The 1,153,433-nt window shown below is 36.4% G+C and overlaps 2 protein-coding genes and 4 pseudogenes across 28 annotated transcripts; 4 read left to right on the top strand and 2 right to left on the bottom strand.

Annotated features, from left to right (window-relative positions):
• The first annotated feature begins 245,051 nt into the window (after positions 1-245,051).
• Positions 245,052-246,239, top strand: LOC101722692 (tRNA pseudouridine(38/39) synthase-like; annotated as a pseudogene).
• Positions 246,240-335,191: 88,952 nt separating this feature from the next.
• Rfc3 (replication factor C subunit 3) lies at positions 335,192-456,280 on the bottom strand. Of its 15 annotated transcripts, none has more exons than XR_015446680.1 (13): positions 456,067-456,280; positions 454,794-454,931; positions 451,928-451,995; positions 445,889-445,986; positions 442,906-443,087; positions 442,089-442,225; positions 441,901-441,999; positions 438,836-438,905; positions 406,051-406,135; positions 360,582-360,683; positions 356,342-360,175; positions 355,228-355,274; positions 335,192-353,598 (listed from the first exon to the last, which is right to left on the bottom strand). XR_015446680.1 is itself a non-coding variant. In XM_087199549.1 (11 exons), exons 1-10 carry the CDS (start codon positions 456,151-456,153, stop codon positions 360,619-360,621), a joined length of 1,029 nt encoding a protein of 342 aa, XP_087055675.1. In that variant the 5' UTR covers positions 456,154-456,280; the 3' UTR covers positions 335,192-360,175; positions 360,582-360,618. The 15 variants fall into 15 exon arrangements, 7 of the variants coding, with proteins under 7 accessions (XP_087055675.1, XP_087055677.1, XP_087055678.1 ...); XR_015446681.1 differs by having other exon boundaries at positions 335,192-336,200; XR_015446678.1 differs by having other exon boundaries at positions 355,228-360,175.
• Positions 456,281-473,975: 17,695 nt separating this feature from the next.
• Positions 473,976-474,665, top strand: LOC101723383 (ras-related protein R-Ras2 pseudogene; annotated as a pseudogene).
• An 8,404-nt stretch (positions 474,666-483,069) lies between these two features.
• On the bottom strand, positions 483,070-513,698 carry LOC101722458 (EH domain-binding protein 1 pseudogene; annotated as a pseudogene).
• Positions 513,699-533,641: 19,943 nt separating this feature from the next.
• Positions 533,642-534,717, top strand: LOC101722807 (phosphatidylinositol 4,5-bisphosphate 3-kinase catalytic subunit beta isoform pseudogene; annotated as a pseudogene).
• An 81,335-nt stretch (positions 534,718-616,052) lies between these two features.
• Stard13 (StAR related lipid transfer domain containing 13) lies at positions 616,053-1,148,611 on the top strand. 13 transcript variants are annotated; one of them, XM_087199584.1, is made up of 17 exons: positions 616,081-616,206; positions 702,784-702,954; positions 760,772-760,909; positions 840,050-840,083; positions 1,094,755-1,094,826; positions 1,097,259-1,097,340; positions 1,115,886-1,115,949; positions 1,123,314-1,124,671; positions 1,125,808-1,125,981; positions 1,127,117-1,127,276; positions 1,135,220-1,135,418; positions 1,138,542-1,138,752; positions 1,139,366-1,139,480; positions 1,140,499-1,140,720; positions 1,141,231-1,141,448; positions 1,144,671-1,144,847; positions 1,146,132-1,148,611. In XM_087199584.1, exons 3-17 carry the CDS (start codon positions 760,880-760,882, stop codon positions 1,146,247-1,146,249), a joined length of 3,234 nt encoding a protein of 1,077 aa, XP_087055710.1. In that variant the 5' UTR covers positions 616,081-616,206; positions 702,784-702,954; positions 760,772-760,879; the 3' UTR covers positions 1,146,250-1,148,611. The 13 variants fall into 13 exon arrangements, with proteins under 13 accessions (XP_021122153.2, XP_087055710.1, XP_087055713.1 ...); XM_021266494.2 differs by lacking the exon at positions 702,784-702,954 and having other exon boundaries at positions 616,053-616,206; XM_087199585.1 differs by lacking the exons at positions 616,081-616,206; positions 702,784-702,954 and adding an exon at positions 694,664-694,720.
• Positions 1,148,612-1,153,433: the final 4,822 nt, after the last annotated feature.

Genomic DNA, 1,153,433 nt, shown 5'->3' with positions numbered 1-1,153,433 from the left:
CTTTGAATTTAAAATGATCATATCTTCTTATTGACAATATCTTTTTATCATTCTGAGCAATAGTCTATCCTTAAAATTTACTTTGCCTCATATAGCCACTACAGGGAGCATTTTGTCATTGTTTGCATAGTGTGCCTTTTATTTTCAACCTATCGTAAAATTTACCATTAGCCTCCTTTAAACAGCATTTGATTTGGTTCACTTTGTTTTGATTCTATCCAGTCTAATAAATTTAGATCTTTAGTTGCAATGTTTAGTCCATTTATACTTAATGTTATTAGTGATAGATCTGGGTTTAAGTCCATCATCTTACCATTTGTATCTCTTCTATCTCTTCTTTAGTTGTTCAGTCCTTCAGTTCAGGCCTATGTTGAATTAATTAATTGCTCCTTGATTTTATTTTTCTTATTTTTAGTTATTTTGTCTTCTATCCTTGTGACTTTTAATGACCATCCCACAGACACCAAGTGCATAGCTGACTATTAACAATTAATTTAATGATTTTGATACTTCCTGAACAATACAAATATAGCAATTTATTGCCATTATCCTTTTCATCCTTGGAGATAATGACATTATATGTTTTGATCTTAAACTTTATAATTTTAAACTCTCAATATTTTTTGCTATTTTTAGAACTCTCCATTCTTCATAGCACTCCACATTTCCATTTGAGATCATTTCTCTTTAGCATGAAGAATGTTTTCCTACTTTTTTATTATGTATGTTACCTCGTGACAAAATCTCTCAATTTTATTTGAACACATTTTTAAAGTTCTTAGTTTTGAAGGATATTTTACTGTAATAGAATTCCAAGTTGCCGGTATTTTTTGTCTTTTATTAATCATTGGCTTTCATAGCTTCTGCTTGACTTCTGTCTTTGTTTTTTTGTGTTACTTATTATATTTAAAAATATAAAATGCCCAATTGATATTTTCATCAATTAATATTTCTTACTTCTTCTGTTAGGTGGATGGATGGAGGTACTGATCTCTCTCTCATGAGGAATAGACTGGAGCAATTGCTGAGGAAAAATCCAGTTTTTCTCCAGGTTTTCCATGTTCCTTGGAAATTCCTGCCTCTTGCATTTTGTATCTCCTGTTTTTCAGTGTGTTTATGTGTTTATTTGGCTTGAAATCCTGGTAGGTCTCTGCAATATCCACCTTTAATTCTTTGGGGATTTGAAACTTAACTTATTAAACTTCATTCTTTACAGGTTTAAAGTCAGACAAGTATCATCAGGAGTACATGGTGTTTACCTCCTAAGCACCAATAAATTGCAGGAAATTTCACTAGGTCTTTATGATTCAATATTCTCTGTGGATTTTACCTTCCCAATCTTTTGGCAGAAAGTTCAGTGACACTTGTCTCCTTCATACTGCGTATTGTTCCATTCCATGATTTTGAACTTAGCTCTTTAAACCCGATTTCTCGTATGTTCAATTTTTTTTTTGAGAGGCTTGGGAAGGATTTATTACACAGAAATTTTAGTGCACACTCAGAGAAATAGAGTGTGGGCCCTTAAGAAAGAAAGGCACTTTATTTCCTGGAATGGGGAATATTTATGCTTCTCTTGAGGGGGTGGGAAGCTTCAAAGAGGCTACCCACCCCCCCAGAAGGGCAGTGGCCCACATTACAGGCATAAGCCAGTTTTTTAGGGGGGTGATAGGTAATTTAAACATTTTTTGTTCAACCTATTTCTTTATCTTAGGCTCCAGTTCCTGATCTTTAGTCTCTCAAGTAAGCCTGTTTCTGGACTTGCAGTATTCCTGAGGAACTGGGTATGATGAGTTGAAAAGTCCATCATCATAAACAACTTTATCTGGAAGTCATCAGTATTATGATGCTTTCTTAAGTTTAACATCCTAGAGAGCACGCTATTGGTCAAGTTGATTCAACTTCAGCCCTGTATGAGCACTTCCTAAACAGTTGGGTGTACCTGCATCCACCTGCCCAAAAAGAATACCTAAACTCGCTGCTTTCCTTTATTTCCTACTTTTCTTTTTGTCCTCCTTTTTTCCTTTTTGGATTCATAGTTCTCTAAATGTTTATGCCTGAGCTGGCCTTTCCCTTTGGTGACTTTTCCTGATTTGATTTTTGAGGAAGCGGGATTGCATTGGATATAAGAAGGATCTCACTGACAGGGAAGCGCTTCAGTGCATACTGTCTGCCTGGCAATACACCAGCCACAGGTGTGTAAGGGTCCCAAAGCAAGAGAGACATGAAGGAGGCCAGTGACAGTCCTGAGATGGATTCCTGTTTAAAATGTTTTAGAAGCATAACAATATATTTCTTGCAGACTTCTTTATAAGAAATTTTGTCTGCTCAGCACTTCAAAATTTTACTTTGCATTTCTAGTATAGCTCTTTTAGCCTCCTGCACTGCCTAAGTACTCAGTGAAGTCTTGTAGGATTAACTGGCCTTTGTGATTGTGTCCTTTCTATTTTATAATCAGTTTTGGCATCCCTGCTTTATGTGCAAAAGCCTTCTGATTTTCTTTACTCCTGTAGAATCTCTCCCCATACCAACTCCAATTCTTGGCCAAGAATCAGAACTGTCAAGTGCCATCAAGAAAAAAGACAACCAGAAATTTTTAGCTCACATAAGAAATAGTTCATCCTTAGAATTTTAGATCATTTGGTTCTTATTTTTAAAAACTCTCCAATATGATCTTTGCAACATACCCAGTGTTTACAGTGTTTACAGAAAACATTTGCCTGGCATTGATCTACTACATCCACCCAAAGCAAAGGCCCAGACACTTATACATGCACCTCTCTTAGTAACTGATAGAATATAAGGACAAAAAGGATGCAGAAATTAGAACAAAACAGTTAACAAGTTTCATCTTATTTACATATAGATAGTGTGCAGTGAAGATCTTTTAAATTGCATATGGAACTTTAAACAAAACCAATAAGATACTGGGCTTTATGAACCATATTCTAGAATATTATAAGAGGTAAAATTAAATTAAATATTATGTGTATATTAAATAAATTAAATATTATGTGTATGTTTTCTGATCAAAGTAGAATTACACTAGAATAAAATAAAAGATAACTAGAAAGAAATGGAGAGGAAAGCTGAGCTTGATAGAGAAAGAAGTTTTACTGACCAGTTTACCAATTTCATTGCCATTTTTTCTTGTCTCTTAGATGTTCTGATCTCAATTTACTTCATCAAATTTATCATTTAGAGTGCCTTCAGTGATCTATTTATTGGGTGGGAGCCATCTTAGTTTATATTTATCCAAAAAGTCTTTATATTGGTATTTTAAGTAATTTAAAATTGGAATATAATTAGAGTTTAATAATTTCTCTCAAAAAATTAAAACTATAATTCTACTATATCCTGGATTTTACTTTTATGAATAAGAGCAGTTTTGTTGATTTTTTTTTGCATACGTTTTTCTCTCTTGTGCTTTTAAGATCTCTTTGTGAAGCAGGTTCACTGTTGACTGGTTACCAACTTGTCTGAGTTCTGAGTAGAACACCCTCATACACAAGTTACATGAAGTGGATTTATTCCTCATAGACAAGCAGTAATGGAGGAAAAAAAGCCTAAGCTAGCTGTAAGCTCAGTCTGAGAAAAAACTGGCTGGGGGGATAAAGTTTTGACTACAGGTGCCATATTTGCACCACAGCTGAGGTGTTCTACCCACACATGTTGGAACTATAGAGATGCGCCACACTCTGAGCTGGATTTGACTCACAGTCAGTTTATTCAAAGCTGGCTACTGAGAGAGGCTAGTGCCTGGAAAGATCTCTTGGCACCAAGAAGCAGTTTGACTTCTCCTTTTAAACCATGCTTTCAGCTGGGGAGGTCTCAGGGGGAGAACAAGCGGAATTTTACAGAAGCAGAACAATGCCAGGTTAGTGAGGGCAAGAGGAAGTTTCATGCACTTTGTGAAGTACAAAAAAACAACTTGCAACTGCAGCAAGCGTTCTGCCAAACAGAATTTGGATTTGGGGTGCTTTGCCCAAGCACAAGCACACAATGGTGGTGAGGCTCAAGATGGAGTCAGGTTGGCTATCTCAGAGGGACCCTAAAAGAGAGCCTTCCCTAAAGTATATATGTTGGGGTAACAGAGCACACTGGGCTACAGTGCTGAAAGACTTCCTAATCTGAGTCCTAGAACAGAGTCCAGGCTGTTCTGACAAGCTCCTCCTTTATCTTGGGGTGCCACATGTAATTATTATAGAGAACTTCAATCAAGAAATGGGGGAAAAGGCCACTCAGAGAATTGTCCTGTACTCATTGTCTTTAGTATTCTGATATTGCACCCCATATGGTATTATCCTTTTTGGATTAGAATATTAATTGCTTCATCAGTTCTGAAAAAATTCTCACAAGTTATTTTATCATATATTACCTTTTCCCAATTCTCTCTGATTTCACCTTCCAAACTTAATTGTGTGTGTATTAGTCTGTGTTCTATCCTTCTTTTTTAATTGAGCTCTTTTATTTTAGGTCATTTGGAATTTTGTCCTATTTCCTGAAAATTTCTTCAGATTAATATTCAAATACTTTAATAATTTCTTTTTTGTACCAGGGATTGAACTCGGGACTTTGCACTTGTGAGGCAGGTGGTGAAACCACTGAGCTAAATCCCCAGCCCCTATTTAATAATATTATTGTATTAAGATCATCCATTGAATTTTAAACTTCAATGATAGTGTATTTCATGCCTAAAAGTTATTTTACTTTTTAAAAATTTCTTAGCTTTTTAAACCTATCTTTCTCTTCTCTGTATTTTATTTTTCTCTACAACTTTGCAGGCATTTCATTTTATCTGTTTCATGATTTTTATTTACTAGTTTTGTGGCAGAGTCCCCCTGACCAAAGTCAGAGCAGGTTATAATATGGAGCAGGCATTCTTTGCTTCTAATTGGCCACATTGCATTCAGAGGCAGACCAAAGCCTATATGCTCACAGAAGTGTGTCAAATGGCATGCTTCGCTGCCATTGTCTGTGACAGAGATCTAAATTTTGGTCTGTGAAGTTGCCAGGCACCTGAGTGAGAAAACACTGCTTCTGGCCAAGGAGTGCTTGGCTCCAAACCTCATTCCATTCATAGAGCTAAGGCTCTCTTAATTGTTTCAGTAGCTCACTAGTTCACCATGACCGACCTTTGGTCTTTTCTGCTCCTTTTGCAAGAATGCTTTATCCTTCTTCCACAAGCCTTGCTTGCATTAGCTGATGTCACTGGATGCCTCATGTATCCCCGTACCGTATTCCTATTCAAACCTGTTAATCAATAAATATTGATGGTCCTGGTTGCTTGGGGTCCTTGCTACATGCTCAATGGGATGCATCCCAGTTCCCCTCTTTCTGTTTAACTTTTGTTCTGTGTCTTTCCTTCACCTTGCTAGGTATTTCTGTGTAGGAAATTGAGACTCTTGGTGGGGGTATTTGACAAGTTTTATTATTATTGGATTGTATTTATTTTTCTGTTGATTTTTAATTTTTTGAATATAATAAATTATATGCTGTCATTAATTACTTTACTTAATCTTTCTTATATCATATTTGTTTTTTATTTTTATAGTTATAAGTTATGAGCTCCTGCTCATCTGGGATTTATGGTTCTGGGACTCAGACTGCTGGTATTTAGGGTTTACCTTCCAGAAAGTATTTGGGTGATTTGTTCCTGAACCTTTTGCTGCTCCCAAACTGTCGCTTCTTTCTCACTTAAAAAAAAATCATGATTAAGACACATAACATAAAGCTTTTCATTTAAATTCTTTTAAGGGTACAACTCTGTAGTATTAAGTATATTTACATCATTGGGAAATATATCTCCAGAATGTTTTTGTGTTACAGAATTGGAACTCTATGTCCAGTAAACAACTCCACCTTTCCCACCCTTCCAACTTTCAGCATTGGTAACCACTGGTCTATTTCTGGTTCCGTGAATTTGACCACTTCAGATACTTCATATGAATGGAGTCATAAAGCATTTGTCTTTTTCTGAGTGACTTTTTTTCACATAGCATAATGTCTTCAAGTTTCATTCATATTGGAGCATGTATCATAATTTCTTTTCTTATAAGACTAAAAAAATATTCATTTGTTTGTACATACAACATTTTCCTTGTCCATTCATTAATCCAAGAATATTTGGCTGGCTTCCACTTTTTGGTTATTGTAAGTAGTGCTTTTTTGAATATGGGAATGCAGGTAGTCAGTTTTTACTATGTTGACAGCCTGACTTTCTTAGGTTTTCAAGAAAGTAAGAACTTCTATGAGAGTAGTTTGGTAGTTGCAAACTCTCTATGAAGAAGGTTCTTAGCCTAAGCTCCGGGTAAATCTAGCAAATTTCTTGTTATATCCCTGTGCTGAGATTGATTTTTTCCTAAACCATCTTTCTTTCTGAAACTATAACTATCAAAATTCCTAGATTTGCATGATGTCCTCATGTTTAACTGTCATTGAAAGTGGCCTGAAAGCTTGACCTCCTGTCTTTCTGTGGAAATAAAAACAACACTTCTTGTTTTCCCAGGTCTGCAATCATACTCAGGTAATATTACCACTGCACTTGCTGTGCAAATTGCAATTATGTACCTTTGCTTTAATTTTCAGTATCTGCTAATACCTTTAACTTTTTCAGAGTTCAACTTTGTTTTTTTTTTCTTAAATTCTTTTGTTGGTACATTTTAGGTAAACAATACATTTACTTTTACCTGTACATGATGTATCTTGGTTCTTATTTTTTTCCCCATTGCCTGTGTGTCCATCACCCTCTCTTTCCTATTTACATAGACTTTGTTTCCATTTTCTTCTTTTCTCATAATTTTTCCTTTCCCTCCTTTCCTTTCCCCTTCACATCCCAGCACTCCTACCATGTTGGACCTTTTCTTCCTATTTCAAACTATCAATTATTCATTTTAATCATTTTAATTCTTATATACACTTTCAGCTTCTCACACTAGACAAACTATTCAGTATTTACACTTGTGTCCTATTTACTTCACTTAGGAATATGGCCTCAATATGCATCCATTTAGCTATAAATGTCTCTAGTTTCTCATTTTTTATGGCTAAATAGTACTCCAATTTATAAAAAAAAAAACACATCTTCTTCTCCAGTTTCCAGTTGATGGGCACTTGGGCTGTTTCAAAGTTTTACTTATAACAAACTGTGCTGGTATAAACATGGGTGCACATATATCACTGTGGTATGATTCTTTTAATTCTTTTGGGAAGATACCCAGCAGGGGAATAGCTGGGTCAAATGGAACCTCTAATTCTAGTTCTTTGAGATATCTCCATACTGATTTCCACAGTGGTTGCACCAGTCTGCACTTCCACCAACAATGGAGAAAGGTTCTTTCTCCCCACACCCCGCCAGCATTTGTTTTTGATTGATTTCTTGATAGCAGCCATTCTTTCTGGGGTCAGGTGGAATCTCATTGCTGTTTTCATCTGCATCTCTCAAATGACCAGTGATGTTGAACATTTTTTCATATATTTATTTGATGCTTTTATTTCTTTGTCCAAGAAATGTCTGTTTATTTCAGATGCCCATTTTTAAATTGGGTCTTTGAATTTGGAGGGTCTGATTTTTTTCAATTCTTTATATATTCTAGATAGTAGTCCTATGTCTGAGGTACAGCTGCTAAAAATTTTTTCATGCATTGTAGGTTGTCGTTTAGCTCAGTTGGTCGTTTCTCTTGCAGTGCAGAAGGTTTTTAATAAGATGAGATCCCAGTTGTTGATTCTTTCTGCTAGCTCCTGTGCTACTGAGGTTTTGTTCATAAAGTCTTTTCCTATGCCAAAGACTTCAAGAATTCTACCTAACTTATCTTCCAGCAAGTTTAGTGTTTCTGTTTTAATATTTAGATCTTTAATCCACTTAGATCTTAGTTTAGTGCATGGTGATGTGTATGGGTCTAGTTTTAATCTTTGGCAGGTTGAAATCCATTTTTTTCAACACCATTTATTAAATAAGCTATCTTTGCTACACTGAGGGTGGTTGGCTCCTTTGTCAAAGATGAGGTGGCTGAATATGTCTGGAGTTGTTTCTGCATTTTCTAATCTATTCCACTGATCCTCAGATCTGTTTTTTTGCCCATACCATGCTGTTTTTATAGTATAGTTTCAAGTTGGGGTTTGTGATACCCCCAGCCATGTCTCTGTTGCCTAGAATTGCTTTTCCTATTCTAGGTCGCTTCTGGCTCCAAATAAATTTTTGGATTTTTTCTCTAGTTCTGTGAAGTATATTGTTGGAATTTCAATTGGCATTGCATTACATCTATATAGTAGTTTTGGAAGTATAGCCATTTTCACTATATTGGTTCTTCCTACTTAGGAATAAGGGATGTCTTTCCATTTTCCTATCTCTTCCTTGATCAACTTTTTTACATTGCTGTAGTGTTCAGTGTAGAGGTCATTTGCTTCCTTTGTTAGATTGATTCTTAGATATTTCTTTTTTTTGGATGCTATTGTAAAAGGAACTGTTTTCCTAATTTCTCTCAGGGAGTCTGCTACTTGTGTACAAGAAGGCTATTGTTTTTTGAGTGTTGACCTTGTATCCAGCTACTCTACTGAATCTGTCAATTAAGTTTAGAAGTTTTTTGGCTGAGTTTTTTGGGTCATTTATGTAAAGTATCATATCATCAGCAAATAATGATAGTTTAACTTTTTCCTTTCCTATCTTGATTCTTTTTATTTCTGTCTCTTTTCTAACTGCTGCAGCTAATGTTTTCAGAATTACATTGAACAGCAGTGGTGATAGTGGGCATGCTTGTTGTTTTCCTGATATTAGCATGAAAGTTTTCCATTTTTGACCACATAGTATGAGGTTGGCTGTTGGTTTTTCATAGACAGCCTTAATCAGGTTGAGATAAAGACCATCTATTACAATTTTCTGTAGGGATCTTTTTTTTATCGTGAGTGGGTGTTGGATTTTGTCCAACGCCTTTTCTGCATCTATTGAGATGATCATATGGTTTTTCCCCTTGACTCTGTTAATATATTGTATTACATTTATTGATTTATGAATATTGAACCATCCTTGCATCCCTGGTATAAATCCAACTTGGTCAGGGTGTATGATCTTCTTGATGACCGCCTGTATTCTGTTTGCCAGAATCTTGTAGAGGATTTTTGCATCTATGATCATTAGGGAGATTGGCCTTTAGTTCTCTTTTTGGGTTCGGTCTTTCCCTGGTTTTGGAATCAAAGTAACAGTTGTTTCCAGGAATGAATTTGGAAGCCTTGCTTCACTTTCAATTTCGTTGATGAGTTTAAAGAGTAATGGTGATAGTTCTTATTTAAATGTCTTATAGAATTCAGCAGTAAAGCTATCAGGACCTGGGCTTTTCTTTGTTGGTAAATTTTTTTCATTTTTTTTTGTATTAAATTCTTTTATTGGTACATTGTAGGTATACAACACAATTATATTTCTCATTGGGAATTGTACTTTTACATAATGCATCTTGGTTCTTATTTTTTCCCCATTCCTAGCCCTCCCTTCACGCCCTCCACCCTTCCCTATTCACAAAGACTTTATTTCCATTTTTTCCATTTCTCAGCATTTCTCCTTTCCCTTCTGTCCTTTCCCCTGCCCCTGACACTACCCCTACCCCTTTGGACCTTTTCTTCCTATTTTACTTTTTCAATTATTCATTCTGATCATTGGTACATTTTAGGTATACAACATAATGACATTCATCATTGGAAATTTGCAACTTTACATAGTCTCTCTTGGTTCTTATTTTTCACACTTGCCCAGCCCTCCCTTCAACCCCTCCAGTCCTCCCTATTTACAAAGATTTTGTTCCTATTTTTCCATTTTCTCATATTAATCCCATTCCCTTCTATCCTTTCACCTAGCCCTCCCACTTCCTTCCCCTTTGCCCCTTTTCTTCCTATTTCACATTACCTATTATACATTTAGTCCTTATTTACACTTTCAGTTTCTCACACCAGAGAAACTATTTGGTATTTACACATGTGTGTCCTATTTATTTCACTTAAGAGTATTGCCTCAATGTGCATCCACTTAGCTATAAATGTCTCCAATTTCTCATTTTTTATGGCTGAGTAGTACTCCATTTTACTAAAAAAAAAAACACATTTTCTTTATCCAATCTCCAGTTGATGGGCATTTGGGCTGTTTCCAAGTTTTAGCTATCACAAACTGTGCTGCTATGAACATGGGTGCACATATATCACTGTGGGATGATTCTTTTAATTCTTTGGGGAAGATCCCCAGCAGTGGAATAGAGGAGTCAAATGGGACTTCCAGTCCTAGTTCTTTGAGGTATCTCCATACTGATTTCCACAGTGCTTGCACCAGTCTACACTCCCACAAGCAGTGGAGCAGGGCTCCTCTTTACCCACAGCCCTGCCAGCATTTGGTATTGGTTGATTTCATGATAGCAGCCATTCCTTCTGGAGTGAAATGGAATCTCAGCATTGTTTTCATTTACATCTCTTGAGTGACCAGTGATGTTGAACATTTTTTCATGTACTTATTTGCTATTTCTACTCCTTTGTGTGAGAAATGTCTGTTCATTTCAGATGCCCATTTTTGGATTGGGTCTTTAAATTTGGGAGGTCTGATCTTTTTAAGTTCTTTATAGATTCGAGATAGTAGACCTTTGTCTGGGGAAGAGCAGGTAAGGACTTTTTCCCACATTGTGGGTTGTCTCTCCACACTGCTGGTGGTTTCTCTTGCTGTGCAAAAGCCTTTTAATAAGAAGAGATCCCACTTGTTGATTGTTTGTGTTAGTTCATGGGCAACTGAGGTTTTGTCCATAAAATCTTTTCCTACACCAATGTCTTCAAGGCTACTACCTAACCTCTGTTCCAACTGGTTCAGAGTTTCTACTTTAATATTTAGATATTTAATCCATTTTGATTTTAGTTTAGTGCATGGTGAGAGATATAGGTCTAGTTTTAATCTTTGGCAAGTTGATGCCCAATTTTTCCAGCACCATTTATTAAAGAGGCTATCTTTCCTCCAGTGAGGGTGTTTGGCTCCTTTATCAAAGATGAGATGGCTGAGTGTGTCTGGTGTTGTTTCTGCGTCTTCTAATCTGTTCCAATGGTCCTCAAGTCTGTTTCTTTTCCAGTACCATGCTCTTTTTATCACAGTAGCTTTGTAGTATAGTTGCAGGTTGGGGATTGTGATACCCCCTGCCATGCCTCTGTTGCCTAGAATTGCTTTTGGTATTCCGGGTCTCCTCTTGTTCCAAATGAATTTTTGGATAGTTTTCTCAAGATCCATGAAGTATGCTGCTGGGATCTCAATTGGAAGTGCATTAAATCTATATAGCAGTTTTGGAAGTATAGCCATTTTCACTATATGAATCCTTCCTAGCCAGGAGCAGGGGATGTCTGTCCATTTTCTGATATCATCTTCAATCTCTCTTTTAAGAGTGCCATAGTTTTCAGAGAAGAGGTCTTTGATTTCTTTCATTAGGATGATTCCTAGGTATTTCAGTCTTTTTGCATGCTATCGTGAAAGGAATTATTTGCCCTGTTTCTCTCTCAGTGAGTCTGTCATTGGTGTAGAGGAAAGCTATTGATTTTTGTGTGTTGGCCTTGTATCCAGCTACTTGACTGAATTTGGTTATTAAGTCTAGAAGACTTTTGGTGGAGTTCTTGGGGTCTTCTATATAGAGTATCATGTCATCTGCAAATAATGACAATTTAACTGCTTCATTACCTATCTTTATTCCTTTTATTTCTTTCTCTTGTCTAATTGCTGTGTCTAATGTTTCCAGAACGATATTGAACAAGAGTGGTGATAGTGGACATCCTTGTCTTGTTCCTGATTTTAGTGTGAAGGATTTCAGTTTTTGACCATTTCATATGATATTGGCTGTTGGTTTTTCATAGATGGCTTCTATCAGTTTGAGGTAGAGACCATCTGTTCCGATTTTTGTAGGGTTTTTATCATAAATGCATGTTGGATTTTGTCAAATGCTTTTTCTGCATCTATGGAGATAATCATGCACTTTTTGTCCTTGGCTCTATTGATATAGTGTATTACATTAATTGATTTTTGTATATTGAAACTTCCCTGCATCCCTGGGATGAATCCCACTTGATCAGGGTGTATGATCTTCTTGATGATCTTCTGCATTCTGTTTGCCATTATCTTATTAAGGATTTTTGCATCTATGTTCATTAGAGAGATTGGCCTATAGTTCTCTTTTTCAGTTGGGTCTTTCTCTGCTTTGGGGATCAAGGTGATGCTTGCTTCCAGGAATGAATTTGGGGGTATTACTTCCCTTTCAATTTCCTTGAAGAGTTTAAACAGTAGTGGCAGTAGATCCTATCTAAATGTCTTGTAGAATTCAGCAGTGAAGCCATAAGGGCCCGGGCTTTTCTTAGTTGATAAGTTTTTAATTACATTTTCAATTTCATTGATTGATATTGGGCTATTCAGAATTTTTAGGTCTTCTTCGTTCAACTTTGGTAATTCATATGAATCTAGGAATCTGTCCATTTCTTCTGTGTTGTCCATCTTATAGGTGTATAGGTTCTGGAAGTAGGTATTGATGATCCTCTGGATTTCTCCTGGGTCTGTTGTAATTTCACCCTTTTCATTCCTGATTGCATGGATTTGGGCCTTGTCTTTCCTTTTTCTGACAAGGTTGGCTAAAGGTTTGTCAATTTTGTTGATTCTTTCAAAGAACCAACTCTTGGCTTTATTGATTTTTTGTATCATTCTCTTAGTCTCCATTGCATTGATTTCTCCTCTGATCTTTATAATTTCCTCCCTTGTATGAGCTTTGGGGTTGTCTTGCTCTTCTTTTTCTAGAACCTTGAGGTTCATCATCATGTTGTTTAATTGGGCTTGTTCTGTTTTCCTAATATGCATATTCACTGCTATGTATTTCCCTCATAAGACTACTTTCATTGTGTCCCAGAGATTCTGATATGTTGTATTGTCATTGTCATTTAATTGAAGGAACTGTCTGATTTCTTCTTTAATTTCCTCTGTGACTCATTGTTTATTCAGAAGTGTGTTGTTCAATTTCCACGTGTTTATGAAATTTTTTTAGTTTCTTTTGCTATGGATATCCAATTTCATCACACTATGGTCTCATAATATACAAGGGATAGCTTCAATTCCTTTGCACTTACTTAACCATGTTCTATGTGTGAGTATGTGGTCTATTTTGGAGAATGACTCTGTAATCATCTGTTAAGTTCATTTGTTCAAGAGTTCGATTGAGTTCTAGTATTTCATTATTTATTTTTAGTCTAGTTGATCTATCTATTTGTGACAGTAGGGTGTTGAGTTCCCCCACTACAATTGTATTAGTGCATATATGACTTTTCATGTCCATTTGGTATTTGTTTTATATAGTTGGGTGCACTAGTGTTTGGTGCATAGATATTTATGATTGTCATCTCTTCCTCTTGGATTCTTCCCTTTACAAGGATGTAGTGTCCTTCTTCATCTCTCTTAATCAGTGTTGGTTTGAAATCTACTTGATCTGCAAAGAGGATAGCTACTCCTGCTTTTTCTCAGGTTCCTGTCACATGGAGTATTGTTTTCCACCCTTTAACTTTCAGTCTATGAGTTTCCTTTGGAATTAAGTGTGTTTCTTGTATTCAGCGTATTGTTGGATTTTGTTTCTTGACCCATTCTGCCATTCTATTTCTTTTGATTGGTGAATTGAGACCATTAACATTGATGATTATAACTGAAACCTATTGACTTATCATTGCCATGACTTTTTCATTTTGTTGGGTTCTCCCCCCTTTACACTTAATTTCTTGTCATGCCAGATGGGTTCATTCTGCTTTGCTTCCTGGAGTTGTGATCCTCAATGTCTGTTCCTAGGATATTGTGTAAAATTCTTTGGAGTTCTGGTTTGGTATTCACGAAGTTCCTAAGCTGCTCTTTGTCATAAAAGTATCTTATTTGTCCATCAATTTTGAAAGATAGTTTTGCAGGGTACATCAATCTGGGTTGGAGGCTGTTTTCTTTTAGGGCTTGGAATATGTCACTCCAAGCTCTTCTTGCCTTGATGGTTTGTGTTGAGAAGTCTGCTATGATTCTGATGGGCTTTCCTTTGTATGTGATTTGTTTCTTGTCTCTCACTGCTTGTAGAACTTTGTTCTTCTGTTGTGTTTCTGGAATCATAACAATTATATGCCCATGTGTAGATTTCTTTTGATCAAGGCTATTTGGAGTCCTATATGCCTCACTTATTTGTATGTCAAGCTCTTTTCCCCTGCTTGAGAAGTTTTCTGCCATTATTTCTGTGAAGAGATTTTTTTATGTCATCTGCACTCTCTCCTGTTTCTTCATTGAGCCCAATCAGCCTTATGTTATTCTTCTTTGCATCATCTAGCAGCTGCTGGATTGAATTCTCATGTTCCCTTATAATTTTGAAGCAATTTTTCTTTTCCTGGTCATTAATTGCAATCTTATCTTCTATATCTGAAATTCTGCCCTCACATTGGCTCATTCTGCTGTGTAGATTTTCAATGGAGTTTTTCATCTCCTGGAAATCTATTTGCATCTGTTTTATGGATTCCATTTGTTTCTTATATTGGGATTCCATCGTGTTCCTGAGCTCCTCTCTAGATTTATAAATCATGTCTTGCACTAGGGGCACAATTTCTCCTGTTATCTGAGAAATTATTTCTGATTTCATTTTTTTTGTATCCCCTTTTGTTGCCAGTTCAGTGGATCCAGGTGGTTGAGTATCAGAGTTTTCCATCTCATTTCCCTTTGGGGTTGCTGTGGATGATCTGGAAGTCCGGTTAGACTTATTTACATGTTTTCTCATTTCAACTGGGGCAGGGGGCTGTTGGCACCTGCAGGGAATACCTCCTCTGAGCTGGGAGAGGTGGCACAGGGGCCGGGAGCAGCAGTAGGAATGGTGACCCACAAGCCCTTTCCTGTGGGCTGGGAGCAGTATGAGGGATGGTGGCTCAGAAACCCCTTCCTCTGGGCCAGGAGCAGTGGGACAGAAGGTGGCCCAAAAGCCCTTTCCTCTGGGCTGGGAGCAGCGGGAGTGATGGTGACTGGGAAGCCCCTTCCTCTGGGCAAGGAGCAGTGAGATGGTGGCTCAGAAGCCCCTACCTATGGGCTGGGAGCAGCGGGACTCAGTACCTTGGTCTGGTGGTCTGGTGTCCTCTGCGTCTTCGTAGTGTGGAACCAGGTGGCTGCCTGTCTGCAGCGGGGTGATTTGGCATCTTCCGTGTGACTCGGGACCTCGGTAGGGCATGGGCAGACCTGCCTGTCTGCAGTGGGGTGATTTGGCCTCTTCCACATGACTTGGGACTTCGGTAAGGCATGCACAGACATGTCTGTCTGCTGTGGGCTGATTCAGCATGTTCTGCATGACTGGGGACCTTGCTTGGTAGGGTGTCGGTAAATTTTTTATTACATTTTCAACTTCACTCATTGTAATTGGGGTGTTTAGAATTTCTATACATTCTTCATTTAACTTTGGCAATTCATATGTATCTAGGAATCTGTCCATTTCTTCTGTGTTTTCAATTTATTAGAGTATAGGTTCTTGAAGTAGGTTTTGAGGAACTTCTGGATTTCTCTTGGGTCCATTGTGACTTTACCTTTTTTGTTCTTAATTGCATGGATTTGAGCCTTTTCTTTCCTTTTTTTGATAAGTTGGCTAAAGGTTTATCATTTTATATATTCTTTTGAAAAAGCAACTCTTTGATTCATTAATTTTCTGTATCTTTCACTTAGTCTCCATTGGATTGATTTCTGCTCTGATCCTTATAATTTCCTCTCTTGTATGAGCTTTGGGTTTGTTGTGCTCTTCTTTTTCTAGGAGCTTGAAGTTCTGCATTAGGTTATTTATCTGAGTTCTATTTTCCTAATATGGACATTCACTGTTATGAATTTCCCACATAGAACTGCTTTCATTGTGTCCCATAGATTCTTGCATGCTGTACTGTCATTATCATTTACTTGTACAAACAGTCTAATTTCTTCTTTAATTTCTTCTGTGACTCATTGGTTGTTCAGGAGGGTGTTATTCAATGTCCATGTGTTTGTGGGAGTTTTACAATTTATTATGTCATTGATCTCCAATTTTATTGCACTTTGGTCTGATAATATACAGGGGGTAACTTCAATTCTTTTGTATTTACTTAGACATGTCCTATGAGCTAGCATGTGGTCTCTTTTGGAGAATGACCTTTGTGCAGTGGAAAAGAATGTGTATTATGATTTTGTAGGGTGGAACACTCTATAAACATTTATGAAGTCCATTTGTTCAATATCCTGGTTCTGTTCTAGAGTTTCATTGTTAATTTTTTGTCTAGATGATCTGTCTATTTGTGATAGTGGGGTATTGAGGTCTCCCACTACAATTGTATTACTGCTTATTTGATTTTTCATTTTTATTAATATTTGTTTTGTATAGTTCATGGCATTCATATTTGGTGCATATATATTTAGGATTGTCATCACTTCCTCTTGAATTGTTCCCTTCACAAAGATATAGGGACCATCTTTGTCTCTCTTAAGTAGTTTTGGTTTGAAATCTACTTCATCTGCAAATAAGATTATGATGCCTGCTTTTTTCTGGGTTCCTGTCACGTGGAGAACTGTTTTCCATCCTTTTACTTTCAGTCTGTGCATTTCCTTTTGAGTTAAATGTGTTTCTTGTATACAACAAATTTTTGAATTTTGCTTCTTAATCCATTCTGCCAGTCTATTCCTTTTGATTGGTGAATTGAGGCCATTAACATTGAGAGTTATAATTGATAGATATTGACTCATCCTTGTCATGATGTTTTACAGTTGTTGGCTCTTTTATTTCTTATTTTTCCCCCTTTCCCTTTAGTGTCTTACCTTGCCTGGTGGCTTCCCTCTGTTAGGCCTCATGGAGTTGTGGCCTGCGTTGTCTTTTTCTAAGATATTGCTTAGAATTGTTTGGAGTGCTGGTTTGGTATTCATGAAATTTCTCTGCTGTTTTTTGTCATGGAAGTTTCTATTTCTCCACCAATTTTGAAAGATAATTTTGCAGGATACAACAGTTTAGGTTGGACATTATTTTCTTTTAGGGCTTGAAATACTGTACTCCAGGCTCTCCTTGACTTGAGGGTTTGTGTTGAGAAGTCTGCTGTGATTCTGATGGGCTTTCCTTTGTAGGTGATTTGTTTCTTTTCTCTAACTGCTTGTAGGATTTCATTCTTCTGTTGGGTTTCTGGGATCTTGACTATTATATGTCTAGGTGTAGATTTTTTTTGATCATGGGTAGTTGGAGTTCTATATGCCTCACTTATCTGTATTTCCAATTCTTCACCTCTGTCTGGGAAGTTTTCTACTATTACTTCTGTGAACAGTTTTTTTAATGTCAATTGTACTTTCTCCTGTTTTTTCTTGGAATCCTGTCAGTCATTTTATTCTTCTTTGCATCATCTAACAGCTGTTGGATTGATTTCTCAGGGTTCCTTACTATTTTTAAGAAATCTCTGTTTTCATGGTCCTTAACCGCAATCCTGTCTTCTATATCTGATATTCTCTCTTCACATTCCCTTAATCTGCTCTTCATGCTTTCAATGCAATTTTTGATCTCCTGAATATCTGTTTGAATCTATTTCATGGATTCCATTTCTTTCTTATATTGGGTGATCATGGTTTCCATTTCTTTCTTATGCTGGCCATTCGTGGCTGACAGCATATATCTGAGCTCATTTTTTTTTCTTATGTTTCTGTTCTAGAGCCTCTAATCATGTCTTTCACTCTGCTCACTATCTCTGTATTTATCTTTGTAGTTATTCTGTTTTGAATTTTTCTAGAGCCTCATTCATCTGTTTTCCTACTTCCTAAGCTATCAGTTCAGGGTGTCCTGGTGGTTGATTATCAGACATTTCCACTTTGTTTCCCCCAGAATTTGCCTTTTGTGGGGTTGAAGTCTGAGTTTGTGCCTTGCTAAAATGTCTTCTCATTTTTATTTTTGGTACTGTCCTTGGTTTAGTTCCTGGGTTGATACTTTGTTGCTTATTGTAAGTATCTTTTTTGATGTATTTGGAAGCCTTATAGATTGATTGCTTCTCAGAGGTGTCTTCCAGATATAGCTGGTCTTTAGGTTTTGAGTCTCCAGTGGCTCTGTGGCTATCTCATTTTCATTATACCAGGAAGGACAGATAATTAGATCAATCACAATACCTTAGCCCAAGTCATACAATCAGCAACACAATAACATCAAGTACTTCTCAGAAACTGACAATTTGTGGTAGTCACTAATCTATCATCTTTAACTGTGTGAATTACATAAAAATCAAGGACCAACCCAACATATGGTTATAATGAATAAACTCTTCAATATAGCAACTTTACCCTTCGGAATTGGGAGTTAGAAGGAGTTGGTGAGGGAGGCATAGGTAGGTCAAAGGATAGGGGAAGTGTACCAATGATGCCTGAGGTCACAGGTGAGAAAAGGAAAGAGAAGAAAAGAATAATAAAGAAGAAATTCGAGTTAGGGCCAGAACAGGAACACAAAGGGTGATGAAGAACAATGTGGGACAGCAAGGTAGCAAGGAAGAGAGAGAGAAACAATAGAGAAAAGAAAAAAAAGAGAAAAATAAAAATTTTAAAAGAGTAGAAAAAGAAGAAAAAATTAAAAATAAGAGCAAAAAAGTAGTACTTTTGAAAATAACAATAAAAGATAAAAATGAAGGGCCTCCTTCTGGGCATGTCTCTGCTGTCACAATAGACATCATGGGCAGCAGTGTGCAGTTATAAGCCAATGAGTCTCAGTAAGCCAGTCACAGATCCATGAAATTCTGGCAGATTTCTAGCTGCAAGTCCCAAGTTGAGCTCTCTGTCCTCCTGCCAGTTGAACTGTCCAAGGTTCTATTGCAGGTTCCAGCTGTCTTTCCCCTGGAGATAGTCCAGGTTCAGATGGGAGGTGATGATCCCTCCAACTTACCAAACATAGTGGTCTGGTGTGCCTTTATTGCAGAGATTCTCTTCACTTTTCCAGTGGGCTTCAGTTTTCATCAGGGAGCCTGAGAGAGGCCCTCTCTCTGTTGTTCACTTCTGCAGCTCAGAACAATGGCCTTTATGTCCCCCTGTGCCTCTGTAGTGTGGAACCAGGTAGCTGCACAGCCAGGAGACAAGAGGCAGAGGAGGGGGAGTTGTTGCAGACACCTGTGTGGCTCTGTGGGTGGCTGTTGGGTGTGCCCAAGGGGTCCTCACCGGGTCCTGGTTGCAAGTGGTCATGGCCTGCGAGACAGAGCTGGGCTCAGTCAGTCCAGGGTGCTCTGCCAGTGTGGCTTTTCCCACACTGCTCTGCGGGCAGCTGTTGGGCATGCCCGGGGGGTCCTCACTGGCTCCTGGTCGCAAGTTAAAGTTCAACTTTGTAGATGAGAGTATGTTGGTTATTTTCAATTATGATTTCTAATGTACATTTCTTATATATTAATTATTTAAAGACTGCAAAAACTGTTAATTTGCCTTTGGATAATCAATACATTTACCATACATTACATTTTCATACATACTAAGATGTGTTCCTTTTTTGTTTGTTTGTTTTGGGGTTTTTTTGGTAATGGAGATTGAACTTGGGTCCTTGCGCTTGCACAGCAGGTGGCAAAACCACTGAGCTAAATCCCTGGCCCCTAAGATGTGTTTCTAAACTATCAGTTTCTTTCAGAGATCTGTCACTTTTGACATCAGTACCACAGTAAAAATTTTTATCCTGTAGCTTCAGAATATATTTTAATACCTGACAGGGCAATTCTCTTGACACTATTCATTTAATAGATATTTTATTAACTGTTCTATCTAGATATGCTTAATCTTGATTGTCAACTTGATTGGCTTGAATGACATCTAGATTAATAAAGCACACTTTTTGGTGTGTCTGGGTAGCTCATTGGGATGTGACTTTAGTGGCTATATCTGGTACCCTGACCACCTGCTTCTCAGGGTCCTTCCTGTTCTCTGCTTCTTGGTTACCATGAGGTAAGCAGCCTTTCTACTATGTTATTTTTGTCTTGGAGCTAACCAACTATGGACTGAAACCTCGGAAACCATGAGTCAAAATAAACCTCTCCTCCTTTAAGTTGTGCATTTTAAGTATTTTGTCCACAGAATGGAAAAGCTGGCTAATATAGTGGTAGTTTCAGATAAATCATCTGTGTATTAACCATGCCCTGGTAAAGCACTAGAGTGGTGGTTAGGCTGCATAGAAAGTATGTTTATTTCATTTTTAAAAAATCTATATTCATTTACAGACCAGTATTTTAAAGAATTTCCATTGACTCACTGAGCTCTCTAGCACCACATTTTCATTCCTTTTTGTGGATCTCTATTCCCAAAGCAAGTATTCTAGCAATCTTATACCATTAAGAAAGAATCCAACATAAATAATTTGTAGTAGTCAATATGTTTCTTCTCCCAATCATAGATGTGAATTTTGCCTTTGTTAAAATTATAGCATGAAAAGATTTACCTTCAAATATTAGTCAGTGACTGAGAGAGTCTCTTTTACTGTTCCTGAATTCCTGGAATCTTAGCTCCACTCTTGTGGCACATAAAGTACACTCCAACAGAATGCTGCAGCCTTATTAGCATGACCATAAACATTTATTGTTATTATTCGCAAGCCTGATTCTTCCCTTCACCATCTGGAGATGTGATTTCAAAACAGCAGAAAGAAAGAAAATTGTCTGTATCCTTCTTGGATTCACCTTGAATTCAGGTTTATTCTATTTAAGATCACATCACAAATCCATTGCAATACAACTTCTATCCTTCAGCTGTCAAGTTCAGACAAGTCTTGTGCATGTGTCCCTCTCCCTTCAAAGACCACCTGGCACACAGCCAGAAGACAAATGAAATCATTGTCTTCCTATTCCTTTTTTCATTTACTATGGAGAATTATATAGCTAACAGTATAATCTATTATAATAAATTTTAAGCGAGGGAGGAAGGCAGGGAGGGAGGGAAGAAGGGAGAGAGGACAGAAGGAAAGGAGTAAGGAAGGAGAGGAAGGGAAGGGAAAATAAAGGAGAAAGAAAAGAAAAAAAGAAGCCGGGGATTTAGCTCAGTGGTTCCTCTGCCTGCCTCACAAGCACAAGGTCCTGAGTTTGATCCCCAGTACAAAGAAAGAAGGAAAGGAATAAATAAATAAATAAATAAATAAATAAATAAATAAAATTGTTTTCATATAAAACTATTAAAAATCATTGAAAAAGATATTCAGTGGAAGATATCAAAGTCCATATGAACTTTCTCAGCAGTTATATCTAGAGTGAGCTTGAAAGTTCATTGGGCAAAGAGTAATTCAATCTGTTCAGTGACATTCCCATCAAAGTTTAAGGAATAACATAGAACTAAGGATATAGCTCAATGATGAAGCATTTCCCTAATATGTGTCAGGCCCTGGGATTGATCACCAATACCACTCACAGAGAGAGAGAGAGAGAGAGAGAGAGAGAATGGGAGGAAGGAATGAGTGAAGGAAGGAAATAAGGAAGAAAAGAGAAAAGGAAAGAAATAAATCTTGCAGAAGGATCAGCATTTTCTAGGAGTTATAAATAATTCATGCTGTGAACAGGTGCTTTTGTATACCTAAACCTACCAGTATTTTATACACTGTCCTGGTGTCTACCTAAGGAAGAATTAGGTTTATCAAATGGGGTAATATTCCCTGGATTCCATCCTTTTCTCTTCATATTTTCTTCCCAACAAAATAACAACCATTTTCTTGAGAACACAGACCTTTATTCCATCATATTTTTTTACATTTTTTACATCTGTGATAGAAAAGGCAAACTTTACACTTAAGCAATTTTCATTTCCTTTTGAATGATACAAATATCAAAACAGAAACTATTAAGCAAATTCAAACTGTGTTCCATAGAAAGTATGTGCCTTGTTCAGTGTCATAGAGCAGAGTTTTGACCTGACATATCTTTGCCCATCTTTCATTATTTATGCCACCTCACACTGGACCTGTAATTTTTTCCCTAGTAGGTTCCAGGGAGCTACTTAATGAACTGCCTCTCTATCTTCACTTAAAATTTTAATGTTTTGTGACTGTGTTAAAATACATTTGAGAGAACACTTTTACCTATGAAAGTATGTAATTAAAATATTTTGAAATTAGGCATCAAAATATGAATGTTAAATCAGCACACTATCCTACAGTTTTTCTTCTCAAGATATTTTTTCAGATAATTGGTACTGTAACAGTATTTTCTGACTATTTATAACATGATGACTTGGTAAAATAGCACTTTCACTAGCATGATCCTAGCCTGCCATGATGATTATAAAGTGAATGAGCACATGGTCATATAGTAAATATCTTGGAATATTTAGGACCAAATAACAACAAAAAAAATTTGATCAGGGAATAAATACATAGAATTTCTTAAACCAGAAAACTATAGAAACTTAATTTCATAGGGGAGAAAGAGATTTTTCTTTTTGTTGACAGATTAGTGGATAAGAGAAGGAGAGGGAGAGAAAATGGCCTTCATTTTAGCTCTGTCTCTATATAGTAAATGAATTGGAAATATCATGGCACATTTATTCTTTCTGTGACATTTTTACAGTTGATGGAAGTTCAATTGAAGTTGCTTGTTACAGCAATCACAATAGAGACCCTACAACCTCACTAATTTGCTAAAAATTTGGTTAATTCAAGTCACTTAATCTTATTATAAATGTTATTGAAATATGTTTATGAAATAAATAATCATGATTTTTATCTTGGTAAATTGCAGTTTCTGTTGAGACTCCTGAGATATAAATTATTCATTCATTCATCTACTTATTTATCTGAATAATGGGCACATCTTTATCTGATATTGTGTAGAAAGATGTTTATCTTAATAATCATTTTCAAATTTCTGGTCTTGGAGATATAAAATATGGTCTTCTCATTTTATTGGATATAGCATAATACTAAAAAATAAAAGCACAGTTAACTCTCAGTTAAATAATTACAGCCCTGTGGATGAGATAATTCTTCATCTCAGGTAACAATCTTGCTGACAGCCATCATGTAAGTTCAGGTAAAGTACTTAGATATTGAAAATCATCAGGGAATGGGAACATATCCAATTCAGCTTTATTTCTATAACTACTGCAACGTAGCTTCACTGTGTCAAAGTACGTCAATTCCAGGAAAAGGCACCAAGGGAAGTAAAGAGTCTCTCAGCATGATGGTGTTTTAATTAATGTTGTAAACCACAAAACCATAGACAAGTAAAAAACTAAATGACTAGGAGGTACCTAGTTAGAATTTTAAAATTTTATTTAATAGGTGATGAACATTAGGTCTGTCTAAAATTTGAGACATCAAAACATTTTTTACCCATGCATAATTTAAATACTAATTTATTTTATTTTTTTCAAGGCAATTCCAGGGCAGGAAATTATAATGAAACTGCAGTTTCAGCAACATCACAGGCTCTGATGAGATAAATATTTTAAGCTATTTCTAGTAGAGTAATTTATTAATGGACCAACGATGTTTATAATACCAAAGATTATTTCTACAGAGTCAAACAGAACAACACTGTTGATGTTCATGGTGGAATAAATTGAGATTTTCAAGCAATAAATTGAATTTTTTAATCAAAAGTATCTCATGTGAGAAAAAGCAACCAAGCAATTGAGTAAATATCTGCCATCAAAAGTGTACATGTCAGTGTTTTGGTGTCTTGCTACACTGTGAGAGGCAAAAGAATTAAAATATTGTGAAAGTAAAAAGTATACTTCTAAGGCTTTTCATGCACAAAAAAGTGATTCATTCATGTTGGTTTGAATTAAATTGAATTAACTTAAGGAAAAAATATTCTTTTTCTGGTCCTGAATACTTTTACAAGATGGTAAGGACAAATGAGAGCTCTTATCACGCATTCCCATTAATGGGTAGAGAAGAACCATAGAGGCCTATTTCCCTACTATTCATCAGAAGAGCTGAAATGATTTTTTTTTCCATTGCAAGCACTTAAAGCATAATGATTTAAAGTCAGATACTTAAGAGTGAAAGTCACATCTCCAGTGCATGTTCATACTTGTTTAGTGGTTTCTAAATCTGTGCTTGTAAACAAAATTATTCTTAGTCCTTTGACAACTGCTATTTGTCCTGCAGGAAAATTACTCCCCAAGGAGATGCAAATTGTTTGGTGATACTTGATGACTTTATAGTAATTACTATGCTATCGGATAGCTCAGAATTAAGATAAGCCTTTTCATCAAAATTCCATATGGTTGATTCTAAAATAAGATGCTTAGATGGGCAGAATACTAAATGACATGCAATGTCATTTTAAAAATCTTCAGCCAACTTCATCTTAAACCTGGGACTATCACAAGTTTTATCTGAGATCAAACAAAGGTCAGTTGAATGCTTCCAATGTAAATATTTGAGAAAGTTGTAATTTTAAAGAAGAGCACTTCAATAATATTAATGTACAATTATAATTGCTATAATTAGGGCAGTCTCTAAACATACCAATCACAATTTATTATTGTAGAACATGACAGGAGGAAGAGTAATTAAACATTTTTGAGTTTTCTGTATCCATTCAATGATGGAAACCACAGTACTAAACCAGCCATTCTCCGTACATGCCCTTATGTATGAAAATCATGTATTCTCATGTACAATTGTGCTGTTCCTGATATTGTAATGGTCATAAAAATCTATGCAATGTGACTTTTCCCTTCAGGTACTTACAGACTCTATAGGAGAAAAGATAACAGGTAATAATAATAATAATGATGATAGGGATGATGATAATTAATATGGTTTTAGTTCTACCATATGTCAGATATTCAGCAAGGTTCTTACAGTGTCTTATTTCACTAAATGTGACATCCTTATAAGGTAACTACCTTATAAGGTAATTATTAAACTGCAATGCAAAGTTTGAAAAAAAAATCACCCAAGGTAACACACAAAATCAAAAAACTAAAATCAAATCTAGTTTTGTCTGGCACCAAAACTAGATGTTGTTTTCTTCTGTTTATTAGACTGTGACTAAAGCCCATGCTATGCCTGATACATTGTATCTGTGTTTGAGAGTTAGGATGATAAAGATCATTATGGACATGATTCACAGCAAAAATTATAAAGCCATTGATAATTGTCTTATCATCGGACAGCCTTTGATGCTTGTTATGGACAGTTTTGGGGCAGTGCTTAAGTCAAATGTGTAACTGTGACCATGGAGACATGATAGAAGTTTTCCTGAAGGAATGTGCTAAATGTGTTCTTAGTCATCATTCTCTAGTTGAGAAACTCCAATTTTAGACAGATCTCTTGCAGAGTGTTTTCTAGCTTTGCTTTTCAAAAATGGCTTACTTGGAGACACATTGACCTCTTAGGGTCTAAGACACAACAGTTATGAGAGCAATGAGAAGAAAGGTAAGGGGCGAGGTCAGGGTACTCAAAAGGATGTTTTAAAACTTTATTTGTTCTCAAGACAACAGATCTGGGAACACTGATTGTGAGGCCATGGCTCTGTGGCATCTGGTACCTGACACCTGAGGGCACTAGTGTTATATACAGCACCTCTACATCTTCTACATCTTCCTGGTGCCAAAACTGCTTCACTGGTACCAAACATCCTGCCTGTCTGTCCTTGTTTAAATGACAGCTGTTTCTTCTCCCACCCACAATAGCACATATCTATTTTTTGTTACTTAAGAATTACATTTGTTTATTCCAATGTAGTACAGGAAAGTTCTTTCCCCGTGTGGGTCTTCACATCTTTTATGTTGACCTTCACAAAACAAGGCCTGGCATTTCAACTTTCTGGAGCTAATTCTTTTCTAGTACTTTGAAACATGAGCTCTCAGAGCCACAGGAAAGGGAGTGAATTGCCCTTCCACTCACTCCTTCTTAGAGTGATTTTTCTCTGTTTAAATAAGATTCTCAGTGCTAAGCATGACATCAGCAAGATGATGAATTAGGAAATCTTAGCCTTTGCTCTCCCACAGAAAAACCAATTCAACAGTAATATATAGAACAAAATGCTTTCATGAGCATTTTGGAATCCAGCTAATGACTGCAGTACTCCAAATGAGCACAAAAATGGAAAAAAGCCACACTGAAATGGAAAAGCAATTTCACTTTACAACATCACTTTCCCAAAGGTGACACTTTGGTAACAAAAGAGATTACCAAGGTCTATGACTTCTCAGGGGACAAAAGACAGTGGAAGATGCCTCCAATATTCTTGGCCTTTCAGTGTGTTGCCCAAGGACCTGGTTTCTATCTCACCCTGCACAGCACTAACAGAACTAACATAGCTCAGATGCTTGGGAACAGTTAAGCTCCAAGTGAAAAGGGTAAGGGCTCCGTACAGTTGGCACAGCTCTGCAACACTAAGAAAAGCTGAAGAATCGGAGGTTTCTCTCTCTGTAGGGCTGCAGAGGAGGGGAACATGCTGCCAGTGTCTATGGCCTTTCAGTGCACTGCTCAGTTTGTTTCTACCTTGCCTTATATGAAGTACTGACACAAACAGCATGGATCAAACACCTAACAGTTAAGATTAAAGAGAAAAGTGTGGTCAGCTTACTCTGACAAGCACAGCTCTTGGAGAATGAGGGAAAGCACAAAATCCCAGGCTTTTCTCTTGAAAAAGAGAAAGAGATGGAAAGCATGCCTTCAATATCCCTGGTATTTTAGGGCACCGAACAAGGGTTCAGTTTCTGTCACACTTCACCCACAGTGCTGGCAGAATCCTCATAATCTAGTGGGAGCAGCTAGCAACAATGGAAAGAGGGTCAGGTGACATGTTGCACCCACATAGCTCAATGAGACTGGGAAGAGGCATGGGCCCAAGCTTCAGGGAAAAAGTAAAAGCAATGAGAGAATGTCTCTAACACTTAATCTGCAAGAACACCAGAGGGATCAAATGATTATGGATTTCTAAAAAAAGTAAAAAGGAAGAAAGAGAAGAATGAAACTAGTAAATCACATTTAATTAATAATTTATATGGATAAGTTCAGAGAAGATGCAGCCATAGAAAAGGCTGACAGGCTCCCAAAATGTCTAGGTGGGGTGAATGGTAAATATCTTTTCCTGAAAAGTTAGACCTAAAACTAGGAAAGGAGGTCAATTCTTCAAATACACAGAGCAACAAGGACCATGAGAAAGCAGGAATATATTATACAAAGAGAAGCAAAATAAATCTTCAGTGATATACCACAAAGAAATAGAATTTTACAAGTTGCCTGACAAAAAAATTCTAAATAAGAAGGTCAATTACAAAAGAATACAGTTAGATAATAAAATAAAGAAAATTATAAGAGCACATTAAGATTATCAATAAAGAGAAGAAACTGAAAAAGTACTTCTGGAGCTGAAGAAAATAATAAATGAGCTAAAAAAAATCCCTAGAAAGTTTCAAAGGCAAACTCATTTAAACAGAATATAATAGGGGACTCAAGAAAAGCTAAGTTGAAATTCTCCAAAGAGAAGACAAAAAACAATGAAAAAGAGTAAAGAAATTCCAAAGGACTTATGAGACATCATGAAGCATATCAGTATACCATTATGAATATTCTAAAAGGAAAGGAAAAGAAAGGAGAGAGAGAGAGAGAGAGAGAGAGAGAGAGAGAGAGAGAGAGAGAGAGAGAGGAAGGAGGAGGAGGAGGACTACAATGATTACAAAGAGGGGGAGGAAGAAAAATGAGAGATTGCTTAAAAATGATGGCTGAAAATTTCCCAAATCTAACGAAGGAAATGGTCATTGTTTAGATCTACAGTGGTTTAGATCTACAATGATTCTACAGTGTCTCCCAAAGGACTGATTTGTTTAGAAAGAGTAATTTGATTATGAGGGCATTATAAATGACTTGCTGTTAGGAGGTGGAGTCTAACCAGAAGAGACCAGTCACTGGAGAATGACTGGGCAAGTCATATCTTCCTCCCTGCTTCCTCCCTTCTATCTTTACTTCTTGGCTACTGTGAAGAGAGTAGCATTCCTCTCCTCCATGGCAGGCCCTTCCATCATGCTGTTTCTGTGTTTGAGCCAGCTGAATTTGGACTGAAACTTCTAAAACTATGAGCCTCCTTTAAGCTTCAGATGTTAGGTATTTTGTTCCAGTGATGAGGAAAGTGACTTAAACAGAGATATCCAGACTAGTGACATACAAAGGACACCAAGTAGAATGAATCCAAAGAAGTCAACATGGAGACACATTATAACCAAATAGTCAAAAATCAAAGACAAAGAGAATTTTCAAAGCAATAGGAGAAAAATGACTCATCATATACAAAGGAGGCCCTCATAAGAATATCAGTTGCTTCTTTAGTGGAAATCACTGAAAGCCAAGAGAGTGAGATGATATATTTGAAGTGCTAAAAACAATGAGAACGGCTGCCAATAATAAGAATATTATTCCCAGCTAAAAGAGGATAAGAATATTAAGAATAATAAGAATATTATTCCTATTCTAAAACGGAAGAGAGAAAAGAATTTACATGAAAAACAACTGAGAAAGTTGATAGACATTAGATTTGTCTTACAAGAAGTGTTAAATAAAGCTTTTCAAGTTGAAATAATCTGATAAGTAACAATAGAAAAGCATATAGAAGAAGAAGAAAATGCATTGGTAAATGTAAATAAATAGATACATTCAGAGTATTATAATACTGTAATGGTTATGTGTGAATCATTTTAATTTTCAGTATTATTATAATCCCGTAGTGGTCAGTGTAAATTACTTTAAATTCAACTATAAAATTTTAGTTCAAAGTATTAAGAATACCTATGATGGACTGGGAATTTTGCTTGGTGGTGCCACTGCCTGCCTCGCAAGCAAGGTCCTGAGTTCGATCCCCAGTACCCAAAAAAAAAAAAAAAAACCTATGACAAAAGATGCCTATGACAAAAGTTTGTTAATGAATATACAATACAAAAAGATCTATATTGCTACATAAATAAAGTATGAATGTGAAGCAGAAATAAAAGCATAGTTTTGGTGGATAACTAAAGTTAAATTATCAATTTAAATAAATTTTTATAAGATGCTTTATATAAGTCTCGTAGTAACCACAAAGTATAGAGAGAAGAGGTATACAAGATAAAAGGAAAGGAAACAAACTGTACCATTGCAAAAAAAGTCAACAAGTAATACAGTATGATAGCAAGACAGTAAAAGAAGAACAAAAAAAATGACAAGGCAGAAAACAATTAATGAAATAGCGATAAGTCCTTTCATAAATTAAACTTCTCAGTCAAAAAGATATAGAGTGGCTGAAGATCTAGCTATATGTTGTCTACAGGAGACATACTTAATATAGAAAGCACACAGCCTGTAAAGGTAGAGATTGCAAAAACTTTGGATAAAATCGATAACCCAAAGAAAGCAGGAGTAGATACACCAATATTAAAGGGAAAAAATGTTTAATCAAAAACTGTTAAAAAAACAAAGAAGTTCATTATATAAGGATAAAAGTTTACCTCATCAGGAAGAAAGTGCATCACTTACAAATATAGATGCACCTAACATCAGAACACCTACATATATAAAGCAAACATTCATGGATCTGTTGGAGAAACTCAACAAAACAGTAACTTTATGAGACTTCAATACATCATTTTCAATAATGGAAAGAACATCAGGCAAAAAACAACAAGAAAACAGTAGAATTAGATGACACTGTCAATTAAATGAAATAACAGACACATACAGAACAATTCAGCTAATAAGAACAGAATCCACATTTGTTTTGAATTACACAAGGGATATTCTCTAGATTAGAGATCACATATTATGTAACTAAAAGCTTAAAATGTAAAGAAATCTAAATCATAATCAAGTATTTTTTCTGACAACTATGAAATGAAACCAGAAAATAAGAACAGAAAGAAAATTTAAAAATTCACAAATATATGGAAATAAACCGTACCCCTTGATTTATCAAAGGGTCAAAGCAGAAACAGAAAAGGAAATTAGAAACTTCAGACAAATGATAACAAAAATATAACATACAAAAAGTATGAAATGCAACAAAAGCAGGAACTTAAGGTAATAAATGCCTACACTAAAAAGGATGAAATATTTTTTCTTTTGAGATTGGGTCTCACTATGCAGTTCAGGCTAGCTTTGAGCTCACTATGTAACCCAGGCTGGCCTCAAACTTGCAGCGATCCTCCTGCCTCAGCCTCCCAAGTGCTGGGATTACAAGCATGTGCCACCATGCCCAATGAAAGATTTCAAGTAGATAACTTTACATCACAAGAAATTAGGAAAAGAAGAAAAATCTAAGCCCATAGGAAGGAAATAATATAAAAATAGGGCATATGTAAATAAAATAAAGAATAAAAAATCAATAAAAACTAAAAGTTAGTTTTTTAAATAATTAAATTGACAAACCTTTTAGGAAGACTAACTCTAAGAAGAGAGAAGACTCAAAAAGTAAATTAGAAATAAAAAAGAGACATTATAACTGACCACAGAAATGAAAAGCATCATAGAAAACTACTATGAACATTTAATTTTTTATGAAATTACAGGAATCCTGTGGTAGCAATTTTTTAAAATAAATTAAATTTATTGGTACATTTTAGATGTACATAATGATCACATTCATCATAGGGAATTTGTAGCTGTACGTGATATATCTTGATTCTTATTTTTCCCCATTCCCCTAACCTCCTCTTAACCGCTCTTCCCCTCTTTATTTCCATTTTTTCCTTCTCTTCTCATTTTTTTTCAGGAAGGAAGGAAAAGGAAACTATGAACATTTATAAGCCAACAAGTTGGATGTCCTAGTAAAAACATATACAACCCTATAAATATACAACCTACCAAATTGAATAATAAAGAAAGAAAAAAAGAAATAAGAAGCCCAAACAGATCAATATTGAATAAAGAGACTAAATCAGTGATATATTAAAAATGAAAAAACTTCCCCACAAAGAAACTGGTTCATTGGTGAATTCTACAAACACTTAAAGAAAAATTAACACCATTTCTTCTTAAAATCCAAAAACCTAAAGAAGAGCAATACTTCCAAATATATTGCATTAGGCTAACACTAGCTTCAAAGGAAAGCCAGAAAAAGATACTATACTTCTGCACCTGGCTGTTTACTCCGTGTTTCTCTGCCATGTTGTGACACGGCTAAGGGGACCCTCATCAGAGGCCACACAGGTGGAGTTGCCCCTGCTCGGACTTTCAGTTTCCAAAACTGTGAGCTAACTCTTTGTAAGTTACTCAGCTTCAGATAGTCTGTTTTAGCAAAAGAAAACAAACTGGGACAAATACTGTTGATGATGATATAACATGATTCAGGTGCTATCAATAGCATTGTGAAAATTCCTCAAAAAGTTAAAAATAACAGTGCCATATGCACCAGCAATCCTACTTCTAAGTATATATGAAAAGTATATATGAAAAGATCTGAGATCAAGATCCCAAAGCAGTATTGACACTTTCATGCTCATTACTGCATTATTCACAATAACTAAGACATGGAGTCAAGCTATTCATTAATGCCTAAATGTATAAAGAAAATATAGAACATACATGTAATAGGATATTATTCAGCCTAAAAAGAGAAGGAATTTGTATCATATAAGATAACATAGATGGATGCCAAGGAAATGATTCTAAATTGTTATCCAGTGCCAGCAAGACAATACTGCACAACTCATTTATATAAAGTACCTAAAATAGTCAAACTCAGAGAAACAAAGTAGAATGGTGGTTACCAGAAGCTGCGGGGAGAAAAAATAGGGAGTTGCTGTTAATGGGTATAAGTTTCAGTTTCAGTTACACACAATGAGTTAATTCTAGAGATTTTCCATAAAACATTGGGTCTTTACCTAACTGTACAGCATCACACATGGAAATTTTGTTAAAAGTGTAGATCTTCTGGTAAATATTTTTATCTCAATTTAAAAAAAAATTTTAATGCAGTTGCCCCCAGGTCTATGTCTCAGACTGAATTTTCTCAAGTTCTCTTCTCCCCTAAAGCTTTAAGAGTGGATGGATATACAGAAAGAACCTTCACAGAGTGCTTTAGGTGAAATGCAAATGATGTCTGACTCCCTACTCCAGCATACTTTTGATTCAGCTCCTTGGAGTCCTGCAAACAGGACTAACAATAATATCTCTGTTACACAGAGTGTGCAAAAATACTAGATCCTCTAGTCTTGGAACAATGCATGTTTCTATTGGCAGGTCACACAGACCCTGAAATCAAAAAATGGAGCCACTATGTCCCTTGTCTCAACATGAGCTCCTCTGCTCGCTCCCGCCTTCTCTCTCTCTCTCCTCGTCTCTCCACTCTTTCCCTCTCTCTCAAGAAAATCAAATTAAAGCCTGGTGCAAGAGATATGTAAAGTATACTTGATCGCGCCTCAGCAGGATGAACATTACTCATTGTGACAAACCTTCTTCTCCCTGGGAGGTGATAATGCGGTTGTTATTAGTTTTTATAATTTCGCCGAGAATTGCTAACATGGAAATTTTTACTCAAGAATTTATCCAATTCAAAATAATAGAGCATACTAATAGACTAAAGTGTACACACAGTCAATACAATCTTACTCAGAGAGAGAACTTGCATTATGTCTTCTGACATTAGATGATATATCGGGGTAATAAAATTTTTAGTCCTTGCTTTTTCAATTTTTAAGAACATTGTTATTATTTTGCATTCCTGGGACTCTGTATTCACTTACCAGAATCTACAAGAATTACAAAAGGACGTGATAAATGTTAGGACCTTGCTAGTATAATTTAAATTCAAATAAAAATATATGGTGTCTTTTTATTTCACAAACTGAAAGTTTCACTTTCCATTTCCCTTCAGTTTTTTCTTTCCTAAACTTATTCCAAACCAGAAATTAGAAGAGATATGTATTTAAATTTTCATTTCCATTAAAATGGGCAGTAAGACTGTGGAAAACTTTTTTAGTTGGTGTGTGTTGGAGTGAGGAGGTTATTTATGGGTTTGTACTCAAGAAGAAAAGTGAAAAACGCACAAAACAAAGTAGCAAAGACAGTGTGTAGCTAGAATTATGAATTTTTAATTAAACACCATCATGAATAAATATTTAACTTGTACACAAACATGCTATTTGCATGTTATTCCAATTTAGAATTGAAAGTAAAATGTTAAAAACATTAAAAAGGGAAATAATTTTCCTTCAAGAAACTTAAGATTTTATCAGTGCACTGTTGTCTGCAATTTACAAAACGCCTTTAACTTTTAAAAAGCATTTTAAGATTAAAAACAAGATAGAGGCCGGGGATTTAGCTCAGTGGTTTCACAGCCTACTGCGCAAGCTCAAGGACCCGAGTTCGATCCCCGGTACCAAAAACAAAACAAAACAAAACAACAACAACAAAAAAAACAAGATAGAAAAAAGTATTTTATTTCTACTTTTGGCCTTCAGGACAGTGAAAAATGTGAGAAGAGAGACCAGACTACTATATATTGAGGTACCATTACTTTTAACTAGCTGTACATTGAATCTAAGACTAGTCTGTAAAGAACATATTACTGTTCTGATTCTCAGGTAAGGAATCTGAGACTTAGAAATCTTAAATTATTTGCTCATGTCATATAGTTAGTAAGTATTGCAATCAAGATTTAAAACCTGAAATGATTGATTCCAAAAGCTTCCCTCAGGCTATTTTGAACATTAAATTATATATCTCAAAAAGGGGTAAACTATTGAGTTGTATAGCCTTAGAAGACTTCAGGTTTTCTGAGTCCTAAAACCCTACAGAACTAAAAAAAAATAATAATTCAATGTAAAAAAATGCTTAGGGAAAGATTATATATCTCATATTTAAGCTACAACAACTGTTAAGCACCTAAGAAATCCAGTAGTCATTATGTAAGACTATGGAGTTTTGAAGTTTCTTGTATTTGAGTCTTAAAGAATGAGAAATTTGGGCTGATCAAAAGTTATGGGAATTCACTGTAACTTCCATTTTAGGTACATCTAAAACAGTATGTTTTCAGACTTTGGTGCACATCAGAATCATCGGGGGAGCCTGCTAAAGATATAGATGTTGCAGGTCAATTCGGAGGAAGTTAGGATAAGGTAGCATTTCTTCAATGTAATCTGAGGAACTATAGTAGATATAGGAAAACAGGGTCTTGTGGACAAATAAGTGTAGGAAATGGTGCATTGTGTAAATTATACTCATTTTATATTCTAAGCTTCAAATTTGTGCATTCAACAGGAAAAACTATGTATAGGACATAAGGTTCTGAAAATAGTGTGGCTTCAGCATCTCTGAGCAATACAGAAGAGAAAAACCCGCCTCCTGCAGGATCAACTAAGATCAGAGAACTCAGACAGAATTTTATTTCTGCAAAAGATTGAAAGAAAGGGATTAGCCAGAGGCAAAAAATGAAGGCTGGGTCAAGAGAAAAGTGAAGAGCAAGGTGGGACGTAGGTGAAGCTTAGTGGTTCAAGCTTTTAATTTGGGAATTGGATTTTCTGCACTTTGTTACTCATGTGTGCTGTCTACTGGTGAATGTAACAGACCACCACATAGAATTGCCTGTTTTCTACTAGTGTTTCTACTACACCTATTTCAAGGTCTGCCTTATGTTTTCTTCTCACAAGGTTTTCCCCAAAAAAACCTTTGCCTCAACATCTTAACCTCTTCTTCCTGGGTACTGTATCTTTTTTTTTTTTTTTTTTTGGTATCAGGGATCAAACTTGGGACCTTGCACTTGCGAGACAGGCAGCAGAACCACTGAGCTAAATCCCTGGCTCTTTCATTTCTTTAATTGGCTTTGCATTTTAGTTTCCCAATTTTACTCTTCTTGTTTAATATTAGCCAATATTTTCTTCATGTATTCTTTTATCAACATATTATATTTTTTTGAGGGTAAAAATCATATCTAAATGTTCTGAATGACATCAGAATCTTAGGACTATGACAGTAGGTCATTTTGGATGTCAAGTACCAAGTTCTAATTTACTTCAACATCTCTTTTTAATTTCTCATTGTTCTTTGGGTTGAATCCACGATTTTCCTGCTAGGGCTTTGGTACTGTAACAGGGTCAAAATAGCAGTTGGTGCTGGCAGGGGTAGCTTTATGGGTGGGTATCCATGTGATCAGTGTGGTCACATAGGGACCCTTTCTCAGAAGGCCCCATATATGTGGTTTCATATTTTATTACTGCTGTCTTGAGAATCTTAATGATTTTATCCTTGAATTTATGTGCACTTAGTAAGAACCAGGGACAACGGAGCAAGCCCTGAGAACTCCAAGCCTCAGGCTATCCACAGTCCCACCAGTCACCTACCCTACTGCCCCAAGACAGCTTCTTGGCTGCAGCATCATACCCCCTGGCTCCTTGATCCTCACACAGTCTCCCTCACCCCATATCTGCTCTGTAACCACTGCTGCCCTCTGCCCTGTCAAACAAGGGTAGAAGGCCAGAGTTCAACAATGGCCCTAACCCCAGGTGGAGCCCAGAAGCAAATATAAGAAAGATCAATAGTGAGAGAGCATAATATCTTGAAGCGAGATAGGAGGCCTCAATCCCAGCTGGGCTCACAGCACCAAGGAAGGTTTGGTAGACAGCACTTGACATCTGCTAGTCCAGGATCTAAGCATGTCCATTCCCAGAGACTGCAATCCTGTGGGGGTCATTCATGCATTGTTCACTGGGGTGTTGGGTCGGAGGGAAGGGAGATTGACTTCCTGACTTGGTCTGCATTGTTGCCATTTTGCCCTGGACCTTGGAAGTTATACAGCTGCTCCTGTACTCAAAGGTATCCCGGGACAGTAGTGGGAGATGTTTGTTATTGTCCATATGGGGCCTTCTTACAGCGTAACAGCTGAGTCTAGGAGTGCACCAAGAAGTCAGAGCAGAAACTGGAGATCTTGAGGACCAACCTTGGAAATTATACAGTGTTACTTTTGCCACATTAATTCATCAAAACAGTCATAGAGACATTTCAGAATTAAGGGAAAAGAAGTCACACTGTGTGGTTTGAGGGACAGCAGGAGAGTATGGGGTGGGATTGACTGCCAGACATCCAAGCTACCATACAGCTGGAAGTATCAAGTGTAACATTTGAAAATATGGTCTTTGAAGATGGTTTCAGGTATGTGCTGCACCACTACCTGTGACCACACTTAGTCTTTCTGAGCTTTAGTTTCCTTATTTGTAAAACGAAGATTGTTGTAAAAGTTAACTATGATATCCACAGAGCTTGGTACACGCTTGATATTCTGTAATAACTACCATTCTATTCTATAATAACTACCATTGAAAGTGGAGCCACTTAGTATTATTGCAAAGAACCAGAGAATGCTCTTTACGGGAGGTGTACACGCTTCTACTGTGGAAAACATCCAACAGTGATATATTAATTCATTTCTTTGGCTAATACAGTTGATTCTTAGAGGTCAAGTTGGCTATGACTCAATATTTACTGAAGAATGTGTTCATTTCTGAGTGAGAAGCATGCATATTGTTTAAAAAACAACAGAACTTTAACGGAGGCAACATTAATTTGGGCTGAAGTAGCTTTTCAGAACTTTACAATTTTAATAGAGAACATGGAGGTGCTGCACTTTCCTTTCAGAAGCTGACATCACATTGAAGGGGAAAAAGCTGAGTCTCAAAGACCCATTTCTCTTATCAAGCAAATATAGTGATTCAGAAATCGGCACCAGGACACCTCTTTTGCTTAACTTAAAATAATGGAGCAGCAACCTCAGCAAATGTTAGTGAGGTTTGGTGTTTCATCACTTTTTCTGTATTCTCTTACCTGATGTGGAATGCAAACAATTGTTGCTGAATTTGAGAATATAAGACCTTTAACTTCTACCTAACTACCGCTCACTTAAAGTAGTAAAAAGGATATATATATATCTGCAGTAAATCACAGCTTAGAATCTCATTCTTATTCATTCTTTCATTCCAGTAAAATAATCATTGTAATGATAATAAAATTAATATAACATCTTAGAAAATCTGTCATTGTTACAACTGGAAATGAACCAATGAAGAAAAGGTGAAGAAAGACACTTCTGGTTAAATTGACTGTAACATTCTGCAACAATGGAGAATAATAAAATATAATTAAGACTGAAAGTGACCTGAGGTTTTAAGTACCAGAGTACTTAATGGAACATGAAGACTGTAGAAAGGTCAGCAACTCAAAAGTAACTTCTTAGTTTTAGTATATAGATTACAAGATTACAAATCTCTTTAAATGTATGCAGCATTACTTGTTAAATGTAAATCATTGTTCAATATGCATTAAGATGCAGTCACATTTTTTTATTTTTTAAAGTGATAAAGATTTCCAAAAAGTATGAATATTGGCAAGGGTGTGTGAGAGAAGCAATGACATTGGTGGGAGTTTCCAAATCTGAAAATAATTAGCCTAAGATTTATCAAGTTGCTCAGGAAATTTCATAACTTTATATCCACTTATTACACTCCAAAAAATGATCTTGAAAAAGATTTAAAACTCTTAAAAAGATACATGTGCAACAAAAAGTATGGCAGCAAGATTATATATGTATATATATATGTGTGTATATGTATATATGGAAGATTTTACATATATATGTGTATATATATATATAAATTTTACATATATATGTAATATATATGCGGATTTAACCACTGCAACAACAGTAAAACTTTGGAAACAACCTAAATAAGTAACAATAAAAGAATGATAGGATTAGAATATTCTTAGAAACAAAATATTCTGCCTCTTACAACTAGGTTTTCCTGAGTATAGAGAAAAACTCTCATAAAGTAATAGCTAGTTACAAAAAGCAGACATATAATTATAGATTAAGTAATTTTTAATTAAGTGCCTTTAAAATAAAGCAAGTGGAAGAGACAGATACATGGAGAGTGCTTGGCAGAGAGCATGTAAATACTTTTAGATGATTCCACATTCCAAGAATCTGCAGGTAGAGCACTTCAGTTGCAAAGAGGTGAGATATGAATATTGGGGGCTAGAGCCATGCTCAGGAGCAAAAATGGGCTGCCAGTGTTCTGTAACTGCTGACTGATTGGTGTAGAGAACCAGTCACTGGATAAAGAGGCAGGACCTTGAACGCAGCTAGGGGATATAAACCAGAGAAACATTAGAGATTACAGCCTTGGAAGCAATGATGTGAGAACAGGGCCCTCAATAGACATCAAACTTGCTGTTGCCATGATTTTGGACTTTTCAGTCTCAGAACTGTGTCAAATAAAATGTAGTCCTTTAAAAATTACTCAATCTGTGATATTCTATTATGGAAGCACGAAATGAATTAAGACAAATGAATATTGCAATTTCCACCAGAAGTTCTGCTTGGGACAAGGCCCATTAATAGGCATTTTACTAAATATAAATTTAACAATCCAGCTTTTGGTTTTCATTCATTTAAAGTAGTATCTAAAGGAAAGGTCCACAGATTTTTATAAGAAGCTTCCAGAGCCCAGCAGAAAGAATCCGTCAGGCACAACAAGAAATTAAAAGCAAAGGGGGAGGATGAAACAAAAAGAAAAAATCATGACAATCATAACTCAGTATATATATCAGTTATAATCATCAATGTTAATGGTCTCAACTCACCAATCAAAAGAAACAGACTGGCAGAATGGGTCAAGAATAAAGATCCAACAATATGTTGCATACAAGAAACACACTTAATTCAAAAAGAAACTCATAGACTGAAAGTTAAAGGGTGGAAAACAATACTTCATGTGACAGGAACCCCCCCAAAAGCAGGAGTAGCTATCCTCTTTGCAGACCAAGTGGATTTCAAACCCACACCGACTAAGAGAGTAAACAAGGACACTATATCCTTGTAAAGTGAACAATCCAAAAGGAAGAGATGATAATAATAAATATCTATGCACCAAACACTAGTGCACCCAACTATATAAAACAAATACTAACAGACATGAAAAGTCACATATGCACTAATACAATAGTAGTGGGGGAACCTCAAAACCCCATTGTCACATATAGATCAATTAGAAAAAAAACAAGCAATGAAATACTAGAACTCAAAAAAACTATTGAAGATATGAACCTAACAGATGTTTATAGAGTGTTCCACCCCACAAAATCAGAATACACATTCTTTTCAGCTGCACATGGGTCATTCTCCAAAATAGACCACATACTCACACATAGAACATGTTTAAGTAACTTCAAAGGAATTAAAGTAATCCCCTGTATATTATGAGACCATAGTGCAATGAAATTGGAGATCCATAGCAAAAGAAACTGGAAAAATTTCATAAACACGTGGAAATTGAACAACACACTTCTGAATAATCAATGGGTCACAGAGGAAATTAAAGAAGAAATCAGACAGTTCCTTCAATTAAATGAAAATGACAATACAACATAGCAGAATCTATGGGACACAATGAAAACAGTCTAATGAGGGAAATTCATAGCAGTGAATAAGCATATTAGGAAAACAGAAGGAGCCCAATTAAACAACCTGATGCTGAACCTCAAGCTTCTAGAAAAAGAAGACCAGGACAAACCCAAAGCTCATACAAGGGAAGAAAGTATAAAGATCAGGGCATAAATCAATGCAATGGAGACTAAGAAAACAAAACAAAAAATCAATATAGCCAAGAGTTGGTTCTTTGAAAGAATCAAAAAAATTGACAAACCCTTAGCCAACCTTATCAGAAAAAGGAAAGAAAAGGCCCAAATCCATGTAATTAGGAATGAAAAGGATGAAATTGCAACAGACCCAGCAGAAATCCAGAGAATCATCAATACCTACTTCCAGAACCTATATGCCAATAAGATGAAAAACACAGAAGAAATGGACAGATTCCTAGACACATATGAATTACCAAAGTTAAATGAAGAAGACCTAAAAATTCTAAACAACCCAATATCAGTCAATGAAATTGAAAATGTAAATAAAAACTTACCAACTAAGAAATGCCCAGGTCCTGATGGCTTCACAGCTGAATTCTATAAGACATTCAGAGAGGAACTACTACCAGTACTGTTTAAACTCTTCAATGAAATTGAAAGGGAAGCAATACTCCCAAATTCATTCCTGGAAGCAAACATCACCTTGATCCCCAAAGCAGAGAAAGACCCAACTGAAAAAGAGAACTATAGGCCAATCTCACTAATGAACATAGATGCAAAAAATCCTCAATAAGATACTGACAAACAGAATGCAGAAGATCATCAAGAAGATCATACACCCTGACCAAGTGGGATTCATCCCAGGGATGCAGGGATGGTTCAATATATGCAAATCCATCAATGTAATACACTATATCAATAGAGCCAGGGACAAAAAACATATGATCCTCTCAATAGATGCATAAAAAGCATTTGACAAAATCCAACATGCATTTATGATAAAAACCCTACAAAAACTCGGAATAGATGGTCTCTACCTCAATCTGATAAAAGCCATCTATGAAAAACCAACAGCCAATATCATACGAAATGGTCAAAAACTGAAATCCTTCACACTAAAATCAGGAACAAGACAAGGATGTCCACTATCACTGCTCCTGTTCAATACAGTTTTGGAAACATTAGCCACAGCAATTAGACAAGAGAAAGAAATAAAAGGAATAAAGATGGGAAATGAAGAAGTCAAATTGTCATTATTTGCAGATGACATAATACTCTACATAGAAGACCCCAAGAACTCCACCAAAAGTCTTCTAGACTTAATAGCCAAATTCAGTCTAGTAGCTGGTTACAAGGTCAACACACAAAAATCAATAGCTGTCCTCTACACCAACAAAAGAGTCACTGATAGAGAAATAGGGCAAACAATTCTTTCATAATAGCAACCCAAAAACTGAAATACCTAGGAATCAACCTAACAAAAGAAATCAAAGACCTCTTCTCTGAAAATTTTACCTCTTTGAAAAAAGATATTGAAGGGGATATTAGAAAATGGAAAGACATCCCTTGCTCCTGGGTAGGAAAGATCAACATAGTGAAAATGGCTATACTTCCAAAATTGCTATATAGATTTAATGCAATTCCAATTGAAATCCCAGCAGCATACTACATAGACCTTGAGAAAACAATCCAAAAATTCATTTGGAGCAAGAAGAGGCCCAGAATAGCAAAAGCAATTCTAGGTAAGAGACATGGCAGGGGGTATCACAATCCCCAACTTGCAACTATCCTACAAAGCTACTGTGATAAAAACAGCATGGTACTGGCAAAGAAACAGACCTAAAGACCATTGGAACAGATTTGAAGATGCAGAAACAACTCCAGACACACTCAGCCTCTCATCTTTGACAAAGGAGCCAAACACCCTCACTGGAGGAAAGAAAGCCTCTTTAATAAATGGTGCTGGAGAAATTGGGTTTCAACTTGCCAAAGATTAAAACTAGACCTATATCTCTCACCATGCACTGATCTAAAATCGAAATAGCTTAAAGATCTAAATATAAAAACAGAAACACTGAACCGGTTGGAACAAAGGTTAGGTAGAACTCTTCAAGACATTGGGGTAGGAAAAGACTTTATGAACAAAACCTCAGTTGTCCATGAACTAGCACAATTAACAAGTGGGAGCTCTTTTTACTAAAAAGCTTCTGCACAGCAAGGGAAACCACCAGCAGTGTGAAGAGACAACCCACAATGTGGGAAAATATTTTCACCAGCGGTCCCTCAGACAAAGGTCTACTGTCTCCAATCTCTAAAGAACTTTAAAAAAATCAGACCTCCCAAATTTAAAGACCCAATCCAAAAATGGGCATCTGAAATGAACAGACATTTCTCAGACAAAGAAGTAGAAATAGCAAATAAACATATGAAAAAATGTTCAACATCACTGGTCATTTGAGAGATGCAAATGAAAACAATGCTGTGATCCCACCTCACCCCAGAAAGAATGGCTGCTATCATGAGATCAACCAACAGCAAATGCTGGTGGGGCTTTGGGGAAAGAGGAACCCTGCTCCACTGCTGGTGGGAGTGTAGACTGGTGCAAGCACTGTGGAAATCAGTATGGAGATACCTCAAAGAACTAGGACTGGAAGTCCCATTTGACCCAGGTATTTCTTTGCTGGGAATCTTCCCCAAAGAATTAAAAGAATCATACTACAGTGATATATGTGCACCCATGTTCATAGCAGCACAGTTTATAGTAGCTAAAACTTGGAAACAGCCCAAATGCCCATCAACTGGAGACTGGATCAAGAAAATGTGGGGTTTTTTTTATAAAATGGAGTACTACTCAGGCATCAAAAAGGAGAAACTGGAGACATTTATAGCTAAATGCATGCACATTGAGGCAATACTCTTGAGTGAAATAAACAGGACACGCATAAATACCAAATAGTTTCTCTAGTGTGAAAAACTGAAAGTGTAAATAAGGACTAAAAGGTATAATAGATAATGTGAAATAGGAAGAAAAGGGGTGAAGGTGAAGGAGAAGTAGGAAGGGTAGGGGAAAGGAAAGAGGGGAATGGAATTAATATGAGAAAATGAAAAAAATGGAAACAAAGTCTTTGTAAATAGGGAGGGATGGAGGGGTTGAAGGGAGGGCAGGGGAAGGGGGAAAAATAAGGACCAAGAGAGTTTGTAAAGGTGCATATCTCCAATGATGAATGTCATTATGTGGTACACCTAAAATGTACCAATAAAAGGAAAAAAAAAAAAAGACGCTTCCAGGCTTCTGGTGGAGTTATTCTCCTGGAACATTAAAACTATCCTCAGAATACCTAATGAATATTGAATATTGATTACAACAGGCCAAAACAATACTACTATAATCAACATATTCAATCTGATATTTGCCAAATGTCTATTAAGGTACTCTCTGCTCTCAATTCCACAGAAATATACTGAGATAAAATTCAGGAAGATAGCACTTTCGTCACAATGACTTCAAAACACTAATGAACATGTCACATGAGTTTTATACTAAAAAGATGAAGCTCAAATAAATTTCTTTAGTTCTTTGTAGCATGGGCTAAAAGATAAATCACAAAATAACATACACAAATTGCATCCATCCCCAGTGAAAACTTAGACCATAGCTGAGTTAAATATTGATAAAATACTATCTTAAAGTATTTATCTTTATATGCTAGATTACTTCTTGCAAATAAAGATGCTATGAGAATTACAGTATATTTTAATTTCTGGAAGAGCTCAAGTCATTTTGGCAGTAAGTATGGTGTAAATCTTATATGGGTATTGCTAAAAATAGGTAATATCATTTTGGTTTCCCATAAATCTACAAAACTGTCCTAAGTTTTCCTCCAAACCTGTTCATGAGTGAATACATTCATTCAATAGTCACAAACAGTTAAGTATTTATCATGTAGGCATGGGGGACTGCTATGGTTTAGATATAAAATGTCCCCCCAAAGCCTCATATGTTCAGAGGTGGTATTTTTGGAGACTGATTGGGTTCTGGGGGTGCTATACTCATCAGTGGATTAGTCCATTGATAAGTTCATAGTTAAATGTGCTTTTAGAAGTGGAGTCCAGGTGGAAGAGTTGTATCATTGGTGGTGTACACTTTGGAGGATATACCTATCACTATTGTTCTATGTATTCTCTCTGCTTCTGGCCACCATGAGGTGCTTCTGCCAAGCCCTCTGCCATGATGTTTATGCCTTGGAGCCAGTGGACCAGGGACTGAACTCTCTGAAGTTGTAAGCCAAAATAAACCTCTCCTACTTTAATTTATGAGTATCAGGTATTTTGACCCAGATATAGTAAAGCTGAAAAATACAGGGAGTTATGGTAAGTAGGTCACCTTCTAGTAGGGGTGGCAAACAAACATAAGTAAATAAATAAAATAATTGCCAAAGACGACAAAAACAATGAAGAAACTACTTTAGGCTCAGTTTATACTTGGTATCCTGATGTAATTATAAATATGGAAGTGGGATTTTAGATGTATTTTCTTATTAATGTCTTCACTGTGCTCCAGAGTGAGTATGAAGAGCTCTGACCCAGAGGCTGTGGTCTCATATGTAACTGAAATTTTCATGTAAGATTAGATCTATTGAGCAGCTTAGTGGTCAGGTGTGACACAAATGAACCATCTGGAAGCTGAACTGAAATGTAGGTTGTGGTGTATCAGAAATGACAGTGTATCCGGTGATGCCAGGTGGGGCTCTAACCCTTGGGTTTCATTGAGGATAAAACTGGAACAAGGATTTGATTGCACCCTTGGGAAGGCTGGGTTTCTTTTTCACTACTCACCATTGAGACTGCTCTTTTTGCACCACACACCATGAGATGGGTCTAGCTTGGCATAGAAGGCTGTGTCTTCTCCAACCCAGACTATGCCATTTCCACCTCAATTTGGAAACCAGAACACAGTAGGACACACCATTGTTGCCTTCTTTCTCTATACCCTCCTCATTCTTTTCTCTCTGTTCTATCTTCCATCTTATCAAAATAAGGAAAGTTGGACATCTGGTATGGTCTCTTTGAAAGACATTGTTAGCCGAAAATCCTAGAACAGCTGCTCTGAGGAGAGGGAAGAGAACTTGATAGAATGGAGAGTGGAATTGAAGGGTGATTAAAATCATCCAGAGTCAGAGAACATATCAAATTTCAAAGAGGAAATCATATGTTTATTCTTTCCTTCACTTCTTAATATTTCAATAAATGTAAATAAATAATGTCTATTAGATTCAAGATAATTCTGAAAAATGTCTGTGATCACCCTTACACAGGAAAAGCACAGCCTTTGTTCAAAAAGAGTTCAGGCATCATAGCTTTCCTCAACTTCTTAATGGTCCAATCTTAGAATAACTTGAAAGATGTTTACAATTAGAAACATCTTAGAACCTATCAAAATAATAATCTATCTTGAAAATACTTTGACAATATGTGTCATGTTGTCTAAAACATGTTCATATTATCTGACACAGTGATTTTCCAACTCAATAAAAGTAACTCCTTAGCACTGGTGTTGTTATTGAATCCTCTCCTTCTATTCATTTCCAACCTATCTGCAAATCCTAAGGCTCCACATTCAAAGAATCCAACCAACTTTCAGCACATGTTCCTCTGACAGGCCACCATGATAGAACTGTGGATGACTGTTACAGTCTCCTAACATATTTCCCTGCTTCCACATTTTTTCTCTGCCTCTCCATGGGTCACATAACACCCACAGTGATCCTTTTATCTGAATTTACCCTGTTTATGCCCTTGGGTCTTCTCATCTCTGATATACTTAACCAATTCATCTAGGGCTTGTATATGCTTGTCCTTGGCTTCATTTCTGGATGCTCTGCACCCAGGTTCTACTACTTCCTGTCTCACTCTCACTGCACCAGTCCCAATATCCTCCTTGTTGTTGATTAGCTATGATGAGACCACTGTTACCTCAGGATCTTTGAGCATATAATTCTCTCAGGTTAGAATGGTCTTCTCTCAGTTGTCCACATGATTACCTGAGCACTTAACTCAAAAAGGGCCTCAAGCTTCTTTATATCAAGTCTTTCTTGATCACCATAGCCTCTATCACTCTCTTCCTTTTCACTCTGCTATACTCTTTTATTTTTCTTCCTAACACTAGTCACCACCTGACATACACACTTATTTTCCATCTCTCCCATTGGCATAAAAGCAGGAGAGTAGAAATTTTATTTTGTTGTCTGCTGCATGCTTAGTACTAAAAACATGCCTGACACAGTGTTGGAATTCATGAGATATTTGTTGCATCACTGAGTCAGATTTGTGATGTTCCTTGGGTTCCCATCTTTGTGTTTTACTTCTACAAATCATCATTCATATTGTAAATTGAAGGGCATGTTGATATGCAGAGCTCTTGTTCAAGGTTTTGTCTAATGAAAGTTCTGAGGGTATGGCTCCAAATGTTTCTGAGAATACGGAGTTGAAATTAATCCATAAAATTTGTAAGAGTCCCACCTTTTAGTTTCAGGCTTCTCTTCCTTTGCTTTTAACACACTCAATGTTTTTTTTAAAATTGCCTTGAAAATCATTAATATCAATTCCTATAAAACATTTTCCTCATCCCTACATTCTGTTCTTAAATCCCCAAATACATTATTTTCCTCATTGTGAGTACCCCTTTCTTCCCTAGAAAAACACCAACTACACTTATTTTTTATGTTTAATTGTGATTCTTTTTCATTGTTTAGCTGGCCTTCCATAAGGATGGAGACCAAATCTATCCTACATATCAGTGTCACTCCAGCACTAAACACAAGATTATTTAGAACATCTTTGTCAAATGGATTAAAAATTAAATGAATGAATGAATGAGTGAATGCACTATAGGTTTCCACATCTAGGGACAGCATGCAATACACAACCTTGCAGTGCCCTTGCATGTTGAGCCATGTTGTATTATCAATTGCTGCAGCCTACTTTGTGACATAGAAATAAAAGTACAATTTCAAAATCTCTGTGGTGAGTTACATAGCAAAGGGAGCATATGTCCATTATTGTCTGAATCCCTGCTACTACTAGTTTCCTCTTACAGGGAAATACTTCAGGCCTCAGATGAACCACTTACAGTTTGTTCATGATCCAGATCAATCCAGGTACTCTGTGCCTCAGAGTGATTTCTCCAAAATATTTTCAAATCATTGATCAGTTTTCTTAGTGACTAATGTCATGTAACTTTGTGACTTTCTCTGTTTTCAAGCCTCTTTAAAAGCAAAGTTCAGGGCCAGGGATTTAGTTCGGTGGTTCTGGCACCTGCCTCACAAGTGCAAGGTCCCGAGTTCGATCCCTGGTACCAAAAAAAAAAAAAAAAAAGCAAAGTTAAAGATGGAGTGGAGAATCAAATACAGTCAGTCAGATGCAACCCCAACACCAATGTGGCAATCCTTGAATTTTTATTCAGTACTCAATAAAGGTCACAGAAAGATTCAGTTAGAATCTGCTGAATGTATCCAATAAATATGAGCAAACTCTATAGATCATACAATTAAGAGCAGATGTTTGTATTTATGCAAATTTTACATATATTTCTAATATAAACCGCAATCTTTCTCCCTTAGAAATTGGGGAAAAAAACCCAACTTGGCCAAACTTGGCTGATAATTCCAACAACTTTGGATTCTCTTAATGGTCAGGAGTCTCTTTCTTTCTCTATCTTTAGCTGCTCTGCTTTGAAATAGTCTGCCTCACAGCAGGACTGGCATGCAAAGAGGAATTGCTCTTCCCTGTGACAGCAGTGAACTTCTTATTTTCTAATTGGCTATTGAATCAATTAATTTAATGCCAACACATCCAATGTGCCTCTTTCCTCTACTTGAGGAAGTCTTTCTGTCTCTCTCCCTGCTTGCCTTATTCTGTACACCCTTTGTGCTAATGTATGTGAGAATTATGTTGATCTCTATGGCTTTTTGCCTAGAAAGGAACAATTTAAAGATTGAATTTACTTGAAAAAAACGTCTTATCTGCACAGAAGTTATTGATTGTGCTACTGTACTTCCTATGATGTATGACCAAAAAGTCCCTGTGGCTAAAGGGGACTTTGGTTTTGCTGTTTAACCATTTCATGCTCAAGAATGTGGATTATTTATTCTGACTGGCCCTAAGCTTCATTCTAAATAGTGTTAAAGAAAGTTTCAGTGTTTTGAGGTTAATGCAATTCATCTCAATGCTTTCTTCCCATTAATTCACTCAAAATATCCTAAACATATACCATATGCTAAGTACTAAATCCTGGAGATACAATGACCAATAAGAAAATAAGCCAAGTGCAGTGGTGTATTCTTATAATACTAGTGCTCTGGGAGGCTGAGTCAGGAGCCTTAATCTGAGGTAAACATAGGCAATTTAGAGACTCATGAGACCCTGCCTCAAACAACAACAACAACTGCTTCTATAACACCTATAATAACAACAACAGGCCTGGGGATATAGCTCAGTGCAAAGAATCTTGGTTCAATTCCCAGAATCAAAGCCCAATAAGAAAGACATTACAAGAGCCTGCCCAGAAAGGAGCTACACTCGCACTTGGACTCCTGCAGGAAGCCCATCATTCCATCCCTAAGTCCAGGCAGATCCAGGGGAGCAGCTGTGTGGACCAGATCTGCACAGCTGCAGGCTGATCCCAGCTGGGGTCTTCCCAAACCCAGAGGCTCAGACACACCCACCTAAGCAAAATGCCACCTAGAAAGGGGCTGCACAAGCATGCAGGCTTCACCCAGAGGCCCACCACACCATCAGCCACAGCAAGGGACCCACCTGGGAAAGAGCTGTACAGGCACACAAGCAAAACCCACAGGCTTGCCTCGATACCATTGATAAGTGTGAGGAGACCCTAGCCAAAGTCTGAGCAGAAAACAGAAACTAGGATGCACAGCCCCCAACCAAAGGCTGTCCCAGACAATAGCTACATAGGAGCCCCCATGAGAGGCATGCCTAGATACCATCTCAAGTGTGCTCAGGCCCCAGCCAGAAGCCTGCCCAGACAAAAGGTCAGCCCAGGGATCTAGAAGGCCACCAGTCTGAAACCAGGAATCGGTGCACTGGTGAGTATCAGAGTAAAGGCTACTCAGTGGCTTGGTGAGAATTTAGGACCACTGGGTGAGCAAAAAGTCACCTCAACAATGAGACAGCAGGCTACATATGTTGAAATGAGAAGACATAGAAATAAGTCCCAAAACCAGACTTCCAGATCACCTAAGGCAACCACAAAGGGCAATGAGATGGAACAATCTGATACTCTGGCAACAAAAGGGGACCTGGAAAAAATGAAATTGGAAATAATTTCTCAGATAACAGCAGAGATTGTGCCCATAGTACAAGACATGATTAATAAATCTAGAGAGGACACAGATTAAAAAAAAATAGAGGAGCAGAGGAATATGATGGAATCTGCACATGGGAAACAAATGGAATCCATAAAACAGATGCAAACAGATTTCCAGGAGATTAAAAATGGCATTGAAAGATTACTCAACAGAATGAGCCAATGCAAGGATAGAATTTCAGATATAGAAGATAGGATTGCAATTAGTGACCAGGAAAAGAAAAAATTCTTAAAAATGGTAAGGGACCAAAAAAAAAAAAAAATAGTAAGGAAACACAAAAGATCAATCCAGCAACTGCTAGATGATGCAAAGAAGAATAACATCAGAGTGATTGGAGTCAATAAAAAAACAGGAGAGAGTGCAGATGACATAAAAAAATCTGTTCAGAGAAGTAATGGGAGAAAACTTCCCAAGTAGGGGAAAAGAAATTGACATACACATAAGGGAAACATATAGGACTCCAACTAGCCGTGATCACAAAAAAAAAAAAAAAAAAAATCTACACATAGGCATATAATAATTGAGATTCCAAAAACCCAACAGAAGAACAAAATTCTACAAGCAGTTAGACAAAAGAGACACATCACATACAAAGGAAAGCAAATCAGAATCACAGCAGACGTCTCAATGCAAGCCCACAAGGCAAGAAGAGAGAGGAGCAATGTATTTCAAGCCCTAAAGGAAAACAACTACGAACCCAGATTGATGTACCCTGCAAAACTATCTTTTGAAATTGATGGAGAAATAAGATACTTTCATGACAAAGAGTACCTTAGGAACTTCATGAATACCAAACCACCACGCCAAGAAATTTAAAAAATTATCCTAGGAAAAGTCAAAGAGGATCACAACCCCAGGAGGCCCTGCACAATAAATCCATCAGGCATGACAAGAAATTAAATGAAAAGGAAGAGAATCCAACAAAAAGAAAAAGTCATGACAAGGATAAGTCAATACATATCAATTATAACATTCAATGTTAATGGTCTCAATTCACCAACCAGAAGAAGTAGACTGGCAGATTGGGTCAAGAGGCAAGATCCAACAATATGCTGCATACAAGAAACACACTTAATTCAAAAAGAAACTCATAGACTGAAAGTTTAAGGGTGGAAAATAGTACTCCATGTGGCAAGTACCCCCAAAATGCAGGAGTAGCTATCCTCTTTGCAGATCAAGTGGATTTCAGACCAACACTGATTATGAGAGACAAAGAAGAACACCACATCCTTGTAAAGGGAGAAATCCAAGAGAAAGAGATGACATAAATGTATATGCACCAAATACTAGGGCAACCGACTATTAACAAATATTAACAAATATTAACAGACATGAAAAATCAAATAAACACTAATACTATAGTAGTGGGGGACGTCAATATCCCATTGTTGCAAAGAGAAAAAATATACAAAAAAAAAAAAACCCAAGAAAATAATAGAACTCAATCAAACTCTTGAACAAATGAACTTAACAGGTGTTAACAGAGTATTCCACCCCACAAAATCAGAATAAGCATTCTTTTCAGATGCACCCAGGATGTTCTTCAAAATAGACCACATACTCCCTCATAGAACATGTTCAAGTAAGTGCAAAGGAATTGAAGTTATGCCCCTTATATTATCATACCATGGTGTGATGAAATAGGAGATCAATAGCCAAAGAAACCACAAGAATTTCATAAACACATGGAAACTGTGCAACACACTTCTGAATAACCAATGGGTCACAGAGGAAATTAAAGAAGAATTTGGACAGTTCCTAAAACTAAATGACAATGACAATACAACATATCAGAATCTATGGGATATAATGAAAACAGTCTTATAAGGGAAATGCATAGCAGTGAATACTCATATTAGGAAAACAGAGCGAGCTCAATTACACAACCTGATACTGAACCTGAAGCTTCTAGAAAAAGAAGAGCAGGACAATCCCAAAGCCTACAGAAGGGAGGAAATTATAAAGATCAGGGGAGAAATCAATGCAATGGAGACTAAGAGAATGACACAAAAAATCAATGAAGCCAAAGTTGGTTCTTTGAAAGAATAAACAAAATTGACAAACCCTTACCCAACCTTATCAAAAAAAGGAAAGAAAAGGCCCAAATCCATGCAATTAGAAATGAAAAGGGTGAAATTACAACAGACCCAGCAGAAATCCAGAGGATCATCAATATCTACTTCAAGAATCTATATGCCAATAAGATGGAAAACACAGAGAAAATGGACACATTCCTACATATGTGTGAATAACCAAAGTTGAACGAAGATAACCTAAAAATTCGAAAAAAAACTCAGTATCAATCAATGAATTTGAAAATGTAATTAAAAGCTTACCAAGAAAAGCCCATGACCTATTGGCTTCACTGCCAAATTCTACAAGACCCTTAGAGAGCAACTACTGCCACTACTGTTTAAACTCTTCAATGAAATTTAAAGGGAAACAATATTTTCAAATTCATTCTTTGAAGGAAGAAGCACCTTGATCCCCAAAGCAGAGAAAGACCCAACTGCAAAAGAGAACTATACGCTATCTCACTAATGAACATTGATGCAAAAATCCTTAATAAGATACTGGCAAATAGAATGCAGAGATCATCAAAAGATTTTACACCCTAACCAACTTGATTCATCCTGCGGATGAAGGGATAGTTCAACATACACAAATCCATCAATGTAATTCACTATATTAATAGAACCAAGGACAAAAACTATATGATCATTTCAATAGAGGCAGAAAAAGCATTTGACAAAATCCAACATGCATGTATGATAAAAACCCTACAAAAAATTGGAATAGATTGACTCTACCTCAATCTTATAAAAGCCATCTAAGGAAAACCAACAGCCCATATCATTCTTTTTTAAAAAAATTTTTTACACTTTATTAAATTCTTTTATTGGTACATTATAAGTATACAACTCAATTACATTTCTCATTGGGAATTGTACCTTTACGTAATGCACCTTTGTTCTTTTTTTTTTCCCATTCCTAGCCCTCCCTTCATGCCCTCCACCCTTCCCTATTTACAAAGACTTTATTTCCATTTTTTCCATTTCTCAGCATTTTTCCTTTCCCTTCTTTACTTTCTCCTGCCCCTCACATTACCCCTACCCCTTTGGATCTTTTCTTCCTATTTTACTTTTTCGATTATTCATTCTAATCATTGGTACATTTTAGGTATACAATATAATGACATTCATCATTGGAAATTTGCACCTTTACATAGTCTCTCTTGGTTCTTATTTTTCACCCTTGCTGAGCACTTCCGTCAACCCGTCCATTCCTCCCTATTTACAAAGATTTTGTTCCTATTTTTCCATTTTCTCATATTAATCCCATTCCCTTCTATCCTTTCCCCTAGCCCTCCCACTTCCTTCCCCTTTGCCCTTTTTCTTCCTATTTCACATTACTTATTATACATTTTAGTCCTTAATTACACTTTCAGTTCTCACACCAGTGAAACTATTCAGTATTTATACATGTGTATCCTATTTATTTCACTTAAGAGTATCACCTCAATGTGCATCCACTTAACTATAAATGACTCTAAATTCTCATTTTTTATGGCTGAGTAGTACTCCATTTTATTTAAAAACCACATTTTCTTTATCCAGTCTCCAGTTGATGGGCATTTGGGCTGTTTCCAAGTTTTAGCTATCACAAACTGTGCTGCTATGAACATGGGTGCACATATATCACTGTGGGATGATTCTTTTAATTCTTTAGGGAAGATCCCCAGAAGTGGGATAGCGGGGTCAAATGGGACTTCCAGTCCTAGTTCTTTGAGGTATCTCCATACTGATTTCCACAGTGCTTGCACCAGTCTACACTCCCACCAGCAGTGGAGCAGGATTCCTCTTTCCCCACAGCCCTACCAGCACTTGTTATTGGTTGATTTCATGACAGCAGCCATTCTTTCTGGAGTGAAGTGGAATCTCAGCATTGTTTTCACTTGCATCTCTGGAATGACCAGTGATGTTGAACACTTTTTCATGTATTTATTTGCTATTTCTACTTCTTTGTGTGAAAAATGTCTGTTCATTTCAGATGCCCATTTTTAGACTGGGTCTTTAAATTTGGGAGGTCTGATCTTTTTAAGTTCTTTATAGATTCGAGATAGTAGACCTTTCTCTGAGGAAGAGCAGGTGAAGATTATTTCCCACATTGTGGGTAGTCTATTCACCCTGCTGGTGGTTTCTCTTGCTGTGCAGAAGCCTTTTAATAAGAAGAGATCCCACTTGTTGATTGTTTGTGCTAATTCATGGGCAACTGAGGTTTTGTTCATAAAATCTTTTCCTACACTGATGTCTTCAAGAGTTCTACCTAACCTCTGTTCCAACTGGTTCAGAGTTTCTATTTTAATACTTAGATCTTTAATCCATTTTGATTTTAGTTTAGTGCATGGTGAGAGATATAGGTCTAGTTTTAATCTTTGGCAAGTTGAAGCCCAATATTTCCAGCACCATTTATTAAAGAGACTATCTCTCCTCCAGTGACAGTGTTTGGTTCCTTTATCAAAGATGAGAGGGCTGAGTGTGTCTGGTGTTGTTTCTGCATCTTCTAATCTGTTCCACTAGTCCTCAGGTCTGTTTCTTTGCCAGTGCCATGCTGTTTTTATCACAGTAGCTTTGTAGCATAGTTGTAGGTTGGGGATTGTGATACCCCCTGCCATGTCTCTGTAACCTGGAATTGCTTTTGCTATTCTGGGTCTCCTCTTGTTCCAAACGAATTTTTGCATTGTTTTCTCAAGATCCATGAAGTATGCTGCTGGGATCTCAATTGGAATTGCATTAAATCTATATAGCAGTTTTGGAAGTATGGCCATTTTCACTATATTAATCCTTCCTCCCCAGGAGCAGGGGATGTCTGTCCATTTTCTGATATCATCTTCAATCTCTCTTTTCAGAGTGCCATAGTTTTCATAGAAGAGGTCTTTGATTTCTTCTGTTAGGTTGATTCCTAGGTATTTCAGTTTTTTGGATGCTATTGTGAAAGGAATTATTTGGCCTATTTCTCTCTCAGTGAGTCTGTCATTGGTGTAGAGGAAAGCTATTGATTTTTGTGTGTTGACCTTGTAACCAGCTACTTGACTGAATTTGGTTATTAAGTCTAGAAGACTTTTGGTGGAGTTCTTGGAGTCTTCTATATAGAGTATCATGTCATCTGCAAATAATGACAATTTGACTTCTTCATTACCTATCTTTATTCCTTTTATTTCTTTCTCTTTTCTAACTGCCATGGCTAATGTTTCCAGAACTATATTGAACAAGAGTAGTGATACTGGACATCCTTGTCTTGTACCTGATTTTAATGACAAAGATTTCAGTTTTTGACCATTTAGTATGATATTGGCTGTTGGTTTTTCATAGATGGCTTCTATCAGTTTGAGGTAGAGACCATCTATTCCAATTTTTTGTAGGTTTTCTATCACAAATGCATGTTGGATTTTGTCAAATGCTTTTTCTGGGTCTATGGAGATAATCATATGGTTTCTGTCCTTGGCTCTATTGATATAGTGTATTACATTGATTGATTTGCAGATATTGAACCATCCTTCCATCCCTGGGATGAATCCCAGTTGATCAGGGTGTATGATCTTCTTGATGATCTTCTGCATTCTGTTTGCCATTATCTTATTAAGGATTTTTGCATCTATATTCATTAGTGAGGTTGGCCTATAGTTCTCCTTTTCGGTTGGGTCTTTCTCTCCTTTGAGGATCAAGGTGATGCTTGCTTCTAGGAATGAATTTGGGAATATTGCTTCCCTTTCAATTTCATTGAAGAGTTTATACAATAATGGCAGCAGTTCCTCTCTAAATGTCTTGTAGAATTCAGCAGTGAAGCCATCAGGGCCCAGGCTTTTCTTAGTTGATAGGTTTTAATTACATTTTCAATTTCACTGGTCGATATTGGGTTGTTCAGAATTTTTAGGTCTTCTTCGTTCAACTTTGTAATTCATATGTAACTAGGAATCTGTCCGTTTCTTCTATGTTGTCCATCATATTGACATATAGGTTCTGGAAGTAGGTATTGATGATCCTCTGGATTTCTGCTGGGTCTGTTGTAACTTCACCCTTTTCATTCCTAATTGCATGGATTGGGGCCTTTTCTTTCCTTTTTCTGATAAGGTTGGCTAAGAGTTTGTGAATTTTGTTGATTCTTTTGAAGAACCAACTCTTGGCTTCATTGATTTTTTGTATCATTTTCTTAGTCTCCATTGCATTGATTTCTGCCCTGATCTTTATCATTTCCTCCCTTTTATGAGCTCTGGGCTTATACTGTTCTTCTTTTTCTATAAGCATGAGGTGCAGCATCAGGTTGTTTAATTGGGCTCCTTCTGTTTTCCTAATATGTTTATTCACTGCTATGAATTTTCCTTGTAAGACTGCTTTCATTGTGTCCTATAGATTCCAATATGCTGTATTGTCATTTTCATTTAATTGCAGGAACTGTCTGATTTCTTCTTTAATTTCCTCTGTGATCCATTGGTTATTCAGAAGTGTGTTGTTCAATTTCCGTGTGTTTATGAAATTTTTTGAGTTTCTTTTGCTATGGATCTCCAATTTCATCGTACTATGGTCTGATAATATACAGCGGATAACTTCAATTCCTTTGCACTTACTTAAACATTTTCTATGTGTGAGTATGTGGTCTATTTTGGAGAATGACCCATGTGCAGCTGAGAATAATGTGTGTTCTGATTTTGTTGGGTGGAAGACTCTATAAACATCTGTTAATTTCATTTGTTCAAGAGTTCGATTGAATTCTAGTATTTCATTACTTATTTTTAGTCTAGTTGATCTATCTATTTGTGACAGTGGGGTGTTGAGGTCCCCCACTACAAGTGTATTAGTGCATATATGACTTTTCATGTCTGTTAGTATTTGTTTTATATAGTTGGGTGCACTAGTGTTTGGTGCATAGATATTTATGATTGTCATCTCTTCCTGTTGGATTGTTCCCTTTACAAGGATGTAGTGTCTTTCTTTGTCTCTCTTAATCAGTGTTGGTTTGAAATCTACTTGATCTGCAAAGAGGATAGCTACTCTTGATTTTTTTCGGGTTTGCATCACATGGAGTATTGTTTTCCACCCTTTAAGTTTCAGTCTATGAGTTTCCTTTTGAATTAAGTGTGTTTCTTGTATTCAGCATATTGTTAGATTTTGCTTCTTGACCCATTCTGCCAGTCTATTTCTTTTGATTGGTGAATTGAGACCATTAACGTTGATGGTTATAACTGAAACATATTGACTTGTCATTGCCATGACTTTTTCTTTTTGTTGGGTTCTCCCCCTTTACATTTAGTTTCTTGTCATGCCACATGGGTTCATTCTGCTTTGCTTCCTGGAGTTGTGATCCTCAATGTCTGTTCCTAGGATATTGTGTAAAATTCTTTGGAGTGCTGGTTTGGTATTCACAAAGTTCCCAAGGTGCTCTTTGTCATCAAAGTATCTTATTTCTCCATCCATTTTGAAAGATAGTTTTGCAGAGTACATCACTCTGGGTTGGAGGCTGTTTTCTTTTAGGGCTTGGAATCTGTCACTCCAAGCTCTTCTTGCCTTGATGGTTTGTGTTGAGAAGTGATCCTGTGATTCTGATGGGCTTTCCTTTGTATGTGATTTGTTTCTTTTCTCTGACCGCTTGGAGAACTTTGTTCTTCTGTTGAGTTTCTGGAATCTTAACAATTATATGCCTATGTGTAGATTTTTTTGATCAAGGCTATTTGGAGTCCTATATGCCTCAGTTATCTGTATGTCAAGCTCTTTTCCCCTGCTTGGGATGTTTTCTGCCATTATTTCTGTGAAGAGATTTTTTTATGTCATCTGCACTCTCTCCTGTTTCTTCATTGACTCCAATCAGTCTTATGTTATTCTTCTTTGCATCATCTAGCAGCTGCTGGATTCATTTTTCATGTTCCCTTATAATTTTGAAGCAATTTTTCTTTTCCAATCACCAATTGCAATCTTATCTCCTATATCTGAAATTCTGCCCTCACATTGGCTCATTCTGCTGTGTAGACTTTCAATGGAGTTTTTTGTCTCCTAGAAATCTATTTGCATCTGTTTTATGGATTCCATTTGTTTCTTATGTTGGGATTCCATCATGTTCCTGAGCTCCTCTCTTGACTTATTAAACATGTCTTGCACTAGGAGCACAATTTCTCCTGTTATCTAAGAAATTATTTCTGATTTCATTTTTTCCAGATCCCCTTTTGTTGCCAGTTCAGTGGGTCCAGGTTGTTGAGTATTAGAGTGTTCCATCTCATTTCCCTTTGGGGTTGCTGTAGGTGATCTGGAAGTCTAGTTTTGAGACTTGTTTACGTGTTTTCTCATTTCAACTGCGGGGGGGTGGGGGTCTGTTAGCGCCTGCACGGATTACCTCCTCTGAGCTGGGAGAGATGGGACAGGGGCCAGGAGCAGCAGTAGGGATGGTGGACCAAAAGCCCTTTTCTGTGAGCTTGGAGCAGCAGGAGGGATGGTGGCTGAGAAGCCCCTTCCTCTGGACCAGGAGCAGTGGGATAGCGGCTCAGAAACCCCTACCTCTGGGCCGGGAGCAGTGGGAGGGATGGTTGCCCGGAAGCTTCTTCCTCTGGGTCAGGAGCAGCAGAGCCCATATCATTCTAAATGGTCAAAAACTCAAATGCTTCACACTAAAATCAAGAACAAGAAAAGGATGTCCACTATCACCACTCCTGAGCAATATAGCTTTGGAAACTATAGTCACAGAAATTAGAAAAGAGAAAGAAGTAAAAGGAATAAAGATAGGAAACGAATTCAAATTGTCACTATTTACAGATGTCATAATACTCTATATAGAAGACCCTAAGAGTGCCACAAAAAGTCTTCTAGACTTCATAATCAAATTCAGTAAAGTAGCTGATACAAGGTCAACACACAAAATTCAATAGCATTTTGTACACAAAAAACAGACTCACTGAGAAATGAGGCAATTAATTCCTTTCACAATAGCATCCAAAAAATTGAAATACCTAGGAATCAACCTAACAAAAGAAATCAAAGACCTGTACTCTGAAAACTATAGCACTTTGAAAAAAGAGATTGAAGAGATATCAGAAAATGGAAAGACATCCCTTGTTACTGGGTAGTAAGAATCAACATAATGAAAATGGCCATACTTCCAAAACTACTACATAGATTCAATGCAATCTCAATTGAAATCCCAGCAGCATACTTCACAGACCTGGTGAAAACTATCCAGAAATGCATTTGAAACAAGAGGAGACCTAGAATAGCAAACCGAATACTCGGCATTAAAATAAGGTAGGGGGTATTACAATCCCCAAGTGGAAACCACACTACAAAGCTACTATGATAAAACAGCATGGTACTGACAAAGAAGCAGACCTGAGGACCAGTGGAACAGATTAGAAGATGCAGAAATAACTCCAGACACTCAGCCACCTCACCTTCGACAAAGGAGTGAAACGCCATCTCTGGAGGAAAGATAGCCTCTTTAATAAATAGTGCTGGAAAAACTGGGTTTCAACTTGACAAAGATTAAAACTAGACCTATGTCTCTCACCATGCACTAAACTAAAATCTACATGGAGTAGAGATCTAAATATTAAAAAAGAAATACTAAACAGGCTGATATGTTAGGAAGAACTCTTGAACTTTCTTGTAGGAAAAGATTGTATGAATGCAACCTCACTTGCCCATGAACTAGCACAAACAATCAACAAGTGGCATCTCTTCTTATTAAAAAGCTTCTACACAGCAAGAGAAACCACCAACAGTGTGAAGAGACAACCCACCATGTGGGAAAAAATTTTCACAAGCTGTCCCTCAAAGAAAGGTCTACTATCTAGAATCCATAAAGAACTTAAAAAAATCAGACCTCCCAAATTTAAAGACCCAATCCAAAAATGGGCATCTGAAATGAACAGACATTTTTCACACAAAGAAGTAGAAATAGCAAGCAGGCACATGAACAAATGTTCAACATCACTGGTCATTCGAGAGATGCAAATGAACACAACACTGAGATTCCACTTCACTCCAGAAAGAATGGCTACTATCATGAAATCAATAACAAATGCTGGCTGGCATGTGGGGAAAGAAGAACCCTGCTCCACTGCTTGTTGGAGTTTCGACTGGTGCAAGCACTGTGGAAATCAGTATGGAGATACCTCAAAGAACTAGGGTTAGAAGTCCCATTTGAGCCAGCTATTCCCCCGCTGGGTATCTTCCCCAAAGAATTAAAAGAATCATACCACAGTAATATATGTACACCCATGTTCATAGCACCACAATTAGTGATAGCTAAAACTTCGAAACAGCCCTATTGCCCATCAACTGGAGACTGGATAAAGAAAATGTGGGGTTTTTTTTTAATAATTTGGAGTATTACTCAGCGATAATGAACGAGAAACTAGAGACATTTATAGCTAAATGGATGCACATTGAGGCGATACTCTGAAGTGAAATAAATAGGACACATGTGTAAATATGAATGTTTCTCTAGTGTGAGAAACTGAAAGTGTAAATAAATACTAAAAGTTATGATAGATAATGTGAAATAGAAAGAAAAGGTGCAAAGGGGAAGGGGAAGGGGAAGTGGGAGGGGTAGGGGAAAGGAAAGAAGGGAATGGAATTAATATGAGAGAAAGAAGAAATGGAAACAATGTCTTTGTAGATAGGGAGGGGCGGGGGGTTGAAGGGAGGGCAGGGGAATGGGGAAAAAATAAGAACCAAGATGGATTATGTAAAGGTGCGAGTTTCCAATAATGAATGTCATTATATTGTATACCTTAAAGGTACCAATATAATTAATAAAAAAAGAAATTACAATCTCATGCAGAAGATGTAAGAAAATACAACTAACTAAAAAGCAAGATAAGTGTTATAATTAAAAATTGAAATAATTATACAGCTAAGGGCACTGACTCCTGCCTGGTGATTTCCCTAGGGTATTCTTAGGGTCCTTTGTTTTGTTATTTTAACAAGCTTAACCATTTTAAGTGTATGGTTCAATATTTCTATTTATAGTCCCAACAAAGAGGACTGTTCTGTGCAAAGAATAAGAGAGTGGGCCGGGGATTTACCTCAGTGGTGCCGTGCAAGCCTCCCAAGTGCAAGGTCCCGAGTTCAATCCCTAGTACAAAAAAGAATAAGAGAGACTATTTGGTCTCTCTTTTTTATATTCTTAAAAGCACCAAGTTTGTTAATGTGGGTGTCTTTGGTTTAAGTGATGTTGTCTGCCTGACTCTAATGTTTACCCTTCCTGCCATTTTGTGCTATGAAAAATAGCTAATTTAATCTAGAAAAGGAAATTTATTTATCAATTTCCCAAAACCTTCACATTCCTATTCCCACACCTTTGGTCATGCATTTCTCCTTCTAGAAATGTCCTTTTTCCACATAACCACAGCTCCTGTCCATCTGCCCCTCTTAGCCTAAGGAAAGCCCCACCTGAAACCTGTGTTCTTAGAGGTTCAGAACTCCTACTTCAAGGAACTTCTCCCAGAGCTGATGACTGTGTCACCTCTTTGTAGTTTAGCAGTGTTAGCAAAAAATGTTATTCTGCCTCTAATGTATAAATATTATTTAACCAACTGCAAACTTCTCAAGAGCGTGGACTATGCTCTACTAATAAAGCACAGGTACTGAGAATATCACACATGTTTAAAATGTTTTGAGCACTTAGCGATCACAGAGCCTTGTATTCAACACAGAGACATGCAGAAATAGCCCTTGCCCTACCCAGCTCCACTAAGTGGTGCCCTCCTTTACTTTATCTCCTCTTTCAACTTATCTGAGCTATACTTTCAAAAATATTATCATCCTGATTTTATGATAATGAGACCCATACAATACTGAGACTGAAGAGACTAAGTAGTCTGTTAAAGGAAGAGTCAAAAAATCTATGATTTTCCAAAGCAATATAACAGAGAAAATATTGGGCTCTTAAGAGAGATAGTGCTTTGGTTTCCAACCCTGTTAACTCCCATCTGAGCAATTTGAGCAAGTTATTTAATATCTCACAGTTTCAGTCACCTCATCCACATAATCTGATGATTATGTATGTTGAAGCTGTTGATAATGGTCAAGAAAATGGTAGAAGTACCCTTTAGTTCTAGTAAGGTCTCAGTAAATAAGAGATATTTCTCCTTTTTTTTTTTTTTTTGGTACCAGAGATCAAACTCAGGACCTTGTGCTTGCAAGGCAGGTGGCAGGACCACTGAGCTAAACCCCAGGCCCAATAATAGATATTTCTATTATTCCTATTCCTTACAATCCTACACTGCTACACTGTTGGTACATTTGTCTATGCCTATTTTGCCTCCCCAGTGTCTAGCATAAGTACCTGACATATGGCAGATACTCATTAATGAATGTTGTTTTTAGCATCTATACATGCATACACAAGCCAGGCTGATATTCTGGCAGTATATGTCAGCATAAGTAGGTATCAGTTCTTTATACCTAGTGTCCATCCTGATGGGACCAATGTTTATTGTAAGTGGTTAGTGTTTGTTTCGTTGGTTATTAAATATGTTGCATAGCACTTCCACCAATAAGAATTATGGGACCATTGTTTCATGTATTCTACCTTGTATGGTTAATCACCTATACCTCTCAGGTTTAGTTTTCCCCATCCTCCAATAACCACCACAAAGAAGCCTCCCACTTAAAGCACAGTTAGGCTAACATGGTTTCAAAGTGTGTTCGCAATAGTTGGCATATACCCATTTAGAACCAACCTTGAATAAGAATTCTCTGTAAATTACTATTCCAGGGAAATACATTGAAGTTAAATTTAATCAACCACTAGCCATAGAATTGATTTCTTTATCACTCTAGTTCAGAAATTTCTACTTGATTATATTTCTGACAGGTCAGACATTTTCTACATGTCATTTAATTTAATTTTTGATTCTTGGTCAATAATTGTGACTACAGGTTAATAGGTGCTTTGAGAAAGAAGCACATTGGGTCATTCAGATGTCTCAGATAGAGCACTTCCTCAAGTCTTGGGGCATTTTTCACTGTATCCTTGTCCTTTCTTAGCACAGCCAGGTAGGTTTTCTGAAGAGGTGGGCAGAAAAGGAAACTCATTAAACATCCAGAGGCTATGAAAACATAAAACTACTGAGCCAGATAGGACCATGACCTGAATTAAAACTGCTGTTTCGAGTGAGGTTGTGTGTGCCAATGGTGCATGTGTAAATGCACACAAAGGCTTTTGAAACTGCCTCTGTGTTGGGTGCCAGGGAATCATTCCTGGCAATAAGTGTCTCTCCTCACCCTCATTGCAGCATTCCTCTGACAAAGTAGGTATTGTCAAAATCCAAGCTGGGAGCATGTGCTACTTGGGGTAGCAGTAACAGTGATTAAGGGGCATAAAATGCAGGTGTGCACTTGTAATGAAATTGCCCTTACTTACCGCCTGGTTAGTATCTGTGATTGTCACAGTATGCCTCTGTGATCAGTCTCAGCATAATGAAAAACAGCAGCAAACCTTAGCTTTTCAGATGGCTTATATCAGGAGGAGATAGCAGTGTTTTCCAGGCTGAGCTTGTAATGGAAAGGAATCTGTGATGCAGAGAATAGCAATTGATGTTCATTCATGGATAAAGGAGGGGCTCTCTGGGTGAAAGATATATCAGCTTGAGGACTCCCTACCCAGAGGTCTTAGTGATTTAATGTCTCTGCCCAAATGTCAAAGATGTCCTGTGTTTCTGACAATTCCATCTTTCAGAGATGCTGCATCATTTTCTTTGAGAAATAATGTAGCTTTACTCCACGTGGGAGTCAAGAAAGGTACAAATTTCTGGAATAGAATTAGACCACACACACATGTGCACACTCACACACACACGCAAGTGTGCAAACACACACCATGATGGGAATTCCACTTCTAGATTTTTAGCCTAAGGAAATATTCATGGATGTGTGGTATAAAGGTTTAATTGTAAAGCTATTTGTTAACAGTGCTATTTTTAAGAGGCAAATTATAGACCACCCAGATACCTAACAATAGAAAATTAGTTACATAAATCATAACACTTCTATACAATAGAAGATCATGTAGGGAAATAAATACTTGTAGAGAATGCTTAATGAGGAAAAATAGTTCTAATACATTAAAACATAGATGTGTATACACAGTAGATGATAAAGCTAGAATGAACATAAAATGTGAACAGTAATTATTTTGGGTATTTAATTTTTGGTTGAATATTTTATTCTTTTTGAAGAAAACACATTACTGCTATTATAAGAAAACTTTCTTTACAACAAAAGAAAAATAATAACTACAAAAATAGGTATGTGAGTTTTTAGCATACACAATTACAGAATCAGAGCTAAATCTATCTATACATGTCTATGATTTTATGTTAATATATGGTATAGGTTAATTTCAGTTTTATTTGAGATTATTGTTTTTCTTAGCCTATGCACAGAAATGTCAGAGCCACACAAGAATGAGGTTCTCTAATATGATACATTTGTGTTTCCACCATGTTGGATAGCTTACTGCTTCCCTCACCCCATATTGTCCTATTTTTTATGCTGTTTCCACCCCTTTGTAAACCTTTTTTCCATCCATCCTTCCAAAGTCTACTCATTCATTAAGGGCCAGCTCAAATCTGACTTTGTTATGGTACCTCTAATTTTATTTACTCAAGAAATAGATTCTAATTCTTCATCTTTCTAGACTTTTGGCATTTTGCATATAGGACACACGTGTGTAAATACTGAATAGTTTCTCTGGTGTGAGAAATTGAAAATGTAAATAAGAATCAAAATATATAACAGATAATGTGAAATAGGAAGAAAAGGGACGAAGGGGAAGGGGAAGTGGGAGGGGTAGGGGAAAGGAAAGAAGGGAATGGAATTAATATGAGAAAACGAAAAAATGGAAACAAAGTATTTTTAAATAGGAAGGTGTGGAGGGGTTGAAGGGAGGGCAGGGGAGTGGGGAAAAAATAAGAACCAAGATATATTATGTAAAGGTATAAATCTCCAATGATGAATGACATTATATTGTATACCTAAAATGTATCAATAAAATTAATTTTTAAAAAATTGTGTGCATGTCTTATCTCCTGCAATAGAATTTAGGCTTTAGAGGTCACAGACTTTATTCATCTTTGTAGCTTTTAAAAATGGGAATCATTTATAAAAAGCACTTAAATATTCATTGAACATATTAAATTATTGTAATTTTTGAATATGCAGAAAGGCATACACTTTACTGTTTTCTCAAAAGTAGTACAATCTTAGCAGTGTTCTGAATGCAAAGCCAAAATGAAATATAGATTACTAGTTATTTGGTTGTAATTTATATAAATATTTTCAAGTTTAATTAGCACTCAATTTTAAAAACCGATTCTAATACAATAATAACTCAATGGGTATTTTTGAAAAAAATAGGCACTACAAAGGAGGCACTTTGGAGTATTATAATAACCATGATTTATTATCCTTTCCAGGAGAATCTTATCTGCAGAGATTCACCGCAGCAAAGGCCAAGAGCTTGGTAGGTGGAAATAACAGTCTACTGAGCTGTCTTCTCTCTTTGCCCTCCACAAGGTCCACCCTGAGAGCTTCTGAAATGACATCTTGAGTTAGAAGCACTTTTCAAATCATAAAGGGCAAAGCCAATGCTAGTTATAATTATTACTATTCAAAGAATGCTTCTGGAAAATGCTTATAGCATGATCCCTCCAATGTGAGGAGATGTGTTTGATATGTCTGAGTCGGCATTGCATAGGTGATTTTTCTTTTGTATTCAGGAAAGCACTTTAGGCACCTGTCCTCTGTGGCAATAACTTGTTTTGTAAAATGTCAATGATTCAAAAATATTTATATGGGAGTGTTTCTCCACATACAAATCAGAGGCTCAGCCAGAATATTATGATACTTGAGGCCTGCACTCCAGAGGCTTATGCTGGGAGTTCTACTGTGACTTTAGATTTCAAAGAGTGCTTCCAAATTATGAGGCAACACCTTCTACAAAGTCCTCATTTGCTTCTCAGAATAAAAGAAAGTATGATTAAAGCTCACAGTCAGAAAACTTTTTAGGAGAAAGTTTACATATGTTCATACTATTGTTCACAAAGGAGATTCAAACATGGTTCTATTTCCAGAGAGTTCACAAATATGTCATCAGTCCTAAATTTAGTGGTAACATTTTTTAGAATGAGTTCTGTTTATGATTCACAATGTGACTTTCTGATTTGAAAAAAGAAAAAAAAATCAAAATCTCTAATATTTATAGAAAAGCACCTTCTATATTGTAAGCTTTCTAAAAATCCTTGGAGTGTGATTAAGCTGACTGCTTATCAGTGTGATTCTATGTAGGGAAAGGCAGAGGAGATAGGGTTTGGAAACTCCTCTCAAGTGCAAGCCACAGGAAAGAAAAGGCAAAGAAAGAGAGTTATGATTTTATAATTGCCAGGATCTTTGGAAATACAAAAGGAGGAGGTCAGCCTATTTTAAAAATAAACAAAATCTAAAGCACATTCAGCAATTTACATATCCATTCAGTTTGTCTACTTTGAAAAATTATGACAACAGAATCCTATGGCTATCAGATACTCATTATCTTGCCTCTCCTTATTTTCAGCTTTACTCCCTGTTTTACACATAGTCACAACTATTTTGAAATTTTCATTTGGATCATTACCAAAGAACACAAAACACCCTATGATTTAAAAAGTGACACTGTCCAAGCATTTGGGCCATCATCTCCTTTAAGAAGGTCCTATGACCCATGGAATCAAACACTGACCAAACTGATGTAGATGGACGACTCAATGCCAAATATAGGAGTCAGCTGGACAGTAGCTCTGGCAGCTCCACATTGTCCCCATTCCCAAACTTAAACTGTGGTCTTCTCCCACAACCTAATCATTTGTTTATTTGTTTATTGTTTTTTGGTACCAGGGATTGAACTTAGGACCTTGTGCTTGTGAAGCAGATGGGGGAACCACTGAGCTAAATCCCTGGGCATAATCATTTAGATTTAAGGTACTAACTGAGTTATTAATCTTTCTTAGTGTAGCTCTATCTCTACCAAAACCTTTTGTTATTTACTTTCACTGGTTTTAAGTGAATAATAATGAAATCCCAGTGATTCAAAGAAGGCATGAGTGTACATCTTGTCTTGCCAACTAGGATGTTTTTGAGAATAAAAATAAAAAATTTATCAACAAAGAAAAGCCCAGGTCCTGATGGCTTCACTGCTGAATTCTATAAGACATTTAAAGAAGAACTATCACCATTACTCTTTAAACTCATCAAGGAAATTGAAAGGGAAGCAAGGCTTCCAAATTCATTCCTGGAAGCAAGTGTTACTTTGGTCCCAAAACCAGGGAAAGACTCAACTCAAAAAGAGAACTACAGACCAATCTCCCTAATGAACACAGATGCAGAAATCCTCAACAAGATACTGGCAAATAGAATACAGAGGGTTATCAAGAAGATCATACACCCTGACCAAGTTGGATTTATCCCAGGGATGCAAGGATGGTTCAACATCCATAAATCAATAAATGTAATACACTATATTAACAGAGTCAAGGACAAAAACCATATGATCATCTCAATAGATGCAGAAAAGGCATTGGACAAAATCCAACACGCATTCATGATAAAAATGCTACAGAAAATTGGAATAGAAAGTCTTTATCTCAACCTGATTAAGACTATCTATGAAAAACCAACAGCCAACATTATATTAAATGGTCAAAAACTGAAAACTTTCATGCTAAAATCAGGAACAAGACAAGGATGCCCACAATCAGCACTCCTGTTCAATATTGTTCTGGAAACATTAGCCATAGCAATTAGAAAAGAGAAAGAAAGAAAAGGAATAAAGATAGGAAAGGAAGAAGTGAAACTGTCATTATTTGCTGATGATATGATACTTTACATAAATGACCCAAAAAGCTCGGTCAAAAGTCTTCTCTACCTAATTGATGGAGTATCAGTAGAGTATCTGGATGGTCAACACTCAAAAAACAATAGCCTTCTCATGTGCAAATACCAGACTCATTGAGAGAGAAATTCGGGAAATAATTCCTTTTACAATAGCATCTAACAAAATGAAATATCTAGGAATCAACCTGACAAAGGAAGCAAAAGGCCTCTACACTGAAAACTACAGCACTCTCAGAAAGGACATATAAGAAAATGGAAAGATATCCCTTGTTCCTGGGTAGGAAGAACCAACATAGTGAAAATGGCCATACTTCCAAAACTACTATATAGATTTAATGCAATGCTGATTGAAATTCCAATAGTATACTTCAAAGAACGGGAGAAAACAATCCAAAAATTCATTTGGGGTCAGAAGAAACCTAGAATAGCAAAAGCAATTCTAGGCAACAGAGACATGGCTGGGGGTATCACAATCCTCAACTTGCAACTATACTACAAAGCTATTGTGATAAAAACAGCATGGTACTGGCAAAGAAACAGACCCGAGGATGAGTGGAATAGATTAGAAGATGCAGAAACAACTCCAGACATACTCTGCCACATCATCTTTGACAAAGGAGCAAACAACCCTCATTGGAGGAGAGATAACCTATTTAATAAATGGTGTTGGAAAAACTGGATTTCAATCTGCCAAAGATTAAAACTAGACCCATACCTATCACTGTGCACTAAACTAAGATCAAAATGGATCAAAAATCTAAATATTAAGACAGAAACACTAAACTTGCTGGAAGATAAGTTAGGTAGAACTCTTGATGACATTGGCATAGGAAAAGACTTTATGAACAAATCCTCAGTAGCACAGGAGCTAGCATCAAGAATCAACAACTGGGATCTCATCATATTAAAAAGCTTCTGCACGGCAAGAGAAACCACCAACAGAGCTTAAGAGACAACCTACAATGTGGGAAGAAATTTTTAGCAGCTCTACCTCAAACAAAGGTCTACTATCTAGAATATATAAAGAATTGAAAAAAATCAGACCTCCCAAATCCAAAGACCTAATTCGAAAATGGGCATCCGAGATGAACGGACATTTCTCAGACAAAGAAGTAAAAGCAGCAAATAAATATATGAAAAATTGTTCAACATCACTGGTCATTCAAGAGATGCAGATGAAAACAACACTGAAATTACACCTCACCCCACAAAGAATGGCTGCTACCAAGAAATCAATGAATAACAAATCCTGGCGGGGGTGTGGAGAGAAAAGAACCCTTCTCCATTGTTGGTGAGAGTGCAGACTGGTGCAACCACTGTGGAAATTAGGATGGATATACCTCAAAGAAACAGGACTAGAGGTCCCATTTGACCCAGCTATTCCCCTGCTGGGTATCTTCCCCAAAGAATTAAAATAATCATACCACAGCGCTATATGTGCACCTATGTTTATAGTGGCACAGTTTGTAATAGCTATAGCTTGGAAACAGAGCAAATGCTCAACAACTGGAAACTGGATATAGAAGATGTGGGTTTTTTTTTTATAAACTGGAGTACTACTCAGCCATAAAGAACAAGAAACTAGAGACATTTATAGCTAAATGGATGCATATTGAAGCCATACTCTTAAGTGAAATAAATAGGACACACATGTGTAAATACCTAGTTGTTTCTCTAGTGTGAGAAACTGAAAGTATAAATAAGGATTAAAATGATTAAAATGAATATTTGATAATTTGAAATAGGAAAAGGTCCAAAGGTGTAGGGGTGGTGGGAGGGAAAGTGGAAGGGGAAGAAGGGAAAAGAAAACTTATGAGAAAAGAAAAAAATATGGAAACAAAATCTATGTAAATAGGGAAGGGTGGAGGGGGTGAAGGGCACACAGGTAATGGGGGAAAAAATAAGAACTAAGATGCATCATGTACAGGTACAAGCACCCAATGATAAACGTCAACGTACTGTATACCTAAAATGTACCAATAAAAGAATTTTTTTTAAATTCTCAAGGAAAACAGGCATTAATTAGCACTGTCCAGGAAATCTCTCTTTAGTTTTCTTTTTCTCTCTTCTTTTCTACTTCCTCATGAAAGAAAAAATTATGAAAGGCATTGAAATGTCCCAGAAAGATTATTGGATCTCTTTAGTGGGAAACTCGACATTGTATAAATAAATCTGTCTAGATTAGCTGATTCTATAGAGTTTCTACAACTTTCACTGCTACTGAACAATTTTATATTTCTGTGAGTTATAGATAACTCATGTCAATAGAGATTATTCTTGTCCATAGAGACACAAATAAATTTTCTGTGGTAGAAATGTAATTGATTTCCTGTCTTCTCCTATAAGCCAATTTAATACTGTTTATTAATTGAGCACCATGTATTATTTATATATGTGTGATATTTGGAATTCACCTCAGAAAAGGTTGTAACTTTTTACTCGTTAATTAATCAACCACTAATGAAGGAGTTAATTAGCTAAAATCTTTGACATATATTTGACATATATTGACATTTATAGGATTTAAACTTTTAAAAAGTTTTTTTCAATATCCCACATCTCTTTCTTAACCTTTTTCCTTGGATTATCCAGGGGCCATAATATATTCTTCTTTTCACCATAAAAATGGTTCCTCTTTGGCTAGAGTGAGGATACTGAGCACTCAGTAGGTTTCAGGCATAGATGCAAACGTATGCAGAGAAGAGACTCCAAATACCCAAACGTAGATCCAGGAAGGCCTCTCAAGTGTCTCTCATAATACTCTCACTGGTAGCTGAGAAGTGTACACTAAGATTAACATACTTTTGCTGTGAATAAATGAAACCTTCAAGAAAAAGATGACAGGATTTATTGATAGAGTAGATCTGAGGGATAAAGGCACAACAAGCCAAGGAAGTGTCCTAGATTTTGACATGATTAACATAGTGTTGCCAAACTTTACCGATTTCAAACACTACAGTTGGGTACCAAACCAAAACACTCAGTTGCCCAGTTGCTGAGAGTAGTAACAACTGAGAGCTCATGCTAAGTTCTCTCTCTTAATAGTTGGTATCAACTGATCAAGGCCACATATCCCTCTTTATCCAATGGCTAGCTGATGTGAGGATGAGGCCTGGCCCTATTGGCTCTGTACAGCCACTATAACTCTGAGACTCTCCCTGGGGTATCCTGAGGCTTTGTCCATTGTAGAGACAGCTAACCCTGATACTTGCCCTTCCTCTCAGATATGGATCCTCAGACCAATCTCCAATATGTTTTCTTCCCGCAAATTTCCAACTTCCCAGGAAACCCACCTCCCATCCCAACAAGTAGCTAGAGCTCAAGAATTGGAGTTTCCCACTCATTATCATACATAGTCTTGTGAAAGAGTATCTAAAACGGAGATTTATTTATCTCACTGGGAATTCTCTTCACCTCACACCTATCCCAATGAGAACGAAAGAAAAATAGAAAAAACAGAGGAGTTCTCTCCATTGACCATGGCCAGCACCCTCCAAGACATTTCAGAATCTAGTCTCTGCACTTTCAACCTCTTTTCTCTTCACATTTCACTTTCTCTTCACCTTCCATAACCTTTTTTAAACTATAGTACATACTCATTTTTTTTTTTTTGGAAACTGTGTTTTCACAGTTCCATCCTGTTGGATTAAAGTACTAGAGTGGGCTGGGGATTTAGCTCAGTGGTTCTGCCACCTGCCTGGCAAGCACAAGGTCCTGAGTTCAATCCCCAGTACCAAATAAATAAATACATAAATAAATAAATAAATAAAGTACTGGATAACTCTTCATCCATCTCATCTTGTTTCTCTTTGGTAAAATTGCCTATGCTGAAAAACCTAGTTCAAAATCATACTCCAAAGTCTGTCAGTCTTTCATGAAATTTTCCATGGATTTTTCAAAAAGGACAGACCTTTTCCCTAGCTGGAAAATAATTAGCCTAGAAAACTAGAGGTAAAAAATTTCAGCCCCAATCAGCCTTTCCTTTCCTGCCATCACTAGTCTCTTGCTTGGCAGCTACTCTGTAAAGCAGGTAGAGCAGAGATAGGCTGATTGGGGCTGTTATTTTTGCTATCTAATTTTCAAAGTTAATTACTTTCCAATTAAGCCTTAATTTTCAGGTAAACACAGGTAGGTATGCTTTTAGTTCCAGTAGCACTCTATGTTATATTTGTTGTTCATGTGTCTGTTGAACCAGTGACGTCATGAGCTTCTTGGGTATAGAGAACATATGCCAGTACAAACAGGATGAAGAGCACATCTTGCTTTCCAGATGAATACCTTCAATCAGCCGTTGCATATCCTTATATTTTGAATAAAAATAGAACAAATGCTCTTTGTTCTAAAGTTGGTCTTTAGCACTCAATTGCATGGCCTTTCTCTAATTCTGAACAGGGCCAAAAAATGAAATGAACATGAAGCAGTCTTCTATTTGCCCAGACCCTTAAATCTTAGCGCTAGCACAAGGAAACACCAATAATTTTATTCCTTTTGCCTGGCTCCACACTGGTACTTTTTATTTCTCAGAAAAACCACATAAAGTGCCAAATATTGCCAAATAAAATGTGATTTTAAAATGTAAATGTATCAAAGAGATATTCTTGAATTTCATCTGTCTTTTTTCTGCTCACCTGTCATTTTCCCAAGAGTGTCCATCCTCTTTGCATCTTGTAAATGTATGATTCTTTCACTACTAATTTGACGATATGGTACTTGCAAAAAGACAAAGAATAAGACACCATCTTTCTCCACTTCCCTTCCCTTTTTTTTATTTATCAATGATCTAGCCTTGGTTCCTTGACTCTTTGGTAGGATCTTGGGATACCATCTTTGTATGTATCTTCCAAGAAACCCTGGATTAAAAGTAAAAGACTAGTATGTGGCCAAATCTGGGGTTAAAAAATACTAATGGAAAGAAGGGAGGAATGATAAGTAGGAAAGAAAAAAGAAGGAAAGAGAGAAGAAATAAGGAAAGAGAGAAGGGAAAAGGGAAGGGGAGACAGAGTGGGAAGGAAGGGAAGACAGGAGGTAGGGGACAAACCATTTTAAAATGCCCCTAAGAAAACATTTTCCCCTCAGGAAGATTTGTTTTAGATGATAAGGTTACTCTATACTTTCCTAAAAATCTGAATCTATGAGAAACTGATTTTGATGGTAGAATTATTGCTTCCTTTACAAATACTCAAGTCTGTTGAATATAAACTTAAATGGAAAATCAATTCCTCTGAATTTCTTACCCTTTAAAAATATGATGTTTCCATATTCTTTTGATGAAAAGTATCAGTAGCATAAAAATTAAGGGAAAAGTACCCATTAAAATGCCAAACTCACTAGTTAGAATTTATAATTTTGAAACTGGCTGGGTTTATTTTTTTCTTTCCATTGTCTATGATAAAATATTTTAAAGTTATAAGATCCAAATAGATATTCAGGGGAAATAGTTCACTCTTTAAGAGAAGAAACTTCTGGAGTATTTTGGCAGCATTTCTTTACTGGCAAACAATATAATTATTTTCAAATTTCCTCATTTGATGAGTCAAATCGAAGAAGGTTTCTACAATGTTCCTTGAGGTTAATTAACAGCCTGTGTAGCCTGGTTGAGTGAAAAGGCTCTTTCTTGCCATAGCAACTTCTTGCCCTAGTGCCATGAGTTGCAAAAGACCTGCTTTCTGGGAAACTTTCCCCCTTTGCCCTCCTTGAACCTACAAGATCAGTAAGGGAAGAACTGGGTTTACTGATCTTTTAGTTAATCAGTGCTTGTCACTGTGCTACTCATTTTTCTATTACTATAACAAAATACCTGAGACAATGAATGTATAATGAGGAAAAGTTTATTTTAACTTATAATTTTGGAGTTTTCAGTCCATGACAGATTGGCCTCATTGCATTTGGGCCTGTGGTAAGACCACACATTACAGTGGTAGTGCATGAAAAACAAAAACCATTCACTTCATGGTGTGAAAGCAAAACAGAAAGAAGAGACCAGTGTCCTGAATCCCCTTTAAGGTAAAATGCCCAATGACTTAAACCTCCCCTTAGACCTCACCTTTTCAAGTTTCTACTACCTTGCAGTATCCACAAGCAAAGACAAAGTGTTTAACACTTGAGCCTTTGAGGGAGAGTTAACATTTAAACCAAAGCAGTCATATAATGAGCAAAACATGTGAGCCATAATCATCCAAATATATACCATGGACTCATTCTTTCTTTTGGTATATCATTTAATTTTTTAAAAATTTATTATTCCTGCATCCTTCCCCTGAATCCATCCAATTCATTCCAAATAGAACTGCCATTTTGTACAGCTCTGTTGAACATGAATCAATTGCACATTGTGAGCAAAGGACTTCATTACTAGTGTAGTTACATGTGTGAGAGTCTGTGAATAACCTTAATATTTCCTTTTCTTTTGCTGATGGCATTTAAAGAAAGGAAGGCTTTCTCTCTCCAGAAGTGCCCAGTCACCATGTGCAGGTGTGGGGGTCACTAAGTAGCAGGTTCCACAACCACATGAGCATAGTTTCTACACTGACTGCTACCGCCCAGCCTTCAGTGGTCTCCTTAGAGACCAGCCTTTGCACAGTGAGTCACAGCTCAGGAGAAGTGCAGTAATGAGTCATGTCGGGAAACTGCACACTCCCCTCTCTAGCAGATGCTGGTTTATTGCACTGATTCATTTCCACCTACTCCTAGTTTTGTCTATGCTCTCAAATGAACAAAGTTCATTCAGCTTGCTTGTCTCTAGTCTCGCAGGACTTGCATGCTATCCCTGTGTCTGAAAGTTCCTGCTGCACAGTAAAGCTGGACACTGTACAGATAGTGTAGCCCTGCTACAAGTGGGGAAGACACCTTCTCAGAAGCTAGTATCAGATAGTCTCCCTGGATTTTCAAGTTCACTCCCTGCTGGATTTCATGGTAAGAATAATCTTCTGACAAGCCCACACACTCCTCTGAACTAAGTATTAGTCTACAATGAAGAAGTGTCCTCACATTTCCAAAAATTGTGATCTCATGTAGTCAGATTTCTCCACTTTGGAAGAGATGGGGATCCATTTCTCATCCCAAATTAGAGGATGATTTTGTCTAAACAAAAAGAGGCTGAGGAGAAGGGAAAATGGAAAGTTAAACAATGCTCTCAACTCTATGGAGAATCAATAAATATTGACAGGAGAGGGAGAGAGGTCTTGCCAACCTTGAGTATTATCTGCTAATAATAGCAAACAGCAATTTGTCACCAGCCTAATGACTCTGAATGTCTGTCCCCAAGAAAATCTAGGGTCCCTCCTCGTGGCACTTGGAAAAACAACACTGAATTCTGGGTTCCTGGGAGCTGCTAAAGTACAGGAAGCAGGGGAGCCCCTAGAGTCTGCTGACAAACCAACTTGCTTCTATTTTCTTGGCTGTAGGCTTGTGTTAGAATCACCTCTACAAACTGTGCTTGCCTTTTGGGGGCTGTGGTCAGATGCCCCCAACACTTCACAAGAACAATGGAAATGCACTTACTGACAGATTACTTGAATTCTTGTTCTGGCTTACAAGTCTTTCTAAGATGTGCATACCAGCAGTAGAAGCATCCCATGGGACAGGACCTAGGAAATTGCATGCAGGTTTGAAGATTGCCAGAACCCAGATGAAGCTGTCTACTTTTCCCATTAATTTGACCAGTCCTTTTTTTCAGACTTTGAAGATGAGATTAGAGGAAGATAGATGAGAATGTTATAACCTCGTGCTGAGTCACAGCTCTGAGGTTTTTTTCATATTGAATGAGGCAGCTTTCAAAACCCTGTTTTCATTTGGCTAGAAAAGAATAAAAATTGGCATCTAAGTCTCAGGGCACATCCTGTCTAGTCCTTTTGCCTATAATTCTAGATAATATCAAACCTCTTCAAATACTGTGGAAAATATTCTCTGTATTGCCAGTCTTTTTGCTATAATTTGTCAACATTATCCTACCTGCTATTCCAGCAAATCTAAGCCTCAAATATTCATTGAACTTATCCTACTTGTGTATGAATCATGAGGCCAAATTCTGTGGGTGAAAGAAACAGGTTTTCTAAAACACAGGGTCTTGCTACTATGTAATTGGTCACAACCTAATAATAATATGTACCATTTCTTGCAGATTGCTGTGAAGGAACTGGTCCACATTCAATACCATGTTTAATCTTTTAAACTTCACAGGAACCTTTTGTGTGAGTATGTGTGTATATGTGTGATTTATGCTATTTCATTGGTTTAAATAATCACAGTCAACACTTCTGGTTCAGCATATATTCATGCACATAAATATCTCTGATCCCATATTTTAAAATTAAGTTATTAAAGTAAATACAAGTGAATATGTAAGAGTACATATTATGAACTGTAACAAGACCAAGTTCATCTCTATGTTACATCTGTGAGGTTCAGAAAACTTAAGAAATATGGTGGAATCCCAATTGGAACTGAGACTTTCTGAGCCTAAACATGAGTGTTTTCTTTTATGCTACATTGCTTCCCTGTCCTACTTGAGGAAAATAGCATAAAATCTTAAGAAGTTAATTTAGTAAAACACAAAATTTTGTATTATATGAAGTTAATTTAGGACATACTACAAGATAACAGAAAGTGAATTCCTAAATGTACAAGTCAGGAGACGTAGCCTTATTGAGAGGATAAAATTTAGTTATCTTAAATGTAGTGGTGGAGGTCAATACTTTTCCCCTTTTTGTTTTTTTTTAATATTTGACATCTTTCTTCATAGCAAAATATTTATAAGTGGAAAGAAAAATCTAGCATTAGCTTATAATAGTCAAACATATATAAACAAGTAAATCAATGGGTTCTGGGGCTAGATCAAACAATGGTAGAAAAATGTTATTAGAGGTCAAAGTTATATCGACAATTAAATTCTTAACATGGGAACTGTAATGACTGCATGTGACTACACAATAAAGGAAGTCCTTCTCTATAACTGTGATAAGAAACTCATACTGAGCTTTATAATAGGTAAGTCCATTTAAAGGTGATGGTAAACAACAACAGTGGGCAAACAAGAATGTCCTCAGAGGAGTCTAAAGTTTACAGCTTGATGGTCTGAATGAAAATAAACCTAAGAAATATGACAAAACTTGTATACTACAAGATTGATTACATTGGTTCAAAGCATAATTCATAATTTGGAGGGACGGCAGGTCACACTGACTGAAAAATATGCCTCAATCATTTCTCCATTTAGATAGTTCTCGCTCCTCTTCCATTGCTGTACTGCTTCTCTACCAAGTGAGTTGCTTATCTCTTTTTATTACCTTATTTCAGCTCCTAATCTGAGAACATAATTTTCATTTTAGTCTTAATAAAATTATGTTTTATTTCCATTCATAGCAAAGACTTTTATAGTGTTGGCATCACTATGATTTTTCTGCTTTATTTCTCTTGTTGAAAGATTAGATGACTTAACCTATTGTCAGTGCCTTTGGTATATTTATTAGTCACATTTCTGTTGTGGGACAAAATATCTGACATACACAACTTAAAGAAGAGAAGGTTTATTTTGGTTCATGGTTTCGGAGATTTCAGTCCTTGATCAGCTGGCTCCAAGGCAGAAGCATTATGGTGAAAGGACATGAGAGAGGAAAGCTATTAACCCCATGGGCTCCAGCCAGGAAGCAGATAGACCAGAAAAGAGATAGAGAGAGATATGTAGAGGCTAGGGACAGGGTATACCTTCAATGGCACATTTCCTGTGACTTACTTGTTTCAACTATTTCTCATCTCCTAACAGCCCATTCAACTAATGCATTCATTAATGGATTAACCCATTGATGAGGCTGGCACCTTTATGATTCAGTCACTTCTCTAGGCCCCATCTCCAAACATTGATTCATTGCCTCAAGGTCTTTGGAGGACACTTCATATTTAAGTCCCAACACTTGGTTATGCCAAGACACCACCAAATATAGCTGTTACTTCTCCTGTAACATAGCTATCAAAGCCTTGTCTCAGAACTGTCCTGTGGGGAAAATTTTTCAATTAGTTTATTAACCCAACATTTGACAAGCAGAATCTGTGAGGATTCATAGTCTAAATTTTATTAGCTCATCTATGTAATGAGAAAGATACTGAAATTATAAAATTAATTGTTAGATTAACATACACTTGGGGGAAAATTCACCAGTGCTTTAGGATTTAATCATAATTCATTATTTCGACATGATATCATGTCCCTAGAACATACAAAGTTGTTTAAGACCAGTACCTCCTATTGCTTAATTCATTGTCTAAATTAAGGAGTTACGTAGTTGGCCTTATTTAGCTATAAAGAATAGACTCTATCCCAAGTTATTTTAAAAGACAGATATCTATATAAGGGGTACATGTGGTATGAAATTGAAGGTAAAGTAGTCTGGGACTGGATCCTCTCTCACAGTGTCTAAGTTTGTACTCTATGTATCTGCTTCATATGCCTCTCTCAACTGAAAACTTTTTTTTCTGGCCATTATGTCAGCATTAAGATACAAAACTTCTACCAGGTAGTATTTACTATGCATATTCTGTGTGGCAGGCACAGGTATGGCAGGCACAGTTTTAAGGCTTCACACATGAACACTAACTTATTTGAGCCTTGCAGTACTTTCCAAATTTTGTCTTGCAGGTGAGTCAATTTTATGATCCACATTCAAATATACAGTGAATTTCTTCTTCAGTTCAAATAGTAATTGGTCCAGTCTCTCCATTTCCCAGTTAACATTGGAGAAAGCAAAGACAAGATTGTGTCAACTCATTTTTTGATCTATGCTACACAAAGTCAGCCTGCAAACTGTCTTCTCTTCCATCCGGTATCAAGTTATGAAACATTCAACTATGATGTTGGTTAATTTGTAACATTGGAGTGGAACAAACTATGCCTGTAAGAGTTAGGTATTTCCTTATAAGGACTTGTAGACAGGACAAAAGAACATTGCTGTCTCTAGGACTGGGGGAAGAAGCAGGACTCCACATGTTTAGAAAATCAACCAATGAAATTTGCACCTTTACGTAGTCTCTCTTGGTTCTTATTTTTCACCCTTGCCCAGCCCTCCCTTCAACCCCTCCATTCCTCCCTATTTGCAAAGATTTTGTTCCTACTTTTCCATTTTCTCATATTAATCCTATTCCCTTCTATCCTTTCCCCTAGCTCTCCTACTTCCTTCCCCTTTGCTCCTTTTCTTCTTATTTCACATTACCTATTATACATTTAGTCCTTATTTGCACTTTCAGTTTCTCACACCAGAGAAACTATTTGGTATTTATTCATGTGTGTCCTATTTATTTCACTTAAGAGTATTGCCTCAATGTACATCCACTTAGTTATAAATGTCTCTAATTTCTCATTTTTGATGGCTGAGTAGTACTCCATTTAATAAAAAAACCACATTTTCTTTATCCAGTCTTCAGTTGATGGGTATTTCATCTGTTTCCAAGTTTTAGCTATCACAAACTGTGCTGCTATGAACATGGGTGCACATATATCACTGTGGTATGATTCTTTTAATTCTTTGGGGAAGATCCCCAGAAGTGGAATAGCAGGGTAAAATGGAACTTCCAGTCCTAGTTCTTTGAGGTATCTCCATACTGATTTCCACGGTGCTTGCACCAGTCTACACTCCCACCAGCAGTGGAGCAGGGCTCCTCTTTCCCCACAGCCCTGCCAGCATTTGGTATTGGTTGATTTCATGATAGCAGCCATTCTTTCTGGAGCGAAGTGGAATCTCAGTGTTGTTTTCATTTGCATCTCATTTGATGTTGAACATTTTTTCATGTATTTATTTGCTATTTCTACTTCTTTGTCTGAGAAATATCTGTTCATTTCAGATGCCCATTTTCGGATTGGGTCTTCAAATTTGGGAGATCTGATCTTTTTAAGTTCTTTATAGATTCGAGATAGTAGACTTTCAATGATGAATGTCATTATATTGTATACTTAAAATGTACCAATGATTAGAATGAATAATCGATAATGCAAAATAGGAAGAAAAGGTCCAAAGGGGTAGGGGTAGTGGGAGGGGCAGGTGAAAGGAAAGAAGGGAAAGGAAAAAATGATGAGAAATGGAAAAAATGGAAATAAAGTCTTTGTAAATAGGGAAGGGTGGAGGGCGTGAAGGGAGGCCTAGGAATGGGAAAAAAATAAGAACCAAGACGCATTATGTAAAGGTACAATTCCCAATGAGAAATGTAATTGTGTTGTATACCTACAATGTACCAATAAAAGAATTTAATAAAGTCCAAAAAATAAAAATAAAAAAAATGAAAAGTAAGGTAATCTGGATGCTAAAAAAAGAAAGAAAGAAAATCAACCAATGATTTGGGAAGAGTTTTCTGCTTGTTCACCTGTGAATGGTGTGGGAGGACCTAATCACTACTGAGCTGAGAGATGTAGGAATGTGATAACAAAATATATTGAGTGAATTAATGTAAGAATCTGCCCATTATGTAAATAAAGCAGGGGTTACTTATATACTATGATGTGAGTAATTTCAAAAGGGTCACTTCTTTCAATATTTGTCTTTGTTTGCTATAACTATGTCCTATATCTTACATTAAACCATTAAAAAATTGTATTTGGGCTAAAGTAAATGATAGCATGAACTTGGTTTTATACTTCTACTCTGCCCTGTCCATTGGTTTGCAGCAACATGAAGTTCTTTTAGCTACTTCCATGCATTCTGTTATTTTATATTTTATCAGGACTACTTTTTACTCTCAGACCCCTCTGATATATGGTTAATTTCTACCCACTCTTAAAGATACTGACTACTAAAATCTGAATTCATTAGTCATATACTCTGGCCCATGTCTATTGTAAAACCCTTATCATACTCTGTAGTTTATGTTTAGTATTCACTCTTGACTTCAGATGCTGTCCTGAAAATTGACCACTGTACTGGTTATGACTATAAACTCAAACCCAACACAGTGATTGATATATGTTAAATGTCTCTCTCTCTCTCTATATATATATATGAGTTAAAAATAAATCAAGTTAAAATGAAACTGTTCTGGTTGGAAGGGCCAACTATTTTTAAGTTGTAGACACAAACTACTTCATAATTTCCTTAGAAGAACAATAAAGTATGGTTCCTAAGTCAAATGCACTTGGATGAATGGGAGGAACAGGCTATTTCCTATAGAAATTAAAATTAGGCAAGAAAATCTAGAGAAAGGCTCCCTGGTTTTGCATACCCAAAGTTCAGGTTTACTTACCACACAATTTTGCTCTTATCCAAATTAGTCCTAATTCTTGTAGGATTATTGTGGACAAAGTATGCCTATTGCAGCAAGCTTCTGTCACTCTGTCTATTCTTGTTGGTGAAAGCTACCAGCTCAGGGAATCTAAATGAGGGGCACAGAACCAAGATTGAAATGCATTGTACGTGCAAAGTGTATAAGAAGTGAATGACAATCCTTAATAGGTAGGCCTCCCTTACCATATTCAGAGTAAGTGATTAACCACTGTAAATAGACAGTATCTTCTTGAGAGACAATTTTTAAGGGAATTTTCCCTAGCTAAGAAGTGTATACTTAGTAATCAAATTAAACAAAGAAGAATGTTTTTCCAAGTAAATATATATGTGAATAGTCTCTCAGGGAGATCCAGTTCTTCATGAGACACTGTAGGTTTTGAAATACAGAAATGTGTGATGCTTGACAATGACTGATCAGAATTAAATTTAGTTTTGCATTCGTGTTTTGCCTAGTTTTCTGAGAGGTGTATAAGTGGTAGATTGAATTCTTAACTTTGACCTATATTGATGGTTAAGTTTCTTTTTTATGGGTCTCAACAAAATACTACTCTTGATTCACTCAGTCTTCCAGTTATATTTTGAAATTATATTTAAAATTATGGAAAGGAGAGAGGATTAAATATGGTAAAGGAACAAGATAGAGGGGAAAAACGAAAGAAGGGAAAGTGAAAAGGGGAAGAAACCGCTTATTGACTTTCTTCTGTTCTCCCCAGGCTAGCTGATTTATAGCTTCATCTTAGTATTCTAGAGGAAATGTTGTCCATATATCTCAGAGATTATCCTTTATCCTGAATCCTACAAATTTAAAGTTTAAAGAGGGAAAATGAACTTTAAACAGATTCTAAACAGACATGTTCAGCAATTTAAAGTTGGAATAGGGAAAACTGTCCTTAAAAATATTTTACTTTTTAAAAAAAATCTCATTTTATTGAGGAACAATAAGTATAAACCTACAGAATAGGATAATCATTACATTTGTGCTTTGGAATGTTACAGAAATAATTAGAAAGAGAAGTGGAGAGAAAGACAAATCAATTAAAAAAATTCTTTTAGCTTGGGTAAAAAAAGTCTTTTAGGAGAAAAGTGTTGAAATCCAGGTACTAGGAAATAGCTTTGCAGGTTCCAGGGAAGGGTGTCTTTTGAATTAACACTTTGGTAAGCCTAACTAGAGCCCTTTAAGGACTAGAATTCAGACTTTTATTCATGCTGTCTCTTGCAAAATGTATTTAGAGAAGGTACCATTAGCATTTCCTGAACTGTATTCACCCAGAAACAAGTAATTAAAGTCATTTGTAGCCCTCCACCAGCTCCTCTTTACAACTAGCAGGCAAGCCTTGAATGGGAGGGAGGAAAGAGTTTCACTTCAATAATGGATTCTGAGAATAGTTGAACAGTGTGGGTCTACAGCAGCTCCCCCATGGCCTGGCAGATGGCTTTTGAAAAGGACAACAGGAGTCAGAAATACAGTTTCCTAAGCCACAGAGAGATGTGGAATTGGAGACAGGTCATGAAGAATTGCTTTCTACCCCAAAGTATTTCATTTTGCAAACTTTTCTTCAGGGAGAAAGCAATCATGTATAAAGATGAATGTCAGGTAACTGATTTCAGGTGCTAAGTGGTTCCATAACTATCGGGTCATTTGAACACACAAGATCAGTGTAAGCTCTCCAGCAGAGACAATGAAAGGAAAATAGACATTCATTTTTTCAGGAAGCTATCTTTTGTCTACAGTAACTCCCTTTTCTCTGCATTGATACCATTTTTCTGGTAGAAATTAAGAACATATTTCATTAGAGTTGGATAAATTTGTGTTGTTGATAAAGTTAAGTTCCCAACTCTTCCATGTACAGGGTGTATGACTTTGATTAATTAGCCTCTTGGAGATTCAGTTTAAAATAAAAATAGGAATGCTATCTGCTCCCTAGAATTGTAAAGTAGATTAAATAAGGTAACACCTATGACATGGCTTTTCCTACACTCTGCAGAGACGCTGACATTGCTGCTGCAGTAGTATCTGCTCCTGCCCAGAGGCCTTTCATTTTGGGCCTGAGATGAGGAAGGTGAACTGTGGACACACAGTGGGGTGTTGGTGACAGAGGCATGCACTTGAAGAGTATCTGTAATAAAAATAAAAACATGTAGAGAATTAACAAAAACATTGATATTTTCAAAAGCCAGAAAACTAACAAACCAGCAAAAACCCCTCGAAAATGTTGGTTAGATTCAGCAAAAATAATGTCAGTTAGCCAGCAGATAATTTTAAACAGTCATACTCCTCACTGGTTCCTAAAGCAGGGCTGTGATGATTCTGTGTGTCATTAATACATTGCAGACTCATTTTGTTGGAAATTTAATTTGATTACTTTGCTAAATTCTGTTGTTAATACTCAGCCTTCTGCTGCTCCTGTAGCATAGCCACCTATTCATGATTTTTAAAAATGAAAGGATACATTGGTTCAGCATCCACCCAGCAGGAAGGGACATGAGGCATCTTGCAGCTAGGACGAACATTGCCCACTATGGTGAGGTAGATAAGGTGCAGTAGGGGCTGGTTGAAGAATGAGATGCTGACCCTGACTGAGCCACTTCCCACCAATCAAAAGGACCTACATGTAATCTCCTCATGTGTATTTCACAGGGTCCAGTCAAAAAAACAAATCCTCTTCAGAGCCTTCAAAAAAGGGAATTGGATGAAAGAAATTGGTTACAAAAGTGATGGAGAGTGGAGAAGGTAAATAGAAAACTAATAATACTTGGAATAGCAGCATCCAGATGCCAATATGCCCCCTAAGACTGGAGCAGTGATGGGATGAGGTGGCATCTCCAAAGTGCAGGAGCATGTTACCTTCAGGAAACAGAACTGTGGGAGACCGCAGTACTTGGTAGAAGTTGAGGTGTGTTATGGTTTAGATATAAAATATAGCTCCAAACTTTCATGTGTTCACAGGTAGGGCTTGTGGAAGATCTTGAGGTTTCTTACTTTACTGGTGGATTAATCCATGGCTGAGATCATAATTTGATGACATTATTGGGAGAAAATGGAAACTTAGGAGGTGGTGCCTTACTAAAGGGAGTGAGTTGAGGGTGTGTGGCTTTGGGGACTATATCTTGGCCCTGGGCACTTCCCATCTGGCTCTCCTGCTCTTTTTGCTCCCTGGCTGCCAGACTCAGGCTAGCAAACCCTAATAGAGAGACAAATGTAAAGCACGAGAGACAGAATATCTTTGAAGAGGGTCAGCGGACCCCACAGAAATGGAGTCCTGAACTGACTCAAACTCCTAGATTTATTGAGGAACAACAAAGTCAATAGTGTTCTGCTGAGCACAGATGTTTGTTTTAGGTAGCAAAGTAGGCAAGAAAGGAATGGTGACAGTTTGGTTGAATAATTACCTTTTATCTTATTGTTCCCTAGGGAGCTTCCTTGTCTTCCCGGTAAAGTCCATCTCTGCTCAAGTAGGCAAAACATCCCATCTTCAAGATGTTCCAGCTCTTTGGAGTTAGCAGTCTTCCAACCCTGAGTCCACCTGAGCAGACATCAACCCGTTCAGTGTCCCAAGCAACTCCACACCTGCCTGCCATGAAAGGAGGAGTTCTCTTCCACCATGCCCTTCTGCCATGATGTTTTGCCTCACCTCAGGCCCACAGCAGTGGAACCAGCTGACTACAGAAAGAAACTTCTCAAAGTATGAAGCAAAATAAATCTTTCTCCCTTAAATTGTCTTTCTTGGGTATTTTGTCACCTTGTCACCATGACAAAAAGCTTACTAACACAAGGTACTGCTAGCAGGAATTAGAGCCACGGAGATGTGGGTGTTATCTACTCTGGAAACACCTCCCAAGGCAGAGAAAGATGGGAAGAAATATCCTCACTGCCTCTTCTGCTTACCTTCTAGCCTCTTGCCAGTGGCTTCCCTGGCCTAGTATACCTGGAAGCCAGTTGCAGGGAACATGGGAAAAGTAGTCTCTCAGGATACCAGGTAGAATAGAGAAAAAGGCAACATGGCTGCCCTGAGAGCAAGCACAGTGGTGCATCAGGTTTTATTGAAGCATTCTGTGAGAACTGGACATCAGGTGGTGAGCTACTGAAAACCGTAATGCAGGAAGGCCAACAGGGAACTATAATAGCCAGACCACATTCCAAAGCCTTCACCCTAAGGAAGTTGAAGTGATGACTGACTGAAAACAGTCTTCAGGTGGAGGAGATTTAACCCCTCAGCTCACTGCTCTTTACTGTCTCTCTCTGCAAACAACTTTTATTAATTGATGGTTATCAGAGTCAAAATAGGCAATAATATATTAACACAATGGAGTCTAATTTGCTTAAATTAACTGTGCTTTGTTCTGGATTACCCATTCAAAGCTTTCTAATCATCATCTTGAATAATTGAAAGTTGCATCTCATTGTTTTCAAAATAATTAACTTTGTGATTTTTTTTACTATATAATAATAGTTTTATAACAAGACTGTGTTAAATTTGTATATCTTTACAGCTTATGCTACATAGTCACATACAGTGGCCCATTTTGCATTGTGCCCTGATAGTCTAAAGTGAAATGGAAAAAAGAAGCATTTGTTGAATATTGATGATGTGCCAGGCACTGTGTCAAGAACTTTACAAAGATTAATTCAGCTAATTGTCACAACAACCCAATGAGGCTAATGTTATTATTCCCATCTCACAAATGAGAAAATTCAGGAGAGAATGAACTGTCCGACATGCAAGATGATACATGCACATTCAGGGTTGCTGTCATGGTAAAAATGAAGACACACACACACACTCTCACACACACACATCTCTATGCACATAATTCCTGTTACATGACAAATTATATATATATAATACATTTATATATGCATATATATTTATATGTAAACTTTATAAGTTTTGTGATTTTTACAAAACCTGCATTTCCATCCTTTTTATTTAGGAAAACTTAGTATCAGAACAGCTTATTTGATGCCACAAGTGCTTACAAATAAGAGGTGGAAACAAGGGTATGTGACAACTACCCTAATTCTAGTTTTGTATATGCAGAGTTGAGTCCTCTCTGAACCTCACTTACTTTCTATAAAATGGGGAGAATGTATATGGAGTTGAAATATATAGCAATAATATGTACAGAACAAAAAAGTGCCTATTCCTCATAAAACTAGATGATAAAAGTTTTTGTTCTGCTTAGAATGTTTCATTACACAATTATTTAACCCTGCTGTACCCTTTATTGGGCTCACTGTAAGTTTGTCTTATACCTCCTTAGCAGCACAATGCTGAAGCACGTGCCTTAACATGCGTTTAAGGTCCCGAGTGTCCTTAGTGCTCAGAAGCATCCTGCCCAATGTCATATTTGCTTATCAGAGTCTAAACCAGGAAAACGTTCTCACTAGGACCCTTTCCCAATGCCAGAAAAGGAGTATACTGTAAGTGTGCATACACACTGACTACTTTAAAAGAACTCTATATCTGGATAAAAATAATAAAAATGATGCTACCAGTAAAAGCACAATGACAAGCCAATGTCATTGATTAAATGAAAGGCAGACTCCCAGCTTGGGTGGTAACTGGAATATTCTGTACAAATCTTACCAAAAAACACCCTAAGGGGACTCTTCAACCCCATCCTCTTGAACAATGTAATGATTCTCAGAAGGAGCCTCTTCAACACGATTAGTTCACCTATAATCAGATTTTTTAAAAGGCCTTCTAGTCCTTGTATACTGGCTGGATTCCTCAAGAAAAGGTACTGAAATTAACTTGAAACTTACAAGGGAAATTGTCACAGTCATGCTGATGAGTTTTTCAGAGAAATGAATTAAAATGATATGAAATGTGCCCTGAACTTTGTAAATACTACATATTACCTGAAAACAAAGGAAAATGGATTCAGAAAAATGAAAATAAAAGCTAGAATAAAATGTGCATCAGGATAATCAGATCATACACATTGCATTACTGGGACTGTGTCAGGAGATAGAAACTTGCCAGTTATTCCAAAAAAGGTAATTTAATGCAAAGGACTTGCAAAAGAGAACTCCAAGATATCAAGGGTGGAGCAACTCTAGGAAGAGACTATCAGCCTTAAGCCTGGGTGAATGAAAGGAAGAGGCTGAAATGATCAGCACTCCGATGCTTGGAAGGGCTCTGCTGTGGCTTATATCTAGATGTCTTCCGAAAGCCTCCTTACTCATACATGGGGCTTTTGGGAGTGACTGGATCATAGGTGTGTGATAACTGAATCAGTCTACTGATTGGTTTAGCATTGTTCTGGGTGTGGCTGAATGAATTTACTGAAGATGGAAGACCCACCCTGGCTTTGGGCCTGGATGGAATAAAAAGAAATGCAGAAGAAAGGCTGCTGCTTCCTGCCTGCCACACCATGGAATGTTTCTCCTCTGCCATCCTCTTCTGCTTTGGAAGCAGCTGACTATGGACTGAAACCTCTACAGCCTGTGAGCTAAAATAAACCTTTCCTGCTTTTACTTGTGGATGTTAGGTATTTTGTTCCAGTAACAAGAAAGTAACTAAGACAAGTTCCTGTGTAACTTCTGAAGAGAAAACAACAATCAGCTACTGTGGGGTTCTATGAACCTGATGAACAGTCCCGTAGGAATCTGGCCCAGACCTCTGAAAAGAATGTCAACAGCTCAATTGGGTCATATTCTTGGGGAAGAATCATACTACTTTTCTAAGACTCATGGGGAAATGACAACTGAATCCAATTTCTACTCAGAATGAATAGCCATGCTAGGATGAAAAGGGACAACTGGCATCAAGAAAGCTACAGCGTTCTCCCTCCGTCCTTCCAGACCGGTAGGCCCTCTAGCGCCCCTAGTGGCAGAGCCTCACACCCCAGAAGGCAGCTGAGGGACTCATTTTGCAGAATCTCAGCGGCAGTATTGCAAGGTAGAGTGGAAGAATGGCCCGTAGATAACGCCTCAAACACTGACGCACACTATCTTGCTAATCATCTATTAATTATAATATTAAGAAAAATCTTATTCCATTTTTTGTTGTTATAACAGAATACCAGAGACTATATAATTTAATTTTAAACTTTTTAAAATTAATTATATTGCTACAATTAAGGTATACAATATAATGACATTCATCATTGGAAATTTACACCTTTACATGATCCATCTTGGTTCTTATTTTTTCCCCATTCCCTTGCCTTCTCTTCAACCCCTCCACCCCTCCCTATCTACAAAGACTTTGTTTCCATTTTTTCTTTTTAGGGAAAAGAAAGAAGGAGACTACATAATTTAGAATGAACAGCAATGTACTTCTTCGAGTTCTGGAGGAATTACTGTTTGTTTGATAGAGAACATCAGTTTTACAATATGAAAAAGGTCCCGGAAGTGGATGGTGGTGATGGTTACACAACAATGTGAATGTATTAATGCTCATGAAATATGCACCTAAATATGATGATTTTGTATTATGTGTACTTTAGTAACATTTAAAAAGGAAGAATACACACATACACACACACACAAAACATAGTAAGAAAGCCATTTTATCCATCAGTTTCCCTAATATTTAAAACAGTATTATTTTCCATAATTACCAATTATTATTTGAAATTCTGAAAGTATTTGTAATTTGTAATTAATTAAAAAGTTACATTTCAAAACTTTAAGCAATATTTTTCTTTATTTCCTTCTTCCAACTATATATATATAAATATTTTTAAATTGACTTATCGTTGAAAGTCAATTTCAAATGCAACCTCATGTCCCCGTTGAGCAATCAGGAAACCTCTCCCTTCTTAACTCAGTTGTATGTAGCACTGTCTTAAGACTGACTTGCAATTTATCATTCCTTTTATCTTGTTCATGGCAGATGATTTGAAGCCAAAAAGCAAGACTTATATCTGTGCCCCCAATGTCCAGATCAATATAAGTATGAAAAATATTTCTAAAATGAAGCAATGAAGCTGTTACATCATCAAATGGCATAAGTCCAAATTTTGGGGTACAAAAGGACTGGCCAACAGTCCAGAAGAGCCATGACAGAGTGTTTTCTGCAATGCAGGACTTTGTAAGAAAGTACTATTCCAGACAAACTAGGCCAGGCAGTTGCCCTGGGTGTAAAACTTCACCTTCTAAAACAAAATGGGTGATTTGATTTGTAAATCCACTATATAAATTGGAAAAACACATTTCTCAAAAGTAAAGTTGGCTTGAATACGAGAGTAAAATAACAAGAAACAATTATAATCAGAAGTCCATTTCTGATACAGTGATATTTACTACTCTTAACTCGCAAATGCTACATAAAATGTTTCCCAATTTTCTTTTCAGTATAACCATGAAATCAAGAATTTTTTCCTATGTGGAGGGAGAGAAATAAATCTGTAGTAAAAATGCTAATTAAAAATTTCTATGTCTCACATTAGAACCATTGCAGGTATAAAGAGTAATGAATGTTCTAATTAAAACCATGAAGCATTTGCCCTGAAATATCCAGTCCCACTCCCTCAGGCATTGACATGAAATTAGAACTGGATGCTGGAATCCAGGGTGATTTAATCTAATGGCATCTGCACTAGGACATGGTAATGCATTCATAATATGCTGATCTCCTTTAAGCCTCCAGCAAAGGGTTGTCAAGAGATGCTAATGACTACTTTATTCTACACCTAGACTTATTCCGTAGAAAACTATTTTGTCATCTCAGAGGGCCAGTATGAACACCAGTCCACTGCTTTATGACACATCATAATTTAGGAGTAGGAAGTCAGGGATTCACTCAGGTGTGTATTTATCAGACACTACAGTAAGGATGACCATTGTTTTCTTAAGTGCTGTGAATACAAAGTAGAATAAGACTATTCTCAAATGATTTAGAACTAATGGGAAAGTAAAATATTATAGGAGAGAAAAGTAGAGACAATTGATTTCACTGGGGAGATCAAAGGAAGCATCATGGAGGGAAGTGACATCTGTCTTGAGTTTAAAGAATTAAAAAGTTACAAGTAGGGGATGGAATGGAGGAAGAAGAGCATCCCATAAAGTCAGAGAATATGACATATGTATGTTTTCCTTGAACTGTCCTAACAAAGTATTTCCAAATGAGTGGCACAAATAATACAAATGTATTATTTGACCATTCTGGAGGCCGGAAGTGTTAGATTAAGGTGTAAATTGGCTTGCTTCCTTCTCAGGGTATTTAGGGAAGATCAGTCTTATGCCACTTTAGACATTCACTGGCAATGTTTGAAAAATCCTGGTTTGTGGATGTATCACTTCAGTTTCTGCCTTTACCTTCACTTGACTTACTCCCTGTGTGCACATCTGTGGCCAAATTTCCCCTTTTGATAAGTATACTCACCATATAAAATGAGAGGCTAAGATCTGACTTTAGCATATCTATTTCTGGTTCGGCATAGTGTCACACTCCTTTAATCCCAGCACATGGGAGGCAGAGGCAGGAGGGTTGCTGCAAGTTCAAGGCCAGCCTAGGCTACATAGGGAGTTCAAAGCTAGTCTGAACTACATGGTAAGATCCTGTCTCAAAAAACAAAACAAAACAAAAATCTATATCTGAATGATCCAGATAAGATCACATTCTAAGGTTCTGAGGTTTAGGACCTCAACACATGAATTTTGGAGCACACTCAAATTAAATCTACACTTTGGTCAAAAATTAGTATGGTAAATGAACAAATAGGGAGGTATTTTTCATGAAGAAATGTTGTAAGCAGTGTCACTGGCTAGCTTACTTGGGCCCTTGCTTTTAGTAATAATAGAAATTATTACTGGAAATTGCCCATGCTGGGGTCTTCAGTATTGAAGGGGATGAGATTATGTAAATTCAAGGCTAATCAACCTTTCTTTTGCGAATTTTTAGACAGTCAGTTTCTAAATGATTAAGATGTCTACATGTAGAGCTGAGAAGAGATTTGACCCAAATTTCACAACAACAAGGGGTACATAATGAAAGCCAAACTTTGTTTTGCTTTTAACAATCTATTGGGCATCTGTAGGCCCAAGTGAAGAGTTAAGGTTCGTAGCAAAAATGCCTTTTAAGGCCCTGGCTGTCCCAAGAGAAAACATGAATGCGGAATGTTTTTAATGGGAAGCAGGTAAAGGCTCAGGATTCTGCCTATTTCCCCATCCCTATAGTGATCCTTGACTACTTTATTGCTCTTGTACAAATAAAATGGGCTATTTTTACCTACTTCAGAGAGTAGGTCCCTGTTTATTTCTTAGGCATATGTCTCTACTTAGTTTCTTTTAGGACCTTGAAACTTTTCCAAACCCTCACCGATAGTCTGAACTTTATATGCGCCCTGGACCTTATCACCCTAGGAAGAGATGTTGGATTCTCTTGAGCTAAAGTTTGAAACCAAAGCTTGTGCAGGATCTTATCTATAGCTAATGATTAAGAATGTGAAGAAAAATCATGTCTCCTTTGCTTTTCAAGTAGTTCCCAAGAAGTTTATGGCCTATCTCTAGCTTGCTAATGACTAACATTCTGCCTAACATTATGACTGTCACAGGGACTTAGAGGCTGGGCCTGCAGCTGCTCAATGGGTAACTGAAAGCAGGACAAAGCTTTTAGATGCCTTTATTTTCTCTTATATGTTTTCTTTATTACTTTAAAACATTGACTCAGATCCCTGCTTAACTCTGCAAATAGGTATGTTAATAATTTAAGGAGTGTCTAACAACTGGTAATATGAAGATTGTTAGCTCTAATTTTACCTGACCTATCTTAATCTCTTTCAAGATGGAGACAAGATTTGGAGGATTCAATTGTCAGATTTATTTAAGCAAAACATTTATTGGTACATTTTAGAGATACATAATGATAACATTCATCACAGGGGATTTGTACCTGTACATGATATATCTTGCATCTTGTTTTTTTCCCATTCTCCTCCTGTTGCTTTAACCTCTATTCCCCTTCTTATTTACAAAGCTTTGTTTCCATTTTTTCTATTCTCTATTTTTTTCTATTCATTCTTCTGTTCTTTTTTTTCTTGTCCCTTCTTTCCTTTCCTCCTCCCCCTCTCTTGTTTCCCTTCTCATTTAAACATTTTCTTCCTATTTCTCAATATCTATTATACATTTTGATCATTATTCATACTTATTTTTTCACACCAGAGAAACAATATGGTGTTTAAATATGTGTGTTTGATTTATCTCACTTAAGAGTATGGTCTCTAGGTACATCTATTTAGCTAGAAATATCTCACACTTATCCTCTATGGCAGAGTGGTACTCAATTGTACAAAAAAAAAGCCACATCTTCTTTATCCATTCATTGGTTGATGGGCATTTTGGCTGTTTTAAAAATTTAGCTATTACCTACTGTGATACTATAAACATGGATATATATACATGTGTGTGTGTGTGTGTGTGTATATATATATATATATATTGCTGTGGTATGATGCTTTTAATTCTTTTTTTTACTAACAAATGTATTTATTTTGATGGCTTTCTCCCCTACTAGACACACCTTGTTGGAAAGTAGTATTCCTTTTAGTTCCAGGTGGACCAGTAAGCAGGTAATAAAACTGTTTTTCCCTCATTGAAAGAGAAAGGAAACACATGACTTTACAAACATGATATATTCTCCTTGCTCTATTTTCTTGTTTTCTATTAAGTCAGAATTTCCTCCTAATAAGTATGATTCTGTTTTTAGAATAAAGTTACAGGCACATATTTACAGACTTATGTAGTCCGAAGGGCAGCAGAGGCTGGCCCTACAGTACTGTCATAGATTGGAGACCTGTCCCAGGGATCACGATCCTTCACAGTTTTGCAGAGCACAGAAGGAATCTCCAGCTCTATGATCTCTCCCATGTTTTTCCTTCCTTCAATCTCACACAGAATATTTAACTCTAGTCTGCACTCTTGTGTTTCTTTCAGAAGCACAGGATGAGAGCGACAGAAGTCATCACAACACTTCTAGGATGAAGTTGCTCCTGTGACGATAAAACCTATGATTCCTAGTGTCAGGCCCTAATTGTGAGCTCTCCATATCTCTCCCACAGAACCACACTGTCCTTGGAGTGGTGTTCGTCTCCCCAGTCTCCTGTTTATTGTGAAGGGATGCTGCCTCTTTGGATTTGCAGCATTATCTTTCACTTCTTAAAACAAAAGCTGGAAAAATATTTTTTTAATAGAGAAAAGATGTTTCTTCCCCAGAGGTCATCATTGTGCTGATGATAGGTTATAGCTTATTGATAATTATGTACAAAATTTCTTGTCTTCTAAAAATGCACAGAAGCACATAAGATAACCAGGTGAAAGCATCCCTTCTTTGAACGTTTGGCTCTTTGTTGTTAGCTATGCCTGCATGAAGAATATACAACTATTTGGAAGGCTGCCTAGCCAGGGAGTAACTGCTGTGTCATTTGTCTGTGGTCCTAATGGTTGTGCCACCTCTCCTGGGCATCTGGTTTCGACAGCAGCATCAGGGTCTACACTGCTCTCACGGGACCCTGTAGTGTACAGTGCTGACCAATACCGATTACTTATATTGGTTGCTTATCTTGGACTTTTCTCTTCTCCTGGTGTTGATGCTTTTAATTCTTTTGGAAAGAGGAATAGCTGGGTCAAATGGAACATCTAGAACATCTAGTTTTAGTTTTTAAGGAATCTTCACACAGGTTTCCACAGTGGTTGCACCAGTCTATACTCCCAACAACAGTGAAGAAGGGTTTTTTTTTTTACCCACAGCCCTACCAGCATTTGTTTATTGGTTGATTTCTTGATAATAGCCATTCTTTATGGAGTGAGATGAATCTCAGTGTTGTTTTAATTTGCATCTCTCAAATGACCAGTGATGTTGAGCATTTTGTCATATATTTATTTGCTGTTTATACTTCTTCATCTGAGAAGTGTCTATTCATTTCAGATGTCCATTTCTGGATTGGGTCTTTAAATTTGGGGGTTCTGATTGTTTTTAGTTCTTTATATGTTCTAGATATTAGTGCTTTGTACTGTAGCAGATCCTCTGGAACAGCACCTAGAAATGTCCAGTCCTAAACCTGCAGTCATCTTAGATTCCAGGAAAAGTACAGCCTCGCATACCACCCCATAATAAGGTCACTCTTTTAAGCAGGAACAATAATTTCATGGAAACCAGATTGTCACTCAATTCAGAAGGATGTTTCCAGAACCATAGTATAGAACCAGTGCTGAGATAATGATCAACCAGACCTAGCTTGACCAGGATTACCCATCCTGCCAGCTATACAACCCTCCAGCTTTGCAAGGCTACAACCTTTGTCTTTGTTACACTTTGTGAAAGACCCTAAAGCTTCTATCAGCCCTGAAAACATATCTTGAAACTGTATCCCTGTCCTCCCAGTGAAGTTAAGCTGATTAAAGCACCTTTTATGCTCTTCACTACTGCTAGTCTCCTTGATTGGTGTTTTGGGATGGGTGTCTGAGCCTGGTCTAGTTGAGATCTCCTGAGCTGGGAGTTTTGTCCTAAAATTCTGCCAACCATATCTATAATTTAAAAAATAATAGAAGAGGAAAGTGAAGGCTAGGGTTTGAAGAGACTCTAGAGCCATGCTCAAGGGTAAAACAAGTTGAAATAAATCAGAGAAACACTAACCACTGATGATGATATTTAAATAATTTGTGAACACGAAGGAAGGAAAATACTGCACTAAACAAAGTTTAATCTGTTTCTTTATGACACTCCTCCTCAGAGACTGTAATATGATAATGTGCTTTTTAAATCTGCAAAAGTTAGAGAATAGTACCTAAAGGACTAGTCTAAGAAAGATACAAAGAAAATAGCACATACACCAAGTTAAAAGTTAATTCAAGCCATGCAGCTAGTTAAGGTTAGAAATATAAAAGCAAACACAGGAAAAATGAGTAAAATTAGTATAAGAATGGGTAGCTAAGGAGCTTTCCTTACTGGAAAAAAGCTTATTAGTGTATGTTAAATTAAGTGACAGCTTCTACTTCCAAATCTTGGCTAGACTTGGAGGAACTTAGAAGTGCAGAGTAATCAGTTTTCTTTTAACTTGGTTTCCTCTGAACTCAGCCAGCAGAGTAACTGATTTTCTTTAGACTCTAAATTACAAAGCCTAAACCTGAACTGGCCATTCTAAACTCAGAGAGCCACCTACTTAAAATAGGTTCCCAGGGGTCTGCTCATCTGTATAAAACACAAACAAAGAAAGCACATTGGAAATTTCCTATTTTGGAGTCTTTTCCTGGAAACCAGGAGCTATTTTTCTTATTTCCAGTAAACACTCTCCTAATTTCCTCCTTTTGTCTGTGATTTCATTCAACTTCATGAGAAAATGATCTTGAGTTTACGACAGTGATCTTGGATTTATGTAGTTTGTACAGAGTTAATTCTTTCAGTAGTATATAGTGTCTCTCTAAATTATTTCATTAGTGACTTTTATTTTCCAGTGACCATCATTAAAAAATAATAATTTTAGAAATGTGGCCATAGTTAATACATATACTTTCTACCTGGTTTCCATCACATCTTTGAGCTCCAACTTCCTATTTGTAGAGATGGATAATCAGTGTTTCATAAGTTCAATCTCTGTGAAATGGAGAGAGGCCACATGAAGTGGTCCCTGAAAACATAAAGTAGCATATTCATGAAAATACTTAGAAGCCTTTTGGTAGGAAGTGGAGTTTATGAATTTGTTGGCTATAAAGAATAGACAGTAATCAAGGACAAGTAGACAAGTAATCAAGGTCCTGAAGTGATAGAAATCCACACTGACCCCTGGCTAGCATCAAAAGTCTGAGGGAAGTCTCCCTGGCTTGGACTGCTCCTGCTTTTCCCACCATTCTCCCTATTCCTACTTCATTCATTCATTCATTCATTCACCTAATATTACATAATAAACTCCTTACAATATTGTAGGCTTATTTCTCAGCCTTCTTCAAGGCATGTGCTTTTTCCAGGTAGTCATCATAAATTACCTGACTTTAATCTGTTTCCTTTTCCTCTGATGTCCATGGCAAATACTGTAGGAATCACATAGTGATTGGTATTTGCATATGTATTGACTTTTGTTTCAAATGTTCTTCCCAAATGAGACTATAAACCTTCCCAAAGCAATTACTAATAATATCTCATGGATTTCTAACTGTACTAGGGACAATGCTAAATACATGGATGATACTTAATAAAATATGCAAAGCATGGCAGAAGATTTTACAAGTTGGATGTTTCTTCTGTAACATGCAGCTAACTTATCTTTATAATCCAGACATTGGTAGCCAAAAACTAACTTGGAAAAATACAAATTCCATATTTTTTCATGACTACCCTCAGTTATAATAGTTAGATTATTCTGAAATGCTCAGATACTCAAGGGAGCCATTAAATTAAGGCAAGCTTTGACTCTGCACAGAAAAGAACTATCATAGACAGTAAAAAATGACAAATAGATAACATGAAATAGGCAGAAAACGTTTACATATTTGTGAAAATGATGGTCCAAGGCAAAGAGAGATTGAAGTAGATTTACTTGGAAAAAATGACTCTACTTCATTTCCTTTTTTTTTTTTTCTTTATTGGCTTAAATTCTTTTACTGGTCTTCATTTCCTTTTTGACCCTTTCTGATATATTCTTAAAGTTATTTAATGAAATTCAGAAGAAAACTTTATTTCTGTTTGAACCCCAAATTAACATCAGTTTGAGAGTACAGAATATATTTAATTATTATATTAAAAATCAGCAATCTCTGGGAAATTTTCTGTGAGGATTGCATCAATGCTTCTAAATCTCCAGTGTTATGCTATTTCATATTAATTATTAATTTGTCAACTGATGCACTGCAATAAGATTGAAAATAATGTCTTTGGGGGGACATTTATTTTTATCAACTTTAAAAAATGATTTTACTCTATTCAGGTAATATCTTGTCAAGAATTTAGCTCATAAAAATACTGAATGTTAGTTTTGTGATCTAATAAACTACTCCTATAGTTTCTGATTGAAGAAAAATATAAAAAAATGAAATCAAAATTTGCAGTCCATAATAATTTCCTTTAAAAACTTTGCATATCTAAAAATGAATAAAGGTGTAAGGAAACAAGTTAGTTCCTGAAGAACCTCTAACTATATCACGGTCCTTGCCCACTCATTTAAAGATACCTTTGATACATTCTGATTTTCTTTCCAGTACTTCCACCACTCAAGGAAGAAAGTTATTTTAATTAATTATTTCCTTCCAATCAAGTTTATCAGTGCTTTCAGTCTCTTCAGAGCTTAGAACTCCACGTATCTTCTTCTTTCAAAACACATTTTTAAAATCAGAAAATGTAAAAATATATAAGAAAAACAATAAAATCAATGCCTTCTGTGGATTATAGTAGCATCTCTTCTACTAGAAAGAACACTGATCTCAAGATTGGAAGACCAGGTCAAAGTCAAGTTCTACCACTTATCATCTGGATGAACTCAATCTTCTGAGCCTCAGTTCCCCTTCAAGGATATTAACTTCTCAGAATTTCCTGAATCACAGCAAGTGTTCAGCCCTAGTTTAATCAGTGAGTGAATGAATAACCTCACAGCATTAGGGCTAATGTGGGAAAAGAAGACCGGGAAACCACTTGCTTCATATTCCCAAGGTCAAATTCTTTCTGTCATTCAACACCTAACAAAAATCACCCTTTTTATCTGTTATATGCACTTAGTCAACAATACATGATTAAAGTGGTGATGGTAAATTAATCTGCACAAAACATATATTCTGAGCAATGAATTTTGGCAAAGAAAGAGTAATAAGTAATCAATAAGTAATGTACAACTCACTTAGAAACAGGTGTGATGTCTCTAGGCAGCCATTAACACTCTTCACTACCATATTACTACTCTGGCAAATACTACGTTGCCATAGAAACATGCATTCCAAAATACATATTTATAGATTTTATTGATTGCATATGTTGACTCTGAAGTAGTTTCCACAATGTCGTTGTGAGCGTTGACAATCAAGAGTGATCAGAACTGTGATTTAACTTCCACAGTTGCCCCTCAGAGTTAAATGGTTTTAAGATACAATAAGAAATTTCCTCAAGGGCTGGGGATTTAGCTCAGTGGCACCACACCTGCCTCACAAGTGCAAGGTCCTGAGTTCGATCTATCTAAAATAATTGTCCTTGTGAAGATTGCATTCATATTGGTGTAAGATTTTCAACTTTGGCACAAAGCACTTTCAGTAACTAGCAAATTTTTCCCTTTTCATTTACTTTAAGTAAGTCTAACTTCCTCAACTATAAAGTGAGAATGAGAATACCTTCCTTACAAGGTTTTTATTTTCACAAATCCCACAGATGATAGGTTAATATTGTGGAGAAAACACTCATCTATATCTAAAGAAATGAATTTACAGATTTTTCCAGTATTGGAAAAATCTCAGATATGGTTCATTGTTCTCAGAAGTACATTTATACAGCAATCAAAGAGTTCCCAATTTTAACCTAGAAAATCATCAAACTACAAATTTTAAGTATAAGTGCTAGGATTTGATGGTGACAATTGAGTTAGAGTTACTCAGAAAAGTTATTACGAGAGTTTGGGAGCAGATCATCCAAGCAGGCTTTCCTAGGCAAGATTCTTAGTGAGCCATGCTGCCAGCCTAAGGACTACACTTCCTACAATAGCACCTCTGTATCCCTCTCTTTCCTCTCTAGTTTGAAATGTCAAGGCCATGGGAGCAGAGGTTATATAAGTAAAACAGAATAAATTGCTTTGGGATTTCTGTGATTAGTTAAAAAATAAAATGAGATCACATGAAGCACTTTTGTATTCCAGAATTCTAAATCACTTCTTATAATGAACATATGATAATGCAAGTTGAATATAAAGTAATTAATGTTCATTTTGAACACATCTCTGGAATTCTAATTCTTTAAAGGTCCTCTTAAGACATCCTCCACCCAGACAGCTGCATCCTCAAAATGTTCCGATGCCACCTTAAAAGACCATGTTTTATAAATTCCATGTTGATAACAGAGTAGCAGAATCATTTTAGGATTTTTTTTTCCATTGGATAATTGCTCTGTTGCTTTTTAAAATAATGAATCCCAATTATTCCACTGTGAGATGCATTCATTTTACTACATTATCTAAATTTTTGTAGATATTTCAAGGCTTTATGCAGCCTCTGGTAAAGACACAAAATGTTCCTATTTTTCTCAATTATGCTTTTTATATTACATTGCACATATAATGACATTTTCACTCATTCTCTTATTCCCTGAAAATTAAACATCAATGTGTTGCTTTTATGCATGACATACTAATAATGGTCATTTTTCTTCTTATTCTATCAAGGGTTGGGGCAGCTAATTAATATAAATAATATTTGACCACTTATTTGTCTACTATGTGTCACTGTGTTTATTATCCTCATTTTGCATGATGAAAAAACAGGATCAGAAAGGTTAAAAATAACTTACCTATAACAACACAGCAGTAAGCAGTAAGAAGACAAGTCAGATTTTTCTTAGCCACTCATTGGACTGCCATTCTAGGGAAGGCCTGGCCCCATTTTCACATTAAGTCACTGTCCTCTCTCTCTCCTCTTTGTTCTCTCCTTCCTGGGTCTGGTAGCTCTTCTCAAAGAGGACAGGCAATGAAATCAGGAGTTAGTTCTAAGCTCAAACCTTACTCCTTTTGCAGATTCAATTTGTACAATAGTGGTGCACTAGTCCTACCATTGACACTGGTTTTCATGACAAATCGCAGGGGCTTAAAGATATAATAAAACTGTATTTCTTCTTGCCACCACAGAACAATTCAAATAGGGCTGCTGTCCTCATACAATGTGCTATAATTTCTCTCTTAAATGTCTCCCAAGGTCCCTGTGTTCAAAGCTTGGTGTCTAGCCTCTGGTGCTATTGGGAGAGGTCACAGCCTTAAGAGGTTGGGCCCAGTAGAAGGAAATTAGATCCCTGAGGCTGTGCTCTTGAAAGAGATATTGGTACTTCAGCCCCTTGCTGCCTCTCTCTTTGCTTTCCAGCCACCATGAGGTGAATAGTCCTTTTCCCCGACTTCCTCTCACCATAATCACTGTGCTAGCACAGGCCTTAAGCAACAGAGCCCCTGACTATAGACAGAAAACTCTCAAAGTGTCAAATAAATCTTTTCTCTTACTAAATTGGTTCTTTCAGGTATTTTGTAATAGCTATTGAAAGCTGGCTAACATATAGTGGCTTGGGGGTTCAAGCTGTCTCCTAGCTGCAAGGATTCCCTCTCATCATCGGACTGGTAAATGTGAGGAGGGATATGTGAGTAGAAAGCATGCATAACCACTGACGTGTGACTACTGGCTAGAGCTAGTCACTTTATCACAGACCATGTCTAAACCAACTGCAAGAAAAGGTAGGAAAATGTAAATGAGCACACGGATATCAGGCAGTGTGGATAGCTTGTGAAACACTAAGAACGTTTTTTCTTTGTTTATTTGTTTTTTAAAAAAGCTATTGGTGTCTCTATTCCTGCTTTTACAAAGTAAAGATAAAGCATTTAGCACTGTGACTGGTACATAATATGCATTTATCCCTTGTTTTTCAATTTAATATTATATTATATAAATAGATATATAGTTCCTCAATGGAGATAGAAAACTACCTTCTTTGGATTAGTGAGGAAAAAATTGAAAGAAGTAAGTGGATTTGCCAAGTAAAACCTCAACAAAAACACCTAGAGAAAATTCATATTTTAGAATTCTTCACACAAGATTCTCCTTGCACTATATGCTGTAAATTTATTATATGGAAAAATAATTAATTTAATTAATTTCATTATATGGAAAAAGAATCTCAGCAGGAAGATAAGTGAGCTCTTTGAAAGAAGGAAAAGGCTGCTATAGTGGCAAAATGAAGTACAGAGTGTGTGGGAGTAGGAGGATTGTAAAACAGGAGAAGATAATTTGTTTTGGGGGTTGATATTTTTCTTCTTAAAATAAGAGTGCTGAGGACAATAAATAAGCAAAGAAAATCCACTAATAACTATGGTGTCTCTATAAATACTAATCAAAATTGTTTTTTGTTTTCAATAGCCTGAATTCTCTTTTACTTTAAGAATCGGTTGTGCAAGGACCTGAGTTCAATCCCCGGTCCCCCCCATCCCCCCCAAAAAGAATCGGTTGTTCATTTACCAAACTAAGGAGATTCTTGTCCCAGCTTCTCAAATCTCCCCTGTAATCTGTATCTTTCAGTTCCATTTTTTGGTGTGTGTTCTAGTAATTTGTTATGGTTCCATTGTTATTTGATGCTATCTTAAAATCTCAATCCCTTTTTCACATTTTTTAAATTCTTGAATATATAATGACATGGACTCTACTTTGAAAAAAGTATAGAAAGTATAAATAAGGATTAAAATGAAAAATTGATAATTTGAAATAGGAAGAAAAGGTCCAAAGGGGTAGAGGAAGTCGGAGGGGAAGGGGAAAGGAAAGAAGAGAAAGGAAAAATTATGAGAAAGGAAAACAATGGAAACAAAGTCTAAGTAAATAGGGAAGGGTGGAGGGGGTGAAGGGTGCACAGGTAATGGGGAAAAAATAACAACAAAGATACATCATGTTCAGGTACAAGCACCCAATGATGAATGTAAATATATCGTATACCTAAAAAATACCAATAAAAGAATTTAAGCAAAAAGCAAAAAAAAAAAACAAAGAAAGAAATGGCTTTCAATAGCCTCTGTTACACTGAAATAAATCTAATCAAAGTTTGTCTCCATACTTGGATTAAAAGTTTGGCTCACAGCAGCTTCAGTTCTAGTGAATTGCACCCTAACCTGATGTGTAAACAAATTATAACCAAATCTAAGAGTGTAATCTTGTAACCAAGCAACTGAGTCTCAATCATAATAATGAAGTATAGCCAGTCATAAGCTGCCAACTGATCAAATTATGCCCATATACGGCCATTGAGGACTGTAACCAATCAAACCCTTTCTGTATGTCTCTCTTTTTTATTTTTATTTTTTTCTGTTTCTAGATAAAACTTAGCAGTACTGAACCATCTTCTTCTCTCTGGAATGATGTCCAGTTCTAGAGTCTTTTATTTGTTCTAGGAAATTCTGTTGAATTTAATTGGTCTTAGGTTTTCTTTTAAAACCTCTCTTTCACCTTATTCCTGTTAGGCTTTTGTCTTTGGTTCTTGATTATTATGGGTTCTTTTTACTTACATGTCATAGTAGATATTAATAAAGAAAATATAAAAGCTATTCTATGAAAATTAATTTTCCATAACAACAATAATTAGAGAATAACAATGGTAAATACATTGTGTATCATGATCTTCAAAGAATATATTTTCATTTGCTAATCTATCTCTCAGCTCATTTCCTAAACACTATACCTCTTTTGCATAAAACATTTTAATTAGTAACAAAGTATCTCACATTCAGTATAATTTTGAACAGTTTCTTCCTATTTCACAAAATCTATTATGCTTTTTGGTCCTTATTTACAGTTTTAGTTTCTCACACCAGAGAGACAATGCAATATTTACATGTGTGCTCAATTTATTTCACTTAAGAATATGGTTTCAAGGGCCAGGAATTTAGCTCACTGGTTTCGCCACCTGCTGCACAGGCACAAGGACCTGAGTTCAATCCCCGGCACCAAAAAACAAAAAAAACCCCCCCCAAAACAAGAATATGGTTTCAAGGTGCATCTATTTACCTAGAAGTATCTCAAGTTTATCTTTCTTTATAGCTGAATAGTATTCCGTTATATAAAAAAAACACATCTTTTTATCCATTTATTAGTTGATGGGCATTTAGGTTATTTCAAGATTTAGCTATTACAAACTGTGCTGCTATAAACAGGTGTGCATATATCGCTGTAGTATGATGCTTTTAACTCTTTTGGGAAGATACCCAGAAGGGGAATAGCTGGGTCAAATGTGACCTCTAATCCTAGTTTTTAAAGGAATTTCCACAGTAGCTGCACAGTCTACACTTTCTGTAACAATAAAGAAGTGTTCCCTTTTCCTTATAGCCCTACCAACATTTGTGGTTGGTTGATTTCTTGAAAAGAGTCATTCTTTCTGGAGTGAGATGGAATTTCAGTGTTGTTTAAATTTATATCTCTCAAATGACCAATGGTGTTGCACATTTTTTTCATGTATTTATTTATGATTTTTACTTCATTTTAGAAGTATGTATTCATCTCATATACCCATTTTTGGATTGGGTCTTTAAATATGGGTGGGCTGATTACTTTTCAATTCTTTATATGTTCCTTTGTCTGAGGAACCACTGGCTAAAATTTTTTCTCACTCAGTAGGTTGTCTTTTCACTTTGTTGATTTCTTTTGCTGGGCAAAACTTTTTAATAAGATGAGGTCTCAGTTGTTGATTCCGTGTAGTATTTCCCATGCGACCTGGGTTATGTTCACAAAGTCTTTGCCTACTCCTATGTCCTCAAATGTTCTACCTATTCTCTCTTCCAGTAGATTTAGTGTTTCTGTTTTAATATTTAAATCTTTCATCCATTTTTATTTCAGTTTAGTGTATGGTGAGAGACGTGACTTTAGTTTTAGTTTCCAGCATACAGAAAGCCAGTTTTTCTAGCACCATTTATTATAGAGTACCATTTACTATCTTTATTCTAGTGGACATGTGTGCCCCCTTTGTCAAAGATAAGGTAGCTGAGTGTGTTTGGGGGTTCTTTCTGCATTTTAAAATCTATTCCACTGAGCTTCCTGCTTTTTGCCTGTACCATGGTCTTTTTATCACAGTAGCTCTGAAGTATACTTTACAGAACTAGAAAAATCATTCCTAAAATTCATTTGGAATAAGAAGAGACCTAGAAGAGCAAAAACAATTCTGGGAAACAAAGGCAAGTCAGGGGCCATCACCCCCTAACTTGAAATTATGATTATTCTGTTTTTAAGAATGCCTTCATTTGGTGACTAACCAGAGTCTCTGAACACTGGCCTTACCACTCTTCCATTTCCACCTAACTGATCTGCCTTCAGAGGACCCCAACACCACTGGTCTTCATAGGGCCTAGGCTGGTTGCCCTAATCCGGCCTCAGGGTACAGAAACACCTCTGGATGCAGCTGTTTCTAATGCCTCAAGTCATTCCATTCCTTCAAGTCCATGGGAGGCCTACCTCAGGCTGCATTGGCCCTGCGGGTCAAGAGGTTTCTCCCCAGAGAACTGGCCAAGGAGCAGCATGAGGTTACTCGGTCCTTTGCCTCTTGGGTGAAGGATTTCTTGTCTGTGTATGTGGAGATATTTATATATTTGATAGAGTTCTATTTTTAAAAAAAATTCTCTAAGGAAAATAAAGAATACGCAAATGCTATTGATATACCTTGGGGCTGCCCAGAGCTGTTGGGAGTCAGTTCTTGGTAGTAGGAAGGCACCAAATTGTTCCAGCTTTTCCCATTCCCTCTTTGGAGCCACAGAGGGCAGGGCCAGTTGCATGATCTTCAGATTGAATAAAGAGACCTGGAAGGGGAAACAGGAAAAAAAATGAATTCCTTCATTATTTTTGCGTAACTATGTATTTATCATTGTACAATCATTATTCTAAAACTGTAAAGCAGAAAGATTAAACCACCTAAATATTACCACTGCACTATACTTGACAAAACTCCTGGCACATTTTCCTATTTATATAGAAATGAGAAAGATAACTTGATAAAAATATATACATGGAAAATACTCAACCTTCAGACTACTCCTTACTTTGCAATTTTAAAAACCTGACTATTTTTCCTCAGTTCTGAAACACATTCTTTTTCTCATTTCACCATCTCTGAGCTCAGCATGTCTTTTAGAATGAAAGCGCATCACTGTGGTCAGGCAGTTCTTCTGTTGTGATGACCGTTGCTTGCACCTGCAAGAACTTGGATGCTAATACTGGTGGCCTCAACAGCCCAATGAAACCTCTCAACACTTGCAGAGAGGAAAATGAGTTTTGCTTGTTGTTTAAAGACTTTTACTTGATAATTCTGGTTAAAAAAAATAAAGTCATCCCCTCAGGATGAGTAACACTGCTTATCTCTGGATTATAGGCATTCTGTGTTTCCCATATTTTTTCAATTTCATATAATTAACAAGTATTATTTTTGTATTTACAGAATAATACAATTCTACAAAGACTCTGCATTGATGTAGCCTATCTCCCAAATGCTCTTTTAATCATGAGCAATTTCTCTATGACAAAGGAAAATGGAGAGCGAGTCAGAGGCACATTTCCCTGTGTCTTCAGGGGAAGAAAGTCTAGGGTATAGAGAAGAGACAGAGAGAGGTCCACACTGAACCTCTGGGTGAAGACTTCTTACTGTACAGAAGCCTCAGGTCTTTAGGACCTGCTGACCTTGCTGAAGGGATAGAGTCTGTTTGCTTTTGAAGAGTTCTGAGAATGAAGAACATTCTTCTAATGCCCATACGATGGGGTTAACAGTTTTCTGGATTGGACTTTAATAAAGCTAGTTATATGTTATTTACAAAAGACACATAAACCAAAAACACAGAAACTGTAGAAATAAAGGAAAAAGAAAAAGATATACAGGTAAAGACAAACAAAAAAAATGAATATTCTATGATCAAGTAGATTTATCAGCATAGTTAATCTGAGAAACACAAAGATTGTTTAACTGCAATCAATCAATTATATTTATTATGCTAATATAAAACAGAAAAAGTCACACACTCAACAAATTTAGAAAAAGCATTTGCTAGAGTTTAACACCTATATATATATTTTAAAAAAAAATACTCCAAGAGATAATAATAGAAAGCAATTCCTTAACTTGATAAAGGATACTTACTTATAAGGATTTTATGCTAAATGGAGGAACTTGAAGTACAATCCTTTTAAAGCTCAAAAATAAGGACACTCTATTTTACAGAAACTGCTTAAGTTATGGCCAACAACAATCAAGAATCCAGTTGGAGCTATTATTAAGTAATTGAGATCCCATATTAATTGCAACTACTGAGTCAAAACATTGTGACAACTCTTTGTTGAAGTAATCCTCAAAAGAAGGCTGAAAATGTCCAAAACATGGCAGTTAGAAGATAGAATGGCATCTTTATGACATACTGAAATTAAAACAAAGAAATTCAACTTACATACCTATGACGTGTGAATGTGTCTTTCAAAACTGAAATCAAAATAAGAATATTTTCAAACCTATACAAACAAACTTAAAACATCCATTTCTAAGGAGGTCTGTAACAAGAAGTAAAAAAGAAAAATTTTCAAGATGATGGGAAATATTACCAGGTAGAAGTCTGAAATTGTAAGAAAGAATAAAACACAGCTGAAAGGGTAACTATATGAGGAAATATACATGAATCTTAGTTGTTTAAAACAACAACAATGATATATCTAGTGGGATTTATAACATGCATTAAAATAGAATGTATAAAAATATCACAAAGGAGGAGAGGAATTACAAAAGTTAAACTTTCTAAGCTTCAGTTGTTAGGAAATGGCAAAATACTAACCTAAAGTAGATGGTAAGGAATCAAAGATATGTATTATAATTTCAAATGCAACCAATAAAATAATAATAACATGATACAATGGAAGTACTAACAAAGGAAAATGGAATAATAAAATATGCTGATTAAATCCAAAAGCAAGCAACAAATAAAGGGTTCAAAACAGAAGGAAAAATGGAAAGCAAATGTCAATGTAGTAAACAGAGCTCCAATTATATCAGTAATTAGATTAAATGAAAATGGGAGGCAAAGCACAATATGAGCCTAGAGCATCTTCTAGTGCCAGAAGGTACAAGAAGATGGCAAAATCATAATGCCCAAAGCTGGTACAATTTGAACAATAAAATAAAATAGCACATTTTCTCTTTTACCTAAAACAAGTACCTTGGCTGGTCACGGTCCTTTGCCTGATAAGGTAACCCAAGCCTTTGATTTTAAAGAGTCTGCAGTCTTAAGAATCTTGCTCAAATTGGAATATCATAATTTTCTGCTGTTTCTTCTTACAGCTTTATTTGAGATTCTATTCACACAATACAATTTAAAGGCCTTTAATACATTCACAGAGTTGTGTAATTCTCACCACAATGAATTTGGAACTTATTCATCACCCCTCTCCAAAAAACAATCTCTACCTATTAACAGTCACTTCCTCCACTTCCTCCTTAGCCTTTTAGCTACAAGTAACCAATTGCTAAAATACTTTTTATTTCCATAAATTTGGTGCTTTTGGGCATTTCACAAGAAATAGAACTATAAAATATGCGTTCTGTTTTGTCTGACTTTTTTCATGTAGTGTAATGTTTTCAAGGCTTATCCAGCTGTGGCATGTGTTAGTACTCTATTCTGTTTTGTGTTTAAGCACTATTTCATTCACTATAACAAAATACATCATATATTTCTTATCTATTCATCAGTTGCAGGACATATAGACAACTCATTTCCACCTTTTGGCTACTATGAATAATGCTGCTTTGACAATGTGGACAAAAGTTTATGTGGATACAGGCTAGGTATTTCAGGAATGCTCTCCATTGTCTCCATTGCACTATAGCAATCTAATTTCCCCTTCCAAATCAGGGCCAATAATCACCCCAACTACTACAATAATTTGGGGAAATGTCTTTGGTAGAGCAGGGACAGGAGAATAATTTGAATTCTACCAAGGATAAAGTGCTGCCCTTTCCAGGATGAAAATATTCCATTGTAATCAACCTTCCAAAAAAGAACTCCTGAGGAACAATGCCATAGTAGGGGTTCATCACTAGATTCTACTGTTCACAATTTTACTTTCAGTAGCACTTGAGCAAGAATGGCCTCATTGAGTGGCAGTCCATCTTATATAGGCACTGTACAGGTTCCATTTTTGTGGCTGTGGTCACACTGTTCGTTTAGCTTTTGGTAAACTTAAGGTCAAATGGGGAAAAGGACTGACTAATACCAGTAAAATAAGTCATCTTGCCTTCTTTATTATTAAGATCGTCTTCTGATGACTTAACCTTGGCTGAATATTTATTTGAGAAATGAGTATCTCTACATTGTGTATGATTAGGCAAGTTTAATTCATATGCTTCTGCTGGAGACCTCCCCCTCACCTATGTTTTCATAATTCTTCTAAGCTCTTAAACAACAAACCATGAATCACAGCCATGGGATGATCTATATGTGTAGTGTTAGCCATATCTCCTTCAGAACAACTGACAATCAAGTGTACTACTAAAAATTCTGCCAAGTAAGAAAATTTTACTTTAAGTCTATCTGGATGAGGGTACAGAGCTACAGCCATCTATTTTTAGGTAGGGCCAACAAATAATAGAGTACCATTTATATTTGAGATGTGAAGATTTTCTTCTACAGTCAACTAGTCATAGAAAATTATTTATAAAGATGAATTTGTGAGTTGAAGGCAATATAGAAGAGGTGGGAACTTTGGGGAACTGGGATTCTTGCCCCAGGCTTTCAGAACAGTTTCAAGCTCAATGTTATACATTCCACTTCCATTTGATGATTAAGGGATACTGTGCATGCCTGAATTTATATTCAAGATAGGCATCTCAGACCACATAATAACTTTTTGGTCCAAGGTTAAGCACCTAGACCAGTAGAAAATTAGAAATTATTTTGCAAAAGAGTAGATATCTTAAGAAATGCCATAGCTTTCCTCCAAAATACTAAAATCTTCACTGTAATTCTGATATGCCACATATGGCTAGAGGTACAGAGTAATTTGGGCAACAGATTGGATATGTTACAGAAGCTACTCTTGTCCTTTTGCATACTTAGAAAATGTGTCCGCGTAGAATGTTCAAATGAAGTGTATATTCCATTTAAGATCCAAAGAGGACATTTGGATTTATGCCTCTTCCTTATTAGTAGAACAGTCCAAACACTGCAACTAATTCTTTACCTTAGAATGATATCTCATTGTAATCTACATGAAGAGTCGGCAAACTTTTTCCATAAAAGATTGAAGAATGAGCACTTTAGACTTTGCAGACCATATATGATTTCTGTTACATGTTCTGCTTTTTAAAAATAATTTAAACACTTAAAAACCTTTCTGAGTCCATATACTATATAAAAACAGGCCACAGACAAGATTGGACCTGAGAGTCACAATTTATGACCCCTGCCTTACAACACTAGAACTAATTCTCTGAGATGACATCTGGAATTTTGTAGGATTTTTCATATATATTCAGGTATGCAATCTAGGCAGTTAGAACATTTGTTAGTTTCTGCTCAACAGTTCTAATCAGTATTATATCCTTCACAAGGTAGGCCAGTGTGATTTCCATGGAATGGAGTGATAATTGAGGTCCCTATAGAACAAGTTATAAAATAGGGCTGGATAGTTGAGCATATTTGTAGGAGCTGGTACAATTTAAATCACCACCTGATAGGGTTTATGATAGGCCACCGTCATTCTCCAAAATCCATCTGTCTTCTACGTATGCCAGATAATGAGTTTAATGAAAATATTATGGGAGTCATCACTCTACATCCTTCAAGCCCTTAATGGTAGCACTAAGTTCAGCAGCCCACCTAGGAACAGTATATTCCTTCTCATTCAGTATTTTTAAAATGAGTAGTTTAATGTCTTCCATCTTCTTTTCACAAAAGCCCTGTCTCCTGGAGTCATAAAGACAATGTGTAGTCGATTCTAATTGTTACTGAGCATGTCAGTTTCAGACTGGAACTGGATGTGTTCACTGGTCCCTTTGAGAGATAAACATTCCCAAACTCCATTGGTTATTTGATTTTCAGAAACTCTTCCTCTTTCTAGTGGACCACAGTAGCATTGGGATCTCTAGCAATTGGTGTCAATTCAGAACCTTTGCTTAGCAATCCCTGAAGAGTCTAATAATTTTTCCTTTTCTAGTGCATAACCATCCAGGAAAAATAGCCACAAGTTCCCTTGGAGAAAGCAAAAAGGAATAATTATAACATAGGGTTTAAGTTACATAGTGGGTTCACTTCTCAAGAAGATTTGGCCTTCTCTAAATTTAAGGACCTCTAGACCTTAAAATGGTTCAACTCTTATAATTGACTGAGGGATCATGACCATCTTTGATGATTTGACCCCAAACCTGAAGCTTCTTGGTTATACAAATCAAGTGAGACTTTAATAAGCTGACAATACTATGATGATTATTTTAGTTCTGCTAATTATTATGGTAATGAGTTCATCTTGTTTTAGTGATGAAATGTTGCCCTGCCAGACTCTGCGATCCCAAGATGCCATCCTTTCTTTTGAATTCAGAAATGAAAACTTCTACCCATAGAAATCACATGCAAAGTTAACAGATATGCAACAGACTAATGGACACCCAAAAGCAGCACAGAATTATTAACTTGTGCATACAAAATGCTTCTACAAATCAACAAGGATAAAAAGGTAATAAAATACAAACATGTAAAAAGAATATTAATATTAATAAGTTGAGGAAAATTTTAGTGGCTAGAAAATGGAGAGATGTTCAGCTACACAAATCATCCAGAAAAATGCAAATTCAAATAATGAGAAACCCCTTCACAATCATGAGACTAGAAAAAATGAAATGTAACAGGGTGCCAAGCATGGGCAAGTATATGAGATAATAGGGATTCTGGTATTTGACCTGTGATCCTGTAAACAGGTACAATTCCACCAAAAAAAATCCAGATACATCTTCTATCTTAGCATTCCCACTCAGAGAAACTATAACAAAAGCCCATAAGAGAACATGTACAAAAGTTTTCAATATACCGTTACTTGTACAGGAGAGTGCTAGAGGCAACCTAGATATCTATCACTACTTAAACTCTTAAAGACGTTTTAAAACAGTAGAATAGAATTGTGAATACACACTCTTCAGTATGACACAGCAAGTCTTGCTGAATTTTCCTCTCAAAATAGATTTCCACCTGATCTTTTTACTGTGTGCTAATACTAACACCTTGGTCCAGGAGAGCTATCTCGAGAGATAACTGCAACACTCTAAAAATGCTCAGCATCCTGCTTTTGCAACTTATCTATTTTCAGCGTACGAGCAAAAATGGCCTTAAACTATATCAGTGTTCCCGAATAGAAATAGGGTCTACTTCCCCATGACTCAAATCTTTTATTATGTTCTCCAATAAGCTTTAACATGTTTACTCATGTATTAATCTAATAAAGGTTTATTGCTCATCTACTACATATTTGGTCAGTCTTCTAGGCACTGGAAAAAATTGTTGAAAATAAAAGGCTAATGTTTCTGCCCTTCAGGAAAATGCATGCCTGGAAGAGTTGTAGATATAATCAAAGAAATAAAAATTACAATGTTAGGGAGTCATCATCTTAGCTTCAAAGAAAGAATATTTGACTAAAGAGAATTGGGGGGCAGAAATTAAGTAGGACCATTGAATTCACAATGATCAGTACTCTTTAAATTACTTTTTAATCCCCAATTGTTTTATTGTTTCGTTCTTCTTTATGGAGAAAATAGAATACACAAAATAAAATAATATTTCAAAAATTATTATAATTGTTCATTTAAACTTTATTTATACATACCCTAAGAAGGGAAATTCATAGAACAAAAATAAGGTGTGGAATATTAAAGATATGATACCAGAAATATGATATCATAAATATGAAATCCAATAAAAAATGTTGAAATATAAACTCCAAGACCTAGAACAAAAGATAGCAATAGAAAAGAGAAGATAAAAATAAATAAATATAGAAGCAATATTATAAGGACAATATGTGAATAAAAAATTCCACAAGAGGGCCGGGGATTTAGTTCAGTGGCAGCACAAAGTCCTGAGTTCGATTCCCGGTACCAAAAAAAAAAAATCCACAAGAGAAAATAAACAAAATATAAAAGAATAATTGGCAAATAAATTAACAAATAATAGCAGCAACATACCTTTCAAAGTACAGGATATGATTTAATGGATTGAATGAGTCTACCAAAGCACTCAGCAAAATGGCTGGAAAACACCTCACACTTTATCCCATCATATGAAATTTCAGAACATTTGAATTAAGGAATGCAACTACCACAAAGAAAAATCTAAAATTATTCTAAGTAAATGTTATTATATGACAAAGAAGAACAGGTTGGAACCTAAGATTGTCTTTATTTTTAACCTTCTTTTAACCATTCTTATCTCCTCACTCCCATCAATGAATCTGGTTTGAAGGTACATGACAGAAGACAAATGCTGATTAATCTTGATTTATTTCCTCCTCTTTCATCATCTTTGGATTTTGAGAGAAAAGAAACTTGCTTTAGATTTTCTTGTGTATACTTTTCACTCCTCTTGGTTTAATCACTGCTCTTAAGGATGTCTCTTCTTGGCAAAATGAAAAAATGGAACCTATTACAATACTTTTATTACGTTTCTACAGACACGTCTGATAGGTTCATGAAAACAGTCTCAATCCCACCCCTCATATGTGAAATCTAGAAAACAAAAGACATGAAAGTAGAAGGGACATTGTGAGATAAGAAGTATGAGGGAGAGGGGCAAGAGGAGAAGAAGGATAAGGAAGGATGGATAGAACCAAAGTATGTTATACTGTTAGAACAATTCATATGAAATAATAAAAATACTGTCACAGATTTTTAATAGATATTTTAATTGTAATCATTCATTGCTTGGATCGTTGAAAGCAGTCTGGACTATGAGGATCGTAGAACAGTGTTCCATATGTGAGAGATGACAGACAATGGTGGTTGTTACTAGTACTAGTAGTACTAGTAGCTGTAGTACTAGTCTTGTTTCTTTTCACTGTTGACAAAACCAAGACACATCACTGTGTGTATAAAATGCACTTTTATATACACTGTACATTATATGTACTCAGTAAATATTTGTTGAGTAAATAAATCAATATATAGGGCAATGAGTGCTACATGCTGGAGAGTTTTTTCTATAAATTTGACTGGCCTATTTACAGTGAAGTGATCTTTCTGGTTTGACTTCTCTCCAGAGGATTCTGTTTTTATTTTAATTGAAGAGTAGTTATAAAAGCTAATTGACTATTTGCATTTGCAGGAAACTATTCACACCTTTCATCAACCACAGACCCAGAGTGGAAATCAATGTTTAGAGGCTCCTACCTATACTTACAGTTTAAGAGAAGTAAAGCCCAAGATTAATGCATCTGGCTTGTCAGATATGTACTTAGGCTTTTAAAAAAAATGAATCCCACTCAGGCAAGTAAGTAATCAGTGCCATAAAATTTAGCTCAACAGAAATTCAATTGAAAAATGAAAGCGATGTTATAGGGAGTTCCATTCAAAGAATAGTAATCCAAAGGTGCTATTTTAAAAACGTAATTCCTGGCATTTTGTCACTTAAATGAAAGCAAAGATGCAGGCACTCTGTATTATGTATACACATTAAAATTTCTCCTCTTGTCTTTGGAACTATATTCAACATAGATGCATCAGATACATTTAATGCCTAAGTGAAGCGCTATAAGGCATTTTAGGGCAAGAAATAAGTTTTGACATTTACAAACATAGTATGCTTGTACATTCAGGGAACAAAACAGTACGTTTTTTTACTAAACCAATTGTCTAAAAACATGGTTAGGAGAAAATGAGTTAATAATGGACAAGGAAGAAAACTTTTACTAATTTCCAAATTGTTATTTTTTAAAATGTCATACAAATTGACTCAGTTTTCCTCCATTAGGTAGAAGGAACTGGTGAGTGAAGAAATACATTACTGTTAATTTAAAATTAGATAATTTCACAGATCTATTCATTATAAAAAATGATTCACTTTCTAAGTGTGATGACAATAGGAGGAAAATTTGTAGGAGTTAGAAATTTAAACTTATAAAACAGGATTATCTTAACAATAATATAGGCTAACTCATAAGCAAATAAAATATAAACATATACACAATAAAATATAAGATGGTATGGACAAAACACTATCATTTTAAGGAATTGATTTGTTTTCTTACGCTTTAATAGCGTTCTGTTATCATACACTTGACCATGTGTATGTGTACTGTGGTATTTTGCAATGTATCACTCTAAACATTTTACAACAACAAATGAGAATATTAGGAAATTGAGAATAAAATATAGATGCAGATATTTTTATATGTGTGAACACAACTGGTTAGAGTTCAATTGGTGCTAATTTTCTGACAGTTATTTTCTAGATACTGTGCATTAAAAAGTATTTGTTTCAATTAAAGTTTTCCTCATTCCACATTAAATTTTTCTAAGTCATATTTATAAATTTTCCTCAAAAACAAAAATGAATACAACTATGGATCTATCTATACACTTGGTTTCCTTACCTTGCTACTGAAGGTTACATTCCTATAGGATTCATATTTATTTTTGTCCATAAACTTCAATAGCTTTTTTTTTTTGCTACATGATCAAATCAAATTTGAAAAGCAATATTCAGGTGATTATTGAATATGATCCTATTTCCTCAGCCTCTGAACCTATCAGAGTTAGACTGATCTCATTGCCCTTATTCTTCCCTACACACATCAAACTCCCAATCCTCAGCCACCAGACCCAATTGTGAATGCCTCAGCCACCAGGGCTCAGGTGGCATTGCATATCTGTGGTCTTCCACGATTGATGACCAACACCGGTGTCTCCCTGCTCTTGGAGAACATGCAACTGGTCCTCTGGGTTACACTGCTTGATGACTCACTGCCTCTGTTGTTCTTTATTTATACAAGAGCATATATATACATACATATATATATATATATATATATCACTTAATCAGATTTTGTTACTCAAATGGAGAAATCTACACTTTAGTTTCTTTTGTGCCTTGTATACAGGAGAAATAAGAACAACCAAATCAACACTGCTGTTAAATCTCCAACTTGATAAAACATAGTAACATTTCTCCATGTTAAAATCCTTTGATTTGTTGACAACTTGTACCTGGTTGTCATGTGAGCTGGGAAAAGCCTAGAGGTCAGGGAAGAAGATAGAAAATTGTGATGAGTGGATGGGGAACTCCAGCTTGCTTAGAGGGTTTTGAATGAATATTTATTTATCAAATAATTCCGTAATGTTTCCTATGAACCAACCATTATGGAAGGTTTAGAAGTGAAACTTCTGTCCATACCTGGAAAAGTTCACATGACCACTTTCTTTTAGGTGAGAAAGCAAGAAGTCAATATTTATAGTCTGGTAGAGTAAGTACAATAACATGGGTTTGCATAGGTGGAGCATAAAAGACAGGAAGCAAAATGATTATGACTGAGAAAAAAGGGTATCAAAGAAGGAAGCTTGGAAGTGACTTTTGAACTGGAGCTCAAGACAAAAGGAAAAAGTAGATCTTACTAAGTCACACAAGGAAAGGTCAGTTCGTACAAGGGAAAGAACATGTGCTCAAGAGTAGGAGCAAGAGAAGAAAAGTATGATAGTTAAGCACAGTTGGAGAGTGGTGAACTTATAGGAGAGTGGGAAGGAAAAACTGGAGAATAAGAGAGAGACCAATTCACTATTTTAATGGATTTACATTTTATCCATTGTACATAAGGGAACCTGTGGAGAATTTTTTTTAACAGGTCAATGATATGACATATTTGCATCTTAGAATGAGCACTTTGAAAGCTGTTTCAGGATAGATTGAAGTGGAGAAGTGAGAAGGTAGAGAAACAGTTTAATAATCCACAAGAGAATGAAGGAGGGGCAGAATAAAAAAGAGCACCAGTGGCCAGAGAGAGAGGAAAGAGACAATTTAAGTAACAGGAGAGAGTTTGAAATGGATAGCACTTAGTGTGTTTGTTGTGAGGCACGAGAGAAGAGCCTACACTGGCTCTGAGAATTACAGCTGCACTGACACAGTGAATGATAAAGGAATCTATCAAGAGAAAAAATGCAGGAAGAGGAAGAGGAGGGCAGTGGCAGAAAGTTATGAGTTGCATGTGGGACATATTAGATTTCCATTGTCAAAGTTGGGATGGTCCTTTAGCAGTTCATTAGGTCATATATGTCTTGGGCTAGAATCACCAGGTTGCATAGGACAGCTAAAAGCAAGTGATCAAGATTTCTCAGAAAGAGTAGGAATAGTGGAAAAAAGAAGAACAAGAACAAACACTGGACAGTATTGCAATGAAAAAATAATGAAAGAAGAGACTAAGGAATGAGTGAATCAAGAGAGAACAATGTCACAACAACCAAAGGAAAGAGATTTAAAAAGTGAGGAGTGGTCTGTTATTCCACGTTGTTGAATTCTGCAAAGAATTGGAGTAATCTAAGACAAAATATTGCTTACTATATTTAGAAATTGGGAAGTCATTGCCAACTTTAGAGGAGTACAGGAGTTACATAAGATCACTGCTAGGGACAGAAGCAAGACTTCAGTAGAATAAGGAAGAATTAGAAACACTGGATTTGAGTCACTCTTACAGGAAACTTAACCAAGAAGAAAGCATGGGTGACTCTATAGTAGGCAACTCTATAAATGGCTCCCAGTGATCCCCATCTCTTGGCAATTATGCCCTGTGCAGTCCCCCTTCCTTTGACATGGGCTCAATCACCTAGTAACTTCTTTCCAATACTTAGAATGCAAAGTGATGGGTTATCAATTCTCAGTCAAGTAAGTGTAGGAGAGAATGCTAGTTATTTACTAACATCTATCCTCTCTTTTTTCTGTAACTATAGATTATGGTGTGCCAACCAGATGAAGATTTATATTACTCAGTTGCCTGATAGTTGACTATACTTCTATGTTCTGGCTAATGGAATATAAATAGAAATAATGTATGCAACTGTTCATGCTCTGAATGACAAATTGTGTACACATCTTTTTTCCTCTTCCTTTTTCTACTGTCCAGGATGTGAATGTGATGGCAGGAGCTGGAGCAGCCACCTCACATCACTCAATGCTTATTAAAAATGGAAATATTGCAAGATGGAAGGAATCTGGGCCCCAGTTTTTGCATTTGTTCAGCAGAGTATAAAACTGATTCAAATGTGAAGACTGCTTCTCTCTCTCTCTCTCTCTCTCTCTCTCTCTCTCTCTCTCTCACACACACACACACACACACACACACACACAGACAGACAATGTGTAAAGGTTAATTATTCACATATTGTGGCTTTCTGGGAAGAGCAAGATGGGCAGTTAAGCACATCCAAAATGTCTTGAGAAAGATCTATCTCCTTGTTTCCTATCATGTATTTTTATTTTCCTCTTTAAATTATTTATACTTTGAGTGCCTCATATAAAAGAAACCATGTGATAATTAACCTTTTGTGTCTAATTTATTTCATTTACCATTGTTATTTCAAGGTATATTCAGTTTCCTACAACTGGCTCGAATTTGACTTTCTTTATGGCACAGTAGTACTCTATTGCATATAAATAACAATTTTTCTTTATCCATTCATCTGTTGCTGGACATATAGACCATTTCCAAGATTTAGGTATTAAGAGTTGTGCTGCTACCAATATGGGTATACATGTATCACTGTAATATAATGCCTTTAACTCTGAGGGAGAATGGCGGAGAGGGGAGAGAAAGGGGAAATAAAAAAATTAAGATGTGTTATGTACAGTTACCAACATCACATGATGAAGGCAGTCATTATGTACCACTAACATGTACTAATAAGAATTTAAAAATAAAACATGCACACAAACAAAAAAAAACCCAAATTGTCTGGAGCAAAACATGGATCAAATAACTTCACTTTATACTGTGATTAAGGAGTGGGTCTGGAGGGAGAGTTCCCAAGGGAGGCAGCACAGGGGTTTTCTTGTTGCCTTGCTCAGATGTGCAGCAAAAGTGAGAGTGGAACTCATGCTGTCGGTCCAGTATCTAAGAGGGAGTGAAACTGTGTAGTCCTCACCTCTGAGCCTTGTCTTGGCTCTGATCCAACTGCTCAGATATTTATGTATTAAAAATGAGCTTCAAATTCATTTAGGCTATACATTTAATGATTTCTTTGTAACAACAATTTAAACCCTCCCCAAAGCAGTTAGTAATGCTTTTGAAATTGTGAGAGGTAAAGTCCTCAAAATAGATGGAAGAGAGAAAAAATATATGACAGTGAGGAGGAAGGAGACAAATAAGAAATGCATAAGTATCCACTTTCCTCAAACAGATTTTCTAAAAGGATGAAGGTCTGACAGTAGGAATAGTCCGGAAAGTGTCCCCCTCTCCATCTGTCCTGGCCCTGCCTGAGCTGTATACCTTAGGTGTGGAGGAAACACAGTAACTCTCCTTCCAAGGAGGTTGCAAGACAAGTGTCCTCTTTGGAAAGAATGCTACTTTTCACTGATGTGGAGAAGTCGAAAAGAGAATTACATGAGGAGGTACAATAGAACTTCCAAAGAACAGAACAAGTAGATTCATTGAAAAAGGATGAATTAAGAAGGAAGGATCAAGTCATTGGAAAATGAGTGGAAAAATGAAAGAGGGAACATTTTATGCACTGAATGAGAATTAGAGTCGAGGGGCTAAGTGGAACAAGGAGACTCAGGACTGGATATGAATACTTTCTTTTTCCAGTATTGAGTATCAAACCCAGCATCTATGCATGGTAGATAAGTGCTCTACAACTGAGGTATAGCTGCAAAACCTAGAACAACTTTTTTTTTTTTTTTTTTTGGTACTAGGGATTGAACTTGGGTCCTTGCACTTGCACAGCAGATAGTGAAACCACTGAGCTAAATCTCCGGCTCCCCTAGGGAAACTTTTAAGGATGCTTCTAACTTTAAAATTGTCTAAGATTTGACATAGGACTTACATAATATGCAAAAAAGTATTTTGTCCATATCAACTATCATTTATAGAATGTCTCAGCGTATGTTTTGAGTATCCTATGTATAAATGAGTAAGCATTTTGTGACCAAATTATTTCAAGAGAATTAAAACAATCCAATCAATTGTCTGAATACCAAAGCAAAAACAAAGATAATAATCATAACTATGGACAGGGTGAACTGAGTATCAAAACATCCCCCCAAAATGGAGAATTGATGAAATTTATAAAAAACAATATAAATATGCTGGCAATAATAAAACTGATAGACCATAATAAAGGGAAAATGCTATTAACATTTTCTTCCAACAAGATTAAAATATAAATACACTTAGTTACTAGAAATTATTTTTCTATTTCAACATTTTTAAAGATACCAGGGAAAATTTATGAATCAGGCAAATTAGCAAGGATTGCAATAATCATGAGCATGAACTAGTGATGATGGTAGCTTATTTCTACTCCTCGAACTACATGGACTTAGCTGAGGTCTATCTACACTATGAAGCATTTCAACTGGAAGCATAGCTCAGGCTGTCATTGGCTCCAGGAAGCTGACTCTTAATTAATGAGGAGGCTCCAACTTTCTTGTATTGCTCAAAAACACTACACCATGGAAAGTCTAACATAATTATTTCCAGGATGCTCACTCCAGCTGCCTACTCAACCATAGCCTGAGCTGCCTGTTGCTACCCTCAAACATCCTTAACCAAAGACAATGGGGCATAGGTCCTTGGCTCTCACATTAGATTTAATATCTAAGGAATGCTGAGCAGCCACTTAAGATGAATTAAACTCTTGTGAATTCAGCAAATTCTCATGATCCTATAGAAAGAAAGGTCAGCGCTACTGAAGGTTGCTCTACAGGGTTGCATTTGGCCTAAAACTTGTTCCAGACATCAGTTTCTTGTCTTCTATCCTAGTGAAATTTATGCCTATCCAATGCCTGAATATATCTTTATGTTGAACCTAAGTCTGCTGTCTTTAACCTACTGATGGTAAAAACTCCAATAAAGTAAGTATGACAAATGAGCATCTAAAGAACCATGAAGACCATGAGCACAGAGTATGTGAGTAATTGGAATGTCTCTTTTCCATTTTATTGCCATAAAAAGTTTCAAGATTGCTTTCCGACTGCTAAATGTCATAAATACAAACTCATTTTCAACAAATAACAAAGAGCATGGTTAAAAAATGACTTTAAAATGGTTAAATGTGCCTCAACATCTTTTCTTTATATCAATGAATGTAAATGTATAAGGAAAATGGTATTATGTTCACATATGTCTTCTAGTAAGAACATTGGGTCAAAAGTAATGGTACCTCATCTTTGTCATGCATTAAAAAATATAAGGTGTTTTGGGCTTCAGCTGGTATAGTTTATTTATTTTAATCAGTTTGCTTCTGAAACTCCAGTTCCCTAAGGAGAGAAGAACTGCTGAAAGCTGAGATAGGGCTTCCATTGGGAATAGCCCAAATGGAAAACTTCACATCAGCAGTCCACACACCAATCAAACTTGCTATGAAGAATAATATTTTGATTTAATAGGTTCAATCAAAAAGGTAATCCTATGATTCCACATGTGTTTCTTGGGCTTTTCAAAGAAAGGTTATATCTGGGACATAGCTTTAGCTGTGGAAGAAGAGAATTTGTATTAATTTTGCCTTCTAAAAAATCAGTAAACAACGTTTTAACCTTTCTCTTTCTTTTTCACTCAGTTTCTGGCTTAAGAAAGAAACTCTGTGAATATTCTTTTGTACAGCTGATGAGGTGATTTGAGACATTAGAAGAGTAAGTCAGTAGCTCCTTTAGACAATCTTGGGAAAACTGCCTGGTCCAAGAGGCAGAACTGATGCTTCTGGCAAAGACTTCTCTATGTTACATATGAATCCTATTTTTGTGACTATTACCTACAATTACAAGGAAACTATCATTATTGGAAAATATATTTTCAAAATTTGAGGATATTTACAGTATTCTGGTGGGATGTTGGCTTTTCTGACAGAATGTACTGAATGGTATCTATCAATGAGAGCTCATTGCCCCTGGGCTATTATTTCCAAGTAATAACACAGAAAAGGGAAGGATGGACTGAAAGCCTACTTTTCATTGAGATTTGTATCTTAGAATTTGGGCAATAGAGCGTAGCACCTCCCTCACCTCTGTTCCCCAAGCCTCTGTCTTCAACTTGACCCTCCAAGGTATTAAAAGGCTGTTTCTTGAATGAAGGATATAGAAGAGTTGCATATAGTATGCTTCCATCTAGACATGCAGAACGATAAATATGAAAAGATTTCTAGAAGGACACACAAGGACAAAAATATTGGTAAGTCTAAATTGACTAAGAAACAGGGATTCTAGATTAGCTGAGAGACACTTTCACCATTAAAATGTTATATTAAAAACTAAAATATAAAAATGGGGCAGTATATGACTTCAGATCTAATACTTTCTAAAAGATTATGCGACTTGGAATCTAAACATTATTATTTAAATAAACAAAGCTTCTTTCCATCCACAAAACACACACACATACGCTCATGTGTGCACACATGAGAAGCCAGGCATAGATATCACTAGCTTGATTGAGTATGATGTTACATTATATCATTAAGAATAAGTTATCCATGCAGCATGCCTACTTTATCACACATCTAAGCAATTTTTCAAACTTTCATGTCACTAACAATGTGTCAAACACAATCTGCTGCTATGGTTGAGATGACATGAGAAAAAAAATTCTAGCTTCTCATACCTGTATTGGTAATTTGTGCGACATATTTTCTTTTACGATGCTCCTGAATTTTGGTTAAAATAAAGGTATTTACAGGCACAGATACAGAGTTACCTGAAAACAAATTTTTTAAAAAGAAAAGTTCCCCACAAATAATCTCTCTTTTCATGAGTACTAGGCAGGGAATAAGGGGGCTAATGGTAAAATGTCATTCTCCACGAATCTATTCCTGTATTCTTCACAACAGAACCACCCAATTCCCTATGGGACCTCACTAAGGAATAAATTCAATAATTTCACTCTGTGTGTGTGTGTGTGTGTGTGTGTGTGTTTAGGGGGGAAGTGTTCTTATCACATTTTCTTTATGTTTTGTGAAAAATAATAACAAAGTTAGGGGTTCTCAACAATAGAGCCATGAATATTCTAAATCAAACTAATCAATTAAGTATTTAAAATGCAGATTTTTGTTCTACCACCCTATTCTCAAAACATGTTAAGTCACTCTCCCTACATGTAAAGCCTCAAATCTGTATTTAAAATAATTTTCTTGGGCAATACTTATGCTTACAACTGTTTGAGATTCATCAATCTAACTATCAAAGGCAATTATAATACCATGGCTCACACTGAGTGAATGTTTCCTATTATCCAGTTGCTGTTACCTGTCCCCTTCCTGCAATAAAACCTCATTACCCACCTGGACCTTTGCTGCAGCCTCTCTCTTGATTCTACTTTTATTTGCCAACCTCCACCACCAAAGCAGCCATAATCTCTTTGAAGGTAAATCATTCCTGTGACTCCCTGCCCAAAGTTCTTTTAAGACATATCATCTCATCTCAATTGGGACCCAAAGATAGCACCACAACATTCAAGACCATGTGTCAGTTGACATCTCTAACTTCTTTACCAACATTCTGTCCTCTCCTTCTGCTCTGGAAGCTCTGGATTCCACTCTGTCACTTGGGCACATCAAGGGGACTCTCACCTCTTATTTTTCACACTTACTATTCCCTCTCTAAGAAAACTCTTCCCTGAATTATATGTCTTTTTCCCCCTTAATTGATCACTCCCTCAAATAAATATTCCCTGTTGGCCTCTGTGGCAAGCAGCCCCCAAGATGGTGACTACAGAGTCTTACCTCCTGGTATTTGTCACCTTGTACCAATAGAATATAACAATATTGAGGGGATGTCACTTGCATGATTAGGTTATAAAGACGGTCACTTCCATTTTGTTAGTAGGTTCTCTCTTCTTGACTTTAATGAAATAAGCTGCCATGTTGGAGAGGCTTATGAGGCAAGGACCACCGCTCAACACCTGGCCAACAGTCATTGTGGGCCTGAGGTCCTCAGTCCAACAGTCTTGAGGCACTAAATCTAGTTAACTGCTGCATAGGGAGCTTGGGAGTAGATCTTTCCTTCTTGAGATGAACCATCAGACAAGACCCTAGCCCTTACCAAGACTTTGATATGAACCTTGTCAGAGACCCTGAAGCTAATAGAAGATTAGAATATCAACCCACAGGAGCTCTGAGATAAAGAATGTCTTTTAAACTACCAACTTTGGGGTAATATCTTACTCATTTATAGATTGCTAATATAGCCCCCTTGCCTATCTTTCAGAAACTAACTCCTCCCTACACAACCTCTGTCCTAAGTTTTGCTTTGTTTTGTTTCTTCTTAAGGTATGCCATCACCTAACATTATATATATATTTTTTGTCTTGACTTACTAGAATATTTCTCACTTTTGTCCATTTTCCTGCCAAGTATGTAGAAGTATTCTTGGCATATAATAAATTCTCAACAGATTTTCATTGAGTTAGTGAATTACTCATTAAATTCTTTCAACCCAAGCAATATATATAATATATGCATATATATACTGTACATATATACATAATATATTTTTGATGAGGAAATAGCAATGAGGTGATTTTTAGAGCTTGTCAGACAACAACTAATAAATACTAAAAATAAGAGTCTACAAAACACTCAGGCTAATTCTTAAAGGCTTATAATTTTCTTAAAACTAAAGAAATTAATTCACTCTGTTAACTTAAAAATCTGAACATAACCTGAATCATCTAGGTGGCCCTTTTTCATAATCCTGGGATGTCAGTGTGGAAGTTGTATATGTGATTGGGTCAGTTCTAATTCAGCTATGACTGCATGTCTGCAGACACAAGCTCCAGCATCCAGTGTGAGGGCAAAAGCCTTACAGAGTCTAACCAGCTCTACAACTGTGTAAACTCAAACTACAACAAAGTTTTTAATGTAATGGTTCCAATCTTTTGATTAAACCCTGAATGATACATTACTTAAGTATGTATCAAAATCGTGTTTTCAAAGGAGGAAATATAAATAGTGAAGTTTTTTGGTAACTTGCCTAGAATTTCAACTGAGATGATCTTATCAGAACAGGTCATTGCTAAGTAGCTGTCCACATCTTTCTTGGGATCTGCCTCTGCCCCTCTCCTTTCCACAGCCCCCACCTCTCTTCCTCCCTTGCTCCATATCTCATTCCCTCTGATCCAGGAGCATGAGTGATTCTGCTTTCAATCACTTCTTCCATAAACAGGAACCATGAGAAAATTTAAAAGGAGCAAAGAGAAGGATTTGATGGGTAGGGACCCCCTCTCCAGAGTGGAGCAACAATCAAAAACCCACCTTCCTGTGTTTTCTGATCATCTACAATCCAGGCCTTCCTTGTGAATCCTCAACTTGCCACCTCTGGAGGTCATACAAACCTGACCCAGCATTGGTGTAGCAATAACAATCCTTAATCTGTCATGGAACCATTTTCCAAAAGTCTTTCACTGTCATCTTACAGATCTATACTTCTATAGAAAACATTTTGACCTTGACATAGGAGGAAAGCCACACTTTTGCAGTAGGGTGTTATATCAGGTAGGCTCTGAACATCCCTTAAACCTTGATGACACCACTTTGAGAGAAAACTTACAATAATGGCTTCACATTTATATTTTAAATGTCATAAAGCTAGAATGTTTGTTACTCTCCTAGCTCTTAGTACACACCTAAGGGACCTGATCCCTCCCTTGATGGTAAAAGCAGCCTGGACAGTGCAACAATTATGTGGACAATATGGTTCTGCTTGAATGAAAACAGCTCAATTAATATATTATTTATTTGAAATCTAAAATTATTATTTTTGGCATACTCTACTCTTTATGTAAAAAGCACTTAAAGATATATCCTACAGAGCAATTATTCTACAGAGAATTTTGCCATTATAACCTTGTCCATGCAGGGCCTAGACAGCCTCAAAATTTTTCTCAAACAATTTTCCTTGTTTTTTCTCCAGACAGGTAATAGTGACTAGCTATGGAATTGCTACTATGTACAATGCTTTATACTACAAGCTTACTGTAATGCTATTTGTTTTGACATCAACCTGATGAAGTCAGTATTGTTACCTCTAAGGAGTGCAAGGTCACAGAGCTGGTAGTAGAAGTCTGGAGCAGGGACTTCAACCCAGATCGTCTGACTCTGAGGTCTATGATCCTGACATCTAGTAATTTATTTTGATCTACAAAACTCCAAGGTTTTCACTGTCATTTGAGCATAAGTAAAACTGTTTTATAAGGTTTGTTTCAGTGCTACCTTCAAACATCCTAATCAAGTTGATATGTACTTCTGTATAGGTAAGATTTTGATTTTTAAACGATCTTAATTTTTAAATGTTAATTTTTTTTTAAATTTTTGGTACTGGAGATCGAACTTGGGTCCTTGTGCTTGCGCAGCAGGCGGCAAAACCACTGAGCTAAATTCCCAGCCCTAAACGTTAATTTTATAGAAAAAATTGCCCCCCTTTTTATGTGCTTAGACTCCAAATTATATGAAAACAGTAAGGAGCTACATATTAAACACTTACTTGTAGCTTCAGTTTTCAATTACTTATCATCCAAATCAAGATGAAATCTTCCCCAAGAATTCAGATTTTTGATACCTAATAATGTGACTGTTAAGATGGTTTGCCTGGGCTGGGGATTTACCTCAGTGGTTCTGCTGCCTGCCTTGCAAGCTCAAGGTCCTGAGTTTGATCCCCGGTACCAAAACAAAACAAAAAACCCAAAACGATGGTTTGCCAACTTGATTGGGTTTGGAGCTGCTGGGGAGATTATAATGCATGCTTCTATGTGTGTCTGCATGGGTCATAGAGAAATGGCCTTGGGGTCTATATCTTGTCTCTTCTCCCTTCCTCTCTGGAACTGTTTACCCTTTCTGTTTCCCAGATACCATGAACTAAGTATCTTTGCTCTGCCATGTCCATTCAACATGACGTTTCTGTCTTGGAGCCTGCCAACCAAGGACCAAATCTCTTAAAACCACGTGCCAAATTAAACCTCTCCTTCTTTAAGTTGTGGGTGTCAGGCACTGTGTTCCAAAAGCAGGAAAGCAGACTAGTACAAATAATTTCCCTTATTTCTAAGTTTCCTTGCAATAAGAGAGTATCTAATAACTGTGGCCTGGATCATATTACTTTGTGCTTCATAAAAATACTTTCCCAGATGTACAATTGAATAGCAAGTATAAATGTTAGAAAAGTCCTTTGTACAATGCTTATGTATTTTATATGCCTACTTGTAATTATCTTACTTATTCATCCATTTACTTAATAAATAACTCCTTTAGTCATTGTATTTATTAATAGAGATATACAGACTAATACAAAATACACATAATCCTCGATCTCCTTGCTTTAACAAGCAAACTGACAATGAAAAGAAATAAAACAAATTATTATTATAAATTACTTAAAATTATGTAACAAGAAACTCTCAATATTTCACGAAAGGTTGATACTCATTTTACTGAATAACAGTTGGCAAAATTGTCAGAATCTCTTTTGTCTTACTGTATTATCTGATGACCACATTCTGTGCTCTGGTCAACAATCACTTGTATGCTATCACACAAGTATTTCTATTTCAACACATCTTTCCTCTTAATATCTTGATCTTTTTCTTTTACCTTTATTTCTATAATTTTATAGTTTTGGTTAGCTACTTATTATAGAACTCCTCCCTGCCTCTTCTTTCCCTCCCTCACTCACAGACAGAGTCAGCCTATTTGTTTAGCCAAAGCTACAAACTGCTCTTACAATAAAGAGCAAGAGCTGCTCCAGCAAATCCCAGCCTACTCTTGGTGGGCTGGGCTACTGCTGTGTGAACAGGGTTGCTGTGACACTGGCTATGTGTCAGGGACTCGCTGGACCTAAGTAAATAAGTTCTTGCTACATCATTTTTTTTAATATTTGGGTTTTTCATTATTGTCTTTGTTTTACATGGCTATTATAAAATGATTAAGACTGGGTGATTTATAAAGGAAAGAGATTTTATTTAGCTCACAGTTCTGGAAGTCCAAAAGCATGGCACCAATATCTGTTTTGCTTCTGGCGAGGTCCATAGGCTGCTCTATGCATGATGGAAAAGTAGAAGAGCATACAAGAAAGATCAGATGGTGAGAAAAAAAAATATCAGAATGAGCAAAATGTGCTGAACTCACTATATACTAACACACTCTTGGTAACTGACCCACTTTCATAGGAATGGCATTCTTTCATAAGGGTAGAGGCACTATCACCTAATTAACTCCTAAAGACACCACCACCTCTCAATAATGTTCCATTTTTTTTGTACTGGGGATCAAACTCGGGACCTTGCGCTTGCGAGGCAGGCTGTGGAACCACTGAGCTAAATCCTTGGCCCACTAATGTTATTTTGGAACTAAATTTCAACATGACTTTGGGTGGAGACAAACAACAGCAATCATCATTCTAGAAAAACATTGTAACAACACCTGAAAAACTACAACTAAAAGAATAAAATATTTTCTTACAGTAACATTTCATCTTTTCAAAACTACAATAAATTTATACTCAACTCCCTCAAATACTTCCGAAATTAATCTAATATTCATCAAAAAATCATTAAAAGAATAATATTTATTTTCTGAGAGTTAATTCTCCTTTCGTGGGTAATTTCACTTGTTCTGTGGCATCTAAATTCCCAGGCCATCATTCTGGATTTGACAGTATTCCAGGGAAGAATCACTGCGTAGAAGACACACACAAATAGAGAAAGCACTTACTATGAAAATAACAATGTCCCAGCTGTATCCAAAATAGAATTTAATGGTTTTGCTCTTCTGATTTTATGCACCAGAGATGTCTGTTTCCATTAGAGCATTAGGTTTTGACAAAGGCAGAAAAAGAAGGAAGATTTTCTGTTATGATTTTTCTTTGTGATTACTGAGGCTTAGAGAAGGAGAAGTAAAAGAATTAGAAGTCAAACCCTCAGTGAAAGACCTTGGAGTCTTGTGCCTGTGGGCCCAGGAATAGATCCCTTAAGGGTCCACAGTCCAACAGTGGGTCAGTCTACTCTGACAGCACTCCTGAGTAGAAAGAACCATGCCTGGAGAAGGACAGGGAGGGAGCAGCCCTAGTAGAGACCATCCTTCCTTGATCTCTTGTGGCAGTGACCAGGAGAAAGGTCATGGTCATTAGACTAGATGATGTAGTCACAGAGAACACTGGCTTTGACATTATAAAAATTCCTGTAATGACTCTAGGTTCCACTACACTCTGCTTTAGTGACTTTAGGGCAGTTGTATAACAATGTTTAACTCTGTCTCCTCACACATAAATTGCACATAAAAATCACACCTGGACTGTAGGCTCAATATGAGGATTGATTGAGAGAATACTTGTCAAGCTTTGGTAAAAATATCTGGCAAAAGCTCGTATTTAATAATTATCAACTATTAGAAACCACAAAAACAAGGAGGAAGAAGTAAAGGAGAAAGAAGAGATCAAGAAAGACTAGACTCTGCACAGCTATAATTGCCATTATGGAATGGAAACTCTTTTAGAGATAGTAAATTTCCAGGTGACAAGAAGTCTAAAGTTCCCTGTCAAAGGTTTAGCAAGAAGTTACAAGTTTGCTAATACTAGTAGTCAATAATAATGTTAGCTAATACTGATGTACTACTAATAGCAATGCTGATATTACTTAATTTATACCATCATTATGAAACTTACAGATGTTTGAGCTACTTAAGATCAGTATGAAAAGTTAATTTTCTGTGTTTAAAAGACTGGTAGTTGAATTTAATTTTCATTTTAGTCAGTTGGATCTGTTTAGATATCCTTTAATTAACGTGGACTTTTATGCCTCTTCTTGACAACTGAGATGTTCCAAAGACCGGTTGGTTCCTTAAAGTATGCTTTCTTCCTAGTAGCAAATTCTAGAACCAACTCTGAAATTGCTCATGCACTCCAATTCATGGAATTCATATGTACAACACTGAATACGGATTGTGACTGAGGAGGTTCTCACTTCCAGGTTATCCTTAGCAGTCATGTGAAAGCCCATTTCACTTTCAATACTCTACTGGCTATATCTTTGAGAAAAGCAAGCAAGAGCTAAGGAAACTTGAGAAGTTTCTGCTGTGATCCCCTAGTCAATAACTCCCGATTTCGTATAATCCTAATAGCTTTCTATGGTTTGACTCTTGAAGATCCCCCAAAGACTGATGTGTTGAAAGCTTGGTCCCAAACTGATGGTGCGATAGGATGGTGAAGCCCAGTAGAAGGAAGTTAGCTCACTGAGTGGATTCCCTTTAAGGGGATATGAGCATCTTGTGCTTACTCTCTTCCTTTGCTGCTGGGCCACTATGAGCTGAGCAGTTGTGCTCCACCACATGCTCCCTCCATGTTTGCCTTGCTACAGGCCCCAAAACAGCAGAGCCAAAGGACTGTGTATACTAAGACCTCCAAAATCATGACTCAAAATAAACATTTCCTTCTTTTAATCGATTAATCTCAAGTATTTTGTTATAGTGACAGAAAACTAATAAACAGATTCTTTTATATTCCATTAATTTAGTTCAACTAGGTACCTTGTTTGGCTTTCTCTTGGTAAATAATGGCAAGTAGGGATCAATTTAGAAGTCAAATCCAGTATTTTGTTAATAATTGCTAATTAAAATAAATGTTCAGGGGCTTTTTCTGGACTCAAGAGAAAAGAGTCCATAGAATAAATGGAAGAACCAAACTAGGAATGCAGGAGTCCAGGGAAATGGCCAGAGACAAACAGCTTCTAGCATTCCCTTGCCTCACTGATCTGACCTTTGTGAAAGGTGCTTATCTCAAATCTCAGCCTAATAATAGAACCAGAGGAAAGGAAATGAGAGCAATCAGCATCATCACAGTTGTCTAGTTTGGTTGGTGTTGTATATTTCTAGAGAAATTCACTAGACTTCCCTCTCACTGGCTTCCAAGGTCTTCACAGTAGGGTACTTTTTGAGACATTTTCAAAAAATTTTAAATGTGTTTATTTTTTATTTTTATTTTTTTGATACTGGGCATGGAACTCTGGGCCTTGAGCTTGCGAGGCAGGCAGCAGAATCACTGAGCTAAATCCCTGTCCCTTTCAAATTTATTTTTTAAAATATATCAATATTTTAGTCTCTTTTAGACTCATTCTGAAGTTAGTCCAAACCTGCATCATAGTGGCTACACCACTACATCATCCACACATGCACTACCATTTTGGGTATCAAACATGATGAAAATTTCACTAAACTCACAAAAGCAACTGGAAAATAATAGATTATTGTTATATATGAATATTGAGACAAATTGGATGGAGATATAATCAATCAATCAATAAATAAATAGATGCAAGCTTTTCCTCTCTAATCTTGACATTTTCTACTACCTTGACCACAGTTTAAAGGTCTTTTTGATTTTTTAAGATTGTGACTTGACATGGAAATTTCCTTTTTGAAAATAAACTATTCTGTGGGGTATTGCTTTAATTTCCAACATAACTCAAAATTATCTATATTTGGAAGCATGAGACTATCTTCACATTGCCAATCAACAGAATTCCCCAGATCCTCAGTATTATGGTTTAGATCTAAAATGTCCCTCAGAATTCTCTTGTGTGTAAAACATGATTAGATCATGGGGGGGCTATACTCATCAGTGGATTCATCTACTAATGAGTACAGTAGCTAAATGTGCTGGTAGGAAATGGGATCTGGTAGAAAGAAGTGAGCCACTGGGTGTGTGAGCTGGAATGGTATATCTCCCTCCACATATCCTCCCCTCTCTTTGCTCCCCGGATGCTATGGGTTGAATAGCTTTCCTCTTCTGTGCCCCTCTGTCATCCTGCTTCTGCTAGGGAGTCAATCAACCAAGGACTGAAATCATAAGTCAACACAAATTTCTCCTCCTTTAAGTTGTAGGTACTGGATCTTGTGTCTGAGCACCAAGGAAAATGACTAAAACACAGATTTCTCCAAAATATGCTACTATTTCCACATTCAGGAACTTCTAGTTAAACAGAAGATCAACTACGTAATCTATCTCTACAACATTTTAAATCATATTTAAAAGAAAAATAAAGCCTCTCTAACATAAAGGAATAAAACTGATTAAAAACAAATGCAAACTAGGACAACCATTGTGGAAATCATTATAGAGATTCCTCAAAAGACTAAAATTAGAAATTCCGTACAACTCAGCTACCCCCTTCTAGGTTACTTCCCCAAAGAGAGAGAGACATCACACTACAGTGACACCTGCATACCAATGTTTATAGCAGCATGATTCATAATAGATAAATCTTGGAAACATGCTCTATACCCATCAACAGACAATGGGATAAAGAAAATGTGGAGTCTACCTACAATGAAACACTACTTGGCTGTAAAGAAGGACAAATTTGAGACATTTGTAGGAAAACAGATGCCCCTGGAATAAGAAATGTTGAGTAAATAAATCAGACACACAAGCTTAAATACCGTATAGTATCTCTCATTTGAGTGAGGCACAGTACAAACAAAGAGAACAATAAAGGAGGGACAGAAGGAGACAAGGGCATATATCTCCTGCAGATGGGAAGGGGTCCAAGAGATCATGGGTGAAAGAATGTGGGAAGGAAAGGGAATATAAGTAAAATACAGATATGCCATGTACAGGAACCTAATAACCTTAATGAATGTAAACATTGTTTGCCATAAACATGAGATGATTAATAATAACAATAATGAAAATTGTGAAAAGAGATTTAGAGGAGGAGGAGAGAGGGAGGTGACAGGGAAGGGGATTACAAAAAGAATCAAGCTGTATTATATACATGTACCCATTCTCCAAGATAATTTTAAGCTACATCTATTGCAAACATGTACTAACTAAAAAGAGATGAGAGAAAAACAAATTTCTACAGTGTACTTCAGGTACACATGGCATTATAGACAGCTAAGTTAGATAGAAATTAATATGCAGCCAGAGAGGGATTAGGCCCTTGAGGAAATGAGCACAGAAGAAGAGACACAAAGACTGTGGCTGGGGAAAATCTGAAGAGAGCCAGGCCTCATTCACCAGGCCTACCTGCTTCCCTAGGAACAAACAGTAGCTTAAAATTATGTTTTAATTAGCACCACCTGGCCCAGTGGGCCTAGATGAACATCAGACACATGGGTGGGTGAATAGAACATCTGGACCCATACTCCCTTCCCTTCCCAAAAATGCCTTTGTTCCCTCCATATATTCTGTTAGATCAATATTTGCTAAGCAGCTGTCCTTGCAATCCTGTAGGTTGATTGTAGTTTGACCCGCATTGTGCCCATGTAGTGATTTTGTTGTAGAAACTACACTTGACAAAGAGCCTGAGTGGTCACCCACTTGGGAACCCCTCCTGGAACTCCAGAAGCTATTTTTCTAATTTCCAATAAAATTTTTTTAACTTTAAAAATTAAACAATAAAAACAAAGTGAAAGGAAACTCCTGACAGACCAGATCAGAAAGAAATGTTTTAAAAAGATTTTTAGACATTTATAAAGAAAAAGTGCATTCAGAAATTTTTTAAAAGGACTATTCAGAGGAAATAGTTCTTAGAAAATAAAAATACAATTAAAAAATTTAAACAAAAAATCCAGTAGAAGAATTGAAGGCACAATTTAATAACTTTCAGAGAGAAGAAAAGCTAATAGAGATTCAGAGCGTAGGGGTGAAAAAAAGAAAATCAGTGGATCAAGACTTCTACAATTAGACCAATTAAGAATGTCAGAAGGGGATATGAGTGAAAATAGAGGGAGAAGAGGATGATTAAATAAATAGTACAGAAAGATTCTTCATCACCAAATAATACAAATTTCCAAATTGAGAGAGGTGAGAACAGTAAAATAAAAATGCTTATATTTCTGAAACAGGATGTCTTCATAATGTTTCATAATACTAAATACAAAAACAAAAAACAACAACAAAAACCTGTGGAAAACTCCCAGAGAGAAAAATAGTGAGCACTACGTTAAGAGTCATAAATTAAAAATGATATTAGAAAGTATTTCAAAGCCAACAATCGAAGTTAGCAAAGAGTGAGCAAGGCCCTCAAAATTCTGAGAAACAAAAATACTTTCAACACAAAATGACTATCTGGGCAAACTATCAATTAAGGGTATATAATGTAGGTAAAGTTAAAATACTACCTGGTACAGCATCTACACAGCCTGTCTTACCCCATTCCAACTAGGCTTACATTTGAGGACAAGATGCCTACAGGGGGACACCCACTTTCTCATCCCCCTTCTGTCTCTCTTAAACAGAAGCTATCTTTCTCTTAATAAATTTTCTTGCTCTAAAAAAAAAAAATGCCCAGAGATTTAGAAGTTCCTGTTGTGAATGTACTGAAAGCAGCCAGATCAAAAAAATGAAAAATGCCAGCCCCGATGACCTCTAGAAGACCTCAAACTTCATTGCAATCTAATTTCCATACTAAGTGACACACCCCCAGCATCAGTTGACAATTGATATGATAATGGCTGGAAAGAACTGTAAAAAAATAAAAAAGAACTCGTGCCTGAATTCTTGGAAAAATCTCATCCTATTCCAAGAAAAGACAAGAATATTGCTCCCCTTTATTAGCCTACTTCTAACTACTCTTTTTTATTAGTACGTGTTAGCACTAAATAATGTTTACATTCATTGTATTTCGAAAACTCCTGTAGAGGGAAAAAATAATCCATGGGAAGAAACAAATATCCCATTAATCTCTGAGCTGTTCCCAGTAGAATGTTTCATTTCCTTGTTGCTAGAAACCTTCTCATGTCAGTGCTCTCCACTCCACTCTTCCCTGTACTACTCCTTTCCCCTTCTAGAAGCTACATGTTCAATAAATAGTGGCAAGCTCCAGGAGATGGTGTCTTAGCCGGAAAGAGCTTTGACTGTCCTGAGCCCCCATTTATGCAATAAGATCTTGTCTTGTCTTTTTCTTAATCCTGCCGCCGTGCCCTTGGTGAGGTGATTGGGAGTTTGCACGTCTTAGAGTAATTATGAATTGTGCTGCTGTAAACATGGGTACATAGGTATCACTGAAATAAGATATCTTTAAGTGTTTTGGGAGGATATCTAGAAGAGGAAGAGCAGGGTCAAACAGAATTTCTAGTTTTTGTTTTTTGAGAAATCTCCATACTGCTTTCCATAGTGGTTTAATAAGTGTACATTCCTAGTAACAATAAGGAAGTTTCCTTTTATCCTGAAGACTTGGCAGCATTTGTTATTATTTAATTTTTTGATGATGGCCATTCTTTCTGTGGTAAGATGGAACCTCAGTGTTGTTTTAATTTGCATTTCTGTAGTGGTCAGTGATGTTGAGTATTCTTCAGGTATTTTATTGGCAATTTGTACTTCTATGCAGTGTTTATTCATTTCACTTGCCATTTTTGATTGGGTCTTTTATTTTGAGGAGTCTAATTTTTTAGAGTTCTTTATGTATTCTACATATTTTTTCTTTGTCTGAGGAATAGCTGACAAAATTTCTTTCCCATTCTGCAGGATGTTTTTTCACTCTGTTGGTTGTTTCTCTTACTCTGTATTTATGACTCCTCAATCCCCAGGAGTAGAAAAGTTGATTTGTAGGCTAGGCAACTGCTTGTCCATTCTTTCACCATTGAATAAACCTGTGCTGTTGGTGTTCACCTCAGTCAGGGCTATGCTTTGTCTTCATAACAATGAACAAAAGCTGTCTGTATGGGGGGTGGGGGGTGGGGGGAGTCTTTCTCTTTTACAAAATGAACTAACAAAATTTAGGTAACAAAAATATTTTCAGACATTGAATATTCCAAGAAATTTACTTTTTAGAAGTTACTAGAGGATGACATACTTCATGAAAATAAAGGAAAAATCCAAAATAGTGGAAGACTGAGTTTCAAATTCCAAGCAAGCTACCCAGGAGATAGAATGGCACTGCAATGAGTGTGGCCTGTAGTACTCCTAAGGAACAGCAATTACAGATTGATGCATAAACACACAGAGTTGCAGGAGTTATGCTTCTAACGAAAAAAGAAAGTCACACACACACACACACACGAAGGATATGTTGTTTCATTGAATCTACTAAGGAGAGAGTTACACATCTGACAAAGATAAACTACTCCTAGGGCATTAACAAATTACTCCTAGAGCATTAAGCAAAAATGAAAAAGAGGCATGGAAATCAAATAGCTTTACAAGCTAAGGGCTGATTAAGAAAATAAATGGAATTCATGATATACAGTGGTACCTTGGTTTATAAAATTAATTTGTTTTATGATTTGAGGAAAGATGCTTCTGTTCATGTTTGTGTGGAAAAGATGGTTACGGTCATGTTTGTCACCCAGTGTGGAGTTTGCAAATGGAAGAAAAATTCTGCCAAATGCTTTCATTTGTGAATTGAATTTTTTGCCAACAAGCATTCATGAACCAAATTATTTGGAGGATAAGAGAATACCAGTATTTTGGGAAAGGGAAAGGGAATAAATCTAAGAAGACTGATCCTTTCTAACCAAAAGAATGTTAATTCCTAGCATCCAGAACAACTAAAAATTAAGAAATAAAGAATAATCAAATATTTTGATATATGTATTAAAGGACCAGAAAAACTAAAAAGTTGAAAGTAATTGTTTCTGGGGAATGGAAATCAGTCACAAGAAGAGCAGGACCAGGTACTAATGTTTGTGTTAAATTCTGTAGAATTGTCTTTAAAAGTATGTGCGTGTAGTAATTGTATAGAAATAACAAATTATTATCTTTCAAGTTAGTGTATATACTATCAACCAAATAGATATCTTTTGCAGTAATAGTTCTAGGAAAATTTTTTCCAGTTTTATTTAAAATTTTCTGAGACCAAGTGCTCATGTTCAAAATTAATCTGGAAATAAAAATTATGAAAGGGAAAAGACAACTTTTTTAACCCTGAAGGATAATTAAGTGTTCTGAATCTGTTATCCATTTTTGCCTTTGCAAAATTCATTAGAGAAAATGTATCACTGGATCATGGAAGGATAACTTCTGCTGGAAAATTTCGAGTATGGGAGAAGTGAGCTTGAAATGAAAGTTCTCAGGCTAGCTGCCTCAGTACTCCTTCCTAAGTTAAAGTCCTGTCCCTTGACAAAGAATAAGAAAAACCTTCTCTTCATTAAATCCATTCTCATTTGGCGATTGAAAAGGTCAAGCAAAGAAAATAGGTGAAAAACAGAAGAGACTCTTCTAAAATCATCAGGAAATTTGTATCTGTTAAGGATTTCTCTTCTAACTTATTCAGTCTTTCTGGGTAAGTGCTTGCCACAGAAATGAAGCCAGCTACCAGGTGAGAAATTAAGGCTGAATAATGCTTGCATAATTATTTCTGAATAGGACATCATAACCTATGCAGATAAGCTTTGCATTGACCTCTAGTTTTTGATACATCAAAGGATTTTTCAAAGATCCCATATAACTAAAATCTTTGTAGATATTAAAACTAATATTTATCGAGTGTAAAGTTATTTTACTGTTTTCAAAATGTTAACCTGAGTCCTAAAAATCTATCATTTATTTCTAGTATATAGTTGGCAAATAGTTGCTTTCATTCTTCTCAGAGAAATTTTCAGAGGTCTCATTACAAAGACAAAGGTCAATTTATCTATCTTTTTATTATTAGATCTCCATTTACAAAATAGTATCTAATACAATTTTTGACAGAAAAATATTATGTTGGGTCTTTTCAAAATTCTCTTGATTTTTAAAAAAAATTTTTATACAACTGAAGAACTCATTTATAGAACACACTGTGGACAATAGGAAATACAGCATCAAAACAATGAAGAGTCTCAATGTACCACTGTCTTTCAGATTCAAAGGTGATGTTTCTGATGTGTGTACATACTGTTTAAAAGACCAATTCACAGGAAAGACTAATTCTCCCTGCACTTGGTCCACATAGAAGTAGAGGTTTGATTTATGGCTGCAAACACTGTTTGCTGGGCCCACGAGTGTTTGGGACTCAGCCATTCACACTCAACTCAGCCTGTAGCCTCTGTTCAAAGGGAGTTCCTCCATCCTCACAGATGCCCGCCTATTAGCTGCTGGTGGTTCTCAGCAGTCCACAGCTGTGCCATGTTGTTTAAAATTGTGCAGCAGGGCTTCCTTAAACTCTTTATTCTCTCTTCGCTGATGGAGCAAACCCTGTTCATGCTGGCTTTCTGAAAGCTGCTGGGGTATTCTGTCACTCATTCTCCAGCACCTCCAGATGCACTGGATCAAGAAGACTGGTTCTGTGCCCTAATGGGTTTTCAATCCTAGTGATGTTCTGAAGTTGCCCTGGTGATTTGCATAACAGACAGTTTACAGGCTTCTCGAGACCCTTTTCCTGGTTGTTTGATGGCATCACTCCCTTCTCCCTTGGCAATCTGGAGTTCTGTACTATGTTAGCACCACACTGGCCAGATCATAGAATGTCTGAGTTTTGTTTTCCTGGGAATCAAGAGAATGTTGGATTTTATGCCTCAAGAGAAGACAATTGTCTGCTTTAGTTTACCATTAAAAATCCTCAGGTGTTGTGCATCTCCTGTGACCCACACTGGAACATAACTTTGCTTCTTAAAGGTCTATCAGAAATTCATTTTTACCTTGAGTCATAATATAGTCTAAGATTTTATCATGGTTATGGAAGCCTTACAAGAACCACCTAGGATACCAGAAAAGTTTCATCTGTTCATGTTCATAGTAATATAATGAAATGAGTAAGTTACTGTCCTCTGATTCTCATCCTAGCCCATGGTTTCTCCATTCTGTATCTTCTCCATGAGCAATCCCCTCAACTATGTGTGTAAGGGTATGTGTTGTGTTTGTGTGTTAGTCAGCTTCCAGTTGCTGAAACAAAACACCTGACATACATAACTTAAAAGAATAAAGGTTTATTTTGGCTAATGGTTTCAGTCCATAGTTTGTTGATTCCATTGCTGTGGACCTGAAATGAGGCAGCATATCATAATGAAAAGGTGTGACAGAGAAAAATTATTTATCACAAGGCATTTAAGCAGCAGAGAGAAGGTCAGAGAAAAGATATCCTTAAAAGGCTAGCCCCAGTGATCTAATTCCTCCAACTAGACCCTACTCCTAATTACCTATTTATCTATGAACTCATCAATGGGCTAATTTATTGACGTGGTTAGTACTAATTTCTAAGGTAAAAATTTCTACTTTGATTATGACCGAATCTAAATATTTGGTTATGGGTGATCGTAAGATACTTCATCACAACTTAATAATTGATATAGTCAATAAAACTCACACCCACTATAATCTAAAATGTGCAGATGTCTTCATGCATTAATGTTTTGAAAAGCTCTACATCATATTTAATATTCAATCATTTTCAAAAATATGTCAATATCTCAAACTTACAGCTTATTTAAAAATTTCATGGATCTATGTATTAATCTTGTACTTATTTGCCAGGAAAGTACTGTAACTCAAAATAAAATAATTTTTGAAATAGCTTTGAGGCTGAATATAAAATTGACCCATTTTAAGTATACAATCCAGTGATTTTTGGTGTAGTCACAAAATATTGCTATTGTTATAATTTAGAATGTTTTCATCACTCAAAAAGAGAACTCACACCCTATAGTGTGGGCCCTTACCTCATACCATAGACAAAAATTAACTTGTATTTAGACCTTTGATTGATTTTGAGTTCATTTTTGTATTTTGTGTGAGAGAGGAACTCAATGTCATTCTTTTTAATGTGAAAATCTTTTTCCTAGTACTATTTCTTGAGTTCAAATAACACCAAAAGGCATCCTATAGAAATAATTTTCCCATAGAAATAATACTTTTAAAAAGTTTAAAATACCAATAAGCATCTGCATCCAAATTCACTGAGTTATGATCATAATACTGGGTTTAATCACCAACTTGGTAAGAGATGCAGACTTGTTAGTGTGTTTTGTCCAAGCTAACACAGGGCAATGCCATTTTCAAGCTCACATGTCATAAAGTTATATTTAATAGACTGCAGAGTCATAATGTATTACATAAAAAGTTTTTACCTTCCTTCTTTGGATTTACTACTTTAATTTTACTCCAACCAACTAGTTAATTAAAGGAAAGATATATGACATTTATGAAGCTTTCAAAGATAGATTTTGAGAGGAGAATATTGGAAAACATTTTGAAGTACATGAGTGGATTTATATAAAATGATGTAGGGGATCTGTTTACCTGGCTTCTTTTTTCATCATAAATTTTCTAGAGGAAATGTGGGTTTTACAGATCAAACTGTTTGCAACTGTAGTGGTTTGAAATTATAAAGTCTACTTGCTTTCTTGAGTTGCAACAATATGTTGAACACTTTTTATTTATGTCTTAAATTCTTTTCTCTTTTTGTCTAATTTTTTATTAGTATATGCTTGCAATACATAATAAATACATTTGTCAGGGATGTGTCTTAATGTCATGCAAACTCATATTGGATTGTCTTTATTCATGATAAAATCTGCCACTTAATCCCTCACCATATTATTACCAATTTCAAGGGCTCCAACACTATACTCTAAAAGCACTAAAGCTCAAGAATTTTTCTTCCTTACCCAAAATACATATGTGGAGTCTTTGAAATTCTAACTAGCACTAGAGTTCATTACCTACTCAATACTAGTGATATAAGTCCCTGCCCATTCCTTTTTTTTTCATTTAAAGATAAGGCTCAAAGTCTCTGAGATCTAGTAGTATTTAGCAATTCAAATATAATTTATATTTGAACTTTTCATTACCTTACTTTCATATAATATACCATGATACTATAGTCCATTAAATACAAATTTATAAAATTGATTTTGGTAACTATGTGGCTCAGTGTTTATTTGAAAAAAAAATCATATCAAATTATCCTAACAAGTATATGTAAAAAGCAAGCCAGAATGAATCATTAATTTATTAATTTTATTTAAAGAGAATTTGTAAACAATAAAATGCACAAATTTTCCATGAGCACAGAATTCCATGAGTTTTTTTTTTATAAATGAGGACCAAAATGTATAATAGATAATGTGAAATTGGAAGAAAAGGTCCAAAGGGCAAGGGGACGTAGGGAGGAGGAGTGGGGGAAAGGAAAGAATGGAAAGAAAAGAATATGAGAAAAGAATTCCGTGAGTTGTGGTAAATGTAAGCACTCGCTGACAAGTGTAACCATCAGCACCATTAAGATGTAGAACATTTCTACCAACCCTGTTTGCCCAAACCCCTTTGCCACCCAACGACACTCCTACCCAGTCCCCCTAAACCACTGACCTACTTTCTGTTTCTGTAAGCTAATTTTACCTTTTCTAAAATTTCATGTCAATGGGACTCATACCATATACACTCTTTTAATTCTGCTTTCTTCCTCTAGATGAAATACTTATAAGATTCATACATGCAGGTTGAGGGCATGAGACTTCATTACTCTTCATTGCTGAGTAGTATTTAATTGTATTGCTATACCTGCTTATGTATCCCCTCTCCTGTTGCTACACATTTGAATTGTTGCTACGTTTTTGCTGTAATAAATAGAATGACTGATATTTGTGTACAAGTTTGTGTGTGGAAATATTTTCATCCCTCTTAGCTAAATACTGAGGTGTGGAATTTCTAGGGCTTCTGATAATTGTTTAGCTTACTAATAAAAATAATTTCCATACTCCTTTCCAAAGTACAGTAATTGTATCATTTTACATTCCCATCAGGAATATATCACAGTGTTGGACATTACGGTTCCACATTATGAAGTGAAAAAAATATTTTTGTGGTTCTGCAGAATTGATATTAATAACATGAGATTCTTAACTAAGAATGAATCTTGGGAATTTAATTGACAATGGTATATGCAGAGAGAGAACTCCAGAGAGATGTCTCTAATTCTGGATGTACTTTTTTAAATACATGTTTATAATTCATAATGTTTACATTCATTGTGCAAAGCTGGATACATGTGCATAACACATCATTTTCATCCCCTTTCCTTTCCTTCTCTCCCCCCTCCATCTACCTCTTGATCCTCTTAATTTTTTTACATGTGTTTTGGTAAAGTTTGACACATTAAATTTTTAAACAGTTTGTAACCAGACAGCTCCAAGCAGATGTGGTTTGGCAGCTTTGTTGAAAATACCTGAGAGGAAGGTCTTTCTTTCAAGGTGAATGTGGAAGCAGAGTAAGTATTTGATTGGTTTAGCAATCGTCTATTTTGACTATCCTAGTAAGAAGTTCAAGACAATATCCCCAGCTGTTTGTCTGTGACTGGATGAATTTCCTATTTCATTTTCTTTTAGTCATAGTTAAGTTTCAACCTTGCTTCCACAGGAACCTAGCCATTACAGCCACCTCTGTATAATGGTCCCCTATCTAATCATTTAAACAACACTTATATTTAAGGAAAAAATGAAACCTATGACCTTGGAGATATCTCTAGGTCATAAATACTAGACACAAAGGGGCCTATCCAGTCCATGAAGAAATGTAGCTATATTTTTAAAAGTTGAAGAATAAACGATATTTCAGCCATCTAATTTCCAAGGGAGGAATAAGGTTTTACTCCTTCTTTATGGGAGGGGAAGAGGAGACAGTTTCCCTTTTCTTTTGTATATAAAGAGGAAAAACCTCTTTTCTCCATCCCTTGCCAATGAAGATGGAAGGAATAGGGGATTTTTTTTTCATGTGGCTTCCCTAGCATTCCTACAGTAGTAATCAACTGCACAGCAATGACTGCTCTACATCTTATGATGTTAACAATAAAACTAATTGGTCTCTAATGCAGAGCACACTGTACATTCATTGAGAATAAATTTAATAAAGATCAATATTCAAAACCAAACATACATTTTTGCCAACAATTGGCATTACCAAGCTTTCAAACTTTAGTCGATTCTACTGGGTGTGTAGAGGTATTTCATTTTGGTATTCTTCATTTTCCTAACAACTAATGCTGAATAAGTTTTCATGTGCTTAGTCACATGCATATTTGCTGACATTTCTGTTAAAATTTTCTCCATTTTTATTAGATTTTTTTCTCATTACTGAGTTGTGAGTTTTTCACTCATTTGAATACATGTCCTTTGTCACATGTGCATATATTGTGAATATTTTCTCCTGATCTATTGTTTATTTTTCCCTTTTCTTATTAGAATCACTCAAACAGCAGAAACTTATAGTAGTGATGAAATGAGATTAAACATATACATCAGTGAAACAAAATTGAGTCCAGGAATAGACCCACATTTTTATGGATAGATTTTAAAAGTAAATAGATCATATCTGCCAACACTCTATAGTTTCAAACGTGTAAAATATTATTTTAAAATAAATAATGACAAAATAAGACTGATTATTTGGAATTATCAGAAACCACTTGTAATAATAATAACTGATAATGAGTAATGGAGCTTGTACATGATTAACAGAGTTTTAACAATGACACCACAGTAGCTCCATGAGAGGAAAAAATTTTTTTCAATAAATGATAGTATAACAATTGAACATCTATTTTGTGGGGAAAAACCAATGCTATGTTTTTACTTTGCACCATCCATAAAAATGAATTCAGTGATTATATAATTAATCATAAAGGCTAAAACTGTGAAATGTCTATAAATAAATAAAAGGAAACTTTCACATCTTTTCTACAGGCTGAGAGTTCTTAGAAAACAAAAGTCATACAAGCAGTACATTTAAAATCTTTTCAGTATTAAGTCCAAAATCTATCCATGAAGAAATGAGACTTATTTTTCCTAAATAAAACATGTTACATTCATGTAATATTTGATAAATCATGTTCATTCCAATGAACACTGTCCATGATATTAGTCACCCAATTCCTGGTAGAGTACCAGTCTGTAGAGCACAGGAAGAGGTCCACGTGCTAAGTGAGAAGGTACCCCTTTTCTTTCTTATACACGGGGTGAGAATAGGGGATGTAGTCCAAATTACACAAGAGTTTTTAATCCCAACCTTTGGTTTTATTCTGCTTTTTAACCACCTTATTTTACATCCTCTTTTCTCTGGAGTAATTTTTATTTTGGGGGGTTGGCCCAATTTCTGTCTGATTTTAAACAGGTTCTAATTAATTTTCTCAACTGTAGTTATACTGAGACCATTCTCCAGTGTGACTTGGAAGGAATACTGTAGCTGTGAGAGAAGAGGCAGTGCCTTATTAAGAGAGAGAAAATAAAAAAGACAGGATGAGCCCCTACAAGGAAGCAGCTACTGAGAAGGTGCTCAGTCACATATATGAAGGATGCTATTGGGTGAACATCATCATCAACATTTTATTTCTCTTTTTCCTACACGGATTTTTAAAAATTATTTTTATTATGGAATGTTATGGACATACATACAAGCTCTGAAAATGACCTCACAGGGCATTTGCATCTATATACACATTACATTTAACAGATGCCCTTGAAATTGTGGTTGCTTCTTCTTATTTATAAGGTGTTCTCCTTGTTGGCTGTGCTCGGTAGATTTCTTAATTTCCAAAAGTGAGTACAATTTATTCTTCCCATTTTCTTCTTGGGTGTATGAATTGTTGAGGTCTGTGATCACATTTCTCTCTGTGCTGAACTGGAACATAACCTGGTCATGGATAGGCATATCATTTTCACATGTGACATAACTTTATCTTACCAATAAGTGTTAGTCCTTGTATTTAAAAAATTATTTTAAAAAAAAGTATGCTGAGCTCATGCAGAATGCAATCCAAAAACTAGAGAATGAGGAAAAGCATTGGTACAAATTCAGCTGGAGGAAGATGAGTGTGATCAATAAAGTACAGACTAACCCTTAATTTCCTCATCTTCAGCACAGGCTTAGAAATTTGTAAATTAGGAGGCTGGGATTTAGCTCAGTGGTTCTGCCACCTGCCTCGCCAGCACAAGGTCCCGAATTCAATCCCTGGTACCAAGAAAAGAAAAAAAAAATAAATTAGGTTCTATAACCCATTTTTAAGGAGAAAGAAAAGAAAAAGCAAAAAAAGCCTTTGAAAGCTAAGTTCACTAAGCTCTACCTGCTACCTTTCATCTCTCTAAGTCTGGTGCTCTTCAGAGAGGTACTTTGGAGTTTCATAAATCAAAGAAACAAAAGGGAAATCTACCTGCTGGAAGTGCAGTACTCCTTCTTATACTACCTCTACCCCCAAGGTAATAGGACTGTGTCAGCTTTTCATGGTACACATCTTACTACTGATTTTGTGCTTTGGCAATTTTAAGAAATATATGAACACTTTCAGGCCTAATACTATAGTCAATTATCATATATTTATGCTCAAATGGTATAGTAAATGCATGAAATATTGAAAAGAAATGATTTAAAAATATGAAATGATATTGCCTTTTGAATACATTTTTACAAAATTTTCTAATATAGCTTAAATCTTTTTGCAATAACATTGGCTGTATCTTAAAAATTTCCAGCATACTGAAATTATGTAACATTGAGTTTTATTTAAAATTAATGGGCTGTCACTTGTGAATTGAAATATTTTATAATCAAAAGATATTTTTGGAATGGCCTTTCATCTATATAAAGTTTTTATTCTTCAAGCTCAAGTTATTTGTGCTGTGAAAAGATGTGCAAAAAATTGATTTTGTGAAACAAAGTAAAATGTAAAGGTTATGAGCAATACTGAAACTGGATCATTTAAAGGTGATGAATGTTTGACATCATAATGGTTAATGACCAGTGAAAAGAAATCAACCAGAAACTAAGAAAAGAAAAATACAAATTACAAACATCAGTGAAGAAATGTTTAGTCTCAGTAGGAAGTCTTGGAAATCAAATTAAAGCAACAATGAGGTACCATTTTTCAACTATTAAATTAGAAAAAGACAAAGTCACATCTATTAAGGATGGTTTAGAGAGATTTGAAACAAGTTATTAATACTAGAGACCACAGATGAATGGAATTAGAACAGCAGAGTAAATTAATTATACATCAGAGACTTTTGAAATTTCCTACCCGTCTAAAAGAACATGTATTAGTCAAGTAACTTAAAAAATAGTAATATGCTAGTAAAGCAATAGAAAAAGTATAGACAAGCAAAAAAACATACACAGTGCTTTGTGTTTTGGTACTCTAAACACTAAGTTTAAACTCTAAATTTCTGGACTGCAGTTTGGTAACTCAAATAATTTTTTAAATGCAGTCATTCTTTGAGACACAAAAATATATTGCAAAGGCTTTATACCACCAAAAAATTACAATTATATGAAAGATAACTATTTTACAATTTAATAAAAAATTTACACTCTAGCAAAAATTGAAAATAATCTGTCCAACAACAAAAAAACAGTTTAATAAATCATGAGGTCTCTGTATAATACTATATATCACAGCATTTACTAATTATAGCATAAAGTAACACTTAATGGCATTGGTGTGTTTATTAAATATTGTTCAACAGAGAAATAAATTATAAAATAGTATTGCAGTTGAGCCCACTTCTGTTTAAAATTACAATTATGATTTTCTATATATATGATGGCATTATGAATTTACATAAGAATATTAACATTGTTAATGTATTATTGTTAAAGAGATGAGATAATTTTTGGTGTATCAGTGCAGCCTGGAGACTGTTCAGGTAGCAGGTAAGCTCAAAGAAAAAAATTGAACAGAAGAAAACTGGTTTGAGTGTTAGGGAATGTTAATTTTTTCTGGCACTTGTATCTGCAAAATAGATTGAAGAAGTATGAAAAACAGAATTCTAAGATACACTTCACTGAATCCAGATCTTGCACAATCCCCTTCAGTTGAATCTGGAAAACCTGGAACTTCCTTCTTCTGGTGAATAAAATACAGTAAAAGTGACGGGATAGTCACTCGTGTGTGTGTACTCTCATGTAAGCCCCTGTCCCAATAAAGAGAGCACCACCTTCTCTTGCTTCTGTGCTGTGAGAGCTACAAAGGATCACATAACAAAAAAGTGTGGGAACTTGTAGAACCTGAAAGGTGGCCCTAGGTAACAGACAACAAGGAACTTGGCCTTCTGTTCTACAACCACAAGTACCTGAGTTCTACTAACAACCATTTGAAAGAAGACCCTGAATTTCAGGCAGGAAGACAGCATGGATGACATCTTGACTATAAACAACACTGTGAGACTCTGAGCAGAAGACCCAGTTGAATTATCTTCCACTCTTGCCCCAAAGAAACTGGGAAATAATAAAGATAGGCTGTTTTAAGGCACTACAAATATGAGAATTCTTTTCATAGCAATGGAAAACTAATATGAGAAACTAATGCTAAAATTTGTTGCAGAATCTTAATTGAATTCAATAATCCATTACTCTTTAACCTTTTAATTCAACAAGTACTTGTTCAACACTTACAAATAAACCTCATTCCTTGTTAGGTATTGATTAAATAATGTTTACTTTTGAGGTGATTATAGCTGGAGACATAGATTGGTAGAAAGTAGGCAGACATAACATCTTATGATTATGATATGAGTCATGTACAGAATATATGAGTCATGTAGGTCTAAGTCAGAATGGTGACTAAGATAATATACTTTAGAAACTGATTGACCTGGATTTGAATTCCTGCCCAATAGTGTGCTAACTTTAAGAGTTTGGACTAGCTGATTAAGTGGAAGCCTCATTTCCACCATATGTAAATGGTTATATTAAGATCAACTTCATGGATTTATTGTGGTGGTGACTGAGTGAAATAATGCATAATGACTGCTTAGTACATAAATGCTCGATGCTTGTGAGATATCATAACTATTATTTTGCCTCAAGGAGGTGATACCTGACCTAAGTTTAGAAAGAGAAGAAGTTAATGTACTTAAGGCTAAGAAGAAGTTTGGGAGGTCAAAGGGGAAAAAATTAAAAATAAAAACATAATACATTTGAGGACTACTACCATTTTATCATAAAATACTTCTATTGATTATCAGCATTATTTTTAAAGCTGAAGATACATAGATGGACAATTTTTGCTTTAGAGTGTTTATACCTCCTAGGTTGAGATAAATTATGTATTGTGTGTAATATATAAAGTTTAAAAATATGTATATATAAATATATATAATATATATTATAAAATATATAGTACTTTTATATATATTTTATATATACATGTAGAATCCAAAGCAGATAATAGTAAGTATGACTGCTGTTTACCATCTTCCCTACTTCTGGGAATGTGGGGAGACTGTATACCCCGTCCCTTTATACTTGAGCACTGGCCTTCTGATGTGCTTTAGCCAATTTCATGAGTAAAGATAATATGTCAACCTTTATATGAAAGTCTTTATTGCTAGTGCTCAGGTCTCCATTCCATTATTTTTGGCTTGATTATGAAAACCTAAATAATAAGATTGAAGCCATCTATATCACTGAGCCATTGCATGGAAAACACTTATTCTAGAGTTTTGTCCAGGCCTGCAGTGGACTTTGCAGAAGTGATAAATTTCTCTTGGGTTAAAGCCACACAATATTCTGGGGGTTTTGTGGTTGGTTATTCCAGGAGAACCTGGCGTATTCTGGCACGTATAAACATTGTAGCTAAAAGTAGTGTGGTTCCTTAATAAAGAAAATTAAAATATGTGCATCAGTTGATGGGCCAGAGAATAGTGGACAGGAAACTGATACTGAAGCCTACAAAGATAATAACCCATGTTATGGAATAGAAGACATTTGGAAAACTAAGCTAAATTAGCTTCTAAGGCAGATCACAAACGTGAGCATGTAGCCACATGAGAAGAGACTGAAAAACAGTGATGTGTAGTGGTTGTAGATAAATGTATTTGATATGGTACCCCAAGGAAAAAAAAAGCTTAAAAAAGCAATGGCTAATTTGCATGCATAATATTTTAAAAAATGATCAATATTCAGAGAATTTGGGCCTTTAAAAGATTAAAAGACAAATTGGAAAGATGACGGACATTGAGCAAAAATGCCCCATGAAACCTAGCCTTCTATCCAGACTCAAATTAAGGATTTGTCTTGAAACCCATCTTTAAAGTCTCTGCAGCAATTGAAGCACTTGAGGGTAAACTTCAAATTAATGTCACTATTCAACAATTCTTTAAAATTGTTACAATGACTTGAAAATAGAACTTATTGGTTGCTTTTCTACCTGTGCCTGACAGACTCACATAGTAGCAGAGAGCTCACAAGAGGAGAGGGTGGTAGCCCATCAGGGAAAGAAAATGAAGACATATAGCTCATGTGAAAATTAAGAGACTTTTGGATCTGAGGGCTGTAGGTGTGGCTATTGGTGTGTGTGAAACTGACTGTCAGATAAGAATTTCCATTTTTGAGAGAGTCATACAGTAAAGGAATTACTAGTTTGGACTAAAAGAGAATTTTTGACTTTCCGAAACTTAAAATGACCCTTCAGTCCTCAAAAATCAATAAGCAGAGAGTGTGCTGAGAAAACACGGCAGCACCTAATGAAGACATATGCCAACAATACCCATAGAGGATATTGCAAAAGGAAAAACTTCACAGAGGGCAGCGCCAAGAGAGAAGGAAAGCAATAGAGTGATGTGGGGCCTAATCAGACATAGCATTCTCTACTCTCAGGTTAGAGATCTGGTGCAGCATCTACTCAGGGGACTGCTGAGCACCAGGGGTGCGTGTATATCTTCCATTCTTCCGCCATCTGAGTGTCTATTCTATTTGGGATGCCCTGACCTTGTCACACTGTTGTGTATTGAGTGTATTGAGTGAGGAATCCAGTAAGCAACTCAATGTTTGTTTGCTATTCTTTTTTTGAAATTATCCTGGTCTCCATTTACCTCAGTTTGTAAATGGTTCTTCTTTCTCAATTTGTGTGAGGCTGGGATTAAAGGTGTGACGCTGGAATTAAGGTGGGGGGCACCAATAAATAGGCTTAGAAACTGCATAAAATCATTTGGCAAGAAGTGGGCTTACATCAACTGCCACCATATTTTGGTAGTAATGTTACCAGAATCTCCTGGCTGATGATTCTCCTCGCTGACTATACCAGAATATTATCAGGTAGCTTCTTCTAAAAGTGGCTTTCCAAATAAACAATACTGGATTTGGGGTTGTTCACCTCTCCTTCCAGGGTTGGATTCCAAGTTCTTCTCATCTCAAACAAAAAATTGAATGAAATAAACAAACAGCAGTGGCAAAGTTTATTTGCAAAAATAAAAGTGAAGAGTGAGGGGAAAACTGGCTCTGCAGAGCAAGCTTGGGTAGAGTGAAATAGGAAAAAACAAGATAAAAGAACAACACCGTGGAGAAAGCAAGGTGGGCTATAATGACATAGGAGTTTAGGGTGTGGCAAAACTGGCTGGGGAAGTAGGCCCAACCTATTAAATATAAGATACTGCAACACATGTACAGAACAGTTTCCATAGCTCTGTATGTAGGCTTTTCTAGAAAACTCAATAGGATGGCGAGGTATGAGATCCCAGCACCACCTCTCAGAACCTGTATGTAGAAGTTTTCATGGGTTTCCTTGAGACTTGGACAGTATAAAAAGGACACAGATGCCAAGAAGAGCTTGCTATTGTGGCTTTCCTCATGATAGCCTGCCTGCTTTCTCCAGTTCCTGAGGAATCATTAAAAAGAGGCTATACCCCCCAGGATGATAAATGGCCCTCAGGACAAGGGGGAATTTAAAAGGGACTCCAGTGGTATTTAGAAAACAAACTGGTCCTTCCTCAAGGGACACAATGGGAGGCTATAAAAACATTTAACGATCCCTTCCACATGGGAAGAGATACTATATTGGAAATAGTCGCTTGAATTTTCACAGGACTGGGACTAGGGGCAACCATCTGACAGGCCTGAGAAGCTTTCCCACTCTGTGCCTACAAAACCCAGCCAAGCCCAAAGCACCTCCTTTATTAGAACCTGTACAGAGGACAGAGGCATATCTTGGGGAAGACTGGCAATTAGGCTTTACACACATGCAATTATGTGGAGGATTTAAACAAATATTGGTCCTGATTGACACCCTTACAGGATGGATTGAAATATTTCCTACCTATTCAGAACCAGCTACGGAGGTTGTCAAGATGCTTCTGAAAGAAATCATCCCCAGATTTGAACTATTCCAGACTCTCCAGAGTGATAATAGACCTTCTTTTCCCTCACAAATAACTCAGGAAGACTTTAGAAGTAAAGTACCACCTCCATTCCTCTTGGTGACCTCAATCCTCTAGAAAGGTAGAGAGCAAAGTAGACCCTATAACAAATTCTGGCAAAAAAAAATTTTGCCCAGAGATGTCTAAGTCCCAGCTCCCATTGCTGCCAGGGTTTGTTACATGAGGGTTTGTAACATGTTCAAAACTGGGCTAAGTTTGAGCCCATTTGAGATGTTATATAGAGACCATTTACATCCTCTTATATGATAGTAGACCCAGAGACCACGAAACTCTTACAATATCTCATTAATCTGGGCCAAGTACAACATGCTACCCAAATATATGGGAACACAGTCCCACCAGCTCAAAGCCCAGAGTGAGCATATACTTTCCATCCTAGAGAGAAAGTGCTCATAAAAACTTGGAGAGAGGGGACACCCACTGTCCAACTAAAGCCAAAACAGAAGGGCCCTCTCTTAATGATTGGTGCAACACCCACTCATAAGGGTGCCAGAGATAGATAATTGGATGTATCTTTCTAGAGTAAAGCCAGTCCCATTTGAACTGCCTAAAGAACAAGATCACCTAAAAGGAGGAAGCTACTCTGTGAGCCTCTAGAAGACTTGAGATTTTTCTCCAAAAACCAAGACTCCTGGTACTTGCTGCTACAGGAAGCCTAGATATCTGACCTGAACCTCTACTTGGAATAAAACTGGTTTCTTTCTCCTGTCAAACAGGCACCTCAATGGCCACTAATTATTTTCTCATTGTTTGCTGACAGGTTTTCTTTCTTTAACCTAGCCAGTGAGCCACTGCATCTCAAGGTAGTTGGAGAGCACATATTCCCCAGCAAGTAGGGTCTATAGCCCTTCAGCTTGAGAAGCAATGGAAGACGGAGACCTCCACTCCCTTAGCAGCCCATAAAGAATTATGGGGATTTGTATCTCAGGGGGAAATGAGACAGGAGATAGGGCACAGGTTAAAATGGCTGGGAAGAGAAGTGTGGGATCCCAGCACCAGCACTCAGGACCCAGATATAGAAGTTCTTCAAGGTTCCCTTGAGATTTGGACACCACGAAGAGCTTGCTATTGTGGTTTTCCTCATGATAGCCCACCCTGGGTCCTCTGGGGTATACTTTTGTCTTACTTTTTTCCTCTTTTACTCAGCCCAACCTCACCTTGCAGAGGCAGTTTCTTCCTCACTCTTCACTGTTACTTTTCACAATAAACTTTGTCCCCATCTTTTGTTCATTTTGTTCAATTCTTTGTTCAAGGTGAGAAGACTCTGGAATCCAACTCCAGAAGGAGACGTGAGAATCACAAAATCAAGGTACATTTATTTGATGAGCTACTTTTAGAAAGAAACTGCTAGGGCTGGGGATTTAGCTCAGTGGTTTCACAGCCTGCCCTGCAAGAGCAAGGACCCGAGTTCAACCCCTGGTACCAAAAAAAAAAAAAAAAGAAAGAAACTGCTGGGAGCAATGTGCTACAGGTCACTATGGCCAGGCCTAACTTTCCTCCTCCCTTGGATGAGGCAGGACACCACAGGAAGAGAACAGGTGACAAGAGGGCATGGTGGACCAAAAGGCCTGGCCAAGAAGAGGACTGTCTTCCTTCCCTCTCGTTCACCAGAAAACCAAGCATGATGTCCTGCACACCTTAGCTACTCTCCTGGCTCCAGCCACAGACCAGCCCCTTTGACCTCTAGCACTGTAAATAAATGTGTGGCCATTTGCTTGATGGTCTTTTCCTCCCATCAGGAGTCAAGAGCCCCACCTGGCCCCACCTATACCTTATTAATCTCTTTGTCTATCTTTCTTAATTTCTCCCCATCATTTTTTCACTCCGTGAACCTTTCAGCCACATGGGCCGTGGCAGGAAACTACCCAATAACTGGCTTACTGTGTCTTTAATATGTTTAGGAATTTTTTTTTGAATGAGTTTTTTAAAAAGCCTTGAGTAACTTTTGTAAGTACTCTTTTTTCGTAAGTACACTTTAAAAATCCCGATTTCCTGTCTCCTTTCTGCCTATTTTTAAATTTCTTCTATTCTACCTCAAAAAATAATGGCTCTCTCCATATTTCCACCACCCACCCCCAGAGGGAAAAAAGATTTTGTCCAATTGAAATATAATCATTATCAATATTAACAAGCGAACATATATTAATATCTAATTCATTCACTTATCTTCACATATATACTTAAAAGCACAAATGTATATTAATTTATATTGCATTTGAAACTATTTTATTCAATATGCATTTTGTCTTTATTGCTTTCAACATTTCTTTACTCTCTTTTCTGATTCTATTGATTAAAAAATGGTTCTTTTTAATTTGTATCAATTCTTTAATGAAATCTCATCTCTCCAGGTGTTGTGGTGCACACCTGTAATTCCAGCGCTAGGAAACTTAGGTGAGGATCATCTTGAGTTCAAGGCCAGCTTGAGCTACATAGTGAGTTCAAGATCAGCCTAACATATATCACAAGACACTGCCTCAACAAACCAGGAAAAAGAAAAAGAAAAAAATTCATCTCAAAAAAAAAAAAACCTCATCTCAAACCATAAGAACTAATTCATATAATTTTTAGGAAGTTTTTTTCATTTGTCTTATAGATATTAGTTTGCAAGCTCTTCAATATAATCATTTACAGTATTGGTCTTAAAAGTGATTTTTAAGCTTTTTAAAGGTTCTTACATTCAATCCTTAAAATCATGTGGTCTTATATATAATAGTACAGCTAAACTATTATAATTTAAACTATGTTAAATTTTTTTTCCTTTTGAAAAATCAATTTTGTTAGCTAACTTCAAAATTTTTTCAAATTATCTTTGCAGGCAAATTTGCTTTTCCCAAATATGTTTTTGTTGTTCAAAATAAAGTAATTGAAAGTATACCTTATAATAGCAAACTTGGTGATTATTTTCCTAGTGCAAAAACTTAGTTCTAGAACTCAAAATTTCAAAATTGACTCACATAACTTTTATGATTCTAAATTAGACTATAACTTTATGATGTAATATGAGCCAGGGCATAATAATACATTTCTTTTTCTCCTGTTTCAGTCTTCCTCTCTCTCCTTACTTGCCCATACTTTACTCATAATTCAACTCCAGAGCAATTTAAATCAGTTTCTGGACCTAGTGAAAACCCTAAATTTATTGTGATTTGGTAGTTTTGGTCATATCAACATAGCTTTTCTTTAAGGCCGTGGCTCACCAATGAGAGAAAACCTATGTCCATGTGACTAAATAAAATTAAACTTAAATCAACAAATTCAGAGACCTTTGAACATACCACTTATGATTTCATAAAAGTACATTCAGGGAGTCTTCATTAAATACTGACTTTCTCGGAGTGATATTTACCTCAATTGACATTCTCTGTGTGTTGTTTCTCTGATATATGTCTGAGTTTTTCCAATTCTTAATAAAAATATTTTTCTATGCTGCTCACCCCAGCTTTATATTGCTCGTCCTGATTCTCTTCTGCCTTCTGCTCCATTCTGCTACTTGGAGATTATTATTTCAATCCTAGCATGTCCTACTTTTTCCTCAAGTTCCACAGCACAACAAAGAATTTATTATTTGACTCTCTGTCTGGGAATTTTCTGAAGAATACTTTTGCCTCCTCTCTCCTTGTGAAGAAACAAAATGGAACTTATATTTTACAAACTTTGACTACCCTCAGAAGTGAATGACACCAGGAATGCCTGCCTCCAAGTGGTTTTGAGGGCTACCCTGCCCAATATAACTAATGGGATTACTCAACACACCGTAATTATTACTGTTTGCTGAGTGGAATGCAGCTGCATCAGCTAAAACTTTTGAAGAAATGTAATACAAGTATTTGCTGTTCTGAAATCCTCTCCATGAAACAAGGAGCCAGGTGCTACAAACAATGAAGTCTCTAAAACCAATGGCCATGGCCAGAATTTTATCCATGTTGAAATGTGAATGACAAGGCTTGAATATGAAACAGCTGGCATTTAGGAAACCTTTAGCCTCTCTACAGAAATTAGCAGCACCTAAACAGATGGCTGAACAGAAAATAAGCTCTTTGTACAATCCTGTGTGCCCATTTCAGGGCTTCATCTCTTGACTCTTTTCTCTAGACAAAGTACCAAGGTATGGATCGGCTCTTCATCTCCCACAGAGAAAAGTGAAACTCACATCTTCATGAAGAGCCATCATGAACCTTTCCAGTATGGAAAAGAAATCAGGTTTAAAAATCTCCTTCCCCCTTTTGAAAAGGTCATTAGATATGTTATTGTTTCTTAGCTACCACTAGATGGTACTAGCCAGCTGCTTGTCATTTTTTTTTGTTTTGTTTTGTGTTCTGTTTACTGGGTCTGAGCATTAAACCAAAAAAAAAAAAAAAAAAAAAAAAAAAAGGTTACAATAATACATTTTGCAGAAGTAGAGCTTAGAGAGACCTTGGACCGTCATCAGAATGTAACCAAGGTGCCATTTCTTAGATGTGTCAGCACTTCCCTTCAACTTTCATTTATATAAAGTCCTTCTTTGCCCTCTCCTGGATAATAGAAATATCATATTTAGCAAGCATACAGATGATTTATGCCACATTTGCCAATGTGTTTGGGACCTTAGAAAGGCCTGGGAGAGATGTGTGATGTAATGACTTTCAAATGCACTGAAAGCAGCCAGAGGGAAGACTTGCTTTTCCACTGTGTTCAAGAGTTATATCCTACTGCCTGTCTATTTAGGATACCTCGTTCCTTGCACTTCAGATTCCAGCAGATCCCTAATGCCTTAGGTTTTCCATGCAGACCTTGGGTTATCTTTCTTTTTTCTGGAAGCAAGACAGCATGGGCTATTGGAATAAATCACTGAAGACACCGGGGGAGACTAGATAGTGTGACTGGGCATCTGACTGCTTTCTTCACATTGGTTTAAGAGAATTGGTAAACACATCTCTCCCTGATTCTCTAAGCCTGTCAGACATTAGATGTCTTTAAAGTTCTGATTCACCTGGGATGGATGTAGCTTCGGTTTGGATGTGTCCTCTCAAAATTAATCCGCAGTCGTATAGTAATGGTAGTTGGAGATGAGACCTGCGGGAAGTAAAGAAGATTAGATGAAGTCATAAAAGTGGGGCTCCCATAACGACCTAAGTGGCTTTTGTTTTCTTTTTTGCAGGATTGATGTTTGAACCCAAGACATTCTCACTGAGCTATAGCCTGCCTTTAAAAAAAAAAAATTGTTTTGAGACTGGATCTCACTACCTCACTAAATTGCCCAGACTAGGCTTGTTTTTCAGATGCTCCTGCTTCAGTGTCCCAGATGGCTGGGATTATAGGTGTGTGCCACTACACAAGACCCCTTAATGGCTTTATAAGAAAGGAAGAGAGACTCAAGATCATGCACTAGCTTTGTGTCACCATGTGATAGCTTCTGCCATATTATGCTGCTTCAGGGATTTGCTCATCAGCTGCTGGTATTATGCTTTTGAAATTCCCAGCCCCCAGAACTCCAAGGTAAATAAAATCTTGTTCTTTATCAATTTCTCAATCTCAGATATGTAAAACAACAGAAAACAGACTAAGGCACACAAACTATAGGGAATGGGGCAAAAGTTCCAGTATTTGACATTGTAATCTATAGTTAGGCTATGAAAATAGACAGGAAAATAATGTGGGGATACTATGCTAACCCAAGATTAGTCAGGAGTAAGTATTTGAAGGTAAGTATTATCAGAGATTAAAAGGACACCAGGATTCAAGAAAAAATTTAATTGAACTGAAGTAAAGTTCAGGTGTGATCCAGACCTAATTTTAATTCCAACACAACCTCTATTTAACCATAGGAATCTAGAACAATCACTTAAAATATCTGAGTCTCAATTTTGCTACCTGAAAAAAAATTTTTTTTAATTAAAGTAAAACATTTTTTTGCAGGATTATGGAAAAGATGGAAGGAAATAAATGGTTGTAAATTCTCTGAAATTTAACAAAAATTCATTAAGTGTTCTATTTTCGTCCAAGATATAAGAGAAGGTAGCCATCCCACCCCCCACCCCCATGCCTCTTTTTAGACTGGAGTCTCAGTTCCCACAAACTGGTCCCCAGTTACTGAAATTCAGAGAAGCTGGAGAGAAAACTGTCACGCTGAACCTTGGTTTTGATTCTTCATGCCAAAAGCAGTGACTTCCACACCTCCTGTTTTTATGTCCCCTGGACCTTGAGGATAGACTCCTTCAAATCTCAGGGAAGGTAACCAGCAATGAGGCAGCTGCATATTTGCCTCTACCATTTTAAGGAAATACTTCACTTTCTCAAACAAGATTTTTTTACTTTGAATAATCGGTTGCATGCAAGTATAGTGAAATTATTAGGTTATAACACACAAGTTATGTCTATAGTCACACAGCATGACATTAAGCTAACACTGAAAAGCAATATTTTTATATCTTTCATATCTCAGTTGAAGGAAAGAATAAAGAAGTTACCAGGTTATTGTATATAAATAATTGGTACAGAAATGCAAGAGCATCCTTGAGTTTGATCACCAGTACCATTTAAAAAAGCTAAAGAAGCCCCAGGGACCACCTTCGGACAGTGAGGACCGCCACCCCCTGGAGTCCATTCCATCCCTGCGCCTGCCCTCCAGCAACCAGCTTAGCCACGTGGGCACTTGCAGCACACTGCCTCCCACCACATCCCACCCCCACCCTCGCCTGTGTCCTACTGGCTGTGCTGTTACCTGGTTCCACACTACAGAGGCACAGGGGGTTATAAAGGCCATTGTCCTGAGCTCCAGATGATAGAGCAGAAGTGAACAACAGAAAGAGGGCCGCTCTCAAGCTTCTTGATGAAAACTGAAGCCCACTGGAAAAGTGAAGAGAATCTCTGCAATAAAGTCACACCAGACCATCGTACTTGGTAAGTTGGAGGGATCATCACCTCCCATCTGAACCTGGACTATCTTCAGGGGAAAGGCAGCTGGAACCTACAGTAGAACCTTGCAGAGTTCAACCCTGCAAAAGGACAGGGAGCTCAGTTTGAGACTTGCAGCCCGAAATCCACCTGAATCTCACAGGTCTGCTACTGGCTTCCTGAGACTCATTGACTTAGATCTCCACACTGCTGCCCACATTGTCTATTGTGACAGCAAAGACATACCTTGATGGAGGCCCTTCATTTTTATTTTTTATTTGTTATTTTCAAAACAAACGTTTGCTCTTATTTTTAATTTTTAATTTTTTTCTACTCTTTTCAAATTTTTCTTTTTCTCTTCTTTTTTCTTTCTTTTCTCCTCTCTCTCTCTCTCTCTCTCTCTCTCTCTCTCTGTCTCCCCCCCCTCTTTTTCTCCCTCTCCCTCTCTCTCTTCTGTCACTGTTCCACATTATTCTTCATCTCCCTTTTTGTTCTTATTCTGGCCCTAATTCAGATTTCTTTGCTGTTTTTCTTTTCTTCTCTTTTTCCTTCTCTAAATTGTCATTAATTTTTTTTATTAAATTCTTTTATTGGTACATTGTACGTATACAACACAATTACATTTCTCAATGGGAATTGTACCTTTACATAATGCATCTTGGTTCTTATTTTTTCCCCATTCCTAGCCCTCCCTTCACCCCCTCCACCCTTCCCTATTTACAAAGACTTTATTTCCATTTTTTCCATTTCTCATCTTTTTTCCTTTCCCTTCTTTCCTTTCCCCTGGCCCTCCCAATACCCCTACCCCTTTGGACATTTTCTTCCCATTTTACATTATCGATTATTCATTCTAATCATTGGTACATATTAGGTATACAGTATAATGACATTCATCATTGGAAATTTGCACCTTTACATAGTCTCTCTTGGTTCTTATTTTTCACCCTTGCCCAGCCCTCCCTTCAACCCCTCCAGTCCTCACTATTTACAAAGATTTTGTTTCCATTTTTCCATTTTCTCATATTAATTCCATTCCCTTCTATCCTTTCCCCTAGCCCTCCCACTTCCTTCCCCTTTGCCCCTTTTCTTCCTATTTCACATTACCTATTATACATTTAGTCCTTATTTACACTTTCAGTTTCTGACACCAGAGAAACTATTCGGTATCTGTTCATGTGTGTCCTATTTATTTCACTTAAGAGTATCGCCTCAATGTGCATCCACTTAGCTATAAATGTCTCTAATTTCTCATTTTTTATGGCTGAGTAGTGCTACATTTTATTAAAAAAACACATTTTTTTATTCAGTCTCCAGTTGATGGGCATTTGGGCTGTTTCCAAGTTTTAACTATTACAAACTGTGCTGCTATGAATATGGGTGCACATATATCACTGTGGTATGATTATTTTAATTCTTTGGGGAAGATCCCCAGTAGTGGAATAGCAGGGTCAAATGGGACTTCCAGTCCTAGGTCTTTGAGGTATCTCCACACTGATCTCCAAAGTGCTTGCACCAGTCTACACTCCCACCAGCAGTGGAGCAGTGTTCCTCTTTCCCCACAGCCCCACCAGCATTTGTTATTGGTTGATTTCATGATAGCAGCCATTCTTTCTGGAGTGAAGTGGAATCTCAGCATTGTTTTCAATTGCATATCTCAAAAGACCAGTGATGTTGAACATTTTTTCATGTATTTATTTGCTATTTCTACTTCTTTGTCTGAGAAAAGTCTGTTCATTTCAGATGTCCATTTCTGGATTGGGTCTTTAAATTTGGGGGGTCTGATCTTTTTAAGTTTTTTATAGATTTGAGATAGTAGACCTTTGTCTGAGGAAGAGCAGGTGAAGATTATTTCCCACATTGTGGGTTGTCTCTTCACACAGCTGGTGGTTTCTCTTGCTGTGCAGAAGCCTTTTAATAAGAAGAGATCCCACTTGTTGATTGTTTGTGCTAGTTCATGGGCAACTGAGGTTTTGTTCATAAAATCTTTTCCTACACTGATGTCCTCAAGGGTTCTACCTAACCTCTGTTCCAACTGGTTCAGAGTTTCTATTTTAATATTTAGATCTTTAATCCATTTTGATTTTAGTTTAGTGCATGGTGAGAGATACAGGTCTAGTTTTAATCTTTGGCACATTGAAATCCAATTTTTCCAGCACCATTTATTGAAGAGGCTATCTTTCCTCAAGTGAGGGTGTTTGGCTCCTTTGTCGAAGATGAGATGGCTGAGTGTGTCTGGTGTTGTTTCTGCAACTTCTAATCTGTTCTACTGGTCCTCAAGTCTGTTTCTTTGCCAGTACCATGCTGTTTTTAATCACAGTAGCTTTGTAGTAGAGTTGCAGGTTGGGGATTGTGATACCACCTGCCATGTCTCTGTTACCTAGAATTGCTTTTGCTATTCTGGGTCTCTTCTTTTTCCAAATGAATTTTTGGATTGTTTTCTCAAGGTCTATGAAGTATGCTGCTGGGATCTCAATTGGAATTGCATTAAATCTATATAGCAGTTTTGGAAGTATGGCCATTTTCACTATATTAATCCTTCCTAGCCAGGAGCAGGGGATGTCTGTCCATTTTCTGATATCATCTTCAATCTCTCTTTCCATAGTGCCATAGTTTTCAGAAAAGAGGTCTTTGATTTCTTTCGTTAGAATGATTCCTAGATATTTCAGTTTTTTGGATGCTATTGTGAAAGGAATTATTTGCCCTATTTCTCTCTCAGTGAGTCTGTCATTGGTGTAGAGGAAAGCTATTGATTTTTGTGTGTTGACCTTGTAACCAGCTACTTGACTGAATTTGGTTATTAAGTCTAGAAGACTTTTGGTGGAGTTCTTGAGGTCTTCTATATAGAGTATCATGTCATCTGCAAATAATGACAATTTGACTTCTTCATTACCTATCTTTATTCTTTTTATTTCTTTCTCTTGTCTAATTGCCATGGCTAATGTTTCCAGAACTATATTGAACAAGAATGGTGATAGTGGACATCCTTGTCTTGTTCCTGATTTGAGTGTGAAGGATTTCAGGTTTTGAACATTTAGTATGATATTGGCTGTTGGTTTTTCATAGATGGCTTCTATCAGTTTGAGGTAGAGACCATCTATTCCAAGTTTTTGTAGGGTTTTCATCACAAATGCATGTTGGATTTTGTCAAATGCTTTTTCTGCATCTATGGAAATAATCATATGGTTTTTGTCCTTGGTTCTAATGATATAGTGTATTACATTGATTGATTTGTGTATATTGAACCATCCCTGTATCCCTGGGATGAATCCCCCTTGATCAGGGTGTATGATCTTCTTGATGATCTTTTGCATTCTGTTTGCCATTATTTATTAAAGATTTTTGCATGTCTGTTCATTAGTGAGATTGGCCTATAGTTCTCTTTTTCAGTTGGGTGTTTCTCTGCTTTGGGGATCAAGGTGATGCTTGCTTCCAGGAATGAATTTGGGAGTATTTCTTCCTTTTCAATATCATTGAAGAGTTTAAACAGTAGTGGCAGCAGTTCCTCTCTAAATGTCTTGTAGAATTCAGCAGTGAAGCCATCAGGGCCCGGGCTTTTCTTAGTTGATAAGTTTTTAATTACATTTTCAATTTCATTGGTTGATATTGGGTTGTTCAGAATTTTTAGGTCTTCTTCATTCAACTTTGGTAATTCATATGTATCTAGGAATCTGTCCATTTCTTCTGTATTGTCCATCTTATAGGCATATAGGTTCTGGAAGTAGGTATTGATGATCCTCTGGATTTCTCCTGGGTCTGTTGTAATTTCACCCTTTTCATTCCTAATTGCATGGATTTGGGCCTTTTCTTTCCTTTTTCTGACAAGGTTGCCTAAAGGTTTGTCAATTTTGTTGATTCTTTCGAAGAACCAACTCTTGGCTTCATTAATTTTTTTGTATCGTTCTCTTAGTCTCCATTGCCTTGATTTCTCCTCTGATCTTTATAATTTCCTCCCTTGTATGAGCTTTGGGGTTGTCCTGCTCTTCTTTTTCTAAAAGCTTGAGGTTCAGCATCAGGTTGTTTAATTGGGCTCGTTCTGTTTTCCTAATATGATTATTCACTGCTATGAATTTCCCTCGTAAGACTGCTTTCTTTGTGTCCCATGGATTACGATATGTTGTATTCTCGTTGTCATTTAATTGAAGGAACTGTCTGATTCCTTATTTAATTTCCTCTGTGACCCATTGATTATTCAGAAATGTGTTGTTCAATTTCCACGTGTTTATGAAATTTTTCCAGTTTCTTTTGTTGGATCTGCAATTTCATCGCACTATGGCCTGATAATATACAGGGGATCACTTCAATTCCTTTGGACTTATTTAAACATGTTCTATGTGTGAGTATGTGGTCTATTTTTGAGAAGACTCATGTGCAGCTGAGAAGAATGTGTATTCTGATTTTGTGGGGTAGAACACTCTGTAAACATCTGTTAAGTTCATTTGTTCAAGAGTTCTATTGAGTTCTAGTATTTCATTACTTATTTTTAGTCTAGTTGATCTTTCTATTTGTGACAGTGGGGTGTTGAGGTCCCCCACTAAAATTGTATTAGTGCATATATGACTTTTCATCTCCATTAGTATTTGTTTTATATAGTTGGTGCACTAGTGTTTGGTGCATAGATATTTATGATTGTCATCTCTTCCTCTTGGATTGCTCCCTTTACAAGGATGTAGTGTCCTTCTTCATCTCTCTTAATGAGTGTTGGTTTGAAATCTACTTGATCTGCAAAGAGGATAGCTACTCCTGCTTTTTTTCGGGTTCCTGTGGCATGGAGTATTGTTTTTCACCCTTTAACTTTCAGTCTATGAGTTTCCTTTTGAATGAAATGTGTTTCTTGTATGCAGCATATTGTTAGATTTTGCTTCTTGACCCATTCTGCCAGTCTATTTCTTTTGATTGGTGAATTGAGACCATTGACATTGATGGTTATTGCTGAAATGTATTGACTTGTCATTGCCATGACTTTTTCTTTTTATTGAGTTCTCCCCCTTTCCATTTAATTTCTTGTCATGCCAGATGGGTTCATTCTGCTTTGCTTCTTGGGGTTGTGATCGTCAATGTCTGTTCCTAGGATATTGTGTAAAATTCTTTGGAGTGCTGGTTTGGTATTCACGAAGTTCCTAAGGTGCTCTTTGTCATGAAAGTATCTCATTTCTCCATCCATTTTGAAAGATAGCTTTGGAGGTTACATCAATCTGGGTTGGAGGCTGTTTTCTTTCAGGGCTTGGAATATGTCACTCCAATCTCTTCTTACCTTGATGGTTTGTGTTGAGAAGTCTGCTGTGATTCTGATGGGCTTTCCTTTGTATGAGATTTGTTTCTTTTCTCTCACTGCTTGTAGAACTTTGTTCTTCTGTTGTGTTTCTGGAATCTTAACAATTATATGCCTATGTGTAGATTTCTTTTGATCAAGGGTATTTGGAGTCCTATATGCCTCACTTATCTGTATGTCAAGCTCTTTTCCCCTGCTTGGGAAGTTTTCTGCCATTATTTCTGTGAGGAGATTTTTTATGTCATGTCCACTCTCTCCTGTTTCTTCATTGAGCCAAATCAGCCTTATGTTATTCTTCTTTGCATCATTTAGCAGATGCTGGATTGATTTCTCATGTTCCCTTATAACTTTGAAGCAATTTTTCTTTTCCTGGTCACTAATTGCAATCTTATCTTCTATATCTGAAATTCTGTCCTCACATTGGCTCATTCTGCTGTGTAGACTTTCAATGGAGTTTCTCATGTCCTGGAAATCTGTTTTTATCTGTTTTATGGATTCCATTTGTTTCTTATGTTGGGATTCCATCATTTTCCTGAGCTCCTCTCTAGATTTATTAATCATGTCTTGCACTAGGGGCACAATTTCTCCTGTTATCTGAGAAATTGTTTCTCATTTCATTTTTTCCAGATCCCTTTTTGTTGCCAGTTCAGTGGGTCCAGGTGATCGAGTATCAGACTGTTCCATCTCATTTCCCTTTAGGGTTGCTGTAGGTGATCTGGAAGTCTGGTTTTGAGACTCATTTATGTGTTTTCTCATTTTGACTGGGGTGGGGGGCTGTTAGCGCCTGCAGGGATTACCTCCTCTGAGCTGGGAGAGGTGTAACAGGGCCAGGAGCAGCAGTAGGGATGGTGACCCAAAAGCCCTTCCCTGTGGGCTGGGAGCAGCCAGAGGGATGGTGGCCAGGAAGCCCCTTCCTCTAGGTCAGGAGCAGTGGGATGGTGGCTCAGCAGCCCCTACCTCTGGGCCGGGAGCAGTGGGAGGGATTGTGGCCCAGAAGCCCCCTCCTCTGGGCCAGGAGCAGCGGGACAGAAGGTGGCCCAGAAGCCCTTTCCTCTGGGCTGGGAGCAGCGGGAGGGATGGTGACCAGGAAGCCCCTTCCTCTGGACCAGAAGCAGTGGGACAGTGGCTCAGAAGCCCCTACCTCTGGGCCAGGAGCAGCTGGACTCAGTACCTTGGTCTGGTGGTCTGGTGTCCTCTACATCTTTGTAGTGTGGAACCAGGTGGCTGCTTGTCTGAAGCAGGGTGATTCGGCATTTTCCACGCAACTCGGGACCTCAGTAGGGCCTGCACAGACCTGCCTGTCTGCAGTGGGCTGATTTGGCATGTTCCCTGCCACTCGGGACCTCGGTAGGGCGTGGGCAGACCTGCTGGTCTGCAGCAGGGTGATTCGGGGTCTTCTGAGTGACTCGGGACCTCAATAGGGCATGCACAGACCTGCCTGCCTGCAGCAGGCTGATTCAGTGTGTTCCATGTGACCAATTGTCATTAGTTTTAAAGGAAAGTAAATACAGTTTCTAACCTTCATGTTGCTTTTAGGTTGTTCTGTTCTCATCTTTGTTCTTTCATTCTGTCTTTTACTCTTGTCTTAAAGAGTTTCTTAGAGTTTGTGTGGTCTTCCTGTGTCCTCTGGCTCACTGCTAACCTTTCCCTATCCTTCTACCTATCTAACCCTCCCTCCCCAACTCCTTCCAACTCACCATCCCAAAGGGTAAAGTTGACATATTGAAGAGTTTCTTCACTCTGAACATATGTTTGGCTGGTCCTCAATTTTGATTTAATTCACACAGTTAAAGGTGATAGATTAATAACTACCATAAATTGTCATTTTCTAAGCCATGCTTGATGCTATGGTATAGCTGATTGTATCACTTGGGCTAAGGTGTTGTGATTAATCTAATCAGTTGTCCTTCCTGTTATAATGAAAATGAGATAGCCTCAGAGCCATTAGAGACTCAAAACTTAAAGACCAGCTATATCTGGAAGACACCTCTGAGAAGCAATCATTCCATAAGGGCTCTAAATATAAGCAACAAAGATACTTACAATAAGCAATTTCGAAGTATCAACCCAGGAATTAAACCAAGCATAGTACCAAGAACAAAAATGAGAAGACTTTTAAGCAATGCAGAAACTCGGACTTGCACCCCACCAAAAGCAAATTCTGGGGAAAATGAGGTGGAAAAGCCTGATAATCAACCACCTGGACACCCTGAACTGATAATACAGGAAGTAACAAAACAGATGAATAAGGCTCTAGAAAAATTCAAAACAGAAATAATTTCCCAGGTAACTACAAAGATGGTGAGCAGAGTAAAAGACATGATTAGAGGCTCTAAACCAGAAAAAGTTAAAAAAAATAGATGAGCTCAGAAACATGCTGGAAGCCATGGATGCCCAGCATGAGAAAGAAATGGAAACCATGAAACAGATTCAAACAGATACCCAGGAGATTAAAAACTCTATTGAAAGTATTCACAGCCGATTAAGGGAATGTGAAGATAGAATATCAGATATAGAAGACAGGATTGCAGTTAATGACCATGAAAGCAGAGATTTCTTAAAAATAAGAAGGGACCATGAGAAATCAATCCAGCAGCTGCTAGATGATGCAAAGAAGAATAACATAAGACTGATAGGATTCCAATAAAAAACAGGAGAAAGTACAATTGACATTAAAAAACTGTTCACAGAAGTAATAGTAGAAAACTTCCCAGACAGAGGTGGAGAATTGGACATACAGGTAAGTGAGGCATATAGAACTCCAACTAGTCAGGGTTGTTGAGACATATCTCACTTTTTTAAGTGTAGAATTTGATGAGATTTGATAAATGAATACACCTACAAAGTTATCACTATGATCATCCTAGAGAATATCTCTGTTGAATTTTGCCACCTTCATATGCTGAAATCTATATGAGATTAGAATATGCCACACCAAGATATACCTTTTGCATAAAGGTTATTTTGAGCTGATAATTTTGAAAAACAGCAGACAGAGAAGTACTGAAGACAGAGAATAAATTTTCCTTTTATAAAGACATTGACAATAATAAAGAAAATCATCATTTGTAAGTGTCTCCCTCTCTGGACCAGGAAGGGAAGGAGAACTGCTAATCAAAGAGACTTATCAATGAAGAAAGTGCTGATTTAAATCTGCATACCATTTCTACCTTTCTTCATCATATTTTCCTGGTCCTCTTCCTTTATAGCTTGCTTCCTTAGCCAGAAACCTCTTTTCCTTTGTTTTAGCTCAAGTTAGTTTATACCCTAATTCCAATCATTCCTTTGAGTTACACAGAATTTCTTCCATTTATATGAGATGTTATGTGAGATATCTATGTAAACAAGATTTTGTCTGTTTTCTCTTGTTAATCTGTAATATTTTTGTAACAGAGCTCCAGCTAAGAATACTGAAAAGTACAAGGATGTGTGTGTGTGTGTGTGTGTGTGTATATATATATATATATATATATATATATATAGAGAGAGAGAGAGAGAGAGAGAGAGAGAGAGAGAGAGAGAGAGATAACTCCTGAGGTAAGAGGCTGGCAGTTTTGAGTTTAGAGCTCATATCAGATGAGGCACAAATAGGTAATTTTCAAACACTAGTAAATGTAGCAATAGAACTCTGCGTATGTTAGTGGGAAGGACCTATAGTTCACACCTCCCTTATAAGTCCTAACTCTCTGTACCTCAGAATGTACTCTTATTTGAGAAAGAGATCACTGAATTTGTCATTAGTTGAGTTCATACTAGAATAGAGTAAACCCCTAATCAAATATGACTAATATTCTTATTGAAAAGGGGTCTTTGAATAGATATACACACAGGGAGAATGTCATGAGCTCAGGGTGAAACATCATCTACAATGCAGGGAACGTAAAAGATCCCGAGCAAGCCACTAGAAGCTAAGGTAAAGGTGTTGGACAGAATCTCCCTCACAGCTCTCAGAAGGAACGAACTCACCAACACCTTGATCTTGAACTTCAAGGCTCCAAAACCATAGGTCATTAAATTTCTGTTCCTTAAACCAGTCAACATGTGATATTTTGTTTTTAGCAGCCCTGATAAACTAATACTATTTCCAATCCCCAAAGTTCCTTCTGCCTCTTTGTTGTCAATTCCTAGCCTATTCTTGGCACATAGAAAGAAATAGACTAATTTCTCCCCTTATACTTTTTTTCCTTTTTTCAGGGTGTCATTGAAAGAGAATCAGGCTGTATGTAGTAGCTTTTTGGTGCCTGGTTTCTTCCACTCAAGGTAAAGACTAGAGGTCTCTACCATGTTACTAAGTATAGCAGTGGTTTGTTCCTTTCTATTTCTTCTTTTTATATGTGTGTCACAGTTTGTTTATTCATTAAGAATTTGATAGACATTTGGAAATTTTCCAGTTTGGAACTTTATGAATAAAGCTGACTTTAATATTTATATATAGGTCTATGTTTTCCAGCTGCTTTTGATATTCAAATTATTTTTTCTTTGATTTCAGTGTTTCAAGTAGTGGAGACTTGTGATTACTATTGTTTGAATCTTAAATGAACCCCAAAGGCCCATGAAGTAAAGGCTTGGTCCCCATCTTGGTGCTAGTGGGACACTGTGGAAAGAGCCTAATGGAATGTCTTTAGATCACTGGGTACAAAACTTCAAAGAAGAGAATATTCCAGTCCTTTCCTTTTGTTCTCTTTCACTTCCTGGCCATAGATAGTGGATTTTTATCTACCATACACTCTTTCCATGATGTGTCACCACACACCCAGAGCAATGGGGCCAATTACACACTGAAACCTCTATGTTTTGGGCAGAAAGAAATCTTCTCTTTATAATTGATTACTTCAGCCATTTATCATAGTAACAGAAAGCTAACACAATGGTCATGTCAGCTGCCACAATCTACAAAGTCTTAGGCATTGTGGAGGAGGGCCAGCTCAGGTAGTTTTGTCTGGATATGTCACTAAAATTGTCTCTTCTCCTTTGGTGTTTCATTCAGCTTCACATGTAGTTTGCTGAAATGACTCACATCTTAATTTCCAGCATTAGGGAGAAATTATTTGTTGCAAAATGGCAGGGATAAAAGATCAAATCTTTTTTGGATTTAAATTTAGAATGAAATGGGACTTTTGTTTAAATTCAATAGAAGCAGTTAACAAAGGGATATAGACTTTAAGGATGTTTCATTAAAATTACCCATAATTCTATTCTGAGGGATTCATGGCTTGCAGCATTTAAATGAGTTGTATTCACCCCATGCCTAAACTAATCTCTATTGTAAATGAAGTACTTAGGGAAGTTGCATTAACACTTTAAAATCCATATAAATTCTCCCCAATTTAGGTTCTACCTTTCTCATGCAGATTTCCCCTATGGATCCTGCCTAATTAATTCTCTACTCTCTAAATTCTATTTGACAATTATACTACTCATTTCATCTCTTATAAGCATATAACATATGGATCTCTATATATTTCATGTTTTTTTGTATATGTATGATTATATTATAAAATTTAATCTCCAAAAGGTCAACAGCCATAGTCAGAGAGCACTAGAACAAAAAGAACCTTACAGAGATTAATTTACTCTTCATGACTAAATAATTTTGAAGTAACTGCCTTTGTTCAGCTACTTCTATATGCCAAGCACTATGCAGCCCAATTTATTTATATTCCTAATTTGATTCAATCAAACCAATGTAGCAACCTTACCACAAATTAAAGTGATACAGTGTAATGATCAAAAAATAAAATTTCTGATCAGACAGAAGTGGATATTAATTTTGGTTCAGTCACTTATTGGTTGCTTGATCTTAGACAAGTATAATATCTTAAAGTTATTTTATTTGTTCAGTAACACAGGCATAACAATACATATTATTGAAAAGACAAATGAAATAATATTTGTAAACACCACTTAGAAATTATAGTGCTTATTTTACATAGAGGATGAAACTGAGGGTCAGATAAGTGAATGTGTTCAAGATCACATTAAGGAGTAGAGCCAGTAATGAGTCAGAGGACATCCACTCATATCTGATATCAAAAATGTCTTCATCTTATATTATTTTCTTATCCCTATAGCACTTATTGGAACTAAGCACTTATGTAGAGTATACTGGTGGTAAATTAGTTTAATCAGAAGAATTAATGCCAATAATCAGAAAGGGCTCTCTGCTCACCAAACTTTCTAGATAAAATTGGCTTGAGCATTCTATTCTATATCCTAGGGAGTCCCAGTTCCACTGAGATATCCAAGAAGTCCTAGAAGATCCCGCATTATTTCCTTGGCCTTCTCTGCTTCTAGTTTCTGCCTTGGAATGTACTGCCTTGATCTCTTACATAGGAATGCAAAGGAGACACAGAATTTCTTCACTGGCCCTCATTAAATAAAATGTGAAAAACTACATGTTTAAATACCACATTGTTTCTCTAGTGTGAGAAACCAAAAGTGTAAATAAGGACCAAAATTTATAAAAGATATTGAGAAATGGGAAGATAATGTTCAAATGAGAAGGGGAACAAGGGAGGGGGAGAGGAAAGAGCAGACAAGGAAAAATATGGAGACAAAGCTTTTGTAAACGAGGAGAAGAGGGGTTGAAGGGAGGGGAGAGGAATGAGAAAAAAAGAAGAAGCAAGACATATCATGCACAGGTACAAATTCCCAATTATGAATGTTATCACTATGTATATCGAAAATGTACCAATAAAATAAAAAACAAAGAATAAACCAGTAAAAATAAGAACCATGTAACCCTAGAGTTGATATGAAGATTAATTTAAATTGAAGACATTTCCATTTCAGATACAGAAAGGAACCTTGTTGGAAGTTTTCTTTTTTACGTGACTAAAAGCAGAGACTTCCAGCAGTGAAGTGGTCATAAATCCTCTCCAAGGGAGCTTCATTCTCAGTAGGAGGGCCAACCACTCACTAGGATAAGAAACTGCATAAACAAAGATTATCACGCACTGTCACAACTTCCTTGGTTCTCCTAAAAGCCCATTTGCTTTTCCAAAAGTCCTTTTATTATCTAATAGAAGACATTTCAGCTCTTTCCCTTTTCCTTATTAAATTGGTATATCAACCTCTGTCTCTAATCATTCGTAGAGTGTCTTTATCTAAGTCTCTTGTATGTACAGTAATCTTTTCTTCTATTAATATATACTTTATCAATTAATTCCTGGCCCCTGAATACTGAGCTTAAGTTGATAAAGAGAAAGTTTTCCCTCCTAACAGAAGCTTCACATATCCTCACACGCGTATGTGAAGAAAACTTTCCTGAGATGAGAATTGAGGAGTCATAGGGTGGGATGACTCTCAACTACTGTATTATGAGGCATATCATCTTGAGGCAGGAAATTGGAGCATGACAGTCTGGCTGGAAAATAGGATGTAACCTGTCAATTACAAAGAACCAGAACAGAGGCTGAAAACAGGATGTAACATGACAGAATGGAAGCTGAACAACAGGATGTGACCTGTCAATCATGGCCAGAATGTGTAGGCAGTGCAAGTTCCTGTGGACCAGATCTGAGAGGGTATAAAATATGGTGGGCATTGAGTTCACTGCCACTGCAATCTTCCTGTTCTGGTATCTTCCTATTTCTGCAGTGGTTTATCCTGTGTGCAGGATATGTCTTCACTTTTCTTGTTTCCTTTGCTCTTCTCTTTTCCCGTTTTCCCTTTTGTTCCTCTACTTTTAATAAAAGTCGTATTTTTTTGTTTATCAGTTGTCCCAGATAATTATTTGGGTGGGGCAAAAAAGAGCCTAGAACCACCAGACAAGGTGCCATCCCAAACAATGTTGTCTTAACTCCTATATGCAAATTTCTTCAATGGAGATATCAAAGAGTCCAGCAGGCAAAATTCTTTTTAGTGAGGAATTTTGTTAACATGCGTCATTTCTGTTAAACATGTGTGTAGTTGTCTGTGTTGCTTGAAGAAATGTGTTACATCCTGTTCGTTTGCACTGTGGCTTTTATCATTCTCTACTTAGCATGGCATAAGTAGTAATTTCATTACATCATTTTTATAAGGTTTATTGATTTCATAACAGACTGTATATTATGCAGCTATTTTCATACTTAGGAATCTGTGAAGAATTTTCTGAACACCTTTCTCTCAAAAGCTGAGGGCCTGCAGCAATTTTCATAGCTTGACTTTGATGCTTTTCTCTATCTCTGCATTTATCACATTGATCTGAGATATCACATCTCCCACTTGAATTACTGCAATAGTCTCATTATTGGCTTCCATGTTTATACGCGGTAGTTATTCATTTTTTAAAAATGTAAGCCAGGTGTGCCACCCCACTGCTCTCACAATGTGAACTCTTCACTATGAGCATCAGATCTTCCTCTTTAGCCCCATACCCCACCATTCTATTTCACCTGCTCAGACTCTTTTCTCCTACACACCCATGTTTTTATGCTGGCTATTTCTTGTGCTAAGAATGCTGTTCCCCTAGAACGCATGACTGTACTCTCCTTGCCGATCAAATCTTAAATCTAATATTACCTCCTTACAGAGGCCTAGCCCCATCATGCACCTATATATGAGTTTTATTTCTTTCAAAGCCCTTCTCTATAGCTATTTGGTTAGCCCTTCTCTATTAATTTGGATACTTATTGTCAACTTTTCCACTAGAATGTAAACACCTTGAGATTGGGTAACTTGTCTGTTTTACTCACTACTGAATTCCTAGTTCTTGACTACTTAGCCTTAGAACAGAAATGCTATTCAACAAGTATCGACTGAGTTAATGAATGGATGGCCTCTCATCTCCATTCTTACTGCTTTCTTACAGTCTTCCTTTGGGTGTAGGCTACTGCATCAGCGTTTTGTCTCCTTAGCAACAGACACCAGCTGCTTGTATCTACTGTCATCAGTGTTTGCTCTCATTTTACTACCCTCTTTAAAGATGTCTATTCATTTCCCATTGCCTGAAAAAGGAAAGGGAAAAAAAATAGAAAAACAATTCACTATGTGGCATAGAAGGGTCTTTGTGATCTAGGCCCTGTCTACTTCTTAAAGTTGTTGTCTAATCATTCTGCTCCCAACAATTCAGGGATTTTCTCGTTGAGGAAAATTGAACATTTTACCAATTGATTAATAAATTAATTAAAAATCAAACAGGTTAATATGCTTAAAATCACAGAAATCATGCTCTCTTTACCATACCACTTTTCCTGATTGTCTTTTTTTGTTCTACAATTTAAGACCCTCCTTCTCCAACAAACCCTCTGCCTTCCTTTGAACCTCAGCCTCTCAGAATATTTTACTCTTTCCAATAATTTTACCCTAGTTTTACATCCTGACCTTGCAATTTAAACCTTTTCCATATACAATGTTCAGAAGGGCAGCTATGGCTGTGGGTTGATCCCAGAACCAGCCTAAGAACCAGGCTGAGAAGCACTTGAATCAGACTTTCTTGTCATGTGAATCCAGTTAACTTTCCCACTGATTTAATTTCATTGATTCAAAATCCAACACACTGAATTAATAATAAACAATATGAATAACCTGCTTTCTAATGGCACCCTCTTGGTCTGAAAGTGTTAGTGTGGCTTGCAAGTTGGTCACAGGGGAACAACTATGAATTTGTGGTTCTGTTTACATGGACATTAAGCATTCTAGGAAGTGTTTGACTCTACAAATAAATGAGATTCCTGCTATGCGAGCCATCTGGGATTGTCCCCAGGAAGCATCTAAAAGTCTGGAAAATCTCTTAATGAAACAACCTCTGCATTTCTAACAGAAGCTGCCAGTCTCCCATCAGGTGATCTCCAGGGCATCCCAAATAATACACACCACGGTCTGACAAGCTGCTGTGTTAGGAGAACAAGCAATTCTTCCCAAAACAAGTGCCTTTTTCTCTTGTCACACAACTTTTGATTTCTTCCTTACACTGACATTTCTATGGCAGCAAATCCTTCTTTATTACTTAAGTAATGGCTTTCAACACTTGATTATTCAGCTGAAGCCTCATATTCCTTCTACTCATACCTAAAACAATAGGAAGATAAGTTAATTAACCTGACCCAAACACCTGGTGATACTGAATTTTTTTCAGTCCTACTAGCCATCATTTCTTTTGGGAAGGAACAATATGTGCTTCATCTATTGACAAAAAACAAGTCCTGGGACTTGATAGTAGAGCAATCCTGTTTTATCTAGATACTGATCTGGGACTTTAGTTTGATAGTGTACATTAGAATAAACATTTCTACTCACATGTCAAATTTCCATAATTAAAGGACTACCAAGAAGCACTGGAATCATTCAGATGATTTCAGAGAAAATATTTCTGTCTAAGTGATGCAGGATAATTACCTCATCCCTGAATTTCTCAGTAGTTATGAAAATAGACCATTATCCTATTCATGAAATATTCATTAAGGAAATAATATCACAGAACATTGTCCTAGACGAAAACAAATCAAAACAAACTTTTGAAAGAACTGTGCTATGAAAAAATCCTATCGTTGTCAGTTGGTTCTTCAGTAAAGTGCCAAGACATATTTATAGTAATGTCATTGAGAAAAGAGATATATGGTGGTTAATGATAGGGCTAAACTTGACTGGGTTATAGATACCCAGGTAGCTGGTAAAACATTTCTTGTTGTGTGTGTGGGTATTTATAGAAGTAATTAGTATTTGTATTGATAGACTAAGAAGCTCCTCCTCCCAAGTGTGAGCAGGCATAGTCTAATCTATCTGGCAGTGCTAGATATAACAAAAGATGAAGGAAAGCAAATTTCCTCTCTCTTCTAAAGCTGAGACATCCATCTTCTCCTGTCCTCAACATCAGAACTCCAAGTTCTTGGGCCTTTGGATTCTGGAACTTACATCACTCTTCTCCAACTCCTAGGCCTCAAGTCTTTAGCCTTGAACTGAGAATTACACCATTAGCTCCCTTGGTTCTCATTCCTTTGGAGTCAGACTAAATTATACCACCAGCTTCCCTAGCTGGCATATCATGGAACATCTTAGCCTCCATAATTGTATGATCCAATTTCCATTAAAAAAATCCCCTCTTTTTTATTTATATACATACATAAATGCATACCCTATTACTCCCATTTCCCTAGAGAAACCTGACAATAACACTCTTATGTATCACATCAGTGCATTTTTTTGAAATCACTTATGCCAACAAACATCTTAGTAGAAAGTGGTTTATAGACTATGCTAGAGAAAGTTTTTTTTATCATAAGGACACAGAATTTTAACTTTGTAAAACTTTAAAGAGCTTGATTTTCTAAGACTTCTTTCAGGAATTCAAAATATCTGATTGGTAAATAAAATGTCACATCAAACATCTGGTACTACAAAAATCTTTATATATTTGCATATATGTATATATAAAAAATATATATATATGTTCTGAAATAAATAGTGTGTCAGATAATGGCTTCATGGAGCTTTCCAAATGACTGACAAGATATATATATATGTGTCTGTATATATATGTGTGTATATATATATATATATATATATATATGGCTAATATCTTGTGCTAATGAGGCTTATCACAAAGAAAGGACTTTGCGGAGTTTTAACAAGCAACCAAATCTCAGCTACTGAGTTAGTAGGGAGTGAATCTAAAAACTAAAAGAGATAGGTGAAATCCAGCATATCAATGCATGCTTGATTTGATTCTATGCTTCCTTGAGTACATTTCTCCTTCCTTATATTGTGGAGGTACATAAGTACACACATAGGTGTATGTGCAAGGCATAGAGTATTTGCATTGGGTAAAAGCAGCTGTTGGTAGAAAGCAAAGGTACACAGTCAAGAACATATCTCTAAAAATTCATCATTAAATTCAAGGTAATATCTGAAAGGGATGACATTATAATAATTAGATTAACACTTGTGAAGTAATTTAAACTTTTTAGACCAGCATTTTCCAACTGAGATTTTGTGACATAGTTAAGCCCCACAGAAAATTATCTAAGTAACTATTTACTCAGTGTAAAATGCTACCTAGTAGTACCATTCTAGATGCATAGAAAGAAGTAAGTTTGCTACTATCATTACAATTAATGACTAAGGATACAAATATAAATATATATATATATTTGTGTGTATATATACATGTGTGATATATATTTACTCTCTATATAATTACATATGAAATTTTATAGTAAAATATTTTATGTTTGATGTATAAATAAATTACTTCATACAATTTTCAGAAAATGGAGATGGTAGTAGAAATGTCAGACTCGGACCACCAAATACATTACAAGAGAAATGTAGTTAAGTCTCCAAGTATTAGTGTGTTATGTGGCTACAGATAACTGTGGCAAGGAGGTTGAGGGGCATGCTCAAGATCCAAAGTTTCATAGTAACCAAAACTGAAGAGTGTCAAGATTCCTGACCTTCAGTTCTTGAGTAACTTTGAAATTGGTGTATTGAAGCTGTGCATATGGTGGGAGTTCATAGGCAAAAAGTCGTCTCTGCCCCAGGGCTCCTGGCTACTATCGTGTTCAGAATTTACACGGTCTCATGTAACTTTCTGATTTTATTAAATCAGAAGATTTAATTGAAGATACCTTTAGTGACCATGATCTTTATCATTTTATACCTTAACTTGAATAATTTCACAATTCTTCCCTTAGGAGTAAGTTTGGTAGAAGAAGAAAGGTAGTAATAATTAGTGTAATTTGGGGCTGGGGCAGAGTTAGTAAAAAAAAAAAGAATGCCAGTTAAATTTGAACTTCAGATAAATGATAAATCTTTTTCTCCTATGAGTATGTACTATTCAATATTTAGAATATAGTTGGTAGCATTTGAATCTGAAATGTTCTCCAAAGGCCCATATGTGAAAGGCTTGGCCCCCAGCTGATGGTGCTATCGGAAGGTGGTAGAAGCTTTAGGAGATGAGGCCTAGTGGAAGGGCATTAGGTCACTGGAGACATGCCTTCGAAGGGGAAACCAGGCCCTCAGTCATTTCCTGTCTCGCTCTGTGCTTTCTAGCTGCCATGAAGTAAATAGGCCTCTTCTGCCATGTGCTCCTGACAGAATGTGCTGTTTTGCCACAGAACTAAAGCAATAGGATAAGTGACTGAAACCTCTGAAATTGTGAGCCAAAATAAAACTTCCCTCTTTTTAAGTTGATTCATCTTAGGTATTTGTTATAGTGACAAAAAGTAGACTAACAAAAATTATAATAAAAACATTTTAGGAATTTATTTGAATTTCTAATTTAGCTAAGGTTCTTTTATTTTATCTGGTAACTGTTGGTTGGAGGAAAGTTTATGGGAAGAGGTGGCTAAGGCTGTAGGAAACAAAAACGTTTCTTTACTTCACAATATTGTATAGGGCCAGCCCTTCCCAATTCATTGATTTTTCTAGAAGTTCACACTCCTATCCTGACATACAAGAAGATGTGGTAAATTCTTGTTGATGGAAAACCACTTGAAATTTCTGCTTTCCTAGATAGATTGGTAACATCTATTGCACATATAAAAAAACAACTTATGTTGTTGAACATGATTTATTAAAGGCCATATTTCTAGCATTTAGAACACAGCTTGAAATTTAGAAGTAAATAAAATAAGTCACAAAGTCCTAGTATTTGTCTCCTAAAAGAACATGAACAATTTTCAAGCCAACTTAATTGGAACAGCATGTAATTTAGGTGAACAATTTGAAAACTTAGTAGCAAGAAGGAACAGTTGACCTCTAAATAAGTTGGCAATAGAATTATAAAGATGCAAATACCAAGAATTTCAAGTCATTGATAATAGTCCTCCCCACCACCAGCACCACCACAATTCATCCTTCCAGAAAAAGCTATCAAGGTGAAATACAGCCACCAGATACATCATAACGACCTTAAATCATATGACACAATCTAATATAGAATTGCTCGTCAACTTACAATGGAATTGCATCCCTATAAACCATCTTAAATTGAAAATATTATAAATCAAAAACTGCATTTATTTGGGCATGATTGCACACCCCTTTAATCTCAGCACATTGAGAGGCTAAGGCAAGAAGATCTAGCTCAGTATGAAGGCTCTGGGTCCAGTTCCCAGTACCACCAAGAAATAAAGAAAAGGAAAGAACAAAGGGGGAAAAAACAGGAAAGAAAAAGCACTTTTTATACTAAACTACTGGACATTACAACTTAGCATTATAGTGCACTGTGGAGTATCCATTACTTGGCCTTGGATCAAGTAGCTAACTGGGAACTGTGGATTGCTGCCACCACCCACCATCCAGATAGAAGATCGAACTGTATTTTGTTAGCCCAGGAAAAGATCTCGATTCAAAATTTGAAATACAACCTTTGGTGAATGCTTATTGATTTTGCACCATCATAAAGTTAAAAAATGATTAAGTCAAACCATGCTTAGGTTTGGGACTGTCTGTGTTCTCTATAAGAAGGAAAAGTAACACATAACCATTTTATTTTTTTTAATAAATTTTATTTTCTTTTGTCCCTTTCCCCTCCTTAAGCCCCCTCCCCTCCCTATGTACAAAAGCTTTGTTTCCATTTTTCCTTCTATTTTCACTTTTTTTCTTGTCCCTTCCTTCCTTTCTCCCTCCTTCTTCCCTGTTCCCTTTCCCATTTGAACACTTTCTTCCCATTTCCCAACATCCATTATATATTTCAGTCCTTATTTCCACTTTTGGTTTCTCACACCAGAGAAACAATGCAATATTTACACATGTGTGTCTGATTGATTTCACTTAAGTGTATGGTCTCAAGGTCCATCCATTTAGCTACAAATGTCTGAAGCTCATCTTTCTTTACTCAGAGTAGTACTTCATTGCGTAAAAACCCCCCACATCTTCATTATCCACTCGTCAGTTGATAGACATTTGGGCTGTTTCCAAGATTTTGCTATTCATTACACACTGTGCTGCTATAAACATGGGTGTGCATATATCACTGTGGTGTGATTCTTTTAATTCTTTCAGGAAGATACCAAGAAGAGTATACTAGAGCTGGGTCAAATGGAACTTCTAGTTTTAGTTCTTTGAGAAATCTCCGCACTGATTTCCACAGTCTATGCTGCCACTAACAGTGGAACAGTGTTCCTTTTTCCCCACAGCCCCTCCAGCATTCTTTATTGGTTGATTTCCTGATAGCAGCCATTCTTTCTGATTGAGGTAGAATCTCAGTGTTGTTTTAATTTGCATTTCATGAATGACCAGTGATGTTGAACACTTTTTCATTTATTTGCCATTATTTGCCATTTCTAATTCTTCATCTGAGAAGTGTTTTTCTTTTTTAATTTCAGATGCCCATTTTTGCATTGGGTCTTTAAATACACATAGGCATTTTAAACACAAAATTCAAAATTTAAATTTTAAATGCTTCCCCAAAAAGAAAGAAAAACTGGTGGAGACTGAAGTTTAAAAATAAACTTATTTTATACAGAAACTTCAAACATGTAAATATTTTTTAAGATGCCAAATAAATCAGACATAAGTGTTTTAATTTTCTGGCTCTATGATTTGTTGCAGGGGAGAAAAGATAATTTTCTTTCTAGTCTTCTAAGTTCTTAGCTGAGGACAGATTAACAAGAAAAAAAAAACAGGTCTACTAAAATGTGCACTGGACATGGAAACCATGGGAGTACTTAGAAATAAATAAATAAGTAATGCAAAGAGGTAGTTTAGAAATCCAGCCTATATAGCACATTCAACAATACACTTTTAGAAGAGACAAGACCAAAGAAAAGGACCAGAGTTATCAGGGGAGCAAACTGTGGGAAGGCAAATCTATAAGGAACTAATAGTAGGTAAAGTCCAGTTAGTAAAGTGTGTTATGTAGATTCTGCTGGTCATCTCCAGGGTGGTTAACTTTTGTCTTTCCCAGTAGAGAAGGGAAGAGGATCCCCCTTGTAAATTTATGTCATGCTAATGAGTAAATAGAAGGAAGGCAGACAATTTTCTGTGTATCTACCTCTTCTCATTGTCTTCAGTTCAAAGTATCTTTATGCCAAAATGGCACATTTGAGGGTGGCAAATTCTGTTACCCTTCAGTGTGTTTCTGAACTACAGTGCAAAGACTTCTAGGATATGGTCTCTTAGTATGTTCTTCTGGCAAGTGTTTTCAAGTAGCACATTAAAAGATTGGAAGAAAGAAGGAAAGGAAGGAAGGAAGAAAGAAAAAAGGCCCAGGATGATGCCAAAAGCACTATCAAGGAGCCCTAACTTTACCAGTGAAATGTGCCAATGTCAATAGCACGATAGCCACTTCAGCAGGAAAAAAATACTCAGAAAATACAAAAGTTCTGGAAAAATTAGTTGCAGGAAATATTCATATGCTTCCTTACACATTACTTAAGAGCTCAGACCTACAGGGCGATAACGTTATGGAAAGAGTTTTCTGGTTGTTATTCACGTTGTGATTTTGCAGCATAGTAAGCTTAGCCTTAGGTGATAATAAAGGATAATGAATGAATATGTACTCACCAGTAGGCACAGGGAATAGGGCCTTGGCTAAGAATTGAATATGCAAGGGAGAGTGGTGCAAGACTGGTTTTCCTTTTGTGATTCATTACATTGCAGCTTACTGGTAAGAAATGTGCTCCTAGGAAGTTTTGGCCTAGTGTTGAGAAATATTTGTCTTAGTGCCTACCTATCCTACCAGTCAAGTTCGATTAACTATTGGCTGCCTCATCACTAATTTGAGTACTGTTGGAGGAAGCTTCATGGTGTTATAGAGAAGTGAATTGCAAAGTCTATTCTCTCAATCAGCAACATGAGGATCACGCACACTCGCGCACACACACACACACACACACACACACGCCTCAGCTGAATCAGAACTCTAAGAATGGGTCCCAACAATCTGTTTTTTATGAAGCACCCCAGGTTATTTGGATGATTGCTAAGATTAGAGAAACACTAATAAGGATAATTAGGTCTGTGTAGGTTTTGTGAGATTAATAATTCCTTCATAACTTTAATAATGTGAATTATTTTTGTGTTTGGTTGATTGTTTTGTTTGTTTTTCACTTAAAATTTTTCTCTCCTTTTCTTCTTTACACAGTATATATGCATATATAATTATAGAGATATATGTATCTCTATAATTATGAGAATTATAGCAAAGCACAAGAGAAGTCATATGAGTTTTCAATAACAATGGCAAGTACTAAGTAGGGCTATTCTTGTCAAGAAGGATCTTGACTTTATAATTGGTGGCTTCAAGACTTTTTGGACCACTGAGTCACATCCTCTCTGTCCTTCAATATCTTCTACTCTGGGATGGAACTGCTATATTTAGTCAATAAAAATACAATCCACCCAGTTAAATTGGAATTTATGATAAATAACTGACAACATTTTTAGTATAAGTATGTCTTAGGCAATGTTTGAAATATACTTATACTTAAAAATTATTCTTTGTTTATCAGAAAATCAGATTTAATTGAGTGACCTACATTTTATCTGGCAGCTCTAATCCCAGGAACAGTAAAACTCTGAAGTCTTAGTCAATTCAACATTCATGTTCTCCTGGAAGTAAGAAACTAAAGGTATCTCTACCAAAACCTTCATTATTAATAAATTGATTTCCAAATAGGTGGCTCTTATGTATACTGCTAGACTGTGCCCATACTTTTCTTCCATGTAGGCTCCCAATTTAATTTATGCCTTGCACTGAGGGCAAGGCCAGATTGCAAGTGAGGGCACCTGCCAACATGTGCTGTGTGTGTGTGTGTGTGTGTGTGTGTGTGTGTGTGTGTGTGTGTGTGTATGGCTTGAAAAAGCACTCGAAGGTCATTTTCTACAAACTATTTGGGGTCAGCTTCCTGAATGCTCAGGTTTCTCAACCATAAAATAGAGAATTACCACGTACGACTTTTCAAACCTTAAATAAAATATTTTTGAAAGCACTTGGTAAACCATGAAATAAGATTCAGCATGATGTAGTAGAAAGTACACGGGCTTTGGAGTCAAATAGAACACAGGACAAATTTCAGTTCAGAGACTTAAAAGTTGAGTGTGTTACGTAAATGAGTTTATTCATCTGTAAAGGGAGGACTTATAGAACTGCTATAATTTGGATCTGTTGTGTCCTCAAGGGCTCATGTGGTAAAAGCTTAGTTACTCAGTAACTACCTTGAGGCTATAGGGAGGTGGTGGATACTTTAAGAAGTGGAGCCAGTGGGAGATCTCTTAATGTTTTGTGTTTACTGGCCATGAGATGAAGGGCAGAACTCTCCCCCATAACCACAAAAGCAATGAGGCCACCTGAGCATGGACTAAAACCCCTAAAACTGTGAAACTGTGAGCCAAAATGAATCTCATTTCTTTATAAGATTTTCTGAAGTATTTTGTCATGGTGACAGAAAGCTGACTAACCGAAACATCTACTTCCAACACCTACTGTTATTAGGACTGACTGAAATAATGTATGCAAGGTTCTAGATTATAGGAACTAAGGAGAGACCCTACACATTTCATAGGTCTATACTTTATAAGCTCAGGTTTTGGAACTTTTGGTAGTATAAAAATCAATTTCTTTTCTTGCTTCAAGTTACTGAGTGCCTATGATCTGATTTTAATAAGACCAGAGTCAAATGCTGTCCCTTTAAAAGTGATTAAAGTCAGCATACATTTCTTTTCTTTAATTTTCCACCCAAATTTCAGGATCTGATGCCCTTATCAATGATTTAAAGTACTACTTAGGATATATTGGATCAGGGTCACCAGTTTAAATAATTAAAAATCTGCTTAGATTACTCTCTCTCACCAGGATGGAAAACAACTCACATTCTCATCTTGGAAGACCTTGAGGGTGAGTGTCTTTGATCTGAACAAAATGTAGCAAGAAATACCCAATCTAAATTAATTCATAAGGAAGTAATTTATATTTAGTAATATCTATTATTAATTTCTTTTTGCAACTGGATTCAATATGTAAATATACACATGCCTTATATCAAGATGACAGGACAGAGTGGGAGAATGGTTTCCAGTCAGATCTACCTGTTCAGGTTCCCTATGAATGATAGTCTTCACTATCAGTTTAATTACACATAACAATTACATCAAGTTACCATATCATACAGACACATATTTAGCCACCACTTGGCCTATCCTCCCACACCTACTCATCTTAAGGAAATCTTTTTAAAAAGAGATTAACAGTGTATGTGACAGGTATATTATTTTAGGGAAATCTACTCTGAAATGCAGTTTTGAAGAAAATTGTACTTAATTAATATCTAATGAATGTTTTCTTTTTTGGATTCCAATTTTGTGACCACTTGACCATTTTAGTTTCTTTCTTTAATGACTTGGCTTTTATTCAACTAGAGGGAAATATTTGAACATTTAAACATGCTAAGTTTTGAATGTTCAGAGGAGAAGATAAGATAAATTCTGAATGTTCAAATAAGATGGAATGTTCTTCCATCTTCAAACAGAGCACTGAAGACGGTCATTACAAGTGTGACTCACCATATCTGAAAGGTGTCATTTCCCTGTCTTCATAGGCCTTTTCCCTGGGTAAGTCTGTGTTCATATTTTCCTATGACACTATTCATATTAGATTAGAAGTTACCCATGTGACCTCTTTTTATCTCACCTCTTGAAGGGCCCTTTCTCTAAACACAGTCATATTCTCAGGTACTATGGGTTCAGACTTCAACATATGAATTTTGGAGAGAACAATTCATCCCATAATAGAGCCTGATTCATCCTTTCTTCCCTATCAAGAAAAAGTATCCAGGTTGCCTGCCCTCTACCTTTCCTTGTTCTCACCCCCAGCCAATGATTTTGCCACGCCTCTTTCACCAAAGCCTGTCTAACCTGTATATAATCTGCTTTGGACCAATGTGACAACTAACCTCGTATTAGTTACCAAATGCTTCTATAGCAAAATTGCTTTAGACTTAGTGGCTTAACCATCAAGTACATTATCTTACAGTTCTGGGGGTCAGAAATCTGAAATGGATTTTATTTGGTCTAACATCGTGTAATGGAAGGGCTGTATTCCCTGTGAAGAATAGAAGGATAATGTATTTCCTTACCATTTCTAGCTTATACAGGCTACATGCATTTGTTGTCGCACCTTCTTCCATCTTCAAAGCCAACAACTTTGGACTGGGTCCTTCGCATGCTGCCTTCTCTCTTAATCTTTCTTCTGGTTTCCTCTTCCACCTGTGAGAACCCTTTTCATTTCATTGGACTGATTAGAAACTTGGTTTTGTATGGTTACCATAACAAATTACCATTATTTGGGCAGCTTAAACAGCAGGAATGCATTCTCTCACTGTTCTGGTGGCTAGAAGTCCATAACTGAGGGCCATGAACTCTTTGAACACATGGGGAAAGAATGCTCCCTTGCTTCTTCCAGGCCTCTGGTGGTTAATCCTTGATATACTTTGCTTGTAGATGCATCACTCCAATCTCTGCCTCCATCTTCACATAGCATTCTTCCTTTGTGTCTCCTTTTGTGTCTGTGTCCAAATTCTCATTTTTCTTATGAGAATAATCATATTGGATTAGGACCCACTTCAATCCAGTATGAACTGTAATCATCTTAACATAATTACATCCCTATTTTCAAATAAGATCACATGTACAGATTCCAGGTGAACCTGAATTAATGAAGATATACTATTTAAACTAGTATAAAAACCTAAATTTTACCTGCAACCATAATTTTCATATATTCTGCTAATTGTCATATAGTCACAGACATTTACCAGGTTTCAGGAGTAAGACATGGACATCTTGGGAGATGGAGAGGTAGGATTATTATTCTGCCTACCCAAATAGATCAGTGACATCTATATCTCCTAGACACCTGTGTATTCTGTCAAGCATCCTAAAGACAAGTCTTTTCCCAATAACTTCTCTTGGATAGTCCTGTAATGTGGGGCACAGCCATAATCAATGCTGTGGGGAATCACTTTCCCTAAGTAGACAAACATGCTGTGTTTCAATGTATAAAACTGGTCTCTAATTCATAATTCCTTAATGACCTTCATATCATGCAGCTCAAAGTTAATTCTCTTCACTTAGCATCTCCAACCTAACATGGCAGAAGCTTTTCTTTAGTTAGTTCCTTATGAAGAGTTTTTCTTATTAATCCCATTGTATCCAACCATGCAAAAATCATACATTTCAACTGTACCTCACTTAGACATGACCTAAACAAGCAGCAGACCATCTAATTCTGACACACTATTATATGTATGATATTCACAGAAATTTTTTTTAAATGCCACAAATTATTTGATATGCTTCCCATTGACAGGTAGAATCTATGTTTTTCCCCTTGCCTCTGTGTGAGTGTGTAATTGCTTTGATCAATAAAATAGTATATAGGTGATGTATCTGACTTACAAGTCTCAGTTACAAAGTCCATGCCACTCTGCCTGGTCGTGTTGGAATGCTCCTTCTCATAAGGTTTCTTCTCAAAATATTCTCTCTTGAATTCTAGATGCCATTTGTTGAGAAACTGAAGCCACATAGAGAGAGGCACCATGTACCTGAATAACAGAGTCCCAGATAAATCCATCTTTAGTCATTCTAACGCAAGTGCCAGACACGTGGGTGCAAAAAAGCCTTTTTAGAAGTGCATCCTCCAACTCCAGATATTCCAGCCCCAGACGTTTGGATCTTCTCAGATGAGTTTAGAGGGAAAAGCTCTTCATTTAATATTTTATTTATAAAATGCCTTTCTTGATTCTACCTTGAGGAATTCTCAGTAGCTTCAGTGAAAGTATATTTTCTGTCTTTGATGGATACTTTTTCAGTTAGTAGCATTTGCAATACATCATGAATACATTCATTGTGGACAGTTGCTACATGTATATGACATATCTTAATTCTTTTTACATCTCCTCTTTCCCCCCATTTTAAGAGCATCCTGCCCAGTAAGAAAGCCAAACTTAAAAGTATACATACTCTCTGTGTGATTCTATGTACATGAAACTCCAGAAGAGACCAAACTAATCTATAGGAGTAGAAAGACAGTCAAGGTGGGGCAATTGTGATCGCCTGAGAAGTCATTTTCCCGTCTATAGGACGAAATACTTGATGCCTATATCTTAAAAGGAGGACAGGGCTATCCTAGTTCACAGTTTCAGTGGATTCATTCCATGGTCAGCTGGGTCCAAGGCAGAAACAGCATGGCAGAACAATGTGGTGGAGGAAAGTCATTTACTTCATGGTAGCTAAGAAGCAGAGATAGAAGGGAGGAGCCCGAGATAAGAATAAACTCTTCCAAGTCATGTCCCCAGTGACCCACCCTTTCTGACCAGGTCTCACCTCTTAAGAAGAGCCTTTTGGGGCACATTATAGATCTAAACCTTAACAGTGCACAAAAGTGAAAAGGAGTTGGAAGTAGTCTATATTCTGATAAGGATGTAGGTAACATGGCTGTATGCATTTTTAAATGGATCCAATTTACTTCTTAAGTACAAAATACTTTATTATGAATAAATTATATTTCAATTTTAAATACAAAAATGTAATAGCTTGAAATAGAAACTATGTGATTAGGCTGTAAACACTTGGGGTCTTACATCGTTACTTCTGTGTTTCTTGGATTCTTGGTGAAAACAGATTTATTATTTACATAATCAATGGCTAAGAAATTAAAATACTGTTCTTTAAAATATTAAACATATATAGCTTTGTTTGCAATTATAAATGAAATTCATGTTCACTGTATAAATTTAAAACCATACAAGAACTGATTGTCTCATAGTAGTAGCTGTTAGGATGAATAAATATCTGTGTTTTAAGAATCATAAAATTACAGATAAGGTGTTTTAGTCACTTTTCTCAATTCTGAGAAACCATACCTGATATCCCCAACTTCATGGAAAGGAGGTTTACTTTAGCTCAGTTTGTAGGGGTTTCAGTCCTTAGTCGGCTGGTTCCAAGGTAGGATGGCATAGCACAGGGGCATGGCAGAGAAAAGTTGCTCATGGTGTGGTGTCCAGGAAGCAGAGAACATCAAAGGCGGAGGCAGGAGGGACGATAAATCCTTCTGGGCCACACCCCCAGTGATTCATTTCTTCCCATTAGACTTCACTTCCTAACTTCAAGCCAGCGATACCAGCATCATAATCCAATCACCTTCGAAAGGATCTGTCTATGATGGCTTGACGTTTTAGAAGGACATTTAGACATAAACTGCAACATATGGATAGAAGTTAAGCAATACTACTGCTTTCTGTGTAGATGGAGTGGTGTATAGTCAAAGGCAAATATCCCTTTCACACATCAGCACATCTCCACAGTCCTGCAAATGTTTCCGAATAAGAAACTGAGTTCATTCCATCTTTCTGTGATCTCTACTTCAAGGACATTGATGATGATTTTCCTATTTAGCATCTGACCCAATGAGCCTTAACTGAATTTCTCATTTACTGAACAATTCAGGGTTGATAGATTTTAGTGTCATCGGTTCCTCTTCCATACAAGAAAGACGAAAACATCAAGCTATATTCTTAAGTATCTGGGGGATGTGTGGAAAGGATGAGAATAACCTCATTGTATCTGGATGACTTTTCACACATTTCTCATTAGTCTACCACATCAGCTACTCAATTCAATCCTACTCTGCCTTGGCCAAGTTAATGTTGCATTGATTTTGATCCATGTGTCCTAATGGTCATTTATTCAGATCATTTGGATAAGAAAGAAAATAACAATTAGGAAGCCCAGACACAAGTATTTAATTTTCTAAGATTTTGTAATGGTTACCTTACTAAAATCCAGTAGGAACATTCTGCTTTTAACTGCTTTTCATGCCTGTTTAGTTACTACAGGAAATATATTCTGATATGAAAAATACTGTGCCAACAATGTTAATGTGAAGTAGATGCAAATGAAAATTACTGCTGCTGTGAGGACACTGTTGATAGAAATAAAAATTGCTAATGTAATAAGATGTCACTCACGGTTAACAGTTTAATAAAACAAAGCTCTTCATTTAACAGTGCATAAGGACAGAACCCATTTCGATATATATTCAGAATACTAACAAACATAACTTGAGAAATAACATATAGGTCTTTAGAATCTTGAAAATAAAAATGTAATTAATTATTCAGATGTATATTTAGAAGAAATTTCAACAAACATATCCAATGAAATATGAAAGAAATAGGAGTTTGGAAGTAGCGAAGTTGTCCTGTAGTTCAGGATAAAGCACTATTTGATTCATTAATCTTTTTAAGTGTAGTTAATTTCTATGAAATTCTTTCAAAATGTATTGGATCCAACACCTACCTGGTGTTTTTTGGAGAGGCTAATTACTTAATGTGAAGATTACTGGGTTTCTTATTTATAAAATGCACCAATAATGCCTGCCCCACAGGATTGTTGTTGGAGCACATGAATGAATACAATTCATTTGCAAAGTTTTTGTCAAACCCTAATGTGTGCTTAGTAATATTCTCAGACCATGGCCTGTGATGATGAGCAAGACAGAAAGACAACTTCTGCATTGTAGGGAAGGTGGGTCAGTGAGAAGAGCATCTTTTTATGAATAGAATCACTTTTCTCAAGTACTGGCTACACAGCAGTACTGGTATAAAATTCCCCTTACAGAAGCCTGTAAATGGTGCTGTGAGGTTTTCGACTGGGATGAGTACAGTGTGTTACACCCAGTGAGAGAGAACCAACCAGAGACCGATATTAAATCCACACTGGAGTTTATTACAGGCCGGGACCCGAGCCGAGCATCAGACTCGAGCCTCGACTGGGGTTTGACAAACATGTTTTATACACCTTTGAGGCCAGCAGTTTCTAGGCCCCTCTATGGGATAGAACTAGTAAAGCAAGCAAAATGTACAGAAGTGGAACGTCCTGCTGTTAGAACATTTGTAAAACAATAGTTGATTAACTGTTGTTTCTAAGAGACTCTAAGGGGAGGAGGTTTCTAAGCTTCCTCCTTTTGAGTTCATCTAAAGGGCAGGCAGGTGGGTCAGTCAGCAGCAATATGGAGTCTGTCTTGCTAACTAGGGTCCTTCAAGTGGATATGAAAGATATCAATGCATAGGGATATGTTTTGGATGCTTGTCCATGAGATTCACTAAAAGATTAGAAACTAGGGATAAAACAGGATTTAAAAGTAATTTGTAGGTATTTGTCAGTATAATTACTCATTAAGCAGAAGAGGAAAAGAAGAAAGAGGAAGAGGAGGCTAAATAGTATTTAATCTTATTTTAATTAAGTAGATACTGTGCTACTTTATAGTTTTAGGTTATGTTATCATTTAAAAACCATTTTCAAACCTAGAATAGCACTCAAAATGATTCTGTAGGCAAACATGGCTGGTATCAGGTTAGGAACCCAGGCAAATAGTATGTCTCCAATGCACTGTAGTTACTTTTGTAGCAGGTCTAACAAATACTTAGTCAGCAAAAACCATCTAATGTGATTTTTATAACATCCCAATGAAGTGTGTATTTGTAGCTCCATGATAAAGGTGAATAAACTGAGGCTCAGATAAGTTATTTCACTTGTTCAGACTTACACATCAAATTAGCAATATCAAGATTCTATTCCAGGTCTCATTAATGTTAGTTTTGCCTTCCTTTCACAGGCTAGACTACAGCTTCTTAACAGCTTACTCCAGTTCAATGATGACATCACTTCCTTTGCTGAACAAACAAGACTTCCCCTCAGAAGTCTACCTGGAAAGAAAACTGTGACCTTTGGCTACTTAAAGAGGAGAGAGTCAGTTATTGAAAGAATGGGATGTTGATCGAATGGGTCCACCTGGATGGATGTGTGGTAGGCACAGAGAAAGGTGAAGATATGAATTTCTGGAAACACGGGGCCTAACACAGGTAGGGATGGAGAGAAGATGCTAAGAACCTGGGGGACTGGGGAGTAACAGACAAAGAGTCCTTAAGGGGAACCAGACAGGGACAACTGCTTGTTTTTGTAGCTCGGATCAGTCCGTCTCAAAGACAAAATCAACAAAGGCCTGGGAGTCAAATATCTGAAAATTGAAAATATTCTTATTGTGCCTCTGTTTGACAACTTTGTCCCACCTTTACGTTCAGATAGCCCCACACCTTATATGCACAATATCTTTGTGCACTGCTTTTGTTTGGGGAATTCTGCTTGGCAGGCTTTTCCTAGGTCATTCACACCCAAATGATCCCTCTTTCCCTTGTGGGTCAAATTAAATCTCCTATTAGTGAAAGAAAAATCAGAAGTTTGAGATCTTTCAACCTATTACAGACATTAAGGGAGAACAGGAGATCTGCATGTTATTTCTATTAAAAACACTCATGCACACAAAAACAACTGCAGCGTGGGCAGCCAATGTTACCTTGGTGATTTCTTTCCTTTTGTGCTGAGCTGAAATTGTGCAAGGCTAATATGATCACTGGAATCATACAAGGGAGGAAGCCATTTAGACTGAAGCTATTACAGAGCAGGGAAAGGAACTGGGCCTTCAAGAGATCTGGTGCTAAATGGATTAAAATGTGTACAAGAAAATTATACTTTGTCTCTTTAATCTGAGGCAAATGAGCTGGTGCACATTTTTATAAATAAGAGGAAAGGGGAGAATGAGCTCATCTAAGGAGGTTGGGGACAATGGCCTCCCTCTTACTTTCCTGCACAATCTCCATAAAATGCAGTATCCTATTGATTGATCAATTTTCTCCTCTGTGAAAATAAGGATTTCTTAAGTGGACCAGAAGGTACAGCTGATTCCAAGTGAAACTGACTCAGACTGATGAGGGGAAATGGAGAGTAAATGTAATTTCCTTTCAGGTTTCTGGAAGCTATTTACAAATGAGAGGAAAAAACACCATAGAAATCATGAGGAACACAGTATGCAATGTCCCTAAATAGACTATTAAGATGGAATAGAATTGCTTAGTAACACCACCTGAATATTCACCAACTGTCAGGGAGCCAGCCCTGGCGGGCAGAGGTGCTACCAAAGCAGGGGAGGCCATGTACCCTGGAGGAGAAGGGAGCTCTGGCTGTCCTCCTCTTGGGCTGTTCAACATCGTGTTTGGGCCCCAGGTTTGCAGTTTGCTAATACAAGCTTTGATTTGAATGTTTTGCACTGGGCCCTGAAATTGTGAACTTCTGGGTTCCAGCAATCTGGCATGACCCAGACATAAGAGAATTTAGACCAGAGATTTCTTCCTCACTATTCTGGAGCTTAAGAGGTTTAAGAGCATGGCATCAGAATCTACCAATGGCTCCTTCCTGGACAGAGCATGACAGAAAGTATGAGATGGCACGTGTAAAAGATAGACAGAATTGATCCTTTCATCCAGAGCCCACTCTAGTGACACCCAATTAGCTCCCACAACAGCCTTAATCCATACATGAGGGAGAACTCCATGACCTACCCACTTATTTAGTTAGTTAGTTAGTTATAGTTCAGGCCCCTGAACCCAGGGCCTTTGCACTGAACTACATTCCCAGCCCTCCATCTTACCCATTTCTGTTTGTTTGTTTGTTTGGTCAGGACCTCACAAAGTAGCTAAATGGCCTAAGCTGAGCTTGAATTTATCGTTCTATTGCCTTAGCCTCCAAAAGTGCTGGGATTACAGTCATGTGCCACCCGCTTGGCTACTTAATCACTTCTTAAAGGCTTTTTCTATTAGTATTGTCATAATAGTGTTAGTATAGTGATTAAATTTCAGCATGAGTTTTAGAGGAAATAGTCAAACCGCCATAAAAAGAGAACTTCTGTGTACCTGTCTTCACTGTGATCATTTGAATACTTCAGTATCCAAAAGATTTCCTTCTCTATCCAGTAAACCCACCAATACCCTTCCTTCTACTGTGACTTCTTATTCTATTTCCTTAAACCTCAGGTACATATTTTTCTGGCTTAAAACTCTGAAATTGAGATGGGTCTTACAATTGAAATCTTACAGTCCCTATGGTAGTATATTGTTCCTATTTTCTTTCTTTAAATGAGAAGAATTTAGTCAATAGGTTACCTTGGTTGGTAAACTTTACGTTCAGGCCATAATCCCACAAGAAATGAACACTGACACAAGTGAGTAGGGAAGGGGTACCCAGGAATGAACCCTGAAGGTTCCAGGGCTGAGGGTCTAAGACAGATGGAGGCCAAGGTGACAGACTCAAAATGGCTGATTCGAGTTGGCTTTAACATTCTGTAACCAGATGCAGCCTGTCTTAGAATAAGGGAATCAAGCTTGCATTTGTCCCTATGCATTTTTTATTTGCTTTACTTTGGTTCTTTTTTCTCATTATAACTGCACTAAGAGGAAGAAACACACAGTGGTGACAGGAGCATTTTCCTCATTGACCTTTATATGTTCCTTTTTGATATATATCCCTTAGATATCTAACATGTGCATGTTTCCTAACCCAACATCCATATTCCCTCCTCTCCATTATTTCAAGTAAGGTTTCTGCAAGTTTTGTCTTACCTCTTAACTGTTTCCTTGAGAGTCTACTAAGTGATCGAATCATTTTGGAGAAACAAATTTAGGCAAAAGTGTTCAAGGATAACCATACTTAACCTTGTTGAGTGCAGTCTAAAGAATTCTTTGGGAAGCACAGTACTTAATTCAAAATAACTGACTTTGAATTGAGGAATTTTTCTGGACACTAGGCAGAATATTTAACGCAAAACAGATTTTAAATACTCATCAAATTCCAGCATTTGGGCACTCACAAACTGTCTGAGCCTACAGAGTGTTGTCATGGAAAAATTTAAGCTATATTAGACCACAAAAACTACTACATTGCCAACAAAGAAACATTACAAAATAGTATTTTTTAAATTGACAATAAAAATGGATATTAGTAATGAACATTTTTAAAGTTTCATTCATCTGGTGTTTGTTTGTTTGTTTGTAGCTACATCTTTGCCTCAATTTGCATTTTCGTCACAGCTTTGGAGGCTCCATATAAAGAAAGAGAAAAAAAAGCAATTGGTTTTTCATTTGCAAATTGCTTACCAATTAGTTTTTAATGAACACACTATACTTCTTTCATAATGACACAGGCTGAGGGTATTTACTCAAACTAATTTCTCTTTGGCTTAATGGGAGTATTTGACTAATTCTTGTAGCAGATTCATCAAAACAAACATTTATTCTGCTACTATTTGAAAGACACTATGCCAGGCAGTCACTGGCAGAGATTAAAAATACATAAAACATGGTCACTGCTCTTCAGGGCCATAATATCTAGCTGGAGAAAAAAGTTCACATGAGGCAGAACAGGAGCTAAATACAAATTCAACACAGTAACACATGTGACAGCCAATGCATTACAAAACAGATTGGAAATTCAATGCTTTGTATTTCAGAGGCAAATAGTTTGCATTAAAAGTCCTTGGACAAGCTGAATCTAAAGGATGCTGCTTTGAGCATCTGTTATTTTTATTCACCTTCCAATATTTCCTTTGATAAATTTCCTCTTTCCAGTCTGTGTGTTTCTGAGAAGTGTCAAATGTGAATCTTCACAGGTGTAGCACCTGATCCAGATTGGGTTGGGCAGGATTCTTCTGATACTGAGAACTAGTCCAGGTAGGCACATGACTCCACTTGGGCCAATCAGACTCCTTCCCTGGACTGACTGATTCATACAGGTGAGCAAAGAGTTTCTCCATGACGGTGAAACAAGAAGGCTATGAATATGCAGTTGTTAAAGCCAGAGACTTCCTATAAAATGAAGTGAAAATTCAAGAGGAAGTTGAAATGAAAGAAGACATCTTTGAAGCATTTACATGTAAATTCACCTCCTAATGTTATAGGCCAATAAGTCTTCTTCATATTTTATTCTTCAAAGACACTTGTGCTGCTTTTTTAAACTCAATTTTCACCTGTTAGTCTGTTTGGCTTAGTCCCAAATGATCACTAATGCTCAGTTCATTTTTTTTACAGTCATTTTATCTCATTTTGTTCAATTTTGTGGCTTCTATTGGAATACATTCAACTTCACTGATCTTGTTTTCAGCAGGGTCAAATCTGCTCTTAATTCCATCAAGTGATTTTTTTCATTTCAGATATAATATTTTTTATATATAGAACTTTTATATTGGAATGGGCTCAAGCAATCCTCCTGCTTCAATTTCCCAGGTAGCTGGAACATATCAAAAGTTCTATTTGGGTCTTTTTAAACTGTCTTCTGCTTCTCCTTGCTACATGTTCCTCTTTGCTGTATACCTGGAGTATATGGAACACACTTATAATAGCTATTTTAAGGCCCTTGTCTGCTAATAATATCTTCTCTACAATTCCTGGATCTATTTCTTTTGATTGACCTATGTCTTCCAGTTACAGGTCATATTTTCCTGCTTTTTTGCCTCCGTGACAAATTTTTATTGAATGCTAGATGTCATGAGTTTTATACTGTTGTGCTTTGCCAATAGTCAATTACCTTGGGGTCAAGTTTGATTCCTTCACTGTTTGCTTTTAAACTTTGTTAGGGTAGGTCTAGAGCAGCCTTTTGTTTAGGGCTAATTTAGTCCAATTCTTCAGGCAATATCTTCCTTAGTCTTCTTCTTGATGCTCTGCACATTAAGAAACCTATGTTTATTTCAGGAATTATTCTGTGCACTACTTTCTCTGCCAGCTCCATAGAGATTGACTTTTACAGATTGATATTCAGCCAAACATTCCAAACCAAGAGATTACTAGAGCATTCTCTCTCTCCCTCTTTCTCTCCCTCCCTCTTTCTCTGTCTCTCTCTGTCCCTGTCTGCCTCTCTCTCTCTCTCTTCTCTCTCTCTGTCTCTCCCCTGCCCCACACTGTCTGTGTGTGTGTGTGTGTGTGTGTGTGTGTGTGTGTGTGTGTGTGTGTCTTTCTCCTCTCTAGTATTATTCAGTCCTGAAAATTCTAACAGACTGCTGTAAGTCTGTTGTCTGTCTCGTCCACTCAGTTTAGAACTCTGGGCTTTGTATGGGTTCCTTTTCATTGCCTTTTAGCAATTATAACCCTAGTAATTACAGTTCACTTTACTGACTTCCCTTCTCTTGGGCTCACAGTCATGTGATGCCTATGCTCAATATGAGAATTGTTATTTTCTAAGTTTTGGTTTTCTAGTTGGCTATGGTGAGAGGGCAAATCTTAGTGTAATTAATCCTTCATGGATAAAAGCAGAAATCTCCAACTCTTCACTCTCTAACTAGTCCTATGCAAATTTTTTTCTTAGGGAACAATGTATAATTGTGCCCAACTATTAAGAAATTTTGTGTTTATATCACCTAATTCCTGATAACTATGCCATAGTTCTGGGTTTTTATACTCAATTTTCCGGATACATTTTAGGTATATAATATGCAGACATTCATTATTGGGAATTTGTACCTTTACGTGATATATCTTGGTTTTTAATTTTATTCACCATTTCCCTGCCCTCCCTTCAATACCTCCACTCCCTATTTACAAAGACTTTGTTTGCCTTTTTTCATTTTCTCATATTTATTCTTTTCCCTTCTTTCCATTCCCCTACTCTTCCCACTTCCCCTTCCATTTTGCCCCTTTTCTATTTAACATTTTATCTATTATACATTTTGATCTTTATTTACACTTTCAATTTCTCACACCAGAGAAACTATGTGGCATTTACACATGTGTGTCTTACTTATTTCACTTGAGTATGGCCTCAATGTGCATCCATTTAGATATAAATATCTCCACTTTCTCATTCTTTATGGCTGAGTAGTACTCCATTTTATAAAAATAAATCTTTATCCAGTCACCAGTTGATGGGAAATTAGGATGTTTCCAAGTGTTAGCTATTACAAACTGTGCCATTATAAACATGGGCACACATTTATGGCTGTGGTATTATTCTTTTAATTCTTTGCAGAAGATGCCCAGCAGGGGAATAGCTGGGTTAAATAGGACCTCTAATCCTAGTTTTCTGAGGTATCTTCATACTGATTTCCACAGTAGTTACACCAGGCTACACTCCCACCAACAGTGGAAATGGGTTCTTTATCCCCACAACCCCACCAGAATTCGTTACTGGTTGATTTTTTTTTTTTTTTTTTTTTGTACTGAGAATCCAACTAGGGACCTTGTACCTGCCAGGCAGGTGGTGGAACCACTGAGATAAAATACCGGCCCATTATTGGTTGATTTCTTGAAAGCAGCCTTTCTTTCTGGGGTGAGGTAGAATCTCAGTGTTGTTTTCATTTGCATCTCTCAAATGACCAATGATGTTGAACATTTTTTCATATGTTTATTCGCTATTTCTATTTCTTTGTCTGAGAAATGTCTGTTCATTTCAGATGCCCATTTTTGGATCGGGTTTTTAAATTTGGGAGGTCTGATTTTTTTGTTTTTTATATACTCTAGATAGTAGACCTTTGAGGAGCAGCTGGTAAAATTTTTTTTATCACATTGTGGGTTGTATCTTCGCATTGTTGGTGGTTCCTCTTGCTGTGCAGAAGCTTTTTAATAAGAAGAGATCCCACTTGTTGTTTGTTTGTGCTAGTTCACCTGCAACTGAGGTTTTCTTCATGAAATCATTTCCTATGCCAATGTCTTAAAGAGTTCTACCTAACCTCTGATCTAGCCAGTTTAGTGTTTCTGTTTTAATATTTAGATCTTTAATCCATTTCAATTTTAGTGTAGTGCATGGTGAGAAATATAGGTCTAGTTTTAATTTTTGGCAGTTTGAAACCCAAGTTTTCCAGTACCATTTATTAAAGAGGCTATCTTTCCCCCAGTGAGGGTGTTTGGCTCCTTTGTTGAAGATGAGGTGCCTGAGTGTGTCTGGAGTTGTTTCTGCATCTTCTAATCTGTTCCACTGGTCCTCAGGTCTGTTTCTTTGCCAGTACTATGCTGTTTTTATCACAGTAGCCTTATAGTATAGTTTCAAGTTGGGAATTGTGATACCCACTACCTTGTCTTTGTTGCCTGGTATTGCTTTTGCTATTCTAGGTCTCTTCTTCCAAATGAATTTTTGGATTGTTTCCTCCAGGTCTGTGAAATATGCTGTTGAAATTTCAATTGGGATTGGATTGAATCAATATAGCAGTTTTGGAAGTATGGCCATTTTCACCATGTTGCTTTTTCCTACCCAGGAGCAAGGAATGTCTTTCCATTTTCTGGTATCTTCTTTGATCTCATTTTTGAGAGTGCTATAGTTTTCAGAGAAGAGATCTTTGATTTCTTTTGTCAGGTTGATTCCTGGGTTGATCCATGTTATGTTGATTCCTGCATTTTTTGGATGCCATTGTTAAAGTAGTTGTTTCTCCTGTTCCTCTCTCAGTGAGTCTGTAGTTTGTGTAGAGGAAAGTTATTGATTTTTGTGAGTTAACTTTGTATCCAGCTACTTGACTGAATTTGGTCATTAAGTCTAGAAGACTTTTGGTGGAGTTCTTGGGTTCTTCTATATAGAGTATCATGTCATTTGCAAATAATGACAATTTGACTTCTTTATTTCCTACCTTTGTTCCTTTTATTTCCTTTTCTTGTCTAATTGCTGTGGCTAATTTTCCCCAAGATGTATTGAACAAGAGTGGTGATAGAGAACATCCTTTTCTTGTTGCTGATTTTAGCATGAAGGATTTCAATTGTTGACCATTTAATGTGAAGTTGGCTGTTGGTTTTTTGTAGATGGCTTTTATCAGGTTGATATAGAGACAATCTATTCTATTTTTCTGTAGGGTTTTTTCCATGAATGGGTGTTGCATTTTGTCCAATACTTTTTCTGCATCTATTGAGATGATCATATGGTTTTTCTCCTTGGTTCTATTAATATAGTGTATTACATTTATTGATTTGCATGTGTTGAACAATCCCTGAATCCCTGGGATGAATCCCACATGGTCAGGTTGTATGATCTTCTTGATTATTTTCTGCATTGTTTGCCAGTATTTTATTAAGGATATTTGTATCTATGTTCATTAGTGAGATTGACCTATAATTCTATTTTTCAGTTGGGTCTTTCTCTGCTTTGGGGATTGTAAGGAACAGGGAAAGGGAACATTACTAGAACCTCTGCAGTAAGTCCTAGTCTCCTGTGAGCCACGGCAGCACAAAGTGAATTAAAGGAAAGGTAGAAGCTGAGCTGTGGGTCTGATCAGTGCTGATCTGGGCAGCAAAGACAAAAGCCCCCAGTTTACCTCACCTTTTATTCAGTACATTGGGAAAAACAAATGAAAGAAATGACTTGCAGAGAGTTCAGTACATTGGCGTAAACAAGATGTAACAAACAACTTGCAGAGAGTTCAGTACATTGGTGTAAACAAGATGTAACAATCGAAAAACAATGAGGAACTGAGTAGATGAAGATTTTGTTCCTCCCACGATGTCTTCAGCTGGTGTAATCTTGTCCTGGAGAATCACAGCATCACCGGATCATTGAGGTCTCAGTTGTGACCTGAGGCCAAAATGGAATTATGTCTCAGAATGCCATAGCTGGGCTGTAGGCAGGAGAACTAGGCTAACCAAATGATTTTTCCCTAAAATTATGTAGCATTGCTCCCTACAGGGGATCAAGGTGATACTTGCCTCCAGGGATGAATTTGGGAATATTGGTTCCCTTTCAATTTCATTGAAGAGTTTAAACAGAAGTGGCAGTAGTTACTTTCTAAATGTCTTGCAGAATTCAGCAGTGAAGTCATCAGGACCTGGGCTTTTATTAGTTGGTAAATTTTGAATTGCATTTTCAATTTCATTGATTGATATTGGGTCATTTAGAATTTTTAGGTCATCTTCATTCAACTTTGCTAATTCACACATATCTAGGAATCAGTCCATTTCTTCTGTATTTTCCATCTTATTGGTGTATAGACTTTCTAAGTAGGTATTGATGATCCTCTGGATTTCTGCTGGGTCCTTGTAATTTCACCCTTTACATTCCTAATTGCATGGATTTGGACTTTTTCTTTCCTTTGTTTGATAAGGTTGGCTAAGGATTAGTCAATTTTGTTTATTCTTTTGAAGAACGAACTGTGGCCCTCATTGATTTTTTTGTATTTTTGTCTTAGTCTCCATTGCAATAATTTCTGCCCTAATCTTTATAATTTCCTCCCTTGTATGAGTTTTGGGTTTGTCCTGCTCTTCTCTTTCTAGAAGCTTGAGGTTCAGCATCTGGTTGTGCAATTGAGCTTGCTCTGTTTTCCTACTGTGAGTATTCACTGCTATGAATTTCTCTCATAGGACTGCTTTTATTGTGTCCCATAGACTCTGCTATGTTGTACTGGCATTGTCATTTAATTGTAGGAACTGCCTGACTTCTTCTTAAATTTCCTCTGTGACCCATTGATTATTCAGAAGTGTGTTGTGCAGTTTCCATGTGTTTATGAAATTCTTACGGTTTCTTATGCTATTGATGTCCAATTTCATCACACTATGGTATGATAATATACAGGAGATAACTTCAATTCCTTTGCACTTAACTTAAACATGGTCTATGAGCAAGTATGCAGTCTATTTTGGAGAACGACTATTGTGCAGCTGAAAAGAATGTGTATTCTGATTTTGTGGGGTGGAACACTCTATAAACATCTGTTAAGTTCATTTGTTCAAGAGTTTGATTGAGTTCTAGTATTTCATTGTTTGTTTTTTGTCTATTTGATTTATCTGTCTGTGACAGTGGGGTATTGACATTCCCCCACTAATATTGTATTAGTGTTTATTTGATTTTTCATGTCCATTAGTATTTATTTTTTATAGTTTCATGCACTAGTGTTTGGTGCATAGATATTAATGATTGTCATCTCATCCTCTTGGATTGTTCCCTTTACAAGGATGTAGTGGCCTTCTTTGTCTCTCTTAATCAGTGTTGATTTGAAATCCACTTGATCTACAAAGATGATAGCTACTCTTGCTTTTTTTTGGATTCCTGTTGCATGGAGTATTGTTTCCAACCCTTTAACTTTCAGGTTATGAATTTCTTTTTGAATTAAGTGTATTTCTTTTGTGCAGCATATTGTTGAATCTTGCTTCTTGACCCATTCTGCCAGTCTATTTCTGTTGGTTGGTGAATTGAGACCGTTAACATTGATGGTTATAACTGATACATATTGAGTTATCCTTGTTATGACTTTTTCTTTTTTTTTGGATTTTCCCCCTTTGAATGTAATTTGTTGTCATGCCTGATGGATTCATTCTGCAGGGCTTCCTGGGATTGTGATCCTCATTGTTTTTTCCTAGGATATTGTTTAAAAATTTTGGAGTGCTGGTTTGGTATTCATGAAGTTCCTAAGGTTCTCTTTGCCATGAAAGTATCTTACTTCTCTATCAATTTTGAAAGATAGTTTTGCTGGGTACATCAATCTGGGTTTGAGGTTGTTTTGCTTTAGTGCTTGAAATATGTCACTCCATGTTCTTCTTGCCTTGTGGGTTTATGTTGTGAAGTCTCCTGTGATTCTGCTGGGCTTTCTTTCCTTTGTATGTGATTTGTTTTTTTTTTCTCTAACTGCTTGTAGAATTTTTTCTTCTGTTGGGTTTCTGGAATATTAACTATTATGCCCATGTGTCAATTTTTTTATCATGGCTAGTTGGAGGCCTATCTCTCCACTTATCTCCACTTATCTCTATGTCAAGTTCTTTTCCCCTACTTGGGGTGTTTTCTGCCATCACTGTGAACAGTTTTTTTTGTTTTGTTTTGTTTTGTTTTTGTACTGGGGATCGAACTCAGGTCCTTGAGCTTGCTAGGCAGGTGGCAGAACCACTGAGCTAAATCCCTGGCCCAACTGTGAACAGTTTTTTAATGTTGTCTGCATTCTTTCCTGTTTCTTCATTGGCTCCAATCAGCTTAATGTTATTCTTCTTTGCATCACCTAGCAGCTGCTGGATTGATTTCTCTTAGTTCCTTAGTATTTTAAGAAATTTTTCTTTTCCTGGCCACTAATTGCAATCCTGTCTTGTTTATCTGTAACTCTCTCCTCACATTGGCTTATTCTGCTGTGTAAACTTTCAATGGCATTTTTAATCTCCTTGAAATCTGTTTGCATCTGTTTTATGGATTCCATTTGTTTCCTATGTTGGGATTCATTCATGTTCCTCAGCTCCACTACTTTTTTATCTGTGTCTGCTCTAGAGTTATTAATCATGTCTTTCACTATGAACATAATCTCTGTTGTTATCTGAGAAATTATTTCTCATTTCATTTTTTCCAGATCTTTCATTGCCAGTTCAGGGAGTCCAGGTTGTTGAGTATCAAATTGTTCCATCTCTTGCCATTTGAGGTTGTCTTAGGTGATCTGAACATGTGGTTTTGAGACTTGTTTGTGTGTCTTCTCATTTCAACAGATGCAGCCTGTTGCACCTTTTGTGAGACAAGTTTTGTTCACCCAGTGGGCTTCAGTTCTTAGCAAGCCTCAGAGAAACCTCTCTGCTGCTCACCACTGCACCAACTCCTGGGTTCAGAATGGTGGCCTTTTGGTCCTTGCACTGTGCTCTTTTCCAGGCGGGATTCTGGCTAGTGCCTGTGCACACATGATGGTATCTGTGCACCCAAGTTGCTGGTGTCTGACCGGGCTTCTGGCTGGAGTCTACATGCACTTACCAATGGTATCTGAGCTGGTCTCTGGCTGTGGCCTGCACACCTGTGCAGGTGTTTTCTAGATGGATTGGCCTATGGCTCTGGCCTGTGGGTCCAAGCAGCTGGTATCTAGGTAGGGCCTTGGCTAGAACCTGCACACCTGTGCTACTCTGGTCCATGGGGGGTCCTCACTGGGCATTGCATGCACTTCCATACCTCTCTGGTTTTATACTTGAATTTCTCTCTGAAGTCAAAAGCTGGGAGTCAGTTTCATCTGTCAAAGGGATAATATAGAATTCATAATTTGTGGTGAGGATCAAATGAAATAACTTATATAAATGCCTAGTATATAATGATTGTTCTACAAATGGCAGCTATTAGTACTACTGAGTGAGATCATGAAATAAAAGCACTGATTCAGTTGCAGGAAAGTCAACACAAATAGTTCACTGCTCTAAAAATAAACACAAACAATAGCCCACAAACACATTTTCAGTAGGGATTCTTTTGGTGCCAACTCTTTGTTCAACAAGCCTTATTAACTTTGCTATAAAAGTTCCTTAAGTGTTCAAAGGTTCTTTGAAAAAGCAACCATTCAGTGTTTTGTATTTCTATATCAGATTTTAAAATAACAATGCTAATTACATGTAGGCTGCAAATTTTACACTAAAAAAAAAAAGCAGCCAGTTGTGGTCATCTAAGTTCTGTCAACTCTGGCATTCCAGAATTGGGAATATGAGAAGGAAAATCCTTATTTAACTTGAAAGATTAATCACAAAATTTGCATTTCTCTTAAATCCTGGAGACAGAAGAAACAAAACTCAGTAGCTCCTTTTCATAAAAAATTAGATTTTAATTATATATAATGTAGAGCATTTAATCCTAGATTATTATTTGTAGCAGGATATTGCTGATACTTAAAATAGCATCCCCATCAGATATTGCATAAATAGATCACAATTATTCTTCACTCTGGAAATGACAGACTTTTATTTACTTTTTGTACATTTCAGAAATATTTCATGTTGCCAATCTTTACAATTTCAGCTATTCAAAAGGGTGTATAATGTTATCTTTTTAAAATTAAGTTTATTGGTACAATTTAGGTATAAAATACACTTACATTCATCATTGGGATCTTGTGCTTTTACATGTTGTATCTTAGATCTTATTTTTCCCCATTTCCTTCCCCTCACTTCACCCCCTTCACCCCCTTCACCTTGCCCTATTTACAAAGACATTGTTTCCATTTTTTTCCTTTTTTCATATTTTTTCATTTCCCTTTTTTCCTTGCCCCTACCCTTCACAAATTCCCTAATCCTTTAGACCTTTACTTCCTATTTCACATTATCAATTATACCATTTGAGTCTTATTTAATTACACTTTTAGTATTTCACACTGGAGAAAATATTCAGTATTTACACGTGTCCTATTTATTTCACTTAAAAGTATTGCCTCAAAGTGCATCCATTAAGCAATAAATGTATCTTGTTTTTCTTTATTTCAGAGTAGTACTCCATTTTATAGGAAAACCACATCTTCTTTATCCAATTTCCAGTTGATAGGCATTTGGGCTGTTTCAAAGTTTTAGCTATTGCAAACTCTGTCACTATAAATATGGATGTGCATATATCACTGTGGTATGATTCTTTTAATTCTTTTGGAAAGATACCCAGCAGAGGGATAGCTGGGTCAAGTGGAACCTGTAAACCTAGTTTTTTGAAGTATCTCCATATTGATTTCCCCAGTGGTTGCACCAGTCTGCACTCCCAGCAACAGTGGAGAAGAATTCCTTTCTCCCCACAGTGCTGCCAACATTTGATATTGGTTGATTTCTTGATAGCAGCCATTCTTTCTAGGGTGAGGTGGAATCTCAGGGTTGTTTTCATCTGCAATTCTCAAATAACCATTGACATTGAATGTTTTTTCATATGTTTATTTGCTTCTTTTACTTCTTTGTCTGAAAAATGTCTGCTCATTTCAGTTGCCCATTATTGAATCAGGTCTTTATATTTGGGGATTTGATATTTTTGAATTCTTTACATATTCTAGATAGTAGAAATGTGTCTGAGGAACAGCTGATAAAATTTTTTCCCATGTTGTAGATTATATCTTTGTTCTTTTGGTGGTTACTCTTGCAGTGCAGAAGCTTTTTAATTGGATGATAACCCAGTTGTTGATTCCCTGTGCTAGTTCCTTGCTACTGAAGTTTTGTTCATAAAATCTTTTCCTACATGAATGTCTTCAAGAGTTGTACCTAACATCTATTCCAGCTGGTTCAGCATTTTGATTTTAATATTTAGATCTTTAATCCATTTCAATTTTAGTTTAGTGCATGGTGAGAGATATAGGTCTAGTTCAAATCATTGGCAAGTTGAAACCCAATTTGTCCAGCACCATTTATTAAAGAAGCTATCTTTCCTCCAGTGAGGTTGTTTGACTCCTTTGTCAAAGATGAGGTGGCTGAATGTGTCTGGAGTTACTTCTGCGTCTTCTAATCAGTTCCATCACTCCTTAGGTCTGTTTCTTTGCCAGTAGCATGCTGCTTTTATTACAGTGGCTTTGTAGTATAGTTTCAAGTTGGGGATTGTGATACCCCCTGGCATGTCTCTGTTGCCTAGAACTGCTTTTATTATTCTAGGTCTCTTCTGGTTCCAAATGAATTTTTGGACTGTTTTCTCTAGTTCTGTGAAATATACTGTTGGGATTTCAATCGGGATTGCATTGAATCTGTATAGCAGTTTTGGAACTATGGCCATTTTCACTATGTTGTGTTTTTCTACCAAGAAGCAAGGGATGTCTTTCCATTTTCTTATATCCTCTTTGATCTCTTTTTTCAAAGTGCTGTTGTTTTCAGTGTAGAGGTATTTGTCTCATTTATTAGATTGATTCCTCGATATTTCTTTATTTTGGATGCTATTGTAAAAGGAATTGTTTCCTTAATTTCTCTCTCAGTGAGTCTATTTGTGTACAAGAAGGATACTGATATGTGAGTGTTTACCTTGTATCCAGCTACTCTACTGAAGCTGTCAATTAAGTCTAGAATTATTTGGTGGACTTTTTGAGTCTTCTATGTAGAGTATCATCAGCAAATAATGACCATTTAACTTCTTCCTTTCTTATCTTTATTGCTTTTATTTCTTTCTCTTGTCTAATTTCCATGGCTAATGTTTCCAGAACTATATTGAGCAAGAGTGGTGATAGCCGACATCCTTGTCTTGTTCCTTATTTTAGCATGAAGGTTTTCAGTTTTTGACCATTTAGTATGATGTTGGCTGTTGGTTTTTCATAGATAGCCTTTATTGGCTTGAGATAAAGATCACCTATTCCAATTTTCTGTAGGGTTTGTATCATGAATGGGTATTGAATTTTCTTGAATGCTTTTTCTGCATTTATTGAGATGATCATATGGTTTTTATACTTGACTCTGTTAATGTAGTGTGTTACATTTATTGATTTATGTATGTTGAACTATCCATGCATCCCTGGGATAAATCAGACCGTCAGGTTCTATGATCTTCTTGATTACCCTCTGTGTTCTGTTTGCCAGTGTCTTATTGAGGATTTTTGCATCTATGTTCATTAGGGAGATTGGCCTGTAGTTCTCTTTTTGGGTTGGGTCTTTCCCTGGTTTTGGAATCAAAGTAACACTTGTTTCCAGGAATGAATTTGAAATTATTGCTTCCCTTTCAATTTCATTAAAGAGATTAAAGAGTAGTGGCAGTAGGTCTTCACTAAATGTCTTATAGAATTCAGCAGTGAAGCCATCAGAACCTGGGCATTTCTTTGTTGGTAAATTTTTAATTTCATTTTCAATTTCACTGATTGTAATTGGGGTGTTTAGACTTTTTATATCATCTTCATTCAACTTCAGTATTTCATATGTCTCTAGGAATCTGTCCATTTCTTCTGTACTTTCCATTTTATTAGAGTACAGGTTTTAGAAGTAGGTATTGATGATCCTCTGGATTTCTGCAGGATCTGTTGGGACTTCACCATTTTTGTTCCTAATTGCATGGATTTGAGCCTTTCCTTTCCTTTTTTGATAATGTTGCCTAAGAGTTTATCTATTTTATTTATTCTTTAGAAAAATCAACTTTTCCATTCATTGATTTTTGGTATTGTTTTCTTAGTCTCCATTACATTGATTTCTGCTCTGATATTTTTAATTTCCTCCCTTGTAAGAGCTTTGCATTAGTTTTGCTCTTCTTTTTCTAGGAGTTTAAGGTTCAACATTAGTTTGTTTATTTGAGCTTGCTATGTTTTCCTAGTATGGGCATTCACTGCTATGAATTTCCTCCATAGAAATGCTTTCATTGTGTCCCATAGATTCCTGTATGTTGAACTGGCATTATCATTTAGTTGTACAAACTCCCTAATTTCTTCTTTAATTTTGTCTGTGACCCATTGGTTGTTCAGAAAGGTGTTATTCAATTTCCATGTATTTGTGAAGTTTTTGAGGTTTCTTATGCAATTGATCTCCAGTTTAATTTCACTATGGTATGATAATATACAGGAGATAACTTCAATTCCTTTTCATTTACTTAAACATGTTCTATGAGTTAGCATGTGGTCTATTTTGGAGAATGACCTGTGTGCAGCTTAAAAGACTGTATATTCTGATTTTGTGGGAAGAGACACTCTCTAGACATATATTAACTCCTTTTGTTCAAAATATTGGTTCAGTTCTAGTACTTGATTGTTGATTTTTTTTGTCTAGATGATCTCTCTATTTGTGACAGGGGAGCATTGAGGTCTCCTACTACAATTGTATTAGTGCTTATTTGGTTTTTGTTTTGTTTTGTTTTGTTTTGTTTTGTTTGGTACCGGGGGTCAAACTCAGGACCTTGCGTTTGCTAGGCAGGCGCTGGAACCACTGAGCTAAATCCCTGGCCCTGCTTATTTGGTTTTTCATGTCCATTAATATTTGTTTTGTATAATTGAGGGCATTAGTATTTGGAGTATATATATTTATGATTGTCATCTCTTCCTCTTGGATTGTTCCCTTTACAAGAATGTAGTGACAATCCGTCCTGCCACTACCAGCCCAGAGGAAGAGGCTTCTGGGATGCCATCTGTCCTGCCACTCCTGGCCCAGAGGTAGGGGCTTCTGAGCCACCATCCCAGTGCTCCTTGTCCAGAGAAAGGGGTTTCTCAGCCACCATCCTTCCCGCAGCTCCCAGCCCAGAGGAAAGGGCATTTGGGCAAACTTCTGGCCTGCCACTCCAGCCCAGAGGAAGTGGCTTCAGGGACACCATCCCTACTGCCACTCTCAGCCCATGTCCCACCTTTCCCAGCTCAGAGGAGGTTATCTGCATGGGTGTGAAGAGCATCCCCCTCCGCCCCCCAGTCAAAATGAGAAAACATGTAAATAAGACTCAAAACCAGACTTCCAGATCACCTACAGCAACCCCAAAGGGAAATGAGATGGAACACTCTGACAGTCAACCACCTGGACCCACTGAACTGGCAACAAAAGGCGATCTAGAAGAAATGAAATCAGAACTAATTTCTCAGATAACAGGAGAAATTGTGCCCCTATTGCAAGACATGATTAATAAATCTAGAGAGGAGCTGAGGAACATGATGGAATCCCAACATAGGAAACAAATGGAATCCATAAAACTCCACTGAAATTCTCACAGCAGAATGAGTCAATGTGAGCACAGAATTTCAGATATAGAAGATAAGATTGCAATTAGTGACAAGAAAAAGAAAAGTCGCTTCAAAATTGTAAGGGAACATGAGAAATCAATCAATCCAGCTGCTAGACAATGCAAAGAAGAATAACATAACACTGATTGGAGTCAAAGAGGAAACAACAGAGAATGCGGATGACATAAAAAAAAACCCTCTTCACAGAAGTAATGACAGAAAACTTCCCAAGCAGGAGAAAAGAGCTTGACATACAGATAAGTGAGGCATACAGGACTCCAAATAGCCTTGATCAAAAAAAATCTACACATAGGCATATAATTGTTAAGATTCAAGAAACTCAACAGAAGAACAAAACTCTACAAGCAGTCAGAGAAAAGAAACAAATCACATACAAAAGAAAGCCCATCAGAATCACAGCAGACTTCTCAACACAAACCATCAAGGCAAGAAGAGCTTGGAGTGATGTATTTCAAGCCCAAAAAGAAAACAGCCTCCAACCCAAATTGATGTACTCTGCAAAACTATCTTTCAAAATTGATGGAGAAATAACATACTTTCATGACAAAGAGCACCTTAGGAACTTCATGAATACCAAACCAGCACTCCAAAAAATTTACACAGTATCCTAGGAACAGACAATGAGGAATACAACCCCAGAAAGCAAAGCAGAATGAACCCATCTGGCATGACAAGAAATTAAATGTAAAGGGGGAAGCCCAACAAAAAGAAAAAGTCATGGCAATGAGAAGTCAATAAGTTTCAGTTATAACCATCAATATTAATGGTCTCAATTCACCAATCAAAAGAAATAGACTGGGAGAATGGGTCAAGAAGCAAAATCCAACAATATGCTGCATACAAGAAATACACTTCATTCAAAAGGAAACTCATAGACTGAAACTTAAAGGGTGGAAAACAATACTCCATGCAACGGGAACCTGAAAAAAAGCAGGAATAGCTAACCTCTTTGCAGATCAAGTAGATATCAAACCAACACTGATTAAGAGAGACAAAGAAGGACACTATATACTTGTAAAGGGAAAAATAAAAGAGGAAGAGATGACAATCATCAATATCTATGTACCAAACACTAGTGCACCCAACTATACAAAACAAATACTAACAGACATGAAAAGTCATATATGCACTAATACAATTGTAGTGGGGGACCTCAACACCCCACTGTCACAAATAGATAGATCAACTAGATAAAAAATAAGTAATGAAATACTAGAATTCAATCGAACTCTTGAACAAATGAAATTAACAGATGTTTACAGAGTGTTCCACCTCACAAAATCAGAATACACATTCTTCTCAGCTGCACATGGGTCATTCTCCAAAATAGACCACATACTCACACATAGAACATGTTTAAATAAGTCCAAAGGAATTGAAGTGATCCCCTGTATATTATCAGACCATAGTGCGATGAAATTGCAGATCCATAGTAAAAGAAAGTGGAAAAATTTCATAAACACGTGGAAATTGAACAACACACTTCTGAATAACCAATGGGTCACAGAGGAAATTAAAGAAGAAATCAGACAGTTCCTTCAATTAAATGACAACAAGAATACAACATATCGGAATCTATGGGGCACAATGAAAGCAGTCTAATAAGGGAAATTCATAGCAGTGAATACACATATTAGGAAAACAGAATGAGCCCAATTAAACAACCTGATGGTGCACTTCAATCTTCTAGAAAAAGAAGAGCAGGACAACCCCAAAGCTCACACTAGGGAGGAAATTATAAAGATCAGAGGAGAAATCAATGCAATAGAGACTAAGAGAATGATACAAAAAAAATCAATAGAGCCAAAAGTTGGTTTTTCAAAAGAATCAACAAAATTGACAAACCATTAGCCAATCTTATCAGAAAAAGGAAAGAAAAGGCCCAAATCCATGAAATTAGGAATGAAAAGTGTGAAATCACAAAAAACCCAGCAGAAACCCAGAGGATCATCAATACCTACTTCCAGAACCTATAAGCCAATAAGATGGAAAACACAGAAGAAATGGACAGATTCCTAGATACATATGAATTACCAAAGTTGAATGAAGAAGACCTAAAAATTCTAAGCAACCCAATATCAATCAATGAAATTGAAAATGTAATTAAAAACTTATCAACTAAGAATACCCGGGCCCTGATGGCTTCACTGCTGAATTCTACAAGACATTTAGAGAGGAACTGCTGCCACTACTGTTTAAACTCTTCAATGAAATTGAAAGGGAAGTAATACTCCCAAATTCATTCCTGGAAGCAAGCATCACCTTGACCCCCAAAGCAGAGAAACACCCAACCGAAAAGGAGAACTATAGGCCAATCTCATAAATGAACATAGATGCAAAAATCTTTACTAAGATACTGGCAAATAGAATGCAGAAGATCATCAAGATCATACACCCTGATTAAGTGGGAATCATCCCAGGGATGCAGGGAAGGTTCAACATATGCAAATCAATGAATGTAATACACCATATCAATAGAGCCAATGACAAAAACCATATGATTATCTCCATAGACCCAGAAAAAGTATTTGACAAAATCCAATATGCATTTATGATAAAAACCCTATAAAAATGGAATAGATGGTCTCTACCTCAAATTGATAGAAGCCATCTATGAAAAACCGACAGCCAACATCATACTAAATGGTCAAAAACTGAAATCCTTCACACTAAAATCTGGAACAAGACAAGGATGTCCACTATCACCACTCTTGTTCAATACAGTTCTGGAAACATTAGACACAGCAATTAGACAAGGGAAAGTAATAAAAGGAATAAAGATAGGAAATAAAGAAGTCAAATTGTCATTATTTGCAGATGACATGATACTCTATATAGAAGACCCCAAGAACTCCACCAAAAGTCTTCTAGACTTCATAACCAAATTCAGTCAAGTAGCTGGATACAAGGCCAACACACAAAAATCAATAGCTTTTCTCTACATGAATGACAGACTCACTGAGAGAGAAATAGGGAAAATAATTCCTTTCACAATAGCAGCCAAAAAACTGAAATAGCTAGGAATCAACCTAATGAAAGATGTCAAAGACCTCTTCTTTGAAAACTATGGCACTCTGAAAAGAGAGATTGAAGATGATATCAGAAAATGGACAGACATCCCCTGCTCCTGGGTAGGAAGGATCAATATAGTAAAAATGGCCATACTTTCAAAACTGCTATATAGATTCAATGCAATTCCAATTGAGATCCCAGCAGCATACTTCATGGACCTTGAGAAAACAATCCAAAAATTCATTTGGAACAAGAAGAGACCCAGAATAGCAAAAGCAATTCTAGGTAACAGAGACATGGCAGGGGGTATCACAATCCCCAACCTGCAACTATACTACAAAGCTACAGTGATAAAAACAGCATGGTACTGGCAAAGCAACACACCTGAGGACCAGTGGAACAGATTAGAAGATGAAGAAACAACACCAGACACACTCAGCCATCTCATCTTTGATAAAGGAGCCAAACACCCTCACTGGAGGAAAGATAGTTTCTTTAATAAATGGTGCTGGAAAAATTGGATTTCAATGTGCCAAAGATTAAAACTAGACCTATATCTGTTGCCATGTCCTAAACTAAAATTGAAATGTATTAAATATCTAAATATTAAAATAGAAACTCTGAACCAGTTGGAACAGAGATTGGGTAGAACTCTTGAAGACATCGGTGTAGGAAAAGATTTTATGAGCAAAACATCAGTTGCCTGTGGACTAGCACAAGCAATCAACAAGTGTGATCTCTTCTTATTAAAAAGCTTCCTGACAGGGCTGGGGATTTAGCTCAGTGGTTTCACTACCTGCTGCACAAGCGCAAAGACCCGAGTTTGATCCCCAGTACCAAAAAAAAAACAAAAAAAACTTCTGGACAGCAAGAGATACCACCAGCAGTGTGAAGAGACAGCCCACAATGTGGGAAAAAATCTTCACCTGTTTTTCCTCAGACAAACGTCTACTATCTCGAATCTATAGAGAATTTAAAAAGATCAGACCTCCCTCCCAAATTTAAAGAGTCAATCTGAAAATGGGCATCTGAAATGAACAGACATTTCTCAGACAAAGAAGTAGAAATAGCAAATAAATACATGAAAAAATGTTCAACATCACTGGTCATTTGAGAGATGCAAATGAAAACAACACTGAGATTCCACCTCACTCCAGGAAAAAATGGCTGCTATCATGAAATCAACCAATAATAAATGCTGGCAGGGCTGTGGGGAAAGAGGAACCCTGCTCCACTGCTAGTGGGAGTGTTTACTGGTGCAACCACTGTGGAAATCAGTATGGAGATACCTCAAAGAACTAGGACTGGAAGTCCCATTTGACCCTGCTATTCCACTGCTGGGGATCTTCCCCAAAGAATTAAAAGAATCATACCACAGTGATATATCTGCACCCGTGTTCATAGCAGCACAGTTTGTAATAGCTAAAACTTGGAAACAGCCCAAATGCCCATCAACTGGAGACTGGATAAAGAAAATGTGGTTTTTTTAAAAAAAAATGGAGTACTACTCAGCCATCAAAAATGAGAAATTAGAGACATTTATAGCTAAGTGGATGCACACTGAGGTGATACTCTTAAGTGAAATAAATAAGACACACATGTATAAATACTGAATAGTTTCTCTGGTGTGAGAAACTGAAAGTGTAAATAAGGACTAAATGTATAATAGTAATGTGAAATAAGAAGAAAAGGGGCAAAGGAGAAGGAAGCGGGAGGGCCAGGGGAAAGGATAAAAGGGAATGGGATTAATATGAGAAAATGGAAGAATAGGAACAAAATCTTTGTAAATAGGGAGGAATGGAGGGGTTGAAGGGAGGGCTTGGCAAGGGTTCAAAATAAGAACCAAGAGAGATTATGTAAAGTTGCAAATTTCCAATGATGAATGTCATTATATTGTACACCTAAAATGTGCCAATGATTAGAATGAGTAATTGATAATGCAAAATAGGAAGAAAAGGTCCAAAGGGGTAGGGGTATTGGGAGGGGCAGGGGAAAGGAAAGAAGGGAAAGGAAAAATGATGAGAAATGGAAAAAATGGAAATAAAGTCTTTGTAAATAGGGATGGAGGGAGTGAAAGGAGGGCTAGGAATGGAGAAAAATAAGAACCAAGATGCATTATGTAAAGGTACAATTCCCAATGAGAAATGTAATTGTGCTGTATACTTAAAATGTACCAATAAAGAATTTAACAACAACAACATAAAAGAATGTAATGACCTTCTTTGTCTCTCTTAATTAGTTATGGCTTGAAATCTACTTTGTTTGCAAATAAAAAAGCTCCCCTGTTTTTTTCTTGGCTCCTGTCACATGGAGAACTGTTTTCCATCCTTTTACTTTCAGTCTATGAATTTCTTTTTGAACTAGGTCTGTTTCTTGTATACAGCATATTGTTTGATTTTGCTTCTAAATCCATTCTGCCTGTCTATTTCTTTTGATTGGTGAATTGAGGACATTAACATTGATGGTTTTAACTGATATTCATTGCTTTACCCTTGTCATGTTATTTTCCTGTTGTTGGCTATTTTACTTTTTATTTTCCCCCCTCTCCCTTTAATTTCTTGCCTTGCCTGGTGTATTCGCTCTGCTGGGCCTTATGGAGTTCTGACCTTCATTTTCTTTTCCAGGATATTGCTTGGGGTCCTGTTTTGGTATTCGTGAAAATTATCATGTGTTGTCATGAAAGTATCTCATTACTGTGTCAATTTTGCAAGATAGTTTTGTAGGATACATTAGTCTAGGTTGGAGTTTGTTTTCTTTTAGGGCATGAAATACCTCATTTCAGGGACTTCAGGACTTGAGTGTTTGTGTTGATTCTGATGGGCTTCCCTTTGTATACGATTAGTTTCTTTTTACCTAACTGCTTGTAGTATTTTGCTCTTCTGCTGTGTTTCAGAGATCTTGCCTATTACATGCCTATGTGTAGATTTTTTTTTTGATCATGGCTAGTTGGAGTCTTATATTCCTCACTTATCTGTATGTCAAATTCTTTTGCTCTGTTTGGGAAGTTTTCTGTCATTAATTCTATGAATAGATTTTAATGTCATTTGTACTTTCTCCTGATTTTTCATGGATTCTTATCAGTCTTATATTTTTCTTCTTTGCATTGTCTAGGAGTTTCTGGATCAATTTCTCATGCTACCTTACTATTTTTAAGAGATCTCTGTTTTCTTGGTCACTGTCCACAATCCTGTCTTCTATATCTGATATTCTGTCTTCACATTCACTTTTTCTGCTGCAAATGCTTTCAATAGTTTTTAATCTCCTGGATATCTGTTTGAATCTGTTTCATGGATTCCATTTCTTTCCTATGTTGGGTGTTCATGGTTTCCCTTGTGGTCCTGAGCTCATCTATTTTCTTATCTGTTTGTGTTCTAGAGTCTCTAATCATGTCTTTCATTCTTTTCACCATGTCTGTGGTTATCTGGGAAATTATTTCTGTTTTAAATTTTTCTAGAGCCTCAGTCATCTGTTTTGTTACTTCCTGTGCCATCATTGCAGGGTGTCCAGGTGATTGATTATCAGACTTTTCCACCTCATTTTCCACAGAATTTGCCTTTGGTGAACTGGTAGCCTGATTTTGTGCCTTGCTTAGGTGTCTTCTCATTTCTATTTTTGTTGTTGGTACTGCTTTTTGTTCAATTCCTGGGCTGATACTTCAATATTGCTTATTGTAAGTATCTTTGTTGCTTGTATTTAGAACCTTTATGGAATGATTGTATCTCATAAGTGTCTTACAGATATATCTTGCCTTTAGGTTTTAAGTCTCCAATGACTCTTATGCTATCTTGATTTCCATATGCCAGGGAGGACAACTGATTAGATCAGCCACAACACCTAAGCCCAAGTGATACAATCAGCAACAACAATAACATCAAACATAGCTTAGAAAATGAAAATTTGTGGTAGTTATTAATCTATCACTTTTAAACATGTGAATTAAATCAAATTCAAGGACAACCCCAAAATATGTCTATAGTGAATAAACTCTTCAATATAGCAACTTTTCCCTTCAGGATGGGGACTTAGAAGGAGTTCAGGAAGGAGGGATAGATAGGTATGATAGGAAAAGGTTAGAAGTGAGGCCAGAGGGCATAGGAAGATCATGCAAACTCTAGGAAGGTCTTGCAGAGAAGAGGAGAAACAGAACAAAAGAACACCAGAACAGAGCAACCTTACAGCCATAGGGAGACTAGAAACTTTAGTCACTTTCCTTTAAAACTAATTACAATCAAAAAAAGGAAAAAGAGAAGAAAAAAAAAGGAATGAAAAAATAAATTTAAATTAGGACAGGAACAGGAATAAAAAAGGAGAGAAATGACTAACAACATGGAAGAGACTGAGTGAGAGAGAAAGAGAAAGAAAAGTAAGGGGAGAAAAAAGGAAAAACAATTGAAAAGAGAAAACAATAGATAAAAATTAGAAAAAAATATTTAAAATAAAGAGAAAAATTACTTTGAAAACAAAAATTAAAAATAAAGGGCCTCCTTCAGTGTATGTCTCTACTGTCACTATAGATAGCATGCCAGGAGTGTGCAGATGTAAGTCGATTAGTCTCAACAAACCAGCAGCTGTCCCTTGAGGTTCAGGCTGATTTATGCCTGCAAGGCTTAAGTTGAGATCTCTGACCTCTTGCTGCATTGAACTCTGCAAGGTTCTACTGCAGGTTACAGCTGCCCTGCCCCTGAAGATAGTTCAGATTCTGATCAGAGGTAGCGATCCCTCCAACTTACTAACTATGGTGGTCTGGTTGGCCTTTATGGCAGAGATTTTCTTCACTTTTTCAGGGGGCATCAATTTTCATTTAGGAGCCTCAGAGAGGCCCTTTTTCTCTTGTTCACTTCTGTTTTAGATTCCGGAGCTCAGATCAATGTCCTTTCGGACCCACTACCCCTCTGTGGTGTGGATCCAAGTGCTGGCTTGGCCCACTGGTCAGAGGATGTGTTGGTACCCACCCAGCTCCTCTGCACCAAAGGGGCATGGCCATTGGATGCCCTGAATACTGCTCAGGACCTCTGATAAACTTTTTTTCCCATTAAGTTTATTGGTACATTTTAGGTATAAAATACACTTACATTCATCATTGGGACCTTGTACATTTACATGAGTATCTTGGTTCTTATTTTTTCAACTTCGCCTGGCCACCCTTCCCTGTTTGCAAAGACTTTGTTTCCATTTTTTTCCTTTTCTCATATTTTTTCTTTTCCCTTCTTTCCTTTCCTCTACCACTCTTTCTTCCCCTACTCCTTTAGACCTTTTCTTCCTATTACACAGTAAAAATTAAACATTTTTAAAATTACAATATCGAGAACCCAGAAGGAAGCTTCCCTGCCACCATGCCAAGCTCCTAGGGCAGAGAAGCTGAGCCAGTCCCAGCACCCAGAAGAAAGCTCCCCTACCACCATCTCAACCTTGTAGGGCAGAGAAGCTGAGCTGGTCCCAGCACCCAGAAGGAAGCTCCCTCACCACCATCCCAAGCTCCTAGGGCAGAGAAGGTGAGCCAAGCAGGTGCCAGAAGAACCCCTCCCCCCGTGGAAATGAGAAGACATGTAAATAAGCCTCAAAAACAGACTTCTGGATCACCTACAGCAACCCCAAAGGGAAACGAGATCGAACAATATGATACTCAACGACCTGGACTCTCTGAACTGGCAACAAAAGAGGATCTGAGAAAAATGAAATCAGAAATAATTACTCAGATAACAGCAAAGATTGTGCTCATGGTGCAAGACATGATTAATAAATCTAGAGAGGACACAGATAAAAAAATAGAGGATCTGAGGAACATGATGGAATCCCAACATAGGAAACAAATGGAATCCATAAAACAGATGGAAACAGATTTCCAGGAGATTAAAAACTCCATCGAAAGTCTGCACAGCAGAATGAACCAATGTGAGGATAGAATTTCAGATATAGAAGAAAAGATTTCAATTAGTGACGAGGAAAAGAAAAATTGCTTTAAAATTGTAAAGAAACATGAGAAATCAATCCAGCAGCTGCTAGACAGTGCAAAGAAGAATAACGTAAGTCTGATTGGAGTCAATGAAGAAAGAGGAAAGAGTGCAGATAACATAAAAAAATTCTTCACAGAAGTGATGGCAGAAAACTTCCCAAGGAGGGGAAAAGAACTTGACATACAGATAAGTGAGGCATATAGGACTCCAAATAGCCTTAATCAAAAAAAATCTACACATAGGCGTATAATAGTTAGGATTCCAGAAATCCAGCAGAAGAACAAAATTCTACATGCAGTGAGAGAAAAGAAATAAATCACATACAAAGGAAAGCCCATCACAATCACAGCAGACTTCTCAATGCAAACCCTCAAGGCAAGAAGAGCTTGGAGTGATGTATTTCAAGGCCTAAAGGAAAATGGCCTTCAACCCAGATTGACGTACCCTGCAAGACTATCTTTCAAAATTGATGGAGAAATATGATACTTTCATGATAAAGAGCACCTCAGGAACTTCATGAATATCAAACTGGCACTCCAAAAACTTTTAGACAATACCCTAGGAAAAGACAATGAGGATCACAACCCTAGGAAACCCAGCAGAATGAATCCATTGGGTGTGACAAATTAAACACAAAGGGGGAGAATCCAACAAAAAGAAAAAGTCATGACAAGGCTTTTAAAACTTTTAACTTCATCTCCCTAATGAGTGTATAATTCAATCTCGTGCTTGTACTGATTAGTATTTTTCTGATTCTAGAGTTGTACACCTTTCCTTGTGCTATACTGGCTATTTATCATCTTCTTATGTCTACTTTTTAATTGGGTTGTCTATTAATGAGCTCTACGAATTCTTTACATATTCTGGTCATAGGTTATATGCATTGTAAATATGGTCTGTTTAAGGACTACTTTTCATTTTAATGATGTCATTTAAAGTTCTAAATTTTGATAGAATCTCATTTATCAATTTTTTTTCTTATATACCTCATGTCTTTTGTATACTAGGTAGTTCTTGCCTACCCTGAATACAAAAACCATTTTCCGTTATAATTTCTTCTTAAAGTTTTATACTTTTAGGCTTTCAAATTTAGGTTCATAGATCCCTTCAAGTTATTTTCATGTACTGAAATAAATGGTTGAGGTTAATTTTTTATATATGGATACCAGGTGTTCTAATGTCCTTTGCTGAAAACACTATCTCTTCCTCGGCTCTTGAATTGAGTTTATATTCTATAAAATGCTAATGTTAAATAACCCTTCAAAACTCAGTGGACCATATATGTGTGGTTCTATTTCTAGATTCTCTATTTTATTTAAATGACCTATATGTCTTTCCTTACACCAACACTGCCTTGATTACTGTAGCTTTAGAAGAAGTCTCAAAATTAGATACTAAATGTCTTCTAACACTGTTTTTTTTTTTTTTTAACTTTTCTAGGTCCTTTGCACTCCTACAAAACTTTTAAATTTCAATATCCAATTCTTCATTTATAGTGAGTATACACAGACCTGAATTTTTATATATACCTTGTGTTTTCTAATCCTGCTAAATTCAAATACAAGTTCTAGGAGCTCCTAGAGATTTCTTAGTATTTTTTCTGTAGATGATCATTTCATCTACATATAATGATTTTGCTTCCACCTTGCCAGTCCTATCCTAATTGTGTCACTTTATTGTCAGACTATTTTGGTGGGGCCTAGGTTTCAAAGTTTAATGGACAGATAAAGAGTAAATATATCTGCCCTTGTTCCCCACCTTAAGAAGAAAGCATTGTATCTTCTCCATTCATATAAGGCGTTCTTGCTGGAAGTATGGAGTACATGTCTTTAATCTGTTGACAAGGTTCTGTTATACTTCTAGTCTCCTGATAGCTTTTACCATGAACAGCTGTAAAATTTAGTCCAATACTTTTTCTCCAACTAGTGACCGGATCATATGGCTTTCTCCTTTCCTGTGCTAAAATGATGACTTTTGGGGGTGGATCTTCCAACGCTGAACCAACACTGCCATCCCTATAACAAAACTACTTTCTACATACTGCCAGATCTAACTTCTAATTGTTTTGCTAAACAAATTTCTATCTATGTTCATACTTTTTTCTTCTATTATCTTTATCCAGTTTTAGGATTAGCACAATGTTGAGTTCCTAAAATGAGGGGAGAAGTGTTCATCCTTTTTTCTGCTTTAGTTGTTTAATATAATTTATCAGTTAAAATGTATATGAGCCTGTTGTTGTCATATAGGTAGGTTTTCAAGCTAGGAATACACTTTCTTTAATAGGTGCTATTCTAATTTTATATTTCCTTCAGAGTCAGTTTCATTAATTTGTCATCCAAGGTACTTCTTAGAAGTTGTCAAATTTATTTCAAAACAGATTTTTGAAATATGCTTTCTATATCCTTTTAAATTCTGTAAAATCTGTGGTAATGTCTACTAGATTTTGATATTGTAATTTAAAAAATGTATAATTGATATTGTGTAATAGGAAGAAAAGGTCTAAAGATGCAGGGAAAGTGGGAGGGGTAGGGGAAAGGAAAAAAGGGAAAAGAAAAAATATGAGAAAAGGAAAAAAATAGAAACAAAATCTTTGCAAATAGGGAAGGGTGGAGGGGGTGAAGGGAGGGCAAGAGAAGGGGGAAAACAAATAAGAACCAAGATACTCATGTAATGGTACAAGATCCCAATGATGTATGTAACTGTATTTTATACCTAAAATGTACCAATAAACAATGGGAAAAAATTTTTAAAAAGTAAATAAAATAAAGTTGCAATATCAAGATCTAGAAGACATTACCACAGATTATATGGAATCTAAAAGGATATAAAAAGTATATTACAAAAATCTTTTTTGAAATAAATTTGACAACTTCTAAGAAGTACCTTGGCTGACAAATTAATGAAACTGACTCTGGAGGAAATATAAAATTAGAATAGCACCTATTAAAGAAAGTGTATTCCTCGCTTGAAAACCTACCTATATGTCAACAACAGGCTCATATACATTTTAACTGATAAATTATATTAAACAACTAAAGCAGAAAAAAGAAAGAACACTTCTCCCCTCATTTTAGGAACTCAACATTGTGCTAATCCTAAAACTGGATAAAGATAATAGAAGAAAAAAGTATGAACATAGATAAAAATTTGTTTAACAAAACAAACTATTAGAAGTCAGATCTGGCAGTATGTAGAAAGTGGTTTTGTTATAGGGATGGCAGTGTTGGTTCAGCGTTGGAAGATCCACCCCCAAAAGTCATCATTTTAACACTGGAAAGGAAAAAGCCATATCTTCCTGTCAGTAATTGGAGAAAAAGTTTTGAACTAAATTCTACAGCTGCTCATGGTAAAACCTATCAGGAGACTAGAAGTAGAACAGAACCTTCTCAAAAGATCAAAGACATGTGCCCCATTTTTCCAGCAAAAACACCTTATATGAATGGAAAAGATACAATGCTTTCTCCGTAAGGTGGGGAACAAGGGCAGAAATGCCTACTCTTCATCTTTCCATTAAACTATGAAACATAGGGTCAAACCAAAATAGTCTGGCAATAAAAAGAAACAAATAGCATAGGATTGGCAAGGTAGAAGTAAAATCTTTATATGTAGATGAAATGATCATCTACAGAGAAAATACTAAGAAATCTCTAGGAGCCTGTAGAACTTGTATTTGAATTTAGCAGGATTAGAAAACACAAGGTATATATAAAAATTCAGGTCTCTGTATACTTGCTATAAATGAAGAATTGCACATTGAAATTTAAAAGTTATGTAGCAGTACAAAGGACCTAGAAAAGTAAAAAGAAAAAAATAGTGTTGGAACACATTTAGTACCTAATTTTAGGACTTCCTCTAAAGCTACAGTAATCAAGGCAGTGTTGGTGTAAGCAAAGGCATATAGAGCATTGGAATCAAACAGAGAACCTAGAAATAGAACCACACATATATGGCCCACTGAGTTTTGAAAGAGTATTTAACATTAACATTTTATAGAACATAAACTCAATTCAAGAGCAGAGGAAAAGATAGTTTCAGCAAATGGCACCAGGACACCTGGTATCTGTATATAAAAAAATTAACCTCAACCCTTTATTTCCATACATAAAAATAACTTTAAAGGAACTATGAACTGAAATATGAAAGACTAAAAATATAAAACTTTAAGAAGAAATTATAAGGGAAAATGTTTATGAATTTAGGGTAGGCGAGAATTTCCTAGGATATAAAAACATGATGTATAAAAGAAAAAATTGATAAATGAGATTCCATCAAAATTTAGAACTTTAAATGACATCATTAAAATGAAAAGTATTCCTTAAACAGACCTTATTTACAATGCATATAACCTATGACCTGAATATGTAAAGAACTCTTACAGCTCATTAACAGACAACTCAATTAAAAAGTAGACACAAGAAGATGGTAAATCGCCAGTAGAGCACAAGGAAAAATGTGCAACACTAGAATCAGAAACATACTAATCAGTACAATAACAAGATTGAATTGTACACTCATTAGGGAGATGAAGTTAAAAGTTTTAAAAGAACAAATGTCAGCATAGGTGTGAACAAGTTAGAACTTTCTAATACTGATAATATGAATGTAAAATGGTAGAACCATATTGGAAAACAATATAGAAATTTCTTGAATTACTTTTAGGTACCAACAGTCCTGTTCTTAAGTTTTTACTTGAGAGGAATGAAAACACATTTTCACAATAGGTTTGTACATACAAGTTGAGTATCCCTTATCTGAGATTCTTGAGACTAGAGTGTTTCAGATTTTCATTTGAAATCCACTTGATCTGCAAAGAGAACAGCCACTCCTGCTTTTTTTTCAGATTGCTGTCACATGGAGTATTGTTTTCCACCCTTTAAGTTTCAGACTATGAGTTTATTTTTGAATTAAATGTGTTTCTTGTATGCAGCATATTATTGGATCTTGCTTCTTGACCCATTTTGCCAATCAATTTCTTTTGAATGGTTAATTGAGACCATTAACATTGTTGGTTATAACTCATACATATTGACTTATCATTGTCATGACTTTTTCTGTTTGTTGGATTCTCCCCCTTTGTTTTTAATTTCTTGCAGTGCCCAACAGATTCATTCTGCTGGGCTTCCTGGGGTTGTGATCCTCATTGTCTTTTCCTAAGAAATTGTCTAATATTTTTTGGAGTGCTGGTTTGGCATTCATGAAGTTCCTAAGGTGCTGTTTTTCATGAAAGTATCTTATTTCTCCAACAGTTTTGATATATAATTTTGCAGGGTACATCAATCTGGGTTGGAGGCTTTCTTTTCTAGCTTGCAATATATCACTTCAAGCTCTTCTTGACTTGAGGGTTTGCATTGAGAAGTCTACTGTGATTCTGATGGGCTTTCCTTGTATGTGATTTGTTCCTTTTCTCTCACTGCTTGTAGAATTTTGTTCTTCTGTTGGGTTTCTGGAATCTTAACAATTATATGCCTATGTGTAGATTTTTTTTTGAACAAGGCTAGTTGGAGTCCTTTATGCCTCACTTATCTCTATGTCAAGTTCTTTTCCCCTGCTTGGAAAGTTTTCTGCCATCACTTCTGTGAACAGTTTTTTTATGTCATCTACACTCTCTCCTCTTTCTTCATTGACTCCAATCAGTCTTATGCTATTCTTTGCATCATCTAGCAGCTGCTGGATTGACTTCTCATGGTGCCTTACAATTCTAAAGCAATTTTTCTTTTCCTGGTCACTAATTGCAATCTTATCTTCTATATCTGAAATTCCATCATCACATTGGCTCATCTGCCACATAGACCTTCAATGGAGTTTTTAATCTCCTGGGAATCTGTTTGCATTTGTTTTATGGATTCCATTTGTTTCCTGTGTTGGGATTCCATCATGTTCCTCAGCTCCTCTCTAGATTTATTAATCATGTCTTGCTCTGTGAGCACAATCTCTGCTGTTATGTGAGAAATTATTTCTGATTTCATTTTTTCCAGATCCTCTTTTGTTGCCAGTTCAGGAAGTCCAGGTGGTTGAGCATCAGAATGTTCCATCTCCTTTCCCTTTGGGGTTGCTGTAAGTGATCTGGAAGTGTGGTTTTGAGACTTGTTTATGTGTCTTCCCATTTTGACGGGGTTGGGGGTTGCTGCTGGTGCCCATGTGACTCACCTCCTCTGTGCTGGCAGGGGTGGTATGGCAGCCCAGAAGCCTCCTTTTGTGGGCCGGGAGCAGCTCACCTCTCTATGCTGGTGGGCTGATAGACTTTTAAATATTTAGTTATTTTCACTTTTTTTATAGAATAAAAATTTGCATAGTATCTGTATGTTCCAAGTACTTTGCTAAATTCTTTCATGCATATGTATGCACTTTTTTCCATAAATATATGAATATATATGTGATGCATATGATATGATATATGATATATTTTGTAGGGGTCAGTAGATCAGAAAAAAGTAGAATAGGGGCCTTATTAGGTCTTCTAGCTAATCCTGACTAGAAAGAGTTAGAAACAAACTTTACTAGAAAAATTCCCCTGGGAAATGGGTTAAGGATGGGAGTAGAGAAAGAGAGAAAAAAACGGATAAAGAAAGGCACCAAATAGCCTGGAGACCTGCACCAAGAGACCAGAAAATGAGCTGACAAGCAGGACACAGAGAGTAAACGAAGTGTACAAATGAGAAGCCACCCCTACCTCCAGTAAAATGTAGGGGAAATAAAGAGGGGGCTGACTAACTTTAAGGCAGTATGTACTCACACCTATGCAGTACAAAATATATATATATATATATATATATATATATATATATATACACACACACACACACACACACACACACACATACATACATACATACATGTGTACTCTAGAGTCACTATATTATTCACTCTAAGGTCATTATACAGTACGACAGATATCCACATGTCCCCTTACTAACTCTGAGTTGAGCAAAATAAGGCACCCCCTTCCCAACCCACTGCCCACCCCAAGATAAGGCCTTAAAAGATAGGTCAAGGACAAGTAAACAGACAGAAAAAAGCTGCTCATAGATCACTGGAAGAAATGACATTAGGCAGAGGTGCCCTACAGCAAATCCTGTTATAGAAACTTCTAGGTGGGGGAGAAGGGTCTCTGACCCTCCCCCCATAAAAGCAGCCAGGAACAAAGGGCCCATGGGTCCTCTATCTTTCTGGATCCCCCTACTCTGATTCTTTCTTATCAGGGTACCTACTATCTTCTCCTTTCCTCTCCCTTCAATTTCTTCTTTACAAATAAAGTGTCTTTATTTTGTTAAACTTAGTACCTCTAATTTTTTATTGGGGCTGCTGAGTTTACAATCCTTGTGGACAGCTTGGACAGCAGAGCAATGGTGTTTGTCCCCCAGATGTGACATCTTTGGTCCCCTGACCAAGAGCCAGACATGACAATATGATATGATATTTTACAACTGAGGAAGCTGAGGCCAAGAGATGTATTATGTCTTGCATAAAATCACAGCACTATGAAGCAAATTTTCTAAAAAACTAGAACTGAGCTACTATTCTCTTAAAAATGTCTCTTTGGGGTGGGGCTTTAGCTCAGCAGCACAGCACCTGTCTGGCAAGCACAAGGTCCTGAGTTCAATCCAAAATGAGTAGATGCATTTCACAACTCTAAGAGATGGGGCAATAATGTTATGGGCCTCCTTCACCAAGATCAGTGAACTCATCCAGCTTTTCACATCAGGAAGACAGCCTCAGGGGTGACACTTTGTCTCTTCCAGAAGCCTTCTGAAATTTTGCATGATGCCTAAGGAATTAAAATATGCTTTAAAAATAGGATGTAATCAAAGCATTTCCTTTTCTATGTTTTTAGTCTCTTTGCTCAGTAGCTCTATATAGGGGTTTGAACAAAGACTTTGCTACGGGGTTTGTATATTCATGCAAATAACACTGTTTCCCTTCAAAACTATACCCTCTGTTCTTCCAGCTGATGGAGCATTTTATTTGCTCTTGTATTTTAGTTTTAAAGGATTTTGATACAAATGTGTAGTTGGCAGATATTCTTTATTCTTTCCAAGATCTTCCTTATCTCCTGAGTAAGAAAAGACTGTTGCTTCCACCAGGTGTACAATCTGCCATTGCCAGAGACATTAACAACTGTGTAGCACAGGTCTTGCCTGAGAGATATATGTGCTGCCTTTGGCTGAAGTACTTTGAATTCACTGTGTGCTATATGACATCTTTTCTGATTCTACAATTGTAAAATTTTATTCTATCAGGTAGGGGTTTTTTTCCTGTCTTGATTTAGTTGAAGTATAAACATTTTCTCCCCCTTGACATGACTTGACACCACTGTTTGGGGCATACCTAGGGAGTTTGAAGTAATAGTTGGTGCCATGAGGACCTCCTGAGAAGACTGGGCAGGAGAGCAGGAGCCAAGAAGCAGCCCTGACTCTAAATTATCCTCTAAGATCTCCTCATGTTTGTCTGATTTGTGCTCCAGTAAGAAGATCCCATTATTCCTGTCCACAAGGAGTAATGGAAAGAAACCCTGGAAACAGATTGGTAACCACAACCAGAAATCCTAACTTGCATGCAAAGCCCTGATGTTTAATCTAACCTTTGCTATTTGTGTATTTTTTCCCATTTCAGTCAATGTCAGATAATTATTCAAGGGGCTCAAGGCAAAATTATTCAAGCTTGACTTAATCTTCCTCTCTCACCCCACACATCACCAACTGTCAGCCAATTCTGCAGCTTAGCCTTCAAAATATACCCAGAGCCTTACCATTCTGAAAGGCTACATCATTGCTACCCAGGTCAAGCCCCTCACCATCTTTTGCCTGGATGACCACACAGCATCCTGTTTTCATCCTTGTCTATGTGTAGTATGTCTAAACACAGCAGCGAGAACTATTATGTTTAAGTGTCAATCAAATCATCTTACTCTTGTGGTCAAAATATTCCAATGTGCTTTTGATCTCCTGAAGAGTAAAATCCAAAGATATTTCTCTGAGTTACAGGGTGGGTCCTACATAATCTCATCCCTCTGTCCTCCCTTCTGAATTAGCCTTCTGCTGTGTTACCTTTTCACTCTGTTCCAATCCACTGGCCTGGCTTCCTCATTCTCACTCCAGGGCCTTTACACTTATTCTTCTTTGCCTTCAGGGCTCTGTTCCAGATATCATCATGACTTTTAAGTCCTTGCTCCAAGACTTTACTTAAATGTCAACTTTCATGGAAATGAGCAAAGACCAACCAAATAAGAACAAGCAATGACTATTTATCCAGAACTTGTTATAGAAAAATAGTTAGCTAACAACACTTGCCTTGTGGCAGATGAGTTGGAAAATGTAACAGTAATAAAACAGGAAGGCTCAGTTGTGTCCCAATTATATGGAGATTATAAGATTTATAAAATTATAAGATGTATAGGCTGCTGGTATACAGAAGCTATAGCCAAGTTAGCCAAAAGGAAGACATCCCCTGTGGTTAATTAGAAGTGCATAGTTGGCTTTTTCTGGTTGGCCCTGTATTATGAACATTGACACAAATGTAGGAGACTTTTAGTTATTAATCAAGTCCTGGCCATTTGGGCTTATTGTTACAGGTGTTATTGTTTGACTTCCTGGATTGTTACTAAAGTAAGTGATCTGATTTCTTCCAACTATGACTTACAGATGGCTGGCTAAATTCCTTAGCTATTTATTGTAGATAAGAAGGTTACTTCCCAGTGTTGGTTGCTGCAGATTGTGGGTCAGAGTTCCATGTTCGTATAAGATCTGGCCAGTGTCCATTTTTATATTCAGTCTCTCATTCCTCAGGGAGGCCATCTCTAACAGGCTACCTTGAAATGACAACACTGTCTAAAACAGAACTTTCAGAAAAAAGGAAAAACAAGTTTCCCCAACCTAAGTAAATTCCTCTTTAGATTTCCCCCTCCCTATAGCTGTTATTCTTTGTTCTAATACAAATAAAATTAGTAACTTTGTCACTGTAAGGTTCCACAATCTGTTGTTCTCATAAGATCCTGTTTTTACCCAACCAAGGCCACCAAGATATGCTAAGTTACAAAACTGTCACAATCTTGACTACCTGCATTTGTTCTGCTCCTATCCACAAGTTTTGCTTAGTTGGATAGGCCAACCCCCCTTGTTGACAAGATGTATAAAACTAGAGCCGTTCCTTTGTTCTAGGCTCAGCCTTTGGTTAGGAGTCTTCTGAACCAGTGTACACCTAAATATAAATCCTCCTGTTTCATCCATTATTCTCTCCACCCTCTTAAAATTCCATAACATCACCACTACATTTTTGGTTCCCTTTTTGATATTAATGCTATCTATCCTATATTTTGCTTATTTATCTTATTTATTGTTCACCTGTTTTACTAGAGTGTAAATAACTTCAGAAAGGGATGTTTGGCTCTTGTTTTTAAAAAATCAATATATTCCAATTTTTACACATCCATTTGTCCCATCTTAGACATTAATGACTACTGTTGAATAAAGCAACATAATATTTATGAAGAACCTACCATGAAGGAAAATCTACATTTGTTAGTAACTTTGTCATGGAAAACTCTAGCAGTCACCATCATTACCAAATAACTGAAATTAATATCAATAGAAATGAGTCATGTTAATATTATGTAGCCCCTTATGTGATGTGACGATGTCCTCACATAAATTTCTGTGATTTTCTTCCCCTAAACCCATAACTGTGATCTAATAATTAAAAAAATATTAGATATGCCCAAATTGGACCTTCAGTAAAATTCCAGGGCCACTATTCCTTTAAAGTGCCAAGGTCGTGAAAGATAAGAAGACAGAAATTGTCAGAATTTGGAGGGAATGACTAATTCCAATATGGTATTCTGAATTTGATCTTGTAAAAAAAAAAAAAAAAAGAGAAAGATTTTCCATGTAAAACTGATGCAATCCAAACCAAATCTATACTTAATATTACTGCATTGGTGTTAATTTCTTAGTGTTAATTATTGTGCAATGGTTGTATAAAATATGACATCAAGAGATACCAGATGAACAGCGTATGGATTATTTTAAATTTGCAGCTTTCAGTACATTTAAAATTGTTTGAATGTGAAATATTTTTTAAATTTAAAAATATTTTCTGAAGAAAAAAGGGAGTTACATTAAAAACTGGTAGGAGTGTAGTAACTACACAGAATCATTCCAAATGGACTTATTAAGTACTGGACACACAATGAGCTGAGCACTGTTAGAAATGCTGGTGATGTGGTACCAAATAATATTGCATGCCTACACTTAAATGCCCAGCATATATCCCTGGCATATATATTATGTTAAAGCTTCTATGATTGGCATTTGGACAAGAAGGGCAGAGACACAGTAAAAAAGAGTCCAGTTGTGTCAGGAGAGGCTTCTTAGAGAAAGTGATTCTTGGGCTGATTTGTAAGAGCTGAATGCTTACCACAAAGGCAGGGGCACAGTTCGGAAATGGAGGTTGGGAGGGCCAGAAGCAAGCTAGATGACTTCACCTAGGAACTGTATCAGAGTGCAGTATATCTGTGCCCTAACAGTTGTCCCCCACTGATCTACCCTGATTTCCCAAAGACATTTTTTCTTTTTGTTGCACAACTTTAAAATTGATTCTTCAGTAAATTTGGGGTGTGGTCCATTCATAATTTAAAACTAGCTCATAATTAAAACCTTATTGCATAAGCTGATATTTAGTTATATCAAACAAAGTCTCTAAAAGAATGTAAGAATGTTTAGGTCCATTTGTAATGGAGAGAGAGAGAGAGAGAGAGAGAGAGAGAAAGAGAGAGAGAAAATATCTTGAATATCTTCTTTGGAGTCTATGGTGCTAAGATCTAGTCTGAAAAGTATTGAACTTTTAAAAAAATTTTCTGTGTGTCATGATTTTTTGACATCTTAAAATCCCTTTCTGGCTGGGCCAAGACCACTCCTTATGGGACTAGTCAGTTCTTCGAGATACCAAAGGTCCTGGTCAGGAGCAGATCTTGGATACACTGAAGAATGTGATGCCATACTACCTCTATACCACCTCCATAGAATCTAGAAAGCAATATTTCTGTCCTTAATCATCTCAGCCAGGTGATAGGCAACTAGAAACACCTCTAAACAACAGAATTAGTCAAAGTAAGGAAACCTCACCATTTCTTTCTACTTCACCTCGCCTTCCTAAAGGAACCTGGGGAAAAATTGTGGCCTAAATCTTTCTCTTGTCTTTCCTGCACAGTTCTGACCAGCGTGGTGTGTTTCTTTTTCCCAGGGAATCTATGAGTATTAAAATTCTTGAAATGGCATAACCTCTCCATCTCATCACTCCATCACCTTTAGAACTTAAGACCCAGGGATATAACATGGAGACCATTTATAAAACTCAATGAGATAGATACAACATTGCTATCAAGTATGTTGCTTACTTCTACTCACTGTTTTTGATTTTGGGGAGATGGCACAGAGTGTGAGACACCAAGAAGTTCACATATGTTTGAAAATACAGCAAAGCTTATATAAAGATTATTATTATATAAAGATTATTCATATAAAGATTATATAAAGCTTATAAAGATTCCAATAATTTGTCTCTATTATCCTACAGTTGTTTGTCAATGGGGATGTACTTATGATACTTTAAATGTATATAATAATTATAATAATAATATTGTGATACCTCAGTTGTCAAACTCAATTTGTTCCAAACTCGTGTTCAAACACCAAAAAGTTTGAGAATTGAACATATTTTTCCCATAAAAAAATAATGGAAAACTAAATAATTGGTTCTGAGACCCCAAAATTACCCAAGCACTATATGTTGTCTGGGCAAAAGCAGCGCTTAGACTGAAGCATCATCCTTTTACATCCATGGGAAAACACAATATGTGACTCACTCTCAGCCTGTACAGGTTTTTTCAGGTTGAATTTTCAGTTTGACTATTGAACAAAGTTATGAACACTAAGCAGCTTTTTTTTTAAACTTTCCCATTTGAGTAATGGAAAATTATAGCTTGGAACTGTTTGACAGCTGAGGTATCACTGTATTAATTTGAAACATTTGACACCATAATGTTTAAGTATTTTGCCTACCAAATAGCAATTTCGTGTTTAAACCTAATATATTTATGATTAATGAGATTATAATAGTCTCACTTACAATGATGAATTTTATTATGGATATCCAGCTCATTTCAAATAAGCTTATCTCTAAAAGTGTATGTCTGAATATGAAATCGTCTTCCTCCATGCCTCAGAGTCCTAAATGAAAAGACTGGGACAGAGAGTAGATCAGTTTTTCCATTGATTTTCATTGCAGCCATTATGATGAGAATTTTATCTTTCATTTATATTTTTGTTGAGTCTCTTATTAAAATAGGACTTTCAGATGTGTAGGATATGAATTTTTCAAAAATTCATAAAATGCTAAAATGTTGATTGTGGCCCAATATGAAGGAAGATAAACTTTCTAGATTTTATTATGAGATTCAACTACAACTGTCCATTGCCAGCAGAATAAAAAGGCAAATTTGGAATCATTCCAACTCGACTAGGGAGCTGAACAGATCTCAGGAGAAGGACTGTACACTCCAGTCACAGTCTAGATTCTAAGTCTGAGTCAACTAACCGGTGTTTTGGGGGTGTATACTGCCTTGACAACTGCTTCCCATTCCAATCCTCCCAAGGCTGATTAGGGGCTCTACTGTGTACTCCTGTAGCATCCTATTTTTATTTATAAAATAAAATTATACAATTGTATTGCCAAAACCTATTTATTTGTTTATCTTCCCCATTAAGATATCAAGAAACATCTTCATTCATCATTGTACCCCTAGTAGAATGCCTCACACAAAGTAGAGCTCAATACATTCTCTTTTTTTCCTCCTACTACTGGGGATTGAACTCAAGACCTTGCACTTGTGAGGCAGGTGCGGTGTCACAAAGCTAAATATCTGGCCCCAGAGCTCAATATATTCTTGTTGAAGAGAAAAATGAATGAAAATCTGTTTCAGGAAAGAAGCTGAACAAGTGGTTTGGTAAAACTATGTTACATGCAGGGAAGAATTCAAAGTGCTTAAGAAATAGTGGTTCAGTAACATTAGAATCTTTAAATCTAAATACAGCATGTTTCACCAATCAGTAGAGTTTAAATCATCTTACCAAACAGTATCATCATTGGGAAGTATTTCTTTAAGGTGATATCTCTATCAAGCCACATCCAATTTGCTGAACTAAAAACATATTTGGAGGGAAAACAAATAGAAAGTAAGCTTTTTTACTTCTTTTATAATTAATTGTGCATTAAATGCATTTGTTTGCCAAGGCATTCTAAGCATTGCCTACACAGTTGGGTTTTTTTAATTTTAAATATCTTACTTTTCTTTTGAAATTACCTTAAAAGAGAGAAGTATATTGCTTATGAGAGTAATGAAACCTCAAAGGCAGTTACAATTTCATTTATCACTTTAACGCAGGAAGATAAACAAGGGTATTGAGCAAAGACACTTCATTATGTCATAACAGATATGTTTTACTTTTGGCTTTGACTTTACTTGAGGATTGGTACTAAAGAAAACATTGACCTTATTTATAATATTCCATTCCAGTATTCTTCTATGGTGCAAATTCCTCTGCTGCTTTTGCATTTGTGTCTAAATATGGAGAGCTAAATCTACTCTGTGGCTATACCTGTATCACTACCTACTGGATAGTTTTAATGACCACTACATTCCTCACCCAGGACAACAAATAGTTATATGGTAATTTTCTGGACTCCTCAAACACCAAGTGCTAAGTCAATAATAGATCTTAGCAGATTTATTATAGTTGTTTATATGTCTAAATAACTGGACTATAAAGCCTGTGAGATTTCCTTCAACTTACATAGAATCTTCATAAATTTGGCTAGTTAAGATCATCTCAGAAGAACATGAATTGGAGCCTTAAAGCAGGAAGTAAATTCAATAGTCTAAAAATAATTAAAATAGTTGCTACATATTCTTTCTTCCTTCCCAAGGAGAATTTGAGAGAATTCAGTGTACTTCTGTGAATTAGATTCAATCTAATCTTTCATGATTGAATTCAAGAGAATTCAATCTCTGCTTACTGGTACAATTATATGTTAGAAAATTTTAGTCATATATTAATTTGTTACTTTTACAAACTTGACTTAAATCCTATTTTAACACACTTTTTAGTAAAACTAATATAAAAAGTATGGCCTTGCTCTCAAGAAGTTTGAAGGACACTGGAGAAGATGTGCACAAAAACTTCAATTCCTCCCTCCACCGCCCACCCAGCACCGAGGAGGTGAGCCATGCCAGCTCCAGCAGCAGTATCCCCCCACCCCCCAGCTGTTGCAAGCCAGTACCTGGATCCACACCACAGAGGTGCAAAGGGTCATAAAGGACATTATTCCGAGCTCCAGAAAATTGAGCAGAAGTGAACAACAGAAAGAGGGCCTCTGTAAGGGTCCTTGATGAAAATTGAACCCCACTGGAAAAGTGAAGAAAATCTCTGCAATAAGGGTATACCAGACCACAATAGTTGGTAAGTTGGAGGGATCACCACCTCTGATCAGAATCTGGACTGTCTTCAGGGGAAGGGCAGCTGGAACCGGTAGTAGAACCTTGCAGAGTTCAACCCAGCAGGATATCAGGGAGCTCAATTTGGGCCTTGCAGCCAGATATCAGCCTGAACCTCAGGGGCTGCTGCTAGCTTGCTGAGACTAATTGATTTAGATCTGCACAATGCTGCCCATGTTGTCTATTGTGACAGCAGAGACACACCCTGAAGGAGGCCCTTTATTTTTATTTTTTATTTTCAATATTATTTCTTCTTATTTTTAATTCTTTTCTCTTTTCAAATATTTTTTTCTTCTCTCTCTCTCTCTCTCTCTCTCAGTCTCTCCCATCTTGTTCTCATCTCTCTCTCCCATTTTGTTCATGTTACTGCCCTAATTCAGATTTCTTTTTTCATTCTTTTTCTTTTCTTCTCTCTTATTCCTTCTCTCAATTGTCATTAGTTTTAAAGGGAAGTGAATACAGTTTAGAGCTTCCCTATTGTTATTAGGTTGTTCTGTTCTTGTCTTTCTTTCATTTTGTCTTTTCCTCTTGTCTTCAACAGTTTCCTAGAGTTTATGTGAACTTTCTGTGTCCTCTGGCCTCACTTCTAGCCGTATACCTATCTATCCCTCCCTCCCCAACTCCTTCTAAGCCCCTATCCTGAAGAGTAAAGTTGGTATATTGAAGAATTTATTCACTGTAAGCATATTTTGGGCTGGTCCTCAATTTTGATTTATTTTCTATGGTTAAAGGTGATAGATTAATAACTACCACAAATTGTCATTTTCTAAGCTGTGCTTAATGCTATTGCTGCTGATTGTATCACTTTGGCTAAAGTGTTGTGATTGATCTAATCATTTTTCCTTCCTGGTATACTGAAAATGAGATAGCCTAAAATCATTAGAGACTCAAAAGCTGAAGACCAACTATACCTGTAAGACATCTCTGAGAAGCAATCATTCTTTAAGGGTTCTAAACACAAGCAACAAAGATGCTTACAATAAGTGATCTTGAAGTATCAACCCAGGAATTAAACCAAAAAACAGTACCAACAGCAAAAATAGAAATGAGAAGACACCTAAGCAAGGTGGAAACCCAGACTTCCAGCTAACTAAAGGCAAATTATGGGGGAAATGAGGTGGAAAAATCTGATAGTCGACCACCTGGACACCCTGAACTAATAGTACAAGAAGTGACAACAGAAGAATGAGGCTCTAGAAAAATTCAAAACAGAAATAATATCCCAGAAAAATACAGAGATGGTGAGCTGAATGAAAGACATGATTAGAGACTCTAGAACAGAAACAGATAAAAAAAAAAAGTAGATGAGCTCAGGACCATGATGGAAACCATGAATGCCTAGCATAGGAAAGAAATAGAATCCATGAAACAGATTTCAGATGTCCAGATTAAAAATTCTATTGAAAGCATTTGCAGCAGAATAAGTGAATGTGAAGACAGAATATCAGATATAGAAGACAGGATTGTGGTCAGTGATTATGAAAAGAGAGATCTCTTAAAAATAGTAAGGGATTATGAGAAATCGATCTAGTAGCTCCTACATGACATGAAGAAGAAGAGTATAAGACTGATAGGAATCCACAAAAAAGCAGGAGAAAGTACAAATGAAAGAAAAAACTGTTCACAGTATTAATGACAGAAAAATTCCCAAACAGAGCAAAAGAATTTGACATACAGATAAGTGAGGAATATTGGACTCCAAGGAGCCATGATCAAAAATATCTACACCAAGACAAATAATAGTCAAGATCCCAGAAATGCAACAGAAGAATAAAATACTACAAGCAATTAGAGAAAAGAAACAAACCACATACAAAGGGGAGTCCATCAGAATCACAGCAGATTTTCAACACAAACCCTCACATCCAGAAGAGCCTGGGATGAAGTATTTCACATCCCAAAAGAAAACAAACTCCAAAGTAGACTGATGTATCCTGCAAAACTACCTTTCAAAATTGATGGGGAAATAAGATATTTCCATGACAAGGAACACCTGAGAAACTTCATGAATACCAAACCAGCACTCCAAACAGTTCTAAACAATATTCTGGAAAAAGAAAATGAAGGTGAGAACACCATAAGGCCCAACAGAGCAAATGCATCAGGGAAGGCAAGAAATTAAAGGGAGAGGGGGAAAAATAATAAAAGAGACAATAGCAGGAAAATAACATGAGAAGGATAAGTCAATACATATCAGTTACAACCATCAATGTTAATGACCTCAATTCACCAGTCAAAAGAAATATACTGGCAGAATGGATTAAGAAGCAAAATCCAACAATACGGTGTATACAAGAAAAAGACCTAGTTCAAAAAGAAATTCATAGACTGAAAGTGAAAGGATGGAAAACAGTTCTCCATGCGACAGGAGCCTGGAAAAAAGCAGGGGTAGCTATTTTATTTGCACACAAAGTAGATTTCAAGCCAAAACTAACTAAGAGAGACAAAGAAAGTCACTATATTCTTGAAAAAGGAACACTCAAAGAGGAAGAGATGACAATCAAAAATATATTCTCCAAATACTAATGCCCTCAACTGTACAAAACAAATATTAATGGACATGAAAAACCAAATAAGCACTATTACAATTGTAGTGGCAGACCTCAATAACCCCCTGTCACAAATAGAAAGATCATCTAGATAAAAAATCAACAATGAAACACTAGAACTGAACCAAGATTTTGAACAAATGGACTTAATAGATGTCTATAGAGTGTCTCACACCACAAAATCATAATATACATTCTTTTAAATGCCCATGCATCATTCTCTAAAATAGACCACATGCTAGCTCATAGAATATGTATAAGTAAATGCAAAGGAACTGAAGTTATCCCCTGTGTATGTATCAGACCATAGTGCAATTAAACTGGAGATCAATAGCATAAGAAACTGCAAGAAATTCACAAACATGTGGAAAATGAATAACGCTCTCCTAGACAACAAATAGGTCACAGAGGAAATTAAAGAAGAAATTAGAGAGGTTCTACAATTAAATGATAATGCAAATACAAAATGCAGGAATCTATGGGACACAATGAAAGCATTTCTACAAGGGAAATCATAGCAGTGAATGCCCATATTAGGAAAACAGAGCAAGCTCAAATAAACAACCTAATGCTGAACCTTAAAATCCTAGAAAGTGAAGAGCAAGACAAAACCAAAGTTCATACAAGGGAGGAAATTATAAATATCAGAGCAGAAATCAATGCAATGGAAACTAAGTGAACAATACCAAAAAAATCAATGAATCAAAGAGTTGGTTTTTTCAAAGAATAAAGAAAATTGATAAATCCTTGGCCAACCTTGTGAAAAAAAGGAAAGGAAAGGCTCAAATCCATGCAATTAGGAACAAAAAAGGTGAAGTCACAACACATCCAGCAGAAATCCAGAAGATCATCAATATCTACTTGGAAAACCTGTACTCCAATAAGATGGAAAACAGAAGAAATGGACAGATTCCTAGATACATATGAATTGCCAAAGACGAACAAAGAAGATATAAAAATTCCAAACACCCCTATTGCAAACAGTGAAATTGAAAATGTATTTAAAAGTTACCAACTAAGAAAAGCCCGGTTCCTGATGGCTTCATTGATGAATTCTGCAAGACATTTAGAAAGGAACTACTGCCACTACTGTTTGAACTCTTCAGTGAAATTGAAAGGGAAGTAATACTCCCAAATTCATTCCTGGAAGCAAGCATCACCTTGATCCACAAAGCAGAGAAAGACTCAACCAAAAAACAGAACTATAGGCCATTCTGACTAATGAACATAGACGCAAAACCCCTTAATAAGATATGGCAAATAGAATGCAGAAGACCATTGAGAAGATCATACATCCTGACCAAGTGGGATTCATCCCAGGGATGCAGGGATGGTTCAACATATGCAAATCAATAAATGTAATACACTATATCAATAGAGCCAAGGACAAAAACCATATGATCATCTCAATAGATACAGAAAAAGCATTTGAAAACATCCAACATGCAATTATAATAATAACTCGCCAAAAAACTGGAATAGATGGTCTCTACCTCAATCTGATGAAAGCCATCTATGAAAAACCAACAGCCAATATCATACTAAATGGTCAAAAACTGAAATCCTTCACACTAAAATCAGGAACAAGACAAGGATGTCCACAATCACCACTCCTCTTCAATACAGTTCTAGAAACACTAACCACAGCAATTAGACAATAGGAATTAAGAGAGGAAAAAGAGAAGTCAAATTGTCATTATTTGCAGATGACATGATACTCTGTATAGAAGACCATAAGAACTCCACCAATGTCTTCTACACTTAATAGCTAAATTCAGTAAAGTAGCTGGATACAAAGTCAACACACAAAAGTCAATAGCTTTCCTCTACACAAACAACAGACTCACTGAGAAATAGGGAAAATAATTCCTTTCACAATAGCCTCCCCAAAACTGAAATAACTAGGAATCAACCTAACAAAAGAAATCAAAGACCTCTTCTCTGAAAACTATGGAACTCTGAAAAGAGAAATTGAAGAGGATGTCAGAAAATGGAAAGACATCCCCTGCTACTGGGTAGGAAGAATCAGTATAGTGAAAATGGACATACTTCCCAAACTGCTATATAGACTCAATCCAATCCCAATTGAAATTTCAATAGCATACTTCACAGACATGGAGAAAACAATCCAAAACTTCACTTGGAACAAGAAGAGACCTAGAATAGCAAAAGCAATACTAGGCAATAAAGACAAGGTAGGGGCTATCACAATCATCAACTTGAAACTATCCTACAAAGCTACTGTGATAAAAACAGCATGGTACTGGGAAAGAAACACACCTGAGGATCAGTGGAACAAATTGGAAGAAGCAGAAACAACTCTGGACACAGCCACCTTGTCTTCAACAAAGGAGCCAAACATCCTAACTGGAGGAAAGACAGCCTCTGTAATAAATGGTGCTCAAAAAATTGGGTTTCAACTTGCCAAAGATTAAAACTAGACCTATATCTCTTACCATGCACTAAACTAATATTGAAATGGATTAAAGATCTAAATATTGAAACAGAAACTCTAAACCACCTGGAACAGAGGTTAGGTAGAACTCTTTAATACATAGGTGTAGGAAAAGATTTTATGGACAAAACTTCAGTTGCCAGTGAACTAGCACAAGCAATCAACAAGTGAGAACTCTTCTTAATAAAAAGCTTTTGCACAGCAAGATAAACCACCAACAGTGTGAAGAGACAACCCACAATGCGGGAAAAAATTTTCACCTGCTGTTCCTCAGACAAATGTCTACTATCTAGAATCTATAAAGAACTTAAAAAAATCAGACCTCCTAAATTTAAAGACCCAATCCAAAAATGGACATCTGAAATGAACAGATATTTCTCAGACAAAGAAATAGAAATAGCACATAAGCATATGAACAAATGTTCAACATCACTGGTCATTCGAGAGATGTAGATGAAAACAACACTGAGAATCCACCTCACCCCAGAAAAAATGTCTGCTATCATGAAATCAACCAATAACAAGTGCTGGCAGGGCTGTGGGGAAAGAGGAACCTCCTCCATTGCTGGTGGGAGTGTAGAGTGGTGCAACCACTGTTGAAATCAGTATGGAGATACCTCAAAGAACTAGGATTGGAAGTCCCATTTGACCCAGTTATTCCCATGCTTGGCATCTTCCTCAGAGAATTAAAAGAATCATACCACAGTGATATATATGCACCCATAGTCATACCAGCACAATTCGTGATAGCTAAAACTTGGAACCAACCAATTACCCATCAACTGGAGACTGGATAAAGAAAATGTGGTTTTTTTTACAAAATGGAGTATTAGTCATAAAGAATGAGAAACTAGAGACATTTATAGCTAAATGGATGCACATTGAGGTGATACTCTTATGTGAAATAAAGAGGACACGTGTAAATAACAAATAGTTTCTCTAGTGTGGGAAAGTTGAAGTGTAAATATGGCCTAAAAGGCATAATAGATAATGTGAAATAGGAAGAAAAGGTGCAAAGGGGAAGGGAAAATGGGAGGGGCAGGGGAAAAGAAAGAAGGGAATGGAATTAATATTAAAAAATGAAAATTGGAAACAAAGTTTGTAAATAGGGATGGATGGAGGGCTTGAAAGGAGGGCAGGGGAAGGGGGAAAAATAAGAACCAAGAGAGATTATGTAAATTTGCAATGATGAATGTCATTATATTGTATACCTATAATTTACTAATAAAATTAATTTAAAATAAATATTAGGGCTGGGGATTTAGCTCAGTGGTTTTGCTTCTGCGCAAGCGCAAGAAGGACCTGAGTTCGATCCCCGGTACCAAAAAATAAATAAATAAAATAAAATAAATATTATACTAGTTCTATCAAGAGATTAACTGTACTACTTCTATCCAGAGATTAACTATACAAGTTCTATCGGGATATTGACTATAGAAGAAGCAGAAGGGTGTAATAAAGGGACCACACCATGTTTAGCTACTGGACTTGACAGAATGCTGAAAGCTTTGTTCAGTGAGTCACTTTGATGTCTATAATATTAATCCATTTGTCTCAGACCTTAACCTGATGGAACTTTGTTAGAATGGACAAGTTTAATACTAAACATCTCTCCCACTCATTTTTAACATAAGCGAATTGAGTTCCTAATAAATTAATGACTGATTTGTATCAAGAATCATCAGTTCTTTAATTCCTCTTGTTTGCCCTGGAGGAGAGCCAGGATGCGAATATTTATAAACACTCAATAATTACCAAACAAGTTGTGTTTGTCTTTGGATTATATTCTTTTTCATATTTGAATAAGATCCATGTGACTTTTAGGGAATTGATGATGCTGTAATAAAACTAATGAAGTAGCACTGTCATGATTTGAATTTGATGGAGCCAGAAAATGGCCTAGCATCTTTACCCTACCCAGCTTACCTCCTGCCTGCTTCTTTCTCTTTGCACACCAGCCTGACCACCTTCCAGACACACCAGCCTGAATTTGCATGGGGCAACACTCTCTTCCTTAGTTTAGTCTGTGAGGCCCAGGGCTTCTTTAGGGAAGGAGGTCATGAGCAATTATATATTTAGTTTTTGTAGACTTGTGCCATGGCTACCCAGTTATGTCTTCAAATAATCACTCTTAGTAATGCATGATGTTAAAAAATTGTTTATTATTGTAGCTTCCATTGTAAAAGTTTAATATTGACCCAGGTTCTGTGATTTCTTAAAAAATAATATCCTTTCATTTCAAGCCCCATGGATGTAGAGGAAGTATTTTGAGGAATTTCTTTTCTTTCTCCAAAGAACTGCATCATAGAGACCCATGTCAGGAATCTCCTTACTCACTGGCCCACTGAGACTTTGGTTCTCACTACAGTAAGATCAAAGGCTTGGGATGCTTTTAAAATAATTCTACTGTGCCTTTGTTCAGGCCTTTGAAATGACATAGTCTTTCAGTTATCCTCTCTGGTCTGTGGATTTGTTGTAGCTTTTGAATTTCTCTGACAAAAAGATTGTTTCACATAGTATATGTGAGGCAAGATTCACCTTGCATGGAATGTGCTATTCATTCATCGGTGGCAGTTTCTGAAGGGTGTTAATTGGAATACTAACAGCTTTTCTTGCCTATTAAAAATTACTGAAGGTCAAAGCAAGCAACACATTCTATTCTCAGGCATTTCACAACCTGGTGAAAATGACTGTGATTTGCCTTTAGCCAAGATTAATGAGAGGGCAAGGGAAATATTCCTAAGATTCACCTGACTCATTTAAGGAGCAGCAATCTTATACTAAGGGACTTCATTTCTTTCCTCATTACAAAGGAGGGAAGGGAAGAAGGTAAGGAGGGAAAGAAGGAGGAAGGACAAAGAAAGGAAGAAAGGAAAAAAGAGGAAAAGAAAGATGGAAGGGATTCTATAAATTATAAGAAAGGATTGGCATAATTCTATAACAACTAATTGAATAAATACAAGAACTTAGAAGAAAAAATTAAGTATTTTTAAATTCTAGGAAAGAGCCCTTGTACACTAGGAAAGACATTTCATTTTGTTTTTTTCATAACTCTTGAGTCAGTTATTTTCAGTCACCATATTATTAAAATGAATATCTTCTCTCTTTAGGAAAAAACTTTTAAGCAAATATCACAATTTTCTATAAAGAAAGTTGAAAATCTTAATCATTTTGAAATCTATTCCTTTTTCTTCTGGATGATCATGACTCCACCTAAAGAAAAAAAAGAAGCAGATAAATGAATATTTTCAAAATGTAACTGTACATGAATGGTTACACTTAGGAATGCCACTGGATCTTCATATATTAGATTTCTTCTGTAAATATTGAGAAAAAGTGTGTATTTATGAACTGAATATTATTCAAGACCTGGATCAAATAGCTTTTTATGAAAATTTCCCCGATTTCCTAATCTACACAGACAAAATTTTATATTACCAAATAAAACCTATAAACAATTAGAAAGAAGTACATCAAATTATAGTTAGGTAAGAAGATAGGTAGATATATAGAGCTAACTACATTTATTTCAAATTTACATTTATTGCATGTCCATATCTGTGGAAAACTAACAATAGATGTTCATCAATGATGGAAATTAGTCAATTCTACTTCTATTTTCTGTGCCTGAAACAGAGCCTATTACATTGTACTATATGCTTGGGTCATTTGCTTTTTCCAACATGTAGCAAAATAAATGCTAATATATATTCAATGAAATAACAAACAATAGCATTATCCCTTTATTCATTAACACTGAAAAACTGAAATCCTTTTCAGCTCCTAAAATACAACACTCATGAATATTCTGAACTATTTTGAACACTTTAACATAGTAAATACAAATTCTAAGCACATCAAATGGTAGTTTATTTTTGAATCCAAAATTTAAACTCTGAAAATGCAATGATCTCCCTCATTTATTATTTAAAATAGATTTTAACAAGGTGACATTGTAAGAACAATAAGAAATATTTTGACAATCCCAAGGTGAAAGTGAATTAAAGTTGTTAAACCAGATAAAGTATTATTTTTCTTTCTTTACATACAGAGACATAGGAAGGCAAATATCACATATTCTCTCTGATATGTAGAACTACAAGACATAGATGTTAATGTAGGAGAGTGATTATTAGAGACTGGAAAGGGCACTGCAGGGGGGAAAGATAAAAGGCAGTTGGATAATGCTTATCAAAACACAGTTAGCAGACAGTTCCTACAATTAAATGACAATGCCAGTACAACGTATAGGAATCTATGGGAAAAAATGAAAGCAGTCTTAGGAGAAAAATTCATAGCAGTGAATACTCACATTAGGAAAACAGAGTGAGCTCAATTACACAATCTAATGTTGAACCTCAAGCTTCTAGAAAAAGAAGAGCAGGACAAAGCCAAAGCTCATACAAGGGAGGAAATTATAAAGATCAGGGCAGAAATCAATGCAACACAGACTAAGAGAACAATACAAAAAAATCAATGAAGCAAAGAGTTGGTTCTTTGAAAGAATAAAAAAAATTGACAAACCCACAGCCAACCTTATCAAAAAAGGAAACAAAAGGCCCAAATCCATGCAATTAAGAATGAAAAGGGTGAAATTGCAACAGACCCAGCAGAAATCCAGAGGATCATCAGTACTTTCTTCATGGAACTCTACACCAATAAGATGAAAAATACAGAAGAAATGAACAGATTCCTAGATATGTGTGAATTACCAAAGTTGAACAAAGATGACCTAAAAATTCTAAATGACCCAATATCAATCAATGAAATAGAAAATGTAATTAAAAACTTACCAACTAAGAAAAAGCTAGGACCTGATGGCTTCACTGCTGAATTCCACAAGACATTTAGAGAGGAACTACTGCCACTACTGTTTAAACTCTTCAATGAAATTGAAAGGGAAGCAATATCCCCGAATTCATTCCTGGAAGCAAGCATCACCTTGATCTCCAAAGCAGAGAAAGACCCAACTGAAAAAGAGAACTATAGGCCATTCTGACTAATGAACATAGATGCAAAAACACTTAATAAAATATGGCAAACAGAATGCAGAAGACCATCGAGAAGATCATACATCCTGACCAAGTGGGATTCATCCCAAGGATGCAGGGATGGTTCAACATATGCAAATCAATAAATGTAATACACTATATCAATAGAGCCAAGGACAAAAACCATATGATCATCTCAAAAGATGCAGAAAAAGCATTTAACAAAATCCAACATGCGTTTACAACAAAAACTCACCATAAATTGAATAGATGGTCTCTACCTCAAACTGATAAAACCCATCTATGAAAAACCAACAGCCAATATCATACTAAATGGTGAAAAACAGAAATCCTTCACACTAAAATCAGGAAGAAGACAAGGATGTCCACTATCACCACTCCTTTTCAATATAGTTCTGGAAATACTAACCACAGCAATTAGACAATAGAAAGAAATAAAAGAAATAAAGATAGGAAAACAAAAAGTCAAATTGTCATTATTTGCAGATGACATGATATTCTATATAGAAGACCATAAGAACTCCACCAATGTCTTCTACACTTCATAACCAAATTCATTAAAGTAGGTGGATACAAGTTCAACACCCAGAAATCAATAGCTTTCCTTTACACGAACAACAGACTCACTGAGAAAGAAATAGGGAAAACAATTCATTTCACAATAGCCTCCCCAAAACTGAAATAACTAGGAATCAACCTAACAAAAGAAATCAAAGACCTCTTCTCTGAAAACTATAGCACTCTGAAAAGAGAAATTGAAGAGGATGTCAGAAAATGGAAAGACATCCCCTGCTACTGGGTAGGAAGAATCAGTATAGTGAAAATGGACATGCTTCCCAAACTGCTATATAGACTCAATCAAATCCCAATTGAAATTTCAACAGCGTACTTCACAGACATGGAGAAAACAATCCAAAAATTCACTAGGAACAAGAAGAGACCTAGAATAGCAAAAGCAATACTAGGCAATAAAGGCAAGATAGAGGCTATCACAATTGTCAACTTGAAACTATATTATGAAGCTACTGTGATAAAAACAGTATGGTACTGGGAAAGAAACACACCTGAGGACCAGTGGAACAGATTAGAAGATGCAGAAACAACTCCAGACACACTCAGCCACCTCATCTTTGACAAAGGAACCAAACACCCTCACTGGGGGAAAGATAGCCTCTTTAATAAATGGTGCTAGAAAAATCGGGTTTCAACTTGCCAAAGATTAAAACTAGACCTATATTTCTCACTGCGCACTAAACTAAAATCAAAATGGATGAAAGATCTAAATATTAAAACATAAACTCTGAACTGGCTGGAACAGAGGTTAGGTAGAACTCTTGAAAATATTGGTGTAGGAAAAGATTTTATGAACAAAACCTCAGTTGCCCATGAGGTACCACAAACAATCAACAAGTAGGATCTCTTCCTATTAAAAACCTTTTGCACAGCAAGAGAAAGCACCGACAGTGTGAAGAGACAACCCACAATGTGGGAAAAAATTTTCACCTACTGTTTCTCAGACAAAGGTCTACTATCTAGAATCTATAAAGAACTTAAAAAAATCAGACCTCCCAAATTTAAAGACCCAATCCAAAAATGGACATCTGAAATGAACAGATATTTCTCAGACAAAGAAATAGAAATAGCACATAAGCATATGAACAAATGTTCAACATCACTGGTCATTCGAGAGATGCAGATGAAAACAACACTGAGATTCCACCTCACCCCAGAAAAAATGTCTGTTATCATGAAATCAACCGATAGCAAGTGCTGGCAGGGCTGTGGGGAAAGAGGAACCCTCCTCCATTGCTGGTGGGAGTGTAGAGTGGTGCAACCACTGTTGAAATCAGTATGGAGATACCTCAAAGAACTAGGACTGGAAGTCCCATTTGAGCCAGCTATTCCCATGCTTGGTATCTTCCTCAGAGAATTAAAAGAATCATACCACAGTGATATATATGCACCTATAGTCATACCAGCACAATTCGTGATAGCTAAAACCTGGAACCAACCAATTACCCATCAACTGGAGACTGGATAAAGAAAATGTGGTTTTTTTTTTTTTTTACAAAATAGAGTATTAGTCATAAAGAATGAGAAACTAGAGACATTTATAGCTAAATGGATGCACATTGAGGTGCTACTCTTAAGTAAAATAAATAGTACACACGTGCAAATACTGAATAGTTTCTCTAGTGTGAGAAACTGAAAGTGTAAATAAGGACTAAAAGGTATAACAGATAATGTGAAATAGAAAGAAAAGGTACAAAGGGGATGGGGAAATGCAAGGGGTAGGGGAAAAGAAAGAAGGGAATAGAATTAATATAAGAAAAAGAAAAAATGTAAACAAAATCTTTGTAGATATGGAGGGGTGGAGGGATTGGACAGAGGGCAGGGCATGGGGAAAAAATAAGAACCAAGATGGATTATGTAAAGGTGGAAATTTCCAATGATGAATGTTATTATATTATATACTTTAAATGTAACAATAAAATTAATAGAAATTGACAATGAAAGAAAGCACAGTTAGAAGGAATGAGATCCACGGTTCTCAGCACAGTAGGGTGATGAAAATATATGATATACCACAATGATCTATTATATATTTTTACAAAAATCTAGAAGAGAAGTGCTTGAAACTTCCAAACATTAAGAAATGATTATAGGGCCGGCGATTTAGCTCAGTGGTTTCGCCGCCTGCTGTGCAAGCGCGAGGACCCAAGTTTGATCCATGGTACCAAAATAATAATAATAATAATAATAATAATAATAATAATAATAATAAGAAGAAGAAGAAGAAGAAGAAGAAGAAGAGGGAAATGTTAATTACCCTGATTTAATCATAACATGTCATATGCATGTGCTAAAATATCGCATGGTACACCATTAATATGCACAATTAATGCATGTTAATAAAAAAATAGGTAAAAATAATTCTTTTTGAAAAAACATAATTACAGATTCAAGAAAGATTGTAAAATTCAGAATGGCTAGGAGGAAAACTTTCATTAAATTTTAAACCTAGATTAAAAGATTAGAGGCCTGGTATGAATCACTTGCCAAACCGGAGTCAAAATATAAATAAAAAGCCTGAATAATTTTATAAGTAAATAAATTGAGTCAGTTGTTCATAATCTTCCCACAAGGCTTTGTATGCTACCCTCCTTTCAAAGAATGAATTATCCCAATATTATATGCACTATTTTAGGAAACTATGAAAGGAAATATTCCTAAATCATTTTATAATGTTACAATAACCTTGATACCCAAGCTTGGCAAAGACCGTAGGACAAGGGAAATTTATAATATAATCTCATTTATTAATCTATATGTGAAAATCTTAAACAAAATTTTACCAATAACAGTAACATAGTTTTTTAAACCAAACGTTACTAAGTTGGGTTAATTTCAAGATTATATATTGTAAATTTCAACTGTATAAAATTTTAGAAAAAGGCAAATCCAGTGATAGTAAGCAGGTGAATGGTTGTCAGGGTGAATAGAAGGGAAAGGAATGGTGGGAATGGGTGCAGAAACCCTGAGGGGTAAGATCATCTTTCTAATCTTGATTGTGGTGATAGATAGCCTTCCTGTATGTGGAATCATTTCATTGCCTAAAAATAAATTCCTCAATGAAAAGAGACACAAAAAAGATCAGAAGTGTTCCCACTTACCAAATCTGGGAAAAGTTGAGCAACAAAGTAGATAATGATATTAGCAAATTATAGACGTCTGAATAAAATAAGAACTCATAAGATGATATTGATGATGAGTGAATAAATGAGAGAGACAGAGAAAAGGAAACACTCTTTTGTAGTAAATTTGATTAATAAATATTGGCAGTTTATAGAAGTAGAAACATACTACAAAATATATCCATGTTACATTTTCTGAATTTGATTATTGTTTACTGGGTACTTAAACAAATAACATTGTTATTAGGAAACACATACTAAAGGATAAAAAGTTAAAGGAGCATGAGATATGCAACCTATGTTCAAGTGGCACAAAAATGATAAAAATATGTGAGAGAAAGATAAAGCAAATGCAAGAAAATGTTAAGAATAAGTGTATTTGGTAAAGATTATAAAGGAGTTCTTTAGATTTTTTCTTTAAAAAAACAGTTTATTATGCACTAATATGAAAGAAGCTCCAAATGTATCATTGAATACAGTAACTAAAATTCAGAATAGTGCATACTACATGTGCATACTACAATTTATGTAGCAAGGGTAATTCATATACATATACATGTTCATGCACATATATGAATTTCCTTGAATATGAACCAACTATGTCTCAAAAGGTAAATATGAAGTTGATACCACTCTTCTTCTAGAGAGAAGAGTTGAAGGTGAGACAGATCTTTGAAGCTACACTTTTTAGACCCTCCTGAACTATAAACCATTAGTCAATCCATATAATAAATAAATGAGTAAAGATTTAAATGTTGACCAAAGGCATGTATTGGTAAAAATGTGTAAGAATCATATACCACTGATAGAAGCATTATAAATAATTTGGCTTTATTTTGTAAATTTTAACATATCCAAACTCTTGAGAAACCTGTGGTCAGCAATTCTAATTATACACTATTCTGGCAAATGTGCTAAAAAATCACATTCAAGAATGTCCATACAGCCTTGTTCATAGTAGAATAATTTGACACAACTCAACTCTAGATGGGCAAAGGAAGAAATAAACTTGTGAGACACTGAAATAGTACGTGGGAGTAGAAATGAAAAAAAATTTAGCTGCCTATAAAATTCATGAATCTCAAAAATGTAAAGTTGAAAAGGCACTGAAATTACAAATATTATGACCTGGTATTATAGATTTCCAGTAAAATAAAATTCAATCTTTCATTTGTCAATTCATACACATAGCAAAGCTATAATATAAAAAAGGAATTATAAATGCACAAATCAGATAATAATATTAATACCTTTTAACAACGGTGAGAAATAAAGACAGAGCAGGAAGGGAAGTGTTTCAGTAGCTTCTGTGGTTTGGGAATATTTTGTCTTTAAGTGAGAAATGAGCGTATGGATATTTGTTTTATTGCTCATTTATGCAAATACAGATATTCCTCATTTAATGATGGAGTTCTGTTCCTGAGACTAAATCCTTGAATCGATCACTAAATGAGGAATTGTGTATAATATGTACATTACAATAGTCAGAACAAAGAAACTCATGGTCAAAGGAAACTCTAACTTGATGACTTTGCTTTTATTTGCATAATGCTTACAGGCAGTACTGAAATGTATAACCGTACATAAAACTATAGTACTGTACTGTACAGTATAATCAGCAAAAGTTACAGTACTATATTGCATAAGAAGTCACCATAAGGCCACATTGCCACTCATGTTTCTGCAGCATAAGTCCAAATGTGGGTAGTAAGTCTGAGAAGCAGGTAGTAAGTCCAGTCATTAAACAGGTTGATCTTTAAATGAGGTGTATCTGTACATACATTCTACATATATTTTTAAAGTAGTTCATTAAAATAAAAAATTTGAAAAATGAAAAAAGATTTTAAATGAGAAAGTTGGAAAATATTCAGTGGGTTGGAAGAATATAAAGAGATAGAATAATTTAGAATAGAATCAAGTCACTTCCAATCCAGTTCTACCCAATCAGTCTATGTGAGTGGAGAGTTGACTACAAGATGATGGAATTTCATTCTACTGGATCATTTTCTGTATATTAAAGAAACATAAGAGCAAAATGAGAGAAAGAAGGTTTTTGCTTATGTGTATATGTGGTAGCTTTAATATATGCAGCCACAGCTAAGCCAAGTTTCAGGGCAATAATCTCCAATTTCAGGTCAGAGTTTCTTCTTCCACCTTCAGACCAAAGGGAATAGTGACAAGTATCATTCATTTATTCATTCATTCATTCAACAAATGCCATTTTGTATTTAGACTCAGGGAATCAAAATGAGCAAGAGACATGTGACTTTCTGATTTCCTCCTCCTCTATGACTACTTCTGTCTCCTCAGTGAACATCTGCCTGTATGTGTCCTTAGGGATATAACTGCACCCTTCTTTCCATTCTAGAGATAATTTCTGACATTTTATAAACCAAAAATATCGAGTCCAGGTATTAGATTAGATGTATTAATACCAAGTCCTGAACATCTCTACTTACACATTCCACAGATATCTGTTGGGGAAATAAAATAATTTTGCCAGTGCAGGACCCCTCTGTACTAATACAGGAGAAAGAGAAAATGATTTCAAATTGAGTAAGTGTTATCAGGTATATGAACAAGTAAAGGTAGGAGGGAAAGTGTCTACAATTTCTGGAGAGAATTTCAAATTCATTTATAAAAGTACAAGAGCGAACAGCTAAACTTATCTCCAAGAGAAACAAGAGGACACATCTTTTGTATCAACATATGATACAACAATGAACTTAGAAGTGTATCTTTTTTATGATGTACACAAGATATACACTTCTAAGTTCATTTCAGTGGTATATGTTTACCATCTCAATGGCCAGAAGGCTCATGACCTTGCCTTGTGACATCCAAGGTAAAATGTTTTATGGGTTGCCAGCAGCAACTTCCTGCTTCGCGGAAGGCGGCAAAGCCGGCGTTCTGAAGAACTGTATGATTCATTGATTCCTGGGGCTATCATACCATGGCTGAAACAGACACTGACAGAAACCAAATTGAGAAACTTCTAAAAAGAGTACAAGAACTGGAGCAGGAAATACAAAGACTTAAAAAAGAACAATCCAATAATATCAAAGACCCAAACGTTAAAGAAAATTCTTCAGGATCTTGAAAAGCTCAGCCTGCATTTGATTTCAGTGCCCACAGCCAAAGACATGTAGCTCTAAGAATAGCCTATCTGGGCTGGGCGTACCAAGGCTTTGCTAGTCAGGAAAACACAGACAATACCATTGAAGAGAAACTGTTTGAGGCTCTGACCAAGACTCGACTGGTAGAAAGCAGACAGACATCCAACTATCACCGGTGTGGGCGAACGGACAAAGGAGTTAGTGCCTTTGGACAGGTGATTTCTCTTGACCTGCGGTCTCAATTTCCAAGGGGCAAAGATTCAAAAGATCTTAATTTAAAAGATGAAGTCAGTGATGATGCCAAAGAGGCCCGTTATACCCACATTCTCAGTCGGGTACTCCCTCCAGACATCCGTGTACTGGCCTGGGCCCCTGTAGAATCCAGTTTCAGTGCTAGGTTCAGCTGTCTTGAGCACACGTACCACTATTTTTTCCCTTGTGCTGATTTAGATAGTGTAAGAATGAATTATGCAGCTCAGAAGTATGTTGGCACTCATGTTTTCAGGAACTTGTGTAAAATGGATGTAGCGAATGGAGTGATTAATTTTCAGAGGACTATTCTGTCTGCTCAAGTACAGCTAGTGGGACAGAGCCTGGGTGAGGAGAGATGGCAAGAACCTTTCCAGTTATGTCAATTAGAAGTGACTGGGCAGGCATTCCTTTATCATCAAGTCCGATGTATGATGGCTATCCTCTTTCTGATTGGCCAAGGAATGGAGAAGCCGGAAGTTATTGATGAGTTGCTGAAAATAGAGAAAAATCCCCAGAAGCCTCAATATAGTATGGCTGTAGAATTTCCTCTAGTCTTGTATGACTGTAAGTTTGAAAATATCAAGTGGATCTATGATCAGGTGGTTCAGGAGTTCAATGTTACTCACCTACAGCAACTATGGGCTAATCATGCTGTCAAAAGTCACATGTTGTATAATATGCTGCAAGGACTGGACTCTGTTGTATTATCCTGTAAAAGAGGACCAAACGTGGATGGAACAATAGAATGGAGAAACATTAAGCCCTCTGTCATGAAGCAGACCAGTGTCTTTGTAGAAGGAGTGAAAATGCGCAAATATAGGCCCCTCATGGATCGGCCTAAATGCCAAGGATTGGAATCCTGGATCCAGCATTTTATTCATAGAGGATGCATTGAGCACCAACATTTATTCCATAAAGAAGAAATAAAAGCTAAATGGGATTGTCATGATACACTGGAAGAAGAGAATACTATTTTGGAGAAACCAAAAAAGAAGGTCTGTGTAGATGCAGAAATTAAAAGCATCATCTAATCATAGCAAACTTACTAGGATCTAGGAGACAACTTACTGGTGTAGGTAGATAGAAAAGAAATACAAAAAAAATTTTACTGCAAGAAGTTCTAGAAATTCTGATGATCAGCTCTTTTTTTGAAAAGGCCCGATTAAGGAAGTTCATCCTTAAATAAGAGACCCAAGCTACATGTGGTGGTGCATGCCTACAATCTCAGCACTCAAGAGGCTGAGGCAGGAGGACTAATGTGAGTTTGGGTACAGCCTGGGCTATATAATGAGTTCAAGGCCAGTCTGAACTGTATAGTGAGACCCTGTCTCATAATCCATGCCCCCCCTCCCCAAAAAAACCCCAAAAACAAAAAAAATGGGCAAGACCAAACATTTTCTCATTCCCATCCAAAGGATTAAGAAATGAAAAAAGCAAAAAACAACTATAATTTATGTACATCTGGGAACATGTGTCTTGTGTTTAAATTCATTAAAGCCTGATCCCACAAGTGTCTCAAAAAAAAAAAAGTTTTATGGGAAGCTTTATGTTTTCAAGGTAAACCCTAAGGAGGAGAAAATGGGAAACAGTCATTTCCTCCTTTTGACTAAACAAAGAGCATTTGATCATCTTCCACTGCCATTGACAGCTTGATCAATTTGCCTTTACATATCACAAATCTATTATCTTCTAAACTGCAGTCTCTTTCCCTCCAAAGGCAGCCTGCTTCTTCCTCTGAGTTCCTTACATGAGTGTAACAGTGAATCATACTGCCAAGGCAACAAGTCTTTGCCCAGTTGAGAAACTGGAGACATTATTTTGGCTCTTTTTTCTGCTTTCCAGACTCCCTCCTCTTGTGGTAATTGAAAATCTCTGACCATTCCAGCTTCTAAATATCTATTTAATACATTTACTCTTTCTTGTCCTACCTGTCTGAGGCCACACCACCTTCTCTCCTCTCTGGGAGTCAAAAGTACCTTTTTCTTCAAAATCAAGATGACAAGAAAATGAAGTCATGAGAAGATTGGTCTTGAGCTTCAGTTTCTGGACTTTTGCAGTTTAGAAATAAAGATTTATTTTGCCTTTTCACATCTTCAACATGTCTCTTTTCCTATCTCATTTTCTTATTCCATTTAGCATTCATCCATTGCCAAATATTAAGGAGAAGGTAAGAAAGACTGCCCTGAGACAGGAAACAGCAGTGTATAGATTTTATAATGAGTATTGAGCTAAGTGCTGCTCTCTCTAGCCATTGGTGTTGGCTGCTTCTATAGAATAGGAAGATTAGTTCTGAATCTGCAGAGTCCCTGGAATACATAAAGGCAGTAGGCTTCTTGGCAAACATTGTACTGGTGATGAATAATAGATAAGAAATTCTGTCAAATAAGAAAGAAGCTTTCATGGCTTAAGAAGTAAACTTGGTCAGTTTGTGGTATGCATATTTTTCTAACCTCCTTTTGCAAAGTCCTAAAGAGAGCAGGTATTTTCTTGGAAAATAATTCATTAAGATTTCTAAAGGTGCTAGGACATTTTTCAAAGGGATGTTTGGGATATGCAATGTTCAATGTGCATTTAACAGTTATGGATGTATAGTGCACAAGAAGCAAGGTGGGTAACTGAAGAGAAACCAGACCATGAAGATGGAAAAGGGCTTGAGCAAGCTTGTTTCTTACTCAGCTCATTTCTGACCATGTGAGTAGATCAACATGGAAGAAATTTAGAGTTGATTGTTGTTTTTAATCATTTATGATAGTGGCAGTCAGGTCATTTGTTTTCTGTATTTTAAGCCTTGGTGGGAATTTCCTCAGCACTCCAAGTTAAGAAAGCAATTTTGGTGGTTTTATTTTTAATTGAATTTCTTAAATCTTATGAGAAGAAAACATGTCATACAGCTTTTATTGTTTGCAATGTCATTTGTACTGCTATTCTGAAAGCTTTGTCAGTGTTTCCTTTGCAAATCAATTTTTAGAAGTTTATAGCTGTGATAAAATACCCTAGGGATGGAAATGTCCCACCTAAGAGCTTTTTTGTTCACCTGCTGCATGGTATAATTAATAGAGCTAATTTTGCTTTCACCTAGCTTTTATCATCCAAAAAATATCAAACACAAATAGTTTTAGTCTTATATAAAGAAAAAATTCCTAGCAAGTGGCACTCATCTCTTTTATGGAAAAAGGAAAGTAAGTTCACGTGTGGGATGTGCATCATATGTCTATAGAAGATTCAGTCAAGACCCATGAAGTGACAGGCTTTCAAGGAACTCTTTGAATACCACCAAGTCTTTCTTTTTAGAACTATATCCACTGGATCAAAAGCCAGATCAAGAACCATGAATATTCCATGAACATGTATAATGATGCAATTTCATTTTCTCTTCTTCTTGCTCATATGAGAATAAGTTCATGAATCCAAAGCTCTCTCTGACAGCTATGGCGGGTTGTCGACTTGATTTGGTAGGAATCTATGCAGGAAATTAGTAAAGCACATTTCAGGATACAGCTAGGTAGGTCATGGAGGCATGACCTTGATGTCTGTATCTGATCTCTCACTCTTTCCTCTCTGGAACTGTTCCCCTGTTTTGTTTTCTGGCTAACGTGAACATCTTTCATGTGGGAAGGTGCTTCTTTCTCCAAATAAATTTCTGGGACCACATCTCTCAAAAATCAAAATAGTGATGTGCTCTGTGCTTACCACTTAATGAAGACTGTGTTACAACTGAATATATGAACAAATGGCATTTTCATTGTGACATTCTGGTGCAGTTCTTTCGATTGTACCAATTTTCCCTATCAATTGTGTTTATTTTTATTTGCCAAAAATAATTTTGCACAATTTTCACAGATGCCAATTGAACATTTTTTCCTTTAGAAGGCTTTCTACTGACTACTTTTTAATAACTATATTTGTGTCTTTTCAGCAACAACCAGTGCTCTAACACTCCAACAACAGACAGTTTATAATTCAGTTCGATTCTCACACTACCTACCTAGAGTTAACAGAAACTTCACAGACTATGGGCTGAGCCCTAGAAATGGTGGAAACGGGGTCCATGGGAAACTCATACTTTTTCCCAAGTGACTACAATTTGGAAGCCTTATGATTCCTTGCTCAGGTTTGATAATTCAATAGAATTTCAGGACTGAAGAAATCACTATAATTATTATTATTACTTTATTATAAAGCCCAAACAGACAATATAAAAGATGCGTAAGGCAAGAGGTGGAGCTTCCTTGCACTCTCTAGGGACATGACCCTCTTAGCCTATCAATGTGTCCACTAACCTGGAAGTCCCCCAAGAGTTGTTGTTAGGAAGGTTTTATTATGTAGGTATGGTTGATTAAATCATTGACTATTGGTGACTAAGCTCAATCTAATTGTTTCCCTCTCCCTGGAATTTAGACTGTGGGCTGAAATTCGAACCCTCTAATCTTATGGTTTGTTTTTCTAATACACAGGTCCTGTCCTGAAGCTATCTGACTCCTACTATGAGTAGTCTCATTGGGTCTGAGATTCATCTATGTTAAACAGAATTCTAAGATGGCCCCAAGATTTGTACCTCATAGTATACATTCCCTATATAATCCCTTCACCTTGAGTGTAGGTAGGATTTGTCTGAATTATGTTACAATATATTGCAAAAGGGATTTTACAGGTATCATTAAATCTCTAATCAGTTGACTGAGGAAGATCATTCTGGGTGACTATGATCTAATTAGTCAAGATAAGCAACAGCAATCAGACACTCTCTTGGTGGTCTTGAAGAAAGAATTTTCTTTGTGACCACGAGCCACATGCCAAGAAACTGAGGGCAACCACTAGGACTTTTGAGCAGCTTTGAGCTGAAACTAGCAAAAATACAGTCTTTAACCCTACACTCATGAGAAAATGAATTCTGCCAATAATCTGAAAGAATTTAGAATAGAATCCAAAGCTCCAGATAAGAAAACAACCTAGTCAACATCTTGATTTCAGCTCTGTGAATCCCAGGTCAAACAGCCCATTTACACAATGCCAGACATCCTTGGACTAAGTCCTTTCCTGTCTTTTAATACACTGTTAATATTGTATTTTGGATTCTTATATGTACTTGCATACATTAGAGTGGTGTTAAGCTGTATTTTCTGATGCTGGTACTTCAAATATATGAATAATAGGTTATATAGATATATAGGTATAGATATATAGATTTTTACTAATTTATTTCTCAATCTTATGCATTTAGAAACCCAAACACAGACTCATAGTTTAACAGGTAAACCCAGGGTTACACACTTAAATCTCTAAATAGATCAGGTAAATATCATATATAAATGAAGCCACCAATGTGTACGTGCCATGGGGAAGGAGTACGCATTGCAGAAAAGCTCATGAGCAACCTACAGACAGCGGCCTGCAGTCAGGTCCAAGCATTTACCCTGGCAGATCTATGAGCAGAGTGCTGTCATATATACCATTTATTTCATTACTATAAGTAAAAGATTTGGGGCTGGTGATATAACTCCATGAAAGCACTTTCCAAGAATGTGCAAAGCCCTGAGATCACTTCCCAGTACAATAAAAAATAAAAACGTTGACCCCCCACTTAACAAAGAAAAAATAAAAATATCAAAGAATGAAGCTCAGAGGTAAAATATTCCTGGGCTCTGTTCATTACTAGACAAAAAGAAAGAAAGAAAGAAAGCACAATTTAAAATGTAAGAAAGCCAAGGTGATACTGAAAGACAATGAGATCACTGAAAAGGACTTGTTAATCAAATTTTTATGTACAGAGATAAAAGTGAGAGTTTGAAATTCCCTCTAGATCTCATAACTAAGCCAAAAAAATCTAGACTCAATGATGAATCATTATTTTTATATCAGATAAAAATGGTAATTTTGTATAGGTTAAAAGTAAAAATTTAGGAAGTAAAAACATTGAGACATTTTTAGAAAACATAGGCAAATAAGCTAATAACTCTTAGCTGATGTAAATTCCAAGTCCTCCAAAACAAACAAAAAACAACGTGTACATACTTGGGACCTGTGTTCTGATTGTACTAGATACAGTAAATACAGGCTGAAAATTCTTAATTCAAAAATCCAAATCTGAAATGTTCCAAAATCTGACACTGTTTTGAACCCCCGCAGAATGCCACATGGAAATGTCCACAACTGCTTTGTTGTGATGAGTCATAATCAAAACACAGGTGCACTAAAAATATTGTATAAAAAAACCTTCCAGATACATGTATAAAGTTTCAATGACACATAAATTTTATGTTTATATTTAGGTTCCAATTTCAAAACATTTAATTATATATATGTACACAAATATCCCCAAATCTAAAAAATATCTAAAACCCAAAGCACTTCTGTTTTCAAGTGTTTTAAGTAAAAGATACTCAACCTGTACTATGCAAACCTTGCTTCCCTTAGGCATATTTATTTGGGGGAAAATAATAAAAGTGGGCTTCAAACAAAAGCAGTGGCAAGAAAATATAATGAAAAAATCTAAGGCTTTGACCACCCACGTCCATACCCTGATCCTCCCAAGTTTCTCCTTTTCCCTAGAAGAATGCCAGAAAATGCATATGTTCATTTGGGAACCAGTAAACTTTTCTTGCTAAAGTCTAGTGTGTTGCTTTTCCAGCCACCAGCATTAATTTGGCCCTAAGGCATAGGCAGATTTGATGGCCCATTCAGTTTTTAATCTGGAGGTTTATGGAATAGCATTTTGAGAAATGTTTCAGTAACAGTATAACCTTCTGTATTATTTCAGTATTGTTGCTCTATCTGTGTATAATGTACCTATGAATTTGCTAAAAGTCCTACTCCACTGATTTCTCAGTTTTCAGGTTCAAATAACATTTATTCTGATCCAATAGTTTCAGGGAGTATTAGTTAAACATGTCAGGCTGTAGTAACAAATATGCCCACACATGTAATGATGAAACATGATAGAAAATTTGTATCTATGTGGTAAGTCTTATTGTAACAGTGTGGTTCAGGTCAGTGAGGATTGTCTGCTTCCTTCAGGGCACCAGACTGGTAATGACTCTGCATTCTGACACCTGTCTCCCAAAGTCAACAAAAATGGGAAAAGAGTATGGAAGAACATGAGATGTTTATACCAGCCCTAGATATGAACAACATCACATCTGCTCATGTTCTGCTAGCTACAATTCAATCATTTGCTTATAACAAACTATGTGGGCAACATAGAAATGAAGTTTAGCTGAGTGCCAGGAAGAAATAGAACTCAATTTTTGTAATTAGCTGTCAGTCTCAATTGCAAAGGGGAAGAAAAATCCTCTAGACCACTTGCCACTGGGTACCTATGGGAATAAAAGTCCCTTTTTTCTATATATTTTTTTCTATTTTCCATTTTAAATATATAAATATATATATATATATATTTATTTATATATTTATATAACACTTATCCCATAGCTTAAAAAAGAAAATAGCTGGGTTTGAATATGAGCCATATATTTTACAAATGAGAGCATATGGGCATATAGAAATCCTCTGCTTTTCTCCTGCCTCCTACATGTGAGATACATATCTGCTCCATTCAAAGCACCAAAAATACAGAGGAAACCACACATGATGCCCACCTTTTAGGAGTGTGCAATTGAGTTGACAGAGAAAAGAGACTTATAATCACAGACATAACTAAACAGACATATTGTAAACTGTTAGCTATTGTCTTATAAGGAGAGAAAGAACACTCTATCACTGCGAAGATCTTGATTCACAGCACACATACATGTCTCAGATACAAAGAAGAGAAATTATTAGTGGTCTAATAATATAAATAATGTATTAATTCCATACCAGTGATTTTAGATTGAAAAATAATATGTGTAGAAAACTTGACAGTGTGTCTTTTTATTTTTCTTCTCTAAATATTTTTCTTTCTGCATATTGGACGAATAACAAATTCATAAAGTTGTATTCTATTTTTTCCTTCTGTCTTCTTTCATAAAATAATGAAATCAAAGGTGAGAATTACTATCATTAAAGAAGGGCTGGTGATGAGTGCCAGAAACATTGCTTGCGAACAGCTATTTAATCAAAGCATTAGCAAGATCCATCTGTAGTCTTAAAAGAGATTTTCTTCCAAGTTTTGCTGGATTGAAATGCAGTACGAAACTCTGCATTAAACCAGGAATTCTCCAGATTCAATAAAAGGAAATATAAAAAGATATTTTCTTCAAATGCCTCCAGCTGGCCATCTGCCCTAATCACATACAGGCCTCAAAATTGTTTTCTACTGACAATAATAGGATCTATAAAGAGTATTACTGTGGAATGATTTGAGAGACTGCAGAGTACTGTGACCTTTCTCCTTGGCAGAGCTGAGCCTGACTGGATGTGAATACCAAGTCAGACACTGAAAAAGAGTTTGAGCTTTTGGTGTGTGACTCCCTCTTACACTGGTATGGCATATTTCTCAAATCTTTCCCAAGGGCAAAGGACTGCTGACTAGCAGCTGATCTTCTGCCCTCCAAGAGCAACCACACACAGCATAGATAGTGATGCAATTATTGCAATAATTCAGCAAAGTGAAACTAAAAAATACATTGCATTTAGCTGTTGCTTGGAGCCAGAGCATTTCCACAGTGTACCCTACCACAGGGCCATGCATAGGGCCTGGAAGGAGTGAGCACTGTGAACCTACATGAAGCTAGAGTGAAACAAAGGCCACAAAAACAGGGAGAATAAAGGGAATTCCCCAAGTCAGGCAGTGTCCTAAATACCTGGCTTGCTAGGGAGACTGTTCTGGAGCAGACTAGCCCCTTGTACCTTTCATATTGATTGGCCTCCATGAAATGGCTCAGGGAGCCTCACAAGAGCCAGATTGGTGAAATGGAGTGATGATAGACCCTGGCATGGAAAAATCTGTTTATAACACAGATTTGTCTCCTCTCATGCCTGTGCTACCTCTGGGACTGTGAAATAAATCACCTCCTTGAGTCCCAGTTCCTTCATCCATGAAGAAAGAATTACAACATGTACCATTCAGGATCAACATGTATAGTGATTGAGATGTCTTTGAAAGGGCTTTGCAACAGCAAAATGTTATAAATAGTATTGAGTGATATTACAGAACACAAAAGAAATTCTGCACAAAAATCTTGACATTAGGCCCCTCTTTCTTGGGGAGAATAGCATATTCATTAAGCAAGAGAGTCAGTCTATGATAATGACACTAAAGTTTCTCATTTACCTAGGCATCCTGTCCATTTGTAGATATACTTTAAAGTTTCCAGAGTACATTCTTTAAATTGATCCTCACAACAGCTATGGGCGCTATGGTTAGATCTTGAATGTTCCCAAGGACTCATGTATCGAAAACTCAGTTCTCAATCCATGGTAAGGATGTAAGGCAAGGAAATCTTTAAAAGGTGGAGCCAAGTGGAAGAATGGTAGGTCCTTGGGGTTGTGGCCTTCAAGGGGCTAGTGGGACTCAGGATCCTCACTTACTCTCCACTTCCCAAGGCCATGATGTGAGAAAACTTCCTTCTACACATGCTCCTGACATAATGTACTGTGTTATATATATTGACTTGGATAATTTAAGGCCTATGATGGAAAATCATAGAAGGATTTAAATTGTGTTGGAAAACTCCACTGACTAATATTGACTTAATATCTCCTGATTCTTCGTTATTCTCTTGCTCTGAAATCTGCTTGACTTAGGCATTTTGTTTTTCTGAGATCAAATTTTATCAGCTTTTCCTCACTGTTTGCCTTTCTCCCTAGTTGGACCATTCTCACTTCCTTATCAAAAATTTAAAAGGGCTTCACTTTGATTTATGAACACTATTACCTTCAAATGAGAAGACTTTTAGCTAATCCTACCAAAAGTCTTAACCCACCATGGACTAGTTCTCTGAATGCCAAGAGCTGTCACATCTTTGTGTCTGATAAAGGCAGAGAAAAGAGAGCATAAAAACTCTCTGTCATTTAGGCCACTTATCCCTTAGTCACAGAAAACAATGCCCTATGTCCGCCTCTTTTCTGCCATAAATAAATTAGTCAATCTTTGAGTAACTCTGAGTTGACTTCAGCCTGACATAGAAAAAGTTCATGCTTCAGCACCAGGAAAAACCAGACTGGCAAACTAGGAGGCAGTGCACTGCAGGAGACTATGCATGGTCTTAGAAATCTGTCACTAATGGCAGCCACTCACAGAAGTGCTGAGAGAAACAGGAGAAGTGACGTATGCAAAGGACTCCTCGCAGTTCTGACCTCTGTAGATAGGGGCCAGGGTCAGCTTGAATTCTTTTTTTTTTTTTTTTTAACTTAAATTCTTTTATTCATACATTTTAGGTATACAATATGTTTACATTTATCATTGGGTACTTGTACCTGTACATGATGTATCTTGGTGGGAATGGGTAAAAAAATTTTTTAAATTAAAAAGTAAAAAATTGAATTCTGACCCACCATTTGGCAACCTTGAAACCTGAGTGCATCACTTAATTTTTCTAATTTTCATTTTTTCATGTAGGTAGTTCAGTTTAGTGGTGAACATCCATTGAAGGTTGGGGTTAATTCGACTCTGTAAGAAAGATCTGTGTTAGCTCTTGTGAGGTTAGCACTGAATACGTCAGACACCATCTTGGCCCCAGTAGGGGGTATGGTTTAAATCCAGGCACCAATAAAAAGGTGGGGACAATGCCTGATCATATGAGAATTCAATAAAACTATAATATGTAGTAGATAGGCACTTGATATGTATAACAGTCATTGTGTTGAATGTTTGGAAATTTGCACATGTAACTTTCCTATCAATTTTAGTTGTTCAATAGAATTTTATCAGAATACTTAGTGTGTTCTCCTTAAAGAGAACCCCCTTATTTAAGGGGATCAAGGGCCCTGTTCATAGAAAACATAACATTAGAAACACATCTGAGCTGAGCATATGCAAGGTTAAATATGGGGACAACTGATTAATTTGTCATGTTCCTTATTTTCCATTTTGCATATATTAAATCCTGTTGAAATTTGATAAGAGGTGCTTGCTTTTAAGAAGATGCTACCAATGTTCAAAGTAATAATATTCTGGTCCCAAAACAGGCTCCAAGGACTTCACAATGGCATTGGTCCTAATGAACTCAATAATGGGTCCTAATGAACTCAATAATAGGTAGTTGGATGAGACACTCTCAGTTAACAGACAGAATTAGTCTTACAAAAATAAAAGAGGAAATGGAAGTAATTTTTCAAGTAATTTAGGAGAAAAGCACTTTCATCTAATTCTTGCAGAACAATAATTGGTGCAAATCTTTACTCTGTAGTGGAGACCTTGCTATTGTGGAAATAAAGTTTGTCAGACATGGAGGACAGATGAAATGAGGGCTGGGAGTGGAAGAGACATCATCCAGAGGGAAGTACATTCTTGTCTCACAGAAGATCCAAATGGCTGCTCCAATGCTGCATCCACGTGTCCCTTTTCTGGTTGCACATAATAAACTCAATGCTCTGATTTTGCCAATAGAATATTTTCATTGTATTAATTCATATATCATTTTTCTGGTAGTTATTCTTTTCACTTTAAATTCAGCAGAGCAGTTATTTCTGAACTGAGAGAGCAGTGAATATGCAAAGCCAGAGAGGAGGGTGAACAAGCACACAGCAATCATAATAAAAACTCCACAGGAAAACAACATCCTCCCTGGGCTGCCAACCAACATTACATCAAACTTTAATGCATCACATTTTAAAGAAATTGAGAACTTTTTGTCATTAATCCTCTCTCACTGTGTCTTTCTTACAGGATGTTTAGCCACTGCTCAGCCTGAGCCATTACACCAATTCATTAAAAATAAATAAATAAAACTCCCACTTAGTGACTGCTTTATCATCCTAAACTCAGCCTCCAGAAATAATGTTGCCAAGCTGAGCTTTGGCAGCAAAGGGAGTTGTTGGGTGTCATGCCCATATCTTATCTCTGTCTTCTCGGGCCTATGTAGTCACATCAGACTAACAAATGAGCAGCATGTGATATGGAGAAAAGTAAGGACTTTAGCAACAGCTGAAGACATAAGTCTATCACTTACTATGTGATTTCTTTAATAAATTACCCAACTTCTTTGAGCTTGAGTTTCTTCACTTACACAATGTATATTGATGAAAATGAGTTTGTCAACGTAAGTGACACAGGGCATGGGTAAAAAATAAGTACTTAGTAAAAATACTTTCTCTCATACCTAGTAAATATGCTCATCTCTTTATTTTCTCTTCCATTCTTGGGTCTATTGTGCTCACCACAATTTCCCAACATTCTTGGATGCTAAAAATAAACTTAGTATAATTCAGATCAGACCTCATCCTAATTTTGTGAAACTATCCTAGCAACGGTATCTCTCAAGAGATGCAATAGACCAAAGATTCAAAAGCTATGTTGATATACTTACCTTTGGGTTCTACCCACGTGTACTTCACTTCCAAAGAGTTCCACAGTATCAAAACAGAAGTCTGAAAGAGCTCTTAGACCTTTAGTCTCTCAAATTGATTTGAGAAGCCTCATTTGGGTCATTATTAAGCAGTAGGGCTAACTCTGAAGCCTAGGATGACATGTTTTATTTATTTTGATATTAAATTATGATGAAATTGCTTAATACATATAAAAATTTAAAAATACAGAAAAGTGTGAGGTGAGATAGAAAGTGAAAACTTTCTAAAGTCCCATCACCTTCTACTTCTCCCCCAAATTCAGACCACATACACGTCGGATATGGACTCTGATTTCAAATCAGACTGAGTCTGACTTCAAATTGAATTGAGAACATAACATACTGAATTGCACAGGAGCCAATTTTTACTATTCAAAACACTCTGGGTTGTGACATTTGGTGGAGTGGTGTTCTAATGGAAAGTAAATTCCAATCTTTATATTCGTGTGGCTGCTTTGAGGAACCCTGACAGACATTTATGTCTCTACCACACAAACATTTGCATATATACACCTTAGTTCTATAGAAGTTAAGTTTTAGTATTATGTAGAAAATACCAAAGCATTTTTATTATCATGTATTAATGGGCAAGATCTCTCTAGTACTTTAATTTCTCATCAGCTTTTTGAGGGTTACAACAAAGAAAAATAACTAGCTTTTTCAATCCACAGGATGTTTCTCAATTCACTGAAACAATAAGTTAAAGTCTCCTAGTATTTTTTTTTTTTTTTGTACCAGGGGTTGAACTAAGGACCTTGTACTTGCAAGGCAGGCGGTAGCACCACTGAGCTAAATTCCCAGCCTATCTCCCAGAATTTTACAGAAGTCTAACAATAACTGAGACATTGAAAGAATGTAGTCCAAGTCCATATTTGTTGTACACTTAATGCCTACAAAGAAACACTTGCAACAATTATTTCGTGGGTTGTCTGCTTTCTCACTATATCACCATAGTAACTCCATCTTATTCATAAAACTGCAAAGTGGTAAAGGTGAAAATATTTCTATGCAAAAACCATTGTTGGGTCTCCACTGGTTAATGAAGTCCAAGTGCCTATCTTCCAAGCTTCTCCTTAGAATGATCCAAAATACATTTCCAGATTCTTTCTCCCCTAATCAGTAAGACAAAAGCTCAGCACAAATTGGACAGCTTCTGCAATGCTGTCCCAGCATCTTTGCCTCCACATAAGGACCGTGGAGATTTTATCCACTGAGAATATTCTTGACTCACCGGTCTGTATCTGAGGTATCATATTCATCTGTATTAGAAATAAAGATGTTTATTAAAAACCACAAAAGCAAAGTGACCATTACCACTCCTGCTTTGAAAGGTAGTGTGGGGATAATGAGGGGCAGAAATTAGTATTGACAATGCTGTATTCAGATTCAAAGAAGACAGTCCCATCCACATGTGAGTCTTCACAGTTTACAGAAACCCATCATTGCAGGACGTTGTGCTGCTGAAATACGCAGACCTAGAAGAGAAGTCTCTGGCTTAGTACTTTATGATTTATATATACTTAGCCCAGGATTGTGTCTGTATGGAATTATTGCCCCTTGAATTAATGGAAATGATGCTGGGTTCATCTTGTATAAGTAATGGACATAAACCACTATGAGTTAAATCCTGAAAAACATGGTAAGCACAGAAAACTAAATGACATAAGTAATATACAAGATCATCTGTGAACAAAATAGCCATTTATGAAACTCTAAGTATTTAAATAATTTAAGTAACCCTAACTTTGTTATAGACTGTACATTTAAATAGAACTTTCACTTGATTATACCCATCTACACTTATGCTTTACAATATTATGATTCTAGAAACCTAGAGAGTAAAAAGAGGCCATAGAGATTAGTCTCTAGGTTTTATAGATAAGAAAATTAAGGCCCAGGAGCAAAGATAAGGCTTTACTATTTTATAATGATTGGGTTTAACTGAAAATAACCTCTTTGGCACATTATCTACAAAGTAAGTACAAAATAAAGATGGAAGAAAATAAGAGAAGTGCAACAGAGGAACTGCATGGCTGGAAGAAAAGAGAGGGTGAGGGATAGACATTATTTTTACCATTCCTGTCACTGCAGCTTGATGAAGCAATGGCACATTGCCCACACCTCCCTCAAAACCCCTGCACATGGCTTCCTTCCCTTGATGTCTACCTCACCCCATGCCAGAAAATCCCCAGAAGCAGCAGGTTGGTTGTCAAGAAGAGGGTCTAGAAGAAGGTGGGACTACAGAGTTATGCAGAGCCTTGTTTAAGTTTGCCCACATGTATTTCCTCAATGTTTTGCTGTTTCAAGTACTTTTCTGAAGTTATATCTACATTTGCTAAAAGAAAACTGCTGAGCTTTACAATAATGACATTCCATCCATGTTTCCCTTCATAAAAATGGAATATTAAATATGTATTAGAGACAGATCTCAAAAGTCTTAGTCATGATTAGCCTATGAAAAGCATAATTCATTTCTTTCTAATCAAAACTAAAATATCAGCACATCTTTGTTGTTCTTGAAAATTATGGAATTTTTCTATTTCTCCAACACTTTGTTATAGACTGTACACTTAAATAGAACTTTCACTTGGTTATATCCATCTATAATTATGATTTACAATATTATGATTCTAGAAGCCTAGGGAGTCGAAAGAGATCATGGAGATTAATTAGTCTACATATTTTGTAGATAAGAAAATCAAAGCCCAGGAGTAAAGATTAGAATTTGCTATTTTTATTCTGTTATAATGATTGGGTTTAATTGAAAACAACCTCTTCCATAAGACCTATAAATTCAGAAGTTACTCAGAATTTACTTAGAGATCATTTTTGATGATGCTGACCAAGTTTTAAGAGGTCTTTTGGTTTCTACTTGCTGTCTTGGACCATACTCATTGCACGTCTAGGCTATCGATCCAAGTAACATGAGAACACAGCCATCCATCCCATCCAGCCAACAGATGGCATTGAGAAGCAGATTTTGCCCAGATGCCTTTGCTTGAAGCAGACCCAGCCAGGCCTGGGCAACATGTACATGGATAAGCTATCATAAATAACATGTTAGACAAGTGAAATTGGGATGCTTTGTTGTGAGCAATACCAAATGAAACAATGATGAACTATTCATAACCTTCAAGTCCATTCAAAAATTATTAACAGCTTTTAACTGCCAAATGGCTTTTCTTATGAATTACGTATATTTTGGGCTGAATTTTATCCCAAATCATTTGATGTGTGCATAACTGTGTCATTTCTTTTCTCAAAGAAAATGCCCCAGAAGCTCCTGAGTGCCTGAAAAACATTGCTTCCATTATATTTCCTAGTTTCAGCTGAGCTACTCTGATCTGTACATATATATGGAACATAGACTTCAGAGTTATGGATATGAATTCAAATGTTGGATGGATCTTTCCATGTACTTGTTACTTCATTTTGGGTAATCATTTTTACCCCAGCCATAAGTCTTACTTCACCTACAAAATGGAAGCAATTACACCTATGTTATTAGGTTACTGTGAAGATTCAGGTATGTTTTATATGGAAAACTGCCATTGTGTTCACCTTTTGTTTCTCTCTATCCACTGAGGGTAATACTCAAAACTTTTGCTGCCTACCTAAGAGAGTACTGGGAATAAAGATTACAGCCTCCTGGTGTCCACATTTCTCATATAGGAAAGTGCACCAGTGAATTTTATTAGAAATTTCCATCCCTTGAACCATGTAAAGATAGTCATGGTGATGGTGCCTAAAGCAGACCAGATTCTAGCTCCCTTTTCCCTCTCTGCACTCTGTCAAACATGGGCCTCTTCCTTTCATGAGGTACTAGTCCAACTTTATTTCTGCCTCCAAATGGATGTGAGAGGCCACCTTAACACTGTTACTCATCACCTCATGGGGTACAGGAGCCTTGAGATTGTTTGCAGATTAAGTAGGATCTCTGAGGGATTAAGGTTTTAAATCAGAGTAAAAGGTAAGAAATAGATTTCAGCCTCAATTCTAAGACATGGCATCTTATCCAACTTCCTATTTTATTCAACAGTTTTCTTTCTGTGCATGCTTCCTTTAACAGGGGTTCCTTTCTCCTCTTCTCTGGATCACACTTTTTTTTCATGATAATTATACTGGTGATTTTTAATTTCACAATTATTCACAGCAATTCCTCTTACTGCAATTTCTAGAAAAGGTTGCTGGAAACATAGAGGAGTTTTGGATCAGCAGACAATGACATTTCATGATACACCTGATTTAATTATTGAAATAAGCAATATGAAATGAACAACTAAACCAAGTGTTTTGATGGCTTCCAAACAAAATAGCCACAAATTCTGTGCACTGAGAATTAAGATGAGTGGAAGGGGATTTACCTCAGTGGTTCCACTACCTGTCTTGCAAGGAGAAGGACCTGAGTTTGATCCCTGGTACCAAAACAAACAAACAAACAAACAAAGATGAGAGGAAGTGAGAGAAGCTCTGTGTCAATGTGAGTGAGTGCTGAGCGTGGACTTTAGGACTGTAGGCTGCTCTACTGCACGGGGCAGGAATTGGCATTTGCTCAGACAACCTGTGGGGACACTCAGATTTCATGGAAAAAGGCACATGGCAACCCAAACAAAAAATGGATTTTAGGCAAAACAAACAACACAGCTGGATTGCTTTACTTAGCTTAGTGATGAGCTCCACTTTGGGCATACTTCACACCTCTTTCTTTCTTTTGGTTTATTTTCTGCTTAGTTTTTTTTTTTGTTTTCACACTTCTTTCTTAATTGAACATAACTGACTTTTGGAAAGCATCTCTGCATGACCTGGGGCATGTATTATCTCAAAACTTCATTTCCTAACTATAAATTGAGAATAATAACACACCACAGAGTTATTGTGGAGGAAGCATCCTGCACAGTGCCTGCAATATAACAGAGACTCAGAGACTGATATTGTCCTTTTCTCATTTCCTCCAAAGTCACTGTCCAGGGGTTCTTAGTGTTACCTATGCTTTCCTGGCACTGAGTAATGGGAAACTTGGCCTCAAGTCTCTTTTTCCTTTTTTTTTTTTTCCTTTCTAAGTTCTCTTATTGGTACATTTTAGGTATACAATTCATTTACATTTATCATTGGGTGCTTGTACCTGTACATGATGTATCTTGGTTCTTATTTTTTCCCCATTACCTGTGTGCCCTTAATCCCCTCCTCCCTTCCCTATTTACATAGACATCATTTACATTTTTTTTCTTTTCTCATAGTTTTTCCTTTCCCTCCTTTCCTTTCCCCTTCCCCTCCCTTCACCCCTTCATCTTTGGACCTTTTTTCCTATTTCAAATTATCAATTATTCATTTTAATCATTTTAACCCTTGTTTACACTTTCAGTTTCTCATACTAGTGAAACTATTTGGTATTTACACATGTGTGTCCTATTTATTTCACTTAAGAGTATGGCCTCTATATGCATTCATTTAGCTATAAATGACTCTAGTTTCTCATTCTTTATGGCTGAGTAGTACTCCATTTTATAAAATAACCAAATCTTCTTTATCCAGTTTCCAATTGATGGGCACTTGGGCTCCTTCCAAGCTTTAGCTATTACAAACTGTGCTGCTATGAACATGGGTGCACATATATCACTGTGGTATGATTCTTTTAATTCTTTGGGGAAGATGTCCAGCAGGGGAATAGCTGGGTCAAATGGGACCTCTAGTCCTAGTTCTTTGAGGTATCTCCATACTGATTTCCACAGTGGTTGCACCAGTCTGCACTCCCACCAGCAATGGAGAAGGGTTCCTTTCTCCCCACAACCCTGACAGCATTTGTTATTGGTTGATTTCTTGATAGCAGCCATTCTTTCTGGGGTGAGGTGGAATCTCAGTGTTGTTTTCATCTGCATCTCTCGAATGACCAGTGATGTTGAACATTTTTTCATATATTTGTTCGCTGCCTTTACTTCTTTGTCTGAGAAATGTCTGTTCATTTCAGATGTCCATTTTTGAATTGGGTCTTTGAATTTGGGGGGTCTGATTTTTTTCAATTCTTTGTATATTCTAGATAGTAGTCCTTTGTCTCAGGTACAGCTGCTAAAAAATTTTTCCCGCATTGTAGGTTGTCTGTTAGCTCTGTTGGTGTCTGGATCACTCTTAATTCAGCCTATTCTTTTGTATTTCTAATCTTGGCCTCTGATTCACTGAAGTGAAAGGAATTTCTACCGCCTTCAAACTGCAACAAACTTAGTCTCTGTACAGCTAATGTAGATTTTTGCATAAAGAGATCTCATTTTATTTTTAAATAATATTATCTCTTTCAATTTATCTGGTCTTTATATCACTATTTCTGTTCATAAGGGGTAGAGATATTCAATAGTTGCCTTACATATGAACAATCTGTTTTTGTGAATTCATGTCTTTTGTCTCACCCAAGAGCAGACTACCTAATAAATAAATGATCCTTGACCTTGACTAATAATGTTGATTTGTTGTCTTAACTGACATTTGAAGTAAAATTGGTCAGTGATTGTGAAATGTTTCATATCCACTGGTGCTCCTGTGCATGCTTCACTTTTTCCCTCTCTCTTCTAACTGCCACACCTACTTTACCTCCTACCACCAGCCCACAGACAGCATATCCTCAAAACCTAAGCTCGTATATTTCCCTAATTGTATCTCTTCTAACCGGTCATATGTTTGAGACAATTTTCCTTAATTGTTTGTTTATTGAATTTCTTGAAGCCTAAAGATTGACCCTCCAAATTCTATTTACTTTATTTCTTCCCTATACCTTCCTTAAGTAGAGAAGAATTAGATATGTGATGTTAATTTGTTTACAAAGCAATGGGAAACTTACTAGTTTTTAAATTTTATTAACAAGAGTGACAGAAAAACATCCTCTTGCAGACTGGCCAACTAGGAAATCTTATTCCAGGTTACTAAGGTTAAAATAAGCCGTGATTCTTTTGTAAAGAAAGACATGTAAATTGGACCACTAAGCTTTAATGCTTGCCAGGTCGAGCCCAGAAATTTAAAACGCCCTTTTCTGACTCTGTCAAGAGGTTCATATTGATATAAGCATCAAAAAAAATCTGTCAAATATGATACTAGATCTTGTATACTAGATTGTGCTTGGTGCAGAGCAGTCAGTGGAGCGTGGCACATAGATGGACAACAGTGAGAGTTACTGTTTATCCAAAACCTGTAGCAAAACCTATGTTTGGAAAATACAGGATGGAAAAAAATCACCATGGTAACAAATTACTTTTATATTCACATAGAGCAAAAATAGATCTAGCTCTCCATTCCTTTCTGAGAAAAACATATTTTAAAGTGCAGGAAGATTAAAGGTGATATGCAAAAAACAGCTGCATGAATATATTTTCATTTTTCTTCATTCCGTTTATACTAATGTCAGTATAAATCTGAAAGGCAGGAACAATTTTGAACTGGGAGAATCTGAGTTCAGGATAGCAGGAGCAGCTTAGAAGAGAAATGCATAAATCAGTCAAAAGCTCTATTTTAACTGTAATATACTGATGGCAGAATTGAACTTATCAAAACAAAATGTTCCTAGCATCAATCACCAAGGAAAATATCATTTCTTTATGTACTTTTTCTTTCTATGTGAGAGACCCCCAAATGTTTTACTCCTCCTCTTTGCTAACCAGAAAATATACATATATTTTTTCTTCAGTTCAAATTACATAAAAGCTAAATGATATTTCCCGGAGTGATTACTTCAGGCATTTCTATTTTTAAAACTTCCAGGAATTGCTACTCATTGTGGTAACTTCTGAGGAGTACTGTAGGAGTCTGGGGAGAGATAAGGACTTTACCATCCAGCTTTTGCATCAGAGTGCCTAGAAGTTGAGTCCTAACAAGTCCTCCCCACCATCACCATTTACCTTCCAGGTCACAGCTGTCTAATGGCTTAATTGGAACCACTGATCTGTCCTAAGGAAGTAGTGGTGAGGCCTCAAATTTAACTAATACAAGGTAGATATTTCAGTATGATGAATTTTGTGACATTTTATGTTTTTCAAAGCATTACTTTCATCACTTAGCAATAATCCTTATTGCTTTGGTGAAATCTAAACAAGGTCTTTTGTAAGTTTTATCTCCAAACTAGCAAACTACTTGATGAACCATATGAAATTGCATTTTTTTTTTTTGGTACGGGGGATTGAACTCAGGTCCTTCCGCTTGCACAGCAGGCAGTGAAATCACTGAGCTAAATCCCCAGCCCCATGCAATTTTTTTGCTGATCAAAAATGGCCATGTTGGAATTTCATGGGGTTTAACTTTCTTGTTATTTTATCTGCTTCAGAGTTCCTAGGATTTCCCTCCAAAGCACTGAAGCTTTTGAAAATTAACTCCAAATTCACCACGGTCTTTTTATTTTTGCATTCATAGGTAAGACATAGAAAGACCTCACTATTTCTATACATGCAATTCAATATGACCAAAACTAAACCCATCATGCCACCCACGACCAGGCAGGCCTACTTTTGTAATATCTATTTCAGCAATTGTCTCTCTAGCATACCTAAATCTGAGAATGCTTTCTCTCCCCCTCCCCCTCCCCCCCTCCCCTTCTTCTCCTCCTTCTTGATCCAAGCACTTTCAGTCACTGAGTTTTATCAATTGCAATTTTGCAACCTTCCTTTCCTCAATGACATTGATCACTGCTGTATTGCAAGATTGTATAGACCTGCATTATTTCAATATTTTTATCTCCTTATTCCAAAATTCAAGTTTCACTGTGGCCAGAATAGATTTACTAATACTATAAATCTAAAATATGTCTCTCTTGATCAAAAACCTCACAGTCTCCCATTGCCTAAGAATAAACACCAAATTCCTAAATTGTAGTCACTTAGACTGCTATGTACTTTTATTCTTGGTTTCATTTACTTATCCTGATTACTATTCTGGAATAGCCTACTTCATTCAACCCCATCTTGTCCAGCTAGTCATTATTCAGGGCTAAAGTTAGAGTTCAGTGGAAACTCCTTGATTAAATTCCTTGACTCCTATTGCCCCAAGAGCCAGGCTAAAGAATCTCTGTTTTATGGCTGGCTCTCTGAACATATGAATTATAATAGTTACCACATTGTAGGTTCTATGGTTATTTGTGTATGTACCTCATCTTGGCTCTTAGGTTGTGAGTTTCTTAAGTAAACATAGTTTTACTGAACTTTCTTTTCCTAAAACCAAGTCTAAAACTTCATCATTATTCATGTTGGTTGAAAAAGGAAATTTGTCAAATGAATGACTGTATATACTTTTCATTCATTCTAGGAAAAAAGATTCAGTTATTCTGAGTGCAGGCAGGATCTATAAGTTAGTTTCTTTCATTTTTTATTTTCAGAAACATTAGTTCTTATTTTTTAATACTAAATTTTACATGTGGACAAGATTTGTCCCTCAAATACATATTTTTGTGTTTTTTGCATTTGTGTTCTTATTTTTACCTGTAACCAAGGATCTTTTTAACCCATGTGCACCTAAACTATCTCTGAAGATCTCACATGTCTATAACTATTTTCAGATAACATCATTGTTACATCATTAATCCAGCTCTCTTGGGGTAATGTAGAATATGCTATTGATTTGATGTTTCACTTCACATCACACAGGTCAACCTATTTTACTCAATTTCTCACAGTTCTCAGTGGCATTCAGCCTGTGTTTACCTAAACAATAATCCATACATTAACACAACTTTAGTGGCTTTTCTCTCTTCTGAGATTTTTCTTTTCCTTTTGTGTGTTTCCTTTAAATAATCCTCAGGTTAATGACTCACATGCATGTCCTGGCATTAGAGTTCCTTTTCAAAGAACTAAAATTAAGGCAATAAATATTTTGGAAACATTTTATCTAAATGATCCAGTACACTAAACAAGTAACATTTTAGAGCAAATGGATCCATAAAGATCAGGTTGTTGCATTGTTTCTCTTATATGAAAAAATCCAAAGTATAAATAAACCACAGAACAACATAAAAGGTAGAAAACAAGAAAAATAGAGATATATCTTTTGCAAAGAAAGGGAAGGGAAGTTAGAGATGTGGGGGAGGAAAAGGAGATACAAAAAGAATTAAGATGTGTTTCATACATGTACCAACTCCCCACAATAAATGTGTACATATGTATCTCAAACATGTACTGATAAAATTTTTTTGAAAGATCACGTTTTCTTACTCTTTCCTTCTCCCTCTGATTCCCTAGCTATACCAGCTTATATCTGGAAATTTTCTTATTCCCTAGTCATTTGGATTAAGTGAGATGGTGGTGAATAGTTCCAAAGTAATTATATAGGCAGAGAAAAGAAAGACACAAAACAAACATAAGACATCATAGAAGCATAAAGTATGACAAACTGTATAAGATCACTAAGGCTGCTGAAGCAAAATACCACAAACTTGGTGACGTAAGCATCAGAAATGTATTGTCTTTCCTATATATATTGCTTTTATTCCTTTCTCTTGCCTGGTAGCTCTGGCTAATGTTTCAAGTGTTATATTGAACAGGAAGGAGGATAATGGACATCCTTGTCTCACTCCTGATTTTAAATGAAAAGCTTTTAGTTTTTTCCCATTTAATATTATGTTGACAGTAAGTTGGCATAAATGACTTTTAGCAAATAGAGATGCAGTCCTTCTATACCTACTTTTTTCAGGGTTTTTATCATGAATGGATGTTGGATTTTTTGAAGGTTCTTTATGTGTCTATTGAGATGATCATGTACTTTTTGTTCTTGCTTGTGTTTATATGATGTATCATATTTATTATTTTGACCCATCCTTGCATCCCTGGGATACATGTGGGAAAGGAAGAAGTCAAATTATCACCATTTGCAAATGATACATGATCTTTTACATAGAAGACTACAAAAACCCCATCAAAAGATATCTAGAATTAATAATCAAATTCAGCAATATATCAGAATAGAAAATCAACACACTAAAATCAGTAGCATTCATGTACACCAATAATGACTGCAGTGAGAAAGAAATTATAAAAATAATACTATTTACAATAACAGCAAGTAAAATCAAATTTCTTAGGAAATAACCAAGGAAGAGAAAGACCTCTACAATGAAGACTATAGTATTCTTTAAAAGGAGATAGAAGAGGACTTTGGAAAATGCAAAAACATCCCCTGTTCATAGATAGGCAGAACCAATATTGTCAAAATGGCCATTTTCCCAAAAATAATATATAGATTTAATGCAATTCCAAAGTTAAGGTCAAAATACCAACACCATTCCTCACAAAAATAGAAAAAAAATCCCAAAAATTTATATGGAACTACAAGAGATCCAAATAGCAAAAGCAATCTGGGTAACAAGAGCAAAGCAAGAAGCATCACATTCTCAGATTTCAAGTTATATTACAAAACCATAGGGACAAAAACAGCATGGTACTGGCACAAAAACAGACATCCAGATCAACGAAGTAGAACAGAGGATGCAGAAACAACTCCAGACACATTTAGTCACCTGATTTTGACAAAGGGGTTAAAACATGCTAGAGGAAAGATAGCCTCTTTACCAAATGGTACTGGGAAACCTGGCTATCCACATGCAGAAGACTGAAGCTAGACCCATATCTCTCACCATGTACTAAACTAAAATCAAAATATTTCAAAGATCTAAATATTAAAACAGAAACACTTAACCTGTTTGAAGATGAGGTAGATAAAATTCTTGAAGCCACAGGCATAGGCAAGGACTTGGTTGACAGAACCCCAATTGCACAAGAAATAACATTAGGGGTGAAGAGGACTATACTCATGGGGTGTGAGGCAGCACAGGCTTTGAAAAGGATCCCGCTGAGATCCCAAGCTCCTAGGACAGAGAAGCTGAGCTGGTCCCAGCACCCAGAAGGAAGCTCCCCCGCTGGCATCCCAAGCTCCTAGGGCAGAGAAGGTGAGCCGTGCAGGCGCCAGAAGCAACCCCCCACACACACCTTGGAAATGAGAAGACACATAAACAAGCCTCAAAAACAGATTTCTGGATCGCCTACAGCAACCCCAAAGGGAAATGAGATGGAACAATATGATACTCAACCACCTGGACTCTCTGAACTGGCAACAAAAGAGGATCTGGGAAAAATGAAATCAGAAATAATTACTCAGATAACAGCAAAGATTGTGCTCATGGTGCAAGACATGATTAATAAATCTAGAGAGGACACAGATAAAAAAATAGAGGATCTGAGGAACATGATGGAATCCCAACATAGAAAACAAAGGGAATCCATAAAACAGATGGAAACAGATTTCCAGGAGATTAAAAACTCCATCGAAAGTCTGCACAGAAGAATGAACCAATGTGAGGATAGAATTTCAGATATAGAAGAAAAGATTTCAATTAGTGACCAGGAAAAGAAAAATTGCTTTAAAATTGTAAAGGAACATGAGAAATCAATCCAGCAGCTGCTAGACAATGCAAAGAAGAATAACATAAGTCTGATTGGAGTCAATGAAGAAAGAGGAGAGAGTGCAGATGACATAAAAAACTGTTCACAGAAGTGATGGCAGAAACCTTCCCAAGGAGGGGAAAAGAACTTGACATACAGATAAATGAGGCATATGGGACTCCAAATAGCCTTGATCAAAAAAAATCTACACATAGGCATATAATAGGATTCCAGAAATCCAACAGAAGAACAAAATTCTATAAGCAGAGAGAGAAAAGAAACAAATCACATACAAAGGAAAGCCCATCAGAATCACAGCAGACTTCTCAATGCAAACCCTCAAGGCAAAACGATCTTGGAGTGATGTATTTCAAGCCCTAAAGGAAAACAGCCTCCAACCCAGATTGATGTACCCTGCAAAATTATCTTTCAAAATGGATGGAGAAATAAGATCCTTTCATGATAAAGAGCACCTCAGGAACTTCATGAATACCAAACCAGCACTCCAAAAACTTTTAGACAATACCCTAGTAAAAGACAATGAGGTTCACAATCGAAGTAAACCCAGCAGAATGAATCCACTGGGCATGACAAATTAAACACAAAGGGGGAGAATCCAACAAAAAGAAAAAGTCATGACAAGGCTTTTAAAACTTTTAATTTCATCTCTCTAATGAGTATATAATTCAATCTTGTTATTGTATTGATTAGTATTTTTCTGATTCTAGAGTTGCACACCTTTCCTTGTGCTGCACTGGCTATTTATCATTTTATGTATACTTTTTAATTAGGTTGTCTATTAATGAGCTTTAAGAATTCTTTATATATGCATTGTAAATATGGTCTGTTTAAGGAATACTTTTCATTTTAATGATGTCATTTAAAGTTCTAAATTTTGATGGAATCTCATTTATCAATTTTTTTCTTTTATACATCATGTCTTTTGTATACTAGGTAGTCCTTGCCCACCCTGAATTCATAAACATTTTCCCTTATAATTTCTTCTTAAAGTTTTATACTTTTAGGCTTTCTTATTTAGGTTCATAGATCCCTTCAAGTTATTTTCATGTATGGAAATAAAGGGTTGAGGTTAATTTTTATATACAGATACCAGGTGTTCTAGTGCCATTTGCTGCAAACACTACCTCTTCCTCTGCTCTTGAATTGAGTTTATATTCTATAAAATGCTAATGTTAAATAATCTTTCAAAACTCAGTGGACCGTATATGTGTGGTTCTATTTCTAGATTCTCTGTGTTATTCCAATGATCTATATGTCTTTCCTTACACCAACACTACCTTGATTACTGTAGGTTTAGAAGAAGTCTTAAAATTAGGTACTAAACATCTTACAACACTGTTTTTGTTTTTAACTTTTCTAGTTCCTTTGTACTCGTACATAACTTTTAAATTTCAATATCCAATTCTTCATTTATAGCAAGTATACACAGACCTGAATTTTTATATATACCTTGTGTTTTCTAATCCTACTAAATTCAAATACAAGTTCTAGGGGCTCCTAGAGATTTCTTAGTATTTTCTCTGTAGATGATCATTTCATCTACATATAAAGATTTTGCTTCTATTCTGCCAATCCTGTGCTAATTGTGTCATTTTATTACCAGACTATTTTGGTGGGGCCTAGGTTTCAAAGTTTAATGGACAGATAAAGAGTAAGCATATCTGCCCTTGTTCCCTACCTTAAGGAGAAAGCATTGTATCTTCTCCATTCATGTAAGACATTTTTGCTGGAAGTGTGGAGTACATGTCTTTAATCTGTTGAGAAGGTTCTGTTCTACTTCTAGTCCCCTGATAGCTTTTACTATGAACAGCTGTAGAATTTAGTCCAATACTTTTTCTCCAACTAGTGACAGGATCATATGGCTTTTTCCTTTCCAGTGTTAAAATGATGACTTTTGGGGGTGGATCTTCCAACGCTGAACCAACACTGCCATCCCTATAACAAAACCACTTTCTCATACTTCCAGATCTGACTTCTATTAGTTTGTTTTGTTAAACAAATTTCTATCTATGTTCACACTTTTTTCTTCTATTATCTTTATCCATTTTTAGGATTAGCACAATTTTGAGTTCCTAAAATGAGGGGAGAAGTGTTCCTTCTTTTTTCTGCTTTAATTGTTTGATATAATTTATCAGTTAAAATGTTTATGAGCCTGCTGTTGTCATATAGGTAGGTTTTCAAGCTAGGAATATACTTTCTTTAATAGGTGCTATTCAAATTTTATATTTCCTCCAGAGTTAGTTTCATTAATTTGTCTTCCAAGGTACTTCTTAGAAGTTGTCAAATTTATTTCAAAACAGATTTTTGTAAAATGTTTTCTATATCCTTTTAAATTCTGTAAAATCTGTGGTAATGTCTCCTAGATCTTAATGTTGTAATTTAAAAAAATGTATAATTGATATTGTGTAACAGAAAGAGAAGGTCTAAAGGAGCAGGGAATTGGGAGTAGTAGGGGAAAGGAAAAATGGGAAAAGAAAAAATATGAGAAAAGGAAAAAAATGGAATCAAAGTCTTTGCAAATAGGGAAGGTTGGAGGGGGTGAAGGGAGGGCAAGGAAGGGGGAAAAAAAAGATCCAAAATACATCATGTAATGGTACAAGATCCCAAAGATGAATGTAACTGTATTTTATACAGAAAATGTACCAATAAACTTAATGAAAAAAAAAAAGAAATGCCATTAGGAACCAGCAAATAGGATTATATCTAACTGTAAACAGCACAGCAAAAGAAACAATCAACAGAGTTTTTATCCACTACACTTCAGAGAGAAGAGTAATATCTGTAATATACAAAGAACAAAAAAAAACAAAGAAAAATTACCACCCCCTCCCCCGAATAAAAGACCCAATCAAAACACTGGACAATTGAAATGAAAAGACATTTCTCAGAAAAACAACAAATGGCCAATAAACATGTGATCAAATCCACTGTCACTGGTCACTAGAGAAATACAAATTGAAACAACACTAAGATTCCATCTTATTCCAGAAAGAATGGCCATCATCAAGACATCAAATAATAAAAAATGCTGAGGGGGCTGTGAGGACAAAGAAACTCTTCTGCATTGTTGGTGGGAATTTAAACTAGTACAACCAGTGTAGAAATGGAGATTCCTTTAAAGAGTTAAAATAGAAATTCCATTTAACACAGGTATAGTGGTACCTCAGTACACAAATGCTTTTTTTTGCAGACAATTTGGTTTGCAAACAGAAGCGTGGCAATATTTTGTTTTTGATTCCACACTCTGCATCAGGTGATGAATATGACCATGGCCAACTTTCCCACACAAACACAAATGTGGCTATCTTTTCAAGAATCATAAAACATTAATTCCATTCCCTTCTTTCTTTACCCCTACCTCTCCCACTTCCCCTTCTCCGTTGCACCTTTTCTTCCTATTTCACTTTATCTATTATACCTTTTAGTTTTTAATTACACTTTCAGTTTCTCATGAATAGAGAAACTGTTTGGCAATTACACATGTGTGTCCTATTTATTCACTTAAGAGTATGGAATCAATGTGCATCCATTTAGGTATAAATGTCTCTAATTTCTCATTCTTTATGGCTAATACTCCATTTTATTAAAAAACAAACAAACAAACAAACAAAAAAACACATTTTCTTTATCCAGTCTCTCATTTCTCTAGTTGATGGGCAATTGGGTTGTTTCCAAGTTTTAGCTATCACGAATTGTGCTGCTATGAACATGGGTGCACATATATCACTGTGGTATGATTTTTTTGATTCTTTGGGGAAGATACCCAGCAGGGGAATAGCTGGGTCAAATGGGACTTCCAGTCCTAGTTCTTTGAGGTATCTCCATGCTGATTTCCACAGCAGTTGCACCAATCAACACTCCCACCAGCGATGGAGTAGGGTTCCTCTTTCCCCACAGGCCCACCTGCATTTGTTAATGGAATTAATGTGCAAAAGAGGAAAAAATGGAAACAAAGTCTTTGCACATAGGGAGGGGTGGAGGGGTTGAAAGGAGGGCAGGGAAATGGGGAAAAAATAAGAACCAAGATGGGTTATTTAAAGGTGCAAATTTCCAATGATGAATGTCATATTGTATACCTTAAATGTACTAATAAAATTAATTTAAAAAAAGGATCATAAAACTAAGTTTGTGAACTGAGGTACCACTGTATTTTCCATCCAGGTATTTTCCCAAAAGAGTTAGAAATATCATATTATATTAATGAAAGCATGCCCATATCTTACCATCATAATTCATAATAGGTAAATGGTTGAAGTGGCCTATATGTCCATCAACAATGTAGTATTTATACATAGTGGACTACTACTCTGCCATAAAAAAGATAAACTTGAGTCATGTTGTAGGAAAATGGATGCACCTTGAGACCATAATGTTAAGTGAAATAAATCAGACACACAAGCTTAAAAATTGTATGGTTTCTTTTATAGAAGAAACTAAAAGTATAAATAAGTCAAAGAGCAAAATTAAAGACAGAATATGGAGATAACTCTTTGACAAATTGGAAGGTGACTAAGGGATGGGGGAATAAAAAGAAATAAAATGCATGTACCCAATGTGAATTTACCCACTACACACAATAAATGTATTCATGATAGAACATCCAAGGACATGTTTTCCTCTACATTTCAATTCAATCTATTTACTGAAGAGTTAATCTCACCCCAGTAAACTTTAGCAATTTGGTTTTGCTGTTAAATGTAGGAAAGTTATGCATTTTAGTTATTTAGCAGTATATTCAACGTTTTAGAAAATGTTAAATTCATATGGTTTGAACATTATTTTTAATGTTAATAAATATATTTCTAATGAATTTATTGTATCTACCTCATACTGGTAAATACATTATCCTCCTATGATAAACATTTTTTATATGTCATTATGCTGTACTGATTGAACACCTTTAGATATGTAGTTTGTTTTCACACATGTGTTAATGCTTTTTTCTGAGATAGTCAGAAGGAAAGTTTCTGCTTTAAAGTGTATGCCCTTCAGGGCTTCTGAGCCACCATTCCACCGCTCCTGGCTTAGAGGAAGGGGCTTGTGGGCCACTGTCCATCCCACCACTCCTGGACCATACTAAGGGGCTTCCATGCCGCCATCCATCCTGCTGTTCCTGGCCCAGAGGAAGGGGCTTGGGAGCCACTGTCCCACCTTTCCCAGCTCAGAGGAGGTGAGCCAAGCAGGTGCCAACAGCAACCCCCCAATGCAGGTCGGAATGGGACGACACATAAATAAGTCTCAAAGCCAGACTTCCAGATCACCTACAGCAACCCCAAAGGGAAATGAAATGGAACACTCTGATACTCAACCACCTGGACCCAATGAACTGGCACCAAAAGAGGATCTGGAAAAAAAATGAAATCAGAAATAATTTCTCAGGTAACAGCAGAGATTGTGCTCAGAGTGCAAGACATGATTAATAAATCTAGAGAGGAGCTGAGGAACATGATGGAATCCCAACATAGGAAACAAATGGAATCCATAAAACAGATGCAAACACATTTCCAGGAGATGAAAAATTTCATTGAAAGTCTACACAACAGAATGAGCCAATGTGAGGACAGAATTTCAGATATAGAAGATAAGATTGCAATTAGTGACAAGAAAAAGAAAAATCACTTCAAAATTGTAAGGGAACACGAGAAATCAATCCAGCAGCTGCTAGACAATGCAAAGACGAATAACATAAGACTGATTGGAGTCAAAGAAGAAACAGGAGAGAATGCGGATGATATAAAAAAAAAACTCTTCACAGAAGTAATGACAGAAAACTTCCCAAGGAGGGGAAAAGAACTGGACATACAGATAAGTGAGGCATATAGGACTCCAAATAGCCTTGATCAAAAAAAATCTACACATAGGCATATAATTGTTAAGATTCAAGAAACTCAACAGAAGAACAAAGTTCTACAAGCAGTCAGAGAAAAGAAACAAATCTCATACAAAGGGAAGCCCATCAGAATCACAGCAGACTTCTCAACACAAACCATCAAGGCAAGAAGAGCTTGGAGTGACATATTCCAAACCCTAAAAGAAAACAGCCTCCAACCCAGATTGATGTACCCTGCAAAACTATTTTTCAAAATTGTTGGAGAAATGAGATACTTTCATGACAAAGAGCACTTTAGGAACTTCATGAATACCAAACCAGCACTCCAAAAAATTTACACAATATCCTAGGAACAGACATTGAGGATCACAATCCCAGGAAGCAAAGCAGAATGAACCCATGTGGCATGACAACAAATTAAATGGAAAGGGGGAGAACCCAACAAAAAGAAAAGGTCATGGCAATGAGAAGTCAATAAGTTTCAGTTATAACCATCAATGTTAATAGTCTCAATTCACCAATCAAAAGAAATAGACTGGCAGAATGGGGCAAGAAGCAAAATCCAACAATATGCTGCATATAAGAAATACACTTAATTCAAAAAGAAACTCATAGACTGAAAGTTAAAGGGTGGAAGACAATACTCGATGCAATGGGAACCCCAAAAAAAGAAGGAATAGCTATCCTCTTTGCAGATCAAGTAGATTTCAAACCAACACTGATTAAGAGAGACAAAGAAGGACACTACATCTGTTTAAATGGAACAATCCAAGAGGAAGAGATGACAATCATAAATATCTATGCAACAAACACTAGTGTACCCAACTATATAAAACAAAAATTAACGGACATGAAAAGTCATATATGCACTAATACTATTGTAGTGAGGGACCTCAATACTGCACTGTCACAAATAGATAGATCAACTAGACAAAAAATAAGTAATGAAATATTAGAACAAAATCAAACTCCTGAACAAATGAACTTAACAGAGGTTTACAGAGTGTTCCACCGCACAAAAATCAGAATACATATTCTTCTCAGCTGCACATGGGTCATTCTCAAAAATAGACCACATACTTATTTTTAGAACACGTTTAAGTAAGTGCAAAGGAATTGAAGTGATCCCCTGTATATTATCAGACCATAGTGGGATGAAATTGGAGATCCATAGCAAAAGAAACTAGAAAAATTTCATAAACTCATGGAAATTGAACAACACACTTCTGAATAACCAATGGGTCACAGAGGAAATTAAAGAAGAAATCAGACAGTTCCTTCAATTAAATGACAATGACAATACAACATAATCAGAATCCATGGGACACAAGGAAAGCAGTCTTATGAGGGAAATTCATAGCAGTGAATACGCATATTAGGAAAATGGAACAAACCCAATTAGACAACCTGATGCTGAACCTCAAACTTGTATAAAAAGAAGAGCAGAACAAACCTAAAGCTCATACAAGGGAGGAAATCATAAAGATCAGAGGAGAAATCAATGCAATGGAGACTAAGAGAATGATACAAAAAATCAGTGAAGCGAAGAGTTGGTTCTTCGAAAGAATCAACAAAATTGACAAAGCCTTAGCCAACCTTATCAGAAAAAGGAAAGAAAAGGCCCAAATCCATGCAATTAGCAATGAAAAGGGTGAAATTACAACAGGCCCAGCAGAAATCCAGAGGATCATCAATACCTACTTCCAAAACCTATATGCCAATAAGATGGAAAACAGAAGAAATGGACATATTTCTAGATACATACAAATTACCAAAGTTGAACAAAGAAGACCTAAAAATTCTAAACAACCCAGTATCAACTAGTGAAATTGAAAACGTAATAAAAAACTCATCAATTAAGAAAAGCCTGGGCCCTGATGGCTTCACTGCTGAATTCTACAAGACATTTAGAGAGGAACTACTGCCACTACTGTTTAAACTCTTCAATGAAATGGAAAGGGAAGCAATACTCCCAAATTCATTCCTGGAAGCATCACCTTGATCCCCAAAGCAGAGAAAGAGCCAATCAAAAAGGTGAACTATAGGCCAAACTCACTAATGAATATATATGCAAAAATCCTTAATAAGATAATGGCAAATAGAATGCAGAAGGTCTTCAAGAAGATCATACACCCTGACCAAGTGGGATTCATCCCAGGGATACAGGGATGGTTCAACATATGCAAATCAACCAATGTAATACACTATATCAATAGAGCCAAGGACAAAAACCATATGATTATCTCCATAGGTGCAGAAAAAGCATTTGACAAAATCCAACATGCATTTAAGATAAAAACCCTGTAAAAAATAGACCAGACATTCTCTACCTCTGATAAAAGCCATCTATGAAAAACCAACAGCCAATATCATACTAAATGGTCAAAAACTGAAATCCTTCACACTAAAATCAGGAACAAGACAAGGATGTCCACTATCACCACTCTTGTTCAATACAGTTTTGGAAACATTAGCCATGGCAATTAGACAAGAGAAATAAATAAAAGGAATTAAAATAGGAAATGCAGAAGTCAAATTGTCATTATTTGCAGATGACATGATACTCTAAATAGAAGACCCCCAAAACTCCACCAAAAGTCTTCTAGACTTAATAACCAAATTCAGTAAAGTAGCTGGTTACAAGGTGAACACACAAAATTCAATAGTTTTCCTCTACATGAACAATAGACTCACTGAGAGAGAAATAGGGAAAACAATTCCTTTCACAATACCATCCAAAAAACTGAAATACCTAGGAATTAACCTAATGAAAGAAATCAAAGACCTCTATTCTGAAAACTATAGCACTCTGAAAAGAGAGTTTGAAGAGGATATCAGAAAATGGACAGACATCCCCTGCTCCTGGGTAGGAAGGATCAATATAGTGAAAACGGCCATCCTTCCAAAACTGCTATATAGATTCAATGCAATTCCAATTGAGATCCCAGCAGCATACTTCATGGACCTTGGGAAAACAATCCAAAAATTCACTTGGAAGAAGAAGAGACCCAGAATAGCAAAAGCAATTCTAGGTAACAGAGACATGGCAGGTGGTATCACAATCCCCAACCTGCAACTATACTACAAAGCTACTGTGATAAAAACAGCATGGTACTGGAAAAGAAACAGACCTGAGGACCTGTGGAACAGATTAGAAGATGCAGAAACAACCCCAGACACACTCAGTCATCTCATCTTCGATAAAGGAGCCAAACACCCTCACTGGAGGAAAGATAGACTCTTTAATAAATGCTGCTGGAAAAATTGGGTTTCAACGTGCCAAAGATTAAAACTAGACTTATATCTGTCACCATGCACTAAAGTAAAATCCAAATGGATTAAAGATCTAAATATTAAAATAGAAATGCTGAACTGGCTGGAACAGAGGTTACGTACAAATCTTGAATACACTGGTGTAGGAAAAAATATTATGAACAAAACCTCAGTTGCTTGTAACCTAGCACAAACAATCAACAAGTGGGATCTCTTCTTATTAAAAAGCTTCTACACGGCAAGAGAAACCACTGGCAGTGTGAAGAGACAACCCACAATGTGAGAAAAAATCTTCATCTGCTGTTCCTCAGACAAAGGTCTACTATCTCATATCTCTAAAGAACTTAAAACGATCAGACCTCCCAAATTTAAAGACCCAATCTGAAAATGGGCATCTGAAATGAGCAGACATTTCTCAGACAAAGAAGTAGAAATAGTAAATAAATATATGAACAAATGTTCAACATCACTGGTCATTCGAGAGATACAAATGAAAACAACACTGAGATTTCCCCTCACTCCAGAAAGAATGGCTGCTATCATGACTCAACCAATAACAAATGCTGGCCGGGCCGTGTGGAAAGAGGAACCTTCCTCCAAGGCTGGTGGGATTGTCGACTGGTGTACCCATTGTGGAAATCAGTATGGAGATACCTCAAACAACTAGGACTACAAGTCCCATTTGAGCCAGCTCTTCCCCTGCTGGGTATCTTCCCCAAAGAATTAAAAGAATCGTACCACAGTGATATATGTGCACCCATGTTCACAGCGGCACAATTTGTAATAGCTAAAACTTGGGGGCCGGGGATTTAGCTCAGTGGTTCTGGTGCCTGCCTCGAAAGCGCAAGGTCCCGAGTTCAATCTCCAGTACCAAAAAAAGAAATTAGCTAAAACTTAGAAACAGCCCAAATGCCCATCAACTGGACACTGGATAAAGAAAATGTGGTTTTTTTAAATAAAATGGAGCACTATTCAGCCATAAAAAATGAGAAATTAGAGACATTTATAGCTAAGTGGATGCACATTGAGGTCATACTCTTAAGTGAAATAAATAGGACACACATGTATAAATATCACATGTATAAATAGTTTCTCTAGTGTGAGAAACTGAAAATGTAAATAAGGACTAAAATGTATAATAAATAATGAGAAATAGGAAGAAAAGGTCTAAAGGGGAAGGGGAAGTGGGAGGGGTAGGGGAAAGGAAAGAAGGGAATGGAATAAATATGAGAAAATGGAAAAATGGAAACAAAAACTTTGTAAATAGGGAGGGATAGACAGGTTGAAGGAAGGGCTGGGCAAGGGTGAAAAATAAGAACCAAGAGAGATTATGTAAAGGTGCAAATTTCCAATGATGAATGTCATTAGGGGTAGGGGTAGTGGGAGGGGCAAAGGAAAGGAAAGAAGGGAAAGGAAAAATGATGAGAAATGGAAATAATGGAAACAAAGTCTTTGTAAATAGGGAACAGTGGAGGGGGTGAAGGGAGGGCTAGGGATGGGGAAAAAATAAGAACCAAGATGCATCATGTAAAGGTACAAGTTCCCAATGACAAATGTAAATGTGTTATATACCTAAAATGTACCAATAAAAGAATTTAAGTAATAAAAAATAAAAATGTATGCCCTTCAAATGGTGATTGGTGATTTTCAAAAAAACCTCTATCGTTTTGTTCAGCCACACCCTTATTAACACTAGATGCTATGGTCTGAATGTTTATGTCTCTCTAAAATTGATAGATTGAAACTGAATCACCAATGTGATAGATTTGGGATGTGGACCTTTAAAGAAGTGATTAGGTCATGAGGAGGGATGTAAGAGGGAAATTCCTAGTCTGTCACTCTTCTACCATCTCAGGATACAAGTTACCCTTTGTAAGCAGAGAACAAGCTTTTCCCAAACACTAACTCTCCTCAAGCTCTTATTCTAGATTCCTCAGCTTTCCAGAACTATGACTGATACATTTGTGCTGTTTATGAATTAGCCTGTTTATGCTAGTCTATTACATCAGCCCAAATGACCAGATATTTGAAATTATCTGTTTATATTTAACTTTTGGGATGACGAAAAATGAGTATTTCACTGCTAACTTAATTTGCATTCTCATAATTGACAGAGAGAGGAGAATAAATCTATTTCATTTGGGTATTCCTATTTCTTCTGTAGTTTGCCTACTTACATTCATTTCATTAAAAGTTTGGGGCACTTTCTTAGTTATCTATAAAGGTTTATTTGGCATATATTTGTGAATCTGTCTTTTTCATTTTTTATTTTTAATTCAGCTATTTATAAAATACATTTGATGTACATTTTGAGTTAAGAATCCAATTTTTTCCAAATAGAAACCTAAATATCCTTAAACTATCTATTTTTAAAATAGTTTTATCCACCTGATCTCTTCCATTGAGGAAAATTGATACCTTAACAAAATTAAGCCTTCCAGTACACAAATGCAGTACCATTTATTTCACTCTTTTTCAATTTTTCTTAGTAATATTTTGTAGTTTTAAGGGTAGAAATCTTGCAGTTGTTAAATTTATTGATTTATTTCCTTCACAGCCCTAAATTTTTATCCTATTAAACATGATGCTTTTAAACTTCATACTCAATTTTTATGTGAATAGTTTACAGAAATCCAGTTGATATTTTATGTAGTGGTACTTGTACCAGTGATTTTGCTGGATGCCTTTATTAGCCTTAATATTTCTTTTGCATATCATTCAGGAAGTTCTAACAATAAAACTATGTGACCTCTGAATAAAGATAACATATACATATACACACACATATATAGTATAATTTAAATATAAACTGTATATAATATATGTATACATTTACATGTATATATGGTATAACTAATTTAGACAGAAATATAAAACAATAATGTCATTTGTTTTCTTATTTATTTTCTTATTTTATTAGCAAAGGACTTTTGGAGAAATGCTTAATAGAAGTAATGAAAATGAAATTCTTGCTTTGTTCATATTGTAAGGTAAAAGTATTAAATATTTCACCATTTTATTTACAATAGTAGCTGTAGCATTTTTGTAGGCATCCTTAATGAAATTGGGAATCTTTCCTTCTATTAATAGTTTTCTGATTTTCTGAAATCGTAAGACGTTTATTAATTATAATAAATTACAATATATAATAAATGCTTCCATTTTTCTATATATTTTGAGATAATATACTTTTATATTTTTCTCTTTCAGCCAATTACATTTCATGAATTATATTAATTGTCTCTTAAATACCAAAGTATTTTGTGCTCCTGGGATAAATTTCACTTAGGGTACAGTGCTCTAATATAGGTATCTAAAATATTTTATACATTAATATTATAGACATCTTTGTATATATTAATATTTTAATTTATTGAATATTTCAATTATTTAATTAATGTCAAGTATAAATTAAGTATTTAAATTTGTCATACATTTTAAATAGTACTAAGTGCATGTATTATTAAATATATTTTTAAAATACTCATTTCTTTACATTTTGTTAAATTTGATACCTTATATTACTAAAGATTTTTACATCTGTGATCATGGAATATATTGACCTATAATTTTCTCTTGAAATGTCATTGCTTTGCTGGTCTCAGAAGTACAGAAAAATATTTGTATCTCTTATTATCTGATAAACTTTACATGAAGTTGGTATTATTTTTTCTTTAGAATTCCCTAGATATTACCAAAAAAGCCATCCTTTGAAGATGATTTTTAATTATAATTTCAATTTCTTTATTAGATACAGGAGATGTCCTGTCTTCCTTTTATTTTTGTGTAGATAAATTGCTTTTTTCAAAGAACTTGTCAGTTTCATTTGTCATCAAATATGTTGCCGTAAGTGGTTCATAGTATTTCCTTATTATCATTTTAATATCTGTAGGAATTCTGGTGAAGGTCTCTATTTAATCACTGATATGGGCAGTTTGTGTTTCCCTCTCTTTTGTTCTTGATTACTATTGCTGAGTGTTTATCATTGCTATTAATACTTTCGAAAAACCTTCAAACTAATGTTTCAGTTTGTAGATTTTAACTTTTGCTTATTTTCTCTACTTTTAAAGTATATTAGACATCTTAATTATCTCCAACTATTTTGTTAATTTCCTAGTTGTCTTCCTATTTCTATTTTTTATTCTTCCCCCTCTTAAGGACACAGAAATCACAATGTCTTTGTTACTACAAAAGCCACATCCTGTCTTCCCAACCCCATTTCATTTCTACCACCCTTTTCTGCTCACTCTTGCCTTCCCACTTCCCTCCAGCCAAAGTGGCTTCTTTGCTGTTCCTCAAACTCATCAGGTGTGCCTCCACCTCAGAGTCTGTGTTTATTGTTTTCTCTATACATAGTAACCCACTTTTGTTGGGTTACTGGCTGCTTACTTATATCCCTTAAATTTTTATTCAACATAACTCTTCTGAAAAATTAGGAGGAAAAGAGTAGTTCTTTAATTTGAAAAAATAAATATTTACTGATGAACTTCAGCAAATATGGGTAAAGATGAAACAATAAGTACTGTTCATTAGAGACTGGTGTAAGTGAAACGTGTTTATTCACACCACTTAGTGTATTACTAGAAGATTTTTGAGGGCAACAAGACAAGAGAAGATATTAATATGAGAATTGAGGGGGCCAGGGATGTAGCTCAGTGGCACGGTATCTGCCTATCAAGCCCAAGGTCCTGAGTTTGATCCCCAATACCACACAAAAAAAAAGAAGAATTCAAAAGAATGAAATACAATGTCCATGATCCTACATGATTGTGCATATAGAATATACATAAAGTCTACAGACAAGCCAAACCATTAGAATTTAAAAGGTACAATTAGCAGTCACTATATATATGAAAAAAACACACATATATGTAAAATACAAAGTTATTTCTATTTCTGTAGCTTATCAGAAGGAAACTTGATAAAGAAGATGTGGGGGTTTTTTATAAAATGGAGTACTACTCAGCCATAAAGAATGAGAAATTGGAGACATTTGTAGCTAAATGGATGCATAATGAGGCCATACTCTTAAGTGAAATAAATAGGACACACATGTGTAAATACCAAATAGTTTCTCTAGTGTGATAAACTGAAAGTGTAAATAAGGATTAAAATGAATAATTGATCATTTGAAATAGGAAGAAAAGGTCCAAAGGGGTAGGGGAAGTGGGAAGGGAAGGGGAAAGGAAAGAAGGGAAAGGAAAAATTATGAGAAAAGAAAACAATGGAAACAAATTCTGTGTAAATAGGGAAGAGTGGAGGGGGTGAAGGGCGCACAGGTAATGGGGAAAAAAAAGAACCAAGATATATCATGTACAGGTACAAGCACCCAATGATAAATGTAAACATATTGTATACCTAAAATGTACCAATAAAAGAATTTAAGCAAAAAGAAATAAAAAGAAGTGAATTTGAATCTTACAAAGATAGCGCATATAAGGGCCAGGGATTTAGCTTGGTGGTGCCACTGCCTGCCTGGCAACCACAAAGCCCTGAGTTCGATTTCCGGTACAAACAAAACAAAACAAAACACAGAAGCCAGGCATGGTGGCACATACCTGAAATCCCAGCACCCTGGAGGTTGAGGCAGGGCAATTGCTGCAAGTTCGAGGCCAGCCTGGGCTACATAGTAAGTTCAGGGGTGGCCTGCATAATACCACCTAAACCACTGTGGAAATCAGTATGAAAATATCTGAAAAAAATAGGATGACAGGTCCCATTTGACCCAGGTATTCCCCTGCTAGGTATCTTCCCAAAAGAATTAAAAGAATCACACCAGAGTGAAGTATGTGCACTCAGTTTATAGCGCCACAGTTTGTAATAGCTAAAACTTGGAAACAGCCTAATTGCCTATCAACTGCATAAAGAAATTTTTATATAAAAGCCATAAAGAATGAGAAACTACAGACATTTATAGCTAAATGGATGCACATTGAGGCAATACTCTTAAGTGAAATAAATAGGACACACATGTGTAAATACCGAATAGTTTCTCTAGCGTGAGAAACTGGTAGTGTAAATAAGGACTAAAAAGTATAATAGATAATGTGAAATAGGAAGAAAAGGAGCAAAGGAGAAGGAGGAGGGTATGGAAAGAAGAGAAAGGAATAAATACGAGAAAAGGAAAAAACAGAAGTCTTTGTAAAGAGGGAGGGCTGGAAGGGTTGAAGCAAGGGCAAGGGAGAAAAATAAGAACCAAGATATATCATGCAAAGGTACAAATTCCCAATGATGAATGTCATCATATTGTATACATAAAATGTACCAGTAAACAATGAATAAAAAATAAATAAGAAAAAAAGCACATAGAATAACAAAAATAAGTGCAAGAATAATTTTAATGACTCGGAGATCACTACAAATAAAAGTATAAAATATTATTGAAATAAAGAATAACTAGAGTCATATTTCACTTTCATGCATTAAAATAGTCAATACCACAGAGTTGTCTCCAAATTAACCTGTAAATTGTAATACTAACAAAAATACAAACAAGATTTTAATGTCAAAATTTTAGTATAATGATACCACTTGTACATGTATATATATATAAAATCTTAACCCCTAATGCATATCATTCCCAGAAAGCAATTATTGATGTTTAAAGTCTACTTGTCAAAGCTTTTGCCTCACTATGAATGATTGGTTCCAGGGCACCAGTCCTACAGATACCATAGTTTTCAAGTCATTTACATAAAGTTAGAGTACCATTTGCAAAAATACTATACAAATAATTGATGTTAAGGGAATAATGATAAACAAAATAGGCTGTATATCTTCAGTCCAGATGCAAATTTTCTCTGAATAGTTTTAAACCATAGTTGGTTGAATTCATGCTTTGGAACCATATGCACAGGGAGTTGACTCTGTGTGTGCATGTAATATCTCAAGAAATAATTCATATCGAAAATATTGGAAGAATTCCTATAATCAATGGGAAAATGGTCAAAATATTTGAATTTAGGCAATTCACAAGGAAGACATCAAACTGATTAATAAATAATTTAAAACTTGTTCAACTTCCTCACTTATCAAAGGAATACATATTAAAATTACAATCAAGTACTTGTATGCAACTATCATAAAGAAATTACAGAAGATGAAAATTACCAAATACTGAAAAGAATGCAAGCAACTGGAATTTTCAGTGATTGCTGGCAGCAATGTAATTTGGCACCATCACTTTGGTAAATGTTTAATCCAGTCAAATTGACCATATGCAGTCTATGATCTGGTAATTCTGATCCTAGATATTTATTCACCAGTAAGACAAAGATACCATATAGATATATATGTAGAATTATTTGTTCAAGAAGGTCCATAGTAATGCTATTCATAACAGTCAAATACTAGAAGCAGCTCAAATGTCAATTAACGATAGAATGGGCAAATAAATTGTGATATATTCATATAAGGAAAGACTATACAGCAATGAATATTAACAAACTTGTTACATAAAACAACATAAGTAAACTTCACAAACATAATGTTGAGTGAAAGAAACAAAAAGTAAAGAGTATAGGTTATATAATTATAGTTACATTTTTCAAACACAGGAAAATTCATTAACGATGTAGAAACCAGGACCATGTTTATCTTTAAGAAAGGGCATATAAATTAATATAAAAGAGATGCTGAAATATAATATCAGGTCCTTAACCTAGGATCTGATAATATCCTATTGCTTGATCTTCATTCAAAGATGTTTTCATTTTATGAAAATTCACAGATCTGTACAGTAATTATCCATAAATATTAGACTTCAAATAAAGAATTTCAACTTTTTAAAAAGTTGACTTCTAGGGCCAGAGACTTAGTTTAGTGGTTCCGTCGCTTGCCTCGCAAGTGAAAGGTCCCGAGTTCGATCCCTGGTACCAAAAAAAAAAAAAGTTGATTTCTCCTTGAGACTTACCTGGCCATCTCAACCAAAGCTGTACTCTTCCCCTCCATATTTTTTGGTGTCCCTTCCTCACTTTATTTTTTCCTTAACTTTCACCATTTAATTTACTTGATTTCCTCTAGAATTGAAAGACTGCAGTGTGAGCAGTAATTTTTTTGGAATAAAATAAGAAAATGCAACCAGGTTAGTGGGAATTGAGACAACAGATCAGAAGAGAAAGCAGTCATTATAGAAAGGTACTGTGCAACCAGTAGTTTACCCTGTGCATTCACAGGAGTCCAGTCTTCTTGGAGAATTAAGGTAACTTTGTAAAACACACCCTTTGGAATTACTCTACCTCCCATAGGAGGGTGAGACTACTGGATTATTTATATTTGCATTTCTGTCAGTCACTGGCTGAGCATTGCTTCCAGAAATGCTTGGCCTCCTTTGTTTAGCCAGAGCAGGTAGAAACAAGTCCTCATAGTTTGAGAGATTAGCAGTAGGCCCTCAGGATATAGACTGGGATGTGGATTGGACAGGTTAGAGAGTTAATAGATCTCGTCTTATTTTCTAGATCCCCTCCACTCTAACTAAATATTTCTTCCAAAAGGGCAGTGTTGGGTTTTGGGGATTTGTTTTTGTCTGGCATATGGAACATACTCAATAAATATTTGTCAACATATTTGGTGAACAACCACCAAACATGCCATTTAAGTCTATGTCATGGTCATTTAAATTATCTTTTAATATACATAACTAAAAGAAGATAAATGATTCAGGGGTAATGGTGCACACCTGTAATCCTAGCCCTGATGCTGAAGCAGAAGGATCCAGAGTTTGAAGTTAACCTTGGCTTCATAGTGGGCTCAAGATCAGGCTAGACTATGGAGGGAGACCCTATCTTTAAAAAAAAAAAATTAAAACGGGCTAACATTATTTTCTGAATTCACTGACAAGAATATCCTGTGTGGCAAACATAAAACCTTTTTTCTTCACCACATAATTCATCAATTTTCCCCCTTTGATGATGTGTTGGCCTCTTTACTACAGGTAGAAAATGAAGGGTCTGACAGAAAACATTCTTTCTCTAAGTAAGTAAAGTACAGTATATGTTTGTGTAAATGTATGTCGTCCTCACCCAGTATCTACAGGGAATTCCTTCAAGAACCCCTATGGATACCAAAATTTCCAGATACTCCAGTCTCTTTTGTAAAATGGTATATTTGCCTATAACTACACATTTTCTCCCATGTACTTAAAAACATGCCTAAATTACTTATAACACCTAATGCAAAGTAAATATTATATTGTTTAGGGAATAATGACAAGAAAAAAATGTCTGTGCATACATAGTACAGGCACTATGTTTTCTAAATATTTTCAATCTATTGTTGGTTGAATCTATGCATACAGAATCCACATATATAGGGGGCCATTGTGTGTGCATGTGTGTGTGTGCACACGTGTGCAGGCATGCATCTGTGTGTGTCTGTGTCTAAAATCCTCAGCCTGGAAATATTTACTTTTCTCCATTTTATAAATTTATTTGATTTGTATCTCTTAATAGATCATTTTTCTGGCTAGTAGATTATGGTATTCAGGGTAGCCTTTTATTTTAATAACAATAACATTCATAATAATAATGAAAGTGGCACTTCTAATAGCATGAGAAGTGTTTTATTTTAAGTCACTTCAGATACTGTATATGTTTGGATAAGTCTCCCAAATGTATTCTTTCTAGAGGCTTTCAATAATTAGTCTGGCCTGACAATGAATTATTAAAACTTATGAATATTAGCCTACATTCAGCCCCAATATCTTGAATAACTTAAGGACCAGTTATGAGAGTCATCTTCAGCTTCTGATGTCTCTTAGTCAGAGGACTCCTTTAGTCTTCTTTCCTCCTTGTCAGTCATCACTGGACATACAGCTGTCTCTGGGAGAAAGTCCACAGTGTCCTTTTCAATAAATAAAGATAATTAAAATTAAAGATTTCTAACTATTTTTTTAAAAATCATCTTTTTCTCAGTTTTTAGCTCTTCCTGCCTCTCTTACTTTCAGATAGCTGCCACTTATTGGCCTCTTCTGAATCTGACATTTTTTTATTCTTACATAACTTTGATATACACAATAAAATCACCTTTTTCTCTTGCCTCTACCTTTACAATGTGATTAAAAATCTGGAGATTGACTAGGAAAATTTATCAATGATCATCTGCAATAGATATTAACTTCTGCATTGACTGTAGTGTGAATTTATTTTTCCTTTCATTATTATTGATTTGCTGACTGAATAAAATCTATTATTTGCTATTTTTCCTGGAAGAAAAAGAAAAGCAGGAGTTGTTGCAGTAGACAAGCTGAAGTGATGAATTGTACAATGGGTGCTTTAGTTTGGATATTGTTTGATATGTCCCCCAAGGGTTCATGTGATGGAGACTTCATCCTTAGCATGTGATGTTAGGAGGTGGTATTAACTTTCAAGAGGTAAACCTAGTGGGAAGTCTTTAGGTCATTAAAGGGCACTGCCATCAAAGGAGGCTAAGTCAATTCTTTTGAAAGCAAGTTGTTATAATTATAGTGAACCCAACACCTAAATTGCTGTCTGACTTTGTGTTAGATGGTGCTTTCTCTCACTTCCACATATGCTACGGCCATTTGCTGTGGACTTCTCAACAGAGCCAGTGCTAATATTTTTGGACTTGTAGCCTTCAAAACTGTGAGCTAAATAAAATTATTTCCCCTATCAAATCAGATTGCCTCAGGTATGCCATTATAGTCACTTGCTTGGAGAGTGTGTGAAAAGGAAGAACAGTAGGAAATCAAGATGGACCGCAGGAAACTGCTGTTGTCAGAGCATGAGCCAGAGAAAGGGGATATCCCAGAGGAAATGTCAAAGAGCAATTACAGTTATTGAAGAAACCCAAGAAAGTATTATATCTTGGAGATAAAAAGGTGAGACAGTTAACTGTGCATGTCATCTTGACCTGATTAAGAAATGTCCAGCAGATTAGTAAAACACAATTATGGGCATGTCTGTGAGGTGTTTCCAGAAATGACTGGCATGTAAGCCATCAAACTAAGGAGAAAGACCCACCCTAATGTGAGCCTTATAGTCTGGATAGAATGAGAGGGAAAGAAGAAGGAAGTCAGCCTGCATTTTGAAAAGCTCCATTCTGTTTGAGCTGGTGCATCTTTTGTTACTGCCATCTCCTGTGGATATCAGATTCCAGTCTCTTTAGTCTTTCAATGCTGACTCATGCCAGTGACTGTAAACAGTTCCTAGACCTTCAGTCTTTCACTGGTGCTGCATCCTGGATCCTTTTCAGCCCATACCTTCTAGCTTCTTGGGCTGAATAGCTACTAAATACCCTATCTCTTTAGCACCTGTATGGTCATTGTGGATTATCCTGTCTCTAATCCTGTAAACTCACCTAATAATCCCCTTGCATAATTTTGTACGCATTTTTTTAATTGTCTCTGTTCCTCTAGAAAACCCTAACCAATGCAGAACCAAATAGTGTAATTCTCAGATATTATACAGGTCAAGAAGAAATCATATCTAACTTTCAAATGAAATTCCAGATAAACAAGTATGGAGACTCAATTCATTAGGGTTAGGAAAATTCAAGATTTCTGAAAAAGTAAAAGACAATAAAACGACAATGGATGAAAAACTGGGAAATGGAAAATTAGAAACAACATTCTAAATGAGGATACCAAAAAAACCCAACACTTTTTTATGCTTGATGATTTGGAAAATCAGATAACAATGTAACTTATTTTTTAATCTTAGAATTATGAGGGAGACTCAGTAGTTTTTTATTTTTTGCTCCTCCCCTTCATCTTGAAGGCATGTCAGGTATCACAGATATATGTATAGACACGTTAACTGAGGCTCAGAATGATTTGTCTAGTCCTTTTTTTTTTTTTAACTCTCCAGTAGAAAACAAAACAAAATACTGCTTACTAGTAATTGGCATGGGAGTCAGTGCCATCTTGCCTATTAAGTTTCTCATCTCTTTCCTTTCTTGATGCAAGCATTAATTTTGGATTTGTAAGTAGGTTTTGTTATATAAAGTAGCTTTCAATGTTTTTTTAAACTCAATGGAAACATCTCTTAAAGTTAAATAATATGTAAGACCAATCCAGCCGCTGCAGACAGGCAGGTCTGCCCACGCCCTACCGAGGTCCCCAGTCGCACGGAAGACGGTGAATCACCCCGCTGCAGCCAGGCAGCCACCTGGTTCCACACTACAAAGACGCAGAGGACACCAGACCACCAGACCAAGGTACTGAGTCCCGCTCCTCCCGGCCCAGAGGTAGGGGCTTCTGAGCCACTGTCCCACTGCTCCTGGTCCAGAGGAAGGGGCTTCCCGGTCACCACCCCTCCTGCTGTTTCCAGCCCAGAGGAAAGGGCTTTTGGGCCACCTTCTGTCCTGCTGCTCCTGGCCCAGAGGAAGGGGCTTCCCGGTCACCACCCCTCCTGCTGTTCCCAGCCCAGAGGAAAGGGCTTTTGGGCCACCATCCCTCCCACTGCTCTTGGCCCAGAGGTAGGGGCTTCTGAGCCGCAATCCCATTGCTCCTGGTCCAGAGGAAGGGGCTTCCCAGCCACCATCCCTCCCGCTGCTCCCAGCCCACAGGAAAGGGCTTTTGGGTCACCAACCCTCCCACTGCTCCCAGCCCACAGGAAAGGGCTATTGGATCACCATCCCTACCGCTGCTCCAGGCCCCTGTCCCACCTCTTCCAGCTCAGAGGAGGTAATCCCTGCAGGCGCTAACAGCCCCCTGCCCCAGTTGAAATGAGAAAACATGTAAATAAGTCTCAAAACCAGACTTCCACATCAACTACAGCAACCCCAAAGGGAAATGAGATGGAACACTCTGATACTCAAGCACCTGGACCCACTGAACTGGCAACAAAAGGGGATCTGGAAAAAATGAAATCAGAAATAATTTCTCAGATAACAGGAGAAATTGTGCCCCTAGTGCAAGTCATGATTAATAAATCTAGAGAGGAGCTCAAGAACATGATGGAATCCCAACATAAGAAACAAATGGAATCCATAAAACAGATGCAAATAGATTTCCAGGACATGAAAATCTCCATTGAAAGTCTACACAGCGAAATGAGCCAATGTGAGGACAGAATTTCAGATATAGAAGATAAGATTGAAATTAGTGACCAGGAAAAGAAAAAGTGCTTCAAAGTTATAAGGGAACATGAGAAATCAATCCAGCAGCTGCTAAATGATGCAAAGAAGAATAACATAAGGCTGATTTGGCTCAATGAAGAAACAGGAGAGAGTGGACATGACATAAAAAATCTCCTCACAGAAATAATGGCAGAAAACTTCCCAAGTAGGGGAAAAGAGCTTGACATACAGACAAGTGAGGCATATAGGATTCCAAATAGCCTTGATCAAAAGAAATCTACACATAGGCATATAATTGTTAAGATTCCAGAAACACAACAGAAGAACAAAGTTCTACAAGCAGTCAGAGAAAAGAAACAAATCACATACAAAGGAAAGCCCATCAGCATCACAGCACACTTCTCAACACAAACCATCAAGGCAAGAAGAGCTTGGAGTGACATATTCCAAGCCCTAAAAGAAAACACCCTCCAACCCAGATTGATGTACCCTACAAAACTATCTTTCAAAATGGATGGAGAAATAAGATACTTTCATGACAAAGAGCACTTTAGGAACTTCATGAATACCAAACCAGCACTCCAAAAAATTTTACACAATATCCTAGGAACAGACATTGAGGATCACAACCCCAGGAAGAAAAGCAGAATGAACCCATCTGGAATGACAGGAAATTAAATGTAAAGGGGGAGAATCCAACAAAAAGAAAAAGTCATGGCAATGACAAGTCAATACATTTCAGTTATAACCATCAATGTTAACGGTCTCAATTCACCACTCAAAAGAAATAGACTGGCAGAATGGGTCAAGAAGCAAAATCCAACAATATGCTGGGGAAAAAAATGTGGAAAACAAAAAGAAACTGATAGACTGAAAGGTAAAGGGTGGAAAACAATACTCCATGTGACAGAAACCCGAAAAAAAGCAGGAGTAGCTATCCTCTTGGCAGATCAAGTAGATTTCAAACCAACATTGACTAAGAGAGACAAAGAAGGACACTACATCCTTGTAAAGGGAACAGTCCAAGAGGAAGAGATCACAATCATGAATATCTATGCACCAAACACTAGTGCACCCAACTATATAAAACAAATACTAATGGACATAAAAAGTCATATATGCACTAATACAATTGTAGTGGGGGACCTCAACACCCCACTGTCACAAATAGAAAGATCAACTAGACTAAAAATAAGTAATGAAATACTAGAACTGAATCGAACTCTTGAACAAATGAAACTAACAGATGTTTACAGAGTGTTCCACCCCACAAAATCAGAATACACATTCTTCTCAGATGCACATGGGTCATTCTCCAAAATAGACCACATACTCACACATAGAACATGTTTAAGTAAGTGCAAAGGAATTGAAGTGATCCCCTGTATATTATCAGACCATAGTGCGATGAAATTGGAGATTCATAGCAAAAGAAACTCAAAAAATTTCATAAACATGTGGAAATTGAACAACACACTTCTGAATAACCAATGGGTCACAGAGGAAATTAAAGAAGAAATCAGACAGTTCCTTCAATTAAATGACAATGACAATACAACATATCGGAATCTATGGGACACAATGAAAGCAGTCTTATGAGGGAAATTCATAGCAGTGAATATGCATATTAGGAAAACAGAACGATCCCAATTAAACAACATGATGCTGTACCTCAATCTTCTAGAAAAAGAAGAACAGGACATCCCCAAAGCTCACACAAGGGAGGAAATTATAAAGCTCAGAGGAGAAATCAATGCAATGGAGACTAAGAGAATGATACAAAAAATCAATGAAGCCAAGAGTTGGTTCTTTAAAAGAATCAACAAAATTAAACCTTTAGCCAACCTTATCAGAAAAAGGAAAGAAAAGGCCCAAATCCATGCAATTAAGAATGAAAAGGGTGAAATTACAAAGACCCAGCAGAAATACAGAGGATCATCCATATCAACTTCCAGAGTATATATGCCAATAAGATGGACAACACAGAAGAAATGGACAGATTCCTAGATATATATGAATTATCAAAGTTGAATGAAGAAGACCTAAAAATTCTGAACAACTCAATATCAACCAATGAAATTGAAAATGTAATTAAAAACTTATCAACTAAGAAAAGCCCAGGCCCTGATGGCTTCACTGCTGAATTCTACAAAACATTTAGAGAGGAATTGCTGCCACTATTGTATAAACTCTTCAATGAAATTGAAAGGGAAGCAATACTCCCAAATTCATTCCTAGAAGCAAGCATCACCTTGATCCTCAAAGGAGAGAAAGACCCAACCGAAAAGGAGAACTATAGGCCAATCTCACTAATGAACATAGATGCAAAAATCCTTAATAAGATAATGGCAAACAGAATGCAGAAGATCATCAAGAAGATCATACACTCTGATCAAGTGGGATTCATCCCAGGGATGCAGGGATGGTTCAATATACGAAAATTAATCAATGTAATACACTATATCAATAGAACCAAGGACAAAAACCATATGATTATCTCCATAGATGCAGGAAAAGCATTTGACAAAATCCAACATGCATTTATGATAAAAACCCTACAAAAAATTGGAATAGATGGTCTCTACCTCAAACTGATAGAAGCCATCTATTAAAAACCAACAGCCAGTTTTTAAATGGTCAAAAACTGAAATCCTTCACACTAAAATCAGGAACAAGGCAAGGATGTCCACTATCACCACTCTTGTTCAATATAGTTCTGGAAACATTAGCCATGGCAATTAGACAAGAGAAAGAAATAAAAGGAATAAAGATAGGAAATGAAGAAGTCAAATTGTCATTACTTGCAGATGACATGATACTCTATATAGAAGACCCCAAGAACTCCCCCAAAAGTTTTCTAGACTTAATAACCAAATTCAGTCAAGTAGCTGGTTACAAGGTCAGCACACAAAAATCAATAACTTTCCTCTACACCAATGACAGACTCACTGAGAGAGAAGTAGGCCAAATAATTCCTTTCACAATAGCATCCAAAAACCTGAAATACCTAGAAATCAACCTAACAAAAGAAATCAAAGACCTCTTTTCTGAAAACTATGGAACTCTGAAAAGAGAGATTGAAGATGATATCAGAAAATGGACAGACATCCCCTGCTCCTGGGGAGGAAGGATTAATATAGTGAAAATGGCCATACTTCCAAAACTGCTATATAGATTGAATGCAATTCCAATTGAGATCCCAGCAGCATGCTTCACAGACCTCTAGAAAATAATCCAAAAATTCATTTGGAACAAGAAGAGACCCAGAAGTGCAAAAACAATTCTAGGTAACAGAGACATGGCAGGGGGTACCACAATCCCCAACCTGCAACTATACCACAAGGCTACTGTGATAAAAACAGCATGGTAGTGGCAAAGAAACAGACCTGAGGACCAGTGGAACAGATTAGAAGATGCAGAAACAACACCAGACACACTCAGCCATCTCATCTCTGACAAAGGAGCCAAACACCCTCACCGGAGGAAAGATAGCCTCTTTAATAAATGGTGCTGGAAAAATTGGGCTTCAACTTGCCAAAGATTAAAACTAGACCTGTATCTCTCACCATGCACTAAACTAAAATCAAAATGGATGAAAGATCTAAATATTAAAATAGAAACTCTGAACCAGTTGGAACAAAGGTTAGGTAGAACCCTTGAAGACATTGGTGTAGGAAAAGATTTTATGAACAAAACCTTAGTTGCCCGTGAACTAGCACAAACAATCAACAAATAGGATCTCTTCTTAATAAAAGGCTTCTGCACAGCAAGAGAAACCATCAGCAGTATGAAGAGACAACCCACAATGTGGGAAAAAATCTTCACCTTCTCTTCCTCAGACAAATGTCTACTATCTCGAATCTATAAAGAACTTAAAAAGATCAGACCTCCCAAATTTAAAGACCCAATCGAAAACTGAGCAGCTGAAATGAACAGACATTTCTCAGACAAAGAAGTAGAAATAGCAAATAAATACATGAAAAAATGTTCAACATCACTGGTCATTTGAGAGATGCAAATGAAAACAATGGTGAGATTCCACTTCACTCCAGAAAGAATGGCTGCCATCATGAAATCAACCAATAACAAATGCTGGTGGGGCTGTGGGGAAAGAGGAACCCTGCTCCACTGCTGGTGGGAGTGTAGACTGGTGCAAGCACTGTGGAAATCAGTATGCAGATACCTCAAAGAACTAGGACTGGGTGTCCCATTTGACCCCGCTATTCCACTGCTGGGGATCTTCCCCAAAGAATTAAAAGAATCATACCACAGTGATATATGTGCATCCATGTTCATAGCAGCACAGTTTGTAATAGCTAAAACTTGGAAACAGCCCAAATGCCCATCAACTGGAGACTGGATAAAGAAAATGTGTGGTTTTTTATAAAATAGAGTACTACTCAGCCATAAAAAATGAGAAATTAGAGACATTTATAGCTAAGTGGATGCACTTTGAGGTGATACTCTTAAGTTAAATAAATAGGACACACATGTAAATACTGAATAGTTTCTCTGGTGTGAGAAACTGAAAGTGTAAATAAGGACTAAGTGTATAATAGGTAATGTGAAATAGGAAGAAAAGGGGCAAAGGGGAAGGAAGTGGGAGGGCTAGGGGAAAGGATAGAAGGGAATTTGATTCATATGAGAAAATGGAAAAATAGGAACAAAATCTTTGTAAATAGGGAGGGCTGGAGGGGTTGAAGGGAGGGCTGGGCAAGGGTGAAAAACAAGAACCAAGAGAGACTATGTAAAGGTGCAAATTTCCAATGATGAATGTCATTATATTGTATACCTAAAATGTACCAATGATTAGAATGAATAATCGATAATGCAAAATAGGAAGAAAAGGTCCAGAGGGGTAGGGGTAGTGGGAGGGGCAGGTGAAAGGAAAGAAGGGAAAGGAAAAATCATGAGAAATGGAAAAAATGGAAATAAAGTCTTTGTAAATAGGGAAAGGTGGAGGGCGTGAAGGGAGGGCTAGGAATGGGGATAAAATAAGAACCAAGATGCATTATGGAAAGGTACAATTCTCAATGAGAAATGTAATTGTGTTGTATACCTACAATGTACCAATAAAAGAATTTAATTCTAAAAAAAAAGACCAATCAATATAGGACAGTATCCCAATATTCTAGTGACATTTCTTAAGACATACATATTTTAATATGTTGAATTTTAAAAATGTATTCTTTCATTGTGTTTTTAAGTCACTTAATGAGTTTGGTTTAATATGCACAACAAAGGGGCCAACAGTACCCTCTATGATCATCTCCAGACACTGGTAGCATCCATAAAGATCATAGTTTTGAGCTGATATTGTGGGTCCTCCTGACAGTTAGGACTTGTTGTATCTCTTTTCTTTTGACATGTTGAGTTTATTTCTGTTTTTTGTTTTTTGTTTTGTTTTGTTTTTGGTACCAGGGATCAAACTCGGTACCTTGTGCTTGCGATGCAGGCAGCAGCACCACTGAGCTAAATCACCGACCCTTATTTCTGGTTTTTACCATTAAAATATATTTTAAATAAAATTCATAGTAAATTTCTGTGAGATGCTTTTTGTATAAGATAGTTTGATATTATAAGGGCTAATATACAAGGTAGAGAAATAGCTTTCACAGCATAAATATTTATAAAACTGTTTTAGTTTTAACAAACATTTAATTTTGAAATAATTTTAGGTCTACATCAAAAATGATAATGACAGTTCCCTTATAATTCACCCTCAATTTTACCAAGTAGTAATATCTTACATCAGTGTGGTACATATACACAATTAATGAACCAGTATTGAAACATTATTATTAAAGTTCGTAATTCATACACAATGTATTAGTCACTATGCCTAAGCCTCTTTTTGCTTCTGACTCCTTCTCAGACTTTTCTTGTTCTTGATAACCTTTATATATCAAAGTATCCCTTTGAGGGATACTTTCAGATATTTTGCAAGATATCCCTGAACTGGAATTTGTCTGGTGTTCTCATGATTTGACTGGGAATTATGGCAACAGTAGAAGCCTGAAACCTCAGAAAATACCCAACCCTGTATAATCCATGTTTTCTTCTATACCTGCTTACTTCTGATAAACTTGAATTTATACTTTAGGCTAAGTAAAAGAATAATAATAACTGATGATAAAAATAGAACATTTATAACAATAAATTTCCCAACATCATTACTCTTGCACTTTAAAGCCATTAAGTAAAATAAGGGTTACTTGAACAAAAGCAATGGAACATCATGAAGGTTGATCTGATAACTGGGGCAGCTACCCTGTGGCTAACAGTGGGGAGTATCTACAGTGTGGATACTGTAATTGAAGATTCATTTACTGAGCAGCATGGAGTGGTGATGCAAGGTTTCATCATGGTACTCAGAACATAAGCAATTTAAAACATGTGAATTATTTATTTCTGAAATTTTTCAATTAATAGTTTGGGGCACTAAGGGTAACTGAACCCACAGGAAGTGAAGTGTTTTGTTATGGAATTACTATAGACTAGAGTCTGCAAATCACAGATCACTGACTGTTTTTGTCAATAAAGTTTTATTAAAAGACACATCCCTATTCATTCACCTTATTTCCTGTGGCTGCTTGTACACTGTACCCTGCAATGACAGAGGTGAATAGTTACAACAGGGGATATGTGGCTCACGCAGTCATTTACAAAATACTTTTGCTGACTCACTGTAGAACAATTGAAAATAAATATTTTAGCATAAACAGATTTTTTTAAATGATGTTGGGTAGAAAAACCACAAGCTGTAGAATGATGCATACAATTTCTTTAATTCCTATTAAATAGTAAAATGAATAGAGCAGTACTACAGGTTAGTTATTGACACATTTTAGATAAGATTTTATACAAAGCCAAAGGTAAAATTTTTCATTCACAATAATGGCTCCAGTTCTCAGAAGAGAAGGAGAAAGGACTGACAAGTTCACAAAAGGGAGTTCAATTGGTCATAAAGATTTTTTATTTTTCCTTAAAATATGTTTTTAAAAATTCAAACATATATAAACCAGTGATTCTGCATAGCTGCCATATTGATATTTATTATATTTTATGTGTTCTATTTTTATTTTAATTTTTTAATTTAAAAAGGATGAAAGGATCAGTATAGTAGGGTCCAGAGAGCCTGGATTCTCTGATCACTGTCATTTCTTAACTCAGGTCCCACTGACCTCGGCCATGTAAGAGCACACCAAATACCTTCTGAGTCTAAGAACTGACATCTGTTTAATAAATGGGTTTCTCTGAATCCCTCCAGTCCAGGCACATGTCAGACTGAGATGCTAAGTGTTATCCTCCTTGCCTCTAAGGCTCCCCTCCTGAAAGGAGTCATTGTGTCTGTGCTTAGCAAGACCGGTAATCAGGTGAGAGGTCTCAGAGGTGCATGTCCCATACGGCTTCCCAGAATTCCCAGCTTCTCTTGTAGCTTATGATAGCTAACCTCTTTTTCCCTATGCCCAACAGGTGTTTCCAAGAATTACAAATAAACTATCACATTTAAATCCTTATCTTAGGACTAGTTCTAGGGCAATGCAGTGTTCACAGATGTATTTTTCTATAGTGCTTCTATCTTTATGAAATAGGTTGGACAGGCTTTGTTTTTCAGAGAGGAGAAAACTGAGGCCTAAGGAAGGCCTAAGGAAGTTAATCTATCACCACCAACCACAACAATCAAGCTCCCTTAGCTAGTAACAAATAGAAGTGCAATTGAGATGTAAGTCTTCTGACTTCAAAGTCAACTCTACTACAGTTCTGGAGAACATCACTCTTGGGCCTACATTTTCAATATGTAAATTGAAGCTGTCAAGAGAACTTGAGTCTGTAACAAGCATACCACTTTGATTTCATTGTAAATGTCTTGGAAATAGCTACTCATGTGTCTGTAGAGGTCTTTGTCCTATATATTCCAAAGACTCTGTGTTTCAGTTGGTGAGAATGCTGATCCAGACTATTCTTTAGAAGTTACTAACAAGATGCAGAGGCTCCCTGTCTCTGTAAGAAAATGACAGGTAAACAGGCTAACAACAGACTGTCTTTCAGTTTCCAAGGTTCACCTTCAGAAAGGTGTCAAGGCAAGCTTCATAAACTAATTGCCTTACCTTTGAGGTGCTGCAGCTTGTTAAAAATTCTCACTCCTTATTGATCCCTGTGGCTTTTCCACAAGGAAGGGCACTTTTAATGCATCATGAAAAGAATCTGTGATATAATATCACCAGGAGTTGAAAGCAATCAAAGTCCAGATTTCAAAACTCATTGCTGCAAAATGTTTACTTGTCAAATCCAATTTGTTTACAGTGCTCAAATGTGTGTAATTTCTTGCAAGGCAGCCTTTTAGAATGTGAAGACATGGCAGAAATAAGAAAATTTGTATGGTGGGTGAACCGTGAGCCTGAGTGTTAGAGCTTGACTTGGTAAAGTCAACACAGTGTTAGCATTAGTATTCAGATATAACTTCAGCTCCTAGGAATGAGCTGCCATGTAGTCAATATGTCAAGATAAAATTTCAGAGCCTTGTTCTGTCTTCTCTCTAATAATCAGAATTTCTACAACAACATGAAAGGCAGTTTCAAGGAGAGAGAAGACAGTCCCTTTGCTGAGAGAGTTTACTGAATATAGTGGCAAAATACTTGGTTGAGCACTTTGTAGTTTACAAAGAGTCCTCTCTTAATTTCACTAGTGTAATCCTCATAAGAATTCTATGGATTTGAAAATATATTCAACAATGTTAGGTATTAACCCTTGTACTGATTACTAAGTATGCATAAAAGGCACTAAGGAAAACTTTTGTGACTAAAGACAAGGTAATCTAAGCTTTGCAAAAGTTGTGTTTATCCTTCATTCTGTTAACTTATTCTATGGTCATTTAGTTAAATTGCCATCTGCTCTCTGTGTCCTTGGCCACATTTAAAAATATTAATACTTAACATACTGAAGCTGGTTTTACAGAGGTATTTCCTCTAAACAGTGGTCAAGAAGTGCAGCCACTCAGAATTATTTTTCAACATTCTATTGGTGGTTTATATGTCAGTTGTCCTTACTTTAGTTCAGAACTTCTCAAAGTGTATTCCAAAAAGCACTATTTCCTAATGATATCAATGGGTATGATTTGTTTTTTAAAAATAAAAAATTAGTGGTCAAATATGTTTAAAAAGTTGCTTTTTACAACAAGTATAAGAATTGCTGGTTGTTTTAGTTACGTTCTCATTGCTGAGACTAAATACCTGACACCCATAAGTCAAAGGAGAAAAAGTTTATTTTTGCGCACATCTGTAGAGATTTCAGTCCATAGTTGACTGGCTGCAAGGCAGAGTGGCATGGCAGTAGAGAAACCATCCATGGTGTAGCAGGAATCAGGAAGCAGTAAGTCTTCCTTTCCCATTTTATTCTGTTCCTGCTGCAAGTGCATTGGTTCATGTCAACCACAGCAGAGTGGGACTTCCCATCATCTAGAGCCAGAACTATGCTAAACCAAGCAGTGTACTAAAACAGTTATCACACACCCTCAATCCAGTATCACACACCATGATCTAGCCACCTCCTCAAAGCTCCACCTATGAGTTAATGAGGCTTTGAGGAGATATCTTAATATAAACCACAACACTGATTTAAACTAAGCTCAAGATTTCTTAATAGTAGAATACTACAGAGCATTTCATATACTAACATACATTATACTCTTCAAAAGTGATTATAAGTAATATTTTTTCTTAAGCAAATTTTATCTTTAAGCTCCTTTTCATGAAACATCTCATGGGACTAGATTCACAGAATATGACAATGGAAATAATCAGCAATATATTGAAGGGAATAAAATTGCATTTGCTTCTTCTGAATTGGTCTTTTATCACCATGCCAATTAAATCAGTAGTGTTAGTTCATCCTTAATATTATCTTTTTTTGACAAATTTTTCATGGAAAAAATAATTTGCTTGTACATTAATTTGTCCAGGAAATGAAGCCCTTTTTACTGTAATGGAAATTGATGTTAGCTCTGCAAGTTTACAAATTATGAGAAAAAAATTCCCAAATAGGGGGAAAGAACTTCACATAGAGATAAATGAGGCATATAGGAATCCAAATAGCCTTGATCAAAAAAAAAAATCTAGACATAGGTATATAATAGTTAAGATTCCAGAAACCCAACAGAAGAACAAAGTTCTACAAGCAGTTAGAGAAAAGAAACAAATCACATACAAAGGAAAGCCCATCAGCATCACAGCAGATGTCTCAACACAAACCCACAAGGCAAGAAGAGCATGGAGTGACATAATTCAAGCCCTAAAGGAAAACAGCCTCCAACACAGATTGATGTACCCTGTAAAACTATTTTTAAAAATTGATGGAGAAATAAGATACTTTCATCACAAAAAGCACCATAGGAATTTCATGAATACCAAACAAGCACTCCAAAAATTTTTAGACAATACCCTAGGAAAAGACAATGAGGATCACAACCCCAGGAAGCACAACAGGATGAATCCAGCAGGCATGACAAAAAATTAAATGCAAAGGGGGAGAATCCAACAAAAAGAAAAAGTCATGACAAGTATAACTCAATATGTATCAGTTATAACCATCAATGTTAATGGTCTCAATTTACCAGTCAAAAGAAATAGACTGGCAGAATGGGTCAAGAAGCAAGATCCAACAATATGCTGTGGAAAACAATGTGGAAAACAAAAAGAAACTGATAGACTGAAAGGAAAAAGGTGGAAAACAATACTCCATGTGACAGGAATCCGAAAAACACCAGGAGAAGCTATACTCTTTGCAGATCAAGTGGATTTCAAACCAACACTGATTAAGAGTCACAAAGAAGGGTACTACATTCTTGAAAAGGGAACAATCCAAGAGGAAGAGATGACAATCATTAATATATGTGCACCAAACACTAATGCACACAACTATAAAAAACAAATACTAATGGACATGAAAAATCAAATAAGCACTAATACAGTAGTAGTGGGGGATGTCTGTACCCCACTGTCACAAACAGAGACATAAAACAGACAAAAAACAACAAAATGCTAGAACTCAATCAAACTCTTGAACAAATGAACTGAACAGATGTTAACAGAGTGTTCCACCCCACAAAATCAAAATACACATTCTTTTCAGCTGCACATGGGTCATTCTCTAAGATAGACCACATACTCACTCATAGAACATGTTTAAGTAAGTGCAAAGGAAATGAATTTATCCCCTGTATATTGCCAGATGACAGTGCAATGAAATTGGAGAACAATAGCGAAAGAAACTGCAGGAATTTCATAAACATATGGAAACTGCACAACATACTTCTGGATAACCAATAGATCACACAGGAAATTGAAGAAGAAATCAGACAGTTCCTATAATTAGATGACAATGACAATACAACAGAGCAGAATCTATGGGAAACAATGAAAGCAGTCTTATGAGGGAAATTCATAGAACTGAATACTCACATTAGGAAAATTGAGCGAGCTCAATTACACAAGCTGATGCTGAAACTCAAGCTTCTAGAAAAAGAAGAGCAGGATAAACTCAAAGCTCATACAAGGGAGGAAATTATAAAGATCAGAGCAGAAATCAATGCAATGCAGACTAAGAGAATGATACAAAAAAATCAATGAAGAAAAGAGTTGGTTCTTTGAAAGAATAGAAAAAATTGACAAACCCATAGCCAACCTTATCAAAAAAAAAAAGGAAAGAAAAGGCCCAAATCCATGCAATTAGGAATGAAAATGGTGAAATGACAAGGGACCAGCAGAAATCCATAGGATCATCAATACTACTTCGAAAACCTATACACCAATAAGATGGAAAATGCAGAGGAAATGCATAGATTCCTAGATATGTGTGAATTACCAAAAAGTTGAACGAAGATGCCCTAAAAATTCTGAACAACCCAATATCAACCAATGAAATTGAAAACATAATTAAAAACTTATCAACTAAGAAAAGCCCGGACCCTGATGGCTTCACTGCTGAATTCCACAAGACATTTAGAGAGGAACTACTGCCACTACTGTTTAAACTCTTCAATGAAATAGAAAGAGAAGCAATACTCCAGAATTCATTCCTCGAAGCAAGCATCACATTGACCTCCAAAACAGAGACAGACCCAGCCGAAAAAGAGAACTATAGGCCAGTCTCACTAATGAACCTAGATGCAAAAGTCCTTAATAAGATACTGCCAAATAGAATGCAGAAGATCATACACCCTGACCAAGTGGGATTCATCCCAGGGATGCAGGGATGGTTCAACATACCCAAATCAATAAATGTATACACTATATTAATAGACGCAAGGACAAAAACCATATGATCATCTCAGTAGATGCATAGAAAGCATTCAACAAAATCCAACATGCATTTATGATAAAAACCCTATAAAAAATAGACCAGACAGTCTCTACCTCAATCTGATAAAAGCCATCTATGAAAAACCAACAGCCAATATCATACTAAATGGTCAAAAACTGAAATCCTTCACACTAAAATCAGGAACAAGACAATGATATCCACTGTCACCACTCCTGTTCAATATAGTTCTGGAAACATTAGCCATGACAATTAGACAAAAGAAAGAAATAAAAGGAATAAAGATAGGAAATGAAGTCAAATTGTCAATATTTGCAGATGACATGATACTCTATATAGAAGACCCCAAGAACTCCACCAAAAGTCTGCTAGACTTAATAATCAAACTCATTAAAGTAGCTGGATACAAGATCAACACACAAAAATCAATAGCTTTCTGTACACAAACAACAGACTCACTGAAAGAGAAATGGGGCAATCAATTCCTTTCACAATAGCATCCAAAAACCTGAAATACCTAGGAATCAACCTAACAAAAGAAATCAAAGACCTCTTCTCTGAAAACTATGGAACTCTGAAAAGAGAGATTGAAGAGGATATCAGAAAATGGAAAAACATCCCTTGCTACTGGATAGGAAGAATCAATATAGTGAAAATGGCCATACTTCCCAAACTGTTATATTGATTCAATCCAATCCCAATTGAAATCCCAGCAGCATACTTCGCAGACTTGGAGAAAACAATACAAAACTTCATTGGAACAAGAAGAGACCTAGAATAGCAAAAGCAGTTCTAGGCAACAGAGACACGCCAGGGGGTGTCACAATCCTCAACTTGAAACTGTACTACAAAGCTACTGTGATAAAAACAGCATGGTACTGGCAAAGAAACAGACCTGAGGACTAGTGGAACAGATTAGAAGATGCAGAAACAACTCCAAACACACTCAGCCACCTCATCTTACACAAAGGAGCCAAACACCATCACTGGAAGAAAGACAGCCTCTTTAATAAATGGTGCTAGAAAAATTGGGTTTCAACTTGCCAAAGATTAAAACTAGACCTATATCTCTCACCATGTACTAAACTAAAATCAAAATGAATTAAAGATCTAAATATTAAAACAGAAACAATAAACAGGCTGAAAGAGACACTAGGTAGAATTCTTGAAGACATTGGTGTAGGAAAAGATTTTATGAACAAAGCCTCAGTTGCCCATGAACTAGCACAAACAATCAACAAGTGGGACCTTTTCTTACTGAAAAGCTTTGGCACAGGCAGTGAAATCACTAACAGTATGAAGAGACAAGCCACAATGTGGGAAAAAATTTTCACTGGCTGTCCTTCAGACAAAGGTCTACTATCTAGAATATATAAAGAACTCCAAAATAATCAGACCTCTCAAATTTAAAGACCCAATCCAAAAATGAGCATCTGAAATGAACAGATATTTCTCAAACAAAGAAGTAGAAATAGCAAATAAACATATGAAAAAATGTTCAACATCACTGGTCACTTGAGAGATGCAAATGAAAGCAACACTGAGATTTCACCTCACTCCAGAAAGAATGGCTGCTATCATGAAATCAACCAATAGCAAATACTGACAGGGCTCTGGGGAAAGAGGAACCCTGCTCCACTGCTGGTGGGAGTGTCGACTGGTGCAACCACTGTGGAAAGCAGTATGGAGATACCTCAAAGAACTAGGAATGGAAGTCCCATTTGACCCAGCTATTCCATGCTGGGTATCTTCCCCAAAGAATTAAAAGGATCATACCACAGTGATATATGTGCACCCATGTTCATACAGCACAATTCTTTTATTTTTCCTTTTGTATGTCCTTTTATTGGTACATTTAAATTGTGCAATATAATGATATTCCTCATTGGAGATAGGAACCTTTACATAATCTCTTGGTCCTTATTTTTTCCCCCTTCCCCTGCCCTCCCTTCAACACTTCTATCCCTCCCTATTTACAAAGACTTTGTTTCCATCTTTTCATTTTCTCATATTAATTCCATTCCCTTCTTTCCTTTCCCCTACCCCTCCAACTTCCCCCTCCCCTTTGCCCCTTTTCTTCCTACCAGCACAATTCATGATAGCTAAAACTTGGAAGCAACCAACTGCCCATCAACTGGAGACTCGATAAAGAAAATGTGGATTTTTTTTTTTATAAAATGGAATGTTACTCAGCCATAAGGAATGAGAAACTAGAGGTATTTATAGCTAAACGGATGCACATTGAGTCAATACTCTTAAGTGAAATAAAAAGGACATACATGTGCAAACACTAAATAGTTTCTCTAGTGTGGGAAACTGAAAGTGTAAATAAGAACTAAAAGGTATAATAGATAATATGAAATAGGAGGAAAAGGTGCAAAGGAGAAGGGGAAGTGGGAGGGGTAGGAGAAAAGAAAGAAGGGAATGGAAATAATATGAGAAAAAGAAAATATGAAAACAAAGTCTTTGTAGACAGGGAGGAGTAGAGGGGTTGAAGAGAGGACAGGGGAATGGGAAAAAACAAGAACCAAGATGAATTATGCAAAGGTGCAAATTTCCAATGATGAACATCCTTTTATTATATACCTTAAATGTACCAATAAAATTAATTTTAAAATTTATCAGAAAAGAAGATTGAAAATTGAAAAAGTGATATTTTTTATATCCATTAAGGCCCTATGCTATTTTACCTTTTACAAAAGCATCATACACATGCCAGATTTTTTACTCCCTGGCAAATCATTTTACACAGAAAAAATATTTGTGACAAAAATATCTGACCAAAGATAATGAAGAGAAAGTGGCAATGTTATTTTTATTAGATGTGACATTGGCAGTCATAACAATTTATTAAACATTTGACAAATAAGAACAAGTGCTGAGCTCAATGGGAAGATGCAGACAGAAACAAATCTTTCTGGTCTGCATTCATGGAGCTTACTACATGTGTAAAAGACACAAGCCAAACCGACCATTACAGTTGAAATGGGTGTTTTGAAAGAGAATTGGAGGGCTTTATGGCTGTGATTAGCAGATAGACAACCAGAAAAGGTATGGGGCAGGATTTTCTCCAGAAATGACATTCATGTTAAGATTTGAAACCTGAGCTGGGTAGCAGAAATCAGCCCATTCTGAGCAAAGTGAATTGCTTCAGCAACACTTTCTGTGTTGGAAAATAGAGAAGTCCAGTGGAATGCAAGCCATCCCTAGAGGTCCTCAGAATGTGTTGCAGTTTCTTGCATCTTCCTTTCATTTCTGCCAGAGTTATTTAGTGTCCTTTCACTTGTTTATCACAGGCGTACTTGTGCAAGATTCCATAGAGGATAAAGAAGAAGATATGTAATATGCTTCAAAAATAATTTATACTCCACTAGTGATATATGAGTGAATAAATAAATGAGGCCATGACAAATAAAAACTCAACACGATTAAATAGTATCTGGAATATAAGAACTATGATGATACTAGGTCAATCTACTCAGTGTGTCAAATTGAGACCAAGAAGCCAAGGATTTTTGCAAATGCCTGTTAGGTAAAACAGACTCTAGGCTATTTAAAAATGTGTTGGATACACCTGAAACAAAGCTGACATTTACATATCAATGGACAATAAATACATTAAAAAATGTTCAATATCTCTGGCCATTAGAGAAATGTAAATTAAAACAACACTGAGATTCCATCTTACTCCAGAAAGAATGACTATCATCAGAAAATCAAATAATAAATTCCAGCAGGGTTGTAGGGGAAAAAAGAACCCTTCTACATTGTTGGTAAAAATGTAAAGTAGTATAACCATTATGGAGATTCCCCAGAAAACTAAAAATAGAAATTCCATTCTACCTAGCTATTCCCCTTATAAGTATCTTCCTAAGAGTTAAAGACATCATATTGCATGTTGATAGCATACCATATTTCTAGCAGCACTATTCATGATAGCTAAATCTTAGAAGCAGTCCAAAGGTCCATCAACAGATGAATGAAGAAAATGTGCTATTTATACACAATAGAGTATTACTTTGCCATAAAGAAGGATAAATTTGAATCATTTGTAGGAAAATGGATGTAGACTGAGACCATAATGTTAAGCGAAATAAATCAAACACATTAGCTTAAATATTGTGGGGGTTCTCCCATATGAGGAACCTAGGTAATAGGAAGTAGGGAGCTAGGTCTTTTGCTCATGGGAAAGGGATCAAGAGATGGATGGAGGAGGAAGGGAAGAGAAGGGGATGAAAAACCAACTAAAATGTGTTACATACAGGTATTAGCTTCCCACAAGGTATGTGATAATTATATACTTCAAACATATACTAATAAAAAATAAAAGTTGAACTAAAATATCAAAGTTAGTTTCTATTTGTAAGAGGAAGTAGCCTTTCTCCATTTTTAGAGGACTCTCTTCACTTATTCAGGCTAACACCTTCATTGGCATATTATGCAGATGTAATAATTATAATATACAGACATCTTATGTAAATCTCATAACAGCTTCATGAGGAATATACTACTAGCATGATCATCCTCATTTTACAGATGATAACTTTAGAGAGGTTTATTTACTTGCCCAAGGTCATATTCAGCACAGTAATCTTGGTTGTCTAACTCCAGAACCTGCTTTTATCAATTTCCTGAAACTGCTATGACAAATTATTCACAAAGTTAGATGGCTTTAAAAAAACAGAACTTTACTCTTTGTAATTTTTAGGACTAAAAGTCCAAAACCAAGGTTTCAGCAGGAAAACGCGTACTCCGCAGTCTCTAAAGTACATTCTGTTCCTTGTCTCCTCCAGCTTCCAGTGGCATCCCTAGGCTGTGACTACATTGTTCCAATATCTGCTTCCATTCTCCCTCTCTCTCTCTCTCTCTCCCTGCCCCCCTCCCTACTTCTCTCCCCCTCTCCCTCCCTCCTTCTCTCCCCCTCTCCCTCTCCCTCTCCCTGTCCCTCCCTCCCTCTCTCTCTCTCCCTCCCTGCCTCCCTCCCTCTTTCCCTCTGTCTCATCAATGTCATTGTATCTTGTCTTTGGATATACAGCCTGCACATATAATCCAGGATAAACTCAAGAACATTCATTATATATCTGCAAAGGATCTTTTGCCAAATAAGGATCCCTTCTGTGTTTCTAGAGGATTGGATGGGATCCTATCTTTCGGGAGGTTACCATTCAACCCAGCACAATTGCCCTTTTAGGGCATCACACTCTCCAAATTGTACCATTAAAGCAAATAAAACAGGTTTGAGGTAAAAATGTAAACATCTGTCTATCCTGGAGGCAAACAACTCAGGTAACAAATGGGGAAAAAGTGATTGCCTCAAGAGATGAGGACAATGAGAATGTATTTAGTACTCTATTTCTCTCCACACAATTCCCACACCCAGAAGCTGGTGAGAACTTTTATAAAATCGACCTTCTAAAGCTTTGGGGGGAAAATGGGGATTGTTTATGGGCCAAGGGCTCAAAGTAAGTTGCAGGTTTGAAGGCCATCCCATATCAACACTTTGAATGGAGCCTAGTCATCTGGCTTGGAGAAGAACCCCTGCTGCAAATCATATCACTTCAATGATAATTTATGAATAATTTTCACTTGAAAAAGTCTGAGCTTTGGAATACTTGTTCTGTATGCATCTGCTTTTCATAAGTTCTCTAGCTATACAATCATCTCCTCTGAAAATGATGATGACATGCTCTCTTTTCTAAAAATACATTTCACTCATTAATGTTCCTTAATTTACCACCTGACCTAAATTGAAGTTGGAGCCAGGGTAATGATTATGAGAGAAGTGAGTCTCCCTCAATAGAAGGGCTGATTGAGTACAGATAGGCAAACAGCAGAACAACCAACCCTAAAGGTACTGCAGTAATTTCACAACTGGATAGACAATGGAGATGGTTAGGATATCATAATGGGTTAAGGCAGAGGACAGAAGGCAGCTCTTTTTATCATCCCACACATTGATATGTACTTCAATATGAATGATGTAGCAGTAACCTTCATTACACTAGGAAAATGAAATTGTCTTTTTTTTTTGGATGTTTCTTTTTTGGTAAGGTATAAGTTGCTCTGGCTTCTGCATATTCCCTCGTGGGATCTCAGTGTTGTTTGTGATAGCAAACAACAATAATGTTTTCTCATCATAAACAATCATTCCACAGAGAGAGATTAATGCAAAAGAATAAATAGAAGTCAGCTAAGCTCAGAAGCCTATTGGAGAAAAAGAGACAGGAGGAAATCAACATCCAAAATAAAAATGTCCTGAAATAAATGCAGGTGCCTCTATAAAGCTTTTCAAGGTTTTAATCAGGCACATGACTGGTGAAAGATTTATCTTTTCCTGTATTCTGCAGTATTGCTGGCACCAACTCAGTTTTTCATCAGAGATGCATTTTGTTATCTTTGCTGCAGAGGATGGTTTTCAGAAACCACAAATAACTCACTATTTAGGCAGCATCATTTACATTTCACAAGTAAAAGATAATCATTGTACCCACAGACTGGCTTTTTGAATTAACATGTTTCTTAGGTAGACAAAATCCATCTCAAACTTCCATTTCTGGCAAGAAGTATTAGATCCTATTTGACCTTGGCATGTTTTTTACAATATCCCCAGATCTTTTCATTGTGCCTCTAACAAGAAAAGAAAACAAAGATTAAAATAGATTACAGTGGTACCTTGGTTCATGAACTTAATTCATTCCACAATTCTGGGGAAGATGACCACACCTGTGTTTTTGTGGGGACCATGGCCAAAGTCGTGTTTGGCACCTGATGCAGAGTCTAATTTTGATTCTGTTTGTGAACTGAATTATTCGTGAACAGATGTGTTCATGAGCCAAGGTACCACTGTATTTTTCAGAAATGTATTGGCTGGTAGAAGGCTTATGTAAATTTACTTAATATACTAGTTTAATTTTAATAGTAGTGTATACTTACTATAGGTAATTTTTAAATAAAGCATCATGAACAATAAATTGAAAAAACTTATAATATCATTACCTAAACATAACCCATGTCAATATTTCTATGTATATATTTTAGTAGTAATATTTTGGATTTCTGTATATTATATAAACACATTAATACCTACTATGTGTTAGGACTAGAGTAAGCATTTGACCAATAATGTCTCCTATAAATTCATAAAACAAGTCTGTAAGACAGGCATTACTCTCTTTATTTTATAATGACATCCAGAAGCCTGGAGCTCAGAAAATTTCCAAGGATGTCAACTAAAAAGTCATAAATATAAGTGATTTTATATCTATCTATATATCACACTATATATATCACACACACCATATAGATAGATATTTGGAACTTAGATTCTTTTGTTCTGATTTTCATGGTAGCAATCACAAGCATTTTCATCTGTTGTTAACTATTTCTAGAAAATAATATATTTTTTTTGGTACTGGGGATTGAACTTGGGTCCTTGTGCTTGTGGGGCAGACAGAAGAACCACTGAGCTAAATCCCCAGCCCTAGAAAATAATATTCTTATGATTATATATTATTTTATTACATGAAAGTCTCAGGTTTGCTTATTATAACAATTTTGAAGGAGCATCATTGAACATAAATCTCCAGCATCTGAATTTTTCCTTACAATAATTCCTAGAAAAAAAGTACTATAAAAAGTCTGAATATTTTTCAGGCTCTTAATATTTACTTTAAAAATATAGGACTGTAGCATATACATTATTAAGTATCATCTAATTAGGCCAGAACTCACTCAGTTGGAGAGTGGGCCTGAAAATATATTGACAAAAAGCGAAAAAGAGAGAAAAGAACAAAAAAATATGGGGAAAACCTTCTGATTAAGAAGGGAATGAAGTCAAGGATGAGCTGGGATCTGAAGACATTAACACATGCTGACAGCTTGTTTTCTTTTTCCTTTCTTCATTAGAATCATCAACTGTCCCTGCAGCTGTAGCTAATTCTGAAATTAAAATTTGAAGTGGCCTGAATGGTATAATAAAAGGAGAGAAAGCTTGGGGACAAAAATCTACAAAGAAACCAGGAAAGAAGCTTCCTGCCATGGCTGTTGAACCCACTGTTCATCTCTTCTCTGTGGACCATTACTTATGAAAACAGAATATTGTAAAGTCAGGTGAGGTCAATTGGTCCCATGCCCTCTCTTCTGCTAAAATTCTTTGAGAGGAAAGAATTTCACAGTATATCCTTTACTTGTCAGTGAAGTAACCAATCCTTTCTTAATCATCAAATTTGCATTATCCTAAAACTTATTCTGCAGTGGAACACTGCCATGAAAGGCTTCCAAAGTGCTATTTCTGGTCTGTGATCACATCTCTATGCGGTCAGTCTATAGCATGTGGCTGTGCTTCATGGGACAACACTCTGCTTGCATCTGCAGTTGTGTCCTACTTTCAATCCCCTTAAATGCCTGGTGATTATGAGTATCCAGAAATATGTCAAGTTTTGATGTCTAATATTCTTTTCTCCTTCACTCTGAAAACCTAAGGCTTTGTTCATGTCTCTTTCTCTGTGTGCCTCAGAAATGCAATAAAATAATAACATATGACTCACCAAACAAACATTGTTGTACAGCTATCATGGGCTAGCCATTCAGTTTCTAGAAATTGATAAAAAGAATAGACATTGGATCATGCCCTCAAGATGTGTTTATTAAGTCAGACAAAAATATAAATAAATAGTTACGGTAAATTTTTATAAGTATATTATTCAACATAGACTCAGGGTAAAGCAGAGAAGCATCAAAATTAAACTGGGAGGCACTAGAAGCTTTCCAGAGGAAATGGAAATTGTCCTGAATAATGCATGGATAGGAAATAGGAGGAGAGAGAACATGTCCATGGAAGAAATGACAGCATAAAAGAAGTCTGGGGTTTTTAAAAGTATCAGGTATGATGGGCAGGGTTGGCATATTTAGCAAATAAAATTACAAGATGATCAATTATTTGCATTTTAGGTACATCACAAATAATATACTTTAGAGGATTCTAAAATGTTACTGGTGATGCTTTATCTGAAATTCAAACTTAACTGGATATCTTGGATTTTATCTGGTAATCTTATGTTGATAGAGATTAGCTAGTAACTTGTGGACTGCAATGAGAACTGATTAAAGGACTGGCTGGAAGAGAGGGACAGGGATCAAATCATGAATGGCCATTTAAATATGGTCTTGAAAGTATTAGTGAATTTACAGCTGCCAATAATGACCTCATTTGCGTCTTCAAGGTCACCTGGGCCTTGATGTTGGACAAGAATACAGATGGCCAGACTGTTGAAGTGCTCTGAGTACAAATGCCCGAATCAAGGAGATGGGAGAAAGGACTTGGCTTCCCCAGCACTGTCACACTACCACTCCCTCCCTATGTATGATTTTTTTCCAATACAGTTCTGACAGATCATCTGTAGAAAAGGTTTCCTAGACCACTTTGATATTGACCCAAAGTGACCAGGAATCTTAGGCAACTGATAGAGTAATATTTGCTGGACATTCTAGATAGACCTAATAACACAAATTTTAAAATACAGTGTTTTTTTATATATCTGAAACCAGGCAGACTCAAGACAGTGCAGAGTAGGTGATATTTCTTCATCCTTTGAAGAAACAGAGCCTCTGATTTTATGCAACATGCCCAAGGTCACATAACTATTCGGGGTCAACAGCTATCCTGAAAACCAGTTTTTCTGATCAAGTGCACTTTCCAAAACATCACTTGTTTATGGTTTTCGTAGGTTGACAAAATAAAAGCAAACTTGGGTGCAAGATACAACATCATTTCCTAGGAAGCAGAGGGAGAGGCAGGGTGGATTGTGAGGAAATGGGAACAAATGCTCCAGAACTCACTGTCTCATGAAGGAGATTTAAATGGGCCTGACTACGGATAATACAATTGGGCCTGGGATCAGTTCTCTAACTGTAAACAAGTTGCTGATTGCTGAGAAGAGGAAAAAGAGACTTCCTCAAATAGAGGAAGAATGTAACTTATTCTGCACCATTACAGGTTAAGTCAAGAACATAGAGATGTGGCAAGAAATCATTAAGTCCTTCTTATGTCAAATGTGTCCTGTGTGCCCAGGCTGCACGGGCATTGTGGGAAGAACTGGGACTGGAAAGTGTTAATGGCTAGGTAGGTGAGCTTGCAAAGAGTCTTGAAAGCTCTGTGATAAAGTTTGGCCTGTATACGGCAGGAATGAGAAACTATCCAGTTCATAAGCAGAGAAATAATTTTCAATCATAGTTGTGTTTTACCAAAAGAACTAAGCAGTGCATGGAAACAGCTTAGACGGGAGAAATTTAACAAAAGAAGACAAATAAGACCATTGGAGCAGATCAGGAGTATTTCCCAAATTTTACTCTGGGGATCTCTGGGTCCCTCTGCTGCTAGTTGGGGGAAAAGAAGATTCCAACTATGTCTGCAGACACAGAATCCTATGCCTCTCTCTCACCTGTATGAACACAAACTTTTTTCTTAATAGTCCTATAGAACTAGTAGAGGTAACATTCAAAATACTGAATAAACAATATTGAATTAACAACTAGCCAGAATCGTTACTGCCAAGGTCTTAGAGGTCTTCTACAATACCAGGCATGTCCAAGAGCAAGGAGAGGTAGTGCAAGGTGCCAGGTGAACAATGAGTAAGGTCAGCCAAGATGCAGAGGAAATATATACTATCCCAAACTCTCCTCTATAGTAATTAATATTATTTCTTATTTGTCAAAATACCTTTTATTTTCTAAGTCTGTGTTGCCGCAAAGAATGTATTTCTAAATTATGTTTGGGAAAATTCCAATTCTCAGGGCTAATACATATCCAACCTGCTCTGGTGCAACCATGGCAGTTGTGAAAATATTGGACACATCTATATCCATTTGAAGAGGTCCAATTTATCATGAGGTCGGGAACAAGGTGAAAATACCTCCAGAAAGTAGTTCCTTTTTTTTTCACTACTGCTCAAGGGATTACTACATCAAATCAAAAGCTGCACTGACATTTCACATGCAACACTTGCCATTACACTCCCAAAGGTCCACTTCGTTTCTTACCTCCAGGCTTTCACAAATGCTGTTTCTGGTATTTATAAAGTTCAACTACCGCTATCATCATCTTCTCTGAGCCAAAACTTTCTCATACTCTGCCATTTAATCTAAGACCTATTTAATGTTTTACTTCCAACCTCACATTCTCAGAGAAAACCCCTCTCATTAACCTATCCAAGGAGTTCTCACTTTCCATTTTTTCTCTCCATCTATGACTTTCATTTCGGCATCTATAGTAACTTGGAGTACAATTTTATTGGCATGTATTTTACTGTGTTTTGTTTTGTTTTTGGTACCAGGGATTGAACTCGGGACCTTGAGTTTTCGCAGCAGGAGGTGGAACCACCGAACTAAATCCCCGGCCCTGGAATGATTTTTTTTTTTAACTTTCATCTCACCTAGAACATAAGATTTATGGAGGCAAGAGTATCATTTGTCTAGTTCAACATTATATCCTTAATACCTACAACACAGTGTGAGACAATAAAAGATTGCTATAGTTTGGATCTTAAATGCTCTCCAAAAGCTCATGGGTTTAATATTTGCTCTCTAGCCTCCCAGCCTGTGGTACTATTAGGAAGTGGTGGAACTTTTAAGAGGTGGGGACTACTGGAAAAGAGTTAGGTCACTAGGGATGTGTCATTGAAAGTCTCTCTCTCTCTCTCTCTCTCTCTCTCTCTCTCTCTCTCTCTCTCTCTCTCTCTCTCTCCTCTTTCTCTTTGCTTCCAGATGTTTCAGCCTAGGTCAAGAATGTCCTCCCAAAGCTTCATGTATTCAGAGCTGGAGCTTCTGGAAAGTAGATCATGGGGGTGCTGTACTTAATGGTGGAATAATACCATGGTTAGTTTAGTAGCTAAATGTGCTATTAGGAAGTAGGGCCTGTACAGAAGAGGTGGGTCACTGAGGGTATGAAATGGAAGGGTGTATCTCTCTACCCAGCTACTCTGTTTTATTCTGCTCTGTGGCCACCATGTATGTTATACAACTATCCTTTGCCATGAGCTACCACCATTCTATCTCTGCCTTGGACAAGTCAACCATGAATTGAAAATGTGAGCTACAATAAACTTCTCTTTTAATTTGTGAATGTTAGGTATTGTGTTTTAGCAATGAGGAAAGTGGTTAAGACACCAGACCATGAGGTGGACAGCTTTGTGCTATTACACACCCCCTACCATGACATTCTGCCTCATCATAGGCTCAAAAACATTCCATGGGAGCCAAGATATCATGGAATGAAACTTTTGAAACCATGAGGAAAAGTAAAATTTTCTTCCCTACAAGTTTTTCTCATGTATTTTATAACAATGATAGAAAACTGACTAATACAGAGATGCTTGGAAGCTATGTAGAAGGAAGAGAGCAGGCAGACCAGCCCCTACCCAGCTAGCCTGGGAGACTGGGAACCAGAGGGCCTCCCAGGTCTTGAGAGCCTGCCTTGCTTTTCTGAAGGCTGATCTAGCTTCCACTGTGTGCTAGAGACTTTCACTTGCAACTTCATAAAGCTCTGGATGAATCGACACAATAATTTTGTGGTAATGTGATGAGTCAAGCAATCATAGTGTGACGTATTTGTCCAAGAGATCTCAGAGATTCTAGGATTCATGTTTATATATTTGAGTTTTAAAGGAATTATCAATTTCCCCAAGCACCAGAAGCAGCTTTTGTTCTTCCATATTACTTCAAAACAAACACTGCCTTTGCTATGCATGTCACTAGACTAATCAGCAGTCACAGATGGTACTGGGCAAAGAGAAATGCATACTAACCACACTGCTCTGTATTTGGAATGACTTCATTCAATATTTTATTTCCCATTGTCATAACAATACTTGTTTTATTATAAAATTAAATCTTGTTGTAAAATATGAACCCTAAATAATCCAATTATGTTTTCCTCCTCTCTAGTATAACTTATACTTTATATAATAAAGAAGAAAAGAAATGTGGTTCTTGATCACCCAATGGGGCTCTGGGAAATTTGATGGAAATAAATTATTCCCTTCAGCATTTCACCATAATTTTTTAACATAGTCTTGGGGAAGCTTCAGAATTTTAATAGGGAGAATGAAATAAACTTCCACATTTATAGTCATCTTCCAAATCTGGAAAATGTTGCCAATATAAGTGTGTGTATATAAAAGCATAACAAAAGGGGAAACTTTCTCTAGATAGATAGATGATGGATAGAAGAGAGAGGATATAGATAGATATTTGCACATATCTACACATGCAGACACATAATAGAGGAAGAGAGAAGAGGAAAGCACAAGCATGCATCCTACGGGCAATTAACATGAATATAGAATATCACAATTTATTATGTTCTAAATTTTCTCATTTAATTGTCAGGACACACACGTGGAAAGTTAGGCAGGAACTGTTTCCCATTTTACAAAGAAGAAGCAGGCTCCACAGACATTAGTGCTTCTCCCAAGGTCACATACTGAGCAGGGGAAGAGCTTACAAGGCCCTGGCTCATTGTCTCATGCCAGCAAGTCCTTTTCATATGTGTTCTTGATGCAGATCCTTTAAGAGATGAGCTGTATACACTCATTCGTTTAAAGTTTCGGTATCTGAAATATTTTGGTATGATATAACATAACATTTGCAGATGATAGAACTATTGTCTAAAATAGATCTATTATTTGTAGATTATAGCACATTCTGTGGAATGTTTCAAGATCAGAAGAGTAGGGGAAAATTTACTGATTTGGGACTCCATATTCCAAAGACAATGCACAATTTGCTGTATTCATCTATACTCACAAATAGCAATCAGGCAATATCTTATCATAATTTGGTCCAGAAACCACTCTTGTGTATCATTTCTGAGATTAAATTAACACTGAAGCCCTTAATTTACTCTTGCTAAAAATCCAACCACCAACATCCAATTCAGTATACTAATTTTTATGTATCAATGTTTCTAATGTGTTTAAAATTAATCCCAGTGGAAGAAAGAAAAGCATAATATTCTCTTTCTTGTTAGCAATATGCATCATTCCAATAAAGGGGACTTTTCTATCTGCTAATGAAAACTGGCTTAGATATCTACATTTCTGTAGAGAGTTGAGGAAAAACAGTAGACAAAGGAAATGAGAAATAGTAGATAATTGGTGAATGATACAGTTATTAAATTTGTTATTGTTATTTTACTTAGGAAATTGTGCAATTTATTTAATTTGGGGGAGACTCAGTATGAACCAACATTTTGCAGACTTTACGTCTTAGTAAGTTCTTTGACAAGTGGGGATAGCAATTAGAAAACATTTGGGAGATGCTGTGTACTCTACCACCCTACACCACACAGTGCACGAGAGCCCCCTGAAACCTGTAATAGACATTCAGGGGTGGAAAGGGCATAATTAACTTTGGTTTAGCACAGAATTATGAAGTTATTTGGTTTCAATTTAAAAAAAAACTTATATTGGTCAAAGAATATATTTAAAGGTACTTCTTAAAGTACATTCATGTTTAAGTTCAATTTTTTTTTTTTTTTTTTTTTGCCCAGGCAGGCACTGTGCCACTGAGATACATCCCCAGCCCATTATCTTATTTTAATTAACCATTTATATAAAATAGTAAGAAAAGCTTCCTGAGTTATTATTACCATTATTTTGAGCAAAATCATTGTTTTCATGAGACAGTGTAAGAACTAATTAGTAAAGAGTGAGATTAGGAATAGGTTTATAACCAAAGCAATCAAAGATTTATTTCCCTCTCATATTCTCCCTTTCAGTAATGACTTATTTAAATGATTTTGATACAATGTTTCTATCCTGGCATGCCTGGCATGCAGTTTTTTGGGAGTGTTTTTTTTGGGTTTTTTTGGTGCCCGGGATCAAACTCCGGTCCTTGCACTTTTGAGACAGGCAACAGAACCACTGAGCTAAATCCCCGGCCCAGTTGCTTTTTAATGTTCATTCTGATTGTCTCCTTTGGATTGTATTACTAATATAAAAAATTACCCAGGAATATCTTTGTTAAGCAGAGTTGAACTTTTTATTAAAATTCCTTATCATTTATATCTTACAGCTGTTTCATATTCTTTGTTATTTTGTAGGATTTCACACATCAATCTTTCTTTAAATTGCTTCGGAGAAGTCTACATTTCAACTTTTTTATTCTTTCAATAACCTTGTACTTGTCTTAGTAGTTCAGTGATATGATCTTTGAGACTATTTCACAACACTTGAGGGGAAATTGAACACCATAACACACAGAAAGAATTATGAAATTATTTGGTTTCAAAACTTGTTTTGTGAAAAAAAATTTATATTAGTCAAAGAATAATTTAAAGGTACTTCTTAAAGTACATCTATATTTAAGTTCAATCACTATCTTTTTAAATTAACCAGTTATCTATAATATTATGAAAAACTTACTCCAAGCAAAACGTTGAATCCATTTAATTGGTTTGGTCTTAATTAGAATATGTGTTATAGACACATCAATATTAAGCCTAATGACTTTTCAAAACAGATGACACTAAGTGATGGGGTTTGCTTTAGACTAAATACTTGTGCCTCCCTAAAATTCATGTCAAAGTATGCATCTTCAGTGTGATAATATGTGGAAGTGGGATCTGTGGGAACCAATGTCATGAGGGTGAAGCCCTCATGAATGGGATTCATATCTTTATGAGAGATTCAGAGCACAGAGCTCTCTCTGCTCTCCACTATGTGAGGACCTAATCAGTAGATAGCTGCCAACAAACCACCATGAAGGGGGCCCTTACAGGACATGCCATCTGCTGGTTCTTTTGATTTTGAATTTCCAGTCTCCAGAACTGTGAGAAATAAATGTTGTTTAACCCATGCTGTGGTTTCCTGTTATAGATTCCTGAATGGACTAAGATAGGCTTCAGAAAACTGAAAACACATTGGGATAAGTTAATACTACTCACAAATTTAGCACATAATGACTTGATACCTTGTTATGTAGTCAAATCACTGTAGCTCAAACATTATGGTCCTTCTGGTGCCTGGAACAAAAAGCTCATGAACATTTTATGAAATGATCATTACTCAGATCTTAAAATGACAAAATAATTGCATTTTTAATTGAGATCATCTTCTTTAGTTACATGTACAAAACTCTTTCTAGTGATATGATTTCTATTAATTTAATATAAATATAGATAGTCCTCACTTTTCCCCTCAAACCTGTTTACTAAATAGTATGTTTTGCTTGAGAAGGAAAAATAATGAGCAGTTATTCATTTTCACTCAACTATTTATAAGGATTATATCATTCATTATTTTTGTCAATTAATTTTTGAACAGGGACCCACCAAAGGGAAACTAGGAAATCTAAATCATTAGTGCCATATTTTATATTATTTTAAAAGTATTGTGTTTAGCCGGGGATTTAGCTCAGTGGTTCCGCCATCTGCCCTGCAAGCGCAAGGACCTGAGATTGTTCCCCAGTACCAAAAAAAAGTATTGTGTTTAGAACATACCAAAGGTCTTTGCATCATTTCACGTTTTCAGTAAGAAACATATCTTTTAATTTTGAAATCAGTGTAATTCCTCAATTAGTAAAACTCTGACACTGTATATATTACCTAACACTCATAATTCTAAAAATATGTTTTCAGTTTTCCCTTCTTTAAAATTTATCCTGAAATATCACATCAAAATTCCATCCAATTCTCAAGCAAAGAAGAGTAGATTATAGAGGAGTATGAAAAATTAGAGTCCCAGGCAAGACAAAAATGCCTGGAAATAAAACCAGCCTGTTGTATTTGTCCCTGTGATTAAATTTTAGTGATTTCTTGAATCCTTGGGATTCCAGCTCTCTTGAGAACTATGCTATCATGAAGTTACAACTTCATAGGGGTAGGTCTTTAAAACAGCAATCATCTTTGTTCCTCATTATATAAACAAAGAAAACAAGATTCTCTTTCCCAACTGTTTCCTTAGGAGCATATTTATGAAATGTCCAAAATTTAAAAGATTTTTCTAGTCACACTTGGGTAAACAGCTTTAGCTTTCTCATTGTCTAGGAACAATAGCTTCAATAACACCAGTGTCACTGAGTCACTATTAAAGATCTTCCCTGAGAAATAGTTATTCTCCTTTTGTGCAGCAGGCTCTCTCTCTCTCTCTCTCTCTCTCTCTCTCTCTCTCTCTCTCTCTCTCTGTCAGAGTTTATTAATACATTTTAGGTATACAATATGTTTACATTTATCATTGGGTGCTTGTACCTGTACATGATGTATCTTGGTTCATATTTTTTCACCATTACCTGTGCACCCTTGACCCCCTCCACCCTTCCCTATTTACGTACACTTCATTTCCATTTTTTTCTTTTCTCATAATTTTTCCTTGCCCTTCTTTCCTTTCCCCTTTCCCTCCCACCACCCCTACCCCTTTGGAACTTTTCCTATTTCAAATTATCGATTATTCATTTTAATCACTTGAATCCTTATTTACACTTTGTTTCTCACACTAGAGAAACTATTCAGTATTTACACATGTGTGTCCTATTTATTTCACTTAAGAGTATGGCCTCAATGTGCATCCATTTAGCTATAAATGTCTCTAGTTTCTCATTCTTTATGGCTGAGTAGGACTGAGAATGACATCTTCTTTATCCAGTTTCCAGTTGATGGGCAACTGGGCTATTTCCAAGCTTTATCTATTACAAACTGTGCCACTATAAACATGCTTGCACATATATCACTGTGATATGACTCTTTTAATTCTTTTGGGAAGATCCCCAGCATGGGAATACCTGGGTCAAATAGGACCTCTAGCCCAAGTTCTTTGAGGTATCTGCATACTGATTTCCACAGTGATTACACCAGTCTGCACTCCCACCAACAATGGAGAAGGGTTCCTTTCTCCCCACATCCCTGCCAGCATTTGTCTTTTGTTGATTTCTTGATAGATAGCAGCCATTCTTTCTGGGGTGAGATGGAATCTCGGTGTTGTTTTCATCTGCATCTCTCGAATGACCGGTGATGTTGAACATTTTTTCATACATTTATTTGCTGCTTTTACTTCTTTGTCTGAGAAATTTCTATTCATTTCAGATGCCCATTTTTGAATTGGGTCTTTGAATTTGGGGGGGTCTGATTTTTTTCAGTTCTTTATATATTCTGGATTGTAGTCCTTCATCTAAGGTACAGCTGCTAAAATTTTTTCCCACATTGTAGATTGTCTCTTAGCTCTGTTGGTGGTTTCTCTTGCAATGAAGAAGCTTTTTAATAAGGTGAGACCCCAGTTTGTTGATTCTTTGTGGTAGTTCCCGTGCTACTGAGGTTTTCTTTGTAAAGTCTTTTCCTATGCCAATGTCTTCAAGAGTTCTACCTCACTTATCTTCCAGTAAGTTTAGTGTTTCTGTTTCAATATTTAGATCTTTAATGCACTTCGATCTTAATTTAGTGCATGGTGATAAGTATGGGAATAGTTTTAATCTTTGGGAGGTTGAAATCCAGTTTTTCCAACACCATTTATTAAATAGGCTATCTTTCCTCCAATGAGGATGGTTGGCTCCTTTGTTAAAGATGAGTTGGCTGAGTATGTCTGGAGTTGTTTCTGCATCTTCAAATCTATTCCACTGATCCTTGGTCTGTTTATTTGCCAGTACCATGCTCTTTTAATTACAATAGCTTTGTAGTATAGTTTCAAGTTGGGGATCATGATACCCCCAGCCATGTCTCTGTTACCTAGAATTGTTTTTGCTATTCTAGGTCTCTTCTGGTTCCAAATGAATTTTTTGATTGTTTTCTCTAGATCTGTGAAGTATATTGTTGGAATTTCAAACAGCATTGAATTAAATCTATACAGTAGTTTTGGATGTATGGCCAATTTCACTATATTGGTTCTTCCTACCCAGGAACAAGGGATGTCTTTCCATTTTCTTACATACTCCTCAATCTCCTTTTTCAGAGTGCTGTAGTTTTTCAGTGTAGAGGACTTTTGCTTCCTTTGTTAGATTGATTCCTAGATATTTCATTTTTTTGGATGCTATTGTAAAAGGAATTGTTTCCCTAATTTCTCTCTCAGTGAGTCTGCTATTTGTGTATAAGAAGGCTATTGTTTTTTGAGTGTTGACCTTATACCCAGCTGCTCTACTGAATCTGTCAATTAAGTCTAGAAGTCTTTTGGCCGAGTTGTTTGGGTCTTCTATGTAAATTATCATATCATCAGCAAATAATGACAGTTTAACATCTTCCTTTCCTATCTTGATTCCTTTTTATTTCTTTCTCTTGTCTAATTGCTGTGGCTAATGTTTCCAGAACTATATTAAACAGGAGTGGCGATAGTGGGCATCCCTGTCTTGTTCCTGATTGTAGCATGAAAGTTTTCAGTTTTTGACCATTTAGTATGATGTTGGCTGTTGGTTTTTCATAGATAGCCTTAATTAGATTGAGATAAAGACCTTCTATTCCAATTTTCTGTCGGGTTTTTATCAGGAATGGCTGTTGGATTATGTCGAATGCTTTTTCTGCATCTATTGAGATGATTATATGGTTCTTGTTCTTGGCTTTGTTAATATAGTGTATTACATTTATTGATTTGCGTATGCTGAACCATCCTTGTATCTCTGGGATAAATCCGATTTGGTCAGGGTGTATGATCTTCTTGAAGACCCTCTGTATTCTGTTTGCCAGTATCTTGCTGAGGAATTTTCACCTATGTTCATTAGGGAGATTGGCCTGTAGTTCTCTTTTTTGGTTGGGTCTTTCCCTGGTTTTGAATCAAAGTAACACTTGTTTCCAGGAATGAATTTGGGATACTTGCTTCTCTTTCAATTTCCTTGATGAGTTTAAAGGGTAATGGCAATAGTTCTTCTTTAAATGTCTTGTAGAATTCAGCAGTGAAGCCATCAGGACCTGGGTTTTTCTTTGTTGGTAAATTTTTTATTACATTTTCAATTTCATAGTAATTGGGGTGTTTAGAAATTTTATATCTTCTACATTTAACTTTGGCAATTCATATGTATCTAGGAATCTGTCCATTTCTTCTGTGTTTTCCATTTTATTAGAGTACAGGTTCTCAAAGTAGGTATTGATGATCCTCTGGATTTCTGTTGGGTCTGTTGTGACTTTAACTTTTTTGTTCTTAATTTCACGAATTTGAGCTTTTTCTTTCCTTTTTTTGATAAGGTTGGTCAAAGGTTTATCAATTTCATTTATTCTTTTGAAAAACCAACTCTTTGATTCATTAATTTTTGTATCATTCTCTTAGTCTCCATTGCACTGATTTCTGCTCTGATCTTTATAATTTCCTCTCTTGTATGAGCTTTGGGTTTGTTATGCTCTTTTTCTCTAGGAGCTTGAGGTTCTGCATTAGGTTATTTACCTGAGTTCTCTCTGTTTTCCTAATATGGGCATCCAGTGCTATGAATTTCCCTTGTAGAACTCCTTTCATTGTGTCCCATAGATTAATGTATGTTGTACTGGCAATATCATTTGCTTGTAGAAACTGTCTAGTTTCTTCTTTAATTTCCGCTATGACCCATTGGTTGTTCAGGAGGGTGTAATTTAATTTCCATGTGTTTGTGGGAGTTTTGTGGTTTCTTATGTTATTGACTTCCAATTTTATTGCACTATGGTCTGATAATATACAGGGGATAACTTCAATTCTTTTACATTTACTTAGACATGTCCTATGAGATAGCATGTGCTCTCTTTTAGAGAATGACCCATGTGCAGCCAAAAAGAATGTGTATTCTGATTTTGTGGGGTGGAACACTCTGTAAACATCTATTAAGTCCATTTGTTCAGTAGCTTGGTTCACTTCCAGAATTTTGTTGCTAATTTTTTGTGTAGATGATCTATTTGTGATAATGAGGTATTGAGGTCCCCCACTACAATTGTATTAGTGCTTATTTGGTTTTTCACGTCCATTAATATTTGTTTAGTACAGGTGGGGGCATTCGTATTTGGTGCATATATATTTATGATTGTAATCCTTTCCTCTTGGATTATTCCCTTCACAAGGATGCAGTGACCATCTTTGTTTCTCTTAATGAGTTTTGGTTTGAAATCTACTTTCTCTGCAAATAAGTTTGCTATGCCTGCTTTTTTCTGGGTTCCTGTCACATGGAGAACTGTTTTCCATCCTTTTACTTTCATTCTATGAATTTCTTTTTGAGTTAGGTGTGTTTCTTGTATATATTGCTGGATTTTGCTTTTTAATCCATTCTGTCAGTCTATTTCTTTTGTTTGGTGAATTGAGGCCATTAACATTGATAGTTATAATTGGTAGATATTGACTCAACATTGTCATGATGTTTTATTGTTGTTGGCTCTTTTATTTTTTATTTTTCCCCCTTTCCCTTTAGTTTCTTACCTTGCCTGGTGGCTTCCCTCTGTTGAGGCTCATGGAGTTGTGACCTTCATTGTTTTTTTCTAGGATATTGTTTAGAATTGTTTGGAGTGCTGGTTTGGTGTTCATCAAATTTCTCAGGTGTTCTTTGTCGTGGAAGTATCTACTTTCCCCATTGATTTTGAAAGATAATTTTGCAGGATACAACAGTTGGAAGTTATTTTCTTTAGGGCTTGAAATACTTCATTCCAGGCTTTCCTTGATTTGAGGGTTTGTGTTGAGAAGTCTGCTGTGATTCTGATGGGCTTTCCTTTGTAGGTGATTTGTTTCTTTTCTCTGTTTGTAGGATTTTGTTCTGCTGTTGGGTTTCTGGGATCTTGACTATTAAATGTCTAGGTGAAGATTTTTTTTTTGATCATGGCTAGTTGGAGTTCTATATGCTTCACTTAGCTGTATGTCCAATTCTCCACCTCTGTCTGGAAATTTTGTACTATTACTTCTGAACAGTTTTTTTATGGCAATTGTACTTTCTCCTGTTTTTTTGTGGACTCCTACCAGTCATATGTTATTCTTCTTTGCATCATCTAGCAGCTGTTGGATTGATTTCTCGTGGTCCCTTACTATTTTTAAGAAATCTCTGTTTTCATGGTCATTAACTTCAATCCTGTCTTCTATATCTGATATTCTATCTTCACATTCCCTTAATCTGCTGTGCATACTTTCAATAGAATTTTTAATCTCCTGAATATCTGTTTGAATCTGTTTCATGGATTCCATTTCTATGTTATGTTGGGCAATCATGTTTTCCATTTCTTTCTTATGCTGGGCATTCATGGCTTCCAGCATGTTTCTGAGCTCATCTATTTTTTTTATCTTTTTCTATTCTAGAGCCTCTAATCATGTCTTTCACTCTTCTCACCATCTCTGTAGTTATCTGGGAGATTATTTCTGCTTTGAATTTTTCTACAGCCTCATTCATCTGTTTTGTTACATCCTTTGTTATCAGTTCAGGGTGTCCAGGTCGTTGATTATCAGACTTTTCCACCTCATTTCCCCAAGAATTTGCCTTTTGTGAGGTGAAAGTCTGAGTTTGTGCCTTGCTTAAATGCTTTCTCATTTTTGTTTTTGGTACTGTCCTTGGTTTAGTTCCTGGGTTGATACTTTAAAGTTGCTTATTGTAAGTATCTTTGTTGCTTCTATTTAGAGCCCTTATGGAATGATTGCTTCTCAGAGGTGTCTTCCAGATATAGCTGGTCTTTAGGTTTTGAGTCTCTAATGGCTCTGAGGCTATCTCATTTTCATTATACCAGGAAGGACAACTGATTAGGTCAATCACAACACCTTAGACCAAGTCATACAATCAGCAACACAATAGAATCAAGTACCTTTTAGAAAATGATAATTTGTGGTGGTTATTAACCTATCACCTTTAACTGTGTGAATTAAATCAAGATCAAGGACCAATCTAATATATGTTTATAGTGAATTAACTCTTCAATATAGCAACTTTACCCTTCAGGATGGGGAGTTAGAAGGAGTTGGGGAGGGAGGGATAGACAGGTAGAAGGATAGAGGAAGGTTAGCAGTAAGGCCAGAGGACACAGGCAAGAGAAGGAAAGAGAAGAAAAGAAAAAAAAGAAGACATATGAAGTAGGGCCAGAACAGGAACACAAAGGGGAGATGAAGAACAATGTGAGACAACAAGAGAGCGAGGCAGATAATGAGAGAGAAAGAAAAGAAAAAGAGAGAAAAAAGAGAAAAATAAATATTTTAAAAGAGTAGAAAAGAAAAACAAATTAAAAATAAGAGCAAAAAAAATAGTAATTTTGAAAATAACAAATAAAGATAAAAATGAAGGGCCTCCTTCAGGGTATGTCTCTACTGTAACAATAGACAATGTGGGCAGCAGTGTGCAGTTATAATTCAATTAGTCTCAGTAACCCAGTCACAGACCCATGAGATTCAGGTTGATTTCTGGTTGCAAGTCCCAAGTTGAGCTCCTTGTCCTCCTGCATGTTTGAACTCTGCAAGTTTCTACTGCAGGTTCCAGCTGCCTTTCCCTTGAAGATAGTCCAGGTTCCAATGGGAGGTGTTGATCCCTCCAACTTACCAAGTATGGTGGTCTGGTGTGCCTTTATTGAAGAGATTCTCTTCACTTTTCCAGTGGGCTTCAGTTGTCATCAGGAAGCCTGAGAGAGGCCCACTGTCTGTTTTTCACTTCTACAGCTCAGGACAATGGCCTTTATGTCCTCCTGTGCCTCTGTGGTGTGGAACTAAGTAGATGCACAGCCAAGAGGCTAGAGGTGGGGCGGGGGGGGACCTGTTTTTGCAGGCTAAGCTGGTGGCTCGGGGGGGCAGTCCTCACCATCTCCTGGTCACAAGTGGGTGGAGCAACCCCAACAGAGGAGGGCGAAGTCAGCCCACAATTGCTGTGCCCACACGGCTAAGCTGGTGGCTCCACCAGGCTTTTTTTTAACAAATCTAAGAGCAATATTTTTTTCTTTTATTCCTCTTGGTGTGTAGCCTCAAGATCTTTACCAGAATGCTGGTCATTCAGACCAACAAGATTATTATATACCCTCCCTCTAGCTCCTAAAGGAACATCTATCCATTAGAAAATGAAACTTCCAAACAATTATATAGGAATCAAAAACTTTGAGCTCAAATTTTAGATAAACTTCCCCCCAAAATCTCTCTAATTTCTTCTAAACTTTGTCTGATTATCAATGGGTACTAATGATTTCACAGGCATTTTTGGGTCATTTTTGTTCTAGATATTTGATGCAGAGTTTAGCCATTTTTATAAAAGCAGATTCATGGCTTCAAATAGTTGAATGTCTCCCACATATTAAGGAATGAAAGATGTTTTAGGCAGCTACTGAGAACAGATTTGAGATCAAGATCCAGAAATGACAAGGGTATTCTGACAAAAATAACTTCCTGATAGAAAAAAAGTGGCTCAAGAATTTGAATAGGCAAATAAATACCTCAGGAAGGAGTAAAATCCCATCACTAGCAATTTGCAAGGAGTTGCTCAATCAAGGAGTTCATGGGTTGTCCTTGCATTTTTAATGAAAGCCAGAGAAAGAGGCCATACTCATTCCTTCAGCCATGCCCATGACACTAATTTCTCATTTCCTTGGTTGTTGACTTGACAAGATTGCTAAGAAAGGGAGTGGAATATCTACTTTGCACCAGCTTCATTCCCATTTAATGAGTGCAACATACCCTTGAAAGACATCACAACATGCACAGCTGAAAACCCAAGATTCAGACACCTAAGACATGCAGTATTAATCTGAACTTTTTTCCAGATTTGAAGAATTATTATTTTAAATCGTAAAACATGAATTTTTTCAATACACAATGCAGTTTCTTTATCATTTTTCCTGTAATTATTTCTACTATTGCTAGTCTTCAAGACCAGTTTAAGAGATTTAAAGAGAAACTGCATCTAGATAATTTTCAATAAAAGATGAATCCTCAGGGCACATCCATACTCTTCTGCTCCTTGGGAGCTGACTTTTGTAATGTAATGGGTATTGTGAATTATATGTATTCAAATCTGTTGACTGATTGCTGAGAAAACTGTTCTCCAAACATAATCAATGAACCCCAGGCTAAATCATGAGATCTGTTCTCATTTCACAATCTCTAGTGGCACCAATTATAATGCTTTATACTAGCAGGCATTCAGGAAATGATCAATTGAGTTTAGTATTATTCCTGGCAGTGTATACAGCATATGTGAACAGAACAAGTATATGACATAAGGCAGTGACCCTGTGAATCTTGGCTACTCAATCATAGGCTGTGCTACCTTGGGATAGTTATTCAATTTCTCCAAATCAAATTCCTTGTATATCAGTTATTGATTATACTATCTAAAACTCTGGATTATTATGGGTATGGAATATAATTTATGTAAAGCATCTAAGCTATTGCTTACCACATACAAATTACTTAGTATGCAGTAGTTGTTGTTATCCTCAATTTGTAAGTTTCTTATTACAATAAAACACCTGTGTGGGTTTGAAACCATAGAGATTTTCCCAGTAGTTCTATTAGATGATTTACTATAAACCTTTTATTTATTCTGGAAGGCTGCCTATGGATAGTTTTTTCAATGTAAATGCTCTATTTTGTTGACTATGAAGGACATTTTTGTTGTTGTTGTTGTTACCGCCGATTGAACTCAGGTCCTTGCGCTTGCACAGCAGGCAGTGAAACCACTGAGCTAAATTCCCGGCCCCTATGAAGGACATTTTTAAAGAAAAGTGATAAAACAAAATTCCCTGTGCCAAAGAAATCATATAGTATACTCAGTGATGCAAAAAGCATTTAAATGAAGTCCAAAATCTTCACCTCTATCATCAGGAAACAAACATTCTAGTTGGAACAACAAGACCAAAAATGCATAAAAGAATCAGAGTAATTTATTACTAAATATCAGTATTAGTAAAATACTGATAATAGCTTGACAGGAGAAATGAGAAAAATGCTCAAGAACTTTGGCAGCCACAGTATAATTTGAGTGCCATGGATGAAAAGTATTCTGAGAAAAAAAACTACGTGAGTAATGTGTTTGTCTTTTATTATTTGCAATGTTATGGTTTATATCCATATGTGCCCCCTTAGGCCTCATGTGATAATGGGTGGGACCTTTGAAAGGTGATTGGATTATAAGGCATACAGCAGACTTGCTGTTAGAAGGTGGGGCCTGGTCAGAAGAGGAGGGTCACTGTGGGCATGACCCAGAAGGTTACATCTCCTTTCCTGTCTCCTTCTATATCCCTCTGCATGAGTAAGCAGCTCTCTTCCACCAGGCCCCTCTGCCACACCATCCTGCCTTGGAGCCAGCTGATTGTGACCCAAAATAAACCACTCATCTTTTAATTTGCTGGTGTCATGTATTTTGTCCTAGAAAATAAAAGTGGTAAAAGCAGGCAACAAGAAAGAGATGTGTTGGAATTTGAGGGTGTGTGTGTATGTGTTTGCGCATATGTATTTCTGTGTGTGGTAAACAATAGCAGGCAATCTAGTTCCATTCTCAAGTATTATTATTAAGTGCATATCTAAAAACTTCTGCACCTGAGCTTAAAGAAAATGTATTAAAATATATTTAGAATGATTTTAAGAATTTTTTTCAAGAGTCAATCTGTTACTGCCCAGGATTCTTGTGCTGAGAGATTTTCATCTCATGTTTAAATTAAGGTAAATATAGGTTTGTGATGGTAAATGAACCACACCACCCGCAGTTTCTAGGGCCTAAACATATGCACAATTAAGTGAATTTTTATATCCCTCATTCTTTTCTTCACCCAAATTTAATATGATGGGACCATTATCAAGAGCATGCCAACCTTCATTAGTCATTGATAAAGGCTTCAAATTTTTCAATGTACTCATAATCAGTAGTCTTGTAAAGGAACTCTTACTTAAACTAACTGTTCTCTTGTGTTCCAATGTTACAAATTTAGGGATTTCCAAATTGTGAGTTTTCCAAATGATGATTTGAATGTGTTAATTGAAATAAATTTAGTGAATTTATTTATATAATTTTGTAAATTATTCTAAGGTGCCACAAGAAAATGTATGACACTGTTCGAGAAGAGTAGTTTATTACAAAAAATTTATTACATAACCAATGAAGTGAATAGAGAACAGAACCCCATATATTCTCTAGATGCCTACAAATCAATGGATGTCAATCTTTTTCCAGGCTTCAGTGCATGAAAATGGATAACTTTGAGAAGGTAAACAGCAAAGTACAATACTGAAGACTCTCAGGCCAACTGGCCTTAGTTCAAATCCTATCTCTACTACCAACTAACTACAGGCAGAATGAAGGTAATGGACTTCTTTGGAGTTTGTAGAAGACAGATAATAGAGTGATCCTCAGTGAGTTGTCTCCTCTTGAATGTTTGCTTCTAGCAATAGAACTTGTAAATTTCCTTCTAACCAGTAGAATACAGTAAAGGCCAAGGGATTTTTCATGTTTAATGAAAGTTCTTAATTCAAGATGCAGAGATGCCATTCAAAAAATATCAAATTTCAGTGAGACAGAAGGAATAAATTCCAGATCTGTTGTACAACAGAGATACTATAGTTAGTAACAATGTATTTTATTCTGGAGAATTGCTAGCAGGATAGATTTGAGTGTTCTGTCCTCAACAACAACAAAAAGGATACAAAGTAATTCAGAGGTTTATTAGTTCAATTTAGCCCTATTATATTACAAATGTAGTTCAAAACATGTTGTACACAACAACTATATACAATATATGTCAATCAGAATAAACAGAAAATAAATAAAAATTTTAAAGTAAAAATCCAAAGTAGTTTACTTTCATTTCATCAAAAGAAGAGAATCTCCTGATGGCACAAAAGCACAAATGGGAAACACGGTGAATTCCACAGCTAAAAGGAATGAATTCTCCCAACAACTATATGAGCTTTGAAGACCTCAAGTCACATCGACAACTCTAGTCCCAACCAAGGCTTAAAAACAGCCTGTGAGACCTCAAGAATAGTATTCGGTATAGTCAGGCCCAGACTTCTGACCACATAAATGTGACAGGATGAACGTGCACATTTTAGTCAAAGCTTTGTAGTAACTGGTTTTGCACAATAGAAAACTGATACAGGCTTCTATTTCCTCATCTATAAAATATGAATACAAATAGTATACATTTCATACTACTTATATGAAGTTTAAAGAAGTTAACATATGTAAAATGTTTAAAATAGAAGCCTCAGAACAAGAGGGTTCTTGTGGAATTTGAGAAGGTGCCAATCAACAAAAAAAAATGTGAAAGCTGAATTTAGTTGTGAGATGTCAGTAATGAACATAAATAGCTCACATGATATTTTTTTGTGAAAATCCTTTGCTAAAATCATGGAAACCACTATAGTATTCACCCTGACAGTCAAAACTAGGAATTCTTCCAATGGTTACTGACGGAAGCAGCTCAAAGGGTGTTTCATATGGTTATTTCCATTCCTCCAGGCAAAGGCAGACAGTACAGTAACAACACTGCCTTTCTCTGTCTCCGAGATCAGGTTTCATATCATTACAAAAAACCAACTGCACTGGGTACCAGCTTTGTCAAAATTGTCTCCAGGAAATTTTGAACCATTGTCATTCTAATTCAACCTAGTCACAGTAAGTGCAATTAATTAAGTGCAAGAAGAAAAAAATGGAGGATTAATTAATCTATCCTTTAAATATGTGTAGGGAAAGGGATTGAATCAGTACCATGCATTCAGAAAACAACAGTAATACTGCTGATATTATTCTGCTCTTGTATTCTTTATAACTTCATCATGGCTTACAACTATGATAATTTAATCAGATATCACAATAAGTCAGCAAAAAGGCTGAAATAATTACAAGGAGTATTTGAAACATGAATTCATACTGCCATTAATGTTGACATGCTCCTAAGTTCATGATGTACTTGAAATAATAGCAAATTATTACATGAGGAGTTATTATTATCAAGATCCAAGTTTTTAAATGAGGTCTTCAAAGCATGTTTAAGAAGTAAGAAATTTAAATGTTTTAGGAAAGGTAAGCCCTAAGTGATAATGAAAGAAAATTTAACATAAAAGGTAATATAACCAGGCATGATGGTACATGCCTATAATCCCAGCACTAGAGAGGCTGAGGCAGGAGATCACCACAAGTTTGAAGCCACCCTGGGCTACTTAGTGAGTTTAAGGCCAGCCTGAACTATGTAGAGAGACCCTGTCTCAAAAATATAATAATAATAATAATAGTAATATAAGAATATTTTGTGACCCACAAAGAAGATAATATATTAAGATGAAAGGAGAACATGATTAATACATTGATCATGTAGTGGCAGGCAGGGGTCTGGGAAGTTAGGGGGTCTCCTGTGGCACAACCCCTGTCTCAGGTGTGCGCCCGCACTCCCACTAGGAAGGTAGGAGTGAAGCAAGGCTGACTCAAAGCCAAAGATCCTGCAAGTGGAGAAAGAGGAAGTCAGGTCCCTTGAAGAATGAGGAAGTCAGAAACTAAAGTAGTTCAAAGCAGAGGTTTGTTTATAATTTCACAGGGCATAATGTCAATTTTGTCATAAACGCAGAGAAATGTGAGTGTATAATACCCACATTTATTCTTTAGAATATTTACATTCATTAATTATTAATTTTATGGGTTTTATTATTTTAAACAATGAGTAACTAACAGGAAAAAATATTTTAAAATAAAGTATTGAATTTTTAATATTTATTGAGTATTCATAAAAAAGCATCAACATTTTCAACATTGACTGTTTTTTGGCGTACAAAGTCTAAAAAAGAACAACAGAAAGAAATTCCTATATTAACTACAATGAAAATACCAATAATACTCTGCAATAAAAATAATCTTTACTTCAATTATCACACTTAAGGCAGTCTTTACACATGATAACAGCACATTGCATACACATGTGTCACTTACACTGACAGTACATGTGTTTTGCTTTCCTGGCCTTTTTGTAGGACATACTTAACATCTTGCTGGTCTTGCTATTTTCTCAGGAAGTTCTTATTATATTGTACTATGTGTAAGTAACAGGAACATAAAATATCAATAAAATAAAATATTAAATTCTTAATATGTATTGTGTATTTAGAATAAACACCAACATTTTCACATCAGCTGTGCACTTGCTTACAAAACCTAAAAGATAACATCAGAAATAAAAACCTATGTGAACTACAATGTAAATACAAACAAAAGTCTACCAAAGAAATAATTAAAATTTTTAACATTGACTATTTTTTGGTGTACAAAGTCTAAAAAAGGAACAGCAGACATAAATTCCTACATGAACTGCAATGAAAATACCAATAGGACTCTACAACAAAAATAATCTTTGCTTCAATTGTCACACCCTCTTTTCTAAATGAATTTCCAGATTCAGATAACTTTATGATTCTATCATTGAATTATTTCAAATACTAAAGAAAAAATAACAACAAAATCTTAAAAACTTGTGCAGGAAAGAGGAAATTTATTTTATTTTATGAGGTTATCAGTATGGTAAAAACCAAACCCTTACAAGGATATTACAAAAAAAGTATGCTACAACTAAATATCACTTATGAATGTTGATGTAAGTTTTTTTTAATTTAGCAAATCCTACAGCATATAATAATGATAATACATTCAAACAAGTTTAGTTTACCCAGGACGTAACAGGATTAATGAGAAAAATCATATGATCATTGTAATAAAAACATGAAAAATTTTTTACAATATTTATCACAATGATACCTGTTGCAAATCAGGAATAAAAAAACTCCATTTATTTGATAATATCTCATTGACATAAAAACCAGAATCCTACTGAGGAAGCCTGAGGCAGGAAGATCACCTGAGCCTGATGCTCCAGGCTAGCTTGGAAAACATAATGAGATTTGTTAGAAAGCCAATGTCATTAAAACATTTTGCTAACAGTACAATGACAGATGAATAAACCAGAGGAAAATAAAGGGAAATTCAGAAATATTCTCCCACACGAATAGCCCATTCACTCATGGCAAATTTGTCACTCAGGCTCAGTGGGGAGTGGGTGCTCTTTGCAGTAATAGTGCTGAGTCAACTGGCCACACATACGGGATTAAAAAATAAATCTTGGCCTCTACCAAACTCCATAGTCAGAAACAATTCTAAATGGCTTTCAAATTTGAATATAAAAGCTAGAATAAAAAGAATTTTTGAATAAAATGGCAGGATAACTTTATGATCTTAATGTACATAATGATTTCTTAAAACAGATGCAAAAAACACTAACAATAAAGAAAAAATGATGAATTGGACTACATTAAAATTAGGAATGTTTGTTTATCAAAACCCATGGTTAAGTAAGCAAAAAAAAGCCATGAAATACATACATAAATATATTTGTACATTTTAACAATTACAAATTAACTTTAAATGGTAAAATTTATATAGAAAAATAGGCACTGACTCACAAGCGCAAGGTCCCAAGTTCAATCCCTGGTACAAAAAAAAAAGAGAAAAGAAAAAAAGAAAAATAGGCAGATGTAAGCCCTTCACATAAGGTATCCACATGATCAATACATATATGAGAAATTGCTCAATTCCATTACCATTAAATTAGAGTATCAGAAACATACATGATACCACTGCACACACACAAGACTGGTTAAAAAGAACCTAGCTGACCATCACATGAGCATGACCTTGGGGGACTGTGTCTTATCCCTGGCCTGTTCCTCTCTGGTTCTTTTCCATCTCTTTCCTCTGTGGATGCCATGAGGTGAGCAGCTTTGCTCCACCACAATGTTCTACTCATCTCTAGCCCATAACAATGGAATTAGCTGACTATAGACTGAAACCTTTGAAACCAGGAGCCAAATCTTTCCTCCCTTTCAATGAATTTTTTCATGAATTTGGCCAAGTGACAAAAAGTTGACTAATACTGCTGCCAAGGGACATGTGCTAGGATGTTTCTAAGAGTATTGTTTGTAACAGTAAATATGAGATGTTCTGAATTGTGGTATACAATGATCCTTTGATACCCATATGGGATTGGTTCTAGAACTCATGCTAATACCAAAATTGGATATTCAAGTCTTTTACAAAAACGGTATGTTATTTACATATAACCTGTGCATATCCTCTCCTTTCCTTAAATCATTTCTAGATTACTTATAACACCTCATACAAAGTAAATGCTGTGTATAGAATTAGTGTATAGAATTGTTTAAGGAATAATGACAAGAGCCAGACATGGTGACGCATGCTTGTAATCCCAGCACTTGAGAGGCTGAAGTACAAGGATCACCATGAGTTCGAGGCCAGACTGGGCTACATAGTGAGTTCAAGGCCAGCCTTAACTACATAGTAAGACCCTGTCTCAAAAAAAGGAAAAAAGAAAAGGAATAATGACAAGAAAAAAACCTGTACATGTTCCATATAGGTGCAATTTTCCCCAAAATATATTTAGTCTGCAGTTGATTGGATCCCGGGACACAGAACTGGTGGTACAAAGGACTGAATATACACACATAATGGCATACTATCAGTAATGAGAAAAATGAGATCACAAATATACAACATAAGTCACAAAACCAGAAACAAAATAGTATATACTACATAGTCCTGATTGTAAAACTTTCTAAAGCAGTCAAAACAAAATCGGTCAACAGTGTTAAAATTCAGAATGATAGTTACTCCTGGAAGTGGAAATAAAGGGTCCACAGGGACGCCTCCAAGGTGCCGGTGGCATTCTGTTTCTTAATCTGTTGATTTTCTTCATGGAGGTTTTTTACTTAGTGGAAAATCATCAAGCTGAATATTAACCTTGCACTTCTATGAATGTGTTAAATTGCAATAAAATTTCAAAAAATATGAAAAAATAAGCTCTAGAGTTTTATTGAATAGTAGGCTGACTATAGGTGATGATAATGCATTTATATTTCAAGAAGCTAGAAGGATTTTAAATATTTCATCACAAAGAAATGACAAATGTTTGAGAAATAGTTATCTACTCTGATTTGAATGGTACATGAGAATACATATATTGAAACATCATGATACCTTATAAATTTGTACAATTCTATGTGTCATTTTAAAAAGTATCTCCATAAAAAGTTTAAAAATAAAATATAATTTAAAAATGGGATAAAGCATATTTCCTTGAGAGAATAAAGAATATGCCAGCATATTTAACATGCAAACTTCCACTTTATATTTTTAAGGCATTTTACTTTGCAATTCTTGCTTTTTGAAGCATCATATAAAATACAGTTTTATTTTTGTTGTTGGGCTTTTCTTGAGCAATGGCTCTGAAAGTGCCTGATCCTACCCATTATACAACTCCTTTAAGAAACTTACAAACATCCTGGACTTGGTAGAAGGGAAGGGGAAAAGAAGAAACTAAACAAAATCAGGTAACAGAAATTTCAGTGAAGGCTATGACTTGCTTCTCTTCCTGACTGATCTTCTGGATTAGCAAGTGCAATGGGGCATCATCCTGTGACCAACAGCAGAGAAAGTAGGCAACTTCCAGCCAGGCTGGCTCTTCTAGAGAACAGAGACATGGGAGGGCCAGGTACTCCATAGGCAGTCCATAAATATTAACAGACCAGTGGTTTGGAAAACAATGGTAAGGGCCACCTGCCCTGAGGAGCACATTAGAGGAACAAATCTTATTGCTCTCAGCAGCCACTTAGAATTTTTAAAGTAGCTGAGTTAATCTAAAATACAATTCCAGTCAGATTAATTTTAGATAAGGAGTAGGGCTACACATTTTTGTGACTCATCATTTAAGTTACCTATTTATCTTCTTACACGTATCTGTGTCCCTGCATGCATGCTTCCTGGTAATTTGCATAGCAGCAGAAAGAACAGAAAAAACAAGACCAAGAGACTAAAGCTAGGAATTTTATTTTTGATCTTGCTACATACCAGCTATGTATTAATTATATAATAATTAATTAATTATAAGTAATTAATTAATTTGAACTTTCTGGCAGTCAATTCTTTGTTGGCAATATAAAAGATTTTGAATACATAATTTCTTTTCTTTTTTACTTTTTATATTTCAGGTGTACAGAGTGGTGACTTGATATACTATGTGAAATTATCACCACAATCAAGATAATATATCCATCATTTCACATCATTTTCAGATGTGTGTGTGTGTGTGTGTGTGTCCTGAACATTTAGAATCTACCCTCTTAGAAAATGTCATGTATATTGTACACTACTGTTACCTATATAACTACTAGGTTCTTTCTGAGCTTAAGATTTTCTGGTAACCAAATCTCCAATCTAATAGCACATGTATTAGTTTCTTAGGGCTGCCTCAACAAAATTTACACAAAATTGGATGATTTACAATAAAAATTTACTGTCTTACAGTTCTGGAGTCTGGAATTTCAAGATCAAGATACTGGCAGGATTTCTTCCTTCTGAGAGCATGAGAATCTGTTTCACACCTCTCTACTAGCTTTTAGTAATTTGCTGGTATGTTATTTTTCTCTCCTTACTGAGACAAAATATGTGATGCCCAAAGTTAAAGTGGGAAAAGTTTATTTAGCTCAGTCTGTAGAGGTTTCAGTCCATAATTGGCTAGCTCTAAGGCAGGGTGGTACATGGCAGAGGACAGTTCTTGGCAATAGAAGAGGGTAAAAGTAACAAGGGAACCAACAAGCAACCTTAGCAGCATCTTTCTGCCCCTTTTGTATTATCCAGACTACTTAGGGGAGGTAGCACTCACACTCTTAATCTTAATGCCTCTGAGCCTAGCATTGCATCATGAATCAATCCCAGAGTCACACACTCTAGATCCAGCTACCTCAGAAAACCCCCCACCTCTGTCTGCATGAGGCTTTGGGGGAACATCTACACACAAGCCACAACAACTGGCAATGTGTCATTACTTAGCTTATAGATGCACCACTCCATCTCTATTTCTGTCTGTATATGGTGTTTTTCCTGTACACGTATCTGTCTCTTCAATTTTTTTCCTTTTATAAGGACATCAGTTATGTTGGATAAGGGCTCATCCTACTTGGATATGACCTCATCTTAACTAATTACATCTACAGTGACTTTATTTCCAAATACAGTCACATTTACAGGTCCTGGGAGTTGAGATGTCAACAATTCAACCCATAATAACACCAATTGTTATAAAATTATAGTAAGTTACCCCATAACAAGTCATCCCTAATATTTTCTCAGTTTGCTGGTAGAATCTAGGGGATAATGGTCTTATTCCCAGGAGTCATTGTGCCTCTGCCCACCTGACCATCACCTGCCAACCCTGTTACTTGTCACTATTTTCTGCTCATTAATTGTACTTTTCTCTTACAAAATTTTATTATAGTGCCACCTGGGGTTTCCATGACTTTGGGTCAGTAGGCATAAGATCATCCATCTGGCTTTCAATCCCTTTTTCCATCCTTGCATCCCACACACATATATATGCTGTACCACCCACCCCCTAATTCTGCATAACTGAATGATGAAACCACTTTAGTGGACCAGATGTTGTCCATGGCACTCAGACTGCCATCTTGGGGACCCTCCCCATGCTGTTCACACTTGAGCTGTGAAATAATCTTTTAGGCCCAGCACACCTTCCCTTCCCTGTCCATTCTGATAAAATTATGTAGATTCAACAAAAGGATTTAAATTCTGTTTGCCCCTAAAGATCAGTTGAAGTGATTAGTATGATCTCTTCCCACAAATTGAATCAGAACATGCTCAAAATTGATGGGATGAGTAAAGTTATCGGTAACAAATTGGACAATGTTTTAAAGTGTTTTTGTTTAAAGGTAAATTACAATGAAATTCTTAAACCCTCTCTTTCCTCTGTTCCCCATAAATTAGGATCAATGGAAAATGCTATAACTAATGATCATTAATAAACTATTATAGACTTGAATATGAAAGAAAAAATAATTTTAATTAGGAAAGAAACTGAAATTGCTCCCAAAACTTGACTTGCTCTCTCAAGTCAGATGTGTGATGATTTAAGATCATAAGCTATTTAATTCCTTCCAATCCCTAGCAAGTAGTATGATATATTATTTGCAAGTACAGTACAACTTCTATGAATTATGGACTGGAGAACTCCTAAATTTCCAAAGAACAAAGTTAATTTTTGGCTTCATTTGAAAGTCTAAGAGAGTTTCCGGCATAAGTAGGAATCATTGCTCCCTTGCATTTTCCAATTACATTTCTAAAATCTCAGTTTCCTTAACAATCATTTCCACATTCACAATAGGAAGTGTACTTAAAACATGTTTCTCATCTGTCTTGATATTTTGTGGAGAAAAAATAAAGAAGGAGGAGGAAGAGGAAAAAGAGGAGGAAGAGGAGGAGAAAGAAAAGGAAAAAGAGGACAGGAGAAAGATAAAATTTCAAAGTAAAACAAAATATTGTCACAACATTTCAAAGGAAAGATCGGCATATTTCAGGACATATTGGCCTATTTTGTGTGACCCCATTAGCTAGTAAAAATAAAGGGCTATCTGTATTCATTAGTAGTTTCATTACCCTAAAATACCTGAGCCAGGTTACTAACAAGGAAAAGAGGCTTATTTCGCTCGAGCTTCAAAGTTTAAAATCAGATGACTCCATTCGTTGAGTCTCTGGTAAAGGTGGCAGATGGTACCACAACATGGCAGCAACATGTAGGAGTGAGTGATCATATAGCCAGACAGGAAGTCAGAGAAAGACTGAGTGGCCCCGGCTTGCTCCTATTATAATAACCCTCTCGGGGAAACTATGAAAGGGTCACATGAGCTCTACCTTAATTCCTTTCAAGGGCATGACCTCAGTGACCTAAGACCTCCCACTAGTACTCACCTATTAAAGATTCCATCATCTCCCATTACTGCCGACCTAGAACCCAGCATCCAGTGCATGGACCATTAGAAGACACTCAAACCATATTCAAATCATAGCACCATCCAACATAGGGAATCAGTCAAAATATCCAAAATGTAGAAGTTAGGTAGTCTGCAATGAGAGGTTCAGCATGGTGTATCACTATGTGGGCAGACCATCAGAAATGAATAGGAGTCAGGATCCATGCTGGTCAACAGTTCATACAATATGTATAGAATAGTACATGGGGTTAGGGTTGCAGGCAAAGATTTCAGAGCTCAAAAGAAGAGAGTAAGAGAATGCTTATACAAAAATAACAGCACCCTCTATTTAGAAAGGAAAAAAAAAAGTATTAGAGAGATTACAAAGACAGGTCTTCTGGCATGGGGAAAACACCAGGCTCAATGATGAGAAATGGTGCCCGAGGGCAGGACTGAGCAAAAGGCAAGGTTGTACCTCCCAAGTCCAGTTACAGTTAAGTGCTGATCATCAAGACCAGGGCTATTAGCAATCATCTAGGTGGTCAGTGGTTTGTCAAGCAACATAAGCTACAGGTAGAAGAGAAACTCAAAGGCTGGGCTGTTGGATAACATGATGGTGACTGATGCTGATTTCCAAGGAAACAGGAGAGACTCAAATCAAGACACATGGTCATCTTCATTGTCCCCCTTCAGTTTCTATTGCTGTCTTCTCCCTCTCATCTCTTTCTCATGTTTCCTTGTTTCCTTCTGCCTCTCATTTTCTTATATGCTTGTTTCTTTTTCTCTGTACTTTAAAAAAAATGTTTGGTTCCTCTCATTTCTCTTCTTTTCCCTACCCCTGCTCAGCACTTCTTCAATCTCCACCCATTTCCCTTACTGTCTCCTGCATTCTCCATTTAACTCAATCCCGAGTCTCCTATTACCCTTCCATATTAAATGACATGTTTCTCAATTTAATGTAGTTATCCAATGAAATATTAAATGTCCAATTTTGACTATTAAAGAATATCTTTAGATTGTTTATACTTCATTCTCTTTTAATAAAAAGATAAAGGCAAACCAGTTATTTTTTACATGTATTTTTATTCTCAATTACCAGTTTGGCAGTAACAAACTGGGAAAGAAAAACTACCACAGATTTGAAAAAAGTATTGTCTGCCATGAGTGTTTGCATCAAAGAGGCTGAAAAGTTGGCTCAAAGCTCTTATGATATCACCATCTGCAACTCAAAGGGAAAAAGTAGGATCTCTGATTTTTCAAAGGGTAAAGAGAATACGATTTCATTTATTAGGTATTCAAAAGCTTTGACAAGAGAGGCCTGTCGGATGTTATCAGCATTGAGAGTTGGCATGAAGATCGTAGGCACGTTGCCCATTTAAACTGTCAGCCTACAAATCCCAACCAGTGTTAGCAAACCTGCATTAGCAAAAGCCAATTGTTGTAATATGAAATATTCTTAGGGACTTGTATCCTTTCTATTTTAAAGTTATATGGCACTGGGTATGGTGGCACACATCTATAATCTAAGCATTCTGGGAGACTCAGGCAAGAGGATCACAAATTCAAGTTCTGTGCAATTTAGTGACTTAGCAAGATTCTAAAGTAAAATAAAAAAATAGAAATAAAAGGGGCTGATGATGTAGTTCAGTGTGATGGCCCTAGATTCAATCCCTGGTAATGCCAAAAAATAAAAAACTAAAGAGATATGGCAGTGTATTTTTCGTAAGAAATAAGCCTTTCAAGAAAACTCTGTAAAGCCTCATTTCATATTGGTTTAGACATGGTGGGTCATACATCATTTTACATGACTGTCTTGCTGATCTAAATAAATGCTAACAATTCTTTCTCCTTAGTTTTCCTTCTTTGTTTGCCAGCCCTGATCATCACTGATTCATTCCCTGAGGACCCATGAAAGACTATATCATAAAAGAATATCCTTTCTTCCCAAACAATTAGGTACTATAAGATATTCCAAATTCATAAAGCATTTTCTTCTCTATTTTGAGTTTTTACAAAATCATCCCAAGCTATATTTAGAAGAAAAAATATGCAAGTGTAATTAAATTTTTTTTAGTGACAATGAGGAAGAATTTTCTTTGTCACAAATTAAAACAAATTTTGTAGTTACAACAGTTAAAATAGGTATGATAGCTGAACAAAGACAGATGAACATAATGGAATAGCCTATTGAGCTACAGGTTTAGCATTCTTAATCCAAAAATAAGAAATCTAAAATATTCCAAAATGCAAAATTGAATACCAATATGGTGTCACAAGTGGAAAATTCCATTCTAGGAAACTGTTTCATGCACCAAATTACTAAAGAATATTATCAACAATTACCTTCAGGGTATGTGTTCATATATATGTATAAAATATACATGAACTATAAATGGACTTGTTGTTTAGATTTGGGGTACATCCCCAAGATATCTAAATATATACATAAAAATATTCCAAAATCTAATAAAAGTCACATATATTTCTGATCTCCAGCATTTCTTATAAGGGTTATGTATATAGTATTTACCTGTAGTAAGTTGTGTGCAAGCAGAGTCTACATGTATTATATTAATGACTATTTTATTAATCTTGATATCTCTATTGTGCTTAGAATATAGCAAGCATTTCTAGAATGAATAAGGTAGCACAGAAAAAGCATTATAACACATATACACACAACATAAGAAAAAGATAACATCATGAACCAATAAAAAACAAACGTTTTATTCAAAAAGCATAGAGAAAATTGACATTTAGGGAAGCAGTATACTGCTTTAATCATCACCTCACAGAATACATGAATAGAATTTGACTTCATCTATAATTAAAATATACAAAAAGGAATCATTTACAGAAGAGGAAAAGAACGGAGGTAGCTATAAATTTGATCTTTAGGTTATGGATGAGGAACACTTAGAAGAAAGGGAAGAGTACTTTCTTTGTTTAAAGGCAGTGTCAGATACCATAAAGAAAAATTTATTTCCACATGAATTCAGGGCCTCTAGCTACGGGCAGGCACCTTAGGTACAACTCAACTTCCACAGCATTCATTCACATGGGAATGGCACCCCCTGGAGGTAACATGGTATTCCTGCCCAACTCCTACACTCAGTAATTTTGGTTTCCTATAGAATACCAGCATAGTAGGCAAGATTTTAGAAGTCCCGATTCACGCAGAACACGCAGAATCAGCCGACGCCCCGGCAACAATCTACTGGACCCCCACCCCCGCTCCTCTGTACAGCCACCTGGTTCCACACCACAAAGACGCAGAGGACACCGGACCACCAGACCACGGTACTGAGTTCCGCTGCTCCCGGCCCAGAGGTAGGTGCTTCTGAGCCGCCGGCCCACTGCTCCTGGTCCAGAGGAAGGGGCTTCCCGGGCCAACATGCCTCCTGCTGCTCCCAGCCCAAAGGATAGGGCTTTTGGGCCACCTTCTGTCCCGTCGCTCCTGGCCCAGAGGAAGGGGCTGCTGAGCCACCATCCCACTGCTCCTGGACCAGAGGAAGGGGCTTCCCAGCGACCATCCCTCCCGCTACTCCCAGCCCACAGGAAAGGGCTTTTGGGCCACCATACCTATCTCTGCTCCCAGCCCCTGTCACACCTCTTCCAGCTCAGAGGAGGTAATCCCTGCAGGCGCTAACAGTCCCCTGCCCCAGTCGAAATGAGAAAACACATAAATAAGTCTCAAAACCAGACTTCCAAATCACCTACAGCAACCCCAAAGGGAAATGAGATGGAACACTCTGACAGTCAACCACCTGGACCCACTGAACTGGCAACAAAAGGGATCTGGAAAAAATGAAATCAGAAATAATTTCTCAGATAACAGGAGAAATTGTGCCCCTAGTGCAAGACATGATTAATAAATCTAGAGAGGAGCTCAGGAACATGATGGAATCCCAACATAGGAAACAAATGGAATCCATAAAACAGATGGAAATAGATTGCAAGGACATGAAAAGCTCCACTGAAAGTCTACACAGCAGAATGAGCCAATGTGAGGATAGAATTTCAGATATAGATGATAAGATTGCAATTAATGACCAGGAAAAGAAAAATTGCTCCAAAATTATAAGGGAACATGAGAAATCAATCCAGCAGCTGCTAGATGATGCAAAGAAGAATAACATAAGACTGATTGGAGTCAATGAAGAAACAGGAGAGAGTGCAGATGACATAAAAAAATCTCTTCACAGAAATAATGGCAGAAAACTTCCCAAGCAGGGGAAAAGAGTTTGAAATACAGATAAGTGAGGCATATAGGACTCCAAATAGCCTTGATAAAAAAAAAATCTACACATAGGCATATAATTGTTAAGATTCCAGAAACTCAACAGAAGAACAAAGTTCTATAAGCAGTTAGAGAAAAGAAACAAATCACATACAAAGGAAAGCCCATCAGCATCACAGCACACTTCTCAACACAAACCATCAAGGCAAGAAGAGCTTGGAGTGACATATTTCAAGCCCTAAAAGAAAACAGCCTCCAACCCAGATTGATGTACCCTGAAAAACTATCTTTCAAAATTGTTGGAGAAATGAGAAACTTTCATGACAAAGAGTACCTTAGGAACTTCATGAATACCAAACCAGCACTCCAAAGAGTTTTACACAATATCCTAGGAACAGACATTGAGGATCACAACCCCAGGAAGCAAAGCAGAATGAACCCATCTGGAATGACAGGAAATTAAATGTAAAGGGGGAGAATCCAACAAAAAGAAAAAGTCATGACAATGACAAGTCAATACATTTCAGTTATAACCATCAATGTTAATGGTCTCAATTCACCAATCAGAAGAAATAGACTGGCAGAATGGGTCAAGAAGCAAAATCCAACAATATGCTGCATACAAGAAACACACTTAATTCAAAAGGAAACTCATAGACTGAAAGTTAAAGGGAGGAAAACAATACTCCATGTGACAGGAACCCGAAAAAAAGCAGAAGTAGCTATCCTCTTGGCAGATCAAGTAGATTTCAAACCAACACTCATTAAAAGAGACGAAGAAGGACACTACATCCTTGTAAAGGGAACAATCCATGAGGAAGAGATGACAATCATAAATATCTATGCAACAAACACTAGTGCACCCAACTATATAAAACAAATACTAACGGACATGAAAATTCATATATGCACTAATACAATTGTAGTGGGGGACCTCAACACCCCATTGTCACAAATAGATAGATCAACTAGACCAAAAATAAGTAATGAAATACTAGAACTCAATCGAACTCCTGAACAAATGAACTTAACAGATGTCTACAGAGTGTTCCACCCCACAAAATCAAAATACACATTCTTCTCAGCTGCACATGGGTCATTCTCCAAAATAGACCACATACTCACACATAGAACATGTTTAAGTAAGTGCAAAGGAATTGAAGTTATCCCCTGTATATTATCAGACCATAGTGCGATGAAATTGGAGATCCACAGCAAAAGAAACTGGAAAAACTTCATAAACATGTGGAAATTGAAAAGCACACTTCTGAATAATCAATGGGTCACAGAGGAAATTAAAGAACAAATCAGACAATTCTTTCAATTAAATGACAATGACAATACAACATATCGGAATCTATGGGGCACAATGTAAGCAGTCTTACGAGGGAAATTCATAGTAGTGGATACGTATATTAGGAAAACAGAACAAGTCCAATTAAAGAACCTGATGCTGAACCTCAAGCTTCTAGAAAAAGAACAGGACAAGCCCAGAGCGCATACAAGGGAGGAAATTATAAAGATCAGAGGAGAAATCAATGCAATGGAGACTAAGAGAATGATACAAAAAATCAATGAAGCCAAGAGTTGGTTCTTCAAAAGAATCAACAAAATTGACAAACCCTTAGCCAACCTTATCAGAAAAAGGAAAGAAAAGGCCCAAATCCATGCAATTAGGAATGAAAAGGGTGAAATTACAACAGACTCAGCAGAAATCCAGAGGATCATCAATACCTACTTCCAGAACCTATACACCAATAAGATGGACAACACAGAAGAAATGGACAGATTCCTAGATACATATGAATTACCAAAGTTGAACGAAGAAGACCTAAAAATTCTGAACAACCCAATATCAACCAATGAAATTGAAAACATAATTAAAAACTTATCAACTAAGAAAAGCCCAGGCCCTGATGGCTTCACTGCTGAATTCTACAAGACATTTAGAGAGGAACTACTGCCACTACTGTTTAAACTCTTCAATGAAATGGAAAGGGAAGCAATACTCCCAAATTCATTCCTGGAAGCAAGCATCACCTTGATCCCCAAAGCAGAGAAAGACCCACCTGAAAAGGAGAACTATAGGCCAATCTCACTAATGAACATAGTTGCAAAAATCCTTAATAAGATAATGGCAAACAGAATGCAGAAGATCATCAAGATCATACACCCTGATCAGGTGGGATTCATCCCAAGGATGCAAGAATGGTTCAATATATGCAAATCAATCAATGCAATACACTATATCAATAGAGCCAAGGACAAAATCCATATAATTATTTCCATAGACACAGAAAAAGCATTTGACAAAATGCAACATGCATTTATGATAAAAACCCTCCAAAAAATTGGAATAGATGGTCTCTACCTCAAACTGATAGAAGCCATCTATGAAAAACCAACAGCCAATATCATACTAAATGGTCAAAAACTGAAATCCTTCACACTAAAATCAGGAACAAGACAAGGATGTCCACTATCACCATTCTTGTTCAATATAGTTCTGGAAACATTAGCCATGGCAATTAGACAAAAGAAAGAAATAAAAGGAATAAAGATAGGAAATGAAGAAGTCAAATTGTCATTATTTGCAAATGACATGATACTCTATATAGAAGACCCCAAGAACTCCACCAAAATTCTTCTACACTTCATAATCAAATTCAGTCAAATAGCTGGTTACAAGGTCAACACACAAAAATCAATAGCTTTCCTCTACACCAATGACAGACTCACTAAGAGAGAAATAGGGAAAATAATTCCTTTCACAATAGCATCCAAAAAACTGAAATACCTAGGAATCAACCTAATGAAAGAAATCAAAGACCTCTTCTCTGAAAACTATGGCACTCTGAAAAGAGAGATTGAAGATGATATCAGAAAATGGACAGACATCCCCTGCTCTTGGGTAGGAAGGATTAATATAGTGAAAATGGCCATACTTCCAAATCTGCTATATACATTTAATGCAATTCCAATTGAGATCCCAGCAGCATACTTCACGAACCTCTAGAAAATAATCCAAAAATTCATTTGGAACAAGAAGAGACCCAGAATAGCAAAAGCAATTCTAGGTAACAGAGACATGGCAGGGGGTATCACAATCCTCAACCTGCAACTATACTACAAAGCTACTGTGATAAAAACACCATGGTACTGGCAAAGAAACAGACCTGAGGACCAGTGGAACAGATTAGAAGATGCAGAAATAATGCCAGACACACTCAGCCATCTCATCTTTGATAAAGGAGCCAAACACTCTCACTGGAGGAGCCTCTTTAATAAATAGCCTCTTTAATAAATGGTGCTGGAAAAATTGGGCTTCAACTTGCCAAAGATTAAAACTAGACCTATATCTCTCACCATGCACTAAACTAAAATCAAATTGGATTAAAGATCTAAATATTAAAATAGAAACTCTGAACCAGTTGGAACAGAGGTTAGGTAGCACTCTTGAAGACATCAGTGTAGGAAAGGATTTTATGAACAAAACCTCAGTTGCCCGTGAACTAGCACAAACAATCAACAAGTGGGATCTCTTCTTATTAAAAGGCTTCTGCACAGCAAGAGAAACCACCAGCAGTGTGAAGAGACAACCCACAATGTGGGAAAAAATCTTCACCCGCTCTTCCTCAGACAAATTTCTACTATCTCGAATCTATAAAGAACTTAAAAGGTCAGGCCTCCCAAATTTAAAGACCCAATCCGAAAATGGGCATCTGAAATGAACAGACATTTCTCAGACAAGGAAGTAGAAAGAGCAAATAAATACATGAAAAAATGTTCAACATCACTGGTCATTCGACAGATGCAAATGAAAACAATGCTGAGATTCCACTTCACTCCAGAAAGAATGGCTGCTATCATGAAATCAACCAATAAGAAATGCTGGTGGGGCTGTGGGGAAAGAGGAACACTGCTGCACTGCTGGTGGGAGTGTTGACTGGTGCAAGCACTGTGGAAATCAGTATGGAGATACCTCAAAGAACTAGGACTGGAAGTCCCATTTGACCCTGCTATTCCACTGCTGGGGATCTTCCCCAAAGAATTAAAAGAATCATACCACAGTGATATATGTGCACCCATGTTCATAGCAGCACAGTTTGTAATAGCTAAAACTTGGAAACAGCCCAAATGCCCATCAACTGGAGACTGGATAAAGAAAATGGGGTTTTTGTATAAAATGGAGTACTACTCAGCCATCAAAAATGAGAAATTAGAGACATTTATAGCTAAGTGGATGCACATTGAGGCGATACTCTTAAGTAAAGTAAATAGGACACACATGTATAAATACCGAATAGTTTCTCTCATGTGAGAAACTGAAAGTGTAAATAAGGACCAAAATGTATAATAGGTAATGTGAAATAGGAAGAAAAGGGGCAAAGGGGAAGGAAGTGGGAGGGCTAGGGGAAAGGATAGAAGAGAATAGGATTAATATGAGAAAATGGAAAAATAGGAACAAAATCTTTGTAAATAGGGAGGAATGGAGGGGTTGAAGGGAGGGCTGGGCAAGGGTGAAAAATAAGAAGCAAGAGAGACTATATAAAGGTGCAAATTTCCAATGATGAATGTCATTATATTGTATACCTAAAATGTACCAATGATTAGAATGAATAATCTATAATGCAAAATAGGAAGAAAATGTCCAAATAGGTAGGGGTAGTGGGAGGGGCAGGGGAAAGGAAAGAAGGGAAAGGAAAAATGATGAGAAATGGAAAAAATGGAAATAAAGTCTTTGTAAATAGGGAAGGGTGGAGGGCGTGAAGGGAGGGCTAGGAATGGGGAAAAAATAAGAACCAAGATGCATCATGTAAAGGTACAGTTCCTAATGAGAAATGTAATTGTGTTGTATACCTACAATGTACCAATAAAAGAATTTAATTAAAAATAAGATTTTAGAATTTATGCATTTTGTGATTCAAGTCTGCACTAGTGGAAAAGGTAATATTTTGTCTGAAGCTCGCTTCTTAGCTTAGATTAGTGGTTCTCAAGGTGTGGCACCAGAGACATTGGCATCACCAGATCCACATCAGATCTGCTGAATCAGAAACTCAGAGTTGCTCCCAGCACCTGTGGTTTTTGACAACACTTCCAGCTGATGTGTATTAAAGTCTGAGAGTCACTGGTTCAGGTGAAACAAACCACCATCCACACTGCAACTGAATCCATAACCTCTTTTCAGTTCAACTCTGCTTTCATTACAATTATGAATAGTTCTATCATTTTCATACGTCATGGTCATATTCTCATGTTCTAGGTCTTCTAACAAAACTTAGTTCTTGAAAACCCCATTTTTTATGAAGATATTCTCATCATGTTGGTACCCAGGAAAATTTTCATAGCCAAGTATATCCATAAACAAAAGAAAAGACAATGTCAATAGCACCTTACATATCAAAGGATAGGATGAAACAATCCAACTCTACATTTGCCCCAAACATAAGCTACCATGAAAAATATTTCCAAAAAAGAATACAAGTAATCACCTGGAAGTATTAGAAAAACATAAAGAAATGGTAGATGATACCAGGTGATGGCGACCATTTTGAAGAATGAGATTATACTGGTAAGACAGGCTGACAGTTTTTTTTGTCCCAAAGTGTTCATTTTATCTTTTCTAATGTCTTCTATAAATACACATGATTTGTAAGAAAATTCCCAAATCTTCAAGAGGAAAGCACCAAAAGGCCAAAAACTGACAATTCACAAGAGGCAAATTAAAATAGCTAATACATATATAAATGTAAAAGTAGTAAGAATCTTTAGTAATGAAAGACAGAAAATAGAGCTATACAGTTCAGTTTTAATTTGCTGAGTTGTCAGGAATTAGTAAAAGTAGCAATCCTAATAATAATAATTAATTAGCACAAATACCCTAGAAGGAAATTTGACAAACTATATAAAGAACCTCAAAGTGCTTAATCTCTCTGACTCAGTATTCCTTTCAGAACTCTGTTCTAAAGAAATGAACAGGATATTGACAAAGATTCATATAAAAAATATTAACCTCCAGTTTCTGGTGGCTTCATTTTAATTACAGGTCAAAACTTGGCCTTCCTGTGACTGTGCTCAAAGACTTCAGAAGACCCAGGGCCACAGAGATGAAGAAATGATGGAAATTCATTTGTGAAGTCAAATGGGAGAAAACAAAGACCTGCCTTTGATGCAGGTAATTCAGTGGATTATAATAACAGTGGAGTTGAAATGTAGAATTTTTAAAAAGTGGACAATTCCTATTCTTACATCTGTTTGTAAAGAAAAAAAATCAGTTTTCTGTAAATAGATGACCTTCTTGCAGTGTACCCCTTTCCTGTACTATTTGGTGTACTTAGGTACTTATGTTCAAATCAGCACATCAACATTGGGGGTAATTTTTTAAAAACTTTTTGTCTATTTTTTTAACCCTTCCCTTCTAAACAACCTCATACAGCCATTTACATAATGTTGGCTGTCATGGGCAATATACTTTTATCTGATTTTCTTTCCTTTAACTTCAGCTTCCCAGTGATGATTAAAATCTTGTGAAAATGTTTAATTTTTTACACAGACCCTGCTATAAAACCTATACATTAGGGTCAAAAGGTAGGAGCAACAAAATTCAGCCATATTGCAAATTTCCAATGTAGGCTTTAATTTTTTTTCATTAGTAGCACTGGAAAAATGCTATTCCATGGTATGTTATACTTCAGTTTTTAAAGTTTTAAAGGATTATTTGAAACATACCTCATTGTTATGCACACTGGTAATTTAACCATGCCCCTAAATATTCCTTTTCTTCTATATTTGATGCAGCCCAACAAAGCTTTTATTTTGAAAAAAATATAACTGTCCTGTCCATAGGGGGAAAAAAGTGTTTACCTTCATGTTTCTTTTTTTTTTTTTTTTTTGGTACTGGGAATCGAATTCCGGACCTTGCACTTGCAAGGCAGGCACCGGAAACACCGACCTGAATCCCTGGCCCTACCTTCATAATTCTTATAATACCATGAATTGAAATAATCCAATTGTCAAATTACAGTAACATTATGAAAAGTTCAAAAAATTATTTGTGATAATGTAGTGAATTAAATTAAATATATAGTAGGAGCTCAAATGTCAAAAACATAAGCATATACACATACTGAACTCTTAACAGTATTCATTTCTGAGGGGAAATTATGGGTGGTTATTTTCTTTTATTTTGCTACTTCTTCAGCATTTTCTATAATAAATAAAAATGACATTTTCCTTTAAAATATTTTAAAGAATATCACATTAAAATCATTTTTAAAATATTTGGGACCTGTTTGGGAGTACATAATCTTTCTTAAAAGCCATAAATCATAATATTTAATGAACTTTAATGATACAATTATTCCATTAAATGATGTTAATTAAAATTTCTATAAAGTAGGTCCATTTTTCCATTGACTTACATTATAAAATCAGAGATATGTTTATATGCAAAATTCTTCTATTATATATAATTACGTTTCTGAAAGAAAAATTTCCTGGCTGTGTTTGGTGAAGGGACATGTCAAATACTTCAGTAGGATCTTGCTGCTATCATAGGACCCTTCTCAGAACTTTGTTGATCTTCTGGGATGATTTCCCACATAAGCAATATTTGTCCGATTTCTCTGTTTCTCTACCTTTCTTGACATATTTACCATATATATATATATGAAATATAATATTTTATTAACAGTCATGAAGTCTTCCTTGAAATCATTTTAGTCTAAGTTTTCAGATCCTGGAACAAAGAGAATGCTACTCAGCTCTTTCAAAATGGGCAAGGCTAAAATGGATTTTGAAAATTTTTCTGCAAAATAATACAGAGAAAAACTTATTTTAGATTTAAGGTAAGCATCTTTTTCCACAAAGAACCACTACTCTATTTTTTGAGGTAACTAACCCATTTCAGTCTTCTGGTTTTTTTCCAGTTATTGTTGACTTATTCAATTGCAGTGTTTGTTGGAACAGACAGCAGACATGTGCCAGCTGGGTTCCTTGAATGACATGACATAGATCACTGATCTAAGCATGGGTTAAATAGCTCAGACAACTGGCTTTAAGGCTACTGGGATACAGAAGTAAAGCAAGTCAAGAAAGAAAATGTATTCAGTGATTGACATATCAACTGGAAAGCCTCCTGTAGTGAGACCTGGGCAGGGATACAGGTGCACAGGTCGACATAGTAGGGCACATTACATTTAACAAGTACCATATTTTCTGCACCTCAGCCTCCCCAACACACATATACTTGCAGAAGTTGAACTCAGAAGTAGGCATTTCCTCCAAGTGAAATCTCTCTCAGACCCTGACTTCTGGCTTAGCAGGGTATCACCACACAATTTGATGGGAAATTTAGCACTAACATTTGTAACCAGTATTAGTCTTAAAAGTTATGAATTCAAGTTGTGTAAATATCTAAATTTATGTTCCTTTTTTTATTATTAATTGCTTCTCAAGTTGCTATTTCTGCTGGTGAGTCACTTTTATTAGTGTCTCATTCTTGCTTGAATAAATAGCCAATCAACTAACAACAAATGCTGGTGGGGATATGGGGGAAAAAGAAACCCTTCTCCACTGTTGGTGGGAGTGCAGACTGGTGCAACCACTGTGGAAACCAGTGTGCAGATTCCTCAAAAAACTAGGATTAGAGATCCCATTTGACCCAGCTATTCCTCTTCTGGGTTATCTCCCCAAAAGAATTAAAAGCATCATACCACAGAGATATACGTGCACCCATGCTTATAACAACAGTTTGTAACAGCTAAATCTTAGAAACAACCCAAATGCCCATTAACCAATGAATGGATAAAGAATATGTAGTTTTTCTATACAATGGAGTACTACTCAGCCATAAAGAAGGATAAACATGAGACATTTATAGCTAAATGGATGCACCTTGAAGCTATACTTTTAAGTGAAATAAATTAGACACATGTGTAAATATCACATTTTCTCTCTGGTGTAAGAAACTGAAAATGTAAATAGGGTCCAAAATGTATAATAGACAATGTGAAATAAGAAAAAATCATTCAATAAGAAGGGGGAACTAGAGAGGGAGGAGGGGGAAAAAGGAAGGAAAAAAATGAGAAAAGAAGGAAAATATGGAAGCAGGGAGTTAGTATATAAGGAAGGGAAGTGAGGTTGAAGGGAGGGGAGGGGAATGGAAGAAAAGGAATCAAGATAATCATGGACAGGTACAAATTCCCTACGTTGTTGAATGTGATCATTACGTAAATCTAAATTGCACCAATAAAATTAAAACTGGAAAAAATGGTTTATCTATGATGTCATCAATGGCAAGATTTCCTATTTCATTGTTGGGTGATGTTCCATCATGTGTACACCTCAATTTCTTTGTCCATTCATTCTGCCTACTCCATCAAAAGAAAACTTTTTGTGTAAAATGTGAGATAGTAAATATTTCCAAGGCTTTTACCTTCACATACACATGCTCCACTCATACATGCTTGTTCCCTATGAAGCCTGACAGGAAAAAACAAGAAGCAAGTAAGATGCTTTAATTTAAATTTTACATTCTTTCACAATTATTAGAGCACAGTGATATTTTAAAAGAATACATAATAGAAATACAATGATATCCAAATTTTAAAGCAAGCATGTTTTTTTCAAAATCATCTAGTTTTTATGTCAGTACTTTTGACAAAAATCCCCAACCAACTAGATTATTAATTTTTCTAGGTGATCAGTTTATATTTCAAGCAAATTGATTCTCATAACCACGGTACAAATATAATTGGTGTAAGAGATTTGTTGAGCATTTAAGTTAGAGCAAGTGTCTTGCGAGCATATGGATAATTACTTTCTAGAGAAGGAACTTCATTATCAGCCCAAGAAATAATCACTTACAGAGAAAAAAAAAATGGTTTGGGCAATTCAGACTAACTGCCTTCAGGGTTTCCATGACAACCACAATTAGTGCCATTTAATGAGAAAACAATGGATTCCCTGGCTCAGAGCTGTAGTCAAATACATATCCAGTGGTTTATTTCTACAATTAGGAATACAAAGAGGTAATTGACAATGGTGCCTTGAGTGCTCCTGCACACGCCTTTCAGTATTTCTGAAGCAGTGAGCCAATCACATCATTAACATAAACAATATTGATTCTGTGGGCTGTGGGACTGCTAAGATAAATGTCTTTAGATATCTCATCTGAACACTTACCATCACTCCAAATCAATTATTCTCTATAGGATAAAGAACTGACGAAGTCTTTGTTACAAAATAGTCAAAAAAACAAAAGAGAACCCACAAGGATTCCCCTGACATGCCTTCATTTTTGGTTAGGCAAATCACTTTGAGTTACAGAAGTTAGCCAAAGACAAATCAATAACCCCAAGCTGTCAGCATTTCGTGACTAGTCCCATAAAAACTTTTTGATCACCCTTTCCTCCTGGCTTTGCTTTTAAGAATGTGGAAATATGGCCACATCAATTGTGAGCACATAAACTTGGCTGTGATTACTGCCTGCCTGTGGCTGAGTCAGCGTGGAATTACGGCTTGGAAGTAATGGTGTTTGACAGCCTTGCCTTTCCTATAGGGTGCATGTTTTGTCGCAATGCCCTCCACTGTTGGCAAATTGTATACATCAGCCTTCTTCATCTATTTGATAGTATAATTCGAAGTTTCCAGCAAGTCATAAGTCAATTTGCTTCCAATGTTTTCCCTGTAAAATGGAGCAGAAGAGACAGCAACATTTCTATGCCTTTTTGGTAAAACTTACAGCTACTTTGTTTTGATCACCTGAGAATATTTTGCAAGCATCCCGTCATTTAATCCTCAGAGCAATCCTGCAAGGAAAATCTTATTGTTCTTATTCACATTTTGTAGCTCACAAGACCCAACCTCAGCAAAGCAACAATATACAAACTAATGCATGTGCAGCACATCTATTTCACATTCCTTTTTTGAGAAATTATTTGTCCTGTTAGGTAGAAGAATGCAAAGGAAAGAATTAATTCACAAAAAGTATAGGTGAAACCATAGCTCAGTCACTCACTTGCTGGATGACCCTGGACAAACATCTGTATCTTTTTGAACCCAGGTTTCCTTAACTGTGATATACACTCTGCCTAGCTGTGGAGGGTCCTAAACGGTAGATAGCAAGTGCCTAACCAGTAATGGGTGCTCTGAAAATACCCCATAATTATTCTGAGCTCCTTAAAACCAGATCCCTAACTTACTTCAGCTCTACCAGCTGCCCCAATAAGCAAAGTTTTTTCTAACAAAATCTAAGCAGCTTGTCTCTATGCTCTGATTCTGGTTAGTAGAGTGGATGGAGAGGCTTCCTTTCATTTTAAATGAGAAAAATCTTACATAGACACCTTTATACAGAGCGTTATCAAGAAAGGTTTCTAATCCCAGGGATCCTGTCATTTCCTAATGAGGAAATTGTATAGTCATGAAAAGGTCACCTTATATAAAACAAGACCATTCAAGAAGGAAATTAAATGGTGTCTGAGTTGTGACCTCTAGGTTATGCTGAACCCAGAGTGTGAAGGTTTTAGAAAAGCTTCTATGAAGTGTACAGAATTCAACTAAAGGGGCTAAAATAAGATTATTTCCAGCCTCGGCTTAACTTTACAAAAACAGGAGGGTTCTTTTGATCCTACTGCATTCAAATAGATCTTGAAGAGGCCCCCAAAACAGGAATGTGTGCTGCAGTATTTAAAGGACGCTGCAGATATTTGGGGTCCTAAAATTTGCACTTCAGACTAGCCTTCCTTTCCATGCTTGTGGTCTTTCTGGAAATTAATGTCTGGTTCATTGAAAAATCCACACTGTTTACAATAAAAAGCTCACAGGAAGTCTGGACTGTGCTGTCTTGCTCACAGATTTACCTACATGGAGCTGTTTCTGTATTCTGTGAAGTGAGGGAGGGGGCGAGCGGGAAAACAGCAAGTGCCTGTAGTAAGTCTTATGACTCAAGGGCTTTACAGAAAACATGTGGACTGTGGGTGCCTTGCTCACTTATTCACATCACCAGCACCTGAAAACAGGATCAATGTCTAGGATCTTACCTCTCTTTTCTGAGTTTTAAAATTTCAGGAACTTGAAATTCAATACATTGTCTTTGAAACCCCTTGCACAAATTTAGAAGTTACATCTTTAATTTTAAAAATAACGATTTTGGGCCGGGGATTTAGATCAGTGGTTTCGCCGCCTGCTGCGCAAGCGCAAGGACCCGAGTTTGATCCCTGGTACCAAAAAAAAAAAAAAAATGATGACTTTGACCTTTGGCTTTTGTTAAATTATGTCGATAATCTTGAGGTATGAGAAATAATATGAACCAAAAATGAACTTTGAAAGTGAACTTAATTTTATTCACACACATACATATGAATCCATATACATATGTATATGTACATGCACATATACCTCTATAAATATAAACATAAAACACATATGCTTTTGCATATGTATACACATATACCCAAATATGCAAATACATACGTCTACATAGTCATGTGTCATTCAATGATGGAGATATTTTCTGAGAGAATGCATCAGTAGGTGATTTCTTCACTGTGTAGACAACAGAGAGTCAACTTTAAGATGTAAGTAGGTGATGTAATCTATGGGTCACTGTCACATCATTGAGCAAAATGTCAGTGTGTGGTGTGTGACTGTATAAACTCATATACAGTTACCTTCTGTGAATTGTCTTGGTGAATCATCACTGGTGCTCTTAGCCAAACCTCCATAGGGACTACAAGGAAATATTTTTCGTTATCATATTTCACTTAGTCAGAACCCAGATGGTTGCCAATAAAGAATGCTCCTCCCCAACCTGCCCCAGGCAAAGTCTGACTTTGTGTGATACAGTCCTGTTTGAGACATCCATCTGTTCTTATCCCAAGAGGACTACAATGATTTTTATCTCAAATAAAGTCTGAATAGACTAAAATAAAAAATAAAGACCATTGCTTTCTCTTTTTTCTTTTTATTTTAAGGAAATTTTAAAATAGGGTTCCTTAGATTCTGAGTCTTAAGGAAAACAGTTTTGGAATTACACCTTTAAATTTGTAGCAGATGGCTGGCAAGGAGCTCTAGAAGGTCAGATGTGCCGTACACAGAGTGCAAATAGGAGACATCTGTAACAGTTACTTTATAAATGTTTAACACTAACAAAGATCTATCCTTGAGATATATAGGTATTCTCTTTCAACTTTAAAGTCAATCATTAATAATTTTAGTCATTTTATATAACTATAGTAAAATAATAACAATATGAAAGTAGCAAATATAAACTTCTTTCTATCCCATCCAACATTGATTGGGAAATTATTCTGAGTGATTGAAGCTTAGAATCTAAAAAGCTGAAAAATTAAACAACCAGACAAAAATCTAACATAAGTATAAAGAAAACAATAGAAATCTACCCCCAGCGAAGCCAGCATTTTCCCTCTTCATTGCTAGCAGATATAATGATTAGTAAACAAGGTCAGAGTTTAATAGGACAAAAATATATACATTTGGTAATATCCAGAAAAGGCAGAAATGTACTGACATTTAAAAATTCTTCATTTTAGCTCTTGAGTTCCCAGTTGGCAGCATAATAATTCCTGTGGTAGTAACTATGATAGCCAAACAAAGGATTAAGGCAGTTTATTGAAAAGCAGCAGCAATTGAATTCATAAGCAAGAGAAATTCAGTATACTTGTAAATGCCTATCACAATAGAAAATAAAGGAGATAAAATACCAAGGAACAGAACTATTTATTTCTCTAAGATTACCTGAATTCTAAAAGTATGAAAGATTTTTTTATTTGTCCGTTGCAAGATGCCATCTTGGATCTTTACCACATGCAGAATAAGTTTCTGGTGTTCATTTTTAACATATTATGAAAATATTTATTTTTTTAAAGATTAAAAAATGAGCATCCCACCCCCAATACAATTATTTTCAGTTTTGTTTGATCTTTCTCAGTCATTTTCATACTTACTTTTCACACAGTTGTAAAGATAGAACTGATGATTTATTGCAAACTATTTTATCTGTGAGATAAAAACATCTTTACCTTTTGCTCAAATTTTTAAAGATATTTGTAAATATTATGAAGAATTGCTAATATTACTTAGAATCAATATAGAGAATTTTCATTTTATATTATTATTTGCCATTAAACATTTAATTTGCTTCCAAATTTTTACTGTTGTAGATATTTCTGCAATATATATCTTCATAAAAATAGTCCTTTCTCTTCTGTTGAATTATTTTCTTGAAATAAATTATCTGGATCAAATTGAATAATATTTTTGTGGTTGACTGATAGGGGAATATTAATTTTTAAAAGCCTATTTCATTTTACCTTGTCATCAGCTGTGTGTATGGACACATTGCTTCTAAATTTTTGTGGAATCTGGAGGATATAGGAGCAAAATGAAGGAAGAAGTTTCAGAATATGGAAGAAAGGAGGCACATAAAAGGATGATAGTGGCTGATTAATAAGTGTGACTGGTTGAATGAATGAATGAATGAATGATTAATTTTCAATTGCTCAATTCCTGCCTTGGAAGAAAATCAAATGAGAATAAAGCATTTGTCCAGCACAAAAAGTGGTTGGTTCCATTTCCGTCCAAATCTTTGCTCAGCCATGGAGAAAGCAGTCGTTTCCTATTAGCTTAAAAGTAGAAATAAGATGTGCTTTTCAATGGGATCATTTTTATTTTAATTGTCCATGAACCTCATAAATACTACTATCATAAGGAAAATATACTTTATCATCATTTCCAATCTTTAACCAAATCCATTTGTAAGACAATTACCTGTGTACTATGGATTGGCCATCTGTTCCTCCAGTAATTACATAAGTATCACTGAACCACAGGATGCACTTTTTTCTCCATATTTCCATTGAAATGCATGGTCTGGTTTAAAAACAAGAAAATAACAAAATTGCTTTTTTCTGCAAATGCATGTGCAGTAATGTGCTCTGTTCAGATGTGCTAATGGCTGTGCCTGCATACTTGCTTTATTCCAGGTTGCTGTTATAAATATGGGAAAAGGATATTGTTCTCCCTAGATGCCACATAATGACAACAGCAGCATGGTAACTACCAGAGATTGGGAGTTTGCTATTGACCAGAAGGTACAACTTGCTAAAACTTTACATATATTAAATATCAATCTCTTGATGCTAGCAACAATCAAATATGCTAGGTAATCTTATACACAACTAGTTAAGAGAGAGATTAGCAGCCATCATCTAGAGACATAGTTGCTGATGGAAACTTTTAGCTAGAAACTCTTGACTCTTGAATATATACTGACAGCCATCCGGCTGTTCTCCCATCTCAGATCTGGGAGAAGAGCCATTTGTTTGACATTGGCAACTGATTCCAACCAAAGCAGGTGGGCCCTAACTTTCTTATCTGTGAAACAGATGATTGGACTGTGCTACCTTAAAACTCCCATAAAGTCTGCTTCTACCAGTTTCAATAAACCGTTCTTAAGTCCTCCTTGACAAGCCTTACCTTGATTTTGCAATTGTTGTTGTCCTTTCCCTGGAGCATCTTTTCTAACCTCCTTTTGAGTCCTTTTCAGCCTAGGAACTTGATTCAAGTACTCTGTTGTCCAGAAAGCCTTTTATGATCCTTCTAGCAGGAAACAAGTGCTTCCTGCCCTGACAGTTATCCCACTTGTCTGGATTGTTGGTTTAGTTTCATGAATTGTTGAGCAGCTATCAATAATTGCAATAATAACACAAGTGCCTACTAGTGTCAAGCATTTTACTCTACACTAGTGTCAAGTCTTTACACATATTTAACCCTCACCGTAGTCCTTTTAATCCCTATTTTATACATGAGCAAACCAAGGCTTAGTAAAGTTAACTTCTGAGTGAAAAAAAATGGGCCTCAAACACCATCCATCTAATTTCAGAATACAAACTCTTAGTCCTTATGTAGCATTAGCTCTTTTTGAGGGAAAAACTAATCTTATTTATCTATGCTTCACAAATGTACACCCAGAACAGAGTAAGATCTAAATATATACTAGATAGCTGGGTAAGTAGTTAAATGAATAAATGAGTGAATGAATAATATATTTAAAAAGCAATAGTAACACAATAATAGTAATCACAACAGAAAATAAAATAATACTAAAGATGGAGATAATGCAAGATGAGAAATCCAAAAAAGGCATCATTGCCATGATTTCTGGTCTATAACTTACATACTCTTTGCTGAAAAGGTAACTAAAAATTTACTATGTTTTGAGAGGAGGTGAGCCAGTCCCAGTACCTGGAAGGAGGCTCCACTGCCACCATTCCACACTCCTAGGGCAGAGGAGGTGAGCAGCGCAGGTGCCAGAAGCACACCCCTCCCCACCATGGAAATGTGAAGACACATAAACAAGCCTCAAAAACAGACTTCCAGATCACCTACAGCAACTCCAAAGGGAAACAAGATGGAACAGTCTGATACTCAACCACCTGGACTCTCTGAACTGGCAACAAAAGAGGATCTGGGAAAAATGAAATCAGAAATAATTTCTCAGATAACAGCAAAGATTGTGCTCATAGTGCAAGACATGATTAATAAATCTAGAGAGGACACAGAAAAAAAATAGAGGATCTGAGGAACATGATGGAATCCCAACATAGGAAACAAATGGAATCCATAAAACGGATGCAAACAGATTTCCAGGAGATTAAAAACTCCATCAAAAGTCTGCACAGCAGAATGAACCAATGTGAGGATAGAATTTCAGATATAGAAGATAAGATTGCAATTAGTGAGGAGGAAAAGAAAAATTGCTTTAAAATTGTAAGGGAATACAAGAAATCAGTCCAGCAGCTGCTAGACAATGCAAAGAAGAATAACATAAGATTGATAGGAGTCAATGAAGAAAGAGGAGAGAGTCCAGATGACATAAAAAAACTGTTCACAGAAGTGATGGCAGAAAACTTCCCAAGGAGGGGAAAAGAACTTGACATACAGATAAGTGAGGCATATAGGACTCCAGCTAGCCTTGATAAAAAAAAATCTACACATAGGCATATAATAGTTAGGATTCCAGAAACCTAATAGAAGAACAAAATTCTACAAGCAGTGAGAGAAAAGAAATAAATCACATACAAAGGAAAGCCCATCAGAATCACAGCAGACTTCTCAGTGCAAACCCTTAAGGCAAGAAGAGCTTGGAGTGACATATTCCAAGCCCTAAAAGAAAACAGCCTCCAACCCAGATTGATGGACCCTGCAAAACTATCTTTCAAATTGATGGAGAAATAAGATATTTTCACGATAAAGAGCACCTCAGGAACTTCATGAATACCAAACTGGCACTCCAAAAAGCTTTAGACAATACCCTAGGAAAAGACAATGAGGAGCACAATCCCAGGAAACCCAGCAGAATGAATCCATTGGGTGTGACAAATTAAACGCAAAGGGGGAGAATCCAACAAAAAGAAAAAGTCATGACAAGGCTTTTAAAACTTTTAACTTCATGTCCCTAATGAGTGTATAATTCAATCTTATTATTGTACTGATTAGTATTTTTCTGATTCTAGAGTTGCACACCATTCCTTGTGCTATACTGGCTATTTATCATCTTCCTATGTCTACTTTTTAATTAGGTTGTCTATTAATGAGCTGTAAGAGTTCTTTATATATTCTGGTCATAGGTTATATGCATTGTAAATATGGTCTGTTTAAGGAATACTTTTCATTTTAATGATGTCATTTAAAGTTCTAAATTTTGATGGAATCTCATTTATCAATTTTTTCTTTTATACATCATGTTTTTTGTATCCTAGGAAGTTCTTGCCTTCCCTAAATTCATAAACATTTTCCCTTATAATTTCCTCTTAAAGTTTTATACTTTTAGGCTTTCATATTCAGGTTCATAGAACCCTTCAAGGTATTTTTATGTATGGAAATAAAGTTAATTTTTTATATACGGATACTAGGTGTTCTAGTGCCATTTGCTGCAAACACTATTTCTTCCTCGGCTCTTGAATTGAGTTTATATTCTATAAAATGCTAATGTTAAATAATCTTTCAAAACTCAGTGGACCATATATGTGTGGTTCTATTTCTAGATTCTCTGTTTTATTCAAACGATCTATATGTCTTTCCATACACCAACACTGCCTTGATTACTGTAGCTTTAGAAGAAGTCTTAAAATTAGGTACTAAATGTCTTCCAACACTGTTTTTTTGTTTCTTTCTTTTTTCAGTTTTTTGGGGTTTTTTTCTTTTTACTTTTCTAGGTCCTTTGCACTCCTACAAAACTTTTAAATTTCAATATCCAATTCTTCATTTATAGCAAGTATACACAGACCTGAATTTTTATATATACCTTGTGTTTTCTAATCCTGCTAAATTCAAATACAAGTTCTAGGAGCTCCTAGAGATTTCTTAGTATTTTTTCTGTAGATGATCATTTCATCTACATATAATGATTTTGCTTCCACCTTGCCAGTCCTATCCTAATTGTGTCACTTTATTGTCAGACTATTTTGGTGGGGCCTAGGTTTCAAAGTTTAATGGACAGATGAAGAGTAAGCATATCTGCCCTTGTTCCCCACCTTAAGGAGAAAGCATTGTATCTTTTCCATTCATATAAAGTGTTCTGTTTGAAGTATGGAGTACATGTCTTTAATCTGTTGAGAAGGTTCTGTTCTAGTTCTAGTCTCCTGATAGATCTTACCATGAACAGCTGTGGAATTTAGTCCAATACTTTTTCTCCAACTAGTGACAGGATCATATGGCTTTTTCCTTTCCTCTGTTAAAATGATGACTTTTGGGAGTGGATCTTCCAATGCTGAACCAACACTGCCATCCCTATAATAAAAGCACTTTCTACATATTGCCAGATCTGACTTCTAATAGTTTGTTTTGTTAAACAAATTTTTATCTATGTTCATACTTTTTTCTTCTATTATCTTTATCCAGTTTTAGTATTTGCACAATGTTGATTTCCTAAAATGAGAGGAGAAGTGTTCCTTTTTTTTTTTTTTGCTTTAAATGTTTGATATAATTTATCAGTTAAAAGGTATATGAGCCTGTTGTTGTCATATAGGTAGGTTTTCAAGCTGGGAATATACTTTCTTTAATAGGTGCTTTTCAAATTTTATATTTCCTCCAGAGTTAGTTTCATTAATTTGTCTTCCAAGGTACTTCTTAGAAGTTGTCAAATTTATTTCAAAACAGATTTCTGAAATATGCTTTCGATATCCTTTTAAATCCTGTAAAATCTGTGGTGATGTCCCCTAGGTCTTGATATTTTAATTTTAAAAATATGTAATTGATATTGTGTAATAGGAAGTAAAGGTCTAAAGGAGCAGGGGAAGTGGGTGGGGTAGGGGAAAGGAAAAAAGGGAAAAGAAAAAAAATATGAGAACAGGAAAAAAAAGGAAACAAAATCTTTGCAAATAGGGAAGGGTGAAGGGGGTGAAGCGAGGACAGGGGGCGGGGGAAAAAAATAAGAACCAAGATACTCATGTAATGGTACAAGATCCCAAAAATGTATGTAAATGTATTTTATACCTCAAATGTGCCAATAAAGTTAATGGGGAAAAATTACTATGTCTCTCTCTCTCTCTCTCTCTCTCTCTCTCTCTCTCTCTCTCTCTCTCTCTGTATGTGTCTCTCTCTACTGAACTAAAGCAGCTAACATCTGGTAGTACCTAACATGAAATATGTGCTATTAAATGTTAAGTTTACTGAACACCAAACCATCTTTTTATGAGATGGCAAGTGTCTCCCAAAGAGGCCTTACATGGGTAATTGTTAAGTCTTCAGGGACATTCTGAATTTCAGTACATCTTTAAGACCTTGGCTCATAGAAAAGCCATCAGAATGAGAGGACCAGGGCAGCTTTACCTTTAGGTTGAGACAGTATAAACTAAAATAAGGACATGTGCTTTGTTACGTTTTTCCATAGCAGAAAAAAAAAGAAGTGTGAAAATGAGAAATAAGTAGAAAAAGCAAGAGGTAAAGAGGGAGAAAGAGAAAAAGAGAAACAGGAAGTGTAGGAGAAGGAAACGATAGGAAGAAAAGTTGAGGGAAATTTAAGGAATAGATGAGGAAGAGGAGGAATAGATGAAGGAGAACACAAGCCTCTCCCAGGTGACACTTTCCTTGACTTTGAGAGGGAGGATATGAACTGAGGGAGAAGTCCTGTCCTGAAAATATCAGACCTCAAACCAGCTTGGCCTCTCCTTGCCTCTGACACCCAAGGAGAGTTATCTTTTTAAAGATAAAGTGAAGAAGTTAGAATAAACATTTTTGTGATTTCTTCTAGATTTGAAACATTAATGACTCTATATAAAGTCCTGCTTTCAATGCTTTTTAAGCACTAACTGAAAATCAGATATTATAGATAATTTCAACATTTTATGCAACATAAAATATCAGTACAATCACAATACAGTGGTTAATTTTCTATATCAACTTGTTTCCCATGGGTTGTCCAGGCATTTGGCCAAACATATTCCGTGTGTGTGAGAGTTTCTGGATGAGATTAATATTTAAAGGAGTAGACCAAATAAAGCAAATTCCCTTCCTGAATCTGAGTGGGCCTAATCCAATCAGTTGAAGGTCTGAGGAAAATAAAACATGCTGACTCTCCCACAAGTAAGATGGAACTTTTCCTGCCTGACTGTTAAACTGGACATGAGCGATTCCCTGCTTTCAAGCTCCAATTGAAATAGTAGCTCTTCTTGAGTTTTTAGTTTGCTGGGTTTCTGATTTGAACTTATATCACCGACTAACCTGGTTCTCAAGGCTCTGGACTTGAACTGGAACCAAATCATCAGCTTCCCTGGATCAGCAGATTGCTGATTTTGGGTCCATTTAGTTTCCATAGTCCACAAGTCAATTCTTAACAGGGAAAAAAATATATATGTATATGTATATATATGTATAATATATGTAAATATATGTGTATATATATATATATATATAGAGAGAGAGAGAGAGAGAGAGAGAGAGAGTGTCTTGCCAGTTGTATTTCTCTAGAGAATATCAACTGATGTACAAACCATGATAGAATAGAGAGCAGCAAATCCTGAAAATTTCTCTCCTTTCTGGAATCATAAGAGTTTTCTAATCAATTTTGTAGAGCTGATAAGCTACATAAGAATTCAGACTCAAGTCACAAGAAGTTTGTAGATCATAGAGCACTCAGTGAGACTCCCCTGAAACCACTGATAACCACAGGTCTTCTGACATTCAAGTTACGCTTTCCAAAAATCCCAGTATTCTGAGCTATCAATTCCCCCTCTGTGGTTTCTTGAGGCTCAGAGGTGCTTTCCAAATGTTGAACCTACAAGTCTGCAGTGTGCCTCTCCTTTTTAACAGGATGTTCAGCAGACACATCCTTCTTATAAATGGTCAAATTGATTGCTTTAACATATTTTCAGATAAATTCATTGCAAATTATTGCTTTGCTTAATGGAAATATTTTTGGAAAGCATTTGAGTAGTATCATACTTTAGTATTTTCCTTTCTGATATTCAGCATATACCTGGAAGGAGAACGAAATTTTATTATTTAGAATTCTTTATTCCAAACACATTGAAGACTTTCAGGGAAAGACTTTCAGGGAAGACTTTGAGTTTCATAGAAACTGTCAGGGAAAAAGTCATATATAATGTCTATATGCCATAAAAATGAGAAAGAATTTTAAAACTAGTGATGCACTTATTCTCAAGTACTTTTCAAAGGTTTGTAAAAGGATTTTTTTTGACTTACAGATTGAAAAGCGGCAGAAGAATTATTTCTCAATTACATGCTTTTCTTGCTATTTATCGGGGTTTAAATTGGATCACTAATCTAAAATACTCATTTTGAAAATTACTTCATAAAAAACAAAAAGATTAAATACTTGATGCTTTCAACTGTGGTCTTTAGAGATAGTCAAATGATATTATAGCTTGTTCTTCATTGTCTTTTGTTCTAAATAATCTCTACTAGGATGATTAGTAACAATATTTAAATTAACCAAAAAAGCAATTAACTTTGTTCTTAAGTGAGAATGAATTAAATTTATAAGAACTTTTTCAGTCTGAAATTTTACATAGCAATGAGATGTCTTTTTCACAAGAAAAGTAATTTCAGCTATAGACTTAAGCATAACTTTTGAAATTAGTTACATTTATGATTAACTTTCTATGTAGCTTGTCATGAGAAGATTTAGTTTTTGATATGTAATAACTTGAGGCAATAAAACATGTCCCAGGATTTATCATTTCTTAAAAACAAATGGCAAACGCAACAAGTTTATGGGTCAAATTTAAGGATATAAAGACATCAGAACTGATCAGTCTCTGATACTAAATAATCTTCCATTTTCATGATACCAAAGTAAGAGTTTAGAAATGGAACATATTACCAAAGAACTGATTAGAACTAGAAATCAATAAATAGTTGTTAGGGGCTTAGCATTATAGTGATGCTGTGAATGACAAAGTAAAGATCCTAGTGAACTAAGGAGTAGCTATTCATAATAGGGAAAATATACACGTGGAAATGGAACCCAACTGTTAGATAGCTTGCATGATTGTGGCTGATTATATAATTTGAGACTTATATTTCCATAGAATGTGATGATCAAAATACATAGCATCCACATGAATCTGAGAAATCCAAATTTTGTCATACATAAAACCTGGTTATCTCTTAGAGGTCTGTTTGCAGTGTAGTTCTATTACTGTACCTACTAGTAGTCACATTAGTACTCTTACCTTGAGGGTCAGGAAACAGGAGGCTTTCTTACAGTCACTGGAAATGTTTTTTATAAATGAATTTACCCAACTATCAATCTCTTTTGATTTCCTGACCATGAGCCAAATGATCACGTATTATATAATGGTTTCCAATTTAGAGTCACAGGTACAATTTTAAGGTACTGTGGCAATATAAACCAAGGTTAATTACAGCTCAAGCCTTATATTTGAGGTGATTAATGTGCCGCTCGCACAAATAGAACAATTAATCAAACCACAGGTTAAGGAACATAACTGATATCAAAACATAAGCCACAGTCCCTTAAGGAAATTAGTATTTTGATACTGAGGCCAGACGTAATTAGTAAAAACAAAATCCACTACATTTAGAATCATATAAAACTAAGCAGTTCAGAAAAGGATAAAACAGACTTCTGTTTAAGATTCTTGGCAGGTTTTACCCACCAGTATATAAATATAGATTGTCTTATCAGGTCAGACAGTTATCAAAGTGAGTTTTCTAATCACTACTTTGAAAGAGCAAAATTTGGTGAAGGATGCTACTGTGTAATTTTAATTAAATATTAATAAAGTCACAGGAAACCCAATCAATAGCATTTTCTGTGTACCTACTAGGTATAAGACATTGAGCTTGCTATTTTAACAGTTATTTTTAAAACCTATATGGACTATACTGAGAGAACAGGTCATGGGGAATCTTACTTACCCATGAAGACCCTGTAGTTACCATCAAACATGAATGTACCTGTTGCTATGAACTCACAGATTTTTTTCTTGCCTTATAGAAGTATATTTTATACTTAATGAAGATGACCTTTAATAGTTGAATTTTTTGTCATTTTTATGTATATAAAAACAGGGTAATAAAAGAAATGGGTTAATTATTTGTAAAGACATCTACATCCCAATTGTTGCCTATGAGTGATTATAAGGGCATCTTGATTCCAGTAATGTTCAAATGTGGCAAACATGACCAAGAGCAAGTAACATGCATCCACATTTCCATTACCTTATTTAAGACAAAGAATAATTCTCATTATCATTAAAGCCCTTGGCATATACTTACCTGTCATACCTCTCTTTTTCACCCAACATAATTGTTATTTTAAATTTTGTGTTTGTCATTCCCTATTTTCTCTCTACACTTTTACCAAATAGCTCTCCTTGATGACATATTGTTGGGTCCCATTTTTCAGCACACATAGGCTCTAAAAATCCCTACAGGTTGTTTAGGCCAGCATTGCTATCCAAGCTTATTTGACCATGGGAAAATGTGTGTCATGTAGCACCTATTACTAGCTGAGAAAATGGTCCTACCTGGGAAACATGGGTGCCTCCAATGCTGAAGGACTGCAAAGTGGGAAGGGTGGATGTGGACAGGCAGATTGAAGCCAGATTGTAAAAGGTCCTGAAAGCACATAAAAGAATCTGGATTTCATCTTGATGCTTTCAGAGCCATCTGGTCTGTTTTAAAGGATGTGACATGTTCTGAACTGTTCTTCAGGAGAGTTTCTTTGACACCAGGATGATGGACTAACGTGAGGAAAGACACAAGCTAGAAAGCTAATTAAAAGACAGTTAACAACAGCCCAGTGAATGGTTGATACCAGCATGAACCAGGCCAGCTGCACTGATTAGAGAGCATACACAGCAGTCAATGAGGGACACATTTCTGGTACACTTAACAAAGTTGGTGAAGATGGGGTGAGAAAGATTCAGAGGAGACAACTCACAGGAATTGAATTTGGACAATCAAGAAACTTGTGGTGCCATTAGGGGGGAAGAAAGAATGTCAAGAAAAATTGACTTTGTTGAAAACTATTATGTTTAGTTAGGGCCACAGAATAAGATACAATTATCCATTAATTTAATATTTTTGTGTCTTCCACTACTACCCAGGGAATGTACTAGGTTCTGGGCATAAAATATAAGTAAAAATAGAGTCTCTGTGATATAATAAATGAATAAGAGGCAAACTTGACAATAAGTCATTTTAGTATGTTCATGTTCAAATATTTCAGAAGTATTTTTAACAAGATAAAGAAGCCAAGGATGTAACTCAGTGGTGTCATGCCTGCTTTGCAAGAATGAAGTCCTGAGTTCAATCCCAGGCACTGGAAAAAAAAGGGGTGGGGGGAGAAACAAGATAAAAAAGAGGCTAGTGTTGAAAAAAGTCTTGTAGGCACACACACAAATGTAGAGTCATGAAAGGTAATGGTCAATGTAATAAACGTGGATGTCTACAAGATGTACAGGGAGTAAATATCCCTTTCTTTGAGCAGAAAACATATGCATAACTGGAATACAAAATGAGAGGTTGTATTTCTGCTTGACTCTTGGAAAGTACATCAGTATTAAAGTCATCACCAAGAAATGACAACAGAGGGACCAAATAAGGGACTTAGAACTGCAAACCATTTCCCACATAAAGTAATAGAGGTGAGATAACTAAATAAGCCTAGATAACTAGGCTCCAAGGAAACAAGCACTAGAGAGAGAGAGAGAAAGAGAGAGAAGAAGGAGGAGGAGGAGGAGGCGAGGAAGAAGAAGAGGAGGAGGAGGAAAAAGAAGGGGAAGAAGAAGAAGGGGAAGGGGAAGAAGGGGAAGAAGAACAACAACAAAGGAGGAGGAGGAGGGAGGAAGGGAATCTGAAGACTAGCAGAAGTGTTGAGAATATCTGGAGTCCATATGGTGGTTGCTGGGGCCAGTATGTGACAAATTGTGAGAGTCTGCTGTTGAATGTTCAGGAATTTTGTGTGCCAGTAAGGAAACAGAAATTATTAAAAAATAAGTCATATAAATTTATAATTCAATAAATTTTACTTCAAACAAAGGCGAGAGATACTCAAAAGTTATTGCTCTCTTATTATATAGCCTACTACGATCTGTGCTCTTGAGATTTTTTTATGCCTACTGTTTTTTGTGTGATAGAAATAACTGCAATGGAGTACTACAGCATATGTCTACTCTATTCCCCAGTCAGTCCCATCACATTGGTAAGATGGGAGTATTTGCACCACAGGAATTGGCAAATGCTACAAATCATGTTTTGATTTATTGCTTTGTTGATTGCCTAGAACTAAGAAAGTGACAGAAAAGTTGTGGTAGGAAGAGTGAGAGAGGAAACAACAGACCTGGGATTTGCTCAAGAGCTGGGTAGGAGTAGATTGTGTAGAGCATTTTGAGCCATTGAAAAGAGCTTAGATCTTATTTTTAGTAGAAAAGAGAACTGTAATTATTGTATATTACAAACATAAACTTAAAATAGTACAAAATCCATGACAAAAGATACAGTTATCAATAGGATTTACTGCTGGTTACAAATCTTTTTACTGATTTTCATTTCATTATTGAGAAATGAAGTGTGATAACAGTAATCCACTACTTATTTCACATGTCCCCTCAAAGGTTAACTCTAATGGGACCTGAGAATTCCACCGTGCTCCCCAAAAATAAGCCCATGTTTCTCTATCCGCATTCAGTCTGCCATTTCAAATTGCTAGAATTATTGCATATTATGGCTTTTATCTAGATGTCCCCCCAAACCCTCAGGAACACTTGAAGTCATAGGTGTAGGCAAGGATTTTCTAAACAGAACTTCAACTGCACAAGATATAACAGCTAGAATCAACAAATGAGATTACATCAAATTTTTAAAAACCTTCTACACAGGAAAGGAATCAATTAGTAGAGTGAAGAGACAACCTACAGACGGAAAAAAATTGGCAACTATCTCTCAGACAGAGGACTAATACCTAGAATATATAAAGAACTCAAAAAAATTAGATCACCTAAAATAAAAGACTCAATCAAGGAATAAATCCTTGCTTTCTCACCAACACTCTTCTCTCAGACATTGGGTTTTCTATGGGATGAGCTTCTAGACCCGGGTTCTGAAACACTAGCTCCACCTCAAACTTCAGATCTCAATTCAAATGTTATTACCTCAGAAAGTCCTATTTGGACCTATCTAAGAATATAATTAGGCTTTCCTCTGTTATTTTTCTGCTTGAAGCACTATTTCTTTGCAGCAATGGTCACAATTTATAATGAATTATTTGATTATTTAATGTATGTATTTATATAGCTTTTATCCATAACAAGAACAATAGTAATTTCTGTCTTTTTAACATTTCGTCCAAATGTCAAGAACAGCATTTGGCATATCATACACATTTAATAATTACTTAGGAGAAAAAATGACTAAGCTCATTTTCTATTTTCTTCAGATGGACCTTTAACACTGTAATACTACCAGCAGTCATAATCTTAAATAATAATTAACTATTATTCGAGTACTTCTCATGTACAAGGTACTATTTTAAGTACTTCATTGACATGAACGTACTTAACACACATTCTTGATTCTTTCTCATTGGGTGTATTTTTGGTTGTTGTGATAGTCTGACTGTATTCAACTTTATACCTTTCAGTCTTTGAACATGGATTTCCAACAACTCTCCAAGGACCATCTAGGCCTTCAACTTTGAACAGGAAATGCATGATTGGCCCTTGTTGTTCTGAGGTTTCCAGCTCCTTGGACTAAACAGTTACCAGTTTTGTAAGCTCTCCAGCCCACAGATGGCCACTGGAAGACTATGAAACCTGACTATATAATCCAATCTAATAAATATCTTACTGGTTCTGTTCCCCTGGGGAATCTTAACTAATACATGGGCCAATTTTATTCCACCTCTCTGGAATTTAGCCACTACATTTTATTCACTATGGTAGGTACACATTTTTTCTGATAAAATCACATTAGCTCAAGATCTAGTTAGCCTCAAACTTGAACAAGCAAGGAAGCCAATTTAAATAAGATTAAATCATCTGATCATATTCTATCAGCTGCTCAGTATATCCCCATATTTTCCCACCTACATTCACCATTCTTTATCAGGATCAATACATTTCCACAATTAGTGTTACTCTATTGTAACAGTTGTTGCCTTATATTTTGTTGGGGTTTTTGTTGTTGTTGTTGTTGTTGTTGTTTGGTACTGGGGATTGAACTCAGGACCTTGCACTTGCGAGGCAGGTGCTGGAACCACTGAGCTAAATCCCCGGCCCCGTTGCCTTATATTTTGGATGGCAGCATTTCCATTTGAAAAATGCACCTATAAAAGGGCAAGGGTCAGGGTCTAAGGTGTCAGTGGAAAGTTCTCAACTAAAGAAGTATTATTTTCAGGGCTTTTTCCACTAAGCAACTTCAAGAAATAGGTTTATCACTCAGCCTTTTAGAAGCTATGAAGAATTTGATCCTGAGGTTTTAAAGTGAAGGAAAATATGTTCATGTGTAAAATAAGCATGGTGGTGGTGAATCTTGGTAGTAACTGCTGGAAGTGGGGCGACACAAAAGCACTAACTGAAGAATTATAGGTCTCAAATGGTTGGATAAGGTAAGGTAGGCACTAAAGAAAGAAGTACTGATGGGGGTATCAAAAAGAAAAGGAAGAGAGAATGAAGTGGGGAAACAGATATGTAATAGCACGATTACTCAGCTTTGCAACCCTTATAATTTTACTTGGGGTATAAAGAATATAAGATCCTTCTATGCTGAGGCTAGGTTTTAAGGTTCTCTAATTTCAGGTGGTTGTAACTTTCTACTGTACTAACATGCAGAAGCTCTACATTCGCTGGTTTGGGAGCTCTGGTTTTCATCTCTCTGATCATTTCTTCAACTTTCCCCTAATTTTTGTCTTAAGTATGATTAACCTACCTGCCTCCCTTCCAAGGAAACATTCCCTAAAGACCAGAAAATTCCTATATTTAAGATGCTTTTGGTAGTGGTAAAAACTCAATCAATTCATTTACAGGCTATCACTAACTATTGGACATTGGATTTTTTTTTTTAACTGCATCGACTTGCTTGGATGGTTTTCTAATCAAATTTCTTGGTTGTTTTGGTGTCATGTAGATATAGTAAACCAATGTTAGTAAGTTATCTGAACAGCTTTTTTCAGATTAAATTATCTTTATATCTTGAGCTCTATGCCTAGAAATTATTTTCTGGTGTCTGATTAATTTTTCTTGCATTATTCTGAAACTTCTCACAACGGTTCATATTCCTCATATATGGTCTATAGGACTGTAACTTATATGATGCCAAAATTCTGATATAACAAAAAGGTCAAAAATTCAAATATATCCATATCTATGTGTTTGTTTGTGTATAATCTGATTATATGTGTGTATGTTCATGTGCAGATATTTGACCTTGTAAAAAGAGAACATCTGGTATTTTCATCTAGATGCCTGACATTGTGTACTTAATATGATCCAATTGGCTGTGAACTCTAGGTCCCTTTTATTCAGTGGCTAATTGATAGATGCATGATGTACAAATCATCAGAAGATTTCCTGCAATCAAGGTAGAGTATATCAATCAATTGTCCTTGATATACCATATTACATTAGCTTAAAAGGATTTCATTTTAAGTAGGACACATTATCCATTATCCACTAAGTACTTGTCTTAAACTTATTTGCAAATTGATTGTATCAGGGTTTCTGCCAAAATTTTCTTTAAATATACAAGTGAAATTTACTTCTCCCTTCTGCTTGTTATATGACTCATGATTTCATTTAGTCTGCTAGTGACAGATTTCCCTGTTAACACTTCAAGATAAAATCTTTAGGGAACCTGGCATATGAATAAAAAGAATGTATTAATATCAAGGTTGGTGAAGTTGTTTCTATTATTAGAGTCCTGCTGTAATTTTCTACCAGTATTGTGAATGCATACCAAATGCTTACAAGTACCATTGCCATTCTTAGTTGTGTATTTAATATCAGACTTAAGCAAGATTATGAAGGGTCCTTAGTTCATTACTTTTTACAACCACTAAATGGGGTAGACTCTTTAGGTCTTTTAAATAACCATGAACCAGTAGGGCTAAAATGTTCAAAATGATTAAAAATTTTATAAAATTTTCATTTTATATACGTTAGATAATATGTAGCACAGTCACTGTTATTTCATAAATGATGTTATTGATACATAAAAATATCCTGCTTCCTTATCAACTAAGAAAAGCCTGGGACCTGAGGGCTTCACTGCTGAATTCTACAAGAAATTTAGAGAGGAACTACTGCCACTACTGTTTAAACTCTTCAATGAAATGGAAAGGGAAGCAATACTCCCAAATTCATTCCTGGAAGCAAGCATCACCTTGATCCCCAAAGCAGAGAAAGACCCAACCAAAAAGGAGAACTATAGGCCAATCTCACTAATGAACATAGATGCAAAAATCCTTAATAAGATAATGGCAAACAGAATGCAGAAGATCATCAAGATCATACACCCTGATCAGGTGGGATTCATCCCAAGGATGCAAGAATGGTTCAATATATGCAAATCAATCAATGCAATACACTATATCAATAGAGCCAAGGACAAAAACCATATGATTATTTCCATAGACACAGAAAAAGCATTTGACAAAATCCAACATGCATTTATGATAAAAACCCTGCAAAAAATTGGAATAGATGGTCTCTACCTCAAACTGATAAAAGCCATCTATGAAAAACCAACAGCCAATATCACACTAAATGGTCAAAAACTGAAATCCTTCACACTCAAATCAGGAACAAGACAAGGATGTCCACTATCATCACTCTTGTTCATTATAGTTCTGGAAACATTAGCCACGACAATTAGACAAGAGAAAGAAATAAAAGGAATAAAGATAGGAAATGAAGAAGTCAAATTGTCATTATTTGCAGATGACATGATACTCTATATAGAAGACCTCAACTCCACCAAAAGTCTTCTAGACTTAATAACCAAATTCAGTCAAGTAGCTGGTTACAAAGTCAACACATAAAAATCAATAGCTTTCCTCTACACCAATGACAGACTCACTGAGAGAGAAATAGGGAAAATAATTCCTTTCACAATAGCATCCAAAAAACTGAAATACCTAGGAATCAACCTAATGAAAGAAATCAAAGACCTCTTCCCTGAAAACTATGGCACTCTGAAAAGAGAGATTGAAGATGATATCAGAAAATGGACAGACATCCCCTGCTCCTGGGGAGGAAGGATTAATATAGTGAAAATGGCCATACTTCCAAAACAGCTATATAGATTTAATGCAATTCCAATTGAGATCCCAGCAGCATACTTCATGGACCTTGAGAAAACAATCCAAAAATTTCTTTGGAACAAGAAGAGACCCAGAATAGCAAAAGCAATTCTAGGTAACAGAGACATGGCAGGGGGTATCACAATCCCCAACCTGCAACTCTACTACAAAGCTACTGTGATAAAAACACCATGGTACTGGCAAAGAAACAGACTTGAGGACCAGTGGAACAGATTAGAAAATGCAGAAATAACGCCAGACACATTCAGCCATCTCATCTTGGATAAAGGAGCCAAACACCCTCACTGGAGGAAAGATGTCCTCTTTAATAAATGGTGCTGGAAAAATTGGGCTTCAACTTGCCAAAGATTAAAACTAGACCTATATCTCTCACCATGCACTAAACTAAAATCAAAATGGATGAAAGATCTAAATATTAAAATAGAAACTCTGAACCAGTTGGAACAGAGGTTAGGTAGAACTCTTGAAGACATTGGTGTAGGAAAAGATTTTATGAACAAAACCTCAGTTGCCCGTGAACTAGCACAAACAATCAACAAGTGGGATGTCTTCTTATTAAAAGGCTTCTGCACAGCAAGAGAAACCACCAGCAGTGTGAAGAGACAACCCACAATGTGGGAAAAAATCTTCACCTGCTCTTCCTCAGACAAAGGTCTACTATCTCGAATCTATAAAGAACTTAAAAAGATCAGACCTCCCAAATTTAAAGACCCAATCCGAAAATGGGCATCTGAAATGAATAGATATTTCTCAGACAAAGAAGTAGAAATAGCAAATAAATACATGAAAAAATGTTCAACATTACTGGTCATTCAACAGATGCAAATGAAAACAATGCTGAGATTCCACTTCACTCCAGAAAGAATGGCTGCTATCATGAAATCAACCAATAACAAATGCTGGTGGGGCTGTGGGGAAAGAGGAACCCTGCTCCACTGCTGGTGGGAGTGTAGACTGGTGAAACCACTGTGGAAATCAGTATGGAGATACCTCAAAGAACTAGGACTGGAAGTCCCATTTGACCCTGCTATTCCACTGCTGGGGATCTTCCCCAAAGAATTAAAAGAATCATCCCACAGTGATATATGTGCACCCATGCTCATAGCAGCACAGTTTGTGATAGCTAAACCTTGGAAACAGCCCAAATGCCCATCAACTGGAGACTGGATAAAGAAAATGTGGTTTTTTAAATAAAATGGAGTACTACTCAGCCATCAAAAATGAGAAATTGGAGACATTTATAGCTAAGTGGATGTACACTGAGGCGATACTCTTAAGTGAAATAAATAGGACACACATGTATAAATACCGAATAGTTTCTCTCATGTGAGAAACTGAAAGTGTAAGTAAGGACTAAATGTATAATAGGTAATGTGAAATAGGAAGAAAAGGGGCAAAGGGGAAGGAAGTGGGAGGGCTAGGGGAAAGGATAGAAGGGAGTGGGATTAATATGAGAAAATGGAAAAATAGGAACAAAATCTTTGTAAATAGGGAAGAATGGAGGGGTTGAAGGGAGGGCTGGGCAAGGGTGAAAAATAAGAACCAAGAGAGATTATATAAAGGTGCAAATTTCCAATGATGAATGTCATTATATTGTATACCTAAAATGTACCAATGATTAGAATAAATAATCGATAATGCAAAATAGGAAGAAAAGGTCCAAAGGGGTAAGGGTAGTGGGAGGGGCAGGGGAAAGGAAAGAAGGGAAAGGAAAAATGCTGAGAAATGGAAAAAATGGAAATAAAGTCTTTGTAAATAGGGAAGGGTGGAGGGGGTGAAGGGAGGGCTAGGAATGGGGAAAAAATAAGAACCAAGATGCATTATGTAAAGGTACAATTCCCAATGAGAAATGTAATTGTGTTGTGTACCTAAAATGTACCGATAAAAGAATTTAATTTAAAAAAATCCTGTTTCCTAGCTAAGTATCTGCATTTTAAATTTTAATTTTGATATTGGTATAGTTAGAAGAAAGCATGATATATACTTATATACATATATACATATATATACATATATATATACACACATATATATACATATATATACATATATATATACGTATATATATACATATATATATACACACACACACACATATATATATATATATATATTTTTTTTTTTTGGTACCAAGTATCAAACTCAGGACCTTGTGCTTTCAAGACAGGTGGTGGAACCACTGAGCTAAATCCCCAGCCCGAAAGCATGATATAAAAAGAAAGAAATAGGGATGGACTTAGGCATTCCATAGACCTTATTTGAGTCTCAGCCCACTCACACACTATGTGACCTTGGAAGAATAACCTAATCCTGAGCCAATGTTTATCATCAGTAGATTACCTACTTCACCAGTTTGTAGTAGACTTAAAGGAGATGGTGTAATGAAGCACAGCACAATGTCTGACACATTGTAACTGATACATAAATATTAAGGTCCAAAGATTCATAGGTTTTTCTGACAATTGTGGGAAAATTTGCTAAGACATTTTGGAGTAACTGTTTGCTATTTTTATCAATTTAAGATCAATACAGGAGCATCCAGATCACCACTGAATGGTATTTTTATACAATCATCTCCAGTCTGATTATGTCATATTAATATTGTATTATTGGTGTTGTCAGATAAGGCAGAACCACTCATAAAAGTTAGTGCTGTGGATCATGGGGCATGATACTCATCAGTGGAGTCAGTATTGATGAATTCCTAGCTAAATGTCCTATTAGGAGGTAGGGCCTGGTTAGAAGAGGTATATCACAGGGAGTGTGGCTTTGAAGGGTATATCTCCCTCCCTGGTGTCCTTTTCCTCTCTGCCTGCCATGAGGTGAGCAGCTTTCTTCTGCCATGCTCTTCACCATGATGTTCCTGTCAGTGAACTAACCAACTATGAATTAAATTCCCCAAAACCTTGAGCTAAATTAAACCTCTCCTACTTTAAGTAGTAGGTATTGAGTATTGTGTCCAGCCAAGAAATCTGACTCACAAAGGTAGCAACTGTACATACATGAGCACTGAGGTCACTTTTGGTCATGGATCAAACAGTATTCAGATCATGGAAACAAAAAGATAATTCAGGTGAGTCAAGACCAAATGACAGAGTTCAAGAAATATCATCATTCACTACTTACTTACCAGATCAGTTAAAGTGACAGATTTTCAAGAGTTGTACATGCCTCCAGTCAAAGGTGGGACTCCACTCACCCCACATAGCTTAAATAGTGAGCCTCAAAGCTTTCTGAGACAACTGTCAGGAACTTGTAAGTCTGCTTCTGATCCTAGAATTAGCCATTGTCTCCATTATCAGCAACATAGAAAAAATGTACAAGGTTCCTGAAGTCAAGGCTCTTGAACGTACTAATGATTAATGCTACATCCTTAGTGCTCAGGGAAAAAAATTCTAATATACAGTAGGTCATCCAAAGTTCTTTGTTGAACATATAAATGAATAAAATTTAAATCCAGAAATTTCTTGAACAATCAACCAGCCTGCAGAGTGACTGAGCTATGAAGTTTTGAGCACCAAGGTTAAAGAGGAGCCCAGCTCTTGTTGGTTCAACTTTTATGAACTTTAAATGTTTCTCAAAATGTCTGTATATAATTTCTTAAAAGGCAGAGTTCAGGAAAGGACCTGGATATGAGGGTAGCAGAGATTCCTTCCCCCTCCTTCTTTTCTGTATTTTGCATATGACAATTTGGAATAACTAAATTGCCATCAAATCAAAAGAACACATTTGCCAAGAGCTAAGATGAGCCTTCCTTTTAAAAGCCCACAAGTAGCTAAGATATACTTCATCCCTGAAGAAAGAGATTCCATGGGACATTTGAAAACTCTCTGAGATGGACTCTATGCTTAAGATCAAAGGATTTAATACTGAATACAATCATCCATGGTCATCATGGTAAGCAAGGCTTTGGCTATAATGACAAGGTTTGCATGGATTGTGGGGAGAAATTCTTTATGAGCAATGTAGGGTTGAATCCTTACACAACTCATCTCCAGCATATATCTGAGAGTCAGAGGCAATTCAAAAAATAGTGCCTTTGAAGACAGAGTAGAAACTGGGTCATTTCATTCTGGGGCTTTCAAAGACTGCTCTTCTAAACCAGGCAAAGTTCTGAACAGCTCCCAGTGTCTGTAGCTATAATTCAGGACTGTTGATCTGTGTTTACTTGACCTCATTTCCAAAGATGAAAAATTATCTTCAAGACAAGTAAAAATAGAATTTCCCCAAACCAAGCACACTTTGGTCAGGGCAAAACCCAATTGAGCAGAGGCCTGTAGCATGCATCTAAAGAGTGAGGAAGGTCAAAAATAGAGTTTGCCTAAAGTGCTATCAAGAATTTTTAAAAGAGCTGAGCCAGAGGAAGTGGTAGAATGTCATGTTCCTGAATTATAGGTTGTTCAATATATTATGATCATATAAATTGTTGTGTAGTTGTTCAGAAGAGTGTTTCAGGATAGACAGTGAGCTTTAACTAATATACACTTTGAAAAGTGAAAGATTATAAAAGGCTACACATTGGTAACAAAACTAGAAATAGAGAAAATGGTTGACGAGGCTTTTTACAATTAAACTTTAAACTTTTGAAAACATTTTAGTTCACATGCAACTGTAATAAATAATGAGAAACCTATGTACACTTTACCCAGTTTCTCCAGGGATTAAAATCTTGCATAAACATAATACAATATCACAACCAGAATATTAATCTTGTTCAAATCTCTCCCATTTTAGATGCACTCCTCTACATGTGTGCATGAACAAACGTGTGGATGTGTGTAGTTCTGTGAAATTTTATTCACTTGTAGGTAACTGTTTTAGTTCCTTTTCTCATTGCTGAGACTAAATACCCAATATCCAAAGTTAAAGGAAAAAAGGTTTATTTTAGGTCACTGTTTGTAGAGGTTTCAGTCCATAGTCAGCTGTCTCCAAGCACGGTGGCATGGCAGAGGGGCATCACAGAGGAGAAACAGTTCATGGCAGGCAGAAGGCAGCAAGCAACCAGCCAGCCTTTCTGTTTTATTCCATCTAGGTTACCAGCCTTTTGAGTGGTACCACCCAGAAATATGCTAATTCTGATCATCGAACTAATTTAGCACCACATACCCTTAATTCCAGTATCACGTGCCCTAGATCTAGACAGCTCTGAGAAGTCCTACCTACAACTGCATGAAGTTTTGGGGGAACATCTAGATAAAAGCCATAACATTCTGCCCCTGGCCCCCAAAAGACTCATCCACATCCCCTTATGCAAAAGGCATTTAGTTCATTTCTAAGACTGCAAAAGCCCTAACAGTTTCAGCAGTACTGAAAAGCCCAAGTCCAAAGTCTAATCTGAGATTTAAGGCAAACTTTGCACTCATTTACTCCTCACACTTACAGGACAGCGAACATGCCTACTACTATAGCCCATACTAACATTACGTGTAAGACAGAGCTGCCACCAGGCCTCTTCATGGCTCTGCTAGTAAGTAGGACCAGTGAAACCCCAACTTGTGGGCTCTTCAACCTGACTTATGGTCTGATAGGATGCAAAAGCCCAGCAAGGAGCAACCTGGGCTGAGGTCTGCCTGAGGAGAAATGATAAGAGCCTTGGGGGGCTGGGGCGTCTCAGGAATGGTGAGGCAATAAGTCATCCCTCAGGGATCTTCACCTGCCCTCCCATGTGATGGTACCAGGCTGACCTTCAGGGAGAAGGGGTTTCTATATTAAGTGAGCTCTTGGAGGCTGTTGATGTAAGAAAGAGAGCCCTGACTTGGCAGAAAGGAGATAAGGAGAGGCATAGAACATCTGATAAATGTCACTCTATATATCAGAAAATGTGAAAAAATAATAAGAAAAGATTTAAATTTAATGAAATTAAAGATTCAGTGTCCTAGTTGCAGTAGCCACATTTCAGGGGATCAGTAGCTACATGTAGCTAAGAGCTACTATGCTGGACAGTGCAGATATAGACAGAACAGTTCCATCATCTCAGAAAATTTTAAAGGACAGTATTGCCTAGAGTAACTTTCTATGACTTGCTAATTTGCCTTTCTCAAAAATAAACAAAAAGTTCCTTAAGAACTTCATCACTCCAAGTATCCATGGGCATTCAACACCCAAAATTCAACTTTTTGCATGTAATATTTATTAGGCTATTTTTCAGTACCATTATGTAAAATCTGACTACATTAGAACTCTGATATCCCTTATATTAACTTTTATTAGTATTCCATTTAATTTACCACAGTATGTGTTTAATATGGTAAGAAGTATGTAGGCGGAATTACAACCCTCTCCTTCAATGATGTCCACATCGTGATCGCCAGAACCTGTAAATACGTTATGTTCCAAGACAAAAAAAAAATACAGTAGCACACAGAATTTATTTTACTAATCAGCTGACCTTCAGTTGGGAAATTATCCTAGATTATCTAGGCAGACCCAATATAAACATGAGACCTTAAAAGTTAAAAAATAGAGGAAAAAGAAGAGGCAGTGTCAGAGTCTTGCAATGTGAGACTCAGGCTATTAGGGGCTCTGAGAATAGAGTGGAGCAGGCCATCTCTAGGAGAGAAAGGCAACAAAATAGATTCTCTTCTCCGTTCTCTGGAAAGAACACAACCTTGACAACACCTTGATTATAGCTTGCCCAAAATGATTTTGGACTTTTAAACTCCAGAACTGTTATGTAATGGATGTGCTATTTCAGACCACAAAGTCTTTGGTGATTTGTTTTAGCACCAATAAGAATCTGATACAATAAGGTCCTGAGTTCAATCCCCGGTACCACACACACAAAAAAGAATCTGATACAAAAGCTTTTAAAATTCAATATAATTAGTATTATATGTATTTAGTTCATCTTATTTTTATTTCTTTATTTGGCAGTGGTGGGGAAGCAGATTTTGAAAGAATTAGTGATACCTTAACTCTCAGAAGTTTGTTTTTCTTTTTTCCAAGACTTTGAAGCTTCATAATTGCCCACATGGCCCAAAACTTCACAGGAATCACTGGAAGGTCAGCAGAAGAGGAGAACAGACCTTGAGCTGTGACCAAGTGCACTGTTACCAATTTCCTGCCATGACATTGCACAATGGAGTTTTATTATGTACAGTCTTCAATTGTATCATCTTGGAGTTTTAAATGTTTTAGAATTTTCAATCTAGTCAAGATTCCTCTGGATTACAGTGAATATGATCATTCATGGGTACCTACTGATTGAGTACTGTCTTTGTTCCAGGCATGGTGGTAGTGGCTAGACTTGTAATGGTGAAAGGAGATGTGATCCCTATTTACAAGAATCTTAGGGTGGGTAAATAGGAGAAGCAGGCAAAACACCCAGAAACTATACTCCAAGAAAATGGATCTCAGCAGCTGACATTAGGGTCATTCAAATCAATAGCTGATATTTATTAAACACATATTGTGTACCAATTAATCTACTAGGCACTTTCAGGTTGTTTCACAAAACTTTCCTAGAGGGTTATATTATTAGCCTCAGGAAACTGAAGAACTTGGTCAAGGTTACTGAGCTAGAAAATAGGGAAAGCAGGACTAGAATTGCCAGTCTAAAACTGCTCTATGATTGATCGATGGGGAACATTCGATATGCTATGGAGACCCACAGGAAAGACTCCTCCACCAGCACTGGTGGGTCAGCAACCATTTCCTACAGGGCACTGAGCATTGAGGTCAGAAAGGGAAGCTGAGATTGTGTCCATTAAGGAAGATTTTAAAAAGGCTTCCCTGTACATGAGCAAGTGCAATAGAACCACTTTTGTGTTAAGGATAGTACATGGCCTCCAAGTTCCTTCTTGGTACAGGCTAGTCTCATCTTGCACTGCTCTACTTTTATGCTTCTTAAATGTTAAATGAAAATTTTAACATTTCTCAGTTGCTTTAAAGCACAAGTTTGCTTTTCCTCCAGGCATGCCATTTTTCTGTCTACGTTAGAGCTCTGCTCCTAAGTAATGCATAGTCATTTTGAAGGTCTTGTGTAGCTTTTGTTTTCTCCAAGAAACTTTCCTTGAGCCCACCAAGGCCCTATCCAAATTGGTTTTAGGGTCCTTACCTTGCATCACAATGGTCCCCATTACTATGATTATGGTACTGAGTACATTACTAAACCCACATCGAAATATCTGTGTTCTTCTTAAGACCATAAACACCATTTAACAAGAATTGTTTTATTCATCACTTCATTCCCAGACACTGACACAATGCCAGACACATAGTAGGTGCTAATTATTTTTAAAATAAAAGGAAAGATCTAAGTTTATGGAGTAACATCTCCATCTTGTGGTCTTTTAGAAGACTTGGGTAGAACCATGATCCCCTGCTGTGTTTTCACTACCAAAAGCACATGTGGTCTCTCAAGGTCGTTGCTGCATGTTCTGGATGAAATTAAAATAAAAGTGAGAAAGCCATCTGTATGTTCAATGTTACCTTCCATAAACTGACGCAAAGGAGAAATATTTGGAATGGCATAAACTTAAATATACACTTGTAAACAGAAATGAGGCCCTTGAACCATACAAACCAATTGCATTATCTACTTCTGTTTATGAAGCAAAGGATTTTATATATATTTATCTTCTGAAAAGACATTTTCTAGGAACATATTTCATTCTGAGTCATTCTCAGAATCACTGCCATCTTTAAACTATAGAGCCTCAAACAGAAACAGAAGGCAGATATTTCAATGAATGGCACTGCCAGGCCCAGCACACAAACTAGCTGGCTGCTGGCCAACTTTGTGGTCATGCTGCCTCTGCTAAATCACAGTTGGGTTTGTTAATAATTGAGCAATGATCAGCTAGTGAACAGTAGAATGGAATGATGGCGTGTTTCAGCTTATTTTATTATGAACTCATCATAATTAACACACAGCTTCTTTCCTTGTTAAGCATGGTCCAGAAGAAGATGATGGTATATAAATTAATGTTATGCCCAAACTAGGATGCTTTCAGAATGTGGCAGAAAAAAAAGAGCAATAAAATTAAAGTTTTAAAGAGAAATTAGAATTAAAGTGGAAATTTTCATATGCAAAAGCATTAAATTTGGCAGACAAGTCTATTCATTCTGAAAATAATCATCTAAAACTTCAGAATCTCATATTATTTAATGAGAAAAGAAGCTTCAAGAAAGACTATGATTAAAAGGAATAAAAAATTTTAAAAAGGCTTTGATGTCCCCCAAATAATTTTGTAGTACTTATTGAAGCACTTCCTGTGTTCCATAAACTATGATAAGTTCATCACATGAATGATCCTATTTGTACTTTAAATAATAAGGATCTTGCAAACAGGTGTTATCACCACCCCATCTTAAAGATGAGGACATGGCGCACAGGAGGGCTAAGAGTATTCAAAGTGAACCTGAGATGCAACACATCAAATTCTGGAGGTCGTGTTCTATGTTCCTTTGCAAAATTAAAAGTTAAACCTTTCTCTCTGTCATTTGGTTATCTAAGACCTGTTTTTAAAGGCATGTCAAATTTATGATTTCCTGCGACAAGCTAGACTGTCAAATTGATTGGCTTCAGCGTAACCTCTGCTAGAGGATTAGTAAAGAACACTTCTGGGCGTGCCACTGAGGTATGGCCTCAGGCACTATATCTGGCCCTGGCCCCTTCCACTCTGGCTTTTCTCCTGCTCTGGTCTCTGCCCATCATGAACTAAGTAGCTGTGCTCTGCCACGCTCTTCTGCCATGATGTTTCTGCCTTGGAGCCAGCCAACCAAGAACTGAAATCATGAGTCAAATAAACCTTTCTTCCTTTAAACTGCAGGTGTCAGATACTTTGTCCAGCAATGAGAAACCTAACTAATATACCTCTCTTCCTAGACACGCCATCAATGTATTCTGTTTCCCATTGCTTAATAAAAATTTCTATAAAAATAATGAACCACAGTAGAATCAAAACAGCAATAAATCTGGAGTTGAAAAATTTGAATCTTCTACTTTATTAGGTTACTGAATCTTCCTCAAAGTTTCCTTAGTCTGTAAAATAGCCCAACACCTATTTTACAAAGTTGTTGAAACAAGTTCATAAAATAATATCTTTGAAAAGACCTAGGAGGTGGTGAGTATTCAAACATGTATTGGCTCTTACTTGATTATTGTCTAACTAGTTGATTACGTTCTTGTTCCACATCCCCCTAAAATTGCAAGACATTCTTCTCATATAACTAACATAGGGATATGGAATTGATCATTGTATTAGTCAGGATTTTCCAGAGAAATAGAATGTATTGTATTGAAGTATAATACTATAATAAATTATATATACCATATATAATGTTACATAACATATATATACTATGATATATGATTATGTATATATATACATAATATATGTATATGAGATATATATATGAGTGAGATATATATATATCTCATATATATATATGTGTGTGTATATATATATATATACGTATATATATATATATATATAAGAGAGATCCCACAACAGTTGTCTGTAGCCTAAGGACCTGGGGAAAACAGTAATTCTAAGAATTGTAAGAAGCTATGAACCTGAGAATGAGAGCAAGGTCAATAATACAGCCCCAGACTTAGGCTGATGGACTGAAAGCCTCCTGGAGAACTGCTGATGCAAATCTGCATTCAAAGGCTGAAAATCCTGGAATCTGGAATATGACGTCCACACATGATAGCAGTGGCAGAAAAATGTGCCCACTCAAGAAAGGTCAAGTGCATAGGACCAAGCTTTTTCAACCCATCGGGCTCTCAGCCTACCTGATGGTATCCTCATTCAGGTCAAGTATTCCTCATTCAGTTCATTGACCCACCTACCAGAGTTCTCTGGAAACACTCTCACAGAAATAAACTTTACCAATTTTCTACACATCACTCAATCCAGTCATGTTGACAACCAATATTAACCACCAAAGTCACTGAGGCATTACATTGATAGAATAAATTTATTTGCTACTATTTTCCAAAAATTTTAGAAAGTTATACTGAGTCTAGAAAAAATATTTTCCCTCAAAGACTTTAGGGAGGGTGAAGGGGTTGAAGGGAGGGCAGGGTAACAGGGGAAAAAATAAGAACCAAGATATATCATCTAAAAGTACAAATTCTCAATGATGAATGTCATCACATTGTTTACCTAAAATGTACCAATAAACTTAATGAATAAAAAAAATATTTTCCCTCAATTTTGTCTCCTAGGCAAACCAAACTAGCCCTTTCTAACCACTGGCAAGGGTCTGATTAACCCAACTATTAAAGTTAAATAGCTATGTAAGTCATCACTGAATGCAGAAAAAGCAAATGACCTGGGAAAAATGCTTCATTTATTTTTCAGGTGGAAGCAACCAACCAATGATTCATTTATTCATTCAATACTCTATAAACATTTATTGAGTTCCTACTAGATTTGTTTTTAATAAAATACAGTGCCAGGTGTTCAGAATATTTGAAGATTGGTGAAGTTCATACAAGTTATATATATTTTCAGTCCCTATTCCAATCATTCACTGGGATGAAATTTAGAGAATGAGAAGCTTAATCTGTGAAGCCCACAGAAATTACTGAACTCTCCAAGGTGACAACCTTCCCTCGCTAATGAGGCCTTCTGCTCTCTAGCAGCCTCTTTACTCCATTGCCTTTGGGAACAGGCACCACTCTATTATAGTTTGTCCATTTACATAATATGTATAAGGTTATGAGTAAGTTTTCTTAACCACACTCTGCCCATTGACACAGCCCAAGGGCATAAAATAAAACAAACAAGAAGATATTAGGCAAATTTTCTCTTATCCCTTACCACAGAGATAAAAGAAAAAAATGAAAGAAGGAACAAATGAAACCTACAACTACAACAAAAGGAACCAAAAGACTTTGAAATACTGTTATAACTCTGACTGCTATTAAATATTATTTGATACAAATAGGTATAACTTCAGAACCTACCTCTAAAATGAACAAAGATCTTAAACTTTCCCCTTTCTTACCAATCTGTAAAATACAAGTGACACTGTCTCTTCCACTCATCCAGGAGTCAGAGGAACTTACAAAGGCATAAAAGCATTGAGTCAAGGGAAGAAAATCACTCTAATGTCACATGAGTGTGACAACACAATTTTTGGACCTAGAAATCTCTTCTGTATTCTATATCACTTGGCTTTGGAGCTAGAGAAGGACACAGAAAGGTAGAGAGTTGTGGTGGCAGAATAAACTCCCAAAGATGTCTACAATTTACTCCCTGGAAACTGTAAATATGGTACTTACACTGTAAAAGAAACTTGGCAGATATGAATAAACTAAACATCTGGTGATGGGAGGTTATCCTGGATTATCTGGTGGGGCCAATTGTAGTCACAAGAGTACTTATAAAAGGGAAGTATGAGGGTCAGAGTCAGTAGTAAAGATGAGTTAATCAAAGCAAGATGTTGAACTGATTCAAGGAAGGGGCCACAAGCCAAGGAGTGCAATGAGCCCTCTAGAAACTGGAAAAGCCTCAGAAACACAGGGTTCTCTCAGAGCCTCACAAGGAACCATTCCTGCTGATACTTAGCTTTAGCTCAGTGATATTGTTTTTGGACTTTTGAGCTACTTGATAGCAAGATGATAAATGTGTTATTTTAAGTCACTAAGTTCGTTCAAATGGGAAGGGGAACAAGGGAGGGAGAGGGGGAAGGGAAGGAAGGGACAAGAAAAAAAGAGAAAATGGAAGGAAAAATGGAAACAAGGCTTTTGTACATGGGGAGGGGAAGAGAGGTCAAAGAGAGTGGGGAGAATGAGAAAAAAAAGGAAGAAGCGGGGTGCATCATTTGCAGGTACAGATTCTCTATGATGAATGTTATCATTACGTATATCTAAAGTGTACTAAAAAATGTTTTGCTTTAAAAAACAACAACAACAAAATAAGTCTGTAATAATTTGTTATAGCAGCCTCCAAATTCAAACTTTCCACTATTAGAACAGCAAAATTTGAAAAATATCTGGTTGGTGCTTGTAGCTTTGTTCAACAGTTGAATCAAAAATCATACTTGAATCATACAGGCCAAGAGTAAGTCAGGCATCATGTCTCGCCACATACGCAAAGGGATGATGCTTCAGTCTAAGGGCCGTCCTCACCCAGACAACATATAGTGCTTGTGTTAATGCGTTAAAACATTTGTCATTGTGTGCTTTTTTGTGCTTTATTTGTGTAAAATATTGTAACCATCGCTCCAAAGAAAATGATACCAGCAGTTAAAGCTAAGAGGAAAAATGTGAGAACCATGATAGAGTTAAAGGAATCATTGCAAAATTTATTAAAGTCCTGGAAGAATGAATTTATAAGTGTAATTTTGGGGACTCAGAACAAATTATTTTTATGGAAAAAAATCTGTTCATTTTTCAAACTTTTCAGTGTTTGAACACAAATTTGAAATGAATTGAGTTTGACACCCAAGATATCATGTAAGTGAGAAGCTGTGTTTGTTGGTTAAAAATAATAAAGGAACGAGAATCAGAAGACTTTGGTTCCAGTTTTAACTCTGCCGTGACTAGCTGCAGGATCTTAAACAAGTCACATTACCTCTCTGAACCTTGATTTACTGATAGACAGAGGGTTTGACTCTTGTCAAGAATCTAGGTGGGATACAGTGCTAAGCATATATAGCCACTTAAAATACTGTCCACTTTTCTCAAAAAACTAAAACTAGAGCTACCATACGAACCAGCAATCCCACTACTGGGTAACTATCCAAAGGAAATGAAATCAACAGGTTGCATTGCTATTTGTACTCCTCCCATATTCATTGCAGCATTATTCATAATAGCCAAGATAAGGAATCAAGCTAAGTGTTCATCAGCTGCTGAGTGGATAAAAATATGGTTCAAATACACATTGGAATACTATCGAGCTATTAAAAAGAAAGAAATCTTCTCATTTGTGACAAAATGGATGGAAGGACATTATGCTAAGTGAAATAAGCCAGGCCATACAAAGAAAATATTGCATCTCACTTATATGTAGAATATAGAAGTTTATCTCATTGAAGTTGAGAGTGCAAAGATGGTTACCAGAGGCTGAGGAGAGCACGTTGGAAGGAAAAGATGGGGAAGCCTGGTCAATAAGTTCTTGGTTACTGTTACGCTATTACATAGGAGAATGACTTCAGATAATGATAATGAATTGATTGCATATTTCAAAAACAGCTGGAAGAAAGGATATTAAGTGTTTTCACCAAAAAAGAAATAAAAAATGTTGCAGGAGATAGATATGCTGATCCTGATTTGAACTTTATACAATGTATACATGTATTAAAACATCACATGGTAATCTGTAAACATGTACAATTTTATGTGTCAGTTAAAAATATTTTTAAAGAACTTAATATCACCTTTGTCTTCATGATGATGTTCCAAAACTTATATTCTCCTCGTCAACTATACCTCAAGCAACTGTATTGCCAGATCATAAATCCTAGACAATGGCACTGAAGACATTGAGGCATATAAAATGTTTTTATAAATCCTGTTTGCTTGCTAACAAGACCTTTTTTAAAAAATACATGGTCGTGCATACAGCAGGTTTATTTTGGGGAGAGTACCTTAGTTCTGGCCTAACATATGGTCTAGTCATTGCCCTGCACCCACTGGATGTTTACCTCCTCCACTCTTGTGCAAGAATTTTAATAAAAGCACTGCACCAATCTTCACCGTAGGTGGTGAGCCAGCCCCACCTGTCACTCCCTGACAGACTGCTGAACATGGGTACTTTCCAGTGACGAAAAGTCATTATTTTGCCTTGTCAGTCATGCTTTTGCTTCAGGTAGCTGTTGCACATGCTGTATATTTAGCAACATGATGTCAGCTATTTCTTATTCTGGCATCTTTGAGATGTCATGTGACTTGCATATTCCAACAAAATAGATCCCTTTTTGTACCATTGCCTATTTTAGACCCGCAGGAGAACATTAAAAAAATTAAAATAATCCCACAGTTTATATTTCATTTTCTTTGGCATACAGAGCCTCATGCCCACCCTTCTGGCACTTAGCATCAGCCCTGAGCTAGGAAGGACAGCCAAGAGACACTTTGCCCTTCATGAGCTCCATGCAAAGAATTCTTTTTTATTAATCTGAGGCTGAGCTTTTAATTGCTTTCAAGCTGCCACATTCTGCAAGGATTTTCACCAAAATCAAAATAGAAGACAAAACACTCTGAGTACACATTTAAGAACCAGATTAGAGGTCCTTAGCAATTCTGACAGGAAACCACTCAGTGCATTTTGTCAACTTATCAAAGGATTACTCCTGCCCTTTGTGAAACTCACAAGCAGAAGGATAAGAGAATTAGATTTTTATATTCCTCTTTCAAAGACTTGTAGATGGCCAGATTTTCCATAGCAGCTATCCTGCCAACCACTTTGCCTCGGAAAGCTTGAGAAATAAAACAAGAGTCTTCTAAGTCGGGGTTGAGAAGGTGACAGAAACTATTTTAGCATGCTAGGAAAAGATTAGTCTCATAGTATGAAAAGGTCTGACTTGTGATACACCTGAAGGTCAAAGAGTAATGAAGCCCTGTGTTTCCCTCCACATTATAGGTCAGATCTAAAGTACTCACTTTACCTTCCCCTTCACTTCCCAGGCCAGGACCATCCAGCAGCGGAACTAGATGAGGAAAAGAAGGGCAGAGAATTCACACAGGAGACTGAGACAAAAGGCAGAAGTGTGGGGACAGAAGGCACAAGAAAAATTCAGCAATATACTCCTTTATAGATAAACATTTATCTCCCTGAGAAGGGTTTAATTTTTTGCTAGTGGAACTAATTCTACCTATTTTTTAGTTTGTTCTGTGAAGAAGTAGATGAATAAAGAAATCAGAAATCATATAAAATAATGTTCACTGTTTTTATATGAGTATCAGGGTTTTTTGTCTATCTATCTATCTATCTATCTATCTATCTATCTATCATCTATCTATCTACCTACCTACCTCCCTACCTGGTGTCTTCAATGTCCTCAGATAGAAATCAAATATTATCCATTAATCAGTCTTATAAAAGTCAACAATCTTGGTTACAAGCAATGGAGACCAAAATTACTAACCTAATGAAGGGGAAAAGGCATTTACTGACAGGATAGCATGCCCCCAATACAACCAGTAGGAATGCAAGAGAATCCAGGCTGAGAAATGGAGCTGGAGGCACCATTGCATGGAGGGCCAAGTACCACCCCCCCCACCCCTGTACCCCACACCATTGTGTGGAGTGTTGTGTCCCCAGACCACTGTGCTGGCCAGGCCGGTATCTGGATACACACTACAGAGCCGCCCAGGGCCATAAAGGCCATGGTTATGAGCTCCAGAAGATAGAGCAGAAGTGAACAGAGAGAGGGCCTCTCTGAGACTCCTCAATGAAAATTTAAGCCTACTGGGAAAGTGAAGAAAATCTCTGCAATGAAGGCATACTGGACCACCATGGTTGGTAAGTTGATAGGATCAGCAGCTCCCATCAGAACCCGGACTCACTTTGGGGGACAGCTGAAACCTGCAGTAGAACCTTGCAGAATTCAATCTTGCAGGAGGTCAGGGAGCTCCACTTGGGCCTTGCAGCCAGAAATCAGCCTGAATCTCAGTGGAATATGGTTGGCCTGGTAAGACTAATCGACTTAGATCTGCACACTGCTGCCCACACTGTCTATTGTGACACCAGACACATACCCTGAAGGAGGAGGCCCCCTATTTTTTTCACCTTTTTCTCTATCTCCCTTCTTGTTCTTCACATGTTGCCCATTTTGTTCTTGTTCCTGTCCTATTTTAGATACTTATTCTCTCTTTCCTTCTCTCAATTGTCATTAAGGTGAATACAGCTTCTAGCTTCCATATTGCTTTTAGTGTGTTATGTTCCTGACTTTGTTCCTCCACTCTGTCTTTTCATCTTGTCTTCAACAGTTTCCCAAAGTTTGTGTGATCTTCCTGTGTCCTCTAGGCTCACTTCTAACCTTTCCTTGTCCTATCACTCTATCCCTCGCTCCTAACTCCTACATCCTCATCCTGAAGGGTAAATTTACTATATTGAAGGGTTTATTTACTACAAATATATCTTGGGCTGGACCTCTATTTTGATCTAGTTTATGGCAGTTAAAGGAGACACATTAATAGGTGCCATAAATTGTCACTTTCGAAGGTGTACTTGATGCTATTGTTGATGCTGATTGTATCACTTAGGCTAAGGTGTTGTGATTGATCTAATCATTTGTCCTTTCTGGTATACTGAAAACAAGATTGCCTAAGAGTCATGAGAGACTCAAAATATAAAGGCCAGGTATACCTGGAAGATACCCATGAGAAGCAATCATTCCATAAGGGTTCTTAATACAAGCATATAGAAATGCTTAATATAATCTATATGCTATATTAAGCATGTAGAAATGCTTAATACAATCATTCCATAATGGTTCTTAATACAAGCATATAGAAATGAAAAGACACCTAAACAAGGCACAAACCCAGACTTTCAGCTCATTAAAGGCAAATTCTGGGGGCAACAAGGTGGAAAAATCTGATAATCAACCACCTGGACACCCTGAACTGATAGCACAGGAAGTAACAAAACAGATGAATGAGGCTCTAGAAAAATTCAAAACAGAAATAATTTTTCAGATAACTACAGAGATGCTGAGCAGGACAAAAGACATGATTAGAGACTGCAGAACTGAAACAGATAGAAAAATAGATGAGCTCAGGACCATGATGGAAGCCATGAATGCCCAGCTTAGGAAAGAAAAGGATACCATGAACAACCAACATAGGAAGGAAATGGAATCCATGAAACAGATCCAAACAGATATATAGAAGATTAAAAACTCTATTGAAAATATTTGCAGCAGAATGTGCAAATGTGAAGACAGAATATTAGATATACAAGACAGGATTGTGGTTAATGACTATGAAAAGAGATTTTTTGAAAACAGTAAGGGACCATGAGAAATCAATCCAGCAGTTGCTAAATGACGCAAAGAAGAATAACATAAGACTGATAGGAGTCCACGAAAAAACAGGAGAAAGTACAAATGATATTAAAAAAAAAGTTTACAGAAGTAATGGCAGAAAACTTCCCAAGCAGAGGAAAAGAATTTGACATACAGATAAGTGAAGCATATAGGACTCCAACTACCCATGATCAAAGAAAAATCTACACCTACACATATAATAGTCAAGATCTCAGAAACCCAATAGAAGAACAAAATACTACAAGCAGTTAGAGAAAAGAAACAAATCATATACAAAGGAAAGCCCATCAGAATCATAGCAGGCTTTTCAACACAAACCCTCAAGTCAGAAGAGCCTGGAGTGAAGTAGTTCAAGCCCTAAAAGAAAATAACTTCTGATCTAGATTGATGTATCCTGCAAAACTATCTTTCAAAATTGATGGGGAAATAAAATACTTCCATGACAAAGAACACCTGAGAAACTTCATGAATACCAAACCAGTACTCCAAACAATTCTAAGCAATATCCTAGAAAAAAAATGAGGTCCAACAATGCAAAGCCATCAAACAAGACAAGAAATTAAAGGGAAAGGGAGGAAAAATAAAAGAGTCAACAATAGGAAAATATCATGACAAGGACAAGTCCATACATATCAGTTATAACCATCAATGTTAATGGTCTCAATTTGCCAATCAAAAGAAATAGACTGGCAGAATGGATTAAGAAGCAAAATCCAAGAAACAGACACTGTGGTATGATTCTTTTAATTCTTTGGGGAAGATCACCAGCAGTGGAATAGTGGGGTCAAATGGGACTTCCAGTCCTAGTTCTTTGAGGTATCTCCATACTGATTTCCACAGTGGTTGCACCAGTCTGCACTCCCACCAGCAGTGGAGCAGGGTTCCTCTTTCCCCACAGCCCTGCCAGCATTTGTTATTGGTGGATTTCATGATAGCAGCCATTCTTTCTGAATGCAAGAAATATGTATATATTTGTATACAAATATATACAAGTATATGTACACTTTTTTAAGTATATGTATACTTTTTGTATACAAGAAACAGACCTAGTTCTAAAAGAAATTCATAGACTGAAAGTAAAAGGATGGAAAACAGTTTTCCATGCACCAGGAACCAGAACAAAAGGAGAAATAGCTATCATATTTGCAGACAAAGTAGATTTCAAACCAAAACTAATTGAGAGACAAAGTTCTCTACATCCCTGTAAAGAGAACAATCCAAGAGAAAGCAATGACAATCAAAAATATATATGCACCAAATACTAGTGCACCTAACTATATAAAACAAATATTAATGGACATGAAAAACCAAATAAACATTAATATAGTTGTAATGCGGGACCTCAATCCCCCACTGTCACAAATAGACAGATCATCTAGGCAAAAAGTCAACAATGAAATTCTAGAATTGAACCAAGCTACTGAACAAATGGATTTAATAGATGTTTACAAACTGTCTCACCCCACAAAATCAGAATATACATGCTTTTCAGATGCAAATGGGTCATTCTCCAAAATAGACCACATCATAGATCATAGAACTTGTTTAAGCAAATACAAAGGAATTGAAGTTATCCCATGTATATTATCAGACCATAGTGCAATTACATTGGAGATCAATAGGATAAGAAACTGCGAGAACTTCATAAATATATGGAAATTGAACAACACTCTCCTGAGCAACCAATGGGTCCCAGAGGAAATTAAAGAAGAAATTAGTTTCTACAGTTAAATGATAATGCCATCCCAGGGATGCAGGGATGGATCAATATACACAAATCAATCAATGTAATACACTATATCAATAGAGCCAAGGACAAAAACCATATGATTATCTCCATGGATGCAGAAAAAGCATTTGACAAAATCCAACATGCATTCATGATAAAAACTCTACAAAAAATTGGAATAGATGGTCTCTACCTCAAACTGATAAAAGCTATCTATGAAAAACCAACAGTCAATATCATACTAAATGGTCAAAAACTGAAATCCTTCACACTAAAATCAGGAACAAGGCAAGGATGTCCACTATCACCACTCTTGCTCAATATAGTTCTGGAAACATTAGCCATGGCAATTAGACAGGAGAAAGAAATAAAAGGAATAAAGATAGGAAATGAAGAAGTCAAATTGTCATTATTTGCAGGTGACATGGTACTCTACATAGAAGACCTCAAGAACTCCACCAAAAGTCTTCTAGACTTAATAACCAAACTCAGTCAAGTAGCTGGTTACAAAGTCAACACACAAAAATCAATAGCTTTCCTCTACACCAATGACAGACTCACTGAGAGAAAAATAGGGAAAATAATTCCTTTCACAATAGCAGCCAAAAAACTGAAATACCTAGGAATCAACCTAATGAAAGAAATCAAAGACCTCTTCCCTGAAAACTAGGGCACTCTGAAAAAAGAGATTGAAGATGATATCAGAAAATGGACAGACATCCCCTGCTTCTGGGTAGGAAGGATTAATATAGTGAAAATGGACATACTTCCAAATCTGCTATATAGATTTAATGCAATTCCAATTGAGATCCCAGCAGCATACTTCATGGACCTTGAGAAAACAATCCAAAAATTCCTTTGGAACAAGAAGAGACCCAGAATAGCAAAAGCAATTCTAGGTGACAGAGATATGGGAGGGGGTATCACAATCCCCAACCTGCAACTCTACTACAAAGCTACTGTGAGAAAAACAGCATGGTACTGGCAAAGAAACAGACTTGAGGACCAGTGGAACAGATTAGAAGATGCAGAAACATCGCCAGACACACTCAGCCATCTCATCTTGGATAAAGGAGCCAAACACCCTCACTGGAGGAAAGATAGCCTCTTTAATAAATGGTGCTGGAAAAATTGGGCTTCAATTTGAAAAAGATCAAAACTAGACCTATATCTCTCACCATGCACTAAACTAAAATCAAAATGGTTTAAGGATCTAAATATTAAAATAGAAACTCTGAACCAGTTGGAACAGAGGTTAGGTAGAACTCTTGAAGACATCGGTGTAGGAAAAGATTTTATGAACAAAACCTCAGTTGCCCATAAACTAGCACAAACAATCAACAAGTGGGATGTCTTCTTATTAAAAGGCTTCTGCACAGCAAAAGAAACCATCAGCAGTGTGAAGAGACAACGCACAATGTGGAAAAAATCTTCACCTGCTTTTCCTCAGACAAAGGTCTACTATCTCGAATCTATAAAGAACTTAAAAAGATCAGACCTCCCAAATTTAAAGACCCAATCCAAAAATGGGCATCTGAAATGAACAGACATTTCTCAGACAAAGAAGTAGAAATAGCAAATAAATACATGAAAAAATGTTCAACATCACTGGTCATTCGACAGATGCAAATGAAAACAATGCTGAGATTCCACCTCACTCCAGAAAGAATGGCTGCTATCATGAAATCCACCAATAACAAATGCTGGCAGGGCTGTGGGGAAAGAGGAACCCTGCTGCACTGCTGGTGGGAGTGCAGACTGGTGCAACCACTGTGGAAATCAGTATGGAGATACCTCAAAGAACTAGGACTGGAAGTCCCATTTGACCCCACTATTCCACTGCTAGAGATCTTCCCCAAAGAATTTAAAGAATCATACCACAGTGATACATGTGCACCCATGTTCATAGCAGCACAGTTTGTGATAGCTAAACCTTGGAAACAGCCCAAATGCCCATCAACTGGAGACTGGATAAAGAAAATGTGGGGTTTTTTTTATAAAATGGAGTACTACTCAGCCATAAAAAATGAGAAATTGGAGACATTTATAGCTAAGTGGATGCACACTGAGGCGATACTTTTAAGTGAAATAAATAGGACACACATGTATAAATACCAAATAGTTTCTCTGGTGTGAGAAACTGAAAGTGTAAATAAGGACTAAAATGTATAATAGGTAATGTGAAATAGGAAGAAAAGGGGCAAAGGGGAAGGAAGTGGGAGGGCTAGGGGAAAAGATAGAAGGGAATGGGATTAATATGACAAAATGGAAAAATAGGAACAAAATCTTTGTAAATAGGAAGGAATGGAGGGGTTGAAGGGAGGGCTGGGCAAGGTTGAAAAATAATAACCAAGAGAGATTATGTAAAGGTGCAAATTTCTAATGATGAATGTCCTTATACTGTATACCTAAAATGTACCAATGATTAGAATGAATAGTTGATAATGCAAAATATGAAGAAAATGTCCAAAGGGGTAGGGGTATTGGGAGGGCCAGGGGAAAGGAAAGAAGGGAAAGGAAAAATGATGAGAAATGGAAAAAACGGAAATAAAGCCTTTGTAAATAGGGAAGGGTGGAGGGCATGAAGGGAGGGCTAGGAATGGGGAAAAAATAAGAACCAAGATGCATTATGTAAAGGTACAATTCCCAATGAGAAACGTAATCGTGTTGTATACCTAAAATATATCAATGAAAGAATTTAACAAAAAAATTGATAATGCCAATACAACATACAGGAATCTATGGGACACAATGAAAGCAGTCTTAAAAGAGAAATTCATAGTAGTGAATGCCCGTACTAGAAAAACAGAACGAGCTCAAATAAACAATCTAATGCTGAACCTCAAGCTGCTAGAGAAAGAACAGTAAGAAAATTTCAAAGCTCATATGAGGGAGGAAATTATAAAGATCAGAGCAGAAATCAATGAAATGGAAAATAACAGAACAATATAAAAAAATCAATGAATCAAAGAGTTGGTTCTTTGAAAGAATAAATAAAATTGGTAAACCCTCAGCAAACCTTAACAAGAAAAGGCTCAAATCCATGCAATTAGGAATGAAAAGGGTGAAATCACAACAGATCCAGCAGAAATTTAGAGGATTATCAATACCTACTTCGAGAACCTGTACTCCAATAAAATGGAAAACACAGAAGAAATGGACAGATTTCTAGATACATATAAATTTCCAAAGTTGAACAAAGAAGGTATAAAAATTCTAAACACCCCAATTTCAATCAGGAAATTGAAAATATAATTAAAAATTTACCAACAAAGAAAAGCCCAGGTCCTGATGCCTTTACTGCTGAATTCTACAAGAAATTTAGGGAAGAGCTAATGTCACTACTTCTCAAACTCTTTAATGAAGGTGAAAGGGAAACAACACTCCAGAATTCATTCCTGGAAGCAAGCATTATTTTGATTCCAAAAGCAGAGTAAGACCCAACCAAAAAAAAGAGAACTACAGGCCAATGTCCCTAATGAACATAGATTCAAAAATCCTCGATAAGATACTGGGAAACAGAATACAGAGGATCACCAAGAAGTTCATACACCCTAACCAAGTAGGATTCATCCCAGGGATCCAAGAATGGTTCAACATATGTAAATCAATAAATGTAATGCAGTACATTAACAGTCAAGGACAAAAACCATACAATCATCTCAACAGATGCAGAAAAAGCATTCGACAAAATTCAACACCCATTCATGATTAAAACCCTAGAGAAAAATGGAATAGATGGTCTCTCAACCTGATAAAGGCTATGTATAAAAACCAACAGCCAACATCAGGAACAAGACAAGGATGTCCACTATCACCACTCCTTTTCAATATAGTTTTGGAAACATTAGCCACAGCAATCAGAATAGAGAAAGAAATAAAAGAAATAAACATAGGAAAGGAAGAAGTTAAACTGTCATTATTTGCTGATGATATGATACTCTTCATAGAAGACCAAGAAAAGAAAAAAAAAAAACTCTGCTAAAAGACTTCTATACTTAATTGACAGACTCAGAAGAGTACCTGGATACAAGGTCAACCCTCAAATATCATTAACCTTATCATACACAAATAACAGTCTCACTGAGAGAGAAATTGGGAAAACAATTCCTTTAACAATAGCAACCTCAAAATTGAAATATCTAGAAATCAATCTAACAAAGGAAGTAAAAGACCTCTACCTTGAAAACTACAGTACTCTGAAAAAAAGAGATTGAAGAGGATATAAGAAAATGGAAAGATATCCTTTGCTTCTGGGTAGGAAGAACCAATAGAGTACAAATGGCCATGCTCCCAAAACGGCTATATAGATTCAATGCAATACCAATTGAAATCCCAACATTATATTTCACAGAAATAGAGAAAACAATCCAAAAATTCGTTTGGAACCAAAAGAGACCTAAAATAGCAAAAGCAATTCTAGGAAACAGAGACATGGCTGGGGATATCACAATCCCCAACATGAAACTATACTACGAAGGCAATGTGATAGAAAGAGTGTGGTACTAGGAAAGAAACAGACTCAAGGATCAGTGGAATAGATTAGAAGATGCAGTCACAACTCCAAACATACTCAGTCACTTCATCTTTGACAAAGGATCCAACAACCCTCACTGGAGAAAAGATAGCCTCTTTAATAAATGGTGCTGGAAAAATTGGATTTCAACCTGCCAAAGATTAAAACTAGACCCATATCTTTCACCATGCACTAAACTAAAATTAAAGTGGATCAAACATCTAAATATTAAAACTGAAACATTAAACTTGCTGGAAGATAGGTTAGGTAGAATTCTTGAGGATATTGGATTAGGAAAAGACTATAAACAAAACCTCAGTAGCACAGGAATTAGCATAAAGAATCAATCAACCTGGGATCTCACTTTATTAAAAAGTTTCTGCACTGTAAGAGAAACCATCAACAGAGCTAAGAGACAACCTACAATCTGGAAAAATATTTTTAACAGATGCTCCTCAGACAAAGGACTACTATCTAGAATCTATAAAGAACTTAAAAAAATCAGACCCCTCTAAATTTAAAGACCCAATTCAAAAATGGGATCTGAAATGAACAGACATTTCTCAGAAAAAGAAGTAAAATCAGCAAAAAGAAAATATGAAAAATTGTTCAACATCACTGGGCATTCAAGAGATGAAGATGGAAACAACACTGAGATTCCACCTCACTTCCAAAAGAATGGCTGTTATCAAGAAATCAACCAATAACAAATCTGGTAGGGTTGTAGGTAGAAAAGAACCCTTCTCCATTGTTGGTGGGAATGCAGATTGGTCCAACCACTGTGGAAATCAATATGGAAATACCTCAAAAAACTGGGATTAGAGGTCCCATTTGACCCAGCTATTAGCCTGCTTGTTATCTTTCCTGAAGAATTAAAAGAATCATACCACAGCAATATATGAGCACCTATGTTTATAGCAGCTATGTTTGTATTACACTTATGTCTGTAATAGCTAAAACTTGGAAACAGCCCAGTTGCCCATCAAATGGAGACTAGATCAAGAAGATGTGGGTTTTTTTTTAATAAAATTGAGTTCTACTCAGCCATAAAGAAGGAGAAACTAGAGACATTTATAACTAAATGGATGCCCATTGAAGACATACTTTCCAATGAAATAAATACACATTTGTAAATACCAAATAGCTTCTTTGGTGTAACTGAAAGTGTAAATAAGGATCAAAATGTATAATAGATAATGTGAAATAGGAATAAAAAGTATAAAGAAGAAGGAAAAGTGGGAGGTGTAGGGGAAAGGAAAGAAGGATAAGGAATAAATATGAGAAAAGGAAAAAATGGAAACAAATTCTTTGTAAATAGGGAGGGGTGGAAGGGATGAAGGTAGGGCAGGGGAACAGGGAAAAAATGAGAACCAAGATATGTCATGTAAAGGTACAAATTCCCCATGATGAATGTCTTCATATTGTATACCCAAAATGTAACAATAAACTTAATGAATAAAAAAAAGAACAAAATGGAGCTGGAGTGACAAGAGTGGAATAAACAGCAGGGAACCAGGAACATTCTGTCTGAATACCACTACTGATCACCACTGTCACCAACAACAATGACAACTCAAGATTGTACCACTAAACACTGGATGATTTTGCCTCTGAAGATAGGCACTAGCTATTGTCATTGTTGGATTCATTATCAACATTAAAATAGTACCTAGAATCATTTCTTAACTGGATTTGTATCTTTATATCCTTGTCCAAGGAACATTCAAGCCTAAGTAGTGAACACATCTCATAGCAGCAGCAGGGGCCACAGGGGAGGAATATCTGGCCATTTCAGATTCTACTACTGGAGGGAGGAGCTTTGCCTTCCACCAGGACTCACATTTTGGAGGACTGCACACATCGAAGGATTTTGGATACTGGGTAGCCAAACAGAAGCCAATGTTCTGTAAAGTCCTATTTTCTTCCTACCTAATATCCATATATTTTCTTCACTTGAAAACACTGTTCTCTTATATAATGAAATGTTCTTCAGCCAAAACATTTTCAAGCTTCCCCAACAAAGGTAGGCAACCCTATGCCATGTCAGTTATTGCTTTTAGCTCAAAATTTAAGTGTCTTGTGTGATATTCTTTCCCCTCTGTTTCTGTTTCTGCATTCATCAATAAAACCTATGTTTTAAATAAGAGGAAAAGAAAGGAAAGACAAAGTAAGCTAGTCAAAAAAATACAAATACACATTTGACATGGTAAGGAAGGAAACAATGCTCATGGGAGGTAGGTAATATTTATGTTTTTTTCCTTCTTCTTCACAGGTCATTTCCCTTCATCGTCACCCAGCACTGTAATTGTGGAGCCCTAAGCATGTGGATGACACAACCTCCTTCCTACTGGAAGATATCAACTCTTGCGATTTTGGCCTGTAAAGGGCTGCTGCAGTTTTGTGGGGGGTTTTTCACTAACTTTTACTGGTTAAAAAAATGATAACAATGGGGCCGGGGATTTAGCTCAGTGGTTTCGCCACCTGCTGCGCAAACACAAGGACCTGAGTTCGATCCCTGGTACCAAAAAAAACAAAACAAAACAAAAAAATGATAACAAGATGTTGCCCACGAAGTTACCTATACTCATCTCTTTGGGGTAATGCAGCCTTGTTTCCCCTCTATAATCAAAATCAATCATCTCAGCTGACACAAAAATGGTTCTTATATTTTCTGGAGGAAGTATTTCTCCTCATTACAAAGAATAAAATAAAGGAAGAAGGAAAGAAAGAGAGAGAGGGAGGAGGAGGAGGAGGAGGAGGAATGACTAAAGTAACAAAATCCAGAGTCACCAGAACGAAAAAACAAGCTTTGTAAGTGAGTCATTAGCTGAACTAAATAGAATATGTAGCTGCATTTCTAGTCATTATTCTTGGACAAACACATTCTGCCTATAGGAGAAAGAACACTGTATTTCACTTGCCATTTCAAACCACATCTTGAATTTCGTCATACAGTTTCCACTTTTACAAAGTATTGGAAATATAATTGAGTATTCTATAGTCCATTGCACCATTCTATAAAGTTAATTGCTTCTTGCAATGGGACTAGGATAAGATCAGTGAGCTCCATCTATGATCTTCAAACTTTGTCTCTAGTTTCTTCTACTGCAACTTAATATCTAGTTGACTATTCCTATTGTAGTCCTTGTTTCGTAAGTCAGGAAACTAATAAAGATATCTGCTAATTATTTAGGATATCTATTCCTTAGTAGTTTCTAATATGTGTATAGAAAACTTTATTTACTTCAAATTGTAAATGCATACATACATATATATGCATTTTCATGTATACACATATCTCATATATAGTTATTTATTATAAATAGTTATGTTCTTCTGAGGCAAATTTGGAAAACATAGAAAATAGAAATTATCCATAGTATTGTTACATGATAAGTGCTAAAATTATACTTCTTTTTCCTCATGACTTTGTTGAGTATTTTATGGACTTGTGATCTATGCAGATAACCATCATATATAATATGCTCATGAGTGTTAGCATATATTTATATATGCATGTATATACATCTAAACTTACTAGGAACTAGGTAAATAAATATGTTCTGAAGCCCACTGGATCCTAATTATTATCTGGTTCTTTGAATCTCCTATTTTTCCTGGTGGACCTCAATGGAGCTTGGGTTCACCTGATAGTAGTCTGAGTTAGAAGAACTGCAAAATATTCTTTTGGAATATCTGTGTATTTCCCTTTACACAAGGCAGTGTTACTGTGATGAGTGTTATTGGCCCTAAAGAGACAGGTATATGAACAGGCCATGCTTTTGGACCTCCAAACTGTGTACAAAATAAATCCCTTTTTTTCACACATTACCCAGTATCAAATATTTTTCTATAGCAACATAAAACAAAGACATAAGGTAACTACTTCAAAAAGGTATTATGAAATAAATTACCCATTATTTCCAAAGTTCAACAATGTTTGCAGAAATATTTTTGCAGGTTTTAAAAAGAATTTAAGGTGTTTTGAATTGGGAAGATTACTTTGGACAATGAAACCACTATATGGTTATATTGCTATCCTCTCCAGCAACATTCAACGTCACTGATCATTCCTCTGTTAAGAAACCCTCCTTCCACTATGCTTTTATGTCATTTCATTAATTTTATATCTCTTCCTCAATGCCTGTCTGGTCCTCACTATGCCAGCATGGTCTCTTCTCTATTATCTCTTTTCTCTTCCTACAGTCTCAAATACAATCTTTGAGACTTTTTTTATATCTATACTAAAGCTCTAGGCTTTACCTCTCTTCTCAACTCCAATTTTATATTTCCAATCATTTGTTAGACATAATACCTCTAAGACTGAAGTTCTCTTCTTCCCACAAAACAAGTTTGCTCTTGCCAAGCTTAAGATCTTGGAATGATATTTGATTTGTTCTGCCTATTCATAAACCCCAGTTCCTTGCCAGTTCCAGTCAAATATCTCCATAAAGTATGTAGAATTTTGACTCAATAATTTTTAAAGGCTCCCCATCGTCTTGAGGAAAAAACTCAAAACTAACCTGTCAGTGATCTACTCAACCTCTTCCTAGTCTATCACTCTCCAAACATCTCTAGTTCACCCCAAAAGTGCCTGTTATCTCTCACATTTATCCTTCATGTGTTCATTTCATTATCACTGGTCATGCTATTCTCTTGTCCTTCAACTCCTGATCCTCACCTCTCAGTCAGAAAAAGAAATTAAGAATTAAAGAACAGACAAAAGAATTGGAGGAAGGAGGTACAATAACAAGATCCCTGTCATGCCCTTGAAAAGGTGTTCTAGATAGGGCCAGCCTTCCTTCTAATCATTAAGGACAAGGAAGAAAGTGACAGCCCTACCTGATGTTGGGGAGAGTGAGAATAGAGGGAGTCTGTGCCCTCAGCCCAGTAGAACAATGAAAGTGGCAAGATCCTAGTTCTCATCCTCACTGTTCACAAGAACAAAGGGGAGCTTCGATGGTGCAGTGTCAAATCTAGAACAAATGTCTTCTGTCTAATGGAGATCATAAATGTCTATGCAGTGTCAAACAAAGAATGATATCACTGTACCAGAGAGTAGAAAATAACATAGAAGAGGTGAATCATCCAGACAGTCCCTCCAAGACTCAGATTTCTTATGATCAGAACCAGTAGGACACAGCAATTATTTGCGTGAAATGATCCAAGACCAGTAAAATGAGAATGCCTTGGCTGACAAATATATTGTTGGACAGCAAGAACTTACAAAGCATTTGACTCCTTTCAATACATGGACACCATAAAGTTACACTGTCTTCTCCCAACTTCTTTCCTCCTCCCATGAATGCAACCTGGCAGGGGAAGGAAAATTACAAATAGATAAAGGTGTAGTTTCTACTACATAGCAGAATAAGGATTACAGACAAAAATTAAACTCAGATTTTTTTTTAAAAAGCCATTTCTTAACTGTTGAATTTTGTGTTTGATATTCTCATCTGCATGTGTGTATTATGTTTACATCACAGTAATGTACAGCTTAATCATGGTGATTACATTCTTAGTTTTGAAAAATGACATTGGATGATTTCACTATTGCATAACCATCATAATATTGCATTTACAAAAACTCAGATGGTGCAAGTCAATCACTCAAGCTGGTTTCTTCTTGCGATCAAGAGACATGGTAAAAATGAGATGTATGAGACTGTTGTCAGCCTAACATAGACTGTTTACAAGAAACCTTTTATTTTTAAGTAGGAGTATAATCTAAAGCAACAATAAAAAGTATGATTAAAATACATAAGCCAGTAACATGGTCATTTATTGTAACTATTAAGTATTATACATAATTGCATATGCTATACTTCTCTTTGACTGGCAGAATACAGTTGGTTTCTTTACCATTACCAGCACCACAAAATGTGTTATGCTGTTTCCTTACAACAGCTATGATGTCACTAGGAAACATTTTTCAGCTCCATTATAATCTTATAAGACTACCATCATATACGTGGTTCATCATTGACCAAAACACTGTTATGTGGTACATGGCTTCAGATGTAGATATGTGTGCATATATATTTTAGTCATTAGGTCATTGATATGGTTATAAATATAGTATTGTGATGAATAAAAGTCTGCCTGTATAAAGTTTGTGACTGGAATGACCATTATTCCAAGTATTCCTAGATACAAAATCATGACACAAACTGACCAAACAAACCAAAGTTCTCTAGGGAAACACTATCAGTAAGGACATCTAGGAAAACATTTTCACAACCTTTCTTAGAAACTAGGGTAAAAATTTATTATGCATAATAGAATCTGACATCATTGGGATGCAATTTGTAAATTCCATTCTGTGATGAAATAGTGCAGCTGAAAACTCGTGGAACAGACTCAGATGACCTTAAAAATGACTTTGAAAGGACAGTCCTCATAATACTTTTAGATCCTGATTTTCCTATATAATCTCAGAACATTTAAATTGTGCATTATTAGGAGAGATAAGATCATAATTCTGAAAAAATTAAGATATGACTACAGAAAATAGGTATCAAAATATGCACATCAAAATACAGAATGTTAAAGATATAGCATTGGATATATATTATATTTATATATACATTTTAATGTATAGTGTGTCTCATTTTATAAATACTTTGATATATTAGAGCTATGCTTTACATAAAATTGACAAAATAGTTTATCAGTGAAGAAAACCAACAGAAAATATACAAGCATATCTAATTATAAAAATTGGGAAGTATAAGTGGAAAAAGATGCATTAATGTATGAAAGCTGTGCAATATCAAGGGAAAGCTCTAAGTTTTTCTTTCCAAAATAACTGTTAGATATTTTTCATTGCAATTATACTTCACAATATGTTTATTCTCTGTACTCAAGGGATTTCATTTTGCATAGAATCTAAATAAACTGTCTGAAAAATATTTTGCTGAGAATGGATTTAATTACCAGACCTAATTCTTCAGTAATGGAAATCAGCCAAATAACTGGTAAAAATGCTGACTGGGATAAAGACCTGAATGACCTAGCTAAGTGGATGAGAACAACATTTTGATTAATTGAAAGGACAAACTTTTCATCTTAAAATGCCTAACAGTAAAGAACTAAATAAATCAATAATGTTGTTTTATAGCCATTTTTCAGTAATGCTGTGAAATACCTTTTCACACTCTAGCAAATGAAATAGCAAGAAGCCTATTTTTTGCAGGCAAGTCTCCACATCTGAAATGAGAATGTTTTTTAGAGCTTCCAGAATAGCTACTTATATTGCTCATAAAACCAGTTTCTTACATTTCCAGGGTAAGGTTCACTGCAAAGATTACCAGCGATAATTGGGTGCAACACTTTGGCATGGTGCAGTTAGGGTCAGTAAGAAATTGTTACATGAAAATCATTTTGGGAGCATCTAAATGGACTTATGGTTGTTCTCACAAGATGAATTACCTCCATAGCTATGCACTGTAATAAGTCTTTCCTTTTCAAAGTCACCCTGCAATCAGAACAATGAATATGCTTGTAAGAAATCGATCCTTTCTCCTGATATCACTAATTCAATTTTATAATAAAATCAGATTTACTATCAGTGCCCTAAGAAGTCATGAAATTGACATAAAGCTTTAATTGTTATGTTTCACTTTTATGCCAATACATTTTTTAAATATTATAAAATCAAAAAATATAAACATTATATACTGCAAACATGTACAAAGAAAAGGAAGAGGATCAAGAGATGGATGAAAGGGAAAAGGAGGGAGGGAAGGGATGAAAAAAGCAATTAAGATGTGTTATGTACATGTATCAACTCCACACAAGGAATGTAAACATTAGGCACTACTCACAATAAACTAAACTAAACTAAAATTTTAAAAAATTATATGATCTGTTCAAATATATTTCTTAAATAATGAAAGAAAGTAAAACAGGATATGACTACTTTAAGAAATCTCCGAGGAAGGTGGTTTTATGAAAATAAAGTATCACTAAGTAGGAGGAAGTTATTTAGAGGGACATAAAATGGCTGTTGCCAAAGTAACTTCCCCCTAATTAGAATGAAATCATGCTGCAGACAGATATAACACACCTCATCTTTCTTTCTTCTTTCCTTGCTTTGGTCTACATGGAAAGAACAAGATGTTTCTCTGTCCTCAAGATGCCTGGAACACACATACAGTAGACTGTTGCTTTAAAAAGCTAAGAGTAACCAAAAACACCCCAGATCCAGAAGGACAAGGAGTCTGGAAACAGAATCACAGGATGAATATTGGAGGCAACTGGGGATGTTTAGTCTGGAGAGTGGACAGTTAAAGAGAAATGCAGTAACTGATTTAAATATTTGGAGCACTATAATGCAGATGTCTTTAAATGTGCTCATGCAGTAGTGGAGAGCAAGACCTACCAGCGTATGAGCAAGCAAACTTCTGATGGCACTTCCCTCGCCCAGCCCCTGCTCACTGCAGGCCACAGGCTTCTACTCTGTCCCTTTGTATTATGGGCTCCTCTAGGTTTCCTTGAGGAAGAATTTGATTCTTCAGGTTTCTCCTCTGACTCTTTTCCTTCTCAGGAAAAGAAGAAAAAAAGAAGTGCAGCACACTCTATTAGTACTCTTAAACTGCTGTAATAAAATACCAGAGGTGGGGCCTTAAAGCGCGGGTGCTTGTTTTCTCACAATTCTAGGCACTGGAAGTCTGTGGTCAAGGCATCATCAGGATTGGTTTCTCCTGAGGCCTTTCTCCCTGGTTTCAGACAGCTCCCTTTTCTTTGTGTCCGCACATGGCCTTATCTCTGTATATCCACATTCCTGGTTACTTTTTTCCTATAAGCACACAAGTGCTATTGGATTAGTCCGCTGCCCTTAGGACCTAATTTAACCTTTACCTCCTTAAAGGCCCTATCTCCAAACTCAGTCACATTGGGAGATAGGTTTTCAGGATATAAATTTTGCACTCCATACTCAGGTAGAAATAAATTTCATTCATCCAGCATTTTGAAAGAGATGTGTTTTTTGTTCTGGATGGTCCACAAGAAACTTTAACCAATTTATTATCCCTCAACATTTTTGCTTGGTCTCATAACTCTCCTTTAAGCATTTAGGTTTTTCCTGGTGAAAAGGATGGCATGGCAGATTAAGAGCTTATATTTAGCTCTGGTGTTTTAAAACAGATCATAATGTATTCATGGTATTTTGTTTACACCATGAAAAATAAATTTTAAAATGTGAATTTAGCCAATCGAGTTTATCCAAAGTGTCAGAGGTTAGAATGAGGAGAGTGATGTGACCAAGTATTACTGAACATGCATTCAACAAGGAAGTATGTTGTGTATTACAACTCAGGAGACATGATTCTGCAGTTTCAAACTCAGGCGACATGATTCTGCAGTTTAAACATAAAGATACATCAAAAAGGTAGTATTAGAAAAATTAGTTCTACAGGAAATACTTTCTCTAATATTCGACAGCCTACAACTTCTATTTACATGTGAATAGTTAAATATGTGATTATTTCTATGGATGAAATAGTGACAGCTAATTGCCTACTTCAATATTTTCCATTTTTTCTCTGATTAAAAAAAAAATAACAGGGGCCAGGGATTTAGCTCAGTGGTTCCGCCACCTGCCTCACAAGCGCAAGGTTCCGAGTTCAATCCCCAGTACCAAAAAAAAAAAAGTGTACCTATAAGCCCAGATTTTCTCCAACCATAATTTGACCACAGAACTAAATCCTGGCCATTAAAAAATAAGTTAAAGTATAGGAGGTACCTTTAGGAAATTTTCTTAAAAGTTTCCTTCTCTCTGCTGTCATCCTACAGCATAAAAATCATGTTTAGAACTTCAGCTGCCATCTCAGGCTCATATTCCAGGGTAGAGTAGATGTAAGAAGGATCTTGGTAACTACTATAGTTTGGATCTTAAATGTCCTCCAAAGGTCCATATGTTAAAGGGTTGGTCTCCAGCCCATTGCATTACTGGGAGAAAGTGGAACCTTTTAGAGGTGGGGGCTAGTGGTAAGCCCTTTGGTCACTGGGGCATGTCTTTGAAGGGGATATTGGGACCCGAGTCCCTTGCTGTTTCTATTTTTGTTTCCAGGCTATGATGTAAGCAGCTTTGCTCAAGCACATGCTTCACATTATGATGTATGGCAATGGAGCCAATAGACCAAGGACTAAAACCTCTGAAATTATGAGCCAAAATAATCTTTCTCCTCATAAATTGTTTATCTCAGGTATTTTGTCACAATGACACAAATGACTAACAAAATAACCGATGGTTTGGTAAAGTTTCCAGACTAACACTCAGAATTGTTTTATCATGCTAGAAATAAAATTGTCATGTTTAATCCTGTTATTACTGTATTTGCTGTAGGTTTTTCTGTAAATACATCCAAACTTAATCCTAGGTAATACAGTGTGGCACACAGCTGATTTAGGACAGCTGAGAAGTTCTCCAGCTATATCAAGGGCTCAAAATGCAAATCAGAAACCTGTAAAGCTAAAAAGAAATATAGAAAGCAGTTGGCCCAACTGCCTCAATTTGTAAATGAGAGCACATCACTCTGGATTAAGACTGTTCAAGACTGTTTATCCATAAAGTAGTCCACATCTAGGTTTCCTACATCATCATGATCTGGTATACATCCTTATTTTATAACATAAAAATTATTCTCAGAAATTGTCAATAATTTTTAATATCCTGGCATAGTATGCATGTCATATTCTCATTGTTTATCATGTGCTGGTCCCTTTGTCAAAATATGCTTCCTGTTCTTAGCCATTGTGTTCAAAAATTTCCTTTCTGATGAAAGCTTCCTACCTTCAAAACCAGGGAGGCTGATCACTACCTTTTCGTGTTATCTTTATCATTTACACATTTTTCTATTATTGGCCTTAAGGATGCATGTAAATAGTCACAATCTAATATATTATTCATTTCTGTATCCCCAGCATCCAGTACAGCAATATATACAAAGCACTGAATATTTATTTAGTTGAATTGCATTTCAGATTAGGAAATTAAGGAAAAAGCCAGCAAACTAATTTTGAAAGACCAAAGAGAGACAAGATATACATCATGGCTCAAAACAAAAGAGAAAAAAATCTAAGCTAAAATACCACTCCTGGTAGAGGTCAAGTTGAAGGATCTGGCTTGTTTGGATCCATTAACTCTGAATTCCAATACTGGGTAACTAGCCATGGTAGCACTAGGCCAGGAGAAGATTCTCTATATGGAATAACCAAGGAGAATGCACATTTACTTCCTAAGAGAAAATGAGCATCTCCAGTTATTCATCCTAAATAGCCTTGGGCTAAGAATCTTCATCTCAGAGACAGAAGGATTAAAGTGATAGAATGAAGCCTGAGGTTATAACTAATTGATTAATTATAATATACAGTATATATATTTCAAGAGTAGGTTAGAAGTAAGCCCCACTAACATAGCCCAGCTTTTCATTCTCTTAAATCAATTGGCCCTAAGCATAAAAGTTATCCCAGGGCAGTTCTGTTCCTACCTCCACGAGACCACACCCTACCTCTTCCGTTTGGGGTTTCCTGGAGAACCCAATGGGAGGCAGTTTAAATGCCATCCCCAGAAGAATCTGCAATAGGCCACAACAATATATTTGACACATCAACTTTGAGTCCCTTCCTTATAAAATGCTGAAAATGTACCTATCCCCTCTTCTATTTTCTGTCCAAAATTATATCCAGGCATCCTATCCAGAATAACATGACAAGGTTCTGCAATGAGATTGAATGCTACTTTGGAGATAATTCACAAAAAAATGTCTATAAAGAGATTCCTCTTATTTGAACACATTTCCCTTCTACTTTAAATTACAAGAAAGAAATTTAAGACCAAAGATTTAATCCCTTTACAACTTGAAGTTCAATAACATTAAAATTCAAGGAAACAAATCTGAAGTAAAATCCTCTTGCCTTATTTGCTAGAATTCAAAGTGGAAAATCGAATTTCATGTCTTATTCTTCTCAAGATCACCTACAGGGATTTTTTTTGAGATTGAGATTCCTTCAGCAATTGTACCAGATGCTCTCTGGAATGAGTTTGAAGCCTGAAATCTCAAAGTTACAGCTATTCAATGCCTAGTTTCTCAGGAGGCTCACTTTTTTTAAAAAATGCAAAGATATAACGGAGCACACAGAATTATCACAGTCCTTTCTCCCACCCACCCAGTTTAGAAAGCTATTCTCCTGCCCTTAAATACATCCCCAGAATCAGTGATATTAAAATCAACAGAAACCCAATGATATCTGAAAGTAAAAGGAAAAAACCTTAGATTCATTCTCAACAGGATATCTCTCATTCAAGACTGATTGATCAGATTCAATAGCCCGCTTCCTTCAGCCCAAAAGGAAAAATTGTCTCAACAAGAGGATTAAGAAGAGACTATATATTTAGCTTTTTCATTTACAGTTACCTACATTTGCATGTCAATGAAAAATATCAGTCTATGCTTCCTTCGTCCTTGCACAAAATATTGTCAAAAAGTAATAGAAAATACACCTAGAAAAATTTTGAAAATTTATCATGCATTCTAAGAGCAGTTCTTAATCTGGAAGACCTCAAATCAAAAGTGGTTAAGAAGCCCCTCTTATGCCACTACAGCACAAAGAAGTATTTTGGCTAGGTTTTTGATTGGCTGTTACACATCACCAATCCTTTCAGGCCAAGTAGAGCTGTTTAAGCTGTTCTGTCTACAACTGATTGTTTTAATTTCAGTTTGAATCTTTCTGATAAGAACATAAAGCTTAAGCTTTGTGTTTGAGTAATGATTACAACTAGTGTTTGGGGAAAATCAGGATGGCAAATTTTGACTACATGGTTATTAGTAGTTGGCCTTTAAGTAAATCTCAATCAGAGCCTCCATTTCTATTTTTCTTTAATAGTCATTTGAGGTATTTCTGCCTACTTGCCAACTAAGATGAATACAAGGGACAGCACCAATTACCAGGCTCACTCCAGATACCTTTCTTCCCCATCAAGTATATCCAGGATCTCTTAATTTTGTCCACTCATTTAGTGGTGAGTTTTAGGTCCCTAATTCTACCCTGAAGAGAAGATTGACTGATAACGCACTTGTGTCATCTTTTAGGAACAGCTGTTTTCAGTCTTGTGTCACCATGGCTATCTCCATTTCCTTTATCTATGGAATTACTTGGGTCATGACACTTGCCTTCTGAGGAAGAGTTTTTTTCATTCCCAATTTGTTTTAGCTGAAGAATCATCCATAACAGATTCCCATACAAAAGCAATTTTAATGCTTTTGAATTTAATATTTGACTCACTGGTATTTAATTACCCTTTATTATTCTCAACTCCTTTCGAGAAGGCCACTCAATTTCTTACCAGTTTAGTCTATTTCTTAAATCGCCCCTTAATCCATGTTACAGCTAACACCGCTTGCTGGAAACGAGTTGTTCCCTTCCATTTACCTTAGATTTGCTTACTGTTCCAGACAATTATTTTAACAAGTACTCTGGACTCGTCTGGTGAGGTCTACCACAATATAAGAATAAATCAGTAAATTCTCAGTTCATTGTTCAGATTTTATCAACCATGTTGTCAGTGACATGTATAATCACTCCAGAAGATATTCACCCATCAGACCACATTTCACCAGACATTTGTCCAAAGGTCTCAGATTGTCTCTGTTTCTTTCTCTTTTTTTAAACATCTTTTTTTTAGGATCCTAACTTCTTGCCTAAGGTAAGTTCCCTTGGGTCAAAGGCAATATCTGTATATCCATGTGTAAAGATTGTGTTACATGCATATTCTATAAGAAATGTTTTGAACATTTTACATTCATCTGTGCAGAATTTTTGTAACCACTTGGAACCACCTACCCCAATATTTAAGAAGCAATTCTCCAATCATTCTAGGTGAGGACATATAGTTTTAGAAAGTCATTGCTCAGTGACTTGTGCTTTCTCAGGAAAATTATTCTACCTTTTTATCTGATATTTTTCTATGTGTTCCATTTACCATTTCTGATCTAACCATAACAAAAATATCTTTTTAAGAGCCATTAGGTTCTGGATACTTTTTCCCTCTTGTATTTTAGTCTAACTTTGTCTTCAAGATGTCTTTTGTCCTAAACTCTTTCTTAAAGAATTTAATAAAAATCTCTTTCTCCAGTCTATTCAGTCTGGTCCTTTGTTTTATTAATCTTTCAGTTTGTGGTTACAATAGTAAAACTGAAGTACCCTTTTCAAACTATTGTAGTTTTTACTTATTATCCTAACCTAATCCCAGGCACAGAGGATTTTTGTTTCCATATGAGCCTTTGGGTTTGTAATAATGACATTTCGCCAGTTTTCTACCTTTTACTTATTAATTAAATTATATCACATGTCTATGGTGAAACCATAATTTGAATCTTAGATATCCAGTGAGAGTTAAAATTTATAATAGTAACATACACAGAAACAATTTGAGATTCTATGTTGGGAGGAAAGTCTGGAAATTCCACATGAATTCAAGATTAGCTCATCCCACTACAGTGCCTTTCTTGACCCTGAAAGAGAAATGAAATCTAGAATATAAAATCTATATAATCTAACTAGTATTGGCACTAAACATATAAAACTATAGCCCCTCTGATGTTCTGTTACACATGCAGAACTCAGTTGCCTGTAGTATAAAAATATCAAATACTCTCCTGACCACCAATGATTAAATACACTGAAAAAACTCTTCTAATGAACTCTCGTCTCAACTTAGGAAGAGCTTGGCCTATACAGTGAGCTAAACCTGCCTCCAGCTGAAGTCCCCAACACAGCTAAAAGATTATGCCTTATTTTTCTTCACAAATTGCATTAAATGAAAGTTACAGTCACCACTAAGCTCAAAATATCTTATGATTCCCAGAGTTTCTTTCACAGGCTCAAGGCCAAGCACAAAAACATCAAAATCTCTTTGGCCTAAAATAAGCCTCTAAAACTATTCAGGTCAATATTTTTATGCCCCAAATTAAAGCCGCACATCCAGTTATGAGTTTTGGATGCACAAAAAAAATTTTCTCCCTCAAAATTTTCACTTTCACTTTTATTTTTTACTGTGCCTGCTGCATATACCAAATGTTGGTATCTTTGAGGTTATTCCCAATAACTATCAACCTTATTCCAGACTCAATTTAGAACAAGTTGAAATGTACAACAAAACAGAAAAATAAGAATCCAGAATATCACCTGTTACTGGTAGATGTCACACAGGAAAACATGGTTTCATTTATGGAGCAATGCTGGATTTGAGCAGGCCTCCTCATATATAAGAAGGCTGACCAGTTAAAATTTACAAGTGAAGGGCTGGGGATTTAGCTCAGTGGTTCCACCACCTGCCTTGCAAGCACAAGGTCCCAAGTTCGATCCCCAGTACCAAAAAACAAACAAACAAAAACAAGTGAAAATACACAGACTCATTCCCAATAGAGAAAAAGTTAGAGCAAATCAAGTAGTTTCAATTATTCTTCTTAAAGTCGCCAAAGAGGACACTCCATCACTCCAGAAGCAGGATGAATAAAGAGAGGAAAGAGGCTTGAAGTTACATTAATGGAGCATATCCCACAGGAAGGAAACATCAGACATGGGTAACAATTATTTCTAGCTAAAAAATATTTGCAAATATAATTAAAATCTTTGCTTACTGGTTTTTTTGAGATTAACTTTTCTTGGGACACTTGTATAATTTTAATAGTATGATATTCTCATATTTAGTATTCAGTATCATGTTGCACTAAAATCTAATCAATCCCATTTGTGGATGATCAATGTTTCATAATATTAATGTTAATTCATTTTCAAAAACTTTGATAGCAGAAAGGCAATTTAAGAATTCATTTTAGGGGGCCAGGGATTTAGCTCAGTGGTTCCACTGCCTGCCTCACAAGCTGAGGGCCTGGGTTCAATCTCTGGTACCAAAAAAAAAAAATTCAATTTAGGGAATTATCCACAGTTAAATCTATTATTTAAATGTCTGAACACTGATTTTTCCCTAAGACTGTAAACCAGATTATTTCCAGGCAAATAGTTTCTCCAAGATTTAACTTTAGCAGGAGTAAATGAGTTGATCATATATATGAATAATGCTTCAAAAATGACCTTGCACACATAATATGCACTGTTCAGATGGGTTATTTTATCAGTTAAAGAATAAGATATTTATGAAGCATGAGGTAGGAAATGGGAACTTGTAGAAGTAGATTTTCTCTTGGATTACAAGAGCTAAGTTAATTTCTTTTGAAATTCATAACTTACCATCACTTAATCTTTGTGTAAAGACAATAGATATCTGTATTAGTCACCCACCCTATCAATTAACCATTCTACTTTCTGTTGGTCAAGCAATAGAGCTAATCTAGTTCATGGTGCTAATGTCTCATTCAAAAAAAGGTTTTAGCTTGGTTTTCAAAGAATTTTATACTAAATGAGGTAATGAGTAGACTGGTTCCATATTTTTCCAACTGGATTTATTTATGAAGAAAAAAATCCAAAACACATCAACTACAAAATAATTTTCTCAATTATATTTTCTAATTTTAATAAGTATATATTAAATTTATAAAGACTTTTTTCAAAATAAGTTTTTTATGTTATAACTCTTATGGGCATCATGTCTTCAAATTCTTTGGTTTCTTTAAAATTCTCATTGATATAATTAATTAACTTAATTCAGTGATATTTTAAATATTTCCATTAATCATAAAAAATCATAAAATGGCACAATGTTTTCTGTAAATCAATATTTTCAAAAGAATTTTGTCTTGATACACTTTTGCTAATGTTTTTCTTTACATCAATTTCTATTGTAATCAAATATACATTTATGAAAATGTCATAGACATTTGCAAGTTGTTTTGATATCCTGAATAATTTTTACCTTAGTAAATGGTTTTTTAGGAATATAATTTACTTTATTCAAATGAAAATCAAAGTCTGATCAATTCTGATGTGTTGTCAGCAAGTCAATTTTTAAAATTATTCTTTTCCATGTCTAGTTCATAGTTGCTATTTTGATTTGTTTCATAGTAATACATTATGTCACTTCAAAATAGAAACATTTATTATACAGAGATATTCCTCACATTTGCAAATAAATATACTTGCTTATTTTTTCTTGAGTCAGATAAGCTTATCTTACCTCTCATCCAGCCACCAGTTTTTGTTTGTTTTTCTCTTTTCTATTCTGAAGATTAAACCCAACTATACTCTATAACTGAGCTATCTCTCCAGTCTTTTTATTTTTTTATTTTGAGAGAGTCTTGCTAAGTTTCCCAAGCTATCTTTGGTCTTTCATCCTCCTGCCCCATCATCTTGTGTTGTTTGGATTACAGGTGTAAGTCACAACATCTGCCCCTACCATCATTTTTGAAAAGAAAATTGATTTTAAGAAAAAGTTCACTTTCTTCACCTCTACATTAAAAACAAACAGGTAAACAAAACACTGTGTATGCTGATAGTTAAAAATGGAAAACGCATTCAATAAAATGTCACTCAGTTAAAATGAGTTAATGGCAGGAGGAAATGACAAATATTCTAGTTTTCTAAGAAAATAAAGAAATTCATGTTTTATGGGGTATCTCTAAATTTTTAAATATTGATACATAAAAATAATTTAACACAATATGCAAGGCAACAATATGTAAATCAAAGAAAATATAAGCCATGAATTTGCAGTTGCATTCTTACATAAACAGTAATTAATATTCTCAATCCAGGAGTTAGGTTGATTCTGTTAAAAAATAAAATTGATCATGTCATCAGTTTAATACCCCTTATGGCTTCCGCTCACTAAAGAAAAGATATTTTTTTTCCCATTAAGTTTATTGGTACATTTTCGGTATAAAATACAGTTACATTCATCATTGGGATCTTGTACCATTACATGAGTATGTTTGTTTCCATTTTTTTCCAAAGAAAAGATCTTTATAATGGCTTATATCAATGGTGTCCTGGAGGAAGCTTATACCAACTCACCAACATTCCTAAATTTTTGTATTTGTGCTGTTTAATCCTGGTTGTCAACCTGACTGGATTAAGAGACTTCCGAAGAAGCGGCTGGACTGTGAAGAAAATGAGTCAACCCATGGATGGGATTATAATTGAAAGGGCTATTAGGAGGTGGGTCCTAGTTGGAGGAAGTGGGTCATTCAAGTGTGATCTTTGAGATTACATCTTGTCCCTTACTGTTTCCTCTCAGGCTCTTTCCCCTGCTCTCTGCTATGAATTAGGCAGCTTTTCCTGCCTTGAAGCTGGTTGGCAACAGACTGAAACCTCTGAAACTGAGCGGAAACAAACTTCTTTAAGTGTCAGGTATTTTGTCCCAGAAACAGGAACATTTACACCAGTGTTATAAATACTACCCATCAGGGCTTTTACTATTGATTTTCCCCCAGAAATCCAGCTATTAAACCTTCTCAAGCACACATAACCCCTACATGATCTAGCCCTATTCCAGTCCACACCTACTCCAGGTCAATGTATCACTGATCTCATCTTTTGCCACTTTCCCACTTAATCTTCCTCACTGTTCTTATTTTCTGACTCAGGTCTTGTACATATGGTTCAGTCTGCCTGAACTGGGTTAATTTCTACATAACTCATTCTATCAAAAACAAATAATTCTGTACCTCCAGAGCACACCTGACATATATTTTACCTATTTTCCTGTCTGTTATCTATCTCATTGTGATAGAATGTAAACTCTACTGAGAAAGATGATGTCAGATTTGTCCTACTGAATCCATAGGGGCTTAAAAAAAGGAAGAAGACACATAGGAAGTGCTCAATAAATATATTTCTAAAGAAATAAATGAAGACAAATTGCACTTAGTGGTCTGAATTCTAATATTTATATCTCTAGGTATCTTTTGTATTGAAATGAGTTGCTTGATTACTTAGGCTGCTGAGTACAAAGAATTATAGATTTTAAATTCAGAATTAGCTATATTTTGAACAATTATAGTCCCTCTGTTTTTTCTTAATGTTATGCCACCTAAACAAAGCCTAACCATCACTTTGTGGGACCAAAATGACTCCATTTTGGAGCCGTCTCCTTTGTTTTTTCAAATTTGTGTTTAAACTAGGAATTTACCACTTGAAATTTCTGAGTTTATTACCCAACCACCTGTGTACCTGGAGAAAGAGCGTTCCAGGCACACTATCTATAAGATAAGCAGTTAATGAGCTAACTATCCACACAAGATAGATGCGGCCATTAGTCAGTGGGTCTGCTAACGATCAGTATGTAACAACCGGCCGTTAATCTTTGCCCCTTTCTCCCTTACAAAAACCAATACGTAATCCCCTTCGACCCCCAAAGCCTAGCCAACCAAAACCCTACACTTCATATGTATTAAGTATTAACCAATCACCTGGCTACTAATAACCAAAGCTTGTTGTATTCTCAATAAAAACCCTGCCAGTTTGGGACTCAGGGCTCTCAATCTCGATCCGCTGTGTCGGTGACAATTGAGAGTCCCTGCTTAAGCTTGAATAAACGACCCTCGTGTGCTTACATCGGAAACGGCCTCCTGGTGGTCTTTGGGACTTCACAATCTGGGCACAACATTTGGGGGCTCGTCCGGGATCCCAAGACCTTCAGGACTCCCGTAACGGAGGGTTAACGCCGGCTGGTGAGTGTTTTTTGTGTTTGTAAAATCTGGGCCTATTTTCTGGGAAGGTCGGCAGACGGTCTAGGTGGACGCGCTGCAAGGGCCGCCGACCCGGGATCCTGGAAGACGTTCCGGATTCCGCTGGTGGGGACGGAGTGCCCCAAGAGTACGAGTCAGTGAGACTCCTGGAGGGACAGTGCGGGTCGCTCCCGCGGCACGGCACGAGGCCGTCATCCCATTTGCATTGCCTCCGATCGGGTGGAGGACAGTTTTGTCTCGCCTTGTGTTTTTCTGTTGCGTTTGCTTGTCTGTTGTGCTGACTTGGACTGAGACGATGGGACAGACTGTGACTACCCCTCTTTCCCTCATGAAAGATCATTTCAAGGAAGTTAGGAAGAGCGCTCATAACCTAAGTTTAGAAATTAAAAAGGCTAAGTTCATCACTCTCTGTAGCTCGGAGTGGCCCACCCTTGGGGTAGGATGGCCCCCCGAGGGAACTTTTGATTTGCAAATTATACGCAGAGTTCATAAAGCCATCCTTCATCCCGACCAGGTACCCTACATTGCCATTTGGGAATTTCTGATCTCTAACCCACCCCCATGGGTTAAGCTTTTTTTGCCTTCACAGCAACAGCAGCCAGAGTTAATCCTGACAGCCAGTAAGAAGACTCCTAGAGGGCGCGATGACGAGAAGCAGACTGAAACCAAGCCGACCGCGCCACTCTACCCTGTCCTCCAGGGAGGGACTGAAGAAGATCTTATTTTCCCTCCCCCTTACTCTCTCCCCTCTCTTCCGCAACAACAGGCTGAAAAAAATGACCCAGTCCCAGCCGGGGCTAGGGAGGAAGAGCCCGCCCCGGGTGCTGGCAACCGTGATGGTCCTGCCCAAAATACTCGTCACCGGCACGCCGCCTCGCCGGCAGGACCAGCAGACTCTACTGTTTGTCCGCTGCGAGTGATAGGGCCCCCTGATGAGCATGGGAACCAGCCTCACCATTACTGGCCCTTTGCTACAAGTGATCTTTTTAATTGGCGCCGACAACATGCCAATTTCTCTGATAACCCTAGAGATTTGATTAACCTGTTAGAAACTGTTTTGTTTACCCATCAGCCCACTTGGGATGACTGTCAACAGCTTCTGCAGGTCCTGTTCACCACTGAGGAACGAGAGAGGATCCAGAATGAGGCCAGGAAATTGGTTCCTGGTGACAATGGTCAACCCACCACCAATGCTGACACTATCAACACTTCTTTTCCTCTGTCCCGACCCAACTGGGACTTCAACACGGCAAAAGGTAAGGAGAGGCTTTGGGTCTATCGCCAGGCTCTATTGGGAGGTCTCAAAGCAGCAGCAAGGAAGCCCACCAATTTGGCTAAGGTAGGGGATGTACAACAAAAGTTAGATGAAAGCCCTGCTGCTTTCCTAGAAAGAATTCAGGAAGCTTTTCGTAGGTACACTCCTATGGACCCAGAAGCAATTGAGACAAAGGCAGCTGTGATAATACATTTTGTCAACCAGGCGGCACCAGACATTAAGAGAAAGTTACAGAAAGTAGATAGGTTAAGAGAAAAGAGTATTCAGGACTTAGTGACAGTGACAGAGAAAGTGTATAACAATAGAGAAATCACAGAGGAGAAACGAGAAAAAGCTGATGACCGCCAGACCCAAAACTTAGCTCGGATCCTTCTGGCTGCCACTGCGGGAGAACAAAAGGAATGTGAACGTAGACTAAGAAAGATTGCGGTGAAAGGAGAAAACAAAGAGAGACGCAGAGAGCGCCCCCAGTTAGGAAAAAATCAATGTGCTCATTGCAAAGAGTATGGACACTGGGCCAGAGACTGTCTCAAAAAGAAACAACAGGAAAGACGCCCCAAGGCCCCTATCCTGGCTATGGATAAATTAAATGATTAGGGGGGACGGGGTTCGGCACCCCTCTCCGAGCCCAGGGTAACCCTAAAAGTGGAAGGGAGACCTATCAAGTTCCTAGTGGATACAGGGGCTCAACATTCAGTCCTACTTGAACCATGTGGCCATGTTTCTGATAAGACCTCCTGGGTTCAAGGAGCTACAGGCATGAAAAAGTATTCATGGACAACCCAAAGAACAGTAGACTTGGGAGTGGGCCAAGTAACCCACTCATTTATGATTATACCAGACTGCCCCTACCCCTTATTGGGAAGAGACTTACTTACTAAATTAGGGGCTCAAATTCATTTCCAACCCGAGGACACAAAAGTCCTTAATCAAGAGGGAAGGCCCATTCAGGTACTAACCATAAACCTAGAAGATAAATATCTGCTACATCAGAAGAGGGCCCCTCCTGATCCTGACATGGAACAATGGCTCACCATGTTCCCACAAGCATGGGCGGAGACTGGAGGCATGGGGTTAGCTGCACACAGAGCACCGGTGTCTGTGGAAATAAAACCTGGGACAGATCCTGTACAAGTTCGCCAATATCCTATGCCCCTAGAGGCCCAGAAGGGAATAACTCCACACATCAGGAGGTTGCTTGCTCAGGGGATTCTTAGGCCTTGTCAATCAGCCTGGAACACCCCCTTGTTGCCAGTGCAAAAACCTCATTCTAATGGCTATCGGCCAGTGCAGGATCTCCGAGAAGTGAACAAGAGGGTTATGGACATCCACCCCACAGTGCCTAATCCATACACCCTTTTGAGTTCACTTCCCCCGAGCCATCGATGGTACACAGTCTTGGATCTCAAAGATGCTTTTTTTAGCCTTCCGCTAGCACCCAAAAGCCAACACATCTTTGCATTTGAATGGAGTGACCCAGAACAAGGCCTCAACGGACAGCTGACATGGACCCGATTACCCCAAGGATTCAAAAACTCTCCCACCATCTTCGACGAGGCCCTACATGAAGACCTGGGTGAGTTTCGCCTCCAGAACCCCCAACTAACTCTGTTACAATATATAGATGACCTCCTCATAGCAGCTGAAACGTGGGAAGACTGCCTAAGTGGAACCAAGAGACTCTTGATAGTCATAGGAGAACTGGGGTACCGGGCGTCCGCCAAAAAGGCCCAGATCTGCAAACCCAAGGTAAGCTACTTGGGGTACATGCTTAGGGAAGGGCAGAGATGGCTGTCGGATGCTAGAAAAGAGACAGTTCTTAAGATACCCACACCAGATTCTCCTCGGAAAGTCAGAGAGTTCTTGGGATCGGCGGGCTTCTGCCACCTATGGATACCGGGGTTCGCAGAGCTCACAAGGCCCCTTTACGAGGCAACCAAAGACAATCAGGCTTTTCAATGGACAGAAAAGCTACAAAAATCTTTCAATCAAATTAAAACAGCCTTGCTGACGGCACCAGCCTTGGGCTTGCCCGATATTACTAAGCCATTCCACCTTTACATTGATGAAAACAAAGGAGTCGCTAAGGGTGTCCTGGTCCAGCATCTAGGGCCATGGCGCCGCCCAGTGGCGTACCTATCAAAAAGACTTGATCCAGTTGCATCAGGATGGCCCCAGTGTCTAAGAATGATTGCAGCAGTGGCTCTAATGGTCAAAGATGCTGACAAGTTGACATTAGGCCAAGAACTGTGCGTGACCACCCCTCACGCTATTGAGGGAGTCCTAAAACAGCCTCTGGATCGATGGCTCAGTAATGCTCGCCTGACCCACTACCAGAGCTTACTCCTAAATCCAACCTGAGTTGCCTTTCAGGCCCCGGCTGCTTTAAACCCAGCCACACTGTTGCCAGACCCGAGCTTGGAGGCTCCGCTTCACGACTGCACAGACATCCTAGCCCAGGTACATGGAATTCGAGCAGATCTGAGCGACCAACTGTGGCCAGATGCAGATGATACCTGGTACACTGATGGGAGCAGCTTTGTTCGTGATGGCCGCAGGTATGCAGGAGCAGCAGTGGTGACAGAGACTGAGGTCATTTGGACAGAACCATTGCCCACCGGGACCTCAGCACAACGGGCGGAGCTCATAGCTCTGACCAAGACATTGACTCTAGGACAGGGCCAAAAGTTAAATATATACACAGATAGCCAGTATGCCTTTGCCACTGCACACGTCCATGGGGCCATCTACAAAGAAAGGGGACTCCTGACAGCTGAAGAAAAGACTATTAAAAACAAAGAGGAGATCCTTGCCCTCTTAGCCCTCTGGCTACCTAAAAATTAGCCATTATCCATTGCCCAGGACACCAAAAAGGCGACACTCCAATTGCCAGAGGAAATAATTTAGCTGACCAGACAGCCCGAAAAATAGCCTTAAAGATTAATCTGACACTGGCCACTCAGCTGCCCGATCCGGGAAGTGCAGCCCTACCAGAAAAACCCCAGTACACTAAAGAAGATTTAAATTGGATAAAACAATTACCTATGCCTCAGTGCCTCAACGGGTGGTGGAAATCTTCTGATTGTAAAGTCATCCTGCCTAAAGCGCTGGGAAAACAAGTTCTCTCCAAGATGCACCGGACCACCCACATGGGCACTCGAAAAATACAAGATCTCCTGAGACATGCTAAAATTAAGATCCGTGATGCTAATTCTAAAATTGAACATATTGTTGCTACCTGCAAAGCCTGTCAATTGACAAATGCCACCCACAATAGGGCCAACCCAGGAAATAGGCTGAGGAGAAGCCGACCTGGAGCCTATTGGAAATTGGACTTCACCGAGGTAAAACCTGGAAGGTATGGTTATAAGTACCTGTTAGTTTTTGTAGACACTTTTTCAGGATGGACAGAAGCGTTTCCTACCAAACATAAAACAGCGCGAAGTGTGACTAAAAAACTGCTAAAAGACATCCTACCAAGGTATGGTTTTCCAGTAATGCTAGGATCAGATAATAGACCCGCCTTTATTTCCAAGGTGAGTCAAATCCTAGCACAGATATTGGGGACGGATTGAAAATTACATTGTGCATACAGACCCCAAAGTTCAGGACAGGTAGACAGGATGAATAGAACATTAAAAGAGACCTTAACTAAATTAACCTTAGAGACTGGCGGTGACTGGGTGACTCTCCTTCCCTTCGCCCTCTATAGGGTACGCAATTCACCCTATAAGATGGGATTAACTCCCTTTGAAATTATGTTTAGAATTCCCCCTCCCATTATTCCCAACCTTCAATCAAATGTGCTTGTTAAATTTGATGACCAAAAGTTGTTACTTTCTTTAAAAAGCCTCCAAAGTGTGCACGAGGACATCTGGCCTAAATTAGAAGCCTTATACCAAACTGGACCGCCTCCCGAGCCCCATCGCTATCGACCAGGAGACTGGGTCTTCGTCCAGAGACACCGACAAAAGGACCTTGAGCCCCGTTGGAAAAGACCCTACGTCACAGTCCTGACCACGCCCACCGCTCTCAAGGTCAACAGGATTGCCTCGTGGGTACACTACACCCACGTTCGCCCTGCAGATCCTCACGCTGTCCTAGAGGACTTCATTCCATCATGGCAGGTGTCCAAAGACCAAGACAATCCCCTCAAACTCAAGCTGCGTCGTTGACGGTCATGATTGTAGTAACTGTACTTTTGACACCGATATTAGGAGGACAGAACCCACATGCTCCCCTAAATTTAACTTGGATGATCATCAGTACTGCCACAGGTGACATTATTAACAGCTCGTCCAAAGTGAGCCCACCATTAACCTGGTGGCCTGCTCTAGAGTTTGATCTCTGTCGGCTAGCCACTGGCAGCTGGGATATCAGACACTGGAGCCTAGAGTCACGGGGAAGGCCTGAATGTGGGGAAACAAAAAAGGGGTGTACCCTCCCCCCGGTCGATTCACGAACACCAGGTTGCAACCATGTAATTCGCAGGACAATATTACGAGACACCCCCTTCTACGTCTGTCCGGGGGGGGGGCGTACTAAAAGTCAAATTGTAACTTGTGGGGGTGCTGAACAGTTCTTTTACAAAAATTGGGGTTGTGAGTCAACGGGAGCCATAGCTTAAAAACCCTCCATTACAACTGATTTTATTTCGGTCGACAAGATTCCCCAACAGAAGTTGGCACACAATCCTCTCTTTGGCCGCTGTGCCCAATTTCTGTGTAACCCCATCCGTATTACTTTTATGGACCCAGGCAAACAGTTCACAAATTGAAAAACAGGCCGCATTTGGGGGTTGCGATTATATGAAAATGGATATGATAATAGATTACTTTTTACTATAAAACTAAAAATGGAGCTGCTCACAATAGGGCCTCCCCAATTGATAGGGCCAAACTTGACACTAGCCCCAATAGCCCCTTTCAGACCTACTAAGCCCCCTCCCCCAAAGAGCTCGCCCATGCCACCAAAAACAAATACCTCCATACAGCCATCAAACTTAACCTCCGCTTCCACATTCCTACCCTTGGTTCAAATGATCACCCAGACAAAAAAAGTCGATCATAGCCAGGACCAAGACCCCCTTTGGGAACTGATGGTCCACACCTTGAAGGCTCTAAATGCATCTAGGCCAGACCTCACTCAGTCCTGCTGGCTATGTTATGATACCAAGCCCCCATACTACGAGGCAATAGCTTATCTAGACAATTTCACTAAATCAGACAGTCTGACTCAGTGTAGATGACAACAAAAAGAGACAGCTAGGCTGACCCTACAGTCGGTAACTGGACAAGGAACTTGTGTTGACAGTGTCCCGGCCTCCCACCAACACCTTTGTAACAAAACCATTCTTCGGCCTAGACCTAAATATCTCATTCCCCCTTATGACGGGTGGTGGGCCTGCTCCTCTGGACTCACCCCTTGTGTACATGGACTAGTGCTAAAACAGACTAGAGATTTCTGTGTACTTGTACAATTGGTCCCCCGGCTGTTATATCACTCAGAAAGGGACATCTCCAGCCACCTGGCTGAAACCCAAATCAGAGTTAAACGAGAACCTGTAACGGCCATTACTCTGACCGTTCTCCTAGGTTTGGGGCTAGCTGGGACAAAAACGGGAGTTTCATCACTAATACTACACAATAAACATTACAATGACTTAAGGGCAGCCATAGATATAGATATTGAAAGACTAAAAAGCTCCATCTCCCACCTCCCAGAGTCTTTAACTTCACTGGCAGAAGTAGTCCTCCAAAACCGAAGGGGGCTAGATTTAATTTTCCTTCAACAGGGAGGACTCTGTGTTGCCTTAGGTGAAAAATGTTGCTTCTATGTAGATCATTCAAGAGTGGTCAAAGAGTCCATGGCTAAAGTTAGGGAGGACATCGCCAAACATAAGCGAAAAAGAGAACTATCTCAAAACTGGTTCGAATCTTGGTTTAATTCTTCCCCTTGGCTAACTACCCTAATCTCTACCCTGCTAGGCCCCTTGCTTATCGTGTTACTACTGTTGACCTTTGGACCTTGTATACTCAATAGACTAGTTTCGTTCATCAAAAAACAAATTAACGCTGTTCAGTTAATGGTGCTCAGGTCCCAATACCAGCCAATTCCTACCGACTTGATAAAATTAACCCCCAGAGGCCCATGATTGGCCCTCTATAGCATCATGAGAAGGGGGGAATGTGGGACCAAAATGACTCCATTTTGGAGCCATCTCCTTTGTTCTCTCAAATTTGTGCTTAAACTAGGAATTCACCACTTGAAATTCCTGAGTTTATTACCCAACCACCTGTGTACCCGGAGAAAGAGCGTTCCAGGCACACTATCTATAAGATAAGCAGTTAATGAGCTAACTATCCACACAAGATAGATGCGGCCATTAGTCAGTGGGTCTGCTAACGATCAGTATGTAACAACCGGCCGTTAATCTTTGCCCCTTTCTCCCTTACAAAAACCAATACGTAATCCCCTTCGACCCCCAAAGCCTAGCCAACCAAAACCCTACACTTCATATGTATTAAGTATTAACCAATCACCTGGCTACTAATAACCAAAGCTTGTTGTATTCTCAATAAAAACCCTGCTAGTTTGGGACTCAGGGCTCTCAATCTCGATCCGCTATGTCGGTGACAATTGAGAGTCCCTGCTTAAGCTTGAATAAACGACCCTCGTGTGCTTACATCGGAAACGGCCTCCTGGTGGTCTTTGGGACTTCACAATCTGGGCACAACAACTTCATATGCTTTGCTTTTTACAGCTCATTTACAGCTATACACACCACTTAGTAGAAACCAGGAGATTAAAACAGTATCTATAGGTAAGAAAAAGATGCCAGAACATGGCAACTGGTGGAATCAAAACAGGAGAAGGGGTCGATTTACTCCAAAGTTCTACCCTAGAAAAGAGTGGTTTCCTGATATAGGCAAGAGGCTGACAAGAGTAATTTGATTAATAGAAAAGCTGGCTAATTTGCTTTAGATAAACTGAAATTAAAGTGGCTGAACTTTTAACATTAAGAAAAGCACCTAATGTCTAGACATGGAAATCACCAGTGTGCATAGTAATTTTAAACTCAAAACTGAGTTGCCTCAGAGAGCAGAGTAGGGTAGGAAATCCAACATAGGAACAAGACAGATATTAAACTACTCATTGAATAAAGATATTTAGAAGGAAGTTCAGGAAATCTGTACTGTTGTAGAAAATGAGGAATAAAAAACAAACAAACAAACAACCACTGAGAAAGGAACGCCAAAAAAGATCTGCTTGTACTAGAAGAGATTAAAAGCTCAGTGTAGGACAATTCAGTTGCAGATGTCTTTGAAGTTATCTGTGAACCTTGAAGTATCTGTGTATAGATATATAAATGCAAAGTTATATGCTACACTAATACAAATGGAATCATCATCCAATAGGTGGCATTTGAAACCTTCAACATGGAAAAGGTCAACCAGAGAATCTTATGAGCACGGAGTAGAAGCCACAGTATACACTGTTAGCTCAGTATGTGTAAACCTGTAAAGTGAACAGCCCAAGACAAAAGGACAAAATACAAATGAGCATTTGGCTCAGGGAAGCCACGGGAAGAGAGATTCAAAGAAGAGTAATTACCTTACAAGTCCATCAAATATATTAAAGAGAAATTCACTAGATATACACACATATATCCCCGTCTTTGAGAGTAAACTGGATTATTTAAATTCTGGGAGGGAAAATCAGATTGAAATAATTTGATAAGTGAAAAAATACAGTGAACATGAATAAAAATTATTTTTTAGAAAGTGTAATGAGTATGAGATGGGGATGTGTGTGTGTATAAATAAAAGACTTAAACATATTTACAAACAATGAGAAATTTCTGCTTCTAGTATAACTGACAACTTTTACAGCAGATAACAATCATAAACTGTAATAAGTATAAAAGCAACTAATGGAAAAAAAAAAAAGCAGAAACTGGAAGGGACTTAACAACTGGAAAATAGAATATGGGAAAGGTTTTTAATTTTTAGGGCTTTTAGCCTGAGGACCGGCCAGTGATGATATGGGTAGCTAAAATTTTTATGAAAACCCTACAGTCTTACTGCATCAAAGGACCAGAAGAATAGGGCAGCTAGAGCTGTTATAGTAGGAACAATCCCAGAAAAAAGAGAAAAACAGTGCTTGAATCCTAACTCTGTATACCTTTTTATAATCTCTACATGACTGAACCAATCAAAACCATTGGATACAATTCAAAGTTACTCCATGTGCAAAAAAGTAGAAAAACATGACTCATTATCAAGAGAAAAGACAACTAACTAAACCCACAAGGATGCAGACAGTGCAATTTACAGAAAAGGAATTTCATACAGCAATTATAAATATAGTCCAAGATATAAAGAAAAATATTCTCATAATAAATGACTACAGAAAATACAAGCAGCAAAACAGGCATTGCTAATAGGACTCAAATGGAAATTCTAGCAGTAAAAAACACAGCATTTGAAAAAAAAAAGTCACTATATGATCTGAATGGGAGAGTAAAGATGACAAGAGTTGAACTTGGAGACAGAGCTGTAGAAATTATCTAATCTTTAGAACACTAAAAAAGTCTAAGAAATTTAACTGAGACACAGGGACAACAGCAAAATTCAAGTATGCAGAATTTGACTTCTAGTAAGAAAATGAGGTAGAAAAATATTGATAAAATAATGACTGAAAGTATGCCCAATCTGGTGAAAGATATAGATGCAGTATTTTTAAAACTCAATGAACACCAAGCAAGATGATTTCAAAGAAAACCACATTACACCTTTTACTCAAGCTGCAGAAAACATTGGCTGAGGACATTCTAATTGAAATAAGGTAGTCATAAAAAGACAAATATTGCATGAGTACTCTTACATGAATTACCTAATCAAATTCAGAAAGTAGAATAATGAGTTGCTTAACATATTGTTTTGCAAGGTGAAAAAAGTTTTATAGATGATGCTAACTTCACACTATGAACGTAGTTAATGCCAATGAACTGAACACTTAAAAATGGTCAATGTGGTAAAATTTATGTTATGTGTATTTACCAAAATTAAAAAAAAAAATAAAGGATGTTGTATGGGTTGTTATCTAGATATCCTCCCAAAGCCTCATGCATTCATAGGTGGGACTTTTCAGAGCTGGCTGGATTTAGGGTATGTGATACTGGAATTAAGGGTGTGTGGTATTAAATTAGTCCACTGATTGGAATTAGCATAGTTCTAAGTGCGGCTGAATGGATTTACTGAAGACAGAAGCCCCACTCTGAGTGTGGGTGGCACCACCCAAAAGGGTTATAGCCTGGATGGGATAAAAGGGAAAGGCAAGCTCACTGCTTCGGCTGCCTTCTGCTTGCCATGCCATGAACTGTTTTGCTTCTGTGATGCCCCTGTGCCATGCCACTCTGCCTTGGAGTCATCAGACTATGGACTGAAACTTCTACAAACTGTGAGCTGAAATAACCTTTTTCTCCTTTAACTTGTGAGTGTCAGGTATTGTGTCTCAGTGACGAGAAAAGTAACTAAGACAGATGCCAAAGTCACTCAATGGAGAAAAAAAGTCTTTTCAACAAATAGTGCTGTGAAAACTTGATAGACACAAAGAAAAGAATAAAGCTGGCCCTTTACCCAACACCATATACATATATTAAGTCAAAATGGATCAAAGGCTTAAATATGCAGCCTAGAACCAGCAATTCTTAGAGGAAAACAAAGGGCAAATGTTTTACATTAGATTTAGCAATGATTTCTTGCAAGTGACACAAAAGTTATAAGTAAGAAAAGAACAACAGTCAAATGAGACTTCATAATCTGAAGACAATATCAACATGGTAAAAAAGGCAGCCTACAAAATGGGTGAAAATGTTGATAAGTCATATATATGATAAGAGATTAACATCCAGAACATAGAATATAACAAATTCAAAAATAGATGTAATAAGCACATATTGATACAAATAAGATGTAAAAAGGGCCAATAAAGCAGTGAAAAGATGCTCAACATCACAAATCATTAGAAAAAGACTAATACTACTGAGAGATCCCACTTCACATCCACTAAAATAGCTACTATTAAAAATAAATTTAGACAACAACACATCTGCAAAGATGTGGAGAAGGTGAAACTCTTGTGTACTGTTAGTGGGAATATAAAATGGTATAACCACACAAGGAGATAGTCAACCAAAAAAAAAAAAAAAAGAAAGAAAGAAAGAAAGTAGACTTACTATAGGGTCCAGTAACTTTACTTCTGGATTTATACAAAAAGCACTAAAAGCAAGGTCTCAAAGAGATATTTGTACTCCCATATTCACAGCAGCATTATTTACACGTGGCTTATAGATGAAACCAAGTGACCACTGACAGATGAATGACCAAAATGTCGTATATACATAAAATTGAAATATTACTCAGCCTTAAAAGGATACAAATTCTGATATATGCTACAACACAAAACTTATGCTAAATGATATAAGCCAATCACAAAAAATGTTACAGGATTCTATTTATGACACACTAACAATACTCAAAATCAGAAACAGAAGGCAGAATGGTGGTTAAAAGGGTTGGGGGAGGAGGGGAGGAGTTATTTTTTAATGGGTACAAAATTTCAGCTCTGAGAAGTCCCAGAAATGGTGATAGTGATGGTTGTAAAAATGAATGTAAAGGCACTTGACTATATACTTAAAAGTAAAATATATAAAAGCATGGGCTGTCCTTCAGGGTCCATCAGCTATGGTGCAAGTGGGACATGCACAGTTGAGAGTACCCATCCTGAACAACTTTCTTGAGCCTTGGAGACTAGCTCACAATGGATCTTTCTTTTGTTCTTTGCTATGAGTAATAAACTAGCCTCATATAATTTGCTCAATGTGTGTTGTATCACCACACTCAGGCAATGGATAAAATTGCAGCCCAAGGTACAGTGAGTGGAAGAGTTTGGACCCTATTTCTGCTTGTTGGCATAATGATGGTCTTTGCTATATGGCACACAACAGGAGTTGGGACTGATATATTGTCTTTAAATCTAAATTACCTTTCTCCATTTATTTGGGACTTCTTTCAGGGATGTTATTTTTTTTGTTTTGTTTTTCAATGTATGGGTCTTGATTAGCAGTAAATTTATTATGAAGTACTTCAAGGTTTTGGTGAGTTACAAATTCAACCAGTTAAACTATTTTCCAACAGTTTACTGCTGCTACATAAAAATACAATCATTGCATATTAGTTATATACCTTGTGCTCTTCCTAATTTCACAAAAAATTGTTGGTTAGATTTTCTAGGTAGGAAATCATTTCATCTGTGAATATAAAGCATTTCCTTGCTTCTCTTTATACCCATTTTATGTACTTTTTTTTGCCTTATTAAAGTGGCTAGTTAACGTGCATGCTAATAAGCTTGAGAAAAAAAATGTACTGATGCCTGTAACTCATTTTAAAGTGCATCAAAACCAGAAAATGATGGGTGGATGAACGGACAGTTATATAACAAACCAACTACAGTTAAATGACCATTATAAAATATTGATGAGTGATGTCAATTTTTAAAAATTTACTTGAAACTTTAATCAGATATGAAAATCAAAATCAAACAAATGATCCACTTATGAAGAGGCTATAAATACAAGCAAGAAAGGAGAAAGGACAGTATAAGGTTCTTTTTTTAGACAAGATAAAATTTAGTGGAATCCAAGGCACAGGTGGAGGGATTAGGCTAAAAATGGAAGAGGAACAGCTTTTCTATTCTATCAGAAGACAGGATGCACACAAATGCAGGTACAGGAACATAGGATGCATACAAATTAAGGCACAGAAATATGGAATGCATACAGATTTGTTTTTGCTAGCTAGCTGATGAAGAGGTAAGGTTATCTTTTCCAAATTAAGTTTTGAAAGAGACATTGTGGAGACTTGATTAGAGAAACATAAGTTTGTTTGGGCAGTGTTGAGGGCCAGTAACTGGTAACTGTGAATTTATTAAGACAAAGCCTGTGCTCCTGTCTGGACCGAGTTTCTCATCTGTAAAATAGGATAATGTCTAGCACAAAGCCTGTTCGAGTTAAGAGAAAGCCCATAAATAACCTAGAAGAGTGCTCACATAAAGATACTTAATGTTATCCTGGTGAGGCTATGTAAAGTTCTTTACATGCCTACAGCTAGTGCTTATTTTGCATAGCAGCTCTGCAAGAAGTCACTTAAGTTTCTTATGCTTCTATTGTATATTAAACAGAAGGCAATGTCAAGGGGCAATCAAAATAAGGTACCAAACCACGTAAGTTACCATACAATGTTTGTAAATCAGCATTAGGCTATCATTCAGACTGGAGCTAAGGTTTATATAATGTAAGAGAAGAAAGTACTTAATTGTAAGTTTTGTATACCAAGATCAAAATGACAACATCATGTGATAATGCTCCAAATTTCCATGGGAATTGTAAAAAGGAAAGAAACCGGAGCAAACAGCTAATGAAAGTTGTTCATCAATTTGAAAAAAATAAGGAAATGATTGTATTTTACTTGGGAAATTCATACAAAGAAAATAGCTACCAAATTGAAATTTTTAATTTTTAAAATTTTTTTTGGTACCAGGGATCAAACTCAGGTCCTTGCGCTTGCGGGGCAGGTGGTGGAACCACTGAGCTAAATCCCTGGCCTCCGAAATTTTTTATTTTTTTGAGGAATGTGTTTCATGATTTAGAGTGCTGTAATTAAGAAATAACATTTAAAATATTAGTACTCAATGTAAGTAAACACAGACAAATGAGTTTTTGTGATGTATATTGGACAACTTCAAATCCTAGGAACAAAATTGTTATTTATATCATATTACAAAAATATTAAGTCAGAGATTTCTAGTGTCCAGGGAGGGAGACTGTGACTTATAGATCACTCACTACCAAATAGATATAACTAGGGTCTCAGAAAAGGGGACGAAAAAAAAATCTGAAGAAAATGGTCTATTTTTCAAAATTTGCTCAGATCTATAAACTCACAAATCCAGAAGTGCAATAAACTCAAGGTAATAGCAGGATAAACACAAAGAAAAAGCACACCAAGATATATCACAATCAAACTGTTTAAAACTAATCAGAGAGCCAGGGATTTAACTCAGTGGTTCCGCCGCCTGCCTTGCAAGCAAGCACAAGGTCCCAAGTTCAATCCCAGGTACCAAAAATAAATAAATAAAGGAAACTAATCAGAGAAACTGAAAATCTTACAAGTAGCTATGTGAAGTAAAATTTTAAAAATACTGTGGAAAAAGAGTAAAATGATAATAGATCTCTTTTCAGAAATAGTGCAATTGAGAAAACAAAGTATATAGAAAAAACAAAACAAAAAAGCAAAAGAAAAATACATTTCGAATAAATCCATTAAAAATGCTTTTTAAAAAACAGAAAATAAAAATATATTGGATCAAAAAAAACTCCCAAAAATTTTTACAAGAATACCAAAAGGTGTTTTTTTCAGGCTAAAGGAAAATAATACCCACCTGAAATGTGAATGTAAAACATGTAATGAAAAACACAATCAGTGAAAGTCTATTTCTACTAATAGAAACAGGAAGACATGGGGTTATTTTCCTGCATAGGAAAGTCTTAAGTATGAAAAAAATTGTCAAAAAACAGCTACTTAGGGCACTAAAAATTGATCAAAGTCAGACAACATGCTGAAAAATGTTTACTCTTTAAAGCAGCTCATCTTTGGATAAAAATAGCAGCACTATGGTCTGCCATGCCTGTTGATGAAATTATATACTCCTCACTTGTATTAATCCATTGTTTTTCACTATTCTAACAAAATACCTGAGGCTTGGTAACTTTCATTTGACTCACGGTTCTGAAGGCACAAGAGCAAGGGGTTGACCTTCTTGCTGGTATTATCCTGAGGCAGCACCAGTTATCACATAGCGAGAAAGGGAGCATGTGGTCTTATAAATTTTCTGGTCTCTCTCCTTATAGTCACCAGCAATTCACATAAGAGGCTCCACTCTGATGACCTTATCTAATCCTCATTACCTCCTAATTACCTCCTTAAAGCCCCACCTCTAAACATCACTGTGGATTGTTTCCCAACTCTTAATACTTGACAATGGGGATTAAATTTCAGCATAGAAACCCTTGGGGTACACACTAAAACCAAATCTAAACCATAGCCTGTGGTCAGTAAAACTTGTAGCTTTATACATTCAGAGCTGCTTGTGGTCACAGTCGTAGATCTGACAAAGTATAAGGAACAAGGAAAACCTGTAACTTTATTGGATGAAATCTACACATGTGGTTCAAAAAGGAAAACCTGTATATAACTGTCCTAGCCTAAAGTTACAGGTCTGGTTCAAGGTATCAGAAATTAAACTGAGAAATTCTGGATATTTAAGAACAACATGAGACCTAGAATAAGCTCACACATATACCCATCTGATTGATTGCTAAGCTACAAAATGAAAGGGACAATGGACACCAAGAAGTGGTCAAACTACACGAATATTCTTCGAGTCCAAGCATTTGAAATAATGCTTCTTTTTAGTAACTATACTCATCTGAATCACTGAAATATACTCATGCTATGTCATTTTGTTTGTTTTTTGGGGTTTTTTTTGGTACCAGGGATCGAACTCGGGTCCTTGCGCTTGCGCAGCAGGTGGCGAAACCACTGAGCTAAATCCTTTCCCCACTATGTCATTTTAGAGTTCTTAAATTCCCTCCAAGAAATGTAATTCTGGAGGGATAGAAAATAATCTTCAAGTGTAAAGCTCCCTCAACAGGTGACAGACTGGACAGAAGAGAATGGCAGGATCAAACAAAGTATACTTGAAAAACAAATGTTTAAAGTAAATCAAAGTCATTTTCCTGAACTCTACAGTTTCTAGTTGTGTCCTTTCAATATACTTAAATAGTATAGGAGCAATTATTTAACTCCAAAGATAATGAATAGTAGTTCACCCAGGAAATATTTTTAGAAATACAAATAAGACATGACTAAGTAGTTAGTTAATTTATTTATTTATGTATTTTTTTTCCCTACCAGGGATTGAACTTGGGCCCTTGCGCTTGTGAGGTAGGCACCAGAATCACTGAGGTAAATCCCTGGCCAGTAGATAGTTTATTTCACCCATAGCTCTCCCAATACAAATTGTATGTAGATGCTGATTCTGGAAAACATTTGGAAGAATCACTGATTGAAATCAGAACATCATGCTTTCCAATCCATCCTCCATGAACTTCTTATAAAGTGCCATAAATTTGGCCACAAATGCTTCCAAGTGATAAATGGCTTTGCTACCCAGCTGTAGACGATGTTCATAATAAGCTGCCATCTGGGCTACTTCCCCTTTCAGTTGTCCATCACAATTATGTAAAAGTTCTGAGAGCAGACCCTACAGAAAAATAATCAGTAACTTAAAAAGTAATCATTTAAAAAATTAGCCAAACAAGCTTTATTTCTCTCATTCCCCCAATATAACTTAAATATGCTTTTTATATATATAGTATATGAGAACTTTCTTTGATAATAACTAGTAGTCCTCATCCAAAACCAAAAAACTTCTTTTGAAATGTAAAAATGTAGTGAAGACCTACCATACTCCAAATCGCAAACACAAATGGTCCCTGATTTTCAATACTCCGACTTGACAATTTTTGAGCTTTATGATGGTATGAAGCCAATATACATTCATCATACTTTGAATTTTTGATCTTTTCCAAGGCTAGTGATACATGGTACTCTCTTAAGATGCCGGGGCCAAACTAGTTCTGTCAGCCACACAATCACTAGGGTAAATAAGCAATATTCTAGACCAGTGGTGGTGAAACTATGGCACATGTGACACAGCCAGCTGTTTGTTATCACTGAAAGCATTAAAAGGTTCAGGATCACTGTTCTAGGCACTGTACTATGTTGTTAACCTATGATGTTCCAGTAAGTCAGGTATATAGAATGATTTTTTTTTCAAGACAAGGTCTTTGTTATCCAGGCTGGTCTCTAACTCTGGCAGCCAAGTGGTCCTCTTGCTGCAACCTCCCAAGTAGCTGGGATTTTAACTTAAAACATCTTCAACTTTAATGGGTTTATCAGGACATAACTTTGCTTTAAATAGAGGGACATCTGTATTATACTGCAGAAGGGTGCAAGAGAAAGATATAAATATATTTACTGCAACAATATTTATAATAATAATCTATAGGCAATCTAAAGTTCCAATAGAGGCCATATTAAAAAACATGATACTCATGACATGACAGATTACCAAAAACTTAAGATAGTCTTTTTAGTACGATAAAATACTGAAAAGAACAAGATAAATCTGTAGTTATAGCACAACATCCATACTACTGAATAAAAACATGGTGCAAGAGCACAGAAATTTTGTGAAACTACACACACACACATACATATGTATTTGATTATCTGTGAAAAACTCAGGTCTGTTAAAAGTGGTAACTTTTATAAACAGATAAATGGACTTTCACTTTTTTCTTTCCGTAAAGTGGTATCATTTTAATTATTTCATGTAAGCATTACTATGTAACTTTAATTAAAACAAAAACCCCTGCAATCCCTAGTATTTAGCAATAAATAAATTTAGCTAACTAGGTAGCTGAGACCAAGGATATACAGTTTGAACTCCTGTACCTTTTTTCCTATCATCTCCCACGTACACTGAATTTTGCTGTCTGAAATGCTTATTCTCCAGGTATTCACTTGGTTCTCTCTTCTTAATCCACAGTCTGAGCTTAAACCTACCTTCAGGAAAGAAGTCACTTAGAGCCATCTATAACCACACCCTCCATTATCATTTCACCCTATTTCCTTATAACATTTATAACATTCTGAAACCTACTTGTTTCCCATTTCCCTCTACTAGAGCATAACTTCCCTGAAGGCAAGTCCTCCCCTCCTCCTTTCATAGTCCCCTAATGTTGCCTGCCACACAACAGAGGCTGAGTGATTACCTATGGAATTAGTGAGATGGAGAGAAAGAAGTGGCAATGTATCTTAGTACTATAAAAACTCCGTGATACACTCAAAATCCAAATTTCATGGTTATAAACAATTCAAGTTCTGAAACTGTGTTACCTTCATTATTATCTCAGGAGGAATACAATGAGTTAGAAGCTCATACAGCCTTCCACGAACTTCAAGGAGTCTATAAAAAACAAAATAATTGCTATTTGGTGATGAAAATAAGGAACAGCTTAAACTAATACAGACATATTTTCTTCTATTGCTTATCATACTGAGGATGCACATGTAGATGGTTCTAATTTCAGGGTTTTTTTAAAAAGAAAGTTTCAGAACTCTTATAAAGTAGACATTTATAAGCAGGGTTATTCACTATATCAACCATGAAAATGACAGTTAGGAATTAAGACTTCATGAATGGTGTAGGTCAAGCTTATTCACACCATGGAATTTAACTCTTTAATGACATGTCAAGTCTTATGTATATTTTTTCTTCAGATAAAAACTGCATAAAATATCTAGAAAATGGCCATGAAAAATTTAAGCAGTCACTAGTTAATGACACAACTGACAAGAGATAATGTGAGTATAAAACAACTTTACTGTTTAGACTGCACAGAAAAAAAAAAAAAAAAAATGGAGAAAAACACAAAGTAAAAATAAACATTTAACCCCTGAGCCCTTAACCCCTTAACTCCAGGCCCTTCTCATAACATTTTCAGGAAAAGAAATAAAACCTGATAATAATAAAGCATAGTCAAAACAAATGACATGATATAAAATTATTTTAATATATGATATAGCTTATTTCCAAAAAGGCAATTCAGATTTACCTATACAGTTGTGAGCTGTAGCTATACTGTATGTATGCACCTTACACATGGTAACATCTGTCTTGTGTTAGTCTAAGTTCATTTGTAATATAACTTAGTTTCTGAAGATTAATATGTATTAAACTTACTACACTGGTCCCATTATTTCTTTTTTTTTTTTTTTTCGGTACCAGAGATCGAACTCGGGACTTTGTGCTTGCAAGGCAGGAGGTGGAACCACTGAGCTAAATCCCGGCTCTCTCATTATTTCTTGATGGGCTGCAAGTGATTAAGACTATACACTCTTCTTCAAAGAAACTTGGTTATTCTAGAACTGGTTCTGACTCTTAATAACTGACTGTCCCTGAACAAGTTAATCTCCCTAAATGTTTTCTAGAATAAAAATGTTTTTCTCATTAAGACTTTTAAGAGTTAAATGAGACAACAGTGCAATCAATCACCAAATATTAGCTCGTATTCAAATTAGAAAATTATGACCATTCTTAGATCAAATGAATATTGAGAACAAATACTGCAGCAAAATTAAAGAGTCAAAACTCCATAGTAATTTGGCACTGACTAGACCAATGATCAAAATGATACCAGTCTGCCAGTATTTCTGGCCAGCCACAAGAATTTCTGAAATTAATCAAAATTTCTTCATATGTAACACAATGGAATCAATTGCCATAATTATTAATTTAAACAGGAATCAGGAGCATCCCTTCTCATACAAGTTCATTTATGAGTTTCCAACACTTAGTAGGAAAATTGGAGGAAATGGTAGCAACAACTAGGAAAATTAGCCAAAGCAATAATCAAGTAAAAATTTTTAAGTATATCTGATAATTGTTACATATTTACATATCTGTATCAAAATCCTTTAAAAGTAGGAAAGCCTACTGCCAATATTTCTTCTTTAAAAACAAAAGTTACCTCCAGTGTGAAAGTATTTTACAAAAGTACTAAAAGCTCCTACGATGTGTTTTATTTGAATTTTATCTCATAAACACTGAAATTTATTCACTGCTAACAACATTTAACAAAATTGAATAAATACTTTTTCCTAAAAACATCGTTTCTTTTCTTATGTGGCTACTTATAAAGTCTGGCTCTTTTTTTTTTTTTTTTTTTGGTACCAGGGATCAAACTCAGGACCTTGAGCTTGAGAGGCAGGCGTGGTGCCACTGAGTTAAATCCAGGGCCCAGTTTGCCCCTTTTTGAAAACTTTTTTCAATTAAACAACCTGAAATATAAGAATTTGAAGTACACCCTAATAAAGTACTAAGTACCACTATGTATCACTATCTACTGCCGCGATTTATATGGTAGCCAAAGAATACATATTATAATCCCTTTAAAGAAGGGATTATAAAATCTGTAATTTATCAGATATAAAAGCAGTATAGTCCTCTCACCATTATTTTCATTTAAACCAAGGAAACTTAAATTCTAGTGGCTGCACTCAGTCTATTCTGCACCCTTAAATGCTCATAAAAGTCCAAAGATGGTCTCTCAGTTCTAACTGGCAGTAAGTATATAAGGCTGTTCTAAGGACCCTGAGAAACCACTGATACACTTTCCAAAGTTACTGGGCCTTATGACTTCATTTCTTATTTGGAGAAGTACAAATTGTCTTTCTCAATTAAAGCTGTCATAAATTAAGTAACTAGTATGGTCCACCACTGAATAACAAGACTTAGAGAAGTAAATGGAAACAATGTTGTAGTAAATGTGCAAAAAAATACTTCCGAAGAACCAATGGTATATACACAAAATTACTAATAGAATCTACCATCAGGTTTAAGTAGAGTTCTCTAGCTCTCAAATCATTATCATACAATGTGTTTTGCTCTTCCTAACAAATACACAAGTGTACTTGGCAGGGTAATAAAAATAGTATCTTCATTTATACAAATGAAAAAGCTGGAACTCCAAAATGAAGTTACTCGCTCAAAGACACTTAGCTAAACTGGATAAGAAGTAGAAATCTGGTGTCTTTCTAGCACATTATGCATCAACTACAAACCTGTATACTGTTCTTTTTAATATGAGAAACCTAGATATATTGTCATGTATAAGTTTAAATCACCTACGATTTTGAAAGAAAAATGAAAAACTCCAAGATTTATTTTATCTAAAAACTCTATGTTTACATGTTAACAGCTTTAAAAAAAGTCATGACACCATATATCAACTGTTCTGAACTACTAAATTTCTGGAATTAAATCCTACCTTTTCTTTTAAAGTTCAATATTTGGACTCAAGATTTAATTAAATTTCTAAATGCTATGGTATTAACATACAGCAGCCATTATCCATACTATCCTAATGATTGAACCTTTAACATCATCTTATACTAGTTACCTCTGTGGTGTCTGCTGACTGACAATAGCATTTGCTGTCTCCCTCAGATAAACCTCCCAATCTGTCTCAGGGATTTCTTGATCGGCAGTAAAAGGATACCTACAGGACAGAAAGAGAACACAGTGAGTTTAATACAAACATGCTTATGTACCAGAACATTACCTGCAGTAACTGCCCCTTCTACTCACTGTTGCACTCTGCAGGCTTCAGACATAAGTAGAGCTTTTCTGAGATTTCTGCAGGACTTTTCTGCAATTCTCTGAGCCAGCTGAGAAGGAAGATTCAGGCCTTCCTTTTTGCACACAGTAGATAACACATGGCAAATCTACAAATTAACAAAAAATGAGCAATCTGTCAAAAAAAAGTATTGAGACAATTTGTAGATATATCTATAGACCTTTATAACTGTATTCCTTAAATTTTTTATAAGTAAAACTTACAAAGATAACTTACCACTTTGAATTTAGTGCAATGTCATACATTACTGTTTTGCACAAAATCTCCCAAAACCCATTAATAGCTGGACAGCTGCCCATTGTGAGAATTAGTATTTTACTGATAGACATTAATGATAATGAAAAACAGTATGTACACTGTTGTTTCAGGCTTTGATTCCTTACCTATGCACTAAGTTCCCATCATCTCCTTTCCAAATATACTTCCTCTATACAATATTTGAGTTTCCTCCTACAACCAAATAATTCAGCTTGAGGCATAAGATACTAAATAATTAGCCCACATCTAGTTTCATGGAATCTTGTTTAAGGTAAAAGATGGTTTAAAGAAAGAAGAACACATTCTATATCTAAATACACTAAGATACATTAAATATACTAAAATATATTTACTAAAATATACATTGGTTTGTGCATCTAAAAATGGTTTTTATCCAGGTCTATGCATAATTTTTCTTGAATTACTGATATGCTTCACTGTTTTTACAAAAACAAATATGTCAGGGAAGTACAGGGATAATTTTTTTCTGAAAAGTTTTATTTAACTTACATCTTCAATGCTGGGAGCAGGCACACGAACTGCCAGGCACCTACTACGAATAGGGGATATCACTTTAGATGTAGAATTGCAGCATAAGATCAATCTGCAGGTTGACATATACTTTTCCATGGTTCTGCGCAAGGCATGTTGAGCATCTTTAGTGAGTTTGTCAACTTCTGTCAATAATACCACTGAATCAAAGACAAACAAAACATACTTTAACTACATGTCATTCAAACTTTAACTTGTCTTCTTTGCTTTCTTCTCATTATTCAAAGTAAAAGCCTATACTATTCTTTTTTGGCAGAGGAAATTAAAGTTATTGATATGGTAAAAAAAAACACCTTATTTTTTAGTTCTTAAAAAATTTATAATTAGGCCAGGAATTTAGCACAGTGGTTCCTTGTAAGTGCAAGGTCCCGAGTTCGATCCCCAGTAAAAAAAAATATACATATAATTAAAAAAAACTAAGAAACATGGCAAAATGACATTAAATAAGTACTTTGCTGCAGAATTCACTGCAGCCTTTATTTATATGCACTAAAATTTACTAAGACAATGAGGTACTATGCTGCATCTTAAATTGTAAGGACTATATTTTGGAAAACACTGCTGAAGAGATGTAGCCAACAAAGGCATAAAGACATCTGGCTTGTATACATTAAGATTCCATCTGGCCACTATCTAGGATGAGCATAAAAGTGACTCAAGGAACAGTATGCATGTGAATCTAACTTTTGTTATCTTTCATTATATTAATGAATTATTTGCAGAAAATGGCAGTAGTAGTATTTGAATCTCTCCATAAAAGCAAGTAGAACAAACTTTCCAAAAACAATGACCTGTAAAAATTTATACCAAAACTAAATGTTAAGTTTTACCTAAGAACTTCAAATACAAACAAGTGAGAAGCAACTGCCATTGAAAAGACTCACATGGTATCAGGACCTATAGGAGAAGTGGCAGAAATCCACATCTTTGACAGCTGTTAGGTCAGGAGAACCCCCAAATTGTCCACAAGTAAACACTGGAAATCATCATGGGCCAAAGTGAAAACAGCAGTCTTAATTAGGAAGCAGATTCTGTACACACCACATCATGGATGAGATCAAGGGATCCTGATAAAATGAGGTCTGACAAAGCAGTAAGATTCTGAAACTAACAATGCTCCCTACTAAATCAATGCTTTACAACCCCAGAAATAAAACACAAATTGAGCAGAAGAGGAAAAAGACAAAAGAAAGTATGCAGAGGGTAAGACAGAAGATAAAGCTCAGGACACAAGGCCATATACTTCACTTGCTTTGTGAACATAAAAGAAGGGTCAACTCTTTGAGCCTTGAACTTAGAAAAAACGTCTCTGGCCTCTTCTTCCATCCTAAGAGTACTTGAGAACTCATTCACTTTTTAAAAAAATGATTAACAGAAAAGGATCACAACTGAGTTTAGAGTACAAGAAAAAGGAAAAGAGCAAAACATCTCTATGGGTCAGAATAGTTAAATATTTTCTAAAATGTAACTTAAATATTACTTTTTTAATGTAACAGTAAACTCAATATAAGAATATGTTTAGTATTTTTAGTGATGTTAGTCTAAGTCTTGGAATATTTTAAGCATTTTTAATGACCTTAATACATTTTGCTTTTAAAAAGTAATATATCATCACCAAGTGAGAAATGCAAAACAGTTTTAATATTAGAAAATCTAATAATAGAACCTATGATTCCAATACAAGAAAAAAATCATAGAACCATATTCATGGTTGTGGAAGAAGCATTAAACAAAATTAAGCATAGAGATTCATATTAAAAATACTGAACAAATACTTTGTTAGCATGATCAAATATATTTACCTCATGCCAAAATTCACTAACTAAATGGAGAAATCCTAAGGCTTCCCTCCAGAACTGTGACATGGATGTCTGCTGTCTCTGCTACTATCAAACAACACATTAGCAATTCTGGCCAACATAATTGGACAAGAGAAAGTATTTTAGAGCCATACAAACTGGAAAGAAAGGGAAAAAAGCTGTTTGTATTCATGTCTGATATGTATATATGTCTGAAAAATCCAAAAGAAATTATGAAAAGATTATTTCAATTAGAAAATTTAGTATAGAAAGATATAACATTAAGATATAAACATCAATAGTTTCCATATAAATGTTAGAAAACATTAGACGTGTTAACATTAATGTGTTAATATTAACATTAATGTAAATTTAATGTAATTTAATGTAAACATTAAATGTGCTAACATTAAGTAAACACATTTACTTGTACAGTAAAAAATAAATTCACAACTGTAAATTTATTTTAAAATATTGAGACTAAGGCGGAAAGACAGGAAATAGGCTAAGAATAAGCACAGGTAATTCACAAAACAAAAATAAGCTATTAAAAAAAAAATCACACTCAACTGAAGAAAAACAACAAACTTATAAATATTAAAAATAATTACCTGCAGTGTAGATAAATGTTTAGGAGAAATGAGCATTCCCAAACATTGCTACTGGTAATATAAGCCTGCATCCTCTTTCAACTGAATTTGGCAATATATATATCAAAAGCATTACCTTTGGCTATTTTTAGTAACATCTTCCCTGTAAGAAGTGCATGCAAATGTATAGGCATAGGAAAATATATATTGGGAGGCCGAAACCAAATTGTCTTTAGTAGTTATCTCATTTTAATTTTCTTCCTGTTCACTGAAACAGCTGATAATGAATATGAAACTTAGGTAATAAGAGCAATTTTTAAAAATTGTATAATTTGTTATAAAGTGATTTTAATACTTATTTTGTTTTAAAACATCAAATAAATCCCCAAAATAGTATTCTTTCCCATAAAATTCAATTCTATTAGACTTTTCCCATAAGTACAGAGATCATACCACCTTGTTCACTTTAACAACTCAAAAAAAAACAAAAAACAAAAAAACAGTAGGGAAGCACTAGTGCTCAGCAATCTCAGTCACCTTTTCTTCACATACCTTTAAAATCTCTTTGAGAGTTTGTTTCAAGTTGCTGTGACTGTGCCACTGTTTTCAACATCTCCTGAATTACTACTCGATCACTATTGCCAGCATCACTATGCAAAACAAGAGTAAAGATACATATATGTAAATGTTTACAAAGCAATTATGCCCTCTTGTTATTGTGAGAAAAATGCTGAATGTCTAAGTGGTTAAAATATTGGTCAAAACTAGTAACAATCGTGAAATGCTTTAGTCATTAAAAATATTAACAATATTCTAGCTGGACTGTCACAGAAAACATTAAACATGTTCTTACATTGTTTTACTGTTACTTAAAATGAATAATAAATAACTGTTTAGCAAATATTTTTGACACTCCTGTGCCCACTGTAGAAATACCTAATTTCTCAGTTATCTGCAATTATCAAAATATAAAAATCACCCAAAAAATAAATGTAATTTCTATTCATCTCTATCCCAGTTTGTATAAAGGCCAGAGAGCAAATAAGCCTACAGAAGTCTGTACCCCATACTAGCAGGGAGCCAATTCAGGGACTCAGCTAGGGGACAGAATAAGCAAACTGAGTTTAAGACATAAACTGCTGGATTAGTATGGGCATAAACCTGTCATTTACACTCATGTTACTTCCCAGCACTTCATAAAGCACATCAAAACAACAGAAGTCATCTAGTCAAGTTAGAGTGAATGAATGTTTTAACAACCAGCTTGATCTCTAGCCATATCTTCCCTCAAAGGCACTCACACACCACCCACCCACACACACACACACACACACACACACACACACACACACACACACACCACCAAAACCAAGAAAAGGGGGAGTAATAAAGAAATTACCTTTATTTTCCCAAATAACCATTAAGTTTATCCCAAAATAATTAGATCAATATACCTAAAATGGCTTTTTTATGATCATATTTCTAGCCAAGAATCCCAAATAAGCCCGGTGATAGCACACACCTGTAATCCCAGCACTCAGGAGGCTGAGGCAGGTAGATTGCTGGGAACTGGAGGCTATCCTGGACTACATAGTGAGTTCAAGGCCAGCCTGAACTACATAGCAAGACCCTATCTCCCCCGCCCAAAAAAAGAAAAAAGAATTTCATACATTTCTCACTTGTCCATGGAATTAGCACTCCTATTTTTATATTCAGATGCATTCTCACCAGTCTTATTTCTCTTAATTTTCTCTGACATGCCTAGGGAAAATTACAATACGTATCTGTTGGGTCATTTTAGCAACATAACCCATGTAGAGTGTCTCACTCAGTGCCTACTACTGAATGTCCTGTATATATTAGTTTAAACTCTTATTCCTTTGCCAGGGATTGTGTACATACATGCCTGTAATCTCAGCACTCTGGGAGGCTGAGGCAAGAAGATTTCAAGTTCAAGCCCAGCCTGGGAAACTTAGCAACTTAGAGAAACCTTGACCCTGAAAAGGAGAGCTGGGGAGAGCTGCCCCAAGCACAGGGGAGGTGAACCTTCCAGGCCACTGTACCACTGCCTCCAGCACCAAGGAGCAGAGCTGCCCCAAGCACAGAGGAGGTGACCCTTCCGGGCCACTGTACCACTGCCACCAGCATCAAGGAGGTGAGCCACACGGGCTCCAGCAGCACACATTTCCCCCCACCCTTGAAATGAGAAGACACGTAAATAAGTCTCAAAACCAGACTTCCAGATCACATAAAGAAACCCCAAAGGGAAATGAGATAGAACAATCTGATGCTCAACCACCTGGACTCCCTCAACTGGCAACAAAATAGGATCTGGAAAAAATGAAATCAGAAATAATTTCTCAGATAACAGCAGAGATTGTGCCCATAGTGCAAGACATGATTAATAAATCTAGAGTGGACGCAGATAAAAAGATAGAGGAGCTGAGGAACATGATGGAATCTCAACATAGGAAACAAATGGAATCCATAGAACAGATGCAAACAGATTTCCAGGAGATTAAAAACTCCATCGAAAGTCTGCGCAGCAGAATGAGCCAATGTGAGGACAGAATTTCAGATATAGAAGATAAGATTGCAATTGGTGACCAGGAAAAGAAAAATTTCTCAAAAATAGTAAGGAACCATGAGAAATCAATCCAGTACCTGCTAAATGATGCAAAGAAGAATAACATCAGACTGACGAGTCAATGAATACACAGGAGAGTGTGCAGATGACATAAAAAAACTGTTCACAGAAGTGATGGCAGAAAACTTCCCAAATAGAGGAAAAGAACTTGACATACACATAAGGGAGGCATATAGGACTCCCAACTAGCCATGATCAAAAAAATCTACACATAGGTATATAATAGTTAAGAGTCCAGAAACCCAAGAGAAGAACAAAATTCTACAAGCAGTTAGAGAAAAGAAACAAATCACATACAAAGGAAAGCCCATGAGAATCACAGCAGACTTCTCAACACAAACCCACAAGGCAAGAGCGTGGAGTGACATAATTCAAGTCCAAAAGCAAAACAGCCTCCAACCCAGATTGATGTACCCTGCAAAACTATCTTTCAAAATTGATGGAGAAATAAGATACTTTCATAACAAAGAGCATCTTAGGAATTTCATGAATACCAAACCAGCACTCCAAAAAATTTTAGACAATATCCTAGGAAAAGGTGAGGATCACAACCCCAGGAAGCCCAGCAGAATGAATCCGTTGAGGGTGACAAGAAATTACATGCAAAAGGGGAGAATCCAACAAAAAGAAAAAGTCATGACAATAATAAGTCAATATGTATCAGTTATAACCATCAATGTTAATGGTCTCAATTCACCAATTAAAAGAAACAGACTGGCAGAATGGATCAAGAAGAAAGATCCAACATTATGCTGCATACAAGAAACACACTTAATTCAAAAAGAAACTCATAGACTGAAAGTTATAGGGTGGAAAACAATACTCCATACAACAGGAATATGAAAATAAGCAGGAGTAGTAGCTATCCTCTTTGCAGATCAAGTGGATTTCAAGCCAAAATCTGAAACACTTCTGGTCCCAAGAATTTCAGATAAGGGACTGTCAACTTGTATGTACAAATACATTGTGAACATGTGGTTTTCATTCCTCTTAAATAAAAACTCAAGAACAGAATTGTTGGTTCTTAACAGTAATACAAGAAATTTCTATATTGTTTTCCAAAATGGTTTTATCATTTTACATTCACATTAGCAGTATTAGAAAGTTCTAACTGGTTCACACCTAAGCTGACATTTGTTCTTTTAAAACTTTTAACTTAATCTCCCTAATAAGTGTATAATATGATCTTGTTATTGTACTGATTAGTATTTTTCTGATTCTAGTGTTGTACACCTTTCTTTGTACTGAACTGGCTGTTTATCAACTTTTGTGTCTATTTTTTAATTGGGTTGTCTATTAATGAGCTGTAAGAGTTCTTTATATGTTCTGGTCATAGGTTATATGTATTATAAATATGTTCTGGTTAAGGACTACTTTTCCTTTTCTTAACGATGTCTTTTAAAGTTCTAAATTTTGATGGAATCTCATTTATCAGTTTCTTTCTTTTAAACATCATGTTTTTTATATTCTAGGAAATTCTTGCCTACCCTAAATTCATGAACATTTTCCCTTATAATTTCTTCTTAAAAAGTTTTATAGTTTTAGTCTTTCATATTTAGGTTCATAGATCCTTTCAAGTTATTTTTATGTATGGAAATAAAGGGTTGAGGTTAATTTTTTATATATGGATACTGGGTGTTCTAGTACCGCTTGTTGAAAACACTATCTTTTCCTCTGCTCTTTAGCTGAGTTTATGTTCTATAAAATGTTAATGTTAAATACTCCTTCAAAAATCAGTGGACCATATATGTGCGGTTCTATTTCTAGATTCTGTGTTATTCCATTGATTTATATGTCTTTCCTTATGCCAACATTGCCTTGATTACTGCAGCTTTAGAGGAAGCCTTAAAATTAGGTAATAAATGTCTTCCAACACTGTTATTTTTTTTTTCTTTTTACTTTTCTAGGTCCTTTTACTCCTACATAACTTTTAAATTTCAATATCCAATTATTCATTTATAGCAAGTATACATAGACCTGAATTTTTATATATACCTTGTGTTTTCTAATCCTGCTAAATTCAAATACAAGTTCTAGGGGCTCCTAGAGATTTTAGTATTTTCTCTGTAGATGATCATTTCATCTACATATAAAGATTTTTACTTCTACCTTGCCAATCCTATGCTATTTGTTTCTATTTATTGCCAGGCTATTTTGGTTTGGGCCTATGTTTCAAAGTTTAATGGAAAGATGAAGAGTAGGCATTTCTGCCCTTGTTCCCCACCTTAGGGAGAAAGCATTGTATCTTTTCCATTCATATAGGCATTTTTGCTGGAAGTATGGAGTATATGTCTTTTATCTGTTGAGAAGGTTCTGTTCTACTTCTAGTCTCCTAATAGCTTTTACCATGAACAGCTGTAGAATTTAGTCCAATAGTTTTTCTGCAACTACTGACAGGATATGGCTTTTTCCTTTATTCTGTTAAAATGATAACTTATGGGGGTGGGTCTTCCAATGCTGAACCAACACTGCCATCCCTATAATAAAACCACTTTCCACATACTGCCAGATCTGACTTCCAATAGTTTGTTTCATTAAACAAATTTTTATCTATGTTTATACTTTTCTCTTCCATTATCTTTATCCAGTTTTAGTATTTGCACAATGTTGATTTCCTAAAATGAGGGGAGAAGTGTTCCTTCTTTTTTCTGCTTTAAATGTTTGATACAATTCATCAGTTAAAATGTGTATGAGCCTGTTGTTGCCATTTAAAGGTAGCTTTTCAAGCTAGGAATATACTTTCTTTAATAGGTGCTATTCAAATTTTGTATTTCTTCCAATCAGTTTCATTAATTTGCCTTCCAAGGTACTTCATAGAAGTTGTCAAATTTAATTCAAAAAAAGATTTTTGTAATATGATTTCTATATCCTTTTAAATTCTGTAAAATCTATGTAATGTCCTCTAAATCTTGATATTGTAATTTACAAAATGTATAATTGATATTGTGTAATAGGAAGAAAAGTTCTAAAGGAGTAGGGGAAGTGGGAGGTGTAGGGGAAAGGAAAGAAGAAAAAGAAAAAAAAAATGAGGAAAAAAATTGGAAACAAAGTCTTTGTAAATAGGGAAAGGTAGAGGGGGTAAAGGGAGGGCAGAGGAATGGGGAAAAAAGTTAGAACCACGATACGTCATGTAAAGGTACAACATCCCAATAATGAATGTAACTGTATTGTATGTCTAAAATGTACCAATAAACTTAATGGAAAAAAAAGAGAGAACTGGGGATATAGCTCATTGTGAAAGCCATGGTTTCCAATCCCCTATACTGAAAAAAAAAAAAAAAGAACTATTCCACCTGCTCCCTTCAATCTTCTTCCTCATCTTGAAACGAACATTCACGTTTGACTCTGTGCCATTGGGCATAAGGTTGCCTTTGCCTACAAAGGTCCTCCATTCTCCCTCAAGAACATATCAGGCCCCACAGAACAATAAAAGCTTTACTCAACTTTACAGCTGCTGCATGAGTTTTCAGTGTCTCCCACAAGATCTTAATCTTATTACTTCATAATAAACATACAGACATGAATGATGGACTATTATAATAACTTTGACCAAGAAACCAAAACACTGAGGTGGCAAAGAAAGATCTGCAACACAATTTTTCTGAAATATTTACTCCAGACACTACAAACTTTTTAGACAACACTTTCCTTGTCAGTACTGAATTTATATACTTCATTTAACAACATTTACTAACAATGAAATGTTCTTTGTGTAAAATAATGAGCTCTGTAGAGCAAGAAATTATTGTTGAAATTATATGACAGAAAAGACAAAGCAGGAAGACACTAGGTTCTATAGTTTTAGGAGGGCATCTTAACATTAATCTAAATTTTTTTGTGTTTTCTTATGTATTATTTTACTTCAAAAAAGGATTCTAATCTTAAAAAGTAGGTCTAAATGCTTACTTCTACCCATTTTTTTCTAAAAAAAGTTAGCAATTTACCTGGGATTAACTTCAAGGTGGTAATTGCTTGCAATAGTGCTGATTTCAATTTTTTTTTTTGATGGAGTCTGTGGACCAAAAAAAACAACAATAATAATAATAATTCAACATTCATTTATTGGCTATTCCCTTCTTTATATTTTCATTTGTTCTTACTTTGTTATATACACAACTGAAGCACGCTAAAAAAAAAAAACTTGAGATATTCACCTTTCATGCAACTCCATTAACCCCATTCTTTTCTTTTTTCCAGTACTGAAGATTGAACAAAGAACCTTGCACTGAACTACATACCCAGCCCCATTTATTTATTTATTTATGGTACTGGGAACTGAACCCAGGACCTTTACCTTTGTACTGAGCTACAACTCCGCCCCCCTGCTTTTAAGAGAGAGTCTTGTTAAGTCCCTAAAATGCCCAGATTAGCTTGCATCAGCCTCCCAGAGTATAGATTACTAATTTTTTCTTTTGAGACAGGGCTTTAACTGTAGTAAGTTGCCCAGGCTGACCTTAAACTTGTGATCCTACTGTCTCCGTCTTCCAAGTAGATGGGATTACATGTATGCACCACCATGCCTGGCACCTCATTTTTTTCTTAATGTGTTTATAATATACAAACTGACTCATATCATGCATTCCACTCTTATTATTTTTTCCTTTCATCTCCAAAATTCCCCAAATCATCCTCCATTATCATCAAATCATTATAAACAATGTGCAAATATCCTTTCGGTCCTTTATGTTAACACAAAAATAGAGCATATTTATTGTGTTTCCTGAAAAAAATAAAAATAACAAAAGAGGAAATCACACACATACCCCTGTGTTTTGCTTTCCCTATTTAACAATCTATGTTACCAATCCCTCTCAGACAACTAGTATAACAATACAGCTATGCATCAACCTGTATTGTGGGTGTTCCCAACTAGTAATACTGACAGGTATTTTTTCTGCTTTTTGCCTGTGTATGTATCTGTATGAACCAATCTGTTTTCAAAAATGTTCCAACAACTCACTTTCTACTGGCAACAAATACTCTTCCTCAACCTACCCCATTGATAGGAAGTTTCATTATGCCTCTCAATTTTTGCCCATTTGACTATGTAACAGACTCATACTGCTTGACTATCCTAAAAGGCAAACATCTTTACAGATGTTTACTGACTCCTTACATTTCTCTCCCATGAATATTTGCTATTTTCATTCTACCAGGTTGTTTTGCTGCTGTCGATTTGTAGAAATCACTACCTAACACGTTCCTTTCAAATATTTTGACATTCCTTTTTCTACTGATTTTATGTTTGTTATCCTTTGTCATACAAGCTTTTAAAATTCATAAATATCCAAGTATCTCTTTAATTTCTTCTCATTTCTGTTTTCTATTAAAAGGCAGTTCATATGGTCTAAGAAATTTTATTCTAGGATATTTAATGTCTCATTTTAAAACTTAAATCATCAATTTATCTATAATCTACTTTTATACATTGTATGTCATACAGATTCAAGTGTGTTTTCCTCCCAAGAGATGACTGGTTATGCTGGTACATTTTGCTGGCTCATCCTTTTCCACTGATTTGAAATAGATGCCCCACTCATAGTTTCAGGCTCTTTATTGCTTCACTGGTCAAATTCTCTATTCCCATACCAATATATTGTTTTAGTGTTAACATATGATTTCATATCTTATAACACAAGCCCCAATTCACTAATCTTTTTCATAATTACTTGAGGTAGTATCAGAAATATATTCTCCCATAGAGACTTTACGGTCATTTCATATAATTAAAAACAAATTTAATTTTTAATTGAAATTTCATTGAAATGTACACTACAATTTGGGGAAACCAGGCATGTTTAAAAGCAAGTCTCTTGTCTGCTACATCTTGACTTCTGATCTTCTTTGTATTTTGTCTTTCTGTAAGATATAGTTTTCTTCTTGTAAATCTTGCATTTTTCTTCTTAAATTTGGCCCTATGTTTCATAAGAATCTCTACTAGGATGCACAGTTGACTTATAAAACTCAATCTGTCTACACATAAGCTAATCAAGATTAGCCTAAAACCCACTTATCCTCACAAACAATCTATTGAAAGCAGTACCATCTATACTCAGCATTCATTTTTTCCCCCAATATATCATGTGTAAAAGACATTCTATCAGGGGCTATGAAAGATGTGAAAATGAGTATAATACATTTTCTACATAGCTTTAAAACAAAGTTTTGTCAAAATAGAAGATATATAAATAAGCATAATCCAGGCAAAACAAAAGTAAGTACTATAAAAAGTACAAACTACAAACTAATATAGAAGAAACATTAATTGCTCATAGAGTAGGCAAGACAGTCTTAGAAAACAGACATTTCAGCTACATCTGAAACTCCATCCATAAGGAAAGAGCAAGCTTGGGCAGGGCAAGACATAGGAAGTCTCTAAATGTCCCAATCTCCAGCTTTTTTCCCGGTCATTTGCTCCATCTTTAGGAGTCACTTGATTCTGTTTACAATTTTTTCAAAAGCATTTTTCCTTCTTTTTAAAATCTCAACTACTGCTCTCAAAACAATGAACTTCAGAAATTTGATTTCTAGCTCCAGCTGAAACATTCCCCTCACTAAGGTAAGCTGAAACAACTTTCACATTCTACATATTACCCAAAAGCTGCTATTGCTCAAATTTCCTAACATAAATGACTTTGCTCTGGTTACAATAGTTAGATCTACATATCTGTAGCTCTCAATACTGTACACTAGGATTATCTGTGAAATTGTTATGTAAGTCATCAATTGGAGGAAGTATGAGTGCATACATAATCAGGATTGAAAATCTCTGCCATATATAATTTAAGGGTTTAAAAGTAAAATGCTTACTGTGATAGTTTGATGTTCAATTCTCAATTTTTCAACTCCAACACCATAAAGTTCACGGAGAATACACATAATTCTTGTTTTTTTTCCAGCACCTGATGGTCCATATACTAACAGGTGAGGAAAGTCACCACACTGCACCTGAAAAAAGAACAAAACATTTTTCCTTAGTCAAACTAAACTAACTGCACTATGTAGAACCAAGCTACTTTTTAAGTATCAAACATTTTGTGGGCCAACCCACAAACCCTATGAAACTCTGGAGGATCTATTTACTTTAAATTAGTATTCACGCAATATCAATGAACTAAAAATAGGAAAAACATCAATTTTTACACGAACTTTTCTAAAGACCTTCATATATACAAATAACCTTTTTGTCATTTTTCACTTTTAAAATTACTTATTAATTAAATCATATCTATAATTCTGAAAAAGGTTAGTATCTGAAGATCCGAGTGCTGAGCAAAGAACACTTCCATCAGCGTAATATATGTATTACTCTTTGGTCTTTAATAACTTATTTTCCCTAAGATGATTTTTTTCTTCTCCATTTTCCATAAGACTCAGTTGCACTTTGACAAAACAATGCCATTAGACAACCACAACAACAATAAAATAGGCACTGGATTGAAGGAGGAAAAATATCCATATAGGTCTAAACTCAAGGACATACTAATACAACATAATGTAGAATTAAGACATGACCTTGGGTGTTAATAAATCCAACATTTTCCTTGAAAATGAAGATAATAACAAGAAATTTTTTAAAGCCTGTTAAAAAGTCAGTTAGACGATGTCTATTCAAAACCCTCCAGTGGCTTCCCTTCTACTCTACAGGAATTTACTGAATCTTCACTACCCTTCCACTCCTTAACCTGCACGCCCTCCTCCCCTTCCTGCTACTACTCTCTGGGCTGGCGCCTTATTGTTCTGCTACACTGACATTCTTAGGGTTCCTACAAGCTGTGCACACTCCTGCCACAGAAATTTTGCACTTACTGTCCCCTCTCTTTTCTTTGCTCTTTGGTCAGGTTTGTCATTAGGGATTTCTCACTTCAAGTCTTGGCCCAGATGACAGAGCGAAGTGTTCTTTGTTTAAAAGTGCAGCCCCGCCCTTCACACTCTCACCCCCAGCTTTCCAGTTTCTCCGTAACTTTTACCCACTTTTAAAAGGGGCCGGCGCGCGGCCCACTACTCCTCAGGGCGGGAATTCCAAGCTAGGGCCTCTCCTCTCCGCCCTCCTCTTTTCCAGTCTCAACAGCGGCCCACTCACCAGGTTGCGGAGCTGCGCTGCCTGCTCCTTGTGATAGTCCAGTCGTCCTAAGGAACAGGGCCGGTACTTGTCCACCCAGAGACTCATGACAGCTCAGGTTCGCGGGGTCCAACGCTTGAAAGTCCCGTGCGCGCGCTCTCCGCCGGAACGCTGAGACAAGTTTTCCCGCTAACTACAGAACTTGAGACGTCACTACCGGCCGCGGCTGCGGAAAGCAACGTAATGACGAAAAGACGAAGAAAGCCCAGTGGGGACAAAATTCATCCCCGCGCCGGTACGACGTAATTACAATGTTCTTTGTTTTGTTTAATCGTATCTTCTTTATTCTCATTTTGTGCGTTGTTTTAGAAACCGTTCCTCAGAATTAAGACTATATATCGGATACTCTAAGCGTCAAAGCTGAGTATCTCAGAAAAGGCACTTTCCTTGACTCATTTTACTCACTGATATAGTATAATTGAATAAATTTTTTCCACAGAAATTTACTCGACAGGTACAGGGCTACCTGTCGAGCTCTGTTGTTCGCACGAGAATACATCCAGCTGGAGGTTTCTCACTGGGCAGAGAAACTCACTGGTAGAGTTTTATTGAATAAATTGCTTAAATAAGATATGATCCTTATTTTCTTCCATTCCTCAAGATGCTTACTGGGTTGCAAACAAAGAAATCAAAATAGCATTTAAAAAGTACTACAGAAATATGGCCTGTAGAGGAGAAAACATGCAGATAATATGCTGTTTTAAGTACCGAATGTTTGAAACCTCTTCTAATTAATATGAGTTCTTGAAACCCTGAGGAAAACATCTGGAAATCAAACCCATATAAAACTAGTATTGTACCCTTAAAACTGCATTTCTCAAAATGCACTCTTCTAGTTGTATGTGATATCACTTCCTTATTTAATCTGTATTTTTATTTTATGTATTTAGAGTCCTAAATCCTATCATTTCCGTGATAGGTCTTACAAGATTGATTTCTAGCTATAACCTTCCAACAATGTATTCTATCTCCTCTACTTATTAAACAAGAATTGATTGTGCTGTTCCATCACTCATATTAAATCAGTTACTCCAGTAGGCAAGATATTATTGAGCGCAATAAATAACCCCCAAGTATAAAATAAAAGCCCTATTTTTAAGAAACTTTCTGAGACAAACCTAAGGGCCTTTACCCTTGACTGTTTCCTCCTCCGGGACAACTTTTATCCAGGGTAGGCAGAAATGGATCGCTGATTTCCTCGCATTGTTCTAGTACCATCTACCCAGTGAGAACTCCCTGACTGCCCTAATACTGCAGAAAATGCCCATGTTTTCCAAGATCCTCCCCTACTGAACTAGAATGAAGGAAAAGTGTTTGAAGTGGAGAATAAAAGGAAATAAGCAAAAACATTGAAATGTCATCTTTGTAGTTATCAGTCATGAAAAATGGAAATAATTATTGATAGGAAGGTGAACCAGGTACAGAAATGATCATTGATTTGGCAGGAGTGTCCATAAATATGACAAACAAGTTCAAAAAGGAAAGGTAGTTGTAGTAGATTCTGAAGGCATGGGTTTCATAGTTATTGCTCAATACACTGAATTTGAATTACTGTGAATTTCAGGTTCCTCTGCTCTAAAATGGGTTTTTTGTGGTTTGTTCAAGGATTAAATAAGCTAATGTAAATACTTAGCACATGTAGTCAATAATAATTTTGGTTATATTTTATGAAGATATATATTTATGGTTATATCCACAAAGATCCAGTAGGGAAGGGCATGCAGAGATAGACGACAGTAAGGCTAAATCTTCACTTTGCTTACCTGAGCAGAAGTAATAAAGCTGCCATCTTAAACACGGAACCAAACTTTCCAAAGGTGAACTACTGCTTTTCTTTTTTTTCAATACCAGGGATCAAACTCAGGACCTTGTGCTTCCAAAGCTGGGGGCGAAACCACTGAGCTGAATGCCTGGCCCAAACTATTGCTTTTCTTGGGCTCTTCTACCTTTTGGTGGTTTGTGGCACTGCACTTCTCCTAGGCCAAGCCTGTAATTGAGTCTTGATAGATTCAGAAGACTTTTCTCTAGGCTGGATCCAATTTTAAGGGATGTTATGAGGAACAAAATTCATGATCTTAAGAGCCCAAGAGACCAATTAAGGGGGAAGGGATAATATTACTTCCCTTTTATTTTCTACTCTAAACAATACCTTTAAAAAATTATCATTTTGTCTTTACCCTCCTGTTTTTTAATTTTCTTCTGTTTTACTATACATGCGCAGATTTTATTGAGCACCCATTTTATTTTGGGAGTTAATCCAGAAAATCTTGCTGGCTTATGTCTTCTATCTCAAAGAAAGTGTTCTGACCATTTTTCTTAAAATTTATTCACAAATTGGCAGTGATAACATCCAACCATAATTTCATTCCTTTATCTGAGGAACACCAATGGGTAGATTCCTCTATCCATTTTAGAAATAATATTAAATTGTAAAAAAAATAAGAAACAATTTTGAGCAGAGATTTCTCATGGGAACCTTTTATATCACATTTAATTTGTTGTTGTGTGAATTTACCTTTCTGAAATAAGCAAGCATAAATTATGGTTCAAATAACTTGAAAACAATAGCTTAAAACTCCCCAAAAGTGGATAAAAATGTAAAAATCATGTTAGTTTGTAGCAGAAGAAATTCTGTTCTGTGCCTGTATATTTTTTCCAGCTCCCGTGGTTAGTAAAATTTTCTATGGCAAATTATCATACATCATATGACTGAGTTCTGGATATTGGAAAATAAACTAGAGTGATCAATGACACGTTTCCACACTCATCCCATAAAAAGCTCCTGTGTGCCCCAACATACTCTCTTTGCTCATTGGTCAGTTTAATATAGGGAATCTGGTGGAGGACATTGAGGTTTCAGATGACACTTGAGGCACTAGGAAGAAAACCCAGTTCCTGTGTATTGGCCTGAATTGCACTCCATAAACAGAACAGCCAGTTTCTCAGGCAGATGTTTGGATAGATCTGCAGTGAGCAACTAGGGAAAGTGAAACAGTAGGGTGAACAGCCTGTGTAAGGGTTTTTATTAATCAGGTTCTCCTCTGTAAGCAACTTGGACTTTTCTAAAATTACTATATGTTTGTGATTCAAAGAATAAATTCATTGTGAGGAGTTGTGTGTACATGTACATTTCACATCTTAATATTTTTACTTCCCCTTCACCTCCTTTAAATTCACTCTCCCTCCATCTCTACATCCCTTTCTCATATCCAAAAGGACTATCTACCTATTTCCTATTATCGATTTTATTTTTCTCTTTAAATTATTTATAGTTTGGGTTTCTCATATAAGAGACACCATGCTATCTTTAACATTTATGTCTGATTTATTTCACTTAGCATTCTGGTCTCAATGTGCATCGATTTTCCTGCAGATGACTCAAATTTATCCTCTTTATGGCTGAGTAGTACCCCACTGTGTATATATACCATATTTTCTTTATCCATTCATCTATTGATGGGCAAACAGGCTGTTTTCAAGATTTAGTTATTATTATTTGTAGTGCTATAAACATAGATATGCATGTATCACTGTAATATGATGTCTTTAACTCTTTGGGGAAGATACTCAGAAGGGGAATAGCATCTATGTTCATTAAAGAGATTGGTTTATAGTGTTCTTTTTTAGTTGGACCCTTATCTGGGTTTTCGAATCAAGATAATGCTAGCTTCCATGATGAGTTTGACATTAGATCTTCCCTGATGTTCTTGTATAATTCACCAGTGAATCCACAATAGCTGCATTTTAATTTACACTGGGTCTTGCAAATATGTAGCCAGTGCTGTACCTATTAAGTTCCTGTGACCCTCACTATATGCTATCATTCTACATTCTGCTTTCCATGAATTTACTCTACCTCATGTAGGTGGAATCATACAAAGTTTGTCCTTTTGTGTCTGATTTATTTCACTTAATGTGTATGAGTTTCAACCATGTATCAAATTTCATTTTTTAAGGCTGAATAATACTATTCTATGGTTATTATACATTTTGTTTATTCATTTGTTGATGGACATTTGAGTTGTTTCACCTTTGGCTATTGTGAATAACATTGCTATGATCATTAAAGTGCAAATATATCTGTTCATGTTCCTGCTTTCAGTTATTTTGTATATATACCCAGAGGATGAATTGCTGGATTATATGGTAATTTTTTACACTTTTGAATAATTGTCATACTGTTTTCCATGGTGGCTACATTATCTTACCTTCTCACCCACGATATTTAAGAGTTCTAATTTCTCAACATAACACCAACCAATTTTAATTTTAGTCATTCTGATGGGGTTGCAGAGTAATATTATATAGTTTTAATTTCCCTAGTGATTAAAGCACTTTATCAAGTGCTTATTAATGAACACAACATTCTTTTGCCTATTCATGTCTTTTTTTCAGTTTTTATTATATCTTATTATTTGTTCCTCTTTTAAACATATGTATTGAAAATTCCAATGTTTAGTTTGGCTTTGAACACTCTTAAAAGCCTTTGTCTACTCCAGAGTCATAAGATGTTTTTCTACAGGATAAAAAAAATTATTTTATTCTCACATTTAAAGTCCTCTGGAACTGATTGTTTTGCATGGTTTATTGCATAACTTGTGAAGTCATATATTTCTCCATGTAGATAACTAGTTTCACCAGCACTATTTATGAAAAAAGAACTTTCTCCCCTGTGCTTCAAGGCCAGCTTGCTATAAATGAAGTTACCATATATGTGTGGATTTGTTCTGCTCTTTGAGTCTATTTGTCTATCTATATCTAGATATCAGGCTGCCTTGATTACTGTGGCATCATTCATAGGTCTTGACCTCTGATGGTTTGACTTCTTTTGGTTTTCTCATTCAAGATTACCTTTGCCAGTATTTTCCCTCTGCATTTCCATATAAATATTGGAATCAGCTAGTAAATTTCGCAAAAATCTTGTCTTAGTTTGTTTGGGATTGGTAGTGACAGGCATTTAAATCCATATTTGAACATTGTGAATTTCACCTTGTTGGTCTTTGAAATCATAAAATATAAATTGCTATACTCGAGCACATTACAAATCTGTCACCTATTTTATTCAGGCCTGTATAGATGCAGCTGATATTCCAAAGACAAGAAAGCACTTCTTTTCTGCATGATTTAACTGTGATATATATTTAACACATCTTCAATTGCCCTTGCTACTTTCTTGAAAGGTAATATGTTAAAACTGAAAATACTCACTCATGGGTGTTAGCGAGGAAAATTTATTTTGAGTGCAATGGCATAAAAAACCAATTACAACATTAAAATCACAAACTGATTAAATTTTCTACATTAAAAACAGGGCCTTTATTCCTTTGGGATCTATGACTCTTGTCACTGATACTACTGTCATATTGATGTTTGAAAAATGATATATCTTTGGCCTCTAAGATAGACTTTGAACAGGAGAGATTCCAAGGTGAAGCCAAGCAAGGAGATGTTCCAGAGCCATGGTCATAGGACAGTTCCAGGCTAGAGAAACAAAACAAACTCAGAAAATGAATCATTCAGTCAGAAACGTGAAGAGAACTGTCACCAGGAAGTTAATACCTGGTGTGCTTATACATACGGAGATGAGATTTACTCCTGTAGAAGAGAGTTTGGGGAGAAATTGTCATACGTAGATTGAAAACAAAGCCAAAAGTTAAAAGAATCAATTATTAACTGCAGAGAACATAAAAAGGTATATGAAGAATATGCAGTAAAAAAAGAAATGTGATATTATATCATGTGAATAATATTTACATAATTGGAATAATGTAAACACCATATATTTACCTATGCAGAAATTATGATATAAATCCTCTGGGGTATAGAATGAGAGAGGAATAGTGCAAGAGGGGTAGGACCTCATCTCCATAGTAGAAAACCAATAGCTAAAATTTCAAACTCAAGAAGAAGCACTATTAATATCTTATTAAGAAATATGTAGTCGATGGCAGTGAGTATGTACACATATTCAGACACAGACATATTTTTAACCTACAGAATTTCTAATGGATTCAAGGGGTATATTTGTATATGCATGTGATAAAGAAATTGGGAATTCGAGTACCATTGTATTAATTTTAACAAGATGATATTTTGCATTTTAACATGCTGGAAGACTCCCCCGGGCAATTCAGCCTGAGTTCTAGAGAGAGAAACGGCTTCATTTTTGGGTCTCCCTAATGAAACACAAAGCTACAGTGTTTTTCAGTTTAAAAAGACCCTGTTCTGTCCTAACTGCTAGGTTAAACAAAATTGGCTTGCCTTTTCAATTCAAACATTCCAGGGCTTATTTCCCTGGCCTTTTTGTTTTGTTTTGTTTTTTGGTACTGGGGATCAAACTCAGGTCCTTGCACTTGGGGGGTGGGGGGTGGGGGGCAGGGAAGGAACCACTGAGCTAAATCCCAGGCCCTATGGCCTTTCATTATTTATCAATTCCAGTAGAGTCGAGGTACAGCTTATTTTCAGTTATCCATGGCTTCTGCAAAGCAGAGCTAGTACAAAAAACAGAAAGGTAGACATAATTAAGGATCTCTTTTTTAATCATGTGCTTCAGCCAACATTTACATCATTGGCATTTTGTTCCCTTTCCTGTCCCCTGGCATACATCTGGTTGAAACAATAAGAGTGAGCTTGTGAGTTCTATAGCCATTTGCATTCTTCTCTGGCTCTAAGTGATTAAATGCAACAAGGAGTCCACTTCCAGTGGGTCCACCAAAGTCTGTGCTATAATACAATATATTGTGTCTATTCTTACATTGCTACCTTTGCTGCTGCATTTTTTACCTATTTTAAGATGTATTTTGCTACATGTTAAACATCTAACCACTTTAACTCTTATTTGTACTTGGCAGAGTATGCATAAATAAATATGCAAATAATAAATATGATGTCGTTTAAGAAACAAAACTGCAAATAAATGAAAGGAAAACATGGAAGATCCAAGAGGGACTGATTCATAATTTTGTAAATAAACTCTTTCAAAACCAGGACAAACCATTTTAAAGCCACAACAGCCTGAAATTTCCCCTTCCCCTCAGTCACTACTGGTAGCCAGCCTTGCTACAACCCTAAGAACCTGTGCTTGGAAAGGCCACACTGCAGAAAGCCACTGTTGCTGCAGTTTCTCATTGTTTTGGGTTGTGCTTTGTTTTTGTTTTGAAATACACAAATGGTAGGAACAAGCAGAAGGGAGAATTAAGTAGAAAATCTAAGGAAAATTTTAAACAATGATTTGTATTTGTTTGCATTGTAAGGATAGAGACCCATGGGCAGGGAAAAATGAGGAATCCCCCCACCTCTGAAGGAGTTTAGATAGGTGGCAGAACAGGTCAGTGGCAGAACAAGCTTAATCACCTGTGAAAAGCTGATGGCCTGTGGTTACATTTACTCTTTACCAGTACCCTGCAATACTTAGTTTGCTAAAATCAAAAGAAAAAAAAAAAAAGAAGAAGAAGCTTGACCCTAAGGTGTGAAAGCCCCCAGGACCCTTCCCTAGTAACGAGCCATATCAAACAATTAGCCAGTCAAGTAGAGGCACTGTCAGCCCAGAGACAGGATAGGCCCCCGACTACTATAAAATCAACCCCTTGAGCCCCACTTCAAGGGTGGGTCCATTTCAGCAGCCCTGCCTGTCTCTGAGAGATGGCAGCTGTACTCTTGCATGCTTGCTGAATAAAAGTGCAACTTTGCTTCTCCGCTTTCGATCTCTGATTCTTCCGCAACCTTCTTCTTGGTCAGGGAGACTCAGGCCTGGGACTGCGGGAACTCTCCACCCGTCTCCGTCTGCAACAGTATCTGACAGTGTAATTTAAAAAGCGAATCACATTTGCCCTACTCTGTAAAATGCCATTTAAAAAATCTATTGTGGCCCTAAATTGTTCTTATATGGCCACGGTTAAGAAAAGAGCATGGCATATGCAATGTTTAGGTATCTAATATCCTCATCTTAGCTTTCATTTGCAAGACTTCATTTTTTTTTTACCCTTGTGCTTAGGATTGGCACACTTAGTGATAGAGCCTGTTAAATACTTAAGGGGCCATTGGCCTAAGGCTGGCCTGGTACCATTGTGAGACCTAACTAACTCCATTTTAAAGTTTGACTCCATCTTAAATATAAGACAGTGAAGTGGCCTTGACATAAATTCCACTTCACTGAAGTCAACTATTCCCCTAGTCTCCTTTGTGCCCATAAAATAATGATAAAATGTTCTTGCTGTGGGACAACAGATTAAAAAAAAGACACAGCTCCTAACTCAATCCTCTGTCTGCCCAGAAAACAGATGCTCCCGGGCCCATTATCTACAGAACATTCTGTCAATGTGCTGATTGTTCCTTTTTCCCATAAACTCTACATGTAGCCACCCCTCAACCCCCCAGGCTTGCTAAATATCAACCAATCATGTAACTGCTAAATGGAACATCCCCAAACCTTGCGGTAGCCACAATAAAAACCCTGCTGATTTGGAATTCGGGGCTCTCAATCCCGATCCGCTGCGTCGGTGACGGTTGAGTGCCCCTGCTCGAGCTTGAACAAACGACCCTCGTGTGTTTACAACGGAATCGGCTCCTTGGTGGTCTTTGGGGACTTCGCGATCTGGGCACAACACCATGAGTACCTATATAAATGAACTGCAACCTAACTTTGTACAAAAACAAACCAAAGCCTAATTTAGGAATATATTTGTTGTAACAACTGGGTTTCGGCTGATCACAAGTAGCCCAGCTTCTGCTAATCACAGGCTGTCAAACTTCAGGCCAAGTCCGTTGTAGGCTGACTGGCTGTGACAACCAAGCAAGCTGTTTCTTCTAGTCAGACTCTAGAAAGCCTCTGACCTGTAAACTTCTTTAGGTTTTTCCACAGCCAGGTTCATGGATCCTTTCCTGTTCAAATGACCTGTGTTGAATTTAGTTTGTCTGAAGGTTTTCTTTTATTAAGCCATTAGTGGAAACATAGGGATAAGAAAAGGACAGTTAAAATGGTTGGAAAAGTACACAGTGTAGACATAAATGCAGCTATTTTAGACATTAAGAATTACAAAATGTTTAGAGAGATTGTACATCTGTTTACTTCTTTTGTACATAAGATTTCTACATTCTGACTTGCAACTTAAAGAAACATTGTGAAAAGCACAATGTCATTAATTTAATGATGGACGTATATTTTTCTCAATGTGTAAGCTATTGACTAAACACAATAGAAAGATGGTGACAAGAGTAGATGGAAATATAAACACATTTATGCTAAATTATCCATTGTTGTTTCTTGATCTCAATATTCTTTTCCCAGCTCATTAAAAGAAAACCCAACAAAAACTTGAGCCTATTTCAAATTCTCTTAGCATTGGTTTTTGTCTTTCAGTTCACCTGCTGTGAATGAAGAAATCTGTTACAATAAAAGAGGCATTTGTTTTGAAGTAGTACTAGTGCCATCAACCTTCTTTTTCTCTAGAATGAAGATCCAAGTTATAGTTTAAAAGAAAATGTTCATTTCTTCTTATTATCACCTCCTGTTCTTCTGCCTTCTCCTGTACAGCAGTTACAAACTGAAATACTGGTAGGGGCCATTCAGGCAAATACATGGTCTAAAGTTCAAAAGAATAAAAGAAAGAGAGAACACAGGATGTTTCTCCTCACTAACATAGGATGTCCCCCACACAGGAGACTGTGTCACTGGTGATAGGATACCCTGTGTTTTGAGAGAAACTCTAGTCCAGTTTTTTGTATTTAATGTCTTGAGAAAAACAGTGACACCGTGGAGAACACATTTACAGGACAGGTTCAGCCTGTGCTCCTTGGCTTGTTGATTCTGCTCAGACCTTATAGCATTTCATTCAAACCTTCCCAAAGAGGGAAGAAATGAAGTTGAAATTCAAATCATGGATTATTTTACCTTTTCCTTTAATACCTCATGCTTCAGGGGAAACTGTGGTGCAGGTAGAGCTGAGACAAATGATTAACATGAGGCTAAGTTCATTTTGATTGTCATTAATACAAAAATTCTGTCCTTTGGTACTGTGGACTCCAAGTAGCTGATAAACTATAAAAGGCTATCACTATGGTTTAACAGGTAAACAGCATTTCACTTGTTTTAGTTTACAAAAAAAATGTAGTACAAGGAAATACATTTATCCATATTTCTACATTTGAGATTAATCAAGATGTTTTATAAATAATTATCTACAAATGATACACCCAAAGCAAGCACATCTGACCATTCAGTAATTTATTTTCACATTACCCTGTTATAAAGAAATCAATTCTCTTTTCCATTTATGGAATAAAAATACTCAGAAATCCTTTAGTTTAATCTCTTTGAGGAATGGGGAAAGTATAGTCAACAGCTATCATCCTATGAAACATGAAAGACTGTTATTATAAATAATATGAATATACAAGCAAATGTGTAAGGATTAGTAATGGATTCTAACAGGATCTATTAATTTTCCTTTTTATTCTCCTTTTTATTCCTTTAATTCTTCTTTTGAGTCTCCAATACTTTTATCCCAGATATTCTGATAAATTCCATATTCCTCCTACTTCCAAATGTAGGATTGATTACATTTGTAAAAACCATTTATCTATACAGGGCATTTTGAATCACCATCTTCTTTCCTATGATATTTTTGAATATTAATTATTAGAAATTTTATTTCACAAATAAGTTCTGTTTGAGAGTACTTTTGAGAATATTTTATTGAATAATTAATATCTTGAATTTTACTTATATTATTAATTTTTGTTTAAACTTGTTCCTGCAATTTCTACATTGCATTTTATTGGTAAAACTAGATACATTCTAAATGTTTTTTATTCTGAATAAAACAGCAAGTATTCAGATCACAACATGGTTTTTATGGTATATAATTTGCCAAGTTCAGCCACCTTTGAACATATGTATATAAATACAAAGAAAGCTTACCTAACAGTAAGTTATATTTATAAAAGCACATTTTAATAAAATATTTTATAAGAAGATCTTTGCAAACCACGCTAGCTTAAAATAATACTGATCATATACTGATAACATTGTGTTCCTTCCCCAAATTTTAAAACCCCAACTGCTTCAAGGTAGACCATCTGCTACAAAAATAGACCCGATATGTATAATGGCTCAAAAATGATAGAATATTATTTCTCATTTATTTATGTAAGGTCAAAGTGAGTGATCCTGACTAGCAGGTACTCTCCTATAAGTGCTAATGCAGTCACAGGATCCTTTCATCATTTGTCCCTGGCATTTCAGTAGATGACTTCCAAGGTTACCATGATTGTTTGCATTGGGGTTTACAACATGATATCCTAAAATATGGCAACTTAGTATGTTTAGTGTTTTAAGCTGAGGGAATTTGAGAAATGGCAGGTTCAACTAGGACTCTGAGACTTCTCCCCTATTGTAAGACCTTCACGTGAGAGATCCATGTCCTCTTTACCCAGAAGAAAAGAGCATATTTACCTGTACAGTCAGAAGGATACCAGAAGGATTCTGAATGAACAATCCTTGTTAAGCTTCCCCCAGTTGACTACTCTCAACTCATACCCTTTTGGCCTGGTGTAGCTTCATGTACCAGAATAAGAGGAAAGGGGCTTAGAGAACAGACAGCCAACATTTGCCATGCCAAGTATTTGTGATTGTACATAGATTGCATGATCTTTGCATGTTAAATGTTCCATGAGAAATAAGACACAGAATACTAGATTATCAGAAAATTTGAAAATGTGCTACTTTTAACATATAAGCTACAAATTATAATAAAGTCATTAAAGTTCATTAAGTTCAAATGAACTTAATAGATCACTGGCAAATAGCCATTGGCTGTATACTATAAAAGTAAATCTATATGATGACAGATAATTTGCCAAAAGAAGAGATTGAAGGTTAGGTGAAATCCAACTTTTTTTCTATTTTAGAACTCATGTAATCCATAAATGGACTGACTGATAACTATGCATAACAGAAACTGAAAATCTATGTGTGAGAGAAAAATAACTGTACTATTAATTAAATTGTTAATTTTAAATTTGTGTGTTTATTGGCACTGGGGATTGAACCCAGCAGCCCTTTACCACCAGCTACATCCCAGCCCCCTTTTTTTTTCTAGTGTGAGAAAGAGTCTCACTAAGTTTCTTAGACTGGCCTTGAACTTGTAATCCTCCTACCTCACCCTCCCCAGTAGGTGATATTACCAGTGTGCATCACAATTCCCAGCCATGAATTGCATTTTTACAGTGCTGAAGACTGCTAAATTCTTTACCTCCATTGTAAGTAGATGTCATTTTAACCACATTTTACAGATGAAGAAAATTGAGGTTTATAGACATCAACTAAGGGCTGGGGATTTAGCTCAGTGGTGCTGCACTTGCCTGGCAAGCACAAGATCCTGAGTTTGACTCCTGGTACGGGGGGGTATATTTTATGTATTATATATGTATATTTTTATATATATATATATATATATATATATATAAGAAAAAGATCTGGGTTCCAAACCAAGTTCCATCTGCCCATAGAGCTCCAGTGTTTGATCACTACTCTCTATTAACTTGAGAATTCAACCAAATACTTGCTATCTGTGTGGATTGTGTCCCATAATTCCCCACAGATTAGAAAATCTCAGGATTCACAAGTCTCCTATATAAAAGGGCATGGGATTTGCATATAATCTATGCAAATCTTCCCATAGATTTTAATCATCTCTGGATTACTTCTAATACCAAGTATTATGCAAATGCTATGTAAATAATGATTATATTGTGTTATTTAGAAAATAATGACAGGAAGGATAACTGTACATAGTCTTATTCAGGACATAAATTCTGTACATTTTTCCCCAAATATTTTTAATTCTAGATGAAGACAAATTTGTTAGTTCAGGATTATTGTTCTATTTAGAATTTTTACTTTTGTGTGCATTTGCACTTATATACATTTATGTAAGCACACTACAATCCTGGCAATCAATAGGATGACAGATGTTGCAGCTAGATCGCCCTCACATTTAAGCTCATTATACATGCTGTATTCAGACATACACATGCATATATATATATATATATATATATGCTAACTATATATATAAATCATTTGTTGATATAGAAGTTATTCTTTTACATATTATTTTCTTTCTTTGACTTCATAGACTATGAGTTTAAGATGTTTTTAGGATTTTCTAATGGAAGAACCTGAGAAAAACTAAATTGGGTGGATTTGCAATTTCAGGTACTTTAGGTTCCATACAGTCCCATGAGGGAAATGACAATTGTCACAGAATGAAGTCAAGTAATGCCTATTCACTTTGGGGTATGTATCCTACTGGTAGGGACATGGAGAAAGAATAATATTGGGGATGGAAGAAATTGTGAAATATACCTAAGAAGTGGTATCAGGTGACAAGAGGAGTCTACTAAGACACAGAAACTTGATAGCAAAGATTTGTTCAAGAAAAGATGATGTACTGCACTGTTAACAGGTGAATCTATTAGTATTGCATTTAGTTACATGTAAAAGTGATATGACTTAATAGCATAAGTAAATAGAGGTTGATTTTTCTACTATAAAAAGAAGCCTAGAGGTAGCTGCTCAGGGATGGTGCAGCCATGCTAGATGGCAGACAATATTCTGTGCTCTTTCTATTTCTCCGTACCACTGTCTGTCTCTGAGAGCTTTTGTCTTTGTGTTTAATCTCATGGCAGGAAAGACTGCTCTGCCTCCACGCTTCTGTCCACATAGCTAGGCAAAAATGTAAAGAAGGAAACAGCAAATAGAAAATGGAGGCACTATTTCAAGAAACCATGTTCTTCCAAGAGTTTCCCAATAGACAGTACTTACATCTCACTGGCAAGAATTATATTAGATAACCACTTCTAGCTGAAATGAGGCTGAGAAATGTATTTATATTTTTTAAACTGAGCATGTGGATGTCCTGAAATAAAATGCAGTTTTAAGAATAAGAAAAAAAAAACACAGAGAGATTAGCTATTCAGTAGGCAACTACCAACATCTGCCCAAACAGGCATAGAATGAGAGGTGAGGGAGTCATGAGAAATGACTAGCAAACTAGACAGGTGCCAGAACAAAGGAACTTTTGTATCATGTTGGGGAATTTAAATTCACAAGGTGTGATTGATTTTAGAGAAAATAAAACCCTTAAAGCAATGTGGATAGATGATAGATGAGAACAAATATTGAAGATGGGGACTAGTTAGAGACACACTATGCATGTCTAATTGTCAGATGACATGAGGCTTTTCCGAGACAGTGGAACTGAGAGCCATTTAGAAGGGAATAGCAGAATGGTTTACATATGGGGGAGGAAAGAAAATTTAGAAACACTGTCAACAATGTTTCTAAAATTTCCTGTTCAAATGACTGAGTCATAGTAAAGTTGTTTTATCAAGCTGCAAAAGATCAAATGGATTTAAACAGACAGAACTGCTTCTAAATTTTTACGTTGTTTATCATAAATTCAATATTAAAGCACAACAGCCCAAGCCCATAGTGAATTTGCAAACACTGTAGAATGTGGACTGTCACCCTGTTCTTCCTTTACTTTCATTTATTTTATTGATAATGTGAAGTACAATTTCCATACAACACACTAAAATCAATCAAAGTACTACAGGAACAGTGAATGAGAAACAGCTATACCAAGTAACTTGTTTTATTTTGTTTTGTTTTTAATTTGCTTTTACTTCCAAGAGAAGTAGTTACTGATTTTTTTCTCAATAATATTAAATGTTACTAAACAGCAAAGTAGAGCTTTTAGTGGTAGCTCAGATTTTTTTTTCTGAGTTTTGTTACTGTGATTCCCCCAACAAATGTTATTTCAAAAGAACCCACAGAAGCTTTTAGTCAAAAGCTACTTTCCAAAAGTACAGGTTATAGTGCCCCACAGTGGTCTGCAAAAATAACAAGACATCTTGTTCTGCAAAAATTTGGACACAAGAGAAAGTCTATTTTTAACAGTATACAACTGTACTTGCTTCCTAAGCCTGTATAACAAACTTGGTAGATTATAAAAACACAAGCGTATTTTCTCACAGTTCTGAGGTCAGAAATATCAAATCAAAATAACTACAGGGTTGAATTTTTTCTGAAGACTCAGAAGAAGAATTCACTCTATGCCTTTGTCCTAGTTTCCAGTGGTCTGTAACACTCCTTAGGATTTCTTGATTTGTACAGAAACCACTCCAATCTCTACCTCTATTCATATTCCTCACCTCTCCACCTCAGTCTTCCTCCTCCTCAATCTTCTCCTTTGGCTCTGTGTGTCTACTTTCTTCCTCATATAAAGAAACTAGTCATTAGATTTAGAGCCCACCCAAAATCCAGGATCACTTCATCTCAAGAGCTTTAACTTTATTATATCTGTAAAAACCCTATTTCCAAATAAGATCGTAATTATAAGTACCAGGAGATAGGGAATGGCATAATTTGGAGAGGACACAATAAAACCTATTACAACAATGAAGCCAGGCTAAAAATCAAGTTTTTGTGCCATTAAAGGAATCAGAAACAATGAGGTGAACCTCAGAGGAATAACAAACCTCAATTTAAAATTTAAAATTTATTTAAATTAATTTAAAATGAATGTTCTCATGGTATTTCATTCAGGCTCCTTTACATGTCCCTCTGATAGAATTATTTTTATACTTTTTATTTATATTGCACTTTTCTACTTTGGGTTTTTTTCATTAAACTGTTCAAAACTGATGAAAGATTTTGGAAATGTTGAACCATCATTGCATTTTTCTATCTCTCATAGCAGTAACTCAAAAAGACAAAATACTGCCTACCTTACTTGGCAAGCCTTTCCTCTTGTTACTGAAATTGTATTCACTAGATGATTTTACTTCAAATATTTCCATATTTTCAGTTAACTTTTATTTACAGTTTTGAAATGGAAACCTCTGAACCATGAAAAGGCAAAAAAACTTACTAAAGTTCTTTGATGCTTACATAAAGCAAGTATGTTTATCTGTTTGATAACTAAACAGTGTTAAACACATTAATAAGACTAAACTTTAGTCTTAAAAGTTTTTGAAGGGAATTAAAGAACCAATTTGCATGTTGATAACTTTTGTTTATAGATCTTACATTAGAAGCTGACCATAACTTGGAACACAATTTTATATTCTAATAATTATTACTGATCAAGTGTATGACTAGAGATATTTGAAAGAATTTAAATGTAAATTTGACATAGAATTTTAAACATTTCATCCTACATTGTACAGTTTAATTTGTCTCAAAACATTCCTCAAATACCAACTTGGGGTAGATACTGTTTTCAATATTCTGTGAACAGCCATACAAGTTCTCTTTTTTATGGGGCTGTCATGCTAGTGGGATAAGACAAATGATGAATAAATACCAGAGTATTTCAGATATTGACATGTGCTATGATGACAATAATGTAAGGCAATGTAGTAGAGTTTGACGAGGGTGTTGATTGAGTGAGAGATGGCTGCTTTGGGTAAGTGGTCAGGGAAGACCCTAAGAACTGAGGCTGAAGGATAGAAAAGTACTCCTATTTTTGGTAAACTGGCTAACACTGTTGTCATTGAGGTCACAGCCCTTCATTCTCACAGTAAGCACAAGCAGTCTAAAGGAAGAAGAACTTCAGTTGGTTGGCTTTAGGACAAGAGTTGAAGGCAGAAAATTTATTTCTGGGCTGATGATTCATCATAGACCTGAGTTCATCTTATGTGTGCAGCCAGAACTGGGAGCATTCCTGATGCTATCCTGAGCACACATGCAACTTTATCCTGAGATCTGCCTATGAGAGAAGCAAAATGTATGCCTATGAGAGTAAGGGCTTAAACTGACATGCTAGGGAACCCTTTCTTCAGCCTGCCATGTTCCCTTTTCCTAATCCACAACCTTTGCAAACTCTCATATGACACCAAATCTATCGCAGATTTTGAGGTCTGGAGGGGTCAATCTTTAGAAGCCTGGCAACAAAGAGAGATTTTAAACAGAGCCTTGTTTTTTCTGGTACTGCAGATTGAACCCAGGTGCTTCACTCAGAGATACCTCCGCAGCTCCCCTTTTCATTGTTTTGTTTTGAGACAAGGTCTGACTAAATTCCCCAGGCTGGCTCAAATTTGTGGTTTTCCTGCCTCAGCCTCCCAGAATGCTGGGATTACAGGCATGTACCACCACACTTGGCTTAAAATAGAGGCAAATTTTGGTAGAGAAGCAAAGAGAGGCATTCCAGTTCACTACCTCAGTTTCCCATGTGAGAACAATGCAGAAGAATATCAACCTTGAGGTTATGGTCAGGTGTTCATTTTGTGTTGGAGATCAAGTATCAACACCAAACAAATGGCCATTGTTACTATTTGTTTGTTTTAGTCACCCTTCTTCCTTTTTTATAATCAAGGAAGGCAAAATCAGTTATGATTTATATACCATAAGATATGTTTAGGTCATTTAGTGTTCACAAAGGTATACATCTGGTAAATGCCACAAAATTAAGATATAAACTCTCACAATCTCCTCAAGAGTTATTGTCTGCTTCTTCCCATTTCATCCCTATTCTCCATACTCAACCCCATCCCAAGAACACTGATCTATTTTCTATCACTGTAATGTTTCTTTTGTGGAGATTCACATAAATTGAATCCTGTAGTATGTGGTCTTTTGTGTCTTTTTTCCACTTAGCATATAATTGGAGTGACTAGTGTTGTTCCATGTATCAGAAATTCTTTACCATTAGTAGCTGAGAAATATTTCATTATATAGCTAGACTACAATTTATCCATTCTGCTTATGACGGACACTTGGGTTGTTACCAGTTGTTTGCAACTATGAGAAAGGATGCTATTAACATTCAGGGTTATGGCTAGATATTTTGGATACAGCTAGACAAGAAGAGTTTGGAGCCATGAGAGAACAGTATATGAGGACTGGTGAAGGCTTCTTTTTGGTCTTTTCAGTCACAGATAGAGGCAGTTTTGAAGAAATCTATAAGTTTCAAAGACAGATTCTTAAGAGTAAAGGATCGTGATGAGTTTCCAATGATTTTAATTGGTAATAAACTGGACCTGGATCATCAAAGGCAGGAGACACAGGAGGAAGGATAACAGTTAGCACGGCAACTTAAGGTAACATACATGGAGGCGTCAGCAAAGATTAGGATGAATGTAGATCAAGCTTTCCATGAACTTGTTTGGGTTATAAGGAAATTTCAAGAGCAAGAATGTCCTCCTTCACCAGAACCAACACGGAAAGAGAAAGACAAGAAAGGCTGCCATTGTGTCATTTTCTAAGAATCCCTTCAGTTTTAGCTGCCAACTGCCAGGGAAAGCCCTCCTCTCCTCCTCTCCTTGTGGTTTACATCATGTTGGTACCTTTCTAGACAAATGATCACCGTGTTAGCCTTAGACCAAGAAGCTGGCTAATTCTTTCCACGAAGCTAATACAATGGTCCTCTCCAGATCAATTTAAAGGAAACACTAAGGCTGCTTCAGAGATTATCTGATTCCTTTAAAATACTGTCTACATACATAGACACATTCTTTTTTTAGGGGCTTACGTTTTATTAGGGATGAATCGGTTTTGGAAGTGAAGTTATTTGCCAAGCTGAAGTCATACGTTGTGAAATACTTTTTAACTTCTGGAATCATATTGCCTACTGTTACTCTAAATAGAAACATAAGGATTTTTTTTAATGTAAATTTTCGCCTATCCTTAAAAATTTTGATGTCAACTTTATCTAACCTTAAATACACTGAATGGAATCTACAAAAGTGAGACATCTCAGACCTTTCTTGATGCTACAGCTTTTGTTTTCCAGTGGCCAAAAATACCAAAATGTCTGTTGTATTTATGGATTAAAAACTGCCTAATGAAGCCTTTGTTATTACTCCTCCTCTTGAAGATGATAACATTCTATGTGGCCAAGTATTTGGACCCATTCTGGACTTAGGCATTTCACTGTAGTTTCTTAATTTAATGCTTTTCACACTCTTGCTAATGGTAAGAATGAGTAATTTCTGTCTGTCTTCATTTTCAAGTATTTCTGGTTAAGGGATTCAAAAAAAGTAAAACTTTTTGTTTGATATAATATAAAATGTGGAATTAATCTTTCCAGAGTCAGAGAGGATTAATGTTTTTGCTATATATTTTTATACATTATTTTCTTATCAAACTAGCTAACAAGTATTTTTATATGTTTGTAAGCAGATATGCTTTCACAGCATACCCTTTGTATATATAAAAATAAGTATTTAATTCTCACTGTTCACTTTTAACTGACAAAGAAAAAATGGAAACTGCAGAAACTGTGGTAGAAATTTGACTTTCCAGTCTGGTCCTGGTTGTGTCCACCTTCGGCCAGTCGCATCCCTACTTGAGAAACCTTCCCCTTAGAGAGCGGCAGGACAAGACTGCATCGCTGTCAGGACCCCCCACTAGGTATTGACTGCTGTGTCAAGTATTACATGTAAAACCTTTGATTGACAATTTAGTGTAATTGTGGATGGTTTCTGATTTTTTTAATTCTGTGGATTGTGTTTAAACAATTCAAAAGTATATTTCTGATGATGAGATACTAAGTGGTGTTGCATAGTTGTCACTTTATTGAATGTGTACAACAGTCCCATGAAGTTTATAACGCCGACCTTGTATAGCTTCAGGTGCTAGAATTAAAATTCATCTGTTATAACAACAACAAAAACATGCAGGGTTAGGGTTAGGGTTTGTGGACATATGTTTTCACTGCTCTTGAATAAATACCTGAAAGTATTTGCTGGGTTGTAAGATTAAGGATATATATATGGCTTTATAAGAAACTGCCAAATAGTTTTCTGAATAGTTTTCCTCTTCTGCGTTCCCATCAGCAGTGAGTGTTCTTATCTTGGTCAATAGTTGGCTGTGTGTGTGTGTGCGATATATACACTCATTTGATTTGATGTGTAGTATTATCTCATTGTTCTTTTCATTGTCATCTCTTGATGAAATGATATTAACTATTAGGTGACTAATGATATTAAATATTTTTATCTTTATTGACTGACTATATCTTCCTTTGTGAAAGATCTTGCCAAATCTTTTGTCTTCTTTTAATCATACTTTCTCTTGATTGAATTATAAGAAGTCTTTATGTATTGTGGACATTGTTCTTTGTTATTGTGGACATTGTTCTCTGTAAGATGTTTATTGTGCATATTTTCTCCCAACATGTGGCTTGCCTTTTCATTTTATTGTTAATTTTCAAAAGGCAAACGTTTTCTTTCCTTTTCTTGTACTGCTGATTTTTCACTTGTTTTTCTTCTTGGCAAATATTTAATTTGTAAATTTTGAGAAATTATACATACAATTTACAAAGAGAGAGGGGAAAAGTTGGAGAAGGAGATTAATCCTTTCAAAACAGCCCCCAGTCACCTGTCTTTTTTGACCAAATGTCACCCAAAAGCAAGTCTATTACAATGCTTCCATGATCCATCTTCCAAACACATGAGACTTTGGTGGCCATTCTAAATATAAACAATAACACCTCTTTTTAAACATTATTAAGTGTTAAAAGAGAAATTTTTTTAAAGTTTTCTTTTCTCCTTTGCTTAATAATTGATTTTATAGCACTCTAAACAATTATTTATGAATATCTTATCTACAAATCTATACCTGTAATGAATCTATTTAGTGAGAAATTACACTAATAATGTGATGAAATCATAACAGTAATAACTATTAAAATGCTGCAAATTATTCTGTATTTATTACCCTTTCTCTGCCCATTCTCCCCTTTACATTTTGGAGAATCTAACATGTAAAAGTTACCAAAAACCTATATATGGTGTTTTCATTGTTAAGTTGCTGTATTAGTCTGCTCTGGTTACCAAAACAAAATAGCACAAATAGAGTGCCATAATAAGAGAAATCTATTTTCTCACAGAACCAGAGGCTGGAAGTCCAAGATCAGGGGCTGGTGAAGGTGGTTTCTGGTGAGGCCTCTCCTCTGAGCTTGCAGTCACTTACTTGCCTTCTTGCTGTGTCCTCATTTGGCCTTTTCTTTGTGCAAGGCAGAGAGGGCTCTTCTGTGTCTCTTCCTCTCAAAATGACATCACACTTATTGCATTAAAGAACCAACCTTCTGACTTCACTTAAACTTCCTTACCTCCTTTGTGGAGGACCAGAGGAGAATTAAGGCCTAATTGGCCTCCTCTGTGAGCCTGAGGTTAAGTTGTTTACCAGAGAATGTACTAATGGATATTGGAAACCAGATGAATCTTGTGTTACTTTGACTGCTTTTGCCCCTGTCTGGGTAAATAAAAGTGAGGTAAGCCAAAGGCTGGGGGTTCCTCTGCCTACTAGAGCTCCCTGGCTGCTGTAGCTCCCTAAATTGACTCTGTGTCTCTGTCATTCATCCCTGTTTGCCCTTGGCTCAGAGAGAACAAAGTAGAGGGTCTAGATCCGGAGCAAGGATGTCTGGGTGGGTCAGCTACAGGTGGCACCCCTGGCTGGGGCTCAAACCAAGCTCACCTACACTCCTTAAAGACACTATCTCTAAAGGTAGTTAGACTGTGGATTAGAGCTTCAACATATGAACTTTGGGGGGAGCACAATTCATTCCATAAATTTCTTTAATAATATTTTATAATGAAATACCAAATTGATTTTGCTATGGCTTGAATTGTGCACCCTTCATCTCTCACCCCTGCATGCCCCAAAATAAATAAGTATATATGCCCTAACTCTCATTATTTCAGTTTTCAAACTTATTTGGAAATAGAGTTTTTACAGATTTGATTTTTTTTCAATATGGTCCATGGGCTTTACTTCAACAAAGTGGACTTTCAGTAATCTATTAGTACATAACAAAATAACTCATTCATATCAGTTTTTTCATTATGATAAGAAAAACATAAATGAATGAGATCTATCTGCATAATAAATCTCAGACGTACAGCACAATTCTTAACTACAGCCACAATGTTGTGCTGCTGATCTCTAAATTTTTTTTATCTCACATAACTGAAACTTCGGATTTATTAAACAAAAATTTCTGATTTCTCTTCTGCCCCAGCAAGCAAGATACAACTTTCATTTTTATGTATTTAACTATTTTAAATAAATCATATAAGAAAAATCATGCCATGTTTGCCATACTAGTCCTTATATGACTGACTTCATTTGTCATCAAGGGTTATCCAGGTTGTAGCATGTGATAGATGTGATGGTTAGTTTTGTATCAAGTTGACTGGGCTGTGGGAGGGGTAGGCCTTTATACATTCTTCTGGATGTGTCTATAAGAGTGTTTCTGGATAAGATTGAAATTTGAATTGTTACACTAATTAAAACAATACCCTCCCTGATTGGGTAGACCTCATCCAATCATTTGGAGACCTAAATGAAACAAAGACTAAGATGAAATTCTTACTGCCTGTATAAATGAGGACATGGGTATTTTGTTCTTACCTTTAGACTTGAACTGAAAAATTGACACCCCTAGGATCTTGAACCCACTGACTTTCAGATTGGCATTTATACCATTTGACTCTCTTGACTTTCAGGCCTTCAGACTTGAACTAGAACTATACTATTGGCTTTCAGGGACTGTAATTTCCTGATTGAAGATCTTAAGATTTCTCAACCTCCAATATACAATGAGCCAATATTTTACAATAAATCTTTTTGTTTCTGTTCCTCTGGAGAACACTCACTAATACACTCACTAATACTCAATAATTCTATGGCTGAATAATATTTTGTTTTATGTATATGTCACATTTTCTTCATCTATGGACATTTAGCTTGCTTCATCATGTTGGCTGCTGTGAATCATGTATAATGAACATGAGAGTACTAATATTTCAAGATCCTTATTATGATTCTTTTGAATAAATATTCAGATGTAGGGTTGCTAGATCATGTGGCAGTTTTATTTTTAATTCTTGAGGACTCTCCGTACTGTTTTCTATGGCTGCTGTACCAATTTACACATCCTACCAAAGGTGCACAAAGGTTCCAATTTATAAACATCCTCATCACCACTTGTTATTTTCTATTTGGGACTTTTCAATGGATAGTGACCATACTAACAGGTATGAGGTGATATTACCTTGTGATTTTGATATGAATTTCCCTAATAATTAATGATGTTGAGAAGTTTTTATATACCTGTTGACATTCATATATGTTTTTGAAGAAATACCAGTTTAAGTTCTTGCCCATTTTTTCATTATTTGTCCAATCCATCTGTTTTTTTATTAAGCCCTAAGAGTTCCTTATATATTTTGGATACTAAACATTTATCAGATATATAGTTTGCAAATATTTTCCTCATTCTGTTGGTTGTCCTTTCTGTCTTTTGTTTTCTTTCCTATGCAGAAACTTTTCAGTTTGATATAGTACTATTTTTACTTTTTAAAAAATATTTTGCCTGTGCTTTCAGTGTCCTAGCCAAGAAATCACTGGCTATACCAATATCATGACTCATTTTCCTTGTGTTTTTTCTCTAGGAATTTTATACTTCCATGTCTTATGTTTTAGTTTTTAAACCATTTTGAGTTGATTTCTTTTACATGGATAGTGTCAAATTTGATTATCTTTCACGTCAATATCCAGTATTCCAACACAACTTTTTGAGGCTTCTGGTAAGATGGCAAAGTGGTAAGGAGCAACAAATCAACATCTCTGAGATCTGAAATCCAGACACTGGAAAATAATGACTTGGGGAAGAAAAGAAGGAAGGAGTTGGGTCCCCAGGACCCAGGAAGGATCTGAAGGGAAAAATGGAGCCCACAGAGAAAGTAAAGCAACAGGCCACAGTGCAAAGAAAGGAGCTGGAAAACTGTACTTTCTCCAGCAAAAGAGACACCCAGAGTGTCGTAAGCTGAACAACTCAGGCCCCAATTCCATAATCAGAGGCTAGGATCAGCCTGAACTTCTCTGGAGTTAAAAGTACCAGAATTGGCACCCTAGCCCAATCCTACTGCAAGTTTGCTAGGATTATCCTGCCCCCTCCCCTAATTCTACTGCAGGCTTGCTGGGATTATCCAGCATGGATCTAGACTCTGTCTGCCTCCTTTGTCTATCAGTAAAGCAGAGATACACCCTGAATTGGATACTACCACAAAACTGTAGACCTCAGAAGATAACCACAGGCTTGAAATCACAGAGAAATCTCTCTCTCTCTCTCTCTCTCTCTCGCCTATTCTTTTTCTTTGCTTTGGTATTTTTCTTGTTTGTTTTTGTTTTTTTCATGAGTGTGAACATTGTTTTTAGTTTAGTTTTGTTCTTGTTTTTGTTTTTTCCTTCTTTCTTTCCCTGCTGTCTTCTTTACCAGTTTCCTGAAGCTTGAGTAATCGTCCTTTGTCCTTGCTTGTAATCTCTTTCTCTTCTTCTATTTCTCTATTTTTTCCTCTTATTCCTTTTAAATTTTCTCCACTGAGGGTAAAATTGCTCTATTGAGGGAATATTTACTCTATAAAATTTCCTGGTTTGTTTTAGATTTTGTTATATAATTATAAATCTTGTTCCTATAGTTAAAGGTGGCAAATTAACAGTTATCACAGTTTGTAATTTTCTAGACTGTTGATGCTATTATTATTACTGACTGTACTACTTTACCAAAGTGACATAGTTGTTGTGACCAGTTGTTATTCCTTGTATGCCAATATGGAAATTGTCTCAAGGTCATAAACAATACCATAGTCCAGTACCAAAGAACTGGGCTTAGGCTAAATAGGCAACAACCTCTCATCCTTAATATATTGAAGAGGCAGGATCTTGGGACAAACTCAAAAGCCAAAATCTAGCTATCCCTAGAAGACATCTCTGAAAAGTAGTCATTTCCTAAAAATGGTCCTGATACTAGTAATAAAGCTACCTAACATAAGCAATTTACAAGCATCAATACAGAAAACAAATTTAAAAATATAAAATGAGAAAACACGGAAGCAAGATGAAATCCCAGATGTCCAGCTTGCTCAAGGCCAAGGCAAATCCAGGGGACATTGAGGCTGAAGAAATCAAAAGCCACCCAGCTGAACTTTCTGAAATGGTAGCAATGGAAGCGACAAAAGAGCTGAATAAGTCACTAAGAAGAAAACAAATCAGAAATAATTACACAGATAACTACAGAGGTGATGACCATAATGAAGGACATGGTTAGTGAATCTAAAACAGATACAGATGAAAAAAAATAGAGGAGCTTAAGAAAGTGATGGAAACCATGAATGCCCAACATAAGAAAGAAGTGGATTCTATAAAACAGAGTCAAACAGATATCCTGGAGATTAAAATTTCTATTGAACTTATATAGAGCAGAATCAACCAATGTGAAGACAGACTATCAGATCTAGAAGACAGGGTTGTTGTTAGTGAGTAACAAATGAAAGACTTCTTAAAAAATACCAAGGGACCATCAAAAATCAATCCAACAGCTGCCAGATGATGAAAAGAAGAAAATTATAAGATTAAGCAGAATCAATGAAAACTCAGAAAATAGCTTAATAAAGGCCTAAAAAACCTGTTCATGAAGTAACAGCACAAAACTTTCCAAATATGGTAAAAGAATTTGACATACAGATAAGTAAGGCATGTAGAACTCTAATTTGTCTTGACCAGAAAAACACTACACCAAGGAATATAATATACAATATTCAAGAAATTCAGCACAAGTAAAGAATATTAAGCTGTTAGAGAGAAGAAACAAATCACCTATAAAGGAAAACCCATCCGAATCACAGCAGACTTCTCAACACAAACTTTTAAGACAAGGAGAGTTTGAAGTGAAGTATTTCAAGCCCTAAGAGAAAACAATCTCCAACCTAGATTAATGTATACCACAAATTTATCTTTCAAAATTGATGGAGAAACAAGATATTTCCATGGCAAAGAACACCTGAAGAAATTCATGACCACTAACACAACTTTTGGAAGAGACTGGCCTTGTACCATTGTGGATTTTCTTGTTGAGGATCAGTTGAATATATTTGTGCGGGTTTACTTCTGGGCTCTGTATTCTATCCCATTGTACTGTGTGTCTCTCTTCATGTTAGTGCCATTATCTTGATTATTGTAACTTTGATTATTGTGATATGTTTTGAAATTGGGAAATGTGAGGCTTCCAGCTTTGTCTTCCTCAAGATTGTTTTAGGTTGGGTGGTAATTTCTGGTTGTATATGAATATTAGTGTTCTTTGTTATTTCTTTAAAACTGCTATTGGGATTTTTATAGTGATTTTACAGAATATATAGAACACTTTGAATAATATAGGCATTTAATAATAATTAATAATATCAATCTTCAAATTCCTGAACACACATTGCATTGTGCATGTGTATCTTTAATTTTTTTGATGCTGTTTTATTGCTTTTAGTACATAAATTTTTGGTTGGTGCAAGTCTTGACTCTTTGGTTAAGTTTATCTCTAAATAATTCCTTTCAATAATGTTAGCAATGGGAATATTTCTCAAATTCCTTTTTGTATTATTATTAGTATAGAAAGTCAATTGATTTTTGCATGCTGATTTTGTTTCTTATAATTTTACTAAACACTTTTTTTAAGGTGAGAAAGTTTTTGCTTTTATTGAAAGTTTATATATGACTCAGGATTGCAATAAATAAACAGATAACCATTTTCACAAAAAAAGTGACAGTGCTATGCTAGAGAAGAAAATATTACTTGGGATATTTATTCATAGTGGCAAGACACACTTATCAATACAGAATAAATATTAACAGCATTCTTGAGCCAATGTTGAGACCCACCAAAATATAGAGATCAAGCAAGATGTAATAAATAATTATCCAGAGAAAAAGATGTTGCATTCTCAGATGATAAACCACTTTTTGTAAACCACTGCAGGTCAATTAGTCTCATCCTCACAGCTCACCTTCAAATCACAGGACCTGTCGTCTAAGGCTACCTTAAAGAGCTATCCTCTAAGGAAAGCAGAGAGAAAGTCTATTATCCTTATAGCAAAATGCAAAATAACTGCAGAAAACCCCACTGGTAAATAGAACACAATTTAATAAGAAGATTGAATATGATCTAAATATGATTTAGGTAACAGACTGTTACATATGGCAGGACTGGAAAAAAATCGTTCATACCATTTTTCTTATCCCTTCATTGCCCCCCTCCCATTGTCATTATGCTATTAACAAGAACAAAAACAAAATGTTTTAAATTTTCCTCCCATCTGAGGGAAAATGTAGGAAGTGATTTTTTTAAACAATTTCTTGAAAGCCTCCAATACCAATCACTCAAAAGGTATCTGTGCAAAACTATTTCACATGATTTCAAAAAATGATTAACTCATTAAAAAATCCTTAAAACTACTTTTGGAGTTCTGTATATTATCTGGAAAAGAGGGAGGAAAAGTGGTGGTGGTGGTACAGAAGTACAATTCAGCCGAGTAAATGTCAGAAGTTTAAAATCAAAGAGTCTGTTTCTGGAGCCTCAAGACTCTAAAATGTTGGGAAAGATTCCGGTCTAATGCTACTAAAGAACCCACTTCTGCTCTTTCTTGCCTTTGTTTTGCTCCAGAGTTCGCTCCAAATGCTCATCTTCTTCTTCGGCCTGCTTCTCCTGTGCATCCAGGTCCCTGACGAGCACGTCGTTCTTGTTTACCAGGGCCACCAGCTCATCCAGCAGGAGCTGCTCAGGTCGCTTCTGGGCCTCCATCTTCTGCCAGTCTTCAATGGCTAGAATTGCCCGCAATTCCCGGTTCAACAGCTCGTACCGTCTTTCTAAATCATGTTCTTTTTCCAGAAGAGAGAGTCGGTTCATTGTCCTTATTAAGGCATTTTTCTTATTAACTAACATAAACCATTCTTGCATCATAGCTTCCTCTTCCCCCTCCCCCTCTTCCTCCCCCTTCTTTTTCGTTCCTTCCTGTGTCCATGACATAGCGAAGGCGGTTCTCCACCAGCGTGGCACAGGTGTCAATTTGCTTTTGCTCATTGTCTAGTACTGCCAATTCTCCTACAACATACTGACTGGTGTCTTTGAACCCTTTATCAAGCACTTCATCTTCTGATGGCTTCCTCTGAGTTTCAGTTATTGCTGCCTTCTCCACATTTCCCTTCTTTGTATCTACTTGTATTGATCTCTGCCTTTTCATCTCTGGTCTATTCTCAACATATTGACTGAAAGACTGAAGTTGAGTTTTTCTGACTGTAGAATCCTTGCTGAACACAACAGGATTTCTAAAACCTTCTTTGCTTTCTGTAACCATTCAGTCCGTAGATCTTCTGTGCCGTTCTTAATGTCTTGCTCTGAGCTCTCTGCTATAGCTTTCTGGGCAGTACCAGAGAGTGCCACCTGTGGCTGAGCTTCTAGGAATTTCTTCAGCTTCAAGTCCATCGATTTACTATTTTGTTCTCCAGATGCCTTTGACCTTTCTTTCAACTTTTCTGCAGCCGTTTCACCATAGCCTGGAAGTTCTGACATCTTCACTCCAGATCGAGCTTCTGCTATTAGCTGATGAGCTTGCTCTCTCAGCTGCCAACTTCACTGTTCCTCTTGCTCATCACTTATCTTCCTGTTGCTGAGGGGTGTGGCTGTGTTGGTATTCTGCTTATTCCCTGCCTTTAATACTGCATTTCCTCTTGCCTGCTCAAGTAGAACTCTTGCCCTTTCTTTAAGTTCTTCTTGCCTGGATAACATTCGATGCTGGACTATTTGGGCAGAATGATCTGCATGATTTAAAGTGGTTCTATCAGCATCTGGATCAGACTCCATCTGCCTTAAAGAAGTATGTTTTTTCTTTGCAAGGTCTGCATCTCTACTGTATGAGCATCCGGGTTTAGAAGTACAAGATAAACGTGTTTTTTCGATAGGTGATTCAGCATCTGATCTGCATTCTAAGGGTTTGGAATTCTCTAATTTTCCTTCCTCCAAATCACTACTGTTTAAAATCTGAAGCTTTTGCTGTTCTGTCTCCTCACAAATACAGAATGGAGACTCTTCCTTCTTTTTATCACTCACATATAAGTCACTTAATTCTAAAGTCTCAGCTTTCAATACTCTCTTCTTGCTTAACAAAACCTGTGCTTGGATTGACTCTGTATTGGAACATATTCCAGGATCATCGGATCCTGAAGTTCTTCCAGAGCTCTGCTGGGACTTTTGAGGTTCTGTGTGACTTTTAGTCCTGTGACAGTAAGGAGAAGCTATGCTTGAACTAAGGTGATCATCAGGAGCTGATGCTCACTTTCTGACTCTCCAACCCTACTATCATTTACAAATCAGAGTCATCCTGCGATGATAAGAAGTCTACTGCTCCACTGGTAGGCTGTTGCAGTTCAGGCTCCCACTTCAGGTCACTAAGCTCTGAATAGAAATTTTCTTGATCAACAGAACTGTTTGTATCTGTTTCATAGTTTCCCACTTTATATGTGCATTTACTGCTATTTTCCTCTATCTGAACAACGTTTAGTTCTTGGCCACTGAAATGTCCCCTTATTTGATACAGAATAAGTCATAACAGTCAGTTTGTCAGGATTTTCTAGTAAAACCATACCCGAAGGTTCCAATAACTGGGAAATTCCTATGCTGGCAAATCCATCGTAAGCCTTTCTGTTGTTCTCTTTAATATCTTGAGGATTCAGAGACTTGTAGTCACTTCTAAGTCAGGATCTCCAAATGGATTTAATTCTGGTACATCAGGCTCATCAAATGGATTTGAATTCACAGTGGCCAAGTCTTTTTCTGCTTCATCCAAAAAGTTAAGTTTGCTGATAAGCTCTGTAAGTTTTGCTGCCTTTTCCTCTTGGTTCACTCTGTTCTCATCATCATCTTCATTATCTTCTTCAAAGTCATCTAAACTGCCAATGTCAGCCTGTTTCATACTCATCAAACTAGCCAAACTTTGCATGTCTTCATCCGTGGCTTTTTCTTCCCTAAGGAAAATGCAAGATAACGAAAACTGGAGAGTAGCAGATACAACTTTTTCAGACAATGGCTTGAATTTTAACTTGACATCAGTCTGAGTTGGCATAGGGATTGCATACTGTTTCATATTGATGCTACTTGTAGCAAGAGTTTTCCTTCGACCAGAAGGGGACTCATTTTCTATGACAAATATCCATTCTTTATCTTCAAATTCCTCTGCATGAGGATCCTTAAATAGCATTACAGTGATTTCAGTGTTTTCAAGAACAGGCCATACAACAACACCATGATATGGATTTTTTATTCTAGGTTGCCAGCTGTGAGCCTTAGAAAACTTCCTTCGGCTTCTTCTCGTCCAAACCACCACCAGTTTATCTGGTTGCCTTCTAGCCCTGGAGAATCTGATTTAATTGGCCTGGTGTGCAAAGTTTTTAAAATTGCATAGGTCATTCTAATGTGTACCCTTGGTTGAGAACCAGCACATGATAGAGAAAGTGATAAGCAATTACCTTAATTCCTGACTTGAAACACTAGTAAAGCATTAACCTACTAAACACTTTTAACTGTAACACCTTTTTTAAGTCTTCCAAGCTTTCTACATATAAGATCATGTCATTTACAGAGACAATTCACTTCTTATTTCCCTAATTTGGATGCTTTTTGTCTTTTTTCCATGGGCTGATTTCTCTGATTATGTTGAAAGAGTCAGAAGACTGAAGGAAATGTTTTCAGTTTTTCACTGGTGAATATAGTGTTAACTATGTGTTTTTCACATATAGTCTTTATTATACTGAGATAATTTCCTTCTATTCCTAGTTTGTTAACTTTTTATCATGAAAGAACGTTGAATGTTCCCAAATTCATTTTATCTAATTGATATAACCATGTAATTTTTATTCTTGATTCTGCTAATCCCACATTGATTGATATTTTTATGTTGAACCATTTATATATCCCACAGTTAATCCAACTTGGCCATGGTGTATGATTCTTTTAATGTATTATTGAACTTGGTTTACTAATATTTTACTGGGGATTTTTTTTCATCTATATTCATCAAAGATATTGGCCTATGGATTTTATGAAGTGCCTTTTACTGGTTTTATATCAGAGTAATTCTGGCCTAATAAAATTTTTGGAAGTATTTCCTCTGTTAAATTTATTTGCAAGAGCTTGAGACATTTGGGTATTAATTTGTCTTTAAATATTTGGCAGAACTCATCACTTGAAGCCATCTAGTGTCGAACTTTTCCTTTTGGGGAGGTCTCTGATTACTGATTCACTCTTCTTAATAATTATGAGTCTGTTCATATTTTTTATTTCTTCATATTAAGACTTAATAGGTTGTATGTTCCTAAGAATGTAGCAGTTTCTTTTAGGTTATCCAACTCATTCACATGAAATGGTCAAAAAAACCCTCTCTTTTATTGATGTTTAAAATTTTTCTGTTCTCAATTGTATTTATTTCTGGTCTCATCTTTATCATTTTCTTCTCTTTCAGTTACTTTGGGTTGCTATAACCAAATGGTAGGGAATAAAAAGCTTATAAACAATAGAAATGTATTTCTTATAATTCCAGAGGTTGAGAACCCAAGATCAAGATGCCAGCAGATTTAGTGTCTGATAAAAGTTTAATTCCTGGTTCCTATGTGTCTTCGCACTGCATCATCACATAACAGGCATTTCTCTGAGTCTTTTTTAACCAAGGCAAGAATCTTGTTCTCTGCCCTCATGACCTCCCAAAGGCCCTGTCTCTAAACACCATTGTATTGGTGTTTACAAATTCTGAGGAGACTCAAACACTCAAAACCATGGTACCTTACTGCTAACTTTGGGCTTAGTTCATTCTTTTTCTAGTTTCTTAAAGTACATACTTAGGTTATTTATTTGAGCTCTTTCTCCTTTTTTAATGCAGATATTAGTTTAAAATTCCTTCTTAGTACTGTTTTTACTGTTACACAAGTTTGGTGTATTATTTTTGTGCTCTGTCTTGGGATTTTTTTAGGTTTTCTTTTATTCTCTGTCCGATTGGTTATAGAAAAATTTGTTTTTAATTTCCACATGTTTGTGAATTTTCTAATTTTTTCTGCTCTTTACTTCTCATAAGCTAATAACAGTTTAATTTTAATAGCATACAAAACTATAATTTTTGTCCTTCCCTTATACTTTATATTACTCGTGTCACAAATTACATCTTTTTACATTGCTTACCAAATATCATATTTTTATAGTTATAGTTTTTGTTGTGATGTAGATGTAAAATATCCCCTAACGTCTCATGTGTTCAGAGGAGGGGCTTTTGGAAGGTGATCCATTGGATCAAGGAGGTGCTGTATTCATCAGAGGATTAATCTGAATGTGCTGTGGGAAGTGAGCCTGGTCAGAGGAGGCAGGTCACTGGGGTTGTGATCTGGAAAGGTGTATTCTTGTCCCTGCCCCTACCCCTGCTTTTTGACTGCCACAGGTTGAGCAGCATTCTTCCACCATGCCATACTGCCTTGGAGCCAGCTAACCACAGACTAAACCCTCTGTAACCATGGACAAAAATAAACTTCTCCTCCTTAAGTTGTGAGTTGGATATTTTGTCCCAGTGAGGCAGAAGTGACTAATACAATTTTTTACACTTTTGTTCACTTATATACCAGAATTAAAAGACTTAAGCACCTTTTGAATATTAGTGTTCTGTATTTGTCTACGTATATACCTTCGTTAGTGAGCTTTATATTTTCATATGCTTTCAGGCTGCTGTTTAGTACCTTTTTATTTCAGTTCAAAGGCTTTCCTTTAACATTTCTTGTAAGGTAGATCTAGAGGGTATGAACTTGCTCAGTCATTGTTTATTTGTGGAAGACTTTATGTCTCCTTCATTTGTTTTTTTTTTCCCCAGGTACTCAGGACCCTGTGCTTGCCAGCAAGGCACAGCGCCACTGAGCTACATCCCCAGTCCTGATCTCTCCTTCATTTTTTTTTGTTGTTGTTGTTGTTGTTGTTTGTTTTCACCATGATCAATTTTATTACTTAGGAACCAAGCAGTCACTTCCAAAGGGCTTCGGAATGACACACAGTTGAACCCCACAGACAGAATCGCCGTGTGGTGGTCGCGATGTGGCTTGTCGATGACCAGCGACCACAGCATTTAACAGAGACACCAACCAGGGATAGTTTTCTGGGGAGGTAGTATTCTTATTTGGGAGGTTGTATTTTTTTTCTTTCAGAACTTTTAATATATTGTACTGCCTTCTGAACTGTAAGAAATCCAATAGAAGAAATTCATTGGATTGCAAAAAAACACTGCTACTCATATGGGGGTTCTGTTTTTGTGTGAACATCTTGCTGCTTGTAAAATTCACCGTCTTCACTTCAGACAATTTGATCATGATATCTCCTTGTGGACTCTTTTGGATTTATCTCACTTGAGATTCTTTGGGTTTCTTAAATATAAATTTCTATTTCCTTCTCCAGGTTTAGCCATTTAGCCATTGTTTCATTAAATAAGCTTTCTACCACTTTCTATCATTCTTCTAAATTACAAGCAGTTATGTTGGTTCACTTAATAGTGTCTCATAGGTCCTTAGCCTGCCTTCACTTCTTGTCATTCTTTTTTCTTTTCAATCTTCTCAGTGGTTAATTTACAATAATATGTTCAAGTTCACTTATTCTTTCTTCTGCTTGCTCGGGTTTGCTGTTGAACCCCTGTAGTAAATATTTCAATTCAGTTGTTTCATTCTTTAGCTCCAAAAAGTTTTGTTTGGTCTTTTTTATATTTTGTGAGGCTTTTTTGATGAAATTGTCAATTGGCTCATGCATCATTTTGGGGGGCTCAATGAGCATCTTTATGGTGGTTGTTTTGAATGCTTTGTCAGATAACTAATATACCTATATTTCTATAGTATTGGTCTCTGGAGAACTGTTTTATTCTTTTGAGTTGATCATTTCCCTCAATATTTTCATATTCCTAATTCCTTTTTTAGGCATCCATTTGAGAAGAAACCTTCACCAATCAGCCATGCTAGACATTATAGGGGTCTCTCAGTCCTTTTCTGTGGACACATCTTTTCTGGACTTATACTGTGCATGTAGACACTTAATTAGAGAGATGTGCTTGTTTCTTTTTCTTTTCTTTTCTTTTCTTTTTCTTTCTCTTTTTCTTTCTTTCTTTCTTTTTTTTTTTTTTTTTGGTACCCTGGATCATACTCAGGACCTTGTGCTTGCGAGGCAGGTGGCAGAACCACTGAACTAAATCCCCGGCTCCTGTTTGTTTCCTTTTCTTTTCAGGAGATTGTAGTCCTGATGTCCTCTGATGTCTGTCTGCTGTACTGTAGTAGCAGCATGTTGCCCAGTTCTTTTGTTCTCAAGTGTCTCCAGGCATCTAGAGTGTATGTCAGGACATCTTAGTTCTCCAAAACAGGTCGAACAAAAGCTAGACCCTCAAGTGGCTACCCTCCAAAAACTGTGTGGTCCAGTTTTTCTTTTCCCTCCCCACAGATAAGTTGAGAAATGGGAATTTTTTCCAATAATATGGTTCTATGTTCAGGGGACTATGGTGAAAGTGTGCCTCAAATATTCTTACCAGCTTCAGTGTGGCAACATTTGTAGTCACAGAAACCTAGTTTCTGGATTTTTTCACAAAAGGAATTGATCTATGTGTTGTTGAATCTGTGTCTCTATGGAAGGAAGGATGTTCTGAGGCTCTCTATAGAGCCGCCACACATGGTGCCAAGTTCCCAACATTGCTACAGATCTTTGAAAATCTATGTTAAGATGTGGTCATTATGGTGGCCCCTCACATGCTATGACTGATGTTTCATAAAAATGGAACATTTGGATACAGCCATGCACAGAGATGACAAAATGAACCTACACAGGCAGAAGATGGTCATAGGATTAGAGGAACACATCCACAATCCAAGTTAAACACCAGATGCTTGAGGTGCAAGGAAGAATTCTTTACCAGATTCATGATATACACCATGATAACCCTGTTGATACTTTGATTTTAGACCAGCAATTTTCAAAACAGTGAGGGCGTACATTCCGCTATTTCAAGGCACCCAACTTTAGTATTTGGTTTTAGTGTCCCCTGGAAACTAAAACAGAGATTCTTTCTCTCTCTCTCTCTCTTTCTTTCTTTCTTTCTTTCTTTCTTTCTTTCTTTCTTGACAAGGTCTCGCTATGTAGTCCTGATTGGCCTTGAATTCACAATGTAGCCCACGCTGGCCTCAAACTCACAGTGAACCTCCTGGCTCAGCTTCCTGATTGCTAAGATTATAGCCATACACCACTATGCCAGACCTCAGAATTCCTTTAACAATCTTAGTTTCCTTGAAGATTTCTTCTTCTCCACCAAGATATATGAATAGGCACAACCACTTCCAAGAGGTTCTCATTCTCTGTACAAGAGGGCAGAACACAAAAATATATGAAGGACTGTTGAGCAATAGTGCGTTATTTTTTGGGAAAAATTTTCCAAAGCATACAAATTTTAAGTTGACAGTGTTTCATCAAAAATAAAACATATTGCAGTAGACTTTGCATTTCTTCTTTATATTCTCAAAATAACTCAGTTCACTAACTCAGTTCATCATCTTGGTGATACATGTCTTGATACTTTCCTATTGAGAAACATTTTAAGACCTTTTCCCCAATATGTTTATTTAAGCAAACATGTATGGGGAAAATAAAACAAGAGTTAAACTAATTACATAATTATAAAATAGTGGGGTCATGACATTCATAAAGAATATATTTAATAACCCAAATATGTAAATATCACTATTGCACAATGCAGGATGAAATATTATAGATATTGAAATGACCAATCATATAGCAATGAAGTTATTTATATAGCATTTAAATAAGTTCTGCCCTTAAAATAAATATTTTTTGTTCTTGCAATCATACAGTATGATTAGTGGACACTTGTTGCAATAGAGCTGAGTTACCAGATTCAAGAAAGTTCCAGTTTTTGCACAAAATACAAATTTTAAATATAATTTCTTCACTTCATTTTTATGTGCATTGTGAATACTAGTAGTTGAGTTTTTTTCAGGGTCTCTTTTATCACAAAGGAAGAAAATTTGCATATTTCACAACAGTAAAGAATAAGAAATCTGAGATGTGGATTCCAAGGCACCTCAGAGTCAACTGATTGCTCCATTTCTATAGAGAAGCCTCATCCTGGGTGATACAAATGTATGAAAATTCCAACATGCCTTCAACCTTTGAGGTAAAAAATGTTTAAAAGTAAGTATATTTTAGGAGAACAAACTTAATATTTAGGAAGTCTTTAAATTTATAGAACACTTTAAAACATAAAAATGATAGCTTTGGTCCCAGTCAGATATCTCCAAGGGAAGCATTCTTTCAGTATGTACCTTATTAGCGACATTCATCTTCATGCCAATCAATGTCACTGGTTGATTTTAAGCTCCATGGTAACACCATTAACTACTAGATACACTAAGAGTAGCAATAAAAATAATAATTATAATAAATTCTTACTTGGGGGGAAATTTTCAGTTTATTCAGGAAATTGATTTCACCATGTCTCATGTAGGTTAATTATAGTAATTGTTTTGTCAGTTGCTATTTGGGATCTTTTAGCTTTGTATTGCATCAGCTATCAAGTTGAGCTGCCACTCCAATAATGTTAAATAACTGTTTGGGACCTGCAGAGAGCTGTTGTTTCTGATTCTCTCCACTGAGTCATGTAGAATAAAACTGAATATTCCCTTGACAAAGCACTTCTCCAACTCCACAAAGTTTGGGGGTTATTTTTAACCAGATATGTTGAAAAGATATTAACTTTTATAATAGTAAAATAATAGTACTCTGTATATTTAAATTTAAGATATCGGCAGGGTCTATATGTTGTGGTTGCCTATTCAACAATAACTGATAATTCTTAGATAATTGAGAATTAAGTATTCATCAGTTACCGGGATTTGTGGGGAACAATGGATGAGATAGCACACTAACTTTTTTTCAAAATATCTTCTGTCTTATACATTAAGCCAATAAACATATGTATAGAAGTAAGAAGTAATGTATATCAAATAGCAAAAGAAAAAGAAGAAATAAATTTTTTGAAGACTCCGAAGCTCTGTGAAAACAGCAACAGTGTCTATCATGATTGTCAACACTATCTCCAGCACAGTGCTTGAAATGAAGTCAACTTGCAATAGTTAACTGTAGAACGATTGAAGGAAAGGAATAAAGACTATCATAGAAAAATTTTCCAGTCATTTTGACACAACCTTACCTTGGTGCTTTTATTTCCATCTGTTCATGAGAGAAAAAGAATGATGGTAACTATTTTTTCCATTAATAGTACATGGTACTTTGGAATATCACTGTTATGAGTCAGAAAACTATTGGTGGATGGCCTTATCCATGTCATGATGTGACATTAAGCTAGTCATATCTGCTATCTAGTTTTCTCATTGAAGAAAGTGCAGAAAAGACTATCCAACAAGAGTTTATTACAGGTGAAATAACTTTAATAGACAAATACAATCATGAAATATGCACACTGCAATTAATAAAAGAAATATTGTTAAACTACCTTCCATGTGTGTGCACTTAAAAAAGTCCCTGTTTTATCACTGCATTTGCTCATCACACCATAAGAAAGATACAAGTCATTCATAAAATAAAAAACTAGCTCGGAGTCATCTAAAAATTAAACAGGCCATTTTTAGCTGTTTTTAGGTATAATTTATATACTGCACATTTTATATATTTTAAGTGAAAAATTCAATGCTTTAGTAAATTTATAGTTATGGAAGCACTGTGTCCCAATTTTAGGTTATTTTTCTCAAGCCCCTCTCAAAGAGCTTATGTGCTCATTATCAGTCATTCTTTTGTATTACCTCCAGCTTTCAAACCAGAAAAACAACAAATGTTTTAGTATATGTATATACACATTTATGCTAATACATTTTTTCATTACTTATCTGAAAATCAAATTTAACCATACATGCATATTTTATTCAGCCATCCTACCAAAATATGAACTTTACAACTGTGTTTTCTTTTTATCTGTATTGTTATGTTTGCACTATCTCCAATCTCACTATTGGTAAACAAAACAATGACATGTTTTGCTATTTTTTTTTGCTGCAAAAATCACCACTAGGAACACCAATGAGTTCTAAAAACAAGCATTGCAGAGGAAACTAATCCTCACATCCTTTTCAGATGTGAATGCGGTTGCCAGAGGACTTCAGGTTGAAGGGCAGACTTGGTGCTGCCTTGGGATATTGCAAATGTTTATTCTGTCTGCCATGTCCAGAGGCAGAACATGTCCACCTTTGGCACACACTGAGCATTTGTGCAGTTTAGAATTAATCAGAGTACACTGTGTATTTGCCACATCTAGTAAAGATGTGACCCTCACTCAGTGGGGAATCTGTTCAGCGACTACTAAATGTCAAACTACATGGAAACCAAAAAGAAAAGAGATGGCTCTGCTTTATTCACCATGGTGTTGCAGACTTGAGCCCTCAGGGTGGGACTGTTCAGTAATCTGAGATCTGTTTTTCTCACATAAACCTTTGGTTGCAACATGAATGTTATGTTTGGAAGACTAGACTAGACAAATGTTTAGTAGAGAATATTATGGTATGGGCTCTCAATCAATAGTGATCAAGCAATTCTTTCTCTGATTCTACAAATTCAGTTAGTAATTCAGTCAGTCTGTCAAAACAACTACCTGAGAATGTGATTTGATGGTCTAGTCAACGCAAGTTGTTGGTGTGAGGACACAGAAGTTCAAAGATTGTGCTTGTTTTGCTTCTGTGGTCCTGGTGCCAAGCTCAGGGCCTAACAGGGTCAGTACTCAATTCAAGTATCAAATAAATGAATGCATTCAGCAATGAGTATGGTAGAAAACAGTTCTCACTTGCAATGAGCTTATAGCCTATTTTATTGTCCTTTCTCAGAAAAAAAAAGTTTGAAGCTCAGCAGAAAAATCAGAGTACCACAATTTGTGAAGTTCTAGGTTTTGTTCTATTTTGCCTCTTGCTTTTACCTTGAATGCTTAAAAACTTCTGGTTTCCCATTTCTGAACCCTATTCTTACTGGAAACAGGAAGTCAACATATTAAATCCGTCTTCCTAAATTTAGAAGTGGAAGATATTATTTCAGGCTAGAATCATCAAAGCAGGTTTCTCTGAAAAGAGAAGAATTATGCAATTTGGCAAGATTGTACTATAAATTTTGGCAAATAATGTAAATGAAAATTCAGAGGCAGAGGCTGAAATCAATAAAAATATGATTTTGTGCTAATATGAAGCATTTATTTATTAAAGTGCTTTTAAAAATCAATTGAGCAAATTTGTGTGGTTTATTTCTAGTTTCTCTGATCTGTTCCATTGATCCATGTACTTATCCTTCTGCCAATACCACAGTTATATAGTAAGTCTTAAAGTCTACTAGAATGATTCCTCCAACTTTGTTCTTCTTTTTAAAAACTGCTTTATCTGCCTAGGTTTTGTGCTTTTCTATATAAATTTTAGAACAAGCCTGATTTTGTCCTTGGCTCTGTTGATATGGTGTATTACATTTATTGATTTGTGTATATTGAACCATCCCTGCATCCTTGGGATGAATCCTACATGATCATGGTGTATAATCTTCTTGATGATTTCCTGCATTCTGTTTGCCAGTACCTCACTAAGAATTTTTGCATCTTTGTTCATTAGGAGATTGTCCTATAGTTCCCTTTTTGGTTAGATCTTTCTCTAGTTTTGGTATCAGGGTTATGGTTGCTTCCAGGAGTGAGTTTGTGAGTATCGCTTCTCTTTTAATTACTTTAAAGAGTTTGAGAGGTAGTAGCATTAGATCTTCTCTAAATTTCTTGTAGAATTCAGCAGTGAATCCATCAGAACCTGAGCTGTTCTTTGTTGGTAGGCTTTTAATTACGTCTTCAATTTCATTGACTGATATTGGATTATTTAGAATTTTTATATCTTCTTGATTTAACTTTAATAATTCATATGTATCTAGGAACCTATCCATTTCTTCTGTGTTTTCCATCTTATTTGAATACAGATTCTTGAAGTAGGTATTGATGATCCTCTGGATTTCTGCAGGATCTGTTATAATTTCACCCTTCTTGTTCTTATTTGCATGGATTTGAGTCTTTCCTTTATTTTTGATAAGGTTGACTAGGGGTTTGTCAATTTTATTTAGTATTTCAAAAAATCAACTCTTTGATTCACTGATCCTTTGTATTGTTTTCTTAGTCTCAATTGCACTAATTTCTGCTCTGATCTTTATAATTTCTTCCCTCGTATGAGCTTTGAGCTTGACTTGTTCTTCTTTTTCTAGAAGCTTGAGGTTCAGCATCAAGTTGTTTATTTGAGCTTGCTCCATTTTTCTGGTGTGGAAATTTACCTACATAAATTTCCCTCATAAGACTGTTTACACTGCATCCCGTAAGTTCTGGTATGATGTATAGGAATTATTGTTTAATTGTACAAACTGTCTAATTTCTTCTTTAATTTCATCTCTGATCCATTGCTTGTTCAGGAGGGTGTTATTTAATTTCCATGTGTTTATGTGGTTTCCATGGTTTCTTTTGCCATTGATTTTCAATTTTATTGCACTATATCTGTCCCTATTTTGAAGAAAACCTTCGCTGGATTTTGATAGAATCACACTAAATCTATAGAACAGTTTGGGGCTAAAATGCTTTTATATATATGAAATAATTTTATCTTCTAGGAACTCAGGATAGACAACACACACACACACACAGACACACACAGAGTGTGAGAGCTTGGCAGTGTTCTTCATCGAGTAAGTCAGAGAAGGCCACAGCACCCTTGTGTAACAGAAGCAACCCAGAACCCTGGTTCAAGAAGGTAAAGAACCATGAGGTAATTACAGATGTCCCTCGACTTCTGATGGGGTGACATACCAATAACCTGTCATAAATATCCTAAATGTAAAAATGCATTAAATAGGGCTGCGGATTTAGTTCAGTGGTGCTGCTGCCTTCCTCGCAAGCACAAGGTCCTGAGTTTGATCCCTGGTACCAAAAAATAAAAATTAAAATTAAAAAAGCATTAAATACACCTAATCTACCCAACATCCTAGCCTACCAACATGGTATCCTGTGGGGCATGAACTGTTTTGCTTCATGATTGTGGGGCCAACTGGGAGCTTTTGCTCACTGTTGCTTTCCAGCATCGGAAGAGAGGATCATAGTGCATGTCACTGGCCTGAAAAAGAGCAAAGCTTAAAATCTAAACTATCATTTCCACTGAATGCATATGGCCTCCACAACATCCACTGCAAAGTCAAAAATCACGTGTTGAGCCATCATAAGTCAAGGACTGCCTATACTATCACAGAATGCAGTGCCATAACTGAGGGAAGGATTCAAAACAGTCTTCTTATCTCTGCTGGATGGTACAGCTGACCTCAGGGTAGTGCGGCTGACTTCATGGAGCATTATCAGTCAACCTCAACCCTATAGATGCACACTTAATTTAATGAGGGAACCATTTAGAAATGGCAATTTCCTTTCTATTTCTTCATCTTGCATAGAAATCTCATTTAGATCAATTTATATAGTTTATAAATCCATAAATTAACAAAAATAGGCAATTGCAAAACAACACACTACTGAATTGTTTTAAACTAATGCAGGCTTCTGAAAGATTAGTAGATGACAATCTAATAATCTTACATTGTTGGTATTTTATTATTATTTAAAGATTACTGGCACTCTTCAATATTTAGTTGACACTATCTGCCTTAAAGAAGACAATAGCTTGGTAGAAATATAAAGGGTGCAGCCACTATGGAAAATTATCATGGTGGTTTCTCAAAAAATGAAAAAAACAGAACCACTATTTATTACAGCAATTGCATTATTAGGTATTGTCTTAGTAACTTTTCTTTCCTTGCTGCGACAAAATACCTGACACTCAAAGTTAAAGGGGGAAATGTTTATTTGGCTTACAGTTTGTAGAAGTTTCAGTTCATAATTCGCTGGCTCCAAGGCAGGGTGGCAGAGAAGCAACAGTTCATGGAGGCAGAAAACAGCAAAAAAACAACAAGGGACTTTAATGGGGTCTTTTTGCTCCTTTTATCTTATTCAGATTACTTGGGGTGGGTAGCATTCACACCCTTAATTCTAGTGCCCTCAGGCCTAGCCCACCATGAATTAATCACACACTCTAGATTCAGCCACCTCTGAAAAGGCTTTGGGGGTCATCTAAACACAAGCCATAACATTCCACCCCTGGCCCCCTGAGACTCATGCACATCCCTTTATACAAAAAAGCATGTAGTCCATCTCCAAGAGTTGCCATAGTCCTAACAGGTTTCAGCAGTGCTGAAAAGTCCAAGTCCAAAGTCTCCTCTGAGATTTAAGGTAAACTCTTAGCTGCAAGCCTCCATATAAATGAAAAGAAAGTTAAACACTTGCAACATTCAATGACACAACTAGGCATTTCCATTCCAAAAGTTATTAACAGGGGGAATACAAAGGAACGGGACCAAAACAAGTCCAAAATCCAGCAGGGAAAATATTAAATTCCACAGTTTCACTTCCAGAATCCCTGGCAATCTGTGGCAAATTGCAATCACCAAAGGGCTGGGGTAACTCCACCCTTACAGCACTGCAGATTGTTGTAGCTCCCATGGCTTCTCTCTCGGGCCTGTTCTGCTCCTTCCATGTAGCTTTCCTCAGACAATCCATGCTCCTGGCTTCTCCAAACTTCTGGGGTCTCCAGTGCACCTTTGGCTTCACACTCAGCTTCACACACTGCCTGGCCTTCCAGGCCTTCTGAAATCTGGATGGAAGCCTTCCTGACCCCACAACTCCTGTATTCTGAATTCCCCTAAAACCAATGCCATGTGGATGATGTCAAGGTCTGCTGCCAGCTGGAGCAGTAGCTAGTCTTTCCTGTCTCTTGGCTATAGGAGTCAAGTCCCTGGATTGCTGTACACTGAAGCTAATCTCGAGGAACAAATTCTCTAGGCCACCACCTTTCTGGGACAAGGTGCTCTGGGACTATCTTCTCAAAGCAAAGTCTTTCACTTTTACCATTTTGAGGGTGCAAACGGTGGAGTTTTGCTGCTTCTTGTCATGCCCTCAGGCCATCTTTTCTATTCTCCTGTTACTTCTCAGTAATCAAGATCTCCTCTGTTCTATCTTTGCAGGGCACAACTTTACTGGAGCTTCATTTCTGGCCAAACTCAAAACACTTTAAATCATTCTGCTAGGCTCTTTGCTCTTGATCCTTAAAGTAAATCTGGCTAAAAGCTCCCAACAGTATCCATGCCATGGCCTCAACATTAGACTGCCTTGAAATTTCTTCTCTAATATTAATCAGTCTGCTGTCCTTAATCTTAGTCTCAGGCAAAGTCTCTGGACACAAGAAAAATGCAGACAAACTTTCTGCCAAGCCATAACACAAACTATCTGTAGTCCAACAGCCAATGCAGTCCTTCTTCCTAGTAGAAACCTCTCAAGCCTAGTCTTTACCAGCTTTCTGGTCTTCTGAGGTCTGAACAGAATCTCCCACACAATACAGCCTAAGGCATTCCAGCGCTACTTCTTCAGCCAGTATCTCTAAACTTTTCCTAACTCTTCCCCTTCCCATAAGCCAGTTGCAAAGGCTCTTGAACCACTTGGCCAGGTACTGTCATAGCAATGGCACCAGTCATCTGGTACCAAATTCTGTCTTAGTTACTTTTCTCTCATTGCTGAGACAAAATATCTGACACCTAAAGATAGAAGGGAAAAGGTTTATTTGGCTTACAGTTCATAGAGGTTTCAGTCCATAACTGGCTGGCTCCAGGCCAGGGTGGCAGAGGGGCAACAGTTCATGGTGGCAGAAGCCAACAAAAAAGCAACAAGGAACTTTAACAGCATCTTTCTGCCCCTTTTATCTTATTCAGAGTACTTGAGATAGGTAGCACTCACACCTTTAATCCTAGTGCCTTTGGGCCTAGCTCCACCGTGAATCAATCACATACTCTAGATTTAGCCACCTCTGAAAAATCATGAGGCATTGGGAGGATGTCTAAACACAAGCCATAACAGGTACATGTCCAAAAAATTAAAAGCAGGATTTTGAAGAGATATTTGTATATACATGATCAGTACAATACAGTATTTTTCATGATAGTCAAGATATAGAAGCAACTCAATATCCAAGGACAGATGAATGGATAAAAAAAGTAACATTCACACACACACACACACACACACACACACACACAGAAAGAGAGAAAGAGAGAAAGACAGACAGACAGAAATACTATTCAGCCTTTAAAAAAGGAAGAAATCCAGTCACGTATTACAACATAGATGGACCTTAATGACATTTTCCTAAATGAAATAAGACAGTTACAAAGGCCACGTACTGTTTGGTTTCACTTATAGGAGGTATCCCAAGAAGCCCACTCATAGAAGCTGAAAGTAAAATGGAGGTTGCCAGACCCAAAGAAAGAGAGAAATGAAGAGTTGCTATTTAACAGGTATAGTTTCAGTTTTAGAAGATGAAAATGTTTTAGAGAGCTGTTGTGCAAAATATGAGTATAGTTAATATTAATGAATTGTACACTAAAAATGATTATGATAGTAAATTTTATTAGGGACATTTGTCATAATTTTTAATGTAGTAAAATAGTAGTCATATTAAGACCTAATATTTCTTAGTATAAGAGGATTGTAGGTTTAATTTTTTAAAATTTATTTAGTTTAGTTTAGTTTATTAGTACACATGTATAGTACATAATGTTTACATTCCTTGTGACAAGTTGGTACTTTACACATCCTAACTCCTTTTTTCCTCCTCTTTCCCTTCCCTCCATCCTCTTGTAGGTTTAGTTTTTGAACCTTGTTGTCACCATATAAAATGAGTTGTGTAGACTGGACAGAAATTATTCTTGAATTTGCATTATAGGTTGAGGCTAAATATGCATCATTATCTGCAAGCCTAAAAGGGAGATTTATTTAAAATAGATTAAATGATATGGAATAAAACTTCCAAAATCTATAATTGAAAGTGTCAGAAACATTAGCTTTGAAACAAGTAACATTTAATCACATAGATTATACAGAAGCATAAATTTTTGTAGGTTGTTTTCTTCAAATTTACATTTTAATACGCTGAGACTATTCATCAGTTTTGGATGTCTGCTACCAAGCAGCTTGTCAGAATTTAAAAATGCAAACTGCTATAGGAACAGGACTTTTCATTTAAGCACAAAGATGATGAAAGTTTAATTAGAATGCTTCAAGATTGCAAGTGTCTAAAAGTAGTTAGATGAAAATCAAGGGCATATTTTGTCTATCTGTATTTCTTTAGTTACTAAAAGTTAAAATTGTAATCATTTATATGCATAAAATGGCTTCAACAGCTACTAAAATGTGAAACTTTCTAAAGTTAAACACTTTAAAAAAGACAAAAAGTGCTTTTTGTTTTGTTTTGTTTATTTATTGTTGGCAGAGGAAAGATATTAGGTACATACATACAGGTTTCATCAGAAGTTGGGTAGGAGGAGATACTCTGGGCCATTTGGTGGACCTGCCAAAATAGGAAGATTTCACAGAGGAAGAACTCCCATATAGCTAGCTGCAGGCTTTGGCAATTCCCTCAGCTTCATGTGGAGTCCTTGCTTGTTTTTACAGCTATTGAAGAATTTGTTTTCAACATGACCAGGGTCTGAAGCAACCCTTAATTTTGATTTTCTCATCATCCTAGTGGGCTGCTGTGTCAAAGTACAACTATGTGGTTGTTGATGTCATGATAACAAATTGTAGTTTGCTGTGCCTGGGTTCATTTGTATCTCCTTTCACAAGTGCTATTAGGTACAAATGTCATAAGGAAGATTAGTAGAAAAATATGACAAAAACTGTGCAGAGACAGAACCTTCCCCAAATATGCACTTTTGGCCAGAGATGACAGTGACGTGGTGAGAATGTTCTATTAGTGAACATTTTACCAAGCTATGGAAATTACAAATTTCCCCAAAAATCCTTTAATGGATTTGTTGGTTTTCATGGGCTCAAAGTACAAGACTGAGTATAAGTTGCAACCACTGTTATTTGGTTCATGAGAAAGCAATTTCTTGTGAACAGCTGAGACCATAATGTCATCACTAAGCATGCACCGTGAATCTACTACTCATAAACCATCATGCTACCATCCAGGTAGTCCAAGCATGAAGGAAATCATCCATGTTGTCCACAAAGAGGGATACATACTTAAGGTGTTGTATTAAAAGTATCATGAACATTCAAAGAAAAATAAATTTCTTTCTGTTAGGAAGTATTTCAAATAGAGTTCCTATTTAACTCTTTCTTGTTTGCTACTTGGAATCTATTACTATTATTAAAAAATTATAACACTTACGTTTCATGAAAAAAAATTGTAATTAATTGCTCCCTGACTCCATGTAAATAATAGTGTACAGAAAAAGTTGTATTTTGTTTACCACTAAGGTAGGGTAAATGTTACTCATAAGTCCAGTGCTGTGGCAATTATGAAGGAAAACAAGGATGGTACAATTAGAAAGTAGAATTCACTGTTACTAAATACTGTCTCTGCTGCCTATGTCAGGCATTTTTTACAGCTCAACTGAGAAGGAGTGAATGATTTTACAAGGGAGCTTCCCTCACTATTAGTATGGTCAGTACAGACAACCACAGGTTTGGGAGTAGCTGTAACGGCTGTTTAAGATTAGTTCCTTTTTTTTTTTTCCCTTGAGTCTAAGATTGTGATCATTCAAATGGAGATGTAAAGGAATATGCTGCATATTAACATCCAAAGTTCACAGTGGCAATCTGGACAGCAGATACAGACTTTAGTACACTAGAGTAATCAATGTTTCCATGGTGAATGAGATCATCAAGGGAAATTGCAGTGTGACAGGTGAAGAATAGAATCCTGGAATTTGAGTTTTCCAGGAAGCAGCTTCTAATAGATTAATGATCAGGATCTTTATTGAGGAACATGCTTAGATCCAGCTGCAAAAGGGGAAGATAGTGGAGAAAGGAGGGTTAGGCAAAAAGAGAAGCTGAACTGTGTTGTCACTTACAATCTTATTTAACCTACCATAGTCTGAATGTATACACTTCTCAAAATGTATTTATTGAGCCCTAATCCACAGTGCAGTGCTGTTGGGAGGTGATTAAGTCATTAGAACTCTACCTTATGAATGAAATTTGTGTCCTAATCAAAGACTCTGCAAGGAGTTTGTTCATCCCTTCCACTAGATGATAAGAGAATGCACTATCTACGAGGGATAGCTTCTCACAGGACAGAAAAATTTTGCTGGGAACATGATTTTAGACTTTTCAGCTTCCAGAACTATGAGCAATACATTTCTGTTTTCTTTTTTTTGTGTGTGTATTAAATTCTTTTATTGGTACATTGTAGGTATACAACACAATTACATTTCTCATTGGGAATTGTACCTTTATGTAATGCATCTTGGTTCTTATTTTTTCCCCATTCCTAGCCCTCCCTTCACGCCCTCCACCCTTCCCTATTTACAAAGACTTTATTTCCATTTTTTCCATTTCTCAGCATTTTTTCCTTTCCCTTCTTTCCTTTCCCCTGTGCCTCCCACTACCCCTACCCATTTGGACCTTTTCTTCCTATTTCACATTATCCATTATTCATTCTAATCATTGGTACATTTTAGTTATACAATATAATGACATTCATCATTGGAAATTTGCACCTTTACATAGTCTCTCTTGGTTCTTGTTTTTCACCCTTGCCCAGCCCTCCCTTCAACCCCTCCAGCCCTTCCTATTTACAAAAATTTTGTTCCTATTTTTCCATTTTCTCATATTAATCCCATTCCCTTCTATCCTTTCCGTTAGCCCTCCCACTTCCTTCCCCTTTGCCCCTTTTCTTCCTATTTCACATGACCTATTATACATTTAGTTCTTATTTACACTTTCAGTTTCTCACAACAGAGAAACTATTCGGTATTTACACATCGGTGTCCTATTTATTTCACTTAAGAGTATTTCCTCAATGTGCATCCACTTAGCTATAAATGTCTCTAATTTCTCATTTTTTATGGCTGAATAGTACTCCATTTTATACAAAAACCACATTTTCTTTATCCAGTCTCCAGTTGATGGGCATTTGGGCTGTTTCCAAGTTTTAGCTATTACAAACTGTGCTGCTATAAACATGGGTGCACATATATCACTGTGGTGTGATTCTTTTAATTCTTTGGGGAAGATCCCCAGCAGTGGAATAGCAGGGTCAAATGAGATTTCCAGTCCTTGTTCTTTGAGGTATCTCCATACTGATTTCCACAGTGCTTGCACCAGTCTACACTCCCACCAGCAATGGAGCAGGGTTCCTCTTTCCCATCTTTGACAAAGGAGCCAAACACCCTCACTTGAGGAAAGATAGCCTCTTTAATAAATGGTGCTGGAAAAATTGGGCTTCAACTTGCCAAAGATTAAAACTAGACCTGTATCTCTCACCATGCACTAAACTAAAATCAAAATGGGTTAAAGATCTAAATATTAAAATAGAAACTCTGAACCAGTTGGAACAGAGGTTAGGTAGAACTCTTGAAGACATTGGTGTAGGAAAAGATTTTATGAACAAAACCTCAGTTGCCCGTGAACTAGCACAAACAATCAACAAATGGCATCTCTTCTTATTAAAAAGCTTCTGCACATCAAGAGAAACCACCAACAGTGTGAAGAGACAATCCACAATGTGGGAAAAAACCTTCACCTGCTCTTCCTCAGACAAAGGTCTACTATTCGAATCTATAAAGAACTTAAAAAGATCAGACCTCCCAAATTTAAAGACCCAATCCAAAAATGGGCATCTGAAATGAACAGACATTTCTCAGACAAAGAAGTAGAAATAGCAAATAAATACATGAAAAAAAGTTCACTGTCACTGGTCATTTGAGAGATGCAAATGAAAACAACGCTGAGATTCCACTTCACTCCAGAAAGAATGGCTGCTATCATGAAATCAACCAATAACATTCCTGTTTTCTATGAATTACCCAGTCTAGGGTGTTTTGTTATGGCAACCTGAACAGACTAAGATGTATCCCAAGGGGTCTCAAAAGGTAGTATTGTCAATTGTCCCATATTTGACCAAAATGAACAGGTCTTTATACCCCATCTTGATCTCCCAGTCATTGGATGTAAGTGTCCTAGGAAAGATGTGGACTTACATGAGACCCCTCTCACAGCTGAGATGACATCAGGCTGAGCTGAAAATTGCTCACTGTCTATACTCCTGAAAAGTAAGGTAGCAAATTCTTCTCTACAAAGGGACCTGAGCATCACATTTCCATGTCCACCATGGTGAGAAATGCAGAAATTGGAGATGTGAAGAGAGAAAGAGAAAATTTTAAAATTAATTTTATTGGTATAATTTAAATATACCTAACAATCACATTTATCAAAGGGAATTTGTAGCTGTACATGGTATATCTGGATTCTTCTTTTTCTCCCAATCCCTTTCCCTCCCTACAACCCCCTCCCCTCCTTATTTACAAAAGCTTTGTTTCTATTTTTTCTTCTTTTCTCATTTTTTTCTTTTCCCTTCCTTCTTTGCCCTCTCCACCTCCCCAGTTTCCCTTTCCTTTTGAACAATTTCTTCCTATTTCACATTAATTATTATACATTTTGGTCCTTATTTACCCTTTTAGTTTCTCACACCAGAGAGACAATGCAATATTTGCACATGTATGTCCAATTTATTTCACTTAAGAGTATAGTCTCAAAGTGCATCCTTTAGTTATAAATGTCTCGTTTGTCTTTGTTTATGGCTGAGTAGTAGTCTGTTGTATAGGCAAACCACATCTTTTTTATATACTCATCAGTTGATTGGCATTTGGGTTGTTTCCAAGATTTAGCTACTACAAACCTTGTCACTATATACATGGGTGCACATATATCACTGAGGTATGATGCTTTTAATTCTTTCAGGAAGATACCCAGAAGGGGAATAGCGGGGTCAAATGGGACCTCTAATCCTAATTTTGTGAGGAATCTCCACAGTGATTTCCACAGTGTTTGCACCAGTCTGCACTCCCACCAACAGTGTAGAAGGGTTCCTTTTCCCCCACAGCCTTGCCAGCATTTGTTGTTCGTTGATTTCTTCATAATAGCTATTCTTTCTGGAGTAAAATGAAATGTCAGTATTATTTTACTTGCATCTCTCAGATGACCAGTGATGTTGAACATTTTTTCATATATTCCTTTGCCATTTGTACTTCTTCATCTGAGAAGTGTCTATTCATTTCATATGCTTAGTTTTGGATTGGGTCTTTACATTTGGGGGTCTGATTTTTTTCAATTCTTTGTATGGTCCAGACATTAGTCTTTTATCTGAGGGACAACTAGTTAATATGTTTCCCCACTCTGTTGCTTGTCTCTCTCTCTTTTTTTTTTGTTTTGGTACCGGGGATCGAACTCGGGACCTTGCGCTTGTGAGGCAGGCAGCGGAACCACTGAGCTAAATCCCTGGCCCTGTTGCTTTTCTCTTTATTCTGTCTGTGACTTCTTTTGCCTTACAAAAAGTTTTTAATAAGATTGTAAGACCAGGATAAACCCAAGAAATGCCATCTTGGCCTGTAGATGAACTCTCCTCATATCCTTCCCCTTATAAAGTAGATGTATTCGTAACTGCTTGTTCTGCTTCTGTAAACTTGCTTCATCGCTTCTCAGGAAGAGATAGTGACTGGGGCCTCCATTTACTGTAAATTGCCCTAACCTGACAAGATAGCAAGATAGCTGAGTTGTGAAAAATATTTTTGCAACTAGTCAAAAACATGTTAACCTCCCCTTGAACTTCTCTTCTTAAAATAACACCTATAAAAGCTATGCCGCTATAACACCCTATATAAACTGTGATGTTCCTAAACTCAGGGCTTCACTTCGGTTAGGGAGTCCACACGTGTAAATAAACTCCTTTCAGTTTTAACTTTGTCCTTTGTCCCAGTGTTTGGCGATTTACTGCCTCGTTTGGTACAACAAAGATGAGATCCCAGTTATTGATTCTTTGTACTATTTCCCATGCATTCTGGGTTTTCTTCATGAAGTCTTTCCCTACTCATATGTTCTCAAGAGTTCTACCTATTCTCTCTTTCAGCAGATTTAGTGTTTCTGTTTTAATATTTAGATCTTTGATCCATACTGATTTTAGTTAGTGCATGGTGAGAGACATAGGTCTAGTTTTAGTTTTTGGTGTTCAGAAAGCCAGTTCTTCCAGTACCAATTATTAAAGATGCTATCTTTCCTCCAGTGAACATGTTTGGCCACTTCATCAAAGATAAGGTGGCTGGCTGGGCCGGGGATTTAGCTCAGTGGTTTAGCCGCCTGCTGCGCAAGCGAAAGGACCCAAGTTTGACCCCTGGTACCAAAAAGAAAGAAACAAAAAAACCAAAAAAAACCCAAAGATAAGGTGGCTATGTTTGGTAATTTTTCTGCTTCTTCTAATCTGTTCCTTTGATCCTCATTTCTGTTTCTTTGCCAGTACCATGTTTTTATCACACTATCTCTGTAGTATAACTTCAAGTCAGGGATTGTGATCCCCCTGTTTTGCCTTTATTGTCCAGAATTGTTTTTACTATTCTAGGTCTCTTCTGGTTACAAATGAATTTTAGGAATGTTTTCTCTAGTTCTGTGAGGTATGCTAATGGTATTTTGATTAGGATTAACTTAAATCTGTATAACAATTTTGGGAATATGACCATTTTCACTATGTTGGTTCTTTCTACCCAAGAGCATGGGATGTCATCCATTTTCTGATATCCACTTTGATTTCCTTTTTCAGAGTGCTGTAATTTTAAATGTATAGGTCCTTTGTTAGATTGATTCTTAAGTATTTCATTTTTTTTTATGCTATCGTGAAAGGTGTTTCCCTAATTTTGAGAAAGAGAAATCTTTAGAAATTACAAAGGGCAGGTGATGAAGTAGTAGGATGATAAATACCTTGTGCTGTGTTGAAAGTGTTAGTTAGAAGACTGGGAAAGAACAGGGTTAACTACTATTTTTTTTAAAAAACCAAATAAACTGAAGAACAGCAATCATAGATAAATGTCCACAGTTTCCATTGATTAGAAGAGTTACACACTTTAAGGAGCAATAGTTTTACATGAAGCTGAAGGACGAGAGTTCCAAAGTAGCGTGGAGGACAAAAAATGTTGCTGAGATGAAATCTCAATCTGAATTTATATGTCGCTGGAGGAATAGATCTAGTTCACTTAATACAGCCAATTTGAATCCACTATCTTCTAGGCAAGTCAGTTTTTAGTTAAGGCAAAGGGTGCAAATGGTTTCCAATAATAAAGGTGTCAAATGTTTGTTTTATCACATTTAATGCTCCAAGGTACACCTGGAAGGCTTAGGAGGGAAATGGCAGGAAGGAAAGGGAAGAGAAGAAAAAAAGAAGGAAAATAAGCAATTTAATTTGGAGCCAAGTGAAAGCACTTGCACAGCAGAATGGGGGCAGGTTATGAGAAAGGAGTGTTCAAAGGGCTTTTAATATTTTGGATGGGAATATAAAATATGGTGAGATTTTCCAACTCCAAAATTGCCAAAAGAACTTGTTCTAGCAAAATTATTCTAAGGGGACACCAATATTTAAGGGAAAAATTAATAATTCTATTTGATTGTGGGCATTTCAAGATATTACTTCTCAAGTGAGTAACAATAGGATTAACTTATTTTCAGGACTCTCAGAAGCATTAAATACAGTAGCAGCTATATTAATCAGCTGTCTGTTACTGTAACAAATCATTGAGATAAGTCAACTTATAAAAAGGAAAGGATTAATTGGCTTATAGTTTTGAAGGTTTCAGTCCATGGTTGGTTGGCTCTACTGCTTTTGGGTCTTGGCAAGGAAGTAACTCATGGCAAGCACATGTAATGGGGGAAGCTTTTCCTTTCATAGCATCCAGAAAGCAGAGAGGAAGAAAAAGGAGCCAGAGTCCCAGTAGCTCCTTCAAGAACCCACCCCCAGTGATCTAACTGCTTTCTGCTAGGCCCCACCAAGACTAAAGATACCACCACTTCCCAATAGACCCAAGGGCTGAGGTCCAAGGCTTTAACACACTGGCCATTGGGAGACATTTTAGAACCAGACTGTAGCAGCAGTCCTCGGCAGATGGGAACCTCAGTGAAAGGCACCAAGGGATGGAATTCATCAAGGCCTGTCATAATATCACTGTTGCTACTATTAATTAAATGTTACCTCTATCCATTGAATAACTATTTATTGAGAATTTAAGGATCTAAGTAACTAAACTAGAACTAGAGAGAGATAGATAAAGCACATTTCTTACCCTTAAATGCTTACAGCAAAATTAGTACAGTTATTTAGTCAGGGAAAATGCTATATGACATCCATGTAAATGAGTATTCACAACCTGGAAAAAATCAGAGCCCAGTAGATACTGTTGATAAGTAAAAATTTTAATAAAAGTTGAGAAATATCCCTTGGCACCATTCTCCATATATTTTCTTGACTGCTGCTCATTGTTGTCAGGTGAAACATTGCTAAGATATTTAGTGAGAAACCATGGTGAATATGAAGTTGGTGATACATTTTAGAAAAAACCCTGCATAATTATTATTCATTTCATCAAAACATCAGTGTGCAATAACACCACCTGCCAACAGTTCTAACACCTACTTTCAAGTCAGACATAACCCTCACCCGGTGAGGCAGGATGACCTGTCCTTTTTGAAGGGTAGCCCATTCACTGCCCCTCATGCCCATGTCATCCTCCTACTCTGTCCTCTCATCAGCTGAGAAGTGTTAGTGGAACAATCCAATCTGAGTGGTGGTTTGGGGAGCCACCTTCAAACAGGCCCAGTCTGCCCTTCTCCCTGTGATCCACAATCAGCTCTCACCAAAACTGTTTTTTATTAGCATATAATTGTTCTATGTAATGGCTCAACAAGAGGTATCAATCCCCATTACCAACACAAATCTTAAATTGGTATAATTTATTCCTTAGGTATTATTGAATTCCTGCTACAGCCTTGGATAAAGACAGTCCCTCCACTAAATAAAGAATTGAAAAAAAAATTTTTTTAAATAAAGAATTGAAGAAGGGTAAATATCAACAAAATATTCTCTGACAGCTAAAGAGAGTGCTCAGACAGTGAGTATGATACAGGGACAAGATTATTCTGTTTACTTACTATGAAATATAATAAAACCTGGAAATATTTAATGGCTAATGACTTAACTTAATGACAACATCATTGACAGAAGGGCCCTGGTAACTATACACTAAGCTCTATTTGCATGATAATATACACTGATACTTAACATAAATGCACATTAAATGAACATATGATTAAGTCACATAAAAATCACAGAAAGATACTCAATTCTGAAATTTAAGTGTCTATGTCTGCATGTTTCCTAGCCAATAAATATTTGTGTGAGCAGTCAGACAGGTTTTGGTTTCTAGTCTCTGACTGTTTTACACCTGTTTCTGCAGCTTTCCTTGGAGTTCTATAAGCTTTCCTATAGTCTTTTTCTTTTTTGGTACTGGGAATTGAACTCAGGACCTTGTGCTTAAACCATTGAGCTAAATCCCTGGCCCTCCTATAGTCTTTTAATAAATGACCTTTTAAAAATATTCAGCCAGAGTTGGTTTATGTTGCTTTCAACCAAAGAACTCTGGCAGCACAGACATCTGCCAAATGCTACTAATGAGAAGAGAAACATAAAAATCATTTTTTATACAGAGATTCCAAATATGAGTCCCAAAACATAAGCCTTCCAGCACATATTGCAAGATGCAGACATTGGTTTATGACAGATGATTTTCATTTGGATTCTTTGGTGTAGAACCAAAGATTTTGTTATTAAATGATGCTTAAGAATACTCCTGAAAATGCTGGGGAGATTAGGTATGAAATAATCAAAATTCAAAGGAGAATGAGGTCATTGTCATAGAAAGGGACAGATAAAGCCAATGTACTTCAATTAAGAGGGTTCTTACAGTTGGAGAAGCTGAGGAGATGTCTCAAAGGAAACAACATTGAGGTAGGTGATAAAAGGAATGCATAGCTGGAGGAGTAAGATGAGCAAGTCACAAGGACATGATATTATGAATATTGAGCATCTGTTAATTCAGTTTATGGTCAGAGATGAGAAGCAGTGGAAAGTCAAGATTGGAAAAGCAGAGTAATTTGTGGCTAGAGAAAATTGGTTTCATCTCTAGTGTCTACTGTGATCAGATATTTGGTCTTACACACTATGCATATAACTCTCAAACCTTGTCCTAGGCCAGTAGAAAAGAATGTGTAGATTATTCATGGATTCCTATAATGAGCCCTAGAGCAGAGAGAAAAGGGCCTTGAAGGAAATGATGCTGTATGTCTGTCAACTCAAGGGCTAGTTGTGCACCACTGTAAACATCAAGCCAAGGCTGTTTGCCTTCCTGTTTTTGTGACCACTGGAAAGCCACAGAAGGTTGTTGTATGAGATAAGGACTCTATTAATACATATCAGCTAGGAGAATGCCTTGGTAGGGAAACACAGAATGACTGAAGGAGAGAATGCTAGAAAAGTCAAACACACGTGCATGAAAGTACCCACTCACTCACATGAACAGATCAATGGATCAGAATAGAAACACTCAGAAAAAGGTCACATACAGTAGCCAACTGACTTTGGGTGTGTGTGTGTGTATGTGGCACTAAAGTAGTCATAGAATTTCATGTACACTCTATTTATGGAACTATGCAGTTTCCTTGGGTCTACCGAGCTTTGGTATCTACCTTTTACAAAGCATAGAGAGATTCTTTTGTCATGACAGACTATGTACCTTTGAGGAGATTTAAGGAAATTTAGAGGCATTGCTCTGCCCTCTCTGGGAGCTATCCAAATAGGAGCTGGGCTTTACATCCATGAGCTTCCTGTTCCCAGATAAACATGTGGTATGGGTTTAGTAAGTGGTAGCTTCCTTCACCATTACTTCTGTCAACCTTGCAGTCTAGAAATATTTATCATCATTGTCTAAATATCTGATTTAAAACTTGGAAATCAAACTGGGCACAATATTCTCTCAGAGCAGAATATAATAAGTGATTCTTTTTAGCCATGGCAGGTAATAAATATATAACCCAGTCCCTAGGTACAAAACATATAATCATTAGGCAGGCATGATGCTGCACACCTGTAATCCCAGCGTGCTGGAAGGCTGAGACAGGAGGATTTCAAGTTTGAGCCCAGTCTTGGCAGCTTGGTGAGTTAGCAAGATCCTGTCTCAAAATGAAAAGTTTTTAAAAGCGCTGGGGATATAATTCAGTGGGAAGACCCTGGATTCAATAGCCAGTACCAGTTGAACTCTGGGTTCAATAACCAGTACAAAAAAGATATAGTCATTTATTTTCTAAAATCTAATCTTAATTTTTAACCTTAATTCCATCAGCCCCTAGCATGTGGTAGATATTTATTAACTGTTTATTGAATGAGTATATAAATGAGTGAATTTATTCATTCTTTATTCAAAATTGAAGGTCAACAAGTTGAACTCCTTACTCATTGCATTAATCCTGTCTGATAATGAGGCATTTGATTCTTTGAAAGTATATTAAGGATTCGGTTACCTTTAAAAAATGTACTGATATCTTACTGTAATTTCAGTCACTAAAAAGATTATACATCCTATTCTTTTAAGCTAGTCTTGCTTTTAAATGTTTTATCATATTGTCAAGTTACAAATTACAATTTTTGCTCCATGAATATATGATCATTACATGTGATTTCTAGTTTTACTTTCATTCCTAGCCTAAACTTACTGCATTTGCTTTTCTTCCCTTTTCATCCTTAATTCCTGGAAGAAAGTCAAGAATCTCTCTATGGCTAAATGGAGCAGAGGGCAGGGGAAAGGGATATCCCAAATCCAACTTCAAAGGTAGTTTTTGCAATATTATCTTACCTGGATAGGCCAACTACCTGTCTAGACTCTGAGCTGGGTGCCCGTTTAGAAGCAGGATACACCCCAACAATGTATGGGCCAAAGAGTCAACCCAAAGTATTGCGTTGTTATTATGTCAGTGCATTGTATTGTCACAGGGTGTGGTGATGTACATGTGTAATTCCAGCTCCTGGGAGACTTAGGCAGGAGTATCACCATGAATTCGAGGCCAGCCTGGGCTACATAGTGAGACCCTGTCTCAAAACAAACAAACAAACAAACAAACAAACAAACAAACAAAAAGAATGCTTTACTCTAAGTCATAGGTCTTTACTACATGTGGTAGATTAGCTAATGGTCAACTTGGAATGCCCAGCCAAACTGAGTCAGCATGTTTCTAGGCATGGAAGACCTACCTGAGAATTTTTGCCAAAGGCATAAAAAGAGAACTTGAGGGGAAGATTGTATGCTGTTGATTTTCCTGGAGCTTTATGCAGCTGGTTTTCCTGATATGAACTTGGCTGTTCTTATTGTCAGAGGAGCTCAGATCCTCGCTGTCACCTCGGATGGCTGCTCTTCTCATCAGGGGAGCTCTGGTCTTTGCCTTCAGCTTTGCTTCCTGGCTCCAGTGCAGATCCCTCAGCTTGATGGCACAAATCCTTCACCTCTGTGAAGGATCACCTCTGCACAGATCCTGCACCTCACCTGGCGCAGTCTTTCTAGCTTCCACCACTGGCCTTTGGGGCTCCCCAGTGCAGATCTTTGATATGGACTTGCATGAGACACTACTGTGGGTTCTCGGCTGTTAGCTAGACTTGTGGTGGACATTGCTTGGGATCCAGGCCTTTGACTGGCTTCTTTAGATCTCTAGCATGTGGACAGATCTCTTGCACACCTATGTACGTGACTTTTTGGGTGAATATTATAAAGTAATCCTATAAATAATGTTTCCTGTGTTAAATCTATTTCCTTGCAAACCCTGACTACAATACTGGACAATTCTAAATTGACAGCTGCACACTGTGACACTGTGTGATTTAAGTCTGCAGGCTTTGACAGCCTTTGATTTGAAGATGTCAAGTAATATGGGTAATCCATACCTTGCAAATCTAAAAATATTGAACAACAACAGCAAAACAACTTGAAGATAATTTATAGAATTTTCTTCTATAAATTCTGCCATGTGGTTCAGTTCCAGCCTTTTAAAATAGGTATAAATTGCAAATGATATAGGTATAAATTGCACATACTTTTCTGCTTTAATTTAGCAGGAGACAAACTCTCTGCAGGTGTTTCAGGATTATTCCAAACAGTCTGAAAGTAAAGGTCTTAGATTTGAAGTTTCAAAAGCTACATTTGCAAACTGCCTAGGACCTCAAGGTTGTACTCTAGAAACTCATTTTTCTTTGACTTACAATCAGGACTCACCATTATCCTAAAATAATAGACGTTATTACACGAACTCCAAGAGATGACAATACTATCCCACTGAAATAAGCAGTGCCCAAACTCTACCTAGATTTTCTGGACTCGTCTATTTTTTTCTATATTTTTGAACTTGAATTTATTTCTTGTGGCTTCTCTTGTCTACCCCAGGAGAAGGGATGACAAAAATATGGGCAAGTGGAGAAAAATTACAGATGAGAATTTCTCAATTACAGACATTATTTTATTAAATTTAGAAATATCTAGGCCCTGTATTGAAGGAAAAGATCAAATTCTGGTGTTTCAAATTCTATGAACCTTCTTTTTAAGATAGCCTGCAAAGTATTTGGGTTTTATAAAAATCAGAGGGCTTTGAGTAGATTCTCTTGAGCTACTGTTCTTTTTAAACCACCTATTTCTTGATTTGTAGCACAGTGTTAAAATGATTGATTGAACAAATAAGTTCATAGTGGGTGAGAAGAACAATGTTTACCAAGCTGAACCAACTACAAATCATGCATCAGTTTATGGCATTAAATCTTTTGCCTGTTGCAAAAATAAATAAATAAATAAATAAATAAAGCCACACACTCACAACTCACAACTCTTAGTGACAACACAGAGTGAAATGGCTGATTTTTGCATCAATCAAATGCTGCTTTTTTTTTTCTTAGAAACAATTCCCAATCCCAAAGCCTCTATAATGGTGAGCTGTGGGTAGATATCTCATTTCTCCTTTCTGGGTGACTTCCAGCAACATTTTCAGTGGTACAAACACATTTTTCATCCTTAATATACTTACAACTGAAGACCAAAGAAGCACAAAGCACTGTTACCAAGATAGATCATTAGTTTTGAAATGTTGCTGAAGTAGCTCATGACTTTAGCCACCTCATACAAAAGTTTTCAAGTCAGTTCTTTACACATTTATTGAGACTGTATTTTCAGGATGTGCAGCAAAGTTACAGAAATGAATAAAATCTAATGAATCCCCAGTGCATTTTATTATGCAGTTGGGGAGATATGAAGCTTAGGCAGGAAGTAATGACAACACAGTGTAATAAATATAGTAACAAGGGTGCGCCGAAGAAAGAAAGATGAAACTTGGGAGATAAGGGGTGGTGGTTACCATCTGTTTTGGAGTTTACAGATAAAACTGCCCAGTGGAGATGTCAGAACTGGACTTTGGAGAGTCAGTAATTCTTATGGTAAAGAATTTGGGATGTGATACCCAGGGTACAGAGAGTAACAGCCACAGAACTATGATCAGAATCATTTTTAGAAATCTAAAGGGAAGAGGTGAAGATCACTCACAATGAAGTGGGAGATGAGCCATGAGGGAATGTTTATTAAAATGACATGAATTAGTGATGCCCTTGTTTATTCACATCTTGAAAAAGAAGCCAAAAATTCTCCTTTCCATTTTGAAGATCCTCTGTTATTTATCCAGTCTGGCTGCACTTGTCAGAGAGAAAAAGCAACCAAGTATTAAAGACAAAGTTGTTTTTCCCATGTTGTTTTGTTTTTGTAAGGTCCTCCAAAGGTGGCTATCAAACTCAAGCTCAGTGTGGCCTGGCAGATATGGCACTGGCTTTGGAGTCACACAGGTCAGTTCAGACTGCTATATCTGCTTCTACCATGAGAATCCTGGCAAGTTAAATGTTTCCATTTCCCTGCCTGTACTCTGTTAATCACCTTTCCATCACTATGACACAGTATCTGAGATAATCAGCTTATAATGAGAAAGGGTTTATTTTGACTCACAGTTTTGGAGGCAAAGAGGAAGTAAAAAGAAAGGGAGTGGAGTCCCATAATCCCCTTCAAGGGTGTGCTCCCAATGACCTAACTACCCTTTAGGGCCCACTTCCTAAAGTATCCCCCACACAGCAGTATCACAGCCTGGGAAGACCAATCCTTTACCACATGGGATTTTGTGGGACATTTATGGAAACACTGGATGCATTATGGTTGCTATGAGAATTAAATAGCATGTTATTAGTATCTGGAGCATAGTGTCAGAACACAATAACTGCTGCTGTTATCACTGTTATTTTTATTGGAAGTCTCAGCATAACATTGTTTTACAGCCAATTTGATAAATGAGCAACCTCATTACAAATCCCTTCAACTAAGACCAGCACGAGTAGGTTGGATATAGAAAAAGCATTACATCCAGAGTCTTGAGATGATAAAGGAGAGAATCTCCAGAGTCCTGAAGACAGGGAGGGTACTGTTCCCAATTGGCCCATCACTTGCCTCAAGTGGAACACTGTCAGACCTCTAAGTGATTAAGCAAAACGGCCCATAAGGTGGAGGAGTATTCCCATGAAATCCTGAAAGTATATAAGGAAATTATGACCTCTCTATCCTAGCAGCATGGTAGTACTGGGAATTGAGAACTAGAGTTGTTAGTCCTGCTCTCTCACACTGGCCTGTGCAGAGGCATTTGATAAAGCTTGAGTCTGAAATCTACAGAGTGCAGTAAAAAATAGCTTTATTGGCAAGAACTGAGAATATTTATTCCCACTAGAAATATTTTCTTAAACAACCTCAGCTATTTATTCAATCTTGCATCTTAGAAGAAAATTAGATGTTGAGGTAAAAGTACTCCAGTGGGAATATCAGACCTGATTTCCCAAGAATGAAGAATTTCTGCAGAGTAGAGAAAGGAAATGCCTCAGGCCTCTGTTCCAATATGAGAATCATATGGTTGTGGATACAAATCTATTATATATGAGATTACTCTAAGTTTGCTCAAAGTTAACTTCCATAATTTCTTTTTTGAAAGGCATGCTAGTCTTATTAACTAGAGGATAACTGAAAATCTGTCATAAATGAATGTCTTTAATATTTTGAGTATATTCTGCATTTCTAAATGTATATCTCATGACATCCCTGCAAGATTTTCCTTATTGTGTTCTACGGCAAGATATTCATACTTTCCTCACATGGGAGAATGGAAGAACAAGGTCATTAGAGAAAGCCAAGTTCCAACATCAAAAGTCACTGAAGATCATTTATAAATTAAAAGTCATTGCCAGCTACCAGGTCTCTACATCCCTAGCCATAAATAAGTGACAACTATTTTGATGGTGTCTAATTTTTATACAGACTTGTGGAAAATACTGCACAGAGTTTTATATTCTGCAAAATTAAGAATTTTGTAATACTATTGGCAGTCACAGAAATTAGCACATCAAACCAAGAAGAAACAAAAGAAACAAACCAATGTATGTTGATTGAAATAGTCCAGAATTTAAAATGATGTACAGTATCTTGGGTTTAATGCTGTGCTGTGCAATTTAGTTTTAGTGAAATTGCAGCAATTAATTTTATCTTGCTAAGCCTCAGTTTTCTCAGCTCTACAATGGGGATTAAACTCATGTGAGAGTTGTAGGATCAAACAAGATAATATATATAGAATTAGTTCATAAGTTTTAAAGCAGCACACAACAGTTAGATATTATAAGTACCACATTGTATAGTATATACTTTATAATCCCCTTTATGTTTTTCTAACATGGTGACCACTGAGTGATTTTTAATATGTAACCTCATCATACCACAACATACAATGCCTAAGTTTTATAGCAAAAATCTATGAAATCTAGGATATATAAATGCATCTGCAAATTGGATTCCTCATTGCATTTAATCACACTCTTATGATTTTGACTTTGAGTCTTTTAGACTCAAAATATTATTGAGAATTTCTTTTCTCAAAGCTAAATGTACCATTTATTTGTTCAAGCTATTACAATTGAGTCTCACCCCAAGACAATAGTCTTAGAATATCCCCAAACAGAAATCTAAGGAAAGCAATCACATTAAAAATATGATCGTACACTTTGGATTTTATTTTTTATTTCAGGAACTATTTTGAAAACCGGGGTCTTGATTTTTCAAGTATAAAGAAATGAAGGATCATGACCAAGTTTCAAATGAGGCCCCTAACACTGTTCCTGCAGATTTACACCTGCATCCATTTACACACAAACGATTTTATTTGCATGCACAAATTGAGTAATTAGGCAGCTAACTATAAGATCAGCAAGTGCTTTTTAGCCCATCAGCAAATTGGTGCTCAAAGAAAATCCCCATAGTGTATAGTTCAATTTCTTTTCTGCTTTTCAAATATTGGCAATATTCATATATTTTTCTGAGACTTTAAGTTTGTTTTTTCTAAGTAAAATCACTCCCTGAAGTATTACTCTACCATAAAAGTTTTCATAGCTTCAGAGTAGGATGGAGTTTCCAAAAAGAGTAAAAATGAAAAATTTCCCACAAAATCCAATGTTGTGCATATATGTGTATGTGCATATTGGTACATAGGTGTGTGTATATTTATATGTATGTATGTGTCTATATATAGTATATATTTTTAAATAGAATCTTATTATTTAAAATGAATCCTACCACTTACTCATGCCTTTAGTTTTCAGGCTGCAAAGCTAAGAAACAAGGCCTCTAGTTAGTTGCACAATTGGGAATTTGTCTCTTGGTTCATTGTTATTTTAATTCATTCCCTCAGTGTAGTCTTAGGAAAGACAAAATATTCAAATAAGATAGAAAGTGAAAAGCAACATATGCAAACAATTTTCTGAAATTACTTAAATGAATTTCCCCTTCTCATCTTTTAACAAGATAAACATCTTGAGAAACTGACATAATTTCACAGTTGAAACAGTTCAGTAATTAGAGAAACTGGAGTTGTCAGACTTTATGGAAATCTAGTTCCGTTAAATTTCAGATATGTATGCTTCCTGCCTTACAATCAGGACCAGGCCCTGATAAAACCATGGGAAATCAAAATACAGTGAGCTGAAAATACATTTAATACACTTAACCTATTTGAACACCACAGAGTATTGGTTGCTTACCCTTCTGATCATATGGCACACTGGTGCTGCTGTGGCTGCCTCCTATCCCTCCCTAGGCCTGCAGAAAATTGGTATTCAAAATTTGAGGGAGAGATGAGACACCTAGGTAGGGTTAGATAAGGAACTGGGCCCCTTAAGAAGTAAGAGCGATAAGGCTCTGTATCACAGCGAACAATGGACCTGACAGCTTGCAGTTTCAATCTTGTGTTTGTGTAAGCTACTGCCCACCTCCTCAATCATCCCTTAAGTTTTCCTTCAAGTAGGTAACTTCCCTAAAACAGGTTGCTAAACTAGTTGCTGGAAAATTTCCCTACCACCAGACCCAAGCTCCTAGCAACAAGCTCAATACCAATTAAGAACCGACCTGTGGAAGGGGTGGAGTTGGAACCCTAAAAATAAAAATAGGACCACTGGCTCTTACTCAGCAGTGTTCCAGCTCTGAGCACCCCATTCTAGAAAGTAGCTTTGTGTTGCTTCCTTTTGGAGTGCTTGCAATAAAGTACTTTCACTTTGCACTGGCGTTCTCTGACTCCTCTTCCTCTTTCTGCGTCGGAGACAGAGGCCCAGGGAGGGTGAGTCTGGGGACACCTAGACCCCAGACCCACCAAGATGTCACACTACTGTTTATATTGACTATTTCTAGCTTTCATACCATTATAAAGCTGAAAAATCCTAAGTCAAACCATCGAAAGTTGAAGACCATTTGTAATGTGTTTCCAGCCTTTAGTGATGTACAAACATCTGAAAACTACTAAAATTCACTAACATCATAATTCATATAAAGGGGATATTCTCATTCATTCCCCAAAACTACAGAGGATATGGCCTCAGAATAAAGGATATTATAAATTAAATAAATTTAATTTTAGGTAAAATTATATAAATACTTTGTATAATATATTTTGTCTTAGTCTCTTCTAAGTAAGCTGGGACATTCTTCCATCTGGTGAACCAAAACTGACCTCCCTGGACCTTTCCTCCAGGGTGGGTACTAGTATTCTTCCAAGACACACAACGCCTCCACTGTTGAATCAGTATATTCTTAAACTAACACAGTGTGGAAGCAGAAACAACCAATGTATGTAAAAAGAACTTATATGTTGAAGGACAAAGAGTAGGGAAAAAAATCTAAAAGATAAAACATAAATCTTAGTATTTAAAAAAATTCTGGCAAAATCTTAAGCCAAGAAACCATTAAAAGATCATGTTGGAGATGGGAATACAGCTCAGTTCTAGAGTATGTGCTAACCACAGATGAGGCCTTGGGTTCAATCCTCAGCATGGGGGAAAAAAAAGATGTCACAGCCATTTCTTTTTGGTCACTGTCATTTTTTAAGTAATGACAAAAACAGACCTACTTTAGTACTGTAACACAATATAATTATGTTAATTTTTTCTGTTATTGCTACATATATAGACAGGAAGAATATTTTTTCTTCCTACCCATCTGAGTTTCATGACTAGTATCCCTAACAAAAGGTCTAACATGAGTAAAGAACAGAAATTTATTATATATAAGTTTTATGTGATAGAAGAAACTTCATAAGGAAATAAAGACACAAAGAAGGAGTTAGACCTGGGTGATTTCATGCTAGGTTTGATGAAGAGGAGAGTCTTGGAGAAACGAATAAGGACATAGAGCATGAATGAACTGGGAAAAGTTTTGAAAGTTCTATTGTAAATATGCATACCTTTCTTACATTAAAACATTTGTTCTAATGAATTTTAATGCAGCATAATATTATACCAAATGTATTTAATTAGTTCTCTATTTAATTAGTATTTCATGTGAATATCTTTATGCATAATTGGTTCATTTTCCAATGTGGCTTCTGAGAAGCAGGACTATGTGTCAATGAATTTGAAACTATTTTAAGATGCTTGACATACATACTTAAATTTCCCTCAGAAATTCCGTACCAATGTATAAGAACCCTGCCTCACTGTTCTTCTTAACACTGAATATTGTCAACCACTATTAACCATCCTAACCTTCAACTCCAAATAAGATAAGACAAAAAAGAATCATTGGATGTTTGAGAGATTAAATTTGTGCAGATGATAATAACCAAGACAAACAAATAGAACAACTAACGCTGAAGAAAACAGATGTAACTCAGAGAATAGAAAGGAGTTTCAAATTTTATTGTTCATCTCCTCAGAGAACTATGAGAAGATATTGAAACCATAAAATAAACTGTAGGCTACTGTCAAAAGCAAGCTGTCCTAAGGGGCCAGGGATTTAACTCAGTGGTTCCGCTGCCTGCCTTGCAAGCACAAGGTTCCACATTTGATCACCGGTACCAAAAAAAGAAGAAGAAAAAAAAAGCAAGGTGTCCCAGAAAAAGACATTTCCTCATAATTGAAAAATATGATTGCCAAAATGAAAACTTTATTGGACACAGTGAGAGATGTACTTGTAAAAATCTCCCAAAATATACAGCCAAAGAAAAAAGGTAGAAAATTCGAGGGATTAGCTATGGTAATGGTCTAAATTTTAGAAACTGAAATGGGAAAGAAGTAGTGGGAAAATGAAGGGAAATGTAGGATCAAAACATTCACATCAAATCAATGAGTGAAGAAAGTTGGAAAATGAAAGAAAGCCTTACATGTATTATTTGGATTTAGAAAAGTTACCACTAAAAGAACCAAAACTACTCGTAATCTTCAACATTTGGGGCTTCAGAATGAAGAGTATGAGGTAAATTCTTCTTCTATATAAGTAAGACAGAAGATGTCATTCATAATTCTTAAGAATTACAGGTATTTCATATTATTTGTTGTTATAGAGGTAACTGTTAGAAATATCACACACTAAAAATGTTCATTTTAATTTCAAATCATTACTTATTAACTTTTACTTTTGGAATTTCTTTCTGGGTTAATGTAATCACATTATAAAAATGAAAACTACTGCTGTCAAGAGAAGAATGCACACCAAGCTCTTTCCTGTGTGCACATGTGCACTTACACTACACACAAGCAACCAACTAGGTGCCATTTAGGAGTCAATAGGTGGAAAGAAAGTTACAGGTTCACCTTAGAATCCTCTATTCTCCAGTTATTTGCAAGACACATCTTGGGGGGAAAGATGTTAATCCATGGTGTATTCTGTGGGTGTAGACAAGAAAGATGGGGAATTGAAAGGCATATGTTTAGAGAATGGCACCGAAAGAACATTTTTTGTGAGGTAAGATGGAAGCTGCTATATGGACCTGAAGATAGTGAGATAGGAGATAGGGCATGCCTTAGACAGGCTGGAAAGAGAGATCCCAGGATCTATGCAGCACTACCTCTCAGGACTGCATAAGCAGAAGTTCTCCAGTGTTCCCATGAGATGTGTACAGCATAAAAGAACACAGACACCATGAAGAGCTTGCTAATATGGCTTTCTTCATGGTAGCCCTTCCTGTGTCCTCCAGAGCATACATTTATTTATTTATTTATTTATTTATTTATTTATTTATTTATTTAAATTTTGCTTTTTCCCCTTTTACTCAGCCCAAGCTCACTCTGGATAGCCAGTTTCTCCCTCACTCTTCATTTTTCCTTTTTTCAAATATACTTTGTCATCATTATTTGGTTGTCTTGTTCAATTCCTTGTTGAAGACAAGAAGAACCTGGAAACCAAAAAGTGAGCATCCCAGAACCCAGTAATATTTATTTGGTGAGCCACTTTTGGAAGGAGAGAACTGGTAATAATAGGAATAGCAGATAACGGAGGAGTGGAGTAGGCCAGGACTGTTTGGTGAAGAATCTTGAAGATGATCAAAAGGTGAAGATTTTAACTGCACTTATCAAAAATTTTTGAAGATGGGCTAGTGGTGTTTATTAGTGTTACTCAGTGCTACCTGTTTAGTATGCATAAGGTTAGGAGTTCCATCTCAAGAATAAAAAAAATTTAAGGAGAACTAGAGGCCAAATTTAACTCATGAATTTTTTTTAAAAAGTTTCTAGCTTTCTCTCATACATGATTTTATTTATCCATGACTTTCTTTTTTTTGATAAAACAAAACATGTCTGTATTTCAAAACATAACCAAAAGATAAAACAACAAAGTAAATAGGAAACATCAGGTATTTCACAATGGCAATGCATGACAAAAATCTTTACACACTGAATCATCTATCATCTCTTAGGAATTAGGAACAGACTGTTATGTTACTACAAAGGGAAGTGAAAGAAACATAAAAGCCAAATTAACACAGAGAAACAGTAATGTTATGCAAAGATGAGATGGCTCAACAGTATGATGTTTAAAGATGAGAAAGATTAACATTAAGAAAAACCACTTATATTACACTAGCAATTACTAGTACATATTGTTATCTAATGGTCACAGTTTTGGGAAATGGGGATCTTTGATTTCAACACTGAAGCACTTACTCCAATTAAGAGGAAATTTACCCAAATATAGATTTTGCATACAGTTTTCAGTGGTGATTGTAATCGACAAAAATAATTTCAATGCAGCTGAAAAATTCAAATTTACTTAAGCATATTTACTACATAGAAAACTTACAGCTAATATATTAAAATATATTTGTAAGGCCAGGCGTGGTGATCTATGCCTATAATGCCAGCGCTCCAGAGGCTGAGGCAGGAGGATTGCTGCGAGTTTGAGACTAGTCTGGGCTGCACATAGTGAGTTCAAGTCCAGCCTCAACTATGTAGTGAGACCCTGTCTAAAAGAACCAAGCAAAAAATAAAATAAATTTGTATCATTTTACTTATGAAAAAATGCCAAAACCTTGGTGACAAAGTACCATTAGTGTCAGATAATACTGAAGATTAAAATTAGAAGGAAAAATATCATCATAGTAAAAACTAGTTTTGAAAACTCTCATGTCCTTAAATTCTTTAGAAAGAAAGTTTAACTTAGTCTCAAATGTATCCTGTGAAAAGTGACAATAAACACATGCCTTGGAAGCACTGAGATGAAGCCCTTGAAGTTCCACCACACTGGACTTCTTTCTGTAGTAACGGAGCCACCATTCCAGCCCCTAAGAATTAGTCCATCATCGACAAAAAAAATCAACCATTCTCATGACTAGTACATATTGTCTGCAAGGCCATCTTTCAGTTCTTAGCAAAAAGTAGACTTCAGTCCAATGTTTCTGTGCAGCAATGAGCTTCAATGGCATATTTGTTAACCTGAGAAGTCTCTCAGCATTAGGAAGGCTCTATTTTAGTTTTGAAGACATGGCTGGTAGAAGAAATGGTGTAGGTTCCTTTTCAGTAATCACCTATGGGTTCGTAGTTAAGACCTATAAAATGAGGGGCAATATCGCTGAGGATATCATCATCTATAGTCAGTTTGGCTTCAAATGTCTCTCATCTTCCTCTCCTGAAACTCCATCTTATCCCTCCTTTCCTTATGTAATCCAATACTCTTCGTTTCACTGTAAGAGTGCTGCACAATTGTCTTAAGTTTCACACCCTTTAGGAAACCATTCAAAAGTCAATTATAAAGTCCACTATGAGTACAAAGTTGGATGTCACAACTCAAAACTTCTCCAGTGTTGATAAGAAATGATGAAAATAGGGACAAACTGTCTCTCTAACATTTTATCCATGACCTTCTGATAATGGCTTCTCTCCCCTCGCCCCCAAAAGTCATTCTTTTTCCAAAGGCATTATGGCCCATAAAATTATTCAACCACTATGATGTTCAGATACATATATGGACTCTACAAAATACTCTTCCACAGGAAGAGAAATCTGCCTGAATCATCTATTGCCTGACCCCACAAAGCTGATCTTACCAATAGTTCAGTTTACTGAGATCATAAACATAGAGCACTTCATTGTTGGTGTTTATTATGGCTATCTATATTAAAAGCAGTAAATCAGAGCCTCTCTATGCAAAGTAATTGAGGACACTACATTGTGTTTGCTACTGCACTGAAAATTACACAAGTATTGTGAATACTCTACAAGAATGTTGTCTTGCCTATTGACTAGAGCTCCATCTTATCAATTAAGTAAAATGGATAAGGTTAAAAAAAATTTACTGTGTGCTAAGCAGGGCTGATCTTGGTATAACAGGGAAAGGCCTTTCCCTTTAGGACTCAGGACTGCTTGTGGAACCACCTCTCTCTTTTCATGCAGTTAGCTGCAGTCTTGCTCTCACACCTTCGCTCCTATACCTAAGATACAAAGGAGTTGGGAGAAACAGAAAGACACAAGTAGAGTTAGCGGCACCTCTGCTACTTCACATGTATCTTAAAAGGCAACCTGAGAATTCCTCCAAAAGAAATACTGTTAGTGCAAGGAAAGTGTTTTCCCTCATCTCAGAATTTCCAGTGCTGTACCTCCTTTATTACAGTGGCTAAAAAATACACTTTTAATTAACCATCCCTTCTAAGTTAAACCTTATACTGAAACAAAAATAATGAACTAGATCTATAGAATTATTTTAAAGAAACAATGTCCCATGTAAAGAATCCAAAGATAACATAAGCAATGAATTTGAATCTTCACTAAACCATTGGTAATCTTTTTTTTCTGCGGTTTGAAGAGTAGATGAAGGCACAGTTAGGGAGTCCCATCTTAGGTGAATGGTAAGAAGCTCTTTTCATACTCCTCTTTGCCATCTGATTGATTACATACTTGGACCATCATTCTTACTCTGGCACTCTTTTTTTTTTTTTGCTTAAATTCTTTTATTGGTACATTTTAGGTATACAATACATTCACATTTATCATTAGGTGCTTGTACCTGTACATGATGTATCTTGGTTCTTATTTTTTTCCCTTCACCCCCTCCACCCTCCCCTATTAACAAAGTCTTTGTTTCCATTTTTTCCTTTTCTCATAATTTTTTCTTTCCCCTTCCCCTACCCCTCTGGACCTTTTTTCCTATTTCTAATTATCAATTATTCATTTTAATCATTGTAATCCTTATTTACACTTTCAGTTTCTGACACTAGAGAAACTATTCCATATTTACATGTGTCCTATTTATTTCACTTAAGAGTATGACCTCAATATGCATCCATTTAGCTATAAATGTCTCCAGTTTCTTATTCTTTATGGGTGAGTAGTACTCCATTTTATTAAATACCCACATCTTCTTTATTCAATTTCCAGTCGATGGGAAATTGGGCTGTTTCCAAGCTTTAGCTAATGTGAACTGTGCCACTGTAAACATGGGTCCACATATATTGTTGTGGTAAGATTCTTTTAATTCTTTTGGGAAGATACCCAGCAGGGGGATTGCTGGGTCAAATGGGACCTCTAGTCCTAGTTCTTTGAGTTATCTCCATACTGATTTCCACAGTGGTTACACCAGTCTGCACTGCTACCAACAATGGCGAAGGGTTCCTTTCTTTCACAAAACCCCGTCTACATTTGTTATTGGTTGATTTCTTGATAGCAACCATTCTTTCTGGGATGAGGTGGAATCTCAATGTTGTTTTCATCTGCATCTCTCAAATGACCAGTAATGTTGAACATTTTTTCATGTTTATTTGCTGCTTTTACTTGTTTGTCTGAAAAATGTCTGTTCATTTCAGATGCCCAGTTTTGAATTGGGTCTTTGAATTTGGGGGGTCTGATTTGTTTCAGTTCTTTATATATTCTGGATAGTAGTCCTTTGTCTAAGGTACAGCTACTAAAAATTTTTTCCCCACATTGTAGGTTGTCTCTTAGCTCTGTTGGTGGTTTCTCTTGCAGTGAAAAAGCTTTTTAATAAGATGAAATCCCAGTTGTTGATTCTTTGTGCTAGTTCCCATGCTACTGAGGTTTTGTTCATAAAGTCTTTTCCTATGCCAATGTCTTCAAGAGTTCTACCTCACTTATCTTCCAGCAAGTTTAGTGTTTCTGTTTCAATATTTAGATCTTTAATCCACTTCAATCTTAATTTAGTGCATGGTGATAAGTATGGGAATAGTTTTAATCTTTGGGAGGTTGAAATCCAGTTTTTCCAGCACCATTTATTAAATAGGCTATCTTTCTTCCAATGAGGAGAGTTGGCTCCTTTGTCAAAGATGAGGTGGTTGAGTATGTCTGGAGTTGTTTCTGCATCTTCTAATCTATTCCACTGATCCTTGGGTGTGTTTCTTTGCCAGTACCATGATCTTTTTATCACAGTAGCTTTGTAGCATAGTTTCAAGTTGGGGATTGTGATACCCCCTGCCATGTCTCTGTTGCCTAGAATTGCTTTTACTATTCTAGGTCTCTTCTGGTTCCAAATGAATTTTTGGATTGTTTTCTCTAGTTCTGTGAAATATGCTGTTGGAACTTCAATTGGCATTACATTAAATCTATATAACAGTTTTGGAAGTATGGCCATTTTCACAATATTGGTTTTTCCTGCTCAGGAACAAAGAATGTCTTTCCATTTTCTTATATCCTCCTTGATCTCCTTATTCAAAGTGCTATAGTTTTCAATGTAGAGGTCTTTTGCTTCCTTTGTGAGGTTGATTCTTAGATATTTCATTTTTTTTGGATGCTATTGTAAAAGGATTTTTCCCCTAATTTCTCTCTCAGTGAGTCTGTTATTTGTGTAAAAGAAGGCTATTGCTTTTTGAGTGTTGACCTTGTATCAGCTACTCTACTGAATCTGTCAATTAAATCTAGAAGTCTTTTGGTAGAGTTTTTTGGGTCTTCTATGTAAAGTATCATATCATCAGCAAATAATGACAGTTTAACTTCTTCCTTTCCTATCTTGATTCCTTTTCTTTCTCTTTTCTAATTGCTGTGGGTAATGTTTCCAGAACTATATTGAGCAAGAGTGGTGATAGTAGGCATCCTTGTCTTGTTCCTGATTTTAGTGTGCAAGTTTTCAGTTTTTGACCATTTAGTATGATGTTGGCTGTTGGTTTTTCATAGACAGTCTTAATCAGGTTGAGATAAAGACCTTCTATTCCAATTTTCTGTAGTGTTTTTATTATGAATGGGTGTTGGATTTTATCAAATGCATTTTCTGCATCTATTGAGATGATCATATGGCTTTTGTCCTTGGCTCTGTTATTACAGTGTACAGTATGTATGTTGAACCATCCTTGCATCCCTGGGATAAATTCGAGTTGGTCAGGGTGTATAATATTCTTGATAACCCTCTATATTTTGATTGCCAGTATCTTGTTGAGGATTTTTGCATCTATGTTCATTAGGGAGATTGGCCTGTAGTTCTCTTTTTTGGTTGGGTCTTTCCCTGGTTTTGTAATCAAAGTAACACTTGCTTCCAGGAATGAATTTGGAAGTATTGCTTCCCTTTCAATTTCCTTGATGAGTTTAAAGTGTAATAGTGATATTTCTTCTTTAAATGTCCTGTATAATTCAGCAGTGAAGCCATAATGACCTGGGCTTTTCTTTGTTGGTAAATTTTTTATTACATTTTCAATTTCATAGTAATTGGGGTGTTTAGAATTTCTATATCTTCTTCATTTAACTTTGGCAATTCATACGTATCTAGGAATCTGTCCATTTCTTCTGTGTTCTCCATTTTATTATAGTACAGGTTCTCGAAGTAGGTATTGATGATCCTCTGGATTTCTGCTAGATCTGTTGTGACTTCACCTTTTTTGTTCATAATCGAATGGACTTAAGCCTTTTATTTCCTTTTTCTGATAAGGTTGGCTAAAGGTTTATTGATTTTATTTATTCTTTCAAAAAAACCAACTCTTTGATTCATTGATTTTTTTTTTGTATCATTCTCTTAGCCTCCGTTGCATTGATTTCTGCTCTGATCTTTATAATTTCGTCTCTTGTACAAGCTATGAGTTTGTTATGCTCTTTTTTTTTTTTGCTCTTTTTTTTTCTAGGAGCTTGAGGATCTGCATTAGGTTGTTTATTTGAGTTTTCTCTGTTTTCCTAATATAGGTATTCACTGCTATAAATTTCTCTCTTAGAATTGCTTTCATTGTGTCCCACAGATTCATTCATCTGTTTTGTTACTTCCTGTGTTATCAGTTCAGGTTGTCTAGGTGATTGATTATTAGACTTTTCCACTGTTATCAGTTCAAGTTGTCTAGGTGATTGATTATTAGACTTTTCCACCTAGTTTCCCCCAGAATTTGCCTTTGGTGAGATGGAAGTCTGAGTTTATGCCTTGCTTAAATGTCTTCTCATTTTTGTTCTTGGTGCTGTCCTTGGTTTAATTCCTGAGTTGATACTTGGAAATTGCTTATTGTAAGTATCTTTGTTGCTTGTATTTAGAACCCTTATGGAATGATTGCTTCTCAGAGGTGTCTTCCAGATATAGCTGTTCTTTAGGTTTTGAGTCTCTAATGGCTCTGAGGCTATCTTATTTTCATTATACCAGGAAGGACAACTGATTAGATCAATCACAACACCATAGCCCAAGTGATACAATCAGCAACACCATAGTATCAAATACATCTTAGGAAATGACAATTTGTGGTAGTTATTAATCTACCACCTTTAACTGTGTGAATTAAATCAAAACTGAGGACCAACTCAATATATGTTTATAGTGAATAAACTCTTCAATATAGCAACTTTACCCTTCAGGATGGGGAGTTCAAAGGAGTTGGGGTGGGAGGGTTAGATAGGTAGAAGGATAGGGGAAGGTTAACAGTGAGCCCAGAAGACACAGGTGAGAGAAGTATAAAGAGAAGAAAAGAAAAATAAAGAAGATATCTGAATTAGAGCCAGAACAGGAATAAAAAGGGAAATAAAGAACAATGTGGGCCAGCAAGAGAGTGAGTGAGAGAGAAAGAAAAGAAAAGAAAAGAAAAAAAGAAGAGAAAAATAAAAATTTGAAAAGAATAGAAAAAGAAAAAAATTAAAAATAAAACCAAAAAAATAATAATTTTGAAAATAAAAAATTAAAATGAAGAGCCTCCTTCAGGGTATGTCTCTGCTATCACAATAGACAATGTGAGCAACATTGTGCAGATATAAGTCAATGAGTTTCAGCAAGCCAGTAGCAGACCCCTGAGATTCAGGCAGATTTCTGCCTGCAAGTCCCAAGTTTTACTCCCTGTCCTCCTGCAGTGTTGAACTCTGCAAGGTTCTACTGCAGGTTCCAGCTGTCCTTCCCTGAAGATAGTCCAGATTCTGATGGGTGGTGATGATCCCTCCAACTTACCAAGTACGGTGGTCTGGTGTGCCTTTATTGCAGAGATTTTCTTCACTTTTACAGCGGGCTTCCATTTTCATCAAGGAGCCTGAGAGAGGCCTGTGGAGGATGTGAGAACTTCTCAGGCCCTTGGACAGCCTTGGGAATACAGATTGTCCTGATGTCTGTGGCAGGCCCAGATAGAGAAGTTAAAGATAACTTCAGAAGGCTGTTTGTTGTTCCCACAGTGTTTGTTCTGTTGGGGTCCCTTGAGACTCTCAAACATTTGCTTGGCATAAGAGTAGATAAGAGTAGCTAATCCTTTAGAAGCTTTAAGTAGCCAAGATGATTTAGGTAAGATGCACTAAGATTAAAGGAACACAGGTTCTTTAGATGTTTTAGGTTCTCACACATATAAATGGTGGTTAGTTGACTAGCATTGTAAACTGTTAATGATTGATGTATACAGCTGAAAAATGTATAAAAAAAGAATAATAACAATAAACCTGACCTTAACTCCTCATGGAGCTCTGGTCCCCCATGCTCCTCATTTTATAAGTTTTGTCGGATACTGTCTTCAGGTTCCAGTCTCCCACTGAGGAGAACCCAACAGAGGCCCTCTATCTGTTGTTCACTTTTGCTCTATCTTCTGGAGCTCAGAATGGACTTTATGCCTCCCTGTGCCTTTGTAGTGTGGAAGCAGGTAGTGGCACAACCAGGAGGCCAGAGGTGGGAGGTGGTTGGTGGGAGGGCAGGGGCTAAGCTGGTCACTGTGGGCATGGTGTGGGGTCCTACTGAGGCAGTCTTTAAGACTCTAGATATCTTAGATAGCTTGGGATAGGTACAGGTTGGAGCTAAGTTTTAAAATAATTTCTTGGACTTTAGTTTCTTTGCTTTCTTCTTTCCTTTAAGACAAGGTCTTGCTATATAGTCAAGGCTGACCTTGAACTCTCTGTGTAACCTAGGCTGGCATCACACTTATGAACCTCCTGCCTCAGTGCTGCAGTTGCAGGTGTGCATCATCACCTTGCTTCCTTGCTTCTTTAATAAGCACCTGTAGCTGGACATTACTAAGAAAACTCCAGAAAAATGTTAGCTTAATAAGAAATATTCAAGAATAATGAAATTTGGAATATGGGTATTTCTACTAACATTGGTACCTCTTGTCTCTCAGGTGGTAGATTTCTTTTTCCTTCACTACTCACTTGTAACCCTTCCTTTAAGACTTTAAACACTAAATTACCAGCTCCATTTACCTGTGTACTCTCGAAATAACTTCATTTACCATGAACATGTTGCTCTGGAAGTGCTCAGATAATTGAACAAATGTCAGCAAGCCTCCTTGCAGCAGTAGAGTCAACAAACAAAAACAAAACTCCAGAAGGCATGGCCTAATTTTAAGGAACGGCCAAAAATTTGTCCGTAAGAGAAACAAGTATCTTTAGATATGTTACCAAGATGCAGTGGAAGTACTTCAGGGTCCATTTCTGGGAAATTTGTTTTGACTACCAACATGGGCAAGAGCAGTGGGCATAGCCTTCATGAGACAGTTTTTTTTTTTTTTTTTGGTACCAGGGATCGAACTTGGGACCTTGCACTTGCGAGGCAGGCGGCAGAACCACTGAGCTAAATCCCTGGCCCTGGGCATAGGCTTCAGATGGGTCTTATTTTCAAAATGAAGATCACCACTTGCATTTTTTCATGGAGGAGATACATTTTTAAAAGCCATTCTATTTTACAAAATTGAGGATTTTATAGGAACAGTCTGAAGAAATTGATTTGAAACTCAAGAATATTATAGGGTAATTGTTAGGATAATAGCACTCTCCTATTGATAATTTTTAAAAATCCACCTAACACTACCATCACTTGCTTAGGGTCACACTCTAAGATTTACTAATGCCTGCATGGGGGAGGAAAAATTGTACATAACCTTATTCTTTTCTAGGCAAAAAGGAGGAAGTGGTGTTTAAGAATATAAATTCTGAGCTGGGCATGGTGGCACACCTCTAATCCCAACACCCTCAGGAGCTGAGGCAGGAGGATTGCCATAAGTTCAAGGCCAGCTTGGCCTATACTGATACCTACAGCATAGGGTAATTGGGAGCTAAATAATATAATGTTCTACAAATTCTTAGCTAGCTTCCTCGCTCTTACTGTTGCTGCCCATCAGTTGAAGTTTCTTTTGCTTGATTCAGATGGAAATCATGAATCAGCAAGGTGCAGCTCTGCAAGTGACTCCCAGCTTTGACCACCAATGCCCCTCAGTCCTTAGCATTACAGTTCTGGGCCCTGGCACTGCTGGCCAATTACAGTTAATGCTAGTTGTTGCTGGTTGGCACTGCCAGATCACTGTCACAGATCTTCCCAGGCTGCGGGTTTCTGGAGCTCTTAAGGGTTGACAGCCCCTAGTGTTTATAGCTTTCTTTTAAAGCAACCACCCTGTTGACACTACTCGGGATTCTGAGCCCACACTACCTGAGAAATAAATCACATGCAGATTTACCAGACCACTGGAGTGAGGCTTTATTTGAATAGGTTCTGTACTACTGCACAAGCAGGTCAGCAAACTGGACTGAGTTCCCCTAAAGCAATCTGAGAAGTATAAGAGTAGCATAGCTTATACAGAAGTTGCAGGCCTATGATTGATCCATATTCAAGTCTGCTGAATGGTCCAAATTCAAGACTGTGATTGGTCCACATTTGAGCCTACTGATTGTTCCAATCAGTTAAAGTTGGTCTAAATTCCAATTGGTTAAATTTGGTCTAAACAGCAAGCCTTTCAATCTGAGCCCACTGATTCGTCCAAATTCAATTCTATTGCTCAGTTCAAATTCAAGCCCACTGCACCTCTCAGAGTGGGTGTGGGGCCTCCAGAGCAGCCACAGCTGTCATGGCAGAACAATGGGAGATGTAGCTGTTCCACTGACCACTGTCCTGTCTCAGCAAAAAATGGCAAATGGCAAGGCTGAAATGAGGGACTCTTCAGGAGGGCTAGCTATGTTAACTCAGCTTATGGGGGTTTCAGGATGTTGAGGGTGCTAATAATGAGCCTGGATCTGTGCCTAATTATTGCCACATTAGAGGTGATTTGTCCCTGCTTCTTCAAAAGGTGGCAGTCTCCATCCATGCGGTGGCCGGGGCAGACCGGGCCGCGGCACTGAGTGGCGAGCTGGTAGTGCTGTGTGGGACAGCCGGGAGTGGGCATGCTGAAGCGAGGCAGTCGGTGGAGGTCTGCACTGCTGACCGCGCACCGGGAGCGAGAACCCGCTGGGGCTGCGGCTGCGGAGCGCCGGGCAGTGGGTCTTATCATCTGAAAAGGTCTTCTATGAAAACCTTGCTGTTGAAAAATTGGTAATATCATCTGTTCCTAAAAGACTGAAATGGGGGCTATCATTTTGAGGGTCGCTTAGTTATGAACGTGCTTCAGCTTCATAATGCCTCCTGCTATGCCAGACATCCTTGACCTCTGGGGAGCAGATTCACAAATAGCTTCGGATGGCTCCATACCTGTGGATTTCCTTTTACCCACTGGGATTTATACCCAGGTGCAGGTACCTCAGGAAGCTACCATTTCCTATATTAAGCAGTTGTTATGGAAGCAAGTTCACAATTACCCTATGTGTAACCCCCTTATGGACATTGACCTCTATATGTTTGCATGTGTGAATCAAGCTCCTGTATATGATGAACTTGAAGATGAAACACGAAGACTTTGTGATGTTAGACCTTTTCTTCCAGTTCTCAAGTTAGTGACAAGAAGTTGGGATTCAGGGGATTCAAAAATTGGAGTCCTTATAGGCAAAGGTCTGCATGAATTTGATGCCTTAAAGGATCCTGAAGTGAATGAATTTTGATGAAAAATGCGCAAATTCAGTGAGGAAAAGATTCAGTCACTTGTGGGATTATTGTGGTTTGACTAGCTAAAGCAAACCTAACCACCAGAGCATGATCCTTCCATCCTTGAAAACTTGGAAGATAAGCTTCATAGAGGAAAGCTCACTGTAGCTGTTCATTTTGAAAATAGTTAGGATGTGTTTAGCTTTCATGTATCTCCTAATATGAATCCTATAAAGATAAGTGAATTGGCAATCCAAAAATGTTTGACTATTCATGGGAAGGAAGATGAAGCCAGCCCTGGTGACTGTGTTGCAAGTCATTGGGAGAGTAAAATATGTATTTGGTGATCATCCACTAATTCAGTTCCAGTACATCAGGAACTGTGCTGTGAACAGGGCCCTGCCCCATTTTGTACTCATGGAATGCTGCAAGATCAAGGAGATGTATGAGCAAGAAATGATTGCCATAGAGGCTGCCATATTTCGGAATTCATCTAACTTTCCTCTTCCCTTACTACCAAAGAAAACAAGAATTATTTCTCATGTTTGGGACAGTAACAACACTTTCCAAATTGTTTTGGTTAAGGGAAATAAACAACACTGAAGAGACTGTAAAAGTGAATAAGATTTGAATTTACCACATGGTGTTTCATATGCTCAATGATGCCCCATAGGAGATTAAACTCTACCCGTACCCACCAGTTCCATGAGACAGAATTTGGAGATTCGTTGTAAAACTATAGGGTATTTCTGTTTTAAAGTCTTTTTCGAATAGTTAGAAATTTATTGGAAAGATTGACATTATTTGTCAAGTATATATTATGTAGAAGAAATTGTTTTTTGATCCAGAATTCAACAAGTGAAAAATAAACCAAAACTATAGATCACATATTTCTGTGTAAGCTTACCCTCCTCTCAGCTTGCTTGGAGCTTCATTCCAGCCCTCTCTTGAAGCCCCCACCCCCAACATCATTTTTTTTTTCTTGCTGAGCACAGAGAAAATATAATACCACTTCCAGAGAGAAAATAGTTGACTACGTTATAGATCACAAGATACATGAGAGTATTGACTGCACAACCCCATACAATTAAATAAAAACCTAACAAGGCATTTTGCCTTAAAGTGTAAAAAAAAAAAAGGTGCCAGAGTCTGCAGCGGCAGGAGTCAAGGAATGCATTACAGCTGACGGTCTACCTGCGCCCCCTAACAAAGCGACCAAAAAGTAACCCTAAGGATGGTGGGAGAACATTGAGGCAGGCTGCCCAGTCCCTCTTGAGGGGACGAGGGGAGAACAAAAGAAGTAAGGGGGAAGGCTGTGACAGGTGTCATCCAAACCACATCCCCTCTGGCTTTCAGAAAAACCTGGAGAGTCAAATGTTTCTTGTTGGTCTCACTGTAATCTAGCCATGTTGAAATTCCATTCACTTATCTGTAGAAAGTGGATAATTATTTTGCCTCTTACCATGTTGATGTGAACATAAAAATAAAAGGAGATAAAGTACCACATGCCTTGGTACGTAGTAAGTCCTTGATAAATAATATTAACCATAATTTATTACTCTGACACTTCAATAAAACACAGTTGCAATGCCAAACAGGGTCTCTTCAGCCTGTTCTTCAGAAACACTGCCATCTAGTGACTGACACATCTAAACCTCCTCCAGGGTTCCATTTCAGCTCTTGTTCTGTGAGCTTCCATTGTTTCTGGCTTGTTGGGGAAAACGCTGTAGGCTGGCCTCAGTTCTTTGAAGACTGTTCTGGAATGGTCTGTGCTGCTACCATGGGATCAGGGAGCCAGATGCAAAAGACAGGCAGATCCACATGTGTATGCTCAAGTTCTGAGAATCCATTTGCTTCTCTCCTAACAGGGTTGACTCAACCAACCATGTAGACAGTGTTTCCTTAAGCAAACTCACCCTGAATAATAATGAAAAGTCAACAGAAGAGTAAAGCACAAAGAATTAGTGAAGGCATTACTCCACAGAGCTCCAGCACCTCAGATCATTTGGGGTGGTAGGCGCTTAAAATACATAAGGAAGAGGCACAGCAGTTAAGCAGTAGGTCTGTTGAGTGTGACAGGCAGCCATGAAAGAGAGAATTATCTCTTCTTGGCACAAGTGCACTTAACTGCCACCAATACCAGTAACTCCCAGCAGGATTCCTGTGTCCATGGATGAGAAGAGGAGAGGAGAGGAGAGGAGAGGAGAGGAGAGGAGAGGAGAGGAGAGGAGAGGAGAGGAGAGGAGAGGAGAGAGAGAGAAGAGAAGAGAAGAGAAGAGAAGAGAAGAGAAGAGAAGAGAAGAGAAGAGAAGAGAAGAGAAGAGAAAAGAGCGAACTGGACTGGTTAAATTGCTTCTAAAGAAATATGATAACTAAAGGGTGACTTATGGATTGTATGCTTGAATGTCTTTCATGATTTTCAATCTTGACTGCTTTTTGCAAGAAAGTACATTTGGGTAAAAAATTTCTCAGGCTTTTGATATTGAGGAAATTTTCCAATTTCATGATGACTCCTTAGAATATTTTGCTTGAATTACCCAGCTAATATAATTACAATGAGAATAAAGGAAATGCAGAGATGAGAATTCAGTTGTTTATATTTTTATATCTGCTTTCTGCTTGACCTATTGTAAGGGACTCTGGTCTCCAAATCTTGCCATCATCTTAACTTCAAGAAGCCTCAGTGATATCCTTAATAAGGCCAGGTTTTCCAGTGATATTCTCATTGAATGCAGACCCACTCTTATCACATTACATTACATTCATATGACTTGTTATTGGATTAATGTCTCTCCTTCCCCCCCCCCTTGAGTATAAGCTCCATCAAAGCAGGGTGCCTGTCTGCTTTTCACATAGCCACAGTTACAGACCTGGCACAAGGCAGGTGGTCAATAAATGAGGAAAGGAGAGATCATTCATTGCTGGTAATTAAGGATCCCAGGAATAAACCTATCATTAAATTGAAGTCGATATGGCCTGTGGTAAATGACTGAGGATTCATTTCACATCTATCTGCATGCTAATTAAAAATGATTACCTCACAGAGATCAGAGGTCCTCCTAGGAAGAAAAATTTGAACTATGGTGCCAGAGAAGGGGCAAAATTAATTTGGTCAAATGGTGTCAGAGGATAAGCAAAATTAATTTGGTCAGAAGAGGGAATAAAATATCCCACTTTTCTTTTTCTCTAAAACTGAATACTATTTAGTTTTTCTGTCAGGGATAACCACTTAATTCTCCTTCAGAGTAAGCTTTGAATTGAGTTTAAATGGTTAAAATTTAGTTTTGTGCTTATATTATGAAATCGATTGATGAAGAAGTTTTAGAGAAAGGATAAGTTGATTTTGCTACTTCCTTCCATATTTCCTTATACATAATTCCTTATACATAATTATCATTGGAAATACCATCTTGCTCATGAATTGAATCTGAAATACATCTCCTGATCTTATCTAAGAAAGAAAAGCAAAAATGTGTACTTCTATTTGATTATATAAAACATTCTCATAGAATTCAAATTGAAGGAGCTTGATTTTTACAGCTTTCAAAATAAACAAGAAGATAAGCTATATGAGACAAGGAAACATATTCACCAACAAGTTTATTTTTCCTGGAAAGTACTGTTTTATAGATTATATACAAAGGTAATAGTTCACATAGAACAAATTGCTATCACTTCAGTACCTATTTTGGTAGCCTTTCAATTGCTGGGACAAAGTACTTGACATACACAATTTAAAGGAGGAAAGGTTTATTCTTGGCTTATGGGTTCAGTGAATTCAGTCCATGGTCAGCTGGCTCTAAGACAGAATCATCATGGTAGAAGGCCAGGGCAGAGGAAAGCTGCTCACCTTGTGACCATAAGTAAGCAGAGTGAAAAGGAAAGAGCCAGAGTAAGGGTGAGAAGCAGATTTAGTCCCAGGGGTCATGACCATGTGACTCACTTTCTCCAACGAGGTGCCAACTTCTAATAGCCCACTCAATTACTCTATGAGTTAATCCATTGATAAAGTTAATGCTCTCACAATCCAGTTACCACTTAGGTATCTCTTAATCCTGTAAAGTTGACAATTAAAATTCACTGTTACAGTACCCAACATACATGGGAGTTGGAGTTTCCTGAATTGTTAGAGGGAAATGGGACTAGGAGGCACAAAAGACATTAAAACACTTGAGAGTCTAAAAATATAATCCTCAAATCCAGAATATCTATATGTTTCAAGAGTATATCAGAGAATTTCAGAATAGCCTTGTCTTTTACATTCAGAACAATGCTATTAGACCTATAGCATTCTTACTTACGTTGTCAAAAAAATCACCAAGTATCTTCAGTATGGAACTCAACATGGAAATCAAAGAAATGGTTGAAAGGCAATTACATTCTATTTCTATTTATTATTGTAAAAAAAAAAACTGACTTCTCACTCTGTAAAAATAAAATTATTTTTAGTTTGTTTTTGCTTAAGGAACTAATTTAAAATAGTTTTATAAGTGAGTCAAGAGACAGATATAAAAATGAACATAAATATGTATTATATATATCAGATGTAATGACTAATATACTACAATATAGTTTTGAGGGTTATAGAAGGTTATAGAACATGAACAACTCTGCTGCCTTTGGCATAATAAAATACTTATGATGGAGTCAGATAAAATTCAGGGGGCAATTAAACACCTGACAGCAATAATTTTATTGGTTTTGTTTGATTTAAGGAGTATGGTGATAGTCTGATAGTCATCTAATTACGGAAACTGGCTTTAAACTCTCTGGCAGCCATATTCAATGAGTAATGCTCTAAACAGTTCCCAATAGGCTCCAAAAAGATGAGCTATGTAGGCTTAGGAATTTCAGAAAAGAAATCTCACTCAGGAATGAAGGCAGAACCTGTACTACACTGAGGTCTTTTACATGTTGATTTCTAAATCATTACATCCATGTAATCATTAATACTTTTCTTCATCATGTTTTTATGTGAACATACACAGAAATACGTGGGCAAAAATCACAATCTGTTGACTGAGGTTCTAGCATTCTATGAGCAAAATCTTATATACAGGTTCTAAGATTATTGTGTTATCTTAATAGTATACATTTTATTGCTTTTGTTTTTCACTATGTTTTCTAATTTTTGTGATGTTAGGGCTTCTTTTATAGACTTAGGACTTCTAGGGCCTGTGTAAAAATGTTTGCAAGGCCACATATATGTATAATCTGCCTTGGAGATTTATGGTACTTATTACATGACTGATGTATTTTATAGATTAAGTGAAATCTCCTTAATGTTTTCACCATAGTTTATTGATACCTGTATAATCTGATTAATGTGGTCATTTTTATTTATGCTTCAGTGTATATATTTATTACATTACGACCACATCTTGGCTCATCAATCACTAGCACTTTCTTAAGGAAATAAAAAGAAATATACTAAGGATCAGTGCTGATGAAGGAGATGTGAAATTAGTGGTCTTACAAATACAGTGGTAAACAAGTGGTAAATTCGATTTCCAAAAGTAAGAGTAACAGAAATAATGAGGAGAAAAGATAGAATTAGCATCAAAGTTGTAAAATCGTAACTATTTTCTCACTCTACATCTGTGATACTGGTTAAATCTGAGTTCTTGCCAGTTCCTTGAAGGACCAAGCCTTCTACTGGTCGCAACTTTCACAGATATAGTCCTAAAAGATTAAACGCAATCTAAGTTTATATAACACAAATGTATCAAAAATACACTGTGAAAGTAGTTCTTCCTCCAAGAAAAATTGCATAGTATGATACACTGTGTCTTGTGTCTTATTTATGTAGTGGTAGTAAGGAAGGTTTTACTCATAGTAAAACTAAAGTAAACATTAATTCAGATTAATTCAGCCAGTGTTGTTGAGGTCCTGCTATGCTAAGCTTCTATGTGGTATGCTAAGAGGAACTGATGAATTAGTTATACTCTTACCATTAAGTGTTAGCCATGTATGTAAGTAATCATAAAATAGTATGAGATGGATATCTATCTATCTATAGATCTATCGATATACACATATATATATATATAGAGAGAGAGAGAGAGAGAGAGAGAGAGAGAGAGAGAGAGAGAATTAATGTTAATAGAGAGTTTGGAATTCCTTAAGAAGAAATACTCATGGCTCTTTTTTAAAAAAAAAAAAAAGGTCCTTGCAACTAGTGGATCTTTCCTTACAAAAATCTAATTTTTGTAAGATAATTTGAAGCATGTCTGATGCACACAGACATACTGTAAAGGAAGTTGTAGTTTAGCTGCCACACTTTCTATATACATATTTTCATTAAGTTTTATGTTTTACACACACACACACACACACACACTACAGTTTACACAGGGGAGGGCAAATCAGTTTACTCAAGACAAGTCCAAAAGTCTTTCTAACAGGAGTAACATCATAGCTGAGGTTTGGTGCTGAGAAGACATGACTAATGTACAAATAATGAGAAAGGAGGAGGAGGGCATCATCTTGGGCAGAAAGTAAGAGCATGTGCACAAGCACAGAGATGTGGAGCACCACATATGGAGAGAAATGCACAAGGCGGGAAGTGTTGGTACACAGAGTCAGAAAGGCAAGCAACTTGCAGAGTACATAAATCCTGTTATGACATTCTTTGGAGCTAGGACTCAATGCCACAGTCAAAAGTTTTAAGCTTGAAGGGGATAAGATTATATGTGTGTTTTAAGAAGCTCACACTTATGGCAGGAAGATGATCAGAGGAGAAGATGATAAAGCAAGACTTTAAAAAGAAAAGAAAATTGAGCAGTGCAAAAGGAATACAGAGCAGGGGTCAGAGTTAAGAAAGGTTAATAAATCAAATCCATCGAACTTGGAGGGAAATGGCTGTGGGGTGATTATAAGACTTACACCAGGCTATTGACATCTCATTGACATTTCTGAGACTCTCTAGGCAAGAGCATCTTCACCTCCCTTCTCAACAGAGTTACCTGGAGAGCAGTTTAAAACCTTAGTGTCCAGACACATGAAGTCAGAATCCCTGGATAAGGAAGGCCATGCCATTGTGATTCCATGTGCAGACAAGCCTGGAAAGCATTGATCGAGACAAAGAAAATTGCCTTAAGTTATTTGTGAAGAAAATGAGAACTTAAGTAATTCATTGAACTTTACAGATAAATGAAAATGGAATCTGAGATATAGATAAATAAAAATAGAATTTACAGATAAATGAAAGTAGAATTTGAGTCCAGGCTTCTGACCCCCAGTCAGAATGACACTTACTAACATCAGCAGATCAGTAAGCAGCACTGACAAGGCAGGTCCCTGGCATTTATTCATTCATTCATTTTCTTGCTTGCCAGTTGCCCGCAGACACTGACTACACTAAGACATAGAAGGTACTTTTACTTTTTGCCACTATGACATGCAAGAAGATGACAACATAACTGGGAAGACATGACACTCCTAAATGAAAAGTCAGAGAATGTATAATACCAGATATAATTAATGTTTGAAGCATTTACTGAAACAGCTGCAAGAATTCAGAGAAATGAAAGTTGACTCTGCAAAAGATCACATTCAAGAAGACAAGAGTTGTCAAAGTGTGAACTCAAAACTTTGAGTATTGTAGAAGGTAATGAATGTCTCTTTATGATCTTTCCCTAGCAATCCTATTAATTATGATACATATACCCATAAGTTATTTAATATTAGTTTTACTGGGGAAGATTTAGTAGATTTTGGAAGAGTTTACAGCCCTCGAGCAATTTTTAGTCATAAATCAAAATGTAGATTCAGTCATTTTATTCATGGGAAGATTAGGCCAATTGGCGAATGAATCCCATTAAGAGTGAAGCAAGATAAGCTATTACTAATAAGGTCATGCAACTGTGAAAAATACTCTTTCAGAAAGTTTCTTCAGAGAAATGACAACCTATTTAAAGGATATATTGATAATATTCACTGTGCCTCATGTAGATATCATAAAAATACAAATTTAGTTCTTCAGTATATTTTGAAAATCAGAAAAGACCAATTTTTCATAATATCATAATTATTAGTCATCCTATAACCATCATCCCCTCTCTCATATGTCCACTGAATTTATATTTCATCTTCCCTCTGACATTGTACTCACTTTGGTCTGGATTTTAGATACTCACATAGTGTTTATACTAGTGCCTGCAATACAACATCTACTTAATAGATGTGGGTTATATATCATACTATCTAGCTAAAATCTGCTGTACTATACACTCCCAGAAAGGTCACTATGGTTAAGAGGGTTCATTGTGAGTGGTTGGGAGCACGAACTCTGGTCTCATATTATTTGAGTTTAAATCTTGGCTCTGTCATTTACTAGCAAGATGATCTTGAAAATTTAACTTTACTCAAACTCTGTATGTCTGAATTTCTTCATCTATAAAAATACAATAATAATACTACCTGCCTCAACAATTTATAATGGAGATATTTCAATCAGTAAATACTTACAAGGTGTTTTCCAGGTTTTTAATACAGTATGTGCTCAAAAGATATGATTTTTATCATACTGTCTTAAATTAGCAAATATTCAATAGATATTGCATTGAAATGTTGCTCTATGGGAAAACAACATAGACATAAAACAAATGACAAAATAATAACAATATTCACTACAACCAAAGTGGCTTGGACTTTTCCCTGATCTATTTCACACTTGCAGCAAAATTCTACACAACTTCTGTAGTATCTATTACTTTGATAGCCAAGAAATAATATCAATATTTTTCCCCTTTTCCAACTGGCATAAAGATTCATTCTATAATATTTCTCATGGAAATATCTGAAGATCATGTTTTACAAGTATAATATATTAATTTAAAACATCTAAGTTTCTATCCATTGCTTTCAGAAAGAGTAGGGTGCTACTTCTGATGGAATCCTCAAAGAACTGAATACCCTATTTCTTCACCTTGGCAGCTTGGGGGCAATATAGATACTAATTGTCTAATAGTATAATTAGAGACCTCTGACTTGAGTTTGGCATCTGCTAAATCACAGAGTAAGAAACTATAGGCCCTATCCTAAGATCGTGGTGAAAATTACAAAGATTTTTGACAATGCCTTTTAAGGCAAGTGGCATATACCGAAGTCCTGACATATACTAAAATACATCCAGGTACCACAAGCATAGATTTTCTGACACTCTGTCATACATAACCTATGTAAAAGCATCAAACTGATGGCTATTCAAATTCAAAGCAATCACTCCTTCACAGTCATTTCTTTAAGAGAGATAAACCCAAGGTTGTGGTGGATGTTTAATGCGTGACCCGGAGGAATAAAAACGTATGTCAAACACTGATTTATTAAGAAGATTCTGTGAGTAAGATTCTACTTATTAAGAAGATTCTGGGATACATCACAAAAGTTGAGTTATTAGAGAAGAATGTTCTAGGCTACATGGAAAGCAACATAGGTTTTTTGAACTTACAACTTGATAAAAGGAAAATGGGAAAAAACTGCTGAGAGAAAACCTACCATTCCATGTAGGAAGTTTGATAAATAGAAAGGCTCTCCTTGCATTTGCTATTTTTCAATTGTTTTCAGCTCAAAATAATCAATATACCAAAGTGGTATGTTTTAGTATAGCATATCTTCAACTGCTTCATAGTCATAATTTGGAGTACCATAATCTGATAATATATAATCATTTTAGAATGATCATAAGATATTGATAAGCAAAAAAAAAATAATTCATTATCTCAAAACCCTCAGATCTGTATCGTCACGCATAGTTCCCAGACCCCATATTTTTCTCTAATAAGTAAACATGAATCATATTATATGATTCAGAGCTCGCTGCCTTAGTTACTTTCCTGTCACTGGGACACAATACCTGACAACTGCAACTTAAGGGAGAAAGGTTAATTTTGGCTTACAGTTTCAGAGTTCTTAGTCCATACATGGTCAACTGACTCCAAGGTATAAATGGCATGCTAGAAAGGCCTGGCAGAGTAAAGTTCCTTGCATCATGGAGGACAGAAAGCAGAGAGCAGAGGCAGGAGCGGGGAGAGAGATATACCCTTCCAGCTCAACCCCCGATGACCTACCTTCAGTTAGCCCCATTTCCTAATAGCAAGTCAGCTATAGTGCCCCCGTAATTCGATCACCTTCCAAAAGCCCCGCATCTGAATATATGAGACTTTTGGAGGACAGTCTAGATGCAAACCATAACATTTGCTTTTCTTATTTCTCTCCAAATATAAAAATAAAGTGGTACCTTGGTCCATGAACTTAACCACTTGCCAGTCAATACAGGATGACCAAAAATTGCACATTTTTTCATTAATTTTATAAGATAATAGGAAATATAAAATGACAGTTTTATGAAATTTATTCAATACAAGAATCAACTAGTTGAAATAACACCTGCTTGAGCCACTCTCAGGCTAGTTAGTACATAAACACACTGCCTGAGTGACAATCAGGGTAAACTGTTAAGTGGTTAATTCTTTCCACTATTCTGCTTGCAAACCGAATTGGACAAGAATCAAGTCAAATTCAATGGTTGGGTTCAATGTTGACCTTAGGGGGAAATTTGCTTCAATATTTGTCCAATTTGGTTTGTGACCAGAATCTTGGAAAAATTTAAGTTAGTGAACTGAAGTACCACTGTATTACATATTTATATCATTTTATATATCTATAATATTCTTTTGCAAAGATACATGCTTTTATTTTACAAATACCCTATTTGAAACATTTACTTTAGTTTTAATTAAAGTACTGTAAATGCTGCACTGAACTAATGTTAAATTCTTAATTTAGCTGCAATTGAACTAATTGCAACACTTCTAGGAAGATGATGGAGCTGTAAGCAGCAATAAATCAGCTGCTCCAAGGTTTAAAATCCAGTCACTGGAAAATAACAACCTGGGGAAGAAAAAAGGAGAAAGGGGGATCCTTGGGATCCAGGAAGGAACTGATGGGAAAATTGGGGCCTACAAAGAAATTGAAGGGAACACAATGAAGAAAAAGGAAGGGGCAATCTGGACTTTCTCCCTGGCTCCTGGCTTGTGGCTCATTTGAAACAAAGATTGAATCTACAGAGACACTATAGTGAAAGCAGGTGACTATGGAGACCTTCAGGGAGAAACGTACGTGTGGACTGGTAAGTGTGCTACAACAGCTGGTGAGTGACTTTAGTTCAAGTGTCTGCCATATACCCTGGAGAGAGTGCTTGGTCAGATGCCATTTTAGGGAGGGGCCAACTGAACCTGGGGCACAGAGCAGCCATGGTTTAGCTTCATCTCAAGGTACCCAGTGTTATATTCCCACCATGACTGGATGAGAGACAGCCATGGGAGACATCTATGGTTGGGGAACTGGGGTCAGGCTGGCAAGAGTGTTATAAACTAAATGACCCAGGCCCCACCCCCACAACCAGAAGCCAGGTTCAGCCTGAATTTTCATGGATTTGAAAGTCCCAAAACTGGTGCCCCACCCTAATCCTACTGCTGGCATGTTGGTGATTATGCAGCATGAATCTGGGCTCTGACTGTCTCCTTTTTATACCAGAAAGAACAGGGACACATCTTGAGCTGGACACTGCCACAGAACTGTAGACCAAACCAGTATAAACCTATATAACCATAAGCTCATAATCACAGAGAAATTTCATTCTCTTTTTTCTTTTCTTGTTTTGACTTTTTGTTTTTTATTCATGTAATCATTGTTTATAGTGTTTTTATTTTGTTTTGTTCTTGTTTTCATTTATGTCTTATTCTTCTTTCCTTCCTTCCTCTCTTCTTCACAGTTTCCTAGGGCTTGGGTAACCTTTCTTTGTCCTTCAGCTTTGTTTTTATTCTCTGTTTTTCTTTTGTTTCTCTATATTTTCCTCTTCTCCCCTTTAAATTTGCTCCCTTTAATTACTCCTTTCTTATTTCTGCTCTCTGTATAATTTTGTTCTTCTTTCTCTTTATTTTTGTTTCATCTTCAATTTCTTGCCAGGTTCTGGTCCTACCTTTACCTAATTCAATATTCATCCTTCTATACTCCAATAAGATTGTTTGTACCATTTCTCTTTCCTCCTCATGTCATTCAGTTTAAAGATAAAAAGTTTTCCTTTTGTATCTCCCATTCCCAAACTCTAAATTTTTAATAATATAACCATAAAACTTTGTTAATATTTTGATAGTTAACTCTGTAAAATTACTGTTGGATTCTTTTCTACTTTTAGTAGATATAGCTGTTGCATACAGTACATATTAGCTGTAAGTCAATACCTGAGTTGCCTTAATGTTTACATCATAATTGAAGGTTTCTTCTCTAGAATTAAGGGTTGTACATAACTAGTTCTTATGGTATGTTAATATCTAATTTGTCTCCAGTGATAATACCATAGCTGTTTTACTTGATATTAATAAGGTCACATAATTGTCACTATTTCTCTGTAAACCAACACTCAGATTACTTTGTGACATTAACAATACTACAGTACATTCCCAGAGAACTTGGTTGCCAAGCTAATTACACTACATCCTCCTCTCCCAAAATAACCAAACTGGTCAAATCTTAGGGCAGTGGCAAAGGATTATAGTTAGTCATGCCCAAAGTACATCATTGTAAAGCAACTAAAGAGATCTCTGTACTAGCAACAAAGTCTTTAGACTATAAGCATCCACAAACTTCAGCACTAAATAAAACAAACCAAAACAACAGAAGCATGGGAAAAAAACAGCAAAGTGCCACCCCAAACCCCTAACTCCTGTGAACCCAATCCAGGGGGCACCAAAGGGCAGAACAGTATAAGCCATACACCTGAATTACTGAAAAGCATACCTGAGGAGGTTAGAAAACAGCTCAAAGAGATGCTTAGAAGGGTTAGAGAAGATATAACTAATCAGATAATGGAAATAATGACCAAAAAGGTGCAAGACCTCTCAGAACACACTAATAAAAGGCAGACTGAGTTAAACAAAATGATGCAAAATATAAATGACCAGTTTACTGAAGAATTAGATATTATCAAAAGATTTCAATTAGAAATTTGGAAATTTAAAAATCATATTGAAAGTATGGGCAGAATGGACTAATGTGAAGACAGAATTTCAGAAAAGACACCTCAAAAACAATAGAGAGAATGAAAACAACAGAGAAAATGAAAAATAGATCCAAAAAATGCTAGATGATGCAAAGAAGACTAATCTAAGAATAATTGTAATAAGTGAAAAATTAGAAGACAACATAAATGGCATTAAAAAAGCTGTTCACAGAAATGTCAGAAAACTTGCCAAATATAGGGAAACAAATAAACAAACAGATAAGTCAGGCACATAGAACACCAAATATTTATAACTGAAAGAGAACTTCTCCACAACACATTATACTCAAAATTCCCAAAGCCCTTCATAGGGACAAAAAATCTTAAAAGCTGTTGGAGAAAGGCAATGAATCACATACAAAGACGACCCCATTTGAATCACAACAGACTTCTCTACACAAACTTTAAAGGCTAGGACTTTAACTGAAGTATTTCAAGCCCTAAACTATAATGACTTTCTACTCCAACTTATGTATCCTACAAAACTTTCTTTTAAAATTGATGGAGAAATAAAGTACACTGATACCTTAGTTCACAAATTTTTGTTGTTGTTGGTAGTGGTGGTGATGGGTTGTTTTTTTTTTCCAAACCATTTGGTTGGCAAATTGAAGCATTCGGAAAAATTTTGTATTTTTTGCACTCTGCCTTGGGTGGTGAACATGACTGCATACATCTTAATTGAATGAACATGAATGTGGTCATCATTTCCAGAATCGTGGAAAAAATTAAGTTCATGAACCAAGGTACCACTGTATTTCCATGACAAGGAGCACCTCGAGAAATTCCTGGCTACCAACCAGCATTACAAAACAATTCTCAAGGATATCCTAGAAGGAGACAATAAAGCAAACAATGTTAATGACAAAGCCAACAATGTCTATCAATATATTTTTTGGGATGAGCAGCTAAGCAAAAGGGGGAAAAAATGAGGAAATCAGCAACAGGAAAATGATGGAATGACAGGAAAAAGTCAATACCTTTCAGCAATAACTCTCAATGTCCATGGTCTCCATTTCCCAATCAGAAGACTCAGATTGGAAGAATGGATCGAGAAAGAAAATCTAATATGCAGTATACAAGAGTCACATTTAATTCAAGATAATTACAGATGAAAAATCAAAGGATGGAAAGCAATTTTCCATGCAATGGGAACCTAGAAAAAAGCAGGAGTCACTATCCTAATTTCAGACAAAATAGATTTCAAGCTAAGACTGATCAGAAGAGACAGAGAATTTCACTACATGTTGGTTAAGGGAACAATTCAACCAGAAGAGATAACAATTTTAAACATATACGCACCAAATACCTACATGCCCAACTTCATAAAACAAACACTACTAGACACAAAAAAAATCATACAAACATCATACAGTTGTAAAAGGAAGCTCAATACTCCACTGTTACAAATGGACAGATCAACTAGATAAAAAAAATCAACAAAGAATTATCAGAGTTGAACCAAACCTTCAAACAAATGGACTTAATACATACCTACAGAGTGTTTCATCCAACAACAGAATACACATTCTTCCTCAGCAGCACATGGGACTTTCTCTATGATAGACCACATAGTAGGCAATAAACTATGCTTAAGTAAGTGCAAAAGAATCAAAATTATACCCTGCATATTATTGAACTATACTGCACTGAAACTAGAAATCAGTGGCAAAAGACACCACAGACTCTATGCAACACATGAAAATTATATAACCCCTTGAACAATCAAATGACACAAATGAAATTAAACAAGAAATTAGACAGTTTCCACAATCAAATGATAATGATAATGTATGACTTTCTGAAACTATGAGATAGGATTGATGAAAACAGTCCTAAGAGGAAAGTTCATAGCAGTGAATTCTCACATCATAAAAACAGAAAGAGCTCAAATAAATAACCTAATGATGCACCTCAAGGTCCTATAACAACCAGACTGAAGTTAAGAATCCAAACCCAGAGCTAATATAAGGAAGAAAATTATAAAGATCAGGGGAGAAATTAATGAAATTGAGAAAAAAAGTACAAAAGAATCAATGAATCAAAGTGTTGGTTCTTTGAAAGATTCAACAAAATAGACAAACCTTTAGCCAATCTTACCAAAATAAAGAAAGAAAAGACCCCATGCAATTATTAATGAAAAAGGATAAATTACAATGGATTCTGCTGAAATCCAACAGATTATTGGTAACTACTTTGAGAACCTGTACTCTAATAAAATGGAAAACTCAGTATAAATAGATAAATTTCTAGATATATATGAACTACCACAGCTGAAACAAGAAGATATAAAAATCCTGAATACCACAGTATCAGTCAGTGAAATTGAAGGAGTAAAAAAAACTACCAACTAGATAAAGCCCAGGTCCCAGTGGATTCACTGCTGTATTCTATAAGAACTTAAAAGAAGATCTAACACCAGTACTCATCAAACTCTTTAATAAAATTGAAAGGGAAGCAGTACTCCCAAAGTTATTCCTGAGGACCCACCCCAAAAAGAGAAATACAGGCCAGTCTCTTTCATGAATATAGATGCAAAAATCCTCAATAAGATATTGGCAAATAGAATGTAGCAAACCATCAAAACTATCATACATCAGGACCAAGTAGGATTCATTCCAGAGATACTTCAACACACACAAATCAATAAATACAATACATCACTAAATAGAAGCAAGGACATAAATCTCATCATCTCAACAGATGCAAAAAAAAAAAGCATTTGACAAAATCTAACATCCACTCATGATAAAAAAAAAAAACCTGAAGAAAATATAGGAATATAAGGTCTTTGTCTCAACCTGATGAAAGCTATCTATGAGAAACTAATGGCCATCATACTGAATAGAGAGAAGTTAAAGCCTTCTCTATAAAATCAGGAACAAGATAAGGATGTCTACTATCATTGTTTCTGTTTAATATAGATTTTGAAACATTAGCTAGAATAATAAGATAAGGGAAAAATAAAAGGGATACAGACAGGGAAGGAAGAATTTAAATTATCATTATCTGTAGATGACATGATCTCCTATAAAAGCAAAAGCAATTCTGGGCAACAAAGGCAAGGCAGGGAACATCACAATCCCTGACTTTAATTTATACTACAATGCTACAGTGATAAAAACAGCATAGTATTAGCAAAAACAGAAACAAAATCAAAACAGACTCATGGATCAATGGAACAAGTAGAAAATACAGAAACAACTCCAGGCATACTCAGCTATGTTATATTTCACAAAGGGACCAAATCCCTTCACTGGAAGGATGCCTTCTTTAACAAATGGTACTGGAAAAATTGGCTATCCACATGCTGAAGAATGAACCTAGACCATATCTCTCACCATGCACTAAACTGAAATCAAAATGGATCAAATATCTAAACACCAGAAGAGAAACACTTAAACTTAAACTACTGGAAAACAAAATAGGTAAAACTCATGAAGACAGGTGTAGACAAAGATTTTACAAATAAAACTTCAGTTGAACAAGAAATAATACCAAGAATCAACAAATGAGATCACATCAAATTAAAAAGCATCTACACAGCAAAGAAAACCACTAACAGAGTGAAGAGACAATCTACAAAATGGGGAAAAAAATTTATCAGTTACTCCTCAAAGGACTAATATCTAGAATAAAGAACTCAAAAAATTAGATCCCCCCAAATTTAATGACCCAATTAAAGGTATTGTAATGTAAGGTGGACAATGTATCTAAAAATGTACCTTGACTTAGTACAATTCTCTTATGTGTTTTATATATTCTTTGGTCTATCATTTAGCATATATGATAATTAACTTTATGAGTCTTATAAGACAAATAAATGAAACTGATGCTGGAAAAATAAAAGGGGGTGAAGGGAAGGGGAAAAAGGAATTAAAATGTGTTCTGTATGTGTACCAATAGCCTACTTTGAATGTAATTGTTATGTACTGCAAACATGTTCTAATAAAAGTTTTTTTTTTAATGAACTAATTGCTGCATTTTAAAGTCTTGTGAAAGAAGTCTGAGAACAAATTCATGATTCATCCTACTCCTTAAGATAACTTTTATAATCACTAGCTTCAAATATGCTAATTTAAAGCTGTTTGTTATCCTTTCTAAACTGCTTTTATGGAAAGGCAAATGTTAAATAAAATTAAGCCCACATATTGTCACTCCTTTCAACTACCTTCTATTTCACAATGAAATTCTGGATTTTTTTTTTTTATATGATTGCTTTGTTGGTCAGCTGGGAAATATCCAACACCCATAAGTAGAAGGAGAGGGTTATTCTGCTCACAGTTTCAGAGGATTCAGCCCATGGCTTGCTGGCTCCAAAGCAGAAACTTTATTGCAAAAGGCATGGGGGAGCAAAGCTACTTAATTCTTAGTGACCTAGAAGCAGAGCTGGGGAACAGCACCAAGGAGGAAGAGGTGAGAGACCAGATATGGACCCAAAGGTCACGCTTCCATGACCTACTACCCGCCCCCCCACACACACACACCTAGGAGTGTGTTTTACTAACTCCTTGGGCTGATCTCAAGCCAATCAAGTCAAGAGTCCACCTAAATGGTCACAACGACTTTGGACCTTAAATAGGTTTATCCTTTCTTCAATATTGTTAATGTCAGTTATTATCATTTTGTCCAGTCTTTGACGATTTGATACCAAGAATGCAGTGGAGAGCATTGTAATATCATAGATTCTCTTATTAAATGGAACATTTAGTGAGTGTTTGTTTCTTAGAATGAGCACCCTTAGGATTCCTACATCCTATGCTACATGATTGGGTATGAAAGTAGATATGATGTGATCCCTGCTCTCAAGCTTACATGAATAGCTAAAAAGTTTCCAAAGGATAAAGTAGGAGTTAGAGAAGCTGCTGTTTTAAAGAAAGCAAATGCAAAAAGTTGTGGTGAGTGAGTTTGCCTAGGGGAAATTAAATTCATGTGAACGCCTTAGGCTACTGCACTTCCTTATTACTTGCCACTGTTGAGAGGCTAGCTGCAGTGAGGTTGGTTAAATTTGTAAGAAATTGTTCATTTCATTGCATAAAAGAACAATGGTGCTGTAATTTTTCTTTCCTAACATGTATTCACCACTGTCCTTTATGTGAACTGATAATAATGGGCTTTCTTCCCATCCACATATTTGACCACTAACCCATGATTATGCAGTAGAGCAGACACACCTCAATTTTGTCAGTATGGTCAAAGTGTTCCCTACAGGTGTGCAGTTCATCATAATCCTTTATACTTGCACATATGCCTTTATTTTTACAAGATTAAAAAATGCATGTGTAGCATATATCATTAATCCCCAGTGTCATGTCAGTTAACTGAACTGTATGTGTTTGTGCAGCTGCTGATTTCTAAGACATCCACTTGGAAAGGAGACAAAAATTCTGAATGTACCTTTCTATAAATAAGAAAATATGCAGAGTCCATCCAAATTTTTTTTTAATGAGCTTTCAATTCAGCAGCCTTGCCAACAGGAGCAGTGACTGCCCATATACTGGGCAATGAAAAGATCTGCTTCAAGCATCCATTTGGAAGCAAGTATCACTGTGTGACATGTAGGTGGCATTTGTTCTTTAAAGAAACCTGGAGTTTTGCATAATGCAATATTTAGTATTCAATTTTTTTTTAATTTAAGAGTAGTTAAATCTAGAAATAATAGAATTAGTAGTGTGTATATCCAACTGGAGGCTGGAGCATTCCCCCTACCCCAGGGCACTTTGCAGTTCCACCCAGCAGCTCAGTCTCACCCACCTCCTGACTCTAAGCCTCTGGAAGTGCTTGCAGCTCCCATGTCACTTCCTCTTCCCAAGCAGCTCAGGAACTTCAGTAAACATCACCTCCAAAGCCTGACCCTTTCATCTCTGAGGTACATAAAGGCAGAGGCGTGGTACCTTTTACAGATGATGGGGTACAGGAAACACTGCCCCCAAATATGTCACATGGTGTACTAAATATTTTACACTGAAGGAAATGGAAAAAAACCACTGAATCGGGAAGGTCTTTCTGAATTTCTATCATCTTATCTCCTCTGAAGCAGGTCACAAAAACTGAAATTCCCCTCACCTCTTCTCCTCTGGAGCAGACCATAAAACCTAGAAAAGTCACTCTCTGACAACTTTCTCTCTTCTCTTCCTCCAAAGATATTCAAGTGAGAGGTGTTTAACCCTATAGACAGAGGGAAAGAATGTCTTCCAGAGAGGCCAAAAGGAACCTGAAAAGGCAGGCTTTGATAAGCAACTCTTCCCTACCTGTTTGTTATCAATAGACATATCATTTGCTTCCAATCACACTTCTGCACTCTCCATAAAAATACACAATTTTCCCTTAGTCTTTAAATCTTTTTTCTTTTTCTGGAGGAACCTATATAACATAAAGGTTTGTGAAATAAAATGTTATGCGTTTCTTTTTACTTTGTACTTTATTACAGGATACTCAGTCATGAACTTAATGATGAGAAATTTTTTTCTCATGCACAGATGAGGAATCTATACCTTGGCAAGAATAAACTCCTTGTCCAAAGTCTCTGTCTTTTCTGAAGTGTGCTACAAGCACACAAGTTCAAGGGAATAAGGAGGCTATGAGTCATTCTGTGCTCCTTTCTGCAAGAAGTTTCTATAGGAACTCATCAGGGAAGGGTATAGGGGACTCAGCAATACACTCCATGTGGGATGGAAGCTTCTGCCCTGGTGTGAAGGGGAAGGAGAAAGTTGGTGAGTTGGCCTCCACTAAGAAGATGGCACTCATCTTGTTACCACAACTACAATTTTCTCTTTCAGTTTTTGCAAAGAGCTTGCAGTAACAGATTAGTTCCTTCTCATTGTTTAGAAAGTTTGAGGTGGGAGAGGAAAAGTCTGTTAATTGTAAAAAGTCAGGTTTATAGTCATTCTGAACATACGTACCTTGGTGGAAGCATGGGAGCAGTGTGGTCTACATATCATGTCATTGCTCTTTTCTAATCACTTTTATTTTACCAAAACTCCTGAATTTTCTGTATGACTACTTTGGACTCTAAATCAATTCATCATTTCTTATTTTAACCATTTAAGAAATATTTATTAAGACATTATTTTACTGAAATCTGACTTACAAAGAGGTAAATAAAACAACTTCTCTTCCTTTTCCCACCACTCAGACCTCACAGAAGAGCAATGTTAAATTGTATTAAGTTTGGTCTAAAGCTCCCTCCATACATATTTTAGGTTAGGCTAAAGGTTTGCTTGTGCATAATGAACTGTAACCTAACTTGATGTGAAAACAAACTATAACCTACTCTTGTAACAAGTAGCTGAGTCTCAACCAACCATAAGTGGCCAACTGTTCAAACCATAGTCAAGTAAGATAGATATGAGTTGTATCCAGTCAGACTATTTCTATCTCACTTTCTTTATATGCCACTTCTTTTTTTCTGGCTATCAATAAAACCTGCCCATGTAGTGATCCTGAGCAATCGGAACCATTTTTGTTCCAGACTGTTATTCAATGTTAAAGTGCTAATAGTGCCAATTAAGATCTACAAAACTAGGTTTGCTATAATTTGTCTTTTGGCAGCAGGTTTTCCAGTTTTCTTCTTCCGGGTCAAGCTGAATTACTATGGAGTTCTAGGTACCCAGAGAGGTGCGGTCTGATACATACACTGAGGCCCAGTTTGCTGTGGCTGTGGAGATCACTCTACCTGTGGCTGTGGGATGTTTTGGAGAGAAAAAACACAGATGTGCTGAACAAGTTACTGAGCTAAACCACCTGGGAAGGCTGGAGGCCTAGGAGGGGCCCTTTACCCATAGCCCAGGCCTGGCCTTGTGCAATGAGGGGCCAGTGGCATTTGTAGAGCGAAGTTTGGGTAACCAGCATGAATCAGGAGCAGAGTTTGGAGAAAAGGATTAGCCTTGAAGTTTCTGGCTGGTTGGTCTACAGAAAGATTGACACCCACTGTCACCTCTCACATATTTACCTGTAAAACACATTTAACCAGTTGGCTTACCTCTACTCTTGCTCCCTAATGATCTCTTTGCCACAGGGCAACCAATGAAGCCTAAAGATATACCAATTCCTTCTCAATATATGCACAGGATTCTCACTGCCATGATTAGAATAAAATCCAAACTTGAACTTGAACTACAAGGCCCTAAATTACTTGGCTCTCAGATTCCTTCTCATTATTTTCCTACTACTCTTATGTCTCCCTCTCAGCTATTTTGCTGCTTTCAAGCATTCCTGTCATGGGCATTTTCTTTATCGATTTCCTCTCCCTGATAGATAATCCTTGATTCAATTTTGGACTGTATTTTTTAGTTCTCATCTCAGAGATGCTCTCTGATCACAGCTGTCTAAGATAACACCCACTGCCCTGATTTATCCTCTTACCTTGCTTCATTAAATATTTCATAATTCTTATCACTATCTGACATTGCCTGTCTTCTCAATCATTATTTTTTCTCCAGTGCCCAAGGGAGTTCTTGTGTAACAGTGGATCAATAAGTATACATTGAATGAATAAAAAAAGTAATTAACTCAGAGATGCTCTCAGGCTATATTAAAACCATTGAAAGGTTTGGATTCATATGTGATCAATTACAGACTAATTCAATCAGGGCATGTGCTAGAGTAATGCTGATGCCAACTTTACTTTCAACTAACTAGACAATTAGGTAAGTTAATTAAACAAATACCTAGTAAGAAACCAATTGATTCAGTTTTTGTATGCACTACAAAGATAACAGTAGGGGGTTGTGAGGATTAGAAAAGGCTTCCCTGAGGAAATAACATCTAAGCTGAAACCAAATGAGTGAGCAGGAGTTATCCACTTCAGGAAAAGAGATAAGCATTCCAGGAAGGGGGAATATCATGTGCAAGGGTCCTGAAGTAGCTCAGGTTTTGATATATTAAAGAAACTGAAAGAAGATCCAGAGTAACTGGAATGCAGAGAATGAGTAGGTAGGTCAGGAAATAAAGCTGGAGAAGCTGATAGGAGCTCACTTGTAGGATGAACACAAGTTCATAGACAGATTCAAGAAATGGGTAACATGATCAGATTTGCCTTTTAAGAAATATGTTTGTATAATATGGAGAATAAATTGGAAGGTGGGAAATTAGAAGGGAGCAGATCACCTATGCTATTGAATTGGTCAAGATGTCATGAAAGCTGGGACTAGAGAGGTGATAACATAAATGGAGAAAAGTAGGTGACTCCAAAAATGATTAGGAGCTAAGAGAGACTGTTTTATTGACTGATTAGACATGGGCTAATAGGGAAAATGGAGGTACAAGGGATGATTCTTGTCAATTATGAGTTGAACTATATCCCTCCAGACTTTGTATGTTGAAGTTTTGACCCACAGTTCCTCTTATTTATAAATACCAGTCATTGTAGATGTAATTAATTCAACTAAAATGAGATTATCATGGGGCTGGGTGGTCGTATCATCCAGTATCATAATTATCCTCATGAAGGAGAAATATGGTCACAGATTTATCTGCACAAGAGAATGCTATGTGGAGAATGCAGAGATGAAGGTAAGGCATCTACAAATCAAAATGCCCTGCTCCAAGTGGCCAAAAAGCCCTAGAAGCTAAGGGAAAGGTATCAAAATTATCCTAACAGCTCTCAGAAAGAAGCAACCTGTATAATATCTTGATTTTGAACTTTTAGCATCCACAACTGTGAGACTATAAATTTCTATCATTTGAGCCACCCAGATGGTACTTTTAACAATAATTCTAGCAAACTAATACACTGTTATTGTTTCAAACAGTACCTCTTGACAGATTCTACACTGAAGTGACAGTCATAGGCTGGCATGGAGATGCCTTTTTTCAGCGCTTTCAAACTCAAAATTTGATCCCTACCAAAGACCATTAAAAGTGGATTGATAAACCAAAGACACAGAGAGGACAATAACTCATATTCATCTGTGCATTCATCTAGGTATATTCATTTAACCAGTATTTCTTTGAAACATATTTCAGAGCCGACTGAAGCTTGAAGTTATTATCCACATAGATTGAAAGGAAGCACTTGTTTGCGGGAAGTCAGGAAAATTATAGCCAAAATCTTGGTTTCAGATAAGCAATGAGAAAATTTGGCTGACCTTCAAGAAAGCATTCCTGTAGTAAAGGCTATTATTGTTCAAAGAGCTTCCTAGAAAATGTGCTAATAACTCCATAGTTAGAATCAGAGGAAATTTTGCTGTACAGGACATTCAATAGCATATTGGGGGAAACAATCTTATAAAGGCAAATTGGCAGGATTACTTCATTGTTTCCATCTTCATTTTCTATAAAAGCTCCTTGTGGAGACTTCACAACATGGGTGGCCAAATTATAACCACTGAATGATACAATTGAAGATGAATCAAAATGTTGTGATTGTTCTTTTTACTCCTATTTCCGACTTTTATTTGCAAGCCTTATCTTCTGAACTATTTTCTCTGCAGCATTTTCAGTTAATACCCTCTATCCCTCAAAAACTCTTTATGCTTAAATCACAGAAAATGTTAATTAAGATACAGAAATCATGGACAGCCCAGGTCACGTATCTTCTAGTTTATCTATAGAAAGTAGTCTTTCAGGTGCAAAAAACCTGCCAAGAGAATTTTCCCAGAGCTCTCATCATTAATGGTTTTTAAAGTATGACCTCATACTGTAAATAGGAAATTAGCAACAAGATAATACTCAGATATTTTCTTTTCAAATGGATACATTCTGTGTATTATTACTGAGTTTCAGCATCCTAACAATTTTTAAACTGCTTCCTAATCTACATTTCCTAATCTGCTTTTCCTCACTGAATTGGGGCAGAAAGGCGGGGGAGACCAATTTTAGAGTTACTAATTTATTCAGCCCAAAGCAGAGAAAAAGAAAGCTTTGCAAAACTTTCTGCTCCTTGAGGAGCAGGTGATTATTCTCCGTCAGAGGAAACCAGACAATTACAGAACATAAGGACTCAAAGAAGACCTGTCATCATTATTCTGACATCCATAATAGAGGGACAGGATTCCTAAAACATGTGGATCTGGCATGATAACCTCCAAAAGGCCACATCTTGTGGTTTTCTGATTAAATGGCTGTTTCTGCCCAGGATATACCCAGAGTTTAGTTTAGGGTCTCAGATTATATAGCCTTATATGAAGAACTGTTGAGCCAAGAAATAACTTCTTAAGTGACCTTTTTTTCCTCCCCTGGGAAGACTTTCCACAATCTATTGACCTTTCTAGCAAATCCTGGTTCTTTTCTTCTTGAAAATCTTGCATCTTTCAGTCAAATTTCAAGCAAAGAAAGCCCATCCTTTCTCTGCAGCTGAATATAGCAATTCATCAGACAGAGGCATGAAGAAAACCATAGAAAACACAGAACTTGCCAAGTAGAGTAAACAATGAAAGAGAAAGTTTTGAGCACAGACTATTTTTTGGTTTGCCTTGTTGTTTGGTTCTGTCATAAGAATAAAAGCGACTGCAGTAAACAGGGAATATAGTGTCATTTAAAAATAGAAGTACAGGGCTGGGGGTGTAGCTGAGTGGTGGAGGAGTTCCTCAGCATGGGCAAGACCCTGGGCTTGGTGGGGAATGGGGAGAAGGAGAAAAGGAAGGGGGAGGGGAGGAAGAGAAAGTGGAAGAGGAAGAGGAAGAAAGAAGAAGACAAAGGAGAAGGGAAACAAAGACAGAGAGATGAGGGCAGAGAGAGATAACAAACTATAGACAAGCTAGTGTTCTTGCTGCACAGGGCTGCAGGTTTCAGGGTATGTCAGAAGTTCCATTTCCTGAACTTTCGTTCCCTTCTTCACTCATCTCAAGCATATTCAGTAAAAAATACTTGGTTTTGGATTCTCAGTAGCTATGGGGGAAGACGAATGCTTGAAAGTCTGTGGACAGTGACACTGACCTCTAGCTATAGGGAGGCCCCTATTAGAGGAGGGTCTTATGACCTGCTTCAAAGAGAAGTCAGAAAATCTTTCTTTTATTTATAATTTGCTTCACGGGAAGAGGGTAGAGGGAAGTTAGAGTGGTCTTTCTGTTCTTTTGTTTCCTCCAATTCCTTCAGATTTAAATATTCAGTACACCAAGGTGCAATCATTTGCAGTAGTACATTCTGAACCCCATCACAGTCAAACTAGACTATTGTATGCCTTATCTTCTTAGCTTCCCCACCTCTGTGACCCTGTGACCCTGGAGCAGTAGTGAAAGAAGCACAGGAAAAAGTGGTCTGTGTCTCCTTTAGCTGGAAGAGAGGGAATATTCTGCTTTACAGAAGAGTTTATAATTCGTGATTGTTGTACTGAATTGACTTATGGCAATTCTTTACCATTTCATCTCGAGGTGGCAAAAGATACAGTTAAAAAAAGAGAGCTTAAAAGATAATGGTGATAAAGAATAAAATTCCTTTTGTACCCTCTTAAATCTAGCACTCTCAACAAAATAGTTACATGTTGTATGTGTCATTAATTATTAACATTACTTACATACTGGAATCATATTAATTGTGATAAGATCATCTCTCAATTTCCTCATTACCTATTTAAATAATTTTGGTTTCTTTAACAGAATGTTTTAGTCACCTCTGAACATCTGAAAATCATCTCTTTATGGCTTCAAGCATAAGCAAAGATAATTCCATATCTCTTGGCTCCAGTTTTTAAATATGTAATCTAAGAGAAAGTGAACAAAATGATCTCTATATTCATTTCTAGTGCAACAGCTATAAAATGAATTGCATGGTTTTTCCCCCCCAAGTTCTCTTTGCTTTAGTCAATGAACTTGGTTAGAGTAGAACTTGATTAGCCTACTAACAGTTTTACCCTTTCACAGGGCACTCGATGTCAAATAGAAACACTTCTGAATAATCATATTTCATCTGCCTGGTCATCCATAATCATCTCCTTCTGAGACAATCTTCATGTTGTCATTTACTGTGCTTTAGCCCTACATTTTTTCAATCTGAGAAATACAGCTCTACCTACCCCCAGCTCACTGCCATCCCCAATACTAGAAGACTTTCCTAGATAAGGTATCAGTGCCATGTTGACAGTGATACTCTGAGATTGTTGGATATCCTAGAAAAGCTAACCATAAATTTGAGAACACTGACATCAGAGTAAAGCTCAATTTATATACCATAGCAAATTTTGGTAGCTATAGGTTTGACATGGAAATAGAATATTTTGTGAGATATCACTACATTTAAAGTGTTTTAAAATAAAATATGTAATTTTAAAACATAAAAGTACATTTTAATTGCCCACAAATGAGATTTTACAGTACTACAAAGTATCAGGAATATAAAATGCAAGTGATTAGCTGAATTATCCTGTTAAAACTAAAACTTAAGTCAAATTGCAATAATTATATAAGAAATAACTACCTGGTATTAAGACAAATTTCTACAAACTGTGCATGAAACCTGTTTTATTATTAAAGTTCGCTCTTGCAGAGGTATTTTGCCATCTTTTATATTTAACAGAACTTTTACCAACAGTGTGGGATTAGATGGTTGTGTGTAAAAGAGAAGGGTTGGGATCTACAGTCTCCCTTGTCACTCCGCACACTTCCTCACCCACTATTGTACAATACATTGCTACTGGCAGCTCTCTTGACTTTACTCAGCATGAATTATGCTTGCTCTGATTTACTCATTGCATAACTTATGCCTGTCTGCTTCTGTTTTATCTGACCAAATCAGGAGGTTGGAGTTAAAATTTAGGAAGGTTTTTATATTCTTTTTCTCTTATGTTAGCTTCTTGTCATCTCATCAAACTGCCCCATGGCTGCAAGTAATTGTCCATCACATAAAGTTCAAAAGAAGCAAACTATGAAATTACAAGATCATGGACCCCTGGCCACCGGATATTAATAATGGCTTTGACTGATGCTGTGCAGCCTGGTCAAGACAAATATGGTAGAATAATGTCAGTACGTATTTAATGGAGTAATGCGCCACAAAGCAAGACTGGGATAGAAATTGTAATAAATTTCTCAAAAGAAGGTTATAAAGAGCCATGAAAGTGTTTGACAGGGAGACTCAAAATAGTATAAGAGGGCCAGAAAGCTGCTCTGAGGAACGGACACCCAACCTGAGACCTAGGGGATGGATAAGTTATCCAGCACGAAAGAGAAGAACATTCTAAGCTTGTAAAGCAAGAGGGAAGACTAAACAAAGAGGCAATACACTGGTAGGGCTGATGGGTGAGATAGAAGAGAGAGTGGAGCTAAAGCAAGAAAGTTCCCAATATTACAAGGCAATAATTAAATTAAGGCAAAAATGAATGTGGAGAGAGAATTTAGAGGCTATACATTATTCTATTACATTAGAAATGACATAAGCTTAGACTAGATAGTGGCAGAGGAGATGAAGAAAGATAAACATTTAGAAGGTACACTTAATGCTGATGATTACTTGTATATGGTAGATGAGGACAAAGAGGAGGCTTTCTGACTTACGCATATGGTAGAGAATAGAGCCATTCACTGAGCCACTAGTCATTAGGAGAAACTGAATCACTAGGGATAGGAGGAGAGGATTTTAGACTTACTGAGATTAAAGTGCCTGTTATGTATCCAAGTGATACTATTGAGTAAGCAACTGGGCTGTGGCTCAGATGAAAGATCTAGGAATATAAATTTGATGGTAATTAATGTAAAGCATCTATGTGAAGCCATCAGGGTAGGTGAAGTTCACCAGAGTGAGAATTTGTAGAAAGAAATTAAATTTTAAGGAAGAAGAAGATGGAGACAAATGGGAGAGGAAGAAGAAGAGGAGCAAGAGAAGGAAGGATAAGAGAGGCCTCTGACCAAGCCCCAAGAGATTCCAGTATTTAAAAGTCGAGTAGGAAATCACATGTTGGAAAAATTAGAGCTACTGAAGGGTAAGTATTTGGCTATTTTATCCGGAAGATAGGGTAATAGAAAGTATCAGAAAAGAGGAAACCATTATTAAATCATGAAAGGAGAAGTTCAACAAAATGTAGACTAAAACATCTGTGTGATTTAGAGACATGGAGAGCTTTGGTGATCTTACCATGAGCATGTAAGAAACAAATAGCATACATATCTTAATGGCATGGTTAATAGCATGCTTGAGAGCTGAGAAGTTCAAACTATAGCCAGCTATAGTTTGCCCAAATATTCAGTTTTGCCCAGGACAGTGTTAGTGTGGCCTATTGTTCTGGTGAAATTATTAACAACTCCCTCTTTCAGACTAAAATATGTCCTGCTTTGAATTATAAATTATTCATCACTGTATCAGGATAATGAAAGGGTGGCAGCTGGAGGAGCAAGTGGTATGGAGGAGCAGTCTTGAGTTCTCTGGAAGAGGGTGGGAAGATGGAGCTGTGAACAAAGGCACACTTGGAGCCAGACAGCCCTGAGTATAATCTTCATTTCTACCATTCGATGGCTGTGGGATATAGAGTGAATTTATTTAAGATTTTTTAGGCTAACGGGACTTAAATTTTCCAGATAGAGTGAGGATTTTGTGTAATGTGCTAACAGATAGTACTCAGCAAATATGACTTCCCTTCTCTTTGGTCCCTATAATTTGTTCTTTTGCTCACGTTGTAATGGCTCAGCTTCATTTACTTTGCTCTCTCTTTTCCCTTTATTTTCCTCCCCTCCTCATCCTACAGTAACTCAAACACTTTATGAATAAGAAGTTTTTATTTCTATATTTTCTTTTTTATGCAGTCCTAAGGATCAAACCCACGGTTTCTTGTGTGCAAGGTAAGTGCTTTATCACTTAGTTACACTGCCACCCTTATTTCTAAATTTCTAATGAAACAGTGACCCATGTAACATATTTCATTCTTCAGAATAGTTGATGACCTTGGCTCTTATTTCATTATTCTAGGTGGTCAAATTTTTGATACTCAACTTATTCATGTCAGTACATTTCAACTGGTATTTATTAAATGTTGCTTGTCCACAATGCTAGAAATGCTGGGAGAGTCCACAGAAGACTATAATTCTTTTTCTCAAGAACAATCTTTTGCACAAAGATGACCTGTCGTGCATAACATCCCTGCTGCTATTGTCCCTACTTGTACTCCTCACTGCCATTTATTCAGCATCTTAGATACCCTAGGCTAGCCAATCAACACGTATTGTTGCATTAAGTGTTTAGCTTGCACATGATATTATTGTGAGGATTCAATTTTTTACAGATGAGGAAAACTGAAGTTCAAAGAGGTTAAGGAAACTGCTCAGAAATATATACCTAATAAGTATCCAAAATAAGGTCGGAAACTTAATCCATCTGACACTCAGACCCACGGCCTTTCCATTTCTTTTTTTGGGGGACCAGGGATCAAACTCAGGACCTTCCGCTTGTGAGGCAGGCAGTGGCACCACTGTGCTAAATCTCCGGCCCTTTCCATTCCTTGATGAAAGAACAACAAAAAAAGATTATGTGCCATTTAAATATTTCACAATTAAAAACAATAATGAGTTACTAGTATAGATTAAAATTTTTAACTAGAAAACAAAAGAAAATCAATTTTCAAAAGAATAAATTTAACTCTTTCACATCAAAATGCACAACACATTATAAGTGCACATGTCTTGAGCAGACAATCAGGGCTGGGGTGCTCAAGGGAAGAGAGGGGACACCCACTGCACTTGGAAATCACTAGTGAGGACCATATGGAAGTGAAGCTTCAAGGGCCTGGAAGATTGGCCAGGAGATTTTAAGCACTGCCTAAGAGAGTGAGGTGTTCTACAATGTGCTAAATCAGAACTGTCTATCCAGAGTCTCTTTTCTCTTCAGCCTTGACTGTTAAAAGCAAATTTTCACTTAAATGTACTTGAAATCAAATTGCACTAAGTCAACCTGGTTGCATTCCATTAACTTCAAGTTTCCTCAACTTGAACTTTCAGCTTTATATGGATGAAGGGATGCTTAGCCTTCACAATGACAGAGAAGAAGAGTCTGCAGTTTACCAAAAGGACATTACTTGTTTTCAGTTCCCAACAGCACCACTAAAATGACACAGCTTTTAGTATGATTAAAAGGGTCTGCTTATATTCCAGTTGAATAATGTGTGACTTTCATCATTGCCAAAAGGATACTTAAAAGATCAGAAGTACAACTGTGTCATCTTCTGTAAAACAAAGTTGATTAATAGCAAGATCACCTCACCTTGACATCATGCCTTTTGTCTGAGCAAGACGGAACCTGTTTCTAGAAAGGATCCACCTTTCTTTTACTGAGGCAGTAGGGCCTGTTGACCTACCAGGGGTAAGAAGGAAGGTCAACGTTAACATTTTAGTTTGGTCTATGGGGAGAGAGGACAGGGTTTTGAAACTGGTCCTACAACAATTGGTGTGCAAGTTTTGCTCAGTTATGGCCCAGCACTGACATCAGGGGTGCAGTCCACATCATGCCTTCTCTGTCCAGCCAAGCAGGCACCATTCTTTGGGCAAGTCTTTTGGAAACTGTTGATATCATTAGTAGTGGTTCCAGGCACTTTCCCCACCTTCCTTCTGAAAACAAGCAGTCTATTGTTCTATGTAAGACTTTTCATCTGTTGTCGATGGAAGCTTGCCATGGATCTGTGGGCTGTTTCAAAAGTACAATTTAGGCTATGGGAATTTTTGTAAGAGATTTTTCCCCCCTTTATAATTTACATTAAAAATACGGTTATTCTGTGGCTATTTTCTTGCGACTTTCACTTTGCAGTGTCTTGTAGCACGGATGCCAGCCTAAAAGGACCGTAGGAATGTTCCCCTAATTAAAATCCATGAAAAGAAGACATCTTGTGTTGTACTTTTAATCTTTAGTGCAGTGCCTTCAACTGAGTGTTTTCTTTCATTACTCTCTTAGTCATTTCTGTACTTTTTAATTTGTTAATATTAAGCCCATAAACTCCTGTGTGGGCAGGTATTATCTGCCAAAGTATCACTACATAGATCCAACAACTGTCACAATTTCTGGCCCATGATCCAAAAGCACACTTTGTATGTAAACATGCCAACTCCATCCATCAACTTCCATTCCCAACACAGGCCTAAAACTTTACCTCTTGGTTGAGATTATGGAAAAACTACTTAAATTGATATTGTTGATCTTTGAAGAACATGAAAAAGTTTTTAAAGAAATGTCATTTAGGTATTAAAAAATGATTAAGCCTTCTTCTGGACAAAGACAGAGGAAATTGGGTTTTCTCTAGCTGAATTACTGATGACCTTGATTTACTTAGAAGCTAGCTGAGCATTCCTAAGAATGTTGTTGATTTCCCCTTCCTCACCCACTTCCCCCACCCCTTTGAACCTTTTGGGGAAAGGAAAGAAGGGAAAGGAAAATTTATGAGAAAAGAAAAAAAGGGAAACAAAGTCTATGTAAATAGGGAAGGGTGGAGGGGGTGAAGGGCACACAGGTAATGGGGAAAAAATAAGAACCAAAATACATGTGCAGGTACAAACATCCAATGATAAATGTAAAGGTATTATGTACCTAAAATGTATCAATAAAAGAATTTAAGCAAAAAAAAAAAAAAAAAAGAAAGTTGTTGATGTTAGTTCACTAGTCCAACTGTATAGAACTTAAGACTGCCACCATATTCTTGATTTGTATCATTTTGCCTTCAGAATTCCAGGCCCTGGTGAATCAACATCCACATAATAGTCATTTAAATTACCACCCTAATAGAGAGTAGATGGATGTTCTGTGTCAAACTTGGAAGTCAAAAAGCTAACACCAAACTCTTTATTAAAATGCACACATTTGAACTACTTTAAGTTAAATTTAAGTCTCTAAGAATTGGAAATTCTAGAAATGGAAAACTGTGTGAAAGAGGACAGCATGCCCTGAATTAGGAGTTTGTTATGTTCTAGGAACTGTCCAAGGTGCTTTTGCACATATATATTCACATTTAATTCTCAAATCAACTCTTTAAGGATTATTAATTATATGGTTTTGTGGAAAAACCAATTCTCAGAGAAGTTAAGTCACTTCAAGTAGAGAGCTAGTGTGTAAAAATTAAAATAGAATCAGATGATAGCATAAGAGTTGTGGATCATGTTTAGACTTTAATTCACTTCTGTGGTCCTGTCTTCTTGTTTATCACTATGTAATATTTCAGCACACGAATGGAAGCAGCTGAGTTGTATAAATGCTTATTAAAAGCATGAGATTTGGAAAAAGAAAATAAAGTAGTCAGTGTAAAATGGTCACTTGGAACCAATGAGTTGCAAATCTTGCTCTAAATTTTATTTGTTATATAACATTGTCAGACCCAAGTTACCACAGGGCTATGTCATTAAGCCCTTTTTCTGTGTCGCCGTCTGAAAGTTATTTTGTTCTGGCAGTCCAGAAGATGAATATCCTACTGAATTAGTTAACAGTAATAGCTTATAAAATTAGTCCAGTATTCCATTAATTATGTAATAATTATGATTGTCAACAAATGTTCATTTCTTGTCCCCTGATCAAAAAGCCTTACGGTTGTCAGTATAGAATTAAGAGAAATTTGAAATTAAGTTTATAGTCTCTCCAATTAAACCAAAAACTTTAAAGATACATGTGAAATAATAAAACAATTAATGATAAAGACGAAAACATAATTCCAGTAATAAGTAAATGAAAAATTATCTCTCTTTGCTTTGCAATGGACCATAGGATCTTTAGTGGAGAATTCTTTCTTGACTGTATTTTATCTGAATTAATTTAGTATTCAACTGCCTGAGCCACAGTAGCTAAGTAGTGGACTCAGCCTGGTTTCTGTGGTCAGTGGACAAGATGGAATATTAACTTGTGAACACTGAGGGGAAAGTGTACTTGGAATTTGTGGCGGTAGAGAGTAGCTTTCTGTTTAGTAGAAAAGGCATTTTGAATGAGATGAAATTTAAGTGAAAGTCTAACAGAAGGGAAACAATGTTTTGGGGAAGTGTGGAATCATCAATCTTTTCTGGATTGGTGCGCTTTGAATGCATGCATGGCTGGGGGCAGCAGCACAACTTTTCTTGTGCAGAGAACTTTTGTCCAAAAAACTAATAATGACCAGCAAAAGAAGTCAAGAGACTGTCTAGCAGGCAGATCAACAGGCCTTGGGAGCTTTAGAGACTATTTTTACTTACAGGATAAAAGGCTATTTTCTTCATATTGATATGACAAATTTCACATTTGTCATCTGGTGATTGCTGGCCAAGTTTGTGATCAACAGTTGAACATTTCATATGTCTCTAAAGTTGTAATGTGACCTTCATAGCCATCAATTCACTGTTTTTATCAATCAGATTATAATTTCATTAGAATATACTATATCCAAAAAAGTAGAATATTGCTCAACTAACACATGTTACTTCAGTAATCTTTTCCCCATAATGAACAAGAGTAATTAAGGATGCTTTTTCTTCTTACGTGTAGTCTTAATTCAAAGTTGTCACAGCATTGTAAGCATAAACTCTAAAGACTGGATGAACAATGGTAAAAACAATCTTGAAAGATAAATCCTCCTTTTAACACAAAAGTAACATTGGTGGCTTTCACTAGACTTTTCTTTGTAAGATTTTCTCTATGTCCATTCCCAGAAAGGTCCTGAATGAATATGGTTTTCTACTTCCTACTCCTATACCATTTCAGAAATTTAGGCTCAATTTTCCAGATTATTTCATGGACAAAATTAAATTGTGGATTTATTATATTAATCTTGACATTTGGAACTACAATTGAAAGCATTCTCTTTTTTAAAAATTTTTTTCCTTGTTCTTAGATATGTCCTGTAAGCAACCTCTGTCCTTTACTGAACCAGGCATAGTATTACACACATAATCAATGCATTGGTTCATAAACACAAGCTCATTTCTTTTATTACAGATTACATGCTTCTGGAAGCCTACTGGGTGCCTTATGCTGCTCACCTATGTACATACTGGTTTGTCTTTCTTAGTACATGTTTATAGTATATAATGTTTATATTCCTTGTGTGGAGTTGGTACATGTATATGACACTTTTTTTGTGTGCTGGGGATTGAACTCAGGACCTTGCACTTGCCAGGCAGGCACTATGCCACTGAGCTAAGTCTCTGGCCCATACATGACACATCTTAATTCTTTTTTTTCATCCCCTTTCTCTCCTCACACTTCTTGATCCCTCCACTTTTTGAGCTCCTTTCTGTTTGACAAAGATGTATCTTCGTACGTCCTATTATCTTTTATTTTGCTCTTGATTTATAATTTGGGATTCTCAAATAAGAGAAACCATGCAGTATTTAAGCTTTTGTGTCTGATTTATTTCACATAACATTATGGTCTCAAGGTACATCCATTTTCCTATAAATTACTCAAGTTTATCTTTCTTTAAGGTAGAGTAGTATTAATATTACATTTCTTTATACACTCATCCATTGATGGACATATAGACTACTTCCAAGATTTAGCTATTATGAGTTGTGCTGCTATAAACATGGGTATGGATATATCACTGTAATATGATGTCTTTAACTCTTTTGGAAGGATATCCAAAAGAGGAATAGTTGGGTCAAATGGAATTTCTAATTTTAGTTTTTAGTGAAATGCTCATCCTGATTTCCATAGTGGCTGTATCAGTTTAAATTCCCACCAACAATGTATAAGGGTTCCTTTTGTCCCACAGCCTGACCTGCATTTGTTATTTGACTTGTTGATCACAAATAGACAAATAAAGTAGACAAAAAGTAAACAAGGAAATACTAGAGTTGAACAAAACCTCCAAACAAATGGGCTTAATAGATATCTACAGAGTGCTCCATCCAACAACCAAAATACACATTCTTTTCAGTACCACATGGAACTTTCTCCAAAATAGATCACATACTAGGCAATAAAGCAAGTTTAAGTAAATGAAAACTAATTGAAGGTGTACCATGAATATTATCAGATTATGTGCAATAAAATTAGAAATCAGAGACAAAAGAAACTATAGAAATTATGCAAATGCCAAACAATACATTCTTAATTAAACAGTGGATTCCAGGAGAAATCAAGTAAGAAATAAGACAGTTTCTAAAATTAAAGAATAATGCCAGTACAACATACCAGAACTTCTGGGCCACAATAAAAGCCATCCTAAAAGGGAATTTTATAGCTGTGAATGCCCACATCACAAAAAACAGAACAAGCCCAAATAAATACCTTAATGGTGCAACTCAAGATCCAAGAAAAACTAGAACAATCTAAAATCAAAGTTAGAACAAGGTCGAAAATTATAAAGATCAGAGCAGAAATCAATGAAATCAAGACCAAAGGGAAAAAAACCCACAAAGAATTAAAAAACCTATATGCCAATAAATTGGAGAACACAGAAGAAATGGATAGATTCCTAGATACATAAGAACTACCAAAACTGAGCCAGATTTAAAAACCATGAATAATTTAATAACAGGCAATGAAATAATGAAATTGAAATAATAATAATAATAAGAAAAGCCCAGGTCCTAACGGATTCACTGCTGAATTCTACGCAAACTTCAGGGAAGTTCTAACTGCAATACTCTTCCAGCTTTTTAATGAAATTGAAAGGGAAAGAGTGCTCCCAAAGTCATTTTTGAAAGCTATCATTGCTTTGATTCCAAATCAGAGCTGGACACAACCAGAAAAGAGAACTGTAAACTAATCTCTTTAATGAATATAGATGCAAAAATTCTCAACAAGATACTGGAAAATAAAATGCAACAAATCATCAAAAAGATCATAAATCATGACCAAGTAAGCTTCATCCCAGGGATGTAACAATGGTATGACATATGCAAATTAATAAATGTAATAGATAACATAAACAAGCAAGAACAAAAAATTCATATCTCAGTAGATGCAAAAAAAAGCCTTTGACAAAATCCAACAGCCTGTCATGATAAAAACACTGAAGAAAATAGTGGTAGAAGAACCATATCTCAATCTGATAAAAGCTACTAATGAAACCTACTGCCAACACCATATTAATGTGGAAAAACTGAAAACTTTCCCTTAAAATGAGGAACAAGACAAAAATTTTCACTATCAACATAGTACTCAAAAGATTAGCAAGAGAAATTTGTCAAGAAAAAGAAGAAAGAAGGATATGCATAGGGAAGGAAGAAGTCAAATTACCATTATTTGGAGATGCCATGATCTTCTGCATAGAAGACCCAAAAGAAAATCCACCAAGACTTTAAGAACTAATAATGAAATTTAGCAATGTAGCAGAATACAAAGTCAATACACAGAAATCAAGTGTTCCAGTATGCTAATAATGAAGCCACTGAGAAAGAAATTAGAAAAAAATATAATTCAAAATAATACCAAGAAAAATTAAATACTTAGGAATTAATTAAGGAATTGAAAGACCTCTATGATGACAGCTACAGCATTCTGAAATAGTAACTCAAAGAGGACATCAGAAAATGGAATGATATCCCCTGTTCCTAGATAGGCAGGACCAACATAGTCAAAATGGCTACACTTCCAAAATTGATATACAGATTTTACAATCCCAATCAAGATTCCAACAACATTCTTCAAATTCTTCTGAAGGAAACGATCCTAAAATTCATATAGTCCCAAAAGAGACCCAGAATAGAAAAAGCATTCCTGGGTAACAAGAACAAAGTAAAAGGGGGCCAGGGATTTAGCTCAGTGGCGCTGCCGCCTGCCTCACAATCACAAGGTCCGGAGTTCTATCCCCGGTTCTAAAAAACAAAAAAAAGAGCAAAGCAGGAGGAATCACAATCCCAAAATCGAAGTTATGTTACAAAGCTACTGTGATAAGAACAAACATGACGATCCAGGGAACAGAAGACACAGAAACATCTCCAAGCACATTCAACTATTTCATCTTTGACAAAGAGACCACAACGTTCTGGTGAGGGAAAGATGGGCTCCTTAATAAATGGTTTTGCTATCCACATGCAGAAGATTGAATGTAGAATCATATCTCTCACCATGTACTAAACTAAAATCAAAATAGATAAAAAAAAACTAAATATTAAAACAGAAACAATCTGCTGGAAGATAAAATAGGTAAAACCCTTGAAGTCATAGATATAGGTAAGAGTGTTCTGAAAGGAACCCCTATTACAAGGGAAATAGTACCAAGAATCAACAAATAGGATCAAATCAAATTACAGAGCTTCTGCATAGCAGAAGAAACAACCATCAGAGTGAAAAGCCAACCTACAGAATGAGAAAATTTTTTTTGCCAGCTATTCCTCCAAGAACTAATATTTAGAATATATAAAGAACTCAAAAATATTTAACCCTGCAAAATAAAAGACTCAATCCAAATGGGCAATTGAAATGAATAGACACTTCATAGAAGAAGTACAAATGGCCAATAAATACATGAAGAAATGCACAACATCACTGGACATTAAAGAAATTCAAATTAAAAAGGCACTAAGATTCCATCTCACCCTGAAAGCAATCTTTAGTTAACCATGGTCTCTCTGATGAGAAGATCAGACAAAGGGCATATTTTGTTGGTCACCATTTTTATTTTTTAGTCTTAAAAATGTCCCAAGTTGCTATTCACATATTAAATTCTCAGCTTGCTCCATAGTGAAGATATATATGTATATGCATGTAAATTTGTATATATCTACAATTTGGGGAAAAAAATTTTATAAAACTATTTTGAGAGGTATGGTAAAGGAATTCCTTCTCCTTTTAATAGGCAAATGCACTGTTCAAAAGCTACCTTTCCAAATATAAAAGAATCTCCAGAGAAAATGAAAAAGGGCAATACCATTAAATGTGTACTGACCTTTAAGTAGTTTGATATAAAAATTGACATTAACTTTTTCTTCTGTGATATTTGCTAAAACATTTTGTTTTCTAGGCTTTTATAAGATGTTTATTTTTTTTTCTCTATTTCCCAACAATTTTATATTTAAAGAAGAGAATACTATCATTTTGTAGGAGAAAGTTGTAGGCTGATAGTGAACAGAAATGTTTTTCAAGAGGCTAGAAGTGGCTAGTATAGTCAGTACCTCCCTATCTGCAAGTTCTACATCTGAATTTAATCAACATGGGATTAAAAATATTTAGAAAAAATATTCCATCTATACTGAACATGTACAGACTTTTTTCTTGTCTTTTTCCCCAAAACTATAAATATGACATTTATTTACGTATCATTGACTTTGTATTAGATATAAGTAATCCAGAGATGATTTAAAGTATGTAGGAGGATGTGTGTAAGTTATGTGCAAATTCTACATAATTTTATATAAGAAATTTTAGTATCCAAGGATTTGGGAATCTACAGGGGGTCCTGGAGCCGACTCCTAAAGATACTGAGGGATCATTGTATGTTTTTCCAGCAGAGGTGATTGAGACCTACTGGCTTCATCCTGATGCACCCATCCTGGCCCAATCTTTTGTCCTGCCAAAGAAGTAAATTCTCCCAGAAATACAACACAAGATGGTGCTGTTGTATTTATGCTAAACTAGCTGTCAGCCTAACCACTCAACCTGTTTGTGGGCTATTTGTTGATTTGACCTGAAAGAGCTGAAAGAGCTAAGTATGTGCCAAAGGCAGGGAGGGACTGGTTTTGCATATATAAGTGCTGAGGGTATTGTCATCCTTTCAGATAAGAAAGCTAAATAGAAAGAAGGAGGAGGAAAATAAATTTTCTTATAAGGGAGAAAGCTTCTGGGAACCATTTTAGCAAAAGAAAATGAAAGTAAAAATGTTTCCTTTTGGTGTTAAATTATAGGAGCATAAAAATCAGGGCTAGAAGAGCTAAGAAGATGAAAGACAATGCAATTAGGTTCCTTTGATCACTAAATTACTGGAGCATAACAAAGAGCTAGATGAGATAAAAAGATATGACCAATCCCATTTCCCTGTCTGCAGGTAGGATTTCATTGATAAATTATCAAGCAGTTAAATACTTCTCTTGATTTCAAAGTTCTTCAGGGAAGTAGATAACCTTGGGTCTCCCAGCAAATCAATAATCCTTAGTGTCAGGAAATTATGGACACAGATACATCTCCTGCTGCTCTGAAAGATTTAGTCAGCAGCCAGGCCTAGTGAGAAGTATAAAAGGATCAGCAGTCAAGGAGTTGTATTCTCCTCCTCATCTTCTTAGGGGCTACAAGGCAGGCTTCAGATTCTGCATCTGAAAAGTAAAGAGGCTAGATTAACATCAGTAGTTTCCAAAAATTGCTGGATGAGAAAAATCACCTGAAAAACTTTTTGCAAAATACATATTTCAGGGCCTCACCCACCTATTTGCTCCATCAGAAAATCCAGAACAGGCATCAGAATTGCATTAAGACAAAATCCAAAGGATTATTCTCCCTCTGTGAAGATTTGGAAATAAGTTATGAATGAGGCAGCACAGCAGTGGTCTAATAACTGGTATGTAGGTACCACAGATTAAAATCCCAACTGCTTTAGGGTTTTCAGGCATCCTGAATATAGAAGCTCTTGAAAAATAAAAGTGAATTCCCCTAGGTCCAAAAAAATTTGCTCTCAAATTGTACCTTTGACACTCTATATCTGTGGGTTCCACATCTGCAAATTCAATCAACTGCAGATCAAATATATTTGAAAAAAATCTGCATCTGTATTGAACATACACAGACTTGTTTCCTTCATCATTATTCACTGAACGTTACAGTACAGCAATTATTTACATAATATTTGGATTATAGTTGGTATCATAAGTAATCTAGAGATGACTTAAAAAGTATTCCAGAAAATATGTGTAGGTTCTATGCAGATACTACAACATTTATTTATTTACGTCTTTATTTTTGGTACTAGGGATTGAACTCTGGACCTTGCACTTTCGAGGCAGGTGGCAGCACTACTGAGCTAAATCCCTGGCCCAGTACCACACCATTTTATATAAGAAACTTGAACATCTGTAGAGTTTGATATCTGTAGGGGTCCTGAAGCCGATCCACCAGGGTCCTGAGGAAGGGCTGTATTTGTAAACACTTCAGTAATCTATTGTGTGGCTCCATAGCCAAATGATTCCCCCAAATCTTAAACCCATAAAGTTGGAAAGCACAGAACTATCACTTGAGAGAGAGACAGAGAGACAGAGAGAGAGAGAGAGAGAGAGAGAGAGAGAGAGAGAGGTAGTAATTGTGTTTAAAACCTATGCCTACACGCTTTTGTATTCTCCCATAAGTGTTACTATTAATTAGTGGACAGTTATGAAAATATTATTTTGACCATTTCAGTTTTCTTCTTATAAAACCAGAAAGTTAAGAAAGTAGTTAAATATTTTAAAAGTATGTAACTGGATAAACCACCTTCTGGCAAGTCAGCCGTATAGCAGTTACTTAAAAAAATGTCTTTATGTGAAAATTTTACTTCTTGATTCTTACATACAACACATTCTTACATATCATTATATCCGCATTGCTAGTTTAGCCATGAAGAATTTAGTAACAAAGTAATTCCGATCATTCACACTCCCAAAGTCTCATCAGGAAGAATCAGATAATTGAAGTGCGATTTGTTTATTCTAGTCTATAGCATCAAGGTAATTAATTCTACTTTCTATTTTCCTTGCTAATGTAATGTGACCTCAATGTTATTTTCTAAGTAAACTGATTAGGAGATTCAGCTTGCATATAGAACTCTTGCAAATGAGTAATTACACTAGTAAACAGAACTGTATATACTGTGTAAACATATTCTTGATATCACTTTCAAATATTTGGTTTTTATTATTTGTAGTTTAAAAGCTATTTATAGGTCCAAATAATTTGCTCTTCCACAAAGTAAAATTCAATGTGGACAATCCATGAATTGAATACATAAAATAATGCATGAGGGCAAAATTAGCATTTAGTTAAATATTAAAATAACTCAGTGTGAGAGGTAACCTCCACTCTAGGTAATCTGTCCATTAAACCTTTCAAACTGTCTCTCAAAATTAGGCCCAGCTACCAGAATTTTTCAGTTACAAATTTCCATATTCTTCTGCTGCTCAATCATGCAGTATCAAATTATGTCGAGCATCATGTCTTGTGATTCTCTGTGTAATTACATCTGCATTTCCCTGATTTTTTATGAGCTATGTCTTCCTTTCATAATTGCTCAAGAATGCATTTGTACTCTTTACTGAAAGTCACCAGTACAGTGGATCTTTTCCTACTGGCTCCCAAGCCTCAGTGAATAAAAATAGCCTTGTGTCATTTAGAATGCTCTGATCCATTGGGGGAGAAAGAATGTCTGTCATTGAATCACTATCATTTGTAATGTCCCTTCCAAATCAAAGACTTGGGGAAAAAGCTCTAAAACCATTTGTGACCTCATAAAATATGAAAGAAAACTGCTCAGAACAATACAGCTTTTCTTTTTGGTACAGACTTGAATTCTAACTGCACCAATTTCTATTTTTGACATTAAACCTGGCCCTGTTCTTGCAGACTCTGAGCATGCCGACATTAGTTGATGTGCCAGTAGTTAATGCAAAATTACTCTGTGTTGAACCAGGCTGTTTGCTTTCACTGCCATTCCTGCTGCTTTCTTCCAAGATTTGGGATGTTTTCTCCCTGGAAGCTGAAAATTTTACACTTTCTTTACCCCTTTCAATGTTATTAAACTGGAGGTTACAATGTATGATTATAATTCCTTTCAGCTCTTTCTAAATTTGTCCTTATTAAAGTTGCTTCTCTCAGCTTAAGTCACCTCATCCATAAGTTGGAGATTGTGTCTTACCTTGCTGTGCTGTTCACATGGAATTAATGACACTATAAAATGAAATAATCTTTGCTGTGAATGGAACATTTGCGTCTCTCTCAAAATTTGAATGTTAAAATCTTATCCCCCAAGGTCATAATATTAGGAAATGGGGTATTTGTAATTAATGAGAATAAAGACTCAGGAATGAGATTAATGCCCTTATGAAAGGGATCCCAAAACCTCTCTCACCCTCTTTCTACCATGTAAGGAAGGATAAGCAAGAAAACGGTAGTCTATGAGCCAACAAATAGCACGTTAATCTTGGACTTCCTAGCCTGTAGAACTATTAGAAATAAATGTTGTATTCACCTTCTCTATGGTATCTTTGTTATAGTAGTCCAAATGGACTAAGACATATGAAAAACGATCTGTAAATTGTGCACTGCTGTACAGATTTAGAGTTGTAAAATACTGGCTGTCTAAAGCAATAAACTCCAACTGGGGACACCCAGCCTAAGAAATGTTGAAAGCAATCAAACACATGGAAAGAAAATACTAGCACTGCTATTTATAATTCTGTTTAAACCAACAAAAACCTGGAAAGGATTTTAAGCCCTAATGATATTTAAATATGTTTTTCCTGAGTCTGTGTGTGAGATGGCATGGCACTTGTCCATAAGACATCACGAGGAGAGCCTGTGAGTGTCACAGACCGTGTCCTCACACACCTGTACACATTCTGCACATTGCAATATGTAACAGTTTGTGTATGTCCGGTGTGGCAGGCAGAATAATAATGCCCAAATATGTCCATAACCTAATCCCCAGAAACTGTAAATATGTTATCTTACATGGCAAAAGCAATAGTGCAGTATGATTATATGTAGGACCTGGATTATCCTGGATTTTCTGGGCAGGGCTATGGTAATCATTTGAGAACTAATAAATGAAGAAGAAGGTCAAGAAAGAATATATGACCATGGACACAAAGGTCAAAATGATGTGATCGCTGGAAGAGGTTGCAAAGCAAGGAAAGCAGTAGCTCCTGGAAGCTGGAGCAGACAAGGAAACAGACTGTCCTGTATGGCCTCTAAAAAGACCCATGGCCTTAGATCAGTGAGACCCATCTTGGACTTCTGAGCTCCAGAATGATAAAAATGTGTGTTATTTTAAGCTAATACATTTTTGTTATAATTTGTTACAGCAGCAATGGGAAACTAATATATCCTAAGTAGATTTGTGGATTCTATAATCTAGTTTTAACTAAACAAATGGTCACAAAATGGGCACACATATTAAAAATGTTCCTGCAGAAAAACTGTGGCTAGAGGCAGCTCTAATGAGGCAAGCACAAATGAATGACAAGAAGCAACGGAGGTGAACTCCACCTTAGTCCTCAGCTCATTTTGAAGTCAAAATGATGATGATCTGGTATATGTAATCCTATTGTTTTCACTATAACAATTTTAAAAATGAGAACAATGTTGTCTGTATTATGAATAAAGTAAACATAATAAAACACTAATTTAAAATATATTTTATATCTATTAAATCTTTTAAATTAATTTTTTTATTTTGAAGTAATTATAGATTTACATGCCATTCTAAAATAATACAGAGAGGGGCTGGGGATTTAGCTCAGTGGTTCCGCCGCTTGCCTCACAAGCACAAGGACCCAAGTTTGATCCCCAGTACCAAAAAATAAAATAAAATAAAATAAAATAAAATAAAATAATACAGAGATTCCACGTAGTCTTAAACTACTTTACCCAAAGGCAATGTCTCACATAATTATAGTGCAATATCGCCACTAGGATGTTGACCATTCTTGTTCTACATGCACTCATTTGTGTGTGCATGTACATATACATATTTTAGCTCGAGGCAATTCACCTGTTAGATTCATTTAGCCTCCATTATTAGCAAATGACAAGGATAACTTCATCAGCACAAGAATCCATTATGGTGCCCATTGTGATGGTTTGTGTTTAGATGTCCCCAAAATGCCTCATGCAGCTGAGGTGGGACTTTCTTTTTTCAGGGGTAGCTGAATCTGGAATGTGTGATGCTGGGGTTAAGGGCATGTGATTACTAAACCACTACATGTGAGTGATTAGTTTGGCACTGCCCTAATCCCAGTAGTCTGAATAAGATAAAAAGGGCAGAAAGATGCTGTTACATTCTCTTGTCACCTTTGCTACCTTGTGGGCGCCATGTTGTTTCTCCTCTGGGACTCCTGTTGGCCAATCGCCCTACTTTGGAACCAGCTGATTATGGACTGAAACCTTTACAAACTATAAGCCAAGTAAACCTCTTCCCTTCCAACTTTGGGTGTTGGGTATTTTGTCTCAGCAATGAGAGAAAAGTAATTAACAAGCCCATTTATAGTCACATCTACCTCCTTCCTCCTTCTCCCATTATTTAGCAACCACTTATTTATTTTCCAATTTTTTTTTCTAATTTTGTCACTTCAAGAACATTATATAAATAGAATTATTCAGTATGTAACCTTCGAGAAGGGCATTTTTCACTTGGCATACATCTCTTGGGATTTTCCAAGTTGTTGAATATAATAATTTCTATTGCTGTTGAACCAATTGCCAGAAATGTAATCTGGGTACATGGTGGCTCAACTGGGCCTTCTACTTAGAATCTCTCAAGGCCTAAACCCAGGCCTGCATTCCTTTCTGAAGGCTCTGGGGATGAAACTGCTTCCAAGTTTGTTTAGATTTTTGGCCGAATTCCGCATCTTGCAGTAGTAGGACAGAAGTTCCCATTTCCTCTCTGCCTGTCAGCTGGGAGCCAATCTTCACTCCTGGACACTCTTAGCATCTTTGCTATGGTTGCCGTGGTCCACCTCAAACAATGGCAGACAGAGCCCCTCTCATGCTTGGAATCCTCTGATTTCTCTTTGTGCTACATCCCTCTCTGATGCCAGCCAGAGAAAAATCTCTGCTTTTATGATTTTATGTGATTGAGTTACACTCACTTCATAATCCAGGATAATTTCCCTATTTTAAGATCCATAGCATTGATGGCACTTGCAAAGAATCCTTTCCCATATGTTATATATTCACAAGTTCTGGGGGTTAGAGAGTATACATTTATACATTTTAGGGGAAGTGGGAACATCAATTTGTCTATCACATTCTATATAATTTGTTCCTTTTTATTGCCCAGTAATATTCCATGGTATTAATGTATCATATTTGTTTAACCATTCACCCATTGAAGGTCATTTAAGATTTTTCCAGTGTGAGCTTGTTATGAATACAGGTATTATAACTATTCCTATAAGTAGTTGTATACAAATAAAATTATTTATTAATATGGGACAAATACCCAGGATTTCTATTGCTGAGTGGTATGGCAAGTGTATGTTCAGTTTAATGGCAAATTAGCAAACCATTTTTCAAAGTGGCTGTGCCATACTATATAGTCACCAGTAACATGAGTAATTCAGTTTCTCTACATCCTCACTGGAATTTATTATCATTAATTTTTATTTTAGTCATTTTGCTACTGATATAGTGATATCTCATTATGGTTTTAATTTACATTTCCTTAATAACTAAAGATGTTAAACATCTTTCCATGTAATTCTTTGTCATTATCTTCAATGAAAGGTTTCTTCTTTTTTTCTTTTTGCTGTCAAATTTTGAAAGTCTTGTATTTTCCAAATTAAAATTTTTTGTTAAGTATATAGTATACAAGTATTTTGTTCCATAGTTTGACTTTTCATCTTCTTTTCATGTGCTTCATAGAGTAAAAGTTTGCATTTTTATTTGATTCAGTTTGTCCATTTTTCCTCTTACGGATTAGACTTTTAATGTTCAGTCTAAGAAGTCTTCACCTAGCTCTAGGTTCTGAAAATTTCTATTCCTTTTGTTTCTCAAAAAAGTGTACAGTTTTATGTTTTATATTCAACTCCATGGTCTATTTTGAGTTAATTTTTGCATGAAATATGAGATTTAGGTAGACATTTTTGATTTTGGTTTTAGATTTTTCCTCCTTTGGATATATAATCACTCTGGTATCATTTATTCAAAAGATTTTCCATCATATATTGAATGGCTTTTTTGCCTCTGTAAACAACTTGTTGGACATGTTTTTTGTGCCTATTTCTGTTTATCTATTCTATTCCTCTGATCTAGTGGTCTATCTATCATTTCTACATTCTCTTTTACCAACTATTTAGGCCTTGATGTCTGGAAAACTGACTTCTCCAACTTTGTTATATTTTTTCAAAGTTGTTTTAACTATTTTAAGTCATGTGTCTTTCTATACAAATATGAGAATTCATTTGTTTAGTTTACAGAAAAAACTTTGATGGGTTTTTGATAGGAATTTCATTAAACCTGTAGTCAATTTGGAGAGAGTTTGACATCTTTACCATGCTGAATTTTCCACTCTGAGAACATGGTGTGTCTTTCTTTTGCTCTAGTTTTTCTTTTGTTACTCTACCTTGCCTGATGTTTTAAGGACAACATCTCAAAGCCTTAACTGGCAAGGAGGTTCAAGTTGTTCACACTCTTTCATTAGCAGATGAAAAACACTAGTTTCACAAATTTATCTTGTCTCGTGTTTCTGCCTTGATCTACTATGCTTCTATCCCCTGGCATGACCAAAAGCCCTTTTCCAAACTACCCTATGCTTTGTGTATTCAAATCAAGTCGAGAAAGCTTGTTGACTTCATTTCTTTCTGGTTTCTTCCCCTAGTCCATTCTTTTCATCATTCTTATTCCTCTTCCCAGGCCTGCTTGGTTGCTGTTTGCTACTTGTCAATCTCTTGTAGGTGGTGAGCTTTTCTGCAGGGCCCAGTCTTCACCTCTTTTTTATTACAAGGTATTGAAGACTCATTTTATCTCTTCCTTATCACCAGCAATTACATATTAACATATAAAAATGTATTTTTTTAATGGAACTCTCAGTATCTTTTACAATTTCTATTGAATAGTCAAGAAAAATACACAAAGTTTCAGATCCTAACATTGTTTAGAGCTACACAGAAGCTTAGAATATCTGCTTCAGAGTTCAGAAACTTTAAGGGCCTGTTTGCTTCCCTTATTAGTTGAAGGTCTTTTCCTCAGTTCAAGAACATTCTGCAGAGAAAGAATTCAGAATGATATTTGGGTTGGAGTCAACACATAACTATTATTTTATGACCTCACTGTCAATGTTACAGTGTCATGTTCAGACCAGTGTTTATTATAGAAACATGATGATGGTTATTATAGAAATGTGATGGTCCAAAGCCAAAAATCCCATCTCAGAGCTGTTCTTAAGATCCTAAAAGCGCTATAAAAAATGCTTAATGAATTATTTATGGATGGAATAAATGGGTAACCAGTTGATACCAATTAACTTAAAGTAGGGTCCACATATTTTCATACTATGGATGTCTATAATTCATAAAGGTGTTTTTGAAACCTAGGCTAAGATCAATCAAGGCATCGAAGTCAAGAAACTTCCTCGGGATTCAAAATAATTCAAAAGGTTTTATAAAAGTTTGCTTTGAAATTGTTGTAGGATCTGGGAATCCATATGTTTCAAAAGTTCTCCAGGTGATTCAGATCCTCAATCAAGTAAGAAACCAAGGTCCTATTACAAAATAAAAGAATTGAGTTCTTCTCAAAAAACTTCATGTGTTCAGCTGGATGCAGTGGTACATGCCTAAATCCCAGCTACTTGGGAGGCTGAAGCAGGAAGATCACATGTCCAAGCCCATCCTGGGCAACTTGCCAAGATCTTGCCACAGAATAAAAAACAAAAGAAGAGCTAAGGATGTAGCTCAGTGCTAGGCCTTGAATTCAATCCCCAATAAGACAAAGACTTCATGTTTCAATTTTTGTATTGACAAATGATCTCTGTTTTTACTGCCTGAAAACAGATTAGGGAGAAGGGGAACATGCGAACTACCTAGATCTCCAATGTGATATAAGCTTGATGTTATAAAAATTCATTAAGAATGGGTGGCATTGTTCCCTTCATGAAGAATTCTTTCCTATTGTTATACCTTTCACATAAAGTGCTATCAGTTGAAACTTGACAGCCAGAAGAGAGAATATCCCATGGTGCTCCCTTGTTTTTTTGTGTGTTTTTTTTGGTACAGGGGATCGAACTCGGGACCTTGCACTTTTGAGGCAGGCGCCAGAACCACTGAGCTAAATCCCCAGCCCAACCCTTGTGAATAGTTTAAATAGGAATTATGTAAGAAATCATTCATTAGGGCCGGGGATTTAGCTCAGTGGTTTCAGCACCTGCCTTGCAAGCTCAAGTTTCCGAGTTCGATCCCTGGTACAAAAAAAAAGAAAGAAAGAAATCATTCATTAATTCAACAATTTTTTTTTACATATTCAATGCATCACATTACAAATTGTCACCCTGGTGTTTATATAGCCTTTGTCCTCATGGAGGCAGAGCCCAGTGAAAAATCCTGGTTAAGAAATAAGAAACGGGGGTCGGGGATTTAGCTCAGTGGTTTCGTCCCCTGCTGCGCAAGAGCAAGGACCCGAGTTCGATCCCTGGTACCAAAAAAAAAAAAGAAATAAGAAACAAAAATAATGGCAAGAGTGATGCTGGAGGAAGGACAGAGCTGTATGAGTCCACACGGATGGTGTGTTTTAGTCAGGAATCATTTGAGTGCTAGTAACAAACCTATTAAGCATATCAGAAATTGGGAATCGTTCTTATTTTTATTTTGTGGTCCTGGCGATTGAAGCAAGAGCACTGAGCACCGTCCTCAGTCCTTTTTCATTTTTAATTTTAGACAGGGTCATGCTGAATTACTAAGTTCCTCAGGCTAGTCTTGAATTTGCAATCCTCTGCTTTAGCCTCCCACAGTGCTAGAATTACAGGTATGAGCTACCATAACTGGCTTTCAATTCCTAATTTAATGCTTTGGTGAAACCCATGAAAGGTTACAGGAAAACCAAAGAATAGGAAATACAGCTGTCAGGAAAAAATAGTTTCTTGTTCTTTATCTACCTGAAGCCAAATGACCATATACATTTGCTTCTTTCTAGGCATCTCCTTCATTCTCAGTAGCCTGGTTTTTATTATTATGATTATTAATTCACCATGCAAATGATGTCATGTGAATGCTCCACACTAACATGATAACTAAATTTATTTTTCTTTCTATCTTTTATACCAACTGAAATGAATGATTTTCTTATACTCCAAACCAACTACTACCTAGGATATAATCATACTGATCTAATTTAGTTCAGGTCAAACTGGCTAATTTTGGCTAATAAGACACATCCAATTAGGTTTAGGTCAAGAGAAACCTCCTGTTTAGGGGATTGAGAGGTAATGTTCAGAGGAAAAGGCAACTAACTGAGATTAAAATCCTGTAATATCAAAATCTTGGAGGGAGCTTTGAAAGAAGTTCAACATGGCTAGAACTTCAGTATGATGGAAGTAGAGGGGGATTACTCCAGGTTGAGAAGTTCAAGCTGGAGAAGAAAAAAGGATGTCAGATTAGAAAAGATCAAGGAAACCATGCTAGGGAGGATGAGTTTGCTGAGGGGGTTCTGCTTGATATAAATGCAAGCACTAAAAATGCTGCCCCTCACCAAAGTCACCACTTCTGACAGTATTAACTCCAATCACATACTACATGGGGCCAATTAGATTTTTTAAAATTTTGTTTATGATGGTAAGGCTTTCTCTTTTCTTTTCTTGCTATAACTTTGCTATTTGGGACCTCCTCTGGACCTGGTTTGATGTGTAATTATATACAAACTTGGTTTTCAGAGAGGTATAAACATGTTCAACTTATATTATTTTTCTAGTGATGCCCAACTTTTCCTTGATTTCTTAGGTGTGCAGAAACACACACACACACACACACACACACACACACACAGCTCTAATTGAGCTACCTACTTTTATTCCCATTAGAGGATATAAATACAGTAAAAAAAGAAAACAGGGAATAATATATATTTTCAGTTTTTTCTTTGGGCTTTGTGAGACTAGAAAGGCCATATTGTCACAACTTCAGAAGTTTTATGTTGGGGCTGGGGATTTAGATCAGTGGTGCTGTGCCTGCCTTGCAGGCGCAAGGTCCTGAGTGTGATCCTCAGTATCGCCAAAAAAAAAAAAAGAGAGAGAACCCAGAAGTCTTATGTAAAGTAATTTTTCCTAAAATAAGAAGGAAATAGCACTAAAATAAAGGACACTGAAAACAGAGATGCCAGCTTAGTGACTTTAACTTAGTTTGTACAATGAGTTTAGTGTAGGTCATTTCTGTATTTTGAAATGTTTTATGAAAACCCCACTCACTCTCTCCTCATTTGTTAAACAACATGGGCTTTTCCAAGCTGTTTTTTCATGTCCATCAACTGTGGCTCCAGAATCTAAAACTTATAACTGATTTTCTCCCACTGATTTTCTCCTCCTTCATCCACTTGAAATTTCTTTTTAATGTTTTTGGTTGTACCTTCTCATTTTACCACTCAGCCTTGTTTAGAACTGGCTTACTGAATTCTTTTCTTACTAGATTCTGATCCTTTTAATTGTGGACTGCTGAAAGAAACTTCACTGGAACCTAATCAAAGAGATTCACCCTACCCCCAAGAAATCACTTGGAAAGGAACAGATTGTGTAACTTTTAATGGCAATTCGCTTCTTCAGGTGCCTATGTCACCAATGCCCTTTCCTTTCTTGGGCCTGTGTTAAAGGCAAAGCTAGGTTTATGTAGGATATTGCTACTTGGAGACAAATGAGAACACACTGCATGGAGGGGATCCTCTGAAGGACAGACAACATGAATGGCTGTCAGGCACCTCTTTGCTACCTTGAGTCAAAGGAACATATCCACTGTGGCCCTGGTTTCTGAGAGTGTGGCTAAATACATAGGGCTGACTGGATGATTGCTCTGTGAATTCTGTCGGCCTGCTTAAAACATGGAAAATAACAGACAACTCATTCTTGGACAAAGCAGCGTTCTTCTTTCATGGAAGATCTTTAGGGACTACTGTTGTTAATAATTCAACATAAAAGGTCAATGCTAGTTTAGAAAATAATTAGTTCTTTTTGCAGTTGTAATTTATAAACTTTAAAATTTGAATTCAAGACTAAAGAAGCAGAGACACTTTTTAACTGCATGACTAAATTTTTAGGTTCTAGTGCATTGCAGGTTTCCTTAGCAAATTTTCTGGTGCTGGCTGAAATCTATCACTGAGGTGATTTTTACCCTTTACTGACATTTTATGAATAATTCAAACTTCTGAAAGTACAAAATCCATGAAAAAATTATTATTTTTACTACTGACTTGAATAACCAAGATACTTGTCATCTCTCAACATTAATTTTTGATAGCTTGCTCCTTGGATAATAGAAAACAAAGCCAGAGAGTACTGAAAGGATAATAAATATTCCTTCTTTTGTAACTAGAGTCCTATAATTCCATTTCTTTTTTTGACACAAGTAAGCATCTGAAGAAGGAACCGTTGTACCAAAGGATTATAGATGCCAAACAGGTAAGAGTAAAAACAAAATGAGCTATGGCCATACCATATGAACATAATCTAAGAAGCTAAACAGGGCCAGGCCTGGTTAGTATTTGGCTAGGAGACTACCTGGGAATACCAGGTGCAGCAGACTTTTCTGGGCATCATGGCACATGCCTGTAATCCCAGTGTTACCTGAGCTCTGGGGTACTGTGTGGCCTTTCCAGAGATCCTTTCCAGGTTCTTATTGTCCTGAACAAAGAACTAATCAAGACAATCATAACAGGTAGAGAGGTTTTCCATTTATTTAAGGCAAGAAAAGAAGCACACTCTGAAGAGTGAGGGTGGGCCAATGAAAGAGCTCACAATGGTCAGGAGGTTAATGGCTATCCTCTTTTATATACCCCATTTATCAGGCTGACAGGCAGATCTAGGCCATCCTATGAAAAACTTGCTTGATCTTGTTCCAAAAGAATTTCAGGTAGCATTTTGTGATTGGTCCCACATGCAGGGTTTAGACACATGTGTCCTTGGTCTCTGTGATTGACAGGTCATGCCTACTTGCCCAGCTGGCTGGCCACACCCTAATTTCCTGCCTCACTAGCACCCAGAGAGGAAGCCGGAGGATAGCCTCAGTTTGAAGCCAACCTGGGCTACATAGTGAGATCAAGGCCAGCCTCAAATATGTAGCAAGTCCTTGTCTCAGCAAACAAACAAAACACCCAAAGGGCAATGGATACTTTGACATTAAACAAGATAAATATTAAACAGATTAAACATTTACTAAATTAAATTTGATATTTTAAAATGATTTGAAGATTTAAAATTTAAACCTAAGTCATATTTCTCAGCAGTGAGAACCAAAAATAAATTCAGGTCACCATAATTAGTTAGAGTTGTAGTTTTCTAAATAAGTTCACTCAAGTTTTGGATGGGTGAAAAGAAAATACTAGCAAACCTTACTGTTCTCCACACACAGTTATGCATTAAGAAATCTTTTGGATCTTTGTGAAACTTATTTCTTCAATGCTTTTCTTCTTTTGCTTTTTTTTTTTTTTTTTTTTGGTACTGGGGATCAAACTTGGGACCTTGCGCTTGCGAGGTAGGCAGCGGAACCATGGAGCTAAATCCCTGGCCCATATTTTGCTTACTATATATCTTATGACTACATAATTTACCCAATGTCAGAATAAATTCTGCTTTGTGAAAAAAAATTTTTTTTAATATTCTGCTTTGTGTTTTTCACCTCAATTTACCTCGAAAAGAGTTTGAGGGACTTTCCAGAATGAATATCTATCTATCTAGATAGATATAGATAGATAGATAGATAGATAGATAGATAGATAGATATCAGTAAAGTTTATAGTTTACATTAGATTATGAAATGACATTGCACAAACAGAAAGTATCAGCACTTTCTTCATGTGTGTACCCAATGATATTGTTGCTTTCTTGATTCAGGAGACATAATCTATCTGCTTTTATGATTTCAACTGTTTGAAAGTAAAGGCAATATAAAAACAAAGCAATGATAATATAGTTTTTCAACAAAGTCTGAAAAGTAGGTGTTTAATTTCCTTAAACTATTAGTTTTTTATCTGAAGATATAAATACATACATTACATATGGTATATATTTTTTTACGCAATAAGTTGTAAGTGCTGGGATATGTTCTCATCTTCAGGGGTGTGAACAAAGAGTTTCTTCCCTAAAAAATGAATTTCCAAAACACTATACTAAGAGTATTTTTCGAAGAGTGCAACAGAGAGGCGCCAAAGCATGGAGCAAGGATTTACTAATTTGTGGAATTCACAAAGACAAGATTTTGAGTTGACCCTAACTGCTTAACTCCAAGAAGATTCTGTTTTAACAGGTGTGGTTGAGAAGCTGATGAACACTTCTCTGTCTGGCACAGCGTCAAACATTTTTGCTATGCCTGAAAAAAGTCAACTTGTTGTTTATTTATCAACCATGTATGACATAACACCATGAAGATTTCTTCCTGCCCCAAAGATACCCTGGACTCTCCACACTTTGCCGAAGTTCTGAGGCAAAACACTAATATTACTTAATCACAGCATCAGTCCATTAAAATGAGGAAGAAATCAGTATTAGTGTCCTAAGTTTCAAGAGAGAAGCTGGGATAGAGAAAAGTAATTTATTATCTAGATCTCTGTTTGCTAAAGCAAAAGATAAAAAAGAAGAGGCAATTTTCCAGATAATTGCTCCAAAACCATTTGATGCCTTGAATAATATGAATATGTTTCAATAGTTTGTATTTGCAGCTACTATTTTCATTTTAGGAACATAAGAACATTAGAAGATTGAGCACTGTAATTTTAAAATTTCATGTTTCAATTACTAGAGATCCTTAAGCTACTGTAGGATAAAAATCTAATCAGTGGTGATGTATTTAATTGAATATAAATTTCACTCTTTCTGAAATTTGGGGTAAAAAACCACAGATAGAATAATGCTTTTCTAGAAAAAGTATTCTGTGAAAAGGACAAGCATTGACACCCACCTTTCTAGCTCACTTTCCTTCATGGAACCCAAAGGACAGAGTATTGTCTAGTGGTATCAGTGAGTTGGTAGTGAATTGAACCACACAACATCATTGAACAGGTGTTTTTGATAATCCCAGTCAATCGGAACTGTTGTATGTATTTTGGTTTGTAAATAAATGAATAAAGGTATCAATCATGGACCTAAAGGTATCAATCATAGACCTAAAGAACTACAACTAAGCTTCTGGAAAGAGGCAATGGTTACTTGATTATGACACTAAAATAGACAAATTTTTAAATGTCAAATAAATTGGACTTTTTTGCAATTAAAATTTTTTTGCTTCAAAGGAAATCAAAAACATGAAAAGTAATCTATGAATGGGAGAAAATATTTGCAAATTGTTGGTATGGTAAGGGACTTTTATCTAAATTATGTAAAGAAATCTTAAATTCAACAACAAAAGCATGAATATCTTAATTTATAAATTGACAAAGGAAAAAATAAACATTTTTCCAGAAAATATATACAATCAATATCCCATGAGAAAAAATGCTCAATATTATTGGTCATTATGGAAATGCAATTAGATACCACTTTAGATCAATTGAATGTCTCAATTAAAAAGATAGACTATAGAAAGTGATGGTGAGGGTGTAGAGAAACTGGGACCCTCACCCTGGTGATAGCAGAGTGAAATGGTACAGCTGATTTGGAAAAAAAGTATTGGAAGTTCCTCAAAAAGTTACATATAGAGTTTACTATACAATTCAACAATTGTACTACTGCTCAGTATAGACTCAAGAGGACTTAAAACATTAATCTACCCAAAACTTGTCCCCAGAAAGTGGAGGCATTCAAATGATCATCAGTTGGTGAGTGGATAGACAAGTAACAATGGACTTTTATTCATTACTGGATTACTCTGTCTACATTGAAAATTTCTTTGGCCTTAAAAACTACTGTGTGATAGTACAATAGAGATGAACCTTCAAAATAGTATGCTAAGAAAGCTAATATAAAAGGTCACATGTTCTATAATCACATGTACAAGAAATGTTCAGAATATGAAAATCCGTCATGTGGTTGTCAGGGGTTGGATGAAGGACATATAAGAAGTGACTCCCAAGTGTACAGGGGGTTTCTTTTGGGTAATAAAAACATTCAAAAATTACTGATCATAGGTACACAACTTTGTTAATATGCTAAAAGACACTACAACATTAAAGTGACAAGTTTACTGAAGTAATTATTTTTAAAAATTGTGAATAAGGAATCCAGTTTGGGTGACTGGAAAAGAACAACAGAATTGGCAAAATAGATGAGGCATAGTTCCTTATAGGTTACAGAATCTTTGCTAAGAACTTTTTCTTTTAGCATTCTATATTTACATGTTCTGCATTCTCCCATGAAACTTAACATATTTAAAGCATAAGAAAAAATGATCAGTTATCCATGTATCAGGGAAATTTCACAGTGCTTCTTGAAGACGTGAAAAAAATTTCCAGTGTGTCCATTCTATGGACTTTATACAAGATAATGTCTCAAATAAAGTTAAATTCCAGAAACTGAGAAAGTCAGTCTGGTCAAAGTGAAACACTCAACTGAGAAGATAAAGTTTATTCTGTAATTTTGCTTTTTCCTTGGAATAAAATCAAAATCAAAATTAAAGACTGCATTAGCTGCATAAAGAATCATGAGAATTTAAAAATATCTGTGCATGTTTATTGTATTAGTGCATGTTTTTAATACATAATAATTGCATTCATTGTAATGAGTTGGTGCATGTACATAACACATCTTAACTCTTTTTCTTTTCATTCCCTTCCTCTCCTCTCCCTCTTCCCTTCCCTCCATCTCTTGGCTCGCTTCCCTTTCGCTAAAGACCCATCTCCCTATTTTCTATTATCTTTTATTTTGCTTTTTATTTATACTTCAGGTTTCTCATATAATAGAAAGCATGTGATATTTAAACTTGTGTGTCTGATTTATTTCACTTAACATTATGATCTCAAACAGCATTCATTTTCCTACAAATGAGTCAAGTTTTATATATATAATTATATTGACATTACCCAGTGTTGGTGAAAATTTGGAGCAATTAGAATTTTCATACTTTGCTGGTGGGAGTGGTTCCAAAATGGTTCCAAACACTGTGGAAAATAGTTTGGCATTTTGTTATGAACTTGTGTGTACACTGACCATATAATCCAGAAGTTCTAGTCTTAAATATTTACCTGAAAGAAATTAAAATCTATATTCACAGAGTAACTCATATGTGAATTTTCTAAAGCAGCTTTAGATATAATCATCTAAAAATGAAAACAACCTAAATGTCCTTCAGTTGAGGAATGGATAAATGAATAGTGGTTTATTTCTCCAATGTTCCACCAGTAAAAAGGGATGAACAGAACTGATAGACAAAACTACATTAGAGAATCTTAGATACATTTTCCTAAGTGAAAGAAGCTAGAGTCAATGAATTGCATACTTTGTAATATCACTTATGTAACATTCTTTCAAAGACAGAACTATAGGACACATGGTGGGAGTTGACTCCAAAGTACAAGGGATGATAGAATCATTCTACAGTTGACTATAGAGGGGAGGTGACACACATTTCTCAAAGTTTATTAAGTAACAGGTGACTTTACCGTCTGAATTCTACCTTAACACAAAAACTGAAAAAGAAAATTCACGATGTATACACTTACTTTGGAGGATTATATTATTTGAATATATGGACCTGGCGCGATGATTAATTCAAATTTTATTAGCTTAAGATCAAATAAAACATTGTCAATTGAAATAATATCTGTGAGATTCCTGAAAGCACATTTATATGTAAACCTCATATAACTACATATATCTATATATATATCACACACATATATAACCTTTAGTTAATTCTAAATAAAACACCTACAGCTACTTTGAATAAAGAATAATTTTCTTAAACTTGGGTTTCAAAGAATTTATTGAGTTTTTCTTTGGAAAAGCATATTCATTGTACTTAACCAGAAAAAAATTATTAACACAACAGTCAAGAGTAAATTATAACAAAAAAAGTTTTAGTTTATTCTTGTTGCTGCTACAAAGTTCTACAAGTTTATGCAAACATCTTATCTTTTTAGTTATAATCCAGAAGAGGGGGAGGAAAGAGGTAGAAATTTTAGACCTAAAGTGATGTTGGTCACGGCACAATGATATTTATGAGTCTAGTTGTTGCGTGCTTACAGAATGACTCATGAACTGATAGCTGTTTATTGAAGGCAATGATATGGCATTATCTTGTTTAAAAAATTTCCTTCTGCATTGCAGAAAGACTACAAATCTTAGTTGACTTTGAGTTTGTCTCCTTTCTAGTTTTATTAGCAGTAGGCTAAATTTTTTGTTGTAATGTACCACATCTGATTTTTAATGTAACTTTGATATGCTGAACCAAATTTGTATTTCAATGGAAAACAACTGCAATGTGTTTGTAGGAATATGTTTTAATCTATTGTTTTTCCTGTGTTAAAAATGAGTGTATTCAATACATATGGGTAAGTTCCTTAAATTTGCATGATAGTTGGATTTGAGTAAATCAGACTGTGTTTTGACTTCCTGTAAATGGAAAAAGAAATTAACTAGAGGGAAAATAAAGAAGAATCTATGGTAGTCAGAGATTCTGGATGACAATTGTAGAAAGATATATGGTGGCAGAGGAGAAGGGTCTTAACAACTTGATCATTGGAGTTTGTAGGTCAAATGTTAGATATGTGATGATACAATTCAAATTTTTACTACAGCTAGTGAGGACTGAAGTTTGCTCATTACTTTATGAGATATTTTGAAGTAGTACTATTATGGGTATCTTAGTATAGATTTTATTTTTTCACTTTTGCTATTTGTTTTTCCCAACCCTCATTATCATTTTTGATAGTCAAGGTCCTTTCCAGACTTAAACTCACGTGTGGATTACAAGTTTGAAAAGGGAAAGAGGCAACGAATTCTCAGATCTAATGTTTTCATCTTTTGAGGGTAAACTGTTCAAATAAGAAGCAAAGATAAAAAGTTGGATTTTCAGGACAGAAAGGAGGCTAATGTTTTGGGGACATGAGTTGTTTCCTACCACTAAAGAGCACAGGTATTTTATTTAAGAAAAGAGCTGAAAACATGTTTTTGAATCTGATGCTTTTTCTGGTGGCTGCTCTTGCCCACTGTGCAGAGATGAGTTATGGTCGGCAGAGAACTGGAGCCTGCTGTGTAAAAGGCTTCTTTGTGAGAATAAGGCTGTCATTCTTTGCCAAGAACAAAGACGTCTAGATATTTCATATTTTTAAAAAATATAAACAGCAGCAAAATTCAATTATTTGCCACTAGCTTACACTGCCTCGTCTCACTGCAGCGTCTTCACAGGCCCTGAGCCTTGGCCTGCAGCCAAGGAAAGCACATTGCTGCTAGGACACATCCAGATCAAACACAGCTTGATTTACATTCATTTTGGACTTTGTATTTAAAAGTATGTAAGGCTGCAAAATCAAATTTAAAATTAAGGGAAATGAGCCAACTTACTACCTTTGTATTAATATGAAAACATATATTATTTGAGTTATTCCTAGTAAATTATACTTTATTTTCTAAAATGTCACTTTTCCATGATAGAAAATAGCATAAAGGCTCTAGGCCTGAGATCCAAGAGTTAGTAATATATTTTTGGACTAAATATTCAACTGTATAAAGCATATCAAACAAAGGTAGGGACCAGACAATTTTCCATCCAGGAAGGGAAATCCAGCTGTTTCTTAGGGGTAGCAGATTAATTTTTAGATGGATCTGTCTGCAATATTTGCCATCTTACTGATTTCTATGGGTGACCCAAATGATCTAAATAAATGAATACAGGTCCCTTTTCTTCACAAGCACTGCTCAAAACTGCTTGAGAACTACCAGTCCGAAGAAAGGGATTGAAAACCCATTTCATGCCTGAATAGACAAAAGTCAAATGTAATAGCATTAGTTATGACATACTAGAAAGATTGGAATTCCTGTTCCACAATGATGTTAGAAAACTAGATCCATATCTCAGTTGCTTCACTCAATTCTGCTTGTTTCGGATATATGAAGAAACGGAAGTATAAGTTTAGTGTGCTCAGGAATTGAACTTTTCCACAAGTGTCAACCAAAAAAGAAGTTCTACACAAATACTCTAGGAGAAAGAAAATGTTTCTTCTTCACTCAATAACTCTGGTTATCACTATTTTCTGTTCCAGAAAAAGGAGATAATGTAGGAGGTAGAGGGAAATTAATTGAGAAGATTTATATGTACCTTTACCATGGTACATGGCTAATAGCGCATACTCTACTAATGGCAGTTCCTATTTTGTTTTTGTTGTTAATAAAACAGAGCAGAGGGCCAGGTATTTAGCTCAGAGGCACCACACCTGCCTCACAAGCAGTAGGTCCTGAGTTCAACCCCTAGTACCAAAAAAATAAATAAATAAAATAAAATTTAAAAAAATAAAAAATAAAACAGAGCAGGGCAACAATTTATTATTATGGAAAAAGCATTAGAAATAAAGAAGCAAAGTATATGTAATCCCCTGTTCTACCTTTTGGCTTTTTGTTGACTTCAGAATTATATGAGTCAATATTAATACATTTCTGAATTATAGAATTTGAGAGTTGAAAGGCAACTCATTCATTCATTTGTTTACTATGTATTAGAGATGGAGATGGAAAGATGACTTAGGTGCTGCTCTGCTTTCCAACAACTTGCACTTGCAGAGAAACAATTTATCAATACTGACAAAACAAAAAAAGAAATGCAGTGAGTGAGACATGCAAAATGTGCTTTGGAAGCATTAGTGATGGATAGTTAACTCACAGAAGATGTGAAGCTCTAGCGGTTAGGGAAAACTACCTGGAGTTTATAAACCAAATATCATGCATGTGATGATAATGTAATTAGAACTGTTACCGCAGCTGGTTAGAGAGGAAATATGTAATTTTCCCATATCATGGTAAGATGGATGGAGGCATAGTGAGGACAGAAACCAAGGGAAGGCCTAGCGAGCTCCAGTCAGGGAAAACCCTACGCATAAAAACAAGATGGGTACATTGAGGAATAAACCCGCGAGCCACTGTTGGTTCCTGTGAGGCAGAATTGAAGCTCAGGACAAAATAGAATCCAAACAGTAGGTATTATTTCAGAAAATGTCAATGTTAGGAATTCCAAGCTAGTATACCAGGCACAGACATTCCAAGCTAGTATATTATGAACAATAAAAAAAGTAATAGGTTGTGGGATAGCAGTGATTCCCAGCTGTATTCTAACTCCTACTTAGGGAAAACAAAATGTAATCCACTCACTGGAAAAATCTGAAAAATTTAGAAAGGATAGCACAGTCTCAGCAAAGTGATCTGAGGTTTAGTTCAGTCCTTAGAGGACTGCCAGGGTGATAGCCCAGGATTCAAAGGCTGTACAACAGTGAGCAGCTTGGAGACCTTTGCTAAGTATGAGGAGGTAGAGCAAGTGGGGAGAATTCACATGATGCTCCTGTCTCTCTGTCAGGTGTTGCTCCAGGTGCATCTCATCCCAGCTCTGAATGGTGCAATAGACTGATTAATTGGCCGGTTGGTTGATTTATATCCTCACTTCATTTTCAAAAAAGACTCAAACTGACAGCTAGCATGATCAGAAGACTTAAGGTGATTACAGATCACTCAAATACAGAGTTGCTATTTGAGTGTATGTCACATTTACAATTTGTTGGACACCCACCACAATTTGTGTAGGTGCCTCGTGCATGGTAGAGGGATATGTGATAAGAAATTAGGCTATGTGACACTGTGGGGGGTAATGAAGGTGTCACAGTCATTCATGGCTATGCATGGGGCTTTGGATCCAAGTTCTTGAAGGCTTACATTAAGGCTACTGAAGAACCAAGCAGACTTCACTCAAGCTTATGCATACTGATACCATGAATAGCTTCTGCTATTGAGGAACATTCTACCATGTGCCAGTTACAGTATGTGTCATAGCTGCTCCAGGAGCAATCTGCATTCTTACAGTAGATAGGCATTCTCCCATACCTCGAGGACATGGAAGCTAGGAAATTTGGTAGAGCCAAGCATGAGATGTGGCCTTCATTTCCTATGCAAATGTATTTTTATGTGCCGAATCAGTATATTCTTGGAATGCTCGTGATTGTCAGTAAGTATTAACACAAAGTGCATTTTACTGAGTGTACCTCGGGCAGGCATAATGTTTTCAATCTTCCTAACAACCTTATGACATAGGTAAAATTATTAGCTGTTTTTTGTAGATAAATAAACTCAGGGCTCATAGAAGTTTAACAAGTTGTCCCTAGAACATAGAATGAGAGAGGGGCTCAGATTTTGATCAAATCTGTTTCAATTTTCTGGCAAGCCCAATGACTTTTCTTTTACTTACTCTTTTTTTTCCTTACTTTTGTTGCAGGGCTTAATATTCTGTTTGGGCAATCCCTATTGTGTACCAAGTTGTCCTTGAATGAGTTTATGGACGTACTTCATTTTCTGGGATATCTGGCAAAAGAAGGAAAGAGAAAAAAAGACAACAAATTAAACAGGAAAAGTCCTAGAGGAGATAGCATATAAAAGTCTGTGTAATATATATGTATATACAGTTTTTCCTGTAGTTTGATAGGTTGATTTAATTTGATTTGCCTGAAATAAGAAAAGCATTTTTCAAGCATCTTACATTATGTAGTTGATGTCTTTCATGAAGCAATCTACTATATATTAAACATCATATATGTTATATGTGTGATATATACCACATATATTATATATTAATTATACATACATGAATACATATATGCACACTGTACATTATATAGAGTTATATGTGAACTAGTTATACACATATACATACAAATACGCTGCTAAAAATTACAAAACTTCAAAATCACTAGCAAATAAAAAGTTGAAAACTTTATCAAATTCTTAGGATCTCTGAAAGCAACAGAAATGCAGTTTTTTTGTTGTTGTTGTTAAATTCTTTTATTGGTACATTTTAGGTATACAACACAATTACATTTCTCATTGGGAATTGTACCTTTATATCATGCATCTTGGTTCTTATTTTTTCCCCATTCCTAGACCTCCCTTCACCCCCTCCACCCTTCCCTATTTACAAAGACTTTATTTCCATTCTTTCCATTTCTCAGCATTTTTCCTTTCCCTTCTTTCCTTTCCCCTGCCCCTCCCACTACCCCTACCTCTTTGGACCTTTTCTTCCTATTTTGCATTATCGATTATTCATTCTAATCATTGGTACATTTTAGGTATACAATATAAAGACATTCATCATTAGAAATTTGCACCTTTACATAATCTCTCTTGGTTCTTGTTTTTCACCCTTGCCCAGCCCTCCCTTCAACCACTCCATTCCTCCCTATTTACAAAGATTTTATTCCTATTTTTCTATTTTCTCATATTAATCCCATTCCCTTCTATCCTTTCCCCTAGCCCTCCCACTTCCTTCCCCTTTGCCCCTTTTCTTCCTATTTCACATTATCTATTATACATTTTAGTCCTTATTTACACTTTCAGTTTCTCACACCAGAGAAACTATTCGGTATTTATCCATGTGTGTCCTATTTATTTCACTTAAGTATATCGCCTCAATTTGCATCCATTTAGCTATAAATGTCTCTAGTTTCTCATTTTTTATGGCTGAGTAGTACTCCATTTCATAACAAAACCACATTTTCTTTATCCAGTCTCCAGTTGATGGGCATTTGGGCTGTTTCCAAGTTTTAGCTATCACAAACTTTGCTGCTATGAACATAGGTGCACATATATCACTGTGGTATGATTCTTTTAATTCTTTGGGGAAGATCCCCAACAGTGGAATAGTGGGATCAAATGGGACTTCCAGTCCTAGTTCTTTGAGGTATCTCCATACTGATTTCCACAGTGGTTGCACCAGTCTACACTCCCACCAGCAGTGGAGCAGGGGTCCTCTTTCCCCACAGCCCCGCCAGCATTTGTTATTGTTTGATTTCATGATAGCAGCCATTCTTTCTGGAGTGAGGTGGAATCTCAGCTTTGTTTTCATTTGCATCTCTCTAATGACCAGTGATGTTGAACATTTTTTCATGTATTTATTTGCTATTTCTACTTCTTTGTCTGAGACATATCTGTTCATTTCAGACGCCCATTTTTGGATTGGGTCTGTAAATTTGGGGGGTCTGATCTTTTTAAGTTCTTTATAGATTCGAGATAGTAGACCTTTGTCTGAGGAAGAGCAGGTGAAGACTTTTTCCCACATTGTGAGTTGTCTCTTCACACTGCTGGTGGTTTCTCTTGCTGGGCAAAAGCTTTTTAATAAGAAGAGATCTCACTTGTTGATTGTTTGTGCTAGTTCATGGGCAACTGAGGTTTTGTTCATAAAATCTTTTCCTACACCAATGTCTTCAAGAGTTCTACCTAACCTCTATTCCAACTGGTTCAGAGTTTCTATTTTAATATTTAGATCCTTAAACCATTTTGATTTTAGTTTAGTGCATGGTGAGAGATATAGGTCTAGTTTTAATCTTTTTCAAATTGAAGCCCAATTTTTCCAGCACCATTTATTAAAGAGGCTATCTTTCCTCCAGTGAGGGTGTTTGGCTCCTTTATTGAAGATGAGATGGCTGAGTGTGTCTGGCATTGTTTCTGCATCTTCTAATCTGTTCCACTGGTCCTCAAGTCTGTTTCTTTGCCAATACCATGCTGTTTTTATCACAGTAGCTTTCTAGTAGAGTTGCAGGTTGGGGACTGTGATACCCCCTGCCATGTCTCTGTTACCTAGAATTGCTTTTGCTATTCTAAGTCTCTTCTTGTTCCAAATGAATTTTTGGATTGTTTTCTCAAGGTCCATGAAGTATGCTGCTTGGAACTCAATTGGAATTGCATTAAATCTATATAGCAGATTTGGAAGTATGGCCATTTTCACTATATTAATCCTTCCTCCCCAGGAGCAGGGGATGTCTGTCCATTTTCTGATATCATCTTCAATCTCTCTTTTCAGAGTGCTATAGTTTTCAGAGAAGAGGTCTTTGATTTCTTTCATTAGGTTGATTCCTAGGTATTTCAGTTTTTTGGATGCTATTGTGAAAGGAATTATTTGCCCTATTTCTCTCTCAGTGAGTCTGTCATTGGTGTAGAGGAAAGCTATTGATTTTTGTGTGTTGACCTTGTAACCAGCTACTTGACTGAATTTGGTTATGAAGTCTAGAAGAATTTTGGTGGAGTTCTTGAGGTCTTCTGTATAGCGTATCATGTCATCTGCAAATAATGACAATTTGACTTCTTCATTACCTATCTTTATTCCTTTTATTTCTTTATCTTGTCTAATTGTCATGGCTAATGTTTCCAGAACTATATTGAACAAGAGTGATGATAGTGGACATCCTTGTCTTGTTCCTGATTTTAGTGTGAAGGACTTCAGTTTTTGACTATTTAGTATGATACTGGCTGTTGGTTTTTCATAGATGGCTTTTATCAGTTTGAGGTAGAGATCATCTATTCCAATTTTTTGTAGGGTTTTTATCATAAATGCATGTTGGATTTTGTCAAATGCTTTTTCTGCGTCTATGGAAGTAATCATATGGTTTTTGTCCTTGGCTCTATTGATATAGTGTATTACATTGATTGATTTGCATATGTTGAACCATCCCTGCATCCCTGGGATGAATCCCACTTGATCAGGATGTATGATTTTCTTGATGATCTTCTGCATTCTACTTGCCAGTATCTTATTAAGGATTTTTGCATCTATGTTCATTAGTGAGATTGGCCTATAGTTCTCCTTTTCGATTGGGTCTTTCTCTGCTCTGGGGATCAAGGTGATGCTTGCTTCCAGGAATGAATTTGGGAGTATTGCTTCCCTTTCAATTTCATTGAAGAGTTTAAACAGCAGTGGCAGCAGTTCCTCTCTAAATTTCTTGTAGAATTCAGCAGTGAAGCCATCAGGACCTGAGCTTTTCTTAGTTGGTAAGTTTTTAATGACATTTTCAATTTCATTGATTAATATGGGGTCATTTAGAATTTTTAGGTCTTCTTTGCTCAACTTTGGTAATTCTTATGTATCTAGGAATCTGTCCATTTCTTCTGTGTTTTCCATCTTATTGGCATATAGGTTTTGGAAGTAAGTATTGATGATCCTGTGTATTTCTGCTGGCTCTGTTGTAATTTCACCCTTTTCATTGCTAATTGCATGGATTTGGGCCTTTTCTTTCCTTTTTCTGATAAGGTTGGCTAAGGCTTTGTCAATTTTGTTGATTCTTTTGAAGAACCAACTCTTGGCTTCATTGATTTTTTGTATCGTTCTCTTAGTCTCCATTGCATTGATTTCTCCTTTGATCTTTATAATTTCCTCCCTTGCATGAACTCTGGGGTTGTCCTGTTCTTCTTTTTCTAGAAGCTTGAGGTTCAGCATCAGGTTGTTTAATTGGGCTCATTCTGTTTTCCTAATATGCGTATTCACTGCTATAAATTTCCTTCATAAGACTGCTTTCCTTGTGTCCCATGGATTCCCATATGTTGTACTGGCATTGTCATTTAATTGAAGGAATTGTCTGATTTGTTTTTTAATTTCCTCTGTGACCCATTGGTTATTCAGAAGTGTGTTGTTCAATTTCCATGTGTTTATGAAATGTTTTGAGTTCCTTGTGCTATGGATCTCCAATTTCATCACACTGTGGTCTGATAATATACAAGGGATAATTTCAATTCCTTTGCACTTACTTAAACATGTTCTATGTGTGAGTATGTGGTTATTTTGGAGAATGACCCATGTGCAGCTGAGAAGAATGTGTATTCTGATTTTGTGGGGTGGAAGACTCTGTAAACATCTGTTAAGTTCATTTGTTCAAGAGTTTGATTGAGTTCTAGTATTTCATTACTTATTTTTTGACTAGTTCATCTATCTATTTGTGACAGTGGGGTGTTAAGGTCCCCCACTACAATTGTATTAGTGCATATATGACTTTTCATGTCCGTTAGTATTTGTTTTATATAGTTGGGTGCACTAGTGTTTGGTGCTTAGATATTTATGATTGTCATCTCTTCCTCTTGGATTCTTCCCTTTACAAGGATGTAGTGTCCTTCTTCATCTCTCTTAATCAGTGTTGGTTTGAAATCTACTTGATCTGCCAAGAGGATAGCTACTCCTGCTTTTTTTCGGGTTCCCGTCACATGGAGTATTGTTTTCCACCCTTTAACTTTCAGTCTATGAGTTTCCTTTTGGATTAAGTGTGTTTCTTGTATGCAGCATATTGCTAGATTTTGCTTCTTGACCCATTCTACCAGTCTGTTTCTTTTGATTGGTGAATTGAGACCATTAACATTGATGGTTATAACTGAAATGTACTGACTTGTCATTGCCATGACTTTTTCTTTTTGTTGGGTTCTCCCCCTTTACATTTAATTTCTTGTCATGCCAGATGGGTTCATTCTGCTTTGCTTCCTGGGGTTGTGATCCTCAATATCTGTTCCTAGGATATTGTGTCAAATTCTTTGGAGTGCTGGTTTGGTATTCACGAAGTTCCTAAGGTGCTCTTTGTCATGAAAGTATCTTATTTCTCCATCCATTTTGAAAGATAGTTTTGCAGCGTACATCAATCTGGGTTGGAGGGTGTTTTCTTTTAGGGCTTGGAATATGTCACTCCAAGCTCTTCTTGCCTTGATGGTTTGTGTTGAGAAGTCTGCTGTGATTCTGATGGACTTTCCTTTGTATATGATTTGTTTCTTTTCTCTAACTGCTTGCAGAACTTTGTTCTTCTGTTGTGTTTCTGGAATCTTAACAATTATATGCCTATGTGTAGATTTTTTTGATCAATACTATTTGGAGTCCTATATGCCTCACTTATCTGTATGTCAAGTTGTTTTGCCCTAGGAAATGCAGTTTTTCACAAGACTAGTCTCAGAAGAATTCCAAGGTCAAGAATCTCTCCCTGCCTTATTCCTTCTGTGCTGGTGGGTAAACAGACTGTGGAGCTGCTAGTGTGGAAATGAACAACTTAATTGAGAAGGATTCTAATATATAGAATAAGCCCACATATAATAACCCAGCCAGTGTGTCTTTTCCTTTGTAAAAATGCCTGTCTTATATTAATGAGAATATTTATTACCTCTTTTTTTTTAAAATGTTCCCTATTTGATAAGAATGTTCAAAGCCAGAACAAAATATTTTTAATTGAGATAATTCAAGAAAAGAGCTCAAGGTGGCTGATATTAGAAAGATGCTTGAAAAACCACAGAAAAAGAAAAGAAACCAACAGAAATTCAAAGTTAGTATTATTTGAGGGGCTTTTTAAAATCTTTGTTGTGTGTTCGAGGCAGCTTTACGGGGTTCTTTATGTAAGGGGAAAATATAAATTATGTTTCCTTGGCAAAAGCTAGAGCTGAATGTGGATGATATCTATTATCATTCACAGAGCCATGGCAGAACAGAATGTTCCATCACATGCAGGCAGCTGCGAGGGATTTAGCAGTTTCTGGTGTCAGAGGTGAAGAGCTTCAACTTAAGGGAGATTTTTGCTGTAAGGTTTGCTACATAGAATTTTATTTCAGTGTATGTAAGACACAGAAAGAGAAAAGTTCAGGAGAATAGGCAGGCAGATGTTTCTTAGAGAACAAAGTTCATGGCCTGAATAAGATTCCTCTCCTGTCCATTTTCTCCCTCCAACCCTTGTTAATCTCACATATATAAAATACATTTTTTAATGGTCTGTTTTCTATTGCTGAAACAGAATACTTGAGGCTGGGTAATACAAAAAGAAAAAAACTTCATTTAGCCTCACAAGTTTGGAAGCTGAAAGCCCAAGACAGGACATCTGTTTGGCCTCTGGTATACACAACATGGCAGAGGGCATCACAATGGTTGGAGCATGTGAAGAGGAGATCACATACTGAGACAGGAAGCCAGAGTCTGAGAGGGACCGGACTCATTCTTTTATAACATCCAGCTCTGAAGAGAACTAACCAGGGTCCCACAAGAACTACTTTTATCTCTTCTGAAGACAGTACCCCAGGGATCTCCTACTAAGCTCTGCCTCTTGAAGTTCCCAGCACCTTACTGAGCACCAGATTTTCTACACATAAACCTCTGGAATACCATATCCAAACCAAAGAGTACACATGTGGAACAGACAGAAAATATGTGCTCTAATAAGTATACAGAGGGTATGCTCTTATGACGGAACTGACTACATGGACTTCCATGTCCTTTCTGTATTTTTTGTTTTTTTTTTTTTGTACTGGAGATTGAATTCGGGACTTTCCACTTGTGAGGCAGGTATTGGAACCACAGAGCTAAATCCCCAGCCCCCTTTCTGTTATTCCATGTCTTCTTCTTTTACCTCTATTATGTAAAAAACAAAATAAATTTGTTTTTTAGCTTGTCTGAGGAGACAGATTACACCTATAATAAAGTAATTCATAAACTATGAAGGAGAAGAAATTACATGAGTGTGTAAGAGACAGAATTTTTTTCTTTCTTTTTTTTTTTTGTACCGGGAATCAAACTCAAGACCTTGCGCTTGCGAGCCAGGTGGTGGAATCACGGAGCTAAATCCCTGGCCCCCTGAATTTTTTTCTTTCTTTTTGTACCTGGGGGAAGTCATATTTAATGGGTGGCTCTAAACCTTTTGATTACCCAAACCCATACCTTTAAAATTTGCCCCTTGAGGCATCCAAGGAAGAGCTAACATGACAGAAAACACTAAGAGCGTAATCACGTATCACAGCAGAGATCAGTTTATCTTTCTTAAGAAGTGACATGAATTTGCTTTCTCTGAAAGCAAGGCCTTAGAAATGTAGAGGGAAATAGAAGGGATTTCAGAAAGACTTGTGGATTTTTTATAATCTCCCAAATCCCCCTTAATAGGAGACCTCAAAAAAAGTAATCACAATTCTTCCAGGCCCCAAACTGTCATGGTCAGAGCCTTCTCTCTTAGCCAGAAGGACTTTGCAAACATTTCAGAATGAAAATCAAATATAACAACAATAATAGCAACAACATAAAACAGCTCTCTTCAAGGTAAATTATAAGGAACACATCAGGATGCAGACTGAATTTCTAGATGTAGAATCAGTGTTCTATGGCTGACATGTGGACATGTGACATGTGAAATCATCAGATTGTTATCTTAGCAATCAACTGTTCAAGCTCAAACATTTTTCACCAAAGTTTTTGAAACAACCAGTATAAAAAAGGGATATTGCTCATATATCACAAATACATCTCTTTTACATTTAACAAGACTTTCCTCAAATAGATGTGAGGAATAACAAAAGAAACTTCTTACATGGTTCTAGAAATGCTGAAAAAAGAAAAAACAAAGAGCCTCTTGATGTAGGGACTCAATAATTAGAGTTTTTGAACAATTTTTTTTGCCATCATCCACAAACATAGCAACAGATGGAGCTTCCTCGGAAAAGGTGATGATCTAGATTTGTAAAAACTGGAATTGAGCCAATAAAATGATCTCAGATAATAACTTCTTCTATAATGCCTGGATCCCCTGCACCATGAAGGTGCTAAATTCCCAATAGGCTTCTCTTCGGGCCGTGATGTGGACCACCGCAGAGGCATTCTTTCTTACTCAGCTCCTTAGCCTTGGAAAGAGCCACTCACATAGAGAGGGCACTTTGTGAGAAGAATTAAGTCGTGACTTCAATTATGTACTTAATTGGGGTCAGGTATCTTTCTCAGGTGAGGGAGAAAGGAGCAGAATCCAAATAGCCTAATGTAAGGCCCAGCTGAGGACATGGGTCGCAGCCACAGTTTCATTCTCTTTCGTTCATTGACTTCAGTGCTCTTTTTAAAAGCACTTTTACAGCGCCCAATAAATGCTGGGCACTCTGGTAGGCACCAGAATGTACCCATATGCATGAGAGATACAAGCCTGGCCTTCTGGAGCTCATATTTCATTGAAGAAAGATGGGCACTAAGCAAACAGTTCCCAAATAATTATTTTATTTTATTCATATTAAGTATTATGAAGGAATGCATAGTGTGATGCATATATAATGGATATTAATCTAGATGGGGCTCAGAAAGTTTTTGTTAGAATTTATATTTATGGTGTGATCTGATTAAAGAGCCAAGGTTAGGTAAAGAGGGTTATCCCAGCCCACATAAAAAATGTCTATAACATAAAAAAAAAATAGGCTAGGGAACTAATCCTGGTAAGCTCATCTTTTTAAGTCTCGTGTACTTAAGTCTCCCATCATCTAGAAATAGAAGCTAGGTTAAATAATCAGGATCACAAAGAGGTTCAACATTCCAGTGATTGTAGAACTTTACTTCTATCATTATAAAGTTTTCTTTCCTTTCCATTTGGACTGGAAATAGGCCAGGAACGTAAATGGGACAGAAGGGTTGGTTTCCTGAGAAATAGAGAAAGCCCTTCTTCAAATACGATTTGCTGATCTTGCACAGGTGGGTGGCCAGGAAGTGCCACCTCCACTGGCACAGGTTGGCTGACAAATGGGAACCAAGGAAATTTGTTCTTAGACAAAGCAAAAGTAAATGAGAGCAAGGAGCACTCTGGTTAAAATTGAGCTTCAAAGCACAGAAGAGAAATAAAATTTAACAAGACAGGTGATGAGAGCAGATATAGGAACACGTATAGAGAAAAACTACCTGAAAAAATTGTGGGCATGAATGCTGCCTGTACTGGCCACTCAGTGGGTAAGTCTACAGTGGTTGGAGAGCCTGGATTTGAGTGCTTTCTGGCAGCTGGCTTCTTTCTGTACCCCTGATCCTGCTGGATGTCTTGCAAATGCATGCTTTTGGTCACCAAATGATCCTGCAAATTGGATCGGCACAGTTCTGAACTTATGCTTTCTCTGGCAGTGAATATGTGATGCCCTCATAGGTGAGGAATTTTTATGGCAATAAATTATATTGTACTGAATGTTCAGGTCTGAAAAATGAAAATTGATAAAAAGAGGATTAAAATAAATAAAAGTAAATGTTTGTCCAGGTTCTGCCATTTACATATTAGCTATGTGATAAATTATTCAATCATAAATTATTCAATCACCACGTGCCTTGGTTTTCTATCTCTAAAATGGGAGCAATAATAATACCTCTTCATAGAGTTATTAGGATTGAATAACTTAATATTCATAAAGCAATTAGAACAGTGCCTGGCACACAGTGAAGGACATGTTTATTTTTTAAATAAGTAGACATAATTCTGAAGTGCAGGCCAGGTGACTTCCTATCATTACACATCAGACCAAGATTTCAAATCCCATTATTTTGAGTGTGTTAAATCTTAGGATGTAGAACTGAGTAAGAAAAATGGGTCTTTGAAAAAGTCCTATATGAAAATTAAAAATAAATGAGACCTCCAGCAAAAAAAAAAAAAAATTCAATACATCAATATTGTTGAGGCTGATTATATTGGTGACTGATAAGCTTAGATAAAATGGAATTTACCTAAAGGGAAAACTCTATAGAACAAGTGGAACATATAATGCTCCATATAAAAATAAACATTTTTAACTGACTCAACTGCAATGGTGAATGTGAGAACTAGAATCAAGGATCATAATACAGGATTTTAGAAATTGTTAGGTGGGGCAGTGACTATCCCAACAGAAGAATCCTAGGTACCCTTGGTTTTCTAATCTTGTTAATTAAAAACTGTGGAAATAGTCTTTGAATTTCCAAGCGCATGTTCCTAATCACCACTCCCTGTGACAGAAAAAGATCCAAAGTTTTAAAGTCGCTCTAGGATAGACCTAATTGGTTAAAGACTTACAGTGAGTTCCACTGTTATGCATCTGGGGACTGATATTTTCTGCTGTGGGAGCCCACTGGGTCTGGGCCAGCATTAAACAAGGAGAGAGACATGCTAACCACCTGCTTCTTGCTCCTTTGTGTTAGGAACTGACCATGGGAAGGAAGAGCAATGCAGAGGTACACAGGGAGCCCACTATCACCTCCTCCATGTGAACTAGGCTCATTGATGAGGCCAAGTCCAGGAAGGTGAACCCAGAAAGGGAGGCTGCCAAACTTACCTAGCTGCTCTGAATTTGGCAGTCAGGAAAGCGTCATTAGAATTGCCTCAACAACAGAAGGGTGATAATCACAGAAGTGGAACACTAATAAGGTACCCTTTCAGACCTGTAGCCTGGGGACACACTAATATCTGAAGCTTCTCCACCTAACTTTCGTGGAAACTGAGTTTAGAGGGGGATCGGTGCAGGGAGGTCATGAGAAGGGCTGAGTGAAGCTCCATTATGGTGCTCACCTGCGGGACTCTATTTCTGGCATACCTTATTTGTTTCAGGAAAGAACAATGAGAACTTTGTCCTTTGATGTCAGGAAAGAAGAGATAAAGAAAAGGAAAACAGAAAGCAAAAGAAGAGGAAAACAGATTAAAGCAGATAACAGTAATTTAGAAGTTGCTATAACTTATTTTATGATCTCTCTTTGAAAAACATTGCTAGACTCTTGATTTGCTTTGGTATATTAAGTCATCACAAAATCCCCATGTCTTAGATGTTATCATCTTGTTTGGCTGATGAGGGCATTCAATCCACGGAGGTAGGAAAGCTTTCCCACACCATGAAAAACTCCGCTCTGTTTAACTCCACAACACCCTTCAACCTTACCTCTGACACTAGATTCTTGAAATATTTCAGAGAAACCTCCAACAGGTCATTGAATCCAGAGAACTAAAGCAATAATCATCAGAACAAATTTTAGTTTATTTCCTAAGAAGAAATCTGGACACTTTCTTTGCCCTGGAAGCTTATAGACAAAAGTCAATCTTCTTGTGATAGCTAATGAGCTATTCAGGCAGACAAGAAAGCCTTGGAATGCAAGGAAAGTTCTAGTGGAAAGGTTTGAGACCACTGTCTGGCCAGGTCACTGACTGTTAAGAGCATGCTTGAATTCAGTGACTATTTCTGTAGCTTGGTAGGATCTAAAAAGAAGGAATAAAAGCAATGTGTAAACCTGACTTATTTTCATTTTAAAATAAATTTTGTCCTACCCCATCTAACATGTGGTACTGTACTCCTAAGCTGAGAAATCTCACCCCAAGTTCTTTACCTAGTGAACTCTTAGAAGTATGCACCAAGTCACCAGCTCCATTCTCCTTGCCACTGGCCAGTATTTCCTTCAGAATGTCACATCAATTTATAGCTGATTGTCAATGTTTCAATTCTTTTTCATTTACAGATGAAGGAATCATGTCACAGACATAATCCTTAGTAATACACTCATCCTTAAGAATCGAAGAGTATTGATTACAGATTCTAAAATCCCACAGATATCAAAATCCACAGAAGCTAAAGTCTTTCATATACCATGGTATGTAGTATTTGCATAGAACCAACACACATCTTCCTGAATACTTAAATTCATGTTTAATTGTCTATAACATCTAATTCTATCACAGATGGGTAAGTTAATTAGGTATCTTTTAGTCAGACAGGGCTGCCCTCGAGGAGCCAGCCCTAAAGGAGCCAACAGGAGAGCCAACATGGAGAGCAATTAAGGCATATTTACTGGTTAACATTATAAAAGGCAAAAGAGGTACTACTTACCCTAGAGAAAGATTGCAGTGATTGATATTTTAAATGGGAAATTCCTTGTATGTGACTTGTTTTCCCATTTGATCCCTATTTAATCAATATTACCTGGGTGACTGTACTTGTAATCTTACTGGTTGGTCATGGTTTTGCCCCACCTCATGCCCTCCCTGTAATTTTCCATTGGATCTTATAGTTTTTTCCCACCTTGAACCCAACTCACCTCATGGCTTTGCTCCATAAAACCCCCCTGGGAAATAGAATAACCAGGCAACCCATGTTCCAGTTCCCCTTCTGTCTCTCTTAGACAGAAGCTTTCTTTCTCTCAATAAATTTTTCTTACTCTTAACCTCCATTGTTCCTAGAATTCATTCTTTGATATTAGAGAACACGAACTTGTGTTTCAGATACCTGGCAGGTTTGGGAGTTACATCTCTTCCCCCTATATCAATACAAAGTAAATACTGTGGAAATAGCTGCTATCTTGTGTTGTTTGAGGAATAGTGATAAGAATACAATATCTGTATGTGTTCAGTACAGATACAATTTTTTTTTTCTGAATAGGCTCTATTTGTGGTTGGTTGAATCAGTGGATGAAGAAGCTGTGGATAAAAAAGGAGAAACAAAGGGGTGAGAAAATTGGCTCTTCTGTGTCTGACATGTCTCAAGATTTAACAGGGAACATTAAACTTCCTAGAAACAATTAGATTTGTCCCAGCAGCAAATACACTTGAACACTCTCTTGAGAGAAAGGAGCTCAGCCTTTAATGAGGAGAGGTGTTAATGGGCTATGTCAGCAGACTCTTTATGTTTCAGCTTGGGATTAGTTGTAGTTATCCTTAGTTCTATGCTATTGGTGTCTACAGTTAAACCCCTTGGAGGGGAATATAACCTCTCTGTGTTGCCAAAGATGAGCCCCATAGAAGAATGGTGGACGTGTTCCTCAATTCTTTTTCAATGCTGCTCCCTGTTGGGGATTCCCATGACATACAAGTTTCCAACGGGAGCACACTATATTGTCTTCTTTGGCCCCTTCCTTTCCTAGTCCGATTTCTTACACATACACTTGGTTCTGTCTTATCTCTATATTCACTCCCTGACAAAACAAAATGTATTCCCAAGGCTTTTGGTTCAATGGCTCTTGCACCCCCAGCCCCAGCCTCTCTCATCCTTCTCAGTAGGACAGCCTGACTAATAGCAGGGACCTGAAGTCAGTCTCGGTTCGTAATCTCATCCATCAACTTGCTGGCTATGTAATTTAGCCTCTCTGTAAGTTTCAGTGCCCTCATCAGGAAATGGTGATACACTAACAATGCTTGAGGTTATTGTGAGGGTTGTGTGAGTTAAATGCACTTAAAGCACTTTGAACAGTACTGGGCACACTAAATATACTCAGAAATGTTAGTGGCTATTACTGCTATTGTTTTTTGGGTTTGTTTGTTTGTTTGTTTTGAAGCAGGTCTCACTATGTAATTCAGGCTGATCTTAAACTATGTATCCCAGGCTGGCCTCGAACTCATGGCAATCCTCCTGCTTCAGCCTCCCAAGTGCTGAGATTACAGGTGTGCACCACCATGTCTGACTTATTACTGCTACTCTTATATACTACTACTGTAATTTGAAGCATCTGCCTAGATGTCCTGCACAAACCTAGGAACCAATGTTTTTTAATGAGATTAAAACCAGGTAGTTACATAAGTCGTATAATGCAATATGTACAACAGGTCTGCAAAGTAATATTCTATTTATCTCATTATCTATTGGTTCTTTAAAAAGTCTCAAACTTGATAGAATTAAACAAGTACCATTTTATTGTGCACATAAATTGTACAAATCAGGAATTACAACCAGCACAGTGGTGGTACCTGTTTTGTCATGGTGTTTGGAGCATCAGTTAGAGATGATGCAAATACTTGGGTACCAAAATCAACCAAAAACTGCTCATACATGTGTCTAGCACCTGAGCTGGTATAGATAACTTGAAGGCTGTGGTCAGCTGGTTTTTCTATGCACAGCCCTCCATTGTGGCTTGAGCATCTCAGAATGTGGCAGCTGGTTTCAAGAGGTAGTGTCCTAAAAAGGATCACTTAGAAAGCAAGTATTCCAAGAACAACCGACAGAAGTCACACTAACCTTAGGACTCAAAAAGCACTGCTTCTGGCACACTCAGTTGGCTCAGTCATAAGGCCTGCCCAGATCAAGGGAAGGGTGTGTAAATCCCCACCTTTGTTGGTGAGAGTGTGGGTGCCTGTGTGGCCTTGTTTAAAAACTCACTCCTATGGATAAGTACTGCTATCAGTATAGTAAGTAGCTCTCTTTATCCAGGCTAAAGAATTCTAAGACCCCCAGTAGATGCCTGAAACCACAGATAGTAATGATCCCTATGTATGCTTTTCCCTACACATACATGCATAAATTTAATGCCATCTCCAGCTTCATTGAGCCACATACTGTGCCTATAACTTTTGCAGTTTGAGGTGCAGCAGCAAAGTAGGCCCAGATTTCTTTTTCCTTCTTCACAATTTCACAGATAAAGTACTCATTTTTATGGTATTTCTAAGCAATCTCCGTAGATGATTTTTTCCTCTCTTAAGTTGAGAACTTTCACTTTTTCATTTAAAGGAGGCATTTGATGGCTTCTCTTTGACATATGTGTGTTGGCAGCATCACTACCCCTACGGCTTTATAATAAGTCACTTCAGGGCTGATAATAAGTAAAATAAGGTTATTTGAACATAAGCATTGTGATACCATGTATGTTATCTGCTATCAGAGATGGATAAGTGACAAATGGTAGAGCAGGTGACAGCTACAAAGTAGATACAATGGACAAAGGGATGATTGACATTCCAGGTAGAATGGAGCCAGGAAGGCACAAAATGCCATCATGCTACTCAGAACAGAATGCAATTTCACACTTATGAATTGTTTATTTTTGGAATTTCTATTTAATATTTTTGGACTGAAAACTTGGAAAGTGAAATTATGGGTAAGGGAGGGTTACCATACTTTAATATAAAAGAAATGGAAGCTTAAAATGAGAAATAAAGTAACTTCAGAAAGATGCCACATTTAGGAGGCAGGAGAGTCTAGATTTGAAGTCAAGATTTTAGGTCATATGTAGGTTTATTCGTATTTAAAATACTAGGCTTTTAACTTTTTCAATAAGGAACTAAGGTTGTTGTTTAAGTCTAGAAAATTCTTGGCTATTTCCCTTTAAATATGATTTATCTGACATTTTTCCTCTTCTCTCTTCAAGAATGCACTGAATTTTTTTTTCCACTTGATCCAGGTCAGAGTTCCTTAAGGCTTTTTTGTCTGTTTCAATAATTTCTAATTAGTTCTTTTTTTTATGCACATGTATATGTTTCTGTTCCACTATTTTTATTTTATACTTTTTGAAATTTTTCTAGTGAATTTTATATTCTTTTATCTCTTTCAGTATTATAATTTATCTGAGAAGCATAATAAAAACCTATCAGTTAGAAAACTCTTGTCAAAATGATTCTCAGAGACTAGGGCTATAGCTCAGTGGTAGTGCATTTGCAGAGCATGCTCAAAGCCCTGAATATGAGTCTCAGCACCTTAAAAAAGAAAAGCGTCTCTCATTTTCTTCTTCTTGGTCTCTCTCTCCAAATAACAGATTTAGCCATTTAAATATAGAATGTAGACATGTTTGTTTGAGACAGGCTTTTTAGTTACTATTGATCCAGTGCCTACCTAGCTTCTCCATCTCTTCCTGCTGTCTAGTCCTTCAATGCACTCTTTATTCCAAGGTTGAAAGTCCTCACTTTAAAATATTGCTCAAAAAGTACCAAGTATAATTGATATTGGTTTCTTTATGCAAATATGATCAATGAAAAGATCCCCTGATAAAAGGTAAAGAGATGATACTTTTGGTCATAATGAGATTCATCACATGGTATGCTTAAACAACAAATTTCTGTCATGAACTGAAAGCATAATTTGATTTTTTTTAAGCAAAAGCAATTTTTATGGGAGAAAATGACTACTTCATAAAGAAAGGAATCTAATATTTATTCTTGAAATTATTTTTTAAATATTATATATTTTTAAAAGTATGTTTAGGTTTACAAAAAATTTACAGAGGATACAGTTTCCATGGATTTCACTTCCTCCTCTTAATCTGTTGTACTTTCCCATTAACATCTTGCATTGGTAACATTTGTTACAACTGATGAACCAGTACTGAAGCATTAATTTTAACTAGAGTTCATAGTTTACATGCAGTTGTATGTTCTATGGGTTTGGGCAAATGTATATGAATATGGAAGAGTATCATACAGAGTCATTTTACTCCTCTAAAAATCCTTAGCACCGCCCCTATTCATCTCTTCCCCAGACCTAACTGCTGGCAACCACTTATTTACTTACTTATTTTTACTGTCTCTAGTTTTCCCTTTTCCAGAATGTTATATAAGTGTAATCATAGCATTTGTAGCCTTTCCAGATTGGATTTTTCTCCCTTAGCAATACGCATTTAAGGACCCTCCATGTCTTTTTCTGTCTTGGTAGCTAGCTCAGTTCTTTTTATAGCTGAATAATGTTCCATTGTATGGATGTGCCACAGTCTATTTATCTCTTTACCTACTGAAGGACATCTTGGTTGCTTCCAAGTTTTGGCCAATTATCAACAAAGCTGCCATAAACATTTGTGTGCTCCTAAGTTTTTGATTGGTTTAAGAAAACACTAAGGAGCATCATTGCTGGATCATGCAGTAAGACTGCGTTTAGTTTTGTAGGAAATTGCCAAAAGATCCGTCTGTTAAACCTTTCTTTTGGACTTTCTAATGCCAGAAAAATCAAGACAACTTTTTATTCTCACCTATATATCAAAATGAACTAACAATAGAAAACAGAATCAAATATGCGATCACAAGCTGCCCCTTAAAGGGTTTTAAAAAATACTAGCTGTAACTTCTATTGTTTGTGAGGAAAGGTGATGGTGAAATGGTGACAGTAAGAACATCATCATGGTAGCTTTTCCCTAAAGATGGTCCCAGTGGCTCACACCTCCCATACCTAGTGATCCCCTTCCTTGTTGAATCTGGGCTTGCCTTGTGACTCACTTTATCAACATAATATGGCAGAAGTGATATTGTCACGATGCCAGGATTAACCTTCAGGAAGGTTGGACAACTTGTTTGGTACTTTGGGGAATCCTGAGGCGCTGTGTAAGAAGTCTAGCTACTGTGACAGAAATCATTCGAACAGCAAGTGCTCTAAGACTATGCAGAGACAGAGAAATTCCACTGGCCTAGTTTCCCAACTGAGCCCAGGTGGGTCAATTTTCCAGCCAACCATGCTAAGACACAGATGTGTCACTGAATCTTGAACATTCCAGTCCATCACTTTCCAAGTGACTACAGCCTTAGCTGATACCTCATGAAGCAGGAGAATCATCCATTTGGGCCTAGTAACCTGTGAAACCCTTATATAATGAGACAGATATTTTAAGCCACCAAGTTTTGGGAGAGTTTGCTACTCAACATTGGATACCAGAGATAATTATCTATTTTTCAAATAGTTATAGAATCTTCTGGTTAAAATAAACTTACTTTAGTTGAAATCTTGTTTATTTTTAATTTGTGGTGGTTGCTCTCTTTATTTAGTTCCAAAGCTATATGTAAAGAATTATTTCTATCCACTCTAGTTTTTGGCCCCTAAGTCTTCATGGCACTGTGTGTCACTGCTGTTCCTGTTACCATGTCACTATTCAAAGTTAAGTGAAGTATCTTCACTCCCTCTCCTGCATTTGTGAGAATGTGAAATTTGAAGGTGGTCAATTTATGTTAATGCTCAGCTTTTAGCTATACACTAATTGTTGATCAAACATTCGCATAGATGATCATATAGAAATGTAAATAAGAATGTTTACAAAAGTCAGATTATGCAAAATTCAGTAAATGTTGCAATGAAGAATGTTATAATAAATAATATACAAACTAAAACTCCACAGTTTTATGAAATTGAAAAAAGATTAACTGTTCCTTTGAGAAAATGCAGTCCTCTTAGAAAAAAAGCAATACATCTACATCTAATTTTTTCCAAGGACTTGACTTGGTAGATTTTACTCTATGTATAATGTACATGCAACTTTCCCTACATACTAGCTTTCTAGCGATTTACTAGTCCTTTCAACCAGGACTTACCAGGTTCCTCATATGTACCAAGAATGGACTGTATTGGGTTCTAGAAATAAAGAAGAGAGAAGAAGAGGGAAAAGGGTTGGCAGAAGAGAGAGGGGGAAGATTTCTACCTCAATCAATTCATAGTTTTAGTGAGGTAGACAGACAAGTAGACAAAAAGCCAAACTTCAGTTTAAGTGCTGTGCTAAGACAGAGCAAAATAAAGGATACTCTACAATATAGGCAGTGTAAGAGGTTAAGGGACATTTCCTGAGATGAAATGGTTTCAACTGGAGCTTGAGCTTTGAAAGATTGGAGGCCTTGCCTACCATTTCATCTGTCTTGGGTCCAGTCTCTTTGCCAGGCCTCATCAGCTAGGGCAAATCTTTATTGAACTGTTTGAAGGACTCTGGCTTGGGTCCTCATTGAGTCAATATCCTTTTCACTCACTGAGGATGACGCCCTACACCACCACAAAATAAGATTCTCTCTAAGACAGACCTACCCAGGGGCTTAGGAAGGATCGTACTCATCAGACCACTCAAAACATAAAGATGTAGTTTTCCTAATTTTACTTTTACATTTTGATGTAGAAGACAATCATTTAGTAGAATTTATTTTGCATACATCTGCATCTTTCTCTGACACCCTTTCTCATATAAAAACTCAATAAATCTTTATTCTCCTTATTCTTGAAGGTAGCTACTTACCATAAGCCCTGTTGTGACTTTTCCTTTTCCTTTTGCTCTTTCAGTCTTGAGATAAGGCAAGAATACTGCCTCTGATTGTACTTTTTTATATTGCTGAAACAATATTTTCATTTATCTACAGAGCAGGCTGTCATGCTATTTCATTCACTTTGTTCTTAAAACACTAACAGTGCCGTAGATCCCACACCACCACTTTCCAAGAAAAGTCAGCCACTGGAGGTCATTGATGATGAGACCACCAACACAAAACTGAAGAGTAAAGGTGGTCAATTCTACCACAAAAGTGTTAGGCAGCTTTTTTTGCCTTTGATTTTTTTTTTTTTTGTACTGGGGATGGAGATCAAACTTGAGACTTTGAGCTTACAAGGCAGGCTGTGGCACCACTGAGTTAAATCCCTGACACAGGCAGCCTCTTTTTAAAAGTCCTACCCTGGCTACTTAGTATGGTGAAAGATAATTTTTTTACAGACTAACCTCTCTGAATTATTTATTTTCCATCAGGAAGAAACTCAAGATCTTCTAGCCCAGATGTCAAAAATTGGTGGTCCACAGGGCAAACTTGGTTTGCAGATAGATTTTGTTTAGCATTCAAAATGTTTTTAAATAAGTTAACCAACTATAATATTTAAGAAATTTCACAAAAAATCTGAATTTCCATCTTCTTTTTAGATACTATTGGATCTGATATAATAAACCCCACATTCGAACTGGAAACCAGCTATTGCAGAGTGATAGCTAGACTCAAAATACAAGCATATATTCTCCATCTCACCTGAATGCTTGGAAGGTGCACCTCAAGCTGCTGAAGGCATTGAATTGTCCACCCTGAGCTCGTCCAGCTCCCTCATGCTACAGAAAAAGAAACTGAGAACTAGAGAGGCCTAAAGACTTTCCTAGCTTTAGAGTTGGTTGTAGATACATGAAAAGCCAGATCTTGAATATGGGTCTCTTTGCTCCACTTTCTACTTGCACATGCTGTTATCTTCTCTCCAATCCATGACTAACTGCTCATTGTGACTGACACTTGAAGCTGCCATACCAACGTGGTGGATAAAAGACTGAACAACATCAAACTACTTGCAAAGAATAATCATGGCTTTAAGGCTTTAGATTTTGGTATGGAAAGGTTTAATTATTTTGACTTGGTTCTTTTTTCACTCAGTGCTGCTTCTCTTGTAGATTCTTCCTTCACAGATTCTTTGCACATGTAGTAGGTGGATTTAAAAAAGCATATAAAATGCCACAAGTATGTTGCTGGTAATTGTATGTATATGCCCCATGGGAAGGTGTGCACTGCCTTCTAACAATGACTTCTAGGAATCTGGTTGGAGAGAATCTGTTTGAACTACTAAGCAATGTCACAAATTGATTTTACAACACAAATGCAATTGATTTGCATTTTACCTTTGGTCCTGATGGAATGCAATTCACAAATATTATTGCATACCTTATAGTATGAACTTTCTTCCAATAGAATGCCTTGTCAGCACTTACGGAGTTGACATTTTTCTAAGTATTGGTTTGAATGAATTAGTAAATAAATAGAAAGACGGAGCTGTAACTAGATCATTAGTAACAAATTGGTAAATAGATAGGAGATGAAGCTGTATCTAGAGCATTCCTTCCTACTGGCCAGGAGCAGTAGAATTCCAAAAGGTAAGCCTTTTCTCATATCTCAATGGATTGGTGGACTCTTAACAGTCCTACTTGTTTCCCAGGAAGCTAATTAGCTGAAAATATTTCCTCTTTATTTTCAATGAATGAGAGGCACATTTTAACAAAAACATGAAGATTCCAGGTTAGCTCGAGCCTTTTGTGACCTTTTTCTTCTCCCAAGAGATGCCCAGAACCTCACAATGAGGTGCTTTGTGAGCCTCATGCCAAGGTTAATTTGGCACCTTCTTCCCAGAGAGCATGTGCAGACTGTGACAGGCTTTCAAAGAAGCCACTGCCCACATGTGCTCTCTTGCTTTCTTATTGGTGTTCAGGAGGAGAGGGCCGGTTCCTCTCCAGAAAGCTGGGTGCTATGACAGATGAGACTTTTATGCAAGAAAACAAATCCTACACCTTTGATGTACTGCTTGAAACTTAAAGATCTCTTTGGACATGAAATTGTAAGGTAAGCAGTGCTCAGCCACAATTCTTGAACTTTGAAACTGTGATTGGAATTTGAGGACGTTCCTTGAAACTCTTTGTTGCTTAATGTGAAACTTTAACATGTTGCCTAACCTCCTTCATTTAAGAATAACAGCTTACTCTCAAAAGTGCACACATAGTTCTGATTTGAAAGAAAAAATTACTGCTTAAATGGGCATGCAAATTTGTTGTACTTTACACACATGTGAAAGTGTTCACATGGCAGTGGGTTTTCTCTCTGTTCTGCAAAATCAGTATGCTTTCAGATGGGATAAAAATATCTTTACCACTTGAAAATAGGTCTGGGTACAGCATTAATCCCATAAACAAAAACCTGAAAAGAATTGTAACTAAATGTCATTCCAAATCTGTGTGTCTTTATCATAGATAAAGGAGTTAAACTCTGCTGCCACAATACTGCTGGCATTGCTCTGCAAAATGTGGAAAATCTGTTGGGATCAGGCATTCGTGTGCGCAGGCTAGCTCCTTGTGATTGTGGCAAATTAAATTGGGAAGTTGGGAGTTGTTATAGTGCAGACTAAGAGCCAGGGATTTGTCTGACATAAAATGATATAGAACAAGTTCAACAGTATATAAGGTAATTACTTTTCTAATGTTGTTAGTGAAATCCAATCTTTCTGCAGAAATTTACAGGACCTTTTAAGATTTCTGTTCAAGTTTGACTTGACTCCAAAAGTGGAATACTCAATGCTTTTAGCTAATTGATCTTTTTGTGAAAGGGCACCACTGTAAAACATTTATCTGTTGTAGGGGAAAATAACTCCTTTTGTGGTCTGTAAACCTTTAAAGAGAAGGTATAGACTATAATCAACCTGCTTCTGTTCCTTAAATCTTTGCCTACATGTTCCTACGCTCCTGCTTTGCCCTTGTCAGATACATAGGGACTGAATGAAGTGTGATGATCTCAAACTTCCAGTGAGATCTCCAAATCCTTTTTTTCTCCTTTACAAAGACTGTATCATTCATATCTCCCTCCACACAAAGCAAGCCATATTCTTGCTCAATATTTTTTCTTACTTGAGCTGGTGGTTTATTGTTTATATTTATGTATAGGTCCCCGTGCATATTTCTGTGACATAGGTCTCTTCTTATGTATAAACTAAGAAGGTGAGCTTCAGAAGATATATTACCTAACATCTGAAAGCATAGCCATGGGAAGATTTTAGCCTGGAGCCCAGTTACCCTCCCTTAGGATTTTTCCTTCCAGAACTAAGCTGCTTCACAGGATCCCAGGTATTCCCATGAAGCCTGTGTTTTGCACCGTATTACTGATTAGCTGCATATAGTTTAAGTAAGGTATTCATTCACTCTAAGGGTAAGAATGTGAATGCTACTTTTGACCTAGAGGGAAGAAAAATTTCCCTGCCAGGCATTAGAAAGGAATGCAGGGCTAGAACCCACAGAGACCATCTGAGGATTTTTCTCTTGTTACTCTGCTTCTTGCTAGGCTTAGCACACATTTCTAAAATGATTGGAGCAGGAAGCTGAAGGCTCCTCAGGGAACAAGGCTGGGGTTGTTTTCTTTGTGCAGCCAGGACACCCAGGATGTAGGCTCTGAAGGGCAGCAGTGGCTTGGGTTAGCATTCCAATGTGCCATTGCCTTGTGAAAGAGTTATTTTTAACTTGACAACATTTCCACACATCTGCAATCCAAATACCCTGTACTTGAGAATAAATATTTAAGAAATATGTTAGCTTCATTAACCAGGCACTGTATCAGAGCCATTCTCAGCAATTTCTTCTGTTGTCCTAATAAAATTGAAAAAGAGGAAACAAAAGTGACATACATTGCCTATGTCAATTCAGGAAAAATTTTCCCAATCAGGAACCAAAAAAAAAAAAAAGTCCCTCAAGATTTCTCTACTTCTTTTATCTCATGTTGAAGGAATCACTCAGGTTCTTATGTTTTTAATCTTTAATAAACTGGGATCTTTCCTCTTGGGTGTACTCCGATTCTGACTTCTCAGTATAGAAATGCTTGGTGGAGAGTCTCCAAAGGTAGACAAAGGCACTAGAATTACAAATGCTAGGAATAAGCTTTTCTGTCTTGGGTTAAAACCAAGCCCTGATGAAATCACTACCATTCCAGAACTCATGCTTAAAGGCTGTGTCATTTGCCTCTAAGCTAATGGCTTCCCTTATTTTTGTTGCTTTTACTTTCTTTTTTTTAAAAAAAAAAAAATAACTAAAATACTGAAGAAATACTGAAGAAATAGTTGAAAGTAAGTACTATAAATCATGTCCTATTTGATGAGTCCTTCAATCATTCTATCACTTTTTTCTGAGATTACATGACTATGTGAACAAACACTAAAAGTTACAATTATACCATTTTATGTTAAACACTAGAAAAGTGAAGACTATGATATTAAAAGTGAATAATTCTCATGAATCATTCTATAGATAAGATGAAAAGTAAGGTAGTGATTCTGTCTTATCTGATGTGGTATATAAGGCAAAATCGTATCATCTGTGTGCCTGGCGGCATCATTTAGAGGGCTCATGAAGAGTGTCTTGAAAATTTATGGGAAGTTTTGTGACTCATGCGCCATCCTTCTCTGATTGTCATAGGTACAAACTATGAGCAAAACCCAGCAGTACTCACAACGCCTGAAACCACACTGATTTTTAAAATGATACTAGTAACAGTAAGCTGGGTCAAGAAGAAAGTGATACTGCAAATCTCTAGAGAGTGAAAATATTAAACGCATGCAGTGTTCTTAAGTTAATTCTGTAGCAATGCCAGAGAATTGCGAAGTTGAGCAATATCCTTGAGAATCAGTGTGAAATACTTGGCATAAAATGCTTCGACAGCATCCTAGCCTAGTTTGTCAGCATTTATTTTCAAATAGGAGATTATTCTGCATTGATATCTTTGGACAGTTTCAAAATGAATTTATGCATGCTGCTAAATGTTCTCAAATTGTCAAGATTCTAAAATGGATTATTAAAAATATATTTTGTAGAATATCTAAAAGAGATGCCAGCGGGTCCCTAAAACACAGCGTAAATTCACTAAAAAGGAAGTTATCAGATTAGTCTTATTTTTTTCCTTAATTTGTCACTAGTATGGTACATAGATAGCACCGTATTTATCCAAAAGTAATTTGGTTAAAGCTAACTACTCAACACAACATGTCGACTGAAAATAAGTATCGCCTGTCAGGGGTTCAAGAATGTGTGATAAAACATTGGCAAGATTTACAATACGATAGATATCTTTAAACATTGCTTTATAATTTTAGAACTTTCATTATTGTCGCTGAAGGACCCTAGTTAGCAAGACAGACTCCATATTGCTGCTTGACCCACCTGCCTGTCCTTTAGAGGAACTCAGAAGGAGGAAGCTTAGAAACCTCTTCCCCTTAAAAGGTCCCTTTAGAAATAACAATTAATCAACTATTGTTTTACAAATGCTCTAACAGCAGGACGTTCCACTTCTGCACCTTTTGCTTGCTTTATTAGTTCTATCCCATAGTGGGGCCTAAAAACTGCTGGCCTCAGAGGTGTATAAACATGTTTGTCTCCCCCAAGTCGGGGCTCGAGTCCGATGCTCGGCTCAGTCCCGGCCGTGGCCGGTAATAAACTCCTGTGTGGATTTAATATCTGTCTCTGGTTGGTTCTCTCTCTGCCTGGGTCTAACAGTTGCTATGCGTATTGAATTTATCTTTGAGCCATTCTCCCTGTACTGGAAAAGTTTGAACAATTAAGGAATTGTTGAGAAGATAAGCTAAGAATCCAAAATAATTTGAAACTAATACAGTGGTTGAACAATTGACTATAATTATGACTTGTGTGTTATTTTAGGTGTTTTAAACAATACATTCTCGTTATGGGAGAATAGTAAATAAACTAGAAAAAAATTTAAATCATAATCCCACTCAAGTAGTACAATGATTGCATATGAGTGAATGACAGCTTTCCATATGCTTTCTTAATGATGAAATGTCATCTTTTAGTTACTATATTATATTTGGAAGCTAGAAAAACTTTTAAAACAATCTATTATTTATTAGACATTTGTATTTTAAATTAATTGCTGAACATTTGGATTGCTTCAATTATCCTACATTATAAGCAGTCTTTGATAGAACTGGCTAGATATGTATTAAAAAGTGTTTTTGAATCAAACTATTGAGAAAAGGCAGCATATAAGGTGCCAATTTGTTGTCAATTTGACCCAGTAGTACATAAAAATGTCCAACTCTGAAAAGACACTGGGGCTGGGGATTTAGCTCAGTGGTTCCATCACCTGCTTTTCAAGCACAAGGTAGTGAGTTCGATCCCCAGTACTGGAAAAAAAAAAAAAAAGAAAAAAAGAAAAGACACTGATTGGCATTATTTTCTTTTAACAACATAATTATCTTCTAAATCTAGATCAAATTACCTTTTGTCAAGTTCCTTTTAGACAAAAAAAAGTGGACAAATTACTGAAAAATAATAGTTTGAGGAAATCTAATAGACAAAATACACTTAAATTTCAGTGGGGCAATTTATGAACTGTTCATGGTATCATTGGTGATAAGATTAAGAAATATGCTCAGACTAATGAAATTAGGAAGTTCATTGATGGTTTGAATGAACATAGAAGGTGCATCTTAGAAGTTAGAGGAGGGAAGGTGACATAATAAAACTCTACTCTTAGTCCTGCTCAAATAAACATTTCTATCACTTAGAGAAATGTGTCTATGCATTTCTGAATATAAAGCCAAAAATAATAATATATTTATGTGATGGCAAGATCATAACTCAAAATCTAAACAGAGCTCAGATATTAAAATACCTATAGTGAGCAATATAACAATGATAAATATTAGATGATTTACCTTGATCCATAAGCATAATTGCACAACGTTTGATGAAAGAATTTGTACTTTGGAAATAAGACTTTAATATTTTAGTTGATAGTAAATTCCATATGGTATCGACAATGAAGTTAATGTTATGTTTGATGATCTCCTCTATGTATGCTCACTCAACCAGTTATGAATCTGCCTGATTGCATTAGTATAATCCATGTTTCTTCATTTTAAGAAACAATACCAAAAGGATTTACAAAATGCCCAGCTGAAGTTCAGTGTGATCTTTGGTGATATTAGAAATATAGAGGAGTATAGGGTAGGATATGCATATTCTAAGTAGTGCAGCAGCTTCAGTCTATGTCATAGCCCCACCCCCATAGGACTCTCATTGTTTGTGAGTATACATCATCCTTGAGCTACCCTGAGCACCCTGAAACCCAAATAGTAGCCAAACCAGATGATGACTTCAAGACTTCCCACTCTGAAAGTCCTTTATACTTTAATATTACTAAGGCATTTGTGTGTGAATGTGGAGAGGAAAGTCATAATTGGCAAGCCAGGGCAGAAGCAGTCTTTGAATATGTACAAGTGCAAAGAATAATTGGATTTTATGACACAATATGGTTAGGCTGTGAGAGTTTTTTAGGGAAAAAGCCATCTGAAAAATACTGTTCACATTATGGCAGTGAATATGGACACATGAATATGGACAAGATTCCAGATGGAATGGAACAAGCTGTGGAAGTCCAGAAGGCCCATTGGGGTAGCAGGAGATGATGTGCCTTACACCAGCTAAGCCCAGGCACCAGAGGCTTGAGAAAACATGAGCACACTCTGAAATGGTTTAAAGACCCAGGAGGGAAAGGAAACTATCTTTGTCTGCCTGTCCAGGACACTAGAACTGTTAATCTACTTAGTAGAGGCTTCTGCATTCTTTTTGATTTGTTTCTGCAAGTGATCATTCATTTCCTATGTCTGGATTCCTTTTCACTCATCTGCATCTGCTGATAGTTGGCTGGAGGTTTGGTCTTCAGACCTATTTTTAAGAGTGATTTTCAGCAGGGTGTGATTTCCATTTTTCTTCATCTGGCATAACTAGAAAAAAGGCACTACGTAGTTGCAGCTTAAAAAGCAGGCTCACGTTGATATCCAGGCCCTACCATTTGCCAATTGGGGAAATGCACTTAACTGTCTGTTTCCTTATGGGGAAGAATAGAGCTCATAATAGTATTATCTGTCACATCGTCATGAGAATTAAACAATATAGCATAAGCTCTTCAGCACAGTGACGGGAGCATTCTATGAAAAGTGTGATTGCTATTGCTGCTGTATTTAATTATCCTCTTTCAACCCTCTGTAACCCTTGGGCTGAGCAAACACTGATGTAAAGTAGCCCCTGACCTTCAGGACTAGGTCATATTACAAGGACTAGTCAACTATTCCTGTGACAAAAGGTAACTTCAGCAACTTCAATAAAATAAGATAGTCATGAGAAAGATGAAGGATTAGCAAAGATCATCAACTTTCACTTACATCCTCACAGTCCCAAGATCACATTTTTAAGTCTCCTTCTGGAACCTATTATGTTGGCCATAAGGATAACCTCCTAGACTGGTGGGAAACCAACCTTATTCCTGCAGAGTTCTATCACTACTAATAGGACAGAGATTCATTTTTCCTGGAATTTTAAGAGAATAGCATAATAAGACTCTGTATAATTGCAATCTAGCTTGAACAATTTTAATCTCATACTATCCACACTCTCAAACATACTCTATGACAATACTCATCACTTGATTTTTTTCTTATGAAGAGAATCCAAGACATCATCCTTCCATGTGTAAATATTTCAGTTTGTACCTTGAATTTTAAACTCAGGACTTGGTTTTAGTGCTTCACTTTTCCATAAGGGTCCATTTTTATGGCTATTTGGAATAATTAGAAACAAAATATTTCAGTGTAACGATTATTCAGCATCTGTTAAAAGAGATAATTTTATAATGGACCACATGAAAAACATTTTTACTAATGAAGACATGAGGCTCTTTTTTAATTTTTACATGTCCGAAACTGGGATGCATTTTATAAGGGAGGGCAAGTGGTATTCAGCTGATAATGTTATTTATCCTGCTTAGTGACACATAACCTATGTATCTCACAGAGGAAGGTGTCTTAGAAATGAAGTACTGTATAATAGTTGGAAGATAAGTAGATATAGGAACACATATGTGCTATACACTTAAAATTTCAGGCTTGCTATCTATTTACACATGTTCTTAGACACACCAATTTGAATAATAAAATGAAAGCAAATTTAAAGTAAATTGAGTAATTCCTGGCAGAACAAAATTAATATTTCTAAACACTCATACTGTCTCAGAAAGAAATAAAACCACAAAGATATGTTATACCAATAAGTACAGAGAATACCTAATGTGGAGTGTGATGTTTGAAATTCTCAAGATAAAGCTGTCTTTCCCTTAATAACATTTCCATAGTTGGGCTGGGGATTTAGCTCAGTGGTTTCGCCGCCTGCAGCATAAGCACAAGGACCCGAGTTCGATCCCTGGTACCCCCCCCTAAAAAAAACAAAAACATTTCCATAGTCAGAACCTTCTTTTCCTTAACATCACTGTTGTCCCCACTTATCACCAGAGCTTTCAGAAGCTTTTTAAATGCAAGTAACAGAAATCTCACAGTGTAGTAAATGTGACCAGAGAGGGAAGTGTGGATGTGAGGTGGCCCCAAGGGGCTGGGACACATGCAATTCAGTCAGATGGAAACAGCAGGCATCACTGTTTCTGTATACCTCATTTGCCAGGCAAATGCATCTTTTGGATGTTTTTAGACCTGCATGGTAAAGAAGAATGTTTAAAGTCTGATGTGATATGGGACCTTAAACTGCCATGTGGCTGTGGGCACATGGCAAGCCTCATTCCCCAAGCCTCATTTTCCTTATATTAAGAAGCAGCTGGGGCCGGGGATTTAGCACAGTGTTTCCTCTGCTTGCCTTGTAAGCACAAGGTCCCGAGTTTGATCCCCGGTACCAAAAAAAAAAATGAAAGAAAGAAATGAAGCAGCAGTCTTAAGAGCTTCTGGGAGATATGAGAGAGAATGGAGAATGACAACAGGGATTTTCAAGTCTTATGTTCAGGACTGTATCTCCAGAACCTGTATTAGTGTCTGACCTACAGTCAGTGCTCAGTAGGTACTGAATAGATGAATTTTTGCTCCCTAACTTGGGGATAAATGCAGGGAAGGAGAGAATTTGCTTCCAGTAAAAGTAGATGACCTAGGAATGTTCACCAAGCACTGTGTGGACTAACAGATGGTTCCCATATAGATAATTCAGCGCATTTCAAATATTTACAGCTTAAACTGTGGTTAATACATTTTAAGACCATGCAATTAATACTATGTTGCACTTTGTGCAATTCTTTCACAATAAGAGCAAGCATTACACACCATTTAGTTTGTGAGATACTCTAAGCACTTTATATATTAGCCAATTTAATATTCACAGCTCCCTAGGGTAAATACTTAAGCTCTACTTTTTTTGCACATGAGGACATGGAGGTAAAAATAGGTGAAGAGATGGAACTAACATTCAAAACCAAGCAAGCTGGCCACAATCTGCTCTGAACCTCAATGCTATATGAATGTTACCAAAGAGTCACTTGCTAACTCAGGGAAGTGACTCCTAGAATAAAGTGGCTTTTAAGATCACCTCCAGCCCTTAAATGCTATGTTTCTGTATAGCAAGTTCTGATCAGTATATTAGCAACATAAAAAGAGGAGTACAAAGTGAATTCAGAGAGTGATTTACAAGCAATACAAAGTGAATTCATTGGCCATTTCTCCTGAGATTCATGGAAGTGATCTACAAATTTCCCTTCATTTAGAGATTAGAAAGCCATGTCACTCCAGTCCCAGAAATTTCATCCTAAGTCCTAGGTCGAAAGAATATGTCAGTCTTACAATGTGCCTCATCTTACTTCAGTAGCAGTCTCTCCTCCTATCAGGGTACATCGGAGTTCATCTTACGCTTTGGTTGACTTCAGGTCTCTGCAGTCAAATGTAGGGCCCACTGACACATTTTCCCCAGCAGCTTGTATTGAGCCAGCAGAGTGACACTAATTTATGACCTTTCCTCTTGGGACTCTCATTAACCAAAATTATGATACCCAGGAGACCCCTAGAGAGTCAGAGTTTGGAATTATTTAATTTTTAGCTCAATTGTTCCCTTTTCTCTTATTTCAGATTGGTTCTTTCTCAATGGCTGCTCCTGTAAGCCAGAAAACTTTCAGTTGTTTAAACAAAATTAGTTAGCCTCATTATGGGAAGAAAAATAGAAAAAACAAAATGAAGGACTCTCTCTTGCAAGAGAAAAAATCCAAGGAAGTATTTATTCCATTGTTAGGTATAATCCAATTAGACACCACCTTCACGTCAAAATTAACCAGCACAAAGGAACTGGCAAGAGAAGAGAGCTGGTGGAATAAAACATTACTTTCATTTAGCTGCTGGTCAAAAGAGATAATTTAAATAATCTTATTTCTTACTAACAGGTACAAAACATGACCATTAATTCTTGACCATAACAACATTGAGTAACTCTATGCTATTTTTCCTTATTTTGTGTCCTTAACTTGATATGTCCTTTGTATTTTGTAACATTGGATCAAGAATTTTTTATATATGTATATATATATATATATCATATACAGTACTACTTAAGAATATAAAGATGCCACAGAGCTGTTTCTTTGAAAATTTACATAAATTGCATAAAGTATCAAAGGGGTCAAGTGTTCTCCAATTTCAGTCCCAACAAACAAGGGAGCATTAGGTAAAATATGATCAAGAACTTCCGCTAAATAGCAAACAGGACTTTACCTTTGAGGAATCTGGGTTCTTTTATTTATGCTTTATTGATAGCTTCCTCCAGTTGAAATATTTGCCACAATAACAAGGATTATACCTTCTCTCTCCTTTCTTTATTATCATAATTGTGACTTTCATAATATAGTTTTCAAGAGGTTTATCACACCTATTCCACTATATCCTTTTGGTCAGGATGAGTATTGGTAAAGTCAATGTTTTTTCAAGTTTAGTAACTGAAGTTCAAAGCAAGCAACTAACTTACCCTAAATCAAGATAAGAGCAAAAGACAGAGCCTGGATCGAAACTCAGGTCAGTCAGGTTTCTTCAAAGTTAAGAAAGAACATAAATTCTATTATATGCAACAATCTGTGAATGGTTTAAAGGGAATTCTCACCAAATCCAAAGACAATGAAGTTCCATACTTTCTCAGAGAAAACTCCAAATGAAATGAAATGTTTTAGGGATATGGAACCCTCGTTGTTGATTTGTCCTTTCTCATTGTGACACCAAAATCTCAACAATTATAAAAACATATTGAATGAGATTGCTACTAAATCCATAAATAGTACAGTATTGCATGTGATAATAGAAACAGGTAGAATGCAAAGAGGCTCCAAGGCCAGTTTCACTTGGAGGAAAACACCATGCAATGGAAAGGAAGAGTTGAGAAGTTACTACCAATTCAACTAGCAATTTCTCTACTCAGGCCCTGTGTGCCAGCTGGAAAAGAGTTTTGATCACTTGAGTCAAGAAATCCATATGCTTTATCTCTGTACTGAGATTGAACCCAGGGCTTTCACACTGAGCCATATAGCCATCCTTTTCTTATTTTTTAAAAAATTTTAAGACAGGATCTCATTAATTTGCTAAGCCTCCTAGAGTACCGGGATTTCAGTGGCTCAACACAACTACTCTTTTTATTTCCCAAATCCCATGCCTCCCTTCTTGCAGAGAAAATATTTAGACTCCTCTCTTCCTGTTATAAGTTGCCAAGTTCTTTTCAGAGTGTTGAGGTCAGTCTTTGTCATCATTCACATCGGAGGTGGTATAGGTCCTGCAGCATTAGGTGTAAGCAAGTAAAGCAGAAGCTGAACTTTTCATTCAAGTGAGTTTGGAATCATAACCTCTGGTTTCCTCACTGGAAAAAGCTTTAAAATCTGTGAGAGTCCAGATCAGAAATGAAAGAGCCTACCTGCCTGTCTTCCTTCTTCACATTCACTTGACTTACTAAATTTAAAAAAATAGAATTATATATAAATAAATATATAATTTTATAGAGAGAGAGTGAGAAAGAAGAGGGGGGACTGCTATACAACTTGGGTATTGTGGAAAAGTCTAAAACAAAAGTAAAAATCATTTATAATCAGACTCTTCTTTAGGTAACCTCTGTTAATAATTTGTATATTTTTTGGCAGTTCTTTTTCTAATATTTGGGCATAATTGATCCCAAGCTAGATATATTGTATTACCCTTTAGTAGCTACATGTATGACAAGGATATTAATATTTTAAAAACTCATTATAAAAATTATATTATTGGCTGAACACTATTTAATTTTGTACACGTGCAGAATATAGTAACTATATGCTAGCAGCTAAACATTTAGTTTTCTTACAGCATTTCTATTTTTTAAAGTGATACTACCAATGTTTTTGCCCATAAAGTATCTTGGATCATTTATCTAAAGTAGTTCTAAGATTTCTATCATAGAAAGCAATATTGTGTGATATTAGAAAATTACTTCCTGGTAATTGCATCCACAGTGAAAGGTATTAAACATCTCACTTCACTCTCACCAACACTGATTTGATACATTCTCAAAACATTTCTGAGTTCATAAAGCATCTGATTTTAACTTGTATGATTAACTACTGATATTACAACCAAACTTTTTTTTGGCTATCCAATTAACTTTTTATATTTCCTTCTTGGGAAAATTTTATGTTTTTATAACATAAAAGTCTTTATAATCTCTTCTTCTGAGGCAGCTAAGAGGAGGTGTAAACTACGGTGTATTTCCTACTCCCATAGATTTTGCTTTGTTATTTGCTCAGGAGGTAGCTAAAAGTTTAGGGGCAAAGTCTGATAGAGGGAGAGGTTTTTTTCAGTAGAAATAAACTGCAAAGTCTGTAAGAACAGGCATTCCATCCTCTTTTTTTATATTTTCAATAAAGGCTAACCAACTGCTGGGCTGCACTGAAGTACACAATACACACCCTTGATTTGTATGCTTGTGAAAAAGAGGAGAATGAAGCTAGAATGAAGATCCTTGATTTTCCAAGTCACAGAGCAAATCAGGGAAATGCTGTGCCCTTGACCATCTGCACACTTCACTTGATCTTCCTAGCTTCTCTGGCAAAGGCTGTTTAGGGAAAGAATATTAGCACCTTCAAACAGTATTTTGCCAAGCTTTCCAGTGATCTATTTACAAACTTTTCAAAATGAAGCAAACTGCCACTTCATTATTGGACATACCACAGAGTATCTATATATCATCAAATTCACAAAAATATAATGACTCTAAACTGATAGGGAAACTTGAATAGAATTGGGTTAAAAATAATACTTTAACTGAGATACTTGTTTGCCTATTAAAATATAATCAAGAGTTTTTTTCTTGTTGGAAGGTCCTATCTGCCCTCTCCCACCTCAGTCTCTTTTGCTTTCCTCTTCATACATACACTCCATAGTAGCATCCCTACCAATCCCACGATTTTTAAGCCTGAATGACATTTTGTATGTGTCATTACCTGCCTTACCTTCTTTCTTCCTTTTCCCTCGACTTGTTCAGAAACCTGCTTTTCATATTGATCACTGGGAAGGTAATTTTTTTATCAGTGTACCTAAAGGGCAACCACAAGTTGAAAGGAAAGTCCTCATTGTCTCTTGTCTTCACGTAACAGTCTGGTCTCCAATTTAAGTCACTCTGTATCAGCAGAGTCAAACTCCATCACACTAACTGGCATTTGAGATATGCTCTCTGCATTCAAGGATAGTTGATTTTCTTTATTATTTAGTGACACTACCTATAAGATCCTGCTGTTTAAATAGCCTTTCTGGCAGAAAGTCAAGGAACAACTTTGCCAGATTAGATACAAGCTAGATATTTTTATGTTATTTACAGTTGATCTAAAATTCAACTTTAAATGGGTGTCCTATAGGTTTTTTGCTATATTTTCACAACTCTAGCAAGGAGGCAATATCACTAAGAATTTAAAACACAAATCAAGAAGTTATTTAGTGTTTTACCTCCCTGACAGGGCAATGAGAACCACAATCCAATGCTAAAGTATCAAACAAAATAACTGAACATCAGCTGTCAAGACCAGCAAGTGATGGCGGAAGGCAAATAGATCAGGCTAACCATAGGCTTTGAGATCTTTTTCACTGACTTGGAATTAAAGTGGTTTTAACAATTGGAGAATTCTTAACAATTAGAGAAGTTTTAACTGTTAGAACTCCCTTTTTAAACAGTGAGAAATTTTGAGAACTGCACACAGATGATAGCACTTTTGAAAAAAATAATGCTTAATGAAAGTGACATGAAATAAAAATTTGGCTAAGATAAATTTCGCAAATATGGATCAGCTAAAATTAAAAATCATTAATCTACTGGGGCTGGAGCCTCACTGGGAAGAGCTTCACAGACTCATAGCTTAGCTGATTTGACCACACACCCATGTGGCCTCCCCTCTCCTCCTTCAAAGTTCACCTGAGGACCTTTCAACTTTTCAAACTCTCTGTTCAACAAACACAGCATTGACATCTCTGGAATTTACTGAAGATCGTTATCAAAGAACAGTATGTGAAACTTTATCAGGTATGATTTAAGCTCTTGAGCAAACACAATTTGAATATTCTGATTATAGATGTGGTTTCCCAGCTTATAAGATACTCAAAGTTTGAACTTTATCATAAATGGGAGGAGGTGAATAAAAGAGAGACTTAAATTTGGTTTAGTTAGTCCAGAATATTATTTTCTTAAAGGAAAAAAACTGCAACTAATGTCTGAAAAGTACAATAAAAAAAAAACTAATTCTACCAAATTACACACCTAGTGATTTTAGTTAGCACATCCCTGGCTTCCAACTGCATTCAGTGGAGGTATTTATGCTTTGTATCACTAGTAGCTTTGGCTAGTGAGGAATCATGGCAATACAAAGTAAAAGACATGTTAAGAAAAAGATACTCCAGGCTGAGAGGAAGAAATTGCACCTGAATTAATGATTTAACTATGTGATTTGGATTTTTTTATTTAGCAACAGAGGAAAATACTCTGTCTTAGAGGATTTACAGTATTATGAATACAAAAACACTACCAAATTAAGAGCATTATATACACACAATAATCACAGTTCCACACGTGTGTTTATGACAGTGCTATTCACAATAGCCAAAGGGTAGAAGCAGCCAAGTGTCCATCAGTGGATGAATGGACAAACAAATTTGGTATGCACACACAGTAGAATATTATTCAACCTTATGGAAGAAAGAAATTTGACACATACTACAGCATGGATGAAACTTGGGGACATTATGGTAAGGAAAATAAGCCAGACATAAAAGAAAAGTTTCATATATTTACACTTTAATGAGGTGTCTAGAGTAGTATCAAAGTCATAGGAACAGAGGATAGAGCAGTGGTATCCAGGGGCTGGGTGAGCGTGACATGAGGAGTTCATGTTTAATGGATATGAAGTCTCAGTTTGGGATGTTAAGAATGTTTTGGAGATGGATGGTGGTGATGATTGGATAACAATGTGAATGTACTTAATACCACTGAACTTACACTGAAAATGGTTAAAATTGTGTGCTTCATGAATGCATATTTCACCACATAAAAGGCTGGCAATGTAGCTCAGTGGAGGTTCTGAGTTCAGTTTCTAGCCACCCCGGTATATATTCTCTCTCTCTCTCAAATTTTTACTCCCAAGAAATCATAAAATTGAACTGTACTTTAAGGGGGAAAAAAGTAATCAGAAGAAATACATTTACTAAATTAAGTGGTAATTTTTTTAAATTAGTAATTTAACAGCAAGCCAGTGTGGTGCCTCATGGACGTAATCCCAGCCCTTGGGAGGCTGAAGCAGGAGGATCACCAGGAGTTCAAGGCCAGCCTGGGCTACTCAAGGCCAGCCTGAACTACATGGTGAGGCCCTGTTTCAAAAAACCGAATAAATAAATATCAATAATTTAGATAGATTCAACAAAGCTTTTATATTTGTTATGGTTTAGGTCTGGGTTTCCCCCCAAAGCCTCATGTGGTCAGAGGTAGTTGAATCTGAAATGTGTGATGCGGGGATTAAGGGCGTGTGATTACTAAACCACTACACGTGAGCGAGTGGTTTACCATCACCCTAATCCCGGTAGTCTGGATGGGATAAAGAGGCAGAAAGATATGATAAAGGTCTCTGTTGTTGATTTTGCTATCTTCCGCCTCCATGAATTGTTTTTCTTGTAACCCTTGCTATTTTGTGCGCGCCATGTTGCTTCTCCTCTGAGAGGCCTGTTTGCCATCCCTGCCTTGGAGCCAGCTGATTACGGACTGAAATTCCTATGAACCGTAAGCCAAATAAACCCCTTCCCCTTTAACTTTGGGAGTCAGGTATTTTTGTCTCAGCTAGGAGAGAAAAGTAACCAACACAACATTGATTGAGTTTATGTAAGAGTAAATTTAGATACTTAATATATTGTTATGTTTGTGTATATAATGTGAAGACAGAAGGCTTTTAGACAAATAGATCTAAAAATTTCAAAAGATTTTACTGACTCTAGAGGAAATCTATATATTATGTTGTAAGAAGAAATTAAAGAATGACTTATTTTTTCCCTTAGCTCAGGACAAAGCTTTGTATAGTTGTGTATTATAATTAATATATTGAACTTCACATGTTCATCTGCAGACTTAGAAAGCAGACTAAGCCTTCTGCTGCATGTTTCTGAAACTTTCCTGTGCTTTCCACAGTCCCTGATGATATTGTAAGGTCTGTGAAGACACAGATTATACTGAGTTCTTCTCCACTGAACACACAGTACCCAATACAGGGCATGGCACTTAGGAGGTATTCAATAAATATTTGTTTAGTGAGTGAACAAGTGTGTATGTGTTGGGAGGGGGTGGAATCATATTTTATGAATATTTTAGAGCTAAATCAGCTCCAAGATTTTAACACTCAGTGGGTAAGAATGTCCTGACACATGTGCACCCAAGTCCAAGTGGAGAGCAGTCAAGCAATAAACAAATAAATAAAATAAATTACTAGTGTAATGGTTTGAATATACCTTGTATACAACAAAATACATTTATTTGGTCTTTGATGCAACAGTATGGAGAGTTGGTGGAACCTTTAAGAAGATAGCCCCAAAGGAAGAATTAATTCCTTTTTGGAGGACTGAGTGCGCTCCTGCTTTCATCAGATTGGACAAGTTACCCCAAGAGCAGGTTGTTACAAAACAAGTCTATGCCTCATGTTTTGCATCCTCCACACATATCCTCTTGCCCTTCCACTTCCTGCCACCAGTTAAGGCAGCAGGAAGCCCTTGATGGTGCCATGCTCTTGGATTTTTCCAAGCTCCAGAACCATGAGCCAAAATAAACCTCCTTTATAAATTTCCCAGTCTCGGGTATTCTATTACAGTAACAGAAAATATACTGACAATTACAATACCTAGTGATAGTTGCTATAGAGAAGAGTTAAGCTTAAAAAGTGGGTTGTAGAATGGGGAAGAGAGTATAGGGAGAAGAGTTTGTGCAAAGACAGGAGTGTGGCCACTTGTAGGCAGCATAAACCAAGAGTAGACAGCAACTTCCTTCAGTTTTTCTATGCTAAGACCCTCTGCTTCTAATGTATTTCTCACTTCAAACATATTCTTGTCAGTTTCTCAGTGGATTAGCAGCTGCATTAGTCAGCTCTTCATGACTGGAACCAAATATCCGGCAGACCTACTTTAAAGAAAAAAAGATTTATTTTGGCTCACAGTTTCAGGTACAGTTTCCGAGGTACAAGGCTCCAAAGTACAAACATTATGGTGGAAGGGCATGGCAGAGGATAGCTGCTCGGTTCATAGCAGCAAGAAGCAAGAATGGGAAGAGAACCAAAGGAAAGACAGACCCTTCAAAGACATGGCCCTGGTGACCCACACTTCCGATGAGGGCCAACTCCTAATGGCACAATCAGCTAAAAACTCAACCATGGATGATGCTGGGGACTCAAAAAAGGTTCAGCTCCCATTCCCCAAAGGCCAGGCATCTGGTTCTGTGGCGCAAAAATACATATAAGTAGATGAAAAAAGTGCTGCCAGTGCTTAGTAAAAATATTGTATATAACAGCAGAGCCCAAATAAGGGAGAAATCACTGCTACCTAAGGAGAACAATTCTGAAATGGACTAGGGATAGAGAAGAGACTAAGATGTCTTAATTTGAAAGCATAGCAGTGATTTATAGTCACCATTTATTATGAATTTATAAGACATTAAATTGTACTAACACATTGGTCTCTTAGATTCATGTATTAGAATTGGACATGAAAAGATATCATTAACTCTTGACAATAAGTATATTTCTCCTCTGATGAAACTACCCATTTTTTCTGCTCTGATTAACCAGAATTGTGGTTCATACAATGCAAAGGAAAAAATAATTGTTATTTGTATGCATCTGTACAAAATAACATTTTTATTTGAGTTAACATCTTACTAATAATTGCATTCTAAATTTAAAAAATATTAGCGATTAGGCTTGTTTATACCACTCAAGTCAATTCAAAGAAAGGATTCCTGTTCTTAACTATTTTTACAGCACTTAGAATTGTAGAATACCATGTAGTCATTTCGTGTGCCTTGTTCTCAGCATTCCTGCTGGGGACAAGAAGCAGGGTAAGCCATTCCTTTCACAAAGAGAAATGAGTCACACCATGAGGTGTGGCTGGTCAAGGGCCCCAGGACCACGCAAAGACAAGCAACAGAGTCTGAACTCTAAGTATTATTCTTTTTGTCAAATATTTCTTCCATTCACTCTGCTGCAGAAGACTTAGTGGAAATCAGGCAGAAGTATTTCCAAAACCTTGTCCTTTTGACTAACCAAGATAAAATCATAAAATAACCTAAAAGCTTTTGCTCCATGGCAGGAGAGTTCACAGAAATTTACTTGTTTTAATTTTTAATAAATTATACTTGAAACTTCTTTATCTTACTGTATTAGATTTTTGAGTCATGATTCACATGCCATAACATTCACTTTCTTAACATTCACAATTCATTTGTTCAATTCCCAACACTGTTAAATCATCACTAGTATCCAATCGCAATGTGTTTTCATTGTCCACAAAATGGTACACTCTCCATTCTCCACTTCCCCAGCCCCTAGCAACCATTAATCTATGTTCAGTCTCTATGGATCTGTCTGTTCTACATGCCTCATATACAGTAAATGGAATCATACCATATGTTAGCCTTTTGTGTCTGATTTCTTTCACATTGCATAATGTTTTCAAGTTCCAGCCATGTTGTAGCATGTAATCAGCTCTTCATTCCTTCTCATGATCAAAAAAAATTTCCTTTTTTCTCAATTTATCAGCTGATGGATATTCAGATTGTTTTCACTTTTTGAGCATTATGAACATTCGTATACATGTTTTCCATATATATAAACATTTTTTCATTCTTCTGTGTATATACATACAAATAGAATTAATGGGTCATATGGCAACTATGTGTTTAAATTTTTGATAAAGCTAAATTGATTATTCAAAGTGGTTGTACCATTGTACATTCTTACCATCAAGGTATGAGGATTCCAGTTTCTCTACATGTCTTTTTATATTATTATTATTATAGCCATTCTAGTGACTATGAAGTGTTGTATCTTATGGTTTTAAATTGCATTTCCCTAATGACTAATGCTGTTGGGCATCTTTTTCTGTGCATGCTGGCAATTAATATATCTTCTTTAGAGAAATGTTTATCAAATCCTTCACTTATTTTTAAATTGGGATATTTTCCCTTTTTGTTGAGTCCTAGGAGTTTTTTGTAAATTTTGAATGCTAGTTGCAATTGTTTTCCCAGTTTTATGATTTATCTTTTCATTTTCTTAATAGTATCCTCTGCAGTATGTAAGTCTCTAATTTTGGTGAAGTCCAATTTATCTTGCTCATGTGTTTTTGGTGTCATACCTAAGAAACTATAGCCTAAGGTAAGGCCACAAGATTTACTTCTCTTTTTTGCTAAGGACTGTATAGTTTTACCTTCTACATTTAGATGTTTGACACATTTTGAGTGAATTCTTGTATATGACAAAAAAAAGTGATTTTGTAACTTCATTCTTTTGTGTATATACGTACAGTTGTCCTGCCGCCATTTGTTGAAGATAGTGGTTCTCCTTCAAATGGTTTTGGCACCACTGTAATAAGTCCTTTAACCATAGATACAGGGGTTTATTTCTAGACTCTCAGTTGTATTTCACTAGTTTATATGTCTAGCTATATAGGTTTATAATAAGTTTTGAAATCAAGAAGTTTAACTGCTGTAACTTTGTTCTTCCTCAAGATTATTTTCAATATTCTGAGTCACTAGTATTTCTCTGTGGATTTCAGGATATAGCTCCAAATTTCTGCAAAGTAAGAAGCTCAAAATTTGATACAGATTACATTGAATGTGCATGTGAATTTGAAATACATTGCCATTGTAACAATATTAAGCATCCTAAACTATTAACACAATATCTATCTATACTTACATCTTCTTTAATTTCTTTTAGCCTGATTAGTTTTCACTGCAGTTATACAACTTTTGTTAAATGTATTCTTAAGAATTTTAGTACAATTCACCTTGTCTTAGCCCTTTGATACTGCTATAAAAAAGTACCTATGACTGAATAATTTATAAGCAGGACATTATTTAAGGGCTGGAAAGTTCTAGTGCCTTTGGAAATGCAAAATCAAGGTGCTGGCAGGTTCAGTGTCTGATGATGGGTGCTCTTTTTTTCCATGACATACCCTCTGCAAGAGGCTAACATTGTGTCCTTATAGGGCAGAAGGCCGTAAAGGAGGTTTCAAGGCCCACTGTATTCTTTTTATAAGGAGACTTATGCCATTCCCAAAGATAAAACACTGACAGCCTAATCACCTCCCCAAAGATGTCCACCTCTTAGTACCATCTCCTTGGGAGTTGAGCCCCAGCACAGGGATTTTGGAGCAATGGATACATTCAAAACATAGCTCGGCCTTGTCTGTGACATTGCTTCTCCTGTTTTAATTTATGCAGCAAAAAAATAAAAATATTAAATTTTATTTTTACATAAGATTTTCTTTAGAGTAAAATTTACTCTTTGAACTCAACTCTCTGAGCTCTCTAAGGTAATGAGCAAAGGATTTATGACATTAAAAGGGAATTTTTAAAAAACTGGACTCATCCCACATTCAGGTGTAGAGCCAATGAGGAAATGCCTGTTGACAAATGGAGGAGATACAGCTTGTCAGATTTCAACCTCAATTAGCAGCAGTTGAGGCTTCAAATATTTTTATGTGAATTTCTGAATCAAGTGACTGCATGCCAGAAAAAAAAGGAACATGAAATTTCCCAGATAAAATGTTACAAAGAAATGAAAAATACTGTGCTAAGAATAAAACTTAAATTATATTTCACAATGACTATTAATGCTTGTTTTTTATTAAGGAGGTTTAACTTAAAGATTTTATTTCTATTTCTTCCAATTAAGCGTTTTAAAGTCAAAGCCATTCATGGCAATTGAATATTCAGTTCTATTTGCATGTGACATAGATTTCATTTGTTACTTCTTTATCCTGACTACCAAGGGCAATTTTTTCTTCATTTAAAACTAAATTACCAAACTCTCATCTGTATTTTAAAGCATTCTGAAGTCTTTTGAAGAAAGGTAAAGGATGGAAGAATGAATGATGGATGGATAGATGGATGGATGAATGGATGGATGAATGGATGTATACATGGAACAAGATATTTATTAAATCAATATCTATTTGAGTTATGTGTCAGGCTCTAGCTTAGGGCTATGTATAATGAAATGAACAAATGCTGACAAGATCTCTTTATCATATTTATATTCTGATATAGCCAGAGAAACAATAAACAAGTAAATTATAAACATGATAATTAAAGAGTATGTTAAGTGCGTCTAATGAAATGCAGATGATGACCTGATGGAAACTACATAGATAATATGCGAGGTGGATGACTGCCAGCCAAGGCCTCTCAAAGAGATTGTATTTGAGCTTAATCTTAAAGATGAGAAACAGGCACTACAAGAAGTCAAGAGAATTATATTTCAGGCCAACAATTATAAAATTAGAATTTTCAGGCAACAAGTATAAAGAAACTTTTTTGTTTTGTTTTTTTGAGACAGGGTCTCCCTATGTAGCTCAGGCTGGTCTTGAACTCACAGGGATCCTCCTGCCTCAACCTCCCAGGGGCTGGGATTACAGGCGTGCACCACCATGCCTGGCTCTGGAATTTTCACAGAGTAGTAAATATGCAATAAAAATATGTGTTAGGCAATCCAAATTGAAACTCAAAATAAAATACAATCATTACAATTTTGCTAATTATCTAGAATCTGGATTGTCTGAATTATGTAGATTCTAGATCATTTGAATCAACTAGATCCAAGTCTCATTCCAGTAATAAAACACAAGCTATTGCTATAAACAATTCATTAACTAGCTGCGATTTGGGATGAGTTCCTTCTCTAGGTCTTAGTTTCCTTACTTGTAAGTTGAAAAAACGGAACCAGCTGCTCTTTGATGCTTTTGCAGCCCATTTGTTATAGTTAGGATGTGATATGTCCCTCAAAATCCTCATGGTATGGAAGGCTTGAATGTTGAAGGGCTTTGGGGAAATGACTGGATCATGAGATTCTAACTTCATTAGTAGATTGGTCCACTGATGAGAGCATAATTTAATGTTATTATTGGGAGGAGATGGAAATGGATGGAGGGATCTATTTGAAGGAATGGATCATGGGGGCACAGCCTTTGGGATTATGTCTGCTTCCTCACCCTTCTTCTCTGGCTCTCTTCCTCTGTCTGCTTCCTTGCTCCCAGGAGATGAGCTGCTTTCCTCTGCTACCCTGAAGTCTGTGTGGTTCCGTCTTTTTTCCAAGAAAATCAAATGGTTTTACATGAGATTGAATCTTTCTAAAGAGTTATATATATGATTCCTTTTACAACTAGAGACATCAAAGTCAAGAACGGCCTGGTCCAACATCTGTGAAATGCAAAAATATTTTAAGTCAGATATTTTTAAGAGATGAAAAAATTCTTAAAGCTAAATTTTACTCTAAATTTTTCATTTTCTATTTAGGTTGGTCACAAACTTTCCATATGATTATTAAATACAAAATGAGAACCTACCATGTATGAAGTATTTTCTTTCATATCATTAATTTTCTTACCATTCAATTTTTCATTTGCTTGTGAAATAATAATCTTTTGAAGCTTCTCTTAAAATTAACAAATAAAATATTGTATTATACGATAACTGTTGGTTTTTAAAAGCACTTGTGCTTAACATTTCATTGTTTTGAATTCTGTGGAAATTTAATCTTTTAACACACCCTCCCACCAATTGGCCAGAGTTATGGAATAATTATAGTTGCTTAAAATATAATGTTTTTAAAAATTAGATTTGTATGTGATTTCAAAAATCAAAAATTGCCAAATGATGGTCTTGATGTCAGTGTCTTATCCCTACTGCAATAGCAAACTCCTTTGTGTGTCAACACAAACTAACCAGTAAACAGTTTTATCTCCAGAGAAAACAGTTCCTGACTTTTCCTATTGCTGAGTCCTCTTGAGCCAAGTCAGGTGCTGAGCAGGTCAATGCCAAGATGTGTGGGAGTTTGCAGAATTTCCTGGAATCCTCAGATTCCTTTTGACTAAATCCATAAGTGCTTAGTGTACTCTTCTCCACATAGCTGCTGTACCCTGGGGGAGAATATTCTTTCTATAGGTAGAACACTGATAGATACAAACAAAAAGAGCAATAGAATATTTATTTCACCATTTTGCATTTTAAGGTTGTATATGAATAACATGGAGATGATTCTCAGTCAAAGAAGAAAAGGAGTTGGATAAGGACTAGACTTATTCTGTGGCAGTAATTCAATGACAAAGAATAGGATCAAACTGGCAGGGCAGAAAGTGCATCTGGGACATGCTGTGTGTACGGAGTCATCATATAAGGTTTTATTCGTGCACTTGGACTTTACTGGATTATCCAATTATACATTTGCTTTGATAAGCTTTTTGTCTATTTAAAAAATCATTACCATCTCTCTGACAACAGCTGGTGTCCTTTATTACTCAGATGTTTGTTCTGTGTAATTTCCTCCAGTTGGAAAAGTCACAGAATTCTCAGATGCAATACTTGGCAGAAGGGAAACAAAAGGGAAAACCCCTCCATGGTGTTGCTGAATGCAAATAAGACCAATTTTAAGTGACACTAGGCTTAAGAAGGAGTTAACCCTCATAGGCTTTTCTTTTTTAATTTTATTGGCACATTTTAGGTATACAATATAATGACATTCATCAATGGAAATTTGTACCTTTACATGATCTATCTTGGTTCTTATTTTTTCCCAGTTCCCCTGCCCTCCCTTCAATCCTTCAATGCCTCCCTATTTACAAAGACTTTGCTCCATTTTTTTCCTTTTCTCATATTTATTCTACTCCTTCTTTCCTTTCCCCCATCCCTCCTACTTCCCCTTCCCCTTTGGACCTTTCTTCCCATTTCACAGTCTCTATTATGCATTTGATCCTTGTTTACACTTTCAGTTTCTCACACCAGAGAAACTATTTGGTATTTATTCATGTGTGTCCTATTTATTTCACTTAAGAGCATCACCTCAATGTGCATCCATTTAGCAATAAATGTCTCTAATTTCTCATTCTTTATGGCTGAGTAGTACTCGATATTGTATTTTAAAAAAACATATTTTCTTTATCCAGTCTCCAGTTGATGAGCAACTGGGCTGTTTCAAAGTTTTAGATATTACAAACTGTGCTGCTATGAACATGGGGGCACATATATCACAGTAGTATGATTCTTTTAATTCTTTGGGGAAGATACCCAGCAGGGGAATAGCTGAGTCAAATGGGACCTCTAATCCTACTTCTTTAAGGTATCTCCATACTGATTTCCACAGTGCTTGCACCAGTCTACACTCCCACCAGCAGTGGAGCAGAGTTTCTCTTTCCCCACAGCCCCACCAGCATTTATTATTGGTTGATTTCATGATAGCAGCCATTCTTTCTGGAGTGAGGTGGAATCTCAATGTTGTTTTCATTTGCCTCTCTCAAATGACTAGTGATGTTGAACATTTTTTCATGTATTTATTTGCTATTTCTACTTCTTTGAGAAATGTCTGTTCATTTCAGAGGCCCATTTTTGGATTGGGTCTTTAAATTTGGGAGGTCTGATCTTTTTAAGTTCTTTATAGATTCGAGATAGTAGACTTTTGTCTGAGGAAGAGCAAGTGAAGATTTTTTCCCACACTGTAGGTTGTCGCTTCATGCTGTTCATGGTTCTATTGCTGTGTAGAAGCTTTTTAATAAGAAGAGATCCCACTTATTCATACTCTGTGCTAGTTCACGTGCAGCTGAGGTTTTGTTCATAAAATCTTTTCCTACACCAATGTCTTCAAGAGTTCTACCTAAACTCTCTTCCAGCTGGTTTAGTGTTTCTGTTTTAATATTTGGATATTTAATCCATTTCAATTTTAGTTTAGTGCATGGTGAGAGATATAGGTCTAGTTTCAATCTTTGGTAAGTTGAAAGCCAACTTTTTCCAGCACCATTTATTAAAGAGGCTATCTTTCCTCCAGTCAGGGTGTTTAGCCCTTTTGATGAAGATGAGGTGGCTGAGTGTGTCTGGAATTGTTTCTGCATCTTTTAATTGGTTCCACTGGTCCTTGGGTTTGTGTCTTTGCCAGTAGCATGCTGTTTTGTCACAGTAGCTTTATAGTATAGTTTCAAGTTGAGGGTAGTGATATCCCCTGGCATGTCTCTGTTGCCTAGGATTGCTTTTGCTATTCTAGGTCTCTTCTTGTTTCAGGTGAATTTTTGGATTGTTTTCTCAAGGTTGGTAAAGTATGCTGCTGGAATTTCATTTGGGATTGAATTGACTCTATCTATATAGCAGTTTTGGAAGTATGGCCATTTTCACTATAATGGTTTTTCCTATCCACGAGCAAGGGATGTCTTTGCATTTTCTGATATCCTCTTTGATCTCTTTTTTCAGAGTGGTATAGTTTTCAGAGTAGAAGCCTTTGATTTCTTTCATTAAGTTGAATCCTAGGTATTTCATTTTTGGGGGTACTATTGTGAAGGGAGTTGTTTCTCCAGTTCCTCTTTAAGTGAGTCTGTTGTTCGTGTTAGCTATAGATTTTTGTGTGTTGACCTTGTATCCAGCTACTCTACTGAATTTGGTTATTAAGTCTAGAAGACTCTTGGTGGAGTTATTGGGGTCTTCTATATAGAGCATCATGTCGTCTTCAAATAATGACAATTTAACCTCATTGTTTCCTATCTTTATTCCTTTTATTTCTTTCTCTTGTCTAATTGCTGTGGGTAATGTTTCCAAAACTATATTGAACTGGAATAGTAGACATCCTTGTCTTGTTCCTGATTTTAGTGTGAAGGATTTCAGTTTTTGACCATTTATATGATATTGGCTGTTGGTTTTTATAGATGGCTTTTATCAGGTTGAGATAGAGACTGTCTATTCCAATTTTCTGTAGGGTTTTTATCATGAATGTGGTTGGATTTTGTTGAACAATTTTTCTGCATCTATTGAGATGATCATATGGTTTTTGTCCTTGGCTCTATTAATGTAGTGTATTACTTTTTTTTTTGGTACTGGGCATTGTACTCAAAACCTTGTGCCTGCCAGGCAGGCACTGTGCCACTGAGCTAAATCCTTAGCCCTACAGTGTATTACATTTATTGATTTGCATATGTTCAACCATCCCTGCATCCCTGGGATGAATCCCTCTTGGTCAGGATGTATGATCTTTTTGATGATCTTCTGCATTGTTTGCCAATATTTTATTGAGAATTTTTACAACTATGTTCATTAGTGAGATTGGCCTATTGGTCTTTTTTGATTGGGTCTTTCTCTGCTTTTGGGATCAAGGTGATGCTTGTGTCTAGGAATGAATTTGGGAGTATTGTTTCCCTTTCCATTTCATTGCAGAGTTTAAACAGTAGTGGCAATAATTCTTCTCTAAATGTCTTGTAGAACTCAGCAGTGAAGCCATCAGGACCCAGGCTTTTCTTCAATGGTAATTTTTTCATTATGTTTTCTATTTTGTTGATTGATATTAGGTTGTTTAGAATTTTTAGGTCTTCTTCATTCAACTTTGGTAATTCATACATATCTAGGAATCTGTCTATTTCTTCCATGTTTTCCATCTTGTTGGCATATAGGTTCTCAAAGTAGGTATTGATGATCCTCTGGATTTCTGCTGAGTCCATTGTAATTCACTCTTTTCATTCCTAATTGCATTGATTTGGGTCTTTTCTTTCTTTTTTGGGGTAAGTTTGGCTAAGGATTTGTCCATTTTCTTTATTCTTTTAAAGAATCAACTCTTTGCTTCATTGAACTTTTTGTCTTAGTCTCTTAGTCTCCATTGCAATGATTTCTCCTCTGATCTTTATAATTTCCTCCCTTGTACGAGCTTTGGGTTTGTCCTGATCTTTTCTTTTCTTTTCTTTTCTTTTCTTTTCTGTTCTGTTCTGTTCTGTTCTTTTCTTTCTTTCTTTCTTTCTTTCTTTCTTTCTTTCTTTCTTCTTTTCTGCTCTTCTCTTTCTAGAAGCTTGAGGTTCAGCATCAGGTTGTATAATTGAGCTCACTCTGTTTTCCTAATGTGTGTATTCACTCCTGTGAATTTCCCTCATAAGACTGCTTTCATTGTGTCGCACAGATTCCAGTAGGTTGTATTGGCATTGTCATTTAATTGTAGAAACTGTCTGATTTTTTCTTTAATTTCCTCAGTGATTCATTGATTATTCAGAAGTGTTTTGTTCAATTTCCATCTGTTTATGAAATTCTTGCAGTTTCTTTTGCTATGGATCTCCAATTTCATCGCACTATGGTCTGATAATATGCGGGGGATAACTTCAATTCCTTTGCACTTAAACATGTTCTATGAGCAAGTATGTGGTCTATTTTGTGCAGTTGAAAAGAATGTGTATTCTGATTTTGTGGGGTGGAACAGTCTGTCAACATCTGTTCAGTTCATTTGTTCAAGAGTTTGATTGAGTTCTAGTATTACATTGTTTATTTTTTGTCTAGTTGGTCTATCTATTTGTGACAGTGGAGTACTGAGGTCCCCCACTACTATTGTTTAGTGCTTGTATGATTTTTCATGTCCATTAGTATTTGTTTTATATAGTTGGATGCACTACTGTTTGGTGCATATATATTTCTGATTGTCATCTCTTCGTATTGGATTGTTACCTTTACACGGATGTAGTGTCCTTCTTTGTCTCTCTTTATCAGTGTTGAAATCAATTTGATCTGCAAAAAGGATAGCTATTCCTGCTTTATGGGGGGTTCCTGTCATATGGAATATTGTTTTCCACCCTTTATCTTTCAGTCTGTGAGTTTCTTTTTGAATTAAGTGTGTTTCTTGTATACTTGGCTGGGACCTGCTCCCACCTGCTCAGCTCTGGTCCTCGCGGGCTTTTTGCTGGGAACTGCGCACACTTATGAATGGATGGAACCTGGACAGGCCGCTGGCTGTTGCTTGTAGGACTGTGCAGCTCTTTTCAGGGTGGAGCCCTCCTGGGATCTGCCCTCCCCCCACCCCACCCAATCCCCCCCGCAGTTTTAGTCCACTCTGGCTTCTCGCTGGGAACTGCACACACTTTTAAATGGAATCTGGGTGGGCTGCCCCCACTGGTATTTTTGTGAGCAAGATTTTGTACACATCAAACAGCCCCCAGAGGAAGGACTGCCACCCACTGAAATACGTTTTGCTTCTAGCTATGGGAGACAGAACTGAAGGCCAACCTGAGCTCCTTCTGTTGCTAAACAATAAAATATTTTTCCATGATAACAAGATACTAACAAGATAAACCTCTGACACTGAAACTTCTGCAGGTCTATTACTGAGTGGTTATACAAGTAGGTTCTGTCTCCGTCCCACTAAAGAATACTTGCTTGCCACAAGGAAAGTGATGTATCCTTAAGCTGATCGTCCATTTCTCTGTCACAAAATGCTCTACAGTTTTGTCATTTAAAGATACTATTTATTTTCTCACAGTTCTGTGGGCCAATTGTTTCTACTGACTCAGCTAGGTGATTCTTCTGCTGCTGGTCTTACCTGAAGTCACCTTTATAATCAGTCTATCAATGATATGGCTGCATAGGGATGTCCAAGATGAACTCAATCACTGGCAACTGCTGCTAATTTTCAGTAGGCCTTTTTCTGCCTATGGTCTTAAACCCTCAAGGAAGCTATATAAGGCTTCTGAACACAGCAGTCTCAGGGCTGCAAAGATCACAGCTCTCAGATTCTCACAGATCTCCCATGTTCATGTCTGCCACATTTATTGCTCAATATACTCAAAAATCATGATGTCATCCAAGAGTCAAGGGGGAAAGGAGGTAGACGTCACCTTTTAGTGACGAAATGACAAAGTCACAGGATTGTTGCATTCATTTTTGTAAGTACTCTACCACAATTACTAGCAAGGTATTTGTAACAAAGTCATACTAAAGTCTGTCCAGAAAAAAAACAATTTTAAAGTATTTCAACTTACTATTTCTCACTTGAAATGTTTTACTCTCTTAATGATATGAATGCAAGTCTCTCATATACACATTAATGTTGTGGAGCCATCTAAACAAAGTACAGGTGCAACTGAAAAATAGGATGAATATTTAAATTTTTTAAAAATTACAATAACAGACATATTGCCATTAACCCACTTCAAAATACTCTCCCTCCCTTCATACATGTTTATCCTATTGTTCTTGCCACTTACTGAAGCAGTTCGGAAAGTTCTCTTTTGTGAGAATTTTTAGTTGCCCTTTTCTGGCTGCCTCAATGTCCTGAATTGATTCAAAATATTGACTTTTCATAAACTTTTTTCTTGGGGGAAAAGCCAAAAGTCACACTTTGCCAGATCCAGTGACTAAGGTAGATGAGGACACACTTTAATGTTTTATGAGTCTGCCTTTTTGTTGAATGGCACTTGGCAGCAACACCCATCATATGTTTTTAATCACACCTCATTAAAACATTCACAAAAGAGGACTTCTAGAAGTGTTGCAGAAAGGGCAAGAACAGTGGGATAAATGTGTTTGAAATGAGGGAGAGTATTTTGAGGGGGATTAATAGCAATGTGTCTTTTAATGTAATAAAGTTTTATTTAAATATGCACTGTGTATTTAGATCATGCTTTATATCATCATTCCCAGAAAAATTTATATTTGAGCTGCTGTAAAACAGGATAGACAACAAATAAACAATGTACATTCTCTGAAATAATGTGATGCTCAATTATTCAGGCAGTGTTACTGATACTACTGGTGTCTTATAATGACCTTTTTGTCAGGAAGTGTCTGTTCCTTCCTCTTCTAATTTTCTTGGAAGATTTTTTTCCACTTGATCTCAAGAACACCTCAGGCATCTCGATAAGGTGGTCACCAGAGTTCTGGTTGCTTCTATTAGATATAAGTGTGGCAGAGAATGACTGTCCACAGATCTGTCCAGAGACACTTCATGGAAAGGAGTGGAGCATTCCAGGAGGCACATTTATTTAGTTACACTTCTTTTTTGAAAGAACATAGACTCACCTAAGTTGTCACATGTAGTTGCCAGTGTATTTTTGTTTTGTTTTGTCATTTACAATGTTGAAATGAAAGAAGAGCTGAAACTGGATAGCTGTCAGCTATCAACTCTAACAAATGACTTTTCTTTGTTTCATAGTCCAATGACACCTTTCTCTCTCCCCTCTCTTCCCCCCTTCTTTCATCGTATTTCAGTTTTTCTTTATCTTTTCTCCACTAACTACTAATAACTTCTTTGTCCATCTGAGCATGAAGCGATACTCACATCACTGCCAGGGCTCTTGCCCCAAGTACATAGCCTTTGTTCACTTGCACTATTTGACATTTAATGAACACGTACTGTATACCAGGCATTGTACTAAGTGCTTTGTGGTAATTGTCTGATCTAATTCCAACAACAACCCAGTGACAACATACATACTATTATTTTCCCCCTTTGAGAAGTGAAAAAATTAAAGCTAGAAAGGTATTAATCTTTTTCCAATTCACACATCTAGAAAATATCCACATCAGGACTGATTCTTGAACTATATGGGCCCCAAACTCAGTTTTTAACCTTTAATCTTCCTTCAAATCCTCATTTTATGCATAGTGTTCAATCAATGTTCAGCTTCTAAACCTGCAGATTCAGTTGCCACCCTTACATCAAAGGTTTCTAGGAGAGAATTTCCTTGTAGTCTCAGAATTTTAGCTAAAACCTCAAGACTGAAGCTAACAGGTATTACAAATCCCTAGTCTATGAGGACAGTGTGGAAGAATGGCCAGATGCCTCCTCCCTACAGCCCCAGGAGGTGGCTGAACTGGTCTTTGAGCCTTTTCTGTTTCCTCATCTACCTTCTCTAAATGGGAAAACTAGAATGTATTGGGAGGAATCAAGAGGGTACAAAGTATGGTTTGTATTAGAAAAGTTGGGTAAGTGGAGACAAGTAGGTTACACTGCTGCTCACTGACACTTTAAATCAAGCATGAGGCAATCGGTGGCCTCTGCCCTGGCTAGAAGTAATGAACTGTACACGCACACTCAAAGGTCACGCTGGCATAGGTACTAGATGTGCTATACAGGAGTTCATGAGAGAAAATTTCTTTGAGAAAATGACTTTTTTCTCATACTTCACAAATAAATTAATTTAAAGTGCATATTTCTTGATTCACATTCCCAAGAGACATGGTCTGATTCACTCAGCCCTGTCTTTATTTTTTGCCACATTGTAAGTAGCCCCTGGCTGTCGGTGCCAGGTGCCCATCCCTGTCCACTGCTCTAGTCATCCTTGGCCAGGACATGGTCAAGTGAAACCAAGGACAAGGTTTGAAGGTCCTCCTTACTTGGAAAACATCTCTTGTGGAGGTTTATAGTCAAATTAGGCAAACTTCAGTATTTTCTCAGGCTTTCACAACTGCCAACAGTGTGTGTGTGTACATTGTACTCACAGTTGCCATCAGTGCCTGTGTAATTGTATGTGTGTTTTATGTCTGTAGAATTATGTTGCTGGTGTGTGTATTCCTGTGTGCACTATATAAAGTGCTCAACTCATTTTACAGGCATTCAAGAGACTCTCAAGCAATATGTACTATGTGCATACGTGCATACATATATAGAAAGTTTTAGGGCTCATTTTCCTCCTCCAGACAAAAACAGGGCAGCTGTTTAATGCTAAATACTTATTCTCTATGATAACTTTGTCCGTGTGTGTACGTACCCTGGCCCCTTACCTCAGTCCACACCTGAACTTCCTTAGTCTCAGCTTTATTTGCCCTAAAACAACTACGAAGCTTTGCTCATTTGTTCCCAGAGTGGTCTCCAGGGATCCCGTAATCCCCAGTATCATCCAGCCTTTGAGAAGCTGGAGTCCCACCTATGCCACTCACTGGCTATGTGACTCAAGACAGATTATTTAGGGTTTCTGAGCTTCAGATGATGCACTTTTAAACAGGGTACATGATAGTCACTTACAGAGTTGTTTGAAAGACTTAAATAAGAGTCTCCTCAGGCTATTTGCAGCTCTAGAAGTACATGAGTCTTTTTAGAAACCTGACTAAAGCAGTCTCCTCTGTCTGCTGGCAGAAGCTCTCACTCACAGGCTCTCAGATTCTGCTCAAAGTCCCTCTAGGTCCCATCAAACTTCTCTATTGTCTTTCTGGAATTAGCTATTGTCTGCAGCCTTTTCTGTGCATTGCTAATCACACCACCCTCCCCTCATATTTACTAAATCTACCTGTTTGAGTTTTTAAACTCTAACTTTATTCACAATCCTTAACTGCTACCTTCCAAACTGTTGCCCTATCTCCTGTATAAGCATCAAAAGATTGTCCCCACAACCCTCATCAAGTCATTACTCCAGTCATTCTTCCAGGTGCCCTCTTATGAGTACTCTGTGTTTTTTCAGTGGAATGATGAGAAAGGGGAGAAGGGAAGGCACAAAGATGAAAGACACAAATTATTATTTCAAAGAGCAGGGTCTGGACTTGGCATTATCACTGGTAGATGATAGTCTTATTTATTGTTGTTATTATTATTATTATATGCAGTAGGATATTGAAATTAACTCCTAGAGTCAGTATTTATTTTTTATAGCACCATGAGAAAAACATCACAATCCAAGTAGCTTGCCTGGGACAGAGCAGATTTTTGCTACCAAAAGTTATAAAGATTGAGCAACTCAGCTCAGTGGCGCCGCTCCTGCCTCAAAAGCACAAGGTCCTGAGTTCAATCCCCAGTACCAAACAAAAAAAGATTGAGCAACTCAGGTTTCTAAAGTTCATTTCCTTATTTGATCTCTACAAATGGGAATAATAATCAGTATCTCAAAGCTTTTTCTGAAAATTCAATTAGAAAAAACAGGTGTCCAGCCTGGTTCCAGGAATAGAGTAGACACTCAATAAACAAAAAGGGGGAAAGAGAAACTTCCCTTTCTCCATCCAGCAAAAACAGTAAGTAAATAAATAAAGGAGATTCATTTCCCACCCTTATCTTCTTCATCTGAGGTGGAGATCTGACCCAGGCAGCAGGCCCTGATGAATTACCTTCATCCCAGCACCTTATGAGACTTTCTCCAATCATTGTTCTGAGCAAGGACTTTCATTCTCCTGTAGGACTTGCTGTCTGAAGTCTCAGGAGTCACAGACAAAATGAGATTAACAGTACTTAAAAAACAACAAAGCCATCTGCCAGAATGCATTGCTAATGGTTGCTACTCTTGTTCTCTCTTGCCCAGTTAGAGAAGGAAAGATGGTGTGTTTCCAGTGAAAACATTGTACGGAACTGCCAGGCTGGAGGGGAAGTGGAAGGGGAAGGAACTACCATCCACGCCGTTTTTCTTAGTGATTCATAATCCATTAATACATTCATTTGCATGAGCTATTAGAGGTTATTTATACTCTAATTACAGACTATTTGAATATTGCATTTATATTCTAATTACAGAGTTTGGGGAAAGCTCATTTGTTTCCAAGAGGTGATTTCAATTTAAGGCAAAAGAAATGGGTGGGTTGTTCGGGAGTTCTGGCACCACAAGCCAGGACCCAGTGCATACAAATCAAGATGGGAGTAGTGTCCAAGAAACAGGAATCCACTGACCCTTCTGGGCTTATCAGGGGAAGACTAGGCAGAAACACTCAGAAAGGGGAATATCTTTCTTGGTACGTAATTGAAAATAGTAGATTATAAAATAGCTTCAGAAAACTGTGGGTCATTTTTTTTTTGTATTCAGAAGAGAAAAAATTAAACAGATACGTATTAGTGTTTTGGGGAAAAAGATTTTCGGATCTTTTACTGGACTGGGTAACTACATCTTCTTATTGATCTTTTCTACAAGAGCTCTAGATATGCTATTAGAATTTATTAAGGAGTTCAGCTTAGAAGTTCAGTTTGGATTCCACAAGTATTAACTATGCCATCTTTAAAATGATGTGGATGTTTTCTTGGCTTTATCCAGGGAATATCCTCTTAGCTTCCTCACTTTTCCCGACCTAGTTTCTGTATCCCACTGGGGGAAAAAATACAAAGCAAAGCAAAGCAAGAAAACAAACAAAAAAATACCCTAGCTAAGAAATTGGGAAAATCATGTTAGGGATTTAGCTTGGCTACTAATTACCTGGGGGCTGCTAGGCAAATTCCTGGAGGAAGGCTCCTTTAGCCCCTTGTTCTGCCCAGGGAGACTGAATCATTCTCTTCTTTCTATGGAGATGGTGGTACCTACATCAAGAAATTGTCTGTGCTGCAATTACTTTCCTACATGCTTGTTTTTTCATTCTGGAATTCCTTGGAGACAGAAACATTAGTTCTTACAGATAATAAACTTCAGCAGGCAAAGACTATGGGTATTCTTGTTCAATCCTGAATTCTCTATCTCTAGGGTGGCTCTGGCATCCAACAGATACTAGAGGCCTTAGAGCTACCGCTTCCCAACCCGACATGGTCTTTGTCCAAGCATTGCCATGATGGAGCTCCACACTAATGGTTCTCCAGAGAGTGCTCTTTAGCCAGTCTGTCTCAGAATGGCCCACTGCTTCTTACTCTCCCTCACATCGTCCTTTTCACTGCTCTGTGGCATTTGTCATCATCTGGCTGCAGCTTATTTCTTCATCTGTTTCTTGTTTCTTTTTTCTTCTTCCCTTTAGACTACATAAAGATGAAGAGCTTTTTGCTTTTGTTCACTAATTTATTTCTAGCACCTAAGAAAATATCTGGTTCTCAAATAACTTATGAACCGAGAAGCCAATTAACAAATTAGGTCGTTCCCATTCAAACCCAAGTAATCTCTGAGTTTAGGAAAAGAAAAATGGTTCCCCCTCACAGAACACTTGAGAAACACATGATCTTCACAAATATCTAAGGGCAAATGTCTTTGGAGGCATGATGATGACTTATTGCAAGCACTATGATTTGTTGTAAGCACTATGTAGGGCATGCACTTCCTGTAGGTGTCCTCATCATTCAGTTATCATGGAAACAATTTTTTATTAATTTTATTGGTATATTTTAGGTATACAATATAATGACATTCATCATTGGAAATTTGCACCTTTGCATAATCTCTCTTGGTTCTTATTTTTTCACCCATTCTCCTGCCCTCCCTTCAACCCCACTATCCCTCCCTATTTATAAAGACTTTGTTTCCATTTTCTTTGTTTCCATTCCCTTCTTTCCTTTCCCTTACACCTACCAATTCCTTTCCCTTTGCCCCTTTTCTTCCTATTTCACATTATCTATTATACCTTTTAGTCCTTATTTACACTTTCAATTTTTCACACTAGAGAAACAATTTGGTATTTACACATGTGTGTCCTATTTATTTCACCTAAGAGTATTGCCTCAATGTGTATCCATTTAGCTATAGATGTTTCTAATTTATCGTTTTTATGGCTGAGTAGTACTCCATTTTATCAAAAAAATACATTCTCTTTATCCAGTCTCCAGTTGATGGGCAATTGGACTGCTTCCAAGCTTAGCTATTACAAACTGTGCTGCTGTGAACATGGGTGCACATATATCACTGTGGTATGATACTTTTAATTCTTTGGGGAAGATCCCCAGCAGGGGAATAGCTGGGTCAAATGGGACTTCCAGTCCTAGTTCTTTGAGGTAACTCCATATTGATTTCCACAGTGTTTGCACCAGTCTACACTCCCACCAGCAATGGAGCAGTGTTCCTCTTTCCTTACAGCCCTGCTAGCGTTTGTTATTGGTTGATTTCCTGATAGCAACCATTCTTTCTGGGGTGAGGTGGAATCTCATTGTTGTTTTCATTTGCATCTCTCAAATGACCGGTGATGTTGAACATTTTTTCATATGCTTATTTGCTATTTCTACTTCTTTGTCTGAGAAATGTCTGTTCATTTCAGATGCTCATTTTTGGATTAGGTCTTTAAATTTGGGAGGTGTGATTTTTTTTAAGTTCTTTATATATTCTACACAGTAGACCTTTGAGGAACAGCAGGTGAAAATTTTTTTCTACATTGTGGGTTGTCTCTTCACATTGTGGTGGTTTCTCTTGCTCTGCAGAAGCTTTATAGCAAGAAGAGATCCCACTTGTTGATTGTGCTAGTTCATGAGCAACTGAGGTTTTGTTCATAAAATCTTTTCCTACGCCAATGTCTTCAAGAATTCTACCTAACCTCTCTTCCAGCTGGTTCAGTGTTTTTGTTTTAATATTTAGATCTTTAATCTATTTTTATTTTAGTTTAGTACATAGTAAGAGATATAGGTCTAGTTTTAATCTTTGGCAAGTTGAAACCCAATTTTTCCAGCACCATTTATTAAAGAGGCCATATTTCCTTCAGTGAGGGTGTTTAGATCCTTTGTCAAAGATGAAGTGGCTGAGTGTGTCTGGAGTTGTTTCTGCATCTTCTAATCTGTTTCACTGGTCCTCAGGTCTGTTTCTTTGCCAGTGCCATGTTGTTTTTACCACAGTAGCTTTGTAGTATAGTTTCAAGTTGGGAGTTGTGATATCCCCTGGCATGTCTCTGTTGCCTAGGATTGCTTATGCTATTCTAAGTCTCTTCTTGTTTCAGATGAATTTTTGGATTGTTTTCTCAAGGTTGGTACAGTATGCTGCTGGAATTTCAATTGGGATTGAAATGAATCTATATAGCAGTTTTAGAAGTATGGCCATTTTCACTATGTTGAAACATTTTTGTATTTTAATCTTAGCATTTTAAAAACACCATACTTATATGAAAATTATCTGCATATTAAGTTGACATTTTTAAACATTTTATTTAATTAGTTAATTTTTGTTGTCTCATTGTCCCTATTCTATCATTGTGTGAGTTTTTGGTAGAGTAAGATTATAGGGAGACGCTTAGATACAGAATATGGGACTACAATACAATTAGGTTTGATGGAATCTACACTATGAATTAATGTGGAAATACCATTGTAATAAAATTTCTGCACATCTGAATAGTTCCTAATCCTATATATTTCAAATAAATGAGCTGCTGCTATATTTGTCTTAGCCCATTTTCTGTTGCTATGATAAAATATCCAAGGCTGCCTAATTAACAAAGGAGAGAGTTTTATTTTATTTTGTCTCCCAATTCCAAAGCAAAGAAGCTCAAAGAGGCTGGCATCAACATTTTCTCAACTTCTGGTGAGGGTCTTGTGCTATGTCATAGCATGGTGGAAAGAAGAAAGAGAAAGTATGTGAATGCAGAAGAAACACATTTGTGTAAGAGAAAGAGAGAGCAAGGAAAGGTACCAGGCCCATTTCATAACAACCTTCTCTCAACAGACCTATTGTATTCCCCAGAGAACTATTTAATCTCTTCGTAAGGGTAGAGTCCCTCTGACCTAATTACCTCTTAAGGGCTCCACCTCCTAATCCTCTACTTTGGCAATCAACTTTTAACATGAATTTTGGTAGGGCGAAAGTATACTCAAACCATGGCAATATTATGAAATAATGTCTGTGTATACAGTACTTCCAAGTCTGTAGTTTAAAAAACCCTGGAGGAACACCAAGGCACTGTTTATTTTACACTGAGTTTCCAAATATAGAGATCAAAGAAAGGTAAAATACACAAACACAAAGCAACACAAATTTATTCAAACATCTGAGAATTTGCTGAAAAAAAAAAATGCAAAGGGGAAATGTGGAAAGAAGACAGTAAATTCCTAAAAAAGGTTACCTAAATATAATGAATTAATAAGCAAATGAATACATAACTACAAATTTGGTTAAAAGTTGAAGTTAACAACTTTAGAAGCACTCTGGAGCAAATCAGATTACTATTTAAAGACATCTGGAAAGGTGAATTCAATGGCTGATGTTTGCTGAATATAATTTTTTCTCTTCTTAATAAAATTGACTCTGTAAGAATTAAAGGTGGAAACCCAGAATCATCTTCTTTAGATTTCATGTAAATCTTTTGTAGTAATGTAATTCAAATCAGTTTAACTTGTGTTGGTTAGTTACTTCCTAGAGAAAAAATTATATGGGTTAGTTGAAGTGCTATGACTTCCTTGAGTTTCTTTGTATACGATAAAATGTGTGAGTTAATTAGAAACTACCTTTTGGTCTTTGGCTAAGAAACTATTAGGTCTTTAAATGAGCTGTAAAATAATAGCTGCTAAGAAGCTTTGTAGAAAATGTCATGCCAGTTAAAATATTGGTCACATACTGGTGTTCGATGCATGTTGGTGAGATTTTGCAATGAGTTGCCAGAATGGAATCTGAATAATCTTTTTATTACAAGTCTTTCCAGTTACACAATGGAAACAACATTTTCCAGAAGGCTGTATGTTAAATATACCCTGCTGGTTACTTCTACTTGATTAAAGGCTTGCTCTGATTTATAGCCTGAGTCTAAAAATGGCACATGGAGGGTGTGGACCATGGGAATAACTCCTTCACTTTCTAAGATCTAAATAAATTCTATTTTCTGTAATCTGGTGGTGGAAATTTAAAGGCCTCTGACTTTCTTTAAGGATACCTGGCTTTGTTTAATGACAGTTAAGGAAACAGCTATGAAAGTCACACTCTTTCCATATTTAGCCACATTTCAGCTTAGTTGTTGAAAGACCTTGATTAATTATTTAATATCTCACTCAGCTGACCTCTCTTCAGAAATGAAGATAGTACTTACCACAGAGGTTTGCTATAAGGATTAAATAAAACAATGGTATCTGGGACTAAGATTACTATTCATTCTTTAATTGTACTTTCAGGACCAGTTGTGTTACAACCTCAATTGAACTCTATTCTCAAAAATTAGTGAACTCTGAGTTTAGAGAACATAATTCTATTGAAATCATTACATAACACTACTCCAGGAGATTCAAAACAATTTCAAACTCTTAGAGATTTCAGAGGTTCCTAGAAGCAACTCCCTGATTATGCAGGTTATGTAACTGGGACCCAGACTATGAAAAACAGCTGCATGGGGGCAGGGGATTTAACTCAGTGGCACCACACTTGCCTCAGAAGTTCAAGGTCCTGAGTTTGATTCCCAGTACCAAAACAAACAAACCAAAAAACAGCTGCTAACAGGGCAATGGCCCCAGGGCATCCTGATAACCCAGTCAGTGTTTTTGACATGGGCATATTAAAGCAGCAATAATGCTTTGTTCTTGTGAGTGTGCGCATGTGAGTGTGTGATGCTAAGGATTAAACTCAGCGCTTTGGCACAGGCTATGCACAAGCTGTACCACTAAACTACATCCCTAGCCCTATGGCTTATTTTTAAAATCAGAATTTTTAGAAAAAAGAGCATGGGTTATTATCTCCTATTCTTCGTCGGTTATGAGATTTTGGTTTTTTTTAAATTGCACCTTTCCTTCCAGCTGTGCTTCTGGCTTTGAAACAGAAAGGAGGTTAAGGAACTCAGCTTCTTGACTAGTCCTACATTAGAGTGACTGAACTCTCAGTTTTCCTGGAAGAATCCAAGTGTATTCCTTCTGCCCTGGAGTCCTCTGTGGATCAGCACCCCATTTCACTCTGCAGTGTGTCCTAATTGGGATCATGAAATTCATGAAGAGTGTTCTTTACTCAAACTACAATAGTAGTAAGAGTAATAGCAAAAAAAAAATCGCTGAGTTTCCAAGTCCCTCTTTTCCAACAAAGTCTATTTATTGTGTTCCTTAAAAAGAGGACTAAGCAGAAAATATATGTTAGGAGCTACAATCATTACCATAATCACATTTACTACTACATATTGAAGATATATTATAAGGAATAGTCTACACTAAGTATTTTTGTATCCATTTTTCTTAGAATTATGTGGTAGAGATTGAATTTCCACTTACTGGGAAAGAAAACTAAATCAAGGATACAGATGAGTGTAGGTCCAGTGCTGAAAGTGGGGATGTCTGGAGCCATGGTTTGTGTCCCTCTTTGCTCTGCTCATCTTCCATGTCTCCTGTACACAGAGTGAACTTCCACAAAGTAGGTACTTTGAAAGGTTTCTATGAGCCTAGGGAAGCATTTCTAAAATAACAGGAAGAACTGGGCTTAATTCTTAAGCCATCAATGTATCATTTCTTTGTTTGGTTTATGGTTAAAAAAATTTTACATGCCTTTAAAAAGAGCTGAATATGTCTCAAATGCCTGCCTTTTGTAGTATCTCCAAAGCAAGCTTGCCCTTAGCTGCCTTTACCTTTTCTACTGCTCATCTATTCCATCCTCCAGGTACCTACCTGGGATGTGCTGCAGAAATGAGAAGGCTAGAGGCTTTGTAGCCACATAGAACATGGCCACTATCACCACCTCACTCCATCCTCCAGCTGCAGCTTCACCACTTTCCCTGTGAGCTGATGAACACTGTTTTCCTCTGTCCGTGGAATAATTCAACCATGTAAGAGAGAAATAGGAGGAGCAGTGTATATATGTGTTTAAATAAAAACAACAATAATTTAGATAATTTAGATTTGTATAATCTAACATAGAAGCAGGTGAATTGCTTTACACCTGATGGTTCTTTTCAGAATTTTAAATCTATAGAAAGCAGAATTTTAGCCTCATAAAATGGTATTGAGATATCTGTTCAAATATAACTTCTAAAAAAAATCCCCACCAGAAGATCTTTCAGGCATATATTACTTTTGTAGCTTAGACTGAAAATTCCACTGGGCTATGGGTTTAGTAATGGTTCAAAAATTCTAGGAAATGCCTATTGATAACAATGAGAAATATTCTATGTATTCACTGAGTACCTTCTGTCGCTGGATCATTAAGGCATGTTTTAACTGTGAGGTCACTGATGTTGTGTAAAGTTTAGAATTCATAGAGTGATTTTTTTTTCTAAAGGAGTTCTGACATGTCCTTGGCAAAGGCTTACAGATGCAATAGATTGACGCCGTTCAGAACTCTTAGCTCAGGGACATAAATCAGGTTGCAGCACGAATGAGATACATTAGAAGTCTAACTTTCTGATGTGAGGTAAGAGAGAAATGAGGTTATTTAAACAATCTGTGTTTACATGTTGGCCACCTTTTAGGGAATTTTTTTTCAATCCATTAAAAATGATCATTGAATTATCAAATGTAGTTTTGTCCTCTGCTAGACAAAAGAGTAGTGTTTAGATTATCTGAAGAGCCCATTTGACTGAAAGATGCACAAAATGTGGTTCTGTTATCTCCAGGTCCTTCTGAAAGTGCTGTGCAGAGAGGTCAGACAGGGAGGCCCAAGAGTGTAGCCTGAAAAGCAAATGCACTCTTAACTGCACCCGCTCATTTTCTAACACTACCTTAGACTGAGAGATGGGGAAAAGAGTTTCATTCCCAGTTACCCTCTCCCTGTGACCTTTAATGGCAGGATACATTTTTCTCTTCTGTTACTGCTTCTCACATACTGTGGTTGAGTTATAAAACTTAGAACTAGCCTAGAGGAAAGTATATAATGAATCTGTCCTTTTAAATATTATTCTTAAGGTGTAGTCAAACATAGCTGTTGCGGGGCTAGGGATTTAGCTCAGTGGTTCCTCTGCCTGCCTTGCAAGTACAAAGACCCGAGTTTGATCCCCAGTATCAAAAAACAAAAACAAAAACAAAAACCCACATAGCTGTTATGTTCCGTAATTACATTGTAAAAACTGTGCGATTATTTGTGTAGACCTCAACACAGGGAAAGAGGCTGCAGATGCAATCTATGAAGCACATTCAACAGCAGATGTGAATTTCCTAAATTTTTCCCCACAATTTTCCACCTACTAAACTGAATAATGACATATATATATATATATATATGCACACACACACACACACATATATGCTAGTATACACTAGGGGAGGTGATCTATGACACTGTTTATAAGAATCTTGTATAAGCTCTAGCATTCATTTAAAACTTCCATTCATGTGCCACAAAAAGAGAGTATCATGTGATTAAAGGAAACCTTTTAACTCTTTTGTAAATAGCATTAGGCAGACTTTGGGTGATAAGAGGAAATTAGAAGGTAAGGTCTTTCTAAATGCTCTGAAGAAGAGCCAAATACATAAGTAGCATGGCTGAGTAATGCAGCTGACATTATCAAGCATTGTTTATTAATGTCATTTACAATTTAACACTCTCTTCTTAACAGGAATTACATGCATTTTTTGAGGAATTTCAAGATAAGCCCATTGTACAGAATGAAAAATAACAACTTGGTCCTGTGGCACTTTTTCCCTTTTGAAGTGATAGTTAACATTTTTCAGAACTAATGTTAGCTTTTTCCAGGCCTTGGGTTATCATTTCATTGATTATTATAATACAGTTCCATAAATGATCATCAAGCTTTTGAGAGAAATTATGTCTTTCTCATTGCCTCATTAATAGAAATGAAAAAAAATTAGAATATAGTACCTCATGGCATGGTGATGAATTCTTTGAGAATGAGGTAACTGATTTTCCTCTGAAATACATTTTTTTTTTTTAGCAGAGACTTGGAAATAAGTTTAGGAAACCAACTAGGTACCAGTGAAAAAAACTGATAAAATTTAGAGATGATTTTGTCAATATCATTTTTTTCTACAAAAGATCCAAAAAGTTTGGCTTCCCATTAAGGTTTAGTTCTAAAATATACCCCCAGAGTCTCATATGTTCAGAGTTGGCCCTTTTAGAATAGAAGATGATTTAATCATGAGAACTTTAACTTCATCAGTTAGGCGAGCTCATTGGTGATGTCATAATTTGATTGCATTATTGGGAGACTTTGGAAACTTAGTTAAAGGAGGTGGGTCAGAAGATCCTGACCTTGGGGATGATTTGTGATTCCTGACCCCTTTTCCTCTGGCTCTTGTTTACTGGGCTACCTGAGTGCTTTGAGATTGAGTAGTTTTTCCTTTGCAATATTCTTTTGTTGTTTCTGACTCATCTTAGGCCCACAGCAATGGAGCCAGATGACCACAGGCTGAACCTCTGAAACCATGAGCCAAAATAAATCTTTTCCCTCTCTAAGTTGTTTTTCTTAGATATTGAGTCATAGGCACAAAAATCTGACTAACATGCCCCCTTTTTGATTCTAACACATTTTCTGGAATTGTGGGATAAAATACTTTTACTTTGGAGTCAAATTTCTTCCTGAATACACATAAGTTGATATAAAGATATGTACATAGACTATAGATACAACGATGTTAGCCTACTAATAATTTAATTAACATAATTAATTGTCACATTGTAATTTATATAAAAATATAATTTATAATTCAAAGTCATTCTGGATTTTAGTGACAAATCAGTTCACAAAGGTTTGAATGTACAGGAACATTTTCCAGAGAGAGTAAGCCATAAGAATGGTCCAAAAAATGATTATATTAAAAAAGAGTTCAAGAGTCAATTTCTGAGCCTACCCTCAGTAACTCATATGTGTTCTCTGGCCATAATTGTCTGCAGTGTGTTGATTATATGTATGAACTACAGATGACTGTATGACCATCAACCTGCACCAGTGAGTGCCATTTGGTAAATTAAACTAGTAAATGCAAAGACAGAAACTGGTTTCCTTCAATAACACTATGCTCAGGAATTTTTACTATGACCATTACCTAGTAAGCTTATTTAAACTTCTATGATGAATGTTTTCTTTTCATTTCAAATCTAGAGAAAGTGTGTTACCATGACAACACCTTTCTTTCTACCATTGTAACTGTAATTTTTACTGTATTTTTTACTTATTTATTTTATTTATTTTACTGTATTTTTTACCAAATGTAATTTTTACTGTAAATTTTGCTGTACATTACTCTTATGTGCACACCAGAGATCATTAAAACATTTTAACTTGGTCTCTGGTATAATATTTAGAATAATAAAGCATTCATATTTATATATATATTTAAATAACAAAAGTTAGCAGCTTATACAATCTTACCATTCAACACTAAAATTCTAAAATTTTAATCAAAATGTAACAAATAGAAGTACATTAGTGGTTTGATGAAAAGCAAACACAGTATCCTAGGTTATTTTCCACTTTTGGTATTTTTTACCCAAAGCTCATAGATTTATCCAGATATTTTATTGAATGAAGTGTAGGATTCAACATTTTGATATAGAATGCTACCAATTCCTCAATCATCAACAAGAGGAAATCATATCTCTTAGACATTGCTTACCAATGTAAGAATACAAAGAAGACATTCTAAGTGCTTTTGGAGAAGAAAGCTGAAGTAATACTTTTAAAATTATCTACCTGATTTTGTCCAGATAATTGAAGTTTTAAGTTAGCACAAGACCTGGGTATTTTGAAAACTTGATATATGTGATTTTACATAGCTGAACGTCATCTGATAGTGTCTTAAAAAGAAGGTGATATATTTTGGAAGATTACTAAAAGAACATGTGGTATTACAATTCCCTTATGCTAGCAAAGGATTATTATGTAAGAAAGAGACTACCAAATCTTATTCTAAGCTCATAAAGCACTAAGATTTATTGAGTGGTTCTGGAGATTGGACAGAGTACTGATCATATGCACCATGACATAATACATACTAAGATAATAAGAACTTAACAAAAATTTAAGAATTTTTTTTAAAATGCAGCTTGCAACTCAAAGGAATTTGTAATGAATGCCAACTGAGTTAATTTTTGCCTAAGAAGATCTATATCTTTCTATCTTAGTAACTACAACAATAAAACAAGGATGGGAGAGAGAGGCATTAGAAAATAAATTCCTTTCTTTCATCTACCATATTACAGCCAATGAGGTGATGCGGAAAGATGAAGAATGATTAGGATATAAAGCTCAGAGATTCTCTAGGTTCTTGACAAAAAGCCTTTCTCCTAATTTTATTTAATTTCTCCCACATTTTACCTTGGCTATACAATATATTAGCAAGTCAAAGTGGGTATAGGTCATCAGGGACATGAAATGTAGTTCCAAACACAATACCACATCTTGGAGTGTAGATACATCGAATCTCTGTACAAATCAAAGTATATCATCTATGTCTCTACAGGGAAAATCAGTATTCATTGCAGCAGCAGGGCTTCTTGGAATGCATATCAGCAAATTAACTTTGCCCTAGGCTTTAAAGGAAATTTTTCCTAAGGGCTAGGAAAGTGGGGAAATGGTAGGAAAGGAGGCCCAAAACACAGCTAAAAGAAAGCCTCAGGAGCCTCATTAAAGTAAACAGAGGTCAGAAGTCTTTGAGGATGCAATCAGATGAGAGGAGCAGAGATTTGGTGGCTAATGAGCCAGGGATCAAGGGACAGCAAATTTGCAATCTGGATCAATGCTGATTTTCTGGATCACCCTGGAAAATCCTTCATTTCTCTATTTCTTTATCACTTTACCTTTAAAACAAGCTATTCAAACTTACCCTATGGTATGGTTGTGAAAAACAGATAACAAAAATAATCTTGAAGACTTTTGCAACTATACAAAAATTACATAAACGTGAAGGAATAACAAGGACTGTTGGAACAAACTGTGTACGTTATATTAAATTCAATAATAGGGTTTCATTTGGCTCTGACATACATTTTATTTCTTTCATATTCATAAACCAAACAATATCAAGCTTGAATTACTTATCTAAAATACTTTGCAAACCTGAGATTGTTGCCACATTAGAAGGAAACGAAAGATTTACAACACAAAATAGTGTTTCTGATAGAATGAGGCCAGGGAGAGAGGCAATGAGACAGTATTGACTTTTTGCCCAGAAATCTCTTGGCTCTGGAGAGTTCAATGAGTTACCTTATAATTCAGCAGTATTTCTTTTTGTTTGCTTTATATTCTTACGAATCAATCTAAAAATATCAGTTTGTAAGTGTATACTTATTTCCAAGACTGTCATACAATGTCATCCAAGATCCTCATATATATTACTTACCTTATTTAAAATAAATTTAACCTAAAAACATAGCATTTTCTTCTTCTTTTTTTAAAATTAATTTTATTGGTACATTTTAGATATACAATATAATGACATTCATCATTGGAAATTTGCATCTTTACATAATCTCTCTTGGTTCTTATTTTTTCCCCATTCCACTGCTCTCCCTTCAACCCCTTCATCCTTCCCTATTTACAAAGACTTTGTTTTCATTTTTTCATTTTCTCATATTAATTCCCTTCTCTTCTTGCCTTTCTCCTACCCCTCCCACTTCCCCTTCCCCTTTGCCCCTTTTCTTCCTATTTCACATTATCTATTAACATAGTATTTTCTGAGAACACATGAATATTAGTGAAAGTTAAAAGTTCCTTAAAGATTGTCATGTTTTTGAATATTTATGTTAAGGACAAACCACAAATGACTCCATCTAGAAATCGCTAATAAATAGAATGGTTTTCACTTCTAAATAAGACAATATATAAGAGCAGCTCTTGGCAATTTTGCTATTAGTTTGGACAGAAACACATTTCTGTTCCAGATGGTTTGAAATAAGTTACAGTAATTTAATGTGCTGGATATTTGTTGATTTACAAACAAGGTGATATTGTTGGTCATCAATGAAATACAGTTAGAAGTGAAATCAGCACTTGTAAACATGAAGTCTGCTTAATGGTCCTGTTTGGCTGGTGTAATTATGATAACCTGAGTTGAAGAAAGAATTAATTGGGGACCTAGCAGGCAACTCCAGTCTTGAACTGTCCATGAGATTACCTAAACGCAGACTCCTACTTGCATGGCAGTGCTAGTCTCAGCAAGGCTAATATGCTGCTAGTGACCCTCCGTTATGATTTAGAGATCTACAGCATCTTCCAAAAGTCCCATGTGTTCTGAGGTGGGGTGTTCAGAAAGTGATTAGAATATGAGGGTGCTAGCCTTATTGATGGATTAATCCACTGGTGGGTTCATAGTTGAAAGGATTATTATGGCGTGGGACCCATTTGGAAAGGTAGATAACTGGGGGTGTGTCTTTATCTACCTTTTCCTCTCTTTCTAGCTCTTGCTAATCTCTGCTTCTTGGCCACCATGAAGCGAGCAGCCTTCCATCATTATGCCCTTCCACTATGCTATTCCTGGCTTGGAGCCAGCCAAAAATGAATTGAAACTGTGAGCCAAAATGACCTGTGAACCTTTTCTCCTTTAAGTTGTGTATGTCAGGTATTTTGTTCCAGCTACAGAAAGGTGCCTAATACACATTCCTTTATGTGAGATGAATGATTCTGAATGGTGAGTGAAGCTGAAATTAGTCACCTTAATGTCAGTTGGAATAGATCCATTTCAATGTCAATCTGAGAAAAAGAGAAAGGACCTATTCTGACTCAGACTCCATACTTTAATTTGAAGTTGCTCAGAAGAGTTCTTTCTGATCTGAAAGGAAGAATTGACTAGGGAAAAAAAGTGACTCTAGGCTCCTCATTAATAAATAAATTCAGTAGTACTAGTCCAAGAGGAAGGACTATCCCTAGCTCAATGTCTGGAATAAATAACAGGAAAACATTATGTGTGTGTGTGTGTGTGTGTGTGTGTGTGTGAGAGAGAGAGAGAGAGAGAGAGAGAGAGAGAGAGAGAGAGAGAGAGGAAGAGATAGAGAGAATCAGAGAAAATAATGCAGTAACAAGAAAGATATATTTTCACCTAGCCTTACTATTTTTGAAATGAAGTCTATTGCCTTAGAAATAGCCTAAAATTATGTAAAATAAATATAGGCTAACTTACACTATATCAATGGGTCTCTATTGAATTGCTGCAAAATTCATCTGACTGCTATGATTGTTTTAACTTAGGAAGGCAGTGGGTCACTATGGAGCCCTACAGGTTGGGCCACAGATGACACACATGTTAATTAAGGCCCACACTAATGGGCCAGTTGCAGTTCCTTAGTACAGAAGGGAGCACTGTCCAGCTTTAGGACCAGGACCACAGTAATGAAGAACAACAGCTCCATCTTATTATGTTTAGGTAGAAAAATGTATATTATATATGTGTTTTATTCAGTTTCTTCATTGTTGGGGCAAATACCTACAACTTAAGGAAGGAAATGTTTATTTTAACTCACAATTTATAGTTGTTTCCATCCATAGCTGTCTGGCTGCAAGGGAGGACAGCATAGTACATGGACAGAGCAGAGGAGAAGCTGCTCATGTCATGGTAGCCAGGAAGTAGAGAGTGAAGGGAGACATATGGAAGGGAGGGAGATAAACCCTTCCAAGCCAATGCCCTGGTGACCTACCTCTTCTGACCAGACCCTATCTTCTAGATGTTCTATTGTTGCTAAATGTTCTTTCACAAATATTGAATAGAACAGTTTATTATACAATAGAACAACTTTAAATGGAACTTTTATTAACTATAAAAGCAACATATATGTAAGAATTCTTTTGGTACCCTTAGGTAAATTAAGTCACCATATAACCAAGGAAATTAGCAGTCTGTACATTAGTGCCATTGGACAGTATTATCAATTTTGTGTATAAGACTAGATGCTCAGGTTTAGATTAGTTTTTAGAGTATTACTGAGATTATAACATAGTTAAGAACTGGTTTGGTTTCCACACATGTCCTTCCAGAATAGGAAAAGTATTTCCTATTGCTTTTTCAAACTTGAGGTAGTTAATATACCTCAGCCTGCATCCCTCCTCTGCTCAGCCACCATGCCCAGCCTAGCTCCTACTCAATTCTCAGAGAATGAATTCATTCTACCCCTCAAAAGGGAAGGGCCGGCTGCATCCAGGAAGCAACAGAACAGTCACTGCTGCCTTCAGGATAGCAGTGCCCACCTTACCTCCCTCTGCTACCAACATGCCACAGGCAAACAGTGATGTTCTCCTTGTGAGAATTCTGAAATCCCATGTTTGCTCCTGTGTGGAAGAAAGTACACTATCCCACTAAGCATATTTTCAGAGCAAGCAACTGCAATGAGGCAGGAAGAACAGTTACTCAGTTGCTTGGGTCCTAACTCTGACACTTTGCTAGGTGGATGACCTTGGCTGCTCCTTTGGATTAAACTAAATTATTCATAGCTAATCTACACAAACTGTTGGGGAAATACTTTATCTTGTTCTCCTGTTATTTATATACAAATAATGAGACTCACTTATTATTTAACAGACCTTATTGAATAACAATTGTACCAGGCCTAGTAGAATCAAAGGAAATAATAGCTACAACTAGTGTCCCCTTTTTCTTTCCCAAATATTGATCAAGCCTATACTATATATCCATCATTGGGCAGGCTATTAGGGATCTAGAGATAGATACAAGTACTGCTGTCTTGAAGGAGCCCTTAGTCTGGTTAGATAGGAAAATGTTCACAGTGCTAAGGGTTTTAAGTACAGTGATACAGATTCATCCACTGAATAATAGAGGAGGAGTGTCTTATTCTTCCTAAAGCACAGCCCAGGGGTATCACAGATTACTCTCACAAACATTCATGAAATATTTCAGTAATATATCCATCAGTGGTTCATTTGTTTTTATTGTTTATTAGCATTTCTTTGTATGTATATAACCACAATTTGATTAATCCATTTCTCCATTGAAACTCATTTGGGCTATTTCTAGTTTGGGTTGCTTTGGCTTTTCTGGGCAACAGTATTATTAGTAAAACAGTTATGAACATTCTTGAATAAGATATTTTTCTAATTTTTAATATTTATTGATAAAATAATTGTACACATTTATGAAGAGCTAGGTGATATTTTTAATGCATGTACACATGATTGATGTTCAAGTCAATATAAAATTGTCTTACAAATATTTTTGTAGGCATACACTATAATTTCTAGAAGGACATTTCCTAGGAGGTGTGGCATTTATTTAAGTTTGTACAAAACTGCCAAACTTTTCCAAAAGGGATGTAATGTTGTTCACTTCCACCAAAAATATATCAGATCTGAAAGGATCTTCTTTTGAACCTGGACTCATCTCTCACCATGCACTAAATCAATATTGAAATGGGTCAAAGATCTAAATATTAAAACAGAAACAATTTGCTGGATAAAACTCTTGAGGACATAGGTGTAGGTAAAGACTTTACAAAAAAAAACTCCAGTTGCACAGGAACTATTATAAAAAATCAATAAATAGTATCACATTGAAATAATAAAAAGCTTCTACACAACAAAGGAAACTACCAACAAACAGAGTGAAGAGACAACCTACAGAATGGGAAATTTTTTTTTCCATCTACTCCTCAAACAAATGACTAATATCTAGAATATATAAAGAACTCAAAAAAATTGGATCCCCTCCCATATTTAAAGACCCAATCCAAAAATAGTCATCTGAAATGAATAGACACTTCTCAGAGAAGTACAAATGACCAATAAATACAAGAAAAATTGCTCAATATCGCTGGCCATTCAAGAAATGCAAATTGAAACAACACTGAGCTTCTAACTCACTCCAGAAAGAATGGCTATCATCAAGAAATCAACCAATAACAAATGTGAATGAGGCCGTGGGAGAAAAGGAACCCTTCTCTATTATTGGTGGGGCTGTAAATTGGTACAACCACTATGGAAATCAGTATAAAGATTGCCCAAAAAATTAAAACTAGCTATTCTATTTGACGCACATAATCTCTTTCTAGTTATCTTCCTGAAAGAGAAAGTGATACATGGATACGCATGTCTATAGCAGCATTATTTATAATAGCTAAATCTTGGAAACAGCCCATATGCCCGTCACCAGATGAACAAAGAAAATGTGGTATTTATATACATTGGAGTACTAATCTGCCATAAGGAAGGATAAACTTCAGGTTATTTTAGGTAAATGGTTACACCTTGAGACCATAATCTTAAGTGGAATAAATCTGACATAGAAGTTTAAATATTACAGGATTTCTCTTTTTTTTTTTGGTACCAGGGATCAAACTCAGGACCTTGTGTTTGTGAGGCAGGCACAGAACCACTGAGCTAAATCCCCAGCCCTACAGGATTTCTCTTATGTGAGAGACCCAAAGTATAAAAAAGGAGCAAAACGGAAGATATATGTTAAGAAGTAGGAATAACTTGTTCATATGGGAAAGGGAACAATAGATTAGAGAGAAGGAAAGAGGAAAAAAAAGAAACAAAATTAAAGAAAAAAATTTTAAAAATGAACATAGAGCTTTCATAAATGGAGAGGGGAAGAAGGGTTGGAGAGGGAAGGGAGGAGGAGGGATAAAAAAAGAATTTAGGTGTGCTATGTACATGTACAGATCCCCTATAATGACTATGATAATTATGTACTGCAAACAGGTACTAATAAAAAAGAGAGATTGGAAATGTAAAAGAGAAAAACTGTATCAGAGCTCTAGTTGTTCCAGTCTCTAATATTTGGAGTAGTGTATTATCAGTCACTTTTAAATTATAGCCATTTTAGTTGGTATGAAATGTTATCTCAGTGTCCTTAATTGAAATTCCCCAATAATTAATGGTGTTAGGTAACTTTTCAGGAAGTTATAGCTCCTATTGTGAAGTATATTTTTCAAGCCTTTTGCTTATTTTAAAATTTATTTGGTTGTCTTATTACATAGGTGATAGAAAAAGAAAGAAAGAAAGAAAGAAAGAAAGAAAGAAAGAAAGAAAGAAAGAAAGAAAGAAAGAAAGAAAGAGAGCACGTAAATGATTTCCCCCAGTCAGTGGCTTGCCTTTTCAAGTTAGTGACAAGTCTTTTCATGTGGTTTTTCAAAGTTTACATTAATGAGGTTCAATTTATCTTTGCTTCGTGTTTAGGGCTTTTTGTGTCTTTTCTAGGCAAATTTTACCACTTCAAAGTGGCAAAAAATATTCTGTATTTTTTTCCAGAGGATTTATGGTGCTGGTTTTATTTGAAGGCTCAAAATTCATTTATGGGTGTATGACATTTTAAAATTATTTCATATTTCATTTCCAAGTTGTTTTTGCTGCTCGATATATGAACTATATTTTTATATATTAAACTGGTATCCTGCAAATTTGCTCAATTCGCCTGTTAGTTCTAGCCTCATTTTTATAGATTTATTAGAACTTTCTACATAAATAATATATTATCTGTGAACATAGTTTTATCTCTATGTTTTCCATATTTATGGTCTTTGTTTATTTTTCTTGCTTTATTACAATGTCTAAAACTTTCACTACTTTGCTGAGTAAGTAAGGTGAATGTTAATTTTGCCTTGTTCCTCTTTTTAGGAAGGAAATGTTCGAATATTCATTAAGTAAAGTATTGGCTATAGATTTTTCATACATACCCTTTATCAGGTTGACAAAGTTCATTTGTAGTATTAGTTTTTTGATTTCCAGTCATAACAGATTATTAGATATTATTGGATATCTTTTTTTGCAACTGTTGTAAAGATTAATAAAACACTCCCCTTATTATTTTTATTATTATTAGTTTTTATTGTTTTTTACATTTCTCATTAGGAACTTATACCTCTACATCATGCATCTTGGTTCTTATTTTTTCCCCATTCCTAGCCCTCCCTTCATCCCCTCCACCTTTCCCTATTTACAAAGACTTTATTTCCATTTTTTCCATTTCTCATCATTTTTCCTTTCCCTCCTTTCCTTTCCCCTGCCCCTCCCACTACCCCTACCCCTTTGGACCTTTTCTTCCTATTTTGCATTATTGATTATTCATTCTAATCATTGGTACATTTTAGGTATACAATATAATGGCATTCATCACTGGAAATTTGCACCTTTACATAATCTCTCTTGGTTCTTATTTTTCATCCTTGCCCAGCCCTCCCTTCAACCCCTCCAGTCCTCCCTATTTACAAAGATTTTGTTCCTAGTTTTCCATTTTCTCATATTAATTCCATTCCCTTCTTTCCTTTCCCCTACCCCTCCCACTTCCTTCCCCTCTGCCCCTTTCCTTCCTATTTATTACCTATTATATGTTTTAGTCCTTATCTACACTTTCAGTTTCTCACACCAGAGAAAATATTTGGTATTTATATATGTGTGTCCTATTTATTTCACTTAAGAGTATCGCCTCAATTTACATCCATTTAGCTATAAATGTCTCTAATTTCTCATTTGCTATGGCTGAGTCATACTCCATTTTATTAAAAAACCACATTTTCTTTATCCAGTCTCCAGTTGATGGGCATTTGGACTGTTTCCAAGTTTTAGCTATCACAAACTGTGCTGCTATGAACACGGGTGTACATATATCACTGTGGTATGATTCTTTTAATTATTTTGGGAAGATACCCAACAGGGGAATAGTGGGGTCAAATGGGATTTCCAGTCCTAGTTCTTTGAGGTATCTCCATACTGATTTTCACAGTGGTTGCACCAGTCTGCACTCCCACCAGCAGTGGGGCAGGGTTCCTCTTTCCCCACAGCCCCCCCAGCATTTGTTATTGGATGATTTCATGATAGCAACCATTCTTTCTGGAGTGAGGTGGAATCTCAACGTTGTTTTCATTTGCATCTCTCGAATGACCAGTGATGTTGAACATTTTTTCATGTATTTATTTGCTATTTCTATTTCTTTGTCTGAGAAATGTCTGTTCATTTCAGATGCCCATTTTTGGATTGGGTCTTTAAATTTGGGAGGTCTGATCTTTTTAAGTTCTTTATAGATTCGAGATAGTAGACCTTTGTCTGAGGAAAAGCAGGTGAAGATTTTTTCCCACAGTGTGGGTTGTCTCTTCACACTGCTGGTGGTTTCTGTTGCTGTGCAGAAGCTTTTTAATAAAAAGAGATAGCACTTGTTGATTGTTTGTGCTAGTTCATGGGCAACTGAGGTTTTGTGCATAGAATCTTTTCCTACACCAATATCTTCAAGAGTTCTACCTAACCTCTGTTCCAGCCAGTTTAGTGTTTCTATTTTAATATTTAGATCTTTAATCCATTCTGATTTTAGTTTAGTGCATGGTGAGAGATATAGGTCTAGTTTTAATCTTTTTCAAGTTGAAACCCAATTTTTCCAGCACCATTTATTAAAGAGGCTATCTTTCCTCCAGTGAGGGTGTTTGGCTCCTTTATTGAAGATGAGATGGCTGAGTGTGTCTGGCGTTGTTTCTACATCTTCTAATCTGTTCCACTGGTCCTCAGGTCTGTTTCTTTGCCAGTACCATGCTGTTTTTATCACAGTAGCTTTGTAGTAGAGTTGCAAATTGGGGATTGTGATACCCCCTGCCATGTCTCTGTTACCTAAAATTGCTTTTGCTATTCTGGGTCTCTTCTTGTTCCAAATGAATTTTTGGATTGTTTTCTCAAGGTCCATGAAGTATGCTGCTGGGAACTCAATTGGAATTGCATTGAATCTATATAGCAGTTTTAGAAGTATGGCCATTTTCACTATATTAATCCTTCCTCCCCAGGAGCAGGGGATGTCTGTCCATTTTCTGATATCATCTTCCATCTCTCTTTTCAGAGTGCTATAGTTTTCAGAGAAGAGGTCTTTGATTTCTTTCATTAGGTTGATTCCTTGGTATTTCAGTTTTTTGGATGCTATTATGAAAGGAATTATTTGCAGTATTTCTCTTTCAGTGAGTCTGTTATTCATGTAGAGGAAAGGTATTGATTTTTGTGTGTTGACATTGTAACCAGCTATTTAACTGAATTTGGTTATTAAGTCTAGAAGACTTTTGGTGGAGTTCTTGGGGTCTTCTATATAGAGTATTATGTCATCTGCAAATAATGACAATTTGACTTCTTCATTTCCCATCTCTATTCCTTTTATTTCTTTCTCTTGTCTAATTGTCGTGGCTAATGCTTCCAGAACTATAATGAACAAGAGTGGTGATAGTGGACATCCTTGTCTTGTTCCTGATTTTAGTGTGAAGGATTTCAGTTTTTGACCATTTAGTATGATATTGGGTATTGGTTTTTCATAGATGGCTTTTATCTGTTTGAGGTAGAGCCCTTCTATTCCAATTTTTTGTAGGGTTTTTATCATAAATGCATGTTGGATTTTGTCAAATGCTTTTTCTGCATCTATGAGGATAATCATATGGTTTTTGTCCTTGGTTCTATTTATATAGTGTATTACATTGATTGATTTGCATATGTTGAACCATCCCTGCATCCCTGCGATGAATCCCACTTGATCCGGGTGTATGATCTTCTTGATGATCTTCTGCATTCTATTTGCCATTATCTTATTAAGGATTTTTGCATCTATATTCATTAGTGAGATTGGCCTATAGTTCTCCTTTTTGCTTGCGTGTTTCTCTGCTCTGGGGATCAAGGTGATGCTTGCTTCCAGGAAAGAATTTGGGAGTATTGCTTCTCTTTCAATTTCATTGAGTAGTTTAAACAGTAGTGGCAGCAGTTCCTCTCTAAATGTCTTGTAGAATTCAGCAGTGAAGCCATCAGGGCCCGGGCTTTTCTTAGTTGGTAAGTTTTTTATTAGTAGTAATATTTATTATTTTATTAATAACCATTAATATTATATTAATAACTATTAATATTATTATTTTATTAATATTAATATTTATTATTTTCAGTTTCATTGGTTGATATTGGGTTGTTTAGAATTTTTAGGTCTTGTACGTTCAACTTTGGTAATTCATATATATCTAGGAATCTGTCCATTTCTTCTGTGTTTTCCATCTTATTGGCATATAGCTTCTGGAAGTAGGTATTGATGATCCTCTGGATTTCTGCTGGGTCTGTTGTAATTTCACCGTTTTCATTCCCAATTGCATGGATTTGGGCCTTTTCTTTCCTTTTTCTGATAAAGTTGGCTAAGAGTTTGTCAATTTTGTTTATTCTTTCCAAGAACCAACTCTTGGCTTCATTGATTTTTTTTATCATTCTCTTCATCTCCATTGCATTGATTTCTGCTTGGATCTTTATAATTTCCTCCCTTGTATGAGCTTTGGGTTTGTCCTGCTCTTCTTTTTCTAGAAGCTTGAGGTTCAGCATCAGGTTGTTTAATTGGGCTCATTCTGTTTTCCTAATATGCATATTCACTGCTATGAATTTCCCTCATAAGACTGCTTTCATTGTGTCCCATAGATTCCTATATGTTGTGTTGTCATTGTCATTTAATTGAAGGAACTGTCTGATTTCTTCTTTAATTTCCTCTGTGACCCATTGGTTATTCAGAAGTGTGGTGTTCAATTTCCATGTTTTTATGAAATTTTTCCAGTTTCTTTTGCTATGGATCTCCAATTTCATCCCACTATGGTCTGATAATATACAGGGGATCACTTCAATTCCTTTGCACTTACTTAAACATGTTCTATGTGTGAGTATGTTGTCTGTTTTGGAGAATGACCCATGTGTAGCTGAGAAGAATGTGTATTCTGATTTTGTGGGGTGGAAGACTCTGTAAACATCTGTTGTGTTCATTTGTTCAAGAGTTTGATTGAATTCTAGTATTTCATTGGGTTTTTTTGTCCAGTTGATCTATTTGTGAGAGTAGTGTATTAAAATCCCCCACTACTATTGTATTAGTGCTTATATGATTTTTCATGTCCATTAGCATTTGTTTTATATAGTTGGGTGCACTAGTGTTTGATGCATAGCTATTTATGATTGTCATCTCTCCCTCTTGGATTGTTCCCTTTACAAGGATGTTGGGTTCTTCTTTGTCTCTCCTTCTTTTTTTTTTTTTTTTTTTTTGGTACCAGGGATCGAACTCAGGTCTTTGGGCTTTCACAGCAGGCGGTGAAACCATTGAGCTAAATCCTCGGCCCTTCTTTGTCTCTCTTAATCAGTGTTGGTTTGAAATCTATTTGATCTGCAAGGAGGATAGCTACTCCTGCTTTTTTTCAGGTTCCCGTCACATGGAGTATTGTTTTCCACACTTTAACTTTTGGTCTATGAGTTTCCTTTTGAAAGAAGTGTGTTTCTTGTATGCAGCATATTGGTGGATTTTGCTTCTTGACCCATTCTGCCAGTCTATTTCTTTTCATTGGTGAATTGAGACCATTAACATTGATGGTTATAACTGAAACATATTGACTTATCATTGACATGACTTTTTCTTTTTGTTGCATTCTCCCCTTTTACATTTAATTTCTTGTTATGGTCAATGGATTCATTCTGCTGTGCTTCCTGGGGTTGTGATCCTCATTGTCTGTTCCTAGAATATTGTCTAAAATTTTTGGAGTACTGGTTTGGTATTCCTGAACTTCCAAGGCACTCTTTGTCATGAAAGTATCTTATTTCTCCTTTAATTTTGAAAGATAGTTTTGAAGGTTACATCAATCTGGGTTGGAGGCTGTTTTCCTTTAGGGCTTGGAATGAGTCACTCCAAGATCTTCTTGCCTTGATGGTTTGTGTTGAGAAGTCTGCTGTGATTCTGATGGGCTTTCCTTTGTATGTGATTTGTTTCTTTTCTCTAACTGCTTGTAGAACTTTGTTCTTCTGTTGAGTTTCTGGAATCTTAACAATTATATGCCTATGTGTAGATTTTTTTTGATCAAGACTATTTAGAGTCCTATATACCTTGTTTATCTGTATGTCAAGTTCTTTTCCCTTCCTTGGGAAGTTTTCTGCCATCACTTCTGTGAATATTTTTTTATGTCATGTGCACTCTCTCCTGTTTCTTCTTTGACTCCAATCAGTCTTATGTTATTCTTCTTTGCATTATCTAGCAGCTGCTGGACTGATTTCTTGTGGTCCCTTACAATTTTGAAGCAATTTTTTTTTTCTGGTCACTAATTGCAATCTTATCTTCTATATCTGAAATTCTGTCCTCACATTGGCTCGTTCTGCTGCGTAGACTTTCAGTAGAGTTTTTCATCTCCTGGAAATCTGTTTGCATCTGTTTTAGGGATTCCATTTGTTTCCTATGTTGGGATTCCATCATGTTCCTCAGCTCCTCTCTAGGTTTATTAATCATGTCTTGCACTAGGACCACAATCTCTGCTGTTACCTGATAAATTATTTCTGATTTCATTTTTTCCAGATTCCCTTTTGTTGCCAGTTCAGTGGGTCTAGGTGGTTGAGTATCAGAGTGTTCCATCTCATTTCCCTTTGGGGTTGCTGTAGGTGATCTGGAAGTCTGGTTTTGAGACTTATTTATGTGTCTTCTCATTTCAACTGGGGTGGAAAGGAGTGCTGTTGGCACCCATGTTGCTCACCTCCTCTGAGCTGGGAGAGGTGGGACAGGGTCCAGGAGCAGTGGGAGGGATGGTAGCCCTGAAGCCCCTTCCTCTGGGCCGGGAGTGACAGGACTCCCGTATTATTTTTTAAATGTGGTAAATTAATCTGATTGATCCCACTGATTCTATTTCTGTATTTGATCAATATATTATCCTTTCATATATCATTGATTTATTGTTAAAAAATTGGATTTTATGTCTGTGCTCATGAGTGTTGTTGTCCTTGTTTATAATGCCTTCATTAAATTTTAGTAACAGTGTTATTCTGGCCCAATAAAATGAGTTGTGATGTATTTTCTAATGAACTGATAAATACACTGTGCATACTTAAAAAGAACATATGTTCTGTATTGTTTGATGCACTGCTTTATAAATGTGAACAAGGTCATGTGAGTTGACAGTATGTTTAAAATTTGCCATATACTTTCTATTTTATTTTTTCTTCATTAAGTTTATTGGTACATTTTAGGTGTACAATACAGTTACATTCATCATTGGGATCTTGTACCCTTACATGATGTATCTTGGTTCTTATTTTTTCCCCATTCCCCTGCCCTCCCTTCACCCCCTCCACCCTTCCCTATTTACAAAACTTTGTTTCTGTTTTTTCCTTTTCTCATATTTTTTCTTTTCCCTTCTTTCCTTTCCCCTACCCCTCCCAGTTCTCCTACTCCTTTAGACCTTTTCTTTCTATTTCACATTATCAATTATACATTTTGGTCCTTATTTACAGTTTTAGTTTTTCATGCCAGAGAAACTATTCAATATTTACACATATGTGCCCTATTTATTCACTTAAAAATATGGTCTCTATGTGCATCCATTTAGCTATAAATGTCTCTAGTTTCTCATTCTTTATGGCTGAATAGTACTCCATTTTATAAAAAAACACACATCTTCTTTATCCAGTATACTTTCTATTTTATGAATGTGCCTACCCTCTGTATAAATTACAGAGATGAGTGAAAATTTCCAAAAATAATTGTGGATTTGTATTAATTTAATTAATTTTGTAATTTGTTAATCAATTAGCTCATTTATTTTGAAAGTCTTTTATTAAAATGAATATTATTTACATTTTCTGACTAATCTGTTTTATAATTGTGAAATTTTCTCTTTATCTCTGATGACATTCCTTGACTTAATATCTAATTTGCATGATATCAAGATAATAATTTAGCTTTCTTGTACATATTATTAATATTTTATACACTTTCTATTATTTTACCTTTAACAACATATTTGACTTTATGTTTAATGTGTGACTATTGTTGACAGCATATAATTAAGTATTGCTTTTGTATTCAACCTGACTATTCTGGGTTTTAATTGGAGTGGCTAAAGCTTTTACATTTAAAATGATTAGGTTAATTTAAATCTGTCTTATTACTTGTTTTACACTTATCCTATTTTATTCATTTATTTTCTTATTTTTCTCTATTTGCTTTTCTTTGTGTATTTATTTACTTATTAGAAAATTATATATTTTTAGAATTCTGTTTTATTTTTTCTATTCCTTTTTATCTATACCTATATATTTAGCTAGTTATCTTCTTAGTAGATAGTCTAAGAATTGCAATAATATAGTCTTAGCATAAAAATAAATTAATATTAATTTAAAATTAAATTGTGTTAATTAAAATTAAAATCAGTATTATACTACTCTACTTAAGATGCTATATTTACATTTGCTCACTCCATCCTTGGGTTAGTTTGGTATATATCTCATAATTATCCATATTATAACCCAACTTAAAAGTTTACTAGTTTAAAAAAATGGTCACTTTTAGAAATGAAGAGATATAAAATAGTATTTTTAAATTATGTACATATTTGTCATTTCCAGTTTTCTTCATTCTCTCATCTAGGTCCAAATTTCTTCTTGAAGATTGAAGAATTTGTGTTAGTATTTATTTCAAGTATGGCAACATACACTCAGCTTTTATCTGAATGTATTAATGTTTACCTCCTTTTTTGAAAGAGGTCTTTCCTAAATATGAAATTGAAGGCTAATACTTCTTTTACTTTCAGCACTAAAGATGCCATTCATTATCTTCTGGCTTCCTTTATTTTTGAAAAGAAATCTACCAATAATTCATATTATGTTTCTTTTTAGGTAAATAGGTATGGGTATATGTAGTATTTTTTTTTTCTGGCTCTTTTTATGGTTTAGATCTAAAATAGGTCTCATATGTTTGGAAGGCAATTGGATCATCAGAGTGCCATATCTACCACTGGAATCAATCGATTGATGAGCTCAGTAGCTGAATGTACTGTTAGGAGCTGGAGCCTGATTGGAGATAGTCACTGGGAGCATGACTTGGAAGGGTGTATTCTAGTCCCAGGCTTTTCTTCTCTCTTTGCTCTCTGGATGCCATGGGTGAAGCATCTTTTCCTATGCCATTCACCTCTGCCATCTTGTTTCTGCCTTGGAGTCAGCTGACCATCGACTAAAACTATGAGCCAAAATAAATTTCTCTTCCTTTACATTGTGGGTGTTGGGTATTGTGTCTTAGAGATAGGAAAGTGGCTAGAAGACTATTTTAAGATCTTTTCTTATATTTGACTTTATCAGCCATTTTGAATAATGTATCTAGTTGTCATTTTCTTTGCATTTATGCTCTTGGCATAGCTTTTAAGGTATGGGTTTATTTTTTCAATAAATCTGAGAAATTTTTGACAATTATTTCTTCCTATTTTTTCTGTTTTGTATTCCTTCTTACTTTTCCTGGGATTTACATTTCATGATGTCAGAGAAGCTGACAGGGTATCATAATTCCCCTAAATGCCTATTTGTTTTCCTTGTTTTTCTCTTATTAAGATTGTATAATTCATATAGATTTTTCTTCACATACCCTTTCTTTGAAGCCCATCCATCCAGCAGATTTTTCATTTTTAATGTTACAACTCTTCAGTTCTAGAATTTCCATTTTCAATAATTTTTTCCAGCTGATATTCCTCTTGTGTTTACTCATTAGTTCCATTTTTCTTGAAGTTCTTGTGTATATTTATAAAATTTGTTTTAAAGTTCTAGCTTTCTAACTTTTGGTCTTTCTGGACTGACTTTTCCTTGGTTTCATTTTGCATTTTCTTTCTCTTTCTTATATAGAGTAATTGTACACAGAACATTGTGAATAAAATATTTTAATGAGTCTGATTTATGTCTTTCATTAAATGGAGTTATATTTTGTTTGGCAAGCAAGTAAATTACTTGGCATCCTCTCTGTCCTGCCAAACTTGGTTTGGACTTTTGTTAGGGCTAATTCAATTTTTTCTTTATTCCTACAGCCCTTCATTGTAGACTTTGCTCATGGTGCCTTTGCTCTCATGGCACCATGAACAAAGGTCTGAATTAAATGGTAAAGTTCTCCAAGATGCTTGCCATTTTTACTGTGCCAGAATCCTATCTCCCAACTTTATATGACTTCTGATCTCTCCCTTTTTTAGGCCTTGAAGCAATCTTATTTTTCCTATCTGAAAGTACAACATATCACTCAGTCAAGGATCTATTAAAAACACACAAAAAGATTTTTTGAGTCTCTGATCTCCTCAGGACTCACATTTCCAGTATCCTTCCCAGAGATTTCCAAATGTTTCAGCAGTCTTAAACTCTGATCTCAGCCTTCTCAGTTCAGCAAGAGCACACTGCCCTGTATGGGCTCCATCTCCCTACACTACAACTCAGAACATGCAACCTGCAAGAAGCTAGGACAAACATGAGTCTCATTGCAGTTTGTCATCCCTCTCTCTTCTCTATTGTTCAAAGTTGGGAAAGCTCAAATTGCTTTTCTAGCTTTAGAGTATGCCAGAGAGCAATCTGGCAGGAGGAAGTTCTTCATAGCTACAATTTATTCAATTTGTATTTTCAGTGCATACCTCACAGTAAGATAGCCATCAGTCTAAAATGAACTTGGGTATTCAGTAACAGAAATAGGAAATGACAAGGATATAGCAATAGGAAATGAATATAATTCAACAAATATCAGTGTCTTTTCCTCAGCCCCATCATGCTTTTCTGAATCTCAGTGTTGGCTTTTTTTTCCATTAATTTTATTAGTATATTTTAGGTATACAATACGCTGACACTCATTATTGGGAATTTGTACCTTTACATAATATATCTTGGTTCTTATTTCTTCCCCATTCCCCTGCCCTCCCTTCAACCCCTCCACTCCTCCCTATTTACAAAGACTTTGTTCCATTTTTCCCTTTTCTCATATTTATTCCTTCCCTCTTTCTTTTCCCCTACCCCTCTCACTTCCCCTTCCCCTTTGGACCTTTTTGCATCCTGATTTACAGAGATTACAGAGATCTCCAGGCTTGTGACCCACTAACATAGTTCTTTCTTATGTCAGAAATGTCTCTTGAAAATACCATACATATATGGAGTCTTAGTAGCTAAGCTCATCTATTTTCTCTTTGCTTGCTTCCAGGAAAATTATACTTCTTTAAAAATTTTATCATTTCTCCAGTGACTTTAGGCATAGCATACCTACTTTGTCAGAATATTCCCTTCTTTGCTGTTGCTTGTTTCCCCCACATCAGAATCTGCAGCTGTCAGGTGCTTCCTCTTTGTCTGCAAATAAAAACTACCAGATATAATGGTTTATAATTCTTTCAACAAAGTTCTTTAAAAAGAACTCAACACTCACTTCCTCATTTTGCTTCCTACCAACTGACTTTTAAATTAGGATTTAATGAATTTTTAAGGAACTAATGCATATACACTTTGTACAAAATCTAAAACAAATATATATGTGTAATAATTGGCTTTATAAAGGACTTATAAAATAAACAAATGAATCTGATGCTGACAAAAAGGGGAGAATGGAGAGGAAGGGGGGAAGAATTGAGACGTGTTATGTACATATATCAGTTCCCCTCAATGGATGCAGTTATTATGCATTACAAACATGTACTAATAAAAATTAAAAATTAAAAAATACAATTCCCCTTTGGATCTTAAGGAAAGGGTATACAAAGAAAGAGCAAACCTTATTCTCATCATTGTCCCATTCCCATCTCTTTCTTTCCTTGGAGCCACCACTCTTTGTATGTATGTATGTATCCTTCCAGGGATAGTGTGTGTGTGTGTGTGATTGCACATATACATGCCTATTTGCATATGTGATGTGATCCACTGACATATATACATCCACACATCTTTGTTTAACTGCTAAGACTTTCTAACTCCTACTTATTGCATTGGAAAATATCAATACTTTTATATTCCACTTATTTCCTTATCCTTTCTAAAGTTCTCACTAGTCTTAATTTCCACAAAGCTTTGGCATTCTTGGAACAACACAACTATCATTATTACTATTTAAAAAAATTCTTCATGGTTTTCATAACATTAAAATCTCTAGGTGGTCTAATTCTCGGATTACTTCTTGTCTCGGTTGCCTCTTCTCTTGCCTCTTGTCCTCTCATCATTATGGCTCCAGGGCTCTGATCTCCTAGATTCACACAGCTCAGCCATTAACCTCATGCATAAGATTGTCAGATTAATTTTTTGGATGGCCCTTATATGTCAGTCAAATTCTAGCTCTTTCTTATAGAAGCTTAGTTGGTATTTCTGCCCAATCTTACCCAGCTTTCAAAAATAAGATTTCAGAAGCTAAATCCTCCTTTGACTATTTAGAAGACTCTAAAATCAGCAGCCCTTGTGATATCCCTATTGATGTTAAGGGTTCCACTTAGGTTCAACCCTTAGATTTATAGATAATCATTTCCTTTCTCTTGGCCCTTACAAACATCCATGAGCTATAATCTCTTCCTGCTATCCTAAATCATACCTAGATAAATTATCTTAAATATTTTCAGTGCCTGTATTCTTTCCCCTAACCATTCTCCACCATCACTTGTCTAAGACAATTCTTTCTTCCTGTCCAAAAATCTTAAATGATTCTCTTTTGCTAGCAAAATAACATTCTTTGGTTTGTCATGAAAGTTCAGAAAAATCCTCTTCCAACAATGTTGTTCTGTGAAGTCAAGGGGTAAGAAAACTAAATTATCAGGCTTGAATTTAATACTAAGTAGTCTAAATTAAACAGCAAAAGCAAAAGCAAATCAAAGTAAAAACCTAGGAAGAGCAGGGTAAACTAGGAATAGAAGGACTCAATGCCTATTGGTCTACTTTGAAGCATGCTAATGTGATGGATAACATTGTGTGGGTTACAATTATTAATGAGGTATGTCTATCTCCACATCCAGTTCCACTTTTCACTAGGACTACTTACTCTTATTCCTTACCCAATACCCCTTTGTCTGGTTCACTTTTATTTATTATCCAGGTCTCAAATGAAGTATCATTTCCTCCAAGAAATCTTTTCTGACTTGTCCTTTCTCCCAATCCATATGAGGTCCTCTTGTCACATATTCACATTGTCTTTTACACTTTTACTGCATAGCATTTTCAGAATTAAATAATATTCCTGTAGCTATGTATTTTCTTATTAATATCAAGAAATTACTTATTTAGTTATTAAAGTATGAACAAATGCAAGAGCAGAGACCATATCTTCCTTCTGCACAAGGTTATCCCTAGTGCCTTACCTGTGTGTGTTTCATGGTAGGCATGATATAAATATTTGCTAAGATAATAAACACATACCCTTTTGCCTTTTTGCTTGTCTTTCATTGCTTTTTTGGAGCAAATCTAATCCTGGCATGAAATATGTTTTTACTATGGTTGGCATGGCTTCCTCTACAGAGTTAGCAAATGCTAAGTAAAACAACACATCATGAATAATACAAATAATGATGGTACTATATTGTTAACATTAAGATGATTCATTTAAGTACTGGAAGTCTCAAAGATTGTTTCAAAAAATTAAATGATTAAAGATAATATAGATAGATACAGAGTATTAGTTGGTCTGAACAGTACTTGCAACTCGAGTAATTTATTTTCCCACACAGATATCTCCATCTGAGGTTAAACACAAACTACACTAAAAGGTCTCTTTGTTTGGATGCATTGCAATGAGATTGGACCAATACCTAGATGTCATGATGGTATCTCTAATCCTGTGGATTTACACAGCATCATACTTCACAGCAGCTTAATTATGTTGTTGTTTCAAAGACAGATTTTTGCCAAGGATCTGGTACTCTGCGAACGATGCCAGATGATCACCCCTGGAAAGTTTCTTCTCTATACTGGTACAGTTTGTAATAGCTAAATCTTGGAAACAGCCCAGATGCCCATCAACTGATGACAGAATAAAGAAGATGTGGTGTTTTTTTTTTAATAAAATGGAGTACTGTTCAGCCATAAAGAATGGTAAACTGGAAACATTTATAGCTAAATGGATGGACCTTGGGATCATACTCTTAAGTGAAATAAATAGGACACACGTGTAAATACTGAATAGTTTCTGTGGTGTGTGAAACTGAAAGGGTAAATGAGTAAAATGTACAATTGATATTGTGAAATAGAAAGAAAAGTTTCAAAGGGGAGGGGAAGCTAGGAAGAGGAGGTGGGGGAAAGGAAAGAAGAGAAAGAAAAATAATAAAAGAAGGGAAAATTGAAACAAAGCTCTTATAAATTGGGAGTGGAGGTGTGGAAGGGAGGGAAAGGGAATAGAAAAAAAACAAGAACCAAGATATTTGATGTACAGGTACAAATTCCCAATGATGAATGTGATCATAATGTATACCTAATATATACCAATAGACTTTACAAAAAATTTTTAAAAAAGAAAGAAGTGAGTGTTCCATCTCACTATCCAGCCCAAGGGCACAGCTCAGATTTTCTTTAGTGCTGAACTATTCTGGAGCCAGTTCTCAGTAGAGAGGCATTTTTTTTTTATATTTTTCTCCATCAATGCCAATCAGATAGTAAGCACTCAAAGATACTTCTCAGTGATCTTTTAAGTTTAAAATCTATATATGGCCCTGTTTTCCTCTTGGCACCACCTGCCAACTGCCTTCTCAGCATTTCCCCTTGTATCTGTGTGACTTAAGAGGCAAAGCAGAGCCATTGATTCTTCCCCATAATTCTGTACCCTTGCGGGAGAACAAATCAACTCCCACCTGGAAGTGAAGTTCCCCATCTCTGTAAATGTTAGTACCATCCTACAAATTGCTGAAGACAAGAAACACAAGGGTTTTTATGAGTTTTGTTCTATAATATCCTACTTAAATCCACCTGTTGGATTTGAGTGAGCTTGTCTGTTGACTTGACCTCTGAATTACATCTCTAACCCTAGTTTCTTTTTTTTTTCTTTCTTTTATTTTGGTACTAGGGATTGAACTCAGGCCCTCCCACTTGCTAAGCAGGCACTGTTCCACTGAGTTAAATCTGCGGCAAGCCCTAGTTTCTTATTGATTCTATTGTAGTTCAAGTCAGGCTTCTCTCTTCCCTAACTAGCCTCTCTCCTTATACCCTTGTCCTTTAAAATTCTATTTTGCACCTAATACCCTGGGCAAGATTTATAACATAAGCCAGATCCATTCATTCCCCTGACATCTTCACAAAATATTTAGAGTGAACACCTACTTGTTGATCCAGCCATAAGGCTCCATTTGATCTGTTCTTCCCCAGTGAGAACCCACCTACTACCCCCTTACCACCCACTTACTGCTCCTGCCACTCCAGCATTGTCTTTGACCCTCCATACACAGACCAAACACTAGGCTTGTAGGCTTCATGCTTGCTGATCTTGCCGTTTAAAATCTATATCTCCAAGATATTCTTAGAACTTTCTCCTTTTTGTCTTTCAGGCCACCAGTCAAACACTACCTCCTCAGATTTCCCAGCCTCCTTGGCTTTCAATCATATTGCTCTATTTTATTTTTTTTCATAGCACTTGATTATGTCTAAAATTATTATTTGTTCAAATATATTTATTGCCTACCTCTCCCTACCTAGTATACAAACTCATTGAGCTTGGAAACTGTCAGTCACTGCTGCATCTCCAGCATGTAGACACATGTGGACATAGCGTCAGCACTCGGGAAATACCTATTGACTGGGTGCTTGTCTGAAAATGCAAAAAAGGCCAATATTTATTTCAATGGGATCAAGCATCCTTCTGACATTCTGAGCATTCACAAACAACATGAAAAGATCTAATTCCAATTTTCCAGGAAAAAAAAAGTAGAGACTATATATCTCTAAAGATTAGGTATATTTTAGGTGACATTTATATCCCACTAAGCTTTGATTTTTCAAGCAAAATTTGGATGTCTGAGGGCACATCTTGGGAAGCCTCAGGCATTTTGGCCAAATCATCTTTAATCTGCTTTATTTAAAATATTGACATCCACAAAAAGAAATACCTGAATAATAGTATTCCGCCACTGAAAAATAATACAACTGTGTGTTTGCCTTTAGAAATCACATTCTGAATATCCAAAAGTAGAAGATGTGTTTCTTATAAATTTGCCCTTCTGACCTGCCTTCTCGTCCCACTGTGGCTGCTCTAGTTTAGATCCCCTTTCCTGTATTTTTTGCCCTAAGTGTATGAGGAAGATCTTCTGTCTCTTTTTTAATCCCTTCTGATAATCCATGTTTTTATTCTGATGTTAAATCAAGTCTGTTCCCCTCAAAGCATGATTCTGAGCTTGTTACTCACCAGCAGCTTCCCATGCCCACTGTACTCATTCTCCACACACAGCCTGGGTTGTGAGGACCTCTGGTGTCTCACTCCTGCAGACCTACAGCCCACAGCCATCCAGATGAGCTGCACTAGATGGTTCACGTGACATTTACCAAGGTATCCCTTCTCTGTGCATGACCAGGCCCAGGCCATACCTGTGCTGATTCACCGTTCTGCTTGGACATACCCTACTTCTGTTTCCTTAGGCCTCTCCATTCCTCACTGTCACCTTACTACATCCTGAGAAAGATCTGCTCTTTTTGTGAGCCCACAACTCTGCACTCTTACTGTGACACTAATCATGCCACTTCCTGGTCTATAGCTTCAGCCTGCTCTCGTGGAAACATAAGATTTAGAGCAGAGAAGTCAGTTCCAGATCTCACTTCAAGAGTTGCTATCTGGGTAATCGTAGGCTCACCCTCTTTCAGCTTTATCCACTTTATCTGTCATGTAGGTAGCCATCCCTCAGTATCAGAAAGGGATTGTTCCAAGATTTTCGACTGATACCACAATCTACAATCTAAAAGTCTCTTATATAAAAAGTACAGTGCTTTGAATATAACCTATGCACACGCTCCAAAATACTTTAATTGACCTCTAATACAAGGTAAATATCATGTAAATAGTTGTCATACTGTATTTTGGGGGAGAACAACGACAAGAAAAAAGTCTGTATATACTTAGTACAGATGTAAGTTTTTCCAAATATAATTGGTTGAATCCATGGATGTAGAGTCCATACAGAGGACTGACTTTATCTTCATCCTTATTTGTTGGGGGGGGACAAAAACCACTCCATATATCATTGTACATAACCCTAAGGCCCAGTGCATATCAGAGTCTGGGAGAGCCTATTTATTTCAATATAACTTGGAGAAGAGAAAGGATTCTATATTAGCTTTGCATTACTACTAGAGGCAATTAACTTATAAATAGAAAAGTTTTATTTAGATCATGCAGTTCAAGTCCAAGTTTGAGACCGTCTCATCACTTCATTACCTTGGGCCTCTGACTAAGGTGGTTCATCACACACAAGGGCAAACCTCTTACAAGGATGCAGAGAGTCTGAGAGGATGGGGTTCCATAATCCCTTTCCCTTAGGCACACTCTCAAAGATGTAAGGACATCCCATAATGCCCCATTTCTTCAAGGTCCAAGTACCACTACCCTGAGGACCAAAATTTTACAGTATCCAAACTTTAACAAACTCATTCTGATTCAAATTTAATACAGTGGATCCTTGACTTACAAACTGAATTCATTCTCAAGGGCTTGTTGTAACTCAAGTTGGTCAACTGCAGGCTCAGGCTTGTTTACACAGCCTTCAAAATCTCTCTCCTATATACAGACCGATCTCAGTGTCCTTAGAGAGATATTAGCCCAGGATTTCTCAATTAACCCTATACAGGAAAGAATGTTGTAATGTTCCTTCCAGAGCTCTTTAAGGATTAAATCTGTATCGGGACCAATTGGAAGCACAAACAGCTGACATTTGGGTCGTAACTCAAGACTTTACATCATAAGTTAAAACTAAAATTCCAGTTGGAACCCAAGTTGTTCGTATGTCAGACCAGTCTAAACTTGAGGATCCATTGTACCTCAGTTTGAACTTTGATGTTGCTCAAAAGAGTTCATTCTGATCTGGAGAGAAAACAAAGACTCAAAGTAGGTGGCTTACTAACTGCTGTCATTTGCGTAAGAGATTACTGGGGAGATGGTTTCAGTGAGTCTCTAACAGAGCAGCTATGAATTTAGGACTGTCCTGGACTTTGTAGTAGTACAGTAGTACAGCCTGTAGAAGTTTATAGTCCTCTGACATTTTCTCTGACATACTAATAGATGTTTGCACTATCACAAATTTACATGGGCCCCAGGAATACTTCAAGAGAAAATTTGAATGAGACATTTGGATTAGGACATATATAGGTTTGTCTGATGACCAGGAGGGAGGAGTATATTCTTCAAAGGTGGCTAGACAGGAGGAAAAGAGCAAACTCTCTAAAGTGAAGCTTCATGGAGAAATCTTTTTTTTTTTTGGTACTGGGGGTCAAACTTGGGTCCTTGTACTTGCACAGCAGGTGGCAAAACCACTGAGCTAAATCCCGACCCTATAGAGAAATCTTGAAGAATGATCTGGTCTGCAGCAAGGCTTATATGATATAGAGAATAGGCACTTTCAAGGGAGCTGTACCTAACTTTCTCTTTCCAACTCTACCTAACTAGAACGTCATGTCTAAACATCATGTTATGTTGCACACTGAACAAAAGCACATAGAGGAAGACATCTTTCATATTCAAAATTTGAACACACTTTCTTTGCAATTTTCTGCTAGAAGGAAGTTGAGTTTCTTAAGGAAAGGAGACTTTACTAAATCTTATGAAGGTGCTTTTGCTGGTGGGGACAGCTACCGCTAGTAGAAAGAACTACATTATCCAGATCTTAATAGTCTAGTTTAGGATATTTCTGCAAAGAAGTGAAAGAAGTTTGTCTGCTGATCACAGAGGAGCAAAGCCCAGAACCCACTGGTCCCATAGTTAGTGATGGAGACCTGTAGGCAGCAGAGCAGTGCAGCTAAGAGGTCAGTGGGGACAGCAGAGGTTCCCACTGCAGGTCAACTGGCCGGCCTGCTCTGCCCTCCGACAGGATGTCGACTTCCATTATAACACAGTGTACATAATTAGATTATCTCTATTCCTTCTTACCACCTAGCTTGCATTGGCCTTAAAGAACCAGGCACTTTCACTGAGTACATCTTATAGATTGATTGATGCCTACGGTTTTGTTTTGATTTTTTTTTTTTGAGACAGGTCTCACTGTGTAGTTCAGGCTGGCCTCTAACTCACTATATGGCCCAAGCTGGTCTTGAACTCGTGATTATCCTCCTGCCTGAGTCTCCTGAGTACTGGAATCACAGGCATGTGCCACCATGCCCAATGCCTATGGGTTTTATAAGGTTTTATCCCTGAGGCTTCATATATCCCATCCTCTCTTCATTCTTTTTGTATTTTCTTTACAGGCTTGGGATTTTTCACAAGAAGATAATATTTTCAGCAAATAACATAAAGGCTCACCCACCACAAGTTATAAAATATTACAACAGGAACCCAAGTCAGGAAGTCATCCTTCTAGGCCCAAACTTTCCAATCTTTCCTCTACTTCCAACTTTCCTTGCACCCTAAAACGCAAGACACTAATCCAGTCAGTTAAGAAGTGTTTATTTCAAGGCTACTGGGCTTTATAAAGGACTGCATTTGACTCTGGGAAGGAATTCAAAATCTGTCTAAGTAAATGACCTTCTTGTCTTGCCTTCAAATGTAGATTTCACTGGCACCCTTATCATAGTTCTAATTCAAGTTTATGTGCCAGAAATGGAACTTCTGCCTTTCAGATTCAACAAGGTCCTCAGACATTGGCCATCTTGCACAATTTAGACCAGCTATTTGGGCAGCTAAGGGTGTTTACAGAATACTTAAATAATGCAGTGCAAAGAATAGGAGGCTTCAAAATCTGTTGAAGTTGGAGAATTGACTTTCATAAATCTAAGGTAGTAAAAATATCTTTTTTGTTCAAATGTTGGAAAGAATTTCTTTGATTTTTTTTTTTTTTTTTGCTTCATTGCTATTTCTCTATGTCTTCTTGGTAACCAGAAACTAGTTTCACAATTCCTGTGGAGTTTGACTTCTTTTTTGGAGAGCTAGGGAAGCTTGCTGTTATTTTAGTGAGCCCTGCACAGTGGAGTAAGGAGCATTTAACACAGGGAAAGCCTGCCAGCAGCTACCCCTGCCAAACCAAACAGGAATCAGTGTGGACAATAGAAAGATTATGTGGTGGAAAATGGATACCCCAATGAAGGCAGGAAAGCCACATCAATTATATTTAGAAGCAGTATCTTTCCCCCAGGCATACAAAGCCATCCCTTTAAGAGTCCTGAGGATGTTGCTGTTTGATGAAAGCTCAACCCAGGGAAGGTCGGTGGGTGGAATTGAAACAAAATGCTTTTTCTCTTGTAACTTCCTGTGTGTCTCGATATCTCACCGAAAGTCTTTCTGCTACCATGGTGTCCTTTCATTGACACTGGTCACTGGCCAGCCTGACTCCTTCCAGTGCTGCCAAGCACTCCAAAAGAGGAGGGGATGGAGGTAACCCACTTCTTCTTGAGCAGAGAAACTTGCTGGGTGATTGCCTCTTTCCCTGCTTGTATCTTGACCTGCATGGGAAAGAAAAAAACAAAAGAAAAAGTAGGGCCGGAGATTTAGCTCAGTGGTTCCAGAGCCTGCCTCACAAGCGCAAGGTCCCGAGTTGGATCCCTGGTACCAAAAAAAAAAAAGAAAAAGTAAACAACCACAGCAAAAACTCATGGATTTTCCCAAAAGGCCCACTCGAGCCCTAATGAATATCTCGTGGGTTGAACTCTTTATGACATCTCCTAAGGGCCACAGGCCTCTGCATGGTCACTGCTGAAGGCAAAGTGGCCTCAGCCCACTGTCAGTCAATTCACAGCTGTGGTCCCAACTTCTGTTGAAAACAGGAACTCAGCACAGGCCCATGGGTGCCTCTGAGAAATACCAAAGGTGGATACAGGGCTGTGCCTCCCAGTATGAATGATTCTCACTCCCTGTCTTTCTTTTTTAAAAACGCAAAATCAAAAGCATCATTGAACTTTTAACAATGACATATCAAACATACGATAAATTACATGACATCAAGATGTTTATATGTTATTACTGGAAACAGATCTTGTGCTTTTCGTTTTCTTACAGAAATAAAACCTTGAAGATCCAGTGAAGCCCCTCTTTCATCCTTTTCTTCCTCAGAAGGAATTTACTTCAGTTGGCACATGTAGTGCCCTCATAGATAAGAGTATTTTTACCATGTTTAGTTTTTTTCAGATATAAATATGTGTGTGCACGTAGGTTTGTTTTGTAAAGTCACATAACTTATTAAAAGCAACAACTTACTAAAGGCAATCAATGTCTCTTCTCAAATGAAATCTTTTTTTTTTTTTGGTACTGGGGATCGAACTTGAGTCCTTGCACTTGCAGGGCAGGCGACGGAACCACTGAGCTAAATCCCCAGCCCTCAAATGAAATATTTTTAAACATCTTCAAGAAACTTAAAATCATTTATCTGCAGTTTTCTTCCACATTTTTTTTGAGTTCTGACATGTTTTATTGGTATAAACTTTGGGAGCGAAATATTTATTTATGTAATACATAGAGCAGTTATGGTGTTACTGTTATATTTTTTCTTTTTTTAGGTTTATTGGTACATTTTATATTTTTGTTAATTTTACTGGTACATTTTAGGTATACAATATAATAACATTCGTCATTGGAAATTTGCACCTTTACATAATCCATCTTGGTTCTTGGTTTTTCCCCATTCCGCTGCCTCCCTTCAATCCCGCGATCCCTCCCTATTTACACAGACTCTGTTTCTAGTTTTTCATTTTCTCATACTAATTCCACTCCCTTCTTTCTTTTTCCCTACCCCTTCCAATTCCCCTTTGCCCCTTTCTTCCTATTTCACATTATCTATTATACCTCTTAGTCTTTATTTACACTTTCAGTTTCTCACACTAGAGAAACTATTTAGCATTTACACACGTGTGTCCTATTTATTTCACTTAAGAGTATCGCCTCAATGTCCATCCATTTAGCTATAAATGTCTCTAGTTTCTCATTCTTTATGACTTTTACAGTGTACTATTGTTAGGGTTGTTTCACGATGTCAGTAATAGAATCAGTTTACTCAGATATTCACTAGCATTTGCTTATTAACTTTTTATTAACACCTTTTTTGCATCTTCTACATTCTAGATTCGACGCTCTCCTTTCTAAAATTTGTATGTATTTGAACAAAGGTCTATAAGTGGAAATCCCTCTATATTTTTTTTCTGAAAATGTCTGTATTTCAACATATTTGAATGTTATTATTTAGTTAAATATAGAATTTTAGGTTTTCAGATATTTTATTTTAGTATTCTATTCTTTCCTGACTTATAGCTGTAGAGAAGTCTGTAATCAAAATTATTTTTGCTCTTTTTCTTTCTGGTTTCACCTAAGATCTTCTACTTGTCTTTGATGTTTTAGAATTTCTTTATCATGTACTTCCTTGTTTATTTATTGTTTTCATAGTTGGGCACACATGGTATTAAGTGTATGTGATGATTTATGGACTTCCTAGATTTAAAATATTTTAAAAGTATTTTCTCCTTGAATATTTCCCATAATTTAGGATCACTATCATGTCTTTTTGATGATTTTATTACACACATACTATATTGATGATTTTTGTTCTAGCCTCCTTAGTAGTCCAATCTTATTAATACAATATTTTCAAACATATTTTGTCATTCACAAATTATCTCTTCAGTTCTGACTTTCCTATTTAATTTGTCAATTTAATTTTCAATCAATTTTTTTTACTTTTCCAAACTTGGCTGTTTTCAATCTACCTAATTTTAAGATTCTCTTATTATTTCCTTGAGTTTTAAGATATCTTTCATCCTTTTAAAAATCTTTATATTATAATCTACCAGAATGTTACATTATCTAGAGTCTTGGGACTTCTAAATGTACTATCCTTTTGTCTTCTCTTTCTACTTTACTGGTGGGTTATCTGCTCATAAAATTTGGATTGCAACATCCCACAGAATATACAGGTCTGATTTTGCCTCCAAAGGCATCCTTTGTGATTAGTCTCTGGACTGAAGATCAAGTTTTTCAAATTAATAGATCAGCTTAGAGGATTCCTGGTACTTAGGAACCACCCATTCCCAAATCCATACAACTCAATATGAGTTTTCAGTATAAAATTTGTATGCTTCTACTTGGAGCCTTGATATGAAGAGAGAGACTTCCTTGTTGTCACCCTGTGCTGGTGGGTAGAGTATTCCTTTTGGCTATGTGCACAGTGCCTCATGAGCCTAAATTTATATATGCTAGGAATTAGGAGCTGGCTCAGTTCCATGCCTGCATCTTGAATGTGTCCAAGTCGCATCTTTGTACTTTGATACTGGTAACAGCTAGTGAGTTAACAAGCTGCTGCCCCTCCTCCCCAAAGTAGCAAAAGTATCAGGTCATGTCTAAGTGCTATGATTTTCTTTCCCTGCGATATTATATTTAAATCTGAGCTGGGCTAGGCATTTAAAAATACTCTTAAAAATTTCTAGGCGTGTTTTGGAGGAGGTTTTCACATCATAGAGTACAGAGTATTGTTAAGCCAAATCCTCTCATTCTTGAAAATAAGTTCTTCTCAAATACACATGAGCCACAGAAGAAAAAATATTTTTTTATATTAATATTAAACACATACTCTAGGAACTAGGATTTAGAAAAACTGGCAGATTTTCAATAGAGATCTCAGCATTTTCAGGAAAAATTTTGTAGAGCCTTATGCACCAATGGAAGTTCACCTTGCCCAAGGGCTGCTGGGTGGCATAACTCTGGGGAAAGAGTCAGGCCATGGGGCCCTGGACACACTAGGATGAGAAGCCACAGGAAGTACCTGGGGGTAATGGAATGAGATGGTGAGTCAGAAGACCTTGTTTAATCTTGGATCTGAGTATTTATGAACTGTCTGACTCTTGAGAGTTATTTCTCAAATAATCAACTTTCTTTTGTGGTGGATTCACCAAGACAGTTTTTTTTTTTTGCAACACTCACCTCTCTTCTGTCCTCATGAAATGTTTTCTTCAAAGAGAGTCCAACATTTAAGCAGATCAAAGTGGAGTTACTGGGCTTGAGGGGCAAGAAGGGTATTTCCCTCTGGCTCCCACACTCTCCTACCCCCCAGGAAGGCCCTGAGGTTCTTCCACAGACCCCCTGGGGCTAGAATCCTTTGTCACTGGGTGATTTACAGTTGCAGGGATTTGAAGTTAGCCTCCTATCAATTAGCATCAAGTCAAACAGCCAATAAAGTGTCAAAGTGAGTGCATTAAGCAGGATTTCCATGAGGACTAAAAGTGCCTTTCAGGTTTCTTAGCAACAGAAATCAAGGTCTGCTGGCCATATCAGGAAAAAAAAGAATCTTTGAAACATGGAGAAAAAAATGGTCAATTGAGTTTAACCTCTATCCTCTACTGTGATGCAGCAATAGAAATGATCCTGTGTGGGACAATTTTCTTGTCTTTCCACCTCAAATCTTCCATCATGGGAGTGTGTGTTACTCACTCACCAAAAGACAGCATTCTCATTTTATTCAAAATGGAGAAGTGAATGGCATGAACACCTATAATCCCAGCTACTCAGGAAATTGAGGCAGCAGGTTTGCAAATTTGAGGACAGATTGAGCAATTTAAAGAGACTCTTTCAAAATAACATTTTCAAAAAGGCTGAAGGTATAGCTTATTGGTAAATTTAGGGCTCGATTAACATGTTAACATGTATGAAGTTTGGGGTTTGATCCCCAGCATCCCCCAAAAAAGTCCTAGCCACCTATTTTTTAAATTTTTTTCTTCAGCCCAAGTTTTCTTTGAGACAGGAAAGCCATGAGAGGAAAATAACGATAATGCAAGAAATTTTCTCTTTGATTCCATAGGACACAGAGGAAACTAATTCAGATGTAAGTTTGGGCTATCTATGATCTTTTTATCTTTTTTTTTAAATGAACATCATCTCCTCATTTTATAGATTAGAAAAATTTATTCAGAGGTTGAAACCATTTAACCTATTAAATGGAAAGGTCAGGAAAAATGAAACTTTTTTTTAAAGGTCATCAAATAATTTTTCTTAAGGTATTAACTGACGTATAGTGCTTTTGTTAGTCACAATGCACTACCTTTTTAAACTTTATTGCTTCTGACCTAGATTCCTCCTTAGAAAAGGCTTTTTGTGAAAAATGTTTGCTGTTGAAATGCACAGTAATTTAGGCTTATCTGTCATGCTGCCTCCCAAAAAGCTCAAGAAGGAGATAGAGTTAATTCACCTCACCTAAGCTTCTGGGAATAGAGTTTTTGTTTATTAATAAAGAAGTCAATAAGCAATATTATTAAGTAAATAATGAAGGTAGAGGTGTGTTAATTTTAAAAAAGGATATAAACCTGTGTGTGTGTGTGTGTGTGTGTGTGTGTGTGTGTGTGTCTTTTAAGGGTGTTGCTGGGATCCTCAAACTATTCATTTTATTTTAGGCTAAGAAATGTTCTTTTAACACCTCTGAGCTCCATAAGGGAATGGATCTAGTTGTAGTGTTTAAATACTGCAACTCATGCAGAGGGAGCTCACGGGACATGTGAAAGGTTTTAAGGGAGGGATGTAATGTTTCTTTAATTACTGATTCCCAAATAAACTAATAAAGGCAGAAATAAGTTATGTTTGGGTTAAAATGCTTGAAATAAAACCAAGCACAATAAGATAAAGATGGGCTGCTTCTTAATGGATTTTAGAAGAGAAACTGCTGGTTATTTTTTTTTTAATTGAAGTTCCCACAACTGAAATTCCTCTTTTGTAGATAACACTCCCAGAAAGTTCCTTACATCATGGCAAATCAGGAATACTTCCTTAGATTTTGGAAAGGAAAGGAAAGAAAGGGAAAGAAAGGGAAAGAAAGGAAAGGAAAGGAAAGGAAAGAAAGGGAAAGAAAGGAAAGGGAAGGGAAGGGAAGGGGGAAGGGAAAGGAAGGGAAGGAAAAGAAAAGAAGTAAAGGAAAGGATCCAGCTCTTTCACTGCAGCTCCAAAATTTCTGTCTAGGAGTTTAGGGATAGTAATTTAGGAGCTAAGGTGTTTGTCACTAATCTCTATGTGCATTTCAAGTGAAGAGTGTTTTGTTTTGTTTTACTTAGACTATGTATTACAGATTAACTTAAAAAATCAGCAGAGTTTTCTGGAAATGTCTCTACTGGTAAGACTAAGAAAAAGTTGTGTTTATATCAAAGGACGAGAAGTTACTGATGGAAATTCTTACCAATCTAAAACTTTCACATCAAATGATACTATCACTGTGTCCTCACTTGAGGACCTTTGTCTAAATAGGTGTAATGGATGCACGGGCACATAATTATAAAAAACAATCTTGTTAACAAGACAGGTGAATGAAGAGAGATGTGAAGGTATTCATATGGGTCAAGCATAGTTCATTTGAGGTAGAGCCTAAGAGCACAACAATCATGAGATCTTTCTTCAGAGACACTTGAGGACACAGTTTCATTCAGAAATGTTAAGATTACTGGCGTAGCATAATAGGATATTGATACTAGTAAGAGTAGAAAAAATCATAAGCCCCTGATGACCATGACAGGATTCCCTAAAAGTGGAGTCAGATGGCAAAACAGTCAGATTCTTGAAGAAAATTTGTAGAACAAATTGCATTATTCAGACACTAATTTATTTTTGTTATTAAGATATGCCATAATTAAAATTCATCAACAAAGAGCAACCAACATCCGTCCAACTTTTTCCTAGATTTTGAGCATCTTAAGGGCAGAGACGGAATTTTGTCTATAAGCATCAATAATTCACTTAATAAAGAATGCAGAAACTCATTAGAATAACATGTATATTGTGGACATTCCAACTCTACTGGATATATTGTGAAATTATGACCTAAACCATTATATCATAGTCTAGTAGAATAAGATACTATTTAAGGAATATAAATATATTGATGATTTAGCCCATTCACCTGGAGCTTTTGCCCATCATAATGATGAAAACATCAACAATTGGACTTTGAAATAAAATGATTAAAACAAATATAACTTTACAGTTTTCTATGCTAAATATATACTGTTTCCATTTACAAAATATCATAATGATAACAATAGCCATTAGCTTAACAAATCATAGCTTGGGGTAAACTATCAATTCACACATTGTGTAAAATCCACTGATAGTCCTCAGACTTTAGTTAATTGGTTAATATCTGGAAAACTATCTGATTTGAAACTCAGCTACAAATCCTAGAGATAAATAAAATCTAGTAGTAAATACTACTTGAGTAATGGGTTGGCTATTCTTTTTTTTTTTTTTTTTTGTACCGGGGATCGAACTCCAGTCCTTGCACTTGCGAGGCAGGCAGCAGAGCCACTGAGCTAAATCCCCGGCCCATTGGCCATTTTTTTTTTTCATTGGCTATTCTTTTAATGATAAATTTCAGCCATTTGTAGAAGCCCAGTTAAAAGCTATGTGTGTTTAACAAAGCTGTCTTGCAACAATTTGTAGAATAGTATTTTGGGGTATGATTAAATTACTGGTGTTTAAAATCTGACCATCTCATAATTGCTAAAACCCATGTCATACTGACACAAACTGAAGTTTTCCAAATTGCTGATTCATCTTTCTGCAATAAACTATAACTTGGTATGGTGTTCCTGCGAGTGAACGTGGTGATTGGTAGGCGGGTCTGGCTGCATCAAAGCCCATGTTCTTTTCAAAATGCTTAGATTGAAGTAAGTCTTTCATGGCAGACAAAATAACAGCCCAGGAAGTAGAAGCAGATGCTATTTGGAGAACTCAGGCAACTGACATCTGAGGAGTCTGCCAACACTAGGTAAGGAAAATGGACATGAATGTGATCTCCAGAGGGATGAGAGTCTTGGCTGATGAATCCTGACACAGGTATCCAGTCCAGATATTGGGATATATATGGGGATGGGGTAATTGAAGAGGGGTTGGTCTCAGGAACAAAGAGAAATTGATATTTGAGACTCAAAATGAGCTGGTGTGTTTCTACAGATTTGAACATGGCCTCTATTACTTTTATTGTTGCTGAGACAAAATACCTGACACCCAAAGTTAAAGGAGGAAAGGTTTGTTTGGCTCACAGTTTGTAGAGGTTTCAGTCCACAGTCAACTGGCTTCAAGGAAGGTGGCATGGCAGAGGGCATCACAGAGTAGAAATAGTCCATGGCAAGCAGGTAGGTGAGAGCACATTAGCCCTCCTTCTGTCCCTTATATTTTATGGAGGCTACCTCCCCCAGGGTGAGTATAGTACTCATACCCTTAATCCTGGCCAGAATTGTGCCAAACCAGTCAGTGGACTGAATTAGTAATCACACACCCTTGATTCCAGCACCACACACTCTACATCCAGCCACCTCTAACCCCCTCCCCGACACTGCATGAGGCTTTGGGAGGATATCTAAACATAAGCCATAATGGCTTCTTAAATCCTTTCTAACTCACAAGATTGTCTGAGGCTGAATCTGCACATATATGCCATTTGAGCTATTCCAGAACAGAGAGTTGGGAGGTTGTGAGTAAAAAAAAGCTAAGTCCTGAGAATTTATATTTCAGGGCAAGAAATTAATTTTATCCTGTTCCAATATCATCTCTAAATTAATGACTGTCATGTATGCAATATGGCTACAGGAAGCTCCTCAAATGCACAGCCATGTGTGGCTTCTGAAAAATAAAAAGAATCATTTTTTCTTAGAGGATATGATTACATTAGGCTATCAAATAAATTACCTTTTCTCAGAAATAAGGAGTGTTAGTTTTTTTTCTGATAGCACTGATGAAACAAAACTTAGAAATAAAAGTGCCTCTCCCTTCTGTCATGCCTTGCTTATGTGATTACAAATACCATTTTAATTAGAAAACTTTATTGAGTACACTGTGGGGAATGCATGCCTGAAAAAGACAAGTTTCCTTCCCCTTGGAACTTATCTTAATAGAGGATAAATGATTCCACCGATATATTCATATTGCACATACAAAGAAACATGTTTTTTAATTGAAAATGAATTCTAAATTAGCATTTCACATCCCCCCCCCGCCAAGATGAACAAGGTAAAATTCCACTGGAGAGAATTTTCTTTAATAAAGATCCTAAAATGTGACTCCAGATAGTCATTATTAGTTAGACTTTCTTACTCACAAGACAAGATAAATAACAGCCCTGAATATCTGGAAACATAGATCTTGACTACTTTCATGCCCTTGTCTGGCAATGAATCGGCAGCTCTTGGAAGGATAAGGCAAGAGAGTAATTTGGCAAGCTGTTTAAGGTAGCTGCTACTGAGAGGAATGGGGCGTCCCTTTAAAATAAAACGAACACAAAATTCCAAGCTTTTTTTAGAATACAAAAATTGCATATGTTGAACTTTTTTTTTCTTTTGCAGTACTAGGAATCCAACCACAGAGTTACAGCCCAAGTCTGCACATTAAATGTTAAGGGGATTTTTTTATGTTATACCAGTACCAGGAAACATTTTTAAATTACTGGCTGAAAAAAAATTTTAAGTCTTCAAAAGAACTTCAGTACTAGATATATTTATAGCTCCTTTGAAATTCTTTTGTGTTTGTTGTTTTTTAAGATAGGGTCTCCCTATGTACTTCTGGCCAGTCTTGAACTCACTGTTCAGCCCAGGCTGGCTTCAAACTCAACATAATTCTTCTGCCTCACCTCCTGAATGCTGGGATGACAGACATGCACCACCACACCCAGCTTGAAATTCCTTACATGATAATATTGATACATGAATGGTCAGAAAATTAAAGTGAACACCAGATTCAGCTCAGAGATTAGAAGAAAAGAGAATGGTCTGGAAACTCAAGTACTTACATATGTCTGTCCTCTACACTGGGCTGTCTTATGAACCCTGGTGTTACCAGCACTTGATTTATTATAGGCACCTAGAAAGTTGCTTGTTGAACACCTGAGCCTGTGAGTTGGGGTGGGAGGTTGATAAGTGAGTGAACGAATGAACAATGAATGAAAGCAGCCGCACAGTCCATTGAATACCAGAAAGCAGTGTGCCTTGAACCTCAAATTGACGATGAATGAATGCTTCTTCAAATACTCTTTGGCATAATATTTCTGTTGTGCCCCTTTCTTTCTAGCCAAGGACCTTCTCAAATTCCTTGTTTTAGTCACAAGAAGGTACCGAAAGGAAGCATTCATCTTTTTAATTTTTAAGCAATTCTCTTTCAATCAACTTTTAATTATCCTGCAGTAGAAAACCAGTGGTGCAGATAATCCCCAAATCCCTTTTTCTAATGCATTAGATGATAGCTTCTTACAGTAATTTGCCTTCATAATTATGTTTTGATTAGTTTTATATTACAGTTATTGAAAATTCCCTTAACAGAGAGGATAGCAACTCAGGAAATCTATAAGCACTATAAGCAATGCATTGAGGTTGGGTGGGGTGGACCCAGACACTAACGTAGCATTGCATTTACACATTGTAAACACAGAAGTAAACATTGTGTTTACTTCTCTATTTACAATGTATTGTGCTTAGCACTATGAGGTATACTACAGTAGGCCATGACAAATGGTTAGGGTTCAAAGCTCTTTCAATGATCATCATTGAGGATATATTAAAATGTATATACTTTTCTGTGGTTGTAGATTCAAGGGCGAAGACATAATCCTATACCATGAAGAATGAAATGTAAACTTGGAATTTCAAAAACTTCCTGCATAGACAGCAATGTGTGACCTTTGGCAATGCAAGGCAATGCTCAATAAATGGGTAGAGAAGATTCAGGAGGATTCTCTAGAGCAGCACTGTTCAGTGGAAATGTACTGTGAAACACATACATAAATTTAAATTTTTTCTAGTAGTCAATTTTAAAAGGTAAAAAATAAATAGCTGAAATAGATTTTGACAGTATATTATATTCAATTTCATGCATTCAGAATATTATTTCAACATGTAATATATTATGAGCTGTTTTACATTCTTTTTATGCTAAATCACAAAAATCTGGCATAAATTTTATACTTTAAGCCCAACTCAATTCCGACTAGTTTACTTCAAGTGCTCAATAGCCACATGTGCCTATTGGCTACCATATCAGAAAATGTAGCTCTAGAGCCTTGATTGTCACAGGATCTGGGGATCAGCATCATTGGAAGCATCTGGAAAGCTATTAGAAGTGCAGATTCTGGGTCCAACTTAGCCCCAATGAATCTGCATTTTAACAAGATACTGCACTCAAATGATTTCCATGCACATTAAAGTTTGAGAAACACTGATTTAAACAGTGACAGGTAATGATTTGAAGTAATGATTTTCAGGTAATGATTTGAAGTTGAAATCCTGAAGGAATGTTTAAATGCCAGCTATGATTAGGATGTATGAAAGGTTAGAACTTAAGGGCATCTGAATGATTGTCGATAGGGAATTAAATAAAATTATTTTTAATCTGTTATTTTCTCACCCTTCAAAATAATATTAATCTTGTCTGTTGTACAGGTCTGATGTTGATATTAAATACAGTGTAAATAAAGAAACTTACATGATTCCTGGTTCCTCAACATGGGCAATTTTACATAATTGTGATAATAATCAGATAAAGACTTTATGCTGCCAGATTTAACTATGAGGAAATTTCTGAAATTATGAAAAATTATGAGATTGACTGACTAGGGATACTTGCAGAATGTCATGGTTGTCACATAGCACTATGCTGTATGTTTGGCAGCAGTCTTAAATGAAAACCAGTGTCAGAGCCATTTCATTCCAGGCAGGATGAAAAGAGGGAATCCTCTACTAGAATAAGAGCAGGTGTTAGGATTCACATTTCAGGGATTTAAGCCTACTGTGGCTATCCCTCATCAAAATAATCTTGCACATCTTTGAACATCTGGTTTGGCAAGGAATTAGCAAAATGAAAAATGATGAGATCACCAACTCTTATGTTCATTTAACATCTGGCCTTTTCACTAAATTGGCATGTTGGGTCAAGACACTATTCCAGCTGTCAATGTCAGCATGTCTGAGAATATTGTTCAGCTGTAAGTAATGCAGTACTGAGAACTAGAAACCCACTTTTTTTGGAAGATTAGAAATCCTCCCTTCTTCCAAAGACTACATATTTAAAAATGTCATTTATCACCAGAAAGAGATTTAAGAGGCTATAGTTGTGCAGACTGACTCATGGACCTAGGGGCGTGCTGGGTCTTTTCAAGAAAGCTAAGAGTGAAAATGGCTAAGTGAAAGAAGCCTTTCAGCAAGAAAGGGAAGTAATTCTGGGATAATGGAAAGACTCTGGTTTATGAATCTCAGGATCATAGAGGTTTTTTTAGCTCTGCTATATTAACTAATTGTGTTCTTAACTCACTATTTTAATCTCTTATGGTTGCAGCTTCTGTACCAATAAAACAGAGACCTTTAATATGTAAATTTCTTTGGACATTTCCACCTATATTTTTATTGATACTTTTAAATTTTATGTTTTATTGTGGTAAGATATATATATATATATATTATATATATATATATGAAATTTAGAATTTTAAACCAGTTTTAAGTGTACAATTTAGTGGCACTAGATACATTTACAATGTTTTGCTTCCATCACCAGGATGCATCTCCAGAAATTTTCCTATGCCCAAATTGAAATTCCATACCCAGTGAAAATAACTGCCCATTTCTCCTCCCCCAGGCTCTAGCAACCACTGCTCTACTCTCTGTCACTATGAATTTGATTACTCTACATACCTCATATAAATGGATTCATATTCAATTTTTCATTTTTGTCTGTCCTATTTCATCTAATTGAATACCTTCAAGAGTCATCCATGTTCTAGCATGGTGCCCATATTTCTTTCCTTTTTTAGGCTAAATAATATTCTATTGTATATACATATTACATTTTTTTATTCTTCTATCAATACAAATTTGAGTTGTCATCTTTCAGCAACCATGAATAATGTTGCTATGAGCATGGATGTAGAGATACCTGTTTATGTCCTTGCTTTCAATCCGTTGTGGTATACACCCAAAAATGGAATTGCCGGATTATGTAGTAGTTCAATTTTAGAGAAAATTTTTTTCCATAGCAATCACACCATTTTTCATTCCCACAAACAGTGCACAAAGATTTTAATTTCTCCATAATTTTTTTAACATTTGTGAAATTGTTTTATTTTGTTTTTGTATAATAGCCATCCTAATAGGTATGAAGTAGGATTGTGGTTTTCATTTGCATTTCTTTGATGCTTACTAATGTTGAGCATGTTTTCATCTTTATTTTATTTTCAATGTTGTGTTTAAGCAGTAGGGATCAGAACAAATCACCAGACTGGTTTTAGCCTACATTTAATTTCAGAGAAGTTTCCTGTTTCTCATGTCCCTTAGTGTGTTATCCAACACTGTGGTAAAAAATCCATTTATTCACATTTGTTATAATGATCTCTATCAAGTCTTCACAGAGTTCAGGGACTGTGGATAGACTCTTTCAGCTTGGATGCAGAGGATGTAGCTTGAACATAGAGTTGCTGAAGTTTACTGTTTACAGTGGTGCCCGAACAGGAGAATGGATACTTTGGTGAACTGTCTATAATTTCCAAGGTTAATGATGCCCTATCTGAAACATCAAGAAAGGAAATGAGCTGGGCATGGTGACACACCCCTGTAATCTCAGCATTTTGGAGGTTGAGGCAAGAGAGTCACAAATTCTAGCCCAGTCTTGGCAAGTTAACAACTTAGCAAGACCTTATTTTAAAACAAAAGTAAAAAAGGGCTGGTGATGTAATAGTGTGAAGATCCTGAGTTCAAGCCAAAGTACTGAAAAAAAAAAAGTAGAAGAAGGAAGAAGAGGAGGAAGGGGAGGAAGGAAAAAAGGATGCAGGCCAAAGTAATCCCTTAGCACTGCCAGAGGCTGAGTGAGGCTAGATCACAGGATCAGAGAAAATGCAGGGAAAGTGTAGACCAAATATTAAAACCACCCAAAGAAATGTCTACAATGAAGCTGTTCAAAAATTACAGAGACTTTGAAACATCCGGGGCCTAAAGTCCCATTAAGGTCAAACACATTAAATGGATGGTGGAAGTCAATCTTTATTTTATGTAGGCTGTAATAGCATTACTCTTTTATAATAATTAAGTACCAAGACAGATGATAGGATTGATCTTGGGTCCCCTGAAAGCTCATGCCACCCTCATATATACATTGGTTTGAAATTCTTCAAATGTTTTTATTTAGAATGTTATAGATCTGTTGGAGAAGGTAATTATAGGAAGGACTTTGAATGACTTTCAACAGGAATTTTCCATTATACTTTAAGATATCTGTACACATATAATAATAATATATAAAGACAGATACAGATAAGAATATATAATTATATATACATAATAACTATTACATTTTAGGACCAGAGTTGAAATGGATTGATAAATACTAAAATATCCTGACAGTTATCCATTATCAAAAGCCAAATTATGAGGAAAATGGGGACAAGTAAAATGCTAATTTAAAAATCAACTATGCAGAAAATTTCTTCATTGTGTTTATGACATATTTAATAAATCAAATTCTAATTATTTAAACTGGGTTAGCAAGTACTAAATTGAATAACAGAATGTGAATATAATGTCTTTAAGGCCACTGAATCTACAATTTTGTAAGAATATTACTACATCTATACTAGAAATGTGTTATAAATTGGATTTCTTCAGAAGTATTCATTTAATTTTCACAGTTTTGATGACTTTTTTGTATTCTTCTTGGAGAGACTGAGAAATTATATATACATATAATTTTGCATATATATATGATTATGAAAATTTGAGACTTTGACTCTGTCTCAACATTTTAAAAAAAGGTTTAAAGGCTGGGGATGTAGTTCAATATGAAGACTCTAGGTTCATTTTCCAGTAATGAAAAAAATACTAAACATTGAGTTTAAATATAGTTTTAAAAATATTTTTTAATTAATAGACTTCCAAGGGAGGATGCTGGGAATTAAACCCAAAACTTTTGCACTGAGCTACATCCCAGCTCTTTTTTCTTTTTTGAATTCTTTTTTTTTTTTTTTTTTTGCTAAATCTCTAAATTGCCCAGGCTGCACTCAAACTGGTAATCCTCCTGCCTCAGCCTCCCAGGGTGAAGAGATTACAGGCAAGTGCCACCACACCCAACTAATATATGTAAGTTTTTATCCATTAAGTTTATTGGTGCATTTGATGTATACAATATGATGACACTCATCATTGGGAATTTGTACCTGTACATGATATATCTTGGTTCTAGAGGGCAGGAGAATGGGAAAGAAATAATATACATAACTTTTAAAAGAAATTTTCAGTTTACAGAAAAATGGATTTCATTGATTGTGTATACAGAAAACTATCATAAATACCAATGTTACCTAGATTTTCTCCTATCTTATCTTTTAGGAGTTTTATAGTTGTGATTTTTAAATTTAAGCCTACAATTGTTTCTTGTTTAATTTTTGTGAATGATATAAGATCTGTGCCTAGATTATTTTTCATTTTTCTATAGATTGATATCTAGACGTTTCAGCACAATTTGTTGAGAAGACTACTTTCCACTGTTTTTCCTTCACTTTTTTCAAAGATTAGTTTACTATCAGATGTGACAAAAAATATGGTGAAGATTTAAATTTAAAAAATTTATTACAGTGAAAAACACATTGCTTTATTCCCCCTCAGGATACACTGCCTCAATTTGAACATATTTATCCCATCATTCTTGCCACTTTCTGAAGCAGTTCTAGAAGTCCTCTTTAGTGAGTGTTTGTAAGTGAACATAGTCATGGTTGTCTTGATGTCCTGAATTGACTCAAAATGTTTACAACAATTTCTGTCAAATAAAAATATTATAGTGTGTTCTTAACACTTTCTTCACCAGATCTGGCACCTTGGGATTTCTGGGTGTATCCCAAAGTCAAAATAATTATGAACTAAGGCATCCATGACAAGGTAACTAAAGATACTCATGAAAGAGGATCCAAAACTGCTTCAGAAAATGGCAAGAATGATGAGATGTGTTTGAAGTGACGGGAGTTATTTTGAGAAGCAGGTAACAGCGTTGTGTCTTTCACTGTAACAATTTTTTTTTAATTTACATGTTCATAGGATATTTTGATCATGCTCCCATATATCTGCATAGGTCCATTTCTAGCTACTGTGTTATGTAACTCATTTTAGTAGAAATAACACTGGTCATTTACCAGATTTTGCTTCATAGCACATTGCTATTAGGAATTTCCTTCAATTTTTTATTCAGGTAAAATTTATGTACAAAAAATGCAAGCTCCCTTTCCTTTTAAATACCTGATGAGCCTCTCACTTTTTTAAATGCAATAGTGTGAAATATTTGCTATTTTACACAGTGACATTTATAATTAAAGGAAACGCCTTTAAAAATGAGACAATGTCTTAACAATGAATTTATTTTTCTATACACTAGAAGTTATCATCTTCATGATCATCTTAATGCCACCTTGATAAAATATAATATGGTTGGATATGATTCAGTTTAGCTTACACCCAAGTTGTGTTCTGCACAAATCTCAGTACCTTATGCAAATTGTTTAATCAGGAATCAGTTTCTTCAGCAAAAAAATGAACATAATTATGCATACAACAAGGATTATGGTACAGATTGAATGACACAATGTATTTGAAAGGACCTTCTGTAAAACACAAAATCCTGAAGAAATATTTGGTGTTGTGTTTATTGAATAATGGAATTTTGTGGGAGTGTTTTAAAGATCAGTACATCCAGCTGCCATTCAGACAGCTGTGCCATTAAACCAGCAATTAAAGTATTAAGATATTAAAATTACTAGGAATGCTTTTACCAATCCCTTCCAGAGAAAAGGACTTCACAAAATTCCAGCCAATTCTATTGTGGTTTGTTACTTTAAACCATGTTACATTGTATGTAATTTAAATCTCTCACACTATATTATTTTTAGCCTATCTTTTGTGGGGAAGCTTTAAGATTCCTCTGAAATTTTGTTACTATGAAGAAGAATATTTGGGGCATAAATGATTGATATGGATGTGTAGAAGACTATATGATTATCACTATATGATTTATCACTTTTTCTTAATGAGAGAATTAGTCAGTTGAAGGAAGCTTAATTAATTATAGCTATTAACTATCAAGAAAGAAGCACCAACAATAACTTTAAAACATTTGAACTAAAAATACTCAATTGATAATAAAAACTCTTTTTTTTTGGTTCATTTGTAGATAGAACACCAATTCGTTTTCTCATCATTCTAGAAGCTAGGAAATCTGAAATCAAGGAATTAGTGTTGGGCTAGGTGAGAGCCTTCTTGCTGTATGCTTACATGGAAGAAAACAAAAGGCTGAGCTGGTTTAACTTTTCATGAAGCCTCTTTTGTTATGATCTTAAGTGCATTAATGAGAGATGAACCACAGAATCACCTCCGAAAGCCTCAACCTCCTAGTACTATCATATTAACAATACTTGAATTTTGAAAGGGACACATTCAAGCCATTATCTTAACTGATCTAATTTCACTAATCTACCATTTTATTAGTTTGTTTAACAAAAAATTAATGAGTTCCTGTTCCTCATAAAAGCTTTCACTGGACTGAGTGCTATAGTAAAATCAAAATGCATTGAAAATAGATTCGTCATCTCAAGACTTTGCAGTTGAAGAGATCAGTCCTGAATTTTTGACCCTGACTTATCTCCGCAAATCCCATTCGTGATCATAGACAGTATGGCCAGCAAGAAGGGAGAGGGGCAGTACAAGTAGAAGGAATGCCATGTAGAAAAGAAAAGTACTTCAGGGTCATTTGGGCATCTCTCTATCCATTTATTCTTTTCCCTATTCCCAAAAAGTGTAGAATTTGGTCAACATTGGCGAAATGTTTGCTAATCTCTTCCCTATTTTGAATTCAACACTAGCACAACTGACCCAGTGGTAAAGGAACATGGGTATAAAGTCTCTTGAGCTTACTGAGTTGACCAGCTGTTTGTTCAACTGTGGGAAAGAAATGACAAATGCATAAATCTAACACCAAAGACATCATTGGATGAATAAATATAGTTTTTGGGGGAAGTCCTCAAAAATATAAGACACTTCTCCCTCCCGCTTCTCCTCTCCCCTGGTTCAAAATGTTTACATTTCAGGTCATTTTGACTTTGGGAAAGAACCAAAAGTTGCAAGGTGCCATAATCAGTGAACAGGGTGAATAAGGATGATACTCTGTAATGATTTTATTAAAACAAAAATTGCCGTTGACATTTTGAATTGATTCGGGACATCCAGGCTGCCATTAAAAGACTGGAAAGAGAACTTCAAGAACTGCTTCAGAAAGCGACACCAGAGACAAGTGTTTTCCAAGTGAGGGGAAGTATTTGGAGGAGGATTAATGGCAATGTGTTTTTTACTGTAGAAGTGTCATGTTTCCTTGGAGGGAGTGGATTGACTACCTAGCAGCAAAACAACAAAACAAAAACGGGGAGGAGGGAAGAGAAAAGGAAAAGGAAAAGAAAAAGAAAAAAAAATATTTATAAAATCCAGTCATTATAAAAGTTCAGCAGTCATTTCTGTGCTGGGAGGCACTTGTCAATAAAGAAGGCCACATCTCATTTCTGGACCCTGCATAACATTATTACCTCTTGTGGGTAAGGGTATTGAAGGGGTATTGAATCCACTCTCCCATATTGTAGCTTGTTCAAGTTTCTGTTGGATATTTGGTGAACTTGGTCACAGAATGATTCCTCATGACAACGGGGCATGAATGAGGCCTTGTTGGCTCAAAAGAGAAGGAACCATAGTCCAAGGTCCTTCCAGGTCTCTGATGGTTAGAATTGGACATTTGAGTTATATAACTAATATATAAAGTAAGACATGTAGAAAAATACAGTACTCAACTGTCATATTAATTTTAAACTAACTACACATTAGTTAGTTCACATTTCTTTCAGTCTTAAAAACAAAATAAGCTCAATTTGCAATGTTAACTTTAGAGAGAGAAAGACCTTGGATTACTTTGTGAGAAGTTCTTAATCTTGGTAATTGTGACTAGATGCACTGTAAATTATAAGGACCATGGGATCCCCAGATGTAGATTATCCTACTTGGCATTCTTAATGGGTATGACTCATAACATTGGAATCTCAAGTCTTCAGAAAGAAACAGATGTCTTCCCATTATGAGCCTGCTAAGCATCCAGAAACTTCAAAATGTGCACAGAAGGAGCTTTCAGACACCAGATGGGGAATTCTTACCAATTCCTGGGAAGTGGAGTCTGTACCAATGGTTTCATTCTCAGGGAAACCCAAAACAAGGTGCAAGATATAGGAACATCTACCAATACAAATATTGTGATTTTTTAAAAACCAGGTCATAGAGAACACACCATTTACTATTCTAGTAGTTGAATATTTGTACTTAGTCTCTCAAGTCATGTCCCTCTATACATCTTTGAAATCAGAGCTTCAAAAAAACCGAATGTAAAACAAATCCTGGAAAAAAAAAAAAACCAATATAATACTTTTTTCTAACCTTGCTTATATAGCTACTACCACTGTTGGAGGATTTAGTATGTGTGTTATGATGAGCATTTTGTTTGAAAAAGAAGAGAGAAAGTAGTAGACCAGGGATGCCTTCACCCAGTTTCTCCTCCAAGAAACATTTAAAGGAACTCATGTGGGAGATTTCCCTTGAAATGAGCACCTGCTTGTGGACTCACAAAGAAGAAAGCTTTATGTCATCCAGAGAATGTCAGTAAACATTTTGGAAACAAACCAAGAAAAGATAAAAGTGATCAAAAAGCAGTCTACCTAGTGATGAGTTGTTACCTAATTACAGCAAGAATGATACTTATAAATGTGTGGAGTGGTAGCTCCTAACTTTCATTTTCAGATTAAATTATGTATATTGTTTTTGCCAAGAACCGTGGTAGTGGTCAGGGATTTTTTTTTTTTTTAGTAAGCCTCTGAATGGGAGTCAATTTGGTACCAGAAATTATAAAGTTGAAATTAGCCCTAGGTGTTTCAAGATGTTTCAAAATTTTATTATTCATATCAAAAGCATTAAGGAAATTACCACCCACCTTGTCATAAAACACAGGTCCCTAAATAATCCAGCTTGCACTGGAGCATCATAGCTGGAGAGAGTCATGATTTATATACATTCATGGGGATTTCATGATATCCAGCTCTAGAGAGAGGCCTCATTTTAAATGATTTAAATGAAGTACACTATTCATTACTTTAAATTTGATGTCCTTAGAATATAGCCACATGCTGATTTCTTCTTTGGATGATATAATTTTCACACTAATGAGCATGAGTTTCTTTATTCATTTAATCTTATCTAGATGTTAAGCCATTAATCAAAGAGGAAAATTAATATTTCTGTCTGAAGGTTAAATTAATAATTTACTCTTGCCATTCCATCATAAACAAAAATAAATAAAATCGGACTGCTCCCTGCTCTGACCAGCTCTCTCCTCCCACATGCATCCAGGAGACTGTGATGACACCCCCCCCCCCGCCCGCTGCATGAGTGCCAGCTGCCAGCTTGGCCGTGCAGGGCCCCTACCACCAGCACTGGCCTCTTGGCTATGGAGCTAGCTGGTTCCACAAAACAGAGGCACAAGGAGACATAAAGGCCATTGTCCTGAGCTACAGAAGTGAACAATAGAGACGGAGCCTCTCTCAGGCTCCGTGATAAAAACTGAAGCCCATGAGAAAAGTGAAGAGAATCTCTGCAATAAAGGCACACAAGACCACTATACTTGGTAAGTTGGAGGGATCATCACCTCCCATTTGAACCTGGACTATCTTCAGGGGAAAGGCAGCTGGAATATGTAATAGAATCTTGCAGGGTTCAACCCTGTAGGAGGACAGGGAACTCAACTTGGACTTGCCTGAATCTCACGGGTCTGTGACTGGCTTACTGAGACTCATTGACTTATAGTTGCACACTGCTGCCCAGGTGGTTTATTGTGACAGCAGAGATATACCCTGAAGGAGGCCCTTCATTTTTATCTTTTATTTGTTATTTTCAAAATTACCACTATTTTTTTTACTCTTATTTTTGATTTTTTTCTTCTTTTTCTACTCTTTTAAAATTTTTATTTCTCTCCTTTTTCTTTTTCTCTTTTCTTTCTCTCTTTCTCTCTCCTTTGCTCCCTTGCTGTCCCACATTGTTCTTCATCTCCCTTTTTGCTAATGGTCTGGCCCTAATTCGGATATCTTCTTTATTTTTCTTTTCTTCTCTTTTTCCTTCTCTCACTTGTGTCCTCTGGCCTCACTGCTAACCCTCCCCTATTGGTCTACCTATCTAACCCTCCCCCCACCAACTCCTTCTAACTCCCCATCCCGAAGGGTAAAGTTGCTATATTGAAGAGTTTATTCACTATAAACATATGTTGGATTGGTCCTTGATCTTGATTTAATTCCCACAGTTAAAGGTGATAGGTTAATAACCACCACATATTATCATTTTCTGAAAGGTACTTGATGTTATTGTGTTGCTGATTGTATGATTTGGTCTAAGGTGTTGTGATTGATCTAATCAGTTGTCCTTCCTGGTATAATGAAAATGAGATAGCCTCAGAGCTATTAGAGACTCAAAACCTAATGACCACCTATACCTGGAAGACACCGCTGAGAAGTAATCATTCCATAAGGGTTCTAAATACAAGCAACAAAGATACTTACAATAAGCAACTTCAAAGTATCAACCCAGGAACTAAACCAAGGACAGCACCAAAAACAAAAATGAGAAGACATTGAAGCAAGTCACAAACTCAGATTTCCACCCCACGAAAGGCAAATATTGAGGGAAATGAGTTGGAAAAGTCTGATAATCAACCACCTGGACATCCTGAACTGATAGCACAGGAAATAACAAAACAGATGAATGAGGCTTTAGAAAAATTCAAAGCAGAAATAATCTCCCAGATAAGTACAGAGATGTTGAGCAGAGCGAAAGACATGATTAGAGGCTCTAGAACAGAAACAGACAAAAGATAGATGAGCTCAGAACCATGCTGGAACCCATGAATGCCCAGGATAAGAAAGAAATGGAAACCATGACCACACAACAGAAGAAAGAAATGGAACCCATGAAACAGATTCAAACAGATATTCAGAAGATTAAAAACTCCATTGAAAGCATGCACAGAAGATTAAGGGAATCTGAAGATAGAATATCAGATATAGAAGACAGGATTGCAGTTAAGGACCATGAAAACAGAGATTTCCTAAAAATAGTAAGGGACCACGAGAAATCAATCCAGCAGCTGCTAGATAATGCAAAGAAGAGTAACATAAGACTGATAGGAGTCCACGAAAAAATAGGAGAAAGTACAATTGACATAAAAAAACTGTTCACAGAAGTAATAGTAGAAAACTTCCCAGTTAGATGTGGAGAATTGGACATACAGATAAGTGAGGCATATAGAACTCCAATTAGCCATGGTCAAAAAAAAATCTGCACCTAAACATATAATAGTCAAGATACCAGAAACTCAACAGAAGAACAAAATCCTACAAGCAGTTAGAGAAAAGAAACAAATCACCTACAAAGGAAAGCCCATCAGAATCATGGCAGATTTCTCAACACAAACCCTCAAATCAAGGAGAGCCTGGAATGAAGTATTTCAAGCCCTAAAAGAAAATAACTTCCAACTTAGAATGTTGTATCCTGAAAAATTATCTCTCAAAATGGATGGGGAAATTAGATACTTCCATGACAAAGAACACTTGAGAAATTTCACGAAAACCAAACCAGCACTCCAAACAATTCTAAACAATATCTTAGAAAAAGACAATGAAGGCCACAACTCCATGAGGCTCAACAGAGGGAAGCCACCAGGCAAGGTAAGATACTGAAAGGAAAGGGGGAAAAAATAATAAAAGAGCCAACAATAGTAAAACATCATAACAATGATGAGTCAATATCTATCAATTATAACTATCAATGTTAATGGTCTCAATTAACCAATAAAAAAATAGACTGACAGAATGGATTAAGAAGCAAAATCCAACAACATGCTGTATACAAGAAACACACCTAACTCTAAAAGAAATACATAGACTAAAAGTAGAAGAATGGAAAACTGTTCTCCATGCCACAGGAACCCAGAAAACAGCAAGGGTAGTAATTTTATTTGTAGACAAAGTAGACTTCAAACCAAAACTAATAAAGAGAGACAATGATGGTAACTACATTCTTGTGAAGGGAACAGTCCAAGAGGAAGAGATGACAATCCTAAATATATATATGCGCCAAATACAAATGCCCTCAACTATAAAAAACAAATATTAATGGACATGAAAAACCAAATAAGCACTAATACAATTGTAGTGGGAGACTTCAATACCCCATTATCACAAATAGACAGATCATCTAGACAAAAAATTAACCATGAAATTCTAGAACTGAACCAAGCATTTGAACAAATGGACTTAATAGATGTTTACAGAGTGTTCTACCCCCACAAAATCAGAATACACATTCTCTTTGGCTACATACAGGTCATTCTCCAAAATAGAGCATATGCTAGCTCATAGGACATGTTTAAGTAAGTGTAAAAGAATTAAAGTTACCCCCTGTATATTATCAGACCATAGTGCAATAAAATTGGAGATCAATGACATAAGAAACTGCAAAACTCCCACAAACACATGGAAATTAAACAACACTCTCCTAAACCAACAATGGGTCACAGAGGAAATTAAAGAAGAAATTAGACAGTTTCTACAAGTAAATGATAATTCCAGTACAACATACAGGAAACTATGGGACACAATGAAAGCAGTTCTACGTGGGAAATTCATGGCAGAGAATGCCCATGTTAGGAAAACAGGGATAATTCTGATAAATAACCTAATGCAGAACCTCAAGCTCCTAGAAAAAGAAGAGCATGACAAACCCAAAGCTCATACAATATAAGAAATTATAAAGATCAGAGCAGAAATCAGTGCAATGGAGACTATGAGAATGATACAAAAAAAATCAATGAATCAGAGAGTTGGTTTTTCAAAAGAATAAATAAAATCTATAAACCTTTAGCCAACCTTATCAAATAATGGAAAGAAAAGGCTCAAATCCATGCAATTAAGAATGAAAAAGATGAAGGCACAACAAATCCAGGAGAAATCCAAAGCATCATCAATACCTACTTTGAGAAGCTGTACTCTAATAAAATGGAAAACACAGAAGAAATGGACAGATTCCTAGATACCTAGGAATTGCCAAACTTAAATGAAGAAGATATAGAAATTCTAACACCCCAATTACAATGAGTGAAAATGAAAATGTAATAAAAAATTTACCAACAAAGTAAAGCCCAGGTCCTGATGTCTTCACTGCTGAATTCTACAAGATATTTAAAGAAGAACTAATGCCATTACTCTTTAAACTCATGAAGGAAATTGAAAGGGAAACAAGGGTTCCAATTTCACTCCTGGAAGCAAGTATTACTTTGATTCCAAAACCAGGGAAAGACCCAACCAAAAAAGAGAACTACAGGCCAATCTCCCTAATGAACACAGATGCAAAAATCCTCAACAAGATACTGGCAAACAGAATACAAAAGGTCATCAAGAAGATCATACACCCTAACCAATTCACCTTTATCCCAGGGATGCAAGGATGGTTCAACATACATAAATCAATAAATGTAATACACTGTAATAACAGAGTCAAAGACAAAAACCCTATGATCATCTCAATAGATGCAGAAAAAGCATTTGATAAAATCCAACACCCTTTCATGATAAAGACCCTACAGAAAATTGGAATAGAAGGTCTTTATCTCAACTTGATTAAGGCTATGAAAAACCAGCCAACATCATACTAAATGGTCAAAAACTGAAAACTTTCATGCTAAAATCAGCAACAAGACAAGGATGCCCACTATCAACACTCCTGTTTAATATAGTTCTGGAAACATTAGCCACAACAATTAGAAAAGAGAAAGAAAAGGAATGAAGATAGGAAAAGAAGAAGTTAAACTATCACTATTTACTGATAATATGATACTTTATATAGAAAACCCAAAGTACTCTGCCAAAAGACTTCTAGAACTAATTGATGGATTCAGTAGAATAGCTGGATATAAGGTCAACACTCAAAAAACAATAGCGTTTTTAAATACAAATAATTGACTCACTGTGAGTGAAATTAGGGAAACAATTCCTTTTACAACAGCATCCAAAAAATGAAATATCTAGGAATCAATTTAACAAAGGAAGCAGAAGACCTCTACATTGAAGACTATAGCACTCTGAATAAGGAGATCAGGAGGATATAAGAAAATGGAAAGACATCCCTTGTTCCTGGCTAGGAAGAATCAATATAGTGAAAATGGCCATATTTCCAAAATTACTATATAGATTTAACTCAATGATGATTGAAATTCCAACAGTATTTTTCACAGAACTAGAGAAAAAATTAAAAAACAGACCTGAGGATCAGTGGAATAGATTAGAAGATGCAGAAACAACTATAGATATACTCAGCTACCTCATCTTTGACAAAGGAGCCAAACACCCTCAGTGGAGGAAAGATAGCCTATTTAATAAATGGTGTTGGAAAAACTGGATTTCAACCAGCCAAAGATTAAAACTAGACCCATACCTATCATCATGCACTAAACTAAAATCAAAGTGGATTAAAGATCTAAGTATTAAGACAGAAACATTAAATTTGGTGGAAGATAAGTTAGGTAGAACTCTTGAAGACATTGGCATAAGAAATGACTTTATGAACAAAACCTCAATAGCATGGGAACTAGCACAAAGAATCAACAACTGGGATCTTATCTTACTAAAAAGTTTCTGCAGTGCAAGAGAAATTACCAACAGAGCTAAGAGACAACTTACAATGTGGGAAAAAATTTTCAGCAGCCATAACTTAGACAAAGCACTACTATCTAGAATATATAAAGAACTGAAAAAAATCAGACCCCTCAAATTCAAAGACCCATTTCAAAAATGGGCATCTGAAATGAACAGACATTTCTCACACAAAAAAGCAAAAGCAGCAATCTGTGTCCTCTCTAGATTTATTAATCATGTCTTGCACCATGAGCAAAATCTTTGCTGTTATCTGAGTAATTATTTCTGATTTCATTTTTCCCAGATCCTCTTTTGTTGCCAGTTCAGAGAGTCCAGGTGGTTGAGTATTAGATTCTTCCATCTCGTTTCCCTTTGGGGTTGCTGTAGCTGATCTGGAAGTCTGTTTTTGAGGCTTGTTTATGAGTCTTCTCATTTCCACGGGGGGGTGGGGTGGGTGGGGTGCTTGTGGTGCCCACGCGGCTCACCTTCTCTGCCCTAGGAGCTTGGGATGGCAGTGGGGGAGCTTCCTTCTGGGTTCTGGGACGGGCTCAAGCTTCTCTGCCCTAGGAGCTTGGGATGGAGGCCGGGAGCTCCAAATCACATCTTCTGATGTCTTTTTAATTCTTGAGATTTTTAAAAAAATTATATGGAAAAATGTTTAAGTTCTTTTCAGTTTTTCTTTGGTTGAGTTCTATTATATTTGAATATTATTATAGGGGTTTTTTTTCCTTGCATTGCTTTTCTTTGAATAATTTTAATTTTTGTATATGTGTGTGTGTTTAGTGAATGATAATAAAGCTATACAAAAAATAAATAAAATCCAAAAATAATCTGTATAAAGTATGTTAATAGGTCATAGTTCAAAAGTCAAAACTGGTAATCAATTACAATTCAAATTCATAACAAAATGCTGTTATACTTATCACTGCCTTACTGATGCAAATCTTTTTCTAAACCTTTTTTCTTCTGATTGTTACATCAATGTTCAGATTTCTTTCTGTTCACTTTCACTTCATTCCATATCCTTTTCCTATACCTTCAATTCCTATTAATAAGTTTAAATCCTTAAATGCTTTTTACAGCCACTCCCTCAATTGAACACAGACTGTCATCTAACTATAAATAACTAATCTACTTGAAACAGAGCATTTAGCCTGGACAAAGAGGCTCTCTAGAGATGATTTTTATTAATTAGTATAAGATTTTTATGTTATAATATTTATAAATTTATATAGTTCATATTGAGTTTTTCCAGTCCTCTTCACAATATTCAACCAATTCAAGCTTTGACCAGCAAAGTGTAAGTGGGAAGTAACCCTGAAATTTACATTGTCCTTATTTGTTGAAAAGTAATAACATGGTTACATCATAATATACAAGATCATTTGTTATATTCACAGTACCTGTATAGACAAAATATATTCATTAATATTCTACTACCTTTGCTACACAAATTTTTTAGACATAAGGCTAACTTTGCCACAGTGTTATTTACATTCAATTAAATCTTAATGGCTAGTCTATCCACAGTGAACTTCTCATTTTTATCTTCTACATTCTCATATTTGTGAAGCCAATTTCTTTCAAGAGGGTAATGTTTACTAGTAGTTAAAAATTATGACAGATCTATAGGAAAATTAATTTCCTAGCTTAATGTTACTAGAATTATTCTGTCCAAAAATAAATCTCAAATATATTTCTTATTCACCTTCTCTGAATTAATACATATTTTAATAAATCTTTATTAAGTGTAGGTTAACAAATTTCCCTTGGATAAATATGTAGCTACCTGGAAATTCTGTAAATTATGTTCAGGCCTTATAAAGACATGAAATAGGTGACTTTATATAGTAAGTGTGTTCACTGTTAAATCCCTCCATTTATATCTTGAGACTTTCTGACATAATCAACAAACCAAGACATTTACTTTTACTCAATTATTTAGTGGTAGGTAGCAGTCTTTCGCTGACAGAGGAACTCATGGTAACAAAACTGGATTAAATCACAAAGTAAAATTAAATTAATACCTAACGCTGGTACCATGCTATTTCTTTTAATATCTATCCTTAGGATAGATATAGTTTTACAAAGTTTCACAACTCTTCTTTCCAGCTTTTTTATTAACAAATAACTTCCACCAGAGAGTGCTAAGTATTCTACAGAATTTTCCAAAATGTGTGACAGCAGTGAGTTATGTAATGATTTATTTGCTATCACTACCACTTCAAGGTCCTCAACTGTGTTAGATTTCCATTGCTGAGACAAAATACCTGAGAGAATCAGCTTATAAGAAGGAAAAAAAATTTTGGCTCAGTTTCAGAGATTTTAGTCCATGGTCAGTTGGTCCTGTCACTCTGAAGGACACTAAGTTCAGGAAGAAAATCACGGCAGGGTGCATGTGGTGAAGCGTAGCTGCTCACTTCATGGGAACCAGGAAACAATAAGAAAAACATGAAGGAAGTGGGGTCACAATATCCCCAATCCCAATATTCAAGAATATGCCCCAAATGACAACCTCCTACAAGTAGGTCCCACCTCTTACATGTTTTACCATCTCCCAACAGTCCCACAGGATGGTGACCAGGCCTTTAGCATATGAGTCTTTGGGGGACATTCAACATTCAAACTACTGTGACAATCAACATTGGCATTTCTAACACTGACCTCAGGTCTTAGGCACCTGTTTACTGCTCTCCACAAGTACAAGCAGACCCTCTTTTTCTTTATATTGCTTTATTCTACATGCCAAAGCAAGATAGCAGAAATATCTACAGAAATATATGCATACACTTCACGATAAAAGAGTTTATATTGCAGAATGAGGAAGAAATTTTATCGGGAATAATGCCTGTTTATCCAATAAAGTAGGCTTAATTTACAATTGTTGTTTTCCTTTAAAATATATCAACTATTCATTGAAATATTAGATTTATTAAAAAAAATCCTTAAATACAAGTACTTAAAAAAAACCTCTTCATTTCTTAGAGAAAAAAGCAAACCCACAAATACATTCTGTAATTTTATTAATAGTGACATATGACCCACTGAAGTCTTGCTATGGCTTGTATATGAATGTCTCCCCAGAAGCCTCATTTGGTCATGGGGTGGGAGGAGTTTTGAAGGTGGCTGGATTAGGGTATGTGACAACTAGGATTAAGGGTGTGATGCTAAGATTAAGGGTTCCCCACCCTGGGTGTGGGTGGGACCACCTGAAAGGCAGGTAGCCTGGATGGAATCTAAAGGGACAGAAAGAAGTTACTTTCCTACTGCTGCTGCTTTCTGACTTCCTCCTGCTCTGCTTTGCCATGGACTGTTTCTCCTCTGTGACGCCCCTTTGCCATGCCACCTTGCCTTGGAGCCAACCAACTATAGTCTGAAACCTCTACAAATTATAATCCAAAATAAACTTTACCCCCTTTAACTTTGGGTGTTGGCTATTTTGTCTCATCAATGAAAAAAAGTAACTAAGAGAAGTCCCAAACCATTGTTTACACACAAACTTCTAAAGCAGGCATTAGTAGTTATAAGAAGGAAACTTCTATCATAAAAGGGCATAGGATATTTTTACCAGATATCTAGACATGAGATGTTGGACCTCCTGTTTATAATTCTAAGTGTTTCAATAAGAAGTGTATTGGTATAAATAATTAATTGCTGGAAAAAGTACAAGCACTGATTAAAAAATACTATATTTAAATTTTTTTTAATTACAATAAAAGACACATTGCTATTAATCCCCCTCTAAATATTCTGCAATTTGAATACCCTTATTTCTTTGTTTTTTCCACTTTCTGAAGCAGTTCTGGAAGTCCTCATTTGTGAATGTCATTATGAGGTGTGATTAAAAATTCAGTAAATACTGCTGCTGAGTGTCATCCAGTAGAAAGCCAGGCTTGTAAAAACATTACGATGTGTTCTCATCCCCTTATTCACAAGACTTGACATTGTGACTCTTCAGGCTCTTCCTCAAAGTCAAGATAATCATAAAAGGTAAATGTTTTCAATCAATTCAGGACATCAAGGCAGCCATGACAGTAAATCTAAAAACAATTCCAAAAGAGGATTTCTAGAACTGCTTCAGAAAGCACAAGAACGATGGGATAAGCATGTTCAAAGTGAAGCAGCATATTCTGATGGGGATTAATGGCAATGGCCCTTTTATTATAATAAATTTTTTTCATTTAAAAATTCACCGTAAGTTTTGATCATATATTCCAGAATGAATTCCATTAACTAAGTTAACCACCAAATCACTTCTCTATTCTTTTAGTTGAACCATTTTTACTTTTTGTTCATTTCTATTTTTTCTGAAATGCTCCATTGCAATCCCTTTTCAGTGTAAATTAAGTGAAGTTTTTTTTGTGTAACAATTTTTGTCCATGTTCAATTTTACAAATTCTAGATAAGAATTTATCAATTATAATTCTACCATTATAAATGTGCTTCTGGCCATTAATTCTATGGTATTCCTTTTTATGCTATCTAAACACCATACTTTTACTCTTGTCAGTTTGCAGTCTGCTGCAGAGTTTACCTTTTGCTGACTATCAGCTCTCTTCTGTGTTTATTATTTTTCACCAAGATCTCATCTTCCCTGAGTCACTGTTAATCTGTTTTCACAAAGATGTTATGATTCTCTTCAGTGTTCTGCAGTTAAAATTTAGCCATTATCAGTTTTACTTTTTTTGTAATTCCTGTTAGAATATTTGTTAAGAATTTTATAAAGTTTATTATTTGCATTTATTTCTTGAAGCAAGAGTATAAAAAGTGGGTGTTCACACCTAGCATTCTGCTTCAGCAATATATATTTGAACTATAATCAAGTGAAGATTAAATAAAGTTTTGGAGACAAACTGATGACTGCAATAAGCACAAAAATTGCATTATGGGATTCTTAGAAGGGTATTCTGTGACTTACTTAAGATATAAAAGAATGAGAAATTACTAAACCACCAGATTAGACAACTGGGAAATATCCATGCTAGAACCTAAATAATATGGTGTGTGATTGAAGGCTTGCTGTAAACTAGATAAAATAAGAAATAGATTGTGGAAAGATGGAATTCAGACACACCAAGGATTGCCTAATAATAAACTGCACCTGAAGATAGTGGTCCCTCCTACTGCTTAATTGTATAAAAGAAGGCCAGCTGGACACCTAAGTTTCTCTGACCTGACAAATTTCTCGCTTCTCTGTTACTTTGATTAGCAAATGTCAGGAGACATGAGGAGCACCTAAAATGAAGTGAGAGTAAACTTTAAAGAGAATAGGATGCAATGTCTCCCATAAAATGAAAAACTGTGATTCTAATGAAAAAGGAAGCTTCTTATACAGTATAAGGTATTCACACATGCCAGAAATAGTGCTAGGGAGGGACTACTACAGAAAACTAGACACTGCCTCTGAGTGTCGGGCAATTTGAGATTCTAAGGCAATATCATAAGTTCTTTAACAGATACAGATACAAGTGTTTTAAAAGCACCAAGGAGAGGGGCTGGGGATTTAGCTCAGTGGTGCTGCCGCCTGCCTTGCAAACAGAAGTTCTTGAGTTCAATCCCCAGTACTGGAAAAAAAAAAAAAAAAAAAGCATAAAGGTGAAAGAAATTAATTAGACATGAGAAAGTTTTCCAAAGAAAGTGTCATTGATTTGGGCCTTTAACGATGGATAAATAAAAGGTACTTATTTCAGAGAAGAAAATAGCTAACATTTTTTTGGATCAAGTCCCTGACTGTTGGCTGAGGTTAATGCCAATAACCATTCTCTTCTGTAATGTACTTTTTGATCTGTTCACTCCTGGGTTGGATGAGTAAGTGATGTGGATGACCTACAGGTAATTCATGTTTCCATTTGCTCCATTCCTGGGTTCAGAGGCTCAAGCCATTTATTACAGTGGTTCTCAAAGGTCACAAAATCAATGGTAAATTAACTTTCCTTCAGTTATGCCAGTGTGGGCCTTTATCTAGAATCATAAATTATCTTACACATTTGTCAAATACATCTTTTCAAATATCTTGTAAAAAATTCATCAAAGGCAACAAAGCTATTATTAAAAAAAATTAGATTAAACCTTATTGAAAAAAAGCCTTAACGGTGTCTTAGTACATTCATTCCTGGCTCCTCCAACAGCTTATGTTAAACCTAATTTTACCTTTATGACAAGTGTTCCCCTGGTTGTTTTATTTTTATTTTCAACTACCAGTTATTATGCTAAGTCTATAATTTATATAATTATATATATTAATTGATGTCATATGATGTAAACTATTTATGAAGGTGATTTTTTTTTGGTATTGAGAATCGAACCTAGGTTGTACACTGAGCTAAATCCTCAGCTTTCTCTCTCTCTCTCTCTCCCCCTCTCTCTCCCTCTCCCTCTCTCTCTCTCTCTGTCTCTCTCTCTCTTTCTCTCTCTCTCTCAGGGTCTCACTAATTTGTTAACTTGCCCAGGCTGGGCTTGAAATTTTAATCTTGTAGCCTGAGTTTCCCAGAGTGCTGGGATAAAAGGCATGTGCCACTTTGCCCAGCTATGGTTTCTTTCTTAATACAGCAGTGTAGATAAATTAATCCTTATCCCCATATAATTAAGATTACTTTGCTATGGCTTTATTTATTTAATAAGCATATTAATAACTTGCTTGATACTCTATGGCACAGAAAGATGAATGAGACAGGATTCTTAAACTTTTCAAAGTTTAATGGTGTATACATTTTTTAAATGTACCTAATTAATAAGTATGCAAAGTTAAGAGTGTACAAAAAGTACTACATAATTTCAGCAGATAAAGAGATTTACTTTTTGTGGAGAATTCCAGAAGGCTTCATGGAGAAAAGGCCACGTGACATGGAGATAATGTTTGATAGACACTAGATACATGAGAATGGAAGGTTATTCTGAAGAGAGAAAAATGTGAATAAAGTATTTTGGCAAAGAGATATAGGCAGCAAAACAGTGTTTTAGAGTCAGTCCATCGAGGACATGACCATAATGGAAATTATGGATGATAAACTTTTTCAGGAAACAGATAAAAAAAAAGTGAAGATTTCTAAATTTGCATCTTATCTCTTCAAAATTGCCACTCACATACATTAGACAAAACATTTACTCTAGTTCTATATCTCATAAGAAAAAAGAACACTTTAACAAGGTTCACAACTAAACATTAAAGATAAATCACCTGTTATTCCCAGATATCAATGAAAATGTTACTTCAGCTATGAATATTTTGAAAAATTTGAAATGAGCTTATTTTAATAAGTTGTTAAAATTTAAAAAGATGACCAGCTCATTCAGGCTGACTGAAAAATCTGAAGGCCAATATGTATTACATTTTAACTATGGCTGTGGTTTAAGCAGAGAGAAATGACAGCACATTAGTCATATTATGTGGTACATAATAGCCCCGTGACAGGATTGTTATTAAATGATGACACTTTTGGATTTGTTTGATTAATGCTGTAAATTATCTCTATGCTGTACAAAAAGCATTACAGTATTTTTTTTTATATCTGTGGATTGCAAGGGATTAGCAAGTAGCTCTGAGATGCAACTAATTTAAGAGGAATTGAAGAGCAATCTGAAGTTATTCATGGTTATTCATGGTATTAAACTTGATAAACTGGCAGAAGGTAGTGATAAATTTCAGGAAGGTAGGCTTAGCACTGTAATACACATCTGAAGCAACTCACAAAAACATTTTTTGTAAGACAAGAAATGCAGTGGAATAAAAGAAGCATTTCGAAGTGATGCAATTAGAAAATAACAAGGTAAGAGTATTTCCAGCAGTGACACAGGGATAACACAGTCTGTCACAGGAAAATATCTTTAAATTGGAAGCAGTTGCAAAATGAACAGTAGAAACTGGTCAAACAGAAAACTTTTTATCACTATCAAAAATGCCCATGTTTCCTACAAAGATTGCAAACCCTACAGCAAATCATATAAACCTTTTTTTAGTTTTCTCTTTTTTTAAACTTAAATCAACAACATTCAGGCTGTCTTGAAGGAGGAGCTTTGCTGGGGATTGAACCCAGGGCCTCAGAATTCCAAGCATACATTCTCCATGCATCTACATCCCTAGAACTCAGGATTTTATTTTTATGCGTATCTAACATCTATCTGTTAGAAATCCAGAACCACATACACACACACACACAAATCCCTACCAGCTTATTTGCATTAGTATCTTTAGAAGTGTATGTGTTTTGGAAGCAATCTAAAACTAGAAAAGGTTAAAGAAGTAATAGAAAAGCAAGATACTTAGTTATTTAATGCAATGCTAGCAACAGTGTCTTCTGAGAGAAATAAGACTTTTGTAAGGCTTGCCTACACTGAATGCATGAAAAAAGTATGCTATCAGTCCAAAACTTGTAAGTCTGCTGAGCTATTGTCAACAGATTGCAGGATAAAAGAGATGGAAAGAACTCAAACTTAACACAAGATTATATTTAATTATGTGGGGCTTCTTTGAAAGGCTCTGATTTTGTGTGCTGCAACTCCACTCAATCTAATGAAAGCATAACCACAAAAAGCTGGAACTTACCTGATATTACTGACTGAAATATTTTTATATTAAAATCAGCAGTGAGACACTTTTGGGATTAAAAATGGGTACAAATGAATTCTCTGTGGATTTACAAATGAATTCTTTAGTTTTATAGTATCAAAATAGGCTGATTTCCTCTGGACTGTTGCTGCAGTGACCTGTTCTAATTCATTTGGCAACAATTTTTATGATGCATCAAAGAATCCATTTTTTGTGACCTATGGTTTGCAAAATTGATTGTTCATTTCTTCCACATTTGGAGGTAGCATTTGTCATGTTTTTTTCCACTGTAGATTCTGTGCAAAGGGGTGGGCTTAATACATCCAGGTCTTTGTTCTTTTGAAGGCTAATTATTTTCCTTTAAAAATAATGTTTCCCTAAACTATTATGCCTCTCAGCAGTCTATACAAGGACTTTTTGTGACTTAAGAAATCTAAATTAAAACCTCAGAATTGAAGCTTTTAAACCAAGTTGAAGTTCTATGTGAAGGAAAAATATGTTTAAGGTTAAAAACTATTATTGCACTAATATCTAACATCCTGCTTACAAGGATGAGGCCATAGTGTGGTGTAACTCCATGGCAAGGAATGTAACTATCTTTCGTACATTACCTTCAATGTCAGTAACACTTCTTATTTCATGTTAAGTTCTCAGAACCTGAAAATGATATCCAAGTGTCTTAGCTTGGGCTAACAAAACACCATAGACAAGATAGCCTGAATCAACAGGTGTGTATTACATGTAGTCTGGAGGCTGACAAATTCCAGGTCTAGATGCCTTCAGATTTCATTTCTTGGGGGTTCTCTGCCTGCCTTGTATTCTACAGCTTTCGCACTGCAGCCCGGCATGGCACAGAGGGACAGGTCTGTTAACTCTTATTCTGCTGCTGAGGACACTAATCCTATCATGGAGGCTCCACTCTCATAATCTCATCTCATCTACTTCCCAAAGTGCCCAAACACTAATACCATCATCGCAGTGGGGGTTAGGGCTTCAGCGTATGAATTTTGAGAATAACACCAAATACAGCAAGTTTTAAGGCTCCTAAACTTCTCTATTCTCCAGCTTTATTGAACTCCAGTTGTATTTAAATCCTTTTAATTCAAGATATAATCTGAATTTGATGTTTTCTGTTTAAAGGGAACTTGTATCAGTTGAATATAATAGGTAGCAATCTTGGAAAGACAAGAAATAACATATAGAAACACTATAAATAAATGTGGTAGGTTAAGGTGGTATAGGAAATAATTTTCTAGAAGTAGCAGTCTTCAAAATCATTTTCCAAACTTCTCCTCTAACTTGTAGACACAAAGAAAATATCATATACTCATCATATACCTAGAAACATTAAATGTAAAAGTCTGCTTTTTACATTTAATATTATGTTGTCTTTAGTTGTGGGAATATGCACATGAATGACTTGGTTAGAATGAGATGATACTGAACCTATAGATTACTCACAGTAATCTATAAGTAAAACTATTTTTACGGAGTAAAGCCTGTGCTTCATAAAGAAAACTTAGTACTTCCTTTAATTCTTTTCTACTCATCCTTCTTTCCCTTCTTTTCCTCTATCATATGGATTAGTATTTTCTTAATTTTCAGAAATAAACACAAATAGTAAAAAGCAAATCAGGAGAAAAGTCTCACCAACATAGTCACATTTTAAAAGAAAATACAGTATATGAATATGCTCTCACAACTCCATGATTTTCTCTGATTTAGGGACCATGTTTGCATCATTCTCCCCACACTCTCCAGCATCTCAAAACCCTATCAGTGCACCTACTCACCTCTTAGCAAAAGCTTATCCCTTGGCTTACTTGAATTTCTTCAGAAAACTAACAGGTTAGTGATGGGGGTAGAGATTTAAATTATTTTTACAAAACTGGAAACTTTTCCAAAGTTCTTCATTTAAAGAGAAGTTAGTGTCCTGAAGGAAATGTAACAAATAATAAAATACTAAATCTTATAAAGATTCTTTGTAAAGTTTTTTTAAAAAGTAATAATTGTTCTGAATAAGATAATTTCTTTTCTTTTTTTTTTTTGGTACTGGGGATCTAACTCAGGTCCTTGCTCTTGTAAGGCAGGCGGTGGAACCACTGAGCTAAATGCCTGGCCTCTGAATAAGACAATTTCAAAACCATTGACTATGATAGTTTTAAAAACATATTTGTGGAATGCCATATGAAAATTCAAAAGAAGATATATATATATATATATATATATAGTGTTTTCCCAGCTTTGTTCTGGGTTAGGTTATTTTGCTATTTGAAAAAATCTATTTCTTTTAAATAATCACAAGTCATTAAGATGTCAAGATGATATCTGAACTTGAAAAATCAAATTCAGCTTATTTAAATTTCTAAAAAAGCAAAATGGTGTCCTCACTGTAAAAAGGAATGGGAAGCAGAAGAGAGAAAGGGCAACAAAGAATAGTCTCTCACATAAGGAATTAAAGGAATAAGAGTAAGAATTTCTTTACAAAACTGTCTTATCTCATGGTAATTTAGTGCCTTCAGAGGTGTCTACATTCCTGCATAAGAAGTAATTATTGCACATCTAAAGTATGGTTAAATGTCTATTACTATTTTTCTTGGCCGGATACCTGAAGGTGAAGAGAAGGCATAATTAAAATGCATGGATACATGAAGGGGATAAACAGTTGTTATTTTCACCAAACCCTCAGTATAATACAATTAAGGTTTTAAAGAAATCTTTTTGAAAATAATACTATGAATCTTGAGAAATAAATTATGAATATTTGATATAATTCTTGGAAAAATTTAGTAAAAATAATGCTTATTCATTTTTATTGTAAATTATAGATAGATTAATGCTACTCAGACTAATCAAACACAAAATTATCATAAAGATAATTTCTTATTTTCTTTATGCAAAGTTACTTTATGTAGTTATATTCACAGGATTTGTATAATTTTACTTCACATTTCCCTTAACATGAAATTTATAAGCATTATTTCTTACAATATATAACAATGGTATAATTATTGTATGCATAATATGGATAATAATTGTAGTAACTGCATACTACTCCTACAATTGAGTTGTAAGTTAACTAGGTTATTTTAACTCATACCTTATTTAGATCTTCAGGTTGTTTCCAGTTTTGTATATTTATCAGTAAAACCACAGTTTAGGCCAAGGATTTAGCTCAGTGGTTTGCCGCCTGCCTCGCAAGCACAAGGTCCTGAGTTTGATCCCCGATACCAAGAAAACCAAAAAAACCCCACAGTTTATATTTTTGCCTCACCCCATTTTAGTATTATTTTCGGAAGATTTCAGAAGAGAGTCCCAGGAGTATAATTGCTAGATTGACTGCAATTGCTTGTATCAACAAAAATTATTGAATAACCCATTTCAAATTGTTTCATGTTGTACCAAAAACATATAAAATGTTACTAAAATATGACATTGTATTTCTTAAATTATCTCTCAATTATCTGTACAGTTGTTATCTGTCACATAAAATTTAAAAAAATATATGGCTCAATGTCTAGTTGTGCTTATGTAACTCACTTCTCTTACTTTCAAACACACATTTTTGTATGTGCGTAGTAAGCCATTTAGAGGTACTTTAGAATGATTTTGTCAAGTTAGAAAATAAATCAAAAATTTTTTTTCTTTTGGTTTTCCATGGAATTGATTTAAATCTATACAATAATTTGAAGGTAACTGGTGTTTTGAATTATAATTGTTGACATACAAAAACATAGTTTGTCTACATATTTATTTCTATTTTTAATTCTTTCAAAGAATTGTCACTTTTTATTCATGCAGGTGAAAAATATGTCCCAGTAAAGACATTGTTAAAGTTTATACTTTTATTGTTATAGTGAATGTGATTCTCTTTTCAGTGATTTCTTAACAGCTTTATTAGGTGTAATTTATATGTAAAATAAACATATAAGTACATATATAAGATATATGTACATATATTTTTAGTATGTACTATAGTGACTTTTTAAGTGATTTTTAGTTATTCAACCCGTACTACAATCCACTCTTAAAACATATCCATCACTACAAAGGGATTTTCCCTTCTGTTGGTAATTTCTGACTTATTTATTAAAAACAAGAATATACTTTATATCACTACAACCCTTTTATATATACTCATGTATATTTTATGGTTTACCATATGGCCTATTTTAGAGAATGCTCTATGCATGCTCATAAAGAATGTCTCTTCTGCTTTTGTATGGTGAAATGTTTAATAGTGGTCAATTAGGTCTAGTTGTCCTATACTATTGTTAAATGTCAAGTACATAAATGGTATCGTTGCCAATTTCTATCCAGTTGATCCATTAATTATTGACATTGAGGTGCTGAAATTACCAACTATTATTATTTGTCTATTTATCTCTTTAGTTCTAACACTTTTTGCTTTACATATTTGAGAAAATAGGTCATCTATGTAAATAATTATAATGGTATTTTTCTGTTGGATTAACCTTTTTATCATTCTGAAATATTACTCTTTTGTCTCAAGTATTTGTTTTGTATTGAAGTGCATGTTCTCTAATATTGATTAGTACATTCACTTTGGCTCTATTATGATTATTGTTTGTATATCTTTTGTCATCCTTTTGACTTTCAGACTGAGTTTTTTAATCTAAAATGTATCTCTTATGGATAGCAGATAGTTTGATCTTGTTTAATTTTGTAAATCTATTCTGATAATTTATGTCTTTGGAAGATTTAATCCAATTACATGTGATGAAATTATTAATATAGTTTGACTACTTTTTGAAATATGGCACTACTCCTGCATTGCCCTTTTAAAAGTAAATATTTATTTCCTAGTATGTTACATGAATTTATTCTAAAAACTTTTTAAAAGTTCTTTTCTTAATACTACTCTTGGCAAGGTTTGGGGAGAATGGATAAAGGCAAGTTTGATTTTATTGGTGCACACAATAAGCGTTTATGCAAACACTGCACTGAACTTATTAATATGTACAATTAATATGTATTAATAAAAATTTAAAACACCTACACACAAAAATGACATAGCTTACAAAAAACAATAAAATAAAGAATATACATTGGAGCTCTCTTTTGAGGGACAATGCTGAGCGTTGAACCCAAACCTAAAGCATGCTAGCCAAATGCTTTACCACTGAGCTACCTCCTCAGCAAAGAGAAAAGTATACATTGAACAAATAATAAGACAGAATGGTTGACATAACAGCTATATCCACAAAACCAAAACATCAAGGATACTGAAGAGCTAGACCCAGTTAATTCAATAGTGTTAATGACTAATGATTAATATCATCACAGTTGAAGAAAAAAACTACTGGGAAATGACTATTTTTTATGGAAATATTTAAAAGCCATATAAAAGTATCATTATACTTAAATTTCTTAAAGTACTATATTTTACTCGGCACTGTTTAGAATGATAAAGACATAATTTAAGATTTTATTAAATATTTAAAATACTTTATTCACATCATGTGAGAAAGTATTAAAATGTGCTGATCCAAAAAAGTATCATCTGTGACAGTACTTTTACTTGAAAATTATTAAATAACTTACATATATGAAATTATATCAATTATTATTGGAAAATAAATGTATACAGTGTTCTGTTGACCACAAAAAAGTTATTCTGATAGTACAATAATAAAAGTAGCTCACCGTAAGACACTATGGCCATTAAAATGGACACAGTAGAATAATTAATTCAAATAAATTCCCCTGAGAATAACTTAGGAAGTGATAGACAATTTGAATATGAAGCTTGAAATTTAAACCAAAAGATTAGACAATCTGAAAACTGTTAACCCAAAAACTAGCATAAGGTAGTATGAAGGCTACAGAGATAATGACTTGCTGTGGTGACAAAGATATATTTCCCAGTACAAAAAAGAGAAAAGTTTATCCAATGCTGAGTCAAAATGTGAATATGAGTATTGTTAGGATAAAATTAAAAAGTTAACAAGTCCACTGACTTTAGCAAAAGCAATACTGTCAAAAAAGGTATTTATACTAGTTAAGATTTTGTAACTATTGAATCAACATATTTCCCATTTCTCTGTGCTTCTTTCCACAGATGTTCATTATACAGCTATATGTGCATTATGTTTTTAGAAAATACAAAGAAAAACTAAGACAGAAATGGGACCCTAAAATAATTAAAATAAAATTATCTTTGAAAGCAATTTTGACACTACAGTTCTAATCTAATTACTGTACCAAATGCTACCAAATCTTGGTTGAAGGTAATCTACACATAATTTCCGATACGTTTCATTTGATGACCAGGATAAATAATTGTCATAAATTACTAATTATTTTTAGTCAGCAAAATAATTATTTAATAATGCACCCAAAAATACAGCAAGTAGCATTATTAATAAAGAAATACACTTTATATCATATCTTCTTTCTTCATTAATAAATGAATTACAAGGTGGTTTTATTTTTTCTTAAGGCTCTATTCCTTTTCAAAAATATTTCTTTAGTGTCATTTTTATTAATAAATATTTGTAGTACAGAATGATCATATTCCTCATGAAGACTGCTACATTTACATAAAACATCTTAAGTTTTTTGTATTTTCCCTCTCCTTTCTCCCTCTTCCCTCCGACTCTTGATCCCCTTCCCTCATGCAAAAGCTCTGTCTTGCTATTTTGTGTTATCTACATTTTATTTCATTATTTATTTATATTTTGGATTTCTCATCTAGGCAAAACTATGCAACATTTAAGCTTGCATGTGTGATTTCTCTCACTTAACATTGTGGTCTCAAAGTGCATCTATTTTCCTACAGATGATTAAAGTTTATCCTTCTTTATGGCAGAGTAGTACTCTATTATGTAAAAATACCATATTTTCTTTATCCATTCATCTGTTGATGGGCATATAAGCATCTTCCAAGACTTATCTATTGTAAATTGTGCTGCTATAAACATGGGTATATATCTATCCCTGTAGTATAATGTCTTAAACTCAGGAAGATAACTGGAGGAGAATGGCTGGTTGAATGGAATTTCTTGTTTTAGTTTATTGGAAAATCTCCATACTGATTTCCACAATGGATGTACTAGTTTACATTCCCACCAACAATAACAAAGGGTTCTGGCTGCCTTCACAGCCTCACCAGCATTTGTTGTGATCTGATTTCTTGATGATGGCCATTCTTTCTGGCATAAGATGGAATATCGGTGTTATTTTTATTTGCATTTCTCTAACATTTTTTTCATGTATTTATTGGACATTTGTACTTCTGAGAATTGTTTGTTCATTTCAGTTGCCAATTTTTTATTCAGGTCTTTTATTTGGGAGGGGTCTAATTTTTTTTTAGTTTTTTAAAATTGTAAATATTAGTCCTCTGAGAAATATCTGGCAAAATTTTTTCCTGCTCTATAAGTTGTCTCTTTTCTCTGCTGGGTGTTTCTTTTGCTGTAAGTTTGTAATATTTGATATGGTTCCATTTATTAATTCTTGGTGTAATCTCTTATGCAAATAGGATTCTGTTCAGAAAGTCCTTGCCTATCTCTATCTCTTTAAGAGTTTTATCTATTTTATCTTCCAGAAGATTTAATGTTTCTGTTTAACATTTAGATCTTTGATCTATTTTTTAGTTTAATACATAATGAGAGATACAGGTCTAGATTCAATCTTCTGCATGTGTATAGCCAGTTTTTCCAGCACCTTTTGTCAAAGAGGCTATCTTTCCTCCAGTGTAAGTTCTTAGTTCCTTTGTCAAAGATCAGGTAGCTAAATGTACTTAAGAATGGTTTTTGCATCCTCTAATCTGTTCCATTGATACTTATGTCTCTTTTCTTGACAATACCATGCTTTTTTTAAATCACTATTGCCTCCCTCCCTCCCCCGCCCCTCCTCCTTTCTTTCTTGGCTTTTTGAGATTACAAGTGTGGGCTACCACACCATAGCATCTTTCTATTTTCTGGTATCCCATTTGATCTTTTTCAGAGTGCTGTAGTTTTCATTGTAGAGGACTTTTACTTCTTTGATAACATTAATTTGTAGGTATTTAATCTTTTGATGCTATTTGAAAGATTTTTTTCTTAATATTGAGTTTATTACTGGAATACAGAACACTATTGATTTTTATGCTTTGACTTTGTATACTATTACACCACTAAAATTGGAAATTAATTCTAGGAGCCTTTTGATGGAATTTTTTGAGCCATCCATGTAGAAGATCATCTGTCTTAGTTACTTTTCTCATTGCTGAGACAAAATACCCAACACCCACAAGTTTAAAGGAGGAAAAGTTTATTTCATCTTACAGTTTGTAGAGGTTTCAGTCCGTAGTTGCCTGGCTCCAAGGCAGAGTGGCATGTCAGAGGGGAATCAGAAAGGAGAAACAGTTCATGGCATCACAGGCAGCAGCAAGCCTGCCTTCTTTCTGTCCATTTCTATCCCATCCAGGCTACAAGTCTATTGACTGGCACCACCAATACCCAGAGTGTGGTTTCCATTATCCACCTCCTTGACCCCAGTATCACACACTTACTTAATCCAGCCACCTTCAAAACTCATGAAGCGGCTCATGAAGCTTTGGGGGTACACCTAGATACAACCTTAACAGCCAGTATGTAGTCTATTTTGGAGAAAGTCCCATTTGCTGTATTTAAAAATGTGTATTCTATTGTTGTTGGGTAGAACACTCTGTAGCTGTCTATTAAGTCCCTTTGCTTGAAGGTTTGCTTCAACTGATTTTTTTTTTTTTTTTGCCTAGTTGATCTATTTGTGACAGTAGGGTATCAAGGTCCCCCGTTATAATTGTTGGTATTTATCTGATTTTTTAAAATGTCTGGTAGTACTTCTTTTATGAAGTTGGGTATACTGGTATTTGGAGCATATATATTTATAATTGTTATCTCTTCCCGCTGAATTTTTCCCTTAGCCATATCTAGTGACCTTCTTTGCCTCTTCTGATTAGTTTTGGCTTCAAATACATTGTCTGAAATTAGGATAGCTACTTCTGCTTTTTTGTGAGTTCTCCTTGCATGGAATATTGTTTTCCAACTTTTGATATTTAACCCGTGTATTTCTTTTAGGACTTTTTTTCTTGCATATTTTATATCATTGGGTTTTGTTTTTCAAGTCATTCTGCCAATGTACATGCTGATTCTCCCCACCCCCCAACCCCATTCTTAACTGCTTACCTTGCCTGTTGTACTCATTCTATCAGAGTTTTTGGCATTATTGGCTTTGGTGGCTCTTTCTAGCATATTCTTGAGAATTTTCTGTAGTACTTATTTGGTGGTCATGAATTTCTTGAAGTGTTCTTTGTCATGGAAATACCTTATTCCTCTCTCAATTTTTAAAGAAAGTTTTGCAAGATATGTAAGTCTGGGTTGGCAGCTGTTATTGTTCAGGGCTTGAAACACTTCAAGATCTCTTGGCCTCTAAGGTTTGTGTTAAAAAGTCTGACTCATTGATTTTCTCTAACACCTTTTACAAGGTAGATTTAAAATGAAGCACAGAACATGTGCTTTCATTTCCTTAGTCTAAATGGTTAATCAATAATTATTCAAAGACAAGGAATTCAGCTTCTTAGATAGGGCAATACCATGTTCTTCTCCACTATTCCTCCCTCTTTTTTTTTTTTTTAATTGAGACCAATTCAAATTAGAGGATTAAAAAAAACCCCTAAAGTCCACGATTCAAATGCTTAGTGGGAAAAAAAACAGGTTTTTTTTTGAGCAGTAGAAAATAAGTTAAATTACAATACCCAACAATTACAAAAATATCATAAATGCATACATATAAAACCTCACATAAACCTAAAAATATAGTAAGTGGAAGAAAAGCAACAATTAACAATAGTTAATATTTTACAACATTTTCATATAACACTGATGATACACAGGCAGAAAAGCAGCCTTCTTGAAAATTAGAGGAATTCTAACTGCCTGCATTCTTATATGTAGAGTTTGTAAATTTGTCAATAGTGGCACCAGACAATTTAATGAAGTTCTAAATTAGAACACTCAATTATTTCTGGTAATGCAGTGATTTTAGTTTATGAATATCAAATTAAATAAGCCTGAATAACTCATTCAGCAGGTCACTACTAAGAAATCTTTCTTATGAGTAAAAATGATCATATGAAATCTGGCTTATTCATAAGAAAGTAGAGAAAATAAACTCTGGGATTCTTCCCCAAGGACACTCAATATCCATGAACTTGTTTCAGAGTGCCGAATCTGACATGGATAGAAATAAACAATCTAGTGGGCTGACTTAAAAGATACAGAAAGAAGGCAACTGTGATTAATGGCTAATTTTATAAAAACACAAGGTACAACTGTAGTGATGTCACATAATTTTGTAATAAACTGCTTACATTTTTATACAGAATGGATTCATTCCTCAAAGATCACAATGAAACCATTCTTTCAATTCAGTGACCTTATTAAAATTGCCATTGGTTAATGGAAACCTTCCTGAATCACTTCAAATGCACTGTTCCAGTTTCTTTCTTGTTCGATACATTAATTTGTAAATCTGGAATATCAATTATTTTTACAGTAAAATCCCCTATGTCAAACAGTACAAACTTTTTACCAGTTTTAGGAATATCATCACCTAGGAACACAATAAACATATTTAGCAATATTTCTTTTTCTACTGGGAGCAAGCAGAGAAGTTACAGTTACTTTAGTCACAGATCAGGGTTAATAAATGCAGTGGCATAATCGGACTTTGACAAAGCTAATTTAAAAGGACTACTAAAAACATGAGACAGACAAGCTTTGAAACGACCATTTTGCGAAGGAAAGCAGCATGTACATTTTAAAGTAGCATAGAGCAAATGAAAAGGAAGAGTTGATATAGTTAAACAAGGAAATATCAGGTGCAAAAAGATTTTTTGAAAAATCTGACATCTTCCAACGGGTAAACTTAAAATGTTTGCTAAAACTATTTTGTCAATTCTAGCCATTTCTGGTTTACTGATTTTCAATAGCTAATATGAGGATCAGAAATCGTCTCAAAATAACTGAAATATTTAGTATTCTTGGTGTTACAGCACCCTGTGTCACATGATCGTATATAGAACATATTTATATGAAATACTTGCCTTCATACATGAACATAGCATTTGGTTCAATTTTTCTGGTTCTGGAGCTTAGTTTATTATTTCTCACATACAGTATCATCAGTATAACTTAAAACCATCTCTCCTCCAATAGCAAAGGGCACTACTGACAAAGCAATCCTTAATTCTAAATTATTCGAGGCGTGGTCTGGAGCATCTGTTATCACTTAACAATTTATCAGTGCTGTTAACTATCCAATTCTATTCCCAATCTACCCACCCAGTTATAAACTGCAGTTGAGGCCCAGCAATCTGCTTCAAGGAGCCTTTCAGAAAATTCTGACTCAGGCTCAAACATGAAAACTATAGCAGAACCGCCTAATGGCAAATTAGTGCTAGTCTCTGAATTCTAAGAGCTATTTCACTTTCGCACGTATTTTGATATGCCAGACAACATTCCAACAAAACGCTGAAATATAATATTATCAGACCTACAAGCTCCCAGGAAAATGTTTTTTAGCAAGAATTCTTAAAAAGAAAATCTAGGCTGGTTTTGCTAAGTTTGGGACATTATTTTCCGTTTACCTACAATATGTGTTTCTGAGGTTACATCCTTAAATTTCTTAAGCCCATTTTAAAGCAAATTACCCACTTTTTGCGGGGTTTTTTGCTTTTTTGATAGACCAGAAAGCTTTGCCCTACTGGTTTCCCAGACAACAGGCGAAGGGAAACAAAAGCTGTTACAGCGAAGACAATCGATGTTGAAAGCCTGTGGCCATCTCCCCAGCAAGAAATGGAGGGTGCCAGAGCGGAAAGACTGAAGAATGAATTCAGGGGGTCGGGGAATTAGCTCAGTGGCACCACGCCTGCCTCGCAAGCACAAGGTCCTGAGTTTGATCCCCGGTACCGCAAAAAAAAAAAAAAAAAAAAAAAATTCAGGGATGATTGGGAGTGGCCCAAGAACGAGGAATGGGGAAGCAAAAAATAACTTTTTCCAGGGTTAAAACTAGTGAAAGGAGGCGGTTTACGCCCCGTATGGGGCGTGTTTCCGCTTCAGATGGCCCAAAATCCTTTCCACGCGGGAATTCGACGGGGCGGAGGCTTCCGTTTCTCCCTCAACGCGGGCGGCAGAAAGGAAAGCTGAAGCCGCAGTTTCTCTGGAAGCTTCCGAGAGAAGCGCGCGCGCCCCTTCAATGTGCGGCGGGAGACCCGGCACCAGGTGGCGCTGCCGCACTGAGAGCTGGAGCCTGGGCCGCTGGGGAGACGGGAAGAGGCGTCACCGGATCCTAGCGTTCGCGCCAGCCACCGGAAATGCGCGCCCGCGCCAGCCTCTGGTCCCGGATATTAAGATTTCTGGATGGTTCCCGTGTGAGGGTGGGGCTAAAACCGGAACCGAGCATCCACCGGCGGAGCTTGGGTAGGAGAAGCCCGGGGCGGTGACCGCTGGCGCTGGTTTCTGGTGCGCGCGCATCGTTTTAGAGGGCGCACAAATGGTGGAGCCTTTTTCTGCGCTTGCGCGCTGAGAGGACGTCGGCCCCGCTCGTGTGCGCGTCCTTCTCCATTTTCGCCCGTTTGTGGGCCAGGCGAGAGGGAAATGGTGGCGTAATAGGGTGTGTTTTTTTTTTTCCTCCCTTCCCGCCCACGGGGTTTGGTTTTCTGGCTGTGAGTCAGGTTTCTGGAAATCGTTATGGAAAGTTGGTGGTATATGAGGAAAAACTGGAGCTGTATTTTTCTTAATCTTAAGCAATCCAAATGCGTGCTGGGCGCGTTCCCAGCGCTGGCGTGAACCCAGCCTTTGCCCCTAATCTTTATGAACCCGCTTGAACTATCCGCTCAGCTTCCTTACACATCTCTGAGGAGGTAGGGTATCAAGGAAAATAGGTATCATGCCGGCACAGTGTGGAATCGAAAATATTTTTAATTAAAGAATGCTTTCTGGCTTTTTAAAACAGCGATGAACAATTTGAGGTTTGGCTACTTAAGTTTTGTCAGAATAACCAAATTTATGTTTTGCGTTTTATAATAGGGACTTAAACATTACCAAGTTTTGAGAAGGAAAGCCGCCTGTGCAAATGTGTTCCAAAGGTAAATTCTGTCCCTTTTCCACGTTTGCATTACACAGGCAAGCCACTTTCAGTAGATCTGTAGTGGCTTGTCAGAGCACTGGGTTTGTTTTGTGCTTAGGTACGGCATAAGAATAACATATATTGCAAAATAAAGTTAATACGAATCGTTTTCCTCTTTGTTTTGGCTGCCCAGAGCGCTCAGTTCCAGAAAATGTTTTCAGCCTTGGAGTACACTTCTGTGGAGTCCTGAGCTCTGGATTCTATGGCCCATGTGAAAAAACAGTGCTTGTGAAAGCCCGATTGAAGAGAATAAAAACTTTTAAATAAAAATACTAAGAGAAACAAAAGGGAGCTAGGAATACAAAGGAATTAATTTGTCCAGAGTAGGCAAATAAGAACATGTTACTCTTTTACTAAAACCTTTTGATGGTCTTGGTACTGTAAAAAAAAAAAAAAAAAGTATTGTGGCCCACGGAGTGTCATGGCATTTTATGTAGAAACCAAGGATAATATTTGGGCAACACTGACCATGGTCAAATCATCCAAAAGTGTTCAGAAATGGGGCGAGAAGGAAGAAAGTAAAAGTGGAAGATAAGAAACCTTGTGAAAGAGAAGTTCCTAGATAAAGCTGTAATAGGCCTGGAAAGAGGTTGATTTCGAAGATAGGGAAACCGTATTTAGACTTCAAAATGAATGTATGAAAGAAAAGTAAGTTCATTTAGTCATTGGATGTTTATACATTGACGTTTCTCCCATTTAGTTGCTGTATTTCATATCTACCCAACTTTAAATGGAGGAATCCCTTTATTTTGTCATTTACACTGTAATATGCTCTGCATAATGCACTTGTCCTTGTATGAGCTTTTCCTTCCTCTCTTTCTCTTTCCCTCCCCTCCCACTAGCTATGGGGAAACAGTAGTATTTAAAACACTTCTATGCCAATAACTGTAACACCTGACTTCTAGCATTTGACAAAATTCAAACCATGGATTAACCCATTCACTTATCTCTTTATATACTTGCCCTCAGTAGCTTAATAATTGGATGGACTAGTGTGATCTAAGTCACCACACTGATCAGCCCTGCTACTTTTTTTCCTGTTTTGTTCTCTTCACCTCTCAACCAAATATGTGTTTCATTCTTTTCACTCCTCAAATCAACAACTTCCTCCTTAATTAATAGCTTTGTTGTTTTCTTTGTGGAAAAAAGAATTGGGAGCATAAACCAATAATTCCCATATATTCCCACCATCTAATCTTCCTACATCTTCTCTGCAGACATTTTCTCTCTAGGGTATGAAGGCAATCTGCTTGCTACATCTGTCACCCCACTGATGGCCTAGGTTGATTTGGCTGCTCTGGCTGGCTAGGCAGGTGTTCCCTTCCTCCCTCACTGTTCCATGAGCTTCCCTCCTTAGTGAGACCACTCCTGTTAAAGGTGGAATGTTTCCTTGAGTAAATGAGGAGCTGCACTCCCCTGCTAGAACCTCCAAACAAGCTCTAGTTTAAAAAGATGACAGGTCTTTTTTTTTTTCCTACCCCACAATCAGTACTGGGGATTGAACCTAGACCTTTTGAACTGAGCTACAGCAATTGCTAAATTGCCAGCACTAGGGTGAAACTTGCTATCTTCCTACCCCACCCCATCCTCACCCCAGAGAGTTAGAATTACAGCCTCATGACACCACACCTGGCTTGATACATTTATCATATGCCAGTGCCTGGTATTTTCAGTCTAGTTTTAACCATTTAAGTATATGGTATTATTTCATCTTTGTGTCGTTTCTGTACAAAATGTTTGGTTATTTTTTAACTGAGTTATTGGTTTTAGTAGAGTTGTGGGAGTATTCACATATTATGTAAATAATTGTCAGTAATATGAATATTTTTTCCAGTTTGTGGTCTGTCTCTTCATTTTCTTGATAGTGTCTTTTGAAGAGCAGCTTTGTAAGTTGTATTTTTCTAGGAATTTGTACATTTATCTGAAGGTTTCAGTTCATTATAAAACTATTTCATAAAATATTTTTATATTCACAGTCTACAGACATTCCTTGATATCTTTCAATTGCTTCAAGAACCCTCCTGAGATTTCAAAATGTGCAGATGTTCACACCTCTTCTATGAAGTTATATACTGGCATATAACCTGCATATATCCTCCTATGTACTTTAGGTCATCTCTAGATTATTATAACTAGTGCAATGTAAATACTATATAAATAGTTGTTATATTGTTTAGGGACTATTGAAAGGAAAAGAAGTCTACGTGATCAGTGCAGGAACTATTAAAAAAATTGCTATCCCAAATTGACTGGATCCATGAATGCAGAATCCATAATATAGAGGGTTGACTGTACTTCATGCTTTATGATCTACTTAATTTTTCTGCATGGTATAATGATGGTTTGATGTTTGTGTTTTTCCAGATAGGAACCTAGTTATTAGCAGCATTTATTGAAAAGATCATCCTTTCCTCCATTGAATTACTTTGGCACCTTTGTAAAAAATCAGCTGATTTTCTACATCTTTAGTCTGTGTAGTTGAATTGATAAGTATATGTATATCCTTAAGTCAGTGCCACATTATATTGTTTACTGTGGCTTTATAACTCGAAATCAGTGAATGACATCTAATTTTCTCAAAATGTTTTTAACCATTCTATCGTTTACATTCTAATATAAATTTTAGAATCGATGTTTCAATTTCTGAAAAAGCCTATGGAGATTTTGATGGGATTTTATTGACTCTATTGATCAGTTTGGAAAGAATTGGGATCTTAAAAATATTGAAATTTTTCAGTCTTATGAACATGGCATTTATCTCCATTTATTTTGTTGTTTAATTTTTAATTTTCAGCATACAGATCATATATATATATATATAAATTTATTCCTAAGTTTTTTGAGTTCTGATTTTATTATAACTGACTTTTAATTTAAGATTTCAATTGTTTGAGTCATTATACCTTTAAGTTCTAGAATTTTCACTTGATTCTCATTATAGATTCTGCTTCTTTAGTGAAATTCTACAGTTTTTGCCTTATAGCTCTTAATATTTGGATCATCTGTAGATATAATTTCTGTTGCTTTTTCCTTATTCTTGTTTCCTAGTGTACCCAAAAATTCTGAATGCAATGCTGTCTTTGTTTATGGAAAAAAAAATTCTAGATTCAGAGGGCTCTTTTTACTTCTATAAAAGATTTACTCTTGCTTCTGTTAGAAAAGAAGGGTGAAAGAAGAGCACCTTAATATGAATATAGAATTATTTCAAATACTTTTCTGTTTTTGTTTGACTTGGTCTATTTCAGGTTCATTTTTACTACCAAGTTGACCCTTTCTGTGTTCCAACTAAAAGCCTGAGGTGTTTTCAAAGCCCCTCCCTTCTCTGAGGGCTCTGAACTCCAGTTTTTATTTTCTCAGAACCACTAGACTCCTTCAATTTTTGCTTCTTAGCTGTTGATTTCTGCATGACTACTCAGTCTTTGAGAGGGCTTCAAGATTGGGAAAAAACAGTAGGATATGAGCATCATATCTACTCCAATACTCATCCCTAATGTCTACCTAATTCTTACTCCACTAAGGGAATATACATTTATGCAATAAATACGAACTGAATGGTTGAAAACATTCTCAGATCCAGTAGGAGACTCTCCCATTATAATAAAGTATGTTTCAGAATTGAGCATTTTGTTCCCTGTGCCTGATTTTATTTGATAGCTTGTTTTCATTTTCAGAACACATAAAGAGTTGCAATTATTGACCAAAAATTTTACAAATGATGTTTTACTATCAAAATTTTTTAATTTCCTTGCTTTAAGAAGTATGATGTAATAACATTTGAAGAAATTATAATACAATTTAGTCCTCTTTTTCACTGTTTCTCTCTTGCATCAGTCTTTTCCAACTTTGAGCCTTACATTTCTTTAACTAAATCTTAGTCACCTTCGTCATGGCTGAGACACAATACCTAGCACCCTCAATTTAAAAGATGAAAGTTTATTTTGGCTCACAGTTTTAGAAGTTTCCATCCATGTTTGGAGGCCCCAAACAGAAAATGGCGTGATGGAAAGGTCTGTCAGAGAAAGCTGCTCACATCATGGGGACCAGGAAGAGAAAGGGAAGAGCTGAGGAGGAAGATATATCCTTCCAGGTTACATCCTCAGTGACCTACCCCTTCTGACTGGATCCCACTTTCTAACAGCAAGTTAGCTATAGTGCCTCCATTGTGTGATCACCTTCCAAAAACTCTACCTGTGAGTGCATGAGGCCTTTGGGAGACATTCTCAATCTGAACCCTAACAATATCGGTGGGGTTTAACACTCATATATATTGAATTTATTTGCATGCACACAAAGTGAAATGTCAAATCTATAGTCACTTTCCCATAATCCTGCTCTATTAATGTCTCAAAAGCTACCAGATTCCCTTATTCCAGATCATGGTGGGAACAAGCTGGGGTGGCTGGTCTGACCTCCACGTGTTCTATAAGGGATTTACCAGTCTTCCTATATTCCAGTAGTTTAAGTACAGATTTTTCTGGCAGTTATCTTGCCCTTTATAATGTGTTAGATGGAATCAGTAAAACAAATGTGCCTTTTATCTTCTTAAACGGGATTATTGTAGAGAAATAAGAAGAAGCAATAAATAAGGGTGCAAAGTTCTCTTTATCCCCAAAGCACAAATAGTCATATTGAGGGCTGGAATGTATGTACTCCAGCTTCTGTGATAAGGGAAAAAATATAAGTATTCTGTGTTCAAAATAAGTTTGACCTTGGTACAAGACAGCCAATATATTCTAAGAGCTTTCTCCTCTTTCAGAGCAGCCCTTTGTTCTATCTCCTTAAATCACTTGAGTTATTTTTCAAAAGAGTAAATGATTTTTTTTCTCTCTGAATTATCTGCTTCTTGAAGTTTTATTTTTAGACTACTAAAATAGTTATATTCTTATATAATATTATTATATAATATATTCTTATATAATTTATTTCATTTATTCTGTGTCGTAAAATTCTTGAGCCTGGAGGTGGACAATTTACAAAATTAATAGACACTTATCTTTAAAAAAATTTAAGAGAGATGGGGATATAGCTTAGTGTGAAGGCCCTTGGTTCAATCGATAGTACCACCATATATAACATTTAAATAAAGATTTGAGGCTAAAATATCCACTTTGTGCTTTTTAAATGTCCATTTGTGCTTTTGTTTTTATTTTTGGCTAAACATATTTAGATTTATGTAATAAACCTATTTTGCCGCTTCTTGTATTTTGTTTACAATTTGGAAACTTTGTTTTAGGAAAAAAGTGGGGTCTTTCATCAAAAGAACAATGCATTTTCATTTTCTTTAGTTTCTGTATTTAACGTTAATGTTTCACTTATAGTGAAGAGTTTGGATGATGGGTGACCACAACTTCTTAATATTAAGGCAAAATTGATTCTATTATGTAAATATTAAAACAGGCATAATCCCTAGTGTCATAATGCTTACATTAGGCAATGACTAGACTAAGAAGAATACTGAGGCAGGAGGATCAAAGTAGAGCTCATCCTGGACAATTTAGTGACTTATTGAGACCCTTTATTAAAATAAAAAAATAATAAATTAGAGATGTAGCTCAGTGTGAAGGCCCTGGGTTCAACAGTAACCCCCACCACACACACACAGGCAGGAGGAGCAGGGGGAAGAGAAGGAAAGGAGAAGGAGAAGGAGGAGGAGTGAAGTATAGCCAGAGACCACTGAAACTTTCTGTAATTCCCTTTAACAGTGTTTCAACAGTGTTCTATTTATAAAGGGAATATATTAAAAAAGAGAATGTTTTTTCCTCCTATATAACATTGTGGTCACAAATCAGGAGAAAACATCATATATGATTTCAAACATCTTTAAAAGAAGGATTTATTATGAAATAAAAAATAAAAGACCTTACTGAATTGCAAAATCTACCAGTTTTAATTACAGACAGAAAACATGCACTTCTCTTCTGTATTACTCCATTATTTTTTCTGAGTCTTCTGTAGACCATTCTTAAAATCCTTAGATGCAACTTTACATGTAGCAGTGCATCACCCGCTTAAGTCATGTGACTCATTCCAAAAGTCTAATACTTCAAAATAATAATTTTTAAGGGCCTAAATTTTATGGTAGGAGACTCGAAGGTGTAAATTAATGAGACATTCCATTCATAATGCAAAATCTAAGGCTGTAGTGAAATTGAGAAGTACACTAAACAAACAAAAGGTGTGATTTCAGGGTTCCTGATAAGCTTTCCTTCCCAAACTATTCCTGTTGTGATATCATAACTCCACTTATCACTACTTATTGAGCAGTCATCAATTACTTTTGAAAAATTCTAAGCATAGACTTCTCAACAGTATTCTGATTGATATAAAGTAAGTATATGTCTTTCCTTTCTAGCAGCTTTGAGAGCAATTGCTTACAGTGAAGTATGTAGTGGTATCTCTAATTGTTTGAAAAGTAGTGTATAAAAATAGCTACCATTTATTAAGGTGCTAGCATGTGCCTTGAGCTTTACGTATACCATTGTTAGCCTCACAGTCAAGATCAGCATGGCTGGCGAAGTCACTAAGGCAGGTATCTATTTTGTGTGCTTTTCTATATCTTCTTTATATAACAATAAAAATATTGTATTGAAAAAGCATTCACACAAAATAAGAAGCAGAGGTAAGGGACAGTTAAGCTCAACTTAAGAAATGTTGGGATATTGGAGAGTATTATGCATGGTTAAAGCTTTTTGATATTTTTATTATTTATTTGTATTTTTATCCAAGTTTTGAAATACCAATAAAAAAATAACCAAAGGGTTCTCATTACCTACAGCACAAAGTCAAACCTCTAGTAAGTGACTTCTTATTAGGGCCCCCAATCCACCTTTCATACATCATTTACTGCCATTATTCTCTAAGTACCATCAGATGGGGTGAGATTAAAATCCTCCCCTATTATTTGAGTGCTGTATTCTTTTTGTGCATTCACGCCTTTGGGATTTTCTTGCCCTGAAATACTATTCCTCATTAAAAACTGAGTTTAAAGATTACCTCTTCCATGAACTCTTCATTCTCCCTTAGGCAGAATCATTTGCTATTTTGTCTGTTTTTCCATTCCATTTCGTGTATGCTTTGGTTTAAATCCCTGTCATATTATCTATCTACATGACCTTTTCTCTCTAGATGTTTTCAAGAAAACATGTGTTATTTATTTTTGTTTTCTCCAATGCTTGGGTAATGCTTGTCAAATGAATGAATGAATGAGAAGAGACAAGAATTGAGGGACTCCAAAGATGCAGTTTTCCTACAAAGACATTTAGTGCAGAGAAGAGACACAGATCCTTACATCAACTATGAACAAGTAAAAAAAGCATGAGACTATAAAAGCTTGTTTTACATGTAACTTGTAGGTATACATAGACATCATTAGAATTCTGTGTTCTCACATTTCATGTTTTTGTAAATTTATTTATGTATTTTATTGGTACATTTTAGATATACATATTGATGACATTCATCATAGGAAATTTGTACTTGTACCCAGTATATCTTGCTGCTTTTTTTTTTCGTATCCTCCTCCCCTATGTCAACTCCTCTTCCCCTCCTTATTTACAACAGATTTGTTTCCAATTTTTCCTTCTATTCTCTTTTTTTTTCCTTGTCACTTCCTTCCTTTCCTCCTACATCTCATGTTTTATTCCTTTAGTTTTATATCCATTTTCAATGGATCACACCACAGGATTTGAAAAAGACATTTGAGTTCTTTGATCAGAATGACACTTTTTTCTTAGTTCTACTGGGTCTCTGGTTACTTTTTTGTGGTACTTGACTCATCAGGAAGTAGTTCTCATAGAGTATATATCACAGTTAGATCCCTGGTTTCTTAAAGCCATGGCTATGTCCTGGGTAGAATATGAACCAAAAATAAAATGGGAAATAATAAAATCCTACAAGTAGGTCCTACTAATATTCCCCAATTAACAAGACACTGAGAGATTAAGTAGCTTGGAGGGTCACACAGACAGCAGAGGATTCATGATAAGAATTTAGGCAAACAAATGGTGTTGTGGTGCACACCTATAGTCTCAGCAATCTGAGTGGTTGAAACAGAAGGGAGTTTTTGGGTTTTTTAATATATTTATTGGTACATTTTAGGTATACAATACATTTACATTTATCATTGGGTGTTTGTACCTGAACATGATGTATCTTAGTTCTTATTTTTTCCCCATTACCTGTGCTCCCTTCACCCCCTCCACCCTTCCCTATTTACACAGACTTTGATTCCATTTTTTTTCTTTCTCATAATTTTTCCTTTCCATTCTTCCCTTTCCCCTTCCCCTCCCGCCCCCCCACACCCTTTTGTCTTTTCTTATTTCAAATTATTAATTATTCATTTTAATCATTTTCATCCTTATTTACACTTTCAGTTTCTCACACTAGAGAAACTATTCGGTATTTAAACATGTGTGTCCTATTTATTTCAGTTAAGAGTATGGCCTCAATATGCATCCATTTAGCTATAAATGTCTCTATTTTATCATTCTTTATGGCTGAGTAGTACTCCATTTTATAAAAACACCACATCTTCTTTATCCAGTTTCCAGTCGATGGGCACTTGGGCTGTTTCCAAGCTTTAGATATTACAAACTGTGCCACTATAAACATAGGTGAACATATATCGCTGTGGTATGATTCTTTTAATTCTTTGGGGAAGATTCCCAGCAGGGGACTAGCTGGGTCAAATGGGACCTGTAGTCCTAGTTCTTTGAGGAATCTTCATACAGATTTCCACAGTGGTTGGAACAGTCTACACTCTCACCAACAAAGGAGAAGGGTTCCTTTCTCTCCACACCCCGCCAGCATTTGTTATTGGTTGATATCTTGATAGCAACCATTCTTTCTGGGGTGAGGTGGAATCTCAGTGTTGTTTTCATTTGCATCTCTCAAATGACCAGTGATGTTGAACATTTTTTCATATATTTATTTGCTATTTTTACTTCTTTGTCTGAGAAATGTCTGTTCATTTCGGATACCCATTTTTGAATTGGTTCTTTGAATTTGGGGGGGGTCTAATTTTTTTCAATTCTTATATATTCTCAATAGTAGACCTTTGTCTGAGGTACAGCTGCTAAAAATTTCTTCTCACATTGTAGGCTGTCTCTTAGCTCTGCTGGTAGTTTCTCTTGCAGTGCAGAAGCTTTTTAATAAGATGAGATCCCAGTTGTTGATTCTTTGTGCTAGCTCCCATGCTACTGAAGATTTGTTCATAAAGTCTTTTCCTATGCCAATGTCATCAAGAGTTCTACCTAACTTATTTTCCAGCAAGTTTAGTGTTTCTGTCTTAATATTTAAATCTTTAATCCATTTCGATCTTAGTTTAGTGTACAGTGATAGGTACAGGTCTAGTTTTAATGTTTGGCAGGTTGAAATCCAGTTTTTCCAACACCATTTATTAAATAGGCTATCTTTCCTCCAATGAGGGTGGTTGGCACCTTTGTTAAAGGTGAGGTGGCTGAGTAAGTCTGGAGTTGTTTCTGCATCTTCTAATCTATTGCACTAATCTTTGGGTCTGTTTCTTTGCCAGTACCATGCTGTTTTATCATAGTAGCTTTATAGTATAGTTTCAAGTTGGGGATTGTGATAGCCCCAGCCATGTCTCTCTTGCCTAGAATTGCTTTTACTATTCTAGGTCTCTTGTGGTTTGAAATGAATTTTTGGATTGTTTTCTCTAGTTCTGTGAAGTATATTGTTAGAATTGCAATCAGCATTGCATTAAATCTATATAATAGTTTTGGAAGTATGGTCATTTTCTCTATATTGGTTCTTCCTACCAAAGAAAAAGGGATATCTTTCCATTTTCTTATAGCCTCTTCGATCTCCTTCTTCAGAGTGCTGTAGTTTTCAGTGTAGAGGTCTTTTGCTTCCTTTGTTAGGTTGATTCCTAGATATTTCATTTTTTTGATGCTATTGTAAAAGGAATTAATTCCAGAATTTCTCTCTCAATGGGTCTGCTATTTGCGTATAAGAAGGCTATTGTTTTTTGAGTGTTGACCTTGTATCCAGCTACTCTACTGAATCTATCAATTAGATCTGTAAGACTTTCGACTGAGTTTTTAGATCTTCTATGTAAAATATCATATCATCAGCAAATAACGATAGTTTAACTTCTTCCTTTCCTATCTTTATTCCTTTTATTTCTTTCTCTTGTCTAATTGCTATGGCTAATGTTTCCAGAACAATATTGAACAGGAGTGGTGATAGGGGGCATCCTTGTCTTGTTCCTGATTTTAGCATGAAAGTTTTCAGTTTTTGACCATTTAGTATGATGTTGGCTGTTGGTTTTTCATAGGTAGCCTTAATCAGGTTGCAATAAAGACATTCTATTCCAATTTTCTGTAGGGCTTTTATCATGAATGGGTGTTGGATTTTGTCAAATGCTTTTTCTGCATCTATTGAGATGATCATGTGGTTTTTGTCCTTGACTCTGGTAATATAGTGTATTACATTTATTGATTTACGAATATTGAAACATCCTTGCATCCCTGGATGCATCTGACTTGGTCAGGGTGTATGATCTTCTTGATGACACTCTGTATTCTGTTTGCCAGTATCTTGTTGAGGATTTTTGCATCTGTGTTCATTAGGGAGATTGGTCTGTAGTTCTCTTTTTGGGTTGGGTCTTTCCCTGGTTTTAGGATCAAAGTAACACTTGCTTCCAGGAATGAATTTGGAAGCCTTGCTTCCCTTTCAATTTCCTTTATGAGTTTAAAGATGGTGATAGTTTAAATGTTTAAAATAGTGTTTAAAATAGTTTAAAATGGTGATAGTTCTTCTTTAAATGTCTTGTAGAATTCAGCAGTGAAGCCATCAGGACCTGGGCTTTTTTTGTTGGTAAATTTTTTATTACATTTTCAATTTCACTCATTGTAATTGGGGTGCTTAGAATTTCTATATCTTCTTCATTTAATTTTGACAATTTGTATGTATCTAGGAATCTGTTCATTTCTTCTTTGTTTTCCATTTTATTAGAGTACAGGTTCTCAAAGTAGGTATTGATGATCCTCTGGATTTCTTCTGGATCTGTTGTGGCTTCACCTTTTTTGTATTTGAGCCTTTCCTTTTTTTGATAATGTTGGCTAAAGGTTTATCGATTTTATTTATTCTTTCAGAAAACCAACTCTTTGATTCATTGTTTTTTTGTATCATTCTCTTAGTCTCCATTGCATTGATTTCTGCTTGGATCTTTACAATTTCCTTTCTTGTATGAGCTTTGGGTTTGTCATGCTCTTCTTTTTCTAGGAGCTTGAGGTTCTGCATTAGGTTATTTATCAGAATTATCCCTGTTTTCCTAATATGGGCATTCTCTGCTATGAATTTCCCACGTAGAACTGCTTTGATTGTGTCCCATAGATTCCTGAATGTTGTACTGGCATTATCATTTACTTGTAGAAACTGTCGAATTTCTTCTTTAATTTCCTCTGTCACCCATTGGTTATTCAGGGGGGTGTCATTCAATTTCCATGTCTTTGTGGGAGTTTTGTGGTTTTGTGTGGCGGAACACTCTGTAAACATCTATTAATTCCATTTGTTCAATAGCTTGGTTCAGTTCTAGAATTTTGTTGTTAATTTTTTTTCTAGTTGATCTGTCTATTTGTGATACAGGGGTGTTGAGGTCCCCCACTACAATTGTATTAGTGCTTATTTGGTTTTTCATGTCCATTAATATTTGTTTTGTATAGTTGGGGGCATTCATATTTGGTGCATATATATTTAGGATTGTCATCTCTTCCTCTTGGATTGTTCCCTTCACAAGAATGACCATCTTTGTCTCTCTTAATTAATTTTGGTTTGAAATCTACTTTGTCTGCAAATAAGATTGCTCTGCCTGCTTTTTTCTGGGTTCCTGTTGCGTGGAGAACAGTTTTCCATTATTTTACTTTCAGTCTATGACTTTCTTTTTGAGTTAGGTGTCTTTCTTGTATACAGCATATTGTTGGATTTTGCTTCTTAATCCATTCTGTCAGTCTACTTCTTTTGATTGGTGAATTGAGGCCATTAACATTGATAGTTTTAATTGACAGATATTGACTCATTCTTGTCATGATGTTTTACTGTTGTCGGCTCTTTTATTTCTTATCCCCCCCCCTTTTTCCTTTAGTGTTTTAACTTGTGTGGTGTCTTCTTTCTGTTGGGCCTCATGGAGTTGTGACCTTCATTGTGTTTTTCTAGGATATTGCTTAGAATTGTTTGGAGTGCTGGTTTGGTGTTCATGAAATTTCTCAGATGTTCTTTTCATGAAAGTATCTACTTTCCCCATCAAATTTGAAAGATAATTTTGCCAGATACAACAGTCTATGTTTGAAGTTATTTTCTTTTAGAGCTTGAAATGCTTCACTCCAGGGTCTCCTTGATTTGAGGGTTTGTGTTGAGAAATCTGCTGTGATTCTGATGGGCTTTCCTTTGTAGGTGATTTGTTTCTTTTCTGTAACTGCCTGTAGAATTTTGTTCTTCTGTTGGGTTTCTGGGATCTTGACGATTATATGTCTAGGTGTAGATTTTTTTGGTCATGGCTATTTGAAGTTCTATATGCCTCACTTACGTGTATGTCCAATTCTCTACCTCTGTTTGGGAAGTTTTCTACTATTACTTCTGTGAACAGTTTTTTTATGTCAGTTGTACTTTCTCCTGTTTTTTCATGGACTCCTATGAGTCTTATGTTACTCTTCTTTACATCATCTAGCAGCTGTTGGATTGATTTCTCATGGTCCCTTACTATCTTTAAGAAATCTCTGTTTTCATGGTCCTAACTGCAATCCTGTCTTCTATATCTGATATTCTGTCTTCAGATTCTCCTAGTCTGCTCTGTATGCTTTCAATGGGGTTTTTAATCTCCTGAGTATCTGTTTGAATCTGTTTCATGGATTCCATTTCTTTCTTATGTTGTGTGATCATGTTTTCCATTTCTTTCTTATGCTGGGCATTCCTGGCTTCCAGCATATTTCTGATCTCATCTATTTTCTTATCTGTTTCTGCTCTAGAATCTCTAATCATGTCTTTCACTGTGCTCACCACCTCTGTATTTATCTGGGAGAGTATTTCTGTTTTGAATTTTTCTAGAGCCTCATGCATCTGCTTTGTTACTTCCTGTGCTATCAGTTCAGGGTGTCCAAGTGGTTGATTATCTGACTTTTCCACCTCATTTCCCCCAGAATTTCCTTTTTGTGGTATGGAAGCCTGCATTTGTGCCTTGCTTAAGTGTCTTCTCATTTTTATTTTTGGTACTCTCCTTGGTTTAATTCCTGGGTTGATATTTCAGAATTGCTTAATGTAAGTATCTTTGCTGCTTGTGTTTAAAACCCTTGTGGAATGATTGCTTTTCAAAGGTGTCTTCCAGATATAGCTTATGTTTCAGTTTTGAGACTCTAATGAGTCTGAGGCTATTTTCCTTATACCATGAAGGAAAACTAATTAAATCAATCACAACATGTTAGCCCAATGACACAATCAGCAATGCCATAGCATCAAGTGCAGCTTAGAAAATGACAATTTGTGGTAGTTATTAATCTATCATATTTAACTATGTGAGTTAAATTAAAACCAAGGACCAACCCAACATAAGTTTATAGTGATTGAACTCTTCAATATAGCATCTTTCCCCTTTAGGGTGGGGAGTTAGAAGGAGTTGGGGAGGGAGGGACAGGTAGAAAGATCAGGAAAGATTAGTGGTGATTCCAGAAAATACAGGAAGATCATACAAATTCTAAGAACTTGTTAAAGGCAAGAGGAAAAGGCACAATGAAAGAACAAAGTTGTGAATAGAATCACCTAACAGCAACAGGGAGGCTTGATACTGTATTTACTTTCCTTTAAACCTGATGATAATCAAGAGAAGGAAAAAGAGAAGAAAAGAAAAACAAAGGAGAAATCTGAATTCAGTGCAGAAAGGAACAAATGGAGAGATGAAGGGCAATGTGGGACAGTGAGAGAATGAGTGAGAGAGAGAGAGAGAGAGAGAGAGAAGATAAAGAAAAGTAAAAATTTGAAGAGTAGAAAAAAGTAAAAAGTAAAAATTAAAAATAAGAGAAAAATTTTTTTTTCTGTTTTGCAAATAGCAAAAAAAAAAAAAATTATGGGCCTCCTTCAGGGTATGTCTCTGCTGTCACAGTAGGCAACATAGGAATCCATGTGCATATACGAGTCAATGAGTCTCAGCAAGCCAGCAGCAGACCTGTGAGATTCAGGGAGATTTCTGGCTGCTAGTCCCAATTTGAGCTCCCTGTCCTCCTGCAGGGTTGAACTCTGCAAAGTTCTACTGCAGGTTCCAGTTGCCCTTCCCCTGCAGATAGTGCAGGCTTTGATGGGAGGTAATGGCCCCACGTGATGATCCCTCCAACTTACCAAGTACAGTGGTCTGATGTGCCTTTATTGTAGAGATTCTCTTTACTTTTCTGCTGAGCTTCAATTTTCATCAAGGAGCCTGAGAAGCCCTCTTTCTGTTACTAACTTCTGCTCTATCTTGGGGTGCTCAGGACAAGGGTCTTTATAATCCCCTGTGCCTCTGTAGTGTGGGACCAGGTAGCAGAAAAGCCAGAAGGCTAGAGGTGGGAGGGTGGGGGAAGAGTGGGACTCGGCCTCGGAGGAGCCCGTGCGGCTGGCTAAGTGGACCTCACTGTGGCATGGGCGGGGCCCGGGACGGCGGGGGAGCTTCATGCTGCTTGTCTCACTGGCTTATGCTGGCTGGTTGCGGCTGGGAGAGCATCGGATGGGGGCGGGGCTCCAAGCCGCGCCTGGGACCTCACCGTGGCATGGGCGGGGCCCGGGACCTGAAGCAGAAGTTTTTTGAGTTTGAGCTTAGCCTGTGGACCTTAGTGAAATTCTGGCTTAAAATTAAAAAAATATTTGAAAAGGGCTGGGGATGTAGATATGTGTGAAGGGTTGAGGTTCAATCCCTGTAACACACACACACACACACACACACACACACACACGAATTTAAGCAACAACTCACTTTCACTACATTAAATTATAAGTACTTACTAAATGGTAGTTAATGTGGCAGCAAACAGGAAACGTGTCCAGCAATAGGATATACGAGAAACCAGAAAAACCTCTCATTTATCAGATCTGAAATTAAATGATATCTTTTAAATTGTTCATTGGGGTGAGTAGTCTCTATTATAGGAAGAAATGAAATTAGAAATATTGTCAAAGATTAATACAAATCATCATTAAAACTATTACATGCACTTAATTTTTTTCATCATATTTTTAATATTCTCTGGAAGTTAATTACACAAACTTCTTTTTTGACACCTAGGACAAATCTACATAAGAGATAAAAGACAAGGACAACTTGCAGTGTTTGCTAAGTTCTGATCTTCAGTTTACTTCATTTATATTTAGAACCTAAAACTAATACTACATTATTTATGTCTTTTGGATATTATTGATTAGATAAAAATATTAATATTTAGGGTGCTGATTGTTTTCAAATATGAATTTTAAAAATAAATGGTGTCCTTATATAATGTTTACTATTTTGTCCTTCAATTTCTAAAACAGTTAATTAGTAAGATTCTTTGCAAATGAGAAAATTTAAAATTAGTACACTATAATTTTGAATTTTATATGCAAATTAAAATATGTATAATTTTGGAGAAGTCCTAGAACTTTTAAACTAAAAGTATTGTCAGTGTATATTTTCATCTTTCTTTTATTCTATAAAGAACAAAATGAGTAAAGGAATTTGCTCTTTGTCTCTCCTGGCATGGACAGTCAATAATGAAACATCTGATATTTTGGTACATTTACATAAAAGTGAATAGCTTAGAAATTCTTTCCCTAAGCTCTCTCTCTATATATAAAATTTGGACAAAGGTAAGGAAGAGAATTTCATTATTGGTTTCCTGTAATTCACAATTGATTTCCTGTCATGGCTCAATTGTATACAGTTGAAAATATTCATCAGTGAAATATAATATTCTAAGGCTAATACCTGTTCATAAGAACCTTAGAAAATTACTATAAGAATAACACTTTTAAAAACATTTGGGGGGGGGGTCTGGGATGAAATCAAATGGAGCATATTTTGAATAATATGTGATGTACAAAAAGTAAGCTGAAGACTCAGAAAAACATAAAATTTTAAAAGTCAGTGATTGTTTCCCATGGAGCTATGAAGTATGAAGGAGAATTCTCATTATTTGCAGTAAAAAGAAATTAATCTCATATATAAAACTATGTGGCTAATTAGTTGTATAAGAAGCTAAAGTATAAATTTTAAAAATTTCACCAAAGAATCACTTTTCGGGCTTTTGGCTAAGACCAAGTGTAAAAGTTTCACCAAGAAAAAACCTGACAAGTTTTGTCAGTGCTGCTTTTTTCCTAATGAAGGAAATGATCCTCACCTTCTTTGACCACTGAATCTTCCTAGTTGTATGGTTCTAATAAAACACTTTAAATGGTTGTCGTTATTTAAAATTCACATTCATGATCCTCAGAACATACCAGAGGCAGAATATTATCTTTAAATTCTCTATTTTTACAGATTTTTAGTCTCTTATTCATTTAACTGTCATGCACTACCATAACAGTCACTAATATTAATTCATCACTAAAATGTGTTAGACATTTAAAATGTGTTTTACATGTATAATTTCTCTACAATTTAGGGAATACAAAGCACTATTCTAGTTTTACTGATGAAGCAGCTGAGGAACCAACAGAGGAAATAATTTTTTCATGGTTACATAGCTAGTCAGTGAAAAAGCCTGGATTTGAAACCTGCTTTCTAGCTACGGTATTGGCATATTTAAACATTCTCTTATCAAGGTACTCTGTCTTTTTTTTTTTTTTAGTTCTTTTATTGGTACATTTTAGGTACACATTTCATTTACATTTACATTTATCATTGGGCTCTTTGTACCTGTACATGATATATCTTGGTTCTTATTTTTTCCCCATTACCTGTGTGCCCTTCACCCCCTCCAGCCTTCCCTATTTACATAGACATCTTTCCATTTTTTTTCTTTTCTCATAGTTTTTCCTTTCCCTCTTTTCCTCTCCCCTTCCCCTCCCTTCACCCCTTCATCTTTGGACCTTTTTTCCTATTTCAAATTATCAATTATTCATTTTAATCATTTTAACTCTTGTTTACACTATCAGTTTCTCACACTAGAGAAACTAGTCAATATTTACACGTGTGTCCTATTTATTTCACTTGAGTATGGCCTTGATATGCATCCATTTAGCTATAAAGGACTCTAATTTTTCATTCTTTATGGCTGAGTAGTACTCCATTTTATAAGGAAAACACACCACATTTTCTTTATCCAGTTTCCAGTCAATAGGCACTTGGGCTGCTTCCAAGATTTATCTATTACAAACTGCTGCTATGAACATGGGTGCACATATATTGCTGTGGTATGATTCTTTTAATTCTTTTGGGAAGATACCCAGCAGGGGAATAGCTGGGTCAAATGGGACCTCTAGCCCTAGTTCTTTGAGGTATCTCCATACTGATTTCCACAGTGGTTGCACCAGTCTGAACTCCCACCAACAATGGGGAAGGGTTCCTTTCTCCCCACACCCCTGCCAGCATTTGTTATTTGTTGATTTCTTGATAGCAGCCATTCTTTGTAGGGTGAGGTGGAATCTCAGTGTTGCTTTCATTTGCATCTCTCTAATGACCAGTGATGTTGAACATTTTTTCACAGATTTGCTTGCTACTTTTACTTCTTTGAGAAATGTCTGTTCATTTCGGTTGCCCATCTTTGAATTGGGTCTTTGAATTTTGGGGGTCTGATTTTTTTCAATTCTTTGTGTATTGTAGATAGTAGTCCTTTGTCTGAAGTACAGCTGCTAAAATTTTTTTCCCACACTGTAGGTTGTCTCTTAGCTCTGTTGATGGTTTCTCTTGCAGTGCAGAAGCTTTTCAGTAAGATGAGATCCCAGTTGTTCTTTGTGCTAGTTCCTGTACTACTGAGGTTTTGTTCACAAAGTCTTTTCCTATGCAATGTCTTCAAGAGTTCTACCTAACTTATCTTCCAGCAAGTTTCATGTTTCTGTCTTTAGATCTTTAATCCACTTTGATCTTAGTTTAGTGCATGGTGATAGGTATGGGCCTAGTTTTAATCTTTGGCATGTTGAAATCCAGTTTTTCCAACACCATTTATTAAATAGGCTATCTTTCCTCCAATGAGGATGCTTGGCTCCTTTGTCAAAGATGAGGTGGCTGATTATGTCTGGAGTTGTTTCTGCATCTTCTAATCTATTCCTCTGATCCTCAGGTCTCTTCCTTTGCCAGTACCATGCTGATTTTATCACAGTAGCTTTGTAGTATAGTTTCATGTTGGGGATTGTGATACCCCCAGCCATGTCTCTGTTGCTTAGAAGTGCTTTAGCTATTCTAAGTCTCTTCTGGTTCCAAATTAATTTTTGGATTGTTTTCTCTTGTTCTGGGAAGTACATTGTTGGAATTTCAATCAGCATTGCATTAAATCTATATAGTAGTTTTGGAAGTTTGGCCATTTTCACTATATTGGTTCTTCCTACCCAGGAGCAAAGGATATCTCTTTCCATTTTCTTGTATCCTCTTCTATCTCTTTTTTCAGAGTGCTGTAGTTTTCAGTGTTGAGGTCTTTTGCTTCCTTTGTTAGATTGATTCCTAGATATTTCATTTTTTTGGATGCTATTGTAAAAGGAATTGTTTCCCTAATTTCTCTCTCAGCGAGTCTGTCATTTGTGTACAAGAAGGCTATTGTTCTTTGAGTGTTGAAGGTACTCTGTCTTAGTCCATTTTCTGAAGCTATAACAAAATGTCCAGAAACTGGATGATTATAAACAGAAGTGTTTTGGGGTCATGATGTGGAAGCTGGAAAGTCCAATAGCACAGCACTGACACCTGGCCAGGATCTTCTTGCTGTGTCATTCCATGGCTGATTGAAGGTGGAAGGGCAAAAGGCATGTGTCAGAGACCCACATAACAAGAGAGAGTCACTTTTATAGAAAGCCCTCTTCTAGAATAAAGGCAGTAATCCATTGCCAGGGACAGAGCCCTCATTGCCAGGTCACCTCCTAAATGCCCAAACTCTATTTTTTTTTTTTTTTTTTTTTGGCACAGGGGCTCAAACTCAGGACCTTGCACTTGCCAGGCAGGTGCTGTGCCACTGAGCTAAATCCCCAGCCCAGGCCCAACCTCTTAATACTGTTAAGAGTGGCAATTAAATTTTAGCAAGAGTTTTGGGGGGGGGAATTCAAACCCTAGCAGTAACTGTAAACTCTGATTAAAATTTACAGTCTTAGAGAAAAGACAGGCAGAGAAGGCCACAGAAACAAGCAATTACTTGTTCATTTAATATCTATTTTTTGTTCACTCTTGCAGTGATAGGCTGAGATCCAATACATTAGATGACTTATCTGTCTTAGTATCAGGTCTGTCTAATTGAAAGCCTAGGTTCTTTGTACTAAGCAACATGAATAAAACTAAGAACAGAGTAGTATAATGTCAAATATAGTATGATTTTAAAAGTGCAAGAGTATACGTAAGTCTGCTAATAATTTGAATGAATAAACATTATATTAAATATATTGTCAATATTCACTAAGAAGTTACATACCACAAAAGCACAAAAATTAATGGGAGAAAGTAAAGAATTTTTTTAAAAAAAAAAAACTTTTTCCAATGGATCGAACAGTCTTTTCTATGAATTCTTTGAAATTTTTAAAGTCTAGGTAATAATTCTCATGCAGTATAAATGTTCAGTATATTATTTGTAAAGAAGCACAGCTTTCATATTTTAAAGAAGTTTTATCTTTCATATTTATTTCATAAAACTAACATCTTTAGAAAAATTTAAGAGAACAAAAATGAATATGGGTACAGAGGTACAAAAAAGAATCCTAGATACCCAATTTCAATAAGATTAAAAGGAATTGCTGAACACAACCAGGCACAGTTGATCTCCAAGCATAATAAGGGCTAAAAGTTATAATAATTATTGCAGCAATAATTGTAAATCTATTATTGTAGCTCATTGTTAAATTGAGTTATCTAATGGACATTTGATAAACTCCAACATTCATTGTGACAAATAATTTTAAAAGATTAGAAGAGTACTTTGATAATGTAATACAGGAATACATAGTTGGTTAAGAATTGTAAGATTAATTAATGTAACTTGTAAATTAGGGAAAATTTGATCACCCTTAAAAAAGAAAAAATTATTCAGTAAAATTCAGATTCTTTTCATGTGAAAAATTTTGATCAAAATAATTGAACTACCTGATTTAAAACAAAAACCTGTAGACCCATCATCATACTTAGATGGAGAAATATTGAAAGCATTGTCCTTAAAATCAGGAATAAACCAAGATGAAAAATATTACTACCTTATTACTGATGGGAAGTCCTAGCCAATGTGATGCAGAAAATAAAAGAAAGACAAGTAAAAGGAATGTAAAGGAAAGAAAATCATCTTTAGTTCCAGATGTAAAACTATAAAGCAATTTTAAGGAAATTTTTTCAATATATATTTTATATTAATAAACCATTTAAAATAGTAAAATGGTATGTATTTAAATTTAAAAAACCTAAGACAAATCGATTAAATTTCTCTATAGAAGCAATGATTAGAATATAAAAAATAAAATTTAATAAAAGATATTACTTGTAACAGTAACAAAACTATAACCTGCCTTAACATACATTCAATAAAGTATAATATATGGCTGTGCCTGTGCCATGGCAGCTTTAGAAACCTCGTAACAATGACAAGCTCCTTCCTAAAGATTCAGCTCTGTTTTCCAACCTCCACAGATGCTCGTCTCTCTGGCTAATAGGATCTCCAATCTATCAACCAGCTGGCTGAGTATCTACAATAGAAGGCACTGGGATTTAGATAAGAGAGTCATGGAAGTGGGACTAGGGAAAGGTACAAAGAGAAACATGATGAAGCAGAAGAATCACTGTGAAGAATAAAAGATCTTAGGTCTTGTTTCCAACATGAGCTGAGTTAAGCAAATTTTCCTCCCTCTTTAGGGATTCTTTCAAAAAATTGGACCAAGTAAACTCATTCACAGAGTTGTTGGGAAAAAGAAAAGCTAGATTAAAAGATATGAAAATATTAGACACATCTTGCATTTCACATTCTGTCACAGAACGTTATTTTTTCCTGAATAACATATATGCCACTTTCAAGAGAAGTAAAGAGAAGGGAAGGCAGGGGAATGGGGTAAAAATAAGAACCAAGATGGATTATGTAAAGGTGCAAATTTCCAGTGATGAATGTCGTTATACTGTATACCTTAAATGTACCAATAAAATTAATTTTTGAAAAAGAGAAGTAAAGAAAAGGAGGAGGAGGAAACTATCCTCACCTGCTGTATTTTGGTAACAGTTGTGTTTATGGGGTCTTTACAGAGTCACATCACTTACTGTAATAGGCACCAGTGTCATCTCCATTTTCAAATGACCATACAGTGGCTGTTTCTTGAGGCACCTCTCAACAGTATCTATACTAGCTGGCAGAAATAGGCATTGGCAAGAATCAGAAGAGAGAAATGCTAATGGGTCTAATCAATGGCCAACTCCTATTGTCAGCTCCTCTGACTGCCTGTTCGATGTAATCTAATTTGTCCCTGTTTATTTTTCTCAAATATAAAAATTTTCGTGCTTTTTAAAAACTCCCTGAATACTTGAAATAACATAGAGGCCCATTACCTTTTTCATGGACTTTCTTCAATGGCATAAGTACTCACTCTTTTATGTCCTGCTAACTCTTCCTCGGGCACATTTTTAATCTAGTAAATTTCTATAACAAAGAACAAATGGGAAGATTCTCCCAAAAAGATATAAATATATAAAACATATTGCACAGTACCTAATAAAAATATTAGCTGCCATCATTATCACTATCATCATCACAGTCAATGATTTATTTCATGGGAGAATTGCTATAAGCATCAAGACTAGGAGAAATATATCTAAGAGCACAGTTACAGATTTTGACTACTCAGCACATTTCTTTTTACTCACATGCCATTGGCCAAATATTCCAGGGATAAAGAAATGTTGAATAATTGCCAAAAACTTGTATTACAGGTGAACTCTGATTGAGGGAATTAAGTCTAATGTTATGTAGTTAATGTTTGGCAGTGATAGGTCATGTACAAGTCTGTTTATCTCAAATTTCTCCTTCTAAAAAACAACCTATAAGTAAAGTTTTAAGTGAAAAATTTACATTTCTAAATTTCCCTATTACTGCAGAACCTGATACTTTTTTCTGGATAAAATAGGGCAAAAGAGAATATTGCAGTAGAGGCTTTGAGATAACTTCTATAACTTGGACATAGATGTGGAGGAATTCAAATGATGGGAATAACTAGTGAAAACAAAATTACTCCAATACAATAAGAATTTACTCAACATTCTAGAAAATAACTTTTCCTGTACTTAAAAACTTAAGATTTTATCTTAAAATATTTTTAAATCATTTTACTTGCATAGCTTACCTTCAGAAATATAATTTTATTATCTGTTCACCATTAGTACAACACATGAACTGAGATCATAAGAAAAAAATAACATGGAGTAAAAGAGCCACATTTTGTTATTTCAGTTTTTTTTTCGTTAAGTTTATTGGTACATTTTAGGTATACAAAATGATGACATTCATCATTGGGAATTTGTACCTCTACATGATGTATCTTGGTTCTTATTTTTTCCCCATTCCCCTGCCCTCCCTTCAACCCCTCCACCCTCCCTTTTTACAAAGACTTTGTTTACATTTTTTCCTTTTCTCATATTTTTTCCTTTCCCTTCTTTCCTTTCCCCTACTCCTCCCACTTCCTTGTCCCCTTTAGACTTTTTCTCTCTGTTTCACATTGTCTATTATACATTTTGATTCTTATTTACACTTTCAGTTTCTCACATCAGAGAAACTATTTGGTATTTACACGTGTGTCCTATTTATTTCACTCAAGAGCATGGCCTCAATGTGCATCCATTTAGCATAAATGACTCTAGTTTCTCATTCTTCATGACTGAGTAGTACTCCATTTTATTTAAAAAAAAAAACCACATCTTCTTTATCTGTTCTCCAGTTGATGGGCCATTGGACTGTTTCCAAGTTTTAGCTATTACAAATTGTGCCGCTATAAACATGGGTGCGCATATATTGCTGTGGTATGATTCTTTTAATTATTTTGGGAAGATTCCCAGCAGGGGAATAGCTGGGTCAAATGGGACCTCTAGCCCTAGTTTTTTGAGGTATCTCTGTATTGATTTCCCCACAACCCCACCAGCATTTGTTATTGGTTGATTTCTTGATAGCAGCCATTCTTTGTGGGGTGAGGTGGAATCTCAGTGTTGTTTTCATCTGCATCTCTCGAATGACCAGTGATGTTGAACATTTTTTTATATGTTTATTTGGTGCTCTTACTTCTTTGTCTGAAAATGTCTGTTCATTTCAGATGCCCCCTTTAAAAACTACTTTGTATTTTAAAATGACATCCAACTTTACAAAAATTTTACAATAATAGAATGAGGAACACTCATATATTTTCTATCCAGATTCACCAATATTTAACATTTTGCCACATTTGCTTTATAATTTCTCTTTTTCTATTTTTTCTGAATCATTTGAAAGTCTGCATATTTCATTCTCTTTTTTTCCATAATATTTGAATGTATCTATCCTAAGAACAAGAATATTCTCTTAGTGATCATTGGTCTGATTATAGAATTCAGGAAATTTAACATTAATACATTAATATATTATGCATATTACAATTTTGCCTATTGTCCCCAAACTGACCTTTATAGACGTTCTTTTCCACACAAGATCTAGTTCAGCATCATTTATTATGTGTCCCCACTTTTGGTTGACATAATAATTGTACTCATCATATTTTTAAAATTACCTTTTCTCTGGATAACTTCTTAAATCTTTTTCATCCTCCTGACATTTGAAAAGAGAGAGCTGGTTCTCTTTGCCTCAGTTCATGAACTTAATTTACTCTACAATTCTGGTTGTGAACTGAATTGGTCACAAACCAAATCAAATTTCCAGATAAGGTTCAATGTAAATAAAGTTAATCCATTCTGACCCCCATGAAGGTGGTTATGAACTGATTTTGGTTATGAACCAAATTTTCCCAAAAGGTTCACTGTAAGTAAGGTTAATCTGTTCTGAGCCATATATATTTTTTATTACAAAAATATGAAACAAAGTACAATGCAGTACAGTATGAAGAGAGAGAATTCTAACCTTGCTTGTGACTTTTAGCATGGAGGACAGAAAGGTGGGTGGGGAGAAGGTTATTGTTTGGAGAGTTTTCCTCCACAAGGGCCTCAGGGAAATCTCATCTCTTCTTTATCTTTTAAGTGCTTGGTCAATTTTGATGAAAAATCTGTCTAATGTCACTTGTTTTTTCTCATCTCCAGAAATGAGAGACCACATTATCATTCATGAGATTCAATACTTTGTTTGTTACAGTTATGTTGGGGTGTTGCTTCTCAAAGAAATCCAAGCACTCATTCCATTTTTCCATAATGGATTTTATCACCTCACTGCTAACCTCCTTCCTGTCCTCCTCTTCCTCAGTGGAATGCTCCTCAACAAGCACCTGCTGCTGTTCGCTCTGGAGTTCAACAAGTTCTTTCATCCTCAGCTCCTCCTTATGGTCCTCAACAGACTCCTCTGGGTCTGCACCATCAATGTCCAGATCCATACACTTGCCCATGGACATAATCTCTTCCACTGCCTGTGCCTCAGAACCTTCAAAGTCACATTCAGTGATACACTATGGGTACAGTGTCCTCCAGGCTGAGTTTAAAAGTTTTGACACATGACATCTTCCCAGGCTTTGTCAATGAGGTTCATCCAGTGGAGGACATTGAAATGTTTCTTCCAGAACTCTTTCAGAGTCAAGGACATCTTTTCAATGACATTAAAACACTTGATGAAGTGTTCCTTGTGTATAGCTTTTTGAAGTTGCAGATCACACTTGCTGGTCCATGGACTGCAGAAGAGGTGTCATGTTGTGGGGAGGAACCTGACATTTGTGAAGTCATACTCAATGTCCATATAATCCACTAAAGCTGAAGGGTGTGCCAGGGGCATTTCCATTAGAAGAAGATGGTTGTGAGAAAGATAGTTTTTAACAGTGGGTTCGAGCACCTCATGCAGCCATTTTATGAACTAACTACCTTGTGACTGAAGCTTTCACATTGGCCCTCCACATGACAAGCATTCTGACCTTGTTCATATTCTGTTCTTTGACTGCACAAGGGGTCTGGGAATGATACACTAATAGTGGCTTAATTTTCAGATTGGCACTTGTGTTCACACAGCAAAAGAATCAATCTATCCTTCATGGGATTGTGCCCCAGAAGTGCCATTCCTTCTGTGTGATATAGGTTCTGTTTGTCAGATGCCCAATTTTGAATTGGGTCTTTAAATTTGGGGGGTCTGATTTTTTAAGTTCTTTATATATTCTAGATAGTAGTCCTTTGTCCGAGGAACAGCTGGTAAAGATTTTTTCCCATATTGTGGGTTGTCTCTTAGCTCTCATTGTGGTTTCTCTTGTAGTGCAGAAGCTTTTTAATAGGATGAGATCCCAGTTGTTGATTCTTTTTGCTAGTTCCCCTGCTACTGAGGTTTTGTTCATAAAGTCTTTTCCTAAGCCCATGCCAGTGTTATTTCAATTTTTAACTGTAGTGGTCAAAGGGTATAAAATTTTAGCTAGACAAAGAGTAATAAATCCAAAAGTTCTGCTTATTTTCCAATGTGGAGATTATAGTTGATATACTGCATGTTTCAAAATTAGCATAGTAGATTTTAAGTGTGAGAATATATAAGATAATGCATATGTTAATTCATTTTATTTAGCCATTTTACAATTTTTACGTATTTTTAGATGTCATTTTATGCCATGTTTTTCTTTTTTCTTTTTTTTTTTTTTTTGGTACTGGGGATTGAACTCTGGTCCTTGAGCTTGCGAAGCAGGTGGTGGAACCATTGAGCCAAATCCCCAGCCCTATGTTTTTATTTTTCAATAAAAATAATAATAATAAATACATAAAACACTTTGATTTTGCAATTTTAAAAGTTCTTAAATGTGTCTGTCAAATATTATATTTTATCTTGATAGTTTAAAACTACTTTTTACTTTATAAACATAAAGTTTTTAGGCTTTACTAGAGCTTATCTACTAAGCATAAATGTCTTTGGTATAATTATTCACATTTAAGAATATTCTTATATTTTATATTAATTCTCAAAATCATTATTGTTTTAACATATATTTTTATTAACTCATTTGAACTATTGTCCAGGAATAGTTATTTGCATGTGAAAAACCTGTTTGAATTTGCTATTCTATAGGATTCTGTGAATGTGGAGAGTCCTACTCCTTAAGAAAATCATCAGATGAAAGGAATTTATAGAAGCAAAACTGAAAACACCTAGAATCTTGATGGTCTACCAAACCAAATGTTAACTGGAACTCAACTGAAAACTAAGGTAGGTGACTTTGTTATAGAATGCCTTGGTGAGAGAACCATGTGCACTTCACACAGTGCTCTTCGCCAAAGTAACAACAGAAGTGCATTCGTACATTCTTTAGTACTCTTGTTGTTTTTAAAAGTTAACATTAAGTGTACCCATTTTTTATTACAACATGAAGAAATATGTAATGAAAATATGTATTTGTTAATATTTACAAAATTGGAAAAAATGCTGCTTGCTGTTAAGGTAACATGGTTAGTCCAGTATGGTAAGTAGAGTCACAACAGGGTATTACATGCACTTCAGTTCATCCCTCCATCATTAGTGAAAACATATGTTGCAGTTGCAGATTTCCTTAACTGTTCTTAGAAGAGACTTCCTATTGAGCTTGTCTGTTTTCCCATGGTTCAGTGCGCCAGGAAAGAGACATGAGGTTGTGATCACATCTACAAAAACACCAACTGCTAACATTAAATACATTCTAAGTGGTTGCCTTTTTTTATCTACACAGATTATTGCTTTACCAATAATATGCAAAGATTTTGTTGTTGTTGTATTAAAAATGAGGAAAAATTGACTAGGCTTTCTTATAGATATTTTATAATTTTTTAATCAGATTTATAATTTTTCTGGTTATTTAATTTTTTTACTTTTTAAAAACAGAATCAAAAAGTAGATCTTAATAAATCCTAACCAATGTTGGTATAGAAATATATTACATAATTATTTGCAAGATTTTATGCAGGTGCTTAAGGTTCTTGATTTATGATGTCTGGACTGCTTTATGATGTAAAAAAGTAATAATAATTTTATGAGTAAAACATTATGTGCCCTCCTGACAGGAAACAGGAAACATATTTTAAATTTTCTGAGAAGGAGTAATGTAAGAGATTATTTACAAAGATATGGGCAAAGTTAAAAGCACTGATACTAAGTTGATTGGTTGCTCAGCAGTTTGCCCAGAAGATCTTTGGCCTTCATAGACAAATGCAGCCACACCAAACTGTAGACAGAGAAGAGTTTAGGGAAGTAAAATACATCTCCCACCTTCTAATCTTCTAGGACTTCCAACTGACTGAATTTATGGAGAAACCAGGTGATTAGAGTACTTAAGTGATGCAGTTTTTAGAAACTGTGCCCCACAGAGCAAGGTGAAAAAGAGCAGAGAGTAGCTTCAGATGTTTGAATAGAAAATATTCAGCACATATTGTAATAAAAATAACATTATTAGCTACTATTATTATGTTATATGTTCCAGGCACAATAGTAAGCTCTTTACACATATTGCCAGTTTAAACACTGCAACAACCTTAAAATCCTACAAGGCATTATTATCATTACTTTCTAGAAAAGAAACCTGATCTTCACAAAGTGGTTAAAGTTAGTGGGATAGATGTTAATGTTATCCTCACTTAGCAGATGAGGATACCAAGCCCTTGTAAAACTCAGTGACTTGGCCACAGGGTGAAACCAGTTACTAAAACTGGGTCTGCATCCTCTTTCTCACAACAACACTCGAGATATAAGGATTGGGGAACTTTTGTGATGTCAATTGAAAAAAATAATGCATGTTATTAAGTAAAAGAAGCCAACCTGAGAAGGCTGCATTCTGTATAATTCTAACTACTGGACACTCTGGCAAAATTAGGGTGACAATAAAAAAGTCACTGCTTTGAGGGGTGAGGTGGAAAAAAGGATAAATAGGTGGAGCACAGATATGTCTGTTAAGTTACTTTACAAAATTCTGCAATTGTGAATATATGTTACTATACATTTGTCAAAATCAGCAGAATGTACAACACCAAGAATGAACCCCAATATAAACTGTGGACTTGGAGGAATTGTGCTGTGTGAGTGTAGGCTCATCAGTTGTAACAAACATATCCCTTTGTTGGGGAAGGTTGATGGTGGGGGAGATATGGGAAATCACTGTACCTTTCTCTTAATTTTGCTGTGACCCTAAAAGGGGTCCAAAAAGTAAAACTTATTTTTAAAAGGCTAAGTTAAAAACAAAACAGAAAAAAATAATACATCTCAAGATGTAACTTTTTTGGCAGGGAGAGATAAAAAAATGACAAATATGTAGTGTCAAACTTTGTTGCCACCTTTCTTCTTAGAGCATGTCTAGCTCAAGAAGAAAGTATTTATTGGACGTCAATTGATTTTTTTAAGATTAACAATGAAAGTTAAAAAGGAGAAACCCATTATCTTTAGAGTGATGCTGTAGTTAATTGTCTATTGCCTCTTAAGGGAACACAATTTATTAAAGAGGCATTTGGGACCTCTCCTAACCACTTTCCTAATAGTTTTTTTTCATTCCTGTTCTTTTGCTTTTACAGTAAGCTCTTAATTATCACTGAGCAGTTAATTTATTTCCAAATCAGCTCATTTAGGATAGGAACAGGAAAATTTTTTAAAGCACTATGTAAAAAACTGGGAAGTATTTAATTTTTTGGCCCATTCAAAAAAATCATATAACCAGACCCCTCAGTTCTTAGTGACAGACAGAATGGAAAAAAGAAATGTTAATACTCAGATTAATACTGATGTTAATTTGAAGTTATATGTAGCCTTTGGAAATATTTTTCTCTTATTTGTTCTCAAAATGAATATGTATTACAGGCATCCTTCCAAGATATTTACCTGTAAACAATATGCAGGCAGGGGTCCTCTTGGCAGGGGAATGCTTTCAGTGCTATTCTACCCCTGAATCTTTAGGCAGATGGATAATGGATTCTGCAAGCTTTCCTTGCTATTTTCCTGTTCTGGGAAATAATTTCTAAGAGTCAGCTCATTTCTGGTTCCACTGAATATGTCACAAACTCAAAGCCTTCATAATAGGAAGATTGCCATTGACCAAAATTCTTTTAAGATAAAAAACAATTCTTTCCACACAGATTTATGTCAGCCTAATATGAGTCCATTCATATGACTTATTATCATTTTCATATTTTCTCAAGCTAACTGGAAAAACCAAGTTTCACCAGTAATGTACTTGATATATAAAATTCATTGCCCTGAATAATACGTTAGAGGAAAATGTGCTCACTTCTGAATGTTGCTCTGGCTGCTAAACAAAGGACTCTCTGTTTCTGCCAAATACTGAGGAAAAGGTCTTTTGGGAACAAGCAATATGCTGAGGATAGAGTATAAAGGAGTTTAAGCCTTATTGTTTGTGTTAGCTAGTTTTCCTTACTGTAATAAAATACCTAAGATAATCAATTTAAAAAGAAAAAAGTTTATATTGGAGGTTTCTGCCCATGATCAGTCAGCCTATTGTTATTGGGCATGTAGGTAGGGAATACATCCTGGTGGAAGTGATGGAGGAAACCTTTACTTCATGGCAAGAAGAGAATGAGCGGGGGAAAAAAGGGGCTAGCATCCTAAATATCCATTTCAAGGGCACATCCCCAATGACCACAAGATCTTCCACTAGGCCCCATTTCCTAAAGGTACTGCTACCTCCCTATAGCATCAGGCTGAGGATGATCCTCTCAACACATAGGCTTTGGGCAATACATTTACCCAAACCACAGAATTAGTTATCAGGACTTAAATGTACTTTTGGTAGGAAATTTTCAAAGTTTGGAATATGGGCTTCTACCTTGTTTGAATACTCAAGTCCATTCCTCTTAAATAGCACTTTTCTAGGGACAAAGTAAAGCATTATAGATTTTGAAATAGCTACCAGTATAAAGAAGACACAAGAAGATTATAGGAATAAAATGGCTTAAACACTCCCACGAAATACAAAAGCCAAATACCTCAGCCCTGGTCCCAGGTAAAGCTGCCATGTACAAATGATATGCCTGTACAAGGGCCAAGATTTTGAATTTATGCATACCTTTTTCCCACCAAATAAAGATTCTTTAAGATAGTGAATACAAGAGAGGGAATGTTTTTCAAAGTCTTTATGGGACTATCATAGATTATGAAGTCTATGTGTTGACTGGAAACAACAAAAATTCCAGGTGGGCTTTAAATTTTGGCCAAGTTCCCAAAGCTAAGAATGATATTAAAATGTAAGCCAGCATCACAGGGACACCAGTTGAAAATCTGACACTATTCTCACTCTGCCTCTCTGTTCTCAACTTGAAAGAGAAGACTGGGCACATTTCTGAAGCCAGTGACACATGAGTTTTTGATTTATGTGTAATTCACAGATTCATGAGTGTAGAAGGGGCAGGATGTGGTGATGCAGTGATTTGCATCCTGGGCAGAAAAGATTGAGGTATGAACTGGCCAACTGAACATAACCTAAAGTCCAGAATCTGTATTTGCATCATCCTCATTTTCCCGACCCCAAACCTTCTATCTACCTGCATTTGACTTCACTAACAATTTGCTCCAATGTACCTCAAACTCAGTGTATCAAGTCTTGAACTTTACATCTTCTGTCTTAATGAAAGACACATTTAACTCATCATTCAAATCACAAGCCTGAGACTCATACTAGTTTTGGTACATACTGGTTTATTTGTCATCCTAGTTTAAATGAACATTTATCATCACCAAATTCATTTTGCCCACATTTCTAAAAATGTGTTAATCCCTTCCCTGGCATTAACAGTTCCAGTGCCACTGCCCTGGATCAGATTTCTCTTAACTGAGATGCACCAAATTAACTGGTCTCCTGCCTTTGGTATAAAATACCTCTTATCCATTATTAAAAATGGAATCAAGATGATCTTTAAAATGTTAAATTTGATCATATCTCTGTCCTGTGGGAAATCCTTCAATGTATTCACATTACTTTTGGCAAAAAAAAATAAAATAAAAATTTCCATGTTTGTTAAACAAAACCTCTCATGATCTAATTATGCATACTTCTCCAGTCTCCTCTTTGACTCCCCTGATTTTTACTTAATGGTACAGCTACATCAAACTACTTTTGGATCCTTATATCTCTACGCATCCTCCTTCTCTTTGCATCAATTGCTCATTTGACCTGGAATTCCCTTTTCTTATATTCTTTTCATTGCTTCACTTTACCATGTTCTCAAGACCCTGTTCTTCTAGTATCTATCATATTAATGTCACTTATGTTTGTATTTCTTCTTCATCAACTTGAAGCAGTTTGAAGTTCAGAGTGTGCTATTTATCTCTGTAACATCAGTGCTAGACATAGTAAATGAGAAAACTCCCACGAAATGTTTGAAAGTATTCTATGTTCTAGCTACTTCAGTTGACAGGAGTTCCTTTCTGCTGTGGAGTAGTAGTAGAAGTTGCTGCTGCGATACATATGAATTAATATTTCTACAAGACTTAATACTGGAAGGGAAGATGGATCTACATTCACACCAGAATAGATGGGTGAACATTCAGGCTATCAAGAACTGAAGAACTGTCAGGGACAAAGATATTCTGTCTAATAGAAGTTTCTAGAATTTGTTCACTTATGTCAGACTTCTGGATGCCTCTTTTATTTCCTTTGAGAACACCAGGGTTTGGGCAGCCTAATATCCTTTGCACTGCCACTTTCTTTGCTGTCAACTATTACTATGTTTCTTTCATTCACAAAGACATCTTTTCCTTCTACAAAATTTCTAAGAGTTTTTGCTAGAAATTATAAGAAAAAGATGAGAAAAATAAAAAATTCATACTTTATTTTTTTTCCAAAATAGTGTCAGAGGGAGATAAGATAAGTAGATAATGGGTGTCTTAGCCACTTTTTCATCACTGGGACAAATTACCTGACCTCAACAATTTAAAGAAGGAGAAGTTTATTTTAGCATATGGGTTCAGTTCATGGTTGGCTGGCTCCAAGGCAGAAGTAGCACAGCAGAGGGGCATGGTGGAGAAAAAGGTGCTCAACCCATGGCAGCCAGAAATCAGAGAGAGAGAAGGGAGGACTGGGGAGGGAGGTATACTCTTCCAGGTCACACCTCCAGTGATCTACCTTTTTTGACTAGGCCCCACCTCCTAACAGCACAGAACTCATCAATGGATGAAACCATTCCAATCACCTTCCAAACATGCCAATTTGCCGGGGCGAGGGAGGGGGGCAGATTCTAGATCTAAACCATAACAATGGGTCTTGAGTAATGTTTCTCTATACTGTGGAGGCCAACTATGTTCAATGAATTTTCCAGAATCTAATTAGATAAAACAAGGAAGAATTAAGGGCTGTCTGCAGGTTTTACAAGAGTTAGGATGAAACAAGTGTAGAGATTTGGCAAATGAGCCAGTACCTTAGCTAGACGAGGCAGCTATAGAAATGAGGAAGAAGAAAAGCCTCAGATTGTGGTGCTGGGGGAGAACATCCTGCCTCTTGTTACTTCCTTGTTGTGATTTCCAGCATGATTGCCATATGGATTCCTGTCTTCAAGCCACAGTGGGAGAAGTTCAAAGGAGTTTTGCATGGTTAAAGGAATTAGAAGGAGTGTATATGAAAGATATCTTCCCAAGATCAGTGGTAGGGGAAACAGGATCACTTTAGCCACCAGGCTAAGGAAGCAATTTCTAAGGGGCCATCGATATGTACACAGTGGCTCAGGAGATGTAAGACACTATTACTGTTTTGTTTTTTTTAAAGTGGCATCTTAAATAATAGTTTATATCTCGTGATTAAACAGATGATTAACTATTCTAGAATATTTAGGTTCTTCCATTTGTCCTTTAAAACTTTTGAGAATATTTGCCAGAGCTAATGTACAATGAGTCATGGCCATATAAAACAACATCTGTCTCAGGGACACAGCCCACTGTGTGGTTGAAAATATGCAGTTGCAAGCCACATGTAGCCCTGCATTCTTTAAATCTTCACTAGATATATCTACCCTTGAAATCATCTTAGCTTGCAACCAAACATGTTTCTCCTCTGGATTACTAAAAAGTATTTTTAAACATAGCATATCTGAAAAATTCAAAACTTTCAATCTGGTTTGTTTTATCGCCCTCACAGATTGTACAAATTTCCGTTGTATCTTGAAATGGATAGCAGCATTGACTATTATAATAAATTCACTCTGCAGGTGTGTGCAGCACATGCTTGTGCCAAAAGTTATGGAGAGGGCAGCTGAAAATGATTGGATATTTATGCTAAGAGAGTACTTACAGAAAATACATAATTACAAGTGAAGTAGGATATACATTTTCAATGCTTTTAAAAAATTCATTGAATAAGTTTATCTGCAGACATTTATTGTGCCTACTCTGTAGAACTTTGCAAAAATTGTTGTTTTGTGTTGAGTGACCAAGACACAGAACTTAGAAATATTATTAATATGTCATCTCTTATAAGAAGATTGGAGAAATAGACTTAAGATTTCAAGGTCTCTCCATTGTTGATTTTTTGCATTATGAACATGGAACTGGGATTAAAACATTTTAGTCATCAAGGACAATGGTTCCTGTGGTTTTTTGAGTTGAGCATTGTTACAGAAAACATTTTTTAGTGACACCTTTCTTTTTGGTATCGGGGATCAAACTTGGGACCTTGTGCTTGCATGGCAGGCGCCAGAACCACTGAGCTAAATCCCCGGCCTTTAGTGACAGTTTTTAAAACATGTCAAGAGGAGTGTAGGGACCATGACAATGAGATTTTACAGGGAGAGAGACACAAAGTTTAACTCTGTGTGAGGTATGGGAAAAAGGGAACATACAGCTAAATAAAAAGGTAGGGGCCAGTGGATAGAAAATTACTGAGAAAAAATATCAAGCCTAAGGGAAATTCGAAGTCGGTCCAACAGGATTCTTGCCGAAGGCAGGCTAGTTTGGTCAGACATTCCCACATAGGTTGTAGAGAATAAAAAACCCTGGTCAGATGTTGAAGGTGATGGGATAGCACAGGTAGGAGGTTATTGCTAAACTGATAGAACACAATTCTTGTTAAAGATAGATTTTACAAGGAAGTAATCCACTGGGTTTAGGAGAAGCTTTAGGACCCTGACTAAAGTTTGATCAAGCAGAGAATCTTTGCCAGAATGTGTCATGACCTTAAGAGACTGGTGGGAGAGGACCCGCTAAGAGGGCCCAATTCATGGGCAAGAACTGTTTAGATGATAGAAATAGATTTGGTCTCTGAACAACATAGCAGACCTTAGAAACAGTAAGCCCTCAGGAAAGCTTTCATCAGGACAAACAAAGTGCAGAAGTTACTATGATTTCTGATTTTAGTTACTGTGATTTTTGACATTTAGATTCCCTAGTAATACATAGCTGTGCCTAGAGAATGGTATGACAGATGAGTTAGTGACTATAATAAATGTGCTACTCACTTCTACTCTGTACCATCTTCACCACACTTTCTAACATCTGTGGCTAAAGATGAAATTTTCTTCCCCACCTTAGGACCATAAATTGATATTGTACCTCTGAATAGCAAAAGCAAAGGTTTCAGGGCTTTTTTACTGGAAGAAAATTGAGAAATGGTCTCACTGCAAGGAGAAATGGTATGAATTTGCCATCTGTCAAATAAAATGACTTGAAAGTATCAACATAGTCTTTTTTCTTGCCACTAAAACATTTTCTTAGTAGATTTATGCAGTAGCCAAAGGTAAGCAACTTTCTAAACCTAATTCCCCCTTCTTTTTTTGGAGACAGTGTCTCACTTTGTAATTGAGGCTGTCCTTGAACTCACTTTGTGGCCCAGGCTGGCTTTAAACTCATGGCGATCCCCCTGCCTCAGCCTCCTGAGTGCTGGGATTATAAGCATGCACCACCACGCCCAGCTCTAATCTTTTATTTTTAAATAACATTTCCATAGTCAAGTAGAGCATCCAAAGTAGAAAGGCAATTTGATTGAATAAATTCACACTGGTGTAGATTACTGAAAGTCATTTGACACTCTTGGAAATATGTGCATCTTTAGATGACTCTCTCTGTCCAAATATATCTGTGGTGAAGGATAATCCTGGCAGTGTATCAAGGTGAAATACAAACAAATCAAGCAATGCCCTAGCAACAGTTTCAGAGGCGGACGTAAAAATGCAGGCACATCCAGCCTGTCTCAACATCTGTGCTTCTGCCGACTTGCTGCTGCTTTCTCAGTCTTTTCATATCCCCACTTCTAATCTCACTAGTTCCTTGAAGCTTCAGGTCTTTCTCTTTTTTTCTCTTTTCTTTTTCCTTTCCTTTCCTTTCCCTTCCCTTCCCTTCCCTCCCCCCCCGCCCCGTCTTCCTTCCCTCCCTCCCTCCCTTTCTTTCTTCCTTCTTTGCTTTTCTCTTAAAATAATGGGTCTAAGAACCATAATGTAAGGATGGAAAAAAATACTGGCAGAGAGGAGCAGTAGGTAGGGAGTGCCGAAACAGGACCACCACTCTGTATTCGGTGTTATCTGGTCCTTATGACTCAGGTTTGCATACATCAGGGACTGACAATGGTTTGTCATAAATGTATCCATGTATGAATTGATTTCTTTATAAAAACATCACAAGTGTAGAAATAATGGGAAACCACAACTGAGAATAAATTTAGCTGTAGATGTCAAGCGCTTGGAAAATATCTAGCCCCTTTGCTCCCTTGGGCTAGATTGAGTCTGCCTGTGAACTTCCTTTAAGAAAAACACAACCAATTTCACCATACATTTTCATTAAGTCTGCATTCTCAGAGGAAACTTTATGAACACCCTTGCATATCAGGGCTAAATTTATATCACTCCATGCAGAACTGTCTTGCTGGATGTAATTATCCTGGAAGTCAACTGTGCCTTCCTATACAAGTAGGAATATCTGTGAATATTCTGCTCCCATTCTGCCTACTTTTAAATCTGCAGACACTACTTCAGGAATAAGGGAAACATTTTTAAAATTTCTAGTGGAATAACTTCAGGACAAACATTCTTGTTAAAAATGGCCTGGATTACTTATTTGGGCTGAGAAAATGTTCTTGGCTATGGTAGATGTTACCACAAGGAATTGGGTTTTAGCTAGTTCAGTGGTGATGTTAATGCTTACTTGCAAAGAAAATACTCCAGGAGGGCTGGGGATTTAGCTCAATGGCACTGAGCCTGTCTCACAAACACAAGGCCCTGAGTTCGATCCTCCATACCAAAAAAAAAAAAAAAGTGAAAAACAGTATTCCAGGAAGTGTGGGCTTCATTTAGAAGTGGGATAGTAGGCTCTGATAGAAACCTGGGATTCAGAGTTGAAAACTCTAGGCTAGTACTGCCTATAGGCATGTAATGTAAGCCATGTATGTAATTTTAAATTTTTCTAGCAGCCACTTAAAAAAGTAAAAAGAACAGGTGAAATTAATTAATGTTAATAACATTTTACTGAAATCTGTATAAAGTGTTATCATTTCAATATATAATTGATATCACAAAGTTATCAATGAGATATTTTACTCTGAGTTATGAATCTTTAAAATCAAGCATATATTTTACACATATAACATATCTGGATTTGGGCTAGCCACATTCCAAGTGTTTAGTAGTCTTATGTGGCTGGCAGTTGAGCAACTCGAGGGGATAACTCAGGAAGAAAGACTCTATGATGACAAAACACACTTCTGTATTCTTTAATAAATAAAATTTTAGTCAGAGAGAGCATTACAAAAATAATGAGAGAAAATTAAGAGAATTAACTAAACTTGGTCAGTGATTTCAAAGAAATAGACTGGCTAAAGAGGATTGATGTGAATAAGGCAAAATTTACTGATTGGGATTCAGGTGGATATAAAGAGATCAATTTTAATTGAAGTATAAACTTGGACTTTATTCAGAGATGATCTTGGTTTTCTTAAGGTAAGTGAAAAAGAAAAAAACAGTTCTGCCCTCAGAACAGGGTGGAAGGAAAGGTGAAGGCCAAAGAAGAGAACTCTTAAAAAAAAAACAACATGGATATAAAAACCTAAAGGATAAAGCAGACTCCTGAAGCTAATATGCATAATTACTTAGCTGGGTTTAAGTGAGCTCCTTGATTTCTCTTCTACAATAAAATAATTTACATACATGTGTATATATGTAACATATATAATAATTTACATATATATGCAGTGTTTTGTTAGCTATGAAACTCATAAACATTCAAGGGTTGTTGGTATTGACTAAAGGATGGACTGCTTCATGGAAAATCTGTCATCACAGAGTATCATTAATTCTTGAAACTTGCTCCCCTTGGTGGGCAACAGAGGGTGAGTGAAGATGACGTAGGACTGTCTTTCTTCTGGGGATAATCTGAAATTTGTTTTATCAAAACATTACCCATTTTTTAGAGCCTTCATTATATATTTAGTGTGAGGGCACATGATACTCAATAATGAGTCTCCTCACCCCATGTGGGCTTTCAGTGGCTTCATAAAAGAGATAAATGGTTCTTTCTGGAAACACAGGATAGAGATTGGCAGACAATTTAAAGTTAAGATTTCCCAGTAGAACCATCACTGTCAATGTCACTACCAAAGAGATCACGCACTGAATCTTCTCTATTCTGAAAAATGTTGAAATTAGGCCAAGATTTTTATGGTCCCCACTTTCCACTACTCAAAAGACTTTTCTTCCCTTAATATTTTTTGTGCCAGCTATTGCTGCACCTTCCCACTTGGAATATGCAGTCATTCTTGGATGCTCCTAAAAACAGTCGTTTCAAGTAGCTCTAGGTTTTACTGAGACCATTATGTGTGTGGGAAAAAATTGCTTTCATGGGAAATGACGTGAGAAGACACAAAACCATTTTTTCACAAGGAGATAAGTGAATTATTTGACAGTATGTCCTATAAATCAATGCACTCAGGACCTTGTACAAATAGCCTATTCTGCAATGTTTTATGTAAGTACAGTATAACACGTTAGTAAAAGAGGATTTTCTCACCATTTGTTTGAGTATCCTGTTGGAACTTCAATACAACCTTGTTGGAATATTTGAAAGATTCTATTTTATTGATGCAGGAACTGAAGTTAGAATATCTGAATGACTTGACCAGTATCATACACTTGATACTTAACACAGCCAGCTTCAAATACTCTTTCCTCTCTACTATACCACATAACCTCCTCTCCTACATCTTCTTTGTAAGTGGTATTTTTCAGACCGTGAAACTGGAAGTAACAACTATGAGTACATATTCTCTCTTTGGCTCTGCTCCCATTTCTTATAACTTCAGCTCTACAATTTCTTCCCCTCATTCTAGGTGTCTCAGAGTCTTTATTCTCCAAGAATCTTGGTTGCAGTGAAGTGTGGTGAGGAAAAGTTAACATAGGTTGGAACTTGGATTTGTTGGTTACATGTGGCAGGAATTGTTTTGTTTGTTGATTGGGTGGTTGGTTTATGTTTGGTTTAATTTTTTCAAAATTGCTTTAGTGATTCAGATGGGAGTCTATCATGTATCTATCACTGCCCATATCACGGAGCAGCTGAAATCCTTCAAAAATACTAAGGTTGTCCCAGTGTCATGCTCTCTCATTTGTTTGATCCAGCTCCAGCCTGCTCCAACATGCAGCTCAGAGTCTAGTTACAAAGGTGACCACTGAGTAGAGAAAGTGCCCATTGTCCCACACCTATACCCTAGCTTCTGTTTTTCCAAGGTTGTTAGATATTGCCCACAACAGAGTCATTAAGGAAACCGTTCTTTTCACTTTCATTGCATTTTATTGTATCCTTCTCTCACTGAGGAGTCCACAGAGACTCAGCCAGAGAGGCCAAGTAACAGGACTCACACTCTTTCCCCCAATTGCTGCATTCCTCATCAATGACTTATTGAGTTCAAACACAGCTAACTTTCCTTTGAGTGAGTTAGTTCTCTGAATAGCCTCAGATCCTTCCAGCCAACTGATTCTGTTGGGCCCACCCTGCACATCTTTCCACAGCCCAGACATACCTGTGATTTGATGGCCATGTCGAGTCTACATATCTCCCCCCATACACTCTCCCCATTTTCTCTGCTCCCTTTTATGAACGTCTATTGAATCAAAAGCAGATTTTTCTGTCTCAATGTCAAAATCTTTTCCCAATTGTTCAGTTAATTTTCTTTTCTTTCATACTCCTCCCTCCATAGAATGTCAGAGAAAACATATGTGAAAAGGCTGTTCCATATAAATCAATGAGTGACTGACAAAGTATATAGATCAGTGGTGGTGAATCTATAAAATGCATACCACATCCGGCTGTTTGTCCTCATTGAAAGCTCTAAAAGCTTTGCCATCGCTTGTATAGATGAAAAACGTTTTTAAGTATATTTCCTAGATTTTTAAATGAGTGATTAAAATATTTTTGTAATGCGCCAAAGCTCTTGTATTGTATTAGTGTCTTTTTCATCTTCAAGATTCTCTTCCTTATTAACATGACGATAGCTGTTGGCAGTAGATTAGTAGGGTATTTGTTATTAATGAGGGAAGCACATTAATTAGCATAGCTGCTAGCTATTGAACAAACTAAACCTTAAGTGAAAAAAAAATGCACTCAGAAGCTATAATTTAAGGAAGGACAAAATAGCTTAGATCTATTCCATAAAAGGACATGTACTCATAAACATATAATGTAGCACGAAGAAATATCTAAACTTTGTGAGCATTAGTACAAGTGACTTTGTGTGTTACAGAGTTTAAGAATGAGTCATGAGAATTGTATTCTTGGAGAGGATATAGCCACATTAAAAAAGAAATCAGCACTCACTTCCTTTTTGGAGAGACTTCAAGAAGGAAATGAGATTTGCAACACTCTTGCATAAGGAGGAAGAAGCTGAGATTTGCAGAGGTAAATGAATCACAAACCTTTCTCCTCCAGCTTTGAAACCAATTGAGAAATAGATACAAGTATCAGAAGGAGATCAAATAAACACTTTATTGCCAATAACACTAAATTGGAGACCATGCCTTAAATCCAAAATTGCCTTCTTCAATTTTCCCTACTTTTTTCTTGAATAGAACTTTCTGGTCCTAGATGCACAGCTGGACATTTTCAGGCTTCTGTGGAAAAGGGAGGGAGTGTGGAAGGATCACCACGCACTTTTCAGAGAAGAAATACAAGAAGAGTGAGCCTAATCTGCCTAGTGACCTGTCCCCTGATCTTACCAATCAGATAAGTCAAGAATCAGCAAGCTTTATGTACAGGGCCAGATAGTAAATATTTTAGGCCTTGAGGCCAGGTGGTTCTTGTTTCAACTACTCAACTCTGAGATTGTAGCTTGGGAGCAGCTGTAGATGATATGTAAACAAATGAGTAGGCTGTTACAGTCCTATTACTTTTGCAAGGGGTGCCTTAACAATGTACCACAGACTGGATGGCTTACACCATAGAAATTTATCGTCTCACAGTTCTGGAGGCTGGAAGTCTGAGATCAAAGTGTGTTAGAGTTTGTTCCTTCTGAGGGCTATGAGGGAGAATCTTGTCCAGGCTAATCTCCTAGCTTCTGGTGGTTTTCTAGAAATCCTTGGCATTCCTTGACTTGTAGAGCTATCACTCAGATCTCTGTTTCCGTCTTCACATAATATTCTTCTTGTGTATGTGTCTCTCTCTGTCCAATGTCTTTTTCAAAGGATACCAATCATATTAGAATAAAGACCCACCTTACTCCACTATAACCAGTATAGCCAATTATATCTTTAATGATCTTTTTGCAGATTAAGGTCACATTTTAAAGTACTGGAGGTTAGGATTTCAACAAATGATTTTCAGGGAGGCACAATCCAACCATAATAACTCTGTCTCAAAAAACTTTTATATGTATGAACATGACATGTTGAATTTCATACATTTCACTTTCCTCCAATCATTTCAAACATGTAAATGTATGTAGGCACACAAAAACAGAACCTTTCTGGAGGTTACCAATTTCTGAGTTAAGTCACCCTTTTTCTAGAGGGAGAACCATGTGAGGGAAGGAAGAAGGAACCAAAAATATTCCTCCCTCCAGGGGACTGAGTGGGAGTGGGAATATAAGAAGTGAGATGACAGAAGTCCTCCCAAAGGACCCTGTCCAGCTGGGAGGACAACTGTATTTCAGGCAGAAATTAGCCTGGACTTCCCTCTCAAGGTGAGACACTCCACTATAAAGAAGACAGTGGACTAAGGAAAACAAAAATCAAAGAGATAATTGAGAAAACTCAGGAAGAGAGAAGAAAGTCAACATACAGACCACAGTATACCCTAGAAGGAATTGATCTGCTCCATCAAAGAAATTCAGGAAGAAGAATGGCAATGATGCTACAAGTAGGAAACTTGGAGGAGTGAAAAATGAAAAACATCCAGGCTGAGGTAACAATAACCTGGACTCAAGCTATGAATGGTAAAAAATGTATTAAAAATACATTTTTTGCTCTAAGGATTCTAACACTTCTGAGATTATCTTATTCTTGAAAGTTCTTGATTATGAATTTGTACAGTACATGTTATTTCCCATCTCATAAATATAATTAAGATTCTGATTTTCATACAATTTTTCTCATATATAAGGTCAGCAATCTACTTTAGGTTTTTAATTCCCTATTAGTGCTCTTAGTCTTTAGTCTCCAGTGTTTTGCTTTGTAATCTATATTGCAAGCCTTTTATGAGTCAACTGATTATGTGAAGGGTCTTAAGGGACATGACACCCTCACTATCCCTTCCTCTAGAAGATACCCTTTCAAAAGTGCTCAAATATCAAGGTATATTTCTAAAAACAGCCTGTATGTACTTCAGAATTTCAAACCTCCCATCTGAATTGCCTTCATAGATTTACAATTTTATAAGGGAATTTGAAATTTAATAAAGGATCAGGTGTTTTTTTGTAAGACCCATAAAATGAATATTTCTGCATGTTTTGGGAAACTTCTGCTAAAGATTCTTGATTTTATTATTTTATACTAGTTCATGAAGAGCTAGGTAATGAGTTATTATTAGACTTTAGTGGTAGAAACAAGATAATCTTTCCTGATAATATATTTCCTTGTGATAGCCATACTACAGAACTCTTAATATATCTAGTTTGCTCTGCCATTTTAGAAGCTCAGAAACAAATTTTTTACTCCACTCTAGTAGAGAGATTTAACCCAAGATTTTTGGTTCGGTTTTCTCCTACTTCACTTATTATTTGGATTTTTTATGCTTAACTTGATTTAGTTGTTTCATTGCATAGTGCTTTTTATTGCAGAGAGAGTGAGAACTTTTTTGAGCACAGTAGAATACAAATAATCAAGCCAGGCATGGTAGCAGATTCCTGTAACTCCAGCACTGAGAGATCTAGGCAGAAGGATTGCAAGTTAGAGGCCAGCCTTGGCAATTTGGGAACTTAGCAACCTTGTCTCAAAATAAAAAATAGAAAGACCCAGAGATATAGCTCAGTGAAAAGGCCCTAGGTTCAATCCCCAGTACCACTGTATATATTCATTTGTAAATCTATCTCATCACTTTGTCTAGGGAGAATATCCTCTAATCCTCTAATACATATTTTCTTGTGACCTTTGTTATCAAGTAATACTATCTCAGGCTACTGTGATTTTTCTTTCCCCAAAAGATTCCTTAATCAATGATTCCAATCCTGAAATGCTACATCTGTTTAAAAAAAAAAAAAATATATATATATATATATATATATTAGACTTTAGAAATACATCAGTTTTTAAAAGAAATTTGTGTTTTTAGGTGGCATTTTATTTCTCTTTGAAAGAATTAAAATTAAATAAAAATCACTTTAGCTATCTTCTTAGGATTATTTTGTTTGAAAGTGCCAGAAATTCAACTCAGTCTCATTTAAACAGAAAAAAAGATATCTATTGACACAAATGATTTGGGAAAACTATCTGTCTTGTTTTGGTTATGACAATTCCGGGAGCTCAAAATATGATCCTTTTATTCACCTCTTTGCTTTACTAAAATAGATATTGGCTCCAGTTTTGGGCAGGCTGCCCCCAGAACTTAGCAGAAGAGACTAGCAGCAATTCTGGGTTTACGTTATACCGGTAGCTCACATTCTTCGGTGGGAAAAAAACCCTCAAAAAGTCTATTTTTCCATAACTTCAACAAAATCTCCCAGGAGAGATTTTATTGGCTTAGATTTGGCCAAGTGACCTTCCTTGCACTTAATTAGTGTGACTGAAAAAATCCAATGCTTAATTGGCCAGCTTCCCAAGAGCCAGGAGATGGGATCAACCCTCCACACACACCACTTAGAATGAAGAATAAAGAGTTCCTAAAGAGATTCTGGGCTAAATAAAACACAGGTTAACTACATCTTTCAGTATGTTTCCATCACCTGGCTATCTGCATCTACATACATCTTTTTACCCATTTATAAAATTTTATTTCCAAAATGGCCCTTGCAAATATAGCTCTATAGGGAAAACTGCCCTGTCTCCCCTCTAAAGGCTGACTGTGCTTGGGCTTATCCAATAAGTGCTTTCCACTTTAATTTCAGAATCACTAAGGGCATTTTTCTCTGCTAGGTCTAAGTGTAGATCCTCACAGCTTGGCTAAAGGATACATTTAACACTGCCAGTTCAGTGGTAGAAACAAAACACAATTGCTGTAATAAAACATCTAGTTGGAAAAGCAGAGAAGGACAACCACTAAATAGTGAAGTCAAATTTATAGCAACAGTATTATGCTGCTGGGCAAAGAGAAAAAGGACACTCTGGTCTGGCAGTTGAGGGAGTTATTTGTTCAAGAATCTGGCTAGTCCCTCATGACTTTCTGGGAGGAAGTCCGTTTTCCATTATGGTGCATAGATGGATAGACTTTGGGGAGGATGTTTTTTTGTTGTTGTTTTGTTTTGTTTTTTTGGTACCGGGGAATCAAACTCCCAACCTTGTGCTTATGAGCAGGTATGGGCCACTGAGCTAAATCCCCGGCCCATGGGGAGGCTTTCATTCAAACAGCCCTAACACTTCTGTTCTTCTTTCCTGTAGGTGTGGATCTGGGGGTTGGGATTTGTCTTGTGAGTTGGCCGTTGTCAGGTGTATTTGGTGAGCCTTGGTATTTCTCTAGCTAGCAATGTCACTGCCTTTCTGGGTGGACCCACTAGCTGCTGATTGGTCTGTTGATTTCTTGGACACTTCCTGAAATGGTAGTCAGAGCTCTTCTAGAATCACTGCCTATTAGTGTGTTTCCAGCCCTTACTGATTCTGCCTCTTAGCAATTGGCCTTTATGCTCTGCCATTTCCCCAGCCATCTGGACCTGGCACTGGGAGAAAATGGGCTGCACTCATGCAAACCCTAATCTCTCCATGGTAGAATTCCTGGGAATAGGCTTTGTAGAAGAGTTGTAACTATTCTCTTTGTTAGCCAAGCAATGTACAGACAGCAAGTGGTTGGAAATGGTTCCCCAGTACCCTGGTTCACCAAAATCCCAATCTTTCTCCTCATTATACTTCCCCCTTGCACTAACCTTAGCAGAGGGCAGAGATTTACACATCTTCTGTGGCAAATACACATGGATTATATGCTATTCACAATCTTGGACTGCTGCATACAGGCAGAAAGAGTGACTCTTACTGGGGATGGACTCTCTTCCTCTGTGCTTTCAGAACTGACAGATTAGCTTGAAGACCATTGTTTTCATGCATGTGACACTGTGGAACACTGAAAGTAATCAGCTCTAAGATTCTACCACTTTTTTCCTGATTCCCTAAAATTCTATCTTTGACATGCTCATGATTTGGGTTCTAAAATAGATTAAGCATCTTTTAACTTTTTTTTTTTTCCAGTACCGGGGATCAAACTCAGGACCTTGCATTTGTGAGGCAAGCACTGTGCCACTGTGCTAAATTCCTGGCAGATTAAGCATCTTTTAAATGACTTCTTTGCTATCAAAAAATAGTTATGCTTTTTTTCCTAGTCTGGAATGAGGAAATCTTTTACTGCATCTTAATCAATGTTACATTTTAAGATCTGTTATAAGCAATATTCCTGTTCTAGGTAGTAAATACTTTAAATAAAATATTAAAAACTTTGTTATTTGGGGTTCATTTTGGTACATATTGTAGAAATCCAGCTCATAAAAGTTTAAAGGGAAGGGATTAATTGCCTTCTATAATTAAAAAGGCTAGAGGTAATACTTGACTTCAAACATATTGATAATATAAGTTCAGTATCCCCAGGTCACATTTTTCCCCATTGTATCTACTACCTATTTTAGCTACAGTAAAATAGTTCTGCCACTTGTGATAAGATAAATAGCAGCACTAGGCTTACTTCATTCTCAGATCTAGCAACACAGACAAAATTGTAAATGAAATTACAGGTTTGGCATCCCTAATCCAATCCTAAGTGCTCCAAAATGCAAAACTTTGTAAGAACCAATGTGACATCACAAGTAGAAAATTCCACACTTGACCTCATGAGACAGATCAGTAAAAACTAACCTAACAATATTGTACCACACTGCCTTCACGCTATGTGTGACATAAATGAATTTTGTGCTTAAATTTGGGTCATATCCCAAGATATTTCATTGTATTGATGTAAATATCCTAACAACCTTTTAAAAATCCAAAACCTGAAACAGTTATTGTCCTAAACATTTTGGATAAGGAATACACAACCTCATTCCTTTTTTGTCCTGTCTGGGTCACTTTCACATTTCACAATGGGAGGTAGTACTCTAATTAGTAAGGTTTGTAACACATATCAAATCTGGATCCGGGGAATAGAATCAGCCACTTATACTGAGAATGGCAGGGAAGTGTTTTTTCTCAAGAAGAATGTGCCAGATGATCATGCCAGATCAAAAGCCTAATTTCACTAGTATTGGGCAAGTCACTTTAAGAAAAGAAAAGTTGAGGACCGGGGATTTAACTCAGTGGTGCCGCCGCCTGCCTCACAAGTGCAAGGTCCCAAGTTTGATTCCCGATACCAAAAAAAACCAAACAAAAACCAAAAAACAAGGAAGGTTGATTCCAACCTAAACACAATTAAGTCAATTATATATCATCATATAATTATAGAACACATATTACTATTATAGCAGAGTGATTTTTAAACATTTTAGTCCCAGGATTCTATTAACTCTTAAAGGTTATTAAGGATACCAAAGACCAATGTTGGTTATAGCTATTGATGGTGCTTATATTAGATATTAAAACAAATTGTAAAGTTATTTTGTATAAGTTCATTCAAAAATAATGTTAATATAATTATAATATTTCAGTGAAATATTACCGTAGTTTTCAAAACAAAAAAAGAAATTTAATGAGAAATTATTACATTAAATAAACTAGTTTGCTTACCACTTTTTTGTGTGTTTTTGCAAGTATCTTAATAGAAGAGTGGATTTTTATATCTACTTTTGCTTCAATTTATTGCTATGTTGTTTTGGTGGGAAAAAATCTGGACTCATAGTTGTAAAAGGAGAAGTATTTTAGTAGCCATTTCTAAGATAGTTGTTTGTATTTTTCTTTTACATTACATCAAAACTCAATCAGTGGTGAGTTCTTCATACGTTGAGTCTGAAACCATTTCTATGATCTCTCATATTCTGTTACATTAAAATCCATTGATTAAATTTGCACTTTTAATGTATCTTGCACTCATGCATTATTTTGTAACATCATGCCTTGGTTGTATGGACAATGTTGATTCCTTGAATTATACAGATCTTTGAATTGTTAGCACATTTCATTATATGATGTAAAAAAACTCAACTTACATCACCACGATTCTTACTGTAAATAAGACTTTAATATTTAGGAAGCTGTCAAACTCATAGAGGTGAATACAAGTTTTCCAAAATATACTTTTAATTTGAAAGCTGGAATTTTATTACTGTCAACAAACGTCTTTTCATTTGAGTGAGAAACTCACTTTTTTCATTTTTGAGAAAACATCTGCCAAATATCCACATTAAAACAAGTAGAGGGGCCGAGGATTTAGCTCAGTGGTTCCAGTGCCTGCCTCGCAAGCGCAAGATCCCAAGTTCGATCCCTGGTGCTAAAACCAACCAACCAAACAAACAAACGAAAAAACAAGGAGAGTTTGTCTGTCAGTTTTTCATTCAGGTAAAAAATGGTCTTCCACGAAAAATGTTTCTGGTTCAGGTAGAGACTCAATCACTTTAGTCTGTAATTTGGACATTGCTTTAATTCAGGCACTTTTCGTGCAATAAAAATACTTTATGCTTACTTTCAATGTTGGCAGAGAGAATAATAAAAATAGACACACTCAAGGGTTGACACTTAAGAAAATAATTTTTTTACTGCCTTATGTGGAACATTATTAAATGAAATTTGCTCATTGTTTTTCCCTGCAAGTGCATGCAGTGAAGGATACAGTGACAGTGGGTACATGTGGACGACTGCCTTTACTTATGCTAACACACCAACAGTCTTATCAGCTTTGTTTTTGCACCATCAGTGTAAATATGAACACAGTAAAGTGGTAAGTATCATCTCAGTATTTAAAGAAAATAATTTTGACCATGCAAAATCCCTGCAAAGGTCTCAGAGACAAAGATCTGAAGACCACACTCTGAGAGCCATAGCTATCCCATATGAATGGAAATAAACACATTTAATTGGGACTTACCATAAAAGACCAGTGAACATGAGTTGATACTTTACTTGTCCACTGATATATATATATGTTTTTTGTTTGTTTGTTTGTTTTTTGTACCAGAGATCAAACTCGGGACCTTGTGCTTGCAAGGCAGACAGTGGAACCACTGAGCTAAATCCCTGGCCCACTTGTCCACTGATTTTTAATCTGTCATTTTTGTTCTTGTGATAATATATGTCAAACTAGACTAAAATACACTATTCTAAATTTTTCTTTTAGACTTGAGGAAATTTCTATAGAAAATGTTAAGTCAAAAAATATTGGTCATTGTCAAACTTGTATGCTAAACAAATTTTTAAAAATTGTCTCCATTTAAAAATATTTTGTTGTTTGACAAATTTAATTTCAATGAATAATTTTAATTTTTTGGTATTATTTTTATTGTGCAAGACCATACAAAGTATTTTTATCTTTATCTTTATATTTATCTATCCTAGTATTTATGAAATTTAATGTTTAGAAAATAATTCTTTCTTTTTAAACATTTTTATTTACTTCTGTATATTTTAATTTCTTATTAAATTATATGCTGAATTAATTTTTGGAAATTAAGAAACTTGTGGTTGGATTCTAGCCACACCATTTGTCAGTTAGCTTGGATTTTTAATCTCCTTAAACTTCATTTTCCTCATTTATTGAAAATTTGGGACATTTTCTAGGTATTGCATAATAAATGTTTTGCAAGTTTCATAAAGAACATTAAATAAATGTTCATTTCTTTTCCTCCATGAATTTACTATTCCTTACACATACTTACAAAAGCAACAACTGTGCTTGGGAAGCAGGCTTACTCTGAGGTAGATTAAGAGGCAGGCTATAACTAAAGGACTTTGTTTTTCAGAAAAAAGACTTTTCTAGTGACACCTCAAATAGAATGACTATTACTATTATCTTCTTGATGTAATTTATTTTTTATGAGAGGATAAGGAAAATTTGGAAATGAATTACAGTGGATAGAGGAAAGAAGGGCTATGAGGTGGAGAGTTTTTGTTTTTGGGTTTTTCTTTTAGTTATTTTGACACCATGGGTTTTCCTTAAACAGCAAACATATTGCTGGGCATGGTGGCATATGCTTGTAATCCCAGCCTTCCTGATGCAGAAGGATTGCGAGTTCAAGGCCAGCCTGGGCTACATAGTGGGTTCAAGGCCAGTGAGAATTACAGAGTGAGACCTGTCTCCAGAAAAAAAGCAAACATCGCATAATTGTAAATGCATACTAAAGTGTTATTTGATAATCCTTAAAAGAAATTTTCTGTCCTTACTTTATCAATTTTAAAAACAAGAGAGTCAGTGTGTCCAAATCATGAACCATTAGAAAGTGGGATGATACTTTTCTGTCTCGCTGCTTGGCCTAATAAATGATGCTGCCCTCACAAAAGCTTTCCTGCTGTAGTTGGTTCTAAACTACTTTCCAGCTGTTGATTCCATTTACTTTTAAATATATAAATGTTAGAAGAAGTCATTACAGTTTGAGGCAGAAAGGATTTCATCAAGCACTTAATTGAGGGTGTTTAAAAAGTAACCCAGCAAAGAGTACCCAGATGAATTTATTTAGCAACAAACAATTTTTTTTGTTTGTTTGGAACATGGGATATCTATAAAGTATTCTGTTCAGGTTCTGTTAATACTAGTAATTTAAAAGGCACACACAGCTAAATGGTCTGAGATGGATACCAAATTGCATAGAGAAATTTTTATACATACAACTGTAGAGAAGTGTGAGAAATTTCCAGCCTCATTTCCCTTTCTCTGTTTTTTTTTCTAATCCCTAGTTCTATTTCAGCTCTGTTTTTAAAAAATGGGCAATTAATTTAAAAAAGTTAAGTAATGTAAATTAGAATAGACTGAAAAGATGACTGATCAGGGTTTCTGGAGGCCTGAATTCTAGTGTGTATTCTCATTCAAAAAATTAGTAAGGTTAGTGCTATGGACTGAACATTTGTGTGCCCCCAAAATTCATATACTGATGCACTGTCATTGTGGAATTGGTGTCATTATAAAAAAAGGAAAACGCAGAACTTTATTTTCCTGCTGCCATGTGAAGATAAAACAAAGCAACTAGGTACAATCCAAAAGAGAATCCTCACCAGTAGCCAACCATACTAGCACCTTAATCTGGTGTTGTACAAGGCATCCACTCTATGGTATTTTGTCATGGCAGCCTGAGCTAAGTAATAAAACATTCTCAAATCTCTTAACTTCCCTCAGCCTCAATTCTGTTATTCATAAAAATAACAATATCAGGTTAAATAATTTTTCAAATTTGATCAATGTGCAGCATACTGAACATAGTTTCGTTGTGTTGGAAAGAAATTGAGTTTGTCTCAATGTTTCTCTCCCAGTTAATTAGTATTTCTAAAGCATTGCACATAAAAATGCAATATGAAAATATGAAGGAGGTACAATAAATATTTCTCTCCCTATAATACACTATAAATTAAAGCACAGTTATACATTATCTTAACTTTGGATACTGTCTTTCTCTATAACATTCAGCCCTTTTTATTTATTATAAGATTGTCTCTCATCATCTTGCAAAGATGTTATTTAGAAGCAGTTAGATTCATTCAATCTTACTGGTTACCTTTTCTCACAAAATCCAATCTTAAATTTTCTCATTTTATTAATAGGGATCATATTCCTTTATCTCTTGAATATTACAAAAATTTTAGAATGTAGAATTTATTACCCACAACAATATTCCAAAAGAAGAGCATTAAGGATTCAAATGTAGTGATTAGAGAAGTTTAAATTTTGATCTACTTTGTTACCACGTGTATCATTTCCATTACAATCCTTTCATCAACAATGAGATAACATTTCATCTCAGAGTGCCAGTTTAGCAGAGGAGAAACCCAAGTTCTTACAATTGAAGCTTATCTCTTGGCATGCTGTACTTATAAATAAATATTTCATGTTGGCCTAAAACTCAGGAGTAAATGTGTTACTTTTCTCTGTTTGCAAATAATTAGATGCTTTTGAAACTTCAGTTCAAATATGTGGACGTATCAAGGGCTCTAGCTAGTTTTACTGAAGTTAGTCCATTGGTACTGCAACTGTTTCTATTAACTATTACTTTAGTGTCATATTATGACATGGAAGTAAAAAGTTGCTTGTTGTTGAGGCACATAGCAAAAAAACTCCTCATTTCAAATACGAGAATTTTATGTCTATATTTATCAATTCCCAGGATGCTAAAGTAACATAGTAGAACCACAAAAATAACCACATCTCATCCCAATCATTTATCATTTCAGAGTTCCATGGGTTATACATTCCAGGAAACCCTCACACATGTAACTTCGTCTTTGCCAAACTTTATTTTTCTCCACAGTGAGTAGGATTCACTGGATATATGAGGAGACACTTCGGTACTTGGCATATATGGCACTTGATGGATGTTAAAACCATGGTAATTAGCTCTAAATGGGAAGGAAAAGATTGATAGTGATCTTTAAAGCAGATAGTAGATAAAATATAAATCAACTAACAAATGATTCAACAGATTTTCTTATTGAAGATGAAAGAAATAAATAGATCAATGTGAAGATATGTAGGAAGAAATAATAATTAGGCTATGTCTTAGAACAAAAACGAATCCTACCACCTGTTTACCAAAAACGTGATCTCAGAAACCTTTCTCATTTCTCTACCAAGGTGAAGATTGCCCAAGGCTGACTTGATGATAGTTTCAAGATTTTTCTCTGATAGTGAAAATGAAGCTTCAGGTTGAGAATAGTTGTGTAGACAGTCCTTAAGACAACTGATATTATTTAGAACACACACTACGCACTTAATATTCATGGGACAGAAGTAGACTATGTTTTTGGTTATAGCTGAATATTTAGTACGCAATATAAATAACATACATATAAGCACAAGGGAGTATTTTATGACAGTCTTTCCAGGAGAGTAATTAATGATTTTGAAAATTTGCAGGTCTTGGAATATTACTGGATTTATTTGAGGTTGTTTTAATCAAGCTAAGCATGTTTTATATTCTTTCAAAGTTTATAAGGCCTTCTAAGTTCTACTTTTTTGCCATAAAAAAAAACAAAACAAAGGAAGTCTGATGTGAAAATAGACCAAAACAGATTTCTCTTACAAAACATCTGTTTCTAATATATTTAAGGGGCAGATGAGAAAAATGATACTTGTAAGTTAATAGCAACAAAGCAAAAAATAGTTTATCATACCACCAAAATTTACTCTGAAATGAGAATATATGAAGATTTTTTTAAATCAAAGATTAATAGAGTTGAAATTTACCATTCATTCTGAAAGGGTTCACATTTCTTTATTTCAAACCAGCAATGAGTATTCAGAAACTATATTATCACCATCATTATCATCATCATCATGAAGTTTTAATGGACTGCTCTCTATGTATCACTGCCATAGTATTGTCCAAAGAGACTTAAAAATATGAAGACTGTATGAGTGCTTATCACTTAAAACCAAATTATATGTGCCTAAGAAGAGAGGTGATTCAAAGAAATCACTATTATACAAGTGTCTGGCCTGAATGAATGTTTGGATAACAATATTAAAATAATGCATAAAAAAGGAAGTTGCACAAATGTTACATGATGATCAGGGAGAGATGTGTATATTAAGAATGAGATCATGAGGAAGTTTCTACAATGAGAATATTTATGAGTATATATCCATGAGGATATTTTTGAAACTTCTAAATAATAATAATGATGATGATGGTAATAATAATAATGAAGCACAATTGAGTGGAAACACATTTATTGGGATATGGTAATTTTTTATTTTATAACTTGTCTCAAAAATATTTATCCTTGTCTAAAACAACAGATCATTTCTTATTTTACAACTTGTCTCAAAGATATTTATCATTGTTTAAAATTTATGAGATCTAGCCATTTCCACAGTTATCTTCATATAACACAAGCAATTTTCCTGGGCTGAAAAATTACATTAAATGTGGAAAGATAATTATCCTAAGATGAAAACTGATTTATAATCATCCTTTATAAGAGAAAGGTGAAAGACAGAATAAAACAAAACAATTCAAAACTGCAACATGACGAGTGTTTCTGTCCTATTTAGAAGATAGGAAAATTAAGGTACAAATATTTAAACATATTACTCAAGACTAAGAAAGTGAGTGGTCCACATGAAGGAAGTGTTCATGCTGTCCCTTGTAAATGTTTATCATTTGTATTTTGGGGCTTCTCAAATAGTGCCATACAAAAAGGGGCCCATATTATATGATAAGTAGCATTTTCTTAATAAGTTTCTAATGTAAAAATTAAGTATTTCTTCCAACTTTCCAAAGTCTTAAGTGATGTCAAAAAAAATCCTGATGTGATGGAGTTCTGAATATTTTTAATGGTCATGTACAATTACAAGAATTGATAAAATTATGAAATAAATTGACTTATAATTGGATTCCTACTTATTTTATATTCTATGAACAATTTTTGTGGTCTATGGGGATCTAAGCTAGAAGTATCTGACATTGCTACATATGAAAGCTAAGCTTACTGTGAGGCTCAAAGCTAAAGGAAGTATGAGGCAGGAAGTAACAGTCACTAAATCATGTCATGGGAATGCATGGCTAGCAGGCTTCAATAATGTTAAGATAGACCACATTGTTTTCTTTGGATGATTTGTCATGGGAACCTTAAGTACAGTCCCTTTGGGGTCCATTTGTTTTTATGTATCCTGTTGTGTTTAAGTGGTTTGGGCTAATTCATCCTTCCTTTCCTTCCCTTCCCTTTCCTTCCTTCCTTCCTTCCTTCCTTCCTTCCTTCCTTCCTTCCTTCCTTCTTTCTTTCTTTCTTTTCTTTCAGCAGCAGCAGAGAGAAAACTCTGGCATGATGACCTCTCTAGAATATATTGCATAAGCTCTCTTGCAATTATCCTAAGTGCCCACCTGATTACTCTTACTTTGCTACCTATTGGAAACAAAACAAACAAACAAAAACAAGGCCTCTGTTTTCAATCATAATTTTTATCAGATCTCAATTCAGTGGCATTGGAATTATAATCTTATTAGTCAATCTTGTTGACAAACATTCCATCTTCATTGTTATATGCAGGGACTCATACAGTATGTCAAAAATGAGCTGTGAAAGCTAATACAGAAAGTCTGGGGAAGTAGTTGAAGATGGTCTTAAGATATAATATTCTGTTTATAAGTCCTTTTATGCACATTGTCTTCCAAGTGTTAGCTCACACATTCAAGTTAGCAAATATTTATCAGGATACTAGATGCAATATTCTCTTCTATGGAATAAGGTTACAACAGTAAGAAGAAAATCTGTGTCCTCCAGAAACTTAGATTAGTTGATTGAGAAGGCAATAAACAAAGTAAGTAAAATACAGTATACTTAATGGTAATAAGTGTACTGGGAAAAGAAAAATAAAATCAGAAAGGGGTAATATATTAATGTGGGTGGGTCGAGGATCTGGATAGCTGAACACTCTGAAGCCAATCCTGAGACACATATGCTCTAGGCTGCTGCCATTCTGGAACATGGTGCTTTGGGGCCCTCTTCTCAAAACAAATTCTTCCACCTTTGCAACAATCTTTGTTCTTGGTTCTCAACATAGATCTGGCTAAAAGCCCCGAGCAGTACCCATGCCACCACCACAACATTAGATTGTCTTGAAATTTCTTCTGAAAGGTTATTCTGCCGCCCTTAATCTTTATCTCAGGCAAAATCTCTGGAAACTAGCAAAATGCAGACAAACTTTCTGCCAAGGCATAACACATCACTGGGAGTCCAACAGCCAATGCAGTCCTTTCCACCGAAACCTCCTGAGCCTGGTCGTTACTATTAGCATTTCTATCAGCATTCTGGTCTTCTGATCTCTGACCACAGTCTCCAATCAAGTCCTCTTAAAGGCATTCCAGGGCTGCTTCTTCAGCCAGCATCTCCAAACCTTTCAAAACTCTTCCCACAAGCCAATTCCAAAGGCTCCTGAACCACAAAGTCAGGAACAGTCACAGCAATGGCCCCACTTCTGAGGTACCAAATTTTGACTTAGTAACTTTTCACATTGTTGAGACAAAATATCTGATATCCAAAGTTAAAGGAGGAAAGGTATATTGTAGCTCACAGTTTATAGAGGTTTTGGTTCATAGTTGGCTGTCTCCAAGATGGGTGGTATGTGAAAGTGGCATCACAGAGGAGAAATAGTCCATGGCATAGCAGGCAAAAGGCAGCAAGCAGGGAAGTAGCAAAGAAGCAGCAAATGAGAGCAGCAGCCCTCTTTCTGTCCCTTATATTCTACTCTTATTTTCTATTCTATTCTGTCCTTTATATTATATTCTTATTTTCTGTCCCTTATATTCTGCCCTTAGGTGGGTAGCACTCACACCCAGGTTGGAGCACCCTTAATCCTAGCATCTCACCATGAATCAACCCCAGCATCACATCCTTAATCCAAGGATCACATACTCCAGATACAGCTACCTCTGAAAAGCTTCACCTATGACTGCATGAGGCTTTGGGGAGACATCTAGATACAAGCCATAACATTGCTTTATTGGTTTCAAACTGTATTTCTCAGAACTCCGGCTCCTGATTGCATTATGGAGGGTAAAATGGGGGGAAAAAGAGTAATGGGAGCCCAAATTTCCATTTTATTTTTATAAGCCAGTTACACCCTGTTTAAATTAATTATAGCTTCTAAATATCAATATTCATCAAAATTTGCTGGAGTATCAGAGAGATAACATGCCATAGCTAGTATAAACCTTGAAAAGCTTGCAGATTATGACTAAAAGAGAAAGCAAGATTGGGGAAAGTATCTGTAGAAGAACAAGGAAAGCAGTTCATTGAGAGGAAGATATTATATATTGAGAAGGGTGAAGGTATTACAAAAGACCAGATTAACATGTGAAATGTGAATATGCCAGCTTGCCATGAAACCCTGCACAAGATGCTCACATCCCTGGCCCAGTGTCTTGGGAATGCTTTCTCCCTTTTTGAACCTTCATTCTACATCAACACTTTGAAATATTATTTCTTTCATTTTATGGACTATTTAAAATATATTAATCTCTCCTTCATTTATGAGTCACGAAGCCTAAAACTTTAAATATTTTTTACATTTGTATTATTTCCCATATATATATATATGAAATGATAGTTACAAAAGTTGGACAGTTGGAACCCAGTTGAAAAAAGCATACCTATTATACATATGATAATAATAACAAAATCAACAATGTAAGCAAAAACAACTACTACAGCAACAGTGTTAAGCAACTGCTAAGGTTTCTTTTCGTGCCACAAGAGTACTTGGAGCTTTACATGGATTACCTCATTTTATCTCCACAAGTCAAACATAGGCATTATTACTGTCTGTGTTCCCAGATGAAAAAAAAACAAGGTTTAGGGAGGTTAAGTTGCCCACCATCAAAGAGCTTTTGAGTGCTAAAACAATATGACAGAGACAGATACTGTACTTTGCAAAAGGTCATTGTTTTAATAATAAATGGTTACTCCTAAGTAGTGGTAAGTATAGAAAAATGCTTTTGCTTGACTAACTTGTTTCCTAACAGAAAATGTCATCTGTTTAATGTTGCAATAAGTCAGGAAGCACAACATTACCATAGAAGAAATGTTTCAAAGATGAAAGATGAACATAAAGCTCATTGTGAAGGCACTATTCTGAATGTGTTGCTTTTCTTTCTGGCCGACAAGGGGGCAGGCAGTATTAGTGTGAGAATTCATCTTCTGGGAAGAGAAGTTGAAGAGGGGAGTGGCCATAATGAGGCAAGGAATTCTGTCAGGATACAGAATTGTAGAAGATATGAGCCAGGCACATAGAAAAAGTATGGAGAAGAAGAATTTGAAGCTTCCAACTAAGCAGGTGGCAAGTTTTCTGGTTCTTCCTTAGCCCGTTTACATTGGTTACTTGGCAACTGTATTTATATTACAAAGCCTATTTATGTGTTACTGGTCATAGAGGTTACTTTAAGAGTATGTAGGTCCATGGGCCCGGGGATTTAGCTCAGTGGTTTCACCGCCTGCTGCGTAAGCGCAAGGACCCGAGTTCAATCCCTGGTACCCCCCCCCAAAAAACAACAAAAAAAGAGTATGTAGGCCCAAATACTAAGAAATCAATCTTCTCCTTTCCCTAGGGCCACTCCAGGTCAAGGCTGATCTCAAAAGCTAGCTAAAATCATTAGGAGGACTTTGATGATGATTTATAGGCAGTGCAGTCAAGGGTGCACAGTGAATGATTTTCATAGTCAGCACTCTGAATTGCATACTTTCTGAACTGTTTTTTAGGAAATTAATGAGATCTTTCCATTTCCACAGTTATCTTCATATAATACAAGAAATTTCCCAAGGCTAAAAATTCCACTATAATGCACGTTGCTCTCCTTTCAAAAATTGATTCTAATTTCTATTTTATGAATTTATGCCAAAAAGCACTTTTTAAGGTTTGTGATCTAAATAATATTGGTTTGTTAAACATCCTAACATAATTTTCTAGTTTCCTAAGAATATTTTTGAAAGCCAGAAATATTTCTAAAACAGTAATATTAAATTTCAAACTTGCTTAAAAGGTTTTTGCTTGAAAGTCTTGCTTGAAAAGTTTTCATAACATCATGAACCATTTTACTTTGGTAATCAAAAATGCCTTTGAGAGGGCTAGGGATTTAGCTCAGTGGTTCTGGAGCCTGCCTGGCAGGTGGCAAGGTCCCAAGTTTGATCCCCAGTACCAAAAACAAACAAACAAACAAAAATGCCTTTGAGTTTCAGAAAACCTAAATAATAAAATTATTAGTTATTTCTTATTTCTGACATTCACATAATTTAAGTCAACCTGAATGGATTTTAACTAATTGCAATTTTATGAAGTAGGAGTTTTGGAGTAAAAATTCTTAGATTTAATATACAAATTTCTCATAATAATTGATTTTATATAATAGAGCTAAGTTCCTTGGTATGTGGAGCTGCCATCTTCTATTCCTTAGTTTTGCAGTGGCTTGCTTATTTTTTCATTTTTGATAATTATGTATCAATCTTTATGATGTTTATTTTTAAAATTTAATTAATTATGTACTATATTGTTAATCACTATAATAATTAAATTCAGAAGAAATTTTTAGCACTTAGAGCCATATCACTTTGAGAAAGTTTTAAAAATTAAAAATCTACACTTTCATACTTATTTTTGTTACAGAATATAAATAATTATATTCATCTCCCTTACATTAGGATAAAATCCAAATGGGAAAATGAAATTGATCTCAAGGAGCAAAAAAGAGTACTAGAGAGTCTTCCTTATTCATGAGGCCTACATTATGAGACACCCCCCCACACACACACGCCATGGATAACCGAAACTCGATAGTACTGAGCTCTATACACATTATTTTTTAAAACATACATATCTGTGATAAATTTTAATTTATAAATTAAATGTAGCAAGAGAATAAAATACAATAATTATAATCATATACTATAATAAAATCTCCAGAATCACTATTTTTCTGCTTTGGGGTCAATAGTAATGTAGTAATAGTAAGACAATAGTAATGAGAGTTATCTGATTGTGTAATCACTGTGATACTATGACAGTGGATCTGGTACCTGAGATGGCTAAGTGACTAAGGTGTGGGTAACAGACACTGAGAGGATATGATAGACAAAAGATAAGCTTCTAGGAAGGGATGTACAGGGGTGACTCAACATTTCATCACAATACTCAAAAGAATACACAATTTTAAAATTATAAGCTTTTTTTATGGTACAGTCCATCTAGTATTTTCAGATCAGCATGGACTGGGGTAATGTGAAACAAAACAAAGGAAACATGCACATAGGGTGGTGATATGATATAATGGTTCCAACTTTTAAACCAAGATTGTTAGTAGGTATTTTTAATTTTTGCATTATGAAAAATTACAAGACTCAACAGAAAAATAACAATAAAAAAATAACTCTCAGGTACCATTACCTAGCTTCTACAGTTACCAAGTCATGCTACTCTGATTTTTCATTAACACTCCCATCTACATCTTCGCTACCTATATTATTTTGAAGCCAATTCCATCCATTGTGTCAACTCATCAATAACGTTTTAGTATCTGTCTCTAAAAGGTAAAGACTTTAAAAAGCATAGGCATAATATTATACCTTAAATAATCAATAATTTTTAGTATCAGCAGATATCCAGTTCTTATTTCCAATTCAGATTATTTTTTTAGGTTGTTTAAATCAGAAGTCACATAAAGGGCATATATTAGAGTTGGTTTTACTGCTCTTAGTTCTACTAGTTAATAAATTCTACTTTTCTCTCTCATTTTTGACAAATTGACAAATTGATCAAATTGGATTGTGTATTCTATAGACTTTTATACAGTGCTCTCTCTCACTCTTTTTCTCTCTTACTTTTGGCAAATTATTCATTGGTAAAATTGGATTGTGTGTTCTACAGAGTTTCACACCCTGTGGGCCTTGATGATTACATTTAAAATTTTCTGTTGTCTGTGTCTGTGCTGAAAATTAGTAGTTAGATCTAGAATCATAAATAGATTGTAGTTCAATATTTTTAGTAAAACTCCTTTGCAGGTGACATTGTCTTTTCCCTTAGGAGGCCACTTATATATAGTTATCTCTTGTTTTGTGATACTAGCAGCTGGAACTAATTAGTGCCTACCTAGTTCCATTATTTCTTTAGGGGTTGCAAATGGTTATGTACAAAATTAGTAATTCCCATTAATCATTAATATATCCTAAGTATTTTATTTTTACTTATTAACATATTCAATCACTATTGGGGTATGTTTTAGTATAATTTCTTTAGGAAAGGCAGGATTGATGCTGCCTCTTTCTTTTTATCTGCCATTTTTCAAAATAATGATTTTGTCCACCAGTGGATGCCAGTGACAAACTATTAGTTGTTTACAGTGTTAGTAGGAACTTGCTGACTTAAACACATTTGATGTTCTTTAATTGATTACTACAATTTATTTTCCCTAAATTGTCCCTTATTTGGTCCGTGGGAACTTTTGACGAAAAGCTAATACTCTTTGATATCTTTCTCCAGGCTTTCTAGATTAGTTAGATTCTTCAGGCTCATTGTAAATATTGTCTGCTTCAGACCTTAAAGCAGTCCTTTCTCCAAGAAACTCTTTCCTTTTAGTCAAAAACGGAATTTTAAAATCGGGATTCTCATCACCACCAAGACAGTCATTTTTTCTTAGATCTTTTCAGAGAATAGATATAAGAAATGTGTATTGGTGCATAAGTGAGTTTTTAACAACAACAACAAAAAAACCATTACTTTAATTTTTTTCAGTACTATTGCATTAATACTTTTCTACTTTTGTGCTATTTGTATTGCTTTTTCTCATACCAAGAATCTTGGATCCCCAAATGCTATGAATGATAGAATATCACACAATTTCATTCTATATTATATGAGATACGACTGATAACTAAGGTGAATGTTTCATTTAGAAAAATTATTACAGTAAAAGACACATTGCCATTAATTCACCTCAAAATATAACCCCATGCTTCTAGCACACTCATTCCATTGTTCTTGCTATTTTCTGAAGCATTTATGGAAGTCTGCTTTCTTAAGTATCTTTTCCTGTGCTGTCATGGCTTCTATGATGTCTTGAATCAATTTAAAACCTTTGCCTTTTATGGTAGAGGAAAAATAAATAATTCAGTGGAGAAATGAACACAAGGTTTACAGAAAAGTGGATCACAATGCAAATGACTTCAAACCATACAAAAACAATCAGTGTGATCTTCACAGTAAGATAAAAACATATTAAATTCAAAACCTTTACCCTTCTTGGGGAAGAGCCAGAAGTTGCACGGTGTGGATCCAGTGATCAAGAAAGACACTTCATAATGTTTTTATGTTTTTATGGTTGACACTCAACAACAGCATTCACTGTATTTTTAATCAAATCTCATAAAGATATTCATGAGAGAGAACATCTAGAACTGCTTGAGAAAGTGACAAGGACAATGGCATAAGTTTTTTCAAAGCAAGAGGATAATATTTTGAGGGCATTTAAGGTAATATGTCTTTTATTATAATAAATTTTTTAAATGTAAACATTCACCACAAATTTTTATTACACCTTGTATACACAAGAATTTCAGAATAATACCAATACTACTACTCCTAATATAAGTACTGAAAATGTTAATACATTATTCATATTTGCTAGCCACTTAACTAATTCCTCCCTATTTGATTATATCACTAACTAGTTACATTTTTTGCTTCTTTTAGTTCTTTTTTATCCTTACAGATTTCTTTTTTTTTCAGATTTCTTTTTTTAACATTTAATATTGTTCTTTTAGTGGTTCTGTATTCAAATATGTAGTACAGTGGAGACCTAGCTTCTATCTCTGTTCTTTTTACATCTTTCCCTTCCTCCTTTAATGGATAGACATTTAGAATAAATTATAGTCTATCTCCATTGTTGGTTTAAATTTTATGTGTATATATATATATATGTGTGCATATGTGTTTCTTATGTTATATACAGTTTGGATGTTCCCCCTTTCCTAAATTATAATACATTATACCTTCCTTCTTCCCATCTTGCTCACTTTGTTACAGCAATGGACTATGGATTTAACTCCATAGTGATGAACAGAAACATACTTTTTCTTTTTTCAACAGTTTAGCACTCCATTGCATGGATGTACCATGTACCATAATTTATCCAACCTGTCCCTTACTGTTTCAATAGTTTGCTTTGACAACTAGTACTGCATTGCACTTTACATCTCTTGCCAGTATGTATCTTTGAGAAAGCTAAAGTATTTCTAGACCCAGGGATAAATACATGTATAGCTTTGCCAGGTATTGCCAAATTCCCTTCATCATGATATACTATATTTGCATTCCACCAGCACTGTATACAAGGTCTCTTTTATCTTTCCTAAAAAGAATATTATCAAAGTTTTTAGAATTATACTAACCTAATAGATTTGAAAAGTTTTAATATGCTTTTATCTTACTGTAAAGAAAGTTGATTATATTTTCATATGATTAGAAGTCATTTTCATTATGATTCACTTTTCTGTGAACCCTATGTACATCTCTCTATACAGTTTCTGATTTTTTCTCTACTTTTACAAGGTCTTTTTATATTAGATACTAAACTTTTGAATGTGATACACTAAAAAAATTTTTCAATTTATCATTTTATTTTACTTCACTGTTTAAAAGTAGTGATAATGGAAATTAAAGCATTATGGAATTTTTGATACCATTGGCCACATTGAAAAACAGTCACGTCAATTTTATTATCAAATGTAGTATACATTTAATGTTGTTCTTTTCTTTTCATTTTTTTCTTGTACCGGGGATTGAACTGTTCTTTTTTACTATTTAAATGTATGCTAAAATTTTATGTCAACTTTAAAAAAATATAAGTTTGTTAAAAACTCCTATAGGAAAAAGACTTTTATGAAGAAATCCTAAGCAGGACAGGAACTAGCACAAAGAATCAACAACTTGGATCTCATCTTATTAAAAAGTTTCTGCACTGCAAAAGAAACCACAATGAGAGCTAGTAGACAATCTACAATGTGGGAAAAGAATTTTACCAGCTGTTTCTCAGACAAAGGTCTACTATCTAGAATATGTAAAGAAAAAAAATTAGACCACCCAAATATAAAGACCCAATTCAAAATTGAGCATCTGAAATGAGCAGATATTTCGCAGACAAAGAAGAAAAAGCAATAAATAAACATGAAAAAATGTTCAGCATCACTGGTCATTCCAGAGATGCAGATGAAAACAACACTGAGATTCCACCTCACCCCAGAAAGAATGGCTGCTATCAAGAAATCAACCAAGAGCAAATGTTGGCCGGGTTTTGGGGAGAAAGGAACACTGCTCCATTGTAGTTGGAAGTGTAGACTGGTGCAACCACCATGGAAATCAATGTGGAGATACCTCAAACAACTAGGATTAGAAGTCCCATTTGACCCAACTATTCTTCTGCTGGTTATCTTCTCCAAAGAATTAAAAGAATCATACCACAGTGATATATGTGCACCCATGTTTATAGTGGCACAGTTTGTAATAGCTAAAACTTGGAAACAGCCCAATTGCCCATCAACTGGAGACTGGATAAAGAAGATGTGTTTGTTTTTTAATAAAATGGAGTACTACTCAGTCATAAAGAATGAGAAACTAGAGATGTTTATAGCTAAGTGGAGGCACATTGAGGCCATAATCTTGAGTGAAATAAATAGGACACACATGTGTAAATATCAAATAGTTTCTTTGGTATGAAAAACTAAAAGTGTAAATAAGGATCAAAATGTATAATTGATATTATGAAATAGGAAGAAAAGGTCTAAAGAAGTAGCAGAAATGAGAGGTGTAGGGGAAAGGCAAGAAGGGAAAAGAAAAAATAGGAGAAAAGAAAAATCTGTCAACATAGTCACTGTAAATATGGAAGGGTGGAGGGGGTGACAGGAGGGGAGGGGAATGGGGAAAAAATAAGAACCAAGATACATCATGTAAAGGTACAAGATCCCAATGATGAAGGTAACTGTATTTTATTCCTAAAATGTACCAATAAACTTAATGAGAAAAAAAATAAATTGTTGGCATGAGAAAAAAGAAACAACTCCTATAGGAGATATAAGAGGAGGTACCTGAGGAAAAACATTTGAAGGTTAGGCCAGGGGATTTAGCTCAGTGGTTCCGGAGCCGACCTCGCAAGCGCAAGGTCCCGAGTTCGATCCCCTGCACGAACATTTGAAGGTTATAGGTCCTCATCAGTAATTTCAATGGTTTAACACCTTCAAAACAGGCTGAGTAGGTATCAGGAGAGAGTATATGACTTTGTAGTCACAAAAGTTGAAGTCCAAACTGCTGAGTCACCATAGACAGTAAACTTATTTCAAACTCAATTTCCTCAACATAATATATGGAGATATTAATATACTTCTCTCATAAGGTCATTATGAAAATTAAGTGATAATGTCAATGTGCCTATGATATAGTAGATCATAAGTATTTTCATAGCTACTTAGGGTGTTGATAAAATGAAACAATAGTCTATTTTATGAGACTATCTCTTATCTAGGATCAGATTATTTCCCTGTGACTTTTCTGTTTCTTTTTCACACCCTGAAAAAAGAATAAAGAAGCTATTACACACTGGTATGATGATGTTTGGAATGGAATCTATTCCTTTAATATTATTCCCTTTACATATATTATGCATATTCGGGACTATGCTGAGTGTAAACATTCAGACAAGGCACCCACCTTCAGGGAGCTATCAGTGATTGAGACTAACAAGTGGACAAATTTAGAGCAGTCCGGCCTTTGCTATGACTGAGCTACCTGTGCATTGATGCATACACAGAGAACTCTTAACCTGAAATAGTCAAAGAAAGCATCCCAAATCAGATGATATCAAAGAATGATGTAAAAAAATGAATAAAAGTTGGCAACATGACAAAGAGTACTCTCAGATGAGTGGGCAAATACTACAAGATGGGGAGCTTGGATGCCACTGTCATTTGAACCTCTCTAGAGTACCATGTGCACAGGACAGTGTCAGGTGGACCTAGAGATAAAGTCAGGAGCCACATCATTGAGGGAGGGTCTGGTCTTGCCAAGGAGCTTGGATTTGTGCTGGAGAATTGTCATCAAGAATTTTTTATCATCAGATCCCTGTTGTCCAGAGATCATTTTGGTTGAGCTGTGGAAAGTTGATTAGAAGTGAAACCACAAACAGGACCTTTGTACTCATTCATTCATTTATTGATTCAGCTATTCAACAAGTATTTATTGAAATTCCAGATATTCTGGGCCTATGCTGATCAATGGAAAATACTTTAATAAAAACTTAAAGCATTGTCATGTATGGAGAATTTGTTGAAAGCAGATAATGGGTTTGAGTATGTGGTGGGGGGAGATAGAGCAAGAAGACGGAAGTATATCTCATGTATCTAGATCAATTACTTTTGAGGAGGAATTGGTCTGGTATGATTTTTTAAAACTTTTTGACGTACATTTATACATTTCAATAAAATATGTATATATTTCATGAGAATCCACGTTGAAACTGTACACTTTGGTACATCTTGATGTAGAATTTTCACATGATCAGCATCTTACATTAAGAAATAAAACATTAACAGCTCCCAGAAGTTCCCTTTCATGTTTCCTTCTAGTCACTAACATTCCCAGACATGTAACAACGTAGATAAGTTCTTCATGGTTTTGCTCTTTAGTCATAAAGAATGCATTGTTTGTGTCATATTATCATTCCTTCTAGTATTCCATTGTGTAAACATAGCAGGATTTATTTGTTTATCCATTCTACCATAGATGGATAATATGTAGTTTCTAATTTGAGGTATTCTACATTTGAGGTATATCTAGCATAGATAGATAGATAGATAGATAGATAGATAGATAGATAGATAGAGGGAGGGAGGGAGAGGGAGGGAGAGAGAGGCTATCTAGCAATGGATCTATCTAGAAATGAAGTTGTTAGAGATCTATACAATATTGCCAAATAATTTCTCCTGCTGAATTCGTACTGTGCAAGAATTTGTTTGCTATTGTCAGTGTTTTTATTTTAGTCATTCTGTTGTGTGTATAATGGTATCATAATGAGGTTTTAATTTCTACTTCCCATTGACCAATGATATTGAACATGATTTCATGTTTATTGGCCATTTGAATATCCTCTTCTGTGTCTCTGTAAAGACTTGTCTATTTTTATTGGGTCTGTGTTTTTCTTTTGATATGTAAGATGTATAGAGATAAATTAGACAAATAGATGTCTGTAGTTTTTTTATATGTAAGAGGTATATATGGATGCATACATATGTGTATGTACAGATGTTATATATCTACATATATGAAAAATATGTGTATGCTCTTCATTCTGTGAACTGAATTTTCACTTGATGACTTTTTAAGAGGAGGTTTTAAATTTTAATATGGTGTAGTTTATCAACTTATTTTGTTTTTGTTTCATGGGCACCTTATACGTTTTGCTGAGGAAAGTTTGTCTTCTTTAGGGAAATGAAAATGTTTATATTTTTTTCTAAAAGATTTTGTTATTTTACTTTTCACATTTGTGTGTCAAGTCCATCTGAAATCAATTTTTTGTGTCTATCCTCTCCAATTCTTAAAAACATTTCTATGTCACCTGGAATTCTTTTCTTTTTTTTCAGTTGTAAGCAGGGCCTTTGCCTGAGTAGAAGTAATAGGATAAAGGAAAGAAGAGAAAATGTGATTAGCTACTGGAGGAGACTATGACAAGTTTAAAGTTCTTCCATGTTTCATCTCTTGAATTAATACTTCTCCAGTGGTTCAGTCTAAAGTGTTTTCTATCTCTTTTGGAATTGATGTTGTCTATTGCAGTATGACAAGCATTTTCATACTAAGGGCATTACTGAAAGTGGATGTTTTTTCAACATTTTGGCATATATTAATGAGGCTCCTCATAGTTGGAAGTAACAACCTGGGACTTTATTCTAAGCCTGCAGGTGGCCACAGAGGGAAGAGGAGATCAATATCTTGACATATCTGTAACCCATTCATAGAATACTTGTTAGAAACTCTGCCTTATAACATTTATAACTTAGAAAGTGTATTTGTTTTTTGGGTTTTAAAGTGTCTTGCAATGAATTGACCAGTGGACCTCAAACTTTAGCATGCATTATAATATATGAAAGGCTTGTTAAACACAAATTCATGTGCACATTTTTCAGAGCTTTTGACTCACAAGGCCTGAATTTGTATTTCTGACAAGTAACTATTGATGCTGTTACTGCTGGTCCAGGGACCACAGTCTGAGAAGCCCTGCTTCTGCCTCCCAAATCTCAGCACAGCATCTTCATAGAGGGTTGGCTCTCATAAGCTTTTGAATGTTGACCATTTGAACAAGTAAAAGGGAGATGAAAAAGTAATAATTTCTTATTTACACTTTGTTTCTCACACCAGAGAAACTATTCGATATTTACACGTCTGTCCTATTTATTTCACTGAAGAGTATCATCTCAATGTGCATCCATTTAGCTATAAATGTCTCTAATTTCTCATTCTTTATGACTGAGTAGTACATCATTTTATTTATTAAAAACTGCATTTTCTTTATCCAGTCTCCAGTTCATGGGCAACTGGGCTGTTTCCAAGTTTTAGCTATCACAAACTGCCACCATGAACATGGGTCCACATATATCACTGTGGTATGATTCTTTTAATTCTTTTGGGAAGGTGTATAATAGATAATGTGAAATAGGAAGAAAAGGTGCAAAGGAGAAGAGGAAGTGAGAGGGATAGGGGAAAGGAAAGAAGGGAATGGAATTGATATGAGAAAATGAAAAAATGGAAACAAAGTCTTTGTAAATAGAGAGGGATGGAGGGGGTGAAGGGAGGGCAGAGAAATGGGGGAAAAAAAGAAACAAGACATATTATGTAAAGGTACAAATCTCCAATGATGAATGTCATTATATTGTATACCTAAAATGTATCAATAAAATTAATTTTTTAAAAAGTAATAATTTATAGTAATCTTTAAGGATTTTGTATAGACACCTACTGCTCTGTGAAGATCCCTCTTACCTTTCAAGGTAGAATTAACTTCTCCTCTACTTCCTCTATGTTGTTGCTGACATGTATACATATATTCAGTTGTGTATTTGGCACATTATTGTGTAATTATTACTTATAATTATTATTTTATGCCTAATTAAGCAAATTACTTAATACCTTCAGGTGTCAGTTTCCAGGTTTTTGTTTGTGGTGCTGGGATTGAACCTAGGGCCTTTACACTAAGCTACATCCACAGCCCCTTTTTAATTTTTTCTTTTGGGACAAAATCTCACTAAGTTGTTACTTGCCTAGACTTGGCTCCAACTTGCAATCCTCCTGCCTCAGCTGCCCAGAGTGCTGGGATTATAGGCATGCACCATCATTCAGTTCCTAGTTTTAAGACTGTAGATAGTACCACTTACTCTGGACTTGGTGAGCATTATACAAGGCTCCATTGCAGGACCCTACTAGATGATAGTGCTCCTTTTCCAGATACCAGATCCATGCCGTCTTACTCATTTTTAGAAAGCCTGGCACGTGGGTTGCATTTCTTTGATAGATGATGAATCAACAAGCCAACTGGAAAGTCCAAGGACATCTTTAAATCTTAACTATTTTAAACCTAATATTTTCATCACTTCTAGTTTTATTTCAGTGTATGTTTATAAAGGAATTACTCAAGGGCAGTTTTCCTGAAGCCATGTCAGGTCCATTCTGCCTGAGTTTGGAGTAAATTGGTCTCTTCAGATACCTTTGGACCAGGAAAGAATCACAGATATTTTAAAAGGCAGACAATTTTGCGTTCCTCTTGGGCATGACTGCCACTAAATTGGACTGTAGGCCTATGGTGAAACAACAGAATGAGTAATAATTTGTCTACATCTGTTGTCTTCAGGGTTAGACCTACTTCTCACTTAAAGGGCCCCAGCTCCTATCTTTGCTTACATATGATTCTATATCATTCTGAATGGATTTAGAAAAGCTAGGGAACTGAAGGTGTTTCCTGGGTGCATTTTTACTGCATGATGAATTATTGCACTTCAGTGTTCAGTGTTGAGCAATAAAACTGCACCATCAATGTATTTCAGTGTTTTTCAGTCTGGTGAATTTATTCTCTGATCTCCAACCCCACTTGGGGATAACTGGTAATATCTAGTCATATTTTCGGCTGTTGTGTGACAAAGCAAGTGAGGAGGTTTCTGCAGGCATGTAGTTAGTACACATCAGAGATATTGCTAAACCTTCTACAATATACAAGAGAGCCCTTTGACCCCTATTGCTAGTATTAGAAAGAGCTTTCCAACTCCAAATGTCAATAGTATTAAGGTCGAGAAATCTTTATATACGTTTTTTCTTATTTATAATTGAATTTGAGAGAAATAATTATAAATTGATGGCAAGGTTTTAAATAAAAAAGAAATCATGAAAAGTGAATTTTTAAAAATGTTTGAATTGACGCACTTGAAGATTACATATAGAAAAGAAAGGCACCATCTGTTTTATAATTTGGTGAAAACAAGAATGTATACTATGTAATTTTACTTGCCAGACTTTTATTTAGAAATGAGTACATATACATAGATATTGTATGTCTCTCTGAATAATTGGATTTATAGGAAGCAGTCATAATGAAAGGATGTTCTTTTTATATATTTCTCTTCATTTCCTCTTTCAGCTATCTGGAAAAGAGTAAATTTAGTTTAGTTTGCAACTTAGCTTTTTAATGCTGCAAAGATTTGTGTCCATTTCCAAAGTGTCCTTGAACATTTCTCAGGAAAGTCATTTTGTTTGGTTTAAAAATGAAAATATGTTTCTCTGCATTGTGGATAGGCATAAAATTAGTTGGCCATATGACTTTTTCCCCCCACAGGCCAAAAAAGTAAGAAACTAATGTGACTCAATTGTGAATGCACCACTCGTAATCACTTCTGAAACATAGCCGTGTGTGCATTATATTTTAGAATTCCAAAGAGCTCTCTGAGGGAGCATTAGGTATTCCTTCCCATTCTGAATGTAGTACTTTCATTGTGAATGTAGAAAACAAAAAAATTGGGGCATTTATTTAAACTAATCTATGTGTTTAGAAGCTAAGAATGAAATGTTGTGAATTAGCCATTATTGTAATGTATTTGCCTGAATTGAGTGCTGCTCTCTGTCTGCCTGATTTCTATGTGGTATTATGCAAAGATATCTTTACACCAGATCTCTGCATGCTGCTCTCTGCCACTCTGTGTGACTACATGGTAAGGGCAATTACACACTCTTTTTATTTTATGAAAAAAACAGAAGTATATGGCTGAACATTTTATTCATATTTTAAGGTCATCGCAGCAATAACTTTTTTTTTTGTACCGGGGATCGAACTCAGGACCTTGCACTTGCCAGGAATAACTCTCAAAAGAATGCAGCCAGGGCCTCATGAATATCCTCCCCTCTCATCTTCACCCACCTAGAGTAGATTCTTTGGAATGTCTGTGGCCAGTTTACCGGGGTCCTAATTCTGGACCCGTGATTAGCCTAATGTATGGCATTGGACTAATCTTAAACCAATGTCACAAGTTCTTCTTATATAAAATAGGAAATAATGCTTGATCCTCCTACTTCATGGAATACATTTATTAAATGTTCTTATGCTTTCTGCTATAATTTTATCTTTTTTTCAGTGTCTCTTTCATGTCACCCAATGTCTGTGAAAGTATCTGCTAAACAATGTTCCTTAAGTATTTGTTAATGAAATGTAAGCAATTTCAGTTTAATAATTCTTCCTGAAATGCTCAGTTAAGAGAATTTCATACAAATTAGACTTTCAGGGACTCAATAAAGGTAAAATGTTGAAAGTATATCTCAATGAGGGCCAGGAATTTAGCTCAGCAACACCGCACCTGCCTGGCAAGGTCCTGAGTTTGATTCCCGATACTGGAAAATGTATCTCAAAAAAGTCTAAAAACAGAGAAACCATAGCACCCAAGTTTTAATTCTTAAAATTTCTGAAGTGCATGAATTATAAGGAAGAGAGGTCAGTGTTAAGAACTGAGTACTGGAAATTGTTATGGATGGTTTATATTAAATGCTGCCCCAAAGCCTCAGGTGCTCATAGGTGGGGCTTTGGGGAGGGAACTGGATCATGGGTGTGTGATATTGGATCAAGGATAATATTGGATTAGTCCAATGATGGGTTTAGCATAGTTCTTGATGTGGATAATGGAGTTACTAAAGAGGGAAGACACATCATGGGTATGGGTAGCACTAATCAATAGGCTTGTAGCCTGGATATAATAAAAAGGAAAAGAAGGAAGGTTCACTGCCTCCTACCTACCATATCATGGACTGCTTCTCCTCTGCCATGCCACTCTGCCTTGGAGCCAGCCAACTATGAACTGAAACTTCTACAGAGAGAGAGCTAAAATAAACCTTTCCTCCTTATGGGAGTCACATAGTTTGTCCCAGTAATGAGAACTAACTAATACAGAATCAGATAATCCTGGGTTGAACACTGATTCTGAACCCTTATTTGTGACACTGTGTGTCTTCAAACATGTACTCTCCAGTTTTGTGTATGTAAAATAGAAACAGTAATAATATATTCCTTATAGTACTACTCAGAGGGTTAAATGAAGTAATTCACAGAAAATAACAGTATAATACCTGCTATGTAGGGAGTAAACATAGTAGGGTAGGCTAAACTGGTAACAAAAAGGTGTCCAAATATATTCTGACTCAATGACAACAGTTTAAGATTTATACTCTGTTGGCAGGTCACTCACTTTCATGTAACATTCAGGAATTCAAATTCTTTTCTTTCTGCAGTCATAGGTGGGGCTTCTAAAGCCTTGTTCTTCCATTTTATCTAAAAGAGTAAAATACAAAGAAAGACAAGGAAGCCATAGCCGGAAAATTACAATATCACTTCTCTCATTCTATTAGTGAGAAATATTCATATGAAGAGTAAAGAATAGAGGGATAGTTCCTGTCCTAGTTTCTTTTGTGTTACTATAATAGACTGAAACTGGCAATTATTAATAAACAAATTTATTTCTCACAGCAGTGGAGACTGGAAGACCAAGGTCAAAGTGTCAGTGTCTGCTGAGGACATTGTTGCTGCATCATCCATTGGTGGAAGGCAGAAGGACAAAGAGATTAACATCCTTTTTTAAGGAACCCACTCCTGTGACAACAAACCCATTCCCACAGTACATACACTGATCTCTTTATAAGGAGAGTGCTTCCATAATCCAATCTGACCTCCCATTGGCACTACCTCTCAACACTATTACATTAGAGGCCTAATTTTCAACACATGAACATTAGGGGAACACATCCAAACCACAACAGTTGACAAGATTTATCAATGGATTAATCGGCTAGAGGGAGCAGTAAATTATAAAAGATAAAGATAAAACATTCCAAAATCAGAGTGGCTATAGAGATACTAGTTTCTTTCGGGGGGAGTGGGTACTGGAGATTGAACATAGGACTTTCATATTGAGTTGCATCTCCAGCATTTTTAAATTTTTTTTTTTAATTTTGAGATGGGTTCTTGCTATGTCACTAAGTTACATAGGCTCAGCTTGAACTTGTGAACCTCCTGCATTAGCCTCCCAGAGCATTTCAATTATAGGCATGTACCACCACACCTGGCAAATACTTTCTTTAATTAAAAAAAATGAGGCACACAAGAATATAAATAGGATGGCAAGAAATAATTATAAATTCTTATTTATAATACTGAATTGGCTGTTTAGAAGAATATTCACTTGGTAGAGTCAGGTAATTGGAAATGAGGATTAGAACTGGAAGTGGGAGAAAGTTCTAGGTGGTAATAACTTCTTTAGTACTCATTCCTACAGAGGTAATGGATATATATGCATTACTATGACCAAATGGAATTGCTATAAAGATGATACATCAATTTTAACTTGCCTTATTTTGGAACAGTTGCTTCAAGCTTTGATTATGTAACAAAAGTGGGATTACTCATTAGAATGTCCCCAAAAGTGACTGGATTATAAAGATCTTATTGATCACCCTATTTGAACAGTAACTCTTTATGTTCCTTTTTTTTTTTTTTTTTTTGGTACTGGGGATCAAACTCAGGTCCTTGTGCTTGCGCAGCAGGTGGCAAAACCACTGAGCTAAATCCCTGGCAAACAGTAACTCAAAAATGATCTTAAGTCAGGCCTAGAGATTAGATATCACATCAGATGATGTCAAATAAATAATAAGTGCTTTACTGTTATAAAGTGAACATAATAATATTTGTCTTGTGGAATTGTTGTGAAGATTAAAATACAGTCATTCTTGGGTATCTATGGGAAATTTGTTCCAAGACCTGTCCTGGATACCAAAATTTAAGTATACTGAAGTCCCTTATATAAAATAGTATAGTATTTGCATATGACCAATGCACATCCTCTCCTATATTCAAACCATCTGTAGAGTCCTTAAAATATCTAACAGTATGTAAAAGCCAAGTAAATACTTGTATTTGTTGTTTTGGGAATAATGGCAAGGAAAAAAACACCTGTATATGTTTAGTATAGATGCAATTTGAAAAAAAAATTTCTATCTATGATTGGTTGAATCCATTGATAGAGAACCCACAGATATAGAGGGCTGATTGTGAATGTGCAGGTAAAGTGTTGATTTAAGTGCCTGGTGCATGGCAAGTTCTCTCATCCTGCTTATCCACTCCCAAATGGTTGCCATTATTGTGCTCTTAGTTTAAATATGCAACACAAAGACATTCAACCTTAGATATAATAAGTGCTCTCATTTTGCCCGAGAGTTCTCCTGCTATAGTTATGACTCTGAACTTCATCATCAACCCCACATAAGTTTCCTTCCAGTCACTTATAGAATCCAAAGCTTTCAGCAGGAGATCTCCATTCCATTTAGTGTCCTCTTGGAAAATAAAACTACCTGCTACCCAACTACACAGTAGTTATACTCTTAGGAAAATATTTATTTTTATGTTTGCTATTAGGGAGATCAAAGATCGGAAAACACTGCCAAGTATAATGTTTCCCTTCTGGACTTCTAAAATTTGTATTTAGGGTTTTAAAAGACTTGAGTTCCCAGGTTACTTTATGTTTGTGCTGCATTTTCTTCCTTGAAAGCAATTTAGAAATGCCAACCAGTGACACAAAATTATGCTTCCTCTCTAGGTTGGTTTGTTTGATTAGTTTTTTATTTATATTTATTGTTTCACTTTGAATTTTCATTTCACTTCTATCTAGTCTTTAAACTTTCATGTGATGTTAGTATGCAAATGCAAGCTGTGTGAGATAGACTAAAATATAAATAAATCATAAGCATATTCATGGACATAATGTTGAAGATGTAAGTCAAAATCTTTTGTAATTAGTTGCTACGAGCATAGGGGCTTTTATAGTTAAAATTTATTTTCATTTTTTGTTAATGTTAAACACTTGCTGAAAGCTGGTAATCGTAATAGAGGCACCAGTGCCAGGTGCCATATTTTATTAGGAAATATAATTTATAATATACAGAGTATTTGACATTTTTTTAGCCAACATAAAATGCTTCTTAGTGTAGCATGTGACATTTCTTCAGGTAGGCCAGTCTGTAGAGGTATGAATAAGAAGAATGGTATGTATTTAGATCAGAGACCAGAGTCTCTAAGTCCCATCCTGAATCCAATGGAACCCTATCACAGACTGTTAGACAGTAAGGAAGATCATAACCTGATGTATATTGTTTGAAGATATTTTGAGGACTTCTCTTTGAGAAAGCATAAATGAATAAAGAAATAGAAGGAAGAAAACCAATACAGAGACTACTATAATACAAGGAACAGAGCATGGTGGAGGGTAGAAGTTAAGGAAATAGCAATGACAATAGTAGAAACAAATACAAAAGAGATAAAGTGGGTATTTTAGGGACATATAGTTAAAAGAACTGAATAATACATTGGCTGCATAGATGAGCAAAAGAGAAATCAACAAAAGTTATCTGATTTGGGGCTCCAGTTTGTGCTTTTACAAAGATTGGGACAATACAAGGTTTCAATGACATCCCTGCTAGGATTTTTTCAGAAGCAAGGACCATACCTCCTCATGTAGTCTTTAGTACATAGTAGGCATTCAACGTGTTTTTGAATAAATAGGGAAATATTATTGTTTTGCAAAAGTAGCATAAGATCACTGCCAAAGACCATTGAGTAAACATTCACACTTGAGCATTGGTTCCGGACCTACAGATACTAAAATTCCCAGATACTCAAGTCCCTTCTATAAAATATGTAGGGTTTGTATATAACCTATCCATATTCTCCTGCATACTTTAAATTGGTGGTGCCAAACCCTTTTTTTTGGCACCAGGGACCAATTTCATTGAAAACAATTTTTCCACAGAGTTGAGGCAAGGTGTTTGGGATGATTCAAGCACATTACATTTATTACATTTATTGTGCACTTCTATTATTATTGCATTGTAATGTGTAATGAAATAATTATAGATTCATAATGCAGAATTAGTGGGAATCTGAACTTGTTTTCCTGTAACTAGATGGTCCCATCTGGAAGTGATGGGAGACAATAACACTCTAAGTATGTTGCTTATATCCAGTCTACGCCATAATCTCCTTCTCATTACTGTCACTGGAGAAAACCCTCCTTCACAGTTGGAAATGGAAGCGTACTTTGGTGCTTTTGTGGTAATCTCAGGATATTCCACTTTGGCTTTAATTCAAAACATATGAAGATTTGGTTGTCTTAAATGTGCCTTTTAGGCCACTGTCATTCACAGTCTTAAGTATCTGATCCTTTTCTAAGACAGACAAAGTTGATTTGCTTGGCTTATTCACACATGGGTCATGGATCCATCCCTTCCCAGATCAGGTGTCTTTTGTGGTTGGGAAATAATGTCCTAACTCTTTTCAAAGCTGAAGCAGGGGATCATGTAGTAGCTGGGGGAAAGATGTCCCTGGCTTATTCTCTTTCAAAATCTCTGCTAATGTTTGAAACATGTCAAAAATCCTAATGTTCATTCATTGCTTCCATGATTCTTGTTTGGCTTTGAATGCAGCCACTTCATCGGCTGACCTGAACACAGTCATTGTTAATTCTTTTTTACAGTACATAATGTTTTATATTTATTGAAGATATTAGGACCCTGTAAATGGCATATCTTTATTCTACTTATTTCCCCCTCATCCCTCTCACTTTTTCTCTTGAACCACTTCTCTATTGCAAGTGATCCATCTCCTAGTCCCCTTCTATCCTCTTTTATTCTCTTTGTACTTTGCCTCACACAAATGAGAGATACCATATGATATTTAAGCTTGTGTGTGTCTGGTTTATTTCACTCAATGTTTCCAGGTGTATCAATCTGTCATTCTTTATGGCAGAATAGTATTCCATTATATATACATACCACATTTTCTTTATCCAATCATCTGTTGATAGGTATACAGGCTGTTTCCTGGATTTAGCTATTATGAGTTGTGCTGCTATAAACATTGGTATGCATGTATCTCTGTTATATGATGTTTTCAGCTCTTTGCAGAAGATACCTAGCCTGAGGATAGATAGATTGTATGGAATTTCTAATTTAAGTTCTTTGAGAAATCTCACATTGATTTCCATAATTGTTGTACTAGCTTACATTCACACCAACAATAAAAGAGCATTCCTTTCCCACTAGTTTTGCCAGCATTTGTTATTGTTCAATTTCTTAATGATTGCCATTTCTTCTGGAGTAAGATAGAATCTTGGCATTATTTTAATTTTCATTTTTCTAATGGCCAGAGATGTTGAGCACTTTTTCATATATTTGTTGACCACTTGCATTTCTTCATCTGTAAAGTGTCTATTCATTTCTCTTGCCCATTTCTTGACTGGATCTTTAATTTTAGGGGTTTTTTCTTAGTTCTTTGTATGTTTTAAATATTAGTCCTCTGTCTGAGGAGTAGCTGGCAAAAATTTTTTCCCATTTAGTAGGCTATCTCTTCATTCTACTGATTAATTCTTTTGCTGTATAGAAGCTTTTTAGTTTGATATAATCCCATTTGTTCATTCTTCCTGTTATTTCTTGTACAACTGAGGTTCTGTTTAGAAAATTATTTCCTACATCTATGCATTCAAATGTTTTACATATTTTATCTTCCAGTAGATTTAATTTTTCTGTTTTAATGTTTAGATCTTTGATCCACTTTGATTTTAATTTAGTACACGGTGAGAGATAAGGGTCCAGTTTCAGTCTTCTGCATACAGATAATCAGCTTTCCAAGCACCACTTGTTAAATGGGTAGTCTTTCCTCCAACATGTGCTTTTGGCCCCTTTGTTGACATTCAACTAGCTGAAAGTGTCAGAAGTTTCTATGTCTTCAATTTTGTTCCATTGATCCATGTATCTGTTTTTGTTCCAGTACCGTGCCATTTTTATCAGTATTGCTTTATAGTATAGCTTGAAGTCAGGTATTGCTATGCCTCCCTGGTTGCTCTTTTATTGTTCAAATTCTTTTATTGGTACATTTTAGGTATACAATATGTTTACATTTATCATTGGATGCTTGTTGTACCTGTACATGATGTATCTTAGTTCTTATATTTTCCCCATTACCTATGCGCCCTTCACCCCTCCACCCTTCCCTGTTTACATAGACTTCATTTCCGTTTTTTTTTTTCTTTTCTCATAATTTTTCTTTTCCATTCTTTCATTTCCCCATCTCCTCCCACCACCTCTACCCCTTTGGAACTTTTCCTATTTGAAAGCATCAATTATTAGTTATTAAACCTTTTAATCCTTATTTATACTCTCAGTTTCTCACACTAGAGAAACTATTTGGTATTTACACATCTGTGTGTCCTATTTATTACATTTAAGAGTATGGCCTCAATATGCATCCATTTAGCTATAAATGACTCTAGTTTCTTATTCTTTATGGCTGAGTAGTACTCTATTTTATAAAAAACACATCTTTATCCAGTTTCCAGTTGATGGGCACTTGGGCTGTTTCCAAGCTTTAGCTATTACAAACTGTGCTGCTATAAACATGGGTGCACATATATCTCTGTGGTATGATTCTTTTAATTCTTTTGGGAAAGTACTCAGTAGGGGAATAGCTGGGTCAAATGGGACCTCCAGCCCTAGTTCTTTGAGGTATCTCCACACTGATTTCCATAGTGGTTGCACCAGTCTGCACTCCCACCAACAATGGAGAAGGGTTCCTTTCTTTCCACACCCCCGCCAGCATTTGTTATTGGTTGATTTCTTGATAGCAGCCATTCTTTCTGGGATGAGGTGGAATCTCAGTGTTGTTTTCATCTGCATCTCTCAAATAACCAGTGATGTTGAACATTTTTTCATATGTTTCTTTGCTGCTTTTACTTCTTTGTCTGAAAATGTCTGTTCATTTCAGATGTCCATTTTTGAATTGGGTCTTTGAATTTGGGGGGTCTGATTTTTTTTAAGTTCTTTATATATTCTAGATAGTAGCCCATTGTCTGAGTTACACCTGTTAAAAATTTTTCCCCCATTGTAGGTTGTCTGTTAGCTCTGTTGGTGGTTTCTCTTGCAGTATAGAAGCTTTTTAATAAGATGAAATCCCAGTTGTTGATTTTTTCTGCTAGTACCCATGCTATTGAAGTTTTGTTCATAAAGTCTTTTCCTATGCCAATATCTTCAAGAGTTCTACCTAACTTACCTTCCAGCAACTTTAGTGTTTCTGTCTTAATATTTAGATCCTTAATCCACTTCGATCTTAGTTTAGTGCATGATGATAGGTATGAGTCTAGTTTTAATCTTTGGCAGGTTGTAATCCAGTTTTCCCAACACCATTTATTAAATAGGCTATCTTTCCTCCAATGAGGGTGGTTGGCTCCTTTGTCAAAGATGAGGTAGCTGAGTATGTCTGAATTTGTTTCTGCATCTTGTAATCTATTCCACTAATCCTTGGTCTGTTTCTTTCCCAGTAACATGCTGTTTTCATCACAGCAGCTTTGTAGTATAGCTTCAAGTTGGGCATTGTGATACCCCCAGCCATGACTCTGTTGCCCAGAATTGCTTTTACTGTTCTAGGTCTCTTCTGGTTCCAAATGAATTTTTTGATTGTTTTCTCTAGTTCTTTGAAGTATATTGTTGGAATTTCAATTGGCATTTCATTGAATCTATATAGTAGTTTTGGAAGTGTGGCCATTTTCACTATATTGGTTCTTCTTACCCAGGAGTAAGGGGTGTCTTTCCATTTTCTCATATCCTCCTCAATCCCCATTTTCAAGGTTCTGTAGTTCTCAGTGTAGAGGTCTTTTGCTTCCTTTGTTAGATTGATTCCTAGATATTTCACTTTTTTGTATGCTACTATAAAAGGAATTGTTTCACTAATTTCTCTCTCAGTGAGTCTGCTATTTGTGTATAAGAAGGCTATTTTGTGTGTGTGTTGAGCTAGTATCCAGCTACTCTACTGGATCTGTCAATTAAGTCTAGAAGTCTTTTGGTAGTTTTTGGTAGCTGATGATATGATACTTTATGTAGAAGTATCATTTCATCAGCAAATAATGACAATTTAACTTCTTCCTTTCCTATCTTTATTCCTTTTGTGTCTTTCTCTTTTCTAATTACTGTGCCTAATGTTTCCAGAACTATATTGAACAGGAGTGGTGATAGCGGGCATCCCTGTCTTGTTCCTGATTTTAGTGTGAAAGTTTACAGTTTTTGACCATTTAGAATGATGTTGGCTGTTGGTTTTTCATAAATAGCCTTAATCAAGTTCAGATAAAGACCTTCTATTCCAATTTTCTGTAGCATTTTTATCATGAGTGGGTGTTAGATTTTGTCAAATGCCTTTTCTGCATCTATTGAGATGATCACATGGTTTTGTCCTTGACTCTGTTAATATAGTGTATTACATTTATTGATTTATGAATATTGAACCATCCTCGCATCCCCAGGATAAATCCAACTTGCTCAGGGTGTATGATCTTCTTGATGATCCTCTGTATTCTGTTTGCCAGTATCTTGTTGAGGATTTTTGCATCTATGTTCATTAAGGAGATTGGCCTGTAGTTCTCCTTTTTGATTGGGTCTTTCCCTGCTTTTGGAATCAAAGTAACACTTGCTTCCAGGAATGAATTTGGAAGCCTTGCTTCCCTTTCAATTTCCTTGATGAGTTTAAAGAATAATGGCATTAGTTCTTCTTTAAATGTCTTGTAGAATCCAGCAGTGAAACCATCAGGACCTGGGCTTTTCTTTGTTGGTAAATATTTTATTACATTTTCAATTTCACTCATTGTAATTGGGGTGTTTAGAATTTCTATATCTTCTTCATTTAACTTTGGGAATTCATATGTATCTAGGAATATGTCTATTTCTTCTGTGTTTTCCATTTTATTAGAGTACAGGTTCTTAAAGTAGGTATTGATGATCCTCTGGATTTCTGCTGGGTCTGTTGTGACTGCCCCTTTTTCATTCTTAATTGCATGGATTTGAGCCTTTTCTTTCCTTTTTTTGATTAGGTTGGCTAAAGGTTTATCAATTTTATTTATTCTTTCAAAAAACCAACTCTTTGATTCATTAATTTTTTGTATCATTCTCTTAGTCTCCATTGCATTGATTTCTGCTCTGATCTTTATAATTTCCTCTCTGGTGCGAGCTTTGGGTTTGTTATTCTCTTCTTTTTTTAGGAGTTTGAGATTCTGCATTAGGTTATTTACCTGAGTTCTCTCTGTTTTCCTAATACAGGCATTCACTGTTATGAATTTCCTGCATGGAACTGCATTCATTGTGTCCCATAGATTCCTGTATGTTGTACTGGCATTATCATTTACTTGTAGAAACTGTCTAATTTCTTCTTTAATTTCCTCTGTGACCCATTGGTTGTTCAGGAGGGTGTTATTCAATTTCCATGTGTTTGTGGGAGTTTTGCAGTTTCTCATATTATTGATCTCTAATTTTATTGCACTATGGTCTGATAATATACAGGGGGTAATTTCAGTGCTTTTACACTGACTTGAACATGTTCTATGAGCTAGCTTGTGGTCTATTTTGGAGAATGACCCGTGTGCAGCTGAACAGAATGTGTATTCTGATTTTGTTTGGTGGAACACTCTATAAATATTTATTAAGTCCATTTGTTTAATAGCTTGGTTCAGTTCTAGAATTTCATTGTTAATTTTTTGTCCAGATGACCTATTTGTGATAGTGGGATATTAAGGTCCCCCATTACAATTGTATTAGTGCTTATTTGGTTTTTCATGTCCATTAATATTTGTTTTGTATAGTTGGGGGGATTCGTGTTTGGTGCACATATATTTAGGATTGTCATCTCTTCCTCTTGGATTGTTCCCTTCACAAGAATGTAGTGACCATCTTTGTCTCTCTTAATTAGTTTTGGTTTGAAATCTACTTTGTCTGCAAATAAGATTGCTACCCCTGCTTTTTTCTGGGTTCCTGTCTTGTGGAGAACAGTTTTCCATCCTTTTACTTTCAGTCTATGAATTTCTTTTTGAGTTAGGTGTGTTTCTTGTGCACAGCATATTGCTGGATTTTGCTTCTTAATCCATTCCATCTGTCTACTTCTTTTGATTGGTGAATTGAGGCCATTAACACTGATAGTTATAATTGAGAGATATTGACTCATCCTTGTCATGATGTTTTACTGTTGTTGGTTCTTATTTCTTTTTCCCTCTTTCCCTTTAGTTTCTTACCTTGCCTGGTGGCTTCCCTCTGTTGGGCCTCATGGAGTTGTGACCTTCATTGCCTTTTTCAAGGATATTGTTTAGAATTATTTGGAGTGCTGGTTTGGTGTTCATGAAATTTCTCAAGTGTTCTTTGTCATGGAAGTATCTAATTTCCCCATCAATTTGAAAGATAATTTTGCAGGATACAACAATATAGGTTGGAAGTTATTTTCTTTTAGGGCTCAAAATACTTGACTCCAGGCTCTCCTTGAGTTGAGGGTTTATGTTGAGAAGTCTGCAGTGATTCTGATGGGCTTTCCTTTGTAGGTGATTTGTTTCTTTTCTCTAACTGCCTGTAGGATTTTGTGCTTCTGTTGGTTTTCTGGGATCGTGACTATTATATGTCTAGGTCCAGATTTTTTTTGATCGTGGCTAGTTGGAGTTCTACATGCCTCATTTATATGTATGTCCAATTCTCCGCCTCTGTCTGGGAAGTTTTCTACTATTACTTCTGTGAACAGTCTTTTTATGTCAATTGTACTTTCTCCTGTTTTTTCATGGACTCCTATCAGTCTTATGTTATTCTTCTTTGCATCATCTATCAGCTGCTGAATTGATTTCTCATGGCCCCTTACTATTTTTAAGAAATCTCTGTTTTCATGATCCTTAACCACAATCCTGTCTTCTATATCTGATATTCTATTCAGATTCTCTTAATCTGCTGTGCATGATTTCAATGGAGTTTTTAATCTCCTGAATATCTGTTTGAATCTGTTTCATGGATTTCATTTCTTTCTTATGTTGGGCAATCATGGTTTCCATTTCTTTCTTATGCTGGGCATTCATGGCTTCCAGCATGATTCTGAGCTCATCTATTTTTTAGCAGTTTCAGTTCTGGAGTCTCTAATCATGTCTTTCACTCTCCTCACCATCTCTGTAGTTATCTGGGAGATTATTCCTGCTTTGAATTTTTCTAGAGCCTCATTCATCTGTTTTGCTACTTGCTGTGCTATCAGTTCAGGGTGTCCAGGTGGTTGATTATCAGACTTTTCCACCTTATTTCTCCCAGAATTTGCCTTTTGTGGGGTGGAAGTCTGAGTTTGTGACTTGCTTAAATGTCTTCTCATTTTTGTTTTCAGTACTGTCCTTGGTTTAGTTCCTGGGTTGATATTTTGAAATTGCTTATTCTAAATATCTTTGTTGATGTATTTAGAACCCTTATGGAATGATTTTTTTCTCAGAGGTGTCTTCCAGATATAGCTGGTCTTTAGGTTTTGAGTCTCTAATGGCTCTGAGACTGTCTCATTTTCATTACACCAGGATGGACAACTGATTAGCTTAATCACAACACCTAGCCCAAGTGACACAATCAGCAACACCATAGCATCAAATACATCATTAGAGAATGACAATTTGTGGTAGTTATTAATCTGTCACCTTTAAAAATGAAGGGCCTCCTTCAGGGTATGTCTCTGCTGTCACAATAGACAATATGGGCAGCAGTGTGCAGTTATAAGTCAATGAGTCTCAGTAAGCTAGTCCCAGACCTGTGAGATTGAGGCAGATTTCTGGCTGCAAGTCCCAAGTTGAGCTCCCTGTCCACCTTCAGGATTGTATTGCAGGTTTCAGCTGCCTTTCCCCTGAAGAAAGCCTAGGTTCCAATGGGAGCTGATGATCCCTCCAACTTACCAAGCACAGTGGTCTGGTGTTCCTTTATTGCAGATTCTCTTCACTTTTCCAGTGGGCTTATTTTCATCATGGAGCCTGAGAGAGGCCCTCTCTGTGTTGTTCACTTATGCAGCTCAGGACAATGGTGTTTATGTCCCCCTGTACCTCCTGTCCTGGTCCCAAGCCTGTCCTGGTCGCAACCTCCCTGGTTGCTCTTGTTGCCCAAAATTGCTTTTGCTATTCTGGGTCTCCTGTGGTTCCATATGAATTTTAGGATTGTTTTCTCAAGATCTGTAAAGTATGCTATTGATATTTTGATTGGGGCTGCACTGACTCTGTATAACAGTTTTGGGAGCATAGCCATTTTGACAATATTGATTTTGCCTATCCAGGAGCAGGGGATATCTTTCCATTTCTAATGTCCTGTTCAATTTCCTTTTTCAGCGTACTGTAGTTTTCTTTGTGGCGATATTTCACTTCATTGGTTAGGCTAATCCCTAGGAGTTCACTTTTGTTGAAACTACTGTGAATAATATTTTCATAATTTCCTTCTCATCTCATTCATTGTTCGTGCACTCAAATGCTAATGATTTTTGTGCATTGATTTGTATCATGCTACATTCTGACTTTGGTTATAAATCTAAGAGTCTTTTGGTGTATTTTTCCCAGTCTTCCATGTAGAGTATCATGTCATTTGCAAGTGATCATCATTTGAGTTATTCTTTTTCTATAAGTATCCCTTTCATTTCTTTCTCTTGCCTAATTGCTGTGGCTAATGTTTCAAATACTATGTTAAATAGAAGAAGTGATAACAGACATCCTTGTCTTGTTCCTAATTTTAGGGGGAACGTTTTTAGTTGTTTCCAATTTAGTATGATGCTGGCGTTTGGTTTGTCATATATAGATTTTATCATATTCAGCTATGGTCCTCCTATACCTGTTTTCTTCAAAGTTTTTATCATGAAGGGGAGTTGAATTTTGTTGAAAGCCTTTTCTGCATCTATTGACATGATTATATGTTTTTTGACTCTGCTTATGTTAATGAGATATTGACTTATGTATATCGAACCATCCTTTCATTTCTAGGATGAAATCCACTTGATCATGATGCATGATCTTTTTGATAATGTGCTGAACTCTATTTAGTAATGTCTTTTTGAGGATTTTTGCATTTATGTTCTTGAAGGAGACTGGCCTATATTTTTGTTTTTTAGTTGGCTCTTTATCCAGTTTTGGGATCAGGATGATACTGACTTCTATAAATGAGTTTTGGAGCAATCCATCCCTTTCAGTTTCTTTGAAGAGCTTGAGGAGTTGATAATATAACATCCTTAAACTTTTTGTAGAATTCAGCAGTGAATTCATCAGGTCCTGGGCTTTTTATGATTGGTAAATTCATTAGTACTGTGTTAATTTCATTGCTTGATAGTCTTCGTGGATTGGTTTTGTTCTGGAAACAGTGTCTTGTGTTCTCTCTCCTGGCTCCAACTGCAGAAGACTCTCCCAGTACTGGTGCATTTCTCCAATTCTCTGCAAGCAGAAAAGTTGTTAGCTTCACTTTGCCTCATACTTAGCACCCACCATTGGTGGCTATGCTCAGTCTCTCCTCCACAGTGTGATCTATTTCTTCTGTATCACTTAGTCCTATTTTCTTCTCTGTCAGTTCCCATATGGTTTCCATGTATTCTCCACTCTCTTGGATTCCTCTCCAAGCTATTGTTTTCCAGACTCTAGACACTTTGTCTTGACGAAACTGCATTTCTGGTATTCACTGCTCCACCATTTCACCATTTCAGGAAACTTGTTGTTAACACTTTAAGTGACAGATTCAGTGCACTGAGCAGTTGAATATGTCATATGAATGAGCAAGCTTAGTGACCTGCTGTGTCACTGAAATGTGCTGTCAGTGGTGACTATTGTTCTGAAGGAAATCTCTAGAGTGACTCTTGTAACTCAAAAATTGGTCAGTGATTTACCTTTAGAAAACCATCTCACTTCCATGTATAAGAGAAGATATGTGTGCTCTGCATTCATCTGCTCAAAGAGCTGTGCAAACAGACATGAGTTAAGGGCATGAACTTTAATGTGACTGATAATTTTATTTTCATTTTTCAAAATGTTGTTAAGTTAGGTGACATTTTTTAGCTACCCAGCATTTCATTATGGATGGCACTATGCATAGACTTTCATTTAGAAGTGACCACTTTGACCCAAGTAGTAAAACCAGAAAGTTGTTCAGATCATTAGTTGTTAGATACTCATAAGGATAATGAAACCTAGATCCGTGGCATGTGATGTTCACAGTTAAGATTCACACTTCTATGATAACTTAATACCATAGCTCATCTGACAGGTGGCAGAGCTCAGGCAGTAGTGAAAGTGATGATGCGGATTGGTTGTAAATGTAGATGAAGCTTTGCTATTTGTTTTTTTTTCCCTTAAATTCTTTTATTGGTACATTTTAGGTATATAATACATTTGCATTTATCACTGGGTGCTTGTATCTTTACATGATATATCTTGGTTCTCATTTTTTCCCCATTTTCTGTCTTCCTTTCACCACCTCCACCCTTTCCTATTTACAAAGACTTTGTTTCCATTTTTTCATTTTCTCATCTTTTTTCCTTTCCCTTCTTTCCTTTCCCCTACCCCTCCCACTTCCCCTACCCCTTTCGACCTTTTCTTCCTATTTCACACATCAATTATTCATTTTAATCCTTAGTTACATTTTCAGTTTCTCACCAGAGAAACTATTTGGTATTTACACATCTGTGTGCCCTATTTATTAATTTTTTTTTTTGGTACCGGGGATTGAACTCAGGTCCTTGCACTTGCGAGGCAGGCAATGGAACCACTGAGCTAAATCCCCAGCCCCTGTGTGTCCTATTTATTTCACTTAAGAGTATGGCCTCAATATGCATCCATTTAGCTATAAATGTCCCTAGTTCCTCATTCTTTATGGCTGAGTAGTACTCCATTTTATAAAAAAACCACATCTTCTTTATCCAGTTTTCAGTTGATGGGCTTGGAAACTTGGGCTGTTTCCAAGCTTTAGCTATTACAAACTGTGCCACTTTAAACATGGGTGCACATATATCTCTGTGGTATGATACTTTTGATTCTTTGGGGAAGATATGCAGCAGGGGAATAGCTGGGTCAAATGGGACCTCTAGTCCTAGTTCTTTGAGGTATTTCCATACTGATTTCCACAGTGGTTGCACCAGTCTGCACCCCCACTAGCAGTGGAGAAGGGTTCCTTTCTCCCCACAAACCCGCCAACATTTGTTATTGGTTGATTTCTTGATAGCAGCCATTCTTTCTGGGGTGAGGTGGAATCTCAGTGTTGTTTTCATTTGCATCTCTCGAATAACCAGTGATGTTGAACATTTTTTCATATGTTTCTTTGCTGCTTTTACTTCTTTGTCTGACAAATGTCTCTTCATTTCAGATGTCCATTTTTGAATTGGGTCTTTGAATTTGGGGGGTCTGATGTTTTAAAATTCTTTATATATTCTAAATAGTAGTCCTTTGTCTGAGGTACAGCTGCAAAAAAACTTTTCCCCCATTGTAGGTTGTCTGTTAGCTCTGCTGGTGGTTTCTCTTGCAGTGCAGAAGCTTTTAATCAGATGAGATCCCTGTTGTTGATTCTTTGTGTTAGTTCCCGTGCTACTGAGGTTTTGTTCATAAAGTCTTTTCCTATGCCAGTGTCTTCAAGAGTTCTACCTAACTTTTTTTCTAGCAAGTGTAGTGTTTCTGGTTTAACATTTAGATCTTTAATACACTTTGATCTTAGTTTAGTGGATAGTCATAGATAAGAGTCTAGTTTTAATCTTTGGCAGGTTGAAATCCAGTGTTTCCAACACCATTTATTAAAGAGGGTATCTTTCAGTAGAGTAGCTGGATATAAAGTCAATACTTAAAAAACAATAGCCTTCTTATACACAAATAACAGACTCACTGAGAGAGAAATTAGTGAAACAATTCCTTTCACAATACCATCCAAAAAAATGAAATATCTAGGAGTCAATCTAACAAAGGAAGCAAAAGACCTCTACACTGAAAACTACAGCACTCTGAAAAAAGAGATCAAAGAGGCTATAAGAAAATGGGAAGATATCCCTTGCTCCTGGGTAGGAAGAACAAATATAGTGAAAATGGCCATACTTCCAAAACAGCTATATATATTTTATGCAATGCCTATTGAATCTCCAACAATATATTTTACAGAACTAGAGAAAACAATCCAAAAATTCATTTGGAACCAGAAGAGACCTAGAATAGCAAAAGCAATTCCAGGCAACAGAGACATGGCAGGGGGTATCACAATCCCCAACTTGAAACTATACTACAAAACTACTGTGATAAAAACAGCATGCTACTGGCAAAGGAACAAATCTGAGGATCAGTGGAATAGATTAGAAGATCCAGAAACAACTCCAGGCATATTCAGCCACCTCATCTTTGATGAAGGAACCAACCATCCTCACTGGAGGAAAGAAGCTTTGCTTTTTTACCCACTTCTCACCTCCTGCTGTGTGGTCAGGTTTCTAATAGGTCACAGACTGATACCAGTCTGTGGCCTAGGGTTTCAGCAACCTTGATTTAAATCATCTCTACTACTTATAATACCTAGTACCATGCAGAAGCTATGTAAATTGTTGCTATACTTCATTGTTTATAGAATGACAAGGAGAAAATTCTGTTCATGTTCTGTACAGATGAAATTATTTTGCAAATATTTTCAATTTGTACTTGTTTGAATCCACAATGCAGTACTCAGGGATACGGAGGGCCAACTATCTTTCAGTAATTGCTTTAAAGGACACTGCAACATGAAAACAGTTTCCACAGGCCTTTATGTTATCTTTGCTTAAATAAGATTTTGGAGGAATATGTGTGTAAGAGTAATCAACTTTTATATATGAGAATACTTTGTCATTCAATGTACAAATTGCTTTCACCATAAATCTTTTCTTAAAGTACTACTGGAACCTTCAAATACAGACAAAATTATAGATACTAATATAATAAAACTCCAGGTATCCATCCTCCTGGTTCAATGATTGTCAACACACCTCATTTTATTTCACCAATATTCTCTCAGACCCCTATTGGCTTATTTTGAAGTATATCCTAGAGTTTATACCTTTTGATGGGTGCATATGTCAGTAACTATTGGCCTTCTAATTTTTGTTACTATGCATGTATTTTGATGCCCTAAAAGTATTTTTAAAAAGTAGTTTTCATGAGTATTTAACAATGTAAAATGCTTCTGCTAATTTTATACTCCTATACCTGGATTAGCACATCCTAGGTCTGTAATTATGTTATGATTGTGAGTTTTATACATCTAATGCATGCTTTTTCACTTTTATTGTCATTTGCAGAAACTTGAAAATCATTTACAGAATCATTTATTTACCAAATGTTCATTAACTATTAAGACTAAGGCAATCAATTCAGTATTTTGCAGGGTATAGAGATATATGACAAGACTCCTTCCCTCCAATAATTTAAAATATTAAAGAGTCAAAGCAGCATATGGACCAAGAAGGTGGTGATATGACCTGTAAAGTTTAAGTGGATGTTATATACAATAAATATCCCAAGAACTGCAAAGAGGTCAATTATTATTGGTCAGGATATGCAAGAAATTCACCATGGCTGAAAACTTTCAAACAAATCTTTAAGAAGTGTTGGAATTTTTGAGGTGAACTTCATTCCAGGGAGACACAGTAGCATGAGCTCAAGTTCAGAGTCAAAGGGTAGAGGATATGGGTGGAGAAATGAGTGATGAAACAGATCGGGCAGAATGGAGAGTTTGTGAGAGAGAAAACTGGGAGAAAGAGATTGAAAGTATTGATATATAGAGAAGTAACATTCAAGTTTGTTTCTTCTTTATTGTGGTTGTATGTGTATAATACAGACTCAATTAGAAAGAAAATAATGTTTCATTTTATGGCAAGGCCAATTATCAAACTATTTTGAACATTACTGTAGGATAGATTATTTTCTGGTTCTACTTGATATTCTACAAAATGTACTGATTCCAAGTTTTACATTTAACATAAACATGTTTATCATGACGAATAGAAACAAAGAAATATCAGTATTGCAAAGTCAGATATTTCACCTGTATTTTGAATACTTTGTAGAAACTGCTGCAAGAGAAAGCCCAAACTATAACCTAACTTTAAAAATCCATAAAATAACAAATGTAAATAATACTTATTATTTCTAGTAGGTAAAAATGCCTCAAAAGGCCTCTACTATTATGGAAAAGGCAAAAAATTTGAAACAAGATGTAGCTAAAATTTCAGAATCCCCATGGTGGAATTCTTAATCTTACTGAACTTGGGTTTCCTCATTTGTAAACTATGGGGGTGATAATGTCTGTTGCTTACATTTGATAGGAAGATTAGATGACAAAGTCAAATCATCAACACACAGCACTGTCTGGCACCAACCAAATGCTCAATTGTTATAATTTTCTCTCTTTTATGAATTTATAAGAGACATACGTTGTAGGCTTTATTTTAAGTTTTAAAATGACTGTTTAATCAGCTTCACTGAGTTATAATTAACATATAATAAACTACATATAACTAAAGTATACAGTTTGATGTTTTAACATATGTGTACACCCAGGATACCATCACCATAACAAGATAATGAGCATGCCTATCATTCCACCTTACCTCCCAAGGAGGGGAGTCCCCAGGCTTGCGAGTTTTCCTGAATTGAGGAGACAACTTTGGAACAGGGAGGCCAAAGCAGGTGGAGTTCAGAGCAGAATACTGGAGAAAGATCTTCTAAACTGAGAGCTTTAGAGGGCTGCAAAGTGTTGCCCACCCCAATCCTCGGCTGAGTTCTGATCGATCGGCACATATAGGTGAGGAAACTACCAAAGAGGATAGAAAGAACCACCAGAAAAATACTGGAAGTAATAATCCAAGATGTTGCCAGAACTGAGAAAAGTTTATGTTCACCTCAGCCAGAGTTACAAGACATTGGTAGATTGCTCAAAGACACTGCTTAATTATAATAAGGATAAATTAAACCAAAAAAGGGATTCTCTGCTCTTAAATGATGACTTTACATGCAAGCTATGGAAAGATTGTTATTTCAACTAAACTAATTGAATCCCAGAACAAAACTGAAGACTATTATAGGAATACAAAAATATCCAGCACTGCACGAGGAAAAAGTCTAAAAGTCTGATATTCAATTAAAAATTTCCAGGAATGTAATGAAACAGGCAAATGGAACCAACAATGAGAAGAAACACCAATAATAGAAACCTACAGATAATACAAATGATAAACTACTAAACAAAGATATTAAAATATTCACTATAACTGCTTTTCACATGTTCAAAAACCTAGAGAAAAGATTAAGTGTACTAAGTACAGACAGAAATGATGCAAAAGATTATCCAAAATGAACTTCTAGAAATAATGTCTGAGATTTTCTTTAATGTGCTGCATGAGATTAACAACAAATGAGATACTGAAGAAGTAAAGGTCAGTGAGCAAACTTGAAGACCTAAGATCTATCCAAAATTAAACACATAGAGGGAAAAGTTAAAACAAATAAAAAAGAAGAAGCAAAAGCTATGGGATAAATACAAGCAGCTTATGAATCCATTTGGAATTTCTAGAGATGAGAAAATGAGAAAAACAAAAAAGTTTGTGAATAAACAATGGTCAAATTTTTCCAACTTTATTGAAAACATCAAGCCTACTCGAATAGAAATCTACCAAAAGGCTCGAGGAACTTTTAGCACAAGAAATTTGAAAATTACACTATGATACATCATAATGAAATTAATTTATACCAACAAGAATGAACATAAAAGGTTAAAAAGAAGATACAGAGAAACCAAGATAAGAATGACATAGATTTCTGCTTGTAAACAATGCAAGTCATTGGGGATTAATTTTAAGTAATGAAAAATTGTCAAACTAGAATTCTGCACACAGAAAATAAAATCCTTGAAATAAGATTAAATAGTGATGGTTTCATGCATAAAAAAATCAAAGAATTCATCACCAGCAGATCTGTAGTATCAGAAATATTAAAGGAGTTTCTTCAATCAAAAGGAAAATACAGAGGGAAATATGGGTCTAGATAAAATAATTAACAGTAGTAGAAATGATAAATGTGTAAATATATGCAATCTAAAATGCTTTAATCTCTTTGAAAATAATTGTTTAAAACAAATAACAACAGTGTATTTGGGGATCTATAACAGATGCAGCAGTTAAATGTATCATATTGATAGTCCAGAAAGAGGAAAGGAAGTACTGTATATGAAATATAGTACTAATGGTTGACTTATGAAAGCATAATATTAATGGTAGACTGATGTGTCCAACATATATACTGTAAACCCTAAAACAGGCACTGAAAGTAACAACAAAATCCAGAGTTATAGCTTATAAACTAACTAAAAAGATAAAATAATATCATAAAAATATTTCATTTATGAAAAACAAAGCAGAGAAAAAACAAGAAATTGAATGGGGAAAAGATAGTGTCTTGAACAAATGGTGCTAAGATAATTGAACCTTAAATTGGATGTGTATATGCGAAAGAAAAATGAAATTTAGTCCCTACCTTTCAATAAATTCAAAAAATTATTTCAAAAAGGATCATAAATATAAAACTGTAAATTTTATAGAAAAAAGCACAGAAAATTTTTTATGAACTTGGGTGAGACAAATATTTATTTAGATATGACAGCCAAAATAATTCATAAAAGAATACAGATGATATATTGAGCATTTTTGATATTATGAACATGTCTTGAAAAAATATAAAAACACTTCTAAGATAGTGCAAAAATGAGCTACCAACTGGATGAAAATATTCCCAATCACCTAGGTAATGAAGGACTGGTATCCAGAATGTACAAAGAATTCTAAAAATGTAATAATAAAAAAACAATCATTTCAAAGATAGGAAAATGACACACCTCTCATTAGGGTGGGCCATGTATCTAAGTGTACCTTGACTTAGTGTAAGTGTCTTACATGTTTTATATGTTCTTTGGCCTATTAGTCTGGTTTTTAATCTGTATGTATGATAATTAACTTTGTAAGGTTTTATAAAATAAATAAATTGATCAGATGCTGGAAAAATAATGAGGGGGTGAGAGAGGAAAAATGAATTGAAATGTGTTATATATGTGTACCAATTCCCTACAGTGAAAGTAATCATGATGTACTATAAACATGTACTAATAAAAAAATTTAAAAGTCAGCATAAAGATTGAAAATAGCATATGGAAAGGAGATTAAACATTATCAGATATTGAAGAAATACAAATTCCAACCACAAAAAATTAAATCTCACTCCATATTTATTAGAATGGTGGCTATTAAAGAGATTCCCATACCATATATCCACATACTGACAAGAATATGGACTAACTGGAGCTCTTGTACACTGACAGCAGGAATGTAATTTAGACATTTATCTATCACATGATTTAATCATTTTACTTCCATAAGAAAATGAAAAAATTCCATAAAAATAATTATACATGAATGTTTTTAGTGAAAGTGTTTCTAATAGCCTCAAAGTGGCTATCAAAAGACAACTGAATAAACAGATTGTGGTATCTCTATATAATGGGACACTACTCACCAATAAAATAGAACAAACTAGTGATACAACAACATAAATGAATCTCAAATGCATTATACTAAGTGAAAGAAGCCCCCCAAAATATTCAAATATTGCACAACTCTTTTTGTACAAAATTCTAAAGAGCGAAGATCAATCTACGGTGAGAGAAAATAGATCATTAGTTGTCTGAAAATCAGGAGTATGAAGATAAAAAAGAGTGGCAGAAGAGATTATAAAATGTATCAGAAAACTTTGGAAGGGCAAATACATGTTTATTGTCTTGATTGTAGTGGTAGTTTCATGAGTATAGTCATATGTCAAAATTTATCAAATTGTATACCTTATATCTAAACAATTTATTTTACATCACATACTTCAATGAGTGTAAATTTTTAAAAATATAGTAAGATTGATAACAATAAATAATAATAATGATGAAACATGTTATTCAGCTTGTCCCCTGCACAGAGGTACCCAGACACAAGAGAATGGGGGCTGAAATCTAGACACTTATGTCATTGGCTAGGAGGAAGTAGGCTTTTTTACAATACCTCCTCCCCTTCAATTGTGTGTGTATGTGTGTATTTGTGTGTGCGTGTGTGTACTTTGCTTCTCCATAGGTGTTGCCTAAGTTAAATTCCCAGAAAGACCTTCTCAATGTTAGCAAAAGCCTTGCTATTATAATTTATTACATTTTAATTATTTGATGATAAGGAAAAATAACTTGAAGGAATTGCTGAACTCAAAAGTTTCTGTATTCCCTGTATGCATAAGGAATCAGGTCATAAATGTGCCTTTAAGTTATTAAAAAATATGAAAAACACTAAGCAGGTGGGTTGTTATGCTTGTTTAGGCTACATATTCCACCTTCTAGTAATTTCTATTAGCTTCTCGTTGTAAAAGATATGGAAATGAATAAACTTTTACTTCCTCCAGCATCTCCTTCTTTACACTTTTATGAGTTTTGTCTTTATGAGTACTTTGACATTGTCATAATAAAAGTCTAGATAGCTGTATGAATTATAAAACTGTAGTTATGTAAGACTATAAAAATGTTTTTGTTTAATTTTAAAATGGACTTGATGCTCACCACTTGTCCTTGTATCATGATTTCTCTTAGTTTTTCATTTTTATATTTCTTAGTAGTCTTTGCTATAAAGTGATATTTTTAAGAAGATACTGCTATAGAATGACTGTTTATGCTCTCCTCCCATTTATATGTTTAAACATAATCACCAAATGCGATGGTATTTGGAGATAGAACTTTTGGAAGATGATTAGTTCATGAAGTAGAGCCCTCATGAATGGGATTAGTAACTTTATAAAAGAGGCTTCAGAAAGATCCTATCTGCTTCAGCGAGCTGAGGACACATTAAAAAGACAACCCTCATCAGACATCAGATCTGCCAGTGCCTTTATCCTGGACTTCCCAACCTCCAGTAGTGTGAAATACAAATGTATGTAGTTCATAAGGCACCCAGAAGTGGTATGGTAGTTTGTCATCACAGCCTAAATAGATGAAGACAAATGTTAGATGCTTCTTGAATGCTTGGAAGGCTATTGTTTTCATTCTAAGACAATGAATACATACATTATCATTTGAGTAGGCTTATACTTTTTGGATCATATTTTATTTCTCTTAGATCTTTGTAAATAAAAGTTCACTTTTCTGGCACTGAGGGTTTTTATCTGGATGCTTATATGACTTATTAGTTAGAGAATATATTCGTAATTTCACCCAAACTTGACATTTCTTCTATCAGAGTTTCTGGAGCACAGTGTAACCCATCAAGTAACAAATTTAAGTTGCTTTTTTTCATAAAAATTCTCTGTTACTAGTCAAATACTCTTTGTATACTAATTGTTGTTCTCTTCTCCAGGAAAGCCAATTTTATATGTTAGATTTTTATTTTTCTTTCATATCTATCCTCTTTGCCACATTTTTGTAGCTTTCCTTGTTTCTTGCCATTCATCAAATTCTTTAAGCTTGTCTACTAGCTCACTGCCTTTTGTAACTTATCTTTTGTTTTGTGGCTTCAAATGTGATTCTCATCTCTGTAACATATTTCTCTTCTATTTCAATCCAAGGTCTTGTCAACCTACTTTTTGTCTTTTAAATGGTTTTTAAACATATTTCTAAATAAGCATATTTCTTTTTTAGCATAAAAACTTTTTAAACATATATCATCTTGTCTACAATTTCTTTCAAATTATTGTTTCTTGAAGTAAATTATTTGTGATAGAGATTTGTTTGGTCTTCATTATCACCTAGATTGTTTTCAAAATATTTTACAAATCCTTCCATGTTTCCTTTGTGATTATTATTCATATTTGCATATGACTTCCTGTTTACAAAGTAATAAATGACCCTAGGGCAAGTGTGGAGGAGGAATTAAGGAAGTTCGCTGCCTTGTCATAAACACTGTCACCAAATAAATTATTTCCTTCGCCCCAGAAGCAAATCTTCTCTCACTTTTGAGCATTTTTGGTAAATTTCTTCTGTAGCAAGCTAGGTGGCAAATATTTTAGGCTTCCAGAGCCATTCTGACTCAACTATTCAACTCTGCCATTGTAGCCTATTATGAACCAAAGTGCATCCCCTGTCTTAGTCTTCAGGCTGTTGTTATAAAATATTATAAACTAGATAGCTTGTAAACAACAGAAATTTATTTCTCACACTTCTGGAAGATAGGATCGAAGATCAAGGTGTCAGCAGATTAAATATCTGGTGAAGGTTCACTTTTTAGTTCACTGATGGTGACTTCTTGTGTTCTCATATGGTAGAAGAGGCATGCCAGCTTTCTTGGGTCTGTTTTATAAGGGTACTAGTTCCATTCTTGAAGACTATGCCTTCATGACTTAATCACCTTCCCAAACCCCCATCTCCTATTATGATCCCATTGGTGATTCCCAACCTATAAATTTTGGCAGATACAACTATTCAGACTATATAATACCCCCAAAATTCATAAGAAGCTCTAACCCCCAAAGTGACTATATTTGGAGATAAGGCTTTTAAAGAGATAATTGAGGTTAAGTGATCTTGTAAGAACTTGTGTCTCTAAAAGAAGAGGAAGAGATACCAGAAGAATATACCCACACAGAGAAAAGTCTATTCCAGGACATATCAAGAAGGCAGGCATCTGGGAGCCAAAAGAGAGACCTCAGGAAAAATCAATTCTGTCAACACCTTGATCTTGAACTTTCAATCTCCAGAACCGTGAGAAAAAAATTTCTGTTGTTTAAGCCACTCAGTCTGTGTTATTTATGACCATCATGGCAAACTAATACATCACTTAAAAGGAGTCATAAACAATATGTAAATAAGTGAGCATGACTCTTCTAAAAAGCTTTATTCATAGACATGGAAATTTGTATATCATATAATTTTTTGTGTCATGAAGTATTATTCGTCTGATTATTTTTTAACGTTAAAAAATGTAAAAACTGTTCTCAGCTAGAGGAGGAGCAAAAATGGGCAGCAGGCAAGATTTGGATTGTCCTAGAAGGTAATCACAGCAGAGCCCAGTAAATCACAAACCTTGGCTCTAAGAGCTGATTATTGATTATTCCCCTCCGTCTTTCACTCTTGCTTCACTGCTGGGTGCAGAAAGGAACATGGGTCTTCAGCCTACCTCAGACCCGCTTCCCCTGATGTCCTTTTCTGATAGAAAACACACAGCAGTACTTCTGCTTTTCCCACTCTCTCCTAGTACTGGGTGTTCTAGTTGAAAGATCATTGGCTGAGCCTTCCCCTATTGTGACACTTACTTTTGAAGAAGCCGGAGTTTTGAGTCTGTTCTCAGCATCTTGATTTTAGCAGGACTTTCCACTCTAATTGGCTGCTTCTGCATGTCATAGTCTGTCATAGTCTGTCATTAGGCCTATGGCCGTAATCTTGTTTTATAGGTGATGGAGAGTTAGTTATTTTCCTTGTTTTCCATTATATTACTGGGCTTTAAAAACTGGAATAAAGTGAAAGTTTTTTTTTTTTAATTACACATCTTTGAACAAAAGTTAACCAAATACTTCTAAACAGTTGGGAATGTGTCTTTGGATTCCTGTGTGCCCAGAGTATAGTCCAGGGTCTTGTCTCCAGTATGTGCCAAATCACCAGCGTTCTCATTTCCTTTGTTTTACACTCTCCCACATCTTCCCTCTATGATGAGATGACCCACATGCAGGGTGCCATTGTCTCTTCTCTGAGCATCTGTAACCATCTCCAACTGAACTGCTCCACCCCATCCTTGTTCTACATAAATTTGTTCTCCACTTTGCAGCCAAATGACCTGATCATACCACACTACTAATCATGTTGCTCTCTTGCTTAAAACTCTTCAGTAGGAACTCTAGAGTTAAGAATATAGTAGTCATTCAGTAAATAACTGCTAAATGAAAGATTATGGAGAAGCAAGAGCCTCAGTCTCTGAAATGGAGCAGATAAGTCATCAAACTGTAGTATCCCTTTTGAGATTGTATTAGAACTTTCTTTGCCTCGGTTCTTTTGTGTATAAATAAGTACTTATGATCATAAAACAAAAAGTAATAAGATAGTAGATGAATGCATTAATTAAAGTCTTCCAAGAAGGAGATGCCAAGACAATGAATTAAAGACACAAGAGATTTACTAAGCAAGTAAAGGAAGAAAGGGAAGAGGATCGAGACTACAGGAATGTCTGGCATATATGGAAGGAGAGGAGATGGAGGAGTCTCAGGCCACAGTGAAGTTTCAAGAAAGGTTTAACCAGACACATGGTGAGTCCTGGAGCCAAAGCTACTATTAGAGCATGTCCTGCCTCTCACAGGAAAGGTCCTGTATCAGCACTGCCCCAGGATCACCCCTTGGTGGGAACAGCCTGTGGGAGTGTGGTTTCCACACTAAGATGGATCAAGAGGGGCAGAAGCTCCCTGCAACAGAAGATCTGAGTGGCACATTTCATAGCCAGCCCAGGTGAGAAACCCGTTAAGAAATGAAGCATTAAGTAAACACAAGGGGAGAAAGTTATCTTTCTGTTACACACGGCCTGTCTATTTAGTTTGTGGATTTCATAGAAAAAACTCACCAGCTTTGCTTTTTAAATCTCCTCTTCCTGCTACATTCATTTTATCCTTTTCAATTCATCAGTATCTTAATGCAGAGAGAGGTGGGCAGGAGCATAGAAGCAAAAATTCGGGCCAAGAATTTCTGCTGGTGAGTCAGCAGGACCAAATATCCTCCACCCTCTCTACAACCACCATTAACTCCACCTTTTTTTTTTTAAACTTCCCATTTTGAAGAATGATTTTCTGTTCTTTTTGAAATGGTACCATACACCATTGTTTATACATCTATTTTTTTCTAGATAGGCTACTAAGTTACATTTGGATAAATAAAGATTTAAAGTCCCAGATCTCCATTAACAAAGATAAAATTAGTGGTACTGTATTATTGTTATCCTTACACTTCATCTATTATTAGGTTTGCTATGGCTTTCAAATTGAAAATTCTCAGAAAAGGGCCAACATGAGCATTTTTCCCCCATACTCAGAAGAAAAAATGTTCTTAACATCATCATTTTTATTTCTTAAATAACTTAGGATTCATCCAAGATGTTCCTTGAGTTGGGCCCAGAAAAAGATATAGATAATCCAACTTTTGTCATTTTCAAAGGCTGTGTGTCCAGAATTTGATGACCAAATGTTTCTCTAATGTTCTATATTCAGCTGATCAAATCAGGGTCTAAGAGTCATGGGACTTATGAGGTAGAATTTGTTTTTTTATGCCCAAACTATTCTTGTAAAAAAAATAGACCATCAAAGAAAATATGTGACTTTAATTTTGTATAATCTGGAAGGCTGGCAATATTAGAATATAAAAACAAGCTTAAAGGCCAAAGCAAATACACCTATGAAGCAGTCAAATCCTGGGGGATGCTGCCCAAGGAGGCCTATCATATGGTAACAAGCCAAAGCAAATTCTCAGTCTTGATTTCTTATTTATGTACACCTACAAGTGAGGTGGAGAATATGACTACTAAATTATAAAATTGGGATGTGAGAGAATGACTCTTTACCAAAACTTAAATATTTAGGCAATATCTTGTAAGGTTAGCATTGAAACTGTATATCATAGTTGAAGAGGAAGATATTTTCATCTAGTTATACATAAGAATTCAGGTTACTTATTGAGGAAGGATTAAGCAATCTGTCCTCAACCTAGTGCTAGGTGCAGTGGATGGCAGACAGATGGTTGCGTTTTTTAAATTTAATCTTTATATTCTTTTTTATCTTTATATTCTTATGAAGTCTCTATCACCATCTCCATTTTATACATAAGGGAACTAAGTCTCAGACAAATGAGAAGAATTGCTTACACTCATATAAATAGGAAGAATTGGATTCAAGATTTAAATCCAATGTGTCTAACTAAAAAACCCAAATCTCTTTAACATAGGTTGACCATACCACATTGGAAATGCTTGGGACCAGAACTGTTTTGGATTTTGGAGTTTTCATATTTAGGATTATTTGCATATAAATAATGAAGTATCTTGGGGAAGAGGTCCAATTCTAGCTCAAAATTTATTTATGTTTTATTTATACCTTTACATTCACCTAGTATGACAGTAGTTTTATCCAATATTCTAAATAATTTTTTTGTATGAAACAAAACTGATGGTGTGGAATTTTCTACTTGTGATGTCATGTTAGTGTTCCAAAAACCCCAGGTCTTAGAGCATTTCAGATTTCAGATTTTCAGATTACGGTTGCTCAACCTGGATACCATATGCCTTAAAGGAAATAGACGCAGGCCATCATTTTCAATGCTCACATTTGCTCAAGGCAAAAAGACAAGGTTGTGAAATAACTAGAGACTAGTTTGAGGCAGTGTGTGAGACTTTATTCTGAGCACATCAAAAGCACAGAAGAGGGAAACACTGCGTTGCTTTTCAGATAGCAAACAGATCTCCCCTGTGCCCTCTCCAGCTCCAGCCTGCCTTTATCTTGGACTTCATATCCCAGAAACAGGGAGGCTCTCCCATATTTGCTCCCTCAACTATCAGCTGTCAATCCCAGCCAGACTGTCAGCACCTATGCTCTCTCATCTCCTTCTCCAGCAGGCCGTGTGCTCCTGGTGTACTCTACCCTCTCTCCAGGACCCTGCTGTCTAGAAGCTGCAACTACAGTCTTCACTAGTGCCTTCTTCTAGGGCCCTGAACATGCTGAGATGTCTTCTAATTCTCAAGAGCACTCTTTGAATTTACCTCCTAAGCCTAATGTTATTGTTTCCTTCAACTTTCTGGTCAAGCTTCTCGAAATTACATTACTTTATTTTCCATGTATTCCATAATTTATTTTATTCTCATTTCTATCCTGGATCAGTGCAACAGGCACTTCGTAATTACCAATTTTGACAGTGCCACCTGAAACATTCACAGAAGAGGACTTACAGAGCTGCTTCAGAAAGCAGCAAGAATGATGAGATAAATACGTTCCAAGTCAGTACTACTTAAGGTGGACTACTGGTAATGTCTTATTTCTGTAATCATTTTTAAAATTTAAGCTTTCACCATATTTTTGATCATATCAGATACAAAATTCCTGGAATCATTTTTTAGAATGTATTTTAATTACTAAGCTGGATCTAGTAAAGTTCTAAGTCAGTTTTGTTATTACAGAAACTTCAATTTCATTTGATGTATTCCTTTCATGTATTTATTTCTGGGGCTTGGACTACATATTATTTAAAACATACACAGAAAGAGAGAAAACGAGTAGCCTCTTTATATAAGCCAATCAAGAAGGAAATGAAGCCACCCAATTATGGTGTGTGTTAAATAGCAAAACTACATTTCCCCCCTTAAATGTTAATTCTAAAATATGAAATCGTTTTTATTAGCATCAAATGTCAAGAATGCTTATTAAAATCCTATGGTTTATTGGGTAACATCATTTTAGACTTACTCCACTAGTAAAGACTAGTGTTTTTACATTAGATTAAGTGTCTGAAATGATACATTACTACTTCTATTTGAGCACAAATATATATACATACCAACATTTATATTTAGAAACAGATTTATATACCATGAGCTGTACTGAAATCTATTTAAATCCACAAAAGTAGATTTTTATGACTCTTATATTTAAAGTTCAGTGAGATTTTATATAGCACTGAAATAAGAATTACATATGTCAAATTCATAGGAAATCAGAGAAACAAAAATAAAAAGTAGATTGTAAGTTATATTACATTTTTAGAAAAATTTCCTCGACTTTTCATGACATAGTTGTTTGAAGAAATCTGTGATCTTCTCCATCTCCCCACTGCCTTCTACCAGCTAAGAATTCCTACAGCCTTTTCTCCACCTAAGTTGGCAAAGGATTGGTTTGACAACTAGGCAGAAACCATTATAGAGGATATTTGCAGGAATAAAAAGTTTTGTGACTTCTTTTGAGGCTATGCTTGAAATATTTTTAATTCAAATTTAAAGTCAGTGGGAATTTAATACAATAAGTAAGGGACGTTATATTTTTATTTTACCTCATCAACATGTTTTGGTTGAAATTCCTTTAAGGGGAGCTTCTTAGAATGATTCTGTAATTATAGATTAAAATGCTTTAAAATATTTTCATTTTGGGCCTGGGATTTAGCTCAGTGGTTCCGATGCGTACCTCGCAAGTGCAAGGTCCTGAGTTTGATCCCTGGTACCCCCCAAATTTTTTTTTAAATTTTAACTTTATTTTAAACTATAATTTTTATGTGATCCATTAGGTAGCTAAAACAAAGAAGATTTAGGAAAAGTTATTTTATTTTATTGAGATATAATTCACCTCCAATAAAGTCAGTCAGCCTTAACTGTTGGGTCAAAGCCAATGTGTAATACTTACATCCCTTATATTTGTCCAAGGAAATGAATTTTCTGGTGGTAATCTGGTGATTAACCTTTTCTACTCATTGCTACTTAGATATTACTCAGTAATATTTAAATCAGGATCACTACTGAATATAATCTATTGAGTTTGAAATCAGCAGGTGGGTTCTGGTAAAGGGCATGTAGTAAAATGGCTTATATGTTTGGCCAAGATTTTATTTACTTTGGGGGTTTACCTGCTGCTCTTGATTTGAAAAGTTTATATGAGAGGCTCAGGAACAAATGGGCCCTTTGTGTTTCAGGAGCAGCAGGTGTTGAAACAGCTTTCTAGTTTGACCTGTACAAAGTAGTTAATGTATTTATTGAACAGGTTGGTCATTACCTGCCCAAGAGAGACATAGCCTCCCAATAAAAATTTATCTGGATGTTTTGTAGTTGTTTAGTGCAGTTTTATATTTTAATGTAGCATATGTAGGCAAAGGATACATTTCTGTGTAAATTTGTCCCAAAAATCAACTGCACAGTAAAACTAGTCCTATCATAAAATATCTAAAATACTGTTCTTAGACTCTATGTGAATGTGGATTTATAATTATGATCAATTTAGAGGTAGTATTACAAAATATAACACTTTCTCAGGAAACTCATCAAGTGAGGCAAGTGACTCTTAAAATTACTTCAAAGGAATTTACTACCAATCAATAAATGAAGGCCACCAGAATGTAGTCTACCCCATCTGCAGTATGTGATAGTCATGTTTTTTCTATGGGAATTATCTATGAGATAATTTGAAAAGCTATTCATTAATTGTCCTTGAGGTAATTCCAGCGTTTCTAGAGTTCTTGAAAACCTAGTTTAGACCACTTACCTGTTTCCAGCCACCTACACAATAGAAAGATGGGATCAGACATTCTACTATAGTGCTAGAAATGCGTATTTTAAAATAATGCCTAAGCACTCAACAAATATTTATTGAATAAAATGTCCAGAGAAATAACCATAGGTGGTCTGAAGATATTTAATTCAACTGTTCTTCCCTGGTGAATCACTGACATCAACCCCCATTCTGCTCCAGGGTGTACCCTTCCTTCTTCCGTGTAGAGCTAACTGTAATCTTGTGATTACTGGAGGAGCATGTAAATCATTATCTCTAAGACAATAGCAGTTCTTTTATTATCTGCCCATTAGAGATATCTGATAAGTTGGGCTCTGAAGTGTTTCTACTCTATAATTTAGATTTCTAGAGGAGTTTGAAGTAAGATACAGCAGAAGTGTCAACATAAGGAGTTGCTATGGAATGTGTGCCTCTAGTGCTTCTCTGGTAGGGCTCTTTTCTAAAAAAAAACTGTAATGAAATATATGTTGCATAAAATTTACCATCTTAATCATTTTTAAATGGACATTCAGTTATATTAAGTACACTCACAGTGGTGTGCAACCATTGCCACCATCCATCCATCTCCAGAACTCTTTTCATCTTGCAAAACAGAAGCGCTGTACCCATTAAACAGTAATTCCCCATTCCCTCCTTCCCCTACCTCTGGAATCTACTGATTTTAAATGATAATTACTGTGTTAAAATATTGCTCTATAGTCATAATGAAGTGCATATTCACCATCACATTTATAAATATCTCAGCATTAATATACAAAATACATATTATGTAACAATGCTTTAATTCATTAATTATCTAATTCATCATAGGAAAATGAGAGTCCCTATGCCTCTGCTTCTCATTTTTCATGTAGTTCTGAAGTGATTATATGCATCAGGGATTCATTTTCAAGTATCTTCCATATATTTGAACTTTAATAATATGTTTAAAATATTTTTCATTTTTCAAGGATGTTAACTTTTGATTCTTTAATTTCAGATATTAATTTCTTCTTTTGTGTAATGACTCTTCACACTTAAAATGCACATTTTTCAAATGCAAACTCTATTTCATGAAATATTCTGTATTTAGGACAAAATATTAGTTGATATAGTGTTGTCAAACAGTCTGGGAACCCCCATTTCACCAGGACTACATTGATTTATTTTAAAATCAAGTAATCTTTCAGTTTTTGTGTCAGAGGAAACATTATTAATATATAAGTAGACGTGTTAGCACTCCATTCAAGGTATGGCTGCAGAAATCTACTTTCTATGTTTTGCTTCCTTCTGGAGCCCTCACAGGCTGAATTTTCTCCTCAGCAGTTGCTCTCAAATCATAAATGAGGATTTTTTTAAACAGCTGAATTTATAGAATTATATCAGGATTGTTTCCATGATTAAATGATTGTTAAAATAGTATTATTGCATTTAGCAAAGTAGTACTTAATATTTTATTATGCTATGATAACACAACTTACTCTCTAATTTTATCTTACTTATTTTTCCAGGTCAAATAATCATTAAATAAACTTGCTTCCAAGACAAGTCAGAATCATTTAAATACTACACAGTACTCTAGTTTGATGGGCTTATTCTAGCAATAAGTAGTCACTTGATATTATGTGAAAACTATGGAAAACTCTTTCCCTTTCTGCATGTCACAGTGTCTGATATTTTACCATCAGAGGGTCATTTCTTGATCTTTGACTGAGTGTTGTCAGATGGATGTCACTCCTTTAATAAATTACTTCTGATTGTTAGGCACCAACTGGAGGATTTGCTTTTACTTTAAGGAAAATATGAATAAAAGAACAGAATAAGGAGAGAAAGTAAGTAAAAAACAGGGTGAGGAGCTGTGTTGTGAAGGACCAATCTTTAGCAATGTCAGACTTTCGCCTCCCTTGTTCCTGACTCCCATAGAACTTTACCTGATGCTTTGTGAAAGTAAGATGTAATCTTCCTTCAGAATACTGACAAATATTTATTGTATATCTTCTATATGCTACACATAGGGCTTAGTACAACACATGAATTTTATTATACTTATTCCTCAAAGTGATCCCATTCTATAAATGAAGAAATGAAGCTTAGGAAACATTGGTAACTTTCTTCAGGTCACACAGCTACTAACTGTCTTTGTGGCTGCTAAACATCAGATCTTAATTACTGCACTATATTTATTCTTAGGGTCATGGAGAATCATGGAAAGGTTTTAAGAACACTACTGCTGTGATCACATTGTTTTTAGTAAGATTATGTAGGCTGTGAATAGACTGAAGAGAAATGAGACTAGAATCAGACCAAGAAATTAAGAAACTATGAGCTCGGTGTCGCCTTCCAGCCTCTCAGCACTTGGGAGGCTGAGACAAGAGAATTTCCCCAAGTTCAAGGCCAGCCTGGGCTACAGAGTGAGTACAAGATCAGCCTGAACTAAATAGTGAGGCCCTGTCTCAAAAAAAAAAAAAAACAAAAAAGGAGATTATGGCAGTTACCTAGGTAAGACCTGAATGTTGAAGAGGAGGTGGCAATAGGACAGAAAATAAGTACATGTGCTAAAGCAAGCTATGGAAATAGGCACCAACAATAGCATTTATTAATGACAAGAAGAAGTGAGGTCAAGTCAAGTCATTTTAACCAACCAAGTAGATGGTGAGGCCATTCATTAAGACAGAAAGAGGGTAGCTTAGAACTGGGTGGTGTGGCCATAGGAGTGGAGAGGAAGAGGTAGGGGAAGAAGAGAGAATGTTGAGTTTAGACATATGGAGTTTAATGTGTCTCCTATAGCATATTTGAGTGTGGATGTCCAATTAACGGTTTGCTCTATTGTCCTGGAGCTCCAGGAAAGAGATATTAACCTGAAGGTTATCAGAATATGGATTGACAGTAGATGAGATTACCCTAAAGAAGTTGCAAGGTGAGAAGAGAAGGCCCAGCAGCAGTCCTTGACAAAATGAAATAAAGCAAAAGTAAACAAAATCAACGTTTAAGAAGGAACGAGCGAAAGAGGAGTCCATGAAGAAAATGACAAGAAACAGCCAGAGGGTTGAAAAGAGAGCAGGGACAGAGAAGGAGTATAGAAGCTCAGATCAATACGTTTGCAGAAAGGAGCAGTAGTCAGCTGTGCTGACTGCTGTGATGTTACTTTGAACCAGCTGAGCAGGAGGATGGGATTTATTGCGAGGGAGATTCTTTGTGACATGAGGACAGTGGAGTAGTGGATACAAACTAGACTATAGTTTTCTCCTCAGTTACTAAGGGGACACACAATCATGTAAATCCTTACTTAACTCAGAGAAAAATAAACTTATCTTCCCCAAGAATATAATTATTTTTATTATTCCAGATGAGCTGTGTAGTCTCTAAAATCATACAATTCTAGTGCTTATTGGTATTTTATTTTCATTTCTGGAGCCCATTTAATTTTAATTTTACAATCTGATTTTTCGTTTCAAATTCAATGATGATATTCTTGACGAAATTGGTATAATTTTGAGATATTAAGAGTGTGATTTTTTTGTAGATGCTCTCTGACAAGCAAAGCAAGGAAAGAGCAGGTAAGTCTCCTTGATCAACTACGTTTTAGTGTTTATTTATAAAAACTATTTGAAGAGACTCATCTGCATAAATTTAACCATGAGTTTGCTGAATCATTGACAGAAAATTGATAGTCAAGGTGTGGTATTAAATCAGAATGTATCCAGCATCTTGAACTCTGAATCAATTCACTTCGTTTTTCTCTGGTACTCATGATATCATGTGGTACATTTATGTATTTAGTAAAGTCAGTTTAATACACAAAGAATTCAGTTACATAACCAATCTTTATCCTGAAATATATATTACAGATTAAGTAGGAATTAAATAGAAGATTGCGCCTGTCCTAAGACATCTGCTCAAAAGAGAAGTCCTTTTGCGCATAGAGTTGGATGAGGGTAGCAATTGTTATTTGTGAGACTTTTTCATTTGGAAATGTTCTGTGAAAATCCAAATATTTTACATCATAATTTATTGAATTTCTCATTTTAATGGCTTTGTAAAGTAACAATTAACAACTCCCTGAATCTTTCTACTTCTTACCATCCTTTAGCCGCTGTGGTTTTATTCATAGTTTGAACATTTATTGTAGATACAGTATTCTGAAGTCTCTTTATCAGTTGTTGTTTCATGTTGTCATTTACATACTAATTCTTGGACAAGAACCACTTCAAAACCCTTTGTGTGATTCTATGAGTGATTCCATATGTGTATTTTTCATGTCTTGAAGATTATTGACTGTTTCAATATGAAAGTTAAAAGTTCTTTACTCTGGGCCAGGGATTTAACTCAGTGGTTCCACTGCCTGCCTCACAAGTGCAAGGTCCCAACCTCGATCCCTGATACAAAAGATAAAAGTTCTTCACTCTGAGTTTTTACCATAAAAGCCTGATTTTGAAATAATTTTATCAAATAATGTCTCTAAAATTAATAGTTTAATGCTGCCCTTAACTGCATTAGTAATCACCAGTATTTCTTCTTTATATATCCATTTTTCTGTCATTGGTTGAGAACCAGTTTTAACTCATTATTCAAAAAATCAACATCTCTTACCTCAAAGTACTAGGACTGGAAGTCCCATTTGACCCTGCTATTCCACTTCTGGGGATCTTCCCCAAAGAATTTAAAGAATCATACCACAGTGATATATGTGCACCCATGTTCATAGCAGCACAGTTTGTAATAACTAAAACTTGGAAACAGCCCAAATGCCCATCAACTGCAGACTGGATAAAGAAAATGTGTTTTTTTTAAAATAAAATGGAGGACTACTCAGCCATAAAAAATGAGAAATTAGAGACATTTATAGCCAAATGGATGCACATTGAGGCGATACTCTTAAGTGAAATAAATAGGACACACATGTATAAATACTGAATAGTTTCTCTGGTGTGAGAAACTGAAAATGTAAATAAGGACTAAATGTATAATAGGTAATGTGAAATATGAAGAAAAGGGGCAAAGGGGAAGGAAGTGGGAGGGCTAGGGGAAAGGACAGAAGGGAATGGGATTAATATGAGAAAATGGAAAAATAGGAACAAAATCTTTGTAAATAGGGAGAAATGGAGGGGTTGAAGGGAGGGCTGGGTAAGAGTGAAAAATAAGAACCAAGAGAGACTATGTAAAGGTGCAAATTTCCAATGATGAATGTCATTATATTGTATACCTAAAATGTACCAATGATTAGAATGAATAATCGATAATGCAAAATAGGAAGAAAAGGTCCAAAGGGGTAGGGATAGTGGGAGGGGCAGGGGAAAGGAAAGAAGGGAAAGGAAAAATGATGAGAAATGAAAATAAAGTCTTTGTAAATAGGGAAGGGTGGAGGGTGTGAAGGGAGGGCTAGTAATGGGGAAAAAATAAGAACCAAGATGCATTATGTAAAGGTACAATTCCCAGTGAGAAATGTAGTTGTGTTGTATACCTACCATGTACCAATAAAAGAATTTAACAAAGTGAAAAAAAAAGAAGGATAAGTCTGGGATATTAGATGAAGATAGAAGATCAGAACTGATTGAGTGACTATTGTGTGCCACACAGCATGTATGCCACACTGCATATTCATTTATTTAATTCTCCAAACATAATATTGGAGGCATTGTCTTCACTATATACACATAAATCAGTAAGGGTCTAGGTGGTAAAATTGCCCAGTAAATATCAGAATTAGAATTTGGGTCTGATTCTATTTGATTCCTAAGATCATATACTTTTTTTTGCCATACAACATACCCCCCAAAAGTATAGTGATGGTGTTACTAGTTGCTACTGCTCTTTGTTCACAAACTTACACTATTGTGCTTTCTGTATGCACATATTTATTGAGAGGCACTGTAATTATGAGGAATGATAAAAAGAAAAAGACAATGTCTTCCCTCAAGAGCCTCATACTTAATGGATAACAAGGATAAAGAAACATAACACACAACAGCAAGATGAAACACACACACATATTTACTATTATATTTTTATTAACACATGTTTGCAGTACATAATGTTTACACTGCTTGTGTGGAGCAACATGTACCAACATGTACACAACAGATCTTAATTCCTTTTTCATTCCCTTTCATCCTCCCTCCCTCCTTCTCTTGATCTCCGGACCATTTGAGAAAGATCTATCTCCCTACTTTCAATTATCTATCTTTTATTTTGCTTTTTTAATATAATTTGGATTTCTCGTATAAGAAGAACCATGCAATATTTAAGCTTCTGTGTCTCACTTATTCCACTTAACATTATGTTTTGCCATTTTGAGTGTGAACATAACAGGAACACAGGCAGGATCTTTAAAATCAAGGGCACATTATTTGTGTAATCATGCATAATGAACCCCTACTTACATGTACCTTGTAAATAGTAATTGCTAATAAAGGAATGAGTTCCACAGACCAAAATTAAAGAAATGTGATAGGATTGATTTTATTGTTGCTACTCGTACTTCTAGAGTGTCTTAGAAGCTAGACCAGAGCAAACTCTAAATTCAGACAAATCCTCTCCTATTTCTTCCCTTTTGTGGTCTTCTGAGAAATGAAGCTAGTTGCTCCCAAGGATGAGAGGCCTTGAAAAAAATGAGATCATGACCAGAAAGCAGAAAAGCAGAAAGCAATTACAAAACTTGGTAGATAATTTAATGGCAACAGGGAAAGAATTTTACCTTATTAAAGGACTACTTCTTTAATATAATCATTTCTTGAGTTTGAAACACTGGAGTATCATTTTGTTTTGTTGGTTAGGGCCATTTATTACAAATAGTAAACCTTAGCAGAAAAACATCCTTTTAGCTTTACTGATTTGACTCATTATCTAAAAGGAAAAAAATAAAAATTTTTAGGAGTCTACCCAGAGAGGAGCTGCACAGGCATGTGGGCTCCAGCCAGAGGCTTGCCATTTCATCCTTAAGTGTGGGCAGATCCCAGGGAGCAGCTGTGTGGCCCAGATGGGTGTGCCTGTAGGTGAATCCCAGCCAGGGCTCCACCCTGACCCCAGGGACTCTGACACACCCACCCAAGCCAAAGGCCACCCAGAAAAGGGCTGCATGGGCACATGGGCTTCAGCCAGAAGCTTGCCATACCATTGGCCACAACCAGGGACCTGACTGGAGAAGTGCTGTACAGGCACACAAGCAATATCCAGAAGCTCACCCTGATACCATTGATAAGTGCAAGGAGACCCTAGCCAAAGCCTGTGCATTCCACAGAAATTGGGGTGCACAGCCCCCAACCAAAGGCCCTCCCAGAAAATGGCTACATAGGGGCCCCAGCAAGAGGCACACTGAGATACCATCCCAAGTGTGCTCAGGTCCCACCCAGAAGCCCGCACAGACAACAGGTCAGCTCAGGGATCTAGAACGCCACTACTCTGAACCCAGGAATTGGCATACTAGTGAGCAGGAGAGTAAAGGCTGCTCAGTGGCTTCCTGAGAATTCAAGACCACTGGGTGAGCAAAAAGTCACCTCAACAAAGACACAGCAGGCTGCATCTGTTGAAATGAGAAGACACATAAATAAGTCTCAAAACCACACTTCCAGATTTCCTAAGGCAACCCCAAAGGGCAACAAGTTGGAACAATCTGATACTCAACCACCTGGACTCCCTGAACTGGCAGCAAAAGGGGACCTGGAAAAACTGAAATCAGAAATAATTTCTCACATAACAGCAGAGTTTGTGCCCAGAGTATAAGACATGATTAATATATCTAGAGTGGACACAGGAAAAAAAAACAGAGGAACTGAGGAACATGATGGAATCCCAACATAGAAAACAAATGGAATCCATAAAACTGATGCAAAAAGATTTCCAGGAGATTAAAAACTCCATTGAAAGTCTACATAGCAGAATGAGCCAGTGCAAGGATAGGATTTTAGACATAGAAGATAGGATTGCAATTAGTGACCAGGAAAAGAAAAACTTCTTAAAAATAGTAAGGGACCATGAGAAATCAATCATCTAGCAGCTGCTAGATGATGCAAAGAAGAATAGCATAAGACTGATTGGAGACAATGAAGAAACAGGGGAGAGTGCAGATGATATATAAAAAAAACAAAACTGTTCACAAAAGTGATGGCAGAAAACTTCCTAAGTGGGGGAAAAGAACTTGACATACAAATAAGTGAGGCATATAGGACTCCAACTAGCCTTGGTCAAAAATAAAAAACCTATACATAGGCATATAATTGTTTAAGATTCCAGAAACCCAACAGAAGAAAAAAGTTCTACAAGAAGTTAGAGAAAAGAAACAAATCACATATAAAGGAAAGACCATCAGAATCACAGCAGACTTCTCAATGCAGTCCTCAAGGCAAAAAGAGCTTGGAGTGATGTGTCTCAAGCCCTAAAGGAAAACAGCCTCCGACCCAGATAGATGTACCCTGCAAAACTATCTTTCAAAATTGCTGGAGAAATAAGATACTTTCATGACAAAGAGCACCTTAGGAACTTCATGAATGCCAAACCAGCACTCCATAAATTTTAGAAAATATCCTAGGAAAAGACAACAAGGAATACAACCTCAAGAAGCCCTGCAGAATGAATCCATCAGTATGACAAGAAATTAAACACAAAGGGAGGAATCCAACAAAAAGAAAAAGTCATGGCAATGAGAAGTCAATACATATCAATTATAACCATCAATGTTAATGGTCTCAATACACCAATCAAAAGAATTAGTCTGGCAGAATGGGTCAAGAAGCAAGATTCAACCATATTCTGCATAAAAGAAACACAGTTAATTCAAAAAGAAACTCATACACTGAAAGTTAAAGGGTGGAAAACATGCAACAGGAACCTGAAAAAAAGCAGGAGTAGCTATCCTTTTTGCAGAGCAAGTAGATTTTAAAGCAACACTGATTAAGATAGACAAAGAAGGACATGACATCCTTAAAAAAGGGACAATCCAAGAAGAAGAGATGACAATCATTAATATATATGGACCAAACACTAGTGCGCTCAACTATATAAAACAAATACTAATGGACAAGAAAAATCATATAAGCACTAATACAATAGTAGTGAGGGATCTTAATATGGTACTCTCACAAATAGATAGATCAACTAGACAAAAAAAACCCAATGAAATACTAGAATTTAATCAAACTCTTGAGCAAATGAACTTAATAGATGTTTACAGAGTGCTCTACTCCACAAAATCAGAATACACATTCTTTTCAGCTGCACATGGGTCATTCTCTAAAATAGACCACATAGTCACTCATTGAACATGATTAAGTAAGTGCAAAGAAATTGAAGTTATCCCCTGTATATTGTCAGACCATAATGTGATGAAATTGGAGATCAATAGCAAAAGAAACCATGAGAATTTCATAAACACATGGAAACTTCACAACACACTTCTACATAACCAATGGGTCACAGAGGAAATTAAAGAGGGAATTCAGACAGTTCCTACAATTAAATGACAATGCCAATACAATATATCAGAATCTATGGAACACAATGAAAGCAGTCTTACAAGAGAAATTCATAGCAGTGAATATTCACATTAGAAAAACAGAGTGAGCTCAATTACACAACCTGATGCTGAACCTTGACCTTTTAGAAAAAGAAGAGCAAGACAAAGACAAAGCCCATAGAAGGGAAGAAATTATAAAGATCAGAGCAGAAATCAATGCAATGGAGATTAAAAGAATAATACAAAAAAAATGAATGAAGCCAAGAGTTGGTTCTTTGAAAGAATAAACAAAATTGACAAATCCTTAGCCAACCTTATCAAAAAAAAGGAAGAAAAGGCCCAAATCCATGCAATTAGGAATGAAAAGGGTGAAATTACAACAGACCCAGCAGAAATCCGGAAGATCATCAATACCTACTTCCAGAACCTATACGCCAGTAAGATGGAAAACACAGAAGAAATGGACAGATTCCTAGATACATGTGAATTACCAAAGTTGAATAAACATGATCTAAAAATTCTAAACGACCCAATATCAATGAAATTGAAAACAGAATTAAAAACTTATCAGTCCTGATATTTAAATCTTTAATCCACTTTGATCTTAATTTGGTGCATGGTGATAGGTGGGCATCTAGTTTTAATCTTTGACATGTTGAAATCCAGTTTTTACAACATCATTTATTAAATAGGCTATCTTTCCTCCAATGAGGATGGATGGCTACTTTGTCAAAAATCAGGTGGCTGAGTATATCTATATACTGCTGTTGTTTCTGCATCTTCTAATCTATTCCACTCATCCTTGGGTCTGTTTCTTTGCCAATAACATGCTGTTTTTATCATAGTAGCTTTGTAGTATAATTTGAAGTTGGGAATTGTAATACCCCCAGCCATATCTCTGTTGCCTAAAATTTCTTTTGCTATTCTAGGTCTCTTCTGGTTCCAAATGAATTTTTGGATTTTTTACTGTAGTTCTGTGAAATATATTGTTGGAATTTCAATTGGCATTGCATTAAACCTATATAATAGTTTTGGAAGTATGGCAATTTTCACTATATTGGTTCTTCCTATCCAGGAACAAGGGATGTCTTTCCATTTTCTTATATCATCAATCTCCTTTTTCAAAGTGCTATAGTTTTTAGTGTAGAGGTCTTTTGCTTCCTTTGTTAGATTGACTCCTAGATATTTCATTTATTTAGATGCTACTGTAAAAGGAATTGTTTCCCAAATTTCTCTCTCAGTGAGTCTATTATTTGTATATAAAAAGGCTATTGTTTTTTGAGTGTTGACCTTATATCCAGCTACTCTACTGAATCTGTCAATTAAGTCTAAAAGTCTTTTGGCAAAGTATTTTGGGTCTTCTATGTAAAGTATCATATCATCAGCAAATAATGATAGTTTAACTTCTTTCTTTCCTATTTTTATTCCTTTTATTTCTTTTTCTTTTCTAATTTCTATGGCTAATGTTTCGAGAACAATATTAAACAGGAGTGGTGATAGTGCACATCCTTGTCTTGTTCCTGATTTTAGCATGAAAGTTTTCAGTTTTTGACCATTTAGTATGGTGTTGGCTGTTTGTTTTTCATAGATAGCTTTAATCAAGTTGAGATAAAGACCTCCTATTCCAATTTTCTGTAGGGTTTTTAATCATGAATGGGTGTTGGATTTTGTCAAATGCATTTTCTGCATCTATTGAGATGATCATATGGTTTTTGTCCTTGGCTCTGTTAATATAGTGTATTACATTTATTGATTTATGAATATTGAACCATCCTTGCATCCCTGGGATAAATCCAATTTGGTCAGGGTGTATGATCTTCTTGATGACCAGTATTCTGTTTGCCAGTATCTTGTTGAGGATTTTTGCATCTATTTTCATTAGGGAGATTGGCCTGTACTTCTCTTTTTGGGTTGGGTCTTTCCCTGGTTTTGTAACCAAAGTAATACTTGCTTCCAGAAGTGAATTTGGAAGCCTTGCTTCCCTTTCAATTTCCTTGATGAGTTTAAAGAATAATGGCATTAGTTCTTCTTTAAATATCTTGTAGAATTCAGCAGTGAAGCCATCAGGACCTGAGCTTTGATTTGTTGGTAAATTTTTTATTACATTTTCAATTTCACTCATTGTAACTGGGGTGTTTAGAATTTCTATATCTTCTTCATTTAACTTTGGCAATTCATATGTATCTAGGAATCTGTCCATTTCTTCTGTGTTTTCCATTTTATTAGAGTACAGGTTCTCAAAGTAGGTATTGATGATGCTTTGGATTTCTCCTGGATCTGTTGTGACTTCACCTTTTTCATTCTTGATTGCATGGATTCAAGCCTTTACCATTTTTTGATAAGGTTGTCTAAGGGTTTATCAATTTCATTTATTCTTTCAAAAAACCAACTCTTTAATTCATTAATTTTTTGTATCATTCTCTTAGTCTCCATTGCATTGATTTCTACTCTGATCTTTATAATTTCCTCTCTTATATGAGCTTTGGGTTTGTTATGCTCTTCTTTTTCTAGGAGCTTGAGGTTCTGCATTAGGTTATTTATTTGAGTTCTCTCTGTTTTCCTAATATGGGCATTGACTGCTATGAATTTCCCGCATAGAACTGCTTTCATTGTGTCCCATAGATTCCTGTATTTTGTACTGGTATTATCATTTACTTGTAGAAACTGTCTAATTTCTTCTTTAATTTCCTCTATGACCCATTGGTTGTTCAGGAGGGTGTTATTTAATTTCCATGTGTTTGTGGGAGTTTTCAGTTTCTTATGTCATTGATCTCCAATTTTATTGCACTATGGTCTGATAATATATAGGGGGTAACTTTCTTTTACATTTACTTAGACATGTCCTGTGAGCTAGCATGTGGTCTACCCATGTGCAGCTGAAAGGAATGTGTATTCTGATTTTGTGGGGTGGAACACTGTCAACATTAGGACAAAAACACTAAATTTGCTGAAAGATAAGTTAGATAGAACTCTTGAAGATATTGGTATAGGAAAAGACTATGATCAAAGCCTCAGTGGCATGGGAACTTGCACAAAGAACCAACAACTGGGATCTCATCTTATTAAAAACCTTCTGCACTGTAAGAGAAACCACCAGCAGAGCTAACAGACAACCTACAATGGGGGAAAAAATTTTCAGCAACTGTAACTCAGACAAAGGACTACTATCTAGAATATACAAAGAACTGAAAAAATCAGACCCCCCAAATTCAAAGACCCAATTAAAAAATGGGCATCTGAAATGAATAGATACTTCTCAGACAATGAAGTAAAAGCAGCAAATAAATATATGAAAAAATGTTCAACATCACTGGTTATTTGAGAGATGAAGTTGAACACAACACTGAGATTCCACCTCACCCGACAAAGAATGGCTGCTATTAAAACATCATCTAACCACATATGCTGGCAGGGTTGTGGGGAGAAATGAACTGTTCTCCATTGTTGGTGGGAGTGCAGACTAGTGCAACCATTGTGGAACTCAGTATGGAGACACCTCAAATAACAGGCTTAGAGGTCCCATTTGACCTGGCTATCTCCCTGCTGGTTACCTTCCCAAAAGAATTAAAAGAATCTTACCACAGCAATATATGTGCACCCATGTTTATAGCAGCACAGTTCATAATAGCAAAAGCTTGGAAACAGCCCAAGTGCCCATCAACTGGAAACTGGATAAAGAATATGTGGGTTTTTTAATAAAATGGAGTACTACTCAGCCATAAAGAACCAGAAACTAGTGACATTTATAGCTAAATGGATGCATATTGAGGCCATGCTGTTAAGTAAAATAAATAGGACATATATGTTTCAATACCAAATAGTTTCTCTAGTGTGAGAAACTGAACGTGTAATTATGGATACACACAGATGAAATGGCCTAATAATATATTTCTCGGGTTGTGCTTCCATCGTGTGTCTTATGACTGTATCAAAATTTAAAGTAGGGAGAAGTTTGGCTCATGTGGAGTCTGCTAACTGGAGATTTTTCTGAGATCATTATTTGTTCAATGTTGATTTTGTGGATCTTTCTGAAACAAATCACATCCTCTGGTGTCTTTTTGATGCTTGAGATGCTTCTTTAAGTTATATGGAAAAACGTTTAAGTGGTTTTCAGTTCTGTTTTCGTTGAGTTCTACTGTATGGGAATATTACTGTAGTTTTTTCCCCCCGCATTGTTCTTCTTTGAATGGTTTCAATTTTTTGTATGTGTGTGTGTTTAATAATAAAGTTATCAAAAAAAAAAAAAACTTACCAGGCCAGGGATTTAGCTCAGTGGTTTCACTGCCTGACGTGCACACTCAAGGACCCGAGTTCAATCCCTGGTACCAAAAAGAAAAAAAAAACTTACCAAGAAAAGCCCAGGTCCTGATGGCTTTACTGCTGAATTCTACAGGACATTTAGAGAGGAACTACTGCCACTGCTGTTTAAACTCTTCAATGAAATTGAAAGGGAAGGAATACTCCCAAATTCATTCCTGGAAGCAAGCATCACCTTAATCCCCAAAGCAGAGAAAGACCCAACTGAAAAGGAGAACTATAGGCCAATCTCACTAATGAACATAGATGCAAAAATCCTTTATAAGATAATGGCAAATAGAATGAAGAAGATCATCAAGAAGACCATACAACCCGACCAAGTGGGATTTGTCCCAGGGATGCAGGGATGGTTCAACATATGCAAATCAATCAATGTAATACACTATGTCAATAGAGCCAAGGACAAAAACCATATGATAATCTCAATAGATGCAGAAAAAGCATTTGACAAAATCCAACTTGCATTTATGATAAAAACCCTATAAAATTTGGACTAGATGGTCTCTACCTCAATCTGATAAAAGTCATCCATGAAAAAGCAACAGTCAATATTGTACTAAATGGTCAAAAACTGAAATCCTTCACACTAAAATCAGGAACAAGACAAGGATGTCCACTATCAACACTCTTGTTCAATATAGTTTTGGAAAAATTAGCCACAGCAATTAGATAAGAGAAAGAAATAAAAGGAATAAAAATAGGAAATGAAGAAGTCAGATTGTCATTATTTGCAGATGACATGATACTCTATATAGAAGACCCCAAGAACTCCACCGAATTCAGTAAAGTAGCTGGATACAAGGTCAACACACAAAAATCAATATGTTTCCTCTACACAAACAACAGACTCACTGAAAGAGAAATAGGGCAAACAATTCTTTTCACAATAGCATCCAAAAAACTGAAATACCTAGGAATCAACCTACCAAAAGAAATCAAAGACCTCTTCTCTGAAAGCTATAGCACTCTGAAAAGAGAGATTGAAGATGATAGCAGAAAATGGAAAGACATCCCTTGCTCCTGGGTAGGAAGGATCAACATAGTGAAAATTGCCATACTTCCAAAATTGCTATATAGATTCAGTCCAATCCCAATTGAAATTCCAGCAGCATACATCACGGACCTTGAGAAAACAATCCAAAAGTCTTTGGGAAAAAAGAAGAGAGCTAGAATAGCAAAAGCAATTCTAGGTAACAGAGACATGGCAGCGGGTATTACAACCCCCAACTTGCAATTATACTACAAAGCTACTGTGATAAACAGCATGGTACTGGCAAAGAAACAGACCTGAGGACCAGTGGAACAGATTAGAAGATTCAGAAACAGCTCTAGACACACTCAGCCACCTCATCTTTGACAAAGGAGCCAAACACCCTCACTGGAGGAAAGATAGACTCTTTAACAAATGGTGTTGGAAAAATCGGGTTTCAACTTGCCAAAGATTAAAATTAGACCTATATCTCTTGCCATGCACTAAACTAAAATAGAAATGGATTAAAGATCTAAATATTAACATAGAAACACTAAACTGGCTGCAAGAGAGTTTAGGAAGAACTCCTGAAGACCTTGGTGTAGGAAAAGATTTTATGAACAAAATCTCAGTTGACTGTAAAGTAGCACAAACAATCAACAAGTGGGATCTCTGCTTACTAAAAAGCTTCTACACAACAAGAGAAACTATCAACAGCGTGAAGAGACAACCCACAATGTAGGAAAAAATTTTCACCAGCTGTCGCTCAGACAAAGGTTTACTATCTAGAATCTATAAAGAACTTTTAAAAATCATACCTCCCAAATTTAAAGACCCAATCCAAAAATCAGCATCTGAAATGAAGAGACATTTCTCAGACAAAGAAGTAGAAATAGCAAATAAACATATGAAAAAATGTTCAACATCACTGGTCATTTGAGAGATGCAAATGAAAACAACACTGAGATTCCACCTCATTCCAGAAAGAGTGGCTGCTATCAAGAAATCAACCAATAACAAATGCTAGCAGGGCTGTGGGGAAAGAGGAATCCTCCTCCACTGCTGGTGGAAGTGTAGACTGGTGCAACCACTGTGGAAATCAGTATGGAGATACCTCAAAGAAATAGGACTGGAAGTCCCATTTGACCCCGCTATTCCCCTGCTGGGTATCTTCCCCAAAGAACTGAAAGAATCATACCACAGTGATATATGTGCACCCATGTTCATAGCAGCACAGTATGTAATAGCTGAAACTTGGAAACAGCCCAAATGCCCATCAACTGGAGACTGGATAAAGAAAATGTGTTTTTCTTTATGAAATGGAGTACTACTCTGCCATAAAAAATAAGAAATTGGAGACATTTATTGCTAAATGGATGCACATTGAGGTGATACTCTTAAGTGAAATAAATAGTACACACATGTGTAAATACCGAATAGTTTCTCTAGTGTGAGAAACTGAAAGTGTAAATAAGGACTAAATGGTTAATAGATAATGTGAAATAGGAAGAAAAGGGGCAAAGGCTAAGGGGAAGTGGAGGGGTAGGGGAAAGGAAAGAAGGGAATGGAATTAATATGAGAATATGAAAAAAATGGAAACAAAGTCTTTCTAATTAGGGAGGGATGGAGGTGTTGAAGGGAAGGCAGGGGAAGGGGAAAAAAATAAGAATGAAGAGAGAGTATGTAAAGGCACAAATTTCCAATGATGAATGTCATTATATTGTATACCTTAAATGTACCAATAAAATAAAATTTTTTAAAAAACTCCACCAAAAGTCTTCTAGACTTAATAACCAAATTCAGTAAAGTAGCTGGATACAAGATCAACACACAAAAATCAATAGCTTTTCTGTACACAGAAACCAGACTCACTGAGGGAGAAATGGGGCAATCAATTCCTTTCACAATAGCATCCAAAAAAATTGAAATAGCTAAGAATCAACCTAACAAAGGAAATCAAACCTCTACTCTGAAAAATATAGCACTCTGAAAAAAGAAATTGAAGAGGATATCAGGAAATCAAAAGACATCCCTTGCTACTGGGTAGGAAGAATCCACATAGTGAAAATGGCCATACTTCCAAAACTGTTATACAGATTCAGTGCATTCCCAATTGAAGTCTCAGAAGCATATACCTCACAGGCCTGGAGAAAACAATCCAAAAATTCATTTGGAACAAGAAGATACCTAGAATAGCTAAAGCAATACTAGGCAATAAGGACAAGGTAGGGATTATCACAATCCCCACCTTGAAACTATACTACAAAGCTACTGTGATAAAAACAGCATGCTACTGGCAAAGAAACAAACCTGAGGACCAGTGGAACAGATTAGAAGATGCAGAAACAACTCTAGACACACTCAGCTACCTCATCTTTGACAAAGGAGCCACACCCTCACTGGAGGAAAGATAGCCTCTTTATTAAATGGTGCTGAAAAAATTGGGTTTCAACTTGCCAAAGATTAAAATTAGACCTATATCTCTCACCATGCACTAAACTAAAATCAAACTGGATTAAAGATCTAAATATTAAAACAAAAACACTGAACTGGCTGGAACAGAGTTTAGGTAGAATTCTTGAATACATTGGTGTAGGAAAAGATTTTATGAACAAAATCTCAATTGGCTGTAAACTAGCACAAACAATCAACAGATGGGATCTCTGCTTACTGAAAAGCTTCTGCACAGCAAGAGAAGCCATCAACAGTGCGAAGAGACAACCCACAAAGTGAAAAAGTATTTTCACCAGCTCTCCCTCAGACAAAGGTTTACTATCTAGAATCTATAAAGAACTTATATAATCACACCTCCCAAATTTAAAGACCCAATCCAAAAATTGGCATCTGAAATGAACAGACATTTGTCACACAAAGAGGTAGAAATAGCAAATAAACATATGAAAAAATGTTCAACATCACTGGTCATTCAAGAGATGCAAATGAAAACAACACTGAGATTCCACCTCACCCCAGAAAGAATGCCTGCCATCATGAAATCAACCAATAACAAATGCTAGTGGGGCTGTGGGGAAAGAGGAACCCTGCTCCACTGCTGGTGGGAGTGTAGACTGGTGCAACCATTGTGGAAATCAGTATGGAGATACCTCAAAGAAATAGGACTGGAAGTCCCATTTGATCCAGCTATTCCTTTGCTGGGTATCTTCCCCAAAGAATAAAAAGTATCATACCACAGTGATATATATGCACCCATGTTCACAGCAGCACAATTTGTGATAGCTAAAACTTGGAAACAACCCAATTGCCCATCAACAGAAGACCGGAAAACGAAAATGTGGGGTTTTTTTTTTAATATAAAATGGAATATTACTGAGCCAGAAAGAATGAGAAACTTGAGACATTTATAGTCAAATGAATGCACATTGAGGCAATACTCTTAAGTGAAATAAATAGGGCACACATGTGTAAATACTGAATAGTTTCTCTAGTATGAGAAACTGAAAGTGTAACTAAGGACTAAAAGGTATCATAGATAATGTGAAATAGGAAGAAAAAGTGCAAAGGGGAAGGGGAAATCAGAGGGGTAGGGGAAAGGAAAGAAGGGAATGGAATTAATATGAGAAAAAGAAAAAATGGAAATAAAGTCTTTGTCAATAGGGAGGGGTGAAGGGGTTGAAGGAAGGGCAGGGGAAGGGGGAAAATTTAATAACCAAGATGGATCATGTAAAGGTGCAGATTTCCAATGATGAATGTCATTATATTGTATACCTTAAATGTACCAATATAATTAACAAAAAAATTTTTATTCATTAACAACAAAATTTTATCTTCTCTGATGTTTATAAAATGGGTTTCTAAATTTAGTTTTAGCATTTTTATTGAACAATGAGTCTAATATTGAGAATAAAGCATTATTTCAGCATCATTTCATTGTTAGACTCTATAATATAGTCACGCCTTGCAAGTAGATTTGAGATTAGTCATTGTTCATTTTATTATTCTTGAAACAGAATTTCTGTAAAATGTACATTAAAGAAAATAAGAGTTGCAAGGCAGCCATACATTTTACTTTTTAAGTTGCTTTTATAAGTATGTTATATTCAAACATATAATCTTGAAAATACCACTCATATGTCATTATTTTCATCATAATTTAACATAAACATAGTCTATAGAAAATTTTAAATTACCCACTATAATGACTACAGTATTACTCCAGATCAATAATTTTTCAGATATATTTATTTCTAGCAATCAATTCAATCATTGGAAATACTGATAGATCTAAATGATTTCCTGTAGGTTCAGATTGTTTTGTGATGCTTTCCCTTCCTCTAGGCAGTCGTGCAATTGACCTGTTGAAAATGTGGATCTTTTTATAAATCACTGGTCTAACCAAGTAGCTGAGCATATGTTAACAAAAAGAAAACAATATTTTGCCATACATAATTTTTCCAGAAATTAATTATTGAACAGTATTCAGTTTAATCCTCATTATTTATATGTATATCTGTTGTTAACATATTTAAGAGAGATTCCAAAATCATATTAGAACATGGGCACCACCAGCAAAAATCTCACAGATAATTGTTGTTCTCCTTTTCTCCTCTCTCTGCTAGCATAAGTACCTTACAACCAAAATTTCGTAACACTAGAAACAAAGCACTGCCACTCCTCCATTGCGTACCAGGACCTTAAACTGCCCCCATTACTTCCTGGTCACATCCTGTTTTTTATGCCCCAGATACCTTAACCAAGTTTTCTTCTGAATTCTCTACTTGGAAAACTCTTTCTCAGGATCAAGAAGCCAGGCCAGGGGCCAGTTCCCCTGTTAAGCCTTCTCTTAACCACCCAGCACAGTTAGCCACTCATGTGAGTTTGTAGTGACCTCTGTCATTGAACCTGCTACTATGTCTATTGTAAGATTCTCAAGGACAGGTACCAAGACTGGGGTTTTCTTATCCCATCCCTGATGCTCATCACATATTAGACCCTTGATACATTTTTGTGGATGAAGAAAATAATTATCTGTTTTATATTTGTAACAACCTTGTAAGGTAAGCAATATAACTATTATCTTGATTTTATATAATTCGAAGTAAATAGACTTTAATTTGTCAATTTTTACAAATCTGTCAAAAGATAGACAAAAACTGAGATCAAAACTTTACTCAATGATTTTTCTAACCCTCTAGTATTAGAATTTTTTTGTTGTTTCACTTTTTTATTCAAAAATTATTTTCATGATTTAATTTTAACTTTCGTTATTTGAAAAGTTATATGTAGTCCACAACAGTGCTGCCTGATAGAAATATAATACAACCCACAAACATGAACCAAATATGCAATTTAAAATTTTCTATATGCCTAAAAAAACCCAAACAGGTGAAATTAATTTTAATAACATTTTATTTAGGCCAAATATCTAAAAAATCATTATAATATGTAATCAAAACAAAAATTACTGAGATGTCCTTTGATGAAGGGTAAGATATGTTTGAATCATTTTCCCCATCTATAAATATGAATTTAAAACTTTCCTGTTTGGCATATCTTTAATACAGATTATATGAAATAATGGAAAATTTGGAGTATGATGCCTGCATAGGTCAATGCAAAGTAGCTCTTGATTCCATTATTATTATTAGTAGTAGTAGTAGTAATAATTAGCTCTACACAAACTTTTTATAGCCCTAATTATCTCCACCTACTACTTGTGTTTACTGAGTACTCAAATGATTTATGATAAAGCAGTTTCATAGTGAATACAAGTCTATAAAATGATAGCAGGGAGAAGTCATCTAACTTTTAAAATATCAAAGGCCATTGTTTGTGTGCAATTTTGGGACAGTCACATTGTTTCTTCAATATAAAATGTGAAAAATATTTTCTTACAATAATAAAATTATTCTGATCCCTTAATATAACTCATTTTATAGAATTTTATATCACATGACTACATTTGTCTTTCTCTTCTGAAAGGAAATTTATAGATGGCATAAGACATACAATTTCAAAAGTAAATATAATGCTCTAGTGTAATAAGTGAAGTAAAAAGGAAAAAGAAAGTAATTTATAATCAAATGATTATATATTTAATATGTATTTCTACAGTATAAGATATAATGAGGTGGTCTGATGCTTATAATAAATAGTTCTGGGTTTAAAGGAAGGAAGAATATGAAAAATCAATTTAGTGAAAGAGTTATAGATAAGTGATGGAATGGAGATAAGGGTGGAATTTGAATGAAACCAGGTTGGGTTGAATAATAAAATTTACAAGTGTATAATAAAAAGCAGAAGAAAATAGTCTTAATTAAAGATTAGATGCTACAACAAGTTATCAAGTGTCAATGTAGAGAAAATGAAAATGTTTTATAGTCCTGGAAATGAGCCGTTTTTTAAAATTTATGTATGGTATTGCAATAATTAATTTTCTGACTGATAACATAGGACAGGTTAGAAACAAAGTCTCTCCAAAATTATTATCCCTTCTTGAAGTTCTAATTATTATTTACAGATGTAGAGATCATTGCCTTTCATTGGCAGTGGAAAATCAAAGATAGATTGGAAAAAGAAATTCTACTACAAGAAACTCAAAACTGTATGATTAATCTATGAGAATAATGTTGAAAAAACTTCAGCAATTCAAAAATAAATAAATGACTGAAACATGAGTGGTTATATTCAGCATTTAAAATAATATCTAAATAATAATAACTCTTTACAGAGTTATTAACTCTGTGAGTAACTCTTCACAGAGCTACAGAAAAAGCTTTATAATCCTCCCACAATCTTCAGGATAGTGTCACTGCTAAAATATTGAATATGCAAAAAATCCATGTGAAAATTGGTTTCTGTTTGTATGCACAATAGAATTAGAATCTAGTCTCACAGGAACTCAGAAGATAAGTTATAAGGTAGGAGACCTGGAACCAATATAGAATGCATGGCAGCTTCTCACTGTGCAGTCATGCCCTGTTGTTTTCAAGGGAATCAGGGTATTTTCTGGCCATTGGCCACTAAATTCTACTGGAAGATCCCAGTCATTGCAATAAACAAAAATGGCCTTCTTCATTTTTCCCCAGGTGCACCCAAGCTAGGAGGAGTAGGATCTCCCCTGAGAACCACTGTCATATACAGGAAGAGTCCCCTGGTCATTTGTTGTTTCCATACCTGTACACCAATGTAATAGCATTACTTGAGGTGGGAGGAACCTCCTGCAATAGGACTGGGTACACATTTGCTACCTGTTCTTTCAACTGTGTTGTACTCACCTTCACATACAAGTTCTGACAATTCCTGGACTTCAGATGCTTGCTGGCCAAACAGATCCTTACTTATTGATGGCTTCCATAGAATCTTCCTGGTAAGAGCCACAGGCAAGGTTTTCATGATGTCTCTGCAACTTGTTAAAGAAGCCACCATATCTAATACATGTGTATATGATACTTATCAGTTATTCCCTTTGAATAATTACATATACAACTGCACATCACCACGAACGAGACCTATAGTGGACACCTAAGACTGTGGATAGTACTGAACCCTGTATGTATTGATTTTTTATATAAAATACCTGTCGTAAAGTTTAATTTATAAATAAGACAAAGTAAGAGATTAGTAATAACTAATGATAAAATAGAAAATATAGCAATGTGCTGTAGTAAATGGTATGTGAATACGGTCCCTCTCTCTTGAAAAGTCAAGAAAAATATTAATATTATTATTTTCAGACTGCAAGTAACTGAAACAATAAAACCCAAAACCTTCTACAAGGAGGTACTATTGTTTGGGAGCATTCTTTTCGCTGAGCTTTTACATAAAGTGAGGCCACAATTTTTGTTCATCTTTTGGGAGCTTTAATGAGGTATAATGCCTACTAGTATCTATTCTTAGCTCCAAAATTCACATCAGAATCAACCTGTCATGTGATAACAATCAGCAGCTCAAAGGAACAAACTCCAAGAGAAGGATAGAGTTTTAATTCACTTTTTAGAGTCATCTTGCAACTGTGGAAGCAAACTATTTTCTCTGCTGGAAAATTCACTAAAGGCAAGCCTGTCAGACCATGTCTCTTTTCAGTAACATTACAAGATTTCTCGAAGGTACGAATGAGATATCTGACAAGATACAAGATGAATTTGGACTTTTACATGTAAAATACACCCACACCACAATTGCTTATGGCCTTTTCTGGTTGCACAATTTCATAGCTCTACCGTCACCCACAGTATGAAGCCCAGAAACATTGTTAGCCATGAAAGGTGCTAAGGAGTGTGCCTGCCACCCCTTTCCCCCAACATACACTCTTACTGGCTGTCTGCACCTCCTGTCATTCAGGCCAGACACAGGACAGTTTGCCATTAAACCCCTACCTGGTCACTTAAAATTATTTCACTTTCAGGTCAGTTCTTTCCTAAGTCCAAAGCAGGGAATGTTAAGTGTAAAAGCTCACGTCAAAGGCTGAGCATGGATCTTGCTAAGCAATAGGTGTTATACAAGGATTAGTTCTTTTTCCCTTTTACGGTCTTCATCTCCCAACCTAGAACAGCACTGTCCTTGAGACCAGGCTGAGTTCTCCCTCTGTGAAAAGTTCCCTGGAGAGCTCAATTGGAAGTAATCACTTACTTGTAGAGTAGAAATTAGCTAACTAGATTAAGTGGTTCAGAGCTTCTTAACTGGTTAAGCATAAGGCCGTGGATTTCAATTTAGGACATCTGACTTGAAAATCTGGTTTTCATATAATATATTAAAAACAGCATTATTAAAATACAATTCACATATTGTCCAATTCACCTATTTAAAAATGTATAAATCAGTTATTTTTTAATATATTCCCGGAATTGTACAACTACCATCATGATCAATATTAAAAATTTTCTAATTAAGAATTCCTCACCTTTGGCTATCAATTTGCATTTTCTCCTCAATCCCAATCTTATTGCCCAGTCCTTGGCCATTAATTTTCTTTCTATCTCTGTTGCTTTTCTTATTCTGGACATTTCATCTAAATGGGATCCTACACTTTGTGCCTCTTCTCTGCAACATGTTTCAGGGTTCATCCACACTGTAGCATATATCAGTACTTTATTTCTTTTTATTGCTGAGTAACATTCCATTTAATGGATATATTACATTGCATTTATTCAACTTGTGGTTATTTGAATTGTTTCTACTTATTGGCTATTGCTATGAATGTTTATTACAAGATTTTGTGTGAATATGCTTTTCTTTCTTGTCGGCATATATTCAGAATGCTGTTTTCTATGGTTATTATGTGTTTAATTTTCAAGAAGAGGCCAAGCTATTTTCCAAAGTGATTATACGAGTTTCTATTCCTACCAGTCATGTATATGGGTTTCCATTTCTTCAAATCCTCACCAACAGTTATGTTTTTGTTATGGCTGTTTAGATAGTTATAAAATAGTACCTAATTATAGTTTTGATTTACATTTTTGTCATGACTAATGATGTCAGGCATTTTTTCATGTTCCTATTGACCACTTGTATATTTTTCTTGAAGAAATATCTATTCAAATTATTTATAAAGGACATTTTTAAATTGTATTTTTTTTTTTAAATTTGAGTCATAGCATCTGTTTAGTCTTGTGGAAAAATTCCTGATCAAATATATATTTTACAAATATTTTCTCCATTCTGTGGGTTGTCTTTTATCACTTTTTTATAAGAGCATAAAAAATTTAGCTTTATTTTTTTTCAAAACATTTTTATTCAATCATTGAAGTAGGGACTGTTTTACCACTTTCATGATGTCCTTTGGAGTACAAATTTTAATTTATGTATAAATTATAATTTGTTTATTTTTTTTTTCTTTTTGCTTATATGTTTTGTGCTATGTGTAAGAAGGCTTTATAACCCAAGGTGACAAAGACTTTATTTTAGATTTTCTCATAAGAGTCTTGTAGTCTTAGCACTTATACGTAGAACTGTAATCCACTTGGAATTAATTATTGGCTGTGGTCTAAGGAAGAAGTCTGACTTCCTTCTTCTTCATGTGGATATTCAGTTTTTCCAGCATTATCTGTTGAGAATAATATCCTTTACCCCATTAAATTGACACTCTTGTGTTTGTATCATTCCTAACATCCCTCCTCCTCATAAGATACATTTTATTCCTTGGGTACACCATGCTCTTATACTTTTCTTGTTTTCATGTATACTTACAGTCTATCTGAGATAGAGTTCCCCATCTCTGTCTACTAACCTACCCCTCCTCTTAGACTACTCAAATTCTATCTACTTTGTCTAGATTTTGAGGCTTTACCATTAGCACATTATATAGTCTTAAAATGTTTTATTTTTATTCCTAGATCATTATCTATTTCACTGTCAATTCCTCTTCTTTTTCTATTCTTCTTAATTCTCTTGTTCTCTTTCTCCAGATACCGAGCATGGTGTCTAACACATAATCGACACTATGGATATAAATCTGTTGAGCTGTATTAATGAAAATGTCTTTGGCCAGGAATTTCTAGGGCCTATAAGCAGTCCAGGAACATCCTAAAGAAATTAAGCATGTAATAAATATGAAGGTTAATATAAGTGAAAACTGCAACCCACAGCAAAAATATTATCATTTTCTCATTCTTCTGATAAATTTTCTACAGATTTATCATTGCTATAGCACTGCCAAGAATAGAGAAAGCTAGTGAAAATTTTTTGTGAGCAAAAGTACCTTTCTAACATATCCTACAGACTGCCTTACTAAAAGTATTTTCAAAATCAATTTTGTTAAAGACTATATTTTACTTAGTTTTCATAGCCTCTTTAAAGAAGATTAAAGATGTTTTCCTTGCCAATGCACAGTCACATCGAATGCACATGTTTTAGACCTTATTTTTTTATTTTTTAAATATATATATTTATTGGTACATTTTAGGTACAAAATACATTTACATTCATCATTGGGTGTTTGTACCAGAACATGATGCATCTTAGTTTTTATTTTTTCTCCCATTACCTGTGCACCCTTCACCCTCTCCACCCTTCCCCATCTACACAGAGTTTGATTCCATTTTTTTTTTCTCATAATTTTTTTCTTTCCCTTCTTCCCTTTCCCCTTCCCCTCCACCATCCCCAAACCCTTGGACCTTTTCTTATTTCAAATTATCAATTAGTCATTTTAATCATTTTCATGCTTATTTACACTTTCAATTTCTCACACTAGAGAAACTATTCGGTATTTAAACATGTGTGTCCTATTTATTTCACTTAAGAGTATGGCCTCAATATGTATCCATTTAGGTATAAATGTCTCTAGTTTCTCATTCTTGATGGCTGAGTAGTACTCCATTTTATTTAAAAAATCACATCTTCTTTATCCAGTTTCCAGTTGATGGGCATTTGGGCTGTTTCCAAGCTTTAGCTATTACAAATTGTGCCGCTATAAACATAGGTGCACATATATCACTGTGGTATGATTCTTTTAATTCTTTGGGGAAGATTCCCAGTAGGGGAATAGCTGGGTCAAATGGGACCTGAAATCCTAGTTCTTTGAGGTATCTGCATACTGACTTCCACAGTGGTTGCACCAGTCTACACTCCCACCAACAATGGAGAAGGGTTCCTTTCTCTCCACATCCCCGCCGGCATTTGTTATTGGTTGATTTCTTGATAGCAGCCATTCTTTGTGGGGTGAGGTGGAATCTCAGTGTTGTTTTCATCTGCATCTCTCGAATGACCAGTGATGTTGAACAGTTTTTCGTATATTTACTTGCTGTTTTTACTTCTTTGTTTAGACCTTATTTTTAAAGAAAATTGATCTATAAAGATATTTATGAAATCAACAGTACACACAGCCATGTGAAATCAAGGCCTATAAAATGTTGCAACTAATGACGGAAAAGAAAAATGAAATAGGAAGAAAATACTTTTCTAAAGCCCAATTATAACACAAATGAAATAAAGCATTTTCTTTGTTTCTGGCAAGTAAGAAAGGAAATGTGTGTAATAGCCAGGGTAGAAATAGTTGCCGCCTGCTCTCTGTCCTATTCATGCCTTTATTCTGAAAAATAGTGCTTAGTTCAACTAACAGAAGCTTACTCTGCTAAAGAATGCTTTAGATTTAATTTACAGAACTGTAGATATCTATCTAAATTATTTCTAATAAAAATAAATGAGGTAATAAAACTTACTGTGGCCCAATATTTTGAGGAATTTAAATATTTCAAGTAAAAAATGTTGTCATAAAATAGATGAAGTCATAGAGGTTGTAGTGATGGGAATAATAAATTAAAGATGTTCTCCTTCCTAAAAATCATTTTCAAGACTAAAAATTTACAAGGAAATTTTGCTATGCTAGCTGGAATCAGGCAGGCATGGTTACAAAACAATGTCAGTTTCTAGAAGTTGTAAAGAAAACGAACCACATATTTCATTTAGCTGATGACTGAATGTCCTTTGGAAGTTTGGACTGGTAGAAGACATCTCCTCACAGTCTGACTCTGGGTAGAGACTACAGATTTGTGCCAGAGGACAGAAACATTCTATGTGCTTCCAGAAAAAGATGAGCTCAGGGCAGTTTGTGACTCCCTTGTAGCTCACTGTTTGTAAGGAGTGTTTAAAAGAGAAAGTTGAAATTATCTTTTGAAAGAGACCAGTTCTCCCTTAGCAGAAGCATATGGCTTTAGCCACCCCTCACAAGGATCCCTTTTGTGCAGAAATGTTCGATTCCTACACAGGGCAAGAGGTCAAACATCCTGGGTAGAACTTACAGATTGTGAGGGAAATGACAACTACCTCTTTGTTAGCAGAAATGAGTGAGTTTTCGGGTAGAAGATAAAGCTGAAGGAGCTTAAAGCATTGGCCTTTTATTGGACATGCATTTATCATCCTGATTCTCTAGGGATATTATGATCAGGAATGTCCCTGCTGCATAGTATATTAGCCTCTTTGCTCTCTATGAGCCTGTTGGAGCAGAAGATGTAAAGTACCTGTTCTTCTCTAATCCCTGCTTCTGTGTTCACTTACGTGGTCATTAACATTTTCCATGACACCAACAAAAAAAAAGGCAATATATTTTCCAGAAGATTTTCAGCAAATCACTTGACAATGACCTAACCTAGTTATATATCAGAAGCAGCATTTGCTGAACACACACACACACACAGCTATTGATTCTTATTAAGTTTGCTTTAAGCACTTAGAAGACAGCAATAAATTAATGAACTCTCCAGTGTTTAAATTCAATTGAAATAGCACATTAGAGGAATTCTGAGATGGTATAACAAACAATGCAGTGAAAGACACACAATAGGGAAAAGAGGAGAAATAGAATGCTAGCTAAGAAAGACAGGGGAAAAATTGAACTATAAGGAGAATGTGCTGGGAAACACAGTGGCTCTAAAGGTTGACATCTGTATATAACATAAAGGGATATTGAAATTCCAGAGTGTCTTCCTTTCTTGGTAAGGTATGTGCACTTAAGGCTAGTAAATATAAATGATTAAGCTGTGTTCCCACAAGGATGTTAGTATGTCCTGACCTGCCATGTTTTGTAATGAATTTAACTCTCTTTAGTCAGGCAGGTACTATAATAACTTTCACTGATCATATACAATCTTGAACATAATATCCAGTGTAGAGGAAAATAAAATCTCATGATCCAGGGCTTTTCTCTGCCAGTACAGGGAAAGGTAATAAAAAACTTTACCTATTTCACCCTCCACCCTGTAGAAGCTATAATTCATGGTACTAATTGCATTGAGCAAAAGCATGTTACATAACAGGAAGGAGAACGCTTCCAGCCACTTCCCTTTCATTTTATAATTTGAGTGGTTTTTAAATTTCTTATCTCAAGCTGTAGTTAAGAGCACAGATTCTATAAAAAATGTTTCAGTTTGTTTTTAAACCTCTTCTCTCTCTCTTTTTTTTTTTTTTTTTTTTGTACCGGGGACCGAACTTGGGTCCTTGCGCTTGCGCAGCAGGCGGCGAGACCACTGAGCTAAATCCCCGGCCCTTTTTCAGTTTGTTTTGCGGCTCTATCACATACCAGATGAGTGAATTTGGGTAACTTTCTTGATATTTCTGTCCCCACAGTTTTCTTATTTATAAAATAGGAACAATTATAGAAACTCTTGAAATTTATATAAGGGTGAAATAAGCTAACATTTTTACAGCATTTAGGAAATGTCTGGTACATAATAAGTGATATATAAATAACATCTTTTTTTCTTTGGTACCGGGGATCGAACTCTGGTCACTGCGCTTGCGCAGCAGGCGGCGAAACCACTGAGCTAAATCCCCGGCCCCGATAATATCTTAAAATGTCTCTTCTTTGCCACATAGTTCTAGGTATTGTAGATAAATTAGTGAACAAAGCAAAGTTCTGACCTAATAGAGTTTTTATTTCTAGTGGTAAAAATTGATGACAACATTTTTTAAGTATATCATATAAATTGAGGTGATGGCTGATATGGAAATATCTAGCAAAAGAGAGACAGAGAAAGAATAGGAGTGTGAGGGCCAGCTGATATTGACAGAGAATGATCAGAAAATGTCTCTGGCTTAAGGAATCATCTAGTAGAGATTTGAAGGAAAGGAAAGAACTTTCGAGAAATCTAGGGAAAGATGACAGTCAAAACAGAGGGAACCATATTGATTGCTTAGATGAAGAGGAAAAAAATAGCCAGAGAGGACTGAGCGATGTGGAGAAAAAGAGAGAGAAGACATGGCCTTAGATCACATAAGCTATGGCCAGATTATTTAGTTCTTATATTTAAAGACAGCATAATAATGAACTTCATTTCAAGGGTTATCATTTCATATGCTGTCATATTTTTGTCTTACAGATTTTAACTATTTTAAAATAAAGGAGTAGGGGGAGGCAATTTACCTACAAAGAAAGGAAAATGAGCAGTTAGTGTTCAATGGTTTACAAACTTTCAGTTTTGCAAGTTGGAAATTTTCTGGATATTGATTATATAACAATGTGAATCTATGTAACACTACTGCACTGTATGCTTTAAATGGTTAAGATGGCCAATTAAATGCTATAAATGACAAGTAAAGCAGTCACACAGATTCACCTCCATACCACAGACATCCAGGGGTAAGACTGCAGGCAGTGGGAAAAGAATCCCTTCTCTCTGGTACGTACCACAGCAAACAAGACCAGAGAAAGGAAAACCAGTGACAATTCCCTTTCTGGGGACTGGTTTTCATTTCACATTGGAATTAGTAAATTGATGACAAAGTAGTTGAAGTATATTGCCGACATCATCTCCAAATCCAGATTCCATAAGAATAGGGGTAAGATTAAAGAGTGCTTCAATCAGTTTTCCTGTTGCTGGAATAAAATTCCTGTTATGAGAAAAGTGAAAAAGTGGTTTATTTGGCTCACAGTTTCAGAGTTAGGTCCATGGTTGTCTGGCTCCAAGGCAGAAACAGCATGACAGAAGGGCTTGGTCAAGGAAAGCAGCTCAACCCGTGGTGGTTAGTCTGTCTGAAAATGCATCAGAAGCACTGCATTAGATAAGTGTCTGTGAGTAAAATTTACAGAGGTTTTGATTCTTGGAGCAGAGGTCATGCCACTCTACCCTATGTCTGCTCATAGACTTCTCTAGAGCTTTCTGAGCCATTGTGTACACAGTGAACATTCCTTGGTGTCTCCCATTAAGCCATGTATGTGTGTGTGTGTGTGTGTGTGTGTGCATGCATGTGTGTACCCATGTGTATGGAATGATACAGAGCTTTAAGAAAGTGGGACTGTCTTCTACAGACACTCAGTCCCACCCTTCTCCTAGCAGAGTCAAATGCCTTCCCAGTACAGGTGGGTCACAGAAAGCACAGAGGGCAATAAACCACTGAAGCAGTGGTTGTCACTGGAATGATGGTTCTACTTTCTGCTCAATTCCACTGAGGGATAGGATAGCTCACTAATCAGTACCAGCGGCTCAAATGGGCATTAATTCTTAAGAAAGAAGTGGAATTGTGTGTGTTGATGGATGGGCTGGGTATTGTGAGAATTTCTTTGAGGCAAAAATAAGTTAGAGAAAGACCAAGGTGACTCTGGCAGCGCCTTACCCAACTCTCCTGGGCAGGGTGTGACATTCCTTTCTCACATTACTGGCTAGTTATGTAGAAATGCACATGTACTTTGTCATTTCACAAATGCTTGGTTCTAACTCAGTGCCCATACTTGGTGGGATTTTGTTTTGTTTTGCTTTGTTTGCCAGAGATCTTACTTTTCTGTTGAGAGTAGTTTGTTCTTAGTCATGCTTTTGAGTAACTTAAGTGACATATCTGAGAGTCTGTCTCTGGAACAATGTTTATTTCATGTCACCACGCATGCATTCTGAACATCAGAAATACTCCTGTATAAAAACAATGTCCCATTCCTGATTAAGTCCCTTGCTTTATTTCGTTACCCTCAGTCTCTTCCTCTCCCTCTCGCTCTCCCTCTCCACTTAAATGAGAGATTAGCTCTACACTTTGATCTTCCTTGTTTGTGGGAAAGTGTCCTTTTTGGATTCTGCCTTTAAAAAAATTTTTAAAGGAAATGCTATAATTTAGATAAGATTTATGTCAGTAGATATCATATTCCTTTTTTGTTCTCTTTGAATCTGCTGTTTACCAAGATGTCCTTACTAGTTCCTTAGTTGCTTCATCTGTATTCTAAGAGCCATTGAGATGTCTTCACCACTCTGCATGAAAATCTTGTCTTGTTATTATCTATTTTACCTATGCAGAAGCATGGATTATTTGCCTCTTCTGTGTATTAATGCTCATCAATCACACTAGCTATTAAACTTACAAAAGATGATTATTTGTGAATGACTCAAGAGATCTGAAGTGAAACATGTAATAGAACAGCCCTACTAGACCTATAAATAATACCTACAATGAGAGAAGAATTCCTCTTCCTGAATTCTTATCACCATCTTCTCAATTTAATATGACTTCTGCATTTCTGGTAGGGTGCCCCTTCCCTACACCTCAATTCGGAAAGTGCTCCCAGGTTAAAATCTGGAGCCATGATAGGGTTTACATTATGTATTTGCCTTCTCTCAGGAGCCACAGTTATATCCTATTCCTTTTTAAATGCTTGGAAACAGATATTTTGTGATTTTTGTCTAATTTTCTAATGCTTAATGAGATTACAAGTCCAGCACCAATTAATTCTATTCCAGCAGAGTAGGAGTAGATGTCCCTTCTTTGTGTGTTCTTCAAGAATTTCTGGGACAGTTATTAAAAATTAATAGACTTTAAGTTGCATAGGCATAGAACTAAAACAAATTACATACCTGAAGTAGGACAAAATCAATGACAGTTATCCTAAAAGAATAAATGCTTTGTGCTTTCATGAATCAGAGACTGTAGTCTGCAGTATATTTCAGGAGGACTAACAAGGCCAGTGTCTTCATTTCTTTTCTCATTGCTAAGACAAAATACCAGACACATCCAAAGTTAAAGGAAAAAGGTTTATTTTGGCTCAGTTTGTAGAGGTTTCAGTCCATAGTAGGCTGGCTCCAAGGCAGGATGGTATGGCAGTGGGGCATCAAGGAAGAAAAACAGTTCATGACAAAGCAGGGCAGGCAGAAAGCAATGACAGCAGCAGAAGCAGCCACAGCAACAGCCTGCTTCTCCCTTTTATCCATTCCAGGCTACTCACCTTTTGGGTGGTGCCAGTCACAGGGAGGATGGGTGTTCCATAATCCCAACACTTAATCCCAGTATCTCACACCTGAGATCCAGCCACTTCCAAAAAGCCCTATCTATGTCCTCTTGAGGCTTTGGGAGGACATCTAGATACAAGCCATAATAGCCAGTATGTGTGAGGGAAAGCCAGGGAGATAATGAAGGGAAGCATTATGGGAAGCATTAGAGGAGCCATCTCAGTTCTTTGAAAATGTGGCTTAAAGTCAAACTTTGGGGAAAATGTCAGATTGACTTCTTTGATGCTTTCTGATGCTTCATAGTAAATATTTTAGGCTTAAAATAGAAGTACAGTTGTCCCTTGCTACCCATAGAAGATTGAATCCAGAACCCCAGTGGATACGAGAATCCACAGGTGCTTGAGTCCCTTATAGAAAATGTAGTATTTGCATGGAAACTATGCACATCCTCCCATATGCTTAAATTATCTTTTCTTATAATATCTGATATTATGTAAAGACTATGTAAATAGTTTTTATAAACAAAAATATATAAGTATGTAGTACAGAAGCAAGTTTGTAAAAATAATTTCAACCTGAGGTTGATTGACTTTGTAGATGAAGAAACTGCAGATGGCCAGAGAGCATGCAACTATGTCTCTCCTCCTTAGGTCATGACCTCCATCCAATATTTTACTGATCATAAAAATGGTGTCTTTCTTCTTTTAGTTGTGTGTCCTATCTGAGGGATAGGTGCAGTGTCACAGCCCAGAAGAGACAGGTGCAGACTGAGGCTTGATCAGGGGAGAATTTGTTTCCATTGTCTATTTACTTTGACAATTAAATCAGGACTGACTTAATAGAGTGTGAAAATTGAGAAAAAAATCAATCACTCCTTTTATCAAGTCTTTTTTCCAAAATGAACCAAACACTGACCCAGTGAGAGTGCCCTGACTCATTCTCATGTCTTCTGATCTTTGGTATTTCATCTATCTTTCCATTTTATTTCCACTATAATTGTGCATTATTACAAATCTTTAATTTTTTATCTTATAAAATCAATCAATAGCATTATAAATAAGTATATTCACCAAAAATAGATTTTGGTTGCTCTCAAAAACCTTTATTTAGTAAATGATGCTTGAATTTTTCAGACAATACTAATAGTCCCTTTTGCCAGGGCATTTTTAACGAATTATTAATTTGTCCTTTTAGTATCATTATCCTCTAATGGAGAAAATGAGTAGATCTTTTAAGAGTTGTTTTTATTTTGAACTATAAAGGATTGTGATTGACAGAGCACAATAATCACCTCAAGGAAAACTCCAGGAGTTGTTTCTCAACCTTTAACCTTAGTTTCTTCCCATTGCTGCCATAATTCTTTCTGAAAAATGAATTTAAGTCAATCATGTCACTCCACAGCTTGAAGACTTCTGATGTTTCCTTGTGTCCTGATGGATACACTAAATAAAACATGTTAGAGTATACAAGGTACATTGCAGTTTCAAGCTAGTTTCTAATTCCCAACACCATTTGTCAGCCCTTTTCTCACCTTAAGCTTGATCATGCTGAAATCACCTCACATCATGACCAAGTAAGAAGATCTTGTCAAGACTCTATGATTTTGCTTGGGCCATTTCATGTAGCTAAGGGGCCATCTCTGAAGGACTCTAAATGTTCGGGCAGGAGGTGTTTGCTCATTCTTTCTCCCCTCATTCACACCTCTGTGCAAGTGATATACCCTAAGGAGCACATCCCAATTAGCACCAGAGAGTCTGTCTGGTTAAGACAATTGTCCAAGCCTTGATGCTTTGATCATCCATTCTGTTGATAAACAATAAATTCCATCTCTTTCCAAGAGTTTCCACCCTAAAAATCCCATAAATCCTCTTTCATTTAGGACTTGAAAGTCTTCTAGGCTCCACCAAATCATAGGAAAGGAAGGACATCAATTTTATGATCTGGAGCAGTACTCACTACAATTCCCTGCAATGATGGAAACTTATATGCCCTTCCAGTATGATTGCCAGTAGTTACAGACGGCTATTGAACATTGGATGTATGATTCAGCTTTAAGATTTTTAAATCTTAATTAACCAATATAAATATAATTTAAACAGATACACTTGTCCAGTGTATCATATTGGACAGTGTACTTCTAGAATCCTCATAGATCTTAGACCAACTCATAGTTCTATTATCCAGGAACTATTTATAATAAAGAAATGAAAAAATTGCCTGCCTTGCAAGCTCAAGGTCCCAAGTTCGATCCCCAGTACCAGAAAAAAAAAAAAAGAGAAATGAAATAATAAAAGGAGATAAAAGGGATTGAAGAATGAGTAAGGTTATATGATTGTGAGAATATTTTATATTTCTACTTTTCAGGAATTGCTTACATAAAATTCAGCATATATAAATTTGCACTAGTTTTTACTTTGCTTTTTTGAAGTGTTCTCTAACCTTCATTACACAAGTTCTGTAACCCTAGAACCAAATGTTAGTTTTATATTTTGTTAATTATTTCCCTAGGCTTTTATGAGTACCCTGCATATGGAAAACATGTATTAAATAATGGTGAACTAGTAGTTAGTCAGTAAAATATTAGACAACAACAATTGCTTTAATGAAATATGTAAAAATAAAAATCATTCCTAAATGAATTGTTAGCTTTCATCATCATTATAATAGGCAAGGTAATTCAGTGCAGAAGTTAAACTATGACTATGGATGCCAGATGGACGACGGTCAAGTTATTTATTAATCTAACTTTCACAATATCCTATTTTGGAAAATGAAGTTAATAATATTATGCAACCCAATGAGAGAACTCATAGCCTTATCTTAGTGTCTAACACAGAGTAAATATTTAAATGTCAGTTGGCATTGTTACTCTAATGATTATTATATTGTTTTATTAGTATTCTCATTTATGTAGAATTTTAGTTGACAAAGCGCTTTCAGAACACAATCTTATTTGACTTTCTTAATAGCTTTCAAAGACTGTTGGGCATTCCTTTCCACTTCATGAAAATAACTGGAGGTTGGGAGATTTTAGCAACTTGCCCAATACCAAAAGGCAGCAGCTGTATAACCCATACACAGTCCACCACACAATGCTGCCAACATTGCCTTTCTAGAAATGCTAAGGAATTCATTTTTTTTTTCTTTTGGTACTGGAGATCGAACTCAGGACCTTGCGCTTTCAAGGCAGGCGCAGCACCACCGAGCTAAAGCCCCGGCTCCAAGGAATTTGTTTCTTCATCTTCAAATTGTGTAATCTAATCTAGGTTTTAGCAAATGTTTCTGTTTCCCAGGCATGCTCTCTTTCTAAGATTGCCTGCCTTTCTAGTGACATGTGGCTCTTGTTTGTTTCTTATGCATTAGGTGAGCAGTGCTTCATAATAGGCAGTAAATGGCTTGCAAAAGCATTGTGAAGTCAAATTTTTAAACTAGTGTTATGCGTACCCAAGATCAAACACTTATGGTTTACTTCTGAAAGGCCAGGCCAGCATCTGAATCTGGAGCTCAACAAATGTTATCTTTGTTCAGTTGATCACAACATCAGTCATTAAAGCTCTTAGGTATCTACCAAGAGCCTTTACTATATTGTACCTTACAAGTAAAAAACAAAGAGACTTTGGAATAATTAAACAAAGCATGATTTCTACATTTCATGTACTCAGGACTCTGTTCTGTATCTTTTTATTCCAGCAGCACTTTAATGGAAGTTAACTGAAAGGTGGACCACATGAGGCTTGGAGAACTAGATTCCCAATCCATACTCAAAAAAGTGTTTCTGCCAATTCATATTAGGTGACATTATGAATTGACTTCTGTTCTTAATTAGGCAAAGTATGAATATGTGGTTAAAGAAATGCAAAACTCTATGACTACTTTCATTTCATTTCATCAAACCAAGTACTATATGGCCAAATAACATGGCATCTTTAACATCCAAATGAAATATGAGTCTTTTTATTCTGTAAAATATTTGGCATGGGATCAAATATTTTACATTTGAATTTCTAATTAATCAATGTGCAGTAGAGATGTCTATATGATCATGAGCAACTCAACCCCTCCATCTGTTTCTCCACCTACAAAACAAAGAAGTTAAAGAAAGAACAAAAGAATCAAGTTTGTGCTGTGTTTGTTGACATTATGCAAGAATCAACTTATCCCTGAAAAATGTTGTCTAAGTATAACAGTACTGCTGAGGCTACTAACAGCAATAATATTCTAGGACATTATGTTGTGAAGGTTTTTCAGAAGGTAGTCATGGAATAGTTGGCTGGTTTCTTTGCAGAGTATTCTGAGTATTGAGTATTTTTCTTTGGTAGCCTGGTAAGAGAAATCTCCCATTTGGCAGGTAGCTTGTGCTCCCTCTGATGACAGGGCAATCTCTGGAGACCCTGGCAGTTTCAATCAGAGTTCCTAGAGCTTTCAGCTCAGTTCAGAATACAGACATCGCTGATGTTGTGATGAGCAAATATTGACCCAAAGCTGGCAAAAATTGTCCTGTTTCCCTGCTGATTTCCTGAACTGTTCTAGGCATCTTTACCAAAGGGCCCCTGGTATATCGTTTATGAAACCCAGTGCAGGATCATTTGGAAACGATTCTGTCATGTGCATAATAGGTTTCCTATATGTATTAAGATATTTAATCAATGTTTCCAAATTGTGTGTTAAAGTAGTAGGTAGTCCACTTGGTCTGTATATCACTAGTGTATGTACTCCACATTTTTGTTGCTAAAGCAACACTGTTCTGGCATCATTGATTTATAGTAGTGTTCTTACTTGCAAAACACAACACTTGGAATCTGATTTAAAAATAAATTTCAGTCGTCCACGATTTTGTTAAACGCAATGAATTTTGAAAGACAAAATTCATGTCACTTGATCTGCTCATTTTCAAAGATTTAGAAATGTTTTTGTTTTGCTAATTATGGATGTTGTTTGTTCTGCTCTTCCTTAGCTAGAAAATAACAGCTTTACACTCTATCTAGGTTGTTCTCCATTACCTAAGATATAGTCAGTTATTTTAATATAAAATGTAATGAATTTTCTTATGTATTTTTTGTTATTTTTTTCTATAATCCAGACTGAGTTTCTGGTCACTTTGAAGGGAAATTTTTATCTTTCTGTGGCACACATTCTTACATATACACTTTAAAAATTAATTGGCAGAGTGATTAAGAAAATGCAAATGCTCCCTGACAAAATCAATGTTCTGGAAGGGAAATACAAAAGTAGGAAATGGGGGCCGGGGATTTAGCTCAGTGGTTTCGCTGCCTGTTGCACAAGTGCAAGGACCCAAGTTTGATCCCTGGTACCAAAAAGAAAAAAAAAAAGTAGGAAATGGTCTATGAAACTGCTCCTGAAAACACTATATGCAAATTCAGGTAGAGGTGGAAGAGAAGCCCAAAGATTTTCAATGATGCATCTAGAATTTTCCTTCCAGGCATGTGTACCACACAGAAAGAACTCTTGCCAAAATGAGCAAAGCTTGTGCCCTGAGTTATTTTCCAATAACAGACAGATTTTCATTGATTCATATTTATCCTTTTGTTTCTGCTTTGTAAGAAATGGTGTAAATTTATGAAAATTTTGGAGAGACAAGTGTCTGCTGTCATTCTCAAGTAAAACAAGGTTTATTCTGCAAAAAGAGATACCACTTGTGCCTTTGAAGTCCCCAACAATTTTTCCTAACAACCAAAGCCAGGGAATGCTTTTGGGTTCTGATTTTGGAAATGAATTTAAGTTCAGTAATTCTTCTATTTTTATAAAATTATCAAAGGTTGGAATAGTTCCTCTTATTTTTTGACAATCACATGCAAAGGGCTGTTCATAAAGTACTTAAGACATGCATTTTATTGAATTTTCTCTGTGTTTAGCCTTTTCTAGACCCTAATATCTTTCATTCTATCCCAGATTTCACAGTATTCATTTATGTTATGAAATATTTGCTGCTGGAATTGATCTCCACGTTTTTATTTTATCCTTGTTCAAAATGGGATGACTTGTTCTTACTTGTTTTCTCAACTGATTTAAATAGGAAATATACATATATGTACAAGTATTTATACTTTTATATATGCATATGTACATATGTGCATAAGTGCATACACAAAGGAAATAAGTCAGATTTTTAGCAGTGGAACTTTAAAAATGCTTTGAGTTATTTACAGACTTGTAAAGATATTAAGATCAAAATTACTTCCTAAGGCCCAGGCTCCTAGGGCAGAGAAGCTCAGCCAGTCCCAGCACCCGGAAGGAAGCTCCCTGCCTCCATCCCAAGCTCCTGGGCAGAGAAGCTCAGCCGGTCCCAGTATCTGGAAGGAAGCTCCCCACCTCCATCCCAGGCTCCTAGGGCAGAGAAGCTCAGCTGGTCCCAGCACCCAGAAGGAAGCTCCCCTGCTGACATCCCAGGCTCCTAAGGCAGAGAAGGTGAGCCGGTCACAGCACCTGGAAGTAAGCTCCCCCGCCTCCATCCCAAGATCCTAGGGCAGAGAAGGTCAGCCAGTCCCAGCACCCAGAAGGAGGCTCTCCCGCTGCTATCCCAAGCTAATAGGACAGAGAAGGTGAGCCGTGTGGGCGCCAGAGGCACCCGCTCCCTTGGAAATGAGAAGACACATAAACAAGCCTCAAAAACAGACGTCTAGATCACCTACAGCAACCCCAAAGGGCAACGAGGTGGAACAATCTGATACTCAACCACCTGGACTCTCTGAACTGGCAACAAAAGAGGATCTGGGAAAAATGAAATCAGAAATAATTACTCAGATAACAGTGAAGATTTTGCTCATGGTGCAAGACATGATTAATAAATCTAGAGAGGACACAGATAAAAAAATAGAGGATCTAAGGAACATGATGGAATGCCAACATAAGAAACAAATGGAATCCATAAAACAGATACAAACAGATTTCCAAGAGATTAAAAACTCCATCGAAAGTCTGTGCAGCATAATGAACCAATGTGAGGATAGAATTTCAGATATAGAAGATAAGATTGCAATTAGTGAGGAGGAAAAGAAAAATTGCTTTAAAATTGTAAGGGAACACAAGAAATCAATCCAGCAGCTGCTAGACGATGCAAAGAAGAATAACATAAGACTGATTGCAGTCAATGAAGAAAGAGGAGAGAGTGCAGATGACATAAAAAAAACTGTTCACAGAAGTGATGGCAGAAAACTTCCCAAGGAGGGGAAAAGAACTTGACATACAGATAAGTGAGGCATTATAGGACTCCAGCTAGCCTTAATCAAAAAAAATCTACACACAGGCATATAATAGTTAGGATTCCAGAAATCCAACAGAGGAACAAATTTCTACAAGCAGTGAGAGAAAAGAAACAAATCACATACAAAGGAAAGCCCATCAGAATCACAGCAGACTTCTCAATGCAAACCCTCAAGGCAAGAAGAGCTTGGAGTGATGTATTTCAAGCCCTAAAGGAAAACAGCCTCCAACCCAGATTGATGTACCCTGCAAAACTATCTTTCAAAATGGATGGAGAAATAAGATACTTTCATGATAAAGAGCACCTCAGGAACTTCATGAATACCAAACCGGCACTCCAAATAATTTTAGACAATACCCTAGGAAATGACAATGAGGATCACAACCCCAGGAAATCAGCAGAATGAATCCATTGGGCATGACAAATTAAATGCAAAGGGGGAGAATCCAACAAAAAGAAGAAGTCATGACAAGGCTTTTAAAACTTTTGACTTCATCTCCCTAATGAGTGTATAATTCAATCTTATTATTGTACTGATTAGTATTTTTCTGATTCTAGAGTTGCATACCATTCCTTGTGATATACTGGCTATTTATCATTTCTGATGTCTACATTTTAATTGGGTTGTCTATTAATGAGCTCTAAGAATTCTTTATATATTCTGCTCATAGGTTATATGCATTATAAATATGGTCTGTTTAAGGACTACTTTTCATTTCAATGATGTCATTTAAAGTTCTAAATTTTGATGGAATCTCATTTATCAATTTTTTCTTTTATACATTGTGTTTTTTGTATCCTAGGTAGTTCTTGCCTACCCTGAATTCATAAATATTTTCCCTTATAATTTCTTCTTAAAGTTTTATACTTTTAGGCTTTCTTATTTAGGTTTATAGATCCCTTCAAGTTATTTTCATGTATGGAAATAAAGGGTTGAGGTTAATTTTTATATATGGATACCAGATGTTCTAGTGCCATTTTCTGAGAACACTATCTCTTCCTCGGCTCTTGAATTGAGTTTATATTCTATAAAATGCTAATGTTAAATAATCTTTCAAAACTCAGTGGACCATATATGTGTAGTTCTATTTCTAGATTCTCTGTTTTATTCCAATGATCTATATGTCTTTCCTTACACCAACACTGCCTTGATTACTGAAGCTTTAGAAGAAGTCTTAAAATTAGGTACTAAATGTCTTCCAACACTGTTTTTGTTTTTGTTTTTGTTTTTAACTTTTCTAGTTCCTTTGTACTCCTACATAACTTTTAAATTTCAATATCCAATTCTTCATTTATAGCAAGTATTCACAGACCTGAATTTTTATATATACCTTGTGTTTTCTAATCCTGCTAAATTCAAGTACAAGTTCTAGGGGCTCCTAGAGATTTCTTAGTATTTTCTCTGTAGATGATCATTTCATCTACATATAAAGATTTTGCTTCTACCTTGCCAATCCTATCCTAGTTGTGTCATTTTATTGCCAGACTATTTTGGTGGGGACTAGGTTTCAAAGTGTAATGGACAGGTAAAGAGTAAGCATATCTGCCCTTGTTCCCCACCTGAAGGAGAAAGCATTGTATCTTCTCCATTCACATAAGGCATTCTCGCTGGAAGTATGGAGTACATGTCTTTAATCTGTTGGGAAGTTTCTGTTCTACTTCTAGGCTCCTGATAGCTTTTACCATGAAGAGGTGTAGAATTTAGTCCAATACTTTTTCTCCAACTACTGACAGGGTCATATGGCTTTTTCCTTTCCTCTTTTAAAATGATGACTTTTGGGGGTGGATCTTCCAATGCTGAACCAATACTGCCATCCCTATAACAAAACCACTTTCTACATCCTGCCAGATCTGACTTCTAACCGTTTGTTTTGTTAAACAAATTTCTATCTATGTTCATACTTTTTTCTTCTATTATCTTTATCCAGTTTTAGGATTAGAACAATGTTGATTTCCTAAAATGAGGCAAGAAGTGTTTCTTCTTTTTTCTGCTTTAATTGTTTGATATAATTTATCAGTTAAAATGTATATGAGCCTGCTGTTGTCATATAGGTAGGTTTTCAAGCTAGGAATATACTTTCTTTAATAGGTGCTATTCAAATTTTATATTTCCTCCAGAGTTAGTTTCATTAATTTGTCTTCCAAGTTACTTCTTAGAAGTTGTGAAATTTATTTCAAAAAAGATTTTTGTAATATGCTTTCTATATCCTTTTAAATTCTGTAAAATCTGTGGTAATGTCTCCTAGATTTTAATATTGTAATTTAAAAAAATGTATAACTGATATTGTGTAACAGGAAGAAAAGGTCTAAAAGAACAGGGGAATTGGGAGGGGTAGGGGAAGGGAAAAAAGGGAAAGGAAAAAAATATGAGAAGAGGAAAAAAATGGAAACAAGGTTTTTGGAAATAAGGAAGGGTGGAGGGGATGAATGGAGGGCAAGGGAAGGGGAAAAAAATAAAAATCAAGAGACTCATATAATGGTACAAGATCCCAATGATGAATGTAACTGTATTTTATACCTAAGATGTACCAATAAAGTTAATGGGGAAAAAAATATTACTTCCTAAGCACTAAAGCCAGATTATCTTTTGATTGAACATGATAAATGAAAATAAATAAATTCACATAGTAAACTGATTTTAATTGGAACTGACATAACTATTAGATTATCTGACCATGTAAAATAAATTTAATTATACTAAATTTGTACATTTTATTTATATATTTATAAGTAATTAAATTTGAATACGTAACTTGAATATCAGCGAATGACTTATTTCTCAAATGAACTATTTGAATGCTTTCTTTTTATGTTCTCTGTAGTTTATGATGGGAGAAAGACTTGAAAACTCATTTTATGACACTATAAGAAGGAAATAAACAGTTGAAGAAGGCAGGTGAGGGAGAGGAAGCAGGAGACACAATGCATACTTGGCCTGGCTCAGCCCACGTCCCGGCCTCCTTTCCCACAAAGCTCCCCTGCCCTCTTCTATTGGGATTCTTGTATCATCACACCCTTAATTGATGGGGCAAAGAACGCTTTCCCTTCCCCAAACTGTTTAATCAGTGGATTCTTTCTTCCATATACACATTACACATACTTGTATGTTGAGTATTGTTTTACTAGGATCTCTAACTTTTGAAGGATTGACTGGGAAAAATGTAAAGACACAGATTCTGAAAGCTGGGACACCAAAGTCCTATTGGCACCTGCAGCAATGCTGATGCAGTGCTTACCATCTGCCATGTCTATGGATATTAGGATTGAGCTCAGATTTGATGGAAGATCTTAGCCACCAGTCTGAGTAAATTTGGTGCAGCTGCCAGGCTGCAGGGAAGAGAACCAAACAGGTTACTTCAGGTCCAAATGCTTTGGCAAGCCAGTATAGGGTGTGTCCACCATGGGAAATTAACAATGCATGGAAGCAAGCTGTTACCAACTTCCAAAGAGTTTAGAGGAAACAGATATCACCACAATGTCTTAGAGAAGATTTGACTTACCTGAGCTCTGAAGATAAAGGAGAATTTAAATAAACTAATCCAGGAGAAAAACAGAAATCTCACCAGTAGGACTTGAGCCTTTGAATCTTTCTAAACGTCATCCTCCAAAGTCGGGAATTGGCTTGTGCCCCATCTTTTTTTGGCTTTATGCAACCATCACAACAGCTAAGAACTCTCCCAAACCCATGGAGCTACTTCTGCAGGGCATGGTCCTATGATTACACCCACACTGCCCTGACCCTCACACTTGCCAAAGCTCTGTGCTGGAAGGTAAAGTAAGCCACAAACAATGACCATTTCTAGGCAGTTGCTCTTTATCTCCGCCCATTTGTTCTAAACTTAGCTATTTTTTGCACAATTTTCCTTAGTTCTTAGAGCCCAGCATTGACCTCTTTTTTTGCCCTGAGTGTTCAACAACCATCAGATATTTTTGGAGGCTTCTTGGACCCTGCTTTCCAGTTTCCACTGGTTTTACTCACTTCGTTTTTCATCTTCTGTGGTTGGGGATTAAAAACTCTATTTGTAGTCTCCACCTTGAAGAAAGGCACCATTAGACTGTAACTGCCCCCTAAGAACTCTTACCCTCGTCCTTTTCCTCTTCCTGGCCTCATAGCTCAGGATGCTTTCATGTATGCAAAGACCAGCTGAACACAGAGCAGGGAGGTGAGGGTACTATATCCCTGACTAAGCTCCTTGAGACCAGTCACAATGGTTTGGTTTGGTTTGGTTTTCAATCCAAAACACTTACACAGTGCCTGGCACAAAGTATACACTGACTCTACTGACTAGATATCTTTGTTAACTAGATTCCATGATAAAGCACAACCAATCTAGTAAGTTTTAGTGAAAATTCCTGACTGTTGAAGTCAGCACATCTGGTGCCAAGTTTCTTTACCCGTGTACCAATTCCAAACCAAGATACTAGAAGGTCTCAGTGGATTAGCAAAGAAAGAGGTCGAAATCCTTGTCTAATTTCCTTATCCTGTCACCACTTCATAACTTTAAAAAGGTTAAAGAACTTATTGCTAAGCTAGCTGCCCAGATGAGTTCCATATTGATGCTCCTCAAAGTGTGGTAGATTGCCGAGCTTGATTCTTCTCCCATGAGGGCACATTGCTTTGTTGCTTTCTTTGCCCTGGGCATCTGGTGGCCTGCCCCATCCAGGACTCCAAAAGTCAGTTCTCTCGATGGCTTTCTGTATGAAGTCTGCATGCAGCTGAGGACAAAGGGGCCTATGCTTACTACCTTCAGTGAGAGAAGTTTCCTCTCCTTGCCTCCCTCACTCAGTCCAGTGGCATAAAGTAGACACTGACTCCACTGACTAGATATCTCTGTTAACTAGATTCCAAGATAAAGCACAATTAATCTAGTAAGTTTTAGCTAAGATTCCTGACTGTTGAGGTCAGCACATCTGGTGCCAAGTTTCTATACCCATGTACCAACTCCAAACCAAGATACTAGAAGGTCTCAGTGGATTAGCAAAGAAAGAGGTAGAAATCCTTGTCTGATTTCCTTTCCTGTCACCACTTCATAACTTAAAAAAGGTTAAAGTAGAAGGGTAAAGAGGGTAGATCTCTTATTGGTAGTGATCAATTTTCTGTTCTCCCACTCATCCTGAGTCAGATAAGGGGACCCCCTAGGACTCCAGTGCCATCCATGAGGGAATAAAAGAACTCAACCTATAATCTCTGGACTGTTGAGGGCTGGGACAGTGATGCTTAATTCATTTTTGAGGAACAGAAATACAACAGGCTTTTCCTTGGTCTGCCTGCCACTGGACTGAGTGAGGGAAGCAACGAGAGGAAACTTCTCTCGCTGAAGGTAGAAAGCATAGGCCCCTTTGTCCTCAGCTGCATGCAGACTTCATACAGAAAGCCACCAAGAGAACTGACTGCTGGAGTCCTGGATGGGGCAGGCCACCAGATGCCCAGGGCAAAGAAAGCAACAAAGCAATGTGCCCTCATGGGAGAAGAATCAAGCTTGGCAATCTGCCACACTTTGAGGAGCATCAATATGGAACTCATCTAGCCAGCTAGTTTAGCAATTAGTCCTTTCCTCTTCCACCCTCTCCCACTGCAACCCCTGAAGAAGTCAGGGTAGTCTGTGAAGACTGCAGTGGGGTGGCAGGAAAGCTGAACACCAAGGCTGCAAACCAGAAAAGTTTCCAATCTTAGATCAAATCTGAAGCTTTTTATAATTGCAGTGGACTGGCTATTGCAATATGAAAAAGAGAAGGACCAAATGGCTAGAATATTTTTTAATTCTTTGTGTGACCTGCAGAACCATGACATTTGGGGTTTCATTCAGAGTGAAAAAGAAGCTATTCCCAGGGAGAATTTGAAGGCAAGATGTAGAAAAAGAGTGAAGTTGCTTACTGCTAGTGTGAAGTTGAGTTCAACTGATATCAGTGTAGCAGATGAATAAGTAATGGATTGATGAGTTAGTGAATGAATCAATGCAAGCATGGAAATAATTGCAAATTCAATCTTATTCCTCATTTTGACTCAGGACACATTTACTATACATTAAGCTTTTAAAATTATCTTTACTCCCCCTTTCTAGTTCTCAAGCAGGTCAAAATTCTGGCCATTTTACATTTACTGTTTAAGGTAAGTATTCTTTTCCTCACGAAGACTAGTTCCCCTGTGGTTTCTGCTTTCCATATTTTCTGTGCAATTTTATTCTTGGGCTCACAACTCAAGACAATTTGGTTTGTCTTTCGAGAGTTCATGTGTTGGTCCTCAGTATGGTCATCTTGAAGTGGTGTAAGAAGAGACTTCGTAGACTATCAGATCATTGAAGGTGCTGCCTTTGGAAGGGATTAATGGGACCCTGGTTAGTTCCTATGAGACTGGATTATATCAAAGAGCAAGACTGGATCTTTCCCTCTTTCTGACTTCCTTCCTCATCCTGTGATCTCTCCTTCTCACGTGTTCTCCCACCATTTTGCTATCTATAATGATATGAAGTAGCCAAGGGGCATCCTCACCAAAGCCAAGCACATTTTGGTGCCATGCTCTTGGATCTCCTGAACTGTAAGCTAAATAATCTCCTTTCTCTGCAAATTACTTGGCCTCAAGTATTTTGTATAATAACAGAAAAAGACTAATATATGTAATAAATAGGTATATTGGCTTTTCTTTCTTCTCTATGACTTTCCTACTTTGCCACTTTTATAAGATTTATAACCTTTTTTCTGATTTTATATTCCTTATCTTTCTTTCAATGTAAAATTCCAGGGATTTCAAGACACATTGGACACTTGAGCCCTGGAGCAACTGGATCTCTTATCCAGCTAGATACAGATATGAGTATAGGAAAAAGGTTGTGGGGATTTTTGTTTGTTTGTTTTGTTTTTTAGTTTCTTTATGCCCACTGTGTCATTCTGATTCCATGTATGAGTCACAAACCTACTGCTGAAGTTCACTATCCTCAATCTTTCTGTGGAGCTCAGGGCACATTTACCCATTTCCACCTCCTCTTGGCAGATAGGCTTAGAAGTGGAGGGTAGAAGTAGATAGGAATGGATTAAGGTGATGAGCAGGGTGCAAGTACTACAGTGTGTGGAAGGCTTAAAGTATTTGAGGGCTATATCCCTGTAGACAGTAGTATTATTAACCATATTTTTATTTTGTATCTTCCATTTACAATTCAAATTAGGCCACTCTAACATTTATTTTATGCTAAATCACTATTGTACTCACAGGTTTGTTTTCTCTTGTGCTACAGTACTTACTGGTAGGTTTTTTAAAGGTTCTTTTTAATTTATTAATATTAAATGATTTGATTCAAAAGCATTTGCCACCTTGGGCAGTGGACTCAGCATACACTTCAGAAGCATTAAAATATTGATCAGTCAGTGTTTAACAAGCCATACTTGTGGTTTCTTGTGATTTGATTTAATAATTGGCTTCTCTGATTCTTAGCTTGGCAAGCAGCACTACAGGGCTTTGATCATTGGTTTAGAAAAGCAAAGAGTGGCAAACAACAAGCATTGAAACTGAAGGAAGGGTCATATAGTTTCTACTATGCTTATAAGATTAAAAATGTTTTTCTATGAAGCCAGTGTCAATCATACCATTCCTGTCATCTGAGGATGATCTGTGATCAGACTCATCATGCACAACACTGTGCTGAAGAACTTGATCACGTTTGTTTTAGAGCAGGGCCAGCCAACTAAGTTGCCCTCTTAAAGCTAATTTCCCCTTCAATAGAACCATACAAAGTTTGAATTGCACTCTTAAGGCAAAATTGGGCATCAAATGCTGCACCTTTGAATAAGCTGCCTGCTGTATACATTTAGCTGGCCAAACTATTCCCCTGCTTACCTTCTCTCCAACCCAACTCATGGAAGAAATCTTCTGGGAGGAAAAGAAACTCACAAAGGACAAAGGTATCAGGTAAGTAGGGATGACTAGAAGGGGAGGATGTAGTTTTGTTTTTCAGATCAAAGACTCACTGCATGCCTTTTCCACTAATGCTGTAAAGCTACTGCCAAATTCTTCTCTATGTATGGTACTCCAAGGTGAACTCAGCCTCAGATGAAGTATTTACTACCTGTGTGGCATGTCGGTGAGGATAATGAAAGCAAACATAATAAGTATCTTGAGAGAGAATGTAAAAATGTTTTGAAAGGTTGATTTCTTGGATTTTTTTTTTTGACATGTAATGAGAGATCTGACTAGATGCCACCTACTAAGCTAGACAAGCACTGACCTACTGGATTCTTTGGTGTTTTCATTTTTGTTTTTGTTTTTTTGAGACAGGGTATCACTATGTTCCAGGCTGGTTTTGAACTTGCAGTTCTCCTGCCTCAGTCTTGCAGAGTGCTGGAATTATAGGTGTGTGTCACCACACCTTCCTTCCTCACTGGATTCTAAACAAAGCACTATCTTTGTTTTTATGCTTCGGTGCCATAAAAGGATTGATGAATTGGAAGAAGTTTGAAAGGTCCCAGAAATAATAAAGGAATGCAGAGAGTGATTTATGGAACAGACCAGAGGAACAAACCATGAAGAGAGTAGTTAAGTGATAATGAATAAAAGACATGAAACTGAAAGTATCTGAAGTGTATAAATGCCAACATGAAGAATTACATTACATTTGCAGAGAAAGTACTACTTGGAATCTAGGTGTCAAGAATCAAAGGCAGATGTGGATTATTCAATTATAGTAGCAATAGTAATAGTCATTCTTTAGCTCTCAGTAGAATAGCTAAATCAGTGAAATAGAATTTATCTCTTCACAGTGTTATCACTGGAATAACATTTCTCTATCATTTTGAATCAAAGGTAGCCTAAATTCTAAAAATGAGACTTAGGCTATTGCCAATATTTGAAGAGCCTTACAATTTTCACTCTTACTTTAGGAACTTTTAGTGTTCTTTCATCCATGTTTGTTTGTTTTATATTTATTCACTAAATACTACTGTACAATACCAAAAACAAATTAAATCCTACCCTCACTCATATTCTGCTGAAAGTACCACAGTCAACAAATAAACACATGGTAAAGTTAAAATTAGAGGTGATAACTAATGCTAAGTAGGAAAAGACACATGATATCCTGAGAGTTGACAGCAGAAATCTGCCCTATCTGAGGAAGATGGGAGAAGAGGCATCTCAGCTAGGACTGATAAAGGACAGGAGTGATACATAGGTAGGGGGTTGTGGTAAAGGAAAGAGACACAGCATTGCAAATGCCCTCTGACACCCAGATGCATAGGCACAACTTTTATAGCTCTATTAGTATAACTGAAACATAATTTCTTCAGAAGAAATCAAAATTGAAATGCAGAGCATTTTAAGTTATGAGGGAGCACAGGAATTTAAGAGATTGCACTAAAAGGATGATAGTGCCCGTCAGATGTACTAAGGTGCATGTATGACCATGCGATGCAGGCTGGTCTCCTGCTTTAGGCATTTGCATGAGGGCCAGGAACATCAGTAGCTTGTGGGACACATGTGACCAGAGTCATCCTTTGTGGCCATAGGCAAATCCGTTCTCTCAAAATAGGAAACTTATAAGATAAGCCTTAGAAGAGATAGCTAAGAAAAAAAAAAAAGAGCTAGCTAAGAAAAATTACAGGAAAATTTGACTCAGATGTATCAATATGGAAGATCATGTTAAAACATATTTTTAATTCCAAAACATACTGAAAGCAGATGAAAGAAATTTAAAAAGAGAACCCGATCATATATTCAATAATTATAATTTCTCAAATTTTCTAAGAGTTGTCTGAATGGCTTTTGAATAAGTAATGTGTGTGTGTGTGTGTGTATATATCAATAAGTATACAACCATTCCTAGGTTCCACCATTATTGGCACAGACCATCTGTGAGGTGTTTAAAAGGTATTTGAGGGGATTCAAAACATTATAAATAAATTTAAAGAGGTTGTATTGAATAAAGTTAAATAGGCTTCCTTACTAATTGATTAAAGTGTTTCCAGTTTTATATTAGTGTAAAGTACAAAACTATGATAAGGTAATAAAATATCTGCAATCCTCAAACTTATTTCACCAGAAAACAATTGTTTTCCACTTGCAATGCATATTCCTCAGGATCTAAGATTTTAGGTAATCTACAATTAGAAAAGTAGTCAGTACTATTTTTGGTTCAAGAATTAGTTTCCACTTCATTGCCTTTGCGGCCATGTCTGCAATTCAGAGCCAGGCCTGTAAGATGGCTCACGACACGGGCCCAGTTCAAGTCTCTCTTCCATCCTGTCGCCCTTGCTTCAGCCACACAGAGCCTCTCTCTCAGCCTGATCATTCCAGCCTTCCACTAACCTTAACCTTGCACATGCGTTTTCTGCTTCAATCACTTGGCCCCGCTCTCTACCTCCCTCCTGCCCTGGCCTCGCTTTGGTTTGTCAATGGCCTCTTCATTCTTCAAGATCTAGTTCAAGTACCTCTTTCCTGGAACTTTGTCCTTTCTTCTATTATAGCATTTACATCATTACATTCATTGCCTGACCTTTTCCTGATTCCTCCTTGGATTGAACTTCTTGCTTCAGGGCAGGACAAAAATGGTTCTCTTGTTTGTATACAGTTTTACCTAATAGAGTGCATGACACACAAACAAAATATCTATGCTGATTGTATGCATTTGAAATTGTGTGTGTGTGATGATAGCGTATTCTCTAATTTTAAATAAAAGTCAAATTATAAAGTATAAAACATCTGATAATGAGCTCAAATTCTCTATCTTGCTTGTTTTAAAGCACTTACAGAGTATTAAAATATTTTTATGAGTCATATATGACAACATTGTCCTTGAGCATGAGGATCTTATTGTATTCATTTTTCATCCTTAGCACTTTTAGCAGAGACTGACACTTAGTAAATATCCAATAAGTAGTATTCAAATTTAATGGAGTAAGACCTTGCTCAGCTCCTTCTTTCTTTCCTGGATGATGTAAAAGATTGTTACAACAAAGTACATGAGTTTGTAAACCCCAAGATCAAAATGCCAGATTTGAATCCCAGTGTGACTTTGGGATGCAAATTATTTGTCCTGTAAAAAGAGGACCTTAATGTCATCTACCTCTTACGGATATAATGCGGATAAGATCTTTATCTGTATTTATATCTATTTCTGCATAAGTCAAGGGTCCATTGTAATTGGAAGAAACGGAAAGACATATCCTGACGCCAAAGTCAGTCTGAAATAAAAGACTTGTAGATCAAACGAAAACATAGACATAGGACTTTATAGAAAGGCAAAGCAGTCCACAGGCTGCCTTGAGACCCTGCACAGCCCAGGAACTACCATTCTGGGAAGTTCTCAAAAAGCTGATGAACCACAATAGCATGGCAAAGTCAAGCCACACAAGATAGACTTGGAGTATATGCCCCCACCACCCCCTCCTTCCTCAAAACAGGATGTTTCGGCCTGGCAGCCAATTTCACTGGCACACACATGGGCAAGTGACAAGGAAGCTGCTTCCTCCTGATGATCTGCCAGCTTTTTTTCCCCTCAGCCTATGAGGGGATAAAAAGCAACCACTGAACATCAATATTAGACTCACGTGCCCAGCTCACATGTGAATGGAACATGGACGCTACAGGGACACATCAAGAGTGAGCAAGCCCGGAGTCCCCCAGGGAGAAACACACCAGTGGAGCAGAGCAGTAAATGTCTCATGCCATAGCGTTGACTGGAACCTCTAGAGACTGCAAGGTGAGGGATTGATAGGCGAAGGTAATGAGTCAGACCACAGAGCTCCTCTTGCTCTTCTCCCAGTGGCGTGAGAGAGGAGAGAGATGTGATGCCAGTAGAGTGCACATGAAGCTGTGCAAGGCCCTGGAGAGGCCAACTGAAAATGAGATTCGAAACCGCCTTGGGCTATCTGTGTCTCAGAGTGCCACCGCAAGTGGGTGAGCAACTAGGAGACCTACAGTGTAAGGAGATGTGGGCCTCCAAAGGACATCCAGAGAGTTGCTGGCTTAAGACTGTGGCCTCAGTCCCCATGTCCTGAGGCCAAGATCAACCCTGCACCCAGCACTAATCCTACTGCAGACTTGGTGGGCTTATCCAGCACAGATTTGGGCTATGACTTAGATAATACCACAGAACTGTGGACACAAGAGGAATTTCACTGCTTCGTTTTGCTTTGTTTTTTCTGTTTTGTTTGTTTGTTTAGGTTTTTATTTTTGTTCGTATTTTTTTCTTCTTTCCTCAACTATCTTTTTTAATTTTTTATTTTTTCCATGTAAGTGAACATTGTCTCTAGTTTTCCTAGTTCACTTTGATATTCTTTTTCTTTCTCCTTCATTCTCTACTGTCTTCTGCAGTTTCCCAAAGCTTGGGTGATCTTCATTTATCCTTCAGCCTTGTTTCTACTCTATTTCTCTTCATTTATTTCTCCATTTTTTCCTTATGTCTTGCCTTTCTAAATTCTATGAAATGTCAAATAAAAGATATTCATCATGTTAGTAAAGAAACCTCCTAATTATGAGAGTATAATTTACAATATTTAATGATTGTTATAATCTGACCAAATAAAATTTGATTGTAATTTATCTAATTTCCCATTTTTTAAACACTGTAATACAGATTTTATGAATCAAAAAATCCTCATGTCAGAAAAACATACTACACAGAATGATCGTAAGGTGAACTATTTTATAAGATGTTTTAAAACATTTTTTTTCTATTTGATTCTCAAAAGGACTCTATAAGGAAAACCAGATCTTGTTTTACAGTCCAGGCGATATGACAGTGCAAATAAATGACAATCAAGGGTGCATACACTAAGGTCAAATGCATTTCTCTAATAATAAGCACAGGTTTGCAGAGATTGGAATTATTCCTGAGAACAAAAGTTGGACATAAAAGTATAACAGTGGAGGAGAAACTTCAGGTGGGTTTTGGCAGTAAGACTGAGGCAAGTGGGAGGAGGAGAAAGGGCAGGAGACCATCAGAAGCAAGAAGCAGAGGCTGGGATGCATTTAGCATGTTTAGGGTGACAAATTCGCAGTCTGGCATGGTGTAAGCTCAGGTTTCTCATCGAGCTGAGTCTGCTGCCCTAAATTAGAATGTGAAGGACCCCAAATGCCATTGTTGTTTGACAACTGTTAAGTTTAACCATCCACATTCCCAAAGACACCACTGGGTAACCTGACCTCTGAATTACATGTGTGGCAGCTGAGGAAAGTCTGGAGACCCCTCCCCCACCCAGGGACCTAAAGCTACACAGAAGCTTCCTTTCATTAAAATAAACTTCTCTACTACTTCATTCTACAAACAGTAACCAATACAAGCACTGTCTCAGTGTTATAAAAGTAACATTCCAGCCACTAAAAAGTTGCTAAACATTCCTACCAGAATTGTACTGGCATAGTGAGTGGCTTTCATAATAGAACTTTGCTCATTTAATTTTTAGACAGGTTATTACTGATTTACCCATTCAATCAATCTCTGTTTTCCTCTGATAGATTAAAAGAATAATAAAGAGAAAAAAACTGCTCCCACCTCCAACCCCTGGGTTGGGGCCAAGGGAAAAACAACAACAAAAACTACATGATAACTATAGAAGGTGATCACATACCTTTTTGCTGTCAGGGGATATTTTTCAGTTCTGATGTGAATTATCCAGGATATTGTATAATCTTCTCTACAAGCACTACAAGTAATCTGCTTTCTCATCCTCTGTAATGATACATACATAGTTGTATCAGGGGAGTCGTAGTAGAGGATTGAGCATAAGGGGTGAAAATGGGAGGGACTTAAATGCTGTGCTAAAATTCTGTCATAATGAGATAAATGAATTTTTCCCTTCCAAAAAAAGTCCATTATTTTTTACTCAGTAACATTAAATCACGTACATGCTCCTTACTACTTTCAATCTTTCTCTCAAGTAGCCTTCACCTCAGAAAGAGAACATAGAGTAAAATTAAACCATTTTACTAAACATAATTTTTATTTTTCAAGCACACAGGTGTCATTTATAACCCACTGTCAGAGTAGTCTTGTAAGTAAAGTTATGCACTGGTTATTGATGAAAAAGACGCTTACAGCATTTATTTTATTTTGTTCCAAACTTTCATAAGTGTTAACCACAAAATGATTGTTTTTATTAACATTAAAAAACTAGCTTTAACAAATACATAAAATATAACAGCAAATTATCATCTGACAATTAGCTGGACATCTTAAGAGTTTCAATAGCTTTTTCACTTAAGCAGAATACCATGTGGCATCTTGCTGACCAGCCTCTTAGGGCATATTGCAACGCCTCCCAAAGCCCCCTCCTCCACCATGGGCCACTTGTCTCAGATCTCCAAGAACTCTCAGCAGCACTTGATATCGTTAACCACAGGGCCTTTGAAATCCTTCCTCCCCCAGGCTTCTACCATAGTTTAGTGTTTTTGTGCCTCTTTTACCTCTTTGATTGTTCATTTCCAGGCTCCCTGACTCTGTGCCCTCAATGAAGGCACTGTCCAAGGTCTCTTCCTTCTTTGGTCTACTGTCAGGAATCTCACTCACTCTCAATGCTTCATCTCTCCACAAGAACTGCATCTCTATACCTGCATCCACTTCCCTTTCAGATTCAAATCCTTCATTCTTGGTTCTGTATTTGGCATCTCTATGTCTTGGACTTCAACTTCCTTCCTTTCCATTTCTTCCTCCACCACTTCTGGAATGTGTAAGTCCTCACTATGTCATAAAAATATGAAGACAGGAATTTTTGTTGTTACGATTTTTATTTAAATTTATCTATCCCAGCACTTTTTGCCATATTATTGACATTTGGTAAATATTAAATGAGTGAATGAATGAATGAATGAATGCATGATCTCACTGTATTTCTAACTACTACAGACTAGCCTAACTCTACATCCTGTTTTAGCAAGGATTCCAAGTGGCAGTCACTGCTCTACAGTTTAACCTAACTAGGAGGAATCATAGTTCTAAAATCACTCCCACACTTTTAGCATCCAGGCTTTGTTTATACCACTTTCTTTTCCATACCAGGCCACTATCTCTACTTATTGAAACTGTGTTATTCTTCCCAAAGTAAGCCCCAATTGCTATATATTCCATGAAACCTTTCCTATAACAGCTAAATATTACCTTTGCATTCCTGGGAACCAAGCATTGAATTTCTACTGTCTTGTGCTTTCTCATTTACCTTGAATTGGAGTTATTCAGGCACTAATTATATTTACACACTCATCTTCCCACTATATTGTAAGCCTAATATGGAGGGGCTTTTTTGTGATAAAATATAAATAATATAAAATTTATTATTTTAACCATTTTAAGTATACAGTTCAGTGACATTAAGTACGTTCATATTAGGTAACTGTTACAGTCATATTATGGAACCATTACTATCATCCATCTTCAGGACACTTTTTATCATTCCTAACTGAAACTTGTACTTGTTAAATGTCAGCTCTTCATTTTGCCCTCTCTCCAGCCCTGGCAACCACCATTCTACTTTCTATCTCTTTGAATTTGACTACTCAAAGTATCTCACATAAATGAAATCATAAAATATTTATCCTTCTTTTTCTAGCTTCTTTCACTTAGTATTTTGAAGTTTATCTTTGTTATATGCACCAGAATTTCTTTCCTTTTAAGATTAAATAAAATTGTATTATATGTATAAACCATATTTTGTTTACTCATTCATTATTGATGGACAATTGGAATACTTCCACCTTTTGAATATAGTGTATAAAACAGCTATGAATATGGACATAAATATCTGTTCAAATCCTTAATTTAATCATTTTGGGTATATACTCAGTAGTGGGATTGTTAGATTTTACACTATTGGTGGAGTTCTTGGGGTCTTCTATATAGAGCATCATGTCATCTGCAAATAATGACAATTTGACTTCTTCATTTCCTATCTTTATTACTTTTATTGCTCTCTTGTCTAATTGCCATGGCTAATGTTTCCAAAACTATATCGAACAGGAGTGGTGATAGTGGACATCCTTGTCTTGTTCCTGATTTTAGTGTGAAGGATTTCAGTTTTTGACCATTTAGTATCATTTTTCATAGATGGCTTTTATCATATTGAGGTAGAGACCATCTACTCCAATTTTTTGTAGGGTTTTTATCATAAATGCATGTTGGATTTTGTCAAATGCTTTTTCTACATCTACTGAGATGATCATATGGGTTTTGCCCTTTGCTCTATTGATACAGTGTGTTACATTGATTAATTTGTGTATGTTGAACCATCCCTGCATCCCTGGGATGAATCCCACTTGGTCAGGGTGTATGATCTTCTTGATGATCTTCTGCATTCTATTTGCCAGTATCTTATTAAGGATTTTTGCATCTATGTTCATTAGTGAGATTAGCCTATACTTCTCTTTTTCAGTTGGGTCTTTCTCTGCTTTGGGGATCAAGGTGATGCTTGCTTCCAGGAATGATTTTGCGAGTATTGCTTCCCTTTCAATTTCATTGAAGAGTTTAAACAGTAGTGGCAGTAGATTCTCTCTAAATGTATTGTAGAATTCAGCAGTGAAGCCATCAGGTCCTGGGCTTTCCTTAGTTGGTAAGCTTTTAATTACGTTTTCAATTTCATTGGTTGATATTGGGCTGTTTAGAATTTTTAGGTCATCTTCGTTCAACTTTGGTAATTCAGAAGTATCTACGAATCTGTCCATTTCTTTTGTGTTTTCCATCTTATTGGCATATAGGTTCTGGAAGTAGATATTGATGATCCTCTGGATTTTTGCTGGGTCCATTGTAATTTCACCCTTTTCATTCCTATTTGCGTGGATTTGGGCCTTTTCTTTCCTTTTTCCGATAAGGTTGGACAAGGGTTTGTTAATTTTGTTTATTGTTTCAAAGAACCAACTCTTGGCTTCATTGAATTTTTGTATTGTTCTCTTAGTCTCCAATGTATTGATTTCTGCTCTGATCTTTATAGTTCCCTATCTTGTATGAGCTTTGGGTTTGTCCTGATCTTCTTTTTCTAGAAGTTGAGGTTCAGCATCAGGTTGTTTAATTGGGTTCACTCTGTTTTCCTAATATGAGTATTCATTGCTATGAATTTCCCTCGTAAGACTGCTTTCATTGTGTCCCATAGATTCCGAAATGTTCTGTTGGCATTGTCATTTAATTGTAGGAACTGTCTGATTTCCTCTTTAATTTCCTCTGTGACCCATTGGTTATGCAGAAGTGTGTTGTGCGGTTTCCATGTGTTTATGAAATTCTCATGGTTTCTTTTGTTATTGATCTCCAATTTCATCACATTATGGTCTGATAATATACAGGGGATAACTTCAGTTCCTTTGCACTTACCTAAATATGTTCTATGAGAAAGTTTGTGGTCTATTTTAGAGAATGACCCATGTGCAGCTGAAAAGAATGTATATTCTGATTTTGTGGGGTGGAACACTCCGTAAACATCTGTTAAGTTTATTTGTTGAAGAGTTTGATTGAGTTCTAGTATTTCCTTGCTTGTTTTTTGTCTACTTAATCTATCTATTGGAGACAGTGGAGTACTGAGGTCCCCCATTACTACTGTGTTAGTGCTTATATGATTTTTCATGTCCATTAGTATTTGTTTCATATAGCTGGTTGCACTAGTGTTTGGTGCATAGATATTTATGGTTGTCATCTCTTCCTCTTGGATTGTTCCCTTTGCAAGGATGTAGCGTCCTTCTTTATCTCTCGTAATCAGTGTTGGTTTGAAATTCACTTGATCTGCAAAGAGGATAGCTATTACTCCTGCTTTTTTTCAGGTTCCTGTTGCATGGAGTATTGTTTTCCACCCTTTAACTTTCAGTCTATGAGTTTCTTTTTTAATTAATTGTGTTTCTCATATGCAGCATATTGTTGGATCTTGCTTCTTGACCAATTCTGCCAGTCTATTTCTTTTCATTGGTCAGTTGAGACCATTAACATTGATAGTTATAACTGATACATATGGACCTACCATTGTTATGACTTTTTCTTTTTGTTGCATTCTCCCCCTTTGTGTTTAATTTCTTGTCATGCCACATGGATGCATTCTGCTGGGTTTCCTGGGGTTGTGATCCTCATTGTCTTTTCCTAGAATATTGTCTAAAATTTTTTGGAGTGCTGGTTTGGTACTCATGAGGTTCCTAAGGTGCTCTTTGTCATGAAAGTATCTTATTTCTCCAGCAATTTTGAAAGATAGCTTTACAGGGTACATCATTCAGGGTTGGAGGCTGTTTTCCTTTAAGCCATGAAATATGTCACTCCAAGCTCTTCTTGCCTTGAGGGTTTGTGTTGAGAAGTCTGCTGTGATTCTGCTGGGCTTTCCTTTGTACATGATTTGTTTCTTTTCTCTAACTGCTTGTAGAACTTTGTTCTTCTGTTGGGTTTCTGGAATCTTAACAATTATATGCCTATGTGTAAATTTTTTCTTGATCAAGGCTAGTTGGAGTCCTCTATGCCTCCCTTATCTGTATGTCAAGTTCTTTTCCCCTCCTTGGGAAGTTTTCTGCCATTGCTTCTGTGAACAGTTCTTTTATGTCATCTGCACTCACTTCTGTTTCTTCATTGACTCCAATCAGTCTTATGTTATTCTTCTTTGCATCATCTAGCAGCTGCTGGATTGATTTCTCATGGTCCCTTACAATTTTTAAGCAATTTTTCTTTTCCTGGTAACTAATTGCAATCTTATCTTCTATATTTGAAATTCTGTCCTCACATTGGCTCATTCTGCTATGTAGACTCTAATGGAGTTTTTAATCTCCTGGAAATCTTTTTGCATCTGTTTTATGGATTCCATTTGTTTCCTAGGTTCAGATTCCATCACGTTCCTCAGCTCCTCTATTTTTTTATCTGTATCCTCTCTAAGTTTATTAATCATGTCTTGCATTATGTGCACAATTTCTGCTGTGATGTGAGAAATTATTTCTGTTTTCATTTTTTCCAGATCCTCTTTTTTTGCTAGCTCAGGGAATCCAGGTGGTACAGTATCAGAGTATTCCATCTTGTTTCCTTTGGGGTTGCTGTAGGTGATCTGGAAGTCTGTTTTTGAGGCTTGTTTATGTGTCTTTTCATTTCGATGGGAGGTGAAGGGCTGCTGCTGACGCCCACGTGGCTCACCTCCTCTGTGCTGGGAGTGGTGGTAGGTTGGCCTGGAAGCCTCCTACTTTGCACTTGGAGCAGTGGGACGTCAACCCGGAAGCCTCCTCTGTGCTGGGCACGGTGGTACTTTGGCCTGCAAGCCTCCTACTCTCTAGATTTTACACTTGATCTTAGCCAAAAGGCCAAGAAGCAATTGGGATTGCTAGATTATGTGACAATTCTATTTTTAATTTTTTGAGGGCCATCCATACTGCTTTCCATAGTAGGCATAGTAGTTTACATTCCCACCAGCAGTGTATAATGGTTCCAGTTTCTCCACATGTAACACTTGATATTTCCTTTTCTTAAGTGATAGCAATCCTCATGGTAGGGGTATGAGACACTATTTTATTGTGGTTGTGGTGTGCATTTTCCTAATGATAGTGATATCCCTGGTGATATTCAATATCTTTTCATGCACTTATTGGCCATTTGTACTTTTTTGTGTATTCAAGTCCTTTGCTCTTTTTTTTAATTGGATTGTTTTGTTGTTGTAGAATTGAATGAATTATTTATATATTCTAAATATGAGCCTCTTATCAGATACATGATTTTCAGAAATTTCTTCCCATTTTGTAAGTCTCCCTTTCAGTCTATGGATAGTTCTTTAATGCAGGAACTATTTTTGTGTCCCCCATAGAATCTACTCCAGTTCCTTCAAATGGCATCTGATCCATATTTATATTTTAGTTTTAACTGAGTTCTTAAATTATGCTTGATGATTTATTACTACACTTAAATTCATGATAAAATCTGACTAAATATAAATTAACTTTGCTTGAAAGTCATCAGTGACATGTCCAAAAAGATAGAGGACCTGCAAATATAATTGTAAGTATTTTCAGGCTGGAGCTTTGTCAGAAGATACAAAGGAAGCTGCAAAACATTCACTGACAACTCCCTGTCGCTGTCTGTAGATTTAAAATCTAGACCCTTCCACAGAGAGGCACTGAATATTAATTGCTATCATGTAGGAAGACAGAAATGAAAAATTACTTGTGTTACAATCAATGAACATTTAAATTGCTGAGTTTGGCATTTGACTAGGAGCTGTACCATGATCATTGACGGATATGAAATAGTAAATCTGGAAAAAATGAATTTTTTAGGGAAGTAGGGATATTTATAAAAATTCAGAATGTACCCTGAAGCATGACTCCTGGTTAGATCTTAATCTAACCAAATGTGTCACTGATGTGACTAGCAAATAACAAAAGCTAGTGAATACTTGTGGAATGGTATAAAGAAAGAGCTAGTACATTTCTCATTATTTCTGAACTTCATTACTTAGCTAATTTACAGTCCAACAAAGCTAATAAGAATAACTATAACAATTCTGTTTCAGTTTTATTTTCTCATAGCTGACCTTTTTGCTTGGTGATTTTTTTTAGTCCAAGAACTTTCTATCACAAATTATCATTAGTCCATGGAATTATGTGGATTGTGTATGGCTATAATCATGCCTCTTCTCTAGAAAAGCTCAGTGGAAACTGATTGTTCTTGTTGGTTCACATTTGAAAGAATTATATAAAACTTCTTTGAATAATTAGTACAGCATCCCAACAAAAATTTGTTTATTCATTTATTTTTTTTTTTTTACAATAGAAGGTCAAGGAAGAGAAAGTCATTTAGAAGGCATATGATATTGGCTTCCTGGGGTCATTTTTACTCTTAATTATAAAGGAACTTCAAAGTCATGAGTCAGACACTTAGCATTTTTGGTGCAAAAGATTACTGGTGAGTAACTGTAGTTCAATGACAGCACTGCCATTGGATTAACAAAATAAGAGATAATCATGGTGCATTCATGCATGCATGTAGGTGTACTTAAAAGGTACATGTGGTTATGTTAACCAGGGTCACAGTTAGCCTTTCATTTTAACTCCTGATTTACTCATTCTCTGACTTTATGATGAATGATTCATTTGGAATGAACTTTTTATGCCCTTTCAGATATATAAATCTTATATATTTCTCTGATTGCTTATATATTATGCTTTTCCCCCACTTGTTGTAGATTCATTCACTAACCTCTGTTTAGAACTGATTTATCTGATTATTTACATTAAATGAAATTAAACACTAGTAAAAAGTCAGAGTGGGGAATCTGTAGTCCTTCTAGCTTCTGATTGGTTTTATGTTAAACATAAAATGTGGTAGGTGTTTCTGAGACTCAACCTATTGTTTTGTATTTCTGATGCTCTAAGTGGAATTTGAACATTTTTCTGACTACATTTTCTCAATTTCAGCTTGAGAATAGAAATAATATAATATTGTACACAAAGCCTAAACTGAAAATGACAAGTTCATGTGTTGGATATCAGAGATGCACCTGAAATTATATAATTTTGGAAAAGAGACCTGAGAGGGGTCTTGTTCTTTTTTTCTCACTTTACAAAGGAAGAAAGAAATGAGAGTTCATGAGTTGAAGGGCCTGATCTAGCATCGCATCACATAGCCCACTAATGCCAACCCAGAGATGAGAACTCAGGAGCCAGGGAGCATCTTGTTTCAGTGACCTTTTTACTATTGTGTGTTGCCTTCCTTCAGCTACTCCTGTTGATGAGCACTATAGTAATCACTCATTGCTTTTTTGATTAGAATAAATCATGTGTAATGATGGAAGCAAGAGTCTGCTTCTCTATTAAATATTGGAATTTCCCTTACCTTAACCTTTATAATAAAAAGACTACATGACACAGCAAATATTTTTGATAAGGTAACAATTTACTATCTAGCATGAAATCCCTAATGACATCAATCTAAAATTCATAATGATCAACATCTGTACACACAAATTCAAGGGGCATACTTTCTTGTCAATTTTTCCAAGAGAATTTAGTGTTTTATGGATTTTTAACCAAAGCACATATTGAAAGGGAAAATTATGTTCTGACTATTTGTATAGTATATATGCTTTCAAACACTTATGAGGGTAAAAACAGATAAGACTTTGATAAAATTACAGAATACTGTATCTCTGCTTAGATGTTAGAAACATTGGTATCATGGAAGAAAACTAAAGCCTCCTACAGAGTAAATAGCAAATGAAAAGTTCTGTTATCATAGTTTTGCCAGTTTATTTAGAAATGAAGTAAATTGATCCTGAATTTTGAGATATTTTGGTGAAAATAATTATTTCTTTAAAAATTTTCATGTAAGGAAAATAAATGAAAGCAGAAAACATTGAGGAAAGACATTCTTGTTCTGCATATGAATGCTACAAAAAGACCAAAAAATTTATTGAATTATCACTAAACTGTAACATATCCTAGAATACTTTTAAGAAATGTGCACTAATTTGTTGTTGCCTTTCTGAAACTAATTGTATTATGAAAACCACTATTTCTTACTTCCTAAATTCAGCTAAGAATAAGATGTGATGAAATTCAAATTCAACTAAAGTGGTTTTACCAGATTTTACATTTAAGAACCGTAATTTATTTCTGCTTCTTTAAAACTATACTTTGTAAACGATTTCCCCTGTTCGCAAAACCAGCTAAGAACTGAGAAAGATATGGAAATTCTAAAAAAAAAGTCCCATAAATAACAAAATTAATTCCCACTTCTAAGAAGGTCAAGGGTGGAAAGTACAACTATTTATAATAGGTTAACATACAAGAGCTCATAATGATTGACAGCTATGTGTGCCAAGACCTGTTCTAACTGCTTTGTATGCATGACCTTATTTAATCTTTTCAACCATCCTATAAGGTAGGAAAAATTATTAGCCCCTATATTAGTCAGCTTTTGGTTGCTGAAATAAAATACCTGACAAACACAATTTAAAGGAGAAAAAGGTTATTTTGGCTTATAGTTTTAGAGGTTTCCATCTATAGTCAGCTGGTTTCAAGGCAGAAACATCACATCAAGGATTTGTTGGAGGAAAGTCAGGCAGCAGCCAAGAAGCTAACAGTGAGCAAGAGAGCCAGAGAGAGAAAGAAGGTGCTGGGGAAGGTATAGGCCTTTCAAAGGCATGCTTCCAGTGACCAAATTCCTCCTACTGGCCCCCACCTTCTAATAGCCTATTCATCTATGAACACCTCAATGGGTTAATCCTATGATGAGGTTAGCACCCCAAGATCTAATCATCTTCCCAAATCCCTACCTCTGACCACATGAGCCTTTTGGAGAATGCTTTTGATCCAAACCACAATATCCCCATTTTAAAGATGAAAAAGCAAAACCATAGAGAAGCTATGTGTTATTCTAGCAAGCAGCAGAGCTCATCTGGAAATCATTTTGGATAAAGTGAAGAACACAAGAACAATATACATACGTATTTTGTCATGTACCTTAGATTCATTTCTAGTATCTCAAGCTAACATGATAATTTATCTTTTGAATGTAAAACTAAAAATACTAGTAGAAATTTAAAGTTTATAAAATTGGCTATTTCTTGAATAATTTAACCTATATTTCCTGAGAAACATCCATGTGTGCCCAATGCAGAGATTCTCTAGTCAATTAATGACAAGCTCTCAAAGTAAGGGAGATTTTTTCCTCCAATTGTCTTCAAACTAAATCTTACCTGAAATACATATAATTCACATAAATGTGTACATATAAACATATACACACATTTTTCCAATATAAAGAAAGTGAGCTTTCAGATACTTCTTTGTATAAAAACCTAAAAATAAATTCAGTTGATTAAAAGTCAAATACATTCTCAAGTTGATTTCTGTCTGCCTTGAACTATGAGACTGTTTCCAGACCATTAACTTTTCCCAGGTTGGTTGAATAAGCATCCATTAGTAAAGTTTCTTGAACATATAAGCTTTTCTTGGAGTGGCTTTTATTTTTTTGGTCAGCTAATGTCAAATGCATTGAAATGGAATAAAGATGATGATTTTTAAAGTTATTTGAAGGGAGAAAAGCTCAGTAAGAGAGAGGAGATGCATTTTCATTGCCAAAGGCCAAATTTAATTTGTCTGTGAAGATCAGAGGTAGATAGGGTTTCATCTGTGTCAGCAGAAAAAGAAAACCATGAGGCACCTGCTAAATGTCTCAGTGCTTTCAGAAGATGATGGAAGTGGGAGAAAGTACTTCTGACTTGGGGCCTGGGATGCCTGATGAGGCTAAATGGAAGTACAGATATTACCCTTTTAAAATTGTGAGATAAACAAAAATGTACTGCGCATATTTGGAGTAAAAGATTATTTGCTGCTTACCTGAAATTCCAAATGAACTCTGCATGTTGTGTTTTTATATGCTACACCTGGTAGCCCTAATTGCTTCTCAAGTGTGCAAAACACCTCAGCTCCAAGCTACTGGTAGCTCTCATGGATTGGGCAGAAGTTCCAGTAGGACAGGTATGTGGCAATCAGGTTTTGCAATAAAATCTCTAACCATGAATGGGGGGGGGGGGTGAAGGGTGCTTCTGCTATGGTTTGAACATGCCCATCAAAACTCATGTTGAAGTTTAGTTCCCGGGCTGGGGATTTAGCTCAGTGGCAGCACACCTGCCTCACAAGTGCAAGGTCCTGAGTTTGATCCCCGGTACCAAAAAAAAAGGAAAGAAAGAAAAAGAAAAAGAAATTTAGTTCCCATTGCAAGGTATGGAGAAATGGAACCTGGTGGGACCTATAAGAGTTGATTGGGTAAAAACCCATTAATAGGTTAATGGGTGTCTTGAGAGAGAATCTTTTATAAAAGCCAGTTTGGCTCTTCTGTTTGCACTCCTTTTGCTATCTGATACCCTGTGCCCCATTGGGACTCTGCAGAGTCTTCAAGCACCAGATACAGCCTCTCATCAAACTTCCCAGTCTCCAAAACTGTAAGAAAAAATTTTTTTTCTTTAAAAATCTGTGGTATTCAGTTATAGAAACAGAAAATGAACTAACACAAGCTCCAAGAAGGCCCTTAAATTGAAGACTGAAAATTCCTGTTTTACTCAACACATTGAAAGATATTAAATGTTGAGCTGGATCCTCATGATGCTCCTCCTGACCTTCCTTCCTATCTATAACTTCCACCTAGTTTCTGACTAGGATGGGTCTCATTCTTAAAGCTTTCCTTATCTCTACTTGCTAAGATCCTTCATCACATTGGTTCTTTTGTACTTATATTGCTATCTTCAGAACCAAGCATAGAGCCCAGGATATAGTAGATGTAAAATAAATGTTTATTGACCTCGAGATTTCCAAAGGTTTTGTCACTGGTATTTTTGCTGTTGTTTCCTGCTAATAACAGTAAAGCAGAAACAGGGATAAAGTTGCTCTCTCCTAAACACTCATTAATTTCTTAATTTGTAAAAGCTCATAGAGAAAGATAAGAGTGGCCTAAAATGCCATAGTATTACTATATGCCCAACATGGTGTCTGGCACATATGAGGTACTGTAGTCAACAGATATTTGTTGAATGAGTGAATGGATGCTAATTATGGTATTTGAGTACAAGGAAAGCTGGTATAATATTTATCTATAGTTCTCAATATTTATCTGTAGTTTCACTGAAAGACTTTTTTATATTACAGGAGCTGGGCCAGAACAGGAGAGGCTTGTTTGATATGCCAACTCAGGATCTATTACAGACAAGTGTTGGTGGTGGAGCTAGAAGGAAGTGGGGGCAGATGTTAGTCATGAGGCATCCACTCTGAAGACAAGTGTTTGAAATGGCGGGCAAGAATGGGGACACAAGCAGTACCAGACCCCAGTGAGAAAAGGAGGAAGAGGAAGGAAATCCCAAACCACTTTATCAGCATGGAAATTTCTTACAGCTCCATTTAGGCAGTTTTTCCTAATGGCCATAGATTTGGAAGTAACAGGTCTAACTTGATATGTATTAGTTGAGGACCACTCACATTGTGTGAGAGATTAATGAATTCTTAAATTTGCTTAAAACAACAAGCCATCTTAAATATAAGATGATTATATGGATTTGAAGTACTTACCAATTCTACAATACTAAATAAAGTCAGGAAGAGCATACTGTGGTTCACATTATGTAATAAGGTAATACCATACTAGATAGCTAGCAGCTGTGTTGCTCTGTAGTATTTTTCTCACAAGGATGAAAGCAGAAATGAACAGGTTAAAGCCAATTTTACAATTCTCCACTCAAAATTTAAATCAATGAATATTAAATCACAAAGAAAGGTTTTGAATATGTGAAGCAAGTTTTATTGTTTCTTTAAATAAGGTGTTTTTTTGGCTTAAAAGCTACTTGCTTTTAGAAAATGATAGTTTTAATGGGTTCCCCTCCCCCATTCTATTGCTGTTTACAGGAATCTAGATATCATGGAAAGAATTTAATCAATGCCAGTCAATATGTGGCATTATTAAATTGTTCAAGGCAGAAAACTACTCAGGTTCAAGATACAGCCTGAAGTCTTTTACCCATATATATGCTTTATTAGAAATAAATTAAAAGAAGATCAAGAAATAGCTTGAAACAGTCTCCTTTATGTCTAACATATACCTTATAAAAGAAAAATGGTCCAAATTAAAGCATTTGGACTATGGTTTAGCTCATCTCTGACCTGATAAAAATTGTGCTTTTTTCCTTTTTCTTAATGTATTATCTCTGTAGTGACAGAAAGGTCATGAATGTGCATGCTGTTAATGCTGCACATTAATCACTTGATGATGTACCAATTTTAATGTATTTTTAAGCAGATTTGGACTACCACATACTTAAACAGTATTCTTTTATAGGACATGGATGACCTCCTGTCATAACCAGTAAAAATCCTTCATAGAAAATAAACTTTTAGCTTATATCCCAAAGGTTAGCTTTCATAATAGTTCATCTTTGATTCCCCAGCAATAAGCCCCTTTCATTAAGTGTTGATATAATATCTGGCCTATCTAGTGAATCAGTTCTATGCTTATGAAATACACAGAACTGTACAAATGTGCTGTTTCATAAGGCATTAATCCAGATATCCAATAATATGAATGAGGACATTTATCTTGACAGGTAAATCAACTAAGTGCTAAGCAAAAATGGCCAGACAATACAATCCTTGTTATTGAGCTGCAGGTGTTTAGAAAGCTAAAAGAAGTAAGGGCAAAACTTCAGCCTCGTGGTAGGAATGAATGATGTTTAAGGAAGCAAAGCTTGGTTAGTTGGCTAGGCAGGTGCTTAGAAAATGTAAAGAAGGAAATAAAAATCTAAAATCAAAGCCAGGTGCCTGGTTAAGTTTTAATGGCCCTAACTAGAAATAATAAGCAAGCTAAGATTAGTAATGGAAAGGTCAAAATAAATATTTCTAAGAAATCTTTTTTAGAAGAATAAAGTAAAAGTTTTGGAGATAAACCTGCTCTAAAAATTGTGTACAGATTAACTACAGGGAAATCCAGTTATCTAAAAACAAACATTGGCTATCAGCCTCATAATTATACTTATTAAATCCTTCTAAAATCTGTGACAGAATTCTTTCTCAAAGTAGTATAATATAATCTCAGGAAGTGTTACTTGGAAATATTTTATCTAGTGTAGCCAAATGATATAGACATATAAATTATATATCTATTTACTTAGCAAATTTAAGCTATTCAGTATCTATAATACTAAACCTAGAAAACAGGTCATCTATATAGTACTATATATATAGTAATTTCCCCTTGTCAACAAGAATATATACCAAACCCCAAATATGCAATGTTTTGTCCTATACATACATAAATATGATAAAGTTGATTTTATAAATTAGGCAGTCAGCTACTCAAAAAGCTCAGGCAAATTTGAGGCCAGACTGATCAACTTAAGGTGACCCTGTCAGAAAACTAAAGTAAAAAGGGCTGTGGGTGTAATTTAGTAACAGAAACATTTTCCTAGAATGTGTGAATCCTGGGTGCAATCACAAGCAGAAAAAAAAGAAAAGAAAATGAAAGAAAAGATAAGAGTAGACAAGGGTAAAGAAGAAGAAAAGGAAAACATGAAAATAATTTCTTAGGATAAAACCATTATATGGGATGGTAATAATAACTTAATACTGGGTGTAGTGGTGCATGCCTGTAATCCTAGTACTTGAGAGGCTGAGGCAGGAAGATCCTGAGCTCAAGGCCAGCCTGGGAAACTTTTTGTTGTTGTTGTTGTTAAATGCTTTTATTGGTATATTGTAGGTATACAACACAATTACATTTCTCATTAGGAATTGTACCTTTACATGATGCATCTTGGTTCTTATTTTTTCCCCATTCCTAGCCCTCCCTTCACGCCCTCCACCCTTCCCTATTTACAAAGACGTTGTTTCCATTCTTTCCATTTCTCATCATTTTTCCTTTCCCTTCTTTCCTTTCCCCTGCCTCTCCCACTACCTCTACCCCTTTGGACATTTTCTTCCTATTTTGCATTATCGATTATTCATTCTAATCATTGGTACATTTCAGGTATACAATATAATGACATTCATCATTGGAAATCTACACCTTTACATAGTCTCTCTTGGTTCTTATTTTTCACCCTTGCCCAGCTTTCCCTTCAACCCCTCCATTCCTCCCTATTTACAAAGATTTTGTTCCTATTTTGCCATTTTCTCATATTAATCAGCCTGGGAAACTTAAGTGAGGTGTGTAGCAAATTTTTTTTAAAAAATTCTAATGAAGATGTTTTAAAAGTAACGTAAGAGTGGTACATAAAAGAAAAGGAGAACATTAAAGAGAAATTAGGAAAACTACAGCAAAGACTTGATGCAAATATAACATCTCAAGTGAAAATTATTATGTTTTATAGTCATAACAAGAGAAGTATTCTGAGTACAGAGAAGACAGAAAAATGTTTTACTAGTTGGACACCTGACCTGCAATGAAATTATGGTTCTAGTGGGCATGATTTATTCTTTAAGGTATTGAAAGTTGAGGGATTTCCATTTAACACTTACCTCTCCCACTATTCATCTATAAAGCGCTTTTGATGAAATCATGACATTTCCCTTGCTAGAAAATCCTGTGCTCATTCATGGGTACCACCACCTAAAGGTGAAGGTGAGAAGGGGGTCCTAAGTCTTGTTAGACTTCCTTGTCTTCCTTGGTAGGCCTTCTTACAACACCAACCCATGTAATCCAGCATACCAAGCCATTTAAATGCATGGTTTAGCCCTACAACCGTGCAATGAAATGTAGAGGTACCAGCTGGATGCTGTTGATGTGATCAGAAGGCTCTAAACATTCCCCCTCCAGGAACCCCCTTCCCATTCCTGTTACTCTCTAGGCTCTTAGACTCCATAGAGGCTGACATTTGGTTCATCACTACCCACCCTCCCATTGCAACCCATTACATCTTTCAGTCCTCTGTTGTTACTCTCATCTCCAAGAAACAAGGGTCATTTCCTGCTTGAGACACAAAAGGGATTAAATCAGTTTGCTTTGTGATGATCTCACACTGAAGTGGAAGGCACTCGAATGATTTCTTACTTAAATGTTAGCAGGTTCTGTTCCTGCTCCTCCACTCTGGAATGTTATGTTAGCGACCCCTCTCTGTGCCCTTTCCTTTAATTTAATTGATCCCTTTCTACTCCTACCCACACCCTCTACTTTTGTTCTGCTCTTTCTTTTTCTTACTCATTATTCTGTTCTCCTTTAGAAATATAAAGGCCTTAGACACTCAGAGACAAACAGCAAGCTTACACATTAAGTGTATAGTACATTCTTACATATTAAAGAAAACGCAATTAATTTTTATTGCATCTTTAAAATTCTGCTAACTCTAAATTTATATCTTCAAACAAAAAACTCCAAACTCCATATTTAGTTTTCATGGAGCAAAGGAATCAATTTGTGACAAGATTGTCTTTCATAAAACTAAAGTATAGATTTGGTGAAGGAAGGCAACCCTAAGTAGTGGTTTGAATTAATCAGCCTGATTAAATATTCCAAAGTATTATTAATCATATAACCAAAAAGGTGTTACTATTCAAAATTTCTGGTCATTTTTGAGTAGCTTATTAATTGTGACTTAACATCCATACATCTGTGTGCATATTTAGTTACTAATTTCTATTTTTAATGGATTAATGTTAAACATCTCAATAGTTGAATGGCACATAGGTATACTTCAATAAGGTATACCAAATCCACACTCTACTGCTCCAATTTTCAGTCTATAATTCATTCAGTTAATACATATTGAATACTTGCTGTATCCCTTATCCCTGGGAGATACATTCTAAAATCTCTAGTAGTTGCCTGAAATTATGAGTAGTACCTAATCCTATATACACTATGTTTTTCCCATACATATATACCTCTGAACAAGTATGACTTATAAATGAGGCAAAATAAGAAATTAAAAAGCTATAAAAGAGAACAATGGTAATACACTGAAATACTAAAATAAAAGCTATGTAAACATTCTCTCTCTGGAAATATATATTTCTAGAATATCTTACTGTACTGTACTCACTTTTCTTGTGATGATATGAGGTGATATAACACCTATGTGATGAGATGAAATGAGATGAAACATAATACATAGGCATTACGGTATAGTATTAGGCTACAAAGTAAAGATTACTTGGACACAATCACTGTGATACCTTCAGTTGATCTGACAACCAAGATGGCTGCTGACTGATGACTGGGTAGCATATACTGGACAAAGGTCTGAATCAAATCTGGTTATGTGGGACTGGAGCACACTATTCAAAATGGCATACAATTTAAAGCATGCATACTGTTTAGTCTTGAAATTTCTGTTTAATATTTTTAGACCATTATTGACCAAGGGTAGGTGAAACCACTGAAAATGAAGAAATCATGAATAAAGAGAGACTACTGCACTGAGCACTGTGTTTGGTCCTCAGGAACAGACATTAAAAATTCATTTTCTACCTTCAAGGAGATTATAACCTAATGAGGGAGTGAAACTGTTACTTTATGAAATTTAAAAAGGAACACCCACCTTTCCTGAAAAGAAAAAGTGTGTTCCAAGCAGGAGGAAGAAGGGCAAAGGCACTACACAGAGTGATGAATTCATTCAGTTGCTACTTCCTGTTTCTTCAGTGAGACAAGCATTGATGTTGAGGGTGAGAAAGTATGCATGTTCCCTGGGGAGCGTGATGAAGTTCTGAGAGACCCTGCTGAGGCTGTTTCTAGAAAAACAGGAGCAGACCAGCCAGAGAAATGGTAAAATGGAGCGTCAGCATTGTGTTACTCACCAGTCTTTATAGTTCCAGGATTTCATTGATGGTGTGTGGTAGTATGGATATAAGGATGGATATAGGGTTTTTACCAAGCAAGCATAGAATAACTAGGAACTATAATCTCAATCTCTGTCTGTGTGTGTGTGTGTGTGTGTGTGTGTTTGTATGAGACAATGGTTGAAAGTGTTGTTCATAGAGCTTAACTAAAGTCTGAGAGACAATGACGCAAAGGAGGGAGCTGATTAAGTCAAGGAAAAGCAAAGCAATGATCACAAGCAAGATGAGGAATGCTAAAAGGACACGAGGTCCTCACAGAGGCTGAGATAAAGATTCAAGATTTCAGAAACACACCAGGTTGGGTGATGATTTAGCCCAGGTGTGTCCATGGGAGTGGCTGGGTGGAGACAAAGGTCCCTAGAGTAGTGGGTAGAAGAATTTAAACTATTCAAAAGGTAGAGAACAAGATCAAGTAACATTGAAGATCTCCAGTGATGACATGCACTTTCTTGGAATGGTGCACAATGTACTCATTCATCACATTTATTGAGCACCTATTTTATGCCAAACACTGTTCTAAATGCTAGGGATCAGTGTCCAGAAAGGCAGGGTCCCTACTCTCAGGAAAATAATAGCACATTTATTTAGACAAGTGGTCAGGAAGGACCTCCTGAGAGGTAATAGTTACGCTGAGTCTTAAAAGTTAAGAAAATCTAATTCAACAACTATTTTTTTTATAGTTTCAGAAATAAGAAATAGAAAGACAGATAAAATAGAGGTCTTGTGTTATGCAAATACACAAAGGTATTAATTAAATCTAGAAAAATTTTCAAAGATTCTAACATGAGTTTGCTGTGGTAATTTTTCCCTAATTATTAGGAGCTGTTTTTATTTTAAATGATAACTACAATTATTTTATAAAAATGTAAATTATGCCAAAATATGTTACTATCATTAGCAATGAAGAGCCAATTGGGTACAATTAAAGTGTTATAGACAATATCACATTTTCTCACATAGAAGGCTATAATGTTCAACAGAAGAGAGTAGACCAAAGAAAAATAGACATTTAACACTGAAAGTAATTTCCATTGCACCAGAAACTCTCAAACATAATTCTTCATGTTCACCATGCTATCAAAGGCCCTAAAAAAAGGTAAACATTTTAAAAAATCAAATACTTTTGAATTAATTCTGTTGAACCAGTAGAGAATTTCATCTTGAGCTTTACACTCTTTAAAGCATCATAAATTGAAATACATTTTATAATACTACTTATACTTTTTAAAGTTTGTTTAGTGACAAGAAAAGTTTGCAAGGTGTTGATAGTACCCACTCTTGGTCTTCATAACCCCTCAGTGTATCTGGAAAAAATCAGGGAAGAAAACTAGGAGCTATTTTGAAGTAATCATTCCATTAAAATTGGCTTAGTCTCAGAAATCCTTTCAGATAACCTACTTTTTTTTCCCCCTAAAGGCTTATTGGTAAATTTGAATACAAGTGGACTCCAGATTAAAGAATTAAATAGGTTTAATCTCATCAGTGACAAAGATGACATTTCTTTGGTGGTCCTAAGATATTGTCAGACAACCTCTGACGTTTTGCACACTAGCAGGAGAAAAGTGTGTAAGTTAAAGGGAGCAGATCTTTGATAGCTACATCAATCCCACTGGCCTCTGAAGAACTCCAAGGGAGCTGGAGGTAGGGGAATAAAATGGTGGTCTTGATCAGGTGCTTTAATGTCTCTCAGCCTGTTTCTTTGCTTGTCATTTTCTCCCAGTGAATGCCTACTTTGTGCATTTATTATATTAGATAAGGTATACAAAAATGCTTTAATCTAGATAATGCTAGGCTAGTGCAAGAGCTCATTCATAATAGAATTCCTAAAGAAAATATCATACATGTTTAGATTAAGTAATGAGGTAAGAGTATCTGCTGAAATATCTCCAAGAGGTTTTCCTCTAAATGCAGAATATGTGCTCGCTGTTTTTAAAGATCCCAAAGGTGAATAAAATATTTGTTGAATAAATATAGATTTAAACATGCAAATAAGAAGTGTACTTGCTTCAGATGCAGATTCACCAAATCTTTCCTATTGTAAACAATACCTTTCACTTTGATGATACTTTGAATGTGTAAAATACTCACTTGTAGTTAAACTTTGATCAGGGTAAGCAGAACAAAATGTTCTTCTCTTCACGTGACAGATAAGGGAAGGGAGGCTACATGGCTTCTACTACTCCTACTGCTTATCATTCACCAGTGAGATTTGAATTATGTTCTTATACTTCCTAAATTTATTGCTGTTTTCTACCACTGCTCAGTGTCTTTCTGCTATTTAGCTTGATGCTACCCAGACTTGAGCTGATTTGGAATCTCATGAGGATTGTGAAATTGGTTTAGGTACAACAATAACAGTAATAATAATTATAATAGTGGCTGATATTTAATGAACGTTCTTTTTATGGCAGGCACCATTTTAAATATTTTATGTATATTAATTGTGTTTTTCCTTGCCAAAAACTCTGTGAAGGAAACACTATTATTATCCTCATTTCATGGATGCGAAGCCTGAAGAATGAACAGAAAAGATAGGTTACCTGTCAAGATCACACAGCTGGTAGGTGTGTGGTCAGGATGTGAACTTTGTTGGCTGCTCTTCTGCTATATCATCTGCCACTTGATTCTGCAGTAGGGCCCGTGGCAGTGAGTAGGGCCACTGGCTTTCACTGTTCTTTAGCTGCTGTGTTTGTTGACTTTAGAGAACTTAAGTAGCATGGTTGTATGTTTCACAGTGGACATTTGAGTGTCTCCAAATTGTATTGAGACCTTAAATTACTCTAACTATACCAGAAAGCCATAGAAAAATAGATGCATTTTTTGGTGCCAGAGATCAAACTTGGGTCCTTGCGCTTGCACAGCAGGTGGTGAAACCACTGAACTAAATCCCCGGCCCTAAAAATGGGTGAATTTTAATGGATCAATTTTCCTATATTGACATAATAAAACAAGTTGTGTGCTAAGCTAAATTTATTCAACCTTTACGAAACAGATAGGTTGAAGAATGCCACAATGTTATCTGCAAGCAGATGTTAAGAGGATTACAATCTCAGAAATTTTTTTATTCCAATAGCTTGTGGTGCCATCAGAGATTTGTAAGGCATTGAACCCGGGTTTCTTGTATCATAATGGTGGTCCCCAAGAACATATGTGAAAAAATATGTAAAGGAATTACAGTATTTGTAAAGGCAATGAGATAGAGATAGTCCCTGACTTATGATTTTTTTTTACTTTACCATGGTACAAAAGTGATATCCATTCAGTAGGAACTGAACTTTGAATTTTGAATTTGAGTCTTTTCCTATGCTAGAGATATGTAGTGAGATCTCCTTATTGCGCTGCTAGGCAGCACAGTGACCACAGCTCCTAGTCAGCCCCATGATCACAAGGGGAAATAGGTAATACTTTACAATGTACTGTATGGCTAAGCTCAGATGTTGGTTAGGCCAGATAGGTCCAATGCAGTTTTTATTTAAAATATTTTCAACTTATGATGGGTTTATCAGGACATAACACCATCATAAATCAAGAAGGATCTGTATTATGATATCACATTATACCTGAAGATTCAAAACCAGTGTATATCAGAAAAGTACTAATCATAGACAAAGTAATCAATAATGCAGAGCTTACAGTTAAGACTACATTTTACTTTCAAGGAAACATGGAACCTTAATGTTTTTTTAATTTATAGAACAATCAAAATTGCTAGCATGAGGGCCAGGGATTTAGATCAGTGGTGCTGCTGCCTGCCTTGGAAGCACAAGATCATGAGTTTGTTCCCCAGTACCAAAAAAAATTGCTAGCATAAGACTTTCAGTTTGTGGTCACGGAAGTAGGAGCACTGAGACACACAAAATGGGGCAGTCACGGTGACTGTGAGCCAAGGATATGGCTTCTTTAGAACTTTCAGTGACATGGTTTTTAATGAGGAAATAAACAACATGAGATTGCATTTCAGAATCTCCAAAAATAAGATCCTGAAATGTAGCCTAAAGCATGCACCTAAGGAATGATAGTTACTACACAGCATCTCTCTTGGGAAAGGGACATCCAAGAGAATGGTTACAAGTGCTCTTCATCACTGTATCTTGCAGAAAAGGGAAATGAGTCCCTCCGAGGAAGACAGTTCCCTATAGTAGAGCTGGAAACCACATAAAATAATGCACCATCACCATGGCTTTCTAGCAAAAGATTCCTGGCCTGCCATAGTTAGAAATGGGGTTCTATTCTTAAGCAGAGGCTTTCAACAACAAAATTCTCAACAGAGAAATGTGCTTCTCCAATCTTCTTTAAGGGACAATGGCATAGAATCAGAGTGGAACATGACAGGGGAATAGAAATGATAAGAAGCCTATGGCTAGCATAGGAAATAGAGATGAAAGAGCAGATTTGGAGAACAAGTCAGAAAATAAATGCGTTAGGTGCAGGATATATGACCTTTGAGCACAATCATTCATTTATTCTACAAGTATTTATTTAGTGCTATTGTCTGGGGACTGTTCTGGGTGTTCAGGATGCACAAGCAGATAAGACAGACAAGGAAAAGGGCTGAGCTTTGATAAAATTCACATCTCCCTGGAAGGCTAACCACAAACAAACAAACAAAATGTCCAGAAGTGGTAAGAGTTATTAAAAAAAAAGTAAACTGAGTGCTGTGGGAGGGAGTAATGCCGTTATTTAGACTGGGTGTTTAGGAAACTCAAGAAAGATTTAGGGTATTATTGCAGTGATGTAATAATAATAGTATCATGGTTTGCAGCATAGACTGAATCCCTTCCATGTGTCAAGAGGATTATGCCATTTCATCCACAATACAGTCTTCTAGGGAGGTCCTGTTGAGGAGCAGAAACATGAAAGTTAAATAGATCTCTGGCTCCAGACACACCCTTGAATGCATGTACTTTCTGTCTATGTGGGCCTTGAGAAAGGCCACATGGGGCCTGGTGTGTGAAGGAGGACCAAAGAGAGGACATCCCCTGGCAATACTGTGTCAAGGGGAAAAGAATGGGCAGCAGTATCCAAAAGCCCACGTGCTCCAGAAAGGACAGCAACCATTAGATTTAGCAACGAGAAGATTATTGGTGGTGCTGCCAAGAATAGTTTCAGTGAGGGGGTAAGGGAGTCCAGAGGGCAAGGGTAGGACTCCTTTTCCAAGAGATACAGAGTAGAGGCAGGGTGCTCTGTTATGGTGGTGGTTGTTCTGGTTTTGGTTTGGATTGAAGAAGAGACTTGAGGGCTGAACCTAATGAGAGAGGAGTATAAAGGAAATAACAGATGTAGTATATTCCCTGTGGAGATAAATAGGGGTTGAGAACAGCACAGGTTAGGGACTAAGTCTTGGGCTGGAAGAGCAACACCTCTTTCTGCTGTGAGGAGAAGGAAGAGCATAAGCAAGATAGTAGGTGGGCGTGGAGCAGCTGCCTGATATTTCTTCTCTGAAGTAAAAAGCCCTAGGGAAGATGAAGGCCCTAGGGAAGTGGGTTCAGCTTTGAAAGACATCTTGTGGAGAATGAGATTTGATGCTCTCTATGGACCTGTTCCATGTTACCCTGAGAGGTCTGTGGAGTTTGGAAACTTTACGTTTGGGGCAGCTTCATCTGCACAGCTGTGAGATTTCCTCCAACAGGACCAACAGCTGGGCTCTGCAGAGCACTGAGCCATATTGTGTGGCACAAGCTGCTTAGGCAGCACCTGTTCTGGGACGATCACTTTAGTCTCTCCTCTAGCTTCTCTTGGACAGTGTTCAATTCATGAGCCATTCAGCAGCCTAAATTCAGCAAATTGATTCTGCAGTGCTAGAATCAATCTTCAAATTAGTCATTTAGGAAAAATCTCTAATCCAGAGCAACTGAGTATAGAAAGTAGTAGGGCCCAAGTTCATTGGCACTAAATGATCATTGAAATAGCTTGAATGTTCCTTGCAGTATTCTATCCCTGCATATATGTCACAACTAGTCTTCAATTGATTTAGAGATCCCTTTTAAAATTTAAATGCACACCCTCCTCTGGAATGTAATTGTTGAATATTTTGTTATAAACTGCACAGCAACCACTTTATGAGGAAAGAAACTTTCAGAGCATTTTGTTACTACTACATGCATACAAAGCAGAGGATATAATCAGAAGAGCATTTGGCACCAGTCCAGGAGGGAACTGGAGTAGTCTACAATTGGCAGCCAGAATTTTGAGTCTGTTTCTGACCCATGCCTTACTGTTTCATAACTGACAACTTCCAAGGTTTACCAGGATGCTTCAGAAATATTTATTATGACTTTCTAACTCATTTTGAAGAGTGTTTCAGTAGGGGACATTTTTGAACATTTAAAATAGTAAAATAAGACAGTACAAACTATTTTACCAATCACCCGCCATTTTCCACCAACAATATAAACTGATAGAGGAAATGTTTACCAGATGTTTAGAACCAGAGGATAACAGCAATTAGTTTTCACTCTAAATCGGTAGGAATTTATATAATAAAGGGAGGATTGAGTGATTTTCTTGAATTTTCAAACTTCATACGGGGCATCTTAAAAGGCTGACTAAATTTTGGTGCTTAGTTAGCAGTCAGGTGAAAAGATATGGAGAAAAAGATGAATTCCAAGAAATTTTATTATTTTAAGAATACAGAAATTTCCTGTTGAAATATTTCTGTTCCCTTCAGCAAACTTGAGGTGTTTGGCATGAAACACATCATTTAATTACAGAAAATATTGTTGTATCATGTTCTCTGAGGTGTTCTAAGCACTTTAGAACCAAACCTTATATATTTCAAGACTTCCTGCTGCCTCAGGTAATACTGTTTTGCCTTATGAATGAAGATTTGAACCCCAGGAAAATAACTTGGCCATCACTTCGTGATGTATTTCTGAAAGATGTATTCCCTCTCATCCCTGAAGGAATCAAAACTAGTTTCTGATTATCAACCTACTTTATGGTTTTTTGGTTAAAACAACCTTAAAATTCTACTTTCATCTCCTCATAATACTTAATAATAATTCATTCTTTAACTGTACACGGGTACTAATGCTTTCTCAGGGTCAGCAAATCATGTTGTGAGAATTCCTTGCTGTTTGACTTTAATATTTAAAAAGTACTTTTTTCTCAACCGAATGCTTATGCAGTGGAAATGATATTTTAACTCTTCGATCCATGGCAATTTCATTGTAGATTGCCCTCACGATGATTTCATTGATGGAATCAGGAAGGGTTGACATTTGCTGAAGCACCAGGTCAGCCAAACCAAGTAGCTGATTTCAAGTGACGCGAATTCAGGAAAACTCTGAGGAGTCACTGTGTCATGTTTTAAATTGTCATGCCTGTGACGGTGGCGGTTTCCGAGACTGATAGATGGAAAGTATTAGGAAACAGGAGGGTGGTACAGTTGCTGATCTCTGGGTGCAAATGGAAGCGGGGTGGGGGTTTCCATGAGTTGGGGCCAGGGGGCCAGGCTGTGAGGTCAGTGCTGGGAGGAGTGGGGCGCTAGACAGCCCGGGAGAGGGCGAAGGAAGGGGAGGAGGGAGCGGAGCGGAGCGGAGTGGAGTGAAGTGGAGTGGAGGCGCCGAGAGGACGGGAGGGCGGGCGAGGGAAAGTGGGGAAGGAGAGAGGAGTTGACAGAGTGCAGAGGTTAGTCCCGCTGGGAGCCCCGGGACCGGCACCCGGTCCGCGCGTGGCCGAGCCTTCCAGCGCTGGCCGGACCCAGGTCGCGCCCGCGGCAGGTCCCGCGCCCCCTGCGAGAGCGCCCCGTTCGGCCTCTCGAGTCTCCAGGCGTCTGAGCCAGGCGGGCCACGCGAGGGGTGGTGACAAGTCCGCCGGTAGTTATGAGGACGGATCTAAAATGATCAGCAAACGGAGAGCTTGCCAGACGCCCCTCAGGAGATCAATCAGTGAGCAGTTACGGGACTCCACGGCCAGAGCCTGGGATTTGCTATGGAAAAACGTCCGGGAGAGACGGCTGGCAGGTCGGTGTCCCCCAGGCTCCGGAACCGCGGGCGGGCAGAGGCGCCGGCCGCGTCTCCCGCGCTCGCTGGGCGCCCCAAACTGGGCTAGTGGGCTCCCGGGCACGGGCTCCGGAGCCGGGCTGAGTGGAGCGGGCGGCACTCACCATCCTCCCGGGGCGGCCCGAGAGCCCTTTCGCCCGCCCGCCGCTGCCCGGGTGGGGTGGGCCCCGGCGCGCGCTGACAGCCCCTGCTCCGCTGGCAGCGGGGCGGCAGGGTTACCCGGGCAGGCTTCTCTTGCCTGCCCTGCCATCCCTTCCCACCCCAAAGACTAAGTGCCCCGCTGGAGAGCTGCTCCTCTCCCAACTTAGCCTTCTCCGGGCGGAAAGCGTCCACTGGGTGAAGGCCCGGGAGAGTCAAGGGAGTGTGTAGCCAAAGCTCTAGGAAACGAAGACGTTGGCGGTTGAAGAAGAGGATTTGGAGGAAGACAGGTAAACAGTTGTTGGCACAAAGAAGTAACAAGCTGCCCACAACCCCTGTCCAGCTGCAGGCCCTCTTCACTTTGGAGTTGTCTGCTCTGGGGAATAAATTGCCCATAAATCAGACGAAAGAGAAGTAATTATGCTCGGCCAAGGGGTCTTTAAGAATCCTTACTTAGGTCAGAAAGCCAGGCCCCTGCTTAGCCAACCCTGTGCCTGCTCCAAGGAACCTTCTCCTTAAAGGGTCATGGGTGCACTGAGTGCTCTGCTGTGCTCCTCAGAGCCCACCTCAGGACCTCTGAGTGCCTTTGGTCACATTATCATACTGTCCCAGTAAGGGAAAATTGCCCAACTCCGCAGGACAGTTCCTGGGCAGCTTAGGGTTTAGGGTTCCTTTGCCCACGTGTGAGCTGCTGGAAGATGCCTCAGGGAACTCAGGGAAGTGAGATGGGAAGGACCTCTGAGGGGACCGTGAGTGGAAACTTTGAACCTTGTCCAAAGGACAGGGATATCCCCTGACATAAATAATGACCACAACAGGCGTAGAAGACATTTGTAGAAAAATAGTCTGGAGCCTGGACAGAAGGAAAGGATACCACATATGACACTAAAGAATTAACCTTCTCAGCCCCTCACCCTTGCTAATTAGATTATAGAACTAGTAGTTTGCTGGTGTTCTTACCTTAAACCCAGGCAACCACATCTCCCCAGCAGCCTGACAGCGTTCTGGAGCAGAAGCCCAAGTGTATATTGACTTGGGTAGAGTCTTTATCAAGCTAGCTAAATTAGAAGTAGGCCTCACAGATAATTCTAATACTTAATGGGGTGAGCATAACATGTCCGTCCCCTATTTTCACTACAGCACAGTGGCTCCATTTAGCTCCCCCAAGAAATAAACAGACTTTTCAGCCTGGACCCAGAAATAAATTGTGGTCACTCAGTAGTTTTGACTGTTGATGTTTGAAGACTTGTATGTGCATCATAATAGACTTTAATTAATAACAATTAATAACTTTCTCTTGTTATTGTGCTCAACTGTGTAATCTATATGATGGTTGGTGTTGGGGACATTTTTGTGGTCTAGTAAACTTCAGTTGCTTCATAACTTCAGAATGCATACTGCAAATGTCTCTTTCGTGGTGTCTGCCAGTTAAGTTGGTTAAGTTTGTGAACTCAGTAGATCCTCAGGAAACAAGAAGTCTCTCCAGCTGGGCTGCCAATACTGTGCTGGGTTTTTATAGAAGCTGAGACCAAAGATGACTGCAGCTCTATCTTTTTTCATAAGGAGATTTGGGAGGGAACAAAGTGCTACACAAAGATTTAAAACTACCAAGATTGTCCAGGAAAGTCATCTATTCACATGGATTTAGACATTGCAGTTAAGGTAATGGAGGGAAAATGTTTTGATTCTAGGAAATGAACTATACATAGAGATTTTAAGACCATGAATATATAGAAATTAAGGCTAAAAGTGGCTTTGGAATGGTAAGTTTAAGAGTTCTGAGAGAAGTGCGATTATTTTTAAAATAGCGGTATGAGGTTTTAAAATGTTTAATCAGAATATTAATATCTGCTTACCCATAATCTGCTTACCACTCTACTAACAGTGGATGCCAGCAGGTTATTCAGCTGGGACCAACCAATCCTCTGTGAAGCAGACTTCAACTTCTGCTTCTCTAAGCAAGCTGGGATGTTTGCCACAAAACCAAGCCAACTCCATGAAGGAGCTTTTAGAAGCAAATTGATTTTCTTGGGTTTTCTTGCTAAGGTAGCTAAAATAGGGAACTTTGGCCAAGAGACATTGAAATACTTAAGTTATTAATATTGGCATCAATTCTAGGTGAAAGTGTTCTTCATTTGTAAAAGCCTTCTTTATATGGTTCAGTTCAAAGTGTCAGAATAATCAGCTATATGAGTATGTCTCCAGAGGGCATATTCCCTGGCAGAAGACAATATGGGGCTATTGTCTTTTTGTTTTTGTTTTATTCTGTTGCTCTTTTTCCATCAGATAAAAATTTTGTGCCAGTTTTTCTATAACTTGCCTAAAATTTTATTATTACACTTAGTCAATGGAACAGTGTTCAAAGTGCTTTACAACAAACTTGTGTTTGTTGCCCAAAGAATTCTGAAGGTATTTGATGCTCCCTTTTGCTTTTTTATATTCCAAGGAAGGAAATCTTTGTTCTAACTCATATTTCACTCTAACTCTAATCTTAATTTTTATGCTATTCCTCATGAAAAATGTCAACCAGACAAAAAGGCAAAAAGAAATACAACTGTTGTGTTTTGTTTTGTTTCTGTTTTTGTTTTTGCAGTACAGCACATTTTCCCCAGGGCTTTCACACTGAGCTACATTCCCATCTCTATTTTTTATTTTGAGATAGGATTTTGCTAAATTGCTCAGTTGTCCAGCCCAGGCTTGAACTTGCATTCCTCCTCTCTCAGGGTCCCAGAATGCTAGGATTAAAAATACAATTGCTTAAATATACTAAAACCTGTTTATTTATTTCTTTTCTTTTTCTTTTTATGTTTCTTTCCTTTAATTCTTTTTAACTTTTGAGACAGGTTCTTGCTAAGTTCCCTCAGCCGGCCTCAAAGTTCTTATCCTCCGGCTTCAGCTTCCCAAGCAGCAGGTGCCACCACACCTGGATCAGCCTGTGGATTTCTGTGGTCTGGGGCCATATTCAGGAAGAAGGGAATACAAAATTGGAAAGGCATTTCTTAACATAGGTCACAGTGACACAAATAATGAAACTAATGACAAGATGAGAATGATGTTCAAATATGTTCCTTTCATTGCAAAATTATACAAGGTATTTATTATTAAAGAAGAGCCTATATTGGGAACCTTTCTTGAGCTTTCCAATTCTCTTGTGACATTTTTGCCAGTGCATGCTTCTTAATTTCCCAAGACTCTAATCCTCATAAGGGTCAGCAAGAGTTTTTCTCATCTGTCATCTCAGTATCCACTATTGCATTAGTGGTCATAATTGCTGTTTATTTCCAAAATGACAAAACCGGTTAGTGTTCAAAGCAGGCTTCAAATTCAGTTCATCAGCAGTCAAAGGCCATCTATGCCCTTTCCTATTATTCCACACTGCTTCCTCCAAAATTTTTTCTAAGGTTGTAGCTTGCAATTTGATTTTAAAAGAACAAAAAATACCTGGGAAAAATTACTTTTCTTTTCTCCTAGAGTGACAAGAATAACCCTACACACACACACACACACACACACACACACACCTTGTCCCTAGTCAGACAATTGGTCTGGTTAATATATGAGTTTATAGAGATTTGAAATAAAGAAACAGCCATACATCCAGCTTGCCAGGGCCTCTGTGTGATGTGCCCCCCCACCCACCCACTACCAGAGCAAAAGCTGCAGGAATGAGTGGCTGTTGTAAACCCAAAATGAACTGTAGGTTTCTTCCAGGTGATGAGAGACAGGTTCTTTCCCCTTCCGCTGTTCCCTGATCATCCACTCCTGGTTACAATTCTAAACTTTTTATAGTGTCATTAAATTCTTAAGAAAGAAGAATACTCATTAGCATTTGGTGTTTTAAGCGGTTTGAACTATTCATGTTAAGATCTGAAATATCCAAATGATTCTCCTAAAGCTTTCTGCTCCTTTGTTTAAAAACTGTACTCTGTTTTAATAGAAATTTAATCCATATGTTTGATTCTTTTATACTCACATAATATATAGGTAGTTTGTGAACTAATTGATGTCCAAGCCTTTTGATCTCTTTTATAGTCTCATTTTAAATCATTTCTCTGAGCCACAGGAAGTTTTATTACTGCCAAGAATACGCTAATTTAAAACACTAAAAAGTTTGAGTTTTGTTAGAAACATTAATCCTACCAAATTTCAGTGAGTTCTTTTCACGTTAAAACAGGTTCATTTGTTCTCAAAGTCAACAGTAGCATCCTGTGATATAAACATGAGACTGAATCTTTAATGCAAAGCAGGATCAAGAATAAAACATGGGGCATAAAAAGCTTCTTATTAAAATTTGTGTTCCATGATGTCAACAGTACAGGATGATACTAGCCAATCCTTTTCATGTACAGTATCCCACATCCCTTCTATTATCACATTACTGTGAAGAATAACCTATCCTACTCTGTTCAGCTTTTTGTAGTTGTTTCTGCTATTTTAAAATATATATGGAGTTCACAAAAAAATGTACATACACTTCAAGAGAAGAAAAACTTGTATGGGCCAGGGCCTTAGCTCAGTGGCACTTTGCCTGCCTCATGAGCACAAGGACCTGAGTTCGATCCCTGGTACAAAATAAATAAATAAATATTTTAATACTGAATTTATTGAGACATCATGAGATTAATACAAGGTAACTTTGGTCTCTACAATTACAAGAGTGCTCAAAGTGGTGGTTATTAGCTTCCAGATATTTATTATTTTTCTTTTCCTGAAGCATGTATACATGTGTTTTGGTGGCCTCTGTATTTCTTGATGGGTCAACATTGAGATGTGATTTATATTAATAATAACAAAAAGTCAAGTGAATATACAATTAAAATTCAGATCTTGTCATTTCTCTTCTTAAAATCCTGTTTAGAAGAAAGTCAAACTTAAAAGTCAAACAATTAAAACTCAAGGAGAGTATATAATTTATATCCGGGTTCTCAACCTTTACTACACATAGAATCATCTGGTGCCTTTCAGAGCACTGGTGCGCTGGCCCCTCCCGGAGACTCTGATTCATTTCAGCCACTATCCATATTTTTTGAAACTCTGCAGAAAGTTTCACTGTGCGGTGGGGTTAAGAATCACTGATTCACATTAACTGCCACATGATAATTCATTGAATTATCTGGATGAGAATCCCTCATCTAAAAATTTCAGATCAGAAATGGTCCAAAATCTAAAGTTTTTGAATTCTGACATGATGCTACAGGTAGAAAATTCTACAGCTGACCTCATATGAAAAATATAAATGAATTTAGCACTTAGACCTGGGTCTCATCCACACGATATTTCATTATGTATATGCAAATATTCCCAAATCTGAAAAAGTCTGAAATCCAAACACTTCTAGTTTTAAACATTTTGGCTTAAGATACTCAAACTATATTTTAAACCCAGAAGAAAAGTTTTGCTTAAATAAAGTCAAGTAAATGTGTCTTGCTACAGGGACGAGATGGGTGAAAAAAAGGGGTCAGTGCTCCCTAGAGAATAATGAAAAAAATTAGGACTCAGTGGGAAAAAATGGTGTCAGACACATCGATGGAGTCAGGTTATGAGATTAGGTTGAGCTGTACTGTGAAGGAAAACAATTTGACTTTCTTCTAAACAGGATTTTAAGGAGAGAATTACAAGATCTGAATACATTATTAACAGCAGTGGTCCATGTGAGACATAAAAAGTAACATGAGCAAGGATGACAATGGTGGAAGTAAAGAGACAAATTTGGAGTATCTTGGAAGTAGAAATAACTGGTGGGTTAGTAGAAATAACAGATGCATTGTTGAAGGCAAAGGAGAAGACTCCAAGGTTTGGATATAAGCAACTAATGGATGTAGCGCTGTTGGCCAAGAGAGGGCAGCTGGCAGATCTATATGAACAGAGGAGGAGTGAACAGGTCAATATTGGGCACACTCACTTTGAAACGCTTGTTAGACATCTAAAAGTCAAAGTCAAAGAAGTGGATGTGCAAGTAGAGTTTTGGGAAAAAACGCAGAGCCAGAGAAATATATTTTGGAGTTACTGGCATTCAACTACTCTACAAAATCATGGAACTGGATAGGGCTACTTCAAAGAGAATATAGAAGGGGAGGGGACAAAGGACCAAGCTCCATGGCATTCTTTGTTTAGATCACAATATATGGACATAAATATGCATGTGCTTAATTTCTGGAGGAATTAGATAGCAACACTATTCCTAAATTCTACATTCTTTAGAAAAATAGTAACATTATATTGAATAACCTTGTGATATATTTATTTCTTTGGTACCTGAAATGTTGATCCATAAAAATAATCATGAGGTAGTTTATAGCTTACTGGTAAAGGACAGGCCTAGCATGCATGAGGCCCCAGCACTTCCCGCCCCCCTACACACACCATATGAATATATGCCTAACTCTTTTTTTAAAAAATCTTTTGAATTTAAAAATTATATTGCAAAGTAAAACTTAGAATTTTTTTTCCAGTACTGAGGATTGAATAAAACTTAGAATTTTAAAACAGTAGGAAAGATTTCACAAGGTTGCCTTCCCTGCAATCAGGAAAAAGAAAAATATAGTCTTACCATAAACACTATAACTTATTGGGCCCATGTATAATAGGATAAGAGCTTTGTATTGGACAGGTTACTTCTCCAGGTCATTATACCCAGGAATAGTCTAATCAAACATAACTTGGCTCATAGGGAAGGTTTGGAGTATTGATGTTTCCAATATCATATTGTTTCTTACCTTTATTGATTATGCTTTGTCCATAAAAAGCTAATTGAGGTAAAATTTTCTAGATAAAAATAAAAAGCTATCATCTTAGTTTTTTGTGTTTGTCAGGAAATCAACTTACTTTTTGTGTTTGTCAGGAGAGTAACTTAAACTTGGCCTAACCTAGCTGCAATATGCTGGTTAGCTCTGGGAGACAACATAATTACCTAACTGGAACAAAGAAAGACCATGTTAATTGCTGGTAGCTGCCCTGAAGAAGATGCCTAAATTAGGTAGTTTGACTCAAATTCCTTAAAAAGGAATTTGATATGATTTGTATGTGTGTGTTCATCATACACCTGACCAATTAGCCTAAAAAATTAATATCTATTTTTACTTTGTGCTTTTTAAATTTTATGTTTAACAAAAACATATTATAAAGAAAATTTTTCCTGGAGACTTTCTAGTTTTCTGGGGTTTATCTAACAGTTTATTTCTGTCCTGCCATTTTGCAAGGGTAGTGATATTGCAAAATAAAAACAAAGTGGTTTGAAAAGTATTACAGCATTCCTGGGCCTTTTATAGGGTCTTTGAATGTTTAGTCCTAAAACAGTTTAGTTGAAAGACAAACATTTTTATCATGTTTGTAGTTAGTCAATAAGTATTTATTGAGCCATGAAAGAGAATCCTTGTCAAAGCGTGTTGAGACAACAATACAGTATATTAATTCTCTACTGTGGTTGGATCCTGGCAAAGCACATAAATTTTATTATGCTGCTCAAATCCCTTAACTCATCTATTTGACCAAAAATAAGCAAGCTTCCAGGACTTGCAAAAGGACAGTGTAGAATGTTTCATGACTACACAATATTGCATTTGCAAATCTGCTGTGTCAAACCATTTTACATTCTCAAACAGAATATTTCCTTAGTAATATTTTTATCCAAAATAAAAATTTCTGGTGCTGCCCCCTGCCTCACAAGCACAAGGTCCTGAGTTCGATCCCTGGTACAAAAAATAAAAAACAAAAAAATAAAAAAATAAAAATTTCATGATCTTTTGGTTCTATTATTTTGTATAATAAATGATACATTATCTATGCTTCATCATAGTATGTAGTATTTTTTAATAGTTCTTTCTTCTTTCTACATAAGAAATTGAATGAATAAAAGACAATTGTGCAACCCCATATCAAATCATAGAATCTCCTCTCTCCATCTGGATAAAGTGAAAATATTTTCAAGTTCTTTGAAGAATCTTTGAAAGTGTTTTGCCTTAAAATTCAACATTCATGATTTGAATAACATGACTGAATAAAGTACAAATATTTAAATGTGTGAAAAATATAACAAGTATAAATTATACTAATTTACCACTACATGGAAAGGTATGGGTTGTTACAAGGATGACGATACAGTGTTTCTCTCCATTACTTGATATTGAGTTGTATTCATCATAGAAACCTTCAAAAGCAATGATAGATGGCATGTTTTCTAACCAAAAGGAGTTGTCCCCATGTTCATGAGATAAGTGACTATTAACCCTTTAGAGTAACATCATAATGATGGAAAAGGGATTGAAGCTCTTTGGGATATCATACATACAAAATCACAACTGTATAATGGATGATTAACCATTAATATCTATGAAGTTAGCATTTTCCATTATAATGTTGATATAAACATTTGTCACAGCTATGACAGCAGAACTAGGAACACTGTCCTCAGTGCATTAACTATTGGTTCCTTGTGATCTTGGATTTGAGGGTGGGCTTATGCTATTGGGACACAAGTGAAAATCACTGGAACAGCAGCTGCTGAAGCCAAGACTACATGGGTTTGAATCCTTCTTCTGCCACCTAAGGAACAGGGTTTGGGGTTAGATCATTAGTCTCAATGTTCTCATTTTCCTCGTCTTTAAAAAAAGTATAAACGTAGTACTTGTCTTAGGGTTGTAAAGAGGATTAAATAAGTTTTACAAAACAACTTAGCATAATGTCTAGTCCAGAATGAACACTATATAAGAGTCTATTTAGGATGTGTATGTATGCATGTATGTATGTATATGGCATAAATCAGCAGACATAAGTCCTACACACACATACACACACACAATTCTTTCAACACTTTTACCCACCCGTGCCCCTCACTGCTAGACCTATCTGCTTTGTTTCCACAGCTTTTGAACTCATTCTAGATATCATGTCTTGAGATTTCCAGATGTTAAGAAATTGGCCTCTTTCTCCTTACTCTGACTGGCATAAAAAAAATCTAGTGCTAAATATGTTGGCAGCATTTTATACAAGTCTGTTATGATATAAATCATTTAATAAATTAGTATTTGTCTTTTCTGAAAGATCATTGATTATTATTTGTTCCTGAAAATCACCATCAACTTTGTAGCTATGTAGCTAAGAATTCATTCACATACTATTTTAGTTACTTTTCTCATTGCTGACACAAAATACCCAACAATGAAAGTTAAAGGAGGAAAGATTCATTTGGCTCACAGTTTGTAGAGGTTTCAGTCCATAGTTGGCTGACACCAAACCAGGGTAGCATGGCAGAGGGACATTACAGAGGAGAAACAGTTCATGGCAGACAGAAGGCAGCAAGCTACAAGTGACAAATGACCCTCTTTCTGTCCCTTATATTATATACAGGCTACATGTCTTTAGGGCAGGTAGCACTCACATCCAGGGTGGGCCTTCCCATTATCCACATTCAGAATTATGCCAAATCAATCAGTGGACTAATTTAGTAATCACACACCCTTAATCCTAGCATCATATTCTCTAGATCCAGTCACCTCTCCAAAAGCCCTACCTATGACCACGTGAGGCTTTGAGGGAACATCTAGACACATGCCATAACACATGCCTTGGCCTAAATGAGATTTCATGAAGATCTAATTAAAATGACAGATATAAGATTAGACAATCTGTAAGATCCCAATTAGTTTTGAAAGATCAATGAATCTATAAAACTAGACTGTAAATCTATGCTGAGTGTGGTGGTACAAGCCTATAATCCTACCACTTGGGAGACTGAGGCAGGAAGATCCCACAAGTTCAAAGCCAGCCTGAACAACATAACAGGACTGTCTCAAAAACAAAACATAGAGAGAGAGAGAGAGAGAGAGAGAGAGAGAGAGAAGGAACTTAGTGTCCTAAATCTTTTAGTTCCTTTGCATGGCATGCTTTGATAGATGAAAAGGCCAGAGCTCAGAAATGTAACCTAGGAAATTGATGAATGTCATTCCCTGTGTAGCTCTGGTCACCTTGCCTATGTCAACAGCAGCAATTTAGTCTCAATTTCATTAATTTCTGTCCTGATATTTATAATTTCCTTTCTCATATTAGCATTGGATTCAGATTGTTCTTGTTCTTCTAGGACCTTGAGGTTTATTAGGTTGAGCTCATTCTGTTTTCCTGATGTGGGAATTCACTGCTATGAACTGCTCTCTTAAGACTGCTTTCATTGTGTCCAGTAGGTTTCAGTATGTCATACTCGCATTATTATTTGAGAATAAAAACTGTCTAATTTCTTTTTCAATTTCATCTGTGACCCACTGATTATTCAGAGAATATTGTTTAATTTCCATGTGTTTGTATAGTTTATGTGTTTTTTTGCCATTGATTTCTAGTTTCATTGCATTTTGACCTGCTAATATGAATGGATAATCTTGATTCTTTTTCATTTACTTAAGCATGCTTTATTGGCTAGTACGTGGTCTCTTTTGGGAAAAGTCTCATGTTCTGAACGGTAGCAACTTAGAAATGGTATCATCTGTTACTGAAACTAAATCTGCCAGAAATGGAGAAGGATCAAGGAGGGGACAAACTAGGAGTTCAGGGCCTGCAGTAATTCTAAAACTATGAGTCCTTCCACCACACTCCAGCAGGACTAGCTTCAGGGACCTGTGCAGTGACCAAAGTTCCCCTGATCAGAAGCCCCCACACATATCTGACCACTTGATTTAATGCTCTACTATTAACCTCTTAAGAACTGTTGATCAGAAGACACACTCTCGTTTTGTACTGAGCCTGCAAGTGATACAGCAAGTCCTGCACTCAGGGGAAACCAGTCCCTTGTGGAATCATGCCTTGCTTTGTGACTTCACGTTCATAGGCAGCTTCTTGTTATATAAGTAAGATAAAAGTGATGTATAAAATCATCTGCTGTTTGATCCGGAAGGGATGACCTTGGAAGGTTTCCAGTGAGCATCTGAAAGCTACAACTTACATCGTCTCTGCCCCTTGCTCTGAGGGAAGGTGAATTTCCAAGAAGGAAATTGTGGTTCTTTTATTTTATTGTTTCCTGATTCTGACAGCATCATTATGAAGTAAGGCATTAACATTACTCCTGATGTTTGCAGAGTTATAATGATTGTAATTTACTTATTATATATATAAATGCTAATATTTTAAGTATTTTACTTTTTAAAATATTATGACATTTAGGCATAATAGGAAATTGGTATGCTACAATTTCAGGTCCTTGTTTTGAATACTTGTCAATTAAGCTGTTTCTTAATTAAATATTTATATAAATAATGTCCATAAAAGAGTAATTAATTCAGCCACTTTAATTAAAAGCTTTAAAGACATTTCCTGTGCAGGTTTCACCTATAGTAATTACTCAGAAAAGGAAAGTAGGAGAAATAATAATAAGCCTGTCATTTATTACCAGGGGATTTCAGGGTATGTCTGCCAACATTTTATTTTGTCATTATGCCCATTTATCTCTGAGAACACTAAGGCTAACCACATATAGCCTCACAAAGTTGCATCATCCAAGAATATACTTGAGTAGTTCTGAATAGTCACACAAATAAGTAAGCAGATTCTAATTAGCCAGCTATAGAGCAGGTTGTAAGAAAGTCATGATGATGGCAGGGCCCTGACACCCATGTGGGCCCATTGAGGTTCCATAAAGAACCCCAAATAACGATGGCTTGGAAAGCCAGTACTGTGTATCTAACTGAAAACAGAGAGGTATGAGATATGTAAGCAGCTTCACCAAAGAACTTTAGTAAGTTTTACTTTCCATATTTAAAAACTGCTGAATGTGTAGAAGAAAATTAAACTTTCATATCATAATCATCAGTGTTTAGAAGTTAAACTACAGGGTCAGAGATTTAGCTCAGTGGCGCTGTGCCTACCTTCCAAGTGCAAGGTCCTGAGTTTGATCCCCAGTACAAAAACAAAAGAAGTTAAACTATAGAACCACTCTGTAAAAGTTTCCTGTATGAGTACTCAAATCTAATGACTTGCTCAAATGTCTGTATTTGTGCATAGGTCTCAACCTATTTATCGTGACATGCCAGCTACCCTGACAGAGTAGCTGGGATACAGGAGGTGCCCACCAAGTGCTTTTTGAATGAATTAGAGATATTATGCTATCGGCAGCTACCTAGCACTGGACCTTATTGTATGCAAGCCATGTGCTAAAGGCACTCATCATATTAAGGTTAAGGCTTCTCAGTAGGTAGGTATTCTCTGTTAGCATGTACAGCACCTTGCTGCAATTTAGAAAAAAAGTTTTTCTCTGGGATTAGGAATTGGAAAAAAGTGCCTCCCTTGAGAAAATCCAGCCTCTTGGGTGTGTGGCTCAATTATGTACCTCAGGCTAAATTTCAGCCTGCACAGCCCTCCCATCCAAAAGCACTTTGCATGTGAAGGGCACAGGCTGAACGGTTCTTCACGGTGGTTCTGAATATTTTTACTCTCCCCATTTTAAAGCTGAAGAAAGCAAGGGTTGCTTGCAAGGGGAAGTGACTTGTTCAAGGCATATACTTACCATTCAGAGCTATACAGATTTTAGAAAGTGGCATGATTCTCACAACTTGACTCCAGGACCCAAGCTCTAATCATAGTCTAGCACTGAGGGGGGTGTAGCACTTCATGAGTGTCGTAAGAAATACATGGAACCCATTTCAGAGCCCTGCTCTCGTGGCCTCAAGCTAATCACAGGAAAGAACAGAAGGAACTGACCAGAGTACCCTGGCAGCCCAGTGTCTTCACAGTGATGATGATGCTGATGATGCTGATGATGAATGATGATCCTGAATATTTGTGTAGCACTTTTCAACCAAGTGTCCAATGATGTGATCTAACAGTGGCTCAAAGTCAATAGGTCCTCACAAAAGTCCTTTGCAGGAAGGAGGGTGGGTTCTGTGATCTCTGTTACATTAATAAGACAAAGGAGAATAAGAAAACTTACGTTCCATGTCTAGTGTGTGACAAAGGGGATTTGAATCTAGATTCCCTCTCCAGTGCTTGCTCTTCTGGTCACTTTCCCGCTGCCCAATTTGAGTTCAGCTCTGTCCAACTCAGTCAGTTCTTATTAACCAAACCCACAGCTCCCAAAGGGATAGTATGTTGGAACTATCAATAAAGGTTTATAAAACTCAGGCCGCTGGACTCCTCCTGAGACCTATTATGTCCGTATGGGTGAGGGGGTTGTATGTATTTTTAAAGAAGCTTTCCAGGTGATGTAATCATTTACAGCTTGCTTGCCACTATCTTCCTTCTTCCCAACAGTGACTGGGAATGGCTCTAAATTCATATCACTTTCTTTTTTTTTTTTAATTCTTTTATTGGTATATTGTAGGTATACAACACAATTACATTTCTCATTGGGAATTGTACCTTTGCATAATGCATCTTGGTTCTTATTTTTTCCCCATTCCTAGCCCTCCCTTCACCCCCTCCACCCTTCCCTATTTTACAAAGACTTTATTTCCATTTCTCATCATTTTTCCTGTCCCTTCTTTCCTTTCCCCTGCCCCTCCCACTACCCCTACCCCTTTGGACCTTTTCTTCCTATTTTGCATTATCGATTATTCACTCTAATCATTGGTACATTTTAGGTATACAACATAATGACATTCATCATTGGAAATTTGCACCTTTACATAGTCTCTCTTGGTTCTTATTTTTCACCCTTACCCAGCCCTCACTTCAACCCCTCCAGTCCTCCCTATTTACAAAGATTTTGTTCCTATTTTTCCATTTTCTCATATTAATCCTATTCCCTTCTATCCTTTCCCGTAGCCCTCCCACTTCCTTCCCCTTTGCCCCTTTTCTTCCTATTTCACATTACCTATTATACATTTAGTCCCTATTTAGACTTTCACTTTCTCACACCAGAGAAACTATTCGGTATTTATACATATGCGTCCTATTTATTTCACTTAAGAGTATGGCCTCAACGTGCATCCACTTAGCTATAAATGTCTCTAATTTCTCATTTTTTATGGCTGAGTAGTACTCCATTTTATTTGAAAAATCCACATTTTCTTTATCCAGTCTCCAGTTGATGGGCATTTGGGCTGTTTCCAAGTTTTAGCTATCACAAATTGTGCTGCTATGAACATGGGCACACATATATCACTGTGGTATGATTCTTTAAATTCTTGGGGAAGAACCCCAGCAGTGGCATAGCAGGGTCAAATGGGACTTCCAGTCCTAGTTCTTTGAGGTATCTCCATACTGATTTCCACAGTGGTTGTACCAGTCTACACTCCCACCAGCAGTGGAGCAGGGTTCCTCTTTCCCCGCAGCCCCACCAGCATTTGTTATTGGTTGATTTCATGATAGCAGCCATTCTTTCTGGAGTGAAGTGGAATCTCAGCATTGTTTTCATTTGCATCTCTCGAATGACCAGTGATGTTGAACATTTTTTCATGTATTTATTTGCTCTTTCTACTTCTTTGTCTGAGAAATATCTGTTCATTTCAGATGCCCATTTTTGGATTGGGTCTTTAAATTTAGGAGGTCTGATCTTTTTAAGTTCTTTATAGATTCGAGATAGTAGACCTTTGTCTGAGAAAGAGCAGGTGAAGATTTTTTCCCACATTGTGAGTTGTCTCTTCACACTGCTGGTGGTTTCTCTTGCTGTGCAGAAGCCTTTTAATAAGAAGAGATTCCACTTGTTGATCGTTTGTGCTAGTTCATGGGCAACTGAAGTTTTGTTCATAAAATCTTTTCCTACACTGATGTCTTCAAGGGTTCTACCTAACCTCTGTTCCAACTGGTTCAGAGTTTCTATTTTAATATTTAGATCTTTAATCCATTTTGATTTTAGTTTAGTGCATGGTGAGAGATATAGGTCTAGTTTTAATATTTGGCAAATTGAAGCCCAATTTTTCCGGCACCATTTATGAAAGAGGCTATCTTTCCTCCAGTGAAGGTGTTTGGCTCCTTTATCGAAGATGAGATGGCTGAGTGTGTCTGGTGTTGTTTCTGCATCTTCTAATCTGTTCCACTGGTCCTCAGGTCTGTTTCTTTGCCAGTACCATGCTGTTTTTATCACAGTAGCTTTGTAGTAGAGTTGCAGGTTGGGGATTGTGATACCACCTGCCATGTCTCTGTTACCTAGAATTGCTTTTGCTATTCTGGGTCTCTTCTTGTTCCAAATGAATTTTTGGATTGTTTTCTCAAGGTCCATGAAGTATGCTGCTGGGATCTCAATTGGAATTGCATTAAATCTATATAGCAGTTTTGGAAGTATAGTCATTTTCACTATATGAATCCTTCCTACCCAGGAGCAGGGGATGTCTGTCCATTTTCTGATATCATCTTCAATCTCCCTTTTCAGAGTGCCATAGTTTTCAGAGAAGAGGTCTTTGATTTTTTTTGTTAGGTTGATTCCTAGGTATTTCAGTTTTTTGGATGCTATTGTGAAAGGAATTATTTGCCCTATTTCTCTCTCGGTGAGGGTAGAGGAAAGCTATTGATTTTTGTGTGTTGACCTTGTAACCAGCTACTTGACTCAATTTGGTTATTAAGTCTAGAAGACTTTTGGTGGAGTTCTTGGGGTCTTCTATATAGAATATCATGTCATCTGCAAATAATGACAATTTGACTTCTTCATTTCCTGTCTTTATTCCTTTTATTTCTTTCTCTTGTCTAATTGCCCTGGCTAATGTTTCCAGACCTATATTGAATAAGAGTGTTGATAGTGGACATCCTTGTCTTGTTCCTGATTTTAGTGTGAAGGATTTCAGTTTTTGCCCATTTAGTATGATATTGGCTGTTGGTTTTTCATAGATGGCTTCTATCAGTTTGAGGTAGAGACCATCTATTCCAATTTTTTGTAGGGTTTTTATCATAAATGCATGTTGGATTTTGTGAAATGCTTTTTCTGCATCTATGGAGATAATCATATGGTTTTTGTCCTCAGCTCTTTTGATATACTGTATTATATTGATTGATTTTCATATATTGAACCATCCCTGCATCCCTGGGATGAATCCCACTTGATCAGGGTGTATGATCTTCTTGATGATCTTCTGCATTCTGTTTGCCATTATCTTATTAAGGATTTTTGCATCTGTGTTCATTAGTGAGATTGGCCTATAGTTCTCCTTTTCTGCTTTGGGGATCAAGGTGATGCTTGCTTCCAGGAATGAATTTGGGAGTATTGCTTCTCTTTCAATTTCACTGAAGAGTTTATACAGTAGTGGCAGCAGTTCCTCTCTAAATGTCTTGTAGAATTCCGGAGTGAAGCCATTAGGGCCCGGGCTTTTCTTAGTTGATAAGTTTTTAATTACATTTTTAATTTCATTGGTTGATATTGGTTTGTTCAGAATTTTTAGGTCTTCTTTGTTCAACTTTGATAATTCATATGTATCTACAAATCTGTCCATTTCTTCAGTGTTGGCCATCTTATTGGCACATAGGTTCTGGAAGTAGGTATTGATGATCCTCTGGATTTCTGCTGGGTCTGTTGTAATTTCACCCTTTTCATTCCTAATTGCATGGATTTGGGCCTTTTCTTTCCTTTTTCTGACAAGGTTGGCTAAGGTTTTATCAATTTTGTTGATTCTTTTGAAGAACCAACTCTTGGCTTCATTGATTTTTTGTATCGTTCTCTTCGTCTCCATTGCATTGATTTCTCGTCTGATCTTTATAATTTCCTCCCTTGCATGAGCTCTGGGGTTGTCCTGTTGTTCTTTTTCTAGAAGCTTGAGGTTCAGCATCAGGTTGTTTAATTGGGCTCATTCTGTTTTCCTAATATGCGTATTCACTGCTATAAATTTCCTTCATAAGACTGCTTTCATTGTGTCCCATAGATTCCCATATGTTGTACTGGCAGTGTCATTTAATTGAAGGAATTGTCTGATTTGTTTTTTAATTTCCTCTGTGACCCATTGGTTATTCAGGAGTGTGTTGTTCAATTTCCATGTGTTTATGAAATGTTTTGAGTTTCTTGTGCTATGGATCTCCAATTTCATCACACTGTGGTCTGATAATATACAAGGGATAATTTCAGTTCCTTTGTACTTACTTAAACATGTTCTATGTGTGAGTATGTGGTTATTTTGGAGAATGACCCATGTGCAGCTGAGAAGAATGTGTATTCTGATTTTGTGGGGTTTAAGACTCTGTAAACATCTGTTAAGTTCATTTGTTCAAGAGTTCGATTGAGTTCTAGTATTTCATTACTTATTTTTTGACTAGTTCATCTATCTATTTGTGACAGTGGGGTGTTAAGGTCCCCCACTACAATTGTATTAGTGCATATATGACTTTTCATGTCCGTTAGTATTTGTTTTATATAGTTGGGCGCACTAGTGTTTGGTGCTTAGATATTTATGATTGTCATCTCTTCCTCTTGGATTCTTCCCTTTACAAGGCTGTAGTGTCCTTCTTCATCTCTCTTAATCAGTGTTGGTTTGAAATCTACTTGATCTACAAAGAGGATAGCTACTCCTGCTTTTTTTTTGGGTTTCTGTCACATGCAGTGTTGTTTTCCACCTTTTAACTTTCAGTCTATGAGTTTCCTTTTGAATGAAGTGTGTTTCTTGTATGCAGCATATTGTTGGATTTTGCTTCTTGCCCCATTCTGCCAGTCTATTTCCTTTGAGTGGTGAATTGAGACCATTAACATTGATGGTTATAACTGAAACTTATTGACTTGTCATTGTCATGACTTTTTCTTTTTGTTGGGTTCTCCCCCTTTACATTTAATTTCTTGTCATGCCAGATGGGTTCATTCTGCTTTGCTTCCTGGGGTTGTGATCCTCAATGTCTGTTCCTAGGCTATTGTGTAAAATTCTTTGGAGTGCTGGTTTGGTATTCACGAAGTTCCTAAGGCACTCTTTGTCATGAAAGTATCTTATTTCTCCATCCATTTTGAAAGATAGTTTTGCAGGGTACATCAATCTGGGTTGGAGGCTGTTTTCTTTTAGGGCTTGGAATATGTCACTCCAAGCTCTTCTTGCCTTGATGGTTTGTGTTGAGAAGTCTGCTGTGATTCTGATGGGCTTTCCTTTGTATGTGATTTGTTTCTTTTCTCTGACTGCTTGTAGAACTTTGTTCTTCTGTTGAGTTTCTGGAATCTTAACAATTATATGCCTATGTGTAGATTTTTTTTGATCAAGGCTATTTAGAGTCCTATATGCCTCACTTATCTGTATGCCAAGCTCTTTTCCCCTATTTGGAAAGTTTTCTGCCATTATTTCTGTGAAGAGTTTTTTTATGTCATCTCCACTCTCTCCTGTTTCTTCATTGACTCCAATCAGTCTTATGCTATTCTTCTTTGCATCATCTAGCAGCTGCTGGATTGATTTCTCATGTTCCCTTATAATTTTGAAGCAATTTTTCTTTTCCTGGTCATTAATTGCAATCTTATCTTCTATATCTGAAATTCTGTCCTCACATTGGCTCATTCTGCTGTGTAGACTTTCAATGGAGTTTTTCATGTCCTTGCAATCTATTTGCATCTGTTTTATGGATTCCATTTGTTTCCTATGTTGGGATTCCATCATGTTCCTGAGCTCCTCTCTAGATTTATTAATCATGTCTTGCACTAGGGGCACAATTTCTCCTGTTACCTGAGAAATTATTTCTGATTTCATTTTTTCCAGATCCCCTTTTGTTGCCAATTCAGTGGGTCCAGGTGGTTGAGTATCAGAGGGTTCCATCTCATTTCCCTTTGAGGTTGCTGTAGGTGATCTGGAAGTCTGGTTTTGAGACTTATTTATGTGTTTTCTCATTTCAACTGGGGGGGGGGCTATTGCTGCCTGCATGGATTACCTCCTCTGAGCTGGGAGAGGTGGGACAGGGGTGGGGAGCAGCAGTAGGGACGGTGGCCTAAAACCCCTTTCTTGTGGGCTGGGAGCAGTGGTAGGGATGGTGGCCTGGAAGCCTCTTCCTCTGTGCCGGGAGCGGTGGGACAGAAGGTGGCCCAAAAGCCCTATCCTCTGGGCTCGGAGCAGCGGGAGAGATGGTGGCTGGGAAGCCCCTTCCTCTGGACCAGGAGCAGTGGGATGGCAGCTCAGAAGCCCCTACCTCTGGGCTGGGAACAGTAGGACTCAGTACCGTGGTCTGGTGGTCTGGTGTCCTCTGCATCTTTGTAGTGTGGAACCAGGTGGCTGTACACTCTTATCACTTTCTTAGGTCCCTTGCCATATAGTTTTTTCCAGGTCTGGTATGTTATCTCCCTTCTGCATTCCTGGATCCTGCCTACTTTTCAAGGACTAGCTCCAGTCCTTTATGATTTCATTGCCAGCCAATTTACCAGTTTAAATTCACCTGTTTCAGGTCATCTATTTCATTAGTGATAATTTTGAGACTACAGGCCAGTCTAAATCACACCAAGTGACTGGGGATTACAGGTCACTTTGTACTTGGCCACTTGATTATAAGCAAAATGATAATTTCTGAAATTAGTCTACTAGAGTAGAGACTTTTGAGGGTAAGGAAATTACATTTAAGCCTTTCCCATGAGCCAAGTTTTATAAGTGTTGGTAACCTGACTCGCTGACTCAGCAATGGATTAAAGGGAGAACTACCTGGCTGAAAGATATTAAAGGTATCTGCTATCCTTTTCCTAAGTGCTGAGTTCACCTCCAGTGACCTGAAGCTCTGCCTGCATTGTCATGATCCCAACCCCAGGCATTTCATACACCCATCAGCATTGTGGGCTTATTCAAGGTAAAATTTTCCTATCTTCCAGCCTTCTTCTAAATACAACTGGAAATTTCATTTTACAACTAAAGGAAATGAAAACTATGTTTACTCCACTATTGTTGTTAGAGTGGGGAAAATGATGAAGGCAAAATTGAAATTTAAATATTTATCTGTCATCAGTTTAAGATGTTATAGTTCCTTTTTGGCTATTTTTAAAAATTATTATAGGGCTAAAGAAAAAATAATGAGGCCTTAGAAAAATTGTCCCAATCATGACTTTACTTTTGTGGATATTCCAAGATTCTCATTCACTTAACTTATTCAACAAATATTTATTAAGCATCTGCTGTGCTACTGGGGATTCAGTGGTTAACACATCAGACAAAATCAATGGACTTCCATTCAAGTGGTGGAGACAGATAATAAATAAATTACCATAAGTCTTATAAATAGCACATTGTGAAGAAAAACAAACAATGTAAAGAAGCTAGACAATGTAATCAGAGAAAGTGTCTTATACAGTTTGGATTGTTATACCAGAACCATAGAATAGACAGCTTAAACCACACGCATTTATTTCTCACATTTCTGGAAGCCAGACATCCAAGATTATGGTGCATAGTTGGGTTCTGGTGAGGGCCCCTTTCCAAGGTTGCCTTCTCTTCTGGTTGTATTCTCACATTACAGAAGGAGGGCAATAGAACAAATTCTCTTTCAGAAGGGCATTAACCTTTTTCTGAGTTCTCTACTTCTATGTCCTCTTAATACAGTGGAGATTGGGATTTCAACATACAAATATGGAGAGTCACAAACATGCAGTCCATTGCAGGTGAGCTCTCTGGGGAAGTGGTGTTGAAGCCCAGGTCTGGGAGAAAGAGTGTTCTAGACAGAAGGAATAGGAGGGATTGGTCCTGAAGCAGGAACCTAGGGATGAAAACTAAAAAGGAGTGTGGGGCTGCAGTGCAATGAGTGAGGATAAGAGAGTAAAGGATGGGGAAAACAGGTAGCCAGGCCCTTTGCAGCCTTGCACTTGGGAAAGACTCTGGGTATGATCCTGGGTATGATTTAGTATGAGCCATGGCACAGTTTATGATGTGAAAGATGGGAACAAAAGACAACAGAGCCTTGGAGTGGAAGCACTGAGACCCCAAGCCTTCCCTGAAGTAGTCAACTTAGTTCATGTCTCGGTTATACAAAAAACATCTAGTCACTAATCACATAAGGTCTACCACTTAAAGGGGGAAAAATAACCTCAGACCCTCAGATTTTATACAAATAGGAAAAATGTGAATCATTCATCTATTCAAAAATATTTAAGTGGGATTAATTGGATGATTTGTTTCTCGGATGTATTAAATTGAAAAAATCATCCCCTGATATTTGTACTCAAGCATAGCTAAAATACTAAATGAATATTTAATCCTATCCTATGCTCTGAATTGAGAATTAAAACATGAAATAGAGTCTAATTATCAAGAAACTCATCACCGATACAGCAGTGGAGGAATGAACAAGCTGTCCAGATAGGGCAAAAGATGAAATGGCTTTGCACAGGAAGAGACCCCTGAGTGGGGCCTTAAAAGAGAGATGTTGGTACACTCCAAGCAGAAGGAATAGCAGAGCACATGTAAGGAAACAGAGGAAGGAAGTGACACCAGTGATTGCTGGATGCTGCTAAGACCTGGGGGCAAGCAGAAGAGCAAGTGAAAATGACTGGAGAAACGGCCAGAGCCCAGTGACAAACTTCAAGTCTTAACTTTTGGCACTATATGAGATAGTCTGTAAATTACTTTATAATGTAGGATTACAGATGATCCCAAGTTTAACAATTTTCAACTTTATAATGTTGCAAACATGATATCCATTCAGTAGAAGTTGCACTCCAAATTTTGAATTTTGCCCTTTTTCTGAGCTTGTGATATACAGTCCTGACCATGTAATCATGAGAGTTAACAAGTGTTGCCAGTGTTTTTTGGACATTGTGTTTTGTGTTTTCCTACCCCATCATGTTAAGAAAATATCCATCTGTGTGTACATGAAATAATTAGCATTTTATTATGAAACAGATTTTGTGTTAGATGATCTTGCCCAACTGTAGACTAATGTGTTTTCAAGCATTTAAGGTAACCTAACCTAAGCTGTGAAGTTTGGCAGGGTAAATGCATTTTCAATTGATGATAGGTTTATTAGGATGTAAGTTCATGATCCCATCATAAATTGAGGAGCATGTGTATGTAGATATGGGAATCCATTTTGTTTTCTCTATCATAAACATCACAAGCTCCTCTTAATTTTTGTTATTGTTCCTTTCTAAATTATTTTGCTCTACAGCTTTATAGGATAATCATTAGAGCTGCTTTTCTCAGCAAAGAGTGTAAGGTTTTTGATGGCTTTTAATGATGGCTTTTGCTGAATTAGTAAAACCTATAGGAACTCCTGGAAATTCTTTGCTTATAGACTCTCAGGGTTTCTTCACTCCATGCCTTGGCATAATTGCTTGTATTTGCAAACTGAAATGTGTCAGATGTACACATGGTGTGTTACAGAGTCTTGGTATTTTATGATTTCCACAGTGGAACTAACAAGACTTCTTAGTCTATTTTCCAGAAGACTTTGGGCAGTCGTTACTTGAAAAGAAATATGAAATGGACATCACAGGCTGTATCTATTCATTTGTAAGCACTAATCGATGACTTGTTTTATGCACGATTATGTAACAGCTACTGGAGACATAGAAATAAATACAATAAAATTCCTTCTTTCAAGGAGTTTAAAACTATTAATGACTTCTAAAATTCTTATATTCCATGACTTTAGGGTATTTCCAGAATTATTTTTAGGTCAGTAGTTTAAAAGGTTTTATTCCATCTTTATTAATTCTTGAATTCTTTGGTTATTCTTAAGTTCAGTCTCTTGTAGAAAGCTGAATTTATTTTTCCAATATACTGACTAGAGGCAAGGGAAAAAAATAGCCAGAAGAAAAGTACTAATTCATGGTGCACACTGTGAGGCTCTACATAAAACAGCTGTGTTGTAACACTTACCCTTTTTATTCACATGGAGTTGTTCTCTGGAGTCCTCAGATATCTGTGGTCGCCTGAGGGCTCTTCAAATGTCACCAGGGCAACAATAAAGTAACACACATGAAGCAGGCCCTCTGTGGCAGCTTTTATGAAAAGCATTGAGTTAAATTATTACATAACAAACATCTGCATATGAAAGGCAGTGGCCTGTTAGAGAACCCAACTGAAAACAGTGCTGAGTTTGATTCCTATCTCCACTGATAACTCACTGACACCCTTAGAAATCTTCTTGTGCCCCAACTCCCCAGTTTGGAATGTGGAAAATATTAATACTGTATTTATGTCCTCGAGAGAATTATGAGCTAAATTAGGGTGATTACTGAAAATGGTTGGAGACAAACTACCATCTGTCCTTCCTCTTACTCTTTCTTGGTTGACTTCACAAAAAACATTAATGGGGCTGGGGATTTAGCTCAGTGGTTCCAGCGCCTGCCTTGCAAGCGCAAGGTCCCAAGTTCGATCCCCGGTACCAAAAACAAACAAAAACAAAACAAAAAACATTAATGAATTTCTCCACTCTGGTTGAGACTATATTTCCCCACCAATGAAAAGCCTAGAAAACTCAACAATGGCTAGCATTGATTGAGTCCTTACCATGTGCCAGACCCTGTTAAGCACTTGGTATGTATTAAAGTATGTCATCATAGTAGCCTGTTCGGTCAACACTATTAACATCTTTTTTTTAGTGCTTCTTTTTTTATCAGTACATGTTTGTGACACATAATGGTTACATTCATTGTGGGGAGCTGGTTCATGTACATGACACATCTTAACTCTTTTTATGTCCCCTTCCCTTCTTCCTCACTCTATCTCATGGTCCCTTTTTATTTTGCAAAAAGATCTATCTCCTTGTTTCCTATTATCTATCTTTAATTTTGTTCAAAGATCTAAATATTAATATCATTTTATAATCAAGACATTTAAACTCTAGAATGTTATGTGATTTTTGGCTCTGGTTGTCAAGGCTAAGAAATACTCTGACACTAAGATTAGAATCAGGTGATCTGTCTCAAAAGCCCTCAGTCCTCTATACATGTTAGCTTAGAAAAATGGTTTAATTTCACATTCTCTATCACCACTACAGTACTTGGCTCCTACTTCATATGGAGGCAACAGATAGAAATCTGTATTGTAGGAAAGGCAATTTCTACAGAACCCTGTGGAGACACAGTACATAAAAGATAAAAAATATGTGGTATTTTAGGCATGATTAAGCCAAAATAAGATAGATTTCTAAATATACTAACATATTTACATACGTGTGATATTAGAGCCCCACCTCCTTATCTCAACAATGCCTAAAGTTCCTTCCTGGAAACTGTAAATTTCAAAACACAAAAGAATACAAGTTGCACTGATTTGGGGTCAGACTTCAGTTTTAGAGCTTTGATGACAATCGGTTAGCTTCTTTTCAGTAGATTTGACCATGAAAGATGTAACTATTTTAAAGCAAGTCCATTCTCAAAGTGCAATTATTATTATACATTAGTATTTGAAAGGACAGACTAATGTTATCCTTCCTTTTAAATTTTACTTATTTTCAATGACAAAAATAACACGCTGATCACAAAAATCACTCACAGATTTTCATTATGTACATCTAAAGTGCACTCAGAAGAACATTCCAAATCTATTTCAAGAAGGCCATATTTATTAAAAATAAATATGGTCTCCCATGATAATTCCTTCAAAGAAGACACAGATGTATGGCTATTATGGGTATTTTTAAATGGTAACATTGTTTAAAATCAATTATCTAGTGTGATTTTTTTAAGATAGAAGCACTAATTGTGAATAAATACATAATTATTTCTTCGCACCATTCTCCTCTGCCAAGGAATATTGTAATAGGTACCACTTTTTGATGGCTAACTATGTACCAAGAATGCATATTATTGAATTTAATACTTAAAACAGCCCTACTAGGTCATATTACACATATTTTTACTATGATCAAACCAATCTTCATTGAGGCTTGAAAACTTGAGGAAATTCTCATGGCTAGGGCTATCTTCTTTTAAGATACATGCACCTACCCACAAAGTATCTAGGTAGAAGAACAACAGTTGTTTCTGCTTTGGTAGAGAATAAACATACAATATAAATTATAAACAATAAATTGAGAGTTCATGTACTTCTAGATCTCAGGTGACTAACATATAGTCAGCTCTCTGCAGATTCAACTAACCAAAGATCAAAACTATTTTTTAAATTCTAGAAAAATCTAGAAACTAAAGTTTGAATTTCCTGCCCACCAAACATGTTACTGAAAACACACAAATGAAGTGAGGGTGTTCACATCCAGCTGTAGCCTCCTGCCATTTCACAGATCCTCCGTCTCTCTCTCCAGCAGACATTTCTGATGCACTGTTGGCTTCACATCTAATTTGTGTATAATACAGTTAGGCTTGACATGGTTTTGTCTGTATAGAACATATACAGATATTTTTTCTTGTCATTATTTTCTAAACAATACAAGACTATCTACATTGCATTTACATTGCATTACATATTATAAATCATCTAGAAATTTTTTTAAGTATATGAGATATGCAGAGGTCATATGCAAAAATGACACCATTTTATATAAAGAACTTGAATTTTCTTGGGTATGGTATTTTAATAGGCTCTGGAACCAATTCCCCACAGATATCAAAGGATAAGCATAACCTTAAATTGATAAATAAGATAATCTGTGTGGAAAAACTTAGATAAAGTCATCTATTAATTCTCAAATTTTAGTATGAAAAATCAGCTTGAAGTATTTTGTCAATGTACATAATGTGTACACACATTAGAAAGGAAAATTTGACAGATGGGTGTTCAGGAGCTTGCATTTTAAAACCTGTTCTAGGAAATCATGAGACAATTGGTCTGTGAGCCTCATTTTGAAAACACCACTATATCACAAAACAGATGCTGTAAACATGATTCCCTCTTGTTTCCCTAAATGTTCAACTACAGGAAGAAAATCAAAGGCAATAGTGTAAACCTGGGAACTCAGCACATAGGGTATTATATCTCGTTTACATGACTATTGAAATGTACCAAAATAAAATTTCATTTCAAATTGAGCTTCTTACTTTGACAGCCTCTTTGCAAATCTTCCATGTACTAATGTGGTCTTTACCTAAAAGAAGGAAGTTCTCACAGAAAGCCCTCCTTCACAAATCTCTTTGGGATTCTCCCAGCTTATGGAACAGCCAGGGTATTGCCGGGTGTGGATGAGAGGGATTTCCTGTTTATTTGTGTTACCGTTTAAAATTGATTTTGTACATCCTGTGATTTTTTATAGTTGTTCTAAAAGGAAGCTCTTATATACATCTCCATTGAACTATAGTGCTTGTGTTTTTGAAGAGGAAGATGGAGATAAATCTCCTTTGCACTTTTCATCAGTTAATGGATCATATAGTCTTTTCAGCTTCTCAGTAAAAAGGACAATATTAAGCTTCATAGGCCTCATAGTGTGATTCTCCACAGGAGGCAATATATGCATTTTTTTGTCTCTGGTTTAAATTTTTTTTTCTTCTTCCTTTTCTGTCCTTTGGTGTGTAACATTCAGATGTTTTAATTCAGCCCGTAAGGGGATGAAGCGGAGATGGTAAAAGAATTCTTTATAAAGTGTGGCAAATAAAAAAGATTTTATGAAGAAAGTGATTAAAAATCTAGGTCACATTAAGATTTTATATTGATTTTGAACTATCTTTCTTTTCTTTTCTCTCCATGTATAAAATAATCAGTAAGTATCTGAGCCAGAAGCAAAGTACCTGGTGACAGGAAGCAAAGTACCAGGTCAGAAACGGAGTAGGTAAAAAATTAGAGACCAAAAAATTAGAGAAATCAAATTAGAGAGATCAAACATTAGCAATATATATACACACAATATGCCATATATACATTTGATATAGGAGAAAGAAAAAAGAGAGTAGCAGAAAAACACAGATTTCAAGGTCTGTAAACACAGGACCAGTAGTCATGACATCACTGCAAGGCCTGGACACACAGCACCCATACTCAGGAGGAAAAGGTTTAGGGATACACTTGACATGGAGTAGAAAGCCAGTAAGTACATTAACAGTCAATCTGCCAGTATTTACTAAATCCTTTGAGGTGTTCTAAAGAGAAATATTTCAAATTAAATTTATCCAATAATCTTAATCTCTCATAAAGCATTCAAATTACAAAAATCACATCCAGCATTCCTTGGTTACACTGAATGAAAAAATAGAAAGCAATGAGGTCCCTGGGGAGATATAAAAGAGATGAAACACCAGACATGCCTTTCCTGGAAGAATTTACATGAGTATTTTCAAGTTGTTTTTGCTGATGAATTGTTGAGGATTTTTTAAAATTGAAAAGCAGTTACAGCCACCTTGACTTTCAAGCTCAGTCTAATTCTCTGTATTCAACATGAACTTTTGTTTTTATACTCAATGGATTTAGGTCATAAAGATACAAGTTTACAAAATCTGTTTAGAACTTACCCCTCTGGATAAAATAATCCAGTCTCTAAATTAGATTTCAGCCCTCACCCTGGGTATAAGTTACTTCTGTTATGCAGGACTTGAGGAATGTCCTAGCTAAGGAAATGCCACTTAATATATTCAGACAGATGGAGTTTGATGAGTGTCTGCACTATTCACACCACTTTAGTAAATATTTTTGAATATTTTCCATTAACATGCTTAACTTGAAAAAAATATGGATATGCTTACTTTAAAATCAGTAATAATTATTATCATTAGTCGTGTATAAAGTATCTGTTATGCTTTTGCATCTTAGAGTGCTAAATTCAAATGTCACATCATATTTCTAGACATTTTGCTGGCCTGTAGTACAGAGAAAACATACTTTGAATTTAAATCCGGCCCTGGCAGAAAATTATTTCAGCTGTTGTGAAACATCGTACTTATTTTTTAACCTCCCCCTGCCCAACAGTCTGTGATCATCAGCTGTGGAAATGGCCTTGTGAAATCCCCAAGAGGAATGCATGACCCATTAGTGATGTTTTTTCTCAGTGTAGCCTGTGAATCCAGACCAAAGGGGAATACCACTAGACTAAAAATCAGACTCACCAAGGGAACGAGATGACCTTTCTTACTGGAGCCATTTGAAGTCTAGTGGTTTCTTCCTGACATTTTCCCCAGTTTTATTTCTCTGGCATTAGGTTAACTGAAAGCCAAATAATTATGTTAAAAGCATAGGGAAATAAGAACTCAGGAGACTGGAGATAATGCTTTGAGGTTATATAATTAGAAAAAAAGTACATGTATGAAAAGGCAAGGTACTTTGCTGGGAAATGTGGGTACAGCTGAATAAACAACCCTTGATCAAACTTACATGCAGCCTAGGGATTAGATTACCATTGAAAGACAAACTGCATATTTGATTATTTAATGATGGTTGTAGAATTACTGTAGAGAAGAAACATGCTATAGGGGCCATTCTCAATATCTGTAGAGTTCGAGAATGCTTCCTTAAGGAATAACACTTGAGCTTATGAGAAATGTCTAGAAAGAACATACAAGGACATGGCGTATCATGTGCAAAGGCTCAGGAAAGCACTTGCATCAGAGAAGGAATTAGAAGACAATTCTGGATACCAAGAGTCAATGGAAATCAAGGCTGGTAGTTGCCCTAACACAGTGGTACTCAACCTGACGGGGCCTCTGCATGTTATATTTCTTAGGGTCCGTTTGTTGGCTCTGGTTGGTGCTATTCATTTTCTAGCTGGAAGCAAAAGTATTGGGACTTCAAATTTCTTATCTTATTCTGATTCAGATGTACCTGTGTCTGCATCTTCATTTCTAAGTTCCTCAAAACAAAACGCTTTGATTTGTGAGTGTGTGTGTGTGCGTGCACACCTGTGTGTGGCTTGTAAGAAAATCATACTACAGCTGGTTCACAATGGCCTAACAATTCTGATTTACTATCCTAAGGTCTTCATTTAGGTTATATATCTTTTCAAAAACTAGAATATTAGTTAAAATTAATAGAAGTACATATATGTACAATTGTACCATATATTCATTTAGGTTTGGGGGGATGGGAGTCTCTTCTTTTTAACTTCTGGAGGGTTGGTTGTAAGGAGGAAACTAAATCAAATCTTGTAAAACAAAATAGAAGGCCTTCCAAAACCTGTTTCTGCATAGCTGAGCAATATTTTTGCAGTTTCTACATCACATCTGCATGTTCGACAGCTTTTAAGTCATTCCTGAAACTCCAACACTTGTTTGTATTTTTAGATGTTCAACATTTTTATGAGCAGATATAAACTTTTAAGTTTTATTTGAGAATACATGCCTTCCCAAGTTGTGAATTATAAATTGATTCATCTGTTAGGAAATAAAAATATCAGGTATACTTTTTAATGTACTTCTTCTTGGCCAAACTATGTGGAGAATAGCATAAACAATCCAAGAACAGAGGGCTCATTCAACCTGTAAGATTAGATTTTACTGATCGCATGGTTTTGAATGCTCATGTTACTAAGACTTTCGGCGTTCATTTGTACATTGTGTACATTTTAAGGAAATCTTAGTTGTCATCCTCAGATTTGAAAAGTTATACAAGTGTGGATATTAGATACAATGATGAATAGTTATATAAAATTGGTAAATGAAGTCAATTTTGAAATGAGACACAGTTTTGTTAGGCAGTTGTATATATGCTAATCTCCACATTGATTAATGGGCAGTGAATTGATGGCATCTGCTCAATGCCTACTTTATTCAGAATATTCTTTGCTCAGAGTAAGAAAAATTAGAAGAATGAGAAATTAGAGGGTAGAGATTTTTATTTGTAATGAAATAAAAATTTAACTAAATGCACAAAATATGCATCCTTGATGATACTTAAAAAGTAAAAATTGATCAAAAATTACAAATGAATGCTCTACAAACTGAGTTTATAAATACTGGTAGAAAAGAGAAGAAAAGCTGCTTTTAGCAAGAATTACTTACTGAATGTCTCTCCGAGGAGACAAATTTTGGTTAGGCTGGAGACAAAAGAGAGCAATGTGGGCTGATGCTCAGTGATAAGATCCAGAGAGTCAGAAAGCTCAGGTCCCTGATGCTACCACCTCCTAGCTGTGTGGCTTGAGGCAAGATGCTTTACCATTCCAAATCGGTTTTCTCGTCTGTAAATTGGAAATAATCTTTATTTTTGAGTTAGGATTTAATAAGATGATATTTATAAAAGAACAGTAATGCCTAAAGCATTATCTTTTAAAATTTATTATTCAAATGCAAGAAATTAGGGTTTTTAGGTATAGGGAATGCTATATAAAAAATTGAAGAGGGAGCAACCAGGCTCTGTTAGTTTTAAACAATAGAAATATTATTTTAAACACAGAATATTTAAGGATCTCCATAAAGTTCTTTGTATAACTTTTTAATGCCCCTAAAATCTGGAAAATAATCATATACATCCAGAATTTAAATATGAATTTTAAATAACCTTTAAATATAAAGGTTATCTTTGCTAACCTTTAACAATATGTTTAGAATGCAAGAGTGTGTATCCCATGCTATTTGTTATACTACCTAGCTAATCCCTTCGCACAGTATTCCAAGAAGCTCTGTAGTACCTTGATGTCAGCACAGGCTCCTTAAATCCTGGCATGTGGGCCCTAAGGAGGAAGAAAGAGTCCTAATTTGAGATAAGCAGGCTTCAGCTCTTGGCTCAAATCACTCAATAGATGCAACTTTTTCCATGTAAAATAGGTAGCATTAAATGTTATTTAAGAACCATAAAAGAAACAAACAAGTCAACATTTGTAAAAGTCACTGTATTAGTTACTTTCTTGCCAGTGGGACAAAATACCAACATCTACAACTTACAGAATGAGAGTCTGTTTTTTTTTTTAACTCACTGTTCCACTGGGTTCAGTTCAAAATCAGCTGGTTCCCGAGGCAGATACAGCATGGTGGAAGGGCCTGGTGAAAGACAGCTGGTCACCCCATGGCAGCCAGTAAGCAGAGAGAGAAAAGAGGAGCCAGGGACAAGAATCTACACTTCTAAGTCACTATATATCCCCAGTGACCCATCTCCAACAAGATCCCACTACCTTTCAACACCTTCAGCTATTTCCACTGATGAATTTAGCACCCCTATGATCCAATCATGTATCTGGATACATGAGACTTTTGGTGGGCATTTAAGATTTAAAACAGTCACTAAACATACCTCTGGCTGTAATCTGGATGTTCAACCTTTGCTCTTTAATTTTAGCAGCAGAAAATGTCTATTTTAAACCTTTATTAGTGTGTTCTGTGATTAGGGCTTTCTATATACAAATTCATTTAATATTCATAATAGCAGACACTATTATTATTTAATTTTACAGAAAAAAACCTGAGGTTGAGAGATGTGAAATATTTTGTCAAAGGTAAGGCATTTAGCAAGTTGCCAAGCAGGTTCAGAGCTGGGACCATCTGACTCCCCAAAGCTAGGATTTCACTCATTGAGCTAGAAAGCCTTGTTTGTGTCAGAAGTAGAGTACACAGATACACAGTATGCATCTTGTCTCTATTAAGGTTTTGTTCAAATACAGTGGATCCTTGACTTACGAACTCAATTCATTTGGTTATAATTAAGTTGGTCCATTGAAGGCTCAGACTTCTTTACACAACCTTCAAAGTCTCTCTCCTGTATAGAGGCAGATCTCAGTGTCCTTAGAGAGACATTGGCCCAGGATTTTTCAATTAACCCCATACAGGAAAGGATGTTGTAATATTCCTTCCAGAACTCTTTAAGGGTTAAATCTGTATCTGAGACCATCTGGAAGCACAAGCAGCCAGCATTCAGGTCATAACTCAAGACTTTGGTCATAAATTAAAACTAAAATTCCAGTAGTAACTCAAGTTGTTCATATGTCAGGCCAGTCACAACTCAAGGGTCCATTGTACTAAGTTTTTGTAAGGTTTATAAACATTGAGCTTATGGAACTGAAACTAATGGTAGAGATCATCTGCAAGTCCAGGCCCTTATTTTACAAGTCCACCCTGAAGGCACTGAAAGTAAATGATTGCCTCACCATGGCACTGATCCTGATTACAGAGAAGTGGCTGATGTCCAGATCTCTTGCTTCAGGGCTCTTTCCATTCCACAGCACTCTCTCTCTGGCTGTACATGAGATAATACTTCCTTATTGTTAAAATCACATTCATGAAAAACTTATGGCAATACAATTCACACAAGATGCACTCTTATAAAGTGTACATTTCAATGACTAGTATATTCACAAAGTTGTCATTATCATCACTATCTAATTCTAAAACATTTCATCACCACAAAAAGAAACCTCATACCATGCCCATTAGTGGTCAAACACTATCTCCTCCTCCCCAGCAATTGGTAAACACTAAGCTACTTCCTATCTTTATGAATTTGTCTATTCAGAACATTTCTTATAAACAGAATCATGCTACAGGTAGCCTTTTTCTCTGGCTTCGTTCACTTTGCATAATGTGTCCAAGGTTTATCCATGTTGTAGCATGTATCAGTACTTCATTTCTTCCTATTATTGAATAATATTCCACAGTATGAATTGTATCACATTTGTTTATCTGTTTATCAGTTGATGACATTTGAGTTATCTCTACTTTTTGCTATTAAGCGTAATCTTGCCACAAGCATTCATATGTAACCTTTTGTATAAACATATATTTTTAGTTGTCTTGAGTATAGTTCTATTATTAGAATTGCTTGGTCATGTCTGTGTCTGATGTTTTGAAGTACTGTCACAGTTTTTCAAAGTGGGTGTGCCATATATATATTTTTTTCTTTTTGTCAGCTATGGGTTTAAATTTCTCTACACCCTCATCCATACTTGATTGCTTGCTGTCCAACTTTTTGTTATAGCCATCCCAGTAATTGTGAAGTAGTATCTCCTTATGAGATTAATTTCCATACCTTTAATGATGCTGAACATCTTGGCATGTGCATTTGCATACTTTTGAAAAAAGGGTATTCAAATCCTCTATCTTTAAATTGGATTATTTGTCTTTTTTGTTAAGTTGTAAAAATTCATTCTATTTCTGGGTAACAAACTTATTAGAAACATTATTTATAAATATTTCCTTCAATTCTGTGGATTTTTTCATTTTCTTCATAATGTCCTTTTAAAGCATAAGTTTTTGCTTTTAATGAAGTGTTTTTTCTTTGTTGTTTTAAATGCCGTTTGTAAAAATAACTGCCTAATTTAAGGTCAAGAGTCTCTATACTTAGGTTTTCTTCTAAGAGTTTTATAGTTTTAACTCTTACATTTAGTCCTTTTACCATTTTGAGTCAATTTGTATGATACAAGGACTAAAATTCATTAGGTTGCATGTGAATATTGAATTGTCCATGCACCATTTGTTGAATTGAATTGAATAGTCATTACATCTTGTGGACACAATTTCTCATATATTTAAATAAATACCTATTCTTTATGAGTAAAATGAGTCAATTGCATTGTTTTCTTAAGTGATGGAACTATAACAATGTCTATATTGTTTTATCCATATAATTAAGGATAATACTTTAGTATCATTTAAAGTGTATACTATTTTACTAAAAACAGAGACCTAGACCACCCAATATCCCAATAAATTGCCTAATTTTAAAGCTTTACATAAAACTGAAGTTATTATGAGTCCTTTGAGTCTAACAGATCTGAGTTCAAATCTTGGCTTCATACTAGTTGTATGACATGGCAAGTTCTTCATCTGAGAACTGAGTTATTGTGAGAATTGAATAAAATAATGTATTGAAATATTTAACAAGGGGTTGGAATTTAGCTCAGTGTCACCGCACCTGCCTTGCAAGCACAAGGTCCTGAGTTCAATCCCCTGTATGAGAAAAAAAAATTAACAAAATTACTGGTACATTATCCATAAATAAGTAAAAATATTATATGTCAATTAAAAATAAAAATAGTGGTAATTATTCATTTATATATTAATCCATGCATCCAGCTACTCAATCATTGAGGAAAAAATTACCAAGAGCCTATAATACGTTAAAGCCAATGAATGAACTGGATGAAGCCCCTGATTATGTGGAACATAGTTTGTACTGGAGAACACAGCCAATAAATCAATAAATATATAACATGGTATCAAGTAGGGATAAGTATATAAGAAAAATTAAGCAGATTTTTGGGAATAAGAAGTATAGAGTTCTTTTTGATAAGATAGTGAGGAAAGTGTATTTGAGAAGAAATCCAGGTGAAAGGAGGGAATGACTAGAGATGCTGAACATTTTTTCATGTGTTTATTGTCTATTCATATTTCTTCTTCTTAGAAGTGTCAATTCATTTACATTACCCCTTTTTTGATAAGGTATTTTATTTTGGAGTATCTGATAATTTTTAGTTTTTCATGTATTCTAGATATTAGTCCTTTACAGGAGAGTAGCTAGCAAAAATGTTTTCCCATTCAGAAGGTTGTGCATTCATTCTGTAGGTTGTTTCCTTTGCTGTACAGAAGCTTCTTAATTTTTATAATCACATTTGTTGAATCTTGATGTTATTTCTTGTGCAACTGCGGTTCTGTTCAAGAAGTTCTTACCTGTGCCTATGTCTTCAAAATCTTTACCTACTTTCTCTTCCAGGAGATTCTGTCTTACTATCTAGGTCTTTCATCCATTTTGATTTTATTTTCATGCATGGTGATAGATGTGGGTCTAGATTCAATCTTCTGCATGTGTATAAACAGTTTGCCCATCTATCTTTCTTCCAGTGTATGTTTTTGGCCCCTTTGTCGAAGATCAGATGACTTTATGTGCCTGGGCTTGTTTCTGCATCTCTATCCCATTCCACTGATCCTTGTGTCTGTTTCTGTGCCAATACTATGCTGGCTCTTTTTTTAACCACTGTTGCTTTTTAATATATCATTAAATCTGGGATTATGAGTTTCTTACTTTGTTTTTGTTGCCTTAGATTACTTTTGCTATTCTGGGTCTCTTTTGGTTCCATATAAATGTTAGGATTGTTTTCTCTAGTTCTGTGAGGAATGCAGTTGGTATTTTGATTGGGATTGCATTAAATCTATATATCAGTTTTGGTAGAATGGCCATTTTTTCTGTATTAGCTCTGCCTATCCAGGAACACAGGATACCTTTCCATTTTCTGATGTTCTCTGAAATCTCCTTTTCCAAAGAACAGTAGTTTTTGTTATAGTGGTCTTTACTTCTTTGATTAGGTTGATTCCTAAATATTAAATTTTTCTTGAAGCTGTTGTAAATGGTATTGTTTTCCTAATTTTTTTCAATGAGTTCATTATGGTGTACAGGAATGTAATTTATTTTAGTGTGCTGATTTTGTATATCCTACTATCTTGCTAAATTTGTTTATTAGTTCTAGGAGTTTATTAGTGGAATTTTTTGATCTTCTAAATAAAGGATCATGTTATCTCCAAAAAATGATAGCTTGGCCTCTTCTTTTCCTGTCTGTATTCTTTTTATTTCTTTATCTTGCCTGATTTCTGTGGCTAATGTTTCAAATACTGTACTGAAATGGAGTGGTGATAGTGGACATCCTTGTCTTGTTCCTGATTTTAATTTGATGTTGGCAGTGGGTTTGTCATAAATGCTTTTATCAGATTGAAATAAGGTCCTTCTCTACCTATTTTTTCAAGGTCTCTTTCATTAATAAATGTTGGCTATTTCTGTATCAATTGAAATGATCATATGTGATAGGTCTCCCACTACCTAAGCAGCTATTATGGATAGTAGCTGCCCTCTTCCTATCGTGCCTTGCCCCCTCCCCTGTGTGACATCATGCCAAGATGGTTGCTCCCACCAAAGAACAAGCCCTTCTTCCCAGCATGCCCCTGTTCCCACCTAGAGAGTAACCTAATACTTGCTCACCTCCTACCATCTAGTGATGTCACCAGCTCCTCCATTCCCTAGTCACTACCTCACTCAACCCCGCCTCGGCCCCTACAAACCCCACCCCAGTCTCTATAAAACACTCTGCCTGCCCCAGCCATATTGCTTTTGTCTCTCCTTTGTTCAGAGACAGCCCGGCAGATCTATTCCCCTAATAAGGGCTTGTTTTGACCTGGTCTGGTCTTGGTCTTTGGCCCTTTTACTTGACAATATGATTTTTGTCCTTGTTTCTATTTATGTAATATATTACATGTATTGATTTCTGTATACTGAATCATGAAGACTACTTGGTCATGCTGTATTATCTTTTTTATGATTTATTGCATTCTGCTTGTCAGTATCTTTTTGATGATTTTTGTGCCTATTTTTATTAAAGAGATTAGCCTATTGTTTTCTTTTTTGGATAGGTCCTTGTCTGGTTTTGCAATCAGGGTAATATTAGATTCCAGGAATGAGTTTGTAAGTACTCTTTCCCTTTCAGTTTCATTAAAGAGTTTGAGAAGGATTGGTGTTAGATCTTCTCTGAAGTTCTTATAGAATTCAGCCCTGGATCCACTGGACTATGGACTTTCCTTAGTTGGTTGGTTTTTATTACTGCCTCAATTTCATCGCCTGTTATTGAACTATCCACAGTTTTTAATATCTTCTTGATTCAATTTTGATAATTAATGTGTCTAAAAACCTATCCATTTCTTCTAGATTCTCCCATTAGTTGAGTACAAATTTTCACAGTATTTACTAATAATCTTTTGCATTTAGGTGGTGTCCATTGTGACTTTGCCTTTTTCATTTTTAATTACATTTATATAGGTCTTTTCTTTTCTTTCCAAAACAACACTGAGATTCCATCTTACTTGAAAAGGAACAGTTGCCATGAAAAAAATCAAACAATAACAAATGCTGTCATGGCTAGGGACAGGGGGGATGCAGCCTTCTACATTGTTGGTGGGAATGTAAACTAATATAACCACTATAGAAATCAGTATGGAGATTCCTCAAAAAGCTGAAAGTAGAAACTCTATTTGACCCAGCTATTCCCCTTCTCGGTTTCTTCCCAAAAAAGTTAAAGACATCACACTACAGCGATACATGCATACACTAGATTGATACATACATGCTCATGTTTACAGGAGCACAATTCACAATGGCTAAACCTTGGGAGCAGCCTCTATACCCATCAACAGATGAATGGACAAAGAAAATGAGGTATTTATACACAATGGAGTACTACTTTGTCATAAGGAAGGACAAATTTTAGTCATTTGTTGTCAAATGAATGCACCTCTAGACTGTAATGTTAAGTGAAATAAAATGTCACATAAGCTTAAATATTCCAAAGTATAAATAATTTAAGGACCAAAAGAAAAGATAGACAATAGGAAATAGAAAGGGGTTCTCGAGATGGAAGGAGGAGAGAGGGAATAGAGAGTGCTACAGTCTATACCTGAAATGTCCCCCAAAGTCTCATGTGCTCAGAGGTGGAACTTTTGGAAGGCGGTTTGATTACGGGGGGGTATAACAGGCTTGCTGTTGGAAGGTGAAGTTTGATGGGAGGAGACATCAGTAGGGCTATGGACTGGAAAGGTTTATGGGCCACCCCAACTCCCCCTTTGTGCTCTCTACTTCCTGTGTGCCATGCCAAGCGATGTGTTCAGGTCATGCCATTCTGCTTTGGAGCCAGTTGCCTATGGACTAAAATGTGAGGCAAAATAAACCTCTCTTTCTTTAAATTGTGGATGTTGAGTATGGTGTCTCAGAAAAAAGGAAAGCAACTAAGACAGAGGGGAAGAGGAATAAAAAGAATTAAGATAGACTGTACAGGTACCTACTCCCTACCATAAATGTCATCATCATATACCACAAACATGTACTAACAAAAATTAATAAATACAAATAAAATAAAAACCTACTAAATACATGTTTTTAAAAATGAAAGAAAGAAGGGGATGAGCCTCTAAATCAGGGATATGAGTGTTCCAGACAAACAGAGATTGGGAAATTGAAATGGAAGCAGCAATGGAAGGAAGCAAGCCTACTGAAGTAGTCAATAGGTACAGGTAATAGCTTGAAACAAGGGTGATGAGAAGAGGTCTGACTGGAGTGCATTTGGAAGGCAGGCCATCAGGTACTTACTGGTTAATTGATTCTAGGGTGACTCCTCAAGATTTAATGGCTGGAGGTGGATTAGAGAAAATGCCATTTAAGGAGATGAAGATGCTTACAGAAGAGCATTTTGAATTGGATGGACACAAGGTGCCATTGGGAACTTGATAAAGATCCAGTGGAGACAGCAGGCCACTAAGATATGAGTATTGAGTTCAGATAAGAAACTAGGGCCAAAGACATAACTTGAGGAGTCATCAGGTTATGTTTAGGGTTTAAAGTGAGGACTGGAAAAGTTTTACCTGGTAAATGAATATATACAGAGAAGAGAGGGATAAGGAGTGAGCCCTGAGGGACTCCTGCTTCAAGGTCAGCAAGGGAAGAACCTCACCATGGAAACTGAAGTAACAGGAACATTAGGAGAGCATGATATTCCAGGAGACAAATTCAGGAAGACTTTGAGTAAAGAAAGACTGATCAAGTTGTCAAAACTTTCTGAGTTCCAGAAAGACCAGGACCAAAAGATTATCATTGGACAGGAAAGATGGAGATTGTTGGTGACCTTGACAAATGTGGTGCTTGATGAAATGGGTTTGTGACAGAGAGGGAGATGAAGGAATAATGTAGTGTCTAAGTCCTAATTAGATACTCTATTTTATGTTCAATAAACACTATTACAGTTTATAATATGAGATCCAATTCAAAGGCAGCACAGTAGACTGAAAAGAAAAAAAGCATCAGAGTCAGACAACCTTGAGTTCAGCAATATCACCTACAAATTTTACTGTACTAGTTTTATTTATAAATCTCAACCAAAGTTGCTGTTTTGCATTTGGTTATTATAGACACATCCATAGCCTTTGTAACTACATGGCTAGGAAGATTCACAAGAGGAAAAATCACTTCTGTGCTTTGAGTGGGAACTTTCTTGGTAAAAAAGAGCTGAAGTCATATTTCTGATAAGGGGAGCCATATATAAAAGATAGCAGGGGTGTCAGAAGGCTGCTTAAAGAGATAGATTAGGTTGGAGATAAAATACAATGACCCTTAAAATAAATATGATCTTTCTTTAATCTTTACATAAGTTTAAAAAGCAAATTATACCTTGGCATAGTTATTTCCACTGCATTGTGAGAACTCAATGCTTCCAAGGATCTTTGTTTAAAAGCAGCCACACTTTCTACCTAGAAGAAACTTACTGACCACAGTTCCCAAAATGCTGTTCCTGGATGGTAATCTGATAGAACTCATGAATCCACAGGGAGAATGTTATGTAGGTTTCCAAATGATTTTTTTTCTGTATCATGAGATCTGGGCCTTTATACTTTTAAATGTTTAAAATGTTTGTTGTTTTAGTGGTGAATTGCTGACTTAAAAAGTAGTGTTGAATGTGCTGATTTTTAAAAAATTAAAAGCTAAACTCTTAACTTCATTCACAGAGTTTCTTTTGAAGTTATTCCCAATCTATAAAAATTCCAATGTCTATGACTGTTTGTTTCAATATATACTGACTCTTTAGATTTTAATCTATAAATATTGGTTCATTTAATTATGAAGTTATCAAAAAAGTTTCTAAGTCCCATTGCTGTAATAGATGTGGTGTTGCCAAGCAATGACCTGTACATGTAGGCAGTTCTCTCTACACATACAAAATGTGAAGCCTGATAATATGCAAAAAATGCATAGTTGTGCTAATTAATTTCAACTCCTAACTTCTACTGAAAGAGGTTGAGCAGATGATCAGATCATATCACACTATTTCTGCAAATCCTTCTCAGTTCAGTGGAAGGATTTGATAACTTGGATGAAGGAGAAATGAGATCTTTGTCAGGGGTTTTCATGTTCTAAATCAAATTTCTATAATTTTTACTTCACATTTCTATTACAAAGACAAACATCCAAAGAGAACTATGTTTTAACTAGAGTGAGCTCCTTTTAGTTCATATCAATGAAGATGAGCATATTTCTGATCTTAATAAAATATTTTAGAAAGTTTTTTCTTCCCAAGCACATTATAGAGTAGACGCCTTATCCAGATCTTACGTAAACATCAATAACTACCAATGAAAAGGTGGGTACACCTAAATTCTTTTTAAAAAAATATTTGTACATCATTTGTTTAGTGCTCATCCTATGGCCTCAATAATTCTTAGTCAATCATGTATACTTTACATAGAGTATATTACCAAGTACTATGCTTATAAAAATGTAATTTCTGGTATCAATAACTTGATTATGACATATTATATAGATGGTAAGCTAGTAACGGGAAAGGATATTAACTTTGCTGTCCTGACAAACTTGGCTTTATCCCTTAATTTTCTCATCATCTCTTTTTCTGTAGCATAGGGATAATACTAAGTTTGGTTGTATTACTGGTTGTTATTACTGTATTAGGTGCTTGGTTGTATTGCTGGTTGTTAAAAAAATTAAGTGAGATACTGTGTTTACTTATCAAATATTTATTAGGTATATGTATAAACAAAAATATTTAATAAAGCTCCTGAAGTATGATAATTACTTAATTGCAATTGCAGTTATTTCAGTTTTCATTCTGGGTCTTGATTCAGATAACTAACCTTCTGCCACTATGCTTTATGCTAACGTTCCTATCTTGGTGATACGTCTAGTCTAAACATTTCTCCCTTGTTCATTACTCCAAATAATTGTCATTGCCTGTAACTGTTGACCCTTGCCTGTTTTGTCTGTTGCCCTTGAGTTAGCCATCATTTCTCTGATATCCCTGTCTATGTTGGATACATAACTGTCTGTCCAGTTCTTATCATTCAGATTGAGCATGGCCTGATAAATCCTATAATTAGATCACCCTCATCTTGTGCCCTAAAAATTGAATGTAGTCATGCAACTTCTTCATGGAGTAGTACTCTGCTTTTTCTACAAGCAGATATCGCTAGAAATGCACTTACATTTTTTACTCCTCAAAAATTATATTTGGATGCCCATGTGTTTTTCTTTATATATGTTCCCAGATAACCTACAATGTTTTAAAAGTATCCAACAACAAAATTGGTCATTTTACAAAGAGATTCAAAAGCAAATTATCAGCTACATTCAGAACTTCATTTCACTAAGTAGGATCTAAGCATTTTAGAACTCACTACAATTGGCATAGAAGTATTATTACCTAGTAAGCATTTATTACTTATAAGACTTTGAGGAAAGCCCTCTTAAATGTGGCTCAACAAATGGATCACTCTTCATGAAATTCTTGTTTATTAATACACATTAAGTTGTGACTTTGATCTGAATGAGATGTTCCAAAAAAACATTGTCTCTGAATCCAACAACAGGTATTTGCCTACATATAGCGCAGTTTTGTTGGTTTTGATTGGCAGAGGAAAGCCATGTTGCCACATGTCTGCTCAAATAAGCTAACGTTACTATTTAATTCTATTCATTTCAGAAGTAACATGTTTACATAGCACAAAGTATCACACATATCAGAATGTATTCATGCAAAAGTTGAGAACTAACAAATTTTATTTTTTCCTTATTTTCATAACTTCATCTCCTGATCTTGACCTGCATCCTGAGTCAAGCACAAATTCCAAAATAAACAACCAAGAAAGAAAAAATGATGGGGCAGGGTGGGGAGAAAGTTAAGAGAAAGAGCAGCAGAGTAAGAAAGGCAGCTTTTCCTTTCTCAAGATAGGAAGATAGGAACAAAATGCTCCTTGCAAGGAATTTCAATGTGAAAGACTATTTTCCCCAGCTAGGTGGCATCTAGAACCTAAGATTGGCATTCTGAAAAGTATATGTGTATATTAAAAAAAAAAAAAAAGTATATGTGTATGGTGGGGGGGGTGAATGTTTTCTCTATAGGGAAAAATGTATTGTTTCTCTTTAAGAAGTACATGGATTTAAATATGGAACCCCATATTTTAAAGTCAAAGCATAGGAAAACAAGATAAACAATAAAATCATTTTGTTAATTAGAAGTTATTACAGCTTTTATATATCGTAAAGCCAAATATGGTTTTTATATATGTTTTAAATATGTGTTTTTAAAAGGCCAAATATGGATATTTCATGCAGTTTCAAACACAACTTTTTAAAGAAAAAACCCTATTTGGTCTGATAAGAACTGGACAAATCTTATATTTTTTTTCTGATAACAAGAGCATTAAGTGTTTTTCATGAATTCACAGAATCATACCATTTTTCCTTCAACACAGAACTTTATAAGGTAAACTTATATACATGCAAAAGAAGCATAATCTAAACAACGTCTCTTGCCTACTAAATTACAGTACTTCCACATAATTTAAGAGCCTCATTTCTTGTCATGGCTTCCTGCTCTTTCCACACCTACTGAGTGCTTTTGAACCTATGAACCTTTGCAATTTCATCTTTGTATTCCATAATCTAAAAGTTGTCCACCATTTTTTTGTTAGCAAATAAACAGAGAAATTAGTAACTTAAGGCAAGAAGTGATAAAAAGCTCTTTCTTTACTTGCCTTGCAATTTAAAATCATGGTACAAAAGAGGTAGCTTTTGTTTTTTTAATCTCCATTTTATAAGTAAGGAGAGGGAAGCTGAGAGAGGTTAGGCAGACCATCCAAGAGCACAACTAATGAAATCATTTAACTGGGCTTTGAACCTTTTCTTCCCTAAATTCAATACACTTTATATACACTTTCTACTACATCTATCTGCCTGTGAGAAGTAGTAATACATAATGAGTAGAAGGGGGAAAGATTACCCGTCATTTAGTGAAATTTATTTAAGGTAAAATAAGAAAGCAGTCTATTTTCAAAAAGCTCAGTATATTAGTGATACTTCATGAATGCTCACATTCATTTGGTTTGTGATTCCTTATAATGTAAGAAGAAGAACCAGCAAAGCAAGTTTAACATCACAAGAGAATTGCCAGTATTTTATTAACCTACCCTGCTACAGTGCCTTCAACAATATAAGGACTGTTTTTTATCAGTCTGTACAGGTGTACTGAATTATAGCTTAGAGATGTGTGTGACTTTCTCCTATTGAAAAAGTGGCTGTAAAGAGCAAAGAATTCTAATGTAATCCTAGAAATATTAAAAAAATATTTTCCTCTTGTACTCTCATAATACAGTCCTTTCTTGCGATCTTATATTTAACTGATTTATATCTGGAAAAACCACCAGGATCTTTATTAGCAAAGGAGAAATTAGAACATCTATGCATCCAAAAGGGTCTCAGCAACATTGTCTCTCAAAAATTAAGTGAGCAGGCCAGGGATTTAGCTCAGTGGTTCTGCCGCCGGCCTCACAAGTGCAAGGTCCTGATTCAATCCCCTGTACCAAAAAAAATAATAAATAAGCGAGCAACAACTGCTTGATGGTGCCTAGACAGCCAAAAAGAGCAACTGCAGGGCTGAGGGCAGGGCAGCTCACTGGTAGAGCACTTACCTAGCATGTGTGAGAACCCTGGGTTTTATCCCCAGCACAATAAAAAAAAATTTTAAATAAAAATCGAAATGAGCTCCACTCAATGGAATCGTCTATTTGCAGCTGTCCAGAGACTAGAAAGAAAAGGATCTTTGCAAGTCTTTATTTTTCTATATATGGATCCCCTTCTTCCCTTTAGAGCAGCAGAAGGTCAATAGATCATACATTATTTTAAAAACAGACTAATTTAAAAACACAAGTTTTCTTTGGGTGATGCTTACTCCTAACATTTTATAACTTGGACAATATAGCATAGGTTTAACAATACTTAAGAACCAATATTAAGTCTATAAACATTATATTACATGAGAAGCATATTAGGAGAGAACTATTACAATTACCATTCTCATTACTATAAGTGATCACAGGGTTATAGCAGCTATTTAGAATTATCTTCTACTACTCATTCTGCATTCCTATTGCCTTCAGCAAGCACCTCAGCAGATTTTGGTTCTTTCCCTGGTGGAGTGACCCATACCTTCATTGCTGAAAGTTCTGGACCATTTGTCGTCCTTCTTAGATTGGGTTGTTGTAGTTTCCTATTGACTTCAATAACAGGGCATGGTAGTACTAGAAGGCACCCTAAGGGATCTCCTGTACTCCAAGTATATTATGCTTTTCCTCCATTGTGGAGTAATAGTGCAATTTCCCCCTTTATAGTCTGGGTCAGTCACTTCTGCCAACATCAAAACTCCCTTTTTAGTTTGTTTACTCAGAGGCATGAGGACCCAAAGTGACGGGGGAAAGTCTTGACTTCCAGTTCAATGTAATGATTGTTGTGCTTCCTGGTATAAGCCTTCCCCTCTCTGAAATTAAGACTTCTGGGCCAGCAGAGCATAAGGTCATGGGAACAGGAAACAAAAATTTTGCTAGTAGATCACTGAGGGTAATGGTGAGTGGTACTATTCCCACTTCCACCCCTTAATTCCTGGACCCCTGAATCTGGGCCATGGAAAACATAGTACCCTGTGGATGCTAATTCAAAGCACATACAATCTTTTGAAGAACTTTGCCCCAGCTCTGCAAGCTATTGCCACCTGGTTGGCACTTTAACTGCATCTTCAAAAGGCCCTTCCACCTTGCTAAGAATCTAGTGGCTTCTGGATGGTGAGGAACATGGTAAGACCAGTGAATTCCATGAACATGAGCCTATTGCCTCCTTTCTTTGGCAGTAAAATGTGTTCCTTGGTCAGATGCAGTGCTGTGTGGTGTTCCAAAATGGTGGTTAAAACATTCTGTAATCTACCGATGGTAGTTTTGGCAGAAACATTTTGTGCAGGGGAGGCAAATCCATACCCAGAATGGTGCTGATCCAGTGAGCTGGGAATTTCTTACTCAAATTGACACAATAGTTAACTATCACAGTCATTAAAATTCAAATACTACTAGTGATGGTGATGAAGATAGTTAATATATATTGAGCATATGATATGTACAGGCATAACTATGTTTTAAATACATTATCTCATTTAATATTATAAGAATACTATGATAAAGTTGGTTGTTATTACTATCCCCATTTTTAGAGAGGAGAAAGTAATGGAGAGGAAAAGTAAGCAGCATGCAGAAGATTTCATAATTTATCCATGGAGGAAGCAGGAAGTCTGAGACTCTACATTTCTAACAGGTTTTCTAATGATACTGTATTGCTGGTTGTTGACATCACTTTGAGTCACATGAGATTAGAAGTCTTTTAAGATTTCCTGTTGCTCCAGGGTCCTAAGTAAGGCCTGCAGAGTTCTAGTGTGAAACTTCCTCATCAACCATCAGCTGAATAATGGTTCAACGATAGAATACCTGTAAGACATCCTTCTTTTTGCAGAATATTGTTTTGTATGTGTGGTACCGGGAATTGAACCCAGGGCCTCTGACATGCTTTTTGAAACTTCACAATACATATTATTATTTTTCTGCTTCGGGTTAAAGCAATAATCAAACTCCCCCACATATCTTTGGCATGCCTTGTACTTTCTAGTGCCAGAATTAGTGGTATTAAATTCCAGTGTGTAATAAATTACACTTTGTGTGACTTATGGCTCTTTTATGAATGTAGCCAGTAATTTTTTCCACCTTTGTCAATCAAAATTTCTAACTATTGAGACCTACTTTGTATCAGAGCTTATATATAGTGCAAGGTATGTATTATTATTTATTTGCAGATGAGAATACTAAGAGAGACAGAAGTGAAGTGTGGAGTCATCCAGCCAATATGAAGAGCCCAGACTGAATCTAGGTTACATTGGCCCTCAAGCTTTGCTCTGTCTACTGCATCATACTTCATCTCTGAGGGAGGAATGATCCAGGCAGAGTTTCAGAGATGTGCATGGCACACTGAGGGTTTCAGGTTTTTAACACAAGAGCAGTAAGACATGATGCAAAGCAATACAGAATGAACTGCCCCATGAGTGTGCTAGAAGTAAGTCTCATGGAAACACAGAGGAGAGGGGAGGGGGTGTGTACAGGAATGGCCTGGAAAGGGTTTGTAAGGAAGGGGCCCTCTGAGTTAGCTCTTGAAAAATGAGTCAGAACTAAAGGAGTAGGAAGAGAATTTTGTGACAATGGAGACCAGGAGGGCTCTCTTTTGTTGCATTCATGAACAATTTCAAAGGATTTTAAAGCAACAAAGTTTTCCACCACGACAAGCCTTTAACATTAGACTGAAGAATTTGAACTTCATCCTTTCATCAGTAGAGGAATCTCTCAACTTTTTAAAAAAATAACATATTAGAACTATCCTATAGAAGGGACCATATATCAGAATTATACCTTAATAGATGAATCTGACAACTTTAAATGTGAACAACTGGAGCAGGAAGACTGCATAGTGGTTCCCTCACCTGCAAAATAAGGAAAATGTAGAAACTAGCTAATAGGTTATTTTTAGAAGTAAGTGAGATATGTAGGTAAAGAACCTAGAATGAACCCTGGCACCCAAGTGTTCAAATAAGTGAGCTATCATCACTTTAGTTTTCTAGCCATGAGACTAAATGAGCCTAAATTCTGTACTTATTTACATTTAATAACTATTACAGCCAATTCTTCCCTTAAAGTCTCTTAATCCAGTATTAGGCACATGGAAGTTTCTTTCTATCAGGTGTTCTTGTTGATGTCATCTTCTTTTTAACTCCTGCTCTCATCCACAAGGCAGCACAATGACTGTACCTTAATGTTGTCTTGTTGATTTGTATTAGCCTTTCTTTTTTATTTTTGTTTTATTTTATTTGTTTGTTTTTTTGGTACCAGGGATCGAACTTGGGTCCTTGTGCTTACACAGCAGGTGGTGAAACCATTGAGCTAAATCCCCGGCCCTTGTATTAGCCTTTTTTTTTTTCTCCCAGTATTGAGGATTGAGCCCGGGGCCTTTTATACCACATCCCCGGCCCTTTTTTATATTTTTTTATTTTGAAGCAGGCTCTCACTATGTTGTCCAGGCTAGGCTCAAATTTATAGTCTTCCTGCTTCAACCTTCCAGAGTGCTGGGATCACAGGCATGCACTACCACTCCCAGCCCTTTCGTCTTTGAATTCCCCTCCAATTAATACTTGAGAATTCTTCCTGACAATGTCTCTGCTTGTGGGCATAAGTATGAAGGAAAGGCAAAATTTTAAGAAAAATTTAAAAATGAATGGATGAATCCACGTTTTCTAAGAAGAAAATGCCAACATCGAAGTTCCCTGGAGGAAAACTTCATTGGGAGAAAAATTTGTGTTACACTAGCATTGAGTAGCAAGCTGAGAATTAACTTACAAAAGTAAAAGGTATGTTTAACATCTTAAGACAAGAACCAGAGCCAGAAGAGATGAAAAAGAAGACAATATGGTGGGAAAGAAGAAGGATAAAATAACCCTCAGAGCTGTATGTCCCCAGACTTTGTTCTCACATATAACCTGATGCCATTGTGTGAATTACGTCCTTGCTCACATGCAGAATAAACAGACAGGTATCAGTCAAATAATCATCCTGCCAAAATATCACAATGCAGGGATGATAGAGGCTACAGGCCTATTGTCTTTCTGAGTTACATAAACAAAATTGCAACAAGTACCATTATATAGCTTTAAAATAAACTTGCTAAATAAAAAAAGCATTTGTTCCATTCAAGCAATCACAGAACGAGGGTTTACTGTATGCTAGGGTCATAAAATACTCTCCAAAGAAAATTCTCAGAATATTTGGTGCATATAAAGTTGGTGTATATAGAGTTGATCATTTCATGGAATCACAAACTCTTAGTTTGACAGGGACTATCTCCACTAACTATGTAAATTCCTATATTATTGACCACACTAAAACTGAAAACTTCTAGAGATTGGGACACTGTAGCTATCAGTGACATCCCACTCTATGTTTGTATTTTGAACTTGCTTCAAATTCTCACCCATATTGTGAGTGAGAACCTCAGGATTAGGGTAGGGGAGGAGGAAACTATCTTAGAGAATTTTAAATGCTTCACATACATAATCTGACCTTAGTTCATGAATCTGACTTTAGTTTTACAGATGAGAAATCTGAGGTACAGAAAAATAAAATCACTCTGCTTGTCAATTCTTGTGTAGTTAATACCTAACAGAGGCTATTCTGAATACAAGTCGAATTAACTCCAAACTCACAGCTCTAGATGTTCTAAGTCTATACTTTAGAGCCATTTAAAAAAATATTTGGAAGGTAGCAACATCTTTTGAAGATCTGATGAAATCTGAAGACCTATGTTCCAGGAGTAAACATGTTTGACATTTTGCATGTAGTTCCAGTGTTCCAATGGTCCACAGATCGCAAGTTAATAACACTCAATGCTCTGGATTCACTGTTCAGAATATACTCATCATCAGGACAGATTGTGCCTATTTTATTCATCAATACATTCCAAGCACCAAGAACTTTGCCTAGCACAGAGCAGAAGATGTAAGTGAGCCAAATACGTGGTCCTAATTGCCTGTTTACTTAGGTGCTAAAAGTGTAGGGTGGAGTGGGGCAGAGGTTGCTTCTATGCAGAATTCAGCACAGCCTCAGGATCCTACTCCTCAGAGGACCTAAGGGAACTTTTAGGTTCCAGTTTGAAAAATTATGGGCTAATTATTTTGGGGGTGGGGGTCTTTCCTTTGTATTTTTCCTTTTGTACTTTGTATCTTTTCTTTTTCCACACTGAGAAAAAGATAATGTCTTTAATAGTTCTTTTTAAAATTCGAATAGAAGTACATTAGTAGAAATAGTACTGAGTAAACTGTTAGGGAGTATTTGGATGAAAACTGTGTAGACACCTTTGTTGAAATTGTTCCTAGCACTACCACTGTATTACTTAAATCAATATTACTCATTGTTATGGGATTAGAACTTGTAAATGCCTCTGTGTATTTGTAAAGCTGACATAAATATCTGTTCTTATAAAATAATTAAAAGGATATTATAGAGTAATGATGGTGAACCTTTTAGAGATGAGTGACCAAACTGCAACCCAAAACCCACTTATTTATAGCAAAGTTCCAGGGCCGGGGATTTAACTTAGTCAGTAGCACTGCGCCCGCCTGCCTTGAAAGCGCAAGGTCCTGAGTTTGATGCCCAGTACTAAAGAAAAAAAAAAAAAAGGAAGGATATAGCAAAGTGCCAACTCTGCAATTAAACCGGAATACTAGGGTTTTAGTTTAGAAAAAACAACTCATGACCTGACATCTTTTGTCTTAAAAGAAAAACAACACATGTGCTATAGGTTCACCACCACTGGATAGAGTATCTATTCCAAGTTTTAAAACAAGGAATAGTTAAGAAGATGTTTTCCTATATAGAAAGATTGGATCTGTACAGCTGACAGTTCTCACCATGCTCACTTAATCTTATCCAACAGGCACTGTACAATTATGCATTAATTTAAAAATACTGTCCCCACATCCACACCCCAGCTTCCTTAATTCTTTGAAACATAAATTAAGAAATTGAGCAGTCAAACTTCTGTCAGTAAAGTTCTGTTATAGGAAAATGACTAAGAGAAACCTAGAAAAATAAAATAAAGCTGTTGGGGAAAAAGACAATGAAGCTCTATTTTTCTGGATTAAAACAACCAAAGAATTGGATTAATTTAGCCAACTATTAAATCAATTTAAGAAGTCATTAGCTGGGCCAGGGCTTTAGCTCAATGGTGCCATTGCCTGCCTCATAAGTGGTACCAACAAAAACAAAAACAAAAAAGAAGCCATTAGCGAGAGAAAGAAAGAGAGAAAGAAAGAAAGAAGGAAAGAAGTCATATAAACCCCCTTTCAATTAGTTTTTCTTGTTTGGCTTCAGTTTTGATCCAGTTGACATAAATAGTGGAAAAGGAACAAGTAATCATATATACTTCTTCTGCTTATGCATATGTGTGTGTTCATGTATGCATAGAAATTATTTTGTAGAAGTAAGCCAAATAATTTAAAACAGTAAGTGGTAAAGGCATTTTTGATATTTTGCAACAAGAAAGTGACATGATCAAAAGTAATATGGTCGAGGTGGTATCTTGAGAAGCTAAAACATTCTGTAGTATTTTGGGTAAATTAGGATAGGGATAATCCTAGACACAGAGACACAAGCAGGACAGTCTGAATCCTCTAGGCAGAATGGCCAGGCCCTATGGAGTAGAGGCAGTAATGCAAGAAGTTTTGAAAGATGAATCACTAGACCCTTTTTGGTTCCTCTCTCCTAGATGTAACTGTGTTAAGTATAAGGGAGTTCAAGTCATATAAGACAGCGGCTATGAGCTTTTCTAATAGTTCCTCGTCTCTTTGTCTTTCAGCTGTTGCACAGAGGTAGCTGCCAGTACTAAGGCTGAAGCTCCCTCTCCAAATCCCTAAATGTAAATCCCTGGTTAGGCTTGATCCCTTCTTTATATAAAGAAGGTAAATAGTCACAGGACAGAATATTTGGGAAACAGAAATCTAAGAAACATCATCAATAGTTTTACCATTCTAAAAATGACCATAATTGTCTTTTGAATGTGTTTTCTTTGAAACTTTTTTGCTATGCATATATTTATTTCTAAACATAAAATTATAATCATTGTATATACCACAGCATTTTGCGTACTACATTTTTCACTTGCAACAATACACTGATTAAGGGAATGTCACAATGGGATTGTCTGAGGAAACGCATATCAAGGAAAAAGCCAAGGTACAAAATAGCCTTTGAGACTTCTAAAGTTGGGAAATGAAAGAGAATACTTCAAGTTTATTGTAGACCTGAAGTATGTTCTTGGTATGTTCTATCCTTCTTAGCAGCAAATATATTTTTGGTTCTCAGTAAACATTCTCCTATGATTGATTAGTGTTGAGTCATCTTGGTGGGGCAGGTTAAGGAGAAGGTAACCACGCCTGGCTATTTGCACTGTTCTTAGTCTGTTTAAACAAGTCTATGCCATAAGACTCAGTGTGATTATGGAGATGTTCTAGAAGGTTGGCCAGAGGCCACTGCATGCTTTGATAATCATCAAGCTCTGTTGAAATATGAAATTTCAGGAGAGTCTCTATGTATTTATACATACATATATATTCACTTAAACAAAAAACAAAATACTCCTCCAGAAAGGCTGTACAAAACAGGCACAATAATGAACAATCTTGGAGGAGGTTATGCTAAATGAAATAAGCCAGATGCAGAAAGACAAATACCACATGTGATATCTAAAAAGTATGGAATCTAAAAAGTCAAACTCATGAGAGCAGGGAGTAGAAAGCCACTTGCCATGGATGGGAGAAAGAGGGAAAGGATGGAATGTGGAGACACTGATCAGAAACTACAAACTTTCTGTTGTGAAATAAACACATTTTGGTGACCGTAGTAAAAATACTGTATTCTTTACTTGAAATTTGGTAAGACAGCATATTTGAACTGTCCTTACTTCCTGCTATGCACATACACAAGCACACATGAAGAGACAATTATGGGTGGTGAAGGATATATTAATTAATTTGGCTGTGGTAATAAGTTGTATATATATGTGTGTGTGTGTTTGTGTGTAATATACATAGAATCATGTTATATTCTTTAAATATATGAAATTTTTATTTGTCAATTAAATATTTAAAAAATCTGCCAAGAAATAATCCTTTTTGGCTTTAACATGAAAGAGTACCAAGATAAGGAGCTTTCAAAGAAAGTTCTTATGGGTCTAGGTTTAGAAATCTGCTTTGTCTGGAAGTAGAATTTTGGAAGTATGATTAGACAAAGGACGGTTTGTTCCACGATGCTGATGGGAGGGCAGACTTAGAACTTCATATACCAGCTGTTGCTCTGTTCTTTCCTAGAAGACAATCTTTCATTCCATGGAAATCTAGAAACCCCAGAATTTACTTTCTTTCTTGCATTCTAAAACTTTATTCATCACAGTCCTTGTTCTAAAGGGTTATTGCCAGAAAATAGAGCCATATGTATCTCCTCAATTTAGCGACCTATCTCCCTGACATAAAGCTCTTGGTAGAAAAAGGGTTTTAGAAACCTAGAGGTGTTTATATCATGGTGACATTTTAAAATTTTTTAAATATCTAATTGAAAAGTAAAGATTATGTACATTTAAGGCATACAATGTGATGATTCGATATATGCATATGTTGTGTAATGATTATGACATTTGAAGCCATTCGTCTATGTTGCATACTAGATCCTCCATTGCATATGTATTTGCAATACTGAAGACAGTCAGGTCTGCACACGGAACATGCTGAAACAGCCCACACCCCGGCAACAACCCACTGGACACACACGCACACACCCACTCCTCTGTACAGCCACCTGGTTCCACATTACAAAGACGCAGAGGACACCGGACCACCAGACCGCGGGCAGAGAAGCTCAGCCGGTCCCAGAACCTGGAAGGAAGCTCCCCACCTCCATCCCAGGCTCCTAGGGCAGAGAAGCTCAGCTAGTCCCAGCACCCAGAAGGAAGCTCCCTAGGGAAGGTGAGCCACGTGGGTGCCAGAAGCACCCCCCCCCCCCGGTGGAAATGAGAAAACACATAAGCAAGCCTCAAAAACAGAGTTCCAGATCACCTACAGCAACTCCAAAGGGAAACGAGATGAAACAATCTGATACTCAACCACCTGGACTCTCTGAACTGGCAACAAAAGAGGATCTGGGAAAAATCAAATCAGAAATAATTACTCAGATAACAGCAAAGATTGTGCTCATGGTGCAAGACATGATTAACAAATCTAGAGAGGACACAGATAAAAAAATAGAGGATCTGAGGAACATGATGGAATCCTAACACAGGAAACAAATGGAATCCATAGAACAGATACAAACAGATTTCCAAGAGATTCAAAACTCCATTGAAAGTCTGTGCAGCAGAATGAACCAATGTGAGGATAGAATTTCAGATATAGAAGAAAAGATTGCAATTAGTGAGGAGGAAAAGAAAAATTGCTTTAAAATTGTAAGGGAACATGAGAAATCAATCCAACAGCTGCTAGACGATGCAAAGAAGAATAACATAAGACTGACTGGAGTCAATGAAGAAAGAGGAGAGAGTGTAGATGACATAAAAAAACTGTTCACAGAAGTGATGGCAGAAAACTTCCCAAGGAGGGGAAAAGAACTTGACATACAGACAAGTGTGGCATATAGGACTCCAGCTAGCCTTAATCAAAAAAAATCTACACATAGACATATAATAGTTAGGATTCCAGAAATCCAACAGAACAAAATTCTACAAGCAGTGAGAGAAAAGAAACAAATCACATACAAAGGAAAGCCCATCAGAATCACAGCAGACTTCTCAATGCAAACCCTCAAGGCAAGAAGAGCTTGGAGTGTTGTATTTCAAGCCCTAAAGGAAAACAGCCTCCAACCCAGATTGATGTACCCTGAAAAACTATCTTTCAAAATTGATGGAGAAATAAGATCCTTTCATGATAAAGAGCACCTTAGGAACTTCATGAATACCAAACCGGCACTCCAAAAAATTTTAGACAATACCCTAGGAAAAGATAATGAGTATCACAACCCCAGGAAACCCAGCAGAATGAATCCATTGGGGGTGACAAATTAAACGCAAAGGGGGAGAATCCAACAAAAAGAAAAATTCATGACAAGGCTTTTAAAACCTTTAACTTTATCTCCCTAATGACTGTATAATTCAATCTTATTATTGCACTGATTAGTATTTTTCTGATTCTAGAGTTACACACCATTCCTTGTGCTATACTGGCTATTTATCATCTTCTTATGTCTACATTTTAATTGGGTTATCTATTAATGAGCTCTAAGAATTCTTTATATATTCTACTTACAGGTTATATGCATTGTAAGTATGGTCTGTTTAAGGACTACTTTTAATTTCAATGATGTCATTTAAAGTTCTACATTTTGATGGAATCTCATTTACCAATTTTTTTCTTTTATACATCATGTTTTTTGTATCCTGGGTAGTTCTTGCCTACCTTGAATTCATAAACATTTTCCCTTATAATTTCTTCTTAAAGTTTTATACTTTTAGGCTTTCTTATTTAGGTTCATAGATCCCTTCAAGTTATTTTCATGTGTGGAAAAAAAGGGTTGAGGTTAATTTTTTATATACGGATACCAGGTGTTCTAGTGCCATTTGCTGAAAACATTATCTTTTCCTCGGCTCTTGAATTGAGTTTGTATTCCATAAAATGCTAATGTTAGATAATCTTTCAAAACTCAATGAACCATATATGTGTGGTTCTATTTCTAGATTCTCTGTTTTATTCCAATGATCTATATGTCTTTCCTTACAGCAACACTGCCTTGATTACTGTAGCTTTAGAAGAAGTCTTAAAATTAGGTACTAAGCATCTTCCAACACTGTTTTTGTTTTTGTTTTTAACTTTTCTAGGTCCTTTGTACTCCTACATAACTTTTAAATTTCAATATCCAGTTCTTCATTTATAGCAAGTATACACAGACCTGAATTTTTATATATACCTTGTGTTTTCTAATCCTGCTAAATTCAAGCACAAGTTCTAGGAGCTCCTAGAGATTTCTTAGTATTTTCTCTGTAGATGATCATTTCATCTACATATAAAGATTTTGCTTCTGCTGTGCCAATCCTATCCTAGTTGTATCATTTTATTGCCAGACTATTTTGGTGGGGACTAGGTTTCAAAGTTTAATGGACAGATAAAGAGTAAGCATATCTGCCCTTGTTCCCCACCTTAAGGAGAAAGCATTGTATCTTCTCCATTTATATAAGGCATTCTCACTGGAAGTATGGAGTACATGTCTTTAATCTGTTGAGAAGTTTCTGTTCTACCTCTAGTCTCCTGATAGCTTTTACCATGAACAGCTGTAGAATTTATTCCAATACTTTTTCTCCAACTAGTGACAGGATCATATGGCTTTTTCTTTTCCTCTGTTTAAATCATGACTTTTGGGGGGTGGATCTTCCAATGCTGAACCAACACTGCCATCCCTATAACAAAACCACTTTCCACATCCTGCCAGATCTGACTTCCAATAGTTTGTTTTGTTAAACAAATTTCTATCTCTGTTCATACTTTTTTCTTCTATTATCTTTATCCAGTTTTAGGATTAGCACAATGTTGAGTTCCTAAAATGAGGGGAGAAGTGTTCCTTCTTTTTTCTGCTTTAATTGTTTGATATAATTTATCAGTTAAAATGTTTATGAGCCTGCTGTTGTCATATAGGTAAGTTTTTGAGCTAGGAATATACTTTCTTTAATAGGTGCTATTCAAATTTTATATGTCCTCCAGAGTTAGTTTCATTAATTTGTCTTCCAAGGTACTTCTTAGAAGTTGTCAAATTTATTTCAAAACAGATTTTTGTAATATGCTTTCTATATCCTTTTAAATTCTGTAAAATCTGTGGTAATGTCTCCTAGATCTTGATATTGTAATTTTAAAAATGTGTAACTGATATTGTGTAACAGGAAGAAAAGGTCTAAAAGAGCAGGGCAATTGGGAGGGGTAGGGGAAGGGAAAAAAGAGAAAGGAAAAAAATATGAGAAGAGGAAAACAAATGGAAACAAGGTCTTGCAAATAGGGAGGGGTGGAGGGGTGAAGGGAGGGCAAGGGAAGGGGAAAGAAAATAAGAACCAAGAGACTCATATATTGGTACCAGATCCCAATGATGAATATAACTGTATTGTATACCAAAAATGTACCAATAAACTTAATGGGGGGGGAATAGACATGGAAACCAGTATCAGTTGATATCTCCTTATGATTTTGATTTCCTAATTAGTGCCATTGAATACCTCTATATATAGCTCATCATTGTTTGTATGCCTTCTTTGAAGAAATATATACTGAATTTCTTTCCTCAAGTTTTAATTGGATTATGGTTCTTATTTTGACATTTAGTTATGTGAACACCTTGTACATTTTACATATTAAATCCTTACATAATGAAATACTTATCTGCCTTATTAGTTGGAGAAGAGGAGATAGCACAGAAAATTACTTATGTATTATTTTCACTTCATGGGCATAGTTTTTCTGATCCAGTCTTCCTTACCTTCTCAATCAGTTATGTTTCCTTCTAGGTTCAGTACCAGTACCATTTTCTTCTGCTGTTCAGAATGACCTCTTTGTTGTGATTTAGCTCTCCCCAAACTGCTCCCGTAGCTGCCTGCTGCACACCCTTATTGGAGCCCAACAATCCACCTGTAATTGGAACTGTCCTTATCTTTTTGCCTTTTAAGTCTGTTAAGAAAGACAGCATCTTACTCGGTTTTGTGTTATCAGTGCCTAGCATGAAGTGTACTTTAAAATATTTTACTAAGAAAGAAGCAATAAGATGCATTAGAGCAATAAGATTTTCATTATACAAGAATTACCTTTGGTTAAATTATTTCTACCAGCTCAAAAGAGTAATTCCCCCTTGCTACCCAGTAGAAGTCTAAAATTTGTCTTCCTAGGCATCACAGAGGTCTGTGATACCTAAATCCAAACCTCTCGAGAGCCATTTTGTGTCCCTCTCAAATTCTTAGTCATCCTATTTTTAATGTTGTTATTCATTGCACCACTTTCCATTCTTTCTTTAGTATTTATGTCCTTATATTAGGAATAAGGAGGGCTGGGGATTTAGCTCAGTGGCAGTGCACCTGCCTCGCAAGCACAAGGTCCTGAGTTCGATCCCTGGTAATGAAAAAAAAAAAGATGAGGAATGAGGAGAAAAAAATTTACCATATTCTTTAACATTCTGAGAAGGATTTATCCAAGAAGGCATATGTGGTTTAAATATATAAAACATAAAATTGTTATATTAACCCTAGAAACCCATTCCTCCACAGTTTGTGGGCTTTTTTGCCTTCTGCATGACATCACATGGGAAGATACTATACGTAAAAATTGAGCCAGGGTCAAAAGAACAGTTCAGCATACAATTTTAATAATGGTGTTCTTTTCATCGGTTAACCTCAAACATTTACAAAACAGACTGTATGGAGAATCAATAGGGATTTTCCAAAAGATTCATCATCAAATTTCTTTAATGAGCAAGTTCCCATTTTATATTCTAATTGTTCAATGATAAGATATATTTACTGTTGTTCAAGATGGAAGAAAAGTTCATAGAATTCTTTCTGCTGTAAATGAAGGAAAGCCTTTTGGTGAAGGCAAATTACACTTAAGAAACAAAAAAATACTTTCTAGTCATCTATACAATCCTTTAAGAAAACGAGCATTTGATTTTATTTTTAATTAGGGCCAAAGTAAGTAGATTCTAGGAAATAGGAGACTAAATTAATTAAGATCTCCAGCAAAATTATTGACAAAATCATTGAAAAGATACATATAAACGTGAAGTAACAGAGATGACTGATTGGTAGTCCAACAACAATACAGCTCCACTAAGGGCAAATGGGGCTAAATTAATGCAGCATACCATTTTGGCAATACAGAGAAACTGCTGTGATATTCCTATGGAAACACACAAGGCAGAAAACAAACTACCTTAGAGAACTGCCATCTGTTTGTTTCCAAAAGCACAGACCAATGGACTAAAGTCACTCAGAAGGAACATCTATAGAGGTTAGTTGAAGTCCTCTGTGGCTGGGCCAGTGCTGTTCAACTTTTTAAAGGCACAGCAATCATGCTTATAAAATTTGAAGCAAATGCTAAGTGAAAATAGACAACTAAGTTTTTCTGATGTCTCTCATATTTTCTTTGTGAAGTAAAAGGTTGCTCATTCCTCCAAGGTCTATAATTTTTACAAGACACCTTAAACTGCCCTCTGTTTGATGGTCAGAGCATACACTTTTGCTCCTAATCAACAAGTAAAGTATGTGTATTTGAGGCTGTCTAGGGAGAATAAAATTTTGAATCATCTGTCATCCAATCCTTATCCAATCTAAGTTGTATCAACAGTGGCAATTATTTACAATGCATGCATGAAAGTTCTAAATTTTATTTTTTGAAAAATTTGGATATTCTTTTATTCAACCATTTATTCAATCAATCACTATTGATTTCCAATTATGTACTAAGCCTTTTAGTAGACAGTGAATATAAAATGAGAAGGAAATCAACATGGACAATAGACAACAGTCTGCTGGGAAAACTAAACAACACATAAGTTAGTGAGCAAATGCACATATAATTGCAAGCTGGGAAAAGTGCTAAAGGACCCCAAGTGCTGCTTCCACTTAGATGAAATGAACAGGAATGGCCTACCTAAGAATGTATCACTGAAGCTGACATGGAAGGCTGAGAAGGAGCCAGTGATGGGGAAGGCTCCCAGAAGAGTATTCCAGGATGAAAAGCAGCATGTGCAGAGAGAAGACTGAAAGTGAGGAGACTGGTGATAAGTAGGAGTGGTAAGCAGGGACCGGATTGCAAAGGACCTGCTGGGCCAAGTAAGGAGTGTGGATTTTGTTCTAGGTGCAATAGAAAATGCTCAAAGTGTCTGAGGCAAGGAAGTAAGGATGGTTTCAAATATCACAAAGAGCAGCATACTTAAACCACATTTCTGGACGTTCACATAGAAATTACTTTTCCTAAATAATAGTGCTGTACTATTGACAGGAAAGGATAGAGGTAAGAAACCACAGACTAAGTTTTGTTTATTTGTTTGTTTATTTGTTTTTTGAGACAGGGATGCTATGTAGCCCAGACTGTCTTTGAATACATGATCGTCCTGTCTCAGCCTTCCGAGTGCTGAGATTACAGCCCTGCATACCATGCCCAGCTAAGTGACATACTTTTAAAGAGATACTGAGGTAGACCCACAAGAGAACAATAGCTTGAGGGATAGTTCAAAGTTGTGTAGTTTGATGAAAAGGAATGTCTTAGCCTTCAGAAGAAGATTCTTATTAGGGAATCTGGTGGCTTTCTCCAAACATCTGAAGGGCACTTTTGTGCGAGAAGAGATAGATTTTTCCTGTCTCATTCCAAATGGCAAAATGAATGCAAATTATAAGGAAGTGCTTTCTTAAACAGGCTTGGGTTTTCTGTGAGACAATAAACTGTACATATGAAAGTAGAAAGTTAACTAATCTCACAGAGAACTGCAATAGTAGTTGATTAGCTGGATTAGAAGATGTTTAATATCCCTTCTAAATCCATGATGTTAATACATTATGCTCATAATAGTTGCAATGGACAAATTAATTCCATATAAGGATGTAAGAATCTAATTAGCATGTCATATAATGACCATTTACAGGTATTAACATGACTGGTTATAAATGCTAAAGAGTTTTGTATTAGTTGAACTTATTGAATTAGTTGTTAATTAAAATATTTCTGAAGGCAGCAGACTTTAACTCATGGCAGTAGACTCATGAATAGAAGATGTAGTTCCAGATCTGTGAAACAACTGAGAAAATGAAAGAATTCTAGTTTGGCTGAAATGATTAAGGGTAGGCAGTGATCCTGGGACAGGTCAAACCACATCACCGGCCACATGAGCTGGAAGCTGATGATTGGATACCTAGGTGATTGCACAAGGGCAGAGTACACACCCCAGGGGGCCCATACAGGGGGGATTAAGCAAAGACAGTGCAGAGGGCTGGACTGCAGCAAAATGGCTCCAAAGGGGAGCCATGGTCAGGAGCTGGGGAGCAGATCAAAAGAGGAGCCAGCCTGAACCCTGTCAGGGAGGGCCCTGGTCATAGCTGCAAGTGTCATTACCACTGTCTTGCCTGCAACGGGAATTGGGGTTGTACCTTATGCAAATTGGGAAGGCTCTTGACACAGAGTTGGGCAGACTCATCACAGTTGGTAGAAATCCTCCAAACCAAGCTTCAGAGCCCATGGGAAGGCTTTGACGTCAACCCACAACTTTTGGGTTCACATAATTTTGAAAGAAGCCTTCCAAATCATTTTTCTGCCTGCAACATGTATCTGAAACATTTTCTTACTTGGCAGCACTACCTCAATTCCCTCTGCGCAGAGGAACTGTTGAGGAGGCTGGAATGTGTGTGAAGGAGTAGAAGTCTCAGACAGATGAAAGCACAGTGAGCCTTTCCTGGCTTCTATAAAAGCACTCTTTTACAGAAAAAGCACACATAGCTTTCTGCCATGTGTTAACCGGATTCCATTGAGCACTGATCTGGTATCATTTATAAAAAGACTGGAACAGTTTAAATAGCCAAAGTTTTATTTAGAGATCAAATTTCAAAATTTTGACTGTATTTAGTGTTTACATTGAGAATCAATGCCACAGAAAAGGCAAGACGTATACAGTTAGCCTGGAGGATGATCAGAAAGCAGAGGCCAGAGAATCTGCATTGCAAAGGAAGAGTTGTCAAGCCATACATGGGTCCAGATGCTTCGTGGCTTTAAGATGGAGTTCTCAGCAATGGGTTCCTCCTAAGAGGATCTCTGGCTGTTATTGATTAATTAAGGACTCTCAGCTCTGTTCTTGTTCTAGAACATCCAGATCTCAATCATTTTAGCCATTCCATAGTCATAGTTCCAGTTAGACATTCCAGGATCACATACATTAATAGGACTCGGATGATTTTCAGACTGTTCTTCCAAAATTTTCTCCCTATCCATTTTCCCTAGAACCTTTGCTGGTCTATACTTTTTCCCTCCCTGTCCCTCATGTGTGATAGTGAAATTATAGCCACAGAGTGGCTCTATATGATTTGCTATATGACCTGGGTTATTGCTTCACTTCTGTGGGTCTTAGTTTTCTTTTCCATAAAATAAGGTACCTCCAAAAGTTGCTGTAGAGACAAATTAGAAGCATAAAATGTGAATAGCTAATGGTATTCCACGCCATTAGCACCTCTCTGATTTTTTTTCCCTTTGTCTTCTTTTTTTGCTCTCTGTGGTTCCTATTATTCATCTGTTTATTTCATGCCTGCAATAGTGAGTAAAAATTGCCCATGATTACCCAATGAGGATAGAGGGAAAGTAGGTGAAAAGTAGAAACTAGCACACCCATTTCCTTCACATTTAAGAAAGGCAGCATCTTTAGAACATACACTTATGTTTTGGGCTCTCTTTACCTCTCTTCCTTAGGATCTCACTCACTTACCAGTGAAGAGGGACAGTTGTCTCAGTGAAATGCAGAGAGGATAGATCTAGAGAGATAATCCAGTAGCTTCTTATTTCTAACAAAACTGTCCATACTGGTGGTAATTCTTTCCCTGGGACTGAATGATTCAAAAAATTGCTATAAAGTACAGATTTTATAGCAATGCCAAAAAACAAGGTATTAATGACACACTGAGAAAATAATATTACGTATATCCTTTAAGTATACTACTTTGGAAATATAAAATGACAAAAGCACAGTAAAAAGTTGTATGGATTTTTAGATAATACTTGAACCAAGAAATAAGACTTTAGGGACCTTTTATATGACCTACTAGGACAGGGTTCTTAATACATAACCTTTCCTAGATTTTCTTATTCTAAGTTACTTTTTTGTACAATCAAGGGAAAAATTCTTTTTTCTCTTAATTTAAGTTTAATTTTTGTTCTTCATTGTCAATCTATAAAATATTGTTTCATTTACATCTGCTTACACATCAAAGAATACATATGGTCTTGATATATGTATTCAAAGCAAGACACCCTAGGACTTTCAACACATTTATTATTATGCAAATGAGGGGCAGTGCTCTCCCCCACCACCACCACCATAACCTGGCCATAATACAATGTGGGTGAGTGGGTGCTTCTCAGGAAGAATCATTCTATTCATTTTTAAAATGCAGCCAAGAAAGCAATGAATTGCAAAATTGGCATTAGGAATGGCCAGTCTTTAAGTGTTATTCATAGCTATAAAATGACTACACATCATTTCCTGCCTTTTACTGTCCTTTATTTCGAAAGTGTTCAAATTCCCAATTCCAAATTCCATGCCCTTCTCTTCTTTCTCCACCCTCTTTCATTCTCCCCTAGTGAAAAAGGGACAATTTTGCCAAATGTCTATCTTTAACAAAAGTTTCATGGCCAGGATGACCCTAATGATGGGTTATCAAGCCAGAAGTCTGTGCGCAAAGTGACTGACAATAGCATCTCAAGAGATAGTGGCCAGCACTGATTCTGTGAGCTTGGCTAACTGACCTTCCAGACATCCAATATTGCAACATGGTGCTCAACATATATGTGAATGGTGCTTACCATTCACATATATGCTTTTGGCATGTGAGTTACTACATCTTAAATCTCTCTTTCTACAAAGGATTCTGGTAAACAAAAATCTTCCATTAAATTCTAAATAAGAATGGAGAGTACACACACAGTATGGTCAAGTAGGCTTTTCCTTTCCTGCTCTACCATGATGCTAACCTGAAAACTAATACTTGCCAATATTTATATCATCATCAGAAGAGAGTCACATGCCATGATTGTGTATGTTCTAGAATCAGGCCAGCAAAAATTCCCCCAGGGAAAAGTATTAAGGCTGACCACCATTAGAGAGCAGGAGGAACAAGAATTGAGATTCTAATTGAAGTACTGTTAAACTTTTGAGAGTTTCTCATTATCAAAACTATAAAACCTGATGAGGCTGCATTTCAGTTTGACTCAGTTAAAAGTAAAAGCAACCTGGCCAAATGCTTTTTATCAAAGAACTTTATTCATTTAGCTCCAGGCTCAGAATTTGATAACATATTTTCTGTTAACTTTCTTCTCTTCACATGAAACGATTTGAAAGAGCAAAAACAGGGGAGGAAATTCTAATTACTTTTATTTGGATACTTGCATATGGCCGAATTGAATTACTAGCAGTTTCCTTAAACACACACTGGTTTCCAGTCTAGCCTACAGGTGGACATAGATTACTCAGCCTCTGCGTTAAAATCCGCTATTTAAAAAAAAAAAAAAAAAAAAAAAAAAAAAAGGACTATCCAAATTCCTCCTCTTTCTGGCTAGGCATTATCATCCCAGTAGGAAATAATATTGCCTAGCTAGCATTATGTTTGTGTCTTTTTAAAGCACCTATCCCTCGTGGCATTGTATTCTAAGTTTCTGCATAACTTCTCTGTTCGTGACAGTACCTTTGCAAGTATCTTTGCATCTTGTGCAATATTCTCAGCAGTGTCTTAGGTGTGGTAGAAACTTCGTAAGTATTTTGCTTCTTGGTGATTAAAAATCAGGGAAGTAGCAAAATTAAAGGGGAATCAATGATGCTAAATGGAATGGATTATTAAGAAATAATCCTTTAGCCGGGAACGTAGCTCAGTGGTGCCGCACCTGCCTGGCAAGTGCAAGGTCCTGAGTTTTATCCCCCGTACCCAACAAAACAAAACAAAAATTAGCCTTGAGAGTTTTAAGTCTTACCATTTAGGTTGTATCACATGAGAGGCAGGAGTCTATAGTGTATTTAGTCCTGATATTAAAGCAGTAGTAAAAAAAAGTTTATTTTCTACTGGAAAAGCATTATTTAACTCATTTCTTTGTAATAAATGATGGCAGTTTATACTCCACTGTTTATGCTTATTTGAAGTATTTTCTTATTTAAGACATTTATTAAATCTTTTTTACCTAGCCACAGCTGCCTTACCAGAAAGCAAAGCAGCTTTCTCAAACTTTCAAGGCCTGAAAGATTTCCAATGCCCAGGGCTTGTTCGGCTCCACGGTCTTTTCTCTTCTCTTTCTCCTTGTCTTTTAACTCTTTTAGTGAGTGCTGCTTTTTGGTGCTTCGTCAGCTCTGAGGCATGTCAAAAGCTTGTATTTGCTTTTAGAGCTATGTGGGGGATCCAAGCTGCTTGAACTGCGTCTCTGTCAGGCTTGTGAACATTCCCAGTTTTCTCTCATCCTTTGATTGGCTCCCTGAGGTCATGTGAGAGCCCGGGGGTTGGAATTCTGAGTTGTGGCTTCTGGCACTCCTTTTCTTTTAAAAAGTAGCTCGGTGTGCTGAGCTCTCCTGGGCTTAGTGCCTTTGAGAGTGGAAGCAGTCGCAAGCAGCCCCTGGCGGACTGGGGTGGCAATAGAAACTCTGCCGTGATGTTCAGGCAGATGCCCAGGACCCCAGCTTCAAGCTGCTACTATCTAAATTCCATGACAACTGAGGGCCAGGAGATGTACTTGCGGTTTGATCAGACTACAAGACGCTCTCCTTACAGGATGAGCCGGATTCTAGCACGCCATCAGCTAGTGACTAAAATTCAACAAGGTGAGTTGCTGGCAGTGGGAGGCTGTTGCTAATTATGATTTGTATTGGCTCTGTTTCATGCTAACCCAGTTTTTAAAGTTATTGTTCTCAATGTACAATATGTGGATTTCTTTGCCATGCTGTGTGTAACTTTTAAAAATAACTTTAGGATGCAGTTTTAAGCAAATTGTGACAGAACTTGGCTGCCACATAACTCAACATAAAATGCATAAAAAAACTTAATGGTAGAACATTGAATCATAAATTCCAAAGCTTATATGTGTCTACAAAACAAATGAGAAAAGTTCACTTGGTACGTATTTTGGAGGTTTTTGCAGGTAGACAGTCGGTCACATTTAAAACATTGATACTTGTTTATTTAATTAGGGAAAGGTCACAGAACTAATGTCCACTCTGTTCAGAATTTTTAGAATATCCTCAAAGAAGAGACAGTAAGACTTCTATTGTTAAGGCCACTGGTTTGACAACTAAAAATCACATTCTTTTCCTGTTTGTGTGTTTATGTCAGTAGTTGCCACTGATTCGTGTATATTGTTTTTCTTGTAAAGAACAAGTATGTCTGTTCACCTCAAAACAAATCTTGTTGCCTACATGCAAAAACACTAGCTTGTTATGAAAAAAAAGGAGAAAATATTGACTACAAGCAGCTAGATGAGCTTTAACAGCTTGGAAGCCTGGACATTACAAAAACTACTCTCCAAAGAAATCTTAAAACATGGTTCTTTTAGAATAGGTCTATAGAATGTGAAAGACAAATATTCTTATGTAGCTGCTAACTAGTGACCATTTAAAAGTCAGCCTCTCTCAGTCTCTCTCTCTCACAAACTCAGTTAATAACCACCTCTTCCCTGCACTAAAATTATAACTAAATTATTATATTAGTGCTACATGAATTTACCAGGAATTTCTAGAGCCATTATAAAGATGCAGTTTCCACTTGAAAAAAAGAGCTTAAGATTATATTGAATTTCAGAGGGGAAGTTGAAGTTTGTAATCACAAAAATCTTATTGTAATGTTTCCAAAAGGAACAATATGTATTCTAGTGAGCAGCATTTGATGAGATTATTTCCTTGGAAATTGGGATTTGTTTGTAAGGGTTCAGGAACTGGTTATGTGTGAAGGATACTGGTCCTACATACCGGCCTGATTTCAGGAAGGATATTATGTCATTCCATAAACTCGGTGTGCAGGTCTTGATTGAATAGAAACAAAAGTATTTCCCTGTGGCTTGATTTAAAAATACATTAGGCTTAGAATAAAAAACCAGCTTCATTTAAGTTTTCACAACTTTCTTTCAATGGTTCTTTATGAGATGCCATAATCATTATAAACATAGGGGCTTAAAACATTTGATGGTGATCTATCGTTTACAGTCTAAATATTCCTTGGCATGCATATAAAGAGCATATGCAAAATATGACATCGTTGAAATTTTTTTGCAGACCTCCTTAAATGCATTTACAATAATTGACTTAATGAAAATATGTTTTTTTTAGGTGGGGATTATTTTTCTATCAATGATTTGAAATTCTAAACACATACATTATCATTAGTACACTCTCACACAGACATATGGACACTCTAAGCCTGTGTTTCATTTTGTCTAATTAGACAGTTTGACAGTTATTGGGTTTTCTGTATTAATAGATTGGATTGATATCATAGTGAAGAATATTGTTTAAGCACTGTAGTATATCAGGCCCTGCTGTGAGAGCTCACTATGAATTTTATTTTTCCCAAGAAAAAAATCCTTATGGTTTAATTCTATTATAAACCTCATTTTATAGATGAGAAGACAGAACCACAAAACGTTCAAATAACTTGAATACATAGTTAGAGCTGATATTTGAATATAGCTCTAAAGCCTTTGCTATACAACACACTAGCATTTTTACTTTTTATAATGAGCACTGAACAAGTACTGAACCTATGATTGAGTTTTGGATTATGCAATTTACCCAAGACCTTTTAGCCTTTTCTACTCAAGAGACAACAATGAATCATAATACAGAATCAGAATTGGTCACTCATTATGAGATTTCCACTTAGGTTTTATTTCTCCAGTGGGAGCAAAGTACTATGTATTTTTGTCTCCTTGAATAGTTAGTACTCAATAGGGCAAGATGCCAAATTATTTTGCCAACAACATTCAACCTTTTGATTAAAGTTTATCAAGTGCATATTAAATTAATAACGTTATTTTTGTAGTTCACATATTAGTATCTTGAAATGACATCCACCTCAGTAAAATTGCTTGCTTGGCTCTTTTAGATCTATTAAAACCATTGTTTTAATATAATTCTGGGCATCATTACTTATACTTTCTCATGGCTGGTGGGAACAATGCAAACCAGAGTAAGTTGCTCCATGCTGACCTCATTATAATGAGATAATCATTGAATGGAGTGTACATGATTCAACAGTAGACACACTTATGAGGAAGAAAAACAAGGAGGAGAAATGAAGGAATCTTTGATGATACATAGGATCAAAATTAGTTACTCAAACCCAGGATGAATCCAAACTTGCTGAATTTGGGGTATCCTCTAAAATATACAGGCATCATTTTTCTAGCCTTGTCGTTGTTATTATTCAGAAGTTGTAAATCCAATTACAAGAAAATGTTTAAGGAATAATGTTATTATTACAGAATGAAAGTTAATCAGAAGTCATACTGCCCTTAATCCCTACCCCCACATGCTTTCTTGATTCAATAGGGAAATTGTTGTAGAGAGAAAGAATGGAAATAATAATGGTCCTTATTTCCCTCAGTGACAGGCACTTGGAAATAAATAGGAGGGAGGATTCTTATGGGTTGGTGGGGGAAGAGCATGTTAGGTCACAGCAAGAAAGAATTATATTTTTCAAATTTTTAAAATTATGGTAAGTATGCACACCATTAAATGTATTATCTTAACTACCTTTAAGTGTACAGTTTAATAGTATTAAATACACTCATGATCATAATGTTTTGCAGCCATCCATATCATCTCCATAGCTCTTCATTTTGAAAAACTGAAACTCCAAATCTAACACACACTAACTCCATATTCCTCCTTCCTCCCAGCCCCTGGTAACCACCATTCTGTTTTCTGTCTCAGAGACTTTTCTGGCTCTGATTCTTCTATATACCTCATATAAGTGGATTCATACAGTAAAGTTGCATCTTTTTGTGACTGTCTTATTTCACTTAGCATAATGTCTTTGAAGTTTACCCATATTATATTTTCTATTGTCTAATCTAAATGATCTTTTTTAATAACAAAACATTTATTGGCACATTTTATACATACATAATGATAACACTCATCATAGGGAATTTGCATCTGTAGTATTTTGACCAGATTTATTTCCCTTTTTTTTTTCATTACTGGGGATTGAACTCAGGACCTTGCACTTGCCAGGCAGACATGGTGCCACTGAGCTACATCCCTGGCCCTCGGATTTATTTCCTTTTTAAGGCCATAAAATACTCTTTTGTATGTCTATACCGCATTTCTTTTTTTTTTTTTTTTGACAATATCTGTTGTAATGGATGTGAGGTGGGAGAATTGGATTTTTGTATTGTTATTTGAAAGTTATGTTGTATTGAGTATAGGGGCAACCATGTTAAATGTCTACATAGATACAGACACACACATACACTCATACATGTGCTATTTAGAAAACCCAAATCGAAGTACATGCATAAATGTAATTACTTTAGTTGGGAAGGAACTTGTCATATTATTAACCTTTTATTTTAATAAAAATTGTCTTGACAAGAAGTTTTTACCTTGATGAGAAACCAAAGCAGATGAACATGATTGTTGAGGTTTTCTCTGGTTCTTGTGTCCTGGAGTTCTCTCTGTAGTTAAGTCATTAATTCCTCAAACATGAACGTAGTAAGCAGGGAAACTTAAACCTAACTTAATAGAACCTATGAAAGAAACAGATCAGCTTCATTACATAGAATTAAGTAATGACTTCTAAACTTTCTGGTATTTGCCAAAGACATGGTAAAGTGCAATTTAGGTTTACTCCCTCTATTGATATATTGTGAGATTTATGGAAAGTTACAACTTCTCTGGAATTTCTTTTGTAAAAGAAAGCATTGAATTAAGCCATCTCTAGAAACTCAGTCTTGTTTGCAATTCTAGAATTCTTTGATCACAGGTATTATCTTAAGAGAAGATAATTTTTATTTATATTTTCCTTATTATATCATTCATCATTTATCTGGACATGCTTCTTTAATACTGGTGTAATGCTCTCATTATATTTAAATGATGTAGCAACTGAGTTTAACTTAACTAGAGTGTAATATGTGGGCTTTTTTATGTCCCTAGTGCAAATGGGTATGAGTGACATATTCTCCCTCATTACTCTGTCAAATGGCATCTTGGGAATTTGCCCAACCTAAGTGAACATTGTCCATCCACAACAAATGAGACCCCCACCAACTGGTAATGTCAGACTAAATTAAGCTATCATTTGTTCTTCTGGAATTGTCCTTTCTCTATGTTTAGTACTGTATTTTCTAACCCAGCTATTTTCAAAAGAGGGGAAATACACTGGCAGAAAACACAGATGTAACACAGAAAAGTGATTAAGAATGCATCAATCGTGTATTGCTCAAGTTCTTTTAAAAAAGTGGCAACTGTTATAGATTTACATTTTATGAATCAGTCTCTTGATTCAGTGCTGGTGACTGAAAGGCCATACAGAAAAGACACTGTTTAACCAAAGTTACAGGAAAATAGGTTAAGTGAATTAAGTCAAGGAACTTTGAATAATGTGGTCTTAAAAGTTTGTACATAGTAAAACTATGAGCAGTTAAGAAATGAGTCTTAGAAATAAGCAGAAAAAGAATATGCTTATAAACATTAAAAACTTGGGAGTGTTATATAAGAAATAATCATGAGACTCACTGTTGAATTCACAATAGTGATTGATAGAAACACCATCCACTATAGATTGTAGTGCCCTCTTTATAAGATTTATATGAAAAATTGCTCTTATACATCAAGTTTTGGGGAGAAAATTACCACTGTTGTTTCAACAGCTCCATGTCACGTCTTTTATTAACTCTGATTTTACAAACACATCACGGATGTAAGCAGCTGCCAAATACGGATTCTATGATACAAGATTAAGTGAATGGAGATTCATTTTTCTCATGTGTTTCCCCTCTATCATCAGTACTTTAATTCTTAGTAAATTCTGGACAGTGATCAATTCATGTAATGCAAGTCCTTATCTTATTTCCTTGGTAACTTAAATACGAACAGAGATAGAAGCACAAATTATTAAAAAGTAGTGGACTTAGCTAATATCAACTGATAATCAAAAACATTTTAAAAGACAGAAAATGACAAGTGGGCTTTGGTAAATGTCTTATATAAATGTAAATAAATAGGTGGGGATTTAATGGAGACAATTCATTAATGAGGATACTTTCTGTTTCTGCATTTTATTAGCTGTTAGAATACAGTGGTAAGACTATCAAAGAATGTGCAAGAAGAAGTTAGGCAAACTGGACCTTGAATTAGACATCAGATATTTGAATAAATTCTGTACTATTTTCCCAGGGGCAATTGGAATATGATTTGTGAGTGGGAAAAGATATCATATATCAATACATATTAAGAGATTTGAGATATTCATAAAAGAATATACAATTTAAGATTATAAAAAGATAAATCTAATGAAAAGAAAAATTTATAAAACTAAGAGATATTACCTAGAAATCTAAAACATAGTAATATGAAATTAAAAATGGCCTGCCAATTTTACTTGAGTGTCCCTAATCTAAGCAGAGGAAAATATGATCAAGAAAAGACTCACCATGTACAGACAGTTTAAAAAAAAACAAACATTAACATAACTTTCCCTGGACTTGGATATTTGTGGTAATTTTCTCCCAAAAACTTGATGTATAAGAGCAATTTTTCATATAAATCTTATAAAGAGGGCACTACAATCTATAGTGGATGGTGTTTCTATCAATCACTATTGTGAATTCAACAGTGAGTCTCATGATTATTTCTTATATAACACGCACAGTGGCAGTAGCTACACCACAACAACCTAAACTTCAGGAGAAATATTTGTGCATGGGGTGGATGAGTTAAGCTAAGGAAGTTCAGGTATGCAGTCCTCTGATTCCCCTACTTTATCTAGAAAAAACATGAAGACCATCTAGAAGCAAGTTTTCAAGTCTGCTTACAGCAAGCAGTTCCATCAGATAAATATAAAAGGGGGGAAATGTGGTTAAATAATTTTGAAAAATGCTGTATTTTCTTTCTTTTTTTGGAAATTCACACTTTGAAAAGGCTCAAGGAAATCCTGCAGAAAATAGTTTAACTTGGTTTTAACTGGTATATTTCATCATGAAACCACTTTTCACCAGATATCAGGAAGTGACATATTACAAAACCAATGTTCCCTTGGGGAAAACTTTTGGAAACTCTGATTTAAGAGAGTGCACGGCCTGTGGTTTGTTCAGATAATTCTTTTTGAATATATTTCTGGCGTGGATTAGGCCATAGATAATTTGAATTTGTATTTCAAAAATAGCATTGCAAATACTCTGTTTTTGAAGATAGCCAATTCATGCACATTAAAATCTAACTGAATAAAGACAGGTCGCCATCTTTTTATGAAAACTAACAGCAAAATGAAGATACTAACCTGATTAGGCAGCTCCTCCACAAGTGATAGGCAGAAAATTGAAGGAGTCCATTTATGGGCAGAGTTAATAATTAACAAAAATACAGCCAGTCCACAAGGAACTCTACAACATAAGTACTATTGAGCCAGAAGAAAGAAATGATAACTTCATAGATCTGGGTTTATCTAACTTATGATATACCTGAAGTCCTCAGGTGAGTGCTACAGAGGTCTGACATTCCTGTAGCTAATTCAGGATACTGCATGACTGCTGGGAAGTGCAATTACCACCCACAAGAAAGAAGCAGAAAACCGTTCAGGGGTCTTGGACTCTCCTTGCTCATAGTAGACTTACTGAAGTTCAAGCTTCAAGGTCCAAAAATACATTTGGTTATGTAAAGTCTCTTTCAATACAGCAGAATAAAGTGAAATGATAGAATATAGATAATTTTAATTAATGAAATCTGTTTGGTAAATAACTTCTTTTTTTTTTTTTTGGTACCGGGGATCGAACTCAGGTCCTTACACTTTCGAGGCAGGCGGTGGAATCACTGAGCTAAATACCCGGCCTGGTAAATAACTTCTTAATTCCCAGGGAGCCTGCAAATATATTCTTAGGAATTTTTCCTCCTGCTAGCAAAGAAATAGCAGATTAGCATTTGCATTAAGAATGATTTTTTTTTTTGAGAAAAGTTCACAAAATGTCAAATAGCTACAACAGAAGACATGAGGAATTAACCATCTCATCTAGCTCTAACCCTCATGTTGTTGTAAAGTCACACATGACCATAGCAAACATTAGAGAATGGTACCTTCTAGGGCAGGACAGGTTACTTTGAAAATATATATACTAATGTCTGAAGAGAAACATGAATTCTTTTTTTCCCCTATTTCTTTCTTTCTTCTTCTTTTTTTTTTTTTTTTGAGAAATTTAGGATCTAAAGAAATTTAACTAGAAGATTTGTAAAATAACTTTAAAATGACAAAGTACACTAATTCTGTTAGATAAAGGAAAACAACAAATACATACTATTTGGCTAAACTGACAAATGATCTTCCTCACAAGTCATAGGAATCTCGGCAATTTTAAGGATCTGACAGAGATAAAGCTGACTAAAATTCAAATGATTTGTGCTGCTTTGCCTTTCTAACAGTCTGATAAAACACAAGGATGAAACATTGTAGAGAGACTGTAATGGAACTTGACAGTTACCACATACCTAATTTACATGTCAGGATTTTGAGCTGAAGAAGGCATTCTCCTTCTGCATTTCAACTCTCCTCTTCCTGGTTAATTCTGAAAATCATACATATGAAATGCCAGGGATCTTTATTAGTATTCAATCTCTATAAGTGAACAATAGCGGCATTTCACATACATTCACCAAATGACAAATTGGGGAAAAAGTATGTAAAGTTATAAAACTATTTTCCTCTGAGAACTTTACTACTGTGAAATTATTTATAATATTTAAGATTTCTATAAGAAATAAAGAAGATTTACAAGCCTAGTAATAATGATGTTCCAACTACCTTCCCCTCCATAAAACTAGAGTTTTTAATAGAGAAATTTGAATAAATCTCCCACAAACACTTTGAGTAACGTAACACATTTCTCACTAAATGCATTTTTCAAAATAAAGAATGAAATCCATCACAGGGCCCTTATTGATTAGACTAAACATTAAACCATATGTTGTTTTATAAGAAGCTCTTAGTCATCAACTCACTTTGATCTCTTTTGGGTAGGTAACAAGTTCTGTAAATTACCTTCTCTGCAAATTCATTTCTTCATCATTACCATTTTACTCCACCTGCTGTACTTTAAAGTCCAAGGCAGACAAAGTTGCTTAGTTTTATTACTGGCTTACTAAAAGAAGGAGAAAAACATCTTAACAAGAAGGATATCAGTCTTGCAGGATGTCTTGAAGAAGCCTGCAAAGGAATTCCACTTATTGAATTCCTCTTCTATTAGTCCCAGGACTGTAATGCAATTTTGCATTTGAATTTTTTTAAAGGAATCTTAAACATGGCCAAGTAGAATTTATCTCTGGAATGCAAATATGAATTAAAATGCAAATCAGTCATTATGATATACCACATTAACAGAACAAACAACTACAAGAACAACCGAAGTCACACCATCATCTCAAAAATTGCATTTGAATTTTTAAGTGTTATTCACTGCCAAGGGTGTCCAGTCCACTGGGCTTGCTTGGAACTTTTCATAAAATGTTAGCACAAGATACAGAGAGATGGGTGTTTGTTCCCTGACTTTTTCTGTGACAATCTTCCAGAGGTAACTTTGTTGGCAGAATGTTGAACCCTGTGTTGTTCATAGGGAAAAGTAATTGAAACATATTGGTAGAATATCAAGAAACATTTGTCGTTTACAAGTAATCCCATGGGATCAAGAATGTTCCAAACTTCAAACTTTGTACATCTACAATTTGGAACCACTGGAGGACTTTGAGGTCATGCAATTGAATTTGAACTCTAGCCATACCTACATTTTACCAGCAGAATGACCTTTGCCAGTTACTTAACATTTCTAAACTTTGATTCCCCAGTGGGCAAAATGGGGCTAAGAATTTCAATTATTTCAAAAATATTAATAGGATTAAAGGAGAAAATAAAATTAGACATGGGCCTAGCACATACTGAGTGCTCAATATGAGAAAAAAATGTATTAAGCATTCTGTACATAGAACCCTTCAAGGTATCATCAAATGAAGATTAAAGTATGTGCTCTATACCATGTTTACTAAGGCAGACATTCCTAATGCCACATTTTTATGTGTCTTCAAAAAATGTCTACCACAAAATTTGAAACAAAAAGATTTTTAAAAATCTTAAACTATAATGAAAACCACTGCCTTTCCCAATTGTGGAATCTCCTGGACCACAGGTACTCACTCAGTTCCCCTGAAGTGACCTGAAATGGTGGATTGAGGCCAAGTTTCAACTCCTATAGATAAACAGCAAAGCCCATTGCTTCTCTCTTTCTAGAAGTAAAAGAGACAGTTCTTGGTAGGAAGTGTCCCTGGATCATGGAATCACTTAGTGGTAAATTCTAAAGCTAAGGGAGGACAGGAGAGCTGGAGAAACTGTACTGTGCCAAATAGCTGGCTGGGAGGTGAGCAATTGGGGAAGAGAGGTAGGATCAAGGCCAAGATAAGCATCATTAACCAGTAATAGATGAGACATTATAGGTGGGACATTTGTGTTTAAATTGCAATATTCTTTACATTCCACATAATTGTTTTACAGTAATCTTTTGAAAGCAATCAAAAAACCATGTTTGCCCATCTGGTAATGGTAACATGTGCAGTAGGAAGGCCACCAATCTTGGATGCAGTGTGACACTGAATAAGTTACCTAGGTCTTCTGGACCTACATGTCTCCTTCCATAATGTGAATTGCAAACAGATAAATCTGTAACTAATGTTCTAGAAAGGCAATTGCACACAGACTAGTGCTACATTAGTCATGGAAAATAACTGAAATTACAAAACATCCTTATGCTGTTAATAAACTGTCTTAGTTTGTTAGGGCAGCCACAACAAAGTATCACAGACTAGGTGGCTTAGAGAACAAAAATTTATTTTCTCACAATTCTAGAGGCTGAAAGTCTGAGAACAAGGCTCTGGTGAAGTTGGTTCCTTCTAAGGCCTCTCTCTTTGGGTAATAGATGACTATCTTCTCTGTCTGTCTTCACATGGTCATGTATTATTTGTGTCCTGATCTTGTCTTATAAGAACACTAGTTATTTTGGATTAGGATCCACTGATATGACTTCATTTTTTATTAACTACCTCTTTAAAGGCCCTATCTCCTCATATGGTAACATTCTAAGGTAATGTGGCTTCGGACTTTAACATATAAATTTTAGGGAGGCAGAATTCACCTGATAACGTTGACCAAATGTTTATTTTTCATCCTCACTTGTTATAACAAAATAGAAGGTAACTTAATTTTATAATGTATCTATATTTACCAAGCACTCTGATAGTTGCTTCCATCTTTTTTTTTTTTTTTTTGTCTTATTCAGCACTCATAACAACCCTGAAGAGAGATATTAGTACAGGTTGAGCATCTATCCCTAATGTAGAAATCTGAAGTGCTCCAAAATCTGAAATTTTTGAGTGATGACATGATGCCACAAGTAGAAAATTCCACACCTAACCTCATGTGTCAGGTGGCTTTCAAAACATAGGCACATTAAAATATTTTGTAAAATTAACTTCAGGCTAGGTATATATGATGTATAAGAAACATAAATGAATTTCGGGTTTAGATTAGGATCCAGTCTCTAAACTATCTCAATATGTACGTGTAAATACTCCAAAATTTGAAAAAAATCAGAAATCTGAAACACTTCTGCTCCTAAGCATTTCAGATAAAGGCTATTCAAACTTCATCACCATTTTCAACAGAAGATACAGAGAAAAGATAATCACGAGCTGAAAGCAAATAAAGGGATGAGTAAGAATATACATGAAAAAGTATCTGAACTCCCTCTTAAATTATTGTGATTTTCTAAACTGCTATTCACTTTGAGGTTTTAAAACTTGCAAAACTTTCCTGGTTTGGATGTTTTCATGTTAAGAAGTATGTAAAGGGAAAAAAAAAACCCTGTAAAATAGATATAAATGCTCTAAAGTCCAGTTGTCTAAGACCTAAGCTGTCGATTTCTCACATGAATTCAAACAAGTTATTTAAGAACCTTTTTTTTGGTACCAGGGGTCAAACTCAGAACCTTGTGCCTGTGAGGCAGGCTCAACCCCACTGAGCTAAATCCCTGGCCCAAGAAACTTAATTGTTCACTTCCTATAAAGATTTTATCCCTTTTAACTAAAAAATTGTCTTACTATATGTCAAAGAATAGGGCTAAATATGAATATCATTGTTAATAATCATTGAAATTTAGTCTTAAAATTAATAAAAAAGCCTTATGGATTCTTTTGCTTCATTATATACTTTTAGACTGCTCTCCCTTTCGTAGGCCCTCATAAGAACGGAAACATCAATTAGCATAGTCTTATACATCATAAATATTAATCTTGAACCTTGAAAAAGGATAAAATAATTGATGTCTACATATGGCATCTTATAAATCCTGAGAAGCTATTTAGTTCCTTCACTCTTCTAGTGCATGACAGCTTATGGAGCAATTCCACATTCATTATCGATTTGAATACTCATGAGAAATGGTATTACAGTCTTGGATTAGAAAGCTTTGTTGCTAAAATCTTTTAGAGACCTGTTGAAAACATATGCAAGTTTTCCTACTTTACAATATTTCTGATTCCATTTTTCTGAATCACTTCTTTGGAAATGGAATTTTGTGCTGTGGAAAAGCATGCTTACCTGAGTTGGCTCTGTGGATAAGTATAAATTAATGATATAAGGAAATGTGGTGGCAAGCAGCTATAATTGTAAAACATTAACTATCAGAATAGAGATTATTTCAGAGTCAGATTTTTCCTCCACCCTCTTCCTTTTAAAATAATGGGGCTTCCTCACCTCCAGCTTTGTAATTTAAGACAAAGCACTCTACTTTCGTTTGTTTCACATGAAGCATCTCCTATCACTCTGGTCTCCTTCATCTTTGGTTACCTTTTCAGAGCTGGTCCTAGGCACTGTAGCTTCTGTCCTGTGAGGGTTATTGCTTTTTTTGCCTAATGCCAGGAATGACGTGGAGTTGAGACAAGTTTTTTTCAACTCATTAACAGTTGTTCACTCTTCCTCTAGCTGCTAGAGCTGATGCAGCTGCACCCAGACCCTGGGGAGCCCTGCTTCCTGGGCTTCAGGGGACATTCCCACTGGGCCATCCAATTGAAACAACTTAGGGTGTGGCAAAGAAAGACAGGGTTGTCAGTAGAGCTTACTCACATTTAGAAGCGCTCAGATAAAATATTTGGGTTTCAGATTGGTCATTCAACCTCTTTGTTTTACACTACAATTTTTAGTTTTGAAACATTTACAGAGTTTAAAACATAGAAACAATAGATTTACAGTTTCCTTCTTGAGGCCTGTAATTCTTTACAGGGACTATTTTTAGCACTACATATATCATTCTTTTATTTAGTTTTAATGAAGATGTGAGAGTTAAGTTACTCATTGGAAAATAAGTATACTCAGACCTAACACTCAGGTTTCACTATGTTCACTTTCTGAGGGAGTAAACAAAGGTTCTGAAAGTTAAATCATTTCTGTCTTGGTTACTTTTCTCATGGCTGAGACAAAATACCTAACCTCCAAGTTAAGGGAGGAAACGTTTATTTAGGAGACAATTTGTAGAAGTTTCAGTCCATAATCACCCTGCTCCAAGGCAGGGTGACATTGCAGATGAGAAACAATTCGTGGAGTGCAGAAGGTAGCAAAGCAACAAGGGACAACCACAGCTCTTCCTATCCCTTATATCTTATCCAAGCTACTTAGGGCAGGTAGCACTCACACCCTTAATCCTAGTGCTCTTGATGCGAAAAAGTCCCACCTGAGACTACATGCAGCTTTGGTGGGACATCTAGACACAAGCCATAACAATTTCCAAAGTCCCACAGCAAGTGGGTGGCTGAGCTGGATGATCTGGTAACCCATATTGTTCAATACTGGGCCACCCTACCCTCCTAATTATAGCTGGACTTGATTACCTGGACCAAAGAATTTTGTTTTTGTTTTTTATTATTATAGACCTAGTTACCCACCCCACCCCCTGCTCCTTAACCAGCTCTTCAAGTTGTTAGACAACCTCACTGTGCCAATAAACCAGGAGCTACACCATATGATCATCCTATACTAACTCCCCACCCACTTTCCTCTTGAGGACTGGCTATACTTTACCAAGAATGGTCTGTCCAAAGTAAACGTCAAAGCAGCAGTTCTATCTTTGCCAGAGGCAGGAATCCAGCATGGTTAGGTAGAAACAAGCCTAACAAAGAGAGAAATGACAGATTCCTCCATCCCCAACCTCCTTTCCCTAATTCTAGCCCTCCAAAATGGTACCTTTCTTCCTAGAAAGTGCTGGGATGGAGTGTCCAGCCTTCCCCACATTTTCCCAGGGTTTCTGAGGCCCTTGGATCTCAGGGACTCGTGTGACTCACAGTGGGCCTTTTCAAAAGGAGAGGGTCAGGAAAGAGGTAGGAATTGAGTCAGATCTGTGCTGTTTTGTAGATGGTGGACCACCTCAAAATCATCAGCTCTTTAATTGGACGAAAGTACACATTAAATGCAAGTTCGAATTTCCAGAGAAAATGCCTGGGTAGAGATTTTTTTTTCCTGCAGATTTGACAATTCTGACCTCAGTCATAGCTGAGATCTACAGACTAGAATAATCACAACTGTATTCTCCACTTGTAGCTAGAGAACAGTAGCTAGTTAGAAGAAAATATCAATGTTCTGCCAACTTCTGCTGTTTGTGAAATTTTGCCAGAAGCAAAACAGGATCAAAAATAATAAACAGACCTCCTCCCATGCTGCGTGACTGCTATTTACATAAAGAGATTGATGAACTGGCTGTGCCAGTGGAGTGCCCAGGGAAGGGAATTCTTAAGGAGAAAGGTTAATTTAAGAGTGCTTGGTTGCAAGTGATCTGAGAGTTTCTTAAATAATTGGTTTTCCAAAAAGGCAATCTACACTAGGGATAGTGCCGTTTTTCCAATACAAGCAGCCTAAACTGTGGATAAGACAAATGGACACATGCATTATATGCATGCCTAAAGCTTTCACAGGGGGAGAAAATGAACCTCAGAAACAAAAAACAATATGAGCCCTAAGTAGAACTGTGATGTTTTCCGAAGAAAGAACTCATATAGCCACCTTAGGGAACTGGGAAGCAGGAGGCCAGGGTTCTAGGATACTTTTGTCCTTACCTAGCTTCCTCAATTTTTTTTAACCTCTCAATGTTCAATTTTTCCATCTGTCAAATGAGAATAATATTAGCTCATGCTATTCAATAATATTGAAGAAATACAAAATTGATATGAAACTGATTCACAAACAAAATAAGGTGCACAATTCTGGAGTGGCTTAGGAATGTTAGGTATTGCTGTAGGAATCATTGATCTTACCAGAATATAGGAAACACATTAACCAAGACTCAAGTCTTCAGTGCTTCTTTTCTGAGAATAATAATTCATGTCACTCCTCATGGATATGGTAATAATGTGCCACTCTGTGGGTTTGACTTGTTTTTAATTTGTTTTCAAATGGGCAAAGTCTACTAGTTCTTAGCTTTTGTTTAAATCTTTTTATGTACATTTGATGTATTATAAGTAACTATAATTAACTAGGGTCATTGTAAATGCTAGTCTTTCACTTGTCTTCCATTCCAAGGTGTTCAAGAATTTTATTTTGTATTTTTATTCAGCTGATAAACATTCTTTCATCTTTGATGAACAATTTCCTGTAACTGCGACCAGAATAAAACCTTTTAAAGTGGAAGATATTGTGTCATAGACTCAGGGACTGTGACAAGTCCAACTGTTATAAATCTTATGCTTTCAGAGTTAGGAAAGTCAGACTTACAGCCGAAGGCTAAGATTGTATGTGGATAGCTACTCTTTTAGGAAGGATAGCCTGATGTGGCTGAACTAGCTGGGGGCCAGTAAGCACTTACTGCCCCCACAGTGGGTTGTCTGAGCTGAGAGGACTGAATGGGGTCTGATCTCACACTGCCCAGATTGTTTGATGAGGGAAAGACATGCTTCATGTTCTCTTGTTGTTTTCCTGGCATAGCCTGAACTAGAAAGTCTTAGGAAAGTAGAGTGAAAGGAGCATGGAACACACATTTACAAACATATCTCTTAAAATGTTTGGGTTTTGTTTGATGGTTTTAATATAAATTTTATTTTGTTTGTTTTAAATATTTGAGTGTGATAATGTTGGTACATTTCAGGGGGAAGAGCACTTACTAAGCTGAGACTTGTGTGAAAGCCTTGAAAATGGTTACACATCTTGTACATTTGGTCATTATTTGGAAAGGCTGTGTATCTTGAAGGAAGTGGAGTTGGAGAGGGAACATGAATGAAGAGGGAAGGAGCTTGTTTGCCAGAGGAGTATATAAGCTCGTGGAAGGACTTGCCAAAATCTTTTACTCCAACAGAAACTGAACCTAAGACTTCCTTGATTTCTTGCTTACACATGAAAGGGAGAATAAGTTCCCTCCACTGCCACAGAAGATACATGATGACTCTGAGTTTCCCAACAGCTTTAGTTTAGAAGAACATTTTTCTTGTTATGGCTGGCTCTGCTTGGTGAACAGGCATTTAAATAAATTACCATGTTCTGTGATTGATAATGACATGGGAGTCATGAAGTCTTCAGGTTCTTGATTTATCAGAGAGAAAAATCTTTCATACATTTTTTTTCTTTGGCCCCAGGAGGATTATATTTTCTGAAACTTGTTTGTAGATGCAATATGCATTGCTTAAAAGCATGGGCTTTGGTATTTTCCAGAACTGTGTTCAAATCCCCATCTCAGAATGTATAAGCTCTGCTATCTTGATCAAGTTCCCTAAGCTCAATAAGCCTACTTCCTCATCAAAAATGGAAATAAAAATAATAGCACCTGTCACCTGAAGTTGTGAGAATGTGTTATCACACATGCATAATGCTCAGCACAGAGCCTGTTACCTACTCAGGGCTGTATGTATGTTCTGGAAAGAAAATAAAAACACTAGCAATCAGCCCATTCTGTTATGGATTAACTTATTGCAGGAAAGATAAAAAACTCAAGTTTGGATAATTACATAAAGAAACAGCCAGCCACAATCTTACAGATCTGAAGTTAAAGTATATAAAACATCCTTAGAGCAAAATAAAAATGACAAGGACAGTTTAGAAATTGGAATTTTAAACAAGAAGTTTCCTAATCAAATGGCTTTACCTTTGAAAGTAGAAAGTTATCCAACTGTAAGTATAACACTGTGTTTGTCCTTCAACTAATGACACAACCCTCTTAAGTCCAGGTATGAACATCAGCTCTGGCATGAAATTGATGGAAGCAAGCCTAACCTTTGATAATGCATTCCCATCATATTCAACTAACTTCCCAAAAGGAAGCACTGAATCCTTAAAACATTTGCCTTAGCAATATGATTATTTGAAAACTAATAATATATTCTCCTGCATCCTCTGATAAGATGTGGTAATAATAAGCCCAGAGCACCCTCAAATTTGCAGCCTGCTCTAAAATCTGCAAGAAAGGAAACAGCCTAACTAGCAGGGACAACATATCTTCAAAACCTAGAATCCCCTTGGCTTCTTTTCAAAGGCAGCCTTTTAAGTCTTCTGTGCTTATTAAGTTTTGCTAAACTCAAAACATTGACTCTCTAATTTCCTGTAACCCACTCTGCTGGCTTCTAGAAAATAAGATGCAGGGCTGGGGATTTAGCTCAGTGGTTCCACCACCTGCCTTGCAAGCACAAGGTCCTGAATTCAATCCCTGGTACCAAAAAAAGAAAAGAAAGCAAAGTTCATTTATTGTCTTTTCATTTTAGTATGAGGGAATAGTCATTCAGCCACTCTCAAAATAATTTATAAAATACCTACTCTGTGCCAGGTGCTTTTAGGTCCTTGGGATATAACAACATCTTAAAACACAATCCATGCCACAGTTAAATATGTGGACCTTAAGTGTGAGGGGCATGGTCCATTATAGGTGTTACGGATGATTAGCAGTATAGGGAGTGGAAGTGGGATGGAAAAATTCCAGTTCTGCCTATAGCTGTTGGTTTGTTGTTATAGTTGTTGCACTCTTTTGTTGTTCCACTGGCTCAGTTTCGCCTTTTTAGCAGAAAGAATGCACACCTGGCATTACTGGGAAAGTGTAGCAGGACTATTCCTATTATTCTGGAGGAATTCTCAGGTTAAGACTTCATCAGTTTTTGCCCCATTCATTGGCAATAAGTCTTCCTTAGAATCTGGATCACTGGGTTCCAGTCCAGGAACATAAAACTGTCTCCCATCTATGAAAAACATACTGTCCTTGAAAAATTACAGCTCATCATTCACAGGGACCTTTACCTGTTGCACTACTGTGGAGGGATTAGGATAGGACACTGGCAAATTTCTCATGAAATCCACTTTAGTAGCTCAGCAATGACTACTGACTGGCACAAATATTTCAACGATGCTACCTTTTAGAACAAACCATACAGTTTTTCTACATCAACTATACTAGTGGAGAATCTAGCCTTGTCAGTATTTCAGTAAGTACAGTATTTGTACAAAGTCAAAAGTATGCCTGATCTTTGCTCATATTGCATACGATACATATATTATAAAACATGACCACTGCCCTCTAGGTGATTACCATACAGTGAGAGAAGCCATAGGAACTGTCAGAAATACTGACAACTCAAGGGAGTATATGGTTCAATAACTAACAGGCTGTAAGAACTGTCACTGTAAAGGAAAAGTGTTGCAGTCATAAAGGTGGAGAGGTAAAGAGGAAAGATTACTGCACCTGAGCTGTGGGAAATAGTTGTGTTTCCCAGAGCAAAAATCACAGGGGCTATCCAAAGCAAGGCAATGGAATGAATTGAAAAGTATGGTTTGAATAACTCGGACTGTTGTCCCAATTGAGTGCAATGAGGAGAAGGGAATGGGTTGTGGGAAATGTAAATGGTGAGAGTGAGGGAAAAATCTGAGACCAGACTACAGTAAGTTTGAAATTTCATTGATAGGAAATGAGGAACTTTTGAGACCTTTGAGTAGAGAAAGAATAGATGAAAACCTTCGTTCAGAAAGATGATTTCATAAAAATGGAGTTGAAGTGGTCCAGCTGAAGGTGGAGAGACAGTAATAGTTACTGAGTATGTACACTGTACTGCATATATGCCATGTCAAAATGTGACAAATATCTCATTTAATTCTCCCAATCATAGGTACTATCAATATTCTCACTTGAAAGATTATAAAAACTGAATGGCAGGGAGGTTAAAGTAATGTATTCAAATGAAATCCAAATAACTAGCAGAACCAGGAATTGAACCCAGGGCTCTATGCCATCATTGCTGATACTGTTACACTTACCACTCTCCCTATAAAATCTTGACAGATAAGGATCTTAAAGAAATGATAAATATTAAATATAACTCCATAATTTTTCAGCATGGCAAAATAAATATTTATATGTTTTATAAAAGTTTACTGTTTCTAATGCCTACCTTATCTCATCATGATTTTCTCACATTCATTATAATAATCCATTAGCTTGATTTGTTGTTATACCTTGTACTTAAGCTTTTCATTCAATGGTAAATCCCCAACTTATGAATAAGTTCCTTTCTGGAAGACCATTTGTAAGTTGGATTCCTTCCTAAGTCTGACAAAGTGAGTCTTACACACCTTTGACATGAATATGTAACATATATTGCCTTGTGCTTCCTAGCAGTCCCCTCCTCATCACCACTGCTTTTCTTCTTGCTTCTGGACCTCCTAGGCTCTGTCTGAGCACTGTACTACCATACACTATTGCACTGTGAAATAAGCACCCAGCAGCACAACTGAGACAATGTCTGGGAGATACATGAGCCCCTTCCGAGGTTTGTTCTCATCTCCAATGTTCCTAACGGGAGAGCCCTTGGTATCTGTCAATGCTCACAACTGGAATGTTCCTAAGTCAGGAACTTACTGTACTTTGCATCACCTACTCAGTGATTTGTGTTGGTAGTTAATTCTTATTTCATAAAGTCTGGTCATCTTCTGACAGAAGTTTCACTAGATTTATTGAACTACCATGTTGAATGATAAACAGTATTCTTCTGTTTTAAGAATGATCCTTTGCAAAATTTATTAGTAAGGAATAAACAAAATAAAATTCTAACATTGAATGAATTTAATATGTGTAATAAGGAGATTTAAATTTTGAACCCCTAGACATTACAAATTAGCTTGAACCATTTCATATTTTAATGATAAAGCTTTTATTTTTAAATATTTTATTAATACATGATTGTAGTACATAATGCTTACATTCCCTATGTGGAGTCGGTACCTCTTAATGTCTTTTTTCATCCCTTTCCCTCCCCTCCCTCCCCCTTCCTCCATCCCTTGATCCCTTTCCCCTCTGAGAACCGTCTGTCTCCCTACTTCCTATTGTCTCTTTTATTTTGCTCTTTATAATTTGGGTTTCTCATATAAGGAAAACCATATGATATTTAAGCTCATGTGTCTGATTTATTACACTTAACATTATGGTCTCAAGGTGCATGCATTTTCCTACAAATGACTTAAATTTATCTTTATGGCAGAGTAGTACTCCATTATGTTTACATATTATATTTTCTTTATTTAGTCATCCATTGATGGACGTTTGGGCTGCTTCCAATTCCATTATGAATTGTGCAGCTGTAAACATGGGTAGGCCATGTATCACTGTAATTTGATGTCCCAGCTCTTTTGGGAAGATACCTAGGAGGAGAAAGCTGAATAAAATGGAATTTCTAATTTTAGTTTTTTGAGGAATCTCTATACTGATTTCCATAGTGATTGTACTAGTTTATATTCCCACCAACAGTATATAAGGGTTCTTTTATCCCAAGAGCCTCAACAGTATTTGTTATTATTTGATATCTTGATGATGGCCATTCTTTCTAGAGTAAGATGGAATCTCAGTGTTGTTTTAATTTGCATTTCTCTAATGGCCAGGGATGTTAAACATTTCTTCATATATTTGTTGGCCATTTGTACCTCTTCTTCTGTGAAGTGTCCATTCATTTCACTTGCCCATTTCTTGGCTGGGTCTTTTATTTCGGTTTTTATTTTATTTGGGGTCTAATTTTTTGAGATCTTTATGTATTCTAGGTATTAGTACTATATCTGAGGAATAGCTAGAAAAATTTTTTCCCATTCTGTAGGTTTTCTTTTCACTCTGTTAGTGGTTTCTTTTGCTGTGCAGCTTTTTAATTTTGCATGATCTCATTTGTTGTTTCTTGATACTATTTCCTGAGCAAAGGGGGTTCTGTTCAGAAAGTCCTTGCCTTTGCCTGTAACTTCAAGAACTCTACCTTTTTTATCTTCTAGCAGGTTAAGTGTTTCTACTTTAACATTTAGTTCTTTGATCCATTCTGACTTTAATTTAATGCATGGTGAGAGATATGGGTTCAAATTCACTCTTCTGCATGTGAATAGACCGTTTCCCAGCACCATTTATTAAAGAGGCTATCTTTCCTCCAGTGTTTGTTTTTGGTCCTTTTGTCAAAGATCAAATAGTTAAATGTGCTTGGGGTTGTTTCTGCATTTCAGAGAGTATCATACCAAATGCAAATATAATTTATTACCTGATTTTAAGAATGTGAATAAACCAAAACACTAGTTAAATTGGTCCAACTTGTCTGAAGTAGATGGAAACTACAAGATTAATTTGTAAAGCAACTCAATAAACAAATGTCCCTATGGGACACCTGCTCTTGTTGCTTATACTAACTTCTTAAACAGCTACTCAGCATTTTATGAAGAGAGAGAATTTTAAATATGAGCTCTTTCAGAAGTAATTTAAATGTTTAAATATTTTATGAAGCATAAAATCGTACATACTTGCCTCAAGCAGGCACCCCAGTGATACTGAATAAAAAATACTCTTACAGGCTTTTATGAGAGCTATTAATATAAAGTTTTATTTCTCTAACTAAATTTTAGTTCACACTCTGAATCTAGCTGCAGGTTAAATACAAATTAAATGAGGTGACTAAATAGCCTTCAGGGTAGAGGGTTTGTGTGCTTCAAGGGACAATAAGCCAGGTTGGAGAATTGGCATTACTCAGAAAATACACAAATCACTCTCATTTATCCACTGTGATTTCAGCCCCTCAATATCCATCCTAGTATTTTCCAAACCACTAAAGTCTTCACTGTTGTTTAGAAAGCAGCTTTTCATCATGTCCTGAAGTCCAATCTATTTTTACCTTTCTTCATCAGACAGGTTTTTTTCTGCAGATCAAGATGGGCAGAAGGTTGTAGTAAGTCAGGCAAGGTTTATCTTTGGCAGGTCACAGTCACACTCATTCCTGTGGCCTTGCTTCTACAATCAAGAAGTAGAAGCCACTGCCCACTTCTGGCTGCTTCTGACCCAGTAACTGGCAAGGTTCAATGTTCTTAGTACTCTTGTCAATATTTATAGGTAAATGCAACTGGAAGAAATCACAACCTCTACACCTCTTGTTTGCCAAGAAAGAGCTGTAGATACTATAGGTTAAATGTGTAGCCATGTGCAGTAACAAACCCTTCTATGATGCTTCTGACCTAACCTCTTAAGGAACAAATCCTCTGGAAACCAAGCTCCCCAAGAAGACACTCTTCAGGCAGCAGCGGTCTGACTCTGTGGAGGTCCACTCCAGAACCGTAACTGTGTAACATACCACCCCCAAACTTTGTGGCACAACTATATTACGCTCATGAATTCTATGGGTCAGGAATCCAGAAGAGACATAGAGCACATAGCTTGTCTCTTCTCCACAATGATTGTAACTTGAGCTGGGAAGAAGGCTGGTGATGATCCAATAACTGGGTCCTGAGATCATCTAAAGCCACATTCACTCCTATGACTGGCAGTGATGTCCTCGTCAGTCAGGACATCAGCAGAGGCTGCCAGCTGCCGCATCTACTTGAGTCCTCTCTTGACATGGCTGCTCAGACTACCTTCTTCTCTGCATAGAGACTCTTTCAAGAATGAACAAGGCAGAAGTGTGTGCATTTTTATGTGCTGGCCTTGAAAATTGCATAGTGTCACTTCTGTTGTATTCTCCTCATCAACATAGTCATAAAAGTCTGTACAGGTTCAAGAGGAGGGGACATTGACCCACTATTTGTTGGCAAGAAGGTCAAAGAATTTGTGGATATACACCACCTTCTGTGTTTTCAGTTACCTATAGAAAACTGCAATCCAAAAATATTAAATAGAAAATTCCAGATATAAGCAGTTAATAAGTCTTAAGTTGAATAGCATGATGAAATAGTGTGCTGTCCTGCTACATCCTGCCAGAGACATAAATCACCCCTTGGTGCAGTGTATCCACTACCTACCCATCAGCCACTCAGTAGCCATCTTGGTTATCAGATTGACCGCTGTGTAATCACAGTGCTTGTGTTCGAGTAAGGTTTAGTTTCCTCAATGATGACCCCAAAGTGTAAGAGTAATGATGCTAAAAATTTGAACATGCTAAAGAGGCCATAGAATGCTTCCTTTAAGTGAAAAGGTGAAAGTGCAATAAGATATTTTGAGATAGAAAAAGGAAGAGCACCCACATTCACATCAATTTTATTGTAGGGCACTGTCATAATTGTTCCATTATTGATTGTTGTTACTAATCTCTTATTATTATGCCTAATTTATAAATTACCCTTTATCATAGGTACGTATATATAAGAAAAAGTTCTGTACTAACTGTTGTTTTAGGCATCCACTAGAGGCTTGGAATATATCCCACAATGATAAGGGGCAACTGCTACTGTGTATAACAGCTACCAGATATGTTTGACACATACAGTCATTCTAAATTTCTGTTGTTCTTACTGACATGTGGCTGGCACCTGACTGATTTCTACTGCACACTGCACTAATTCTTTGGTTGAGGTTATATAAAATTTATAGAGACTATTCTCTGCACTTTCATTGTGCAGTACCTCATTTCAGCGCCCCCCCCCCCAAATCTATGCAATTCAAAAGAATATATTCCTACCCTTATCCACTCAAACTCTACCCAGGATTTATTCAAAATCTCCAAGATTTATGGCTGGGGAAAAAAATCTCCAAGTGAGGCCAAGTAGTTCTCAGATTTATCCCTAACCTTGTTTTCTACTATGAGTTCTCTCATCTTACTTATAGATATTTTCTTTGCTGCCCCCTGAATCCTTATGGGTAAAGTTTCTAGATGATGTTTTGCTAAAAATTTAAAGAAGATGGAGTTCCTTTGAGGCAGAGGTTCTCAAATACAAAGAGTTCTGCCTTCAAGGGGACATGTAGCCATACCTAGGTATATTTATGGCTATTATAACTGAGGGAATGGGTTGTACCGGCACCTAGTGAGGAAAGGAAAGGAATGCTGCTAAACCTCCTACAGTGTATAAAACAGCAAAGCCTCCCACTGAATCACACACACACACACACACACACACACACACACACACACACAGGATGATCTGGCTCAGAATATCAATAGTACTACTGTTAAGAAACCCTGCTTTAAGGAATTTTATAACCTTCTTATAAAAACAAAACTGGCCTCCCATTGCATGAGTGACTTGCTTAGGATTCTACAAGTGAGTGATGGAGGTAGAATTTAGGCCACCATTTTGGGGTCCTCAGTCTTATGTCTTTATTTCCCTATAGAACTTCTACTGGCCCTGCCACCTGCCTATATAGGAAGAACTTGGAAAGAAAAGTGGTTTTCTCACTTTTCTCAAGTCCTGGGTAGTGTGAGGTATGCCACTCACATGGAGTGAGCATAAGCTCTGGGATGGAGATCATGCATCTGCAAGGTACTCTTCAGGAGACAGGTGCAATGCTCAGTGGGCAGAAAGGACACTTTGCTAAGGCCTGGGTGGGAATTGGACTCTAACCAGCCAGACTGAGACTTGAAGATAACAACTGAAAAGCTGGAGAATATGTGTGTGTGTGTGTGTGTGTGTGTGTGTGTCAGTGTGTGTCGGTGTGTTCTGAGTATGGGATGGAGGATAGCAAAATAATATCCTACAATAACAAGGCAAAGCTAATTGCTCATTAATTTTTAGAAGTAATTCTTTTCTCATCTTGAAAACATGCTGAACAGGAACTAATCTAAATCCCAGAAAGTTCAAATCATCTGCGTATCGTCAAGAAACTTACACTCATTATCTCCTTGGATCCTCCCTCAGGTCTGTCTAATTGGCAGGGTGAGAACTGCAGGCCAGGCACAGAGCTGCCACCCCTATGAGAGACCCCCAGAAACTGGAGAGGAAACAGTAAGGGTACATCTGGCAAAGGCAGGCCCTAGGCAGACATGGCTGGCTTCCTGTGGACCCTGATTCATGTCAACTGGTGGAGAAGTCTCACTGTGAGTCATCCTTTTTGATGAGCCATTCATCACTTTGCACTCCATTTCAGTGCAAGAGCTGGCTTCATTCTCTTTGGAGTCATTAGGTAATAGATGACAGTTAAAATATCAGGCAAATGTTAGCTCCAGTGTCTTGGATGTCCCTGCATAGTCTCTTTTGCTTCCCAGTTAAAGGCTGTCTCTATTCATTTCCAAAAGAGAAGACACATACAGTCCAGACTTCTCTTCTGTGAAGCATCTGTTACTCCTATCTTTTCATTGCTTGTGGGCTGAAGTTCACCAGGGAAAGCCATCTAGGGCTGAGCAACAGAACAACAGAAAAAGGACCCGCCCTGCCTTCCAAACCCAAGCAGCCACACATACAGTGTTTTAACTGTTCTGGAAAGAATGAAGCATTCATAAGCCATTCCATTTTCAGGAAAAAAATTTCCTGTGACATTTTAATCCCCCTTTTTGCTGCAGCATTTTTAGACTTTTCTCCTGCCAGTCATCTCAAATGTTTTGTGTCTTTCCTTTTTAGCTGAATTGTATATTATGAGCATGACCCACAATAAAAAATAATGCCACTGTTATTGAATGAAAGTCTCCTTCTCTGGGTTATTCTGAGCTATGAGTCAGCCTATCAATGGTGATCTCTGAAAGACCAATGATGTTATCTGGTTGATGCTTATGCTGAGATAACAAAATTGAGCTATGAGATGAAAACGACCACTGGGATCTCCAATTTGGTTTGTTTTTGTGAAATCTTTTCTATAAAAGACATGAGTGGGTGCCATAACTCTTTTTTTATGACAGCTGGCTTATTTCTGAGATCTCTTGTCTGTTTATAAAGTTTTTCTAGATATTTTATATTTAAATCACGGTTACTCTACCTTACCACTATTGACACTTTGGGGGAAGATAATTCTTTTGTGACAGCTGTCCTGTGCCTTGTAGGATGATACATAGATCTGTGGTCTCTATCCTCTAGATGCCAGAGTTATCAAGCCAACCAAGTTGCAAAGATCAAAAACATCTCCTGATATTGCCATGTGGTCCCAGGGGAGCAAAGTCATTCCCTGTTGAGTTTATTGCTGATCTAGATAAAAGAATGCAACTGAGTTCATTCCTTCATTCAATCCTTAAAAATCACACAATTAGTATCCTATAGTAATTTTCAGAGATGGTTAATCTAAATAATTACATCAGGGGCATTGTCTGATAAAGACTGAAAAGACAGCTCGGGAGTTCAAAGGAAGAAATTTTAACTCAGTTTCAAAATTTTCAGATATGCTAAAAACTAATTCTTCATTTATTCAAGAAGTACCCATATTTTCAAGGGGGAAAATATAAAGTTTACCATGATATTACACTAGAGAGTTTCAAAACAATTAGGAGTTTTGTTATAAATGCTTTGGAAATATCAATTTTATTATCAATATAGATTTCTAAATGCACTAATATGTAGATATGAGTTGTTACACAAAATGTATACATGAAGTCATCTGAGTGAATTGATTGGGTATTGACAGTTCAAAGGACCATGCGAACACTGAGCCTTGGATGGTGCCCAGCCTCAGTCTTAAGTAGGTGCCTTCCATTTATCACATTGTTCACAGTAACAGACAAAAGCGGATGTTTACAGTCCTCTAGCCTCAGATTTGGTAACCTCCCCTTAAAATGTGGAGGGCAGGAAATGAAACTAAAATAAACTTGCCTAGATTTTGAAGGAGCATTGGCAATCATTGTCTATCATGAGTTAGATCAAGAAGCACAATATTCATCCCCCTAGCTAGACACTGTCCTTTTTCTCTTTCATTGCAGATAATAGATGCTATTATGAGACAATTTTGAACTTATGCAAATTTACATTTAAAGTAATCTGCATGTTCTAACCATGCCGGAGGCAGTATGATTGAATTACCAAGAGTATTGGGTGGTAAGAGAAAAACCCAGACTAAAACTGGACTCCACCAGGGCTAGCCACCTGACCAGGGTCAAGTTATCTAAGTCAACTGTGCATTGAGTTCTTTGTTGAAATTGGAGAAATAATGACTACCTTAAAAGGATTGCTATGAGAATATTCCTATCTGCTACATGTGAAATATTAAAAATTGCCTGATCTAAGTACTGAATGAAAGGAGTTGGGGGCAATATTGTTAGTAACACATTTCTTGCCATACGCCCCATACTGGTGTCCCCATGAGCCTCTGGTTGAAAACTTATGGTTTATATCTAGATGTTCCTCCAAAGCCTCATGTGCTTATAGGTGGGACTTTAGGGAGATGATTGGGTCATGGGGGTTTGATGCTCATCACCAGATTACTCCACTGCTAAATGTGATGTTGGGAGGTGACCAAGATCGGAGGAGGTGGGTCACTAGGGGTATGCCTGGAAAGGTGTATTTCCCACCCACCTTCCTCAATCACTCTCTGCTTTCTGCTGCCATTCCATGAGCTATTTCTGCTTTGCCATGCTCCTCTGCCATGCTGCCCTGCCCTGGAGCCAGTGGACTATGGATTGAAACCTCTAAAATCTGTGAGCAAAAATAAATCTTTTCTCCTTTAAATTGTGGGTGTTGGGTATTGTGTCTCAGCTATGAGAAAGTAACAAAGACAAATTTTCATTTTAAAGACAAAAAGAAACAAAACCAAAAAGTATCACTGGTCCACAGAATGGCTGTGCTCCTTAAAACCAAAGATCAAAACCTGGTCATTTTCCTTCTAATGCTGAGGAGACATTGGAGGTTCTTCAGCTGAGCAAAGCCAGTATCAATGAGGAGGGGGCATTTATCATTGATTGAAGAGCTGATTCATTTAGGATGGTCTGTAAGAGAAAGTGAGATTGGAGAAAAAGCGATCGAAGGTTTCAGGACCCAGGAAAAGTCTACATGAGTACACAGGAATCAAGCTTTAATTTACTTACACTTCAGATGTAATTTGAACTATCAGTAATGACTTTAAAATTCAAGCAAATATGATGTGTTGACCACTCTATAGATAAAAGGTTTATTTTGGCCCATGGTTTTAGATACTCCCATTCATGATCAAGTGGACCCATAGTTTTTAGGCCTTTGGTGGGGTAACAGCACATCATGATAGGAGCATGTAGAAGATCAAATTCTCTTAGCTTATGTCTCAGAGGTAAAAAAGGGATGAAAAGGAAAATGCCAGATGTCCAACATCCCCCTCAAGAGCACACCCAAAATGGCCTGCAGACTTCCTCTGATGTCCAACCTCTTAAAGTTTCCACCACATCCCAATAGCCGCAAGCTAGGGACCAAACCTTTAACCTATGGGACTTGGGTACCCTCCAGATCCAAAGTACAACAGATAGTACCACTTTTTGTTGATTTCTTGGGCCTGACCCAACCATAAACAGAAAGGTCTGTTGCCTTTGATCTTTGAAAAGCAGTAAGAATGCACTGGACCCACTTTCAGTACTGTCTTTGCATGACAACTGTGTAGATGTGATAGAGGATTGTCATGTTGAAACAAAGGAAACATCCTCCACCAGGGTGGAGATTGCATCAGATCACCATAGGAACTGACACCGAAGCAAAAGTAAAGTTTAAGAATGGAAACATTGATGACAGTTTTCATTTTAAAGAAGTCTTTTCATTTTCTCAGAATGTTCTTGTTTGGAGATCTTCCTAATTAGTGTATTTCTCCACTAATTTTTAATTTAAACCAAAATCTCAGAAAAAGAACGTTGTCAGCCCCTATGAAAATGAAGCTCCAATAAATTGCATCAATTTCTTTCTCAAAGGAGAATGGTTATCTTATCCATTCCCTTATTTATTCATTCAGCATCTATTCTACGCCTTTTATAAACTGAGCAAGAAAAGACCTGGGCCCTGCCCTCCAAAAGTTTCCATTCTAGTGGGCACAGGGAGGGAGGTATAGAGAGAAATGATAACAATTGATGCCAAAAGGATAGTGCCATCCATGAGTGAAGGAGGCAGTGGAAGCCCAAGCCCACACTAAGTGCCTAGGAGGGGCTTGTAAGGTAAGGAATGATCCAGCTGATATTTGAAGGTGTTAACAAAGAAAAGACAGAACAAAAGGATATTTTCTCCAACACTGCACAGTGTCACTCATTATGGCTCATGTTTAGATATCCCCCAAGAAATTCATGTTCAAAGATAGGACTTTTGGAAGGGGATTGGATTATAGGACAGGACTCTTAGGTGAGGTCTAGTTCAAAGAAGAAGGTCACTTGGGGGCATGGCCTGAAAGTCATATCTCTTGCCCCTGTAGCTCCTCCTTTGCTCTACTTCCTGGGTGTCAGGAGGTGATCAGTTTTTCTCTGCCTAGGACCTTCCACATTGTCACTCTGCATTGGAGCCAGCAGTCTGTGGACTGCTAGCTCTACAAACTGTGAGCCAAAATAAATCTTTCCTTCTTTAAGTTGTTGGTCTTGGGTATTGTGTCCGAGCAACAAGGAAACTCACTAAGCCAGCACTTGATGAACAGAAAGATGTTTATAAGAGAAAGATCTCCGGTGCGGTAGTTAAGCAAAAGTGAGAAAGCATAGTCTGTTTTGCAAAGATCAAATGAAGAGGGAACTTTGTTTTCTTTATGAAAGGAGAGGCTTGGATAGGTTTCCTGTGGCCTCATAATGGCCTTGCACATGTAATTCCATTAAATAGATCAATGGAGACTTTATCTTAGTCAAACTGACCGTGAAAGCTTGTGTGGCAATATTTGGGCCCTGTGCAGAACAACCACACAAAATGATTTAACTCAAAATTGCAGGAATGATTCCCAGAAATATACTGCTATTCTGTGTTTAGGAACAGCTTGAAATATTTTATAATCTATCCAGGTGCCTTCCAAGGCAAAGAGAGTACGAAAGAGCATCCTTTGCCATCTTTCCCCTTGTTTCTTTTTTCTTTTTAACTTTCCTAATCTGTACAGTGGCAGATTGCATCATCTCTGTAGTATTGTGTTTCTGTAGTATTGCTCTTCACAACCACTAAATGATTTCTAAGTTTAATTGAAATCAAATTGAAACTTGTTCTTTTTTGTTCTTCTTCATTTAAAAACACCAAACAACTGCTCTCTAAAACATCTATTTTTTAGGAAAATATTATGGAAGCAGTCACCCTAGTGACATGAAATGGGAAGGCTCTTACTTGCTTTAACTATGTTAAAGAATGATTCCTCAGTGACCAGACCCGTTAATGTGAGAGTCCAAGGAAGACAGTAAATTTTATAGTTGGAAGGAAACTTGCAAATGAGGAACTCTTACTCACTAATTTAACCCAAGAAGCTGATAAAAAGGGAGCTGTCCATTTAAAATGAATCAGTCTTATCACATTCATGTAAAACAAAATGACTAAATGAAGCAGCTGGAAGATTACAGTGGGCTTTAATTATCTTTTAATAGCCAAAAGGCTCTTGCCAACACGAGCTGATAACCTGTCAGTTGTTATGTGCCATATAATCACCGTTTATGAGTCTCCGCTGTTACAAATTGGAAAATATATTTACGGCAATGATCTTTTCTTGTTAAATGAACATTCCCAGAGATGTTCAAACTGAAATATGGCCTTGCTGCTTTCTTTCTGTTGCCCTCTTGCGTGAAACTGAAAAGGCTGGTAAAAACTGCCCATAATAACTAACTCCCTCTTCTTCATAATTTATGACTCATTATGAATATAACAATTCCAATTCTTTGAAAGTAAGAGTAAATTATTTCTGGGCCTCAACAATTATATTTCTGCAAGTTGAATGCAACTTAACTTAATTTTAATGGTATCCTAGGTACTTTTCAAATCAACTTATTGCCTACTCCACCTTTCCCTAGATTTATCCCTCAAATGGTTTTTGAGCTCCAAGATTCCAAAGCAACTGTTATGGTATCTGTCACATTCCCTCTGTATTCCTCTATTTGATAGATAAATACCTAGATAGATAGATGTACATAAGTAAACATACAAGTAGATATATCTATATAGTACCTGACATTCAGTACTTAATAGATGGAGTCAACAGAAGGCTTTTGAAGTTACTGACCACCTACTTTTCTTCTTGCCTTGTCCTCAACTGGAACCTCATCTCCTGCTTCAGTTGACTATTTGTAGTGAGGTCTTAGCTAGCAACTCATGCCTCCTCCTAGTTCTGTGTTCTCCAAGACTCCATTACCATTATGACTTTTTTCCCAATTATAAGTAGATGCTTTTCAAATCTACATCTGCAAGTCAGACCCTATCTTCTTTTCCAGTTCAATGTTTCTAATTGTTTTACTTGAACATCTCCAGCTATATAATTATCGCTCCTAATCAACAAGTCTAACAACTGAACATATTGACTTTCTATCTGGAAACTTTTCCTAGTTTAGCTAGAGTGTCATCTGTCTTTCTCATATTTATAAGGAATTTAGAATTAGTTTTTAATCCTTCCTGGCTTTTATATCTGTAGTCAGTCTCTAAAGGCTAGTATTTTTTTTTCTTCCAAATATCTTTGGGATCTTCATAAGGATTGAGTTATCCTTTATTTCCACTGCAAACATTGTGGTTCAAATCAGAAACTTCTCTATTTACTTTCAACTTTCAAAATTTAATATATAAACAAATCCTACTTTATTGAAGTCCTCGTCACTTCCTACTCGCCACCTACAGCAGGGGTTAGCAGCAGTAAGTCTTTGTTTTTGCCATCACGTCTTTTGAGGGGCTTGTCTCATCTAAGGAAGGTTTTTTCATTTGGACAGGTTCTGGTCTAATAAATAGAAAGGCAGAACCATTCAAATTTTAAAAGCAGTTCAGAGTTCCAGTGAGAAAAATATCTACAATTGCTATGGAAACAAAAGCAGACTTCTTAAAAAATTTCAAAGAAAAAATGTGCTGCTGATGGACTTGGGGTGAGTAGTTGTTAAACTATCAAAGTGCTAACAGGCTCTGAAGGAATCTGAGAAAATTGTATTCTAAGAGTTCAGAGCCCATGATCCTGGCAATAATGTGCAAAAGTGAAGGGAGAGAGGTTGACAAAATGGCAGCCCTGCTGAGTGGAGGGATAGAAGAGCGTGTGGCCTGAGAGCCACCCCAGCCAGCAAAAGCCTTTACAAGATGGCTGAGCAAATAAGTGCACTTAATGAAATGCATATTGTTGATTCTGTGAAGAAATATACATCTGAACCCCTACATGTCTGCAAATCTGCACATCAGAGTGGTTATAGTTCAGGGATGACCACAAGCCCAAATCACCTTCAGAACTTTGGGATTCCGTAATACCAAATTTTAAAATTAATTTTGAAAATGAATCCTCTTTATGGGCATGGTGGTGCATGCCTGGAATCCCAGCACTTGGGAGGCTGAGTCAGGTGGATCACTGTGAGTTCAAGGCTAGACTGGGCTACATAGTGAATTAAAGACCATCTTGAACTACATAATGAGACCCTGTCAAAAAAAAAAAAAGAGAGAGAAAGAAGGAAAGAAAGAAAAACAAAATGAATCCTCTTATTATTGTTGAGTGTATGCTCAGCAGTAGTAGTATTTCAGTAGGCTGAGTTAACTAGCTGAGTTGAAAGTGGCCAAATGAAGATCCTCAAACTTATATGGTTATATTTATAGTTTTTATTTACACTTGATATAAAAAACTGACCTGAATACATATATTATTTCTTTGCTGATTATTATTAAGGGTCTTAGACACATATAGATCATCATTATGAATGTCAGTCTCAGTGTACATAAATAGAAGGGCCAGTAATTAGCTTCTTCTTCAATCCAGTAAGGGGAACTTCTGAATGCCTCTTCCCTTTATAGTTCCAAGCAAGTACTTGTGTTTTCCATGAGCCAGCCCCTCCCTGACCTGGAAAGAGTGTGGCAGAGAGGAAGTGAAAGGATGGAGATCTCTTTGTACACAATACTTGCTTATTGGTGATGACTAGGCTTCCTTGAGTTGAACTTTGGTTCAGTCTGATTTTTTTTTTTTTTGTCTCTAGTGGGCTGGGTAGATGTAGCCTTCATAATAACAACAACAAAAAGAGGATCCATCTCTATGAAATAAATTTCCATCAAGACTCCACCTTCCCACATTATTCACTTTATATAGACTTAGAGAGGGTAGGCCAGGATGTAGTTGATCACAATAGCTCTCACAAGCCTGGAGGTAAGGTATCTGGCTGCAGTTCTGAGTGGTTCTCTTTAGACAGTGCATTACTTGCTAAATCTTCATCTTTGAATTTCATAGTAATAGTGAAAGTCAGCATTCTTAATTTGAAGACTTATCTATCCCTTATCATAAGTAGAGAACATAGTTATGATACTTAGCTTTTTCTGGGTATGAATAATACCCACCTGCTCAGCCTAGTGCCCCCTCTGCTAGGAACCCACTAGTCTGTTTTGCCTGGAACTCCAGGTTATCTTGGGACATTGGACTTTCCCTCATGAAAATGGAACAGTCCTGAGGAAACCAGAATGCCTAGCTTTACATGTGACAGAAATTATCCCAATAGGGCCATCATTCATTTACATTTTACAAATTGATCATCAATGGACAGTGCACCTGGAAATGGTGAGCAGTTTCCCCCAGGACTTTTTAAAAGCTCTCACTTACATTTTGTTCATTGCTCAGTGTACACATTTCTACACATTTCTACTTCAAAGAGGCCTTTATTTATCCCATTCAGTCTAGTTAAAATCCAAACATCTTTAGATTTTTACTGTTTGGAAAGTTCAGTTCCAGGTTTGATGATAGGCTTACAAGTCAGAGACACACTTGACATAAATCAGTAGAATTGGCCCTCTCTCGAGGAGGTTCCTGCTGGACCAGGGGCCATAAGAAGCACACACAGGGCCACAGAGCTGAGCTGTTAGCAGAGCTGGCCAGAAGGGTGGCTTTGCCCTCCTCGCCAACCAGCAGCCTCACTCTTCACAATAAGATCTCCCCTGCCTATGAGTCATGCAGTTAGAGCCAAATGTCATGCACAAGGTTATAAATAAGTGCCGCAGTGTGGCCCTTCCTCTGTCTATAGCCTTCATTTAGCACTAAACCTGCATTCAGTATATTCTTTGGAATAAGAGTATTTTTTTATGGATGAAACAATCATTACATAGATCCCTCCTGCTGTGTTTACACTGTCCATTGCTTAATATATTTTTACAAATAATTTGTGGGTTAGGATCCATTCTTAATTGACAGAAGTTGACCTCCAGGGCAAGAATAATGTGCCTAATAGCATTAAGCCATGAAAAAAGAGAAAGAGAGCAACATGGTCAGAGAAGTGTTTTAGGGAGCCCAGTGGGCCACAGTCATTGTCTTTAGACCACAGAAGCCATCCATCAGACAGGAGTGTGAGGATGGCAGACTGAGAACACTGGCAGGATTCTTCAGGTGTGAAGGTAGGCTCTCTTTCCGTTTTTAGAAATACTATATGAAACTGTAATGTAGTGTAGTGGAATAAAACCTTTGCAGTGACTTTTTATATGTGTCCCTAAATAATTTTAAAATGTGAAAGGGCTGAGCCAGATCATTATTTCTAAAGTGGTGAGGGCACAGGGTCCATTACTTAGGGAAGCTGTCTTGGTGGGTGACTCTGTCTTTGTCTTCTCTCATCTGCGAGCTGCAGGGTGCTACCTAGCAAAGAACATGCATTTCTAACTTTTTTAGCCTTCATCTTCTGGCCCACAGGCAGGATCTGTACCACAATACAATTTTATTATTTATTGGAATTTCAGGTACAAATCTAACTCATTTGATATGTCTAAACAAATGTTCTTCTGTATGTGGTCTTCCACTGTGTGATTTGAAGTAATTTCCCAGTAATTCAAATGAAACATGGGTCTGCTAGGTTAAGAGTGCTGATAATAACAACATTGGTTTTCCTCCAGCAGCTTCACCATTGTGTTGGAAGCTTGCTGTGTAGAGGTATTGCAGGTTGGGATGTATCAAAAAAGAGCTGTTCAAAGCTGTAACTGGTTGTTTAGTACACTTGAAACTATGTGGAAGGAAGGGACCTAAACACAGCCCATGGCATGGGGACCTTCTCAGTCGCTTTGTGTGGTTAAAAACAAATGACAGAATACTGTTGTGTACAATTTCAGAGCCCTATTGGAATGTCTAGCACTCTGTTATCTTTGTTCCTTCCAAAGCAGCCTCTTGAGGCCCTGAGGCCATCCCATTGAGCCTCACCCTGTTCTCTGCTCCTTGTCCCTCTTCAAAAATAGGCAGTCTCTGGAGGTGTGGCAGCCATGCAGGGATTAAATGCAGAAATTCCAAATAAGGGGCAGCTTCTGATATATCAAAGCCACTCAAATTCTTGAATAAATCATATATTTAACAGGATAAATTAAGAGTTAACAGTGTTTCCTTTTTTAGAACCAGAAGGCCATTATGATGCAGGAAATATTGAATGGAATTACATTATGAATATCATATTTTGTATATGATTATTGTCTCTATAGCCCTTTAGGAACAGTAAAGTTTCTTGTTTTGATTTTTAGACTTTATCAGAAGTCCACGGAGGTAAAGTTTTGTTAATTTATCTGTTTTGAAGAGGAAAGAAATTTACTTTTTTAGGTTAAAGTTATTTTTTTATTCATTAAGTTTATTGGCACATTTTAGGTATACAATATGATGACATTCATCATTGGGAATTTGTACCTTTATGTGCTATATCTTGGTTCTTTTCTTTCCCCCCCGTTCCCCTACTGTCCCTTCAACCTCTCCACCCTTTTGAAATTGTGTTGAGGATTAAATGTATCTTGTTTAAGTAGCAGCATTGCTTGACAGGCTAAACATAAGGTGCTAAATCTGAAACTTGCAGAAAGTAAATTTAAAATTCCCATCTAACACTAAAATTCTATTTATTACACCTCACCATCAAGGGAAGAAATAATCCAACATGTAGCTATACCTATATGTTATACAAATGTCCAATTAGATGTGTGTGTGTTTTCTTTTGACAAGCAGAGAAACTTTGGAATTGTAAACATGTGCATCCACTTACTCAGAACCCACCAGCCTCCTATATTGAGCTAGTTTAATGATGTCTTGTGCACTTCCTCTTTGAAAATACAAAAATAAATGACACGGAGACCAAAAGCTCTGTAAATTAGTGGCTAGTCAGCCCTTATGACTGTACTGAAGGCATATGGCTTTTTGATAATGACCACAGCTGAGGTGGATGAATCATCCTAACCTGGCAAACTGTTGCAGTAAATCTTCCATTTTAATGCAGTGATTCATTTGGAAAGAGAGGTAATGCAGTGAGTACAAGGGCCAGATACTCCAGTAGCCTGAGATGGCTCAAACCCACATAATGTTATTGCTTGATCATACTGACAGTTCTGAGCCTAAAGTGAAGGAACCCAGGCACCCTGTCAGCCTTCAGGGGGTCCTACCTCCTGTATACCAGATGTTTGTGCACACATCCTCTCCCTTAATTCTCACAAAAATCCTGTGTTGTTATATTTTACAAAGAAAAATTTGAGGCTCATGGAAATTAAGTAATTAAAGGACTATTCCTTGATCTTACTCTGTTCTTAGTCCTCTATGTCTTCCTTCTCTTCCGTACCCTCACTTTTTTCTCTCCTCTTCTTCCCTCCCCTTTTCTACCCTGTTCAAATTTCTTTTATTTTTTCATTTATTCAGAACATATTGAGCTTCTACACTGTTCAAGGCCCTATGCTAAGTGCTAGGGTCAACTAATGTTATCTATCCTTGCCAGGAAGCTCCTGTTCTGTATGTAGCTTCCCCTCCTTAGTCTCCATTTGTACACACTTTCTGTCCCGGTTGACTAGGCTGGTTGATATCCTGGAATTTAAAAGTGTTCAACAGAATAGAACAATTGATCAAGACCACTGGTTCTGGTTGAGATTAAGCAGGAATAAGCACAAAGCCTTTCACTGTCATTTCTTATTATATAAATACAGAATCATTAAGACATGGCTTTATCCAGTTTCAGACGAAGTTTGAAACCCCAGGCATATGAAGAATGCCTTATGAAAAAGATGCAGTCTATAGAAGGCTATATGCATACCAGCATGTATTCCAAAAAGAAGGTGCTGGTAATTCCATGACTCATTTAGAATTCTCTACAGGGCTTTTAAAAAATGATTGTATTTTAAGAAAGACGCTGGTTACAAGACAGTGTTTTTGAGAGAATAAAATTCTCCAAAATTCCACTTCCCTTGATAGAAGGCAAGAGATACACATTTAATTCTTATTCACTTCTCTGCCCTAATGAGCTTTCCCATGGGGAGCATTTTGTATGAGTATGAGCTGGGAGGTGATAATCAGCATCCCAGTGTATTTGATTTTTTTTTAACAATACATAGTGCAGTTTTCCAGAATTTTTTTTGCTATTTTTTGTCTAAGGAGTCACAGTAAGCATGTAATGCTACTGTAAAATAGTAGATAATTTATGATGGCAACAGAAAGAGACCAAGAAGAAAGTCTGAGGAGTGAAGAAACCACTGGTATTAGAATTAACAAGTGAGTTTGAATCCTAGCTCTGCCTAGGTTGTGGCACAAATAAGTTATTTAACATTTCCTGAGCCTTAGTTTCCACATTTGTGAATGGTGATAGAAACCTTTACATCACAAGATTACTGCAGCATTAAAAATAATACTGGGAAATTGCCAAACAAAGTGCCTGACATAAAGCAGGTGGCTAAGGAAACTGAGAAATATGCAAAGAAAAAAGGAGGAATCAAGGAAGAATTCTTGGAAAAAATGCTTTTTGAGATTCACCCTTAGGAAATCATAGACATGGATTGACTGGGTATATAAAAACCTATTAATGACAGGAAAACACATGACAAAATGAAGATATAAGGTGAAGACCTTGTGCAGATGCTGTTGTGCTTTCTCTTTGACCAACCAGCACATCACTTGACAGCATGTTCTACTGGGATTGAAATTCACTGTCAGCTGCCGGCCAGTAGTGGTCTCTGTGCATATGTCAATTTTCCTGCTTCTAAATACTCCCATCATTTGGGGAATGGTGTTACATTGTTATCCACTTTTTCTCATTATAACTTATAAAACTAGCAGGCATTTTAATGTCCCATAGAATGCTACACTGTTTTCATGAGACTTTCCATGAAGTATATTTGCAATGGCTGCCTTCAAAATAAAGGGCTTGTTTGGTTCATTTATCTGAAATATCTGGCAAGGGGACAAGACACTTTCTCTTCTTTAGCAGAAACTTCAACCTGGCATTAATGAAAAGCAGCTTATTTGAGATTTATTTTAAATAAAACTAGATAATATGTTCAACTTGCCACTCAATCTAAAACCAGAAAACACCACACTCATTTAAGAAATACAACTAGTAATTTTAAATATTGTATAATTCAGGTGTTTAATATGGGAAAGGGTTTTGGTGAGAAAGAAATGAAGTAATTGCAGAGATTCGAGAAGATGAGAAGGAAAAAGAAAAATGTGCATCAATAAAAAGGAAAGAGGGCCGGGGATTTAGCTCAGTGGTGCCGCGCCTGCTCCGCAAGCGCAAGGACCAGAGTTCGATCCCCGGTACCAAAAATTAAAAATTAAAAGGAAAGAAAGGAGAGGCATGCAAAATAAAAAGAAGAAAGAAGTAGACAAAAGAAACACAGCAAAGATAGGGAAAGGGAGTAGAGCAGAGAATCCACCCCAGGGGATAAGGGCTTACTTTTCTTGCTGCACGGAGCCCACTGTTCTTGCCCAGTCCCATCAAGGTCTTGTCCTGAATCAGAAGAAACCCTAGAAGCTCTAATGGACAGTGCTTCAGCACGTACTCATATGCCCAGGGTCACCAGACACTTCCAACTTTAAGTAGTGCCTAAAAAATAGTTTTCATTAAAAATCTACCAAATTCTATTGATTTCTTCTTTCTTTTCTATCTTCTTCCAGGTGATAACCTTGGCTCATTCAAACTTCAAGGTCACAATAGGATCTAAAAAAAAAAATTGTATATGCTGATTTTTCAAAATTAACTTTTTGAGCCTAGTTGAATCTTGGAATACATTAATATAAGGACCCCTCCAAATAATTTAACTGAATGAACCATCTTTTGCATCAGTGGTCCCCAAACATGTGGGCACATTGGAATCACTGGCCAGCTACTAAAACATGAGATGTCTGAGGTCACCAACTACAGTTATCTAAGGTGAGATAGCAGCATTCACTATTTTATAGGTATTTAGTGTACTTAGGGTGGTGTGAGATGTACAGCCAGTGTTGAGAATCCTGCCTGCCTTTTGGGCAATAGCAACAGTATGTGAATCATGGTTTCAGGGCTTCATAGTAAGAATTCATATATGTACATATATATATATATTCATTCATATATATAATATATAATTGCAAACTTTATTATAGATATAAATGATGTATGTTATGTAATATATATATAGCAAATCAAAAAACTAGTGTGTGTGTATGGATTTACATAAAAGAAACTTTGCATATAACTTTGTTATAAAAAGAACTAAATCCAAAAACTAAGAGGGGCACATCCTATGGAGTGGCAGTGGTGCTGGAGAAGGCTTCATGTTGAGTGTGTGTTTCTAATGCACCAGCTAAGCAAAGTGCTTATCATATTGCCCTGTTGCCTGCTGAACAAATCACCAACTCCTACATGAGGTGCTCCTCCATTCTCATGCTCTTCCTCCAGCACCCTGTCTTCAGCCACACTCAAAATATACGTTATTTTTCTGGGCCTTTTTCCAGCTGTTCTTTTTTTTCTGAAACAGAGTCTTGCTATGTAGTTCAGTATGGCCTTGAACTCACTGTGGTCTCCCTGCTGAGTTCTGGGATTACAGGGGTGTGCCACCATGTAAGGCCCCTCTGTTCCTTTAAATTGGACTGATCTTTAACTCTTTATAACCACACCCCATCATTATCTAGTAAAATTTTGTCCATTCCCTCTTCAATGAAGCAATCTTAATTCTCTTGCCAACAAATACAATCTTTGTTGTCTTTGAAATCACACTGCATGCTGTTTTGTTCCCCCTCCATCTTTCTCTCTCTCCCTCCTTCCCTCTCTCTTGTTTTATCTGATTTGTTTTATGGTCATGAATATTTTTTATCTATTTTTTTCCGATAAGCAGAGCAAAGGTTGAGATATTTCCAGTATCTTTGCATCCTCTCTTAGGCCTGCCTAGCACAGTATTCTGCATTGAACATGTGCAACAAATATTTATTAAGTGCAATTAATAAAATCAAAACAAGATGTTGATTGAAGTAAAAAACTGATTGAAATAAGAAATTAAAATTGAGGCAGATGTATTTTTTTAGACAAGTTGGCAGTTTTAACAAAATTCTTTTCAGTTTCTGGATGTATAGACAGACAGTGGGATGTTCGTGATTCCTAATATACCACACCTACAGGCTGAAGACCTCTGTGTGTGTTTCTGGAGTCCACTGGTACATCCAAAGTGAAGGAATGAATAGGTAATGTTTCATCCTACCCTAATTTAATGATGGTGGTACTTCCCCGCTTTGTGAAACAAGACAGTCACTTGTTCAGTTTAAATCACTTCCCTTTGCTTCACTTTAATACTCATGTATTAAATTATAGCTCTGGGATTTATTATCTTTTGCCTCAGAAGACAAAGCAGTTATATCTATGAATATAGTATAATTTCTCTTTTACTCACATGTCCAAAAAGGCATTATAATTTTTAAAAAATGGCCAAGGTTTAGCTCCTTCTTTGTAATGTTCTCTGGATAGCAGACCTCTTCCTACATCCTCCAAATATTCCACTTGTACTGTGATTAAGTAGTGCTGTCCTTATGGCCTCCCTGTCCTTTCTCTCCTACACAGAATAACCACAAGTGTGCATTTAAAAGTAGACTCTGTCCTCTTCAGTTTATAATTTAATCAGGCCTCTTTAAGTTACTTTAAAGGAAAAAAGAAGAAAGAAAAGTAAAGAAAATCTATTTTAGAAACCAAAATGTATCTATGCAGCATTCTTTGAACATGCAAGACAAAGGATCTTTCCAATAGGAGGACAGAATGATAGTTTCATTTATCTTGGTTTCTCATAAATTAGATCAGGTACATATTTCTGTCGTAGGAGAAGCCTTATCTTAGTGGCTACATTTCTGAATCAATCATCTGGATTGCCCATCTGCCCCCTCTCAAGAGCAGGGAGCATTATACAATTTGTACATTTCAATTAGATTGCCATAAAAAATGAGTAGCTCGGGCCGCGGATTTAGGTCAGTGGTTGCGCTGCCTGCCTCTCAAGAGCAAGGACCCAAGTTCGATCCCCGGTACCAAAAAAAAAAACAAAAATGAATAGCTGAAGGGCATTAGTTTACTACTCGTATCCAGCCATGTTTTCCCTGCTAAATGACATTCTGAAAGCCTCCATTCTGAGCATAATCACCTTAGGGTAGTCATAGAACGTGGCCCCAAATGATTCAATTATGACTAAGAGTAGCTCTCTTCCTGGAGCTCAAGACTCCAGAAATTCATTTGCAATCTTCTGCATTTGCAAGATTTGTTTTCCAAATCATTCCTGAAAGGATGTAAATGCAGATGAGAAGTATATTCTGTCTGTTTCTCACTATTGTTTCTTGTCTATCTGATGTGTATTTATGAAGTGCAGTGTTATGTACTAGACAAATGACCCTCAGTTTACCAACAAGTGAGCAATAAATCAGTTGACTCAAATGAGAAACATTTCCCCACAGAACCATTAATAAAGTGCTGGGTTTTCCTCTGGCTCACAATAGCTTATTTAACTCACAATGAAATTCAACTCTACTGTATTAATAGTTTCCTTTCATTTTTCAGGAAAAGGACCTGATATTTCCAATAATTTGGGATATACTGCCTATGACTTGTGGCCTCTCCTTCTCCCTGCCAGTGCTAAAGAAATTCCCCTCCCTTCTCAGACAGCTTCATATGGTATATTGAAGTATAGGAATGTATCAGTTATTTATTTATTTATTTTTTGCTCTGTAACACATCACTTCAGACCTAATGGTTGAAAATAAAAATCATTTATTGGTCCACAGTTCTGTATGTTAGCAACTTGGGCAGGACTCAGCTGGCAGATTCTTCTGCTGGTGTCTCCCGTCTCATGCAGCAATGATTGATTGGCAGTTGATGGAGTTTGGTGACCCATATTGTCCCATCACGTGGCTAAAGGCTTGTTTTAGCTGTCATCTGGGCCCCTCTCTCCAGGTGGCCTCTCATCCTCCAGGAAGCTAGCCTTGGCTTCTGGACTCAGAGTTCCAAGAGGATGACTATGGAAGCTAAAAGACCCTTGCCGCTCTAGGTTTCTAAGTTGGAGGACAATATTTCTGTTTCCTGTTTTGGTCACGAAAGTCACAATTAAGTCCAGATTCAGGGGCTTTTCTTGAAGAGAGGAGTAGCAAAGTTAAACTTCAGAGGGACACACAAGGAGAGAAATTATTGCAACTGTCTATGTAAAGTGTCTGCTATAAAGGTGTTGATGTGGAGGGGTGAAGGGGTGAGAGTATGAAAGGGAGAGAGAAAATAACCAATAACAAAGGAGTCCAGTGGACTAGGATTCCTATCTCATTTTCCTGCTTCCTAGTAATGTGACCAGAGAAAAATTAGTAACCTGTCCAAGTTTTATTTTCTGTCTCTTGAAGATATTTATTCACTATTATGATTGTTGTGATAACTAGAAATAATGTTTTTAAACCCACCTAGCAAAGTGGCAGTTCCACAGTAGCTGTCAGAAAGCAATTAAATCATTGCTTCCTATAGCCCCTCACCTCACAAAGGTATCAGGAAGGTGTAGGCTGTGGTCATCTCAACTCATAGGCTTGTCAAGCCACAGAGAACTTACTCATTCTCCCTCCTCATCTCTCCTATCTTGATTCGCAGCTTTCATGGTATTCTTTTTCCTGGACTAAGGCATTTCTGATTGCCTAAGTTAGGGGAATGGGAGGGATGAACTCCATTCTCTCACCCCACATCTACTTGTTTGTGGCTGCTCTCTTCCCTTTAGCCAGTGCTTGTGAGACACCTGAGCTGTGCCAGGATTCAGGCCAGGCTTGGGATTAACAAGTAAGTGATCCTGGCATGGTTTCTGCCCCAAGGGAACTTGTGCTCCACTGATAATGTGAGAATCTCTAAGTTCTACGGAGGAAACAAGATGTTGTGAGAAAAAACAAAGGCACTGGGCAAGCAAATTTTGCCTCGACTTTATCTCCACAGTCCCGTGGCTGAGTCTGGGCTGCCATTGTCTCCAGCCTAGACACCAGCAGCCTAGCAACAAGAGTCCTGCCTCTGTCATGGTTCTTCCTCCACATTGTTGCCAGAGATTTCTTTTTTGTGGAAATATTCTTCTTTTATTCCCTCGTGGAAAAATCCCCATGGCCCATGGGATTAAAATACAGGCCCCTCAAGGTGGTGTAACAGGCCCTTCACTCTGGGTCTCAGATGTAGTCATTACCCCCACCTAGGCCCCCTGTATGTGTCCACATTCCCACAGGTCTTGGGATTGGCTGTACCCTTGCAGGAATCTGTGCCTTCACTGCAGGGAAGGTCCTTATTCAAAACTATCACTCTTTCATGCCTACCTTTCTCTCTGCTCTACACACAAAGTTTCCATTTACTTTTGTACTTCAGAGCTTTAGAAAAGAGTAAGTGCTCAACAAATATTTGGTAAGTGAATGTTTGTGGTGACAGTCAGAGGCAGGAGGTGGTGTAATTCAGGTGAAGAGTAGCTGAGTGTGTTTAGTGTCCACCCAGGAGTACTGAGGAGAAGAGGAGAGGTGCACTCTGTTGTAAGGTGAGGCCTAGAGATGGGATGAGAGGAGGCATCCTTGACAAAACAGTGGTAGAGACAGAACAGAAATTCCTGTTGCCAGATCACCCAGAGAACAGACTTGCAATGGAGAGGTGTGTTCTGAGACCAAATAGATGCTTCCAGAAAAATAACATTTTGGAAGTGACTGAAGTTATTTTTGTTACACTATAATGTATAACATTTAACTTTGAATGATAAATAGAACTTGCAAGTTCTAAAAACAGAGAAACAGATACAGGAACACCAGCTCAGCCTCCAAATATATTAGATGAAACATACAATGAAGAAAGATTTTCTTGTTTTGTTTTGCTTTTTTGTTTGCTTGTTTGTCTGTTCGTTTTTGTCATACTGGGGATTGAACCCAGGGCCTTCAACTTAAGCTACATTCCCTTCCCTTTTTATTTTTTTATTTTGAGACAGGGTCTCACTAAGTCTCTAAATTGCCCAGGCTGAGCTCAAACTTGCAATTCTCCTGCTGCAAGAAAAAAGAAATTTAAAGCACCATAAATAGTTTTAGCCATAAAACTATTATTTTTGTTTATGTATAATGTGTAATACATATTGTAGATACATATTGAGAATGAAATTACCTAGAAAATGTATCTGAGGCAGAATTAAAACTGCTGTATCATAAGCCAAAGATTTTGTGAGTTTAAAATTAATGCAAAGTTCAACTTGCAGTTTTATTATATTGTATAGTAACTCTTAAGATTCAAGTTATTTCTTAGCTCCATTTTAAGCATTCACTGAGATCCCTTTACTCTTCCACTGTTTTTAGCTTTACTGGCTTCTATTAGTGCTAAGAAATAATGTACATGTTTAACATGAATAGAGCTCTGTTTTTACAATTGATTGTAGAAGTCAATGGACTTAAAGTAATTTGTAAGACAATTTCATAAGTTCATGGAGTTCAACAACATCATAAATATAATAGAACACAGAGTCATCATTTGTAATATGATGCTAATAGCACCCTACACAAGATATCCAAATTGGAAAATAAGAGGCAAAAGTATCTTTGCACATGAGATGATTTTATGTGTAGAAAACACTAAGAACGCCACCAAAAAAGTTAGAACTAATAAGCAAATTCAGCAAATTTGCATTATACTTAATCAACATGCAAATATGAGCTATATTTTTAGACACTAGCAACAATCTGAAAAGAAAACTAAAAAAAAAAAATCTCATTTAAAATGGCATCAAAAAGAATAAAATACTTGAGAATAAATTAAACCAAAAGGCATAAGCTTTGTACAATGAAAATACAAAACACTGCTGAAGAAATTAAAGAAAATACTAAATGGGGCCAGGGATTTAGCTCAGTGGTTTCGCCTCCTGCTGCGCAAGTGCAAGGACCGGAGTTCGATCCCCGGTACCAAAAAAAAAAAAAAAAAAGAAAGAAAATACTAAATGAGAATACTAAAAGAGAATACTAAATGGAAAAACATGCGAGTCATATATTAAAAGGCTTAATATTTTTCAAATGTTCATGCTACCCAAAGCTATCAGGAAATTAAACACAATCCCAAAGTCCAAATGGCAATTTTTTCAGAAATAGAAAAAAAAATCCTAAAATGAGTATGGAAACTCAAAAGACCCTAAATAGCCAAAACAATCTTGAAAAAAACAAAGCTGGATACCTCACACTTCCTGATTTCAAATATATGATGAAGTGACAGTAATCAAGATAGTATAGAAAATCATAGCACACATCGCTTCTTGGCCTTTTGGCTAAGATCAAGTGTAAAAACATAGTATAAAACACAGGGTGATCACAAAATACAGTGAATGTTTAAATTTAAAAATTTACTACAATTAAGGACACATTGTCATTAAACCTCTCAAAACATTCCCTGTTGTTTAGAACAAACTTATCCCATTGTTCTTAGCAATGTGTCTTCTATAGTAAAAAAATTTTTAAAAATGTAAACATTCACTGTAATTTCTGATTACCCCATATAGACCAATGGAACAGAATAGAGAATCCAGAAGTAAAGTCGTGTATATGGTAAAGAATCGTTGAGAAGGGTGCCAACATTACACAGCGAGAAAATGATAGTCTCTTCAATAAATCGTGTTAGAAAATTTGTAACATACCAAAGAATAAAGTTAGATTCTTTCTTCATAGCATATATAAAAAATAGTTCAAAATGGATAAAAGAACCTAAATATATGAACTGAAGCTATAAAATCCTAGAAGAAAATGTAAGAAAAAAAGTTTCATGACATTGGATTTGGCAAAGATCTTTTGGCCCCAGCACCAAAAACACAGGCAGCAAAAGCAAAAATTAGATAAACAGATTTATATTAAATTTAACCTCTGTACAGCAAATAAATAATAACCAAAATGAAAAGGCAACCAGTGGACTGGGAACAAATATCTGCAAACCATATATCTGATGGAGAATTAACATTCAGAATATATTTAAAAACTACAACTCACCAAAAAAATTCACACAAATAACTTGATTAAATAATGGACAAAAGACTTGAGTATACATTTCTCCAAAGAAGGTATATAAATGGCCAAAAAACATATGAAAAGATGTTCAACATCACTATTTGTTATGCTTTTCGGCCATTTATATACCTTCTTTGGAGAAATGTCTACTTTTGTGAAGATGATAGTGAAACATTCCCTTAGCCTACACAACAATGCAGCAGCTCTCTTAAATCTACTATGCTCTGATTTTGAACACTGAATAGGATGTTTCATTTGATTCTAAGCCATGAAGACTTGGTTTATTTTAGAGACAAAATTTTTTCTCAGTGGAGATACGGTATTTCCAGAGTATCAGTAGAGATTGCGGCAGACTTTGTCTTAGAAATGTTTGATATGTGCCATCAAGTGGGTGTGTGGGCAGTGGGGGAAACTGGAAGTTTTTGATCAAGGGACCACACTAATGAGTGGTGTAGACCAAGGTATATGATTAACCAGAGAAGCAAAATGCTGGATGCAGGAAGACAAGAAAAAGAGTCCATTGCATAATTCGGTGGGGAAGAGAAGCTATTCCATATTGGGTCAATGGTGGAAACAGAAAGGAGTAGTAAGGTATTCAAAAGGGAGACTTTATACCTTCATGAAGGCAGGGCCTGCATCTTAGGTCTCCAGTACTAGCATAGTGCCTTCACCATGCAGATAGGAATCTATATAGATGTTCTATGAATGTATGAAGTCACTTAAAGTGAGGGCTCAGGAAAACAAAAATTACAAAATGACTTCATGATTTACAGTAGTCCTCTCATATTTGCAGGAATATATTCCAAGGTCTCCAGTGGGTACTTGAAACTACAAATAATACCAAACTATATACATGTATGTGTGTGTGTAAATGTTTTGTCCTGTACATACATACCTATCATAAAACTTGGCACAATGAGAAATTAGCAATAACTCCTAATAAATTAGAACAAATTAGAACAATTACTTTTTTTTTGGCAGTACTGGTATTGAACCCAAGACCTGCATACTGACTGCAGCCCCTCCCTCCAATTTTTGGAAAGTTTTTGAGACAGGATCTAAGTTGCTAAATTGCCCAGGCTGGACTCAAATTTATGATCCTTCTACCTTAGCCTCCCCAAATCCTGAGATTACAGATGTGTGCAACCATGCCTAGATAAAATAAGGGTTACTCAAATACAAACACTGTGATATTACCACAGTCTATCTGACAATGCCAATGTGTATATTGAAAAATAGGGTAACATATATATGGCATAGATACATTGGACAAAGAAATGATTCATAGCCCATGCAGGACAGAATGAGAAGGTGTGAGATATTTCATCACACTGCTCTAGTAACTGAAAGTGCAGATAAAGAAACCATGGATAAGGATGGGCTACTGTAGTTCTTTATATTTATGCTCTAGTTACCTAGAGAGGCAGTTCCTTTAGGAACACTGAACATGTGGAGAACATAAATTTGACCTAGGAAAGATAAAGAGTTCATTCTTGGTAGGGGTGAATTTGATAGGTAATAAACAGTTGGAAATCTGAGATGTGGAGAAAGGACAAGGATGGAATTTTAGGAGAGGTCTAAAGTGGGGAAAGGGAATAGGACTTCACTGGTAGGAGGAAAAAGTTGAATCTTTTGGCATGGCTGAGGTGGTAGAGGGCTGATGTAGATATAAAGAGAAGTAGCTTAATGTGAAAATCTTTGAGGAGGAGGGAGAAAGAAGAAAACTAGATAAAATGAAAAGGAATTTAATATACATATATTCAAGAAGAAAAATAATCTCAGGTAGAAATCAATAATGAAAACTATGAAACTCTGTAGAGAAGACTGAAGTGTTTAAGAGAATCCAATGAATGTATACTGACCTCAGAAAATGACTGTAACTTAATTTCTAAAAATTAGCACATTCAGTAACATTACACAATAAAGAAAATGATAATAAGGCATTGTCTCTGGGGTCCTCAAGGAATTGAGAGACAGTTGCTCCCTAATGGGGGTTCACCTACTCTCACCTCAAAGCCAAGTGCTAACATCATTCCCGTTTCAGATGACCCAGTATCCAAATAGATGTGCCTTCCTGACCAGCTTCCTTATGCTCTATATTGCTGAGGAAATAGGGAGACTCCCAAGAAGATGGTTGGTCAAAGCTTCTAATTTAGCACTCAAAAGTTTGGAAATCTCTCCATATGTACAAAAGCTTAAGGGGATTAACTAAGATAAAATACTAAGATCTGCTACTCAACACAGGATATTTTCCTCAAAATCTCTTAACACTCAAATAACCATGTGTTTTCAGCAGACTCAGTGACCTCCTCACCTTGTTCTTCCTTACTCTTTTCCACAGAAATGCTAACAGTATGTTTGAGGTGTGTCCTGCTTGTTATCAAGTTATTAAAAAATGTAAATCAGATTTCTGCCAGAGACTTTGGATCCTGCCTTACTGGCCAGCCATAAATTTCATCTTCTGAGAGAAATGATGTGATTCACTCTCAATAATCTGAAATATTCATTAACAGAATGATTCAGTTTTTAGAAATCAAAAGGTATTGCAGGTTTTCCAGAATGACAAAAATAAAGTACAAGTTGTTTACAATTTGTAATGAAAGCTATGAGTTTTCATCATTTTAAAATTATAGGATGAGCTTTAAGACAGGAAAGTATAGGTGAACCTTCCAGGCCACTGTACCACCAGCTCCAGTGCCAAGAAGCACAGCCACCCCCAGCACAGAGGAGGTGAACCTTCTGGGCCACCATACCACCACCACCTGTGCCAAAGTGAGCAGCACAGGCTCCAGCAGCACACCCCCTCAACACTTTGAAATGAGAAGACACATAAACAGGTCTCAAAACTAGACTTCCAGATCACCTAAAGCAACCCCAAGGGAAACAAGATGAAACAGTCTGATTCTCAACCACCTGGACTCCCTGACCTGGCAACAAAAGAGGATCTGGAAAAAATGAAATTAGAAATAATTTCTCAGATAACAGCAGAGATTGATCCCATAGGGCAAGACATGAATAATAAAGCTAGAGAGGACACAGATTAAAAACACAGAAAGGCTGAGGAACATGATGGAATCCAAACATAGGAAACAAATGGAATCCATAAAACAGATGCAAACAGATTTCCAGGAGATTAAAAACTCCACTGAAAGTCTATGCAGCAGAATGAGCCAATGTGAGGACAGAATTTCAGATATAGAAGATAAGATTGAAAAGAAAAATTGCTTTAAAGGAAAAGAAAAATTGCTTTAAAATTGTAAGGGATCATGAGAAATCAATCCAGCAGCTGCTAGATAATGAAAAGAAGAATAATATAAGACTGATTGGAGTCAATGAAGAAACAGGAGAGAGTGGAGATGACATAAAAAGTGTTCACAGAAGTAATGGCAGAAAATTTCCCAAGCAGGGGAAAACAACTTGACATACAGATAAGTGAGGCATATAGGACTCCAACTAGCCTTGATCAAAAAAAGTCTACAGATAGGCATATAATTGTTAAGATTCCAGAAACCCAACAGAAGAACAAAATTCTACAAGCAGTGAGAGAAGAAAAACAAATCACATACAAAGGAAAGCCCATCAGACTCACAGCAGACTTCTCAGCACAAACTCTCAAGGCAAGAAGAGCTTGGAGTGAGATATTGCAAGCCCTAAAGGAAAACAACTTCCAACCCAGATTGATGTACCCTACAAAACTATCTTTCAAAATTGAAGGAGAAATAAGATACTTTCATGGCAAAGAGCACCTTAGGAACTTCATGAATATCAAACCAGCTCTCCAAAAAATTTTAGACAATATCCTAGGAAAAGACAATGAGGATCACAACCCCAGGAAGCAAAGCAGAATGAATCCATCTGGCATGACAAGAAATTAAACGCAAAGGGGGAGAATGCAACAAAAAGAAAAAGTCATGACAATGATAAGTCAATACGTATCAGTTATAACCATCAAAGTTAATAGTCTCAATTCACCAATCAAAAGAAATAGACTGGCAGAATGGGTCAAAAAGCAAGATCCAACAATATGCTGCATACAAGAAACATTCAAAAATTCAAAAAGAAACTCATAGACTGAAGTTAAAGGGTGGAAAACAATACTCCATGCAATAGGAACCCGAAAAAAAACCAGGAGTAGCTATCCTCTTTGCAGATCAAGTAGATTTCAAACTAACACTGATTAAGAGAGACGAAGAATGACATTACATCCTTGTGAAGGGAACAATCCAAGAGGAAGAGATGATAATCATAAATATATAATGCACCAAACACTAATGTGTCCAACTATGTAAAACAAATACTAATGGACATGAAAAATCATATAAGCACTGTGGAAGACATTGGTGTAGGAAAAGATTTTATGAACAAAACCTCAGTTGCCCGTGAACTGGCACAAACAATCAACAAATGGGATCTCTTCTTATTAAAAAGCTTCTGCACAGCAAGAGAAACCACCAGCAGTGTGAAGAGACAACCCACAGTGTGGGAAAAAAATCTTCACCTGCTGTTCCTCAGACAAAGGTCTACTATCTAGAATCTATGAAGAATTTTTTAAAAACCAGACCTCCCACATTTAAAGACCCAAACCAAAAATGGGCATCTGAAATGAACAGATATTTCTCACACAAAGAAGTGGAACTAGCAAGTAAACATGAAAAATTGTTCAACATCACTGGTCATTAGAGAGATGCAAATGAAAACAACACTAAGATTCTACCTCACCCCAGAAAGAATGGAGGCTATCATGAAATCAACCAACAACAAATGCTGGCAGGGCTATGGGGAAAGAGGAACCCTGCTCCACTGCTGGTGGGAGTGTAGACTGGTGCAACCACTGTGGAAATCAGTATGGAGATACCTCAAAGAACTAGGACTGGACGTCCCATTTGACCCAGCTATTCCCCTGCTGGGTATCTTCCCCAAAGAATTAAAAGAATCATACCACAGTGATATATGTACACCCATGTTCACAGAAGCACAATTTGTAAGCTAAACCTTGGAAGCAGCCCTACTGTCCAGCAACTGGAGACTGGATAAAGAAAATGTGTTTTTTTAATAAAATGGAGTATTACTCAGCCATAAAAAATGAGAGATTAGAGACATTTATAGCTAAATGGATTCCCGTTGAGGAGATACTCTTAAATGAAATAAATAGGACACACAAGTGGAAATACCAAATAGTTTCTCTAGTGTGAGAAACTGAAACTGTAAATAAAGACTAAAAGGTATAATAGATAATGTGAAATAGGAAGAAAAGGGGCAAAGGGGAAGGGGAAGTGGAGGGGTAGGGGAAAGGAAAGAAGGGAGTAGAATTAATATGAGAAAATGGAAACAAAGTCTTTTTAAATAGGGAGAGATGGAGGGGTTTAAGGGAGTGCAGGGGAATAGGGAAAAAATAAGAACCAAGAGAGATTATGTAAAGGTGCAAATTTCTAATGACGAATGTCATTATATCGTATATCTAAAATGTACCAATAAAATTAATTTTTTTAAAAAAGAAATGTATTAAAACATGCTTACATCATCTCTTTTTTGTTTTTAAAATAAAGGAAATGTGATAAGGATATATTTATAGAGAACCCCCCCCCAAAAAAAGAAAAAAACAAGAAAGTATCTATCTGTTTATATGGGTGTATATGTAAAGTAATTTCATAGTATTGTCAGGTTTTTTTATTGTTTTTTTTTTTGTCTCAGTTAGATCATTTTTGTTCTTGTTCATTCAAACTGAGGTTGGTTTGATGTTACTTTGTTAACTGGCCATCCATATTCTGAAGCACACCTGCTGCTTTTAGGACATGTGCTCCTGTCTTATTTCTTCAGTTGGAACCTGCATTAGAGTTGCATGGAGACCTTTTCAAAACACAAATCATTGTGCCTCATCCCCAGTGTTTCCGATTCAGTAAGTCTAGAGTGAAGCCTAAGAAAATATATTTATTTACAGCCAGTTCTCATGTCAGAGTTCCTAAAATTCCCTGGTTCATGGTTCCATCAATGTCTTGGTAATTTTTTTAAAGTTCCCCTGGGTATAACTGCCAGACTTATCTGGTAACCCTATTTCCAGGCCAGAAGAAATTCCTCACAGTTGCATTTATTAAGTAGTTCAGTAAAAATAACTTGGTATATATATATTCCAAGAACTTACTATGTTTTGAAGTGCATTTAAATTAAAAAACAATAATAATACAGTATCTTGGTGGGGGTTCATTTCAGGACCCAAACCTCAAGTCCTTTTTATAAAATAGAACAGTATTTTCATACAACTTACACATATCTTCTGCATATTTAAAATAATCTCTAGGAGACTTATAATACCTAATATAGTGTGTTATGAAAAGAGTTACTGTATTGTATTGTTTAGGGAATAATGATTAGGAAAAAGCCTGTAGATGTTCAATATAGGTACTTTTTTCCCCCAAATGTCTTCGACACATGGTTAGTTGAATCTGTAGATGTGGAACCCATGGATATGGAGGGCAAATAATATTTTACTTCCTTGTTAAAAACCACAGTGGCTTAATAAATGTCAGAAATTGCAGGATTTCAAACCTTGGAAGCAGGTTGTCAACTGCCACCCTTATTTCCTGTTCCACATTGATTTTCACATAGCACCTGCTTTTTTATCACAACAACTGCTAAAAACACAGCTTCACAAGATATGGCCTCAGGGAAAGAAACATTGAGAGGATCTCATGTTGGAAGTGTGAACTGCCTTTATACGGCAGTTTGCTGCATGTCTGACAGCATCCAATGTAGCTGTGAGTCTCTCAAATTTTAAAATATTCCCTGCTACCCCCACAGGCTTGCTACAATTCCTGGTGTGCCTGGGTGCCCATCTGGGGAACTAAAGGCTCAAATGCTCCTGCTGCTGGTGGTGGCTTGAGAACTCCACCTTGAGAATCACTGGAATTTTCTCATCTTTCTTTGGCAGTTTTCTATGACAATATGTAAGATCATTACAATGTTGAAAAGCCATAAATACAGATAAACACATACAAATTTACCACAAGTGAGTTTTTGTGGTGGAAAAAAATGAATAGAGAGAGTATCAGAAGATAAATAAAGATCCTATGAAGAATTACACATTTTGAACTTAGAAACATTTAGGATTATGTGCAATTGTTGCTATGGAGCATTTACAAGGCAACTTGTTCTTCATAGCATTTTTCAGTCATAATTAATTAAATTTGGCAATCCCATCTGGGCGACAATTATTGTCTTCACTACAGGAAACTGTTGTATCAGATTACATGACTTGCCTTGGACCAAAGAGGACTTAATTGTTGGAGGTAGGATGATAAAATCACAATATTTTTGCTTTCTTTTAAAAGATGTTATAAGAAAATGGACAGTCATGTTATACAATTCAAAAATTTCCTCAATCTTCATAGCAAATTTTCACAAAACTCACGTAAGGTGGGTGAATATCAAGTAGCACCATTTTACTAATGAGGAATCTGTGGCCAGTTGTGGATATATGCAGGAAAGAAAGTTAAGGATACATTTTAGAGAAACCAATGGATAAAAAAGGGAAGATAGCATGAGTTTGATGACACTGAAGTACAGAGAGAGGAAGGCTGACAGTCTCTATTAAAAATAGCTGGGGCTGGATTTTTCTGTATCCTCAGGAGCATTTTTTAGAAGAACAAAATTTAAAGCCCACTGAGAACAAAGGACAGAAAAATCAACTTGTGACAAGAAAAGCAGGTACCATAACAGTACTTCATGTTGAGGGGCAGATGTCAACATCTGCTTGATGAATCATTACTTCAGTGGTGGCCAGATACCTGAAGTTAATGAGTCTGTTCAGAGCAACCAGCCTAGCTTAGTTTTCTCCATATACATGTCCTTAGAAATCACATGTGTGTAAAAACGTGATGCTATGTGTCTTTAGCTTGTTCACAGTGCTCCCGATAGTGAGTGCCTTGTGTACTGAGCAGTGCTAATCTCTGTTGCTGAGGCTTCATGAGCATGATGGAGACTGAAGGAGTAGAAGAGATTATAAATTGATAATTTTTTTAATCTGTACTGATTTGACTTACTAACTTATGCCCTAAGTGATTTAACAGATTATACACTCATACCCTTACAAATATCCATGGTTGCTCTTTTCTTGGTTACAATTACTAGTCGTCAACGGCAGTCCAAAAATAGCAGAAAATTACATAAATAAATCAAGACCATATTTATATAGCTTTTACTACAGTATATTGTTATAATTGTTCTATATTATCAGTTATTGTTGTTTACCTCCTCTTTTGCCAAATTTATAAAATATATTGTATCATAATAAATATGTATCATAGGAGAAAACAGTAATATAGTTGTCCCTCCTTATCTGCAGGGGGCTTGTTTGCAGACCTGCATAGAATCCAAAATTCAAAGATGCTCAAGTCCCATATATAAAATAGTGTAATATGTGCATAGAACTATGCACACCTTCCTATACTTTAAATCTTCTCTAGATGACTTACAATACCTAATACAATGTAAATGCTTGTAAATTTTTGTATTGTTTAGGGAATAATGACAAAGAAAAAAGTCTATATAATCAGTAAATACAGGAACAATTTTTTTCTAGATATTTTTAAGTAGCTGTTGTTTGATGTATATTAGTCAACTTTCCCATTGCTGAACAAAATACCTGGTGCCTGCAAGGACAGAAGTTTCTTTGGCTCAGAGTTTCAGAAGGTTCAGTCCATTGTCAATTGGCTCCAAGGCAAGAACATTGTGATGGAAGGGTGTGGTAGAGCAAAGCCGTTTAGTTCATGGTGACCAGGAAACAGAGCACAGGGATAGAACCCCAGAAAAGAATGAGAAAGGGACTAGATATAGTCCCCAAGGTCACTCCTTCATGACACATCCAGACACACCCAGAAGTATCCTTTACTAACACCCTAGGCAGCTTTCAAGCCAATCAAGTTGAAAATCATCTTAACTATCACAATTGAATATGCAGTGTGGAAACCAGGATATGGAGGGTTTTCATCATATCTTGGATTTCAGCCACACACTGGGGTTTTGAAAGGTATCCCCCATGGATAAGGGAAGACTGCTCTACTAAGATGACACTAAATCATGAAGTTATTCAAATCTTCAGTTTCAGGTAAAGTTCAGTGATCTTATAAAGTTAAGAGAAAGGTCATGGGACCTGGAGTTAGAGCCATCTGCAGTTTAAGTTCTAGCTTTGTTGGCCATGTAGCCAAGACCATTCTAAACCATCATGTTCCTCTCTTGTAGGCTACATAGAGCTCAAAAGTGATGTAGTAAATGTGAGAAAATGCTACAAGTTTTTATTATACTTTCTTCAACTCAAGATGGTACACAGGGTTAAAAACAACACCCCCAAATCTGCTCACCCTCTGATTCCTTACTCACACTGCAGGGCTCTCCAGTGCCTATGCCTACAGGGCAGTGTGCATGGTAGGAGCTCTTGCACTGCAAAACTATAGGGCATGTACAGCCTAGACAGCCATTCAGCTACCACCCATGTGCCAGCCCAATCCTTGTCTCCCATGCCTTGAGCAATGTGCTTCACAACAATGTGCTTCCTGAATGTCTTCACCATTCCCCTGGGCTTTATACAGGGATGGCTTCTCAGTCCACACCTCTAGGGTCTAGTCAAACCTTCACCCCCACCCTACCCCTAGTCCACTGGTATGAGACTTTCCTTCACCCTTGAGATATAGCTTAAATTCTTACTGTCCTTTATGGTTAAAATGACCAACTGAGGTGTTTTATGGGATGCAAGGCTTTCAGATGTAAAGCTGGTAAGGTAGATTGCCCTAGATATGGCCCAACCTAGACTATCTTTCAAAATTGGCACACCAATCTCTCTAATAGGAATTAAGTATTATTTTCTCCTTCTTTATATGCCCACAGAATTGGGATTGTGCATCTATCTCAGCTCTTCCTGCGATTAGAATTCTTTCCCATATATTTGTTTCCTTCATACAGTTTTTTAGCATCTTAGAGTTGTGGGGTGACTCGTCATTCCCAGTGTTTCATGCACACCCTGTACATCAGGAGTCCTTAAGAGTACTTTGCACAAATTGAAGAAATTAATTATTCAGTTATAGAATGAATAAAGATTGACCTTAGGCATCATAATAGGCTAAATAAACAGTGTTTTTAAAGAAATAATGTGACTCTCAGATGAATCAACATCAGGATAACAGGAAATGGGCTGAGATTTCTGCAAAACAGAATCCCATGCATCAAAAACCAACCCTTGATGGGAAGAATTGTGGGGGGAAAATAAAGTGGATATAGCTTGCAAAAAGAGATTATGAAATTTTTACTCTCAAAAGCATTACACATTGTCCCAATATCCATGTATCTTTGTTTAAAATGAAGATTTTCTGAAATAAGGGGCTGAACAAAGTTATATTAGAGGCAATATTCAGGCAAGCTGCCACTAGGAATATGCAAGTGGACAAGGTGAGTATTCTTCACGTTTCCGCCAGTGAGACCAAACCCATTTTTCTTCTTAACCAAGGTAAGATGTACATGTACTGGTTTTATCCTGTACAAATTGTGATGTTGGAGGTTTAGACATCAGGAGTGTGACAGTAAAGCTAACTGGCAGCACATGATGATTTCACATTATAGCTGATGAGTTTTCCCATACAGGATTTATTCAGGGACACTAAGACTCAGAGAATTACCATTTGCCATGGTCTTTACTGAAGAACGATGGCTCAAATCTCCTTCATCATGTGGACTGACCATCTGCTCTTGATAATTGCAATTCACTTCCAGGACTCATAAAGTCTCTCTGTGTTCTTGCATGTCTTTGAAATGCCTCTGGCAACTGCTCTCCTCACCAATAGAGCAGCTGGAGCAGACTCAACAGCTGTAGGATTCACTGGGGTTTGTCTCTGCTCTGTTTCTGGCAGCCAACACAAGAGCCCTGCCACTCTCCAAAAAAAGCCTGCACATTGTAAACCCATTAAGGCTTAAATCCTAGGGGACAACAAAGAGAATTGCCTTTGAATGTGAGCTCTGTGTGGGTCACAGAGCCTCCTGGTGCCCAGGCTTGTCCTCAGGGCCAGGGTGATCTGTAGGGAAAGTTACAAGCTTCTGAGGGGATATTTTCACAGGTTTTCCAAACAAAAGGATCTTTCTTCCAATACCATACAACTGTGTTCTGATTGCTAAATAACTAAACTTAGTGAAAAAAAAAAAAAGGTACTTTCTGTAAATAGACTAGCAGTAGGATGTGTGTGTGCATGTACACATGCTTGTGTATGGTGCCACTGATGTGACTTTCAGTGTTTTTGTTTGTTGGAGGAGGCATTCAGTGAAGCCCTGTTTTGAGTTTGACAAGAGGGCAAGGAGATTGTCACAGGGTATCACACCTCTTCTGGCAATTTTTTCTCTATGCACATTCTTGAGGCTGTCTTTGCATATCAGACATGTTATGTGTTTACTGTACCTCACCCACTTTCCCCTTGAGAATTTAATTGCTCCAGTCTTCACCTTAGGGTCCCGTTTTTGCCTGTGTTCACTCAATGTCCGAGGAGAGCATATCAGCTGTCTTCCCATTCACTGCGATACAGTTGCTAGTTAGGAAGTCCTTTCTTAACCCATCTGTCTTAAATTACTCCGATGTTTAACTTTCCCACCCAGGACCACGCCTTCTGTTTGGAGCATGCCTTTTGCATTTAATTTACACCAGAAGCTCTGGAAGCCCAAACAGAAGCCCATAGAAGCTGCTGGCAATTCTTGATCCCGCTTTTTCATCACTTGGTATATGCTTCCATTTAGTTAAAGCCTGTTAAAACCTGGCAGTCTTTTGGAATTGTTGCTGAAGCTTTCAAACCTTTACTTAATATTTTGCTTTTTTCATTATGTATTATTCATTTTATAAATTTTGGAGTTTGGAAAATCTTCTATTCCGTTTTGTTGTAGATAACTTTATCCATAATTACAGTATTAACTGTGAGGTTACCTATCAGTTTAGCCTTTGCCCTTTGCCGTACTGATATTTAACCAATACAGTATCTCATTTGTTTTAGCTGTGGCCTTTTGGGTTATGAGACGGCAGTATGTGTTGGGTGGAAAAAAAAGCTCTTCACAGGCCTCTAGTGGACATGTGGTGGAACTGCAGAAATTTTACCTTGAAATGCGTGACCCATATAGTAATTAGGCAATCGCAAAAATATTCTAGGCACTTGGTATTTAATTTAAAGATAAAGAGCATGTGTAACAGCAAGGAAAATGAAGGCACTGATGAAATCAAACTCCTGGTTAACTCTGCCACAGATTATTATCTAGATGTCAACTGTTGCCTATTGCCAAAAGAACTGAGTTACTTTGATTAAAGAATCCCTGTAGACTGTCTAAAGAGTCTATTAATAAGAACAGCTCATTTTAACTTCAAATTATGATTTTAAATATATCGTACTCTTAATTCATTTTAATCAAGAATTTGAAATGCCTGATTTTTCATTGATTCATAGTTTAAATAAGAAACAACCAGTTTACATGTTAAATCTCAAAAAGTTGAAAATAATAAGCCTCTATAAAGAAATATGTAAGGAAGTATTTGTGTAGAGGCAGCCCCAACCTTCTCTGGAGACTAAAATCCACCAAGCCTTCCGTGGTTTTCCATGAGCACTCCATGTACTCTTCATGCTTCCATGCCTTGCTTTTATGTTCCCTTTGCCTGAAATAACTTCTACGTTCCACCACTTCCCCACCTGGAAAAATTTTTAATACCTTTATAAATCCAAGTCAAATGCTATTTTTTTATTTATTTGGAACTTCCTCCTCAACTACCTAACAGTTGAAAACTATTTTGCATGGTTCAGTTTTACTGCTGCACATTCAATGTATTATTATAAGTTAACTTGTAAGGGGCTTATTTCTTTATGCTGATGGGCCTGAAGTTTCTCATACACATTAATACAGTGTTGTATTTTGCCCTTTCTTGTCATTACTTTACCCTCAGTACCTAGCATTGTTCCTGGCATTTAGTGAAGTTTCTTTTTATTTGATTGGTATTCTATCTGTTGATTGTCCTAGCTAAAATTGAGAATTAGTGGATTATACCACTTCTTGCTTTTCTGCTCTAGATTTGCATTCAGCCTGTCTCTTGTTGCCCTCTCTGGAGTAATTTCCAATTTAAAATGATCTTAAGCCCCTAAATTACCTTTTTCAAGGTTCTTGGAATGTAAGTCTTATCTTGATTATGAAATAAAATGTTTTGCCCTAGTATTAAATAATAACAGGGATTTCAAGCAACTATGCTGATGAGTTGTTTTAGGGAAATGGAGTACCTGACTTTAAGTGGACAGTATGGCTGTCTCTTCTTCCTAAGAAGTAGACTGGCTTCACTCTCAGGCAGTGGGGAGGTATCTATCCATGCCTCCTTTCAGATTACACTTGCAGAGCATTTTAAAGATATTGACTTGGAAAGTAGTTCTGGAACAAATTAGCTATCTATTTGATCTTTAGAGTTTAGTCACCTGATGTCATAGTTACTTTTCTCTCATTGCTGAGACAAAATACCCCACACCCAAAGTTAAAGGAGGAAAAGTTTATTTAACTCACAGTTTGTAGAGGTTTCAGTCCACAATCCGCTGGGTGCGTAATTAGCTGGGTCCATAATAGGTAGAGGGGCACATGGCAGAGGGGCAACAGTTCATGGCAGACAGAAGGTAGCAAAACAACATGGGACGTTAATGTGTCTTTCTGTCCTTTTTATCTTATCCAGGCTACTTAGGGTGGGTACTACTCACACCCTTAATCCTAGTGCCCTTGAGCCTAACATTGCACCATGAATCAGTCCCAGTGTCACATTCTAGATCCAGCCACGTCTGAAAAAGCCCCCCCCCCCCCCCCCCCCCCCCCGTGACTGCATCAGGTTTTGGGAGGAGGACATCTAAACACAAGCCATAAAACCTAGTATGATAGTTTGGGCTGTATATGAGGACAGTGAGGTTAGGAGTCCATCACAGCAAGACAAACCTTGAGTTCAGGTGGAAAGGACTGCCGATGTAACTATGAAGAGGTTGGTTTTATGGTCAGCTGTCTGATTGCTTCACAACAGAGGGCTGAGCAAAGCCTGCAGGTTATAGATGAGACTGATTCCAAGAAACTAGTCACCAAGGCATTTTGTAGTGGTCCTTAAAGTGAAGTTTGTTTTTCTGGAAAAAAACCTTGGTTTGTTTTTAATGAAGCAAGTATTCCTTTCTCTGTAATACTTAAAAAAGTACAAGAAAAAATGAGTATACATATGCTGTATGTTTAATGGAGAGAATTTTGGTGAGATTCTTGAAAACCTAAAAAGCTTATGAACTACTATTTTAAGAGATGGTTGAAAGACAGTATGTTTTACAGTGTAAATCAGATTGATAGGGTTTTTGTCTAAACATTGTGTGAACTATGCTAATATTACAATTTCATATACTGTATTATCCAATTGCTTACTGATTTTTCTTATCTGAATAATGGAATTAAATTTTAAAACTATTGTTTAGATATCCTAACACTATGGCAATATCCTGGCAGTAGCCTTTTACTGATGACTTCCTGGACTCTTAAGAGGCCAAACTGAGGGGATTGGAATTATTAGGATTGAAAAAAACAGTTTATTTATAAAGAAATGAAAAAGCATAAATAAAATTTACCTCTATGGAGAAGTTGTTTGGAACTTATATTGGTCAGGTCAGGCTGCCATAATAAAATACAATGGACTGAATGGCTTGAATAAAAGAAATTTACTCTCTCCTATTTGTGGATGCTGAAGTCCAAGGTCAGAGTGCCAGCATGGTTGGGTTCTGATGAGGGCTTTCTTCCTGGATTTCAGATGGCCACCTTCTCTTTGTCCTCACAAAGAGAGCAAATTCTCTTGTGTTTTCCTTACAAGGACACTGATCCCAGTGTGATAGCCCTGCTTTCATGACTTCACCTAGCTCCATCGACCTCTTAAAGGATCCCTCTAAAAATATAATTACATTGGGAATTAAAGCTTCAACATATAAAGTAGAAGGACACAGTTCCATCTATAATCAGAGCCTAGATAAGCCATTTGGTGCAAGTGTTACTTCTTCAGTTATGTCATTTTCTAAATTTGTAATCAAACGTTACCATTAGAAGGAAGTTATGAATACGAAATATTTTTTAATTAAGAAAGACAGAAGAATACAAACAGTATTATATAAAACAAAATATTAAGTATAATTATGCTTGATGAAATGAGAATGCTAGATGTTCTAAGTTCATTCAAAATTCAGTTTTATCGTAGCATCAGTTCTATGGAAAAGACCTAAAAACAAGCAACATAAGTGTAATGCACCATGTCTCTGGTATTTTGTTCATAGAACAGTGTCTGACATCCATACAGTGTGGCTTGTTTACTCTTACTTTACAAATAGTTCTAACATATTTATTTTCCTGACCTTTAGAGGATTAAATGTAAAAATCATAAGGAAGATGGAGACTACCAATGGACAAATAGCAGGTAAAAGTAGTGGCTGACTTGATAGCAGTGGAGTAGAAAAAAATGATTATAAGTAATCTGGCTCAAATGTGCTACTACACAGCATCCTGAGGTCAGGGATATTCTTTTTCCCTATATATTCCCAATTTCTAGCCTAGCATTTGATATATATTTGTTGAATGAATGAATATTTTATTTGGTACCAAATACATCATAAAGTGAATCTTTAGAGATTAAGAAATAATTAAATCATATGTGTATTGTGTTTAAAAGAAAAAAACATATTCTTTTAAATATTACCATTTAAAATTTTTCAATGTTTATGTGTTTTTATGTTAAATCTTTAGGTCTGCACATACATTAAAAATACCTTCAGTTGCCATGAAATATCTTACTCTTTTTTTTTAATATCTTACTCTTGGGATATTCACATTTTAACTTCATTTGTTCCTGAAAACAATGCAATGGGTATCTTAGTCCATTCTCTGTTGCTATAGCGAAATACCTAAGACCAGGTCATTTTTGAAGACTAGAGGTTGGTTTAGCTCATGGTTCTGAAGACCAGGACGTCCAAAAACATGACCCTGGCATCTTCTCAGCTTTTGGTGAAGGCTTTCTTGCTGTGTCATAGCATGGGAAAGGGTATCACATGACAAGATGGAGCAAGTGTGACAGAGAAGGCTCACTTTTATAACAAAGCCAATCCTGTGATAATCCATTAATCTACACATGGATTAATCCATTGATGAAGGCAGCGCCCTTGAGTCCCAATCACCTCCAGTCACCCCACCTCTCAATACTGTTGCCTTGAGGAGCAAGTTTCCAACACATGAAATTTGGGAGCACATTCAAGCCATAGCAGATGATTTAGGTAACTATCTAGAAAATCAAAGGTTGAGTAAACCACATATCTACAAAGAGTGGAGAAGATGTGGTTGCACTCAGAAAAGCAGTTTCAAGAGAAATGCACAGAAATGATGATGCTCTACATTTTATATTCCTGTCAATGTCACATTATTTTCTGAAGGAACGTGACCCAGGGGAAACTGGCTGAACCAAGGGAAGACTCTGATCCTTAGGGATACTTCTAAAAGATGCTAATGTAACTCCTTGGAAGATAGTAGGCTTACATCCTCTGTGATCCTAGGTCTAATCATTTGATTTACTTTGCCTGATGGAAAATTAGTAGAAGGGTTCACTTTTGACAGAGGCTTTAAGAGCCAGGGCATGACTACCATGTTTTCTTCCTACTACTGCTATGTGGGGATTAAGATGAAGTCCCCTTCAGCTGTGTCCTTGAAGATGAATGAAGTTCTTCTGCAAATCATTAGTAGAAACAACTGTTGTGCTAAGCTGCTGACATTTGGGGGTTGTTATTGAAACATAACTTAACCTATCCTGACTGATACAGAGTGACTGTAAAGATATACATTGTTCTTGGGCCGGGGATTTAGCTCAGTGATTCCACTGCCTGCCTCATAAGCATAAGGTCCCGAGTTCAATCCCTGGTACCAAAAAAAAAACCCAAACAATCAGATATAAATTGTTCCTCAGATCTACCATCAGGAGAGAAGTTATAGTTAGGGTTCATGAGAATTGAAATAAAGACCTCAATAGAGCTTTAACTCCACCCCATGGATAAACGGTGTTTCCCATCTTTGTTTTCTTCCCCAAGTTATGGATTACTTTCAGTCAATTGATCAAACAATTTCCTCCTCTTCCTCATCCTATGCATTATCAAGAATAATTACTTTCTTTTCTCCCTGCTAAAGACTAAATTGTGCTTTGGGTAACCCAATTCCATTTCCCTAGAATAGGAGTCTAATAGGCTCAACCAAGACTATGTTAGGGCCTCTTGGGTCTAGGAAATTCCTGGATCTATGGAAATATGCTTAACATTTAGTGACCATTTAATATTACCAGGCAATAATGTTCTATGTGTTTACATTTATGAATTTATTCACTCCTACAACCACCGTATGACATACCATTGTTGTGATCCCAGCTTTATGAATGTGTAAACTGAGGCACATAGGAGTTAAGTAATTGTTTGGGGGACACTTCCAGGAGTAGAGAGGCAGGATATGAGCATAAATGTTGTGGCTCTAGAGCCACTTTTAACTCCTATATATAACATTAAGTTGTCTTTGAAAGTATATTGCACCTATACAGCCAGGAGTATATTATACATGAGCTTCTTAAATGTGTCCAGGTTGTCTTTAGTTTCGTTTTATGGCAGCAATATGAAGACAACTGCTTGAAGAAGCAGTTGCAACTCTGTACTGTGGTGTGTTTTCTGAGGCACTGTCCTCAGCTAACTCTTCACATCTTTCTCCAGACTCTCAGCACTGCCAGTAAGTGCTGGGTAATCTAGGACAAGTTGGATGGCATCCACCAAAGTTTTTTAGTTGACTATCAGATCTTAACCAAATTAATCAGTGGTCTGTTTTCAGAAATGAAATTCCATAGTAATCCCAAAGTAGAAAATGGATTTGTACTCCTCTTTCCCTATGAAAGTTATTACATTTACCAATCATTTAATTTATCAGTGCTTCACAGGCCAGTGATCAACATGAAATTAACCCAGTCTTTAAAAGAGTCAGCTGGGAGCAAATAAGAATTACAACAGTTAGACCCAGAGCTGTGTTTCTTCAGACTCATGAGGCATTCTCTCTGTGGCATTATTTATTACCAAAGAGGAACTTTGAACATTTGGCTTGTTGCTAAAAATTTCAATTGGCTGAGAATTTTTAGGGCCTTGCTATTTATATGTTATGCTGCTAACAAAGAACTATGAAGAAAAAGAAAAGTAGAAATTCCATAGAAGTGAACAGTGAATGTGTTATAGGAAAAGGCAGCCTCAGCAGGTTCTCTGAAAATGTTCTGCATATCTGTCAGTATTGTACAGTTAGCTGCATATACACATACAGACAAGCCTCCATGGACTTGCACAGGACTCAAGCTTAGAAGGGCCCATTGCTTGGTGTAAGATGCTTTTGCCATCATGAAATCACTCATACTTGTATTAATTCTGGTAAAATACATATAACATGAAATTTACCATTTCCGCCATTTTTAAGTATACAGTTCAGCCATGTTAAATATATTCACTTTCTTGTGCACCCAATCTCCAGAATTCTTTTTATCTTACAAACTTGAAACTACCTATTAAGTGACAGTTTGTGGTTCCCACTCTCCCCAGCTCCAAGCAATCACCATTCAGCATTCTGTTACTGTGAGGCTTACCACTCTAAGAATCTGTAAATTTAAGTAGAAACATGCAATTTTTGTCTTTTTTTATGACTTGTACAAATCATAGTGTAATGTTCTCAAGGTTCATCCTTATATCATGGGTCAGACATTTCCTGCTTTTGAAAGCTGTATAATGTTTCATTTTTTCCTACCTTTTGTTTATCTATTCATCTGTGGATTGACACTTGGGTTACTTCCATCTTTTGGCTGATGCTGTTATGGATATCAGGGTATAGACATCTCTTTGAGACTAAAATTACTAAAAATTGTTGATCAAGAGACATGTGTTTTTCTTTTCCTCTAGGACCCACAAGTCAAGTAACCAGTCCTGCCTGGGGGTTCGATGACAATGACCTTGAGCTCCACAGAGGATTTGGGTTGGCCAAGCAGTGGAGCAGGAGGGCTCCCCGGAGGGAAGGCGCGGACACATATCAAAGAAAAATGGCTAGGTCTCTGCTTTAATACCACATTACACTTCCAGTTATTTGCAAAACTCAATGATATTAAAGCAGGCACAAAGTTTAGTTGTAACTTTTTGATAAGGTGTGCAGGACTGTGATTCAAAAGTGGTGCCTCTGCCTGAGAGTATTTCACATCTGGTGCCTTGAATCCATTTTCACGCTGCAGTCCTCCCTCTTCCCTTCCCTTTGGGTCCCATAGTCTTCCACTCCCATAGCTTTTAAATCACACCTGACTCATGTGCCTGCCATGTCTCCCGTTAATGAAACTGACCCCAAATATGATGAGTGCTATGATGTCCAAGCTTCATAGATCCAAACTCTGTCATAAGCAAAGGAAAAAAGTGTCCTCAGGATTGGTTTTTAAAACTAACTAAATAAACCATGATATATTACAAAGTGATACCATGCATATAGGACACCAGAGGAAACTGGAGAGTTGGGGAGGGATTTAAGATGAATCTTCACTTTTTTTGTTTGATTTTGTTTCGTTTCATTTCATTTTGTTTTGTAGAAGTAAAGCAAATATTAGCTGTATCTGTCAGCATTTCATTACTGTAGTAAATACCAGAAATCATCAATTTAAAAAAGAAAAGGTTTGTCCTGGCTCATAGCTTTGGAGGTTTCAGTTCATAGTTAGAACTATTGCTTTTGGGCCTGTGGCCAGGCAGGCAGCCTATTAGGGCAGGGGGCGCATGACCCAGCAAGCTGCTTGCCTCACGATGGGTGGGAAGCAAAGAGAGATAGAGGAAAGAGCCAGGATCCCAACATTCCCTTCAAGGCCACACCCACAGATACCTAACTTTCTCCAACTAGCCCTGCCAAGTTCAAGAGCACCACCCAGAGAAACAAGCTTGGGCTTTTGGGGACAAATTATCCAAACCATAGCATCAGACACGGAGAGCTAAGGTGGGCTGGCAAGAAGCTTAAAGCATGAGAACTTCAACGTAACTCCAGCAAAGCAGAAAGCTCTCTGCTAGTGGAACGAAGTCTTTTTAAAGAAGAATCCTTAAATGAGAGCAAGATTCTACCAACCATAGACTAGCAGGCCCAGCTCTGGGTACCCACTCTTTCTTCCCCAACAAACTCATTTTATTTCTGGATTCTCTGATGTAGTCTGGATTCTCTACCTTTGAGCTGGGTAAAGGATTTTCGTGTTTTTATAAATACATTCTTTTGTTAAAAACAATGTGGTTTTTTGTTTGTTTTTGTTTTTGTTTTGGAAGGTTTTTTTGTTTTAGAAGGTTTTTTGTCTCTTAGGAGAAAAACTAGTTAGAACCTAATGCTTACGAAGAATTTAAACACAGTCTTGTTTCCCTGGAAACCAACCCCTATCTCTGTCCTGCTGATCGCACACATTTCCCAGAGATCAGTAGCACCTGAACTTATGCATTTGCTCGCTCTCTCTCTCTCTCTCTCTCTCTCTCTCTCTGTCTCTGTCTCTGTTTCTCTCTGTCTCTTTCCTGTATCTTCTTCCTTGTGACACTGGGGATTGAACCCAGGGGCACTCTACTACTGAGGTACATCTCCAGTCTTCTTTTAAAATTTTATTTTGAGATAGGATTTCCTCACGTTGGCCAAGCTGAGCTCCAACTTGTGATCCTCCTGCTTCGGCCACTCAAGTAGCTGGGATTAGAGTAGGTGTGTGCCAGTGTGCCTAGGCTCATTTGAATCTCTTGATAGTGAAAACACCCTTGAAATCCAAAATGTTTGTGGTGTTTGAAGCACATCCTAGTTGTCTAAAAAGCTCACATGTTGCACAGGAACTGCCAATGTCTGATGTTAGCCATCAGTACAGGACAAGGGTGTGTGTGTGTGTGTGTGTGTGTGTGTGTGTGTGTACAAATGATGGAAAAGAAAATCAGGAATTAATAAAAGCTAACGTTGTTAATAAGTTCTGAAGTCACTGCAGGGTTGGTTGTTGGAGCTGGCAGATGCTGCTACTGCTCAGCGCTGATGTCCCTGCATTTGGATTACAGGAGAGTGGCTAATCTTTTATGGCCAGTGCTGCTTGTCTGTGTTGATACATGTGATTAACAAGTTTAAAGTCAAATACATTAGAAAATGCCTTATAGCTGCCAGAAATACTTGCGGCCACCCACACTTCACAGCAAAATAAGAAACACAAGTTCCAGGAGCCTAGGATTCCTAGACTTTTGAGATATGCGTGCCTCCAAGTTTGGTTTTTAAGTTTTGGTTTTTTAACAAAAACAACCAAGAAAAGTGCTTTTTATTTGTAAGGTACCAAAAATGATGGTGTCCATTAGAGTTTTAGAGTCTTCTTTGGGTCTTTTTTCCCCCCAAGATTTCAAAGTGAACTTTAAAAGAGATACTAGATCTTTTAGAAATTTCATTGCACAGTCCAGTGTTTGAGGCTTACCTTCAAGCAAAGTCAAAACTCAAGGCTACTTATAAATTGAATGACGCAATGACAGATAAAGTAATATTCAGAACAGTGGAAGAAATTCAGCGTAGTGATCATCCTAGTTTACCATGTGACCAGAGGCTTTCTTCTTTCCAAACTGCAGCTTCACTATTGATACCCATTAGCATGTTAATTAAAGCAGGCCTCTGGGCTTCATGTGATGTCAAACCAGGGATCCTGGATTTATTTCTTTACCCAGGATAAAAGATACCACCACTGAAAATATAAGTGTATGTAATTTGATATTTACTGGTAAGGGTTGGGAGACAGTACTGGAGAAAGAACATGACAAACTTGGAGTTAGAGTATACAATCCTAAGGAACAGTAGTGCCAGTTTAAAGAGGCAAATCCATTCTTGTAGTATTGCTTTGAATACAATACATTAAATTGGCTTGCCCAGCAGGTGGCTTATGCATTCTGCCTCCCTGTTGACTTTTCCTGTTCTGCGGCTGCTCACTGCCAGAGTTTAAAGTACTTTATCACAAGGTAGCCAAAGTGAGCTCCATTACTTGGCAACAGAAACAAAAACACTAGCTCTCCCTAGCATCAAATTTGTAGGAAAGATGCTGATGTGATAGAGATTTTTTTCTGGTGTCTTGTTTTATTTTGTTTTACCATCACTTATATCCTTCTGAGCTTCTATTGAATAGTTATTCTTGTGCCTTGTGATTTTGTTTTCTGTTTTCAATATGACTTCCCAATGCATAGCTGACTTTTTGCTGACAATTTTATTCTCATCTCTCTCTTTCTAGGTAATATAAGTCAGAAGCTATAATTTTTGGAATTTTACAAATATTCCAATAGAAATCCTATATGTACAGTGGCACAGCCACAGAGATAGGACAGTGCTGACGTTTTCAAACTGTACCTGCTGTGAAATTAAATTCTTATCATTTGAATTCCATGTACAGCAGTCATCACTCCCATGGTTCATTTCAGAGCCCTCATGCTTCAGTTGCACTGTCTGACTTTTCCTAGGGAATTTTTTTAGACAAAGGAAATTGCAGTAATCGTGGTCAATAATACAAGTAGCCAAGTGTGTTTCTTTGATTTGCTTCAAAATAAAACATACCAGAGAAAAGAAATAGGTTGCCTTGATCTAGAAACAATGATTTCGCAAAACTTTTCATTTTAAATAATGCTTAGTCACATAAAGAAAAGTGAATATTTATTTATTTATTATTTTTTGGTACTGGAGATCAAACTCAGGACCTTGAAAAAGTGAATGTTTATAATTTTATAAGGAATAGTAAAATTTCTTCACAGAAAAACCAAGTATATTTAATAAAAGCAAAGATTATGTGATAAATGGTTATACCTCTTTGGGAATATAAAATGCTGGCAAAGGGATTTGTGGAGTTTGTCTTTATTATTAACCCATTATTAAACATGGGTTTGTTTGGTTCTCAACGTTACCTGGAATGCTTACTACTGAAATCATTTTGGAAGCATACATAGTATCCTGAGAACCTGAGAGCCACAAGTTGCCACTTGAAAATGGTTCCATGACCCTCAAGAGTATGGAGAGTCCCAAAGCCCTTTCTGTGCACAGTTGCACCTACCTGTCCTGCCTGAAGGACCCCTGTGGATTAGTACCTGTTGCTGCTTGCCGTGCTCTGGGGTCTGTGTACCCAAGCAACTCAGTATCCAAGTCTGAAAGTTCAACATTTCCATTGCCATTATTATTTTTTTTTTCTTTTGGTACCGGGGATCGAACTCAGGTCCTTGCACTTGTGCAGCAGGCGGTGAAAACACTGAGCTAAATCTCCCCGGCCCTCCATTGCCATTAATAGGAACAAGTCAACAGTAGAAGTTGGCATTTATTTTCTGTTTGAAATAGGAGTAGAAAACAAGACCGGCAGAACATACTCTGAATACCTGTGTGCATGCTAAAGAAACAGTCTGTCACCTTTAGGAGGTAAAGGAATTGAATTCTACTCATTTTATATTTTCATTTGAGTCTGTGAATTCATTCATCCACATCTATCTATTCTACTATATTTCCCAGGATGTCAGATCTGTCACCTTCAGTGGGGACAAGAGGTTCTCCCTCCTACCACAGAACAACACAAATTTGCTTCTAATGCCTTTAAGAAGCAATGCTACCTCTTTGGTCTGGCTTCCCCAGTTCCAAACTTTTGACTGTAGTAGTCCCTTTCTACTGATCTAAGCCAGTAGCTTTTTTTTTGTTCGTTTGAAGATCTCCAAGACATATTTTTAGATGAACAAAACAAAATTGAGAGTAATACATATAAAATTTTATTTTGGTGAAAAAGAATTAATGAGTATACAACATGCTTGTATATGTACATGTATGTATAGACATACTTGTATATTTTACATATATGAAAGATATATATGGGGCGTACACACACACATATATGTAACAATTTCAGAAGGATGGACACCAAACTTTTTATAGCAACTACATCTCGGAAGGAAAGTAGAGCTAGGAGTTGGGAATAAAAGCAGACTTTTATCTTTTTAGTATATATTTTGTGCACTTATATGCAATGTTTGAAGTTTTTACAATAGTATTATTTTAATATGATGAATATTTTGTATAATTTTATTTTAAAGTATTTTTTTAAATCTCAAAGTTTATTTTTATTCATTTTCATGTTGTTTTTACTTTGAATATAACAAAACAACTCATTAAAAATGAATCCATCCTATAGGATAAGACCTGTATTTTATAAGTATATTCATAGCATAATATAATGTGTAGTACATTGGGAGTTTCTCTCTAATTCATTTTTGCCAAGAAATTAGTGAATTTCGTAGTACCCAAGATCTAATTACGGTCAAAAGAAACATCTTTGAGTTCTCTGGTAAAGCAAACTTGGGACTTTGCCAATTTTCTTTAATGTCCTAGAGATTCCATGTCCTATGTTGTCTTTATTAGTGAACTAAAGTGATCAAACTGGCCATATACAATTCTTAGGTTCCTTTTAGTAGATAATAATAACCAAAAAAGCTTTAAGCCAGAAGAGAATCAACTACTCTCCCCAATACCTTACAATTCATATTGATACCAAATTTTGTCAAATATAGAGATATTTACTAACAAGCATCAGGGGCTAGGGGTGTGGCTCAATGGTAGAGCAGAGTATGGGCCTTAGCTTATGTGAAGCTCTGGGTTCAGTCCCCAGCAAGAAAAAAATAAACAAACAAGCAACCAACCACACACTCATACACAAATAAGGTCCAATAAACTGTGTGCAGGCTTCAAGAAGTCTCAGCTCTTTCCTTTGCTTTTAGATGCTTCAACCACAGCATTAACATACAAGGTAAACCTGAGCTTGGGGCAGACACTGCAATTCCAAAAGCAGAGTCTCGCCCCGGTAGCCAGTGTCACCAGGCAAGCAGAGCCTTCCAGAGCTCATGGCTAGACATGAGCTCATAAAGGAGTTTAGGCTAAGGCATTATCCCAAGATAGAGAGGTAAAGGTTTTCTCAGAATGTTATATTTAAATAATTTCAGCCTGTCTATATTTGTTGAATACCTTAATTCCACCAGACCTTCTAGTCAACAGTCAGGACTTCCACTTCTGCCATTCAGAATGCTAACTGAAGGCTGTTAACAGGGATGGTAACAGCAGGGCTTGTAACAATGAATTCTGAATCACTCCCTCTTTAGAATTTGAGCTTGAACTTGGAATGCTTGATTAGATCCTCACAGCACCTGTGTAACAGTTTACCCTAAGTAACACACACACAATATGGCACCATAGATGTTCAAGTACTTTAAAGTACATTACAGATAAGTACTGCAAGTTCTTGAAAAGTGTTCTGTTTCTTGAATTGCAGCTAGTCAAATACAGCCTTGTAAGTGCAGTCATAATTACCTATATCTAAAAAAAATTCTTACAATGGAGTGATAGATAGTATGTATTAGATGTTTATGCCAAGTTCTGCTCCAGGTGTTTTCCAGGAATCAACCCACATAATCTGTACTCTTTTTACCCTAGCAGGCATACTATTACTGTCCATTTAACAATGAAAGATCACAACCAACTTGTCCAAGTTTACACAGCTGGCTTTGCCCTGTCTCTTTCTTGGCTTTAGAGCTCATTCCCTTCTCTCTCTCAAGTGCATTGCCTTGGAAGACTGTGCAAGTGCTTTCTGGATTCTCCCACTCCCTTTTCCCAGACTAGATACAGTCCTCTCCCTGTGAACCCACTCTGCACTCTTCCCAACCCCCTGTTTTTATATCTTGCTTTAGGTTTATATAGGTTGAATATCCCTAATCCAAAAATATAAAATCTGAAATGTTCCAAAACATTAAAAGTTTTTGAGCACCAACATGACATCACAAGTGGAAAATTCCACACCATGAAAATGTTTCATGCCAAAAATTATTTAAAATATTATGTAAAGTTATCTTCAGGTTCTGTATATAATGTATAAATGAAATATAAATGAATTTCTTGTTTACACTCAGATCCCTTCCCCAAGATATCTCACTGTAAATATATGAAAGTATTCCCAAATTAGAAAGACTCCAAAATCTGAAACACTTCTGGTCCTATGTATTTCAGGTAAGGGACACACATCCTATAATTGCATGTTCCCTTGTGAACCAGCTGTTCCAAAGAGAGCTGACAGCTTGTATTACTTGAGGTAGCTAATATAGAGTGCCTTGTACAGTATAGGAATAAAAAGTATTTATTAGATTAGATCCTCACAGTTGGTAAATGCCCTTACCCAAAGTTAGTATACTCCTTCGGTTTGTGAATCAGAAATCACACACCTAAACCCATTAGGAAAGTAGATGAACTCTCCAGTGGCTTTAGTCAAAAGTCCATCATTGGCAGGGAGGTGTCACACAGAAGAGGAGCAGGTGCTGCCTATCTCCTCTGCCTTTCCTTAGTCTGAAATCCACAGCTCCCATGGCACAGCCCACCCCCATGTGGTGGAGAGTTGTCCTGGGTTTGAAAGCTCATTGTTCGCTAGCCACATGAAACAAGGGCTTGCTATACCATTTTTAAAAATTTATCCCAAGAGTCCATGTACTTTCATTAGAAAGATGTTTACAAACATCCTGGTTCTTGACTAAGTCTCACTGTCAGGAGGATGACTTTCTCACGGGATGGAGTGGGGAAGGGTAGGGTTTGCAGGAGATGAACAGAGAAAGCTGAATGAGATCCAGGACCCTGGAACAAAATCTCTCTTCTCTCTCCCTACAAATCCCAACCTTACATTAGAGAAGTCTGCAAGGGCATACAGGTAATCTCAACCTTCAGATGTCTAGTTATAGAGTGAATGGCTCTTATCTGCTTCAATGTCTAGTTCATTCATTCCTTGTTCAACCGACACCAACTCAGTGTATCCCTGCCTTTAGGGGGCTCACAGACTAATGGGAGATGACAGTTCCAGGATTCTATTGAGTGAGAAATTGGAAGGAGTACTAAAGTATCAAATATTTACTCCTCAGCTCCTCTCTGATTGATGCTTACCATATATTCTTTCTTACTGTAGAGTTCAAATAATCAAAAGTCTGAGTTACTGTTCTCACCATGCACTTTACATTCTGCATGCTATTTCCACAATTCTTTTACCTTTAGCTCTCCTTATCACTGGCTGTGGTATTTAGTTTGGTATCATCCCTTGCCAGATTAAATATTTATATTGATGTAATACGCTTTCTGTTGTTGAAAAGAGAAATATGAATGTTAAAATATGACAACAAAGTACTTTATCATCTTTCTTTTTCTTGAGATTACCTTCAAGGTCCCCACAGCTTATTCTAGACCTGTCATGTTCATGGACGCCACTGAGAAATAAGACTGAGATCTTCTGACTCAGCACCCTAGGACAATATTCAGATCTTTAGGCTTGGTTTAGTAACACTCATGTATGCTACTTATGGTAAAAGGGCCACTAGTCCATAAGGTTTGACTACAATTAACTATGTAGAATATGTTAGTTTAGAATGCATCATTTGTCCTGATTCATAGAATTGACTCCTTGTCACGTGATTGCCTGTCCTACTTTCCTTGGTAGCAGTTATCCTAGTGATGAAATCTTCTCTCATCTAGGCCCCCAAAAGTCATTTTATGTATTCCCTTAATTCATCAAATTCACTGAGAGTATAAATACTAACAAATCCTGTTGCTTAGGGTATAGCATCATCTGAATGTGAATGATGTCTTAAGTTTTAGGATAGAAAAATACATGCACAACAGTTTTGTAATGTCCTATTTTGGTATCTTCTCCTTTTCCATTTTCTGTTTAAAATTGCTTTCCACAATATTGAACCCATTACAAATTATTCAGCCGAGAGAGAGAGAGAGAGAGAGAGAGAGAGAGAGAGAGAGAGAAGGAGAGAAATCGTGTGTGTTTCTCATGGGCATCTTCCTTCAAATCTTATCAGTCGTGAAAAGACCTAAGCCTGATTTAAAATGCTTTCTTCCTTTCTGTGAAGTTTTAGAATAACTTAAGTGGGATTTGTCAAGAAGATAATGTTTTTGACTCTAGTGGCAGGGGAAGGTAGGAGGAAGAGCACCCTTCTTGGTTTGTGGTAGACTGGCATTTTTCCTCTGGTATGTGCCAGAGCTGAAGAGCCAGTTTTAAAGAGAGGATTCATAGGAAATCCAGCTGTGAGTTTTCATTTTTTCTCTTAGAGCTGGAGGCGGGGCCAAAATCAACCTCAAAGGAGGCACACCATTGATCAGGCTAGAATGCTGTGGACCGGTCTCACAGACAGCCGCTAAGCACAGAGGAAATATTAGCTGACAGAGATAACAACGAGGAAACACTCAGTAACAGATGCACCATCTGTCAGTTTCTGAGGAGCAGTTTTCAAGAAAGCAGAAAATGAAATGAAGAAAGGAGTGGTTTTGTTTCAGAGGTACAACGCCGCCTAAGGACATTTTTAAGCAAAGTAAGTTTGTGTTCCATAGAAAAAGAAGTCGTGGTAGCAGGATACCAGTTACTTCCTATTTGGGCTGCAAGTTTTGTGACTGATATATAAAGTTTTCTTTGTAGTGGATTTGACATTAACAAGAACGTGATTTAAAATCAAAAGGCAGTGCTTGTCATTTTCATTATTCGCTTTTAAACCATTGAAAAGTTAAAGATTTATTTTACTTTTTAAATATCAGAACAATTGTTTTATTTCATATTGTAGACATAGCTAAGGACTTCCTTCTCAGTTTACAGATGTAGATAAGGACTTCCTCCTCTTCTTCCTTCCTTTCCTTTGTTCCCCCCACCCCATTCTTTTTTCCTTGAACTGTGGGCAAAATTAATTGTACATTCCCTCAAAGAAAATTTAGTGAGAAAGGGACCCACCTCTCAGATTTGAGAGGCTGTCAGAAAATACTATTAGGTTGTTTAATTTCATGGAATCAATGACTTAAATAGCCATGAATATGACCTAGACTTCCTATGGACCTTCTGAATAATGTTACTGGTGTTAATATAATTTTTAACGGAAGCTGCTTCAGGATTTTCTTTAGTTTATCTTTCTCTAAAAGTCCACTACTCTTGTAGAACATAAACTAACTTATGAAACACTCCTGCTATTTATATTTAATACATTTTCCAAAGTATTGGTTTTCAAACAAAGTTGGACTTGTGCTATATGTAGTGTGTATAGTTGTTTGTTACATCTGGGTGGCTTACATTTGATGTCATATGTTTTATGAAGCCAGGATTTGTCTAATTCCAAAGAGAGATAAAGCAATGATTTGGAATTATAAGATTCTATGAGTGATAGACAAAAGTATGGAGGATCACAGGAACCCTTTTACTGGAAACAGGCAATTTTCTTAGAATTTACTCAGGCAAAAGAAGACTTATTTTGCATCAGCATTAGCACTCTGTGTAGTCCAAACCAGAAGTGGAAATACTGGCTGTAAACTGGCAGAAGCAGAAACCACTCAGTATTATGGCCCAATATGGATGTCAGAGCTCTGTAGCATGTGTGGGAAAATGGCCAGAATCCAATGTCTGGAATCATTTATCTTCTGCTAGAGTCAAGAAGACAACTGTTTTATGCATTTCACAGAAACTCTCGCTGACTGATTTCATTTACATGGACTGAGTACAGTGACAGATGATGGAGACAGCTATCCGTGGGGGGAAATATTGATCTGTTGCTGTTTTTCTGACATCCTGCCTTCATTAGCATCCTTAACACCTTGAATGAGATTGTGCTGTTGTTGACAAGCATATGGTTTCAGGAGGGCCCTTTCCACATGTTTTGTAATGAGTGCCACATTTATGTCTTTTCTCATTGGGCAAATCAGAAACTGAAAGTTGACAATTTAACCTTACTGTCTTTTCAGTACCTTTAACCTGTTTCCTGCATTCTAGATTTGAAAAATGAGAGGAAGAAAGTATCAGGTGACAGAGGTCTGTGTAGATTCTGTATATCCTAGGTGGTTGTCTATAGAGACGTGCATGTGATATTCTTGGAGGAGTACTGGAACATCCCACTGTCAGTCTGTAGGTCCATATCTGTTTGCCAAAGACTCATAGACACCCACCAGTCTATTCTGCAGGAATGAAGCTCACATTGCTGACAAATGCTGACATGTGACAGGGTGGCATCCCGACCTGTACCTCTAATATGGGAAAGAATACAGTATTTGCTAATTCCTGGCAGTACCTGTGTCAGGGCTTAGGGAGACATTTTAAATTTATTGCAGGGACCAAGGTAATAGACAGAAGCTTTGGATTTCAGCCACTATTCCTATAGTGCCTAATTTTGTAGCCTCAAGGAAGATAATTAGCCTTTTTTAATAACTCTACTTCATTGCTTAAAAATGAAACACATAATTCTAGCCAGCTCTGACACCCAGACACACTTCAAATGTCGTAAAGTTATTTGCAATGTATCTTCTGCTATTAGTTTTTAGTACATAAGCCATTTATAAAACTGCCTATTTCCTTAGAAAGAACTGCTCAATGATGCTGAAAAACCCTGAATCATTAAAAATAAAATTCTATAGCTGGGGATTTAGCTCAGTGGTTCTGCCACCTGCCTTGCAAGCACAAGGTCCCGAGTTTGATCCCTGGTACCAAATAAATAAATAAATAAATAAATAAATAAATAAAATTTCTATAGTCATATATAGTATTGCTTTTGTTTCTTGTAGCCTAGATTTGAAGGTACTTGCCCCAATCTTTTTCTCTATGTAGAATTTTTCTTTCAGTTTTTCATCATAATCCCCACAATTTTGAAAGAACACTCATATACTCAAACAGGTTGAAGTTTTAGAAATTGCATGTAATGCTGCTTTGATTTAATATGGTCGAACATGTATAATTTTTAACTTCTTAGTGTAATTTAATATTGTTTAATATGTGTAATTTTAGCTTCCGTAGGTATAGAAAATGGATGATAACACAAATTAAGGTGCCTAATATTATCTTCCATTATATGTGTGTATATGTTTTAATAAATATACCATGTAAAATACAAAATGCTTATCTTTGGATAAATATGTATTATCTTTTTAAATTATTTAACAAAAAATGGCAGTATATAAAGTATTAAGAATCAAAGGTAAGGGCCAGGGATTTGGCTCAGTGGTTTCGCCACCTGCTGTGCAAGCACAGGGACCTGAGTTTGATTCCCAGTACCAAAAAAAAAAAAAGAATCAAAGGTAAGAGTCATTAGTGTGTCTTATTTTAAGCTATTTGCATTTTTAATACTCTAGCAGTTATTACAGTGCAAAAGAGGTCAGAAGTGAGACCTCCTGTCAGCTGCCAACATCACTGTGCTGCTCATAGAGCTGTGGACACCCTCCTTCAAACACAAGGCACATAGTGCCCCCCAACCGTGTGAAACGTGAACGTCCTATGTGCCACTTCACTCAGCCATGTGACCTTAGGCAAGGCACTTGACCCTACTCACCCATGGTTCTTCTGCTGCAATATGAGAAAAAATGTATGTGTTATCACATGAAGTGGTGGTGAGAGTCAAATGACATCATTTGCATGAAAATGCTTTGAAAACTTTAAAGCAATTTAAAAGCATTAATCAAATATTGACATCTTTCTTCCTGGAATATGTCTTTTTTCCTTACTTGCTTTAACAAATCCCACCATCTTTCAAAGATTTCTCTTACCTCTTTCCTGTGATCTCCTCAAAGGTGTTTTTCTGTTGAGGCCCTGAATCTCTTCCTAGAAGGAACTAACCAGTTTTATCTACAGTGTCTCTCTTGCCTCATCCAGCAATTGACCATCAGCAGTATCCCACATTTGCATACCTCCATGCTCTACTCTTTTCAGTCCTGAGTACTGCTACATACCTTCTCTTCTGCATTTTAAAACACTCCTCATTCTCCAAAGCAAGCTGCCTTCAGTATCACTAATCTATGAACCTTTTTCCGAATACTGTTCCTCCACAGAATTAGAAACTTCTTCATTCATGGCTCCCCAGTGTCAACCTCTAAAGGCCTTATCTTTTTATAGTTTGTTCTTTATTTACACATCTTTTTCCCTACCTAGGATCCTTGAAGACAGGCAAGTGCCATCTTTCATAGATTCCCTGGTGCTTACAATAGTGTCTTGTAACTGGTTAGTATTCAAGGAATGTTGTTCATAATAAACTGCCATTATACAGCTTTTAATACACAATTCAGGTACCCATTCATGTGTCTGCAATAATTCAACTACTATGTGTAGTAACATTAGACCATTTCTGAGATTCCAGCAAGAAGTCCTGCATATAATCAACATTGGGTAAACCATTAACCTACCTGTCCTACCTGAGTTCTACTAATTATAGTAAGACAACTAAAAATTAAAATGGTCACCTATCTCTGTTCAGAGACAGCCTTGATACATCTGTGGCTAGATAGGTTTTTAGAAAGAAAATGCAACCATCTTTTTGAAAAGTGGTTTGGCAGTGTTTATCAAAGTCCTCCTAGGAAATTATTTCAAGAAAATTGTTTTTTAAAAAGTAGGCAAAGCCTTCTAAGAAAGGATGTTTAGCATAATTTTATGATAAATAATATAAAAAATGGCAGATAAGCAATCAGCATGATTTTTTTTTTCTTTTTCAGTACTGGAGATTAAACCCAGGCCTTGGCACTGAGGTACATCCCTGGCCCTTACTTACTTATTTTTTTAGGCAGGATCTTGCTAAGCAGTTAAATCACCAGGATGGGCTCAAACTTTGGATTTTCCTGCCTCACCCTTCAAGAGTGCTGGGATTATAGGCATGTGCCAACATACCAGGAAACTTTTATAATTAAAATAAAGTTTTTCTTCTTTTTTTGGTACCGGGGATCAAACTGGGGTCCCTGCCCTTGTGAAGCAGGCAGCCTCACTACTGAGCTAAATCTCTGGCCCTCAAATAAAGTTTTTAATAACCCAAAGGTTTCTGGATCAATTATATATTAAGTATATTGGTACCAGAATCACCCTTTTTAGATACTTTATATAATAATAATGAGGATACACATGGAGCAATCAGGTTTAGCAACTTCTTACCAGTTTTGCTACTCTTTTTTTTTTATTTAGAAATGTTGAAAGTTAAGCATACTTTGAGGTCAAAATTTCAAAACTTTTTGACAGAAAAATAATCTTAGTGTCAAGGATTAGAAGGTCCTGTCTCACTCATTTGCATTGAAAAAGACTGTCATTGTGAAAAGGAAAAGCTAACGAATTTAAATTTTCTCTTGAAGTAAGATTAAAAACAGTTAAAAACGGAAAACTTGAGTCTACTTGTTAAATGACTATGAAGAAAACTATGTAAATTATGGAAGCTTTTTATAATCTCTCATTTAATCTCCTTTTACATGGAATAACTGGCAGAGTTAAAGCTATTTTATCATAATAGTTTCTGCATGTTATATCAGGATAAACCACAGGAATACAAGAAATAATCTCCCAACAAACCAGGGCTGTGTAGTCAGTTGAACACTGAGCTGAGTTAGCTACTATCCATCATCTATCTCTGTGTTTAACAAAAGGGGCTTTCTTTCTTCAGTTCTTGTATCAGTACTTGAAACACATTCCCTTAATAGTGCCACTCCCTGAACCTCTCATCAAAGAGGCCAAAGCAAAAATGGCTGGTGGGCAGGAAACATTTGCCTAGTAGGAATTTCCATCTTGTCCTAAAAATGCTGAGAAACATTTGCTTGCTTTACAAACATTTCTAGGTGGTCCTGTTTGGGTTCTGTTCTGTGCACTGCAGCAAAAGTGACCCAATCCCTCTGCTTCAAAGAAGTCACTCTTGAGAGAATATACATTTCAGAAATGAGCACAAACATAATAATAAATATACAAAAAATGATTCTTCAATCAGCTATACCTAGGCAAACATGTAATGTCAGTGTGCACTGTTTGTGCATGTAAGGGGCAAGGGAGAGTAGAGTCCTGAAAGATTAATCCACCAGGAAACCTATGTCTTAACAACCAAGAATGTTGCTTGAAGTGGCCCCATTCCTTCTGAGTGACTGAAAAGAAACTGTCACAGGATGCCTTGCCAGCTGATGCCTTGCTACCACTAGTGCTAGCTTCCCTGTACGTGAATGGCAGTGCAAGACTGAAGCTCACCATTTATCTGAGCTTGGGCTGGGCTAAGCTAGTTATGGAAGCTGTAAACGAATGAGAGAGCAAGTTGCTAGCTGAAGAAATGGGTATTCTCCAGGCCAAGAAGCCCTCACAGGACGCCAAGGAAGGGTGGGAATGCTGTCCCCTTCAACTACTGCAGAGGGCCTACTAGTAGACCTGTTTATTCTGTATCCAGCAAAAGCAAAAACAACCTCCTGAATTTGTTGCCCATGGAACTAGAATTCAAACTCACTCTATAGCCTGAGCAAAGACTGTACTTTAAAACAAAACAAAAAAAAGTCTTGGAATTATGGGTTCTCTACTTTCCACAAGAAAACAATGATTTGGAACAATGTCCTTAGAACTGTTCTTTCCGTACATGCTTATTATCCTGCAGCTTGGACCATTTGTACTGGGCCCAGATAGTAGACAAGCTGTGTACATTATGGGGACATTGTCTAGAGAGGAGAAATCCAGCAAGCAGATTAGATACAATTTCTTGAATTAACCATAAATTACTCCATGAAAAGAACCCTTATGTAACGCTAACGAATCCTGCCTGGTATTTTGGAGCCTTTTGAGTTCTTAAATAAAACCACAAAATAGTTAAATAACAATGGTGGGTGCTCAGTTTAAATAAAAGGAGTTTATTTTTAACTGAGAACCAGACTCTAAATTAAACCACCCTTCTGTACCAGGCATTAGAGCAGAAAAAAATTAAAAACTTACATCTTTATAGAGTTTGCTGTTAAAGTGTCCTGTTTCATTCATGTTGATTTAAGCTACAATTTAATGTCTCTTTTTGGTTTCATTGGTATTCACATATTTGGTGTTGGTATATTATTTCTACAAAGGATCTAAATGTTTGTCTTGCTCCAATTCTCTTGTCTTAATATCCACAGCTAGTGACTTTGTATGTTTCATCTCAACAAATATTTATTATGTACATAGTATGTTCAAGGAGCTGTGAAAAGGAAGCAGACCTGTGCTGCCTTCTCAAGGATATCAGTCCCATCTTGGGAATAGATATGCACGCCACTGAAGGAAGAAGTGCCTTCATGCTAATTAAAGCCTTAATGCAAGGCACTAGAGAACCACTTGTTAAATCTGACTGGAAGAATGGGGAAGCTTCACAAGTGAGCAGAAGTTTGGCCTAGAACCATCAAGGGTGGTTTCAGTAGTGGGCAGAAGAGAGAACTGATCCTCCAGACCAAAGAATATGTATCTAAAAACATAAAGACTTTACAGTTGTTAAATGTGTTCAAAAATATATTGAGTGGACCCCAGTGTGACTACACCTGAGAGTGGTAGGAAGGATCACTGAGGTGCAAATTGGGACTGGAAACGGTGATTGGGTGTAGAATTATCTTAAGGTTTAGGGATGTTACTTCAAAACTCATATGTAGCCACTGACAATTCATGAGGTAGTGATTTTTAGCTTGTAATTTAGGACAAATATACTGAAAGAAGAGTGAATCAGAGACGTACAGGTCCATTGCAATAATCTATATATTCATTCATTCAACAAACAGTTATTGGATAAATACTATGTGCCAGGCCCAATTTTAGACTATTGAGCTACAGGAATAAACAAAACAGAAAAACAGTGTCTCTTGCCTTCATGGAGCTTATACGTTAAAGTGGAAGACAGACTATAAGCAGCATAAATAAACGTTTACTGTAGTGATATAGGGTAAGGAATGATGAATGGTGTGTTTGGCTTAACTTTGGCTTGTATATCTTTTTAGCAAACATACATTAGCATTTACTGTATGAGTAACCATTTGTTGAATACTGAACATGCAGAGATAGAATATGCTCAGTGATGGAAAAGAAAAGAAAGAGAATATTTATAAATATGTGAAGTTTGTTCCTTTATCAGGTTTGAGAGAACGAAATGGCAAAAATATTTAACTCTGACAATAAGCCTACTTCAAACAAGTTTTATTGGGCTGATTCTTAAGTGAGCTAAGTATTTAAAAACCTTCTCTCTCGTTATCTATTGAGCTAACTCAGAACCAAATAACTGAATTCTTCAATAATCTACTCTGCCTAAATCTGTCAGTAAGACTGAATTTCCAACCAGTGTGTTTTGAGGGCTCTTCATGTGGTGCCTTTTCCATGTATAGTCTCCAGGTGTGGTGAAGATACTGATTCCCTCAGCCGTGGGCTGGCTAAGCAGAACCTGGGGTATTGAAGGTTTCATCTGATGCCTTGGGGTTCTCAGCAGGCTTGTTGTTTACCCCAGAGTTCAACACAATAAAATATATGTCATGTTGTATAAAAACATCAGACAGATGCCCTTGAAGATGACCCTGTCACAGTAAGTCCACTGTGTTTTCAAGGTCCCCACACAGTGAGTATCCAGGTATATTTTTTGTCTGAGGTTTTGCTTTTCATGGTTTCAGTTACTCATGGTCAAACAATATTAAATGGAAAATTCCAGAAATAAACAATCTGTAAGTTTGAGTACCATGATCAAGTCTTGAGCTGTCCCACACCCACCTGCTTGAACTGTGAATCATCCCTTTGTCCAGCACATCCATGCTGTACATACTGCCTTCCCATCAGTCATTTAGTAGCTGGCCCAATTATCAGACTGACTGCTTTACTAATGAAATGCTTGTATATAGGGTTCAGACAACCACTGGGAGTCTTACAGCATATCTTCCAAGGATCGCTGAGGACTACTGTATACTCCTGTCAATAACAGAATTTTGAGTAGCATTTCTAATACATCTATCTTTATATAAAGTCTTACAAGTTATGTATGGTACATGTTCTACTAATATTAATATCTCAAGTCATAAAGGCCAAAGTTTATCAAGTATAATAATCCCTATCTCAATTGTCTTCCTGCACAATTTTAAATTAGTTAAGCTGACTCTTAGCTTGTTTAAAACTGTTTCCATCATTCTTATCTTTCAGATGTGACTCTAAATGGAGCCAGTAGTGGGAGTAGGAAAATCTCAGATTTATCTTTTTCTTGTTGACTATTTATTGCTAGTAATTAATATTTTCTCCTGGCCTCTCTACAAGAATCTTTTAAAATCCCTTCTCCATTTTTTTAGGGTTAGTTTGATTAAAAATAAGTAACATAACCCTATGATCCTCTCAACAGCGTGCATCAGACAGTGCTACATCATGATATATGGCAGTCCTGGAAGCAAATTATCTGTGAGATTGCTGATACCAACCCTCTGTACTATACAATTCCCACTCACTGTCAGAAACTACCAGCAGTTATGTAATTTAAGCAAAGACTCCTTAAATCAGATCCTGATGTTGAATACTGGCATCACAACTCATTTTTTTAAATATTCAAGTAAAATATGTTCAATAAACACAAATGAAATTTCTAATGTATTCATCTGCACCTGATTTTAGAGACCACTGTTCCCATATCGTATATCTATTGCTTGCACCTTAAATTAATGATAAAAGATATTATATGCTTCTTATCTGCCCACCCCACAGTACATATCATCTTCATTCTCCATTCATCTTCACAGCCACCCTTTGAGGCAGGACTGTTATCATCTCCACTTTGCAGATGAGAAAACTGAGGCTCAGATAAGTTCACTATTTTTTCCAGAGTGATATTGCTTGGAAGCATTGGAGACAGATTTGAAACAGGTCTTTCTAGTCTTAACGATCACCTTCTGTTAGATAATTTCTAGTCTCATGTCTAAAGAACTAAGCCACGAGAAATGATGAATTTTGTGTTCTTAAGATACTTTTACAATACTACTGTGTGGGTGCCATACAGCAGCTGTCTGGCTAAAATTGTAGCACCAGGATGGCTGGTTTGTGTCCCTGCCAGAAATCTCGTTGCTAAGGGATTCTTCACATAGGAAAATATTTGTCAACTCCAGGTGGCTGGGACACCAGACAGGCTTACTGATAGTTAGGTGAACTCAAGCAATGATTTAGTGAGTTACAGGGTAGTATTCAGCAAGAAAAACACAATCTCCGGGCACTGTGAGGAAATAGGCTAGAAACGTCCACAATGTGTTTTAACTGGTATAAAGTTTCAACATTAGCTGAATTACAGAGAAAGCTGATAAGTCTGCAAAGATGAAGTAAGAGGTTACTGAAATAGTATTCCTTCCTGTGGGGGAACATATATTGCATTAGAGTAAATCAATGTGTTAACCTGGTAAAATTAAATTGCTATATTTAATGTGTTGGCAAAATTAAGCATTTTAATTTTGGTAGTTGATTTAAATCATCTCATTAGAACTTATTCTCATTAAAGATGATTACATCTAGATAATGTTTTCTTCCAGTAAGAAGGGAAGAACAGAGGAAAATAAATAAAACACAGATTACTAGAATCTCATAAAAGTTCTTGCACAAGAAGTGAAGAAGCATGGGAAAATATGAGGGTTTTTCTTTCTTTTTTTATAAAAACAAGTTATTCCTTGAAGTCCTTGAAAAATTGCTGTTCACATAACATATTGGTATGTGTATATGTTTATACAAGAGAGGACTGTCTCACCAGAAAAAATGTGAATCAACATCCCCACAGTCATTTTTCAAAATGACTAAAAACGTATATAGTTTCTTTTGAAAAAATTTATCATTCATTTCTGATTTTTAAAAAAACCATCCATTTTCACTTTCTCCAGAACCCTATATCTGTGGTTTGAGATATATTTCTATTTCTTTTCATCTTAATTCTTCACTATTTTGAGTCTGTCCTACATTCTGCCTAATACTGACAAAGCATTATAGCACTAATGAAGTTCTCTATTAAGATGACAAATTAATACCTAGTCCATAGTAAAGAAATTCTGTTATGTGTTAACTACTTTAAAATGTGATGTTTAAGTAGAAACCCACTTTCTAACATTAAAAAATGCTGATTAACCTATTTTAGATTTTCTTATAACAGGATCTACATTTATACAATATATAAATCAGAAATTTCTTTAACATTCAGTCAAAATACTTTTTGAAAGTGAAAACTTTATCCCCCATAGTAAAGTGAATTTCATGGTAGGATATTTCCAAAGTGAAATATTAAAGGAAATGCATGTTTTTAAAATGGATGTATACTCTTGACTCAAAGATGATGAAACAAAAATGTGTTTAATAGACATCAGCTGTGTTCATTGCCCCCATTTCTGTGGCTTTTCTTTTATGTTGAGTCCATTACAGGTTGATCTGAAAGTTTGTGAGATCATTTATGAGCTCTGGCTTCTACCTAGCAAAAATTCTTTTTCTCTTTTTCCTTGAATAAGTCTAAATAAGCTCAAACAATCCTTGAGCATTCTAGGACCATTCTAGACTATTTAGTAATTTTTTTTTTTGGTTAGTTAGTAATTTTTTTTAAAAAAAAGCCATAAAACCTTGGCTTAAGAGAGATTTTTTGCTTCAGCTCTGGGGGGAGAAATACATAATCCTATTATCCTTACTTATCAGTGCCCTTTGAAATCCTGACTGCTTTGATAATCACCATGGAGCCATATAAGACTTAGCAGGTAGATAGCTAAATTTAATTAATAGTACAGATGACTGGATAAACCTCCTCATTTATTTTACTGGTCCATGTGCTTTTTCTCCCCTGTCCTCCACATTAAGAATTTTTTTCATGCTGCAAGTACTGTGTAGCAGCCAACAAAAACACAGCAGCAAGGCAATTTTGAACAGCCTAGCTTTGAAGGTGGAAGGCTTTGGGCTCAAACAGATCTGGATTTGAATCCTGACACTGTCACTGGCTGAGTTTATGCTTTCCTACTGCTCTGAGTTTCTAATTGGTCATCTCCAAAGTGAAGATAGGAATGTGCGCATTAGAGCGCCGGCAGTGTGAGAAATCATACAGTCAAGGGCCTTGTGCTGGGCTTTGTTGGAATGGATGTCCAATAACAATCTCGGTTGTGATGACATTCTTAGTTACTGTTCCTCACCTTCTAAAAAGGGTCTTGGATACATAACTCTAATGAGAAATCTAGTGTTCTCGTGTAGAAGCTTCTGCAAAGCAGAACACCTTTGGAAAAATATTGATTGAATTTTTCCTCCTCCTTCTTATCAATACCAGTCCACATTTTCTTCCAAGCTTGATAAACCCTGCCATACTGCTGAACTCTCTTTCAACCATTTCATATCATATGGTGCAATGCTGAACATGGGTAGTATGTGGCTAATTAAAGTGTGGATAGATAAATGGGGATATCATATGAGCAATATTTCTGACTGTATTTTTATTAATCATTTATAGTTACCTTTTTTCAAAAAGATTTGAAAAAGCTTTTCTGGTTTTAATCTATCCCATATAATTATGGATGAAGATTAGTATTGGAGCAGAAGCTCTTGTTTTGAGTTATTTCATCCCCACATGTGACTGTGGGTACGTTATTTAACCTCCCTGAGCCTTAGTTTCTTCTTCCATATGGTGAGGATGGTAATATTTTAAAAGTTCCTGTGAAGATTAAGTAAGCCATTGTCCATAAAGCATTTAGCACCATGGCTAGCCCATGTTATCAACAATAATAATGTAGGTATCTTTCAACAAAATATTTGAACAATATATATTTGAACAATAATATATATATATGAACCAAGTGGATTTTCTGGACTTTATTAACCTTTCTTATACAATTTATATCAGGGAAACAATTCCAGAATATATCTTTATGAAAAAAACAACTTCAATCTTCTAACAAATCCCAAATCTTCAACAAATTCCAATAGCAAGTATTAATGGTTATAACCAATAAATTAAAGAATAGTGGAAGTCAAGTTGGAGAGATACAATTTTAGCTCCTAAGTAGCATATTTCCTGTTTGGTAAACAGTGCAATTATAATAAATGCTTATCGCCAGTCAAATTACAAAATACCGAAAGCTTTCACATGCTCTCAAATTATTTTTCCTTTTCAATAGTAACTGTTCGGTGAATTGCAAACAAGTTTTACTATGCTATTATGTGCCTGATAGTGTGCCAAGTATTGTGGGAACTGCTACAAAATAGAGACAGAGATGCTCAAGTCCTCGACTCCTGTAACTTGATTTCAGAGAAAGCTGTCTAAGGCCATGTGCACCAAGGGCCAGATTGCCTGGCTGATTAACCAGCTGGGTGCAGTCTGAGGTCATTTACCCAGACATTTTAATAACTATCTTATACTAACTGACTGCTTTTAAAAATACTGTTTTATTCATCTTCCTACAATCAGAATCCTGCCTGTATTTTCATTTTTCTTAGACTTGAATTATAAAATAAGGAAAGATCAGAATGTTACATTTAAGAATCAAATTTAAAAGAAGAACCAGTTGGAGCTGATGTCAGGGACCAAGATGCAGCTGCTGAGACTGTGGTTTCTGGGAATATTTAACCTGCTAAGTCAGAGACCACACTACAAAATCACATCAACCATTTGGATTGGAGCTCAGCAACAATGCTTTCCTAGCAACCGAGTACACTATTAAATAAAACTTAATGTCCCTACACAAAGCATTAGTGTGTTTTCTTAGATTTAATTAGCGTGAGTGTGGACATTGCCTACAACCCTATAGCCAGGACATAGAGGTACAGTTTTTCTTCACTGGAGTTTGATGACATTGTTCCAAAGTGATACTGCTACACTGATTTCAGGTACTGTCAGCATAATGTTTCATTTCACAAATCATAACGTTTTTGCACATTAAAAGACTAAAAGACACTTCACCTTCCTGTCAAGAAGACTGAGATCTGGGAGTATCAAGTTTGTGCCCAAGATCACCAGGCCAGTGAACCACTTTGTCAGGTCATTACTTCAGGTACTCTTGACTCCACTCAGAAACAATAATTTGTCTTACAAAAGACTGCTCTCTGACGACTCTCTTCGTTCTTTTACTTCCTGAAAAAAGTCTACATTTTTTTCAAGAAAAATTGAAAGGAAAGCTTTAAACATTTTGGTAGTAACTAGATAGACTGACCAACCAGTTTGTTTTTAAAATTTAAATTAAAAGCATTTAGAAATTATTTCAATCTAGTAATCTATAGTGGTCCAATCATCAAAGCATCCCAAAGAAAAATACTTAAAAATCAGAAAATCATGTGTATATTTTGACATGGTTTCACTTTAGTAGCTGTTTATGTCATAAATTATAAAGTAATCATACATCATAAATTGTTTACAAAATTCCAAATTGTTTTGAAACTTGAGTATATAATGCACTGGAATAATACTAGGCTTTTTGGTTGTGTTCTTTTGAATGCTTAGATTTTTTAAGACTAAGTAATTTATATTGGGCACATTGAGAAATGGATGCAATATTCTAACAGTATATTCTTTATTTTTTTATTTGTCACAGTGGTGGTGCTAAAAGCCACATGCTTAAAAACATTTAGAGTTTTACTTTTATGATTAAAAACATTTTTAAGACTTTTTTAAGCAAACCTTATTAAGGTTATAATAAAGCCCAACTAGCATTAACTAGCCATGCTGGAACTTTAGCCAAATATTTTTCAATTAATATGTGGTCATCAATTACTTATTAGTTGATCACAAGATACCTAGTGCAGTGAGAAGCTTGTTTTGTCCCACAGGATGTTGGGAAGCTAAGTTTTACAATAGCAATACACCCATGGTTAGGTTTAGGATCATCATCATTTTGACAATGGCATTTAAAATGATTTAGAGTAGGTTGACAGTAAAGGTGGTACATTTCAGTCAATGATGTCTGTTGAATTCCTACCGAAAACCCAGAATACCTAAGTGCAGAATACAGATCAAAGGCTGGGAATATAGGTGCAGAGAACCATTTGAGGGGTGCATATAGTAGTGTGTTTCATTTTGGCATATTCATACATGCATCTAACATACTTTAATCATCTTCCCAATAATTTCTCTCCTCCTTTTTCTCCTTCCCCCATTCCTTCTTGTTCTGTAATAGACTCCTTTCTACTTTCATGTCATATCTTACCTTTTAAAATTTTTTAATTTTTGGGCTGGGGATTTAGCTCAGTGGCACCATGCCTGCCCCACAAGTGCAAGGTCATGAGTTCAGTCCCCAGTACCAAAAAAAATTTTTTTTAAACTTTTCCCCATATTTCACATATTAGAGAAAACATGCGATATTTTTCTTTTTTAATCTGGCTTATTTTACTTAAAGTGATAGTCTCTAGTTCCATCTATTTTCATGCAAATGACAGGATTCCATTCTTTATGGCTGAATAATACTCCATGGTGTACCACACTTTCTTTATTTACCCATTGGTTGACACGTACTTAGGCTGTGTCCATAGCTTAGCTTTTCTGAATTGAGCTGTAGTAAACATGAGTATGCAGGTACAATGAACCATCTTATAGGTGGAAGAGTAACTGATCCAAGCAGAAAATTATACCTAGAAAGAAGTGTCCAATTTTCTACTTTGATAAATAGCTATGAACTGGGTACCATCCATAATCAAGACAAACAAAAAATTCTTTGTTTAAGGGAAGTTCATGTACAGCAAGATAATTAAATAAAAGTATACTGGAAAAGTGCTACTAGAGTAATTAGCAAAGTGCCAGCAAAAAACCTGGATTTGCTTAAGTAATTTGAAAGGCAGACAGAAGTGGAGCTGCTGCTTTTCTTCCTGCCAGCTTTCCTCACTCTTTCCTTCTTCCCTTGCTTTTTTCCCTCCTTCCTGCTCTCCTTCTTTCTCTTTTACTTCTTCCTTTCCTTCTTTCTTATAACTAAAAGTTGGCTGTATCTAGCTATTAAACTTAGTTTTCAAAGATAGCTTCACTGGAGATTCCAACTAAATTATATACGTGCCTGATATCACCTTGACAATATACTAAAGGAATAAAAAACAAACTTGAGTTGTAATTCTTCCTTCTGATTCTATTAGTGGAGTTTTAGGACAAAAGCCACAGTTTCAAGGGTCTCAACAGCCCAGGCTCAGACAATTGTCCCAAAATACTAATCAAGGAGATGAGCCATAGTGAAAGGCTGGAGAGGGCAGATAAAGAAGATCAAGATCTGTTGTTGAGGGGCTGACAGAATCTTTGCAATCCCAAGGAAAAAGAGAACAAAGTCTGGGGGACGGGGGTTATATAGCTGGAGGATTTGCATAGCTGGGAGGGTGGGTAATCCTGGTCAGGCTGTGGTCTAACTGATTGATTGTTATCTCAGGACTGATTCTGCAGGGTGGTTCTGGAGAAATCCTTAGGGTTTGGGTGCAGTCTGGTCCCATGAGATGACTGCTCCTGCTTGAGGGTAGCCTTATTTCCCTCACCGAGTGTTCTGTCTGGAAGGCTTTGCTCTTCGTAGAATCCTGAATGACTGACTGCAGGTTTGGGACAGTGACTGTAGAATTCTAGGCACTGCTCCAAGGGTTCCAGAATAGGACATTGTAAAAACTGGCAACAGAATATTCCTATAATTCTTCAAAATGCCTTAGTTACTTTTATTATGGTGTCATCAGTCTAGAAGGAAGATGAGATAGGTTAAGTAAATTTAGGGCTAACAGACCTTGTATTACCAGTTTTTAAACAGAAATGTCTTCAATGATTAACCTTCCTATAGGCTGAGCACAGCCAAGATCTGACCCAAAGTTTGAAGGTAATAAAGGAGACAGAAATAAAATGCAGATGGAAATGCTAAACTTTATCCTGCATATAGTTACCCACTGGGCATCTGCAGGCCCAACCTCTAAGCTCTTGTTATAATTTTATGAGACATTAAGCTGTGTAGGATGTTATTTTTTAAAGACTAGAAAGCAAGGAACTGTAACATTTTTTAAATAACAAAAGAGAATCATAAATACAAAGCCTGGAAATCATTAACTTTTACCGGATAGACTAAATATCGGTCCCAATAATTGGTAACAATTAGTTAAAAAAATAAATGCCAGATAGCCTTTATAGTCTTAAACCTAAAAAACAAATTTAGGCCAAAAACAAACACAAATGTATCAAAGATTTTGTGGGTTTTATTACTAAGGCAAAGTGTCTTAACATTTGTCATTTTCATGGACTCTAATGGGAGCAAGAGCTTTCTTTATGGAGAGAACAGAGAGCAAGGAAATCTTTTCCACCTAGTCAGTATCCCCTTGGGGCACCTGCCATTAAAGTCTAGAAAATATCAAACTGCTTTTTAAATGCATTTGATTCTGTGAAACTGATAAGCGATGAAATGAACCTGTTTGGTTAACTGAAATAGCTTTTTTAAAGGGAAAAAAATGAATCCCTTTTTAAAAAGCTGCTTCATAATCTATCTCAGTGTGGTGCCTAATGAAAACTGGATGGCTTCAATCTATTAAAGCAAAAATGGACGTAAAAGACAAAGCAGGTCTAGTAATATTTAGAATGAAGTTAAATGAGTTAACTTTGCTCACATTTACTGTGCATATTCTTCTAAGTCATTCACACTCACTTCCATAAACATTGGTCATACATTTACTGCCTTCCAGACACACATATGGTGGCCATTGAAGACTCAAAATCAAATAAGGCAGTGATCCTGGTCCTCAAAGTGCTTATAATCTTCACCAATTCAAACTTTGTTTCCCACTTACAGTGGGGCAAGAAACTTCACATCCAATATGACTGAAGTCCCTCTACCTCCATGTGTAACTTCTGAGGTCACCTGGGCACTGCAACATCCACAGGTGCATAAAGAGTGCCAGTGGCAGATTATGTGACAAATTCACCCACAAACCTTTGCCCAAAACTCCTTCACATAGCCTACCCACAGAGGATGCTGCAGACCAATAATCTACCTGTGCCTTAGATAGTTAGCTTAGTTTGTTGCACAGATTCTTAATTTTAAAAATTACCATAGTAACAATATCTTTCTAAGAATGACCTAGAAATCTAAGACTCATATACTATATCAATTTATTAATTAATTTATATTATGACAAACATAATGATACGAATCTCAATAAATCATTTGGCTATCCAACCAGAAAATGTCAGGTTTTCTTAATCAGACTTTTCATAAATGTAAGATTAATGAATTTGCTTGTATCTTTTCCCTCTATTCTTCCAAAGTTGCAAATGAGGAATGCAAAGGTAGAGTACATCAAGATCCTGGAGGTAAATCATGTATTAAAACATGCACAACTCCAGCCATTACTGCGATGGCAATAATTACATCTAAAACTCAAGCGCTGGTGGTGCTGGGCAGCTCCCTCTCCCACCCTGATAAAGTGAGACCCTTCTCCATCCCTGCCTGCCTTTCCTGGCAACTGTCCCTCCCATTGCTCCAAGTCTCCTCACATCCTCTGGTCAAGGCTTTTACAGGAGGGGAAGTTTAAAAGACAGGAAGTGATTCAGTGATTCCCCTAGGGGTCAGGTGTGTGGGCAGTGAGAGTAGTAAATACCAGATTAGAAAAGTAGCCCAGATGGGAAAGTGACCAGAGTTGGAATGTCAGAAATGAGAATGACATCAGCACTAGTGATACTCCTCCAGACAAGTATCTCAAAGAACTGCTGTGAATTATTTCCCACTTACTGTTGCAGCATGACTAGAAACAAGGAAGGACCAATATGCAGCCCAAAGAGAATAGTTGTAAATATATAAAGCAGAGCTTCATAGGAGATTTCTGGTGAAACATCTTAATAGCTTAATGATCTACAGTTTCCTAATAGAAGACGCTAAACCAAAGAGAATTTTAAAACCTTATGATTTGAGTGTGTGTGCTGTGGGATGATTAATTTCAAATATTCTAAAATATTCTAAAATATTGCTGACATCATTATTATGTTAGGAAACAAGTGAAGTTATGGAGTATATAGTTAATAATATATAGCTTGGAATGTAAATAGAAAGTACACTTGACAGAGAAGAAAAGAATTATAACATTGGACCTCTATTCCTGAGATCCTGCATTGTATATTTTGCACCTAGGAGAAGGAAGTATTTTAGAAACATCATCTCTGCTACTTTTCCTCAGCTGTGGAACGTTTTGTTTTGAATTGTAGTGCTGGGGATGAACCTGGAGCCTGGTTCGTGCCAGGCTACCTCTGAGCTGCACCCCCCAGCCTGGTGGAATATTTTTTGAACTGTATTTATGGTCTTAAAGGACATGGAAAAAAGATTTGGAAAATTCAAACAAAAGATGAACCATTGGGATTACAATGTGACTCTTGAGTTGTTTCTTTATGAGTAGAAAGTTCTGTTTGCTACTAAAAGGCTCTCTTGATATCCTGGATAAGTGGAACACACTCAATCTTACATTTTAGTCTGGGGTTTGGTTCATTAGAAAGTGTGTGGTTCTTTCTGTTCCAAATAGAATCCTTTCTCTCTAGAACTTTATTTTGAGACTGATGCAAACCCTTGGTGTTCCTTTTTAATGTGAATGAAAACAACTAGGACAGGAAGTGGAGGTTGGAATCTCAGCTGAGGCCTCCGGGTCACTGGGGAGCAGTGAGGTCCCTCTCTACTGTTAGTGGCCGGAAGCAGGACAGAGGACTGAGCATCTGCTCCCAGCTCCAGATTTCTCTGAGCCACTGTGACAGAGGCTTCCTCATTCCTCCCGCAAGCATTTATCAAGTGCCTTTGGGGTCCTGAGCGCTATGCCGGTGCAGAGAATGCAAAGACAGTGGCTGTGGAGGGGAACAGAAAAGCAGAGGAAACCAAAAATTCCAGTGTTGGGGTAAGTGCCGGGTCAGAAGCACACAGAGGGTATGAAAGAGAGAAAGGTGAGTCCTGCTTGGCCTGCTGTGGCAGGAGTGGAGGGTTTCACAGGAAGGTAACACTGGGACTGAGAAGAAAAGAAGCAGAGCGAGCTGAAGAGTAAGATGGGTTGGTCAGAAGAAGTGAGAGAAGAGCATTCCAGGCAGAGGAAATCGTGCCTACAGGAAACAGTTGGGAGTTGGGGTGAGGGCAGTGCAGGGAACCGTGTTAGCATCACTAGGGTCCAGGGCATGTGGGCATTTGGGATGCAACATGACATCCCCAGGAGAATAGTGCTGAGCTCAAAAATTTCGTGCTGGTGTGTGGTTCTCCTTTGAAGTTTGATTTTACTTTGGAGGGATTTAAGAAACGTGAAAGAGTCTAAGTAGGAACATGAGTGATCAGACTTGGGTTCTGTCTCTGAAGTTGTCACTTTGCAGGATGTTGGTAGCATTCTTGACTAAAATACATATAAGATCTCTGCTGTTTTATAGAAATATATTGAAGAATTTTTTAAGCCAGCATTTTATGTTGCTGGGCAGAGATTAGTCTTCATCCTGTGATCTTAAGCTAAACCAACATCCGCTCTTGGTTGTCCCTGTGTTTCTTGGTTCTTTAAAGTCAGACCTCTGGATTTGTCATATTACCCTGGCTTCACTGGATTCTGAATTTGCCTGCTGCTCAGGGATGTTTTTATTACAAATAAATATTTAAATCATCTCTCTAAAAGTGATATCTTCTTTCATTTAAATTTACATCTGAGGGCTGGGGATTTAGCTCAGTGGTTTCAGCCGCCTGTCTCGCAAGTGCAAGGACCCGAGTTCGAAAGAAAGAAAGAAAGAAAGAAAAAGAAGAGAGAGAGAAAGAAAGAGAAGGAAGGAAGGAAGGAAGGAAAGAAAGGGAAAGAAATTTACATCTGAGCCTCTTCAATGAAGCCAATGTGCAAGAACCTTTAGAAGCTACAGAATCACAGAGCATCAGTTTTCCTCAAATTTGAAGGAAGACATTTTGTATTAGAATGAGCATGCAAACATTTATTCCAACTTTGTATAGGAGGAAATGTCAGATTCATTGGGAGCACCTTTATTTTCTTCTTTCATTCAGTTGTGTGAGTGTAAGTGGGTAAAGGTAAAAAAGTATTAATTTCAGCTAAAAATAATGGTTTCAGTTTTAAGTGCTTCCTCAGTATGGATATAAAAAAACTGATTTGTTCAACGATTGTAAACAAAAATTAAAATTCAAAGCCCTGTGCCAGAGGTGAGGATTCCAATAGTGAACTAAATGCCCTTCATTTTTTGAGTTTTTCATATCCTTCTCTGAAGAATATTATGCACATTTTGCAGATGACAAAACAGGCTTTAGGCCAGTGGTGGTGAACCTTTGCCATGAGTGTTATTGTGTTTTCTTTTATGACAAAAGACATTAACGCCTGTGTTGTTTTTTCTAAACTAAAACCTCATTATTCAGGTTTAATTGCAGGGTTGGCACTTTGTGATAAATAAGTGGGTTTTGGATTGCAGTTTGGCACTCGGTCTCTAAAAGGTTCGCCAACACTGCTTGAGGCTGTCAAGCAGTTGCCAGAGACCCTTGTATGTAGGTCCCTACTCAGCATCATTCCCGTTGTTACCTCCCTCTCTGAAAATTTTGTTGTTTTTCTTTTAATCATAGTTTGATATCCCAATATGATATCACTTACTTGTCTGTCCCTGACATTACTTTGCCCATTAAGGATACCATTCCTTTCTGCAAGGTTTGTCACCTTTCCCTATCTAGAATTAACAGTGGCCATCCATAATCATCATTGTCATTGTTGTTGTCATTGTCATCATCATTGATCACCCTTGGCTATTCCATACAAAAGTGTGGGGGTTTTTCCTTAGTTATTAGCAGTAGCCACAATGGCCACAACCACTACAAATCTGTTTTGAGCCCTTGCTGTTTGCTAATTCCCTGCACTCAGACTTTTAGTCTTCAGAGTACTGGTCATAGAGAACAGATCAGACAGCAATCCAAGATGGCTAGAGGTCATAGAGTGGAGGGTGACTGTATGTGTTAGAAGGTTCAGGAAAGTCTCCTAGGAGGATGTGTTCAACAAGCTACATCTTTAAGGAAGGAGAAGCTTTTCCTAAGAAGAGCAGAATGGAGGGTCTTCTAGCCAGGGCCAGCTAGTTCAATCCAAAATAAGTTCATCCTATATCACACATTTTCCTTCTACTGCTCAGAACTAACTTAGTCATAGCTGAATGTGGTTATATTTCAAAGGATGAAGCCATTATTCTAATTAAAAGCATCCCCACATCTGTACTTCTCTAAGAAGTACATCATGGACTGGTTGACTGATTGCCTTGAGGTTCAAACAGGGCAGCCTACAGACGTTGGCTTTCCTCCAGGTCATATTCAGGGAGATTTTGGCAGTCCAGACTGAACCAGACCTCAGATCTGCTCATAAAGGGACCACCTGCCTTCTTCTAGGGGCCTCCAGACTGGAAATGACTCTGGACCAATCTCACTTCCCAGCACTGTTCCAAACTCACAACTGGAAGCCCTCTAAGCTGCATGAGATTTCACGTCATTGCTATTTTATTGATGAAGGCTTGGAATCTGGCACTCAGCCCAACTTCAGCCCCAGAAACTGCAGAAGCAGGCTTCTCGAAATGAGTGGAACAAACACTGTGAAACCTAGCACATACACCTCAGCTTCCTTAAATCAAACCAGAAGAGTAGAAAGAATGCAAGAAAATGTTTTCAGGGGATACAAGGTTCTTTTTCCATAGATCTCTGGCCAGAAGAATCTTAGAGGTCCTTGACCAGGAGTAAGTCAAAGAGCTACAGTCCATCCTGACTTGAAATTAATGCAGAGCACAAAAAGTACTTCCCAGTTCCTCACTTCAGCATGGATGGAGTGCACACCAGCTTCCATGGGCTCTGCCAGGCACTGGTACAAAAAGTGACTCAGGCAACCTCTCCCCTTGCAGAGCTTGTGGTCTCATGGGAAAAGCAAACATGCAGTAAGAACATTCCAGGATAATCTTGTAATAAATACACGAAAGCCAAGAGACGACTCAGGCCAACCTGGGATTCAGGAGACGATATCTTCACTGAATCACACAGTAGAAGATGAATGAGAGTAAGTCAGGAGAAAAAGCATAGGAGGAATGTGCCAGACAGAAGATGAAGGACGGAAAGCAGTCAGAGCATGCATGTAAGATGAGAAACAGTAGCCTGAGCTGAGAGGCTCCCGGCCTCACCTTACAGCCAGATGTGAACCTTGGAAGTGAACGTGACCCGGTCAGGGAAGCACCGTGCCCACGGTTGTGGGCCGGCATCTCTCTTTGGGTAACAGGGAGGATGAGGGGTTTTGAAGAAAATGATCAGAGTTGAACTTTAGAGACGTAAGGAAGGCAAGAAGTGTTGCAGTAGTCCTGGGACACAGTGAGGGGCTAAACCTAGACAGGAAATAGAGCTAGGGAGCATACAGTGCTCCCTTAAATTGAGAAATACATTTAAGAGACAAATCCAGCAGGTCCTGGGGTGTTGTGAAAATATGAACAATGAAGAGAAGGAAGGAAAACCACTGGGTGTCAGATTCATAGAACTCTATTCAGTTTATTCATTAATTTAACCAGGTGCTTCTCATATAACCAAATGTTATAGAAGATAGTGTTCTTTAAATGGAAAGAGAACAAGGTCACCTAGTACCCATCACCAGCAATTTTGGATAGGATAGGAAATGTCAGATGGGCTTGTATATATAAAATGCATTCTTTTCTTAAATTTTGTTTCGGTCTATATATGGTTATGTGTGCATGTGTGTGTGAGGGTGAGTTAAAAGCTATATGAAATTGATTTCTTACCCTTACTACAATAAAGAGTGTGGTCAAAACAGTTGAAAGTCTTATGATGACTCAAGTATGAATTATTTTCAAATATGAATACGCCCCAGTCATGTTTGATTATCTTAAAAAGGGAGATTGATTTCTTTATGAGAAAATAAAACAGTGTTTCTTGTTTTTATTCTCCTAAGACTAAATCATACAGTTCTGTTTGCTTGGAATTCCCAAGGATTTGATGCAGAAGGAAAGGGAAAGACTATTAGAGCCGGCAGACATGCGTCTCTCAGTCAGAGGGATATGTCAGTTGTCTTGCCCTTCAGAGGACAGCATCTAGATATGCAAAGACATTGCTGCCCAATGGTATCTACACACAGGCTCCCTAGAGGCAGAATCTCAACTAGAAGAATAATATCGCCTTATTTTCACATAGGGCTTTCCAGTTTGCAAAGTACTTTCACAGAACATTTTACCATACTAATAGTAGCCCTATGAGTTTGAAGGGACCTATATATATAAATTGTTTTAGGTATTGGCTTCCATATCTATAAATATTTTCCTCAAATATAATCATTCCAACTTTCAGTGAAAATTCACTTTACAGTAACTATTGCTAAGGCTAAGAACTGGAGGTGTGAAGATGCGATCTGGCTTCCAATTCCAATCTGGTTGCATATACCTGCCATACCATCTTTTAAGATGGAAAAGTCACATATTTATTAAAAGGTGCTTGCAGTTTTACCTATGACAGTTACAGAATGCATGTGCATGAATATACATTTATTTGTGTGAGTATTGAGAGAGAGAGAGAGAGAGAGACTCTCCAAGTTCCAAAATAAAAAATGATAGCCCATAGGGTACAGAGCAGGACAAAATTGTCCCTCTTTTAATTCAGCCTCCAAGGTGCATAGCGCTTTTTGTTTCATGGGCTAAATGTGAATAGCTTAGAAGAAGAATTAGGTCATTTGGGAAAAACTGGATAGCCTCAAAAAAATGAATAAAGCACATAAACAGCAATGCTTGCATACAAATGACTTTCTAAGCTACTGAATTCTAGATTAAAATCCCACTCTAGATTAAAATTCTAGATTAAAAACCCCCAGATCATGCCTTAGCCTGAGCAAGACAGAATTCATCTCAATTTCTAAAAAATTTTGCAGCAATATGTACTTGTTCTTTATTGTGGAAAATTGAAAGATTTGAAGAGGACTGCTTTCTAAATTTTCTGTACTGCATTATATTTCTTTGTTTTAAGTGTGAATGATATGAAATATTTGAGTGGTATTAGAACTTCCCCAGTCCTCCTTACAAAACAGATCCCCAATACACCTAGGATACTTTCATTAATAAGAATGGCCTTGGCAGAAAGCCTACCTGAAAGGGTCAGGACTTCTTGATGTCAATGACTTTTTTTTGTTTTGTTTTGTTTTGTTTTTCTGGTATCATGGATTGAACTCAGGACCTTGCACTTGCAAGGCATGTTAATGGCTTTGGACTCCACATGAACCCTAAACTTCTCCCTGTCATTAATCCTCAGAAAGCCCATATACTTTGCTTGCAGTATTTTATTTGTTCAGTTTTTTCTCATAGCATGGAAAAATAACCTTCTGAAAACATTTCCCTTAATGAAGCCCACATGTGTGATACAGATTTTTTTCCCAAGGTACTGCTATGTTTGGTTAGGCTTTAATACGTCTTTGACCTTGGGATCCCCACGTATCAGGCACAGTGTGGCTAATATTTTACTTATTAACTGGTAAGCACATTGTAAACTACAATCACAAAACTGTCTTCAGTCTATGTTCATGTCACAAGCGTAATGCCCTTTTAGGATAAGAGCCTTATTGCCACCTTCAACGTATACTTTTTATTTATGACTCTTGGCACATCTTAGTAAACAGCATTGCACATGTGAAGCATGGCTTGCTGTGATACACCATCACTTAACAAAAAGAGTATGACAAAACTTTCTGTGAAATATAAGAACTGAATTGCCTTTTAGATACTCCTGATAGGAAGAATCTAGGTAGGTTAATGGGCAGCATGTGGCCCTAAGGTCTTCAGATTCAGGAACATAAGAATCTACTGCTGGAAGGCATAGAGGTCACAGGAATCTCAGCTGCAGAATCAGCTGGTGAGCAGAAGAGAAGTTATCTGGAGCAGAACCATTTGACCAACCTTCTCATTCAAACAGGCTGCTGGGATTTTGCTGGTCACCTTATCCGAAAGGATCCCCTTCTTGCTTTAAGCCTGGGGGAGAGAGCCATTTTGCTTTCTTGGGTTATATGTAGTAAAACCTGGACTGGTCTTTGCCTTTCCTGCTCAGTTTACTGACTCAGGGCAAGACCTGGCTGCCCTTACCCTTGCCCTCTCCCAATGTGCCTAACAGTGGGCATTCACCTCAAAGGCCCCCTGTAGATGTCTGCTGAATAAATGAATAGATAAATACCTTCTACTTCTGAAGATCTGAGTGGGGAGAATCAGAGACCATAAGAACCACTATTTTCTACTGTGGAAAAAGAATCATAAGTACCTTCATCATAGTAATAGTAATAGTAACAAATACTGTGCTCCTGGTAGGTGGCTAATCACTTTACACTGATACGATCATTTAATTCTCACCACACCTCCCTGAAGTAGTTATGATTGTTTAGCCCATTCTGTAAGTATGTATGTGGAAACTGAAGCACCCTGAAGCTACCTACCCAAGGTCACAAAGGTAATGTGAGTTGGGGCCAAAATTTAGACTCAGCCCTTCCTCCTAACCACTTTCTGCCATGTTACATGTCTTGCATCCAGTTAGTCTACAAGGGCCTACAATGTAGGGAAATTTTCTGGACAAACTAACAGGATCTCTTTAAACATTAATCTGTAAAACAAAGTGTATGTATTCAATAAGAAAAGCACTAGTTTTATTTAAGCAATAGATATACTGTTAGTTAAAAGCTAAATAAAATTAGAACTTTTAAAACTCCACTTTAGAAAATAACATTTACCCTGTATGAAAATAAGATTACCTTGGGTGTGTATGATAGAGCAGGCCGGTAATCCCAGCACTTTGGGAAATGGAGCCAGGAAAATCACAAGTTCAGTTTTTACCTGAGTAACTCAGAGAGACTCTCCCCATCTCAAAAATAAATAAAATAAAATAAAATGGGCTGGGGATGTGCAAGAGCCCTGGTTTTAATGCCCAGTACCATACACACACACACACACACACACACACACACATACACATGCATATATACATGCACACACACACACGCACGTGCACACACACACAACCAATCAGTAAAATTGCTTTGTCTTAAGAAGAATTGCACTTTTGGAGAATATACTAGTTTTACATATTTGAGTCACACTGTGCTTTTGATTATTTGAATAATCTTGGAAGTCATTTGGACTCCAAGTATTTATCTAGCCATTAAAACTAGATGTAGGTTTTTTCCTTATTTAGTCTAGTTTATTTTTTAAGTACAACCTTGAAACATCAGCAATCAAAAAAAATGGTGAAATGCATCTTTGAAATTTTTGAAATTGCCTAAATACATACTCAGGAGGTCAAAGATAAGTGGAGCAGCTGTTACTTAAAACTTCTGCTTTCCAAATACCTAGAATATCTAAGGAAGAGGTGGGAACATGGTCCAGGATCTAACCTTGACTTTGAACTTCCTGAGGTGTGTTAGTTTAAGACATCTCTTTAGCATCATTTAAACATAATTGTGGTGTATGAGTAAACTTCAACTTGGAATTTCCTTTTTGAAGTCTGCTGAGAATATAAATCAAAGCCATATAAGATGTGTCTTAATCCCAAATGTAAGATAACATGAGAAATGTCAACCCAGAAGTATTCCCTGAAATACATTCACCAGGATGCACATTCTGGTGAAATTCCTTATTTAGAATAAAAGCCTTCAGGGAACTGAATTTATTACTTTTAACAAATGATTATAGGAGCTTTAATTAATAAAAGGAAGATATTTTCTTAAAGTAATGACAATAGGAATATTATTTAGCCATCTAGAAAGTTTGAAAAAGGACATCTGGTAGCATTGTCAAATGAAAAGCAAATTACAAATTTATGTAAAGATTATATAAAATAGATTTATTGCTTAGTTGAGATAAACATACCTTGTACACATATCCATAATGAATGAGAGACCGTGTGCCAACTAAGTTTTAATCCCTAAGGGGATTTTCCCTTCTTTTTATTTTTATCTTTTTTGCTCAAAAAAGAAAATTGAAATTACAGTCCTCCCTTTGTATCTTCAGGGGATTAGTTCCAGGCTAGTCCTTCCACTCCACAGACACCAAGACCCATGGTTGCACAAGTCCTTTATAGAAAATGACTTAATATTTGCAGATAACTTAGTCACATTGTTCTGTATACTTTAAACCATCTCCTGATGACTCATAATACCTAATGCAATGTAAATGCTATGTAAATAATTGTTATATTCTATTATTTAGGGAGTAATGATAAATGTCTGTATGTTTTAAATTCAGATATTTTTCCAAATATTTTTAATCTGAAGTTGGTTAAATCCATGGCTCCAGAACCCAGGAATAACAGAAAGTCAACTATACTGTATATCTGATTTTTGAAAATGACCAAGTACAGTGACTTTGCTCGACAATCTTTGTTTCTCTTGCTGTCATGCTTAAATGTCCCTGGTACTTAGTGCTGTCCCTTACCCAGCAGTCCTTGCCTTGGTTCTAACAAATTTTCCAGCCTGTACAGTATCTAAAATTTGGTGTCATCCTATAACTAGTATCACCAAAATCTTGCAACAGTGCCCATTTGCTCATGCTTTAGTAATGAAAGAATCCTTAGTAGCACCTTGCCAACTTGATTTGTGTTCTTTCCCTTTTATCAGTGCACTTAAGCCTTGGTTTGAGAGAGTGTGTGTGTGTGTGTGTGTGTGTGTGTGTGTGTGTGTATATATATATAAGTTTAAATCTTAGGTTTGGATTTTGCCACTGTTCTACTAGATTTCATTTGAGGACTATCAAGTTACTTTCACCTCTTATTCAAGTCTGCTCATGGGGAAAATTATCATTTTATGTGTGAATGCAGGGAGTATTTGGACAAATATGTTACCCAAGACCATCATATTGACTACATTAATAAAATTGTTATATCCCCCAAAGCTAAGCAGGGGATTAAATTATTCATATTATGCAAGGTACCTGTGACCTGACCTGGACCTTCATTTACAAGTGGTTGTATTTTACATGACACATACATCTGCTATTTCCTACTTTGTTCTTAAATTTAAAGAGCCCAAATTAAGATTTTGGAACAGTAAATATTAAGACCTAAAAAGAAATCTTTAGAGTTCTGTTATTTACAATACAAATTGAACTGCTTAAGAGTTTTTAAACTTTCAATATGTTTTAAACTTCTAAAATATTTTTATAGCTTATATAATTTTTTAACCTATGTGATTGCCATTTTCATTATGCCATGTGTTTAGGTTATAACATGACACAAATCATTAATATATATCATTGTGTTTGCTGAAAAAAGAGGTTCCAGAACCCAGTTCACTTTCCCACTTCTTCAGTGGAGAGTTTTGTTTTTCCACCTTCAATCAGGTAAAGCTATTTCATTACTTGAACTTGTTTTTTATTTCTTTTTTTAAGAAATGTATAGTGTCAGTATCTATTTAACAAATTGCAAAATAAAAATCCGAATACTTGGAGAGCAAATCTCTAAGCTCAGCAGTCTCTTTGGTTTTGAAGAACACACAGAAAAATGAATCAGCAGCTAAAAACTTAATAACAATTAATTTATTGAATCTTTCTGGCACGTGTGACATTTGTTTACAAAATCATTCACAGGGCCAATGCCATCCACATTCCACAGACTGGAAGAAAGCATTCCAGAATATTGACAAAAACATGTTGAAAAATTCACAGTAAATGTTTTGTTTACATTCTGAGCTAATGCCAAAGAATAAGAGAAAACACATACATACATAGTCTCAAGTTTTTATGTGTAGTCAGATAATAAAATTATTATTGATTTCTACAAATGTTTCCTTAGGATTAAATTAAGCAAAATCTAGTTTTGAGTGATCCAGGTATTACAGTTACAGAGAAGTTAAATGTAAATTATCTTGAGAAAGGAGGCAGGAGCTTTGGTGAAGTTGTGTCTTGCCATGCCAGACCTACAAGGACTAAAAGAATTGAAAAGGGCCCATAGAATTGGAGTTATTTTGCTCTTGGAGTTATTTTCTTCTAAGAGAATCTGTTCCCCTTCTTTTGCCTAGATGGTGAGATTTCCCCTGATGTCATGAAACTTCCTGATTTAATCAGAGTACCCAGAGTTATAAAAATAGTTGAAGTAACCAAATCTAAAAGCAGATAACCTCTTCTAAGTACAGACATTCAGATATGTCTGAAAACAGGTACACCAAAGGTTTGTTTTCTTTAAAACCAGAATAATATTTTTAATATTGAAAAAAATTTTCAAGCAATCTAAGATGAAAGAATACCTCTCAGAAGTCAGGAAACCTGACTTTCCAGTACTGGTGGGATATGCTCAGAGCAATTGCTCTTCCGCAGGCAAGAACCCATCAGCATGTTAGAGGGTGAATACCCAAGTGTCCTCATGATACTAGAGTTTTGGAAGGAGTGAAGTTAAAACTTCCTTGTGACTGTTAGAGCCTCCTCACCCAAGAGTCATCATCAGGTATCATGTACTCTGTGTGTGTGTGTGTGTGTGTGTGTGTGTGTGTGTGTGTGTGTGTTGCTGGGGATTGAACCCAGGCCTTTCACACTGAGCTGCATGGACTCTTCTTTGTTCTTTCCAAAAGAAGCCAGATAAAATGAATCAGAAAGAGACCAACACCAAATTTTCATGCTCCTGTTACTCAAAAAGGGTTATTCAGGACTATTTCTTGGTGCGTCAAAATGGAGATACTTTAGCCAATGCCTGCAAATTCTAACCCTCTTTCTAATTGTCTGAATCAATGCTCTGTTCCCCAACCTTACATTTCAATTGCTTAACTGTCTCCATCTTGAAGAATCTCTTGGGAGTTAATGGTAAGCTGTGGCTCCACAACTTCAATAGGCTGAGGATGTTCCTGTGCTCGTGAATGCATGCATCTTCCCTGGGAAATACCACAAGCGCCTGATGGGAACAATCTGTACCAAATGAAAGAGCAGAATAAAGAGTTATTCTGCTTCATGGAAAACTTGAGTCAAAACAATCTGGTCAGAAACTATTTGGCAGGATGAGCATATATTTTCTGCTTTCTTTTTCTTTGATATTGATTAGAGTGGGACGATCATAATCTTTTTCATTTTAAATACTATAAGGAATATAAGTATAGAAAATTGTATTTATATTCCCAAAGAGTTCCCTTGTTCAACTGCAACTGTATGTTCTTTTTCTATTTTCTGTGGTGTAGATGATGGTGCATGTAAAAGATGAGCATGAAATGATTACTTACAGCATTTTCTTTTGTATAGGTCATGCAGTGTAGACAGGGAAGTAAATTCTGGGCAGAAATGATATGTGTTCATCTCTACACCATACTAACAAGGTATCCAGCAAAGATTTCAAGTTGAAATAAAGGTTCATAGTGCCCTCTATATGCTTCAGCTATGGAATGAATAACTAGGATCTGTGTTACATTAACTTCTGCTAGATTATACCACTTTAACAAAATTAAATTGTAGTGGCATAAAATAACAGAAGTCCATTTCTTGGTCACATTTCATGTCAGCAGCTGGTCTCCTATGATTCTACTCTCTGTGTCCAGAATAAGGCATGCTGGCCTCAAGAGAAAGGGGCAAAGAACAGGAATGCTGACAGAATAAGGTAATGGTCCTTTAAGAGTTTTGCAAAGAATTATCATACAGTATTTCTGCTCAATTTCTTGAGTTAGAATGGATCATATGGGCAAGCCTGACATCAGTAGGTGGCACGTAGCTGCCTCCCATTCAATGGAGAGTGGCTACTGGAAAGGGCAGGGGATCACTGGAAACATATAAGGGGAAAATATGTATGTGTGCATATGTATATGTTTTTATATAGTAAACTTTATAATTATTTTAAAATGCAAAATCATTAAATGTGTTTAAGATATTTGATTTGTATATTTACATGTATATTGCATATATACCAAGTTATGTGATATTATATGTACAATTATCCCAACCAACCTGAAAAGAATGATTAGAAACAACTCTCAAGTGATTACGAATAAACCTATTTCTTAGAACTTGCTTGTTTCTCTATTACTGTAATAGAAATTATTTTAATAACTAGATTTGCAATGAATTCAGCTTGTAGAAGTTATTTCAAGGCCCAGACAATAAGGTTAATATTAAAAATTGGTGATGGAATACTATGTTTGAGTACATTTGTGACTTGCTTCTGGGAAAGAAACACACACAGTCATACATCTGCCATTAGGTGTCATAGTTAAATATGCACATGTGGATCTTCCTCTTATTTTTCCTATGGCTCAACATTTGCTGACAATAGGAATTTTGTGATGCATCAACAACATATTTGCTTCAAATTATGGGAAGATAAAATGAGTGTTTATAAGTTGCCTCAATATTTTAAATATTCTGTGATTGATAATCTTGAACTTTTTCTAAATAATCTAGACTTCAGTAAGTCTTAGTAATTCAGAATATCATGGAAAGAAAAGGTTATCCATGTCAGGAAAAAGTTTGTGATTGGCCTACATTTAAAACATATTCAGGCCTTTCACACATCAAACTAAGCTTAATATCTAATTCAAAAGTGCAGAAAATGGATCCTGACACCCTTCCATATAATCTAAATCAAAGTCTGATAGCTTGAAAAACCTAATGCTCTATGCTGCACCTGTAAAAAAAAGTTTAAAAAGCCCTTGTGCTCACTTTGGCAGCACATATACTAAAGTTTAAAAAGCCCTTCTATGAGAAGGATCATGATGGTATTGTATGGTTCTGTGTAATAGTAATGGGTGCATAATTCATATCCATATATAGAAGGGATGGATATCCTGGCTTTGGCTTAACAAAACTGACCTACACCTGGAAGGAAGCTCCCCTGCCACCATCCCAAGCTCCTAGGGCAGAGAAGGTGAGCCAGTCCCAGAACCTGGAAGGAAGCTCCCCCGCTGCCATCCCAAGCTCCTAGGGCAGAGAAGGTGAGCCGCATGGGTGCCAGAAGCAGCCCTCTCCCCCACCATGGAAATGAGAAGACACATAAACGAGCCTCAAAAACAGACTTCCAAATCACCTACAGCAACCCCAAAGGGAAACGAGATGAAACAATCTGATACTCAACCACCTGGACTCTCTGAACTGGCAACAAAAGAGGATCTGGGAAAAATCAAATCAGAAATAATTACTCAGATAACAGCAAAGATTGTGCTCATGGTGCAAGACATGATTAATAAATCTAGAGAGGACACAGATAAAAAAAATAGAGGATCTGAGGAACATGATGGAATCCAAACACAGGAAACAAATGGAATCCATAGAACAAATACAAACAGATTTCCAAGAGATTAAAAACTCCATTGAAAGTCTGCACAGCAGAATGAACCAATGTGAGGATAGAATTTCAGATATAGAAGATAAGATTGCAATTAGTGAGGAGAAAAAGAAAACTTGCTTTAAAATTGTAAGGGAACACAAGAAATCAATCCAGCAGCTGCTAGATGATGCAAAGAAGAATAACATAAGTCTGATTGGAGTCAATGAAGAGAGAGAAGAGAGTGCAGATGACATAAAAAAACTGTTCACAGAAGTGATGGCAGAAAACTTCCCAAGGAGGGGAAAAGAACTTGACATACAGATAAGTGAGGCATATAGGACTCCAGCTAGCCTTGATCAAAAAAATCTACACATAGGCATATAATAGTTAGGATTCCAGAAATCCAACAGAAGAACAAAATTCTACAAGCAGTTAGAGAAAAGAAATAAATCACATGCAAAGGAAAGCCCATCAGAATCACAGCAGACTTCTCAATGCAAACCCTCAAGGCAAGAAGAGCTTGGAGTGATGTATTTCAAGCCCTAAAGGAAAACAGCCTCCAACCCAGATTGATGTACCCTGAAAAACTATCTTTCAAAATTGATGGAGAAATAAGATACTTTCATGATAAAGAGCACCTCACGAACTTCATGAATACCAAACCAGCACTCCAAAAAATTTTAGACAATACCCTAGGAAAAGACAATGAGGATCACAACCCCAGGAAACCCAGCAGAATGAATCCACTGGGCGTGACAAATTAAACGCAAAGGAGGAGAATCCAGCAAAAAGAAAAAGTCATGACAAGCCTTTTAAAACTTTTAACTTCATCTCCCTAATGAGTGTATAATTCAATCTTATTATTGTACTGATTAGTATTTTTCTGATTCTAGAGTTGCACACTATTCCTTGTGCTATAATGGCTATTTATCATCTTCTTATGCCTACATTTTAATTGGGTTGTCTATTAATGAGCTCTAAGAATTCTTTATATATTCTGCTCACAGGTTATATGCATTGTAAATATGGTCTGTTTAAGGACTACTTTTCATTTTAATGATGTCATTTAAAATTCTAAATTTTGATGGATTCTCATCAATTTTTTTCTTTTATACATCATGTTTTTTGTATCCTAGGTAGTTCTTGCCTACCCTGAATTCATAAGTATTTTCCCTTATAATTTCTTCTTAAAGTTTTATACTTTTAGGCTTTCTTATTTAGGTTCATAGATCCCTTCAAATTATTTTCATGTATGGAAAAAAAGGGTTGAGGTTAATTTTTTTATACGGATACCAGGTGTTCTAGTGCCATTTGCTGAAAACACTATCTCTTCCTCGCCTCTTGAATTGAGTTTATATTCTATAAAATGCTAATGTTAGATAATCTTTCAAAACTCAGTGGACCATATATGTGTGGTTCTATTTCTAGATTCTCTGTTTTATTCCAATGATCTATATGTCTTTCCTTACACCAACACTGCCTTGATTACTGAAGCTTTAGAAGAAGTCTTAAAATTAGGTACTAAATGTCTTCCAACACTGTTTTTGTTTTTGTTTTTGTTTTTAACTTTTCTAGGTCCTTTGTACTCCTACATAACTTTTAAATTTCAATATCCAATTCTTCATTTATAGCAAGTATACACAGACCTGAATTTTTATATATATCTTGTGTTTTCTAATCCTGCTAAATTCAAATACAAGTTCTAGGGGCTCCTAGAGATTTCTTAGTATTTTCTCTGTAGATGATCATTTCATCTACATATAAAGATTTTGCTTCTGCCATGCCAATCCTATCCTGGATGTGTCATTTTATTGCCAGACTATTTTGGTGGGGACTAGGTTTCAAAGTTTAATGGACAGATAAAGAGTAAGAATATCTGCCCTAGTTCCCCACCTTAAGGAGAAAGCATTGTATCTTCTCCATTCATATAAGGCATTTTTGCTGGAAGTATGGAGTACATGTCTTTAATCTGTTGAGAAATTTCTGTTCTACTTCTAGTTTCCTGATAGCTTTTACCATGAACAGCTGTAGAATTTAGTCCAATACTTTTTCTCCAACTAGTGACAGGATCATATTGGCTTTTTCCTTTCCTCTGTTAAAATGATGACTTTTGGGGGTGGATCTTCCAATGCTGAACCAACACTGCCATCCCTATAACAAAACTACTTTCTACATACTGCCAGATCTGACTTCTATTAGTTTGTTTTGTTAAACAAATTTCTATTTATGTTCATTTTTCCTTCTATTATCTTTATCCAGTTTTAGGATTAGCACAATGTTGAGTTCCTAAAATGAGGGGAGAAATGTTCCGTCTTTTATCTGCTTTAATTGTGTGATATAATTTATCAGTTAAAATATTTATGAGCCTGCTGTTGTCATATAGGTAGGTTTTCAAGCTAGGAATATACTTTCTTTAATAGGTGCTGTTCAAATTTTTATTTCCTCCAGAGTTAGTTTCATTAATTTGTCTTCCAAGTTACTTCTTAGAAGTTGTCAAATTTATTTCAAAAAAGATTTTTGTAATATGCTTTCTATATCCTTTTAAATTCTGTAAAATCTGTGGTAATGTCTCCTAGATCTTAATATTGTAATTTAAAAAATGTATAACTGATATTGTGTAACAGGAAGAAAAGGTCTAAAAGAGCAGGGGAATTGGGAGGGGTAGGGGAAGGGATAAAAGGGAAAGGAAAAAATATGAGAAGAGGAAAAAAATGGAAACAAGGTCTTTGCAAATAGGGAAGGGAGGAGGGGGTGAAGGGAGGGCAAGGGAAGGGGAAAATAATAAGTACCAAGAGACTCCTGTAATGGTACAAGATCCCAATGATGAATGTAACTGTATTTTATGCCTAAAATGTACCAATAAACTTAATGGGAAAAAAAAACCCTGACGTAGTATATTGCCAAAAAAATGCAGTTTCTATAAATAGGGAGGTCACTTGAGAAATTCTTGAAAACAAAGGTATCATTTGCTTAAGTAGCATGTTAATAATGAAGCTAACTCATTTGTGTGAATTCTTCTAAACCAACAATCATGGGCCTGTTGAAATTTTAATACCTTTGATATACTTTAATAGTGGTAATTGCATCCACTGCAGACATGTTTCGGTGGTTGAGTCATCCTGGAATGCTGATACCTGTAGTCTTTCAGAAACAGGGTGCTCACCAAGTTAGCCTGTGTAAATGAAAAAACACTCTTCCCAATCCTACTTTTCAAAATCATAATGCAATCATGCTGTATTTTTCCCCACTTTGAGTACTGCTAATGAACATTTAAGAAAGAAGTCTTAATTTAGAGCTGGTTTGTCCATGAAAATTTGAGAATTGTAAAAATAGCATAAATACCTATGCCTTTATATAATGATTTTATGGATTTTCACAGTAGAGTAGGTTCCTTCTAGCCAGCTAAACTTCTGAACATAATGAATTTTAATTTGGCTCTGATTCGAATTTTTGGTCATTTAGAAAAAATACCCAGTGCCTTTGGATTAGTTATGAAAAAGCATTTGCTATGCAGAGAATAATGTAAACCAAAATGTACTTAAAATGCTTAGCTAGGAGAACACACTGTTCCCAAGCATGCCAGAAGCACTAGTTTAAAAATACAATGAGATTGTAACTTGAGATGTCGCCTTTAAACCTGGGCTGCAGATTTGCTGTGCTCAATATAACTCCTTACTTGACTGAGGTCTTCTTGAGCCTTGTGCGCTAGACTGTTTGTAGCCAAGTCACTAAATCAACATTTCTTTAAAGAAACAGAGGCTAAATCTCTTCTAACTCACATGGACTTCCTTCTCCGGAGAGGTCTTACTGAAGTGTTGTATCTTGGCTATCTTGATGTTATAACTTCCCAGCAGTAAAATACAATTTGGTGGTATTCAGAAATCAAGTATTTAAAAAATAAACATCATTCCCAAAACAAAGTAAATTTTCCATTTTTATAAAACAATACCATTATATGGGAAAATATTCACAATGTGTAATTATGTTTAAAAAAGCAGTCAACCCAGGGTATTATTACCTTATTACCACTATGACAAATAATGTACATCAAATTATGTGTCAGTAATGGGACAACAGTTGATTTTTTACTGTGACTTTCAGAATTTTCTTTGAAAGGTTTTTAAAGCCAAAGACATATAAATATGAAATATGACAATATTTTGTAAAAATGTATCACAGGCCAGGGTTTGTTTCCATAGTGCCCCTGTTCTCTTGCCCATAATAACATGCACCCCTTTAGTGACAACCTTCCCCTGCCTAGTCTGTCTCTGGACAGTGGTCATATCATGTTCTAAGCAATTATCTGTCTGTCAAATAAAGAGTTATACTGAGCACAGCAAATTTGTTCATAAGTGTAGGTAAGGCAGTTGAGGCAAAGCCAGTGACTCTCTCAAATGAAATCACAGATATATAGCAGAAGATCATCAAACCATCAACTGAATTTATCAAGTAAACCAGTGAAAAAGTTTGCATGGTTTGGTATAGGCCAAGTTACCAAGTAAAAAACCAAATGTCTTTCTCCCTTTCAGCAAATTGATTTCTGCTCCAAAACAAATACTAACTTAATTTCCTAAAGTTGCTCAGTTTCCCAAGACTAAGTGAGAGGGATGCTTTTAAGGAACAGATCCTCTTCATGAGTTGATTGTAACCCTGGAGCTGTTACGGGGAAGCTGGTGAGATCATAAGGCCAGGTATGTGGTTGAGACTTTCACAGAAAATTCTTTTATCAGAAGAAATTGGGAAGAATGTTGGACAGGCAAAAACAGATATCTGCTATAGAGCAAAATGAAACAATTATTATATTATTATATAGACTAATTACAAAAATTTTACTGAACTTCAGTCATAATACCTAGCTAAATGGTTGCATTTTTTCCCAGCAAAGTATAGTAGTCCCTCCTCCTTACCTGCAACTTCACTTTACACAATTGCAGTTATTTGCAGTGAGCCTTGCCCAGAAAATATTAAAGTGAAAACACCAGAAATAAATAATTCTTAAGTTTTAAATTGTATACTATTCTAAGAGTTTCACAAAATCTTCTGCCATCTCACATCACTCCATTGTGTCCTACTTGGAATGTTAATCATCCTTTTGTCCATTGTACCCACACTGTACATAGTACCTTTCCATTAGTTACTCAGTGGTCATCTCAGTTATCAGATAAGAATGCATAATATATATTGGGTTCAGTACTGCAAGGGTCTCAGGCATCTGCTGGGAGTCTTAGACTATATTCCTGCATAAAAGAGAGGACTACTGAAGTGCAGTAATTTGAGTATAGATCTTTGGGGCCCTCTGTCCAATGCCCTTCTCTGGTTTGGTCTCCATAGCTCAGACTTTCACCAAAAAATTGACAATGAGTTGATGCTTTACATTGTAGCCCTGGAGCTGTTATAGGGCAGGTGATGGTTGCCAATAGCAAACAAATAAAGTTGTCAAAATACTATTTTAATAGCTCGTAATGCTTTTACATAATGTGATGCTAGTTAACAAAGAGCACATTAAAAAAGAGAATTTCACACTTTTCTTCCCAAATGTCATTTAAATCTCATTAAGTGAGAGTTGAGAAATTATGACACTGACACTGATTCATTTTTTATTTACCTATGTTTTAGCCATAATAAGGGCCCTGGGGAAAACATTAGCCCATAATAACATGCACCCCTTTAGCGACAACTGAAGGTGGTAGTAGGAACTGTGAGGGATCACAAAAAATCAGTCGGGATTTGGTTAAGATTTGAGAGACAGATGAATAGAAATCCAACTCAACTTGGTGGGCACAATCAAATTTAATAGTGGTTAATTATGCCAGGTAATTTTGTTTATTTCTTTTGTCCCTGTCAGGTAAGGATCAGTTTATTTTGCCCTTAAATTGAGATACCGAATTGTTGGACCAGCAGTCTTTCTCGCTCTTCACCTAACTAATAATATACTACATGCTTTATGTATTTATGTGCTACAATGTTGGGTGCTTATATATTTAAAATTGTTACATCCTTTCAATGAATTGACTCTTTTATCATTATATCTTATCTCCTTTTTATAGTTTTTCATTGAATGTTCATCTGACAAAGAATAACTACTCTTATTCTCTTTTGGTTTCCATTTGCACTGAATATCCCTTTCCATCCCATCACTTTCAGTCTGTGTGTGTCCTTAAAGGTGAAACGAGTCTTCCAGTAAACAGCATGCAGTTGGGCCTTATAGAAGAATGTAAAAGGCAGGCAGGTGTGAGCAAACAGAACTGTAGTTCAGTGTGGAGAGTAATGGCCCAAGGAGCTATCTGCCATGGCTGGGATGTGGCTTCTTCTAATTTATTACCATTCCCTCATTGTAGTTTTTGTTTCTAGTTGATTCTAGAAAGTCAACTAAAAGTGAAATGCCTACCCATTTAAAAAATATATAAAGAGATCAGTTTATCTGAGTGACTGATGTAGGTGGAATTTGGTTAAGATTTGATTATTTGTGTTTATGTATTAAGATTTCAATTCATTATCCATATTGCTTTTAGGGAAAAAAATAGTTATCTGGAAAGCCTTTTAAATAAAATCTTCCTACCTGGTCTTCACCCCATCCCACTGCCTAACCAGAGCTTTTAGTTCCACAAAGAGTTTTTCTAAAAGATTCCCTGGCTGTCCATTTCTACCCCATTTGTCATCCTTCCCAGTCCCAGGGTCCTAGAAGTGTGCCAACCTACTCTGGGGTGTCTACTTATTCAGAGGTTCACATCCTCCTTTCTTTTGAGTTTTTGATGCGCTAAAACCCCTATCTTGTCTCCTTCATTTACTCTTTATGGCCTGCCTCTACTGGGATTCTGTTGCTTAACATTTCATTTTGATCATAGTAAAAGTAACAATAAAACAGAAAAAGACATAGTATTGTTAAAACTTAAATGAAAAATACAGAATATTGTACTTTCCTCCAAGACTTGCTGACTCATAATTAAGTTTAGAGCTTGTCTAGAAATTATTCCTCATTACTACTCACTACCATACTGAAGGAAAAAGCAAATTTAAGGATTGAAAATTTATAAGACAACATTTTATCTGTGCCTCTGTAGAGACTCATTTAGTACATGTTGCAAATAGAACAAGCATTTCCTACTTGCTCTGAAATCCTCCTATGCCTATCAAAGAGGAGGCCTTCACATAAGGACTCTTGACTAAATAGAACTTAGGAGCAATACATTAATTGCCCTTTGTAACTTCAAAAAGGAAAGCCCATGTTAGTCAAAGCAGCACAATTCTGCTAAATCTCTGTTTTAAACAGCCCTTGGAGATCTCAGAGACGGTCCTCCTGAGAGAAATGTTCTCCAAAGCTTTTATTTCCAACTTGTTGCCCCAGATATTTCTGAACCATGTGTATTTGGACGAAATTAATATGTCAGGTCTGAGTTGGTCAAAATTATTTGAAAAACCCTCACATCAGAGAAAAAACCTCAAGGTTTAGATTGTCAGTCCTCAGAGTGACAGAGGGTTAGGAGTTGCTGAGAAAAGTAGGCACTTTGAGAAAGGTGTCACCAAAGGGTCTGACTCCTTGAATTTACTGACAAATTTCTATCTAGGATCAACTACAGCAGTGAGACAGGGCTGTAGCTTTTGCACTGCCTTTTGTCCTGTTTTCCTAATCCACACCAAATGGCTCTGTCACACAAAACATTACAGATACTGTACAGGTACTGAGCTTTCAACAAAGATGTATAATCTCAGGTTCATGGCCAGTGTTAGTGTGAATCATTTTTGTGCAGTGGCCTCAAGAAGAGCTTATACTCTCCAGTGTAGGCTATGGAGGAAAACAAATATCAGAGCAAATGGAAATGCAATGACCTGACAAGGGCCCAAACCAACAGCAAAAGAAAGCCTTGGTAGAGACCTGATATGATAGGCTGTTTAATTTTGTTTGGAGAAACTGGCCTTTAGACAGATGAACTTCTTTTCCCTTGAATTCTTGTTTATCTAACAGACTTGTGGTTGAGATATGATCCAGGATTCACAAGGTCAAACAGTGAACTGCTTCACACACAGTGGACTCCACCCATCTCACTCCACGGCTTCCCCAGGCAGGTGGTCTGGTGGGCTGCGGGTACGCCCACCCCACAAATGGTCACCCAAAGGACATATCAACCTCTTGGGCTTGGCCCTCTTGATTTTTGGCAGCTTCATGAAACTCGGGGCTCAACTTCCTTTCCCATGCTGTTCTCTGAGCTTGAAATCATTCCAATGTGTTCAATGAATGAACATCTTGTTAAAATGCATTGGGAATTGAGGCCATCAGTGAAATCTAAAATATACTAACACATTGGATTTTTAATACCTTTCTTTCTTCATGAGAAATAGATTTTCAAAGATTACCCATTATCCCAAGAGTGAAAGAATGAAGGATTATTGAATATTCTTATCCTTATCTTTGAAACTTAAAGAAAATCTATTAAAAAGAGGATTCATAAAGCAGTCTTCCCTCCTTCTCCCCTAATCCCCTGGTTCTCTAGTGTATAAACAGGACATTTTTCCCCACCTGAAACCTAGCCCTTGGATTCTATTATCTGTGGTCTTGTTATTATCCCCTTACTTACGGATCCACAGCAAAGATAATCTCAGTAGGTACATAACAGGTCCCTTTGTGTTGCCTGTCTACTCTACACTCATCTCTGGGCAGGCCAACTTGCAAAGACTCAACTGGGAACAACTCTGCCTTGAGATAAAGTGCACAAAGCTCACAAGCATCTCTTTGATTAAGAGGGCAGAGCAGGGATATGGATGTACAACTTATAATTTTCCTTTTTGTTTTTCTATTTTTCAGAAATTGAGGCCAAAGAAGCATGTAACTGGCTCCGTGCTGCTGGGTTCCCGCAATACGCTCAGTTGTATGAGGGTATGTCACCTTCTGCTCGCACTGTCCCTCAGTGTTTCTCCATCAGCACTTTGTCCACACTTTCTTCTGTAACTTTTCCTTGTTTTTTTCTTCACCACTCTGTTTTCTTGAAACCAAACTGAAGTAGTTAATAAATTTCTTAGAAGTCTCAAAACTAATTGCTTTGCACTTTCTCCTATTTCTGTTCACTTTATATGAAAAATGTTAAGGTATAATATGGATGAGATGTAATTCTTTTTAGTTTTTGGTAAGGTGATTGTATTGCTAGAATTATACTTTCTTTATCAATTATATAATTGACAATTAATAAATGTACTCACCTGTATCTTACTTATATCTAAAATTATAACCAAAGACTTTAACTCTCTCTTGAGTCATCCCCGTGTACAGTGAATTAGGTTGGTAGCAGAAAGCAGACTCACTTATGGAGGATTACTCCTAATAGCATCCATGGCAAAGGTGTGGACAGAATAGGAATCCACAAGGAACAGTGCATAGTATAGGAATCCAGGGCTTGTAAGAGCAGAGCTGTCACTACTATAGGCCCAAAGGGATAGGCAGAAGGGGATGGTGGCAGGGCCCAAAGGTGAGGAGCTATGGAGCAGACCCTCCCTTGGAGAGAGCACACAGCTGACCATGAGTGCCTCCTGTGGAAAGATAAGGGGGATAAATATCCTGACCCCAGGCTTTTCCTTCCATTTCCAGCCAGTGCTTCACTTGGATAAAACAAGAGGAAGCCAGATGACATAGGTCTCCTTAGTTGCTATCTGTCCCCAAAGGTGACGCTTGGGACACAAAGCAAGGTGCAGAGAAGTGAAGAGTAGGTCTGCAGGACTAAATAGAGGCTACCTAGCACACGAAACAGTACCACATTATCTTCCTGATGCCATGAATTTTGTATGATGAAAAGATTAACAAAATTAGCCTTTACGTATTGATGACTTCCATCTCTTCATCTAGAAGTTGAATTTTATATTAAAAAATAAAGCAATGTGTCTACTTCTCTCACCTTAAATTCTATGAGGTAAAGGAGAGATTATCTTTCTTTGGGTGTTGGACTTTGAGATCTCTGATAAAAGTTTTCATAGAATTGTAGCCTTTTAGACAAGGAGGAATTTTATAGTTTAGTTCTAAGTAATTCTCCTCCAGCAGCTCACTGATTAGAAAGGAGAAGCCTGGAAAGATGGAAGAGTTAGAACTAAAATCCCAGTCTCTTGACCATTAGAAAGTATATTTTCTAATCTCCACTTGGTTTACATACTCAAGGTCAAGATAGCTTACAAGTCACATATAAGATTGTGTTTCAGCCATATGAATTGAATAAATGTAATAAGAATAAATACTTCTATGGTGTATGCCAGGTATTATTCAAAGCACCTATACTATCCGCTTAATATTCACAGACCATCATACCATAGGTATGATAATTATCATTCCCATTTTACAGAGGCCAACGGAGGTTAAGTGACTTGCCCTTTGTTCCACAACTAAGACGTAATCAGGACTCAAAGTAAGAGCATCTGCACTTCAGAATTTGTTTTTCTCACTGCAACACACACTCACTTGCCTAGAATGAGATAGTCTTCATCGTGGGACCATCTTTACCTGTTTCACCAGAAGAGGAATTGTTTCTGCTTCCAACTCACACTGAGAGTTAGATACCCATGCCAGATTTATCGTGAATGGCAAGGTAAAGGCAGGACAACATATAAAATGAGAAAGAGAAAGAATAACAAGACAAAGATGATGAAACAGCATTGTTAAATTTGACTATGGCCTCTATGCTAATGACCTCAGATTTTTACCTATATAAATGAGGTACCGAAAATTAATGCCATGTTCTGAATATTGGCTGATGACCTCTCCAGCTGGCATGAACAGTTTGTTGGAGAAAAGTTATGGTGTTGGAATTTCTTCTTCTCTTTGGGTAGATCAATTGAATATTTTGCTGAGACTTTGAAGTAACTCAAGGTTTAGCTACAAAAGAAAACATTGAGGCAATTTAACTTTGGGTATTTTTGTAAATGTCCTTTTTGAAGGAAAAAAAAATCTGACAAAGTAGTCCATGAAATCAACAGGATAAAAGTCAGTGATGTTCACATTAGGTAGACGATGGGAGTGTAAAAGCTCTTCAAATCCACATTAATCTAAGTCTGTAATAAGGATGAGATATAAATATGCAAGCGCTTAGTATTAAATCCAAGGTCACGTACTTGATTATCTCATATTTCACACTTATATCGTATTCTCAAAAGCATTTACTGTGATAAAAATAAAACTGTCTGCTATTTTAAACACCACCAACAATGGTAATGAGCAATGACTATTAAGATCAGTGACTTGTACAGATCCTGGTAGTCTGAATGTGTCAGGGCCCATTCAGATAAAACAGTGTACATAAACCTGTTTGTCCCTCCCTTTCTCTTTCTCAGATTCACAATTTCCCATTAACATTGTGGCTGTCAAGAACGATCATGATTTTCTTGAAAAGGACCTTGTAGAACCTCTTTGCAGGTAAACTGTGGGAAGCATTTTCATTTCTTTTCATTGGTTAGTCCCCAGTAGTTATCAGTAATTTGAAGGTCAGGTTTAGCAATTCAGTAAATATTTATTGTGAGCCTATTAAGTGCCAGACACAGGTCCAAGTTCTAAATATACCATAGTGAGTGTGATCAGTTTGTGTTTTTGTGGAATTTAAATCCTAATAAGGGACTTCGAATAATAGATCAAATAAAAGAAAGAGGAAAGCATGAGTTAGAAGAAGAAGAAAAGAAAGGGTATGACTATTTCCTAGTGTATTATATGCTATTAAAAAAATTAAAGCAGGATGAAGGATATAGCTGGTGATTGGAGAGCATAGATGAGTTAGTGGGAGGAGACAGCATGGGCAGACATAACATGAGTAGTCAGGGAAAATGCTAAAACTTCCATGATTACGTCAAGTTTGATTATATTTTTTGCAAAGTCAAGTGATTATATCCTCAAACTGGAATATGTAAGGCCAAGTAATTGCAGCACAAATTTGCATATTTAAACCTTTGCTGCATGATAGATGCTATAACAAGAAAAGATGTATATATGAATAATTCTCTACCCCTTAAATACTTCCGAAATCAGAGGAGATTGGGGGCCTTCAGGGTGCTATGGCTGTAGACAAATTTTCATTTCATTTGGATCAAAAGTTTTAGGAATGGTATTGTGGGAGCCATATGATGAATCTATTTTAACTTTGCAAGAAACCAGAAAAGTTTCCAAAGTGACTCTACTACGTTGTATTCCCACCCACAACACATGAGACTTTTAACTGTGCCCCACTTTTTTAGTGTCAGACTTACACAGTCTAGCGTTATTACACTGTGGTTTTAATTTGCATTTTCTTAATGACTAATAATGTTGAACATATTTTCATGTGATTATTTGCCATCTATCTTCTTTTGTAAAACAACTATTCAAATCTTTTGCCCATCTTTAATTATATTTTTCTTATTGAGTTTTAGATTTTTGGTTTGTCCTAGATATAAGTCCTTTGTCAGATATGTATTTTATAAATATTTTCTGCCAGTCAATTCCTTGTCTTGTCAATATCATAGCAGTATCCTTCATAGAATGAAAGTTTTTAATTATGATGAAGTCTAACTTATCTATTTTCATGTGTTTAATTTTATATCAAGGAAATATTTGCCTAACATAAGGTCACAACTATTTCATCCTGTATTTTCCTGTAGATATTTAATAAATTTATATTTCATGTTTAAGTGCATTCTATTTTGAGTTTTTTATGTAAGGCACAAGATATGAGTCAAAATTGTTTTTTTGCATGTGAATGTCCAATTGTTTCATCTCTATGTTGAAAAAACTGTGTCTTCATTGAATTGCATTGACCATATATGTATGTTGTATTTCTAGATTCTCTATTCTGCTCTAGTTATTCATGTTTCTATCTTTTCATCAATAGGACACCATTTTATTATTTAGCTTCAGTTAAGTCTTGGAATCTAACAGTGTGAGTCTTCCAATTTTGTCCTTCTTTGCTAAGATTGTTTAGGCTATTCTATTTTCCCTGCCTTTTCACATAAGTTTTAGAACAGCTTGCCAATATTTATTTTTAAAGTCCTATTGGAGTTTTGATTTGGACTGTGTTCAAGCTATGTATTAGTTTGGAGAGAAGTGATATCTTAACAAAATTTAATCTTTTATAAACAGAATGTCTATCTACTTAGGTGTCTTTTTTTCAATATTGATTTGTAGTTTTAACATATGAACTGTACACATACTTGATAGTATCTAAGAATTTCATATTTGTACTGTTTTTATAAATAGTACTGTTTTTATCATATCAATTTCCAAGTATTTTGCTGTAATATAATTTTTGTATATTTTCTTTGTATCCTGCAGTCTTTCTAAATTCATTCATCAATTCTAGTCATTTTGTTGTACTATTTTCCTTAAGACTTTATTTCTAAAGTGTTGATGAAAGATTACATATTAAACCATGAATAAAAATTATATTATATATTTTAAATCAAGGTTTTAAAAAAATTTCAGGGCAAACACAGTCTCTTGTGTGGTTCTATTCCCAGGATGATATTTGTGGCTTAGTGGGCCAGGTGTTGAATCTCAAATATGTGGGTGATAAATCCTTATCTACTTACTGCTGCACATGATATGAGATGCCTTGAATAAGTTATGGACATTTTCTATAAAAAAAAATCCATGCTTAAAAAGTCTCTCAGACATAAACAGGTTACAGGAATGACCCAGTACTCTTAACGTGAAATCATATAGAGATATAAAGTTGTGAACAACAATACTTGTATCAGCCAGAAAACGTCAAGAAGTCTTCTTTTGTAGAGCACATGAGCCATCAGAATACAGCAGTAGCAGGATCCATACATGTGTGCCACCAAAGCATTACTGCATCAACATGAGGAAGCCAGCACTGCTATGCACCATAGCACTCTTTATAAGGACCCAGCTTGTGCAATGATGGTTAGGGTAGCAGGATGTTGTTATAATTGGAAGACTTCTTAGGGAAGCTATGTTTCCAAAAATATTATGAAGCAAGAAAAACATTTGGCTGGAGGTGTGTGAACTGAGATTCTCAGGGCGTAGGAGCTGTGGGTAGAAAAGAGGCCAAAGGAATAGTCAAACCCAGGGTGGATCAAAGGAAGGAGGCGGAGTAGGTAGACAGATGGAGGTGGCTTGGCCAAGAAGAAGCAGCATGGAATTTCCTTTCCTTCACTGTGAGTTCCACCAAGACACAGGTTTCCTGCCTAGAAATGGTGGAAAATAGACAGAAGGAAGATCTTCAGCTGGAGAGGAATGACAGTGATTTTAAAACTCTGAGACTGATGAATAGTTAATTAGGCACTCACCCACCTAGATGGTAAGTCACGACTAATGCCAAGAGAGCAGCAAGGGGTTGGGATTTTGTTTTCTTCTTTGTGCCCTGTATACATACAGAGAGAGAGAGAGAGAGAGAGAGAGAGAGAGAGAGAGAGAGAGATCTGTTCTCATTTTATTTTTAAACCTTTGTGGGCTTTATAGTTCTCATACATATTTGAAATGCTGAGATACTACAGAACTGTAAAGAGTATCATAGCCAGAGGGCGGGTAGCATCTGTCAGGTAGACAAAAGAAGACAGAGCTGGAGGTCTCCTACAAACGGGAGCCGTGACAAGATTTTTACTCACCTTTGGTCTTCTGCAGATGCCTCTCCTGTGAAGACAAGCAGTTAATGCCCTAGGCCCCAGTTTACTGGAAAGGTGTTAAACAGCATCATGTTATTTGATGGACTTGGAATTATGCATATTTTGCTCAGGTTAGTGGCTGGCAGCAAAAGCCCAGAACTGGCCCCAAAATGTGGACTGTAAGCCCTCTCCTCCCTTTTAAAAAGATATTTGGAGCTCTCATTTTTAGTCCCAAGAAACTAGACAGGTTTGCTGCCTTTGCTGAAGGGGTGACCCTCTGTAATGAACTGAGTCTCACTGTGGGTCCAGCAGGGCTGACAGAACCAACACACAGTAAGCACTCTGTAAATGCTTGATGCTACCACTGAAGAGTGTCAGAAGAGTACACTATTATTTTAGCAACTGTGGCTATTGTGGTGTTTTTGATCGACCCTTAATTGAAATATATTTTCTCCTTGGAATCATGAAAAGGTCATTGCAAATCTAATTGACCAGGTAAACTAATTGAAACTATAAGTCTATCAGAATGTAAGGATAGCCAAGGTGTCAAAATATTTTGTGAAGTTTTTCACCTTGAAGATAAATTATAGCAAAACAAAGCTCTGGAATGAAATCTTTAAAAGGAGAAGTAATGTGTCATTAGCACTTTTGCTATGTCCAGTGTTCATTCACACTCCTAAAGTAGGGCCTTGATGTTTAATGTGATCATTGAATTTTTAAATTTATTTATTGATTGATTGATTGATTGATTGATACTGGGGATCAAACTCGGGTCTTTGCACTTGCGCAGCAGGCAGTGAAACCACTGAGCTAAATCCCCGGCCCATAATGTGATCATTGAATTTTTAACATTATCCCAGTAAACTGTTTGCAGAATCAGAGTTCTTAATAAATACTAATAAGCTTTAGCTAATGTAGAATAAGGGAACCCCCACATTCAGTGTTATTGGGTGGGTGCAGCTATGAAACTGTTTAGGAATATATATATCCTTCATGTTTAAATGGATAATAGGGCTGAGGATGCAAGTCAATAATAGAACACTTGCCTGGCCTGCAGAAAGCCCTGGTTTCAGTCCTAATACCAAAAAAGAAGGGAGAAGAAAGGATAATAAATGACACTGTTTCATATGAAGCCAGGAGGTGGAGGAAACTGCTGACAAGAATGATATTTACAATTTCCTTCTAGACAGAAAGACCTGTATTTGATTTGGTTGTGCTAAATAACATTAATAATATTAAATAATGGTACTCTTTGGGAACATTGATAATAAATTATAAATATTTCCCTTTTAGAATTTTGTATAAAACATTGATTTTTTTTTTTTTTTGCCTTTTAAAATTGCTTCTTATATGACCTTTTCTAACCAGCTATTCAAGGTAACTTAGAACACCTCAACTTTTAGGAAAAATGCACAAGAAACTATGAAATGAGTCCTGAGATTTAGGAGTGGGGAAAGGAGTTTATATTTTTAATACTATTCACTTTTTCTTTTTATGTATTTGTATTATATTTGCAGTATTTTTAGAAGTACCTGGCTTTGTCAGATGCCAATGGCAAGCATTTAACAAGTATCACTATGCACATAGTACACACGGCTCCCAGTTAGTTCTCGCCCGACCTGTGAAGAACAGTGCTGTAGCTATTGTTACTCAGAATTCAGGTGACCAGACTCCTGGTCTGAGCAGTTGGATGATGGAGGCACCATTTCCTGAAAGAGAGAATGACCATAGAAGGGATGTGAGCCTGGTGAGAGTCCAGGAGAGCCAGAGGGGAAGATGTGAAGTATGTGGAGTTGGGTATCCACAGTGGTACAGTTGGGTATGCAGGCCTGGATCAGGACAGGACCCCTGCTGGAGACAGAAATATGTAGCCATAAGGCTAAGAAGGTTTGAAGGTCCCAATAGAGTTTAGGTCAGCTGGGGCATCCTCCTTCAGGGAACAGCAGAAGGAAATAAGCCCCACCATGTCAGTAAGTGATCTAGATCACCTGGGCACCTCTGGGGCTGTATTTGTTTTGCTTTCAGATTTTCAACTTCTCTCAAAAATCTCTGACTGTGAGCTTACTCTAACTAAAGCCAGTTGCCACTAGTGAAATTACCTGTGTCACATGCAATTGTCATAAACAGTTAAAAAGCCAAGGACACTCCATTGGATTTTATGAATATAAAACTTGTCTAAAATCCCACAAACTATTTGTCCTTTTTTTGGTCATTTGATCTTTACCCTTGGGTCTCTTTGGTTGTCATCCTTTATTGATTGACCAGTAGAGCTTATACTCTTTGAAACTGATCATTAGAACATATAGCTTACTTAAAGCTATTTTCCAGTTTGAGCTAAATGACCCCACACAATTCCACACATGCACCCCTCTCCTAACAACATGCACACCCTTAGTTTTCTTTGCATGCGCAAACTTGGCCTTAGCTAATATCCAGGGGCAGTTGTTTGTGAGCTTCTGAGCTAGAACTGAGGCCCCTTTTCCGGCAGCATGCTGAACTCTTAGTGGAACAGCTAAGAGGGAGAGCTCAGTAGAACAGAGTTGTAGCTTCCCTGGCTGGGCGTGGTGTGACCATAGCCACTTGCTGACTTGCAGCTACACACTTATTTTTTATGTCTCCTCCCATTAAACGCCAAAAGCCCACCTGCTGTTGGCGTGTGACTTTCGAAAGTCCTGTTCCTCAGGAAGTTGCATACCAGAGCCTATCTCTTTGGCACAGCATATCCTCCCTGCTGTCCAGAATCTCTGTTAACTTCTCTCAGCACAGAGCTCTTTCCCATGCCCTGGAGCTATAGCCAGGGAGGAGGAGCTGCCCCTTACTTGTAGCCTTTGACCCCTGGGTCAGAGCTGGTCTTCAGTGACCTGGGTTCCTGAATGCCTTTGATGTTCCTACCCAGAACACTCCTCAGCAGACAGGGTTGGCTTCCCCAACATGACACAGGAGTCAGGGGTGAGAAGTTCAAGCTGCTGGGCTTGAATCAGAATCGTTTGGAAGAGATGAATTCATCCTATCCTTGTTTGTTATTCCTCTCATGCCTTTGGCAGAAATATTAGAAATATCATGGAAAGCTGGCTACTACATTAAATAGGAGACCTCATGACCAGTCTGAAGTCTAGCTGAGTAAATGTGAAATCTGAATCCAAATATGAAGAAGGAGAAGATTCTATTGTTTTTCTATGCATCTGTAGGGGAAGCCTCTGTGTGCCTCCCAGGCTTGTGCACAGCACTGAGTTAAAACCCTAACAATCTGGACAGTCTCCTCCCAGTCACCGTCCTACACTTCCAGCACATGCTAAGCTAACCACTGCCTTCTTTCAGGCTCTTCTGCAGGACTGCTCTGCTCCTACAATACAGCCATTACCCTAGGCCCTAAGGTCCCTCCTGGATGCCCCCAGCAGTCTGTGCTCAGCTCAGTTTTACCCTGGACACTGCTCATTCTTGCTGTGGTCAGCTGGGCCTGGGAGGAAATTTCAACCAGTTTCTAAAGCTCCACAGTGAGGGCTGTGTCATTCAGTTGCATACCATGCTCAGGTTTTTTGTAGCTTGTCCTCAACAGGACCTCAATAAATGTTTTTGAAGCTAAACTTGGACTTGGAAGAAAATAACCTGTCAGTTCATAAATTATTTTATAGCTTCTTCATATTAGAGAACATTCTATGGTGATAAAGTATTCAGTTTCTCGTCATAGTATCCTACATTGCTCTCCTTCTTAAGTGACTTCATAAGGAACACACTGTTCTCCCTGTCTTCCTTTTCTCAGGATCCACTCACATCTCAGCTCTCCTCCTGCAGGCTCCCTCCACCCACCCCATCCCTGTATTCTCTACAACGCCCTAACCATTTACTGAATCCAAAATCCAAAAGGCTTACTTTGTCCATTTTGGAATCCTCATTCTTTGGCTCCCAAAACACCATCTTCATCTAACTCTGTTGATCTACATCGTTGACTGCATTCTTCAGGCTTCTGAATTCTCCCTCAGTGTTTGGTTTCAATTGCAATCAGTCCTTGATATCCAGGGGTTGCACATCCATGAATTCAACCAACTGCAAATAAAAAATGTAAGAACTATTTATATAGCATTTCCATTGTGTTAGGGGGTATTGTAAGTTTCTAGAGATGATACAAAGTACACGGAAGGATGTGCATAGATTATATGCAAATACTAAGCTATTTTACATAACAGACTTGAGCATCCAAGGATTTTAGTGTCTGTAGGGGAGTCCTGGAAAAAGTCCCCTGTGGATACTGTGGAGGACTTACATTATATTTCTTTTATGTATGTCATCTCTGTGTTGGTCATTCCCAAGTGGATCTGGATATCATCAGGACCCCTAAAATTTAATATATCCAAAAATGAGCTCATTGTCTTCACCACACCCTAGCTCCCAAGTGACTTCAGTGTTTTACTGTTCTCTGTATTTAATGGCACAACCACAAAAGCCTGAAATCTGTGATTATCTATGCCTTCTGCCTCTGTAGTTTTCACGTTAACCAATGCTCAAGTCTTTATCTTCCCCCATCGTCCTATTCTCACTCCTCTTCTTTATCTCTTTGTTATCTCCCACCTGAACTCAGGATCATCTCCTCTTTAGTTTATTTTCCTTCTTGGCCTAGTTACATTTCTAATATGCAAATCTTATTATGCTGTTTCCCTCTTGCCCTTGCCCACAGATTTCACCTAACATCTTTATTTGGAGTCCTTCATGATCTAGCCCTTACCTCTCTCACCAGACTTATTCCTACTCACTAGTTGTAATTACTGGACTATAGCAAACAATGTAATGCTGTTTTTTTCTCTTAAAATTGTTCTAGCGGAAGCAACAAATTTCTCTTAGTCATTTATGGTGCTATTCATATATTAACTCCTTTGGGAGGTGTTGTTTTAATGCTTTCAGGAATTGAGTTGCTTCTTTGTTTTTTTTTATCCTGTTTTTATCCCACATGGGATTATGAGATCCTCAAGGACAAAGAATATATCTTGTTCATCTCTGGTTTCATAGCACCTATACTCTTCCTGGTTCAGAGCACACACTGTCGTGTTAATGTATCCCAACTTCTTCTTTTATTTCCCTATCCACTAAAATATTGTTACATTCTAACATGAGAATATTGAATATCCCTCCTTTACTCATGTATTAGTCCTTCTAAGGCATTCTGAAGACAATAGAAATTAACTTGCCTGTAGACATCTTTTCTGAAACAGTCAAACTACTTTGCCTAAATTAACGCACAAATTCACTTCAAGCATAAAGAGGGCAGGCTTCATCAGTGTCATGGGTTTTCTCTTTTCCTCAAAACAATGGAGAGGGGAAGGAAACAGCACTTTATCGAACAGCTTGTATAGGTACCTGCCACATGCCCTCATTTCCCAGACCCTCCTAAAATTTTTCTTGGGTAGACAGGAGCAGACAATTCACTGGATGGGAAGTTCTAGTTTGGCTATAAATCACATGTGCCTCCCTTGACTAAGTGCTCCTCTTAGAGGCTTTGTCTCCTTGTCTGAAAAGAGTCAGTCTACATGTTCCCTGGAATTGATGAAGCCTTACTGCTTCCTTAGCAAACATTGACTAAATGGATTCACTTTGATTCCATGTTTTTTCTAGGCAGGGGAATACAAATATTACATTTTTAGTGTGTAATATTCAGTGACATAATAATTCTGTTATTCTGGCTATACAAAGTCCATCAGTGATCAGACTTATATGAACTAAGTATTGCAGTTAAATAAAAAGTCTATAAAGATGATCTTGTATAAAAATTCCTTTTAGGCTTTATGGGGCTTAGACAAAGACTAAATTAAGGTTTGTGCCTCAAGAGAGGGTCTGACCTAATGGGTCTGATACAAAATTCACACAGCAAACAAAATAAATTTTATAATTGAAAGTTTTATTCACACTGGTGCAGTTTTAAAGGCATTCAGTATTAGACTCAGATTATCTGAAGGGTTTTATATTATTTGTGATTAAGTTGCACAGAAATAAATACCAATGCTAAATATCTGTCTTAAACACAGGATGGTCTGAGGCATACCCAGATTTCACAGTGGTTTTGATAAAGTATAGTGAATACTTCTACCAATGACATATATTACCTATCAGAGTCAGATCTGAAAGAGGATATTTTCTCATATATCTCTGGTTTATATGTTTCATCCAGTCTAAGTTCTAGCTATTGTTTAATTTGCCTTGTGTGAGATAAATCACAGGCTAGGGCAACATCATGCCAGGAATGTGTACCTAGTTTCAGACCACCCTACAGAGTATTTAGTTCCTCTGGAAGATTGGAGGATTCAGAAGAGTTGGATGGTTTGTATGAATGATGTTGGAAATTGTACCCAAAATTTCTAAGATCTTCAATGATGATAACTTTGTAGATAGGAGGAAGAATTGACAAGCATATAGACTGAGAGAAAAAGAACAATGTATCAAAAGAAATACAGATCACTTAATATGTCATTTTTATTAGTACATGTTTGCAGTACATAATGATTACATTCATTGTAGGGAGTAGGTACATGTACATAACATGTCTTAATTCTTCTATTTACTGATTTTTAAGTCCAAGAAATAAAACAGTTTTCAATAAATAAAACAAAAAGTTATATTTTTAAATAAATAGACTCTTTTTCTAGCACTTTTAGGTTCACAGATACACATTTCCACTATTATCAACATCCCCCACCAGAGTGATCCATTTGTGGCACGTTTACCCATGTGCAGATTTTTGGTACACAGTCCATTAATCTAGATTGACACATCATTACCATCCAAAGTTTATAGTGTACATTGGGATTCACTCTTAGTGCTTTTATTCTGAGTCTTGACAACTGTCTATTGATGTGTATCCACCGTTGTAACATCACATAAAGTAGTTTCACTATGTTAAAAATCCTCTGTTCTGCTTATTCTTCCATCCATCACCCTCCCCTTGCCCAATCTCTGATAACTATTTACCTTTTGACTCTCCATAGTGTCACCTCTTCCAGAATGTTATATGGTTGGCACCATACAATATGTAGCCTTCAAATTAGTTCTTCCACTTAGTAATAAACATTTACATTTCCTCCCCATCTTCCATTTCCTAAAGCTCATTTCTAATTATTGCAGAATAGTATTCCATTGTCTGCCTGTATCATAGTTTATTCATTTGCTGACATTTCAATTACTTTTAAGTTTTAGCAGTTATGAATTAAGCTGATATAAAGACTCATGTGCAGATTTTTGTCTACACATGAAGTTTCAAGACATTTGGATAAATACCAAGGAGTATGATTGCTGGATTACATGGTAAAGGTATGTTTTACAGTATGAATTTGTTCAACTGTCTTCAAAAGTGGCTGAAATATTTTGCATTCTCAGCAGCAGTAAGTGAGAGTTTCTGTTTGTCTATAATCTCACCAGCAGTTAGTATTATCAGTGTTTTAGATTTGCAGTGGTATCTCATGATTACTTTGACAATGACATGTGACCATTGAACATGACAGTGATAGCTTATCTGCTATCTTTGTATCTTTTTCTGTAAGGTATCTGTTCAAAACTCTGGCCCATTTTTAATTGGGCTATTTGCTTCCTTATTGTTGGGTTTTAAGACTTCTTTGTATATTTTAGGTAATGGTCCTTTGTCAAGTATACTTTCGAAGAGTATTTTCTTACAGGTTACAGCTTGTCTTCTCATTCTCACTATAATGTCTTTCTCAGAGCAGAAGTTTTGTACGTAATGAAGTTCAATTCATCAATTATTTTTTTCATGGACTGTGTCTTTGATGTTGAATCTAAAAAGCCATTACTGTACATAAGGCCATCAAGATTTTTTCCTGTGATTTCATTTACAAGTTTAATAGTTTTATGTTTACATTTCATCTATTATATATTGAGTTGATTTCTGTGAAGGATGTAAGGTCTGTATCTAGATGATTTTCTTTTTTTTGCATGTGGATATCTAGTTGTTTCAGCACTCTTTCTTTTATCTGTTGTATTACCTTTTGCTCCTTTGTCAAAGTCTGCTGACTGTATTTATGTTAGTCTAGTTTGGGTCTCAATTCTGTCCCACTGATCTATTTGTCTATACTTTTGGCAGCACCAACTTAATTTGATTATTGCTGTTTTATAGTAAGTCTTGAATTTGGGTAGTGTCAGCCCTCCAATTTTGTTTTCCTTCAATATTATGTGGGCTATTCTGAGTCTTTTGCCTCTGTACACATGTTAAAATAAGTTTATTAATAAATATTGTCTTGTACTTTTTTGTTTAAGACTCAACGTTTTGAATATTATAGTGTGGCAACTCAAAATCAGATTATCATTCCCTAGGATTTCTTGTTGTTCTTGTAGTTATTGTTGTTGTCGCTGTTCAACTAGCAATTCCCTAAAGTCTGTCCTTTGTTGCACATAGCCACCGATGTTCTCTACTTAGTTAATTTAGTAGATAGAAAGTGATTGCATGGAGATTTCCTTAAATACCTTGAACAGTTGCATCTCCCAGGCTTTGCCTACAGGCTTTTTGTGCACATTGCAGTATTGCTTTGATGCTCTGGCAGGAAGATGGTAACTCACCCTTACCTTTACTTCCTGTTTGTTTGTGTTCCTGTAATTCCCATTTCCTGGGAATGCACAGTTTTGCACATGTACTTAGTCATCTAGATTCCTAAAGATATCCTGGAATTTTTCTAGGACCCCTATGGGCACCTCATTCTCCAACTGTTATCATTGTTTCAGGCAGCGGCATGGTTAAAAACTTGAGACTGATAATTTTTGACAGACACTCTACATAAAAGCTGTTTTCAGTGGTTAGCTCAGAGTCAGATTAAATAAAGGAATCCCTGTGAAAGGGGCCTTTCGGAGAACTCCTAGACCCCTTGGGGGAGCTCCAGTGGGTTCTGCCCTCTTCAGTGTCTGCTGAGCTGTTAGTTTCACAGACACTCTGACTATGAGGCTGTTGTTTCAAAGCTTCTGCCAAGCTGGCAAAGGGACCCAGGAATGAAGCAAGTTCATAAAACTTACTCTTTTTAGACCCATTCTGCCAATTTTTAAAAGTAGTCATTGCTCAGTTTGTTACAAACCTATATTAATTTTCAGCATTCTTTATAGTTGGACTTTGACAATATTTGCCAGTATCCTCACTGCTTTTATGGAAAAGGGTTTTGGAGGTCTTTGCATCACAATTCCCACTGATATCTCTCACCTGTCTTTTTTCCATTTTATTGAAGTATAATTTACATTAGAGAAATAACTGATTTAAAGTATACAGTTTGATGAGTTTTGTCAAATGTATGCAGTTATGTAGCTATTGCCACAATTGTGATGTAGGACTTCTTTGTTAACTTAGAAAGTTCTCCTTGTTGGCACTTGACAAACACTGACTTCTGTCACTACAGTTTCATCTTTTCTATAATTTTCTTTTTCTGTTTTTTGGGGGGGTTTTTTGTACCAGGGATTGAACTGGAGACCTTGTGCTTGCAAGGCAGGTTGTGGAACCAATGAGCTAAACCCCCAGCCCTTTTCTATAATTTTTTATAAATATAAAGTTTATTTTCATCATATCTGTCTTCTTACACTTAGCATAATGCCTCTGCAAGTGATCCAAGTTGTTGCATGTTGTGTCAGTAGTTGATGACTTAAACTTTTGAGTATTCTATTATATAAATACACCACAAATTTTATATCCATTTACCACTCGATGAACATTTGGGCCATTTCTACTTTTTGACTATTTTATGAAGAAACTTTCTATAAACATTCAAGTACAAATCTTTTTATGGGTATATGATTATCTTGAATAAATAGCTAGGATTATTTATTGAATAAACAGTGGGATTGCTAGGTCAGATGCTTAAAATATGCTTGATTTTATAAAAAATTGCCAGTTTTCCACAGAGGTTCATCCTTTTGGAAATTAGCATCTTACTAACTGTGCTGTCAGTGTTTTTAATTTGGGCATTCCGGTGTGCATGTAGTGGTGCCTCATTATAATTTTAAGTTGCATTTCTCCCAGGACTAATGATGTTGAACATACTCTTATTTGACATTTGTATATCTTCTTCTAGAAGAGTCTATTCACATTGTTCGCTCACTTTTTGTTGTTGTTGTTGTTGTTTGGGCTTTTGTTGTTGTTGTTGTTGTTGTTGTTTGTTACTGGGGATTGAACTCAGAACCTTGTGCGGCAGGCAGTGGAACCACTGAGCTAAATCCCCGGCCCTGTTCTCTCACTTTTAAAATCTCTTTGCTTGGCCTATTAGTGAGTTTAAGATTTTTTTATGTAGTCTCAATATGAGTACTTTATTAGTTAATTTATATGTTTTCTGAACATTTTCTTCAAGAAGAGAAGCAATTCTTAAGGTGAAGAGAGATTTCTGAATGTAGGTGTGATTAAAATATCCAAATCTATGAAGACAAATTTAGTCTCTAGCTTAAAAAAAAATCAATAAACTTCCACTATGTATCAGAAAATATAAAGCATATTTTAATGTGTGGTATATAAAGGTCAAGTCCTTTGATGTCTTTTGTATATGTAGTAGATCAAAAGCTTTTTCACAGAATAGGATGGCTTGTTTCTGCTTACAAACCATAAAGGAAGAACAAGTATGTTAGTTAACCATATTTATAAATAACAGACAAACTATCAAAACAAACTATCATGAAGCTGCCAAGTGAGCGACATTGATTTTGTTTTGTTTTGTTTTGTTTTTTAATTTCCCACACCCGCTCTTAGGCAAGATGTTAACTCATATGGAACAGGCCGAGAAAAATCTGTCAGTTGTAGCAGCAAAGACCAAGAATCCACTAAACATAGCATTAGACCAAATGATCAGGTCCTAGTTCAGAATTTCCCATTTCATTTGACACTACTTTGAATGTGTAGTCAGTAAGTAAAATCAAGATGGCTGAAAATGAGAAGAATCATAATATACTTTTAAATCAATGCACAATGTGAAAGAAGTTGAGAAATAGAACTGGTTTCAATATGAAGTAGTAGTGAAACCAACTAAAAGGCTGTTGCCTGACTAGGTAAAAGATGAGAAGGGATTGACGTAGGACCTTTCGAGGAGGCAAGACTTCGAAGACCTCACAGAAGTATACTTGACCAGACTTGTGATCAGTGAATATAGATCTTGAAGGAGAGTCTCAGTATGACTCTGTTTCCTAGTGTGGGTGATCTATTGGTGATTCTTTCATTCAAGACAAGACAGTAAATAAGAGAAATGGGTTCTGAAGAGAATATATTGCCATGGGTGATGGAGTCCCAGGGGACAGGTTTCCGGGTTCTTGTGTACAACAGAGAATTGAATGTTATACAAAATGGTAAAGAAAAAACAGCTATATTTAATAAAGTTTAAAGGGGAAGGAATGCTCAGAGTGAGTGGGCTTGTGCCAGCAGAAAAAAGAAAATGTGACATGAGAAAATAGAATAAGTTGGGCTTAAGGATTTGAAATGGCCTAAGGCACCTCTCATTAAATCTCTCAGAGCATGATTGACAACATGATTGACAGGGTGCTGAGTCATCTTAGCTGTATCTGCTGAGCAAGTCCTTTCCCATTATTCACTTGGTTATAATTGGATGCATGATATGCAGTCCATATGTATGAAACTTTAATAAGTTCAGAGTGAAGAAAAGTCATTATAGGTCATGCCAACAGGTCTAGGCATGTGCCCTGGCTTGGAATTTTAGAAATTTCCAGGGGTCTTTTGTAGGGAGTGGGTCTTAGAAAAAAGTCAAGGGGGTTGTCCCAAGGAAGGTGTCCAGGTTCAGGTGAGTGGAAGGGAGTGGTCTCGTAGCTTTAATTGTTCTACCTGTATTAAATACAGTGAGCTCAGTTTTGATATTAAATTTAAACAGCCAGTAGGACCTCACAGATGAGTCAAAACAGTGAGTAGTTAAAAATGTAGCTCTGGAACTTAGCTGAGATAGAGTCAGAGTGATTCACATCATTACATCATCAAAATGTAGTCATTTCAAAATGAGATGAAATACTTTGAAGATTGGAAATACAAGAAGAGCAAGACTTCAGTCTGAATTTTCTCTCTGTTTCTCTGTCTCTGTCTCTCAACACACACACACACATAAATAAGGGGCTATATATGTGTATATGGCCCCTTATGTATAGCTTTGTGTGTGTCTGTGTGTATATTATGGAGCTAGTACTGCTTGGCGACAAGAAGGGGGTAGTGCTCAGAGAGATAGGGGAATTCATGATCTTGAACACCAAAGACGAAAAAAGTTTCAAGAAATGATAGGTGGTAATTAATGTCTATTGCTAGAAAGAGATTGTTGCTAAAAATAAACTATGAGAACTTGGTAATTTGAAAATCATTGGTCAAAACTGCAATGTCCATCAACAAGACACTCACTAGGTAATCCATAAACGGATGCAGTACTCTGCAATTAAGAGGAATGATTATTGCTATACTTAACAGCGTAGGTCAATCTCAAAAACATTGTGTTGAACAAAAAGAAAGTGATACCCATAAAAAATACATTATGATTCCATTTTCATGACAACCAAGTATAGGCAAAACTAATCTGTGGATGGTGAAAGTCTTAAAAGAGGATTCTCTGAAGATAGTGAGAGAGGATGTGGGGATGGGGAGAATTCACAATAAAGAACATAAGAGAACTTTCTGGTGTGAAGAAATGTTCTTCATTTTGTTTGAGGATACTTACAGGAGCCAAGACTTTCTGAACTAAAAACTAAATATCTGTGCTTACAAAAAAATATCATTGATCAAAAATGAGAGATCGAATACCTGGATTTGCATGCTTCTAAATGTTTCTAGAGAAGCATTTATTCACAAAAATAAATGTCCACACATATCAACTATAAAATTTCATAAGAGAAAAGTTTGTAGTAGTAGAGCACTTAGTAAGCACCAGAAACAAAATTTAAATGGTAAGGGGAAGAAATCATGACTCAATTTTTACTACAGAAACCTTAAAATGCTCAAAAATTGGTGGTAAAGATGAAAGTAGAAGAAAAAGAAGAAGACTGTTTAAAGTTACATTTTAAAGTGGACAGAAGGCTACTTTGTCTAGGCAACTTCTACTCCAATCTATATCTAGCCTATTTCCCTTCCCCACCTTCAACCTAAAGAGGCTAAAAAAGATGTTTCCCTAGACTGGGGAGCATCAGACATGGTTGAAGGCGGAGACTCTGTGGAAAGCAGGAGCCTCTATGACAGTTTGCCTACATTCTAAATGTCAGCATTCCCAGGCCTCTTCTATTACTCCACTCCAGAACAATAGAAAACACACTCCAGGGGAAACTCAGTTCTGAGAAATGTGATCAGTTTGTGACAAAAAACAAAATAAGGCCAGCCAGTCCCAATCAGAACAAGACAAAAAGTCTCCAAATAAATTAAATTTGTAGACTATCTGATATGACAGAAGACTAGGTAATTGATAAGTGTTTGCATTTACAGAAAAGCACATAGAAAAGTGTATAGGTGCTTATTAACTCTAGGGATAATGAAAAGTTGAGAAGGAAAGAAAAAGTAATCAAAGTATGATATATGTGAACAACATTTCCATAGTCATCATAAACCCTAAATATTGACTTATCCTAAATTTTTAAAATTATAACTTAACTGTAGTTGGATGAGGCAAAAAAGTGAGAGTATGCGTGGGAGGGTAAAGGGTAGAAAGTAAAGGGAAATCAATTACCAACTTTCAGTCAACAAATTTAATAATTACCTAACATGAAAGATTAAGATGTCTTAAAAAATTGCTTTCAAAGAATGGTAGGTAGAAAAGGATACAAAGATAACATTTGACTAAACCATACACATTTGTAATTGTGATTTTAAAAAAGAAATCAAATAAAATAATTTTATAGGTAGCTAACTGGCTAATCGGTTTAAGCCAGAAATGGGCTTAAAGAAAGGCAGCAGTTAAAAGTGTAGATAAAATAGGATCAAAATGTATAATTGATATTGTGAAATAGGAAGAAAAGTTCTAAAGGAGTAGGGGAAGTGGGAGGGATAGGGGAAAGAAAAGAAGAGGAAAAAAATATGAGAAAGGGGGAAAAAATGGAAGCAAAGTCTTTGTAAATAGGGAAGGGTGGAGGGGTTGAAGGGAGGGCACGGGAATGGGGTAAAAATAAGAACCAAGATGCATCATATGAAGGTACAAGATCCCAATAATGAATGTAACTGTATTGTATACCTAAAATGTACCAATAAACTTAATGGGAAAAGAAAAAAAAGAAAGGCAGCAGTTGAGACAGTTTGCTGAGGTACGGGGGAATAAATGAGGTATCAAAGTCCCAGGTGAAGTGATAGGAATAGTAAAAAATAAGGGCTAACTTTGAAAAAGAGTAGGACCATATTTTCCTGCAAGGTAGAAGAGAGGCAGGATAAATGGGTACATAGATATAATGTCTGATGAAAGAAAGATTACTAAAAGAATTCCTGTCTACTAGCATCTGTTTGCTCACTGGTAGCAGTAGCTAAGTCCTCAGTTGAGAAACTGGGACTTTTTGATGGTCTGAGACTTAGAGCCAAACAGAAGAGGGGAATGTGCAAGGAGTTCTGATGGACAGCACTTTGGGAGAGCAATTTGGGAGGAATTCTGATGGACAGCAATTCTAAGGGTGAGAATCAAAATGTATGGATTAGACTGCATGAACCCCCATGAGAATGGGTGGCTTCAACAGCAGGAATTTATTTCCTCAGTTCTTCAGGCTGGAAGATAGAGCTCTCTTCCTGGTTTTCAGACAGCCACTTTCTTTCAGTTTCTGAGAGAGAGGATGCGGGGACAATACAACATCCATACTCTTTGGTGTTTCTTCTTACAGCAATACTAATCCTGTTGAATCAAGACTCCTCCCTTTTATCTTGTTTTACCCTTAATGGCCGCTTCTCTCCAAATCACACTGGGAGAGTTAGGCTTCAACATATGAGTTTTAGGAGACACAGTTTGGTCCATGGCATGTTTAATTCAGCACTGTAGTGTGGGTTATTTTTGCATGCGCAGTATACCCAACTCACTGAGTGAAGGAGAAAAGACAGAGGGCTGAGTTAATCTATATTTGGGGATAGTCAAGGAGGCAAACGAGGTGAAGTGGTGGTAAAAGTCGAGCTAAAATGATTGCCCATGGGTTCCAAGAATGGCAGAAAGAGAAGCCAGAAGAGGACTGGTTTTAGCTTAGAGAAGGGGCAGGGACTGGTAGGCTTGATGGCAGAGCCCTTTCAAGTTAGGAGGCCAGAGCACAAATGGAAACTGCTTTATAGTTTACTACCTACTTGGGTACAACACTGTCATGGGACATTTGTTGTTTTTGTACTTTCAACCTCACTGGAAATAAAGGAGGATTATCAAGTCAGAAATAATACTTAGGTTTATTAGTGGTAGTAATCATGACATTTTTCTTTCTCTTTAGACGACTAAACACGTTGAATAAGTGTGCCTCAATGAAACTTGATGTGAACTTGCAAAAGAAAAAGGTAGGTGTCCACCCACTAGAGCAACAGAAGCAGCTTGCATTCATAGATTAAAACCATCATGGACCCAGGCAAAATTCTGAGAGACCTTTCTATTTATGTTTTTTCTTCAACATTTCTCATCTTTTTACAACTGTCTTAACTAAGTCCATTATAAACCTATGCTGAGATCTGTTTGTTCACTATTTCAGTTTGCTTTACTTTTTTATCTGAGGGTTTGCACAAAGAAGTAAATTTTTCAATTCTTTAATTATCTTTCAGAAGTTTGTGTAGTTATAAATGTCAATCCTATATTAGACTCAAATATTCCACAATAATTAGTAGATTAAGAGTGAAGAAAAATATCTAGGAATCTATGCCAAGTAACTCCTAGATCATTCTTTGCAAAGCATTTTGTTTCATCTATATGTCAAATGTGCATCCATCCTCAGGCAGGTTCATTTAATGATGGAGTGAAGGAGCCAGGGAACGACATAAGCACAGGCTACTAAGCCTGCCTCATCCCTCACCTTTCTCTTTCCTTGCAATTTTCTGCAGTCACAGGGAGCTTGGTTCGGCTTTAACAGCCACTCTAGCCTCTGCTCTGTATATGACTTTGCCTGTGCTTTTCCCTCTGTGAACAAGACTGGAGATTTCAGGTTTTTTCATACCTTGTGCTCTTTTTTATTAGTACATATTTGCAGCACATAATGATTATAATCATTGTGGTGAGTTGGTACATTGTAAATAACACATCTTTAGTCTTTGTGTTATCCCTTTCCCGACCTTTCCCTTCTCTCCCTGTTCCCTCCATCTCTTCGTTTCATTCTCTTTTGAAAAAGTTCTATCTCCCTATTTCCTATTATCTGTCTTTTATTTTGCTCTTTTATTTATACTTTGGGTTTCCCAGATAAGAGAAACCACGGAATATTTATGCTTATGTATCTGATTTATTTCACTGGTCTCAAGGTACATCCATTTTCCTACAAACAAGTCACATTTATCTTCTTTATGGTAGAGTAGTATTCTATTGTATATAGATACCACATTTTCTTTCTTTTATTTTGCTCTTTTCTTTGTTTATACTTTGGTTTTCTAATGTGAAGGGGACCATTCAGCATTTAAGCTTCTGTGTCTGATTTATTTCACTTAGCATTATGTTTTCAGTGTGCATCTATTTTTCCACAAATGATTCAAATTCATTCTTCTTTATAGTAGAGTATACTCCATTGTGTATAAATACCACATTTTCTTTATCTGTTTGTCAGTTGTTGGACATACAGGTTGCTTCAAGGTTTGGCAAATTATGAATTTTGCTGCTATATTTCAGTTTTGAAACTAAGGGTACAGGTTAAGTATCCCTAATGCAAAAATCTAAAATTCATAATGTTCCCAAATTTAATACTTTTTGAATATCTTATATGCTCAAAAAGTTTGGGATATGGGAACATTATGAATTTCAAATTTTCTGATTGAGGACATTCAGCCAGTAAAGTTGATGCAAATATCCCAAAATCCAAAAGTCTTCAAAATCTCAAACCTTTCCCCTCCGAAGCATTTTGGGTAAGGTATACTCAACATATAACTTATTGAGAACATACTATTTTCTTGGAGCTAGATTTTGTACTTACCACACATTATCTCATCTAATTTCTAAATGGAGGGCTTCTCTGTTTCTACACAAGGAAATTGAACCTGTCATTTGCCCATGATATTCCAGCTAGTGGCATAACAAGAGTTTCAACATCTAGCATGTCTAACCCTGAAACCAAACAAACTCCGAAGCATTGCCTCCCTTTCTCACTGAATTGATCCTTTGTAGGACATTCAGAATTAACACTCTCAGCTACTTTTTTCATTTGGCACTGTGTAATAAGTCAAGCCTCAGTATATTCTGAAGAAGCATAGAAAAGACCTCTGAGTCGAAACAAAGTGTTCTTTATTCTGGTTTAAACAAAGAAATCATTACATCCAGTAGATTTTTAAATTACTCCTGGATAAATTAATCTTTACAACTAATTTATGTGAATTTCTTCTTTAAAACAGCATACATGCGAACCCCCCAAAAATCAAGTGAATCTGGGTTGACCTCATCTTAAAAACATTTTGGGGTTTGAGCTAAGACCCGAAGATTTCACCTAAAGAGGTAAAGGGATAAAAAACAGTATCCAGAGAAGTATTAAAACATGAGCAATTTGTCCAGGTCAAAGACAAATTTAAAATGTAGGGATAAACCTCCCAGCAGCTGTCTGGCTCAATAGACCCCTTGAGAAGCAAACATACTATTTGAAGAATGAGAGTCAGATGTTGTTTTTACTGTAACACATGGTTCACATTAAACTGAACACAGCCATGCTGTATGTCTAAAGTGTGGGCCTTCAGATGCCCAGCCATGTGGCTGCCTATACCCAACTTTTGCTGCAGTGTACTACAAAAGAAAATACCAGAAACTAATGATTTGTTTCCCACAATGTAGATTGATTGGGCTTTTACCCTGTCACCAGCTTTACAAAACCCACAGCAAGATAGTGTTGAATGACATTTTTAGATTCTTTGTGTGTTACCTTCACAAAAGCCCTTCTGTAAATTGATCAGTTTTGGTATTCTGACTTCCTTGGTATATTTCCTCTAATGGATATAGTGGTACACACTCTTACAGAGCCTTCTTAGCTATAGACCTCACAAATGCATACACTTGAATAAAGTATTGCTTTTCACTTTGTAAATTGAAGAGTCATGGTTTCAATTTTCAAATAAAGTATTTCTTTTTTTTTTTTGGTACCAGGGATCGAACTCGGGTCTTTGCGCTTGCGTAGCAGGCAGTGAAGCCACTGAGCTAAATCCCCGGCCCTCAAATAAAATATTTCAACATATAGCTTCCACCCATTTGTGAATCTCATGACAGCACCTGTGACCAGGTCCAAGCAAAAATGCAGGAGGCACTATGTGGATGTGCCCCTTTCTGTGATCTGCTCCTTATATAAGTTATCAGCTAGTTGCTTATTTTATTTAAAAAATGTGAATAAGAGCTAAGACTAAGCCAAAATATCAAAAATAGAAAGTGATATTTGAGAACCACATACCCCATAAAGCTTCAGCCAACTTTGGAATTAATTTATTTGAAAAAAAAAACTAAGACAGCAGAATTTCCTCTGGGTCTGTCTCTATTTTAAACAATCCATGAAATTAAAATAGAATCCTCAATTCCAATCAGCAGGTCCAGACTTGTTTAACTCTGTAGAATGTATTCCCCAAAGAGCTCAACTGTCCAGTACCACAATCCCTTTTCTGCCTTCGAAACAGCTGGACCTATGAAAGGCTATGTAGGCTTGCTCATAGTTTGCGTAGTTTGTGAATGCTTACACAGGCCTTCTCTACGCCCGGTCCTATTCCTTATCGTTAACGCCATGTCACAGGTGCAAGAATTAAAGGGCTCAGTTACTTGCTCAAAACCACACAGAAATAGCACAGGTGGAATTTGCACCCAGGAATTCTGGTACAAAATTGCCTTTCTTCACCATTCAGAGATATTTAGAAATATATTGGTGTATTCTGAACCTTGGCCTGAGACCTGGAAAGGACTCACATTTCTTCAGGAATATGTCAGTGAACTAACTATACTATTGTTTTTTGAAGAGGTCTGTGTCTTTCCATTTGTACTAACATCCACATTTATTTATTGTCTTCCTGGCAATCTTGTTTAATTTTGAAGATTTGGATGGGCTTACCCAAGGAAGAACATAAAAGTGCACAAATAAGTAAATATGGTGAAGCCTTTTTCATACTTGATTAGGCATGGATTTTCTTGGACATCAAATGTCACTTACAAAGCGCCAGAAGAAATGACACTGCACTCACTCCCCCACAAAACAGTGTCTAGCCATTTTGCAGCAGAGAAAAGTGGTCCTTTAAGGATTCAAGATTCTTGTACCTGCCTCTGAGAGTCAGGTGGAAACTCATGTTCTCCATTTTGAATCTTGGCCATGAACCTCGCTGAAAGATTGACTACAACCCAGCCAAGAGGCATTTGAGAAACACTGGGGACACTCATATTTGGACAGCCAGTGACTTCAGGTTCCTCAGCCCTGTCACAGCCCAAATAGCACATTCCTGTCTCCAAACAGGCTGACTCAGCCACTCAGCTCTGTCTGCTAGAGTAGAAGTTGCTAAACTACAGCTTCTAATTTTTAAATAAAGTTTTACTGGAGCATACTCGCACTCTGTTTTCCAGACAATGGCAGAGTTGAGGATTGGCAGCCAGGACCATGTGGCCTGTAAACCTAAAATATTTACTGTACAGCCCTTCACAGAAAAATTATTTTGATCCCTACTCAGTCTAGAAGAAATTTCACCAATCTATCTGTGGTGAATTACCTGGGTTTTTTTATTTGTTTTATTTTCATTTCCAGTCTGCCATAGACAGACGCTTTTGTAAAATTCAATACAAATGAATTATCAAAAATATGAATTTTTAATTATAGAAAAATATCCCTAAATGTTTCAGAATTACATTCAATGAACACAAAATTGCATTTCAATAAATATAAGCAAAATAACTATAATGGAAAATAAAAAATATGGCAAATTTTACGTATTTTTCTTAAAAGTATGTATAGTATGAAAAATCAGGACTGTACTCATAATTTTTGTTTTTAATCTGTTTTAACTAAACAAAAGTTTACATGGAAATAGCAATAAATTAATTTTCTATATTACCCTATACATAAACTTAGAACACGCACTGTGACTATGTAAGTATATGAGATTTTTTTCTTGTTATCCAATTTAAGCAGTATTGACAATCTTATCCGTAGGGAATAATGTTTATATATAAATTTTTGCTATGTTTTGGTACCACTCCTTAGGACAAAACTACCCTTGCAGAGTAGGTTAACTAGAATGAACTCAGATGTTTAAAACAGTTTCAAAGCTTAGGGTATTCCTTCAAGTATCTTTAATTCAAAATGAAGAATGTCATGCCATACTTTCAAATGATGTTCAAGGCTTCATGCTTAGCCGGACTCTATAATTACAAAGCTATAAGCTTAGATTGCCTATATGTAAAACAGTAAACTGTGGGTTATAGTAGACAAGCTGATCTACTCTATTCAATAAGACAAATCCACCAATCTCGAGCTTGGATGGCATAGCCCTGTCAAATAGTACCCAATAGTTTTAATGCCTGCTCTCAATTTCTGTGCCTGTCTCACTGAGGACTGGGCGGTCTGGGCGCCTGCAGTCCCTAACCATACTTTGAGTTGCACTGTCTAGAGTTCCTTGCTTCTGAGTCAGACTATTGGTTCTTTCAGTCGTTCTTCACAGAAGGTTGTAGTTTCTAGATCTTTGGCCATCCTAATTGCTCTTCAAGGCACCCCTAATGCACCCCTTAAAATATGGCCCTTAGAAAGAGCCCAAAGTTCCTGATTTATATGGCCAGTGAAAGTACAGTGTGCTCTAATCTTCCAAGTCTTGAGTTTCCTGCTCTGGTTATGCATCCCAAGGATGGCATCTTTGGTAGCCATATTTCATGGCTAATTCACGGTAAGATTAAATCTGCCAAAACTCTTAGCATTGTAAACTGAAACAGCTGTTGAACTAAATCCATTCTATTCTATACATCTTATAGTTGATTTTTAAAGTTAAGATCATTATATTTTGCTTCATGAAATATCAGCCTATGAATTGATAATCCTTACATTAGGTAAAATATTTATACAGTACAGATGATCCCTTATCCAGAATCCTGGGGACCAAGAGTGTTTGGGTTTTAGATCTTTTTCACATTCTGGAAGACTGCCATATGCATAATAAGATATCTAAGGGATAATGACCAAGTCTAAACATGGAATTTATTTAATTTTCATATACACCTTATCTACATTGTTTACGGATAACTTTGTACAATATTTTTAGTAATTTTGTGCACGAAACAAATTTTTTTGTGTTGTGGTGTGTGTTTTGTAGTGTCACATTGGCTTTCAAAAATCTTAGACTCCAAGTTATTTCAGAGTTTGGGCTTTTGGATTAGAGATTTCACCCTGTATTCTTGTTCATCAGTAATGATAATTATTCTTTTGTTGTTACTGTTGTTGTTTTTGAGATAGTTTCTCACTGAATTCCTCCGGCTAGCCCCAAGTTTGCGATCCTCCTGCCTTAGCCTCCTGAGTAGTTGGGATTACAAGTGTGTACCACTGTGCCCTGCTGATAATTAGTTCTATCACTATGGTTTAGGCGGCATTGTTTCATATGGCCTCATTTGGTGCAGCTGATGAGCCATGTTAGATGTGTATTATTTTCATTTTTATTTTACAATTGAGAAACCTGAGTCTCAAATAGTATATCTAGATCAAGATCCCTTAGTGAATAACTTTGTGCCATCTTTATATTTTAAAAGCATGCATTCTAGCTCACTGAAGTTCTTCTTAAAATGGCGATAACTTTGAGGCCTACCTGCAGAGATCTCCCCCTCAGTTGCCCTCAAAGTCTTTCAATCCCGAAGTCTTTCTTCGATGGATTTGCTCCACAATTAACTAACAAAATTCTGGTAACATCAAGCACAGTTGGCCATCCTAGCCTCAACAGTATCCTGAGGGTCTCGTGTCCACTGTCTGCTGAAATTTTGATGTTCTGTGTCCATAGTACGTGCATGATCTACCAAACTTAAAACTGGAAAATAAAATTAGTTTGGAGTGCCCTTACTTCATAAATACATCTGATTCTTAGCTCCATTTTACATTTCTAAATAATCACAAATTGTTTGTAACCTCAAAATCATGACCAAACAGATGAAATCTGATAGTTTTTTAAGCAATCAGTATACTTTCACAAATACTACTGGAGAGTCTGTCATGGGCCTGATACTTTGTTCGGTCCCAAATGTATCAAAAGAACCTAAATTCTAGTACAGCACATTTTGCACACTATAGACCATGGCCCTTTTGTGCATTTTTGGTGGGTCACAAACAACATGGTTAATAATATGAAACAGACCAACCTAGACTACAGATAGAGTATCTACAATACTCAGACCAGAAGTTATATAGATTTTGGATTTTTTTAGACTATGGAATTCTTGCATACTCATAATGAGATATCTTGAGGATGGGTTCCAAGTCTAAACATGAAGTTCATTTATATTTCATATACACCTTTATGCACATAGCCTGAAGGTAATTTTATACAGTATTTTATAAAGAATCTGTTCTTTGCCTGCACTCCATTTGCGGGAAATTACACACCCTGGAGGAGAAACCAGGCAGGGGTTCCCAGGACACCCTGTGTGAATGGAAAGACAGAGGGAGGGGAACAACAGGAGTTGAAGCCATTCCTGCCCTGGTCACCTGCAGTCAAGCACCCTAAAACTGAGAATTTTCCTTGATGTTTTGCAGGGTGATGACTCAGATGAGGAAGATCTTTGTATCAGCAACAAATGGACTTTCCAAAGAACCAGCCGCAGGTGGTCTCGTGTGGACGACCTGCACACACTGTTCCCTGGGAGAGACAGAAATGGGTCACCGGGAGGCCCTAGGATGAGAAACACCACCAGCAGTGAGAGCGTCCTCACAGACCTGAGTGAGCCTGAGGTCTGCTCCATTCACAGCGAAAGCAGCGGAGGCAGCGACAGCCGGAGCCAGTCAGGCCAGTACTGTGCTGACAGCCCGGGCATGCTGGAGGGTACCCTAGTTAGCAGCAGCCTCCCACAGAACCCCCGGGACATTCTCAACTACCCTTTCTACCCTAAGAATGAGAAACCCACCAGGACCCGGGCCAAATCATTTTTGAAACGCATGGAAACGCTCCGAGCCAAGGGAGCACACGGAAGACACAAGGGGTCAGGGCGGACAGGTGGCTTGGTGATCAGTGGACCTGTTTTGCAACAGGAGCCAGAGTCCTTTAAGGCCATGCAGTGCATCCAGATACCAAATGGAGATCTCCGGAATTCACCCCCTGCTGTCTGCAGAAAAGGACTTCCGTGCTCCAGCAAATCCAGTGGCGAGAGCAGCCCCTCAGAGAATAGCAGCAGTGGGGTGAGCACTCCATGCCTGAAGGAACGGAAATGCCACCATGAGGCCAACAAGCGCAGCGGCATGTACCTGGAGGACTTGGATGTCCTGTCAGGGACAGCACTACGAGATGCAGGAGGCCAAAACCACACACATGGGTTTCACTCCCAAGAGAACTTGGTGGTACACATTCCCAAGGATCACAAACCAGGAACATTTCCCAAGGCACTTTCTATTGAAAGCCTCTCACCCACAGATAACAGCAATGGGGTTAACTGGAGGACCGGGAACATCTCGCTGGGCAGTCAACAAGGTCCTGGCACAAGGGAGCCCAGGCTCATGGCATCCTGCCACAGAGCAAGCCGAGTCAGTGTCTATGACAACGTCCCTGGCTCCCATCTGTGTGCCAGTACAGGAGACCTGTTGGACTTGGGGAAAGACTTCCCTCAACTGGATGACATTCTGCAGCATGTCAGTGGGCTCCAAGAGGTGGTGGATGACTGGTCCAAAAATGTCTTGCCTGACCTACAATCTCATGACCCGTTGGTTGGGGAACCTGGTTTGCACCCCTTTCCATCTTCTAATCAGATTACCTTAGATTTTGAAGGCAACTCTGTCTCAGAAGGTCGGACAACACCCAGCGATGTGGAAAGAGATGGAACATCTCTGAATGAATCCGAGGCCACAGGGGTCAGGGAAAGGAGGGATTCTGGTGTGGGGGCCTCTCTGACCAGGCCAAGCAGGTGAGTGGCACACTTTTGTGAAAAGATGTTTCATCCTAGTAATCATGCAATGTTTATTTCCTTAACCACATGGATAGGACACTTACTAAATGCCTGACACTATCCAAAATGATAATACAGTTTTGAATCACTCAAATGGAAATATGTCTTTTGTACAGATGCGGTAATTGCATCCATGTCAACACACATTCTTATCTAACTGTTTACCCTTAATTTTGATCTTAGTTTTATTCAAAGGATTTTTGAGTCTCTCATATGCAAAGCCATATGTCAGGTACCATACTTGGGGAATCATGAATAACTGAGACCCAGTTCCTATGCCAGGGCTTCTCCATCCCATTAAAACATATTAGTTAAAATGTCTTTTTCAATCCCCGGTACAAAAAAATAATGTCTCTGCTTCCAGTTTTGAACCTTTTTTAACCCCATGAGAAATAGAAGAGATCTAAGGCATGTATTTTGGTAAGTTGTTTTTGCTTTGAGATGCTGATTATAAACCATATAAAAACTGATTTACAGAGACCACTTCAGAAACACCCTAGAAAATGACTCTGGGAGGCCGTGATGGTAGAGTCATTGATGTGTTCTCATCTGAACCTGTCACCTTCGGGCTCCATCTCAGCCACAAATGAGAGTTAGAGCAAGAGGCATGAAAGGCAGTGTGAAATGCTTTGCAGCCCCAAGGCTTGAGAACACTCCTCCAACTCGCTCTCTCTCGCTCTCTCTCCCTCTCTCTTTCCCTCTCTGTCTCTTTCTCTCTTCTCTCTGTGTGTCTCTCCTTTCTCCTTATCTCTCTTTCTGTCTTTGTCTGTCTCTCCCTCTCTGTTTCACACACAAACACATTCACACTGTCTCAGTTGCTCTTAACACTTTGGAAACAAATCTGAGAATAAACAAATAAGTTTATCATTTATTTAAACCCCATAATGAGTTAATACAACTTTTACTTAGATTCATCCAACTTCAAAAAAATCATTTCTCACTTGAATTGTGCACATTTATGTCACCAGTTATTTGCTTTGTGATCTCGGCTCAGAAACAATTTTGGTGAGCCTCTTACACACAAGAGGTATCCTGTGTTTCCCAGCAACAAGTCCACTCTGTGACTGGCTTCTCTGACACTCTTCCTGCTCCAGGCGGCTACAGTGGAACAGCTTCCAGCCCTTGCAGCAGCCTCAGCCATCTCCAGCCTCACCCCACATCAGCAGCCAGACTGCCAGCCAGCTGAACCTGCTCCAGCGTTTCTCCCTGCTGCGCCTCACTGCCATCATGGAGAAGTACTCCATGTCCAACAAGCACGGCTGGACATGGTGTGTAGCACATTTCCGGGGGACTGTGTGTTCAGGGCTGAGTGTGCACTTGCAAGAACTTCAGCGTTTACACCCTGGTGTCTTTATAAAGAATCTGTTCTTTGCCTGCACTCCATTTGCGGGAAATTACACACCCGAGTGAGTCCAGCCTTTCTGTCTACCTTCTGGGCTGCCCAGCTCAGGTGCAATGAAGCTCGCAGGAAGCATTACTTTATTTGTATCTCTCAGTTGGTTTCCAGGGAAGTCAGTCAGGCTCCAAGAAAGAAAGAAAAAGAGACAAGTAAAGTTCAACAAATTGTGAACAGAGGAATTAAAAGTAAACTTGCCATAAAATAATTCTGGCAGTTTGCAGACAAAACATCTGTCTCTTGTACCTTCTGGCCCAAAATGGAATTTATGATTTAAACCATTGATTTGTTCAGAGAGCATTTAATTTTTCAAATACTTTCAACCTTTATTTCATTGGCAAATAAAAACTAGAATATCAACAGTAAATCTTTGTAATACAAGAGTTAACAAAAAGCACAGGTTGAAACTACTGTAGATGTTTTGGTGAAAATGAAAAATATAAAATGTGTCAATAATTGTTATATATCATGTATATAAAAGAATCAGTGGTGCTTTTATAGAAATATTTTAGAAGGTTATGAACTGTATGGTCAACTCAATATACGTTTATTAAAATTCCCTTTTAAAAAGTGTAACCAGCTCTAGAAAGCAAGAAATGTGGTTCACCTTCTCCCCTCACTTTTCTCCCCCAACCCCAACCAGATTTCTTCTTCCTCTTGTAATGTTTACATATGTTTTAGTTTGTTCTGTTGGTAACCTTTAAGTGTTCAACACTTGAAGGATGTATTAGTCACAATTAAATTGGAAAGTTATCCACTTGACTTGAAAACAGGGCTATAAATACATTCTGCTAACACGAATAATGCTGTTGAATAGAAATAACACATAACCAGAGACCACGCATAGGAGTACCACGTAGAGTGATTAATGGAGAGAAAATGTTGAATTCTCCCTGTGCCTGTGGAATATTCCAACAAGAGCTTGGTTTCCCTTTCACTAGCCTCCGCAGCCTATCCCTGCACTGTGCCCAAGGGGCCTTGCATGACCTGGTTTCTGTGAATTCTAGGTCAGTGCCAAAGTTTATGAAGAGGACGAAAGTTCCTGATTACAAAGACAAAGCTGTCTTTGGCGTTCCTCTCATAGTCCACGTCCAGAGATCAAGACAACCTCTGCCTCAAAGCATTCAGCAAGCACTGATCTACCTACGCAGCAACTGCCTCGATCAGGTAAGGCTATATAACCCAAACATGGACTCAGATTAACAAAATGCCAGACTGAGTCAAACTGCAGTATAAGCAAGACATGTCTCACTGAAAACAAAAAGCATTGTGCCCCTTACATTTGAAAACTTGATTTCATTAGGCTACAACCTTGTCAAGATATTTGAGGATGTTCACTCCTACTTCAGCGACACCCTAGAATGACTGCAAAAAGTTAATATTAATAGTATTAATGTAATCTTTAATTTGTGTACCCTAGAAAGTGGGACATAAGCAATTACTGCATTTGCTTTTTAATTATTGTCCCAATGGAACCAATGACTTTACAGCATAATTTATCCCTATTATATTATTTTTGAAAAAAATATTGGTTTTTATGTCTCCTTTCATCAATTTTTTTTGAGAGGTGCCAGGGATCGAACTTGGAACCTTGCACTTGTGAGACAGGTGCGGTGCCACTACGGTAAATTCCCAGCAATCCTTTGGTCAGGTTTTTTTTTTCGGTACTGGGGATCGAACTCTCGGGACCTTGTGCTTGCGAGGCAGGCGGAACCACTGAACTAAATCCCCAGCCCCCTTTTATCAATTTTTGAAGCAGCACATGACCAAGAAATTGTAAACCAAAGACAGATTGATTTATATCTTTTTAAAATGTACCGGTAAAATATGAAAACACTACCAATTAAGTGAATGTCCCCTGACCTAAGGAGTTCTTTGTAAAGCTTTCACTAAACAAAATATTCAGAGATCATTTTCTACCTCCAAACTGTCTAGGGACCACCATAATTGTGAACTGTGGTTAGGCCCAGAGTGAAATTCATCTTATAATTTACAAAACAAAACTTTTCCTCCTCCAGATTAATACCCATTCCTGTAGTTTCATAGACATTCTGTCCAAAAGGAAAGCCATGTTCCTGCTTCATAAATTGCAACCTTGAGGAACAAGAGAGTTTTGGAGAAACTATTCTATAATGATCTTTGTTCATGGCACTCTTTAATGGCATGTGATGAATCCATACCAATTTGAGATTATTTGCACTTTTTATAGATTTACCTTTGGCCTTGGGCTAAGTGGACAGGAATGAGCTAAAGTACACAAACTCAAAAATCTTGGCTACTGATGACTGTAGAGACACAAAAATCAAGAACACACTTAGAAGCAAGATGATATCTTGATGAATTAAGTGCCAGTTTTCAGTGGAGCAAAATAGGAGCAACCGCTTCATTGAAATCATCTTTGATTGAAATGAATTCATGATCCCCTTTGACCATTCCAATTTCTCATCTAGAGAAAATACAAATATACATTTTTGCACAATAGCCAATGGACGGCTGCTGTTATTGTCATGATGATGATGGCTGTTTGGATTTTGAAAAATACCTTTATTAGCTTGCTTCTTATTTCCCAAAAAGAAGGACAACAAACTACTTTAAAAATAGAATGCCCATCTTTGACACATGCCTCAGTAATTGACTTGTGAGCGACATTCCAACAGAGCAAGCCAGTAAATCTAGTTACTTACATATAATATCTTTTAAATTTTAGAGACTCTACCAAGGATACACATTAATCAGTTAGTGTTCTATATGTATTTCACTGAGAGAAAAATTCAGAGAGGTAGGCTTGGTGAATATTTGGAAATACCCATTCTGATCTCTTTTTCAATCCTAAAAATATGTTATATTCTTTGACACAAAATTCTGTGGTTTCAATTATATTTTAACTGGTTTGTTAGTAAAGAGCCAAGATTGTGTTTTGTGGAAGGTAGCCTTTGATTCAGACACATGAAAATTTTTGTAAAGGTGTTACAGACTTACCTCCCTTTTGAGTTTTTGTTTCTCCCTTTCACTAAGCGTAAAGAATATTTTCGACCAAAAGCATAGCCAACTAATGCTTATCACCAAAAATTCTTTTAAGAGAAAATGGTGTTTTTCAGGACTGCCTAAAGGAAAATGCAGTCTATCTATGCCATTAATTCAACAATAGCCTTTCTCAACTGCCCAGCATGTTTGAGGCAAGTGTACTAAGTGTTCTGCTTTCCTTGCTTTATTCAATTCCGTATCCACCCTGGGCAGTGTTAACACCTGGTCTCCATGATGAAGTTAACACTTGCTTGTAAATCTGCCAACTCCAGAGTCTAAATTTTAAACCACTGTCCTCCACTACACTGTTAGAATTACTTTTCCTCAGTGGCTTTTGGCTCAATGCCGTCCCAGTGCTAAGTGATGCTGATGGCCTTACACAACTCATTGATTAATATACTGTCAAGGTTTTGTTGATAATATTGTTCATTTTGCATGTAATGTTCTTTCACAAGAAAGAACACGAGAATGGGAGGAAAAATGTTTTTTTCCTCTGGCTCTAGCACTTAAAAACATTGTCTTTCTTTTGGATCACTGGTCTGTTTTTTATATTACAGAAGCAGTGCTCATTCAGCTGGGTGTGTTTTCCTCTCTATATTGGCTGCTAGAAAGCTGAAAGCCAAATGCATATTCTGCCTACAATAAATATATATGAATTTTTGACATTAATTTTTACATCAATGTCATTCCTACCTTCAGTTATCCTTTTCTGTCTTTATTTTCTTCTTGCTATAACTTTCTATTATCTTTAATTCAATTTAATTTTATCTTATTGTAGTTTATAGATCATTATAAGTCACCTTACGTTCCTTCTTGAACAAGGTGGGGTATAAATAAATGAATAATAATACCACTGTTGTACTCACTACCCAGCCTTTAGTGTAGAATATAACCCATTCCCACCCTTTGTAGATTCTGTATAAGGTACAGCACCAGTATTACTGTCATAATTGGGTCCAGTGTTATTTTGAAGCAAATGTTCTTGAGAGAATGAAAGTCATATAAATAGCAAGGAGAGTAGGCATCAAACCCTCCTCACCATCCATTCACAGGCTCATCTCCAATGTCCATCTCTAGTTTCTAGCTATTTTTTTTAATCTGAAAGAATTCCATGCTGAAAAACTGTAGGGGCAAAGCTTTTTAGGAAAAAGATTCATTTCAAGGATTTAAATACTTATTCTAAATGTAATCAAAGTGAATAAGGCAAGACCTCCATTGTATCAGAAACAAGGATGTATCTATAAGATGTCAAAGGGTTTTTCACTGTGGCCAGTTCCCACCTTAATCCTGGCATGATTTTCTGCCTTATAAGTCCTTTTCCTTCCTCCACACACACAGAGGCCACCTTACTGGTCCCTGTGGAAAAGGAAGGTGGCAAGGACACAAGAGGAAACTAGAGAAACAAAGAGAAATCCAAGAAAATCAGGCACAGAACAAAGACTGTCCTACAGATATAAAGCATATGAAAGCTAATGAATCAGAAAAAAAGAAAGCAAGGGTCAAGAGGAAGGAGGGAAACACTAGATGAATCCTCTTTGCCAGTAGAACCTTGTTGGAATTGAGAATATTCAAGTCAGCATAGGCCCTTAAAATCGCCTCCAGAGTCACAGGAGATCAGAACATCTCCAAACAGCCTTCCTCTAAGCCACACTTGAGTGGAAACTACCACCTAAGACTTCCAGAGGCCCCAGCCTTGATTTGGGGGAAGGAGGCTTCCAGCAATGAGTCAGTCTCTTTCCTTCATGCTAAGCATTTATTTTGAATATAAGTACTCATCAGAAATAGTTGACTGCAGCCTCACAGAGCCATGAAGCATTGCCAGCATTTCACCTCCCACACTCACCAATGCAGAACAGCTTATATATGATGAAGCACAGTGTATCCATTTTCGTCCTTACAGATGGCTGTAGATGAAATGAAGAAGTTCAGCCTTCAATTACAAATCATTTGTATTCATACATAGCAGTGTGTGAGAGGAGCCTTGCTTTGTTGTCTGAGCTTTTATTTCTGCCCTAAATCAATTGTCCACAGACGCATAGGTTATACCTGTGTCCTGACGAATATGAAGTCACTGCAGTGAGACACAAAGCCTGCAGTGCTCAAAATTAGAATCTGCTACACACTCTTCTTATAAATCTGTTTCTGAATAAAGCCAACCTTTCTTCATTATCTGAGCACATTTCTGAAGAAGAGGAAATGGAAGTCCTGATAAATATCATTAAACCCTGAAAAGATTAGCATAAACAGGATGCCAGGAGATTTAATATTATTTAGATGAAATTTGAATTCTAATGTAGCACTCATGCCCAACCGCTCCCTCTAATGGAGCAGTACGTTTTTAAAAGCCTAATTATACTTGGGAATATACTTTGTACTCAGCAAGATGGTCCTCTATTCTGTTACTGTTCATCACTTTGCTGTTCACTGCCATATCACCCTGAATGCATTCAATCTCTTCTGTTCATCACTTTGCTTATTGCCTACCTCAGATAACATGAGAGATAAATCTTGGCCCATCTATTTAAATTATACCTTCACTCCTTGCTTTTCATAGCTAGTTTTTTAGATGGAAGATGAAATAAAGAAAAGATAAAATTAGAACATTCATCCTCTTATCCTTAGATGAAGAAAGACAGCATGGGAGAGGTGCATAAGATGGATTTTGCAGGTGGGCATAGTGGTGCATTGCTATAATCTCAGCACTCTGAGAAGCTAAGGCAGGAAGATCAAAAGTTCAAGTTTAGCCTAGGCAACTTAGTAACTTAGTAAGGCCTTGTATCAAAATAAAAATTAAAAAAGGGCTGGAGGTGTAACTCAGTAAAAGTCCCTGGCTTCAATCCTCAGTACCTCCCCCCAAAAAGAAGATGGATTTTGCACTGGTGGCTACCATTATTCACTTTTTAGAGAGAATCTTTGAACTAGGCTTTGAAGGCACATGATTGCAGGACCTTGTGTGAAATTTGTGGGGCCCAGTGCAAAATGAAGTTCTAGAATTCCTTATTCATGTATAACTGAGAAGTTCAACCAAGTGTGGGGTCTTGTATAACTGCCAGGTCACCTATCCACTAGTAACATATCCAGAGGCAAGTGAAAGACAGGTCATCCTCAGTGGGTCTTGTTCATCATGAAGATGAGAGATCTGGGTCATTTTTCATCAATAGTGATAAGGAGTATGCTGCTAGAAGCAATAGAATTCTTCAGCTCTTCATTTTTTACTTAGAAAAAAATCTTTAGTCAAAAAATGGAAATCATTTAAACATTAGGAAATTAATGATCTCACATAAAAGAAAATAACAAAGAGTCAGAAGATAGTATGGTCCCAGGGTTGGTTTATTTATCAGCTCATTGATATCTTTGAAGACTGTGATTCTTTACATCTTTCTCCTCTGCCATTCTTAAACTGCTATATCTGGAATCTGGTCTGATTTGAGGCTACCTTTCATCAGATTTAGGAAAGAAATTTCCTTTTGGACATCCAACAAAAATCCACAGAAACTTCCCACATTCCCTGGAAGATAAAGGCAGAGCCAGAAGGTTATTGTCAAAAGTTGAGGAACAAATAAATCCTTGACAACCCTCTAGACATCCTATAAGCTCAAGTCAGAGCAGGCAGCTCAGAGCTTGCAGCTGGAGAGCTCCAGATATGTCTAAAATAATTAAAATGCTATGTGCCAAAGTGAGAAAGAAACTTGGAAACTGAAAATACAAAGGAAACATCCCTGGGATGTATGTGCATCCCTATCAGTGATGACCCTGAAACAGAACACAAAAGGACAAAAGGGGAACAATTTAAGCACAAACACTCTTCATAGCTCCTAATCAATATTTCTCTGCTATATAAAAACTAGGAATTCTTCTCAAGTGGAATAATACCAACTTGTGTGAGGATATATATTAGTGAGTCACACTAATATTGGTCTTCAGGGCAGTAAGACTCTGAGAACTCCAGTGGAGCAAAGCTCTGTGATGGTCACAGCGCTGGCCTCCTTCCAGGATTATACAATTCAATGATGTAGCAAATCTAAGATGGTTCTCACTGCAGTGAACACCCATCTGACGTCATGCATGCTTTCTTCCTTCGTACTTTGATGAAATTTGGAGTAGTCGCCAGACAAAGAAAGACAAATGCTCCTTAGGTTCTTTGTGAAGAATAATCTAAGTATGGCAAAGTTTTGTGTTTTCTAGACATTTTGAACTTTAAGAACAAAAAAGAAAGTAATTGAGAGTTGAAGTGATATTTTGCATGAATATCCTGATCTGAGGAATTAGAGTGATAAGCTTTAGAATGAAAACAACTATTACAAAGACTTTTGTTTTTTATGGCCACAAAGGGCAGCAGTATTTAATTCCTCTGCAGTCCATATAGCTGATGTGGATAAAAATGAGCTGAGGCAGGAGGATCACAAGAACAAGCCCATCCTGGACAACTTAGTGCCTTAGAAAGATTGTCTTAAAAAAATTTTTAAAGGTTGAAGATGTATCTCAGTGCAAAGCTCTGGGTTTAATCCCTAATACTGCAGAAACAAATAATTCTCCGATGACTTTAATTCTTACCTTATTCTTACTACAGTTTAAAAGAATCAGAGCTGCTCTCATTTATTGCAATAATCAAGGTATCCTGAACTTGGGTCAAGGTGTCAACTTGGCACACGGAGGGGCTTATGACAAAACTGTGCTCCTGGGTTTCTCCAAGTATGGGGAGGAAGAGCAATGGCCAATCCAAGGGGCCCCTGCCTACCTGTCCAACCACTTGGGAACATTCTCACCTTGGTTGTGAGTCAACCTGTGACCCACTAGAGAATAGAGGACTGGAGACCAAGTGTTGAAAGATGGAGTTTTGAGCAATTTGATGCCCTCTAGGCATTTTAAAATGGCAGATATAATCTTTTACTGGAAGCCAGGGCTCCCAGGAAAGCTCAGTTCTTTTTCAGAGCCAAGTTCAGGGTGGGGAGCACTTCCAGAGAACCTAAACTTAATCTGTCCAACCATGGCAGCATCTTTATTCTTGTGATGAGGGCTCTGCTCACCCTCACTCATTCCTATCAGGGCCCTTATCTTTTTGGCTTTATTGCTGTGTTTGTCAAATACAGAAGAGTCTAAGTTCTAGAGATGAAAAGGGCATGATAGGATAATGTCTGAACGATCATTCAGGCATCATTCTCACTAGGCAGCACATATGCATAATAACTAGCCAGATAAAGCAGTAAGTGCCAAGCATAATATGAGCGTGTATATCACAGGTGTCAAGGATTCTGAAGAAGAAAACCAAAAAGTCCCTTATGTCAGTGGTACCTCGGTTCACAAACTTGATTCTTTCCACAATTCTGATTGCAAACTGAACTGGACAAGAACCGAGTCAAATTCAATGCTCAGGTTTGATATTGACCTTATGGAGAAATTTGATTCAGTTCTCATCTAGTTCAGTTTGTGACCAGAATCATGGAGAAAATTGAGTTCATATAAATAAATAAATATATATATATGTATGTATGTGTGTATATATATATATATATATATATACACACACACACACACTCATGAACATATTCCCCATGAACTTCTCCAGAGAGGCACTGAATATAGTTATTTAATCTGGGGATCCTTCCTTTCACCAAACTTCCTATTTGATAGAATTCAAAATCTTGAATCACAGTTCAAAATCTTGAAACTGTGACTAATAAAGGGAATTTTGTTTGCTGTGCTCACTAGTGACTCCTAGCGTAAGAGTGCAGGGTACATAGTGGGTATTTAATCATTACTTGTTGAATAAATGAATAAAATAGTAGCATGTACAGTGTGATGAGACTTGGCAAATCACAAAGCACACTCATATATGTTTTCTTACTTAGTCCCCACAACAGGCTTATAATGTGGGGTATTATTCTTTCCTTCACCTTATAAGAAAAGAAGTCAGTGTTTGGTGGCTGTCTAATGTAGCTACACTAGTCATTCAGAATTTGTGAGTTAGGATGCAGTTCTAGCCCATCCAGTCCTGGTGCCAGGCCTTCTTCACATACCCAGGGTACGTGTGTAAAGATGTTAGGGAAAGGATGGACTGGCTAATACATCCCTGTGGCTTGTTTCAGGTGGGTCTTTTCCGCAAGTCAGGAGTGAAGTCTCGAATCCATGCCTTACGTCAAATGAATGAGAGCTTTCCCGAGAATGTCAGCTATGAAGACCAATCTGCTTATGATGTAGCAGATATGGTGAAGCAGTTCTTCCGGGACCTCCCTGAGCCACTTTTCACCAACAAGCTTAATGAAACCTTCCTCCACATCTACCAGTGTAAGTGGAAATAATACAGATCCGTGTCCTCACACATCCACCCATTTACAAAAATTCCTAAAGATTGAATTTTAATAATATAAGTAATATATGAAGCTTATATTCCTACTCTCTGAAAGTAACCTTTGTTCACAGTTTGCTATCAAAATCTTCATGCCAGGGCCAGGGATTTAGCTCAGTGTTTTCGCTGCCTGCTGCTCAAGTACAAGGACCTGAGTTCGATCCCCCCCAAAAAAATCTTCATGCTACTTATATTTTCATTTGGAATTTTTAAGTGATGTTAAATCAGTAGTTTTCAGCAAAGCTATGGTTATTAAAATAACCATTGAAAGTAACAATTGGTGATTGAAAAGCCTATCCTGCTCAAGGTAGTTGCAATGAGGAATATTAGAAATAAAATATTTATGCAGTAGAATATTACTTTTAAATAAGGTTTTGTGAAAAATCTAAAACTTTTATTACTTTCAATAAATTTAAAATGAAAAAGGGGCATGACAGAATTTATTTCATATGTATTTATTAAAACTTATATAATGGTTTTAGAAAGTAAACATTTTCCTGTAATATAGGAAATTCAAACCCAAATACATGAAAAAGAAAGATGAGAAATAACAAAGAGAATGTATTTTAATTGGTGAAAAGCAAGGAAACCAAATGAAGTCTTTGGCTTAATGCAGCTAATTTATATCCTCCCTTGGAATTTTTTAAGTGACGTTAATAGCTCTCAGTGAAGTTATGAAAATTAAAATAACCATTGAAGATAAGAGATGGAAGGAGGCAGGAGATGACAAAGGAAATGGGATGTGTTGTGTGCGTGTGCCAACTCCACACAAGGAACAAGGAATGTAAACATTATGTACTGCAAACATGTACCAAAAAATAACAAAGGGAGGGGATCACAGAACATCAAGGGATGAGTGGAGAGGGAAAGAAGGGAAGAGAAAGGAGATGAAAAAGAAATTAAAATGTGTTATATCCAGGTACCAACTTGCCACAAGGAATGTGAACATTATGTACTATACACATGTACTAATAAACTAAAATTTTTAACAAAGAAAATAACAATTGACATAAAACCCTGTCCTGCTCAAGAGAGGTGCCAAGTGGAATAGTAGAAATAAACATGTAAATCTTTTCTAGATGCAATAACATTAGGGTTATGAATTATTTTCATCGCCCAACTCTCAATTCTTTATAAAACTACATTTAGTTGATGGGTTTTGATTTTATAGCAAAGTGTGGCTGAAATGAGCCTTGACATGGAATTGATCCAATTTGAAGTTCCTTGCTATAGAGATTTCTGTAGTAAATATGTTTAAGGAGAGGATAACATTGCAAAATCAAAAAGGATTTTAGTTAGAACCACTTGTAAAAACAGAATAAAGTGGTAACCCATTAAATAAATATTATTTTGCCAAAGGGAATAGGTTAAATTGAATTAATGGTACACATTGCTAGAGCCCAAACACAGGGCGTTCACGACAGTGCTGCTGTTCAAGGTTGAACTCTGTTTCCCAGTTAAGCTCCATTATGGTTGAGAAGTATCACACATGAGTCTTTACCTTTAAATCAGTTCTTGAGTTGAAGTTGATACTAAAATTAGACTATTTTCCAAGAAATAAATTCCTTTGGCTCTTTCTAGGACTTACAGCCAAGAAGCCAGATCAAAGCAGAACTTTATTTTAGCTGAGCAAACATTTGCTAAGTGGGCCTTATGTGCTTGCATTGCCAAGCATGTGGATATATGAGACTCACCCTCTGTGCATAAGGATTTTACAGCTGAGGGAGATGAGACATGAACATAAGTGACTACACTATAACAAAGTTGGAGAAATTCCATAGCAAGGTCACAAAGACAAATTCAAGGAAGTTGAGATGAGCAGTAGAACTTGCTGAAGAAAGTAAAAACTGAAAGTTGAGATATGTAAGGAACATATTCTGGATAAAGCAAACTACAGGAGCATATGTCAAAGGAGCACGGGGTATTTGTCTGTCCTGCATAGCTGGGAAATTTACAGTGTGATACCAGATGACACTGAAAAATTAGGCCAGGGCTATTCAAAGACAGGCATTGAAAATTAGGACAGTGGGCTTATACTTGATTCATTAACCATCAGGAAACCTGTAGGTATTAAAGATTTTTTCCACCTATGATGTTCTCAGCTGTAAAGGCAGAAACAAAAATCTAACAAGTACTAGTTTAAGTAATAAGGACAGTTTATTATCTCATTTTATAAGAAATCTGGAATTAAACCATTCCATTATTAGGTAATTCTGCAGCTAAGGGCAAAATCGGTTTCTCTTGACTTTCCCCTGGAGGTCACAATATGATTGCCACCACTGTTTTTTTTCCCGGTGCCAGGAATCAAACTCAGGATCTTGTGCTTGGCAGGCAGGCATGGTGCCACTGAGCTACATCCCCAGCCCCAATTGCCACAACTTATTTTTTTTACACCTTCACAAATTTACATTCAAATGTAAGATGAATGAGAACGGGCTTCTCCTTGGGCATATGTCCCTTTTTATTAGGGAGATTAATCTTGTGGAAGCTTCTAAAAAATTTTTTATTGGTTTCCTCAGCCAGAAATAGTTTACATCTTCTCTCCTAAATTAGTCATTGAAAAGAGGAATGTGATCAGCACTTTTGGTTTAAGCCAGTGTAATTCATCCCTAGATCTGGAAGCACACAGCCCTCATAGACCATGAGTTCTACACAGAACACATGTTCTCTTAGTGAAGAAGAAAGGGAGAATGGGTATTGAGTAAGTAGCCTGACTTTCCCCTGGCATCAGCCCTGTGCAGTTCCCAGAGAAAGTTCATCAACACTGCTTTTTTGATCCATGAATCTGGAAGCGGTGTTTAAGAAGTATTGGTAGACATAAATGGAGGGCTAAAGTAAAGTACCACCAGCCCATTCAGACTGCTGGTTCTGGTGTTTCACTGTTGGGGTTTGAATTCCAGCGTTGCCTCCCACTAGCTGTGAGGCCTGAGCAATTACTTCTCTGTGTGTCAGCTGCATTGTTGATGTCTTTGAGTGTCTTCATGTCAGTGGACTTTCTGCGCTCTCTCCCTGGCTCTTTCTGTAGCTGTCCCTCTGACCACCTGGTGCTCATGTTTCCTCAGTTGTCCCCAAGGAGCAGCGGCTGCAGGCTGTGCAGGCTGCCATCCTGCTGCTGGCGGATGAAAACAGGGAGGTCCTACAGACACTTCTGTGTTTCCTGAATGACGTTGTCAACTTGGTGGACGAGAATCAGATGACACCCATGAACCTGGCTGTGTGTCTAGCCCCCTCCCTTTTCCATCTTAATTTATCGAAGAAAGAAAGCTCTCCAAGGTGGGTTTTTCCTCAGCAATGGCAATAATCTTCAACCAGGCCTCCTCTACAGTTCATAAAGAAAAATAAAACTTTTCTCATGCTAGATTTCAACTTGGGGATTTGTCAGCTCTCATTTTATAATTGGATTATGTTCAGAAGCAACCTCATTTGTGGTGCACAGGTTCATAGAGTTATCAAAGGAGCACTGGAGAATGTCAGTTGTGATCTAGAAAGCCTGAAGAGTTTGTTTTGTTTTCTGAGCATAAGTTGGAAGGAAGAAAAAAGTACATAAAGTGGTATTTTTACAATCTTTAATTTTTAAAGGCTATATTTAAAACCCAAGCATAGGAATTTGCAGTTGAATGGCTTCAAACTTTGGAAAAAATAATCTCTCCCTGACCAACAATTCCTTCTGTCCCTGTATTTTTCCAAGGCTTTTGGTTGTAAACTGGCAGACTGTTAGCCTACCTCAGAATAGCTAGGATGTGTTGTCATTGTTTTTATTTGGAAATGAGAATGCCTGGAATCTGGATAGCATCTGGGAAGTAACAGAAAACAAAAGGGATGAGCTCGGCATTGTGAAGAGCTCTTTGGTTTGGGATCTTCTCAGCATACTCACATTCAATTACAGAGTCATCCAAAAGAAATATGCCACTGGGAAGCCAGATCAAAAGGACCTCAATGAGAATCTGGCTGCTGCTCAGGGGCTTGCCCATATGATCATGGAATGCAACAAACTTTTTGAGGTAAGCAAAGGCTCAACCCACCTTCCTCTTTTTTTTTTTTTTTTTTTTTGGTACCAGGGATCGAACCTGCATCCTTGTGCTTCCGCAGCAGTTGGCAAAACCACTGAGCTAAATCCCCGGCCCGTCAACCCTCCTTCCTTATAACTCTTGGAACTAGATAAGACACTGGGAATGGTGGATACATTTATAGTTTCTATCTGTTTTTATGTTGACAATAGTATACTCTATAGCTCTGGTCTTTGCCTCTAAGAAATGTGAGGGGCTAGCTATACAATCGCGGCTTTGATAGTTAAAGACAATTGAGGTCAACACAAGGATGGTTTGCATACAGTTTCACCATTTGCCTTTGCTAGGTTGAAGGCCAGTCATCCATTTATGTTGTACCATATTTTATTGTGGACTTGATTAGACTCCACATTGTCCATGTTTGTGTGTGTGTGTGTGTTAGACTCCACATTGTCCGTGTGTGCATGTGTGTGTGTGTGTGATTCTAAGTAATCCTTGTTACTAAGAATCAATGACAGCTTAGCAAAGACAGATAAGTTAAAGAAGTAAGTGAACAAGACTTCTGGCAGACATTCTGTGCTAAGCTGGCATATGTCAGTGGAAAAGTATGCTAAAAAGGTAAAGCTATTTCTAAGTCATATTTGATGCTTCTTTTAACAAGTCTGTGTGCATTATCTATTCCCACTGAGTCAAGTTTTCTGATCCTGCATTTTGCCACACTAAATAAAAACAAATCAAAAGGAAAACAAAAGGAAATAGGAAAGAATGAACAGAAAGTCATTGAAATGTTTTCAATAATAAAAAGAGCCTCAGAAACATGCTTGTATTTCCTAACTTTAGGAAAGCCACTCCCAACCTTGGCACTGATCTTAGTAAAATATCTCCATCTCTGTAGCCCTCAGCCTTTTTCTCAGACCCTGATTGTTGGCAAAATGGCTTTGCTCCCTCTAACTATTCATCCCAGAATTTCCTTAGCTCAGTGTGTTGCTCTTTTGTGCATCTCTTGGTTCAGGTCCCACATGAGATGGTGGCCCAGTCTCGTAATTCATATGTAGAAGCTGAAATACACGTGCCTACCCTGGAGGACTTGGGGACACAGCTGGAGGAGAGTGGAGCAACTTTCCACACTTACCTGGAGCATCTTGTCCAAGGCCTCCAGAAAGAAGCCAAGGAGAAGTTCAAAGGATGGGTCACATGCTCCAGCCCAGACAACACAGACCTTGCTTTCAAAAAGGTAAAACCCTCAAAGCCACATACAACTGTGAGGGATTTGTTTTCAATTCCAAAATGTCTGCTTACCCATAGTTAGAGTACCTGTACCATTCAAGAACCCTGTCTAGAGACTGCTAGGGAGCTCTGTTCATCTAATCAGCATCCAGACTCTGGAGCTAGACCTCCAGATCCTGCTCCTGGCTCTGCTCTTTAGCTGTGCAGTGTTGGGCAAGTCATTGCCTGTTTTCTCATTTGCAAAGATGGACATTTGCAAAAATGTACCACGGTCCAAAACAGGGCCATTGATAAGTAAGTGGACTAGAACAGTGCCTAGCACACTGTACACACTACGTGTTTCAGTGATGAGTACTTTGGTTATCCTTATTATTCTCTTAAATTTAAGGATTAAAAGGGTGTGCAGCATTCCTCCTTCAATTTACATATTCAGAAATATCAGATACCATAGGGTAGGTAGGTATCGGTAGGACCCAGATGTCTGCATTCTTCAGCCTCTGTTCCTGTCTGTCCCAAGGTGGGGGATGGGAACCCGCTGAAGCTGTGGAAGGCGGCTGTGGAGGTGGAGGCGCCCCCCGCCGTAGTGCTGAACCGTGTGCTGAGGGAGCGTCATTTATGGGATGAGGACTTCGTGCAGTGGAAGGTGGTGGAAACTCTGGACAGACAAACCGAAATCTATCAGTACGTGCTGAATAGCATGGCCCCCCATCCTTCCAGAGACTTTGTAGTTCTCAGGTAAGCCTGATGCCAGGCTTTATGGTCCCGTTTCTCATGCAGATTGAAAGCTGCAGATTAAAGCACTTCTAGATGTCCTGCCACCTTGACTCACGCTTCTTTTTCCCTCCCTGAAACCTGACTCCCTGTCTGACTTCCTGCTGCTTCACCCACTTTACAGGCCTGCCCAGCTCTCTCATGACCCCTCTCCTTGTGGGGTACACAGTTTATTAGACCATAAATATCATTCATTTCCTTAGAACAGAGACCCACAATAGCTTCTGTGGGTCCCGCTGCACTTTCTGCCAAATTACCCAAATCAAATCCGATTGGCTTTTTCCTTGACTTTGCCTTTCTTCCCCAGGAAAGCTTGTCTTCATTTTGTGAAATTCTGAGATTGACATGTGTGTAACTTCAAACCTCATCTGTATAACTAATTACTATGCGTGGAAATCTTGGCACAGCCCTGAAAGTTCAAATATGCTGAGGCACTGGACATGCAATCTGATCTCAGGGCCTGGCAAGGCTTCCTGAGTCTTTTGTCTGCCATTGAAATATTGTTTCTGTTTGATTTATGGGTTGAGTTCCAGACCTCTGTTCACTAGGCTGGAAATGGATGATCAAGCAATAATAGAAAGTTTGCACAATAAAAATGCAGTATTTCATCAGAAAGAACAGGAATCGAGGATATTAAAGAACCTAAATAAAATGTAATTAGATCGATATATCCCTTTTATTAAAAAACCTTAGCAAACCCCATCTCTTCCCACGGATCAGCAGTGTAAAAGGAATTACTAGTGAAATCCCCAAATGTATATTTGAAATAGTTTCTTTATGAAACTTGTTTTGATGGCAAATTAAAAGTTACTTTTTATACAGGCTCTTGATGCCTTTGGTATTGGTTCTTGAAACCTTGACTTTTAAGGCTATATTTTCCCTAATGAATGTGTGTATCCCAGCAACCTTGGAATGCTGGTGAAGAATGTGGACAGTTATAAAGGTAGCTTATTACCACGGTTATTGGGACATTAGTCATCTTGTGGAATTAAATTTCACACCATTACTCTCACAAGCAGAAAATTGAGTAGTTGTTGAGGAAGGCAGCCTAGAAATAGACACTTGCTGTGATGTGCCTGTTCTTTCTCTCTAGAGGAGGCTGAGAGGGAGTTCCTGCATGGGACCCCCCTCATTCCATCTGTACAGCAACCCTACCAGCCTGCTATTTGCTATTTCCATAGTACTTTACGGCAGGCCCTGTAACAGCCTTGGGGGATGCCCTGGTGAACACAACAGACTGATTGTGATCTCTTGGAATTTGTATTTTACCAAGGAGAGTTGATAAATAAGAAGAAAAACAGATAAGCTTACTTATCCTGGGGAGAATAAGTAAGATAGGGTCATAGTAAGAGTAGAGTTTTAAATATAGTGGTTGAGGCAAAGTCTTGCTGCATTGATATTTAGTGTAAGACCTGAAGGAAAAAGTAGGTGGTCCACAAGGCTGTGTGAAGGAGCTTGACACGTAAGAGGACTGACTAAACAATGTGCCAGACAGACCTGATCCTGCCAACAGGAATTCCCATATTTATAACACAAGAAGCTAGAAGTGACAGTTGTGGTGAGAAAGTCATAGGGCGGAAAGCCATCCTGAGCATCTCCCCATCTGGGCTGATGCCATGAGGCTGACTATCTTTTAGGATTACATTTATCTCTCACTTCATACTGGTCTCCAGCTCTTCAGGAGCTTCCAATGAGAGTTACTGAAGATCTTCCCATTTTAACCCCATGGATCTTTAAAACCATCATTGTTCATATTCATTACATCACCATGCATGGCAAGAGAGTGGTCATAGCCAAGGGAAGTTTCTGAGCATTTATGTCAGGCTTGGTTAGACCCAAGTTCTCATTGAGTATCTTAGTTCATTTTCTACTGCTATAATAAAATACCTGTAATTTATATGTAATTTAGAAAGAATAGAAGTTTATTTAGTTTATGATTCTAGAGGCAGAGAATTCCAAGAGTATGGTACTAATGTCTGGCAAGCACCTTTTTTACTGGGTCATGGCATGGCAAAAGTTATCACATGACAAGTTAGACCAAGCCTGCCAGAAAGCATGTGCTTTTATGACAAAGCTACTCCCTCAGTAACTCATTAATTCATGAATAGATTAATCTGTTCATTAGAGCAGAGCCCACATGACCAGGTTATCTCTCATAGTCCCAACTTTCAACACTACTGCACTAGGGACTGCATTCCCAACACATAAAATTTTGGGGACACATTCAAACTGAAATATTAAGTCTATATAAAGTCTCTCTGGTACGACAGGGTGGAGTCACAGAGAAGACCGCTGAACCAGGAAACAGGATTGTGAAATGAATACTGGGGATTATAAGATTCTTGGGGTCAAAGGGAAGGTCCAAGTTGGTTGCCACGATGCCCTTACAATTCTTAACTCCATCTACTACCTTTTCCTACGTCATAGCCAAAGTATCAGGGAACTCAGTGCCACCCCAGGCAGCCCTCTCTGTTTGTATATAGTGTACACACTTACCTCTTCACCGTGTGATGAAATGTACCCTCCTGCCTCTGGAGTCAAATCAAGCATATGTGTTTCTTCCATTGAAGAGGTATCTGAAGACAACTGGCAGGTCCACGTAGGTTTAGTTTTCTTCAAAGTAGGCACCAGCATATCATTTATTTATTAAGATGTGAATTACCTCCTTCAGAACCTTCCCAGTATTCTTTCCCTGCCCTCTCTGTGTGATCCCAGACCCCTTTATGCATAACTGTTACACTGCACTTAACCACCATGATTTTAGATTTCTTGGTAGAGTTGTCAGTTTCTCTTCCTGGGCTGAGTATCTTTGAAACTTGGTGGCTTCTTAGAGCCTGGCACATGGATGTGAATGAGTCCTGATACCTAAACTGTGAAGTCACTTCTTCAACAATGAACAGAAACTTCTAGAGCAGAGTAGAACTGAGCCCCCAGTCTGGGGTTCCAAATGCAGGTCTAAAAGCTGCAAGACAATTTCTGGCTCTGAGAGCTGCAATCCTTGCTTTGAAATGCACTGTATAAACTTTATACATGCTTATGGAAGCCATTAGCCTAATCCAAGTAACTGACATTGGAATTTGAGCCCAAGATTTTGGCAGGAAAACATAAGTGTGAACCTCAGCTCTGTGTTCAGGTTTTTCTTTCTCTGTTGGCTGTTACACTCTTGCATGGCTTGTTTTGTCCCAGGACTTGGAAGACCGACTTGCCCAAAGGAATGTGCACCCTGGTATCCCTCTCCGTGGAGCACGAGGAAGCCCAGCTCATGGGTGCTGTGAGGGCAGTGGTAATGGATTCTCAGTACCTGATAGAACCGTGTGGCTCTGGCAAGTCCAGACTGACCCACATCTGCAGGATAGACCTGAAGTAAGTGGCAGCTCTGAGCATGAAAAGCACAGGTCCCTTTCACATTCATCAGCACAATGTGTGTCATCTTGATTTCTTATTTTCCTGTACTTTTTTCTTCACTGCCATTAACAGGTTTGCACAGGTGATATTCCTACTCTCTCTCCTTTCCGAAAATTCTGACATTTCTCCTTCAGCCCTTTGCTCTTCTTTATTTTCTTTTTTCTAATTTATTTATTCATTTTTCTTGACAAGCAAACAATATATATATTTATGGTGTGTGTGATGTGTTGATATGTATATACACTGTGGAGTCCCCAAACCAAGCTATTAACATGCCCATTACCACATATCCTTATTTTTTGTGCTGAGAATACTTAAAATATAAGGATACAATTTATTTACTTACTTACTTACTTATTTATTTATTTATTTTGGTACCAGGGATTGAACTCGGGACCTTGCGCTTGCAAGGCAGGCGGCAGAACCACTGAGCTAAATCCCCAGCCCTCAATTTATTATTTTTAACTAGAGTCACCATGTTGTGCTATAGCTCCCTTGAACTTATTACTCCAATCTAATGGGAATTTTGTATCCTTTGAGCAACATCTGTCTCCCCAGTGCCCATCATACCTCAGACGCTAGTAACCACCATTCTACCCTCTACTTAAGTAAGTTCCACATTTTTAGGTTCCACATATAAGTGGGAACATGCAGTATTTGTCATTCTGTGCTGACTTATTTCTTTAACATAATGTCCTCTAGATTCATGCATATTGTCACAAATGACAGAATTGGTTTTTTTTAAGATCAAGTGGTATTTCACTGCCACGTTTTCTTTATCCATCCATCCACCATTGCACACCAGTTAATTATATATTTTGCTGTTCTCTGTGGTTGTTGTGCTTTTGTTTTTGCTTTTGTTTTAGAAGAAACTAACTTAAATCCAGCCCCTTCAGGCCTTCATGGTGCTAAACCGAGTTCTTGACCTTGGTAGATATAAATTTAGTATTCTCAGTAAAATTTAGATTCATTGTAAATCTTCCCACTTTTTTCTTGGGAAGTTGGTATTACTTTAAAAGCACCTGAAGAATCCTGAAAAGACAGACTGAATGCTGAGCAGCCAAGATGTTGTCAAGGCACCTGTTGACAGAATGAGGTCCTCAGATATTTGAGGCTGCAGCCCCAAATTGTGTTGCAAATATACTAGTGACCAGAGCCCAAGGATAGTCCTGTCTAACCTGACAAATTGCTGTGGTCTGTAAAAAGACTCACCCACTCCTTTCTTGATTTCTTTCGCTACAGAGGTCACTCCCCAGAATGGTACAGCAAAGGCTTTGGACATCTTTGTGCAGCAGAAGTTGCCAGGATTAGAAACTCTTTCCAGCCCCTCATTGCCGAGGGTCCAGAAACTAAAATCTGAGTTTTTCCCAGCATGGCATCAAACTCAGGGAATAGGAAGCTGAAACAAACACTGTGGCAGAGAATATGCATGTGAGAAAGCGAGAGAGAGAGGCACTGATGGATGTGGCTAATGCTTAAAAATGGAAACACTGAGAAGTTGGAATGTTGAAGATGCAAGAATTTTCTGAGACTTTTTCTAGCCATCCTGGAGATGGCTGCATCCCTACTAATAAAATATTTTTAAAAACCAGAACATTTATCTATATTACTAAAAATTAAATGGATTATTCCTGTGCATTGCCTAATTTGCTATTTAAAGGCTTCTAAGAAGCATATTCTTAACTGTAAATAAATGTATGTGTAGCATATGTACATACATGTGTATATCTATCTTTACTGTATATGTGTAAAATATCAATTTTATAAATAGTTGAGTGACTGACTCAGTGAGTCTCTTCCTCACATAGCTCTTCCCAAGATGTTTTGTATTCCATCTCCCCACTGCCCCATAATCTGAGAAGAGCCTCCTGCTAACACCAAGGTGTAAAGATGGATAGTCTGTCCATCTGTCCTGATGTCCAACCAAAGACTAGCTAACCAAAGGGAAGTAGCATTAAAAGGTTCTTATGCATTTTAACAGTTTGCTTCCGCTGTTCAAAAACTAAGAGTGGAATTTTAGGGAAACACAAGGGAAAGAATGTTTACTCCTCTTTAAAGCAAAGCAGTGGGTGAGAAGTTACTGCCAAATTTAAAGCTTGATTACAAGTTGCCACTGGGTCCTGCAAATACAATCTCAGTGAGAGATATCAGATGCACCGCTAGAGTCAACAATGGTGACTGAAACAGAACCAATTTCCCCCCAAGTAGGGCTGAATATCAGAGCCTTTTCATATTTACAGCCACAGGGAGCCTCTGTTATCTCAAGTTTTCATACATACTTTTTAAAATGTTATGAAATATTCTTCTATATGACCAGTGGCCTATGTGGTCACAGATAATTGGATTTTTTTTAATATAATTCACTGAATTTGAATACAGACACCAGACAAAGAGAAATGATGGTCCTTTAAGAGTCTTGGACCATTGTAATAGCTTCAGGGAATTTATTGTGCTATATATGATGCTCTTAAAATATAATTCATTAAAACCTTACAATCTGAAAGATAGGATTTTTAACTAACACAAGACCAAAACTATAATCTTTAATTAGTTTAGAAAATATAAATGGATATATTAATTCTATATCTCTTATTAGCTATCTATGCATTTGACCCCACCTTATTTATTATTGTACAGACAAATTGACTTTCCTTAACCAATTGTGAATGGATTTAAGGGGGGGGGGTATTGTAATTCAACAGCTGTAAAGAGAAAAAACTTACTGTGCTTGGATTTAAAGACAAATTTTCTTTGACTGTCCATGGTTTACCAACTGGTATTGGAAGAAAAAAAGTAAAACAACTGTTTTCACTCTTTTTGTATAGTATGCATTTATGTATTGTTTTGTCTTATCAGCAAAGTGCAATTGTCTTATTGAGAGGAATATTCTATCTATGAGTTTGGTATGGTGCACAAAAAAATCATACTAGGAATTTTTCATTCCCACATCTACCTAAGAAGGCAGCAGCAAACCCACAGTTTACCATTTGGACTCCAACCAGAAATTCAGTCTCCCATCACATCTTAAATTTAACCATATATGCCAGATTACTTGTTATGCATTGACATGATGATTCTGAAGTTTAATCTAGCTAAACACTGGTCCCACTCCAGAAATGAGACATTATGTGTTTAAAAAGTAAAATAGGCGCACAAGGATGAATGGCACTGTATCACACAGTGCAGGCTTCTCCAACTTTAGTCTGTATTCTAGGAGTGTCCTGGGAATCCTGTTAAAATGCATGCTCTGATTCAGGCTGTCTTGGGTGGGCCTGACACCTGCATTTCTCATGAGCCTCAGGGATGCCCATGCTGCTAGACACAAGGACACACTGAGAAACAAAGACCTAGAGGACACTTAAAACAGAATAAAAACAAATATGACTATATTTCTGACTCCCCTCTCTTTCAATTACCTGACTTTAATTTTATGCATGTACTAATCACATCACTGCTGCATAACAACATGGTGCCTCTTTAAAACAAAGGAAAGGGAGAAACAAAAGAAAAAAGATGCATCAAGATTATTTGTCAGATATCATAGTATTTCATTCTTTGTTATCTTGCCAATAGAAATAAAATAGGATATTGCATTTAAATATCATATTTATACCTCATGTATATTTTTACCTCAATTGTTGGTATCAATCATCAATTGTAAATAAGTAATTGCCAAAGTAAATAAATTTATATATATTAAATATTTCCTATTTTCAATAAAATACATGTTGATTTTCATGCTTTTTTCTAAAAATGAAAAACCTGCTTTATGATGAAGATTTCTCCAGAAGATAGTGTGTCATGAATTTAAATCCTTGATAGAATCGATATTGACTGTCAGTGTCATCTCCATAATACAAGACGACATTATTAAGAGACATTCTCTAGCAAATTAGATGTTAACTAACCTCAGCCTAAGGTATTAGAGTGATGGATAGGAATTCTAAGTATATTTCATTGCTCTTAAACCTGAAAGGTTATAAAAATACATTTTTAGTATTATCAAATATTTAGTGAACTCTTTAGCTACACTTTATTTTCGTTGAGTGGACAAGAAATGGAGACTTGGTAAAATAACTGGCAGCTGTGCACAAGACCATGGGGAGTAGCCACAGATGACTCTGCGCTTCTGTCCTTTGTATTTGTACCCTCTAGGCTGCAAAAGAACAAAGATAGCCCTTAGCTAAACAAGTAGGTATCCTCAAATATTCTCAGCTATAGGTTTCAAAAGTCACAGCAGCTCCAAAGACAGTATGACTCCATAAAAATGATCCCAACCCTGCTGTCTGCTCACTTCATACATACCTTCTCCTATTGCTTGAAACTTTTGCTTTCACAGATGAAAGAGGAATTCAATGGCCCCTTTTCTTCTTCTATGCCAAAGAGAATGTGGTGATCATTCTATCAACTATGGGCTACAAATTTTTCCTGAAAGGGTGGACCATGTGAATTCAAATTTAACTCTTCTTCGTGAAATTATTAGAAATGAAACTGGTCTTTTAATATGTGGTCATGGAAAAAACAGTCATGTAACTTCTCAGGAAAATATTTTAAAGAAATTTTTCAAAATATACCAACCAAGTACAGAGTAACACAATGTCACAAAAGCAAAATCTGTATCCTGACTGACCATAAGTAGATGAACAGCTGACATTATAGCATTTTAACACTGGAAAGCTGCAAAATACAAATAACAGCTAATGTGCAACTTATGCCATTTTTTAGGCAGATTACATCCTTTACAGATTTTCTTAAAAACTGTATTTCCATTCTGATAATTCCACCCATCAGGCTACCTCAAAACTCCTAGCCAACATCCTACTTGCGAAGAGACACAACCTAGAATTTCAATACTGTACTGTGAAGCCAGAAGGCCCACATAAACATTTATTTAAGCACACATTAATTCAATACTGAATACAAGTGGGGCACTGGCAGGTAGAGTTGCTGATATAAAGGAGACATGGTGTAAAGTAAAGACGATCATATACAGCTACTTCTCATTGTTTATGGAAGTTCTGTTCTATAAAGTCTCTGCAAACACTGAACTAGTAAATTCTGACCCATTGTTCCTAAGGGAAATGCAATGTTGTTAAGTTCCTGTCAGTCTCCGATCACAACATTTTTGTCAACCCATCAATACATAACTTTGTTTTATTGTATTCCTATACAAATTACACTTACTGAATAAGTATCTTGCAAATTAATTACCAGCAGTATTTCTTTATAAGAAAACGCTAGCCAAGAAAGTTTTAATACTTTCCTTACCCTGGATAATATGATTGTAAATTTTATGCTCTTTTTAATACATTCTTTACAAATCAGTTTTGTCATCTCATGAATCCACAAATTTAGTTGCTTTTCTATCCTTTTCATAGTTTCATAACCCCCTGTAAATGTGACTTCACTTTCTGGAGCAGCATTACTTATAACTCTGTGAATTTCCTCTTCCTTTTTCTGAATGTGCCATATTATTGTTTTATTAACTTGAACTCTTGGCCAACAGTGCTCTAACTCTGGCCTGAATGAAGCTTGTGTACCACACATATTTTATCTATAAAGCACAGCCTAGACTTGTACTTAGAAACTCCCAGCCAGCACATTAGCCACTGTAAACAGTTAAATCATCACCAAAAAAGACAAAAACAGGGAAACTATGGTACTAAATAGTGAAAAGGGCATGTGTTTACAGTGTGAGAGCTGAAACAGGAAGCATACCATCACATTGTTCAGCCTCAACTGGGAATGTGAATGTGGGTGACTCCAATTTTTTGACACTCTGTGAATGGCCACAAATGAACAGAAAGGCACTACTAACACTGATTTGGGGATTACAAATAAACTTCAGCAAGTAAGTGAATTGACACATACCGATTCCACAAATTGGATTGTAGATATAATACCCAATGGTAGGTCACTGTAAAGTCTGTAATAGCCCAGAGGTAGCCATAATGTCCAAGAGTCAAAGGACTGGAAATCTCACCAAAAAGTGGGAGGAGTTTGAACATTAATGAGCAAATGAGAGTCAAGAAACAGAAGTTAAGTCACATTAACTTTAACACTAAAGACCTAAAATAGAGTGTAGGTGCAAGGGTATGAAGCTACACCTGCCTCTAGCTGCATTTTTCACCCCTGTGGTTTCCATGTTAGACAGTATTGTAATTTCTCACCACTTGGCCTTCTTGAGCTGATACTAATCCATGATAATCTACCTTTCCCTTCATTTTAGCACATGCCACTTTTCTTTATTCACTATTTGATTGGAATACTCACGTAAATGCATACTTTCCTTTGATCAGCTTCAGAGAAGATATTTTCCAAAATAATATCCCTAATGCCAAGACCCAGGGAACACCAGATCTGGGTGCTATATGATCTGACAATGCTAAGAGTCTATGAGATGAGGTTACTGATGAGATTACCAAGGGCACACTTCAATTTAGCAGGAAAGGCTAGACCACCAGGCTCACTCCTTCTCCTTTTATGTTGCCCATTGCATCACAGAAGGTAGGCTGGCCCTGGGAATGGGAGAGCTCTGAATCTAGGCCATATCTTCACTGCCAGAAGAGATTTTTAATTTGTATAAGCTGAGTGTGAGCCATCCCTTTTTCCCCACTCACATCTCAGCACAGCCAAGACATACAACTGAGATCCTCACACAGGTCAGACTAGATCTCTTTCTGGTTAGCCCAGGAGAACCCCATGGGTGCTAAAGAAAGGACTTGGCTGGGTGACCCAAATGACTAGCCTCCATGCTTAAAATGGGCTGGCATCATGAAGCAGAATGATGGCAGGAATCCAAGTAGAAGGATATTGTAACAACACAGATGAAAGTTGTTTATAGGGAAAGAAGTGGATATATTTTCAAGGATATTTTTGAGCTAGAACTAAAGAAATATATTAGTAGCTGTTTGTGGAAGGGGAGAAAAAAGGAGTTAGCTCACAATGACTCTCCATTTTCTAGCTTGGAACAACTTGAGGGTGACACAGGAAATGACAGGAAGAATAGGTTTCAGGTCGGCAACAAGGTGAGAAGAGAGCCATGCTGGGAAGGATGACCAGGGAGCCTTGCTCACACAGTGCTTGTGAGGAGCCACCCAGGTGGATATGCCAGCACAATCAAAGCTTGTTTGGGGCTGTGTCTTTGAGAGAGTTTCTGGATGACATTAACATTTGAATCCACAGGGTCAGTAAAGTAGACTGCCCTCTACAGAGTGGTTGGGCACTCTAGGATCTTGAAGTCCTGACCAGCACAATACGTAGAGAAAGGAGAAGTTGCCACCTTTCCTTCTCCCTTCCTCACTGCTTGAGCACATATATCTCATGTGATTTTCCCCTGCTCTGGAGCTGTGATTTACATTAGTAGCTCCCCTCAAATCTGAGACCTAGCTGAATGACACTGTTCATTTTCCTGGGGATCCAGCCTACAGATCAGAGCCTCCATAATCCTATAAGTTAATGTATAAATCTCCATATGTATAAAATTCACACATATTTTATGATAATTAATATTTTGTATACTATAATTTCATATCTAATAATACATAAAATGCATATAATAGTATTATATTTATAATAAATAAATATATATATGTTTTCCTATTGGTTCTGACCCCTGGAGAATCCTGCCAAGTCCTGAAACTTAAGAGTGTGACCAATGTCCAAGGCTGGAGGTGTGGCTCACTAGAGTGATGTCATTCCTGCCTTTCTTGACTACAGTATAATGGTCCATTGATACCAGCCCACTTTTCACATCTCTGTGTCTTTGCAGTGAACTTCTTCCCACCTTTTTGGTCACTGACAAACTATTTATTCCTTAAAATTGTAGTCAAGAATCATTTCCTCCATAGGCTTTCCTTACCACCCCTCTTAAATTCATCTTTTTTTTTTCTGCATAGCTCTTTTATTTTTTTATTTTTTATTTTTTTATTTTTGGTACTGGGGATTGAACTAGGGACCTTGAGCTTGTAAGGAAGTCGCCAGACCCACTGAGCTAAATCCCCAGCCCCTGTATAGCTCTTTTATTACCTGAATGAGATGAATTGTCAATTAATGAATTTGCTGAGCACCTATTCCTTGTGAAGGAAAAGAAACACAGCAACCCAGACAAATGACTGTTCTGAGAACTGTACATAGTGATGCAAGATGATCACACCTTCTGAACCAGGCAGAAGGGAGGGATAGCACTGATGCACAAATATTAGAAGTCTGCATGTCTCAGACTACTACATTTCATTTTTATACCTAAATGATATTAGAGCAAGCCCCCATTATTTGGTTTCCAGAAGCTAGCAATGGGCATCTCCCATTGCTCAGCTCTGAGGTCTTCATCACCCCTACATGCCCCTTCTGCTGCCAAAGACCCTGTCAACTCAGCATCTGACTCAACACAGCTCCCTTCTGTTTCTGCCGTACTGACACCTAACCAGGCCTGGAGGGAACTCCGTTGTGCATCTGAAACCTAACAATGGAGCTGGTCCAGGTTCTTCTCTAGCGCCCCACAGCACATTTGACACCATGCTGTCACTAGTAATAAGATTCAGC

The sequence above is a fragment of the Heterocephalus glaber genome, unplaced genomic scaffold (assembly GCF_053883595.1).
Source record: "Heterocephalus glaber isolate CG9 unplaced genomic scaffold, H.glaber_assembly_v1.0 deba00001720, whole genome shotgun sequence".
NCBI classification, from domain to species: Eukaryota; Metazoa; Chordata; class Mammalia; order Rodentia; family Bathyergidae; genus Heterocephalus; species Heterocephalus glaber.
This window is presented reverse-complemented; position numbering and strand designations above follow the sequence as displayed.

Bases quoted from the DNA above. Each gene is read 5' to 3' on its own strand.
- Rfc3 (XM_004854748.3), bottom strand. From the start codon at position 456,153: ATGAGTCTCTGGGTGGACAAGTACCGGCCCTGTTCCTTAGGACGACTG. The intron at 445,987-451,927 runs GTAAATTGCTAA...TGTTTTGCATAG, and splicing joins CACCTTGAAGTTAATCCCAG to TGATGCTGGCAATAGTGATC. The intron at 443,088-445,888 runs GTATGTGAAGAA...TCTTTGATTCAG, and splicing joins CTCTCAAAGAGATTTTAAAG to TGGTATTATTGACAGAAGTT.
- Stard13 (XM_004854750.4), top strand. From the start codon at position 978,918: ATGTTCAGGCAGATGCCCAGGACCCCAGCTTCAAGCTGCTACTATCTA. The intron at 1,097,341-1,115,885 runs GTAAACTGTGGG...CTTTCTCTTTAG, and splicing joins CTTGTAGAACCTCTTTGCAG to ACGACTAAACACGTTGAATA. The intron at 1,140,721-1,141,230 runs GTAAAACCCTCA...GTCTGTCCCAAG, and splicing joins CAGACCTTGCTTTCAAAAAG to GTGGGGGATGGGAACCCGCT.